At 41.8% G+C, this 1152696-nt stretch overlaps 11 protein-coding genes and 1 long non-coding RNA gene across 42 annotated transcripts; 6 read left to right on the forward strand and 6 right to left on the reverse strand.

The window, feature by feature from the left end:
- Window positions 1-4759: 4759 nt before the first annotated feature.
- Window positions 4760-32409, forward strand: CCDC14 (coiled-coil domain containing 14). 2 transcript variants are annotated; one of them, XM_039555420.1, is made up of 13 exons: window positions 4760-4805; window positions 5847-5902; window positions 6361-6424; window positions 7125-7197; window positions 7292-7432; window positions 8477-8716; window positions 8807-8901; window positions 9848-10412; window positions 10937-11078; window positions 11674-11753; window positions 12184-12402; window positions 12487-12619; window positions 13676-32409. In XM_039555420.1, the coding sequence occupies exons 1-13, from the start codon at window positions 4773-4775 to the stop codon at window positions 14643-14645; spliced, it is 2811 nt and encodes a 936-aa protein (XP_039411354.1). In that variant the 5' UTR covers window positions 4760-4772; the 3' UTR covers window positions 14646-32409. The 2 variants fall into 2 exon arrangements, with proteins under 2 accessions (XP_039411354.1, XP_020440647.2); XM_020585058.2 differs by lacking the exons at window positions 4760-4805; window positions 8477-8716 and having other exon boundaries at window positions 4893-5902.
- LOC109951014 (putative cuticle collagen 91) lies at window positions 5942-37995 on the reverse strand. Of its 4 annotated transcripts, XR_005602386.1 has the most exons (5): window positions 37904-37987; window positions 14412-14618; window positions 8183-8251; window positions 7732-7849; window positions 5942-6846 (listed from the first exon to the last, which is right to left on the reverse strand). XR_005602386.1 is itself a non-coding variant. In XM_039555421.1 (2 exons), exons 1-2 carry the CDS (start codon window positions 37971-37973, stop codon window positions 14607-14609), a joined length of 549 nt encoding a protein of 182 aa, XP_039411355.1. In that variant the 5' UTR covers window positions 37974-37995; the 3' UTR covers window positions 14542-14606. The 4 variants fall into 4 exon arrangements, 1 of the variants encoding a protein (XP_039411355.1); XR_002273516.2 differs by lacking the exon at window positions 5942-6846 and having other exon boundaries at window positions 7430-7849; XR_005602385.1 differs by lacking the exons at window positions 5942-6846; window positions 37904-37987 and adding an exon at window positions 24050-24099 and having other exon boundaries at window positions 7430-7849.
- A 26-nt stretch (window positions 37996-38021) lies between these two features.
- Window positions 38022-233729, forward strand: MYLK (myosin light chain kinase). 4 transcript variants are annotated; one of them, XM_010407059.4, is made up of 32 exons: window positions 38022-38118; window positions 93266-93423; window positions 112404-112611; window positions 114260-114308; window positions 116825-116990; window positions 119680-119845; window positions 122655-122691; window positions 124461-125035; window positions 126711-126914; window positions 127050-127184; window positions 133914-134066; window positions 150316-150453; window positions 151064-151261; window positions 152440-152686; window positions 160397-160477; window positions 160835-161724; window positions 171370-171486; window positions 174845-174925; window positions 186030-186080; window positions 187680-187807; window positions 191163-191316; window positions 203368-203670; window positions 207288-207323; window positions 207423-207516; window positions 208512-208715; window positions 212896-213113; window positions 218538-218661; window positions 226340-226492; window positions 227482-227605; window positions 228808-228937; window positions 229760-229879; window positions 231587-233729. In XM_010407059.4, the coding sequence occupies exons 2-32, from the start codon at window positions 93274-93276 to the stop codon at window positions 231844-231846; spliced, it is 5694 nt and encodes a 1897-aa protein (XP_010405361.3). In that variant the 5' UTR covers window positions 38022-38118; window positions 93266-93273; the 3' UTR covers window positions 231847-233729. The 4 variants fall into 4 exon arrangements, with proteins under 4 accessions (XP_010405361.3, XP_010405364.4, XP_010405363.1 ...); XM_010407062.4 differs by lacking the exons at window positions 38022-38118; window positions 93266-93423; window positions 112404-112611; ... (6 more) ...; window positions 127050-127184; window positions 133914-134066 and adding an exon at window positions 139271-139382; XM_010407061.3 differs by lacking the exons at window positions 38022-38118; window positions 93266-93423; window positions 112404-112611; ... (6 more) ...; window positions 127050-127184; window positions 133914-134066 and adding an exon at window positions 139477-139575.
- A 2785-nt stretch (window positions 233730-236514) lies between these two features.
- Window positions 236515-257212, forward strand: HACD2 (3-hydroxyacyl-CoA dehydratase 2). 2 transcript variants are annotated; one of them, XM_039554979.1, is made up of 7 exons: window positions 236515-236662; window positions 242591-242708; window positions 243007-243025; window positions 245747-245835; window positions 251856-251977; window positions 252641-252819; window positions 253504-257212. In XM_039554979.1, exons 1-7 carry the CDS (start codon window positions 236532-236534, stop codon window positions 253584-253586), a joined length of 741 nt encoding a protein of 246 aa, XP_039410913.1. In that variant the 5' UTR covers window positions 236515-236531; the 3' UTR covers window positions 253587-257212. The 2 variants fall into 2 exon arrangements, with proteins under 2 accessions (XP_039410913.1, XP_019146085.1); XM_019290540.3 differs by lacking the exons at window positions 236515-236662; window positions 243007-243025 and having other exon boundaries at window positions 242621-242708.
- A 319-nt stretch (window positions 257213-257531) lies between these two features.
- LOC109145689 lies at window positions 257532-264592 on the reverse strand. Its single transcript, XR_002047309.3, has 3 exons — window positions 264349-264592; window positions 264112-264170; window positions 257532-257802 (listed from the first exon to the last, which is right to left on the reverse strand). It is a non-coding gene; the product is annotated as an uncharacterized LOC109145689 (long non-coding RNA).
- A 773-nt stretch (window positions 264593-265365) lies between these two features.
- Window positions 265366-470850, forward strand: ADCY5 (adenylate cyclase 5). The gene is made up of 21 exons (XM_019290188.2): window positions 265366-266715; window positions 385965-386114; window positions 391155-391276; window positions 413249-413360; window positions 413538-413665; window positions 417315-417473; window positions 417674-417815; window positions 426897-427037; window positions 440094-440116; window positions 444644-444788; window positions 446394-446491; window positions 449195-449282; window positions 455580-455696; window positions 456431-456595; window positions 458882-459057; window positions 463343-463369; window positions 464194-464326; window positions 465452-465715; window positions 466054-466258; window positions 466949-467073; window positions 468284-470850. The coding sequence occupies exons 1-21, from the start codon at window positions 265714-265716 to the stop codon at window positions 468410-468412; spliced, it is 3651 nt and encodes a 1216-aa protein (XP_019145733.2). The 5' UTR covers window positions 265366-265713; the 3' UTR covers window positions 468413-470850.
- Window positions 470851-473128: 2278 nt separating this feature from the next.
- Window positions 473129-494497, reverse strand: SEC22A (SEC22 homolog A, vesicle trafficking protein). Of its 5 annotated transcripts, none has more exons than XM_039554626.1 (8): window positions 494416-494497; window positions 490766-490997; window positions 489097-489300; window positions 487660-487823; window positions 486402-486581; window positions 481677-481795; window positions 478943-479008; window positions 473129-475499 (listed from the first exon to the last, which is right to left on the reverse strand). In XM_039554626.1, exons 3-8 carry the CDS (start codon window positions 489276-489278, stop codon window positions 475299-475301), a joined length of 912 nt encoding a protein of 303 aa, XP_039410560.1. In that variant the 5' UTR covers window positions 489279-489300; window positions 490766-490997; window positions 494416-494497; the 3' UTR covers window positions 473129-475298. The 5 variants fall into 5 exon arrangements, with proteins under 5 accessions (XP_039410560.1, XP_039410559.1, XP_010405358.2 ...); XM_039554625.1 differs by having other exon boundaries at window positions 473900-475499; window positions 486387-486581; XM_010407056.4 differs by lacking the exon at window positions 494416-494497 and adding an exon at window positions 493925-494148 and having other exon boundaries at window positions 473900-475499; window positions 486387-486581.
- An 11427-nt stretch (window positions 494498-505924) lies between these two features.
- Window positions 505925-605466, reverse strand: PDIA5 (protein disulfide isomerase family A member 5). Of its 2 annotated transcripts, XM_039555243.1 has the most exons (17): window positions 605382-605466; window positions 593732-593858; window positions 590637-590724; window positions 577073-577156; window positions 576255-576300; window positions 570546-570638; window positions 569207-569267; window positions 565556-565623; window positions 560994-561085; window positions 560819-560890; window positions 556285-556421; window positions 539325-539395; window positions 537868-538031; window positions 535157-535287; window positions 520297-520367; window positions 511282-511416; window positions 505925-508785 (listed from the first exon to the last, which is right to left on the reverse strand). In XM_039555243.1, the coding sequence occupies exons 1-17, from the start codon at window positions 605463-605465 to the stop codon at window positions 508705-508707; spliced, it is 1605 nt and encodes a 534-aa protein (XP_039411177.1). In that variant the 5' UTR covers window position 605466; the 3' UTR covers window positions 505925-508704. The 2 variants fall into 2 exon arrangements, 1 of the variants encoding a protein (XP_039411177.1); XR_005602361.1 differs by lacking the exon at window positions 520297-520367.
- Window positions 605467-632907: 27441 nt separating this feature from the next.
- SEMA5B (semaphorin 5B) lies at window positions 632908-902453 on the forward strand. 4 transcript variants are annotated; one of them, XM_039554921.1, is made up of 24 exons: window positions 632908-632993; window positions 715884-715944; window positions 768554-768759; window positions 783642-783741; window positions 798612-798657; window positions 822082-822144; window positions 831283-831381; window positions 832117-832330; window positions 834902-835187; window positions 839460-839595; window positions 843143-843350; window positions 845491-845698; window positions 860224-860341; window positions 866368-866549; window positions 869572-869715; window positions 871206-871353; window positions 872623-872848; window positions 873484-873702; window positions 875527-875697; window positions 876590-876739; window positions 877637-877681; window positions 880845-881050; window positions 897532-897601; window positions 898068-898160. In XM_039554921.1, the coding sequence occupies exons 3-24, from the start codon at window positions 768606-768608 to the stop codon at window positions 898073-898075; spliced, it is 3201 nt and encodes a 1066-aa protein (XP_039410855.1). In that variant the 5' UTR covers window positions 632908-632993; window positions 715884-715944; window positions 768554-768605; the 3' UTR covers window positions 898076-898160. The 4 variants fall into 4 exon arrangements, with proteins under 4 accessions (XP_039410855.1, XP_039410853.1, XP_039410856.1 ...); XM_039554919.1 differs by lacking the exon at window positions 897532-897601 and having other exon boundaries at window positions 898068-902453; XM_039554920.1 differs by lacking the exon at window positions 897532-897601 and having other exon boundaries at window positions 632934-632959; window positions 898068-902453.
- Window positions 902454-910445: 7992 nt separating this feature from the next.
- On the reverse strand, window positions 910446-983025 carry SLC49A4 (solute carrier family 49 member 4). Its single transcript, XM_039555461.1, is given in 10 exon segments — window positions 910446-918163; window positions 921346-921528; window positions 931779-931906; window positions 936817-936884; window positions 937515-937623; window positions 943342-943471; window positions 948948-949210; window positions 961969-962062; window positions 982430-982675; window positions 982678-983025. Coding segments are annotated over 10 exon segments (1422 nt in total). The 5' UTR covers window positions 982763-983025; the 3' UTR covers window positions 910446-918047.
- On the forward strand, window positions 983025-1021418 carry HSPBAP1 (HSPB1 associated protein 1). The gene is made up of 8 exons (XM_039555460.1): window positions 983025-983259; window positions 995136-995321; window positions 1000824-1001008; window positions 1004835-1004971; window positions 1008106-1008277; window positions 1015680-1015763; window positions 1018721-1018831; window positions 1019043-1021418. The coding sequence occupies exons 1-8, from the start codon at window positions 983223-983225 to the stop codon at window positions 1019589-1019591; spliced, it is 1461 nt and encodes a 486-aa protein (XP_039411394.1). The 5' UTR covers window positions 983025-983222; the 3' UTR covers window positions 1019592-1021418.
- Window positions 1021419-1045487: 24069 nt separating this feature from the next.
- SLC15A2 (solute carrier family 15 member 2) lies at window positions 1045488-1107439 on the reverse strand. 15 transcript variants are annotated; one of them, XR_752674.4, is made up of 24 exons: window positions 1101316-1102011; window positions 1094003-1094049; window positions 1090645-1090732; window positions 1089890-1090031; window positions 1087959-1088051; window positions 1086767-1086866; window positions 1081679-1081769; window positions 1079542-1079619; window positions 1076854-1076936; window positions 1075769-1075855; window positions 1075399-1075488; window positions 1075015-1075059; window positions 1072761-1072793; window positions 1071623-1071711; window positions 1069850-1069931; window positions 1067772-1067897; window positions 1067245-1067409; window positions 1064555-1064601; window positions 1062491-1062601; window positions 1061318-1061414; window positions 1058708-1058854; window positions 1057588-1057692; window positions 1055364-1056742; window positions 1045488-1046330 (listed from the first exon to the last, which is right to left on the reverse strand). XR_752674.4 is itself a non-coding variant. In XM_010407042.4 (24 exons), the coding sequence occupies exons 1-23, from the start codon at window positions 1101431-1101433 to the stop codon at window positions 1056566-1056568; spliced, it is 2241 nt and encodes a 746-aa protein (XP_010405344.4). In that variant the 5' UTR covers window positions 1101434-1102011; the 3' UTR covers window positions 1045777-1055448; window positions 1056556-1056565. The 15 variants fall into 15 exon arrangements, 12 of the variants coding, with proteins under 12 accessions (XP_010405344.4, XP_010405343.4, XP_010405345.3 ...); XR_752673.4 differs by having other exon boundaries at window positions 1045488-1049411; XM_010407042.4 differs by having other exon boundaries at window positions 1045777-1055448; window positions 1056556-1056742.
- Between the last annotated feature and the right edge of the window lie 45257 nt (window positions 1107440-1152696).

Below are 1152696 nucleotides of genomic sequence, written 5' to 3' on the forward strand. Positions count from 1 at the left end.
CCCGAAAACTTTAATTCACATGAGGTTAGGCCATGGATGTGAGCAAGACAAATAGATTTGAGGTAATCAAAAGTGGATGTGAAGAAAAACAGAAGTAGAAGAAAAAGGTTTTGAATCAGAACCACAGAATCATTCAGCTTGGAAGGGACCCACTGACATCATCCCAATGATCTGGTACAACTCAAATGGAAGTTAAAGCTTCAAGCAAAAATTTGTGGTTAAAGCTCTGCTGGCTATTTGCAGCACAAGTATATTATTTTTAAGTCTCTTAAATATTATAACTTGCTTATCTATGAATTTTCTCCTAAAACAGTCAAAGTTACAGGATTTAACCTTGGTGGGACCAACCTCATTGACCTTTGACCTCAATACTCTCACTGCTAGTACTAGTTCCAAAACCTGCCTCATGGGAAATTTGAACAAACACTCTAATTAGAGAAAATTCTGCTCAGATATTTTATTTGCTGTTCTTCTATTGCTTCATTTCTTTTCATAACATAGAATGAAAATGAATATTTGAGAAATTAATCTGTTGTTAGTTTGTTTTTCCCCTAAACCCATCGGATTCTAGATCTGTTATTAAACTTGCACACTGTGAAAGCTGTCTATGTGGTTTTAAAGATCAGTTTGATGTCCTAGTGGATTTTATATTTAGTAGAGCAATAAATAAATAGTGCTTTAGGTAAAAATTACTATTTTCACACACTTCCAATAATAAAACATTACTCTTGTCAGTAAGACTGCATGAAAAGACAAGTTGTGGCAAAGATTCTATGATATATCAGTGGAATTCTCCTAGTATTCCTTAACCAAAAATGTGCTTGGATTTATCTCAGGAAGATCGAAAATGCCTTTTAGGTTTAGCGCAGAGCGAATTATTTTATGTGCCCGTGCCGCCATCTAGTGGGAGTCAAGCCTCCTGCAGCAGTCCTGTGCCAGCTCAGTGTCACCCGCTGCCAGCACCGTGTCACCTGCTGAGTACTCTGCGTGTGACACCGTCATCAGCTCAGAAAGGCCATAACAGCTCGACTCTTAGTGATGTCTCCTACAGGTCGCAATTCAAAACCCTTCTGATCTAGTCCTTATGAGAACTTCTCAGGATGAAGACCATTTAATGTGCTTTACATAAGATCCTTCACTTAAATATGGGCAGACAGACCAAAGCCAAGTTATATTTCCCCCTCTATATTTGCATAATACAAAGAGGAAATTCATGGTTTATAGACACATTACTTCCAAAGACATCAGAATATCAAAATGTGATGACAGAATTTGTGATCCACTGAGACCACAGATCTCCCATGCAGCAAGCCCTGCAGTAGCTTTCACCATGCATGATTGAAATTGGACTGAGACCTTGAAAATCTAGTGTAGATTATTTTGAAGCCTCTTTTACAATTGCACTGCAATTCTAGCGTCCATAATGCATCAATATTAACCTCCTCATTATATCTCTACCTATCCAACTGAAATGTTCTCTATTCAATTTCTGCTTCCTCTAATAATATTTTACTGTGGTCAAGACATGCCTTACGCCTGACTTTGAAAAACAAAGTATCTGTCTTCTTTAGGTTGCTTTCTTATCTATCTATTCATTGCTATTCACCTCCCCTTTTCTGTTGGCTCCATGTAGATTGAAGGATAGGTGGATAGACAAAAGCCTATTAATTTGCTTTCCATTAGCCAAGTTGTAGCTATATTCCCTAATTCTACACTTACAGGGATTTGGGGAACTACCAAAATAGTCTCAAACAATTATCACTGATATTCTTGACCTACTTGTCTTATAAAAAGCTCCTTATTTTGTGAATTGCTCCCTTGTTAAGTCCACACAACTTTTTGGTTGTAAACTGCTCAGAGGAAAGCTTAATATTAGTTTGTGCTGGTGCTACAGTCATGCTTAGGTTAGTATTTTAATTAAATCACTAGAATTTGTTAGTACTGGTAGCAAGGCAGTTCCAGACATACATTGAATGTGAACATGCCTTGGTTTTTCTAGGTAGGTACCCATTTTCTGACGAAACTGGGTTGATTGACTGATTGATTGATTGATTGATTGATTGATGTAACTTCTGTCACCTTTATTAGGCTCATTTTCTTTGCTTTGTCTCCTTCCTGCAACAAAAGAGCATTGTTTTATCTTATTTGAGAATTTATCCCTCAAAAATCTCCGCTCCTCGAAAGCTTTGTTCTGTGTGTATTTATTTCCTCATCATTATTAAACACATCAGTCTTGTACACAGTTTTCTGTAAGACCCTGGTATTTCAACTCACTCTGTAAATGATTTAGGGTAAGAACAAGCTTCTTCTTATTTTCAGTGATGCTTCATGCAATATGGACAGCACCTCAAGCATTAAGATTGCAAATTCAACCACAAGTATGTTTTAATTATTCATCATTCAGGCAGCTCTTCCTTGGCTAACGATTTGGATCTTTTCTTCCACATATACTACGCTTTTATTTATATCACATTTGCCAGATTTTTTCTTCTTTTCTGATTGACATTAGCATTATTTCTACACCAAATAGGGGTGAAAACTGGAAGACTGTCAGCTTTCTTTCACAAAGGCCTCAGCCATATCCAAAATCATGTCCTGGAATTGTTTGAGGAATGTTAGTTATCTGTAAAACAGGAGGAAAAGATAAAAATGGTTTCACTAAATGGAATTAAATTTTCTCTCTGAAAGATATCTTGATGATAAATATGAGTAACAATATAATTTTATGTATGAATGCAGCTCATGACTTTGAAGCATTTCAGTATGTAAGACAAAGAACAATCTTTTTTTTTAATCACAGTTTTACCATAACAAACAGACAGGTCCAGAGATAGTCAGTGATTCCCCAGACTATTTCAAGAAAGAAAGCCAGTGTCAGTCAGAAAAAGTATCCATCTTCTGATGGCTGACTCTATGCTCTGCATACACTGCTGCAAACTCTTGTAATTCTACCAGTCTTGGTAGAATGACAGCTTGTTCTTGTCTTTAAAGAGTGACTCCTTGGAGGTCTGTGACCACAAGAATTTTAATTATTTATGCACTTTTTAAATCCTTGCAGTTGCATTTTAAAAAATTATTTCTAGGACAATCTTGCCGCTTCATCTGTAGTTTCAAAATGGTTCAGTTGGCAAGAATGGAACCTGGTAGCTTTCCGTATTCATTTTCCTCCTCATGAAAAAATGAAGTGCTGGCTGATCTGTGTGTCTTCAAACCAAAGGAAGGGATTGAGGCGGGGATTGGGTTTTTTAATGTTACCTATTGCTAAACACCTTGGAATAACTCTTCCTTTTTTAAATACTGCAAACACATCTATCAGTTGAACGAGAATTTATCCATAAACTTCCAGAAACTACCTAAAGAAGAAAGTGTGCCAATGGTTCTGGCTCTAATTTGGGAGTTGCAACGTCTTCTTGAGTTTTTTTATCTTTTTTATTTCTCTAGTTTATATTCCTTCCTTCAGCTGTTCTATTACAGTGATCTTATAATTTTTAATTTTCCAAAGAGAAGAATTTAAGTAGTCTCCTAATTCCTGCCAGAAAACCCTTCTCAGTTTCTGGGTTTTTGGGGTTTTTCTTGACAAGATGATAAATATCTTCACAACGTATTTTTAATTCAGGTTTGTCATAGTTTCAGTGTAAATGTTAACATGGTAATAACAACCCAATTTACACATTGGGAGAGATGTTGAATATTTATATACACTTCTGCTACAGTAGTCTTAATAGCATAATAATGCAACCACATTTTCAGCCTGAGTAAATGTAATTGCTTCCAATTCTGTGTATTCAGAAGCTCTATTTATTTGGTTAATAAAAGCAAGGAAATGCAAAATACTGATATGTCAGTGATAAACAGTGTGTGTGCTCGAGAGTGTGGAGCCTGAGGCACCATCCTTGATGATGTGCATAAATGGGTGTTCTCTGGGAATGCCACAGAAGGTTTAACAAGCTGCGAGGCAGCGTGCAGAACCAAGAACCGATGGATTCAGCCTGCACACTATGATCCAGCACCTCCTTTCCCACGTCAGCCTGCTTTACCTTCTGTCCCTCCAGCAGCACAGGCAGGCCCGGAGGGGCCAGGCAGGACAAGGGGACATAGACTCCAGCTGCGCCAGGCGAGATTCAGGTTAGACACGAGGAGGAATTTCTTCACTGAACGGGTGATTAGATATTGGAATGGGCTGCCCAGGGATGTGGTAGAGCAGCGGACCCTGGAGGTGTTTAAGGAAAGACTGGAGGCGGCACTAAGAGCCACGGCCTGGCTGACATGGTGGCGTTCGGTCACAGGCCGGACTCGACGAGCAGGGAGATCTTTTCCAACCTGATTGATTCTGTGACCACTCACCTTCAAGGCTCGGTTTTCCACTTATTTTATGAGTATACGGAGCCCCTGTGCCACAGGGATTGCTCTTCCCAAAGGCTCCCAAGGGAACCGAACGACACTCGGCCGCAGGGCGGCAGCCGGCCGGCACCACCCGCCCCGGGAGGGGACGCTCCCTCAGGCCGCGCACCGCCCCCTCACGGCCGGCCTTAGCCCCGCCCTTTGCCCTTCTCGCCTCCCATTGGCTCTTCCGCGCCCTCTCTCCGCCAATCCCCGGCCGCGCTGCCTCGCTTCTCTCCCTCCCCTTCCCGCGCCCGCGGCCGCCGGCGCGCCGCGAGGCGGGGGCGTTAGCCCCGCCCCTGCGCTGGACACGCCCCTTCGCGGACGGACCGGGTGGTGATTGGTCGGCGCGGGCGCGGCGGGGCGGACGTGGGCGGGGCCGGGCCGGGGCCATGGCCGCGCCGGGGGCTGCGCGGTCCCGCAAGGTGCGTGAGGGCCGGGGGGAGCAGGCGGGGCTCGGCTCTCGTTCTGGGTCTTCTCGCCAGAGCCCGGGTGTGCTCGGAGGGGTGAGGGGCCGTGGGGGGATCCCTCCCGCCGTCCGCGTAGCGACTCCTGCGCGAGGTCGGGCCTTCCGAGGCCGAGCCCGGCTTGCACCGCAGCCACCTGACGGCGGTCCTGAGGCGCTGTGTGCGGTTCTGGGCTTGTCTCTCTGCCCGAGAGACGTGAAGCTCCCAGAGCGGTTCCAGCGGAGGGCAACGAGGATGACTGGGGACTGGAGCATCTCTCTTATGAGAAAAGGCTGAAGGGGATGTGGATGTTCAGCCTCGAGAGGAGATGACTGAGAGCGGACCTTAGCAATGTGTGTAAATTGCTAAAGGTGGGTGTCAGAGGATGGATCCAGGCTCTGCTCGCTGGGGCCGCGCAGTAGGACACGAGGCAATGGGCAGAAACCGATGCACAGGGAGCTCCCATCTGAACATGAGGAGGAACAGGTTGTCCAGAGAGGGTGTGGAGTCCCGGGTTGGGAGATATTCAGGAACAGGTCGTGATGCAGACCTGTGCCGTGTGTTCTGGGATGGCCCTGCTTGAGCCACTGTGGTCCCTTCCAGCCTCACCCATGCTGTGATTCTGGCTGTGTGATTGTGTGACTGTGATTATGTATTTGTGCTGTGTGCTCTGACCATAGTTGATTCTTAAAGTCCCCACGGTTCAGGTCTGTATTTATCAAGCCTGGTTTCCATTTGAAACATGTTTGTACATCAGCCCTTGGAGTGTCCTTAAGTGAGTGACTGTGTCTGTAGAACGCTGTGGCAATTAACAAAGCATCCTGCTGTCAAGGTGTGCTTTGTGAAATGAAACCCACAAGTCTCAGGCCTTACTGGCCCCCTCCTTGGCCTGAGAGCTTGAAACTTCTCTTGAACTGATTCACCTCGGCAAAAGTTCTTGGAATTGGTGGGCAATAGTAGTCTTCAAGTGTGTTGTGAAAATACTTCATGAAAATCAAAGTGTATTTCTGTAATCAACAGGCTCTGTCTTCTGGAAGGCTGTCAGGAGCAGCTAAACTAACAAATGGAAGAAAACAGTAAGGCCTTATTCACAAATACTGTTTAAAATTGGTGTATTTTGGAGCCTTATACATGTCATACCTCACAATTGACAAAAAATCCTTGTGTGTATATATCAAACATTTTGAGCTTAAAGGTTCTAAGCAGCCCATGGACAGACAGGCACAGACTGAATAGAAATTTTGCATAAAAAAGTACAGATTTCAGTCTTCATCTTTTATTTATAAAAGATTGAATTTATATAGTTACTAGCTGTAAGACTGTTGAATGGAGACTGAATTCTTCTTTGATGTAAAGTGTTATTATCTGCTTAACGTGTTTGTTGCAACCATGCAAAGTTTTCAGAAAGTTATTTTGTTTCATGATAAAATTAATTTTCTTTTGCTTGCTATTATTGAAGGAAAGTAAGTTGGTTTTTTTTTTACTTTGTTTCATATTAAGGAGGTTGTATAAACAATGAATTTCACTTTTTCAGGTTTGTCTTAAGGAAAGGATGTCATTCTGATGTCGAATTCTATTCCACTGAATCTGACAATCAGGTAATTAAATGACTCTTTAACACAGTCATCCCCCTTATCTAAAGAGAAGGGAAATTGGAATACCTTGAGTAACAGAGGAAAGCCAGATTAATTTAGATCTTAATTAATTTGCATCTGAACCTGAAATTGCTTCTGCAAGGCAAGCAAGAGTGTCTGTGCTGCATCTTGCAGATAGGAGCAGATGGGCTTTGTGTGCAGTGAGTTTGGCTGTGACAAACGTCCTTAAGGCACAGGATACATTTTGCAAACACAAGTAAGCTGCTGATGGACAAGGGCTGGCCCTCACAGAAGAGCAGTCACCCTTGTTTGGTTTTTGTGCAGGAAAGAAAGAGTAGCACGGAGTCAGGGCTGCAGGACTGGTTTTTCTGTAGTGCTGAGCCAGTTGTCTTCGAAATACAAGTAGGCTGTAGATAATTGCTTAACTGTACATGGAAATAAGAATAAAACACATACACGTAATTAACATAAAATCCAGCAAAGGGACATGAGTGCAACAACACAATTTAGTTATTTTGCAGAATCTGCATGTTTGCAAACTTCCATGGAATTGCAAAGTTGTACATTGGAAATGATACATTTTTTTGGTTATGAGTTCTTTGCCAGGTGGCAGAGTGGGGTACACTCACATCTAAAACAGCATCTTGGTTTACTGAAACAAAACGCTGGTACTCGTTTGCTGACTGCAGTGTTCTTTGTGCAGGTTGATGCTATTCATAATGGACTTGGCCATTGTGCAGCTTTACTGAAGAATGTCTTACACAAGGAAGCTACAGGTTGTACCTATTGAAAACACAGGTTACATTTTTAGGTTTTGTAATACTCTCTTTATTTGTTTTGTTGACCACTTTTTCTTTCAACTAATACTAGGAAGGGAGACTGTCCATAAACAACCTGGGAAAACAACTACTTTTAAAATTACTTCCAAGCCTTTGCTAACCAAAGGAAATATTTCCAAGAAGAGGGGGTTAAAAAGAATCGTTACTCCTGCCCCTGTCCAAAAAGAAATTGGTAAGTGGGCTTTCTTAGGCTTGATTTTTTTTTTTTTATTCAAACAACACTGAGTGACTCCTCAACCTCTTGAGATACAACAAGGCTTCAAATAATTGTTGCTGTTTGTTCATAGGTTGATCCTGGGTTGAATCCACAAAAGGATGTATTGTCTTTTAGAAATCTTAAATGTTTACTAAATAATTCCTGAAATTCAGAGATGTTTGAACTTCACGTATAAGGAAGAAAGTTGAGTGTGTTTACAAATATCAGCATCATCAGGTTTATCTAGTAGGAAGTGTGGAGGAGAATGACAATACCCTTTCCTTATAGCTCTTGGACAGGGAAGCATTGCAGTCCTTGGCCTCAGTTTAGGATCCACAGCTAGAAACTGGTCTGGAGTTCAGTGTCCAAGCCAGGCTTTTCTCAAAGAAGGACCTGTGGAAACAGGGAAGTGTGGCTAGAAATGACAAGAGCTCAAATGACTTAGTGGCCAAAGCACTGAATAAAAAGGTAGATGAAGTGCTGTTGGCTGAGTTGCTCCCAGGGGAAATACTTCACTTATTATCATTTCTGCCTCTCTGCGCCCTGTTTCTTCTGTGCAATTTCTAATCCAGTAGGTGGGTGGGGCCTGTAGACAGGTGTGTAGCAGAATGCCCATTGGGAATTGCAGGAAGTGAGCATGTAGCTGATATCTTCCCAGTGCTGTAAAATTACTGAGTTTTAATTGTACCTAAGCAGAGATTTTAAGAATTGCATTTTAGAACACACCTTCTGTAGGATACCTTCTGTGCTTCCTTCAAGGACAGCTGCCTGTCCAACTGGTTTAGGTCGCTCTATCTGGAAGAAAAAATTGATGGATTAATTTGCTGGTGAATCAAAATCTGACTGGAATACTGGATCATAATTTGCTGGTGAATCAAAATCTGACTGGAATACTGGATCATAAGATCTTTCTTTCCATTTTCAAGGGAACCTGCCAGAATCTGCTAGACAATACAATGGGTTTGTGTAGATCAAGAAGACAGGCACCTTCAGACTGAGTTTTTTGTTCTTTCGCTACAGTGCCAATATCAAATAGAAAAGTTGCCTCATCTACCACACCTTCTACTGAGAAGGAACTTTCCAGTGCAGCACAGAATCAGATGGTTCAATCAACGCATGTGCCTTGCAATGAACACTCTCCTGGGGTGTATCAGAAACTGTACGAGCATGTGCAAACTCAGATGTCTCTGATAACTGGCCAACCCCCTCAGAAGAGTAATGAAATTCCTACTGTAACTCCTCCTCCTACCTCAAATCAGGGTTAGTGGAACTATTCATGTAGAGCTGACTATTTAAGTGCATGAGTTTTGTCCCACATTGCCCTGATCTATGAACGTTGTTTTCTTTTAGGATGTCAGAACGTTACAGCTTTGAATTATCAGTTACCTGCTTCCACATCAGCACTGTCCCTGCAGCATTCAGCTAATCCCTTATCCACTCAGTCAGTAAGTAAAAGTCTGATTCTCACTATCAATAAACATTGAATTAGCACTGCCTATGTATTTATGCATTTACTTGTCGGTTTTCCTAATAATTTTCCTTTCAAAAAATTGTGTATTTCAAACTGTAGTAATGCACAGAGAAAATGCTGCTATTCAAAACACATTTTATGTAGACACCAAAAAATGAAATTAGAGGCATTTCAACTGGCTGCTTGTTTCTGCCTGGGGAATTCTGTAATGGACAGCAAACATGGAAAGTGCAGGAAATTATTGATTACTATTAATTGCATTCTCAGGAATCCACACTAGGATCATTAACCAGCTCCTGATAGAAAAAATCATATATCATATGGAGCTTTCCCTGCCAATGATCAAGGCAATTATTTCTTCAGACACGCTGCATTATCTTGGAGCCACATGTTCAAATGCCTGTGTATTTCGGGGAATAGAATAGAGGTGATGGAGAATACCAGCTGCCACCTTGGGAAATGTGGCAAAGGGCTTCCACCTTGAATCTGTAAAGCTGTAGACTTATGTTCCATCTGCAGGTAGTCCATGTATTGCTAGTGATGACCTTGATTTTTAAGAAATTCATCTACTTAAAATACTGAAAGGTAACAGTGTTGTCCTTCATTTTTTTTTCTTCCCTGTTCTGGTTGGATTCAAGAAACTGCTGAGGTTTTTTCATTACAGAACAGTTGTAAAAGAACTGTGCTTTAATGTTGCCCATAACATTTAAGATAGAGGTAATCTAAATCAGATTTACATTTTAATTGCTCCTTATTGTACATGAAAATTATTCAGTTACTAATTTGTAGTTATTCTTATAATTAGCAAAGAATTAACAAGTCTACATTGAGTCAGACAAGTGTGGTGCTGTTAGGGTTTTTTTCCTAAAGATACAAAAATCGCATTAATTTTTTGTTTAATTAGAATATTCTTTATGCAGGGCATTCCTGTTGACAGTGCCAGTCAATGTGTGGCAGAGATGGGAGGACCTGTGGTTTGCCCAGTGGTTTCTGCTGCTCCTGCTGCTGCTGCACAAATGCAGTCTGGCACTGCTCTTCTTGGTGTGATCCCTTGCACAGCACCAGGAGCATCAACCCCTTCAGTGCCTGCATTGATCCCAACATCTTCTGGCACAGAGATGGCCCCAAGCCAAGGGCAGCAGATAAAAGAAGCAGACTTGATGCGGTGCATACAAGCCCTGTTACAATCCCATGAAATGCTGAATGGCAGGACTGAACAGAGGGGCCATCATCACTGTCCAGCAAAACATAATGGCTCCTGTGACACGGAGGAGGATACTCCTGAAGAGCACAGTGAGGACATGGTCAGTGAAGAAGATGAATTGAATGTACTTGATGTATCTCCAGTGAGAGATACAAGCTGTAAGACAAGTTATGTGAAGAAAGTTCTAAAATCTAGAAAAGAAAGTCCAGAAGAAACAGCCCATAAAGTTAGGACTGTAAAGTATCTTATGGGTGAGCTCAGAGCACTGGTAGCAGATCAAGGTGAGAACATTTTCATTGTGTAGCAGATTTATTGCGTGCAAATAACACAAGTGCTCTATTAAAGAGTGAGCATTTCCGTTTCTGGAAGTTGTATGTGTCAGATGGTATGTGCCATGTTACTGTGGTTTCCACAACTGTAAAACCTTCAGGATTCACTCTGGATAAGTATTAATTTATTTTTGTAATGTTTTAATATTATCATGACAGCAAGATAAAGGTTGTTGCTATTTCATATAAAGAGCTTTCTCCTAAGAAGGGTCCTGGTGTGGACAGATTGCAGTAACAGTCCCACCAAAGCTGGTTGGAAAGAGGGTGGGTTGTGTTTTACTGAGGATGTAAAGTATAGTTTTCATAGTTAAGCTTAAAAATTTAAAATAAATACAGTTAAAGGTGAAGTTTTCTTGGGGGGAAAAACCCTAGATACTATTAAATCACTTTGCAGATTGCTTAATCACATGTAAAATGTTAGTTGCATTACAGATTTATAGGTTTATGGAGTCTCTTTTTTCCCTCACTTCTTGCAGGTGACTCAGAAATGTTAAGGTTGATGAGTGAAATAGAAGACTCTATATCATTGCTCCCAGCTGTAGTGGGAAGTATGACTGTCCAAGCTGAAATAGCTCTGGCTTTGCAGCCTCTGCGGAGTGAGAATGCCCGGCTGCGCAGGTAGGGAACTCAGTGAGCCTGTGGTTACTGCAGGTGCCCCTAAAGCATCTTTAACTGGTGTGGTTTACATTGCCTTTGTTAAGGCTCTTCCCTTGTCTGTGTAGTATTTATGGATTAGAAACTTTTCTGGTAAGGCAAAAAAAGCAATTTAAAAAAGCAATTATTAATACATAGCATGACTTTGGTATTTTAGTAGCATCAGTTACCTCATGATTGGGCCTTTGACTGAGTGAGGTCAATGCATCATTCTGAAAACTGCAGTATCAAGATAGTTAGCCTGCTCATATTCTTTTTGTAGTTTGCTCTCAAGTGCAAAAGTGTCTCTCATTTCAGGGGAGTTCTCAAACTGGGTAGCACTTCAATTCAGAACAGAGTTATTTAGTAGATATTTACCAGATACTTGGAAAGGGTCTTTTGTGTTGAAGAAGTACCAGAATGTAAGAAAAATTTGTTATTAAGACTTGTTTATATTCCTGAAGTATTACCTGACATTTAATTCTCAAAAGCAACTTCTCACCAAAGTAATTTAGAGTGCAGTCCTTTTGAGCATATTCTAATATTTCTGAATTTGTGCTTTTTCACAATTCATGTTTAGGAGACTAAGAATATTAAACCAGCAGCTTAGGGAACAAGAAGGCAGTGAGAAGACATCTGGACAGAGCTGCAACTATGAATGTAAAGTACCAATAATGTTGCTTGATAGGAGCATATTTGTTAAAGCTTTTTTTCAATAGATATTATTATTTATTTATATATCTGTAGTTTCATATGTCTGTATGCGTTGTGGCCTCTAGTAATAGCTGAGTTAAGTGAGTGTAATGCTGCAACTGTATTTGCATGGACTGTTGGGCCTTTTTAGACTCAACGTAGTGGGATTTGGCTCTACAGCTGCCAAGCAGATTATTTTTCATTATGTGCCTCTTAAAATGAACATGACTGATTAAATAATTAAGAAGGAAGCTTGAACTTTATCTCGCTGCAAAAAAAACCCCTTCTATCTGTAACCAAAATTAATATTACAAAGTCTATTTTAAAACTTAGTTTGGTTTAGAAATTCAAGCTACCACACAAAACACTTAAACATTTTATGTTTTGCTTCTGGTAGTGGTTTCTTTGCAGTCCTTGAATATGATGCTCCAGAGTCAATTGAAAGAATCGCAAAAAGGCCTTGATTCACTGCAGGCTAAAAATGAAGAACTACTGAAAATAATAGAAAGTCAGAAAGAAGAAAATAAACATCTCGCAAAAGGTTTTCATGATAAAGAAGAAGAATTGCTTGAAAACAAACAGCATTATGACATTCATTCTACCAAGCTCAAGATTGGTGTGTGTTTTCAATTTGGCTATTCTTTGTTCAGCATTTTAAAAGTGAGAAGAAATAATTACAAAGTTCTTCTTGGCATTTCAGAAATGGAAGAGGCATTAGGAACTGTGAAGAGCCTTCAGTTTAAGCTGGAAGCTTCAGAGAAAGAAAATAAGATTTTGGGCATAACGTTACGTCAGCGTGATGCAGAAGTTAAGAGACTGAGGGAACTCACCAGGTATTATTGGCTAAGCTTTTTTTTTGGTCTCCTGACATTATTTTTCTTCTAAAAAAGTATTTATTCTTTCTTATTCCTTGGGGGTTTTTTTTCATACTGTGGATTTTACCTTAGTATCTTGGTGGTGAGAGGTCATAGGCTAAAACTTCTCTTTGCAGTTCGTTTTGTTATAATGCTGCTATAACTTTTGTTTTAAAACAGAGTTATCATATTCCATGACTTGGTAAAGTAAAATACTATCTGCCATAACTTATGTGAAGTCTTAACTTTTAATAGCAGATCTGCCAGTAAGAACTATTGCTGTGAATTTATTTTATCTCGCTCTTTTATGCTGAAAGTAGTGGCAAGCTGGGAGACATAAATAGCTTTTTGCAGATGCATAAAGGTGTGTATATACAATTGCTTTGGACATGTTGTGCACAGGAAACAAAACTGTTGTCTGTTGTGTTTATAGTTGGGACTGATGGGAACAACAGAGTATTTTTAATAGACATGTCAAATTCTTCAGCAGTTTAGATGCTTCTATGACTGCTAGCTGACCACCAGGTGGTGGTAGAATGATGTCACATTACATGTATTTGTGTATATGCTAGAGACATAAACATTTAAATGTTCCTCTTTTTTGACATAGAAAGCAGTAAGTTAGAAGAATTATTTCTCTTATTATGTTTTTTTAAATTTAGATGCAATGGGAAGAATAATTCAGAAAACCTTTCTTAGTGATTTTGATAACTGCTTCAATCTTCTTTGTAACAGTTTCTTGGCATCAGTTTATTTCATCTTGTGCTGCTCAAAGCAGGTACACCAGGAATAATCTGGAGAACTTCACTGGGCTGTGATATTTTAGTTACTTTTTAGCCACAGCGAGCTGAAGAAGAATTAAAAAAACTTGGAATTGGTTCACATTTGTACTGCATTTTATGACAATATGTAGCAAGTGCATTGCAACTTTGCCACAGTCTGATACAGCTAATGTTTTTTTTCTACAGAAAATTTTTAAACTATTTTTTTATAGTGACTGATTTTGAATCTGTCTGGTTGATCTTACCTTAACAGAACCTTGCAAGGCAGTATGGCCAAGCTTCTGTCTGACCTCACAGGGGACAATGTTAGACCCAAACCTGAAAAAACTCTCTCGAAATCTCTTTTGGAAGACCATGAAAAGCAGATGCAACCTGAGCCATTTCCTGGGAGTACTTCAGTAATGACTTACCTTAAAAAATTAGAAATGGATCATATTTTGATAGATACAGATCTTCAAATCCCAAATAAAATTGGAGAAGCAGAAATGCAAAATCTGTCCTATGAAAAATTTGCTGCTGAAGGAAGTAAAATTAACAGTACATTCACAGAAGAAGGAACATCTGCTCCCAGAGTACTACCAGCTCCATTGAAGCAAGATGCAGAAACAGGGAGTGATTCTGGGACTTTACTAGATGACCAAACCAAGTTGGATGAGACAATTTATATTCCACTGACTAGCAGCGCCTCTAAAAAACAGCAGCCACTCTCTGGAAGAAGTGGTGTGCTACCCCAGAGCAGAGGGGCTTGCCAGAGGTTGGATTATTACTGTGATCTTCCAAGCTCCATGGAGCAGTATGGATGTGAGGATCCAACTGTACTGGATAAATTAAGTGCTGGGTACAGTGTGAAAAGGACTGTGGAAAACACTCTTGAAGTTACAGGGGATAAAGCGAAGCCAGAAGGAGACAAAGTGAGTCCAAGAGGCATTCCAAGTGGGGCTGCAAAAGATTTCATGGATAAACCAGACCAGCCTCAGCCTCGTACATACCCTCGTGCATCGATGCCATTTCCAGCAGGGATTTCTCAGAGAACAGGCAGTAAAGTAGCTGATTTTAGTTGCATTTCATTTGATGATTTATCAGGGAGGTCTGACTGGAGTGCATCTTCTTTCTCAACATTTACGTCTCGAGATGAAGAGGACTTTAAAAATAGCTTAGCAGCCTTGGATGCCAACATAGCCAGGTTACAAAGGACTCTGCAAAGTAACATTAGGAAACAATGAGTGTGAGAAAGCAAAATGTGCTGCAGCTATTAGGATAAATTAAGTTTTTCTGAAGTGCATTAAGTATGGTACTGATACATATATATTTCCTAGCTGTCTCAATTATGGATAGAATTTGTCCCTTTTTAGGCTGTGGTGCTGTTCCCCTTGAAGTGTACAACTTGAAATAACTGTCTTTTTATATAAAATAGAAATGGCTTTTCGAATTATGACTTAGTTTTATACTCTTTACTTGCAAAATTAAATGTACTTGTTCACTTGTGGGTTTTTTCCTTCCCCAGAGAACTATTGTAAGGTGCTGTACATGAGCAAGAGGTTGCACAGGTAGAGGCCAGGGCAGAGCTAGTTACAGAGTAGCTCTGCAGGAATGCTGACAGTTACAGTTGCTAAGTCAGAATCAGGCTATTCCAAAAATAAAGGCAGCCATCAATATTTGATTTTTAGTGTATAATATATATTGTAGGAAATATACGGAACAATCCTTTTTCATTCACCACTGATAAAACTTTATATTCTTTTTGGAGCATTGTACTTGAAGGAAAAATGAAGTGGAGAGTCCAGACAAGGGCAAGAAAAGAATCATCGAAGTTCTGTTGTTTTCTACAATTCTGTTATAGGGCATGCTTTTTACAAATGTTTGCCTTTTATCTAAAGTAAAAGGGAATGTAGAACCCGTGGATAAACACAGAACAGAAAGATGCTGAGGAACAGAAGCAGCAGAGCTGACACAAAGGAGGCAAACGAGGCTTTAGCTGAAAGCTGGCAAACCAGTACAGTTAGGAAAGCACCAGAATACACAGCATGAGGAAGGCATGGAAATTCTACAATTGTTGAGGTGTCAAACATCTCTTGGACATAAATACAGAGAGTCTGGACTGAATCACCCGAATTGGCTCTCACAGGAATGGGAGTGGAGCAGGGAATGATTCCAGTCTGTTGTTCTCCCAGACAGGCTTTTCCAAATCTCAGTCTCAAGAGTATGCATAATGTAAGTGTTTAAGTTACAGGTATGGGAAGCTGGTATTGCTACCATTCTGTGCATCTTACACCCTCAGCAGTGCTTCAGAGCTGTTTTTCAGGCAAAATATCTTTGGAAAAGGAACAGCAGTATAAAGACCTCTATTTAAGACTGCTTTTTCTGCAGAATTGCTGATTTTTTTTTTCCTAGAAAACATTGTTGTCCTTCCTGGCACTCTTTTCTTGTATGTTTCCATGTAGGAGAAGAGTCCGTCATGGTTATCTCTTTGAGTGGACACATCCTAAAGTTAGGATGCTGTCCATGCATTGTGCTGGGGAGCAGGTCTGTGATTATTTTAGTTACTGGTAACTGAGTCATACAAAGGTATGAAGAGAACACACACTACAGAAGATGCCAACTGGCACTCCTGCTTTGAAAAAGGAAAGTTAGACTAAATAGTGACTTCAGTCATGTAGAATGCTTTTAAGGCTTGGCCTGGATTTCTGAGTATTCTCCACACTCATTGTGCTCAGATTCAAAATAAGGTTGATGGTATGAAAGTGAACAGGTTTTAATTAAGTATTTACGAGTAGTTTCAGTGTAGAAACTAAGGAAAGTTTAAACTACTGTTATGGTGTCGGTTAAAGACAATAAAATCTAGTCTTTAGAACTCACAAGATAGCTGAAAAAAGATGGGAAGAATGTTCACTAGTAGACAACTCATTCAGTTTTCTCCTTGCAGCCAGGACTTTCTCCATTTGAAGGAGGGTATTCCTCCTGGCCAAAGCTAATGGCAGTGTATGTTAAGGCAGCTGTGGTGTCAGGATGCCCAAGCACATTGTTCTGGTGTTGAGAGCATTTACACTCACTTTTACCTCAATGGGGGAAGATGTTTCATCATCTTACTTGTTTCCTGTTTGCCTTCACAAAGTCAGTTCTATGAAAGCAGGAGATGACTGGGAACATACTCTTGGGCATAATGGCATAGGAGCAGGTTTGAAATGTGTGTCCACTTCCAAGGAGGAGAAACTTAGAAGAGACAGGAAGGAGGAGACTTTTTTTTAAATGGTCCTTTGTTTTGTTCTCCAAAATGTCAGTCAGAGCTATAGCAACTTAATGAAATGTAAAATTCCCCATATATGGGCATTATGAATGAGCACTGTTACATGTTCAGTAACAGCTGCTATGAAACATCTCTTCTGTTGTATGGATTCACTTGGACAGCTCAAACTGCAACACCAGTACTCATGATTAGATATTATGAAAAAAGTTTTCATTATGAGACTGGTGAGGCATGGGAGGAGGTTTCCCCCAAAACTTGTGTATGCCCCAACCCTGTAAGTGTTTGAGACCAGGTTGGACAACAGGCTGTGCTAGGCTTTGAACAACCTGCTGTAGGGAAAGGTGTCTCTGCCTAGGGCAGGGGTTTGGAACTAGAGGGTCTTTAACATCCCTTCCGACCCAAACCATTCTATGATTTTATGTAGCCTCATGTAGGTTTTTCGTATAAACACAGAAGTTACAAGAGTTTCATTTTTACAAATAATATTCTGTGAAGTTGTCATCTGCACCTTCCAGTGATAGGGGAAGAAAAGGAACTCTTTAAAACATGCCATCAAGCTCTTTTCCCTTTATGAACCCTTTCCCTTGTGGTACATGGAAAAGACTGGGCAATACTCCAGAATACTCGAGTTTAACCCACGTATAATTCCCTGCTCTGGTTTCTTGAGCAATAAGTGCCTATAATCCAGTGTTCCATTCCAAGAACTGGGGAATGGTAATGGCTCCCTGCAAGCACAAAGGATTGCTGCCTTACTACTGTGTCCAATTCCATCAAAAACTTCGTAAGGAACAAAAGCTGCCTTATTTGCCAAAGTGAAGCCAGTATTGCATCTGTGTGTGTTAAAGTTACCTGGGACACCAGTTGAGGTCAAGTGGCAACATCATTCACTTGCCCATGGAAGGGAGGTTTTAGACCTCAATATTTCACAAAATATTTAACAAAAAAAGCTCCAAACAACCCAGGGATTGCTGCTGTTACCTCAAGTACCTTTCTTGAGTCTCTGACTTAATGCAGGCATTCTTAACGAGGGTGGGTTTTTTTCTTAGGAGGGAAAGAAACATTTTCTTTGTTAGATCAGAGAAACTAAGGCAAAAATAAAAAAAAAAAAAAAGTAATAGGTTTAGTCACTTCACAGTGGTCCCCAAATATTGTAGATGAATATTCAAGTTTGATCAGCCAGAACAGGGCTGCACACCTGCCACAGCACTAGAACTTAGAGATGAAAATGTCAAGTCAGATTTGAGGTATTAAAGTGGGTATGACAGACAATTCAGTCCAAACACAGATTTAACTAAACCATCCTAGGTAGATGAGACTACCCACATTAATGATGTGTTTCTGTTTAAGCTCAGGCAGCCCATCTCAAGTGGTTCTTCAAGATTAAGGCAAATAGTGTTAGAGATAGCATCTGTCTTCCCCAAAATTCAGGGAATTGCTTCCATAATTTCCTTGCACAACAAAGTCCTAGAGTCTCTTCTCCTTCAGCCAGCTGCAGGGATATTCAGGAGTCTTCACTTACATGAGTCAGGGATTTTGCCTGCAGAGCCTTAGGTACAGAGGAGTCAAACAAGTAGGAGATGAAGTCTTACTGCTGAGCTTACTTTAACCTCTGCTTTAAAGTGAAATGAAGAGTCACTGTCACTTTCATGACTGTTCTTGCAGTTTGAGCTGTAACCAGACAGGAGCCTGAAGATGTCATGGGTAAGCAAAGCATCATCCCGGAAGTGATGTGCCTGCTTCGCTTTTCTCCTAATTCTTACCTCACAGAAGGTAAATAGTATAAATATTTTGGACCAAACCACTACAGAAGAGAACAGCTTTTCCCCAGCCTTTGATTCGTATTGCAGGTGATCAGGTCTCTCTTCAGCATAAGCATAGGGTGAGTTTGTTGTTTTCTCTTTAAGGTTGTACACTTGTACACATATGGTATTTACATACACAGTATATAAGCTGAGAAATCTTTTTGGTAGAGAAGAAGATGGTTTCTTTAGTCTCCAGATTTCTCTTAATCTGTGAAAATGGATTGTTTGTGTGTTCTATAACAGTCTTGGGAAGTGTATCCACTCTAGCTTTTTGCCTTTTACTGCAGTGAGGAAGGGAAAGGTGCCTCTCTGTAAGCAGTCCACACTGCTTTCCATCCCAAGGCTTGGTGAAAATGCCACAGTTACATGGGGATCTTTTTCAGGGATAAAATCGTATGTGAGCAAGATGTGTCAACCATGAAATTCAGATTTACACAGATCCTGTGGTCATACCTAAATGCACCATCAGTGAACAATTTCACTATTTGAAGACCCAACAGCAAGCTGAACTGAAAGACCAATGCTTTCACAGACATCTTCTGTTTATCAGGGCACAGAATGGAGAGAATATTGTCCAAAGGTTCTCCAGTTGTACTTCTGGCCCAACAAGACTGGAGTCACAGTGCACTGTCATGCAACAATCCCCAGTCATGAAGTGACACCAGTAGTATTGCAAGTTCAGAGGCAGGGGCACATGGTGAAAATCTCCTTTTTGCATGCATGGGAATATCCATTACTGAAGTTTTTACACTGTGTTCCAAAGACAGTGTAAAATTGGTGCTTCACTGAGTGCCTTTAAAAAGAGCAGCTTGAACTGCTCAAAGTGTAGTGGCCTTCTGTGCTACACTTAACATTATGTGGTTTGTAGGCTCTTTAGACATTTGAATGTCTAAAGACCACTTAGAAGTATTATTTCTTTTAAGACTCCTGGTTTTGTCCAAGTCCATGATGAATTCTGGCTATTTCTCTGCTGCAATCATAAAGCCAAAACATATATTTTCTTACTGCCTCCTCCCAGATTCTATTCTGTATTTAGAAGCTAGCAGTGATGGTTTTGGACTTGCAATTATGATATTAAGCTAAGTGTAAACTATTTTTCTTGGCCTAATCTAGAATATAAATAGCTTTAACATCAGTTTCTGGTTCCCTTTATTCCCCGGGGAATGCCAGTTCTATTCCATAGTTAGTCTCAGTACTAAGATCATCCCAACATCACCCTTGCCCCAGCACCCTCTTTCCAAGAAACACAAGCAAACCAGGGCCAAGTACCCTGCTGTACTCCCCAAGACTTCAGACAGACAGCACTGGGAGGATGTTCCCATATACTCCCTGAACCTTCGTCCCCCTTCCCTCCCAGTCTGCAGAGATGCAGCAGTTTACCATGACACTGAGCTCTCTCCAGCTCAAGTGTCGTCTCCAACCAAAGTTTCCTTTCCATTCAAAGAATTTTCAGTGTGGCATTTTTATGTCTCACACAGGCCCCTGGGCAAGAACACGATGTTCAAGGACTACTGATTTTTACCTGCCTTCTGTAACACCAAACACATGGGAATGTTCTCACCTTGTCCATCTTTTAAACCATGACCCTCTTTGTGAGAGAACAGTGAAGCCACCCTGTAAGCAGTGAAGCAAGAGTTTAAGTGGCTGCTTTCATAGCAGCCATTTACTGAGGAACAACAGGCTCAGATCAGACTTTGAAGTGAGTTTTTTCAAAAGCACTCACTGTTTTTATTTTAAAAATACTATCCGTCACCAATCCAATTTGTTCAGGGCAACATATACTGAGCAAATATAGGCATCTGCCTGTTCAAGGTTCCTGGTTCTTCCCAGGAGCACTCCTGAACAGGGTCCTGCAATCACTGCTGTGCTTTTAGGAAGCCTCTGAGAGTCACTAACAGCCTTCCCTCTGCAAGAGGTAATCACACCTGCAATCACAATGTCATCTGAGATAACAGTGAGCAGTGTGTATACAGACTGAGGAGTCACAACCCTGCCCATTCATACCCTTTGTTGGGTGAACACACATCAGAGACTCCCTCATATGCCATGACTGTCTTTACTCCACTTTTGCCATCATAATCCAGCCCTAATCCTCACAAAAGGGTTAAGGACCTCCCGTGGGAAATCTCTGCTCTGAAAGCCAGGCTCAGAGCACAGTCACTGCAGCAGAGCTCTCTCCCAGCAGCTGGCTCTGGAAACAAGAGCAGGAATCATCCCCACAAACCCACTGAGAAGTCAGACACCGCTCATTCCTGCAGGCCGGCTCAGTCTGTGTACGGCAGAGCCCCTATTGTTGGTGCAGTTTGGGAAATATTCTAGGGAGTGTGTAATGGGTTGTGCTCAGATTCTTTTATCAGCGCTTAATTAACTGCAGTTACAACACATGTTCACCATTAATATTTTAAATTACTGAGATGTTTGCTAAGTCTATTTTGATGGCCTTCTTGGAAACTTCCACCAAAGGTTCCAGAAGTGACAGGACGTAGTCCTGTGCCTGCGGTACTTGGCCCCTTCTTGCTTAAGGGTCTTCAGGCATGATCTTGGGTGACATGTACATTTCATGCCCATGACAGTACAGAAGGGGCCATTTCTGAAAGGTATCTGAAGCTGATTTTCTTCCTTTGTAAACAGCTCTGGGCATTTCTAAACCACTGTTTTACTCGGCTACAACAAAAGCTGTTGTCATCCAGCCATGCTACAGAAAGTGGTTGCATTGGATTTGGCCACATCTTCCAAATACACTGTTTCATCAGTCATTTCATCCCACAGAAGCCACAATTAGAAACATTTTTGCTCCTAAATTCCAGAAACAACTTCTAAAAGTCTAGAAATTTCCCCCCAGTTGGCTCCTTCAGCTGGATCCCCTCTGCTGAAGTAACTGAACAGCAGCTTCTTCACCTTTTAAGCAGGAACACACAAAAAGCACTCAAAGTCTGGTCTGGATTGCCTTTTGCCGAGACATGGATGACTGCAAATTAAAGTAATTTTAGAGTGCCTGGGTTTTGTTGAAAAATTGTTTAGGGCTCCAAAAATCAGCAAAAGAACCCTTCTCCTTTTGAAGTTTACTTTACAGGCTTGCGACAAGATTCATTACTTGAGTCACAAGGCTTCTAATTGATCATTCTCAGCCTGTGCTCAGACAGCCTGGTGGTGTAGTATGCCAAGTCACCAGGGTGGGTTTGTGGGTTTGCAGGATTTTAAAGAAGTTATTCTGGCAGTTTAAGGGGACATTAACTAGTCTTGTTCCCATCCACCTCTTGTGAGGATTGACAATTGAATCAAGGTTACAATTAATGTGTTCCTTCTGTGCATTATTACACTCAATAACATTGACAGACTGTGCTTTTTTCCTCTGGAGCAGTTTTGCATTTCTTGGTCTAATCTTTGTGGCTTTATGCTTATATATTGAAGCCTCTCCCTTTCCTTCCTGCCATACTTCTCCCCTTACAAATACCATGTTGTATATGGGTCTGCCCCCATCTTCATTCCAATGCAACCCTTACCAGGATAAGACTCTTCCTCGGTTATCCACTGGAGAAAACAAACTCTTACCATAATGGAATGTCTCTGGTAGTTCAATATAAATCATAGCTCTAACTTCCAGGGACAGTCCAAGCCAAGTTCCCCAAAGAATGCTTGTAAAATCTGGTACTTGTAGTCAGTGTAAGTGTCTCGGCTCTGAGACTGTGAAGGAACTCTGCATCTCAGTTTTAGGATCAGAACCTGTATTTGTTAGATTATTCAGTCTTATCACTATTTAACAGAGAAACTAATAGCTGCCAGGATGTGTTAGCTAAGCTTGCAATCATTCTGGTCTTCCTACTCCATCCATAATTGATAATAAATTGCAATATTCTCTTATAAACTGCAATATTCTTTGGTCCCAATGGGTTCCCATTTTCCCATTTTCTAATTAGGCTGAGCAAGGAATTGCTGTTGAACTTCTTGCTACACAGCAGTTTTCAGCAGGATTTTTCATAAGCACTTTTCCCATATGTGATTGTATTGTTTGTATGGCAGCAGGATTCTGTCAGTGATTGCCTACCCTTGGATGTACCAAACACATTGGAGGAAATCATGCTCTTGTCCTATTTATTTTCCTTTCAACTAATTTCTATGTTTTGGTGAAAGCTTAAAAGATACCCTAGGTATCTGTAGAAGGTGGAAGTGGTGACTGTGATAGTCCTGATCTCAGGAAAAATTTCCATGAAATTCAGCTGGAGCTATCCTGGGAAAAGCCTTTCTCCTGCACCCCTGAGCTCTAATGCTGAACATGCTGCTGGCATCATTACATTGGATGTGCAATTCTCCTGAAGAGCTCAGAGCGCAGTGAAGTCTGTAAGTTTTGTGAGACATACATACAACAAAAACTTGCTTTGTTATATGACTTTTGGAGCTTTTTAGCTCTCCTGGTTAATTCTGATCATCTGGAATCATTTAAGCATGAATGAATGCTCTAAAGGTGCAAGGGAAAATAGTGCTGCCTATCTCATTAGATAGGAATAGCATTGCTTCCCTCATTTCTCAAGGAAAGGGCTTGGGCCCAACTTATTACAGTGACAGTGAGTGGCAGTGAAAGTCGGACTGGGACTAAAACAGACGTGAGAGAGAGAGGAAGAGAGAAAGTGAGGGAGAGAGAGGGAGAGAATCAGATGAAATAGGAAGAAAATCCCTTTTGCAGATAAAGGAGGAAAAAACCTTCTGCACAACTGACAGCAGCGGACACCAGGACTGGTGACATGGTCCGTCTTTCCACTTCCAGGATGGCTGAGTCACTGGAACACCTGAAGGCCACCTTTACAGTTAGGTGTCCTCACAATTTACATTCTATCGCTTTTGGGCTTCTCCTCTCCACTTTTATTTCCAAAAGTCAGTTGCTAGAATGCCTTTGTTTTCAGTTTAAGCATGCCTGGACTGACAAAGGATTCCAGTTAGCTCTAGCAGGCACAAGGTATGTTGTTTCTTTGGAAACATCAACTCTAATTAAAACAGTAGTGCAGATGTAATGCCCTTGGGTGTTTCCAATCCAAGGCATATTTGGGATATGGCATAATTTCTCATCAAAGTGTAAAGGTCATTTTGGGGGCTAGTGGCATCACTTCAAGTTTGCTCAGTTGTAAATAAATTTCCTCAAAGTTTCAGTTTTTATCAGTACTGATATTCCATAGTTCAGTACTGGCAATGGAGCACTGGACATCCTTTGATACAATATATAATTTCACAGTCCTACTGTCCCTTCTCTCTAGACTGCACACATGCATAGCCACGTTAAAAGCAGATGATGTTACATGCATTAAAATGCTAACATTTGTTATTCAGCTTTATTGAAGCCAAATGAGTTCTGGACAAAGCTGATACCTCAGACAAAGATTATGTGTTCAGAGGAAAAGGGCTTTCCAACAACCATTTGTCCAGCTAAAGGCCTCAGGTAGAGGTGTGTTAACAACAGCCAATCTGTTAGTGCTTAGGCTGTTTTCAAACTATAATGAAAGCATATAATTTTTTTTGCTAAGCATTTGTTTTTAGATCTCTTTGATTAATTGTTTTCAACCTATCATTACATTTTCCTTAATGAGATTACCTTATTAAAAGCCATAGTTCCATGAATAACTAGCTCATTCGTGTGCTCAGTTCTGTAGAAATAAAGAAAATTATTTCAAATGTTCTCAGAGAAAAAAAGTCTTTCACACTAGAAAAACTGTTAGAGCTTTAATTACAAGTTTTATTGCAAATCATTTAGCACTTGAATGCCTGTACTGATGAATAGGAGTCTGATCTGAGTCTCAGACTCCAGCTCATTCTCTTAATTAATTATGGCCATTTTTCTGTGCAGACAACATAATTATTTCTATTGTTATGAGGCTAAAAGACTGCAAACTAGATTCTGTTTTAGAAGATGAGGGATATGTATAGAGAAAGAATCCTGAAAGTCTAGTACAAATAGGCAAAGAATATGTGTAATTAATTATTATTAGAACCTCTATTTAAAAGCAGGGAGGTTGAGATACAGAAAGCTGCCCAAATCAGATTACATTGTAAGACTGTGGTAAAGAAATTAAAATGTTTCTTGAGCTCCATAGCTGTGGTGAAAACATTTCCCTTTGATCTGACTAGGCTGCCTCTAATTTCCCACCTCCAGCTCACATGAGAGACACGTTTCTGTTCCTAATGAACCCGCACTCCAGTATAAAAGCAATATGTGCAGCATACAAACACGTCAAACAGTTCCAGTCGAAAATTAAACTCTGGCAGGAAAACATACAGGCTGGGGGGGTTTTCTGCAGTTTATTTTGGGGGTGGATTTTGGAGTCCTTTTTTGGTTGTTTGTAACCCCAGCCTTTTGGATGTTTAGGAAGTAATGAATGCAGTGTTTCAACTGAAGCGAGCATAGTTTCCTACTTACATGTATTCAGAGAAAGACAGCTGGTAGGAAGCCTCTCCTTTAAGGGGTAAAATTGCAACTGATTTTTTTTAATGTATATGAAAGCATTGGGAATTGGAATGTCTGGAGACCAACACTTTCTAGTCACATGTGGAAACATCTGTTCTTCTTCTATGCTTCTCACCCCTATCTGGAAAGTGTAGCTGGTCAGCAAGGTTGTTCTTTCTACTGAAACACTCATCACTTCTGAGGTGGCCCATGAAGGTGCTTAATCAGCACTGCTAGGGGGAAAAATCTGAGCAATAATCTGATTTAAGAATAACCAAGATGTACCAGAAATACTTCTAGACCTTAAAAAACCTACACCCCACTCATAAAGTTATCAAGGTATCTTTTGAGAGACACTTTCTGTGTAGAAGTAGGTTAATGAGTGTGGGAGGAACACTGACTCTCATCTCTTGCAGCGTGCATACTGATAAACAGCCAGATATTACCATAATTCATCTGGATCTCACACTTTACAATTATCTTTTTCAGGACTTGATTTGCTACATCTTTAAGGTAGGCATTTTGCAATAGTCCCATAGAAACATCCATCCTGATGAAAAGACACCAAAGATCTAGGGATGTAAGCAAGCTGTGGTTAGTACACGTTTGAAAAGTTGACAAGTTCGTTGGAAGAATCTGCTGGTTATGATATTTCTGTTCTGCTCTGCTCCACTCCTTTATTCTGCAGTTCACCAAAAACATATTTAAGCCTTTGAGCTGTCACAGCTATCAATCTTCAAATATTTCAAACTCATTCAAAGGAAATGTTTTTGAAAATAATAGTAAGAGTTGAAATCTGCATTGCAATGACATCTTAGTCTGTTTTGGAAATCAGAGATGCAAACTAGGCATCTTTTTCCAGATTAAGGCTTGGAAAGGTCTTAGTCCTCTGCTTAATGATTAAATAGTGCCTTCATGCTAAATACAGTGGCACACATATACCTACATATAGTTATACACGTACACATATAGAGGCAAAAAAATCCTACAGCCACAACATAATTTTTAAAAGACTCTAATATTTTGTTAATCCTTATGGTGGAATAACAGAGCATTAGTCAGAGTTTTCTGTATCCAAAGCACTTCCAGAAACAAAATCCATAAAGTGCACACTTTCAGCAGAGTCAAGTCCTGGCAGGGATCTACACTGGATGTCTTAATGAATGCCAGGTACAAAATACGTACCCACAGCTGCCGTCCTTCCCCAGCTAACAGCTTGTGCTGGAGCAGCTTCAAAGCTGGCTGCAGGCATAGCAAATGTATGCACCTGCACTGGGTAATTACTGAGCCTAATGCCAGTATGGATTAGCTTCAGTGCTCTTGTGAAAAAAGTATGGATTAACTCACAGCATTCAGCTTATTACAGCTGTCTTACTGCACATCCAGTTTTATGAGCACTTATAAAGCAATACCCATCTATGTTCTCTTTTGATTTCTGATGATGGAGTCCTTCAGCTGTGACATTGGAGTGTACTTCAAAGCTACCCCTTTGTCTGCTTTTCTCCCTTTTTTTTTCCATTTCAAACTCAACATTAATTTGTAGGTTGCTGCTCATGTCCTGCCACCACATGTACACCTAATGTCTATTTCCAACTTTTATACATAGTTTACATTTTAATGTCTTTGCACTAATTTCTTCCTCATCATCTGGAACCAGTGGGAAGACTGGATATCCACACAAGACAGTTTAGAGGTCACTTCTAAAAATAAAGGCTTTGACAACCAGTGCAGTCTGCAGTGGGTACCCATCTAATGAGAGGTGCATTTAGACACTCCTGAACTTTGATCAGCATTGTCCTCTTCTGAAATAAATCTGGAAACATAGAAATGAACAGCTGCTACTTCTGTAGCCATTCTCTTGAGCTGTCCCCAAAACCACGTAAAATTATTCTTATTGCGAACTTGCAATTTCTTTTCTGTAAAAATGTAATAAGGATAAAAATTAATTTCAGCTCTAATTCCCTGTCTATCCTGTGTATGCCTGTTTTGTCTAGACTGTGAGCAATGAGAACCAGACACCATCTGAAATGTTAATTTACTTTATTAAGGAAATGAGACTTATATGATCCTGGTATCTGTCTGTGTCCCTTTAATAGCTTTTGAACTCATTGCCTGATTTCGAGCTAATGTGACAGAAGGAGGGGGAACAAGAAGATAATTGACCTACTACAAGTTTCAAGAAAATTAGGGGTTGTATAGAAGAGAGTGAGCTGTAAACGCCCTGAAAGCCTGCTGCAAGGATGCTGATGTAGTCTGAGGTTATTCATACAGTAAAGATCTCTTACAAATTTCCCCTTTGCAGGAAAAAAACCAAAACCCAAACACCTAGAATATGAAATTGTCATTGATCAAGAAATACAAATAAACAGCAACCCAAGCCTGAGTTAGCCTGGTGCCCAGGGAATTAGTCTGCTTATCTGTCAAAAAGCAGCACCACATCTTGTGATGCACAGGAGGAACTGTCCCGAGAGTGAGACAGGGATCAGATTGTCTTGGTGTTGGGCTGGGGATCAGCCACGGGGACCAGGGCTGGCAGCCTGTGGAGCTGGCACTGCTTGGAACAGACAGTGAGCTGCATCCATGCTGGGTGAAAACAGAGTGTTTACTGTAAGTGTAGTCATTTGGATTTGGCTGCCAAAAGATTTAGAAACTACAAGGGCATAAAGCAGCCCATGACAGAAGTAGCTCTTTTGATCAGAAATTACTTGAATACCCAATGTTTCACTGCAGGGCTGCAGAGAAGAGATGCCAGCTTTGATGTCTGCAGATTCTCTGCTGCAAGGAAGACAATCTATTTTTAAATTACTCTTTTCCTAGCACAGGTGAAAGGAAGAGCGTAACTGGTATTAAGAAACTGCCCCTGGAACTGTAATTTGTAGTGACACTGTGCTAGAAGAGATGTGTTGTGAGTGCATACAAGCAGATACAGTGTATTTTACACTGAGCATGTGGGATAACACCAGGAAGAAGAACAGAGGAAGATCAGAGAGGAAAAATTAGTTGCATTTCTTTTCAGTACTATGTGTGTCTCTGGGCTGGTACTCATTTTTGTGCTCAGCCATTTTAAGCCCAAAAGTTCAGGGACACTGAAGTTTTTCTGTGCTTAGCTCAAGGGTGAACATGAGACAGAGTCAGCTGCTTTCCATCTATTTTCCTTCTCCTTGGGGAGCCCTGTTCCTCTCTAGCAGAGAAGGGAGCCCTTGCTTTGGAGATGGAGGAGAAGGTCTAACTCTAGGAATGAAAATTTGGCTGTCTATATGCTGATGGTGTTGTGCCAGCCTTGCTGGTAGTAGTTGCTGCTTTGGAAGTGCTCTAGAGAGGGAATGATTTTATTTAGAGTATAGTTAATTCATTTTCTCTCCAGAATGGAAACTGTTCACTTGAATGCTGCCCTACATCCTCTTCTCCAAAGCACGCTGTGGATGTAACACTCCATATGGAGCTGAGCACCTGGTCTGTAACCAGGTGCTTTATTCCATCAGGCACGAGAGGGCACTGTTAAATGTGGTCTCCTCTCTTCTACATGAGAGGTTGCCTGAGGGAATACGAGAGAGTTTATCATATCTCCATGCCTGAGAGCTATGGCAAACAATTAAACTTTTTAAAGTTATACTTTAGACCTGTCTCCTCTGGTGCTGTGAGATGCCAACAACAGGAGGATGTATTCAGTGTGTTAGTAAAACTAATAAAGGACATAACCACTGTAACTTACTCTTTGCTTTGCAATCACAAAAAAGGAACAAGAACTTGTCTCATTTAGTTCTTACCCTACATGCACATTCTAGGCATCCCTTAACCGTCCTTGGTGAGGAGATGAAGGAGGGCATAGGGGATTTTTCTAAGGAATAAAATTTAACCCAGCACAAATTACTCCACTGTTTGATTTCTTCTTCTTATAAATGGTCTCAGACAGGCAGTAGCCAATATTTATTTAAAATATATTTTCTCAGCACAGGGCTAGATTATGGAACTAACTCCCTGCCACAGGACACTTTGGAGTCAGAGAACTATCATGACTTGAAAGAATCGGAAACTTTTCCTGTACACCAGAAAACACCAAGTCTTCAAATGGAACAGGTTTTAGGGTAGTGCTCCAGACACAAGCTTTAACAGGGGAATGATTTAGGAAATAGGGTTCAGCTGCATCACAGCTTCTTATGAAGAAAGAGCTGGGCAGCCAGACTGACAGAATAACTTGGCACGGGTGAGGTGATGGCTGTGAGGCTAATAAACACTGATTTGGCACTCCCAGGCTTCTAAGGAATCACAGATTTGCTTCCTACTTGGTAAAATTTCCCTTGTGCTGATGAAGCTCCTTGTCATGCAAAGATCAAATGAGTTCTGTATTTCAAGTGAAGTGAAGCCACCAAAGAGAAGGACCAAAATGTCCTCTATTGCTTTTACATCTTATTATTACTAATCCTCATTTTAAGCACCTGAAATGCTGCTTATATCATGGCCCATGTGCCAAAATTCTTAAATAGTTGCTCAGTTGTCCTGTGAGCAAATGGAGGCCTTCACACTTTGTTCTCTAAGTGCTTTCTCCTCCCTGGTTCCCAGTAGGTTAAGATATGTATGAATAAAATACACAAATGTGTAACATAAAAATGCTTTGGAGAAGGTTGTGTTTAGCAAAACAAATGGCCTGACTTGGCAGTGGGTTATTTGTACTGCAGGAGGCCTGTGGAGCCCCACTGGGCGAGGTATTTTCACAGGTCTATAAAAGAAAATACTTTGCTTTGGGGAACACCTTCTGCCCCCCTTGTGTCACAGCCCAGAAGTGGAGTTGGACTGTGAATTGCCTCTTTTATGTGGAGTCAATTAGCTCAGCTAAGTGGCCAGATCTAACTTTCTTTGGTGTCCCCAAACCTTCCTGTAGTTATTTCTTTATTGATTTCTCCAAAAGCTACATTGACACAAACAAGATTAATTCGTGGCTTCTGCTGGTTGTTGGTAGAGCGGGGAATTGCATTTACTGCCTTTAGGAGTGCTATGACAGCCTCACTCTTCGTGTGGATGATGCAGTTTACTGTGTTTGAACAGGTAAATGCCACTCACTGTGTGAGGAAAGGTACAGTAAGAAGGCAGATCTTAGCTTAAAGTAAATAAAGCTTCACCTTCCAGCTAAAGGAAAACTGGAAAATTTTAAAGATTTTTTAAATAAAAACTTGATCCTGCAACAGGAAGCTGGAGTTCAAATTAGAGTATCAGTGGGAATTTCGCAGGAGGAGGAGTCTTCCTATGAACTGTAAGTTTCCAACCTGCTCTCTGGCTTGGAGAACTCAGTGTGTCTATGGTAAGTATTTGCTCTACACACTTTAAAATGCCATGGTGGGAGAAGTGGATTTGAAGCATATGAAATTTTCTTGGTCTTCTGTAATTCTTGGTATGTTGACAGAGCAGTTAATGAAAGGCTGTTTCAGCTGACCAGTTGGAATATGGATAGAGAATGTGCATGTGGTGAGGAGATCTGCATTCAATTACCCTCCTACCACAGACTGGCTGCAGACAAGACAATTATTCTGTGCCTCAGTTCCCTAATTCTAAAACAATGAGCTTCCTTTGTCTGACTTGTCTACGTAGAGGAGATGCTCCTTGGGGCACTGATTGTCTCTTAAAATGTTTTTTGTTTTACTAGTTAATATAAAGCAGCTCTGAGCATCTGAGTGCTACTGGAATTCTCCTGCTCCTAATCAGAAAAAGTGGTTAATTAGTCATTCCCTGGGTTTCATTTTTGTTTTCTGTATCTAATCTTGGAAGAAATGTTTTTTTTTCTTGAATAACAGTGTGACATTGTATTTTTGGAAAACTGTCTCACGTGATGTCTTTATTTCCCTTTTATCCTGCTCCACCACAATTGAAGAATGTCAGCAATGGTAGTCCCAATTGCCATACTAAGCCACGCAGACAAATTTTTCTTAGACCAAAAAATTTTGTTCTAAACAAACACATACGACTACCACTGCAGAACTGCTTCATAGCCAGTTATCCCCCTGTGCATTAAGTTAAACTGAAGCTTTCAGAGAAGATTTGAGATGCCAAAATGTCACTAGCCTGGGTGAATTTTAATGCAGTCTCTTGTGCATGTGTGTCACTCACATTAAAAATATCATTTTGGCAGAGAAGCCACTTGGGATGACTTAAAAATATTTGAGCAGATAACGAGGAGACGTAACAGTCACTGGAAGCATTTCCAGCTTGGTATATTTAATTAGACCTTATGACTGAAAATTCTTATGATCATCAGAAGATCAACATTCCAACGTATTCCTGGTTATATTTATTAAATATTTCCTTTTTTGGTCCTTAGTGTGAATGTTTGGAAAATTGTTAATCCAACCCACTTGACTTCACTGGCACATTTTACAAAAGGAGGAGGAAAAAATGTGGAAGCCACTGAAAACTAAAGGGTTCTTGCTTTGGAGAAAAACAAAGTTCAAGCCAGTGCTGCAGGCTGGCTGGAACTCTTCCACAGTTTTAAAAGGAAAAGACCCTATTGAAGGCTCTTTTCACAAAACTCCTTTGCTTCCTTTGAATAAAAGAGGAACCAAGCACACTTAGCAGTGTGTAAAACACATTTCTTTAAGAGAAGCCAGCTTTATCTTCAAGTCCCAGCTAGTTAATCTGCTCAAACTCATTTTTAACTTAAAGTCTGAGAAATCTGACACCACCACAGGGACTTAAAGCTTTTAGTCTAGATGGAATTTGCTGACAATACTTTCAGCTAGGGTACCAATAAAGACAGGTTGGTTTCTCTCATTAAGTTTGGTAAAAAAGAATGTTTTCCTCTTTCAGGGAAAAAGAAGGAAGGGGATAAGTATTCATTTTGTCTCTCTCTAGATCTGTAAACGGTACTAGCTACATCTGTATGGTATCTTCAGATATGTGTGCCGTAGCTGAATGATGTGCAAATACAGTTGTTTTGGAAGTGCCTGGGAAATCCTGCATTCCCCTCCTGGAGGGGAGCGTTCTCCTGAATAAGTTGCATATTTTCACTTGCTCTGCAATAGACATCTGGCTGTAAATCCAGAAGCCTGAGTATATCTACAGTGTAACTGAGATTGGCTTCCAAAATTTAGATAGTGAACTACTTGTGTGAAACTCCTGCTGTGGGAGGTTGGAAATCCCAAATGTGCACTGGAGCATGGTCAGGTATGTGCTGCATTCACAGGTAACTATAATATGTTCTTGCATTTCTACTGCTTGTGTATTGGTTGATAACTGAACATAATTTCCTGGCAAAAGCTTTTAATTACAAATGCTACATTACTCTCCCATAACTGTTGGAGTTACCTAATCTAAGCTTTGCCAAATAACAATTTTATTGCCATGAGTTAGGTAACCTTCAAATATATCTCTCAATTTATCATGTTTACTTCTTGTGGGTAACAAATCTGTGTTATATAACACTCGCCAGACATTGTTTCTATTGCTCTGTTCTTCACTTTCATTCCCAAGGGTTGGGGTATTTGCATTCTTTAGCTTTGCATTAAAAAGAAAAAAAAAAAAAAGAAAAGAGAACAATAAAACAAGAATACCGTGCATCTCTGTAATTATGCTGTAGCCATGTAGCCATGACCAGTGCTTCTTTCTTTAGGCTAGAAATTGAGATTAGAGACTGAAGGTTGTAATAAAAGTAAATTATACTCTAGCTGGCTTGGCTGGTCTCTGTATGCATAGGAATGGGCACTAACTCCAGATGTAATGGAAGCTCTCTGCTGTAGATTATTGAGCAGAATATAACTGTGCTTTAGTAGAAACAGTAATAGGCATATTTGCTGAATTTTTCCAGCCTCTGATTCATCTCAAACTCCCCCTGTAAGTTTGAACTTATCTCTGCTGAAGTGAGAGCTTTAGGACAAAAAGCTATGTCTTCCCTATGCGCAGGCGCTGTTCCCATTCCATGAAAAAGGACAAAGCTAACTGCACAGTGCAGAGTGGGAATATTTTCCTTCTGTTGATTGTCTTTACAGTGTACCCTACATATCAGGATATCAGGAAAAGGTTCTTCACCCAGAGGGTGGTCGGGCACTGGAACAGGCTACCCAGGGCAGTGGTCACAGCACCAAGCCTGACAGAGTTCAAGAAGCATTTGGACAATGCTCTCGGGCACATGGTGTGACCCTTGGGGTGTCCTGTGCAGGGCCAGGAGCTGGACTTTGATGACTTATCTATCCCTTCCAATTCAGGATATTCTGTGATTCTATGATTCTATGATTCATCTGCAGGGTCAACCTAGCTTCAGTTGGTATCTGTTTCTCTGTGTCTGTTTGCATAACACAGCAACTACTCCCTGTATCCATCACTCAACTTACATGAAAACCAATAGCACTTTGCTGACAGATTTCATTCAGCAACAGTCAGAAGTAGTTACTGGTTTTAATGCTGTAGTGTATGAAAATGGAAATTCTCTGCCACCACCTGTGGCTTTAGAAAAATGAAGATGCAGAATATTTGTAGTTCAACCAAATATTTGGTCTGCTAGTCTGAACAGTCAGTTAGTTTGAAACACAAGTTGTGCATTTTAACTGCTATTAAAATCAATAAAATTGCTAGATTTTCTTTGTTTATTCTGCTAGCATATGTTATTCCAGCCTCTAAATACAAGATGATAAAATAGCTGCTGATTTTCCAAATCTGAAATTTCCCCAGCAGCCAAATGCTTACAGCTCTGCTGCCTTTTCCCATCAAACATAGAAGTGTAAAGGCTCAGATACCTGTACAAGTCACCAGATAGGCATAAACTACCTGTGTGGTCTTTTGCTGGCACATCTAATTCATTTTTCTTGCTCCTGAGCTAGTAAACCAATGCTGGCCTAAATGTTGTATGTCGATGTTAGTACTACATAGTGTCTGACCTCTTGCCTTCCTCCCTCCTTACATCCTCAATCTCTATTTGCAGCATGAAATCACAGGCTTTTAATGCTTTCTATGTTCACAATCAGCAAAGACATAAGCAGGATGAGGATGAGAATTTAGTCTGCCTGCAGATTTGGGAAGATATTACAGTGGTTCCCTTTTTAGAAGATTAACTTCTAATCTCAAGAGGCTAGAAACTGCATTGCTTTTAAAATGAGTGCTTACATTCTGGAAAAAAAAGCCAAACAAGCTCTTGTGTCAGAAAGAAAAGAAAGAACGGGCTCTGGGAAATGGACAAATGTGTTACTTCCCAATAAAGTTAATTCCTAAGTATCTGATTCTAGCAGTTTCCCCACTTAATTAGGCATCATATCAGGAACAAGCCCTAAACTTAAGCAATTTCTGGAGCAGAAGTTTAAGTGAGAAGGCAGCACATATCAAGATACAATTGTGTTTAGGTACCTCCTGAACTTTATCCTGAAAGGACCCTAGAAGATTTTACAGAAAGTTTGCAACTGAAAGAATGAATGGGGAAGAAAGCACAAGGCAAAAGGAGAGGTTATCTTCACTCCCTTTGTGCAGTGCTGCTCCTTGTACTCCTAATCACCTGATAATCATCTGAACCCCGTAGTTCAGATTCAGTAACTCACTTTTCCTAACACTTCATCTGGGTAACTTCATCCTTCACTCATTTCCTGTGCCCTGCCCTACAGAAGCTATATAAGTTCTATGGGGGGTTTGCTGCTTACAGTCCGTGGCTTGTAAGCTACAAAAATCTAAATGTAGGTCAAGATGAATTGAAATCTTTAAACACAGCCAGCCTCTGTTTCCAAAACACGTCCCTGGAGCAGCTGCATGGAGGATGTTTACAATTAAAAAACAACCCTCAAGCAGCCAGTAAAGAATGCACAGGATTACTGTAGCCAGCAGCATTCATTAAATGTCATATCTGAACTTTCATTATCTTGAGCTTGATCAGATTTAAGACCAGCATTAAAGAAGTGGAACTATTGACTTCCAGCACCCTAGAGGGCTCTTATGACAAAGGCCCAACTAGAAGATAAATGGTCCCAAAGGGACTCTGGGGGTGAGCTGTGACTGGACACAAAGTGTCATGTCATGCTGGTTTCTACTAGGATGGGAGATCCCTCACTTTTTTTTTTCCCTTCTTGATCTAACTTGTGCAATAAAAAACAACAACAACAACAACAAAACAAACCTGACAAAAAACCAACAAAACAACGAAACAGAACAGGAAAAAAGATGAGTTCTGCTGAAAATGAGTCAATCCCTTGAAACCCAGCAGGGGAACCGTCTGCTCTCCTTATGGAACTCAGTGGCTTTCATCATGATTCAAGTGCCTCCTACTCCTCCCTCTCAGCTGAAGGCAGATGTGGGTTCACTGGCAACACTGGGCCTTGTTCTTTGTGAGTGTTTAAGGCCTGAGCAATCATTTTAAATTGAAAGCAGAGACAGTGATATTATTACAAGATTGTCTAGAGCAGCGATTCCCAACTGGTAAGACATGAGAACATTTACAAGGAAAAGGTTTCATGAAGTCTAGGCTAGAAATTAGCACAGAAAAGCATAAGCATAATGCAGAGCACCATCTTCTTAACAGTTCAATATGTTGAGAAGAAAACTCCTTCCAAAAAGGTGTTGGCAGTACAGTCTTCAGTCAGACCATGGAGAAGGTCAAAGCAAGCTTGTCCCTGGCTCTTTGGTTTTTGTGTACTTTCTGTACTTTAATGCCAAATAATCATTTACCTGCAGAAAACAAGTGTTCATACAACAAGCATCTTGGTTTTAACAGCTCATGTGCTGATGGGTGTGTAGCTGTGGAACTCTGTGTGCATGCACTGCCATCTGAAATCCACTATAGACAGACAGTCATGCACGTCACCAATGATCAGGGATGTATGTCCATTTGTTTTGGAATAAAGAGAAAAACATCTGGCAATCCAGAATATGCCACAACCATGCACTGAGAAGGAAAAATCCCAGGAGTAACAGTCTGGCTGGATGTAACCAACAAGAAGAGAGATCTAATGGAGCAAGTGAGGACTGAGGTACTCAGAAACCCTTGACAATAAAATTACTTTTCTTTAGGATTCCCTTTTTAGTGATTCTGGTTTAAATAAAAATAAATAAATAAGTCTCTATTAACCTATTTTCAAAGTTCCAGAGCCTTTAAAACAGCAAAAGCATCTTGTTCTCCTAACAGAGAGTCAATCTAAAGGACTTAGGAATAAGAAAACTATCACTGCCTCCTCCTGAAGAGGCAGCAGCAATTCCCCCCCAGTTCACTCACTTTGTACTGCACCTGAAAAAGTCAAAAGTGATGGCTATAACCTTTCATGGACTCATACTGGTAACTGCTCTCATCCTTCACAGGAGCTCAGGTACCAGGAATGATGCACCAGGAAAAGGCAGCATCCTGCACTGCCTCCCTGTACAGCCTACTTGGGTTTCAGAACATGTGCTCTATAAATGGCAGAAAAAATTCACCTCAGAATCAAAATGGAAAACATTGAGGTCTCTGCAAATACAAAACTCTTGACATCACTGCAGCCAAGAACAGTTTTGCTGTGACTTGCTTATCTTGGCCACATTCTTCTGCGTTGACGGCTGTTGAGATGAAACAGTGAGAGGAGAGAAGGAATTGTAGCCTGGGCGGTGGTTTGCTCCATCACCCGTAGAGGTATCTCAGTGCCTGGTGAGGAGGCAGGTTCTCTACAGCTTGAGCTTTCCTTTTTATGTAGCAGTTCAAAACCATGGATTAACATACCTAGCAGCAACCTGTGGCACAGAAGAATGTAAGAGGACAGAAAAGAAAGGCTTTATGCATAGAACCTGGGCTTTTTGTATGTCTATCCCTATGTATGTTTATGATCTGGCTGTAAGTCCATTTCAGATAGGCAGTTGATTGGGTTTGTTACATGTATAAATGAAAAAAATTTAAAATATTAGAGTAAAAAGGCCTTAAGTTTGTAATGTATGTAACTATCCTACCTTCCTCTTGAGAGTCTTCAGGTCCACATTATAAAACAGAAGTTTTAAGGTCTTATTGTTGAAGAGAATTCAATTTGTCCCCATCTCGCATTTGCTCTTCCTTCTACACTACTTTAGCACTTAACACAATTAACTGTAAACGGTTTATTAAAATAAATCCCCTGCCCCAGATTTGGACGTCCCTAGGCAGATGTGCCAGTGCATGGGCCCTAGGCAGGCCCTGGGGGTGGGGGAGGCAAGGGCAGCCCTGAGCCCGAGACAATGCCCTGTATCTGCCACCGGGGCTGCAAACAGACCCCTACACTCTCCATACACACCCACATGCACTCCCCTAGGGCATCCTATCCAAATCCCATGCAAACCTTCACATACATCCTCTGTGCTCTCCCCTGTATGCAAGCTATGCAGTTCCTCCAGAACACACACACAGATCTCACATATGTATTTCATTCACGTCCCAAGGAAGCGCATAAGCACGCTCCTCTACATTTCCCATACATGCACCCCATAGATACAAGGTCTATAACCCCCATTTGCCCGTTATACAGCCACCACATGCCCACAGGCTCTGCAGTGCACGGCTCATATGGCACCCATGTGCACCCCTACACACTCCATATACACCCCGCACCCAGCTCTGGGCGCCCCCCATCCGCAGCCGCCCCACCTGGGCGAGCCTCGCTCCACAGGTGCTGGGCCGTGCCCCTCCCTCCGCTGGCTCTGGCGCGCCCGGGGCTCCCCTGGACCCCCGGCCGCTGCCGACTGAGGCTCCGCCGGCAAGGAGTGAAAGGCAGCCGCGCCGACCGCAGGCGCTATCGCCGCCGGGCACCGCTTCCCCCGCGGGCTCCGCTTCTTCCCCCGCTGCCGGCGTGCGCGGAGCAGCTGAGCCCAACCGAGCCGAGCCGAGCCGATCCGTAGGTGGGCTGTGGCCGGAGCCGCCGATCCGGGGCTGGGCAGCTCGGGGTGAGGTGGCTCCGGCAGCGCTACGCGGAGCCGCGGGGCTTTCTCTGCCGGCTGCGCCCCGGGACGCGGAGGGAAGCTCGTGGGCGGGCACGGGTGGGGGGTACCGCGGCATCCTCCTCAGGGGGAGGTGAAGTAGGCGGAGAAGGAGGAGGAGAAGGGGAAGAGAGAAACCTGCTTCTCCGGAGGGACGAGGTAGTGGCGTTGCAGAGAGCCAGCCCAGCGGCGTGAGCTGCGGGCACATGCTGGTCTTGGAGCACCGGAGCCGCGGGATTCCTGCGGGTGTCTCAGCCCAGCTCCCGTCCCTTCCCCTGCGAGAGCGTCAGCTGGGCTCAGGCTCACCTACGGCTCCCCTCCCGGAGTGCATCCGAGAGCAGGCAAACCTGGTAGTAAGTACTTGTCATCTTTTATGTATGTTTTTTTACAGTTTTATTGTTCTCTGCTGGCAGGTAGCAAAGGATTTCTAAGATCAAGCATTTATAGGCTCGCCTGTAAGGATAATCTCTCTGGCTCTCTCTTGGCCTCCTGAGCCTTTCAAATATAGAAGTGCATAAGTGGAGGCACATGTAGCAACGTTCCTTCACTACACACCTACATCTTTAATGTTTCAGACAAAATGTATGTGCTGGGACTTTGTTTTTTTAACTTCTGCGGTTCTCAAAGTAATTTGTATCATGTTGCACAACATGCTTAGCGTCTCAGAGAAGGATAAATCCTGGTGACACCACTTAAACATCCTGCATGAGGATGGGGGAAGGAGATGAATGTTTAAAATCATTAACTTGGCAGAGGCGGGGAAATCACTCCTCTGCTGCCTCCACGCTATGGAGCAATATGCTTTTGGGGATTCTTTGCCTTTTAATCCTCTTTCCTGTATGTGCACATCTGGACTCTGGCCTGGCACTGCTCCCTGCACTCAGGCTGGAAGGGAGTGGCATAGCAGACTAGCAGAAGCTGGAGAACAGGGGTGAAAAAACAGAGGATCCTTCCTTCCTCTTACACTTTAAAGATACCTTTTTGCACTAGTCTTGTCTTCTGTAGAGTAAATCCGCGGGAATACTTCTCCTAGAGTGAGGAAGTGGAATCAAAAGTTTTTTGAAGGCTGCATTATTCTCCCTACAAAGGGATGGCTGAGAGGATAAGTGCAAACACCTGATTCTGCACCCTTCTTCTAAGGGGTTTCCAAGCATTTGGAGGGGGGTGAGTGTGGAGTTACATGACATGCAGAAGGTGTGTTCCCCACTAAGACACTACAAAATTATTCTACCTCTTTGTGGAGTGCTGGAAATGCGATTTCTGTCAGTAGAGCTATAAGAGAAATAGTAATTTCTCTCTCATTTTAAATCCCTAAGAGAACTACTATCTTCCTCCCCCTACTCCCTGCACACATCTTTATTTTATTTTATTCTGCTAATGTCTTGCATTATTATTTGCAAAATATGATATGTGTCTTCCTGTGACACTTTATATTTGCTGAGATGTTCCTGGAACTATGTTCTAGGAGTCCATTTTAGGAGCCTTCCATTTTTAAACAAAAAATTATCCGTACTAATAACTGAATAGTTAATTTTCATCTGGCACATATCCAGTATTTTCTGTTTCCTCAAGTGATACTGTTCTTCTGTAGCTGGTCACTGTGTGTTCTGCAGTTCATAACAAAGTGCTCATGATAACACATTTCATGATACACTAATGTGACACCCATCCTTAGCCTTTTGCAAATGAATGCTACAGAACAAATGTCTTAACTCCAAAAGTAACTGGAGTGACTTCGTTGGTTGTAGTAGGAGAATGTTTGCTACCAGAGGACCAGCCACTAGAATGACAGGCATCATGCCCTAATGACGTATTAATGGCATTTAATCTTTTTAGATGGACTTGAGCAGAAAGAAAATGCCTGGTTTAATAAACATCACAGCTAGAATTTTATATAAACTTGGGAGGCCCACACCAGTTAATATCACTGACCCCATTTTTATTGCTCTTGTAGGGAAGTCTTAAAAGGTCTGCTGCAAAGAAAGTTATAAATCAGATACTTCTGCTGTTGCAAGCATCTGTCCATAGCTTTTTAGTTGCCCTGCTGCCTGATGCAAAGGAGGATGAAGGAAATAAATCAGTGAAGTCCTGTTGGTTTGCTTGTATAAGGCTGAAAGAGAATTTTTAAAGTCTGAAATAAAGTGGGATTACGTATTACCATTGGCTTAAGTTAAATGTAAGAGACGCATAATTTTTCACCAGTTTTTGGTCTGTTTTGTGTTCTCTGTTCTCCCTGGCTCCTCCTTTAAGTTCATTAGGACTTCCTCTGGACGATGATCCGATTTTGACAGTCAATCAAAATCCATACCAGTATCCTTATGCAGGCCAAATACACTGTACTTAGAAACACAATAAACCAGCAGCTACAAATTACTTTCAGAGCCCTCCTAAAACAAAATGCAGATGTAAATAGAGTTCAGAACTGCTCCAAATGCTGTGCCTTAAAGCTGTGGATGTCTAAATCCAGAAAATGTGCTCAGGTCTATCTGAGAACCATGTAAGGAGATGGCTGAAGTTTCTGGTTAGACTCTGGAGAACTGGTAGCCAGCACCTGTGATTCTTGGACTCTTCTAGGTAGTTTGAATTCAGGTCTGAGCATGCGCTGGAAGTGATCCTGGTTTTGCAGACAGACTCATCTCCTCTCATTCATAAACTTGTCAAGTGCATAATAAAACATGCTGTGGTTGTTTGCTTTCACTGTGTTCAGAGCTGTCCTCAATAGCTTTTCCAAACTTTATTCCACAGGTGTGAGTTAGGAGTAATGAAGGTAATTTTTTCTTCCCTTGGCTGGTTAACACACTCTTCTCTTTTTGATGGTAAATTACTCTTTCTTTTTTTAATGTCCAATGGAAGATAGGTGCTCCTTTCTCTCATGGCTCTAGAAATGCATTGGTGCACCTGTTGCAGTAGACTTTTTAAACTTTTCAGTGGCATCCACTACACCAAACAGGATCTTAACAAGCTTTGTACAGCTGCCTTCATCCCCTTCACTGATGGGAATGCTTCCATGATGTACTTTAGAGCTACATAGGTTGTTTGGATTTCTGCACTGGATGCAGAGAAGATATGATTAATCTATAGTGCTGAAAAGCATTCACTAGTGAAGCTAGATGGATCCAGGTAGGATGGACCTGGAGATTTTTTAAATTTAGCACAGCTTTAAATATCATCTATGTTGTCTGTGATTACAGTATGGGTTTTGCTAAAATCTGTGTCTTTTCTGAGCAATTGTACAGCGTCTATTGAGTGTGCTACAGCAAGGTCTGTCTCTAATAATGTTTTCATTAAGCCTCTCTACAGACAGAAGAGTAAACTAATTGCCAGACTAACATGTCATTTGGCTCTGTGAACACGCTACTGAACACTAACTCATGAATGGAAACTTAAAAGGCTCATTAGCAACCTGCTACATGAAAGAAATTCCAAAGTGAAATGAAAATACATTTATATTCCTGTTGTTGTTGTAGCTACTAAAGCTGATATAGAATTCCAGTATAGTTTTTGTGGAAATCTTAAGTAATTTCATGAACATTTTTGTCTCTGAAGTTTCAGCAGCTGCTTCTTCTATAAAAGCTAGGAATAACTAGTTCTACTTTAGTAGGAATGAAAGGAGAATTGAGCTCTATAGAAATGAGGAGATTAGAGCTCCATGAGGCATATACCCATTTAATGCTGCTGGAGCCCAAACCTGCTTGAATAATCTTAACTCTCACTTCTGGTGAGCAGAAATTCTAGAGGAAAAAGAAAAATTCCCTTAGTGACTTATTAACAAAGGCTTTTCAGGTTTGCTGGGATTTATCATGTGAGCCTAATCTACCTTTTGTTCATCCAGTTGGCAGGCTTTAAGATTTAAAAGGGTCTGCAGAAACTCCTCCCCCAAACTCCTTATTTAATTAAAGAGGCTTGGTGCATTATTTACTTTTGAGTCTTCCATTTATGTGGGAACAATGAGTTGGGGTTAACATATTGTAAAATATTTGTGAACGCTGCATTATAAGCAGGGCAAAGAAACAAACTTTGGCTACACCTTCAGATTCACACTGGCCTATATGGGTTCAGTGAGAATGACTGAAAGTGAGGCCAGTCATATGTAAATACTAAAGTATAAATACAGGTGTGTAACTCTACAACAAATTTCCCTGCCTCTGTAGGTGATTTAGAGGGCCTGGAGGAGAGCTGGTTTCATTTGCTTCTATGAAAGCTCTTCAGAGTCATCAGATACGCAGATCAGGCCTTGCACATACCAGTAATTTTTATATTTTGCTTTGGTAGTTCATCAAAGCCAGACTGGTAACTGTAGTTCTCTCACTAGTTCCCCCAGTTCCTTCTCCTCCCCCACTCCATTCATCCCTGTAGCTGTGAGCATCAAGTTGCAGATAAAACGACTTCTGAGAGAGCAATGGGATGCAGCTCTTGCCAAAGGCAATTAAGTGCTTAGGATTACAGTGTGCTTTACAAAGCGTGTTCTTGCTGAATCCCTCTCCTCTTCTGTTTGCTGGCACTAAGCAGTTTCTTGGCACTTACCTTTGTTATAACAAGTCAGAGCATTGCTAAACTTCACTACGGCGTCTTAGCTCTCTGAAGAAGTTTAGCAAGCTGCAGTGTCTTCTGTTTTGAGGATAGTCTTTCTACTGATTCTTTACTGAGAGTCAGCTTGACCTCACCACCTTTGCTGTAATTGGATTAAATTCACTCACTTGCCAAAAACACGACCCACTGACAACATATTAATTCTTCAGACTGAAGTGCATTTTGTATGCATAGGTTCCTTGGTACCGAAGGCATTCTTAGGGCTTGTGATGCAGCCAGTGTGCCACAGGATACAGAATTGTCACGGAGGGATGTTTTCAGTTATTTTCTTCATCACAAAAGGATTCAAACAGACCATACATTCTGTGTGAAAGTAAAAGATCTAACCTGTGGGAGAAGAATTATTTGCTCTACTTGCCAGTCCTGTGCATCACTGGTTACTGGTTCTTGTGAAATGTGATAAATTGCTGAGAGTCCACAGACATCCTGGCTGAGGAAAGTGAGTGATGGCGTGTGCTGTTTTACGCACCCACTGCAGTTTATTTCTAATTTTTGCACAGCAGGTTAAAATCATTATTCTCAGTTGTCATTTTACTGCTTTTTTCTGTTACTCTTCAGCAGTCCTGTGATCTGAGGTATTTGCAGAGTGGCAGGATGATATCTGAACCAAAAAAATGTACCCAAAAAGGATACTAGAACTGTGTAGTGAAGGATAATCTGATCACCAAGCCTGTAGTTTCACCCGGAGACCTTTTATATACTGTCTAAACCAGTGTAATCCAGCTTTCAGTGGCAACCACTGCTAAGCAGCAAAAATCACTATCCTGATTGTTAACCTCAGCAAAATGTTAAAGGATGAATTAGTAATGGGGAGACCAAGAACCGAGTTGCAAATACTCTTACAAAGAGGATTTGGGAGACACTGTGGTACCCGGTATGGTGCAGGCACTCTGAGAGGTTCCAAATTATGAAAGGATCCCTTTTTTAGCTTTTCTTATCTGCCTGGAAGTACTGCAAGTTTCCTGTTTGCTGCAGAGGCCTGTAAGAGCTATGTTCTGCAGGCAGCATGGGCCAGAGGAACTAGAGCTCCCAGCTCTGTGTTCCGATCAGGGCATTGTTGTACTTGATTTCAAGGTGATGTTGCTTTCTCTAAATTCTATAAACTGATGAACACTTCCGGTGCAAAACAATAGACAAACAAGGTGAGACAGGGGTGTGAGATTTTCCATATCTACTAAAAGACAGTCACAATCTAATTTACTATGTGAATGTGCAGTGCAAATAGTAACAAGGATTTCTGTTTTAATACCCCATTATAAAATGTATGTAGTTGCCTAATATTTTTGGCAGTGTTGACTGATAAGAATTTGCTTGTCTCTTAATGGAAGAAATATATAATTCCATTAATTCTTTATAATGGTGTAAGCAGTTTGTTAAATACTGAAGTAAAGGGTTTTTTCGTTCATGTGTTTTATGTCATGTAATTGGAATCAATGTCATTAAAAAACAAACAAAAACCCCTCAGAACCAAAATACTGACCATCTATCCTGCACAAGGATTAATAGCCTGACTGGGTGAAAAGAATAAAGTATGAGGGTATGTTCTGCAAGAAGCACTCACAAAGTCTAGGTCAGACATATACTCTATGTTCTTACAGTGTTGATTGTACCAAAAGGAAAGTTACAAACCAATAGCAATAAGCAAGCTGTGTTTAAAATACACAGGAAAGAGAAATTTGTCAAGAATGGCCTGCTTTACTTAGGTTATTTACCTCAGATCTTTTAGGATCATAAGCTTTCCTTCCCTTTGGTGGAAGAAGAGGAAGATACAAAGTCAGTACTTCATGTCTGAAAGCATTACTGACTCATCGCTAGTTCAAGTCCAGCCTGGTTTCGGACGCGAGAAACCTCTTCTGTTCCACGCAGGGTGAGTTTACAGCAGAGCTGTTGTGGGTTAGATTGGGGAGCCCTGCCTGCGCAGAGGCTGCTGCTGCTGTTTGAGAGCTGACATTGTGGCCGTGGTGGCCTCGGGGGTGTATCTTGGGCAGAGCCTGAGAGAACATCGCAGAGGGAGCCCTGGCTTTGAAACAACAGCTGGTGTCTCACCCCCAACATCACAGCAGTGCAGTTCCTCTGACCTCAACAGAGTTGCAGCATTCATGGTTTTCAGTGACGTGGGAGCAAAACTGGGCCTATATTCTTTTAACTGGTCTATTTAGCAGCTCTTTTCCATATGCAGTCTCCATGCCAGTGACAGGAGCTTCCTGGAACTGACAGCAGACACAAAAGACCCTCTTCTCTAAACCACTGGACCTTAAGAATATTGAAAGGATGTTACAACAAGCTTCATAATACACCATTGTCAAGCTCTCTCTGAAGAGGCCTGCAGTGGTATCATACCTCTAAGCTTTCCAGAGGGGGTATGATGACCCCACATGGAAGAAAATACAAGAGTAATGGTTTGGGTGGCTATGAGGAATTTTATGCTACGACTTCCCCTGGCTGTAACTTGAAACCAGCTGGAGGCACTTAGTGCTAACTGAACTCTATATGAGGCAGGCAAATATCTGAGCATGTATCCTGCAGGTTTTTTAGGAAGAGGTCTTGGTTTGTGAGCCTGTGCATGTCTGGCTGCCTCTTTCTCACAGACAGGGGAGTGGTGAAAGAAGGTTTGTTTCATTTTCTCCTACATTTCCCTTTCTTCTTCCTACTCATTTTCCTGTTCCTTTGCAGTACAGCAGTTTTTCATGTTGCTGTGAAAGTGTCTGTGCTTGTGAGTAGAGTGAGCACATTTGAATGGAAGAGGCGGCGGGCTTGTGAAGTCTTGAGCTCCAGCATTCCCAAGGGAGGGGTGGGATTTGCATTCCGTACTCCCTCAGCCCTGCTCAGGGATGTGCCTAGAGGTGTGCCTGTGGGATGGCAGTCGGGATCCAGGAGGGAATCCCCTCACGGTGAGGGGCAGGTGAGGAGGCAGGAGCGGTGCTGTGCAGGCCTGACCTCCTGCCAGGCCCACTTCAAAGCACTTCCCGCCATTTTACCTCAGCCCCGGCCTGTGGGACCAAGGCTTTATTGCAACCGATGGGGAATTTTGCTCAAGTTACATGCTAAAGTCATCCTGAACATGGGCACTGGGTTACTTATTGATCAATTAATCACATCTTGTGCAGAATAAAAGTCAGTTTCATGTGGGTTTTCTTAAAATGCTTCCAAACTCAGCAGAAGCATTGCTCCTTCAATTTACCTGAAATTGTCAGGTAATCAAGTTCACCTCAGATAACTAATGAAGTATTTAGTTCCCATTCAATCGATTTAGTTCTTACCTGATATAGCACTCAGCTCCTTTTCCAAGGTATTTCCAAGCTAAAGCTGTGGATGTTGAGGTGGTCCTGGTTAGCCTGAGCAGAAGTGGGGGCTCACTTCCTGACTGGATCAGAGTGACAGCCAGAAAATGAGGTTACAAAAGTTAAGGACTTGCAGACATCTTGCCAGCAAGGACAGTCAGAGATGATCAGATAATTCCCCAGGTAAAACAGTGTGGACCTTATTCCATCCTCCGCATGCTATTGACCGTAAACTTAATGTAGGATCCTCTGACTGCAAATGCTTTACCACTTTTTGCTTTGTCTCAGGGGGTGAGAGTAAACATAAATGTGTAAATAAGTTTAAGTACTTGGTGTTACATTGATTTTATATTATATTTGCTTGACAGCTGAGGTAACCTTCTTTGAAGTTGCTCATCAGTTCATGAGCACTGTGCAGGAGCCTTTGTGGGTTTATTATAGGTATATACACCTATAATACAGGTATGTTATATTAGTAGTGTATGGGTATTGATATTGGAGTAGGGAACTGTAGTAACAAGACTGCTTCTCACTAAACTGCAGAGAAGGAGAAAAATGCATGATGTTTCATGTCTGCTCATGCCTGTCATGATTTTTGTGGTGAACAGATTTCACTGTGTAGTTTTTCAGTGCTAGATCCTTTCTAGCTGTTTTTCTTATAAGTGTAAGGTTTTGAGACAGACTGTGTCAAGGGCAGGAATAAGACAACTTTGTCAAACTTTGTTAGTTTTTTTATCTGCGTGGCATAGAAATTTTTTCCCCAAGGACCAAACAAAAATATTTTTTAAAGTTGTATGAGTAACAAGATAATGAACTAAATTAAACATTAAAACAAAGGATTTATTTGCTTGAAAACAAACTTGCTGTAATTTCATTTCTTGTGAGGGCTTTTTTTTTTCTTTTGTCCAAGCTTATATTTCACTTACAAGACAGGAAATACAGCCTTGCTGATTGCATTTTTAGAGCTATAAATAAGTTACTGTCTTCAAAGATGTGTTAATTTAAAAATGCTTCTAAAATGAAACTTTGATGAATTAAAAATTAAATTGGGTGGGTAAAAGAATTACTTACTGTACTGTGTGTACAGATGTTAAAGGTGTTTTCAGGGGAAGGGTGTTATAAGAGAAGTTCTGGCACCTGTACCTGGTCTAAATTGTTTTATTTCCTTTTCTTTGCTGGTTGTATCCCTGTCCCAATCTCACCCCTGTCATGAGGGGTAATGAATATGTTTGCTTTCTATCACCTTACTCCTTTGTTGGGGTCATTGCTTATCCTCAGGAAGTGGTGTGATGTATGGGAACTCTTAAGTCAACCTAAAAAATGAATAACATTTGAACTGCCTTAGTGTTCCAGTTAGCTCAGTATTGTGTCTGACAAGTTAACAGGAGAACCTCCAACAGCTTTTTCTTGAGATCCATTTCTCTCCACACATCTCCAGTTTCCACAGCTCTTGTGTTAAGGATATTAGAGGACATATACCTGTTTAGTCCTTTAAGAGTCTATTTATGGAGCTGTTGACCAGAGTTTGGTTAATCCCTTTTTGAACCCATGAACATCCTTTGCCTTCAGAGTCTTGCGTGACAGCAAGTTCCAGAAGCTTGTAAACTGCTGGGTAAACAGGTCCTTTCTATTTAAATGAGTTGGTTGCAGTGAGTACTGCCTTGTTCTAGTTTTGTAGGGTTGGACAAACAACAGTTCTGCATTTAGTAGCTCATGGGTTTTTTGTTATATTTGGTCATATCCACCATATATGCCTTCTCTCCAAACCGAGGACTCCCAGCCTTTCTAGTATCTCCATTTCCATCTGGTTGCCCTTTTCGACACCCTGGTAATGTCGACCTTGGTATGTGGAGAGCAGATCACAGTACTAAAGTTGTGGGAACTCTCAGACTGTGAGAAGTGGCAGAAATGCCTTCTCTTGTTCTCTAAGGATTCCAGTGATGTTGCTAGCTTTTTTTGACTGCTATTATTGAACACTGAACCAAGGGCTTCAGAGAACTGTCAAGGATGGCTCCAGCTTCTGAGTAGAAATAGTTAGAATTGATATCACCTTGAGGAATTCCTACAGTAAAGCCTACCTGCCAACACTTTCCTCAATCATCTAATTTTGTAATTGATAAACATGCTGAGTAGCACCAGTCCCAGCACTGACCCCAGGAGTTGCATTGCTGATTCCTCTGCATCTTAAAAAGCCTCTGAAGCACTATTCTTTCCAATGTTCACTCTCCCACTTAATTTAATTCAGACTTGCAAGATTCTGGTTTCCAGGTTCCCTACACAGCCCTTTCTGCAGCTGGAAATTGTGCAGGCAGGATCTGTGAGTCCTCAAGTACAGAGACTCTCTATAGCTCTGGCTTATACACCTTGGCTAGTGGTCCTTAAATTAATATTTGAGTTTCTTCAGAACTTGTGTGAAAATGGTTTTGTCTCAGTGCTTCATTAGCATCTAGCTTCCTTGTTTGGTCTGGTATTTCCTGATTTTACTTCAGATTGATCTGGTTGCTCTATTTATTCTCTAAACCAGATTTGCAACAGAGAGTGCATTGGGTGTGGAAATCTCCCCAAAGACTTCATCAGTAAAGGCTGATGTAAAGAATTCCCTGAGCTTCTCTGCTACAACTATATCATCCCCATCTGTGCTTTATACACCTTTATCATCCAGCAGCTGTACTGCTTTTCCTAGCTGGCTTCCTGTCCTTGATGTATTTCAAGGGCTGTTTACAAGCATGGTGATCTTTGTTTGCAAGCAATTTTTGGATTGTCTTTTAGCCCTTTTAATTTCCTGCTTACGTTTTACTTGCCATGTTTTACGGCCTTCCCTGTCCATAAAGACTTAAGCAGTCCATTTTCTAAGAGCTGACCTATGCCCTGCAATACTCTCCTGACTCTCCCTGAGGCTTCCTGCTTTTTGAACTGCTCCTTTTGAGTGTCCTCTTTCTTTTTTTTTTTTCCCACATCCTTACATGATTCCCTTTCTTAAAATTAAATAACTGTACATAGGTTTTGTTTGGTGACCCTTAAATCAAAGCTGTTCTTTGTGTTAGTTAAGAATTAGCCTTAATAGCTTTCTCTGGTTTGGATGGTCCCTGTACTTAGAAGTTTCTTTTCCACTGGAGAACTGTATATGGATCTAGAAAAATGATATTGTATCATCCCTTTTTTTTGCACAGGGGCTAATACTGAGTGTTTCTGAACATCCTCATGTCTTCTTGGTGTACAGCTGCTGTTAGGATTGTAATAGTCTGTGGAAGCCATCTGTCAAAACTGAGGGGCACAAGCTTTATATGAAACTGTTCTGGTGCTAATGGAGCTGGATATGTTACTACCTTCTGTATGCACACAGTATGTGCAGTGATGATGAAAACTTTGCACTCCTGAAATCCTGGACTAGACTATGTATAAAATTCAAAACCTACTCACTTGAAACATCTGCCAAGAAGATAGTCTTCCTTTTCCAGTTTTGCAAATACGAAAAAAACCTGAAGGAGAATACTCTGTGGTTATACAAGAGGTCTCTGTGGACATGTTTACAAGAGCTCAAGTGTGTTTATATATTCATTCCTGTGCAATTGCTGGAGGATTGCCCTTATTCCATTAAGCATGTATATGCATTTGATGGAGTAATACAGGTGTTTACTCCCTACAGATGCACTTCGAAGGGCTGCTTGTACAGATGCAATCCAGCATTGAAATAAGATAAGCAAACAAGTTATTGTTGATTAATAGTGCTTAGCTACTCGAAGCTCATATTAATCAATAACACCTAGGCAGGTGAATAAATGTAATAAATGTAGTACTGTCTTCTCTTTGCCCTGAGCACAGGATTAAAGTGTTTGTGGGTTTGTTTGAGGTTTTTTTTTTTTCTACCTCTGAGGCACATCCGGTCCCCTGCTATAGCAGAATGCTTTGCATTCTGTAAAGGGAAACACCTAAATATGCAGAGTTCATCTGTTTGAGCCTTTACTTAACCTGTGAGTGCTGGACCAGTCTTGCTTCAAATCTAGCTATGTGGCTGTGCTTTGTTGTTGAAAGTCTTGGATTCAAGCCGATGGCATTTCTTCCTGGACCAGAAAGCTCTTGGAAATGTATATACTGTCCCTGGGTGATGACTTTAGTGATGAGTTGCAGGAGTTCCCATCCTAAGATGAGCTAAATAATGAAGCAGAGTTCTACATTTCTAAAGTTACTGCAAAAAAATGAAAGTGAAATTGTCCAGAGCAATTTCTTCATCAAAGCTGACTGAAATAACATCTGTGGTGAAAACCTGTGCCTCATCACTTCATTTTGACACATGTAAGGGAAATGGTGTTAAGTGAAACAGTTGCTTGTCATGGAGAGGAACTGATCTTTGTGATACAGAAGACTTCTTACAGTCTAGTTTCTGACTAATCCATTCTCTTGTGTGATTTCTCACCAAATAAAATTTCTGTGGCTGTCAGGATCTTTTGTGGTCCTTGACTTCTGTGGAGGAGTTTAGCCGTGGTATTGTTCTCACTGCCAGGCTTCAGAAGGTTTTTCCTTGTTATCTGGATACCATCTTCTACTTTGCAATAGGACTGGTAGGTTTATGTAGCTATTGCAGCCAGACTTGTCTGATATTTAGGTATCAATAATTTCAGCAGGATAATAATTCATTGTTTTCAATTAGTTTTTTAACTGTACAGTACATTCCCTAATTTGAATTATTTGCAGGATATCTACTAGAATGTTTCACAAGTGGTATGGTCAAATACGTAGCTCTTACTACTTTCATCACTAGGTTTCAAAACATTTTACAAAGAAGTATCAGAGGGAAAGGAGTTTGAAAGGACTTCTCTAAGGCCTGAAAAGAGGTAAGCAAGGTGAATCTTCAGTTTTCATGTCTGAATGCAAAGTTGTCTGATTCTAACTAAAGTCATTTTAGGAGGTCACTGAATAAAACTTGTGAGTGAATATACTTGCATTACCTTTAATGAAGGCTTAGCCTTGATTTAGCTAAAAAAAAACCAACAAAAAAGTCACTTAGAAATGCAAATGTACCCATGAGAGTGTTTAGGTATTATCAAACATTTAAGCTTTTAGCTTTTAACTGCATTCTTCATATGCAGAACTTCTGGAGCTTACTGGAGAATTTTTGGGGGATGAATTTTTTGGCCTAATTCTCTGTGAGTCTCTAATTTTTTTCCCCCTGCATTTGAAATTTAATATTAATTCTATTGGTTCAGCTGGATTAATTAGCTCAAAAATATGTACTTAGTTAAGTGGCAAGCCAAAATAATAATTTCTTCCAAAATGAGAGATTCAACTTCTGAAACTGTTTTTACATTAACTCTGACGTCTCATTATCCATAGCTGTTCCACTCCATCTGCCGATCAAGAAGACTTTTAGGTGCTTATAAAGTAGACATGAAGCTACTACTAGATACTTTTGGGAGTTTGTATCCTGAAAAAATAAAAAATAAGGATAAAAATAACCCTGTAAACTTACTACATGGATTCCCTGTACCTTGTCCCTTCCAGATGACAGTTATTCACTCTCTTTCATCTTCAAATGAGATAGTTTGAATGTGCTTTATAGGAAAACTGCCCTGCAAAGTTTCTAGGTTTGAAGGAAAAAGAGAAATACTTCTGGAAACAAAACAAAACTTACTAGAAAAATGAAAAGTTATGAACTGCCTCTCAAATATTGAATCTCAACTTGTGGAAACAAAATCTTAGTTTAGGTTCAGTATCAGAATTTGATGCTGTTATTTTGAACAGCTCTGGTTAAGTTAAACTTAGAACAAGGACTGACTGCTCCCTTTTGTATGCTGGAGTTACGTAGTGCAGCAATTAACTGGGAGTTATGTTATGCCAGCTTGCTGTGCAAACACTGAGGAAAGCCTTGTCACTGTCCCTAAAGAGTTTTGCCCAAGATGATGAACAGCTGCTTACTTCTAGAGCAGTGATGTGTATATATATATATATATATGTATATAATTTTTTTAAAGGGGAGCTGTAGTGAACGGATAAAACTGAATATTTGTGATTTGTTTGTTTCTTTAATCTCAGGGCATTTGCTATGCTTCTGCTTTTACTCCGCTGCTTTTCAAAAGTGTGTGTCATTTCATTAATCTTGTAACATATTCAGTAACTGGTGTTGTTAAAACAGATCTCTCAGAAAGCCACGTGGAATTTTTTTCATTTGATAAAGAAAGATAGGAGACCAAAATCTCATGTAACACCTTTTTTTTTTTTTTGGTATTACTATTTTTGCCTCCTGATTTGTTACCTTTCCGCATGCTTTAGAAGAAAGGCGTTCTCAAATTCAGATTTCTGCAGCTTCAATTTCCAGCCCCTGGGTTTTGGTATGTCTCTGAGATAACTTTAGCATCTGGTACTGCTGGGTTTCCTCTGAATGTACTTCTCTGTGTGATAAGCTTGTAACCCTCTTAAACTGAACTTTCTATGGGTTTTGGCTATAATATGCATATATGTACATATTTATATTTTTAAATCTATTTTTCCCAGTTCTCCAAATCATTGTCATGACCCATTTAATTGTCTTCAGACTTTTTCAATGCCCTTTTAAGGACAGGAGTGAGGTGGAAGACATTTTCCATTGTGTTTGTGCTTCGAACTTCTCCAGAATGGTAAATTTAAACCAAACACTGGGGAACAAAATGCTAATGCTGTATGCTTTTTAGAGAAAAAAGGAGGGGAAGATCTAACTAGACCCTGGGGATCGATCTTCACTGTGCCTTATTACCACAGCTTTATCCTTTCCAATTCTTAAAGATGCTGTCAGTATTGAACTCTAATGACCTGATTAATGCATTGGAGGGATGCCCATAGATTGTGGTATTGATATTATTTCCAGATGGCTTCTTGGCAGGCAGATTGGCAACAAGATGTCATCTTTGTGGTGATGAGGAGGAAGAGTGTGGGTTTCTTACTTTTTATTTTTATGGAGCTTGTCTCAGCAAATAAATACCAGTCATTGGGTCAGTCGGTCTGAAAAACAGTAGCCTTGTGGTAAGCTGAATTCTGTAGATTTATTGGAGTCTATAGAGTAATATAGAAAATGGATATGATATCTATATTGCTTGCAGAGACTTAAGAGCCCTGTAATACCTGCTCCTCCTTCAGTCAGCAGGGAGCTGTCTTTTGAAGCTGCATGTATCCTGTGCATGTGAAATCTCTTGGATAATCCCAGATGTGTTTCTTGGGGCAAATACTGAATTTCACAGGATTTAATTCAGAGAATTGAGTTCATCAATGAAGCAGGCAGCAGTTGTTAAAAGTTCTTGAAACACCACTGCTTAGAATTTTCTTCCTGTATTTTGTGCTTCAACCAGGCGGCACTGATCAGGCTCAATATAGATGAGAAAGGGTTAAATTGAATTACTGGCAGTATCCAGTGGGTCAGACTTAATGACTGAGCTGTCCCTTTGTGACAGTGGTGTAGTGTCCTACCCACTTTTCTGACCCACAAAGAAATTGCTTCTTTTTAGTGACAGTGTTTTGTTTGCATGATGGCCACACGTACAGCTGGTTCTGTTTAATCCATGAGACTGAAATGGTTTGTGAAGTGGCTTCTTATTTATACTGTTAAAGCAAAGATTAACCTCTAATCTCCTTTTTCTTACAAGGGAATTTCTTCCATATATCAATATATGAAGTGCGGACTTGTTGGGCAGAAGAATCAGCTGGGAGACTTGGAGTGTCACAGTGGTTCTTCCTTTGGATCCAAGCCCTCTTGGTCCTAGGAAAATGTTTCAGTTCCCTAAAGAGAAAAGAGACAGATTCAATAAACTGAAAGTTTGCTTACTTTTTTGGTGGGACTTGCAAGCTGTGATGTTTCACCATCTATAACTCATTTTAAAACCAGTTCAACTGTGTGGAAGAGCTGTTGCCTGTGCAAAGAGTATTGTTCATTTGTTTCGTGCATCACAGCTTACATAGAAAATTCCCTGAATTTTTCCCTTCTACTTTCCTTGTATTATTGCTTCACACCGTGTCTACATAAATGCCTGATTCTACCTATGGAAATGCCAGGGCACAATTTTCTTCTTTCTTACCTGTTGATGTCTTTTAATATCAGAAGAGGTTAAGGTGGAATGAGGAGATGTGTTTTCATGACTTCAAGACCCCACATGCCCCCAGCAGTTTGAGCAGAAAGTGCTTTATTGGAGGTGGATGCTGTAGCTCTACACTGTTATTGCACATGCTTTAACATTCAGCCTAGGGAGAACATTGTGCTGTTGAACTTCTAGGGTTAGAAGAGAGGAAGATAATAAACTGCTATAGGAATAAAAGTCTTGGCCAGAGTTTCAGGCCTTAATAACAGTTTTTGTTTTGAGGAAGCTCTGAAATTGCAGTGATTCTGAGCCAGGCCATGCTATAAATCTGAGATGTTGGAGTCAACTTGCTCGTAATGTTCTCTGAGATTTTTTTAGAGACAATGTGGTTCCTATTGCAATGTGCCTCCTCATTCTAAGAGACAGGCAGCTGATTCTACTACTGCTGACATCAACAGTGTTGCAAACCCTGCTTTTTCTCTTAATCAGCAAATTATTTTTCTCCTAGACCATGAAGTAGTGGGTTCTTTTTAGACGTGGGCTTAAACCTGTTTGTTTTGCCATGGTCCTCATCACGGCTTGCAGAGGAATTTCTCTGCAATACCTCTAGGGTGGTAGGGTGCAGTGTGGCAGGAAGAGGCTCATGGTTTTGGCAAAGTTCCATTTCTCTACTTCACTTAAATTGAGTTTGTGACCTGTCTGTCATCAGCTTCACTCTTGAGTTCTACTTTGCTTCTTTCTACAGCCAGGTCAGCAAAATTGCCATAGGAGTTTGAAATGATGGATACAAGATATGAGAGACAGCCAACTGCTTCTGCCATAGCTCTAAACCAGCTAAATCCCTAATGCATGATTTATGTCTTGTGTATATCTGGCCGAATGTTTCCCTGCCATAATTAATGGCAACTGTCTGGTGATCAGTTTCTAGTGGAAGGATCACTAAAGCCTTTTGTGGGAAAGCTTTTGAGGAAAACCAGTGTTCCAAGTTCATTTCACCACTTCAATTGTCTTTTGAAGACCCACAGCAGCCTGAAAAATCCAGAAGCAACTCAAATCTTGCTCTAGTTTGGATTAAAAAATGGAATTAATGTGGACAGAAAATAGATATCAATGTCATTGGCTAGTTTCTTCCATAGGAGAAGAAATTGGGTTCATTGCCATAGATGTTTGAGAGGGGCAGGGAATGTCTTGGCTTGGCCCATCTAAAGCAAGGAAATCCGAAATAGAGATTTATGTTCCCAGTGTAATTCTTAAAGTTGTGGTCAGGGAGGGAGAAAAGGAAGTGTGTTCAGTGGTATGAGGCTAAAGGCAAATTGCCCAGATCTGCCTTCAGAAATGTAAGCACAACTTTCAGTAATTTCAGAGAAAACTGCATGACATAATGAGAGGACAGTGTGGTACACAGAAGTATCCAATTCCAGCACTATCCTTGCAGTGAATGAGACCCAGTGATCCAGGTGGGCCTGCCCAGCCTTATTTACAATGGCTGTGCCTTACAACCTCTTTCATAGTCTGATAATTAGGTGAAATTAGGCTTCTTTATTTAGTGGGGTGCTGCTCTCTGCCATATTGGAAGCATTCTTCTGGTTTCTTACCTGAGCATGTTCACTGTTCATTTTGCACCTATGACCTATGTCTCTGGTTATCCCATCCTCTCCGTACTCAGAGTTGTTTTATTTAAGTATTTTTCTGTTTGGTTTTGGTGGTTTGATGTCAGTTAACAGTGGCTTTCAAGAGTGGGGCTCAAACTCAAAAGAGGGATGTTTATCACGAGAAACAAAATTTACCTGGAGGCTATGTACCCATGGAAGTTAACCCAATTAGGTTGCAAAGTTGCAGCTTTTGGAGTGGAACTTTTGCCCTCCAGAAGCACCACTGACCTTTCACTATCCTCCTTTGCTGTCAAGGCAAGAGCATGTTGGAGCACTGATGGTCTTATGGCCATGGTCCCTGGAAATGCCCTGATTTTACCCAGTGAAAAGTGAGCTGTGCCAAAAGAGCACAATTCTTCCTAGTTCCTCATTTTGTATCTCAACTTTTAAATTCCTGAAAATCAGCAGTGCGTTTAGTCCTCTCCTTGGCTGTTCCTCAAACTTGTTCCTCAGTAAACTAAAATTAGCTGTGCAAAATATTACTTAAAATTAATTACTGTGATGTGTCACGTTTTACCCCTCCCAAAAGCTGTTAGGTGGTATATTATGAAGAGAGTAAAGAAAATAAATACAAGTCCGCAGTATCAACGCAAGAAACTATGGTTTGCTCTGAGGTTCCTAAAAGTTCTTATTTCCATTTGAAATAGTAACTGGGCCCCAGTGAGTACTGCCTGTAAATTGTGCTGTCCTGCTCCCACCAGAGAGCTTGCTCAATGAATACCTAGAAATAATTCAGATGAATTCATGAAGGGGAATGTTTGAGGCATGTCCTTTCTTCCGGTTTCACCTTTTAGTAAAGCGTCATCACACATACAGGTGCTTTGTCCCAGTGGAAGTCATAAGGAGGCTTTGAAGCTCATTTCCATAGTTAATGGCAGTTGCTTCTATATTTATACTAGTCCCCTGGGGAACTGTGAGAGCCACAGTATGTCTTGGGCTACTGTGTTGCTGTATCTTCTGCTTCCTCAGCCAACCCAGAATACCTAAGGTAGTAAATAAAATAAAATAAAATTGTTTTATGACTCCCATTCATCTCTGCACCAAAGTTTCATGCAAACTGATAAGGCTTCATCTCTCCCCATACCAGGAAGTACCAGAAATTCCCCTTAAAAATGTCTCTTGGAGCCTCACTTTAAATTACGGTTATGGGCCGTATTAAAAATTCAAAAGGTAAGTAATGCTTGTCTCCTGTCTACTTAGGTGGAGACTATAGCAAGAATTTCAGTTACTACTGCAGGGGCACTTGTAGGATTAACATTTGCTTAGTTTGCAGAAGAATTGCTCTGGTTCTTGCCTGTGCACCAGATTTGGATGCAGTGAGGTCAAACCCAGATTTGCCCTCTTTCATTTGCATAATGTAACCTTGAAGCTTCCCAGCTCCCCTCCTGTTCTCTGTTCCCGAAAAGTATTCTAATATTTGGAATTTGTAAACATAGGATTTTGGATTCCATATGCATCTGGAATTGATAAACTGTTGGTATTACAGAGATGTAACCCTTTATACCTCTAACCTAGGAATGCTCTAGAGAGAACTTACAGACACATCTGATGTAGATGCAGGCAGATTCTAAACAGCTAAAGACAAAATGAAAAAGTTGCTGTTGAATGAGTGGAATTTTCATTGAAAACTATGTACCCTGGGGGGCAGGAGGGGGGAATAAAAGCTATAGAATCCGTTTGGCCATAAATGCAGCCATAATATTTTTGAGCTAGGAACTGAAGAGGTGTGAGTCAAATAAAGCCTGTCAGATGGCATTAGTGGGAGAGAGAACCTTTTGGAAGAGACACGATAGTGAAGGAAAAAAAAACCCTACCAAGCAAAAACTTCACCCCTAACAGAATCTTGGATTAGTTGAGGTTCAGTGAATAGCTTTGTTGAAAACACAAGAAAAGAATTTAAATAGAGAAGGCCTGATAAGGTGCAGGGCATCAGAGATCTGTTTCCATAGTGACAATGTTCAAACAGAGGCCTAGAGGGACATGAATACCATTGCAGATGAACTCTATAGAAGACATCCGTCTTCCAGTGAGGATACTGCCGTTGGTTGTCCGAGGTTTTTCCCTGTTAGCTGAATTTGGAGAAAAGGTGGTGAGGGGAAAACAAGGCTTAGACAAACTGTTGACTTGACAGACTGCTGTTTCCTTCCATCTCCCGATCTCTGCATTTCTCATGCCCTCTCCACAGATTTTTATTTTTGTAAACTTACTGTCATAATTGTTAAAAATTGCATTCAAGTGTTTAGAGAAAAGGAATAGATATCTCCACCCCCCACTTGTCTACTGAAGCAAACACAACTTTGCACCAGTGTGGGATTCAAGTCTGCATGTTTCTTTATGTCTTTGCTTATTCTTCTTTGATAAATAGGTGCAAATGCACTACTAATTTAGGTGAGCTCCTTGTGAGGGTAACACGGTACATTTCATGTTTTGTGTTGCCCACTGTCCTGATCATCCTGTACTCACTGGGAAATTCACCAAGCATCACCTTCTTTTCATAATTGATGTTTTCCTGTTTGAAAAGCAGGGTCAAACTAGTTAGAAAAGAGCTGTTTCATGTTACAAATCTTGTGGTGTTGTAGTTCTTCCTTCCATTTTTCTTCTCAAAATTGCCATTCTGTGGATTTTTCTTAGTTAAGCATATTCTGAAAATAAGCACAAACCCCTTAAGCTGTAGCTGTATAGAACATATTTTAAGATTAAAAGCATACCAGTCATGTCTCTGTCTAAACTGTGATACATTTTCTTGAAAAACCCCACCATCCTTGACTAAAACTACAGCAGTGCTTGGAGTTTAACTTTTTTAGTATGGGTTGAATAAACAACCTCCTAAGAGAAATTTATGTAGAAAAATGGTAGAAAAACTTTTTGTGGGTCTTCAGCAGCTTGACTTCATTGCGTAGGAGACTGAGGCAATATGGAAGTGCTGATTTTTATGAGAATGGCCAGGTTATGACAACTCTCACTCAGACATGAGCAGCTTCATACTTTGGATGGATCAGCTTATGCATATCGTTACCATGACTATTCTTCTCACAGTGTTTGAGACCATATGGAGTCATTGGAGTTGCATCTAGTCTGGATCTAGTCATTAACCTGTTTTCATCCAAGAACACAAATAGATTGAACTGGGAATGTTGTGCACTCTTGACCTTTAGAGTTAGGGAGAATTACCTAGGGAGGAGTTTTGGCTTTCGTGAAGGAAATGTATTAAATTTTTCCCCAAAATCAGTTAGTAGATCCAAAATTTTACCTTTAGTTGACCCAAAATTTTACCTTTAAAGTATCTTGAATGCATATTGCAAAATACTAACTTTCTGTATGTTAATTCAATAGCTGCTTTATGAAGACACATCCCAAAGGTACGCAGAAGCAGAGGGAAGAAAAGAAAATAACAGTGAAAGTGCAGTGTCTTGGCATGAACACACTAACTTTACACATACTATTCTAGTTAGACTGTGTGTTTGTTTTGATTAAGGAAACAGGCTAGTACAAACGTCCTGTAATGGCATAGATTTGAGTATATAACTTAGACTGTGATGATGACATTAAACTTGGAAAGAATTCATTAAAACTGGATTTTTTTTTCAGGAACTAATTATATTTTATAATTATATCCATTTTTACATATTCCATGGGGTATTTTTTCTTTCAATCACAGCCCTTTTGAGTGCCAGCAGAGAGGATAATATTCATTAAATTCTTCCCCTTTTGCACTCCTATATTAAAGGGGAGAAAAAACCTTACATTGAAATTTCTTATTTTATTTCCTGGGAGGAATTGAGAGCCAGGAATCACAGCCACCAGGACAAAAGTTATTTCTCTTAAATAGTGTGGAAGAAAAATATAACTTTTAACTAAACTTCATTTTAATGAAAGATGTTGTTTTACTCTGTGCTACTGTATTTCATTTAAAATTCTGTAAATTTGACTCTTCAGTTTCACTATTTCCTTTTCAAAGAGATTTCATTGCTGAGTATATCCTACTCTAGTGGTGGATTTACAAAGACTTCATATTTAGTCTTGCTACCGAGCTGTCAGTCAAATGACAGCCTACAATTTCTTGAAGGGAAGCTACAAAGATGGAACAGCCAAGCTTTTCTCAGTAGTGGGAAATGTAAAATTGAGGGGCAGTGTCCACAGGTTGCAGCTTGAGTGATTCCTATTGAAGCTTATGAGGGTAGCACAGCTGTGAAATTGGTTGCACAGAAATGTTGTGGCACCTCTGTTGATGGTAGTTCTACTTCAAGCAAGATTTTGGGTTAGAGATGTGTAGAGATCCTTTCCAGCTAACATTTCCTGGGACTCAGCCATTGTTACCTATTTATTGGTTTTTCTTCTTTCATCCTCATCCCTCATTAAGGTAAAGACCTTTTACAGCATCTCCCAAAACTGGTGAATTCTGTCTGTCTGGGGTCCTGGTTCATTGAGTCACAGAATGGTTTGGGTTGTAAGGGACCTTAAAAATAATCTAATTCCAACCCCTCTGCCACGGCCATGGACACCTTCTACAGGACCAGGTTGCTCAAAACTCCAGTTATCAGTTTATAAATGTTTAAGCTCATTTAGTGGAAAGTTTCTGAAGCTGTCTCTGTCATCCCAATTCTGTGCTTTTCTGGATCTCAGCAAGCAATGATACATTTTGATCATATTTTCATATCGGGTGTCTTCATTCTGATGTGACAAACAATCTGTCTGTTCATGGAAATGGTATTGTCCTACATCTCTTATTATCCTCAACAAAGAATTCAACAAATATTGTGACTTTAACCTAGAATATATTTTTAAGACGTCATGGAGAGAGGGACCTTTGAAAAGTTGCATCTTGGAATAGAGGAAGATATTCAGACTCCAAATTCTGGTCCTTTTGAATGGAATGGGATTTTATTTTCTGTCCTGATCCAGATCCCTCTGTGCTTGGGTGAAAGCTAGTTATTAAAAAGGGAAGGGTTAGAATATGAGAACAGGGGGTAAGGGGACAGCAAGGAGGGGGAGAGTGTTGTCGTTGGTAACTGCTGATACGTAAGGTATAGATCCAAGGTCCCTCAGAAAGGAAGATCAGAAACGTGTTCATGTTGCTTTATAAGCACTAACAACAGACACAGCTCCTGGGCTAAGGAATTTGCACCTAGAAACACAAAGGTCCTATCCTTTTACAAGTAAAAAATGAGGAACTCTGTCCTGGAAAGATGAAGTACCTTGACAAAGGTCGCTGTAGTTACCCCTTCTCACAGAAACTGATAGTGGCACAACTCATGTATTCTGAGTCCAGAGCATTACTGCCAAGTCATGCTTTTCTTTCCCTAATGATTTCCAACAGTCTGGTTAACAAAACAGAGAGCTGGTTACCAGGGAGCCGGCAGAGCCCTTGCCTGTGCGGTGGAGGGAGTGCGTGTGTGGATTCGCTGCAGAGGATAAAACCATAGTGCTGCCTTCCGAGAGCCTCTAGAAGTAATTTTCTCTCACTTGCTATCTGGGCAAGCAACATTCCACCTGTGGATTTGGTACCTTAGAAGTGTCCTGAGCTGGTTGCTGTTTCGGAACCTGCTGTTGCATGTGCAGAAGCCAGAAGCTCTCAGTGGGTGAGCAAAAAGCAATCTTTTCCAAGCACCCTCTGAGTTTGGTTTTTAAGAGTGGATTAAAAATCTCTCTGAGTTAACACTGAAGAACTAGGGAATTATATGCTTTCTTCTACTTCCAAAGGCATCTGTATTAATTTTTCTTGTTCTGGATATTCAAAAGGAAAAAATTATTGAAAGTCCTATTGCAAGAGAGAAAAATCGTTAAAGGAAGTGAATAATTTTGCGAAGCAAGTGTTGCACTGCAAAACCTGACACTAGTGGGGTTTTTTTACTTTTGTGTGGGAGTTATATTTATGTTCTGCCCTCCTGTCTGTAGTCTCCCCTTTAACTAATATGGAAAATGTTGGTGCCAAAAAAAAGCTAGATGAAATATTGATAAATGTGGGAATTGCTTAGAACAGAGGCAAATTAGAACACAGCTGGTTTTCATCTTTTCTGTTAACTTGGGAGGTGTGTGTGTGTGTGAAGCATTGAGGCTACTGGTTTATATCCATACATTATGCTCTTGGAGAAGGGGGAAAAATAAGAGTGCTAAGAGTGAGAATTGAGCACACAGCTTTTCTTCAGGCTTCTCTTCATTATAGATCAACTTTTAAGAAATGAAGGGAATTTTTTTGCAGCTTTTTGTCCCTCTATATGTCAAATACCTCTAAATGCTAGGGATGATATGAGACTAGTTTATGGACTGTTTTATTCCCAAAACAACTTCCTATTTGAAAAACTTTATGGAAATGGAATGAATGTTCTCCTACATGTACAGCGTTGCTGAGATGATGTGGTTCTGAGAATTGTGTGTGGGTTAATTCTAGACTGATTATCAGAAAGTATTGTAGTAATGAATACAACTGAGGATTTGAGAATCTGCATACAATATGTTAATGAATAATGTAATTTAAATTCTTATGTAGAGCAAGGGGGTTTGGCATTACTGTGGATAGTTCTTTCAAATTGTTAGTTCCGGGGGTGGACAAATAACAAAGTTAGGAATAGACCAGAAACAGGTATCCTGGTATTTTTGTAACTCGTATCTGCAGCTCTGACTATAACTCAGAAAGGCTTGATAGAACTGAGGATTCAGACGTGTGCAGAAACCCCGTCGGTACAGAATGACATCCATAGGACCACAGGGTAAACTAGGACTCTCCAGTTTGAGGAAAAAATCTTGGCTGGAGGCTGAGGATGTCTTAAAACTAGAAATTATGTGGAGACAGTAAACAAGGAGTAATCAGATGTAGCTTAATTTGAATAAAGGGAGAAGTCAGTAAAACTCAGACAACAGGCTTAAAACAAATCATCTTTTCTCTTTTTTCTTTTTCCTAATACAAGGCAAGATTGTGGAACTCACTACAATAGAATATCAAGAAGGCCAAACTGGGTTCAGGAAGAGGTTAAATTAATAGAGGTTAAACTCAGAGACTATGAAACATGATGGTCTGACTTCTTAAGTCCATAAACTGCTGACTGCCAGAAGTGAGGAGGGTGTATTTGGGAAAGAATTGCTGTAAGCTTACTCTGGCTTTGTGTTCTTTCCCAAGGCAAGTGCTACTGATGGTCACTAGAGATATGATATGCATAAGAATGAGACATTGGGGCATTTTTGTGGCTTGCTTTCCAACATCTCTGGCTGTCTGACTTCATTTACAGACATGATAGTTTGGTAACATTGCACTTAATGATCAAACTACATCCTATTATTTATTTTCTACTCCTCTCTTTATACATCAAGACTCTCAGTAGCCTGTCTGCCAGAACTTCATCCCGGAATTTCTCAGTTACCTATTCAGTGTGGCTCCATCAATTTCATCAGAATGATTGCTTTGAGAGATGCTGATCCCAATTCTGTTTTATCTCTTCTGTAGCATCTGTAGCAACTATATATTCACCTCAGTTTCACTTGCTGTTGCTTTAATTGTCTTTGAAGCCTCTTGTATTTCTAGATATTGAAGTTATTTACTGTTCTTGTATTTTAGCTGATGCTTCCCTAATTGGGAAGCTTCTCTCCAGCTTCTCTCCAGCTAACCTTTCTGATTGTCCACTTTGGATTCTAAATATTCCTCCCATGGAATAATGGGTGGGGGGAATTTCCTGGTTTTGTCATGGAAGGGATGGAAGTGTGGTGCTCTCCTTCATGTTTGTGAATTTGAAGGAAGTGATACTGTAAGCTGTTTGTTCTGTAAAGCTCCCTTGAAAAGTGACAGACAATTGTATTTCACATGGGCAAAATGTCTTTGCGATGTGGCTGTTCTGGAATTTGCTGGTTCAAATCTGTAACTGCTATGAGTGAATTCCAGATCAATGCCAGTGTCCCATTAGTGGTGTGTGAGCCAGTTTAGTGAAGCTGCAGGGCCGTGCAGATTTGTTAACCTCTGCAATGCTGTGCTCAGAAAGAGTGTATTTTTTTTGCTGCTGTCCCAGAGACTGGGAGTGGGAACTAGGAAGTTTCCCACTGCAGTCAATAGGAAACCAGCAAGTACTTAGGAATGAGAATTGCTTTACTTTCTGGGATCTTGCCCACTGCCTCTTTTTGTGGTTTGTGTCATAGTCCAGCTTTCACTCTCCTCTGGGGGTGCAGAGGTGACAGCTTTCCTCCCTGGCCATGCACATAAAAATACAGCTCGCATACAGTGTAAATGTATGCAAACCCTAAGCAAGCCATCAGGGAGCAGAGGAAATGTTTGTGCCTTCCTAAGAAGGCTTTTCTGTTGTAAAATGCTGTTCTGATAAAAATGCAAGAACTGTAGATAAACACAGGACTTCTAAACTAGTGAGACACTCTTTCCCCTTCAAAAGGACTGGGCAAAGTTTGGGGACTGGATAGATACCACAGTTATACTCTATTTTCTATGACTAACTTTCTTTCTATCTTTGGGAGTTGTGGAGAGACCTTTGAAAGAGTGCAGCAACTGCTGCAGCCACCTGAGCTGGCAGGCAGCCCCAAACAAGAAGCCTTGAGGTGCTGAATTCCTCTCATTCATTCAATGGATGGCTAATTCCAATGGCGTTGATACAGCTTTAAAGGTGAACATTAACTGTTTCACTGTGCATCACAGCAGCTAGAAAAATAGGAGAGTGTGTAATGAAGGTGAGTAATGTTGTGTTGGGCACTCTTGTAACAACTCAGGGTGAGCTAAGTATTGGTTTCTAAGAATCTGTGCAGCCCCAGTCTGCTCAATTAAACATTAGCTATTGATGAGCAGCAACAATGGAAAGTATGAAGCGAGTAAAAAAAAAATAGGAGGAAATCTTTGTCATACCATTTCATGTGTTTGCCTGTGGGAGGTCTCATACTCACCAAATTCTTTTTCATCCTTGGCAAGCAAAAATGTTTTGTCTGCTTTCTGGATTTGGGGTTGTTACTTGTCTGGGCTGAAGGATAGACAGCATGCACTTCACACCTGGTAAACAGAATTTTGAGATAGGAGTGTGCCTGTTATTTTGTTACTAACAAAAGTAAAGACTGATTTCTGTACTTCATTTGGGGTAAAACTTAAATTTGAGAGGGACAGTGCTGTTGCTGTGTAACCTGAATCAGAAGTAATTGGCATTCGCATTAAAAATGGCTTTGTGCTCATCTGAGTTAGAGAACATGGAGGACATTTACATCAAGTTCATTAAAATAAACCATTAATGAAGTTAATGAAATAATAAAATCAATTCAAAACTTATTAACTAGTTAATAAAATAAAGTTTATTAAAATAAACTATTCTGAGAGGCTGAGATGCATCTAAAAATCTCCCCTTTCTCTATATCAAACATGGTTTAATTCCTCTAATTACAGATTGTTATTGACAGTTTTTGAATTGCTGTTATGTTAAATGACTTCAGTGTCCTAATCTGAGGAAGAAAACTGATAGTCTCAAAAGTCTTAAGTCTGGAATGAGGTCAAGTGATAAGAAAATAGAAGAGGAAAGTAGTAAAGGTTTGCAAGACATTCAGTGTAGTTACATTACCATGAAGAAGAGCTCTTGGATTAACATGTAAGTTAGTTCTGCGGAAGCAAGGATAGATAGACACTGTCAACAATATGGGAATGTTAATTTGAATATTTGTAATTAGTTATAGCAAAATCCTCTTAGGCTGTGTCCTCCCTCCCTCCTTTTACAAAAGCTTCTTGAAAGCAGATTCTCTTTGTCCAAATCTATCTGGACATTAATGACATAGTAGATTTTTGCCAAGAGGCCTGAATGCTCAATTAGCAGATCTAGCCCAGAATACATGTGCTGGACAACATGATCTATGTTGTAGTCACTGGGCCTTTAACAGGCCTCCAGTTACCCAAGGAAGTTTGAATCATTCCTGGGTTTGTTATCCTGGGTACTCACTGCCAAGCACTGGCCTTCTAGACTGTTCTAGAGGTTTTTCTATCCCATCCTAAGGGGTCTGTTAACACAAATTCTACCTTTTGATTAGAAACTCAAACCCACAGAGAAACCCAGCAGCGCAGATTTCTTGTGCACATGTAAAACAGTGTCAAGACCACTTTAAAATCTGCCTAGTTTCACACTCTGGCTTGAGTCATTCCTCTTCCCTGGGGTATCACATGTACTTTCCAAATAAAGGGGCCAAATCCTGTGAAACTTATTGGAAACATTTAAATTTTTGACCTGTTCTATGTTCCACTTGTTCTTGTTTTTCTTAAACTTTTTACAATTGATAATTCCATTCAGTCTGTCCCATGTTCTTCTAATCAATTCCTGCCTAGATCTTTTTCCATTTGGCTGTTCTTGCAGACTTCTGATCTTGTTGCCACATTTTCATGACTTGTGTTATAAATTTTTTAAAGGGTGGCCAGTATTTCCCAAACTTTCCATATCCCAGTGTCTGAAGCTGAGAGCTGCCCAACCCCATAAGCTGATGCAGTGTCTGCTACTGCCCTACTGATCCTGCTGACCTAAAAGGTCAGCTAAATCTGTGCATCCCGCCTCAGAGATGGCTGCACTCCAGGGCTGGGTGTAACAAGTCACAAGTAAAACTACAATACCTGGAAAGAAGTTTGGGACAAAAAGGGCACATGAACATGTCAGATGTTAATGCCAGTGTTCCTGGAGGCCTCACTGTCCCCCAGTAAAACAGGTCCAGATATTGGCTTTGCTCCTCTGAGGCTGAATTCAGCCAAAAGCATTTCTATCCAACTTCTTAAGTGGCTTGAAAACACTGAAATGAATTGCTTTAAACACTAATAAGTAATTTCTATTACTGAGAAGGGTGTATTCACTGCCAGCATGGTACTGGTGCTGAAAGTGGATTACATTAGCCTTTTGTTTGAAATCAATTGAGTTTACAACTCCACTTCAAAGCCTTTAGAGTTTTAAAATAGAGCCAGCAGAAACTGTTTAACAAGTCAATGCTGCCCTGTGATTTTCATTGTTCTAGCTTTAGTTGTGAGAGGGAAAGACTTCATTTTCCTGTACTTTCACTTCAACCAGGGAGCATGGTGCAGAACAATAAGCAGCCCATTCAGCTTTGCCTCACCGCTGTGTGCTAGGCTTTACCTAGGCACAGATGCCTCCCTTTACATTGCACTGCAATTCATCCTGCACAGTTTGAATGTGTTCTTGCTTTAAAGATTGATTTATTACTGGATTGCACTGTCCTTTTGATTGTTGCACTTTTCAAAACTTTAGTTATGATGAAGAATCCCTTAACAGGATTTTTTGGAAGAGGGGAACCTTGTAGACTTCACACATTTACTTGCTATTTCTTTTGTATAAAGGGCAGCACAATCTTTCAGTGACCCAGGGAAAACAAGGGCAGTGGTTTAAAGCATGGATGATATCCTAACATTTCAAGTTAATAGATTTTTCAGACATTGTGTGTGTTCTTGTGAACCTGACAAACCAGGAAGCCTTAATTTAAACATCAACTATTTCTGAGGTGGGGGAAGCGTTTTCCTTAAAGCGAGGGTTTCTCTTTAACCCTCACACAATGAAGACGCTTCTGTCAATATAAATAGACAGAAGGGGAAGCAGAGAGGGAGAGGGTGAGTACCATTGTTTCACCAAATGTTTGTCTTAGCTTTCTCATTTGTGACTTAAGCAGTGAGAAAGCTGAAGCAAGCGACAAGGTGCATTTTACCCTAGTGAAATGCTACATCAATCTTGGTCTGCTTTTCGAACCTTCCTTAGTCTGTGTTGTTCCAACTCAGGAGAAAAACTTCTGTATTTTTCAAGGCCCACTGACTTGGAAGAAGTTGAGATGAAACATGGAGTCTGTGGAAATAAAAATCATAGCTAGTCCCTTTGTAGCACTGAGTATAATTTGTAGTTTGAGGAGAAAGTGTAGGGACTGAGTTACAGAGTCTGTCAGAAATGTGACAGATAATGAAGAGCAATGTGCACTGAAATTGAACCTCAGGTGTGTTGAGCATGAAGATTTTCCTGTAGCTCTACCACAGAAGGAACTCCAGACAGTTCTGGACTTTCTCCACCTCTTTTTCTCTGAGGACAGGAGAAAGAGGGGAGACAGACTCATTATACTCTTACTACTAACAGACCTTTGAAATGCATTGAGACACTTGCCATGCATGAAGTCATGTGGAAGACTGAGGTACACAGGTGGCCTGTGTATGATTCCAGTAAAGTCTGAAGCAGAGTCTTCCACAGACTGAACACCTGTGCCCTCCTGGATCCTGATTCCTTTGAGGTAAATTAAGGCTGGTTTTGCACTTTCTTTCTTTAATTAGAAATTACCTGCTTCGCACTATTCTGAATGAAGTACTTCAACTGTGACAAAGGTACTGTTTTCTAAAACAGTTTTACCAGAAAAGTTCTCACTCACTCCACCCCATTAACATCCTGTCTTCTTCAGAGGAAGACAAAGAGACCTTGGTTGTTGTATGGTTTCTCTGACACCTAACACAGACATGTAACAACTCTGCCTTGCTGCCAGGAAGATAGAAGCAAATAGAAGCAAAGTTAGAGTGGTCTGGCAGCATGAAATGCTGAAGTTTTGAACAGCCCCAATGGCATTTGCTGCTCAGGGCTTCCTTTTTCGTGTAGCAATGCAAAAAATACTAGTGATGGAGCCAAACAGACCTCCATGTGTGTGGAAGGGGTAGCTCGTGGATAAAGTGGTGTCTCCCTTTGGAACTGTTGTTTCTATAAAGCTTGCATACAGATCTGTTTCATCAAAGTTTCACGGTACTAGCGAAGAGAAGAGGGTTTAAATATCAAGTGAGCAAAGCTGGACTTAGAATTTATACTCTGTTCTAGGATGTGTAGAATTGATGACAAGACTGGAGACTGCAGGCAAAGGATACTTATTTTTGCTTTTTCCTGAAGAACTGTGCAAGGGAGCACAAGGTGGGGGGTGGGTATGTAATAAACCCAGGTCTCGTACTTAGATCTTAGAAAAACATGCTAATATCACAAAATGGCTTTGAATGAACAATAATTGATGTTTACAGATAGTTTCTTCTGTTGGAGTACAATATGCATCCTAACACAAGCTCTTCATTATAACCACTGGCTTCCCTGTGCTGGTACAGAAAACACATCAGTGCCTTATGCTGCCAAGCACTGTGGTTTTTCAGAAGGAAGAAAACGGCTTAATGCTATTTGTTCAACCCAGCCAGAGATCTACTGTTTATAATCTGAAATATCATAAAATGTGTTTTCAATTACCTCGTGCATATTTTTAAAGAATTAAATTTCCATCAAAGGATTTTGTGAGCTGTTTGATCTCACTGTGTCTAAAGAGGCCAATCTGACTGGAGATAGTTTTGTCTGAGCACATACAGCACAATTGTAACAAATGTGCCCTTTGAGTGTCTGTGACTTTAAGAGAAATCAGTCAGTTTATTAGTGGGAGAAGAGGATGGTGGGGGTCTAATTTCTGGTGTTAGCTGTGAAATAAGTACTTAAAGACTGAGTGTGCAAAGGGACTGTGGTTCTTTGTGTTATATGAGTGACTTAAGCTTTTGTTTTCTTCTGTGTTAATCTGGATATAGTATTCAATTTTCCAGACATCTTTTAAATGTGAGACACAGCCCTACCCCACTGTGAGAGCCTGGAAACAAAAAATGTAGCATTTTTGTTGCACTGAAAAAGACTGCTTGTGATGCCATTGTGCTCAGCTCTGTATAAGCACACAGATCCTTTGCACTGAATAAAATACAGATAAAAAGAAGAGAAAGAGAAAAATCATATAGATTTATCTAGAAATAATGTCAGCTATTCCATTTCCTACTAGTTGATTGTTCTGCCTACTATACCAAGTTATCTTTTCAGTGTCAGACTTTAAACAGTGTAATGATGGAATTCAGATTTCTGCTGCTCTTGGATGGAAACTGCATTCCCTAAACTAGAAAGGTAGAATATTGGGAGCCCACAGTTTTCCTTTCTGTGCTGATACATCTTATCCAAAGAAAAACCTGGAAAAATTAGCTTAGGTCTCAAGAGTGATAATTAGTCCAGTGGATTAGCGTGCTCTTGTTGCTATTTTAACTGTGAACTGGCCTGGATGTGTCTGTAGAATACTGTACTGCCCTGATGAGGCTTATGTGAGATGTAAGAACACCTTTCCTCCTCTGGTAAAGTAGCTGGTATGTCTCTTTTGTCAATGCAGCTATTTAGAAGTAATTCACCCACTGCAGTCAAGCATGTGTCATAGCTTTTGATCTCCTTTTCCACCATCCTTTATTTCTGGGGAATCCTGATGTGAAAGCAGAGTTTTTCTTACACATCTTGCTTCTTCCTGCCACTTACTGCTCACCTTAAATCCAGGTCTTGTTTGGGCTCCACTGAAGATTGAATAGCTCTTGATATTGCTTTTCCTATGTACCAATTTTTAGTCCTCTTAGAAATCTGTATCTGTCTGCACTTAAGTAATTAATGAAAATACTTACTACACGAAGTTAAACTGAACTTAAGTTGAGAACACTTAATTATGTATGCATGGTGGCTTTTTATTCCCCTTGCTGGCATTGTAATTGTTCCTTAGGAAATGCCTTTGATATCACAAATAGATGTCAGGTACAAAATAAGCAGTAGTAGGTAAAGTTTTGAAAAGACAAAGACCCTTTCTATGCAGGTGTCATCCATACTGAGAAGGAAAGAGAAAGCCAGACACTCTGTACAGCAGCAACACAGTTGTGTCTAAACAGAAAGGGGCCTGTTTTTTCCAAGGTTTCCAGCTAGTGATAGTAGAGGCAGTAATGAGATACAGGACTGCTTTCCACCTTACTCTGCCAATTCAGCTCCAACAGAGATGCCAAATAAGTGTCCATTTAGGAGTTTTTCAGTAGAAAACAGCTTTAGCAAAATCCGTGCTCCTTTTTCCCAATGAAATTGTCTTTCCCATTTTTGTGATATTTGCTACCTGCCTGACTGTCAGCAGCGTGAAGCAATGGAAGATTTGTATGAATGATGTGTGGAAAATCCCTAACTCATTCACTAGCTGTTTCTTAGTATTTCTGGAAGAGAAAATTGGGACATCTCTAGGGATGGTTTTTCTATCAACTGTGCCTTCAGTAATGGGATTAGCAGGCTAAATGCTCCAAATAAATCCATCACTGGCATCAGTTGCATCAGAGGTGATGTTCATCTCTTAATACATCAGTAAAAGCCCAGCATTTGTTTCCAAGAGTCACTGGAAATGGATCAAATTCAATCCTTATTTTTATGCACACTGTGTTTCAAATCAGCATTCCGATAAAACGCGTACAAACCCGTTATTGTCTCCTGACCTTTGCGTCTACTGAAATCTTACGGGAAATTCCCTCCTATCAGAACCCTGACTGCAGCACACCATGTTCTGATTCTAGGTGAGTGCTTAATTCCAAGGACTTGTTGACAGAATATGAGCGTCAGTGGGGCAGAGAATTAGGGTTTTTTTACCTTCTTTCTTTGTTTTTATATTTGATTTTTAACCAATAATGTAAGGAGTGCATATGTGCTGTTCTGGATCTTATTGCAAGACAGACTTATGTTTGGTAACAGCCACTTGTTAGATCATGTATACAGGAGTGGAATGTGGGTGACATAAAATGGGATGTCACATCTGGGAAAGCAGCTTTGGAAATGTTTTTGGGAAACATTTTGGGGAAATGGTTTGATAAACAACAAAATGTGGTTTGGTTTTGTGATGCTGTAGGTAAGAGATCCGATTAACTCCTACTGGACATGTAGAGAAGTGAAAGAAAAGTCAGGGAAAACAGAGGGGGGGGTGTTACTTTTTTATAACACATTGGAGATAACAATACACTTAGCATTGGTAGCTACAATTCACAGAGGCTGAAAGTGGAAAAGTTTCAGGAAAGAGAGAAAAGAATGATGCATTGTCTGGAAAAATGCTGCGAAGACAGAGACTAAAGCTCAGTCCTTTTAATGTTTCAAAAGGATAAGAACATTACTCTGATTATAATTGTACCTACCTGGACAGAAAGCTACTGATGGCAGAATTAGGCCCAGAGGTTGGAATCTGAAGGAGAGTTTTATTTTCAGTAGAACTGAGATGCCAAAATATTCAACAATCTTAAAAGTAATAATATGCCTTTAGAGACATCTGAGGCTGACTGGAATGTATGACTAGGTATGTCATGGAAAAATTGGAGTATCAAGCCTTAGAACACAGGACAAGGATAAAACTTTAAGCTTTAATCCCACTTCTGCAATTTTTGAGAATGCACTTTGGTCAGAAATATTATAAGTGGGGACAAGTGTGTGTGTCTGCCCAGGACATGCTCAAGTGTGGGATTTGTGTAGAAGCAGCAAGGGAAGCTTAGGGGGAAGTGTTAGTTTGCTGTGCAAAACAAAGAAACTTAAGGAAAACTCAAGTTTCGTAGGGGTGATTTGGGCTATTTTGTCTGCTGCAGTGGTGACCCTTAAAAACAATCATAGTAATTTGACTGAAGAGAGCCACAAACAGCAGCTGGGTAGTATTACTGTAGGTGTGTCAAGCCACAGGAAAAATGGCTGTCTCCTTCTGTCAGGGCTAGGGGAAAACTGGCAATCTTTTAAAATGCCTCACTTCTCGGCTCATACTCAAATTGAAACACTAAAGAGGAATAAGCTGTCTTTATCCTCAGTCTGGCTGAGTTGTCAGCTACTGATAATGAAAACATGTATGGTATTGCACAAGGAGAATGACTAATTTTTTTGGGAGTAATTCGCAATCTTTTAAAGAGAGTTGCCACTGTATCAGTTACAGGTAAATCTATCTAACAGCTAATTATGAATGGGTAGATCTGAGTTTGAGATAAAAAGCTGAAAAGCAATCAGGTTTTATTAAGCAAAATTATCAAGAGTAAAAGACCAGTATTTCTACCACTGAGTGAAAAATTATCCTGTGCTAGTGCTTTTCATGTGAACACATTCTTTTTTTCAAGTAATCTCAAAAGATTAATGAGACTGTTTATGCCAAAGTCAACAAATCACCCTGGGTGAAAGCTGTAAACATTATCTTACTTGTTTTGGTTGGAAAGGGCCTTGCTCTCACTCAGACCCTTAAAAATTGAATAGTGTGGTGATTGGCACAGTGGAGAAGCATTTAGGCTAATAGATTGAAGTGACAATTATGTGGAAGAAGGATGCATTGGAGTTCTTGGATAGTCTAGGGAAGAGATCATCTTAAGAGAGGTGGCAGATTCTCTTCTGTGGATGCTGTCAGTTTCTTCTCACTCTTCTTGTGGATTTTTTGTATATCTCTTGGAAACATCCAGAGGCAAGGAGTAGTACAGCATGTTTTCAAACTGAGGGGTCTTTTTGCTTTGTCAGTTTTCCCAAGGCTCAAGCATACAAGCAGTTACCCTCACGCAATCCCAAATTAGGAGCTGGATGCCCATGGTTGTGCTAGATACAACTCAGGGTAAAAGGGAATATCTTTGTAGTTATTCAAAATCTCACAGGGGCTAGGAAGGGTTCAGGTTTGTTTCTTTACTTGCAGAGTCACATATTTTTGCCAGATTAATTAACATCTCTGATTAATTAAAATCCCAATTAAAGAGACATTCACTATATTTTATGTGATTGGACTTTCCTTCCCTGCCCATTCCTCCTGCAAATATCCCTTCAGTGCAATAAAAAAGAACATAGACTCCCTTTGAGAGACTAGATTAAAGGAACTATACCTCTTCAGAAAGCTGATGCAAGTCACTGTAATCCTTCCATTTCCCTCTCATGTCTGCTTCTCAAGTGGATTTAGAAATCCTCAAAGAATTTTAGATAAACAGGATTATATTATGTAGTCAATGAGAGGAGAAGCAATGAACTACTATGAGCGGTAAATATGAAAAACATGAAAATTCTAGACTAAAAGTTTGAGAGTCAACATCTTTTAAACTACTGGAATGTCTGATTTTCTTTTTCTTCCTTTTATGACTAAAAATAGAATCTGGTGTAGTCTCCTTCTGGTTAAAGATATGTCAGTGATTGCATTTTCAGTTATTGTATTTTCCACTGTTCGTGAGTGTCTGGACCTCTACATTGCATCTATATAAAACTCTTGAAGGCAGTAGCCCCATTCCTGTAAACTCATTAATTTGATACAATTTGGATCTTGAATCCTTTAAAGGGCTGTGAATTAGGTTTATGATGAGTCTCCATTTTCCTTGTAATTGGGTGATGTCATTGCAGGCATCAAGAAAGAATATGAATAGAGACGGAGCAGCCAAAATTCACAAGACCAGAAGATGTCAATCTTTTTTTTCTTTGATTAGAGGTTCATTTCAGAGAAGTAACTACATTTTTCCATAATTTAAAGACATTATGTTCTATTTAGGTTTTTTTTTTTTTCCAAATTTTGGCACTAGTGAGAGGTCAGGAGCTGACAAAAACTGGTCATGAGCAAGTATTGCTTAATCTGTTTTCTCTTCTTGTTCATGCTGCAATAATTTCATTGCAGAGCCAGTCTCTTGATCCATGCACAATAAAATACAGATATTTTGATCCTACATCAGCTGTAAAATCCTGATTTCTTTGTGGTTTCATGTGTCTGGTTTGCATTGCAGTGATAAATATGCATATTCAACAAGAAACAAAATAGCAATTGTACTGAGTAAAGGCAAGTCAAGATAACTCCTGGTATTCAGAAGAAACTCAGTAGTTAAGTTACATATCGCCTTTTCTGTCCCTACTGAGTAGAAATGTAGAATGTGCCAAGAACATGCAATAGCTGACCTGCAAAGGAGGTGCCTTGGTGCTGGGCTGTCAACAGTAGCTTAATTGGGTCTTTTAGTGTATGGGGTTTTTCCTCTTATTTTCATCTTCATTCCTGACATGTGGGCGTTTAGAGGGACACAAAAGTGTTTATCACTTCCTGGTTGTCTCGTGTGCACGGTCCCTCATTAAGAGAGGAAGCTGGTTAGAGATGTAGTCTGGTGCTGACAGTGACACCTCCAGCTTAACCACAGCAAGGTGCCAACACTGCCCGTTGCCAGAAGACTCTGAGTCTTCAATAATGAAAATACACCAGTTTCCAGAATGTTAATGCAGTATCCTTATTAGCATAAAGTTCACCTGGCTGGTTTTAGATGTCATTTTTTCTTTTGGTATCCTTTCCCAGTGAATGAGATTTATCATGAACTTACTCTGTAGCAGCTGATATGCAGACATAATTAGGGTCTCTAATGGAATCAATCCAGTTTAGAAAATTGGCTTGAGCCTGGAAGTTAAACCATTTGTAAGGATGGAAAATTAGTACTCTGGAGCTGATTTTGATTGTTTTTCTTTAAAATTGTGGAAGACATTCTTATGTGCCACTTTTCCTTATTGATTTGTGCTAGCAACCGCTGTGAAATAAATTATAATACATAGGTATTCATACATATGTATAATACTGGCTCTAATACTCATGACTTGAATGCTCCATACTTGGCTTAGCTCAAGAGAAGCCACTACACTGTGGATAATTCTCTTCTCAATGGGATCAGAGTGAAAAATCACACTACAGAAAGCAGATGATTGTAGAAGATGTACTAATAGGAAAACTGCTTGTCATGAGAAAAGCTTATGGCTGTAAATATACCCCTCATTTTAAATTTCTTACTCATATTCCCTTACAGAAAGGTTTGGTCTTTTAAACACATTAGTGTCTGATACTACATATGTGGTAGTACAAACAAGTTGTCTGTTTTCTTTATAGATGGGTAAGTTTGTTTCCAAAGCATTTTGAAAACACTAGAATCTTTTTCTGGTTAAATAATTTTTGATTGTTGAGTCTCTGGGGTAATGGTAAGCATATGGCCAAAATTATGATGTCCTCTGTTGCTAGAAAACATGTTTCCTTCTTAAACATAAATAATCAGGTGACCAGTGAGAGCAGAAAATGAAATGGGAAGAGACAAAAGGTAAACCCAAATAAAGGATTCTGTAAGCAATTTAGGCTGGAGAGTTCAAGTTAACAGATGTCTTTCTGCAAGAGGCATTGTAAAGGGTGTATTTTTCCTAATGCTTTAACTAACAGCAGATTTTCCTGATTATTTATTATATTTATTTGTAAACAATGCAAACCAGTGTCACTCTGTGGATGAACTGAGTAACTTGAAGCAGATGTCCACTTAGCCCTGTTTATGTGCCTAGATTTCACTGGATGTCTGTTCCTGAGCCTTAAACCTGTCAGCAGTGCCCCACTCTGTGTTACAGTGGTGTTTCTCATGCCCTGTAAGTTTAGAACCAATCACTGCCATTAAAACATTTACTTTTCTGACTTGAAGCTACATGTCTTTGTGAGGAGCTTGTCATTAGTTTATTCTGAGCACTGAAAATCCTTACCTTTTTGGAACAGTAAGGACATCTACTAGTTATTTAAGCGATGTGTAGGTTTTTTTGCCTGTAACAGATAATTTAAGGTTCTGGTGATTTGAGTCTCCCATGCAAAAGACACAGCAACTCTGCATAAGAGGGGTTAAAGCATAGGGAGCACTTCAGTCTAAAGAAAGTAGTAGTTAAAATACGCATAGCATGGGGAAATCTGGCAAAAAGAAAGCCCACAAAAATCCTTTTCTACACTCTGGGAGATTTATAAGGTACCACAGGACCTTCCCAAAGTAAATTTAAACTATTTTAAAAATGCAGCAAGATATCAGGAAAGTTATCACTAACACTTTTTTAAACTTAGGCCAGGAAGACAAAGAACTTAAACATTTAAGAACAACAAAAACCAAATCCTCTGGTCCTTGAAAACAATTTCTACTTTAAAAACTAAACAAGCATGCTTGGGGAAGAGCGTTTCATCAAATACTCATCCAAAAATGTCCAGTTACTATAAGAATACTTTCCACTTTCCTGGATGGATGTGTTGCACCAAAGAATGAAAGAGTGTAACTGATGAAGTTTGCCAAGAAGCACGATCAACATTCTGTCAAATCAGGAGAACGTTCCCATTCATTTCAACAGAATTTGAGTGGGAAGTATTAACCTTATTTTAAGCTGAGGCAGGTTGAATACTAAAGCTAAATATGAACTTCTTCATTACATGTCAAGTTTTGACCACTTGTTTTAAACTTGCAGCCCTTGTGAATATTGGGTCTGTTCTTTCACAGAGCTAAGGCCTGGCGTATAATAAGAAAAATTCATACATTGGCCTTCAGCTGTCTTGCTACAAGAATGTAGAGAACAATTTAGGCCCTCATAATATGAGGACTTACTTTCATGATTAGTTTGATTTAGAAGTGCAACCATGTTGAATTGTCCTGTGCTGTGAAAGAACTTTTTGACAAAAAGTTGCTCTGAATCTTCGTGGGGATTTTTTTCTTTTTAAACAGCTAGTATTTCTAGTTTAGTTCATTATTGCTTCTGGATAATGCAAAATACATGCGCTAGATCTGAGAAGGCTTTTTAAAACAGCTTAAACCAAGATTTTATCGCCTGTGGCAGGTGCTGTTGCTAAAATAAACACTTGCTTATTCCATTGACCTGTCTCTGGTCTCTTTAAAGAGTTATCTGATAATTTTCAGTAACTACAATAGTGTTTTGTTGCTCATCTCTCATCTCTTCAAAGTCATGCTAAGAGACACCAGCCATCACTAGCAGTGCTTTATATAGAAAGTTTCTGTCATGGTTTAATGTGACATGATTTAAGAGAAAATTATCTCAGTCAAAACCAGGGCAGTATCTAAGCTTATAAAGCCAAAAGGTAGAAGTGCAATTGGCACCTTTTCATAGCAGCATCTTGAAGATTTGAGGCTGGTGCATGACAATCCAGTGTGGCTTTAGTTCCTGTCTCCCTTTGATGTGAGAAGAGATAGCCCTGCTGCTCTCCTGGTATCTGTTTGGGTCCTGTGCTGCCCTGAGGCAGCAGAATATTGCTGAGTGTTGATACTTCCATTATTCCCTTCTTGCTTCCAAGTCTCTTTGATCATTGGATCCACATGGTTGATTGCAAGTGGAATTAATATCACTTTAAGCCTCCAGGCTCGTTCAATTTACTATGTCTCGTCCTTCATATGTATTCAATATTAAAGCCTCCTATTGAACTGAAAACAAACACAGTGCATTTGTCTGCTCAAATCATTTTACAAGCTTCTAAGATTGTCTGCTGCTGTGTCCCAGATAACATACGTTAAAAAAAATCTAGGAGAAGGCTAGCTTTAATTCTATGTGGCTTTGTGTGGCACAGCAGCAAAGCAGCTACTTGCTGAAATGGACCAGTAGTTTTTAAGCTGAAACTATTACTGTGACTGGAGCGGCAAGAATCTCTGCAGCTTTACCCATTCAGGCTCAGCATGGATCTGTTTTATCCTGTTTCTGCTTGATGTGGTTTTGCATTAAGCTTGGGTTTCAAATTCAGAGAAAAGCCAATACTGGAAGGAAAAACTTGCTGTGATTAGGGATGGCAATGGTAACTGAAATGTTTGCCAACTTCAGGAAACTGGCCTAAGTTTTAGACTTACAAGAAACTATTTCAAATTAGGCAATTGTGTTCTTTATTTGATTTATAGTCTAAGGATTTCCAATTGTACTATCAAAAACCTGTAAGGTTGGTTAACTTCTCATTTTGTTCCAGATCTCTCTTCATGCATAGTGCCAATAAATCCAGATAGTGTCTGTCTTCTAGCACAGGAGCAACTACCTCTTTGTAGTAAGTGGTTAATAATTGCTTTGGATATCTCATAGACATAGATAATTGTGCTGGGAAAAGTGGTTCTTGTCTGTTAAACCAACAAACCAATTCTTATTTGGAATTCTGCTGCATTCTGTTATTTGTTCTAGCTGTTATTCCTCATCAGAAACTTAAAAGTAGGAAATAGGGCAGTAGCGAGTCTTCTTGGTAGCTGTCCAGAGTAGAATTGTCCATTCTTTTTTTTTTTCTCTGACTTCTCAAAAGAAAATTTTTTTTCCTGTATGCTCATGAGTTTGTGTTAAAAATACTGATGCTTTGCTGGGCATACTTTGTAATATCATCTTTAGAATTCTAGGAAAGCTGTTCTCTTTGTCACTTGTGGGTTGAATCTTTCAGATGTTTGCTGTAGAACCACACATAAGCAACAATGCTGGGAATCAAGTTCAGAAATCTGGAAGTTTGTGTTCCCAATCCTCACTTCAAATTATTAGATTTTGTGTACTATTTGCCTGAGTTACTCTGTTTAAAAGTTATCTATTAAAGCAATACAAAGATGCTTTGAAATATCTCCACTATTTGAAAGCAGGAGCATCTATTTGATCTAAAGTAGAAAACACTCACTACCTGCCTCTCGTTTCAGATAACCGAGTCATTCCAAACATGAGGCTGTTGCCTCAGAGGCAGAAATTGTCCATTGTCCTGTACCTCACCAGGCAGATTCCTGCAGGCTGGTTTTTCCTGTCAGATAAGAAATAGAATAAATACTACAGGGTCATGGTGATTGCAGATCTCACAGAACTGTAGTTCTGTAGTTCAAGATTAATGGGTTTACAGTGAGCTGCCAAAACTTTTGCAGAAAGATGTGCTACCAGATCCCTGGCTGGTGTAAGCTGGCTCACTTCTGTGGCCCTGTGAAAACAGGCTGATTTGAACCAACTTAAATCCTAGGTCCATACCTTAAAACATTACTTTCACTTATGGAAACATAATAGTAATCTTAAAAGCGTTATTGTTTGCTCAAAGGTTGGACTTCATGGTCTTGGAGGTCTTTTCAAACTTTAATAATTCTGTGTTGTTGGAGAAGGGATCCATGGCCAATGGAAAAAGTAGCCAAGTGGTTGTGGTTACAGGAAAAGTAGGAAAAGTATTTAAGGAATAGGGGAAATCTTCCTGTGTTGTGACCTGTGATGTTACATAGCAGGAATTCCCCTACAGACCTCTAACTTGTTAGGCAAACAGCTCTTTGTGCTTTTACTGCCACCTTAGCTTCCTGTGCTATGGATCCTGGAGGTACTTCCTGAGGGTTTAGAATTTGCTGATACTTGTCAAAATAGTATTGTGTTAATTAGGAGTTGTTTAGTGATACATGTAACTTGTCTATATTTTCATACAGTCTTATTTTTATTAATTATTGTATATTTATTCCTTTGACTTCACAGCTACACTCTGCAGAAACGATACCTGACATTAAAAAAACCCCACCTCGTTCTGATGCCTTTAAAAGTAATTTCATCCTCTTTTATTTTTTTATTTGAAACAACCAGGTGTTTAAGTATTTTATTTCTCTTAACTAGTGTTTGCAGTAGTTTTGCATGTAGTTTTGGGGGTGTCTTTTAAATCTGAAGCCTTAACATTCCATGATCAGCAGACTTAGATATGTATCACGAGGTGTAAATATTCCAGGAATTTCCTCAGGAAGATCAATGAACTTTCTGTTTCTGTACCTTTGCAGTTTTCAGTGAAATTATTTCTGCTCCCTATTTACAGGCTCTGGATATAAATTGTCTATATAATTGTCTTTCAGTGGAAAAACACTGTTTTAATTATCTCCAAAATTTTCTTCTGGAACAGGCCAAACCACCTTTTGCTAGAATTGTGTTCATGCTGTATCTGAGGGTACACTGGATAAAGCAGTCTTCTATCCTTTTCTCTTATCTTCTCAGTACATTGAGATATTTTTTGTCTCAAAGAGGATCTTATGTGCTTTGGAGAAGTTTCAGTTTAATTTGACACTTTCTGTGACAATTTCATGGGGTAACCTCCTGGTTGTTCCTGGTATAAAATGATACAGATTTTATTGATATCTTCTCAATCCTCCTCTCCAAGATTTGTAAAATTCTTTAATATTTTTGATCTCATCGATATGAATCAAAAATCACTTTTCCCATTTCTTTTGTTTCCAAGGAAAGGAAGGAACTTGTTCATGGAGACCTAGAACTGAGGCATACTACTACATTTTAAATTGAAAAATGAATCCCTGAGGCACATCTGGCTTGGAGCTTCTTTGCAGAATTTAAAAGGCTACCCAGTTCTGAACTGGTTTTCAGAGCTGTAGAGCTCTGTGTAGAGCGCACAGAAGTCTCCTGGCAAGTGCTTGTAAATGAAGAGCTTGCCTTGGACCTGGTTCCCTTTTCAGGTCTCACTGGAGGCATTGGCAGTCTCTCTACTGACTTCAGCAAAATTGAAGTGAGACAACATTATTCTGCCTGTTGCTCACCTCCACTGTACTGCTCGTGGACTAAAATGTATGGCCAGGAACAAAACACAGAGACTTGCCAGGTTCTGCCCTTTATCCTCATGCCTGAAATTGGTTGTCAGAATAAATTTAACAGAGAGAGGTCAAATTTTATTCTCAAGGGTTTAATATGCTTGTCTGTTAAGAAGGGTAACTATCTCAGTGTTGAAGTGGGACCTAATTTAAGGGGAGTAGAGGGATGATTTTCTTAATATTTCATTAAAGAAGAGATCTCTGAAAGGAGCTACATGCAAAAGGAACTGGAAAAAAATGATGGAGAAAAAGCAATCAATTTTTGTATATGCAAGAAGTATACCACAGAGGTAATGGGATCTGAGGTGTCAGCAGCATTTGAAGAACTAGCTTTTTCCATGTGTTTTTTTTTAAATCTTCTTTAATGCTTTATCTTAAAAAAAAAGTGAAGAATGCATCTCTCTGTTTCTAATATCAACGTTGCACATTTTTATTCACATCTGTGTAAACACTTGGATAATTGGCGTCTTTCTGACCTGCTCACTTTCAGTATTGGCATGCAGAGCAGTTGTTGGGATCTCATATAAAGGAGAATTGCCCTGAACTGGCAAGTAGATTGAGTGAGGCACTTGGGTGGGGAGAAATATAAAACACTTTGCAAACAACAAAGCTTGAGAAACAGGGAGGAGGGAGTTGTGGAGAATTACTCCAACAACCAAGTTTGTGGATGAAAGTCAGTCAAAAGAGGATTCTATGAACCTCACTCATTCTTGGATCATTTGTTTGTTCTTATATTGGGGGGAGGAGGGGAAATAAAAACAATGTCTCTGCCTGTGTGTCCATAATCATCCTCCTCCCTGGCAACTTTTTTCGTCCTTCGAGTTGTCTCTTTCATCTCCTGTCAATTTCTTTTTCCTTCTTAGTCTCTTCTTTTCTTTGTTTTTAATCGTAATTCTTCCTTTTTTTCTCTGTTCCGTCCTTTCTAGGGATCATCTCTGCCTGGCAGTGTATTCACCTCCTACCTTTCACTGCCTGTGAGGAGAGCTGGGCCAGTTACTTGTTAGACAAGTTGATGTGACTTACGGGATCAAGTCTCTGTAGAACATCTTCACAAAAGCATCACAGTGCTATGTCTGGCTGAATTGGGGCCTTTTAGAAAGGGATAGGAATATATGGTGGGCTTGATGGAAAGATTTCAGTATTCCTACCAATTTTTCCCTGCTGATAGAGTAAATGTTAATATGCTCATTGAATAGGTATATTATGTAAAGCAGGGCTAAGGACTGGATGGGGTCCAAATTTCATGAGAAGAGCCATACTAATGAAGCTCCAAGCAGAAGAAGGAAAACAGGCCCTTGTCTCCTAGCTGGAAGCAGGCCAGTCAGGACAGACCTGGATTTCAGGCACTCCAACCATTCTTCTGTCCATACAAGCCCCATGGAAATGTGAATAGGCTCCATATCATTGATTCACATTTGAATCTTCTTCTATATGCACTTTTTAGCTGTTAGTTCAAGAACACCTGTTGTGTGCTTTTGTAGAACATAGCTGAAGAAATGTGAGGTGATCTAAGTAAATTACTGTAATTCTCCACTTTACAAATCCAGTAAAAAGTATGTAAAAGAACTTTTATATGCAGTGTGGTGTTTGAATGTTACAGGGCAGTTTATGTTTGAAAATGGAAATATCTTTAAAGGCATTAATATCTCTGCCTGCATGTCCTACTCTCTGCAGTCTCAATGAAAGCTATGTTCACTTGTTATCAGAGATGGACATTTGGTTGATAATTACAAACTGATGCTTAAGTAACTGATGCTTAAACCAGATTCCTTCTGTCTCACTCCTTCTCACTAAGCTCTGCAAGGTTAATGATTTATATATTGACATTGTTGTAATTTTCAAAGGCTGATTTTTTTTCACCATATAGCAGTTGTTTCTTTTCAGATTTATAGTGTTCTCTACAGAGAAAGAGTTGTCTTGCTGGCCCATATCCAGCATGTGACCATCCTATATTGTAGTTCAAATTTAACATCTAACAGTTGTTAGATGAATCGCAGAGTCATGGACTTGCAAGAGACTTTAGAAGGCCATCCAGTTTCTCCCATATCCAAGGCTTAATCAACTGTATGTGTCAGTCCTGACAGACATTTGTATGACTTCCAGCGCTGATCCACAGACTCCTGGAGCAATCTCTTCCAGGAGTGCTTCAATTCTTAATTATTAAACTTTTTCCCATGTCTGAATTGTCCATGGTACAATTAAAAGCTTATGACTTCACATCTTATTTCCCATGTACATTGAGAATAAATTTGTCTTAATTTTCTTTGCAGCAAGCTTTTAATTGTTTGAATATAATTACCATGTTAACTTCACCTAGCAGGACCCTTATGGGGAATTTTTCCATTTAAGAATTTGTAAAAATGCTACCATTTTTTGTTTAATTGAAGTCCCAGGTGGTTTAGGCTTGACATGAAGCAGGTAGCCCTGGATCTGAAACCTTACTACCTATGAGAAGAGCAGATAGATATCTCCAGTGTTAGGAGTTGGTCTTGTTTGGTTACATCATTGTTAAAATCTGGACAGTAAAGTAGAAAAGAAATCCCCAGCTGGAACGATGCATGTAGGGGTTCACTTTTCATCATCTGAAGAGTGCTTAGAGTTCTTGATCTCTGTTAGAGCTCTCTTGGAATGGCACTCTTTAAGACTCTGAAAGAGTCATTTCCATCAATCTATGGATACAAACGGGAAGAAAGTCACAGGAACATGTCCTATGTCAGATGGGAAACGTGGGTATTGTGGACCAACCATTCTATCTGATCTACATTGCATTATCCTGAAATTTTGAGAGCTGTTACCCCTGTAGAAAAAATTAGGAACTGTCATTGTATAGTCCCATTTCACACCCAGCTTGTAACTTTTTGTGCGAGGTGGTGTTTCTCTTTGTTTTACAGTGCCAAATACATTGTTAAGGATTGATGTATACTCAGTGATTGTTGGAGTATGCTGGTTTGCATGCATGAAAAAAACTTCTGTTTCCAGAAAAAATAAACTTGCAGGAGAGCTTAGAGACTGGGTTTTCTGCTGACAGTTAATGGGACTTCATAGAATAGAAGGCAGCTCAGAATTTGGCCCTGTGCTGAGTATCTCAGCATGCAGGACCAGTGGCTCTTTCAAATGAAGAACTAATTCCTTTAGTATTAAGTATTTGCAATATAATTTGAAACTTAGTGGTGTTTATCCATGGCCCTGTCTATCTCTGGCTGAAGTAAACAGGTTTCTTTCCAATGTTACCCCGGGGTTCACACACCTCAGCCAGTAGAGTACATGTGTTCATTTTCCCAAATGGTTTAGAACTTGGCAGACTTGGGTCTGTCTTTGTTATTTTGAGTTCTGGATATATTTGAAACTAAAGCATAAAGCAAAATTTAGAGGCTAAGAATTCTGTGGTTTATGAACCACTAATATTCCATGACTCACCTTCCATGAAATTTTATGGGCCTACTGGCTTGGAAATAGGCTACAGCACTTGGCCACCTGCAGCATCAGCATCAAGGAAAGTTGATGTGATAACTCTTTGAAATGTGGAACCTAAAAAAAACCTCCAAACCAACAGAAATTTCACTGTAATATGCTGATTTAGCATAACCTTCTACCACCGCTAAGACATCACAGCAATAGGACTTTTACAGAAAAACTTTTTAGGCAGACCTCTCAAAACTTGTCCCATGCTAATGTGCACCAGAATAAAACTTGTTAGCTGTGCTAGAAACCTTGCTGAAATCTGCACTCAGCTAGAAGGAGGTACCATACCAAATAAACAGGAAGTAAGACTTTTCTTTCTTTCTAGAAGTCGAATTCTTTTTATTCAGTCCTTGGTTCTTTGAGATCTTGTTTTTACATTGTCTTTTACTGTTTCCCAGCTCTATAATCCTAGGCTAAATAATTGAAGCACTGAATCATTCTTCTTCCTCAATACTGAGTCAATATATATAAATTACTTCTAAGGGGCTTGAATGGAAGGTATTTTTTAAATGCTAGCAAAGCAATATTGTTGGGCTTGTGTATATTGAGTATTAAGGTCTGAAGCCAGAGCTGTAGTTGCAAATTTGTCTTGTGTACTTGAAGCTTCATGCTTTTATCAGCTTATACTGACAATCTTCACATCCTCTGGCACAGAAAATTATTCTAAAATTGCAAGCTGCATTTCAAGATGGTTTAAAAAGCCCCTCTTCCAAATATTTCATGCAAGTCCTCTTAAACACATTCTTATCTGGGGTTCCCAGCTGATGCTCAGGTATTCTGTGGTCTTCAGTCACTGGTGAGGCACAGATGTGAGTTGTGGAGAAACAGTGGAAATTCCACCTGCTGTGAGAGGATGACCTGAAACAAATATCCTCCTAGTGGTTTCTCTGCTGCTTGCATCAGTGTATGTCCTGAAAGGCAGCACAGTACTGGGAAAATTGTTTTCCTTCCTGCAAAAACAGGTTATGAGTCTAGGTCCTGCTGTTCAGTGATCAAGGTCATACCCATACCCATACCCTGAAGTGTTCCTGAATTTTGGATGGTCTTTGTCACATGTGTGTTTCTATCATGAACACCAACTTGTACCAGTTATTCTGTATTTGTCAAGCACAAGATACATGACACAAATTAACCTGAAAGGTTTATTGGCAAGATGAGGCCTGGTGCAATCTCTCTGCAGATAATCTAAGTGCATGCTCTGCATATCCTGAAAATCCTTCTTTAAAGACTATGAAAGGTGTTACTAGAAGTTTGATCCTTTATGAGACCAGCTGCCAATGATGAAACTCAGATTGAGATTTTCAGTCCAAACCTTCTCTAGACAAAGTGTTTGGATATATATTGAGTACTAGAAATGATCTTTTAAAGGAAAACCAGTAGAATTTTATTGGCAGTGACCTGCTGCTTAGTACACTGAAAACCTTTCTGTAGATCTTGCTTTTTTCCTTTTTTTCTCATTTTAAATGTTGCTTATAAACTAGACTTGCAGGAGGTTTTGAAGTCAGATTGAATTACTCTTCCCAGTGTGCTTCTATAGGAAGCCCCTTTGGAATCAGCAAGAACAAGCCCAACTTACATCCCGTTTGCCATCTGGGTTTCCCTCTGGCTTCAATTTGCTGCTGTAAAACAGTTCTTAGGTATGGATGCTGTACTGAACCTGCCCAATGCGTGTCACATTTAGTTACTCATATTTCTTCTAAGATAATGACTGCAAAGAAGCTATTTCTTGTGGTCTCTCTTGATTTACTGCTTCTTAATCTGATGTTTCAAATTAAACCTGAGTCTTCAAATGTCATTGCATTCTTTTAAGACATGTTCAGCTGCTTTGTAATGGGTGTGTTCTTTCTTACAGTTTAATGCTCAGTAGTTATGGAATACTTGAATAATGTAGCATGTCTGTTTATAATCATGATTCTGTATTATCAAAGGTACACATTTATTTTTCACTTTTCTTTATATTTCTGCACCCTTCCTTGTACCTGAAATACCCTTTGCAGCTGCTTTAACTTATCAATAAACCTTTAAGATGCAATTGTTCAAGGGCACACATCAGGGCTCATTTTAGACATTCCATTGCAGCCACATGAACTACTGAGAGTAAGTGAAGTTAGATATTTTTACAGATCCAATGGGCCTGGTATCTTTATTTAGTAACTTAAATAGCGCCAACAAATTGAGGAAAATTACAGGATGTTTACAACTGTTTGTAATTGGAAGAAAGTCATCATTGCTAATGAGTTTTTCCTAGGCAGCACAGACACATATGGAAGGCACGATTTTCATTTAAAAGAACATGGGTGATTTTTCATTTTGTTTGTTGTCTTATAGGATTTATATAAATAAAGGTTTTGACTGCCATCCTTGTCCTTTAATAAACTTAGCTTTAAATAAATGTAGGTCACTTAGCATCATCTTGAGATACTCTATTACATAAGATGAGGATGAAATTCATCGCCCATTTGTGTGATTGTACCATGGAAACCATTTCAGTTTAAAGTCCATGCTGCATTAGTTATGCAAATATAATAAAAGCAAAAAAATTAATGAATAGACAAATAGATTTTCTTACATCTCTCTCCACTTAAAATAATTAAGTTCTGTGTCACACAAGCTGTATAATATTTTTTAGTCTCTTTTAAAGAGACATCGTCTGAATATTAGTTATGAAGTTTGTTCTGGGTCACACCAGATTAACCACTTCTACCTACAGATACTTCTACAGTAGTCACTGTTGTGATTTGCATATTTAACAAAATCTAATGAACTGAGCATCACAGAAGCCTTGGAAAAGTACATAGAAATAGTTGTCCTTCTTTCAAGGATACACAAGACATACAATAAAGGAAATCTGCCACAGACCACCTCTTATTTCTAAGATTGTAGGCCAAACTCCTAAAAGATATCATACATTGCTACATAAAAAAATGGCCTCACTTCATTTCAGAAAGATCCTTCTATATTTCATAGCTCAAACCCTATCAGAATCTCACATGCAACTACATGAGAGCTTGACAGATTTCAGTCTGAAGCATCCAGGAGAACTTTATTGTTTCAGAATGGAACCTAGGGGCTGCAAAAGTATTTTGTTAAAATGAGACCTGGAACAGTTTGAACCTGTTCTTTCCTTTTTCTGTGTACAGGTAAGATTTATGCCAATGCAAAGCCTCATGCTTGTGTGCTGAATGTGAAATTCAAGGCACTGAATTACGGGATTTGAAGAACTTTCTTGCTTCTGGGAAAATCTGTGATGTGATTGTCACAAATGAAATTGTGACTTTTTTTGGAGTTTTTTGCTGTTACTCTACTGAGTCTAAGCTTTAGCACAAATTGCAAGTTGATCTGTGATTCCCATTTTGTGTGGGTCAGTTATGCAAAAGCATACTGTGGGAACATATCCCAGGATTTTACACACATTTGCCAAAACTTTAGCTTGCAAAACTTTTGGATCATGGAGTTGTGCATGAAGATTTGGCATCTGATCCTGTTCCTACTGTGATGTCTAATAGTAGCTATCAAATTTTACTGGGAAAAAGATAGGACATTTAGGAGTCTGGGTTGAAAATGCCTCAATTTTTTTTTTTTTACAAACCGACTTTTCTAGAAACCGCATTTGTAGAGAACAAGAAACATTGGTGAGACAACAGAGGAAGAAACCCCAGTCAAGTCAGGACTGATAGGAAATCTGTCTTGCTCCTATGGTGTCAGGACACATTCAGGTTCTGCTTGACCACAGCACTTAGAAAGACCTACAAATTGCAGAGAACAGGCAAAACGAGATCTGAACATTCAATGATGAATTGTGGACAGTATCCTATTATCCCCTCAGAAAAGAAAGATATTTATTTCACTCATCTTAATATCATGGCCACTTCAAATTAGTCCTATTTGTACCATCATAATCTTGCTCCTATTCCTTCATCAGAGCCCAATACCTGCTACAGTTACTGTGTCTGAAGGAGAAGCTGCCCAGGACAGCATGGCCAAGACTGGTGGCATTACAAGTCCCTTGCTTCTTGTTCCAGCTTCCAGCCTCTTCCCCTCTGCTAAGCGACACACGAATTTATCACCTTTGCTGATCCTTTATGGTTTATTGTTCTTCCTACATGCTGTTTCTTGCGTATCCATAGCTGACAGAAGGCAGGATACTTCCTTGTGTGGTCTTGTAGGGCAAGACTGAAAAGATAGTCACAAGTCATATGGCTGCAAAAATTCATGTCTGTAGTTCAGGGGAGAATGTGTTAAGTTATGGATTTGTACAGAAGTATGGTAACCACATGTTTGTCCTTGTGCATGTTAGTCCTGTGGTAAAGAAAGAAGCTGTAAGAAAGGAAATAAAGTGTCTGAGAAGGGGAAATTCAAGGACATTTAAAATAGAAAAAACTTCATTTAAATACTGAAAATTTTGGAGCATGATAGATAGCACTTAGTCCCTGGCAAAAGTCTGAGTTCAGTGATCTGTGTAAAGGAATAAACTGCACCCAATGTTTTAAAATATGTGCTTTTAAAAAACACACCCCCCAACTGATTTATAAAAAAAGAAATGTATAATGAGATCCAGCTTCCTGTAAGTTTATGGTAATTTTGTGCCTTTTTCTAGTTGTTCTATTTATGTGGTCCTTTACTGTAGCCTGGCTCCCACTCTCTAATATAGTTATCCACACAGCACTTCTTTGTGGTAAGGAAGTACAATAATCCCCACTTTACAAATGGGGAGTCTGGCAAAAGAGAGGCTTAGTGACTTGCCTGAGGTCATGCAGGCAGCCTATTATGGAGCAGGGAATTCAACCAGGACTCCCAAACAGCAGACAAATGCTCCAACCCCAGGGCTGTCTGTCCCTGTAGCTCGTATTTTTAAAGCACTCAAAAGGTTGTATCCAGACTTCAGAGATGGTTCAGGGGTTATTGAATCCAGTCTGACTAAAATAACAGAATAGCTGGACCAAGTGAAAATGTGCTGCTTAGTGTAGAGTTGCAATATCAGTAAGTCAAATAAAGGTTTTTCCGCTGGCAGCTCTGGTTTCCTCTCACTTGCCTGAGCTTGCTCTCTCATACACACACAACACATGCAGTCTCTGCAACTCATTTTTCTCCTGCCTCGGAGGAAGGACTTGGTGAAAGGAAATTGGTATAATTAAATGGTTATGTAGGAAGCTGATGGTAAGTATTTACTTTTATAAAATAAGTGTAGGAGAAGAAAACGTATGAGGTAGATTTCTTAGTGTTTGCTTTCTTGGGTTTATTTTTGGGAGCAGAGTATTGAGTGACAGAGATTTGTTCCCAGTAGAAAATGCTTGAAACACATTAGTCTCCTTTGGTATTAGAAAGATTAGAGGGCACACTGTGAGAATTTGTAAGGGTTTATGTGCTTTTTACAGAGGATTAAGAATTAAAAAAAAAAAAATCCAGATTAGAAAGGCTGTCTAACCACATCACTTCTCTACAGGCCAACATTTGCATGGTGGTTTTCTTTTATGTTTAATACCACAATGTTTGTATTGCAATTTCAGTTACAGTTGGTTTTGTTTAAAGACCATAGTCTAGGTGTGTACAGCATGTGAGATGAAATGTTAGGAGGTCATGTAGCATCCTTGAAATCTTATTCAGCAGCAAGCTTGAAATACCTAAGAAAAATATTTTAGGGATATTCTCATTCTACAAAGTTGCTTAAATAAAAGAAATCAGGTACATTTCATAGCTTTTAAGTGTGTGCTTTCTTCCTGTCTATCAAATTGTAAGCTTGAACAAGATTTGTTCTCTGGGACATTAAATCTTTAAAATATTTGGACGTGGTAGTTCTCTAGTAATATCAGACTGCACAATATGGAATTAGTTATTTGTTTAGGAACAGAATTGTTAAACATCCTCTAAGCTGTAAAAGGATACTTCCTAATTATTTACTAGAAGCATCCATAGTTAATTAAAGTCAGACTGCTAGATGTGGATGATTAGAGACTTACGTTGCTAGAAAACTGCTTGTGCTGATTTGAGCTAATATTTAATTTGTAAATTCCATCCTTTTTGGGCCCTTTATTTAGAAAAAGCATAAATCTTTGCAAGATGTTCTTATGGAAAAGACTAGCTGTTTCTTTATGCTTTACAGTCTCACTATATTACACATCAATTTGTCAATAATTTTTGCAATAGAAATGTAACCTGACCAGTAACAGTGGCTTAATTGTTCAGGATTTCTTTTTTTTTTTCTTTCTACTTCCCCCTACACTGTTTCTTTCTTTCTTCTTTCTTTTTTTTTCATTTCATTTTGTGTAGAGCTTGGAGTTGGACTTTATCCACAGGACTGTTTGTCTAATGCATACCTGAGCCCAGTGATGCTTGGAGGATGAGTGAATGTTGAATATAGTCTATTTTGCAGCCACGTGCCAGCGGCTGTTTCAGGTACTTGGTGAATTTGGTCTTGCACCATACCCAGGTTTCTGTGGGTTTCCATGTCACAGTCACCCTGTGACAGTGACAGCAGTGCTTTGGACCTAAGTACAGATACGTGAGCATTTTGTCCCTACAGAAGTGCTGTGAGCACCTGCAGTACATATAATTTTCTCTCTTGCTCTTTTCAGCCATTGCAATGGCACTGACCAAAGTGAAGTGCTCTTTGTATGGGTGAACACTGTTTGAATTGGATTCTGGATGTTGGCTGCTGGATTTAGTTCTGTTTTCAATTTTACTATGCTGACAACATTGTTTTTAAAACAACATTTAGGTGGCATATGCTTTCTCTGATGTTGTTTTGGTCTCATAAACACTCTGCAAAGTCAATACAGATGTGTGGGGAAGGAGATGTTTTGTTACTGGCCTCTTATGGTTTGTATTGCAGCTTCACTGCAATTTAGTTTGTATTGCATCATAGTGCCTCCTGACAAGAGAAGATTTTCATACCATCTACATTATACCTAGCACATTATTGTCACCACTGGTGATCTGAAAATTTTACTGCAGGTTTGTAGTGGCAGACTGATTTGTTTCAACAAGTTAAGAGTTTCAAAGCTAGAGAGACATTGCAAATACTGGCATTTATAGGCTGTGGAAAGGTGTATCTTAGCAGGTGAAAAGGACATGTGGGAAGAAGTGCTGAAGACTGATTATTTGAAAAGTTTGGTCTTCAACTGTGAAGAAAAATAAGTTTTAGAAATGTGCTAGCAAATATGGACTCAGTATGCAGCAGTTTACAGCTGTGTAGTTGATTGAAAGTCCACTGGGGTAAATTGTGGTTTTAGCTGAGTGGAGAACTGAATTTGGAGTCTTGTCTTTAATGAAAGAACAATTAATTGAACAAATCGTTCTTTCTCTTATTCAGGGAAATTGTTGTTTATTGAAGTGACTATAGCTGTGAGAGACTTTCTTTGTTTGTCCCTTCAGGTACTAAGTAACATTTGTTAGAAGTGAAGCAAGGCTTTGATTTAATCTCATCTCTTTGGAAACACAACCAGTTTCTTTCTTATTTAAATGATATTGTGATTTCATATCATTCTTTAAAGGACAATTTTTTTCCTGTGTGTGTTTTGAAGAGGTACTTATACTGGGAAGGGACACTTATGCTCTCAAGTAACTGGTGCCAATACAGACATACGCTGCAAGTTTGCCTTGTGGAAATGAAGGCAGAATTTCTCAGTTTGAAGCTTTACATCATGGTTAAGGAAATCATCTTTATTCCATTTCTATGTTGGTCTCAGCAATTCAAATTCTAGAAACACCACAGGATTTTCTTGGTTTTTTGATGCCAATATACAGAAATGCTAACAGAGCACTATGCCAGAAGAAATCTGAAGTTCACATCATCTGCATTCTTATGAATGAAGAAGGAGATTACAAGCATTAATTAAAAATCTGTGTGCATAATTTATCTGATATCTTGGATTTGCTTTCTAAACTATAGTTCCTGACAAGTGCACACTGCAAAGCAGAAAGCTTTGTGGCTCCCACACCTTAGAACAAAACACCCTCTGGAGGTGCCTCTTTCTCTCTGCTGGCTGTGAGGGAGAAAAAACTCAGATGAAATATGTATCTTTTAGGCTAATGCCTTCTGTGAGAGGAGCAGCCCTCTTAAACTGTTTTGGATAAATGTAGAGAAGGTGTTTCTGTTTGTTTATGGAGCATGCCAGGTATGTTCTATGGAAAACTGTGTTCTCAGTTCTGGGTTCTCATGTGACATTGGAGTGTAAGTACTGTTTGGAAACGAATGAGTTTTCTGTTCCTCTGCTCCCCAGATAACTGCAGCCTGTTCTAGAAAAAATATCCTTCATACAGTCAGAAATAATGTGGCCTTACTTTAATTGATTTTTCTCTTGTTCAAATTGAAGTTTCAATGTTTACTCAAATATTGCTCATTGCAACTTCCATCAGAATCAGATGAATAAATGCATAGTCTATCATGTCATGTGTATGGTAGAGGATTAAGACTGGAAGTCCAGTGTTTTTCATTGGTTTAACATGACCTATTAGTGGGTCAAGCCACTTCTCAGGTTTTTCTTTGTTAAACTTGTCTATTAAATAGGCATTTTACAGTGGGGCTTCTAATTTACATAGACAATTCAAGGAATTACTACTGGCATATTTTTTTCCAGAAAACCATGAAATTTTACTTTTAAAAAATACAATAATTTTTGCTTTTTATTGGGAACTATGAACTGTTCAGCATAATAATTTCTTCTAGCAGATATCCGCAAAGAGGTCTCTGAAATGCCGTTCTTGTAGCATTATGAAATTGGGTTTCCATACCATTTTACTAGTCTGTGTGCTGTAAGAAGGGTTTGCAGTAAAATAAAGACTGAATTTCTGCAAAAGCATTTGCTCTGTACTAGCAGTACTTTGCAGGGAGTTATCCAGATATTTCTTAAGATCTTGAAAGCTTGGTATGAAAAATCAGATTTTCCAAATTCCCGCTTGCAACTTAAATCCAGTGCAAACAGAGGCTCTTTATTTCATAAGTACTTGTTTGATGCTGGCTCACTTTTGAGACTTATTGATTTTGTTGTATTCCAGGCCAGGAAAATCAAAGTCATGTTATGAAAATATCCTCCTGAAGTAAGTTATTACCTTTTAATGCAGTTGTAAAGGATGACTTTTTGGTTAAGGCTCTGGCCTGGGACTTGAGAGTTCAAACTGAGTTCACCTCAAGATGGTGACCCTGACCACAAGCGTGGGCACAGGCACCATTCCTGAGTGTCAGTTCCCCTCCCAGAAAATAGCACCTGTCACCTTAGGCTGACGATCCTGCTGTGTATACAAGTACAGCACACATACAGAGCGTCTGCTCCTGGTCTGATTCTTAGCTGGTTCTGTCATAAAAGTAATTAAACATCATAACTTCTATATCACCAGTTGTTTCTCTTTTGCAGTCCACACCATGGGGGATGTGAAACTGGTGACATCTACCCGAGTCTCCAAAACCTCCCTGACACTCAGCCCCCCTGTCCCCGTTGAAGCACCAGCATTTACTCTTCCTCCTCGGAATATCCGAGTGCAGCTGGGAGCCACGGCGAGGTTTGAGGGGAAGGTAAGAAACAGACAATGGAGGGCTTCTCCTTTGGGTTTTGCCCTTTCCTGAAGCTGACCGGGGGCTGCAAAGGTAGTGAAGTTGCCTCTGCAACACAGGACCTTTACTCAAGAAGAATACATCGGTGTTTACCCTCCTGGGGAGGCAGGAGCGTTGCAGGTCTGCTTCTGTGTAGAGGAGAGTGCAACAGCAACACCTGAGCATTGCAAAGTATAACCTTGTTGAGCATGCCAGGAACCGAGGCTATTATCAGTGAGAAACTGCTTCAAGGGCTGTCTCTAGTCAGTATGTTCCCCTGCTGCAATTCTACATATTCTCCTACAGCACATTCATATCCCTGCATCCCAAATATCTGCCCGTTCATGAAGCTTTGTGTGTGACACAAATCTAACCTTGCTGCAGCATATCCTTCCTAGCACTCAAGGTAGGAATCTGCAATGAGTGTTGGGATAGTTCTGTATCTGCACCACCTGCCAGACATGTTCCTAACTTGAAAGGAAAAAGAGCATTTTCAGAGGAAAGATTGATTTTTTCAGGAAAACTTGTTAACTTGAAGGGTTTAAAAGGGTGTGTAGTGGGGTGTGTGTTCCCTGTTCTCCCCTTTTCTCATTTTTGGGATATTGAATTGTACTTCCTGGCATCTGTATTTCTTTCATGTGTCAATCCTGGTGTGTGCTCATCCTTGTTCTAGCTATCTTCCTTTATCCTCCCTTAAACCAGTTCTTTTTGCTGGAGCTGTTAGCTTTCCCTTGCAGTCCTTTCAGCTTCCTTTGGTTCCTGTCACGCTCTGATTGCACGCTGACAGCTGCACCATCAAACTGACCGCACTTTTAATCTTTGAAGTGGTGGGACTCATCTGACGGAGGCAGGAAACTGCAACTCTACTGTAACAAAAGCAAGGGCTAGAAGGAATTTGGGAAATTCATAACTTCTGAAACTCTAACTTAAACACAGGGCCGGTAGAGGGCATCTGATATTTATCTTATTTGTTTATGTAAGAGCAGGCCAGGAACTGGGATTTTTCAACAGGAACTGTGTAGGAAAACAGGTTTTGGAGTATATTAATTTTGTAGTATTAAAGAAAAACTCAGAAGTAGGTTTTAGATTTGACTTTTTGAAGAAAACTTGGCATTTTTAATAGAAAGCAAATTTCAATGTAAAACCAAAGAACAGTTTTTTCCTAAACCTTCAAAAAATTTTTTTAAAAAATTGCTTACTTTTAGGTGATTTTAAGGCACCAGTCAGAAACTCTTTCTGTGTATGACACTGGCCAGTCCCAGTGAGCATTCCTGTTCTTACTCTGTATCTTTTTTTCTCTCATTTTTCCCCTCATTATTTCACCTTGTTGCAAACACAGTAGGAAAATGGCAGCACGTCTCTACTTTCTCCATGTGACACCTGTGTACAATGCTGTTCTAATTCCAACTGGTTCTTCCATGCTACACTGCAATAACAGTTCAGTGAAATCAAAGTTGAAGCATGTGCTAAGATTTGGTTTTATAGTTCTCATGTTTCCTAATTAAAAGCTCAAGTGGGATATTTCCAGTTTTTATTGCACTCTGCAGAGTTTTTATTATTAAGTCAAATGGAAACAATCGTAAAATATAATGACCTACAAGCTAGAGTGCCATCACTGCTTTGCATTTTTTTTTTATATCTGGTTTTAAAGTGTTAATTTTCCAGGATACCTATCCCCTTTTTAAAGGCCCTTTGAAGACTGGAAGGGTGAAGTCTGAGGGGTTTTTTAGTAGCTTGGAAAACATACACAAATTCAATACTAATTAAACTGTCAAGTTTAATTTCCTTGAAGGAACAAAACTTTGATTGAAGTCCTGGGTTAGACTTACTTGATGAAAAATCTAAGTATCTCTTCTGGCAGTTCGGTATATGAGTGTGGCCAAAACCTTTAATTTCCCGTCCTTGAAGTGGGGGTGACAGAATTAGCATTTTGTTCGTGCTCTACTCTGGCAACATGGGCAAAATGAGGGGGAGTACAACAGCTCAGTTTGAAAGTTACTGTTGCTGAACAGCTGCAGCAGCCTGCAGAGCTTTTATCATCTGGCTCCATCTTCAGCTGGGTAATACAATGTTTCTTCTTCTGCCACGTTAATGTTTCAGAGGTTCAGAAGGACAGTTGACCTGTTCAGAAAAACAGGTTCAGGAGGACAATCTTAACAAAAACAATTTATTAAGATTTAGTAATAGAAGCTACTCAACATACTTAGGTTTGTCTATCCTGGAAAATAGGCTACAGATGTTATGATATTTTGTTGGAGTATAAATATTAAACCAGACTCAGGATAAAGAAAAATAAAAAGTTTTTTAAATGGCTAGACAGGAGCTTTTCTTCAAAGAGTTTCTTTGCAGTGTAATTGATCTTATCAGAAAGAGCAAACATTTTTAGAATCCAAGACAGGATATAAATCTGACATTGTGATGATCCTGTATTCTCATTAAGTGAACAAGGAAGAGAGGGCCCCAGAATTAAACTTGTTTTTTTTTTCCAGCAGCATAATTAGATAAGTTGTGTGAAATGGCAATTCAAGATCAAAGAGAGTGCAGAAATTGAGAAATAGCCCATAAATGTAAGAAATTTAAGGTAGAAAGAAACTGGCGCTTCCTTTAATGGGAATTTTTAAATTTTCCTGTTCCTTAAACTACCGCCCTGATCTTCTTACTAAAATCTCAGGAATTTTATTTATATGTGACTGCAGATCTCAGTTTTCCAGTGGCACCTCAGCACAGGAAGTTAAATCATCATCTTTCAAGAGTATGAGCATGATTTTGGTTTGGAACACAGAGTGGAAACACTTAGTAAGGCAAAGGCAAGGTTACCTTCGCTAGTTACTCCCCAAACATCTGCTGGACGGACATTGCAGTTGTTCATCAATAAATCGCTGAGGTGATTTTTAGGAAAACCATCCCAGATAATTGTGAAATTGCGTTGTATGTTCTCAACTTGTTAGGACTTGACTGATGTGCTGTTCTTCAGCTGCACATCGTGTGTGAGGTGAACAGCTCAAGGCAGTAATCTCGTGCCTTGTGTTAAGGCATTTTAGCTCATCTGTCAGAACCTTTAAGACACTCCTGGAAAAGGGGAGCAAGCCAAAATGTTACTAGGCTTTGTTTTAAGCTACTTCTTTCTCTGTTGTATTGAACACTGGATGTTAAACTGTGCATTTCATTGCAGCAAACACTTAACCTGCCTTGTTTGCACATGTATAATTTTTGAGGGTAGTATTGATGGTCATTAATTTTATGAGCTTAAAAAAATATTTGTGTTACAGCCCTGCTTGAGAGGAACAGCCAAATATTTTACAGGCCCCAGACCTGTTGCCTAGGGGTCAGGAAAGAATTTTCCTTCCTGGATAAAGCATTGCACTGTTGGCAACAGTGCAGTATGGGTGGTTTTCTGCTTCATGTGAGCCATCATATGTGGTCCATTGCCAGAACTAAGATGTCAAACTACTAAATCTAATCTAGTATTCTAATCCCAGGGAGCTAGATTTCATGTAGCTCATGGTTTGAGTAGGTGTTGGGGTGCTAAATTCAGTTTGGTGCCCCATTGAGTAGTTACTATTCTGCCCTTCCCCTTCCACCAGCCTCCAGGTAAGGGAGCTGGATGGTAAATTTTAAGGCAAGCCAGGTCAATGACAAATCCTGCCCATTTTAATGTGCTTTCTGGTTGTCCTTCTACCACCCTGCTGTTGCATCTGTTTGAATAAGTCCAATGATGTGCATCAATTTGAGTTGCTTTTGCTGCTGGTGGTTGCACCGGTACTGTTTGGAACAACATGCCTGAGAAAATGAATTGGGATCATGCAGTGAGGAACAAGAGGCAATGGGAAGATCAGCAGTGATTCTGCTGTCTATTCTGGGATAGAGAGGAGACCCATTTATGCAGTGTGTTAAGAGGTAAAGAACAGGGAAGCATTGCAAGAATGAAGACTGTGTTAAAGGGAAACGCTCCCACAGTATTTATAAATCCTTTCAACTACCTGCTAAAGGAAAAACTAATTTTTAACCTATTTAACTATGGCATGTTTTACATGCATATCATAAGCTGTGCATGGCAAAACCTTTGGTATCTTCCCTTAGGTTGGGACTCAAGGCAGCAGTGTGTGTGCCATTTCCAACCCTCAGTCAGCAGGTACTCCAGAAGTATGCCCTAATTACACCACATGCCTGGATTTCAGAGGCAGGATCTGAGAGAAGCCCATGTAATGACAGAGGATGATGACATGGCACAACTTCCTTTGCTGTTGGCATGAGATGTTTGCTGTTACAAAATGTACTGGGCAGCTAACTGCATGAAGCTGCCAGTGGCTTTGGATCTGAACTTTCTGGAGGGCTGCCTCTTCTCAGCCATATAAGGAAGAAATTCAGGAAAAACCCGTGTTTTCATGGGAGACAATTGTCTGATGGAAGTGAGTGCTGTGAGAGGACTTGTGCTGATCTGTGATACTGTGATACTCCCAGAAACCTGATATGAAACACTGAGGCATGTTTTGAGGGGGAAAGAATTGAAAAAGTTCTTGACTTAACTGTAGATTTTATTTGATGTTCCTTTCCACGTACCACTGGAGCATTCTTCGGAAAAATGTGATGCACTGAGAAGTTACTGAGACATTTTGTATCAGACAGACGTTGAGGTATAGACAGCTGAAATAAAAATAAAAACCCCACAAACACAAAAATAAATACAAAGGGTGGCTGTGAACAGCTTATTGCACACTATTTTCTGTTTGGATCTTCTACTGCTGTGTCTTCTTCCTCAGTGTAATTGACCTCCCATCATATTCACTTGCCACATATGTGTTCTCATGAGTAATGCATGCATCGTTTTATTTGGGTTTATTTTACTGTGTAACCCTATATTGGCATATAGAAACACTGTCAGCTTTACACAAGGCCAAAGTGGAAGTTGCTGCTCTGCTGGGAAGTGGTTAAGGTGAGATTCAGTCAAAATTATTTCCCCACACAGTGTCATCTACACCCAGAATTATTCAAACACTCTTCCTTTCATCAACTGACACAAGCACCCATGTGTTGACACCCATTTTTCCTGTCTTGCAAAAGTTACATCCTTTAGAAAAAACTGTAGATATTCGAGTTGCTGCTCAAGAAATGTCTAGGTTTTAGGCAGGACTGGTGGCCCGTGAGCTCCACTTCTGTCTCTCATAAACTCCTTTCATACCTGTTTCCCTGTCACCTGTGGCCATCATAATTATACTCAGGATTTTCCTGGAAGAAGCATTTAGGCATTCCTTGTGTAGTCTGTGTGCAGAGCATGTGATGATGCTCAAAAGTGCTGGACCTAATACACCATCCCCTGCAACTGATCTGTGCATGCGCTGAGGCAACAGCCAATATTTCTGGATGTTTGGCAGCAAAGTTTGGTCAGACCTTTTGCAGAGTTTTTTTTCAATCTGCCAGATGTTCAGAAATCCTAGACAATGCTGAATATCCTCAAATTCCACCCAGACAAAATTTCTGTGCAGGAAAGAGGCCATGACTGGGGAGCACTGAATGTACACATCCCTGTTAGCTTCTCCGGGTTGGTTTTACTCTTTTGTATAATTGAGCCTGTGTTCAGTAACCCACCCACCTCCAAACTGTTGAAGAAATGTGCTATTTGATCCTATCCCATTCCTTGTTCTGTTTGCTTTCTGTCTCCTTTGCCACCTAATTGCTTAGCTACAACCAGCTGGGGACAGGAGTTCTGCTCCGTGCAGTGCCAGAAAGATTGGCTCCCTATTTTTGGTTGTTGTGGTAGGAACTGCTGTAATTAAAGGAATATCAAAAACAATCTAATAATTGTGATGGCAATAATAATAGAAGTTTTTTTCAAACACTCCAACTAATGTACATATGGGATTAAAGAGAATCTTCTATTATTTTGTGTAGTGCCTACCCAAACCAACATTGTTTTAGCTGAAGCCAGACCACATATTTGTGCTGCTCTTTGTTACAGCGCGGATACTGCAACATGATGTATCAAACAACGAGGCCCGTGGAAGAGAGATACATGGTCTGATTCTTGGTAGATGTTTCAGAGATGTTTATTTCCCCAGCCGCATGGCTGAGGATCTGCCGAGGAACTGCTCAATCATGGGGCCCGAGGGTCCTTCTGCCCGCGCAGGGGAACACAAAACAAGCAATGGGGAACGAGGCTGAGCAGGGGCAGGGAAACACCGTGCCTCCCCTCAGGGCCCCTCTCCCAGGACCACATGGCAGGGGGAGGGCCCCAACAGCTCTTGGTCACCACTTTATTTCTTTCTTTATTTTTTCTTTAATGTGTTTCTAAATATTTTGGATTTTGAGGTGGAAGCAATTAAAAAACCAAAATGACAAAGCTGACAATAAAAATCGGTGTGATTTAATTGCATCTACCTGCCCCCAGTTTGCTTTGGGGGAACCAACAAACTGTTCATTCTGACACGTTTATTGTAGGTATCTTTTTTGTGATCCCCTACTAGTGTAATGTTTTGTTTTAAAGCATGGCTCTGTGTCAGCTAAAGAGGAAAAGAGTATCTATTTAAGAATTTATCCATAGGGATGTCCCTAGGGTTGATTTTGAGAAAATTTACTTCATTAGCAGGGATTTCTGGACTTGCTATTTTTCTATAGTCATTAAGCAGAAATCAGAAAAAAAATTCCTAAATTATGTTTTGACAAATTTGCTGAGGAAAAGGAGAAATAAAATATTCATATTGTGGTGTAAAAGAGGTTCAGTCTTTTACAAAAATAATGATGGACTAAATACCATGACTAATTACAAAGGCCACTGTTTAGGTTTGATAATATGCAAGTATCTGAAAAAGGAATAGAAGAAAATCTGACTATTTCCAAGGAGAAAAACAGCTAATCAGCATATCCTAAACAGCTGAACAAAGATTTGCCCAGAGATTGAATCTGTGTGTAGGTCAGAGTAGAACCAGTCTATAATTCTTCATGGGTTTTCTGTCCCATGATGGTTAATCATGAATCTCTCAAATTTCAACAATGTCTTATTAAGTATTTCAGTTCTGCTTTTAATTTGAAAAATATCATCATCTTTTCCAGACTAGTCTCCCTTGCTCCTCTGGGTCAGTGCATAAGTCTTTGTTGTGGCTGATTCCACTGGCAATAAAACTCATCATGTAGCATTGTGCTTTCTTATTTAAATAAACGTTCTTAGTAGTACATGAAACATGGCAGAAACTTAGCATTATGATGTTTTAAACTTGATTTTTTGGGGAATTGTGCATTTGACTCTTATCACAATTATATTAGATTTAAAAGTTAGAAAAGGTCTAGTAACTGTAACAGAACTGAGAGTAGTTGACCTTCCTTTCCTTGTGCTGCAATAGCCTATAGTGGTGTGACAGATATGAAAAGAGAGGAAAAATATTTTGGTTGATTTTTTTTCTTCCAGAAATATGTCTCTACCTGGAAAGCTTTAAATTTTGCTTTTCAACCTCACCCTAAAGGTGGGATAGAGTGCTTATTATCAGATGTGCATTTGGCTAACTAGCAATATATTTGCTTTCTGCCATCATAAACAAGTTTTGAACTTCAAGCCCCTTACCTGCATCTGACTGATAAAACCAGAAAGGTTAGGGAAGGGTTCAGCACCATATGTAGCAACGAGAACCCCACACAAAATAGCAAAGTATGCTTTTGACTGTCTGTAAAAGTGTCCTCGAGTATTTGCACCAAATGACGCCAGGTCACATTTTGATATAATTCTGCTTTGTCCCTGTGGGACAAGAGAGTAGTCATTAATAGACAGCAAGCATTCAGAATCTTTGCAGAAGGCCACATGTGGAGAAGGTTTATAATCAAAACACATCATTACTCATTGTGGTTTTGCTCAGCCCACGCTCCCTCTAGCACCTAGACTCCAAAGCTAGAAATTTCTGCTTTTGATACGTTACTTGGCTCTGTTCACTCATGGATATAGTATGAAGTTTGGAAACCTACTGGGCAAAACCAGACAACATAATATTTTTCCATGTAAAATTTGGACTCCCCAGTATCTAAATGCACACTGAACAGAAAATTGCATTGCTGTGAATTCAACCCATTCATGAGGGGGAGAAACCCATCTGTCTGACAGGGAGCAGCAAGGGCTGGCTGCTCCCCAAAGGAGCACGAGCCAGGAGCCGAAGGGGAGCCATGCACGGCTGTGCCATCACCAGCTGGCCACAGTCCTGCAGGGTCTGCTCCCAGCAGGCACTGCCATGTGCTCTGACAGGGTCCTCTGATACGCCCAGACATGGCAAACAATGAACCAGGGTCTGGATCCCAAAAGAGGATACAGTCAGGAGCAAAAGTAGGCAAGGCCTGATTGTTCTTCTATAGGTTTCCAGTTCAGTATTTAATGTTCAGTCTGTAAGACATTATCTTGATACTAGAGGTTACTGGATCTCCAGCAGGGGCCTGAAACAGCATCCATTTTTCTACCTAAGCTTTCAGAATTCACTGTTTAGTGTCTGGGGACAAACCTGCCTTCCTCATGATTCTTAAGCCAACAGTCATCCCAGTTCATAATTCAACACCCCATGTGAATACACATCTCTGTGTTTTTCTCTTATGTTGGGGAAATAAGCTTTGGAAGAGGAGAGATGTCGATATGTTGGTCTAGTGCTTGCTGAGGGAGACACTGCTACTCCTCTTGCTGTCAGAGGTTACATGTTATAGCTCTGCACTGGTTGGAGCCAGAAAATCAAGGCATTTCACTCACTGGTAGTCCCTGGGGTGACTAGTCCAGCTCAAGGGCTTTGAATTACCTGCCTAAATATGCTGACTTTATTCTTCTAGGAAAGCTAACAACCAGGCTATAGGTTAGGAATTAAATCATGTTTTTTGACTCACAAGTTAGTAACCTGGTCTCTAGACTAGCCATCCCACATTAAGAATATGTTGCAGTGAGATTCTGGAGGTTATCTAAGGTTTTACACCTTTCTTTTTCAGAGGAGTTTTAGGAATAGGCAGAGTGAAAACCTGGAAGTTTTCGTTTAAAAAAAAATAAAATTATAGGCTTTCTGATGGTGAAGATAGCTTTATTCTCTTTAAGTCAGTGCATTGTTGTAAAGCATTGTTGTAAAGCCAGATAGAACAAAGCAATCTTTGTCTTCTGAAAATGCTGTGGCTAAAACTGGTACAAATTCAAAGTCAGCTTTGCATTGTTTTTATTGCTTAGATGGAGACCTTTGTAATTCATTTGAAGAATGAGACAAAATGGAAAAATAAGTTATTTTATCTTTTTCTGAATTTTCCTTGCTTTTCTGCATATTTTTAAAAATACTGTTGTAAATGTTACTCTATGGAATAGATTATTTATTATAAATACCACAGCTGAGCCTACTAAAACACTAATTAAAAGTCTTGCTGTATTCCAAGTGCAACTTTTCATTTAAAGATGTCAACAATCTGCACAGGGAGCCCAAAGAAAAAGGAGACGCAAAGACTGACAAATTAAATAATTCTGCTCATGGTTATTTGCCTTTTGGCAATGGCCTACTGAGCTTACTTCATCCAGCTCTGTGCTCTCTCAACTCACATTGAAGGAGAATGATAATTTTCCTCCAGCTGCATTGTAGAGTCAAATCATAACTGTGTGGTTTGAGAGTCTGCCATTTTTTCAGTATTTCCCATAATACAAAATCAAACCACTAGTTATGGTGTATGTATTATTTAAATTGGTTTTGCAAAGCTTAGAATATTAATGCAATGCACACTGTTTTGTAAAAGGTTTGTAAAAGCACCTGCACACATATGGTAGTATGAAATCTAACTTGTATCAGAAACCTAACTCATTTATATCACACTCTTGTAATGGCAAACAGTGAATAAAGAATTTTTCTGTTCTGTGAACTCTCTGGAACAAGAGTTCAATATACTTAAGCTTGATTATTTCTGTCTATATAAATTCTGGTGCTCCTTTATGGAAGAATAACTCAGCAGTTTGTCTCTGCAGGGAGGAAAATATAAATATTTCAAAACAAAGTTATGCTCAAAGCCAAGGCACTGGAAGAAAAATTATGATAAAATCTTGGAAATATGGATTAAAGAACTATGGCAAATGTTATTGATTTCTGCTTATTTCACGGTACCACTTAAATAGTCTAATTCAACTGGAGTCATAGTGTTTATCTGCAGTATTTAACACATACACAGGCCAGAGTAGAGTTGGATCCTTCCCTGGTGGCCTTTCTAGCTAAAACAACAGAGGAAATAATCACTGTTACCCCCTTGACATTTATGTGGGGTACAAAGGCAGGGTGAGATTTATTGTCTTGTGCAAGGTGACACAGAAATACAGAGATACATGCATGGATTCAGAGCTGAATGTCTGTCTTCCAGAGGTTCAATTCCCATCCAGTATCCTAGACATGAACCTATCCTTTTGGCAGACAAAGAAATTCTGATTTTGGAAGAGGAAGTCAAGATGTGCAATAGGTGCAAATATCACAGCTATCTAAGTGCCTGCTGTTGGATTAAGAGCATCACTTTCACAATGCCACAACTGGGTCTTCAGAGCCTTGACTCAAAGCTGGTTTGTTGGAATATGCAAATGAACAGGAGGTTTGTCTGCCTGGGAGACCATGGCACACCCATAGGTTTAATGGAAAACACGATGTTGGATTTGTTCAGACCTCTCAGTAGAATGACAGCAAGTGCAGTTAAGTGGAGCTCTATTGAAAGCATACGCAGAGTAAGCACTTTTTCCACAACCTAAACAGCTACTTTTGAGTGCACGTGTGTTTCTCTTACCAACATCACAGCAATTTTAGTTTTGAGAGAAAGCATTAGAAAGAAGAGGTGAGCCCACAAACTTTCTCTTGAACTCAGCATGTCTATAAATATTTATCCTGAACTGTTGAACTAGAAATTTATGATCACAGCAATTTATACTTAGTATTTCAGTTAGTGCTTTGAGGGTTTTCCTTTTAAACTGTTGTTGCTCAGCCCTTGGTTTTTATTTTTATGTTAAACACAGCCATTTGTACTCCGTACTGTCTGAGTCACCTCTGCTAAGATGTTATTAAAAAGTCTATGTGTGAAGCTAGGAAAGCTTATCAATTTCACAGATTACTACAGGATAAAAGAATTATTGACTGTTGCTAATAAGCAGTTGATGTTTTGCAATAGGATTTTGTGCAGAAATCTTAATTATTTAAGGCATAACAGTAAGTTGCACATGGTGGAATAAATGGGAGGAAATAACCTAAGCTTTCTCCTAGACTTTATCCAAGGTTTAAGGCATCTGCTTTTGAATTGGCAGCCTAGAGGAAGGCTTTTTAAAAATGGGAAAAATCAGACAATGACTACATACAAATATAAAAAAGATCTAAAGATGGACAGAGATTCAGTCTATAATCTCATATTAAGTTCAGAAAACTTGTACTTGCAGAAGAAAAGGTCCAGGTGAACTCTATGGGTGGTTTGCATAAAACTCTTGTCACGCACCTAATGGCTACAGGTCAGCTGGCTACAGCGTGGGGAGAGTAAAAAGGCAGATGTTGCTGCTGGTAGAATGATTTATGAAAGCTGCATCAGAAAAGCTCTGCCAGTCTGAGAGAGCAACAGCTGTGTGAAAATGCCCCCATTGGTGTAACAGATGTTTCCAGCCCCTGATTCAGTTGGTGATTGACATCCCAGCTCCACAGATGTGTTTCTCTATGCAGTGTGCTCTCTTCATGTCCTCTGTACAGGAAAGATTGACAGTGTTCTGTATTTCAGTTGAGTCATGTCTCAGGTTATTTCACGGCTGTTTGAAGACTCCTGTAACAATGTTACTTTAAAAGCTATACAATTAAAATTATTCTTTAAATGAAATGAAATCTAATTTAGGAAAAACACCTGTACATGTGATTAATTCCAAAAGACATAAATAGGGCTTAAACATTCTCTTAAGAGCTGCATAAATTGGGACTGGTGTTTGAACTTAGATAAACTCAAGGCAGATTGACACCCAGTGCTATTCTGAAATCCTACTTGAGTCCTTCAGAAAAAAATATACGACAAATGCACTTGTTGAGGTTATGGTACCTGGGATAGCAATGCTTTTTTCAAACAGCTATACTCTGGTGACTGAGCACAAAGCCAATACACTGTGCACCTCTGGGAAATCTTGACACTGAATTTAAAAAAAAAAAGATTAAATGTAGAAGATTGAAGAAGAAATTATGTGCAGCTGCTGTCTGCTTTTCAGTTAGCAGACCATGTCTTCCATGGATAGGTCATAAATTCTTCCCTGCTGAGCACCATAAAAACTGATTCCCCTAAAGACCTGTGGCAGTATGTGTAGTGTTCAGAACCTTTGCAATCTGCAAAAAGGGGGTGAATAGTGTGATACTGAATAAATAGATTATGCAGAACTACTTTTCAAGAGTCAAAACTAAAATTTTTGGGGTGCCATCTGTAGAAGGATCTTGTGTTTGGTGTTCGGACTGTAAAGTATCAAATGCCATTTGGCATGGATGAGTGCAAAGTAGAAAAATAAAACACATCCAAGGTTTACAGAAAGACCACTGTTTTTTCTTGTACGTACAGTAGGTACTGCTTTGAAGTGAGCATGTTTGCTTCTACTCTGTATTCCATTTTTGCTTTAATGACACAACTGTGAATTCTAGACTGCTCTGTAGAAGAGGTAGGTTTTTCGCTTTGTTTGCAAGGTCATAGCTAAGTCTCCAAATATTTAACGTTTTCATGTTTAACCTTGCCAGGCAAGTTCTCTGTTTTAGAAGCAAGCTTTTAAAAGGGATAAACTATTCTTGAGATATGGTTTGTGTGTGTTTAAAGTCTCAGAAGGAGCTTAACAATGTATCATGTCCACTTTCCTTTATCAGGAACATCTGCTGTTCATTTGTTAAAGCAAACTGCAGCTCGAGCCTAACAGAAGCTTTGTTACAAGACTTAAAAAGAGTTGCACTGGCCAGAACTATGTTTCCCACCTGTACTAACAATAAAAATTAATTTTAAATCAAAATATAGCACCTATTAGGTGGGTTATAGTTACAATGTTCATTTTGTAGTCTCAACAGTTTTATAGTACTTCTTTCCTGAGACTGAAATTAAGAGTTCAAAGCAGTATGAAATATTAAAACAAGAAGTGGCTTTTTTCTCTAGTTTGAGGGCACAGCTCTGTCTGCGTGGACAGAATGTATGTTATGGTATGGCATCCTCTGCTAAGTTTCCTCTCAAGTGCTTCATTCCCCTCAGTCTTTTGATGAAGGTCCAGGGCCAAAACTTGTTGGCTCTTGATTCAAGTAAAATAGAGGGCACTGGCCCTCTGATGACTATGGGAAACACCTCTTTATTTGTAGCACCTAGGATGAGCCACATCCACAGAACAGCTGCTACTGTTTGGATTGAATCTCTTGGGGATGCATGACAGCCTTCAACCGTATGACCTTCAGATGAGCCCATCTAATATGTAACTTGCCATAAAGGCAATAATAATCTATTTTTGCTGATACCTAGACAGTGGAAGAAGAGGCACACAATGCAGTCTCTACCACATTTCAAGTGTAAGTGCTATACAGTGGTTTTTCCTGTATCTTTACTTCTTTGATTAGGATTACACTTGCAAAATCTGTCATGCTATTTAATGGAGTTTCTTCTGCTGCTTTCTTGATACAATCTGATGGCTCATTACTCTAAGTCTTGCAAAAAGTGCAAGCAGTTTACTCCTCACTAGTAATGAGTATTTGCTCTGCCAGGTTTGCAGGCAGCAGAATAAACGTCAGACTTAGATATTCTGAGCAGTTTTCCACATCTCCCTTGACATCTCCTTCTAGAGACTTCTAATGATCTGCCCAAAGCACATATTTGGGAGCTCAGTGGTAACATCTGACATCTCTAGCTGAGGCTATCCTCATTTTATTCCTTTGCAGCTTCTGATCTCTGTTGCCTTTACTGAGATGTAGATCCCAGAAATAACTAGTTTCCTCTTGAAGATGGGCACTGAACAGAGAATAGGCTACAAAGCCTTCTCAAGATTTCCTTGATTTCTGACATTCCTTAATGTTAAGATAGGCAGGCAGCCAAATATGCTAAACCCCTGCTGTTCCTGACAGACATCATCTGGCTGATTTCTCTTGAAAGTTTATTGCTTGCCCAGCCCACTGTGGATGTGGGAATTAATTTATTCCCTTCTGCATTGCAGACACCTATATGGATTAGAAAACATTTAACATTCTCATTACTGCCGTTCCTCTTTTATGACTTGTTACCCATGTCGTCCAAACTTTGTTTTCATGTTGTTTTGTTGCTTCCAGACACTACACTACAGTCTAACTGTAAATGTACTAACTACACTACATGCATGTGAATAGACAATATTTCTGTCTTTTAAATGTATATTCAAAATCAATTTTCTTTAGATTAATTGAACCACCCAAATAAAACTGATTGTTTCATTCAATGATTGAAGATTATACACACATAAGTCTTAATTCTGGACTTTGGGGACTTAAGGCAAAGGTAGTCTACAGAAATAGCAGCACAAGTGAATGCTGTGTGCTGACAGAATCTGGTTGTTTTAAAATTCTGATTTCATGGGAGAAGAATTGTCTCTTGCAAGGAATTTTAGTCATTAGTGAATTCATAGTTCAGCATATGAAATCATCTCTATGAGGGGAGTTATTTTGAATAGCAACTTCTTAACAGTTGTAAGATTGCCAGTCTTAGTACGATTTTTGATGTGCCTGTCTATACATGATGAAATCTGGGGAGATTTTGCAAACCAATAACTTTTGATAGCTGTTTTCTTCCTGATGTCATTGCTTGTGTGACCTTAAAGAGCAAAATGGGACATTTATCTAGTCCTTAACATCAAGCACTGAACACCTCAGCCAGTATAATAGATGTAGTGCTGGAATATGTCATGTAATGTTTGCCATCATTTCTAATAGTCTTTAGGTGTTACTATCAAACTGAACAGTACACACCCCATCAGTGTTTCACACTTACACTGTGGTTTATTGTCACTTTGGTTGATTCCTTTTGGGGATTATGTTCATCGTTGACCTCATTGGGTCCAGCAACAGCTATTACAAAGCAGGATATGACTTTGAAGTTAAAAGCATGAGCCAAAAGGGTGCATCCCATTGCCTTAAACTGCTAGGGAAGCTCTGGTTAAGTAGGCAAACTGTGTTTTTTTGAAATTGGTATATAAACACCTCTTTTATGGAGCATAGATAGAGACCAAGTTTTAGAAAATATTTCCCATTCTTTTGAACAAGAAAAAGGATCCCTGTATTTGGTATTGGTGGTCACTGAATGCCTTTCAGTTTGTGACAGTGGGGAATAGTTTGTAGGGGCACATTTTCTAATAATACTGTCCTGTACTGTACAGTTTCCACTGATCTGTTGTAATTTTTTCTCCCTTATTTCTTTTCTTTGGGAACCTAGCACCATCCCTTTTCAATAGCATTTTCTCAGACACTCAGATGCAGAACAACCTAAACTCTGTGAGTTTCACACACCAGAGGTTCTCTCAGCTCTTTCCACTTGCTGTTGATGCATGGAGCAGAAAGACTGTTTTACCTTAGCAGACTTTTCCAAGAAGGCTCTAAGCAATTGATGGGTCCAGACAAGAACTCAAAAACTCGTGTTTGTGCTAATACAATGGTTATTTGCTGCTTGCTCTCAATTTTCCACTTGTTATTCTAGTAGAGCAGGTAAAGAGAAGCTGCAGCCTCACTGGGACTGGCAATACTCACACAGGCCAAGTTGTAAATAAGGGTTATAGCATGCTGCTGCTGGGCATTAAATAAGCAGATAAATTTCTCTTTGGTGTGGATTTATTCAAGGCAGATGTTTTTAGTGAGCTCTGGAAAGGTTTGGAGGAATATAAAACCTGCTGCAGTTCTGGAATTGATCCATGAGGATCAAAACCTGGTAACCAGTGATTTGTTTAAGGGTCCCTGACACTTTTATGGCAAGACCGTGTATTTCAGAGAGGACTGGCTCAGTTTGAAACACATTCCAAACCCAAACCTGAAATAAATCCTTGCAACAGAGCAATTCTGTAAACTTCTGCTTTCCCATCATTTCGTTTTTGACAAAAAATAAAAGAAAAAAAATCAGAGTTTGGGAAGGGAATGACTCAACTTTTTGAAAAGAAATGGAATGTTGATTATCTGTGTTTGTAGTTTTTGGTGTGGCATTTCCTCAGTGGAGAGGTGTGGATGAACACAGTAATACAAACAGAGCAAGTATAAAATAAAGACACAGAGAAGAAATGGAAAAATACTTAATTTAGCCTCAGCCATGTGATCCTGGAAGTACATACATCATGGTCTACCAGAGCTTGAGGGGTCAGATAAAACTGGCCTTGTGCAGTCCAAGAGGGACTTAAGAATATTTTAAAACAGAATCAAAAGGGAAGAAAGGTATTTCCCATTGTTTTGACCTCAGTTGTTCCCTGTTACAACTGATGGAAGGTTAATGCTTGGGACCTTTGAAGCTTGGGACCTTGAAGACAATTCAATGAAAACACCAGAAGAACTGATTATGAACTGGAAAAAAACAGCAAATATATTAGGTGACATGCAATTGATGACTTTCGTTCACAGGCTAGAATCTCAGCAGCTGTAAACAGATATGGCTTGACTAATGCTAATAAAGAGGCTGTGATGTGAAGACAGAACCACTGAAAAGGTGGTTGAAGGTCACATCAGTTGAAGTGCTACTCTTCTATTTTACTGTACGGTATATACTTGATACATCAGTTTGAAAACACTTTTGCCTCAAATATTTCAAGTAAATCTTAATATATAGTAAAGTAAAAATGAGAAGTGGTAACACCATTCTAATATACTCTCTGGCTTTGGGTAAATCACTTAATGTCTCTGTTGGTTTCTCAGTCTAGAATGAAAAGATAGGTATGAGGGCATTGACATGTTAATAGTATGAAACAGTTATTTGCTGCAAGTCACTTTCTGTGACAGTGAGCACATTATCAACTACCTGGAGTTACAGTATTGTAGCAATCTCATATTGATGCTTCACAACTCCCTTTTTCTGAAAATGAAATGTGCTGAGAAGGATATTCCTTGGAGCCTGTGCTCCAAAGGAGCACCAAATCAATATGCTGGAGTAGGGTGAGGGGTCTGGGATGAGCAGGAGCTGCTGTTTTTCAGAAAGCACTGGAAAAAGACGTGGCCACAAAGAGCTTTAGAAAAATGCTGTGGCATTTTTAAACAGGAATCAGCTCCCCATTGTGCAGGATCCCACAATTTGTACTCCATGGAACATCGCTTTTGCTTAGTTTAAGATAGACTCAGAAAGAATTTGAGAAATTATACCAGAAGGGGAAAGTTTCTCCAGTTTATTCAGCATATTCAGCTCTTGGCAAATGCTAATGTCCTTAATATTGAGTAAGTAGTGACAGGGAGAAGAGGTCACCACATCACTGGCAAAACTAATTTGTCTGAACTGATACCTAAAGATTTAAAGGAAAGACAAAAAATTTCTGACAGTTGTAGGTTAAGCTGCAGCAGATGAGAAACCCAGCTGGAGTGAGGTGGGGCTGGATTAAAAATGAAAGGTTTTAAAGAAGAGAACTTAAGAATGGGTAAGGTTTAGCTAAAGATCGTAGTTTGGAAAGTAAGTGCTGTGCAGTCAGAGAAAGCAGAGCTGAAATGAGAATTGGAAACTGAGAGGAGAATGCTGGGAGGAACTTGCCCAAGCCACAACCGAGCCTTCTTCACTCCAAGACAGATCATCAATATTTTGCCCACCTGGAGGTTGAAGAGACTTCCTGCTCAGTTGCCAGATTTTGATATGTAGTTCAGAAGGCAACATTGCTTCTTTCCCAGTGAGCAAACACAGCCATGACTATTACTCATCCCGGCTCATCTTGATCCACTCAGTTACTTCATGACTTGTAGGCAAAGGATCAAAGAGTCAGAAGATGGAGAGCTGACATATCAGAGGGGGGACAGGAAAGGAGTACTGCCATCAGGAGTTGTTATGATGATTGCGCAAGCATGCTAACAATTAACACATGCTAAAGTGACCCTCAAAGAGGATGGCATTTCTCACAAAGCAGAGGAAGAACCATAGCCTGAGTAGTTTTTTATTTGGTGGAAACTGGTGTATGTCTGCTTTTCCTGTTTTTTTTAAAGAAAGTCACAGATCCTCATCAAGTTTCAAGAGCTCAATTGCAAATCAGTAACTCAGTTCTCAGTTACACCAGCTGAGGATCTGCCTGTAAATCTGAAGGTATCATTAATGCCATAGCAAGCAGGGATATACCAATATGGTTACTTAATGAGAACAGGACTGCTTCATTTTGCCAAAAATTCTTCTTTTGGGTAGACCAGAAATCTCTTTGAGCTCTGTGTTTGTGTGCCTATGTGTACCTGCTAATAGTCCCCTCCCACCATAACATGAGAATGACCCTTAATGATGCTTTCTCAAATTGCAGCTCCTTATCTCCTGCTTTTGAAGATCAAGACAAAATTTGCTATGTGTCTGCATCTTTTGCCTGTATATTGTCAGGAGATACTATATCTCAGCACATTTGAGAACTAGATGGCTGTGTACATATTTTCATTATAAGCCCAATCTTTGGCAACCATGCTAGAAATATTTGGTCCAAGAGCCTCACACTCTTGCAAAGTGTAGTAGCATTACTGCCTTTTTTTTTGAGTTTCTGAGCAGTGGGGACCCAGGTGTCAGGAATCTTCATTGGCACTATCACTGTGTTTTTGCAGAGAAACCATTCTAGTGGGAAATTTTTCTGCATAACTATCTATCTGCCTGACTAGTCTTATGATTTTAACTTTGACTTATCCAAGAGTTTTTGTCATTTCATTTCATTTCATTATCTTCTGCCATTTGGCTTGTGAAGAAATATGTCTTTAACAGCTCCTGCGTCAAGAACTTTCCACTGCATTGCTAAATGTCCAACATTTCTTCCTGATAACATCATCTGTGAAGTTTATCTTCTTTCTCCTCTCTCTCTCACATCTTTCCAGGTCAGAGGCTACCCTGAGCCACAGATCACATGGTACAGAAATGGGCATCCTGTCCCAGAGGGAGACCATTGTGTCGTGGACCGCAGCATCCGGGGGGTGTTCAGCTTGGTCATCAAAGGTGTGCAGGAAGGTGATGGTGGCAAATACACCTGCGAGGCTGCAAATGATGGTGGGGTTCGTCAAGTGACTGTGGAACTGACAGTGGAAGGTAAGAAGATTCTTACATTGTTGTTGTGATGATTATAGAGTTTAAGTAAAGGAACAAGGTGTGTTAAACAGTTGGGTTAAAATCCCAGCTGTACACATGTCCTTTCTCATTGATACAAGAGTAAGGTTCATTTACTGCATTTCACAGGTTAAGATATTGTGCAGGGAACTACACGTCTACAGTTAGATTAAGTGTGAGTTCTGTTTCAGGTGTGGGTGATGATGTGCAGGAAACAAAACTCCTAACCTTAAAGACTTTGTTCTAAACTTTGTAATTTTCATGGAAGTCACCACGCAGGACAGAAACTGCTAAGCTGCATGCCTGGTTGTAACTGCATGCTTAATGTCACACAAGAAACAGCCAAGATCAAACCCAGGAATTTTTAAGAGCACATCTGCATATTAGATAGATGCAAACGGCCAAAGTTAAAATTTAAAGAGTGACACAAAGCCAGGGAATGATTGAAATCAATTGTACTGCTTCTCTCTTGCAGTTTGGTCATGTCAGAGATCTGTTGAATATCAAAACCTCTCAGGTCACAACTTTGTGTTGAGTTCTTGAAGCAAAGAAAATATCTGCAGCAGTCCTGAAACAATCAGTGTTTGGGTTTATTCAGAGTCAAAACCTCAAATCTCTTCAGAGTACATACTGAAATATGCATAGATCTGGCATGATTGCTACTGCCTTCTGTTGTAAAAGTTATGTGAAATATTTTTTCCCCTTGTTTTAAGTTGGGACAACTTTATGAATGACAATTTACACGGAGGTGAAGAAATTTTTAAAAGTTGCTTTTATATCCGTTTTTCTGACCTGGTCTTTGCTGCAGTTTAAAACGACTTCGGGGCAGTACCCAATGACTGAATTTCTCAGAGTCTAAGAATTATACGGTCTTTGTTCTAAAATCCCTTTATGCATCAAGATAGCAAAGCACAGATTCTTCTTTTTTTTTTTTTTTTTTCTGTTCTCAGCAAAGATAACCACGTGGGGCTGCCTGCTGCTTGAAAAATAAGTGCCTGAAACTTGATCTAGTCTTTCCATCAGCATGGCTGTCCTGTCTGACAGTGATGTGGGCTCTTGTAAGGCTCTAGAACAGGTGTTTTTTCACAGCCCCAGCGCTGTGTGTCCGCTGCTGCGGCTCCGGGTGTCCCCCGGGTCGGGCTGTGTGTGCAGCAGATGGCGCTGGGCTCCCGCGGCATCTCCCTCCTGCGCACGGCAGCGAGAGACGCGCCGTGTCATCTACAGCGAGGTACCTTGGGCTAGCACAGGACTGAAAACCCAACCAAGTAAAGCAAGACCTCTTTCACAGTCTAAAAACCTCCTGCTATCTTAATCTGAAGTACTGGCGCACTGTAGGAATTAGACACAGTGTTTCATCCCCTTGGTTAAAAAGTATTGTTTCATGAATAATCTGCAGCATTGTTACAACTGAAGCCGGGGGTTAGACAGTAACTCTGATAAAGCTTGGTTTTGAAATTAGAGAGCCTAACTTTGAACTACAGATAACATAGCCTTATACTGCAGGTGTTGCATTCCTCCTTTATGTTTCAAACCTGAAGAAATATATATTTTGCATAGTCTTTAGTATCTGTAATTCCCAGTGGTCTTGACAAAACTTCTGACTTCCTGTCTTTCTGTCCTATGCTTACAGGAAACTCCTTGATGAAATACAGCCTGCCATCCAGCGCCAAAACCTCTGGGTAAGCAGTCTACTGGCTTGGATATTGTTTAACAGACACTTAAATATATTTTGGTAGGAAAACAAGGAAAATTACTCTTTCTAAAAGTCTCCATTTATCCCAAGCAGAATAGCTACCGTGAGAGCTGCTGGCTTAGCAGAATTGTTGAGGCAGTCAGGAGGATGTACAGCTACTGCTCCAGCATGTTGACTGAGGAATTAATGTGGCTGAAAACAGAACATCCAGCTGATACCTAAATATTGCACCTTCCTCTGCTGTGATTTTGCACCCTCTTCTCTGCTCTCTGATATTCAAGAATCCTTCCCCACAACTTCCATGACCCAACAGCCTTTTTTTAAGGCCAGAGCAAATACTGCTTTAAGAGTCACCAGTAAGAAATAAAAGCAACTGAAATCAGCATTCTCTCACACAGAATTTAAGTATTTCCAAGCAACACAGTGGGTAAACTGTATTCCAGAAGAAATAATTGTTCTGGTTTGGAGTAACTTTACCAAGAATGAGTTGATGGGGTGATGTAAGCTGGCACACAGAAACCTACTTGTACTTTCTATACTTCAGTAAGCATTTACAATTACATGAATGTCACTGTTTTAAAAGCCCTAGGCCTAATTCCTCCAAAAGCTGAATTAATTCCTTTATAAGTAGTTTGGATATAAGCATAATTTTTTCTGATTTATATTTTTGGCACTGAGTAGCTCTAGATGTAGACAAAAATACATGTTCTGATTATGTTACTGATCAGAATACAGATAGTTAAAACAGGAGATTTTAATTTCATCATTGATATGAACATTTTTTATGTTTGTTTTGAATTTTAACATTAACTGAGATTACAACAGTGAAAATGGTAAGTAAAACTGAGTAATCAGGAAGGCTTTTACATGATAAATTCTGTATTGCAAATAAGCTACAGACATACACACAGGATAAATAATCAAAACAAGAAAGGACAGTTACTGTTAGGTTTTGCTGTATATTCAGACTTTACAAAGCACTATCCTAATCCATTGCATTGCAGAGAGTTAGAGTGATTGTCCTCACTTTTCATGTTCCTGTGTTTTCCTCATATTCAGTATTAATAATTCTGTGGTAGGAGAAGGGAAAAGAAAAAAAATATACATTATACATTTCCATTTTTTCATGTCTAGGAACCAGCCATAAAGCTGTAGGCCAGCTAGTAGTTGATTTTCTTTTCCTATGCTGTGTGTATAGATATATAGAGTCACCTTGTAAAGATGGTTACTGAAAAACTTCTTTAATACAAATTTTGTTCTTCTTTAGTGGTAGTATGAGGGAGATGACATTAAAAGCTATCAGATATTTAATTATATGATAAAGTGATTTTCATTTTAGCATGTTAAAATCACCCTTCTCTCAATACTTTTTGCTGGTCCTCTTGTCCGTGTAAATCCTTTCATTGGTATCATCTCTTGCTTAGAAACCTCGAGCTGCCCAAATGGCAACCACCATGTCTTGGCAGCACCTTGGACTAAGGCGATGCAGTCTCTGTTAGTATCTGACACCTGGCAGAAATGGTGAAGTATTGACACATCTTACTTGCATGTGGTAAAAGGCCATCTGGAAAAGAAGATCTTGAAAATGGTTCAGTTTGCTTGAAATTAAATGTTTTTAAAAAAACCCAAAATCACCATCTGCCATCTGCTAATGTGTCTGTTGTACCAAGGCTTCAGAGCAAAGAGTGAGTGTGTTCCCTTTGACATTTACAGACCTGAAGCTGCACCTTTTTGGGTTTTTTCATGCTATAATACTGCTTGATGTTTTATGGTTGGGTAACTGTTTACAGTTTCGGACTGCAGTCACTGATGCAACTTCAGTTTCATCCCACATGTCATTTCCCAGCTGTGCCAGCCATGTAAGTAGAGCTGGGCATTTACACTTAACAGTAATTCACCTGGGACAGGTGTACTTTGGGTTTCTGCCCTTATCATGTTTGCTTTGCAAACAATGTAGCAAATGAGACTACAAATAAAAGTCTTCCCCAGACCAAAAATATTTACAGGACATGTCAGAAATGTTGCAAAACCAAGGTTCTGATTCATAAATCAGAAATTACTGTGTCAATTGCACTCACGAGCGAAACAAATTACACGATAAAAACCTGTGAACAGTGAACAAGCATGCACAAATAAACTCTTAGGAGGCAACTAAAAAACAGAAAATGGAGAAAACTAAATGAATACAGTGTTTCCTATCTTTTGGTTTGCCCAGCTCTGCTTATAAACAACTTAAATTTTCTCCAAGATCTGTTCTGTGTATGCCAGATGAGGGTGCATAAGATAACACATTTTAGTTGCATGAGGAGTCAAGAGCAGTCATCCCCAGCATTTCCATTTCTTCCACTGGCCAAGAAAAATATTTTGCAACTACAGTTTAGGTTGCCATAAATTATATACCCTTGTTGGTAGACCACTGGTCTAAGATGCTTTCTGACATGTGCTCTAACCACAACAGCTTCCAGCTCCTCTGTAAAACCAGAATGTCAATTGCCTTTCCAGGGGAAGACTTGCTGTTCCATCTGTGGAGCAGAGGCCAAGCATCTGGGGAGAAAGTCCACCCAAGTTTGCTACAAAACCCAACAGAGTTGTTGTGCGTGAAGGCCAAACAGGCAAATTCTCATGTAAAATAACAGGACGACCTCACCCTCAAGTAACTTGGTTTAAGGTATGATTTCCCCAAAAGTTTATGTTTTCAGTCTCTTTTGAAATTTTGTGACGTGAAAGGATGAAATGGACTTGACAGTCCAAATGATCATGGTGAGAGTTTACATACAAGGAGAGCCATTTTCTTCCTCATTTTTATGCTGAATAAACTTAAAAAGATGATAGTGCTTCTTCTCAGTCTAAACTTCTCCCTTATATGTCTCATTGTTGAAAATATTTCTACAAAAACCATCTGAAAGCACTGAACTACATCCAGTTTCCATTAAAAAATACCAAATGTGGGATGTACTTGCCCAAAGACCTTACTAAATAGGTCAGGGAAATGGACAAAGGACAAGAATGAAAATATTACCTCTACCTCTGTTTATAGGGAAGGTCTGCAGGGAATTAACACTTTGACTGTGGTTACAGAGGAGTCTCTGACAGCTGTGAAAATTATAACTGTATTTCCCAAGTTCCAGGTCAATGTCTCAGTCATAGACTTCCTTTTCTGTACCATTCACATTGAATTTTACCTGTACATTATATTGAAGATGATACTTGCAAAGAAATTAAATTGTATTGAAAAGAAAAATAACTGTTTAGGAATTAACAGATATGATTGGGGTTTGGTATACACAACTGTTTTTTGCAAATTAAAAATGAAAAATTCAAGTCAGATGAACAACTGTTCAACGGTTTCAGTCTGGCCTCTGCTAAAACACTGGTAAGAGAAAAGTGTCTGACAGAAAATAGGAGATATGAAAAGCAGCTGTCAGCTTCAGACCTGCAGTAAAATTGGGAACTGTGAGTATCTGTCATTTACAGAAAAGACATATATATGAGCAATATTTAAAAATCAGTAGACTATTGAAAAAACATTGAAGTCTTAAGTCCCAGTGTCCCTTTGGGCATACACAAGCCCTCCAAACATATTTTTTTGTTTGTAAGGAGAGAGCTTTCATGTGATAGCTAAATATTACACTGATTATGCCATTTTTACTGAAACTGTCAGTATTCTAGAGGATTACAGTTACTTTCTTTAATTTGGAAGAGCAAATATATGACTGCTCTGATGGCATCCTGCTCCCCTTCAGCCTTCAACAGACAATTATGTCCAGTCAACAGAAAAAAACTCAACTTTTATCAGTGCTTCCATTTTCTCTTCGTATCTCCAGGTTTTGGGGGGGGAGAGGAAAGAAGCCAAAACCACCTCAGAAAACTTCTCAGAGAACAGGGAAATGCTTCCAAGTAATTTTCTGCTTTATTCCAGACTTAGCCTTGTCTGTAATACAAGAATGTCAGGGTACATCCCCAACACAGGCAGCCTCTTGCTGTGGAAGCACTCACTGACATCTCCTTCAGCTGGTGGCTCCATCTGGAGTCTGCTTCCCCTTCCAGCTGCCCTCAGTTCTGTGGGAAGCTACTGGCTCTCTGGGACTCTGCAGTGCAGCTGCTCCACCACAGCCTGGTTCCAGTCCCACCAGGCTCGCTCAGGTTTTCCAGACATGCAGCTCTGTGCAAAACAGGATTTGTCACTCAGCTCTCTTGGTTTGGGCTGTGTGGTAAACAGGAAGTAGGGACTACCAATCCAGCAGTTTGGATCTACACTTTGGTACTTCTCCATACATTTTTTGCAGTTTGCTGGAGGTTATATTATATATTTTGCCATTGATTATCACCTTCTACAATGTGTGCCTCACAGCAATGAACTTACATGGCTGCTGGACCACTTCTGGCTACTGCAGGACTAATAGATGATCATCTTCCTTACAGCATGGAAGCTTTATCAACAAGTAAAATTGCACTTTTCAGAATGAATAAATAAGCCTGTTTGTAAACATCTTACTTTGCTTATTGTTTTCTTTCCAATTTTCTTACTTGTTAAGTTGCAAGGAACAGAAGCTTCTGTATCATCACCAACCCCCTGATGTGAGCTAGCTTTTAAAAATTCCATTAGGACCTACAGCACCCAGATAGCAGTAAGTTGATAGACTTCAAGAATTAGTGTCTGTAAGCACTGATGTTTCTCAAATGTTTACTGCCCAAGTAAAATTGTAGCTTTGTAGGCTTTCCCTTCCTAAACTTAGGATGGGAGAAACTGTGGTGTCTGATAGCAAGGCACTCATTCTTAATGGCTGCTGCTGAAGCAGAAGAACTGATGTGCTCACAAATGAGGTATTGGTCAATTGCTTTGTAGAATTTAAAGGTAAAAATCGTCATTGTGATCATCTACTCTGTGTAACAGAGAACACAGACCTACACACATTTCTTCTTGCCTCACAGCCATATCTTTGGATTTAACTCCAGTGTAACTATTGAGGGATAGAGAACTACTCTCCAGTTTGGAAGCTTTTGCTTAAAAGCATTTAACTTCCTGGAACAAACAGGAACATAAAACTGGCTTGAGCCCACATACAATGAAAATAATTTTTTCTAGGAATCTGGGTATAATAAACAGGGAAACTCCAAAACCAAACTGAGATGAGTAGGTGGAAAAATAGAGGAAAAAGAAAGCCTCCTGAAGATATGAATTACAGAATTTTGGACACAATTTTTTTTTTTGTTTATACCATATGAGTATTATTCATAGAAGGAATTTGGCTAAAGGATAGGAGAAAGGCATTTTGACTTAATGTTTTACTAAAAAATTCTTGCTCCCCTTCTCTTAACAATAGCTGCTGTCTCATGGTATCCTGTGATATTTGCAGGGTGATATTCAGTTGCAGCAAAATGAGCGTCTCAACATGTATGAGAGAACAGGCATCCAGTTCTTGGAGATCCAGAATGTTCAGCTTGCTGATTCAGGAATTTACACGTGCACAGTGGTGAACAGCGCTGGGAAGGCATCTGTGTCTGCAGAGCTCACCGTTCAAGGTACAGCAAAGGGTTTGCAGGAGAGAGAAAAGTGAGCCACAGACATTCCTTTAAAATTTATCTGGTTGTGTTCTCGACATTCACAAGAAACGTTGACTTTCTCCCATTATTTTCTTCTCTCTCTCTCTTTTCACTAAATGATGCTGTGATAACTTGGAGTGTGCTACAACTGTAAATGTTGTGTTGGTTCATGGGAAAAAAGGTTATCCAAGTGCTTTGTAACAGTTTCCTTTAAAAACACCTCTTCACTTTTACTGTGATTTTGACTTCTATGTTTTGAACATAGATTTGAATTTCAGCATATGGAAGCTGGAACTTGTCATAATAATCAAGAATTAATTTTGTATTTGTTGAGTACTACCACAAGATGCACATTTATACTATCTCCCTTATGGGAGGGAAAATTCTATCTATATTTGTAGAACTAAGAAAGTAAAGTAAAGGAGCATAATTCTAAATTGTGAGAGAGAAAAAAACCCCAAGTTAATAAGATTGAAATTCAGGCTTCTCAACTCCCAACCCTGCCTATTTCACTGCTTGTTAAGGAAACAAATATCTTTGTATAAGTAGGATGTTCTGTTCTATACATTCATTATCATATACAGCTCATCTTGAAGTTTGATGCTTCTTAGGGTGCCCTTTGCATCAGCCTCAAAATCATACAGCCTTCAGCAAGCACACTAAAGAGGAAGTTCATCAGTCAGGGGGTAAGCAGTCACTGGACCCAATTAAATAATTAAAACCACAGCTGCTGGCTTCAACTGCAGTCATGAGGTCAATGGGTTACATATGCAGCCAGCAGTGAGTTTTTTGTTGCAAGACTTTAGGTTTCACATCAATGCTGTCACTCTGTAAGGTATCAAGAGTATAAATAACAAGTGGATGTACGTTTGGTACGCTCAGAACCAGAGCTAACCTTTCTACAACTTAAAGCTGTACTTTTTATCTGTAAGGTCTGACCTGATGAAGCCACTGTAGAAGAAGCTTCTGTAGTTTGCCTGTTCAATGGTAGTTTTAGAGAAAGGGCTGTTCCTTTCAATAAGCCTTTTATCTAAACATAAAACTCGATCCCTAATTGCTCTCCCTGAAGTGGTGAGCTTTCTGTTCTGTAATGGCTACATCTGCCTTGAGAGATGATGTGGAACTGGGGTCACAAAGTCACTTGTGGTATACGTTTGCTACAGATGCTGACCACATCTCTGAATAATGTGGGCATTCTTTCTTGGATTAGTGCGGGTCGGTAAAAAGGGCACTCTTTTGCAGTGCTCTTGATTAATTGGATGATTCCACTTACCTGACCACAATATATAATACCTAATTCTTTCATTATCCATTAAATCAGGTTGTCAGAGTTGCTGCAAGATGTTAGCAGACAATCAAGTGGTTCAGAATTACTACATTTTCTTTCAAAGACATGCAATCTCATATATAGATATTTTCCTCCAGTAGCTGTATTTTTTTCTGAGTGGAAGGTGAAGAGGGAGGAGGAAATATTCTTTTAATTGACAGGGTTGCATGGTATTTTCTTGTCTACAACCAGTAGTTATGAAGCTTCCTTTCCTGCATTTATCCAGTCTTTTCAGTTTTAATTTCAATATTTCTGTTATTTCAACCTTCTGTTTATTGGAAGGTTTATTGAAATTAGGTCAATGGGTTTTTCCCTCTCTCACTGCAACTTTTGTGTGTAAATAGATTCATTAGGTCGCTCCAAATGGCTTGGCAAGTCCAAGCATTTAGATGTGGATTTTTGCTTGTAAAACACAGTGGAAATCAGGATATCATCCATCACATGATTTTATCTTTTCCCTGAGGCAGAGACTCTGAAAGCTTTTTTATGACGTGCTTGTTGGTGACTTAAAAAATTTGCTATCTTGCAAATACATTATTACATGTCTTTCTACTGTAGTTTCTAGTCTCACAGCTGACAACAGTGTAGGTGCAGCTTTGATCTGACCAGGAGAAAACAAATTGCATCCTGAAATGTTAATTAGGGGGTAATGGAGAGATGTGGTTGGTATTTGACCTAGAATGGTATTTCTCTCCTCACAACTATTCATTATCTCATGCTGCCCCCAAGAGAAACAAACACTGTCATGGAGGATTACAAATTAGGAGACTGATTGTGGGTAAATATGTGCTCAGTTTTATCAGTGCATCTGATGAGGCACCTTGGCAAATCAATATAGCCCAGTCATGTTCCCAGATTTCTTGGTGGTATTGCAAAGTTAAGAAATGTGATGCATTAGCTTTTTTGTTTTTCATGTTAAAGGTGATAATTCTTGCTACACAGCAAATGGGTTGGTAAATGTTTACAGGTGGGTCCAGGTTTTGGGAGGTCTTACTCCTGTTGACTTGGTTCTGTGTTTTAGCCAGAGACAGCTGCAGTTTCACTGTCAGCACCCTCAGGTGTAGGACTGATTGATGGTTGGTTTGTCTCTCTCCACCTCTACAAACTCTGTGGAGTTATCATAAGATTTGATAAGCTGCTTCCCAGTTGAAATCTCTTCCTTACTGCTCTCCCCCAACATAGAGCTCTTGAGGCTCACTGAACCTTTAGTTCTGCAGGGTTGTGAGAACATGACTCAGCAATGTCTCAAAATGGACCAAGACCTCTTTGTGTTTCAGCTGAGCAGCTTCCTGTTGTCCCTATCAATTTCAGGTGTGGTGATAGTCAATCTTGACTTCAATGGATTGAAAATTGAAAGAGTGAAGGTTCTTAAGTATATTTTTTGCTTAAAGTCTTCCAAATTTTTGGAATTGTGTACAGTATTGTGTGTGTAAGTTACCTGTTTCTTCCTTTATGTTTCAGGTCCAGATAAGACTGACACATACACTCAGCCACCTTGGTATGTTTTTACTACAGTATTTTCTCTGGCTATTTAATTGCAGTGCACTAATTTTGATATTTACTGCATGTGCTTTCTTCACAAAGTGATAAATTTTTGGAGGGTCTGTCTGTATTTGGAACTAAGAAAAGTGTTTGCTTCGAATAAGATTCTCTCTTGCTGCCCAAATCAGCTGTCCTGGTAGACTTGTAGGAAATAGTTGGTGGAACTGGTGGCAACATTATGAAATACAGAGTTCTGGTCTGCTCCAGGAAAGCAAAATTTTAAAATAAGCTATGTAGGCAGAAATTCTACACTGTACCAGAGGGTCAAACTTCCTTTTTGGAGTTAACAGCCTGAGTGCACCTTGTCAGTACTGAGTTGGCTGTTCTTTCCTGTCATAAACTAAACATGGTATGGCCGTGGTTTTTGCTGTTGTCTGAAAATACATACAAGTGTAGGGGTAAAGTAACAAGAAAAAATTAATATTTAGGCCTTTACCATGATTTTTAAAATTAAAATTTTTAAATTATTTTATAAAATTACTTTTCTTCATGAATGGAAAATGCAGGAATGAAAAGTTCAGGGCTGTCTGTGTAAGACACTTTGAAGAAGGCCAGTTTTTTTATAGTCATTGGGATGTTTATCTGTCCTGACATGCCCTGGGTGAGATTTCAAAATGGCATGTTCACATTGTCCTAACTGCAAAGTGGAATTGAAAATGCTGTGCTATTCTGTTTTTCAGATCTGTGTGATTTTTAGGAACATACTTTCAAGTAAGTTTAGTATAAATGAAACTGCATTGCAGGCAGAACTCCCCATGCATGTGGTTCTCCACAGTAGTTCTGCATCCTCCATCATTTATTCACAAAAAAAGACATTTGGTAAAATGAAGAAGTCTTACAGTTGTCACTACAAATCTCAAACAGTACATCAAACTCCAGCTGAAGAAAGTACCCCAATAAATATCACAAGTCTCCCTAAGAGAATAAGTTAATGGCACCAAGTGTAGCAAAACAGAGTTGGGCTGGAAATTACTGCATTTATTTCAAATGTGTTCCCATTCTGCCTTGGAGTAATACTGTGGAAGTGTGAGACACAGACACAGTGCTCTACAGGTGATAGCTTAGGGATCAAAGCAGTCACCTTCAGTGAAGGAGATTTAGATTCAAGTCCCCAGTTAGTCAGCGACTCTTGTGCCCCCAAAATACTGAGCAGCAGATCCATTGTAATTCTGAGAAACTCTTCCTAATAAATCCATAGCTGATATTGTTACATCCAGTCAAGTTTTTAATGTGCCAATACCCCTTCTCCCTCCCCTAGACTTTGGTCAAGTGTCCTATCAGTCTTGTTTTGAAGTTACTTAAATTACAAGACACCACAATTAGAAATAGTAAAATCACTTCAGAATTTACATTTTCATTTCCCTTTAGGGAAGTATTTTATGTGACATTTTGAGCTATGATTGTACATGACCTCAATTTATTAAAGCATCAAGTAGTGTTACATCATGGTCATTCAGATCTCATGTAATTGCTTCCCATCCAAAGCAGTGCATGCAAGGTTAATGTCTGACTCACAGAACATGTTAGAACTTGAGCAGTGGACTTGTATCCCGAAATTCCTGAGTTGAGATAGTGTCTGAGCCCTGTTTTCATTTTATGAAGCTTTTCACTTCACCTCCTTGACCCATGTTCTTGATCTGTGTGAAAGAAGCTAAAGGCTAATCAGTTCACTTTCTTGCTAAGGGCTTATATATTTATATCTCCAAACTTCTTATTTTCCTTCAGCATGCCATCGAAACCAACCACATTAACCATTAAAGCTGTTGAAAATTCAGAATTTAAACAGGCAACCAGCAATGGGATTGCTAAAGAGCTGAAATCCAGCAGCACAGAACTCATGGCTGAAACCAAAGACAGGGTGTCAGCAAAGAAAGAGTCCTTTTACATCACCAGAGAAGCCAAAGAAAGTAAGCAAGTACAGCACCAAGAAACCAACGCACTGTCTTCTCAAGAACATAAAGAAGGAAAAAAGGGACCTCAGGTCTTGCAGAAAACTTCAAGCACCATCACACTACAATCTGTCAAACTGCAACCAGAACCAAAGCCAGAACCCCAGGCCACTTCCATCAGACAGGGTGAAAACAGGAAAAGGGCGGTGCAGCTCCTGATGTCAGCTCAACAAACTCCACCTCTAACAGGGCATGTCAGTCCCAGGACCAGAGAAGCAGACAACAGGTCTGGAGCTCTGGGGTCTGTAATGGAGGAGACGAGGGAGTCCCTGGGAATTCCCCCTCAGTTTGAGATCCATCCACAGAGCCTGGAAGCATCAGAAGGCCAGGAGATTAAATTCAAGAGCAAAGGTAAAGGCATGAAAATTATCCCAGCCCCTGGGATTAGTTGGAAAGGGGTTCCCTTTCTGTGCATGGAAGTGGAAAGTAATTCCTCCTTCTTTGGAAGTTGTTCTCCTCCTAAAGCCTTTTGGAAATAGATGCAGAATCCAATGCTGTTTCCACAACACTTAGTGAAATTTTCAAACCATCCTATACCATAGTGTCCATCTCCTCTCTCATCTGGAGTTTCCCAGATGTAACCAATGCTGCTCCTTCTAGGAGGTAGTTTTAGGCCCTCTTATATGAGGGTGCAAGAGAACACACTTTCAAGATCTGTAATTAATTACACTACCCTTGAGCCAAAAAATCATCAGACAAGAAAATACAATCAGTCACTGCATGTCCCTTGAGGCATCTATTTTTATGTCTCATATTTGGTCAGCCTGATCTGAGTGCTTCCTAACATCTGAAATGATAAAGTCAGAATTAAAAGTGAGGTTTAGAGTTTGTTCCACAGAATTTGAACGGGTTTTAACCTCTCAGAAGAGTAATGAGAGCTACATTTTGCTGCATCTAGGTAGTAGACTTGGAACACTTCTCTTTTTTTTTCTTAATTGCAATTTTAGAAAATAATCTGGAAGCATTTTTCTAGTGGTTTTTTTTTTAATAACATTTGCACTTTAAAGCGTTCACATAAATGAGGAAGAAATTGTTGTTTTTTTTATTTCTCTAGAGGCAAAAAAAACCCCAAACCCAAAACAAATCACACAACACCATGGTAATTTATTTCATTTCTTGGTAAGTCTTGCCCCATGAGTACTGAATATAATTTCTATCGGAAGTCCGGAGTGTGTGGAGTGGAGAAAAGATTCTGAAGATCCTGGCACATTTTGAATAGTTTATTTTTCAGGTATACTACTAAAAATGTGAATTTTAGTAGTTTTCTGTCAGAGCATCTCACACACTTTACAAGCTTTAGCTAATTCATGACCTTGTTTGGTAGGGAAATACAGTTCTTGTGGTAGAGAAAAAAGGCAATCATCCAGTTTTTATTGAAGCCAGTGAATGCCTTCTCATTTGGCTTTGGACCCAAAGCACAAACTCCTACATGCAAAGGCAGGGTGTCTGCAGGGAGGTCACAGTGGAATGTCCCTAATGCACTTTAGTAAGTAATCCGAGAAACTCCCCTGAGAATCCTCTCTGGAGATTGACCAGGATTGCTTTCACTGGCCCTTCTCCCTGCTTGTGCAGCCTCACCTCAGGCACATCCAGGACTGTACCAAGGTGTCCTTTGAATATTTCCTGGGTGGGGAAACTCCACAACCTCTCTGGGCAACCTGTGTCAGTGCTGAGTAAAGAAAGGTTTGTGTTCAGACAGACTTCTGTGTTTCAGTTTCACATCCATTTTGTCTGTGACTTTTAGAAGAACAGTTTTCAGACAGAAGATTTTTTTCAGATATGGTTTTTCAGGTTACCAAATATTTGTTATTTTAAAAGATGGACTGGCCAAGAAGTTTTAGAAGATCAAAAATATCAAACTATCTTCCTGACAATAGTTTTTTGTATTGCCCATTAAGGACTATATGATTATGTAGTGTAAAGTGTACCTAATTTATACTGAAGTAAATAATACTAAATAAATATATACTAAATAACACTAATTATGAATACCTATTCTTAAAAATCCAAATATCTGATTGTTTAGTTTCAGGAAAGCCAAAACCAGATGTGGAGTGGTTCAAAGAAGGTCGACCTATTAAAGCTGGAGAAGATGTCCAAATATATGAAGAAGATGGAATTCATTGTCTATGGATAAAGAAAGCCTACTTGAGGGACAGTGGATCTTATAGCTGTGCAGCTGTCAACTCCAAAGGCCAGACTTGCACCAGCTGGTTGTTAACTGTCAGAAGTAAGTAAGCTCTTGTGAACCCATCTGCACTTTAGAAACCGTGGTTGTCTAAGCATACTTAGAAAAAGGCTCTAAGTGGTAAAGCTAATTTCATCAGTTTCAGTTAAAGGAACTGTTTTCATTTTGGTTTTAAAGGGCCTAAAGTTGAAGAGGTTGCTCCGTGCTTTTCCAGCGTCTTGAAAGGATGCACTGTGAGCGAAGGGCAAGACTTTGTGCTGCAGTGCTGTGTGGGAGGGGTCCCTGTGCCTCACATCACATGGCTTCTCAATGGTAAGGAATCCCCTGCTCTGCAACACCTGCATGAACGTACTGACACCTCAAAGTGCTCTAAATCACCCTAATGCAACCCGCTGGGACACCTGAGGAAAACCCTCTGCACGAGCATCGAGTGCTCAAAAGGCGATGTGAGCAGGGTCTGTGTTGCCGCAGTTCTGGCCTGTGTCCAGCAGGGTGCGCTGGTGACACGGCTGTGCCAGGTGAGGTACCTGGGCTGTGTCACACGCTGTGCTCAGATGAGTTACCTGGGCTGTGTCACACGCTGTGCCAGGTGAGTTACCTGGGCTGTGTCACACGGCTGTGCCAGGTGAGGTACCTGGGCTGTGTCACACGCTGTGCTCAGATGAGTTACCTGGGCTGTGTCACACGCTGTGCCAGGTGAGTTACCTGGGCTGTGTCACACGCTGTGCCAGGTGAGGTACCTGGGCTGTGTCACACGCTGTGCCAGGTGAGGTACCTGGGCTGTGTCACACGGCTGTGCTGCTGCTGGTGACACGGCTGTGCCAGGTGAGTTACCTGGGCTGTGTCACACGCTGTGCTCAGGTGAGGTACCTGGGCTGTGTCACACGGCTGTGCCAGGTGAGTTACCTGGGCTGTGTCACACGCTGTGCTCAGGTGAGGTACCTGGGCTGTGTCACACGGCTGTGCTGCTGCTGGTGACACGGCTGTGCCAGGTGAGTTACCTGGGCTGTGTCACACAGCCCCTCACAGCGCTGTGACGTGGCTGTGCCGCAGCTGCTGCCCCGTGCTGAATCCTGTGCTGCCCCCACGCCTTTGGCACAAGCTTTTGCTCCAAGCATAATGGGTTGGCATCATGATCCTGCAGAGACAGTAAGTTCTAAGCAAGGTATCAGAGAATCACAGAATATTCTGAGGTAGAAGGGACCCACAAGGAACATCAAGTCCAACTCTTACATGAATGGCCTATACAGGGATCAAACTCACAACCTTGGCATTATTAGCCCCATGCTTGGTCCAACTGAAACCTTTCTGGTTCAGCTACTGTGGGTACGTCTCCCAGTTTATATTTAGTTTCCACTCAAAATACTCTGAATCATTCAAGAGTTATGTTGTAGGAATGTATAAATTACCACAGGAGATATGTAGGAAGGGCCTACCTGCACATATGAGAAGTAGTGAGGGAGCTTATATTCATATTTAGTTTTAACTCAGATTTTGGCTTCTCTTGAGTTGTGTCTGCTTTGCCCTAAAAAGACTCTTATACGTAAACATAACAACAGATTGATTTAATAGGAATAAAGAAGTACTACATCAAAACTGCTTTGCCCATTTCGAACTATCAGGAATCACTTCTAGTATCCTGTCAGACCTAGCACTGCTCATGCAGAGCAATCAACCCATCCCCAAGATGCACAATTCCAGTTGTACAATGCAAACAGCATTAAGGTGGATCATTTAAACAAGGTGATCATTTAAACATCATTCATTTTTCAATACATGTGTTTATGCTTTGCAGTCTGAGTGCAGTATTTCACTCTTTACAGTAGGGAGGAGACCAGTGCTTGATTCCACCCTTCCATCAGCTGGGAAGGTCATAATTGATCTTAGCAGCTCTGTTCCCAAGATCTTGAAATCACAGCTCTTCTGGTTGCTTCTCAACCAGAAGTATGTTCCTTGAGATCCTAATGTTTGCCTAAAGCTGACTAAAAAAAAGTAAAATATTTTTTACTTTTATCAGACTGTATAATCTCCTACCCTGTCCTGATGACACAGCTGAACAGTCAAGTTTCCTTAACTTCCTCTTAGTATCAAAGTTAGGCCCAATAATCAGTGTTTTGCTTCAATTCCAAATGATTTCAGAAATCCAGGCACTACGTGCTTTGGCTAAGGACTCTTTCCATTTAAAGCCATATCTCTAAAACACTAGAAAAATTTATTCAGCTTAACTCTTGATCACCTCTTCTACTCCTGAAGTGCAATTGATTTTTTCTTTTTGGCAGATTCTCCCAGTCTATCTGTCTTGGTGTGTGTGTGCACATGTGGTTATAAACAAAGAATAGCATACTTTGCCATAAAGATGTTTCATTTTAAAAATAATTATTTGCACATGATCTCTGTTTTCCTTTAGCTATTCAGAGTAAATGGGCTAACTGAAAAAGGTGGCAGGGCAAATGAACCATGACCTTGAGATTGGTATGTTCCCACAGCCTGGGCTGTTCCCCTTCCCAATAACTCCATGTCTAGAATAGAAAGGCTGGTGCTTTATTTACAACACAAAACATGTGAGTAAAGGTTCTGACACTCTCCCATTGGACATAATTTGTTTCTCTGTCTGAAGGCTGTGCTGAAGTTCCTCCTTTGCAGATGTGAGTAGAATCTCTGGCTGTACAAAATTGTCTTGCAGCTCAGGAGCAACTTTGAGTTATTTCATCTTCATATTCCAAGGTACCCTTGCTCTTAGTGTTCCCTTAGACATTGAATGATGTAGTTATACTCAGTTATCTTCACATACAGAGCATCTTCCTGTCTCACTTGACTGACTTTGAGTTGATTTTCAAATGACTTGCTGCTCATCAGGCATAGATATATGGTCTCCATTTGTGTAACCATGTTCTAATCAGAACACTATTGTCTCCTGAAAAATAAAGCCTAGACATAAATAGGCCACATATTTCTGTGATGTACTGTCCCCCACTGCCTTTTTTCAGGTCGTTTATTTTATATTGACCTTTCTTCTCACTGAAGTCATTAGTCTGCCCCTGTTCAGGTGTAATCATGCTTACATTGCATCCAAACTTCTAGCTGCAATTGGCTTGATATCACAATGCAGGTGGGGGTTGTTTTTTAGTTAGTTCAATTTCAAACCATTAGGGTTCTGTAAGTGAGAGTCAGTGCATTAACTCTGCTCTTAAATCAAAAGGCAGTGATGAGTCTACATAACAGAAGCACAAGAAGCTCTCATAATAATAAAAATTAGACACATCATATATTACTCTAAAGACACAAACACACGACTTTCATTCCAGACTGCTGAAACATATCACTATAGTTTAATGCTTTTCTGTCTTGTACAGGATTGCGAGACATAACTGTTTATATACCATTTTGATACAAATGTGAAGGGATTATAAATAGTTGTTTAATGTTGATAATTCCATCTACACTCCTAGGGTTATTATTTTACTTAAGGATCAAGTTGGCTATGGTGATATCCACTTGAATGCAAACATTTCCTTCCTGTCTACCACCTAGTTAGATATTACAAACTTCTCATATTTACATCCATGATCAAATAAAGGAGAAAATTGTGCTTCTGGTCCTGAAGTATTACTCCAAGCAGACATAACAGTACTTTTGGCAAAATGACATGGTAGACTCTTTCACCAACTAACTGGCCATAAGAAGAAAACAGTATATTCACAGTATATAATTTGAGGCAGGCAGACCAATTCTGTTTTAAAAAAAGGTGTATTAGCATCTGCTCTCCATGTTTGGAATGTAAAGCTTTTTATATTCACAACTGAACTCTGCTATGACAGAGAAAAAAGCAGTATGCTGTGAGCAGTCTCACTACTGTTCAAAATACAGCACTTTTGCAGAACTCCATAGAAAAAAAAATCAGATGGGACAGGACGTGTAAAGTTCACTAGAAAATATCAAATGCAAATTGTCCTCGAAGCATGACAGTGATAACAAACCAGAATCAATTTGAGGGGAATAGTGAGGAAAGAGTGTATATCTTGGTGAAATAACGAATGTAAAGACCAAGTTATCAATCATAAGAAACATGAACGGAAGGCTGCTTTGCGAAACAAACAAGAAAAATAAGGAAGGAAGCAGAACCTGCTCCCTTCCTGGCTGGCCATGCCTTGATACTGAACAGGCTCCATGGTGTTCAGTCTGCCTTCTCCAATCTCCAAGGAACCCACACCACCTGAGAACTGAAAGCCTTGAAACAACTTCTCGCACAATGTTACATACAAGTACTGCTTTAGATGCTAAGAATATTTACCAGCTGGGACTACGTGCAAATTCAAAACGTTTTCCAAGCACTACAGAGGTTGAGCTCTCCTTCAGGTCAAGGGAGATGAAAAATAGATGGTGTATGCTCTGTATTGTCTGTAATTACTTCTTCTTAGCATCTATGAGGATGGGAAGTTTTTCCATATTCGTAGAGACTGCACAAATAAGAGCTACTTGACTGAACTATGAATTTTATCTGAGCTCTTACTCTTCTCTGCAAATCTACCATTAAAGCTTTTTTCCAGCTTTTTCAAGATGCTTCTTTTGTCCTTTTGCTCTCCCTCTACGTTTTATTAAAGTTTCTTTCTGAATTTTCACTGATTTACTGACAACTTCCCTGAAAGTAAACTTCTTGTGTTTTAGTTCTGGCCTCACCAAAGCCTTATAAATAACTTTTTGCATGTCCTCTCTGTGACAATACTTCAGTGTGTAACTCCAATTTACTTTATCTTTTTAAAATACTTTCTGGTTAACTTCCTTTGCAATTGTAGGAATAAGGAGTCTATGACTGTTTTAAGTATCTTTCTATTCGTATTGCTTTCTGTGTGGGTTTTCTTTCTCTCAAAGTTTAATTGAACCTCTTTCTGCTGAATTTAAGAACAGTATCACCATGACTTTAGCATAACAATTCTCTGAGTAGTGTTTGGTTTTAGGATAGCTTTGTGATTTGTCCAGAAAGCTTTTAATAAATGGGCCAGGGGAAAATTTCCTTTCTTCAGGCATAACATTCCAGCAGAAAGGTATTTTTTGTTATTGTTCCTGCTGCCAAGCTGTCCTGGAGATTTGACTGGTCTGCCTCTGGAGAAGGGAACGTTTCACTACTGGGAGAGTTGTTTTTATTACATCAAAATATAAGTACGGTGGATGTAACTTAGAATCTTGCTGCAGGTTATTCCTAAGGGCTGATGAAAAGGCTGTTCTGTAGGTGAATTAACTATTTTGTGAATAATGCTAAAAAATAACCAGTTTTTTGGGAGCTAGAGTGAAAAAGAGCTCTGAAAAAATTTGAGGACATGGTGAAGGAGTCCATTTTTTTTTTTTCATGCAGAACACTTACCCTATTCATTTGGTTACTTACAGCAGAAATATAAACGCATTGTTCTGCTTTTGATGATGCAGCTTTTATCCCGAGTGTATTTCTGGTATAGCATCATAGCATCATTTGTCACCACTAATACTTTCAATGTTAGAATCCCAGGCAAGGACCCTGTCAGGTTAGACATTCTATAGCTGGACCAGGAAAGCAGTCCAGTGTCCCTTGTCCAGAGAGCTTTGTCTGCTTGGGCTTTAACTCTACCTGTACGTATTTGAATGTAGTGCGATTCCCATGTGCAGAAACTCTGTGGTTCAACATAATAGTTCCAACAGTCTGTGTGTGACTGAGGGAAAATGAGCTCCAAGGAACCAGTAATAAAAATATGTGACCTGTGACAAAGGCTGGAGAGAGTTTATTCTAAAATTGGGGTATTCTGGGGAGTTGATTAAATATTCACCCCAATTTTTCATGCAACAGAAAATTTGCTAACTTAATGAACAGATGGCTTATAAGCAAAGCATGAAGATCATCTACCACATTTTATAATATATGCAAGTACTGGATGATGCTGATTTTGACACGTCTGTATTTCAGAGTGAAACTTTGTATGCAGATAGGTAGTGCACAGATAGTGCACACTGCCTTCTGAGTTGGTTTCCTTTGAAAATCAGAGATGAGAGAAAAATCATTTAATTTATCCTACTCATAGTGCAGAACTGGTTCTTAGAAATCACAGATATGTGTCCTTTAAAATTTTTTTGGCAATGTAACAAATTTTGATCTTTTTTGACCACAAACTTCCAAGCAACAGACACCTTCAAATCAGTCCTGCACAATTTCTCTGCTGTTTCATCCTCTTCTCTTAGATGACCCTAATTTCTATTTCCAGCATGATGTTTATGCACAGGTATAAAGTTGTCTTAAGTATTGCATACACTGGGAAAGCAACCAAAGATGAGTCAGTAGTGGAAACTATTTAATATTGGGAAAACAGATTGCAGAAGCATTTCAAAAAGCAAGGCTGAGATTGATGACGGTTGCTGAAACAATAGCAAGGCAAATTTAAGCCATCTATACTAATATTCAAGCATGTTTCAAATGAATTCAAGGAACCAGTTTCTTAAAATGAACTTCTTTAACAGTCACGTCACCACAGTTGACACTGTACCCTTCTGTTTCTGGCCATACTGTAGTGTAGATTGACTGCTTCTGTCAATCAGCTTCTTGCCTCCATTGCAGATTTTGTTGTCTCTCTTGGAATGTCTTCCACTACAAAGTACCTCTTGGAGGACGTCATATGCTTCTCCATGCCCAACAGATTTTGCACATCTAGCTTTATCTGCATTTTGTCTAGTTTCAGGCAAATTACAAGATGGAGACAATGTCTGAAGCAAACACACATTTCTTGTCTTATCCACCTCAAAGAGAATCGAAGATAAACTTTTGTCCTTTTGCTGCTACTCAAGGTAGCACCCAGTGAATCTGATGGTGAGCTTTGTCTGACAACCACGTTGTGCTTTGTGCTTGGGATGCTGCTGGTTGTAGTCACTAGAGAGCAGTGGCTGTGCACCACAGAGTGGGATTTGGCTCTGCACTTTAATATGCTGGCTGGTGTTAGGCATCCAGATTTCACTGAAAACTAGAAGTGCTTTTGAAATTTGTGGCTGATGTATTAAATCAATTCTCTTCCTTTCTGTCTGCAGACCAGCCAATTCAATATGCCCATTCCACTTTTGAAGATGGAGTTGCAAAACTGACTGTCCAAGATGCCCTACCAGAAGATGATGGAATTTACACCTGTCTGGCTGAAAACAACACAGGACAGGCATCTTGCAGTGCTCAGGTCACAGTCAAAGGTGAATATCTTAGACAGTTGTAATTACTACAATCATATAAGCTATAATATTTTTTAACAAAAATAATTTTGGATCCTTAACAGAGGTGGTTTAAAGTTAATTCCTTGTTTTTTCCAAGCTTTTGTGAGCTGGGTACCTCTTCTCCCCCTTGGAGGTGTGTGCAACTTAAGTGCTTAAGGACTGTGTAGTGTAAAGTAATAAACACATTTCAGAAAAAGGTATTAGTGCTTTGACCTTCCCCAGGGCTTAGTGTACAGAGCAGTGAGGCTGTTCTGGAAGAGGTTTACCAGTGTAAGAAGGGACTGGGACTGCTGAAAAAAAAAGTAACTGCAGATATCACCCATCAGGCAGAGAATGTTACAGGGAGGAGGCAGATGCTACTCCTTTCTCTTGAAAGGCAGAGCACAGAGACCAGTGCCAGGGACTGCAGTTATGATAGCAAATGCCAATATTCTTGTTCTGTTACCAGGATTTATCAGGTATAATTCTGAACAGGCATGTATCAGCTGATTGGGGACTGTATAACTCTAAATAAGTGGAATTTTTGTAGAGAAAGTACCAGAAGAACATTGTAGTAAGTAATTGACATGACCTGTTGTCTCAGAAATCTGACAGAGTGCTGATTTGACAGAACTGATTTGTTCCTGAAAACCATAATTCTGTACTACAATCTCAACAAACACATTCTAAAAGACCAGAGTTCAAAATGAAGACAATAGATGACAGAATTCCATGGATAAATTCATCAGTGAGGCAGTATCCATCAATATCATGGTCTTTATTCTTCCAGTCTCCCCTGGCATCAGTCTATATAGGTGTTTTGTTTCATGGCCTGGAGATTATCCCTCCCACCTCTCTCTTCAATCCCCCTCCCTCAAACTCTCCCTCCCTCTACAATCAAGCCTGTATTTCGTATTTGTCACCTGCAAATTATTTTTCCCCAAAGTTATAATAGTTTGTCACTGCCTATCCAATAGACTTCTGAGTGAGAACTGCCAAGGGAACTATTCCTTTTGTTTATGACTAAATAACACCTGCCCTAAATTTGTACATGCAGTTTGGTGGGAAATGTACCCTGATTCCTGGGATCTCAAGATCTGTCTTTGTTTACCAGTGTTCTGGGGTGCTTGTCTACAGCTCTTCAGTGCTGTGCCTGCCCCTGTTCTGACTGTATGGCAAGGGTAAAGTGAAAACAGTAATTCTTGTAAACCTAAGAGTTAATTTCTCGATTACCAAATTGAAAATACAGTCATCCCCTCCCCACCCTCCCTTCCTGAAAAACTGCACAAAGTAAGAAAAATAAGAAAACACCAATTTAAAATAAGCCTGAAACTAATCTGTTCTCTAAGCTTTCATTAATTTCTCTGAAGGATTTCATCTGCATTAGCTAAGGGCCAATGAAGAGTGGTCCACCTCGAGGGAGCTGGTTTTGATGTGGGGCCTTCTGATCCTTGACTGGGACTCAGAAACTAAAGGAACAGTCCCCTCTTACTGAGCATTTCAGAGTTATTTTAGGGTTGACAGGCAATGCTAACGTGGGAGCAGTAGAGAGTGAGCCTTTCCCTGGGCTTGTGTGCTCTGCTGAGCTATTTCAGGCCACGTTGTCACTGTTGCACGGTGTTGGATTCCTCTTGCGCTTTACGTAGTCTGGGGCTAGAAAGCTGCATTGCCACCATCATGGGGAGTTAGTTTCTCTCATCTGCATCCCATTCATTTTCTGGGAGTCATGGAGTAGGGAGGGGGAAGAATAAGAGCAGAAATAAGAACATACATGACAGGCTGTAAAACTTCATGTTCAATATATTTACAGTTTTAGCTATCCTGTCTGCTTCTTCCCTAAAACTTATTATGTCCCTGTTGCCATGAGGATTACAGTAACTTTCCCCAAAACTCAGATCAATGTGGATTTTTCTGCCAAAAATAGTACCAAATTTAAAATCTAATTTCCAAATCTCTTATCTGTTCATGTATATTTTTCCATCAGAACATCTATCAAAAGCTTATTGACATTAGAGTTCTCTGAGTCTCTCAATGCTGCTCCTAAGGCTTCTCTAAACTCTCAGTTTGTGCAAGCAGATTACAACAGAAAATGGTTGTATGTATGGAAAGGGAGAAAACTTCAAAAATTCTATCCTGACCAGACATTGATTTTTGGAATAAAGTCTGTAAAATCATTTCTGAATTGTAACCCCTCTTTCTCCAGTTCCTTTTTGTCTCCAAGCTGATTTAAGGATGTCAGGTTTCCTGCAGTGCTCATTGTTAGAGAAATATTTTCCTTTTTCATGTGAGAAGGAGTCTGTATTTAATCTAAGAAGGAATGGATGTTCTTGGCATATCATCAGTATCAGACCAGCATCAGAATCCAGCTTCTCCTTGGCTTGCTTCTGTGGTCCTTGGACACATCTCTGTCTAGGCCTACATTTCACATCCTACTGCCATTTTTGGCTTTGCTATTCTACTGCAGCAAGAATCTAATGAAGGGACATATCTACTGGGATCACTGGGGAAACTTTACCTGGAGTGAAGAGTCTGTCTTAACAGTAAAACTCAATTTTTTTTTTTCTAAACGAAATTCAGCTCACAGATAACTCAGAAAAGTTAGCAGCAAGGATAATGAGTGTCAAACTGTTCAATTCACATCTGAATTGTAGTACAAGATGGTCCTTAACCTGCTAGTAGGTTACAGGTGTTCTCTAGCCACATGCCATGTTTTCTAATCAACTTCTGTGCATTCTTTGCCTTTTGGAAGGTCTGTTACATTGTTTTTGTGAAAGGAAATTATTTTAGGAAACAACAATTTAAAGGCCCTTTGCCCCATAAAGGGTTACTGTTCCAAGTCCAGTTAAATACAAGAGTGGGATTTTTTCCAGTATTTTCAGCACGCTTTGCATCGGGCCCTGGATAATTAGCTAAGCTAATTGCGGCATAGCTTTCCTTCTAAGTCATCACTCTCAGATTCATTTATGGTTGTCTTTTTCTTCCTTAATGTTAAGCAGGATAAATTCTGTCTAGCACTGAACAACCTCAGAATTACTCCTTTTTTTTTTGTATGAAAAACAATGAAGGTACTTATTTGTTTGTAGGAGGTTTTTGACTGTGTCAAAAAAAAGTCCCACATTTCATATGGATGGGGCATAAGGAATGCAGTGGTCTTAAAAAATTCAAATTAGTCAGTCTTCTGCTTATTAACATCTTCAGATCACTTTAGATCTCTCTACTTGAGTAAGTGATCTGAAGGCTGAGTAAATTGGGGTAGATCCATTAGGTAGTCTGTGGAGAAACTAAGTTAATCAAGGTGAAGCTAATTTTGGCCTTGTAAAGGAGTAAGTAGACGAGACTGAACCCTGACAGCCATCTTCCCTCTGTCAGCAGTTTCTCAAAGCTGACACACAGGCAGAGATGAACTACAGAGATTGAGCAGTGCTCCCTGGAAAAAACAGCTTAACAAGTGTCTTCACCACAAGAATGATTTCTTACTGAATCTCCCAGTGAGTGGGTGCACTGGGTAAATGCTAGATCAATTGGCCTAATGCAAGTAAATCTGAGAGGTGAGAAACATGGTCACTGTTACTCAAACACTCAATTATAGATGTTCCCGAAATGGTACCATTTGCTACTAAATGGAGGATTATTTTTTTCTTACACGTTGTTTTCTATACACACAAAAATCAAAATTTGGGAGGCTATGGGGCTGATGCACATTTTTTTAAAAAGTTTTTAAACATGTGCATGACTGATTTGTTACTGTTATTGTATGTGCAAGCTATTGTATTTGGTGTTCACATTTTCACATTTCATATTACAATTTTCATGTTGTTCTATGATATGAGAATAAGTATACAAGCCATTTTTAAATACACCAGGCATCCTATTTAAAAAACAAACAAACCAACCAGCTCTTAACAGGGATATTTAGAGGACATTCAGGTCATCTGAAATATATGGTGATTATATACTGATGGGGATTGCAGATACTCAGGTTTATTTATGAATTTATGAATCAGGCTATGAATAAGTTATGAATTTATTTATTATTAATCTATTAATCAGGTTTTTTAAATGTATTTATCATGGTGGTTGAATATTTTAATCAGGTTTTTTATTAATAGGAAACTGAGGTGAGGAAAAGTTAATTGACTCTGGATATGCTTGTGTAGTGAGTTGGTGTTAGTGTTTTGCTGAGGCTGTGACAATCAGAGTATAAAGGCAAGACAGATGGAGGTAATAACTGGTATAGTTGGAAGGTAAGGCCAGCTCCCCGGAATGGTAACAGTTCTTCAGGTCTGCCTCATTACTGAGATAAGCCTTCTGACATGTGGTTGTCTGTCAGTTAACTAATCACTGACAAGGAATTACAGGGCAGGTCCACCTGTAGAAAAAAATTGCCAAAGGGATATTTAATTACTTGACATTCACACCAATATATGAGTGTGCTACACTTGATTATGGACTGCAGGAAGAGTGTGGGCTTTGTTGTGCCAAACCACATCAATATTGTATGTGGGAAGCTTCTCTTATTTTGGAAACAGACTCTGCATGTCAGGGGGGTAAGTGACTGCCTGGTTCAGCTTTCTCTAGTTATGATATCAAGCTGGAGCGCTTGCTGTGACTCCTAGGAGAATGTCCTCTGTCTTGCAGTTCTGCAGTAAATGACAAACAAGGTACCTGACCCACTGCACGCTCCTTGAGAGTTCTCCAGCTTCCTCATACCAGGCAGTAGCATCCCTGGTTGTCTCCAAGATGAAGCACATGAGATGTGGGCAGTGAGAGCATCAGGGCAGGCTGGCAGCCATGGTGTTTCTGTGGGCTCTAATGCTCTGCAGCCACACATATTGCTGGTGCTTGTTTTCTGCACACTGCTGGGTTTTTTGTTTGTTTGTTTGTTTGTTTTACAGCAGGCCTAATACTCTTTGTAAGCAAACACTATTCAGCAGATAGTGCTGCTCCTGCTTATTGGCTCTTGACCTCATTTCTCTTTCCCTGCCAGCAGTGCATTTGCCTGGACTCATATCTGTTCCTCTTTCGTCCCCACCACTTTCTGTTCATGCCTTTTTTTCCCAGTGCAGCCTCCCCAGCATAAGTGTCTATGTTGGGAAGCCTGTAACCCTTCCAAGCCGATTACTGTACTCATTCATTGATCACTGGATGAGCAGATTAGAGCCACCTGAAAGCCTGTCACAGTCCCTGTTGTAACCAGTTTGTCAGAGCAGCAAAGGGAGATGCTTTCTGAAAAGCCGGTTTGTTTTGTTCCTGTCACTCTTCCATCTGGTGTGAGCGGGACCATAAAATATAACCAGGTGGAAGAAAAGCTGTCAGGTAGGAATCTTTTCCTTCAGTCATGAGAGATGATCTCTTCAGGCTGTGGGTTGTTTTTCTTTCTGTCTCAGAATGACCCTTCTTAGACATTAATCGTTTAAAGAAGGTTATCACTGCAATAAGCAGCCTCTCTTTGAAGATTTAATTGAGAGGCCACAGCTTTGTTTCTCTGAGATCCATATTTCTGCCAAAGGTAAGTGAAGAATGATGTTTTACTTGCCAATACTGATGAAATGTTTGTGGCAGCTTTTCAGTCACGCCTTATTTGAAAGCATTTTGCTTTATTTCAAGCATAACATAAATATAAAGGACTGTAGGTGACTTTACAAAATATGCCAGTCTAGTCCTAGTAAATGTCCAAAAGGCTTTCCAGACCAGTAGCCTGGTGGGACCGCTTGTCTGTGTAAGAATTGGTTTCAGAGCACTAAGTGAAAGGGAGAGGGGTTTTGTTACTGTATTGAAAAGTCAGAGGTAAACTGTCATGAGCATCAAAGAAAATCTATTCCAAAGCTTTCAAGAGTGTTCCAAAGATCTCAGTCCAGAACTCTGTATGGTTCATCAACAGCTATAACCCTTCTAAGTTTGGGGTTGGTTTTTTTAAATTGCCTTCTTGCTGCACCTCAGGACCAAATGTGAAACAGAATGCGAGCTAGGGACCAAAACTGAAGGACAAAAGCAAAACGTGTGAAAGCTGTTATGATAGATGTGCCATCAATATAAAAAATGCACTCTAAAGACAGTTTCTTGTTATAAATCACTTCCAGAAAAAGGGGAACCAGATTTGGATGCAAATGGGGGATGAGTACTTGCAGAATGAGGAAAATTTAAATTTCAGAAATTGCATTTACATTTCTTATAAATGAAATAAAAAGATGAGATGCTGACAGGAAAAAAAATAATTTAAAAGGACAAGAAAGAAAAGAAAAAAACCTGCTCCTAAATCAACTGTGACAAGTAATCAAATACTGGGAGCATTAAATTTTTATGTACCAGAATGACAGAAAACAGATGATTATTACAACAGTTGGGAATGGTCCTGCATTGGCCAAAGGGCAAGCTGTCCCAGCTTGGATTGCCAAATTCTATAGTGTTCTAAGTTACAGCTGAAAAGTGGAAATCATCAAAATACATATAAAACCTATTCACTGAATATATGCCTGAGTAATTTTGAAAGCAGGGTCATGACATTACCCCAAAGAATGTTTTCAAGAGCAGCTGATGTGGATTAGCTAATGGGAACTCAAACAGCCATCAAACTATCATAGGATTAGCTAAATTTTTAAAACTTTCCAGAACTTGCCTAAGGGAAGCATCTGTATCATTCCTTTGCAGCAGAGGAACAGAACAGAGGGCAGGAACATTGTATAGCTGTGTGCTACTGCAAGTGCTTCTCTGCAGCTTCATTTTACTGAAGGCTTGACTGTTGGGCCACATACACGGGCTCTGTCTTTTTTTTTTTCAGGGTAGTGTCTTGGTTCAAGATATTTTTAATATAAATTAATCAAGAAGAGAAAACTGACCTCAAGCAATGCTATACTAGAGCTACCTTATCTTTTATGGGCTTAAATGCCAAATAGGTCTTGCTTTAGAATTCCTTTCTGACACCAACTTATACCCAGAAATACAATGTTGTTGTATTTTTTCTCTTTTTTCCACTTTACATTAGTCTAACTTCAAATTTGGTTTCTTAGCTCTCAGTCTGAGCCTTATTTGTCTTTGGGGCTTCCCTAACAGCCTTCTTAGTACAGTATCCTTTTGTTTGCTCACCCAAGAGAGGAGCAGAACTATTTTAATATTACCACAGGATAACTAATTTTGTTGCCAGTGTGGATTTGCCAGAGGAGGGAAAGGCTGAAGATCAGTGGCATCCTCAGGGACACGTGTGCTTTATGTGGTTGCCTGTTCTTACTGTGCTTCCATTGCATTTCAGCTCATGCACAGCCCAATTTTTTCTAATGGAACTGGTATCTCTATACGTCATGACTCCCTGCAATTAAATTAGAATCTACCTGGACAGTCACACAAAAATTGAGACTATACATGTGGAGGTGAAATTCTGCCTCAGTAGAATGCATATTTTCACTGTGGAGCTGACCTGGCTTGATCTAGCATGTATGAAGCACCTTTCCTGCAGTTCTCCATGTCACACTGGTATCTAATGCTGGGGAATTTGTTAGCAGTGGGCCAGCTGAGCAGCCTTATAAATGTATTTGGTAGGTATACAGGCTCTCAGGCCTTCCATGGAGTTGCTGTCTGTGACAGTGACAAAAGAGAAATTATTTGATATAAATAACTTGCAAACAGGGTAAGTCATTAATAAGGCAGACAGTTCTGAAGGCAAAAGCAAACACCACTTTGGCTGCAGAAGCTTCCAGTGAGACTGTCAGGGAGGAATTCAGTCTGCTGACTGCAAAGTGATCTGCTGTGAACCCAGCCATCTATTTTGTATCTGTGACCCCTGCACTCTTTATTGAGCTTTCTCCTGAGGAGGGGAAGCAGAGAGGGAGCTGCAGTTCTCTTCTCTCTGAAATCCAGTGATAGGACTCATAGGAATGGTTGAAAGCTGTGCCAGGGGAGATTCTGGCCAGACATTAGGAAGCATTTCTCTGTTGAGAGGGTGGTCAAGCACTGGAACAGATTTCCTAGAGGGGTGGTCAATGCCCTGAGCCTGTCAGTGTTTAAGGGGTATTTGGACGATGTCCCAAAGAACAGGCTTTAACTTTTGGTCAGCTTTGAATTGGTCAGGCAACTGGACTAGATAATCCTTGTAGGCCCCATCCAGCTGAGATAGTCTGTTCTATTCTGACTGTTCACTGAAACATGATTCTTACTGGTGCAGCCTTTTCGTAGTGGGATTTCTGGGGTGCCATCTCAGTTGCACAGAATCATAGAATATGCTGAGTTGGAAGGGACCCATAAGGATCATTGAGCCCAACTCCTGGCCCTGCACAGGGTACCCCAAGAATCACACAATATGCCTGAGAGCCTTGTCCAAGTGGTTCTTTAACTCAGACAGGCTTGGTGCTGTGATCACCTCCCTGGGGAGCCTGCTCCAGTGCTCAACTGGAACAACTCAATTTATTTGCAGAATAAATGGAGTAGCAAAACTGGTTAAAATGCTGATGATCTGGTGATATCCCATGCAGAGGAAAGATTCTGGAAAGAAGGACCATACATGGAGTTGCAGGATAGGGCTGGAAGACTAGCCCAGAGTAAAATAAAGTGATTTCCAGACATGATAAAGTGGAACTTGGTCTCCTTTGTATAACCCCAACCACCCTTACTGGTACAGGCTTAGGGCATTGTCAGTCTTAGGTTATCAGTTTTTCTGTGTAATGCAAGGACAGCATACAGACTATAACTTGTCCCAGCTCTTCAGTGAAAGCATCTCCCAAGGATATTTAAATCTTACATTCCATTTACAAAAACCAGATTATAACTGCAAAAATAAATGATGGGAGGTAAATGTGTAAAGAACACTGCTAGGTCATTGAACACCTAGTTCTCATGACCTAAGTTTGCAAAATGGCATACTAACGTGAGATCTTTAATAAAGCAGAAATATTCCTACATGTCTCAGGAACATAAGGTCTGATACTTTTTTATGCCATTATAAATCAAGTTTTGAATTCTTGAAAAACTCTCAGAAAATTTTAGGCCTCAGGCCTGAGGCAAAGACAATTTACAGAAAGACAATGTGTGTCTTCATATCAATTTTCTGCCTTATAAAATCTCTTAATTTTTCAGTTGATAGCATTTTTAGCTTAAGATCTGGTAATGTCTGGATTTTTCACACCAAAAACATTTGAGGATGTGAAATTCTTTTCAAGCTCGAGATCTGTGTGTGAACCTGAGTCTTGCTTTGAGAGTTTTTAGTGGAACCTGGTGCTTCTTCTCTCTCTGAGCCTGCTCACGCAGAGCTTTTTGAGTTAAGCATTCTCCCCAGCTCAGCTGAGTTATTAGCCTGTGAGCCAGAATGATATTTAAACACCATAAATGGTAAATGTTGCCGAGGCAGCCCTTCTGCACGGCTCAGACGAGGCATTAGTTGGCAGTCAACCACATGATGCTGGCAAACAGATTCCTCGAGCATAATTAAACCTCTTGTAAGACTAAACACTGCAAGTTTTTTGTGGTGTTCTGAACATAATGCAGCAAACTCTCTATTCTTTGCATGTCCTTGGCTTGTCACCAGTTGTAACCCTGGCCTTGGCTGCTGAGCTGCTGCACTAGAGCTGTGTGTCTGTGCAGTGCTGTAGCTGACCCAGCCTGAGCCGGGGGCTGGAAAGGTCAGTCTCCAGAAGTTCCTTCCAAACTCAGTTGTTGTGTGATTCTGTGCAGTGCTCAGCATGCTGAAGTCCTGATATTTCAACAGGAGATGTCAGCATTCTGCAGCTCACATGAAAACATCTTCAGTACATCTGGGCAGGCAAATGAACAAGAAAATTTCCTAGACTAGAGATGTCCATAAAATATTAACTGTTTTGAGTATAGGCCTAGGTAAAACCTAGGTCTAGCCTTTGGAAACCTTCTTAAAGTTTGCATCATGATCTGGATTTTCTTGTTCAGTTTCAGCAGCAAGTCTGGGAATGGGAATAGCACAGTGCAGTTATTGATTCTTCTTTTCCATCTCTCCGAGGATATAGATTTGTCTTTTACCTTAGAATATAAATAGTTGGTTGCATAATTACAGTTAAACTGGTTCAGGTGTATTGTGAAATTGACTTGTACTAGGTTAACTGTTCAGTGCAGCATGAATTTTCCCCTTTTCTGTGAGATATACACCTTGAACTCAATAACTCACCCTTGCTTATCAATATAAATATGTTTAAAAATATGCTCAAGCCCTAAGTTCTGATCCAGGCCAAGGTTTTAAAAAATTCAAGTTTATTTTGGCTTAGACCCACAGCTAACATTAAGACTCCTCTTGCAATAACTTCCAGCCTGCAAATATGCAGAGGTTAAATTTATGTAAGGACGCTTTGAAACCTGGATTGAGAAAACTCAAATAAAAGGAAAGCATTTTTTATCACCTTAAAATTCTGTTAATACAGGTTAATAAATAATCCAATATTTGCTACAGCCACTGTAGTTAGATTACCTTACTATTGATTACACAAATACTGGAACCCAGAATAAGAGATTAATAGAAATAGTTTTACATCAAAGGTAATATATTTCTTCCTATTGCCATCCAAATATGTTGAGAATTTGTACCTTTTCTAAGAAATTGGAACAGTTTCAATTCCCCTTAATCTTTAATGCAGAAAAGTAGTTTTTTTAAACACAGATTTGGATGCTCATTTGAGTGTCTTTCTAATAAAAAATGAACCCTCAAGGGTAAGGGAATGTGGTGGGAAAAGCCTATATTCCTTTTCCTTTGTACAAAATGCATGTGGATATATAAAGTACTATTTACATGCTTTGCTTACTATTTCTGGTCTCCCAGGCTGTGTTTCCCACTGAGCTGTGCATCTTATTACTTACTGTTTCCAAACATTCATGCATATTAAAAAAGGCAAAAACCAGAAAACTTATAAGTGGGATTATTGTGGTGGACTTTTAAATCTATCACCCTGTGTTACACCTTATCAAGAACCTGTTGAAATGACAGAGCAATCACTGTCCACCAGAAAGGCTCCAGCTGGGCTTACACATTGTGCCAGACTATGGCTCTGTGCAAAAATTTTTCTCTGTAAGACACCTTTCAGAAAATCATAGTTCTCTTCCATATTGTCTTACACAATTTGACCTGCATGAAACCAACAGCTGTGGTTAAAAAATCGTGGCAGCTTTTGTAAGCTACGGCAAAGTAAACTAGATGTAAGGTCTGAAAAGAAGTCATCGAAATGTACCTGTGTTTTATCAAGCTCACCCATGGGAGCCGTAGGTAGGGCTCTCTGATGTCCCCCATGAACTGCCTTGGCATGGTCCAGGTGGGGGGAATTGAGTGCACCAGCAGAAGCTGATTGGGAAGGGAAAGGGACAGAGAAAATTAACTGCCCTGGGCAGAAGTTTTTAGTAACTGTTGACTCTTTTATTCCTTGTTTTCATTCTTAGAGATGAACCTACCCCTGCATGAAAGCAGTAAGAATTAAGAGTGACAAGGGAGCTATTAAATGGCTATAGGCGATTAGAGAGCATTAACATAATAGAGAGAGATCAGATCTCCTCTTTTTTCACATCCAGTTGAATAAGCTTGAGGATGCATAGATACATAATGAAGTCATACCCTTATGCTAATGTCAGGCAAAATTTTCCTTAGGTTCCAGATTTCCTTTCTGGTGCCAAATGTGCTGTATTTTTATTGTCTGTAGTTTTGGCAGCAGAAATACCCTGCAGTGTTACGAAAGAGGATGTGTCAGCCAGAAGCACAGTGACTTGCACTATCTCAGCTGGGAGCTTTACCTCTGTCTTCTTCCTTTCCTTCTCTCCTCCTGCTTTGGGCTCTGAAGCCAGCGCTCTCTGAGGGTGTATGGATTTTGAACCCCAGCAGAGATTGTGTGGTGAAAGGGACTTTGGAGGAATCAGGGAACACAAGCCCTAATCCTGGCCAGGGCTTTCTGTGCAGTTTGCTTATTTGTTTTCTCATCTTCTTCCCTACTATTTTACTGGTGTAAGTCATAGATTTTGTTCCTGATGTATGAAACTAGAAAGCACCTAGCTGTGGCCAGGGAATGTGAACTTCTATGATTGTTGCACTTTTTGAAGCCACCCTTTTGCAAACAGTTCCTGGGTTTTTGTGTATGGTTTTCCTTTAAATATTTTACTGTCAAAAGAATTAGCCAGGTGTTTTCAAAAGGAAGTAAAATCACACAGTATCTTTTTGACGTAGATGGGAACAAGAGGTATTTGCTTAATTTCAAATGATCAGCATCCCATCTTTTCACTCCGAAATCAATTTAATTGCTGTTTTCCAAACGAGAGCTGTAAGACTAAAATTGAAAGAGCCCTTAGATATATTAAAATAAGCTGTGAAAATGTAGAGCACTGCTATTTCATCATAAAATTGTGAAATGTTAAAGCATTCATCAGACAAACACTGAGTCAATGCATATTGCTATGTCATAAATAAACAACTAAAAGCATTTACAAGCTTCAGAAGAATTTGAAAATAGTTGACATTCAGGCTTTTTAATTTGGCCTCTGCATGATTGTATCAATCCCTTCTGAGAAAATGCAATGATTTTAGAATAAATAACAGGACTAAAACAGAGTGTCTTGTCTTGTGTAAAACATCTTTGAGAAACTAAAGCTGTCAGTAGGTAATTTTAATTTTTTCTAAGTCTAGAAATCCATAACATCAAATTTTAAGTAAAGGAAGAAAAATTACATTAAATGAGCCCCTATAGTTTCTTAATGAACAAATAGCATTTATGGGTTAGAACTAAAGTCTTTTTAATTGTTGCTGCTACATTAAGAAATATTTGATGATTTTTGTGATATTCTGATTATGTTGTTGGTACAAAATGCTACTGATTAACATACATTTCTAAAAAACAGTAACATAGGATTAGAGATCCCCTTTAAAAATATATTTTTTTTAAAGTATGGGGGAATGCTTGTGTTTTGAAGAAAGCCTATTCAAGTTGCCGGGGAATCAGACTTATTAGCCATATATTTACTGTATCCTTGATGACACAGGTTTTTATAGGGATACTGGTTGCTTTAGCCATGATAGCTTCTAGCTTTTGAGCTCTTGCATACAACAGGTTTTTGTATCTGTTGGTAAAGAAATGTCTTCACTTCTCCTGGGCTCCAAAGAACACCAGCAATACATAGGGAGATGGTTTTACTCCTTCCTTACAACAGGTATTGAGAAATCAGGTAATACTTCAAGGACTAAATCAAAGGGTATGTGCATTTTTATATAGTACATTTACAAGGATAGGAATGTTTTCAGAAAACTGCTTTTCTGTCCCAGGACTAAGCCTTGAGTTTTCAATATTTCAGACTTAATGATCCATCTTAATGTTCTTCTGCATGATTACATTCATTCCCCTCAGTGAAATAGCTCTTTAGTCTCCCAGAAACTTTTCTTGTATTGAAGCTCTATTCTTTAAAGTTTTTTACTACTCACATACCACAGACTTCTACTTTTTTAATACTTGCCATCCTAAGTTTCTGTTTAAGCACAGAACTGGTCTTCATCCAGGAGGTCAGTGTAAACTTACGCAGTGCTTAAATTTAGTGCAAGCACTACTATTTTTGTGAGATTTGTGCAGTGGTGAGGCAGGTTCTGGCCCCCTTCATTTCAATTCGACAGCTTCCCTTACAAAGAGCGAGCACTGATCAGTAGCAATGGCGAGTTGGCTTTCATCCTTTAAGTCTGACAGTTTGCTCTTTCTGGAGTAGATGTCTGCACCCCAGTAAATCTTGATGTCCCTCACACCAGGGGGCCTCCTCACTACCATAGGTTACATCTGCCTGAGATAACTTTAAAAACTGAGGCCTCAAATTTTTGGGTTTGTGATTCATATATGCAATTACTGTGAATTATTTGCTTGCTTCCATTTAATGTTTATGTAGCCCTGTGCAAGAAGGTGGTTTTATTCCAGTACCTGGATCTTTTATGTCTTCAGCACATATTTTGGAGGAGTTAGCATTGCTGAAAAATTCCTTATGGGAAATTATTTTGGTTTGCTTCTTCTGTAGTTGCTCACACATTTCTTTTTAATAAGCTGAGGCTGTTATACTGTATTGTCTTCCTTGATTATAAAAATCCATTTATTTAGACTACATGTAGAAGGCATGTGAGTGCAACAGAGCAAAGAGCCAGTTGTGAGGGATGTAGAGTGCTGCTCAGACTTAATGCTGTTTGTACCAGGGCTGTGGGAGAATTTCTGCTAGAACCACCTGGTCACTGTTAAATTTCGTGGGAGTTGGTTCTGCTCTTTTTCTCTTATCTGTCCTTCTCTGAAGACTTGAACTTTTCTGATCAGATACCAGGTCTGTTTCTTTGTTGGTCTAGAGCCACACCTCTGCTTTTGTTTTTCTTTCCCTGCATTCCTCTTCCTGCATATCTGCCTTCTAGATTTGCACTGTTATCAAGTATTTCAGTAAAAAAGAATAACAGGAACTTTTTTTTTAAGCATATTTTCATTGGGTTTTTTTCCCTATGTCTCTTTCCTGTGTTGCTATTTTTTTTGGTTTTTCCTTTTCTTCCTTTCTTTGTCTTCTTTTCTTCCTTTTTTTTTCATTATATGGATTTCTCCCACACTGTGAGACAAAGTTTCACTTTGAGGGATGAAGCAATTTCCTGCAAGGCATTAGAGCAGTGAAGGAGCATCTGCTGATATTGCTTAGTACAGCAGTTGTTTGAAGCTGTTTCTCTGAGTAAACATTACAAAACAGAGGGCTACAGCGAACCACAGGAGTTTACTTCTGTAGATGAGTTTCACCCAACTTCTTGGCTACTTTCTGTACAGCATTAGTCACTTCCAAGCAGGTGCTGTGGGAAGCCCTAAGACTGATCAGTGTGGTCTGATGGTGAATCCAGCGCTTCAGAGTTGTGCTTCCATAACACCAATCCAAATGGGTCTCGCTCAGGTCCCATATTTCCATTCTCACATGCATCAATGTCTCACTGCTCAGTGCCAAGAAAAGACCTGCAACATGAGCCAGCGAGACAAGATTTTGGCTAGAAAAAGCTTTGCTAGAGAAGAGGAGAAACTTCCCATCCAGGCTGCTTCCAAATTTATGTTGAGCTCAAATTAGCTCAGTACAAACTTAACTTTTTGCCTCCAGGAGGTTCAGTAGGCTTGCTCAGTGAGATGCTGGCTTTTTTTCTAATCACTAATTTTATGAATTGTGGTTTTTCTCCAGCCTGGCACTTTCTGTTACTGTAAAACTATTTTGGATGTGCTTGATATTCCTTTGAAAATCTTGAAGGTAGGAATAAAGAAAATAAAAATATTTTCATGTGTGGACAGAATGCAGGGTTGGCATTTTAAAGGCAAGACGTAAGAGGTCTGAACACAAGCTAAACCAAACAGAAAGTGTATCCAAGTGACCAATAAATATTTATGACTTTTTACATTTGGTCATGATCACTGCTTGGGCTTCAGAAGTGTCTTAGCTCAGGTTTTTAGAGCAGGAGTAGACTTCCTGGTCTAGTGTACCATATAGATCACAGTTAAATGGTCTCGTTTCATAGCCTCTGAATGCAAGACAGAGGAAACCACTGTGGCTACTGGAAACAACATATCATAGATAGATTTGATTTTCAAGAGTGAATTATTTAATTCCAAATTCCCTCAGCATTTGATTGTACAGCCTCAAAAGCAAAAAGAAATTTTAAAAGCCCTAATCCAACAGTGGGTTTTGTGATATATATTGATAACCTCAGGTTTTAGTCTTTACCATTATCAATCAATTGTCTAAGTGAAGTACAGGAGAGGAGTGTGGTGAACTCAAACCTATTGGACATTGACCATCTAACAATCTAAATGGTTTGTAATTTCTTACAGAGTTGCAAATCCTGTGCTGCTGTGAGTTGACATTTGTAACTCATCAATCATGACAATGGCAACTTGTAACATCCCCTAGGGCTTTTAGATTCATTTAACAGTGATTAAAGGCATTGAATTTTTGGTTACAAGTTTTTGGGTTGCTTTGCTTTTTTTTTTTTTTCACCTGGGCATATATACTTGGGGAAAATGAGTGTAATTTCTCAGTGATATTCTCTGATGTCTGATAACAATGATTTAAGAGGATTCTCGGAAGGAGGACAGTTCCATTCCTATTTCTTGTCTTTCTGCTTGGAATACTGGTAAGGCAAAACAGCTGTATTGGGTGGTTTCAGTTATTTTTACCTTCTGAGAGCTGAAACAAAACCACTGTCTCAAAATCGTATTGAGCCTAAGGCCTCAGTTAAAGTTTGTCATGAAAATTCCAGTAAGAGACCCCTTTTGTTCTCTTTTTGACTTCACAGAAAAGAAGAGCAGCAAGAAGGCAGAAAGTGCACAGGCTGCAAAGATAAACAAGACTTTTGCACCCGTCTTCCTTAAAGGCCTGACTGACCTCAAAGTAATGGATGGAAGTCAAGTGATAATGACTGTGGAGGTATCAGGTGTGTTGCTATAGAATAGTATTACGTAAAAAATTAGAATCCTGCTGCAAAATGTGTGGCTTTTCCATATTTTTAGCAGGTGTCTTTGCATTTGGAAACAATATTTCTAGGAACCAGTTTTTTAAAAGTTAGGTTTGTCTAATCCAATCTTCAGTGAGGCTGAACACTGTCCATTGTTAACATGTTAACATGTTCTGTAGAAGTGTTTCTTAATTGTAATGATATAATGATATAAGTTTAATATGCATCCTCTTGTTGAAGTGGACTTGTAATAGCTTTTGTTGTGAACCAAACAAGATTAATGCTGCAGAAAGAGCAGTCCTGGTATGAACTTTGGTATCAGAAACTCTTAATAACCATCTTCATGGTGTCTAGAACTCATTCTCCCTCTCTCTTGTATTCATGCTTCCCTTATTCATTTGTATTTTAGCCATAAAAAGACAATTCCACATTACTTAGCATTCAAAGAGTTAATAATAGAAATTCCTGAATTTTAAAGATGAAATTGCAGAATCAGGTGGCAAAAAAATAACCAACTTTATTCCTTTTCTTAATTGACATATGGTGGGATTTTGTGTGTCTCAGATTTTTGTTGCTTCCTATTTTGTAGCTAACCCACCTCCTGAAATTATCTGGCTGCATAATGGGAAAGAAATCCAGGAGACAGAAGATTTCCACTTTGAGAAGAAAGGCAATGAGTACAGTCTGTACATCCAGGAGGTGTTTCCCGAAGACACAGGCAAATATACCTGTGAAGCCTGGAATGAAGTAGGAGAAAGTCAAACACAAGCTACACTGACAGTTCAAGGTATAAAGTTCCTCTTTGCCTTACAAAATGGTGAAAGAAAATTATTATTCTAATGTGCTGGAGGAATGTCTATTTAAAATACATGAGTGTTTATGAGGTTTGTTGCAAAGGACGCTCAGGTTCTCACATCTGAATTAAAAAGGATATTGAGCAGAAGCAGATTTTAAAAAATCTTTTCACTCTGGAACATTATGTTACTATTTCAAAAATGCATTCCTGAGTCCTATTTCAGGGACAAAGCAAAACTTCTGCTAAGTGCAGATTCAGATTATAACTATCAGGCTTACTTAACTATGGATTAAAGTAAACCTTTTAATATGTTTTTGTTTCTAATTAAAGCCCTTAGTATTTGGAAAAGCTGTCTAGGAGCTAGGTATCCTGGCTTTAATGTTAGCACTGTAGTGGTAGCAGGTAAGAAAGACACAATTTCTGCAGTCTGAGAACTACCTGCCAAAAATTTGGTTTTGAATCTCCTCACATGGCGTAAACCCCACAGTAAATGCTCAAGTACCTACAAACTTCCTGTGATTGAGCATGCACTACCCTTGTGACAAGGACTTCTTGTAGTATTACTGAATATTGACATTTCCTCAAAGCCATTAATGAAAATTATTAGAAATCATTGTGAGACTTTTTTTATTTTTAATGTAGAATATCTTATCTGCAGTGTTTGATAGAGCTGTTTAGTCTGTTGTCACTGTCTGCTCTGAATTCAGACCTTCCTCTCTCCTCCAATCTCCCCTGAGATCCAGCCTCAGGGTCAGTCTTCTATATTAAATGCAATTTTATACAGTTGTTAATGATGATTTATTACATGAGCTCTCAACTGCACAGCAGTCATAGTACTGTTACTTGCCCTTAAACCTATTCCTACCCATATTGTCTAAGGACAAATCTCCAAGATTCCTTTTAGGGCAGCTTTAAAGTCCCTTCGTTTTGCTCTTAATATAAGCCTGGACTGAGCCAGTAAAGTGCCAAGTAAATGATTAATTTTAGTATGAACAAAAGTTACATCCAAAATTAAAGCCTGACTTATTTTCAGATTAAAAACTTATACCCTGGATGTTCAAAATAACCTTCCTTGCCTGTGATTGCTTTCTCTGAAATTAGTTAGCTTAGTGGTGACATTCAAGCTTGGCATTTTCTTCTGATTTGTAAACTGTGTTTGTAATCTACAGAACCTCAGGATGGTATTCAGCCCTGGTTCATTAGCAAGCCGAGATCAGTGACAGCAGCTCCTGGGCAAAATGTCCTGATATCCTGTGCCATTGCTGGAGATCCTTTCCCCACTGTTCACTGGTTTAAAGATGGGAAAGAAATAATACCAGGAACAGCGTGTGAAATCCTGCAAAATGAAGACATCTTCACGCTGGTCTTGAGGAATGTGCAGTCTCGTCATGCAGGGCAATATGAAATTCAGCTCAGGTATGTTTGGTGTGAAATAGAAGGTTGTTCCCTTTGACCAATTAGCTTTATTTACCCGCAAGTTGGAACTCCCACCTGAAGAAGACAAGAGTTCCATCCTATTCATGTGAAACATTAGGGTACTGAAGGAACAGAATATTTCTGAGGGTTGAAAAGAACTAATAAAACTCCAAGAGAAAAGAGGAGACACTAGAAGAGTCAGAAAAAAAGGACAAAGCAATATGGTTTCTTTTTGGGATCCTGAAGAGCAAAGCTTTGTGGCAGCAGTATGGGAAGCAATTTCTAGCAAGGAAAACTACAATCAATGTCTTAAGTTTGGAACTATTGCTCATCATGTTTGGTATCTCTCTAGGTGTTTGTAAGGATGCCTCTTTCCATGGGAACAACCTGACTTGGGAGAGCTGTTACATAAGATCCATACCTTTAAGGGGAAAAAGTGTTTCCTGGCCAAGTTTGAAATGTCTGAATTTTATATGCAAGTTTTAGTCTCCTTTTGCTGATGTATCTTTGAAACAAGGCACCTTGATGCTTTGAACATCTTGTCATTCCTACAAAATCTGGAAGAGTTGTTTTGAATTTATTTTTTTTTTATTCTGGTAAAATAACTGTCCTTTAAATGAAGAATCATATTTGCTGGCTCTTTACCTTGTAAAAAGTGTCACAGCATTTTCCACCTCCAGTGGTGAAGACTACATATCGCCTATGTGGCTGTAGAAAACATAGTGTAAAACTTTAAGGTGATGTTATCATTCCAGGCTATTTACTGTGCATAGATGCAGTTGCTTTACTTGGCTAATGTTTGTGCCTTTCTTTATGAAAATTACTTAGTCATCATGGACATTTGAATGCATTACACTGGAAGAAAATTATCTGGTTTGCTCCACACACTAACTTTTTAGTCCAGGTGCAGTAGTCTGAATTGTCCTTTGCCGACTTGCAAATAAATTACTCATATCTTCTTAATACAAGGAGGGAGGGAATTTCTTAATAAACTCAAGCTATTTAGCTTGTAAACAATGAGTTTAATTTTTTATAGTTACAGTTTGTTTTCCAGCCAGTGTGGCCCAAATGATGGATATGTCACTGTGTAGATGCCTCCTAGCTCAAAAGCATGTTTCCATAGACTATCACAGGCAGACACTAACTAAGTTCAGTAGTATATTTTAGTATTTAAAGTCAGATGAGTCACTCACTTTTCACCAGAAAAGGGTGGCTTAGAAAGTTATAGGTGTTGAATATCAAGATTTCCTATAATAACGTTTTTCTACACTTAATTTCAAGTCTTATTAATAACATTTATATAGGTACAGCTGCATGTGCTATGACCTTCTTGCAAATCAGCTCTCCAGTAGATTTAGGCCCTTTGGAGTCTGCAGTAAGTTGTGAACTGGCTCATTTCAGAACTGGCTTGTTTGCAACTGTCCCAGGTCATCTGGGACATTCATAATGCTGATTTGTGCAGGTTCATGTCTACAGAAATCCTTGCATTTATGTTACTTTGGGGATCAGGGGTGTTTCTAGCACTCGGTACCTCTGGCAGGACTAGAAATGCCAGTTCAATTTCATTCAGGTCACCAACCTCAACAGGAGAGAGCAGAAACTGTGAGAATTGCTATCTTCTGCTGGCACATTTCCACACTTCAGTGTGTGTGCCCTGGGCATGGGCATCTTCTCTTATGATATGCCGGTGGTTTCACTTGAACTGAGAAGAGAATGAGATATTTCAGCAAAACTTCAGGGAGGGAAGAATGAAAGAGGATAAAGGAGAGCCAAGAGAGCTTTGTGGAGGATTTTGTTGGGACTGATGTAGGAAGTTGGCCATAATGATCAGCTGTAGTTGGTGATCACTCAGGCCAAATTCATCACTGGAGACCTTTTTCCAAAGTGGAAGCCTGACAATATCATAACTCTAGAATGTACACTTAGAAAATAAATTATTTCAGAAAATTAGCAAGGGAAGGAGAAAAAGTAAAGTTGTAGCTAGAAAGCAGCACAGCAGATTACATGCTAGTTGCAGCTATTCCCTAATCCTTTCACTGGAGAAATAGCTGGGGATCTCACAAAGATCAGTGCATTCATGTTGGCTTTTTCTAATTCGTAATGAGTAAAGCTGTGCTGCAATTAGAGCAAAGGGAATGCTGATACCTCATTTTACCCTGCTGTCATTTGTAAAATTCCAGTTAATGTTCAGGGAAAGAAAGTCATATGTTTTTAGGTACTGGTTATGTGCTATGAGTAACAGAGAGGTAACAGCCTCAGGCATATCCAAGGAGCCAAAAGTCAGCTGTGTAACTTCAAGTTTGCAATAGCGTTACAATAATTTTCAGTACTAAATAGTCTTGTCTAAATAGCTGTTGAACTGGCTGCATTTGTCTTGAATACTTGATTGAGAATTGTTTATATATTCAGACAATATCTGAGAGGAAGAGAGCTGTGTTTTGTGTCTTTCTCTCAAAAACTCCTACAAAGTCCATTAAAAATACGGAATAACTGAGAAAACACAAGTCAATTCACTGAAGAGTTTATAGAGGATACAGTAGGCTATTTTTAAACATAATCATTTTCATTTCAAATGAAATGTGCACCTCCTTTTCACATATTAATTTTAGAAGCAGGTTACATAGCTGCTCTTAGGGAGTCATTCCTTCTCCAACTCTCTTAATTTAGTCTGGGCATGGTTTCCTACTAGTGTTATTTATTTTCCAATTTCCTTCTCCATTATTCTTAAGCTCTAAATTCTGTCCTAATACCTGCACAATTCTCCTTTTGTGTTGGGTGCTCACAAATTAAAACTCTGGTCTTAAAAATGTGGGTTTAACAAAAGATCTGTTTTTTTCTTGCTGGTTCTTTCTTCTTTAGTCAGAGTGGGCTGACAAGGACGTGGAGCCCAGTGTGATTCTAGTGTGATCCATCCGTGATTGCTCATTGGCTTTCTGTCTTACCATCCCTCAGCATTATTTAGAATACATCTTTGCTTTGCCTTTTACTGTTTAGCAGACTTCTAAGTCTGGCTTTTAGCAGAGTAGCCTATGATTCCTCTACATTTGCATCTTTCAGTTTAATTGTCCTAATAATGTTTCATTGAGCCTGTTATGTCTCAGGCCTAGAGAAAGAGTGTTGCATAAATATTAAAAGAAGAAGAGATTCACCCAATACTGCAGTTCATCTATTGAAATTTGGACACTTTACAGCCTGCAAATCCTTAAAATGGAAAATAAAAATCCTTTTCCTTATTCATAAAAACATAGATATCTATTTTCCCTCCTGTTCTTTGCATCCTTCCAGTGATGCAGCTGCTGGTATCCTGTTATCCCAATATGACTTTTCTACATTCTTTCACTCAGAGTATACATCATAAATGAAGAGATAAACAAAAAGCCTGCAAGAACTGGACACAGACTCTGTTTGTTGAGCAAAACCTCTATCTTTATAGCAATACAGTCAACATGAGAGACCTCAGAAATCATCCCGCAGCTCCTTAAAGAAATCATCTGCTTTGTTAACCTTTCTCTTCTCAGACATTAAATATTTCTCTTCTCCCCTACTCCGTCTTCCATAAAAGTTTGGTTAGTGTTGATTAGTATTGATTTAGATATTTTGATAGTCTGCTTAAAATCAGGGAAAAACATTCATTTTACAAATCAGTGGTACCTTGAATACTCTGCAATTTAGGTTATATGAAAAGGACTCCTAAGATTACATTTCATTACATTCAACAGTAAATACAGTTCTGTCTTTCTTTAAAATTCAGTTTGCAAACCCTGTTTTCTCCTATCAACACCTTGTCTATTTTTAGAGAAGAAAACCATGACCCTTTCTTGTTCCATTCTCCCACTCAGTGCTGTAAAATGCAAATGAAATTATTGTTCTTTCAAGCACAAAAAGCTTTTGGCAAAACCCTCAAGTGAGGTAAATCAGCGCATCCTCTTTGAAGCCAGTAGAGCTGCTCTGCTTTATATCAGCTAAAGTTGTGATCCAGTAGATTAGTTGCTTTCTTTGGGTCAAAAGCTTCATGGAGTCTGGACTCTCTGCATTTAACTCACAGAAAAGCTGCAAAACCTCCTTCTGAGGCTTTGCCATTACCTGCACTGAAGCACCAGCTAAAAGTAGGGATCAACTTATTTGCCCCTTTCAGTTCATTCTTGAAAAAATGTAATTTACTCTGCAATATTTATTTCACACTTGGTAGGCTGGTAGGAAATTTCAGTACATCCCCCCAGTATAATTACAAGTGCCTTTTTTCCTGTTCCTCCAGAGAGTGCTTCCTAGGGACATGCAGACAATAAGTCTCATCTAAGGTTCAGTGAAAATATTTGAGTAGGTTCTGCCAAGAAACTACTATTTCAAGATATTTTGAACATAAAAGCCATTCCAGGGAAAACTGATCCCACAATAGGACACCGAGCTATTTTTAAAATTGCCTCAGGCTTTGCAGCTGGGGTTTTATTTGTTTTTGGTGGGCTTTATTATTATTATTCCTTGACATTTTAAAGATAAGTCTTGTGTATGAGCATTCTACAGAACAGTCCTGCAAAAGTCAACACTTCCAGGCACTTCTTCACAGCAAAGCTACTAAGCATAGGTTTTATCCATGTCTACTATTATTCCACAATAACAGAGCCACTAAGATCTGTCTGTGTCTAGGGTTTTGTTGATAAAATGCCAACACAGAGAACCTCAAGCTGCACCAGTAATATTGCTATTGCCCAGACTCAAAACAGCAGAGACGTGAAAGACTTGAAGATATTCCCATGTACTGCAAGGCTCTGTTTTTCCTAACTGCCCCTATGTATCTTTGTCTTGCCTAGATTCTAAAATTGTGTAAATGTAAAAATATTTACCGAGGTTCCAGAATTATTCTTGATTGAAATTGGTATCTAAATCACCCAATCCTTCTTAATTTTTCTTGGCTTGTTTCTCTTTTTCTATCCTGTGATCTCCAAGGTGGGTCAGTGTTTTTCACTTCACCTTTTTAGACACAGCCACTGAATTCAAAGATGAAAGTATGTTCTCCCTACTCCTAAAATCATCAGTTTGATTTCACTGGGAACAGGACTTGCCCTAGGAATGCTACACTTTTGAGCAGACACAGACTCAAGGTTTGTGTCCACTAGTCCGGTTTTCAGCCATTCACTTGAATCAGTAATCATAAGATCAAAAAAACTATTTTTTGAATCATTTTTCCATCTAGGTACTTGTATGTCCCACTGTTGCCATAATTTGTAAGTGCTTCCCAAGGTTTTAAAAATAGAAAGAACAAAATGCTCTCCTACTTTCTTCCCCCCTCCTTTATTTTTCAAACCCTGTGAAAAATAGCTTGCTTTAGAAGGATTTACTTTGCCTGCCCTATTTGCTTCTTTGCATATGCGAAGAATTTGCAGAGGGAAGGATGCACTGCAGAAATGGGTTCTGCAGAAATGCTACCATTCTTCACAGTGGTCAGGACCACATTCAGTATCCCTGCATTCCTCTCCTGGGACAGTGCTGTCTCTGTTACTTCAGCCTCTCCCACTAGTGACACAATTCTTGTGGACAAATATTTTTTGCCAGACAGTCATGACAGAAGCTGAGCAGGGGTACCTCAACATTTAATGTACTCTGAAAATTGTCTATACTTAAGCATGCATGGCTTGTCCTTTGTCAACTTTGGACTGGTTTTAAGTCCGGAACAGGAGGGATCTTCAGGTAAGCCAACAGCCTGTTAAAGCCTTGCAGCACTGGTGAATGAGCAGTTCCAGAGTGTGTCTTCTTTCCTTAAAAACTTTGGAGAAGCAGGGAAAAAACTTCATGACTTCCTATAGCCGTAAAAGGTCCTGGTTTGAAATGCATTATTTGAAAACAACAGGTTTGCAGCAATGTTGGTCCCCTGCCATAACTTTATGCCAATCAGTATGTTGGGAGGGGGGGACATGCTATTTTTTTTATTTATCTTTCCATTTGTCTTGATTTCTGTCTGTTTCTCTTGCTTCCAAATGGAGGCCACCCATAAGAGTAAGAATGGCATGTCTCCAGTGCAAGGCTGAGTTAAATACTCTCTGCATTGACTTGGATCCTCTCCTGCCCTTTGGACAGTTTCTGTTTGGTACTCAGATGTTATCTAGGTTTTTTTGTATTGGAGGAAATGAGGGTTGTGGCTTTCAATGCTGTCCTCATTGATTGCCTTCAATAGCAGTTTGTAGTGTACATATTCTGACTTACTGGATATAAAACTGTTAAAAACATTTCCCTGGTTTCTTGTTGTTAGTGGTCTTAAGGTCAAATAAGATATATTTCCAACAGCAGGGCCTTTACTTTGAAATCCAGCTATTTTGATCAAAGCCTCCAATTCTTTGTAGTTTTCATATTAGGCTGATCCACTGTTTCTTTTTCTGAAGCAATAGAAATCAAGGGAAATCTTTCTGAGAAGGTGATGGCACTAATTGCTCCTATAAAGACAAAGCTTTGTGCTGAATCTGTGATTCTGTGATCTGTGTTAATTATCTTGCCTTTGCTGCAAGTTAAAAATGGGTGAAATTATAGGGTTTTCCTCACCCAAACAGTACCATATCTAGGAAAGTATTTCCATGCTCTATTTAAAAACCAGGCCAGACAATATATTGATGGCAAGCTAACAGTCCTGAGTCCATGTTTTAAACTTCAGGGCTAAGTGGACTTGAAGGTGCTCTTATCTAGCAAGTTCAAAGCAGAACACAGCTGGGAAAACCTGCCTCTCTTTCCCTCCTCCCCTCCAACACACATGTGTTTTGCTCATGTCCAGGAAATGTTTTCAATAGCAAAAATTATTTTTGTTCAAAAAAGACAAATAATCCAGTGCTTTCTAGTCCATTTACAAGCTTATACTTAAACTGGGAAGGACAGAAGTGTGCTCACTAATAAAAGATATCTCTAGTCCTCAATCAATTCAAGTCTGGTTTTTTAATAGCAGTCAGGGGAATGGTGGCAATAGTTACACAACTGCTGCCCTGGGGGAGTTAAATTTTGCTTTTGGCATCTCCTGTGTTAAGCAGAGAAGAGCTGTTTGGGGCTAAAAGAATGATATATATCTGCTGGAGGGAGGGAGCTGCAGGGGAGCGGGGAGCACTTTAAATGAATTCTTTAATGGGAGCCCTTTCCAGAAGGCATCCGTGGTATTCCTCTGCAAAAGGAAGAATAAGTACTCAGCACCATATATGGTGACACTTTTATGTTTTTTAATATAAACATGTACAGGCTGGAGCAATCCATGTAGATGGGTTTTGCTGATTGGCTGGGCCAGAGGGGAGGGAAGGAAATGAGACCCTGTTTTTAATATCTTAACATTAGAAAACTTAAGAGCTGGGGTTTGAATAAATAAACAGTAGGCAGAGTTGGAAAGATTTTCAGCTTTGCAAAATAGCCCTTTCCTCTGTCTTGATTTTCCAGCTTTTGTATTTATTTTCCTTTAGCTTGTTTGTTTGCAGCTGCTTCATTCTGTAAATTGCTTTGAATTTTGTTCAGGGAGTATGTTGTTCCCAGTGCAGATAGCAACAGATCAGTAAAAGCTATTTGAGTTAGCTTGGCTCCAAATATAAGGGGACCAAATCCATTCAGTCAATCCCCACAATGCTGGGCATAGAAAACAAGAATGCCACACTGGGTTTGAGCTGCTCTAGTGCAATACACAATCACTTAGCTCAGGCAAGTTGCAGAGGAAGAAACCCCTGTTTTTCTGATTTCACTTAAATATTTCAGGAACCAAGTTGGAGAATGCAGCTGCCAGGTGTCTCTGATGCTGCGGGAGAGTTCAGCTTCCACAGCAGAAATGCTCAGAGAGTGAGTATTTTTCCCAGGGACTTGCATGGGTGGGTTCTATTTTTTGCTCTGTTAATTCCCTGCCCTTACAGACCCAGGCTGGCTGCTGTTCAACCTAATCCCCAAATGTGACCTAACAAATTGTTTTCATCATACAAGCTAAGCACATTTTACCAAGCCAGAGTGGAGAAGATCTTTTTTGTTTGTGCCCTTATATGGCTCCTGAAGTCATCATTGATGCAATAAACTAATGGAGTATGCTCCTCTAATCAACCTCCCCTTCTATAAACACATTTTGTTCCTGCTCTGAGATTGTTCCCTGACATTTTTAAACCAGCCCCTTTCCTGGCTCTCTTTCTTTTCTTTTTCGGATCATAGTGGGAGGGAATCAGCCAGCTCTGGAGAGCAAAGAGATGGTGGAGATCATGGTAAACTAACATTTGGTAGAACAAGTGGCTTCAAAAAGAACAGCAGTGTAACCAGAGTAGCTGAGGAAGAGCAGGAAGACGTCCGAGGCGTGCTGAAGAGGCGAGTGGAGACTCGGGAGCACACAGAGGAGAGCCTGAGGCAGCAGGAAGCTGAACAACTTGATTTCCGTGATATTTTAGGCAAGAAAGTCAGCACCAAAAGTTTTTCTGAGGAGGAACTGAAAGAAATCCCAGCTGAGCAAATGGACTTCCGAGCAAACCTGCAGCGGCAGGTCAAACCCAAGACCTTGTCAGAGGAGGAGAGGAAAGTCCATGCTCCCCAGCAGGTGGACTTCCGCTCTGTGCTGGCCAAGAAGGGCACCCCAAAAACCCCATTGCCAGAGAAGGCACCACCTCCTAAACCTGCAGTTACAGATTTCAGGTCGGTGCTGGGCTCCAAGAAAAAGCCACCTGCGGCGAATGGCAGCGCTGGCACCCCAGCACCAAATGCTCGCACCAACTCTGAAGCCCAGAATGCGACCCCCAATTCTCAAGCCCCTGTTGCCAAACCAGCAGTGAAAAAAGAGGAGAAGAATGACAGAAACTGTGAACATGGGTGTGCAGTGGTGGATGGCGGAATAATTGGGAAAAAACCTGAAAACAAAGCACCAGCAAGCAAACCACCAGCAAGCAAAGGAACAGCACCCTCCTTTACAGAGAAGCTTCAGGATGCTCAAGTAGCTGATGGTGAAAAACTGGTCTTACAATGTCGGATTTCCTCTGATCCTCCTGCAGCTGTCACCTGGACTCTAGATAGCAAAGCCATCAAATCATCAAAGTCCACTGTCATCTCCCAAGAAGGTAAATTAATTGCATTACAAGCCAGCTGGATGGCACGCTGTTATATCTGGCTCTTGATTAATAATATTTAGTTCATTAAAGGTAATGCAATACTTTATTTAAGTCCTGTGCCAGTAACTATTCCCAGATGCAGCTTTCTTGTTATTTCAGTGGAGTACACAAGGAACAATATTGTTTGACATTTCTTGCAGATTCCCCTTTAACAGCCTGCAGATGTAAGTTTTATAAAGTTGAACTTCTTGCATTTTTAACTGCTGTTTACATTGCTAATGCTGTTTAAGGAGCTGGTACGTGCTGCTTATTTAAACTGAACTTTAAGGATTTAGAACATTGAAAACATAATAATATTATTTCTGGTTTACAAACTCTAATTCTTCTGTATGTTTAGTATTTCAGGCTTTTTATTGCAATAGGAAACACAGAAGCAAAGAGGGGTTGTGTCATAGAAAGAAATTACTACAAATACAAGTTAAGGTCAGAGTTGAGAACAGATTTCCAGTGTATTTAATGCCCCACCACAGATGCTCCTATTGCTGTTACAAGCACTGAAATATTTGAACTCCACTGTCTTGGTGACTTTTAAGTAACTTCAAAACTGTGTAGAATTTGGTAGAAGTCACTAGAGGAAATACTTACTGTTTTCAAACTGAGTGTTCCTTTATATTTCAGATTTTGGATGATCAAACCCTACTAGACTGGGTTTTTTTGCATTAATGTTGTATCTAGACAAAATATATTTTCCTTGGCACAAAAATAGGAAGGAAGGACAATTGATAGCACAAAAAAACTTCTTTACTTCATATGTGCTCCGTAAAACACTGAGGGAATCGTCTAAGAATGGTATCCTCTAGTGTATTGTAGCAAAAAAGTTCATGTTCACAGTACGAATTACAGCTTGACACAGGGGTCTGCACTCTTACTTTTGAATCTTCCTTCATTTAATCCAGGCTATTTTTAGTGTTACCAAATGAGATCCAAATTAATATGCAGGATAGTTCAGCACAACCAGTGAATCCTTGTGCAGTGTTCCAAGCAGAGTAGCACAAGCATTCTCCTGAAGTGGGTGCAGTCAGAAACAGCATTGTTTTCAGAAAGGGTTGGGGTACTCAAGTAATGCATTAAGGAGATACTAAAATAAGTAGATGGAGAAAGGGAGATGGTAGCAAGTGCGTTGTGTCTGGTCTGTGTCTGAAGTAGCAAAATGTTTTTATTTTGTGAGTACATGTTGATTTTCACCTAGGGGAACTCCATAGAATAAGGATAAGTGTCATGTACATGAGGAAACATTGGCTGGTGGAAATGCCATTCATATGAAAAGGACTGACAGAATCAGTCAGTTTAGCTAGCCTTATGCTGGAAGCAAGATTTCAAGGCTTTTCTTGGAGTTGCCCAGAGTGGAAAAGAAATTATACATCCCCAAGTTCCATGACTCCTGTCAAATTACATCAGATAGACAGCATCTCTGTACCAAAGCTTCTGAGTTTTGGTGTTATGGTGCTGCAGAAAAGCCTCCTAAAGTCCCAAAGCTTTGATGTTATGGTGCTGCAGAAAGCTGTTTTCTTGACTGAAATAATCTGAGTAATTGATTGTTATAATCCCCCAACTCATATTCACTCTATAAAATGGTACTGTGGAGCTGCAAATCTGGTGTAGCTGTTTATGGTGAAGTGATCCTGATGTCCAGAAATGCCCTGCCACCTGCCTGAGCAGGGAATGAGACTTTTCCCATCCAGTTTGTCTGGGCTGGGTGACGGTCCAGGGTGTCACACACTAGCAGTGCTGTCCACTGAGGTCAGGATCAAAGGTCAGCACTGCATAAGGAATCTACTGTTCCAGGACAGCTTCTTGCAGGGGGTGCAGACACTGTCCTTGTGTTCCACTTGTACCTGCACTTTTACACTTGTATCATGCTTAGCAGTCGGTGTTATCAGTACTTCAAAGTCAGGCTTTCTTTGGCACATATTTGCAGAGGATCTTAGAAAGAATTATTGCACAGGGATGTAAGTTTTTTCCTTTAATGGAAAGACAAGGAATGAGGATTAGAACTATTTTTTTTTAAACCTCATTACATACCCTCTAGTACACTGAGAGGGTGCATTGCATGATGGTCTATTGGGGTTTTTTCCTGACAGTACCTGCTAGCTTTGGCACTCGGAGAAGAATGTGTTGCTGCTCTCTCACTGTAGGATGCTTTCATGCCAACTGTTAAGTAATTAACTAGGTATGCATGATACTTTAAGTAAGTTCCAGATTTCATAGAGATTCAATTTTCACTTTTTCCCTAATTAGGACCACATACATACTTGAGGGAGCCAAGGGAGGAGAAAGAACAACTGGAGTAACAGACTAGAACTGAGAAACTGCAAATTCATTCAGTATCAGGAAATACTGTTCAATAGGGAAACTGTATGGATTAGTCTCATAGATAGTGTTTGGTGCAGCTTTAAAGACAGTAACACTGGATGCAGTACACAGCAGGCCAAAGCCAAAGTCCCAGTGTTCATCCTTTGCCCCAAACACTGAAAATCCAACTTTGTCACTCGCACAGGTGTCATTCCTTCAGCAGCAGTGCCTTTGGCAAAGCTTGGAACAGCATTTAATGGGCCATGGAGATAATGCTCTAGTGTCACCCTCAGCTGAAAGAAGGTTGAGTCTGTGGGGAAGAAGAGGAATTCAGAGCAAACAGACCTAGCTAACCTTAGTGGGTTTAGGTCTTGCAGAGCCATTTTTTATTTCTTTGGTGTGATCTTGCTCCTCTTGTGTTCAGCAACAAAATCCACTATGGAAGAGGATAGACTAGATCTGTTCTTAGCTATTTCACCGACTGCTTTTGTGCTGCTGTGATGTATGATGGTGACCACGGGAGGGGGGTTTCCAGATTCTCCAGAGGTATTTCACAGTAACTTATGTGTTCTTAATGAGTTGGATACTGGAAAATTCTCTATCTAGTGTAATGCATGTCCATCTGCTTCTTAGCCACACTACTAGCCCATCTTAGTATGGAATACTGTTCCACAAACTTGTTAGTGTAAGTAATGCATGAACCTCCAGAATGCCATGTATTTGTGGTTTGGAAATTGAATTATTCCTCTCTGTCATTCCCAAAAGACAGGAGGAAAAAAAAAAGGCAAAAAGAGACAGCAGATTGCTCATCTCCTGATGCCAAATAAATTGTGAAGATAAATACATAAAATCCAGCCTCAGGAGCATGTGATTAAACAGTGGCATATTTGGCCAGGAAGGTCAAACTTATGTGTGTAACAAGTTGACAGGACAGGCAAACTATGTAAAACGATGTCCCTTTGTCACTCACTGAAAATAACTTTCCTTGGCATATTTGTCCTAGTTGATAGTGAGGCTCTTAGAAACAATGCTGTTCACAGGTCTCCTCTGTGCTTGCAGAGCCTGACTGACACTAAATTGGCCACCCAAGGCAGTTTAGCCATTGGAGTGCAGAAGAAGGGAGAGTGTTATCCATGCTCCTGTACCATTGGAGAAGCCTGCATACAAACACCAGCATCAGAATAGTCTCTGACTAGTAAGGCCTTTGCCAAAAGAAAAGCTAAACCCTGCTCCAAAAAAGACCTCCATCTGCCGGCATATTTATGCAGTACTTGTGCTGTGTTCTGGTAGTTCATCTGGGGCTTGAAATGTATTCCATTATTCCAGGGTTAAATTTAGTTGGAAGTCAGAATCTGGGCAGTATTATCCTCTATGTCACAATCACAACAATGGCTAATATCATGTCACATTCCTTCCATTTTCATTTCAACTATTTTCCCTTTGAAATCATGAACATCAGTACACTTGTTCTTCCATTCCTTTTAACAGCTCCCTAAATAGTACTCTGTTGGTTGATTGGCATGATTTTTTGCCTAATGTATCATTTTTATTGTAAAGTGAGCTCTTGCACTGTTTTTCTGACATGGTACAATTTTATTAATGGTTTGATTTTATATTTTCCTTCTTTTAAACTTGTCAGAGTGCAATTATCTACATTCCTGAGATAGATAATAATGTGCTTTTTGCCCATGAAAGATCAAAATAAATTGTTACTAACAATAAAAAGAGGGTACTCATAAATTAGAGCATTATATGATATGGGGTAGATGATGCATGGTTAAGAGGCACTTTAATATGAGAGACTTCTTTGTTTGAAGTTATGGGGGGCTTTTTGTTTGGAAAAACATTTTTAAGAAGGCTCTAGCAGACACTGCAGTGAAGTTAGACATATAAGGACTGAGTAGAACAATTTTCCTCACACGGTGAACTCTCTAGAGCAGGACCCATTTTGTTTTACACTTGTATAGCACTGGCCCAGCAGGGCCCCGTGCTACTGTCCTGCTGTGTGACTCACTCTTGGACGGAAAATCCATGGAGGAAGTTCTTGCATGGTTCCAAAAGTTGTTCCATAAGATGGTAGTGAAAGGGCTTTGCAAGCCAGCATCCTTAGTAAACTGGTCAGCTGAGGTATACAGTGAATACAAGCCAAAACTGGCAAACTTGTAATTTTTAAAGTCAGCTTGGTCTGCTATGTTTGCATAGATTTATTACTATGTGACTATATAGATGGAAGAGGAATTGTCTAATATAGTCTCAGGTAGCAGTGGTGGTGTCGTTTAGAAAATGCCCTGAGTTTGTATTGCTTTGTCTAAGCCAGCATTTTTTTCTTCCCAAGTTTCTTGGCAGCATAAAGATTTAGAAATCTTATTAGCAATAATGCCTTAACAACTTTCCTGTGACTTAACATAACTCCTAAATCTTCCTATGAGTTGTGCAAGTCTGTGTCTGCCAGTCTAACTAGGATCTGCCGTGACTTTTTTGTTTTCTTTCTAATTAACTTTGAGCAAGAATTTGGTGTGTAATTAACATGACTTTATGTACTGCTGAAAGTAGATGGATTTTGCACCTTACAAAACCTTCTGCAGAACGCCTGAGTCTAGGGAGATCATCATTTCCGACACAACACCATGTTTTTCACAGGCCACATTTCCCTCTTTCATTTATGTCTGAATCTATCTTCTTCCAGAAAATGCATGTAGTGTGAATTTAAATACAGCAAAAGAGAGACATCTGCTATAACCACTGGTAATTTATTGCAATGTCTAACTCTTCTAGTAAGAGTTTTGTTACTAAATCAAGAAACAAAACAATGCCTTATTTCTAACTGGATAGAATGGCTTTGACTCTTGTAACCAAGATATCGTTCTCTTTTTTTTTTAAATTTGACAAGTCAAGCTCTTACTAACTTTTTCTGCATGATGTGCTTCATCCAGCCCTTGGAGGCTTGGGTTTGTTTTGATTTGGTTTTCTTTTCAATACCTCCTCTCCAGTTGCTGTTTGTTGGTTTATTATCCTGTTATAAAACAGCAGCAGAATCATGTGTGGGTATCAGCATCAGTGAGATGGAGGTCACCTTCCTGTTGCTGCCCTTACTGGAGGTTATTGGTCCTCTTCCTACCTCACAGTGTTGGAGCTCATGTTTGCCATTTCTCTGTTCAACCTTTAAACCTTCTGAGTATTCAGCATCCCTTGCTGCCATCATTGCTTGTCTTTTCACTATCTCAAGCCCCATTTTCTTTGACTGAATGGGACTCAACAAGTAAATGAGATAGTTTATGAGGACTGTCCTCTTTCTTCTCTTTCTGACTTTTTCCTTTGCAAGATTCTTTCTAGCATCTGTAAATTTATAAAAGTTAATTTATGAGTACTTCCACATCATAGATTAAAATATTTAATAGCTTGGGTCCTAGTCTGATCACAGAGGAAATCCACTAGAAACAGACTGAGTGATGATTTCCTCTTGTCAGCTTCTTTAGGTGATCTTTATTATAGCAGTTCTCAGTCTTCCTAAATCAATGTCATCAATATAGTAATGTAGCATTAATAACAGCAGAATAATGTGAGCGATCACAAATATTTCAGTAAAGATTAAGAAAATTACCTTTGCACAGATGCATTTGCCAGTTAAATGTCTAATATCATGAATCATGGAAGTAGGTTTTTTACATTGTTTTCCTTAAAACTATCAGTTAGCAGTAATTACATTTGACATTTTTTTCTTCTCTGAAATTCACACGGTTTTTTCACTTGTTTTTTTGTTGTCATTGTAGTCAATATTTTCAAGGTCAACCCGCTTCTCATTTTTAAACATAACTGTGACACTAGCACTTATTTAAACTTTCCCAGACAATTTAAGACTTATTAGAAAATTAACACTATATGCCAATGAGTTCCTTAAAAAATTATTTTGTCTCCTAGGCAAAATTTCTCACAGATGAGTGTTTATAAATATTGCCTAAATACTCTACAATACTTTTTTATACCATGGGATACAACTGAGAAAGCCATAAACTTGAGTCTGCATCATGGACAGGAGTCAGGAGGTTGGCCAGCTAGATGCCAGTGTGGGGAATGAGAATAAGGAGCTGTTTTTTGTTGGTTTGTGTATTTGTTTTATATCTGAGGTTGACTTTCTGTGGAGTTTCATGGAAAGAATGCAGAAGCCTAGAGATATTTTAAACTGTCTTGCACTATTTTTGAGTAAGTCATAGAACCCTTTAATAGCTCAAAATTCAAGGGAAAGGCTTTGTGTATCTAACCCAAAGTCTCCAGTAAACTATCAGCTTCTGTGGCTGCTAAGGTCTTTTCTAGAGCTGCACCAGTCCCAATGTCTAAGTGGTAGATTCCAGTATTCATGTTTATTCCAATCCTGCACTTTGGGACAATGTTTAAGGATCATCCATGGCCTGGTTCCTAAAAAAGTAGAGGGTTGAGGGGACAAAATAGATAGCAAGTATTTTTAGTTGACTGGGATTTGTGAACTGCCAGGATTTCAGAATACCCAACTGGAATAACCAGTCTGGGCTTTCCAGCAGTTCTGAGAAAATAATCTTGTTTCAGGTCATGAAGGGGTTTGCAGAGGAAATACCAAATACTTCATTGAAAGACTTTTGGCCTTCTAGCCCCGGGAATTGACTGTAGCTCTAGATCACAGAACATAGGCCTGGTGGAGAAGTTTCTGGTTCTTATGAAATCTTACCAAGTTTTGCCTGAGTTTCGGTGATTTGGGTTTTTTCCCTGGTTTTCTATGAAAATGAGGTTTCTAGAGCCGTGCTCCCTCAACCTCCCCCTATACTCCTGATCCAACCTGGCCAATACTTTCTGATCCATTGGCCAATTTCATACCTAGTCCTAGTAGTCCACAGTTTCACAAATACTAGTGGCTATATAAAGGAACGTGACTCAAATTATCTCATTTTCCCTTCACTCCTCCAGTGACTGGAGGGCTACTGCCATTGTATTTGGTGGTAGCAAGAAGCCCAACAATCCCCATGTACTTTGCATATGCTGTTCCAGTGTAGTTCCTGGGGAGAAAAAAGAAGTGGAGGAAAATAGGATGCAGATTATTTCCACAGGGAGGTGGGAGTTAGGAGGAAAAAGAACAGATTTCCTTCACCTTCCTCACAAAATAACTTCATTAAATGAGTGTTGACCCTGTGTCACATTAGTCTTCAATGAGCTGAGGAAGGGCTTTTGAGCAGGTAGAAAACTCCTGCAGAAGCTAAAGTAAATTCTGCACTGTTCCAGTTCCTTAACAATTCATTTATTCTTACAGGCCAGGCTCCTTTCCTCCAGTAAGGTGGCCAGAGGTCTCCTTCATATGTGTGTGTCTTTGTTCCATAGTTTCTGGTTTTTTCAGCAGCATCTTTCAGTTTCAATGTGCAATGTTTTCTAATCATGTTACATAGATTTCTACAAATTCTTAGACTGGAAGTTATCTTTGGCTTGCTCTCCAAATGTCTCTTTAAACAGCAGAGACATGTGAATTTATATTTGCTAGATGCCTGCAAGAATACTTTTCTACTGTCTCTCCTCCATTTGGAATGGAACTGCAGCTCGTGACATTTTTGGCTTCAGCCTGACTCATGGAAAAGCATTGCTTCAGGGAGGGCATGTGGATTTTCTTTTCACCCTTTGGCTGGCTGCACACAGCCCATGTGAGCGAGGGGTCAGTGCTCCTCTTCTGAGATAGCTTTCACATCATTTCTCAGGGGAAAATAGTCATTATTTAGAGCTTCTTGATTTTGTGGAGGATGATAAAGAGGGGAAAACATAATTTTCTTCCAATCGTTGTGTGTTTCTGGCAAACCAAATTTGTTGGAAACCATTTGAAAGTTTTTTAGAAGATTTGTCTTGAATAATGACATCCAAGTTTAAAATGAGAGAAAAATCTGAATGCCAAGAGCATAATTGCCATGTCCGAATGGAGCTTGTCTCCAAAGAGAACCAGTACATTCCCAAAGTTCTTCAGATGGAGGGGAGTTCTTTTCAAGGTCCTTTTCATGGACCAGTATCACCTGTGCCTGTGCCATCTCCCGCATCACAGGGGATACATTTGATGTGGAGCCTGGGGTTGAGCACTCTGGAAGGCAGAAGGCAGCTTCCAGTTACCATAGAAAGGTGCTGGGAGATTTCCTTACATCTCAGGAAACAGGGTAAATATCTGAAAAAAACCCATCTATTCAATCTTGCCATTAATTAGGAACGACTGTGGGAAAGGTAAATGGAGGAAGGGGGAAGGTTTTACTGCAGCGGAGGTAAGTGGAGAGTGGAGGTGTTCTGGACAGGCCAACAGCAGTGGGCAGAAATGCACAGTGTCTGAGGCTGTGTTCAGGGGACAGACCCAGCTTTCCAATGAAGAAGGAGAAAGAAAGCAAGCCCACACTTCACCCTCACTTAATGAGGGATATTTGGAAGGGGAAAGTGTGGAGCATTTTAACTGGGGTTCACCCTGCAGAGGAAAGTACTTCATCGTTCCAAGCAATGCAAGTGAACGTAAGGGACAAAGTTCTTCTTCCTCATCCCCCATCTACTGGGAACAACTTCTGTTTTGGTTCACAGAGTTTTAATTTTTAAGAGGAAATGTATTTCCCTTGGGTCATACCAAGCTTCCCTTCGTAAATAACGAGCTTATGTCGCATCCTGTTTCTGCAAACCCAATTAAGTCAAATTTTGGGATTTTGTTTGGAAAGAAATGGATTTGTTGCAGTGGCAAATTTTATTGTGACTATTATGATGGACTTTCTAATGGATGTTTTACAATACCAGGCAGTTATTCATTCGGAAATTCAAGCAAAAAGAAAATGTCTTTCGGTGCCATTTGTAAACTTAGGCACTAAGCTGAGGTTCTGGTCTCATACATGTGAACACTCATGGGAGTGCTAGAGGCAAGGCTGAATCAAAATATTGCAGATGGGCATTTCACAGTAACCCTCTTACTCACGCTCTTACACTATGAGCACTTTTGGAAGAAAGTCACCTGAGTGAGGACTTCTGATCTCTGCTGTAAGACAAAGAAGAGCAGCAGAGGTGCTGCTCTGGGTCTTCTCTACCTTTATCCATTAACCAGTTCAGGGCTGCGGGGACAACTAGAAGTATCCTAGGGAAAAGCAATAAGATTCAATTTTTTATTTATTTAGCATTAATAAGGTTCCAATAAGATTGAATTTTTAAGGACAGCATTTTCTAGCAGTGAAGATCACCGAAGGACTGGCTCATGTGATGCCTTCTGCTCCTTACTAGCACTAAAGTTTTTGTGAACTGCAGCATAACATGCATTTGATCTCTCCCTCTTCTGTACAGGGACACTCTGCTCACTGACCATTGAGAAGGCCATGCCTGAAAATGGGGGCGAGTACAAGTGCATAGCTGAGAACCCAGCAGGGAAAGCTGAATGTGCTTGCAAAGTGGTGGTAGAAGGTAAGTACTGTAATGGGTACGAGAACACCCTTCCTTAGAACTTCCTCCTTTCCAACGTATTTCCCAAGAACAACGTTTGGGAACTAGTTACATACACAAAAAGAAAAAGAACTCTACCCCTTTCCCTTCTGCACTTGGTTGATAGATAATTCAATGTCTCCCATAAAGGAGCATGAGCAGAGAGACAGTACCATACCAAGGGCTCTGGTTGCTTTGTGGAAAAATCTGTGTTCTCCTGCTGCCCACTGTATTTCTGCAAGGTTTCTAGAGCAGTAAGCTGAACTTGTAAGATTTGTTTCTGAGCTGTGTGCATCCTTTGAGAGCCCATAAAAACTCCGTGTGAGCCTAGGTGTCAGTCTGCCTCAGGACCGCATGTGGCACATTTCTCACTCTACAACTCCCCAATTCTTTGCATTCACAGTTGTTTGGTCATTTGGTTTTCTAGCGTAAGTGAGCAAAAATAAACAAATTAGCAGCTGAACAACCCTTGTGTTCCATAGTCTTAGAACATGGATAATTTACTGACTAAAGTACTTGTTTTCAGACACGGTCATGCTGATGACACTGTACTCTTGTCAGATAGTCTTGGCCTTGGGTGAGGCCAAGGTGAGGCTCAGCGAGACACAGAATTATAAAGCTGCCATGGAGTTTAAATTTTTTAAGGGGCTTTAAGTAACCAAATGTCCTTCTTATCAACTCACCTTCTGGTGAACTTATTTTTGAATACTCTGAGACTTGCTATTATAATCAAATGAACACAAAATTAGACAACAAGCCTAGTAACATGGAGCTTGGGTACTGAACCTTCACAGCTCTGTTGCAGATGTGGTATTTGTGGCAGGAGGTCTAGAAAAGAAAACTATACTTTTTTTCCTAATGTTGTATGACACAAGGTAAGAACGTGATCCTGTAACTCCTCACTAAAGGACAGTCTTCATGTAATTGGAAAAGGAATTAATTACACATAAACTTACAATTAAATGTACTGGCACCTCTAATGGCACCTTCTGTGATATTAACAGTCACAGCATAATCTGTCTTAGATATTTGATAAGCTATTTTTTATGGTTCTGTAATTTAAAGTAATAAATTTTGTCAGTGCTGAAGTTCAGAGAAGAGGCTTTAAGCAAAATCTAGTACCTGAAACACCTTAGCCACCACAGATCCAGAGTGTTGAAGGATCAGATTATCAAAAGCTTAGCATACAGTAGTTCTCTAGAGCTGCCCTAGCAACTTTTAAATGTCTCAGCCACTTATATGTTTTTCCTCTGTCTTCTGATCTCCTTCGAGTAGTTGCTTTTCTTCCTGAAGATTCCCTTAGCATACTTCCCCACTTCAAGTTTCCCACTGGACCATGCATGCTCTAGGAGGCTGCAGGTAGAGTTTGGCTTGCAAAATCTTGATCATGGGAGGCTGTCAGCTCCTTGCCCAATGATGTGAATGACATTACCTCAGCAGTCTGGCTTTCTGTGGTGGTGGCACCCACTGCATTAGGAGCTCACTGCTCACATCATGTTGGGCACCAGAATGACCACATTCCTTACCCCAATACTGGCTGCCTCATCTGCCTTTTTCATTCTCCACTGGCGTGCTACTGAGAAGAGGTTTTTGAGGAATGGCACCATAGAAAACTCCAGCTATTTAGGAAAGACGCCATTTGATATCCCATGTCTGAGACTGGCAGAAGGGATGACTGTTATTTTTAAATTAGAACTGTGATATAAAATGACAGTTCAAATTTCCTTCTTCTTCAGTCTACTTTCAGGATCCCAGATGCTGATTTTTAGACTAAGTAATCATAATAATTTCATTTCTTTTGACACCATGGACTCAAAATAAGAATGGAGGAATGTTTGACTTCACTTGGCAGATCTGTAGAACCTGAGTGTCTGACCTCTCACACAGCCTCCTTCTCTGAATTATTTACTAGGAGATTCTCTCTTCCCCTGTTAACTTTTTAGGAAACTTAGATAAATTTTCACACTCTGGCACCTAGAAGAAGGTGACTAAAATAGCTGTTTCCGTAACATTTATGTCATCTTTTTCTCTGGTAGCTAACAGCTCTCTCACTCACAAATCCGCTGAAAGCTGAATATTTGAAAGCTGTAAAGTGATACAGCTATTGCTGAGATCATAATCCATAATCATAATCTTTCTTCCAAAGATAAATGTCAGGATCAAACAATCTAATAAGCAGAGCTTGTCAGGATTTACGTTATAGGACATGGAATCCAAGAATGGTTTGTGTTGGAAGGGACCTTAAAGATAGTTTTGTTCCAGCCCCTGCCATGGCCAGGGACTCCTTCCCGTAGATCGGGTTGCTCACAGCCCCATCCGGCCTGGGCTTGCACACCCCCTGGGATGGGAAGTCCACAACCTCTTTGGGCAACCTGTGCCAGTGCCTCATGATCCTCACAGTGAAGAATTTCTTCCTAATATCTAATCTAAACTTCGCCTCCTTCATCTTAAAGCCATTCCTGCTTGACTTGGCACTACAGATCCTTGTGAAAAGTCCCTCCCCAGCTCTTTTGTAGCCAACTTAGGTACCAGAAGGGGCTCTAAGATCTCCCCAAAGCCCTCTTCAGGCTGAACAGCCCCAACTCTCTCAGCCTGTCTTCATAGGAGAGGTGTTCCAGCCCTGTGATCATGCTCAGCCTGGAATAGCCTTAAAAAAAGTTGCACCTTTTATTTATATCTCATGTGGGATACACATGGAAGGGAGCTTTATTGACTCCTGGCTGCTGGTGTAGCCTGCAGTGATGAGCAGTTTCTGGGTAAGAGCTGTGCAATTCTGAAAATACTAGAATCCATCAAACTTGAGTCCTCTGGTGTCCCTTTTGGTGTTTCTATTTAGGAATAAATCACTGGCCAATAATATCTTTTTGGAAAGTTTTAAACACATGGAGGAAATGTTACTCTTCAAAATGGGTTAATCTGAATAGATCACATAAACAATGGAATAAAGAATTACACAGCAAGAGATTCTTTTGGATGAAATGATGTTTCGATATGGCTTTGTTTCCCTTTTCTCTGCACTGCCTAACACAGCTTTGTGCACATTGTATTTGGTCTATTCAGCTAAAATACCTATCAGCTTACATGGTACCTCTTGTCTAGCTGCTTACTTGGGTTTTCAATGCAGCTGCTTTTGTAGAGGGTTTCTCCCTCTCTGCTCCCTCTTCCTTCCAGAATGTGACAGTCTCCAGCAAATCTCTGCAGAAAATTTTTCTTAAAATCCTGAAGGACAGCAATTTCCTCTAACTTTGCAGAAAGATCCAAAATAAACCTTTTATTAGACAGCTTTTTCATTATTGATTTTCAAATAGGATTTGTATTTTATTATTTGTTTTGATTGCAGATGCCTCAAAGACCTCAAAGCCTACTGAGAAGAAGACCAAGAAGCCTAAGACCACACTTCCCCCAGTGCTGCCAACAGAGAGTAAGTGACTGTGATTTGATTTGCTTTCTTTTCAGTGGAAACAAAAGAGTGCTTTGGGATTCTGTGGTCATTCCCTTCTGTTTGCAGACATGGTATCAGAAGCCTGTGCTGTTTCTTTAGGCCTTGCACTTAAGTCATGTGAAATGAGTTTTTGCCATGTGGGGATTAGAAATAAGAGCCCAAACTGTGAGTTCAGACCTCGCCCACTCTAGTCTCTGTTTTTCATAATGGTGCAATAAACTTGTGACACTGATTTATTTTTGGCTGCCTCTCAAAGAGCACAGAAATACTCGAATAGTTTGCTTCAATTTGTGTTGTATCCTGTGTAGACAATACGAAGTTTTACTATTGGTAGGCAAAGCATCTTGACTGAATGTCCTGTAGAATAATCTGTCCTTTTTTGGCATGGCCATGGAGAGTGGTTTTGCAAATTTTGCATTCTTTGTTTTAAGCCTAAATGCTAAACTTGCTTTTAATGCTTTCTGAAATAATAAATCAGCTATAAATTCTCATGTTTGTTACTCTGCATACATGTATTTGGTTAAGAGGAAATTTTAAATGGTAAAGGCGGCACAATAATATCAGTTTAGGAATTCCTAACGCCAGTACCACTTATGAAATTAAGGGATACAAATATCTCTTAAATCAAAACTGGACTTTGAAAATTGTTTATCTAAGATGTCTACCATGTGAGTTCCTAAAAAAGATGTGAAGAAGTGGCTTAATGGAAACATGAAATATTTTATCCAGCTCTCTCAAAAAACAAAAAACAAATAAACTCTAATCTGGTCTTCCAGCAAGAACATTTTCAGCTGCTTTCAGCAGGACTCAGAGCAGTTTTATACTGATTAATGATCACAGGTAGTAATTGTGCTTCTGGAATTGTGACTTACATAAAACTATGCCCTGGGCTACAGCTATTTCTGAGTTTCTGGCTGAGCATTATAACTCTCTCTCTCTCCAGCCTCTCTTTGGGGATGAGGGAAGAGTCACACTGACATGTTCCACCTCTGCACTTGAGCTTCAAGTGCCATAAATAATAACAATTAAGAACAATGATTTTGTTATTGAACATCAACAGAAAAGAAAATTTTAAAGCCATTTAAATATCCACGAGATAGTGTTTTGAACTGTGTTTTCTATGCACACAAACACACACATTTCCTCTGATCCTCCCTGCAGCGTTAGCAGTTGAAGCTTTCCCAGGAGAAGGTGTGAGTTGGGAACTGAGTCTAAATATGGAGATATGGCCTGATCCACATCCTGCTTCTTTTGCTTTTGGTTTTAGTTGAAATTGGACATAGATAGCAAAACAGAAGCTACCAAATCTGGATGCAGAAATATTTGTGAAAAGGAAGTTGAAATAATGGGGAATGGTTTTTCTACATGGCATATTATATCAGTGTTTCAAGTTCTTGAACTTCTCACAAGCTTTTTTTTCAAAATACCTTTAAAACATCTTCCCTGCTGCACAGAAAACATCAAGGTAACCAGACAGAATGTTAGGAAACTGGGTTTTGAAAGAGTTTTTGGAAAAGCTTTGAAAAATACATATTTAATTTTAAAAGGATTTGGCTGCAGAGATTTCACAGGTGGTTTTTTCACATCTCAGTCTCTGAGGAATGTGAGTATTTATCTGCTGAAATAAGTTTTTTATTTGTATGTTTGTCAGGGGCAAAATATACAGAACAGATCCAGTGGATTACACAGGTCCAATTTACACTGAAATCCTTATCAGATGTAGAGATTGTAAATTTCCTTACCTGAAAGAGAGTGGGCTTAGTCAGATGTTTATCTATCTTTAGTGTATATCTCATGAAAAGAAGGGTAATGGAGAATAACTGTGAATTAAGATGTCCCAGTCTAATAAGGAGATACATTTTTACTCTGATCTTTTCTGGTCTTTGTTGCCACATCGTTACCAACAATCCTAGTGGCAAGTAGTGTGTACAGAAAGATATTGAAGAAATAGAGAACAAAATTTCCTAATAATGTGATAATAATTAATAATAAATAGATTCTGACTTTTGAGTAGTAAATTCAGTCACAGCAGTATATACTCTATGAGATAGACTATATACTCTACTGTACTTTTTAGAAATACTTTTCAGGGAAAAGATCCTTATTTCCTACATTCTGTAAATAAGTGCAAGTCAAATTTCATGGGTAGCAGCTATGTCATCCTTTTCTTCCTTCCGATAAATTACAAGTGATCCTTGGTTTTTTGCCCTAGTAGAAACTTTCAGGAAAGTAATTAACTTAAGGTTTCTGAAAGCAAGGATCCATACATTTCTTTTTGTGGAAAAGAGTGAATGTTGTCAGTATGTTAATCTGTAAAATTTGTCTCACTGTGAGAATAGTTGCTGACCCAGGTGATTTGCCTGCTCATTCTGACAATGTTACTTTATTACTGCAAGCTTGGGGGTTGTAAGCCACAGAAATCCAATAATAAGTAGAATTTGGGGCATTACTTCCTTTGATATGCAATACATACTGGATTCTGGTGTAGAATAAGAACATTATGAAGGAAGCTGTGTGTCATTCAGTGATTAACAACATCTCTGAATGGATGCTTGCAGTGTTTACTGCAGAAAGATTGCTCCCATGCTGGCAAATTACAAAAATTCCAATGTATTTCTTTTTGCTTAGAATTAATATTGTGTCACCAGAATTTAGTAATAATTATGCAACCCTCTAAGGATAAATAGAATAAATAATACTGTTTCTGAGAATAACAAACAGATCCACCTTTGAATCTGGGGGAAATAATCAAAAGGGAGAAGAGAGGAAGGGCACCTCTGGAAATGGTTCATTCTTTACTGACTGCACTGACTTGGGCTTTGTCACTTTTGTCTTTGCTCAGTGGATGTCAAATGTTACTGAGTTAGAATAATAAAGTGTTATGTTTCTTCTAAAAGAGGCAGTGGAAAATTGGACTCTTTCATTATTTATCATACTGCACACTCTGTGCTATGCCAGAACAATCAGTGGGTAGTGTAAGGGTCTCCTGGCTTGGCACAGCCCTGTAGCAGAAACACTAAGTCAAAAATTCTCACCACTTGAACATTTCTCTAGAAAGCTTTGAAACTGCTGTGACGGGATTTAGACACCAAGTTCCCTTTGAAATTAGAACTTACTTCAAATTAAGTTAAAAGGGAATTTTTTATTTCAATTACCAAAGCCACTTGCAAAATCTTCAGTGCCTATTAAAAAAATGTTTTTGTCGCAACAGACTGTGGAAAAATCAAAGTTCTGCTTGAGATTTTTAAGAGTAAATAAAGATTTGAATGCTTACAAATAAATGTTTCATTTTTTAAAATCTATTACTACTCCACACTTGCAAATATTTCCTTGTCTTTAATGTGTCTTAAGCAGAGGACCAAAACAGAAGGAATTAGCCCAAGATGAGGCAGATTTGTTTGCAGGTCTAGAACCCAGCTTTCTTGATCCTCAGTCTCAGGATTAGTTTGCATGCAGTATCGAAGGTAGTATAGATTTTTTTTTAAGTGGCATCACAATAATTTACATACAACATCAGCTTTCCAAAAGGACTTTTTTTCAAAGGCTTTTTTCAAGATTTGCTGATGAAAAAGGCATATTACAGTAGTTAATTCTGTTTCTTAAACTTCACTGCAGCTGGGCCGTGCAAAATAATTTTACTATAGCAGGAAGAAACTGTATCCCAATTATTGCTACTGGGAAAAAAAATTACTTTTACACTTTAGAAAATAATCCTCATAAATCTGAGCATTGGATTAAAGTGTTTGGAAAGAAATGCCCAATGTTTTTTGTAGTGCTAATTCACAGAACTACTTCCAGTAAATATTTAAAAAATGGCAATTATCACCTGTCATAATCATTGTTATGAAAACCTAACAGGATATCCTGGATTCCCTCATCTGAGTAATACTTCTTAAACCCACTGTTCTCATATCCAGACCACATACATTGAAGGGATGACCCAGAGTAGAGTTTGATTGCACAAATGTAAGTTGTTCTATTCAGTTAAAAATAAAGTTACATCAAAGAACAGAACTTTGGCTACACACCTGCAAGTTATTCAGCTGTATTTGGAAGCTTGCTGATAGAAATCTTTTATATATGCTACTATATAAAACATTTGATTTCATGTGAAACACATTTTTGGTTCAGTAACTGTATTCTCTTGCAGATGGTTATTAATATAATTTCACCACTGACACTGTCCAGATCAAATTGTCAGGAAGGTTTCACTGTTACCTTCCCAGATCTGAATTTTTAGCATTATTGGTACTTGAATGCAAGGCTGAACAGTGACATCTCTGGAACAATGTGCCATGAAAGTAAATGTTAGACAGGCCCCCTTACTATTGTTAATATATTCTTGTCCATAGTAGGGAGAATTCTAGGTGTTAATCACCATGGAAAAATTATGAGTCAGTAGCCAATTGATTAGAATGCAGTTCTGCTATTTATTCTTCAATAAACAATCTTGTCAGAGAATCCAAGTCTGCAAGCACCATTTTAAGGAAATGTCATTAAAACATTAAACTTGATGTGCAAATTTAGTTAATATATAACTAAATCAGTAAACACTTCAAGTTTTCTATTGATTTCCATTCTATGAAAATAATAACGAAACATGGCATAGCTGAATATGAAATGTTACAAAATTTTCATTTCACGATAGATTGTTTTGTCCTAAGTGTAAAACTTGCCACTTTCTAAGTGAAGAACTCAATTACTAAGGAAGTTACTGTTCAGGTCAGAGATGTTCTTTTAATTGCAGAAATGTGGGCACTGGATAGCAGCTGTGATCTGTGACTGCTGCTGACCTCTTTGGTCACTGGGATAGCCTGAGATGCTCTTGAGGGTCAATGAGGCTGTCCAAGCCAGTTCTCTTAGTCCCATTCATTTCCCAGAAGGCTCGTGCTGCTCTACTCCTGATCCAAGACATTTGCTGCACAGTGAGTGCAAGTACTTAGTATGTTGGAACAATATGAATTACATTGTCAGGGAAGCCTCTGAACAAACTTTTCAAGGAAAAATTAATCTTTTTTCCTAAGCTGAAAATTCTGCACTTAGTACATGTGAATCAAATTGCCATTAGCTATTTTTAAGACCTAAATAGGATTTCTCTGAAATTCTAAATCATGAAAAGGGCTGCCTTCATTTCTGAGGCTCAGGGTCCAAGGGTGCATAGCTGGGCCACAAGACCTGACAGCCAAGTTGGGCTGAGGTAAAAAGGCAAAGCAAGATTTAACCTGGTGACTCTGAAGGTTGGTTGCTTCCATAGATGAAAAAAAATCTGTTACTGTATGTATAAAATGAGCAGTGGAGAAACACTAATTTGTTGTCCAAATCCCTTCTCCTGAGTGCCCAGTTCAGCGCTGTTTCTCTAATGTTGGGCATGCATTTTGATTCTCTGCTGAATTACTTTACAGCTCTCACCATACTGACATTTTCTGAGCTAATGGTGGCACAAAACAGTATTTTCCATGTTTATTTCATGCAGTCCATCCTACATATCTGTATGTTGACAGAAGAAGACAGAAATCTTCATTGACTGTCTTATGCAGAGAAAAATGAATAGTTCTTGCAACGTGGCCTTGAACCGAAGAGCTGCTGTGCTTCATTGACTTCAGGTTAAGCCGTTGGCTAGAAATCGCACATCTGAGGCATATAATAGAAACATTAAGTTTGTTCTCTATAAAACAGGGACCTAAATCCATTGGCTTAGTTAATGTTCAAAAGCATATAATACCTAGTTTTTCCCACTGAAACCATTTGGAACTCCTGAATGTCCAGATGACCTGGCAGTGTTTTCCTATGGAACAGATTGGGTAGCAGGTTAGTAACCTACCTTAGATCGCTGTCCCTACACGCTTGGGCAGAGCTTTTAGTATCTAATTGTAGATGTTCTCCCAGGACATAATAAAGGTGAAAATTTAACTTATGTTTCAGAAAATAACCTTGCTGTCTTGCTCCCACCAGAGCTCTCAGAGGATTTTACGTGGCCTGAGTTGTTTGTGATCTCTGTTTGATACTGGATCTCTTCTGTGCTGCTCAGATTTGCTTTAATTGTAGAAATTGCTCAAGAACTGTGCTACTAAACTACTATGGAATTGTTTATTCCTTCAGCTGAGCTGTTTTCAAATACTGAGTTATTTTCAGTGTACCAGATCATAGTATTGAAGCTCTGAGTGTGCTGGTATATGCTAGCTCTCTCATGACTGGAATGCAAAAGTGAGTGTTTCCTGGATTTTATTTTTGTTTTCAGAAGGCAGAGGCTGTATATTTCTCAATTAGAGGGCAATCTCTGCATGATTTAGAAACTAAATATGGGATGTTGCAACAAAATGACAGTTGTTTTTAATGAAAAATAAAATAAAAGCTTTAAAAAACTGTTCTGAAGCACACAAACTCAACTGACTTGTATGGAATTAAGTTTTCTAATTTCTGCTTGTCATCAAATTTAAGCCAGAGTTGCTTTCTGTTTTATTGTATTTAGATACTAAACAGTTATTTGGAAACATTATAAGAAATTTGCTCTTTGAGAAGCAATGAAGAGAAACTGCTTAAACTTCCAAACCTTGATGAAGTTTTCAAGCTACTGGTGTTTAGTGCATTGTGTCTGTCATTTTCCTCTCTAGCAATTAGCATAGGTTCATGAATGTATGAATGAACTCATAGGTAATGATGTGTTGTCTTTTTCTGATACAATTGTAGCCATCCTGTTTCATCTTGTCTATGCTAAAATCTGCAATAAGTTTTTGTATCACCTACTAGATCTGTGACAGAAGTAAGGATAGAAATTACATTACAAGGCCAAATGTTTTATTTTTTCTGTACTTCTAGATGTCAGTCATTCCATGGTTTCTGGCAAAGCAGGGAGTAATGAAGGTTTACAGAGAACTGTCACTTTTGATTCAGACCCTGATATCTATCCCCAGAAGTGTGTGAAGGAGGTTAAACTGGGATTCATTTACTTTTGGGAGACAGAGACCTCATGATATCACATCCCACAATCCTGAAGGATTAAAGTGAGACAGGGAAGAAGGAGCAGACACTTGAACCTGGGCTTTCCATAAATTTTCTATAAGTGTTCTTCTTACCATGGTGTCTGACACATTACAGACATAACTTCTTTTTTCAGTTTCTCTTTAACTCTGAAAACACTGAAAAAAAACAATTTAGTTCCTCTAGGAAGATGAAATCTTGACTTGTTTTTCATGAGGGGAAAATGGTTTTCTGTGTGCCTGTAGTATGAGAGTATGTCATTAACCCTTTCGTTAACCCTTCTGCTCTCCTGAGCTAAAATGAGGCTATTCCACAAGCAGACAGAAGCAGGGATACATCTTGTTCCTTATGGTAATGGAGTTAGGTATTAACTGTACTTGTGTACCAGGTGCTGAAATCCATCACTACAGAAGACATGTGCATAATTTTAGGCATGTCCCTCAGGGAAGACAGTAGGAATTATGGATTGGTTGGAAATACTATCTTGAGTACTGATGTTTTTTTCAGATCCTAAGAGTTTTAGTTCATGCTTTATGAAAGCAAGTTGAGCAGAGAGCCATTTCAGGGGAGGGCTATTCCTATTTTTAGTAAAATTCCAAAAAAGGGAAGCAGAAAAGAAAGACAGAGGCTTCTGAGCCTATCTACTCTCATGACTCCACCATCAGAGAAAGGAAGAGCACAGCCACATGTCCAGCAGCTATCAGCCTGTATGGGGTCTTTCCCCTTTTTACTTTATGTCCCCCCACTCAAAAGCAAGCTCTGCAAGAGGCAAACCTGCCTTGTAATGTTTGTGTTGTTTCTAGAAGGCAGATTCATTGAAGGAGAAATATTAGTTTTGTTACTTCAAGGCTGATTTTCAGCTTCAGCATGTTTCAATGTAAATACCAAAAGAAAGACAAACAGTCTTTAAAAAAAAAATGCGGCAGACTTGAACTAACATTTCCAAGAGGCTCAAATATTTTACTGAAAACAATCATTTGACCCTGTCAACTTTGAGTAATCTTATTAGATTTTTTCACTGTCTCCAGCAGCCCTTGAAAAGAAAAAGTTGCATTTCAAAGAGATGCATAAGATGAGCTGGTATCCTTAAGGAAGATCTAAGAACAGTGGAGTGTACATTATTAGCCAAAGTAGCCAGTTTCATGGAGCCAGAGACCTGTCCTTGTACCCATCCCCTTCCACCCTGCCCCAGCCTTTCATTTCTGCTCAGGGCTATTCGAGTCTGCAAAACAGGATATTCAGCCAGACCTTCCAGCAACCCTTGGGAATCTGCATGGTTTGATGAAGTCCAGTGACAGTCTGTATATCCTCAGTTAAGTGAATATAATGTTCTGGTGGGTAAAAACTAAAATTTAAACCAAAAAATTGTACTTGCATATAAAAAGCCGTGTCCTAGCTGAATGAAGTGATGAGTTCATGTTCTCTGCTTTGCTCCTATGGAAATCTTCACTGAGGTGAGAGTCTTTTAAACTGGCTTAAGCTTAGTTGTTCCAGTATGCATGCACCTTGCCTATTAACCAAGGTACTGCAACAAACAATGTAGGCCAAGAGGTGATCTTTTAGTGAAAATCATACTGGATTCAGGAATTTGCTTTTTTCTCTGAAAAATAGCAACAGTATCTGCAACTGAAGATAGCACTTGACAAATGGTGCTTTTTCTTCATCTTTGTTGCTCTTTGTTCATATCAGGCTTAATGGAGTGTGGAAGCAATCAAATTCGTGTCATTGTAGTTTGTATTAAAAACCGCTGCAGCTCTAAGAGATCCAACCGCTACTTCAGTTTAGAGAAAAGCAGAGAATCCAATGTCGAATACAGCACATGCACAAACAAAAATGTTTACGTGTTTATAAATCATATAACTGAGTTAGTTTACATGGGATTATGCATCTAATGAGTAACTATTGGATTATTCCCATTAACGGGGATGTTTAAGAGCAGATGAGAGGCCAGACTCTACAGGCCTTCCAGCTGGCACCTGATCATATGCGTAGTTTCATCCACATAATATGGCTCCAACCTGAAATAAGAGTTTCAGCTCAGGGTGTGACCATACCATGACAAAGAGGAAAGCTGCTCTGAAAACACCACTTTCTGTCTTTGCTTGTACAGCTTGGGCAGGAAAGAGGATGTAGAAATACATTTGCTGTCACCACAGCAGCCAGGGTGTATGTCATTCTGTTGGTAGCCCAAAAAGTAATGTGTCCCTTTAATGAGCAGTTGTGTTCTTTGAAGGCCTCAGCTTAAGGAGGGTTAAGTCCCCATGGAAGATGTGGCAGGACAAATACATTGATTACATCCTGGTAGTCCAGTTATAAAGGGACAAACACCTCACAAGTACTCATCTAAACTTTTACTTGTTCTGTTGAGCTGGTAGTTGTCGAAGAAGGGCTTCTTTGGGAAATATCCAACTATTCTTATTGTTTCAGCCATAAATACTGCAAGAATATCCTACCTCTCCATTGTTGTGTTTCTGGTTGCTACAAAATCAATAAATTCAGAGCATATAAAAGCCAAGTATACTTTTAGCGAAAATTACTATAAAATGGAAAGAAGGTGGAAAAAACTTTTCTATATTCACTGCATAGTGAAATGTTCTTCAGAATGAACTGAATAAACATTATTGTTGCCAGCTAAACCATCAGATATTTTTAAAGTCATTTGGTCTTTTCACCTCCTATACCACATCACCTACTATCTCCAATTACTCTAAAAATCAATCTGTCTGTTCTTTGAGCTATAGCATTAGACTCCCACAGTGGTTTTGCAACTCATGGCTCCTGAGTTTCACAGGGCATCACATGATGTGTTCCAGGGTATCATGCACAGCTTGTAGTTTGCTGCAACCAAAAGGGTTAAAATTGAAAAACTGGTTTTATTGATTTGGTGAAATTGGGGGGATATTTTGCTGCTCAAAGTCTTTCTAATTTGAAATAACTAAATAAAGAAAAGGAAAGAATGGACCAAAAAAATTCAAAACTTTTGGCATCTGTTATGGCTATCACTAGGCACCTCTGTACAGTCTGCCAGATACTCAAAAACACTTAGCACATACTGCTTCCGTTGGAGGCAATAACATCTTAAAAGCCAGACTACTTCACTCATGCTGCCTAGTTGAGCACAAGAAAATAAGAAATGTTCTTTCACAGCAGAGGCCATTCTCTGACCAGGTTGCTTAGAATAGCAGGAAAAAAGAGAGTGCTCTAAAAGGAATGAACTCCACTTCTGGAATTCAGTGGTTTGAAGGCATCCAGACTGTTCCATTTAATGCCCACCACTAGACGTAACTCCTATGAATTTGTCCTTTTGAACCTGTTTATGTTTCTGTATTATAAAACATAACTTGTTTGTGAAGGTAGACTATGGATGTTATATTTAACTTGGTGTTTCTCTTATGCCTGCTGTCTGGTAATTTAATTGGGTGGCCTCTAGTTCTTACTTTGTGAAAAATAGTTAAGAACCATTTTCTACCTATGTCTTCTCTACTGTTCTTCTGTTTACCCTACACAATCTGTAGAATATTGTCTTCTGAAAATTTATGTGTCCAGATTTCAAGTTCTAAGCTATATTTTTGTAGCTATGACTTTTTCTTTTGGGAATATAGCAAAAAGTTGTCCCTGCTTAGGGGAGAGGATGAGGCAGAGGGGTGGTACTAATACCTACTTTTGGTATATCGCTCTTTCTTTGTGAGCTCACAAGTGGAATGAGAAGCAGCACGTGGTGTTAACTATCCTACTTTTAACTGAGGTCATTCAGCATTGATTATGCTGGAAATCTGAGCAGAAATTCAGTATGAGATGGATCTCGGCCCTGTGTTTTTACCTGTTAAACTGCTATAAGGAATGGAGGATGACCGATCATGGGAGACATGTAGCAGATTTCTTTGATTCTTTTAAAAGTTTGAGCTTCAATTTTAAATATTCTGAGGATCATTCAGGATAATAAAAGTGGTTTTATAAGGTATTTTTAATTATTTAATATGCTGGAAGAATGTATTCTATTTTCAAGTGCCAACAAAGCATTGATATGGATGTTTGTGGTTAGTCCGATACCTTCCAAACCTCACCTTTGAATTCACGTGGTTTATTGTTTGTTTTTTTTAACTAGGTGAAGCAACAGTGAAGAAGAAACCAGCTCCAAAGACTCCTCCAAAAGCAGGTAATTTGTTGCATGTGTCACCCAGAATTACCAGTGCAGCTGTTTGCCTAAGTTTGTTTGCATATGTGATTAAATGGTAGGTAAGTCAAATTTGTTTAAGCCGTGCTAAGAATTAAATTATGAGCATCCAAAGAAGTTACTCTCAAATGGGCTATAGCAAGATCCTACAAAGTGTCAGCACTGTGTAACTTATGCCCTTTTGCATATACACAACACACCTTGGCTTTCTGTGAAAGAAACTTTCCTGTGTATCACAGAATCCTCTGCGTGAGTAGCTACCACAGAGAAGGTGATTGATTCTACTTTTCCTCATCCCTGCCATTATGGTAACCTGTTCATGTGTTCACAGTCTCTGAGGCAAAGCTATCAATATTTAAAGTTACAAGGAAATTTCCTCTATAGGAAACTCTTCTCAGTGTCTTAAAACTTTGTCAGACTTTTAAACTGGTCAGGCTGCTTTCTGTGTCAGATATGCACCTCAGCGTAGTTTCCTTCAGATATTTTCAAAACAAAAGCACTTTTAAAAGGTCAAGTCTAGAGGAGGGAAAAACCCACTTCATTTTAATTATTTTGAAAAGGAAAAGAAAGCCCTTTTTTCATGCCCAGTAGTCCTGTGCTTTGGAAATAATGTTACATTTGGCAGTGAGGTCATTGTAATATTAGGGAATGCCTCCTACCATTTCTGTCAATAGGTCCTCAAGTCTGCCCCTTCCCCTCCAATACACACACAAGAATAATTTTTTTATCCTGCTGCTTTTATAAGCAGTGGTATAGGTTTCACCCTGGAGTTGTCCAGCCGCTGATATTTCTGGCATCTGTGCTTAGCAGCTCCCCTTGGGTCTGACACACTGAGCAGCACAACCAAGAGCCAGGCAGGAGCACTGTTGGCAGAAGAGATGCTCTGCCATCTATTGATACTCAGGCAGTGAGAAGGAAGAGAAGAAGGAATGCCTGATTCAGAAATAGAGGGGGACAAACGGAACTGCAAGGTTTAAAAGAACCACTGTGATACACAAACAAAAAGATCCATCATTGCTCATGGGGAAATTTAGCATGATGAAGACATCAATTTTCTTCCTTGTCTCTCATGATTTTTCTGTGCCACATAATGTTTATCTGGCTACTGAAGCCAGAATCTTCATAGGCAGATCTTGAGTCTGAAATTTTCTGAATGCTGTTATGACATCAGAAAGCAGGTTTGCAGACCCCCTCAGCACATGCAAATTGATAAGAAGGTAGCTGAAGCCACCCTTCAAAAACACAAAGTGCAGAAGAAAAGAGGTTTTTCTGAAAAACCCAACCCAAAATTTCATTAATTATGTATTTGGAATTGCTGGTAGGTGACAATGTTTTTGTCTTTTGGATGTCTGTACCTTGGTCTTGCATGAGCAAGCTTTAGATGGGTAGATTGTTATTGCTTCACTCCCCTAGAATAAACAAATCCACAGAATTTTTTTCATTGCAAGCAATAGGTAACTGCTAATCTGGATTTCAAATGTTGCTCTGAAACAGTTGAGCTAAGAAATGTGTGTTTTGAATGTTAAGAAAAATTATAGTCATTTAAATGGATGTTTTATTTATTTTACTTTTTCCCATCAGCTGCTCCTCCTCAGATTACTCAGTTCCCAGAAGACAGAAAAGTCCGTGCAGGTGAAGCAGTGGAATTGTTTGCCAAGGTGGTAGGAACAGCACCCATAACTTGCACCTGGATGAAATTCCGTAAGCAGGTAAATTGTTTTCTGGTCTCTTTTAACAATCATTGAAAAAGTAGAGCTGGAAAGGAACACCAATGACTATCTCCCATTTGTCCATCTCCCTTCCCAAGGAACTGGCAAAGTCCATGTTGTTCCTGCAGATGTTTTTCTCACCTCTGCTGAAAACATTTCACTGATAAATATTTCACAACCTCCATTAGCAAATTATTGCAGTGCTTATAGAGCCATACTGTTAGAATTTTTTCCCTAATGCTAAACCCAAATCTTTCTTGCTCCAGTTTAAACCCTCTGCTGCCTTTCCCTTCCTATAACAAATGACCACTTCTTTGTGAAAAGACTTAGAACATGAATTAAAGGATAAGTGATGGGAAAGATTCAGGTATCTGAAAAGTATCTGTCACAGATGTTTCTTTCCTTCAAAAATGACCTCTGCTTTGTTGATGCTGGATCTAAAATTATGCCAGAGGGGCAAAATGCCATATAAAAAGCTTGAGTGAATTGTCTTGCAACACAAATATCACCATACAGGGCACAACAGCAATCCATGCCATCAGTGCCCTTACTCTGTAGGTTTAAAGTTCCTTCTACCTGAATTAGTATCTTTAAACTGTATCACGTGTCCATAAGGGCAGTTTCTAAAGAGAGTTGCTTTAACAAAGTTACTTAAAATCAAACCACTTTAAATCAAATAACCCAATATGCAAGTTCAGACTGGAAGATGAAATGTCACGTTAGGACAAAGCAAATATAAATATCTACTGTAGCTGCTATTCTGTTTATTTCATTCTGAACTTGTTATGCACTCCATAGAGCATAAATAAAAACATCTCTTCCTAGAAGGAAGTTTAGACTCTAAATCCAGATGTGTCAGCATTTAATTGAAAGAATTCAAAAGTTTGTTAGTGCAAAGGGTATTCCAGAGTCCATCCTTGCTAACTCCAAATAACCTCTTACTTTAGGGGAAAGGATGGGTTTCTTCCTGAACTCCTATATTTCCTTACATTTCTTTAGCTTCAAGACTGGAGTTAACTGCTCCTTTCCACAAAAAATAGGTCTCAGAAGCTTCACTGACATTCAGTGTTGGATTTTGCTAAGCTCTGTCTTAACATTTAGGTAAAAAGTACCCCTCAAAGTGAGTTTCTGGTTTGTGTAGAATTCTGAGTTCATTGTTGAATACAACAATCCTATTTTCATAGATTTTATATATACAAGATCTATGTGATAACAGGGACGAGAAGCCCCTAATGCGCATATCAGATCCATAATCTGTGATTCAACATATTTTTCCTTTGTAAAACGCTATTTTTGCAATCTTTATATTTTCTTCTCCAGTTATTCACTATGACAAAGTGAAGTATTGCAAAATCATAAATTAAAATGGCAAAAAATTTTAAATTATCCATTATGGTGAATGAGATAGAAAAGAAAAAAACCTTCAGGAAGGTTATCAAACACTCTAGGAGGACAAGTGAGGGCAGCAGTCTCTCACTTATTAATTTAAAAGGGGAACCACTTATTGTGTCCTGTACTGCACCATGATTTTGCTTTATTTTCACTTACACTTCACCACATACAGTTTTACACTTGGATTTCTTTCTTTCTTATAAATGTGGTTGATTTCAACTCTGTTCCATTCCCAGTCCTAAAAGTGAAAACCAGCCAAGTGTTTTGGCAGTTTACTGGGAGTTATTTGTAGCTGTTATTTGAGCAGATCCAGCAAGTGGTGAGCTGTGATTTCAGCCCTGCCACTGTTTGCTGCAGCGACCTCTCCATGTTTCTTCCTCACATTCCCTCAGGTGCAGGAGAGCCACCATGGCCTCTCTCAGGTACATTCCCAAAGAGTTTCTTCTGCTTGAAGAAAGGGAATGTCATGAATCTGTGACCCGTACTGTTGTATGCCATGGCAGTGTAGTGGAGGGGTGCTGGAACTATGCTCAGCCAAAGAGGGGAAAGCCTTTGAAAGCCTCTTCATTAGCTGAGGAACAAAGTCCATCATTGAATACTGCCAGCTGTTGAAGCTTCTTAACTCCCACCAGCGACTTTATTTCAGGATCCCAGGGAACCACAACCAGTGCAAGCCACTGAGCATCCTTTCAGGCCTGTCTCTGCATCCTTTCAAGGTCTCTGTGTCCTTACAGGGCTTTCTCTGTATCCTTTCAGGACTTTCTCTGAATAATGCAGATCTAGTTCTACTATCACCCCTTGACTAATTTTAATGAAGCAAAACATAAAAGACAGTTTAGAATCTCAGAAGTATGTGGGCAGGGTAGATCAACTTTCAGTATAATTTAACCCTACATAATCCCCTTTGCTAACTTTCTATTTGAGTTATTGTAGGAAAATCTTTCTAACGTTACTTTTGGGCAGATGTGCATGTGTTTTGTCTCAGTTGAAGAAAAAAGCTGGGAAAGTCCTGTTCTTAAACTTTTGATTTCTTCTTCTCTGAATATATGAGACAAGATAAGGCAAACTAAATAGCCTTCATTTTTAATTAAATTCTGAGAATGGCTTGGAAGAGTCACTTATCTAAGAAGGAAGTGGTGGGAGGAAGAAGGGCATTGACATTATGTTGTCTGTTTCATAAGAACACAGCGTACAGCTTCTAAAAGTGCAGTGTAGCATTCTGAGGTTTCTTAAGAACTGTCATGTCGCAAGCTAATAATGATTAAAATCTGTCACCTTGGCCATTTATGCTATGATAGCTCTGTTTCAATTAAAAACTAGTTCATAATATGCCTATGGTATTCAGCAGAGATTTTGATTTTTGCTTCTCCAGAAAATAAAAGTGCTATAGGAAAGCTCAATCTGCTCTTTGAATGTCTCTCTGTACAGCTGTAGCATTATGTCTCCATTTCATGCAACACCATCTTCAACTGGTCAAACCCAAGAAACTGTTACCCTGGTTTGTGTGGAAGTACAGAATAAGCTTAAACAAGAGGGCAAAAGTCACAGCTATGGATGGTTTGCACATTGGGCCTCTGAAGGGGAATGCCAAATGAACTAAGGCTAAAACTTTGTTCCATTGTGGTTTCTCTAAGATACGTGAGACCAAACTTTGTTCTTTTGACAATTACACAGTTTGCACTTTCAGCCTGTCAAAGAGAAGTCCAAAAGCGAAACTCCTGTTCCTTAGTGGGGTTCCAGCAACACCAGTGCTCCCTGTTGGCTTTGCAGGACTGGAGCCATTTTAATGTTCCACTGCATTTCTAGATGATTTGTGTTGATTACACATTTTACCAGCTACACATGTTCACTTCTGTAATAGAGTTATCTGCAGATAACACTCCATATGATAACATTGTATTGTTCTTTGAGCTCTTTCAGATACAAAGAAATCTATCACATAATTTTTTTTAAAATTTGGCAGATTCAAGAAAATGAATATATTAAAATTGAGAATGCTGAAAACAGCAGCAAGCTAACAATATCATCAACAAAGCAGGAACACTGTGGATGTTACACCCTAGTTGTAGAGAACAAACTTGGCAGCAGACAAGCACAAGTCAACCTTACAGTTGTTGGTAAGTCCATAACAATATTTTATATATATACTTATTCTTCAAGCATGAGTTTACATTTGCATTTTATATAATTATATGCAACAGGTTAAATAAAACAATTGGTTAAGTTAAGAAGACTGAATTAAAAAGCTAGTACTTCAAGAAATGGACAGTGACATTGGAATAAGGACTATAAGCAAGATCAGTAGGTCTATACTGTGTTTATTTGGAAAAATTACTAATTCCATAGTGATGAAGATATAAAATACATAAAATAGCTCGTGCTTAAAAAAAAAAAATCCCCCCATGAGATAAAAACAGCTCATGTCTCCATTTTAAATTCCTACCATGGTCTACTGTTTCACAGTGACAGAAAGCAGTGAATAAAGAAACTCTGCTTTGAATATGGAGCCCTTCATATGTGGGTTTTTACACAGGTATCTTAAAGCTTCAAACAGCCTTGTCAGGTGACACTCCCAGGCCATCAGGTTTGTTGTAGCAGGCTGTGGACAGCTGCACAGAGATGTAGACTGGTAGACAGTTGCAGTATATTTGCAGATAAAACTGCACCCTAGTAAGGATCAGCCAAAATCTAGAGCTGTGACATCTAGCTCTGAAAGGGCTAATTGAACCCACCTTGGTGTGGATGCACAGCAAAGAGTTTCCAGGGAAATCCAGGGAAATTCCACAAGCTAAGATGCAATTTGGCTAAAACATTAGTCTGTGGGATGGGTCTGTTTCTGGGTTCTGTACCTGGGGCCTGCAGAGAGGTTATCCCAAAGGTGGTGCCCTGACAGCTACAAGGGTGTGAGCAAGGCAAGAAATGTGGGTATAAGGCCAAAGATGAATCTCTCACTCCAATGAAATCAGTGGCAAAATACCTTTAACCCAAGTTGGACTGGAGATTCACTTCAGTAATCCAGGGAATACCATATGAAGTTTAATGAGTAGAATCACACTTTCAGGTACAATATCAACTGAAGCAGACTGAACGTGCCTCAGTTGTATGTTGCTCTACATCTTGTCAATAAAGGCTTCCTAATTTTTTAAATAAATTCCTTTCATCCAGTCTGTGGCTTTCATTGCACAGTTAAAAGGTAACTCAATGGATGAGTAAAAATATCAAGTAGATTCCAGCAGTGTGCCAGAGAATTCAAGAACAGAAGAAAATAGAATCAGTATTTTTCCCATGATGCATAGGTAAATTGTACTACCCCTTCCAACAGTGGGTCGTACAGGTCAGAAGTATAGCTAGGTTAAAAATGAACACCATTGGTCCTTGAATAATAATAATATACATTGGTCTGGGTATAGGTTTTGGCTGCAAAACCCCAACACAGCTGATTAGCAGCTAGAAGAATGGAGATTACTTGCTCTACATTTCCCTCCTTTTCACTCTTTCCTAGGCAACTGCTGCAGGCAGCTAATTGTAGCCAGTTATTGGGCAAGATGGATTTTTTTAGCTACACAAGGCCAACAATTCCTATTATCTTGTTACTGTGTCAGCCTTGATTCGCTGTTTTATATCCTTTGGAGTTAATTGGTTTGAAAGTCTTTGAATTCTATACCCTTATAAAGCTACATCTCAGCCTCCTGCTTTGCTCTTCCCTAAGAAATGTGCCAGAGAACCGTGGGATTCCCAGAGATGCTTTGGGGAGAGTTGGTGGAGAACCCTTAAAATGTGCAGGAGTTTGCCATGTGTTCTGGCTGATGACAAGCTCTCTGTTTCCAGCAAAAAGAATAAATTCCATCTTGTAAAATTGCCAAGCTCTTCAGTGAGACATCTCGCTGATGTCAGCACTGCCGAAGGCACGACAAGGCCTCATGATTCCTAGTTTGCTACACATGCATTTTAAGGCCAGATTCTTCCATCTGGGCACACAAAAATGTAGGAAAAGGAAGCAAAAATGTCTTCCTTCTAGGAAGGAGGTTAGAATCTCACTAGTGAGATAAAATCCTTCACACTGTTTGCACCTTTAAAGGTGTCAAATGTTCACTGAAGTTGGAAAGTATTTTTCTCTAAAGCCTGTCAGTCAAAATAGGGAAGCCATGTTTCTCTAAATATGCAAAACCTAAGACTTCTGAGTCTACCAAAGCTCATCCTTAGTCCTAAATTCCTGCCTGTCCATTCTCTCTGCTCCATCCTAAGTACTGGGAAGAAACTTGCCCTCCCTGCCCTGACCCCACTTTCATAAGAAGCATTTGTGGAGAAAGTCCTGGTGCTAGAGATCAGCTCTGTTTGCCTCAGCTCTTTATAATAAGGCTCTAAACTCTGTGTGACCTGCCTCCCTGTAAGTTTACCAAGAAAAGGCACATCCATGTGTATGTTGTATGCTCAAAACGCTGCTGCCTGATCTCACTCCACAGATGAGCCTTGAATGTGTTGAAACTACATGGAAACTACAAATACAGAACAATTGCTTTCTGGAGGAGCGTGCCTGAGCAGACCCAGAGCTGTGTCTCTCAAAGAGCTAGCTAACAGGCTTGGCTGTTCTGAATTTCAGCAAATCAAAGACATTAGTTAAAATATAAAATGAAATAAATATGGAAATAAAGATGTATTTATTATTACCTCTTACAACCATGTAGGTTGCAAAGTCTTCATGCTGATGGGCAAGTTTCTGATGTGAAAGACTACAATAAACATTTCTCAAATTGAATTTAGACTGTAACACATGTCAAGGAGCAGGTTGCCCAGAAAAGTTGTGCAGTCTCCATCCCTGGAGGTATTCAAGTTCAGACTGGATAAGCATCTGAACAATCTGGTCTAACCTTATAGCTGATCCTGCTTTGAACAGAAGGTCTAAAGACCTTCCTGAGGATATTTAAGACCATCCTGGATCTTGGTTTTATACTTGCACTTGTCAAAGACCTTTCTTCACAAAAAAAAAAAAACATTATTGACTTAACCTCCAATCAGAGGACAAAGGATTGAGCTTATCTGCCTGGATTCAAATCAGAAATGATCCTGCTATGAAATAAACCCTGGGTCCTAGATCGTAAACTCTATTTGGGTACAATTTGTAGAAATTATTTTTAATAATGACATTTAGAGAAACAAAGATACCCTGAATTCCTCTGAATTTAGCTCCCAAAGTCTTAAATTTAACTGTCAGACTCAGGCTTCAACTGCAAACTTAATTGAACTGTGCAAGGGTTCTGACACTTAAAGCATTTGAATAGCTTATGATTTGATGCAGTTTGGACCATGGGAAAGGATGCTCTTGAAAGAAACCCAACTTTATTCTAAGGGGTTTTTTTCCTTTAATGAATATCAATTAACAAAATATCCATTACACTCAGCTTCCAGTGTGAGCTGTGTGCAGTCCACACAGCAGATGCACTGATAAGTAAACAAGTCAGAGGAGACTTTTAAAATAATGGTGTGGTGCTGAGCACACAGCACTCAGCCACAAGGACTGAGCCTTGTAATTCATTGTGTAACTTTGTACAAGCACTAATAATACTGGGAGACCTGCAAGTCTGTGAGACATCCAAGTTAAGCAGTATCTTCTTTTAAAGGGTCAACTGGTCTCAAAATGTCCATGTTGAGCTTTTCTCTATTGTTATGATCAGCTCTCTTAAACAAGCAATTTCCTCAGGCGACTGATCTCTCTAGGGAGATCTTGTAACATGTTTCTGCTCCAAAACTGAAACAGCCTGATGTGAGATTGAGCTAATTATTTTTAGCAGACAGTGTGTCAGACTGAAGAGGACTTGTGTTGCCAAAGCTGTTAAATGAGCCAACGATGAGCTTAGTGTAAGATATGACTGATTTAGGCAAGGTAGAGCCCTCACTTTACAGTGATAGCAAGGAATATTCATTCCTTTCATGCCATTTATTGGATGTATATTGGTATGTTTATCAAATTTATGATTCTGAACATTTTAGCTGTGTGATAGACCCAGGTCTGTAACCACCTTAGAAAAAAGAACTTTGTTTTCATACTGGCTAAAGCTGGATACTATGACAAAGAATCAGAAGAATAACACAGTATTCAACAAGGGTATCTGGCACTAGAGAAATAATCCATTCTGCAGCTATGCCACAAGCTTGCTTCATGCTTTTGGGCATATTGCTTCATGTTTCCATGCCTACTATGCAGGGGCTTTCTGATGATCAGTGTTTCGTGAATAATTTGGATATTAGCACTGTCTTTTTTTTTTTTAAAGATAGAAGTAGAAACGCAGGTACTACCTTCCTGGGGGCTGATTTTGATCAACCTTGTCTGTCTTTTATAAATCCTTTGGGATTTGTATTGTTCCTGGTGTGGTATTTTGTGTGTATATATGTATATCTATATATGTATTATACACACACACATATATAAGTATCATGGTGATTAGCAAGCTCTACAGTAAATATATGCAAAAGAATGAGAGCAATATCATTAGACACTGAGAGGCCTAAAGTTAAAAGTTATGGTGTTTTTATTACTCTCAGCATTGGTGCACGTCCTGTGTTTTGCAGCCTTCTCCACTGTTGGAAAATTATAAACCAAATACTCAAGGATGGACACACACACACACACACACACACACACACACACACATATATAAGCATGTTGCACACAGGCATGCAAGTAATATAACATGAATTCACTAATACCTGCTCCTCTGCTCCATTCCATACTTGACTTGGGATGGGGAAGTTACTTTATGTGAGGAAGGTGTTACTTCCATGCCTTTAGCAGAATCTGTGTGAGCACAGTCTTTCCAAGCACAAATGAGAAAATACAAGTTTAGCCGAGAACCAGGTCTGATCACCACTAGCTCCAGTAGTCATTGAATGTAATGATAGGACTATTCATTGCTGCTATGAAGTGCTTGGTTCTGGTTCCACAAGCCACATACATACAAGCTATATTAGCATTTGTTTTGTGCCCTGAAACTCTATTACAAGGAAAAGTGGTAACAAAACCAGCAGCACACAGTGACCCTTTCAGCATTGTGAATGCACTCTGTGAGATCCTGAGAAATCTGGCTCAGGGCTCAGTGCTCACCGCTCAGACAGAGAGGACCCAGTGGTCAGGGTTCTGTGTTTCCTCTCTGGATAAGTAAGTGCAGACATCTGGGAAGCAGACAGTGAAGCAAGACATCCACAGACATTTTGACACAGAATATTGCAGCTCAGAAGTGCAAATATGAATGATTCTGAAGTTCTTCTTTGGAGAAGGATCAGATTATATCTTGCAATATCCATGTGATTCCCTGTTTACAGTCAGGTCAAGAATGCAGTGAATTTCCTAAGAGTATGTGGGTGGACTCGCTCTGTAACCTTTAACCTTTCAAATTCCTCTGGATTGCTGGACTATTTTTGTCACTGGTTTTATGGTTAAAGGGCAACTACACTGGTGGTTAAGGAAGAGATGTCTTATGTTGCTGCTCTTGTAGTTCAAGAGTATAGTAACCTCCACTATCAGCCTCCCACTAATGCATAGTGGCAAAACTCTGCGCTGTACCAAAACTAAATTTTCACAGAAGGATAAAAATGTGTAGAGGAAAACCAGCTTACACTGCTCTATGCATCAGTGCTGGTACACTAATCCAGGTTTATTCCTTGAATGTCCATCTAGTTTCAACGCCATTTCTGTTAGCAGAAATTTCAGTAGAACTCTGTGCATAGTTGCTTTTTCCTGAGACATACCTTCAGCTGTTTTTTGAGGAAGAAAATAAATGTTTTTACAATCACAACAAAATTCCTGTATTTTACCTGCTGTTAAATCCTAGGGATATCTTAGTTACTCAAAAATGATTAATTACAACTCCTGCATGCAAACATGGGGTTCCTAGGACCCAAACTCACTCCTGTGGAGACTAATCCACTGATATTCCCACTAGAGAAGCTCCTAAAATTTATTCTGCCTTCCAGTGGGCAGGTTTGGGAGCTCTAATTCAATCAGTTATCAAAGCAGATACCTAATGTGTAGCACATGAGTAATCTGAACAGCTTGTTGATTCAGGCTCAGGAGCAGATGGTTTAGAGAAAGGCTCCTGAGAATGCATTATATATTTGTTTGTTCCATTAGGCCTGTGGCAGAAGGAGATGTTCTTGTGCTGAGGGCATTTGCGTGGGAGTGGTGAGCTCTGGTTTCGTTCCCAGCTCCCTTCTCCTGTGTGTCCTTGGGCAAGGTCATTTTACACTTTCATGCCTCAGTTACCCCAACAGCAAAAAGCAATGCTCTGGGCCACCAGTATTTGTGAGCTACTTTATCCACAGGTCTCAAAAGGGCAGTTTTTAAATAACTTAGTTTTATGTCAGAGTTGTCAGGAGGAGCAATGTGGTGAGAGCATTCTGCACTGTATTTTCCAGGGGAGGTGTAACTTTCAAACTCTGGGCAAACAAATCTTTACCATGGGGTCCTTGCCTCTGCTGGGGAGGCTGTTTCATTAGGAGAAAACTCATATTCATTTCAGTTTCTCTTGAGTTGTTTTGCAGGAGAACGCAGGTATTTTCTAGTTTAACTTTATCCTAAACCTATAGTACACTAACATACAGATTTTACATTTGTTACAGGCTGTTAAGGGGTAATAATATCTCCACTTGCAGCACTCCCCTCCCCGGGAAAAAGCTGCAGGGCGTAGTTTTCCAAGCTAAGCAGCAAGGTCTGCCATGACCCCAAGCCCTGTCAGTGATAGTGCCAAGTTCAGTTATGACCTTTTATGGTTTTGCTTTTCTCCTGCTGATGGATTTCAAATGAAAGCTTTGCCAGTGCTGTCGGCATGGACAGTGTTCAACTGGCTTTTGCAGCATATTAAATACCTTCCCTGGCTAAGCAGCTTGTGGAATGGAATTAAATTGTTTCTTTCTGTCTGTTCTTTATCTGGCAGACAAATATCACAATAGCTAATAATAGTATTATACAGTAATATGATAACTGGATTTAGAAAGAAAACAAACCAATTTTGAGAACAGATAAAGAAAACTACTTCAGAGACATTGCTTCAGTGCTGTCTCTGTTCATAAAAGAAAGGAAAAAAAGTTTTTCACAGGCTGTGGCTATAGTGTTCTCAGTTTTCAGAGGCTTTCTGCTGGAAAAACATCTCTACTTAAAAGCCAGGGCCATGCGAGCTCTTAATGTGCAGCAAACCCTATCGCCTCGCCTTGGCTCAGCCTGACTCTCACAGCAAGTAGCAGAACAATTTCTATTTCCCTGTACTCAGTTAGATAAGGAGATTGTTGCCTTTTTTGGTCTCTTGGAATGGCTCTTGTGTTCTGAGGACTCTGTAAACTAAGCCACATGGAGAAGGCAGTGAGGTCTTGATAGCACGGTTTCATGTTATGTGGGTGTCCTGGATGAGCTGTGGGTTTGCCCTCTATACAAAAAGAGAGAAAGTCTCTTTCCTTGTGTGAAAGAATTTTCACAGAATCACAGAATATTCTGAGTTGGAAGGGACCCCAGGGATCACCGAGTCCAACTCTTAAGTGAATGGCCTGTACAGGGACTGAACCCACAACCGTGGTGTTATTAGCACCATGCTCTAACCAATACACCACTGAAAAAAAAGGCAATGACATCAAGTCAAATCTGTCTGGTAAATAGCAATGATTTAAAGGCTGAGCATGCTTATGTTTTATGTTTCTCAGAGTGCACAAATAGAAATTAATTGAAGTTTAGTTCAGGCTGTATATCAAAACCTGTTTGCCAAAATATTCTGAGAATTTATCTGAGGAAGGAGTGCAGCTGAATTCAGTTTGAGAGTAAATAACAAGTGTGTGTTTCAGTGCTAGGATGGTCTTTAAAATGGCTTACACATTTCATGTGAGGCCAGCTCATGGCATTATCATTTGCCCTAAGGAACACATGCCACAAAGAATAAACTGGAATCTGACCTCCTTGCTCTTGGGGTAGTGGTAATTTACACCTCCCTTTGTTGAGAAGCAGGGGGTTTTAATCTGTGCCGGGTTTGATGGAGCACAAAGGACTACAAAGCAGTAGAGCCCTCCTTCACATCACCTCTAGTCCCTCTTACTCCTCTCTGCTTGGTTCATGTCTTACAGCACACAGGAGTCACTCCTGCTGCTTCCTCTGTGCTGCTGGTGTCAGTGACTTAATGCAGTCTCTGTGCTGCTGTGCAAATAGTCCCCGAGTCAGGTTTGAGGCCAAATTAGCTGCTTATCCAGCTCCTTTGCCTGCCACAAGGCTTTGGAAGCCAGCTTGGGGCAATCCTACTGATATTCCTAGAGAGATTTACATGCAAAGGCTTTGGAGTTTGTAGGATTCTGACCAGGTTCAACAGGACTGTGTGGATACAGCCAGTCTGACCATGACAATCTAGAATATCATAAGTCTTGATTTAGGGGTCATGTATGTGCTGTAAGTTAGCCAAGGCTGGAGTATCCCTAGTTTTGTATAGTGAAGATTCCTTATTGTGGCTTTCTTTTGTTGCATGTAACCGTGAAATTGAAGTTAGAGCTCAATATTTTAAATTAATTCCTTGTCCTGTAGAAATGTGCACAAGTGCACTTTTCGATGCTTTCCCTTCCTTCTAGTTCACATATTGGATTGTAGCTATGGTTTAGTCCAGGACAGGAAGAACAAACTTGTGGTCCAATAAAGCCAATGTAAAGCCCTTATAATATAAGCCTAAGTATGGAATAGGACTGTGTGTGTCAAAGACTGCACATGACATGCAGTGGAATATTGGAGACAGACATTAATGGTATAGTAAACACTAAAACTGAAGGACAAAGTAGAGAACTGTGCTTGTCTTCCACACCCCTCTCAACCCATGGGATGTTTTTATTGGAAGCAGTTAATTGTGCTGATAGAGATTTCATATTCCAGAAGGGAATGTAGTTTGGCAAAATATTCTAGCTTTCAATACAGACAGATGAATACAGGGTAACCTTTAAAATCCTCATAGAATAAAATGTTGAGAAATAAAACAGACACATGGAGAGACCATCTGCAGATTCTCTGAATGTGCAGAGCTGTAGAATACCATCCAGTCTGATATCAAATCATTTTTAAGCATGGTAAAATGGTACATATACATCTGTCACATTAAAAAAGAGCAAAGATTAGGCTCTCATTCCTGTCTATGATCTCCCATAGCAGCTACTACAGTATTTATACACTGAACAGATCTGCAAGCAGCAGCACGTGATAGACTTCCAACAGAAACGTGCATCTTTCTGGCTCAATAGAGTCCAGCCAAGGTTGCAGGTTTTCCTCTCTGCCTATTGGGGAAAATGCGTTAGGAATGTAGAAATATTCCCAAGTGGCACAGGAAATGCTACATGGCTTTAGACTATCAGATACTAGTCTAAAGCCATGTAGCATACGTATCCTTTGCCACTGATGTCCCCTTGGCCATGAATGGTTTCTCTGCAGTGCTCACGTTCCTAAGCCTCGCTTCTGTAAACGACGCTGGCCAAAGGGATTGCAGTTGTCTAGGTGAGTCATGGAAAGAGAGCTCACTGAGGAAACTGAGGCATAGACAACTGATAAATCATGCCCAGAGTTTCATTTGGAAAGAGAAGTGTGCTGAAAGTCAGCAATGAGAGAGTGTATTTTCATGTCCTGCACAGGAAGCAGGCTACCATGCTCTGCAAATACTGAAACATAGGCACATTTTCTTCATAGAAATTCAGTGCACAGTAGTAAAGCAACCTAACACTTTATTTTTAAAGCAACATATCCACCCAGGTTTGGATGTGTGCATAGCAGATGTCAGACAAACATCAGCAGATGCCACTGTAAGGTGATGAACTACCGGCTTGGCTTTTTCTTCAAAGTATTTTCCTCCTGCTATCAGCAACTGTTCTGCTCTGTTTGGATTTAGGATAAATCGGCTGTTACTTATTCAAGGTCTGCTATCTGCATTTTGAGATGATGCAGTGATGGTTACATAGGAGGGAAAACACGACACAGAGCTGAATATTCTTCTTCTGTAAAGATTTTGAAAAGGACAGAAAATAATTCCCAGCAAGGTCTGCATGGATAATAAGTTGTAGTGAAAAGACGCTGTTGCCACTGTCTGACTAAAATCATACAATCCATGTGTGCCATGCCAGCAGCTCTCTGGTGGGTGCTGTGGGTATGGTACAAAGGTGCTGATACTCTAAATGGTGTGTGAATCCTCACTTCTTGCAGCTTCAGAGAGGCTGGGACAGGATCAGTACAGGGAAGAGGGATGCTCCTGAGGCACCAGGAGATCAAGATTCAGTTCTCATCTTTGCTGCAATCTCTCTTTCTAATCTTAGACAAATCATGTAACTCCTTTGTGATTCATTTCTTTATGTATCTACTCTATAAATTCATGCTTGCTAATAGCCCCTTCCATTCTGCCAGAAAATTAGGTGAGTAAAATGTGACCACTACGGAACAATAAGCTATTCCAGAGGTTAAGGACATCTGGTCTCTGACATGTGTTTAACAAGAGATGTACTGTCTAATGATGACTCCTAGTGGAATGGTGTTTTAAGTGTTGCCAAAATGAATAAAAATAATCTTGATTCTGGCAGTCACTTTTTCTTCCACCTGGGCGTTCTCTTACTGAATGCAATGGAAAAGTCACTGTCCACCTCCCTTCCTTCCTCTCAGTCTTTTCCTTCATACTTGAAAATTTCTATTTATTTATCTTCTAGTAGGTTTAGTTGTGGAGGGAGATGTATTTTTCATCACAACTGAACTAAATTTTTTTTTTCAGGGAAGTCACTGGGCAATTAAACTTGTACTCTTCCAAATAGTGAACTGATACTTAACTATCTTGATCAGATTAGACTGTCCTAATTTTCCTCTCTGTGAGTTAAACCGCAGCAGTCAGAGGAGAGGTTCCTCTGTCCAAGAACCAGAGGCATGTTTCTGACAAATTGTGGCTGTTTCTGTCAGCTCAGTAATTTTCCTAGGAATGATAATTTGAGTAGAGAGGGATATAGTCTGTCACAGTAAGGCTTTGATCAAAGTCTACAAAAGCTTTCCCAGCATTTGGATGTTCTCATTGCATTTTGCCTGCTTTGTGAGCTCTGCTTTTCCTACAGAAAAAGGGATAATGTCCATTAGCAGTTTGAACAAGCAAAATGGACCAGGATTTTATCAGTCCATGTCCAGTGTAACCACTGTTTGTTGCATCTCACACTTTCTATCATTTTTCTTTTCATCTTCTCTCATTTACCTCATCCTTTGATTTCTCTTTCAACCTTTGGCCCCTAGTTCATCCAGATCAACATCATCTTCATTATGTAGGTTTTGCTAGATTAGTTCTGAGAGGATTATTTCCAGAGAAGCTATTTGTTCCCTTAAAAGTTTTTTGAAGTGCTTAACTTCCACAGTTATTTTCTAGAAATTTCTTTTAAAAGTCATAATTTTTCTTAGAAGAACATTAATTTCGATAATTAATCATTAGACTAAATCTTGAAAAAATTATGTAACCTCAAGGCTTTTGTATTTTCTCAGGTGTTTGCATAATTGGCTGCACATCTGCACACCAGGTTCTGGTGATATTGGATCTACTCATGTAAATAAGGACTTCTGTAGCAATCCTCTAACTGAGGAAATACAGAAGTTTCTATCTTCCACTTCCTCAACAAATTCCAAAACGCATATGAGATTTTTAAAATCTCACTATTTAAATTATATATTCTAAGTTGAGCTCCTTCTTACCAAAAAGTGCACTAGACTTCCGAAAACTGCAAAGAGATGAATTTGTTCACGAAACAGTTGGCAGGTAAACTTGTCACCCTTCCAGGCCTTGTTTCCATGGCAACAAACTGGGTTCAGTATTTCTGCTACCCAGGTGTATTTGGATGAGTGGCACCTTGTGAGGCTGTGAAAGGCGAGCAGTGGCCCTGAAGTGTGGAAGCAGATGAAGGGAGCTGAAGAAAGTGCATCACAGTGATGGGATGGTTACAGGGGTGTTCCTCTAAGGAAGATCGCCAAGGAGTGGTTTGCATTATTGTGGGAGATTGCAGGCATAGCTGGGACTGGTTTTAGTCTCCACAGTTTCTGTAAGGATAGCTGTGAAGCAGAGCAATGGAATGGAAAGAGGAGTGTTAGCTAGGGCCAGCAATACCCTGATGGAAGTTCTGTCTCATCCTCACAGTGTGCTTTGCGTACGCTTTTGCAGATAAACCAGACCCACCTGCTGGAACTCCTTGTGCGTCAGACATACGGAGCTCCTCCCTCACCCTCTCATGGTATGGCTCCTCTTATGATGGTGGCAGTGCCGTGCAGTCCTACACCGTGGAGATCTGGAACTCAGTGGATAACAAATGGACAGACCTCACCACCTGCCGCAGCACCTCTTTCAACGTGCAGGACCTGCAGGCTGACCGGGAGTACAAATTCCGCGTGCGAGCTGCTAACGTGTACGGCATCAGCGAGCCCAGCCAAGAGTCTGAGCTGGTAAAAGTTGGAGAGAAACAAGAAGGTTAGTCCTTAAGTGGAAAAAAACCCCTAAATTTGATTGAACTCTACCTTAAGAGTTCCTTAGTGAGGGCAGACCGCTGCACACCCTCCTTCCCATGTCTCTGTGTGGTGAATGCTTGTGCTGGGCTGCAGCTGTGCTCAGGTCCTTCACAGACTTCATTTGGGAGTCTGAGCACATCAGTTTTGCATACAGCCAGTGTGGAAAAGTGGCTTCAGGGATCCCAAATCCCTGCCCTGTGAAAGCAAGCAATGATTCTTGTTCTGGCTTTCTGAGTGAGTACTGGTTGACAGAATTCTGCAGTTCAGTGCACAGGTAATGTGAGATGAAACCTTTCACGCATGTTACACATTCAGTCCATGCCCAGTTGGAAAATGATGATTGGTGGCTTGCCTGAAATACACCAATGGATTCATTAAGTTTGTACTAGATGCACTGTGAAAAACAAGTCATAAACACGATCCCAAATTAGCTTTTGGAAATCATGAATGTGCTTGCTGCTAGCCAAGCACAGAATATGAAGCAGAAAATGAATTGGCACCTTGTAGCAAGCTGCAGTTCCCATACTTTCAATCCCAGCATGCTAGTGCACCTTAGTGCTGTGTCCCCTAGTACACCCAGCCTGTGAGTTCAAGGCTATCCTACTAAGCATGTTGGTTTTCCAGCATTACGGATGCTAAAAATATTTTTTAGGGTTTTTGATTACAGTTGCATGTACTTTTAAAAATATTTGTCAGTATCTTTTGCTTCTTAATTTTTATTTAAGATCTTCTCAAAGAGGTAATAGGGAGTTGGATCATTGTAGAAATTATTCAGAAACTGGTACTAAAACTTGAAACACACAAATGTCAACATTATTTTTCAAAACCAGAAAGTGACATATTTTTGTGCACACCTCCATCTACCTACTATGCAAACATGACTTTGACAGTCACCTCACCAAAAAGTCCAGACCAGGAACAATGAATTTTACCATTTTTCCTGTCTTTGAGGAGCGGACTATGGGTCGTATCTCTCCCTCCTTACTTACATGTGCAGGCATTTGGAGCTTTAAGTGTTCCACATAACCCTTGTGAAGTTATCTTTTACTGCTAAAGCAAGACAAAATGCCAGCAAAGTGATGCAGCATCACACAACTGTGTAAGCCTCTCAACAGATGTTTCTAAACAAAAGTAAATCATATTTCTCTTCAAGTGCTAAATGAGATGCATGCTGAGAAATTACTTTTCCTCTATTTGCAAGATTTAAAACCAATCTAAATCAAGATGCACCTTCTCTTCAAAGCAGGGAAAATAACATCAGGAGTAGCAATAAAATTGAAAGAAAGCTAGATGGTATTGGCTCTTCATAATAAAATTCCCTGTGTTTGAATGCCCTCTTTCTTTAGTTGCAGGACAAACACCTTCTAGGGTTGGAGACCTGACTCTTCTCTATGTTTGTCTAGAGCAAGCACTACCTGTACTGGACCAAAGCAAACAAGCTATTTTTCTTTTTCAGACTGAGCATTTCCTTACATAGATTTAATACAAAAGGCCAGAATGTGTATGAGTTATTGTGATACACATTTTAAAATGCAACAAAAAAGTTGTTTTGTGCAAAAAGAAAATGTGTTCTGTTTGTAGGAGGAGGGGATTGTCTTTGTGCTCTCAACTCCGGGGCTTATTGATTTCAATTCTTGGTACTGCAGATAGCATGGAGAAAGAGCAAGTCATCTAAAGAGTGATTTTTCAAGTGTGTGGTTATAACTGGTGCTTTAATTAAAGGAGCAGAAAACGCATGTGTTCAGTACCTGTCAAAGTTAGGACTTTAAGCTGCCATCTATGTAAACACTTAGCTGAGTAACTTGGGATTTTCCAGGCTGTCAGGAAGTCTGATTACTGATTTTCATACTGAGGTGGTCAGCACATATTAGCAGTGTCATTATGATCTTAGTGAAGAAAGGCATGGCTAAATTTTCACTGTGCATTTAAAGAAAACAGCTACTAAAATAAGCTTGTTAAGTGACAACAGATTAAAGCACACATTGCCATGTTTGAGGAAAATTTGGTACTGTTGACTCACTTCCAAGAAAGGTTTTAGCACAGCTACTCAGCACTTACCAAGATCAGATTTGTTCCACTTACATAATTTAGGCTTCCACTGGTGGACCAAACTGTTTCTATTCCATGGCTTTATTGCAATGTCACTGCAGAACCGGGCACTGACTTCTTGCCTAAGCAGCATTTGGCAGACATTACCTACTGGCAGCCTGGCTGGGAGCAGCTCCCTTATGCAGCCCTTAAAAGGGGAGGAAAATGTGATATGCTCTGTGCAGGAGTGGTTTGTAGCTGAGGAAGGTCTGAGGACAGCTACCCCGGGTGGGGAAGGCTGCCTTCCCTCCCTGCTCTTCTGGTAGATCTCTGCAAAGCAGCTCATCTGTGCAGGAATATGCAAGGGTTGCAACTCCAGGAAAAAAAAAAAAAAGGCTTTAGCAACAGACTTTATCCACTTGATTGGCTTTGCTACCAGCAGACAGATGCAGCATTTTGTGTAGGATGTGAAAGGCTGATGCCTTAGACCAGCTATCCGCTCACCCTTTATTTCTTTTGTTTTCTTCTCATCCTCTCCATCTAACTCTGTGCTCTAATGCACCTAGCAGCACCCAGAGTACTGCATTAATGTTTCATAACACAAATATGTTGACAGAGAGGGGGATAAATCCCTTGGTTAGGCTTGCACTCCGCGATGGCAAAGTGCAGCTTCAGCAGCTACGGTGAGAATTGAACATGTCACTGTGCAACAAACAGGCTTTGCAGTTTCTCAAATTAATGGTCACAGCCACAGGTCTTAGGAGCAAGCCCAAGCAGTTAAGTAATGTATGACAACATTCCAGCTTTAGCCCCTTTCCCCTCATACCCTCAGGCAGTGCTACTGGCAGTTCATGTATATGAAAATTAGAAATGAAAATCAGGACACTCAGGCCAGCTTTGACTTAGGTCACTGGGTTCACCTGTCTTTGAGTCTGCCTGCAGAACTGAGGCTCCTTTTGGACCTCAGTGATTACAGAATTCAGCCATGCTCGGGGGAATGCATGCTGTTCAAATTTTCTCAATATCTCAAGTCTGACAAGTTCATCTGGATGCTTTGCAGGGAATCTTTTCATGTAAAAACTTGCTTAACTTTTGGCTTCACAATCCAAAAAAGGCACATCAAAGCCAAGAAAAAATTGTCATTGAACAAGAAGTGTTACTGGTTTTAATATTTTTAATTTATTTGTTTATTCTCTGAGGCATTCCTGAAGGTATTTCTTAGATGACTTCGAACTGATGAAGTATGCTGATGTTTCTAGTAGGCAGGTATAATTGACAAACTGCAAACCACAGGAGCAGGTATAACTGCAAACCACAGGAACTTGATTTATTCAGAAATGGTGACTAGACTGTGACTGGATAGTCAATAGTGATGAAGAAGGGGTGAAGAGATTTTAATTATTAAGTTAATGCACAAACTCCCTGACTGCTTTTTGCTGCTTTGCCATAGGGTCTATCTGTTGTCCACGTCACTGTGAATAATTTGACTATCTTATGTAAGTACCATATCCCATATAAAAATTTATTCATGTCTTTTTATTTTCATCACAGAACCTAAAGAGGATGAAGCGGAGCTATCTGATGATGGTAAGAAGTGCATGTTTTGAACAGGACAAATGCAAATCTGTGTTCTTCATTCACATTTTCTGGAGTGTTTTAATCATGGTCCTTAACACTTATTTGTAGAGGGGAAAGAAACAGAGGTCGAATATCGGACAGTTACAATCAACACTGAACAGAAGGTGTCAGATGTCTATAACATCGAAGAAAGACTGGGATCGTAAGTACTGGACCCTGCTTTTGAAGACACACAGTTTTCAAGGTCACCTGCTAGTTATAATGATCATGTGCATTTATTCTCTGACTATCTTGCACTTTCAACATCCTGGTTGGGCTCCTTTGTTGTGGTAAAAATAGATTTTAACACATTGTGGCCTCCACTCCATAAAGATCCTTTGCTCCTACTAGCTGATAATTTTAAATAGGCACTACATGTGTTTCTGGCAAGGAAAACAGAGCCCACAAATGAACAAAGCTAGAGGATTCATGGGTTTTCAGTGTCCTAAAACCTATCTCAAAAAAAGAGTACACATTGTGTACTTGCATTTCCATTCTATCCATTAGTGGTAATAAGATTATCCTGCCCACGGGCTGGAATCTCTGTTGACAGCAGCCATAATCCCAACAGCATTAATACTATTGCTGAGAGAAGGTCAGTGATTAGTCTGGCTGTGTTTCTCAGGGCCCCAGCTCGTGGTGGTGTGAACTGCAGGCCATGATAATCTTTCAGTGATCAGTGCTGAAGGCCAGGGATCCTGTGTGCTGCCAATAACACGTCCTGAGAAGTGTAACATAGAGGTAGAATTGTACATTACAGCAATGGGAAACAATAGTACTGACACCCTGAACATTCAGATTCTGATTTCACCTACATCCTATACCTGAGATGTCCCATCTGCTGCCCCTTCAGAGGTGTATGACCTACAGAAAACTGTGTGCAGAAAGACCTGAATTAAAGCCTGGTAGGAGTCCCAGTTTTTGAGCCCTCCTATATAAGACTTGTTAACTGGAATGGCAGAGTATCTCTAAACATGGTATTCATTCAAAAGTTCTTGCAGATTGCTCTGCACAAAATCAGTATAGAATAATACTTGATATTAAGACATTTTTATTTCAGAATGGAATGGTTGTGCTGGAATATATAGTAAATTGTTGCTATTTGTGGTGGCCCATATATTGCAAAAACATTTTATGGAAATAGTTATATATTTTCAGGGGAAAATTTGGACAAGTCTTCAGGCTTGTGGAAAAGAAGACTGGAAAAGTTTGGGCAGGGAAATTTTTCAAAGCATATTCTGCTAAGGAAAAAGAAAACATAAGGGATGAAATCAGCATCATGAACTGCCTACACCATCCAAAACTTGTCCAATGTGTAGATGCCTTTGAAGAAAAAGCCAACATCGTTATGGTATTGGAAATGTAAGTATAAAGCAGAACACACCAACAAAGTTAATCATGTTGAAAATAATTGTGTGTACAAAAGTAGCAACTTACAGACACAGGACCGTCAAATGCTTCAGGATTTGCAGGGCTTGGATGGTTTTCAGATCTTGCAAGATTTTCCAATTATTTATACAACTTGTTTAAACTGTGTAAGTAAATCTGTGTTAATCTTTTAAAAATCAGTCAATATGTTTTACAGTTTTGTCTTGTTTGCTTGTTTCTTAAAGTACATGTGGTGGGGTTTTGCACCTTACTCTTATTGCCTGCTTGGGAGAGGTGAGAGAACCAAATTAACTGCATTTTGAACTTTCATTTAGAACAAAAATATGTTTAAGGAGGAGAACTTTTTTTACTTAAGGCAGTTCTAAACGTGTTGAACAGGCTTCACAAACAATAAAGGCCAGTATGACCAATGTCTGCATCATCCATAATGCACCTGCTTAGTGTGAATTCTATACTTGTGGCAGTACCAGCTGGAAAGGAAATCAAATCCTGATCTGTGCTGATGTTTTTCCCAAAAAGTTACTTTAGTTACAGTTCTGCTGCCACACTGACTTCATGTGCTCTCTGATGCAAGGAGAAGCAGTTTTCTTGCTGGCTGGAAGTTCTAAGTAAGATATAAATTGTTTGAGGCAAAAGAGACTATATGTCTATTTTGCTTGCTTGGCACTTGCTTAGATTATCTGCAAACTACTACTGCACTGGCATATTTCAGAGACTGGATTTTACAACCCTGGAACTTATGTGCAGGAAGGTGTTTTTATTTTTAAATTAAGCAGTTGAGCAAACTGATGATGGTAAAGGAAGGGAACCCTACTTAGCTTGGAACTGAGAGCTGGCAGACCTAATGGAAAACAGGGAGATGTATAAAGAGTCTGGAATAGCATATGGCTTTACACTCCATTAGTTCCCCCCTGGCAGCAAAGGGGTTTTACTCTTTAAAAATATAGAAAACTGCAATCAAATTTAAAGTAGTTTTGTTACCCAGTCTCACTAGGATGTGGATTTAGTTTGGAGTGGCCACCTTTTATGGTTTTTGAGTCCCCCTCCCATCCCCCTCCCAACATTTCCATTGTGTCAAGCAGCAGCAGAGCAGGCAGGTCTGGGCAGTGAGGTGTGTGACCCCTGTGTCAGGTGACTTGGTAGCCTCTCTGCTGTCACATTATCCAGCTGACACAATCCCAGCCCAGCAACTGCACCTGTATTGATAAAGAGCCTCCAAGGGATCATTTCTGCTGTGATATAGCATTTCTTTGCATTCAAAGAAGTTGTGGGAAATACCTTTAAAATTCTTACTATCCAAGCTGTTTGTTTTATTTCCATCAGAGTTTAAATGCATGGATTTCAAATAAATCAAGCTCACCTGCTATCAGTCTCTTTTAAATCAGATTTTAGCAGTGACTGGAATTTAGGAGCTCCCCTTCTACTCAAATTGATGAGAAGCACCCTTATATTTTGCTTCCTGATATTTATTCAAAATTGTTCATTCTAATTTTATTCCCATACCTTTCCTAGAACCTTTTAAACTTCATACTCTCTGCTTTTAGTATTTCTTATTACACTATTTTATATTATTTGATTTCATATTAAAAAAAAAAATCTGATTTTTTTATTATTACTTTTAAATTAAACACTATAATGATGTGCTCTTGCCTGGAAACCTTTCCATCTGACATTTACTGGAAGTCAGAGGCAAATCTCAGGCATTTCCTTTTCAAATATAGGAAAATATTGGTTCCTCCATAAGCATCTCAGTGGAAAAAGTAAATCTGAAAATAGTAGCCTGTTGTCAATGTAAGTCAGCACTGGGAGATAAGTGCCTCAAAGTTTTATATACCTCAGATAGTTTATTTTTACATAGATCAGAAGGAGATTATTGTATTGCAAATTAAGATTATTGGAGCAAAATCTCAGCACTAAATTCTATCATTTGATGTGATTTAAGCTGGTACAAGTTACTTTGGTTTTCTCTTCTTTTCTAAGGTAGATTTTTAAAAATACTGTTGAGTATTTGCCTGGGCAACTCTAAGGTAGATTCTTTTCACTGTTCCTACTGGACCAAAAACCTTAGATGTGTATTCTGTGATTCCACAGACATGAATATTTTCCTATATGACTCATGTAGAGAAGACTGAAAAGAGGAGAACCCAGAAAAAAAAAGAGAGATTTAGATTCTGAACTAGTTGGACTGTTTGAACAAAGCCGACTTCTCCACCTGTGTATGTGTAGAACCTCATCCACACTGGTTTTATTCAGCTTCCTAACTGGCAAAATCAAACTGGATTTAGCTCCTGATATAAATGCAACAATATTCATCCCATAAGCGCATTGCAGTTTAATCTACCATTGCTACGAGAGTGTTGAGAGCTCCCATGGTAAAAACAGCAGGCAGATGTATTAACAGTAGTTCATTTACAAAAATGTGCTAAAAAAGTGGTGCTTGAGACAATGGTACAATTTCTGAAAAGTTTTCCCTTTGGGGATCTGAAAAGGATGGCACTTTTATAGCCCAAGTAAGTTGTCACTATCTGCTTTAAACAGTCAAAACAACTGGTACATTTTAGTATGAGGATGATTATCATTTGGAATTGCAGAGTAATCCAGATATAAACATTTTGCCTGCAGATGTTTTCATAAACACCCATACTGGTTAATGTCTTAGCAAAGCAACAACAAACTAGATCCCCTGAATGTTTATTCAACAGGTCTGGCAATACTATTGCTTTAGGTTACAAATGTGCTCTTACCCAACATAACCCCTCAGTTTGTCAAGCATAGGCTCTTCTTACTATTTTTATATTCATAGGAAACCACAATAGCATTTCTAATTACATATTTTATGAAATCTTATAGCCAAAGCAAGAAATGCATCCAGAACTTCAGATGTTTCAAATTCAGTTTGGTACATGAGGGATATAATCATGTATCTGGCAACCTGCAAACATGGAAAGGCTGCTTTTCTGTTGTGTATTTTCTTTCTGTAACTGAAATGTGCAATTGCATTTGGCAACAAGCATGAATGCTGCAAAATATTAAACCATATAAAGACCATGGTGTGTTTAATTTCTAAAAGCAAAGCTGCTTTTCACTACGCGTTCCTTTCTTTACGGGTCATTCACCCACAGCATAAGAAAAAAGTATTTCCCATCTTTGGATGCAAGCAGATAAACCAGTTGAGTGATTACTCAGAATTTAAAATAACAACAACAACAAAAACCCAAAAAACAAAAAACACAAACAAACAAAACAAAACACAAACACAAAACAAAAAAACACCAAAACCAACAAGTCACAAATTATGCTTCATTAAATCTAGGTTAAAAATGTCCCACTTCAGTTTCATGAACAGTTCAATCGAGGAGATGCTACCCTAGAAAGACCAATTATTTCACATCTTAAATTAGCATAAAAATGGAATTGACCTACAAGAAATGTGATGAGGGCTCAGCTAAAAATACCACACTGAAAGTGTTGTGGGTTATATCCTTCTCCTGTCATGGCTAAGGAGGAAATTCCCTCTGAGCTCACTTGGGTCAGTAATTTACCGTTTGAGCTTTGCATTCCAATTAACCATATCATCGGAATTCTTCCTTCCTAGCCCTTGTCACTCTCAATCTCTCTTTTTTCTGAATTTTTGCTCATGTGCTTGAAATTCTGTCCTCTTTCCCTGGGACCCATTCCATGTATTTTAGTTTTCTTTATTTCTAAATTACATTATCTACCTTTGTTCACTGATGGATGGTACAAGGAAAGGAAGACATGGGAAATGTGTGCTCAGAGTCGGGAGCAGTGCTACAAAGACGTGTTAGCAGGGTGGCAATCACAGAGCACACACTTCACTGTCAGCTGCAGGTGACCCAGTCCTAGAGGCAGGGTGTAAATCCCTCCTGCCTGGAATAACAACATCGGTGTTTCACAGTTCTCACCTGCGACAGAGATTCAGAACAGAAAACATTTATTGATTTATACCACACACAAGAGGTGATTCTTCCCACATTTTCTGTGTGGGTATGGAAAATGCAATTACAAAACACAGATTGCATCCTGAAGTGACTGCTGCAAGCTTGAACTCTCTGTATTGCTGTAAAAAAAAAAGGTCTGATTACTCCCCAAATGAATATGTTACAGAAGTCTCTTCTTATTCTGTCTTTCACAGGGTTTCTGGAGGAGAACTCTTTGAACGAATCATTGATGAAGACTTTGAACTGACAGAGAGAGAGTGCATTAAATACATGAAGCAGATTTCAGAAGGAGTTCAATACATTCATAAGCAGGGTATTGTCCACTTGGATTTGAAGCCAGAAAATATTATGTGTGTCAACAAGACTGGTACAAGTATCAAACTCATCGACTTTGGACTCGCAAGAAGATTAGGTAATGAATTCTCTGCCTATTTAAGTATCACAGGGGGAAAGGGCAGAACAAACAGTAATTCATGATACCTATTATATTCTTTCATGTATAGAGAGTAAATAAACTATGTTTCCTATAAATATTTCTGGTTTTAGGAAGAAATAGAAAAGGGAGAAAAGAAGACATTCAAGAGTGAGAGTAGGGCACCTCATCTTCAAGAGAAGTTTGCAGTGAGGTGTACACAATCTACCTGCCTGTTTCTACAGCAGGGTATCCCTGTAGATTCCACCTAAAATACACAGTAGTAGTAATGTTAAAAAATATTTACATTTGGTACCATCAAGCACTAACTCTCTAACTGAATGCTTCATGAATACTACAAATCCTCAAAACTTTTTTAACAGCAGGGATTTAGGTGATGCTCTAGAAGCCTTTCAGATAATTACAGTCAATTTACATTTTCCCGTTATTTTTATCATTTCTTATCATAAACAGCAGGATGTTGTCATACATGTTAAACATCGTAGGAATGCTATAAAGAGCTGTGTAATAGCACTACTTAAAAATAATGCAATTGGGGGAAATTCCATTTGACAAGCCCTTCCTCTTCCTAAGCTGCTTTTTAGCAGCTTTCTATCATTCGTTTTGGTCTAAGCTTCCAACATGCTCTACAACTTGAAAGCCAAAGACCTTCAAAAGTTCTTGTCTTCATATTGTTCAGCTCTAAAAAGCAGCCCTTCAGTTGTGTTGTCAGTGTTAAACAATACCAACATCCCACACTGATCTTTGTATTTTCACAAAAGAAATAAAAATCATTCCAGGAATTAAAAGAAACAAAAATAGTTTACGAACCTGTTACACTGGGAGAGCCAAGATTTGTGGATCTCCTGACAATAATTGATTAGGACAACTTATATGAATTCCTACTCTGTATATAAAGGGGCCCACAGCTGGATTCTTACTGGAAATCTTTTGCCTTCCCTCTTTGAAAACGTATTAATTTTAAAATTGTTAATACTTACTAAAAAGTAGAACAATGATTTTTGAGAACAATGATTTTACTACCAGCTACCTTTTGTTATCTGCCTAAATGCTGCTCATCCTACTACTTTTGACACTTAAATAACAGACTACTGCATTCCCAAGAATGGTTTGTTGAATGAATAGGGGAAAAGAAGTCTGCTTTGAAGAATTTTAGATGATGTTCTGCTCCAAAAGTGCATTAAATGAATCTTGGTCACATGGACACTGTTAACTCAGAGATAAGATGTCTATTTTATTTATTTTAAAAAGACATCACTGCCATTTCTGTTCCTTCACCAGCATAGAGCCAGTAGTGTTCTGGGAACATGAACTGATTTTGTTCTTGTTCAGGAAATGGATGAACTGTTAACTAAGTTCCAGTGCTGGTGGTTTTGTGTGAGAGGTGTGGGAAAGATTTCAGCCCACGATGTTCCAGCTGTCAGCCTGAAAACTGTACATTTACTGCTGCACTGAGTGGATTTCATCAACAAGAGATATAATGTAAACACAGAATACCCTTCAGACCACAGTTACACCCACATTTAGCAAACGGAAGATCCTATTTTCGGTAGCCTGTTCATGTCCATCAGCTTTCTCACTTTTCTGTTAATCTTGTGGCATCACAGTACATTGCATGGCTGACAGCAGCTTGTGAGTTGCACCAGTCATGCCATAGACAGGAAAGCTCTAAACTCCAGTTAACTTCTCTTGGTGTAGAAGGATGAGAGTTGTGGGTGCTGATGCTGATTCTGATTTTACAATGCTGTACATTCATTTGGCTTAACATGCTGCTAATTCTTGCCAGGTTCCATTGTAGGTATTTGCTATTCATCATCCTCCCATTCTGGATGACTCCATCGTGGGTGGCATTCCCTAGGAAGGGAAAGGGCCCTTCCATTCCATGCCCAGCAAGCACAAGAACTGTTTTAATTTCAAAGACAACTGTGACATTTCAGTTGATATGATTTCCAAAAGTAGAAAACAACTTTTACTGTTTCATTTACTCACAAAAATTGTTAAAACCACTTTTCACTAATGCCTGCTTCTTGCCGGCTGTCTTATGTGGTGCACTGAGGGCATGTTCCTCCACTTGTGTTCCTTCGAGATTTATGATTTTGAAATTGGTTGTCAAATTCACTTTGGCATTGATAGATGTGGGATTGGAGCCCTCATCCTACAGACCTGACCCTGACTGAGCAGAAACTGCTCAGCCAAGAGATTGTTGAAGGGAGCAGGGGCTGATTCTGCACTTCAGCTTCTGAGATTGAATTTTTTGTAACTACTGCAAACTAGTGCCTCTAAATATTCAGTGTTTTGATCAGTTTTAAAGATATTAGGATCAGCTCCTTCTGCAGTCATCTTCTGCAGCTAATTAGTTCTCTTGCACTGTCCGGAAATACCAAAGCTGCAGTGGGATATTTTCCTGACCTTTTTTGGTGTGCTGAGGAACACATGTAGAAAATTGTTTAAGATAAACTTCTTGAGGAGAAAAGAGAATGGTTTCTGAGTACTGTAAAGATTTTTTTTTTAATCAGTTGATTATACACAATGTCAGCAACAGTTTCCAGCTAGCTTGTCAGCTTTCTATCTGAACTAAGGGATATCCAAACACAGATCCTACTTGTGTACTAAGCTCATAAACAACTGGGTAAAGACTTGACATATTACTGCATAGAAAGGGTCTTACTCTTCTCCTTTCTTTTTTCTTTATACACAGAAAATGCTGTGTCAGTTGTTTCACACTCTATGCTTGCACTTAAATGCCATGTTTTCAAAAAAACCCCCACATTTCTCTGACCTGTGGGCAGCAGATTTCATACACCAGCCTTTTGCATACACAGTTCCTCATGGTAGTTTACACAGTGCACACTCCAAACTTGGATGTGAAAATCTGAGCCTGAGACTTGGATGATCACGATGAAGCTTTTAGAAAATAGGTTCATTGTGATAAATTTCAGTAATTTCTTGTAAGGACAGTTTGAAAAAAAATGTAAGTGTTGACTTTGAAATGAAGGCAGATGGGAAAATGGGATCTTAGGCTTCCCATTTGCACTTGGAAAAGGAAGGTGATCTCTCACTCCTCATTGTCACTGTGGAGAAGACATTGCCCTTCTTTTAGGCTAAGTCATTTTAGAGTGCATGTTAGAAAAAGTATACTTTTTAGAGTAAGAAAACTCTGGTTATGTGACTGTAGGGATGTTGTGGAATAGTTTTTGAATGTGCTTTTTAAAGGATAGTCAGAGAGCTGGCAGGAGGGTCTTGATGTTGGTGAACTTGCATGGGAAGATCTGGGTAATTTCCTGCAGCTGCTCCCAGGCATTCTTCTCTCTGTTTCTGTTTCTAAAAATGGGTACTCCCTGCATGGTGGGAGTAGGGAAAACACGTGAAAATGAGGTTTCTGCAATTAATTTATTAAAACCATACCTGAACATAGCAAAAAAGGGTTTCACAGCATTTAAAATGGGAAACTGGCATAACTGCAAGTGAATTGTTGTGATTGTGCTCAAAAGTTGCCTCAAGCACGGTGTTCAATCATTAGGCAAGTTATTAACCCCATATATGTTTCAGATTTCCTTTGGTAAGTTGGGGATTTGCATACCTCAAAAGACCACTAGCTCAGGTGTTTGATTACATTTCATGAAGTGCCTTAAGAGCTTTCAATGGAGCTAAGTTTGGGAGGGGAGTCTGTACTGGGATCAGCATTTATGTTGCAAAACTTGGCAAATTAAATTCTGATAAATAAAAATATTCTATTCAGATTCAGTGTTGTGGAAAGGTCAATTCTTTTGTAAACTCCTCAAAACTTTGCTGTTGTTTGAGGGGTTTTTAAGCTTTTCTCTTAATTATAGAGCTGCAAATCCCTGTACTCGTGGTAACCTTAACAGGAGCAGGACTGGAATGTGTTACATCTGTTTGCCTTCCCATCCATATCTGTTTTGTTTAGATGGTAATCTCTTTGGGAGAGCAATGGTTCCTCACTAGGACATTTTACTGTGCCTAATCTGGCTGCTGCTCTTGCACAGAAGATAAACGTAATGCAATGAATCTCACTTAAGGCATACACTGATTGCTCAGGCACATGTGCAGACTGGACATGATTTTCTCAACCTAAATCCAAGCCTGTTTCAAGTCAGAAACAATTTATTTTCTAACATTTTTATATTTTTACAATACAATTTTATTACTGGGAGGTGGGTTTTTCCCCCCCCAGTCCCTAATCTATTCCTTAGTTTCCTTCCTGCCCGACCTTGCTTATTCTTTTCTTCTTCCCATCAGATTTAGAATGAGCATTAATGAAAATGAGCCCCCTGAATTCCTAACTATTTCTCTAAAATGAGCCTAAGAATTTCTAACTTAATGATTTGCACTGTGTCTCACACTATACTAGAAGGTAGACATACCACTCCCTTGCACACTGGCAGCATAATCTGGCAGTACATGGTTATGAACAGGTTTTTCTCTTACCTTGATCACTGTATTTTCCAGTAGGGCAGTACTGATGGGTCAGCACAAGAAGAATGTCAAGCCAGTTCACCTGTCTCATGACCTCATTCTTCCAGTTCATATTGGTAGCAGCAGCTTCACTGTAGATCATTTTTAAAACATCCACAGTGTGTTTAAGCAGAGCAAATGTAGCATACCTGTGCTACAGGACAGCTGAATAAAAGTTTGGAGCAGCTGATGGCTGACAGCTGGTGATTTGTGCTTCCCCTTTGCCACAGGTGTGCTTGTAGGCAGCCTGGTTTTGAGACCATGCCCAAGTCCAGTTTTACCTGTGAGGTAATGATCTGACTGGTGTACAACATCTGCTTCTTCTCTTGTTTCACCCCTGGCCTGTGCCACTTCAAATTTAAGAGACATGCAACCCACTATTGGTTTTCTTTCCTGTTTACACTAGAAGAAAATATGTTGGATTGAAATAGTTCTTTCCTATTATTGTAATGTTAGCACTATTGGTTCTTTTTACCACAACATGCAGAGCCCCAAGCTTTGATAAATGTTCAATGATTTGTGAAAACTGTAGCTTCTTTCTGACACTGGAATCCTGCAGTTCTCTTTTGCAACTGCTAAAGGGACGGAGGCTCAAACACTTTTGTACTTCAGGATATAAAAATCTGAATTAAACACTGATGGTGCTCCTTTTTCACAGATCTGGCCTTGTGGAAGTTCCTTGCAATAGGAACCTTCTTATGCACCTTATACAGTGCCGTGTGTTTGAGGATGCTTAATAAATAATTCTTTATTTGCTATACATGTATCAGCTAAGAAAACAGCAATTCAGGCATCATTTATTTCTTCTGATAAGAGTCTTTAACAAAATCACAAATATGAGGGCAAAACTGGTTTTCCTGTTACTAGAGAATAACTGTTTTTAAAAATCTCCATGCAGCAGTTAATGGTTTTCTCTTCCATTCTTCACAGAAAATGCAGGCTCTCTGAAAGTTCTTTTTGGGACACCTGAGTTTGTGGCTCCAGAAGTTATAAACTATGAACCTATTGGATATGAAACAGATATGTGGAGTATAGGAGTTATCTGCTACATTTTGTGAGTACTTTGCTATTCTTAACACAAATCCTGACAGTTGCTGAACATATAAAATTTTCATCAACTTCTGAAGTTTCCTGACATTTTCAGGCCTTTTGTGTTGTAATTAGCAGCTCCATCATGTTTAATAAAACTCTGTTCTCTGAAGGGTGCAATTGGTAAACTGCAAAACTGGCAGGTCTGGAAATCCAGCTATTTAGTGTTGTACATCTTACATCATAAATCAGCAATGCTTCATCTCATTTAAAAAGACAATATGACTATTTTATTATTAACTTCTAACTATTTTTTCCTTCCAGATGTTAAAGAGAAATGTTTGGGCACTAACAAACAATAATTTCCATTCTTTTATTCCATGAGAGAAAATTTTTGTGAAACCTTGGCATCTCGTGGGACACACTGAAGTATCCCAGCATTACCATATCCGTTCACAGTGTATTTTAATTTATTACCAAGCACAAGCCACTGGATAAATACATTTTATAAGCAGCATGGATTGAGCTCGTCAAAACATTTCAGAGGATGGTTAGCTGCAGCTCTTGGTTACATATTTCAGTATGAGATTTGATTTTTATATATGATTTGATACAGCATGCTTATAAACATCAATAAATCTAGAGAAATGTATATGGAATTAGTGTCTCCATGCCTAGAACAGAAAGTAGTTTTCTTCCAGCTGGGACTTTACACATTTGATGCCATATAAACAAGTGAAAAGAGATGCTTAGTTTGGAGCATGGTTCTTTCTCCCTTGTTCCAGCTTCAGTAGTAAGTCAGTGGCAGATCTGCTTTGCACTGGTTCTTTTAAAAGACTCCTCTCAATGCCATTCTTCCTTTATTAGAGTCCCCTCTGCCCTGGCTATCCCGCTCCTTGACACCTGGCAATGCACAGTTGTTTGCCTCAGTTTTACTCAGTCGTTCTGTGTTCCTGCTTTTCTCATGACCCTGCACTTGTTCATGCTCTTCTCATTTCCAAACTAAGCAACATAATTTCCTTACTTGGCCTATGCAAAAGCTACTACATCAACTCCCTCTTACTTCCAGCAAAGACTCGGAATATTTCTGTTATCTTCAGCTTCAGATGCGAAGTGTGTTCTACGCTTCAAGGTCACTTCGCTCTGCCAGTTTATTTACAGGACTTCTATTTTCCATTCACTTCCAAGCACTACTTTCTTGTTCTTGAAAGCTCCTTTGGATCGTTCCGTCGCTCCAGTAACGCAGCCCACCCAGGCAGCAGTGCGGTGACAAATCCCTGCGCTCCCGGGGCGGGATGGCGGTGCCGGGCACCGGGACCGGGAATCCCTCGGTGCTGCAGCGCCGCCTGCAGCCCGCACGCACCCGACATATTTTGGGGAGCTTCTCGTCTTTCCGGGCCGTTTGTTGTTATCCACGCCCATGGCGAGTTTCCGTGTGCTCCCAGTCTGAGCAGTGAGGCACAGGTCAGTGCTGGCACCGAGTGTTCCCAGAAATGCAGCCAGGGCATCGGCTGAGACAAAGTGAAGGGAGCAGGTGGAACAGGTGGGGAAAAGGTGACAGGTCTTGCCAAAGACAAGTCTGCTTCTTCCCAGTTTCTCTGTGCCAAGCAGGGTATTTGGATGCTGTACCACTCAGCTGATGGGGCTGGGGTAGTGTTACACTCATTCAGCTCATCTGATATGCCTTGTGAAATATATTATGAAATTACTTGTTTGCTAAGGTGTGTTTAAGTTCATTTAACCTGTCATAAGGGGAAAACTACATCATCCAAATAAAATGAAGAAAAAAAAATTGATGCATTGCTATTGCCACAATATGATTAGCAGTGATAATCAGCTTTTGTCTTTCTTGCCATAAGAATAAAGTAATAGAAGTTAGGGAAGACCCGTGAGTCATGACTTGGACTTTCCCTCTCCACCCCAGAGTGGCAGAGGTTCCCAATCTGTCTTAACTTTCTTAGAGCCCAGCTATTATTACAGACTCACAACTATGAGCCATTATCCAGAATGAACCATCACATCATCATTACAGAATGCAAATAAAAGTCATTGAGAACTGCATCTCTCTTTAGTTGCAGCTCTGCTTTCCCATTTTGTTTGTAAGCTCAGAACTGCCAAATCTCACGCCTGAAGTGCAAGACTCACTCACTTGGTGTCTGTCTCCCACATCATCACTGTGCTCATACCTGGGCATTTGCATCCCCTCTCCCTTGCCATGGGAGTGGGGTCATGCAGGCAGAGGCGAGCACTGGACTTAACGGCAGCTCTGCCACAGGCAGCTGATGGCCCAAAGCTGCTGTGTCCATCATCTGTCCCAAGGGAAACAGCAGGGAACACGCTACAGCATCACTTGACACACCACCTGCCTAGAAAGTGACTGTGTTTCCATGATGTGCTACACAACAATGAGTACAAACCGGGTTTCACAGAGAGCTGCTAAAGTGATCTCTGTGAGTGAAGGGTCTCCCCTGCAAAAGAATAAATGGTTGGGATGTAATCTCAAGTAGGAAGCAGGGTGACAGCACTCTTCCAAAACCCTGCAGCAAAACCTCCCCCCAGCCCTCTGCTATGCAGATGTAAGTACAGATATTGCACTCCCTGCTGGGATACTGCATCTGTCTTCCTTATGACTGATTTAATGCCATCCTACAGTTCATGAGTTCCCTTTCCACATTTCTAAGCTAAATATTAAATCCTTTTAATCTCCCTGGATAACTTATTCAGTCTTGTCTCTTCATCTGTCTCTGTTCTTCCTTAAATTTCCGTTTGTGTTCTCCACCTCATGTTTTTTATCTTCCACTTTTATCTTGTTCTCTGTCCTGTTCTGCATCACAGTACTGTTCCACATACTTAAGTTGATCTATTGCCTTTGAAATAACAGGCCACAAATATTATAGCTTGTGTATATCATCTCCATTTATGTCTATTTCAGTGTTCCTTTCTGCATTTACAATAATCTTTAGCTAATGAAGGTTTAACCTCCTGAATTCTTTCCAGCTCTTTCTGTTCCATTTATTCTTCTGGGCATTGCTGGATTTGTGTGTTTTTTCTATTTCTAGTTCTTTTCTGATGATCAATTTGGATTGTTTTGAATATTTAGTAATCTGAAGCAATTTCTAATTTTTATTTCAAAGCAATTTTCAGTCTAAGGCTTCAGCGCTGCATGGGCGTACGCTGAATGTGGATTGCCTTTTCCTTCTGGCACCATAGGATCTGAGGAGTTTCAGGGAGGAATTGTCTGTGGCTGATTCAAACCCCTGCTTGCCTTCCAATAGTTCTCCTTGCTTTATCAGTGCCAGGCAGTGTTTATCTTTTCAGCGTAGTTGATCTCTGTCAATTCATATTTTTTAATATACTTTCTCTTAGGCTGTGTTTTAATATCACATTTGATCTTGCTGTATACTCTTTTCCTTCATCACCTTCCTAACAGCACACCCCCTGATTCTTCAAATATTCCCTTTCCTTTTTATCCACTGTGTTTTTCATCACTGCTGTTCCCCCTCCCTTGTTTGGCAGTTTGGGTTGGTTGAAAGATCTTTCAGCATCGTTCATCTTTTGGGTGTGCTGGCTTGGAACCTTGATAAAGCAAAACACCGCTGGCTTACACTTGGCTCCATGTCATGATAAAAATTTATACCTCTTTATATTAAAGATGTGAGAGCACTCCTTGTTCTTTCCTTAAACCAGGTTAGGAAGGCTTTAATGTCAGACTGTACTGCTCAAAAGAAAATGTATTACTGGTTCAGTGGCACTGGCAAACTAGGTTCCTCATTAATCCACTGGGCATGTGAAACAAGGATGAGAACAGCAGTAACAGCCTTGCTTCGGCAATGAGCTGTCTTCCTTTACATGGACTCAGTGGTCTGCTTCTTCCAGAGAGGACCAGTGTGGGAGTCAGTCAGCCCTCAGCTAAGTGTTCCATGGATGTGTGTCCCTGACAAAGTATCCTCAGACTATTTATTTGCTTCAGTTCACTTGAAAAAGAATTAATTCACTACATGATCTCTAGGGTGCAGGTGTTACCATCATGTGCTTATCTGACATGCCCTGCACAGGTTTATCAGAAGCAGATACCAAGATCTGTTCATACTGAGGTCTGTTACTCTGTTTGCACAGCCAATGCAAGGCAAAGCCTGTAAGGAGGAGCTGAGTGGCAGCAGTCCCAGTCAGCTGGTGCTGCAAGCACTGCTTGCAGAGGAACACTCACAGTCTGACTCTTTGAGACAAGCAGCAAAACCATCTTCCCTGGAGTAGCAGGAGTCTTAATGCAGAGATTTCCAGTTGAAATGCCATGGTGTTTGTTACATAGGCAACGAGGTTTGCATCCACATTGGACCCTTTCCATCTCAACATTTCTAAGTCTGCACTTGGAGCTTTGTTAGAACAGACCAATAAATGTTAAGGAACTCCTAGAGGATAAAATATATTTCTTCTTTATTTAGAAGTGGAAACCGTGAAAGATTTTCTAAACAAATGGTTCTTAACATGCCAGGAAGATGCCTGGTAAAGTAGCTGGAAAAATGTTTTCAGTAAACAGCCTGCTGCTTGTCTAAGAGTAACTTTGCAGTGTAAGCTCTGTGTTAATTTCCTGGAGCAGTAGCTCATCTTTATCACTTCAGCATTCCAAAGAGAAATTGTTTCCATTATCTGTCAAAAGAGTTGCTGTACCATTATTACTTTAAATGGCTATTAAGAATTGAACAACCAAGACTTTGGTCAGTGAAATCTGTGCTAGAGATAAAAATTTCCGGCTACATAATTTCTAATCTACACTAGTTGCTGGATTTTGTTTTCTAACTATAAACAAGGATCTTACTCCTTAGAAGTATTTCCACAAGGCAACTGATTCACAGTGTAAAACTGTAGTAGAGAGAGAAAATTATTTTAGCTGTATAAATCTGCAACAGCACATTCAGGAATACAAAAATAGGTTCATTGAAATATTTGAATAGGCACTCTTCCACTGGTGTTTGTAAATGATGAAATGAGTGGAGGCTTAACTGAGACCCACCTGGTAATTTACCAAATGCATGGGATTGAACAATCCTACCACAGCATTTAAAATTTTATCAGATAATTCTGTCGTACAACTCTAAAATTTAAAAAAAACCAAATACATGCACAGACACAAAAAAACCAAAACCAAAATCAACCAACCAAAAAAGAAAAAAAACAAAACCCAAAACCAACAACAATCACAAAATTTTTTTCCTTCTCTAACTTCTCACTCTTTAATTTGTCCTCACCCTTCAAAAGCTATGTGGGACATGCAGTATAAGCACTGCCTCTTACGGCACCATGGAGCAATGATGTTTCCACATGAAGCAATGTCTCTGTACCTATAGCAGGTTTTTTAGTATGCATTTCATCTCTCAATACTGCAGCTTTAATCTTGTCTAATATAGTGCAAGAGCTGCACAACACTATTTGTGGTAATACTGTGCAGAGGTCACCTCTGACATACTTTGATCAAGTATTGAAGGGAAATGGGATTGGTATTGCTCCAGCTGCCCAAGCATGTCGTCTGGAAGCTTAACTGGATGAAGAGAAAATGTGCATCTCCTCTTTTGACAATGAGCTAAAGGAATACTCACAGACCTGTCATGGCATAAGCCGCTGGCTTGGCTGAGACTGTTGTTCTTACTACAAGGTAAAAAAGAGACAACCCGGCAGTCAGTATGTGGAAGCCAAAATCACAACTGCAGTCTGCAAGAGATTTTTTCACTTTCTAAAACATTATGGAGAACACTGACATCGGCATAACTAAGAAAATGTTTAGCTGTCGGAGAGGAGATGGGTTTAAGGCCCTGCAGGAATGCTTTGTGGGTTCCAGGACAGAGATTCCCCAGCCTCATGGATGCTTGGGGCCATGAGGGCTGGAGGGCGTGCGGACAGAGCAGAGCCTTGCTCTGCCTGCAGCTGTGCCAGCTCTGCAGTGCTGACAGGGTCAGGCACAAACCTTCTCTCCTCCAGCAAAGCAAGTGTCAAACACAGGGAGCAGTCGTGCTAAAGTTGCTTTATGGGAGCATTTTTGGTACGTTCATCTTTCAGCTTTTGATAACTTGTGCCTGTTATATCTTCATAAATGGGTTTATGCCACCTTACACGTTCACAAAGTTGGGATTCACTGCTGCATTCGAGTGCACCACATATAATGGAAAGTAAGACAGCAAATACATTCTGTTCTGATTTACCTTGTTCTGCCTGAGAATAAACAAACCTTTTATCTTCAGCTCATGTATTATTACTAAGAAGTTTCAGAAGTATACACGTAAGATTCTAGACTCTGCTGTACTGCACACAACTTCCAGAAATGGTAAAAGATTTAGTGTCTGCTCTGTGTGAGACTTCAAAGAGTGTGTGTTTCTGCTCTGCTTATAAAATGAAATGCTTAGGAACAAATTCCAAATCAGATTTTGAATGTAATTAGATACAAAAAAGAAACAAAATAACTTTGAAGGAGGAGATATTCTAATATTATTAATCTAATAGCTCACTTTATTTGACTGCAATCTTTTTTTTAACCAGTCTGTTCTGTGATATTCAGTGGCATCATGATATCCATATAGTATTATATCCATGTAGTGTTTTCAGAACCCTAATAAGTTAGTTACTTTTCTATATTTAAAAAAAAGGAGTAGTACTGTGAAATGTAACTGGTTAACACAATTGTACTGAGAAATCAAATAAAGTCTGTAAAAATTCATGAAGAATAGGTTATTCTGTAAATTGCATGGCAGGAGGACCTGGAAAAGTGAATAACTTGTAGTTCTAAGGAATAAGCAACCTTTCACCTCTAAGTTTTTTGCTGAAAAGGTAATATATACAGGCATCAAAAGTATCCAGATGCACAGTGTAATAAAGGATAATGCTCAGCTGGAAAAAGAGACTGCAAAAGTGACACCATGATGTTCTGTAATTGCCTTTCACTGGCAATTTATCAGTTATATGTATAAAAGCCTTGGAAGCTCAGCTTAGGTTATAGGAGGGCATTATTTCCATTTCACGCATCATCGTGACTGATGGAGAATGTAAAGACCAAATTACTTGTGGATGCATCTGCATAACTCCACAGCCTGCAGTGATGCAGCACTGTTTCATCTGTCTGTATAACTCAGGGTGGGTTTGTTTACAAAATAGCCCTGTGGATTTCATTATTTCATCATGCATCTTTCTTCTGGGGCTCTCTCTGCAGGAGTAAATGGAATAAAATCTACAAAAAACCCCTTGGTTTTACAGTAAAGGCAGTAAAATCACCCTGAAAGTAGATGATCTTCAGAGGTCCCTTCCAACCCTAACAATTCTGTGATTCTGAGGAAGTGCCAGGGGAAAAAAAAAAGATATTCCACTGAATTTGGTGTGAAAAATTCAGTATTAGTTATGCAGAACTAGACAAGTCGTTTAACAAACTACTTTGCTCCAATTTCACCTAATTCTAATTCTCCTCAAAAATGCCTCGGGAAAAGAGAAAAAAAACTAGTAAAATGTGCCTTTCATTTTTGCTGGCAAAATTCTAGTTTCCTTCCCTTAAGGCTATCTGTAGTTAGTTTTGAGTTCTTTTTTATTTAATTTAGTTTTTGAAGCGAGCCTGTATTGATAAAGAACTGCAGAGCGTGGATGATGTCACACGCGATTTTAACTTGCTCCTCCGGTAATTTGCAAATTGACGTGGTTTGTTCTGTGTCTGTCTGTTCCGTCCCCAGGGTCAGCGGACTTTCTCCTTTCATGGGAGACAACGACAACGAAACCCTTGCCAATGTCACCTCAGCAACGTGGGACTTCGACGATGAGGCTTTTGATGAAATCTCTGACGATGCCAAGGACTTTATCAGCAATCTACTAAAGAAAGACATGAAGTAAAGCTGCTGGACTTGCTGCACGTTCTGTGTTTGCATTTAGCTGAAGCTGCCATCCGTGTTTCCCCCCTGTGAATCTCCACAAGGCCGCGGCACCTCTGGCCATACTTTATAAGGAGCTGTGCGTGCCCGCCCGGCTCTGCGTGTGCAGCGCTCTTTATTTCGCTCGCAGGGTGCAGGGGCTGAATGGAGCGTTTGCTTCAATCGCCGGCTCTTTGTGCTCTTCCCTCCCCTCGGGCAAGGGGCACCCGGGGCTTTTATGCGGCCACTGTGATCGCCACTGTTTCGTGACACGCATTTCTGCATGACACGTTCTGTCTTGCTCTGAATGGCTTGCAGTTTTGCCGTGTGTCGCTTTTAAGTGTGGCAGCTCTGAGTAGGCAGCTTCCCTATAAATGTAGTAATTGGGCAAGGAAAACAAAATCAGCGTTGGAAGCCCTGTTTGCAGAAGTGTCTGAACAAACCAAGGAAAGGAAACGTACATCTTCCAATGAGTTTGCAATTGAATGGATGGAGAACAGAGGGTTATTTATCTGTGCAGCCTGAGCAAAGTGAAGAATGGGTGTGGCAAGAGATTAGGACATTTCTGTTTCATTAGATGTTCAGGAGGTTATTAAGTGGTGGGATGGGGAATCTCTGTAAGTAAAGGAAATGAGATCTGGGGCGAAGCTCTGCCAGCATGAAGCAGCTGAATCATTGCCACTGTGGCTCTGCTGTATGTGTTCCATGCCTAAAACATGGCTTTTGTTTTATAATGTTTTATTAACACTTAAAAATACACAGTTTTCTATCAAAAAGATCTACAGAAATTGTGAAAGTGAGTTTAAGAAGTTAGAATGGCTGGGAAAGCAGAGCCATGTGATCTTTGTTGCTAAATTTAGGAAACAGAAAAATCAGCTCCCAGTAAAGAGAGCACAAAATAATGTTACAGCAGGTAGGTTGCTCTTTTGCTATTAGCAACACTGACTGGTCTTTTTATACAAAAACAGGAGTCGCTTAAATTGTACTCAATGTCTTCAGCATCCCTGGCTGCAAAAAGACACCAAAAACATGGAAGCCAAAAAACTTTCCAAAGATAGGATGAAGAAATATATGGCCAGAAGAAAATGGCAGGTAATGAAGAGGACATGAAATTGGGCTGGATATGCTAATAAGTCTCTTTATTTTTAATATTTATGATTCTGGGGAACATGTCACACCAGGAGGTTTCTGCTGCTGTCAAAAGCTCTGGCATGGCCAGGGTGGGAATGCAGGAGAGCAGGTCTGGTTCCTGCAGCTGGGCAGTAGGAGGGTGCACAGCTGCATGTGGATTACACAGGATGATCCCATTTCAGGCTACTAAAAGGCATATGAGCTCAAGTATAGTTTTTCCCACTCTTCTCGGGGTATGCCTCTCTCTCTTCCCTGCCCTCTCCATGCCACTGAGGGCTGGAGGATTGTGTAATTCTTAACAAACCTGAACATTTCAGGTAAAACTGATCTGCCTAGCCTCCCTAAAGGTACCTTATTTTATGGCAGTTTCATTCTACTAAGCCAAGAGTTCTGTCCTGTTGGAACCCCAAGCTTCCCATGGATTCAATCAGATTTGTTTAATAATTTCCTTTAACATATTCAGTCTCCATATCTTCTTTTTTCCTAATGCTGGAACTGGAGTAGCATGTCCATCTGTGCCACACTGATAGCTACAGGAGTTGCTGTGTGAAATCCTGGATCCTTTTGAGTAGCCTACAAAATATTAATTTATGTAAATCTATCTTATATTCCCTCTTACGTTCTGCTGTATGTATTTCTTGAAGCTCATGCAATACAAGTGTCCGTACTACAGCCCTCATAGTTTGAGCATATTTTAGTAGCCTGGTGGTTGATCCTCGATCCTGTCAGAGGTCTGCTGCCATCATGCAGATGGTGGTTTCTCATTCATTTCATATCAGCTCATTATCCATATTGGATGAAATTCAGCCCAGCCCAGAAGGCTGTGGAGAGAGGCGTCCCCCACCAGAGTTCAGCTCCAGTTACACAGGACAGGGCTTCTCTGCTGGCCTCCTCTCACACTGTGCTTTTTATCCGCAGCTAACAGAGACATTCATTTAGGTATGAGTTCATCAGGGGAAGTTTATATCTGCAACTAAATTTGGTAATTCAGTCCAGCCTGCTCTGTCTCTCCTAGAACAACAGAGCTATATATAAGCAGTTTGTCCACCAATTCCAGTGAGGTTTGCAGAGATCCCAGATAATTTGTCCGAAGCACAACTGTTGCAGAAAATCACATGCCTGTTGGATTGGATTGATCAGAAGCCTTTTCTGTTATGTCTTAGAAAACAGGCCATGCTGTCCGAGCAATAGGAAGACTGTCGTCCATGGCAATGATTTCTGGTATGAGTGGGAGGAAAGCCTCTGGGAGCTCGCCTACCAGCCCTATAAATGCCGACAAAGCAGAGAATGAAGGTAAGGAATTTTTCTGCCCCATATTTTTACCTGTCTCTGAATCAGTCTTACTAAAACTTTTAGCGAATTGCTAGAGACCAATCATCAAGTTGGATATTCCTGTGCTCTCTCTCTCTCTGTTTTCATCTTCCTATTTTTTAAAGAAATCTGTCAAAAATTCACTATTCTTATATTGTCCTGCTACTCAAAATGCCACAGTATAAGCACAGGCAGTAAACTCTTTTCTTTTTAAAGCCAAAGAATTAAAGCAGATTTGTCAGCTGCACTTTCTCCGAGTTTGGGAATGCATGTTTATACAAAGATGACATTGATGTATTCCCTTCTCATGCAAGCAAGCAAGCAATAAAGTATTAACACTTGCTGTAGCCATGGCACAGACCCTGCATTAACCATGCTCCTCAGACAGATGAAATGTGGATTTGTGGTGTGCAACAGTCAGAGGTGCAAATGTTTGACACTACTGAAAATCAAGCAAGTAATTTTGACAAATCCACAGACTGTGGTCCTGATATGAGTGGAGCTGGTTTATCCCTCTGACTAGCAAAAGTCCAGGTTTGGTTAGAAACAAATTCAAGGGGAAAATAGGATTCGTAGGTTGGTGGCCCTGCATGCCCATTTCTTTCTATTTATGGCCTGAATCCTCATCCAGCTGCAAAAGATTGGCACAAAGTTAAGCAGCCAACATCCTTGCTATCCCATTAGTCTGACAGAATTAAGTGAAATAGAAGATGCTTTCATTACCATCTGGTAATTAGAAACTAAAATACATCTTTTGAGAACACACCCTGTAAAATTGTTCACTACCTCTTTGCTCTCCTCCAGATGCTTTCCTTGAAGAAGTGGCTGAAGAAAAGCCCCACGTAAAGCCATATTTTACTAAAAAAATCCTTGACATGGAAGTTGTGGAAGGAAGTGCTGCTAGATTTGACTGCAAAATTGAAGGTACTTTGAATAAGCATGTCTGTTTCTTTCTTTCTCCTTTTGTCAGCTTTCTGCACTGGGCAGTTGTTTCACTTTTTCAATTTTTTCTTCTGTATTGTTGTTGAGTTGGTGCCATTTTGCTTTACCAATATCTGCACATCACAGCACAAATATGTTGCAATAATAGAAATTATTTGGAGCTTGTTCTGTGCTTGCCATAGAACAGAAGTCTCCAGGAGTCCACGTGTGAATCGCTAATTTAGAATAGCAAGTGGGAACTGTCATATGATTTTTGAGGGCAGAAACAGTAAAAGCAAGATGCAAAGTAGAACCATAAATTCCAAGAGTATACTCTTAGAGAGTGCTATCCAGAGACCAAGAATTAGTTAGGAGGTCAGCTGTCTAAAATGACAGACCAGTTTCAGGTCACCTCAAGATAACTTTAAGCTATATGTACATTTTATTAAAGGCAAACAAGTCCTTAACAGTATATTCATGAGAAGTAAAGATAATATTCTTGTGCTGGTCACATGAGTCACATCTAGAAAATAAATGATTGGGGTTTTTTAACTTAAGAGTTCAAGAAAGAAAATTCAGACTGGAATATGCAAAGTGTAAGTTTATGGGAAGATACTTAAGGACCATGGGCTTGGTCAGCCCAAAAGTCTGAAGGCCAAGACCACTGGCACTTCTACTGCAATGAGGTTGAACCTTGTGTATCTCAGCTGTGAATGAAAACTAGAAATTTGGAAAGAAGAGCTGTGAAAACAAAATGGGTAGAATCAGTACCATCCTGCATGTGTACAAGTTAATTTATAATCTTAAAATGAGGTTCAGAAACTGCCTCATGGACCTTCTCCTTGTTTGTTTCTGTGCTCCCAAACTTTCCCTGCCTGTTTCCTACCTCACAGTGGAGATGTGAGGATGGATTATTATTGCTGATGGATGCTCAGTGTGAGGGGTACTGCATGGAATAAAACAGATGGATGTACCACAACTGACATTCCAAACTTTGCAGTGTATTGCTGTAATGTTTGCTGAGTATTAGGGATTCCTGCACTTTATTTCTGCTCAGTGGGAAGTTATCCTCCCATCACAGTCCAGAACTTGGCTGAGACCACAAACCTTCAATTTGTTACAGCAGCCAAGAGTACTGTATAAGGGATTGTTCTGCAGCAGGCATTGTACAGTGCTGCTCTGGAGGCTTAGCAGAGCTGTTTCCTTCACAAAAGGCTTGAAACTCCTGTTGAGATGTCCAATCAAAATGCTTTTCTTAGACTTCCTCACTTACCCTAACAAACAGAAAATGAGACTGCAATGCACAGGATAGGCTATACATTGAAATTCTAAATCTCAGTGTTGGGAGCTGTTGTTTCCAGAGAAGCTGCAGTGTAACGTGAGCCTCAGATGCACTGTCAGGCGTCCCCCGCTGGCTGATGGCTACAGCACACAAAAAGCTGTCTGCAGGCACTGCTAAAGGACTGGAAGGAGGAATCCAGCGAGTACCGCAGCGCTCACTTGCAGTATTTGCTATACATAAAAAATTGTTTCAGGTAGATGTGAAGTAAAAGAGCTTCACATCATCTACATTTATTTTACATAGAACTCAAAGAAATATTTTTCTATCAACACAATGGCACGTCCATACTCAGGAATTAGAGCGTAAGGTAATTAGCGCTGAGTTAATGCTCGTTTATTGCAGTCGCTGTTCTCTCTCCGCTCTTCCAGGCTATCCCGACCCTGAGGTGATGTGGTTCAAGGATGATCAGCCTGTCAAGGAGTCCCGTCACTTCCAGATAGATTATGATGAGGAAGGGAACTGTTCTTTGACTATTTCTGAAGTATGTGGGGACGATGATGCCAAATACACCTGCAAAGCTGTTAACAGCCTTGGGGAAGCCACGTGCACCGCAGAGCTCCTTGTGGAAACAATGGGAAAAGAAGGAGAGGGAGAAGGAGAAGAAGAAGATGAAGAGGAGGAAGAATGAAACAAGGCTAAAAAAAAAAGAAAAAATATATTTAAAGACTCTCCTTATAAGGCTCAGAAAACCAAGTTATCAAAAGCACCTTGTGTGAAACGTAGGTCTTTGGGGGGTTGTTATTTCAGCATGATCAGTTGATACCTGTTAGCTTTATGTATGGGCATTACTTCAAACCAGCAGGCATTTTTAAGTTGCTAGCATGATTGGATTGACTTTAAGCAAGCCATCAACTACGTTGCCCAGACTACTTTTAAAATCATATGTATGGAAATCAAGTTATAGTCTGAACATCTTAAAGAAAAATAGTCTTTTTACTGAGCTTATTGCTCTTCATCATCACTTTTCTCAGCCAAAACTGCAGCTAAGTTGGCTCCCCGAGATCTACTTTAAAGGAATCGTTGGCCAGACATGCAGTGAATCTCTCCAGTCCTAAGGAATAGGCCACTCCCTGGGCTGTATCTTCTGTAAGGGAAGGTTTGACACAGCCAGCACTGCAATTTGTACGTTGGCAAGGTTCATTTCTCATTTGCTTTAAGCAGAGTCTCACAGTGCAAACTTCAGACACGTTTACTGCCTCTGTCAGTGAGCTGTTAGTGCCCTTGTATTACTGGCTAACATTAAACATCCAGGTGGTTTCCTGAGATACTCCTGATCTTGCTTTTAGCCAGCTGGTCCCACTTTGTCATCTTTCCCTTATGGAGCCTGTCACTTCAGTGCAGTTGCAGCTGCCTACTTAAGAAACAGACTGAAAACACAAAGACTGAGAATATTTTCTGTGTTTCTGGTCAGTCTAATAAAGACTTATGATTCATATATATGCTGCTGTGAAAAACAGGTTATTGCACAATCAGTGATTTCTCTGTGCATGTGTGTGAATGGAATCCCTGGTTAGTTAAAGTTTTACTTGCATTTATTTGGCAATTGCAAAACAGATTTCAACTGATGATAAGCTGGAAACTCCCACAGATTTTTCGAGTAGCCAAAAAAAATAGCCTGGATTACAAACTCCTCTATTCTTAGCAATTTCCAAAGAATCTTAACCTATATAGGACCTATTTCTACCTTATGAGCTTGACTGTCTTGTTTTTGTCTTGAACCTGCACCAGTAAGGCTGTTGCGTTTTTTAAAAATGCAGAAAAACAAAACAAATAATCCAAACCCCATTTTTTTCTCAGAAATGGTTAATGCACTCAGACTTAGTAACTTTGCTTTCCTTTCACAGTATTGGCACTTTTTAAATTTTTTTTGTTGTTGTTCAAAGGTAATATCAGAGGCTGCAAGGTGATTATGCATAATCCAAAACCAGTGTGTCTTATATCTATGTATCATTCCAAAAGTGATTCTTTTTCTTTTCCACTTTTTGTGTGTAAAGTGCAACCATTTGCATTTCAAAGGTTACCTCTTTTAAAAAAAGACATTACCTTAAATCCTCACCATTAAGTAGTCAGTGTACTTTAATACAGGTGTGTACATTAACAACCTTAGGTTGTTTGATATTACCTAGTTGCGTATGTGTTTCATATGATTTGCTCTTCTACATTCAAAGCTCAACTAATGTGGATGACACGATGGTTTGTAACTGCTTTACTCTTTGTTGCTAAATTCAGATTGCCAGCATGTCTTTTCTTTTCGATAAAAACCTCTTGTTATACTAAACACAATATTGCCACAATTCCTTATACAGAAAGGTTTTGAATCTGATTTAGAGCATACAGAGCTTTCCTCACTTTTTTTTTTTTAATGTTTTAGGCAACAACGGGGTGTATTTTGTACCTTAATAAAAATATGCTGATGTTCTCCCTGTTTGTTAAACCATCAGAATTGCAAAGATGAGACTGCTACGGCTGTAGTTACTCACGGTTCCTAAATAAATACTACCACAAAGCACACTCCTCGTATGCTCTATTGCAGCGGCACCGCGTTCACCTTGGCCAGGCCTCTCCTCCTGCCCCGGAGAGCTGCTGGGCACACAAACCCATCAGGTGGCACCAGTGAAGACCCCCTGCTGTCTGTGGGGCTGCTGCTCTTCTCCTGCCCCGGCAGCAGGCTCGTGATGTGCGAAGGCTGCTCTGCCCCAGTGCTACCAGCTACAGCCTGGGGCTGGCTCTCGTGGCCTTGTGCTCTGCCATGTCTCCAGCATCATCACAGGCCTCAGTGGGAATGTGGATGGGGCACCAGAGTGGCTCTGGGTTTGTTTTACAGTTGGGAATTCCCTTATGGTGGGGAAATGTAGAGTTCTGAAAGACTGTAGGAGGAACAGAGAAAAAAAATCAGTGAAGTCTCAATGTAGATATGGACTTACACCAATGTTTCTAAAAATTGCAAAGACAGAGATAAAGACAAATCTGTGTGTGCTGCCTTTATGCAGACTTCTCCTAATACGCAGCCCAAGTCACCACGGACCACACAGGACCATACAGAAACTCCTTAAAGCAAAGATTGTGCAAACACCCTGCTTGTTGCAACGTGTTTCTTGAGCAAATCTTCAGTCCTTCAAACCAGCATCTTTGCAAGGTGTGCCCCACTGTCTTGTGAATGTACCTGGCTTTGTTCAGTGACTGCTGGTTTCCATCCAGGCAGGCACATGCATGAAGCAGGAGAAGGTCTGGCTCTGTTGGGCTGCTCTGTTAGCACAGCAAGGTCTGTGGATGCACGGACTGGGTATCAAAACCACAGACTCAGTATTGGTGTTCTTGCACAGATCTTTCCCTCCCTCTCCTCCTTTTACTAGTCCTTTTGTGTTCCACAGGCTATAAACTGCCTATTTTTCTTTTGCCCCAAGGATATTCCAAGGAGTTTATCATCTCCCTGTAGCTTCCTATTAACATCCATTCTAGTCTGCAGGAAACAATGACCTCTACTTCCAAAATTATGTGACACGCATCTAATTCAGCTCTGAGCAATTGACTCCAAGCTGTATTTGACCTTGAATTCTTTGGGGTTTTTTTGAAGAACTGAAGTCTATTCCACTGAAGAAAGATAATTTTATGTACTTGAAACCCTGTCTCATTTTGCCATCCATGGTCTAATAAAAGGCATTACCTCTTTCTATAAACCTTGTCTTGCTTGTATAATGTTTGCAGAAATCCACTCTTGGGGTGTCATAGGGCTGAAACCCCAATAGCAGAGGTTATGCAAGACACTGGTAGTGCCCAAGGTGGACACTTAATTCTCCTTGTATTTCTTTTGTATGACATTCAGTCTTCTCAAGAGACATGGAGAATTTGGGACTGGCTGCTGTTTTTCACTACTCGTGTTTCTGGATTTCCAGAAACTTAATTTACTTAATGACTGTCCTGTCCAATCTCCCAAGCATCCTGTACACATTTCTGTTTGATGAGGAGATCTTTGCTAATTGCATGCGTGGCATGCAGATGGCTGGGTCCCTGCTTCCCTTTGCTGACAAGGAAGACAGCACTGGACTGCACAGCCCTCTCCTCTGCAGTGACTGTCAGGCTTTGAAAACAGAGACTTTTTTTTTTTTACTTGCATACATGAATAATGAATGATTTGTTCCTCTAAAATTTCTTGGTATATTTATTGAAACATTGCTCTAAAACATAGCTGTTTGAAAATGGAATCCTCATAAATCATCTTTGCATTTTGAGCCCGATTGTCTGGAAGAAATGTGCACATGAATTTAATAGGCCACAGAAATGCTCATGCGGAAGCAGAACTTTCTGAGATGCGGGGTGAGGCTTATGCGGTTATTCCGCACTGCTCATAAAGGGACTGCACCATGACATGCATGGGAAATAAACCGAGAGACGTTTATGGGAGCGGAGAAGTAACTCCACAACATGTTTACAATTTCTGTACAGGAGAAAAAATAAAAATTCTTCCATCGTGGCTGTTAAGAAAGGCAGTTCTGACTGCCCTGATGAGGATGCTTCTTTGCTGGGAAAGTAATGCTTTCCAGGCAGGCTTTTGCTCTTGTAGAGAGCTTCAGCAGGAACTGAGTTATAACTCCTTATTCACACAGGATCACAGAATTGTTAGGGTGGGAAGGGACCTCTGGAGCATCCCGTCCAACCCCCTGTCAAGGCAGGGTCACCGGAGCAGGTGGCACAGCAACGCGTCCAGGTGGGTTTGGGATGTATCCAGAGAAGGAAACTCCACGACCCCTCTGGGCAGCCTGTCCCAATGTTCTGCCACCCTCAATGTAAAGAAGTTCGTCCCCATGTTGAGGTGAAACTTCTTATGTTTGTTTATGGCCATTGCTTCCTCATGTTGAGGTGAAACTTCTTGTGTTTGTTTATGGTCATTGCTCCTCACCCTGTCGCTGAGCCCCACCGAAAAGTCTGGCACCATCCTCTTGACACCCGCCTTTGAGATATTTATGTGCATTAATGGAGATCGCCTCTTAGTCTTCTCTCCTCTGAACTATATTATAAAAGTAATGAAAACCTATGAGATATTCCAAAAATAACCTTACCAACTAACGCTATTAATGTCTCTAAGGTCAAGGCAGACCTATTTCTCCCTATAGAGGGGCGTTCTGAACCAGCCCTGAAAGGCGAGCTAACAGATCCCCGGGCGGGAACCGCTCCCTGACTCCGGCTCGGCCGTGCCCGGTGCGAGGGGCGCGGGCGGTCCCCGCGGCTGCGCGGAGCTGTCCCCGCCCGGCCCGGGGGAAGTCCCGCCCCGCGCCCGCCGAGCGCCGGCAGCGGGCGGGGCGCGGGAGCCGCGAGATGGCGGCGGCCGGGAGCGGCGGGAGCCGGGCGGACAACGGCTACGGCGGGCAGCAGGCGCGGCGCAGGAAGGGCCCGGGCGCGCTGGCCACGGGCTACCTTGTTATCTACAACGTGGTGATGACGGCGGGGTAAGGACCGGGCGGGGCCGCTCGCGGGGCTCTCCGGCCGGGACCGCCGCCGGGGCGCGGGGCTGCCCTCGGCCGAGCTGCGGCCGCGGGTGGGTCCGGCGGGGCGGGGCAGGGCGGCTGAGGGTCCGGGCGGCTGAGGGTCCGGGCGGAGAGCAGTGGCCTCTCCAGCCGCCGTGCCCGCGCTCCTGTCCGCCCCGAGCCCATGCGGCTGCACCGCCCGGCTGCCGGGTCCGGGCGCTTGGCTGTGCCCCGTGCCCCCGTGCTGTCGGTGGCCCTGCCTTGCGCTTTGGATAACGCTAAATCGCAGAGCCGGCCCCTCGCTCGCCGCTCCTCGCGCTGCAGGGGGCTCCTGCACGTACGGGCACAGCCGGCTCCCGCTGTCCCCGCTCTCCACCGTGCACTGTGACCATAATCCAGGCTGGGTGCCCGGGGGTCCCCCGGAGCCGGTCCCTGTGCGGCCCCTGCCCAACCTGTGCCAGGCCTCAGCAGCTCCTGGCCCGGTGTGACCCCTCAGCACTGCCCGGCCCCCTCCGCGGCTTGGCCTCTTTCACGTGCCCCTTCCAGAAGGAGTTCTGCACAGCAGCGCAAGTGCGTGTTCCCTGGGAACTGCCGTGTTTTATAACTGATACCTTAATTTGCTCTGCAGCAATTGTCACATCCAGGTGGCTGTAGATTCCTTGCATCACCATGTCTATGGTGTAGGTTCCAGCAGTTTCCAGTAGAGAGGTGACCCTAAATACAGGGAATTTATCCACAGCAATAGTTAAAGGCAAAGGTCTTGAGCCCTGCAAGATTTCTCTATAAATCCTTCAGCTGCTCTGTAATTCGAGGTTGAAGGCTGCTGTTGGGACATGTGAGCTCCTGGACCAGCTTGGTGCTCTGCCCTTGCCCTGCAGAGTGCAGACTGGGGCCAGTTGGGGCTGCTCGGGTATGTTCTTGGGCATAAAAATTAAAATAGTGGAAACTGGGAACTCTCAAGAGAAAGTAGACTTTTTAATTTATTTTTTTTTTAATGTGGCTGTGGTGTCTCACTGGAATCCAGATAAAAATAACACCATCTTTTGAAAGATTGAGGATATCTGGGTGGGAGGAGAAAAGAGCCTTTAAAATGGATCCCAATGGGCATGTTTTCTGCTAGATAAACCCTGGCGGGCGAGGAGTTGAGCAAAGAGAATAGTGTCATGTTTGAGGAGAAGGTTAGTGTAGAATTAATAGAGATACTATTTACTTCAATAAGGCAGGTAGGTGGACATGAAGATTCTTGTCTTTCCTGGTGACTATGCTATTTCAGCTTACAAGATATTTACACTTGTGTGGAACAAAGGTAGGGGAGCAGGGAGAGCTCAGTTCTTGTGAGGTGCTTGGTACACCTGTTACCCAACAGTTGAGTTACTGTGAAATGTTACTAAGCAGGCTTATGGCTCCATAGGATATTTGCAGGGTATTTCACTCAGAGGGCAATGATAATTACTCACCAGTTTGATTTAAGTAATCTGTTGTTTCAGAAATAATTACATGAGTAATACAGCACATTGTAGACAGTCAGGAGGGCTTTTCAGTTTTGTTGTGGTGTCCCTGCACTGTGGTAATAAGTTCACTTCTCTGAGCTCTTCAAAGTAGTAAAAGTATTTCCCTGCTTATTTTGCTGCTCATATGCAATTCACTTGTGTTCATAAAAGATCTAAAAAACCTGAGAGGGAACCTGTGGTATAAATGGAAAGTTTTCTTCATGGTCATGAACTTTTTGTCATGGCAGGCAAGCTCCTGAGCGTGAGAAATTTCTTTTTTTTCAAAAGAACAAGCTAAAAAAATTCAAGTGCTAGAAGCTCAGAAATAAATAACATAAACCTCTATTTGGCTTTCTGTTGTCATGTAAATCTTGATCATGATGTTACCCATTTTCTTGATTTACACCAAGCCTCCTAGAAAATTCCGCTCTTGGGTGGGATGTGATTTATGGTGCTCTAATATGAGCTGCTTTTTTCTGGATGTGTTTGTGAATAGATGATTTTTGCAGTTTGGGGAGTTGCCATAGGAGTTCTGTGATCATGATGATATCTCTGTGTTGACTCTCACTTTTCTTTTGGGGTAGGTCACCGAGGGCCCTGACTGATAATTTGTCTTCAAATGAATGAGGAGTTTCGCTTCCCCTGGACACTGCTGAAATTCCATAATATACAAGGTCCAGCTTAGGAAAAAAGCTCAATTTGTTTCTTATTATGAAACCTTTTAAAAAGGTAGTTTTTCTGGAGCTGGTTGATGGAAGCTCAGTTGTTCAGATGAAAAGATCAAAAGATTGATACACAGCTGGTGGCAGTGATTATTTACTGACCCCATGTCAGTCAGAGTGCTCAGACTTAGTTTCTCAGACTGCACTGCCTTGGAAAGAGAATTGTGGAAAGAAAAAAACAAAAAAATTCAAGGTGCCCAGATGATGAAGTGATGCTGTAAAAGCACGGGGGATTTTTTTGAAGTGGTCTGTTTGGTTTGCAAAAGGCTTATAAACAGAAGCACACAGCAATATTGTTGTTCAATAAATAGGTACTAAAGTAAATGTTTTAAAACCATAGTTGCCTTAACTATTAACTTTATTTAAAATGGATCAAGTAACAGTTGAAAAATCTCAGCATAGCTACTGTATCTACTTTGCATTTATCTTGACTTAGCTAAAGAAAAGACAACTGATTCCAAAAATAATAGATCTTACTTCTAGTTCTATGCTGCAGTGCATGTAGTGTGTGGATTCCTAGTAATGCAGTGGTTTTTACAAGAGCACAACAGTAGAAAAAGCTTGTGCACCTGTGGATCCCTGACTGGAGCTGCATGCACTTACCATTTGGTTCATGTCTGGGTGATTTCTTTCAGAAATGGGATCAACATGGCACAACGGGGAATAACCAGTGCTGCAGCTGGTTCTCAGCTGTACTTGCTCAGGTTTTATTGCCCACGGTTCAAAGCATTAAGCTGCAGAAAGCCCTGCATCTTGCTTCTCTTTTGTTCAGCCAGACTTTTCCCATCACAGTGTGAAGCTGTATAGTCATGCCTGACCTGGCATGGGAAGCTCATTCTGGAGGCATAGATGCAGCATAGAAATTATTTTTCCTAAAAACTGTGTTTGACCAAAATCACTAAATAGGGCTGGGTGGGGAGAGAGGGCATGTTGTTAGAGCTGAGTGTAAATGTTAGATAAGCTGCTTTAAAAGGTGATTATGTTTCTTATTTTTAGTCAAGTGCTGTAACTGACTAGTACTTCTGGGTATAAGTAGGTGCTGGTGGTATAAACAATGCATTTAAAAAGGATTTCACTCGAGATCAATGGTAATGTAATAGCTCTTGAATTTGCAAGGATTTATGTTAATCAGTGTCAGCAAAGAGTGTTCTGGGTTATGAGTTTCATTGTCCATGTCTTCAGTGAGTGGTTGTTGAGAGTCAAAGTACACTTCTTCCTTGCAGATGCACTCACTGCATAGCTCTGCTGTATTCTCTTGCATAAATGTTGCAGAACCTCGGTAAACTTTGCATAAGAAAATGCCTTTTTGTGACCTGTGAGAGAGTCAAGGGAATTAACCTAAGGACCCGAGCACGAAGCTTGTCTATCAAGTCTGACCAACTGAAAGTAAAAAAACTCAGTGTGTGCAGTATTCATTTTTCTTATTCTGGATTAATCAAGGAATGTAATAGTCCAGTTTGGAGTTTACCGACAGCACAGCAGTAATTTAATGAAATGTAACTCCAGCTGGGCTATCAGGTAGAGTTCAGTGCGTAGGTCAGAGAAAGCTTAGCTTTCATGAGACAGTGGTGCCTTTTGCTGCCCTTTTAACCTTCTTGCCAAGTTCCATTTTCAGCTGATACTCCTTGGTTTCACCTTCTTCTGTTCCACTTTCTCTAGTCTTAGAGGATGAAGAACTGTTTAAGAAATCACAGAAGTAGGACAGAGGTACTAAAAGCTTCAGCACTAGCTAGGCTCAGCTTTTCATTTTGTGTGGATTAATGCTCTGATCTGTATCAAATGCTTTTTGAAGGATAGTAAATGGAATGGAAAGTACAGTCTTGCTGGAGTCAGTGATCTGGCACGAGGGTGGAGGTGAGCAAAAGGCTGGAGTTCCTCTGGAAGCCATGGGATTTACCAGTCTCAGTTCAGGTGAGAACAGTTGGCAGGCGCAACCAAGAACTGGCATCTTGTGCAACTGGAGAAGTTGCTCAATTCAGCAGAGTTTCTCAACAGACATGGAAGATCAGGAAAAACAGAGAAACTCAACAGATAAGAACAAGACAGTGTCAACCTGCTCTGATTTCCTGTTCCAAAGAAGAAGCAGTAGGTGTTGCAGGGGAGAATCACTAATGCTGTAGTGCTTACTGGTTTATTCTACACTGAAGTTCAAATACAAAAGGAATCTGATTAATTCTTTGTAAACAGCAATTACTTGGCAAATGTTTGTCCTTCGGTTTCACAAGACAGCTTTAACTGAAATAACTTGTCACTCTGAAAAAAAGGGAGGGCTTGTTTCTCTCCTGTTTATCTTCCCTACTCCCCCTGCTTTTCTTTGGTTCTTGTCTTTGAGAAGTTGATGCAGAAATTAATTAGCTTTCCTTCAGTTCTGCTAATAGATTTTGTTGCAAACACAAACTTGGATGCCAGAATTACTTATTGTTGAAAAATCTGAACTTCACTGTATTTCAATCAATTACTACATTTGAGATAATATGTGCACATACTTAGCAATACCCAAGCTAATGTGGTACTTCTAAGACTCTAATATGCTGTAAATGAAGGGAATTTCTTCATCATCCCTGTTACAAAACCACAGCTACACACATTTTTCCAAAGGGTAAAAACTATTGCATAGTTAGTGGGCTTGCTACATGACTACACACTGAGGTGAATTGTTAGCAGGGACACGGTGATTTACACGAGGGGTTTGGAGGGAGATGGAGGTAAAGTAGGATGGCATTAAGAGTAGCTGAGAGTGAGACAGCCAGGATGAGCCTGTCAGTGAAGAGTTTGGGAGCCCTCGTTAAGGATTCTTCTTGACCAACCAACCCACCCCTTCTCCCCATGTTTGCCAAAAGCAGTTTGAAACTAAAGGTAACTAAAGGTGCTACTTTCAAATGAAAGACTGTTTGACCAGGGTTGATAACTCACCTTGGGTTTGTGGCTTGTCATAGACTTGACTGAAGAATTTCTGATGTTGTGGGCAAGCACCAGCTCTGGACAGCTGTGGTAGTGAAAGTCTCATCAGCGAGGAACAAAAATATTTAGGTTTGTATAATTTACCTGAGGGGAAAATCAGCAGGGCTAACAGGTCACATTGTTCACGTACAGTTGCAGTTATATGGGCACTACTTACACAGGCTTAGACTGAATTGTTGGTTAAAAAGGAAAACTGGGATGGGAATGGCCATGCTGCCTTCAAGGCTTTAGCAGGCTCAGTTTCCTTGCAGTTATTTATCTGTAACTATTTCTCATGTGATGTATACTACCAACTAAGCTGGATGACTTCTCATGAAGTCTAGGGGTTTACTTTGAACTGAAATGTTAAAATCAATGCCTTCTGAATCTTATGTCACGCTGCCGTAAGTTGGTAAGAGATCTCTGACTAGCTGTCCAGGGTTTTCTGCTTAAAGTAAACAAAATGTGATGCCAATCTGCCATGAAAACATTCCATAACTAAATTAAATAGGGCACACTGAAAAATAAACTGAGACATTAGAGATACTGGTACCACACTGGTGCTGAAAAATGCTTAAAAATGCATCATCTTTCATTTGGATAAATTAGTAGAAGGTGCAAGTATTTAACATTTCCAGTGTTGTAGAGTTAGTGTATTTCAGGACAGTTCTGCCTGTCGCTTTCTCAGATATCGAAAGAGGGATTAAAGATTTCTTTGTATTTATGCTTTGCTTGATGTCTCCTTTTTTCTCTTTCAGGTGGCTTGTTATTGCAGTTGGTCTAGTTCGGGCATATCTGGCTAAAGGCAGCTACCACAGCCTTTACTATTCAATAGAAAAGCCCTTGAAATTCTTCCAGACTGGAGCTTTGCTTGAGGTGGGTGTAGTCGTATTCCCTGGCATTATGAATATTTGCATGAATATCTTGTATTCATGTATTGTTGTATTTCTTACATTTACTTTAATTCTACTGAACATCTCGCACAAAAGCTGAATTTTCCTTTTAGCAAGTGGTGAGGGAGTTTTACTGTCTGCTGTTTAGCTTGGGCAGCAGAGCTAAATATTAATCATTGAAATGCAAATACTGAATCTTAAGCTCTTGTAACAGAACTAAATGTGTGTCTGAATTGCTTAATTTGAAATGTTAGTGATTTGAATTTTTCTTTTTGTTCTAGATTCTGCACTGTGCACTTGGTAAGCTTGCAAATTTTCAGTTTATTATTTTTATAGAAGACTGCACTTTTAGCAATATATTAGCAAGAAAAATGTTACAGTCTGTGAATTGCCAAATTTAATTCTTGCATAACTTACTAATTTTTGTTTGAAATACATTCCAGTTTTCTACTCCCTAATTTGAGAAGTCACAAAACAGTAAAACTGTGCTTCAGCTCCTATCTGAATGTTCACTAGCCACTATTTAAAGAGTAAGAAGGCATTGAGGTTCCTAAAGCTGCAACTCCAAACTTGCTGTTTTTCATCATCATCCAGACAGTCCCCGTACTAGAGGGGGCATTAGATTGTAGGTTCATAGTGAATTCCTGTGGGGTGTTTTAATAACCAAGTGAGGCAGTGGGGAGAGCTCAAACTCGTGCACAGGAATGTGTCAGCAGAGGGCAGTCTGGTTCTGTCGTTGATGAAGTAGTTCTGACCCTCCTGAATCATCCAGTTACTCTGAACACGCTAAAAAGGCAGTTTGTAAACTGTGCACAGATCATCCCAAGAAATGAATGATCATATACACCTCAAATTAATGTAAAGGCTTGTGTGTATCATCTATTTACCTGTGTTGCCAAGGCAGTCCTTCCAATGCTGTTTTATTTTACTAAATCTCAATTACGGGTTTTTTCCAGAATAAACCATACTTCTAAAAAAAATTTGTCAAAAATTAATATTAAAACGTGCCAACTTTAAGGTCTTATTTAACAAGTGGCAAGAAGGGAAAGTTAAATCTTGGAACACTGGACAGAAAACCTTGCAGATAAAATGCTGTTTTTACCATCCTAAATTCATAATGCTCTGCTATTTTCTTGACCTAAACTGGTATGCAGACACCAGTGTTTACTAGTACTAAATCTAAGTATGTAAAAAGTGTAATTGGATTATCATTTCTTCACATTTGGGTGTCTGTGCCCATACAGATCAGTGAGTAGCAAGAGGAAGTCCTGTGTTTCACCTTCCAGGCTGATGCAGAACAGCAAGTAAGATGATTATACAGCCTGCCTGTGTGCAAAACTAATAATTCTGGGTCAGCTGATTTGCTGTGTGGATCCATTTAGCACATGTTATCCTTAAGAGCACAATTTAATATTAGTGAAAAGAGCCCATTAGGGGAATGTGGCAACATTTTATACCATTATTATTCTATCATTGCTTTCCCTAACAAAGCTCTTTTGCAAAGGAGTTATTTTCTCATAACTGGCCATGGATTATATTTTTTTCCTGTTAATGGAAGTGTTTGTCAGCTAAATAAAATGAGGGGGTTTTGCACAGCTGGATGCACTGCTGCTGTCTGCTGTAGTCCTACTGACTCTAGCGAAAGTTTCTATGCAAGGAGAAACAGGAAACTTGCAGATTCCTTTGCCCCTGCTGAACTAATTGCTCTAACTAGAACTGTAATTCTCTGTCAATAGAAGAGCTTATCTGTGACAGATGGCTGTGTGTATCAGCATAACTTTTCTTTCCACATCTTTTCAGTAGAATCTGAAATGTTAGCATCTGTGAGGCAAGTCCTTCAAAATATGAAGGTTGGTAGGGAAGTGTCTCTATGAAGCATGGTTGAGAGCAGGACTTTGACATGTGGCAAAGGTTTAAAAAATGCAGAGCTCTACCTGGAAAGGAAGTAATATGTAGCCCAGAGACCAAGACAACATGGTAAAACTGAAGAGAGCTATGTCTGTAGGATTTTTCTTTTTACTCTCAAAGAAGCCAAACATATGAATGAAAATAATTCAAATGAAACTTGCTTTTGACTTTTCTTATTCTTCCTTCCCGTTTCATTTTCCTCATTGGTTCTCTACATCTTTCTGAGGCTGTTGTGTTGCTTGTGATTTGCATTAGATTTAGAAAAACTTTTTACTGTATTTTAGGAGCTAGACCTGCTCTGGCATTTGTCTTTATCATTTAGCTGTTGGAGGAAAATAAAACTTTATGATGCAAAGTTTAGAAATTTTGTGTAATCTTGCAGTCTAAAGCTATTCCTGCTCTGTCAGACCTGGGTGTGTCCTGTGGGTCCTTTTACTGGCAGTTTAATTGGCACCTCAGAACTTGTTGGGAGAACCAGTGATATCTGCTTCCTTGAGAGGATCTTCAGGTTGTTTCTGTACCTACCACTGCATCAGCTGTTGCTTGGGGTTTGTTTGTTGTGGGGTTGGTTTTTTTGTTGGTTGGTTTGGTGTTTTATGAGTTGTATTTCCAGGAAGGAATTATAAATTTTGCATCTATCAAAATATGGGCTAGATCAGTGTTTCTGAAAAATAATTTTTGCTGGCTGTTTTTTTGGGATATACAGTGCAAAACATATTTATTGTTTTTGCTTTTTAAAGCACAATAATGAAGAGTAACTTGGATATTTTAATCAAACAGGGTTTATCTGAAAGCTTGTATCCCAAAAGCTGTTTGATTGAAATCATCCTATTGAGCTGTTCCATGTATTGAAGAATGTGCTGTTATTACACCAAGACCAATTACTTTTGTTTACATTTTGATGCAGAAAGTCTTGTCAGGGGATTGCACTGCATTAGGCTGTATAAACACACCAAAAAACTAACTCCATATTTTCAAATTAAAAAAAAATTAAATGCTTTCCTTCCAGAAATGTCAAATACCTGGACTTCGGTGTAGCTGTGTTTTATTTCCCCATCCCTACCTCCCACCCTGGTAGTCAGGAATATTTACTAATTGCAAAATATCTTCCAGGCATTGTTCCCTCTTCTGTTGTTCTGACTGCTTTCCAAGTGATGTCAAGGGTTTTCCTGACATGGGCAGTAACACATAGTGTAAAAGAGGTAAGTCAAGCTACAAATTGATAGAAAAACTATTGATCCATGGTGAAAAGCAAGTGTTGATTGCTGTCTTATTGTCCTTAAAATGTCTTCTGTCTGTATCCCAACATGGGAAATTGTTCATTTGAATTTCTGTGAATCAAAAGAAATAAAAATAGATTTGATGTCATCTTTTGTTGATGGTCAAACAGAGCGAGGTCTAATTCTCTCACTGTGAGACATCTAGCTCCTGGATAGATTCTGCAGTCCTTACTGACAGGTAAAGAGGTTCCAGTGTGTAACACAGAACACTGAATTTGGTACAGCCTTCTAGTGTTCATCTCATTAGTGCCATAATTAAAAGGGAAATCTCGCTGCCCTCCTGCATACACGATTCACTTTTTGTGGCATCTGAAACTCCCCCTCAGTTGTTTGTGCACAACAGTGCCTCCATGCTCTCCATTGTCACTCTCCAGGATAATCTCTCCTCTGTCCTTCATTCAACTTTCTTATGTCCAAACTTGAGTGGTCTTTGGGGGCTGTGTGTTTTTTCTCACTGCTCACCACACCAAAGAGTGCTGTACTCTATGCAGATCTCTTTAGAATCCTTTGGAAGCCATGTTTTTTGAAAATTATTCCTGACAGCTGTTTTAAAATCTAGACATGCTTTAATTGGTAGAGGTTATGCTGACTGACTCATGTCATCTGAATCCTTCTAGTAGCCCAAATATGCTGCATCTCTGCTGCTACTTTAGCCAACTAATCTTACTGGTTTTCTTCTCATTAAAGGAAGAAATTAGTCTCGGTACCAGTGTCAGCATGGGTGCCTGAAATAAGTGACAGTCATTTTATGCATAAGATTATTTGTGACTTGTGACTTGCCATGGAGAATGTCTTAAGGAACTTGTCTTACTACAAAGTCTTGAGGGAAGCTGCTTTCTCTTCCTTCCTCCAAAGCTGTTACCAGAGCAGCCAGGCACATGTAGAGTAACATAAGTCGCTGTAGTTCCTAGTAATTAACAGCCCTTTCTGGTATTGTGGTGCTTGTTCACATGAAGCTTTAGTTTCATGCTACTTAAAGTGGAGGAATGTTATTTTTCTCAATAAACATAAAATCTTGGAAATAATTCTTTTCTAACGGATTTCCCTTTTGGTGCAAATTAATGTACTTTGGTCTCTGTTAATTCACTGGGAATCAGTACTAGATTTTGAACAAAAAAAAAAAAAAGCCATAATCTCAACACATTGGATTTTATATATATGTATAAAATACTTTAAAATAAATATTCTTGGAGTTTTGCTTGTTATATATATGATGTTGGGATACCTGGTGCTTCATAAAGAACGGTGATAATCTGTTTTTATGAATTGTCTCCTGGTTTTGATGTAACCCAAATATTAAAGGCTAGATTGAATGGATTAGAATTATTCCATGTGCTGTCTGTTAGACATCAAAGAAAAACCTGTAATATGATTGTGGGTTAGGTTTTTTTGAAGCTTATGCCCACATTCTCACCAGAGAAAGCCAACAAAATGGGAGAAAATGGGAGCAATGAATTTAGCCAAACATTTGACTTTTAACAAGGATTCTTTCAACAATACTCCATGCAGATTTTTTTCCCCACACTTGTGTGGTCTTCTGGCTAAAGTCTTGCGAGAGGCTGTATTATGTGTTGCTTTTTTAATGTCTTAGAAAGTGGGTATAAGAATGGCAAGGATGAGGAATCCTGTGATGAGTTTCTGTAAGTCTGTGACTTAGAGCAAATAAATCAAATAAGAGGCTGTATTCCGCCCCCTCCCCTTCCCCCAACCAGGGAGCCTGCAGGCTCACCTGGGGAGACGTATTGCAAGTGTCACAAGTGTTCTACTTTCTCTAAAGGGCTGTCTGCACAAGTGAGCTCCATGGTGAAGGCCAGGATTAAATTGTCACACAGCTTTATGGAACTTGTAAGCGATGCAGTTGCATGATGAGGTTCTTGTAAAATAAAACTCAGTTTTCCTCTTTAACTTTTTGAGTGAGGCTTGTTCAGTATCTTGCTTTCCAGACTGTTTTCATATATAATACAGCTGAAAGAAGAAATGTGTATTGCATCCCTCCTGTCAGGATACACTTCTGGAAATGTGATGTGATTTGAAGCATGCTTCTCGCCACTAACACGTTTGTGCTTTTTGTTGACTTCAGTGCTGATGTGGTGTTAAACTCAATATGAAGCTATTCACAACAAATGTTAAAGCATGGCAAATGTTAAAGCACTGCACACTTCTCCTTGCCTGCACTGTAGGAGCAGTTGTTGGTATTGTGGAAGAGGGCCTGGCATGTAATCACTGCTGGCCATTACATCAGAAAGGAATCAGTTCAGTGAATTTTACTGTTTCCCCTGCAAAGGAAGGAGGAGAATAAGCAGCCTGGCATGAAGGGCTGGGAGGATGTAGGCATAGGAGAACAGAAAGTGTCCTTCAGTTCAAAAGGTGTCTTTTTGAATTTGTGTAAGCACTGAGATCATCTGGTGACATCATGTCAGGCCTTTGTGGAATTCCATTCTGGTAAATAATTCTGCACCCAGTTCTGATGGGTGGTTAAAAAATGGTGTCAGCAGGCATTTGCTGCTTATCCCATTGGGTTCAATTACAGATGAGTTGCAAATAAGTGTAATACAGTTTTAGAGGAACCTTTGTAGAACACACAGTCAAGAGATGCTGTGAAAGCAACATATACAGCATGTGGAGCTGGTATTGGGACTCCAGTATCTGCAGTTGTGAATTGATATCTTCAATCAGTGGTAAAGCATACTTACCTACAAGAAGGAAGAACATCTTTATTTATTATATTTAAGACTAAGTTGTAGTAAAAAGTCCATGCTGGAAGGGTCAGAACTCTGAATAATGAGTACTGTTGAAAAGGCTGACTCATCACTGCTTTACATCTAGGTAAAATTCGAGCAATGCCATACAACACAATAGTCAGGCGCTTTGTGCCTACTGTGAAGCTTCCTTTCTTTCCCCTTAATTTTATGTTTTATTTTTCAATTACTGTACCAGAGAACCAGCTCTTTGGAGAGAGACGTGCTGTTCCAACATTTTCCATCATTATACTTGCATAGTGCTGCTGGTTTTGCTCTTCTGCATTGGATTGCTTAATTATGTGTTTAGCTGAAATTTTCTGCAAATTTGTCAAACTGTTACTCTTAACGTAGAGAAATTTCCCTTTCCATTCTTAAGGAGAACATTAAAAACCTCTCAGGCTTTATTTTGTCAACTCCCAGTTCTCATCTTGCATCTTAAAAGACAGCGGTTTCTTTGATATTTTAACAAACATTGTCTGCTATTCACAGTACTGAAAAAAAGCTAAGATATATTCAGGAGCCTCCTTGATATGTTGGCTTAAAACATATGCCAAAAACTGATGCCTATTGTATGTTTGACTCCTATTAAGAGAGCTGGACAAATAAGATGTAAATAAAGTGTAAAGTTTGTCCTTCCTTGAAAGACTGGCAGGAAAAAAAGTAGTGGAAGAAGAATTGAATTCTCAGGGCAGCACTGACTGACCTTAGTGGTTTATTAAAGGTCTGTGTATTTGCCTTATCTTCAACCTGGAGGAGGAATGATGCAAATGCAGTATTAGCAGGGGCTAAAAGAATAAGACTCTTGAGCAATTGTTTTGTAAATCAGTTCTCAGGGGATTTATAATATACATTTCAGTCATCTTTATCTGAAGTACTGAAAAATTGTCAGTGCTCAGAGAGAAGTTCTGACAGTGACAGACTGGTGGACAGCTATGTGAGTGTGCAAGAAACTTTATAATGATAACCACCAGTTTCCAGTCTTCTTTCTTCCTTAAATAGGGACACAAGCTATGAAGGCACAATCAATGATTCTTTAGGTAACCTAACAGGGTTGTGTGTTTCATAATAGTGTGAACTATTATTTTAATACTGTTTTAATAACTTATAATACAAAGGAAATGGGGGGAGATTAGACCTCAAAGGCAGTGTTACAGATGTCATATGATAGAGTTGGACTCTTAACTGCTGTAATTTTCTACTTTCATGCGTATGATTCACTGTCAGCATCCCAGTTTCTTGTCCTTGCTCATATCCTTGGATGCTACTTCAAGCTACAGACTTTTGGGTTTTGACTTTACTGATTTCCAGAACTAGGGAAAGAAGGGGGATTTAAAGTGCAGGTTGAAGCCTGTGACTCACAGGTTTAGGGGGAAGCTCATCACTAAGCTGCTACTCCTGATTTGACCAGAAGATGCAGCTCTGGAGTGCTTGTCAAGCACATTCCTCTTTTGTAACAGCAGCATCTGGGAAGTGCTGTTAACTTTTCCATGTTGAGAGCTAAGTCTTGCTTATCAAGCAGACCTCAAACAGGATCCAGATCCTGCAGCAATGTGTAAAAATAGATTTGCTCTTTTATGATGATGTAAGGGAGATTAATATATAAACAAATTATCAGAATGTGGAAAAAGAATAAGGTGCTTCTGCTGCAAAATGCAGTGAAAGTGACCTGAAATGTTGCATGCAGCAGAACATAGATTTACAGCACAATACAGATTACCAGCAGCTCTACATTCCAGGATAGCTCAAGATTTCTGAAAAAATTTTTCTGGGTTTTCCAGTCTGTAATAAAGCTTTTTCTGGGTAATTCCCATGAGTGTTTTTACCCAAAAGTATATGATCAGTTGATCAGTTCCCTCCTATTAAAAAGTTTCTGATTGTCCATATATATATATATATATATATATATATGTATGTATGTATGTTCTTGTTCCTTGTTTTTTCTCTTGGTTTGTACTTTGTCCAAGATGAACAGAGTGCACCACCCACATCTCCTGACTTCCTTTTCTCTTTCTTCAAGAGAGGAAAAGAGAAAATGTGGGCCCCTGTAGCTGAGCTCTTTTCATTCCCACGGTCCAGTGAATATGGGCTCAAGGTGCTTATACAGCTGGGAATTATGTTGAAGAGGGGAGGGAAGGAGGGAGAAGGCTGTATAAAAATCATGTCTGCTCTTTCAAGAGTTTGTACTGTGGGTATGTGACCCCACATACACTTGATCCATCTGCAACTTGAACATCATAATGATCCTCCATAATCTGATATAACTCTTCATTTTAAAATACATTCTTTTGGTGATTAACCTTCTAAATATCACAGATAAAGGCAATTTATCACAGAATATTTTGAGCTGGAAGGGACCCACAAGGATCATTGAGTCCAGCTCCTAAATGAATGGCCCATACAGGGATCAAACCCACAATCTTGGCATTTTTAGCATCATGCTCAGACCAGCTGAGCTGATCTCAGGGTTAAAATATGGAGGGAGTTACAGCTAGTTCAGTGATGTGTGACTGACATAAAAGCTCCAAGAGGTGTAAAGCAGTGAAACATGATATTCCTTGGGTGTAACATTAGAGGAACAAATGTTATGATAAGCAGCAAAATGGAGCAAGGAACAGTGAATCAGGTACCTGTCAAGCTTACCTGAGGTGAGACACTCTGAGTATCGTTCTTCTCTCCTCCCAGCCTGACATCTGGTGTTAGCTGTTTTGCTGCTGCTCAAAAGTAGGACCCAGTTGCTCACCAGAGAAAGGAAAACTGTGCTTCTACTCAGAAGTACCATGAAGTAGTATCAGAATATTAAGTGTAAACCAGGTATCGAGTGTAGACCATTCTTTCTGCACTAAGAGTCAATCGTAGGACTGAAATAGAAGCTGGTACTCTATAGGAATGGGAAGCGTTAAGAATTATACTCAGCATTTCAGGAATTTATTGTACCAATTTACCTTGCACAGAGTATGAGAGCTTAAGTTACCTGATCATGAAGCAGAGCTATTCTGAAGCAACTAGAAAAATTCAGAGCATGATAAGAAGGGTTTTTTACTGTTGTTACTAATATTGCTTTTAAGCTCATTCTTGGAGTCTGATCTCTAAAATGATGCAGTAAAGCAACCCACAGGAATTGATTTCTGTGAGGTTTTCTTGGGTCTGGTGGGTAACTGGTAATGCTCGAGTTCATACTAAGGCTTTTTTCCTTTCTCACAGGTACAAACTGAAGACAGTGTCCTCTTGTTTGTAGTAGCTTGGACAATCACCGAGATAATCCGTTACTCTTTTTACACGTTTAGCTTGTTAAACCATCTCCCTTATCTCATCAAATGGGCCAGGTCGGTAGCATAATAAAAATCACAGCTTTAAAGCGCTGATCTGACAGGGATATTTATCTTGTAAAGTAGTTGCAGTGCAAAAAATTAGATTCTGCCTCCAGGTAATTGCCCTGTTTGTGAATGTGACTGCCTAGCTTCTTTCCAGCAGATTTCTGGGTTACAAAAATCTATTGCATTGCAAGCTGAAAGAGTAGTTTGTCTGAACTCAGTTCCATTTACAAAATGATTGTTTGTCAGAAACTGCTCTTTAACAGTAAGGGATGACAGTAAGTAAACTGACATTTAGCAGTAATTCTTGAATCCAGTTGTTGCACTTGATATATTCTTTAAGCTCATTGATTAACATCAAGTATATTTGACCCCATTTTAAGTAGTAAAATGACCTCTACCAAAGACTTCAGAAATCAAAATAATAAAGTCTGTGTGTGTAGAATAGTTTTAAAGATAATTTTTAGATTCTCAGATAAAATCTTAAGTATTTCCAAATGATTCCTGATTTGAATACTTACCTTGTAATAAAGTTAATACCTTGCCAAATAAGAGCTAAGAAAAACAAATACTGAGTGGAGAATTCAAAATTTGAATAGTCATAATATCATTTAACAAATATTTTGTCAGAGTTTGCCATAACTTTTTATTTTTTCTGTGTATGTTTCATTCTAGGTACACTTTGTTTATAGTATTGTATCCAATGGGAGTGTCAGGCGAATTACTCACAATATATGCTGCATTACCCTTCGTCAGGCAGTCTGGCTTGTATTCCATTAGTTTACCTAACAAGTACAATTTTTCATTTGACTACTATACATTCCTGATCCTGGTCATGATCTCTTACATTCCAAGTAAGTATGAGTTTGTTAGGTTTTTTAGTATTAACAGCTGTACCGGGAAAAACAAACAATTGTGGGATTAACGTACATAGAAGTAACTAATTTAGCCTGCTGATGACCTTGTTTAATTTTTGCATGGTTCACAAAGGTTTAGTATCTCATGGAAATTTCAGCTTTTGCTGTTCGTGTGTATATTTTCCATCCCCTACTTCGTTGTTCTGCAAACATGCTGTGTAACAGTCTTAGAAATAAGAGGAGAAAAAGCTCTGGATAGAGAGAGGTGAAGGAGGCACCAGTGTGTATAAAGTGCCTTAGAGTCTGAAGAAGTGACACTAGAATTACAAAAAATCAAACAAATCTGTACATTTCTCCTGGAAGGACTTTTTCCTCCTTGCAGTCTGTTCTCTTTGTATTGTGTGCATGCAGTTAAGGCAACTTTTGTGATCTGCTTCTACATGCAGAGTAAATAAGGCATTTTGCATTTAAAAATGTGATTGCTCTAGCAAAGAAATAAATAGTACCTGAAGCCTAAGGACAACATCAGGTCATCTCTAGAGTGTAAAAGGCAATAGATAACTTAAGCAAAAAGTGGATAAGCACATCCTCTAATGGAGAATTGGTGACCTTGACCATGTGACTGTGCATCTTGCCGGCCTCGCTTCACACTTTATTGACTTGAGTCTGTTTTCTCCTCAGTCTTCCCTCAGCTGTATTTCCATATGCTACATCAGAGGCGAAAGGTACTCTCCCACACTGAAGAACATAAGAAGTCGGAGTAATTCCAACTCTTTTTCAGAACTTTTCAAACATCAAAATGCTGCAGTTTTTCAATACCCAGCACATTTGTAAAGAATATACCAAGATAAGTCAGAGGTAAAAGACCAATAATTTAGCAAGAATAACCAATAAATCTGATTTCACTGAAATTCCAGGATGTCAAACATTAAAATAATTTTCAGCTTGCAGTGCTTCAGAAAAAAACTTTATATGGCTTGGCAGTTAACCTTTTCCTTAAATGATGTGCTAAATGGTTTTCATTTATTACTAAATGCCTGAAGGTTGCAGTATGAGTGATGAAGTTGTAGCCACTAAATGCCTGAATTGGGATTATATTACTGATACCTCTTTTTTTTAAGTGCTTGACTGCATGCCAGAAACTGTATGTATTGCTGTGAAAGCAAACAATATGCTCTGGAATATTTCAGGATAATGTCAGAGACTTCAGTGGAGAATGTAATCTGGGCAAAGTGCTTGAACTTGGAAAGGTAGGTTGTGTATTTAAAAGGTGATGGGAACAAGAACAAGAAGCCAGTTACAGAAAATGAGGGGAATGTGGTTGTTTAGGAATTTAAACAGCACAGTGTCTGACCAGGGTGTGTTCTCTGAAGATCTTGTTTAAGCTGATTACCCAAATGCTAATGTTAATTCCGAGGCTGTACTTCTTATCTGAAACGTTAAAACACCCCCAAGTACTGCATCCCTGAATACTTTTTTTTATGTATTGGAAAAAAAAAATTAATAATAACTGTAACACTGCTAGTGGTATCAGCCAGAAACAGGTGCAGTTCTTCCTTTTTTACTTTATCATCTCTAATCACTGTCTGTGATACTCATCCTTCAGTGCTGAGGACTACTTGGTCTACTATGATCTACTGTGTTTGAGGGCCTTGTTCCCCAGCCTAACTTTTCTCAAGTGACTGAGGTCATCACGGGCACATCCAAGCAGGCAGTTCCAGGCACTCAACTTCTGAAGTGTTGCAAAGTCGTAAGATGCTCCTTGCAAAGCAGATTATCTCACGTGTTACATGCTGCTTTTTCAGACTGGGCAAGCCACCCTCATCTGTTCTTTGGAAAGAGTGGAAGACCACAAAAAGTTATATTCTCCTAGGTGCTTTCTCTGGGTTCTCAGCTTTCCTTTTACCTTGGGAAGGTAAAAGGAAAATGAAAGAGCTGAGAAAGCCTTGTGGTGAGGCAGAAAGCACTAATGCTGTGTGAGCTGTGCCCCAAGTCTAGAAGAAACTTCATTGGGACTAAAAAGGTGGGGAATGGAAGGAACAAAGGGAGAAGGGAAATGAACAGAAATCCAAGCAGAGACAAAAGGAAATGTAGGTTATGGCTTTGTTCTGTTAGGAATTGATGGCCAAATAGTCTTGTCTGCACCCAGTCAGAGACACTAGACAAGACTGCATGGGCTTCTCTGGCTTCCCTCTTGTTACATGATTTAGTGCGTGCTACTTACAGTGCTGCCTCGTGCTGTGCCTGCCAGCACCTCCCCTGGACATGGCCCAGTTGTGTTTGACACATCCCAGCTCTCCCTAAACACAGCCAGGAAGTACTGAGGACACAGGCTCTCTGTTACAGCACTTGGGAAGAGATGGATTTACAATTATTTAGGTTGATGCTTGTCAGAGCTGTATTTAAAAAAAAAAAACTTGGCATTTTTCAGTAATTTTCTTTGGCTTCATCAAAAGGACTGAATTTTCCTAACTCTCACTGTATAGAGCCTTTTGTGTTCAACACAAATACGACTATTACAAGCAGAGAGAGGCTAAGAGACAATAATAATCTTTGCTTCTATTGTCAACATTTTGGAGCCAATTATTGACTGGATTAAAAAATACAGGAGGTTGTAGCAAGTTGGTTGTTGGTGTTTTCTCCCAAGTTACAAGCAATAGGACTAGAGAATACTGCCTCATGTTGTGCCAAGGAAGGACTAAATTGGATATTAAGAAAAATTTCTTCATGGAAAGGCTTGTCAAGCATTGGAACAAGCTGCCCACGGAAGTGGTAGAGTCACCATCCCTGAAGGTATTTAAAAGAGCTGTAGAGGTAGTGCTTAGGGACATGGTTTAGTGGGATTTTGCAGTGTTAGGATAATGGTTGGACTCAATCTTAGAGGTCTTTTCCAACCCAAACAATTCTGTGATTCTATTACTGTGGCCATATACAACCTCAAAATGTTTTGGATTCAAAGATGCAACAATTCAATTCATTTCTGTATTAGCTTATGTGCTTTGTTGTAGTGATCTGAGAAATGTTATATTATTCTGAACTCATTGTTTGAAAGTGTAAACTTCAGCCTCTGAACAAAACATCTCCTTTTGCTTATACTTGCTATTAAAGAAGTTAATGTCAATATTTCTGAAGGATGTCATCTGAAAGATCTGATTTCCTGATGTACTTAGGTTGCTGGATATTGTCAATGCTCAGCTCCTGAACTTTTTTTAATTTGATTTCTGTGCCCAAATAAAAGATTTGGTTTCAAATTTGTTGGTCCAATTTGGAGGAAAAAAATGGCTGTGTAATGCTCCTACATGAAACAAACTCCTGGCTCTGTTGATAAGAAAGGTACAGTACAGATCTACAGTGGATAGCACTGGCACCATGGAAAAGCAGAGCAAGCTGCCAGCAGGGAGAAAGCTTGTACAACCAACGCCTTTACTGAATAGGCTTTATTTTGGAATATTTAATTGAAAATACTGATTTATCACACAAATGCAAATAAACTACAGTCTTTTAAAAGAAAGTGGAGTTACTTTTCCTTTCAAAAGGAAAAGAAATTGCTTTCACGGTAAGAATTCATACCAGTAAAGTTGATTTATAAATTATAGTCTGAAATACGAACTTGCAGTTACTGTGTACAAAAATTCAGTGCTTCATCTTGCAGTGCTTTTTCAAGTTTACCTTCTGTGGAAGTCACTGGAAGGTGATCTTGAGAGAGAACTGTGCGATGCCTTAATACTGTTCAGGTTGTTCCCTAATACTGACTTTGCTGACACGTGGGTTTCTCCTCCTCATAAAAGAAGTAGTTTCTCCTCATCTGTCACTGAAATTGTAAAGTGGTTTCTGTGAACTCTGTAACAGAAGCTTTGACTGGTACTGTGTCACAAATGCAGAGGGTTTTATTTTCCCCACAGACTGTTTACTTGGCTTGCATGTTCTCTATCAGCATATCCAAACCAGCAGGCCTTCCCTGCTTCAGTACTCTCTGTTGTGTGCACTGGTTCAGTTGACAACACTTTATGTTCTACCATGCCAGCTCTGAGTTAGTCACTACCCTCCAAAAGACCAAGGTTTTCACCAGTGTGTAGTTTACAACTGGAATTGTAGAAATGTTCATATTGTAAATTACAGTAAGATGCAGGTCACGGTGCAAGTAAATTGTAATTTTTCACAATGTGATGTTTTTAATCAGAGGGTTTTTTCTTAACATTCTGAAGGTTGGCATTTGTGTGGACCAATCTGCAGTGTCATTTTAAAACCTATCTTTCAGCTTAAAATTTTCATGAGTATACATCAAATCATGTATTTTGATGTATATGTCAGTGAAACTTGGGTGAAAACTATATACAGTCATTTTTGTATTTTTTTCTATGTTGTGAAGAATAAAATTGTAATTTTATAAGTCTGATTCACTAAGATTATTCTAAGTTAAATGTATTTTTTGTATATTTAGGAATCTGGTATTACCTGGAGCTCTGAAAGACTAAGCGTAGATTTTTTTATGCATGGTTGAAAGATATTTCAACTTGATAATGCAGTGAAATGGTTTGTATGCTAAAATACTAGTCCATGTTTTTGCCTTGTGAAATTGATTCTGTGCTCTCTGCCTGGATTTGGCCTACTGATCAGTGATACTAATTGCTATAATCCAAATAAAATAATTCTGAACAAAATATGTTGTATTGTTACTGTTTAAGGAACAAAAGCAGATACTTTACAAATGTAAGTTAGGTCTGTATTTTTATTAATTTGTATACAATGTGTACCTTTTAATTTACAAGTTCTTTTAGCATATGTAACTCTGGAGCTCAGACAAAAGAATAAAGAAACTTCATACTGTTACTAATGCTCTGCTTTCCACGTTTAAAAGAAGTGCTCATAACAACACCTTAACTGACTATGTCAACACTCACAACTTCCTGAAGGATCCTCAATTGAATGTGAGCTCTTTGTTCTCCTGCTGTTGTCTGCACTCTGGATGCTGATGGTTTCCTTCAAAAACAAAACTGAGTATTATAAATTTAGTGGAACGCTTAACTAATGCAACAGAATACTTCAGAGTTCATTTACTAAATATAATATGTCTGCTACCACGGCAACGTTTTTAGCATTTTTAACACTTCCTGAGAGATTTTAAAAACTGTATCTAGATGGTATGAATGCTCATAAATAACAAGTTAGAATCCTCTAATAGGAACTGAGTGGTAGCTGCAGAGGGAATGCTATTATTCTCAGCATATGCTTGTCATAAGATTGCACAACTACAGGGATTTTTTTGTTGGCTGAAGACAGGATGAAATGGTGTTGTCATGCCCAGCATCAGCACATGCCCTACTCATGATGGCTGTGACTTAGCACTTGCTGTGTAATTAAAATCTTGGAAATGCTGCGCTGTGGAGAGGTGCTGAGCTCTCTTTGTGCCTTACAGTAACTATCACTGGCTATTTGTTTCCTCTCTGCATTTTGAAAACAGTATGTGTGGAAACAATTTTAGTTCCCTAGGGTAACATTAAAAAGTTGGAAAAGCTGAGGATTCTGTGGTTGTCAGCAAGTTAATGTTATGAAAGTGTGTAAGGCTCATCTTAAAGCATTGGCAGTTCTTGACATAAGACTAGAGGAGGGATCTGTGCTGGGGTGCTGAATATAAAATAAAAAGGTGTGAATATCTGTGTGATTCAGTTTCATGTGATGAGAACTGAGCGTTTCTACAGTTGGGAGTGATTGATTCAAGCCACCCAACTGCCTGGAACTTCCATTCAATACCAAGTAGCTTTAAAATTCTGCTTCCTGTCTCTTAAATTTGTACTCTTCCACAGTTGTCGGAAGACTTACAGTAGTAAGGTAATTAATAAAGCTTCTTTGGTGTTTTCTGAAGGCTGCCTTTGAAGTAGTTGCAATTTCAAATGTGGATGAAAAATTTGTAACTCCTTCAATACTGTTGATCACTAATTTCCAGAATAACATTTTCCTTTACAGATGTGAAAGACCCTAAAGCCCTTTTTATGGCCTCACAAGTTGGCTTGGGCGTTAGTGTTGTCAGAGGTTTGTTTTTCTCTTTGATGTGCTGACATGGATAATGTGGTAATATTAAGAGATGTTAGTGTCAGTATTATATCTTAATTTTCCGAATGGTTTAAGTAGATGCATATTATTTCGATCTTCCACTATGAAATCATAATTCACAATATTTAGAAACGTTTCCATGTCTAGTTATACTTGTACAAACTGTGTCACAGCTGCCTCTCTCTAGGTTTGATTTATTCTGTGCAGTTTGTACATAGAAATTTCACTTTATCTTGTACTATATGAGGATGTTATTATTGGGAAGTCCTTTGGTGGAAGTTTTTGCAGAGGCTCATTCACCTGAATTGTGAACACTGAATTTCCTTTTGTCCAGTGTTTTTGACTCCTGCTGCAGACGGTCTCCACAGTCTTCTGTAAACTGTTACCACTTGCAACAAACAAGTGTACATTATAGACTTCAGTACTGACATTTTCTAGTTTGAACACCTGAACTTGCAGGATCATAGCTGCTGTGTAATTACATTCAGCCTCTTGGGCAAGACAGTGGATGAGTCTCACTCTACAGAGATAATCTGAAGAATACATATAAAGGGATACAGGCACTTCAGGTATCTTCTTTAAAATTAAAGTTGATAGCAATGTAAAAATCAGCCCCTTGGGGTTTTTTCTGCATGTAGCATGCCCATACAAAAAAACATCAGTTGTGGAGAATATATAGGAAGTGGAGGACCTTCCAATTAGCCTGACACTAGGTTTTCTATGAAATCAGTTTGCCTTTTAAAGGTTTCTTTGGGTAAAATACATCCTCTTCACTAACTGGATAAGAAAAGATAAGGAGTGCTGGTCTTGTCTGCTTAATGACCATCAATAAGAAGATGAGATGGAAGAGGAGAGGTACTGGAGGTTACAGAGCTCTACCACTGTGTTTCCCAAAGAATATTTGGGCATTGACAAAACATGGAACTTTCTTCCTGCTCCCTTTGGAATCCAGTAGTAGTTGTTTTTCTTTGGGACAAGGTTGGTGGTGTTTGGTTTTGGGAGGAATTTTCTGTTTGTTTATTAAGGCAGAACAGCAGCACTTAATGGAGATGCTGCAATGTTTAGTCTAGTGTGCTGATGACATGAAGTTTGTTTTATTTTCCTCCAGGTGTTTATTACAAGATCATAAGGAAATGGATGCACTGGCTTAGGTGCTTTGTTTTATTCCTCTGTTCCTGTGTATAAACTACTGCTGGGAAAGTTGCTGGTTTGAGAGTATCAAATGAATTTCCTTACCCAGCTTTTTGGTACAATTTAAATTAAGTAAACAAAGCACTTCATTAGCAAGCTGGAACAGTGGAAAAAGCTTTCTTGGATCAGCAAGAAAATGGATGTGAAATTGAAAGTCAGACATTGCTGGTTAGTTTACTTAGTAAGACTGGATACTGTTACTCAGTAAGTAGTTACTTACTAAGATAGTTGATACTGTTAGAGCCCTTTACCAGAAGCAAACTGTGCAGTCTGAAAATGCTGAATTATTCCTCAAAAAGTATTGTCAAGTCGGACAATGTGTGGAAACCTGCTCTAGGCTTACAGGTGTGTTCAAACAAGGGGCAGATGTAAGCATTCATGGGCTACTGTGCTCCAGGTTCCTGGGGATGCATAGCTGCAGATGAGGCATACCGGGTATTGAAGAAAAAAACCTGCTGACAGAAAGATGTAAAACTCCTACTGTTGTGCTCTGAGCTTCATACAGGCTCCAGGAGTCCACTCAGTACAGATATTTCAGTGCTGTTCATTGCCTTGCTGCTATCTAAAGGTGACCAGGTAAATCTGCTACAGTTGACAAATGAGCTGCTGTGTTCACATTCTGTGTCAAGAACTGGAATTCTTGGCTGCTTTTTTCTTAATGTCAGGATTATGTGAAATCCCTGGAATGACCACATGAATTATGTGCGTTACGGTGAATTTCATGATGCAATCCTCCTGTATTGCAAACGTGCACATCTGCACCCCAGCTTTGCTTGGACTAAACAGCATAGACATGCAGATACATTTTTTTTCTACATTTGGGGTGAAATGTGGATGCTGCTGTGAAAAAGCTGATAAATGTGATTCAGTAAGCAAATAATCCCAAAATCAAACAACACCACCCTCGCCCCAAAGAACAACAACTACATGCTGGATTCCAAAGGAAACAGAAAGAAAGTTTCATGTTTTGTCAATGCCTTGTCTTCCTAGGCTTCTGTGTATCCCTAAAAAACCCCAAAAGTCAGTTATGAGTCAGATTGTTTTGGGTTGGGCTTTTTGTTTGTTTTTTAGGTCGCTGTGGTTTTGTGTTTATTTTCTCACTTTTGGTTCTATTCATTTTGAATCATCAGATTATTGGGAGAGGGGTGGTGTGGAGCTAGAGAACTTATAACAGCAAGTTGTTCAGTTTGAGCATTTCATGGCTCCAAGCTGGACTGTGTGATTATCTCTGGGTTTCAGAGGGTTGCTTTGGATATTTTACAGTTCTGGATTTGGTGCTTCCATGAATCTTGTAGTGCATGAAGATGATGAAGAGTGAAATGTGACACGGATGTTCTGAGGTCACTATCTAGTTGGTATTCCCCATTTTAAGTAAATAATGGAAAGGAAGAATGCTAATGTTTGTCTACTGCACCTGTTGTAATGATAATAAAGTAAAAAATATTTTATACAAATTATGAGACTACACATGAAACCAGAATTTATGTGAACTCTTTGTATGTTGAAGAAGTTTAAATCTGCCTGAGTAGATCTCTCTTGATTCCCTCATGGCTTCCTGAAGGTTCTTGGGGAGGTAACCTCATTTGAGTGATTTTGTGCAAGCATTCTCTAAATCTTCCATGTGTTTACTTCCATTTAGGTATTATTCTAACCAGATAAATGCTTTCTGAAAAAGAGGCATGGTTCAATTTTAATCTAGAATTTTATTAAAAGATGATTGAAGGTACTGAATGGAATTTTGCCCAACTGCCCCACCCACCCACAAAGGAAAAAAAAAAAAAAAAGCTTTTATGATGGGGCAGGTAGAATTTTAGAATTTGTGAAGGCTAGGCTAGACTGGAAGGTGGAACATTAGACCTTCTGGATAATGAATAGTAAGTTTCTGTGTTTTTCTACACAGTACTGTGATATTTGTGTTTGTTGATCTCTTTGAACAAAGCAAGTAAATATTCTCATTTTATGGATTAGAATGCAAAGCACACTTGTATTGATTAAGGTCATAATTTGTACATAGCCATGTTGGTACTGAGATAAAGAAACTCCTCACTTTTACATTCATCCTTCAAAAAATGGCTGGGCTAATTTGTGAATGAAAAAGGTAACTCCTATCTATGATAACTCATTAACAAAGAATAATTGCCTGAATGTTCTTGTAATACATGCTAGGCATTTTTAAATGACTTTACAGCCACCCAGGATATGCAGTGTTTTACTTTTGTGCATAACTTTTTTGGGTGAGACCAACATATTATGTTACTGCCATTTGTAATCAGGTTCCTGAATTAGAAACAAGAGCCAGGGCTTGAAGAAACTGTGAGTTAGAAGGAAAGCTGTAGGTAAGCTGTACGTATTATGGTCTGTATCCTTAACGTTACAATATCCTGCTCGTTGCCTTCATTCTACTACTGTTGTAAGTGATCCAGTAACATCAACACCTAGAAGTGGGCATTAGTTTTAGGATTGTGTGAAGTACCCAATTAGTTGGTGCTATTCTTAGCTTCTAAGACATTTTTAAACTTCTTAACGTCCTTGTTGTTTTCACAAGTTACAGAATTTCTGGAGAATCTCTTCTAAATGCTCCTTTACCTCTCTTTAAACTCAACACCTCATATTTACCTACCTGTTTCTAGAGTTACAAACTTTTGGTTGAAGACTTGTTTTCCCCTGTAGCAAGGACAAATAATTTTTCCCCTCTGGCTAATGAATTTTTTTAAAAAACACCCTAACTTTGGTTAAGCATCAATTCTTATGACATTGCAGGAAAGCAAAACTATTTGTATGTCAAACAAAATGACAGTGAAAAGAAACATGAATGATACTCTAGAACAGAAACTACCATTTTCCTGGTACCTCTATATGTAAACTTTCTGGAGAAGGGGTGGGCTATAGCTTACTGTGCACTGGGGTCCTGCCTAGGATTCAGGCTTCCAGAGGCTATCATTATCCAAAAGCTAAGTAAGACCTTGCTTAGTCCCAGTGGTAAAACATAAAAACCTTAAAATTACTTGGTCTGTTACCTTAGCAATGTTTTATTGATATCCAGAACTAAATGTAGCAAGATGTGGATGTTGAATGTGCTTGGTTCTTATACATGCCTTCATAGTAATTTTCTATGAAGCAGAATTAATTTTAGGGTCACCAAAAATTTTGTGGATCACCTGTCTCCTTTTTCTTGTTTTTAGTGTGAAAAAGTGAGATCTTTTACTTCTGGCTGTGAGAGGAGAGCTCCAAAATGGGACTTTGTGTACAAAACAAAAAGACCTGTCCCAGTTTGCAGCTCACTGAAGAATTGTTTGACTGTCTTTATCCCTTGTGTTCAGGCACTGTGCAGCCAGAATAACCAGCCACACAATTCTTGAGTGTTGTTCTACTCGAGTAGAACAAAAGTAGTGTATGGATAGTGACAGTGTTGTATAGTATCACAAGAAATTATAAATTCCGTCTGAAGGGTGGTATTTATGTATAAAATGTGTAAAATGTCTCCTCGTGGAAAGTAAACTGTGAGTCCAATCTTGATCAGCTGCAGTATGTAGCATCTGTCAGGAGAATGCCATGTAAGTGAGCCCCACTGTAATAGTTGGGTGCGCTTTTTTAGTGAAAGTCTTTAACTGTGAGTTCCTGATAAGTAAAAGATGCTCTGCGGAAGAAGCTGCTGAAAAATCAGCATATGGTTTTACAAACCACTGAAATGCACAAAGGCCTAAATTGCTGTAGTTAGTAGAGTTACTTGCACGTGTAAAGGACACGTGAAGGGCTTATGTTTGGAAGGTTATCTGGTTTGGGGTTTTTTTTTTCCCGACTGTGTCCAGCAATACTACCTCTCTGCAAACGTTGCTTATCTCTGTCCCTTGATAACCACAGCTTCAGCACTACTACTGCTAAGGACTACTTGTGAGCAGGGATTTTCAGTGTTTGAACAAACATGTAGACAATTACCAGTTTCAGCAACGTAAGCCAAGCAGTTATCTGATTTGACAGTTTGTTTTTAATAAAACGTGCTGCAGAACATCAAGCAATAATATTATTCTTAGTACATAGGATGCTTACCTTCAAAACACTGTAAATCATTAATTGGCTCACTCGCATCTGCGGAAAGACTGGTTCATCTGAAAGAACATTGTGGAAGAGTCTGGAGTTTGAAACTTGCTGGGAACTGCTGTGGTGTCGTAGCCATGTCCCCCCTCCCAGGTTGGGGAATATGCCGTCCGTAAAACGGTGTCACAGCGCTGTCGGGGGAAGGTGAGGGCTGTACCTTATGTGGCTGAAAAAACAAGGCAAACCTACCTGTGTGTGTATTCTACCCTTAATTTCTGTGCTGAGGCAGCTCCGGTAACAGGTGCTGATGTTCAGAGAGGGTTTCCTGGGGCTTGATTTTCCTCTGCTCACCCGTTCGGCCACCGGTGCTCGGTGCTGCCGGCTCTGCCATGCCGAGCAGGAGGCAGCTGGCTCCCACACGGGAGCCCTGAGGCAGCGCACGGACACGGCCCCGCTTGCCCCGTGCCGCGGCACCGACCGGGGGTCCCGGGAGCCGCCGGGGCGGCGCCGAAGGGGTTAAGGGCGCCCCGCCCCGGCCGCGCGCATTGGCGGGGCGGCGGCGGCGGCGGCCAATGGCGGCGCGCGGCGGCGGGGCCGCGCCAATGGGGGCGGGCGGGGGCGGCGCGGCCGGCGCGCGGCTGAATGGGGAGCACAAAGCGGGGCCGGGACGCGCCGCCGCTGTCCCCGGGAGAGCCGCGCGCGGGGCCGCCGCCGCCCGCAGCCCCGCACCGGCACCGCCACCGCCGCCCCGCTGACAGCGCGAGGGAGGCAGCGCCGCGCCCCCGCCTCTGCTCCTTCTCGGGTTTTTTTTGAATTTTTTTCTTTCCCCTTTCCCGTTTTTCGGATTTGCCGGTTTCTTCCCCTCTCCCCCGGTGCCTTTGGAAGAGGCGCTGCGACCGCCCGAAGGCAAGCGCGGCGTAGCGGGAGCGGCGGCTGGGTGCATGAGCGGCGCGGCTGCCGCCGGCCGTGCCTTACCGCCGGGGCTCCGCCGCTGGGAGGCGAGGCGAGCCAGGAGCGCCGCCGCAGCCCGGCCCGCCCCGGGCAGCCCCCCCGCCGCGCCCCTCGGGCAGGGGATGCTCCCGCCGCCGCCGGCTGCCGCATCCCTGCGAGCCTGAGCCTCCGCCAGCTCCCCGCCGACCGGCCCGCGGCGAAGCGCCCGCCCTGCGCCCGGCCCCGAGCGGCGGGGGCCGGGCCGGAGCGGTGCGGGCGCGCTGCGATGCGGCTCCCCGGCGGCGCCCCGAGCCCCTGCGGCCGCCGCGGCGCGGCTGAGGGCGAGCGGCCGTGAGCCGGGGGCGTCCCGGTCCCCGCGGTGCCGAGCGCGCTCGGCGGTGTCGAAGCACCGGGGCCGGCGATGGCACTGCCCTGAGTGTCCCGCCGGGGACACCCCGGCTCTGGGGACGCCCGGCCGCTCCGGAGACTTTGGGGGCATTTGCGGGTTTTGCCTTTTTTCTTTCTTTTTTTTTTTTTTTTTTTCCTTTTTCTTTTTTTTCCCCCCTCATTTTTTTCTCCTTCGCCTCTGCTTTTTGGGGTTTTCTCCCGGCGGTTCGTCCCCGCGGTCATCCCCTGTGCCTGCCCGGCGGTCATCCCCTCGCCCGCGGCCCCGTTCCTCAGGGCATGTCCCGGTCCAACAGCGTCAGCCCCCCGGGCTTCGGCGGTCCCGCGCCCTGGGCAGGCACCGAGCAGCACCGCTCGGCCTGGGGCGAGGCGGAGGCCCGGGCCAATGGCTACTCCTACCCGCCGCCTCCCAACAGGTCCTCGGGCAAGAAGGCCTCCCGCATGTCGAGCAGGTGGAGGAGCGAGGAAGACTACGAGCCCCGGAACCGCGGGGAGAGCGGCTGCAGGATGATGAGTTTTAGGTCCAAATCCGCCTGGCAGGAGCACGGTGACGACAGCAGACGTCACCGGTCCCGCCACCCGCCTGGCAGTGATTCCCCCACTGCCCCCAACAATGCCAGCCCCCGGCAGCTGGGGGAGCAGGGGGAGGTACGGCCCCGCTCTGTGGAGTTGGGGCTGGACGAGAAACGCATCAAGGCCAAGATTGAGGAGCTGGAGGAAGAGGACGGGGACGAGGGGGACTCCGAGGCGGCCTTCTCCATGGGCAGTTGTTGCAGTAGCCTGCTGCAAATCTTCAGGTCCAAGAAGTTCCAGTCTGAGAAACTGGAACGTCTCTATCAGCGCTACTTCTTTCGGCTTAACCAGAGCAGCCTCACCATGCTTATGGCCGTGCTGGTGCTGGTCTGTGTGGTCATGCTGATCTTCCATGCCGCACACGGCCGCTATGAGGTATCCTATGTCGTGGTGCTCTCCCTGGCCATCGTGCTAATGGTGGTGCTGTGCATGGTGTGCAACCGCAACAACTTCCACCAGGACCACATGTGGTTGGCATGCTACTCTGTCATCCTGGTGATCCTGGCAGTGCAAGTGGTAGGAGTTCTGCTGGTGTGGCCTAGGAGCGCCTCAGAGGGCATCTGGTGGACCGTCTTCTTTATCTACAGCATCTACACGCTGCTGCCGGTGCGGATGAGAGCCGCGGTCATCAGCGGGGTGGTGCTCTCTGCCATCCACCTGGCTGTCTCCCTCAAGATCAACGCGGAGGATAAGTTCCTCCTGAAGCAGGTAGGCAAGCCCTTAGTGCTTTGGATGTGTGCTCAGCATTGAAGGGCAAGAGAAGTGGGGTAGTCTGACTTCCATATGCCTGCCTGATGCTGGAAGGCTGACAGGACTTCCAGCTGAATCCCTAGTTTACCTACTGCTGGGTGGGAAGGTGTGCAAGGTAGTGGCTAGCCTGTAATCTTGCTTTTTTTCCATGGCTGTGGTGTTCCCTCATTTCTGTTCCAAGTTAAGGCTCTAAGCATACAAGAAATGTGCCTTACTGGGTTCCCGTGACGGCTGCTCCAGTGCTGTCAGCCAGCCCTGCTAGTGCCCTTCAGTTGTATTTAATGTAAACAGCCCTGTGCTCAGCACACCTGTGGAACGGTGTCCAAGCATGCTGCCGTTTTACTGAGAAATGTGTAGAGAGTCTGGCTGTTTTTATCAGGTAGAGTTATCCTTGTGTGTCACTCTGGGTTCGGTGTTGGTGCAGAGCTTAGGCGTCTTAGGAGAGCATGCTCCACAGGAATGTGGGGTAGGCTTTTGGCTTAGCAGGAAAGTGTTTTGCTCTGAGATGTGCTGGAAATCTCTATGGTGAAAAAGCCCAGAGTTCCTGTACAGCCAGGATAAAAAGTACAAAAAAAAAGTATAAAAGCAGGTTGTTATTTAGCTGTGATATCATGTTTAACTGGAGCAGTTCAGTTCATGGGAACAATAAGACTATTATCGAATGTATTACAGTGCAATTTTTAATTACCATATCTGTATAAACAACAGTAATACAAGGCGCCACTCTTCAAGTGAAGCAAGCAGCCTTGGGACTCATGTGCTTTAAGCTTACCATGCGTGGTGGCAATCAGGAAACCATTGATTTAAAACATTGAAGCTGTGAGGCAGTTGTCATCCTTCTGATGTGCAGAACACTGAGCAAGGATGAGCCTGTCACAGAGTCAGTCCTGATGCTTGTGTGTAACCAGGAATTGTTTATTAAAATCAGGTGTTTGGTGGTTTTACAGCCCTAAGACATAATACAAAATAAAGCCTCACACTCAGTGCCTGCTTTGAGTCTTAGTTCTGGGTTGTTTTGACTTCCACCTATTGCAGTGGCAAGAAAAGTTGTAGGACTTAAATAAAACCTCTTTAGGATGAGGCTGTCACTGTTCTGCTACACAAAATAGCCCACGAAATTACTCTCTTCTCCCCTCTGCCCAGTTAAACCTACTTGGAGAGTTTCTGGTTTTGTTCTTAGTTTGTTACAGGTATTTTTATAAACTCTACATGACATTTTTCTTATGTTTGATATAGATGGCTTTTTGTGCATTTCCAGCAGAGCATACACTGTGAGTGGGACAGTTGGTGTTTTCCTGCTTGACTTGGAAAAGTTTGCTAATGGCCTCAGCTCTTCCCCACTGGGGCTCTGGTCTTGCAAAGCCTCATGTGTGCTTTTTGCCTTATGAACTGAGACTTGTCCTGTTGAAATCAGTGTATTTAGAGACTGTATCCTTAGATGTCAAGGCAAATCGCATCATGATTGTGGCTAGAAGATTTAGCAGTCTGTTATAAGCAGAGCTGAGTTTGGAGGATACTAACAAATGAATAAAATATCATTATGTTGGGAAGTGTTGGTAACTGTATTTTAATACGAAGGAGCCTAAATTACAAAGACCAAATGATCGACTCCCTCATTTGAATTTGGAACAATAACAGCTCCCTCCCTTTCCAAATAGCAAGTTATTTGTAAGAGGTTGGGCTTGTGTATAAGTGTGCACTTGTCAAAGGTAGAAGCATGGGCAATAGGTGATGGTACAGTATGCACAAATCTGTGCATTGCACAGTTGCTTTCGTTTTCATAGTAATGCTGGGTTTTTCCTACGGTTTGACAATAAATGTTCAGTTAATGAGCAATGTCCTAGGAGCACTCTTACTTTGTCTTCAAAGGCAGAGCATCTCTTCACGTTGCCTGTTTATTTTTCCCACTAACACAGTTTCTATCTTGCTGTGGTCTACACTGGCATAGCATGGGCTGAATTCAGTGGGGTTGTACAAGGTCAAGCATCAGATTCCTTACACGTCTGTGTGTGAACACAAGCTGCTATCTCTTGCTGTCTGATAGAAAAATCTGTTCTGCTGAGCACATTGCCTCACAGCTATTAACAGGCCTTCCTCACTGGGGCTGTATCTTGTTGCCGTGGAAATCCGGTGTGTTCAGATCTGCCCCCCTAATGCATGCAAGCCCTGTTTTCTTCCTTCAAACTACCAGAGGCAAAAGCAGATGAAGACCAGATAAGTCAAGAAGAGGGAGTTGTTTTTTGTGACTTCACACTGGCAGTCACATCAACCTGGGTTTTGTGGAGCAGGAGTGAATGTGAATGCATTCGTGAGTGTGACTGGATGGTACTTTACACTCAGCAGTCACAGAAGAAAGGCTGGTTAGGATATATATCCCCTTTCCTCTCTTTTTCATGGCATTTTAAACTATAACACTTAAGCAAATTTTTCTTTATGGGAGTTTTTTCTTTTAATCCTCTCCGAATTGTTTCCAAGCCAGGAGAAATCGTATACTCTTGTTATGATCCACTGACATTCAAAGCAGTGTGACTCTTGTGTTGACTCCTGAGCACTTTTATAAGGCTCTGGAGTTCGTTAAAAACTTCTCTTTCTCAAGAGAGTGAAATTCTTGGTTGTAGGTCCCTTTTGGGAGAAAGGCAGCTTGTTGGATTCCCTAGCTGAGGATGCGTGAGTTTATTGTCTGAATTATCTTCTCCTATCATTACTGGATTTCTCTGTCCCCAAACTCTCTGATCCAAGTCTATGCTAGTCACACTTCATGGAAGGGTTAAAGCAGTCTGCTGTTTCTGAATCCATAAGGTGACAGGAGTAAAAGTAGTTGTCATTGTTCAATCTTAACTGAGCTGCTTTTAAAATAATTCTTCTGGGATCACTGGATTTGGAAAGAAGAGTCTGACTTCTCTTTGCTACCTGAAGGAGTCTGTCTTTCAAAAGAGTGCCCTGAGCACCCCTATCAAAAAGATGAGTATAGTTGGTACCTCTGTGAGTCTAATTGGCTAGAGGCAATGATCTTGGCTTCTTGAATTGAGGTTTGATTGGAATAAAAAAAATGCTAATTATTGCATTATATTAGAAAGTTATCCAATGCTGAGGGAGGGGAGAAAAAAAAATCCTGTGTCTGAGAATTTACTTGTTTTCAGAGGCAGCAGGCTACTGGAAGCAGAGCACGGTGAATAGATGATGCTACACCACCTACAAATTCTGATTGCTTAAAAGGAGGGTTTTGTATGTTCCTGGGATCAGCTCTAGAGGAACTGCTTTTGGATTTATTGGGGAGAGGATGACTGTATTTGTCTTCAGGTTTATGTCCTTGTGTTATTCTGGGACAGACTACAAATGTGTTCCGCTGCATGGAAGTGTGTCTTCTCTTTGTATGTAAGAATATCTCTTTTCAGGCCAGACTCTTCCATGTGTTGATACACTATCCATGGATAGTTTTCAGGCTCTGAAAACACTCAACTCTAGGATTTGCCGAAGCATTACACGTGAATGGGGCTTTCTACTACTTAACTGAGAAAGAAGTGTACTATTTACCAGTAATCTGCATTCACAGCAAAGATAACACTGAGATTTAGTCTCTGTTCGATGGGGCGAACTGCCCAGCTGACCCACAGACTTGTACAGGCACATGGGAAGAGGTTCAGCCTGTGGGTTGCAGATGCTTAACTGAAGTCATGTGAGGAGACCAGCTGCCCTCAGTGCAGATAGTCTTGAGTAAGCGCTGGCGTTTTTGTAAGACTATGGGCTAAGGGACAGGGAATTTCATAAGAGAGTTTATTGGGCTCTGAATCAGACTTACAAAGGGATGGGGACTGTGTGTGGGAGTGGGTGGGGGACCAGGAGTAGGGAATAGGAATGCCATATACAAACACCAAACAGGCCCCTGGACTGAGGTTAGATTTACTCCTGTTTTCCCATCCAAACCTGTTTTATTGTAACTTTCTGAGGTTCCTTGTTCAAGGATACAGTTAACTCTGTAGTTTATTAACTCAGTATGAGTGGGTGACTGTTAAGGTACCACGAAAAATAAATACCTTTTTTTTTTGTCTTGTGTCAGTAACCTCGTTGAAAGAGAAACTGAAATGCACTGATCTCTTTTCTACCCAAATACTACTGCAAACCTTCTGCAAAGGATCTCTGACAGAAAGGTTCTGAACTACCTCAGCACGTCTTTTGTTTGTCTCTCTGATTCAGGGCTACTTCTTGCTGGACCGTTTTCCATGTCTCCATCATAACAGCATTACATTAGTACTCTTCATCCTTTGCTTCTGAGAACTGAGTATGTGTTGGCCTTTCTTTCTGTCAGCGCCTGTTAATGGCACATGATTGATCCGGACCTCTTGACAGTGTAGCATTCCAGTTCAACCATTTCTTGGGAGATGTTGGTATGAAAACTAGTCTCTCTTTCTCCTTTTGATAAATAAACTCGTTTCAGCAGGGCTAAAAACAATTTCTTACTGTAACAGGGAATCAGCTTGAATCATGTGGATATCTCCTAGCACCTCGTAGAGATGCTTTCTAGATGGCAATTTGAATGGCGTTCAACAAGAAGTTAGTCACATAGCAGGAGAAGTAGTACTGTATGTTCCATCTTAGCCTCAGCATGCTTAATATATGTAAGTGATGACTGATTTAGAGGCATATTCTCAGCAGTGTGTTAATCAAGTCCTTGCATTGTGCTTTCATTGTCTTCAAGCAGCATTGTCTTTATTCATCAAGAAGGAGAGATAAACTACCTGGAACGCAGATGTATCTGTGTGTCAGCTCTCTTATGGTTAGGTGTTGCCTGTTTTACTTCTTTCCACCTGGAAAATATAGTTGAGTAATGTTTGTATAGGATGGGATTTTTAAGGTGCTCAGCCACATGGGGCCGGGTACTGGGTGCCTTAAACAGCACTTAATGCCCTGTTCTGCATAAACATTGATATCAGTGGGCTCTTGTGCAGTGAGAAGAGCTGTAGCACTGCTCACTACTGAAGAATCTGCCTGAGCAGCAATTGCACCAAAGTTAGTGAAAATCGATGTGCGGTTTTCTGTTCTGGGGAGAAAATGGCAACCTGAAATATTCAGTAACTGTTGCATTGATAGTTGCCTCCCTAAGGTAATTGTGTAACAGAAGTAATTAAGAATATCCCTGAGGTAGTGTGTATCAATTTAGTCCTTTGTAGGAATATTGCCTGTGTCTCTTGGGAATGCATGTGTTGTTTGAAGTTTACAAAGGTGTACCTGTTTTTCTTATCTACTAAATTATCCTATGATCCTGCCACCTCCTAATCTACCCCCTTGTTTTATCCTCCCCCCCCCCGCCCCCCCATGAATTGGTTTAATATTTCACTGTAATGTTCACCGGTATCAAAACCTGTTAGTGTGATGGAGTGCTGAGTGTCTAATTTCTCCATGTCCCTGGATTCTTAATAGGTTTGTTGTCTTGATAAACTGACCTATTTGAGTAATTACTCTCAGCCTTGTGGTAGTAATCGCACTTTTATAGCTGAGTTGAATCTCGGTGAATTGGAGACAAAATGAAATAGGCATGATTGAGGTGTATAGCAAAAAGTCTTGTCCTCTAGGCATTTTTATGACATGCTTGAAAAGGCAGGGTGTGCTATTTCTGTTCATTTCTGGAGAGGTGAAGATACTTCAGAAAAACATCAGGATTCATTAAGGTACATGAGGCAGAAGGATAACTTTCCATGCCCCAAACTTACAAAGCAGCCATTGACTTGTCCTTCAGTGTCCTGGGCACGATGGCTTAGTCTGACACCAGTGTGACCCCTGTTCTCTGTCAGACACCTCTCCAAGGCAGGACATCTTATTTATGTGATCTTTTGTGATTAACCTCATTCAGATGATTTATAAACCTGAACAGCAGTGGATATAAAATGCTGATTATCCTGGTGCTAAAAGCTCACTGGAACTGGTTGTGTCCTCCTGGAGCCTGAATTGGCCCAGTGCTTCCTAAATGCCCTTTTGCTCTGAGTCTGCTGTTGTGTGGGCAGCACTGCCAAGGTCTGGGGTGGAAGAGGACTGGGACTCAGCCCAGCTGGAATGTGAACTTTGGGTGTCAGGCTGTTCTCCAAATGCATTCAATTTGTGTCTGATTAGCTAATCTTTCAGTCATGTACCATGGCTCCCTCTCTTTTAAGAAAAGCAGAACAATTGCTAACTTTCTGGCCATCACAGTCGTTGGAATAGTTACAGTCTTTTGGGAATAGCTGGTTTGGTCATCATATTTTGGTACTACTGGATATTACTCTCATTTTCTAGTTGAACCAAAAGAATTTTCCTTCTGTCCTGGTAGAAGATGCAGTGAAAAAACCCCAGCAACAGTTGAAAAACTGAGAGGTAAAAATCAAAATTATTTCAACAACAGCTTCCATGTGTGTGGTAAAGTGATCCACCCTGTAGCTGGTAGTGGCTTCTGAGAACCTGTGCTTTGAAAACTCCTGTCCTTCTTTTCCTTCTCATCTCTTTTTTTCTTTTTCCTTCTTGTCTCTCTTTACTTATTTTTAATTTTTTTGTTCTTTTGTTCTTTTCCATCTTGTTGGGGTTTTTTTTGTTTGTTTTTGTTTTTTTATTCTTTTTCCCTGTGCAGGTGGGTGTGATTCAGAGAAAATACCCGCTTTTGTTTGAGGAGGTAGAAGACAGGGCTCCAAGTTTTGCCAGCCTTGGGCAGGGTTTGTCCTCCCATCTGCTTTATACTTATATGGTTTACATGGCACCTTGCAGGTAATCTGTACCCAGAAGGGGTAGTGTGGAGAGAGCTGGAGTGCACCAGAATCTCCCTGGAGCCTTCCAGCTGCTACATGATTTCAAGATGTGCTACAAGTTGGTTTTTTATGGCCCAGAGGGGTAGGACAATGACAAAATTTGTGCAAGGAATGTGAAGATTTACAGCTTCTGGGAAATGGGTGGGGTTCCTGTCTAACTGCTGTGTGACTTTTTTCATCGCCTGCAAGTCCTGTGTTTTGATGTGGGATATACTCAGTGTTAGTTCCTTCCCTCCTTCTGAAGTCTAACCTAGCGATCTGAACTTGTGATATCTTTCATCCATGGGATGCTCTTTCTTCTTTTTGTTTTGACATTAGTGATACTTTAAAAAATATTTTTTTTTGTCTTTACCTGAGATGTATCCTGCTGCTGCCAGAAACTTAATTTGATTCATTATTATGGAGTCCTTAGGCTAGGTAAAAACCCAAGGGGAAATCTCATGTGAATGAAAAAACACAACCCCAAAGATATTAAAAAGGATAATCAAGTTATGAGGGGGTGTGGGAAACAGACAAGAATTTTAATATTTTTCTCCTGAACTCCTAAATGTTCTCACCTTATCATAAGAAAGTTTGAGGTTTCTAGCACTTAATAAGGTCACACATAAAATGTGTGTGAGGCCAAGACAAGACTCAAAATGCCTTTTAGCACCTGCAACTAGACCACTCCCAGTGAAAGTTTCCGTGATGCTTTATGATGGTTTTGAGTCTTGCCGGTTTCATCACTGGCAGGTACAGGAATGGCATCATTCAGCAGATCTGCTGAATTCAGTAGAATTTAGCATGAGATGGTTTTGTTCTGACACTCAGAGAAATGGACTGAACACATTTCAAAGCTCTGCCTTCTGCTTCCAGTCTTGCATTTGAATGTTTGGGAAGCTCTGTCCATCAGGAGCCAGGTAGGTAGACAAGCCTGTGAACTGCTTCAGCCAGACACAGTTGGTTTTGCACCACAAAGATGACGTGTTTACAAATGGTAGGACCCCCCACAGTTGAAGAATTAATGGGCAGCACTGGCATCACCAACAGTATTGCTTCTAGTGCCAGGCTGGCCTCCCCGATGCCAAGTAGGATTTTTGTTACAGCACTCACTATAGAGTTTCACTGTATTGTCAGCTTTGTTCTGCAAATAAAATATCATTATGTACTTCTTTCTTCATATTTATATGTCACTAATGTAATTGCTATGTATCTTTACTCCCTTCCCCAGACATCAGGAACACAAATCATATTTGTGTATTTAAGATGTTATCGGAACTGTCTGTAGTGTGCATTTTATAGTCATCATTTGTGGCTTCTCCTACTTCATAGCAGCAGAAATAGCAGAAGAGAAGTATATTTCAAAGCATCCTCAATCCTGCCCTGATTTTGTTTATAATTCCTTTACCTAGACTGCTTCTTCTGCAGTTTGAGTGATGAGTTTCCAGATGAAATATTAAACTGCCTTTTCTTTTCATGAAAAGTTTTACACACCCATGTAATACCCATCAAATTTTTTACTGTGAATTGGGTCTTTGTGGCATTGCCGTGCTTGGCTATCATCCTGTCTTTTCCTGGGGAACTTTGCTTTTGGGAGGCTGAGTTTTGGGAATTAAAGCTGCTCTTCAAATTCAATATACACATTCCATTAGTATCAGAGTGCATCTTTGCAGACAGTAAACAAAGGACTGTGCTGATGCAACACAGAGAGAATAGAAATAAAGAAAGGTTTGTGTTTTCTTTCTTTTTCCCCCAGACATTAGAAATTGATCTCTCAAAGAGGCAACTTACGCAAACTGTTTATTCTTCAAAGATGTTTGCAGCTTGTATAAGACATTCTGTCTCACTTCATAGTCAAAAGAAAAGGCTATGACATTGCTTGCAAGAATCTGTCATAAAATGTTGCTGATGCAAACAGTTCTGTGGCTGTATCTTCCCTTCCAGAAAAAGCCTTGCCTCCTTCCCTTAATTCCCTGCTCTAGACTAAATGCTACAAGCACTGAGCCCTGTGTCCCTCTCACTCTGCAAACTGAATTCTTAGTGCCAGCGATGTGGTAAGGGACTACTCAAATCAGTATTTCTAAAAACAGTAGTTTGCTGGTCAGCCCACAGATGACAGAGCTCCTCAGACATGCTTGCTGAGTGATGAACTCTTTCCATTTGTGGGGAGGTACCCAATGGCAGCTTTCTGTGTGTTTTCTTGCTTAATGTGTGGGTATTTATACACAGAATTGCACAAATGGGGGGACCAAGGGACATATTATTAATGAAGACATTTCCACTTAAATGGAATTTCTTTTTTTCAGGCAGGTGGTTAGTAATAATCTCATAGGGGAGAGGGAGAAATGTTCTGCAGTACTAAGGAAAGAGGAGGCTCTACAGTGTGGTGGGACAATGTGTAATCACAATGTCAGTCATGCTAAAAGCTAAATGCAGTCTTTAAGATCGTTGAACATGAAGTAGGTTACTAGTGTGGGAACTGCTGTTGAGTGGTGAAGTCTCTGGATCTTAAGGCCAGGATGGACTGCTGAGTTCATTTAACAGTCCCACTGAAGAATTCTCCTATGCTTTAAGATTTCTTCCACTCAGATGGTATGGAATAAATAAATCAAAAAAAAAGTTCAAATGCTAAATTGCACAGTATTTGTCAGTTGAAAGAGCAATCTGCAGTGATTTCTGAACTGAAGGTGAACTGAACCAATGCTTTTTTTTTCCTTTCTTCTCTTAGTGAGACAGGATTTTAATACCCTGTGATGGAACATATTGGGGATATTTGCTCAAGTTGGTGGCATCTACTTAAATATAACACAGATGGATGTGTTAGTTGTGAAGGGGTTCTGACACCATGCCCATATTTTGTACTGGGTAATTATGTTCTTGCCTTCTTAATTGATGTTGAATATGGCATTTTTCTTTGCTCCATGTCTATTCTGGACTTTTTAGCAGTACACCACCAACTAGATGCTGTACATATGGGTTTACTATCATAACTGAGAAATTTGCAAGGCTGTTGACAAGCCAGGAAAATGAGAGACTAGATCTCAGGCTTGTGTCTTCTTAATCGTGTCAGTGTGCTAGAACAAGTGTCACCCCTTGGTATGACAGATGTACTGATAACTTTTGAAAGGTACAAAACCAGAAACTATATGGTTGAAGGATACTTCCAGAGGTCAGCTATGCCATCTTGCTGCACCAAGAAAAGACCAAGTCAGCCAAAACCATTTGTGGCAGGTACTAATCACAGACCTGTCTCAAAAAATCTCTCCTTTGTGTATGTGCTCTCGGGGGTCACAATTTCTAGTGTGTTTGTTTTGTTGGTGTTTTTTGTTTTTTTTTTTTTTTTAAGCAAACCAGCAATCACAGCCCTGGGTAGGAGCAGACAGTAAAGAAGGAGCTGTCTGTGACCAGAGCTCTCTGGCTGCTCTCAGCTGAAACTGGTGCTTAGTTTCCTTGTCTCACCTGATTTTAGTTCCCACCCCACCCAGAGCCTGCCGTTCTCTGTTGTCACACAGTGCATTTGAATGACATCTGGCACAGCTGGGTCTCATTCCTGAGTGGGGCCTGAAAGCACTGCAGTACCAGCAGTAAGCTTGAAGGTTACCTGTCCTTTCTCAGGTGGCCTCCTTTTCGGTGCCTGGTCCTTCTCAGCTGTTAGGGTAGCTGTCCTTAGGTAACTCCTTAGAAGTCCAGAGCTGCTTCAGAGACTCTTAAAAGTGTATGCCTTTTGCACTGTGGTTGAAATGACTGTGAACAAATACTTAAGGAAGTATTTCCTGAAAATATTTTCATATCTCAAGAGAGAAAGTTAGGAAACAGCAATTTGATATTTGTTTGTTTGTTTTCCTTCTTCTCTAATTCAGGTCATGGGTATCTGGCTGTCATGACACTGATGGTTTGTCCAGGCAATGATGTCTAGGAAATGTAACACTCTGTGGATTAGTTAAACCACAATATAGAGCCCACTATACAGAAACTATAGCCCACTGCTGAAACCACCTTACTTGTCTATTTTAAATGCAAATGGACCTAGTTAATTTAATTCACTTCCAGAGGGAATGCAAACTAAATCAAGTCATGCTCGTTAAAAGAAGTGTTCTCACAGGTTTAAATAATTTTCTTCAATTTATTTTGATGAACTTTTCTGAACAGACCAATCTTTACCATAATATCTTCAGGCTAAGACTGTAGCTTATGTAAGTGAGCAGTACTTTATATTATTACCTTAGTAATAACTCCATTTTCTGTTAGAACAGAGAGTGTCACCCTCTGTGCTAAGTGCTATCCCCCTTGGCAAGGGTTGGGTCTGGTTGTGATAGGGACAGAGTCAAGCGAGGAGCTTCTCTCTCGTGTTTAGCCAGCCCTTGGCCCCAGTTCCAAAGCTGCTTTTCAGGAGCCTGGTCATGAGAGTCACCTCTATGGCTGCCTCTGTGCAAGGGGTGCTGTGACTGTTCACGACTCATCCTTCCCAGAGAAATTATCTGCTTTCAGAGCACGACCTCTTGCTTGGGGCTGAGACTAAACCTTTTCATTGCTAATTCCTTAGCAGCTGTGACCAGGACAAAATACTGTATGTTTGAGATCCCAGACATATACCTGGAATGCCACAGAAGTGGCAGGTGATGCTCTTCTGTGTCTTTCCTGGGAGAAGCTCCTTCGGTTTCCAGCAGCTCTCCTTCTGTTTAAGCCATTTGCAATACTCCATACGCTATTGAGCCAGTGCCTTGCTGCAACATGAGCATATCTTCCGCATGTCAAACTTCATGGGGAGATGCTGTGACAGCTCCCTGCCTGCCAAACCTCCTGCTGAAGCTTATTGGAGAAATATTGTGCTCCCTTCAAATAGGTGGCATTGTAACATTGGCTTGCTCATTGAAATGGCATTTGGATCTGGGCAGAGTTAAAACGTTGATTTCCTTTCAGTAGAAGAGAAAAAAACCTGAAGGGTGCCTTCTGCACAAACAGTGGTCTTAGGCAGAGCTGCAGTTTCCAGGACTGAGTCAACTAACTTTTGAATCTTAATGGCCATGATATCTACTTCTCCCTCTGCCGTTGTCTGTCCCAATTAGATCTAAAAGGAGTCTTACCTCTCTTCTAATCGTACCCTAAATTGTTGTTGCCTTGTCTAGTTTTTATTTAGCACAACAAGAAATGAGTTGGAATCTAAATGCCTCCTGCCTGTCACCAAAAATACCTTTTTCCCTCTGGCTGCTTGCAAAATGCCTTTAACTCCCCTCAGGGCTTTTCTGTATGAAGGGACAGCTGGTGTAGAACAATAGTGACTGATTTACACTGATCAATCCTCACATTACTGAGAAGCATCTGTCTTCTACTAGGCGCCCTGCAGTGTATCAGAGAGATGCTGGTGGAAGATGCGTCTGCAGTGTCTTCTGTCTCTCTCCCCAGTCTGACTTCTCTGTAGGTCCTGGGGAAAAAAAACTGGGAAGAAATACTGCAAAAAAAATTTAGTAGTGAGAGGTGCATTTCCTCTTCTTCACTCATGTGGTAATGGATCATTGAGTCTCTGGTTTTCCACGTTTTTTTAGTTGTATGTGCTTCAGCAGAAATACTGTTACTGCCAAACAGTCAAACTCAGGAAATGAAATGGTTTTTTTCCAGCCCAACTCACCCATAGTGAGTTTAGTCCATATATTTGGACCAAAATAGTCTGGGAGGTGCATATACACACCTGAGCAAACAGATCAGAGGGGTGGGTATAATCCAGTGAGAAAAGACTGTTAATGAACTAGGAGCAAATGCAGCTGAAGGATGTTAAGGACATGTTAATGTCCTGATACAGACATATGCTGCTTTCAGACTTTGCTGGAGGGAAGGGCATGAACTCCTTTTTTGTAGAATCATGGAATGGTTGGGTTGGAAGGGACCTTAAAGATCACCCAGTTCTAACACCCCTGCCATGGGCATGGACATCTACTAGACCAGGTTACTCAGAGCCCCATCCATCCTGGCCTCAAACACTTCTAGGGATGGGGCATCCACAGCTTCTCTGGACACTCTGTTCCACTGTCTTGCAATTCTGTTTTTCCAGGAAACCCTTAACAAAACAGGAGAGAGGATGGCCAAGCATGATCTGTCCACCTGCTCTAGTCTGCCCTCCCTCTGCTTTTTCCTTGCTTTCACCTCCTCAGTGATGTAAACAGTCTGAGGAGAAGTCTCCAGGCAGTGCAGCTCTGTGTTCCTGCCACCGGTGTTTATTTTTCTGATGCACTTTACCTGTGTAGGTAACTAGGATGAGCCCTGACAGCTGTCAGCTTTTACTGAGAGCAATCAAGTAGTGTTGCTATTACTGACAAAAGACAGTCACAGAAGTTGGCTGCAGGACAGATCTCCATTACCCTGTCCTCCAGAGTGACAGCAGGGAACAGTTTGTTTTAGTGGCTGTTACCTTCTCTTATCTTGGTAAGAAGCACCAAACTTTGTTAATGTTTTGAAGATCTCTGGTGTTCTGGTTAAAGTTTCCTTTTTGGCCTCTAAATAAACTGCAGTGGATAACTTTATGAAAAAACAAGACTGCACTGATTCCTTCCATATTTGTTTGGTACAAGTGGAATGTGTGGTGAGAACATGATCCAACAAGTGTTACTTTGGAAGACTCACTACTGCCTGGGATTCAAGTAGTGCCCAGTCCCTTGCACTTCATGTGAGGGCAATTAGCACACGTGCATGGCAATTAGTGCTGCAAATGAAGTCCACACGGGTGTATTCTGCCTCTTTAATGGCTTGCTTTTCTCCTCTGCCAAAAGAGCAACCAAGCAGTCTCAAAGGAACCTGCTGCCTTCTGATATTTAATTTGCTTCAGGCTTATGTTGGCATCCTGCCTCTTTCTTCTGCTGCCTTCAGGCCCACCTGCCTGCTCTGCTACCAGTGCTGCAGAGGAAATGATCCCTATTTCTAGCAAATCAGGCCATGACTTGCCCATGTGCTGCAGTTGGGCCTCACAGACACTCAGCACCATCTCTGCCTGACGTGCTTTGTCGCTCCTGGTTTCTGACCTCCTTTCAGCAGAACATTGCGCTGGTTTCTGATGAACTGCCCTGCAAGTGGCAGTGCCTGGCAAAGGAACCTGCTGGTGGGAAACTGCAGAGCAATCCTTCTGTTATCCATCTTATTGAACTAGATATCACAGTGATTGGGGCCTTAAAATATCTGTGATATCCAGTGTGTGTTTGTGACCAGTGATAGCTCTGGAGTGTGTATAAACCCCATATGCATGGAGTTACATGATGTGATTCTTCACCAAAATATTGACTGTTCCACAAGATTTTTTTAAATTAATAGGAAAGGTCTGGTAAAAAAAACTTGCAGTTGAATACTCAGTGATTATAGAAAAAGTAAGAGATTAAAATATTGGAAGAAACCTACAAGTTACTGATAGTAGGAGGAGGGCATGGAAGTGTAGATGGGGCATGTTAAATCAATAATGAAGTTTTGGTGCAGGCCTTCCTCTATGGCTTTCCTCATTGCACCTTGTACCATGGACCACACATCTAGGTCTGTTTTTGAATGCTTGAAAGGTCATATTTTTAGAGTGTCTCTTCATAGGAAGCTTATATTTTTGGGGTGGAATCTGTTTTTTTTCCCAGAAACTGGACATGATTGCCCTGGATGCTGTAGGCAAGAAAAAGTTCAGCATTAATCCCTGTAAAATTGTCTTAGAGAGCTCACCTACTGGAGATAACACACTGGGTTAATGGTGTTACTTTGGGAGCCTTTCTTATGCACCACTGATTACTGAGACAGTTCAAATGTGGGTCAGTTTCTTTCCTTTTGAGTAGAGTTTGCACAGACTAACATGCAAGCTGTTGCTTTCTAGAAAATGTGGGTCAAGTGCCGTTTTGCTGAGGAAATCAGGAGGTGTTTTACTTAGCTAGCATTAATACTCAAGTGCTTCCTAACTTCCTTGCACTGAGGTCCTACACTTGTGCAGATGAATAACACACTTTCTGGAACAGAAGTGTGCATTGAGCCATGATTTTGTGTCATCAGGAGCACTAGCTCGTGTGATTCACAGAGGTGGATGGAGTTCATGCAGGGTGTGCGAGCCCCATCATCCCAGCTGCCTTCAAAGCCCTCCTCTAAATCCATGAAAAGCAGCTGCCCCAGGAACACTTGGTGACTTTTGGGAGGGGCAGGGGCAGACAGACAGACAGAAACTGTGTGGGGACAGGACTGCATATTCCTCCTTGTGAAATAATGAGCATGTGGAACAGACTGTGGTTGAGGATTTCCTGGGGGGTAGAGTATTAACCATGGTGAAAACAATCCTGGATGAGCACATATATCCATGCTGGCACTTTGCACATGTGTCATGATGGAATTTTCAAAGAAGGCCCTAAACAAAACTGCTTTATGGAAGAACAAAACAGCATTGTCAGCAAAGGCCAAGGAAGCTGTGCCAGCACCTCTTTCCATATCTGTGCTCTGAACTGGTTCTGAGGCTGTTGCATGCAGAGATGTGTGTTAGCATCTGCCTTGAAGGTACAGGAAAGGGTGATTGGGCTTTGTTTCCATTTAGCTATGTTTTCTAAGAATTAGTTGTTTGGGTTTTTTTCTGTTTTATTTCCCCCCCAGACCAGAATGACAGTGTATGGTATAGCAAGATTTTTTTTTTTTTTTTTTTTTTTTTACACTGTGTTTGTGAGCATTCTCTTGCTTTGAGTCTGGAAGGCTGCATTACAGCCCTTTTCATTAATCATGCAACTAATCCAAGCTCTGGGACTGGCTCAGCCCCTTCAGCCAGCAGAACCCCTCTGTGCTGAGGTGTTTGAGGAGTGTGACGAAGACAGTGGTCCGATCCTCCTGGATGAGCATGCACAGAGTGTGTCTGTCTTGATCATGGTGAGGTTGTGGTGCCAGAAGAAAGCGGGTTTTGGTATGTTTGCAGCATCTCATATTTACCACAGTGAACTTATGGGACAGCTGGCTTGACCCATCTACCTTGCAGTACAAAGGGAATGGTTATGGCTTCCTGAGGTCCTTGGCTTTCTAGCCTCAGTTATGAGGGAGCTTAGGAGAGGTCTGAGGAAGGAGTAAAACTTTCTTTCACCCTGCTGGATTGGTTAAAATGTGAAATTAAGTTTCCAAAGCCATTTTTTCCTGTAGTGCCTTGGCTCTCAACATGGGATACCTCAGGCATCCTAAAGTTCCCAAGTGGGTCTTGTGAATTTAGACATCTTCCTGAAGAGCATTTTTCATTGACTAAACAGTGTGACTGCCTCCTCTTGCCTCTAGCCATTTCTACAGAATAAATAATAAGCTTGTGGTCTTCTGTATTTCCTACTGTTCAGTCCAACTTTTGAATGTAGCTGCACTTGAACAGGCATGAGCTGCCTGACCACTCCTGCATACCACAGCATGCTGATTACTGATGTGATCTGCAGTGGAAATTGGTGTGGCACAGCAGAAAGGGTTCTCACAGCACCTTTGACTAAACTCTGAACAGTGACTTCTGCTAGGAAATAAAGAAAATACAGTAGACTTGGAGGCTTGGTGTCTGTTTGGTTTTGTTATTCGTGGGAAAATGGCTTTAAATTTGAATGTGAGGGAGCAAAAGGGAAGAGGTTACTATTGACAATTCTTTGCGTGTTGGACTGAAGGGGAAGGGGGTCTGTGTTGTGCAGGTAAAGGGCGAGCGCAGAGAGGTGCTAATGGCTTCCCTACATCTTCCTTGCTGAATTCTGTGCTTGCAGTCCTGCCTGCCTGTTTTCCTCTGTTCTCCCCCACTTCTGCGCCACCCATGGAAAGAGAAGGCAGTGGCAGCTCACTGTTGAGAAGAAGCAAGATATATGGGATGGTGGACTTAGGTCTGTGGGACCCTGGGAAGGGTCAAACTGAAAATGGGATGCAAGGGAGAGTGTGTGTGTGAGGAGACGGTAAACATCTTGCTGAGATGGAGGAGGCTTGTGGGCCTGTATGGAGATGGCAAGGGTGGCAGGCTGAGAGAGAAACAAGGAGGATCAGCAGGATGGTTCATGGAGCTGAGGAGAGGCAGCTGTGAGATGTCATTTGGAGTTGTTATTTTCAGAGTAAACTCGTCTCTGTTCTTTTGAAAGCAAGGATCAGTGTTATAATCTGGACCACATCAACCAATTCTTCAATTTTCTTCTCTCCCTTGAATAAAGGAAAACACTATAAAGAAGTTGCAATTAAAATGAATTGTGAAGTGTGAAGTGTTATCTGTTGCCTGCTGAGCAAAATCTCATGAGCTAGCTGAGCTGGCAGTCTGCTGGTAGTGTGCTGTGTAGGATGCAGGGAAGTGCAGAGTCTTGGCTGTGGCACCAAAATGGGCCAAGTGTGCTCAAGACCTGCTGCTGTCTTGGAAGGGGTCTGTAGGTTTATGGCAGCAGGCTGAGTGGGTAATGATTGCTCAATATTATATGAAAGAGGACTCGAAGAAGAGGGTGAAGGGAGGAGAGGACAAGGGGCTGAATGAAGAAACAGACACTCCAAAAATGAGACCCACAACATCTTGTCACAGATCTTATATTGGGACTAACACAGAAATTTCCTGGCATGCACGTGCTTGTCCTTTTTTCACATGTGACTTCTCCATAACAAACATCTCTCAGCTGGGACTGACAATGGAAAAATTGTAGGAAACTTTCACTAAACAACTTGGTGGTAGGGCTACCTCCTGTTTTGAGCTTTTCTGTTTTAAAGGAACCATCTGCTGTGTAACTGTAAACACAGCAGACTGCTAGCAAGCTTAATCATCCAAGGGTCAGTATCCACCTAACGCACACTGCTGCAGGCCCTGTGCCCTTTGTGTTGCTGCCACCACCTCTTCTTCCAGGCTCCGAGCCTTGGACAGAGTTAATTTTGCAGATCAAAACTTCCCACAGTGTGGTGATGGTGTCCACTTGCACATGCAGAATTACCAGGAGCAGGCAGACCCAGGAATATGTGAAGCTGGTGTGTCACTGGAGCTGCAGTCACGCTGGATGTTAGTGTGGCTCGGTGAGTGAGTCAGCCAACAAATGAGCAGGTGTATTTCAGTTTCTCTTTGCAGGGTGTTTTACAGTGTCTAATCGTGTCAGAAAACCTTCAGCAGGCAAAGCAGAGCACTCTGCAGAATCCTTTTCCCTCTGCTTGCCTTTGCCCAGCAACATAGATCAGCAGTTATGTGCAGAAGTGTTACTTGGAGGGGATTGGAGGTTGTGTTAAAACAAATCCTGACTGTGGGGTCTTGTGACTTTACATAGGGTAGGCTTCACACAGCTTTCTTCCCATGCTTTTACTGAAGTCATGTTTTACCTGTTGAGGCCTCTTCCAGAAGGAACAGGTGGAGGTTGCCAGGGCTAGATGGAGGGAAAGTGAGAGCTGCTCAGGAGGAAGGAGAGACAACTTACTTCATTAAGACAGGGAACTCTGAGGGGGTCTGTTGGAGGAAGCGCTGGTCAAAGATGTGCTTGCTAGATGTGATTTCTCCTGAGCAGAAGAGAAGTCTTCTGGCCTGGTTTAATGCACACGATGAACCTGCATAGCCTGGCATGGCCACCAAAAGAAGCATTTGCTGTGGAAGAACAAATATTTTTGTGGCATGTGGAAACTCAAATCTGGGAACTGACTGGCTTTGAAATTACCTGAGGAAGGGGGAGAAGGATAGTTTGAGATGATACAGGGGAAGACAGGGCACATAACCTGCTTGTGTGAGTAAAATTTTGTTTGAGTTCAGAGTGAGTGAAACTGGCCAGAACACAGTTCTTGAGGTGGTTATATATGGTTTAATACATCTAACTAATGGTATCTGACCTGGATTGCATCAGTGTAAAAGAAGAGAAAGCCTTTAACTCTTCCTCTGTTAACAGGCAGGCCAGATCATAGGGCTTAAGAGGGCCTAAGTCCTCATGCATGTCTTTAATTTAAGCCCTGGTCCCTAGCAACTCAATTTATCTATCTCATCTTTTTTAAACTGATGAGGAAATTAACGCATGTTTATAGAGACCATGCCACAAGTGATATGAGGAGTACCTGGTTAATGTTTAGCAAAGTTCTGCTGAAGATGAGGAGCGGTATACAAGTGCTGTTCTGGCTGTACCATGATTACTCTTGAAAGAAAAGTGCTGCTTTAAAGAATGTTTTTGTCTCCTTTGTCATTGTCCTTACAGTCACCTTAAAATATCTATACCCATTGCCCAGCTAATACAGAATTACAAAAGCAGAGGCGTGTATCCCTACAACCGAAAGAGGAGATGTATGTCAGGTGAATGAAGCCTGGAGAGAGCCAAGCTAAGAAGCATGCAGAGCAGAGTGACTCCGATGGCAGAATGCCCCAAAGGAAGCTTTCAACAAGGGTGATTCATTAGCAGTCAAAGAGTCCTTTTTCTTTTCCTGCTCTGCTATATTTACATTTTGAAATGTGTGCACATCTCATGGAAATGGCCTTCCTAGCTGAAGTGTTGTTCTAAATGGGAGAAGATTTTGTGCTTTATGTTTGATAGGCTGTGAGGCTTGGAATACAAGCAAAGCTTTCTTTAGGGAGACACTTGCATATAGTCTGTAAGGTGTTTCTAAAATCTTGTGCTGATAGCACTACAGGGGTTTGGGTTGTGATTTCAATCTGCCTTAGGAAGACACCCAGATTCCAGGCCTGGATTAGTGCAAAAAGGAAAGACCTTGAATTTGTCAGGTAATCCACACATATTCTGGCTTTTTCAGAGTGTGCTAAATCATCATTATGCCTGTGAGTCCTTTTGCATCAAGAAATCCCACTGAAACCTGAGTAAATGTCTTACCAAGGGGATATGCACAGTTGTGTGAGCCACATGAACTACTGAGACCCCTTCTCTGGCCTTGCAGAAGACTGTCTGTCCAGTAGCATCCAATGTGAGTGTGATTTCTGTGTGGCACTCCCAGCGGTGTGCTGTGTCATGATTGCAAGGCTCATGCTGTTAATGTGTGAATACGATGAGGTTTCCTGCATCAGTGTTGTGCTGGCAACAGCCGCCAGCTCCTGAATCAGTTAAACCCAGGCACGATGTGGGCAGACTGGTAGCTGTGATTTACAGGGCTCTGTTGGATTAGAAAGCCTGTTGTCTATCAACACATTGTCCAGGCAGCACAATAGGGCAAGGTAAGCACTGGAAAAGCAAGGTCAAAGAGCTGACAATACCATATTGTATTGCGTGACCCTGAGCAAGTGGTTTACATGCCTTGCTTCTGCTATTCTGAGTGAAACCAGAATAGTGCTTGCTTTTAGAAAAAATGCTTTATGGTCTGTGGGTGGAAAGCATTCATCTGAGTGTGAAGTATTTCTGCTGTAGAAGAGATAGTCTCCCTTTCCGTAGTTTCCCCATTCCCAGACCTGGTTTTTGGGGAGATCAGATGCACTGGTTCCTTTTGAAGATGAAAATCTCTTTGTAGGTGTTCTGTATTTCATTCATCACGATCCATCTGGAAATGCATTTTAGAACAATCCATTTTGTTTGTGGCTTTGGCTGGATTTGCATTCTCCAAATAGCAGAGTGTGGTTTGGGCTTAATATGGGATATATGGCCTCTTTGGCTTGGTTTCAGCACAGGTTGGGAAGAACTTGTCTTTAGGTTTGTAAGGCACTAGAAAAACACAAGGTATCTAGAAGCAGATACATGGCTGCTTACTCACAAGCAGCCTGCGTGGTATAATTTGGTGGTCTCAGACAGCCAAACACAGAAAGGAGAGTGTCTTGTAGAGGATCCCAGCAGACAAAACTGATTTGTAGTGAAGGATCAGTTACTGAGTCAAGTTGCTCCTTGAAGTGCTCTCCTGTTCGGTATTGGTACAGTGGTTTGTCAGCTTTCACAGCAATATTTTCTTGCTCCTGCTAGTTCATAACCTTTCTCCAAATTCATAAGCTGTGGCCCAGTCTGCCAGTCTGTATGGAATCGGCACATGTACCTGCCAGGTGAGCCAGCACCTTGTCTTTCTAGGCAACCTGGTGCCTAGAAGAATTGCAAGAATTTAAGCCTGTTAAGCCACAATCTCACTTAGAAGATTGGGGTTTTTTGCCCTTCAATGGGACAGGACCAGATATTATTATTAACCTCTCCCCCTACCTCCCAGCTAGCTTTCCACTGAGTGTCTGCATTTTTAGATTCTGTCTGTCTGCGGTCCAGCCCCAAGACAGTTAATTTTAATAAATAAATAATGATAAAAATAGTCTCTGAGGACTTGGCAGGCAGCAGGCCAGGGAATCTGGGCAAGTCGCCAGCAGCTCTTCCACTTGAAATCTAATGTTAACTCAGACTGTGGCGCTCACATCGGTCTGTTCAGATTCTTTGGAAAGTGCCTTTCCCTTCCCCACCTCAGATGGAACACTGTGTCTGCTACCCAGTGGTGTGGGCTCCAGGGCTTTGGTGGGAACACAGGACTCTCGGCCCAGCAGTGTGGGGGAAGACAGCTGGAGGCAAAACGCTGCGGTGTCCGTGCTCCCCTGAACGAAGGTTGGGGCAACAACTTGGGCAAAACTTTTCTAAGTGCCAAAACTGCAGAAAAGGCTCAGCTGGAGCAAATGGGTCGGCCACAAGATGCAAGGAAGGAGGAGGAAACCAGCCTCTGTGAGTTCTGGCACTTGCAGCACCAACTGCTCAGTCTGTTCAGTCTGCTCTGATTTTTCAGCCAACGTTGTGATGGGCTCCATTTTAATCCCCAGGGTGACTTAATCATTGTGTGATGTCCCACACCAATCTACAAGTTATTTCTTAGGATAGGAGCTGTCACACCTCATGCCTTTCTATTCCCATTTCCTATCATGCCATATATTCACAGCATATGGCACCAGGACCTGACAGAAATCCATCTGAATCCTGGGCAGACAGTTACCTCTATCAAGAATGTCTGGGAAAGTATGTATCCAAGAGAGTGCATGCCCTCTGGGCAGGAACAGCCTGCCAGCAGGTGGGAAGGTTTAGAGTAAAAGAGTTTAGTTTTCCCCCTTTAAGGAGAAGTGCAGGGGCTTGGAAGAGCAAAGCTGTTTGGACATACCAGAACACAACAATTGGCACAGTTCTTGCAGCATCATGCCTACAACAGAGAAGTCAAAAGCACAAATGCAAACTTGTGCCTTCTCAGCCAACCCTGCCAGAAACACTCCCCAAACCAGCCCTGCTTTGCTCAAGTTGGTTGAGAGCTATTTTAAACCCACCAAAACGTTCAGACTTGCTCCTCTGTAGGCATGTTCCTGAAAGAGTGTTCACAGTAGGAACGGGTGGCAACCAGGTTTAACTCTAGCTCCCACGGGCTTTAAAAATCCTCAGTGTGGGATAATCAAACATCCCCAGATAGGCACACACCTGCTGCGCTGGTATGGGCATGGAAATTCCAGCAAAGGCTGGTTTGGGGCATGGTACGTTTGCTTCACTGACAAGGCTGGGCAAGGTATCTCTTTTTTCTCCCTTAGCTTTATTGTCTGTGTTAATAATGTTTGGCCTAGAGAACTGGCAAGGTAGCAAAGATAAATGCACTTTGCAGATTTCCTATCATGCAAGCCAGTCCCTGGGGATGTGTCTGTCAGTGGTCTCACCTGGAGCTGGCAGTGCAAAATATAGCTGTTCACAGTTGGGGGATGGTTGGACAGCAGACTGAAGAAGAAGAGAAGTATCTCAAGTACTTCTACCTCCAACAACAGGGACAGTGTCAGGTGATATGGGATAATGAGGGAGAGGAAATCCCTTTGAATATCTGAGATGTCTGCTCCATTTCAGACCATCTAGGGGTGCACATTGTTTCTGAGGGAGGCAGTGTGGTAAATAGGGAGCTACCATGACACCAACCTACTTGTCCAGGGCTCTGGCTGAAAGAATGCAGGATGAGGGTTTGCACAGCTATGATGGGTCAATGGACCTGTAGAAGAGGCACTCTGAGAACATCCAAGGAAAACTGTGGTTCAGCACAGACTAGGATTACAGTTCTATTTATTTATAGGTTTATTTTTTTCCCTGACCATGCATTAGGAAACCCATCATGCTCACTTTCATTGGTTTAGCCACTGTTTTTATAAAAGCCTGCCAGTCCATGAGGAGGCTAAAGGGACCTCTGGATGAAACTTTGGGGCTTGATCTTTCTAAGGCAAATGAATCACTCTAAAGCAGCCTTTAAGATTCACCAGTCTAAGTTGTGTGGGGAAAAGCTGTTAAGCAAAAGGCCTCTGGGATGCCTGTACTGCCAGCTAACAGATTCAGGGAGGGAATTTGCTCTGGAAGCACCATTCCTGTGACAAGAAGGTGCAGAGAGAAAATCAATGGCCTTAGCTGCATCCCCGAGTCTTTCAGTTCTTGGGAACTCCAGGCCCCTTTGCAGGGTTAATTTTGAGCCCTTTGTAAATGCTGTTCTAGAGGGAGAATCCTCAGTTTCTATGACAAAGTTGAAGCGACAGGACAGGGCTCTCTCTTTTCCCCTGGCACCAGATGCACATACTACATCAGTGAAAAAGTGAGATGATCTTCAGGATTTCAGCATAGTATTGATGGGATGAGTAAATTGCAAGGAGCAAGCCCAGATAGCTCAGAGCTCTGACTGGGTCTCATCTCAGGGGGTCTTTGACCACAGTAAAAAATTCCTTCTTGTGTAGCATTTTTGGACTGATTTGTCATGGAAACACATTAAGTTGAATAACTCTGGTCATGGCCTGTGGCCCTGCATAACCTGGAAGGTAATGGATTTCCTTTGGTTCATCAGACATCATAGAGGAAATATGTAAATACAAATTCTCAGAAGACTGAAGTACTTTTTGTAACTGTGTGCAGTAGCAGCTCACCTGGTATTAACATGGACATAGGACAGCCCTACATTAAGACAGTTGGTTCATTTCAGTTATTTAATAGTTAAGTACTCAGATCCTGCTGCAGTGACTGCTTAACTTAATAGTTCATTGACTTTGGAGGGTCTGGGATAATGCTGATAATATCTACTTACAGCTTCTATTCCCTGTATAGTTGGAATGAAATGCTTTGTGTAGGTGTGGGAAGAAGGGCTGGGTGGATTTTTATACCCAAAGGTATAAGGTTGCTACAGAAGTGGGAATCTTAGGAATAGTTTTGCTTATTCTGTGAAGTCCATCTTGTCTGTAAGGGCTTTAAATAAACATACCCCTATTCTAGGAAAGGATGGAAAGGAACTCCTGCCAGGTTAGCATGTGGGGTGGTGACTCTGAGATCAGCAGACTGTCAAGTTGAAGACAAAGCAGGCAAAATAATTACATCTTGGCAAAAAAGTGTAATTAGGAAAGAAAGACCATGGCTTAGATTGCTGAGCACCCCTCCCCCTGCCATGTATCCCAGCCCTTTTCGCTGGTGTTCCTTGGAGATCTCCACAGAGCAGCCCTCACTTAAGCTCTCTCTTAACTAGGAGACACTTGCAAGAAGACAAAAAGTGAACAGCTTGTTCTGACTTAAGCTCCCTGTGCTGAGGGAAGCACAGCCTGCAGCTCACGGCTGTGGGGAAGGGCCAGTTTGTCCCTGGGATAATCCATCAAAACCAGTGCCGTGCTCTTGGTCCTTTGCTGTTCCAGAAATGGTGGTGGTTGGCTACTTGAGCTGCTGGGAAACAAATTTCAAAGCCTTTGGCAAAGGCTTTTCAGCTGTGACCAACAGCAAATGTGCATTTCCACTGGCAGATCCTGTGTTACTTTCTTGATGAGGTTATCACCACTTTCTATGCTGATTCATATAACTTTTTGTCTTATTTCTCTACTCTTTTTACCACCCCTCCATCCAAGAGACAGATGTTCTTTCAGCCTCACTTTGCCAAGTCATTGCTGCATACAGGGAGAAGGGATTGTGTTTGCTGTGTTCCATCAGTATTTTTTGTTGGTTTTGTTTCCAGTAGCTGTGACTGCATTCCTGTAACCAGATCTTTTTGGTTAGTGGTCACCACCTCTGCTTTCATTGTCAATTTTCCCTGGTTCTGTCTTTCCTGTGCCAGTGTGTTGCCCTGATACCTCTAGCCACCAACTTTTTGCATTACTGGATTCACCTCTCTTGACACTATCTTCTAAATGTCCATAGGAGTAGGGAAGACGCCAGAGATTTCAGACAAATGGTTATGGTTTTCAGACCTAGAAGGAGAGCTGTGTCTCACAGTGGACAGGAATATGGAATAAGACTCTGATTCTTGTGCTCACTGTCACTAAACCTCCGATTTGTGTTGGGTGCATCATTGCTCAGAGATGCCTATCTGTAAAATGAGGAAAATTGTGAAACACTTTTCCTTCTAGTAGTGAGTCCTACAGCATTTGGGAAAAGAGTGTGTTTTATCTCACAGAATGCCGGCAGCAGTGCTAATGGTCCTGTTGAACTTAGAAAAGCATGGACTTTAAAAAACATAAAATATTGGCATCATGTAAAAGGCAGCTAGATTACTGCAGCAGCTGAGCCTAGATCCTAGCACTAGATTCCTAAATTAATGATATTGTACTAGTGAAATAATCTCAGAGAGTTGCTGAGAATCTCTGAAGATGTGCTTGAATATTGCAATTAGAGCTGTTTACCTTTAATTTACTTGTTTAAGTTGTGTGAAACATGAAAGAGTGTGTCTGGAGAACCATACCTTTAGCTATGGGGTAATGTTTGAATGTTTAAAAATAAAGAAGCTTTTAAAAATCATGTTGAGGTAAACAAAAAAAATGTTCCAGTAATCTGTTGCTGGTTTCTCTGTGTGTCAAGTTTGCTGTTGTTTTAAATTCAGCTTGGCTGCTTTTATTCCCAAATTTTTGCATTGTTGGCTCTCCGTTAAATATTTCCTCCTTCAGTTCATCTTCCCATTGTGAAACAAGTTGGGAAGTCCATGCTCCAAAGGAGTATGCTGCACAATGTTTCCGTCTTGTGCTGGTGCTCTTAATTAAATATTTGAGGTAGTGTTAGCTTTTCCAGAGAAATGAGATTCATCTTGGTAACCTAACCCTTTTTGCATGGGAATTTCCTAAAAAAAATTTTTATAAACATTGTCGGTGTTTGGTGAAGTTTATGTGCCTTCCCTCCAGTCAATTTGCTTTGCAGAAAACAAGGAGGGAAACTGGATGAGGCTCTTCTTTGGCTATAACATTGGCTGAGTACCTTCCCATTTTCCCTTTATTTTCCGTTGTTCCACTTTATTTTACGAATTTATTTTCTGTGTTTGTAATCAAGTAACAGTATTGACTGACTGAGGCACTGTTAATTTAAATTTAAATTACCCTTAAAGGGTAAATTAATTGACTAGTGTTCTTAGATCCTCTGATTAGCAGTGGAGTGGCGGGTTTCTCTAGAATGTCTGAAAGTCTTTTACATTTAATTTATTCACTGTTGGTCACTTATAGCTATTTATCTTTCTGCTGTCAGGTGGTGTGGTTGGTGGTGATACACAAACATTTCATCAAAGGGTCAGGAGGCTACAGGCCTCCAAACCCATAAATGAGAACTAAATTTTAGCTGGCAGCACTTCACCACTGTCAGTGGAAAGATAGGGAAGTACCTACAATTCCTTCTGGTTTGCAGGATGGCTTGTTCATTCTTAGCCTTGTAGGAGAAAGTTAATAATAAACTACTTGATAGAGATTGTAATATTCTGAGTAACTTTTGCCTTTCATATCTCCTGTCTTGAAAAAAAAGAAATTTTGAATTATATTTATCAACATTGTTGTGTGACCTTTAATATAGTGATAGAAACATACATCAGGAAATAAATAAAGGCTAAGTTTGATCAGCCTAAAATAAATGGATGGGAGTCCCTGGTATCAGTATAATTTCTGCAAATAAAAAGCATCAGACACCCAAAGAAACCTTTCCTATGTGTATAAAATCTGATCTGGATATATTTGTATAGATTATAGGCAGATGTGAGGCTCCAGCTGAAACTAATAAACTTGCAGAAAGCTTTACACAGACAAGGCCTGTGCAGACGCTGTGCAACCTTCTTCACTTTTTTAAGCCAATGCATCTTGCCTGGGCTGAGGAGGTAAACATCCATGGAGTTATTTCAGACTTACACAGATGCATTATGCAAATGCGATCAAGTTCCCTCTTGAAACCATTAGGATTCTTTCCATTGCCTTTGTAGGAAAATGGTCTACCCTGCAGAGCAGAATAGCTTCTGTTGACAGTTCCACCCTTTACTATTTCTGAGGTTCATTAGTTTTCCCAAAGGAGTGGTATGCTTAAATGGAGATGGAAATTTGGAACTCGGCTGAATACCTCAGGTGCCATTTCCCAATTTAGAGCTCCTGGGCTTGGCTCTATCTCTAAATGGTTGCACGTGGATGTAAGTCTACCTTAACTGTCCATTCTATAATAATCTCTGCCAAAGTAGGCTGACCTTTGGGACCTTCACCTAAAACTACCCATTTAACAAGGTTTTTTTTCAGAAGAACAGCATTTATCAGTAGTGAAGAACTGTCTACGGAACTGAATTTACAGGCTTTGGGTAGTGTCTAGAGTGTTTTATTGCTTTTGTGTTATAACTGACAAGTACTGTTGTTGTGGATTGTGCCATTTTAATCACTAAGGTTAGGAATAGGAATATTTTAAACTCAAAGTATGAAAATAAATGAGGAAATTTGGGCTTAACAGAAGTATTCTTTATGGAAACCTCTCAATTATATATCAGAATCTGTCCTACAAGCAAGATATTTTAACACAGTTGCATTCTTTCAGGAAAAAGAGTGATGTAAAGGTGGAAGTTGGTTCTTGCCTCAAGATTAAATTGGATGAAAGTCTTGGGTACTTATGTGGTTACACCCCAGAATAGAATCAGAAGCTCAAGTGTAGGCAACGCGGGCCCCTTCTACAAGGGAAGTTGCAGTACAATGCAAGCAAGCAATGGCATGCTGAGAAAAAGCTTACAGAATTTTCTTGTATTTAAATATGTAATTAAGGGGATACATTTAGGCCCTTGCCCCAGTATGAATCCCTGTGAAGGGATTCTAAACCTGCTAATAGTGGGCTTGTGTTTCCAAGCTGTCTTTTCTGTAGATTAAGGCAAGGCTGCCAAAGAGCCAAAGCAACATGAGGTTTCTTGGAATACTGAAATCTCCTCTTCAATGACTTTTTGCAAGTTTTTCAGAATAGCTTCTTGTTTGTGTAAACAGTTTTGTACCAGGCACTCTTCCTTAAACTTTGCTTGTTGATTATCTCTAGTTACCAGGGAAACCAGCTAGGCTGCTATCAACCTAGGGTGTTCTAGATGAGCCCATGATAACTCGTGTACAAAACAATATTTTCATCTAATTCTGTCCCCTAGGACAAACTCCCAAATGCATGTACAGAACTTCATGAACTCTTTGAGACAAATATTTGTAAACTTTCTCTGCTGTAGGAGGAGTATTTCCTAAATATTATAGTTGGCAAATTGCTATTCTTCTGACAGCAAGATTAGGTGTGAATTTTCTGCAAGTACCTCATCGCAATCAGTTTGAGAAGTTTTATTATTTTTCTTTTATAGATATGAAATTGGACACAATGTATCTATCCATTTTGAAGTGTTTAGAAAATTGTGGAAGTCTATGGTCACTCTATTGCTTTCGGCTGTGAGACATGTTAGGGTTGGCTTATACCTGCGATCTCGAGCTGCTGAGTATTTATTTTGAAGGATGATGATGACTTATATCAACATGACTCTTTGCTTGTATTCAGTTGTGTGACAGCATGCAGCACCATTTACAGAGACCTGTGGTTTTGTACATAAATAAAATGTTTTAAGTGTTCCTATGGTAATGTGGCTTCGCCCATGCTAAAGAAGTTGCACTGTTTTCCACGAGAGTGGTTCAAGCTAGATATACCACATCAGGATGTTAGCAAAGCTTTTGTTTCAGGGTGTTGGATTTTCAGAGTTTTTGTTTCAGAGTAACTATGTGACTCTGTTACATTCAAACCTCTGGTGACCCTCTCATGTGATGAGAGAAGTGATTGATGAAACTGCCAGAAAATTGTCTGTCATGCCCTCGGGCTGACAACCTGTGCTCTGGGCACTGGAGCAGGGGTACTTCTGTCAGTGTAGATAGGAGCCATTTTCTTAAAAGCCCCATTTGCTGTCAGAAGGCCTGCTAGAACACTTAAAGAAGTGACTGAAACCCCTTCTTACTGTGCTAGTTATATTTGAGAGGTCACTGAGGTAACAAAATAATGGAAAGTATCAAACATAATGGCTGCCTCTTAAAAAAGGGGAGAGGGGAGTGGGAAGTATTGGGGAATTGTAGATCCATCAAACTTCAGTTCCTGGCAAAGATCTGAAAGAAATAATAGCACGGCATGCAAGCAGCTGGGTCATAACACAGAGATGAGGAACAGCCAAAGTAGCTTTGCTGAGAGCAAATGGCATCCAAACAGTCATGTTTCCTTTTGCAAATACAGTAAAAGAAATTATAATAATAGTAAAGTTTTGTGTCTTGTAGGTCAGCTTCTGACTCTGTCTCATACAACAATCTTGTAAGTAAATAGTATCTAGAGTATATTTTCCCAGTTGGGGTCAAATAGGAGAGACAAAAATGATTGTCTATCCCAGTGCAGTTGTAAAGGATCTGCTATTGAGGAATGCACTGGGTGAGATTCTGTAGGTATGGGGTTTTTTCCTGCTTCTACTCAGTGCTTAGCAGAAGAGATATAGCCATCAAATGCATAGATGACCAAATCCCTGGAAGAACTGTAAGTCCATCAGTACTGGTGGTGATACAGCAAACCTCTCCTTGAACCTGAGCTATTTCCTCTGGCTTCTGTCTCTAAGGCTAGAAATAAAATCCAAACTGGTTGTAGTCAGTGACGAATATCTGTTGATTTGTCCCAGGAGTGGAGTGGAAATTTGAAGCCGAGGTTAGCCAGACCTGCTTTCTGATAGGGACTAAGGTGACCTGAAGGTTACAGAGCTTTTCAGTCACCCCATGCCTTCCCCATATCACCCCACCAGGCTGTAGTGTCTGGCTGACCCAGCAGACATCCCACCTCATGAGAAAGGGCACATTAAGCAAGCCACCCCAGCAGACACAGAAATACAATTCAGGCACGGATTTGGTCCTTAAATTTTGATTTTTTTTTTCTTTTTTTAAAGTTCCATGTTGTTTGGTTTTGTTAAACAGGGGGATTTTCTTTTAGTCTGCAGCTGGGCTGGACATCATGCCTTAGTTAAAGTGATATAAGCATCATTGCATGGGCTGTTGGAAGCAATTACCATTTACAGTCAGTGACAGTCACCCCTTCTGACAGTTTGATGCTTAAAGCCATAAATTCAGTAGGCACAGGAGAAACCAGTCAAACGCCATGTATTTCTTCACACCTTGTATGACAGGCTAGAAATAGCTCTTTGACATGCTGACTTTGTATTTGTCAATTTCCTTCAGCATTTGGGGAAAGCTTGGAACAGCAAGTATAGATGGGTAAATTAATTTTGTTCTAATTGCTTCCCCTCTAATTAGCATATTGGAAACAAGATGCTGAAAAAAATGCAAAGCAGCATGGATTTCTATGGCATTCTTAAAGGATACTCTTGGGATTCAGAGGACCAGCTTACAGACCTGGAGGTGGTATAAAGTATAAAATACCAATATGAATAGTTTTGTGATACTTTTGATCTGGCTTCCAAAGAAAATCAGGCTCTTTCCTTTCTCTTCCCTTCTTCTTCACTGTAACTTTCAAAGTGTTAGTAACTTCCATTATTTTGAACCAAATAGGGCCCTGATACAGTAGCAATTTCAAATAAAGTATAATGTATTTAGGTGGAGGACAAGACACCATGCATTAGTGCCCATTCAGACAGATGGTAACACTGAAAGATTGACCTCTGCCGTTTTGAATCCTCAAAGAAGAAAAAGATTATAAATATCCCAACTGCCAAACAAAAGTTTCACTCAACAACTTAAGTAAATCTTAGCGAACACAACAGTAAATCTATGGGAAACTAAATTTCCCCTGTTGATGGGGAGATGGTGTGGGCTGAGGCTCTCCTTCCAGTGTTTGCAGGGCTGGAATCTGAGAACCAAAACCTGGAACAGCTCTGGGACAACTCTGTGAGCACAACCAAGCTCCTGGCAGGCAGTTTCCTGGCTCCAGAGGATTTCCAGTGTCTGAAATTTGTTTATGACCTGGCTCTGCTCCTTTCCAGCCATATAGAAGGAAAAATATCAGAAGTGGCAGACTCTCTGCAATGCTGATCTGTGCATTCAATTGTTTTTAGCTGGACTTCCATGTGCTGCCCTCATTGCTGAGTGCTTAACCAGTAGTTGTATTTCTCAATGATTTAAATCATGCTTTGGTTGTTTCTCTTGAATTTAATGGTGAAAATTGAGTACATCAGGAGCAGCTCAGCTCCTGTGTTAAAAATTAAACATAAGCACATACTTCTTGTCTCATATGATGCCCAGTACAGCAGCTCCATAACCTGAGAGTAGTCTCCCAGTCTTGCTGTTAGCAGTGTCCCTAGAGACACTGTGTTAATAATATCTATGTTTTAGTGATAAAGTTACCTTTGAAGAAGCTGTTGCAAAGATATTGGAGGGATTTTTATGTGCATCACTTGTTTTCCCAGTGTTTGTACTGCCTGTTTGAGGTTTTTTTTGGTCAGACTATAAAAATTTGAGGGCAAGCTACTGCAGGTAATTTAAAGGTATTTCCCTGAGCCCTTAAGCTAAAATGTTCTACTGTTATGTTAAAATTGTTGCCATTTCTTCTTTGTATAAAAGAGGACAGCTTAGTGTGGTTTGGCCTAGGGATGTCCAGCAGTTGCTAACAAAGCTGAAAACTTCAGCTCTACTTTCACTGTGGTCAAACTCTGGCACAGGTCACATCTCAGAGCACACATCTACTAGGTATTCTGTGCTGTTGGTCTCTGTCCCAAAATGCATGAAGCTTTCCTGTTTGAGCTGAAAGATTTGGTTTGCCAGGTTTTACCTCTGGAATAGGCACTGCTAGATGGGGGCAGGACACAGTCGGTGTGCAATGTCTCTTTTTTTTCCCTGTTGGCCAACCCAAGGAAATTTTACAATTTATTTTGCCTTGTGCACCATAATCAAAAGCTCCCTTCCCTTCTCCCAGAGAAAGGCTGGGGTGATCTATGCAAAGGAGAAAAAGAACGAGCAGTAGAATGCCTTGCTTTTCTTTACTTCATGCAGTTTTAGGTGGTTGAATGTGTTGCTATTACCTAGAAAGAAATAGGCTTTCAACTTTGCCATCTATAGTTGTTCGGCCTACATTTGCTGCAGCTGAAAGTTGTTTTTACTCTGATGGCTGCTTGTGGGCTTCGACAACTTTTTAGGAGATAACAATTCACGCTGAAGACCAACGGCAATAAGGAAACTAAATTGCTCATACTAAAGTCCAAAAAGCTGTGGACCGTGACTCATGGTGATAGAGGGAGAAAGGATGAACATTGCAAAATTTAAGCTCTGTTTCTGAAGTGGGGAAAAACAAATCCCACTTTCTGGGGACAAGCAGAAGATGAGCTAGGAGTGTTTCTATTAATCTACAAAGAGATCTTTCCTTTGTATTAAAGTGGCAAAAATGAGTAATTCATACTGATGCTGTCTTAATGATGCTGCCTTGGCACTCAGACCATTTCATACTTCCAGTCAGTGGCAGAGCTGGAAATAGTCCAGGATTTCTGGACTCAGTTGCATATTGCTGCTATTAGTGGCTGCTAGCTCCTCTTATTAAGATTTCTAAATGTTGTGTTAGTGGAGACTCAATAAATCATCCTTGAGTTCTGGCCACACCAGTTAAGCTGGAGCTTTTACATGTTTACTTTAACATGTTTTCCTGAATGTCTCTTTCTTCACCTCATAACATGAAGACTCCCTTTTAAGTTTCAGGAGGATTCACACTACGCAGAGAGTGCAGTGTGATTCTGCTAGACAAACAAAAAGTCTTTAATAGAGAATGAATCTCTTTCATACTATTGTCACCATGGCATTCAGATCTTTCACATGTGGACAAAATTTTCATTTCTTAAATGTTTTACTTTGGAAAATAATTTAGTTGGCAAAGGCTGCTTCTTTCAGGATGCTGAATTCCCACTTGCATTTAGGTCTTGTTTTTTTCTGGATAAGGAACCAGGAACTTCTCATAGAGATACCTTAAGCAGATTCGATAGAAATAAGAATTGCGCCTTCATGCTTGAATGGTAATCATACAGGTTCAGCTCTATATAAAACCCTTCTGAAGCAGAAACTTTGTTCCTTTAGCAGGAGTTGGTTTTCAAGCTGGAATGTAAATCTCACCTGGTAGAAAGGTGTATTTCTGGAGCGGTAACTCATTGCCAACATTGAATTTCTTTGGATGGGGTCAGTGAGACTCCTGTCTTTAAGACACAGATGCACTTTGTGTTTGAGGGCTCAGTTACTGGGAAATTCATTATTTCTCCCTATCTTGCATCCAGAATTAAGTAATGTGAAGCAGGAAACAAAGTGTCTGAAAAAAACACATTGAGGAGCTGTATTCTCTCACCTACCAAGGCAACAAGAATTGGTAAATAGCACCTTGCTAAATAGTACTGATTCTGACTAAATCTTATCCAAGGCATTTTGATGTGCGAAACAGAAGCAGTTGAAGAATGCACACTAGGCAAACTGAAAAAAAAAGCAACCTTCCCTTTTGAAATAGATCTTACTGTAAGATTAAAGTAGGGCAGGTAATTTCTTTCACTTTCTTAATTTCAGTGTGTTATTGAATTTTAATCTGTCATTTTGTAAGGGTGAGGAATTCAGTAACTGGAACCTCTGAGCTGCCCACATGGACAGACAGAGGCCCATCTGTGCTGCAGTGAGATAAGTACTCCTGTATGAACAGGTACTTACACTTTCCTTTGAAATCCAGAAGAAGCATCAGCTCTAGTCCTTGATTCAAGGTCAATGAAAGCATGATTAGTGTTGTTATCCTTAAGTGCACCCAGCTTTTCCATTTGTTTTTAGCTTTGATGGTAGCTTCAGCAAAGTCTGCCTTTATAATGACTCTTTTGTTGTATAAGCAAATGAAGGATATTTCTGGCTCTCATGTGGAGAATTAGTGGCAGTCCTTAAGTTATAAAGTGTTCCACTATAATACACTTCTATTGCAGATCAAAATGTCAATTTATTTTGCACTTGCTTTGTTTAAAATTATAGAATTGGATTTGTAATGCAACACTTCAGCTAAAGACCTTTCCTCACCCTTTGTGGGTTATCAGTTATTATGCTTTTTTTAGGAATTCCTTCTTGTACTTTCAGAACGTTCTCCTGAACACTTCAAATGAGGACAGAACAATCTCCACCAGTCGGCTAAGCAGCGCTCTTTTTCCAAGGTCCCTTCTAATATCTTCCTGATAACAGCACTTTCTCTGCCTTGGTGAGGAAAAGGTCACAGTGGTGGAAACGGTGTGTGTTTGTTCTCTTGTTCCTAAGCTGTGCTATTCTTTCCTTCTTGTTGTTGCTGCTGACAAGATGGTTGCCAAGCCGCTTTGTCATCACTCCTGCATCTTGACAGAACACAGGAGCTGTCCCAGATAACAGGACAATCCGTCCTTCCAGCAAAACCTGAGTGACTTTATCCAGTCCCGGATTTAAACAGACCTGACATACTCTGTCCCTGTTTACAAACTGGATGCTTCAACAGGACTCTGTCACAGAAATAGCTATGTTTCTCTTGCTAGGGAAAAAAAATGTTTCATTTTGGAAAAAACAGAGCTCAAAGCTGATGGCATAATTGGTAATGAATCTTGGTAATGAGCCCATGCTGTTTATTGCTATCTTAAGCCTCTGATATTGCATTGTGCTGCATGTTGAAAGACAGCAAACTAAACAGAAACTGTCTGCTGGGGCTGGTAGACTGAATTCGGGCAATACAATTTTGCATTGCATTATGTGTATAGTTGCTCTAATTGCAGGAGGAGAAGGAAGAACAATGAGTGAATATAACAAACTACTGGCATCATTATCTTTTGTCTACATCCCTGTGCTACAGCCAATTACATTAATGCAAATGGTAAGAGCCTCCTTTGATGCTCTTATCAGTCTGCCTGCAGTTCCTGTGCCCTGATGACTCCCTGCAGTCCATCGAGAGGCACACTCTGTGTGTAGCTTATCATTCGGGGAAGTCATGATATCCTTCACAGTGTCCTTCCTTCATGCATATACATTAGTAAAGTATATCTATTTTACTTACACATGGATTCTGGGATTTGCTGGTGTGGCGTTTGGTAACTTAACGCTCAGTGAAAAACGCATTTCATAAACCTCCCTGTGTGTCTCAATCAGGACGACACAACTGAGATGCTGCTTCCGTGCTGAACAGCCATGCAGCATGGCTCTACCAGATGCTCCAGGTGATTTTATGCTTTCTTAGTCTCTCAGAGATGCTGCCTCCTTATGTGTGGTTTCCAATCTCAAAGTTATAAGGTGATTTTAATGACACACTTGATCTTAGAGATTCATTTCACTGGGAGACTATTGCAAGATGTGGTGCGTATCATCAGTCATGAGCCTTACACTTATTTGCTACTGCTACTACTAACAAGGGAGCAGCTGTCTCTGAGGGAAGACAGACAGGCTAAAAATGTCTGAAGAAAATCTAGGTTGTTTTTTTACAGAGTAAATCTTTTTAAAATTGAAATAGCTGAGACTACCTTTTTGGATCACATGTTAAGCATAACTCTTTTTCTCAAAAACTTGTCGAAATTCAACATCCAGTTGAGTCAAATTTCTAAAATCGGTTCAGAAGATTTTAGAGAGATTATCAGATAAGAAGAATTTCACTGGAAAAATGAAGAGATAAATATAAATTGAAGGAGAGGAGAAAATAGTATTCAGTAATGCTTTTGCAGTGTTTTTTATTTTGCCATCTCTTCAAAGTAATGTGACGATCCATAGCACTACAGATGAGTGGAGAGAGCTGCCTTTAAAAGATGAAGACTCATCACATACTAATTTATTGCCATCATTCATCAGAATTGCATGCTTCAGTCCTGATTTTTCAACAGCCTATGCTATTGCAATAACCACATCCGTAGGGAGGAGAGCTGGGTGAACCTAGATGCAGTTCCAGGCACTTCAGATGTTTAATGTTTCTTGGAAGGATACCTCGCACTGAGCTCTCCCACATCCATGAAAGTGTTTTAACCATGGGGCTGTGATGTCATGTTTTCCTTCTGCCCCCATGGTGTTTGCTTTCTGACTGCATTTAGGGAGTGCCTTCATCTAGATCAGCCAGATAGTGCAGGAAGGTGGGTACCATGATTTTAAATGTTCTTTAACTGAGTAAGGCATCTTTCATTTTTCCTGGCTGAATAAACTGTTAATTAAAGCTGAGGAGGGACAGCATGACCTCCTTCTTGCTTGACACATATGCCAAAGAAGTCTTGAGAGTGAATCTAAAGTTCAGTGCTCAGTCAGGCATCTCTCAGTCAGGGTCTCATGTCCAGCTGCATGAAGACATCCAGTGCTCAGATCTCATTCCAACACCTGTATCCTAGGGAGAAATGGGTATTTAGAGACATTCACATACCAAACTAACAGTGGGATGTAGGTGAATCCCTGTTATGGCATGTGAGTCTGGAGCACCACTTTTCTGAAACATCCAATTCTCCCTAAGTGACAGTGTCAGGAACCCAAACATCTGGTCCTGTACTTTAAGTTGCCTGAGCTGGGGCTAAGGGCTTATTGAATGTGCTGCTCTCCTCTAACATAAGAGAGGACAGATAAAGGAAACCCCTGCTGGCAGTTACTTACTTGATTTCACTACTTTATGATGTCAGAGTCCTGAGGGACTTTAAAACCTTGTGAAATAGCCTAATTCTTAGCAATAGCTGGGGTGGATCAGAAGGGGCAGAGACTGACAAGGCATTTCAGGAAGTTTGGGCTTCCAGGTATGAGTTTGCAGGTAGCTCTGAGCGTTCCACAGCAGACTGGCAGCATGCAGCCTGAATGTCAGTTCTCTCCCTCTGAATGTTTTAGCACCTTGGCTTGTTTGCATCCATGCCTGGGGGAAAACCTGCTCCATCGAAGAGCTGAGTCCTCTCTAGCAGCGGTGTGGGCGGTGCAAGCTAGTGAGTAAGTGACACCACAGAAAGATGACACCTTCCTGTTACATGACATGGAAACTGGCTTCGTATTTCCGAACAGGCAGCAGCAAGGGACCTGTTGTTTGTCTCAAAATCACCTGGGGAAAAGGAAGTTACTTTTGTTATGATTAAGCGTGCTTTAGAATCAGCAATTGACTGTCTTCTACATCCAGATATTTTAAGTGGATTGTCTTACTCCTGTCCTAGACTATCTTTATTCTGAGTTATCAATTCTTGGTGGCTGCAGTAAAGATATTGCCTTTGGCTTACCTCTCTCTGTTACCAGTTGAGTTAGTGGATTGCTCTTAAAAACTGTGGTTTGCTGGGCAAGGAAATGAATTTTGTGCAGATCTTTGTTTTGTCCGATTAAATGAAAATGTACTGACTATAAAAGCTAGATAGTTCCTTTGTAAAACGCTAGAATAAATTAGGACCAGCCAAATGTCTGTGCATTTTGATAATAATTTTGTCTGAAAAAGGCTTGATCTTTAGGGACAGTTGTGTGAATATGTGAATTACTATTTCAACTGGAGAACAAGGCCCTATTTAATTAATCGGCAGTGTTTGTGTGTTAGAATTGTGACCTTTAACTTTCCAAGGGGGATATTAAGACAAAGTCTTGGGTAACTATTAATTATGGGTAGGTAGAACACGTCTTTCTCTTAATTACAGCATAGTGTCTAATGATAAGAAATCTGAAATTTTAAAAAAAGGAACAACAAGTAGCATTTGTTCTGACCAACAACCAGAAGATGGATTTTTCCCTGTCTATGAAGTCTTTAGTAAAGAGGTATGAGTACTCCTGGAAATGTGATGGCAGACTTGGCTGTAAGAAGGCATCAGTGTTTTGTGGTGGAAAATGTTATGCTTGTAAGTCAGTGGTACTGGGTGAAGCTTGGAAGAAAGAAGTGTGACGTGGCATTGCTCAGTAGCTGGTTGAGTGAAGGTCATGATTTCCCTCCGAGCAGTGCCAAAGAGCAGCCTTTCTTTTCATGTGCTGGGAGCTGTGTGTCGAGGGCCAATACTGCAAGTTCCTCTTTCAGAGGACTTTGCAACCCTGTTAGAGAACTGAAAGGCTGTTGTTCTTGGATAAGATTTCCTTTGTGACAAAGCAATTCCATGCAAGCTGAAGGTTGTTTTATCTGTCTAGTGGCAGATCCCAGAGTCTGCTCTCTGGCGGTGTAAAGAAGCCACTAGCAAAGCTGCCTTGTTGGGCCCCAGGGAAACAAGCAGTGGAGAGTGGTCTCTATCCTCAGCAGATGAGCAGGTGAGTAGTAGATCTGGAAAAGGCACTTGCTAAGCCAGTAAGGAATTTGACTAGAATCAGACTGAGAGTCTTTTAAATACTTTGCATCTTCTGCTGTTGATTCATCTAAACAGGCTTTTCTTTTAGATCATGTACAAGGTGCTTGAGCCTTTGGTGTTTAGCTTGGTTATCTGCCTGGTGGAGTTACTGTCTTTCTGCATGTGGGTAATTTAGATGGCTCCTTGTGGGTGTTGAAGAACAGAAGTTATTCTGCAAAGCTGCCTCCCTAAGAGTAAGTTATATTTACTTGATGATTCAGAGCTGTACATGGCACTAAGAGCAAGTGACTTAGAATGGGTTTGGAAAATAATCCCTTTCTGCTGGATTGGGATGTGTCTGGCTAACTTAGAATGTTCATCTTGACATTAAAAGTGGAGTCACTCTACAGAGAAGAGAACGGATGCTTGGAAATGCAAAGGCGTTTTGAGCTTTTTCTGTTCTTTCATAGCTCGGAGATCTGTATAGATAGGCAAATGGCAACATTTGGCAACCTTAAATATGCAGATCTCTGTGTATTTCCTTTTTACCCTCCCTTTATGTGTACTATACGTTGTTTATATATGGCAACCACGTCAGTGAAGAGTAAGATCTATGACTTCTGTGCAGGAGATGCGATAATAAAAAGAGTCCAGCCCATCCAGTTAGACATCATTAATTTGGCTCTTTAGCAGCCTTTCAGTGGTGCAGTATCTCTGTGCTAGCTGTGTGCTCAAAGTCTAGTGATACCTGCTCGCTCTCCTTTCCTCCTTCCTTCCCCATTGCACTGCCATAATGTGATGCACCTTGAAAAACCCATCAATGCAATTATTGCCGACATTCTTGCTTGAGACAGTTATAGGCAAATACTTTCTGCTGCTTGAGGTTTCTCTTGTCATCCTATGCTCTGAAACAGAACTGGCACTTAACTCAGTGTTCATTTCATAATTTGTTGGGTTTAGCCTTGTTTCCATAGGAAACGAGCACACAAGATGAAGCTGCTTCTGCATGTATTTTCCTTCCTTCTTCTTTTGCCCTCCCTTTTTTAACCCATTGGCCAATCACAGCTGAATTTTACAGGCTGGTAGAAGTCTCAGGGATAACTGTGTTACTACAGGTGAGCTTCTTCCTATGAACTCTGAAAAATCTGCCCAGGGCAAAGCCCTGCAACACAGTCCCAGCTGCGGCGAGATGTTTGCTGGAAGCTTGTTCTGTGAGATATCACTGAGCTGGAGTTGCAGATTCTCAGGAAACCACCTCCTTGATTCCAGGACTTAAGGAATTACATATTCTGTATCAACTGGCAGCAATACCCATGTTTGTAGCTTGACTTACATTAGGATTGTGTTTATGTGCAGTGCTGTATAGCATGAGGACCTCCTGTTGGAGACTAGACTGGAAGCCAGTTAACCCCAAGGCTGGGATCTCAGAAGTATTTCCTGGGTATGTGTGTGCTGTCTGTGTCTCATTCAAACAAACAAATAAATCCTCCTTCAGTTGTTCTTACTGTTTAAAATCTCTAATTTTTGTTATGACATCTTTATTCTTGGCAAAATAGACATACAGCTGAATAGTTTTTCAAAACAGAAGCAATCCTAGTTATGCTCCTGGGCTTTACAGTCTCATCTCCATGATGCATAGCCTCCGAGTGGTTTTTTTTGTCTCATTTCTCCTCTTCCCTTCTCTTGGTATTTTAAATAATCCCTGTGATCTTGAAGTTTTCAGCCAGATATTTTTTCCCTATTTTTCCTTTAGTCTCTCTTTAATTATTTCAAGTATTTTGGGAGCTGTTTTCACTGTAGTCTGCTCCAGGCCTAAAATGCTAAATAATGCTATGTAAAACTAAGATTTTGTGATGAAAAAGCTGGTTTCAGTGGCAGTGTCTGGAGGGATTTCCATTTTAACAGTGTTGATAGTGCACTGGGATGCTGGTGTGAGCAGCTCTGTAAGCCCGTGTTTAGTGTCTACCAAATAGTATAGTTGGGTCTTTAAAGATGCTGTTCCTATTTACTACAACCCAACTTTATTTCTTTAGCCTTCCTTCCTTGTGTTTGTTTCACACTCATCACCGTGACACCTGAAAATCATACAGACCTATGCCCATCCTAGTGCATCACAAAGAGCCTGAGTCCTCCCTTCTGGACCGGTAAGGGAGAAGCAGCATCTTCTTTCAGTTCATGAAATCCCAGTTCTTTCTTTGATCTCTGCTTCATCTTGGCTCACAGTCCACATTGATCTAATACATTTTCTTTTTTTTTTTCCATTCTGACCGCAGTTTCCTTGTGTACTATTCATGAACAGAAATGCCCAGGATGCCCTGGCTGTGATGGAATTAAACAGTCTCTGGAAGAATGAAAGCCTCAATAATAGGAATTTGAATTAAGACAGATGAAATTGGGATGTCAGGATTGTCTTAAATTTGAGTCTTGTTAAAACCTGGCTTGTATTGGGATTACTCAGCAGGGAGATTCTTCACAGCCTGTTGCACTGTTGCTACAAAACATCCTTAATTTTTACCTTCCACATCAATAGAAGGAAGTTGAAGGAAAGCACTCAGAATATCAATGCAAATGGTTAAGTGCTCTGTTTCTGGTGATTTACCTTCCCCCCATACCTGGTTGATAATTGTATTGAAGACAGGCAAAGTTTCTCAGTCTTGCATTAATTTAATTGAGGTGAGAGATCATTCTGCTGCTGGGCTCAAAGGAAATGAAATTCCTTGAACCTCACATTTTTAAAAGTCATCCCCACAGAGCAGTGCATGGGAGACCAGATTCTGAATAACCAAAACAGCTTTTCCTCCTCCTGCTTGGACACCACCAGCCTTGCACAGCCTTACCCTCTGCTTCCTGTGTTTTGTAAGGCTGTGCTGATCTCTGCTGATGGAGAATCACAGTGGTTTGGACGAGTCATGTGCTTATGTCCTTCTCTTAGTCATAAGATGAGAACAGATGGGTTTCTTTGTTTGGGCCTCTCTGGCAAGCTCCATAGCAAAACTCAGTCTCACTTTTGCTCTGTCCCCCAGTTATATTCTTGTGTGTGCTTCACTGTAGCTCAGCAGAGATGTCCTGAAATCAGTGACAGAGCTGGTGTTTCTGCCCAGGCACAGGGAACTGTGCTTGCACGTGCTCAACAAGCTGTGGAAGTTGCTCAGCTTTGTATCACTTTACAAACATGAGCCATTTTTGTCCTGGAACAGAAGAAAAAAAAAATTCTTGAGATGCTTTTTCTCTGTCTTCCATTGGCAAGAAGCTGTGACTTGGGGAGGTTCTGTGATTCCTGTGTTTTTGTGACAGAACAGCAGTAGGAGAAAGAAAGGCTAAATCTTCTGGCTTGAAGTTTCTCTCTCTTTGCTTAGTGGTGAGAGCTGCTATATGTTGTCAAATTGCATGTCCACACTTGAAGTTTCATCTTTGTGATGCTTAGAGAAAAGTCTTACATAAGGACTACATGCAATTCAGTCTTTGTCACACCTTGTTGACTGCCTATCCTCTTTTTCGTAACTGCTGTCTGCTCTTAGATCACATGAAGGCATTTATTTCTCTGATTCTGCCTCATTCTTCAGCTGTTCTGAGCATACAGCTCAGAACGAGGTGCACAGCCAAGTGTTGTGTAGTGTATTTAAGCATGAGAAATTATCAAATGCAACATTCTTAGTCAGAAAGAGCTGGATGTTTCTTCTCTACGTTTTTTTAATGACTGTGTCTCTTGGAGTTTTAATGGGGAATTTGTTCCATATAACAATTACACTGAAGTTTCAGAGGCATAAGGTCATGGTTTACTTAAAATGCCAACATCTAAAATACACTGACATTCTGCTTTAGGTTTTGATGAGTATCACTCTGTGTTTCAGCTTTCAGGGATCTTTTATTTTCATTTCAGTGTCACTATGGCTGGCTTTCAGCCAGCTTTCACAATTTTGAAGGAATTATTAAAAAGAACATCCTGAAGATAATAGCATTTATGTGATAAATTAATAATGATGTGGTATAAAGATTTTATTGCAGAAAGTTTTAAGAGTAGTGCATTATTTGCAAGCAGCAAAATCACTTCAGTGTAGCATATTCTGAATGACTGCTAATAAAAGGAATCTGCAGTTCCCTACGGTATGTTTGGTCTTTAGAGGCTATAAGCTAAAGTCTTCATGTAAAATTGGCATTTTCTACTTCGCATCCTGGTGTAAATTTTAGACATTGTTCTGACCACGGGATGTTGATAGTATAGAGGTTGTAGTCCTCACCTTCAGAAACATGAGAGCTGTCCATTTGACCTTCCACCAGGTACTGTGGGTGTGCTTAGTAAATGACTGTAGAAAACAGGGGAAAAAATGTTTTTTATTCTGTAAAACGGGGATATTCTAGAAACTTCTATGACTTTGTATTGATAAAATAAAATTGAGTGTTTATAGATACCAGTGCAGGGAAAGAGAACCCTGTGTTGCCTTGGGGATGGCAGTGGAGGAGCCATAAGCACAGCATGTGAGAGGAATTGTGCCTTCAGTTCCACCAGCTCACCTCACCTTACGGTGGTACGGGCAGCTTTCTCTGCATGGGCCAGTATCCAGCCTTGCTCAGGAGCCATCCCTTCCACAGTGAAGGGAATGTGCCTGAGGTTGATAACTGTTTGCATATCTGTACAAAAGAACATGTATTGATTTGCTGCAAACTCCCAGCCAGGAAAGCCCTGCAAAGAGTAATTCATCACTTGTCATGGTTGTGTTCAGACTTACAGTTTTAGCTCCTAAATGACACATGGTGTGAGTCTCAACTAATTTTTACTTTAAGCTGGGATGTAAGGGACTACCTGTGTGGTAAAAATGTGCCTTTTGTTTCCAGCTTGAATATCTTGTTTCTAAAATTCTGATGATTGGGATGCTTCAAAGGAAAGCATTCTGATCATGTTCTGCCTTTAGCTGCATGAGTCAAAGCTCTGTGGCATCAGTGCTCTTTTTTGCATATGAATAATTGTCTCTCCATCTTGCTTTCATTAAGCTGCGCAAATGAGCTCCTTAGGATCGGTTCTCAAGATCAGATCATTCTACTCATTTTTCCTTGAAACCATTTCAGACTTTGTCTTTTTTTGGTGCAGGCTGGGCTTTAGAGTAGCATGGGGGCTTTTAGTAAAAGGCATGCCAGGACAGTCCCTCTTCCAGGGGTAGCCAAGGGTCACTGGGCCAGATACAGGACCTAGATTCCCCAAAATCATAGTTTATTGCATTGATGAACCCAGGACTCTTGTCAGGGTTGAGATCCTCAACACAGAGAGGGGAATACTAAATTTCCAGGAAAGTTCATATGAATTTTTGTGGTGGTTTTTGGTTTTGGGTTGTTTTTGCTTGTTTGTTTTGGTGAGGTATTTTTTTGTTTGTTTGTTTGGGTTTTTTGTTTGATTTGGGTTTAGTTTGGTTTGGTTTTTTGGTGTTTTTCTCTTTTTAAAATAAGTTTCATTGCCTCTTCCACATCCCACTTGTGGAATATGCCTTATCAGTTCAACATACAAATGGGTGTAATGTTGTTGCTTCAGCTGACTGCAGGTTTCCAGACAGTACATGTTTCTCATAATGATAACAAGTTGATTGATTGAACTGTTGCATCTTGGAGAAGATGCTTGATTTCTAAGCAGCATTATCTCCACACACTTTTCATGCAAGGTTCTAATTCACAGATCAAAACCTTGCTTGGGACAGGTCCTAAAAGGCATGGTACTGATCTTTGTGAATTTGTGGAACAGTTTTATATTAAGTCTGTGTGTAACTGTGTGTCCTATTTGAGAGGTAGAAAAAAAACCTTATAAAAAAATACTTTTCCATAGCTGTCTAGGTTTACTGAGGAATAAAAACCAGTTTAATGTTAGTTTCTAGCATCTTGTCACAAATATACAGCTTGGAAAACCTCGTGTTAGGGTTTGGATTTTTTTCTATTTCTCTCCTCCTCCCTTCCCCTCTCTCTGCTGGCGGGTGGTCATTTGCCCTATGGTCTTTATCTAGTATGGAAATGTGTGGGTGATTTCATTTCCAAATGGATTCAGACGAGAGCTTCCACCCACTCAGAAATGACAGTCAAATGGTTTTATTAGCCTTCAACTTTCACAAACCTGCAACTCCTAGTGGCTTAGAGAATTGCTCTTTGAAACAAAAAGAAAGGCATCAGGTTGTTTGGCTAACTAAGTGATTCAAGCAATTGATGGTGTTTTTTGCTTCTCCTCCCCCTCTCTGCCCTCTCCCTAAATAAAGGAGCAACTTATTTCACAATTGTATTCTAGGCTTTTAAAAATCTCTGTGGGGTAATAAGAGCCAGTGCTGCCTTTTATGTGTGAAAATAACACAGCAAACAATTGATTCTAAATTAAAGTTTGGAAAAATGAGTCAAATCCCTGTAGAAAAATAATATACGGCTGAAAATGCCTCTTTTGTAACAAGGTAATGTCAGATTTCGGAGTTCTGAGTCAACAAAATTGTCATTGAGTCAACAAAATCTGCCAGACAAATGTGTAGTTTTACTGCTTTTTTGCCCTGATGTGATTTGAGATGCATTCTTAAAATATCACCTTCTTCCTTCTTGCCTTTCATTCCAAGGGATCTGCCAGGCCTGCTAATTGAAATTAGTTTCCTAAAGTGCTAATATAATTTTTAAAGATGGTAATGTTCAGAAAGAGGCAGATTCTTTGGCAACTCTTCCAACTCTGCTTCTTACTTTGACAACTAGGAGAAAGGTGTTTCGTGTCAGGACTAGGTTAGTAGAATGTTGAACAGATGGTAAATGGCAGTTCATTTTCAACAGTTCTGCAAATGAAGATCTAATACTGGCTTTATGGGTGAGGGGAGACAGAGATATGGACAAATTAAGCCCTGCAGCAATTCAAGGTTATGTTTGAGATTCCAGATCTGTCTTGTGCTGGTAGACTGTTTTGCTGACCGTATATTTCAACACTTCTCCCCAAAGAAAATCTTTCTCTGAATAGGGTAATCTTTTTCCTTCTGTCCATAGCAGTTACTGTCTCCAGTTAAAAGAGTTGCTTGGAAATAAATTCATTACAATGGATAGTTTTCTGTGGTGGCAAAATACTGGGGAAAGCTCCTGTGCAGTTACAGAGATAAGTGTACCCCCCAGACCATGGGGAGCCCACAGCTGGGAGAGGCTGAAACTTTTTCAGTCCTATGGAATTTCATAAGATCTCCAGGCCTCTTCTGTTTCACATTTCTGTATTCAGAAACTGCCACAATGAAAAATATGTTCCACAGGGAAGAAGAAAAATTAACTTTCTGGCAGTGAAATAGCATGGCTTTTGCTGCAGAACTTTACTGCTCTGAATTTAGAGATGGAAATAAATGTCTTCATAATTGGCAAATAAAAATCTGAACCCCTTCTTGCAGTGTTTAGATGTAAAAATACTCCTTTTGTGGTCACGCCTGTATTCATCTTCTAACAAAACACGGAAACCTTTCCAGATGTAAACACAGCCCTCTCAGCTTTGATAAGGGTTGGTTAGCTCTCACCATCTGTTGAGTGCCCCACTTGCCACCGTTCTCTTGTAAGGCAGGGAGAGAGAAGACACAGAAATACGTGAGGAGGCCAGACAGCACCCACAGGTCAGCCAGTAGGAATGGAGAATTCAACTAAAATCCTTCCCAGGAGAGAGCTACTGGCTCTCGCTGGCAGATCACTGTACTGTCCCTGGGCTACATTGCATGCCTGCTTACAGCTCTTGGGACTGCCAAAGAGGGAAAGGGGAAGTAGCTACAGTACTGCTGTCATCCACTCCCTCAGATTCTCCTGAAGCCCCAGCATACGTAGTCTGCCATTCCCTGCCTTCAGCCGGCACAGTGGGAGGTGCAGATGGGAGAGGTCATGATGGACAGGCTGCTTTCCTACCTGCTGCTGGTCTGTGGGTTCACCTCTTCCAGGGCAGATAGAATCTGGCACTTTGCTCTCTTTTGCACTACTTGGGTCTTCCAGCTGGCGTGAGAAGTCACAGAATCCACATGGTTAAAGATGATGAGGAGTTGTTCCACTTCTTAATGAGTGGAGCCAGCCCCATTTGGGTGAAGAACTCTTTCTTGATCAGGGACACCTAGCTAGGCAGAGACTGGATAGTCAAAGGAAACCACCAAGTCAGCCTTCTTGAGGCATTGAATACATGTAATATCTTTCCTTTTGTAAAGCTTTTCTAAAGCACTTTCTTCCAGGCTGTCTGTGTTTGCCTCAGAGCATCGCAAAGGATGCACAATGCTGCATCTTGTTTCATACCCCAGTATTTTATGATATTGTACAAATCAATGCCAGTCCTTTCATCCTGACTGCACACAAAATAAAATGAGTCATGGTAGCATAGAGGTAGTTGCTGGTGCATTTCTTTCCCATACATTATGCTGCTTCCTCATAAAAAGAAGTGACAGTGAAAAACGGACTGATTGCTTGAAGTACATACAGCTGTATAGGAGAAAGCAGGTGCAGGACTGGACCTCAGCATGAGGCTTACAGAGGGGTCAAGGACACTACAATGCTCTTGTGCTAATTTATTAAAGTATTTGCTTTTCCAAAGTTCAGGCAGCTGAAATGAGAGCAAATTGTATGAAAAGAGTAGTCCGTGTCCTGATGAAGAATAAAACTTCTCTTTCACCAAAGTTTTCTTTACATGAAGTATATTGTTGCTTGCAGTTGCTAACCAGCAGTGTTCCTCCAAATCACAATGGGAAGGGCAGCAATAAGGTTAAAATCATTAGCCATGTTTGTGCAACCTGTCACTGATGCTTTGTGACTATATTTTGTGTGCATTTCTCTCAGGTGATGGTAGGACTTCAGTTATACAAATAACTGATATCCTAAAGCTATAAAACATGTGTTGCTGGTAATTCTGCTTATCAGCACAGGACAGTTATGCCTTGATTTATTACTTTAACTCAAGTTGTTTGGCAGCAATGCTGAAAGATACTGTACGCACTTGCCAAGCTCTCCTAAATTATGAGTATGATAAAACAAATCTTTTCAGTTATTGAGAGAAATAATTGGAAAATTAAAAGCTCAAAATAATGGTATGAAAAACCGTGAACAATTTTTTTATCTGTTTCACGTGACAGGTCATCCTGATATTTGCTTGTAAGCCGTAAAACAGGACTGATCCTGTTCGGGGAATAACTCACTGTAGTCATTTTGAGAGAAGCTGGTGTATCTCAGGCTATTCATATGTTAGAGCTTTAAAGATATCCAGTGGTGGTTATGGTACTGGGAACATACGCTTCACTGTAATTCTGAATACAGAAAAGGGAGAATGATGGGTAGGAAGAAAAACACACTGTTATCAAAGAATATGGAATTATGTCTGTTTCTATACATGTTGTCATAACATGTACAGATTGGTTAAAATCTTCTCTAAATTTTCTGCAGTATGTCCTTAAAAAGAATAGCTTGTAAAGACTCCTCTAAGGTGCAGTTAGCTCCTATTGTTTCTTTTCAAAAGCTTAGGAATACTGTTCCTGCAAGAATGCCTGGAAGGTACTGCGTTGGTTGTGATCGAAGGCTGTGAAATGGAATTTCTGGGGAACAGTGGAGGAGTTATTTCCACAGAAGAGTGGAGAAGTACTGCAGACTTCCCTGTGATGATCAGCAGCATATTCCGCTGGAAGTTTCACTTCTCAGGAAAGAAGTTTACAAGATCAAACCTGTAACTGCTGTGGCAGACAGGGAGTGTACCTGAGTGTTTCTCTTAAAAATTATGTTGAAGTCATGAAGTTGAGTAGATTTGCTAGAAAGTGACTTAAGATTTAGTTACTATCATATAGTCCATCAACAGTGTTAAAATGATAACAGTTCTGGATACTGAAGCAACACTGAGGATAATATATCCATTTTGGGGGTTACTAAACTGTAGTTGTGAACTTTTGGGAGTGTGCATGCATGCAGCTGTACAGTGCTACAGTTAGAATATGTGATGGAGAGAACTGTCAAATACAATCTGCTATGACCTCTCCATGTTTTTTATGTTATTTGTCCCTTGGTTTTCCTGTCTCCATCATGTTTAGCATTGTTGAAGGTTGTTTCTAGAGAGGTAAACCAAAACACGCATTCCTCCTCACTTTTTTTCAATAAATGAACTGTCTTCCATGCAGGGTCAGTCTTAGCTGGTAACTTCTTTTAGGTACCAAATCACCTGGTAGAATGGAAGGGACTGAAGTGATAATAGTAGAAGGGAGTAATTTTTTACTGAAGATGCTCTTTTAGCTGGAGAAGCAGAGAGCTAAATCATTTGACGGTACTTCAGTGAAGCTTGAGGTATTTGGTTTCCTATTAATCTCTGCTATGTTTAGCTGAAAGATGCTGATGAATCTGAAAGAACTGAGTAAGTCCTGGTAACTTTCTTGGACCAGTTAGTCACTGTGTTTGTGCACATGCCAGTGTGTAAAGTTGTATTGGGCTATTTTTAACAAAGTGAGTCAGGGAACCTGTTATCAGACAGACGAGTATATTCAATGATTAAGCTTTGGTAAGTGAAAATACAAAGGAATATACTATTCCATGAGACTGTTTGTACTTAGTGGGTTTTGTGTTGCTGTGATGGAGATACATGTCTTGTATCTGATTGATACAGATAGAAATACATATATATGTCTTATGGTATTCAAATATAGAAGATTCAGAAGATGGAGAAGTTCAGCTTTCTGTCCCGGTATTTCTTTCGATGTAAAATTCCCATGAAATAGAGGAATCTGAGAGTAAGGTACTGATACAGAGAAAGTCTTATAACAGACTCTTCTGCCTCACTTGGCAATTTAATCAGTGCAGCAAATCTTTTTTAGTCCCTATTTTTTGTTGGCTTTTTGTTTGTTTTTTGGGATTTGTTTTGCCAGTGTTTCACTGAGTCTGTATCTGTCATTTTCTACCTGGGGAAGTTGTCTCAAAAGCTACTTGTGACACCATGTGTAACGAAATCTCCCTTGGAGGCACAAGAATGTTGGCAGCAGGAAAATAAGCCAGAAACACATCTGTTTCTGGAAACACGCTAAACCTGAGAGTCTGCCAGCACACAAGCCCACTGGATTTATTGCTTAAGAAGGGAGAATCTTGAACAGGAACAAGCATCCAAGGAATGGACTGGCACATTGTTGCAAGGGAAGACACAAAGTCTCTTTGGTATAAATTGAGTAGATTTATGTTCTTAACTGCAATACTGGATTTTGTGATTAAACTCTGTCCTCTTTTGCAAAGCTATCCTTTGAATACTTTGGATGGAACAAAACTGTGTCCCTATAAACTTCCTTTCTTGTTGCCGCTTCTTTTCATTAGGACCCACTCTTGTTTTTACCACCAAAGGAGTTAAGTGGGTTTTTTTCTTGTTTACTTCCTCATGTATTATCCGTGGCTGAATTTTGGGAGTGAAGCTGAGCTAACTGAGCCTGTGTGAGTGAGATGGAGCATCGAAGGATTTGATACAGAGTGGTCATTCATATAAATAGTCCTGGCTGCCCAAGCTTGAAGGCTTTATAGCTTATGGGGTATGTCTGTGTAGAGCAGTGTGGGCTCCCCAAGCTTTTATCAGATTGCTTTTCTGCCTTGGTGCCAAAACTCCTTTCTAGAAGGAGCTTTCCTAGTTTTCACCAGGAAAAAGTGAAGTTGTTGTTAATGTTTTTATCAATGCAGAGAGCATGATGATGCTGATGGAGGTGGAACACAGCAGGACTGAACATGGCTCTACAGCAGTGTAGAAATCTGTAGTGGTAGTTCTGCCACAGACTCCGTCTGCCATTTTGGACAATTTGCATGAAAATCTTTACCTTTTCTGCTTATTTAGATGGTGAATTCCACAGGCCATGAATATCTCATTGTAATGATATATTAGACAGGAAAAGTTCCTGATGTTGGGTCTGTGGAAAAGATTTTCAGAAACACTCATTTTTGACCCCATTCTGCTCCCCCTCTGGAAGTCAATAAGAGCTTTGCCTCTTACCTAAGGAAGAATTAGGCTCAAGGGGAGTGAACTGTAAAATGTCCTTTTGCAAGATAGAAAGAGTCCTGATGGTTCACCTTGTGCCTGGAAGGTAGCTCTGTAGTGATATACTGATGTGCTGGCATCCTTTTTACCCCCCCCTTAATTTATCTGTTTCTACCCCACCCATCTAACTAGAACTCAGAGAAATATTCACTAGGTTATGAAAAATGTGGTTTTAAAGAAGTAATGCTGATTACATGGCTCTCCAAATAGTACTTGCATTAGGAATACAGCGTCTATAAAAGCTAACTCTCCTGTCAGTTTCAAATGTTTTTCTACCAGTGACAAACAACAGACTGCTTAAATTTATTCAGTTAGCTGCAATATCTAGTTATAACCTTTATTGATCTTTCATGTTGCAAACTTATTATCTTATTTACAGCAGGCGGGAGTACAAGTGCAGTGTGTAGCAGCATGTGCCGCGTGTGTGGTGGGTGTGACACGGGAGCAAACAGAAAATCCTTGGTATTCATGAATGTGTGTTTAAACATGGCAGAGATGCACTGGAAAAAGTGTGTGTTTCTTTGGAGACTGAAATTTCTTCACACCATTTAAGACAAAAATGAGGTGGAACAGGATAGTTTTTTAGGGTGTGTGTGATAATCTGGTTTCTGATAGAGTTTTGACAGCATTGCACAATTATCAGTTACAGCTATGCAAAGCTTTTTCCAGTTGGCAGCTGTGGTTGTAATTTATAACAATGACAACTTCTTAATGTTTGTGACTTGCATTGGACCAAGCCCTCTGGCAAGTGAAGTTTAACTCTATTTATGCAGCACAGGCAGGAGCAAGGAGGCCCATCTCCAGGTGTCTGCTCCTTGACCTGGAACAACAAGCCCTGCAGCTTCAGTTTCCACACCCATTCAGGTCTTGGCCAGCCATGCTGATAAGAATGCCAGTTATTTTTATGGACAACTTGCCAGGGAGAAATATGTCACCAGGCCAATGTCAGAGATCAGCTGTCTGAGCCGTGCTGCAGCCGTCTGCACACAGGAATTGTACTGGGCAGTTCTGCTGCATGAGGCAGCCCTAAACCACTTGCTGGGATTTCATAGCCTTTTTCCATGTTGTGGGATCATTTTCTTTCAGAGGAAAATGTAGGATAAACACACTTGAAGGAAAGTGCAAGACATTGTTTATTTTAAGCGTGTTGCCAGCAGTAATACAAGCCTATCCATTTCTCTTGACAAAATGCAGTCTCTCATGAGCTTAGTGGGTTTAAAGAACATATTGTGCTACACAAGGTATTAAAGGTTTCCATGGAAATATCAAAATGCAAAATACATTTGCTACTTTTCAAAAAGTTTTGTTGATGACCTTTGCTTATGAAAATTCTAGATTGGAAACATGGGGGGAAAAAAAGTTAAACAGTAGTATTATTGGAGCTTCTGTAGCTCTCTGGGTCGTTAATTTGCAAGGATGTGCTGCAAATAACTGTTTGCTATACTTGACTAGACTCTCATTGAATAGAACTCTGCTCATGCCTGTGGAGTTCAGCCAAACTCCTCCTTTGTATGTTTTTCGTTAATCTGTGCTAAAAGCATCCTTTTCTGTGGATTGCACTGGGGCTGTCAGCCAGTGTCCTGCTGTGCTATTTCATCCACTATTTGAATGAGATCTTGATCCACAGAACAGTGTTTGTTATGTGGTATAAGGGTCCTCATCTCCTTGACTCAGCCACTGGTTACATGAACTGGTCACCCAGAGTTAAGATCACAGAAAGCTTCAGGGTAGACTCAAAAACACTGATTCAAATCTTGCCACGACACAAAAGGTACCCAGCAAGTTAGGTAGGCTTGACTTTGAGTAAAGATTTTAGGCTACCCTGATGAGCAGTGCACTATACAGTGAGGCTGGTCTCTGAAGAATTCATCCCTCACTTCCCCATGTTCCTTTGCCTTTAGTTTCCTGTAGCTGGTAAACAATTCTCTGTAACTTAATTCCTGTGCGGTGTTAGGATGATACGGGATGGTGACTGCAGGTGGGAAACAGAGCCAGCTCCTAGGACCAGCATCCAAGTTGAGTGAGCTGTCTGCCATATGAGTCTTCAAATGATATAGTGATTTGAAATGAAAACAAATTTAGTAAGTTTAAATTTGTGCTAATACTGAAGCATCCTGGCATTGCTTTGATCCCTCTTGCCCACTAACCTGTCTTCTGTTAGTTATGTAGCCATCGATATTAAACTATAACTTACTTCAGTTAGACATGGTTGTTATTTTACAATCCTGGAGTGTACAGTAAGATCCTGACCTGGCTAATGGCTTCTCTGCAAAACACTGATTCACATTTCACTTGTGGGTGGTATTAAGGATCCTCAAAAATTAGGCTGTATGACATCTGGCTAAATGTACTATTTAGATATGGTCTTGCATATTATAAGACTTGTCTCTTACTCAGTCTATCTTGTGTCATGATGCTTTATCATCTAATTTTTGCAGAAGCATTCCTAATCAAAAGTTTGCATGGGCCGTGTGATGGGCAGATCTCTGCTGACAGCAGGAGGGAGGGAGGGCGAGTGGGTCACGGATTGCGCAGCACCAGCAGACGATAACACACCCGCCGTAAAACTGACCAGCTCTTTGCATCAGCAGTGGCACAACTCCACCTCACGAAGATAGTGTGGGAACAAACAGTCCACTGCCCTGGAAAGTGCTGGAGGGGTGGGGAGTGATTACTGATGGCTTTAATCTGTGGGGCAGTGAAAATGAACGTGGTGACAAAGCAGTTAATTTTGCCTGCGGAGCGACCGAAATAATAAACCCAGCAGGAGCAGCTCGGCCTTGCTGTACAGATGTTTCATATACTGTGTGATAAAGAGGCTGCTGGACTGCTCAAGGCAGGGGTGATACTTTGTTAGAAGAAATGAATACTAGGTCTGCTTCCAACTGATGAGCTATTGGACAGTTCTTTACCACAGACTCCTTTCTGAGACATGTTTAACTTCACAAGACACATCTAGCAGGAAATACATTAAAAGGCAGGAAAGAATGCTCCTCAGGCCAACTCTTTACTATTTTTACCCAGTGATGAGTTCCAGAAAATGCTTAGGAAAAATGAACTTTGTCAAACTTAAGGAGCCCAGAGTAGAGTGGTTTGCCTCAAAGAATGATATGAGCTTAAAACAACACTGTTTGCAGCTGCAGTTAAAGCAATACTCAGTGGTAACTGTGGTGATTGTGATTTTAAAGTATGGAAGTGGAGAGCAAAGGTTAAGGGTGGATTCAAGCTCCATCATTATTATTCCATCCTTTCCAAGGGAAAGATAGTGGATTAGAATCTACTCTCAGAATTTTGCATTACCCACTGTCCAAAACACCATCTGTTAAGAAATGTATTGACATTGTGGTTTTCAGCTTCTGTGAGCTTCTGGGTTTTTAGCAGCTTTTCAGTCAACTGTGCTTGTCATGGAAAGTTCTTATGCACTGGTACTGCTGGTGTAGGGAAGTGAAAAAGTAAGAAGAAAAGGTTATGAAGAAAGGGGAGCCAACTATAAGAGGACGTTTGAAGATGGGGTAAGCAGAAACTAAACTTATTGCAGAGAAATGGGGAAACTAGGGAAAAAGATGAGGAGGGGAGGAGTTATCTGAGCACCCAGTATAGAGGAGTATCTTACTACAGGGTATAACTAGCATAAATCTTGTAATGTAATGTTCTGTATTCAAATTCATAAAATGGAGTAATGCCTTTTAAGCTTCTTTTTGTGTTCATTCAAAGAAGTATTTCCTAAATAAATAAAAGTATAATTGACATATCTCCTTTAAAACCTCAAACTAGCAAGCAGGAATTTAACACTGCAGTTCCCATTTTACTGAAAGATACACCCTGCATGAAAATAAACAGAACAGTCGAGATTTCACAGGTCTTCAGAAAGCCTACCGCATATCTCAGCACAGATTAATCTTCATTTTAATCTCTAATATCTTGAAGCAATTTTTTACTTCAGCAGAAACAATACTAGTCCTATTTTGGTGGCCTAAAGAGTTGGCTGGAACTTTTAAATGTTTAAATCCTTTAGAAGAATGAATATATTTTTGGTATATGTTGCTTGCTGTATCAAGTTGCATTATTTATATAGGGAGAACTATTTACAGTGATCTTCTGGGAGTGAATTTCTTAGTCATTAAAACAACCTGGAAGTCACAAATTCTAGAAACTCTGAAGTTTTAAAATATAAATGTTGTTCAGAAAAATTCATTGGTGCCTCACTCCTTTTGCACCTTGGTCATTTTTATATGTCTTAAAGTAGATTGACTTAATGTGTTCAGGTATTAGGAATCTTGTAGCTGCTTGTCACTTTAAATAAGCATAGAAACTCAACCACCTTGGGAAAGACCCACAGCTGAAACTTCTTATGGCTTCTCCCAGGTCTGTGGTTTTAAAAGGATCTTTCAAAATGCTATCATTTTTTGACTGATCCACGCTGCTAAGGTCAGACCTCATCAATCAACTTTTGAACACTTAATAAACCCCTCTATCTCCCTCATAAATGTCAGTTTCTCTCTCCAGTGGTGTTTATGATCTTTGGAGATGAAAGCTGTGGTCTCCATATTGTTTAGAAATTGCTGTCTGATATCTTTGAGAAATCTGTTTAACTTTGATCAAGTTGCTGCTCTAGTGATCTAATTAGCTACATCTATGCCAGAGTGGGCAAAAAACCAGCGATTACATGTTGCATGTGTTTATCCTTTTTACTAGAGAATTGAAATTGTTTGATAGGGAAAATGTGCATTTGAAGTTTTAATAAATTCGTTTGAGTAGGTGACAGCTAAGAAAAAGTTAAGATTAGAAATAATTTATTCTATTTAGAAAAGGTGCCACAGTATTTGAAGTAGACTCTGGGATCCATTTCCAATCCAAATTAAACCCTTAATACCAATCTTGTTAATTTCAAGCCTTTCAGCTGGTCAAGATAGCAAAGATTCATAGACAGTCCACAAATCTAAAATAACTCAGGGATGGTAACAACTTTGGACAGGTAAACTTATTGAGCATATGGAAACCTTGTTAAGGGCTCACTGGGGTAGAAACTATCACTATTGTGCTTCAAGGATGATTTCTAAACACCATATTGTTGCCACTTGAGTGCCTCAAGACCCTAACTAAAATCTAGGCTCTGAATCTTCACTGTCAGCAACAAATTAAATTTAAATTTAGAAAGAAGTTGTGTATGTTCTGTCATTTTTACACAGAGAGTATGATCAGCAGAGTGATTTGCCTGGACTTGTAGGCAGAGCTGATATTTGGTAGTACATGCTCAGTGACCAGTCCAGTGCCTTATTTGTAGTGGTCCTCTTTAATCCATTGGTGCTTGTGAGGTCCAGAGCCAGCTCAGTCCTGGTACATCTCTGAAGACCTTTTTCATAGTCTACTCCTCCTTTGCCAGAGCTGCTTCCTGTGGACACAAGAGAAGGTTTTGCTTGTATTTCTCTCCAGAAGGCAGATGGCAACCACTGGTATAACAAAAACCTTGGTGACCATGAAATGCATTCAGATATGCCAGTTCTAGATGCCTGTTTGTCTGATGTATTTAGCCATAACCCTTTCTGGTTTTTTTCTTGTTCTGCTGAAGATGCAGCTTGCAGGTTCTGGTGACAACTAGTTTTGGCTCAGTAGACTTGAAACCTGCTGATTTCAGGCTCTCCAAATTCTGTATTGACTCAGAATGAGAATTGAGCATCTGCCTGCCTCAGGAGACATAAGATTTTCTGGGACTGTTCTTATTTTTAACCACATTAACAATGAATTTAATTAAGTATCTAGCCCAGAAAGGCTATGGTTGTGCACATGCAGCTTGCATACATGTTGTCAGCTTTGCATAGATAGGGATAGGTATAACTGTATTCCCTAATGCATAGTTATAAGCTTGTAAGTGTAGCTTCTGTTTGTTCTTCAAGTGGCAGACTGAATGAACCTGAGCACTCTGCATGGTGTTTGTAAGTGCCATTTTGCTGGCTCTTTTGGATGAAATCCTCGCCCTTTGACACTGCTCCAATCTCAAACTGCTAGCAGGGACTGTAAATGCTCTAGTTCCATGTGTGGCTGCAGCAGGATCCCTCCAGCATAAAAGCTTCAGAGGGCAGTGACTTTATAGGCAGGGTTGATGTGATTAGACACATCTGCAATCCCTAATGCAGCACAGCCTCTGAGCAGTGCTGTGGCCCATGGGACATCCTCACATGATTACCATCATTTGGAAAGGCTCAAAGGTCAGAGCAGCCAAAAGAGAATAAGCAGGAGTGCCAACAGGTGACACAAAGTCTCTCTAGCTTCTCCTGTCCTTAGGCTCTGAATTCTGAACTGCTCCTCTTTATGGATGTAGAATGAAATCTTGCCCTTATTTCACTCCCAGAATAATGCATAATGCTGCAAAATTACATCAATTTCTTCTTAAAACTGTTGCAAAAGCCTTATCAGTGATAACAGCTAGAGAGAACGCCATTAAAAAAATCCATCCTGTGCACAGCAAAGCAGGGGTTCATCTTATGTTAGCAGCTTAAAAGTAACTTATATGACTTATTACTATTTAATTAACTTGGTGTTTAAGTGCATGTGAGAAATTAAGATATCTTTTTCTGGTACAGGTGAGGTTTTTCCCCCCTTTAAGATCTGGAATATTATTCATGTGATAAGCTGCAACACTTCTATAATGAGAAGGATGAATACAGAACTGTTCATTAGTTTTCTTTAAGAGTATGATCTGTAGATCTATGTTAATTTAGACTGAAACATGAGTTTGAGGTCTGTGCAGAGGAGAATGTAACTGGTTTAGTACCTTTGTGTAGGACATTCCTTTCAAAGGCAACAGGTGCAGGATCCAGCTATTCTGTATCCACAGATGTATTTTTTCCTTCTTCTTAGGTGTTAGTGGCGTCCCCTGGAAAAGCCTCTCTATTCAGTGCACAGGTTGCTTCTTGGAAAGACCATTCCAGTTTTTGATTAAAATTATCTTTTCCTGCACAAACTGTGATCAGATTTGGTATCAGGTACAGGTTGAAAGCCCACATCCTATAAAACTTCAAATCTAAACAACGGGTTGGAATTTTCAGAAGGCTCAGAAGTGTAGTTTTTCCCACGAGAGCCTGTGACTGCCATTAAATAATACAGGATAATGTTAGACACCCACATTTAATCTTGACAAGATGGGGTTTTTTTCTTCATGCTCTGAAAGTAATTTGAAGGCCATTCCTTTCTCCTCTTAAAAACTGTTTTCATTAGCATTTCCAAAATATACATTATAGGAGACTGTAAACATTATGGGATAGCAATCTAGCTGTGATTTGATACAAACTAAAATTACCACTGTCAGCAATAAGCAGAGACACCATAAAAGGGAAACGAAGCAGCGCTGCATATTTGTGCAGGGGCAAGGTCAAACATGAGAGATGTCCCAGCCTCTCTGCTGAGGAGGAAGAGGTGACTGAAAGGGTGAGGGCCTAGGATTTCATCAGGCTCCAGTGAATATTTGGAGGGAAATCAAAAAGGCAAAATACTAGCTCTGTGTAAATAGGAGCATAATGCAGGTGGGATGAGCAGCCAGGGTGTTGTGTCAGAAGAGCTAAATTGTTTGATTTCTGAAGGGGACAGCATGACTTAATGTACAGGGGAAAGGCCTGTGGGAAGCAGAAAAACTTTGCCAGGACTCATCTTTGTTTTTTGCATTCAGTGACTCCCCAGGCAGGCCTTGAGATGCTGCTTTGCAGGGCAGGATGTACAGCGTGCTCCGTGGACAGACAGTACCTTGGGCTAACACCCGATGGCACCACCTGAACCCGCAGTGCTGCAGCACTGACAAGGGCTGGAGTTCATGGACAGCACTGCCCTGTCCATGCAGTTCACCTGCCTTGAGACTGGGGAATGCATCCTCAGGGAAGGCACAGCAGAAACGCCTGCAGCTCTCTAGAGCTCTAAGTTAGGGGCTGGACTGCATGTGCTGCTGGTGGCATCCAAACAGTCTGAAGACAATATGCAGGATTTTCCCACCTGTGTGTTGTGCCGCCTTTGCCATGGAGGGTGTGGAAAACATCTAGGTGGGCTCCACATCCTGTTGTCCAAGGGAAGATGGGGTACCTGCTGCTACTGCTGCCCTACTGCTCCCAGGTTTTTCTCCTGTGATACCTAGAAAAGGCCTGGTGACAAGTAGCTGTGGATGGTGATGCTTCTCATTCTGCAACAAGCAGATTCTAAGAGTTGATATCTCTTCACAGCCAAAGTTTTGTGACACTCGAAATTGAACTAACTTGAACTGTGGTGTAAAGAAATCTGTTCAGGCACAGGGTAGGGATGTTTTCCTTCATCTTGTTCTTTTCTGTAAAACCACAGCAAGTTCTTCTGCAGGAAGCTGACCCAAATAGTTACTGTAAAATAAAGTACTTTGCAAGAGCAATATTTTATTTTATATTCTGCAATGGGTGTTGCACTTTAAAGCTGTGCCTCATTCCAGAATAAAGGCTTTCTGTAGGTAAACCTTCTGAGGGAGAATAACCTTTGAAATACTGAAACTGGAATAACCAAAAAAGACAGAAAGTCAAGCTGGGAACACAAATGAAACAGACTGGGAGAGTAGGCCCTGGCACTGGAATCCTAGTGCTTGGTGGGACATACTCCAATGTTCCCGTTCATACTGGTTTGCACCAAGAAGTCTCTCAAGTGTTCTGTAACGCAGTGATGAGAGAGAGCCACATCAATAATGCAGTTCTATCTCAGTCTGCGATCGGTAACTCACCTTAAACTGCAATTTCATCTTTGTGTGACAGTGTGCTCACAGATCTTGCTCATTGGAGGCCCTGTGGGCACATTTGTGCCCTGTGGGCACAAAATCACAGCATGGGTAGGGTTGGAAGGGACCACAATCGGTCAAGCAGGGTCATCCCAGAACACATGGCACAGGATCGTGTCCAGACGGTTCTGGAATATCTCCAGTGAGGGAGACTCCACACCCTCTCTGGGCAATCTGTTCCAGTAAAGAAGTCCTTATATTCAGTTGGAACTTCCTGTGCAGCAGTTTCTGCCCATTGCCTCCTGTCTTATTGCCACTTCTAGCTCTGAATGTGCACTCACTGTTTATTTGCTCATTGGAAAGCTTGATAATCTTGGGACAGTGGATTTAAGGTCTTCCTTTTCAGAGCAGGAGGTAAGAAAAATATTGAGAGAAGTATAGGTAAAATGGAATGCAAGAGATGTTTCCAGGTCATCTGTTTAGGGCTGATTGATTGTCACTGCTCTTGAGAAATATGGCTACCTGGAGGCCTTTTTTATTTATGGGCGACCTTATCACTGCATAATTTGTGGCTTTATTTTACTGCACCTGTCATCCACTTGCCCACACCTCCTCCCACATGCAATCCCAGATACAAAATGGTTCTGTTACAGAGACCCAGATTGCATGCAAACAAATAGGCTAAAATTACAGTTCAGCGTGGTGCAGATGATTGGTAGCTACAGTCCAGTGGTCTATCATTTCAAGTTACTGAAACATGTGTGTTGCCTGAGAGTATTTTAATCAATGTGCTCTTAGGCACAGTAAAGGCTCTCCCCTTTACTGCCTGTAGGGACTGTGTGCATGCTGACCCAAAGGGAGGATGGTCCTGGGTTCCAGACACCTGATCTGATGGCCTTTTAGCATCATAGGTAGAGTGTGAGAAGAGGGCAGAATGGTACCCAAGCAGCTGTACCTTCATCAGCACAACTTACCTTTCACAGGAAGAACCCCATTGTCAGACTCTGCAAAGATTGTTTCTTATCCCCATGAGAGAGCAAGGGCTGCTAGGAAATAGGCTGGAAAATGCATGGCAGCCAGTCTGGTTTTATGTCTGGCATGCTCAGATGGTTGTGGGTGGGAGTATCAAACCCAAAGATGCATTACAGAGAGGTTAGAGACTGGGCTTTTCACTCACACAGATGTTCTGTATTCCTTATGGGTTTCCAAGGTCAACAGATTAAGTTAACATATTTTTCAAAGACTAGAAGGAATTACATATTGAAAATATGTTCACTGTCAGTTGCAAGGTCAAGACAGCCTGGGGGAGGCTTTAAAACTGCCCCTGCTTGTCATGACAACACAGCTTTCTTTTGTAGACCTGTCAGTATCTTACATTAATTTGTTCTATCACAAATGACGCCAACAAAAGATAAAAAGTAGAACTTTGAGATTTTTGTTAAATGTGTCGATATTCAGGGGTCTGGACAAGATGGTTGTTGGTTCAGTTGTTTTCTTTCAATTTTTTCTAGGTTAAACATGATTCTTTTGTGCTATAGTAATAATTTATTAACTATACTGGCAGTGAAGACAGGTGATTGATGCTGCCAGCTTCTGTTGGATGTCTTATAGACATCTGCACAAGATTTGTGTTGTTGATGGCTTCCTAATGGGAATAGCTTTTCTTTAAACACTATAAAACTTTCTAATTAGGTTGTAAATAGACCACTACATTTTGAATAAGGGAAGTGTTAAATAAACCATAATATTTAAACCAGATTTTATTTCTGGCAATTACTCAGACTCTAAAGTTAAATTTATTTTCATTAAATCACAGTGAAGGCCTATTGTTGCTAGTCTTTGTGTAAATATATACTTACCTGAAGTCAGAGAAAGATAGGCAGGAGAGAACACGAAAAGAGTGAAATGTTGTGTATAAGGAGGCAGGGCTGATAGGGGACCCTTCTGAAAGAGATATTTCACTTCAGCAATAATAATCCTTGACGGTCGTTTGCACTGCTGCTTTGCAATTGACCTCATGTTATCAACTGTCCTTTTGTAGAATTAATTCCCCTTCTTCCCAGATGAAGGTGGCTTTGCAAACAGAATGTCTTAGATAACCCCAATTCTTCCAGACCAGGTCTGGCAGCCGCAGTGTGTTGGCAACAAGTTTGTATCTGCTTCTGTCTTGGAGGAAGCTGGTGCACCACCAGTCCTTCCAACAGAGATCATAGTACCTCTGCTCCTTACAACTCCTGTGGAACCTGCTCATCCTGGAAATAGGGATTGTTAAATATGGGACAGGGTGCAAAATGCACAGGTGGTTCCCTCACGTGCTTGGAATACCTCCATTGTCTCTCTCCTCGTGGTCAGAAATACACGAACTGTGAGAAAGTTGAGAGTCAATCTTCATTTCCTCCCCTCTCCTTAGGAAGGGTGAAATGTACGAATTTGTGGGATGTGGACTCTTTTACAGATGTGTCACGTACAAAGTATCAAGTGATGTTAAGAAGGGAAAGCCTTTGTACAATAGTGTAATTCCCCTTTTTCAGCTCTCCTTGGATTTCTGAGAAGCTGGTATACCTGATGTGCTTCTCCACACTCGTACAGACCCATGGAAGTGCACAAGACTGTAGGTGGAAATGTGGGGAAGAGAACCTGTATCAGATAAACCTGGCAGTTTCCAGGTTTATCTGATACTAAACAGTGCCTTTGGAACACCTGTTGGTTCATCAGTTTTTTTCATCAGAAAAGGTTGTCCTTGAAAATAATTTCCAAACATATTTTTAAGGCATCGTATATCTGGAGGTAGAATTATTATCTGTTTTGTGTAGAGTTAAGTGATGTCAGTTTATTGTACATAAAAGTAATCTAGCCCTCAAATATAAATATGTTCTAAAAAACCAGGATGAAATATTGGAAAAACTGAATAGGGCAGCTTCAACAAAAACGTATAGAAAATCCTCCCTTTTCAGAAAATAGTGTTTTAGAATCTGGGTTGCCACAGGAGAAAAAAAAAAACAAACACTTCTGGAGATTTTTTTTGTTTGTTTTGGGGGGTTTTGTTGGCTTGCTTGTTTGTTTGTTATATCACAGAACTTTCACTGAAATCAGTAAAAGTTTGTTTTAAATTTGCCTTGTCAGAAATGCAGACTAGCTATGTCTCTTCATACTCTCCGTAATTTGCTGTTATGTTTGTGGAAGTACCCGCCAACTATTCCACCGCTAGTTTTGCACTTCATTTAAATAAATACATACTTTGCTGTATCCTATGTGGGCTAAGGCAATGCTGTTTTAACTGAGCAGTCCCTTTGCAAAATTTTGCACATTCACAACACAGCGCTTCTCTCTCCCGTAGGTAACACTGTCACAGACTTGCATGTCTAAACAGATGCCTGATTTTTCAGTGGAGTAAATACTGACTTAATCTCTGTTTCAGACAGCTCTTGCTTACTCTAATGCAGAACAATTTAGGGTTAATATTGCTTGTTTGATTTGAGAATGAAGCAGTTGTTGAAGTTAGGGTGAATAATTCATTTTTCAGAGTTCTAAAGGGTAGATGTTAATATTGTGAAGCTGCAGCTGATGCTGCTAAAGCCATTCATGTTAAGAGAACAAATTGCCATTTGGCATGCTGAAAAATTAACCCAATTTACAGCATGGGTGAAGATGAACTCTCTCTGGTGAAAGCTATATTTAAACCACCAATGAGATAATTACATCTTGGCCTTCTAACACATCTTATGTAGCACAGATGTGACTGCTTTTTCTTCATAAGTGAATACATCTAACAACTTCTAAAAAAGTGTGCTTGTTTTTCTCGATTTTGTGCATTTTTGCTGGGAAAGTTTGGAATATAAACAATGTAAAACAGGCAGGTACAATGTGTCAGCTAAGGATTAAGCCACAACATAGACAAAGCCAAGCCAGTGGATGCTGTTTGTACATGACCAAAACTTTGGAAAAATTAGTGCAAGTCCTGTTTCCAAGAAGGATGAATATCTGTTGTGGGTGCAGCATCTTATGAACAGTTAGTGACTGTAGGAATTAATCTAATGGGGAGCCTTGTCTTTTCATGTTTATTATTTTACATGGAAAAGTCAGGTAGTTGTACAAGCAAACCAGGGTCACTTCTCTGTGATGATAAAAATAAGGCCTATGATATTTGAATGTGGGGCTTTTAGCTTTATCTGTTTAAATCATCTGCAGGACCTCGCAGCAATTGCTACTCCTGCAATTGAGCTGAGCTTTCCTGAGCAAACAAATTATCCACCAAAACAATGTCTTTGTGTTTCTAATAGAACTGGAACAAACACATCTCTTTTGTTCCCTTGTTTGTGCATGATCTGTGTAGAAGATGACACTGCAGAGCAGGGAATGGCTTTCATCTGCTAAAATCTCTCCACTCACCAGGCTACAGGAAGATCCTGGAAGCATCTACCACCCTGTACATCCTTTTGCCTCCCTGCTGCCCTGCCTTTCTCTAATTTGGGGTAAATGACAGCCCAGGTTTGATGTCTTGTGTCAGTTGAGAGTAGTGGGAAGGCATTGGAACCTTGTGGCATGGTATCACCAGGATAGGGTGAGCAACCACTGGTGGTCACAGGAGGAAAAAAATAATGAGAAGGGGTAGGGCAGAGTGGAGCATCCCCAAGGAGACTGGTAGTTGTTTATTTTAATGAGTTTTCGTCTCACCTTTCTTTCCTCGAATCATTGGTCTCACAGCTGTTCTTCCCTGGGTGTTGATAAGCTTGATGGCTTCCAGGAAGTCCTGAGCTTTCTTTTTCACCAAGAGGGGCTGTCACTGTGCCTGTATAAAGGTTTTGTTCAAGCCTTGCCCGTTTCTGAGATTTTCTGTTTTGGGTGAAACTGTCTGGTACTTACACCATAGATTTGTATGTTTGTTGAGGAGAAAAGAAGTTATAATTCACAGTCAGTTACAGCATTTAAGCAGGCTAAATAAACAGATCATCTTCCCATGCAAAGAGCAGTCCTGTTGGTCAAGCAACCTGAGATGCAATTGCAAGGAAAAAAAAGGTGCTCTGTTCTTATATAATAGCATCCAGTCCTCCCTCCAATCAAAGAGCACTTTCTGCACTCTGCATACCTGCAAATGTGCCCTAGATCCTGTTGTTTAGTCAGTGCTTACAGGCAGTATTTGGGGACAAGGGGTTTGTGGCATGTCATGTGTTCGCAATTACAAAATGTCAACATCTAAGGCTTTCTGAGAGAGCTTGGGGTAGCTGTGATGCATTAAGATACTCTTAATCTCCACATGGTGCAACTACTCAGTAGCTCTTGCATCACATGCACCTAATGAAATACTGATTTGTTTTCTTTGTAAGTGGACAGGTAAAATTAGACAGAAAATATTAGTTAACTTCTTGAGCTCAAAAAGATGGTGAAAATGCTGATTTTGAGATGGAGCTGATGAACTCATTCACAAGTTCATTCAGGTTTGTCTAAGAAGAAAAACAGCATGAGAGGAGATGTAAATTGCATTTTCTGTTTTGTTTTGAAGCCCTGCCTACCTTTAAATTGATCTGAATCTTAAAAAGAGGTCTGGATATCTGAAGCTAATAATAAAGCAGTCAGTTTGTGAACCTCAACAAAAAAACCCAACCAACCAACCAACAAACCCCAAAACAAACAAAACATCTTTGGGAATGATTTTTGATTATTTGCTTACAGCTTTTTCAAAAAAAGGAGAAGTCTTTGATCTGTGCAGCTGCATACATGGTGAGTGGCTGAATGTCCAGGGAGCTTATCTCCCAAACTTAAAAGCAGAGGAGGCTGAATTTGGAACAGTAGGTGTTCTCTCAGTTTTTATTAAAGAAGGAAAAAACACAAGGGCAAAGTAACATGTGAAAATTCACACCACAAGTTGGTGACAAAACTGAGCATGTTCTACATTTGAGTGCCTTAATCACTGCTCCCTCTCAGCTCTGCAGTAGAGGAAAACACCTGCCTCTGGCTGATAGACTGAGCACAGCTCCTCTCTGTGCCTGTGCCACACTTTAGTAGAAGTGTAGTATTAAGGCTCATTCCTCGTGCTGTGGTGACACCCCTCCTCCTCTCAGCCACGGGTCATTGACAATCATTTATGCAAAACTGAGTTTTGTAGTGGTGTTGACTGGTTATGGTCTCTCAGTTCTTGTCAGTGGTTGCAGGTTAGGGAGGGAATGAATGCACTGTGGTGTCTTTATGGTGTTAGGGGTCTCCATGAAATACTGACTTCATGTATGGGAAAAACAAGACTTCTGAAGCTCCAAATGCTGGTTCTTGGACCTGCCATTCAGTGGGGTGTTGGTGTAGACTTGCACTATGGGGAGTACTTTGCAGTTCCTGGCTGTCTACCTGTAGGAAATATCAGATCCTTGAAACTTCACTCAGTTGGTCCACCCAAGCATGGGAACTGATCTAATAAATTGGGGTTAAATATATTACTAGTGGAGTGAGTTGCTAGATAGATTTGGTGGCTGGATACTGGAACTCTCCTTTGACCTCATGGGTGCCACTTAACTGCTGTGTGCCCAAAAAGTGGACATAATTGCTCTGTGCTCATAAAATGAGTATCAGAGCTATCTCACAAGGCTAATTTATGTTGCTAAAGTGCTCCGAGGCCCAGAGATAAAAGGGGTCATTGTCTATTGGTGCTAAATCCAACATCTATTTGTTGATAAAGTAACTTTCCTCTGTCATTGGATTCCTGCCCTATTATCTAGGATCAGACTGTTTCTTGCTTAATAATTTGAGCGTTTGTAGGTCTGGAGATAGATAGCTCATCAACTACATATCACTACAATTACTGATAATTCTGTAAGCATGCCCTGAAATTGTTTCTTTTTAAGTTTGAATTGTCCATGCACTTCATTACAATTTGGCATGGAATAGTTTTGAAAAAAGTTTGACTGTGATGAATAACTGGAAGCATAGGACATCTCTTGGGTCTCACCAGTTGACCTAATCAAATGCATGATGTACAGTCATAAATGAACTGGATCCAGTGTGCCATGGATAACCTCTCCTCCCCACTTCCAACAGGCATTTCCAAGCTTCCAGGTAAACCATGCTTGTTACAAATAGGGCTTGATGTGTGTTTAAAGCAGGAGTGGTATGGATTTAAATACTTCACTGTTTCTTCCTGTAGTATGTCATGGTCTCAGAGGAAGGTTGCTGCTCCCAAGGTTGCGGCTCCCAAGGTTGCCTAGAGATTAAAAAAAAATTCATATTCTTATGGTGAGGGTCAGTTGAGAAAGTTTCAGACTCCTTTGCAAGAACAAGGTTGGCATGTGTAAGAAAGCCTATCAAGCTGCATTTCCTTAGCTAGCATCCCTTGATTTCCTTTAGAGAAGCTGTCTAAGGGGTAGCCTTAGACTGAAGTCAGATGGTGAAAATATAAAGCATTTTCCTTGAGCTTTTTCCTCACTTTCTGCACAGTTCTGGCTCTGTTGTACTTGTACGTCCCAGCAAGTAGCAGCAGGGAGTCAGTCTGTGCCTGTGTGTGCATGCATGCTTCTGTGTGCCTCTGCAAGAGGAGAGGGGGAAGTGTTCAAAGTAGGGATTGTTTCAGGGTGCTGGATTGCGGTTTTCATGGTAGATGGGAGTTTATGATACTGTGGGAAGATGTGTTCCCATGGTAACTGAAAGCTCTTTTACCCAGAGGTGGAGTGGAAGCTGAAGCTGTGCCTTTCCTATGGCCTCTTACTACAACTTTTTCATCCAACATTAAGGGCTCATTATATTTCAATCATATTGATCTGGATGAGGGATTTTTCAGCACGAGGCAGAACCTGGCTTCTCTTAGCTGTAAAGATGCTGCAGGAAACCCCATGATGCTTGGTGGGCACTGGGGATTTTAGCAATAGAACTGTACTGACAGTGCAGCTGTGGGGCTTCCAGGTCTCCCCTGCATGTAACTCTGGGAAGTCCAGCCTCTGAGGATGAGCTCTACACCATTATCAGAGTGAGTATAGGGCATCTATCTACTATCTATAGAAAATCTACAGTATTGTGTCAGAGTAGCATCTGCCTCTGGAGGTCGGGAGCTGATTGCTCCAGTGCTGCCCTCTGCATCCAAAGTCTGCAGATTGAAACCTGTGTACAACCATCCCTTCACAGACCTTACACAGACCTTATACTACAGGTAGAAAAACCAGAGAAGGTGGAGTCGGGGTTAAGCTGCCCCTTTTATGTCCAATAGCTCATTATTACACTTTATTTTAGGGCCTTGCTTTAGAAGCCAACCATGTTAAGTCTTTTGAATGTGAATCTTGAATTTAAGAGCTATCCCTTTAGGGTGATGTAATGCTTTCCTTTGTTTAGCATTTTTCTTTGTTTAACATTTTTCTTTGTATGTATTTTTACTCCACAAATGTTCTGTGGAATGCATGAGAACAGGGCCCTTTCCAGCCTGTATTTGGAGGAGTGTCTAAAAGAGAAGTGGAATGGACACTTTTCAAATACTGGAAACTCTTAAAAAGTTGTAAAAGTTTTAGTGCAAATTGCACTCACTTCAAATCTGTCCACCTACCTGAATCTCATCTTCCCTGTTTTTTGAAAATGCAGAGGAGGAACAAATCTCGCTTTGATAAAATTGCTTCTTTTTGTTCCTTAAGCACCTGAATAACTGAGTATTCTAAAACTATGCTAGAGAAACATTAAAGCAGAAACAGAAGAACTCAAGAAGTTGACAGTGATTTGTGCTGCCTTGTGCATATGCATTTCTGCATAACCCTGAATTATTGATTAGCTGTTATTCCAGTAATTGATTTTTCTGCATATTTGTACTGCCCTTAGAGAAACCTGCAAGAATGCAATTGTTAATTTGTATTGTTGAGACAATATAGCATGTCTTTAATGGCTTTTATGAGGTGATCCTGTCCTATGGCATTGCTGATCTATGGAAATTCATTGCGCTGGATTTAGTTTATACTGATATGTATGAGAGAAGATGTGTCCTTTCATTACTTTGATACATTTCTCTTCCTCCAAGCAATAACTGTTGTGCATTAGTAAGATGTTTTTCTGGTGCATTTCAACACGGAAGCATTATTGTAGTGCCATAGAAAGCTTTTGTCATGGACATGAAATTTCATGCAGCAGTAGGTTTAGCTGAAGTGGCTTTTAAGTCATGTAGCAATTCCTAGATAAAAGAAAATCTAAAAGTATGAAGTATAGGTAATTGCACTACTTTAAATAATTGCTCCTTGTAATATTTATGTTAATTTCTGGTAAAGGGAAGGAATTAAATCTGGATATTAATAAGCATCAGATTATCAAAGACAAATTAGTCCATTTCAGAAGAGCATTGAAACATCTACACTGGGTCACAGAAAAGACCTTCTGTGACTCAGACCAGAGCTCGGCCCTTCACCTTCTTTTCCCAAAGCATCTGCTGCTGGCCAGTGTAGAGCACCAGCAGCAGCAATATTCTTTCCCAGCTTCTGGCAGCCAGCCATTTGGGTACTGCTTCAGCCAGAGGTTGTATCTGCATCATTGTATTTAATAGCCCATGGTGGACCTTTCTTCCATGAATTTCTCTAATTGCTTTTCTTTTAATCCGTTTATGCTTTTGGCTTTCAAAACATCCTGTGGCAATAAGTTCCACAACTTAATTATGTAGTGTATAATAAAAAAAAATAAAATTGGCCCCTCTTGTTTTAAGCAAACTGTCCAACCATTTCATTTGGTGCCCCCTATTTCTTGCATCATGAGAACAGTTGTTCCTGCTCACTGTCTCTGTGCTATTCCTGATACTAGACCATAATCACATTCTTCTCCACAGTGATCTCTCTTGCAGGCTGCAAAGTCCTCATCTGGGTAATCTCTTCTTGTAAAAATAGCTGGTTTGTACCTCTGCTATTTATGTCTTCCTTTTCTCTGTCTTTTTCTAATTGTCCCAAATCCATTTCCATTGTTGAAGATGTGGGCAAAACTCAGTTTACATGCAGAGAGATGGTGTTCTCTGTTTCTTTTGTAATCATCACTGACACTGTTTTTCCCTTTTACCATCCCCAAGCACTCAATTTGGTGCTTTTCAGAGAATTCCATGTTATGGTTTCAAGATCTGTCTCCTGAGTAACAAAGGGTAACTTAGATCACATAACTGTGTATGCATAATCTCTGTGGGTTTTACCCATGTATAGCCCATTGCATTTACTGACACTGTATTTCCCAGGATCCCAAAGCAGCCTTCTTCCTTCCTGCTGTTTACAGCATTCATCTTTGCCTAATGGATAGAACTGAGCAAATAATGTATGTGAAGATTTTTGCCTCAGTTGTTGCCTGCTTCAATTGAATTGCAATTTCTTCAGGTTTTTCCACTGCTGTACAAAGCAATGCCAAGTGGTGAGGGGAAAATGAGCCATTTGCTCAAGCAAAGAACCACACTGATCTGTTTGTGCTTTTCCTGGGATCCAAGCTAGCTCTGGAGTTCTAACACAGCCCTGTACTGTGCTAGAATGTCTGTACCCGCACAGAAACTGGTCAGAGAGGAAAGCTGTCTCTCAGTAATGCTTTTCTCTCTGGATGATGAAAATTGCAATTAACAATGCATTAAAAAAATTAACATTAAAAGTTATGTGGCATATGTAGGGCCAGAGTATGACTGTGTAAATTCATTAATAAAAAGATGAAAAGAGAATGAAGGCTTCTTCGTGCTGTCCCTCGCAAAGGCAAGGCAGGAAATGCCACCTGGGCAGGAAAAGAGGGGTGTAAGCAAAGGACAAAGGGTACAGCAAGGGATCCTGCTTTCTTCCATCTCCTTCCTTACTTGCTGGTGCACACACATGACTCAGGTCAAAGTCTGCTTTATTCTTCAAACCCTTTCTCTCTCCTGTTTCTGTATGAGTGCTAAACCAATGCAAAACTAAATGCAAAGGTAAAAATCCATATTACTGGCATTTGACGCGCTGAAAGGCACAGTATTTCTGGAAACAGAAAACTTGTGGGCTGTGACTGACTGATGGAAAATGTAAAGCTGAATAGCTTGGTAAAAAATCCAAATAATCTATTTTCCCTGAAGCTCTGGCTTTCCAAGTAGCAAAGCAGTAACCAAATTTGGTTCCTCAGAGGCTTGCACGGTCATTAGGTATTTAGTATTGAGTAAATATTAGCTTTAATGGTCTGGTGGATTTGTGGTACTGCATGTGATTACTGTGTTTTATTAAGAGGCATTTTTAAACATCTGTATGATAAATAACTGCAGCATTATGTCAACTTGTATCTGTCATGTGAGTTCAGACACAACCAGAAAGACAGTATTTCTTCTATGTCAAATGCACTTTTTTGATGGTTTTTTCTTCCCCAGAGAAACAAGCAGACTTTTGTTCTCTGCAGATCTCTGTTTATTGTCCTTCTGCTGCTTTACAGTAGGGGATGAAAGTGGAGGGAATGTTTTTAAAATTATTGTTGCTGTCTAATAATTTTTTTTTCACCTGCGCCTATTATTATCCAGAAATAGAAGTTATGACTTCTTGGGTATGAGTAGAGGGTACAAGAGAGCCATTAAGTGCTGTTGATATGAGGTAGCAGCATCTGCAGCTGGCCTTGCTCAGGAGCCAAAACTAAAACTGCTGAATGCATAACTAGACCTGAGATAGGTCACAAAGAAAAGCAGGGAAAAAGTCAGTTAACAAATACAGTAGATGCAATGGCAGAGAACCTTCTCTATTAGATACCCCTCCCCCCCAATCATTCCCAGAGTATCCTCTGAAGATAAATTTAGAATCCCTGAATCTATTTATTGCCTGACTTTTGTGTGTGTAAGTTGATACTGAGGAAAAATGGGAATGCTTCCATTTCCAGGTTTTGGATTGCTGGAGGAGGAAAGGAGGGGCATGGTTAGGAGTAACTGCACATGAGAACCAAAACAGTTTGCTGAACCCAAGAGTCTTTCACAATAGCATATGATCCAACTAATCCTTTGTGGATATAGCTTGTATTGATCTCATTAATGGACCTCTAACAATGAAACTTCCCAGCTGCAGATGGCTTACAGACAAGTGGAGAATACACAAGAGATTTACCTTGTTGACTGGATTCTATTATATTCTAATATATTACTGTATACCAACACAGATGGATTTTTTTTTTTAATCAGGTAACCCTTGAACAGCTAAACTGGACCTGACAAACTGGTAGAGGAAATTATTTGTCTAGGAATGCTCTTGTTGGATTACTTCTGAATCGTGAAAATTTTACAATGAAGATGAGAAACTTTTAAAATCTACATTTATGGGGAATGGCACTGTTAACTTTTATTTCAGTCTCATAAATATTCAGCATACAGTTTCAGTAACATAATAATGAGAATGGAAAAACATATGTTGAGAACAACTACAAGGAGAAAAAAGCAGCATAATTTTGTACTTCAACAAGTCTATATATAGAAAATGAGTCATTGCACCCACCTCTGAAAAGGAATGTGGCCACTTACTAGAAGAATATTGCACCACTGTGTGATAGTTATGGGCAGGTAGCAATATAAATGTATCTCAGGCCACAGCTACAATTTGCTGGCAAAGAGGGGTCCTCCTGTCCTGTGCCTGCTCTGATAAGGAAAGTTTGCCCTCTGCCAAAAGAGCATGAGCTGCAAACTTCTGCAGAGGTTTCCTTTCCATTGCCCTGCAAGATCAAAAGCTTCGCAATCTAAAGCTCAAAGTAGATATGCATTTCTTAAAACAAAAAACAGAAGATGAAAGAAATTTTTCAGCTTTTGTTGACTGCTTTGTCTCTGATTGCTAGGCTGAGATTTTATTTTGCATGCTGCACTGACTGCCACATATTTTCTCTGAGTCAAAGTAAATTAGAAAGTAGAGAAAAACATTACTATTACAAACAGGTCAGATTTGCACCCAGTCATGCTTATGGAGCCATTGAGCACGTTTTAATATCTGTGCTTTTCTGGTCTAGGGTAGATTCACAACTCTTAATCATTTTCCTTAGACTAGGAAGAAGATGGACTTACAGCATCAGAGTTAATGAGTGGATATGCTCTCCTGAATTCCATATGGGAGAAGGTTCTTAAGAAAGACTACAGGCCATCCTCCAGCTGCAGAGAAAGCTGTTTTGGACCCAAAGATGATTAGCTGCTGCTCTGGGTCCTCCCACTTTCACATGTTCCTGTGTATATTGTAATTCAACAAACACATAGAAAAGCATCACCAGGGCAGTACTGTGGGACATTGAGGGGAAAGTTAATGGGATGAAATGTGGCTGTGTTATGGTGTGAGAGTGAGTGATGGTCGATTACTTCAATCCCAGACATGGATTTGTAAGGAAGATTTCTGCCCAAGTGAATTATGTGAAATAATTCACAAAGCTGACAGTTATTAGTAGCAGATCTAATTGGAACATCATGGGAGGACTGGAAATTTTTGCAAAAGAGGCTGAGTGGTTTTGTCAGTTGTATGTATGCCAGTAAAATCGCTGACAGCTTAGGGATCCGAGACTGCATATGCTTAAACAGCAAATGAAGCCCTGTTAGCGTGGCTGCATTTCTGTGAACAGTTTGTGAATGCCTGGAGCTTCACCCTGTTTTACTTGTGAGGTTTTTTTCTGGTAAATTTCTGTACTACTAGAAACAAATCAGCATTGTGCTGTGTGTTTAGTCCTGTCTGGAGTGCAAGTGCACAATGCCAGTGATGGGGCTCACCTGGGTCCTGGAGATTTTCCTGTTACTTTTTAATGCCAAGGGTGGACACATGTGAGGAGGAGGTGACCCTGCGGAGGGGGACTGTGGAGGGCTGGGGAAAGCGAAACTGGAAAGCCCTTCTGTGCCTTCTGGATTGCAGGGTACTGATGGGCTTTGTTCTGAAATTCATTTTTAAGAAGCAAAAGTGTGTTATTTATATTGGGGAAAAAACCCAGCCCTGACCGGAGAGAGCACTGGGGGTTTGGGGCATGAATGTGATTTTTGCACCTCAGGGAAGGGCCTGGTTAACTTCCCTCATTTTCTGTCTAAAGTTTGGTCTCCTGTGCGACACAAACCGCTCTGGTTTGGGCCAGGCCAAGGGGGATGCAGTCCCAACAGTGCTGGTGAGGGGGACCGTCAAACCATAGCCCTGCATGTGGGATGTGGGGAGGAAGCAGGCCAGCTCCTGGAGCTCTTCCTCATAACCCACACTCTCATTCCAGCAGATCTTAGAAACAACCTTTGACGGGCTTTTCTGTTTCTATTTGGGATTTTCGGCCTGATTTTCCAAGCAAATAAGGCTGTATGATCACACTGTCTATGAATTCACCTCATTCCCTCACCAGGATAGATTTAAACCAGCTTGCTGGTTTTCTACCATGTTTGACAATGCAGAAGAGGTCTCAAAAGTTACTGAGGCTCACAGAAATTGCATAACATAGCATCTGGGGAGAGGGAGGCAACCCAAATTCATGCCCTGCTTGAGGGTAAGGCAGGCAAAACTTGGGACCAGAAGCAGCATTTGGCTGCCCAGTGTGAAGGGGGTGGTGGTCTAGTGGCCACTGCTGGGAGCCAGCCCTGGACAGCCCTTCCTTGCCAAGGGGCAGGGAAATGGGGTACCACAGTAAGAGCACAAAACATGTAGGATGTGTAAATCAACCCCTCCTGGTATACTGAACTTTGGCTGTCTCCCTTCCTTCTTCAGCTGACATGCTAAATGTCTGCGCTCACTTGTGCTTTCCTTTTACATAGAGCTTTTAAGGAGGTGAGTTTACTGAAAAATCAAGCTTTGGCACTTAAGTCACATGAGACATGGCCTCATGAGGAAAGGAGATGTTGGACAGTGGGATTTAGAATCCTGCTCAGCTGCATCAGAGCCTCTCCAGTCACAGTTTAATTTGCATAACCAGAGCCTTTGAGGCAGGAAATGCATTAGAATGGTGGAAAAGGCCACAATCCCAGCCAGCCTGCAACCAGCCTCTGCATTCATGAGATAAAAATCCTACTTGGCACAGTGAGGTCTCTGTGTCACCTCACTACCCTGTTCCCAGCTGGCAGTAGGGTAAGGGCATAGCCATAACCCAGAGACAGAGGCCAACTTCTGCTGAGCACTAGAGGAATATGCCAGTATCCTTGCTCTTAACCTGTTCCCATGACATCCACTAGAAGATAAAGTGGTTTTTCCCAGGGATATGAGACAGTCCTGTAAAAGCCCTGTTCGCAGCACAACTTCCAGTGGAGCCAGACATAAACCTCTCGTGCACATTCCTGGAAAACTGAAAGCAGAGTTGTCAGTTGTTATATTGCCTGTGGCTTCCTTGGTACTGTGAGAGTTTGTCCCTGTCAGTCTACACGCAGATGCATCCTCTGGGGGACAGTGGATGCATCCTGAAAAGGCTGTGGAGACACAGAAGTGGGATACAATTATGGGGTGGGACCCCGGTTTTCTCTGGACTCTGGGCAGCTTGCTCCGAGCACTGCAAAGCTGCTTTGGTGCAGCTCTTCCTGCAGAAGTCACGCTGCCTTGCACTGCGTGAGGGACATGGGACTTCTTGTGTCACTGTGGGGAACAACCCTGACAGCCTGAGAGCGAGTGTCGTGACTTCCAGAAGAGGGGGCAGGAGGGGGAAGCCAAGTTTGTAGGAGATGCTTTCCAACTGCCAGTTTCAGAAACCTTTAGCAGCTGTTTTCCACCAAAATTCTCTACAAATTGCAAAGACATGGCAATTGTTTGAGACCAAAGGAACCTAGGGCCATCCATGAGCAGTGTTGCTAGCAAAACCCACTTTTTCAAAGTTAAGAAAATACTCCACTAATGCATTGCTGTGTACCATGTCAGACAGAGAGTAATGTCTCTTCTTCAGCTTAAGTGTGTTTTTTTGCAAAAATAAGCAATGTCTCATGAGTGAAGTGCATCACTGAAAATATATTCATCTAGATTTTGTTTGTAGCCTCCCTTCTAATATTTTTTCCTGATCTTGAGGAATATACAGAAAGATTTCAGAAACAATAATTTATTTTTGAAACAAAAATAACCATTAAAACAGAATCTTTACAACTAGTGAGCATATGCATCTCCCAGTGGTGTGACTTGAAAGTTAAGTTCTGGCACTCAAAGCTGACAGATTTGGGGAAACAATGTTGAATTCTTCACTGGGGTATGCTTTTTTATATGCAGTTGAAAAACAGGATTTATATTGAACTAAACTTTTTAGGACTTCTCTGATATTAGACATGTATAAACAGCTTGGAAGCCATCTGATGACAAAGCATTCATAAAAATTGTGTTATAAATTCAGCTTTTTCAGAGACACTGACTGATAGTGGAGTTAATCTGGCTTTAGGTCTTCTGATGCTCTAGTATCAAAAGCTCCACAGTGATGGTGATGTGCTGCTTATACCATGTGCTGCCTGTTCAAGGAATGGTGACATGGACTAGTTTTACCCTGGCAAACTTTCTAGAGTAACTGCTGAGAGATGGCCTCAGTGGATCCCACAATGATGTTTGTGGAGTCCAAGCCTAAGGTGTAGAGAAGAATTGTCAGCTTACCATTCTGAGGGATTTTTATTAGCACAGATTTTAGACTGTGGAATGGCCTGAAAGTGTTGATTGTAGGGTGTCATTCCTCACTGAATGGAACTGCATTTCTTTGTTAGGGCTCCTTTCTTTAATGTTAATTTCCCTCCAGGGTATCTGCAGTTGGGTTTTGTCTATTCTGTGGGAATCGTGGAAATTTTCTAGTTCAAGGAACTATAGTGTGAGGGCACTTCTTCAAGATAATATTATACTACAGACAAGTAAAGGTATATGTAGGTAGTAGCCACTGAACTGGGCTTCTTGTTGAGTTTTGTTTCTCTCCTTTGACAGATGTTCTGTTTGCTGGTTGGATAAATTTAATTTTTATTATGCTGTTTGATAAGGTACATGCTTATAATTCCCATTTTTCCTTTTAACCAACCCACAAGCTGAAGAGCTTCCCCAGAAAGCTTTGTTAAGTATTTGTGTTTCAGGAAAACTGTAGGAATATGAAGAGCTGCTGATGGCAATGGAAGTACACTGAGCATCTGTTATATTTGTTATAACTGAAGAATAGTATAGTAAAAATCCAGGGATGTAGCTTAAGTGATCCAAAATAAGAAGCAGATCTCAAGTCAGCCTGTAATTCAGGTTTATTTCAGTGCATTGTGTTTCACAGCAAGGACAGTCAGAAGAAAAGGAACATAAAGCAGGTTTACTCATAGCTTGATGTTCTATCTGCATACAAACTAAACGTGTTAAACTTTGCACACAGTCTGTGCTCACCACGCTGTGCTGTAGCTGTGTGGCTTCGTAGAAGAGTATTTACAATACATGGTTAGTATTAAACTTACCAAAGCCTCACTCATCTGGAATGTGTTCTTCTTTCCACAGAAACAATCCTGAAGTTAAATTTCCCAAAACATTTTTGTTTCTATGCCTTACTAATTTCACAAACAGCAAACTATTGGAGGGCTGCTTTTAATTGCTCACTTAAAAATACCTTTGTATTAGCCTCCCAATCTTGCAGCAGTTCTTACTGAGCCAGTTTCACTGTATCATTAGATCATTTTTCTCCAACATTTTAATGTGTATAACTACTATAAATGTTATGGCAGACAACGACTTTCCCCCCGTACCAGAGGTTTTTATAGTTATAATTAGAAACATCTACTAGTCCTGGGCAGAGGAAAGATGATCTCTGACTCCTAAAGGCCATGCAGGCAGGAACTGGTGGTGTAAGCAGCATTGTTCTTTACTCAGGTAGAAGAAGCCTTCCTTGGGGCAGGTAATTTTAGTGTAATAGTACTAGGTATGATGTCTGGCATAGATGCGCCGCCTCCTGTTGTAGGAACCTGCCCATTGAAAAAAACTTGTGATTTTTATTTTAAAAAAAGCAAGAGAAAAATTTGTTTTCACTGGAGTGACATTTTTATCTTGGGAAGGGAAAGAAACGTTCATTTTTGAGTTCATTCACCAAAGAGTTTGTCAGGAAATTTTGTTGTCCAGCAGATAATAACAAGCAGCACATCTCTGTCGAGAGAGCCTTTGTGCTCAGTTGTTCTAAACACCACCCCGATGGCACAGAAACTTCTGGTTGCAATCATTGTACAAATTTTCTTCTTCACACCAGTGATATCACTTCAGCAATGCTCAGGCAAAGGAAATGTTTCCCCAGCTCCAGTAGTTGATTAAATGCCAGGGTCTGTGAGCTGCTGACATCTTAGAGAAAGGGAACTTTGGTCCACTCCATGCCTAATATGGGTCACATACCTTACCCCTCCTTGCAAGGATTTTGCTTGCTTTTCAAGTCAGCATTCTAAGATGTGTCATTGTTATCAAGAGCAGCAAACAGTATTTGGGAGGGTTGATTTAGCTGTGAAGGCTGTTTTCTCAGCCTAAGGAGCCAAGTAGAAGGCTTTTGTGGGAGCAGTTCGGAGCGCCTACAGCACAGCTTCAGGTTTGAATCACTGTCCAAAAAAGGCATATTCTTCTGAATCCTTTTGCAAAGTCATTTCAGCTTTTCTAAAAGAACCAGAAGTTGTGAGACTAGCAGCAACCTGGAGGTGGGCTTTGCTTTTTGCTGCTTTGTTCTTTTATTTTCCCCCTCCCTCCCAATATCACCTCAGGTTTGTTCCTGAAGCCTTTGGGAATCACTGAAATTTAATCTACCCCTGGAAGGGACTTCAAGAAACTACACAGCTTCATTTTTCATGACTCACTCCCTTTTTCTGTGGCACAGCTGAATATCCCAAGATGTTCCTGAGAGCTGGATTTTTTTATTCGTAAGCATTTTTATTGAACGCAGTTCAACAAATATTCCTGGGACATATTCCCATCCTTAACTGTCCATACTTAGGAAAAAATTCTCTACAGTCTGACCTTAATAAACCTTCTCTTCTGCAAATAGAGCCAATTACTTGTCTTTCATTCTGTAAATGTGATGAGCAATTAATTGCTGTCTTCCTTAAATATTGCTAAAATATATTGAGTTACTGTACTCCTCTCACATTCCTTCTTCTTAAACTAATCCAGATCTTTCACCCTCTGCTTCTAATTATTCCCCAAAGCCTTCATTTTCTAGAGAGAATTGGAAAATTTCACTTTCCCACTTTGCTGAGTGTTTAATGTTAATGGGAGATTCTTGAAGATGATTGCAATGGTTCACATGTTTGTGTTTTTCTGATTAAATTCAGTATTGGATTTCACCAGAACTGCAGGCCTGACTGCATTTACCCTGTCTTACCTTTTTTATCTGCTTCCTTCCTTATTCTAGTTTGTGGTTTTGACTGATTTTTAGAATAGTGTGAAGTTTCTGGTCATAGGTAAGCTCTTTTTGTAAAGACATGGAACTATGAAAGCATGGATTACTTTAGTCTCTCTCAATCATTGATTCCTTCCTTCTGATATAGAATATTCTCTTTTCATCTTTCATGTCTCTCAGTACTTGTATTTCTCTTGAGATGTAGGTTCTGATTTTGGGGCAAGAGAGGTTTGCTGTTATTTCACAATCATTCTTAGCCACAAGAAGTTGTTTCTGTGTTGGATTTTCAAAACTTGTGAATCTGAGCAGCTAATACCTTCCTGCCTACTCTCCTGCTTCTGTCCTGCTTCTGTCCTTTCCCTCTGGCAGCTTTTCAGTGTTTTCTTTTTGAAGCCAGTTCCCTGAATTTACTGAAGTCTTTTTAAGTCCCATCATCCTCATTCTGTTGCTTCTGTTGTTTGTCCGTGCACAAACAGTTTCAGTCACCTTTCCCTTCTGAAACCTCAGAAGGTTCTTCCCTGTAAACCAGAACTACATCAAAACCACCTCTATTGTAACTTCCTGCAGCTTTGAAAAGAGTTAGTCCCACTATAAATGAGTCTCCTTTATTGTCAAGCATTTGGGATTCATATTATTTAAATGTAGATACTGAAAACTGTAGATCCCCAAAACCTTGGTGCAATCTTGGCAGTACTTCTGGGTGATCATCTAGACAATGGTAAGTAACAGGTACCAGTAGGGTAGTTCACCCCATTAGACGAAGAAATTCTGTTGGAGGTGGGAGGGTCCAAGGGCAGGGACAGAAGTGAAAAAAGCAGTTTATGTGTCTCAAAGTCGCTTTTTCTGCTATGTCCGTTCAACAAAACATATTCCCTCAGTTTACAAGCCTTGCTTTATCTTAGAGGATGGACTTACTTCTTCCCACCTCAGCAGAAGCCTGTTGTTTCTGGGTAAGTGGTGAGGAAGGGGAAGGCATGGATGTGCCCACCGATGATGTGGTGTAGCCCAGCCACACCTGAGAAAAAAATTCCTAGTGGCCATCATAGCCTATTCCATTTGTGGAATTGTTTAAAGCAAAATATCTGTTCACATAAACCACGAGAGTCAAAATCCGGACAAAGCAACTTCTGCCACTGTCCAGACTAGGAAAATGGCCAGAGTTTACCAACTGCTTTAGCTAAACTGTTTACCTAAAGTAGGAGCTAAGTGGTGTTTAAAACATTAGCTAACACCTTTCCTGAACATGCCTCATCTGGTTTGTTTAGACAAGGCTGGCCAATATCTCCTTTCATTGGGAACGATTAGTCACAACCCAGAAAAACTGTTTGTCATGGCTTTCTCTTAGGTTTGAGAGTGTGGAGACACAAACCTCAGCCCCAGGAATTGGTGGATGGTGCTTGCAGTTACACTCTTAGTCTTTCCATGTTAGTTGTGTGGGTTTTGCTAAAGTACAAATAGTGGTTTTTCATTGCTGGTTTGCAGCTGGTCTAAACGGAAAATATGAAAAGAGTGAAGTGCTCACAAGTCTTACTTTAGAAAGGCACCATTAACAAGTGACTTATTTACAGTGATGGTTCTTCCAAGTCAGTGTCAGAAGTTGACTGAAATTTTCTCAAGTCAGAATCTGCATGTAGTGGAGAACTCACCACCTTTTAGTCAACTCTTGCGGGACTTTTAGTTGGCAAGAGAAAAATAAATTTCAGTAGGAATGGGGAAAGTGGGAAAGTTGTTTCCCAGGCCTCTACCTTTCCGTTGTACATGGATGTGGGTGTGTTTGTGCATTGCTGATGAGAATGTTTTAATGATTTGCTGAACATCCCAAGTCATGCCAAATCCAAATGCCTCTCCCTAAATATTTCCTGCAGCTGCCTCAGTAGGATTATGCCTCCTTTTCATCCATCTTTCAGTAAGTGTATTGTGCAAGAGCATGTAAATATCTGTACTGAGAGGGCAGCTCAAACTGTGCACATGGTACTGTTCAGGCAACTCAGACAGATGGTGTGAGTGTAGTTACAATCAAAACAATTCCTTCAACATGGGTGGGGGAACGCTTCATGGATCTTTGGCTGTGTGGAAGCTCTAGCAGGTTCTGAGCCTGGGTGCAGAGTAATTCCTCAGCTCAGGGCTTTTGCTGGCAGAAAATTGCTTCATGCCATTCCAAGTAGCTTGAGTCCTATAGTAGTTCTCACTTCAGCAAAGGTGCAGCATGAAGGGGTAATTCTGGTTCAGCTGCTTTTCATTCTGGTCCTTCCTATTGTTTGGCTTCCAAGAAGCATTTTTATTTACCCTTCTGCGAAAGAAAACATAAAACAATAGTGGGATTGGTTTTTCAGGGCTTCACATCCTCTGTTAGTCATTTACACTGCTGCAAAACACTTTCCACAGTGCCAGACCCATCTTCTGCATTCTAATTCCCTCATGCACAGGTGAGGTGGTTAGAGAAAACAGAAGAGTAACCAAGAACCCTTTTTGGAAATAAGAAGCAGCAGCGGAATGGGTGTGTTCCATCCGTCCGTCCGTCCGTCCATCCATCCATCCATCCATCCCTGCCTGACTAATTTCCTTGCACTGGTTCATTACTCACCATTTGGCTGCATTCCTTTTAAAATGGGGACTTGGCAAGGTGGAAAAAAACTGGGGTGAGAGGAAGCTCGGAGAAGGCGCACTCGGGACGGTAATTGCCATAAATCTGTGCTCAGCCTTTTACTTGAGAACTGTCCTCGCCATTTGTCTTCCTCTGGCAGGGTGCCTTTGCTGCTGGATGCTGCTCTGCAGATGCTCCTCCCAGACTCCTCCAGCATGCAGAATCCCTCCTCGCATTCCTGTCCTTGGCCATGCAGGAGCACCATTTCCCTGTCCCCCCAGATGCGTTTTGCCGGAGCTCCCGGGTGACTCTGATGCAGAAATATGCGTGACAGACAGGACCTTGCTCGGTCGAGCAGCTGTTGCTGGGGACGGATGTGACATTTAGTGCTAGTACAAAGGGTCAATTAGATAAGGGCCCTAAAGATAATTTCTGTAATATGGGGTTGGTGGTTTGGCATAGGGGAGACAGCAGTAAGAATTACGCAGCTCCTAGTAATCTGGGTTGTTCTGGTTGTCTTTAACAATTTCAAGCAGACAGGTGTTACCACCTTCAGATATTAAAGACATGCTTAATCTCTATGGAGACATTTTCTTCACCTAATGAAATGAGCTGCAGCAATCTATTTTATTCTGCACCTATTGATCATGTCTGTTTTAGAGAGACAAATACAAGACAACCTTAATTAAGAGGATCTTTCTCTTTCTTTAACAGTGCTTTCCAGCAGGAAGCTTTCACATCTCATGTTGTACTTTTTGATAGAAAGTATCTCTTCTATTTGTATCAAGATGAAATGGAAATCAGAAGCTTGCATTTCTATCCCCTGTACTGATTTTAAAGGAACAAAGTAGTTTGTACTTTAAAGTGCCTAATTCAATTTATTTAGATTTATTGTACCACAGGAATTTGAAAATCAATAACTTTAGCTGCCAGGTGTCCTCTTTATTTATATATATTTTTTTAAGATTGTGAATGTGGATGACATCTGTCTTTTCTAAATTGAGCAGCTTCATTGTAAATAAATAAAAAGCATAGGACTATTTTTTCTTTAGCATTTATGTTTGAGCATATTCTCCCTTAGATTCTTTCCTTTTCTTCCTGGCTATATTTCATATACAATACAAGCTGTTTGCAAACTTATAAGTTTGCCTTTAGCACAGTCCTCCAAGAGAGGAGCTCCAGGCAATCTAACGAGAATTGTCAGTGTTGTGGAGGGAAGTTTAACTCAACAGCTGCCCTATATGTTAAATGAGACACTGGTGCCGTTGATGTAGAACATGCTCCTTTCGTGTCTGAGGGCAAAATGTCACTTAAAATACTGTGGTGTGGTTTCTGAGAGAGCTGGTTCTGGATGTAGATTCTAGGAAGTGTTTGCAGTCAAATCTGTGAAGTGTTTGTGGCTGGTATCTGGCAGTGTTGTGTGAAGCTGGCTTGTTCAGCCGACACTGTGAGCAGTTTTTTGCAGGAAAGAGGGAAAAGATGGTAGCGTGATGGCTTTGTAGCAGGAACAGTATTCTGCATCATTTCCCTGCCAAAGCAAAGTGCTCCTGAGTGAAGGAATGTTTTCTCTGCTCACAAGACAGCTGTGGAAAATGCACACAGGAATTATATTTAAGAAAATATTTGCTTTTGTGAGGGCAGTAGCATAAAAATAGTTAAGCAGTGGCATTAGATAGCTCATGGCAACTAATCACAGTAGTGTGGCTCCACATTGAGCAATGAACATAACAACTCTATCAGCAGGGAGCAATTGTAGCACTCAGTATGTGCTGTATTTCTCACCATCCCAAAGCACGTGCCATCCTCCTCAGGAGTGAGGGCTATTCCAAATTTGGAATATTTGGGCACAGTGAAGTGTCCAATCAACGTGTTGTATAGCAAAACTGGGAAGGCTACAAGAGAAACTTTGCCCTTCATCCTCTGAACCTCCAGGTGTAGAACAAGGACTGCTTTGTGGTCTTGTTTGATAGCTCCTGATTGCCTTGTTTCAAACTGGTTTAAGCTGGTTGCAGCATAGAAATCTCTGGCACATGGTGCAGAATATCAGTAGGGTTAATTGGTCCTGACTTTGTTAGGGATGCTGAAGCTGTAGCAGTGACTCCATGCCTTGAAGTCTCTTGGATCCAATAAGTCTCTGTGTGGGTGGTGTTAATCCCAAAATGGTTTTGTAATAGCAGCACTTTCACCCAAGTTCTCTTAGTTGAAAGCTCCTCTTTGTGCCTCAGCCCACCATGTCCCATCGTGCAGAGAACATTTGGTCTCATCTTGAAATTTCTTCTTCTGTTCTTTTAGAGCTTTGCTGCAGGTACTTCTCTGGTCAGGGCCAAAAAGATTTTTTTTACTTCTGAACTCAAGTTAGCCAAAGTAGTTTCCTTTTATGGGAAAGCTATGTATGGCAGCTGGAGGAAAATGGGAGTTTATCAAGTTGCTTTAAACAAATGGAATAATTTGATTCTTCAGTCTTTTAATCCCCACCTTTTGTGAAGCTGATAGCTCTGTTTTTAGAGAATTGTGCTTGAAATAAGTACACGAAAAAGTGTCTACTCAAAGCAGTAATTAAAGTGTTTTTACTGAATTGACACTGAGAACTTCTTTGTGAACAATGATGAACTTACATAAACTCATCTTTATTTACATGAAGTTCAATAAAATAAGCTATTTCAATCTATGGATATTTTCTTCCTACTCCTCCTTTCTAGGATATAAATTTGATTTCATTTGTCTTTCTTAGGCATTTTTTGCCCCTATAAGGAAGTTCAGCATCTCACAGCAGTATGCTTTGCTTTGTTTTACTTCTCTGCTGGGTCTCTGAGTGAAGTTTGGTGTTCTTTAGATGTTGCTCAAGAATTCAACATTCTGTTTTGTTTATTTGTAGGAAAGCAGTTGTTGCTGGACATCTGCTGCTTGTGGTATTTCATGCTAGAGTTAATGCTGTTGCATTGCTCAGCCTGAATTAGTAATAAGTACAGTTTGACTTATATGACTTTGAGAGATGCGACTTTTCCAGGCCCTTACTGAGAGTGGGATGAAACATTATGTGAAGATGGATTTCTAAGTCCTGCGATGATGGATATTGTGCAGCCAGCATGAAACCACTGCACTCCAGAGCTCTAGCCATTCTTATTGTTATTTTTCTACTCAGACACTTGCTTCTCACAAAAAACAAACTTTAATGATTCATTAATTTAATGTTTCTGCCAGCCCCCGTTGGTTCAATTTAGCCTGTGCAGATTAAAGGGTCGTTCTGTTGGTCTTGGACAGACAGACTGCAGAGAAATGAGCTCTCCAGGATGATTAGCTTGAGAGAAGGGGACTCTCCAGGGCTTTTCTAATGAACTGAGAGCTCTTTTAGGGGCCTGCTGGTAAGATAGGAGTGCCTTGTGCTTTTCTGTCTCCTTCCTCTGTCTTCCTGCTCATCATTGCAATACAAATAAACCAAACAAAAAAGCCACGATTCATACACAAAAGCTTTAGAACAATGTATTTTACGGCTGAAGACAGTGTTTTGTGTCCTTTGAGACACTAATGCTTAGACAGTTTTCTGTCTGGCCTTTTTCTGTTTTAAAGCTTGTCAGTTATACTAGTATTTCATGACTTCTCAAAGGCCACTTACCATCTACAGGGCTTTGTGGAGTGTTTCTTTTCTCCCAAGTAGCTTTCTTCCAACCTTGACAGTGGATGGGGTTTCTTTCTCATTGAGATCATTTAAATATGATCTCATTTTTATCTCACATAAAAATTTATCCAACAGCAGATTGAAAAACGGGAGTTCTGGCACATGTGGAATGTTTATTCTTAAAATTGTATAATTGGAAATGTTAGACCTGTTTAAGTACCAGGTTGCATTCAACCTACCTAAATTCCACTGGAATTTCCCTCAGAGATGGTGCTCTTCAATTCCTCCTCTCTGCTGTCCTGTATGTGGTTGAGTTGCCTCAGCCTTTTCCAACAGGTTCATCCAATGGCACCAAGTTGAGTGTGTGTGACTGCATTTCAGAGAGCCACAATTCCTGCACTGCTATCTCTGTAAAGCCTGTGGGATTAAGGCACTCTGCTGTTGTGAAATGTTTTCTTGGTTTTATTACTGCAGCGATAACATCTCACATTGCTTTGTCAGTGGCAATATTGCACCCAAGAGGGCAACGGTTCGTGCATTAGGACTACTACAAATTAACACTACTTTTCCCTTTCTCTTTAAAGTAAGGAAGTAGCATCCCTTTTTAATAAACAGATGAATTTGAGGCAGAATTAAAATTCCTTTTGAAAGGCAGTCAGAAAAGCTATTGCAGTGAGGTTTTAAGAGGTCAACCCAGAAGGCAGATTTTCATTGTGCATTCCACAGGATGGAAACTCTCTTTTTAAATTAATGAAGCTAGTTAAAATAATATTCACCCATACACAGCCTTAGGTATCAAGGGCTCGCTGCTAATTCTGGCAAGGTAACATTTGCTTACTACGTGGAGGCTTAGCTTTCAAAGACCCTTTTCATCTCAAGGTGTGGGAATCTGCTGTGTGGTAGAAATGGAGGGGAAAAGGCTTTTTCACCTTACATAGAATCTTTCTGCAGTTTGCTTGCATTGCACAGCACAAGTCAATTGCAAATTCATGGACGAGTGTGTTTTGAATGCAGCTGAGTGTCCCACATTGAAATACGTGGTGAGGATTTAATAATTTTGAGGTTGGTGGCCAAACATGTTATAACATCACTTAGTATGCAGTCACAAAGTAGAATTGACTAAGTCATTTGACATGTGAACTGTGCTTACAATGGAAATGTTATTACAACTTCAGCTTCTTAACTTTCTGTTAAGTGGTTAAATAATATGAGCAACATTTGATTATTGTAAGGTTGCATTGATTTTAACCACAGGTTTACTCAGATGGTAATGATTACGTTTTCTCTTTAGGAAACTTAGCGGAAAGACTTTCTTCTTTGAGGAAAAATACCAGTTAGTGGGCATTTTCAGGGCATCTCCATGGCACTGTTTCTGAAAACAAAGCGTAGGAAGGAGCATATGGTATTACGTCTGCGGAGTGTTTGACAGTAACCAGCTGTGGCTGTTTCAGAGGTCAATTTACAGAACTCAGAAGAAAGCAGTTATTCTGCCCAAAGAAGCTGCTCCTCTGAAAGCCAATAGCTTTGAGGTTAACATAAACTCTAAAGTGTTAGACCCGTAACTCCTTCACCACTTGCCATTTCTGAACTTCATTTCTGGACACCTCTGTGAGCAACTGTCCAGAGATGGGTCCAATTTTTCCTTGAACCTTGATCAGACTTTGGCTTCATTAATATTTTTCAAGATTTACTAAGGGCCCGATAAACTTTTGAATAACCCATTGGACTTGTTATGGAAGACAATAAAGGATTCTGATATCCATTCTGCTGGTATTTTGTGACAGCACATACTTCTGTCAGTCACTTCCTTACTTCAGACATGCAGTCACAGTCTCCCATTTCATTTTGTGAGAACACCTTCTCCTCCCATGCCATTCATCACTGTCATTTGTTTATAAATCCTGAAAAGTTCTTTTTTCTTTTTTTGATGGAGGGGATATTTTGGCACAAAATCTTCTAGATGAGAGTGAACCATTGGTTTATACAAGTCTTCCCTACAACTTTATGGAAAGGGAACACTTACCATTTGGAAGATGGATGGGTTTCCTTTTCCATAGCTCTGTCCTTAAGCCCTGCTGATATAAAATTCTCATTTTAGATTTTCAGTGATTAAGTATGAAGATCTCAGTGAAGCGGAGTCCCATCAGAACCCAAATTGCAATACTGAGATTTTTTTAATCATATAAATGACTTCTGTCCTATAAAGACTTCAGTGTCTGAAGAGATTAAATTGTAGCAGTGAGCAAAACTAGTACTAAAAATGATGTGATTAGGAAGATGAGCAAGTTTTTTCATTATAACGTGAAGCTGGCACATGAAAACCAGCCTGAACATTTAAACTAACAGAGTCCTTCTCACTTTGCATGTGTTTTATTGTTTCACATTCACTATGTTTGTGTCATTGACTTTTGTAGTAACTCCATAATACAAGCAAATTGTCACCAATAAAGCAGATGGAATGAAATTCCTTCTATATAATGTAATTAAGAAAATAAGCACATTGTAGGAAGAAGCTAGTACACTGTTCTCTCTCTCATCCAGCAGGAACTCGTCATCCATGCCAACCTCTTTTGGCAAAGCATGAGGGTGCTTTTTCTCTTCTTAAGCAAAAGATTGTTCTGTTCGGTTTTTCTTTTGATTTTGTATTAAAAAGTCTTACATAGATGATGATGCTCATAATTACTGCTATGTCATTGAAATGCGTGAGAGCTTTGGCCTCATTGGGAACACTGCTGAATCCCTTAGTTATACAAGCAAGAGTGTATTTTCCTCTTAATTAGAAAATAAGTGTTTCTCATAAATAAAATAATTTGAGTATTTATTCAGTGTTTCATTCTCCTAGCATAAGCCAACTGAGATGTATAATACTTAGACATGTTAATTGACACACTGTATTTATTAAGAAACTGTGCCATTTAAAAAGTCATGCTCGTAAGATAATAATTAAAAAAGCAAGATGGAAGGCTTAAGCGTCATTTTTGACCTGTCTAAATTATTATGTAGCATCTCTGGAGTTTGAGATTTCCCAGCTTCCCTAGGCAATCTGTTTCACTGCCTAATTATCTTCACATTTAGAAAGTTGTGTTTGTTCCTTAAAAAAACTGGGAAGAAAGCTAACAATGATAATCTGCTTTTTTGGTTTTTTTTTATTTTCTTTTTTGCTATTAAGTTCTTGTCCTGGATAACCGTGAAGAACATGAAGAACAGAACAGATGATTTTCCTTGTTTTTGCAGTAGCCTTTCATATATCATCATGTCAGTCTTGCAACTGCTCCGCTTCTTACTGTATTACTGTAATCATCTTTGTTCTCCTGTTGGAGCAGAATAGCAGCATTGCTGTCTGAGCCATGCAGACCAGGTTCCTTTCTATATACCAGTACCAGAGCTTCTGTTAGTTTTTTCTTTAATATTTGACTCAATTCCTATTACGTGAAGAAATATATGTCAACTGCATCATGTAGTTTTGCTTACAACAAAAGAGGTGAAAAGGTGTTGGATTATGGTATATGAAGGGGGAATGAATATTTTTGTAATTAATTTAAATGCTGTTTTCTAACATTACAGTTTTGCTATAGTTCTTATAGGGAACATTGGCAAACATTCACCTTCTCTGTTTCACAGAATCACAGATTGGGCAAGGTTTGAAGAGACAGCTGGAGGTCATCTAATCCAAACTCCCTGCTCAAGCAGGGTCCTCTGGAGCATGTTACTCTGGATGGTATCCAGACCGCTTTAGAGTCTCTATCTCCAGGGAAGGAGATTCCTAATGCTGGTTGCTTGTGGCCACTGAGATAAATGGGAGAAACTGCTCACATCTTTGCAAACGGTTGGTTTATCTTGTTTTCAGGAAAAAATCCTTAAGCTAAATACAAGACTTAACAGGTCTCGTTCAAAGCAAATCAGATGAGGCTGAAATTAGAGTGGGAACAATGGAGCAATAAAGAGCTGGAATAGAAGAAAGCTAGTAGAAATTGCAGCAACTTGTGTTGTTTACCATTTATGCTGTGTTCTATTAGTTTTGAATTGATTCATGTTAATAATTACAAATTACTGCCTCACGGGGTCTTGTAGTATTGTGGTTTTCTTTGTTCTTAAGGAAGTGAAATGATTCTTTCAGCAATGATCTCTGGATTGTTTCCAGCACAAATCTGGATCTTGATTTTGTTGAGCACCAGAACGTTTTTGCAATATCCTTAGTATTATGGCATCTCAGTATTCCTCATATTCTTGAGATGTGTTCAGTTGGAATATAAAAATGCAGAAGGCACCACAGCCTGAGTTGATTGACTTGGAGAGAATGATAGGCAGTTTTACAGTCAATCTCTCTAAGTTTCTATCAGTGTCACTAAAGATGTGAGGAAACATAATTTCCACCTTTCCAACAACTTGCACCTTTGTCTCTGTTGTCCTTGCAGCCTACAGTGCTAAGGAATTCAGTGCAAAGACACCTGAGCTGGCTGGTTGCAGTCAGGTTGAATGTCACTGACTAATGACCTCCCTAAATTAGCATTAGTGCAACCTAATAAACTCACCTTAGAGTCAGTAAGACTTACGTGGCATTGAGCTGACAGATATATTGTCTTAAGCCAGCAATAACTCAATGCACTGTTGCATTGTCATGTAAACTTGTCCACTGCCTCACAGACGTCCTGAAAGAAGAACAGCTTAAGGTTTCTGTGTATGGCCATAAGCTGAACAAAACCCCCACAAATTTTTATTTGATGGCAAATCTAAAGGAGATAAAGGATTGCGTGAAAGCTGTGAAAAAAGCAGCTCTTGGGAGAGTTTGGCAGCGTTGTTGAACTAATGCAATCTTAAATCTGTGGGACACAAGATGTCTTCAGGTAAACCAACATTTCAGACCCATGTGCTAGAACTCCATCTCTTCAAAGGGAATTTGCATGAGTAGCACTCAGTTCTTTCACAGTTAATCATCTTCTTTTGTGACTCCCTAAGCATTTTCATTCTGAAAGGTGTCAAACCTGCAATACTTCAGTTTCAAGTAGAAAAACTGCATAGAAAATTAGATTAGGAACAAAACAGAGAAATAAATGAGAAAATTCAGACTAATAACGTTCTAGCTTATTATCTAATAATATTTGCAAACAGTGCTTCTGTATTAGAGCTCACTAAAAGTTTACCATAATGCAAGTGCTCGTCTTAATGCTAAAAAATGCAAGAGAAGGAAAGCATAGATACTTATAATAAATGCATCGTTTTTAAAAATATTGTAGACTTCAAATTTCCCATTAGGGTATTTCTTTACATTTTAATTTATTCCTTCTCCTCTAAGAAATCCCTCAGAATAAAACTACTTTGGCACCTCTAATTTAATATTTGCTTCCTAGTGAAAAGTTCTGCAAATTGATGTTCAGATTGATAAACATGCAGATCTCGTTATCTAAACTGAAAGCAATTGTAAAATGTTTTATCTTCTCTCCTTCAGCGCATTTTGGACCACAGGTGACATGGGGAGGATTGAAATAGGATAAATTATATAGACATTATTGATAAAGTATTAGTTCTATATTACAACCAGAGCTCAAATGGAATTGGGCATGTGTTCAGGCTTCACAGAATTGCTTAGTTTCGGAGTTATGGCCAAATTATGATCTGTAATATGTACTGGTGAATCAGTCAAAGAAAAGGGTGTTCAGATCATCTTTCATCCGAGCCCAAAAGACTTATGAAGATCTGAACTTCTCAAGGAACAGTTGCAGGAATGAAGGCTGTCATGGTCTCTTAGAAGACATACAGCTCTGGGATGTGTGCAGAACACGCTGTGGTTAGGAACCAGGTTCAGAAGCTGAAGAAATGTATCATACTGTCATTTTGAAAGGGAAAGGCTTTTAGAACCCAGCAATCCAGGGTAATATGAAATGCGTTACCACTTAAGCAGCAAAGAAAAAGCAGAGAGAGGCCCGCTGTCCTTATTGTTGTTCCCAGCTCTGAAATGAAAAGCTTCAGGGTATAACAGAAGATTTATTGGAGGAAAAAAAAATCTACTAACAAGTGAATTTAAAAGAGATGAGAGGAATAACCAGGCTAAAAACCATGTGCCATCCTCAAAAGGAATAACAGCTGTTGTTTGGATTGCAATGAGAATTTTAAGGAGGTGTTTGCTTTCATCCCTGCTGCTATCTTGTGAAGTGGTGTGAGCCACTGTGACCAGGAGATGTCGGGGCACAAATAGTGCTGGCCCACCCAAAACCAGCACTTGGGAATAAAAAGGATTAAAGGAGTTTTCTAAGCTTTTGACACTGTCTTGAAATAGCACGTTGGAAAATGTGGCTTCCCTGGCAGGGGAGAGAAGGGAAGACTGCTCTGTAACTTATCCTAGGTATTTGTTCCCAGGTCAGCCTAATGCCTGAGGTCACTGACTGACAGGATTGTTGTGGGAAGTTCAGCATAATTTATTTTTCAGTGAAGAAACGCTTCTCTGTATTTTAGCTCCTCACCAAATACGCATCCATCTTAGCATGCTACTTATCACCAGCTCCACCCACAGGATTCCTTTACCAGGGAATAAAGGAATTCAAAGCCCTGTGCTTCCTTTATGTTTTAGATATGTCCAGCTACTGGGAAACTGAGTGAAGTTTTCATCACCCAGTTGGCCCTGATGCCAAAGGGCACAAAGTTTCCTTAAATATTGGATTGCAAACATCATTGTTCTCTATTTTTCTGAAGCCAGTAATTGTATTACATGTGGGGAGTCCCCTAGGTCACAATATGCTGGTAAAATTATGTGCTAACATTGTTATCATCTTTGCTGAGTTGCTGCAGCTTCTAATGGTAGCATTACTTTGACCATCCTGCCAAGAAACAGCGAATAAAGGTTCAGGAATACTTCCTTTTGTACAAAGTTCAGTATTTCACATTGTGGTGCATGGACACTATGAATATAATTGTGAAATTATAATGAAGCATAGGTAGTAGTTGAATATGGCTGGGAACTGTCGAGGTTAATGCAGATTAAGGAAGACTGGGGCAAAATGAGATTAATGGACATGATGGTATATGAAATGTGTTTTTGTCACAGAACAAAGAGTAAAAGGATTGATTTGTGGACGCTGGGGAATTTTAAATTAGCAGCCATTGATTGTGGGTGGAAAAATATTTTTAGGAATAAAAATATTTATTTCTGGAGCTTCCACTGTGGGAAGCTGAATGAGCATATCTGCTCATTGTATTGTGGTGATCTAACAGAACATATGTCAGAAGAGGACGGCAAATAATATTTTCCATTATTAGTTGTAGGCATTTTCTGTCACTAATCCCATTCTAGTACTGCTGCATCCTTGGTAGAAAAGTGATGAGAGCTGAACAAAATTATGCCTACCCAAGATTTGGAACATATCCACCAGTAACTTCCCCCTTTTTTCTTTAGAGAGAAAAACTTCTCTGCCTCAGACCATGAATTATGGTGAATGATGGAGGTTAGGAAGAAGCTTCCTTCTGTATGCAGTTTATCATCTAATTTTACTCTGAAGAGTTTCCTGTACTTACACTTTATCTGTTACCATGCATGATCAATTACTGGATAATTACCTGGTCCATGATCAAACACTGGTCAGACTCGCATTGATTTTTGTATTGATTATGTATGCTTACATTACAGGTTGTTTTATATCTGATACAACAAAAAATCGAACTGCCTTTATTGGTGATCAGTTCTGTACAGGTTTTAAGTCCCAGCTGGGACAAACCTGAATATTAAGGAGCAAACTAAACAGGGAAAAATTAAAAATGGATGCTGTTCTGCCATGTATTCTTGAAGCAAGAGGAAAAACCCACAAACTTTGCATTCAATGCTGCAAACTCTTTTGGTAATAAAGGTGTGTGTATGCCATTATAGATATTGAAGATCCTAAGAATTTTAGAGAGAGAGACTTGAAATGAGATCAGAAGTCAATTAAAATAACTTTTAATAGCAGAATTCAATTTAAATAACTTGGTAATGAAAAGACAATGATTTATAGAGGGAGTTTGCAGATAAATTGAAAAGGTAACAGCAGAGAATGGCCATAATAATAATTGATATTGTGAAACAATTTTATCTCCACAAAATGTGGGGGGATTGAGATAACCACCAACTAGTTCCTTACAGACCTTAACTTCTATTGCACTGTAAGTGTGCAGTGGGGGATCAGGACCTTGCTGTAGTGAGCACTGTGCAAACTCCTAAGAAGGGACCCCCATGCAGGCTATTCATTTAAGAGCTGGATTTGATGAACCTTGTGTGCCCCTTCTAACTCAGAATATTCAGTAACTTCTGTCAGAGGTGTTTTCTAGGCCACAGGAATGTAAGGGATGACTAGTAAGTAGTGTTAATACTCTTATTTGTTTTCATTTCCTGAACCACTGAATTCATCTTAGTGTCGTATTTTTCTGATTTAAGGATTTTAGTGTAAACTCATGGAGCTGAGAGTTGTGTGGCAAAACTGAGAGTATGGATTATTTCCATTAAAATCTCTGGAAGTGAGAACTAGTTCATGAGCCCTTCAAGTTCATTTTGTATCACCCTATATTATACAGATTTGAACTTGGGCAAAGCAGAAAGAGCTTTAACTTTTTTATGTGTCAGCTCTTTTGTTTGTGCAGTGTTTAATTCAAGATATGGATTACCTGAAACTCCCCTGGACTGCAGGGTTCCAGCAGGAACGAAACTGCCCCAGATGACTTCACATGGAAAAATAAGATTAGGTACAAATAACATGGAATTCCTTCCTGGCACTTGTATGCAAACTTCACTTGCTAACTCCCACTGAAATCCATCCAAGCTTGCATTGCATAGGACAGAGCAGAATCTCTCAGAAAAAGAACTAAATGAAGTGGAAATCAGCTCTGCTTTTTCCCCAGATGTAATAGGAAAAAAAATGGTTCCTTGAGGAGACATGAAACATGGAGTAGCTTAATGATCTTAGCCTGTTTTTAAAGATTCCTTGCTGCCTTTCAGCATAACATAACCTTTCCCACATGCATTTTTCCTTGAGGAGTGGCAGTGAAAAAGGCATGTCCAATTTCCGCTTTTATAGAAATATAGTTCATCTTGTCATGGTGCTTGGCCATCTAGTAATATTTTTTCATCCTTTGAAAGCAAGTCACATTACTTGCTTGCTGTTCTTGCTGTTTTTCTGTGTAGGTAGCCTTTTTTCCTCTTCTCACACAAGTTTGCACTGCACTTCTCTCTCCTGACTCTTAAGGGCAGTCTCCCATCCTTTCTCTTTGGTATTGATGACTTCCATAGGTCATGAAAGTTTTAATTTAATGTTCTTTATGCTTGTTGAGAACCTACCCAATTTATTTGGGACAAGTCTCTCTCTTTTTGATACTCAGCTTTCTTTTAAGCTTCATTCATGTATTATTAGTGTTCGATTCAAATATTTGCTTCTACCTTTTTTCCAGCCTGCCTCAGTCCTAATCTTTCATTAAGTTTTTGCTTCATTTTTGGGGGATGGATTTATGTAGAGTAAATATTGTCAATATTTTGACAGGTTGGCATATTACATTTCTTGTGTAAACATGATTATAATAATATGTGGCCTGTTTTGAACCAGTGTTTGAAGCTCAAGGATTGTAGATGAAAGTGAGTCATGGTGGTCTGTTGCATGTAAACATAATAGAAGTTTGATTGATTTCCAAGATCAGTTAGGATTACTTGATTGGAAAGGGTTGCTATGGGAAAAGGAAGGCGATAACCAAAGTAAGCAGCTCATTTCAGCCCATGATGGCAATCACACATTCCCATCACACGTTCAGTAACTTGTTCAATAGGGTATTTTTAAACCTTACCTTAGTCCTGTAAACATTTGCTGGAGTTCTGCCTCAGCGGAGCAAGAAGCAATATTTGCTGGAAAAAAAGGAGCAAGGGGCAGGGTCAAAGCAGCTATTCCTTGGCACACCACAGCCGAGCTGGCTGTCTGATGTGCCTCCCAGCCTACCAGTCCACTCTTGTTTTTCCTTTCAGATGAATGATCTCCGGGGCAGCCAGGTTTCTGTGATCTCTCAGCAGGGGATGTGTGGCATTATGTGTGTGATGTTTTATGCTTGCTTTGGAAAATGCTGGCTTCACATGCCTTCTGTCTCATTGTGGCCAAGTCCCTAGATTAGAAACATGTCCAGTAAATATTTAGTTCCAGATAATGCTGCCAAAAGATTCCATGCTCTCTGACTGCTTCGAGGTTTGTTAGTGTGAATCAGTTTTTATTATTTCTTAGAGCTGACCTTGCAGAAGCAGAAAAAATGGATCTGAGCAATAATCAAAAACACAAGGTGAACCGCCAGCCAGTGAAGTTGTAACTGCCTAACAATACAAGGATACCACTTGTACCCTGTTATTTCCTAGGAATGAGCCGATGCTTGTGGCAGAGCTGTGAGCAATATCTCACCTGTCCCTGGCTCAGTGTTTCTGTCTCTTGGTTCAGTTCCGTATTGGGTTACAGAGCACGAGGTTCTGAGCTGTTACAAACTGTCTTTCATCACACTGTGTCATTTAACTACCCACCTAATTGCAGCAATCCTGTTCTTATTTTGCCTGCCTGAACATATTTACAAAGATAAAAATAGAGCAAGGGAAGACTAGCAGCTGCCAAGGCTGGGTTTAAGTTAGAGACCACCTAGGAATGGATTAAAGGTGAATAACTGTTTTGCCTCAGGACAATGCTGCTGAATGGCAGGGGAGAGGGGGAGAAGAGGTGAAAGGAGCATTGTTAAGGAAGAAATATGGAAAAGAGCTGGTGTAATTGACACATTTAAATGCAAGCAAGTTTTAAGCATGCTGAAGTGGAGATAGGGATGAAAATGAGTAAAGAAATCATAACAGGCAAATGGTGGGACACTGAATTACAAGGAGTTTTAAGGAATGCTTTATTTTGGAGAGGATGCCTGAAGGTCTGAAGGATGGCAAATACAGATGGATATCTGAGAAAAAAAAATCATCTGAGTGAACTCTCAGGATGCTCTCCTGGGTGATCTCAGTTGTGATGTCAGTTGACAAAGAGAAACCTTGGCCTTAAACCCTGTTTTACAGACGTGCACTCCTTCTTCTTAGAGGTAGGGTCTTATGAGTTGATAGGCAATAAATCATCACATAGGTTAAATTTCAGCTCTGCACTTAGCCTTCATCAGCTGGAAATGCCAGAAAAGGAGAAAGACCACAGTGCATGAGTCAGTCTGAGCATGACTAAGCTGCTGGAGCGGTGCAGGCATGAAAGACAAGTACAACCCTGGGATGCATTCAGTGAAGTGCTCCCTATGCAAGGGAGGATTAGTAGTTCTGTTGTACACTGAATGAGACCCTGTGGAGATGGGAATACTGCATACAGGTTTGGTTAGCCAGCCTTGGGAATTAATTTCCTGAAATTAGATGTATGGAAGAAGAAGGGGTTAGTAAAGAAATGACGAGTCTCTCACACAGAGAAATTAAAACGAAGTAGCTTCTCCTTAATTACAAAAACCTAACACTGAATATTTTAAAATATGGTTGTTTACCCTGTTTCATTTATAAATGAGACAACTAAGAGCAGGAGAAGACTGAGTTAAACTGGAGGACAGTGTTCAAACCAAAAATGTGTGGCTGTGAGTTAATTTGAGCTGAAGATTGTTGTTTCTATGCCTTCAAACAACATCATTTTAGGACAGCCTATGCTGGCCCTTCCTCAAATATCTGCCCTTTAGCAAAAGTTCTTTGGTCCTTTAGTCACAAACAGAAATTTATACCAAAGTTGTCACAGTTGCACCCGGCTGGCCAGCAGCTAGAATCCGAAGAATATTAGCGGAGATTAGATTTGTATAGAGCACACGTTACAGTGCATTTCCAGCTGCTTCTTCCTTGTATGTATTCACCACACAAACAAATTCATCATCTGTCAGCATCATGACAGCATGCTTGCTTGCACGCATACTCAATGTGTTTGGGACTACTGCAGCTTTGGGGCAATCTCTTCAATTAGTGCATGCAACTACATCCAAATCGAACTGGGAATATTTTAATCTTAGAGCCTTTGCTCCTGTTTACCTGCCGATAGAAGCATTGCACCAGATAGAACAGGCACCCAACAGGAGTTCTTTCTTTGCTAGTTGGATGCATAGTATTTATGATCAGTGAGAGATCCGCATAGTAGAGATGGAAAAAGTTAATTAGATTCAGGAGTCACCTACGTGAATCTGCAGGAGATTGCCTGTGACACCACGGGCCCAGGTTCTAACCATCTATGTTACATTCCCACAGTGCTGGAGTAGCAGGCTGTCACTCTGGCTTATCAGACCACTTTTATGCTCTATGAAAACAGTAGTATTGCCTTGGCTATTGGCAGCAATTCTCTTTCCTCCTACCCCTTTCCTTCAGTTATCTTCATTCTGATTTGTTACATTGATTTTTTTTTTTTAAATAAAAAAAACCAGAAAACTTAGTCCGTGCAGGTCTATTAAGTGATGTCAGATCAACAGCTTTCCCCCCCCCCCCCAGCTTTGTCTTTTTAGTACTGTTTTAAGTCAAGTTCTGTGATTTTACACCTGTCCAACCTTGTGAAAGGCCTCACTGGGGTTGTACAAGGACAAGCGTGGGTGGAACTCAGTGCTCAAAACCTTATGTGGCTGTTGACAATGTGTGAGAAGGGAAGAGCCCTCTGCTTCCCAGACCCCAAATTAAGCCTGCAGGGCTGACAGCAAAGCAATTTTTGTAATGGTACATGGAGCTAATTTGTTATGAAATCAGAGAAGCAATAAATTTGGAAAAACCCCCATTCCAAGTTTAGAGTAGTCTGGAGGGAAATTACACTGTGAGCTCCACTGTGCTGCTGCTAACTTGCTGTTTTCTAGACTTGGGCAATGACAGAATATGGTAGGTTCATCCCCTCTCATTTTCCCTTTCCTGAGCTGGGGAAATGCACATTTCTCTACTACACCTTAAAACCAAGTGAATTCTTGTGGAGATCTCCCCACCAGGTTCTCAGGTGTGCCATTCATTCACAATCCAGAGCTGCTAGTCAGTGCAAAATTGCTGTGACTTTTGAAGAAAGAAAGACTCAGCTGGTCAGACCCTGACATTTCTTGTCACTGCTGCTCAGGGTGTCCTGCTCAGGGCCAGCTGTTAACAGTGGAAAGGCCCTCCAGCCTCAACAGAGAGAAATGCGCTACATCTGCAAGGTCTTTGCAGGCAGATGTGAGCCTGGCTGGGCCAGCTAGCATTTGTGTGGCTGCATTACCAGGGCCCTCAGCTGCATTTAGGAGGACTTCTGTCATTAGGACACCCACATGGTTTTCTGCCTGCCTGCATCATCTGTGAACTCACTAGTTCTGCCTGTGAATACACTGTAGGCATACTCAACACACTCAGTACCCTTTGCAGATGAAGGGTAGTGAGGAAAAGTTGGAACTGGTGATAAGGTTGGGTTCAGGGCAGTATAGGTTTTGTGTGTCTTCTGAATAGTAAGTACTTGTGTTTATAAGGCATCTCCCCTGCCAAGCTTTTTCCATAAAGGCACCAGCCAGGAAGCCTTGGTCAAATGCAGGATTTCTGTGCTTTATAATTCATCAAGACTCATGATTTTACTCAGCTCTATCATTGTTTCTGAATTCATGACCAGAAAGAAACAGAGGTCCTGCAGATAGCGTAGGCTATGGGAAATTGCAGCACTGCTGAGATAACATAGTTGGTACCAGTACGTCCTGCTCTCATGCTTTTTGAATTACTTATGTTAAAATAAACAAACAAAACAAGAAAACTGTGCTGGCCTGGAAACCTTTAGGCATTCTTTCCTATTTTATGTTGGAAAGATTTAAAGAAAAAGGCATTGTCTGTTTGTTATTTTCACTGCTTCTTTTTCACAAATTGCTTTTAAATGGAACACAAGTAAAACAGGTTTTATTTGTGATCATAGGAAAATACATCTCTGAGAGAGACAAGGATGGCCTGGAAGGAAGAAATTATATTCCAGGTTGCTATTTGAACATAGCCTTCATGGCTGCCTGTTGTGACTCAGCAAGTTGGTTGGGGCTTTGGGTGGCAGAGTGGATTCAACAGGTCCTTTAGAGGTAGGTGATAGGAAATAACTGTTATTTATGCTGCTGCAAGTGCATTGATTTATCTTTTGTAGAAATTAAGAGTTTACTCTGACCAGCTGAAGGAGCCAAGATAGACTTTGTCCAAGGGACAGGACTGTGGGGTTAAATCATGAAGAGTAATTGTGCTGTGTATTCTGTGCTTTGCTCCAGCCTTTCCATGCTGCCACTGGCCTACCACGCTGTTTGTAATAAATGGTTATGAGGCTGTTCTCGTAGGACCAGGACTGGAGCTGCATTGTGCTAGAGGCTGTGGAGCTGCATAGTAACAAACTGTAAACTGTTCTCTGAGAGGCCTGATTAAATAAGAGAAGGGATATGAAACAAAAATAATCCACAACCAAGCTCTGGCACATAATGATATTAAGTGAGTGGCTGTGGGTTGTACAGTAGGTCTGCTGCAGAGGCGGAAGCTGGGCTGAAGTCTCCTGTACTGTCATTATCTATAAAAAAAAAAAAATCTTTATGACTTTTGTTCTCACTTAACTGCTCTAATTTATTCCATCAGGTCTTGTCCAGAGGGTGGTGTAGATGCGTGTGCAAGTGTGACTGGATTACAGCCTTGTCCCTCAAGACTATTTGCTCTCAATCCTCTACTTCCCCTATTACTTTAACTGAAAGATTGCAAGATGCCTGGATATTGCACTGGCACAAATGGGAAACATCCTCGAGTGTGTTTAGCTTCAACTTAGGCTTTGGGATTAGCATCTGCCTTTATGCAAGGTACTTTTATATGAAGACTTGTATTCATTCTGGTTTGGGCTAAGGAATAGTTCCTTGGTCATCTTAAATGGACATTTTGAAGACATGAGTCAATTCAGCCATTTGTTCCTCAGCTTTTTTTCTCTCCCTGCTTTTTCATCTGTTGGATGGAGAACTGCAAAGCAAAGAGGGGCTATTGTCTGAATTGATCCTTCTCTCCAAAGACCCAGCAGTGGCCAAGGAGGTTTGGTGTGGGTGCGTTATTTTTAAATATGCGGGGACAGGAAATTCTGAAGTGTAACATTTATAGTTGTGCTTGTTGGGAACACCAAAATAAATTAAAAGCTTGGGAATGTCTTGTTTGTGTGCAGTCTGTACCAGAATATCAGCAGCATAAGCAAGGAACAAATCCTTCTTCAAAGAACGTGGTAGCCGCAGGGCTTCTTCCCATTTGTGTTATCTTTTATTTCCCTCCCTCTCCTCTCTATTAGTTCTCTATAGCTGAGCATGTGGACATGCCAGTAGAGCTCAGACTGCAGTGCAGCAGTTCTGACAACACAGGGACTGGTGCTCTGGTTGGTTCTCAGAGGTGGAATGACTGGCAGTGTCAACACAGCACAATGTAGTGGGTGCCTTGTTGCCCTTTGCCTTTAGTCTTCTAAAATTACCAGCTCACCTGGCCCCTGGTCTGTGGCTCCAGGTCAGGGCAGGACTTCATGAGCCTAAATCAGGGATCAGGGCAAGCCATGCAGTGCCTTGTAGCTGAATTCAGGGAGTCCCTGAGTCTGTGTGTGCGATGTGGGTGGAGGAACTCCATTTCTTTTGAAGTCGATGTGCTAAGCCATGGATTAAAGGTCTGCTGACTTAAACCCAGTGACCTGTGACATATATATGCACGCTGGAAAAGTCACTTTAAAAGGGGCTTCATGCTTGTTTTCTGCAAATGCTCAACTTGATCAAGGCTGGTAGCACAAACTGTAATAAAAGAGGGGACAGGGACATAAGAAATCCTTTGTGGCAAGCCATGTGTAGTACTAGGGAGAGATGATCCTCACTGGACAGTGTCAGAAGGATTTGTTAAGGTTATGTCTTGCAGCTGTGGGTTCTGTGCATTTACTCACCCCCCAGCTCTTGCCATACATGCAGGCACGCAGACAGCCATGTTGAAAACTGCATCCCATCTTACTTTCATTCTTTCTTTTTTTTGCTTTTTAAATTCATTTGAAGGTAAATAATCAAAACAGAATTCAGGGCCTCAAAATCACTGCAACTGCAGGAGTTGGCACTTAATGGCAGCTTTGCCTCTAGTCGTGGCATCAAGTTACTTTTGAAGCCTTTGAAGTCAACAGGGCTGGAGGGAGAAAATGTTGTGTTGCTTCTTTAAAAAGAAACATGCTTCAGTTATATTTGCAGCTGAGGTTTTAATGGCTGCGAATTAAAGCATGTTTTATTTGGCCTTTGTTTTTAGCGCACTTTTACCCCTTGGGGCACTTGAAGCAAAGGCACAGCTTGAGATGTAGCTGGCTGCAGCACATGAGCACAGCCATCATCAGCCTCCCCTCCTGTTCCTCTGCAGAGCTCACACTCAGGATTTGTGTCCCCCACGACACGAGTGTCCCGCCCTGCCTGGTTTATTCACCTGGCACCTCTTTGCATGCACGGGGTCTCTGCTTACAGAACAACAAGCAGTTTGTGGCTGGCAGTGTGGCTTGGAGCGATCTGATGTAAACTTCTTGTATTGGCCCTGGAGACCTTAATTTCTAATCAGCTCCAATTAAATTACTATGAATCTGATAAAGGGAAAGAAGATCAGTTTAAAACAGTGCAGATAGGCACTTAATGTGATTTAATGTATGTCTACATAATCTGCTTATCTGCACATCTGGCCTAAATACTTGTGCAAATCTGACCTATACCCTTTTTTTGACCATATTAGCACTGAAAGCAGAGAAGGTAGATTGTGCAGGTAATAGGTCACAGCTTGTTTCCCTGTTGGTCCTTGGGGCATTAGCCATCCTGCCGAGAAGAAGGAAAGATGCTTGGAGGACTGTGGTGAGGGTGACTGAGCAAAGTGCCCTGCACTGATGGTTTAAGAGTACTCTGACATGAGAAGACGTAATAACCTTTCCAGCCATGGTTTTGCTAGGCCCTGTGTGGTTGAATCTTTAACAAACCAAATCAAACTGGTGGCACAGGCACCAGTAAATACAAAGCAGCACCTTTTTTTGACCTTGCTTTATACTCTGCCTGATTGTGAGTGTTGCTACATTTTGTGATTAGCAGGCAACATCAGCTGGCTCAGTCAACTCACTTGAGCAACATGAAAATATGATAATTTTTTTTTTTAATTTATTTGTGTGACAGAAAGTAGTGCTAACTTTTTAAAGTAGGGAAGGAGAGGACATGAGAGATCAGTCCTAATAAAAAAATTAAGAGGTTTTTGTATGTTTGACAGGTGACAAACATCCCAGTTCAGACTGTCTTTCTAGAGGCTAGTTTCAGCATTCCTTGAAAAATTAACAGAATTATACTGTTTTAGCTGATGCATTGAATTTCAGTGAATATAATAATGATCATTCTGATCCATAATCCATGAATATTGAGGACAAACTGCTTTATGGTTTCAGTGAGGCCCTGAAAATAGACCAGGGAGATTCTTACATGTCCTCCACATACTTGCAGATGAAAAGCTCTGTCTCGTGCAGAACAGAAACAGTTCTTCGGTTCTTGTTTTGAAGTTGCTGTTCTTCAGATCACAGTGGTTTTATTCCTCAGTATCTGAGTTTTTTGCAGCTGTCAGGTATTTCCAGCCCTTCATAAGTTATCGACTTGGAGTCAATTTCTCTTCTCAAAACTCACAGAGTATATGGTTAAGGCAAATTCTGTAACATTTTTGACTTTGGGTGACACAGCAAGAATATTTTGCTTAGTTCTCCCTGTTTAGCTGTTGTCTCAGAGGCTGAGACAGAGAAGATGGTGAATGCTTTTATCAAAGTATTGGATAATCTGGTGCTTGAGAAATCTGTATGCAAATCCTGGCTTTGCCGCTGTTTTTTTCTGTGACCTTGAACTAAATATTTGTTTGTTCTGTATGTATGAGACATGAGGGTACTGTATCTCTCATTTTCAAGCATGGTATAAGAATGGATCTGTAAGTACTTGAGGGGCCATGAAGGCAGGAAATCTTATCGACCAAAGGCATGCCATTTTATCACCACACTTGTACACGTCTGTAAAGAAAAAAAAGAAAGAAAAAAAAACGTGAAGAGAGAAGGTTTTCCTTGTGTCTTCTACTATTCCAGCAGCCCATTATCACCCTTCCACTTAATGCAGCACTGCCATGTGAGTCTGCCCATCTTCTTGCATGGGGTACCTGAGTGGGATGTTGCCCTATGGGTGGCTGAGTTTAGTTTAGGTTTTACTGGGTTTTGTAATTATCAGGCACAGATGAGAAAACTTAGAGCACTCATTTTGTCTGAACATTACCATGCCTTCTGCCTCTGCTTGGTCTCTGTAGTAGGTTTCCCTGAAAATTTTCTTTCTGTGTTAGAGGAATAAGGAGTAGATTTCTGTTTTATAAGATATTTCCCCTGCCTCCCCTTGCTTTCTGTGCCTAGGAGGATAGTGGCCTGCAGCAAATTCCCTGCAGCATCTGTGTTATTGCATACACACACTTGTGACACTTTAATAGTAGCTGTCAGATAACATTAATGTGTTGCTGCTACAAATAAATCAAGCAGGGCTATGAGCAAAGAAGTGAGTGAATGAGATAGGACAGTCTCGTCCATCACTATCAGACAAGGCCACCCTAAGTATCGTCTGCTCACTTCACCAGTGAAATTGTTGGCTGTGTAAAGACGTGCTTAGTGGAGACACCCAGTCCTTAGCCAGCAGCCCTCCTTTCTGTGAATACCCAAAGGGCTTAGTTTGTCAGTTATTCAGAATAAGGAGAGGAAGCCTTCTGAAATGACCTTGAAGACCCTCTTTTCTTGAGTCCTAAGGACGAACCCTTTTTTGTGGGTCCGAACCTCACGGTTTCTGTCAGGTGACTCAGCGTGACTGCTGTGCCAAATCCGGTGGCAGCAGAGTGGTTAGGTAAATCCTGAAGCTTGAAACCCCTGGCTGCCCCCCTGGCCCTCTTTCTAGGAAGGCTGTAGGTAGTGGAGCTGGTCACCAGAACAAACAACTGAGTGAGGGAAAAGCAGTTACACTGAAATTCCTCCCACAAAATTATAGGCCTCATCTGTCAGTGTGCCACCACATAAGGATCTCTGTTCTGTGGCTCTCTTTGTACTTCGGAGAAATTCATTAACTTAGTACTGCTTATAAAAGGCTCTTTATCTGATAGTGCAGATGTTTCCAAACTCAGGAGTGCAAACTGTTCCTGGAATACTGTCCTCCTCCTACTGCTTGTGGAGATCGTGGAATTATCTCTTGCATTTTAACACTGTATTAGAAAATTGGCCAGCAGTAACTTGCTCACAGCTGAGATTGCAATATACTCACTGCACTGCCTCTGCAGGCTCTGCAGACACACTGGGAGTAGAGAGCATTTGAGAGCTGCATAATATGGATGGAAAATTACTGTGTTAGTTCTCCCACCTTAACACTTGTTGATAGTTGTAATAGGTTGTGATAGACTACAAGGAAATATAAATCATAAAGTATACCCAGACCACTGCCTAGTTCCTGAAAAGCATTAAAGCCTCATATCAAATGACCCTGTGATTCAAATGCATTCTTTGCAAGAAAGCTCAGAGAGTTTTAAGAGTTTTTTTTTAAAGAAAAAAGCTTCTTGCAGAAGCATTTGCTCTTACTGTGTGAAGGTGGAAAATTATTCTTGAGGATCCAGCTGTAGAAAGGATCATCACTACTTTTTAAAATTTATACGTGATTGTCATGTTCTTAAAATTCTCTCCATGACAAGTCCTTTGTAATTCCTTAAACTGGTGATGATTTTATTATGCTGAATTTGACAGGTTAATGATCGAGTAGGAAATAATTTAACACTTGTTAGCGCATTTTCTGATGATACAAAATTAACTCTTTCCTTTCTACATCTGAAATCAGTAACTAAATCTAGAGTTTGGTGGTAGGGCAGGGATTGTAGCAGGTAAGTACCAAGAGGACTGGCTGAGATCAGTGCTCCCTTGTTCCCCTGCATATTGCATTTAGGATAGCAAAAGAAACATTAACCGTCATGCTGAAGAGTCAATACCAAAAATAGAGGAATATTGTGTGTGTTATTGTAGTGATAGATTGGTCTAATGTAGGATTTCTTGAAGTATCTTTCTCTGAGGTATCAGGATTGGAGTTTTGCTGTCTAGCAGAGGTAGCAGTACCTGGTAGTTTGCGTGCTGGTTTGGAAGACTGAACCTGTTTGAAGGGGCTGCTGCCCCTTTTTTGTTCAGTCATTAGCTCCCTTGCTATGAAACCACTATGAAAACTTGGTTTGAATGGGAACCTCTGTGGTATGGGCAGTCTCTGACAGTAGGATGAGGGAAGTAGCATGGACAGAAGTGCTGACACATCACTAGTAATAATATTGTAAAGCAGTAAGAAGAGTAAAGGCACATGGTCTAGACTTGTGATTTTGAGAGCAAAAGAACTCACAGCCTGTTTTCAGTCCTTGTGCTCTGTGTATATATTTTAATAACTTATGTTTTTCTTGTTTGAACTGAGCAAGGCCTGGAGAACAAGCTGTTCTTCTGGAATCCTTTAGTTCATTTATTCCCAGTAGATTCCAGTGGGAAATAAAATCAACAGCCTCTCTTCTTCTGAACAGTGACCCTCACTGTGTTTGTTAATACCTCTCAGTGTCTGCCTCCATCGAAACTCAGGATATAATTGCTCAAGCAAAATATGCAGGGGAACAAGAACTAAGATTTCTTTGAGCTTTAAAAAAGTACATTAATTGTAATTACATACATTGATTTTGGGTGCCCAAAGTAAATGCTTTACTGTAGGAGCAGCTCATTTGTTTAAACTGCTTTTACAAATTTAACTTTTTATACAGAGTTTTAGATCCTAAAAACACCTCATCAAAGCATCTTAATGAACTGGTGACAGCTATACACCTGAAAGATCTTTGAGTGTGTGGGCAGAAATGCCAAAAATTGATTTCCCTGTGGGACCAGGAGAAAAAGGCAATTTTAAAAAAATCTTCTGGTTGAATTTGCATTTGACTTTCCTATCACTTCATGCTCCTTAAATGGATTAGTGACTGAGTCCTGCAGCACAGGATCTAGAGATGTGCATAGCTTGAATATGCCCAAGATGGTTTTAAATCAGGTGTTGCAGAGCAATGAAAAATGTGTTCTGTAATGCACGCAGTGAGAAAAGGAGGCCATAGCCAAACAAAAGACAGGAAGGACTGATTTACTAAAATAGACATGGAAAGGATCTGGTATAATGAGATCTGGTAAGTGAATGTTCTCCTGGAAGTGCTAAAATTCTGTTTGAATCTTAATCCTAGAGGTCTGAACTGTAAGTCGCCTTTCTGTATATCTTGCCAAATAGAGGAGGACTAGAATTATACTCAGGGGGACATAAAACAGTGTAATTGAGGCCTAAAGATAAGAACAGATTATGGTGAAAAGGGGAATATATGAAAAAAAGTTATTTTCAGAAACCTAGTAATTTCTTTAAAAGATGACCCCCCCATCATAGTTGTTCAAATTAGTGGGAATAGCTTCAGTGATTAAGTAAATTCTGTCTGTCTGAATAAAGTACTTGTGACAGTGTCAATATTGTATGGGTCTCCATCCCAGCACAAACTGCTTTACTGCATGAGGTGTAAGGTAACATGAAGAAATGTGTGTTGTCTGTTTAAAGCAGCTGTTACAGACACAGGAGGTAAAAAGGGGGCTTGATGGAGCACCTGGTGGCTGAGATTTAAGTGTGTCTCGGCTGAGGCAATTCTGTAGAGCTGGGGAAAGACTGAGATGCCATAGCATAGGGTTATTCACCTCCCCGGAGGGAATTACACCTGCTGTTAATAAGATTATTTTCAATGCCTGGGATCTTCAACTGCTTCCAGACAGTTTAGGAATCAGTGTGCTTGAGCACATTTTCCATCTGCATTCAGACCAAGGGCAGACTTTCTTCTCCATGAAGTGGAAGCTGTTCATGCCAGGTGTATCTTTTGTTCCTTTGGTACTGGAGCTGATCTTTGACACTCAAATTGAGAAGCAGGAGCAGAGCTGAGAAGACATGCTTGCAGACAGGCTCTTCAGGAACTCACAGCCAGGTTGTTTTACTGTTCAGTCAGTGTCAGCCACATTGACTCCAATTCTAGTGACTTTTATGACAGTGTATAGGATGGTGGACTTAGGACAATGTACACGTTCTGGTTTTTCTTTTCTCTACCTTTCCCTCCTGCAAGAAATCATGCTGCTCCTGCTCCTTGAATTAAAGAAAGGAATGGGCAGTAAGCCAATATACCTTCCTGATTCTGTTGTTTTCAATCTCTAATTCTCTTTCTTCTCGTGGATAGGTAACTTCTAGCATTTTAGTTCTTGTTGTTCAGAACTGATGCATGCACAGGTGGATGGCATCTAGCCATAGTGGTAGGAAACTGTGGGGAAGGTAAATACTCTCCTTGGAGTCCAAGTCCTGGATATTCAGCTCACATATACATATTGAAAGTCCAATAAAATATGATGCTGATTTTCCAACTAGTTTCTCTTTCAAAAGAGCACAGCTTGTTCTGAAGTAATTAAACAGCCATTTTTAAGATAGTTCTTCGTGATCTGTGCAGTGCTGATAATCAGATATAGCAATTTTGCATTATAAAAGTGATATTTTAAGGGCAAGTGGAATCTCTGAAGTTGAGTACTCATGCTTGGAAATGTGACACATTGCCCACTGAGTCTTGTTTGAAACTAGATAAAAACTTGCCTGTGAGCTGATGAACATTATTCAGCATTTAGGTATTTGCTGCTGCAGCCTCTATTCACTTCTCTGGTTCAAAGCAGTCTCAGGACAAATACAGTGTTTAATACTCACAGTCTCTGTGCAAGGAATGGCAACAGAGACCATTTGGTCTTTTGCAGACCTGCCAGTTGAAGGGACTGTGTAGTTTGTTATTCTGCAAATAGTTATTTTTGAGGCAGAAAAAAACTGGGAAAAAAAATGGTGGTTTGATTTTAGGTTCTAGAGGAAGGAAATATGTAATCATTCCAGAAAGCTGTTTATGCTTCTTTGTCCATAACTTACTGCTCCTGGTCCTCTGTTCTGATCCCCATTTCCTTCTTCTGTCCTGTTTGGTGTGGGTTCTGCCTCTTCTGATGTTTCACTACACTCTCCCTTCTCTCTGCCTTTTGTGTGTGTGTGTGTGTTTTCCAGAACTGTGAAGATGTTGTGAACTTTTCAGTTAAACATGAATGCAAGAAGGAAACTGGTAGATGATAACCACATGAGAAATTGCTGAGCAGGCTATGGTAATAACAAAAGCATCAGACAAACTCAGCAGTGGTCACTACTGCTTGTGATGCCTGACACTATGCCAACAGCTTAGCACCTGATTGCTGGACTAGTTGGGTTTATCACTTGATTTCTGCTATAAATTTCTGAAATGGTTTCTTAAAAGGGAATAGTTTGGAGGTTTTTGATTCACAGGCAGACAATGTACATCTCAGTCAGTTTATTTTGTGCTTGGTGTTCTCAAAGAGCAGTTGACTACTTTTAAAGACTGTCTTGTAGACCTTAGCGGATGAATGAAGTCAATAACAAAAATTACCCATTTACATCTTTTGGTTTAGTCTGTTGTGTTTCTGTATTGTCCTACTTTGCATTACATATCTGGACTTGTGATTTTCCCTATCCTTGCACTTTTTCTTCTGTTTACTGTTATTTTACCAGCGCTGCAGCAGGATGTGCCAGTTATCACTGCTGTCAAGGACCACCTACTTTGTGCTTGAAGGGAGAGCTCATATTTGCTTCACCAGAAAGCACAAAGAAGTGTACGATGAAATAATATCTTAGAGATATAATTAATAATTTTCTCTAATTCTGTCTTAAGTTGATACAGTTGAACTGATAAGAATAGACAACTGGTTCCAATATCTTTATCCTATCAAAATGGCTTAGGAGCTCCCTATTGGATTTAGACTTGACATTACAGTAGCGTGGCAAAGAACCAGTTTAGGATTTCAAGCCACAGTCATGGATCTGATCACACACTGAAACATTTTACACCACTTTTTTATTATTATCTCTTGCTAAATTCTTCATTTGTGTGGATCTCAGTTCCCAGACATAAAGGCAATAACTGTACCTGTTTCTCAGTAGACAGCAAAACCTCTCTCGGCTGTTTTTCCTCTTTAGGTTATTTTTTTATCCAGTTATCTTCCACATTGGAAGTACTTTTCATAAACTCGTTTTGTTTTGAAGTGAACTAATGAATCTCCACATAATACGAGGGCTGATTTGTGAAAGGCTTACTAGGCAAGGCCAAGTGCACATGAGCTGTATTCTTGGAAATTAAAAATCTAATGCTATGACTAAATATTTAAGCAGTGGTGCAACAGATGATGATGACAGGGAAAGAAGTTTGCAAGCTAATTTGTTTATTGTCAATATTGTCCACTCCAGGAAAAAAAAAAGTCTCTTTGGAATATATTAAGAGAAATACTGCGTATAATGTGAGAAAAGCAACTACTGCTATTCAGTGGACTTTAAACTTCAACAGAATTGTGGTATCAGTTTTTGGTTATGACAATTTTTTAAGAGGCAACTGGGAAATATACTCTATAGTCCAGGAGGTCTCTTAGGTCCTGTCTTCTTGTCATATTACAGAAAATTCTGAAAATAAGTACTGCCTATTTTTTTCTGTCTGTCTTCCTCAGATTAGGTTACTTTAAATAATCATAATTTATTGGTTTTCAAAGTTCAATTCAGTGGTGTACAGTATCCTCTTGGGGAGGTTAGTATGATATTTGGTCTATTTTAAGTTCACCTCAGAAAACCTATTCAGCTGCATAATCTCTGGTAATGATCTTTGGGAGAATAAAAGTACATGCTCAATTACAGGCTCAGAATTTTCCACTAGCAGCAGAAATTTGGATTTAGTTTCTTTATATCCTACTCAACTCTCAGCCAACCCAACTTATTTCAATTGTCAGAATTCAAAAGCTCTTCCAAACTGTGCATCTCCAGGAAAGTGAAGTTGATTTGTTTGTTTCTGTTAAACAGTGGAATTCTTACAGTATTGTAATTCCAGTATTTTCAGTATATTCATCTTACACATTTGACAGTGGTAAAAAGCAGGTTTAAGATCCTACCAAGATATCTTTCAGCTGTAGCATATCTTGATTCAAGAATCCAGCTCCCTGCCATTTCATAATGCTTACAGAAATTAATGATGCAGTCTTGCAGTACGGGGCTTGGATAATGTTTTTGATACCTATGCCTCAAAAATTTACCTCGAAATGTTTTCCTTCAGATTCTGCAAAGCAATGTAAATTGTGCCTTGCAGAGTATGCTGTGAAAAACTCATGTAGTAGCGAGTATCCAAATTGTTGAAGCTATTGGAACAGAATAAGGTTCATCTAGGCTAATTTACAAATAGCCATTTGGTTTAAGCCTGGAATCGTGAGGCGTTCGTGTTTGTGTGTTTGGGGACAGATGGAACCGGGGAGCTGAGAAGAAAGTGCAGGGTGGGTAGTAATAGGATTTACTGTGCAAAGAAGGCAGAATGAAAGACTCATGCAGAGTGCAGTAGTGCAGCTCCAGAGGCACAGAGGAGAGGGGTTGTGTACAGTGAAATTGAGGCAGGCCAAATTGTGTTATAATTTGTATTATAAACAGAGCCGGTTGTAACCACTGTCATTAGGTTGTGTTACACTTGCCTTTATAAACAGTTCTGAAGTGCCTTTTAGAGCTTCTCTATAAAAATCTTTATTATATTACTGCAGACCTTTGAAATTCAGCATGACAAAGCTGAAGGCCAAGGAATGTGCCTTCAAGCTGATCATTGAGCTCAGTTAAAATTTGGTCAGGAATTTGCTTACTGAGTTTTTGTGTTGTTGAATCCAAATCTGTTTAGAGATCAGTATGCTCAGCTGCTCCAGCAGCCAGATACGATAACAGACCTCAGACTTGTGTGCAACCCCTCTGATGCAGAAGTAAGCCCGTTTTACTGTAACAGCTGGCAAAACCACACATCAGCCTTTGAAGGAGGGTGTGTGATCCAGCCAGGTCCCTCATAGATTGACTTGGATATTAGTGGTGGCTGTGCACGATCTTTGCAATCTGCTATGAATGCTGCTCCTTCACCTCATCTAGTGCAAGCCACTGCTTCAGTTCAAGAGTTCAAACTTTGCTGGTGGTTCTTGGTAAGTTTTGTTTATTAAAAATATATGTTGGGATAACGATGTTAATAGGAAGGAACCAGAGCTTGTGGGCAAGCTGCTCTGGCTTGATTTGAAATCCAGCAACAGAAGAAGAAAGCAGGTCTTCTTTAAATCAAAACCAAAATACCCATCTGTATTCCATTCTTTCTCCGTTTTTTACATTTCTTCCCACACAAACAAACAAAACCAGTCTAACTCACCACCTCCTAAAAACACGCATTCTAAATGCTTGGGAAATAGTAATTTTTATATCTTACAGACCATATTTAGGGCACTCATTTCTGCCTGCTGAGCAATTGGAGAATGTTCCTTTTTCCCAGATAAATAAGACTTTCATGTGACTAGATAAATATTTTTGTTTTCCCAGTGACCTGGAGGTGACTCCTGTGCTTAAATGACGATGGAAGATAAGGGGTGTAATGCATTGCGTGTATCTGAGTCCAGGGCTCCCTGAAATATTCCCAGGAACACTAAAGACTAGGATTCACTGTGACAGGAGGAAGCAGAGGGGTGTTTGTCTTCATGCTTTTGCCTATTTAGTACAGACGTTTTCTCTCATAGCTATTGAATGCAACCACAAGTTGGGGATGTGCTTCTCTGTGGAGCGTGTTTGCTGGCACTGTGTAGGGTGTTGGGAAGGGCAGAGTACCCCTGGACAGGAGGAAGGGGAGGGGAGGTAATGGCAGCCATGGAGGTGACTGTGAAGAACTGGGATCCTGGGCTCCAGAAGTCTCTTCTGCTGAGATCATGTACTTGGTATGGCTGCCAGGCACAACCCGTTCCAAGGCAAAAAAAAATGCAGGAAAGCAAAGTAAACATAATCTTGCTCCCACCATGGCTTAAATCAGTTTGTGTATTTGCTTGTTGAGTTAGTTGATGTGTATTAATGGACTTTAAGGGTAGCAGTCTAATTTTAAGAGAGCCTGATAGAAAACCTTAGCATTTGTCTTCCTTCCCTCACATCCCTTCCATCAGATAAGGAAGGAAATAGGATATAAATGATTAATAAAGTACATTTCTCGACTTTTCTCCTCATTGATTACAGCTCCCTTCAGAGACATTGTGCAGATCTGGATAACCAGACATCTCAATCCAACTTCTATTCAATTACAATATTTTTCTACTAACACCTACTGCATCTTCTTATCTTACCACCTCCTCGTGTCTTGGGAGCATGGGGACAGGTGGGATTGGCATGAAAATAACTCAAACGTGATTACAATCATTTGCAGAACAATTGATTTTGCTGGAATATCAGAGCTTTGCTTAATTTTCTTAACTAAAGTCATTGTCTAAATTGCCTAAGCCATCATGCATCTGGGCAAATTTTGTACAGTTGTCAAAATTATCTTGACATGTTTTTTATGGGAAGATGTTTATCCAATGACAGCTGTGAGTCATGCACAGAAAGTCTAGGAGCTTTCATCCACTTTCACACCCTCAAAGAGAAGTACCTAATGTTTCAAGTCCTGTTTGAAGGGCTTTTATTTTGGTAAGATTTTATTTGGTTGCTGAAGTCTTTGTCACCTCTGTTGATCAGAAATAAACACACTTCCAGGGAGATGAATTCACTCTTGCTACAAATGCATTTTCACTAGGGTCAGGTTAAGTGAGCTGGAGAGTTAAAAAGTTAAAATACTGTGTGGTATTGCTCAGGAGATGTGTATCAATCCACGTCCTCCATTTCTATCATGTTGTTCCTACTGGAGACTGCCACAGCAAATCTGAAACAGGCCAAACTTGCAGCTTGTGCTCAGGAGAAGCATCTGGCTGGTGTTCCATCTCTTAAGGTAAGAAGCCACAGGATTTGAAGGAGACAGCCTGGTTGCAAAGACGTGGGTGGTAATTTAAATAAAAAAGCAGGGCGTGAATTGTCAACAGGGGAAAGGCAAGGGGAGATGTCCCTGTTTTAGTGGAAGAAGCCTCCCCCTAAGTTCTTTCAGAGTCTCACTCTTGCATCCAAGGGCCACAGGGTGTTTTGCTGGAATGGCAGCTTCCCATGCAGCTTTTGCCTTGCTTCATCTGAATCACCATCGAGGATCCTTGCATGAAAACCAGTGCTGATTTGTAGCTTTTAAAGAACGTTAAGTGTGGAGATAAAGAAAAACTTGTTTGCCACAGGGATTTGTTGAGGATGGATGACAGACCCCAGAATCTCCTTCCCTACTGTTTTATTGCTAGAGAAGTGCAGCACTTCCTCCCTCAAAGGCTGTGCCACCATGCAAAGGATGCTTCTCTGGGACTGTGATGGAGTTCCAGGAACACTTAGGCACAGAAATATTTATTTTAGCTGATGTTACACCAAGATTTGGCTAGGACAATATATTCTCTTCTTAATCTTACCAGTCAGTAATGAAAGAAAATTAAATCCCAGCAGAAAAATTAATAAAACACTGATAGGGAAATAGAATTTATCCATTTTATGTAATAATTTTTCCTCTTGAGAAGCTTGATTAAAAAAAAAAAAATCTGTATTGGTAATGTTTTGTTCTTTAGTAAAACCAGGATTTAAAAGTTTTAATTATAAAGAAATCCCAAATCATAAATACTGCATTGTTCATGATATTGCAAATATTGGTGGGCAAGAATGCACAAGTTTGCAGTTACAACAATCAGTAAATGAATTAAAGTTACATAGAATAAGGTGTGAAGCATTACAATTAAGAATGTAGCATCAAAGATTTCAATATTCTCTGAAACAACTAAGAGAATTGAAAAATATAAATATCTTGATTTTTTGCTCTGGATTAGGGGTGTAGTGTATTATGTCTCTACCTGCAACTATGTATTTAAAAGGTAAAAAAGATTTTTTTTTATTCTAAAGAAAGAATTTTCATTCTAAAGAAAGAGCTTATGTGAGGCAAAATACTTGTTTGGCTTTCCTCTGGGAGAACAGCATCATATCTGAGAGATGAATTTATGCTGGGTCTGGAAAGGTGAGATGGTTGCTGAAATACACAGAATGGATGGCATCAGATTAATGTTTTTATTGACTGCAGTTCTTGAACAGAGATATTCACAAGTGGCATAAGGGTTCTTTTAGTGTTTTCAGCCAAAATACCATGTGTCACTCTCAGCAAGTAATTTTATGCCAAATATAGAATCTAGTTGAAAGAGTGAAGTGGGCAGCTTTTGTTCCTTGTAGGCTCACCAAAGAGAAGGAATGTCAAAAAAGTTTCAGAAGTGTTTCTGCCAAGACATTTTTTGTTCTCAGCATCAGCTGAAGAGATTTACTGCATATGTAGAACATTGCTCTCTAATACTCTCTAAAGAATTCTGCTACTTTGCAACAGTTCAACTATGACTTAGGGAGGCATCTAAACTCTCCACACTGGCTTCAGCAGCACTACTCTTGTGTTAGAGAGGCCTTTGGAAGGCAGTGGCTGTAATTGGTTTTCTGTTCTGCTCAAGATCCAAGCAGTGGTTGCTGTACAGCAGCAGCAGAACAGAGAGGGAAGGCATCAGACAGCACCTTCAGAAAATTTGTTCTCAGGCTCTGGTGTATTGATGTAATCTTTTGATGTTGCAGTTATCTCTCACTATTCAGTAAAAGTATTTGCCACGTTTGAAATTGAAACCTCCTGATTTCTTCACACTGTTCTTTACTGGCCAAACACTGGGAGAAGACCGTGTGACTTTAACTGTTTATTTATCTTTCTGGGATAATCTACAATTTTCACTATCTTAATACTCTGCTGGCTGTAGCTCTGGGAAATGAAAGATGTTGTTGTATATACAACACAAATACATGAGTAATTTGATCTCGGAGCCAGCTGATGTTGTCTTTCATTTTAATTTTCATTATGCCTTTGGCTCTGTAGCTGCTCCAATTTTTTTATTAGACAGTAGTATATAAAGAGGCAATAGAGGGTTAATTGCTGTTCAGGGCAATTTAAAAAACAGCACCAGCTATATCTTATAACAATACTGTCTCATAATGTTTGTGCTTTTTGTCTTTAGAATTTATCCATACTTCCAATTCAAGATTGCACATATTTGTGCGGCAGAATTGTCTTGGATAGTTAGAGCTTTTGTAATCATAATATTTTTGTCCCTACATTGTTTACAGTAAGTACTCAATAATTTTTCATAATAATTTTTAAAGGTTAAAAAAACTAACTCTCAAAAGTAAAGATGATTTCAGTGTCTGCTCCTGCGATTAATAATTGGACCAGTTTGCCAGTTCAGTATACAACCACTTTGAAATGTAGCCCAAATTCAATTGTTATCTGCTTTTAATCTGGCTGTTGCACAGATGATCACTTAAACAAAAAATTTGCTACTGGCTGAGTATCATGAGAGTTGGAAAGTTGAGGCAGAGCAGTGACATGCTCAGGAAAGAGGGGGTACATAGTTTGTTGTTTGCTGCAGGTTGTGTTGTGTGACTTTTTAATCTCCATATATGTGCTTTATTTCTCCTTGGGACAGTTTTATGGCCCCACAGTAAAAGCTTCAAATGTAATTGTTTTCAAAACAGGACCTTACGAAAACATCAAAACAATATTTTGATTGAAATGAAAAATAAATAAAAAATCAGAATACTGATTAGTGGTGTTGGAAACTAAAGGGAATAGCCTAATGCTGTGATCTCAGAACAGAAGTAACCCTGAGCCTCTGCAGGAGAAGTGGACCAAAGCAGAGTAACTTGGCAAAAAACAGAAGTTGTGATTTTTATAATAAGCAATGATATTGCAAGGAATATGGCCCACCTTCTCATGTCAGTAGCCAGCCTTGTTTGCTCTGGCAGAGGTAGGGAACTAAATTTATCTTGATGCTATTTCTCTTAAGCATGTTGTTGTCTCTTAATTACATATTGAATAGCATCTGGTGTTTGAAGAATTATCGAATAGAAGCACAGCAGGGGGAAGTGTGGCAATATTGATGCAAGCTGATACTTTTTCTGCTGTGGTGGTCTGGAGGCTCTCCCCTGGCCACTGCTTCATCCTCAGCCTGGCCTGAGGTGCCCAAAACATCAATTTTGTAATACTGGTGTCAGGCCAAATTTAGCTCTCAATTTCGATTTTGTAATACCAGGTTTTCATAACTCCTAGAACATGTGGAACTAAACTGTTTCCATCTCTTGTCTTTCTTCCCTTCAGTCACCAGGGGAAAAAATTATTGAAAGCAGTTTCCTGCGGGAGATTCAACAAAAGCGTTGCAGTGCTCTGTTTGTGCGATGAAATCAAAGCCACTGGAAACTGCCTGGTCTGTTTTGTTGCTGGAGTTTGAGTGATCTATTATTTCAGTGGCACTAAGGAGTCACGGTGCTTTTTGAAAACCCCTCACAGTACATAGCTTTTCCTTAGGTGTTGAATCACCTTTGAAGAGCTCTGCCTTGGTAACACCAAGAGAACAGCATTTCTCTGCCTCACACAGGTCATGTAAGAGTAAACGTTTTAGTTTATGAAATACTCATACTGCAGGCAGGTTTAATAGCTTAGCTAAGAGTTATATGTAAGTTAAATGGTCTTTATAAACTATTGTTTTCCAAAATCAGTAGGAATCTTCTTTCTTTAAATCTCTAGTTAGGCAGGGGAAGGAAATCAACTACAAACCAGACAATTATATCTTTCCATTGCCTTGAACAGCTCTTCAAGCACAGGTTGTCTGAAATAGCTGCCATAATATGTTTTTACTTTTCAGGCCATGGGGTTTAGGGAATCAGATTTTTAGTATCTACATCATCTCCTTCCTCCTGGGACTGAAGCTGGTTACCATAGCAAAATGGCACAGAAGCTGATAAGCAAGTAGTACCATTTGGCAAACATGATAAAAAATTATTTTGTTAAGACAGAGGGCTGTGAAAAAATTATTGCTCCTAGAATTTTTTTTTTGCTTTATTGTGTTTTAAAATGCCTGTGTAGAAAATTCTTGTGAACAGATATTGAACAAAATTCTCTTGCTTACTAACAACTGTGGCTGCAAATAGTAGGAGCTTCAGTTCTAAATCTCTGCAGATCTTTGATATTTTCACAGAAAAGTTACACAATAACACAGATAATACACAGTCATTTCACTCCTTATGTTTCAGGGTGTTGCAGAGATGCTATACTGTGAATTAAATGAGCTCCTGCTAAACAGAATAAATACAGACACCTGTCTGTCCCCTGCTACTTAAAAATTACATTGCAATATAGTTTTTGTTCCTACTTGAGGAAGCATGGTCATCTGAGTCTGTCTTGTAAATCAGTCTGTGAAGTCCCCTGGGTTTGTGTAAAGTGACGTTAGTGAGAGCTGAAAAGTTAAACTGCTTGGTGTTCCAAAAATATTGTCAATAATGTCAGTTCTGATGATGTTTTTTGTACTCCCTGTCTCAATGTCCAATATGAACCACACGCCTTGAGCAGCACAGCCTGGCTGTTTAAGGCATCATCACAGTAACTGTATCTCTCTGCGTGGACCCCACTGGGGGGACTTTTTGTTGGCACAACACCAGTTTGTCAAGAAAGACCAAAAGAGAGCTTGTTTTGAGGGCTGAGGTGTTCCTCTTTCTGCTGGGTTAATTCTCAATATGTTGCCTGGCATCTAAACTTACCTGTTGTCTCCTGTTCTTGGTACAAGAGTTGAGTCACTGTTTTGGGGAGGTTTTTTGGGTTAGTGCTAGTGACTGTAAGTGAAATGAAATCTCAGAGTCTTGGGATTAAAGCAGAAAACTGCTTATTTCCTTAAAACCTTCTTTGTTCTCAGTTTTATCCATTCAAAATATATCATACGTGCTTATGCCATTTTATATGCCCTGAAAAATTTTCTAATAACTGCACAACTGAATAGCTCCAATAGAGAGGATTTGGGAGTCTTGCTGTAATCTGGGCATGCAAAAGATACTGTTTATTTTTAACCCCTTTGAGCCCATTTTAACCAGATTGAACTTGTAGAAGTGCTGTTCTTTGGCTGAGAGTCTCAATCAGTGCATCCATGGAGTGGGAATCAGTAAATCCTAGAAAACCCCTATTTTTGCACCCTTTTTAAGCTTTTTCTTCAATATAGTAAGCCTTGTCTTTTTTTTTAATGCTGGGGGGGATTTTTCATCTTTAAAAATTATCATTACCACCAAGAAAATACCATCAAATGCCCATTGGATGCAGCACTGCCTCAGGTTAAGGCAGGATCTGGGTGGGGGTTGACTGGTGTCTGATCAGCTTGGGGGAGAGAGGTGGAGGACCTTGGATCTGGCAGGATCCAGGCAGTCTTAGAAAGAGCTGAGTGAGAATATAATTGTGAAGGGAATGTGTGAGTTTAGGATTGGGACTTATTTCATGCCCACGTGTGCCCTACATCTTCAACAGCCTCCTCCCAGTGCAAACTGTGGCCTCTGCATGGAAGGACCCGTCTGTAGGGGTTGAGAATAATTTCGTCCTAGAAAACCAGTTGTCTGCAAATACATCTGATGCCACTGGTGATAGTCACCTGTGGGTGTCCATGACCTGCAGGTCCTTGTGCTGTAGTGTGGTAAACAAGTGTGGGAACTCACTGCAGGGACATGGCCCAAAATGCAGAGCTTGGATGCAGGAGCTTGGGAAGTTGGAGTGTTGCCATCTACTGGCAGCCATCCACAGAGAGAAGTCCCTCCTCTGGCTGTAGTTGACGGTGTTGCTTGTTTTGAGCTGAAAGATGAGGTTTTTCTGCCTAAATTCTGTTTCGAGTCAGAGCTGTCAATAAAAGAATTGTTGCTGTCCTTAGCACGTGAATGTAGTCAAACAGTTGGAGTAGCACCAGTCAGGTTTTTATGGAGAGGCTGTTACTCTTGGCATGTGGGTCCATGTTTGAGATGGGGGCAGCTCCTCTCTCCTTCACAGTGTCCAAGTTGGTTTGGGGAGTCCTGAGCACCCCCTGTGAGCTCAGGGCTTGAGGGTGCTCTGCAGCTCCCCTGCCCTTCAGAGTGGCTCCATATTTGCAGAGAATGGGCTGATCTGGAAACTGCTTTTTTTATTCTGTAAGTAAAAAATTAATAAAGGCAAAGGATATATTTGGGCTCATTAGGGAATAGAGCAAAGATCAGTATTATTAAGAATCTTGGAGGTCTGACAGTCTTTCCCCCTGGAAGAAACGAGAGGTGTTTCAAATAAGTCTGTCCTCAAAGGGCGATCTGGTACAGCTTGTGCAAGTCTCAAAAAGTCCTACTGGGACTGACCTCTGTTAAGGGAAAGGTTTACATTAAACCATCAGAACAGGCTTTGAGAATTTTGCTTGAAACAAATACCAGCAGTGGGCATGAATATTTTTTCCTTTTTATTAAAAAAATAAAAGGTTGCAACACAAGTTTTCAGCAAAAGTTATATGACTGCTTCCTTACAAAACATAACCCACATGGGAGTAGAAGAGTGGCATAGCTCTTCCTTCATGCTTGTCCAGCTGAAATATGCCTCAAACATAGCAACTAATTTCTGTACTCATGCATAGAAATGTAAAAAACTTATGTTTTTATCTAGTACTATAAAATTTTGAGTTGGAACTAGATTATAAAAATTACTTCAGTTCCTCTGAAACCTTGTGAATACCAACACTTTACCTCCAGTATTTTAAGCACTATTTCAAAATAATGGTATTTATTGTACCTTCGAAATGTTTTTGAGCCAGATATGTAGGCACACAAACATGGAAATATTTGTGTTTCTCTGCCAGATCTCTGTGTGTGAGTTATAAATGACTTCAAATGATGGAGCAATGATGTATTTTTAGTTGAATTGTGTCACAGTAGTCCCAAGATAATGGATAACCAAAAGCGAGGTTGCAGAATTACCAGTGAAATTGTACATTTTATTTGTGAAGTAGTACACAGTGGTAAGAACATATATTTGAGGTCATATATGGAAGTTTTATATTTTAGAGACTAGAGAGGCAAAATACACTGGAATTAAGAGCCTGAGGTTTAAATGTGTGTTGGATTAAGGAGTCATGGAAGGGGCTGGATTCTGGCTGGTGCTTTGTTACCAATGGCAGATTTCCAAAGTGTAACCAAGTATTTCTCTCTCTCTTTTTTTTTTTCTTTTGTTTTTGTTGCAGCTGGTCTCCAATGTCCTCATCTTCTCCTGTACAAACATTGTAGGCGTGTGTACCCACTACCCAGCAGAGGTGTCCCAAAGACAGGCTTTCCAGGAGACCAGGGAATGCATACAAGCCAGGCTGCATTCTCAAAGGGAAAACCAGCAGCAGGTAAGAGCAACAGCTGGAAATTAAAAATTAAAATACTGAAACAGAATTAGCATGCAAATTGTTCCTGTAGGATGGGATTTGAAGGCTTCTTGCTCCATGAGTAATCCAGGCAAGAATAGGTTGATGCTAGAGGACAGGATTTTCAAAAGTTTGAAAGAAAGTTCAGGGGTGTAGTTCTTGTCCAATACTCTGGTGGACTTTTCCAGACACAGCAGCATATCCTGTGGTATGTGCTCTGTGGATTAAAATTACACAGTATACAAAGAGTCTGCATAGATTTTTTTGCACCCATCATTGAAGCCAGGTGTTGAATGCAGGTACAACACACAGGCTTTGTACTGACCCTCTTTGTAAGGTCAGCCTGGCATGATTGTCTGCCAAGCCACTGCCAAAAGGTAGATGTAATGCAGGTAAGAATTGGTCCACACAACATAATATTCCTTGATGGCTCCAAAGAAGGTCCTCTTCTCTCCTTTCCCAAAGGTTCCTACCTTCTTACACACCTCTCTATATCTTATGGGCCTCACATGAATTGTATTTGTTCAAAAAGTAAGACTCATCATCAGCTTCATTGGTTTTTTCCTATAAAAAGCCCTCTTGCTGCCAACATACAGCTGAGTTGTCAAGGGTACTGCATGTATCTGCTCCCCTAATTAATTTTTGGGTTCTCTTGCAATGAATCTCTTGTGTCCTTGGAATTAGACACAGAAGGTCTTTTGGGGCAGCTTGACTATTCCCTTGCTAACACATATCTCTGTCCTGCAGTACCTCTCATAGTGGTCTGTTCAGTCCAATTTAAAATGAATCATGAAACGGGACTTCCGCTCATCCCTTGGGAGATATCTCAGAGCTTGGTTGTGGGTTTGGGGAGAAGTCAGGGGAATGAATCAGCTGGGGAGTCTTTGCATCTCTGTGGCAACTCAGATTAATTTTCCTTCATGTCTCAGCTCAGCTGCATGTATGGATTTGTGTTTTGGCAGTTTTTTGTGAGGTACCTCTGGCTGACATAGCTGCTGTTCAATCCTTACTGTGAAATAACGTGTACACGTACTTATTTGATACTTTATGTATGAAAACAAGATTCACACTCAAGACTCCTTTATCCTTTGGAACAAATATAGTCTCAGAAAGATGAAATGAGCAGCCACTCCACCTTCCACATCTTGAAGTGGAGGAAAGGATTGAGCCAAGAGAAGATGCCATTTTACTTATTGATTACGGCTCTGTCCTCCCTGCCGAGAGACTTCCTTAGCAACACGGCTCAAATGCTTGTGCTGTGCTGGATTTGGACACTTCTGTCTCAGAAGCAGCTCCCAAGAACAGTCCTGACAAATCTTGATGCTTTTTTCTACTCTCCTTCTCCAGAAAGTACTGTACCACACATAAGAAAGCCAGGACATCAGAAAAATGTGGGTCAAAGCCAGTCACTGCCAAGTGCTCTTCAGTCCTTCCAGCAGTACCTGGCAGCTGGAGACTCCTAATGAGATTATTTGCTGCCACAGCCTGAACTGACATTGATCTCCAGGTTCAGTTCAGATGCCTCTCTATGCATAATGCATTGAGATAATCATGATGTGACAGCAGACACAAAAAAGGGCAGCTTAGCCCACATCTGGGAGAGCCAGTCTCCAAACAGGGGTGGAGGGAAACACAACTGTGCAGCCCAACACTGTTATTTATTGTTGCTTGTCTTTTTCTGGAGATCGATGGTGCTCCTGTGTGCTGTTCTCTGTTAAAGACAGGCAGATTGTCTTGGGCAAATGACCTTTTATTTTCCTTTATTAAGGATCTACCAGCACCCAAAATTAACCAGAAAGTAAATAGAAAATCCAGAATGTCCAATGCAGAAAAGAGACCACTTGTGATTTCATTACTTGATATAACCTAGGGCAGAGCTATAACAGGAATCACTGTTGTTTGCCCAGAAAAAAATATTCTTGGATGAAAAATCAGGTGTTCTCCATACTCTGTAGGGAGCAAATAACATTTGAGTAAGAGATGGGTTGTTGAGACTGCACTGTCTTAATGCAATAGCATTGCATGTCTTTTGTCTCTGTAAAGTTGTTCTCTCCTTTTTTCATCTCAGCATCATTTTTGTAAAAAGTAACTGTTACTAAACCTGAGAATAAATGGATAATCTTAAGATACTAAGTATTTATAGTGATTTGAGGTCATCCTGGGAGAGTACTACATAAATACTTAAAATTCCTATGCGGAGTTGTAGGAATGTGTGTACCCATGCACACATATATCCATGTGTATGTGTGTAAATCTGTGTTGGACTCCTTCATCTATGTGCCTGTTTTAGAGACTAGTGCTCCTTGGGATGCATTTGTTTAATGTATAATTCAGTGGAACTATACTTGCATGTTATTTTGAAGTGAGAATTATATATGGATTTGCTCTTGCTTTTTTATCAGGTCAGAATGCTGCCTTGTTATACTTGTAGAACAGCAGTCCTAGTCACCTCGCTGGTGCATAATAAGTGATTTTACAGCGAGGGCTGCAGCACTTTCTAGTTATTGTACCAAAATGAAAATTATACTCTAGTGGAGACCCTAATTTCTCTGCTCCATTTGAACTAAAATTTAGGGATTTGGTTGTTTTGAAGGCCTTTTAATGTGGCTTATGCCTTACAAATGCACTTGTTATAGCCTTCTCCTGTTAGCTTCAAAGGTTATTTTCAGTGACTGTGATGGCTCCAAGCAAAGAGAATAAAGATAATGCTCAGCTCTGTAACACAGCTCAACTTCCTAATTAGTAGCTGCATGAAGGGATGTTGTGCCACATGCTTTTGTTTCACCTGATGAGCCTATCTTATTCCCTGATTATTAGTTCAGAGCAGCCTTAGTGCAGCTCCTGGAGATCTCAAGTGTCTTGAAAATATTGGTGATTTAATCTGGCAGTGCCTATGGTGTCAGGAAGAGTAGGGGTGGGGGTTCTCAAGTAAAAGCTGTTCGGAAATGTACATGACAATCTCCTGGAGTGCTCCTAACAGACACTCAGGCTCCTGAATGTGTCTCTGTTTTGGAAGCAAGTAAACCCTCTATGCTCGTGCGCCCACAGGGAATGTTCCAAACCTGTGGGTGCCCCTGAACCTCTCATAAAGCTCCAAGTTATTTACAGGATGTGTAAAATCACACATAAAATAGCAACTTTCACACATTTGAGGATGCCTATTAGAATATGCAAATGACAACAGTGTATACACCATTTACTCTGGAAAACATACAAATGTGTTGTGCTTTTCCACTCAAGGAGTGCACCAATAGCTGACAGAAGCCTAAGGACACGTGCATGATTCATGAGCTGCTTTTTTTAAAAAAATGTGGATATGTAACTGTTAGCACCTGCAGCATGCTAGTGAAGGTGACAGTACTTTAAGAAACAACTATCTTTTCATGACTGATGCAGTTTTAAGCAGAGATAGAAATCCCTCTAACACATCTTCTGTGTTATTACTATCTCTTCAAAGACTGAAGGCAGAATCTTAAAGAAGTCTCTTTAAGGTGCACACTGAAGGGGGAAAAAGAAGTACTGAGCAGTGCCACAGATTAAAAAACGTCTCAGTGCATGCTGAGCACATTTTCAGTGAATTCGTCTTCCTCTGGTTCTGCCAGGGTTCCTCTCTCTCCTTAGAGGAAGGAATAAATGGTGAACTTTCAGTTAAAACTAGGAATTAGAAACCAGAAATGTGCCTGTAACTGCAGGACAGGCAAGTGGTTTGGTGACGTGAGTACTTGGGAGAGGATTGCTGACCCCTCTGAGTCAGGCCTGCATTTGAGCCCTGCTGCTCCCTGTGTTGTTGAGAATTAATGAGCTGTTAGATAAGGTTAGGGACCTTCATTTGCACCACCTTCTGTCTGTATCACCAAGAAGGAAGGCCCTTTTCTTCCTCCTGCTCACTGCAGGGAAAGAAAAATAAAGACAAGAGTGGCACAAGCTTTTGGGATTCTTCAGCTAGCCCAGAGCACTGCCTGCAGGTTGGACTGGACCATGGCAGAGCAGATCCCAAAGGAGATGCTTCCCACCTTCATGAGCCATAGAAAACTCTTTTGAACTTCATGGGGTGTGACTGGGAATAGGATTAAGCTCTGGGCAGCATTCTCAGGTGTGATTTCTGATATAAACAGATGCATCCCTGGGGCACAAATTACCCACAGATTTAAATTCTATAATTTCTGTGTGAAACTGGCACCAAATTTAGAATAATAACAAGCACTTGTTTTTATGTGAGCTTCTAGGAGAATCACCAGAAAGTCATCATTTTGTCAATTTTTGCTAAGTCTATACAGAACAGCTTGCAAAATAATGTTTAAAAAGTCACGAAAGATATGATCAGTAAATAAAAGTGCCAAATGAGGGGCAAGGAAAGCCACAAACTGCTGATGATATGTGGTTATTGAAAATACTCTTGTAGGTGAGTGGGTGGGTTCACAGGTCTTAATGCAGTTGGGCACTAATAGCACTTTAAAGTGTAGCAGTATAATACTTTTCATGCTGGTTTTATCGGGGCGTTTCTACAACATTTTAACTGCTAAGAGCAGGTTTGTGCCTGCTGGGGGAATGTGCTTAGATAATTAGATCAGCAAGGAAGGAATTTTAAATAGTGCCCAAGGGTGTTGGGGTATCATTCCTCTGGTGTTAGGTGAAGGAAGACTTCGTGGTGGTGTGTAGAGACTGTGTGGGAGGTCAGACAATATCATTTATCAGGGTCCTTCCAAGAACAGTGCGCGGACACTTTGAGTTGCATGGTTCCTTCATTTGCAAGAATCGGCAACAATGATTGTAAGCCCAGTGCATCTGGAATGAAAAATAATAGTTTTTCTTCTAAAATCATTGAATTCTTACTGTTGGGTTTGGGAACAGAATTGCATATGACTGCTTAGGGGATCAGCTACTGGGTTTATGGAGCCCATTTTGCTTGGTTGTACTCATCTCTCACCAAACTGATGAGTCATTTCTCCCCAGTAAGGAACAAAGTGTGTTTGTTAACTGGGCAGCAGGTGTTTTAATTGGTTCATCTGTCTGACTCCACAGGAGCGTCTCCTGCTCTCTGTACTTCCTCGACATGTTGCCATGGAGATGAAAGCTGACATTAATGCCAAACAGGAAGACATGATGTTTCATAAGATCTACATCCAGAAGCACGACAATGTCAGGTAAGAACAGCAGCCTGTCTCCCAGCCATGGGGAAAGAGTGCTTGGCCCTGAACACCCAGGGACGAAGATGTCAGTGGGACATGATCCAAAATAAGTGTAAAGACTCTGAAGTGTCGCTAGCTGACTTTTGAAAGTTTGTTTATAGGATGGTAGGAGGATTGCCTCATTCCGGCAATATCTTGCTTTGAGAAGTGACTTGAACTGATCTCTTTCCTTACATTTTCCTTTTTTTTCCCTTTTTTCTTTCCTGCAGTAAGTATTGATGATTTTGAGAAGGTATTATATTGGGGTTCAGTTATTTTTGGATGGTTACAAGCACCCCTCTGATAAGACATGATGGAATGCAAGTTAAAAATTAGGAACACTTCCCTCAGGGTGAATTGCAGAGCCTGGCTAAGGTTAAGATTTTCTGGAGTGGTTTCTGGCAGTTTGGAATTATAAGAAGGGTGTCCATTAGTGACAGCCTTGACACCTGCTCAGTCACCCAGCAATGTGTTTCTCCTTGGTCTACCTGAATGAGGAGAAGGGTTTGATAACCAGTCTCTGGCAAGTCATGCAAAATCAAACTCAGCCTGTGTTGCTGGAGTAGTCCAGCCCCAGGAGCTTCTGAACATCTCCTGGTTCCCGCTGTCCAGTTTCCCAGGGAAGAGGCAATAAAATAGTGCTTCAGATGGCTTGATAGCTTTATAGGCTGCAGTTACAAAGTTTAATTTAATCTTGATGCATTTCACCTCTGCTGTGGTACCTGATCTCTTTGGAGATACTTATGTCTCAGCTAAGCCAGGTCCTGGAACTGTGTAACAGCTCTGTCAGTTTATAAGTACTTCTTTTGAGACAAAGGGGCTGGAGACAGAAAGCTTTCCTTTTCCATCTCCACTTACAAAAAGAGTTTTTCCTGTGAGCTCCTTGTGTAGCCTTTCTCCCTCATGTAGCTTGAGTATGATGGTGAATTTTATTTTCGGATACTTTATGCTCAACAGATGAAAGTGAGTTTCTTACATCTCTAACATACCACACCCTCCAACAGTTGACGTGGAAACATCCACATGAAATTCTGATGCATTTGAAGACATTATCTTAGGATTGAGGATAGCTGGGAGAGGTAATGTACAAGCAGAAAATTGGGAGATTGCTCAGTGTTGAATGTAGAGTCTTATATAAAACTCACTGAAATCAGGGCAAGTCTGTGTGCTCGCTTGGATGGAATTCAGCCCTTCAGTTTTTTTGGTTATGACTCAGTAAAGAGATAAAGATCCACTAGCAATACTGAAGAAAAAAACAGTATTAGAAATCAAAGACAGTAATGGTTCAGTGATGAAAAATAAAGGATATATGCATGGTGATGAAGGGGAGGGGAAGAGGCCGTCCACAGTGCCCTCAGCAGACTTTGTGCTACAGTAAATTAAGTTTTGTGTCTTCACATTCATTTTTTCCTTAATGACACTGAGCTTGTTCAAGTAGGTGTGTAAATTTCTAGTGATAGATGCTGTTTGTGAATTACTTTTGTCCATTACTCAAAGGTCAACTTGACATTCAAACTAAGTGCAATTCATTAGGTACAGCATGAGACTATGGTATTTTAGTCTTTCACATCAATTTCCATGTCATTATTTTGTAGGTTTGAAAATTGTTCCGTAGTCAAATCTTAGTAAAGCTGATTATCTCTTTAGGATGATACTGATTTGAAATTTTAATTTATATGACTACATATACAAAAACTAAATAAACAATAATGAACTAAGTTTGCAACTGGAAAATTTTAAAGGGGGAAGGGGAATCTGATGGAACAATAGTGACTGGAAAAAATAGCCCAAAGATAATGGTTGGTATGAAGACATGGAGATCTCAAAAATGACACATGGCTAAGAGTAGAGAAAGGAGATTCAGCAATGATTTTCAGCTACAGCTGTGAAGAAACATGAAAGGTGAAACACATATACATAAATGGTCATGTGCACCAGTCAGTTCCTGATGGGCAGCTAACAGGATGCTTGCAAACATTTAATTTTCACATCTTGCATATTTATTGAATAAGATAAGCATTTATGTAATAGTTCCACTTCTGCAGCTTAAAAGTAATTTTAACTTTGTTCCTCATGGTAATGGGTGTTTAGGAATCAAGCCCTTGCAGGTGCCGACTATCTCCAGTGCAAAGGGACTCTAAGGTCTCAAAAGATCTTGCAAGAGGAAACAACTTAAATGATATCTTCCTCAAAGTGTGGGCTTTGTTATCTGTCCCTGTGAGGTCCTAAATCAAAACCCACTGAAATCATGGAAAAGGCTGGAAAAGTGAGATAAGAAATAGGAATAAAATAGTGTATGTGCTGAGAGCAAACAGAAAATAACTCAGGAACATCTCATCTTCATGTACTTTAGGGAAATGAATAACTAAGTACGAATATTGAAGAAAGGAAACATGATTTGGAACAAATGACTCATTTCACACCAGGAGTTCAGCACGGAGCCTTTGCTCCTGCCTGGGTGCACTGAAACCACCTCTGGTGGGAATGACTGTGGATGATTTTGAAGCATTTACATGCACACAGAAACACCGTGGAGGGGGGAGGTAGCATCTCGGTGACACTGATTAATGAACTGGCTGAATAAAAGCAAGCATGCTCTTTACTTTGCACAGGGAAATGCTCAAGGGGAGGCTTTTGAGATGAGAATGCTCCAAGCAATTTTGTTTTGTGTTCGTCACTACTCGAAAATGTCATAAGATCCAAGTTTTTATGAGCTAAAGGTTATTGTGTCAAGGCAATTGAGAAGTATGTGAAGTCAGTGCAAGGGTGCTGTGCCCAGCCATTGAATCTGGCTTCCTGTTGATGATTTATCAGCAGGAGCATTTCCTCTGCAGTTCAGAGGAGTGGGAAGGTCTGTGTGTTCGCACAGAAGTGTGGGTTTTCTTTCTCCATCAGCTGTATTCAGTGATTCTTCCCCCCACCATTCTCCCAGACTGAGTATAAAGATAGATTTTAAACAAAAGTATAATGGATGAGAATTTTTGTTAGCTATTGATTTAAAAGTTTGATTGTCGTCTTAATGCCTGGAACCTGACATCTTGGTTTTTGCTGGATCTTCAGAGTGAGGTCTCTCTCCAAACTCACATGGAAATAATGAGGCTCTGGAGGTTTCCATCCAGATGAGTTTAACTTGGGTCCTTTGAACTCAGGAGACACAGGAGCACAGCCTCGTGCACTTAGCCTGGTTTGACATTTTGTGTGGGAGAAGTGGCTTACTAAGTTCTCTTCCAGACAAGATTAAATATTTTAATTTTCAGGGATGATTGGGTCTGGGCTTTTGAGACCACCTCTAATTTTAATTAAGAACCAAACCCAAACCACTCTACCAGCAGAAAATGTTATTCTAAAATTATGTGAAGTTAATGCATGTAGGCTTTCTTTTTCAGTTTAAAAGTTAAGTGTCCTTAACTTTCCAGTTTGCTCTTATATGCTAGTTTTGGGTTCTAGGTTATACAGTTCAGGGGTTTTTTTTAAGAAAAAGAGGTTACACACTTCCTTTTTTTTTTTTTTCTTTTTGTTTAAGAAAAAAAAATTCAATTTAAACCTGTGTAGAAGAGCTCTTCCTCAAGTACCAGTAGTAGTACGTCTGTAAAACGCAGCCTTTAACAAGGAGCAGTTCTGCTATGATATTGCTTACTGAGTTACACTTCTCTTAGAGGGTGGGATATCTCTCCATAGTGGAAATATGATTTTTTAAATGCAAAATACAGTGGTCTTTTTGACCTGTATGGGTAAAAGACAATCTTTTTTGAGCAAATCTTTTTATCTGGACTTCCTGCAAATGAGTTCATAATCTCCTGATTATTGTTATGGAAAGTAAAGTTCAGAGACTAATTTATCCACAATGAAAATATAACTTCCTGTAATTTTTGGCAGCAAAATTTGTTTCAGGATTATGGTCTTCTGAAAATTTTAGTATGGTGACAAAACAAAGATGAAAATGTTTGAGGTTAATACACTCTTTTTTGATGCACGTGAACAGAACCTTTAAACAGAGAATGAAACAGTTTCCTGTGCTGATTTATTGAATGAGAATTAACTTTGACAAATCCAGAACCTCAGAGCATGATTTGACCTTTCCCACATATGTGTGTGTGTTAAATATAAAGTCTATTGTCAAAAGCAATCAGGAAAGGAGTTCCCAAGACTATGCAAGTAATTTTGGGTAAACAACAAGGTGAATTATGTAACTAAATTTGTTCATGTTATCGTGAATGAGATTATGTCTGATAGACAAGCGCTAAATAATGCATAGATAATATTGTTTATATATCATGCTTCCCAGACAGAATTTTAAGTGTTTTACACTACTATTGCTATTTATAGTGTCTCACTGCAGTGATAATGGCTTTAATGTTATCTAGGTTTGGCCAAATATAGTAATCTCTGTGCTATAAAAGGAGGCTTGAAGTCCTCTGTGAAGGGATAAATGTTGGCTTTGCCACTGAAATTCCTTTGATGAACTGTTCCAAGAAGCTTATTTTAGGGCTGGCATCCAAGTGCAGTAAAAGTGACAGTTTCCTCTCTTCTCCCCTTCACATAATTCTTATGAATCATGTACTCAACAACATTAACCTGTTTTCAGAGTTTCTTAAACTTCTTGACAACTTGAACTAAACCATTTGCAGAAATGAAACAAGACCATTTGCTTTCAGCTTTTTAAATGAAAAGCATTTGTAACTTGTCTTCTGATTTAATGACATTCTAACACCAAAAAGTTCTCTGCTTAAAAATGACCAAATAGTTGCACTTTGGCTGAGTGTCAGGGTATTCAGACCAGCTGTTTCAACTTAACCTCTTCACCTTTTAGGTGTTGTGATGCCTATATTAGTTGCTTATGATTTTTTTTAAATTCCCAGGTTACAAGGTTCAATGGAATTGTGAACTACAACATTTGAGGAAAAATTCAACTAAGCAAACATCTTTTTCTTCCCTCCTCCCACTGTCCTCACACACAGGATTTCTGGTCTTAATGTTTCTTAGTGGTGAAGTACTTACCATCCTTAATAAATATAATTACATTATGATAGGTATAAATTTCTGACAGTTCTTCCATGGGTAATTTCAAAGATTACACAATCCCTCATCTCAGCCAAAGTTTGTATATCTTTAATTTCTCTGGAAGGCCTCATTGCCAGGAAAGGGCAGGAACAATAACTTTTTTAATATTTACTGTATAATCCATCTTCCTCCTTGTCTTCTTTCCTTTTTGAGGGGAAGCAGAATGAAAATTGATGGCTTATGTGTAAAAACAAGGAAGAGCAGCATTAAGCAGGAGAAAGCCCAAGAGCCAGTTTTATCCATGTCTTGCATCCTTGCTGCTGCTCTCCCTGTCAGTCCGTGAGCTTCGATTTCCTCCAAAGTGTGTTGATGGGTTGGTTGGTTGGTTGTTTCTCAGAATCAAGTCTTGGCAAGACCTCTCCCTCCTTTTCCTTATTCAAGGTATATGCCCACGAGCAGTAGAAAGTTATTTTTGCCCATAGGTGGGGGGTAACTGTGGGTTTCATGTGAGTTCAGAGCATTTAATTGCTGTAACTTCTGGTTGAGGCTGTAGGATGAGAAAAGTGAGTAGGAGGGAAATGAGCCTGCCCACGTCTTTCCCCAAATGACAGCAGTGAATTTTACCTAAGCAGGAACTCTCCCTGTCAAGAGCCAGATCCTGGGAGTTTCACCTATGCCTGCCAGGGGTGAATCTTTGCTTTTTAATGTTGCAGATTTTTTTTCTTTCAAGTTAGCAATAAGCTTTAGGAAGTGCAGGAGTAGGTTTCACCCATGGATGAAGGTGAATTACTCTGCTCTTACCACCACCAATCACTTGGCTCTTCCTAGTCAATTTCTTGGTTTTGAGAGGAAAAGTCACTTGTTTTTTGGAGATTGTAATTCACACTAAAATTCATGTTTAAATAAATTCGCTTACTTTTCAGCCTTGTTACACCTGCAGTTGACCTCAAAGCTGGGCAATAAGGCTGGGTGTTAGTTTACAGGGGATGTTTCAACCCAGGATCACTCCCTCTCGATAATAAATGTATTAATGGATCAGTCATGAAAGCTTTTAAGCCAAAAAATACAGCAGGTTTATATATTTTAGCAAAGCTACCTCTTTGTGTGTGTGCACAGCAACCTTTAAGAACAAATACATGCTAACATGTTTAAGTATTCATTTGATCTATGATCTTTCTCTTTGAACTGGGAATATATTGTGATCTCCCCTGCTGGGAGCTCCTGGTGTCTTCAAGGGCGTGAAGGAGCCTTGTACCCCCTGAAGAACGAAACAGATATAACTGGCTGCAAGGCACCCCGCTGGATGCTCTACTCAAACACGTGTGTTGTAATAAAGATAACATCCCAAAAGTGCAGCGTGCCAGGTGACTGCAGATCTGCAGCCACCAGCAAGCCATCAGCAATTAGGAAGGGCCTGTGATGTATAATTCACACCCTGCTATTCTGAGTTTACACAGGGGCCTGTGAAGTTCACAGGGTGATGGATTGAAGAGCGTTAGATGTTTTAATGATGAAATACTGTGAATAGTAATTTGGAGACAATAATGAAGGTGCCTGCAGAAGTTTACAGAGCAGAATTTTACCTCATCAAGGTTATTTGGATTCTCTTTTTTCTCCAGTAGTACTAAGAAAAAATTAAATTTTTAAAAATGTAAGTATGACTGCTGATTGGCCTGATAAAAACAAATGTATCAAATTTATAGTCAAAAAAGTGCATCAAATTATGTTTATTCAACTAGTTCACTTCCAGTCCTCCATACTCTAGAGTAACCTTGACAAGAAAAATTGAGTATTCTCTGAACAAAACTTTTCTTTTGTGAAGACTTGCTTTTACAGAGTTGCTTTTCTCCTGTAAAGACTTTGTGAAATTTCAGTTAATGAACTGCTTTGTCATGTAGTTAACATGCAAAGTGGTTTTAAGAACATAGAGTTTATATAACATTTGAAGAGGTTCTTATTAAAATCATCCTACCTTTTTGCTTCCTCCCTAGATGATAATGACTGAAAAGCAAAAATTAGTTAAACTTTTTATTCTGTCATGCAGCGAACTTTGCAAAACTACTTGAAGCTCTCTTACAGAAGCTATAAAACAGAGGCACAGTTTTGGATGGGGATGGATTAACTTCTCTTGTCTTACACTATATTTATATCCCTCAACAATTGCTGCTAATTTGCGCATCTGTTCCTACTGGTGTATATATAATTTTGACACTGGATAAATAATGAAGAAGAGACAAAAGCTGAAACTAATTAGTGGAGAAGAGCTTTCAAGTGGTCTGGCATCCTGTGACTCAAGTAAGTACATTGCTAACTTGAGCCTATGTCCTCCAGCAAATGAAAGTCATAGTGTAGTTTTTAAACTTTCTCTTTTTTATTAACTTTGCTTTATACTAACTGGTGAAAGAGCTGGGGAGAGGCTGGTACTGACTGTGCAGTCTGCATAATTCTGTATGGGGAGTTTTTATAAGAAACCCAACTAAGAACAGGTCACTTCAGAAACAGAACTAACAAATGAGGAGCACCAAAGGAGGACTGCACAAAAGAGCAAAGGAGGCAAAAGACCCAAAGATTAAATTAATTTCATCACACACATCCCATTGGCATGGCATTGCCCTTGTGGAATGGTAGAAGTCCTCTTTTTAGAAAACTGAGGTTTTTCTGTGCCCTTTTGTGGTTTTGTTACAAAGCCCAGGAAGGATGAACACAGTTTTAAATGGTGGGAATAAGGTTTTGTAAAACTGTGTAGTTTCTGGGGACTCAGAAGTTTGCAGATAGCTTTCAGAGATTGGGAAGTATCTGTGTGATGCCGTTTTAAAAGCAACCAAAATATAAGAATATATAAGTTATCTTCCTTGATACCTTGACCAACAGAGATCTTTATGGGTGCTGTATGTGATTTTGGCAAATATCTGAGGCTCCCAAAGGCACTGAGAAAATCTAAGGAAGCTCTTGACCAGTAACCATGTCCCTATTTTGAATCAACCTCCTAAACTGATGCCTTAAATATATAGGAGGATCATCAACATTCAAAATCAACTTCCTCATCTCCAGTTCTACAGAACCAACCCCCAAGATGAAAAATCTGGTGTGGTGACTACTTATAAAACTTGGATCTGTGTGACTATCAGCAAAATATTCTCTCCTAGCCTCTTGTTGCAGAGAACTCCCCAGTAAGTGGCATGGAGAAGGCTGGGTGACCAGAGCTTTTTTCAGTTGTCAGATAGCTGTAAATGCCTGTTTGTCCCCATCAGTAGCTGTGCAGAGCATCTGGAAGCACAACTTGCCATCTCACATGAAAAGGAAGGTGCATGTAGGAAGCAGTGGGGAATTTTCCCAGCAGAGTTACAGTAGTGAGTTTGATCCACCGTGTCAGCTCATTGTTTTAGGGTTTTTGGATGGTGGTGGTTTGGGTAGGGTTTTAATTTAAGCATGATTCTTTGCAGAGTGTGATCATACGCTGGATCCATTCCTGCTCACTGTGGGGAATGCTGCTAATAGAAGGTTACTAGGACAACCCTCCTTCTTCTCACAACTACTTAATTTGTTATCTCCAAGGCCTGGCAGACCCATACATCCATGCTGAATGAGGCAGCAATTCAGAGAGGTGCTTTGTGACACCCTGGACCATGAAGCAATAGAGAGAACCGATGTCACAGAGCTGATGGGATATTAGTGGGGAGGAGAGGTAGGCAAAAATATGGGAAAGACAAAAAAAACTTGGAACAAAAGGAGCAAATTTGCCAATTGTTAGCATGTCTGGAGGGAAAGAGAAGAGAGAATGGAAACCAGACACAAGCAGGTGTAGACAGTGGGCAGTTATGGGCCACTGCAGTGCTGGTGGAGAGCCTCCATTCCCGGGAGCATGCACACCAATGCGCCGCTGCTTTGTGCCTTGGCTGTTTCCAAAGAATGAGCTAATAAGAATCAATTTGTAGAACAAAACAAACAAAACTTTGGCTTCTGCTCAGGGGAACTTGAGCAATTGCAGTTACAGATCAGGCTTCAACAAATGCCAAGAGCTGATCCATAAAAGTATAATTATTCTGTTTCATTTGGAACCTTTTGTTCTGGGTTGCATTCAAAACTACTGTAAGCCCCTTTGTGAGATTCATTTCCTTTCCAAGCAAGAGAAAAAGAGGCCTTTTCATTTAATAGTTCTACTTTGTTTCAATTAAAAATGAGAAAAAACTCGCATCCTTGCCTTTCTTCCTTAAGATTCTCCCCTTCTGCAGAATAGTGGCCAGCAGGTCACAGTTTAGGACAACACGTCTCATGTAAAGGCAAAATTGTTACAGAGCGTAAATTGTAAGGGATATTCTGCTTTTAATATCCTGTACTCTTTGTAATTTTCAACTGAAAACTGCATAAAATTTTGTTATTGAAATTGGAAGTGTTTACAAATTTCTTTCAAAGCCCAGGAACACTGAAATTGCCTGCTGAGCTGTTTTTCCTTGGAAGTATGCAATGGGGGAAGGAGTAAATTGAAAATGGTATCTTGTCTGTAAACTTAAAAATTGAGACAGACCATGAGTTCTTTAATTTGACTTGGTAGTGAGGCTGATCAGAGTTCAGAAATGCCTGGCTCCCATTGCAGAAATGTCCTGATGACTACATCTTGAAGGCTCTGAGGAGTTGTGCTGAAGCAGCGAGCAGGGAGTGTGCACAAACACACACATTCTGTGCTGGGCACTTCTCATGGGCACTGGCTGTATCCGCGGGGGGAGCGAGAGGGGCAGTTCGGCTGGGCTGCTGTGCCAAAGGGGCTTCTCTCTGTTCCCCTCTAAAATGGAAACACAGAGAATTAATTCAGTTGACATTCCATGTGGCAGAAAGTACAACACAGTGGTAGGGAAGACCTGAAGAAGCACAAGTGATGAGGCACACCATGCTCATCAGGAGTGTAGAGGCTCAACCCACGTGCCAGGGTAGGTTATCTGGATTTGGTTTTCCCATGTACCAGAGGGCGTTTGAGGCCACATCTCCTAGGAGAGGCCATAAATGAAGAAGGCATCCTCATTCTCTTTTGTTAACTCTGTCTCATTTTTTCACATAAAAGAATCAAACCCCGGAGCAGCGGCTTGAATCCCACTGTCCCATGTCACAGCGTGCACCATAATCAGCAGGGCAGAGCGGAGCACTTGCTGTCTCTGCCTCTAATTATTCTGAGTATTTTACATGTAATGAGCAGCTGTAGCATGAAATCCTGAGGGTACCCCTGTTCCCAATCCAAAATAGCCACTTGTCCAGTTCAGGCTGGGTTCACAGGAAAAATTAGATCCATGTTTTCTCACATCTTGGGTGAAGGGTCTTAGGAGATGGTTGCCTTGCTTTCAATTTCACTCCATTTACTTGTAAATAGCAGGCATTTGCAAAATACCATGGAATCAAGGATACAAATTTCTGTGTACATTTCTGTACCTTGAAGTTGTGCCAGTCTTTTGTGTCAGGCCAGTGGTATTTTAACTGGCAGGAATTTTGACTCCCAGGTAAGATTTGGCTACAGTCGTGTAGATGGCAGCATGGATATGGGAGGGACTCTCTTAAATGCTGGACACATACTGTTTGTTATTGTAGCTGCTGACTTACTCTGAGCCCTGTCTGTATTACTTAATTCAAACAACAAATAATGACCAAAGAAATAAATTAAATAAAAGTCAAGTATTCCTGTAAGATGCTGTCTCAAGGCTCAAACTGAAGTGAAAAATTATTTGCCAGGGTTTCTAGCCCCGGTGGTCTTAGATTAACCACAGCATGTCCTAAGTACCTAGAAGATGGAGAGGCCAAGGCGATCCTGGGGATGATTTGCTTTTGCCTTTGACTGCTGTTAATTTCTTTTCTGTTTCTGTTTACAAGGATTCTGGTGACTGGATGTTGTCAGCAGGATTTTTTTTTGGTTGCATAAGGATTGAGAAAACAGTGTCTGTCTGACTCTTCCACAGTGAATGGCTTTCAAGTTAAGCCATGGCTGCAGTTATTGTGCTTTAGCTGTGACACTATAAATAAAGTTATTAACAGCAATATGTAAATGGGTTTCTATTTCTGTTCTCTGTATTGTTTGCAAAATCTAGGGCAGTTATTCAGTAAGAATCATCTGCTATTTAGCACTGAGCCTACCAGCATTTGATGTTGTGTGGGCTGCTGCGCTTTTCCGCCGCCTTTCTTTCTTTCTTTGCAGTGGCTATTAGAACCCAGCACTTCTGCAAGTTTGTTTATTGTGGTATATAAGAAATAGAGTAGCTGTGCTAAGCATTTTCAGGCTTTCGGAGAGTGGCTTGGTGCATAAGAATAGGGAATCATCTCCTGGTATCTGAACTATAAGAGCATTAAACCCAGCCATACAAACACCAAATACCACAGCTGCCATTTGCAGATTCCAGATTGTTTAAAGATCTTTACGGTTTGTGTTCTGTTCGCATGCTCTGTTTCCTCCCACTGCCCTCTCCACTGCTCCAGATCTGCCTGACAGCCCCAGGCCCTGTTCATGTTGGAAACTTGTACCACATCAATTCATGCAGTTACAGCACAGACCCCCAGGGAGAACACGGACGTGTTGTTTTAGAAACCCTTTACTACAGTCATGGCTACTCCTGTCTGGAAGAGCAAATTATTCTAATCCAAGGCATCTGTTAGAAACCTGAATGTATCTGTACTAGGGACAGGTTCTGTGTGGCTGTTAACATGGATACTCTAAAAGACATTTCACTTGAGGCAGTTTGTTCAAACTTCTTCCTTCTCTGCAAGTGAATTCGGCTCTGGATTCCCCAGATCGCCAACAGGGAAAGTCCCAACCTGTTTGTCCTGTGACTCGTTAGCCACAATTTTATTGCCAGCTGTGCTAGCCTTCAGATGGGTATGTGTCCTCCCCAGCACTTAAATTCCATTTCATGCAGCTTTGTGAAAACCAAAATTGCTGCTACTGTGGTGGCATAGGAAGTAAACAGAAATTAGCTAGACTGGTTTTGCATAAGGTGTAGAAAGACCTGAAACAGCAACTTTCCTCTTATTTTTATGCTATGCGACACATTACCATATTACATGTTTTAAGTGGTCTCCAAGGTGGCTTTCTATGCTATAGAGAAGATCTGGTCAGACTCTATTGATTTTATTGATATTAGTTCACTGGTAAACTAATAGCTGTTTGCAGGAACTGCATTTGGAGATAATATTTTGTGAGTATTGAGAGTAGCAAGCAAATGGCTTAGTGAAATATCTTAATGCATTTAACAGAGAAATTAAATTTTCCAATGGAAAATGCAAGAGAAAAGCCATTTCTTTATATGCAGATCTATTATTCTGGTGGTGGCAATTACAGTAATTCTCTTGAAATCAAGTTAAAATTATATGTCTGCTTCATTATGAGAAGAAACCACTGATTGCAAAAATCAGGGGAGATTTAGGGGAAAGTTAGAGAGACTGACATATGCAGTGAGCAGACCTGACATCACCATGGCTCCCACTCTATCATGTCAGGAGTAGGGTTTGTGTGGATGTTTCCCGGACTTAGGAGGCCAGGATTCACATTCCTGCTTTGTCAGGGTTTTCCCATGACACTTTGAGCATCTTTATGTATTTTATCCATATACCATACTTCTGTCTCTAGGAAATAGTGTGGTTTTGTTTTTCTAGCTCCAATGACATTTTAACAGTTGCTTAATGTCACTGCTTACTACCTATGAAATCATGGAAATATGCCAAATATTTGGAATATGAGATATGTTAGAGGCTGAAGAGATGCATGGAATTTCATGTTCCCTGTTCAAGGACCATCTTTGCATAGAAATCCTTACGTAGTAAGTTCACCTGAACTGCCTTCTGAGGAGGAGTGGGTTTACTGCTGGTACTGGTTGTACAGAATTTCATTATATTTACTTTGTTTCTTCATGGAAGATGGAGTTTTCTGTGTCACCAAAAGGAACCAAAGATAGGTATCAACCCAAGTGCTACTGGTCAATTAAGATGTGATGGTAGGTCACATCTTAAAAAGGAAAAGCACCCCTTAATGTTAAATTATAGTCCTGGTAAAGTTGGGAGACTTTACTTGTGAGTTGAGGGTATCTATTCATTACTGCTTCTTATCAGGTAAGGAAAATTAATGTAGTGTACAACAACCAGATAATGAGTTCAATTTCCTGCAGGATTTTTTCATTTGACTCTGATATTGCAACTAATCTCCCTTGTCATTGAAAACATGATGTGGTCTATTATTAAATTTATTATCAGGTTTGTTTATTAATCAAATAATATTGATCCCTCAGTTAATGAGCTGCACCATTTTCTTCGGACAGTCATTTCAGCTTTGAAAATAACTGACAAAGGAATGTCTTCATTTTACAGTTCCTCTCCACTGATGTTCATTGGTGTTTCTCAGAAAAGTGACCATTTTAAAGTGTACACAGTTAAGTGCGTCTAAATGCTCTGGGGCCATTTCTCTTTACTGTTTCATCAGTGTAACTTTAAAAACACAACTGCTCAACTACCTTTAAAAGTATAGAAGTGGGGGGGTAGCGAGTCCACTCATCCTGACTGTTCCAAAAAGGGCAGGAAGACTGAAGTTTGTGTTCTTCAGCACTCAGTTTTCCCACCAAATGGCCATTTTGTATTCTTGATCTAACAAGCTACCAGTGGCAATTGTGTACACAGATCATCACCTCACTTGTCCATTCTCAGCTCGTCCATTGGGAGTCTGCGTATTTTGCTACCCTACCCACTTTGGGAATGGCACAATTGCTCCTTAATGTTTTAAATTATGACATTTATATACTAATGTAATGTTTTCATTATGTAGTGACTTTCCAGAAGGAAAACCCTGACTTGCTGAAATGACAAAGTAAGTAAATCCCAAAAGGACAGGACAGTGGGAAAGACACTGGAAAGAGCGAAGAAGCAAGGGTAGATTGAAGTGACGGCTGCATGCAGAATTACTGCAGCTTTTTGGTTAGGGAATACAAAAGCATCATTGTTTGCCTGAATATCCATGATACCAGAGAAGAACAGACTGAAGGCAGTTTTCACAGCTATGAAGAGCTCATTCTTTCTTCATCAAATACAAAGACCTGAGCAATATACAACAGAAAGCATCACAAACCTGATTAGAGGCAATTTCATGTCTATGCCATGTGCCTGGGCTTGAATATACATGTGGAACTGTTAACTGTGACAAAATTTATTCTCTCTTGCCTTCCCTGACAACCAATTGATTGCTGGCACACAGCCTCTTTGCAACAGGTTGTCTTTTGCTTTAATGCCTAAATTTTTAGTTGTTTCTTTGTCCTACCATGCTGCTTCTATAGCTTCAGTCGATTTTTCAAGGTATTGTCTCAAAGAGAAGGCAGGAAGGAATAGTGGGAATAGTGCCTTCCTGCCCTGAATAGAACTACAACTGTGTTGGTCTGTTTTTCAGAATTCTCTTAGCTCTGTTGTCTTACTTATTGGTTTACAGCAGGATTTTGATATCAGAGATCACTCTAATTCCAGAAAACAGACTGCAGGAATGCTCACAAGAAAAAGTACACCTGAAGTTTGAAAACCAGAATATGGCTTCTCCTTTCTCTTTTACATGCAGTTCTGGATTTCAGGCTCTCTTGTGGAACAAAAATGAATCTGAGATTTATTGTGGTGTGAGCTGGATTCAGGTCCAGTTTGGACAGACCTGCCAGCTCTTTTGTACTGGTCAGGCAGACCTGGGTGGGTTTGGGCTTGCTCAGAGCCACAGCAAAGGCACAAGGTTGGGGTCAGCACTACACATGGTTCCCTCCTGCAAAAGGTGCTATCCTTCAGCTTTGCTCTCTTCAGCTTCCTTGGAGATGGAATGGATTTGGCATCTTTTGCATTTACATGGCTTTTTTCCCTGACCAGAACAACTGGAAAAAAATTGGCATTCCCATCAGTCCCTTCTTAGATACATGAAAAACATCTAAATTTCTTCCTTCTTACTAACCCAAAGTCTTATTTAGGATGGTTGGATTTCTTTTTCAGGTTTGACAGACAGCAGCATCTAATTCGGCTGGCAATGATGGAGGAATAAAATTCCTTTCACTCATCTCAAAGCCATCTATAATAAGTCACATCTATAGTTTGTCTGGTAGCCATATCTATTTTTATTTGGTTTTGCCTTCCTCAAGTAGTTTTTCTTCCCAAAAGCCTATTTATTACTCCTGTTTCCGTTGAAAAATCAATCTGGTTAAATATAGTCTGCTGAAATAGGAAAATCTTGTAACTCCAAATGTTTAGAAGGAGAGGATAGCAAGTTTTTCATGTTTAAAAAAAAAAAAAAAAAAAAAAAAGAAGAGTACTGGTGTTGCCTAGCTATAGCTAAGTTCCAGTAACTGGGGATGCTACTCATGCTTGTGAACTGTAGACGCAGGGAGGTCATGGAAAAACTTTTCTTTGAATGACTGGTGCATTTTTCCCCTTCTGGTTAGTGATTTCAGGATCTAAATTTCTTCTCATTTCCTGTGCTGGCAGTGAGGGACAGACCACAGGCACTGAGGTGAGGAGCGCTGACCATGACGGACAGTATGGTGCCGTTTTTCTCAGCAGCTCCTGAGCAGCAGCAGGGCCAGATCCTTTCCATGGGGCATTCCCAGCACTGCTAATGCAGACAGAGCTGCAGCCACAAATGTGGAGTGTTTGTGCTGGAGATGTGCATCTCCCAGATGAGCCCCTCGGACACTTCTGGCCTCCAGTAACACTCACCTGAGAGCAAACACGAGAAAATCAAGCCAAAGCAGGGCTCTGCAGTTTGTGTCTTTGCAATGAGCCTGGCTGTCATCATGCAGTGGCTGTGGCTGGCAGTTTGCACGTTGCCACCAGTGTCTCCCAGAGCCATCTGGTCTCCTGCTCCTTTGTTGGTTTTTGCTGTCACCAGATTCACTTATTATGGCCTTGCAGAGTGAACTTTTCAAATATGGCATGTGGGTTTGGTTTACATTTTAGGCAGCTTTGGAAGAGAGATGGGAGGGAGGCTTTCTGCCTTTTGTTTTAAAGGAAAAAGGTGAAAAGGCTCACAGTTTTCCAGGGTTTTGGTTTTGTAAGGTTTTTGTGTGTATTTCCTCCTATTTTGTGTTTTTCTCTCTCTTGCCAGTACTCCTTTGCTTATCACAGCATTTGTGTACATATGTGCCTTCTCACCCTCTTGAGCAAGTGGGAGCCGGCATGACTGATCTCAAGATGGAACACTGTCATGGTGCAGGATGAGTCTTGCTTCCCAAGGGGGAGCTGTGCCAGCTGATGTGTCACGGCAGTGCTAGGGCTCATTTGAAACAATAGGTGATTTCCAATACCAAATGGATCTTCTCTGAAATGACCATATAAGTTTAGGATAGAATGTGTATCTTTTTAATGTTGTGTTTGCTTTTTTCCCATGACTGTAGGAAAAGGAAAAATTTTAACCTCTGCTCTGTCTGATGTCCTGCTGTTCTGGAGAACATTTTTTGCATCGCTAAGGCTGTGTCTTTAGCCTGCCACATAGACATCCCTAGAGAGCAAGGCTGACGTGCTGTTGAGACCTGAGATAGTCTAGAAGTAGCTTGCTGGACCAGTCCCTGGGCTGTCACCCAGCACAATGACCTGTGTGGGCCATTTCACCCTCCCTAGGTGGGCTTTGCTGCCCTTGCTTACATTTGTGCTGCTTTTCCCAGACACGCTGCCGCCTGACTATGGTCACTGCTGTGAACTTGTCCTCAGCTTCTTTTGGTTTGTCCTTCTGTTGTTGCTGCTATCAAATTCAGCAGGGAAAGCGCATGATGAGATGTTCTCAGTGCTTCTGGAAGCTGGAGTCCTATTTTGTGCACAGGCTGAGTAGAAGAGAGGGCACACAGAGGATCTCTGTGCCATCCCATCCCCAAATAGCTATAACTAAGAAGGAGAGATTGGATGTGTCTTGGTGTCTTGTCTATTCTAGAAACTTCTAGATTAACTTAATATTATGTTTATGCCACTGAAGCTGGAAAATAATTCTGTGCTTACATTGCTGGAGGGGAGCTGGCTATTAAACAGATGTTCAAGTGCAAAAATCGACTCATTTGCCAAAATGCTGAAGAGATGCTCTTACCTTGGAGATACTCAAAAGACATCTGAGCATGGTCTTGGGTAACCAAGGGCCAACTTAGGTGGCCCTGCTTGGGCAGAGGGTTAGACAAGATGACCTCCGGAGGTCCCTTCCAACTTTAACATTACTGTGGTTCTCTGAAAGCCTACTTTGGTGTTAAGAGCCTAACCCAGCCTTTCAAGTGAGAGTTTTGTCAACTTTATCCCAGTCCGTCCCTCTTCTTTCTTCTTCCTTGTTCACAGTATGACTTAATGACACTCAACACCAATTGCAGTGGATGGTGTTGTAGCAGCCTGAGACACTGTCCTCACCCATTAGCCTAGTGAGCTCACCGACAAGGGCAGACTATAGCCAGCAGCATCCTTGTTGCATCTTTGCTCATGAATGCTTGTTTCTAGTGAACAATGATTATTCCATTATGACATATTAACTCTTTCTTCTCTTGTAGGTAGTGCTCATTGTGGTAAAATACCATGGCTTTGGTTGACATCCAGTCAGAAGCACTTTGCAGCTATTATAAGCCATTAAAGCTCACCGAGTCTGGGGTTTTGTTCTGTTTCCCATGCAGTGCCTGTGGTGTATGGTTTCCAGCAACACATGGTGTTTATATTCATGACTGGCATTACCGTTGTGATGGTGATAGGGTTTGTATTTCTTGCCTTGCTTGATTTATGTTGTGGCTGGCGTGCATGGTGCGCACATGTCTTGAAATAGAACACGACTGGTTTTTTTGTTTTTACATTAGAAGCACTGATGATTTAATTTAGCATTTTGAATAATCCTGCATTTGCAGGGAAACCTGTGTCATGTCCCTCCTTTGATAACTGTATTAGCTTCAGACACTTAAGTCTGCACTTCAAAATCATTCTCTGTAGATGTGTGTGGTTTTTAAATGTCTCATGTGGTTTCCTGCTTCCTACCTTGTCCTTAGCTCTTCTTATTCCTTATGTTCTTCTTTGCTTTCTGCCAAATCTCTCCCCCCGCACACTTGCAAAGAAAGTTCTCCTTTGCCATCTTTTGCCATCCCAAAGACCCCGGGATGCTTCTGCCTCAGGGTACATCAGTAGTGCAAGGATCACCTGACTTACAGGAGATAGTTTTAAAGGACCTGCAGTAGTCGGACTCCCTGTGCAGTGGGATGGACCTGAGCTGGTCTGGGATGTTGCACTCAGGCTTCTGCTGATTCCAGAGCTGCTTGTCCAGGTGTATCTTAACTGTTGTGTGAGTGCTTTACAGACCAAAAAATGGGAAAGCTGAGCTCAGCAGGTTGGGAGTGTTCTCTTCTTGTCTCTGCCTCCTAGCTGTGCCTCCCTCCATTTCAGCTCAGTCTGCCTTTGCAGCTTTCTGAAGCGCTGTGCAGAAAGCAGCCAGACATCCCATTCATGAAGGCCTTACAGTCCACTGTGTCCTGGTGGTTTTGGGAAGAGCCAAACTCAGGCAGAGGCTGGCATTCCCATGGCAGCAGCAGCTGGAGCAGTGAGCCCAGCCTGCCCTGTGCTGCCCTTCAGAAATGGTGGAATCAGCAGGAGCCAGCAGTTATGGGGTGTTCTAATCCATGTACTCGCCTTTTCTGTTCCCCTGCCTGGTGCTTGGGTGAGAGCAGGCAGGTATCAGGCTGGTCCCTAAGCAGAGGAGAGGCTGGCAGGATCTGCCATCAGGCTCTTTTTCATCTTTTTTTCCTGTCAGTGTCATGAGCCACATAGGGCAACAGGCATAAAACTGAGCTTGCCTTGTAGAGCTATGAAATCTTGAGCCAGTTCTTGCTGGAAATAAGAACTGAAATAGGAGCTTAGGAAAGTATTCACCTCTACCCTAAAACACAATTTGTGGTACTTTTCAACCAAAATAAAACAGAAAGAATTTTAAAAGACATATAAAATTAATGATAATTCCTCTTTTCTTCTCTGTCTTTCCCAGAAATAAACCATTTTCTGTATTTTTTTGAGGTCATACCCTGGTTACTGCTGGACAAAACCCAATCAGATGGTAAATCTGAAGACAGTGATGGAATGGAAAATATATCAAGAGCTCTGAAGCCATTACAACATTTTAATTACATACTAAACTGGTTTTTCCACAAAGCAGTAGCTTCCCAGATGAAGGGACTGGGACTCAGGGCTTATAATAGTTGCTGATGCCCAGACTGCAGATTGTGTGGTCAATCCCTTCTAATCAGCTTCAGCTAATAGTACTGCTAAACCACTGCCTTACTTATCTCATGATATTTTATAGCTATAATAATTATTTCATTTGACCTTTTGTTGGCCACTGTCATTTACTGCACATTTTGGCACAAGGGAGGCCCATTACAGGCATTGTCCTCCCACCAGCAAGGAAATGGCATTACCTCTGAAGACTGATGAACAGTTGGCTTGAGTAGGGCTCTTCATCACAATCCCCAACACCATGGCTCTTTAATAAAATCTCTTCATTGCTAAGGGTAGTCTGACATGTAAGACTGAAGTGTGTGGAGCGAGGAGCTAAGGGGAGTGGGAAGCTGTGTGTTTAATCTCTAAGGCTGCTAGTCTGGGTAAGATGCACTGGCAGGGTCTGGAGGTGCTTCAGTCGTCTCACTGCATGTGGGTTGTGTGTATAAGGACATAGATATAACAGGCTTTGTTTTCAAATAACAGCTCTGACTAAACACAGGATGAGGATCATGTGCTGTTCCCTGATGGCCACTGTAAGAGAAACCATTTTCCTAGTCACTTCTGGATTGTTGCCTATTTTACAGGGAGCAGGCTGACTTTATGCGTTACAAGGGCTAATAACAAAAGGAATTGAAGTTCTTGGGTCCCTGTTCCTCCCTTGCAGGACTGGGACTGAGAAACCTGGCTGGTGTCTCTGCTGCTGGAGCTGCAGTGCTAGCAGGGATGTGTGGAGGGGACAGATTATGCAGAGGAGTAAAATGGGATTTAGTGGCTTTCAGTTCTCTGTTGAGAGCAGAGGACTGGGGCTTCAGGCTGGGTTCAGGTTCACAAGGACTGTTTGCTCTGACTTCTGTCCTGTTCTTTCTCCAGTCGCCTGACACGGATGTGTCTCTATCCTCTCAGTCTTCAGTTCCCAGATACCTGTCCTCTGCCATCTCACATGCAGTCCTTTCCATACCCTGATGAGGTTTTCCATTCCCTGCAGCCTGTGTGCCCCAGAGAGTGTCTTCTGATAGCTCAGTGGTGTAGCTGTTTGGTGGCAGAGCAGGTGACACAGCTGTAATGCACTCAGGTGCTTGGCCAGCAGACACAAATCTGTGTGTAGAGCAGCTCCATAGGTCTCTGCTGATTGCTTCATTTGCATGGTAGAAAATATTGCCACAATTTAACTTCTAGAAATGTCTGATCCATTTATCTAGCATGGTAGTAATGGGGAATGGAGGGAGCAACCTCAGTTATTTGTCCATGTTTATTAGGCATGAGGAGAAGGCTCAGGGCCTCCCTGTGTAGTATTTTCAGATACACCCATTGACACCTGAATGTCAGAGCAGCAGCTGATCTTTATTTCTCCTGTTCTAACACAAGGCTGTTGCAACATGCACACAAGCAAAGAGTGTGAACATGTTCAAAAGTGAGTAATCTGCAATTTGCCCCAAGCTGGAAGAGGAACGTGCTAGCAACAAGACACATTTTGTTACTGCCACAAGAACTGGAGACATTTCCCATTTGTACATTACATATTAGCACATACTTAAGTTGCTTATGAGCAATACAGACTTGTCTAAGCTTTCATTTGATTTCAAGTGTGTTTCTTCAGAAGGTTTACTTTTATTTGTAAATATGTGGAATCTTGATTTATTTTTGTGTGTTTTCTCAAGTGTTTAAAAATGGCAAAGTATATTTTGATTCAGACATCCCTTCATTCCTGTCTTGTTTTTTTCTTGTACATTTTAGCATCAGTCTGACTAACAAAGAAGTATTTAATACAATATGGTTGGTTGGTTGGTGATTTATTTGAGTTGAAATGTAGAAGGAAAATATGAAAAGCATGCCAGAATTGAAATGTGTTTCAGGCTTTTTGCAAAAATTGCTTGTGAAAATATTTTTGTTGGTTTTGCTTTCTGACTGAAGACATTGCAGGGAATTCCAACTGAAAACATACCTCTGCAATTTGCCTAAAGCATGTTGGAGTTTTATTTTACAAAGATGAAACAATTCCAAAGTGGTTGTTATTTAGACTTTTAATTTCTTTTCCAAGTACAGCTTGATGGCAATAATCAACTTCAAAGAACAAATCAACCACTGGATAAATGTTCCAATATACAAGTAGAGCTTATGAATTTTCTATTTGTATGAATGTGCATGTATGTATACATTTTATCTTAGATCTAGGTAGATGCAGTCTGCTGCTTGTTTTACTGAATAGTTTTAAATTTGCCATAATGGATGGGTTTGATTGCAAGTCAGTATTTTCCATGTTGTAATTATCAATGAGACAGAATCTTCGTGCAGTTAAAAAGAAACTCACAACCCACTGTTGTCCTTGCACTACAACATTAATATTGATTCACTGAAATCAAAGGCTCATTAATAATACTTGTGATTCAAATAATTGTGCTTTCAAACCAGTCTGGGCTGCTTTCACAGGGCTTTCCCAGTCCCTCCTGGGCGGATGAGTGATGTGATATCCTTGTGTCACGGTTGGCCTCAGTCGGCAAGTTGCAATTGTCATTTGGCAGCACATGGTCATTTTGTGCTTGCAGCCTTACTGAGAGGAGCTCCTGGGCACTGCAGGTGTGATAGGGGCTGCATCATAAGGTGCCATTAGGGTTGCTCATCACCTTGTTGCTATAGGGCTGAGACACCCCTACATGCTTCCCCATCCCAGACTTCTACCTTGGAATTTACACTTACACAAATATCAGCAACAAATTTTGTAACCTTTTTTTTTTTTTCTCTTTTCCCAAGCATCCTCTTTGCAGACATAGAGGGTTTCACAAGTCTGGCCTCCCAGTGCACTGCTCAGGAGCTGGTCATGACACTGAACGAGCTTTTTGCCAGATTCGATAAGCTTGCAGCTGTAAGTGTTCTATTATAATTTTGTTTCCTCTTTTTTTTATTCTTCTGTTGCAAAAATGACATACTGTGCTGGTTCACTAGATTTCTTAAATATTCACTGCCCTAAAAGGCAAGCTATTGCAAGCATGAATATAATCTGAATACTTCTTTCTCCTTTATTTTTTTTTTTTTTTTTTAGGAGAACCACTGTTTAAGGATCAAGATCCTGGGTGATTGCTATTACTGTGTGTCTGGGTTGCCAGAAGCAAGAGCTGACCATGCACACTGCTGTGTTGAAATGGGAATGGATATGATAGAGGCCATCTCGTAAGTACCATATTCCCCATAGAGAAGCTCAGAACAAATGCAAGTAGATTTTCTTTCCTGTTAGGTCTTTTTACATTAGGAGCAAGGTAACCAAACCAAAGAACTCTGGCCAGCAAAAAGGGAAACCAGCTGGAACAAGAAAACAAAATGCTGTAAAGGTTTGATGTCAGCAAAACAGACACTTGTGTCTATACAGCCATGTGGATATCAGAGCTCAGTCTCTTGATGAAAAAGGCAAAGGTTACTATAATTACAGGAAGTCTTGTTCCCAAAGGAGGATGCCAGTGAATTACAGAATTGTGAATTCAGAGGATTAATAATAACTTTATTAAATTTCAGTCGCTATTCATTTATATCTCTTTAAATCAGTTTTTTACTCACCTTAAAATTGTTCTGCTAAGGTCTGTCTTGTCTAGTTCAACAAATCCATCTCTATGTGTCCCTATGCCAAACGGGTCAGATTCAAGGCTTTCTCACTTTAGTTAAATTAATTACTGAAATAAAGCATGAAGTTGGTCTGGCACAGAGTGGGACAGATTCATGGTCTTCTTCTTTATTTCTATTTGCTTCCTCATCTTTATTTTTCTCTTTTAAAACCTCTGGTGATGCTTTGCCTGCTCCTGAGGTCAGACTAGAAATGATGTTAGTCCAGACCATTCCTGTCTTTAAAGAGTAACAAATAGGATACCTGTATCTAGTTTTTATTACTTGGAGGATTACAGACAGTGTTGAATAGTGTTTGCATTGTACATGTGCTTTCACAGGCCAATTATTTCAGAATTCAGGGAAGGAAGATTTATTTGGTCATCTTGAGTGTATGCAAGTTTAGGTACAAAGTTCAGTTTTGGATAGTAACTGAGCTGACCTTGATACCTACACCATCCCTGCTGCACAGACTCTCCTGCTGTTTCCTTTCTCTTCTGTTTTTTATTTTCTGAAAGCATCTTCTGAAGTATTAGTGGCACCAACAGAGAAGTAGATCATCTCTAGGCAATTCTCCTTTTATTCCATACAGTAAATTGATGGAGTTTCCACTTCAGCTTGATAAAATCTACAGCTACCTATTTACTGAGCTTGGTACAGTACCTCCTTAACCATTTGAATTTCTGCAAGGACATCAGTACACCCCCAGAGTTTTCAACCTCATTTTCATAACACAAATACATCGGGTGAAAAGCAGTGTTTTCACCCAAAGGCTCCATTCAAAGCACAGTATGCAACAGCATTCCCTTGCTTTGTATACAGTGTACACTGCCCAGACTTCCTACCTCTCCTCTCCTGGTTTTAAACTCCATTGCTTTGCACCAGTCTCCTTTTGGGGTTTGTATGCAATGTGCAAAATAAAAGGAGTTGCAAGTAACTAGTTTCCAGTAGCCCTTGAAAGAATGCTATTTCTTCCAGGTGAAATACAGTTAAGTAGCAGGTGACAGAGGGTCTTGTCAAACACAAGAAGCAGCAATCCTTAGCCACCAGCCCTACCAACAGAACACTGCGTCCATTGCCCAGTAGTTGGCCTGATGAAATCCAGAGATCTTCATGTGTTGCTGTGTAATCCCCCACAAGGCTGGATAACACCAGGGTGTCTAGACTTCATTGATTAGCTGCAACCCACCTTACTTGGAATAAACACAGAGCTGAAGGGCACTCAGTGTTTGTTTACAAATAGCTCTTCAAGAGCCTTTAAAACTTGTTTCCCACTCGCTGTATAATGAATGCATTTAACAATCTTATCTCTTAATAAGTCTGGAAGGTGACTCTGTTCTCACTACCCCTGCTCTCCCTCTTCCCCCCTCCTCCTCTAAGGATCAAGATAAGAGGTTTCACAATTAAGGTAACCAATAGCTACTGAACATTTGATTGCAGGTAACAAATAACTACTGCACATTTGATTGCAGGCTTCACCAACACTGGGCCCTGCCTGTAGGCTGATTTCATCTGTGTCTAATAACAGCAGAGAGTGTTACCCCAAATAGAAAAGATTTCAAGAAAATTGTATTCACTGTACTGCTGGTATAAATGAGCTGAAGAAAAAAAAAAAAGGAAGGTAACAAAGGATATTTCATTTGTTTATAAAGAATAGCCAAACTTATTTGTTTACTGCAAAGTCTAGACTAGACAAAGTCACCTTCTCATCAATGACTCTACTGAGAAAATTTCCCTGGTCTCGTGTCAGTAACATGGCTTGGCAGGGGGTGCAGGAGGGGTTGTAGCACCCAGTGGAGGGGAGGAGCTGCAGCTGTGTTGTTCCTGTCAGGTTTACAGGTGCTACATTTTTATTACCCCAGTTCCTGTTCCTTTCCTGAGTGTTGTGGTTGGAGTTCTTTCAGTTCATAAGCCTGTAACACCTTACCCATATCATCTTCCTTTACCTGCTAGAGAATCTCTGTTGCTTGTTAATAAAAATAATGAATGTCACTTCAGTGAGTAGGTACTGAAACATAAGATATGGATCATAAAGAGAAAGGAACCCGAGGAAGATATAAGCTGTTTCAACAAGAAGTCATCTTGGCCACTGTTTTTTAAGGGACATATTGCACTGTTAAGAGTGAACCGGAGTCCAGAATTGGTCTATCTTTAATCATGCAATTTCATTAATAACTAAAGCATTAATATTAGAACTGTTGATGTTAGGGAGTTGGGAGGACTTACCCATCCAGATGATGTTATCTAGAAAGGACTGGATGAACCTGAAAACTGAAGAGATTGAAATCTGGTATAAAGGTATAAATCTGGTATAATGGTATAAATCTGGTATAAAGAAGGTGTAAAGTACCTTCTTGCTGCAAGGAACTTACTTCTCAAAGGAAGGGACAGTGGTACATGATGTAGGTGAATTTGCCTGCGAAACATGGACATTCTGAGAATGATGTGATTGGCAATAACGAGAAGCAGAGTTGTTCTGAATGCCTCAAGACTCTCCTACCCACACTCCTAAATATATTTTTCATGTGAACAGCTATTGAAGTTAACTTTTGCCCCAAAAGGGCAAAACCCACAAAGTATTCCAGCAGTCTTTTTGGGAGTGAGCAGAGCATCCAAAACCTCATTACAATCAGAACTTGAGTATTTGTAGCTGTCTGTTTGCTGACTGCAACAGATGTGGTTCTCTGGTTTTGCTACTGTAAGGCCTGTTAAAGCTTTCCAGCTTCAGTGGGGTATTTCACACACGTATCATATTTCATCTGTGGAACAGTTGATGCTTGGTGCCATACAGACAAATTAAGATCTCTGAAATAATTTCCTTTTTCTCTTTTCAACATGCTATTACTCTTAATGAGGCCAAGTGCTGGCAGGTTATGTCCAGCTTTGGTATGGAAATCAGAGACCAGCACTTTAATCCTTTTACTGCCCCAGAGATAATTTTTTTTTATGAGTTCTCAACTTGGTCCTAAGTTCAGTGTACATGGATTTACTCCAAGAGCTCCCTGTTCCAATTAGTGCTGTTCTTGGCCAGCCTGGCCATCCAAGAGCAGTACAACTTGTCCAGTTTTGTCCTGTTGTCCTGTTGATGTGGATGAGTAGCCCCATGTGCATATGTGAATAATTTATGGATCATTATGGATTTTTGTGTTCTGGATGCCAGTATGTGCTGCTGACTGCAACCATTCAGTTGTAAGTAATTCCCCTTCTCCCCCACGTCTCTTTTCAGACTAGTCCGTGAGGTTACTGGCGTGAATGTCAACATGAGGGTCGGAATCCACAGTGGGAGAGTTCACTGCGGGGTCTTGGGCCTTAGGAAGTGGCAGTTTGATGTGTGGTCCAACGATGTTACATTAGCCAACCACATGGAAGCAGGGGGCAAAGCTGGGTAAGTTGTTTCATCAAAGCTGTTGTGTTTAGCCATGAAACTCACATACTAAATGTGTAGGAGTAGTAGCATGGCTAAATCAATTGGTGTTTATTGCTCGTTTGTTCCAGTACATGGAACCCATCCCTGACAGGACCTGGCTTTTTAGGTGACAACTTTTCAGAGTCTACAGAGCTTGCTTGTCCTTTGTCTCATTCAAGGCGCATCCACATAACAAAAGCAACCCTGAACTATCTCAATGGAGACTATGAGGTGGAGCTGGGCTTCGGAGGGGAGCGCAACGCTTATCTGAAAGAGCACAGTATTGAGACCTTCCTGATTGTACGGTGCAGCCAGAAGCGGGTAAGACCAAACAAACTAAGCAGGTTTAGGTACCTTTAATAACTTGATGTCTCTGAAACACCAAAGTAAAGCCTTTCTAGATGAGACAGTTGACTTTCAGTGACAAAAATTCCTGTTTCTCTCTCCTCTTCCTGAACTTTTATGTGCATAGAAGGGAATAGCCACCAACTACATAAGGTGTCTGTGTCAAGCTCTTTCTAGTTCTCTCAAAGAAATTCTCCTCAAAATCAATCCTCAAGTTGTTTTCAAAATCACACGGAAGAATGTTGTTAATATAGATATGTGTTTTGTAGAAGTGCTTAAAGGAATAGAGTAAAACCACAAAGATCTTTTCTCTGTCAGATTACAGAGGTGATTTTGTCTACTGGCTCACCAGATGAATGACCATAAAGATTAGAGCAGTTCCTATCATTGCTTTTCAGCCTCTCTTTCTGAAGATGGGAAAAGCTGGCCCATTGTAGTGATGGATGATCATTGTGATAGTAAGATGAGATCATACCAATTATGACATGGGTCAGGCTGCACAAAATAAGCCTATTAGGGCATTACTGAACTGAACTTGAATCAAGTCAAACTCGAGTGGACTTCAGCTGATATATCTTCTTTTTGTGACACTGCCAACAGCAAATTATCACTGGTTTATATTCTTTTTAAAAATGGTAGACTGAAATACTAGAAAAGGACCTTTTTGATCTAGTTGAGCATAACCAATAATATTTCACGTAGTAATTTCTGCACTGTAGGCACTACTTTGCTATTCACAATATAGGCAAGCATATACAGATTGGCCTGAATTGAAAATAATTTCATATTTTTCTGAATCTAAAACCAATTAAACCTTCCCACATCTGTAAATAGGACTGCCATGAGATTAAGTGAATTAGAGTTTGTGACATGTTCCAGCAGCATGGTTGATTTGAATAACTAACACCTGTACAGAAGTACTTTGCTACCATTCCCTCATTTCCTGAGAGAAGGGAAGCCTCAAATCTCCTTAATGGATACAGTGTAAAAAATCTCCAAGAAAACCCCTTATCATCTGCTAAAGAGAGAAGATGATGTTTTGGTCTCTATCTGCTCATAAAATAAATCTCATTAACAATTGTCAATCTTCAAAAGAGGATTAAAACTTGCAGTGCAAGATTATTGTTCCTGAGCATCACTGCCTGTCAATGGACCAGCTGGTGTTTATACCCAAATCGCTTTCTCTTTGCTGGGAAGATTTAAGAATATAAGTCAAAATACCCTTGTGGTCAGACCCCATTTCCTGGAGTGGAGAACCTATACTGACTTCTTAAATCATGCAGTCACCAAGCTGTCTGCATATTCTTGGGGAGAACCGAAAGTTTCTCTGGACAGAAGAGAAAGACATAAATCAGGATTCTGCTGCTTGCAAGTATAGACAAAAAACCTCAGAAACAGAGACTTCAGAGTGCTTGGCACCCAACTTCATTTTTGAACATGGCATGTATTTTGAGTAGGAGATTGGACAGAGAATCATAAGAGACATGGATTCAATTCCAGACATAGGTTTTGAGGAACTTCCATCTTTATGCCTTGATTTGCCATAGTAAAATAAAATGGGCCATTCTTTCACTGCTTTATACGTATTTATTGCAGCTCTGTTACATAGTGCAGCCCTTAGCTGAAGTTTCTGAGTGCTACTATAATGCTGCTGTAACGTACTGCGTCCCAGAGTGGCTAAAAATTGGGACATTTGCATGACTTACATAATTATTGGGCTAAACTGAAACATAAAAAAGCAGCTACCCAGTGTCATGGGTATTAGGTGTTTAGAGTTTTGAGGTTTGCCCATACTGCTGCAACTTCTGTGCTCCCATAGCTATTTTTTAATCTCTTTGTGAATCTTTCCGTAGAATGCCTTGGATTGGAAAGGACCTTAGAGATCACCTTGTTCCAAGCACCCTGCCAGGGCAAGGACACCTTCCATTAGACCAGGTTGCTCAAAGCTCTATCCAACCTGACCTTGGACACTTCCAGGGATGGGAAATCCACCATTGACAACCATTGTTCCAGTGTTAAAAGTTGTCTCCCTCTTCAAAAACTTTTTCACATAACATGAAGATCAGAAGTGAGAAGTGAGATCAGAAGTTTTGCCCATTGTCAGTTCAGTCAGTCTTGAACATTTTGCCTGATGGCTGGCAAAATTCTGGTACTTTACTTTTTCCTTTCATTTCTGCTTGATTTTAATGTCATCTTGTGATGTATTTAGCCAGGTTTTCAGTTCATTCTGTTCCAGTAATGGCCATAAAATGTTCACCTCACTTAGTAAAGAGTTCCTGTGAGTTGTGTCTGGGTTCCTGCTGTCCTCGTGCATAAGGCTTGGAATTAGCATTGGCCTGAGAGCAGATCCAAGTAACTGCCTGAGCAGTTCCTCAGTTCACACAGCAGACTTGAATTATCTGGATACCTGGTTCATCAGCCCCACAGCCATCAAAACCCAGCAATACCATGAGTTATGATGAATACATCAAATGTAAGGGTTTATGTTCCATACCCTTTCTGCTTACTGTTGCCATGGGGAGCCACAACTTTGAACTTTCTCTCTTTTTTGTTTTTTTGACTTTTTCACTGTGTTAATACCATTTCTTGAGCACAGAGCAAGTGGGAGGAACATTTATCTCATATTCTTGTTCCAGGAACTGAAACTAGCTTCTTCTTTGAAAATATTTTTTCTCTTCGTCCTTTTTAAAATTGCTGTTAACTGGAATATAATTGATGCAGTTTTAGGGGGAAAAAGGCTAGATTCTGCTCCCTCAGTCCTTAATAATATCTCTAGAGCTGAAAACGTAGTTGTTGTTTTCTGTCTGGTATGCAGAAGAGTTGCTTTCTATTAAAAGAGAACAAAATGCAAAGTTTTAACAACCAGTCTTTTTAGATTTTTTTCTCCTCATCTCTACCTCCAGATCTGCTTTCACCTTTCTGTTTGCCCTGTCCTCTGATTCTGCTGCCCTCATGGGTGAGCACTTGCCTGTGAAGCATATAAAAAGATGAAATTAGCAGGTTCTGCCATAAAGGTCTGTTGAATCTTTTGCTGTGGTTTGTTTGCTCCCATTAGTGCTAACAGCGGGCTGCTCTAAAACCTAGTTGCTCTGGTTGTCTGGTGTCTGCCAGAAATTGTGTCCCCTCTCCTTTTTTCTCCTGAGACAGACTCTTCTAATGTCTTCACACAACAGAGACAAGCACAAGCTCTCACATTTTCTTGCTCATCAAAGGAAACCTTTACCTTTTGCAAAGTTGGATTATCTCAGTGTCTTCTATTTATTCTGTGATGAACTAATGTGATTCCTGATAATGAAATGAAATTTCTGTCTGTGATCTCTACGGGAGTGACCATGTGCTTTGTACACTCAAATGTCTCAAGTTCCATTTCTACCATGTTAGTCCTCAAATGTTGGGTGCTAATACTTCTTCATATCTATCAAATATACCTCTGCTTCCCTCGTTAGCCAAATCTGTCATTGCTCACTTGCTGCCAGGTAATATAAGAAAAAATTCACCCAAATCTGCCCCAAGAGCAGTAACTGAGTAACTCTGCTAGTAACTTTCATCTAGACTAATACGTCCTTATTCAACACTGTCTCTTGCCATTTCACTAGAAACCAGCTCTTTTCCCAGCTTCATATTCCCCATCTGTCTTAGCCATTACTCTCCGGCACAGCACTCTGTCAAATGGTCTATGGAAGAAACAAAGCCAGTGAGAGCTACTGTATTTTTTCCTCTTTAGAGAAACTTGGATTCAAGGCTGTTAATCCAAACCCAGCATTTGCTGCTCTACAAGCTCTGTGTCATGATCGCTGACTAAATAGTTATTAAAAATATCTTTTACCAGAACTGAAATGGAATCTGGCAGTTTTCCACAGATCTGGAATGGAGGTTGTCTCTCTGACTTCAGCATATGACGCTTAAGTTTTGCTTCCAGACATGGTTTAGTGGGACTTGGCAGTGCTGTGTTTACAGTTGTGCTCAATGATCCTCAATGCAACCTAAATGATTCTGTGATTCAATGCTTTCCATTTATAACCCTATGCTTATGAGACTTCTTCCCTTTTGCCTCTACTGTGGCAGTAGTGATTACCTGGAGAGAAACAATCTGTTCCTTCAGCTCTACAGTAATGAAGAATTTTAAGTTTCTGTTATCCTCACATGGGTGATTTACACAGAGTGACTTCGGCTCTTATTCAGTTAATTTTCACAACCATTTGGATATGTGTTTCTAATGGACTTAATACATTAGCATGGAAGAAATACAGGAGTTCTCCAAGGAGATCTTTGCCTTTCTTCCTTACTGACTTCTTTCTTTACCTGAAAGTCTCTATTTCCAGACAAACAGCAATTTATCAGCTAGAATTACTAAAACTGTTGCCCACATTTTAGTGATTCCCAAAACTTAAGCCCTAGGTATTGCAATGGCCTGCACGACATCTTTACCCTTCTACAGAATGGGGTTTTTTTATTCATGTTACATGGGGCTTTTTTAGCTCACCCTGCAGACTGTAGCATTCATATTGCATAACTCTGGTCCTCCACCTTCACAACTTTTATATCTGCCCTTCTGAATCTTATTCAAAATGTTTGTCCCACTCATTATTGCTATCCTATCACTTCCCTGATATTCTTACTGTACTCCATTTATTATTCCCAGTTCTTGGGCTGCCCCAGTTTCTGGTGTTTTTACAGGAGCATGTCACTTGGTGGTTGTTGCTCAGATTCTGCTCTTCTTTGAGATCAGGTGCTGCACTAATTTGAAAAACCATCACAACTACTCTTCCCAGCACTCTAATCACTGGTCAAAGCTTTACTCTGAGAAGGGTGAAAAAGTGTGTGTTTGAAGGAGTGGGAAACAGACCATAAGGTGAATAGGATTTTAGCAGCACATTGTTTTACACCTAGTTTTATCGTCCTCAACATTGTCAGAAATCTAGGGGAATGCTTTGTTTTGAACACAAGTAGAAACAAAATGTGCCTGAAAACAGATGAGCAGTACTGCTGATCAAACATGCTGTGCTGAGTGCACAAAGTCTGAAAGGGGAAAAAGTGTTTATTTTTTCTAATGTCTTTCAATTGATTACACTTGGGTGTTTCTTTTAACAATAGCAGGTACACACCAGTTTCAAAAAGGATTGTTGATGGTGGCCTTAAAACAGCTCAACAAAACTTTGGCTGTAACTCCTAGAAAAACAATTCTTATTCTTTTCTAAATAACGTCCTGGAATTCCATCCAGCTGAAGAAACAAAATGGTCCTTTAAATGTTGAGCATGTGAGTCTCCTAAAACACAATCAATCTAATGTGATGATTCCTCAATTTAGCACATTTAATCAGATCTCAGCAGGGTTCCACTCATGTAGATTTATGAAGGCAGTGGTTTGGAGCATTTAACACTACAAGAAACATCATCCAGATGTCAGAAGGACTTCAAGACAATTCAAAGAATAATATGTAGCTAAATCTGATATGGCTGATCCATGATTAGACTTCACTGTTGCACTGATAGTGATCAATATGTTGGAAAATCCTATCACACACACTAAAGAGGTAACAGGCATTCTTGATTCAATTGATAAGTAAAAGAAAACCCCAGCTCTTTCTGCAGTTTTGCTGTAGCATTACTGTAGCTCAGTGTGTGGGAACTGGTGGTGGGAACACAATACAACCCCTGGGAATCAGATTTACAGTCTCTTTGTGAGTCCAGATTTGAAAAGTTCCCACAACAGCCTTCTGGAGTTTATCCACCTAAAATCTGAAAAACCCATTGCTGTCAGAGACTTTTGCACCTTCTTCTCATGTTGGTAGTACCTGTAATGAGTAGGACTGAAGGGCATCACCACTTCTCTTTCTTTATTCTTCTTTTCCAGTCTTGTTATGCCTTAGGCAGCCTTGTGTGCAAGTTCTCCTTATGCTGTCACTTAGCCAGGAAGAAACAGAGGAGGCAGTCTCATAAATTTTCACAGAGGAGCTGTGTCCCATCTAATGCTTAATTTTTAGAGTTTGTTATTTTCATCACCCACGGAACAAGTGATTTTGCAGAAAATAAATTATCTCAAGTTTTTAAAATAACAGTATAATAAGTATTGATGTTAACAGCAAAGTCCTATTGTTCAAGATGATATAGTAGCACATTATGTAATGTGGAAAAGCTAAAGTGCACTGTATTTGTATATATGCGTTTTAATCTGATTGGAAATACTGCTGAAACACAGTCCACAATCCAGTGGGAACTTCCTACCAGAGGTGGGGGGGAAATACTGCCAGAGTTCATGAAGCCATAGAAAATTTATGGCGCCTGACCTCATGGTTAGAAACAATCTCAGAATCATGTTTACCCATTTGTCCTGTCCTTACCTCAATCCAGATGTGTCAGTCAATACATTTGAGGTCTTTTATTTCCTTCAAATTCATCAAGTGATGCTTCAGACTCACTAGCACTTGCAGCAGGTACAAGGATCACTCACGGGCTGAGAGGGGTAGTATGCCTTCATGGACTTTGGCATTAAGGTTTTTCTCAAATTCTAACCGGATTTACTAACTCATGGGGTGAAAACCTGCTGTATATCATTTTTATCATCTGTTGATGTAAAGGCATTTGTAAAGTAACCAAATAGCTTTGCTTTTATGGATCCCCAGACTAGTTTCAACATCAGGGGTTTTTTATTACATTTGGTTGAAAACCCTTCCCTAAGTTGGAATAAAATGGATTGACAGTGTCACTTCTGTTGTTGAAAAACAATATCTATTTGCTTGGAGATAATGAAACTGTATTTCCTACCAGTTTTCTGGCATCACATCATAAAAGAAAGAAGCATAGCTATGAAAAAGATTGCATAACTGAAAAACAACCACAAGAAAGTACTACAAATGATGGCAAAGAGTATAAAGAGCAGTGACTCTTAGAAAACAAAACCTCAAACCAACTCAAATCTGGACATCAGAATTTCATCACATTAATGTATTTTTAGAAACATTTAAAAGATGTCTCTCCTGGAGGTTATCCAGTGGCTCTGTCATGACTGCTCATGTGAAACTCAGCTGGTGCCAAGTGCTGGAATTTTCAGCCGTTGCAGACAAACCAATGGTGGGCTCAGTGTGGGGAAGAGGTGACACAGGAGGCACTTGCTGTCCTGGAGGTGTCGATGTGGGAGCGCCTATGGTTCCCCTTAATGGTCATCCCAGGGTGCTGACAGCTCCCTTAGGTCTGCTTCCACAGGGTTTCCTTGTGAACCTACCCTTGTCATCCTGGCTGGATGAAGAAGGTCTTTGCTGGCAGCCTGGAGCTGCAGGACCACTGCTGCTCACTGTCACGGGGCCAGCTGGGTGTGGGCACAGGGCTCCTGTCACAATTGGCCCCGTGTCCCCAGCCCGTGGCCATGAAGCTGTGGCCCCACGTGCTCAGGAATGTTTGGTGCCCATGTGGTGAGCTGTTGTCATTGTAGCTGTCTCTTTGTTGCAAGGAGAGAGAAGATGATTTCCCATGCTTGTCAATCAGGCAGCTTTCTCCAGCACTGACTTTCAGCAAGCCTTTTTAAATTTCTTTTTTAAAACCCTAATTTAAGGCAGCATAGCACTTGACATTTAACTCTGTGGTTACCATGGAGATAACACCAGGTATTTTGCAAACTCCTGAGAAGTACAAGTTACACTGAATAGTGGGGAATCAAAATAAATAGGTATGGAATGCAGACCCCAGGCAAGAAAAGCAGTGGACCTACTTGTACTGTCAAGTAACACTTGAACCAAAATTCTAGAGTTGAAAGCAATGGTGGGCTCAATGTGGGGAAGAGGTGACACAGGAGGCACTTGCTGTCCTGGAGGTGTCGATGTGGGAGCGCCTATGGTTCCCCTTAATGGTCATCCCAGGGTGCTGACACCTTTTAAATAACTCAGTTGTCTGGAAATCCAAAATTAACTATTAAGTCTATTTTTTTTCTGTAATGTCATTGAAGCAGCAATTCTCTTGAAAAAGTTTAATCTCTCAAGTAATAAACAACTATCCCTACCTTCTGAATTTTCAAGCTCTCCAGAGGTTGTCTGTTTTAAGAAAGGATATAGTAATTGCCACCCCTCTGTCTTCTGAGTCAGTACAGGTAAATCACACAATCCTCCCTGAGCCAGTCTGCAGCGCAGCCCTTGATAGAGGGACTTCTGTCTGCGGAACACATTCCATGTGGAGACCTGCCTGTCTTTTTGGCTAGGGACTATATTCAAAATAAGGACCTGATCTGCCCATTGTTGAGCCTAGTTACATGCTGCACTTCTGTGCTCTTGTGGCTGGCACTGAGCTTGAATGAAACCTGTCTGACAGATCCTGTGCTAACCTCACAGTAAGATCCCATTGTAGCCAAGAGTCAAGGCCTTGATAATGAAACCAAAGACTTTGTTCAAACTTCAGGAGAATTAGTGTCAGTGTGAAATTGGAAGCTAGCATTAGAGTCAGGGAGACCATTTTGTCACACACTGCAATTTCATCACCCTTAACATATACACAGTTGAGTGAAAGATTTATGTGCTTTCCTTAGCATGTCTGGGAATATACTGTTGCAAGTGTGGAAAATTATCTGCTTGTACCTATGGAGAAAGGTGTCCTGTATTTCCATAGCTTCAAGGACCTTCAAGGCTCCTGTTCTTCAACGAGATCACTCAGTGTGTCATTTCTCTTCCAATTTTAACTGTTTGATTGCTTTTTGAGGACCCTCTGTGTAGTATCTCATCTTGGAACTGCAATTTTCTATCTGAAATTATTCAGTTTGATTCAATTTGCTAAAAAAGAAAATAGATGTCTCCATTTTGGAATGCTCCCCATGTTTACACAGGTTATGGTGGTTGTTCAGAACAAGTAAAGGAGTAAAAAAATGGGTACCACTTAGAGGCAAGTGTTCTAAAAGTTGAGAAGAAAAAGAAACGGTGGACTGGGACTGCTTCTGGTCAGCGGCAGCTTCATAACATTCAAGGTGCAAAGCCAGCTTTTGGAGTGAGAGATCAAAAGTGAGAGATGCTTTGGAGAACAACTGCCATGTAAATGTTTGAAAATTTATTATGCATTTCTCTCTGGTTTGTATTCCAGAAAGATGAGAAAGCCACGATAGCCAAGATGAACCGCCAGCGTGCCAATTCCATCAGCCATAACGCGCCACACTGGGGTGTTGACCGGCCCTTTTATAACCACCTCGGAGGTCACCAGGTCTCCAAGGAGATGAAGAGAATGGTAATGCCTTGCTTTCTGGACATAAATTTATTTTCTTCTTAACACAGTGCTATATATCCCTCCTGCTTTGTCTGAAGGTTTTTACAGCCCTGAGGGCGTTTTCCAAATGGGGGTGAAAAATTCTACTTTGACTCCAGAAATAACAATAATTGGTACATCTGGAGGTGAGTGATTGTGAGATGAGGCACAAGGTTGCTTGAGAGGGGAAGGGAGGCTGAATGGCACAAAGAAGGCTCTTTTGTCTGACTTGTCCCACATTCTGAACACTCATCACGGCTGTGTGAGAAGACATGATTATCTGCAAAAACTGCTCCGTAATGCAAGCATTCAAGAGGCATCTGGCATACATTTCTATTAGCTTGGTACCTGCAGATGTTTCTGGCTTGCATTGTCACAGCCAGGTGCTGTTCTCCTCTCTAAGCTGCATGCCCATGTGTGCTCATGGGGCCCCAGGAATGTCACTGCTGTGTTTAACTCTGGAGAATACATTCTCGAGTACATGGATTAATTGGCCTAAGGGAGCAGGCATCTTCCTTTCTTTCTTGTACCTTTCAGTCTTTCTAAACTAAAATGAACAAGAGCTAATTACCAATGCAATTGCACTGAGAGGACTTTTATGGCTTATTTTACATAAAGGTCTAGATGATATCTTTGTTTTCTGCAATAGAGATTAAGAAGATAGTTTATATTACAGCACCTATTTTTAATAATGACACAATATTTAGCACCTCTATAATTGCATGCATAATCAGATTGGTCTACAACCTTATTTATGCTGTTTTGAACCTTCATGCACAGTGAAAAGTGTCTATTTGTTGCTCACTTTGTTGTCTATATTCAAAGTTCTCCTCCAGGTCACCAAAGCCTTTAAGTATTCAAAAAATTCATAAACATGAGATTCAATCCCACAGCTTAAAAATTTAGGCATAGCTAAAAGCAACTGCATATGGTATCTTTTAAAGGGAAATGCTGGCACATTTATTAATAGTTGGTGCTAATATTATTCAATCTTAATATTATTTTACAGTGCTAAACCAAATTTCTTGATCTCCATAGTAATGTTTCTTTCATTTCTCAGATCTCCAAATGAGGGCTTCTGACATGAGCATACAGATCAGTGAAACCGTGCATTTTTTATGTGGGCTTTTCAATAGGGTGTGCTCAATAGGCATGACATTATTAGAAGAGACTAATCACACTAGCACATAATTATAAGTTTCTTTGAATAGCTTTTAAGGGGTTCTTGAAGCCTCCTGTTCAGAAACAAGGTGTATGCTTGCCAAATGGTATTATGCTTCTTGGTGTTAATTACAGTTTGCCGTGTCTAGCTGGTTGTTCAGTTGGAAAAACATAATTATTTATTGAAACACCAAACTGAGTCCTGGAAACTTCACTGCCCCTCACTTGTAGGAGGAAAGACTTACTTTTTTTTCCTTATCTTGAGCCTTTCTCTGTAACGCTATTTGCCTTTTTGAAAACTCAGCAGCTCAGAAAGTCTCTTCTACTCAACTTGCTCCTGTACTGCCTCTTGTATTAAGGTCTTTTTTGAGAAGCTGATGTTACATGCATCAGGCTGTTTCTTGCACACCAACTGAAACCTGATTCAGATGTATTATTTTCAGCTAGACTTTTTGTTGTTCCTATGGACTACTTTTTAAAATCTGTTATTTACAGATTTACAGATCTGTGATGTTTGAGATGCATTAGTGAAAATGCAAACATGCCACTCCCCATGCCCTCCCCATTTTAATATCTGCTAGACGAACATTTTAGTGATTAGATCACAGGAACAATTTCTTCATCTCCTGTCTGGACTCTCTCTGTGTTAACTTCTAATTTAAATATGCATTTCTTTGTACCCCCCAGCTTTGCACAGTACCTTCTAATCTTTAACACTGTGTTACATGGATGCTGCGTGTGCTTAATGCATGTGGAGTGCACACTGGCTTCAAACTGCCTGCTTAGAAATACAAAACACAGAGAGACAGAAGGGCAGCAGAACTACAGAGGCTTTTATCGGTGCTCCTCTGGGATGACATGTCATTGATCTTGGTAAACAGCACCAGCTTTCAAACCTCCTGAAAATGTGCTCCTTGTTCCACATCACCCACCTTTCCCCCAGATGCATTTCATGTTATTATATGTACCCTTTTTTTCTTGGAAGCTGTGAACATGTAAGGTTGGATTAGTCAAAGTAATATGCCAAAGGCAGGCAGTGCAACATTGCCATTCTCTTCAAGACCTGGAGCTCCTTAGCTCTGTAATTTCAAAACAGGTATTTATAAGAGTAATTGTGAGATAGTCCTCAGGCAGGAGCCAGGTAATGTTGCAGTGATGTGCAGTTCCATTATATTGCTGGGTAGATATGAATACATTTGTGTGTAGGAAATAATACGGATGGTGATGAAGGGCACTGGGTTTTGTCACAAATGTAAAACATTTTGCATTTTAAAGGCAACCACATTTTCAGATAAAAAAGAGAGAGTTTTTTTGTGGCTCTACTTACAATTCCCTGAAAGAGAATGTTAAAGTTCCTTGAATTGCATTTTTGGGAAGGCACTGTTATATTTAATAGAAAACAGAATTATTTTGGCCATTTTTCTTTCCAGTGAATGCTGGCTCTGGTAGCTGTCTCTATTCTTAGGATATATTAGCAGTAGTCCTGGAGGAGACGGATTAGCATCAAATGTAGCCATACATTCCCTTTTTCTCCTCCTCCTCCTCTTTTGTCACAGAATTTCAATGTGCTGCCATGTCTGGGCATATCACCAGTGCATCTGGTCAGGTTTGTGTGGAATGGCAGCCTAGTCAGCGGCATGAGGAAGCCTTTGGTCCCTGCTTTTCTCCACGTTGTAGCTTGGAGCTTAACCTGCACCAGGTCCAGCAGATTTTCCATGATGTTTCTAGGTTAAGTTTTTCCCTTGTGCACACAGGAGTTTTTTCAGGCACTTGCACACATGAATAAGACAAATTACTCTACACATGTCCATGCAGTGGTAATCTGAAGTGTCCTAGAAAACAGGAGTCACTTTTCTACTCCTACCCTGGCTAACTGGGGCCTGAGTCAGGTGAGGTTGCAGCTGTGTCAGCTCATCCCCTCCAGCCCAACAGCCCCTGCACTTTCCTAGTGCACTGGTCTTCTCTCCAGACCATCACATATGCTTCTTTTTCCCTTTCCATCACTTAGCAGTGGCCTTTCTTGTGCAGAGCCTCCAGGGAGGCAGCAGCCCAGAGACACCAGTGTTGCACACTGCTGATCCCGAGCGCCATTAGCTGGTGGAGCACTGCCCCGAAAGGGCTGGTAAATGTGCAGAGAGGAAGGTCAGATACAAATGCCCTGGGAGGGCAAAGAGCCTTGCTCTGAGCTGGCAGCCTCTGCTGGAGCTCCTGGGAGCCCACATTGCTGCAGGAGCTGGTCCTCAGGCAGGGGAACCTGCACAGGATCAGCTTAATGGCTGTATACAGAGCATGAACAGAGCCACAGTCCGGCAGAGCAGCAGAGCTGCTTTCTATTTTTATTGCTTTTTACAGCTTGCCTTCTTGTTTCCTAAACAAAAGCAATCAGTCCAGGACCAGTGGCTGTATCTTTCTGGAAATGGAGACTTCTGTGCTGCTCATCCCCCCATGGCTCCATACACCAGCCTTGTCTTCCCCACTGCCTCTCTAGTCCAGTTTTTAATTGCAAAAGGGTCAAAAATAAGTGGACTTGAAACCATTTGAGAGTACAGGTATATTTATAGCTATAACAATATTTATACACCAGTGAGAAATACTTTGCTTTTCCCAGTATATATTTCAGAGGGCTTTTATAAATATTGATGAATTTTAGACTTCTGGAAATAATACTCATGTCTCAGTTTTCATCAGCAAAACAAAATTGCTATTAAAGAAAAACCAATTTGGGGATTGTAGTTGACTGTAAACTGAAAGAGGTTTGTTGTAAACAGCAATAAAAAGGCAAATGTTGATACTTTCCAAAATTACAGGGCTGTTCTAGATGACAAATTATTCTCTTGCATCTTTTATTCTGCTCAGCATTTATAAGTTTGTATCCAGAAAAACACATCCAGTTTGAGATTACAATAATTTAGGAGAATGTGGATGAGTTAGAGACAATCCAGTGGAGAAAATCACAAATTAGCAGAGTTTCAACAGTGTGTCCTCTGAAGAAGTGTTGAAGTATTGTATTTGCTCTAACCTAGAAGGGAGAATACTGATTAGAAACAAAAGTCTTCAAATACAGGAAGGTTTATAAGGACAAAAAATAATGATAAATCATTCTCCATGACTGTAAAGGGCAGGTTTAAAAATAATCATCTTAATTTGCTGAAAGGAAGGTCTAAGTTAGGAAAAAGATGCCAGGAACAGGCTGTATTAGAAGCTTGTGAAATCCCTGATTTTCCTGAACAGATTTTAATTATTTTATTCTGGGCTTTTCATTCTGGAGTGGCAGCACAAAATCCTTTGCAAATATCAAAACAATAATATTAAAAAGTCTGTATTAGGAGAATGTATAGGGAATAAACAATATAAGAATAATATGAGATAGATGTAAAGATTTTAGGAAGTTTCCAGTCTAGGCTGCGCAGATCTTCATGCCATGGATCTCCCTCCTTTCTGCAGGAGCCAGCTATAACCCCGACATTGCTGGCATATACTTGTCTAGCCCTTGTTTAAAGACCTCAAAGGATGGAAATCCCACAGACTTGATGGGAATTCTCTTCAACAGTTTTATGATTTTTCTTGATGTTTTGCTTCACCTTTCCTCACTTCAGTTGGAAACCATGGTACTGCATGAGCTATTCACAGTAGATAGAAGACAGTTTAATTTTCTATCCTTTACAATTACCTTCTCTGCAGCTGAAGACTATTACCATGTCTCTGTACAGCTCTGATTCCCTCCTCAAATTTGTTCCCTAGTTGGTGCTTTCCAGCCCGATGGTTGTTCTTGCTCCCACTGAGCACTTGCCATTTCACTGGTAAGAGGGAGCACCCACACTGAACCCAGCACTCATCCTGAAGTTTTATTAATCATGGAATGACAGAATGGCCTGGGTTGAAAGGGACCTTAAAAACCATCCCGTTCCACCCTCATTGTCATAGACAGGGACACCTTTCCCTAGACCAGCTTTCTGAGAGCTCCATCCAACCTGGCCTTAAACAATTCTAGGGAAGGGGCATCCACAACTTTTCATGTTAGACATTACATCACAAAATGACCCTTCAATTCGCTGTACAACAGTACCATGGTGGCATTCTCACATCATGAGTGCTGCCCAGAATATGCTGGCCATTTTTGAGGTCTTATAACCAGACTTGACACAGCCTGATGCTGTCTGGCTTCCAAAAAAAAAGGCATTAATTGTGTCATGAGATCTAATCATCTGTGGGAAGTCCTGCTGTTGGATCTTGAGGCTGCCATACAGCCATCATGCTTGTTTTACACTGGCTGGTATGACAGCTTAGCTTGTTTCACTGGTGCCTGCTTTGGGGAAGGTTTACTTCAGAAGGTACCTCTGAGTTGTTACAATCAAATACGAGCAGAGTGGCTAATGGGATTACTGAGTGCCATGTAGATGCCTGGCAGACTTCCTTCCATTTTTCTGCTGCTGGAAAAGTTTAACATTAGGGAATCTAGGAACAGAAAGAGGCAGTCCTGAAGATTGCAATACTGATTTCAGTCTGACCATGCTTCTGTCATGAGTCTGAGTACAGCTAATGAAGCATTTAATTTGCAGTGAAATTGTCGATGAAGTCGATGTTAGTTACAAAGTAAAAAATGGACATAAAATCAAATAGAGATTATATATGTGTAGGAAATACTACTGCATGGAGATGTTAAAGATGTGAGACAAGGCTGTAAAAATGGATCCTGGATATGGCTGGCATGATAAAGAACAAGCTCTTTCAGGTAGGTGCTGCCTGATTCCTTGTGGTCCTGCTCAGAGCTCTGCACAGCCCTCTACATGATATTTGATTGCTTGATGTTTGTTTTCTAATGAAACAACACTAGTCTACAAGCCTGGTTATTCAACCATAAAATAATTCTTTGTCCTATTCCCCTTGTGCTAAATCAAACAATTCTTTGCATTTTGCATTGTAAATACAGCTCATTTCCTCTCTTTATGTCTCCAAGTTGCCCTTACAATAGATCTTGTTACTTGGAAATCAAAACTGGGGAACAGGTGCCTAGAGGAACAGATGCTGTAGCTGGTTCTGTGCCAATTCTACTTCTTAAAAATCAGAAACAACTGAAATTTAAAATAAAGCTCAATAGGACAGGTTTTCCTCAGTCAGTAATGCAGCTCTGTCAAAGAGAATTGGATTTGAGTCCATGAATTAGGCACCGAGGGTTCACCCTCCTTCTGAAGGTTTCACTTAACTGCAGGTCACTATTATCCTCTTTTCCAGCAATCATCTGCTAAATCGGGTAATGGCAACACTGACGTCAGCAAAGCTGCACAGGGGCCCCCAACGGAGAAGAATTTGACCCACTATTTTTTCACTGCTATTGTAGTAATCTAACTCGTAATCAAGCAGGGAGAAGCTCTCAAAATCCTGTAATCTCCATGTATTGCTATAGACCTGGGAGGAAATTGTTAGTCTAGTCTCGGTTTTGTAGAGCCAATTTGGTTTTGATAGCTCTCAAACAGCAAGGGGAGGAATCCTATGCAGCAGTTATGCTGTGTAACTGCTTTGGTGCTCACCTGGAAAAACAGTTTGCCTCATTCACGTGATCCATGGGATCTCAGATAAGTGAGTGGGAGTACAATGTACATTGCTCAAATTGTCAGAGGCTTCATGTCGGCTTCACACTGGTTTGTATCCTCATCTGCTAACCTAACTTTTATTCTAGTTGATCAGGACTTGCAATCATCCTTGATTAGTTCCTTAAGAGAGGCATTCTTATCCCTCTTTCAAGGAACTAAATGCCTCTTTCAAGGAACTAATCAATACAACAGCAGATGTGCAGCTGCTATTGTGAAACCTAGATAGAGTTTGATGTTTGCTTGGAAGTCTTGCACTGATAATTTTTCCACCATTCAGTACCCTTTTCTGGAGTAAATTTTGCTCATATGGGAAAGGTCATTTGGATTAAGACACTACTAAAATGTGTCAGACTGGTTTTGAGTGGGACTAAATTAAACCTACAGAAATAAAAATACAATTCCCCTTTATTCACAGAAACATTTCCTCTGATGTTCATGGAAGCATTGCACAGGTGGACTTGTGACACTTACCAGAACGATTTCCAAAGCTTCCTCAAGCAGACAGTAAGCCTTAATGTCAAAAGGATGCAGGTCAGCAGGTCTGGGTCTGGGTTTCGGAGAGGGTGAGCAGCTCAGGCCAGTGCCAGTGGGCAATTTCAGTTAAGGCTGGTTAGGCTTGGATTCCGTCTGTCTGCATCTGATTAGAAGGCTGTTTGACAGTAGTTTCTGGAGAAGTTCATTGTGTTTATCATTGTTTGGACATGGAAGGCAGAGATTATGGAGCCAGGAACTGATTCAGAGCATTTCTAGGACTGCTTATTTTTATGTCTGCTTTGCAAGTTCTGATAACTGTTCACAAATGAGGCACAGAAACCAGAAACCATTTCACTTGAAAATGTGACCTTTGGACTGGAGAAATTTGGATTCAGAGTTCACAGAAAACTGGAAAGTGTGAGCAATCTGAACTTTTCAGAGGGGGAAGTTCAGAGCCAGAAGTTAATTAAAAGTAAGGTGCAGCAAGCCTATTTCAACCAAAGCAACCTCTTATGTTCTATAGATTTAAATCTGATGGGTCAGATAAATTCATGGCATTAGCCAGGTCTGGTCTGCCAGCTGAGGACTGTCTACAGAATCATTTTGAGTTGAAGAAAGTAGAGGGTTTCACCATCTGTGACCAGTGCAGTGGAATGAAAGTCTATTTATCAAGTGGAGTGGGCTGCAGAAAAGGAGCACTTCAGCTTTCCTTTTCAGATCTCATTAGTCTGTGTTCCAGTTATAGCAGACACACTCATCTTTTAATATGTTCCATAAACTGGTTTTCTGCCGGTCTGTTGTTCTGCACTTAGATGCTTGTTAAATATCCTTCCTATCAGGCTTGATTCTTTCTGGACTCTGGAAACAGATATTGTGTTATTTTTGGCATGAGTGCTTTGAAGTCCTTCAGTTTTGCTTCTACATTTACACCTGGCAGCATCTATCTTCATAGCCTTCTCTTTTTGACCACAAGGACAAAGCAGAATGTACAACAGTGCTGAAAATAGATGTGAATAATTAGTTTTGTGGTAGGACCAAAACAGTTTTAACAACATCCACTCTCAGCCTGTCACTCTCCCTTTCTGTTTTCCATGGTCACTGTCTCTGTGAAGCACCTCTGCAAGTTGGCCTTAACTCTTACAAAGCTCATTTTGTCCCTAAGTCCAAAGTTATCTCAATTTCTGCTTTGCCATCATGTAATTCCTATTATGACTTTGTCCTGGGGAGGAAAACAGGGCAAGAAAAATTAGAGTCTTTGTCATTTTTGCTCTTAAGATCTTTGCTGCAGTTGAGAGTGAAGTTTTTAAGGGTGGAATTCATGCTTCCTACCCACATTGCCATTAAGAAGGTCATGAAGCGCATCAGCCCCTCTACTGTCTTATTTTTGGAGTTAAATGAAAAGTTAAAAGCATATAAAATCTATTCCACTTTTCTTTGCATATTTACAATATGTTAATAGCTGCAGTCAATGTTCTCAAAGTTAGAATAATTATTTCTAATAGTTCTTGATTTTAAGTGTTATGGTATAGCAGTCAGCTTGTCATGTCTTTGACAAACACTTTATCATTCTATTTAAGGAATCAGTTTTAATCTTCAAAGAAAAGGGCTTAGTTAATTTAGAAGTCAAGCAGAGAGATGGCAGTCATATGAGCTTTTAGCACAATAGATATTCATAAAATATCCCCCATAAAATAGTAAGCCTTAGGGGCCATAGGGACAGATGCAGTAATATAACATTCCCTCTTTTCTTCCTCCTGCACATCTACTCCCACTGACGATGTCAGTGTAGATTCTGAGTCACCTGACCTGCCATAAAAAAACAAGGCTTTTTTAATAATCTCCTGTAGAAAAGACAAAAGAGCAGAGCCTTTAAGGGAGTTGCTCCAGCTGAGTTTGTGTTAATGTTCCTGAAGTCAGAGAGAGGACTGTCTTAGTCTCAGAGCAATTATTAAATGCTATTACCTTTGCTTTTGCAATCTGATGGCAGAGTAATACAGCCTCCCAGGGGAATGAGAAAAACACCAATATCGGGGATATTTAAAAGGAGACTGAATAAAATTTGCATGAGGTCCTATATGCAGCAGTCCATTAGTAGTGCACTGTGATAAGACCTGTCTCATGCCTTATGGTCCCTTCTAGAAGACAGGAATTTTGGCCTTAACAAGGCCTACTTTATCATCATGATTATGGAGCTATTCTTGAACTCCTGTGAACTGCTGTCTGTCCGATTCTTGTAGCCATCACCACTTTGGCCATTTTCATCCCTGCTGACAATTCCCAGCCTTTTCTTCATAGCGCCCTAGAAAACCACTGGCATTGCTTCAGCCTGCTGGGTACAAATCCATAAGCAGTCAAGAGGGGATTTACATTCTTAACCCCAGGAACTGGTTGTTTCTCTTCTTATCCCTTTACTCCCCCTCTCCTAAGTTACTGGCACCTCATTTTTATCAGCATTTTTTGCAGGGGGGGTGGTGGGGGGGTGTTCAGGTTTCTGTACATGTGGTGCAGAAATGCCAATTTTGGCGTATCGCTGTGCAGCAGTACCCAAAGAAGCGGAGTCCAGCCCCAGCCCAGCCATTCAACCTCCAGTGGGAAACACAGACAGGTGACATGAGGGGTGCTGGAGAATGCCTTTAGCCCTTCTTATTTCTCTTTCCTGCTTGAGCTTGGAAATTTGGCTAGCAGATTATGAGTGGGAATGAAAGAAAATCCATGTAGACCCTATTCCTGCAGGGTTGGTTGTGTGTTTATCCTGTGTGTAACACAGACTATTGCAGTTGATGGGAGCAGCCTTACTCTGAGCCAAGGGCTTTAACTGGAGCAAAGCATCTGACTCCTGAAGATCCTAAACTATTTGCCAGCTGTGGAGAAGAAAAAAGACCAATATGTCATTAGTGCTCAAGCCTTGTGCAAAGGGAAGGAAATAATTTTAAGTGCAGATTTTTCAATGAACCGAGCATGACCACAAAACTGGAGGAGGTGAAAGCACATTAACCAAAACCCAGGGGGAAATTTCCCTCCCAACCCAAACCAGGGCGGGCAGCGTGACCCTGTGTGTGTCATCACCTCCTCCTCCTGAAAGGCTTCTTGGTGAGTGATTGAAACATGGGTGCTTTAGTGGAGAGGGAGGGAAATCTCTGGTCACAGCAAGATCCTAGAGGTATATTTGCTCTATATTCTGGCAAAGTCTTCCAGGGCAAATAAGAAAGATATCCTGTAATAAATGGCCAGTTTTTAAGAAGCTATGTTTAAGGATTTTTTTTCCTAAAATAATCCCACAGACCTTTCTCCATAACAATTCCATTTTTGGCAATTCTGCTTGAAGAATCTTTAGTATGAAATGGGAGCGTTTGAAGTGAATCATTTAATTTGCTTAACTACAACATTTAGGTTCCTACAACATTTAATTTTAAGCTGATTCTCTCTAATTAAAGTTCAAGTCACTTTTAAATATTTAACCTTGTTAAAGGAAGACCCAGGAAAGAAAATGTAATAGTCTTTTCCTTTTCTGCTTCACCTGAAATGTGTATTTTTTTGGTCTTTGGTTTTAAACACCAATTTAATTTGAGTTACCAGCAAAAAGAATTTCCAGAATTTCAAGCACAATTTAGTATTGTAAATTGAAAAGCTAGATAATTAATTCTCTATCATTTTAGAAACTTTCCTTGTAACAATTTTGATGAGGGAGAGAAGCAGGGCAGAATCAAACTCGATGTGGATTAAGTGCTCACCCGTATAAATGGCCAGTTAAATATTATTCCACACTTGAAATATTGGGGAATTTTTTGAGGATGTGCTTGCTGAGGTGTTTTAGTAACTTGACCTGGTTTGCCTGTATGCTCAGACTTGTGCATCTTGAAGGCAGCAGTGTGAGATCTGAATTTAGTTTGAGGAATTCAGTGAGATGGATGGTTATGCAGCCGGTTGTGAAAATCAGACCATTTTAGGGGACTCTCCCACTGCAGTCAGTCATCCAGTTCCCAAGTGGCTAAGCTTGAAAATGTGAACTTGATATCTATCTAATAAGCAAGTACTGGCTGTTTTCTCATCGGTTCCCTCCGCTTATTTCTTGGCTGGTAGCTAGTCATGTTCAGTTGATTTTTTTTTTTTCTTTTTTGCAGCCTAACTAACTATGACACCAGACAAATTAGTGAGCATTTTGTCTCCATGATTAAGCAGTGAGCTTTCACTTTTGGCACTGTGTTGTAGGATTACTTGGAGGATAAATAAATAAATCAATCAGATATTTCTGACAACTGTAAAATAATTAGGCAAAAGAAGAAGGAAAAAAACACACAACAAAAAGTTGAATGATCACTTCACTCTTTAATGTGAAATCAGAAATTACCTTTTTTTTTTTTGCTTGGATAACTGGACATGCTAATTTTGAATCAATATTACTATGTCCTTCTTCCCACTGGATCTGCTGGTAGTTGTGACATGGAACTGAGAGACTTCCTTTATCTGAATTTCTGATGGGTTAAGTTGAAGTGGCAGTTTCTTTTAGGAGTGTGGTTTTAGTCTGAAACGGAGTACGTAAAAATGGAAATTGCTCTCTCAGTGAATCACAGTCCTGGCTTCTGACCTGAGTGACAGACCTCACTTTTTCCCTCTGGCAAAGCTGGTGCTGTTCAGAGATGCTGTGTTGGCTTTCCTTCTGCCATGTGGCCACATTGCGAAATCATTGCAAAGGCAAAATCTGTTCTCGTTTAATATCTGGTCAGTGCTGTTGTTTCTGATGGTGTTGGACAAGGCGGCTGTGGCAAGACTTTTGCCCAAAGATGTTTGCTTTTCCACAGTCAGGATGGATCTCAGTGTGCTGCCCCCAGACTGGTTGCTGCTGCAGGTCCAGCAGCTGGAATATCCTCACGTGCCCTGAGCAGTTTTGGCCTGAGATCTCTGGGAGAAAAACAAAAGCAATTCTTCATATCTCCCAGATACATTTGTTTTATGTTTTGGAACACAGGGTACAAACTCTGTGCCTGAGTATTTGACCCTACTTGTCAAATATACAACTTTTCTTGACTACAGTTAAACTTAAGCCAAGATGTCAGAGGGCACATTTTTTTCAGCCATGCAAAGTGGCAATTTTGATGCAATTTGGTCTGTTATGTATGTTAATACTAAACATGTAAACTTATGCCTCCATATATAATTTTGTCTAAGGCCTTCTAGCCATTAAAACTATGGATGACTCATAAATACTTCCACTTAATCAATTCAGGTGGTCCTGAAAGAATTGTGAATATCTGGGCTATTGCAAATATTATAAATTATTCCTGAAATCTTATTCAAGAAAACATATTCTGTGTGTGCATGTGATGAAGGGAGGAGCAGGGAGACCCCTGGGAGAGATGAAAACGAAAATGCATCCATTGCCCTTAGCTGAGCCCTAACATAAAGAGATGCAGCCTTCTTGAATACAAAGGTTGACTAATGTTATCGTTCTGAATTTGGTTTCAAGTAAAATACATCCTCAGTTATAATATCAGCGCAATTTCCACTGTATTATTTGTAACGGTGACTGCTAAAAAGAAGACACCTGGAATAAAGTGTGCCAGCAGGCAGCTGAAACATTTCCTTTATCTGCACTTCCATGAATTTATATCTGAAGGAATGTGTTTTGCCAAAGCTGCTCTGTCTGCCTGCTGACACGGCTGCACAAAATATTGCTGTGGGTGGGTAAAGCTGTCCATCCACACCTAACAAATGAGCGCCCTGAGAAGTCCCTGTGAAACGCCGTTCCCGGAATGCTTTGTGTTCTCAAGGTCAGCCTGTTTGCTCACCCTTGTGCCCTTTTCCTTTCTTTCAGGGTTTCGAGGACCCCAAGGACAAGTAAGCAAATTTACTTCTGTCATACCCTGTTATGTTTACACGTTTGGGATTTTTTTCTCATATTAAAAAAGGACAAAAATTGATGCCCAGAAGCCAAAAATAATGCTTGGACTCCCCAGAGGTTTGCCCTGGAGGGACAGCCAGTTGAGGGCACAGGATTGACTGATGTGCATTCAGAACAGCCACTGCCCTCAAGACATTTATTTGTTTGGTGGTTCTAACTTGCTTTAATAATTAAAATGCTTTTGCTGCACTTCCCCTCACCCCAAATAATCTCCACTCTTTGAAAATAACCCAAGACAAAATCTCCCTCTAAAATATATCTAAGTGTTGGACATCTCCAATAAGAAAAGTTCATGTATGTATTGAAATGCTTGTATAGTTTCTGAGTTTATTTGTATCCATTTTATATTGCTCATTATTGCATATTACTTATTTCTATACATAAAAATAAACTCAGAAATGATAGCTTATTTGAAAAAGTAAATTCAAAGTTTCATGCTCTAAAATATAGCCAAATTTTAGCAGCATTTTCATTTTTTTCATATAGGACTTTAGGGAAATGGTTAAAATAACAATTTAATGAGAGTGCTATTTTGAAAAATTGCCTTTGGAGGAAAAAACCTCAAACACATTCACTGTTTAACTTCTACAATTGGACATAACAAAAGCATTTACTGTATTGAAGGTGTTTGGAATAATTTTACATTCAGTCCTGCTGAATGGCACTAATTGCAAGCTTGCCTAGAGCAAGTTAGGCAACAGTAGAGTAGACTGATGCCTAAAATATGTTGCTGTTGCTCCTTATCATGTTTCTCAGGCTCCTGGTCAGGACTGAGTGGATTTCTGTGAGCTGGGACAGGTAAATGCTTCTGTGGGCTCTAGGCATCCAGCTGTGGGAAAATTCACATTATGGTGGTTGAGCACTGAGAGCAGCTGCCTGAAAGGAAAAGGAAAGTGATAGGTTTGAACATGGCAGTATTAAGAGTCATTCTCTCCTTCCCTTGCCCTTCCCTGCAAACTGGATTTTCATAACATTTAGCTCTGTGCACCCTGGGATGTTTTGCTGGTCCCACTGTTTCCTGTTTGCTGTTGTGTCCATGGGTGCTGGGAACTCAGTTGATGTTAGATATGCTTTGGGCAGAAAAGAGCTAACAGATTACAACAAAATAGTTTATAGGAATACCGAAATTTTCAGTATCCCTCATGACATAGTATTTTTCTTCATAGTTCCTGCAAGAAAACACAAAAATCAGCTGCCTCAGTGCTGGTCCACAACAGAGTCACCCAACAGCTGAGGAACAGCATCTCCTCTGTTACTCCAAGGACCACAATATCTGTACTCCATGCTATAGTTTGAAAGGTTCCTTGGGCTTTTACAGCCAATAGCTGAGCTGTCTTGCTCAGCATGGTGTCAGCTTATCATACAGATTTCAGGATTTTTGCATTTCTGTTCAGCACCAAAAGAAGCTACTATTTGCCTCTGATTCTCTTTATCCAGAAATCTGTTTAACTCAAGTACAAAGATTTGGCAAGAATAAATTTCTAGCAGAATATGCATGGTGAGAATGGTTAAAATTAGATACCTAAACCATGTCAAGCACTAAGGCAGTTCCTTCACGTGCCAAACACTGAGGGTCCATACTTTTGTCTGGCAGCAGAGGAGGACGTGGGCACCACACATCCCTGAAAACAGAATCAAACCTTACGTGGCTGAGTGCAGGTTTAGTTACTGAATCTAAGCATGAAGCATTTAAAATTATGGCATACGTGTAGTTTTGGCAGTGGTCACACTCTGCTTTGGCAGAAAGTAATTAAATCAGCAGCACATTTTTGGACCACTCTGAAGCCAGCATCTCTAGGTTAATTGGTAGCATTCACATTTGCAAGCAGAGTGGAAAAGTTGCTACAAGCTCTGTTTGTGCTGTTCCTGTCCCTTGACACAATTTTCTGTTGGCTGCATTTGAAGAAATCTCATCACTGCTTTTAGGATGTGTTTTTGGAAGTTTCATAGCAGCCTGAAATCCTCATTTCCCCCCCCAATAAGCACACTATCGGTATATCAAAAGGCATTTTGACATATGAATTTCATTAGTCTATGGCAGTACCTCAGCTCTGACTTACAGACAATGCCTCCAGGGCGCTCCTTAGCATGGGGAACTTTTGTATGCCAATTTAAAATTACATTTATGCAAATGTACCCAAACTTGCTGTACTGTAGTTTAGCTTGGGCACAATGGGCTGTGAAAGTCACCTGAACAGCTCGGTCTGTGTGAGGTGGCTGAGCTTCCCTGCAGTCTGTGTGAGGGTGGCTGCCCACTGCCAGCATCCCAGCAAGGCAATTTAAAACCTGCAGAGGTATTTCTACACAGCCTGCAACCTTGGAGGTTACTGTTGTATTAGAAACACCCTGAGCAGTAAAATGACCTATTACAAACCTGCAGGCAGCCGAGGTAGGGACCAAGCAGGCAGGTTCTTCTCTTTGCATCTTCCTGAGTGACATTTTCAGACTGGAACTTCAAATTTGACTGCACTTTGCCAAGATGCTGAGCTGCCTCTTTTGCTTTGGTTCCAGTGGAAAAGGCATCTCACGTCCCATGCGTGGTATGAAATGGCTAAATGTGAATGACCCAAGTGTGTACATTTCTCACAGGATCTTGGAAGACATTCTGTAAATACGAAGCCTAATGATTTCCTTGCTCATTTTTATGAGCCCAGAAGATATTGCAAGGACTGAATGAAAATAAGCATCATCCCCTTGAATGCTCAAGCAGATGTGCTTCCTCTGAGGAAGTAAATTGGATGTCCTGACCTTGTAGGGAAAACAACACTTTTATTTTCAGAGCAGATATTTGAATTTCTAGGAATTAAATAACTTCTAGAGCCTAAAAATAAAAAACTCTTTCCCCCAGCCCCACTGAAATACTAAGGTTGGCTAAAATAGAGATTAGACCTTGAGGCAAACTAGGTTTGTAATTACTATATGGTCATTAAATAGATGCCATTGGTGTCTGCACCCAGCTGAGGTGCAGACACATTCAGCTTGCTGGCTGGGGCAAGGAGTGGTAGAATGGAAATAAGCAGATAGACCTGATTTATTTTTATCTTGCCAAGAGGTGCATGGAAGAGTTGAGGTACAGAGGGCTTCTTAAAATCTGATCCAGTTTTGCAGAAAGCTTTGAAAGAGCCTTTCTTTTGGAAAGGGACCTTTAAACTTTTAAAACAGATTCACATTCTGGTTTGTAAGCTGCTTTCCAGCACAGCCTTACCTGTGGGAGCCTGCTGGCTGCAACACAGAGTGCATTGTGTGCTCTGGTGCAGTACAAATGAAACCAGGGAAATAAAGCAGAGTAGATTTTCATCATGCTTGTTGGACCCTGGGATTTTTTCTCCAGAGTGCCTGAACCGAGGGTCACACAACATGAGCCCTAAGTTGCTGTGCCATCATGGGGTTTGCACACAGAAATAGTTATCTGCTGGATATACCCCAGTGCAAGGGAGGGGCCTATTTCAGTGGATAACTATTGGCAAACTCTGCGGACTACCTGGGTAATCAGGCAAGCAGAGCAGAAAAACAGTACTTCAGGATTAGCTTTTAATTTCTGCCTATAGCTTGTTTGAGGGCAGGCGATTAAAGTGACAGCATCAAGTCATTAAAATACTGTTAGATTTAAAAATAACTAGAATTTGGGGAGGTGCTTCAGGTTTCCTGATCCTCAGAGCAAAATGCCTCAGGACAATTAAGTTTACAGGGTTTTTTTTTCTCAACAGTTTTTGAAAATCAACTTCATTTTCTGAAGCCATAGCAGAGATTCAGAAAAACAGCGACACAAAAGATTATAAGTAACCTAGAAATCTTGTTCCACATATTTAGAAAGCAGAATCTAATTTGTAATTTTTTCCTTCGGTTGCCTTTTTCTTTTGCAACCTTTCCTTAAGTAAATATCTTGTAAACAGATTTTTCTTTCTGTTTTATGCTTTATACTCATAAATAACTGTGTGAAGGGGAGTCAGGCCACATTTTTTTCCCCACATGTTTGTTCTGTAAACAATTTTTTTCTCAAAAAGGGAGAATTGTTCAAGTTTGGAAATTTTCATAGTAATATTTACAGAAATTGTTATTAGTAAGCAAGAAATATGACAGGATGCATAATAATTCTTCAGTGCAGGCACTAACAGCTACAACAGCACAGTAGTGCAGGGAAGAGTAAGTCAGAGAACAAGGGGAAGGAGGCTACCCAGTGGTTTTAGAGAATGAGGGATAGAAATGAGACCTGAAGGCAAGGAAACAAATGTAATATAGAAAAAGGGCAAATAAATGGAATCCTTGTAATAATGACTCAGGACTGGCAGTGAGCTCTAGAGCTGATATCATTCCCCTCTCTGCTCCCAGTCCCTTTCCCAATTGAAGCTGTCATAAGCAAAATGTCATTAACCTCCACCTTGTTATAGACTGCAATGATAACACACTGTGCAGAGGCAGAAATTATCTTGTGCTCTTATGCTCCCTTTTCATGACATCCTCAGGAGTACCCAGGAGAGTATGAACCCAGAGGATGAAGTGGACGAGTTCCTGGGCCGGGCCATCGACGCCAGAAGTATTGATCGGCTACGCTCTGAGCACGTGCGCAAGTTCCTCTTAACATTCAGGGAGCCTGACTTGGAGAAAAAGGTAACGTCTAAAAATCCTTGCAGCATGTCAGGGAGGCTTGTTAGGAGTTTTAATTCTCCTGCAGAAGGTCAGGCTTTTATATCTAAGTGATGGTTTGGGTATTGGAGGTGGGGTTGTGATCTTAAAAAATCCATGCTTCTTCATGGAAACCTTAATATAACTTGTCCTAAAAAAATCACAGTCATCTGAAGGCAGCACTGGCCAGGAAAATGAAGCCATTTCTAGCAGACACACATGAATATGCAGTGATAAGCAGTAAAGGGAATATAGAATAAACCAGATTGTTTCTCTGACTTTGAGACTCCAAACCGAGATCATGGTCACCCCTTATCTCCTTCAAATCACTGGAGAAACCCACTTCAGCCTACCTAAGCTCAGAAACACCTTTGGAAGGACTTTTCCCTGCCCTTTGTCCCCACAAAGAGCCTCAGGTACTATTAGGGTTCATTTGGATGCAATTTGTACTCTGGACATTTTTGGGGGCCCATTTTAAGCAATAGAGTTCTCTGTCCCACAAATGTGAGAAAGGGGAGTAACAGACCTAAAGCTCATGAGCAGTTGATTTCTTCCTGATTTGATTTCAGATATTGCTGTGAGGCAAAGATCATTTCCCTGACTATATAGTAGAGACATCATCAGCTCTAGATGCAAAGTTAAATTTCCAAGTCTAAATTCTAAGTCTAGAGGTACCTGGATGACATTATTAAAGGTACCATAAAAAGTGGTGGGTTTAATTGCACAAAGTAAGTAATCTATTTTTTCTTTTATTTTTTATCCAAGCACAGATCCTTGGGATGATTTTGTGGTCTTTGGGTTAAACTCATTATTCAATGGAAAAAACTTCATAATAAGATTGCACTAATTATTTTATAATTTTATTTAGAAACAGTTTTTCCTTGACAAGAATGACTACCTATTGCAAAAGCAGAGCTTTTCAGGATTTACAGCTGTTCAATGAATCAGTGTGGGACAGGATAAAAGCTCGAGCATGTAATTTCCCCCCACTCCTCCTCTTCAAATTTATATCTGCAAACTGCCAGGGAAATTAGCGGTTCACCTGTTCAGAGCACCTTTTATTCTGTGGTTCAGACATTGAGACTGTCTGTGATGAGAACCGTGCTTCAAGCTAAATAAAGCATCTTTGGGAATTGGGTGCAGCTCCCACATGGCCAATACGTTGACAAGTAGTTGGAAGGAGTGACTGTGTGAAAACCTTGCACTGTCATTAGAATGAGTCAAGTCATCTGCATGACATGCAAGGTTTTCTCATCAGCACCATTTGTCCCTCTTGGAGGAAACTTCCCATCGAAGAAGTTTCGGTCTGATGACAGTGACCTAAAATCTTGGTCCCAGTTAATCCATTTCTGTTCCTCTCGTGCAAGGGGCAGTTGGTGAATCCTCTCTCCACCCAGCTCTGTGGCTTCCTTCCGTGGCCTTTGGGCCTGTTCAAGCCCTTACAGATTGCCCGGGGAGAAGGGGAGTTTGGAATGTTGTTTCCTACCAGCACTGCTTTTCAAGGACATAGACAAAAGCCAAGTAAGAACTTTTTGTGGAGAGAAGGCAGCCACCCAAATTTCCCAGTAACATAACTGTGTTTTTTTGCAGTACTCCAAGCAGGTGGATGACAGGTTTGGAGCCTATGTGGCTTGTGCCTCCCTAGTCTTCCTCTTCATCTGCTTTGTTCAAATCATAATCGTGCCACAGTGAGTACCCTTTCATCCCTTTGCTCCCATCTGCTCCCCTCCTCTATTCCGACCTACTTTTCTTTGTTTTTTTCTTGAAAATTCAGAACACCAAGGGGAAGAGAAAAATCCTTAAATAATTCATGCTCAAGTGATGCATGGTGCTTATTGTTTTCACCCATTTCTAGTGCAGATTAAAACCTCCTCACTGGCATGTGAGGATTTCTGTTTTCCCAGTGTGATTTCTCTTATAATTTACCTCCATCTTAGGAAATTCAGTTCAGCACATTTATAAGCCTGTGGAAAACAAATATCATCAAGTAGGAAGGTTTGTCTACCAAGGCATAGCACACACTCACAGCACAGGGCTGGGCTGTCCTCTTATCTAAACACAGTGGGACAGGAAGGTGAAAACTCATCACAGCCTCACTGCTCAGAGCACTGAGGTCTCAGGGTCTGCTTAACAAATAAGGCATAATCTCTCATACATTTATTCTTCTGGACTCAGAGCAGCTGGGCAAGAAGAGAGGTAGCGAGGGGGTTGAGCTGCACATGGCTGAGCTTTGAGTGGCTCGCTCCAGATTTAAGGGTTGCAGTCATTTCTTTTCCCAGGCATGAGCGGCATGAGCTCCTCAGGGCTGTGGGACACAGTGCTCTTGGCCCGCTGCAGTGCTCTGCAGCTTTGTCTGCAAGGCACAGCACAACCCACTAAATCTTTTCCAGCAGTGAGCCCTGCAGAAATGGGAGTTCTTCTCAAAGAGTTCTTTAAAAATCACTTAAAATTACAGCATGTGGGTATTTCCTATGCTCTGGTTTAGTAGCAATAATACACCATTCACTGAGCAATGCTGTGCTGGAAATAAATTTGGAGTTAGTCATTTTTAAACTGAAAAACAAGATCACAGAAGCTCTGAAAATGCTCCAAATTTATCTTTCTTACAAGAAGACAAAAAATTGTCCCTAAAGAGAGTTCCAGTACTATTTTATGCCATTACAACTGTTTCTACTTCTGTTCCCACCACAGATTTTTTTTGAGTGGAGATTGGTTTGTAGTGTTCAGATCAGATATTTGGAAGGTCACAGAAATAACACTTAGTCTGATGTTTGTTGTTCACTCTCCCAGGCAGGAGAGCTCACAAAAGGATTGAATCAGCAAAATAACATCAGGACAAATGCACTGTGTAAACAGACAGGTCTGCTTTGGGAAACTGCAAGTGAAGCTGAAAGAGGCTCAAAATTGGAACTAATTCCCAGCAATTAATGCATTGTTAATTACACCCAGAAATATTCTTTGAGAGTAACTGATTTAACAAGGGCTTACACTTTGGATTCCTGGATATTGCTGTCATAACTTCATACCTGCAAGAGGCACTCTACCAGCCTTGTGTTGCTCATCAAACTCCCAAAGCATCCACTATGCTGTCTCCATAAAACCCAGTTTAACATTTAAATGACAACTTGACAATTTCTGATGTGTGGCAACCATATGGCTGCCTCCTTTGTATTACGCAGGAGCCAATCCCTTACGGCAGTGTGGTGTAAATGTTGTGCTGTTCAGTCTCTTTCCATGCTGCCCATAAGGAGGGTTGTAGATTATTTGGGGTTTTTTTTTTTGCAAGTTCTAAAGTGTCCCTAGCCTGGCCTGTCTGAAAGGTGATTTGGTTTGAGAGCAAATAAAATTCCATGTTTTAACTGCAGGTTAGATACACTTCCCTTCACCTTTTGGTTTGTTTTTCCTGATATTTCAGTTGCATAGCTTTGGTCTTTTATTGAAATTAAACACCAAGTGAAACCACAGGTGCATAGGTGTCACAATCAGAGCTTCATGAAAGGCACACCGTGGAATCTGAAACTAGAGACAGAATGTCAGTGTCAATTTATTATGATAAAGAGGAATAGCTTTAAGGAATTTCAAAAAAGGCTCGAAGAGTGAATTAGCAAGTACAATTATCTTAGTAGGCATGAGAGAACAGAGACCAGCTGGCTTTGGTGTGGTTGGCCTCAGTGTCACATCACAAGAATACTTCCTTTAGATTATGAACAAGGCTGACTCCTGGGAGAGGGCCTATCCTGTCACACTGAGACCAATCACTAGGAAATTGGTGTTGAATATCTTCATGAGGAAAACAGATGAAAACGCATAGTATAAAGTTGGCCCTGGAATCCTCTTTGTACTTCAAAGTTGGGAGGAGCAGGAACCTCTCAAGCTGGCCAAGATGAGGCTGTTTTCCCTGCCCATCCTTATGCTGTAGTTGTTCACATCCCATGCACAAGACAGAGCACAGAGAGTGCTGCTACACAGACATTCCCTGTGCAAGGACAGGTAGGAATTCCCACTGAGATTAGGACTCAGCCCGCCTTCCTTCCCAGGGGTGCCCTGCCCACAGCCAGCTGGGGTCCAACCTGCCACAACAAGTTGTTCTGTCACCTCCTCTAGTGCATGAAATGTTTTTCAGTCCCACCTCTATCACCCCAGCAGGAAGGTGATTGCTATAAAAGATGCAGCATTCTCTGTTCTGCAGCCTGTCTGAGTAATTCTAAATAGGCCAGAGTATCTGTTGGTATTCAAAGCACCTCGTGTCTCCTACTGCGATCCTAATTGGAAAGCCTGTGCAGTGTGTCATAGCTTGTACAAATGTGTTCTGGAGAGCAGAGCAGTAGCTATTCTATATGATGTGCAAAACAAAACAAAATTAAATCAACCAAACCTCTCCTTGATTTCAGCTCTACATTTATGCTGGGTTTCTACCTGACCTGTTTCCTGATCCTGACCACAGTGGTGTTTGTTTCCGTCATTTACTCCTGTGTAAAGGTGAGCACAGTGGTTTCTTTGTAGTCCTCTGCCTAAGATAACCAGATCAGCAATCTGCTTCTTCAGCTAACAGAGTGTGTTTTGTTAGCCATCCTTTCCACACTGTGTGATAAGGATTGGTTACAGAAAAAAGCCTTTGATAAGGCAGAATGAACTGCAAACAGATGTTAGGGTTGGCATCTCTTTAGCTCAGCAAGAAGTAATCACTCTGTGGATCTGCATGTCTATTAAGTCCCCTGCAGACATTCTCATATTGATATAAGAAGAGCACATTTTCCAGTGTGGGACCAAACACTGACCATTCATTTCCTCCCTGTAAACTTCCTGCAGAGTCGCCTGTGTACTGGCCCCTGCTGCATATGCGTGTTTGGGTAGGCAGATAATCAGAAGCAGAATATCATCAAGGAAAAATGTCCTGGAGGGAAGTAAAAGCCACAAACATACAGAATTTTATCAGCCTTTCTCAGATGAGTGTACAGAGCTTCCAACATTCAGTGGGCTCTTTCTTGTAGCTGCTTTGATCAGAAAAAAAATACATTGTGTGAAGTCCAAAAACATATTAATTCTTCTTGTCAGCCTGTGGTAAATTGGCAGTGAGCATTGTGGAAAGGGTGATGTGCTCATCTATTTCACTCAAAGGTGTTGTATTAAAAACATTGATGTGTTTCAGTTTTAGGGATCCTTCTAGTCTAGAAGAGTCTGAACATGGAATATGCCCAGATTCAGGTTCCTTAGCCCAAGCTCAGCTTTGTTCCTCAGTGCCTGTAATAAAATAGCTCAGTAGCATTATGTTTCCTGCAGAAGAAACAGTGGGATAACGGATAACGTCAGGCAGATGATTTGTCTCACTTTAATTATTTTCTCCGTGCCATTTTCAACAGTTGAATGTGGGTGCTCTTGACAGACTTGCACCATACATGTCTTTTTGATTTTTTTTGAAGCTAGATTTGGAAATTAAACTTTGTCTTCTTCTCATATTAATAAGAGCTGCAAACTGTTCCCAGCGAAAGAAGCTTCAAGTTCTATTTGAACTTAACAACTCACTCACGGGGTTTCCTTTGGCCTTATGACAACTTTAAAGGGAGCCTGGTTTGTATGTGCAGCATCCCATTGGTCTTCCTTGCTTACCAGCAGTGAGAAGTCGAGTCAGAAATAACACTGCTGATAGGAAGGCTTGGGTCCCTTGAGCTGGGCAGTGGTACTCACGGATGCCTGGTTGTACTTTGTGTGTCCATCCACTTGAGCATGCTAGTAAAAGTCATTCATTTGTCAACTGGTATCAGTAGTTAATGCGATTAGCAGTTAACTAACAACCAATGTAACACGATTTTGCTCACAGCCATAGAGAACTTGGGAATTTGGTGCTGAGCTGGCCAGCCACACCAACTCACTGCTTCTGCTGGGACGAGAGCTGGGGCAGGTCTGGAGCTCTGGAGAACCTGAGCTGCCTGACTTGCAACCACACACTCCAAGGCTCAGAGCTGTTTGTCGCCCACTGGCATTTACAGGCCACTTCCACAGCACTCGATTCTTCTGTCATCATTCAAATCCTTTGGTTTTGGTTTGGGCTTTTTGGTTTAAAATTATTACTGATCTTAATTACTAGTTAACTTAAAAGGCACACAGGACTTTTCAGTCCCCTGGATGGTAGGCAGATTTCAATCTTGCTTTCTTTGCATTGATCTTCCAAATTCCTGTAGAAGAGGTTTGCTCAGTAGTGTCTGCAACTGTTTCTAGGCTGGCTTTGCCTCAGTGCACAGGCTCTGGATATGCAAGACATCAGAGGGAATTCAGAATAACATCAGAATTTAATGGGATTTTCTGAAGCCTCTGATATTTCCAGCAGTGAGTTTTCATCCCCACAACATGCTCATGTATAACATCCAGTGTGGCTTCTGTGCAGAGATGGAAATATTGAAAATATTTGGCCTTCTGGCTCCAGTTCCTTTTTGATTACCCCTTCTTAGTGCTCCAAATTAGCCTCTGCTGACAACACCTGATTATGAGATGGCTTGTTTAGGGAACAGGTACTTCTAGCTTGTCAGCTCCGTGTCTGATGGCAGCGGCTCCTAATAGCTGCAGCCTACTTCTGTCATCCAAGATCTTGGTGTTTCAAGTCTTTGATTTTTAAGCAATGGGTTTACCCAGCCCTTGGATAAGGGGTGTTACTTTATTTCTGTACGCCACATTGCTCCGGGAAACACTTTTAGATACCAGCAGAAGGAAGGCAATTTTACATATCCTTCAGATGAAATCCCTGAAGACAGGGATGTCAGCATTGTTTGCTTTGTTTCACACTCAGATGTGGGATAGGAAAGCACATGTTTTAAATACCAGCAGTTCATTCCACACAAAGTTGGAAAGCAGGTGTCCACCCCAAGATATCAGCATAAGCATAACTTTTGCCTGTTTGCTGTACTGTTACATGATAAGTGTCTCTTTTTTCTTCCTCTTTCTAGCTTTCATGTGAGATTTTCCCTCCCTGTTTTGGCCTCTCCATCTCTGGTTTTGACAGTGGCCAGCAGGCTCTTTCTGAACAGCTTGATCATGTTTTATTTTCCTTCGCTGTCATTATTGTCTTCCACTATAAAATTCTCCACGGACTAGAAGCTGATCCTAGAACTGCCAGCACAGCCAGCTTGGCTTTCCAAGTTTCTTCAGCTGTAATAAACAAGAGGGTTCCAGTTCTTTGCTTTGATGGTCCATGAAGACTTGGCCACTGAGATGGTGTCCCTTCCCAGTAGAGTCTAAGGTCATGGGAACCAGGGTCCCTTCTCAAATACTCTGCTGACAGACATCTGTTTTGCTACAAACTTATCAAGCTTGTGTTTTTTTCTTAAAATCCTTTAACTTCTTGTATCTACACTGCTGTGTGGAATTCAACTTCTTGCATGGTCCTGGGAGCACGTAGGAGAGAAATTTCAAGTTGTCCTTTATGAGAAAATAAGCTTTTCTGTAGCTCTACATAGGTGTAGCTTGCCTATCACTTTCTTTGCCTCCAAAAGCTGGTCTAGATGCTCCTAAAGCATTTGGGGTTTTTTTCTCAATCAGGAAAAAAAAGCAAACCACCCTCTGAAAACTGTACTTTTTCAATAGATCAATAAATCACTGTGAAATAAATTACATAAATGGACTTGCAACATCAAGTTGCCTGGAGATGTTGTCTTTTACTCCAGAAACATTTAATGTACTTCAAAATTACTCAAAGGCTTTTATTACAAATTGAAAAATCGGACCTTAAAGACCTCATCTTACAACAGCAATTATCTAAGCAGTTTTCCATATCCACACTATATATTAAGAAGACCAAAAGAAGAAATATTTCTCTTCTCTCCTAGATCAGCTCTTATTGCAAAGAATGGGATTTATTTAGAGTAATTTTGTCATGCAAATGACTGGATGTTGCGGATTATTTTCAGTGTAACATACTCTTTGTTGGATCACTTTTTAAACTTGTACCTTCACCTGCACAGCAGTGCCCTTTCTTCACCTGCATTTATGCATTTCAATTCAGAGTGAACTGGAATCAACTGGGCAATCCAATTTTCTTTTTTCCCATTGTGGTTTTCTTTACATGGGGATTTCAAGAGTGCTAATGAGTGACCTCCCACTTGTGTGGCTGCCCAAACATGGATCTCAGCTGCCCAAATGGATCACATCCTTTTTCTCACCCCCTTCTCAGTAGTGCCAATGCAGGCTGGGAGTTGCCATTTCATCAGACCTTCCCTTGTCCTGTTTTTCACTCAGGCAGGATTTGAGTCTCACTAAGAGGAGCAGGTGGTGTTGGGCAGTACAAACCAATGGGCCAATGAGCAGTGCTGCTTGGATTTTTACTGTACTGTAATACTGTGTCCTGATATTCTGCTTCTTTTATGAGGACAGAAGGGATCTTACTTTTGTGGTTTTGAAAATGGGAGGGAAAGCAATCTTCTTTTCTTTTTTTCTTCTTTTGTGCTATACCCCTGACTTTTGGATGTTTTCATGGAGGAAGCACTGCAAGAATGGAGCTGAATTGTCAGAGCTGAGATAGGCTCCCCATGTCTATCACAGAAGTCCTTCAAGCTGCAGGTGTTCCTGGGCTCTACCTGCCTCTGTGAAATGGGGAGAGCATGGCTTATGTGACAGGGCTCCCATGAGTGCTCACAAGGCAGGGGTTCCTCAGATGCACGGCATGACTGTGTTGTTGCACTCTCAACTGCAGCCCTGACCTCCTATGGATTTTGGCATTTCTTCCTTCTTCAGGACTTTTTCCAGCTGTACTTGTTTACTGACCTAAAATTTTTCCTCGTTTGCAAAGTAATGAGAACCAAGATTAATACAAAGAAAACATGTTTTCATTAGAACTTTAGTGTCTTCCACTGATCGCTTTGCTTGATATCTCAGGCTTGGTTCAAAGTCAGGCTTTTATGGGATCATTGGCAGCAGGAGCTTGAGCCAAGAGCCACAACAAATAACTCACAAGTTTTATTTAGGTGCCTGATTTCCCAGAGATTACAGATGGAGGTTAGGTCCCTGAATACCTTTGTGGAGCTTGGCCTTGAGGTGGCAAACAAAGAGATGGCAGGAAAACCTGTCCTGCTGTAATCTACTGAGAAAACTGTCTAAATGCAGTACAGATCCTCCTTCTCCTTCCAAATCCTATAAGGGCTAGAACAGAGGAAAGCCCCACTGGATTTTCCATAACCCTATTCTAGTAGGGATCTGCTAGCTGACATCTGTGTGGAAGCAGCAGGACATGACAGGGCAAAGAGATATTTTGGTTCGTGGCTTATCAACAGAGCTAAGGACTTCTATATCATCAGGGTTTATTTCTGAGAGAAAGGTGTTTTCCTTTGTTTTATAGTGGCTGCCACTGAGCCTGAAGGATTGCATAAGCCTTCAGTGAATTTCAATCAGTCCTCATTCAGTGCAAATAAGTCACAATCCCACTTTCCCCTTTTCTCCAGTCCTCCACAGAGCCTTGCCCTCTCCTTTCACCTGGAACATGTGCTGGTAGCAGGTGAAATCAGCTCTTTCAAAACTCTTGCCACAACCTCTCCTTGTACAGAGTCCCCAGCTAATCAGCGCCTTAGCCGCTCCAACACTTGCTAATTACACTGTAGGGCTGCTGTGTGGGAAGCACAGCACTGACAAAATGTTGCATCTCCGAAGATGTAAGAGTGAAGGATAAAAGGGAAAAGCAAGACTTTTAATAGAAACATTAGTCATAGTTAAATTGCAGTGCCATGGCACTGTGCTGTTGTTTCTTTGTGTCTCTAAAAATACCCTCTAGTGGCTTGGTTATTCATGCAGTGCGTAAGGGAAGGGAGAGTTGGGCTCTGGAAAAGGCTTTGGCAGTCCTGGGCAGAGCTCCTCTGCCCTGGCATGGGGGAGGACAATTTCTCATGGCAGCATGTCAGTGAACGAGGGTTTCCTGGCATTCCTGCTCCAGCCCCGAGCTTCCACTAGCACAGCAGTGGCACATGGAAGGAGAGGGTTGGCTCGGCAGTCAGTGCAGTGCAGGAAAGCCTCAGGCCGTGCTGAGGGGTCACCCTGGCTGCGAAGGGCACCGGTCAGTCCCTGCTCTAACACACAGACTGTTTCCACCCGGAATGCGATGCAGCACCTGAAGCAGGGCTTGCAGGGCCGCAGTCAGTAGCCATCAGCAGGGAGCTCCTAGCCCTGCTAGCAGTGACTCACTGGGGCAGTCAGGCTGCAGCAGCTCCGTGATTGCCTCGCCCGCGGGTGTTTTTATTGCCGTGTGAGGGGGGAGCCAAGTGCCACAGACCAGCCCTGGCCAGCTGATCTCTGCAGCGCCTTTCGGCGAGGGTCTGACAGATCACTGGGCTGGCCTGGGCTGTTTAACAGTCTGTGTCTGAAATGGCACCAGAGAGTCCTACGATACGCCTTGGTGATCATGACGTGTATTTTCATTTCTGCTTTTTAAAATTTTTGCTCCAGTAATTTCCAGGCTCAAGCTCCTGGCTATTTCAGTTACAGATGGCTTGTGGTTTGCTTCTCACGACAGGATGAGCACAGCCCTGCAAGCCATGCTATCTGGGCTCAGGAGCCATCACTCCCATTAGGAAGGGCTAAGTAGATTTGGTGAGCCAGCTGGGCCTGCTGCCACGAGGCAATCACTTCTCTGCTCGCCCTTGTCCCACAGCCGCCATCCCCCATCACCATCCTCCAGCCCCTGTGCAGCAGGCACACAGACCTGCGCTGAAGGATGCGGGTGGCTCAAATGCAGTTTGTAATCTGTAAAACAAACAAGGATTTTATGTGTCTCTTTGATTTTTTTTTTTCCCTCTCATGCAGCTTTTCCCAGTTCCTCTCCAGACTCTTTCTAAGAAGATTGTACAGTCCAGGACCAATAGCACCTTAGTTGGAGTCTTCGCCATTATCCTGGTTTTTCTGTCTGCCTTTGTCAACATGGTATGTCCATTATTTCCTTTTGATCTATTCAGTTCTGCATTGTTTTCTTATTGGTGCTCTGCAGCATCGTGACCCTTAAAACCACTGAGTTTAACACCATCCTGCCTAGGACTGACAGCAACTGAGGTCAGTGGCCTTTGCTTTTTGGGCACAGAAAAGAAATGGGAGCCCAGCAGCTCCATCCCTAGAGCCCATTATGTGCCTGGCACTGATTTGTGCCCAGGTCCTATTGTGATTCTTTAAATGCTTCTGCTCCAAGTGCAGGAGCCAGCCTGAAGCGTATACCTGCGGGAAGGGCTGGCACGAGGCTGATGTGTTATTTAACTCCCACCACACTGAGTGGGATGTAAGTGTTCTTGGGCTTTGTACCAGCCCTTGCACGGTGCTGCCTCCTGCTCTGAGCACAGGGATCAGCTCATGGGCATGGTGACCACTCTGTTTTGAGTTGCACTTTTGGGACCAAGTTGGTCTGGCTGTGCAATCAGACACCACTGCTGAGTTCAGGCTCAGAGAGAGACCGGCTGTTCCCTAGCGCCTGGATTTTGTTAATTAATGGTTTGGAGGAGAAAAAGCATAGGCATTGCACATGCAATAAAACATAAGCTGATGATTTCATGTTGCATATTTTGTACGTTGCTACAGCCATTTCCAAGCACCTTTTTAACTGACATAAACTATTTTGTTTTCTTCTCTTTGTCTGTGCTGTGGAGCTTAATACCATCTTTGTTTTCCAGTTCATGTGCAGCACTGTGGATCTTGCCAGCTGCATGGCTGCTGAATACAACATCACTCCTGACCGGGTGGACATATGCCTTATCAGCAACCTGACTTCCAACTACAGCCTGGGCACCTTGCAGGGATTCTGTGACAGTCCTTTGCCCAACTGCAACTTTCCAGAGGTATTGCTTGAAAAAAATGGGTTGCAGAGGTTGGTCTGGAGAAAGGCTATAAAACCTGTGTGAATAAATCTCAGTGATTCTGAGGAAAGCAAGGTTTTTCCTGACTGACATTACAGGACTGGCACACTACACTCAGACTTAAGTGTCTGAAGTTATTATTATGAATCCACATTAACGTTTAAGTTCCTTCAGGGCTGAATAATTAGTAGTCTTTTATGATAGTTGGGGCCTGCCTGTAGCAGGAGAAATGTCCTTTCTCCATGAGGTCGTTAATGGCATGCAGAACTGCAAGTCATTTCAAAGGAGTTTGTGGGTGCTCAGCTTTATCTGAAAATCAGTTCTCTGAAAACCAATGTCTAGTCATAGATTTGACCCTTTCCTCCATTGTTTTATATCCTGATTAAAAACTTTGCTTATGTATTCTTTCCCAAGGTATGGTGGGTTCTGGCCTCAGACAGGTCAGCTGCCCAGACAGTGGTCTGCTTTGATTTGCAATGCAATTCCTACATCTTCAGGGCATTTTGTTTAGAAAAAATTACAATGCTTCTAATGGAAAAAAAACCCCAAACCCACAACCCAAACCAGCCCAAATAGGTTTTACACACTGGTAGAATACTTTGCAAAGGAAAATAAAACAATCTTTTTGCATAGCCATTCAAGAACTTTCTCCAAGTTTTTAGGTCACAGCTGTTACATGTGTTGTCTACTGGAAATTGAAAAGGAAAAACAACTCTGTCTAGGATGGAGGTAGAATTTATGTCAAGGTCATCTGGGTTTATGGGGACTTGACAGATTTATGGTGGATCTGTTACCATCCAGATGTCCAAGGTGCTACTGAAAGTCCTGGTATCCTACTGAACATATTTCCATTTAACTTAACAGGAATATGGTCCTTATGTGATTCAGTGAGGTTTCTGAGACCACCATTACTGTGACTTTCAACCTTGCAGAGGCTTTAGTGTGTCCACAGAAAGACCCAGGAGCAGAATCTGGCACAGTGGAGAGCTAGAAACAGTCTGTGCCCACCATGAATTCGTATGGACTACTGGTCCAGGACAGAGAGGAATTTTAAGCAATGAGGAATAACTATTTTGCATACTGAGGTTGCTCCGGCAGCCTTGAGCCAGGTCCTGCTGTTTAGGGGGCTAAGAAGTGAGGAGTCCCTCCCCTGCACTCTGCAAGGCACATGTTGGAGCTGCTGCAGGTGTTGCCTGTTGTTCCCAGTGTCCATTCAGGAGATGGTGGAATCCTACCCCTCAGTCACAAGGAACATCCACCCTTTCTCTAGAAACTGAGGAGTCAAGTACAAGCTGTACAAGTTATTTTCTCTAATTTAATATATCAGTGATGACTATTAATAAATGAGCTCAGAACATAAGCATATTTCTACTTCAACTAGGGCTTGCTTTTCATTGAAAGGATGGATTGCCTCAGGCACATGATATGGGGTTTTTGCCAGAAATAGGCCTGTCCAGACAGAGTGGAAGCTTAAGTCTTCACAGATTTGATAGCAGGAAGGTGGTGAGCTGGATAACATGCCTCTCTTCATTTTGCATCCCTGCTATCTTTCCCAGGAGCCGTAAATGGCACCTGCAGTCTGCAGTCACACTAGGAAGCACTGGCATACTGGACACTCAGCTCTTGGCCTGGCAGGAGCTGCTGCCTTACCACCTGGGCGTGGCAGAGGTGCTCCACAGCCACACGTGCACATCTGCAGCTGCTGGCAGGACAAATTATCATGGGGTGGGCATGGGGTGGGCATAGGGACGTTTGTCCAGCCTGTACCTTGCAGATGGAGCCAGTGTGTCACGTCAGCAGGATCAGGGCTTTCCCGTTGGCCTCAAGTGGGCATCTGTCCAGGAGTATGAACTGCCAATATCCTTGGTCCTATGTGTTGTACAGATATGGAAATTTGAGTCCAGAATTTGACCTTAAAGCACAACTTAATCCAGCATAACTGGGTGGTTCTTTCAGCTAATTTAGTAACTGTGTCCAGGGAAAAGCTGTGTCACAACCTTGGGTGTCCAACTGTGAGCCCCACACCTCTTGAGTGTAAAGCACATAATGCCTGAAGAAAAATGCCACTGAATTTCCTCTTTATCCATTCAGTTTTAGCTTCTGTAATGTGGGAGAATCCCACAGGCAGCCCCAGGTTTGGTCAGCTCAACTACATAACTACCAATCCCTTTCTATTCTTCTGTTTAGATTCCTTTGTTTTGAATTTTGATTTATCCAGCTGACACTCATCTCTCTTCTGTTTTTTTTCCCATTTTTGTCTTTATACAGTACTTCACCTACAGTGTCTTATTGAGTCTCCTGGCCTGCTCTGTGTTCCTTCAGATCAGCTGTATTGGAAAATTGATCCTTATGTTAATCATTGAATTTATATATGTTCTCATTGTGGAAGTGCCAGGGGTCAACCTTTTTGACAATGCAGATCTCCTGGTTACAGCTAACACCTAGTAAGTGCCTTTCACTTCTGAAACCTTCACCTGATTTCTTTCCCACAGTGATTTCAGTGTGGCATTTAGGTGCATGGCAGTGCAAGCAAGGGAAGTGCAGGATACCAGAGAAGTCATGGCTGGAAGATAAAGCTTTCCCAGTGCTGCTCTCTGCCTCTGAAGAGCAGGAGAATACAGTTCACTTTAAGAGCTTTTTAATGTGGGACTTGACTAATGAACTATCTATTAATAACAGAATATAACTGGAATCAGAGTGGATCTGTATTTCCTTTTTTCCAGAAATGAGGAGCTGTAGTTAGTCATTCTTAATTCTGGTATTACACTCCCAATATAGAAATGTCATTTCTCAAATGAGAAAAAAAAAAACCTCCAACAAACTTGAGCTCACTCAGGGATGGGATAAAGGACCACCATGATATATCAAACCCAGCTTGGGGTGGTGGAATGGTGATGCTTGATCTTTGGCCAGTGATCTCCTGCCAGTTGCTGGACACATGTCCTTGTTTGAAAAGCCAGTGTAACACCTGGGCTCAACACAATTCCCAGCAGAAGGGTCTGGGTTCAGTGGGAGTGGACAGTTGCCCTTTTACTTACAAAAGCTGGTTTGTCATCAGGTTGCATATTAATCCCAGTGGCAGCCTCCTTCCACTACTGTGGTGGTTCCCCATCTCCTGGAGGCCACACCAGGGAGGCAAGTTTGGCACATCCACAAGCCTGTCCTCCTCCACAAGTTTTGTTTCTGGCTGGGAATTGAGTTGTTGTGTTAACTGCTTGTTTTGATGATTTCCCCTTGTAGGCAACAATTGTACTTAAATGTGAGTGAATTAAATTATGCCAATTTAGATGAACTGTTTGTCAAGGCTGATAGCTGTGGTTGCTCCTGCCTTGGACAGGAGGGTGGTTGAGATTTCCATGGCCCTTCCCAGTGCTACCTTGTGTGTTATGAAATAGCTTCTGTAGTTGCTCAAATTTCTGTATGGTCATTAACCATCAGCCCTTCAAGTCATCATTAACCATCAACCCTTCAAGCCTGATGCACCTGGTTACTCCTCTCCTTCACATGAATATTCCATGATTTCAGCATTCCTGTGTGCCCAGTAGTAATTAAAGGATATACAGATTTTGCTGGCATTGCCAGTTAATGGAAGTGTAGCTTTCGCTGCCATTGGCAGTAATCACTTAAATTATTTTCTTAGCTGAGTGAAATCAGGTAGGAAACCCCATGGAGTTTTCTGTCAGGAGGTATAGGGAGAATGAGGTTTTCTTCCCTTTTTTTCAGATATTAGGTGTTCCATCAGCAGAAGCTATTTAGCATTTTCTAACACAATTAGTGAAATAAAAGCATTTTATATCTCAAACATAATTTCATTCTTGTAAGTCAAGCACTAAGCGAAATTACAGCACTTGGAAGTATAATTTACATCACTTCACAATCAGAATGTCAGTAATAAAGTGGAGAAGGTTAGCATGTTTTCCCAGAAATAGCTTTCTCTGATGCTGTATTATCTCTCACTAAATGGGATTTGTGTGCTGGTTCAGCCCCAGCTGCAGCTCAGCCCCACACAGCCACTTGGTCACTGCCCTGTGCTGGGATGGGAGAGAGAGTTGGAAGGGGAAAAGTGAGAAAACTCATGGGTCGAGATAAAGACAGTTTAATGAGACAGAAAAGAGAGAAAATAATAATAGTAATAGTAATAATAATAATAATTTAATTAGAATAGACAAAACAAGTCATGCACAATAGAAATGCTCACCAGTTGCCAACCGATGCCCAGCCAGTTCCTGAGCAGCAGCCCCAGGCCAGATTTCCCCCCTGCTCCCATACTGAGCATGATGCCATATGGTATGGAATATTCCTTTGGCCACTTGGGGTCAGCTGTCCTGGCTGTGTCCCCTCCCAACATCTTGTGTCCCTCCAGCCTGCTCACTGGGGTTGTCAAGGAGCTGAAAAGTCCTTGACTTAGTATAAACACTATCAGCAGCATTCTCATACTTAATCCAAAACACAGCACTACACCAGCTAGGGAGAAATTTAACTCTATTCCAGTGGAATCCAGGACAATTTGTTTTGTCCAAAGAGCACTGTGGATGGCTATTTATTGTCTCAGTGTCTGGAAGGCCATTTGTGTGTTGTGGGAAAAGGGAGCTCAGCATGTAGCACAGAGTTCAGAGATGGACCTTATTGTCCAGCTGATACTAAAAAAAAGAAAAGCCACCATGACCTCATACTACTTTAATTGGGTGCCCATTGTAGCTACATAATTAGTGTCGGCTCTGCAGCCATTATGGTACTCTGACTAATTAGAAGTGATGCAGATGTCACTTCACACTTCTGTGTACAAACCAACCCAGCATGCAAGCAGCTGAAAGGCTGATTACAGCACTTTGGGAGTTGCTAGACTTGACTGCATGCAGCCACACCAGTGTGTGACACATGGGGTGTAACTGGATGCACAGGGCTATCATGTCTAACCTTTTTCCTGTGCAGAAGATAAAACTAATGCATTGGTTTAAAGATGTGATGGGCCAATGTGATCTTCTAAATTGAGTTCTTGCACAGGGAAGCCCAAAGAGCTTTGCCCCGTGATTTGTTCATCAAACCCATCATTTCTGTTCCAGCTGTCTGTCCTTACCACCAAGGCTGGGAAAAGTGAGATGCTCCAGTCCTATGGGAGCTGTCTCCAAAATGAACTGCCTTCCCTGCTAAAAATGTGCACTTCACTTGAGCAGGAGTGTATTTAGCAAGCTTCTCTCTGTGTTCCCTTCCAGTAATTAAAGAACCATCTGCTACTGGAAATGTCTGTTCCATGGGGGAACAACCTACCAATGTAACACCCGTACTGCTTGCACTGGGCATCCTCACTTATCCAGAGAGTTATTGTAAATACTGGGTTTGCTGCACTTCATAGGTCCTGATGAAGATTTTAGAGCAACACCCACAGTGAGCTGCAGCCTCAGTACTAAGGGTCAGGTCTGCCATGCTCCCATCATAAGAGAGAGTGATAAGGGGGGCAGTCAGTCATCCTTGGCCAGGTGGTGATTCAGGGAAGCAGGGGAATCATGCTGCATGTGGGAAGTGTCTCCAGCTAGATCCAGCCTTTAATGCGGGAGTCCCCAGGCTTTCCAAACCGTGTCTATGTCCAAGCTCACATGTTCAGTGCTGGAGCTGGCCAAGAGCCATGCAATAGATTGCGTGCAAGACAACAGTGGGTTGCAAAATCTGTCAGAAGAAATTCCATGCTCAGAACTGCAGAAAATGTCTTGGAACAAACAAGGTTAGAGAGTCACTATGCTTTTATTTTTTGATGTTATGCCCAGTTAGGTTCCCTTGGCTATTTTGATTTTGATCATTTAGATGTCTGATTGTGTAGCAAGGTTCCCTCCAACCCCATGAAACTGTGGCCTGAAGCTCTCTAGAGAGCTGTGACATTCTCAGGCTAATGTCACGTTTGTAGCCTGCAAAGTTCTAATTGAATCAATGACACTACAGTAATTTAAACACTGAACCCCTTCCTTCCATTTAAATAGTGTTTTAATAGATGCTTGTGCATGGTTCTCAGCCACCTAATACTCCACCCACACTCAAGAACAAAGCCAGCAGCATTAAGCAATCAATCAATCAGGAGCTCAGACAGCTGCTACCTACCTAGAAAGCTCCATTCTGTGCTTTCAGTGTCAAAAAACACACCCTCCATCTCCCCCAGCAACTCTGATGCACGTGGGTACTTTGCAGAATTGCCAGTAGTAATAGGAATGTGCTAAAGGATTTTCTTCAGTGTCCTTTTGTGTGATACTCAGAGCTGGGCACAAGCTGTCGTTGAGGAATGTGCAGAAGAAGGGAGCAGGATTAAAGGAATTAAACACATCTCCATGCCACAATAAAAGGAGCTATCCCTCACAAGATATTAGCCCAAAGCTTTCTTCCTTAGGTCAAATTTTGCAGTCTGACCTAATGAAGTAGTGATGGATGCACAAGCATTTGCCAAGCATCCCACACTGACATTAAAATCCCAAATTATTCTCTCACTCTTAATGCTTCTTAGATATTTTACCCACATTAACTATGTCATGTTATCACTCTGTGGAGTTTTGAGTGTAGCTCAGAAGCCCGTTTTTCTCCTCCCCCCCCCATCTTTTAGTGGTTTTCTGCTTCAAAAGAGCTGTAGCCCCACACAGTGTTAGAGGTGCCACACTGCAGAGGTGCTGTGCAATGATGTGTGGAAGGAAAAGAGCTGCAGGGAGTCAAACGCTCCACTGACCTTGTGTTTGTGCTTTTTTTTTTCAGCGTGGCTGCAAATGATACATCCTCATGGTGAGTCACTTTGGCATGAAATATTTTATAGGTTTTTGTTGGTAGGTATTTTCTGTTCACAAGGTGCAATATCAGCACATTGACTCACCAGCGGTGTCTGCTGTTTGTGCACTGCTGTGAGCTGGTACGACACACTGCAGATGCCCTGAGTGCACTGAGTTGCCCTTTTGGATGTATAGCTACTCTCAGAGCATCCTCTTTCCTGTGGGACTTACGTCAGCTTGCTTTATAGAACACCTCAGGGCTTATTTGTAATACAATTCAAAGGTTTTATCAAAATATTTTCATACTGTATAACTCCATAATTTATAATTAACAGTTTTTATTTGCCTGCTTGTCAGAAGAGATGTGAATGTACCTTAGTGCTCTTTTCAGCTTACAGAGCACTTACATGACAAAGCCCATTAAGAAGTGACTAATTAGAGAAGCCATGAGTTAGAACAGTTCCAGACTCAGGAGCCTGACTAAGCCAGTGCAGAAGACAGGGTGAACACAGTCTGAGGGGCTATCAGCATTTCGGTGTTGTCACCCTGAGCATGTGTGGCCATTCTCAGAAGAGTGGCCTTTATATTGATGACAACCCTTTTCTAAGAAATTGGATTACATTTCCAATTTCCAACTCCTCCTTTAGAAACTGGCACCCATGAGCCAGAGTCCCCAGCTTTTTGCAGGTATTGTTTATCCATTTACCAACACAGGCTTTGAGGGGAAAGAAAAAAAACCTTTTCCTGAGAGGCTGGTTAGCCTTAAAGTGGGGAGTGCGGGGCGTGGCGAGGCTGTGTTCTTCCAGTAACAGGGAAGTTCTGCTCTCTCCTTGGCTGCAGCTCCCCCGTGATGACACGAGTCGCACTGAAGATTGTGACCCCTGTCATCATTACTGTCTTTGTCCTGGCACTGTACTTGCATGCCCAGCAAGTGGAATCCACTGCAAGGCTTGATTTCCTCTGGAAACTTCAGGTTAGTGGGTATTGGCTGTGTGGGAGGATCACACGTGGTCTTTGGTGTTAATATGAAATGACTGAGCTATTCACTGTCGAGTTGAGGAGTGTGATAAAGTGCCTTTGAATTTAATCTGAATCTGGCTTATAACTGGGCATGTTAATAATGCTCTGCTCTTCTCTGGTACTTTGCATACTCCGTGCTTCTCGTCCCGGTTATTTCTTCAGCCCCTTTTTTCCTTGTAAATGCACTTTGGATGGTCCCCATAGTAAAGGGTTATACATCTGAAGGTTGAGATTAATGAATTTGGGCACCTGAGCTGTTACTGCTGCAGGAACATGTAATATAACACAATTTATAAGTATAGGAAGCTCATATTCACTGCTGAATTGTTTCCCAGAGTTCAGTGAGCTTTAGTTTTTGTGTTTAAGGGTGTGAAAGATTCACATTTGCATTTTCATTCACTTTCCTGTTACGCAGTGGGAACTGGCTCAATGTCCAGCCTTCATTAGCCCCCAGGCAGCAGTACTGGGTAACCAACACACTGTGGATAATGCCACACTGTGCTCCTGTCCCTGGGTTCACTGTTGGTGTTTTCACTACTTGTGCCCATGAGTGATGTTAGGGCACTGTATGTGATTGCCAAGCAAGCAGGACAGGCCTGGGCTCTGTCCAGCACTCATGGCTGGGGGGCCTCAGGACTGCAGGTTTTATTTAGATTGTCTACCTTCTGGGTGGCAGGACATCATTCTAATTATAGCTCTTTGTGGTTTGAGTTAGAGGCACTGAGGAAGCAACAATTAATTAAAGCTCCTTGGAAGCAGATAAACATTGTAATCCTCATTTAAAAATGGTAAAACAATGGAAAGGGTGAGCTAAGTGGTTACCCAGTTCAGGGCTCAGAAATACAATGCTGGATTCTGGCATTATTCTCTGCCTGCTTTTCCATACATGTGTGCACACGAAGAGATGGATTTTTCCACTGCAAAACACAAGTTTCTGCATCTCTCTGATTCTGCTCTCCCTTGCAGTTTCCCCCCTTCTATTTCTGCCCTCACTGCAAGTTAATTTTCAGCTTTTTTCCCCTCCCCGGAGCAGCTACCAAAAGAGTAAGTGCATCACTGTGTCTCCCCCCTAAACTAGGCCACCGAAGAGAAGGAGGAGATGGAAGAGCTGCAGGCTTACAACAGACGCCTCCTCCACAACATCCTGCCGAAGGATGTGGCAGCCCATTTCTTGGCTCAGGAGCGGCGCAATGATGAACTGTACTACCAGTCCTGCGAGTGTGTGGCTGTCATGTTCGCCTCCATAAGCAACTTCTCCGAGTTTTATGTGGAGCTGGAAGCCAACAACGAAGGGGTGGAGTGTCTGAGGCTGCTCAATGAGATCATTGCTGATTTTGATGAAGTAAGTCACAGAAAACCTGGGTGAACAGAGTGAACTGAATCCATGAGTTTAGCTGGGCTTTGCTGAGCTCGTGACGGAAGGTGGTTTATCAAATCCTTGTGCCATGGTTCATTTCTCCTTACTCTAGGAGTCTTCAGTTTTATTTTTTTTTTTCACACTGAAATCCCTTCTATTTCCTTGTCACTCCTCCGAATATCTAATCTCCTTTCTTCCTGTATCTTCCTGGCTCTGTCCACTACTTTGTAATGCTTGCAGCAAGGCAGGACATGTAGCACAGACATTACCAGCACCTGTGTGTTCATCAAGGTTTACTTGCTTCTTTTGCTCTTGTGACACAGATAATAAGCGAAGACCAATTCCGGCAGCTGGAGAAGATCAAGACCATTGGCAGCACCTACATGGCTGCCTCAGGCCTCAACGACTCCACTTACGACAAGGAAGGGAAGACACACATCAAAGCTCTCGCAGATTTTGCCATGAGGTTAATGGACCAAATGAAATACATTAATGAACATTCATTCAACAACTTCCAGATGAAGATAGGTAATGGCCGTGTGCTCACAGCATTCCATGCAGTGGTCATTCTGAGGTGGGGATTTTATGGAGAGTAAAAACCACAGATGTTACATTAGGCTGTACAGTGATGTTGATTGTCTGGTGCCTGGTGACCACTTCGGCCTCTATGAAACATCACAGTCATTTTTTAGGGTAGGAGTAGCTCCTATCACAGCATGGTCTTACATAGTGGTTGAGCTTGGGCTCTTTTTTGCCCCTGTGCTTCCAGCTCTGCCATTCTTGGACATTGAATTGTCTTTCAAGTCAGGGAATAAAAAACGACAGAAAAAAAAGGGTGAGGATGTCAAGTGTGGCGTTTGTTCTGGAAGGTGCTGGGCTGCTGCCTCGCAGGCCCTCAGCATTGCAGCAGGTATGTACAGACTTCAAGTGAGCAGTTTGCTTGTTAGCCAGGTGGCAAACAAACTTCATCCCATTATCTGGCACTAGAAAGTAGCTCTGGATTGAGCAGATCCAGCCTGAGCTGCCAGTCACTTGGGCATAATGGATTAAAGAAGCCAAATTTTATTCTAACCTTTCTCTCCCCTCAGTTTGGCCATAGCTTTACATGTCAGGGTAAAGCACAGCTAGAACCAACGAGCGTCAGGGTGGGTTTTTGTTTTCTGAAAAATTACCTGCCTCAAGCAAATGGATCTGAGCTGATTTCTCCTCTCCTTCCAGGCCTCAATATTGGTCCTGTCGTAGCTGGGGTGATAGGAGCCCGCAAACCCCAGTATGACATCTGGGGCAACACAGTGAATGTAGCCAGCAGAATGGACAGCACAGGAGTGCCTGACAGGATTCAGGTAAGGCAATCCCTGGAAAACTTACCTAAATGAGCCTTTGTTTAAAAATTTGCACTTTAGTTCTGTGTGGAAGAGCTGAGCTGAGCTGAGCTTCCTTCCCCGTGTGCCTCACTGGCGCTGAGCACAGTCCTGTCTGATCCCTGCTCACATGTGCTGCTCAGCTGTGTGTGGTGGTTGTTTCATTTTCCAAGGGCCTGATTCAGATATGTACTTCTGTAATTCACTTTGCTGCTCACTGTGCCATGTGTGGTGTGAGGCCAGCAAGGGTCCAGGCATCAGCAGAATGGGGATACACAACAGAGAAAGAGGATTGTTTAAGGGGTTAATGGGACCTGTCTGATAATCACACATCTCCTTGGCCTTCAGACGTGACCTTTCCAGTGATTCAATTCCACTGTTCTGCTTTTGCTGAGCCAATGTCCACAGTAACAGAATGTCATTCCTTGGGAAAATACTGAAGGGTTATAAAAATAGAGCAGCTGATGTAAAGCCCAAGAGGGGCAGCCACGCTGTTTCCTTGCCTGTCAGTTAATTGCATTGTTATTTATGCATCACTCTTTAAGCTTCCCTATGAGATGGTCTGTAAAGACACCTGAAAAAGGATGAGAAAATACATTGCAATAAATAAATATCTCAGGAAATCTGGTCTTTAAACTTCTGTTGTTCTGCAGCACAAGTGATTATTTTTGACTAGCATCTGCAGAGACATTTGGATACTGGTTAGAGTATTCCATTTGATCAGTTCTCTCCCATTGCCCACTACCTTCTCCTTCATAAAAACAACCCCTTTCTAAGCTGTACATCCACTGTGTAACTTCTACGCAATTTTTGAGGATTCTTTTAGTAAGTTTGACCTGTTTTCCTACTGCCACTCCAGTGATACAATGAATGCATCTGAGTAGACTGAACTACTGGTGTGTTTTTAAAAATGCAACTAATTTGTTACACTTTATTCAGTGACCTCCTTAAAAGCAGTTTTCCCAGTTGTGACGTGTGTGTGACATCTCTACTTTCTCAGGTTCTAATGGTTGTGTTTGTTCAGCAACTTGTGCCAACATTTCAGTTAGTGACTGACGTGCAAATGTTGATTGACTTAAGAAACAAAACAGTTGATCCTACTTTAATTTTGTCCATCAATTCCTCCAAAAGCAGATGGAAAGACTGTGTGGAAGACATGGCAAGCATCCATTTACTCTCGTTTATTCTGCAGGTAACCACGGACATGTACCAGGTTTTGGCAGCCAACAACTACCAGCTGGAGTATCGAGGGGTCATAAAGGTCAAAGGGAAAGGAGAAATGACCACCTACTTTCTAAATGAAGGGCCTCCAATTAGTTAGCAGCAACTGCAGCACCACACAAAGATGGATTTTGCATTACCCAGGATTGTGAATCGGAGAATAATTTTTTGGCAGTGAAGCTGAACATGTGGCTCGGTTGAATTTTCACCCCATGACTCTAGAGCTGGTATCAGCAAATTCTTTGGCCACCCATCGTGAAAGGCAAGAGAAAGAAACCACCTTGGAGTTGCTCCTGGCTGAGTGCTAAGTTGACCAAAGATGTGCACTACAGAGTTCACAGATAAGACATGAATTCGGCATTTTTTAAAAAGGCTGCTACCACAGGATGGCATAAGAAGCTATTTAAATATTTATTGACGCAACACAACATTTACTTGGTTGAAGGAATGTATGATTCACTACAAAGCATTATTTTGGAATGGATTTGCACTCCCATAATGTTTCCATCCCATACTGCCAGCTATTTGAAGTGTACCACTGTGCTTTTATTAGCTGTTTTGAATGGGCTTTCAAAACTGACACCCACTGTTGCAGCACACAAAAAGGCCTTTTAGAAGGGCATTGGTAATGTTTTAGTGTGAAAAGACATTATAGCCTCGACCCCCTCTTTTCCCTTCTTCTCCATTGCTAAATGACTGCTCTTCTGAGTGGGGCTGGCACACCTGATGAAGGGGAAGATCAAGATAAAGGAAGATGGCTCTACAACCATATTTATTAAAAAGTCGTCTGTGCTCTTCTTTGGTATCTATCAGTTTACATGGGAAAGACTAGGTGTAAACAAGAGACACTTTGTGGGGGGAGCTCCCCTGAAATTTGTTGTGGGTTTTTTTGTATTTTTTATTTTGTAATATTGAAAACATGGAGATCTAACAGATATACCAAATTCTATATTTTGTAAATTATATATAAATTAGAAGGCAGGCTGTCCACACCGAGGTGTGGGGGGAGGTGTATATAACCTGTAGACTTCTGTGTAATTTTTTTCTGCGTAATACTCTGAACACAGACTTGGCAGTTTTCAGATTATCACTATACAATCAACCAACAACAAACAGGTGAGTTTCCAGGCTGAATCATGCATTTTAAAATGAAAATCCAGAAAAATCTACAACCCCAAAGAAGAGGAAAAACCCGCGGTAGTCACAGAGTTGTTCCATGCAGCATTCCAGCGGAGGGTGGCAGCTTCCCAATGGAAACGGGACCTTTGAGTTTTAGCTGCTGAGACGGTATCAAACATGTCAAAAAGAGCTCTAACCTAATCTTCTAACTCTTAACAGGAGCTCTTATGAGAAAAGGAAAAAAAGCTCATTTGAACTTTTATTTTAAAAAAATAATTTTTCATAGATGGTCTTAATAGAATCCTGCTGAGCTGAGAGTTGTCTGACATTGTAACTGCCATGTGATTACAAGGAACTATGTGCTGCAGCATCGAGTTGACTTTCCTGTAGTAAGCACTTATTTAAACTGATTCACAGATTTTCAATTTTCAGGAATTAGGTGATCTTCAAAAAAAATTATGATGGCAAGTGTGTATATGAGCTGGTCGACCTTAAAATAGTGACACTGATACTGTGTTGGGCATCTTTATCACTAGTGGGGGGGTTTCTGAATAGTTCACTGTTACCATTTATGTACCTTTTTTAACTATTAAAGAAAAATCCCTTGGTATTTTATTAAAAAAAGAAAATAATTTTAAAAAAGCTATATTTTTTATATTCTATGAGGGGAAAGTTTTGATATTGAATTTGGCTAGCACTAAAAATTACTCCAGTCTTTTGACATTTAATAAACTTGTTTTCCACTCTTCTCAGGGCAGAATTATTGTAGTACTCACAGCATAATGATTGCACTATGGTGGTGGCAATTTCTTTTTTTCATACTCGACAATGAGAATAAGTGAAAATCCATGGACCTGTCTTAATTAATTTGCTCTATTGCTAAGCATGACCCAAGCATTAAGCCATTTAAACATGAGCTTAAATGGCATCGCCCCTTTCCTTCTCCCTTCCACTAGGAAACATCTCTGAAAAGTATAGTATATTGACTTCTGTAAAACTGCCAAGTCTGCCCTTGTACTATACTTTTGCTCCTTTACATCTTTCCTGGTTTGCAAAATACCTAAGTTGCATCACGCTGTTAAGCCTTTCTCCCCCTCCTCCACCTCCCATCCCCTTTGTCCCTCATTGAGTTTCATTATCTTCATGCCATACACTTGCTTTTAGGTTTGCTCTCTGCTTTCCGAAAGTCTGCAGTCTTCTTAACTTTTGATTCATCTTATGAAGTTGTGTTGTCAATGAAATTTCAAGTCCCCAGTATCTCTAGCTGTGATTGTTGACAGTGTGTCATGATCATTTCAAGGGGTATTCACACACTCTTTTACTCTGGATCTTGCAAAAATGGATACAGTTATGATTTCCCATGGAAATTGAAATCTATTTAAGTAATTTAACTATATTAAACACTGTTTCACTGGTAAAGTGTCTCTGTTTTATTTTAGCTGCATCTGGCTGGTGGGATCAGATGTAAGTTGTGTAGGAGATGCTGGATCTGCAAGTAGAAAAATCCAGGTCTTGTCTGGCACTGATGGATGCCCTGGTCCTTTGCACTGCCCAGTTATGGAGCCCCAAGGGCTTGGCTACACAGCAAACATCCCCTGGGTACTTCCTGTGCACCCACTGCCCCTGGAATCAGTGTCAGGGCAGCTGACAAACTATACTGGCATAATTGAACTGGTTAAATTTGTTTGTGTGTGTCCTACTAAAAAAAAGAAGTTTGTATTTTAAAATGCACATCACCTTTGCCAAAGAATTTCCCAGGTACCTCAGTACTTGTCCTCTCAAGGACACTGGAGGGACGCAGCACTGCTGCCAATGCAACGTTTTCAATCTTTACAGGTAAAAGTAAACACTACATGTAAGTGTACCAATTAACAGGAGCCTGAGGCAGAGCTGAGAAACAAAACCTTGCAGCTTCCAGCTGACTTCTTTTAGTTGAGAAGACATTACACAGGCAGCTAAAAACCAAATGCCCTATAATCTGTTATAGGTTAGGAGGGATTTTATGAGTGTACTGAGAACACAGCTGCAAAAACAGAAAGCCATGAAGTATTTAAGGTATCAGTCTTTACCAAAGTTGGTGGAGAACTAGTTAATACTTTCTATGCTCTCCTAAATAATCATACAAATGGCAGTTTAGGACATTGCCTGATGTAAGCAAATTTTTTTAACCATCTGGAAAAGGGTATTTCCCAGGGGAGGGAAGGCAGGAGTCTCCAATGCTGTGCCCCTCTCATTCCAATTACTGTACACAGACTGGCTGAATAGTTTTCCCCAAATGCATCTTTTTCCCACGCAGAAAGCATTTTGATGAATTTTGAGGTGTTTAGCCACTTATCCCCAACACAGATCTGGCTACATCAACTATCTGCCTGCACTTAATAAAATGATACATTTGGGACACGCTGAATTTCTGGTATATGTGTCCTTCACTGCAAATATCTCCGGCCTGGCTGTTTATGTGTTACACAACATCCACAGACACTACCACCTGGCCAAAAAGTATGCCCAGAGGCAAATATTTTCATTCCGTTAAGCTTCCCAACTGCTCCTCAGGGCACCATCACTTCCAGACTGAAGTTCAGGAGTTGTCAGAGAGAGCAAGCTTGGGATGCTGCTGGGAAAAGGGCAGCTCAGCTGTTTTAAGCTGAAAAAGCTCAATTTCCACGCTCTTGACCTCCTCTGTCCATGGCCTTTCAACTGAAGGAGCAAGTAGGCTTTGTGGAGGTGGTGAGGAAGACTGAAAAAAGTGAGTTTCAGGCAGGATGGGGGGCAGGAGCAGCAACATTTTCCTGCCATTTGGGGCTAGGTAGCTTCCCGTAAAAAGAAGAGTTATGTATTTTAATTTCTGTCCCGAGCACATCTCAGTCCTCGCCTGCCCTGCTCTGCAGTGCAGGTGAGGTGTCTGCACTGCTGGGGCCAGCGCTGTCCCTTGACTCCCGCTGGCAAAGGGGCTGGGGTGCCAGCTGGGGGTTACTGCAGCAGGAGAGCCCAGCACTGACACACTCGGAGGGGAGGCTGGGGCAGCATGGCCCTGGCATTCCAACAAAAAGCTCCATGGGACACCAGCTCGAGCGAGCTTCCCTGTAAGCAGCTGGCCCCAGAGATCTTTTAACACTGAATTTCAGATGCAAATAACTATTGCCATCTACTGGGAACAGCATTATATACATACCTTGTGTAAGTCAGGCAAGCCTTTGGTCATTCCCTCCTGAAAGCAAATACAGTGACACCTTATTCAAAGATAAATCTGCTATTGTGGATGTTGGATGAACCAATTCCAACCTTCAGGACATCTTCCTTTATAAATACAGCATGAAATGCGCTCTGCTTCTACTAAATCCCACAAAAAAATCGAGCAACCACAAATGGCCTTCTGCAACTCACATTGCAGTAAAGCCCATTATTCAAGAGCGTAATCAACGTCCCTGAGTTCACCTTCCTAAGTCTGGCAACTCAAGTACCCGTAAAATCAGCAGGGAAGCCCCTGCTTTGAGCGTTGAGTTTGTATAAGCAAAAAAGGAAATCCTGGGAATTTTCAATAAATTTTCACCACTAACCTGGCCTGCTGTATCTTGGTTCTCATCTCATACCAAATGTCAGCAAGTTCTAATATTACAGTCAAACTCAAACATGCCAAGAAGCCATGTTTTTAGCACCTAGTAATACCACGTAATGAAGAACAGTCATGCTCATTACCTTTTCATTGTGAAATGGGATTTTTATCAGTGCTATAAAAACAAGCAAACAAAACCCCAACTGTTTTCTGTTACACTGACAGTTGCATTTATTCATTATACCTGCTAATCAGCAATTAGTTTAATGCCAGCATAACTGGAATGGAATAATGGCTCCAGATGCTATGACAAAGGAAGTTTTCAATCCTTAAAAATCTATCTTTAGGATTAGCAGGAGGGGAAGGTGCTTCAGAGAAAACAAAACTCTCTGCCAACATATAAACTGAAGAAATGATGCAACAGAAAATTCTGTACATGCACAACAACCTGAGTTAAAAACTAAGCAGTACTTGAAGCATTCATGGTAGCTTCCTTCCCTATCAGTGGAGGTGAAAACAGAGGTATAAGGATTCTTCTAGACACTACAAGCAAAATAAAACCTGGTTTTATACTTAAAAGGTAATAGCTCTATCTTTTAATCTGATTTTAAATGGTAAAGGACTGCTCTTCACCTTTTCAGAATGGTGCACTGAATGCTAATACAAGCAACTCTTGGTGCTAAGCAAAGGCAGTTTGCTGCTCATGTTCATAAATTAAATGTGTTCTTCCCCAAGTAGGGAGGGAAGAGAATTAACTGCAAAGCACCAACCCTGGAGCCTGCACACCAAGGAGGCTCCAAGGGCTTCACCTCAGACAGCAGTCTGAGACACACCACTGCCCACTGCAGTTTAATTCTTCTTGGTTGCATTATGCACACTTTTCTTAACTAATACCCCATCTATTTAAAAAGAGAATAAGATAACCAGTTCCTTTATTCTTGGTCATAAAATCTGAGCCTAAACAACTTACTTAAAAACATAACATTTTGGTATGAAATGCCCAAGAAAATTTGCCTGGACCAACATTTTTTAGCACAGCAAAGCTCTAGCAATTCCCAGCAACACAAGAACATGGCAACATCCCTGCCATTAAGGCTTGATTACAACTTGTAGATAACCTACATCTATTTGTACATGATGAAACATCATAACTAACTGTCATATAAAAATAAAACCCCAGTGGAAGTGATGGTGGTACTCCATGGTTGGCTGGGTTTTACTGGTTGATTCACCAGCTTGAGGAGCATATGATGGTTCTCTCAAACATAAGTCTAGATCACAGAGGTTTTATGCCAGCACAAAAACACCCAACCCGTAAAGCCAGAAGAATCAACACAATCCCTGTATTTCTTGTTTAAGCTAATCAGACTGATTTATTATTTTCCTGTCAGCAGTTGTCTATCTCAGGTTTGAGCTAATTATTCATCCATTTCTGAAGGTAAGGAAGAACATATAAAAAGAAGAACAGTATTCCAACAAGTACAAGTCACTCCATTTACTCACCAATCCCTTCTCTTTCAACCCTTCCAAACACATGAAGCGTGCAGGAATCCTGAGTTAAGTGGCAGAACTTTTTGAATAATTACAAAAAATGAACCCTATCTACATAAATCAATTTCAAAGAATAATTCAAAGGAAATAATAAATGAAAACAATAAATGAACTTATAGCACAAGACAGAGTGCCACGGGTGAAGCTGATCCCCAGAAACTGAGTTTCCAGGTTACATTTTAAGAAAACATTCACATATATGTCAATGTGAAACAAAACATTCCAATATTTAGTAACTTACATATTCCACATCTAGTTTGCTAATATGCAATAGCATTATTATTACTTATTTAGCCTATTCCCTACTGCCTCACAAAGGCAAAACTGACCTTGGAAGTGAAAAGCTTTTATGATATGCGGAATATACTCTACACATTCCTCCATTAACATATAAACGTGGTTCCACATTATCATCAGATAATGTGATCATGTAATACCATCAGATAATTCCACATCAAATTATCTCCATGAATGAATGAAGCTTTTTTACGCCACCAGTCCTATTCTACATATATTTCACTGCATGGATATGCTTCACTTTCCTCCTCTAGTCCCATATTCTTTTGTGTCCTTTTCAAGAAAATAAAAAAATAATTTAAAAAAAGGTTCAACCACCAAGTGTAAAATGTCCACAAGCATCTTACATTGATTTATTAAAAAAAAAAAAAAGCCCCATTCAGACAGCTTCTTCTTTTGGAGAACAGCTTTACATTCCTGAGAGTAACTACTGGAAGAAGACTTGGTCTCAATGTTCCAGGACTTGTCAGACATTGTAATCAGGGGACTTCCCCTGGGGTTGTCGCAGTCGGATTTGTAAGGTAGAAAAAGCTCCCACAGTCACATGGAAGAAGAGCTGCCACAGGTTGCGCAGTTCATACAGGTACATGTTACACAGGCAGATCAACCCAAAAGTCAGGAAGGATTTGGCATTCCTCCAGCCTGTGTAGTACACAAACAGGTAACACTGTCAGGAAATAAAGAAATCAGGTTACCTCATGGAAGATAACTCCTACTGAAGAAACATATCTGGTCACTGAAAAACTACAGCCCAAACCAAGGAAAAGTCTGAATCAAACATGTAAGAACAGTATCAATTCAGCAGTCAGGAAGGGTGAAGAGCACCTGATATCAATACAAGGTTACATTTTGCTTGCATTAAACCCTCTCTGAGAACAGTTCTCTCATAATAATTAATTACAGGCTGCAATGAGTGGCCCATGACAAAAGAAAGTGGATGTTCCTGGTAATCTCTGGTCAAAATACACTCTGTTCTATTCAAGCAGTGGAGAAGGAACAAGACCCACCAAGTCTTCTTCAGAAAAGCAATGGGAAGGACAAGGACAACACCAGGGCCCCAGAGCTCAGCACAAGGCAATCCCTCAGATACCTCCCAGTGTCCTGCCAGGGATGATGCTGATGGTTACCTGGCAGGTGCAGAGGCCCACAGATGCAGACTGCCCTGCTTCAGCTGCTGCAACACTGATCACACTTGGAGAGAAATACAACCACTCTACTGTAATTCTACCACATTTTAGGGTCTGTTCTGCACACTGTGGTGTAACACAGGCTGTCAGTACTGCCCAGCTTCCTACTCAGCCTGCAGCCTATTGTAACTGGAAATGTGTTCAAGTCTCTTGCCTCAATTTTTATCTCTAAAAGGACACAGCTTTTACTCAGACATGATTTTTATTTCTTCTATTGTTTGAACTACTCCCTTAACTGCTAAAAAAAAAAAAAAAAAGCTTTGGCCCTCCCCTGCATTCAGGTCATTTCTGATGAGGGAAGTTTTTTCTAAGCTTTAAGGTAGATAACAACGGTACTTAGGCTTACTTGCTATTCCAAATCTGTTCCCAGTGGATTTATAACCATGGTCACACAGATTTAACAGCATCCATCATCAGATTATCTAAGTGCCACTTCTGTTCTTCCTGGGCATTTGCCATGCTTTATCAGTCAAAAAAACTCAATTTTCATTTTTCATGTTCCTCAAAAAAGGGCAACTGAACAGTGAAATTTATTGAGATCACTTTATATTCTACTTGAACTCTACCACTTTGTTATAAAGCATGCATTTCCACTGCAAGTGTGGCTGAGAGCAGCAAAGCTACTTGTGGCATCTGGATACCTAAATATTGTCAGAGAGGTGAGGACTGGCACTATCAGTAAGACTTGTATGTCCTTCCTCCAAAGCAAAGTAAAACTAGAGATGAATAATCTGCACGTTTCAGAATACAGACAGAATTCTTCTGAACCTGCTTGGTCATTTTGAGCAGAGTAAATGCAACCTACTTGTGCTGACAGTTTCACAAATCATATCTAAAAGAGCAATTAGTTGCTACTGGTATCTCAGCAATAAGAATTCAGATAATTTCCTAGTGTTGTCGCCTCCACTGACAATGTATGAACAAGTGTGACTGCTTCCAAGATTAAAATAAGAGTCAGGATACGCTTCATCAAAACGATTAATAAAGGCTTGAAAAAACAAATACTACAGCAGTTTAAAAATGTTACTGTAGCATGATGTTGCATGACTGTGAATTTTACTGAGGAACTGTTTCAAATTAATTCTGAAACATACCTTTCATTGGTCTAGGTCTGAACTACTGGATTTGCCCCTTACAGAACAAATGAAAAGGCCAAAAAAACAGTTAAAAGGCCAAAATGCTGCAGTTTTAATACCTTACTATAACAAGTCCTGTTACGGAACTCCTGAGGGTTGTTTTTCTACTACTAAAGGGAAGTGTTATCAAGGCAATTACTGAGCATGCTTTTATGGAGAAGGCTCCGCTGTGTGATTTCAAAGATGATTTTGATTTTTGATTTTTTTTTTTTAAATAAATGTTAAGAGATGACTGAAGGCTCAGCTCCTGTCCTGATGCTTTGCACTTCTGGTACAACTCAGTTTTTACTTTCCTCTTTACAAAAGACTAGAAACTATGACACAACACTAGACATGTCAGTGAGCCTAAAACATTCCATGTAAGTCCAATTCTTTTGCCTGCACACCTGGGTTATAATTAGCATTTCTTGGAAACTAGAGACACACTGCTGTGTTGTTATTAACTGAACGAGACAATACAGCACAATGGATGCCTGGTGGGTGAATGACAGTGAAATGTGCTGTCATGCAACACAGGGAATTAACGTCCTGAGCTCTTAACTGTAGCAAAAGAACATCAGAACATGCCAGAGAACCAATATCCCTCTTAATTCTGAAAACTGACCAATCACATATTGCAGGAATGATACCAGAGGCTGGGAAACAGAGTTTCAACAGGTGTATTTTGAATATTAATAAAAAGCCTGCATAGATTCTTTCTTTCAGACAGCTCTGTTCAAGGCAAACAGTAGAGGAAAGATACACATTGTCACATCTCAATGCACAGACATGAATACTTTATAAAGAATAAGGTTTCCAATTTAGGAGAGGAGGGAAAATGTGTATTTTTTACACAAAAAAAGAATGGAGGAGCTCCACCTTATTTGATATATGGAACAGACTGTTGGCATGGAAAATTAACACCAATCTAAATTATTTAAGGAAGAAGTTGATGGAAAGTCAGTAAGTGTTAAAGAACACAAGCTGCACTGTGACATTTTGCTAGAGATATATTGTAGAGAATGAAGACTACAGACAACCTGGACAAAAGACTGACTGAAAGGCATTTTTTTATTTTATTGTCTGACACTGTACTAAACACTGGCACACAGAAACAAGTAAAAACTGCATACTCCACATGTCCAATATTAAAAGTCAAAGTAACTACAACAGCAACTGAGCATGAGAGACATAGGTTAATGTAACAGCAGTGTCACTGAATGACAAATGCCAATGGGCACCATGATACCTTGTTATAAATTACAGAGGAAAGTCAAATTCAGATGCAGAAATGGAAAACTGACAGACATGAAAACTAAGGGGAAGTGTCAGGCAGAAGGAAAACATAGTGAAAAGTGGCCACAAGCTTTGAAAATGAAGGAGATGCACGTTAAGGTACCAAGTGAAGAAAATTACAGAGTGTAGTGCTTAGGTTTTACTGCATTTACTTCAAATCTGCCCAAAGGCAAGCAGCAGTAAGCTATTTATTCAGATGGTTAAGTCTACTTGAACTATGAAACTGTGACTTCAAGGAAAAAATATAACCTCCACTTCTCGTGACTTTAGAGATAATTATCTTAATTGTCTTAATCATCCAACTAGAGAAAAAATGCTGGCAAACAGAAGCTCTTTGTATCAATCTACTACTACATGATAGCTAATGATTAATGAAATAAAAAAGAGCAGAAATTATTTTTTATAATCACCCTATTCAAGTATCTGTGACATTTAAGAAAACACGATGACACTTATGCATGACTGGGTAATGTTTCTAAACTTTAGTGAATTATGCAAACAGAAGAACACACCTGGTACAAACAGGCTACCGTTCCAAGAAAAAATGCAATAACATAGCTGAAATCTTCACCTTCATTCTGCAAGAATAAAACAAAAAGCCATGTTTTACAATGTTTCAGTAAAATACCAGGCATTTACAGTATGAAAGTTATGAATTACTGCATGCTAAAATAGTTTCACATAGAGATTTATAATAATTCCTTTACCACAGTAAAATGAAAGTTAGGACTAACCAGTGCTTACTTACATGTCTGTGAACAAATCATGGTGATCTGGAGTCTGACCAAAATGTTTGTGCACACCAAAGAACTCCTGCCAAGATTTTCAAAAGCTTTAAAGAAGTCCAGCTCTAACACTGGACACTTACCTCCTCCAGATGCCTTTGAAAATTCAAGTCTAAACACTGGTAACTACCTTTAATAGCAACTTTGTAGAATTGTGCCTTCCTAAAGCTTCAGAAAATGGGAATGAGGTAACAGAAAGGATGCAAACTGGCCACTAGGGTGGGGTAAAACTCTACACACAAAACGAAGGCAGCTTTGTGCTCATGCAGTGAGAGTGAACAGCAGCACAGGAATTTATCAGAGACTCGGAAAATAATGCTTTCTTGAAGGAAAGATGGAAAAATTTACTTGAAGTGACAGGTTTTTCTACTATGTGTTTAGAAAACAAAACAAATCCTTTAACTTTTTCAAACAAATTGTTACAGTTCCTATAGAGAGCTGAACAGAGTAAATTTACATGCTCAGTGACTATTTTAACTGCATTTCTAACAAACATCTGCAACCACCAGAAACTTTCCCAAGAAAACAATGGGTACTCATGCAAATGTTCTTCCTTGAGAGCAAATACCACTTTGAGAAGACAGTGGTCCATTCACAAAGATGTTCAGTGTGAAGCATTTCCATCTCCAATGCTGACTAGGAAAAACTTTGCATGTCTGCACATAAAAATGACTTCCACAACACAGTAACTTCTATCCAGGACGTCTTTGCCCCAGTGCCACTGCATATCTGGTGGAGTACAGTTACAGATTGTAACAGAATTTTACTAACAGCCAAATAAAAACACTGATTATAAAGCAAACAGTAATTCAAAGAGATGCTTTTGAATGACTTCTCAGAACACGTTCCATTAACTGTGTTTTGGACTACTTCTCCCTAAACCTTGTGGATTTTTCTATAATAAAATTAATTAAGAGGAATTTTAATGGATTTTTAGTGTGCCTCATTTGTCAGAAATAAAAATTATCTTCCATCTGTACTGCAATCTATTACCTCCAGATGCAGTAACATAGAGAATAAAATTAACTGGATGTCCTGTCATCACTTAAATCGATTAATCTAACATTGGCATTCCTTTTAAAAAAATCAGCTGCAGAAAGGTAACAAAATAGTTTTAGCAACATCACACTAACTGACAGAAATCTGTTCAGTACTATTTGTACTTGGCCTAGAGACCAAGACTTACAAGGAGCAGCTGAGGAAACTGGGGCTGTTTAGCCTGAAGAAGAGGAGGCTCAGGAGAGAACTTACTGATCTCTGCAACTACCTTAAAAAGGACGCTGTAGCAAGGTGGGGGTGGGGCTCTTCTCCCAAGTAACATGGGGTAAGATGAGAGGAAACGGCCTCGTTGCACCAGGGGAAAAATTTCTTCACTGAAAGGGCTGTCAAGCTGCCCAGAGAAGTGGTTGAGTCACCATCCCTGAAGGAATTTAAAAGCTTTGTAGATGAGGCACTTTGGAACGTGGTTTAGTGAACTTGGCAGCACTGGGTTATGGTTGGACTCAGGTCTTTTCCAACCCAAATAACTATAAAGTCCAGATAAGTTTGAATAAAAGACTATCTATCAGTCAAGCAAGAGGATTACCATTTTCTTTCAGAAAACTTCCATGGGGCTTTTAGTTTCTATGTCTATCACCATAATAACAGCCATTAAATGGTAAGGAAATCTTTTTTTTTCTTTTTGTGGCAACACACATGAACTTTCTGTGCATGCCTGCAAGCACTACCAGCATATTCACCTGAATTGCTTGAAAGCATAAACCATTATTAGTGACACTGCAGCAGTTGTGAGAATACAACCAGCACAAGAAATGGAATAGAAAGAAACTGAAAGGCTACAGGGAGGGTCACAGTAGAGATTTTACAGAAAAAAATGGGTTTGGGAGACTTTGTTTGGTGACGGGGGGGTTGTTTGAGGAGGTGAGGGGAGTTTAGAAGAAATCACTTGACTATTTTCCAACACTGATCCTTTCAGCACACAATGAGAAATAAGGTTTATTTTAAAAAACTAAAAAAGTTCTCTAAAAAACGATTTTACAGAATCTGTTTAAAGATTCCCGCTCTCTGGACTTTTCAAAAACTGCCCCGATTTTCAAAGCTGTTCATCATTTCACTCAAGTGCTTTTAAATAGCATCTATAGAAATTAAACGCCTCATACCCTGGCATAAATTTAGAAAACAGAACATTATGTTCACATCCTCACTGCTACCAAGGTACCAGGGAAGGAGCTGGCCACCCACCTTCCACTGCTGTTGAAACTCACAGCCTTGATGAATGAGGCAGCACACTCAAGGAGGATGCACAGATCACAAACAATACAGGTTTCATAACAGAGGCCTGACCTCACAAACAGTACTTCTGAAATAAAACTGGCACGACTTAGTTCACATAGCATCTTCTAAAATGAAAATTGTGATTGCTATGATGCATAACTTTTAAATTTATAAACATGTACAATACCTGGAGAAGGCTTTCTATGGCATGGAAGCCACGGATTAAATTCAAAGCTCCACATAACAGACTAAGCACAAATGAAACAATCCCTGGCAGAGTCACAGGTTCCAGACGCTGATGAGGAGCTGCAAAGCAGATCACAAAAAGATATCAAAGGTCAAAGCAATGCCTTCAGAAATTCAGTAAAATAATAATGTCATTTTTCAGTGGCTTCTAGCTCAAGAGATCACTGAAGCAAACCACAAAATGTCAAGTTTTTTTCTAAAAAGACAAATCTTTCAGCACAAGGTTTAGCAAAAAGTAAACTTTCCTCCAGTTCACATATATAATTGTCTTGTTATATTTAGTCTTTATCTCAATATGTTCCATTTATTCAGTATGGTACTGATGGCTGCTCAAACAGGCCAGGAAATCAGTAGTAAAAGATGCACTTGCTAGTGAAATCTGTCCATAATTAGTAACCTGCTAAAAAGTCACGTACTTCAGAGCTTCTCTCAAAACCTCTACTCTTCTTTAACACAAATGCATTAGTGAGACATTGAGACTGATTTAGCTTGTTTGCTGAACAGAACATTTGAGGCAAAGCCATCACAGTCCCCTTCCTTAAAAAACAGTGAGTGCTACCAAAGACACACATGCAGAGACAGCTCTGAAACTTCCAGATTGTGCTTAGCCGCTTATAAGTAAAACACATTAAATTGAAACACTCTTTCTTTCCACGCACACCCGCTCTTTCAAGCTTATCTAGGGTCACAAGTATGTAACAACCACGTATGTTCCTCATTACTGTCCTTTTCCATAATGAATAACAGAAAGCAAATGTGAAAAAACAATGCAAAACTCTTAACAGTCTGGGCAACACTGGGAAAACAATGGGACTACTGAGCTGCACTCAAATCATTCTGTTCAAATCAACCAAGTGTAAAGATGTGAACAATGTGGTTAATGAACTGTAACATTAATAGAGAGAGGGGTGTCAATCCTGGTTGGTTGTATTGCACAGATCCAGGAAAAAGGTTTCTCTAACAGTTTATGAAGTTACGGAACCTAAAAAAACCCAACAAAAGCTATTTCACATTGATAAGCAGGCAGGGCTGTCTAATTATGAGTGTACAATAACACAAAAATAAAATACAGGATGAGTTCAGTTAATTCATTTGTGCTGAATTTAATAGTGTATAATTTAATAGTTGGGGTTTTTTTTAAACAAAGGCATAACCCACGTTTAACTTTGAGAGCTCACTGCTTTTCTAACTGTAGGGCACATTACTCCCAGTAATCACTCAGTTAAGGTTAGATATGCTAGATATGCTACTTGCATACCAAACCACTCTTTCTCAATGACTCCCAACTGGTTGTTTTGTTTTGGCTTTTTTTAAACCATCTCATCTAGAGAGTGGAAAAAGCTGAGGGTGTGTATGACTGTTTTTAGCCAAAAGTAATTCTATTCCATTAACTGGTGGATAAAATTAGTTCACTGCTCTCCACTCGCAGCTCTCCAGAAAATCTCCTTTTCCCCATGTATTGGGTAACTTAAAATCATCATGAGCTAAACCAGCATTTAAAACACCTCTCTGAGAACCATGGAGGGAAAAGGATCTGGTCAGCTAAATCAAGATGGTCTACGAAGGCTCTTAAAATACTAACTTCTCTCTTATTAAAATATGAAAAAAATCCAAAAAAATGTAAAGGACATTGTGCACCACTACTAATGTCATTAAACTCTCCAGAGACTGATAAATTTTAGTGTGACAATCAAAGCAACAAGGGTCATTTATACACAAAAAGATGAAGGCAAAACCAAAAGAATGAAGAAGGAATGTCAGAGAAGGCATGGTAAAGGACAATTGACTTTGAATTGGTACATCCATCAATCTTAGAAATATGGTAAGTGCTGTATCAAAAATTCTCAGTTCAAATAAAGCAGAAATTCTGAATTTAATGTTTACATTTAAATAAAAATTCAGGAAATTTACAGGACATGAGAAACTGCACTACTCATACGGATGTTTATTTCAAACTAAAATGTAAAAAAAAACCCCAAACCCAAAAGCATGGAGTATACCATCAGGCAAAAAAACCCTTCAATTTGACAAATGTTCCTTCACTGTAAAAAAGCTCAGAAAATAGTAATTTTATCCTAATCTGAAACATCACACATCAGCATGCTGTGACCCTATTTCGAATGCCTGCCAACACCTACATGTACCTTTGAGGCAAGATTCCATCCATAATCTGCACACTTTATGCTTCCCACATGCAGAATTACCCCTACTCCTCACTGCAGTGCATAACTCTCTGAGGGAAAAGGCCTGCTGCTGCAAGCACTCTGCCAACACAGGAGGCCTGGACACCATACCCTGGCTACACATCCAGTTACAGTGTGAGCAAGTAAGAGCCACTGCTTCCCCACCGCCCCAAACTAATGCCTCCAACTCTGCCATTCTGCATAACAAAACGAGATTTGCATCCACCTAACTTCCTACCTCTGCATGCTCTCCAACTTCATTTAACACAGTTCACTTATAGCAAGTCCTACTTTTTAACAGCACAGCATATTCAGGAAATTCCACTAGGCAAAACATATCCTTTTGTGAGAATCTGTCCTTAGAGCAAAAGGAGAAACTTGGAAGTCTAGCCAACTGAGTGGGCAGCAAACATGCAGGGAAAGTTCTTTTCAAGGGTGGAGAGAAGTGTTGAATGTAAAGAACTACAAAACTATTAGCAGACTTGCTAAAAAAGACTGTTATTCAATAGCATCTAAAATGTGAAGAGCTGAAGAAGGAGCAAAGTGCCAACCTCTCATAACGTACAGCCCTTTGATGGTGAGTTTCTACAGCAACTCAAGGAAGGAAGTGGATAACTGAACAGAGATCTATGGAATTCAGAGGAAGAAGAAAGTTAAAAACAACTGAAAGAGAAACAGAAGAAAATCGACATGGAAAGAAAAGAGGAAAACAGAACTACTTCTGTAAGAAGTTGTAGAGAGGTAAGTAAAAAAAAATTAGAAGATCACCTGGAAATTATTCTCAAATCTTCATTTTTAGTAAAAAGGGAAATGGTCCCTGTGTGTTTTAATTTAGGCCTATATTACCTTCCAACACTCTTACTCAAAAAAATGATGAAAATCACATCTCCCACTACAAGGACAACTTTTAAGAGACAGCCAATTTTGACACAGGCTGAGTTCTCTCATGCTTACTGCTTTTTCTCTTCACAGTTGCAGGAAGTTCGAATCTAGACAATTTTCAGAGCTAACCAGCTGCCACTTCTGCTACCATAACCTTTTCCACAAAGCAGGATTACACCAGAACAGTAGGAGTAAACAACAATGTAAGAAGCAAAAGTGGCAAAAGAGTGGTATCACAGCATTACATACCTTTCAAAAGAGCCCACACATGTAAAAAGATGACAAAGGTATGTACAGCGCTTAAATGATTCCATTCTTTTAAACAATTTAAACACCTTCACACTTTTCCTTTATTAATCTTTCTGAATCTAACTCTAATACTGTTAAATTGCAAATACAGAGATTGTAAGCTATTTCTACACTGTCTCATAGCACCTGGAATTCTCAGAATCAGGGCCCCAGAGTATGAACAGGGCACCCTACTGATTTTGTCTGGTTTTCATCTTCCATAGAAAGCAGTTTTCAATCTTCTAGAGTAATCCTTATGAGTAAGTACGTAATAAGAATAATATACAGGCAAAGAGATCCTATTAATACATACATATACATAAACTGCACAAAATCTCATTTATTACAACATTGTTTAGATGTTTAGATTTACAATTGCAATTCTATGATTTATGATTGCACCCTGACACTGTCAAGTGAACAGCATCAATGTGTGCCTTCTCAGAATAATTTAGACACAGAGGTACTTTTGGGAAAAAAAAAGGGAAATACATTAACTAATTAAAATCAACACTTCCTTCCATTATATTTATGATTTTGCTTCACTAAACTTGGAGAACTGAAATCAGATGATGTCAGTTTCACATGTGGAGTCCATGTACCAGTGCAAGGATTTGGCATTTTCTTTCTGTCCTGCTGGGAAACATCTGAGGGTTGGCCTCAAACCAATTCAGAAGATTCACTTAATAGCACAAACCTTTAACCCAGCTCAACCCTGCAATTCCACATTTAACTCCTACATGAAATAAATGAAATTCGTTTAAAAAAATTAACAACTGCTTAAATGAAATTGGCAGTTTTGTACAAAATTGCAATTCTTAACATGGTACACAGGGCACTCATTTTAGACAGTGCATCTTTTAGCCAGCAGAGCTCTTTGGATTTTCACCATTGCAAAGGCTTCCAACAGAGATGCTTCTCCCTCCAGCTGCTCTAACTCCTGACACTGTCCTCAGCTTATGACAACACTGAGTCTTACTGGACAGAAACAATAAAAATTTTCAGAAATCTTAGAAGGTCAGAAAAAGATCATCTTCTTGTGAAGTGCTCATCTTCATTTGCAGGGATTTTTTCCTTCAATAAAGCCATACACTTAAGAAACCCATTTCTCCCTCTGAGTGCCTTGGGAAAGTAAGCATTTGGAACAGGGGATAAAACAGACGTCTGAGCTAAAATACACATTAGGTCATTCCAGCTTTACGTTTTAGAAACATGAAAAAAAGCTTTTTTAAGAAAAACAATGAATTTTGTTGCATCTGTCTCATTTAAGGATACAACTACAGAAGCCTGGAACTTACCTGCAGATATCTTACCAGTATTCTTATACTCCCCCACAGATATATGTGAAAAGCCGTTGGCTGAACCAAGTTCTGACACAGAAATTTGGTACGGTGGTCTCAGTTTGATTTCTGTCTGCATATCAGCAAGATTCATCTTTGTTGACAAAGAACGTGTGTTGTTGTATCTCTGTTTGGTCCTCTGAATGAAATTATCTGTGCAAAATTTAAAATAAAAAAGTGGGGTTTTGTTAATTACGTAATCCAGAACCATGCATCTTTTCAGTTCACAAATTGAAATATATTGTTTGAAATATTTGTATTTATCTTGGATTTTAAACACTATTTCTGTTTTGCGCCTAATACATCATGGGTTATTTAATTCTGCAGTTCAAAAAAAATTAAGCTCTAAAAATATAATTACATAGTAACTGTGAATAAACTAATGACTTTTCATTGCATGAGACCAAATGCATTTCTAATACAATGGATTTACTGCCTTATTCTAGCTTTTCTGTTAGTTTAGTAAATATCCTTATGAAAAAATTATGTTGTGGAAGAAAAAAAGTGTTCATAGAAATTTTCAAAAGGAGGACAATAATGTTATATAGAAATTGTCAACAACTGACTGACTGAACTATAGACAGAAATTAACCAACTGGAATATCCTTCCCCCATGTTTCTAAAATTGTTGTTCTTCTTGCTCTAATGTGTTTTATAAGAATATCCAATTACAGTAATTTCTAATATATAGTACTAAAGCAACATAAATTAATGGAATTCATAACAGCTGTTACCTGGTATACATGAGATGCATTTGGAGTCTGAAGATTAAATGCTTCCCTACATGTTAGACAAATAAAAATTTCTCCCTTTCATGTATTGAAGAAAAGGTAGCATAGCTACGAGCTAACATGAAACTGAGAAATTTCACTTGAGAAATTTCTGAAGCTCAATGACTTCACAGGTTAAGTATTTCAACAGGTATGAAGTCAAACAACTCCTAGTAATATTATCTAGAAGACGAACTCCAGAGTTGGTCACACAAGGCTTAAACCAAAACCTACTGGAATGAACAGAAGTAAGTTTGGACAAAACACTAGTAGCCTAATTTAATGCCCCCAGAAGAATTTCTTTATTGACTCTAACAGGAGTTAAATCAGATTCTAAATCCACCTGAAACAGAGCTATAAACTGCTTTGGACATTTTTTTTGTGTGTGCATTAAGTTGCATCTATTTAAATACTCATTTGTCTTAGTATGAGAATGAAGGGGGGAAAAGTCAGATCCTTACCAAACTCTATGAAACAGTACGGTCTGATAGCAGTATTTGTCTTCATCATGTTGTAGGTAGTGATGAACTCCTTCTGAAGCTCATCCAGGAAACAGAAAGCCAGGACACTGGGATAATTTTCAGTGCACAACATCATATAGCTTACTCCCAGAGAACTTATAAAGCTAGAATTGAGAAAACATATTCAAAATTTCAAATTTAAATCCAGTGAATTAACTGCTTCTCTAGTCTGATCTCATATTCTATAATCAGAAAAACAAAAACTTATCTGGGGCAGCAAAGGAATAAATGTTTACTGAAAAGTCCAACACTATTCTAGAAGAAAAACAAGTTACTTTTACGTGATGTTTTACTTGAACACCACAATGTAGAATCATGTAAGAAGCTGTATTACACACATGTGAAAGAGAAAACAATAAAGCTTTTAAGGATGCAGAAACACAGCAGGTTTGTCCCATAACAGCTTTACACTCATCTCAAATGTACAATATCTGAGCTGGTACAGCCCAAAAATGCAAAACCTTATTATCAGATTGGGGGGGTAGGGCTGTTGGTTCTTTCTAGAACATGGGAAGAAATAAAACTGCTCTGCAGAATGCAGAATTAATAATTCTCAAAAGATAGTTGCAAGGACAACCAGAGATGGCAAATATGAAATCAGAAAAGGACAGTTTTCAATATACATATTATTCCCTGTTGGATTTAGGCTATTCATTAGCGTTTTCATCAGGTTTTCATGATACATTCAAATATCTTCAAAATCTTGCTGAATAACTTACAGTATTAAAACTAATCAAAGACAAAAGTAGTAAAAACTATCCTGATGAAGCCTTACATCTCATTCTTAAAAGTTTATCAGTTTACAGGCCAACTACAGTTGGCCTGCTTAAAAAAAAAAAAAAAAGACTGAAACAATTTAGTCCAATCTGGGCCTTAATCCAAGAAATGATGGAAACTCACATATCCCAATGGGAGATGGAGAGGGCTCACCAGGATCATTCTAGGATCATTCACGTGGTACACTTTCCACCACTGTAACTTCTACATGGTTACTAGAGGCTAAGATGAAATTACTCACCTCATTTAAAACATCTAAATTAGAATCAGAATTAAGGTCAGCTAAAGTGTAAGTGAACTATAACCAATAAAATGTTTCTTCCAAATATCTAATCCAAACCTATTCTTTCAATGTAAAGCCACTCTTCCTATGATGTTGTCCTACGATTTGGTGCCCTTGTAAAGGAACTTCCATGGAAGTTTGTGTCGGTTCAAATCTTCCTACAATTTCTCAGTTTTGAATCAGTTCTAAATTTCTGCTACATAAATAGTGCCAAGAATCTTATTCTGATTAAACGTTTCTAATGTGAACTGTTAACTTTTTAACTTACAGACACACATCACCCAGGATGTTGCAAATACACAAATTAGAAGCCTTACTTTATATTATACTGTCCAGTTTTCAGAGTACATCTGTCAGGAAGCTGAGAAAGTTTTTTTGAGAGCATTTTAAAATATTTTCTACATTCTTGCATTCCCGTGCTCTGGTCATAATCAGTAGATGCAGACAGTGGGAGTCCATCCCTCACACGGACCACAGAGGCAGATAAAATCATAGACATTGCCAACAGAGTTAATGACAACCTGCAACAAAACACATCAGGAGGAACCAGAATTAAGGTAAAAGCAGAAACAACAAAGTCAACTGTGATGAATCAAACTTCTCAAGCTGTACACTGGGTTCAGGCTTCAACTGGGGCACAGTGAGGATTTTCAACTATAACTCAGACTAGTCTTAACTGAACAGGACCTATTAATCTACACAAGCCACGAAACAGTTCTTCAAACCTTACATTAAATCAAAACATTCAAAAGTTTAGCTAGAGAAGTATTAAAACAAGGATTACTTATCTGCTAAGCATCAGTACACAAATTTTTTCTCCTACAAGTGGGCGAACTGCTAGAATTTATATGAAGCCAAAAGCAAACACTTCCTCAGCTCTTAACACTGCTCAGCAGACTCCTACCATATACTACACCTATCACTTCAGACACTATGAAAAAATATTTTTGCCTCCCTCGGATGATGGTACTCAAGTTCCATACAGTCACAAACTGCAAAAGGAAACAGATTTCTGGATACAGCTGAAATATGCTTTTGTGTGTGATACTGACATGTTTACAGCACCTTTCAAACTATGACGTTAAGGGTGCTTTACAAGCCTCAGCAGCTGAAGGACTGTATTCTCGCAAGTCAGAAATCCAAAATTTTCCCAAAAAATCACTGCCTCTTCACAAAAGAGAGGAAATAGCTGGTTTTTTAACCTGAACTCTAAACTTCTCTATTTCCCACTCCCCAAAGGTTATATATCCATTAGAATACTTAATGAATAATCAACAACATTCAGGTTTTTCAAGGTTATTTACTCCTCAGAGAAAAAGAGGCATATAATAATTTAAGCACTGAAAATGTGTTGTCATTTTCAGTTTAATAAATTCAGCTTCATCAGCAGTCAAACTTCAACCTCCTTTGAGAGCCATCACATTAGCTGAATAAATTCCAAGTTAATACCCTCGTATTTTACTTGTACAGCACATCAGACTTCCCCAAAGCTGTAACAGCAGTGGAAGCCACTGTTAACTGCAGTCTGATGAATACCTTGGGGCTTTTATCAGGTGCTCTTGTTATTTCAGCACTTCACTAGAGAATTCCCTCCTGAACAAAGTGCTTCCATCAGCTGGACACAGAAACAGAAAACAACCCCTACTCCAAGACTTCCTCTAGATAGGCCTGCTGGCATGAAGCATTCAAGAAACTAAACCCACAGTTCTAGAAACTTTTACCTATCTCTGAGTTCATGCACGCATTCCCAGAAGGACGATGCACACAGACTCATTTTCTTAACTATGCTGATAACCATATAACCAAGGCAGAAGCTCAAGAGCACGACAAAATTGCAGAGGAGCTTAAAACTGTAATGGTTCTCTGACAATAACCACCTTTACTGCTTGGAACTCAATCCTGACAGGGACTTGTGGGAGCTGTATCAATATAAACAAAAGAGCAATGATGCAATAGCAAAGTTTAAATACCCCTTCATTAACTTACTTGCACAAAATGTAATTTCATGGATCTGCATTTCCTCTGATGAAACAAATAACTTTTTTAGCACCTAACATGAAGAAAGGAATGTAGCTCCATGTCCTGTTTCAGGAAAAGGCAGTGAATAGGACTGCACTGCAGGAGAAACCCAGAATCCCGTAGCCAGATCTCAGAAGCAAAAATATTATTCTGTTCACTTTTTAAATGATCTCGATGGTTAATGTTCATGTTGAGCTATCTGATGAGATAAGAACAAACAGAAAAAGTTAGTAAATAGATTTACTGGCTAACAACATTCCTCAGCTCTTTTTGTGAGGGCATACATATTGGAAAGGCCTGAACATAGCCAAGGGAGATTACTCAAAAGATACTCAAAGAAAAAGAAAACTAGAATAACATGGATATTAAAATGTTTCTGTGTTCTTTAAGAGAAGTTCAGGAAGTCCCATCACTTGAGGCACTTAAAATGGGAAAGCAAGTTATTTGTCTCCACAATACAGGAGTAACTCAGGTTTACACAACCTTTGACTCTGAATCCCATCATTCACCTCATCCACTGTTTAATTAATCCATAATCTCCTCTGCTCAGAACACTTCAGGAATGTAACACAGAACAACCACAGCTGTATTTCCAAAGCATTAAGGTTTTCAGTGCTCAATCTCATCACAGTTGCTTTGCTCCTACAACTAAGGACAAAGAACATCAATACCACTAAGAACAGCATGTATGCACACACAACAGACAAAGCAAATGATAAAGACGTCTTTAGAGGTGTTCTTCCAACTTTTATGTCTATTCTGTGTGTAAATAAATATTTGCATAAATCTTGAACAAAACTTTCTTCAAGACTCCTACTTATATTCAGAGAAATGCAGGCTCTATAACAGAAGATAAGCCTCAATTGAAACCTGCCAATTCTCTTAATATACTACGAAATCACACAAGGTAGAAATTGTGTTGAGCTGAAGATCTTAACACCAGTCAGGTTTTGTTACCATCATCTTAAAAACCCACCCAGTGAAAATACGAACTTTTTCCTCAGCTTCCCAACAGCAAAATCAGAAAGCTATCTAATAACCAAAGTTAATAAAAGAAAATTACTTCGTTTGGAAGATCATATGTATGTCAAGAGATGTATAATACACATACTGCAACAGAACATTCAGCCTTACCTGAAAAAGTATTAACAAAGAAAAAAAGTTTACTAAATCTACTTTACCCAGCTCTCAAAACAATACAGCTTTTACACAAGGAGCCAAGTGGTAAATTTGATATGCACATATAGATTTAGAGATAGAAGAAAGATAAGACCTATCCCTAGATGTCTTTTTTAAACATCAAGCTTCAAAGCTGCATGAAGTAGTTCACCAAATCATTACAAATTTCATATGTTTTCCTCCAAAAAATTCTATATCCCTCCATCACCTGAAGATGAGAAAAGACTGCATTTCCAGTACAAATGGTCTATAAATCTATTACAGGTGTAAGGAAATGAACAGGGGTTGGGTTCACTGTCCCATTCCATGACAGAATTGTGGAATAACAAATCCAGCCAGCAGGTGTTTGGCTCACAGGTATCACAGAGGGTCCCTCCCAAAACATGTCACCAGCCAGTGGAACCCCATGTCACAGGCTGTTGTCTGTGCTACAATGTTATGTGATTTTAAGAGGCAACTGGAAAAGTTCACAGAAAAACTACCAGGGGTACTAAAACCAAATCACAACCCTTTGCTCAGCGGGATTCTGACCCCCACACAAACACCAACAGAGAGAGTACATCACAGAAGCACTACTCCACGTTTGCATTATTCTTGTTTCCCTTAGTTAGTATCTACTTCTGCCCCACCTTTATTAATTTCCCCTTACAACCCTTCACAGCCCTTCCTGCAAATGAGGACTGGGAGAACTCGTGGAAAAGAGGAGCATGGAGAAATCTGGCCACAGACAGGTAAGAGTCAGCAGAGTGGCTACTGCTCTGTTACTTCACCTTCCCTAGAGCTGTCCAACTCCTCATGCACATGTCAGCATCCACGGTTTCACAACTAGGAATTAGCACATGTGCCTGGTTTCATTTTCTACCATGAATGAGAAACCTCAGGTGATGGAAACCAGAGCCTGTTTCACTGTACTTTTTTTTTAAGACATATTCAATTATCATGTTGCTTATTGCTGTGTTAAGATGGTATTTGATCCTGAAGCAGCATCTAGAAAAGTCCTAGGAACACTGAAAACGGAAAGTGGAACATTCCAGCCTTTTGTAACAAATTGGTTCTAACTTGTGAACTGACAGTTAATTGCTTTACATCTATCTGACATAGTCTTGTAACACTTTTGACAAGTGTTTGAAAGTGACCTGTGACTATGATTTGTTCAGAACACTTCACCTTAAAAAAGTCTAGCTTTCTCAAAATTCTGAGCAGATCTAGTGTGATGGCAAGCTTACCCTCCTGCACCTGACACCCTTCAGCACCAACTTAATCACAGCATTTCTTGCTGGGGTATCTGCCACTCATGAAAACCTTCTATAAAATATAAAATTGGGAAGTAGGTGCAAGCTGCACTCCTGTCCAACACAGAATGAAAACAAAACTTCTGTGTTTAGCTCAAGTGTGCCTAATACTGTTGGACAATTTATTGTCCCCACTTCTGAGGGTTGTGACAGCTGCATTGCACAAGCAGGAGCCAGAATTTTTTCACTCTACAGCATACTTCAGAAATTCGTGTTACAAACTGGAGCAGTACATAAGGACACAACAAATAAAGCTACTTTGACATCATCAGGTATGATGAGACAAGGCAATAATCCTAAACCACGAGTCAATATAATCCTTTCCATAAAGCCAGGGGGAGAGAGATCTCAGAGGCAAAACCAAGATTCACAAAATCAATTAGGCTGGAAAAGACCTCTGAGATCTTCGAGTCCAACCTGTGACTGGACACCACCATGTCACCAGCCACCACTAAGTGCCACGTCCAGTCTTTCCTGAACAGGTGGCTCCAGGCACAGTGACTCCACCACCTCCTTGGCATCCCAATCCAACACATAATCACCCTTTCTAAAGAAATTCCTCCTAACGTCCAAACAATTCTGAAAAACTAAGGAAACGGAACAAGCTGCATCCCAAAGTTTGGGAGCCGGACCCTTTCACCTACCACCTACTTACGTGGCAGCTCCGACACGACCATCTGCAGCCGCAGCAGAAGCGCTGACTCAGTGGTCACTGACTTAGGCGGATCCGCACCGCCCCAGGTCACAAAACTCCTGCAGAGCCTGGAGAGCGGCGGAGACCCCTACACACAGCGGGCTCCTGCTGCCAAGCGGCACTTGCAAGGACCCCGAGCGGCCCTCGCTGCCTCCCGAGCCCGCCCTGCCCGTGGCAGCGGTGCTGCCGCCGCCACTACCACCACCCCCCGTGACGGCGGCGGCGCCCCGCGCCCACCGCGGCTGAGGCGCGAACGCAGCCGGCCCCGAGGCTCCGCGGCCGGGCCTGGGGCCGGCAGGGGAGAGCAGGCGGGAGGGGAGGGGAGCGGAGGTGAGGGGAGGCGAGGCCGCGGCGCGGGCAGGGCCGGGGGGAGGGAGGCGGCGGCGGCCGCGGGTCCCGCCCCGCCCGCGCCCCTCAGGGCGCCGGCCCCGCGCGGGGGGCGCGAGCCGTACCTGGGCAGCGGGGCGGCGGCGCGCGGGTCCCGCCGGGCATTGTGGGAGCGGACACGTCCGCGCGCACCGCAGCGCCCTCGCGCGTTGCGGCCGCGCCGCTGCGGGGCGGGGCCGCCCTGAGGGGCCTCCGGGAGCTCCCGGCGCCGTCGGGGCCCGGGGCCGGCCAGCCCCGCTATCGGCCCCGCTATCGGCCCCGCTGTCGGCCCCGCTGTCGGCCCCGCTGTCGGCCCGCGGAGCCTGCGCAGCTGCGGTGGAGGATGCGGGGCGGCTCCGGGGCCGCTGTGTACGAAGGGGACGCCGCTTCCGCACGGTGCCGGCGCCTCTGTGCCCCTGTCCCTGCCGTGCAGGGATCCCGGACGTGGGTGTCTCACACCGCCTGGGCGGGAGCAGCCGAGCCACCGCCAGCGCTGCCTCGCACAACCTTGGCTGAGGCTGAATTTATCATAGAATCAGTCTGGTTGGAAAAGACCTCCGGGATCATCGGGACCAACCTATGACCCAACACCACCATGTTCTGAGTACCACATCCAGTCTTTACTTTAACACCTCCAGGAATGATGACTCCACCACATCTCTGGGCAGCCCATTCCAATGTCAAATCACCCTTTCTGTGAAGAAATGCTTCCTAATGTCCAACCCGAACCTCCCCTGCTGCATCTGAAAACTGTCCTCTTGTCCTGTGCCCCGGGAGGAGAGCCCGAGCCCCACCTGGCTCCAGCCTCCTCTCAGGGAGTTGTAGGGAGCGATAAGGTCACTCTCGAGCCTTCGCCAGAATAAGTCGCTCTGTTGTCAGCACATCTGAGCTTTAGGAGCTGTGCTCTTTGGGTTCTCCCGTGTAATAACTTCTGACTGCAGCTGGCAGGTGTTCACCAGGTTTAATGGATCACACAGCCCTTGGCATATGCCTGGCGCTGTGTGAATAACCAGAGGGGTGTTTGGGGTCCTCTGCCGGGGCAGCAAGGACGACTGCTGGCACGTGTGTGATGGGGATGGAGTAGCCACCAGGAAAAGTGCACTGAGATGATACCAGCTGCTAGGCTACTCTCACTCATTTCCCAACAAATCAACTGGGCATGTTTCAACAACAAATGACAATACAAAAGTGAAAGTTTGCAATCCTCATTAGTAACCCTAGAGTGAGGTTCGTATTTTGAAACTACTTTCTTTACTGATACAAGGATAATTTTCTCCCTGTACCACTCTTCACTGTTTTCGTACTAGATCACACAGTTTTAGTCTGTTGGCTCAAATCTCAAATGAAAACAGCTTATTTCCTTGCTAACGCCTTTTAATTTCTCCTTCCATCTGTTACTACTTCACTATCCAAGTGCCTGTAGCACTGCAGTGTTGGGATAGAGGTAACACACCTCACCCTCTGGACTCTCAGGCTCTGCTGGGCTCTACTCAGGGGCAAGGGGATCAGGAGAATGGTGCTGGAGCTCTCCAACCTCAAGTCTGCCTTCTCCAAGCAATTTTAAGTGGACACCTATGGCAACCCTGGATATCAGTGGGATACACCTCACTCCCTACTCCAGTGATCCAGGTGAGGAAAAATGATCTCTTGGGTCTTAGAACCAGGAGTAAGTTGCTATTGCTGGAGATTAATCTCACCCTTTCAGCCTCCAGGCCTTCTTCTCTGTGCTTCAAGCAAAGCTCAGCCAAGCTGAGGGCTCGAGCTCTCTGAATCAAACAAGGCCACTGCAAGGAGTACAAGATTACCTGTGACTCTGGGGCTGAGTAACAGAGGGAAAATTGGTAAAAAGGGAGAAATTGTATTTAGAGCAGACTCAAGACGGGGAAGTGGTGGAGCATGGGGTCAGAAGATGGGGCTGGTGTGGAGATGTGAGAGAGGAAGGAGAGAGCAGGTGAGCAGGGGGGCCACAGCAGGAGAGGTCACCTGCTTGGTGAGGTAGTTTTTTTCTGAACATAAAAGCTCAAGAAAAAGTGATGTCCTGGAGAGTCTTTCCTGAGCATCCTTCTCTCAGTAAAAGCTGGCTGTTGGCAGGAACTGCCAAGGATATGCACCAAGAACAGGTCTTGCTAAAGCCTCACACGGGATGGATGGTGTGCATGGTTGAATACACAGCTTGGCATCTCCAAGTCAGTGTCTTGGCCTGTCAGGAAAAAACTGTTCCCAGTCAGGCTTTTGTAGAGTGGAGCATGGGAACATCTCAATCCTGAGTGACTATGCACAAGTAAAGCACATGTTCAGAAGTTGATACATTAATCTGAATAATTTTCAGAGAGTCCTTACCCTGTATAAACAGAGTGCACAGTATTATAAGCTGCTATACAGTTTAACAGCTTATCATAGCATCTACTGTAACACAGAGAACTGGTGATTACTTAATTAGAGGCTGTCTAAAGGTTTGTGATAAGTGCATACGTGTGTAATTTTAATTTTTCTAGTTCTTCTCAACTGTTTATCTTTCAACCCTAAAATTCTCTTAACCTTTCGTAAATGTTTTAAAGAAAAAAGATAAGTATTTTTCATTTACATAAACAGGACTTCAAGTATTGTATATACATCTATTAGTTATGATTCCTAGGGGGAAAAAAACCTTATTGTTCTTTATTTTCGGGTGAACCTGGCCCCAAGAGGTTAAATAAATCACACAAGGTCACTTGAGGGAGGCAGTGGCAGAGTCAGAAGCGAGGTTACAGCTCCAACCCTCCCAGCTCTCATGGTGAGCTTAAATCATATCTGTTATTCAAGAATTTGCATGGCTAACAAGCCAGTTACACTTTAAATTGTGTTTTTTTCTTGTCCCATTGACTCCCCTAAGACACGGAAGCAGTAAAACACTGTCAGAGGGGCAGCGTGCAGTGAATGCATTAGTGAAAGCTGCAGCCAGAGATAAAACAGATTCATTAGAAGGAAATCCAGTCAGTGCAAAGGGAAGCCAAAGTAGAGGACTATAGATACTTCAGAATGAGGAGAAGAGACAAAGAGGAGCACAAGGCAGGGTATGGACAGTGTCAGAAATTGCAGAGGGAGCAGGATGGGATGGTCTGTTGACAAAGGAGTGCCCATGGTGCCAAACCCCTCAGAAATGCCAGCGAGGTGCGTCTCCATGAGCACAGCAAAATAGAGAAGCTATGCACTTGCTGAGTGTGTCATCAGCTGAAGGCAAAGTCCAACAGCAAATGCTCAGAGATGAGTTAGGACAGGATTTACTTCACCAAAGTTCAGTGATCTGGAAATTGCCCTCTGTGAAGAAGCTCTTTGTTGCTATTTCTCCTCAGTCACTGCAGGGAGCAGACATGTCTAGCTGCATTTATACACCTCAGCTTTGGATGACTAAAGGTGGGGAAGACAAACCCTTAGGCTCTGTCCACTGGATTTAAACATGACTTTTAAATCAGGTTTCCCCAAGGAAAAATACCCAGCTTGAGGAGCTGGCAGTAGTTGTGCTCATCAGTGATGGAGTCACAGGAGCAACACAGAAGTAAAGTTCTGAAAGAAAAACTCAACTTCAGTTTTCTTTGCAGCAAATTAAACTGTGGAATATATCATATTACTGATCCACTTTGTAACTGGTTTTGTGGGGAAAATAAAAGCCTTCTCTGATTTAGACTAATTAAACCCAAAGCCTTCATCTCGTTTTTGCTTTTTTTTTAAACCCAAAAGACAAAAAAAACCTCCCTTCTGTTTACACACTTTTCTTGTTCTATTGCTCCTTTCTCTATACCATCTTTTTTTCTTGTATCTTTCTTAAAGTTTGGTGCTTGAAGCTGGAGGTATTGTTCAAGCTGGGGCTTTAGCTAAAAACCAGACTAACAACCATTAATATGCTTCCTGTTTCTTGGATAGTAATGCCAATTCCCATGAAAAAACAGGTATGTTGAATCAGTGAATTGATGTGGAGTGCAGCCCAGCTGCATCGCAAGGCCTCTACTCTCCGAATCAGGCTCCTGAAATCACAGCACTGGCTAAAAGCCCGTGACTTTCTAACAATTCTGCACTCTAAAAAATTGCACCCAATTTTAGAGGTTTTAGAGAAACCTGTGTCCATAATTGCAAGAGCTAGGATTATACTCACTGGAATGAACTGTTCTTGCTAACACAGCATCAGCGAAAGTGTGAGCAAGGTCATAAAAATCATCAGCAGAATATGCAGTTTATTTCCTTGCTTCTCTTTTTAAAAACCTCCTCTGCTGATTCAGTCTTAAGGTCCTGTGCTGGGCCCAAGAGTTTCTTTCATGGAACACCAGTATTTAACTCTCAAGGGCTTTACAAGAATGAAGCAACCTTGTAATGTCACAGAAAGTCTCTCACTGGTAATAAATGCAGATGTTAGAATAAAACACAGTGTTATCCCAATGGCTCTCATTGCAGCAGGGCCCAGTATGATCTCCTGCATAAAGAACATCCTATTTCTGAAAAGTAATCTTCACACTGCATCTCAATTAGTTTGAAAAGCAACGTGTTGTTAATGTATTTTTATTTACAGGACCATAAGCATTATGGGCTTATGGAAATAACACGAGTGAGCTTTTCTGATGATCCTGTCCCAAGCCATTCCAACAGTGATGGGCTCTCTTTGGGGCTTTTCTGCTTACTTTATTCCCTCTCTGGTAGAAGCAGCTGATCTGAAAAGCCACATGAATATACTCCTAGTACACATAATCCCTTTAGTTCCCTGCATGACTCTAATTGAACACATTGGCAGACTTTGTTTGTATTTAAATATTTTCATAGAAGGGAAAGTCATTCCAAGCTGATCACTTCATGAGGCCAAAAATTTCATTAGGAGTCATTTGAACAATTACAATAAATAAAAAAAGCATTATTTGTCAGTACAGTTGTGCCATAAACACTATAATTTATATTAAAAGAATTCCTGGTCCGTAATGAAATTTGTCTTTGTTTATGATAATCACCACAACAAATTTATTGAGTAAGAAAGAAAACACATATGGCTTTGTAATCCACAGTTAGGTTGTTCTATTTGAAATTTAATTCAGAAGGATAGAAAGGTTTCTTAGGACTGAAGGGATTATAGGTACTGTAATATCTAATAAGATTATAAAATGGAGGTGGTGGCTCACTGTAATAGAAACCCACTAAGACACAGGATGGGCAGGACTTTCTGGGTTATCAAATCCAGTCCCCAGGTACTGCAGACAACTGGATCACATGATCCATTTAATACATTTTGTGAGCTTCATGCTAAAACTAGGTATGGTTTCATCCCTATAATTTTTATACCCTCACTATGCAGGTGGATAAAGAACACCTAATTGATAGTCTAAATTATTCATGGCCAATTTATACCCACTTGCTCATTCACCAAGATGGCCTACCTTTAATATTCCCCCTACATGATGTATTTACAGAAAGCAATCAAACCACATCTCAGTCTTCAGCTGCTGGGCTAAACAAGCCCCTTGTGCTCGCTGTCCTTTCATGAAAGGTTTTCCAGTCTGCTCCTCCTCTTAGCAGTCCTTTGCTGTACCCATTTCATTAAGAACCCAGCTTTCTTTAACACAATCAGAATAATGAGTTTTATTCCAAACAAAATCTTGTTGGGGTCTTATTCAAAGATGTTCTTACTTCCTTTGTTTTGCTAGAAATGTCTCTCCTATTGCATTTTAGAGTTTCAGTTGCCTTTTCCATGCCCACGCTGCACTGGGGCAACTTGAAATCTTTCTGTGTCATTGTAGGTTTCCTGGAGAATTTTGCCTGCTGCTTACTACTTACCTCCCTTACTACTTCTGTGGCCTCGCCCTTCAAGGATAGTCAGCTCTTGCTGTGCAATATTCTGAACTTTCTCTACACTGATGATACTCCTAACTTGTTGACTTCAATGTTTTTTTATGATCAGATACCTCTGTTTTCCAAATATGTCACTGATGAAAATAATAACAGTCAGTCTTAAGACTTACAGTTTAGGAGCCCTGAATAATTCCCTTTCAATACAGTTCAGCTTCCATACATTCCATGTATGCTTTGCAGTTCGTCTATAAATCTCAGACTTCTCCGTGCAGGAGATATAAATTTATACACGGTTCTTCATCAGCTATTTTATTCAAGTCCAGACAGACAGATTTCCCTTCTTTGTCTAGCTAATTAATTACTCTATCAAAGAAACCTATCAAATTAGTTTGATATTATCTAGCCTTGGTAACTGCCAGTTGCATTTTATTCTGTTTTCCAGTGGCTGTCATGACTTTTACAATTCTCTCCTCCCACATTCTTTCCAAAAGCCTGACATAAAATATTGCTGTACACAAACCAAAATATATTGTGCTTTTTCAGTGAAAAATCTATGGTTTATTTGTCTTTGGTATAGATTAGTTATTTGCATCAATATACAGTTTTGACTAGCAGGTAATGTTGAGCAGCAGTTATAGATTGGTTGACTCTATATTCCCAGCCGAAATGTATATGCATCCTTTTTCATTCTAAACAGTGTTAGTATCATTTTCCAAAAGGATTGGAATACAAATTTGGCATGCTGGTCCAACTGAGACACAGCCCCACATGCAACAGGGTCTCTTCTTGAACAGCTTTACAGTCACCTGATACATATTACCGCAGGCCTGGTTCCTACGGTATATCACCGTGTCCCGCAGCCATAGGGAGGAGGAGGAGAGAAGATCCAGCAGGCAGGAATTGTGCAGCAAGATTGATTGATTTAATTATTTTACAAACTCTTTTATAGACTTTTTTCTTCATAGTCTAATTGGACAAAGGACCAGCCACCCCTTGGGGGTGATTGGCCAAAATCCTAAAACATCCGTTATCAAAATATTTTTCTACTATACTATAAACAAGACTTTTCAAGGTTGCAGGTGGCTTGGTTGTTTACATTCCCTACTACCTCTTCTGTGAGAGAGAAAAGTCTCTCATGGACTTAGAAAATAACAAAAAATCCTCACTAACAGCATTTTTGTACCTACAGATACATGTTGCAGAAAATCAGAGGACATGTACAGTGACTTGTATGGGGATCAGAGGCATTGGGCATGGAAGAAATACAGAAACAGGGAAGAGTTAGGGAGGATTTGGCTGAGAGGTGCTGGATGGTTGTTTCAGATAGAGATAAATTACATATGGTGTTGTTTTCTTTGTGCTTAATTTTAATTATGTTGTGGACAGTACACAAATTGAAAGAAGAGTGGGTAAGAAACTACATCAAGACTTGAATTTCAAGTCCACGACTGACCCACAGACTTTGTGTGTCCTTGGGCAAAAGGCTTTGTTGTTTTTTTTTTCGTCTCACTGCCTCATCTGTAAAACAGAGATAACACTACTTCTTTTATCCCAACCTGACTATTTACATAATAAAAGCCTTTCCATGCATGACAGACTCTTATGTATTTGTACAGCATCTAGAATAATGAGGACCTGGATCTTGGGACTACAACACAAACAATACACAACAATTAAGATTATACATCCATCCAAAATATACCTAATGCATCTCATACTACAGTACCTTGCCAGAGAGATATGACTTTATTCCACAGTGAACTCTGTTTCTTTGATTTCTGTGGTCCCTCCTTTTTTGCTGCTCTTTTGCCTAAGAAAAGCTTTGGCAGAGAGGTAAGTTTTACGTAAGTCAGGAGTCCTGTGACAATCCTTTTATGGTGTCCTGCAGGTGGAAGGCATGATGGACCCCGGAGTCTGAAGGGAATTGCATGGAACTGGGCAGCATCTTGCAGCACCTCTGAATTTCTGCAGCAGCTCTCCTGTGGCCCCATTCACCTCCCACTGGATCAGGAGAGATCTGCCTTGAAGGATGCTTGTCCTTCTGTGAAAAGGGAAAAGAAAGAGCCTCTCATCCATATTGTCCCTGGGGAGGACTGTGTACCCACCGCAGGTGAGCCCAGCACAGAACTGTCTTCTTGGTAAGCAAATCCTACACCCTTGGAGAGGTCTCACTACATTCTGGGGATGCAGCAGGAAATGTTGGATCTGCTCATCCTATTCCATGCTTGTGGGGTGGGGTACAGTAATAAGCATCCCCTTACCATCAACCTGGAGGCTACAGGATATCGGACATCCGTTATTGTGCTGCACGTTTTCCTAGAAAATGTTCTCTGAAGAGTTTATGCTCAGCTTGGAGAAAGACAGCTTTCCCACGCCAGAACTTTTGGGAAATGGGAAGCTTTTTCCCCCTAGCCTGTATGCCCAGAAGGTAATGCCAAAATAGCGTTGGAGGTCGGGCTGGGTCTGCACTGCGATTTCTCTGCGTGCTGAGGGAAAATAAAACAGAGGGTGCTTGGCTGCCCTGAGCTGGTGTGTCCAGGCCCTGAGGCTGGGCTGGCTCTGCAGCTACTTGGCATGGAAAGGAGGAAAAACATGCATAAATTAGGAGCTCTTAAGGCCAGTTTTCTTCTTTAGTCCCAGAATAACTGGCCGAGGGCACTTGTATTGCGGCAGCAGACCAGCCCCTCCCTACTGACAGGTGACACTCTTTAGTGCTTCACTTGTGCTGGCAGAAACACCACGACATTAATTACACTGTGCAGCACTGCCCTGGCTAAAAAACATGGATGCTTGTCCCCCCTCCTTTTCTTCACGAGATTTCTACAAACAAAAAAGAACAAGAGAAGTGATGGTAACTGCATTATTAGTAATACATAGTTGTAACGGATTAGTTTACTTTCCTGTCCTGCACAAGGAAGATTGCATTGTGCTGTGCCTATTGTTTTATGGGAACTCAGGCTGGATACCAGGTGTCTGTTACAAATGTTGGGCACCAAATTAAACACCCACACATACTGAAAGGACCAGCAACACGACAGGAAGAATTATTCATTTTGCCAGCAGTAAAATGACAAAGCAGAGGAGTGACAAATGCTCTAGATAAACCCAGAGCTCCAATTTAATGCATGGGATAAGGACCTCTTTTTCCAAATAAAGACTCCCAACTCTTGCAGTTTCTTACTTCTCCATAATTTAACTGTGCACATATTTGGCATTTAGAGTGTGACGGATTTACACATTTGCTATCAAATGAGCTGCAAGAGCTAATCAGCTCGGGCAGAATTGCACATATTAATGAAGAAGGCTCTTCTGCATGCCTGCGATGTAGACACCCACTTAACTGGGGCACCAGAGACTAATTTGAAAAGATTTTGTTCACGTAGCTCTTTTCTTATGATGAATGCTTGCAGGGAATCATGCTGTAGAGAGGGAGCAAGCAGTATCTGCAAAATCTGGCTAAATGGTTCTCATTACTGAGTGATGGAAGAGCAATAGGAAAGATAATTTATTAGTGGCTCAAAGCTAATGAGAATAATTAGCACTATGATGCTTTCTAAGCATAGAATAACTGTCCTTAAGGAGCGCTGTCTCCCTGCAGCAGTGCCGAGTGCTCGGGGCAGGAGGACAGGACTTCCAGGGGCAGGAATCTTAAAAACCAAGGACCAGGTTGGGCAGCTGTGTGGAAACACCCACACATCCTATGGCCTGCATTAGAGCCATGATTTCCTAAATTTTTGGCTAACAGACCACTTTTTTTATGTCTCAAAACCAGCTACACTGGGCTGATGATTTATACTTAGCTTAACTCCTCAGAAACCAAGGGTTGGAAATTGCTGCCTTGGATACTGAGATTTTTTGCAATATTGCATCACACAGTGCCTTCCAAGACCTTGCAAAAGCCAAGCCAGTCGACAGTGCTTTGCAGGAAGTATTTCAGCAGCATTGGTCAGTCCCCAGGAATCCTGGCTGCCAGCAGAAAAAATGGCATTTGGCTTCATTTCCTTTGTAGACACCCAGGTATCCTCCTTCCTCACTCTGTAAATAAAAGCAGGATGTGCAGAGAAAACCTATCATCTTCTTATGACCAGTCAAAGAAACTAATGGGAAAAATTCTGGTTTCCAATCAGTTCCAGCACAAGCAGTAATGTACACAACCGGATTAGCCAAAGGGCTGCACTCCTGTGGTTCCAGCAGAGCCATGGAACGCTCAGGGATGCTGGGCTGCCAAAGGCAAAGGAAATGCCAGCGTTTGGCTACAGTGCTCAACACCTGCTGATAAAAGCTGATTTTCCCCGACCTCTCAGTTTTCAGAATTTACTCCTGCAATCCCAGTGTTCCATTATAGACCCAATCACACTAAAGTAAGCTATTAAATTAAAACGAGGTGCACGTGGGCAGCAGTCCCCACTCTCCCGAGTGTCATTTGGAGCAAATAGCTTGTTTCATAGTTTGTAAAATGCAGTTGGCAGGGGTTCAGTGTTATTCTAGGAAATCCATGTAGGCAACATTTCTTTCTTGTAATACAGCACTATCAAGAATATGGAGAGTGATTTTACTTTTTATTTTTTAAAAGGCAAACAGACAAAACATCTGTAGGCTACGTCACCAGGTCTTGACGTTTCTTTTGAAAAGCAGTTCGCCTCTAAAATCAAAATCACCCATAAAGCAATTCCATCTGAAACAAAACTCTCTGAAGCATTCTCTTAGAGCTTACTCATAATGGGAGTTTTATCTGCTTTTTTACTCCCAAATTAAATGCTGCACGAACATAGACCTTACCTCTCTCATCTCTTTTCACCAGTAATATCACTGTATCTTTGCGGATGACTATTGAGAGGCTCTTAAGTTAGCAAGATTTGGGGACTTAATTTGGTTTAGATAAATTCCCAAGGCTGTTTCACCCAACTGCAACTATTTAGGAAGGGCTTGGGGGTCAACATGGCTGTCAGATCCAAAATGCAATTTAAAGCAGGGGGAAAGAGGAAATTGAGGTTTTTTTAGGCTGCTTTTCTTGACTTAGATTGGAAAGCAAGTCTCTTCCAGCCTCTCTTGGAGGAGTTGCTCTGGTTTGAGCAAGTGAGGCCACAGTTACTGGGTAAGAGATAGATGGATTACAACAGAGCCAAATCATCCTCTGGGGTCACAGGGGCTGGGATAAAAGCCTATACTCATCTTGGGACTCCCAACTTGTGTTTGCCATATCCCAGAGCATTCACTCTCCTGGGAACTTTTCCCTCCTTTTGGCAGATGAAACAAGTCCAACATCTCAGGCTCTTTCATTAGATGGGAAAACCATTTCCTCTCCAGCTTCCAGTATGCACAAAAAGCTTGGCCTTGCTGCCCTTCATCTCTTGGTCCAACCACACAGCAGGACTAACACAGCCCTGTGGGCTATTTATATCTTGTTTAAGCCAACACTAGGGAACAAAGTGATGCACAATCCTTGCTCAGCCTCTCTGCTGTGTACGTGTTTTACCCTTCCTCGACAAGATTTAATCTGCTTAGGGTTAACTATGTAGCAGATGTCCAAGACCCTTGAATCACACCTTAAAAAGACTGAAAGACCAACCCCATAATTGCAAGAGCAGAATCTCTGATTCACTGCAAACCATTTGTTATCAGCAATTAAGTTTCTTGCTGATAAATGATTCATGACTTGAAAGCCCAGATTACTCACTTTTAACCATGGCAGAAATTCCTGTGTGATTATGAACGCCTGGGCTACGCATCTACTGCGACAGGCTGGAAACTCTGAATGTGTGAAATGACCAACCATTTAAATACAGAAAATAAGAGCTCTTACATATATTTTTCATTCACAGTTTTTAGAAAATAATAACATATTTCAATTTCAATGTGACTGATGTGAATATAAACATAAACTGACTTCACTAGCAAATAAAACCACCAAGTTTTGCTTTACTGGAGGCAACAGAACTAAAACAGTGTGACTGATATCCAGACCTGGCCTACTAATTAAAAAGGCTTGGAAGCAAAGCTCCAAGCTCCTGGTGCACTCTAGTTGACGGTAACTAAGGCTTTTGTCAGCCATTTGATGTAATCATTTATGTTGTTCAAAACTGTATTTTTCAAAAACCATTCAGACCATAAATCAGATGAGTCATGACCCTGTAACAGAAGGTAAAGTATTCTCAAATATTTTATATTTGTGCGTTAACACATGATTAGCCAAGAAAAAAATGAATGCCCAAGTCCAAGAAGTAACTGACAAAAGACTGAAGGGAAAAATGAGAATTCCTGATTTTATTATGGTGTAACCGGCTGTAAGGAATTACTAGTCTGAAGCATAGTGTGCAATTGTCTTATCCTAAACATTTACTAAAGCCTATAATTCAGAATGATCCTGACTAGTGAAGTCACCATTGGCAAGCTATCATTTTTTTCTTTCTTATTTTTGAAGAAGTCTACATTTCTCACCAATTAGCACAAACATAGGGACAGCCTATGCACAGAAATGCTCAACATTTTCTGGAGGCTGTTATTTCGTTAGTGCCAGCTGCTTTGACTCTGAGATCAAAAGAGATGCAGCAAGTTCTGGACTGATCATATTTGATAGTTTGCTAAAAGCAGAAGAATTCCTGTTTGAGATCAAATGGCATCAATATGTAGTTTCCTAAATGCAGGGTGGAGTGCCTGCTACTTACGTGAGGATAGCTTGAAATAAAGAATTACCATGATCTTCTGTAAAAGTGCTATACACAACATAAGTAACTGTGCTAATTGAAAGGGAAAAAAACAGAGTAAGAGACTTCATAAATTAAGCTACTTTTACATTTTAACATTATGTACTATCAGGCAGCTGATTTTTTTGGGTGAAGAGGCTCATCAGGTGCCTAATAAGAAAAGATACTTGGCACAGCTCCATGGCCATTCCAACTGATGTCATGGTTAACAAGCTGGCTACCATACAAGGCCAATCAGGCTGCTGGTATTCCACAATACTCACTAATGGCTTCAGCAGCTTAACGGTGCCAAATATACAGTGCCATTAATTAGGCAAGAGAGGGAAGGAAAAAACACCCAGGAAGGAGATAAGATGCCATTCACCTCCTGAGCAGCCCCTCAGCACGGCCTGCAGGTCCAGACTAGAAGAAAACTAGACAGGCAGACTGAGGAGCAAGAGGAATGTTTCAGACGCAGGTCACAGCTCTCTGCTGTGGGAAGCTGTTCTGTGCCCCCTGGAGTGCCAGGGCAGAGGGAGGCTGACCCTCACACCACCACACACCTGCAGTGCTGCCCAGCACTCCCCAAGGCTGGGATGTCCCAGCCACGGGCAGTGGGAACTCGTCCTGCGTGCACCGGCTCTTCCTAAGCCACCACCAGCTGTGGTCACTGGCCCAGCGGGGAAGAAGCTGAACAAGGCTGATTAATGATAAAAATACTTGTCTTTTTAAAAATTTATTTCTAGTTCAAGGTGAATCCTGCCCCTCCCTCTCCCCTCCTGTGAAGACAGAAGTACTTCCAGATCAACTTTTTTTTTGTATAAGCATCAAAAGTGTAACACATTTCAACTGCTGCTGATACAGGTTTTACAGTGATGACTGTCAGAGAGAGATTGTTTGTGCAACTCCTTAAGGAGCAAAAAGGAAAAATCCCTCCTACAAATGAAGATAAACTTTTGGAATGTAAACAGGTAATACACACAATTACTGCATTACCATAAGTATTATGCATTTAGTATTATGCATTTATCAGAACAGCTGAACATAACACTTTACAACAGATATTTGATATGACCCAATCATAACTTGAAGGGAGACTGTGTTCCCTGTAAGAGTAACCATGTACCTCTATAAGATAATCATTCCTGCCATAACTCACAGATACATACAGTATTGATGCCAAAGAAGGAGGGTTTTTCATTTCACCCATGCTCTGCTGATTTTTGATGTGTGGCTTAATTCACTCAATACATTTTATAAAGGTATGTAAACAGTTCTGATTTAAAGACCAGAGAGGTTTAAATGAAATTAACAGATCTGGACTGGTCAATGTTAATGTCTTCATTAACTCAGATACCTTATTTATCCCTGAGCACCTTAAAATTGTTCCCCCCAAATCTTAGTCACAAACACATAACTATTTCACAAGAATGTAAAACTGCATTTGAATAAATCTGTGACTTACAAATCCCATTTTCCTGGACTGATTTAAACAAAATGTAACAAAACAAACCCAAACCAAACCGTGTCCCCTCCCCTTTGTTTTTTACATATACTGCAATACCGGAACAAAAATTTCACCCTAACAAACAACATCACCTACAGACACGCTACAGACTACAAAAATATTGCATAGGAGTGTCAGTGGGCATAGTCTCCCAACATGAGAGAGAATGCTAAGTTTTCTTTAAAACATTATGGCAACATTCTAATTTATTTTCCTTTTAAAAATCAAGTGGTTTCACTTTATTTCAAAATTGTACAAAATGGCCATGGCTATTTATAAAAAAAAAGTCTCTGTCTTGAGAATATGTGAAGTCTCAGGTGCATCAACAAAGGACCTGGAACCATTCACAGTGCAGCGGAAAGCTTCTTTTGAGGCAAAAACTACAGTTCGTCCTTCTTCTTGCCTACTCTTTCATGATCTCTTTCTCTCAGGGTTCGCATGAAAGTGGTGAATCCAGACTCCTGGTTTTGAAGGAAGAAAAATATGGGTCATATTTTTACCAACAAAGCAAAACAATGCATCAAGAACACTTTGAGCTTCTGTATCCCAGCAGAATATAAACTAAGGAGCAGTTGTTTAGTTTCTGTACCCCATGGCAGAACAGAAACTAAGGAGCAGTTACTGCTTCTGCATTGCCTCATCATACCATGCTCTGCTCCAGTGCTGCTCCAGTGCAATGCAAGGGGAAAATATCCATGCGCATCCCACGTGTCAAACTTTGAAGAGATGGGACACAGAGAAAAAGGCCCTAAAACTCACAGGACAAGGTAAAATCTGTCACTAGAACTGCCATTGATGCCTTTTTGTTGAAAACACTCAAAAGACATTTTCAAGCTGCCTTTGTATGTTATTTGTGTCATTTTAAAAGCAGTTACTGGATTGTTTGTTGACTATATACACACTTGCCACTCATCTTCTAACAGTTTTGATCACGATTTTCCTCCTTTTCCAAATATTCCAATGATGGAAATAACTTTTTTTTTTTAATTACTACAAAAATTATTATCAAAAATTTTCAACCTGGTTGTCTAGATTCCAACCTCTGTATTTCAACAACTTATGATTTAAGGCTGTTGAATGCCAGCAGCTTCCTTTTCCAAGGAAAGCTGTGAACACAGTTCTCAGGCATTTCAGAAGGCTCAGATGGGTGGAGATGTTAACACTTGTGTTGGAATACACTGCCTACTGGTACCCCAACACTGAAGTTTTCTGGGCAAGTAGCACTGCTCCCACCCAATCTGACCATTTTTGCATTTAAACCATCACACAATACACCACTCAAAACTGGTGATGAAGAGGGAAAACACCAAAGGTAGAGAGCAACTAAAAGAAGTCAAAGACTTTAAACAATGCTGGGGAACAACAAAACAAAATAAACCAAAACCAAAACCAAACCACAAAGCTTTTAGAAGGCTGAACAACAAAAACACTTTCCTAAAACTATTGACTATTCTTCCACTGAAAATAAATGAAGTGACAAGCTTCAGCCATTTGTCACCTGGAGATATCTGGCAATCAACAGCCCCCACAAGAGGCACTGTGCTAAGCACTGCCTCCAGCATTACCATGATAAGAGATAACAAACCCTAATTCAATGCTGCACAAGCAGAAGACAGTAGGTCCCCAGAGAGGTGGAAGGGGAACAGAGCAGCCAACAGCAGAGAGATTGGGATGTTCCTGTTGGGTCATTTTTACCCAAGAAAGGTTGACTGCATATAGGGGATTTGTTAGTCCACTATCCAGCATATGGACAAGTATCTCCCAACTGCTGTGCCTCAGAGCACTCCTGTGTTGGATATAAATTCTTTTTATGAGCCACCACGGATCCTTTCTTTCATATATAGTTTCTCTAAGTATGGGTTAGAGATGCAAAAACTGCGGCTGAAATCTTACTTCAATTGTTGGCTACTGCACCCATCTTTACTTTTAAGAAAAGATCCAGAATTGGAACTAAAACTCCATAACAACGGCTGGATCAGCACCATGGAATGGTAATTACTGGGGTCCAAGTATGCTGAAGAAAACTGGGAGGCGAAGCTCCATGAAAGCTTCCCCAAGATCCTGACTAACAGAGAACCTCAGAACTTGGCTTTTAAATTCATGCTTCTACATAATTTTCTGAGCTCTAAGAGCAGCAATAACTTTCAGGTAAGAATCTTTTTTCAAAATCACTGCATGGCTCAAAGACCCCAAGTTTTTCTTGCAGACCCCAGGTAATCAATGGCTGCTGAGGAGTAACCTCCCTCTAGGAGGTTATGACAAAGGCGGCCCACAAATAATTTAATTGCTTCCTTATTTTCAGGCACTTTACAACCACTGAAGGCATTATGCCATTTCTGCCCCCATTTCTTGCCCTCATAGCATATAATTAGCTGGCCACAGCAGGACAAAAGAATGAAACTTCAGCCCAGGGGTAGATGGCATGATTTTTCTTCCCATCCGGAGTGCCAGGAGGGAATCTGATTCAGGGCAAATGAGATATTTACTTTCCCCTAGTCTCCAAAGGACAGCTTTGTCCTGGCTATAAAACCAATGGTCTGTCACCATTTGGCAGCCTGGTGGACCTGTAACACGTTTGCAGTGTCCATGCAATCCAGAACTGACAGGAGTTAAGTCCTGTGTTTTCTGGCATTTCTGCCAGCAGCACATGCAATAAACCCTTCCCTTTCACTCAGTCCAAATTCACTGACAGACTTCAGCTTAAAGAATAAAATATACAAAGAGCATTACCAAATCTAATCCTTTTTCCTCTTCTCATGTTCCTAAAAATAGACCAAGTGTGTTCCTAATGCAGAGATGTACAGGATTGTGGTACAATCCATGTAAGACAGCAACAGAGGCAGTTCAACATTCTTCCAGCATGGTAGAAATTCACTCTGCAGTGTTCATTTGCAAGGCAGGACAGGCAGAGGAGACTTTCCTCCCTGTACCAGGTGATAACTCTTGCTTTCACTTACCCCTCGATCTCCCGTATATTTTTCCACAAATTTCCCATAGTTGTAATAGTTGAAGGTGGGGTAGCCATCAACCCCCTCCTGCTTACACAGGTCATGATTCTGTCCTTTGGCACAGTCCACTGCAGCGTAGGCGATCTGAAACACAAGAGATCATGCTGAGGCAGGAGAAGACAAAGCAAGAGCCCACTTCATGGTGATGCTGCTGCATCTTAGCCTTAGCAATGTGAGAGGTCCAAGTCTTCTGCCAAACATGCAATGGCTTCTGTAAGGGTTCAGCTGTGGAGGGAGAGCAGAGGATGGTCATCACCTGGCGTGTGCAGCTGCATGACATGTTCAACTCACAGAGCAGAAAATCACCTTCCCACTTAGCTCTGCATTCAACTCCAAACAGGAAATCCAGAGGCTGGGTTAATAAAACCAAATCCAAGCACAGTGGTCACAGCTCTGTCATGCTGCAATATTTTTCTTCCACTTTGGTTTTAAGTGATGAACAGTGACAGTGGCTTTGGTGACACTAATGATCCAGCTAACCCATCCTCCTTCCTGTGGCATGGCTAATGCTCGGAGAAGTTACCAAACATGGATGGTCACTTACACAGCCTATTCAGAGATTAATGATTTCTACTCCAAATAGCTTTTCTAAACTCCATGCAGCTCTTCCAAGGTCAAATGGGGATGGATAAGAGGACAGGGCATTGTCTACCAAGCACTGCACATAGGGAAGAAGGCTGCTTGCTTACAGTCTCAGCCTGGGTTTGTATTTCCTTTCTTGTCTTTTTTCAGGACTGTACATTATATGCAGCCATTAGCAAAATGGGCTTTAATTCCTTTTGAAATCTCTAGATGCTACTGTCACATAGACAAACCCTGAGTAGGAAAGAGCCTTGCCACACTTTCAGCCTGTTGGCAGTGGAGCAACACCCTCAGTCCCTGCCTGCTTCCACACAGGCAGGGTGAGGAAACACAACCTCAGAGCCCCAGAGCAGCAGCTCTGAACATTCAAGTCCTGACCGTCTGAAGAATTAAGGAGGGGCTGCCCTTAACAGATCTGATGCTGAAATAAAATGTAATTCATAGGCTTCTACTCAAAGCAACTGAACCCTGTGCTGTGATTTCACCCTGACTGCTCCTGTGAGCAGCAGTTCGGGCTCTGAATGCAGGCTGCTCACACAAGCTCTGCCTTCACAGCGCAAGCCAGGCCCTGCTGAAGGGCAAGCATGTTAAAGTACAACCTATGTGAAAAAACCAAACAAATCAGAGGAATGACATTTTGCAACTTTTTTGTGGGTTGCAATTTATCAAGTGCTAATTTCATAGCAGACACATCTTAATTTGAAATTTCCGTTCCACAAGCCTCCTTCAAACAGCTGATCGAAATACCTTTTGCTAGCATGACTTTAGGGATGCAGTTGAACTGTGCTTCCATAATTAAAAGATCACTTAATATTCCACAAAGCCCTCCTGTTTCATGGTGACACTGTCAAAATGAGAAAACCTGATCTCATTCTCCTAGCAGTAATTGAAAGAGATTGGCAAAGCCAACTTCAGTTAATTTGCTTGTTTTGTTACGACTTTGAAAGCCCAACAAGACAATACTCAGTATGATCTTGCTTACTCTATCTTCAGGTGGAAAGTACTAGATAAATGAACAGTGTTCTTACCTTAAATATCTGGTTTTTTATTTTAAACATTAATAAGGCTATTACAGAACCAGGACTCTTAAGAGCTGTTAAAAACATGTATGATCCCTTTTTTTTTTCTTTCTGTAAACACAGACTCCTACACATTCAGGTCCAATTTAAATGAAAGGTTAGAAATAATAAATTGGAGTTTCATCTAAGTATTCCTGCCTTCCTGACCTTAGCAACCAGCCAAAATTTAGAGATCTGCTGGCTAATTCTGTGTAAACAAAGGCTTAGAATGGAGACAAACATTTATTTGATGACACAGCATGAAGGTAGAAAGAATACTGAAGTCCTGGTTTCCTAAAAACTAAAAGAATAAATAAAATAAATTTTTTCTCACTGCTCTAAATATCACACAGAGAGAGATTACAGCCAGAAAAAGGGGAAGGTATGCATGTACTCATCCAGATCTTAGTAGCTGGTTTGAGGCATGAAGCTGTTGTGACTGATGATCCATCTGTTCTTAGTGTCTTGGACATTAAGAAAATTAGTTTTTAGTACACTGGAAGGAAGAAGTAAGAGAAGCTCTCTTTATCTGTATCTCTGGAAACATCTAAACTGGTACTGGCTGGAGCAAAGAGTCCATTTTCATTTACAAAAAGCTTTTGTGAGAACAGCCCCCAGTGAGGAGAGGGTGCAGTGCAGGAATGCAATGCTACAAGCCACTGTTAACCTTGTTCAGAACATCTTCACCTGTTGCCTCAGAACAGATGACTGATGGACGTTAAGGAGGTGGCTTCTGACAGAAACGCTCAGTAGCGTCCTTGAGACACAGCTCTCCTCAGCACATGGAAACCAAAGCTGGACCATCTGTGCATTAGTTGTGCACACAGAGATCCCAGTCTGCGTCATCCACAGCAGCCACATGAGTCCAATGCTGTGTCTAACAGGTCTAATGGCACATCTGGAATAGCATTTGGGAGACATGTCCGTGGTCTGTCCTCTCTGCAATGCTCCTAATGCAAGCTCCCACACAGCCCCACCACTGCTCCTGCAAACACCATTTTGAGCCCAGCTCTTCAGAACACACACATTTGGTTGGTTTTACAGCCAGTGAGAGAAGAGGACGGCATTTTCAAAAGCCTTGTAACTCATACAGACGTGAGCAAAATTTCATAGAGAAACATCTGATTCCCAAGACTGTATCTGAGGCTGCATTTCAATGACTGCTGCCAACAGTGGCTGAGTAAGAGTACTTAGGAGAGCTTGAGTGATTGCTTTAGATTGGAAATGTTAAGGCAGCCTAAATATAGAGGCTGCTACCATCTCTGTGCACTCATTATCATAGCATCACAGTCCTAATTGTCTTGCCTGTCTCACAGCGGAAGATCAAATACAGTGCACTGAGAGAAAAGTGATGCTGGAAAACACTTGTAGCAAAACACACTTCTGGACTGAGGACCAATTCTTCTCTCAATTCTATCAACTCCAGACAGCTGAACTCTGAGACACACCAGAATTTCAACAAATAGCACTGATGCCCTTTTGCTTTGTGTTTTCATGGACTGTCAATACTGAGCTCCATTGCTGGTAGAGGTGTGTCCTACCAGAGTGAATTCCTGCATGGCTCTACTGAAAGGCTGCATGTAGAAAGATGCAGAGTCCTGGCTCAAGTGAGCAGTGATCCACTGTAGGTGGAGTTTCCCCTCATTCTCAACCCTCTTAGCAACAGGCAGCTTTTCTGCTTCACTAAAGAAGGAAACTGAGTCAGGAAAAATAACACCCGAGAAAATCTCTCTCAAAATGTAGTCAGACTTCTGGAGAATATTCCTCTCAGAATTGATCTTCATATTCAACTACCTGCAACAAGTTACACAGAAGTTCACTGGACAGCACAGGTTCACAAGACCTACATGCTTTGACCTACAAACCCACTAGGTTTATTCAACCAGAAACTGCAGACATATTAAGCATAAGGTATCTGTGATAGGTGTCCAGGAGCCAAGACACTTGGCATCACCTCTCACGAATTCCCTCTCATGAAGAGGCAAAAACCCTCTAAAAATCTGTGAAAGAAACTCCGCTAACACTGGTCTCACGTTTATGTGTGTTTGTATATATATATGTCCATTATGGAAAAATCCACTGTAACAGCTTTCAGAAGGCAAGACTGATTTTATGGAGATTTTGATTGTTAGGGCTAAAATTTAATTTCTTGAGCTTTACTCTAACCAGAGGGGAAAATCCACTGAAAAAACATTTCAGGGAGAAAAAGCTGTAAGTGCTCTATCTGCAACATGCACAAAACTCCATGGGATTATGGATTCTCTATAACCCAAAGCTCTGCTGCCTCAGATATTGACAATACATCATTATATACAAGTTCTTTCTCCAGAGCCAATGCTGTTCAGGTCTATCACCAGCCTGGTTCAGCAGCTGTACCAGGAGTAGAAACGTTATCAAATGAAAAGATAATCAATCAGAGACTGTGGACCCCAGAGGAAGTTTCTTGGAGTACATCCAACTTTCTTAATTTTACAGGTAGTTCCTCACCACTGGTATGCACCCTATAATCATTAATAATATCAGGTGAGTATGTATAGTAATGGATAATATTGATAACAACAGCAACAACAATAACCCACAAAATAAGTATGCATTTTTCCATAGTAAGTACAGGTTAATATGAGTCTAGCAACATATGGGACTGGAGAATACCTTTACTTGAAAAAGGAATACCACAATAATTTTTCATGGTTTTACCAAAAAACTGGGAGCTTAACTACAGGGTTGCAAACTTAACTCAGCATGGCAATAGACCGTGAGCAGTGTATGAGCAGCTCTGAAGAGCTCTGAAGAAGTAGGGCATGGCATGTTTTTCAGATGAAGAGGACTAATCACAAAAGCTGAGCTGTTGCAAAAACCAGAACTTTTCATTTAGGTGCTTCAGTAGAAGTGGAGCTATGCTGAAAATGTGACCACTGATCTCCATGTGCCCCAACTGTACCAGAAGGGTGATGCCTTATTTTGTTACTAAGTGTTAGAAGGAAAGAGAAGTACTTGCAGTATAATCTAATCATACATCATGAATCACAGTTTCCATCCAACAGAATTATGAAATAACTTTTTGCTCTAGAGGGATCTTACAGGTAAGAAACACAATTACATTCAACGGTTCAAACAGCTGTGTAGAAAATTGAAAGTGGGATCCCTTGACCTTCCAGGTAACTCCTCCTTTCTGTTCTTGAAGCTCTTTCTTTTTAACAGTTTGTCTCCCAGTCACCATGTGATGATACAGTAAAAATAACCCCTGCAATCACAGTTGCTCTCCTGTTAAAGTATGTACTGCCACACACTGGTTTATTGATTCAAGGAAATAAATCTCTGCTAGAGCTAATATTGACTTTTGTTATGAAAATGGAAGTGAATAGCTAACTGAATATTGATTTCAGAGAGGAATGATATTTGATAAGCTTAAAAAAAGCAAAAACAAAATTGCAGCACGGAAATAAATGCTTCCAACCAACGTTTTTAAAGTATAATCAATTCCAGATGACAATTACCTGATTACTAGTAAAAAAGTCTGTTGTTGCCAAATGTCTTAAAAACACCTATAAATAAGACAGATGTGCATTCTTCCCTATGATTACTCCATAGGTTTTAATTGATGTCACCTCTTCTGGATCCTGATAGCAGTTAGGGGCTGGTCTGCTAAAGCTTGTTGCAATGGAGCTACTGTTCTCAAAGTGAAAGGCCTTGCAAATGGGACATTCATTATTAGTTGCCCAGATGTGGCATGGCAGCATTACAGGAGGTGCAGTTCATCAGCTCTTCTCAAAGCAGGCCTATTTGCAAAGGGGACATCCATTAGTGCACCATGATGTACAGTGCTAACATCACCATATTTAATGAGTCTAATTAAAAAGAAATTCAGCACATGCTTTTTAAGCAAACAGGGATCAAATTCCTTGCCAAACTAAAATATTAACTCATTTGGATAACTCTGCACAGTCATTTGATTGGTATAATCATTTTAAACTGTGATTCACAATACACATCAGGGACCCACCAGTTTCACTGCTGACTGGCAGCCCCCCACTAACACCCCAGCTCACCCCACTTGCTGCACCCTTTCCAGCAATTTCTGCCACAGCTATTTCTGTCAGAACTCACTAGAATGCAGCTGTGGTGCTCTGATTTGGGTCAATGCATTTGTACAGGAACAGTCTCCTGTGAAAATGGAAAGATTGGTCAAAGAGCAGTCCCTTTGCAGGAGTGCCAGAGATTTGTTACTGAGAGGCCTTGAGGAGTCAAGAGCTTTCCTTCCGCAAATCCAAGCTGGAAGATCACAAATCAGTTCCTTCAAGCTGAGCTTTAGGATCAGCCAAAAGGCAGAATGCAGATTTTTTTAAAGATTTCATTTCCAAGAAAGACTATGGAGCAGTTACTGAACATGCCTTCCTGCTCTTCAATCTGTTCAGCCAAGTGACAACCCTCACATTTGCATTTTCTGACGTTCACTGGTCACTGCCAGAACTTGAGCTGTGGGGCACTGGCCAAAGGCTTTCCCCTGGCAGCTGTGTGCTAAGGCCACAGCACCCCAAGGTAAGAATGCTCCAGATGGCTTTTTTTTTTCCTTTTAAATAACTGAAACAATACACTCACTGCCACTGGAGTAGCCTCTCCACTGATCTGGTCCTACTGGCACTGAATTTCTCCAGGAAGATGGAAAGACTGGAGGCTCTGGTTTGTGAGTCCCAGCCCGAGCCGTGCTTTGCAGCAGCCACAGGACTGCCCCAGGCCAGCGAGCAGGCTGGGGATTCCTGCTAAAACCACCAGCAGTGATGTGGCCGATGAGAGCTGACATTTGGGGCCAATGTTCTGAGCAGTGCATTTTTAAACTCCAACTCCAGCAGTGCAGATGATGAAAAAGTACAGAGCATTACACACAGCCCCGGGGGAGGGGGGCTCCTGCGCCAAAACCACCCCCTTGCAGTCAATCTGCAGAGCCAGAGACACGTATTTAACAGCTTCAAGCTCTGCTCATCTTCAAAATTCCAATGTAAAGACTCAAAGTCTCCCAAAGGATACCTTTTAAGATACCATTTATAACCAATTCAAAGATGGAAAGTTTTTGATTGTTCTTTTGCTTCTGCAGGATTAAATGTTTAATTAAAAGACCCTTCTTTTAAAAAGAAGATAAAGTTTAAATGCTACCATACTCTGTTAAGTGAAAAACTTTTCTCCAGGGAAACAAAAAAAGGACACTACTACAGAAATGAAGTAGTGAAAAGAAACTACTGCTTAAAATGAAAATTAGTAATCTTGCCCTGTTTTTGAAAGCATAAATATTCCTTCCTCTTTAGCAGTGATTTTACCTAAGTTTGAAACCCTACAGAAACTACAAATTAGTTTGAAGGCTCAGTCCAGTTTGAAACATGGGAATATGCCCCGTGCTGCTTCTGGAAACAGCAATGTACCCTTCTAAAGTCTAAACCAGTTTGTTTTCTTTTCCACAACGGCACAAACTGGCAGCAAGGAGCACCTTGGCAGGTTATAGCTGTACACAATTAAATAGGGGCTCCCAACATAATCAATCCCTGGCACTTTCATAAGTCATTGGGGTGGAATAACACCATTCTCCCTAACTGCACACACTTCTTTAAAACTGTACCAGCCTTAATATTCCCTACTGTCTCTCCTGTTCCAACTCATTACATTTTATATCTCTCCACTTTGGCCTTAAACTGAATCAAGAGCTGCAACTGTCAATCACTGCTCCGCTCTTGCAGTCCTTTCATAACCTGCAGTCTGAAGGAAAAGCTTCCCAGGCCTGCATTTCCCACCACCACCCTGTCCAACTAACTGTGCCATGATTCAGATTGCTTGTTAATACATCCTGGGGCTCTAATAAGCAAGTTTCACATTGCTTGGTACATTTGTTTCACCTCCTCTGACTGAAATTTTAATGAGTTTAGGAAAGAGAGGCTACCTTGGGAACTACCAGAAAAGTGGGAAAACAAGGATACTTTCTGAGAGATCTTGGAAACAAAAAAGTAACCAAAAGGCATCTGAGCAAACTAATTTACAGCAATAGGAGAATTAAAAGCTGCATGCCTATGAATCTACTGTGTGCCAGAGGGCAGAAGTGATGGACTCCTAATTTAATGCAGTCAGTGATACAAGAATGATTTGTTTCTTGCCAATCTGATGCATCTTATGTGAGTTACAGAACAGACGAGAGGAAAAGAAAAAAAGTTACAAAAATTCTTCTGTTATGGAGTACAACTGTTACAAAATTACCTCTTCATTTAGAATGCAGAATAGGATAAAATATTTCAGTTGGATGGGACCTACAAGGATTATCTAGTCCAGCTGCCTGACCAATTCAGGCCAAAAGTTAAAGCCTGTTGTTAAGATGTTGTCCAAATGTCCCTTAAACACTGACAGGCTCAGGGCATTGACCACCTCTCTCAGGAAGCCTGTTCCAGGGACTGATCACCCTCTTGGTACAGAAGTGTTTCCTACTGTGCAGTCAGAACCTCCCCTGGCACAGCTTTGAACTATTTCCATGTGTTCTGTCACTGGATTCCAGGGAGAAGAGCTCAGCATCTCCATTTCCCCTCCTGAGGAAGGTGTAGAGAGCAATTTCCATATTAAATTGCCAATCTTTTCCTTACCACACCTAAACACAAAGTAATTGTGAAGTTGGAACAAATTCAGAGATCAGAATGAAATACGGTTCACTGAAAGATAACAAACAGGTTCCTAGCTAGTTATCTGGTTAAATCCAGGGGCTCAAGTGGGTTTTTTAAAATCCTAGATCTGCATGTGCTCAGTTAAAATGGTTCAGCTGATGCAAGGAAATTACCCAGTGTGATTCAGCCATCAGATGCATTTTCAAGGCAGAAGCATCAGGGTCCTAGAGGAACATCCTGGGCTCAAGTCAGCCAATTAACAGAAATAAATTGTATTTTGTGCTATGCAAGCAAGGATTAGTTATATGATTGAGGTTTTCAGGACTATCACACAACTTGTGGTTTCTCTACATGCACCCTAACAGCTGACAAAAGTTGAAGGGGAATGGAGATGATGTGAATTATCTTTATTTAATCCCTCAATGAGAAAGAATTGTGTTTCACTTCATACAAAGTAACTCTTACACAAAGACTTAAACATAAAAGACAGCAAATTAGGGAAAAAAGAATAGGTTGGAAGTATAACTCAATTTGACCAAAAAAGATACAACCCCTATGATGCAGATACATTTCTTTTAGTGTAACAGGAATTTTATCTACAAACCTATCACCTTATCAATAAGCAAAGCCTATAAAGTACAAATTATGGAAAGCATTCTTAAATATCACAGAAATAATTAACAGCAAGTTACCTTGCGATCTTCTTTAAAGACTTCAGCAGCAGTTGTGAAATGTGGAATGGCATTTTTACAGTGGGGACACCCTGTTTGACACAGGAAGAAAAAGACATCATAAACTTTAGTTGTAGGAAAGATACTGGGACAAACTCAAGACACAAGGTGAATCAGTGGGAAATCTGAATTAAAAATCATCCAGTCCTGGGATGAGAAGGACAAAGCATGTGTAGACCATGTGTCAGCTACACGAAAGTAGGCACATGTTTAAAATGTCTCTGACTTCAAGGAGTTTAAGTGTACATTTACAGTTACACAACATCCCATATAGGGGCCACGGCACAGGGGGCTTTTCTGTACCACCAGTCCCCTAAGGGCACTTTAGGACCACCAGCCACAGACAGACCACTGCCCTGCTCTGTATCTCCTGGTATCACCATGTAGGTTTTTACTGCTGTTGCCACAGCTACCAGCTACATTTGGGCATGGGAATAAAGACAGCATGGCTGGGAACAGAAGGAGGTTGGAAGTTGGAAGGGAAGTTGCTGGGAGCATTTGTAAGTGTTTGGAAATGGCCTCTGTTAAAGCCAACCCATTGGGAATGTAAGGGAGGGGAAGAGAAGCAAATCCAAAAGGCCAGACATCATTCATGGATGGAGAGCAGGTGTCCAATCCCGGGTTAGGATGACTGTTGCTGGCCTTCCTGGAGACCTTCCTGCTGTTCACCACAAATGGACAACCCCTGAAGAGTTTCACAGACACAGCACACAGGAACCCAGAGCTTTGTATGGGAGATAGGCTGATACTTCTTTGTACCACTGCAGCATTGAACAAAAGGCCAGATGATCCCTTGCTTTAAAATACACTGAATTTACTCAAACATTTCAGAAGAAGTCACAGAAGGGAAACTAGAACTGCTGTCTTGATTCGAGGTCTAGATGTGAGTGCTCTTAATTCAGAAGCAATGTCTCCAAGTTATTGTCTATGAATAATCTATCAAAACATCATTACTATACTAAATAAGGCTTTGAAAAGGAAAGTACCTGCAGATTTGTAACAAATGACTTTTTTTCAAACCCAGCACAGAGGCTGATCCCAAGCAAAGACTCAGGACACTATTTTTTGCGTTAGATGCATATTAAAAAAAAGCCCAGACTGTGTAATGCTGACGAAGGAGTTAATCCTGCTATTATTTCTGGATAGGAACAGAAAAATCACAAATGAGTTGCTTACAAACACCAATTATAGCTTATGCTAGTGTTGTTTACCAGTATTTTACATGATGAGCAAGTGTTACTTTGAAGTCAGGACTGAACAAATGCCCTCTTAGGAGACTTGCAGCCACCTTCCTAAGCTACACTCACTCTTTCAGCTGACAAGAAAAATATTACCTGTGCATAAACATTGCTCACCCCTTTCCACAAAGGAAAGGCTCAGCTTCACCAACATGTAACTGCATTGCTTACATGCACTGGTTTGAATTGTAGAGCATTTCTTTCTTTGGAATAGGATTCTGAAAGCACTGCAGTGACACACCTGTGTAAATACACTGAGAGTCTATGCAGTAGCTAAGAACACCAGAAAGTCAAGGGAACATTTCCTGGGAAACTGAGGCACTTCTGTAAACCCATCTTAATGGCTTCAAACTCTTTATGCAGCACGATGGCAGCTATCCTGTAGCAGCTGTGTTTCAGTGGGAGATAGTGCAGTGTTCTACAGCTTGCAAACTATTAACCTTGTTGAGTCATTCAGCATTTGCCTGGGAGAAAACGGTCAAGAAAGAAAACGAGGAGGAGGACGAGGAGGAAGAGAAGAAAGAAGAGGTGGAGGCTAGGGTTTCAGGCTGCTCCCATGTCCATCAGCCCACTTTGGTGACCCTTCTTCTCTCGTACCACTTGTCTGTCCTGTCTGCCTGATACTGAAGAGCATGCAGGTCAAGCCTGCCTCTTAACACATCTTGGATGATTTCCTGTACTGTGGGGGATTGCCTTGGTTGACTTGTTAACATTGCCCTACACAAATAAATCAGAACTGGTGACAACATCTAAAAAGAATTTCATAAACAAAAAATGTCCTCTAAAACAGGAATACTTGTTCTTAACTACATGCTGCAGTTTTTCTGGAAAACACTTCCAACTGTTACACTAAAACATAAAGGCTCCTAAAAACTTAAACCCTTCAGGTTCCCTTTTTTTGCTTATGATCCTGAGCTTGGAATTTAGATTTCACCAAAGAACATCTTTTAAACCCTTAATAAAAGATATTTCAGGACAGTAAGGCCTCTCTCAAAGCCTCTAGTGAAGCTGTAGCAGAAGAGCTCTTCATGAGCCCCACTCCTCAAGAAAATCAGAACACAAATAACAAGCATATTGTTCCACACAAAAATACCATATCCGATACCAAATCACAAGAGGTTACCTTCATTTAGCCATCTGAAGCTCCATTCCTCCTCCCTCCTCCCTTCACTTCTCTCTTGGCCCAACCGCTTTTCTTTACTGCACTGTGCTTGCAAAACTAAAACACAACCATATGGCTTTTGGCAGAGCTGCCTCCACGTCCAGTAGGCATTTTGTTAGCCTTGGACATCCATCCACGGAACAGATGTGAATGCTACACTGAATTCCCGAGAAGTTTCAAGGAGTCACTGAAAAAGGGGGAAGGAGCACATCATATGGAACAGCAGAACTTCATCTGTTACAACTTAGAAGGATTGCCAAATGCAGCAAACACTTGGAAGTCACCCAACCCAGTCATTCTATTTAAAGCACACATGCCAAAAAAAATAAAAGCAGAGGTTGATGTCTTCATTTTGACAGACGGAAAACTTGTTCTCCCCATTCCCTCTTAGCACCCACTGTCACACATTTATTTTAAGTGTTAACACTATCTTCTAGATTCGAAAGTGCAAAGAAAGGAAATGTACTGAGCACAGTAAATGAGGATAGGAAGTGTGCAGCCTCCTTACAAAGGATTTTTCAGATGGGCTGCAATGGAAAGAGATTAAATCGGTGGCACATGAAGGTGTGGGTAAGGCGCCAAGAACCAAAAAGTCCTGCCCCTTCTCAGTCACTATGGACTAAACAAGCGGGAAAATTGCATTTTCGTTGAATAATTTGGATCCTTTGGTAAGCACACAGACTTCCTGCAAGGATACGAAGTGGAGTTTTAAGGGAGCAGCATTGAAAGCAGCACTTCTTGGAGCAGAGCCTTCTAACACAGATCCAGGGCTTTGCTTTAACAATTTTCTTTTTTCGTTTTTACAACAGTGTCAAATTTGATCTCAACAGGGTTAAGAGCAGATGTGAACTGAACAGTAATTTCCTGTGCCTGACTTGAGAAATGTGAAAGAAACCTGCTCCTGAAACATCCAGCCTTTCCACAGGATCCCAGTACTGGCACTCAAAACCTCTAATCACTCCTGCACATCTCAAGATAACTCCATTTCCTAATGCAGAAACACAGTTGCATCACCCAGTAGGAAAACGAGAGCTTGACATCTAAGGCATGTGCAGTATGTGCTGAGGCCATTCCCTGTTCTCAGTCAACAAACAATTTAATAGAGCTCTGGCAAGGCACTCTCACCTCTGTGCTCAGAATTTGGCTCTCTTGAGGACCCCCCATACAGTCCATCCTGACATCTGCTCTCCCTGACCTGCCAGGGCACAAGGGCTACACACTTAAACCACAAGCCCCTGGATCCATGTGAGAACACCTGCAATCGAGGAGTTCTAAAGTTCTCTTTGCCTTTGTGCTACAAATTAGAAAATTTACACAAACCCAGTATTTTCTGCAAGGTTTTTCTCCACCATTCCTTGTAAAGTTGGTAGGAGCCAGGAAGGCACACTGTGGTGCAGTCACAGCAGGGACCATCACATTCCTCACCCTGAAAACCAAGTAGTTCTCGACTGATCCAGTACATGAGAAATATGGTTTCTCTGGGAAAAATTCAAGAGGAATGGCTGATGAACAGCAGACAAGGGAAATCAAGCAAGCCAGCAAGCAGGCTTCACTCAGAGCCATTATCACTGAGGGGAGAGGGAGTCAGATTAAATCTCCTCTAATTAGAGAAGCATTTAAAGGAAAGCTAGTGGGTCTTTTGGGAGATGAAGTGGTGGAAAATATATAACCCAGCTTATTTTCCATGGACTGGATTTACTGATAGCAGGAACAACCTCAAGGTACAGCATCTTCTCTGGGTGTCTTTGAAGAAAGACCCAATGACCCAGCATTGGTTTGGGCACAGAAAGGTGCTGGAGCTTCTTTCTCATGGAAACACTGCTCTGAGGGCTGTGAAGAAATAAAGAACTGCAGGGTTGAGCTCGATGTGATTTCCAAAATGATGCCACAACGCATTTGTTACATGATGTAAAACAAAGATATCACACGGGGAAATGGAAAAACTTAACTAAGTGCTCACATCATCTTGTGAACTGATTTTTTGTTTTTTAAACAAAAAGCAGACTGAGGAAAAAATAATATAAACCCACTTGTCAGGTAAGGTAAGAATGACACAAAATTGATATGATGTGGTAGCAATTTGATAAATTTTCAGACATCATATCCTGTGAAAACATCTTCCATAATTGCAGGATCCCATGGGATGCAGAAGGGATGCAAAGAAGATTTCAAAGCAATGAAACAATCTAGTGAATAACCTGCATGTTTTTATTACATTCAAATGGATAATTTTTCATTGAGGGGCTTCTTTTTTTAACCAGTGAATTGTTTAGAGACGATAGTGAGTCAAAAGTAAAACTTAAGAGATTCTTAAAACTTCAGTGTACACAGGTATTAGGACCAGATGGCAATTCTAAAGATGTCTCCAGAGCAGTGCATGAAACAGATGCACCCTGTTGTACAACAGTCACCTCACTACATTTAAAATAAAATTGTGGCAGATTTTCAGAATTGCCTAAAGTAATCAAGTCCTCTTTCCAAAAACCACAGGTTTCTACTTGCTTAAATATGAAAAAACATCCTTTAAGTTACTTCATGCTTTGTTTAATTTGAAACTACAAAGCCCAGTGATAAAATTTAACCTCTCTACAGCTGAACAGTACAAGGTTAATTCAGTTTCCCTAGAAGAGTGGAAGCTGTATTAGCATAGCACATAGAATGAAGGTGAAGCTGTTTTTTAATGAATATAAATCAAAAGCTAACAATTTGTACAAAATAGATAAAGGAAGCAAATGGACATCAAAGCAGTATCTACAGTCAGCAGAGGTAATAATGATGTTTTAACTATATAAGGGGCTTTAAATGTATTAGAAGCAAAAGAAATCCAAACAATGCTAGCAATACAGCTTTGAAAGAAAATGATGGAGTTGTCAAAAGGAACTTCGCTGAATATATAAATTAAAATAGTAAGTACGTGTGGAGAGGGCCTCTATGCCTGGTACCTCTGAAATGCTGTTTGCCGTTCTGGGCCCACAAATCAACAATGAACTCAAACTGGAGGGGGCTCAGAAGACCCATAAGAAAAACATCAGTACTGAAAGATGTGTTTCAAGGCAAAGGGAGTCAGGAAGCAGAGTGTGTCAACAGCTTAAATCCAAAGATTAAGAAGTGATAGAAATGGAGAAAAGTCAGTCTCTAAATTTCATTATAACGAGCTATTCAAGTTGGGTGCCAAGAGCTGAATAAGCTCCAGAGATGGCTGCGTGCTGAAGCCAGTCAAATTTAGATGGAAATTCATATTCCCCATCACTAGTGATTTTTAGTCTGAAAGGAAATGGTTTTCTAAAAGAGAAGCTTTCACACAGTGGCTCTCTACCTGATCAGAAGGCAGCTGTCCTTGACTTGCATCACTGAGCTGAGACTGCTACAGCAGTGACGTGGTCTGGCTGTCCTTGTGTCACCATCTCCGAGTGGCCGGAGCTGCAGCAGCCAGCACTGCCTGCAGGTCAGGCAAGGACAACATCCCCTGCCAACCCTAACCTGAGCATCCCAACTAAAGCACTACAGCAGCACAGATCGGGCATTTGGAGTTCAGAAAGCACTACCTTATGCCTTCTGCCCGTCATTAATACATAATGATTTATAACCCTACCCATGTCGTTGCCGTGCATGCTTTTAGCATCTTGTACCTAATAAAATCTTGATAAATAAAGTAGCAAAATGGTGTGCATATATTTTACATGAGGTTTTTTTTCAAAGAGATAGTTGAAACACGCACACATTTTAATGTAGGCTGCTTTCATATTAAATACACTAACTTAAACTGTCAGTACTTTCATAACAAAGTCCTGGCCAACTCCTTAGAGGAGATCTGAAAGCCCAGTAATTTGTGAGACCATGGCATTTGTGCTGTCTGTGCTCTACCCTCAGTATGAGAAAGGGCTCTGTTCCCTCCTCAGCCCCCGGCTTCCTTTAGTACCTCTCAACGGGTGATCTCAAATGCTTTAACTAATATCAATTAATTACGCTTCAAATTGCCCCTAAGAGAGACAGATGTGATTATCCCCCTCTGTCATTACATCCAAGGTTAAACAGAATCAGGAAGAGGTTAAGTGACTCTCAGGGTTCACAATCCTGCCTGACAGGGAGCCGGGCTACAAGGTGCTGACTCCATTCGTTCAGCTGCACAACCATCAGGGCCTCAGAGGGCTCAGCATGTGGCAGGATGGAGCCCTCAGCGTGCAAAGTGCAGAGCAGAGAATGACTTTCCAATTCCCCATCTCTGCTTGAAATCATCACTGCTTAAATAACAGGGGTAGATAGTGCCCGCCGTTATTGGTTTTTAAATGACTGCAATTCTAAGCAAGTGCAAGCAGCAACCCTGCACAGCTATCAAAGCCAGCCCGGGAGCTTGTACACCGCAGAATCAAGCTAAGCCTATTTCCACTTCAAGAGTTCCAAGCAATTAACTAGAATTAAAACAAGAATATTACTTGGTCAATCAAGGAAAGACAGGCCACAGACAGTAATTGCACAGATAAGAGCTGAAAAAGGGTATACTGCTTAAACCAATGCAATTCATGTGGCTACAGGAGTTACTGAATCCACAGGCAGATTTCAGAAAGGCATTTGGAGATGTTACTGAAAGGTTAATTCACTTTGTTTTATCAGTAGAGAACTGGAGGGCCTTTTAATTGAATATCTGGACCCAAAGCTCATTTGATGACATAACCTGACACCACAGTATAATCATATTTCTAAGACACAAGATATTAGTAATTGAAAGAGGGGGATTTTTTCTTTGATTTGAAAAATGTTACGAGGTTTTCAGTTAAGCATCAGGTCAACCAAGGCTTGTCTTACTACTCTTAACAACAGGCACACTACTCCAAATTTCACAGCCAGCTGGTGGATTTTGTTGAGTTTTTTCCCAAGCTATTGGAACTCTTATTTTGTAGCACTTTGGAGGTATGCAAAGAAGACAAAACATAAAAACCCAAATTATTTGAAAACCATGGCCATGAGACATGAACAATTGCAACAGCAGCAACAAAGTCATTGGAACAGGTCAAACTGCAAAGTGAGGAGAGTAAAAAGACTCGGCACAAAATTCTTGGACTGTTTTATCCACTACAAAAAGCAAGGATATGACTGACTGCAGTGAATTACAAATGGCATGCCAACACTCAGCATTTGGCAACAAGCAATCCTTTTGAGATGGAAAGCTGTACAGCAAGTCACCTCTGGACAGAAAGGGTTAAAGAGCAACAGTTACACCCAGAACAAACCTGAGTGCCAGTTCCAGCAGACCTGCATTTTCCACTGTGTCACTGGCCTACGTAGCTCAAACAAAGCTAGCAGCAGTGGTTAACCAAGTCAGCATCAGCCCTGGTTAACTGCAAACACAGCTACAGTGCAAATGAAAAAATTTTGCCATCTGACATAGCAGAAAACATAACTAATAGAAGATACACTGCTGAGTTAGCAACAGCCAGCAGAACACTGGAATTTCAGCTGTGCTGATGTTTAAAAGTAGCTCCTGTTCAGACAATGTTACACATCACCAAAAAAAAAGCATCTGTCTTATTGGAAATGGGTTTCATAACAGTGCATAAGGATGGGTGACATATTCACAGTCTCCTAACGTACCCACAGTGACACCGCACCAACACAACTATGTGTCTGCAGGGAGAGAACTCCATGGGGCAAGAACATGCCCTTCCCTCCCCTTCTCACAAGCTGGAGCTGTTTATATACAGGCAATATTCTGCACACCAAATCAAGCAGCTGTAACACTTTAGGGTTACAAAACAAGAGGAGCTGGATCACCCCAACAAATTTTAGTTTAATGCCACTGCCCCACCACAGCCACCTCTGAGCACTCTGTGACAGTTATGCACAGCCTGGGGAAGCACCTCAACTTCTGAGTTGAGAGCAGCTCAAACTGTTCTCTCAGTGCTAATTATTCCCCTCGGCACAAACACTGGGGCTAAGAGCAGTTCTGCCAGCCTGATTGCAGAGACCACTCTGTAAATCCATCCTTTATCAAACTCAGCCTGTTAAGGGGCTCTGTGGCATCAGCACTATTTACACCGACAGAACACACCTCTGTAACGTGCCTGTAACAAGAGCACCACGGATGCAGGAGAGAAAGCAGTTAGTGGCAGAGCTAACATATCAAAATTCTGCAGTGCCAGCCCACATGGGATTTAAAGCCTCATTATCAGAGGGTCCAGATCTCACCTCTGCCTCAGTCAACAACCAGAAAATCCTTCCTGCAAGGTTTTTTTCCTTCAAAGGGATTCTTTCTGTTCAGCACATTTTTAATAATTTTTTTATAGCTTAAGCTTCATTTACAAACACATACATTTTGTTCAGGTTCTTTGATACAGCCTCCTAATCAAAATTTAACAAGATGTGCTTGCAAGTGACAGGAAAACATCTTGGTGGGAGCCAATCCAAGGCCATTGTGGGACACTAAATTAATCTGTGCTGCTGCTTTGCTCCGCACATCTGAACTCATAAACTCAATTGTCGAGTATGTTCTCCCCCTCTGCGCATACTTTGCACAGAACTATGTCACCCAAGTCTGCTGAGTGACACACCAGAGACCCAGACTGCTCATCTCAGGCCCAGAAGCCACAGGCTGAGGCCTCACAGCCAATAAAATTTGCCATGTTTTGCTACAGCAGTGCAACTTAGCCAAAACACAGCATTATCTCCCCAAAAATGCCTGTGTAAAGGCTGAGATACGATGCAACCACCCTTGTCCAAGCTTGCTCCAAAAAATAGGAAGGACGAAAAGGAAACATTACTGCTTCCTTCAGAACAGCTTTTTGATGACAGCTTGGGTCCCAGGGCTGGAGGAGCACACTGCCCTCCTGGCTGTCATCATTAATACCTAAAAACCATATGCACTGTCTGTGCACACAGTGTGACCCACTCTGGCAAGGACTCTCAGCCAGCTGCTTTTTGTCATTGTATATTCCTTGATGCATAACTTGGACAGAAGAAACCAAGCGGTTTTTGTTGTGAAAACACAGAGAAGGAGCATACCAGGATACAGAATAATTAATATTTTGAACAAAGTTTGTGGGTAAAATGAATGCAGGTTTGCTTAGCTCTCAGCATTTTATGCGTTTGTGATGAAACACACAGGAGTGGGCAGGACTCATTTAGTCAGATCCCTGTCTGATTTCTTATTGCTGAAGAAAGTCCTACCTGATTTCCCACTTATTTCTTAATGCTGCCCAGGAGTTGACCCATCAAGCAGCAGTGATGTAAATATTCCTGCTTTACTGTCTTTGTTTTACATCAGAACAATACCCAGGTACCATCTCCCACAAACAGCTTAGATTAACACACAGCCTTTTAATGGCTCAAACAACATCCCAAAGTCTTCTGGGACTTTATCAGATGCAACACCAATTAGGCACCTTCATTCACTTCTTCCAGCCCTGAAAGAAAAACTCTACAAAAAAGTTTAAGTGAAGAACCAAGGAGGCTGATGTCTTTAACTGCACATCCTCTTGCAGCAGTACAGCCACTTGCTCCATCCAAACACCTCATTAAAATCATCCTCAGGATGGTTTATTTCTGGGTGCTCTCTGGGTAACCCCCATGGGTCAGGCTTCACCAGAAAATTAATTTCATCAGCTGGAAAAAGTTATTTCCAGTGAAGTGAAAGTTTCACTGCTGAACACAGAACCAGAATTCAGCTCCCAGCAAAGCATTTATTAAAAATACCCATTCTGCAAACCCTGTTGAGTCCCACAAATTGAGGCTATTTGGCAAGTTAATAACATTGGCAACTGCCACCCTTATGAACCATTAAAAGGGAGCACCTTCCCTCAACTACTTCCCATTGCTGCTGAAAGTCTTTATTTTTTAAGAGTGCTTATTAACTTGTGTTTTGACACTAAAAGTAGAAACTGAATGAGTTTGCTCAGTGCCGAGTCCTGCCATTAAAACTGACTGATCTAAAAACAGAGTGCCCTCCCCCCCATCATTTGGACCTGTTAATGACTGGTCTATTACATATAATTCCTTTCTGACACAGTTGATTCATTTGTAGTCTCTTTGGAAGCAGCAATCTCAACCAAAAAATGACACAAATGTGTTTTCATGTGTTGGCCTCTCATTCTTCTAACTCTAAAGTGGACATTTTCTGTTTCTGTTTGAGAATTAGCAGGGGATGTTATTAAGCCTTTCCTGTTTAGAGAAAATCAGAACTGGATGAGAAGAGGGAAAAACAACCCAAACCACAATCAACAAAACCAAACCCCAAACCCAAACTCCAGTATAACTATTCCTAGAAATACAGCATTGCAGTGTTGGAAGGCACTTCTGGAGATCATCTAGTAAAACTCCCTTGCTCAAAACAAGGTCAACTACAGCAGGTTGCCCAGCCCTGTGTCCAGCTTGGGTTTTGAGTATCTCCAAGGATGGAGCCTCTTGAGTCAACCTGTTCAAGTATTCAACCACAACCACAGTAAAAAAATCACCGCTTCTAAATGTTTAAGCAAACTTTCCTGTGCTTCAGTTCGAGCCCATTGCCTCTTGTCCTGTCCCTGGGCACTGCAGAGAAGAGTCTCACCCAGCTTCAATCACTCTTTTTCCCCCCTTAATTCTGTTTGAATAATGCAGCAAAAACACCTCCAACTGCAAAGACATTATTTACTGGAACTTTTGATACCCTTTGTGATTCTGACAACTAATCACAACCAACTGCTTCTATTTTGCAGTTTTCAGTGCTACAGTAGTAGGAGGTTAAAATTTAATGCATTGTCAAAGTCAAATCTCAATTATCTGGAATAACAGAGTGGAGAGAGCACATAAAAGTAAAAATGCAGATAAAACACATCCAGATAAGCTATATGAACAGGGAGGACATAAGAGAAAGAAAAGTCAGGGCGCTGATCCCAGAAGAGGCACTGATGCGAACAGGTCAGTCCAGGATGGCTGGCTTTAGTGCTGCAAGCCTTGAACCAAGCTCTGGCTGTAGAGCACAGACCTGCAGCCACTGCCCTCCTGACCCTGGCTGGTTCAGCACTGCAGTCTAACTGCTCTTGTCCATTTGGCTCACTTCCCAATATGCTCCATAGCCCCCAAATCCTGATCATCCACGTACCAGGCTCTGTGTGCACACCAAACTATACTCAGACTAGTTGTCTCCTCTCCCCATTTCTGGACAAAGCCAAACAGTTATAAAAGAAAACCTGGAGTAGTTCATGGAATCCAGTACTCCAAGGACTGGATGAGGGAAAAAATACAGACACAAATCACATAAACTCTCCCCAAAAGCTTCTTGAATGCTTGTGCATTAATCTTACTGCTTTCAAATACTCCCCTAACCCCTCACAGCAGTCCCCACATGCACCTGTGGCTTCATGCTTCCCTTCTGCAGATGGTATCACTGTCTTCCTCTTATTTCAGGCATTTGAACTTAGACACATGAGTGGGATGACAATTACATCTTCTCAAGAGCTGCACAAGGGCCCAGAGAAGAGGTGGGCAGGTGCTGTGCAGCACAGATGCCAGCAGCCTGCTCCAGGTCCTATCCCTGAGTAGCTCTAACACATGCCAGCCCACACTTCAAGCCTGTGTGGCATGGTACAGACCTACCCAAAGGACATCTGGATGAAGATCTGGTCCCAGGTCATTAACAGCACAAGTAGCACTGGGTTTTCTACAGCAGGCACTTTTTCCCAAGTCAGTATTGGGAACCTGCCCGTATTCCTGCCTCCTGCCCCAAATCAGTCACTACAGCACACACAGATGCCAGCAGGCAGGAATGGGAATGTGAAATCAAGATCTCTGTGGGTGTCAAGTCCGCAGGGGCGGACTTTCTCCCCCAGTAATTTCAAGAGTTTTGATTCCAATTCTCAGTCCTTAAAAGACTCCACAGGCATGAGGAATAACCTTTATGCTTCACCCATATTCCAGGAGACAGAGTAATGAGTTCCCTATCTTTTCCATGTGGATGTAGTCTTCTCTTCCAGAGCTAAATCACTGTGAAGCACTGTTCAGTACCATTAAAGCCCTGCTCAGCTCAGTCCTGAGTTATCAGCACAGCAGCACATTGGTGGCTCTCCTATACATATTAAGTAATTTGGACAGCAAGCTGACACAGAAAAGCCAGCTCTCATTTTAATTTGCATCTAAGATATATATCTGTGGCCTTTACCTAAAGGTTTGTCACTCTAGCTGAAAGCTTGACAAAGGTCAGAATACTCAACTTTCTGCTTTAAATTCTAATGACAGATGAGAGATACATTTCTTACCATAAATATTTATATGTAAACATACTTTATATATGCATGCATACACACACCCCCCCAATCTTAAAATATCTCAGCATATGTGTAAGTGTAACAAATACTGCCACAGAGTCACAAGTGAATGGAGTAGCATACTGTGAGTCTGCCCTCACCCAAGATGTGGATCTGAATAGAAAAAGAAAATTATTTGAGGTAATGGGACCTTGAAACTTTAGCAGTGTTCCTTCTGCACTAAAATAAGCAAGTTAAGATTAATTGGCAGTGTAAGCTCCAAGAGGTCTCAAAATTGAGAAAATAGTAAACAAAAGCTAATCTATCAAATTTATCAGGAGGCACATTATCACTCTAAAAAGCTGAAAAAACATAATGATTTGATTCATTCTAATTATCCTAGTGCATTAATGTTTATTTCATAGAAAACAAGGATTTAAAATATTAATCTGGTGCTTTCCTCTGCACCCAACAAAGTGCAGGCTCGTTGCATTCCCTGTGTGTGTCTTTCTGCTTTGCTCACAGACACTTCCACATTTAGAGAGAACAAATCTGACAAATCAGAAACTGTGTATGACTCACGTACTGACACCACAACAGCAACGCTGTCTTAGGAGTCATGGGAAGGCCAGACAGGGTTCCAGTTAACACCTCTTTGTCCTGTATATAGGTGGTCTCATGCAGCACTGTGTCAAAAACAGTGCAAAAATGTGTCTGAAGTGCAGCCTCGAAGGACCCAACAGTTTTACATCATGCAAGCCTTGCTTTTACAGCCTGCTCATGCAGACAGGGCCAGGCTGACCTCCATTTGCCCCTTCTGAAGTAAGGTGGTGGTGGAAGTCCAACTGCAAAAAATTAGCCCATCAGGCAAGTTGCCTCATGCTTTCAACCCTGGGAGCTGCATACTCATCACACATAAAGTCTTTGCTTTAAACATGGCCTTCAAAAAGACCAAGAATCTAACTGCCTTAAAAAGGTGCAGCTAAAAACCAAAAGTGAAATAAATCTCTCTTATGCAGAAAGTCACTAATTGGGAAAAGAGAACTCAAGAGACAGTGAACTCCTAAATCTTACCATTTCCTGTGCAATCATTTGATTTTAAAATTGCAATTTGCTCTTAACCAGCTGAGGTCTATGAATCAGAAATTCCTGCCATATGGCCAATTTTTAGTCAATAGGTGGTGGGAACTGGAGTGGAGAAGGGATTATGTCCCCTTCTGTTTTCTTTTACAACCTTCCAGAAATCTCCCTCCTGAATTGCACCCCTGCTTTCTCCCACATCCCTCCATGGGAGCCCCAAAGCATTCATGTTTAACTATCTAAAAGAAAAGCAAAATAAGGGGCAGCCTGATCAAACATTAAAGGACCTTTTTCTCTCTTTATGGAAAATACCTTCAGTTTAATGGGACAAGTTGGTAACTGTTTATCTGAAGGTTATCCATTAATTGCTGGCTATGTGATATGGAAGAATTTTTTTTTGCATCTGGTGAGGCTGTAAAGGCACGTTAATAGTATCTAATATTAAATGCCTGGATTATCTTCTCCCTTGGAAAAATCCCTCAAAAGTTAAGGACTTGTACCTAGTCTGCCTGCCTCTGGGACAGCACAGGAACACAGAAGAGGTTCCTCTCATTCACCTTATTTATAAAGGGCCTGATTCTAAACTTCTCTAGAAATATTCTCAGGAGCTTGAAAAACAAAGTGATTATGTGGTGCATGCAAAACAATCTAGGAGGAGGAAGCTATGTCCCTAGTCCCAGTGGAGACTTAAATGCAGATTTATTGCATGCAAAATTTCCTCCATCAAAATTTGTTCTCTGCCTCGTGGACTGGCTCCTCCTACACTACTGTATTGATTTCACTACTGAAGTGCTGCACTAATGAATCAGGCTCTCCAAGTCCACTGTGCTACTATAAAGGATCACATTTTGTTATATGGACCATAAAATGCAGCAGAGGAAAATAAATCTGTTTTGTTTTTGTATTGCTGCCGGCTTTGGTGTCTGCATTAAATAATATAACCATTATATACTGTTTTGTTTCCATTTATAAAGATACAAATGATTGTGCCTATGATGGTCCCATGCACTTATATTCAGAATCAGCTCTTTACCCTTAAAAGTCTGGGGACAGTGAGGGAATTATTTCAGGATTTCATAACAACTGTAGGGCTTATAAAACCCATCCATGTAGAGAGGTTATTTACTCACATGGTGCATAGAACATGACAAGGGTGTGCTTCTTCTTCTTCAAGGACTCCCTGAAGTCTTCTCCAGCAAGGTGGATAACACTGGTCTGTTTTTCTTCCCATGCAGGCTCAGGTGGAGGTGGTGCTTCAGGACTAGAAAAGAAAGACAATGAAATTGGTTTGAAAATGTTTCTGGAAACAGATAAAGGGACAGCATCATCCTGGTCATAATTAGCATGAGGGAACTGATGTGAAAAATCCTTCAGGGTGCCTGCGCAATAGAAAGACATACTCAGTATTTCCAACACCAGGGAACAGCAAAAAAGATGCAAGTTAATTTCTGGAACTCAACAAAAATATAATTTAAGGTATTGTAGTCAGGCATATGAGTAGAAATGTCGAATGAAGACTTCCTACATTGCATCCAACATTTGGGTGGAAAAAACATGGCTTTGTATCACTGAATCATCCACAGGCATGAGCTGAGAAGAACAGCAAGCAGGTGGACTCAAAAGGCAACCGATATAGAACAGCATCTTCCATTCAACCATCCTTTTTGTACTCTTTATCGCCATCACGCAAACTTCTGTAATGAATTTCATGACCTTCTCTAGAATTCAGATATTAAAGCCCAGATGCAATAATCAGCATTGTTCCATTTGGAATACTGGGGGTGACTGAACTGGAATATTTCACCTCGGTAAAGAGAATGTCAGGTTTCAATTATGACTGCACATACTGGCTACATCAGAGCAATCCCGCACACCTAGAGCACCTCTAACAAAAATTCTGCTATTCACTAGCTCACAGACTTCTCTCAGACTCATTAAATTCATTCCTGCTGTATCTTAAATAGTGATTACTTATATAAAATCATCAGAATGGTGCCACAGTATAAAGACCTTCATATGTCGCCTTGGTAATAAATTAGCTTTTCAGACTTTCCTGACACTTTGAATGACACCATATTAAGTTGTATCAGGTACATAAAAACCAAGTGGAGAAAAACTTAATTTTCAAAGCCCTTTCTCAAGGTCACTTGGTGGACATTCACTCTATTTCCATTGTTACTGATTTTCCAGTTGTTAGAGAAAAAGTTAGATGGGCTGAATTTTCCCACAAACACAGTTGTTGTGAGCTATCACTGATTACAGTTACAGAGGTGTGACTTATTCTCACAAAAACTTTTCCATGCTGACCTGGAATAAGCTACCTAGGAACTGGTAACAACCTCGTGTGGCAGCACAATCACCAGAGAGGAACCAGAGCCAAAACCCACATGGCTGCAACTAGACCACCCATTGAGACAGGTCTCCACAAGCTGGACTTTTATCACCAGCCTGCACCCCAGATGATTCCCTATTTCCACCACCTTCAGTGCAGCTGTGAAAATTCTATCCCTGGTCAGAAAACAAGGATGCTATTCTAATGCCTCTCTAGCTGGGAGAACATCCAGGAGGCAAGAGCAGGAGACAAGTTGTCTGGGTTTCACCTGTATTGCTGACTAGCTGAGGCTGCAGACAAAAATATTCCAGAGGCACAGCAGGATCCAGAAGAATTAACACCCCTTCCCTGTTCCTCATTGCTTATTCACCTGCCAGTATGTACAGGCAGCATCAGCCTGACTGTTTAACTCAGTATAAATTACACAGTGCTCAAAAGAGTCGAGCAAAGCAGTGAAATGAGGACAGTGACTTAACATACAATATGGATACAGCAGCCTGGAGCCTGCGTGGGCAGGGAGGCCATAGGAGTACCATGTCTAAAAGTAAAACACAGATAAAGCTTCCCAACATGCTACAATGACACTGCCAGACCATATCTATTACCTGATTTGAAGCCATCAGAGATGTAATGAGAAAGGAGAAAAGAGAAAGGAGAAAAGGGGGAAGGACGAAAGGACAGGAACCAAAAAACCCCACACAACCTCCTCCCCCACAAGATAAGTGGGGAAAAATATAGATTACATTCCTCATGCCAACTGCACGTAACAGTTAAATGATTAAAATATTCACAAAACTCTGGCAGGTTTTCTTCCCCTTGACTAATGCACAAAATACATTAGGCTTACAGTACCTAAAGAAAATACATGTTTTATATATATATGCATACTTTTACATACATGCATATATAATGCATATTTAAAGAGAGAATTTTACCAGCAATTTAATTTGAAATGAAATTATTGTCATCATTTTTATAGCAAACTTAATTCTGCATATTTCAGCACACCACCCAAGAAAAGCTGGTTAGTGCTCTCAGAGGTGCTGGTTTTGTTGGTCTCGCTGGCTTTCCTTCAGCCCCACGTGGGTGGAATTCTAGGCATTGGCTCTGAAATGTTGGAAAGAGAAAAGTACAACTGTAGAAATTCACTTACTAACACTGTGATCTGCTGCTTTGTATAAAGAGGAAACAACAAATGTTCTGTTTATTTTTCACAGCCATTGCTATTCCTTCTCTGGTGAAAGGCTTAAGGCATATTTGAAAAATATTTATTTTGGGAAAGAAATACTGGGACAACTATGAAAAACCCCATAGCAAATAAAGGATTTGGTGTATTAGAGACCATAATTAACATACATGTTTCTGTGGGTTTGAATACTGGAATTCAGTTTAATTTTGTTAGCAAGGGATTTAGGCAGTGTTGAAGCTCCGTTTAGTTCCTCACCAAAGCCATCTGCAGGAGTCACTAACCAGAAACCCAAATACTATCTCAAAACCCTCAAAACTTACTTTTGCAGCCAGTCAATGATCTTCTTCTTTGTTCTGAGGTGTGGCAGAGTGTATTTCTCCTCTCCATCTTTAAAATATTTCAAAGTAGGAAACCCTGAGATGTGGTATCTTTCTGCCAGCGCCTTGTTGACAGTAGCATCGACTGCTGCAAGGACACCCGGACTCTGAAACAGAGATCACTTACTGTAAATCCCAGCCACATACACACACCCCTTCAGCAGGACACAGTGGGCTTGGGGGCAATCACTCATGGTCTGGGTTCCTTTGCTGCCTCCAGGAGGACATAGTCTTAAGCTGTGCCAGGGGAGGCTTAGGTTGGACATGAGTAAGAATTTTTTCACAGAAAAGGTGATTAGACACTGGAATGGGCTGCCCAGGGAGATGGTGGAGTCACCATCCCTGGAGGTGTTTAAGGAAAGACTGGATGTGGCACTTGGTGCCATAGCCTGGTTGACATGGTGGTGTTTGGTCATGGGTTGGACTCGATTTCAGCGGTCTTTTCCAACCTGATTAATTCTGTGATTCTGAGCACAGACATACAGAAAGACAGAAAGGACTGATGCAAAACCAGGAAGGGACATGCTATGGACTAAATGTAAGCAGAATCTTACCTGTTCCCCTCCCATTTCTGATAGTATTCTCTGTATATAATTCACTTTATAATGCTTAAGAGCCGTTCTCAGAAATTGCATTTCCTCCCACAAACCCCTATTTCTCCCAGAAGAAACAAGCACTGCTAAAGACAAGTTTACAAATTAATTCTTCCCTAACTTGTGGGCATCTTTTTGTGGACCACTTTTAGATGCACAGAAGAACAGGCATTCGTAGAGTGTGATTCATTGGGTCTTTGTTTTTCTCATCTCCTCCCTCTCCAGCAGCAATAAAGGAACTCTAGATGTCTCCACAGAAGATGCTTAAAGTATGGGGGAGACTAATTCTACTTCTCCTCCTGCATGGCATACACAGCACGAGACCGAATCAATAACACTAATACTTGTATTATTGGATCTCTCTTCTCCAGAGAGCTGATGGAGCACTTAAGATGAAGCTAATGGAGCGCTGCAACCATTAAAAACAGGGTATTTGAAACAGGGATCAACCCCTTTTGTTTTTTTCCAAATCTAATTCATAAATAAAAGCCTATGTTTCTTCACATTCAATGCCTTTAAGTAAGGGGAAAAAAATCCATTTTTGGATTTGATCATATTATGTATAAGGCCTACAGCAGAATACATAAACATTTTTCGATTTTGTTTTCGTTCAAGACAGAATGTTCTTCCTCAGACTTTGGCAGGGCTCATGCATTAGCGATGAGACTGTACTTTGGAAGCACATTTTGAAGGGTCCTGTGGGAGGATGAGAACAGCTGAATTTGTTGTAGGGAGAAAAGTCACTTTTATTACTCTAGTTATTTATTACTGATTATTTGAAGGATATAATAAAGGAAATTAGCTTACATCACTGGTTACATGGAGAAACTCTGCAGCCTTCTCATATTCTGGCTTCATTTTCTTACAGTGCCCACACCCTGCCAAAAAACAAAAATACAATTAAGTTGTATACACCATGGTTATTCATTGACCCATCCAGCCATTATCAAAATCCAAAACCATGTGGTAAAGATTTACTTGAATTCTGTATGCATTAGTAAAGCCTTAGTATGATACAGGATTTTTTCCAAAATGGCCACAATAGTTTAAACAAAGAACTTAATCTATTAAAAAAAATAATAATAATACACCCCCTGATTTCACACTCACACCTTTTTCCTTACAAAAAGTACTATAAATATTTGTCAAGCCCATTGCTTCTAGCATGCTCTTAGGCAAGGCACAACTTCACCCATTTCAGCTTCCAAATCTTTATCTGCTTTAAAAAGAAACAACACAGCTCCTCATGTGACTTCATGACTTTCAGTGGAGGCTTACACTAGTACAGCTTAATAGAGTAATATAATTTGAATTCAACTGCACTGATAATAAGCTCCGCTTTACAGTGCTGCAGCATGTCCCCGTAGCAAGGATTTGCACTGATTTAATCACATCAGTGTAATTACACCACCACATATGTTCCCAACATAAGCAGGGTCTGTAAAACCGAGATAATGGTGCTTTCTCACTTGTGAGAAGTTCTCCAGAGATCTGCCATTACTTCACTGCTAAGTGCTGACATTACAATAAAATAAAATGAATGCATGAGTGAGAAAAGCAGACTTAGAATAAATTATTTGGGTGTAAATTAAACTGCTTTCAGCTGGTGCAGTTGCTTGCAGGCCCAGGTGAGGTTCCTGCAGCGATGTGAAGTTACACTTTGGCACCTTCAGTGTGATGCTGGGCCTCAGTGACAGCTCCTTCCCTGTCCCCAAGGGACTGGCACAACAGCAGCCTCCCCTGGAACAGTGCACAGGGACGGAGTGGCCGGGATGGACACCTGGCATGGCCAGGGTCAGGTCTGACTGGAGGTGCAAGGAGCTTGGACAAGGCGCTGGCACAGCCCCGGCACACTGCCCTCACCTGCCCAGTGCGCTGCAATCCCAGTGCAGTGCCTCGCTGCACCTCTCCCTCTTGTCTGCAGCAGCAGCCAGCTCGCTTTCCTGAGCTGTTATTGTTGGAATGGGCACTTGAAAACCCAGACTTTGCTGAGCTTTTGGAAGTTGTATCAGAAGATACAGCTAGAAATGTGTTTCAATGCATGCCAGCAAAAGCCAATGCTGAGGTGTGTGGGTAACAGGGCTGGGGCTATTTTTACACCATTGTCCAAAAGAAAATAAACAAAAGACTCTGAACCTCAGCACTGCTTTGTTTCCCTCTAATGGGATGACTGCTGAAGCCAGCAGACACGAACCTGAGCCTGAACTCAACAAGACAAGCATGTTTTATATAGCACAAGTCAAAGAGCGTTTGCAGCCAAGAGGCGATAAGACATCCAGGTGTAAGTAACTTCACCAGAGCAAACAGAGCTTCAGCCACCACAGCACATCATGGAACACTTTCAGGGCATGTTTATAGAACAGGGTGAACACATTTGAATAACAACTGCAAATCCCACCTAAGAATTACAGCAAATACCGAAGCGGTTGATCTCAGACCAAACCCCAGTTCAAACACCAGCTATAGTCATACCACTTAGTCATCTGCACAGAAACCACAGCATTAAAGAGCCCCATGCCATTCTTTTAAGCAAAATCCAATAATGGGAGCAGCAGAACAAGGGGAGCTCAGCTGGTGGAGAAAGCTTTGCTTTAATTTTACACCGTGGTGTGAGAATGCTGGGAACCTGATGTGGCAGCTTCACAGGTGAATTCAGGAAGAAGCTGGGAGAGGCTGAGGAAGAGTTACTGTCTCAGCACTGCTTATCTTGGTTAAAAGCACAAAAGAGGCTGGCAAAGTGATTTATTTGCCACCCACAGAAAACTTGCAGGCATATGGCTTTGTGTAAGGGGCTGACAGATCCCTGCCCAAGTTGATTTATTTCTCCTTCTAGGAGCAGCGAACTTTATTCATTTTGTGCTCTTCCTCACTTCTAAACAAAGGGCATCTCAACTCCCAGCTCAGATACCCGGGAACCTCTCTGAATTAGGTAGCTTGAATTTGTACAAACAATACTTTTCTGCAGGGCTAACTTCACCCTGGTGGGCTTTACACACTGAGTCCTTTAGCCACAGCAAGGTTCATACTATGCTCTGGCTACAGTATCCACTCTATTCCAATTATATTACAATCATTAATTAGATCTGATCAACCAAAGGCATTAAACAACCAGAGTTTTCACAAAGCTATGCAGAGGGGGAAAAACCCAAACCAACAACCCAGGCACATTTTGCCCAGGAAATGAAAAAATATCCAAAGCATCTGAAATTCATGTAAGCAATATTTTGGATCAAGATATCCAGACCATGAAATGTCACTGTTCCAAGTTCTTTCATGAACATCACACAGACACAGCACTACTGACTGCCACAAAGCTAACTCACTCATGCTTAAGATAAAGGGAAGAAGCATCAGATCTTTAAAAGGCACTTAAATTCAAACTGAAGTCTTCAAATCTTTATTGTGAATGCTTGTTCTACCCCTGACAGAGGACAGCACGATGTATCAGCCTGGAAAACAGTCACCACATTAAACTGAACCTGAGAGAGGGACAACAAACCTTAAGAGCTTCTCCCACAATAAATGATGCTTTTCTGGCTGTCTTTATGAGAATTTTGCCATTGTGAGCTACAGCCTGCTTTTACCTACCACTGCAGGAAAGGGGAGATAGAAATTACAAGTCAGACCTACAAACTGAAAATCAAATAATCTCTCCTATGATTATTTAGCCTATCTTTGAATAATCCTGTGAAGATTGCCATTAAATTTTCAAGGCCAATGAAAAGTTATTTAAATGAATTCCAAGGTCACTGTCTCTCCTTTGATTGCTACATTAGGTTGTTCAGCAGCACCTTCATCCCTCTGTGCTAAGCTCCTCTAGTTTTAAACGCTTTCTGTTCATAAAATGAGTGGGAAAATAACAACAACCCTACAGACCCTGAGCCCAAATGCTCCTGTGTGCTGCTGACACAATGGAAGGAGTCCACAGGTACGCAGTGGGCATCTGTGACAGATGTGCTTCTAGAAGATGCACTGTCCTGTTAAGCATATACTGACATTAAAAGACTAAGCAAGGGAATCATCTCATTCCATCCCAGGTGAGAAGAAAGGCTGCAATCAATACAAGGATGTCCTGTGCCTACTCCAAGCACTGCCATCCTCTGAGCCTCTGTGGGTCATGGCTGGTGGGAACACCCAAAGGTCTTGTAGGTGTCTATCCAAGGGGACTCCCACAGCCTCGTTCTTTTCTTGCAGAAGACAAGTAGCTGCCCTGGGGGTGCAAGACAGAGCTACTCTCCATCTGGCAGCAGAAACCAGTCCAGGTGCTGCTGACCAGGTCAGGACAACTCCTCTGACCTCTCACCCCTCATCTTGATCCTCTTGCACAAAAGGAGCCCCAGGCTGCAAGGGCCAAGGCTCGGCTAGAAAGAGCACACAGATGAGCATAAAGGAAGTGTTACAAGACAGGGAAAAGAAGTCAAAACTTACAACAATCAGTGCTAGGACATCTGGTATGCACCCTTGCTAACCATTTTTAAAACAGATGTCTAAATGAAGCAAGAATTCTTCTTTCCCAGTTTATTTATAATCAATCTTCTCATTTGCACTGTGCAGATGGGCAGATAAGCAGCTCTTTCCTTTGGTGCAGTCACTGTCACACAGCTTAGCTCAGCTGCACCCCCAGACAGTGGTGACCAAAGGTCCCCACATCACCTTGGTCACTTCCCTCCAGAATCCCACTGCAGGGCAGAGGACAACACTTGCTCAGCACTATGTCCTTCATAGAGAGTGACCATATGCAAATGTAGAGGCAAAGGCCAAGCATGGACAGAGCAATGCTGAAGTGAAAGGGTGAGCAGCACACGGACAAAGGAAAGGCTAATAAATGTACCAAGCAACTCTTTTTCCAAGGAAATATCTGTATTTGTTTACAGCAGCCTATCTGGCACCATGGCAAAAGATTCACAACACACAGTTGCTCCAAATCTTTTTAGAAATGAACTAATACAAGTACTTCTACTGTTAAAACCAAGTTTTACAGGCAGAAAACCAGTCAAGCAGCTCCAGCTAAGCTCCTGCATATGCTGTCTTAGTGCTGGCCCAAGAATATAAATCTCTGTTTCTGTCATTCAGTGTTTGCTTCTCTCATGTTATTATGACTATATAAATAAATGCCATGCTTTTGGTCATGTCCTCTCATTTCAAGACAATATTGTCTGAGGATCTGAAGTGTGTGCGACAAGCAAGAGATAAAAGACAACATCCAGGCAGTTGTGAAGAAGCAATTTCTGACATCAAGAACCCTAGAGGCAAACTAAATTGCAAATAAAGATTTTAAAGAATCATTATATTTCTGTCATCAACAGACTGCTTGAATACTCTTATCATGTACCAGCTACTTATTGTATCATGCCAGCTCTACATCCATCTATAGCTGCATACCAAAAATACCTCCATTAGCCTGATGAGAAAACGAATTTGAATCACAAAACAAGTCCTGCTTTCAGCAAGTGGGCCACTGGCAGTTCAGAACACACTCACACAAGATTTACGGACAACTTCAAGCAAAGAAAAAAAACTGTCAAAAATTTCAGATGCACCTTTGCTCTCTAAACATTTAACACCTAGGGATAACACCATTGGTTTCTCCATTCTTAATCCCAAAGGAGCAGTGACCTCTCACAACAGCAGAATAGCCAGTTCTTACATGTGCCCTATGGTTGACCTTGAACTTGCACCCCTACATATAAAAGCAGGAGTATCTACATGGAGCAGGGGCGACACAATCCTTGCAGCCACACACAAATCCCAGCCCTCTTATCACCCATGCAAGAACACAAATGTATTCTCTTCTGCCATGGAAGTCTGTAACACACAGAGACTTCTAATGCATCATGTAAAAGAGGATCTCTCACGTCTGACATGAGGCAGTTTACAGTTCCTTCACCGGTACAGGAGAGCATAAACTACAACAGCTGCAGACTCCCTTGCATAATTTAGCCATCTGCATTGCAGACATCTGATGGAAAATCATCCACAAATTTGGCAGGGAGGGAGGATGACAAAAGCAGCTGTTTCTCCCCATAATCACAGGTACGATTTGCAATTGTGTTGGTTGCATGTTCACTTAATAGTCACAATAGCCAGAGCAGTCAGGCCGTGCCAGGATATCCATGTTTCTGCTAAAAAAACCCCCCAAAAAAAACCCCAGAATCATCTTAGGAAGAATCAGGAGCCAAAGAATTTTGCACCACCTTTTCCCTCTGGGTACTTACTCCCACCAAACCATTCATGTTCTCACCAGCAGCACCGCACACCCAGGTATAATTCCAGATACTTAAACACAATGAGGTTTTAAGACTTGATGCTTTCTTATAAGAGATGCATCTTCAACATCTTTAACACAATATTGAATTCAAATTTCCAACAGCTAGCGCACACACAAATCCAGACACACGCCACCCCCAATACCATACATTTAAAGGCAGGTTTGGTTTGACCAGGCACTATATTGCTTAGAGATCAGTGACAAGCAAACAGCTTTACGGCTTTACAAAAGACAAAGCCTGTGAAAGGTCAGCCTGGAAAAGACTCTGAGGAACTAGAAATACAGAATTAGGAGAAAGATACTTAAGCAGTCTGGATTATTGCAGTCATGCTACGCTGCTGCGGTTGCAGCCTAACGCCGTGGCTGCGTGGGCTGCATGGTTCATCCCAGCGACCGGAGAGCACGGAGCGACTCGGCCCCGCCGTTATCACCATCTCACTGCCATTACCACGAACTCAGACTGCAGCAATCTGTGCGTGCAAGGAGCTGTGCAAATCCAGTCCCAGCATGGGCACACAGAGGAAAGTCTCTGCCTGCTTCCAGGAGCCCTTCAGTGTGAAGGTGGGGCACAAAATCTTTACAAATTGGTCACTCCTCTTCCTGTCTGTATGACTTGCTGAGGTGGTAGTGACCCAAACCCAGACACCATCTTGTCTTTTCTATGGTGGCGTAATTTATTCCCTCCCAGCATCACTGAAACTGCTCAGAAGAGTCATAACAGTTTTAGACAGTTGTAGTATGAGTTAAAACTATTTACTTGTTTTTGAAAAAGACAGTCAGATGCATTACATGAATCAGAGCAAACTGAGAAGAGAGCTTAACTATACGTGTCCTCTGGGAAACCTGTCTGTATCCGTGTTGTGTTCACAGCTCTGGCAGAAGGGCCACCTTTAGCCAGCAACGGCCCTTGGCAGGGGAGGGCTCAGCACACGGGGGACAAACACGGAGCGGGTCCTGCAGGCTGCCTCCATGGGATTTAAAAGACAGCAGCTCTGGTGAACTGCACAACACACACTTTCGCCTTCATTTCTGGTCACACTGGAGCATATCTTCTTCTGACTCAGGCTCAGGGTAAAGGATGAATATTCTCCAAGACTAACCTCAGCCACAGGCTGCTGCCTCCCAGGGATTCCTGAGAATCAAGCAAGGAGAGAGATTTCTGCTCTATCTTGCCCTCAGTGTGCACTCTCAGCTTCTGAGCTCACAGGGGGCCGTGGCTGAGCTGGACTCCTGACAGCAGCCTTTGAAAAAATACACCCCATCTGCACAGCACAGACTCCAGCATGCATCCAGGAACAACCTTTAACCTAATCATCATTTTTACGTAAAATAAACTAAAACCAAGAATCACATGGTTCCTTATTTTCATTCCAAAGGTGGTTTCAGCTTCCAGCTGCTGGAGATTACATTGCATGTATATACCAAAACTGCATGGATATACCCTCTTACTCAAGACTGTGGTGCAACTGATAGAAATCAGTGTTGGGAGATGATAGTGCCTCCTGCCATCCCTCTTGGGAGGGAAAAGAAATGAAGGAAGGTGAATCAGCTGGTATTGGAAGATATGAATTACACTTCCTACACCAGCTCTGAGGAACATGGCCCTGAGTAGGTGTTGAAAATTAATCTTCCCCTCCTGAAATGTGAGACAACAGCATGGTTGCCTTAAGGTGAAACTGTTGAGAGTTTATGAAAATACCACCAGAAAGTTTCCTTCTCAATTAAGCCAGAATTATTCCACATCTAAAAAAGACTCCCCCCTTTCTCCATTGCCAGGTGAACAACAACATTTTACCTTGAGGAGGGAAGAGAAGCTGCACTGCTTTCCCTCACACTCTTACCCCACTATGGAAAACTTTATGCTTTGGATTTAGCAATGAAAATGCCAAAGAACACGGGTTAGATGAAAGAGCTTTGAATGTTCAGCTCACAAAAACAGCATAACCTGAGAATTATTTCCTAGGATGCAATCTGTGTAAGACATCAGCAAAATGGATGCAACGCAATGAGATCTTCCTAAAAAGGTACATGCCAAAGAACTCAAGCTTAGGGGGCAGGGAGGTTAAAAGGAACGGTAGCACTGACTGTTACTGTGAAGATGTCTGGAAAAGTCAAGTGTCAAGAAGAGATACTGTGCAGAATGCACATTTTTTGTCCAAAATCACAGCAGAAGTGGCTACCAGCTGAGACCTATTCACCTATTTAGGAGAAGCCTGCCGGCACGGTTGCCAACCACAAGCAGTCACAACTCCAGAAGACACAGCTCCACCATCAGCACAATGCCTCAGTGTCCAGGCAATGGATTAATGTATTAGTAACTCAGAAAAATGGCATCACCTGCCAACTCACCATCTGAAAGGGCACAAGGAGCAGACAGGCAGGCAAGCAATCTTTCACTCTAGGTTTCTCTGTTCACTATTTGCCCTTTACGTCAGTTCTCTACCTTTCATGGAATAAAAGTTGAAGCCATAAAGTATTTAGGAAGATAAACTTGACAGTGAAAACTCTACTGGTAAGGATTCAAGTAGCAGAGATACTGTAAGGCACTTTCCAAATGAGAGCCCTGCACAGTATATTGAGCTTATCCAAGTGAGGAAACTAATTTATTTCAGAAAAAATAAACCTGCAGTTTAATTCTTAAAGCTAATTCCTACTGTTAACCCATCATTAGAGGCAAGCAAAGTAAACCTATAAAAATAAGTTATGCTTCACTCCTATCAGAACTCATCACAAGAGCATTAAGGGCTTACATGTACACTGGGGTCAAGCTTGCCAGGATGACAGTTACCCAATTCACACACTCAAATGTGGATTTTTAACACCTAAAATTACTTAAGTCCTCTGAAAGACCCCTCTGAACACCTAAATAACTGACAGCAAATACCCAGAGAATGGGGCCAGTCCCTCTTCAGCTGTCACCTCAGCTGCTCCTTAGTGCTCCAGCAGCTACAGGCTGAGTCAGTTGGTAAGGACTCGTTAGGAGAGAGGGAAGGCAATAGTAATGTGAGAAATGAGGCAGCAAATCCCTGAAGAAACTAATGTTCCCTTCACACCACCTGCCACACATTCACATGAAGCTTTTTTTCTGATTGAAATAGCCTTTGCAAATGTCTTCTTTAATAGAGAAACTAATTGCTCCTAATTGGAGGCGAGCATACAGCAATGCATTTTAAGCAAACCTCCCAAATTTCACAACCACCAATATCTACATTTTGTCTCCTTTCCTTCTTCCTTTACCTATACCCTACATTCTGCTCTCAATACCCACAACTGCTACCAAGTAAGTTATACAATGTACATGCTGTGTCCCCCGAACAGCATCATGCCATGGAGCAAGTCAAGATCCAGCCCAAAGGTAGAGCAGCCCAAAATACCCCAAGTTTGTCACTCTTCCTGTTGTGAAGCTCAACCAGAGCAAGTCAAGGCTCCTCCCATTTAGTCCCGGCATGAGCTGTAACCAGGCTGTGAGTCATCAGCTCAAGCTGCGATAATCTTGTCTGAGCTCTGTGCTCACCCAGCAGCAGATGGAGTTTCCTAAACTTGGGGGACAAAAAACTGCTGTCTGCCACAAGCCAGGGAACACCAAAGGCAGAATCCTACTTCCTCCATGTTAATCAAGACTTTGCAGTGCTCATATGCCTGCCATATCTCAATTCCTGCAATACTGGAGCAGCTTGCAGTCTGGCCATGGCTTGCTAGATAAAACTCCCATGCAAGGTGAAATGTTATCTCCACTTCACAGGTTGGAAACTGAGACAAATATTTAGTGACTTGGGTCGTGACTGTACAAATCAAAGCAAGGCAAAGAACTGAACTTTTACATCTCCAGGCCAAGGCCATCGCTCTTATCATCAGATCATCCTTTTTTATGACCATACCCTGCTCAAAGAGCACAAGCTGCTTCAAAAAGACAATAATCCCATACGAACTGTGTGTGCCAGTATCAAAAGACCAACAGAAAAGAGACAGTGGAATCAGTCGTTACTGTGTTCGCCCCTTTCATTAGGTATCCTATCAAGTTATACTACACAAGCTAGTTATTAGGATTTTTATACTCTTCACATGCCTATTTATATTAAGTACCACTAAAAACCCATACTGACTTTTTAGATCCTTGAGAAACATGAGTGGTATTGTCATTAAAGGAAAAATCCATGTCAGGTTCTTCATTTTCCTGGTTTGTTGCCTTTCCAAGAACTTCTGCTTTGATGTGTGATTAAATCTCCCTGAAAATAATTTCTGTAATTAGTTTAATTACAGGTCACTGCTCTGGCAGGTCACTGTGCTGAACTGTTCACACCCCCTAAGATTTTTGGTGATATTCAAATATATGTAGTATTGAGCAACATCTTGTTGTAGACTTCCACGCTGTTACATAATGAAGAACCCAGTCTAAGAAGAACCCAAACCTCCTCTCTCTGAAATCAACAGTCAGGACTTGCTCACCTCTGGAAGCAGATTCTGAAGCTAAGAATGTACCCACTTCTAGCTGGTTCACATGAAGAATGTATCTGCTCCAGAAGCCTTCAGGAATGTTCAGCTGAGACGTACATATGTACAATGCACAGAAAGTTGGCACAATTTATGCCTGTACAGGAGCATTTTATTATACATCCCATTAAAAACACACTAAGGCAACATTAAAATTAGGAGCCTATGGGACGCAGAGAGTCAGGAAACATGCTTCTAAAACTGAAGCAAATCTTTTCTCTTCAACAATCTGTCCAGACTCTTAAACAGCAACACTCATCATCCGAGTGCCCTTGCACAACAATTCAGTTTTTGGTGATGAAGGCAGTGCAACAGCCCATCCTGACATCTGCATTGCTCCACCAAAAAACCCACCAGAGATAGGCACTGCCTGTGACCCACATAACAGTCCAGAAAGTTTGACTTGTTCAAAGCTTTCTATAATTACTCTGAAACAAGGAGAACATTTTCACAGGGTCTGGTATGAACAGGACTGAGCCCACAGCAAGCACCCAAGATAAACGTCCCCTTGTGTATCTTCCTATGGACTAGTATATAGCTGTACCACAGGGATATGGCATCTGACCAGATTCCAAATGCACAACCTGCCTTACACACTACAAACTTCCAGTAATCCAGACCTGCACAGGTTCACCAAAACCAGCTTCCCAGCTACCTGTTGTTTGCCTTTATCCCAGAGGCTCTACATCTGCCTACATCTGAAGGCAGATGCCAAAGGCTCTCTATGTAGCCACTGAACACAACATTTTATTTTAAAAATCACGTATGTCATATATGACAGGGACAAAAAAAAATTAAAGGATGTTTCCATCCATGTTTATTGCTGCTGGATGTTTGGAAAACCCACAAGCCTTTAACCTCTACTGGAACAACTGCGTTGGTTGACATTAAAAAAAAAAATCTTTGATTGAATCATGAATTAGCATGGAAAAACTTTATTTATTTACAAATAATTTAATTTCCTTATTTATCACAGGCTGCCAATGTTGGGCTGCTGCTGACCTGTGCTAGAAAGGCAATTTTTTTCAGGCTGCAGAGTAGATTATTCCTCAGCCTTTTCAACTTGTGGCCTTTCAGTTGATGCTGCCAACAGACATCCCAATTAGAGCTCACAGCATCATAGCTTGCTTTCAAAACAAACCAGTGGGGGTCTGAAAGGGAGACATATTTATTTATAGTTGTAAAACATGGTTTGAAAAAAAATAGATTTGATTTTGTGCACACATTTTGGATTCACTTTACTTCATATTTAATGCGAGCAATGGATTCCTACATCCCAATTTCACCATGTGCAGCAGTAAGAAACAAAAACAAGGCCACTGAAACCAGTGATGGTGCACTGGCTGTGAGAGATCCAAGTTTACTACTTGGTTAGAAGCTGAGGCCTTCTTCTTGTACTGGGCTAATTGGTTGGGATTCTTAATAATGAGTTCACAAAGTTGCTTAAAGCCTTGGGTTTTAATGCACCCAGGGAGGAGGGAAGGAGTGAAGGGTGTGAAAAGCTGTTTTTCAAAGCCAAATTTATAAAACCGCTCCCTGTGCAATTAAAAACCTGAACAGATGAATAGATGACTTTGGAAAGCAGCAACTGCATAATTTATTGGGTTGGTTTATAAAGGGAGAGAAAATATCCGAGGACAGGAAAGGAATTTCACGGACATTTCAACAACACATGAAAACTGTGGTGCATTTTATCATTTCAAGATTTATTTTTGCACTCCCTTCCACTGGGAGGAAGCAAGCAAAGGTCTGTTAGGTTGCATTTTCCCTGTTTTCCCTCTTTATCACTGGAGGAAAAACCACAATGGCTCCGATGTCCTACTAAGGATATGGACATTTTTTCTAACCTTACGTCCTGCAATCAGCTTATATGGTCTCTGAAGGAACCCTATGAAGGGGACTGGGAAGAGCACAGGTTTAACGTGAACTTAAGCTCACATACAAGGAAGAAATGTTGCAGGAAAAACATTTTAATAGTTTAATCCTTTAAAAAGCAAATGCACACTCACATTAACAGTACAGCCAAAGCACTTTTTTCTCCTCTGTTTGTTACCTCTAGCATCAGTTCCAGACCACAAACTTTGGTCTGGTTGATGGGGTATGAGAGAGGGTAAAGAAGCCCCAAGCAAATATCAGGGGTGACTACAACCACCAATCAGAATCAGAGACTCCTCAGATCCGTGCTTGCTGAAGGTACACGGGGAGGCTACAGCTCATAGTGGCACCAGGACATTATTCTGCATTAGGCTGCAAGAACAGGTATGCTTTAATGTTAGCATGTGTCTCTTGTGAATGAGACACAGTTAAAATGTTAGCAGTGTCTCTTGTGTTAACAAAACATAATGAAAAGTAACTCCTGTGCATGAACAGCAGACACTGCTAGAAACCATTTCTGAGTTGACTTGAATTTCAATCCTGGACTTCAAACACCTTTCAGTGGCATTTGAATTGACTTAACAGTGACTTAGTTGGGTTTATTTTGTGACTGAGATGTGACTTGGAGAAAAATGCTGAGAAAAATGTAGAAAGGACAAATGTGTAGGAGGTTTATTCTTTTGACAAAACAGAGTCAGAAAGACTGCAACCCTCACTAATTTGGCAAATATTTTGGGCAGAATTATTTTAAAAATTGCATTGGACTCAGCAAACAGTTTGATGAGGAAACTGAAAACACAAACAGGGCTTTTTTTTGTGTTCAAGTGACTCCGGAGCATTTTAAGTCCCAGTGAATACCCATGACACTAAAGCATTTAACAACACTTGACTGGCAGCATAACCCATATTTAGAGACATTCAGAACCCAGCTGTCATCTTGGGCATCTAAATAAATCAATCAGCTGTAGGCACAGATATCAAGAAGCACACACAGACATGGACTCTTTATTCTCATTGCTAGCAGAAGCCTATCATAAGCAACAAGGCTGCCTTTAGTTATGTTATAGTACAGAAATAACTCTGGTTGGTGCAATAAATCCTTTGTTGTAGCCTCAGAAATAGGCCTGCTAACACAACTCTGCTATCTCATGTTACCAAATACGATCAATCCAAGTAAAAACTCCAAATCCTTTGGGAAGGAGGGGCCTTTCTTTGTTCTTTTGTACAGTGCAGGAGAATTCAGGTTTTGGGTACAACAACAGATTGAAAAAACACTTCAGATGTCTGCAAGACTCCAGTCTGAATATATCCAGGATAACACGATTTACGAAATTTCAGCAAAATGCTTAAGTAAGGAGCACAACAGTGCACACCCTTCACAGATGGCTGGGGAGGAGAGTGCCTTCAGAGCCTGACTGGCTAGGTCACTATTTACCTATGCTAAATATTCAGATTTATTGAACATCCTCTTAAGGGCTTTACAAAGGAGTTTCAGCAGGTTAAAAATCCTGCTCTGTCCCCAGTGACCTGTGAAACAAAAGCAGGATGAACTCATCCTGCCCACCCACACTCACCCACATGACCTGAAGCAGCACATCTTCTGTTTAATGGTTGTGATAAACTACTGCACAAAAGGTATGGTGTCTCTAATCCCAAGAGGTGCAAGCTGCATGCTCCAGACCTTCCTGATGTGTTTAAAACACACTAGGCTGCTCTCCTTGAACTTAGTTATGCCAAGCAGCACTTAAAATGCTGCCATGCCTTTGACTAGGCTAGTAAGTGCAACTGATTGTAAATAATTACAGTGTGGTCCTCAGGGATGATCATTAGTAGCCACAGGCACGGAGACCCAATTGGCCACATCCATCACAGTGCCTAATGGTGCAGTTCACAGGTATTTACCTGGGATGTGTTTGGTTCAGCTGTATCTTCAGCACTGGGGGCAGGGGAGCAGATAAAACGCTGCCAATTCCCCACTTTTCCATCTTTTCATACTGCACTCTGTTAATGCACTGGCCACCTGAATAGGCAATTAAAGCATCACTGAAATAATTCTCCTCTACTAAAACAGCTCCTCGTGTGTGTGTGTGTGACGATTTGGGCTGGGATAGAGTTCATTTTCTTCACAGTAGCTGGTATTAAGCCATGAGTTGGATTTGTTCTGGGAACAGTGTTGATAATTCAGGGATGTTTTAGCTATTGATGAGCAGTGCTTACAGAATCCAGACTTTTTCTGCTCCTCACCCCAACCCACCAGTGAAGAGGCTGGGGGTGTACAAGAAGATGTCAGGGGACACAGCCAGGACAGCTGACCCCAAATGACCACAGGGATATCCCAGACCACATGGTGTCATGCTCAGCATACAGAACTTGGGGAAGAGGGAGAGGGGGGACATTTGGAGTAATGGAGTTTGTCTTCCCAAGTCACCATTATGTGTGACAAAACTCTGCTTTTCTCGGAATGGTTGAACACCTGCCAGTAAAAGCAAAGTGGTGAACAAATTCCTTGTTTTGGTTTGCCTGTACATAGCTTTTGGTTTTCTTATTAAACCACCTTTATCTCACAAACCCACGAATTTTCTTGGCTTTACCTTTCAAATTCTCTCCCCCATCCCAATCTGAGGGAGCAGCTGTGTGGGGCTGAGCTGTGGCTGAGGCTAAACCATAACAGTGTGCCAGAAAAACTCCAAGTCACGTGTGTGTTGCACGGTGACACAGGAGTTTAAGTACTTGCTAATTCCAGGCCAGTGTTGAAATCCCCTTGATTATTCTTAGTTACTTAGAAGTATATCCTGTGTTATGAGCCTATTTTATAGATGTTTTGACATTTTTTTTTATTAATACATAATTTTTAGGAAAAAACTTCCTCAGCCTGAGCTACCAAGGTCAAAACAAGTAAGACATTCACTGGTTTTACCACTTCTTTTACTGGAAAAATTTATCTCCTAGTATTCGTAAGGTGACACCATTAGCACATTTAAGAAGTGCTAAGAGAAGAGCTTTTAATCATGGAGATAACTGTTTATGATAGTTGTCTGTCATTAATTAGTTTGCAAGCCTTATACTCTGCTGAGGATGCCCAGAGAGGATTCTTACAAACACAGATCTTTTACACATGTACAAGCTGGATTCTGCATGTAGGCAGAATTACCATCTGAATGTAAATAAAATGCCCCAAATATTCGAGTTGCATTTAAAATGCAGTTGTTCTGGCAAAGAACACTCTTTATCCCAATTCTGAGCAGCTGGAAAGTGTTATCAGAAGATTGCAACAGCCCAGTTAAGGCATTTGATTTACTTTTAAAACAGCATTTTCCAAAGTACTGCTGTACCTTAGTGCAGAATGCTCCTTAGTACAAAATATACCTGTCTGGAAGCACCCCTCCTCTCAAAACAGGTCACGCAATATTGTTATCCCTAAAATTGTGTTACCTGTGTTCTTGAAAATACTAAAAAACCACTAAAAACTCAACAGAATCCTACTGAGATTTAAAACTAACTTGAACTTACTATAAAATTTGATTGTAATTGTATGTATTCATCTATTTTTAATCTGGCTTCCTAAAGGATTAAGTTTTGCAGGGCCAGCTGTTGATTTCTTCCCCCTCTTCCTCCTCCTGAATACATGACTGGACTCCTTTGCCCATTTACAAACTCAAAAAAAGGCAAAGCTTTAAAATACTACTAGATCTCTAAACATGCTGAGATCCAGGGCTAAAGAGAAGGGATGCTTATCCCATGCCATTGTGCAGAGAGAGGGAGAGGAGGGAATTTAGGAGTTACATTTGTGCTTGGCAGCAGCTGCTCAGCAAGCGCACAGCTGCCGAGGAGCAGCAGCCCGTGCTGTCACTGGCACACCGGGGTGCAGGGAAATCTGGGGAAGGAAGGATTTGGGTAACGAAGGATAACTCCTGAGCAAACCAGGCCTCATCAGTTCTGCTACTTGTGTTTGGGGTTTCAGAGCAGGAGTTCATCTCCGGTCCCACTTTCATTAGTACAAATAATCCAGGGAACACAGCAACAAAACAGCAGTCAGTCCCCTGCTTCAGTGGACCAAATTCTTAGACACTTCATCAGGCAGAGGAAATTCATTATGGTACGTTTTTCAAATGAGTCTTATGAGCAGACCTTCAAAAAAAGGCATTTTAGAGCTAACTCCTGCTGGCATAAAGGGAAGCAGGATTTCAGCCTCTGTGCCAAGACCCTCAGCTGTGAGCACACAGTCTGCCTCCAGAGCCCTAACCTTTAAATCTATGCCCTTGAAAATGAACATCTCACCCAAGTAGTACTGCCAGCACAGCAGCAAGAGGAGAGAGAAGCTGTGTGTCATCCAGCATAGCAGATTCAAGCTTGAACTGTCCATCACAGACAAAAACAATTGGAAGAACCAGCTGTGTAGCTGAAACAAGTTACATCCACAGTGAACAGAGGTTAATGCACTCTTCCACCCAACAGCATACGAGAGGGCAGCGTGGCTGGAACAGCTTCCTGAAGTCAACCCACTGCATTTTACTGCTCAAGCTAAAACTTCAAGTCATGAAAAAGATCAGTTCAATGCATTCTCAGCAGAACAGTAAGTAGTATCACCACCTACTCTGCATTAGTTAACAAAAGTCCTGAGGACTTTCTAACTTAGGTCTACTTTTGGCATAGTTCAGCACAATATATAATGACAATCATCCCTTACATTGCCAGAGAAACTGTGGCAGAGGAGTGAAAATGCTCAAAATGACATATCAGCAGCCATGGACAAGAACCCAGGAGCTCATGGTTCTCAAGTTGAGTTGTTTACTCAACCAGAGTTCTGCTTTGAAAGCAAACAATACTGAAGAGAAGTTGAAAATGAGGAATCATGCTGTAGAGTGATGAGTACTCAGACTATTTAAGCATCATTACACTCAATTGTGTTTTGACTCAGCCTACAAAGTGTCCCTCTTCCAGAAGCACATCTCCATCCTAAATGTGAAGTCACCAACTTCACAAACATTTCATGCCTTGTGTATTTAACAATCATCACAAACAAGAAAGGCCTGGACTTTTGAGTTCATGGTTCAGTGAAACTTCCACAGAAAAACATCACTGATTTTGTTAGCAAGCATTTGGCTCAGAGTACAGAAGAGAAAACAAACTCACATGGTGCATGGAACATCACTAGCACAGATGAATGATCTTTTATAAACTTGTCGAAGTCCTCATCGGTCAGGTGATAAACTACATTTTCTTCATCTGCCCAGGGAGTCTCTGGAGCCTGTGGCTGAGGTGCCTGTGGGCTACAAGACAAACAGACACAGCTTAAAGGCAGCTCTCTGGTGCTAAGCAGCCATCTTGCAAAGTCAAACCAGTGTAAGGAACCACTTTGTGCAGATGTTCATACATGTCTGACACACCAACCCTACTGAACAGGAGTTACTGAACAGGGGTTCATAACGTTCACAAACCTATGAAGCTTCCATAATTGTACTCATCCAGAACTCAAAGGCACTGAAACACAGATAAAACTGGAGGAGGAATAAAAAAATCTGCAAGAAGCTCCTGAGGACAGATCAGCAATGGAAGGGGATGGAGCGAGGAGATAACCAGACTGCTTGGTTATTACATTATAGAAATCAAATGCATTTTCTACTACTCTTTTACCCTCCTCAGCAGGATGCTCCCCTTCTCACAGCATTCCCACTTTGTAGTTCACAGGAGTCATTGCAAATGAAAGAAAAAAGCAGTGAGCAGAAACAGCCAATTTAACCCGTCACCTTGGATACTGACAGCATGATTAGGGCCAACAGAGAAAGGAGGAGTAGTGTTGGGACCATGAGCCACCTACACACACCATTTCCCCAGGAATACATGGTTTTACCCTGAACAACTCTTGTGAGCCAGGGAAGCATTGTTATGTCCTCACTCTGCAGTGGGCTTGTAGGCCTAACTCAGCAAAGCTACTCAGCTGCATGCTTAACCCAAAAGGCAAGTGATGTGTTCTACCAGCTTCACTATGATTGCACATGAGTTCAACTGTCTTTGATGGGTCAGAGCCACAGAGACTGCTCAAAGACACAGTGGCAGGTCTGGAAACTGAACCTAAGCTCCTCTGGAGCTCGTCATCCCAATAAACAATTGGTTTTGGCTTTCATTAATGTACATTAAAAAGAGAATTTGGCAGCTGTGAACTAAACTATGCTAATTGACATTTTATTTATTAAAGCAATGTTCACAAAAAAGACACCCAAACATACAAACATTGGGAGCCAGACTCTGAAGCTATTTTATTCTTGTCAGTTGCAGTAATGAGTTCCAAATACCCCCCAAAATTCCCTAAATTCTTTGGCAAAGTATAGGTCTGGATGTGACCCCATCTCTGGTGAAAGCAGATTTACTATTTTTTATTAAAATGTATTATTGTGTTAGCTGCCTGGAACAAGGAATGGCAAACAGATGATAACTCATTTATCCTGCCTTACTCATTTCTAGGCTGAAAGCCTAGTTTGATAAAAAAAAGCAGTAGAGATACACAGATTCACACAGCAACTTCTGTTGATGTAAGCAATGGGTGTGATCCAAGAATATTAAGCAATCCGTGCAGAACTGTGATGCACCTCTGCTGCTGCTTCTACAATAAACAAACCAAGAAGCAAACATCAAAGCAAAGGTCAGAGCTGCACCTGGCCAAGCAGCCCAGAGAGCAATCGCCAGGTATCCTGGCAGAGTGAAGGCTTTCCAGCAAACACCCTGACACTCAATGGATTTGGGAACTGGGCTGAGTAGGCAGAGCATGAGGAACATGGACACAGTGCCTACAAAGCACTGGGAGAACATGGTGTCTGGGAGGGCCTAGTGTGACCTATTTCAGTCAGGAATCAGTAAAGCAAGGCACAGGATATTTATTCAAATGGCCTAATTTAAAATGTTGTGCATGCTAATAAGCCTACGCAGGAGTTGGTAAGAAACACCTCAAGGCCTGGAGAAAGCAATAAACAAAATTTAAAATGTCATTTAGCCCAGACAAAAGGCACACCCAACATCTGACTAGGATGACAGAAGTCTAGAAGAGTTATAAAAAGCTAATTCAATTGAGAGCACAGAACAAGTTCTTGATTTAACGGAGTAGCTGATGCTAAGGAAGGGCCTGAGGGGAATCTATAAAAACAGCAAGACAAACCAAGCAGCTATTGAAGGCAGCAAGAAGCTGGTGGGCTTGCCTACCATTCAGGCTGATACAGCTGTGTACCAGAGTTAACAAAAAAGTGGTATGTACAAGATAGTATCTCTACTGTGCTGCATTAAGGCTGTATGATGGTTTGTCTCTATCACCTCATGAAAACATCTGAAACTCCCTAACATAGTAGCCAGTGCCTATTAGAAAGATAAGAAAGGTAAAGCATCTGCAAGACTGATGCATTAGCACACTTTCAGCATAAGAAAGAAGCACATTCATTAAGTAGTAAAAAGGAAAAAAAAGAGGTGTTGGAGCCCTCCAAACTATCAGTTCTTGTCCTGAGAGGAAAAAGCATGGACAATGATTTAAGTAACTCTAACTTTGATTAAGTTATAACATGTTCTCCTTCACAAATGAGCCTAAGATCAACCACTTTCAGCACTTTACCAGTAATATTTAGAGGGAAAAAAACAAGAAGAGGGAGAGGGACAACAGCTGCTTTTCTGAGGAGTGTACTTATTGTCCACACAAAATAGGCCATTGCATATGGCTCAATGTCTGCTGGGTTTGCTTTCAAGACTCTACAATGACAGCATGCACTGTATAAAAATGCATTGGCTTTCCTTGCCACGAAACTGCCATGCCCTGGTTCTCAGAGCAACATTTTGTACCAAAGCAACCTTTCAATATTTTAATATTATGCTATTCTGAAACACAGCCTGTACACCCTGCAGCTACCTAATTGCACTCCTTGGCTTTCCTAAAGCCCTTGCCATACCATTTTGGCTACCTGTACTGCAGATTCCTCAGAACAGTATATTATGTATGTAGCATGTTTACCCTAGATGTGGTTTTATTAATAATTTGATTTATCATAATTTAAGCATCAATTACTGGCAAAATATAAGTACACATAATTACTTAATGTGGTTTCCTTCAAACCTTGTACTTATTACACAGAACTGGGGCACAAGGCTACTGCTCAGATCATCTTCTGGGCAACTAATAAGCATGCACTAAGTGAGGACGAACAGCTGTCTTTAGCTCTGGACTGCTGAAGTATCAGCCAAAGCCCACAGTGGCTTGTTAGCAGAGATTATCATTGGCAAGAGCTTGCAGCTGTTCTGCTTTGCCTCCAGTAGCTGTGTTCACTTGCTGTCACAGCACTGATATAAAGGTACTGCATATTGCAGGGATTATCTGGATATTATGTGGGCAGACAGGGGAAAAAACCACCCCAAACAGCTAATGTTTCACATATGGTAGCCAAGAGATAACCACATCCTTGCAGAATTGAAAAGCATAACAAAGTGCAGGTGATTAAGCCCTATCCCTGCTCCAAGGGCTGATCATCTCCTTCCAGTTGCTGGAGTTGCCATCTTGATCATGCACATTTGAAGGCTTAATTGACTACACGAGGCTTAATGACTATGGCTGAATTCCTCCTGTTTGAGCCACTGGGCAGTACTTGCTTGCAGTGTTTGTAGCTCCTGATGCTAACAGGAATGCAGCTCTCACTTCATTTGTGGGTTCCAAATCCTGAAGCTACTGCTGCTGAAGAGCCTGGGCTACCTGCCACCATATGCATGTCCCCAGCACAGCACCACTAGTTCAGCAAAATACACTTACTCTGAGCCAATTCTGCTAAGCTGTACTATTACAATAGTTTGCAACAGTCTGTTCTTTCCCATGTGTTTGTTTCCTTTCATTAGGGTCATTTCAGTATTTTTCCCACGACTGCAGCAAACATGGGAGGCTTACAAAGATGACACCATGCCCAAGAGCCTGGGTGCACTGCAAACGGGATTTCTCCATCACCAGATTATCTCAGCTCTCTCCAGCTGCTCCATCAGCTTCACTGACCATGGGGGGTTTGCACCAGTTGAAGAGCAACTATACACACACACACTTTTCCTGTCTGTCTCTGAACTGCTAGTCCCACAGGCTCACTCAGCCCCCAAAATGTTTATGACTGCAAACAGCTCTCTTTAGGTAGAACAAGGGGCTTTCAACACTTTCACATCATTACAGCAAACACAGATGTTGTAAAAGTGACTACCTATCCAGGGTGCCTTGATCTTCAGTTTGTCTCTGAAAGACACTTTAAAGGTTTCAGCTAAAGGCTGATGAACCAACAAGAACTGCACACTTCATATACACATTTTTAATAACACAACAGGAGTCAAACCTTTTGCAAGGTATTAAGTTCAAGCACCCAAGATTACTGGAAATTTAAGCCGGCATTTTTAGCAAAGCTGAGATCTGTGTATCTGCATTTATTTTAGTCCACAGTCAGTCTCCTATTACAGCCAAAATGCAACTGTGAAATGCAAGGCATGCATGCTAAAATACAAACACTAGTCAATCTCCCCGTACGAGTTTAGCTGATCTCAGCGGGGTAGTTTTGTTTGCTCTTCTGAGCAGAGGGAAGGAGAGAGAGATGTCTGTTCCTAAAGCATTACATTATGTAAATAATGAAGAGTACATAAAAGATGGAGTGCATGAAGTTGAATGCCTTACTTTTTCAGCCACTCTGCTATATCTGCTGCAGTAGCACCAAAGTTCTCGAAGTTGAACAGGAACTTTCCTTTCCTGTTAAAGCAACAAAACAAGGTTCAGTCCTTGCCCTAAAAGATAAAAAGATGCAATTATAGAAGAGTCATGATTTCTAAATTAGTAGCAAAACATAACTGACTCAAAATAGCAGATTGTAGGATATCCCCGGACATTGAATTCTTCCTTTATCCTTTCAAATTCAGCAGAGTAAACATTCATCCCCGCAAGAACCTGGAAAAAGAGCATAATCTTACTGATTCTTATAATACAGCAGGAACATCACATCATTTGTTTGAAGATTTAAGTAAAACCCACTTCAGTCTTGGCGGATTCTGATTTCATTCATATAGCTGTCAAGCAAGGGGCTCTCTGTAAAAGGCACTGAAGTTTTTCTGATTTTGTGCAAGGGGGAACAGAACAATACTTGAGTCTAATCCAGAGAAAACACACACCAGTCAGCATGTCACCTCTTCCTTGCTCTGGAAGCATCTCTGTTTCTTTTTATTCACCCACTAACAGAAATACCTGAAGGGAATTCTTTCAATTGCACTACTTGTGCTCTTCTTCGCACATTTGGATTTTTAGCTACAAGTGTAACTAGATTTTTTTTTCTTCCTCTGCAAGTAGGAAAAAAAAAAAAAGAGTTCTCAGTTCATATCCAAACATTAAACAGGACAGCAGAAGTTCCACCCTCAGCTCTCTAGTTTCCACTTCAGCAATGAATTTTCAATCTCAGCTCATGTCCAGAAGCTCCAACCAACGAAGCACTGGCATTATCCCAGTTCAAAAATGCACTTACTGAAAGGCAAGGGGAAATCAGCACGACTTTGATGTGAAAATAAAATGTGCCCTATTTCCATGAGCTCAGGAAATAGCACATGGCCTTTATATCCTTTAAATATGTTAACTTGGGTAGGGTAGGGTATAATGAGAGTTAAGAATTAACCTTGTCCTACAGTCTTCAAAAGAGAGGCACAGAAGCACAGTAGCTTTTCAGACTAGCATGCAAAACAAAAACTCTCTCCTCCCCATTCCTCACCTCTTTCCCAACCCATCCACCATCTCAACAGTCCTTTAGCTTCAGGTTCAGGGCTCCTGTGACTTGTACTGTGCCCCGTGACTTATTCTGTGCCCTGTCCAAATGTCTTCCAAATATTTCTGACATGAAAATTGGAAGATGGGATTGATTCCAAGTTTTTGTGGGTGTGCACTTCACACAGAGGTCGTTCTGCTGTCAAACCTGGACCCAGCAAGTTGCTGAGATACCACTTCCTGATTAACTTAGTTTAATGGCATTGACAGCTTAAATCATTTTAGCAGCAGGGTCTTAATCCAACCCCCTCCTCCTTCCCTCTCCAAAAACAGGATTTTCTCCTTCCAGCTGAAATACCACATCAGAATTTAATACCACGTTCCTGACTGCAGCAAACTGCACAGACCAACCAAATGTGCTCAGAGCCAGCATGAAATAAATCTTAAAGCAGAAAATCCTCATTTGAAGGTCAACCGTTTCTAAGAATGTGCTGGAAAGTCACAAAAAGATACTTTGTTTTCTCTTCCCTATCCTAAGAAAGGATAAATTGAACAGAGGAGAATACAGAAATAAGGTTTATACTTGCTGGCCTAGTCTTCCACTTTGAATTTTCCTTGTATTTCAAAGAACCAGACTGACTTAATTCATATGAGATTATCTAGACTCAATTCTCCCCTTTCCTTATCCTCCATGTCACCACCTAAAGGGAGGTAAATGCAATAGGATCAAGAGAACAGTGGTTGCTTTATAAAGCAAGAACCTGGTTTGTTAACTAATAACCCAATAACACCAGCCTACCAGATTCCATGTTTGCTGTGAACTTTCAGAGGATTTCCTAAGAATTAAATGGGCATCCCTGGCCATTTCAGACAATTTCACTGTGTCCATCCAATGGTGATTGATACAAGTCAATAACTTGGATTCATTCTTGCGTTCATTACATTATATGAAGCATAATTAGCAAAAAGCTTATTACAATAGGATTTATTTTTAATGACAAGAGTAACAGCTTTAGCTGGCTAATAATCCAGAATTATGAAATATCAGGCTGTCAGAGACCATCAAAATACACCCAGTGCCCAAAGCCAGGGTCCTCCTGCCAGACGTCTGGCGAATTTGCTTTTAGCAAATGACTGAATGACCCCAACTTCAATTTAAGTCCATTACCTCTTGTAATAGCCATTGCAGAAACAAGGATCAGTTTACCCCTTTCACCTCTGCAGTGAATTATTTCACTGAAATATTTCAACACTTATCTGCTCTCCAACAAGCTACCTATAACCTAAACCACCTCTGAATCCTTCCTAGCTGCCCATTAATTTGGAGCTTCTGACCATTCCTGTTCAGCTGTGACCCCCGACCTTGATTCACGGTTTTCTTGATGGGATTGCTCCAAAACTCGTACCTCACAGCACCAAAAAAATTAAAACAAAACAAAACAAACCCAAACCAACAAAAAAAACCAAGCACCAAAGGAGAAAAGCACTTAAGCATATTCTCAAGCTGGTCTTTACTGAGCAGAACCTTCTGACACACTCACAAAGTCCATGGGCATTAGGGAGATGATGAATGGTTTGCTAATAACCACTTCCCCCCTGCTCTGGGGCCACAGAGACAGTCACTCACCAGAGCCCAGCCAACCCTTTAACCACAGGAATCTTTCCTGCCAAGGATAAAGTAAGCCCACTTCTGATTTGGAGCACTTTTTCCTTCATCACTGGGTGGAACGGAATAGTAAGATATGACCACAATATAAACTAAAAATGCCACCCTGCCTTCCTCTCAGTAACAGCACGGGAACAAGAAACAGCCAGTCCCAAGAGAACACAGTGACCAGCAGCAGGTACAGTGCACCTTTTCACTTTTATGACCTCTTCAATAGGCAATACTGTACTTAATTTTCCTGCTATGTAACAGCAATAATCACTTTTGAGCCTGGCACATCCTGACAGCTAATGACAGGTCAGATTAAAAGGCCAAACCTTCAGCTCATCCAAACCACTCATAAACTTTGCAGCAAAGTCTGATCTGGAGGTCAGCATCACTCTAAGGCACTCCATGAATAATTTATGATGGGTACAGCATAGTTAACTTTAGAAATGGCAAGCTGTGTACACATCCCACTCAGGAAGCTAATTGGGTCAAATTTTGACAAACAGACCGATTTTTGTGAAAAACATGGGTGGCAGTGGCATAACTGGACTTTCCTCTGAACTGATCCTGCACTACAACACTCCACTGCAAAAAACTGTGTCCCAGTCCTGTCACTCAGCTGTGCAGGATTAGCCCGGATCTACAGAAACGATTTCCAAGTGAGGAAGGAAATACTCAAACCAGAATAGATCTAGAGTTTAAATTCTCTGGTCTGAATTTAATAAAATGAGCTGCACATGGACGAGGAAGGGATAACTGCAGGAGGACACAGTGCTCTGCAGCATGCCTTCTCTTTGGCACTGTCTCTACAGGTGATGCTTTACATTTCTAATCCCTCTCACCCCACACCCCACAATGTACTGCCATGCAAGGCAGGAGTGCCTTCCCAAAGGCTGCAGCACGTGCTCCTCTGAGGGGAGAAGGCATTAGAGTGCTGCCTGGCTAGACAAAAACACTCTTGAAAATATCTTCTAAGGGTTGTGCCGTGTCCTAAATAAATCTGAGTAACTCCCACTCATTTCAGCCCTAAGCAAACAAGGACTTAGAGAAAACACTTCTGAAAACAACCAGTTAGGAGAATGTTGGGCAATCTGACAGCACTAGGTGGTCATGAGAAGGGATTGCCAGAGCTGCCCTAGCAATGAACTGCAGTGCTTCATCTTTTCCTCACAAGGAAACCTGTAAACACAGCAGTGAATGACCCAACAGGCAGGATCAGACCAAATCCTACTACAGCCATGAAACAACAATCCTATTTCTTCAATCCTATTTCTTCATCCTTTACGTGCACTGGCATCATATAAATCATACGTTAAGCACATTATAAAACCTTGACTAGACAAGTACCTTTGACTTGCTTACAGAGATCAATACACCTTATAGGTACAAAGGGGTAACTAGATTACTGTGAATCCTGTACTTTATTAGAGTCAAAACTTACTTTCATATCTATGTGGCATCAATGCTAACTTTGACAGAGCTACAGTTCAACTGTAAGACTATATTAATGCTGAGTGGCTAGGAAGGTTACCAGTAGCTTATGGGAGGGGCCTCTCCCTCCCACAACACTGTGATTCTTCACTAAAAAAGTGGATTAATAACTGCTTTAAGGGCATTCATCCCTGACCTTGCTATGAAACGTCAGGCCAAAAAGCTGATCAAACCCATTAAGGCAAACATTTCTTTCTTTACCAAAATGAGCTCAAAAGGTCTACAAACCCACAAATTAGAGGCTAAACATAAATCTACATAGTGTCAGAGCCTGCATCTCTATGGAAAAAAATGCAGTGGCTCTAAAGGGCAAGGGAGTTGACATCTCATTCTCCAATGTTTTAGCAGAATAAAAACCAAGACAGAGAATCCTGAAGAGATCTGGAACAGAGTCATTTATTTCTGTTTTATTTCAACTTGCTTAGAAATTGATAATTTTGATAAATATTTGTGGGTTTAAATACTTAAAAGAAAGTGTTAAAATGATTTTTGAAATGTCATATAAATCTCATTGTCTCACTTACATATTTACCCTTGAGTTCTGTTGCTGCTTGCTGATAAGATGGCATCATTCTCTTACAAACACCACACCCTGATAAAAAAAAAACTGTGTGAGTAATATGCCAACAACTCTATTCAGCCTCTTCTACAGTATCTATGTTCCAAAGCATATGAAGTAATATTTAAAATCAAAAAATCTAAACAAAAATTCTTTATCTACTTCACTAAATCATTATTAGATTATTAGTTTCTAAGGATGTTACTTCTTGATACAAGCCTCTATTTTTGCACATTTTTCATGCTCTTCATTTTCATATTCATTTCTCATCCCAGTACGAAGAGAGTGTATATATATAAAATATATATATATATATATATATATATTCCTCAGGCTCTGAGCTGAGCCGAGATAAAAACAGAGGAGAATACAAGATGAAACACACATATCCAAAGTCAACAGAAGATGTCTTAATTGTGAGCTCAAAACAAAAAGCTTTGTGCATTTCTGGTCTTTGAAGGGACAGGGGGAGGTACTTCAGATTCATCCCAGCTTAACAAGGCATTGAAATTAATTTGAGATGCATTTCCTAAACACATTACACAGACATCAAGTATTAAACAGTGCTCTCTTAATTGAGCAGACATAGCTCAGAAGCAACAGCCCTTGGAAGATACAATATTGTGCTGCTGTGGAAAAGACAAAGGGCAAGTGAGGAAGACCACCAATGTGTAGTTGGAGTGTGCTAAGAGCTGTCTGATGATGCTCTGCAGGGCTAAGCAGATTAGCAGTAAATCACCTTGTAAGCAGCAGTTTTCACCCCTGCCAAGTAAAATCCGTGCATGCAGATGGGAAGGGGCAGGAGTGCAGCCAGCATGAAAGAAAGGTAGCTGGAGCCAAGCACTCCAGACACTTATTGTGGAAACACTCAGTCCACCACAGGACAGTAGGCAACACCTCTCTTCTGGTTAACAGAGTCTTGAAAATATCTTCCAGAAAGGAGGAACAGATTTTGCAGCCACTTGTTTAGGATCATATCACCATGCCTGGAAAAGAACATCCTTTACTCTGAGAAAGGAGAGTTCTGGTTTCTGTGGTCCTTCCACCTTTGATCTCTCTGCTCAAATTGACAATGAGGTTGTTAAATTAGTGCTGGTTAAAACGACAATTTCTTGGTGGGCACAGACCACTCACTTAAGGCCCACTGAAGTCTTGCAGCTTCATCCAAACCACTGGACAGACATCAAAAGGTGTGAGTTGACAGACACCATCTTCTGAATCCTCTATTTCTTCTCTGCTCAGGAGCCTCAGGCCCCAAACTCCTTCATCAGATTTTGCTATCTTCCCCTCTTTGCTCTCTTGCTGCACCCTGGAATACCTTCAAGAGCACAGGCACACAGCAGCCTCCTCCACACAGCCATCACCCCTATCATCCTCCTCTTCCCAGCTCTGCTGCTGCCTCAAACTTACTGCTCCCAAACCCACTTCAGTACATCCTCTCCTGTCCTTGTATTTCTGGGTTATATTGTTCAGGATGCTGCCAAGCCACATATACCCCTCAACATGCATAAAAGGGGAACCTCAAAAAACCCATTTTCTTCTGTTCTTTCTTCTTGTATTTTGTCCCAAAAGAGGGAACTTAATTAAATACACATTAGTCTTTCCACTAGTTAACACCTTCATTTTTAAAGCCTTGTTTTCAATCACGTTTATAAACAGCTCCTTCTTGTTGCCAAATCCAGACAGTCTCCTGCAGGAGCCTTCTTTGACAGTTAACTACAAATACATCTGAATGCCTTTAAATATACCTAATATTTCATCTTTAGTGCTGTCTTACTTTCTAATATAGGTCCGAAAGTACAGTGAATAGTCTGCAAATGGCAGGTAATATCTCCTGAGGAAAGCAAGCCTTTGCTCTGAGTTGTTTTACCCAGACCAAGCATTCCTGAAATATTAAAGTAACTGCATCTAAGTCTGTAGTTGCTTTCATCTCCCCCTGCCCATTTCCTATGAATCTGCCACAATTAATCTAAAGCCCCTGCTTCTAACAAAGCAGAGAAATAAGGCAGCTTCCAGATAAAGCCTCTGATGTCCTCTTTTGTCAAAGAACTCACTTACAAGTAACGAAAAGCAGAATTTCTTCCAGTGACCAGTCTTGATTTCCTGCTCCCAGTTATGAAAAGTAACACCTGTATGTAACCAATAATTTCAGCTGCTCAAAGCCCAAAATTTAATGCAACTGCTGGATGTATTCTGTCTCCAGTAAGAGGAGCAAGAAAAGAAAAATTGGACAACAACCAAGTCAGAAGGTCTTATGTGTTAAATAAAAGATGAGGGAGTTACAAACTGAGAAATCAGAGAGGAAGAAAAAAACCTCACAAGTAGACTTCCTTCACAGCAGTTTGGAAAGCAGCACAAGTATTACAGCACTGAAAACTAGCAGGTGTTTTGCCACTTCAAAGAAGAGAAACTGGAAGGAGGAGGGTTTCTGGGGGAACGGTTCAAAGAGAATGAAGGGTTAGATAAGGCACATTTCAGAAAGAGACCCAGTGGTGGAAAACAATAATTCCTGATACAGGTAAACTGTGAAAGCACCAGACAGCAGCCCAACTCTCCCCGAAGGGACGATTTACAGCAGAGCAGCCGTATCGTCTCCTGCTGATCTGAGGCAGCAGCTGCTGGGAACAGCCACACACCACGCCAGGCCACACAAGACCACACTACTGCAGTCTGGAGGCACAGAGCCACAAGTGATTTCATTAAAAGAAAAACCATCGTCTCAGTGATGCATCAACTAAGTCTTGGGCAATTTTGGCCATCTTGGCAGTGCTCGGATGAGAATAAAAAGGTAAACTGGTATTTCAGGCAGTAATTACAAGAGAAAATACACTGAGAAACACTAGACAATGCTGCCATGGGACAGAGTTTTAAAGAGAATCAGCCAGCAAATTGCTTGTGGTACCTAACATCAATTTCTCTATCAGGGCAGTCCTGGGAGGCTTTTCTAGCTTAGGTCACACATTTATTCCCCTCTCATGGCTTCCCTGCTTCCTGAACTGAGCAACAACTCAAGTGCAACACTATCTTGCTTAGAAGAGCTGGAAAGCCTCTCACACAGCAGTCACCAGGAAACACAAAAAGGCAGCTGTAAATCTGCAACATTAAGGAAAAAGCAGCCAATGCAATGACAAAGTAGCAGCAATACAAGGTCAAAGTCACAAAAGAAATGGAGTGACTCCAATGTGCTCTTCTCTTCCTGAAACCCCACTTGCATTTGAGTTACTCCTGCCAATGCAGGTAGGAACATGCAGGATGCCCCTAGGATGGAGCAGGAACAACAGCTCTGCTCCTGACGACTGCACTGTTCCCTCTGCCTGCAGCGTACAGTGTTTGTTTTGTGCAGCACAAATCTGTAACAAAATCATAGAAAGCAGCTGCTTAAAAGAACTTTGAGCGAGAGTCATCATCACAAGAGAAAGAGACAAGACTGGGATACAAGTGATGGATAACCAGGGAAAAACTGAGGATAAACAGGCAGAACAACACAAGGAGCTGAATGATAAAGGTGGCACAAGATGGTATTATTAGTGGAGCACAGGTGATGCTTCTTGTCAGACCTGGACATCTCTCAGTGGAGAAGGGAGAGAGAGGTGGCAAGACATGCTGGGCTACTTACATGGGGCATAGAACATCATCAGAAGGGGCTTGTCTTCCTTCTTCAGAAGTCTTCTCAATTCCTAGTGAATGAACCAAAGAAAATAAAAAACACACTTATACTCAATGACACCTCTTATTATTTGTATTACAACTTTAAAAAACTAATATATGTATTCATAGAACACAGGCTCGTTTATCTGAGGGAAAAGGGCTCACCTTTCCTAACAGACAGGACTCAATTTTTTTTCCTTGCTCAATTTTAACTTGAAAAAAGATGACAGAATTTATTATACATTCAAATATCTGCTGAATATCCTAGACCAGTATCTTCACTGTTAATATGTGGAAGTTCCACGGTTTAGTTCATTTTCACTGCAAAATCTCTGACTGGAAATTCCTTCTTCACTGAGACATCCAAAATCCATATTGCAATTCAAAAAGTCAGACTCAATAATAACAAAACAAGTTCGGTTTTCACACTGTGAAACCTTGCCAAACCTATGAGATGCCATGAGAAAAGGATTTTTCAAGTACCAGCATGATAGAAAAACTAGATGAAGTTTTCAAATTGAATGCAACCCTTGGAAGCCTTGTAACAGAGTACAGAGGGTGAACATTAAAAATTAATCTTCCTACAAAAAACTGAATGTCAAAATAACCATTTCTAATATTAAAAATGAAAGCCAGAAAATTGAGAAAGCCCTTTACAAAATACCAGCTAGAGTCCAATCAATTAAAGTTTTAAAAAAATCTATAGACTAGAAAACTAATATAGAAGACCAAGCTGATTATATTAGAAAGAACATAATGGGTAACTGGTGGCACTGGTAGTTTTTAAGGTAGTTTCATCACATTCGCTGCTTTCCCACTTAAGACTGAGAGGACAGTTACTGCACAAAGCTAAAGCCCTTAAGATCCAGATCCTGTTTCTTCCTGCTCCACACTTCCTAACCTCAGGCACATGAGGGAACCCAAGGTTTAATGACAACCTGCAGTTTGAAGAGCAGCATTTTACCTCCTACTTGTATTCTGCAGTGACTGCATCTTGCAAGCTGCTACACTTCCCTGAGACAAAGAGGGCTGTGCCCCCACACCATCCACAAGCTCGGACACTTGCTGTGTAGCTGGCAGACTGAGGTTATGACCACATGCAGGGCAGAGGAGGGTGGGAAGCAGAAGACTTTACAGTTATCACAACCCACAAACTTGGTCAGATCACTTCAAACAGGTTGGGTGCTTTAAACGTGCCTTCCAAAGAAACAAACTAGTGGTGTTTCACTAAGAGTTAATACACACATACACACTCCCTTCACCCCTTATATTTATAAAATAAGAGAACATCTATACAGCTAATGTACCTTTTCACTGTCGACATGCACAATATCTTTAGCTTCAGGATCTTCCTCCCACAGTGGAGCACCTTCTGGATCCTTGAGAAAGGCCACCATAGACTGTAATAAACAGGGGGAAAAAGCTTTTAAAGAAACACAAATGGAAATCATGAGACATCCAATCTCAAATCCATGCTGTGATGCAAACCCCATCCAATTACTGCCTTTGCTTTTCTGCTCATATATTCATCCGCTCTAATGCAGATTAGCACAAATCTCCTGTTTCAGAACCATGTGGGTGTGTACCTTCATCATAACTGGTATTCAAATTTATCAGTTCCCACTCCCACTATAAAACTGGGGAAAACAGAGTGGAAGTGTACCAGCACACAGAGAAATAGCTTCAAGGATCCTTCAGAGAGCTCTTTCAATGGTACTAGACCTTCCACAGTGAGTCCATGGGTCAGTAGGAAAGGCTTCTCTTTATGTAGAGGTCAGGCTCCCATGCCCTTCACCGTATCTGAGTAACAGGACTAGCTGGAGGGCACACTGATACTTGCTGTGAGCAAAAGCAAATGAACAAACACGCTTACAGATCAAACTGCTCATTTGGTCAAAGGAAGAACAATCCACCAACAGTTCCCTGTGTGACCCACCTACCTAAAACATCCACTGAATGCAGTTTCAAGTGTGAGAATAAGAAGCAAATGTGACAGAAGAAGTGGGAAATACAAAGCTCCAGGATTCTGCAGCTCCCATGTCCAACAAGTCAAGTACACGTGCACACATAATTCGTAACTGCTTTACCTGACTGACATACAACCAAAAACGCCTTTCAGCAGACCACAGATATACTCTTTACCATAAGGAAATATACTTTGATAGGTCTGTTTTCAAGCTGAGCCTGAAGGAACTCCAGCCCTCCTAAATCAATGAGAGACTCTCCATCGATTCTGGCAGTCACACTAAGCCCCATTTCCAGCTGTACATGGAAACACAGGCTTGATCACTTTTGTCCTCAAATGTCTGTGCTCTAGGAAACATAATACCTGGTATTGCATGTTTATTCACCACTCAGAACGGCCCCACTGCTTTCTCTATGGCATTGATTGTAGGTCTGTGTTCATTCCCATATAGGATCTCTGCCACAGCAGTAACATACTGAGGTCCCTGAGGAGCTTCCTTCAGTGTGAGTGAGTGGATGAAGCTGCCACAGCACTAAGTGAGCTATCCTAACACACACCAGTTCTATCTAAAAGCCTGGGTGTGTACTCCACTTTCTTAGGAGCAGGTTGCCAGCACACCTAATAACGTCCCACTGCTGGAACCGTCTCAGAGACACTTTTGCTGCCTCTCTGCCTTTGGTGGGGCTGCTGTGGTACAATATCCCAGCAGCTTATCAACAGAGAGGGGAGTTTAGCCCATTTTCCTGCCTCTCAGTTGGTACTGCAAGGCCCGGGAGGATTCAGAGCTTACAGCAGGATCCATTTATTGCATTTATGTTTCTGTCTGCTTGCACAGCTAATATTGAAAAGATTTGTCTTATCACAAGAGGCAGCATGTATCAGTCACCAGACAGCAACCAAAACACTTAATGTACACAGCAAGAAGGGCCTAACGGGTGAGGGTGACAAACACTTCCAGAAGAAATTCGTTTTATAGTGGCATTATCAGGGAAAGGAGCTAGCTAGGAAAAAATATATATAAAATCAAGTAATTTACAATGGAGTTACAGTATAAAAAGCTCTAGACTTAGAGGCATTAACATCCCAAATGACATCCTAAGACTAATAATACATGGGGAAAGGAAAGATGAGGACAAAACAGGGTAGATGTTCTACCTTTAGGACAGCTGCATCAAGTTCTGCTCACCCTGAGCATGCAGAGACCTCAACTATACACTGGAGACGAGGAGAGAGGGGTCAACATCTTGAATGGCTAATGAGTGTAATTGACTCTGCTAGTTTCAAGAATTCCTGCATGCCAAATTCAGTCATGTAGAAACAGATGTGGTTAGAGGATGCAGGATTAAAGAGATTTAATTCGTCCAGCCTCTCCCTCTCAGCCAAGACAGAAAAAAATTAGATGTGTAATGTCTTCTGGCAGGAGCAGGCAGTACGTTGCCTTGCGCTCAATTCTTCATGCAGTGAAGAGAACTTCCTCTCTTACTTTAAACAACAGCCAAACAAACCACAGCACTTTCTAATTACAGAAAAGCAGTGGTCCCAAGCTGCTGTGTTAGAGGCCACAGCAAGATCTAGGGCACAGCAACCCTGGTGTTGTAGAACCAGCTTCACTCCAGTCCTGCCGTGGTACAGTCAGGACCTGTTTTGACCCCCACAGCATGGACAGAGCCACGATGGGCTGTAACCAGCTGTGCCAGCTTTGAACCTTACACCTCGATTCAGCACAATACAGGACATGCTTCATCCAGCACATGCTGCTGAAAACAAGCAAGTTTCAACAGGAGAGCTGCTAATCATATACATGGACCTAGGTTTTAACCTGAAAAAAAATATACAGAAACACATCCTTGTGCTTCTCACTCCTTGGAAGTATCACGCAGTAGGGATGCTAATAACAAGACCTTCCTCGATTTCACACATACACTCCTTACAACAGCCAACTTGAAAACGATTCGGGGTTTAGAGCAGGACCAATTTACTGGGTTAGTCTATTCCCTTTGCTAGTACTAAGCAGATTCGTACTTCAGTGAGTTTTCTCCATTTGAGAAGAAGGGTAAAACTCTCCCGGTACTTTATACTCCAGAAAAGGCTTCCTCATGTAATAAATACAGCCTGGATACTGGCATCCTGGCTCTCCTGAGAATTAGACATCATGTGGCTAAAGCAACATGCGAACAGACATTCCAGGTAAGATGAAAGGCTGATCTAAGCTTAGGTTTTCAACAGCAGATGACTACAGTTACTTGGGGAGAAGACAGACTAGTACTTACGGTTCTTATATAGCATACACTGGCACATGCTCTCCATTTCTGGCAAAAAGAAATCAAGTTTACGGACTCTGCACAAGCTGCTGTATATGGACCTCTGTGCTTTTTAACTGTCCATGGATCTATCTCTAATAACTATCGAAAACTGTTTTCCAGACTCCTAAATTCTTCACTTTCACAATATGTAGCTGCAAGTTCCAAAACTTCTTTTTTTAACATTGCAGTTATTTGTTTCAAATCAGCCATCCCAAAATGCCACTGTTTGCCCTCAAATTTGGAGAAAAATGAAGTAATCCCTCCCTTTTTTAAGCTACTCACAGTTACAGAAATATCTACTGGAATCTCCTCCAGCTGTCCTTTTTAGTATTGTGAGATCCTAAGCCCTTCTGCAAAGAATTGGAAATTTTTTTTAAACTATTCCTAATGATTTTGCATCACTGAATTTTGTTCTCTTGCATTTCATCTCCTTTTCCTAGATACCCCAAACAGCTCAGATCTTAACAAAAGTCTCAGCAGCAGGAGGTTCTGACTGCCAAGTAACTTCCCCCCACTGTGAACACTGAGCTATCCTCTATTCCTCATTTTTCTAACAGTGAAACCACAAGGGCATCTCTGCTAATTACATAAGGATTTAGTTACTTTAAGAAATGAAAAGCTTTTCTAAAAACCCGAGTACACTATCAGCTGGATCAGCCACAGCTATGAAATTGCTGATTACTCCAGAAGAATCCTTTTACAGTTCTTCAGAGCTGTGTCCATCTTTCTCCAAAATGTCATACATATATTAATATGTCTACTGGATGTCTGGAAAGAAGATCCAAGTTTTATTGCCACAAGTTTGCTGAATGATGTGAAACAAGTCCTTTAATCTCCCTGTTCTTCAGTGTGTCCACCTGTCCATAAAATGAGTATGATACCCTATGGAATTGTGTTGCTCTGCTGCTCTCTGTATGTACTGGGAGACTCCTGACAAACACAGCTGAGAGAGAGAAACAAAGGTCACTGGCTCAACAGAAGAAAACAGGGAGAAGTGGAATAGAGGGAAAAATACAGAAAATATCCAGGCAGCTGTGAGCAGCAGAACAAACAAACACTCAGCTGAATTATTTGACCACTGCCCAGATCTGATCCACTGCCCAACCTGTAAATCATTAGTGGCTGGTTTCACAGGGGCAGTTAAATTGAGAAAGACTCCAGCACCTAGAGTGAGGGAGCTTCAAAATCCCTCTTCCACCCCCAATGGAATCCCACATCCCTGTCCACGGGACGCTGCTTGCTGCTTCCCAGCAGGCAGGGCAAAAGGGAAGGGCAAAACGCTCATCACAAAACAGCTGAAGGAATAAAGGATCTGGTTCCTGTTGTGCTATGATTGCCTCTCAGCCCAATGCTCCCTGGAGCACTGCAGGTGCTTCCCACTTGATCTGATCTGTAAGGAAGAGTCACAGCACTAACTCCTGGTTGCAGCATTTTATGGAGGGCAGGAGAGACACATCATGTATTGTTCAAATCACCCAAATTTAGGCAGCTACCAGGTCTCCCTTAACCCATCACTCACCAAGAAGGAAAAATACAATCACCAGCTGCATTTCCTCATTAAGTACAGAAGCTGGTTTAGGCAGTTGCTGACTGGGCTGGATATTTAACATTGTCCTTCCTAATGCCAGGCAAGATTTCTACTGCAGGAGATGGGAAGATACACGGCCCTACTCTCCCCACCTCAGACAAATCCTGCATGACAGCCTCAAGCGAACACTGAATGAATTCAAGTCAGGGCACACTTCCAAGACAGTCCCCCATCACATACTCTCCAACTCTGGCTGTAAAAGCAAAGTCCAGAGCAAGAGCACTTAGGAACAGCCACTCTGGCAGACTCAGGTTCACACATCTCACACAGGCTTTCCTCCATTCCACAGCAATCCCCTGAACAAGCCAGAAAGGGGAAGTACATGGAATTACTGGGGTGATGTCATCAAGTCTTCAAAAGACCAATGACTGTGCAGAACCCGGGTTTGCTGGAGGAGGAAAAGAAACAGGAACTGGACATCAGAGCTGGACAGAAGTGATTTCTGGAAGCCAAGTCATTGCCGGGCCCCTCACATCAGGAAACTTCCAGTGCTTCACCAGGGCTTTGCAAAGGGAAGTTGCACACTTTTGGCCTGCTCACTGTGCTCTTAGTTCACTGTTTCCACAATCATCTGGATCTACACATTCATATTATGCCTCACCCCTTCTCACTTCCCTTGCCCACAGAATGTTGCCTTCTGTTGCTTTATGTCAAGATTCACCAGAAAAGAAGAAAGGTCATTTTATACCTGATGCACTCAGAGCACTTTCATAGGAGCTGTGGTTCCACAATCTGATAAAAGATAAGGCCACTCAGCTCTCTTTAAAGTTTATAAACACAAAATCTAAGAAGCTCAGAGAACCCCTTATCAAAATGCAGTATCAGCTAATACTTTTAGTTATACTAACACAAAGAGCACCTTGCAATTAAAACAAGAAAATCCTTATTTGTTACCAGTGTGCAAGTTAACTTACAGTTTACCTTCCAGTTTAACAAGGGGTCAATCTTTTAAATAATAAACAATTTTCCTGGATCTATGGTTGACAGACATGTATGCACACAAAAACCTTTAGGCCCTTCTGACAGCTGTTTATGAAGATTAATCCCCTCCCTTTGATGCCTTTAGCATGAAAAAATACCAAAACCAGTTTTTAATCCACAAATGTCTCACCCACATCTAGCAAAACCGAAAGAATAATAATGGAATATTTAAATTTACCTTCAATGTGACCGCTCTGTTATACGCAGTATGAAATGCACCGTCCCTGTTAAACAAGGAGTGGGGAATAGTGTTAACTTACAGTAACATTACTGCAATTCATACAGCTGCTCTTCCTGACTTCTCACTAACCAGAACATCATTATCCTGCTGAAGCCACAGAACTAAGTAGAATTTACAGTACAGTTATTTAAGGGGGGTGGGGTGGGGAGGAACAAGAGGAAGGAAAAAGGGAGGGTGCAAACCAGTGTAAAGAAAACAGTTTCCTAGTAAACAATTTCCTCCCTGACACTTTAACAAGAATATTTACTAAGGCATTATCTTAGGAGATGGAGATACAGCTGCTTGGTGTACCTAACAGTACTCCCACTCCTATTATTTTCAGGAAGAAAAATCTCTTGCTGTCTCACGACACTTGCCTTTCTCTACTCACATTATGAAGGACTACCTCAAGTCAGAAAAGCACAGAGAGATGAAGCAACTTGTCCAAGGCACATTCCAGCAGGCAAGTGACAGAAAGCAAGAGAGCTCAAATCTCAGGCATCAGCCCTGTGCACTGGGCAGATTTAGTCCATTGGACATCTCTCCCTGGCCCCGCTTATGCTTTTAGTGTTCTCTATTCAACAGTGAAATAAATTTAACTCAACTTCTGTCACAACACATGCTTGCAAAATGAAGAAACAGCAATTAATTTCATATGTCAAAGGATAAAAAATAAGTCATCTTAATGCTGCAGCAGCATGGGGCTGAAAGGAGAATGAACAGTCTTAATGGGGGCATCAACAATTATGAACTACAAATCCCAGCCCAGCACTCACTTATAATGGAGTAAATCCACTCCCTTCTCCTTTGAATTAGGATCTACCTTCATCTTCTTGCATAATTTTCGGCTTTCAGTATCACTGCAAAAAACACATATTGGAAGAAAGGTTACCAAAAAAGAAAATCAAATGCATTCAGTTCTGAGAACTCATTGCTGTGCTTCCTCATCAGCAATCAATTCCAACTAACAGCAATTTGGAAGCTGTTTAGCTAAGTTTGTGGGACAAGCATTGTGAAAAGCTCCATTAGACAATTTAATTCCTCTGTTTGCTTGGTCAGGACACAGTGAACTGTGTTAAATTTACATTCCAAAGCCAAGCCCTAACCAGTGGAGAAGCAGCTCATTCCAGCATGTCCAAGGACCTCAGCAGATCTTCTGCCCGTGAGATTAACATAAAATTTAGGAAGACAAGTTTTCATTAAGACCATGCTACTGTTAGGGTGGTGGTCAAAGAACACTGTGAAAAGATTCAAAGAGAAAGAGCAGCTTTTACATTTGGCAGAAGATAATAAAAAGCCAAAAAACCCCATGTTCATGGTATGTCCAAGTCCAAATCACAAGCATTTAGCCTTAAAAAGGTCCTGCAGAAAACAAAAACCAATTGAAATTCTGGAGCCCCAAGCCCAGCAACCCCATTCATTCTAGGTATGAAAGATGTGTCCTGGAGCCACACCTGGCAAGCAGAGGTAAAAACAGCTCCTAAAGATGGAGGGAGGTATCAGCAGACAGACCTGCTGGAGGTGGTCTTCAAACTCAATAAGACTGCACCACTTCCAGCACCAGATTAGGCTGACTTGAAGAAGAGAGAAGGGTCATGGGACAGAACTGCAAATACATTTGTTTCAGTGGGCAGGTAAAGGGTCTTCACGGCCTAACTGCTCTCCTGAACAGGGTAGGAGTGAAGCCATAAGGAGACTTCAAGCTGAAGTGAATAAGAAGCTGGTGAAAGATCTGGGGAGACGAGCAAAACAGAAAAGATGATGATTCACATTGACAAGGCTGTTCTCTGCATTGACAAACAGCAAGATTAAACAGCTTGGAAACTTGTTCCCAGCAGAGGACAACTTGTACCTTTTACGCAGATAAATCAATTTAGAAAATGAAAACACCGAAAACCCATCAAGTTTAAACTGATTAGGGACAACAAGATGCAAGACTTGCAAGAGCCCCACCAACTTAAGTGCTGCTGCCAGCACTGGTGCTAATTCTCTCGATGTTCTCCAGCTGTCTTTCTACAAATGTGAAGAACAACAAACACCAAGTTCACAGTGAGCTGGAAGTGAGAGTGCACCTCAGCAGAAACTTCCCAAATGCTTCTGGTACATGGAAATAAGGAGCAATGTGCCATGGACACATGCAGCAAAATCAGAATATTATGCTGAAGATGGAAATGAGCATTTTAAGGAACTAACAAAGCACACAACTACCACACCAGGAAGGAGCACTTGTAATAATCTCAATTGAACAGAAGCATATTTATCCAAAGAGTCTTACTGAATTCATGTCAGTTTTGCATTTTCAGATCACTGTAGCCCATAAACACTCTCTTTGCTTTTCTGGAAGGCTGGAGATCTGAGTTTGAGAACTGAATACCATGGACATGTCTCCTTGTAACAAAACTAGATCACGGAACAAATGCCCTGGATTTGGAGTTATGCTAAAAAACCATGTTTGCCACGTGGAGTTCATACGAAAAGCCTGCAGCAACATCAAACCCAGGGGTCAGAAACATCCTGTCTTCTCTCTCCTGCAGTTCTCCAATGGTCCCATGGGCTAAACCTAAATGACTTGAACGTCAAGGAATCTTCAGAGAAGACACCAGTATCAGATCATTCTCTTGTCTTATCCCAGACAGATTCAGAGGCACAGAGAAACTCTTGTGGCCCTGCTGCAGTTGAGTGCCAGGCACTTAGCTACAGTCAGCCCACACAACAGCCAACATTCGTAAACGCTCCTCCAGACACTCCCAAACATTTCCAGTGTACACGTGTATCTGTGGCTATCCCAGCTTTGCCAAGACAAATGTTAGGTGGTTGATGTGAACAAGTGTAATGCTGAAACCTCAGCAACAGGGTCTGTGAAACACCAAGATGTGCAGACAATTGCTCTGGCATAAGCAGACGATTACAATGGGTATCAAAAGAATCCTGTTGCCTGTTCTACCACCTATTTGGTGCAACTTTAGGTTATGGTCTAAACCATAATTTTCCCTTATGTGTCATTTAGAGATCTGAATGGATACTAACGTTCTGCAAGGTTTATAGCTGAAAAAAAGCTACAAAGAATTATTACTGAGCTATACCTGTGAGTAAGCAGCTAGCTTCAAAAGTCCTACCATTTCAACTCCTAGCAATTCATTTCCTGTTTGCATGAATTTCTGTTTAAAAAAAAAGAAAAAAGAAGATTAAGAATAGCTACATAGGACCTAAGTGTGCCCTGCTTTCAAGATTTCTCCATTTGCAGAGATTCACACAGCTGCCTGAATGCACAGCCATTATCACAGGAAAGAAAGCAGCAGTTTGCTCCAGTATGTCTCTTACCATTTAGTGGGCAAATTCTCTGCACCACTGCATTGAGAGTTAAGCCTGTTTATGCAAGCTATCTGCACTGATGCACGGGATAGAAGAGGAGCAAATTCCAAGAATAGGAAATGCTAAATATGTATCAGTAATTTTTTCATGCATCAGTGCAGATTTTTGCACATGCCAGACCCACCAGCTCAGATGCTATACTAACAATTATTTGGAAAAAGCAGAAAAGGAGACGTGCAGAAATGGCAGAGATGCTTTTCCTTCTGCCTTTACTTACAGACAGACAAAAATAACCTGCAAAGAGCAACACACTCTGATATCACTTGGTAATGACCATTATTCTTAATAAGAGTAAATATCAACACAGATGCAGCCTGCTCTGAGTTTTGTCTCTTTTGAATCTCAGCCAACAGCCTCTCTCTGAAGACGAGCTCCTCAACTCTCACATGGGAGAGGGTAATTAGGACTCCAGTTCTTGCAATTTAATTATATCACTTGAAGAGGCAGTGTAAGAGTTTGTTATAATGACTAAAAATAAAAAAAAAAACCAAAAAAACAAGACACTTTTCCCAAAACAGGAAATAAAATGAAAAGAAAATAAAAAACCCCACAAACCAAAAAAAACCCCAAACCTAAAAAGCCAGAAACTATCCCCAAAAATCAGCACTCTACCAACCCAGGCCAAGCCACTCAAGACAAGGCACTAGGCTCAGGAAATACTGCCTTGAGGATGAGGTCAGTAATGTGTCCCCAGCAGCCATCCTCGGCTGCCTCCTGCCATTTCTGTCCAGAGCAATTTGAACCCTGCTGTGCTACTGCTGAAGGAACTCCTGCAGACAGTCCTACAATCATCCAGCATTATCTCCCTGGAAAATCATCCAAAACATCAACCTATTTTCAGTACCACAAGGACCTAACCAGCAGCTGTCTATGTGGTAATAAGGTCAAACCTTAAGTGGCACAACAGCACGGCTTCCCTCCACTCCCACAGGCATGTTCTCCATCCTTCCCCTTCCACAAAATCAAACCAGGGCTCCAAAATGTGCCTTTGCTGAAGAAGTGAAGACATATGACAGCTTGGTAAAAAGAAGAATAAAATGAACGATCCAGGCTGACCTAAGCAAGAAGCCCAAACAACAACAAAGGTAGCATGCGTTGCAAAGATTGCGTGCACGCTTCATCCCTTTCCACTCACATCCTCATCTCCTCTACCGGGACATACTTCTGTCATTGGGGGTCATGATGGAGCTGGCAGGAAGCCCAAAGGGAGCACTCCCTGTAAACCTCTGGGGTCCCTTGTCAGTGTTAGCATGCATGAATAATCCCTTAGCACAGGCAGCCAGCTGTTACCAGGGCAGGAGGGCAGCGAGGGACTCGTGAAGGAGATCTGGCCTCCTTTGGCTCACCACCAGTGCAGCCAGCTCCTGAAGGGGACGAGTCACAGCTGTTCCTTAGGAGTGGCACAAGATGCTCTGCCTGTCCAGGACTGCCCACAGGTCTGGACACTGGTGGTCGTAAGAATGGAGAAGCAATGAGAGATACTGATGGCAGTCCCCAGTGGCAGGAGGAGCACAAGAGAAAAAGGCTTTTGCAGCAATGCGTCAAGGTAATTTGGAGAAAGAACAGAGGATAAAGCCAGATGGGAGGAACACAAAATAAGACCCAGGAGTTTTGCTGCAGTTAAGTCCACATGGTTTCTAAATCTAAAACAAGTCCAAGCTGGATGGATCTCAAGTAAGAAATGGCTCATGGAAGTGGAAGTGCAAAATGGCCTCCTTGAGGCAAATTCAAATATTGTCCAGTCAGGTCCCAAAGGACCATAATAAGATCAAACATCCTCAGCACCATTCTCTTTTATGAGCACAAATAACATCTTTTGCAGCTTCCTAATTATTTCCATTATTATGTAATGTTGCCCACTGGCCTTTCATGAAGAAGGGAATACAGCCCCACAACCACATCACTGGGGAGGAAGGATCTACAATGACTGTCAAAACCCTCTTCGGCAATGACAAAAATGCCATCCAAAAAGGTTCACATCTCCAGCTGCCAATGTAACAGCAGCGTGTGCACGTGCTGTATGGCCACATCACTTCCACACCACTGCCCTGGCATCCCCTAACACTTTGCAATGCAGACTGCACCCAGCTTTCTTTTTCACCCATACCTACAGGGTTTCCAGGCACAAGAGAAGTAATTAATAAAAACGCTGACAGAACTGATTTAAGTAACCAGGTCAGTAAATCCGCCTGCACAAAAACTATCTCATTCCTCTATCAGCGTATGACGTAACCACATGCAAACCACAGAGCTCACAATTTCTGAACAGATTTTCTCTTTTATCTGTACATCTCTCCATCTGAAACAGGGCTCAACAATCCATGTAAATTATGCTTCAGTAGTCCCTTATATCACAGCTGTGCCTGTAGACTAATGCAATGGCAGTTCTGTTGTATCAGTGACTGTACAAAAACACTGTCACTGTCCCAACAGCTGGAAGAGACAAAAATGAGCAGGGAAGGAGAAAGAGCAGGCTCCAAGAGCAAGGGAATATGGCAAAGCAGAAGCAGGACTGCCTATAAAGCAAGCCTCCCAACACTGGAAAAGCTTCGGAAGGTATACCAGTCAAAGCTGTCATCTTGCTACCAGCAAGCTCTCTCATTCTTGTCTCTGTTGTTCAGGTGCTTCATTCTTTTATGTTATAGTGAAAACCATCACAGAGAACTCCAGTTATAACTTCAGGGAAGTTCGACTGCAATTTCAGCCCAGCTATCAAAAGTGAATTATCAAGCAGGGTTTCCCAGCCCAATGCATAGCCTCTGCAATACCCTCTGGCTACCTTCCACAGAATACCCTCTCCAGACAATAGACTGATGAACATCCTGAGAAAGCATGGAGTTGAGACCCTGCCAAACAACTAATTGAGCTTGTGACCCCAAAAAAGCAGCAAAAGAAGTGTTAGCAGCAAAAATTTCCTCAACCCTCCTAAAAGTATGAAACACATTTGCACATAATCTGAAGAAGGAAGTCATTTACAGCCAGTTGTAGTCAGATGTGCTCCTACAAGGTTTTGAAATAAAAAAATGAAATTCATTAGCCATTGTCGGGGACAATATGGGATTTTGACTTATGTTCCTTGTAGTCATTGATTCCACCCTCCAACAAAGACTGCGTGATCCATTTACAATACAGCAGTTTGTGTACCTTGCTGACCAAACAAAAACAGATTGATTCTATCAAAACTGTCCTCAGACTGCAGGCATTGCCTGCCCCCCTATCATCCTCACTTCTCCCTCACATCCTGGGCCAGCAGCTGTCACAACTACTGCTGCTAACAGTACGTCACATTTGTAATGCTCCTCATACTCTATAATGATCCCACACCTTCCTGTATCACTCACTCGAGACAGATCTGAAATCAGAAACAAAAAAAATTTCTAGGAACAAAATCACTTCTCAAACCATCAGGCTGGCATGCACTTCTCCAAAGAGCTGGATGGTAATGACTTACACCTACTCGAACAGAAAACCCATATACAGCCATCAGTGCAAAAGGCACTTTGATACTCTGCTCCTGAGTGGGGTTTAAGGCCATGCAGGCACCAAAGTAGGAACAGGACCCAGGAGAAATGGATGCAGAAGTAATGAGCACAGGAAGCTTAAATACAAGATTTGTCTTGGAAAACAAAGCAACATTTTGCACCCATTCTGGGTTCCTAATGGAAATTATCTTCTAAAAGAAGTAACAATAGCAACAGGTTTCCACAGCACAGAACAAATGAACCGCTCAAACAGTGCGGCAGATGAAAAGCTTGAATCTTCTAAGGGATGGGGGAGCATGAAAGCCAAAACCAGAAAACATACTGCTGGAAAGAATTAAAGATAGGGATTAGCAGATGAACAGCACAGAGTCTCATGTGAATTTAGGGCCTGACTTTATCCCATAGCATGCACCAAAAATCCCCACTTCAAGGGGGGATTGCAATCACCTTGCAGTTGATTGCAGCCTTCTGCTCCAAACACTCCCCTGGAACGTGCCAGGAATGCAAACAGAATAATCCATGTGCTGTGGAGACCCAGCACCACTTGCCACCCAATACAAACGACTCCCTGTGCCCATTAGTCAATTAGAGAGGCCAGAGATCTAGAGAAATAAGATTAAAAAGAAGTATTTTCCAAAAATTAAAACCCATGAGATTAATTCTTACTGCAAGTAAGAGCAAGCCAAAAAGCAGAAAGAAAACCAAGGCAAAAAGGTAACACGTATCATCATATCGTCAAGCTAAAACAATTAAGGAAAAAAATTATAAGCTCCAGCCCCTGCAGAAAGTCACGAAGTTATAATGATCAGTACTTTCCATGGAAATATAAATTAGCAAGAGGCACTTGGCAGCCCACATACCTGCACAGAAATAAGGTAAACACTCACCAAGAGCTACCAAAGGCTTTGCAGGAACTTCTAAAACCACCAAACACTAAAATTCTTTGCAAAGCAGCAGCTTCCCTCATCCCACAACATGGCAGAGGGGAACACGGTCCCAAACCTAGGATACAAGATGACTACTACTCTGTCTTTGAGTTCACACGAATCTAAGAACCCCAAAATACAGGTTTTGAACACATCACCCATGGGCACACAGATGCTGCAGCCCTCTGTACACCCATTTATGACCTTTAGTTGCACCACGGGCTTGGAGAGGATGGATGCTAGAGGATGTTTTAAATTAAGTACTGGGTGCAGGAAAACAGAGGTGACTTCCTTTACATTAAATCTGAGCTCACTTACTCTTCATTTTGGTCTGAAAAGCAGGAACATTGAAGATTTGGTTAATGAGTAACTCTAAGCAAAACCCACGGAATATTCAAGTTTAGGATGAAACAGCCGAGCTCAGGCTCATACACCCAACCATTGTTCTGGACTTAGTTAATTGCTCTGCAATTCTGAATTAATGCAATACACCAAACTGAATGGGTTTATGTTAGGAACTGAGAGCTTACTTAAAAAAGGATTTTTTTCAGAGTGGTATAACAGTTACAGCAAAATAAAAGGGTTTTAATGTGAATGAGCATTAACCACACAGACAGGTTATGACAGAGACAGAAGGAAGGCATCGAAAATCTATGCTGTAAATGCAGTTTGCCCTTATAAATGGCACTCACACAAGGACCACACTGGCAGTATAACTCACTTGCAAAGTGTTCCTGAGGGACACCTGCCTTACCTCCCCTGCACCAGCTGCAAACAGAGCCCCTGCTACCTCCCCCAGGCTGGCACTATGAGCCATCCTCTCCTGAGCTGCCCTTCACCTTCAAGGCTACTGTAGAAAAATGCAGAAATCCCAGACACCACAAATCTGCTTGGATGGAAAAGGCTTCACCAGGGCAAGAGCCTCCTTTCTTTTTTCTCTCTCTATTAGATCTGGTTATTTGCAATTTCGAAGCTTTTTATCAGCTTTAAAATTCAGCTGAAAGTAAAAAAGATGAGTAGACTTATTCTCTTGAATAAATCCTACTTCTGAGTGGCTTTATAGGATGAAGGTAAAAAACTAGAGAGCAAAATTACTCTTAACACCATCTGTACCATGAGCCTTATTTCTGAAATTTCTCCCTGCTATGTCAAGGCATTAAACACATTCATTTACAACTGTGTGGAGAGGTAAAGCCATTCTGTATCAAAGCATCAGGAAATTAGAAATTTGAGGAGACCTCATCTAAAATACAGAAAAACAGGGATATTAGGGAAAATCCCAGAAAAGACAAATACTCATTAGATTTGGCTCTCTCATGAAGCAGCACGTTTAGCTGTGTAGGTTTGAAAGGACTGCTTTGCCAGCCAAATAATGGTCTCACCTTTATGCTAAGTGTCATGAGACTGCTACAATAACAAGTAATTATTGGGGATGGGGACTTACAAGAATGATGCACATGACACACAAAAGGGACTAAAAGAATGACACACAAAAGCAGAAAAAGTGGGATTAAAACTAAACAAAAATTAGTCAGACATTTTAACCAGATGGCATTTCCTCTTCCTAGCAGTCTGATGTGCTAAAGCCAAGCACACGCGCTATGACAGCAGATGGAAATCACACAGCTTTGTTTATGTTTGGGACCTACAGTAAAGGGAACCATGCAAGTTTGAGCAGAGAATAATTACCCAGAGCCAAAGAAATGGGTATTTTTTTAAAAATACCAATCCACAATTGGGCAGGAGTTATAGTCAACAAAAACTCGAGACAATTCAGTAACTGGAGAACCCAGGAGTGTTCCCTAAATCATATTCATGATGGAGAGAGCTACTTTCAACCTCTTCAAAGCTGTACCTGGCCACAATGCACTTTATAACCTGCCAAACACATTTTCTTCTCTTCAACAAAGCCATTTTACTTTCTTTCCACTTCACCCAAACTAGTTACACTCTTCCAAGTAACATCAGTCCTTGGCTACACTGTGGTCTACCACAAAACTCACTTAAGAAGGCTAGAGAATAACTTTGTAATGACTATTCCTCAAAACCTCACCTCGGGACATCACGAACTGGGACTAGAGCCTTGTCTGCTTTAAAGACAAGCAGCAAGAATTTTGTCCGTCACTCATTCCACCTTACCATGTTCCCAGGCACAAGACTTTGTACCTTTTACTTGCCACCACAAGGATTTGACAGGAGTTTCTGTTTTTCACAAAACTCCTCTTTCACTTGACCACATCAATGCTTATCCCCTGTTTACCAGGCCTTAAAAAACTGAGGTTTTGGGAGACTGGGGGGACTGAGGCTCTGCAGCACAAACCCCAACCTGATGTCAGAGTTGGCAGCAGCCAGCTTCTGAGACAGAAAATACCACATCCTTTAGTGGTTTTTTGCAGACATCCTAAGCTTTCAACTCCGTATGATGCCCTTCAATTTTCCAAATTTCTATCAGCCTACAACTAAAAAAATAATTCAATAAATAGCCCAACCTTCTGCTTTCTTACGTGCCCATTCAAATTGCATCTGAACGCCCTAAAGAGCACCCATTTGTGCTGCTGCAGCATTTTTTCTTTCAAAGTCCTCCAAACTCTTTACACATTGACTAATGAATCAGGCAATATTTACCCAGTTGCCTGGAAAACAGATACACCTTTTGTAACTGCACAAAGTAACAAGAAGTGACTCATTAGCAAAGCCAGGAACAGAAGCTGTGACTCTCAGCTCCTTATTAACGTGGCACCTCCCCAGACACGAGTCCCAGAACATTTGCTCCCAAGGTGCCTGATGCATCTCTCTGGAACACTGAAGATTTAACAACCTGCAACGTTGTGCTCCATCCCCCAAATACCATGTATCTCACCAGGCACAATTAATTCAGTATTTTCTTGTCTCTCACACCACCACTCATTCAATGTCAAATGCCTCAGCAAGGACTTCCTAATTAAAACATGTAAAGGCTAAAATAAAACATATTTTTGTCACATCACTGCTGGGTCTTTTATTCACAATTGAAACAGCTTCATGTTTAACTGTGTACAGAGCCACATATGCTATCCCAGCACACAGCAGCAAACAGTGACCACTTCAATGCCGTGAGCAGCTCTCAAGCTGCCCCTTCATCTCTAGAAGGAGGTGTCGATCTGGCTGCCGGAACTGACTGAGCTCTCCCGAACGAGGACCTTATCTACAGTGCCACATGCAGGGGGTCACACAGCCCCACTCCAGCACGGCACTTGGCACAAGTGAGCCCAGCTGTGCAGGAAAGGCAGGCACATGGCATTCCCAGTCCTACACCTCCCAAGCCCCAGCACTCTGGGGATCTCTATTACCCTGCCTCCAAGTGACAAACTAAGTGGCAACCTCCTCGACACCACACTGGCTCACTAAGAAACCAAGTATTTCCCTACATCATACTGAAAAACAAACTTCCCTCTCTCCCTGAGACCACTCAACCTGTAACTGAAAGCTCAAAGCTGATCTCTGTCTTATACCACAGATACAATAGAAGCCAAGGCCAAGGAGCACGGTTTCCATGCAAACCAGCATTAGGAAGTCCACTTCCAGCCACCAACCTGCACACTCCCCTCCACTGCATGAAATACAGACCATGCTGCCGAGACTCAGCAATCCACACTGATCTCTGTCTGCGCAGCAGAATGTTCTTGCCTTCTCCTGAAAACGAGGGGAAGGAGAACGACAAGAAACAAAAAAAGCACCGTCAGTAAAGAAAAAGGAAAGAAAAGGACTGCTGTCATCGCCACAGGGAAGCAGAGGCATAAACCACAACTCTGCATGTATGCCAGCCTTGCCAATGCTTGGATCTGAAGGCAAAGAAGCCCAGTACAGAGGGATGTGAAGAGCAAAGCCAAAATTTCCTGCTAAATATTGCTGCCAAACAAGGCATTTCTTGTCAGTATTTGTAAAACAAATTGAGCCTGTGCTGTAAATATCCCTGCATCTGTGTGCTGTTTGTTTCGGCATGAAGACTTGCAAATAAGCCTCTCATCATACTTGCTGCAAGAGAATGGTTTGAGCCACTCTGGTAGGACTCAGCTGTCCAGGCCCTACAACTGGCCCTCTGTGAGACAGCACTATGGCAGCCTCTGGTATTACCACTGCAACGAGGTGGGCAGTGGTTTGCAGCCACCTATATACAATATTTTAGAAAGCAATAAGCAAAGGAAAGAAACCTTTCATGAAAAAAAAAATTGTTTAAAAGCTACTTCAACACTACTAGATTGATTTCAGAATGCTTCAAAAGCTTAACAAGCAAATCGACCACAAAACTTGGTTCGGGGGCTCAAACTATTTGTTCAGGGTTTCTTTTTGCATCCACCAAAACCTCCTCTACCACAAGCCAGTCTTCCAGCTCACCTTGCCCCATGAGGCAAGTTCACAATATTATGATATCCCATAGCAGGAATGATAGAAGGGGTAGAAGTCCATCTCTGAAAAATGCCCAGCTATTTTTTCCAGGTTCTTCCCAAACAAGACATGAAAGGCAGCTCTGCTTTACGTCAAAGAGAGAATTACACCTATTGCCATGTTACAACATCCTGGTCACTGCCTGCCACTCAGCAAGGGGCAATCTGATTGTAGCAATATTGGCATCAAATAAAATTTGGGGGACCTACTAATCTATTCCCAGGTCTTCCAACCCCTTACAGCATGACTTTCACCAGGCTGCTTCACTGTCTGATATTAACTCACCTTTCAACAGGAACCAGAAGCTTAACTTAAATCATGGTGAGAGGAAAGGCACTGCAAGTACCAAGCTTCCTATGAAAAGTATTAAAGCCTTGAATGGGAGAGACTTGAAAATACATTTCTTGAAAGTAACTTTCGTAACAAAGCTTGTTCTAGAAGTCAACATTTGGAAAATGAGATTATATTAGGGTTTGATGAATTGAAGTTTATTTTACAGCAAAACCAAACAATACATTTCCCTCCCCATCACCATTCCTTACAAACTCAGGAGCAGAGACTGACCCGTTGAACTAAGTGACAAAACTTCTCTGGATTTCAAACTGAAGTCCTAAACATGGAATCTGTCTTTCTCCAACCCAGAATTAAAATAAACCCTGAAGAGAGTTATTGCTTAGTTGTATTACAGCAGCATTTTGAAGGGCCAGCTGAACAGCCTCATCATCCAGCATTTGTATACAGATGCCACATACACACACACAGAGTGAGCAGTAAGTCCTCCAACACAGAGGTAGCCTAAAACAAAAGACACAAAAAGGTAGCAACCAGTCCATACTCGGAAACTGAAGCCAATTAGAAACTGAAGCCAAGAGGCTGGCTCAGTACCCTATTTGCTAGCCCTCACTGTTGACAACAAAAAATTACTTATCAATGTTTTCGTTAGAAATGAGACAGGTTTTCATGGATTTCAGAGGTATGCCACTGGCTTTTTAGCAGGTGGCAAGTGGTGCAGGCTTCACTGACCTCTGAGGAACAGCCCTGCTTTCTGCCAACAAATGGCTTGGAACTCTGTCCGCACCAGTTGGGCAGAGATGAAAGTGTGTGTGCACTTGGACAAGCCCAGCAGAGTGCAAACAGAAGGCAGAGGCAGAGGACTCCACAGGAGAGATACCTGCCTGGTGGCAGGAGGAGAGCAGGGAAGGTTAACTAACACAAACCCACGTTAACTTGCATTAACCAACGACTTATTCTGGGTCACTGCTTGATGGATGGGGGTTAGTTTCAAAAGTGTAAATTTTAAGGGAGCCACATGATGTGCAGAGCTGACTTACATTCGTGCACAGTGTACATGATGTATGTAATAGTGTGTACAATCTGTTCATACCATGGCAATCCACCCCAACACACAGGTAGGCAGCAAGCTGCTCCTCTGTAGCACAAGAAGAGAAACTTGCCACCCGCAGGCAAAGCTCTCAAAGCTGCAGAGGCACTACAATACACAGGCTAAAACCACAAGCAACATGTTATTGAGTTGACCCACAGCAGAGATTTTCACATCTGCAAAACAGAAAGTACACACCTGTTCACTCCTCCCCACACACACAACCACTTACAAAAACAAGTTTCTCTGCCTTCACATTAAAAATTGCCAGGAACCTATACCAGCACAGAGGAAGGTCTTTAAAAGAAAGCACATTTTATTGAGAAACACAAATGGGTGGATGCTTCAAAACCAAGTAAACAGGCTTACTGCTCACACAACATTTGCTGTCAGAGCAGAATTGCATTGCCCTCCAGCTGAGGCACAACATGTGGGATTCCTCCTCCCCTGGCTTGTGGAAAAAAAGCTTACACTCTGTGTGTCCCCTATGAAAGGCAGTGTTAGCTGGGCTTTCAGCTTCAGGCTGAAAAACATGCTGTCAGAGAAGTAACAACAGCCATAAGGAAAAAAATTATCCCCCTCCACACAAAGGAAGAGAAGATGGGAAGATACAGGCTCCCTACAGAAGAAACTGCACAGAATTATGTGGGTCCAGTTAAAGACAAAAAGTTTCAGAGCCATCAAAAAAGCTAAGATAGCAATAAAAGCCAGAATGGGAAAGGGAAAATAAGAAGGAAAAGAGCATGACACGTACCCACAGTCTATCCAGCTTATAGTACCTCGTCCTTTCACCTCCTGGGCCACGCTGGACAGTAACCTGAGCGAGCTTTCAGCAGCAGCAGCTGGAAGACAAAATTAAATAATAAAACTAAATTAACAACAGCATTACTAGTCCACACAAAACAACACAATGTTGCATTTCTGTGTTCTGAAGCACTCAAAGAACAGTTTGTCTCATTTGAAGAAACCAATATAACAGGGATCAGTAAAATCTTCTGTAAACTAGAAGGAAAGCTGGCTGCAGCTGAAGCTGGGTGGCTTTCCTCTACCCCCTTAATCAACACACTGAAATTGGTATTTCCAGACACGCTCCCTGAGCTACATTTATGGAGGTATACTGTGTCCTCTCCTATAGCTTTCATCCCCACACTGCCTTTTTCCCCTATGGCTGGGCATGAACCAGTTTGTACCACTGCCTGCTAATTAGAGCAATTTCATTTAGGACTTTCATCAGCTGTAAGGGCAAGTCATTCAGCATCTCTGTCTCCCTAATTCTACCCCAGCTATACACAGAAAATAACAGACTTTATTCTCCTAACTCTGGGAGATACCCAAACCAACAGTCATGAGCAGTACCCGGAAAAGGTCCTTCCAAGTACTGGCTGTATTACACTCAACAGAGATTTTTATAATGCTGTGCCACATGTGTAGATTTTGCAAAACACCACCATTCCTAAAAGAGTCTTATAAATGGTATTAAAAATAAACAGAAGAGAGAAAAATATAGCAGTACAAGTAAGTATCCATTCCCCCAAAAAACCTAACAGGAACTGCTTCCTTCCTCAATAAACAGAAAATAGAAACCCAAAGCCTCTTCCAGATCTCCACAACTACTCCAAGTAACTGAGTGTAAGAATGGCTATATTGGGTCAGACTGAATGTTTCTGTAGACCAATATCTTGTCTCCAGCATTTGAGGAAGTGAGGGCCTGTAGATGTCAGAGTAGACAAGTAGAGCCAGTGTGTAGGGATACCCCACCAAACCATCTCTAAACCTTCACAGATTTTACCTCGACAATCTCCTGAGCCAGAAACAGCCTCTTTGTATTTGACAGACTTTGCTTGGGCCTGATGCCATCAGAGATACCAACCCACAAACACCAGTTCTCAAGAAACTCTCATACCCCCAATACCCAGAACATGCAATTGCCACTTCTTTCCAACACAGGGACTTAGGACAGGTGGGGGAATTCTCTGCATGTACTTAGAGTGGAACAGTTTGACAAATACACTTTTAAAAATAAGCATTCAGTGACCCACTCATCCCAGCAGACTCAGTAGCTGAGAAGCCCTGGCAGGATACCCAGCTGGTAGGGGGCACTAAACATCCCCTACGAATTGTGACACCTCCCAAAACCAATGAATTTTCTGCTTGCAATAGAAAGTGACAGCTAGTTTGCTCAGATAGGAAGCAAAGCCTTTGTTCCAGCAGTATGACCAGCTGCCAGCCAACATCTCATCACAGCTGGGGGATGTATATCTGGGATTGAAACTGCACCTCCAAATGCCCATCTCTTTTTTCCCCTCTCCTCTTTCTGGGTGACAGCTGAGCAAGAGAATTCTAATTGTGCAAGGATCACTGTTCTAGGAAGAAACATTAATTCCACAGTCAGCTCTGCATGCAGTGCTTTAGACTGCTAAAACCAACCAATTAAATAACAAAAACAGAAAAGAAATCTCCATAACACAGCTTTTGAATAATGCCCATAGGGCAACATTTATTAGATGAGTGTCACAGCTGAAGTGTTCTGGTTGTGCTGCTAAAAATGAAAGCAACCACCACTTAAAATATTAAGCATAAAAAGAAAATTTTCCCTTTAAGAAGCTGAATAATACAGATGTCTTTTTATCTAAAGTGTTCCTTTCAAAAATCAAAAAGCATTAGAAACTCTTTTATGATTTTCACTTTGAACCTGTTACTACAAAACGATTTGACCAAGTTCAAGTGCTCAAAGTTCCCCACTATAGCAAAACACAAGTATTTTAACAAAAAATAAGCCATGTATATAATTTTAACTGTTTCAGAATAAGCATATCTTTAGGGAAAAAAGTTAATTACTCCAGCACCTGCACATCTTTGTCTGAAAAATTCTCTGATACTGAGGGGGAAGGGGGAGAAGGATATTGGTCACCATATACTGCTCCAATTTGAGACACTACGAACCCAGAGCAACTCTACCACCACTGTGTTTAATTGACACAAGACCCTTGCAACAGGTCAGAAAAGGAGGACCCAACACCCAAACAAGGCATTATCTTGTCCTGCCCACCTAGAGGAAGAAGAAGGAAGCAGTAACAAAAACAGTACAGCACTAAGGAAAATTACCTTAGTGACACATTTTATTTCTTGCTGTCCTATGCCTTCCACATTCACAAAAGCATTCTGCACTTGTGTATCGAGTTTAAAGACAGTTTCTTCATTTTACATGGTGTCACACAAAACACCTCCCAAAAAACCAAGGCAACAAAGGAGAAAAGGTACAGCAGGAGCAGAACAGAGCAAAGGAAGAGCAAACAGGTAAGTAAACAGCCAGAAAGGTGAGTCTGAATGACAGAGGAGACAACAAATAGATTCAAGAGGACAGGTGGCATAATGTGAGATGAGTCATTTTCCATCTTACACATCAGTTCTTTTTTTATTTTGATATTTTGTTAATTAAAGCTGAAAGACAACCACGGGACACTCAAAACTGTCAGAAGCAAAGATGGATTGATTTCAGTACTGTAACTATTCATTAAGCCTTTCAGTGTCACCAGGAAATCGAAACTTGCAAACTACTGTGATAAACACACCAGAAAGCTCTTATTACAGGGAGCCAGTTCTGGAGACAAAGCCAGAATAAAGTACATTTTTGCCAATGTGACAGAGCAATTAGAAGGCTGAATTAAGATGACTCCAATCTTGGAACATCAGGAGCCTCTGAATTAAAACAAAGGACACCAAAGAAGTCCTGAAGGAGCCCTTGAAACTCACATAGGAGCCCCTTGGTACACACCTTGCTGGGCACAAAGAGGTGTGACATCAAATAAAAAAAAAAAAAAAAAAGAAAGGAAAAAAAAAAGGACTTACCAGATTTGGAATAGAGCACTAGTACGTTATTCCGTGTCCTGAGAAGCTTCTTAAAATCCTTGTGATCACTTATTTTTTCTATGAGTGGAGACACCTTCAATGAGTATGTAAATGTTGGCAAGAATGCCTAGGGAAACAGAGAGCCAGAAACATCAGTCACAAATACAAAGACAACCTGCTTTTGCAAATTGCCATGATGTTTTTTTATAATCTTGAGACATGCTGCCTTAAAGAGGCTATCACATTGATTTGATCAGCAAAACCAAAAGAAAAAATGCCAGACGTGATTTATTGAAACTGGGCCAACACCATTCCTAACAAGTACCCTTAAATGGAAAGATGAACCCAACTACAAGAAGTACGGTTTTATTTAAGATGCCACCCCCTTTGAAAGTTTGTTCCATAGTTAGATAATGGGATAACAATTCTTATTCTTATTCTTAACATTAAATATACTTTCAAAAAGAGAAGCAGCAAATTGCCACTCTTGTCCCTAGATCTCAGAATATGCTGCAAACGCAATCCAGTACTTTGATACCCTACGGAAGACAGCGAGAGCCATGAAGTTAAAATAACCTACACTGACAGGGAGCAGATGTAGGAAATGAGGACAGAAAATGCAAGTAATCCAGCATCCGCATTACAGCACTAATCACAGCCCTCTCCCACCCACCCTTCCAAAGCGGAGCAGGGCTCATGTTTCTCAGTGCCCACACCGTGTCACACACACAGCAGTGTCTTGTTCAGCTTCCACTGGCCCCATGGAAGACACAGCATTTAATCTCTCTGCATCTCCGTTCTGTATCTACACAAACAAGTTATTTTCCATTGCATCTTTTGGTCTATTTAAATCACGACAGTTCCAGAGCAGAGCTGGTCCACCATAAAGTAAAACTCCTATCAAATTATGACCATAACCTCAGCTGGGGCCTTTACTGCTTATTCTTACTGCAATAATCTTCAATAATAATAATATAGTAATAATCTTATCCATCAGGCTATGCTGCTTCCCTTCTGCACTGTCTGAATTCGTGCTAATGGAATGATTATGGGAAGCTTAGCTGGAGAAATCATCTAGCTTCCATTCACCTTACAGTAAAACCTTTAACACTTAATTGCTTGGCTAAAAGCTTTAGCTCATTTGCCTAACACACACAAGAGGTTCAACATTTCCTTAATTACAGAACTGATTTTGATCATGCCTCACTCCAACCAGGCTGGAAAATGTGTCCACAGTGGACATGAAGAAGTAAAAGGCTTTTCTTGCATCTCATGTATTACATCATGCAGCATTTAAAGGAGGGACTAAGCCAATGAAGTCAGGATACGCAGCCGCAGGCACACACTTCATTTAAATTCAGCTATTTGCAAGCACCATAGTCACTGAGGCACAGAAACAAAACCCTGCACCTACCAAGCAGACTGTAAAAGTGCCAGAAGTCCTTACATGTGGAGAAGAGAGGGGCACGAGGGGAATCCTGGGACACCCAAGGTAACAGAGAGAAGCTGAGCCGAGACGGAGATCATCCTCAAAACAACCAGGACGTTTGAGAACTTAGAAGTTACTAGAAAAGACACCTATAACATAAAGCAGGATTCCAGCCACTGGGCTCTGCTGACCAGACGGTCAAATCGTGAGGAGGAAGCGAGCACATTTGTGAGTCAGCCTCTACCTTCAGCATAAATGTCCTTGATGCTTTAATTCAACTGAAAGACTCACATTCTTCTAAATCCAGATGTCCAGAGCTCAGCCTTCCTACTCCAGGCTGATGTATGTGAATCATTTGTGTATTTTCTGAGATGAATACATGGTGTTGCCAATCAAAGCAGGCAAATATAGTTGTGCTAAGTGAGGTGACACAGACATGAAAAGTCCTGCCCAAAACCATCACAATCAGGGGCTGCATGGGAGAAATTAATCCAAATTATGGGCAGATATCTTTATTGCTAAGTACTTTTTAAAAAACTTTTCCCTTCACCTCAGTTTTTGTAACTATTCAAGGGTCTTATAGTTTAATTTATGCCTTGAGTTACAGAAGACAAAAACTAAGCTTAACTGAAACTAAGGCTAAACACAGGGAAAAAGTGAAACTACAGGTTGCTTGTTCAGTTTAAAAAACTGGACTCAATTAAGGATAGTCTAGTCTATGGACTCTCTATCAAAAAGAAGTAATTGGACTAAAAAACCCCACAAAAGCCACTTTCAACATGACACCGAATGATATTGTAAACTTTGTTTACAGTGTTTACCAATAGCTCAGAAGAGGGGTGTTAGAACGAGACGATCTTTGAGCTCCCTTCCAACCCACACCATTTCATGGTTTTAAGTACAGACATTCCATGTCTTTTCCGAAAGGCTGTTTTGCCAATTTCAGTGGATTTTCTTTTTCTTTCTTTCCTTATAATGGCAGAGCTGTAAACCTCTTGAAAAATTGGATTCTGAAAACAATGACAGCTTTAACTACTACCCTGTCGGTGTTGCCACTAACAGAAAACTCTGCGCTGGTGGAACAGCAGGTGCTTGGAGGGAGATGCATGTCACATTGCATATATCCACTGCTTCATTGCCCAATTCCTCTCCAGGTATCAAATCAATACATGTTACTCATTTTCCTGCAGTTTTACAGCAGTAGCACTCTGTGTTCCTATGGATTAGCCCAAAACCCACTGGGAAAGGCATTGTGCATACAAGCACACCAGTCAGCCCAGCTGAATAAATCATCATCTTCCTTTAGTTAAGATTAATGTTGCAGCCTTTCCTGGTTATAAAACCCAAAAGGTCCAAGCCAAAGGCATCTAGTTGGACAGAAATGCCCTGCCTGCACATCTAAGGCAGCCGCAGCAATACTGGGAGGTTATCGGCTGAGCGGAGAATTTCACCGGCTCCAATCCACATTTGCACTATATGATGTTTGCAAACTGATAAGAATTAAGTAGTTCTGCACTCTCCAGCTTTCTCCTGCTGGAATTAATCAAGACCCGACCCTACCCAGGAATAAACAAGAGGCTGGTTTATGGTTACACCTCCAGAAGAACCTCTGCCTTCCCTACGCATTGCCTTCCCAGCTCCACTGAAGACAAGGGATGCCAAGGAGTCAATTCCACCAGATGCCAATCCCAAACACGGGGCTGCTCTGCCCTGCTCTAGAGTCACAGCAGTGATGACTGTACCAGCCCCTACAGCCTCACCAGGGCTACAGCCACCAGTTCTGGCAACAACGTAAAATTAAGAGGATGGGAGAAAAGAATTCTGTGGAAGCAGTTTCACACTTCTTTTCCACAGAAAACCAAACACATGTTCCTGTACAGCCCATAGGTAAAGCAGCAGTAAAGATGAAACTAATTTGAATATACTGTGCTACATGAATTTAACTGTAAGATATGACTCAGGTAGCTTTACTCCAGACATTTTGCAGGAGAGCTCATTACCCAGGCACTGCCCGATCAAGCACACTGCTTTTTGTTTAAATCCAGGGCACAAGATGAGATGAGCATATATTAAAAGAAGAAGAGGTCAAGAAAGGTGACGGTCCCTCCTGGGCAGGAAGCCTCTTTTCATATGCGTCAGGAAGTGCTACATTCACACATATGGAAATCTATAAATAAGAAACAAGCTAAACTCTCTTGTCACTTAAGCATCCTAAAGCTTTAAAATCTACTCATGACCATCACTGAAAAGTTAAGAAAGGATCCAAGTATTTTTCTCAAGAAGCTGCCCACCTCGGTACCTGCTAAGGCAAAAGGCATAATAGGACTAACATGTACAACATCCCTGCCACCCTTGCCAGTTATGGCAATGAGAAACTGCAACAAAACAGAGGAAAGGTCTATTTTATTTCATGCTGTGTTTGCACAGTTGCCTATCATAACAGGTCCTCATCCATGGCTGGCTCAGTGACACAAACGTCACCTGGTGTTCTCAGATGCAGGAAACTTTGGTGGAGACCTTCAAAAAAAGGCAGACTACAAGTGGCAGACTATGAAATGCAAATCTCATAGCAATTCTAGTCTGCAGATTTTCCCCAGCTCAAGATCGCAACATGAATTTATTTTCACAGAATTTTTATGGTGTAGGTGACACATCAGTCATGTGACCGTAGTGTCTGAGATGCATGAAAGACTCTCAAGTAAAACATAAGTGAACCCAAACCCTCAAGAAAGTCAATTCAAAACTGCTGAGACACTGCTATCCAAGTACAAGGTACAAAACCCCCATGTGTTCTAGTTGTCTCTGTTCTTCAAAGTATGTATTTAAATATATGATCTTGCAAACTTGGTGGCAGAAGTCTGATCCGTCAAAAAGGTTTCATTTTCTTTTTTTCCCCCCACTCTCTAGCAATTCCTTGCAGAGCTGCCAAACATATGCATGTGTTAAAGAGCAGTAAACCCTCCACAACCCCCCTCCCTTAGAATTGGTACCCAAGGAATATCTGAGCTTTCAGAAACCCAGAGGCAAAGAGTTACAGGCAGATAACTATTTGCTAATTATACTTCCAGAACTGACACTACTGAAAAATGTGGTCATCCCTCAGGCCGCATTTTCTCAAAATCATCAAGGATGTGAGAAAGCAGAGTTTATTTCTTAAGTTTTTACTCCGGTCTGAATCTCATTTTAATATGAAAAAAGGGACTATCTTTCAAACAGCCACAAGAATGTATTTTCATATTTTACATTTATTATTCAAATTAAATGTGATAAATGCTTAACTGCTGCTCCCACAGAACCCAGTTCAATTTATGAGTTGTTCCCCACAAAAGCTTTGTGACAGCATGGTCTTTTGCTAAGGATAAGCAGCATATCTGGAGAATTACTTACGTATTTATTTTTCATCAAGGGCAGTGAAAACACACTTTTAAAAACAAGAAAATAGATCTTCCTTATTTAATTTGATTTCTATCAGAAGAGTAGAATTGTACACTGGACAGAAAAACTATTCCCTATTTCTCCTGTTTCCAGCTCAAGAGCCTGAAATATTGACTTCCCTGGACACAAATAATGCATAAAAAGTATAAATGGATATGCAGCTGAAACAGTGCTTAGGTAGCTGAATCCATATGTCAACATGCAATTTTTATGCGCACACTAACACATGTATAATTAGGCAGCCAATTTGCACACTATTCATCAAGAATAGCTAGGGCTGTGACAACACTGATTCTAGCACAACTGCTGCTTGGCAGGGACACAGCCTTACACTCGACCACAATTTCTAAACTCCACTTCTTCAGCAAGACGTTGACTCTGATTTCTGTCTTAGCTTAGCCACCCACTGGTGTCATTCTCATTTTGGGACAACAGCACTCAACCCACTGTAAATATGATCAATGAGCAACCCTGTGCATATGAAACAGATTGTGTCTGACAAGGCATTTTATAGGAGTCTAGTTGAAGAGGAAACCTGCCTCAAAATTTCAAGCAGTAATGGAGATGACTGAATTTCATTTCATTACTAACTTCTTTAGGAGGGGAGTAGTTCACGTTCTGAACAAGGGTCTTGTCTGCCACAGTAAAATGGGGGGGGGGGGGGGTTGGAACAGGCAAGAAATCTCAACAAGAAGACAGAATCTCACCTTTCCTTCTCCATTTAGCTCCCAAAATGAGCCCTGTGATAGACTGTGCGCTTAACTTCAGAAGGCTGACTTGAAGGAACACCTCTGTACTGTGGTGACCGAGGTCTGTAAACCTGCAGATCAGCTGGTGACACAGCCAGGTCCCGTGGTGCAGACACTGTGCATGTACTGACAATACCAGGTCTAAGTCATCTCCAGGCAGGCAGAAGGGAGAAATCGACCCATTGCTTCCTTCCCCGCAATTCCTTCTCACTTAAAACCACAAGATGTTCAAATCCAAAGCCTCCTTGCTTACAAGAATCACAGTTTGACTGCAGATGTTTTATCTTCCTTGTTCATCATACAAACCACTCTTGACCTTGTGCAATAATTGCTTGCTTTTCACTCAGGAGCTCTCCCTCTGCTGCTATTTACATTCAGGGTTGTGCTGCTTTGATCACTGAGCCATTTGTAACAAATGCCTTCCAAGATGGATAGTGATAAGTAGGACAGTCCCCTTTTTTCATTCATGATTAATATCTAAAATAGCTGTGGAAACATTTTAATCGAATCAGATGGGAGGAGACAGGTTAGCTCTGTTACCCAAAGGTAGCTCAAGGAAGCCTGGTAAAAAATTATTATGTGGAGAAGGGAAGAGAAAGGGTAGAAACTCTTGGGTCTCAGACTTCAGGGGTCACAACTGAAGTGGCCACTGCAGCAGTTTCTGCAATCCCGCTGGGATCACAAAACCATCTTCTGCCACTTGCCCCTGCAGGGGTTCCTGAAGTGCAACCTGCTGAGGACCCCCAGCACAAAGGCTGCTCGGTGATGTCTGCGACCAACCCGAAAAGCCACCTATGGTCTGAGTCGGGAGCAGTGACTCCCACACCTACAGCAGCATGGGATGGCCAGCTGAGGAGCGCTCCAGCAGACACAGGGGAAAATCAACAACTTCTGCACTGCAAGACCTACAGCATTTGAAAACCATGGGTTTGCCCGACAGAATTATATTTGCAGACATGCCCACTGGACACTTCCTGGGTTTTGTTCATTCCCACAAGCTCTGTGGAAGAGCACATTCTTACTGCATACGTAATCCAGATCAGTTAACTCTCACCTCAAGCCATTCCAGAAATTAAAAAACTGAAGCACTACTAAAGCACTACGACATTTTGTTGTGGGGGGTCATATCTGTAAAGAGGCAAGTGTCGGATTTTTTGTTTTCAAAGGAAGCAAATTAAATTCTGACACATAGTGTCTTAGTACTCTTTAACTTAGGTTGAAGAATGCTACAAATAAGGCATTCCACTTAACGTGGTGCTTGCTATGTTCACTTTCCAAATATAGAAGGTAGCAAAAAATACCATGGAGACGTCAAGATTTGACTAGACTCTACTGTTCATATTGTTCTTAAACAGTGGGGTTTAAGCTACAGGCATAATAGTCTATACTAAAGGATGTTCTTAAGGGCTCTGAGTAGCAATTTAATTGTATGGTTTATCACTGGGTTTCAAAGGCTCTGTGAAGGAAAACCTGTGCAACTATTTACTAATTAACAACTGACTGTAATAGGATCAATTACTAACGTTGACAAAGAACTTTCTCGTTATTCTGAATGTGAAGCTCTCTCTCTTCAAGCCCAGCACTGGCACCATACATATATTAAACAAGCTGTCGATGAAATAATATTTCAAATATCACTTCTGAATGAGCACATTTGACTACAGAAGTTAAGGGCATGAGCACAGCATATGCCACATAATCCCCTACTAAAAATTGGGTTTTCGAGAAGTTTAAAGAAATACCACCTACTCAAGAAGCACGTAGGAGGTACTATAAAAAGAAGACAAAAACACTATTAATGGGATTTACAAGGAAGAGAGGGCAAAAAAATGACACCTAAAAATCTCTAGCACTTTATATGGCACTTGTTATCTTCAAAGCATTGCACAAATGTTAACTAATTAATCCTCACATTTTTCTGCCAGGTGATAGGAGACAAAGCTTAATTTTAATAGTTGGAGCAAGATTCACACAGAAAGGAAGTGATCTGCAAGAGGCGAAAGGAAGGCAGCACCAGAACAAACCAGTACACAGCTGATCCTAGAGCAGCACAACCACACAGCCATGCTGTACCATGTCCTGGAAAGGTGAGGAAGGTAGAGAAAGAGTCTCTTTGCAGTCACCCAGCAAACAGGCTATTTGACTCTAAACCCAAAGACAACAGACAGGATGTCATCAAGACAGTCACAAATTAAATTACCTTTGTTATCTGTGTTCTGCAAGTGTGCAATTCACAGCACCCTCCACCAATGCTACCAGCCACTCACAGCCAGCACAGGGCCAAAACTAAATACTTGCTTTGCTGTCATTTTTTGTCATTCACAAGCATGAAAAGGTGGCAGGAACAAGGTAAACAATATCTTACTTCCAAAGTGACCCTGCCTGCATCAAGAAATTTAAGGCAATGCTAGTTAGCGCAATGCAATTTGCAACCAGAATCAGAGTTTTTCCATTCAGACCTCCAACCACAGCTCTGAAGAAATACCTCACTGCCTCCATTTTACTGAAACAGGGGAATTCAAGGAACTCCATCACCAAAAGGCAAAAGAAGTGGTCAACAACAGAACAAGCACCTCTTCCATCACCAACTGCTCACGACACCATGAACTCACCCCGGGGCAGAAACACCAGTTCTGATGACCACACCACGCTTGTGTCAACATCCCAGGGCCTCTGAGGTAAACAGGTGCTCGGGCACCAAAATCAATGGACTGAAAACATCCCACCAAAAGGCATGGAGTGGAGTAACAAAGTCAAGGTTTGATTTGGGAAGGGCATCTCAGGAGACAGAGCATAGCCCGTGTCACAGTTTCACACACCTGTATTTTGAAGACAGAATGGACAAAGTAGGAATACGAGGGGGGACAGCAAGTAAGGGATTTGTCTCTGCAATATCCTCCCTCTGCCTGCCAGGAAACGCTTTCCAAAGAGGCTCCTGTAGTACAAACAATAAATGGATGGGAAGAGGCACTCCTGAATTCAAGCCCAAATGCCATAATATGAAACAGCACCTGAGCACTGCAATTGTGAAGCAGTACTCACACCCTGCCTGCAAACTCACCAGAGGCAAAGCCACTGCTGCCACACTGCAGGGCTACCTGCAACACAGAGGGAATCATGCCCAAGTCCTCCCTGCATGCCTGGATTCACAAGTCAGCGTCAGTGCTCACTAGTGCATTCCCGTGACCCTACTGGCAAGGATTAAAGAAGTACTTGAGGAGCTGGAAGCCTGAAATGTTCCTTTCAAGCCCTTCTTTGAAGGCACTGGGTTTGAGGGGCACCAGGTCACAAAGTCTGCTTCCCAGCAGCGCTCAGTCAGCCGGACTCTTGACTCAGTTTCTCTGTCATTAAGCCAACACTCGGAAGACAAACTGATCTTTGCCACACTGGCATGAGATAACATTCATCGGTGTTTGCAAAGCAAACGGACCCAGATGCGCAATCCTGTTGGAAGCAGTGGCTGTCTTCTGCTAGGGAAAGCACAGCACCTGATGCATCAGAAGAAATGCTAATCCACCTTCGTGTGAAACCCCTTCCCAGTGCCTTGAACAGTAAATTCTGCCCTTTGAGCATGAAATACAGTCAACCACTTGATAAATCAAACAGGGAACCCACAACTTCCCCATGGCTTTCCAACTCATTCAAGAAATAAAACTTTACAGCAGACAGCAATCACTCCATCTTCCTCATATGTGTATCACACATCCACAGTGATGCTGCAGGTAACAAATTAACATCTTGCATTAGAAAATACTGAAATGTTTTCTTCATCCAGCTTTGTAGGTTCCCTTTTACATAGTAGGAAGTCTTACAGAGATAAGGATTTCAGTTCTCGAAAGCTACCTCTAATTTTGGGTCAAAAAATGAGCCCTATTTTTCAGAAGTGCTATGCATGCACAACTCTAGCTGCTGTTCCAGGTGCACTGCAAGTACTCAGCACTTCCAGAAAAACAAACAAACAAACAAAAAACCCAAGAAACCAAAACACATTTGGGTACATGAAAAAGGACTGGCTGGAAGGAAAAAATGTTTCTTGTTCACCTACCAAGCAGCTGGTATTACCTTCACTTTAACTTTACACACTGAGAACCACCTGATTTAATAGCCCCACATCACCTAAAAAAAAAAAAAATTAAAAGCAGGTTTTGCTATGTCACAGCTGTAGGCTAGTTTTCCAATCCTGGAGTACAGCGAGTTACATATTTCAAGATGAAAAATCACACCTTCAAGTGCAAGATAATGCAAATTGGAAGAAATAATTTAAACTACTTGTATACAGCAAAGGGGAAAGAATTAGCTGAATCAACAGCTCAGTGAAGACATCTGCTCAGCATGCAGCATCACAGAGCAAATAAAATGCTGTGGCAAATTAAGAAAGGTAAGAAAGAATAATGTGGATAAATAAAAATGGCTTTGTATAATTTCACTGACAACAGCAGGCCCCCTCTGCTCATCTCCAAGACACCAGCTCTGCAACACAAAATGTCAAAGAGGGTAACTAGAACAATTAGGAACAACAGATTTATATGAAGAAAGATGGGGAAAAAATCTTGTTAATCTACAAAGAAAAATCACAGGAAAATATTTACATTAACATAAAATGAATGTTACAGTATGAGAAGGTCTGACAGTCACAGTGGATATAGTAGGAAATACCAGAAATAACTCCATGTGCTTAGCTATTTTGAAGGGAGGGAAAATTCAGTCCAATTGTAACTCCACTTGGTCCATAGTATATGCTCTATCTGAGGAATGCACTGCCACAAGTATTGCTGAGAAAACTACTGCGTATATTAAAGATGAGCCACAGATGAAAAAAGATCCACACTAAGACCTCTTCAGCATTTAGGGAGAGTTCAGCGTGACTTCAGTTTCACTTGAAATCAATAAAGTGCAGATAGAAGAGGTCTGCAATTCTAGACCAAGCTTAAAACAAAGCAAAAACTGTTCAGAATGCACCGCATTTCTTTTCTCTCCTGGATGAGCCAACAGCTATGGCCCTGCCAGGGGCAAAAGGCTACATCAGACAGGGCCGAATCTTTCTGTCCCACAAAGGCAATTCTAATCTTAGTACAGAATAAGCACAGGGCAATTAGCAATTCCACACTTGATTTGTATGAATTAGATGAGCGCTCCCCGGTCATGCATTTCCAAATACATTTCAGATCACTCGTGCATAAAAAAATTAACGTAATTTTTTATTATTAACTCCATTTGTCCGGGCAGAAGGATGAACTGTAGTTCATGTCAATAAAGTGAATAAAGTAGCGCTTTAAAGCGTGCCTTCACCAATCTTTTAAGCTATTTATGCTAAATGCTGTGGATTAAAAAAAAAAAAAAAAAGAAAAATCAGACTTTAAAATATTGCTGGAAGTCTAGGGGCCTCCCTGAGGTGAGCAGTGCGCTGCTTAGTGTAATGTCAGCGAAGCACACCCCGACACTCCGGAGCGCACCGGGATGGACAGCGCCACATGCGAGGGGCGCAGGGGCGGCAGTGCCCGGGGCGGGGGTGCCGCACACAGGTGCACAAAGCCGAGCGCGGCAGCTCCGCTGCGGAACGGCCACCGCCGGGGGAAATCCTCTGGAAACCCTCTGCTGCCGCACCGCTTCTCACACGAAACTTGGGACCGAAGCGCCGGCGGTCGGAGCCCCGGGGGCCGGGGCAGGCGGAGACCCCAGCCCGCAGCCGCTCGGGGAGCCACCGCCGCACGCCGGGGTGCGCTTTCTCCGGGTGGTGCTTTGGGAGACAGAGGAGAAAAGGAAAGGGGAAGCAAGAGAGCAGCTCAGGGGCTGAGCGCTGGGAAGACACCCGGGAGGAGCGCTGCCGGCGCCCGGCCATGCCGGGCTGTGCCGAGCCGAGCCGAGCCCACCCGCGCCGGCGGCGGGTGCGGGCGGCGGGGAAGGCGCCGCGCCCGGTCCCGGGGGCCCGTCCCGCTCCCAACTTTCGCCCAACTCCGCCGGCCGCACCGCGCCCCCGCCCCGGCCCGGGTACTGTGGGCACCCCGCGCCGCCCCCGCCGCCCCCCGCCGCCACTCACCGCCAGGCCGAGCAGCAGCAGAGGGAGCGGCGGGAGCCGCCCGCGGCGCCGCGCAGCCCCCGCGCCCTGCCCCAGCACTGCCATCCCGCCGCCGCGCCGGACCCGCTCCGGACCCGCCGCCGCTGCGGCTGCTGCCACGTCTGGCGGCGCAGGCGCGCTCGCCGCCACCGCCCGCCCGCGCCGCGGCATGACGGGGGCTGTAGTCCGGCCCGCGCCGGGGATGCTCATCCCCGCGAGGGACGGGGCAGCTCCCGCAGCCAGCCCGCGCATGGAAATAAACGCCCAACCCCCGCCGAAGTGCTGCCGGCAATCACACAGCAATCCCCGTCCCGTTTGTTTCAGCAGGGCTTAAAAAGTTCTAGCTATTCTCTCCCATCCCACTGGCCTCCCCTCCAGGGTTAGTTCTTTGTGCCTCCGCCTTTCTCCCGGCGTGTGCCTTACTCCAGAGAGCCTTCTGGCACAAAGCCTCTTATTTGATGCTTATTTGTCAGGGGTTTTAAAAGCTTTTGCTGGTCTTAGATCTGGAATAAGAGGTAAATAAGGGAACAAAAAATAATGAAAGGGGAGAGAGAGTTAACTTGTAAAAAGGCTTAGAAACTAGGACCTGTTGTCCTTGTAAGTTGTTCCCACTCATTAAATCCTAAAGGGTGAACTGTCCTCTCACGTCAGCAGGGATGCCAAAGTGCAAGCAAATAAATACACACACTGAGTCTGACCAGGATCAATTTGTGCAGCCTCCATTGCAATCACAATATTGGAATGGTTGCTGCATCCAGGCGAACAAATCGGTCTATGCCCTGAGTCTGGCACAGCCAGTGAGCCAGCTCTGCCTCGCAAGGACATCCCAGATGTCCTGCCAGTAATCTTAAGGGCAAGGCGGGTCAGCCACGTTATAATTGGCTTCCCACAAACAGAAGGGATCTTCACCAACCGCCCAGTGGCTGTGTGAAATTCTTCCTTGGCTCAGAAACATCAAAGGAAAATCAAAGGCATCTTCGAGTCTGATCCTTATAGCTGACTGTCACCCGAGCATTAGACTAAGAGGCTGGCTGCAAGGGAGCAATTTGTAGATCCACACAGCTGACTGATCACTTCAAGTGGTGATCATGAAAACTGAATGACGTTGACATTAACAAGTCCCCTGGTGGAGATATAATTTTGCAAAGCAGAAACACACATAGGGAAAGTTATTACTATTAACATTTACACTTTTGTGGCATCTTTGGCAGCAGAATCAGAGCACACTTTCTCAGTCACAGCTGGATAACCTTTAGCAAATCATTTCACAGTGCTATGCCTCGCTTCCCATCTGCAGAAGGCCTTGGTTAGCCTGCCTTAAAACAAGGTTAGCAATCCCAGCTCTTGCTAAAATGCCAGTGAAAGCACACATGAGGCACAGCCCAGGAGCCATCAGAAGGAGTTTGGGATTAGAAGGGATGGATGGCTGAAGAGAGATTTAGGGAAGGAAAAAGCCTGAATCTTTTCACTTCACAGTTGAAGGACCCAAAACAAAACATCCTTTGTGTCAAACATCTGTACCCCTAACATATATACTATCCACACTGCCACTTCTCACCTGCAGCCCTTACTGACTGCACTGGGATGGACAGACAGACAGACAGATGGACGGATGGATGGATGGATGGATGGATGGATGGATGGGTGTGCTGCACTAGTTACCACCACTCCTGGTGCCAACGTCCCAGTATGTAATAATCAGCCTGCTAGTAAAAGGGTCTGGATCCCCAGCTGAATTCCAGTTCAAATAAGCTATCAAAAACTCCAGAAGTAGGTAACCTCTTCTAGATGCTGTTCATCTTCAAATCCCCAGCCTAGAGCTGAAAGGCTTCTGCATGCAACTACCCTGACTCATCCAGACCTCTAATCTCAGCTGGATATACAGATCCTCAAAGACTGCTTGAGTCCTCCTGTGACTCTTTTGTGTAGAAAAATGTTATATCTTCTGATGCTTCACATCACAGTTACCATTATCAGGCAATGTAAAAGTAACCTCAGTGTGGTAGAATTTCTGTGCCATGTTATAACCATACAGGACATGCTGCCATTGTGATAGGAAAGGATAAAATCATGGGAACATGGTTGTTTTGTCACAGCAGTACATTTTTATCATGACGGCAAGAGGAAACATTCTCAGGAAGAAAGAAAAAAAGAAGACAAGCTATTTCAAACTAAGCTTCTGAAAGGTTATGTAAAAAATCCAGTTTGGGAAGCTGCAGTTTTTATATACAGGAGAATATAAAAAAGGTATCCATGTGGCAACTACAGCTTCTTTCATTCAGTTTGGCTCGATAATTTGTATTGACATGACAGGCACTGCCAAAACTTAAGAGACAAGATCATTGAGCATCTGTCACAGGTCAAAATAATATATCAAGTATCAGCTCTAGACAAGGCTTTACACAGTGGCAACTACTTAATCAATCCAGTCGTGCATTACTAATGAACTCATTACAGTTGTATCTCAGTGCACTGCTATACAGCATCCCAAGTTTACCCTGTATCTGTTTGACATTGATATCATATGTTGCTTGCTTCTCTGTAATTGTAATATTTGTATACAGCACTGCAAAACACGCTGAAAGTATTTGTTAATTCACCACTGAGAAGAAAGCATTACTACTCTTGGATTATAGATCAGAAAACAGTAGCAGAGAGATTATATGATTTGCTCAAGGCTATAAAACCAGACAGTTTCAGATCATGTTCATTTCCAAAGCCTGCACTGGGTCTGCTAATCCTTACATTCAAACACCTTTTTTACCAAGAATAAAATACAAAACTGGACTGACAGTAAGTATGTCTGTAAGGAATTACACCTTCCACATTTTCTCTATGTTTCTGCTTTTTTTGACAAGCTTTATTCTTTGTTCTCTTTTTAACCTGAACAAGTCTCTGTCGGCTTCTCACAAAAGGTAAAATGAGTCACCTTTACCACAAAAAGTGATAGCAGAGGAGACAGAAAAACATACAAGTCAAATTTGCAAGCCATACGGAATCCAGGGGCAACATAGGCTCTTCTGGGACCCAAAACTACATGTCATTTGCCCAGAATGGAAGCAGAATTTGCTTACTGCCTTAACTACACAAAGTTCTCTTCCTTCCTTCCAGTAACAGCTCTTCCTTCTTTAGTTCAGCTTCAGCCAACTGATTTTGATCTGCAGGCTTGTCTCCTGTAAGTTTTGTGACATCTGTGGCATGGCACTGATTGCATCAGCTGAAAAGAGACATACGAGCTGGTTGCCATCAACAGATTGATGGTATCATAGCCCTCGGCTCCTCATGACCTTTCCTACAGCTCTTCAGCATATGATGAAAAGGAAAAGAGACAGGACCAGCCCCTGTAGGACTTTACGTGGGAGTGGTCTCAGAGAAGAGGCACAGCTGTACATTGCTTTTCTCCAGCTGATGGCTGTCAGAGGGGAGAGCCTGAAGGCAGCTTTCCACTCCTGCAGCCTCCTCAGCACCTGACAGCAGGGCTGCAGATGCAGCATATCCATACACATCAACTAGCAAGTTCCACGGAATACCATGAGCACACCATAATGATGGAGACAAAGGTGCAGCTGTTACATAAAGGATTGTTTCTTAGGTCACACGTTCCAGTTTCATACTGTTGCATGAACTCTTTTTAACACTATTTTAAAATACATCATGAGTCTCAAGGGACTGCTGTTATTCAAGCTGTGACATATTTGTGCTTTCCACCTGGTTCGCTCGCTGCAGTCAATGGGAATGGCATGGAGGCAAGTTGGGATGGAGTTTAGTTGGAATGCTTCAATAGCAATGCTTTGCAATGGTGTTCTATGCAGCATAGAACTCTGGGCCTCCATTTGCTACATCATATCCTTTTACATTTTGGAGACCTAGAAGGACTCTGGACTTTTTGTACAGACCTTGCACAGCACAAAGGAAAAATACACACATACCGTGTGCTTTCATGGGAATTTTACTTTTGTAATTTATGGTTGTTGTTTCCTTCATTCTAGAATAAAAGTACTTTTGGACCACAGGTAGACAGATGCTCTTTATATACGAGAGGAAAAAAACCAGTCAGAACTGCAGGAATCAGTTAAAAGTTGAGTACAGATATTTTCCAAATATTTCCTCCTAGATATTTTCTATTACAGTTTTTATTGCTTTCTCTAAGTCTGAGGTCTGCATGCCCCTTTACATTTAAGAGGCCCTACTGTTAAGAACACTGTCTTTTTTTTGACTGAGTCTCCAAAGCTGGATATAATGTGTTCCTGAGTAACATAAAAACCTTCTACAGTACAGGCACCTTGCTGGCAGGTAGTAGATAATTTATGTCTCACAGTTACCTGCTGAGAGAATAGTTAAACAGGATTAAAACAACCATTGGAGTCTAGCTGTTGTGCACTGACTGCAGCACTGCTTCATGTTCCCCAGGTACTGTGGTCAACAGTTTTCCCAGTGATTTGCAGAAGCTCTATAAAATATTTAGGCTGCTTTACCTTTACTGTATCATCAGGAAATTGTGGAACAATGAGCTTGTGAAGTGGGCTGAGGTCTGAATTCAATGCAGAGTCCAACCACAGGTTTCCTGCATGAGGATTTACACATCATGTGATCTAGTGAGGGCTGACGTCTCCATCTATAAATCAAAAATAGGTGCATAAGTGGAGTTTAGCTAATACCCCCTGGATTGTGATGGCCTACATACTCTAGTAACAGGGCCCTGGCTGGTTATTTTTGAACAATATAGGTCGCTATTCTGCTGGCAAAATGTTTGATTTCAGTATGCAAGTTCATATAACAGGACTGATTCTGCCATGTTATCAGGGGTATCCTCACACCAACAGCTGGCAGCACACAAGAAGATGGGGCTTCTCCTGCAAGTAGAATTATTATATCTCTGGTCTGGTTGCACAAAATATTAATCCAGATGAAGGGCCAAATATAAAGCCAGGACTATAAATATACAATAAAAATACTGTTTGGTGTAAAACAATGCTTGCACTACTGGCCTCAGTATTTAGTGGAGCTGTATCCATTCACAGTAGCTGTGCATCTGTCTTCATATTATATCCAAAAATGTATTAACATTCAACCATCAGCACATATTTACTGCAGACTATGATCTACCAAAATATTTTTCATACATCTATCCTATGAGAATATAACCAATACATCCAATATATACATATTCAGTACTTTTCCCTCTCCGTACATAGATAACTTTGTATGTCCTTTTTTTACACATGCATACACACACACACACACACGTGCACACATGTATGTGGTAGGTATTAGAGACACTTTGTGAGGATTTACATGATTTTATAATATATCAGTAAATATCCAGTCAATATTGGGATTTTTCCTCTATTTTCAGGTTTCCTGGAATTAGCTTGTGTGATTAAATACTGCCTGTTTGAGCTCAAGATCAGCAGACTAAATTAAGTGTATGACAATGCAGTCACTAGCTACAGCATGTAATATGGCAAAGTTTAATGAGAGGGATTTCCTTCCTGGAAGACCTTTGCAAGGACCACTACTCAGAGCCATATGAAAGAATCTGTGCTGTGATGAAGCAAGCATAAAAAACCCCCCTAATCTTATGATCAAATCCCTTGGCTTTCTGCATCTGTGCACTCAGAGTAGCAATTTAGCAATCCTGTAAGGAATTAACTAGGTCCTTAGGATTTTCTCTCTGTAAACCTTCTTCCTTCCCTGCATATTGCAGTAACCCATCTTTTGGAAGGAAAACACCACAGAGAATGCTGCATAGGAAAACAGATTTTAGAAGAAGCAGAGAAGCAAGCAGGAATAAGACCTTGATCCTCAACTCTTTGAAGGTAATGGATTGACTTCAGCAGGCTTTGGCTCAATCCCCAGCTGTCAGGGAGAAAAGTCAGTAAAAAAAGGAGGAAAAACAGCTGAGAATCAACAGGGGGAAAAAAAAGAAGCAGAAAGAAAAAGTACTCGAGAAAAGGAAGAAACCAGAAAGGGTGAAAGGTAGAGTGCCAAGGGAAGAGAGGCAGAGGAAAGCAATAGTGGACACCACTGAAACATAAGCAGAGAAGAGTGAGAAAAAAAAAGTGAACAATCTGTGAAATGGCCAGTGCAGGAAGCTGATTTTCTCCTGGTTTTTAAGCTGGTTGCACACAGCCCAACCTCATACCGTGACTGAGACTGTCACTGTATTTGCCTGTTGATGTGCTTCCTGTCATGCCCTGTGTCCCAGCTCCTCTGGGCACCAGGCCAGCACTTCATAGAGAACACCATGGCTCCCAAGTGTTCTCTGCCTCAAGGTTTCCTGTACATGGAGCAGTCTGGTGTGCACCTGGGTCTCCCCTTGGGTGTGGGGGTAAGCTCCTGCAGAAGTCAGTAGGAATGGAAGGAGCTCAGTGTCAGAGTAATACACAGTCTTGCCTCTTGCTCCACTGCAGCAATGAATAAATCATTTAACATAGATCTTATAAGCACAAGATTGTTTTGCAGGCCAAGAACAGAAGTTAGGAGACCTAAATTCTGTTTCAAAGAATGTTGACTGTTGCCTGTCACAAAGCTCTGGCAATTGTCAATAAGTCTGTAAAATATTTTTTTTCTCATTTTCTTCTCTTGAAATATGCATACACCTGATTTGACTTTGGTTTTGACCTCTTGGGAGCCCACGGGCTGAAAAGTATCCCCAGGATCAGATCAGAACTCAAATCAATCTGTTGGAGGTCAGGATGAGCAAGGAAACATGACCAGGAATCAGTGTGAAGGGCAGCTCTAAGTGAGGCTGTGTAGAGATGCAGGTAGGGATGGTGGGCAAAACTCATGGGTGGATGAGGAGTCTGTTGATTGCATGAGGAAATTGGGGACAGAGTCTAGGACTGATTGATGGATTGAATGAGGAAAATGCAACTGAATTTTCAAAACTGGTGGATGAAACTTAAGGTAACAAGACAGCAGCTAGCAGGACAGCAGAAGCTGTAGGCACACCCTCCCCCAGAGCCATTAGATTCCCAGATTTCTGCTCTCAGTCAGTATGTACCTCAACACACTCTTATCTCCAGATGGCAATTTGCTATTTCTATGAGTTAATTCTGGTGTCTCAACAACCAGGATGGTGATGTGGAATTTTACTGATGTCAAAGATAGAACACAACCTGCAAAATGGAAATCTTTTTTGTCTGGATTACTTTTTAAAAAAAAAAAATAGGAGAGCACTTGCACACAAAAATTCTGTTCAGAGGGAACAAAGTGACTCACTCAAAAAGTCAGGAGATGCGGGATTAAGAATGCTTGAAAAACTGTAGTAGCCTCCCTTGAACGTGGTTTGTGGAATGGAGTTTTTAATGACACAATTATTTTTTCCTCACAGATTGCCTAAGCTGTTTGTTGCAATAGTTGGGAGATGTATAATTAAAGGCAGGAGATAACTGAAAGGACAAAGATGGTCTTATCATTAATGCAATGTGACCTCTATAACATTGGGCAAATTGCTTAAATGAAAATTTCCCCACATTATCTCAAAATGTTCCTATCTCTGTTTTTGAGTATCCAACTTGGTATCTGAACAGATCTGTAGAAATGCTGAGCACTCATAAGAGAAACTGAATTGAATAGGAGCAGTGCAGTGTGTACTTAATGCTCTGTACAGCTGACTATTCTGAAATAGGAGATCTTTGACTGTTAAACTGTACACTCAAAATAGAAAACTCAACCATATATTCACTATCTATGAAGTGGAAAGACATCCTGTTTTATTCTACTATGTAATGGAAAGACAAGCTTATCATAGGCACGAAGCACTTGAGCTCTTAAATGACATGCAGAAGTATAACTCACTTCAAAAGGAAGTCTGAGAAGCATACAGGGAGAGAGGCAAGGGACATACATGGATCATGGAAATTAAAATATGAAAGCTATGCACCTACTGAGCACCATCTACCCTGTGCATGGAAAAAGGAAAGGGATTGTGGGAAAAAAGTGTGGTCAAATATTAACAGATGCCTGTTTATCTAAGAAAATAGTTTTAGAGGAAACGAGCAGTGACAAGACAAGAATGTGTTCAAAAACATTCTGTCAAGCCTATGCAAAAATGTGTTAAGGACCTATAAAACTGAGATAATGATACTTTTCCTTGCAAGCAAAGTGCTTGGAGAACTGCTGGTGAAATCTGCTACAAGAATTAATGCATTTTTCTTTTCACAGGAACGATAAGATCTTACCAAGTGACTCCAGGATAACTCAAAGGATGAATCTGAAGACAATTTTAGTCAGTGGGAAGTTAGTTAATTTCAGGGGTTTTGGAGCAAAATCCATGAGCCATCAAATTCAGTTCAATTTTATGAAGTGACTTGACGTCATGAACTGTAGACCCTAGAGACAAAACCACGGAGTTGAGGTTATTAGAGTGAGTTAAGCCAGGATCTGGGTTTGGTTAATTTTTTAAACAAGTCGTGTCTTGGCAGCAGCCCAGAAAGAAAGCAATATACATAAAAACAATGAGAGAAAGGATAGCATGGTCATAAAACAGCCACTGAAGTCTGTGAAATATAAGAGGAGGAGAGCACTGAGTCTCTAATAAGGCATGGTCCAGCTGAACTAGTATGAAGCAATAGAACAAGGCTTGGCTGAGGCTGATGGGGTCACCTCAAGCTCATATCCCCACACTTGCTGCAGAAGGAACTTAGCTGAAAGGGACAGGTTTGTTTCCCTTCTGCCAGTTATCCAGCAGGAAAACTGAGCACCTGCTGAAGACTCTTGTCAATGACAAGCAGCAAATGGTAGCACTAAAAGTGCAAGGCAATGTAGTGAATGCAACCAGACAAATACAGGCTGACAGTGAAAAATGCTGCTGATTTGAAGTGCAGCACAGTTCTCCAAGTTTATGAAAGCAGTACATCTGGGCAGCTTGCACGAGAGACAATGACAGGGCACATGTCTGTGATGTTACTGTGGAAAGACAGCAAGAGCAAGGTACTAAGCATCATTTAGAAATGGAGTATTACCACTATAGTGAAGAAAAGAGAACAACATTACCCATTTTTGTCAAATTCCTGGGCCACTCCTGTTGCCAGATTTGCAGGCCCTGCTCTTAGTCAGTGTTCCCAGCACGGTCAAAATACTGCTTAAGAGGCCAAGTACCCAAAAGCTTCTGCCTGTCATAGGCAGAAGATCTATTCCTCTGTGGATTCCCATGTGTAAACTTTTATCTCACTTTGCATATGGTTTCTCTGAGCCCCACGGAAAAGGGCTATGTGTACATTAGTTCTGTAAGTAACAGGGAGTTACTGTCACTGCAGCTGGGCTGCAGCTCCTCTGTGTGGGTGAGGGTTTGATAGACTGGGTTTGCAGAGTCTACAAAAGTAAAGGGACACCAAGTATTTTCTTGAGTAGGTTATGCTTAAAGCCTGCTCTGATGAGAACACGGGCAATGCTGGATTCAGTGAATTTGTCTAAATGAAGAATTACCAAACACTTACGTACTTCTAGCAAATCTCAAGACGAGCTCTAAGGTATAAGCACTTTTATTCTGCTGTCATCTCTTTGAAAGAGAAATCCCCTTTTCTCTAGATAACATCTTGCACCGTGGTGTTCTGATCTGATTAGAAGACCTTAACACAGGCAGGTTGCAAGTAATTGTAGTAATATGTATTTTCCTTTTCCTCTTGATTCAGTCCTGAGGTGGTCAGAAAAAGATAGAAATGGAAATGTTCAATTGTGTGTGTGATCTATGAACTCTTCCTTACCACCTTACCTTCCACCTTCCTTACCTTGAGTTTGTGCTTTTCCCTGTCACATTAGTATCTGATTGGTTATGTAGGCATAAATGCCAAACTTCTAAGTGGGAATTAACTTGTTTTTAATATTGTGTAATTACAGGAGGATTTTAAGGGCAAGGACCTTTTCTTCAATTGGCATATAAATGTAATGTAATACTGTGATAAGGAACATAGATATATTTGGATGACATAAATCAAAACACTCAATGTCTGTACTACAAGAAGGATGATATGCCTTATGCAATGGAAAATCATGACTCTCAAATCTTCTGGAATTACAAACCCACAACTTTAATCAAAATCTGTTGGTTTTTTCCTGTTAATACTTAAATCTTACAACACATGGAAGAAAGATTACATATTGAGTCTCAGCAAAATAAGTTAATTTTTCTGCAGTGTCAACTCATGTTCCTTTCTTGAGGCATCTTGTGTGGAAAAAGCACAGCTGACTTCTGATACAGTTTTGCTTTTGTAATTGGATTTACGTACTGTAGTAAGATGCCCTTTTAAATTTCCTTCTTTTCAAATCTGTTTATTGTTTTTCACTTATCATGTTGACAATACTACCACAAGGCCTATTTGATTTATAATTGGATTTTGGCAGACAAATTTGTTAACATAAACATCATATTTATTTGCCCACGTTGCTAGTAAAAAATATTTAAAATAATTCAAAAAATCCATTTGACCTTTCACTTTTGGATGTGTCATGGAGTTCTGAGGAATTTCACCAAGTGTATGAGTAAGACAGCTTCCTTCCTTTGGAGTAATTTAATGTTTTATGTAATAAGAAATGCAGAGAAAATAAATGTTCTTTGTTTACAAACAACAGACTCCCATTCAAGTGTTGAACAACTGTTATTATTAATTATTTACATTATGATAGCTCTGCAGAGACACCAGCATGGAGCATGGCTCTATTTCTTTAGCTGCTATATAAACATAGATGAAAAAGATGATTGTGACTATTTCGTATGCCCAATATGCTAAGTTGCTTAAGGTAACAACCATTTGTCTATAAAAAGCAGGAAAAGGCTTGCATTAACCCAAACAAAAAAGCCTAACTCTACTGCTAAAATCATTTGTGGTAAGGAAAAAGGAAACACAACTAGAAAAGAATGTACTGCATTAACCTCACATCTGTTTACTCTTAATAGAGGGATCAGCTATTCAAATCTTCAGAAGGGCCATTAAAAAACAAGACTGAAGAAGAATCAAGATGGTCATTAAAGGAAAGTGAAACATTTTTTAATGGCTACTTCCTACATCACCGGTGTGCTGAATTACACCAGTGCACTACTGGAGCAGACTGGGGTCTAGAGGAAGACCTTGGTGACTCATTACTTTTGCCACCTTTGGCTTAAACCCGAACAAGCACTGAGTTCCTGTTCATTGAATCACAGAATCACAGAATATCCTGAATTGGAAGTGACCTACAAGGATCATCAAAGTCCAACTTCTGGCCCTAGGCAGGACACCCCAAGAGTCACACCATGTTCCTGAGAGCATTGTCCAAATACTTGAACTCTGCCAGGCTTGGTGCTGTGACCACTGCCCTGGGTAGCCTGTTCCAGTGCCCAACCACACTTTGGGTGAAGAGCCTTTTTCTAATATCCAACCTAAACCTTTCTGGACACAGTTTCGTGCCATTCCCTCAGTTCCTGTCACTGGTCCTGTTGCTCTTTCTAGTGGATCTTTTTTCTCTTCTGTCTATCTCTTCTGTATCTTTCTCGTTTTAGCTTTTTTAAGTAAGTGTTTTGACCAGTTGGCCAGGATCTCAGGCCTTGTTGCTGTGACATTAGGTAGGCTGAGATCCCTGCATTCAAAATCCCAAGTCCTATTTAAATTTTTAAAACTGGAATGTGAACACACTTTAGATCCCCTCATCCTATCAAATTTAAAATAACAGTGATGGAGGAATCTACAATCTAGGAGCATTACACTAATCTAGACTTATAAAAAAGCTATTGTACATTCTAATTTTGGACCCAGAACTATTTGAAAATGTTTCTGTTATTAATAAAACCAGCATCAGAAGGTATTAATCCCTTAGAAGTTGCAGGTTTAAAAGATGGATGCAGGAAATCTGTGGCATGTCAGGACACTGAAGTCTGTAAAACTACATTATCATTACTGGATTGCGTTTCTTCCTCCTAGCACATTGCTGTTTCCAGTAGATTTGATTCATTATTGTTGCTTCATTTTCAGTGTTATGCCAGTTTCTGGGACAGCCAACACAATAGACCGGGTTCCACTGAATTCTCCAGAAATAACAGCCCCCCACAAAACCCCACTCCCTTCAGAATGCCTATTTAAGATGGGATTTGTATGTCAGAAAACAGTCAGGCATGCCTTTTTCTGTATGCTTGCTAAATGATACTTAACCAACTGTGCCAGAATCTTGAGAAGGCTGTTTTCTCTTAAGACTTTTTCTGAGGAAAAAATTGCTTTCTTTCTCTCTAAGGGGGTTGTTTCCATCAAGCTTTTGGGGAAGCAATCTCTGCTAGAAGGCATGATCATGATCATAAAGGCATCTCAGCACTGCAATTCATGTATGAGAATTAGAGGGAGCAGCCCCTGTCATTTAATCTGATTCACAGGGGGCTGGGAAAGAAGCAGGCAGAAGTAGTGTCTGCTCAGTTTGTCAACAGGAAATCTGACCAAAAAAAGTCCAGTTCTAGTCTGGTTTAGGTGAAGACCTGAGCTTTTGATAGAACTATTTTAATTAAAAATACTTCTGGTCCATGGTGCTTGTTCTCTGCAGAAAAATGCAGCTGAAGCAGTGGTAATAATCCTTCTATTCCAATTTTGTAACATTACTGAGTCGTTCATAGATTTCCTTTGATTGTCTTACACTGTTCTTTTTAGGCTGTGTTATCCCTTTGGTGTGTTGTGGACTGCTGTGATGCACCATTTCCCTGCACAAATAAAGTGGAAGAGGAGGGCATTTTGATCTACTTATTACAGGGAACCCAACCTACAGTGAAGAATGTAATTTTGCAATACCTGGACTACAGTTCCCAGGAGGCAGAGCAGCTATGTTTAGGAATCAAAATATTTTTCTTTTTCCTTGCCATTTTAAGCTATTCTGTATAAAACAAGGTCTCCTTTACAGCCCATTTTCCAGGCAGAACTAACCAAGGATCCACAACGACACAATAGAGGAGACCTACTTAAGGAAAAAGAAAGAAATGTAGACTTTTTTATATTTCATCGTCTCCTAATGAGTTTATTTTCTTTATGTGAGGTACTTAAGCTGATTCTTCAGAAAAATTGGAAGTTAATAATGATCAATCTACATTTACTCTGCACATAACCAACTATAGAGCTTATGATGCATGGCATAATTGCAGTGTACTGAATGTTTCCCTTTTGCAGCTGGCTGCAGAGACTGTAATAGCCTGTTACTCATTTCTAGGTGAAGGAGTTCCTCCTTCAGTTTAGGAATTTGTGCTTCTGCTGCTGAAATTTCTGAACTTGATCCCGACTGGTAGTTGTTGACAGCTGCTTTTAATTATCATACAAACAATATTTGTTTATCATTTTCCTTTCAAAAGAACCCCAATACACCTGACAACAATGCTGTATCAAATAAGCCAAAGATGCTCTTGGAAAGGAAGTTTTCCTAAATGCTCTTCTTTACAACTAGTAATTTATCACGTGCTTTAGGTGTTCTTGTTTCTTTGTTTCATTTCTCTTTCCCTCAAAGACAATAGAGAAACAGAGAAGACCTAAGTTTGGATCTGGCATAACTCTAACAGTTTGTCTCTTATTCACCACTTAATTATTTATCTATTTTCCCAAGAAAGACAAACAACATGCAAACAAAATCAGGATGTATTATGTGTATTTACAAGAGAGTGAAACACAACGAAGATAAAAGAAAGAATTGAAAATTTAAATTATTCTTGAGGAAAAGACACCAGGGATAAAGTGAAATTTCATGAATGCATTCAAGTACGTTGCCCCAAATCCATGCCTGCTATTAATCTATAGCTCACGGATTAATTTGTTTCACTGTTATTTAAAAAGAGAACAAAACCTGAACCGGAGCTGTTACAATGAGCTGACAACCTCGGCACAGAGCACAATGTAGTGGATTAGACCACAGAAAACACATTTAGTTAGAGAACTCTCACCAAAAAGTAAGGATGAGCTTGTAGCTATGGCTTTAGTGCATGACTGGCAAGGGCTAGATTCACGTCTTATGATGTGAAAATCTCCCCCTCTCTGTGGGTCTGTTCCCTGAGTAAAATAAATCAATTTTTACCATTCTGCACCACGAAAACCTTCAGTGAAGACATGCTGTGCCACCATTTGAGACCAAACCTGGGCCTTGGAAAGCAAAAACCGTGCACCTGCATGAAGGACAATCCCAGCATTCTCCCAGGTCCTCAGGCGTCTCAGCCAAAACGCAGCTAAATTTTGAAGGGAAGGACGTAGAGATGCTGTTGTCTGTGCTGGCCCACAGACGGGATGAACAAACCAAGCAGGATGAACAGACGGGATGAACAAACCAGGCAGGAGCCCCACAGGAGGAGCCACCCCACAGGAGGACACTCCTGAGGGGCAGCGCGGCCCAGCCCCGAGGCCCTGGTGGGCTCCCTGGCTCTTCCCCTGACAGCAGTGCCCGGCATCCCCCTTCCCTCGGGGCTGGTGTGGTGCCCTGACAATGCTGGGCACGCAGGGAGGCAGAGTCGGGTCCTGCTGCCATCTCAGGAGCTCTCTGGTGGCTGTCACCCAGGAGGAGGTAAGGCTGGAGGCACGGGGTCTGTCATCTTAGGGGTGATGGCAGATCATGGTGTTCAGAGCTCCACATTCTCATTTACAAATGATTTAGAGAACCTATGAAAGGGTTTCCTGGGCTTTTTGGGGAAAACTTTAGTCTGTCCCTCCTGAGTGTGGCAGGAGGTTTCCAGGTGGCCGTCAGGTCCCTGTCACTGCACTCATCACCGAGAGGCCCTTTCATCAGTTGTGAAGGGACAGAATGATTTTGGGGAAAGTGCTGCTGGGAGGTCTGCAGGGGACAGCCCCTGGAGTCTGGAGGTCCTGAGGGGACTGGCCCTGCCTGGCAGAGCAGCTACTGGGGATGCCTCTCCCAGGGCAGCAGTCAGCACTGAGGGAGCTGCCAGCTGGTGGGGGCCGGAGGGTGTTACTCACTGTAGGTTTCTCTGTGGATTCATGACAAATATTTGGGGAGGGGAAGGAAAAGACAAACTTTGTTGTGCTGCTGCACAGGGAATATGTGTCAGGGAACCATAAGGACCGGTGGTTCCCTGGGTTCTGGGGGTGGCAGGACATCCCTTTCCAGGGATCAGAGCAGTGGGGGATGCGGGGCAGCTCCAGCCCCAGGCATGGAGTAGCTCCCTGGGCACAGGGATCAGCTCGGTAGAACCCATGGATAGAGCTGAGGGGAGCTGGAGACCGGTGCTGCTGCATCATCACTGGGGCAGGAGCTGAGGGCTCCAGAGCCCATCAGGGAATTCAGGTCTAAAAGTGTAGTCAGGGCCCTGGCAGTGGGCTGGAAGCTACTGCACAACTGGGCAAGAAATTAAATTAAACAGCAGAGAATTCCGCAAAAGGAAGCATCTGATAAAAATACACACTTTTGCTGAGCATGGAACATATTGTCACAGGAAGCCACTGAGGCCAAGACCTTAAAAAGATTGAAGAGGGTTTGATCAGTTATGTTATAGCAAGATTGCCCAGCTTTGGCATTATTTATGTCAGATTTCAGAGAGATTTTAAAGCATGTGTTCTAGAGAAGTATTGAGTCTCTCAAGAGATTAACCTGAGATTTAAAGCAGGAAAAAAGTACCAGATTATGGTGCTGCACTCTTAAACTACAATTAGAGAGGATACTGATCTGAACAGATCAAGTTGATAACATGATAATTCCTATACTCTAGGCTGAGTGCAGCCCTGAAAAACAACAGTGTGTGTGAAAGGGACGTGATTTTGGATTTTGCAAGGGCTACACCAACTTATCTGCTGACAATTGAAAGCATATCTGACCTGAGCATCTTTCAATCAGTGAGGTTCCATCCTTCAGGAAAGAGGAATAACTGACAAAAATGTTATTGCTTCCAGAAATTAATTCAGGTTTCCTGCTCTTTTATCTGGTACATAGTGCTATGTTCTCTCTCTCTCCTGCCCTCCCTTTTTAGTCTTGCATGCATAGGAGACAGGAATCCTCCATCACTTAGGTAATCTCTTGTATTTACAAAACCAATCCTGTCTTGTAACATTTCTGATGACACGTGAAAAATCACCTCTGGATGTGCCAGTGTATTAGCACAGCAAACAATAAGCAGGACATGGAATCCTGTGGCAACTCACATATCAGTTTAGGAAAGTTATAATATGTCAACATGGGAAGAAAGGTGCCATTTGTACCAGCTGTCCTGCTGCCATTCCCAGTCTGGCAGTAATATGGGATTCTTCAAAATACACAGACTACAATTTGACCTTAAAGAATTCCTGAGTGAGTCTTCAAGAGAAATTTGCATTAGCTGTATCAAGCCTTTCCCATAAAGCACACATCTGTGTAAAAGGTAATAAATTAGAAACATATTTCTTTATATACTTTTAACTCCACGTAGCAAAATGCCCAAGCACTTTGGGAGCTATTGAGATCCTTTGCCTGCCGCTAAAGTGCAGTCATTCCTTGGCTGCAAAACAGCAGCTGCTGCAAGATCCACTAATGAACAGTTTGAATATTGTGTGGGAAGAATACCATTTCTTGCTGAAACCACATGGCAAAAATGAACAGTAATGCATGAGTTTAGTGATTTTCAAATACTGTATCATCACAATCTGCACCTCAGATCTTTCATGGATTCTGTTTTTCCTTCCAGTGTCACAGCCTTTTTCTCAATACTTTCTAACATACACTGGAGTTACCATAAAAATAGTTCAGCAAAATTAGAGTGACTATTGGCAACAATATGAAACTGAGCTTCCTTCAACAGGAGGTGTGCATCTGCTTTGCTGCACCCTGTCATTCAGCATTCTCTTGGCAGAAGTGTTAGGAATTTACACTTGCTACTGGGGAGTTTTTTCTGTTGCATGCAGACATGTAATTTTCTCTCCAGGTCACTCAGCATGTTGGTTCTCTCCTCTTACTTGTTTGTTGCCCTCTTGTTTTCAGCAGTGGCTGAAAGTTCACTCAGAGCTGGATTTTTGCCAGAGATGCTTGATACAGAAACAGCTCAAAGAAATATGCTTATTTCAGAGTGTAACTGGTCAAAAAAAAACCCCCAACAAACAAAAAACCAAACCCCAAACCAAATAAAATCACCCAACTCCAAGACAAAAGGAAAAAAGAACCTGAAAAAGCTTTTGGAAATCTTAAATGAATCTTGACCTGGGCTCCAAGCAGCAGCAAAACATCACAGCTCTGAGACGGACAGATGCTTTACTACTCTGACAGCAGCGGTCTTAGTAGATTGGAGTTTGAGAACTGCTGCTTTTACTGATTGCCTGGAAACTGAACCACTAAATACTTGAACACCTATGCAAAGGTCTTTCCTTGCTTCGTCTTGCTGTTCAGAGGAAGACCTAGGGATGGAACACAGATGAAAATCTGGATTAAATTGAATCTGAACTCTCATAAAATGTGTCTGGCTCTGTCAAAAGATGTGATTATTCAGACCTAGTTTTCAAACTTGGGAGCTGAGAGACCCCAAATTCTAACACAGTTACTCAGGCTCATCATCTGATCACCTCTGAGTAAGTACAAGTGGGTGTAAGGCAGGACATGCAGTGAGGTAGAGGATGGTGTTTCAGTGCCGACCACTGCACCTCATGAACCCTCAGCACCATCACTTGCAGCAATGTGGCACCAATCTCCAAAGCTTGTTTCAAATCGTGCAGTGAAAAATTATTGATACTTAGGCTGGATAATCTTTCACCTTGTTATGTCAGGCACAAATGACAGTTTGAAGTGAGTACTGCTGCTTCAGCTCAGCATCTGATGCGTTGGCTTACCTGATGCAGTGTTCTTAGGCAGTGATTAATGACAGCTCTTGAGTCAGAGCCTGTAACTGTGACTAGCATTAACAGGTAAACCTACAAACAATAAAGGAAAAAGCTCCTGAGGGAGGCAAAGGTACTGACTGGCATCTCAGTCTGACTGTTTATATATTGGTCCTAATCAGACTGTTCAGAAGTCGTTACATTTCAACCAAAGCATCCTAAGGGTACAAATATAATTATTCATTAGAGTAAATGTTTTTAGCCCAATCTGACCCTGCAGAAACTGGTGGCTAACTTCTCTGGTTTAATCAGACCCAGGCTGACAACTCATATTGGAATGCTTCTTTTCTTCTATGGCAAAATCAAAACTGCCAGCAGTATACTTCTATGTAGAAACAAGGAGATGCAGAAATGCCTGCAATGTTAGCAAACCTGGTGGAAGCTCCCTGATTTACACTCAGGGATATACAAGTAAAAATACCCCAGATCATTAGGCTTTTAAGCACATGCCTATCTTTAAGCAAGTGCTTGAATATCATTGTCCTTCCCTGAACTTTAATGGGACTTTGGGCCTCTGTTCAAGGATAAATCTATATTTGTGCTCCTTGTACACCTGAGATGGGCTTGCTTATGAGTTTTTTGCTTTGCTGGATCAGGGTTTATAGCCCTGTAAGTTGATTTCTATCCTAATCTGTTTAAATATTTCAAACACATACACAAAAATAAACCTAATCTTCTGCCAGTATTCCACCTCTCTGGTCTCATGACATCCAGGAACCAAACCACTGATCTTTCCAATGATCTGACTTACAAATCTAGTTTTAGAAGGCACCAGCAGCTAATCACTTTGCAGCTGGAATACCTACATTACTGCATCTCTGTTGCATGTGACTAGCTTGGAAAATGAAGTTAAACTTGTACAATAGAAGCAATTTAATACATGATTTAGAACTTAAACCATCTTACTACAAATTAATTTGCATGCCTACAACCCTTTACTTGTATGAGTAACCCTATGTGTTTTGATGAGGAAGGAATATTATGAGCCTGTTGACTGTAGAAATGATTGTTTCATAGATCCGTGATAATATTTACATGAAATGTAGCAGTTCCACTCATTGTTCAGGACAAAACAGTTTCTATGTTTTGTCTTTTCTTCCTTCATTATCCCTCTTGAATCTCACATTCCTGAAGAAAAGGAGAGCAGAGTCAAAGTTTGTATATCTCACCGTGTTATGACAATCTGAATATAATATATAGGCTATTAATAATTGATTGCACTTAGCCTGATTATATGCCAAATCAAATCAGAGCTGAGATTTAGATAGGTCACTGCTGTAATAAGCCATTTCTGTTGACCCCTGACAAGACTTGAGCACCTTTTATGGCTGGTGGGAGAGATACTTAGTATCTTATGGAACTGCATTTTGTGAGATACGTTCTCAGAAAACTTCAGGTTGGAAGGCACATCTGGAGATCTATATTCCAAGCTTCTGCTCAAAGCAGGACTAGCTTCAAAATCCAATCAAGTTGCTCCAAGCCTTGACAAGTTTTGAAAATCTCTAAGGGTGATGACTGAACAGCCCCTTTGGGCCCCTGTCTCAGTGATGCCCTACTGAGTCCCAGTGAGATGATTTTTTCCCTCTTCCCAATTAGTATTTCCCTTGTTGCAGCTTGTGACTGTTGCCTTTTGTTCTTTTGCTGTGCACCCCTGAGAAATGTCTATGTCTGTCTTCTCCAGTGGAATAAGGTAGTGGAAGGTTGTAGCTACATCCTGTCTTGGCCTTCTTGTCTCCAGCCTAAGCAAGGCAGTTGCCCCTGCCTCTCTTTGTACCTCAGATGCTGTGGCTCCCTTACTGCCTCAGCAACCCTTCCCTGGAGTCTCTCCAGGTTGAGAGCAGCTGTTGTTGTGTGAGGTCCAAAATCCAGCTGTGGGGCTGTTTGCTCAGCCCTCAGCCTGGCCTGGCACATGGGGCGCTGCTGACCCCAATGCACAACTTAATTTGCCTTTGTTGAACTTAATGACTCTCCTGCTATCTTGCTCCTCTGGTTTCTTGAGGTCCTTTCGAATGGAAATCCTGCTCTCTCCAGTGTTCCTCTCCTCCAGTTTGGGTGTCACTTGATGAGGTTGTGTTGTGTCTCAGCATCCAGGGCCATATGGCATAGCAGCAGGGTAACATATTGACTTAGTCAGCAAGTGATAATTTTCAGCTTATCTGGCAGGAATAGAATTCTTGATAATTGTTGACCAGAATTCATGGAATATTTTTGGCCACTAGACTAGACTGAGTGTACAATATACTTTGCAGTACATGTTATGCTAATTAAAATAGAGAGAGAGAAATTGTATTTTGATTATACATATCCAAATGAGTTTTTATCTAGTAATGGTGTTTCTGACGAACAACGTTGCATGGAAAAGAAATGGAAAATAGATAATCAGTCACATATCATTACATACATATATAGGAAGTGGTTGGAATTATCTGAGTAGAATAACAGTGCACTGCTCAATACCTGGGACTCAATATCTGACTCAATGCCTGACCCGGCCCACTCCAACCACCCTGATCTGTGTGGCTGCACCACATGCCTTCAGAAGGCACTATGAAGCTCTTGCTTGCTATGTGTTATGCCTTATAATTGAGATGCCACCACTATATTTTGTGATGGCCAAGCTGAAGGAGAGATGTGATGTTTTGGAGAAGAAGTTACAGTGTTTTTAATTTTTGAAAATGCAAAGCAGAAAGCTTCTCTCCGTGCACTAACCCACTCTGCTGCAATCATTTTCCTTTATTGACACTCCTGGTGAAGGGAAGAAGGCACTCTCCATTAGGAAGTACAGTCTAATGTGACAGTGTGCTTGGCTTTCTGTTACTGCAATATTTGCAGTATGCCACAATCTCTTTGCTGATACTGCAAGAAAAAAGGTGTCTATCTCTTCCAACTTTTTTCTCTAACAAAAACAGGCTACACACTATGGAAACATCCAGCCCAGCCTCTTCCTGGTGATTAGGTTTACCAATAATAAAATAACAAAGAATATTCATGTTTCACATATTACTACTCCACTTAGGCCCAGCATTCTCCTTCATTACAAAACTGCTTCCACCACCCTTCTCTTTACGTGAGTGAGAAGCCAACTTGCCTCAATGAATCAAACAGTGAAAAGGGCAGAGAGGACTTTCTGTAGGAGACATCCAGATCTTCCCTAATGCAGGGCCTTCCATTGCATTGCCAAGTCACAAAGGGAACACTGCAGTTCAAGAGGGAATGTGGCTACAATATGCTACATTTCCCTAAGGTAGCAGGAGGAGCTTTTTGTGACATTTCAGATTTGTTGTTGGGAAATGTCTCAACCTGTGAAATTGTAGCTAATCTGTCTACAAATTTGAAACCACATTCTCCCCAAGAACATTGATCTGTCTCCATCAGTTCCAATTGGCCTCTTTCTTAAGAGATGAAAGTCTTGGTGACTTCGCCGCAACCATTGTAAGTGAAGCTACAGCACAGTTTCTGCTCTAAGCCCTTATTTTCAATACTTATCTGAAAATCTGCAAAATGGAGGGCTGAAATCTAAACTAGTTGGCCTCTGCCTATGGATAAAAATATGTGTTTGAAAGTGCTTTATATTTTGATTGAGAAGACTAGAACAGTTTTATTTTAAAAATATTTTTTCTCCTGATCTTTTAGTTTAAACAGCCTTGCAGCCAAAGTGGGCAAGATTTGAAAGTCAATTGGTTTTGATTTGAATTATTAGCATCCGAATATCACAAACTGAGTAGGTACAATATGTTTTTTAGTTAAGTTCATTAAAAACTTCCAAGTATAGAAGGCCACTGTATCAACTGAGCGCGGTGAACTTCTTAAATCCTCAGGATGGCTTTCCAGGTCATGAGTTTCAAATACTACAACAGAACTACAATCTGCAGAACAGATACTCAGTTTTATCAGCATATTCACATTCCCACTACATTGAGAATTGTGTTTTCCAAACCAGACACTGCAAGTCACATTATCAAGACATTGGTCATCATGTAAGCAAATGGAGGAAGGAATATTAATGCTTTCAAAACCTACTCATATTTAGACTCAGACTATGCAGCTTGCTGGACATAACAGTTTGTTGTATAAGTGGGTCCCTGTAAAGCTTTTTAATTTAGCTTTTTAAAGGAAAATTAGAGCAGGACAGGATACTGCAAAGGCAGTAATGGGAACTTGCAGTGTTGAGCTCATCTTTCAGCTGAATTGCCTAAGGTAGGATATGAAGTCAGCAGATAAGCTGTCAACAGTCCTGAATTCACTTTCCATTAAAATGTGTTTTTTCTAGAGAGTGCTTAGTGAGATGTCTGATGTGCTGAACAACATGTCTTTAAATTAAAGCTTAAGGCTAATTGTAAAGGTACCTCTACTTCCCAGGGAAAAAAATAAAAATCCCACTTGTATTTACCAAGGAAGTTTTCAGTCCCTCAGATAATGTGTCTAGGAGCACCATAAAGGTGTTCAGTGCTAGGTTTTACACTTCCAGTCTCAAGGCAAAAGTAATATACAATAAACACAGTCGCTAGGCTCAGAGCTTGAGTTAGAAGAGGGGAAAAGCAATTTTTGATGTAGTGCTAAACCTCCTAATGGTGTTGTTAAAAAACTAATTTTTCACTGCTCTTTTTATTTGCCAACAAATAGATGACTGCTAGGTGCTGTATATCTTACCTCAGTGTGGATGCTTACTGGGCAACAAGAAGTGTCTCAGTTTAACATTCCCTTCCTCCTAGTATATCATTGTGTTAACACAACTTTTATGTTTCACAAGTCTTTGTCTGCAAGGAGGGAACTTTCTACTTCTGTGAGACTCAGTGGGAATACTCAGACCTGCCTTTATGAAGTGTGATGACATTTGCTGACTTTGCCATGTCGAGTGACATATGAAGATTGGCCCCTGGCTTCAGGGGGGAAACAACTGTATAGCGCTTGTCTGTAGGGTTCAGAGGCAGTTCTCTGAAAATAAAGCAGTTGTCCCAATTTAAGCTCATTTCATTTCTTTCCAGAGAATTTAAATACACTCATTCTGGTGACAGTGTCAAGTCATCCCTATATATTATTCTATTTGCTTCATCACGGCATCTTTTCTCCAGGGAGCTCATTTGTATGCTCTTGCTTTAAGGTCATCCGACTCTTAGTTTGTGTCATGGATTTAAATTCGACTTATCTTTAGTATAAATTAAAATGTTACTGTCACCACCAGACTGAGCCAGGAAACCACAACTGTGGCTATTTAGAAGTCTATTTTAAATTCAGGAAAAAAGCCATATACCTAAATATTTTATGGCTAATTGCCATTTGGCTTCAGATCTAGATCTCAGTGTTCAGGATAATGCTTACTATTGCTATTGCTGCATGCCATTGCTTCTGTATTTGCTGATACTGTGCTTAGAAATTTATTTTTCCTCTTTTGAGGAAACGGCACCATCTAGAAGGGCAGTTTGGCCTCCACTTGGGGTCAGGCATTTAAATCAGCATAAAGATAGTCTGCTGCATATATTTTGACTGATTTTTTCATGACAACTCTGCTTCTTCCCTTGCAGTGCTATAGGGAAATAAAAACTTGTAGTAGGCCGGTATAGTGATTGTCTGAACATATGTGTCCAGCTCTAAATTCCAGCATAATTTAAAATTTTTGCCACTGATATATGCACTTTCAGCGTGTGTGAAATGGTCTGGTTATCTACAGCAGAAATAATTTTCTAATGAGACTGCTACTAGTGTGGAATCATGGTCCAGACATCAAGTGGAGTCAATGTTGTTGTCTAGCCTCCAGACAATGATTTTCCTCTAGATCACCTTCTAAAACATCTACCAGGAAAGCTTATCTGAATGCCCAAAACAGCTTAAGCTCAAGCATGTCTGTGCAGACATTTCTGTCATAAACAGGCTGACCTGTGTGCAAATGCAGGCTAACACAGCCTGCTCTGGTTAGGCTGCAAAAATACCATGCTATCTGCAATTTGGGGGACTGTTGGAATGGCCCGACTCCCAAAAAGCCTGGGTTTGGTCTCTCCCCAGAGAGCTCTGTTCTACACTTGCAGGTCCTCATTTCCCCCAGAGCCCAGCTGTACCTGTTACTCTGCCTCCTTCTGTCCCATAGCCCAAAGCCCTATCCCTCTGAGTCCTGTTCCTCTTCCCTGCAGCGTGTTTCCACTCTCTTGAACTCTCCCCCATCCCTCTCCGTGCTCTGCACCGCTGAGTTTGAAGGCAGCAAAGGCGGCCTCTCTTCCCTGCAAGCAGTGGGAGCCCCTTCTCCCTACACTTTTCGCCTCCCCGCCAGCTCCCGGAATGCCTGTGCCAGAGCCGCTGCTGGCCTGACTGGCCGGGCAGGCTGCTCACACGAGTGCAACAGAACCCACACGGGGTGCAGGCCCCGGCTCACGAGATGCAGGTCCCGGCTCACGGGGTGCAGGTCCCCGCTCACGGGATGCAGGTCCCGGCTCACGGGATGCAGGTCCCCGGCTCACGGGATGCAGGTCCCCGCTCACAGGTGCAGGTCCCCGCTCACGGGGTGCAGGTCCCCGCTCACGGGTGCCGGCCCCGGCTCACGGGGTGCAGGTCCCCGCTCACGGGATGCAGGTCCCGGCTCACGGGATGCAGGTCCCCGCTCACGGGTGCAGGTCCCGGCTCACGGGTGCAGGTCCCGGCTCACGGGTGCAGGTCCCCGCTCACGGGGTGCCCCCGCGGTCCGGCGGCTCCGCGCCGGGAGCGGCGAGAGCGGGCCCGGCGCTCCGGGAGGCACCAGCAGCACCTAGCGGTGACAGCCGCGCCGAGCGCCCGCTCCGCCGAGCGCCTCTCTCCGCCTCAGCCACCAGCGCCGCGGCTCTTCCCCCTGCGGAAAGGGAGTTCCTCCAGCCGCCGTGGCTCTGGAGAGGGTTATAGTTCAGCACCTCTGCGAGCAACTGAGTCATGCCACGACCTCGGCCTCCGCCAAGCCCAGAATAGGAACCCGGTACATCCTCGCCTTTGGAGACTGGAAACAAATTGTTTGATACAGATCACTTCACATGCAATGCCCTGACTTTTCCCATGACATTTGTCTCTTTTTCATAGAATTGTAACTGTAGCGCTTTTCGTCACAAGCCCTTTACTTAAAGGATTTGAGTAGTTTCCCTGTCTGGCCAGTGATTTCCCAAATGCTATATACTGTGTAAAGGCATTGAGGTGTCAGGACCTGATTGTCCATGGAAATATTACAAAACTTGTATTTATGTGCACGTTTTATTAGTGAGTTTTTGAGCAATGCATGCACACTCCTGACCAACAGAACTACTCCCAGCCTTGTGGAGGAAAGAGCAAAACAGTAGCAGGGAAATGCTAGAAGATTTTAGGGTAAACAATCTTTTTTTTTTTTTTAATAGAAAAGTACCATCCATTATATCTTTAAATGTTGACAGATATTTATGTAGTCTTATGCTACTTATTGTTCAGTGCCCAGTGCTGCATCTGGAAGTCTTAGGAGGAGGAAAGGTTGAAGTGTCTTCTGGAAATTACATGTGTAATTGTGGCATTTGGTGAGGTGTTCTATCCCTGAGGCTTAGATAACCAAATGACTCACTCTACAGTAAAACTGAAAAAGAAGGCAAATAGTGTCCCAGCACAGAGCACAACCTTCACTGTGTTCTGCTTTGCCCACCCAGGCTGCTGCACATCATTATTTAAAATTCAATCCACTAAATTGAAAGATATCATCCTGTATGTTAGGGAAATGGAGGGACAGTTATTTACTATTCACATGTAAATTAAGACAATATTCTAAGAAGATACTATCACAAAAAAAAACTCATCTAGAGGGTAGGTTTTTTCAGTTTTAGGAAAGATGGGGAAGAAAAAAGAGGCACAGATACGATGCCACTGTGAATGGGGCAGTTTGCTCAGCACTTTCCAGACTATGCCTGACTCAAGCCTTCTTCCAGAGTTTGAGTTTTGGGCAGAATACATACCTACATTGCAACTATTTTGTATCCTTTACCTGTCCTATGCTTTCCAGTGTGTTTTAAAATGGAAGGCAGATAAAAAATGTTATGCACATAATGTATTGACTGTTTCAATCAAGGTATCAAAAATGCATTGCTGCATGAGCAGATGTAGTGATATAGTTCCTTGATTAAGGAAGAACTGAGAAATTATGAACAGGCAAACAATTACATGTTGTATAATGATCATCTCGGTGGATCTATGCAGTTACTTCTCTGAAATGCGAATTGGGAGCACACCCACTGCCACCACAATTGGCTGTCATAGCACTGATGAGCCATCATACAATTACACTGTTTTTATATAGCTACAACATACTGTCAACATGAATGACAGGATCAGTTTACAGAGGGAAAATAACCCAGCCTCATTATGTATGCACACATACATATGCAAAGCCATCAGTGCAGGCCATTCTATCTGAGGATTCAGCTGATAAATAACTGAGGCTCTTATCTGGCGATTTTTAAATGTCACTAGACCAGCCCAGATGTGTTTTTATCCTTTGACTGCCGGGTTGCTTGTCCATCAGCAGGGTCCATCCTATGGCTTTATGCGGTTGTCGCTAACGGCGTTCAGGCGTTGTGCATCACCGCGGGGACAGCGCGGCACATCAGCCTTCCCAAATCCACGTTTTGATGCAGCCCCCCGGCCTCGCAGCGATTCCCCGCGGGCGGCCCCGGGCAGCGGTGGGGCCGCGGAGGGACAGCGCTGCTTCTCCCGTGCGCTCCGCGCCGCGTACGCTCCTTTCGTCGCGGATTTTCCGCCGCTGTCTGCGCTTCGGCGTGAGAAAACTGCCGCTTCCCTCCCCGGGTTCATCTCGACCCCATTAGCCCCAGGCGAACAAGGGGACATCGCAACGGGGAGACGCTGACACAGCTCCGGGCCCGAGCGAGGGGCTCAGTCACGGGCAGGAGACCGCGCTCCGCCTGGCCGGGCGGTGTGTCCGGGCGGCTGCACGGGAGCCCGGAGCCCCGCGGCGCCTCTCCGAGCCCCCAGCGCAGCCGCTTCCCCGCTCCCCTCTCCCATCACAGCCACAGCAACGCAGCCGGCCCTGCCCCTTCCAGCAGAGAGGGAAGAGGCTGGATTTAAACACAAACATCGCTCCGCCGCTCGGTGGATTATTTTCGCTCTTTTCTGGTGCCTCACCTCCACCCTCAGCCCTCCCCACGCCGGCGGCACTTGAACCTGCCCGCCTGAAAAGTGTGCCATCCCCCCTCCCCGACCCCCTCCTCTCCGGGCCGGCTCCGCCAGCCCCCCTCCGCAGGGCCGGGCCGGGAGAGCCGCTGTGCTCCGCGGGACCCCTCGCCGGCCCAGGGAGGCCGGCTGCGACCAGCGGGGAGGGCGGCGAGGGCGGCGAGGGCGGCGAGGGCGATTCGCTTGCTAGAGAAATGCCCTGTTGAACTTTGAATATATTAGTTGACATCAGTGCGAGTTGGGGCTGCCAGCCCCTAGCTCCCTCCTCCTTCCCTACCTCCTCCTCCTCCGCCTCCTTCTCCTCCTCCCCTCGGTCTCCGATGGAAAGAGTTGAAGCCGTGCTGATAGGAGCCGCCTGGAAGAGACAGCGGAGCGCCCGGGAGGACTTCGGTCCCAAGTCCGGCCGCACCGCGGGGCCGCTGCCCGCCGCCGCTCGCATGGCCCGAGGCGGCACTCCCTGAGCGCCGGGCTGGGCAGACCCGCCGCTCCGCTCCCGTGCTCGCCCCGAGCCCAGCCGAGCCCAGCCGAGCCCAGCCGCGCCGCGCCGAGCCCAGCCCCGCCGAGCCGAGCCCAGCCGCGCCGCGGCTGCCCCCGCTCCTGCGGCAGCCGGAGCGCGATGTGCCGGTGAGCCCCGCACCGGGAGCCCGGCGGCCACCCTGTAAGCGCAGCGCGGCGGCGGCCCGGGGGGCGGGCGGCGGGACGGGCCGGGGGGCGCGCAAACTTCCCAACTTGGCGGGGTCGGGGCGAGCGGGCGGCGCTGGGAAGGGGATCCGGGGAGTTGGGAACCCCCGGGCTGCTGCGCGTCTCCAACGCCCCCGGCGCAGCACCCGGTGATGGAGGGCCGGGGGCAGCCTGCGCGGCGTGGGGGTGTGTTTGTGCCCGGCGCTCGGAGCGCCGTCCTCCTGCCCGCCGGGGAGGCAAAGGGGCTATTTTTTTTGTAGCTGTGTTCGCAGTCCGGCAGCGCTGGAGAGCACGCTAGCTCGGAGGTGGCAGTGGAGGTGGGTTTTTTTCCTCCTCTCCCCGCCACCTTCCCAGCTCTTCCTAAACCCGCTGAGGGGGGCTGTGGCGGGAGCGAAGGGGTGCAGTGGTGGGAAGCCGGATAGCCTAGACGAAGGGATATTAATGATTTTTGGTTTTCAGATGGTAATTTGTCTTTGTGGTAGGGGTGGTCCATTAAATTTCAGCTCACGTCCTGATGGAGATCAAAAGCGAAGGGGAGAGGGAGAGGGAAGCAGAGAGCCTTGTGCTGCTCCTTAGCTCCTCGCATTGTTAGAAACTTATGGGGAGTGTATGGGAGGGTAGGATTTCCAGAAACAACCTTTGTCGACCCAGCTCCAATATTCACACCAAAGTTGGAGACCTGTATTTTCCAACACTACCATCTGCTCCCGATGCTGCCCAGGAGCACGCTTACTGTTACGCCTCAGCGGAAACAAAAGGTGTGCTTGCCAAGTCGGTCCTGAACCTGTCTCTTTATGGGCTTTTAGGTGGAGCACAAATATCGAGGAGTATCTATGTCCTAAAGGTTCACTGTCCTCTGTTGGCTCAGTTTAGACTCATAGATAATTTCCTGTCTTTAGAAAAGGTCTCCAAACATGGTAGATGCCAGGTCCTGTTTTGTTGGGGTTTTTTTCCCTAACTTATTTATCTATTTCTGCTTGGGGTTTACACTTCTTTTTTCCCATTTCTTTTTTCTTCAAACTATTTATGTATGGATATATATTGGTTAGGAATCGTAGTAAAGTTCCGTTTTTTGTTGTGCAAGTGTTCACTCTCATTACAGAAAATACTTCTTCTCATAAATTATAGTCTGAGCTGCAAGAGGTTTGATGTCTTTGCCTCTGGATGGGTTCAGTGGTAGGCTAAGACCCCAAGCTGACTGCACTGTGAACAAAATAGAAACCAACTAAGCTAGAAGTTATAATGGGCTTTGATTCTTTCTGCTACTTGAGATCAGTAGAGATCCCAGGTGAGCAAAGGCAAGGAGGAGGAGTAAGGGTAGCTGGAACAAACTACTCATACAGAGAAGTACTCTTTTGGTTATACATCTGATTTGTACACACCCAAGGCAGAAAACTGGTCGTAACTGCAGAGAAAGTGGCAGTGATAAGAAAAATCCTGCTGATATTTAACCAGATTTTTAACAGAGATTTAGTTTTTAAACAGATGCTTGAATCAACCATATCTTTCATTTTTTTCTCCTTTTGCACTAAAACTTTTCTGATTGGATTGGATGATAAGTAGACGCTGCATTAGGCAATAGTAGGGAATCTCTGTGTTTTATGTTATGCCTCTTGCATTTTCAGTGAAGTCTAGGCAAGTTGTTCTGTTTTTCTCTCGATCTTGCTTTCTTTCCTTAAAGAGGCCAAGTTTTTGTCCTCCCCTGCCAGGGACATGCTAATCCTGAAGTCATGGGGGAGAGAGAGATCCCACCCTTCAGAATACAGATATTTGCTTTGTTCATCCCCCAGCCTGTTAGGCTGATGGAATTGGCAGTGGCTGCCCTCTGTGACCTCCCTCTCTTCCTGCAAAAAGCTGGGGCAACCAGGGAACAGAAAATGTCCAAACTCCAGCAAGTGAAAAAGCACAACCCCAGAGGACAAAAGGCTTGAACAGAGAGGTGCGGGGGACGAGGTTCTGCATAGAAAATAACTTTTAGCAAGCTGGCCTTGATCAGTTCACATTGACTGGAAGTGATGGCATGGGGATGGGTTCAGTAGGAATGTGGGTAGCCCAACAGAAGCTTGATACAAGTGGTGCAGTGGAATTTTAGTTGCTTTGCAGTAAGATGAAAAAGTTCCCAGACAAAATGGCTTTGGTCGTCCACTGTGATTGCCTTTATTCTCCAGGCTGACAGCTGACCTGGGTGACCATAGCCCCAGACTATAAACTCTTTTCCTCTTACCTTGTAGTCAGTTGTAAAAGTGCTGCTCGACTTGGGGTGAGACATGATAGGGCCCTGTTGGAGGGAAAGTTCCTGGAGAGCAGGCTCACTCTGATATTAAACATAGCTCGAACAATAGATTTCTATTTTAGTCAGGATGAATAATCATGCGAACAGACATACTAGGGTTAAATAAGACCATCTACGTGAATATATCTTCCTGAAAACAAATAGATGCCGGGCAAAGTTTCAGTGTGCAGCCGGGGCTGTTGCCTTGCTGTTCGGCAAAAGGGGGCAGTATCCAACAGTGTCAGGGAGCGATCCGCCGCTGCCGCCTCCTTGTCTCGAGCGCTGGCTGGTTCGTGCTCTATCAACTGGGATCTGGGAATTTAAGGTGTTATCCGGTAGCCCATATTCAGGTGGTTCCTTGTAAAGACATCAGAGAGGTTAATTGACTGTCTAAAAGATGCAAGATCAAAGCTGTAATTGTTTTACTTTGTGGTTGCATCACTTCCATATGCTGGTGAACGATTGGAAATTAAGGACAATGCTGTATGATTGCAAAGCTAGTTTTGTTCACCTTTAGTAGGCTAACAGAAGTAACCTTACCCTGTTTTTACTGTACTGATTTTAGGGAAAGCATGATGAAGCCCTATCTTTGGATTGCTGTTGGTATAAATGCCCTCCAAGGAATTGTCGTCACTGTTTTCTGTAGTAAGAAAACCAACATTTTCTTCTCTAAATTTAACTTTCTTTGAGAACTCGTTTGTTTACAGCCTAGAGAAATATATTGATCCATCATAAAATATTGGTTTTAGAATGCATTTAAAAGCCTTTTCACCTTTCATTTATCTATATGCCTGGATTATTAGATTAGCATTTCTTAGTTCATTTTTTACTGGGAGCCATGGGCAATTTAACTGAGGGTCTGTCATTGGAAAGCCATGCACTGGACTCCAGCTTTGTCAGGTCTCCTAACTGTTGCCCACTGCCTTCATGAGAAGAGCTGCAGCATCAGGGGCAGACCAGTCCCAGGAGAGGGGATGTGCTGAGGAGTAGGGAGTCAGTCATTGTAATGTGAAGGTGTTCCACTGCTGGGGTAGTGCCGAGATTCAGAGTTTAGGCGCAGTCCAGTGTGAAGTTTTCAACTGGATTTGCCTTGCTGGAGATCATGCCCATGAGATCATTTCTAGTATAAAACTGAAAAAAGGAAATTTAATTACCTGCAGAGAGTGGTGGAGGCAATTCAGAATGGTTCTCTAGGGGTAAAATTCATTGGTGTTCATTGTGTAGTGGCTGTGTAAGTACCAAATCACACTGAGATCGCAAAGTCAGTCTTAAGTGATGAACTTTCCTTTTATGGACTGAATACTGTGAAGGTGAACTGCCACAATTTTGGGCTGGGTCCTTGTGATTTAGTCCAGGAGACAAACCATGGCATATTGCACTATTCCTGCTGTGCCTTGAAATGGGCTGTGTCTGAGTGTTGTTGCTTCTGAGGATCAAGTCAACAGCTCTTTGTTATTGTTCTGTTACTCAAGGAAACAAAAGTCAACTCGCTGAAGGCAGTATGTCAGATAGTTTTATTGCAGGGATTGTTTCTCTTGTTTTTAGACTGCTGACTTGTCCAGTGTGCCCAGTATCACGACTTATCCCATCTCTGTCCATGGTGGCAATTTCCATTAGTTTCAGTGGGAGCTGAGTGTGAGACTGTGACAGCTCTTTGAGCCTGAAACTTGTGTGGACAGTGCTTTGCTTGCTGGAGATTATTCTTCAAGCACAGTTAACCTCAGTATTTATTTCACCGCTCTTCTCATTGTTGTCCAAAAAAAAAAAAAAATACTGCATGACAGCAGTTATTTCTTACCCCAGGCTCAAACCATGTGAGCAAAGTGCAGCAGAGCTCTGACAGCACAACTGTGACTTTCAGCACGCAGGGTCTCCTTGACTACAGCGCCGCAACTCCCAAAGTTACCTCTGCTTCAGAACTCATATAAAGCACAATTTTTTAAGGTCCACAAAAAATCACTCAAAGTGATTTTCCGAAGATGAGTATATCAGTAGTAATACTCCAGAAGCATTACTGTTATCAAAAATGTATCTACAAACCAAGCGGGTTTGTTTTGTTTCCGAATGTAATAACTTGGAGAGGTAATTTGCATGTGAAGGATGTTACCAAGTTACAAAGTATGACTCTGAATTGGTGGCAGGGCTATTCATGTGCTTGTAATTAAACAGATACCAAAGCACTGTGCTGGTTAAGGACTGGTGTGTCTTTATTTGCTTCTTAGTGAGCTCTAAATGAGACAATAAGCAAACATGCTGATTACTAGTTTTAATCTCCAAATCAATTGTGAACACCTTGGGTGTTTATAAATCATATGTGTAATTTCATTGGTGTTCAGAAAGGGGTCATTTGTGGAGAGAGCACAGAATATTTTCTTCCCAGAAGCTGCTGTGAAGGAGCTTGATCTTACAAGGTGCTGCATGTTCTTCATTGTTGTTAACATGTCTCCGGGAAACAGCACCCAGCACGACCAGACCCTGATAAACACAAACTGTAGCAGTGTCTGACCCCTGTGGCTTTGTTGAGCAGGCAAAATGCTTATGGGCTTGTTAGTCTAGATAACATACTCCCTATTAGGCTGTTGCTGCAAGTCAAATAAATTGCAGAGGGCCAGTTTCAAAGGTTTGACTTTATCCATGGTGCAGCAACACATGGCAGCCAGGATGTAGCAACCTGCAGAGAAGAACCACAATCATCAGTTTTATTTCTGCCAAATATTGTGCTGCACTCAAAAGCTTCATCATAACTTCAGACCCATGAGGCAAACCCACTCTGTAACTGGGAATATCACGGGAGGATCTGGTGATGCTGAATGGATCCTCCAGTAGCCTTGAACCGTCTGTGCTATGGAGGACATACTCTGATGCTGGATAGTCTCAGATATTAAGCAGAGATGCCATCTGCAGTCCAGCTAAGTCCTGCATAGATGATCTAAAAGCCATTTGCAGTTTAAGGGTTTGTGACTTCTGAAGTTTGTATATTTTGCAGATTGTTTGTGCCATAGTCTTCAAAAACTGTTAGCTTTTAAGACAAGCAGATGGCTTTAACAAAATATATTTGCTGGCACCTGGAACAGGTGGATCTGGAATCAATTTATGCAGTGTAATTTTTTCCACACCCCTTTTGGAATAATTTTATACCCTGGAGCCACCTAAGGTGCTTATTATGTAGCCAATAGGGAACAGCTTCTGTCTGACTACATAAGATTTTACACATCTTTTATAGCTAATGCCTAGATTGAAATGCAAAATTTAGTGCTGGGAGTGCATGTGAATTTGTGAAACTCCCTGGAGAAAATGTGGGTGCATGTATCAGTGAATGAATTATGCTTCTCCACAGACAGAGAGCGCTTTTTTTTAGTGGTAACAAATGTCCTGTGTTCAGTGTTTGTCATTTTAAAAGCAGTATTTTTCATTTCAAGTGCAAACCTTGTGTAAACCTTGTGCAGGTTACTGATGTAGAGTGAAAATGAAAAAAATAGCTTCAATTTTATTTGAAAGGATAACAGAATGAAAATTTCTTATGTGGTAGGAAAGTGTCCTGACTCAGAGATCAAATTGGTGGTTCCAAAATATGGCTGTGACAGTTATGACTAGTTTTTTGGGAAAGAAGCAGATCCTGCCTGTCTGCTCAAAGGGCAGGAAACAAACTTCCATGAGAGCTTGGCCGCATCCTCATTCTTGCAGCAGAATCAGGGACAACAAGCTTACCCAGCTGTGTGGATTCATAGTAACTTCAAAGGGGTTTTGAGTGGGTGCTGTGGAACCATCTGCACGACCCAGCGGTAGGATTAGGAACTAAACCTGGGAATACTTTGGGGCCCGCCTCTTAAGGAAAGAGGAGTCTGACTACGGATGGCCTGTTGGGCAGGTTTAATTGCTTTGCTGTGTTGCTTGGCCACGTGGAAGTTGTTTAGCCTGCTGTTTCAACTAAAGGTTGCTTATTTATCTCCTGTGGTGCTGTTTTACAGCATATCAAAGATTAGGGGCAAAAAATAAAGCAAAAAAGGAAAGGGTAAGAAGTTTACTCTGGAAAACTCAGTTTGACAGGGTAATATAGTAAATTCAAGAATGCAGAAAGAGATGCTTTTGGAGCCTGTATATATATGTCACATGGAAGGAAAAACTGGCTAGGTCTCAGAAGTTTGTTAGAGTGATTACAGATCCCCCTGCCCTGCCTCACGTTCCTTTCTCTGCTCTCTCTTCCCAACTGAAGATGATTGTCTGCCAGAAGGAGATTTTCCGACACATGGTTTGGACAGGGCAATCAGTCTATATTTATAAAACACTTAATATTTCACTCTCTGACCTTTTTTTTGGATCCACTCCATATATGAAGGGCAATTTCATTAGAAACACAAAGCTGAGACTTAGTTTCTGCCTGTGTCCGATGTGCTCTTCCAGTCTAAGAGAGCTTAGCTTTTAGTTGTAATTGTAGCTTGTAACCACCTACTTAAAATACAAGACAACAGGCGGAGGAATATCATTAGTGGCTTGTGGTAGGATAAAGATAAATACTTACTCAACATGAGCAAAATAGGAATATGCACTGTAACCATGTGCTGTTCCAATACTGACAAAGGATGAGGTGAAGTTACACATAATATGAAAAATTTCACAGTTCCTGCTTCGTGAGGATAATCAAGTGATATAATAGTACAACTTAGCCTTATTTCCATTTTAATGTCCATGCTCAGTAGTCAGAAGTAATAATCATCAGGGACAGAAAGTGAGGCATAAAAGGACTGTGGCCTGGAGAATTTTGTACTCATCTGGTAAAGATATCATGAATAATGATGCAGATGGGTGCCAGGTAGAGTTGACAGCGACTGAAATCTGTACAAATTTAACTTTGAGGTCTGTGAAAAGCTGGTCTTATGTGACTTGCTCAAGGTCAGAGTGTGTTAGTGGCAGAGACAAGGTTACAAGCCCTGAAAACACTTACTCAAATACTTAATTCTATATGTGTAATTAAATCCTATGAATGAAATGTTTCATCTTGTTGCTTTCCTGTATCAAAGCCCTAAACTCGTGCCTTACAAGACTACGCATTTATCTCCATGCCAGACATTGCCAGTAGGTAACTTGATCATGCAAATCCCTTACTCATCTAAACAGTTCAGTGTAAGTTAGTGTGACTACAGTTTGAGAAAATAAGTGCCCTGCTTGCGTGTGCACTATTGATCCCAACATTTTCAAGATGAACCAGGGATTAATCCTCTATTTTGCATTTTCATATGCATACCAGACATGCATCTATACAGGTTGAAATAAAACAAAAACAAGTGATTAACATCTTTAAAATTTAACATTTCCCCCCTTAACCAACAGAAATTGTTCCCAAGAGAGTAATTTACTATATACTTTCTGTATTTGCCTAGGACTGTACATCAGGAATACAAAACATGATTTTGCTAATGCTATGTGTTCCCTCTAATGAGTCTTTGAAATATTAAACCAGCTTATATTTGGAATGAGTTTTGCACACCTCCTTGTCTATGGTAGCTTTGCAAATCCAGGCTTCACTGTTTTGCCTCAGAGAATTATGAGTTTATTATACTCCTGGAATGCTAATAGCACTTCATTTTTCCCCTAAATTTCTTCTTCATATTTATTTATTGATTCTTCATTTGAGCACAGTTTCACAGATAATGATGGCACTACTGAGAATAGCTGGTGTGAGTTAATTTTAAGAAGGCTGAAGTTACAATGCCGTCCTTTTTTGCCAAAAATTTCTCTGCAAAATTCATAAGCCAAGGCATCCAAAATGCTAAATTAGTTAAGATGATTGGATAAGATTACTGCCAGTGCTATATTTCATTCCTGGTTTCATCAAAACAAAGCACATCAAGGCTGACAAGTCTAAATGGAATTTTTCATTGAAAACTCATGGGTAGATTTGAGGATGATGTGCTTTGGGCAAGCAGTCTTTGGTCATTTGGTCTTTACTCAAATGGAGTACTCACACTGACCTGTGAGAGAACACATGTGAACAGGGTTTTTAGCATTTTACCCTTTAGCTTGCATTTTACTTTTGATTCCTGGGATTCTTCCCCATCTGGTTCCTCCTCGTGGTGGTAGACTCCAGAAAGGTGCTTCCAGTCATTTTTTCTGCCTTCCCTGAAGGCACAGAACTTCCCTGAGGTGATTCATGTTCAAGCTGGTCAACCATTCTAAACAAACATCCAATTTTGATTTAAATATTCAAGAAGGAAGAGAACATCGTGCAGTTCTTGGTTAAGTGTTTAAAATTCAGCAACTCTTGTGATTATGTTGCCTCTTAGTTGCTAGGTTCTTGGTCCTGTTATGCTCTTATCCAAAGAGGAGAGCATCACATTTTCTTGCTGTGGAAGTACTCATAAACTGCAGTCAAGTCATCTCTTCATTTTTCTGTGATATTTCAGTATGATACTGGATTTTCCAATGTTTTTTCAACCATTATTTCTTGATGGCTCTTCTCTGAAGTTCCTAAGCATGCTACTGGCCAAAGAAGACAGTAGTACTGACAGCTACAAAGGTTTGGTAGAGCTGGAACAGCAGAGGTTGTAGAGCAGAACCTAGCAGATAGACAGCAGGAGATAAGGACTGTAAAGCTGGAAGGCAGAAAAAAGGGATAGCAGTATAGGAAGCCCTTGGCATGAGGAGCCTGGTGTGTTACAAGCCTGATGAAGAACTGGAGTAGCTGCAGTGGTAAAAGGCAACAGCAGGTTTTGACTGGCAGAGGAGGATGGCTTGGAGCTGGGTGGGAACTGCAGCAGCAGCACTGCTTGTAAATGAGAGCAGTATTGTATCAAGGGAACTCTGCAGGGAAATGTCAAAAACATCTGTTTGCACTTTGCCTGGGCATAACCAGACTCTCATTCAGGAGCACTATGATGCAGGCAAGGAGAAAAGAGACACTTTAAACTAACTGAGGGCAGAGTTCAGGTAGAATTTCTAGTGACGAAGACATTCCATTCTTGCAAGTGTAAGATCTGAGCTTGCAGAATCAAACTCACTTTTGCAATCTGTACAAATTCATGAAGGTGTTACTAATTTCAGTAAAATGACCTGTGGGTGAGAGCTTACTGGCCTGAGTTCTTGATTGCTAACACAAGGCAAACAGTTAAATTATTTGCAAAAGTTATACTAGTATAGGGTTTGGCTGGACTAACCTTAACTGTGATCCTTGTGGTTTGAGAGGACTCAAATCATCCCATAAGTAGTACAGTTTCTGGTTTTAGTTTGGAAAGATGTTATCATTTAATGAAAACGCTTTGTTTTCTGGCAGCCTACTCTGCTATCCATTTACAAAGTTCTCAGAGGGCTTGAATGTCCATGAAAAGTTCAAGAGCCCAATTCTACTCACAGATAGACGAGTGCAGCCTCAGTGAAGAGTTCCAGTTGTGCTTGACTAAGGACTGTAATATGAGCCCAAAAAATCAGACAAGTTTGTACCTATGAAACCAGATTGCATAGGAATGGTATTGGTCCAGAGGCACTCTCCAAAATGAGGTCTGCAAGATTATGCCGTTGCAAAACCCAGCACCAAGAGAAGCATTTTTAGTTTTAATTTAAAAAAAACGTGAAACCACATGATCTCTATTTCTGCTGAATTTCAGGCTTCCACATGTTTAAGCATAAGATGCAGAAGTAATTGATTAGAAACAGAAGTAAAATAATGAGGCTTGCTTTTTTTTTTCCTTTCCCAAGCTGATTCAACTGAGGAAGGAAAAAAAACTTCTAAAGATTTTACGTGAGTTGAGTAAGACTTTTCTCCACAAATAGACCAAATGAACTACTGAAGTGCTTCAGTGAAGTTATCGTAACAGCCTTGAGCCACTGGGATTATTTCCATGGCAGATTTCTACCTGATAGAAATGGGTTTAAATTAATAGTATAAAAAATTGGAAATAATCTGATACATGTAGTTCTAATGGTCTAAAATATTTGTCGAAGAGACAGGAGCCTGGCACTGCAACAAGAGACATCGGTAGGAAGAGTTCAATTTATGCAAGTTAAAATTGGAGTTTTCATCTTAAAAAAACCCCCAAAAAGTTCCCGTTTCGCAGTTCTTATCCAATGAATATTTGGTTTCGAAATTGGCGTACTACCTGAGTCAGAGCTGCAGGAGATGGCCCCATGTTTTCAACCTGACAGTGCCTCTTTAAAATGCTGTATAATTTAGGCATCTCTTATTTGTTTTGAATAGCAGAGCTAACATGTCTGTCAGTCACAAAGACTTGATAGACATGATTAGAAGGCAGGAGATCAGGAAAAATGAGTCTTACCACAGCCAACTCTCCCCAGTGAAGGAGTGGCTGGGTGGCATATTTACAATTAAGGTGTAACTGAAAGCTTTTTTAGAAATGTGCTTTGTAGACTGCATTGAAATGGTGTTTTCTATTACGACCAGTTTCTGGAACAGATTATCATGATTGTAGGAAGCACTTCAAAGCAGACTGATGTAGGAAGATCTTTCACCAAAAACTTCTTCTTCTCTGTAAAACAGAAATCTGCAAATGTGTCTGCAATCTGTGTTGTTTCAGCTACAACAGCATTTATTTGATAGAAATGGTCTGCTCTTAATTTCCAAAGTACTACAAAGCTCTTTTTATTTTGCTGGCCCCTCCATTTCACAGAGGGGTTCAAAGGTTGTGTTTCCTTTCTCCCATATCCTTCTAAATTTCTGTTTGGTATTTTTGAAAGGCTAAGATTTAAAGATTATATTGAAATACAGAGCTGCATCTGATAAAGTCAGACACTAATTTAATATATTGGTGGCCAGACTTTCATAGGAGAGACTGTAACACATTGCCTAGTCCATTCCCCCAGCTCAAATAGCATCAACCAAACCTCCATCATTCAGCTGAACACATGCTCAGCTGAACTCAACAGTAGCTAAACCATGGTAGGACCTGGAAATGCCCTTAAAATATATTAATTTCTGAATTTTCACACACAAGACTAGTGATATTCCATTTCATCAAGACTGCTAAAAATCTTACTTGTAGGCTTAAGTCTGTATCTTTGAGAATTGAAGTCTTCTGCTTACTAGCAAACACAGGACCAAATGTGAAAAGTCATCTTTCTGGCTGGGATAAGACCAGGTGGTAACAGCACATTGAACTGTAGTGGGATGCCAGCAAATTATTCTTGGTTTTCAAGGATGTTGAAAAGAGAGGAAGCTTGTGCAGAAAATGAAAGGCAGCCATAAGAACAAAGACAAGAACCAATTAGAACTGTCTTGCTCCACTATATTTAGTAGCACATGCAGAGGACAGGAAGAATTTACAAAAAAAGTCATCATTGTTGTTTTGTGTAATATAGTATTATATTATTACAGTATCCAGCTGTAATATAACACACCCATTGCATTGTCCTTTACAAGTCCTAAGTGAACAAATTAAGTGAACAGGGAGGAAGATGAGACAAAGAGAAGTCAAATCTCTTGTCTAAGCTTATAGAGGGAGGCAGTGAAAGACAGTCCTGCAGCCACAAACATTTTTTTGTGTTTGATACCAGAAATATGATGGGTTCTTTATGTTAAAGCAGGGCCTTGAAATAGTCTCTGTACATTCTGGGAAGTTATTTTTTCTGATAAAGCAAGGCCGAATGCTCTTGTAGGATATATTATGAATACTTATGGTAAGTGTTAAAAAATAAAGTTTTTATATCCACAGTGTCATTAAATGAACAATTCTGACAATTCAGAATACAATTTATTTGTAAAATGTGGTGAGTAAATGAAGTTATCTTATGCAGAGGACTTATTCTGGTTCTTCCTGAAAAAGTACAGATCACACTCAAATAAGCTTCTAAAGCAGGCAACTCTGTGAACACTTCCTTACAATTTCTTTTCTCCAACATAGAAAATTAATAGCCAAGCACCAATTTTGTCTGTATTTTTAGAAAGCATAAATTAATCTACTTAATATGTAGTGTGTTTCTTGCACTTCCACATAATTAAATAATATTTGTTCTTAGAAACTATTCATCCTGTGTAAACCTGCTTCCTGAGTAAATATTTCTTTAATTACTAGAACAAATAGATTGTGGGATTTGGAGTCGATTATCACAGCGTTTCTTTCCCTGATGTGTGCTTCAGATGTGCACAGCAGAGAGGTCTCCTAAACACAGCCAGGAAACACAGCAACCAGCTTTTTTGCAGTTTGAAAATAAATACATCTTATGAATACTTCACACCTACAGAACCCTTCATTTGGGGATTACAAAGTGCTTTTCCATGTTTTGTTGGTATTATTTATTTCCATTTTAGGGAAGGATAAAGTGAAATGGAAAGAGAGAGACTAGGGCCCACATGCAACATCCCCATGTTGTATTAATACAGATATCTGTACTAAAATGTATATGGTTGTATTCTGCTTGTGTAGAACAGCCGAGGACACAGCTTTTCCTACAGGCTAATGATGTACAGCCTCTAATTTTGGATGTCTGGTAGTGCATTTCTGGTCTCAGGGGTCCTAAAAGCTCAAAGCAGATGGAAGTCATGGAGAGCTAGAGACACTAGGGATCTCAGAACCGTGCCTCTCCAGCAAGGCATGTCATTGTCAGATTTGGCTGCTAGGGTTCAGTGGCTTATGAGCAGGGTGTGCAGTTAGTGGCAGAGCTGAGAGAGGAGTGCAGGGGTCCAGTTTCCTGGACTTGCTGTGCCTGAACAGAACAATTTAGTCCCAGATGCATATCCTTGTCTTCACTGCACAGCTCATCTAGGAGGTTGGAAGCTCTATGTGAACAGTACAACAGCAAAGCCATGTGCCTGTCCTCAGTGTCTCTGTGCTTGCCTCTGGGAAGGTGTGTGTATATGTGGGTGTCACTGTTTCCCAGGATTTTTTATGTTGAGACTGTATAGGAGTAATTCCCCAGAAGTTATGGGAGAAATATATTTCCTGTGGGAGGAGTGTTTAAGAGTTGTCAGCATCTTCATGTTTCTTAACTGCAGGGTAAGGAGTTTCTGATAGGGGAGGGTAGATTTTGAGCTCTGACTTTCTCTTGCTGAGTTAATTAACCAGAGTTTAAAGCACTTCCTCTCCTGAGCTGGAGTTTCTTATGTGGGAAAGACAGGTAAGAAGCCATAGCCAAATGAGATCCCCAATTAAGGATGCAGGTGAACAAGGCCTGTAAATGACTATCTTGAGTCTGAGCAGAAGACTGTGTCTGCCGGTAAAATACTGTTTGGATATACCCTTAATAAAAAGAAAGGGTTTACTGTGGAGTCAGCAGCCAAAACACCCTTCCTGCTGTTAGAGTGCAGCATGTCACATGTGCTGAGCCTCCTCCTGGCTTTTTTTCAGGATTACAGAGAATGGAGTAGGCATTTGGAGAAGACTTTGGAATATCAGAGCTGAGAGGGGCAATGGGATGCTGCATGATACCATGTTATTGGGAACAGTTCTCGGCACCTGCTTGTCTTTGGATGGGTTAAATTCAGAAAGCCATCACCACTCACACATGTACTTACAAAAGTCGTGTCTTCTGACAGTTGCTGTTTTCTTTTTTCCTCACTGGAGCTTTTAGATGTAGCTGAACCTGGTCAGATGATGGACTGTGAAGGAACAAATATGTCACTTAAACAAAAACCACTTTAGCACCTAATAGGTTGAGAGTTTTATTTCTCTGTGCACATTAGCTCACTGTTCCTTCATGGCTCTCAAGGGCTCTAGTTTAACAGCAAAAGTGGCAAGTGTCCAAGTAAGTACCTGGATGTTGGTAGTGCTAATACAGCCTGTGCCTTGTCAGCTATCACAGCTGGGTGTGCCTACCTGTGCAGTGGTTGCATCTCCTGCCCGTGGTAGAATGGTAACTAAATAGTGCCTTTAATGTGGTTTAGTGGAATCCTCTCAACCACAAAAAGATGCTCAGACTGCGCAATACAGTATCCGCTCAGGGAGTTAATAGGAATTACCTACTGCAATTTCGATTTACATCCTGGATTATTGGGCAATAATTTCCTTTTTGCAGGAAGTTCTAATTGACGCAGAGGTCAGATGGTGCTGGGACAGGAAGTTTAGACCAGCTCCAGGAGGATGTCTGATGGGTGCTCTCTGCCTCAACTTTCCACAGTGAATGAGCACTAGAGTACATGTAGTCTGTTTTGTTCATTGAGATCAAAAGTTCTTTGGGGATGAGAAGTTACTCCATGGATTGCAACTTGTGCAGTGCCACTCATGTGGAACCTCTGCCTGTCTCTGTAACTCAGATAGCAGTGGGAATCCATCTGAAATCCAAGCACCTTGTGGTTTAAATGCTTTCTCTGTGTTTTCAGATAGCAATCTCTTTAGCTCTTTGAGGCATTTAATGAAAATTGTTTTAACAGGGCCACAGCGTCATAGAGAGCATTGTGTGTGTTTTCATGCTGTGGGGGGGTGCAACCATACAGTACAGCTAGAGCTGGAGCATTTTATTGTGCTGTGACAGGTAGCATCGATTTTACAGTTAGGTGAGACTGATTTCAAATGTTCCCTTATTGAGTTTATTGGCACCTACAACTAAGAGTGTTAAAAGGTTAAATGGTATGTACATTACACTGCATACAGCCCCAAAATTTGTTTAGAGAACAAAACAGTAGTCTCTTTTGACTGGTCCCTTCACCCTACAAAATTTCTGTATGTGGATGTCTGTCCTTAATGAGGTTGTTCGAGAACACAGGGTCTTCTTACATCTTCTCTGTGCCTCTTGTGGAGAACATTTCTGGCTGAAAATTGAATTGAAGGAAGGGCAAAATGGACTCTTGAGCTGAACATTGATGGAAGACTTGGAGAACACTTGAAATATCTGGGAATGACCTGGTATTCATAGCTAGCATCAAGTCCTGTCACATGCTTACTCTGAATATGAACATGTTTCATGAATGCTCCATGGTTCATTACTCAGCCCTAGTACAAAGCAAATAGTACTTCACAGGGATGTTGTAAGGCTTTGGTAACTGGGATTTGTAAAGCTCTGGGAACACTTAGGCTGGGCCAGCTATAGAATCGCAAGTATTAATATTGGTTGCATTCAAGTAATTCGGTATAAATGTTAGAAAGGGGCATGAATTGACTGAGAAAGACAGATATGTGCTGTGATTGCTTAAATACAAATCTGGGAATTGGTGAGTTTTAACTTCTAAATTCATCTCTACCAGCAGCTCACTCAATGCCTTGGGCAAACACTGGGAAGTCAGTATCAGGTTTCTCTGTTGAAGTAATAATGCTTAAGGAAAAGAAAGAAGACAGACAGCATTTTCTAGAGTTGTAAGAATTAATCAAATATTGTTTTAGAGGATTGCCTAAAAAGTGCTATGTATTTTAAATGGTTTCTAATCCCTGTATATTAGTTATATGCATAGGAAATAATTAGTCTGAAGTGCAGGTCCCATTTGGTGATTTCCGTTTGAAATGACCCTTTCTTTCATCAAAACAGCAGAAAGGACAGATATGTGCTATTAAAAACAAGATGTTCTAGTTCAAACTGGCAGCATTATCTCTGAAACCAGCCCTGCTGGAGCAGTGCTTTCAGAAAAAGTAGATTCCCACCAGTTAGCTGCTGCTAAGTCTTTCACTTAATTCCCCGAATTATTTGCAGAACAGCTGGCATTAGCCACCCTTACTTCCTTTGATTCGAGAAGTTTGCATCTCCTGTTCTTAAATTCCTCCACATCTGTGCTCCCAGTAACAAGTAGTGATCAGTGGTGAGTCACTTTGACACATTGAGTGTCTAGTGTTGGCTTTGCTCCTAGTGACATGTGCCAGCCTGGGTGGAAAAAAAAAAGAAATTAAAAAAACATAGACCCTAAAGGCATGGTAACTTTAATTATTTCCCTTCACCTCTTCCCAAAGTGGAAATCCAGCTTGTACATGGAGTTCACGAACTAGAAACAAGCTGCCGATTCCGTGGCTGCTGTTGGCGATGAGCCTCCAAACCTCGGCATTCAAATTGAAAGCCAGACCCGGTGCATTAAGGCTTGCATGCTAGCTTTCATTGTTGAGCTTCCTTTCAGGACTAAGAGATTACAAAGGAGTAGCCAAAGCTCTCTTATCTGTGTTCCATGTTCCTGATTCCCTAGATAACTTCACTTTGAAGTGGGCTGCAAACGAAGATGCTCCCCATTCTCTCCTCTCCAAGTGTACATCCAATGGCCACTGAAGTTTCCATCAGCTTGATTAGTTGGCACCAGCTCTGATGTGTTCTGAAATGCTGAGAGCAAATTGTCTTTACAGACTACCCCTCTAAAAGTTACTCAAGAAGTTACTGTATTGCTCCTCCTGAATTTGAAATCTATGCATTGGCTATGAACTTCCAGCTATGGACCTGATCCAAAGACCACTGACATAAAAGGGAGAGAGTGTCATAAAATTCCTTCCATTGGCTTTGGGTCAGGCTGTCTTTTGAAGATACTTGTCTTCCAACCTGAACAAAGTATTCTTGGGGACTGTTCACATCTTCACTGTTTCAGAAGTTTTTTCATTTCACTACTACTGGCATGCCCAGTTCACAGTTCCTCTCATTTAGAATGGCTTGTGGTCTGTAGAAGCAGGTTGGTTTTCATTACTGCATCTGACATGGATGGCTACCAAGATTGTATTTTAATAGAACGTAGAATAGATCAATGTTGTACAATTGAAGTTAGAGCCAACAGAATATTTTACTTTTAAACTAGTGAGTCTACCAAAGCCAGTATTTTTTTAAGTGGAACAGGGACTGTACATCTGTTGCAGTACAGCTGCAGTACACATCGTTAAGGGCAGGGTGTCCTCTCCAGGGCCTGGGTGTAGCACTTTATATGCTGTCCACCTGCGAGGGACTGTTTTCACTTGGCTGCACTGAACTGTGGTCATGGTTGAAAATAAGCAGATTTGTTATTTAATACCTTTGGCAGTCTGACAGGGAGTTTTAGTAAAAAACATAGAGCACGCTTGGTTGGCATCCTGTTCCCATCAGGAAGAACTTGTGTAACAACCGATCCCTGTGCGTGTCCACTTCTACTAGGGTGTTATACCTGCTGGAGAGAGAAGGACTTCTAGGGTGTTGCTGTTTGTTGAAACCAGTCTGAGTAGGATAATCACAGTCACTGCTTCTCAGAAAGAGCCTTTTGGCTCTGGCTGCCCCCTTTGGTCAGGGGTTTGAGGATAGTGTTTCTCAGCCTAGATGATGCATGGAAATGCTGCTGTGTTGGTTTCTTAGAGGTTGTGGATCTGTTCTGCTGAATGCAGGAGGGCAGGTCTGCCATTTTTCTGTCAGAAATCCCCCCAAGAGCAAGATAAAACTTCAGTTGAATTGCCTCTCTTACAGGCTAGTAAATTATGTGGATCTTTCGGATGGAAATGGGCTGAGCTCCAACCTTTCTCATGCTGTTTGCCCTGTAACCTCTGTTCCTTTCCTGATTCCCATCTGCATTGTCAGAAATGGGCAAGCTCCCATCTGCTGCTGACTGGGCTGCTGCTGACAGGATTGCTGCCCTCCTGTCAGGGCAAGGCCCTTCTCTCTGCCCAGTCCCTGCAGGCTGCAGTGCTGGGATGTTGTCCTTTGCTTTCATCCTCAGACCTGTACCTAATCCAGTGATTACACCTGTTTGTGTTTCACCAGAAAACCTCCCCATCTGTCTGGAGGGCTGGTCAGGGTGGTAAGGGAACAAGGAGTTTTCAGCTACTCCAACCTTGGGCTGAAATACAGACTTTTAATGACATTTTCTCCTGAATGTTAACGTAAGCTGTTTATGAAGCCAAGAATGTGTCTCTTCATGCCACTCGAACACTTTACTGAGGGTGAGGGCACGATTAGTCATTCAGCAGGCAAACATCTGGTGCTTTTGTGTGCCCCACAGCTCTTCCTAGTTGGGAGGCCTCACCTCGGCCTGGCTAAGCCAGGAATGTGTTACCACAGGCATTTTAATTTTATGCTTTTAACCACCATCATAAATGAGCAAGGAGTAAACCTTGGTTTCTCAGGTGGTCTTTTTCAGTCCTGTATCCTTGTATTTCTACATCCCAGCTCATTCTGGACAACAATTTGTCTCTCTAGGTATGTGTGATAGATAAGAGAAATAGGATTTTCAGAGAATTCCTAAGCCACTAGCTCTGTCCTTTCATGCAGAATAGGCATCAGAAAACCAGGGAGAATAAAAAATGTCCTTATACAATCTCTGCTCCTTTTCTTCCCATGCTTGGCTTCTCTTCTGAATCCCAGAGTCACCCTTTGAACATGGCAATTCATGGCTGATAGTTGAATCATTGTAAAACCTCCTCCTTTTGTTTTTTTCCCCGACATTGTTTCCTTCACCTCTGGTAATCCACATAGGCTTTTAATTCGAGAGTGACAAGTTTCTTTGTTTTCCACAGATAGGGAAAATTCCTTTTCCAAATGCCTCTCCTTGTTCACCTGAAGTAACTCCAGCTCCTCCAGCTCTTAGCACATCTTTTGTCCTGTCTGTACATAAAGCTGCTCACTTTGTCTTTTGTTTGTGTCCTGTCATCTTCCAGAAGCAGCTGTGAGATGTTCGATGGGCTCTTAGTCCACCTAGTCTAGGGCTGATGCAAAGTGTGTTGAAGTTTGGAGCCTGAGCTGAAAGTGCATTACAGCTGCTAGGAATGCAGACAGTGTTTGTAGCCAGAGCCCGGAATTGCTCCAGGTATCTCAGTAGATCTTAATCACAACCTGTTTTCTTCATCCAGGCTTAACTTCCAGGCACACTCAGTCTCAGAGGAACAAGGTGCAACTGCTCCGTTGTTTTGCAATGTGCAAGGAGGTCTAGTTAAAGTGATCCTCACCATCATTTGGCAAATAAAATCTCTGTGGTGAAAAGGCTTCACTGCATGATATTTTAGTAATTGCAAGGTGACAGTACAGCACACTGTACAGGGAGAACTTTTACTCTCTGTCTGTTGGGTAGCGCGCATTTATGGAGACCGGTAAGAATAGTGGGAGTCTTAACCTTTTAACCCCAAGAAGAATTATTAGTAAATCATAAGCTAACTAGAACTGGAAAAGGCTGAAGCCTATCCACTTTATCTCTTGCTGTTGTGGGATTGTTCCCTACAATGCATTTTCTCCTGTTGTCTTTAAATAACTAAGCATCTATTGCTTCCCTGGGGGAGGCATATCATTGACCAGTAGTGAACTCTGTCTAACAACCAGCCTAAATTTTCCTTAATTTCTTGCCTCTTCCCCCTGTAAACTCCTAGATTTTTACATTTTTCCAGTGTTTGCAGATGGCTCAGTTGCTACCATATGTTATGTCAGTGATCAGTAAGCGTCATTCTTATAAATTGCAATTTAATACTACTACAGGTGTCACTCTGGAGATGTACATCTTCCAGTGCCACTACTTAATGCTCAGCTCAAACTCCAGCATGTCCTTTGTTAAATCAGCTTGTGGATCTTATGGGCTCTGCATAAATCTGTTTTGTTCAGATACCTTTGAAAATCGGACACTACAGGCTTGGAACAAGATGAGTCCATGAAGTGGAAAGCCACTAATTCCCTTTTTTGATATTTTTTTTTCACCTGAACCTGTTCATTCCATTGCCCTAGGAAAGTGATTTTGCTTGATAAATCAGGACAGCTTCTGAATGGAGGCTTGTGCATGATTAGTACAGATTGCTGACCCCAAACTGTGTACAGGCATGTGTATGTATGTGTGATACATGGGTGCAAATGTACCTGAGGTACTTCAGTCTTCCCAGCTGTGAGTTAGGGATAATGTCAATTGCAGGTACTATTGTAAAACTTCACAAACCAAGTACTAATCACTACTGTGTCAAATAGTGCCTTATTTTCAAGATAGGCTCAGCTACCACCAAATCAGAGAGAAGCCCTTCATTTCATCTTTACCAGATAGGAATCTGAAAGGTTTCAGAGGAAAATACTTCTTTTTAGGCTATCTTTGCCATCCTTCAGCCTGATAATTAAGCTACCATTTTCTTTTATTTCAGCTCAATGACCAAGCAATCTGGAATTACATATCAACCCCTGTTTCATATATTTTATGATTCATTGTAATTTTAAAAGAATCCTTTTTTGGAAGCCTGAAATTTTACTGGTGGCTGAAGATCCAGAAAATCCATTTAGAGGAAAAAGACTAGTAAAAGTAAGAGAGGATAAAAAGCATCACTGGCTGTGTCTTTTGGTGTAAATCACATTAATTTCATAAAAGTCTTGAACACATCTCTTAAACTTTAATACCTGAATTTCAAGCCCAGCAGTCAGTGGAGTTTTTAGCACCAGCCAGAGAGTGCTCATAGTTGGCAGGCAGATGGTCCTTTCCCCTCTTTTACATTCTTTTAACGCACTATCGCTGCCAGTTGGGCATTTGAAAGCCTCATTAATTTTCCTTGCTGTTTGGCAATAAGACCTTGCTTGTTCCTTGCTGTCTTCCATTACTGAAACCTGTGCAGTTTTCAGATTGCTCCTACCTGTTGCTTTGATGTGGGGCTGGATTATTTCCCTTGCTCAGGAACCAAGTAGTGGAGATGTTGAGTGATGTAGAAACACGCTGGGATGTGGTGTCAAAAGCACAAGTGGTTAGAATGTGGAGAGGAGAAGTTTGGTGTATGGATGCAAGGAGGGAATTAGAAATGAGAAAGGAAAGGACATGTCAAGACAATATTGGTGTTAGATCCAGCAAATTCAGAGGAAACTCTTTTCTCTGTTCAAATTATCTGTGCTTTGATGTTGTGGAATAACCAGTGGTGTTTCTCTGTACTTTCTTGTGAGGTTTCAGGTCTCTGTGAAGCTCTGGAAGTACAATTAGCTACAAAAAATACTAGTTTTGTCGAACTTCTTTTCTTTCCCCCACCAGCAGAGAAATGTTTTAGAATGTAGCCATCCTTAATAAAATGAATCTGAGAAGTGGCAGCATGGGGCTGCATGTTGAGTGGTTTCGAATGGCTCTATATCTCATTATCCAGGTTACAGGGTAGATTTTTGATTGCCTGCCCTGCAAACTCATTTGGAGACAGGTGTGTTAAAAATGCATGTGTCCTTGGTTACCTGGAGAGAGCAGAGGTGCTTTGTAGCTCAGAGTTAAGTTAAACGACTAAAGCCTGTATTATTCATCAAGACAAAATCATTTTCTGAATCCCGAAGAAAAGAAACTGTCTTGTCTTTGAAAATCATTTATCTGGCCTTGATTTTCCTCAGGGCAGCAAGTAGAAGTCAAGTTTAAAACAGAGATTAAAACTCTTTTTCAGTGGGATCAAGAAAAGTAAATTGCCAGCAGAACCACTTTTGATCAAATGAGTGTCTGCTGCAGGAATTGACTGTGCTGCCTGTGCAGCACAATGTTACAGTGTTCATCTGCTCTCCAGTCAGTTAGCACCACTTCATGCTCTCCTCTTGGTGTGCTGGGCAAATTGAGAAAGATGGATGTGTAAAAGGTTTTGTCTTTCTGATGTGGACTTCTTGAAGGTGAAGAGCTCACTGATAGATCAACAGCAATTGCTTCTGTCAGCATGTGTACAGAGAAACCAGAGGTGCTAGGGATTTGTGGTACCAGCACTTCTGCTGATAGCTTGGGAAACAAGCAGTGGCTTGTTCTGTCACGCCGTAAAGAGGATGTGACTGGCATTCTGCAGATCTCTGCCTGGGTTGGGATTGTCTGGGCTCTCACAGGTTGAGAAGAGTCAGATACAACCAGATCTTCAGTGCAGAACTGAGGGTGATAATTATTATTCATGTGTTGAGTTCCTCTGCCAAAGGGTAGGATGTTGCTGGAGTCATTATCTTTATGGGACAAAGTAATTCTGATAATCTGAACTGTCTTATCACGGTCAGTATCCATCCATTTCATACCTCAGCGCTCTTTGCTTTTGAGTCCCTGAGTCCTGACAGGTGGCAAATTGGATCAATTTATATTCTTGGTGCCATGGTGAGATACAGAGGAGAATAAATCTCCAGAGAAATGTGTGTTGGGCTTGTGTGTGAGTAGGGACTAAGCAACATCACCAAGGGGACCAGGGTAGCCACAGCTGAGGGGAGGAATGTGTGTGGCAAGTAACAAAAGTAATATATTGATTGATTTTCTTGAGCTTTTACACCAAGAGAGGGGGGCTGTGGAGAAATTTCTCCATACGAAGAATTAGAATTGATGAGTTTGGATAATCTGGATCCATATTCACTTTGGTCTATCAACTAACTTCTCTCTTTTAAATTACCTGCTTCAGACTTGGTACAAGTAAGCTCACCAACCAGCTTGTGAGACACAGCAAAAAAAAAAAAAGTATTTTTTCCCTAAAAATTCATTTGATCTCTTTTAATCCTTGATGCCAATGATATAGTTGTTATTTTTTCACTGATTCTCTCCTACTATAGTGGTAGGTAGTAAGGTAAAACCAGAAGAGATACAAGGAATACTTTCAGCCTCTCCTCCAAGAGGAAGCATTCCAGGTGTTCCCTATAACAAGGAATGTTCAAGATATCCTGTATTTGAGTCTGCTTGTAATTCTCCATAGTATTTCAGTTGGTTAGAGTACTCTTTCTCTTCTCTCCTAAAATATTTGTGCATCTGTATGATATACAGTTAATCAGGTACCTGTAACTGTATTGCTGGGCAGGATGGAATGTCTTCTAAGGATAGTTCACAAAATACTCATCTCTCTGAGCGTGAGATAATTCTACCATGAACAGTATATATCTTGCCTTCTTAATAATTCTCCAACTTATTTTCTTTTAATGGATTAAAGAAAGTCTACTATTTTTCTTACTCTTTTTAAACTGTCTTAGTTGTCACCCAGAATCTTGCAATAGCATTTTGTTTGGCTGCTTTCTCTTCTTCATTATATACCAGAACTTAATTGAACCGAATGAACTATACATGAACATGAAGCGGTGATTACTCAGCCCTGCTTGTGTTAATTCCCAAATATAATTTAACAATTTAAAAAAGTCTTAACTTCACTCAGTAGTTTTAGAGCATCAATCACAAAATTAATTAAAGCTTTCTAAATACGTCATGCAAATTATGCTTTACACCCCAAATACATAAATCATATAGAATTTATAAGTGTCAGGGAAGGTTTATTGCTGCAGCTGCCTGCAGAACACTGATGTGACTACTTACATCATAGCACCACAGTGTAATGAGCTACTCTTTGATGGCTGATTCTCTGCACAGTGGAGGCTGCCATCAAATGTGTTGTAGTTGGAGTCAACCTATAGAGTAAGATGCTATCACTCCAGCTGCTCATCTCCAAAATCTTGCTAGAGGTTATTTATTTTAGTTAACATGCTTCACTCATTTGCAGTGGGCTAGAAGCACTCATGGAGTCAATTTTTTATGTTCATCTGACAAGTGGTAACATGCTACCACAAGATTCACTGTTTTTTCTTTATTGTCTAGGCATAGCTATTGCTTAGACTGTAGTTGTTGCATGTTTTTATTTACCTTTTTATTAACACTCCTGTTGTTGAAGTCTTTTCTTCCTCAGCTGCTGTTCCCCTCCAATCATTCTGCCCTCAAATCTTGTAATCTTCACTTAAATTTTGGCCAGATTGTTTTATTAGTTTTAAAGTAGGTTTCCTTTTAATCTATCAGGTAAGACAAGACATAGGAAAGCTACAGTATAGTAAGAGTCCATCATTTTGTGATAAGCTCATGTGTGGTGGGACTTTGGTTCCTCACCAAAGCTGGGGAGTCTCAAGTACCCCACAGAGAAGCAAGATTGGGATGACATCTCCAGACTATTGACCCTGCTCCCTGCTCTTGATAGGGGGTATGTTGTTCAGTCCTAGCAAGACCCACTGTTAATAGTTGTCTTGTTCCCACTGTTCTCACTGGAACATTATTAAAGAAACTCAGCCCTTTGATAGCCAGAAATATTTTCGAAGGTGCAAGCTCATACCACTCAGAGACAGCATATATAATTCCTTTTCTTGTATGAACACTTTGCTTTAACCTAAATAGCTATTTTATATTGATATATTTATAGTTAGTAATCATCTCCCCTCTCAGCTTTTGTTTTCCTAAACCAGTCTAAGTTCATGAGATCCATAAAGTGTCTGATAGCATGAGTAGCTTTTCTCTGGACCTACTCAAGTTTGAATTCCTCTGCTTTGGGTATGAGATAGAACTGTACTGCACAGCTCCATTAATGCTTTTTCACCTCTGCTAGAAAAATGTTTTTTAATACAATGATGTAGCTTCATTTGTCTTTTTAACAACTGTGCCCTGATAATGGCTCAGGTGCTTGTGAATGCAGTTATAAACCCAGGTCTTTCTCTTTCTAGCCAGTTATATCCACAGTATTCTTGCTTGTTTTAAGTACCCAATCTTGCCCTTTGCTTTATTAAACTTCTTGATTCATACGTCTTACGTCATGTATGATATCACTGTTCTCTTTTGTATCACTATATTTTTTGAACTGTGAATCAGCATCACCTTTCTTTAGAATACACTGCTGAATTAAGAGGATGTGAGATGTAGAACTGGGGCTGCGAGTTATCCTGTAGCACTTGCTGAGTGTCTGCCTCATCTGCAGGGACTTAGTCTGTAATGAAGCCACAGAAGTTCCAGTCAGAAAGTTTTCATCTTTCAGCTTGTGGTAGCAGATGACTTAACTCTGAATCAGTTAAATCCCCAACATACCTGTCATGTTGGTTTCCACAGTGTTGCAAGATCTTGTGCTGTGCTGGACTATTTCAGTGTGTGCACACTTCAAGGTACTCAGCATATGGTAAGACAAAGCTGCTTTGCTCAGGGCAGCTTTTCAGCAAGATATATTTCTAGATGTGCTCATGCAGAATTCTTTTCAGGACTGTAGCCTAAATCACTTTCAGTTTGATTGTGATACAGATGCAGTCTGTGTCAGGCTGTGTAAGGGTATTTATGCTTCCCTGTGTATGCAGGATTTGGAGGTCACCTGCTGTGACCCACTGTCATTCCATTAATGAAACTGAAGCAAGCATGATTTACTTCAAAGCAGTGGAACTCCATATGGACAAAATTTATGCCTATATGGAGCTCTTCAATAAAGTAGGATTTTATCCAGTATTACTAAATCTGCTAATCTAGACAAAGATTGGAAATTCCACTTACTGGCAAAACCTGAAGCTGGTCAAATTCCGTATTAAAATTGTCTACTGCAGGATCCCACTGTCCTATTCAGTAATTCAAGTGAGGTTACACCAGGGGATGAGTCTGGGCAGTTAATTTACCCTTGATGACAGCAGTTGTGCCGCTGATCTACACAATTGGATTGTGTTTTGGCATTGGAGGGACTCTGGGGAATCTCACGTGATCTGTGCTGTGAAATTAATTTGATAATGCTCCATTGTTTTTCCTGAGCTTGCTCATTCATTCCCTGCTAAAGCTAAGGCCCTCAGGATCGGATTCATCACATTTAGAAACCAACTACAGCTTTCCATTTACAGGATGTCAAAGTCCCTGTGTGGTCTTTCTCTTAGGGAAAAAACAAAGCACAGCACTGTGTGCAAAAGGAGGCCTGATGGAGGTTTCTGCCAGTGAGGGGCACATTATCATCCCTCAGGCTTTACAGTTTACTGGGAGCACTGTAATCCATAATCACTGCCCCATGAAAAACTGGCATCATCGAGTTTCCTTAGAGCTGATCGTGGGTGAATCTGCAGGTGCTCATTCATGAAGGAATTGATGCAATCCATTCTGGTGAACATGAATCCCGCCAGGTTCAGAGGGAAGCATCCAGTCCCTCCGGGCTGCCGTCTTTCTGTATCACGCCTGCAGATTTTAGCTGTGCCAGCTGGAGGCATTGGGCCAACTCCAGCCTTGGTGTAAGTCCATTAACATCAGTGGAGTTGCCTGCACCTACACAAGGCTAACTTTGGCCCACTGTGGTTAAACTTCTGTCAGTATTTCCGCTAAGCCCTTTTCTTTATTCATGGGTTTAGAAGCTGGCTGTAAAAATGTGCTCCATGCTGACATTTGGCACACAGCATCTCCTCATCCTGGGAGTACAGAGTATGGATTTTCTCCTTCTGTAAAACAAAATAAAACAAATAGAATACCCAAACCCATTGAGGAATTTTAGTCTGATTTCCTGGATTAGAAATAAGTAGGAGTTTGTTTCAGACTTTTTCCTATTCACCTGTGTCTCTGGGGTGGATTTGTGTTAAAGATTATCATATGAATCTGTGCATACATACAGAAAATCTGGTTTTGTGTGTGATGTGAGCTTATACTGCCGGTTTTGGTAGTTGGGATGCCATGAACCTTTTAGAAAATGCAATGTGTTTCTTAGGCCACTGCATCCTTAAATAAGTGGCTTGTGCCGAACAGGGAGCTTCTTTGTGGTTCAAGATCCCTTATCTAAATCACAGCAACTGCTTTCAGCAAGCATAGCTCTCCTTTTTGTCTTCACACAGGGATTTTCGACTTGATAGATTTGTTTGTTACTTAAAGTAAGTGTTCATATAGGCTTTTATGGAGACAAATCTCAGTTTTAGAGTTGCTTGAGAGTAGCCCATTGTGGTTTTGCATGGCTGTCATTTGTTGGTGGCCGCTGGTGTAATGTACGCAAGCCACATGTGAGTCTGTCATCAGTCTGAGTGAATAGAAGTATGAGTGAATATGAGAAATGTTCACTAAAAATGGGGGGCTTAAATGAGTCCGTTTTGCAGATGTTCATGCCAAAGCTTATTTACAGGAGCATTCATGAAACTGACAGGGCTTCCTCAGTGATAGTTCTTTGCCTAAGTTTTTTTGGTTTTTTTGTGGGATTTTTTTTGTGCAAATACAAATGCTTTATGGACTACGATAAAATCGGTCTTAGAGATGTTTGTAGACTAAAATGCATTTGCAGTGCTTGTTAAGAGGAATTTGCTGGAAGGAGTTCAGATGAAAAGGGAACCTGCCCAGTGCTACTGCCAACACTTGGCAGATCAGCTGAGAAGTGGGTGCAGTGAGGGGAAACTGATTTCTGCACTCAGTTCTGTCCTGGATCCTATATGGCTACAGCAGACCACACAAGGGCAATTAGGAAATATAAGTGTGGAAAGGAGTGTGTCTGTTAGACTATTTATCTATTTCACCAGGATATGGCAAATTTTGAAAGATAGTCATGGCCATGCCTTTTAAACAGCTGTACTGATTTAGGTTGTTACTGTCTCTCAGCTGTTCATTATCTGCTGCTCAGCTGACTGATCATGTAAGTATTCCTAATTTGTTTCAGTACAAAGTGAAACAGTTCATTTAATGATGCTTTTAATGAAGCTGATAGCAAGAAGGGATGGCCAGATCTTGAAGCACAATTGTTTTCAGAAATAAAGATAGGACAATGGCTGCAACATTTACAAAAGCCTTTGAAGGTACAGAGGAAGAAATGATGGTTTGGTTCATATTTTTAAAGACATGTCTTGCCCTATATCCGTAGGATATACTGTTTTTAAAACATTTTATAGATTGCTTTCTTTCCCTTGTATCAAAATATAAGGTCCTGGAAAACAGAGCCAAAGCAAACTGGGAAAAAATACGTTCTTGTAAAGTGCAGACTTACTGGAAATTAAATCCAGACATTACAGGAAAGCTGTAGATTCAGACCTAACAATACTCATATTCCTTATTTCAGCAGTGTTTACATGGCCAATGATAGAAAAACCCCAGTGTTCACAGATCTTCTTTTTTAGACTAGAATGCCTTCACAGATTTATTTGGTGTCTTGCCATTTCTTAGCTCATAAATCATCAGTCCTGGGCAATCATATGTCCATGGACCTGTGGGGTGGCAAGACTTTGTTTGGTTCTTTGTAATGGAAATATCACAGCCCATCTGCTAGTCCAGTTGTGGAACTGTCCTGGTTGGTGTCTCACTGGCAGACCAGCTGCAGGGAGCACTAGACAGATACACATTTAGTATTAATGTACAGTATACAATCCAGTACATTTTCACACACTCCTTTGATAACCCTTGTGCTTTAGTTTTCAGTGCTTCTGAGGGTGGGGAAGAATCAGGCCCTGAGGGTATGCTGGCTCTGCTTTTGAAGACTCTGAGCTTCAGAGGCAGCCAATGGAAGCTGTGGGGGCTCAGGACCTCTTAAAGCTAAGCCACAGGTTGTGCTGTGTTTGCTCATACAAAATTAGTACCTCATCTACAAATAGTTCCACTTGCTTCAAAGTAATTCCAAATTGAAGGAGGTGCTTTGCTGTAGGAGTGAGCCTAGGGCCAGATGACTTGAGTCACCGGAATCAAGGAGGGTGAGATGCCCAGGGATGCCTCAGCTCTTTTTGGAAGGATCAGTCTAAGGGTGTCTTGGATCCTGACAGGATATTTCTGCGTTCTGCTCACCCACACCAGCTGAAAATCTATAGCCAAGGAACATACTCTGCTGCATGAAGACCTATTGTTACATTACATTATTGTTTTCAAAACAGAATGTAAGACCCAATGTTGCTATTATGTTTTCCATATATTTTTTGGTTTGGATCAAAACCTCAAAGCTAGTTTGACTTTTATCTTTAATAAATTTCCCTTTCCATCTCTGTGTTTTCTTCGTTATTATTTTCCCTCTGTACTTCTGGAATAATTTTTAAATATTTGCACAGAAATAAAAACAAGTGGAACTGTTTCTAGGAGTCTCCCATGTAAAGCAAAGCTTGATATTGTTATAAATGTAGGATGAATAAGCAGTTTAACTTTGAAAGCACTTGGTGATGCTCACCATATCATAGAACATATATTTGTTAAAACAATGCAGCATTTTTTGTGGCCTCTGGTTTTTACTGCTCTACATTCTGAATGTCCTTCACTGAGTTTCTGACCATTTTGGTACCTGAGCACATTTGAGGACCTGTTGCATAAGAGTATTATGGATTTGCTTCTTTGCCTATTAAATATATGACCTAGGTCAACATAAAATTATGTCCAAAATGCAGGAATTACAGGTGATATTCTGTACCTTGAGTAATTCAGAAGGTCATCATAGCTTAATCTGGCTGTAAAATATAATAATTTGTCTAAATCTGTGCAAGTATTTTAAAGTACCACAAGGTACAAAGTATTCTAAACAGTGTGAAGAGCCATCATTAGAGAGGAAATTAAAATAGCCTGGCTTGCTTGGCCCAGCAAAGCTGAGGTGGAAAGGGGATATAAGTGTTCATAAATATATCATGAGCGTTAATACCAGGGAAGGAAAGAACTATTTAAGCTAAAGTACTAGGCTGGCACAGGATTAGGTGTGTATCCATTGGTTGTGTGTTCAGACTGGGAACTGTAATATTCCGGCCACTAGAAAAGTGAGAGGCAGTCTTCTGTCACAGCTTCTGAAAGGGAGAGTGTGTTTAGTGGGGATCATGGTTGTTTATGAAAGGGATCAATAGTGTGGTTGTGTGCAAGAGCGAGAGACTGGATGACCCAGCAGAGTTCAATAAAAGAGCACAAACAGCTAAACTTTTGTTACAGGCCTTGAAGTGTCTGATTCAAACAAACCCCAGCAACACTGCAGTTCAACTTGTCCTTAGCTTACCCCACTACACGTATTTCCATGACTTTGTAGAGGGTGAGGTCTGGGTATTATGTGTAAGATTTTACCTTGTGTGAAGTAAAACTTGACATTCTCATGATGGCCAGCAGATTGCATGGTAGGAAAAGAAGTATGTTCTCCTGCTTGTCACTACTTTATTTAGACATGACTGGGTAGAATAAATCTCTTGAGTTATCTTCCATATGCAGTACTCTGTATCTTATGAATCCCTTGAGTGAAGTTTAATGAGAAAGCAAGGTCACAGAACAATAATGGGAAATTGCTGTGTTCAGCTATGAAGAGAAAAAGATTGATCCAGTCAATAGCCATTCAAGTTGGAGGAAACCTTTACATTGATTTCAATGAAACTGGATCAGAGCCTCAGTGAGTAAATTACTGTCTGGTCTCAGCACCGTGTCTGTCTGGTATCGTGATATAACACAATTATATCTGTGAGGACATTTTGCTCTGTGTTTGTGCTGTAAGGCATTAGGAATAAAAGAAAAAGTGATCCCAGTTGGAGCATTCGCCACACTGCAGAGGTCATTAATTTTTATCTGGAGCTGTGAAATGTAATTCAGAACTCTACAGAAAATGGACATTGGCGTTTGTGAGCTCTTCTTTAGGAACAGTCATTTTCCTTCTCAAAAGAAAGCAGATAATCACTTTTCTTCGATCAGTAAGGAGAGCTCTGTACTTCAGTGGTTTCAATCAAATGAGGAATTTTCTTCCTTGGTGATTTAAACTACAGACAAGTCCAAGCTGAAATGTTGGATCCTAAACCTAAGACTCTGGGGCAGACTTTTAGATTTCTACCTGGTTGACACTACCAGGGGAGAGGCTGTCTTAGTTTATTCTTATTAGTCTAGCAAAAAAAAGTTGAATCTGAAGTGAGGTCTACAGAGTGATATTGTTATAGTTGCCCAAAATTGCTGGTACCTTTTCAACTAGCTGTAGCACAGACACAAATCACACTGCTGAAGGCCTACTAAGAACTCCATTTTTGAAATTAATTTTCAAGATGATAACCAGGATAACCAGGGCTGCAGCAGAGTCTGAGGGACTGAGCAGGGGTCAATGGCAGAACCAGTACTGACCCTGGATTGTCTGTGTTGCAGTATTTAATTCTAGACACCACCATTTAGGTCACTGAGCTGCATTTTAAATTTATAGCTTCCTCTAGACTCAACAGGCTCCCCTGTCTTCTGAGTGTGGAGAGAACAGCATTTTTAAGAAAAGCCTTGTTTCCTCTTGTTAACCCTGAATGTTTTTAGAGTATGGTATGTTGGAGGCTTCCAATAGAAATTCCTTTTTCACCTTCTGTATAATCAGAGAGCAGACCAAAGCCAAGCAAAGGAGAAGGACATGGAAAACCACATCAAATGAAATCGCATGGCAATTCTCAACAATTTAGGTATGACATCTTATTTTCCAGTTAGGCAGACAAGATTGTCCTTGTTTCTTTTGCTATATAAATTGAACTATCAGGGATGGGACCCTCTCATTAGAACGCTGTTTAGTGTGTTAGCATTTTGTTTCTGAGCCATCCACAGAGAATATTTGAATCTGACTATTGTGTTTGTCTGGGTGAAGAGACACCTCACACATTCTCTTTGGTAGCACTGCAAAGCCTCCACCTGGTATGCACACACTGCAGTGGTGGCTTAGCCTGCTGTCCCCCCCATGGAATATGTATGGATCCTGGATGTATTTGCATGCGCTTACATCAAGCCATTCTGGCAGTTTCTTATTTTGTACCATCACTGTGGGTTTTCCAGGCCACAGAGGGATGGCTCCATGATGAGGGAGAGCTGACAGTCTTTCTGCTTTGTAGCAGGTACTTGGATGTATGTGTTTAACCATTGCTAAGTCAGAGACATAAAAATTTTCGGTGTTGTGTGAGAAAATACTTGGAGCAGTGAGGAGCATGGTTATGTACTGGTCACATCTGTACTGGCTCTCTTAATCCCTGAGAGCCATCTGCCATCCATTTGCTGTGGAGTGCTGGGATCTCTGTCCCATTTGGTGAGCCCCTATTGTAGGTGCAGCTTGTCAGTGCATCCTTCAGCTCACCAAGGGGCTGTGCTGGGGGAACAGGGCCAGCACAGTGTTGCACCCCAGCATGGGTGTGTGCTTCCCAAAGGTCTCCAGAGCTTTTTCCTGTTGTGTGAACCTGTGTGTCAGGCATATCCTCTGTGTTAATTGCTGGAGGAGAGGAAACAAGAAGTCTGTAAGTGCTAAAGTTAGAAGCACATTCTCTCGGATTGCTCAGAAATGTAGAGGACATTCCCACAGTACTGCAGCTTCCCGTCTTCCACCCTCCTGAGACAGTTCAGAAAATACAGAGCTGTCTTCACCATTTTCACTCTGTTTTCTCCAGCTTTTAAATGTCAAATCTGTGTTCCCATATTCTCCTCAGGCTCCAGCTGTGTTGGGGTTACTGCCCTCTTAGGTCAGCTGCTCATTAGGTGGTGCAAATGTGCCCCACTGTTTCGGTGCAGATGAGCTGAGGTAGGGTATATATACTGTTTCAACTCAAGTTAAGTGACCTTTCTGCTTCAGCTCTCCATTTGTTGTTGATGTATGACTTTGCTGATCCCACTGCAATGGGACCTCATGTTGAGTTCCTTGTTTGTTCTGACTCCCTGACTCCTTTCCTGGAAAGCAGTAGCTCTGCAAGCAGTTCTTTAGCTTTCCGGGATGGCCTGCATTCTTGTCTCTAGATGAATGATCCTCTCCCCAACATTTGACTAAATTAACTGTATTTTTTTTTAATAGAACCAGAGTACAAAGAAGTCTCGAGCACATTGTACATGCCTGGACTGTGAGGACCAACTGAATACATCCCTTATTAAAGGCAACTCGTACTTTCTTTGCATTCCTTAGCTAAGTCCCTTTTTTTGGCTTTGGTCACAATCTGTTCCTCAAGAACAGAGAGTATGACCAGATTCAAACAGTTAATACTTATGGACCCAAGTGTTACTATTCTAGCTCCATGTTCCAGGGTCCTCTTTGGCATATCTTAGCTCTGCAAATGTTCTCTTGTCACTCTTTGTCACATGTCACTTGTCACCCCTACCACCTCAGGGCTATTGGAGTCAGACAGCTCACAAGCTGTGAGGAGAGCAGAGCTCAAATGCTGCAGTGCTCAAGAGTGCATCTTTGAGATGGGCTGAAGCAAAACTGTCAGGGAAAAAGAGACCTAGTGAGTGTGCAGATTTGAGAGGTGTCTGTCTCCCCTCTCCATATTGATGAGTTTAGCTCCACTGTGTCTGGCATTTTCAGCAGTGCCACGACACTGTTAGTAAAGCAGGAGCTTCTTTAGGAGCTGGACATGAATAGTTTTCCTTTCCCTAAACTGACATTGAGCATACCCAGCAGAGAGAACTCACCGGAGCCTCTCTGTTAATGCCACCAGAACTGGAACAGATAGGACATATGTGTGAGTCAATTCCTGACTTCCCCATACATGTCTTTATACTCTGCCATTTCAACAGTGTGGTGGAAGCAGATAGTATCCTTTTTTTTTCTGCTTTAGCATAAAACACACAGGGTACTGCAGACATCAAATCAGAAATGCATATGAGAATATTTTATGCACAAGAAAACTTGCTCTGTCTCCCTAGGTAGGAGGCATTTAAAATAAACTCAGCACATTCAGAAGCACTAATGACAACAGTTGAAGGAGTTGATTGTAGCAGCTTCCTGAAAGATACATCTTAGTGTATTTGGTGCTGGCCTAGAACTGGGGAGCTAAGGTTCTGTTTCTGAACTGCTTTCAGTTTTTCCTGTGCAGTCTCCCTGTTTGTAAATAAAGACTTATCTGCTTCTGGAAAGCTTAAAACCAGTTACGGAAAGTCATGGGAGAGCTATAATAATAAAGAAACGGCTTGGTGCTAGAAAACAATCTGGAATTTTAAATTTTTGTACTAATATCTAAGCAGGTTCCTGTTCTTTCTCGCCTGAGGGGTCTCTGTTAGGAGTGGGTCTTCAGCATATGGGATGCTTTTCAAACAGGCAATGTAAGTCAGACCGAGCCCTGAGCAGGGGGGCAAGTGCTCTGTGCAGCTAGATAGACCCCATGCCATATCGCAGTTAATGGGACACTGCTGCCATAAACAGTTTGTGGGATGGATGCCTAATTAAAGACAAGAGGCAATAAGTGAGCGTTGCAGTAGCAGGGAAATGGAGAGGTAACTGGAATAAGTGGGAGAGGCTGAGTAGTCCAGATTGCTCACAACTGGATTTCCAATTCTGGTTTCATTTAGGAAAAAAATCAGCTCTCTATGCATGCACTTCTGCTTCCATTTAAAACTAAAACTATTTTTTAAACCTATGTTTATCTTCAGAAACCTGTTTCTGCCTGTTTTCATTTAGTTTTTTAAATTACTAGTTTAACCCAGTAAGACTTACCATGGATTTTCTTAAGGGGAAGAAATGGATTCTGCAATTTCAAGCCAATAATGATCTGTCTGTGTATAACATGAAAGAAAGAAATGGAAGGAATTTTTTGACAAGGAACAGACGTCTCTGTAAACTAATCTTTTCTAAGCCAACTGTGGAGAGGTTTAGCTTTCTGATGTTTCCCATGGAAGCATACTTAACTCAGTGCTGCTGAGCAGTTTCAGGTCACTTGATGGGATGTAATTAGCATTCTGTAATGAACTGGTGAGCCCACTGATGGTCTTGCCAGGGAAATGTTTAGGACTCTGCAAAATGTCCTTTGTACATCACATGCAATAGTTGGATCCATTGAGACATTTCTCCTCAGCTCACAAGATGCATTTGATGCACGTATACACGTGGTGTGTATATGGGGCATAGGAGAATGTGACTACATCAAAATTGGTGCTTCACTAACAATTTGGGTTTTGTGAGCTGCCAGCACTATTCCCATGGATGGCCTAGAGAGGAGAAGCTGCCAGTGCAGGATGGGAAAGAGAGAGCCTGGTGTAAAAAAGAGCTGCATGTGTGTGTGTGTGGAGGGCATAAAGGCGGAGATAAGTGATATAAAACCCCACTGTGAGTACTCAGGAATTGCATGATTCCTGCCCATCATTAGAGGGAGAAGCTCCGTGGGAGAGCAGATGTCTTCTCCAGAACTAGTCACTGGAGTTTGGAAAGGATCTCAGGGAAATCCGCTTTATACTCAAAAGCACATGTTTTCTGAAATGCTTTCTGACTGTGCACATTCAGCACTAGCAATAATTTAGGCCCCAATCCAATACCCACAGAACTAATGGGTGTCTTTCCGTTAACTTCTTTTTAATAGAGCAGGCCCATAAAGAGAAGACAAGCATATTTTTAAGAGCCTGCTAATCTGTGGAGCATGTGTTACTTTGAGTGAAATCCCCTAGCACACTGTGAATGGAACATTTCCAAAAAAAAAAAAAAAAGGAAAAAAAGGAACTAAAGGAAAAAGAGTAAATATCCATTTGTGGAAGCTAAGAAACTGTAACAGCTGAAAAAGGAAAGGTCAGCTGCATTCCAGGCTGAAAACTGACAATCTTCATGGCTATGAATGTGTTTTTTCCATGTGTGGGAATTGTGAAGATGCCTCAATATTAATTTTATAGGGGGGAAATTAACAAGAAATCCACCCAAACAAAGCCCAAACCTCCTCACTTTACCTCAAAATAAATTACCTGAATGTAAGAAGCAACGGAGCCGACTTCTTTACAGATAAATGGAAAAAAGTTTTACCTGCTGTTTGATAATGAGCACAGCATTTTTTTTGCAATAATGTATTCTAAATGTCAAAAAGTAATCTGATAGCGGTGTTATTACATTGCATGTTTTTGTAACTTTATTTAATATAGTTTCTATAACTCTATGGTGTATTTATTTTTATTTTTAAAGCAGAACAGCCTATGAGTGTCTAGCCTGATTTTCTGTAAAACTTCAGAACATGGAATTTCATGTGCTAATTCTGGCATTTAATCCACTAATATATGACTGTGTTAGAACATACCTACACTAGGGAGAAATTCAAACTTAGACACCTAAGAAATTGACAGTCTATGGCATCCTGTGTTGAAGGAGTAGGTAAAGAGTAAAACGTCTGCTTTTTCCAGTTTGTTTGTCTAATTTCACCTCCTAGTGCTTTGATCTGCCAGATTAAAGAGCTGCCTACGAGCAGATACTGTGCAGGTACTTACAGACTGTGATCAAATCTTCTCTTAACCTGCTCTTTGATAAGCTAACACGATTGAATTCTCTAAATCTCCCACAGAAAGACATGTTTTCCAGACCATGAGTCATTCTTGGCCATTTGTTTGATACTGTTGCACCAGTGTAAAACTGGAGGTGTCCAGCGGAGACTCAAGCTTTGTGCTTTATTTATTTTGCTCTTGTTCTTTGAAAAATATTAGGCTTTAAATACCTTCCAAAATGTGACCCTCTCTCTATTTCTGCCAAAGAAAAACTGACAGTAGTCTAGAAGCATCTCCCCTTGTGTAAATTCACTAATTTAAGTATTTGCATACTGATAAATGTTTCAGAGAGGCAGTTACGATGAAGTAGTGTTCACTGAGCCTCTGTGGTGCTTGAAAAGCTCTGAAAGAACCAGAAAATGTTATGGTTGGACCAGTGTGGTAGGAATGCCGATATGATGTTTTTATCAGCTAGTTAAGTGAATCATCTGTCGTGATCATCCTGTTGCTGATGAAATCAGTAGGGAGTCCTCCTCAGACTGGAAGGAAGAGAGTATCCAACCACTGTCATCTCCTTGGAGGCTGTACCTCCTCAATCCAGCCAGCTCCATTCTGCGACAACTGCACTTCTTGGGAAATCCAAGCATTAAAGTCATACTGTGCTATAAGTAAGTATTGACTTTTGGCTGAGATCTGGCTGCAGATTTTGCTGGCCCAGACAGAAGAAGGTCCCTTGATGTTTGTTCAGTGTTCCAGTAAAGAAGGGAAGTTGCCTCTTGGTTGCAGTAGCACAGGATCAAAACTGACAGCCACTAAAACCATCAGAGTTTAGAAGTTCTCCTCTGTGTCATTCACTAGATATAGCACTACTCTAAAGCCCCATTTCTCCTGGTGTCTGCCTCTGAGAGCAGGTGGCTGCAGATGCTCTGGCAGAACCTATGCAGCATGCACTGCATCAGTGTATAGGGAATTCATCTGTTGAAAGCTCTCCCTGCATCCAGGGGTGATATCTTCTTTAGTGCTCCTACCTTAACCCCTTTTTAAATTATATCATTGGAGCTCATCTTCACAAGAAGATAAATCCACATTTCCAAGCTCATGCCAGTATTAGATTTAGGACTAGAGGGTTGTCCAACCCACCTGTAGAGACGGTGGTTAAAGTTTTAAGTCCTTTTTTGTCTAAACTCTGTGCCATTTGGTGTATGGCTTGGAAGTTTATGTCTTCTGGATGAGGAAATGGATTGACAGATTAAGGGATTAAGGTTTAGCCAAAGAAATGTAGTATGTGTGCTCGCATAGATAGATAAAGGTGGAAAGTAGGTTCTGGAAGGAAACTCAGATCCCTTATCTGACTCCAATTAAAGGCAAAGTACAGTGTACAAAATTATGCTTTTTATTTCCTGGTTGTACAAAGGAATAGTTCACCTGATGTCAGGGAAGTTATACTGGGTTGATAACCAAGTAAATGACAGCAAAAGGTAGCAGTGAGCCTCCTTCTCCTTCAGACAGGTTCCACAGAGGTTGTACTTGAAAAACTTCTTGGGACTACAGGAACTCAGTGAGAGCTGAATGCATTCAGGGTGTTAAAATGTACATTACAAAATCATAAGGAGTTTGGTCAAGGCTTTAAGATAAAGTATAATCATCTGTGCTCAAAGAAGTTTAAATTCTTCCCCTGTAGGCAGGAAGCTGCGATGCATAACACGTACACGAACATTGTCAATATCCAGCTACTACAGTTACTACGACTGTAGTTGAAGTTGCATTGATCCTGAATGAAGAATTTCTGTTTATGGCCTGCAGGATCCACTAGGGTTGGCACATTAAGCACTCTTCAGCCTAAATGCATGAACTTCTGCCTCTTTTGCTCTGCTTCGGTCTGCTTATATTTCAGATAAACCACCAGCAGTTTGATGTTTATAGTGGAATGCAATCTGAAAATCAATGTTCCCTTGTCTGCTTTTGCTATTGTGCTCCATTGCTCTTTGTGGTCTTATGTTATTAAAATTACATCAGGTGTGTAGCTGTATTGTTTGATTTGGTAGTTGAAACACAGATAACACTTGGATTATTGGGTCAGACGTATTTATTATCCATTCAGAGAGGCTGGATATCTGATGTGAATTTCTGGAAGTGTCTGAGTCAATTTTGCAAGATGAGGACAGCTTCTGCATCACTGGCTGCTGTGTGCAGACAGTCCTCTGGCTGCCGCTTACCTTTCCTTTATCGTCTGCTCCGCTGGAGCGTAATGAGCGTGTATATTGGAAATTGCTCATTGTCTGGGTGGTGAGAGGCAAAAACCTGTAGATGGAATCCAGCACCCACTGATTCCCTGGCAGAGGAAGAAGGGCATGGATGTTTCTTGAACCTTTGTACATGCTGTGTGGGGCTGGCACTTGGCTTTGAGCTCAGACATTTCTGTCTGCACTTACCGAGGGTCAAGGAAGTGGCATGTATTGATATAGGAGAATAGCTCCGGTGAGCAGGACAGTCATGAGCACTGAGCAACTGGGTGTGTTCAAATGATGTCCTATGACATCTGTCTTACGGTTACCTGTTGCCGTGTCCGCGCTGTGCCACTCAGTGTCTGTGCCTGCCTCCTTGCTGGGTGTGTGCCTTGGGGCGGGCGGGGCAGCACGTCTCTCTCTGTCAGGCAGGAGCTCCGGCTGTGGTGGCAGCAGCAGATGGTTTGCCACGGAACGCAGCTCCTGTCGGACAGAGCAGCATTTCTCGGAAACGCCCAGGTGAGCCCAGGAGGTGCTTGTTTAGCAATCCAGAGCCAGGTGATGACACCAGGGTGATGCCTTTTTGGGTTAATTAGTCTTTCTTGGAAGCAGGTTGTATTACCTTGGCAGTGTGGTTACGTTGCTCCCAAGTGCCAAACGGAATGTGATTATGTTTCTCTCAGGGCTCAGCATAGCTTGTCGAGAGCTGTCTTGGGTGTCTGCCCAGCAGTGCACTCCCAGACACCTACTCTTGGGGGTGCAGGCAAGTTTAAACTGACTCCTCTTTGCATGGTGAAGAGAAGGGAATCATCCAAACCAGCTTCACAGTGTGTGGCTGGACTTGTGCAAAAGAGTCACAGCCAGGATGAACAATGAAGCTGAGTAATGGAGAAGTACATGTGTGCGTGGTGGGCCAGTTTATAGAAGCCAACACATGAAAAATCCGTAACCCCTTCCCTCTCTTTAGTCCTCAGTTCACAGGCAGAACCCTGCAGGTTTGGTTCAGAGAGACTTCAAATGATTGAATCCCTTACAAACTCGCAGTCAACTACCTTTCCCTCCCCAAGAACCAGCTCCCTGCTCAGCTTTTTCTTGTAGGAAGTGCAGGGTTGTCCTGCACCTCAGCTTCTTCACTCAGGTGCTGCAAGCTGGAGAGGGGAGGTACAGTGCCTTCCAAGTGAGGAGATGTACTCAGCCAGCAGATTCTGAACTTCCCTATCAGGAGCTGACACTTAAAGACATAAAACATGGAACCCAGGTTCATCTGAAGTCTTAAAAGTATTTTACAAAGCTATATGCATATTACTCACTAAAACAGATTGCACCTGGCCAGCCCTTGCAGCTGTACATCAAAGGGACATACACACTGAGGAGAAAGGGAGCTGGGCAGAAATTTCTAATTAGATTGTTATCTAGGAGATGATGCTTGGCTCAACAAGCCTGTTGCTTCCAGGGTTACAGTTGAGAGTTTATTTTTTTGTTGCCTTTGTAAATAGCTTCTGGCTTCTGAGGCTGACTTGTCAGATCTTCTCCCTAGGATCAGGTATGGTCTTTGTCATACACTTATTTGGCTCTTCTCTGGCAAGGTCCAGTTTGCAGGACAGTTCTTTTTGTCCCAATCAGTTCATCAGGAGGGATCCACCTTCTTACGGGTCTTGTTTGTAGAGAGCTGTCAAAATCAGCTGGGCTCAATCCATGCTTCACTATCTGGTCTGCCTGGGACTTTGAGGTCCCTTACATGCTTCCTTCAAGATTTTGTTTCCTTCTTAGTGAGCCCCACCCTTGGGCCTGCGTACAAATTTGTAATGGTTCTTTCCTCCTCTGGTAGTTAAATTCAGTTCTCCTCAAAACCAGTCTGGTAAAAACAACAAGCTCTTGGTATCTTGTGGTGTTAGCACTTTCCTCTCAGCAGCTGCAGCGCTGGCTGCCCATGGGAGCTCTCCGTGTTGGAGGAGAAGCTCAAGCTGCCATATCCTTGTCTGCAGGCACCAGTGGTACTAAAAAAAGGAGGCTCACACATGTCTGGGGGGAGCTCTGCTGTTGCTCTCCCTCAGGAGAAGGAATAACTGGCGGTATCAGCCCAGGGTCTATTAGTGTGCCATACACCACAGAGGATATTTCTGTAAGCAGCAGTGCCTGAATTCATTTTGATCTACCTTGGTTCTGGATTAAGCTTTTGCAGAGTCCCAGTTCTCTTTCTCTGAATCCAAATTTCCAAAGCAAAGGGAACACCTGGAGTAGAAGATACTGCAGATGTCAGAGATTCAGGCTGTAAAATTATAGGATAACTTATTTTTCTCAGTATGTGGTTCAGCAGCAGCTCGGCATCCAGGTATTTAATTTCAAACTATTAACACATAACATGGATTTGCAGCTCTATTTTCAGTGCAAATATTTTATAAAATATTGAAATTTAACACAGCTCTATATTCCTTGTTACAGGATAGTTAAACCTATAACAGCAATTCCTTTCTTTATCAAATCCTGTAGAATCCTATTAGCTGTTGAGCTATAAAATCCAATTGGCCTTTTTCCCGTAAGATCAGCTGAGAAGATGTGATATAAATTCAAAATATTAGTGCAGACTTTAGCCTAGGGCAAACACTGTTCTCTGCAAGGATATAGGGCCTTCACTGTACTTACACTAATATTTGTGACATACCCTTTACCCTCAGTTTGAGACTTTGCTTTCCCAATCAACAAACCTGTCAGCTTGAGACTTATTTGATGAAGCAGTTGAAGCATCCTGCTGTGAAAGTAAGCACAACATTCAAGGGTCATTTGAAGTCCAGCTGACCAAGTCCTTTCTTTAAGACCACTTGAAGAGGGAGGGAAAATTGGAAAAAAACTCTCTGAAGAGAAATTTTACACCAAAGGAGCAATTTGAATGAGAATGTTACGTAGCTGCCTGAAGTGGTGGAAAGAGATGACCACACAAGGTTAATTGCGTCTGCAAAGTGTTTCCAGATTTAAAGAAAGAAGAAAAATGTTAAATCCTACACTTTTTCTTGTCTGCCAAGTCCATTAGTAAGCTTCTTAAACTAACATATAGCTCTGTGAACTCTTTCAGGCCGTAATCATGTTACAGGTGTGGTCAGGGTGACCCACAAGACACTTGTGTTTCCCGTGGGAGAGGGGAGAACCTGCTCTGGCAGAGCTGGAACTAGTAAACATGGCTGGGGCTGGGTCCAAACCAGCAGAGCACTCAGAGAGCTCTGTGGCTGCAGCCCCCACGGCCCTCGGGACCAAAAGGATCTGCTTACACATAGGATTTGCTTGTAAAGGACCTTTGTGGAGACTAAGCATGTAAGCTCAACCTAGTGAGAGATGGGGAACCAGTGCAGATCAGACAGGGCTTTTCAGCTTTGTCTCAGAGCTGGCCATGCAGGATCCATGCTGATTGACCATAGTGAGGTGTCTTTATGATTTTCATTATCTTTTTTTTGTGTGTGTGGTTCTGTTGTTGTTGTTGTGTTTGGTTTTGTTTGGTTTTTTGTTTGTTTTGGGTTTTTTTTCTGTTACCTGGGATATTCCAACTTCTTTTTGCTTTGGATAGCAGCATGTAGAGGGTATGTGTGATCCATTTTTTCACTTAACTAGAACATAGGAATTTAACACACACCTTATAATTGGCATTCATTATACCAATAAAAACAGCAATTAACCTGCTACCCTTGTCTGAGGCTGACAAAACAAGGAATTAAAGTTGTTCCCCAGCAAAATGGGATCTTTTACTTTCTGTCAGAAATAGGAAAGTTTTAAAGGCAATTCACTTGAGATCACAAGAAAAACTAGCCATCGAGGGGCTTGCACCAAGTAACTTGAAAACACATTGATGGCTTTATTGCTTAAAATCTTGTCTTTTCCATGACATTATGGTGTAGACTAAATATGTAAAAACAAGCTTGCATTGCCAAGCTTCTTGCTTACTGAGTTCAGTTGCATAAACAGGCACCTCCCTACTTCATGCTGCAGGTGAGGTGTGGCTTGTACACACTCAGTAGGAAGCAGCTTTAGGGTCAGAGGTGGTTCTTGTGTGAGATTGTTACTTCTTTGGCAGGATATGAGTCAGCAACAGGTCTTGTCTAAAAAACATGACTGCAGGGGGTGAGTTGGGCCATTTTCAGTTACCACGAGGACAGAAAACCCCACCTGTCAGCAGCGTGCAGTCACAGCCTTGGGCACTTTGTGCTCTTGCCAGATCTTGTATAGGAAATGATATTTGAACAGGTCTGGTCCTAAAGAAAGACTCTTGGTGTTAGCAGATGATGACATGGATGGGAGAGTTGTTCCTGATGAATTGGTCAGGCATGGTGTCACTAGTCCCCTAGAAAATGATATTTGAAATCATTAAGTATCACTTAGCATTTTTCAAAAGGGAAGAGGTCCTTGTTCCATTTTGCATGGTTATTTCTTGACAGATTGACTAGAATAAGAATTCATGTAGGATTTTCTTCTCTGTACCGTTTAACAGCAAGTGTGCATTAAGCAGTGGCCACAGTGATCTCTAGCTCCAGTTCTCCTCAAATTCATTCTGTTTTTCATACATGAAGCCTGAATAAACTCAGTGTAGAACTGTGGCCATAGTGTATAAGACACCATTATATCCTCCCAAGGAAAGTAATGTAGAAATTCAAGATCAGTATTTTAAAACACCCTCCAGGTCTGGACTCCTGCCTTAAACTCTATCTGAAAATAAGCAGAAGTGCCAGACACTGCCTGTTTTGCCCTGCCGCTGGCCCCCTGCCTTCAGAGCAAATTAGGAACAAATGTGGAACTCACAGGCTTGCTTAAGCACTCCAGTGAGTTTAAAAGCAAACATGATGATAAAAAATCAACAACCTTTTCATCGAGTTTTAACTCTCTCTGTCTCGTAAGTAATGATGGAGATGTGTTACGTAAAATAGAAATAGAATATATATTCATTTCTTCATGATGTCTCTTTATAGTTAGTAAAGGGGTAATGGGGTAATTGAGGGGAGCTATTCATACATTGTTGGAGGAGATGAACGAACTTTTTTCCTCACTGATATCTCCTCCTGTGAGAGAAAACACATTCCTTCTCTGATGATGTTGTGACTTTTGTCATGCTCTGCTTCTGAGAGTGTTTGTTAATTGGCACCTCTCAGATGAGCCTGTCTGTCAAAATCACATGTAGCACCTGATGCACAGTGTAACAAAATACTCTCAGTATTTGAAAGGAATCCAGATTTAATATCATATTCTATAAATAAAGACTCCTTGTTGATATGAGATTGATGTGATATGCCTTTAATCATAAAAATGAAAACTAGTCTGTGCATTTTCTTTCTAATGTTGAAGCTTTCAGATCCCAGATCAAGACAGAACTTGGGCCCATGAATAAGTGCCACTGAAATCAATGACGTCTAGACATACGCTTAATTTTAAGTAAATGGTTCTTAAATGCTTGGAAGTGAGGCCCCACATTGCTTAAAATCCATCAGATTTCCTTTTCAGACTTTATTGGTGCCCTCATTTCTGTGGATTTGGAAATGTCCTTAAGAATGGGGATAGACTATGTAGTTTCCACAATACTGCTTTGGCCACAGTCCTGCAGCCAGATCCAAAAGAATGCAAATTATTTTCATAGGAACAGAGGTTTCTTGTATGCTGTGCAAATCTATAGTCCCCCTTCTTCACTTGCAGCGAGCTAAACTTACATCCAAGAATAAATGATCATGCAACCAGGTTCACGGAAAAAATTATTGGTATTGGAGAAAGGGATCTCTATTAGCATGTTACATTTCCCAAGTGAATTATGTTGTCTGTTCTCACGTGCTGTGTTCCACATTAGCATCTTTGAAGGTTGCAGGGTATGCTTGAGCCTCTTCTTTAGTGATGATGACTGACATAATTGAACACAGAGAATCTCAACTAAAGCCTACTGGGGTCAGTGGAAATGTCCTTACTCACTGGTTTTGATGATACCCTTGTTTTCTGTTCAGACCAAACACTTCCTGAAGTAGGAACAGATTTTATGAGAAAGTGTCCAGCACTTCATGCTGAATGTAGGTGTGAGTTTGGAATCCTTTCCCTGGGAGGTGGAGATCTGTGGATATTGCAAAGAGAAGTGTTCTACATTCTTACTTGTGTACACAATGTGGGAAGGCTGGAGAAGCATGTGGCTGAGCATAAAAATGAAGGATAAAGTGCTTTCCTTGCGCTGATGAGAGCAAACACGTAGACAGAGAAATGCACACAGACAGAATGAGCCCTTTCATGCAGGGAGTGATGATTTACGGATGTGCTGACTGCATACCAAGTGCAGCTGTGACAGGAGCAGGGCTCTGCCCCGCGGGAGGCTGGGGCAGACACCCAAACACCTCGAGTCCTGTTTTCTTCCTTACACCAGTATTGTTCCACTGACTGCACTGTTCCTAACACCTATACCAGTATGAGTGTTAGGATTTAAGCCCCTTCTCATCTTCTCTTCCCTCTATTTCCAAAGTGGTGTAAAAGGCCATCAGTTGATACCAGCAGTTTGCATAGGGAGTGCTGGGCTGTCAGCATAATGTGCTTTGTTCTGGTGTGGATAACTTTGGTGGCCGAGATATGGACCTATTTCTTTAGTACTGATGATCACTTATGTGGCTACAGACACCACTGGGTCTCATTCTGCTGGTTATTGCAGCGACTCTGAGGAAGAGGCAATCCCTTTGCCAGATCAAGGGCCTGAATCTGATTTCACGTCCTCCGTGACAGGTTAAATGGGTTGAAGTCAATGGAGCCATGCAGGGTGAGAAGAGAACGGAGCATCCAGAGTGATGGATCTACCTACTTAAGGAGTTTTTATGGCTCCCAGAGCTGTGATGTTTGAATGCCTCACAAACTTAAAGGCCACTCCTGTGAGAGATGGAAGCACTGTCGTCTCTGCCTAACAGCTGGGGAGCCGAGACAGAAAGATGAAATACCTTAGCCAAGGTCACTGTGGAAATCTGTGACAGAGCAAGGTCTGCCAAACTAAACCTTGCCAGGTTTCAAGCTGGTATGTGGACGACTGGGCCAGCTTTCCTCGTAGCATGGGGCAAATGGGCTGTTCCTGCCTTCTGTCCCACTCTGCCCCTTCTTCTCTTTCTTAGGTTGTGATGGTGGGAGCTGCCTACCTGCAGGCCACTGAAAAGGATCAGGCAGAGCCCAGCCTCTCCCCAGCATGAGGTTGGCTGAGGTCCCCTGAGGTGCAAGCAGAGGATGGATTCCTGTTTCCCAGGAGTGTGGGAATCTGGGGTCAGCACACCAGCAGCCTGTTCATTACCAGGGTCTGAACTGTAGCACCTTCCCCTCTCACATTTCTGTTATTTAGGGTGACTAATCATAATAACAAATTCATTAAGGTTAACTGGATAAAGTCATCTAAGTCATATTTACTGCTAAACTAACTGCCCAGGGAGGTGAATTAATGATCTTTACAGAAACCTTTTATGGTTATTTGGCCACAAGGTGTGATCTGGTTTGATCTTTTATGCAACATAAATCAGTTTAATGGTTAAATCTGTGCAGCTAGCTGTTGAATTTAAATGAGGGCTTTTTAAATGAAGTATGATGCTTTTTCACACACAGAGGGACATTGAGCAGGTGTATATTGCAATTAAATGGGAAAACTTACAATTAGATAATGTTAAGTTTGTGACACTGGCTGACAGAAGCCTGGAGATTCATGGTGAAGGTTCATGATCAATTATTAATCCTTGCCACTGCGGAAGAAGTAAAATTGCAGATGGTTTCAGCTGAGGTCAAAGCAGTGTGGGAGAGTGATGCGGGTTGTGTAGTGGATGTCTGATATCAGCCATTCATTTCAATAGCCTTGGGTTCAAATACTCTGTTGAGTTACAGATGGAAATTATTTGATCTTATGAGACAGCTCTCAGCCTTCTAGTATTTATACTGTTTTGGTTAACACCCAGGAAGGTCTGGCGGAAGCCAGGGATCTGTTATAGTAGGCAGCTACAAACATGTCCTGGGAGATGGCTTCAGATGGTTGCAGATTTTTCAGGATGGGAAAAAGCTAAAAAGGCACTGGTTGCTCTCCCAGCCTTCTTGCACTTTTAACACTGCTTCTAAATTGCCTGAAGTAGTCACAGCCTGTCCTCCCTCATTTAGACAGCAGCAATATCTCTCCCAAGGGCTTGCTGTTTAAATAGTGAATGCACTTTAGGAGGCAGAGGCTGACAGACCAGTGCCAATGCACCACAGGTCAACAACCCAGATCTGAAAATGAAACCAGAGCTTCTACACAGCACTGCCTGCTGGGTCTCCCATGAGTCCTGTCTTCACCCAAGGATGGAAAAAGGGATCACCTATTAGACAGGACAGCTTAGCCAGGAGCTGCTTCCCAGGGGATTTGCTGGACTTGAGAGCAGCCTGTTAGACACACCTGTTTGCTCAGGTGTTTCCTAAAGAAAGGGAGGAGTGTTTGGAACGTTGACTGAGCACTGGGGAAAAGCTGTTTGTATTTGGGAAGGCATGGATAGGAGTGAATGGTTCCTGTTTGATTGACTTCTGTTCTGAGTGCTCCTATGTTAATGTTTTACTGGAAATATTAAAGAATAGGCAAAGAGCTGACATGAGTGGAGGTAGGTGAAAGGATTCATGAACACTCAGAGAGGGATTGGTCTAGGCAGAATAAGACACTGCTGTCCCACCCACGTCAAAGTGGTTAATGGGGCATGGTCCTCCTAGTCTCATCTCCTTGTTGAGCAGATGGTTCCTTGGTTTTTCCTGTAGAGCTCAGTCTCATTAAGTGATTTCGCCAGGTCTTCCTGCATGTTTGCACTCCCTGGTGTGACCAGGACAGGCAGCACTGTGATGTGCCCACAATATTGAGCTGGCACTTGGGTCATCCAGTTATAGCCTTAACTCCTGTGTGCTCCCCATCCATCTCCCATCATGGAAAACAGATCTAGAAATGCAGAGTTCTGGGTAAATACTGCTTTTAAGTATGAGGATGAAAATGGCTGTGTAAGAGTTTAGCCTACTTCTCATAGCTGTGCCTTAAGTTTACTGCTTGAAGTAATGCAGTCTCTGTAGAAGATCCAGCTGTGTGCAGGGTCAGAGCACATCGCGGGCACTTCTTGGGTTACAGTTTTTCAGAACTGCCAGCCAGTTTGTTTTGTTCCTCTCCAGTGGTTCACCTGTGCTGAAGTTCTCTCCCAGCCAAGTCAGGAATAATGTTTTAACACTTACAGTAATCATTTACATCTTCAAAATGCATTGCAAACACAATTGAAGAGTTGTTGTCAACCAATAAATCAGTTTTGCCTTTTTGATTAACTTCCTATCTTAAAAACCCTACCTGAGTGCTGTAATAAGTGCTCCTCATAGAATAAGGAAAGGAAAATTCCATGGATTTCTTTTTCTCTTCTTTTTCTGGTCAAAGTTGTGACTGATGAAGTCTTAATTCCTTTTTTTCTTTATTAAGTTGCTTGAATCACAAAACAACAAGAAAAGTAAATTAGCTACTTTCCCTCCAGCCTGCTTTTGCTGTGAATTTGCAGTACTGAATATTGGGGCTGTTTGGATTCTAATGCTTTTACCTTTAGTTCATTACCTTTTTGTGCAGAACAAAATAGAAAGAACATCACAAAAATATATTATTTTTTTTAGCCTTAAAAACAGAATGGGGGGGTTCGGGATAGTGCCTGAAATGACTTCAGACATTATCTTTTTGTATTGCATTAAAATGCAAGTTGGTGCATTAAATCTCCCACCACTTTGGTGAGGTAAGTAAATATTATGATCCTATTTAACATATGCATCAAGCCACATAAAAAACCAAACAGAGACTTGGCGTACTTGGAAGTAAATCATTAAAACTGCAGCTCATTAAACGAAGATTGAATTCAGTCCAAAGAGAGAATGTTAGGACTGGGATTAGACTTGGTCATCGACCCATCTCCTGTCCACCAAACTGTGATGTAATGACGTAGTGACATATGAAAAACTGTACTGATGACTCTGATAGCATTTCAGATGTTCACTGTCTTGATTGTTTCCCTGGTTTTGTATCAAAGCTTGTCGTTTCTGCTGTGCTTGGGCTTGTTTAAAGGGTGATAACCAGCCTTAGATCTGGCAGGCTTACACTTGGTGGGGGAGCTCTTGCCTGGAGCCCTGGTATTGTATGAAGCGGGGATCTCAAAACAAAGTTTGAAAACTTGATTGGCTTCAAGTTCAGTCTATATCATGGAGAGTATAGGATTTCCACCAAAGTGCATAAGGAGGCTTGAATGCACACAGAAATTTTTTAAAGCATGAAGCAGGGCTGTTGTGGCAGGCTTGGAAAGTGGTTTTGTTTGGAAACAACCTATTTTCTGTAGAAAGGCAGTCTGAGGCTGGGCAGGGAATGCTGGGTGCCAGTTGCTTTGTTTCTTTACCACTTCACAGAGAAATTGGCTTATTTATTTTTATTAAACACAACTTTCAGGATTCTGAGAATGAACATTATGATCGCCCTGTGCCAAGCCTGCACTGGTCTATCACCAGTCACCTTTATCTATATTTCAGGATGGAAATCAAATCAGAAATCATAGAAACTGTTTCATTTCCAGACTATTAAAGTTGGCTTGTTCATGTCATTTTGATGTGAGGTTTATATTTGAGAAACATCCAGATATGGCAGCTTAATTCTGTCAGCAGAGAGAGTGAATAGTGGTCAGCTGAAATATCTGGCCCTGGCAAAAATTACTCAGGGATGCATAGGTCAGTCTCTGCTCTGATTATATGACTTGATTTTCTTAATTTGATGTTTCAAGACTGATTTTAAAAATATGGCTGGCCCATTCTGCTGAAGGAGAGATGTAGTCACAAGTCACCATAGCCTCACAATTTAGGAAGGTCAAATTAATCTTCTTCTTTCTGTCCCACTGCTCAAGGAGGAAACAGAGAGGAAAAAGATTGTGTGGGCGCTCTCAAAACACTTGCAGAGTCTCAGCAGTTGTTGTCCAGTTAGAAGTAAAAAATAGTGTTGGAACCTGACTGTGGAACTCAAAGAAAGAGTCAGTTAATACGCATTCAGCACTGCTCCCCATTAAAACTTCTATAAAACACAAAGCAGATGTTCTGAGGGGATGCAGGCACTGGTGAGAAGCAAAGCAAGTGAAGGTAAATCAGCTCTGGTTGCTCAAATGTCCACATCTCCATAACTCTGCCAGATATGCTACAGAAAGGGAATGGGGAAGTGATCCAAACTCTTCAAGAGCTGGAAGCAGCTTGCAGCTGGAGGAAAGGAGGTCTCTGGCTGTAGCACATCATTAATTGTCAAAACAGTTTACTCACTTGACACTGCTGCTCCAAGTGCTCTGTTTTCAGTCCCACCTGTCTGTGCTGTAACTCTCATCTTCTGCTTGTGCTGCAGGAAGGGAACAAAGCAGTACTGCCACTTTCCCTGCTTTGCCCTTAAAAGCTGAAGACACTCCATTAGAGGCAGAGAGGAAAGGCCTGTGGTAAGGGCACTAGCACAGGACTTGGAGGATTCTGGTTTAATTCTTGCCTTTGCCACAGACTGCTTGTGTAACCCTCAGCAAGATGGTTAATCTCCATGTCCTTTGAGTACTGCAGTGGTAGGGATAATCCTTCCCCAGCCTCTTCTTTCTTGTCTTGCATATGAGCTGCTTGGGGCAATTGTGGTCTCCCTTTCTTTTGTGTTATGCAGTAATGGGACAGTAGGCCTCCATGGGCTGTAGGAAAAATAGAACAAAAACCCAGGCCTTGGACAGATGGAATCAGAGGGTGGAGAGCTGGTGCTTGCCAGATTTGGGAGAACTGTGCCTCATGGGTGCCTGCAGAAATGCCTCTCTGGGGAGAGCTCTCACAGTTGTGCTGAATGTCTCTGTGTTGAGTGTGCTGGACACACGGACACTGTGACACTGAAGTGCCACGTCAGCCACAAGGGATAGCGAGATGCTCTGCTGATAGGAGAAACTATGTGTATGCTGGGCAAATTCCTGTGGGTCCAGATTCCAGAGCTGTTTCTAAGCAATAAAATTCTACTTGCAGTTTTTGTTTCATTTCCCAGGCCTAGGACTTGCTTTACTTACCTGAGGCTCACAGCACATCTGTTAAGGTTCAGAGGAACCTAGAGGCTAAAATGGGATTTGTAACTCTGTAGGACAGACACCATTTGAAGGTCAGCCTCATGCTGGAAACGACACCAAGAGACAGAGTTCTTACAGTGACACTTCCAAGTGACTTCCAAGCTGGAACCTGAAACAGTTTGCCACAAATCCCTGTGGCTGCATTTTAAATGGCCTGGTGGTGCTAGGTCACTTGTCAGTAACTCACTGCTGAACACTCCTGAAACAGAAGAGAGCTCTGTGGGGCAGCTGCTCCCCAAGATAAAGCAGAGCACAGAGGGTAGGAGAAAACAAATAACAACAGAAAGAGATGGCCACTGGCCAGGTTTGATGATACAATTTTTAGGAAACTCTGAGTGTGTAGAGAAGATTTCTGTTTTCCCTGACATGCTAATGATTCTTGTGGCTCCAAAGTATTTGAGTGGAGAGGCAGCATGAGAACCTCTATTCAGTTCTACAGGAATAAATGGCAAGCTTGTATTTCTGTGGGACAGCCCCAGCCCTCCTTTGCAGGGGAATCTGAGTAACAAACCAGAAGTGACCCAAGCATGTGTTGTGAGCCTGCAGACCCAGCCCTGCTGAAAGGCTCTTGAGCGCGTTTTGAGTAACCTCAGAAGGGTTTGTTTGATTCGGATCTGGCATTACTTCTGTCACAGCCTCGATTGGCAACGTCCCTGCAGTGACTGGGGCCTGAGCAGCGTGATTTACAAGGGAAGTTGCTATGTTAAACAAAAGTTACATAAGGAATAATTTACCCCCAGCTGTGCACAATAATGCTGCTGTAATGCTGTCAAGACACTGTACTGACTTCAGAAACCGCCTGTGTGAAGTTTGAGTATCTTGTTGTTCTCCCCAGGCCTCACGGAGGGCCTTGGAGCCGCAGCTGTGCTCCTTCACTGCCCGTCCTCCCCTCTCATGCAGCCACAGCACAGGAGGCACGGGCACGCAGCCCTTGCAGCCCTGCGCCTCCCAGCACAAGCCATCCCCCACGCAGGGTGGTGCGGTTTGGTTGGGGGAATTACCCCCTTCTCTCCACACTTCTGGCTGGCTGGGTGCAAGTCAGCTCCAGCCCGGAGGCTGCAACCAGAGCCTTGGCATGACACAGAGCTAAGTGCCTCCTCGGGACTTATTAACAAACTCCCCTTTGATGCTCTCTGAAATACAGATTCTGTGGCTCCTGGTCTGCATCCAGAGAGTCCAGGGTGTGGGTAGACGTGGTAAGAGTGCGCACACCTGACCTGCAGGCGTGATCAGCAGCGTGCCAGAACAAAGGCCTTGTGGGCCTGAAGGGCAGCTCTGCCGCCAGGCTTGCCGGATCCTGACATCTGGATGCGAGTCCCGAAAATGGCTGGGAGCGTGAGCTGGGAGCGTGAGCCCCGTGCGGGAGTTGCTGAGCCTGGAGCAGTTTACAGCAGGCCCTTGTGCTGTTCCCTTCCTTGGGCCCCTTGGACTGTTTGTGTACTCATGACCCCCAGACCCTCTCCAGTGGGACTGCAAGCTACAGCGTTTCAAGTGAGAGAAGGATGACAGGGGGGATAAAGAGAAGCGAGGGAAAGGCACCTAATACGATTTCAGAGAGCCCTCTGGCAGTCTGTCCGTGGGAGGCTGCCATGTATAATAAGGAAACGATTTGTCTGGGAATGATTCAGCATGTAAAATTCTCCCTCCCTGACCTCTTTCTAAGTCCCCAGCATGGGATTGCGGGAGGTTTCCAGCAGAGGAGAGCCGATAAGGCGCAATAGTTTTCATATGCTTGGAAGAGAGGTCCAAGTGTCCATGCTGAGGCAGCATTCTCACTGCCATGTGGGGCTGTGTGGAACCCACATTTCACCTTTACTCCATGGAAGGAGGTGAGTTTTTTCTTGCTTAGAGACACATTAACCATCAGGGAACTTTCCTTCCCAGCCAGCCCTTGGGGTTGTGCTTCCCACAGCTTCTCCTTCTGCCCTGGGAACCATGGTGAGCAAAACCCCACCAGCAGCTGCAGAGCTCCTTCCCTGCTGATTTTCACGGGGCTGCCTCCACACTCTGAGCTGGCCCACTGGTATTTCCCTGAGGATTCCTTCCTTTTTGTGGGGGACCACAAGGAGGGCTGGAGGCTGGAGCAGCTGCCCTGTGGGATCCTGGTACTGAGGGCTGGTTTTCAGCAGAGGAAATTTCTATGAATTTTCTGGAGCTTGCTTCTAGATGTGAGGGTTGAGATGTTTTTGCTTCTCAGGTGCTCTGGGAGTTCCTCCTGTCCAGCACTATAAGCCTGACTTGCACAAATTATTACAAAACTGCTGTTTCTTGGCATTTGGATTTTATAGGTTGTCAGGCCCTCCCATCCAGTGTGGGAGGGGAAGAGAAGAGACAGCAACAAAGTAAACTCAGTGGCCCTGAGTTTGCAAATGCCAACTTTTAATGTAGTAGCCACCTGTGTGTGCTTCTCTGTCCCCTAATATGCAGCCTGACATATTTGCAACCTTCTTTCATCGAAATCTTTATTATTTCTTGAGGTGGGATCTTCTTTTGCTGCTTGCTTTCTGCAGTAATTTATACTAATTCAAAAAAGGTATGGAGTGTCAGCAGATCAAAATGGGCAGCCTGAGGGGGCTGCAGGTCCCTGCCTGCTGCCACTGTCATGTGGGGAAGCAGCAGCTGTACTTCTGAGTAGTTCCCTTCCAGAGCAGTGCAGCTGTCTCCAGACCTAATGTTGCTCCTTTCCTTTTCATTAGCTGAACATAGAGATGGCCAAGATTCCTGACCCTACAAGTTCTGGGCAGTCTAAATTCTCCGTGTGGCTGAAGGCCATGAAATACGTATGGCACGCCTTGGGGAGCTGGAGGGGGAACTGAGCCTAATTCAGAGATGGGAGAAGAGACAAGATCTGCAAAGGTGTGACCATTCTGCTGCAGGACAAGGCTGGACTGGGCATGCAAAGGGGTTTCAGGGTGAGAAATGAATGACAATCAGCTCACTTCACCTGCAGCAGTGACTTATGCTCATACCTGCTGCACTGCTGGCATTGTAACCAGCTCAGCCTGGGGGCTGTGTTTGAAATAGATCTGAGTGTGCAGCCCAGAAGCTGCCTGTGGGCACCACAGGCTTAGTGAATTCACAGGGTACAAGACCAGGGTGAATGAGGCACCCAGTGTTAGCCCACAGCGAGGCTGATGCTCAGCAGTGAAGATGTCAGAAGTTCAAGCCAGTACTTAGGGTTTATGAATTCACCTTCAGAGATACCAGCATGGACTGCAAGTGAAATAACTCTGTTCTCTGTTATTAGGTGATATCTATTAGCAGACAGCTCATTTTCTCTTCTGTTCCTGGTGGGGACATTTTGGCCAGAAGCAGTTTCCAATCTGGCAAGCAAAGCAAAAGTATTACAGGAAGGGAAAGAAGTCCAGATCCGTGGAGGAAATATTTTTATTCTCTTTTTCTTGCTGGTTTGAAAATAGCCCCTAAGCAGGATATGTCAGCCAGGAACTGAATTGTTTCAAGTTCTCTCTTCATATGTATCAGTAACAAGTCCACTCTGCACTTCTGTCTCTTTTCTGATTTTGGTGGGAATTTTAGGAAAATCTGCCCAGATTTGGATTCCTACTCAAGCTGTGCATCTGCCGGGTCTGACACTGGTAAAAATTGGCTGCTCTGTGGGGTGTCTGCATGAATAAATGGTTCTTTGTGAATGTCTTCTCCCAGCTCCTAATATCCAGGGATTGGCTCTGAAGTGGGTAGCATTTTGCAAAAGCTTTTACCTCTCTTTATCTACAGTTTGCCATCACAAAGCTGGATAGACTTCTTACCAGTATGAATGCCCATTCCCAGCTCTGTTTTGTACTTTCTCCCCATAGCTGCCAGTACAAATGTACTGCAGTCTGTCACAGCCAGGAGCACAGGAAAACCAGGGAGTGTGGAGGAAATTTGGCGACTGTTTGCCAGTCATCATCCTCCTTGCTCTGCTGTTCACTTTTGCTGCGTAGAACAAATCATGTAACCTTTCTGTGTCTCAGTTCCTTCCCGTATAATGAGGACAAATATTAATTTGTCTCCTAGTGACAGAGGTTGCATTCATACTCACAAAGTGCGTTTGTAATCACAGGTACTCCATCAGTGCCATATATTGTGATCCAGCCATCTGAATGATCAATGTTTCCTGACATCTGGCCACATGGAGCTGGGTCTGTGTGGTACTGTGTGGCCAGCTTCCTGCCGTGCCCATGTGCTGATCGTGTGACAACCAAGAAATGGTGGGTCTGGATGTGGCACCTGGATCTGTGCTGCTGCTTTTCAGCCTGGTGCATTGGTAGCCCATGGAGCTGGTGTAGCAAGGACAGTGTGTAGCTCCATGGGGAGAAAAGAGGATGTACAGATCCCTCTTTCTCTCTGCATCACACAGCCCCAAACTTTTGTCATCACCTACTCTCTGAGCCCCTGTGAATTCTCTGGTGTTCACCCATGGCTTGTGATGGGATGGTCAGCAAACCCATCTGCTCAGGCTCTGTGATCCTGCACCTTGACATGATGGGGGTCTTGCTCAGTGGTAATTAACAATGTGCACTTCATTAGCATTTTCACCGTGACTTTTCTGAGCAGTCTATAAGCATCACACCAGTGCTTTCTTCATTACCTTTTCCCACTTCACTTTTCAATTAATTCTTTCCGACCTCTTCCCAGAGGAGCTACTGCTCACTCACTGATATATAAGGATTTCTTATAGCCTGGCTTTTTCTGATTTTCATACCTGGGATATTGTTTCCTATTTTGCCCTGCCTTCCCTAGATATTTAACATTTTGCATTTCTTTTATAGTCCCTGTCTGATACTTTCTCTCCGCATTTTGTCATCCTAGTATTCTTTTTTAGCTTCCCCAGTCTCACTCTTATACAGGACAGTGGAGTTTTGAGTATTCTTAAATCATCCTGTAAAGTTCAGCAGCAGCATCCTAGGTGCTGGCTAAAAATTATTCCCATTCTTCTCTTTAAATACAGGTTTCAGTCCTTTCTGTAGAACACGGTTGCAGTGCTGCAGATGCTGTTGGTTGCATTTCTGTTGAGAAGCCCAGGACTCTTCCACATGGACAGCTGTGCAACCACAAGGCAAATACTTTATTTTAATTCTCCTAAGAGCCTTACAGAAGGTAATCTTTGCAGGAACCCCAGGAACTGGGGTCTTGCACAGATAGGAAAGCTGGCACACAGATGCTTAACCAGGGTCACAGGAGGAAATCAAAAGCCGAACTGGGATTGGGATTTTTGCACTGCTGTCCCCAGACGTGTTGTTGGAATGTCTTCAACAGGTTTTCTGCTGCCTCAGTGCATGCACAGCACCTACCATCTACCACATGCAATGGAAACTGCTAGGCATGGACAGCTGACAAACTTTGAGCAGTAGGACTGAGGTGCAGCTTTGGGAGAAGCATGGATTTATGATGACCTGGTACATATTATGATATATGACACATAGGATACATTTTGTGAAATGTCCCTTAGTTGACTAAAAAAAATCAATTACTTGCATCCAAGATCCCTGCTTGAAAGGATTTCTGTCTGCAAATGGCCAAACAGCATAAAAGTTAATTGCTCTAATGTATAGCAAGCCATTTGCCCTCACACCCCATTGTTGATCTGAAGAATAGTGGCTTTGCACGGGGTGGGAAATCTGTATGGGTCATTTTTAGCGCTGACTTGTCAGACTGGTTGCAAACTTGTCTCGATGGGTTTTCCTGGCTTTGCATCTCTGGCAACACCACCACAGTGCAGCAGCAAACCAGGGCTGGCTCTGCCCTTGGCTGCAGGCAGTGAGTTACGCTCCCTCCCCGACAATGCTCTTCTCTCTTCCCTGCTGCACGGCGTATGTTGGGGGTATCTTGAGTGCTGCAGTGCTGTGGCTGAACAGGCATTCCTTCTTGCTCTATACGAGACCTGGGACTTGGGCTAGCCTGCCTTAGGTCACCTTGGCTATATCTGATCGTTACTGCAGTGTGTTGCTCTGACCTATATGTGCACCAGTGGTCCCAAGCTGCTGGTTTGTACACAAGAAGCTGGGATGCTGCTGCTTGCTGAATATTGTCTTTTGAATCTTGCTGCAGAGCGAGCAAACCAGAGTACAGATTATCTGATCACATGGCATGTGGATTATCATTTTTTAGTCATAAATAAAGCAGAAAAACTGAGATGTGATTTAGAACACAAACACACAGCCAGTCTGGTTGCTCAACCTTTGCAGCTCAGGCCAGTACCTACAGAACATAAAGGGTTAGTTATTCTGGCAGTAGCATGATTAGGTGCTATGAACACTAATGATCCAAAAAGCTCAGTTTTAGCTTACCTGAGAATTGTATCCAACTTTTTCATGCCTGTTAACTTTGCAGACAGCAGAGTTCCTACAGGAGCCAGAGATTCAGGCAACTAGATGAAAACTCACTGCAAATGCACGTAGTGTCTGACTAGACCCGTGGTCTGTGGTGGGGAGTTAGACAAGGTGAGACTGTAAAAGGCTGTAATTGTACACAGGAGATGGCTGTGATTGCTTTGAATGTGGAGCCATTGTCAGGAACACCGAGGGAAAAGCACTGCCTATTTGAGCACTCTTATCTCAAACTTCTGGCTAAGTGAAGTCAGGAAATGATTGGGGGGTGCTGTTGTTGTCTGTGCATTTTCACCCCTGGGATCTGAAGAAACTTGGGATTTTGTGCTGCCTTTGGCATGGCTTTGCTACCCTTTGCCAAGTTTCATTAATCAGCAGCCAGGGGTTGCATGAAGGGTATAGTGAGAGAATTCAAGGACCACAAGGAGAGGTTTCAGTAACATTTGTTTAAAGACACTTCAAGGTTTTTAAATTATTTTTAACTCCTGAAACATAACTGCCATCCTTTAACTATTATCAATGGCATTAGAGCTTCACGTAGTAACAGCATGCTGGGATCCATGAGAGTGTCAGACTGGCTTGCTGTTACATGAAAAATGTCACATCTTGCAGCATCTCAGCTCTTGATTTTTGTCTGGTTTTTAGCACTTTGGAATTTGATGCCGTCATATTATCAAAGGGAAAAATGTCTCAAATTAGAGCCTGCTTTAAACAGATGCTTTGCAGTCTCAGATAAGTACAATTTGTAGACATAACTCAGAGAAATTTAAATGTTGAAGGCAGCTACACGTACCAAATTGCTGGGATCCACCTAAACTGCTGAATTTTCACTCCAGCTTCCCATTACCCTGTGAGGAGATTTTTTCCTTCTGAGGCATTCCCCTCGATTTGCTCTTATCCCTGAGACTCTGGTGTCTTCTGTGCTGAACAGCACCACTATCCCCTTGTCTTTGAGTCTCTTAGGCATCGCTGTTCCCAGTTGTGTGATGGTGTTGCACTTCATACGTCGCTCTGTGTGGACAGAAGGCATCAATTATGGCATGTTAAATGAAACAATATGTAGAGCGTGGGCTAAACTCTGGGGTATTTTTAGTCTTTGTTGGCCTTGTCATGGCCCTTGCTGTATTTCTCTGGGAAACAGTTGTTGAGTAGCATCATTTAGCTTGTCCCACATAACTCCAGGCTCTTGGAAAGCCAGTTTCCTGCCAGGCTTGAGACTTCTGGGATGGCTGTTTTCCCAGTGGGAATGTGCCCATTTTAGCTTAAAAGGCCTCATGCCTTATTAATGTTTTGATGAGTGTTTGGGGTGGAAAGGCAATCTCAGAATTAAGTGTTGTATTTGGGGGGAGTAAACCCCCAAGGTCATGAGTTTAAACTGTGGCCAGGTTATGTGTAGCCAACATCTGTATCCCCAAGCTCCTTTTGCAGAGCAATTGGATCACTGGATCACTGCTGTTGATGGTTCCTGATGCACAGATACTCTCCTGGAAAGGGACAAGAAGCATTCCTGTGACTGGCAAATGAAAATGCTACAGTTGGGTGGAGGACAGGGAGCCAAATCAATGCCTCCATGGAGAAGCAGTCGCCTTAGTGCCATGGTGGCTGACTGGGCTTGGCTGTCAGCTTGGCAAGGGCAGCGTTCAGCTCTGCATGCAAGGCTGTACAGGGAGAAAGCCATGTCCTGGCTGGGGGTGTGGGACAGAGTCTGTCATGAGGGGATGTCAGGAGATTTGGAAGAGGGATGTTGCAAGACCAGGGTGGGATTACAGAGGACATTGCAGAGCTGGGGTTACAGAGTGACTGAACAGGGAAGCCAACCTGACCTGGCAGCATTAGCATTGCTGTTTCCAAAACAGCTTGAGTGAAATGCTGGGGTACTAAAGGAGGGGGATGAACCTGGGGCCAGAGACGTGGCCCCACTGTCTGCCCAGCCCTGTCTGTCAGGGCCCCTGTTTCATGGCAGAATAGGCAGAAGGACAGATAAGCCTGTGCTGCCTCCAGCTCTGTGCAAAACCCCCTCCTTTAGCTCAAAAGTGAGGCTGATGGCCATGCACCGAGATCTCTGGCTCTAAGCTGTTGTGCTTAAGTGCAGACACATGTTCTGCTCTGCCCGTTGCTTCAAGCAATGGAAACCTCTAGCAAATGGTTGAGGCAAACATCTGGGGATGGTGATGTCTTGTCTTAAACTGCTGTAACAGGATTTGCTAGGGCTCGTCTGTTTTTTGAACCTACAGTATTTTCACCTTTGAAATCTCCTCTTTCTTACCCTGAGCGCTAAAAGCTTCTTTTTTTTCTTTTCTTTTTTTCTTTTGGTGTAATGGGAATTTTGTGTAACAACATGGCTCCAGGAACTGCAGCTTTATGAAGAAGAGGAAGTTATGAGAGATTGTATAAAATCATGTTCTATTATATTACATAAAAATTAAATAATACCATACTTCAGAGACAGAGGAGCACTTTTATTAGCTGAGAAAACACACATGAAATTTGAGTTTTACATGCAACAGCACACAGGGTGGGTAGCAGGACTGGGAGCAGAACAGACTTCTTCCCTGCATTTAACACAGAGAGGGGAAAAAGAGAGCAGCTGAAGATCCTGAATGTGGAATTCTTCCTCTGCTGGGCAAAGAATTACATTAAGAATTAGAGCAATTTATTTTCTGCAGTCATTATATTTGCTGAGCAAAAGACGACCTTTATATGTTCTAGTTTAAAACGAATTGTCCAGTTTTAAGATTGCTAAGAATCCAAGGAGTGAATTTAATACAGAGTTTTTTGAAGAAAACACTGCTAGTCCCAAATTGAACCAAGACTTAGATTAATCACAGTCTTCTGTGCAATAGAAGGCATTTGAGAATCCATCTAGTTCATGGGAAAGTGATCTTGGAAGAGCAACAAATAAATGCTGTGACCTTTTGACTCTGCTAGCCGTGGAGCTGTGGTAAGTTTGCAGTCAGGCACTTGGTTCCAGACAGGAATTTTCATTGCTGCAGTGAAGTAAATCACCATGAGGAGGAGGCCTCTTTGGCCTTGTCTGCATGGAGATATTTTCAGAGCTCTAATTCTCTGTGGGTGCCCCCTCCATCAGTGACAATGTAAATGGGAGCTGAATGGTAGACCTGCTCAGGAAGCATGAAATACTGGCATCTTAAACCACCCTAGTTAAGGCAATACCAGAAATGCCAGCCTTATCTCTGCTGTGGTCTGCAGTGGCAGTTTTGGCTAAATCCCATTGGTATGTTGGACTTACCCCCGGGGCAGATTTAGTGAGGGAACAAAGGGTGCTATAGTGCCTTGAGATAGCATCATCTTGATGTGGCACAGGTAGGACACTTTCAGTTTGCCATTCCCATGCACATCTCTTTAGCAGTTCAAAGAAGATGAATTAATGATGGGAAATAAAATAACTTTTGGAAAAATCAATGGTTTTCATGATTATTAATTCAATGATCCTTAGAAACAAATGTTTTTTAAACCTTATGTTCGGGAAAGGTAATTTCTCTGCAATTAATTTGGCTGATTTTTGTTTGTTTGTTTTGCTTCTGTAGCCAGGCAGAGCTGTGTCTTCCTTAGCCTCAGTTCACCTTTCAGCCTTTCCTGAAGCTATGTCCTTTCCAGAGCTTGTGTTCATGAAATTTGTAAGAACTTACTTATCCCGGAAGCCTCCACTCTTCTCTGCTCTTGATTAAAGCTGGTCTGTGAGTTCCCAAGTTAGTAGGAAGAAGAGAAAGTCAAACTGCACGTTTGGTCTCATTTCCGTAGGAGCCAGGAACAGCACTCATTTTTGCGTAACTATAGAAACCAGCGCTTTAAAGAAATGACCGGCCAGTGCAAGATTTGGGTTAAAATTGAGCATTGACAATGATGGTTTCTCCTGATGGGTCATCATGCACAACGGAATAAAAGGCCTGATTACCACTGAGACTGCTTGGGGATACAGTCCAACCAGGCTGGATGTTGTTTTGTTCTGCTTGATTGCCACCTTCTCCGTGAGAGCTCAGCGTGACCCACCTGGATTGTCACGTGAGGAGAGTAAGACGAGTTTGTGCCCTGTGCAGTCATTACGAGGTTGTCCAAGGAGAATATGAGGAATATAGATTTTCTCATCATTGTAGCTCCTGTTGGGGAACTTTCTGCACCAACAGGTTCTGTCAGTTACTCACTGATACAGCTCCATGAACAGGCATCTGTAGTGAATGCTCTCTGTCTTTGTCTTTGTGGGCTGTGTGGGCTCTGTCCCTACCCTCACTACAAGACTAGGCAGGTCAAACATGCTGAGACCCATTAAAATGGGTCCTTTTCCTCTAATGTTGGCAAAACTGGTGCTCTTACAAGGAATCTCTCATCACTGTCATGCCTAAAAGTCTATTATGGAACATTTCCTGGGACTCAGCTTCAGAGTAGTAGAAACCTCTGGGAAAGTACCACAGCCTTCGCTGTTGGCTGTAGAAACCTCTTCTCCTTCCTCAGTGTACATGCTCAATCTGAACCTGTGAAATGCTGGAGAAACAGCAGCTATAAACTCACTTCTCTGAAATACTTCCTTTTCCTCTTTTCATCCTCTCCCATCTGCTCTTTTCTTGTGCTTCTGTTCTTTTGGTGATGGTGAAGACCCCCCCCCCCCCCCCCGCCCCATATTCATTCTGTGGATTTCTTCCCCCTCAGGCAGCTGGTGAAAAGTACAAATGGCATTTGATGTAAATCAGAGTAAGATTCTGCCGGGTTCCCCCTGCCCCCCTTTCCATGCTCTAGGCATTAGTGTAATGAAGGAGAAGTCAATGATTGTTACTTAATTTACATCCTTTAAGGCAGATGCCTTTGACCTGTGTGGGATGGGAAAAGACTGGTCAGTTCGGCAATGTGTGAATGTCTAAATCTGGACTGAGGCTGATTTTTCATGTATTTAGGTAAAGACAGCATGCACCCCCTGCCTTCCTTCTGCAGATCATCCTCACTTGCCATACCCTCCTGTGTCACCTCTTTGTGAGCAGTGATTCACGGGCTCACCAAGAACACGGCAGCTGCAGATGATCCCGATTCCAGGAATGGTGACAACAACTGCAGCGCTGTTCCACCACCAGCTGAGAGACGCTCCTGTAACTGGCCAGAACAATCACTCAAAAGGAGAGATCCTTTGGCTGAGATCTGTGCCAAGGATTTTCTTGTACTATGCACAAAAAAAGCCAAACTCAAAGAGCTAGGTTGGCTTGACCTGTCCCTGTGCACAGGGAAGAGTCTAGTCCCCCACTGTGTTGTCCACAATATTTCCTCCTTCACTGACTCATTTCACCATGACAGAGTGAAAGGAAGCAACAAGCTTGGTTCTGCCCCTTGTTTTCCCTGTAGGGTGGCTGCACACAGCCTGATGTTTAATGTTTCTTGCAGTGAAGTGGATACAGCTTTTCTCTGGCAGGACTGAGGGAACTGGAACTGTCTGGGCCACAATTTGTTCCCTGGATTCTGCTCACTGGGAAGGCTGGTGCCAGCCTTTATCAGAGCACATGACGTCTTGCAATCAAGATCACAATTAGGATTTTTTTCAAAGTCAAAAATGGCCCTCCAATGATGTAAAATTTTTCATCCTTGATCCTACTGTGATGGGCGCATTGTAGTTCTTCTGCTCCCCCAGCTCATCTTCCTGTTCATAGACAAAGGTCCAACAATTCATTCATTTACCATGTTTTCTGTCTTTTAAAAACTCCTTAAATTTCCATCACTGGAAAACATTTAATTGCCTTAAGCCTGCAACATGAGTTTGAATCTGGTTTGTTAAGTCTTTGAGGCCAGACAACTTTGTTAACAACAGTGGTTTGCTTTGCAGATAAATCCTCCTTTTCAGAGAACATCTTTCCTAAAGAGTTTCACAGCCGATTATGGACACAAATAACTCATCAGAAAAAGTTAGTGATACTCAGTGCTTGGCAAGCCCTGAGTTATTATCCAGTTAATGCTGTGGCACTGTGCATTTCCAGCTGTGTTGCAGTGGCACACAGACCTCAGCAGCTGTTGCAGAGCTCATCAAAGGGCTGTTGAGCATCATCCCTGATTTGTCATAAACCTAAAGGTTTCTCTGGGGAATGAATGTTATCGCCTGCCACAGCCTGGCTACACTACAGTGATGCTCCGGCACTGTTGTTATCATACATACACTGCTTGTTTGAATTCTTTCCCTCTCCCCTTTGCTTTCATTATTTTTCCTGTTTGTTGGGATAGTTGGGATCAGATTATTCATAGCCTTATGCTTCTAACTGACTTGTCTGAAAATGCAGTCTGGTGTATGCTTATGGCTACCTGGCTTCATGTCTTCCTAACCAGCTGAGTTTATATTTTAAACAATATTTAGATGCTTAATAAAGAGGCACAGAACATTTTGTGAACTGCTCAGGTACATTGTCCTTAAAAAGAAGAACGGAGTTTTAGGTGTAAGTTATGGTATGGACAAAAGCTATGTTTTATGTAGGATTTTAATGTTTGCACTTATTCTGAATAGGATGAAGCACAGAAAATTTCAAAACCGGAAAGGAAATTCTGAGGTGAGGGAGAGAGGAAGCTTTGTATGGGGTTCACAGAAATGCTTTGTTTTAAGAAATGTTTATCTTCAGATGCATAATACACAATATGCAGAAACTAAACCTTATTTTGGAATGTCTTACGCTTTTCAGAACTTTTCCACGTCTGATTTTCCCGTTTTCATAACTTTCCCAGTTTTCTTCCCTTTTTTGCCTTTCAGACACAATTTTAGCAGAAGTGATATGATAGCACAAATTGTTTTCGCTCAAGGAAAAAAATTTCCAAAGATTTTCTGAGCACTTCAGCCTTGCTGCTGCTGGAAACCCTATTTCAATACTCATGTGCTTCCTAGAGACTTGAAAAATCCATCCTGTTGTCTGCTGCAAAAGGGGTTTTGCAAATGCAAGAGATCACAGTTAAGTTTCTGATCCTGGAGGCCAGATTGCTTAAACTCTCTGTGTTTCACAAATTTTGTGATATTATGTGAACAACAGTAAAGTTGTTTTTCTTTTTAGCTTCTATGATTGTCTCTGCGGGGTCTGAATTATTGCAGTGCCAAGTTTCAGAGCGAGCTTTTTAACTCAACCAGCACCCCCTCAGTCTTTTAGTTTGGAAACACCTTGTTCAAGTCTCTGCTAAGTGGCCCTTATGTTTATATGGAAACGTTATCAAAAGAGATGGAAGTCACTTCTGGCCAAATCCCTTAGTCTCTGAGAAACACCTTGACAACAGAATTTTTCCTCAAGTTGCACTGTAATTGCAACAAATTTGCAATGGTCACTTCCAGGGACACCCAGGTACTAGTGACAGCTGGAATCATTTGTGTCTTTTCACAGAGAATTGTTAATTTTGTGACTGTACTTCTTGAAAAACGTGCCACGTCACCATGATTGGGCTGTGAGTGTCCCTGTGGTTGCTCTATAAATAGCCTGGATGGACAGAGCCCAAACAGAGCACTTAGGCAGTAAGGACTTTTCTGTTGGGCCTGCTGGGTTTGTGCAGGTTGTCATTGTCACTGTCACAAACAGGCTGCAAAAAATATTTTCAGCTGCTTGAGATAAAATGGGCAGAGGTGGAGACTTTGTGTTGGCTCGAAACATTGAGATGCTTTCAGGCCAGAAATGTTCTTTCTGCTGCCAGCCCCCTGAAGACTTTTTTGGCCCGAAGGCTCATGTGTTACAGCTTATGTATTAGTCCAATAAAAGATATACATGATCTGCCTTGTCTTGCTGTCAGTCCATCTCCTAAAAACTGTTGCTGCAGCTAATGGTGGCTCATATTTGATTTCTATCCAGGGTATTTTAAGGCTGCAAAACCATCCAGCAGGATAGGTGTCTATTTCAGTGCTGTCCTTTGCCTGTTATTATGTATGTTTGTATTAATGACAAGACATCCTGCAGTGTCAGTTGATTTAAATATCGAAAACAAATGTTCTCCTATTTCTCTGCCTTGGGGCTAGGAGTGATTATTCCAGCCTCTTCAGTGTACAGGAATCTGCATCTGTTGAGGTCTCTATTCTGCTGTGAGCCCAGCATATGAACTCAGTTTACAAATTCATCTGAGAAATGCTAAAATTGGCACCTAGTTCTGCAGGTACCCATACCAGTACTATCCAATGGTCTAAATACTGCTTTGCTTAGAAATGCAGTTTTTTTAGACTTGTCCACTTGGGTCAACATCTTTCTGTCTCTTTATTGTTTACATCTTGATGTTTCAGTATCACCAGGATACATTATTATGACCCTGGGATGCAAACAGTCCACTGCTGATGGTTTTTTTTAGTAACTTGGCAACGTTATCTAAAGCAAAGCAAACTCTTGAAATTGGGACGTACTGCAATTCACAGGGACAAGGAAGTATTTGTGGTACAGAATATTTTGCACATTTGAAATCTCTGTTGTATCAATCTTGATCAGAAAAGCATGCCTGAAGCAAAAAAAAAAATTGCTGTTTAATGTTTCTGATAAAAGTAGCATTTGCAAAAAATACATTTAGAAATGGTATAAAAGTTTCACACAGTAGCCTTAACAATGTTGATAGTGTTGTTTATAAATATGTGGTTAGGGAGATATAAAATTGTAGATCATTGACTTACTAAGCTATAATACCATTTTCTGAGCTGTTTAGGTATGTCAGCTGAATGAATGTTTAGAAGCCATGCAGCACATGTAGTAAAAATTTACATGAAGACCATATTGATTTCAGGTGCAGGGGAAGCATTTCAATGCAGAATAGATGAGCTGCTGGATTTATCTGTATTCTAAGTTGTGAGAATGCAGAATTTGCCCAAGGGACCCCTTTCTAGTCCTGATGCGAGCTGGTGCAAGGCAATGACACGAGGCATCGCATACGAGATGTCTCGAACAACTGCGAGCCGCAGCTCTTGGGTTCAGTTCCTGGCCTCTCCTGTATATGCCAACAAGGCATTCTGTGATGGATTCCATCAAATGGCCTCATTTCTAGCCCTTGACACAAGGGAAAGCTGCTCCCACAACTACATTCAGAGAGGTAGAAGTGGATGTTACTCTTCAGTCTGCTTGTGACATGAGTGTAGTACTGAGTCACCAGCACTTTTTAGCGGCTGCACGCTGGTTTTGGCATTTGGGGGCTGCAGAGTTGGGATACCACCGGCAGCAGAAGGCACAGCCCTTGCAGAGCAGTGGGTCAGGGGAGAACCTACATCGCTAGTGAGCAGCCAGCGAAGAAAGCTGGCGGAAAACAAGTAAGCATGGGGCACGTTGCCATTAGTTGCAGAGAAATAACAGGAATTTCACAAAACTGATGCTCATGTGGTGATGTGCCATTTGTGATGAACTGCCTCAACTTGTCAAGATAATTTTGAACATTTTGTTTCTTCAAGCCAATGTCAAGATCTTTCTGTGTCCTCAGTCTGGAGCTCATTAAGTGTATGACGCATGGAAAACTCTGTTTGCCTCTTAATAATGTAATACTGGGGAAAACAAACTCTTAACCCCATTTTCTGATGGACACCTTTTGCATTCCAACTTCAATTTATTTCATATATGTGCACTCAGACATTTGTACATGTGTCTCGCTGTGTCTGAGTGTGGATTTGAAAGTCGGTCTATGCAGAAATCCCACCTGGTCATCAAGAACAAAATACGTAAGCACAGAGCTCTGTCCACCTGAGAAGGCCTGAGATGGAAACACCTCCTTACTGCCAGTGTTACAGACGGGTATTTCTCCAGAGGGAGATATTGAAGGATGCAGTGCATTTAGGAGTTTGTTGTTGCCTTGCTTCAAAGTGAGGAGAGAATCAATAATTTGTTAGGCTGTGAGCTGACGTCTTGTCTGAGTGCCAGCTCTGGTGTCCTCCAGAAAAAGCTGCCAGTGTGTCTGAGGGAGCAAAGCGGGATGTAAATTCCACAAGTCATTTTCCTGAAACTCTTATGTGGGAAACCTTTAGAAGCCTCTCAGTAAGGACAAAATCTTTCCAGGCTTAATGCTCGTTTGAGCAAAATTCCTTCTGAGGTCAGTAGACCTAATCCTGAAGTCTTATGGCTTGTTTACCTTGATGGGATTTGAGTGTGTGTGGGGGGAACACAGGGTCTTGGGACAGAGGGTGTGCTGAAAATGCTTTCGCTGAAAATGCTTTCCTGGGAGGCTGGAAGAAGCCTGCCAGGCTCTGCAGAAATGTCTGCATGTGTGAAAGGAAGGCTTGCTTCAGCAAAAATCGCCTTGGTTTCCCACTTTCTCAACAGTGGTAGAAAGAGCAGGTGAGGATCCCTCTTATCTCTGAAGGCTCTTTGGTGCCTGTGGGTGGCCTAGCCCCATCTCTCAGGGACCGTGCATCTCAAAATTCCATGTGTATGCTTCTAAAGTGGTTTGCATCTCAGACTTTCTTTTGCATCCTAGATGAAAAAGCCCCCCAGACTGGCAACCCCCTCATATCTTCTCAGTTGTAACACAATCCATCAAAGCGATAAGTAGTGTCAAATACAGAAGCAGATGAGAACTGAGACGTTGGTTTCTCTTATCCTTAAGCTGGGAAACAAACTCTGAGTTTGCCGTGTGGCTCCAGGGAAAGAACCATGCAGGGGGCTTTGGCTCTGCTTGCCCCATGTGGTGTCATAGTGAAACCCCATAAAGGGCCCCTTGTCCCTGCATTGCAAATCATGGCATGCCAACAGTGCCCTTAGCACAGGTTTCTCCTGCCTGTTTCTTTTCCTCCCCTCCTTCTCCTTGCAAATTGAAATCTATCTCCTTTATAACAGACTTGGCCTTTATTAGCCAAAGATCATGCCTCTTTATTAACCTTTCGGTAAGGCTACATCAGCTGAGTGAAACACCGTTCAGCGGGGCATATGGTATCATAAAAGTCACTGCTGGTGTCACACAGCTGTGTACAATTTTGTTTGGTTTGAGGCTTTTTGCTTTTTAGTAAAGAAATGGAAAATGTTCTTCTTTTCTGCTTTCTGGTGAGTGACTTATAAACAGCCTGTGTGAAATTGGCTCTGGAAAATATAATCAGAAAAATATATAGGCTATTGCATTTCTTTTAAGAATCCCAGGTCAGGGTACAGGGGAGATTCTGTAAAGTTTCATTAAAAGTAAAGAAGGAATACGAAAAGCTCTGCTGCTGATCCGGGGAAAGTAAAACTTCGTCAAGACAAGTAACACTGGACCATCTTTGTACTTTATTCCCTGCTGCTTATCTAAAGCACATTTCTTACATTCAATAGATTTCTACTTCTGGCAGTTTATAACTCCATGAGTTTAAGAGCCTTTGACTAATTAAGAGCAGAGAGATTTTCACCATGCTGCCATAGCCCCACTGGAAGAATAATTTTCAAGTGCTTCGCTGTTTGGGGGCATATGAGGCCAAAATTACAAATAAGTGTCTGTGTAGCTATACATACACATCTATACTTACACACATACATATATATACAGTATATACAGACATATACATACATACACACGTACATATATACACAAACATATATATATAGACACATAAATGTGCTCAGATTATATCTATGTCCATATCCATATTTGTTAAAAAAAAAAAAAGCCTTAGAAGCGAACACCTTTGGAGGGCAGATTGTAGGTACTGTTAGCAGTCTTCTAGGTGGGTCTCTGGTTGAGTTATAAATTATTTTCAAATTAATCATGGAAGAATTTTAAGAGGTTTGATCCTACAGGTGAAGAAGCATGTGTGATTGTGTGAGTGCATGTGCACACATGCAGATAACAACTGTGAGGGATGTCTGTGCTTAAACTGATCAGAGAATTTTTATTACTTCTGTCCATTGATGCTGTTTTGAAATATGGCAGGCTGAGCCTATTAAGGTAGCTCAGAAATGTCTTTCCAAAATAGCTTTTGGTTCCTGCACTCATTTACATCCTTGATTCACTTCAAAATCTGCTCCTTTCAGTATTTGTTGCTCTTGTTCACAAAGATGCATTGAAAATTGGTCTGTTACCCAGCAGTTTTCTGTAACAAAGGAAGGGGTTTGGTCCAGGTCCAGAGAAGGACATACAGGAAAGGATCACAAGTGAGGAAATGACTGTGTCAAATTGCACTTGAACAGTTAGAAGGTAGAATGCATATGAAAACCAGCTGAATTAAAATAATATGTAAATGAAGAGAGAGGCAATTCAGTTGAAATTCACAACTGCATTAACCTTACTGGTGGTGGATAGTGCATGACTCCACAATAAGTCCTGTACACCACAGCTCAAGATTTAGGAAAACATAAGAGTTCTTAACTTCATTCCTGTTTGACAGCATGATCCAGTGCCTCTCACATCACTGTGAACCTGACTGCCAGCTCTCGAAAGGCTTGGGCAGCACTGAGACCCAATAGTTTTTAATTCCATGTATAGATGTTTGTGGTGCCACAAGGGAAGTGTCTGGTCTGAACCAGCAAATCTATCCTGAGATGAGTGATGCAAAATGAAAGCAGTCAGGAAAAGAAGAATTTGCTGATGGAAGTTACCAAAACACGGCTCATTTTAATGAAGGTTGAAAAACAGCTTTATCGGGGAAAGAGAATTAACAAATGTGTCATTATGCTGTTGCTAAGATCACACCTGTAGCATCATGCACCAAGATCATGCTCTTAACTTCAGAAACCAGACTCCAAAGGAAGACTGCAACATTAAAGGAGATACAGGAGCAGGAATGAATTTAGCCAGTTTCATCTAGAGAAATGCTTAATGGCAGGATGATCATCTTAAGGGTCATTTAATACCAGGAAGAAGAAATGATACATAACACAAGTAGTAACACAAGGAACAGTGAATTCAATTTAATAAAGGGCAAATTCAAATTGGAAATGAGGCTAAACTTTTAGATGGTTCGGGGCAGGCAGAAAGGGAAATTGTTTGCTTAATGAGGTAGTTATGACAAATTAGGTAGAAATACTCTGTTTTCTGAAATCAGCGAGTGTGGAGTTCAGTCTTTCCTGTCTGATACAGTGGGTTCAACAGAGAAGTCCAATTGCCATTTTGTTGGCCTTGTCCATCACGACCATTAGTTGCCTTAATAATCCGTGTTTGAATAAAGGCACTGCAGTAGCATTGGTACATGTTGGGAATCCTTGTTTCTGTAACATTGAAGAAAGAAATTGGATATTTTGTATCTTCACAATATGAAACAAAAAGTCAAGTGTGCTGTGGTTGTACAGGTGAGATTTATGTGAGACCACATGGAGATTTACAGCCTTGTGACTTTTGTGCCTGGTCAGAACTGTGTTATAGAAAGGCTGGGGGGGACTCTTCATCAGGTTGTGGGGGGCTTGGGTGCTTCACTCTCCACTGTGTTGAGGAGACAGCTGGACACCTCTGAGGTACCTGTTGAAAATCTTACTCTTGTATTCCACTCCTGCTGTTTCCTTGAAGCAGAGCTGACCCTACAGCTCTTGTAATGCAATGGGTGATCTTAATTCCCCACTTGCAGGGCTTGCTGCTCCAAATGGGCTCTTGGGCTCCTGACTGCTTACGGCACTTTTTGTGAGCCTGTCTGAAACCAGCCTTGTATCTGTGTTGCCGGGAAGGCTTTATGAAAAAGAGACTACAAATGCATACTGCCAGAACCTCACATCTGAGTAAACGTGAACTAAATGTATTTCCACTGAAAATTTACTGGAATTGGTGGACAGTGCAAGAACTGATACTGATATTTAAATCAGTGATTCTGATATAATGAAGACAAGTGATTAACAAAACTCTTTATCTCTTTGTAGCACAGATATACAGTTGATAGTTCTTGCTTTATTTTAAATATATTTTATATATAGGCACAAAACACCTAATTGATGAGGTTGCATAGGGATCCCAGCTAACAATTAATGATTGCCTGCTGATGAGTTTTGCAATGTCTGAAAATGAAATGGTAACATTCAGTGCATGGAAGTGGCTCATATTGTCCAAAACAGCTGATGATTACTGTGTTTAAGTAACAATTCTCATAAGGATTTGCTCAAAATTTAATGCAATCTTCCCAGGACCTTGATAATCATCAGGAAATGAACGTAAAACAGTGATCTCATGTCATTTGGAAAATTAATGGAATAATCTGATGGGCAGAGCTTGCTAGGGATCTAACTGTACACTGGAAAATAAGTCTTTAGGCATGGGTCTCTGTCAACAGCAATGGAAGTGGAGAAGACAGTAGATTTTATTCTGTAATTATCTGAAATGAAAATGGGAGGTGTCCTAAAGAGAAATAGAGTGGTGTTGCTTTTAGCAAGGAAAATAAGTCAGCCTAAATACTACATGTTACATGATACTATGGATGTGTGTGTTGGAGAGCTCGCTGGAAGATTAATTTATTCCTGTAAAAACTTTGCTTTATAGAAATCTTCTTTGAGCTTTGAGATTTTCATTGGAGAAGTGGAAAATTAGCAGTTTCCAGCTACCAGAAAGTTTCAGTTTCATTGCTGGTCAAGTTTCTTTCCCCAGTGCAAACACATAAACACTTGCAGGAAAACATCTGTACTGGTGTGGACATGAGTTCCTCTGCAGTACAAAGGAGTCCATTTTTGCAATCTGCCCTGTCTCTTGGTTCTGCAGCATCCCTTACTGGATGTATAAGCCACTTTAGCTGCAAACTCCTTACTCCAGTTGTGAGATTCTAAGTTTTTGCTTCTAGGTTTCTGTTCCAGCCCTAACTTTGTATGGTGCTTGGAGGGCTTGCAATCCCAGTGGCTCTCAGATCTTTTCTGCTCTTTGGTAAAAAATTAGTCACAAAGTGTTTGTGATATTCACTGAAAGCAATGCCACAGTTGCACTGGCAGTAAGTGTCAAAGAAAGAAGCTGTAAAGGCTGAAGAAAGTAAATGCAAATTATCAGGAGTCAGTGCAAGAGATTTTGCTGCAGTAACTCAATCTTTTTGGCTGGGGATTGTCACAGATTTAATCCACCCCTCATATGAGTCATTGAAGCAGTTGCATAATAACCTATGAAAGTTATACTAGTAGTGTTTCAGAACCATAGGAAAGGTAACACTCCCAGGGTGTTTTGTCAAAATATTTTTTTGTACCTATATAGCACATGATCAGTGTGTATCAATTAATATGGACCCAGCTATGCAACTGATTCAAGCTTTAGTCTTCTATGCAGTGACATTGAGTTGCTCCTTAGGGTGCAATGCCAGGTGGTCTTCCCCTAGAAGGTCTCATCTTTATTCCTATGTAAAATGGGCAATGATTTGTGGGATGAAGGAAGTTAAACTAAGAGGTTTTTAAAAATATCTTCCCTCCTTTAAGTAGGTGTCAGTAACATTTTTTTGGTTAGGTACCACAGACTAAATCCTGTGTCTGCTCTGGGTCTGTAGTTAAAGAGAGCAGTTCATCACCAGGGGAAAACAAGTCTTTCTGTATAACTGTTTATAACTCTTCATTTTATCTTGGCCTGTCAGTGTCTGGCAGATTCTCCATCCTTTGTGCCATTCCTCTTCAGCTCACTAACAGAGCCATCATTAGCACTGCATATAGCATCAGGCTTGGGGATTTCATTAATTTTCTGAAGTTTCCTTCACTCTTTCTTGGGTTTTCTTTGAAATGTATTTTCTTTATAGGTGAAGAAGGATGGGTTCTGCTCTGAATCTGGTCTTTGGTCTGTTCTTAGCACTTGTAATTACTACAGGACTGCACTGACCTGAAGCAGTGCTGCGACTGTGCTTAACATTTCTGTTTGGAAAAGATGCTGGCATGTGCATCTCATTTTGATAGGTTTACTTGTACTGTTTAGAACAATCTGAGGTGCTTTATAATTGCTTATTCCATAATACAGATGCAAAGAATTAAGTAAAGGCTTTATAAGTAATCTCTTTTTTCCTCTAGCCAAGGAAGCACTGCCATGTTTTCATATATCAACTTTTTTAGGGTCAAAGTTTGACTTCTCTCTGAATTTGACAGGCATATATAAGTGCTGAATCTGAGTAGTTCACAGAGGGATTTGGCACTTTGATTTTTAAATGCAGTGCCAAAAGTGTGGAGAGAACTGTGTAGCTTGATTAGAATGGAGCCCATGCAATGACAGGAGGTACATTTTCAGCAAAAATTAGTGAGAAGAGAGGATGACTTAGGAAACCAATTGCAATTAAAATTCTTGTAACTGAGTTGATACTGGAGACAGAAAACTGCTAGCTTTTGATATTTGCTAGCTAGGCAGAAACTGAGAAAATATGTGTTTTCTGAGAACAGAGATATGGAGGAAAGATGGGTTATGTTTATGGGGACTCAGACAACTGACTTCAATTCCTTTCCTGGCTGCCTCACAGGATGCCTCTGTGAAACTGGGGATGATTACAAAGTTTTCACCATATGTTTATGCTGCATCTAGTGATTTGTAGCCCTCATTTTAGTTGGGCTTCATGAAATTCTAGCCTACCAAGTAATATTTACTCACTTGTGTATACCAGAAAGTAAAATCAAATGGTCTTTGGAAAAATTAAACTGAGTCATGTTTACACTGAATAGGGATTCTGTGTCCTGGTCAGTGATGGATGGAAAGTGGGCCCTTCAGAAATGATGCCATATCAGACTCAATGCTCAGACCAAGCATGGGATCATTTAAATAGTTTCTAAAAATGTTGTGAGGAGGGAAAAGGGAGAAGGGGAGATGGTGCTTACCATGAAGTCTATGAGCTATTTTCTCAGGATCTTTGTCACATAACTCAGGAAAGAGGAAGGACATGAAGTAGCGAGGTCCTTTCTCAAAGAGGACTTTATAACACCGTTACAGTATCGGCCAAATGCAGACGCACTTCTTTTTCAATGAAGGAAAAACATGCCTTTTTTTAAAATAGATAAATCATCCACAAACAAGCTTATGAGAAAAATAGAAGGAAGAAGTCCAAAGAGGCATGCCAGAGAAGGAAGTTTGCAGAGTCCAAGGGATTCAGAGAAGAATGCAGTGGGACTGTCTCTGAGAGGGAGCGTTTACATCACCAATTCTTGACGGGTTTACCTTCTGGGTCTCTGACCTTGGACTGCTGCCGGGACGTTTGTCTTGGACTTGTCCTCTGGGCTGGTGAGTTAGTGATGGAATGACACAAGTCTCTGTTGTGCTGAAACATTATATTTTCAGATTGCTCAGTGTGAGGGGTTTTGGTCTCTGATCATTCTGTCTCCTGCTCCAGTGATGAGAGGATATGTCAAGTAGTTAAAGCACAAATCTGGGAACTAGAAGACTTGGCCACTGTTCCTGAGGCTGCCACAGCCTATTTGTGATTTTGGAAAAGGCAAAGAATGACAGACATTAGATGTAGCATTTTCTAGTGGCTCAATGACTTAACTCTGCTGTCATTAGACTGAATGGCACTTTCTCCCTTGACTTTGTTGTGAGCCTTATATTTCAGACTGTCTATAAAGTAGGTAGGTTACTCTAATCATTTGGTTATAAAAAAAATGTGTGCCTGGTGCAGTGTAGGGAATTGATACAACTTTTCAGCTGCTGTATAATGGGTGGGGAAAACACAGTTAACTAGAAAGGTGGGTCACTGCTGCAGGCCCTGCTTATACTAGTTCAAATCCAAAATAGTGTTGGTGTGTTTTGCCAGAGGTCATTGTTACACAAGCACCTACTACTTTTCAATTACTCAGGACAGGTAGATGGGATGTAGTATAAAAAGGGGAATGCTGAGTGGAAATTGATTAGTTCGGTCCTAGAATATATCTCACAAAAACTCAACAGCATTTTCCACAGGAGCACTACAAGTAGGTACTATTTATAGTTTGTGCTCATTTTGTGCTGTCTGAAGCTAGGAAAAGTTTCCACTTTGGAAACATTGTAGTTTCAGTTTGGAAAATAGAAAGGCATTTTTAAATTCCTTATTGAAAATTAATTTTTTATTTTGACAGAAATATAAAATGTTTCTCTCTGATTTTGTAGAATGATGGACCCAACACAGAGTTTTCCAGAACAACCAATCTTGTCCCATTGTGTTGATTCATTTCCCTTTGGTCTGTCTGGCAAAGACATAAGGGTCCAGAAAATGTTTTTCCAGGGGAAGTGTCAGTTTCAGTCCTTCAGACAGCTCCCGGGCTGGGAGTCCTCTGAAAGAGAGGAGATGTGAAGGAGGCTGCAGGAACCAATCAATCAAGTGGTGCCATTAGCAGACAACAGTCTGCAGAGACGTGTTCAGAAAGCCCCAGAAGTCCCCGATACACTGTTCCTTTGCAGGTTGCTATACTGAGCATAGATTTGGTCATCTCATGGGGGACAATGGGATCATATGGCCTAATTCGGCTGCTGGACAAAAATACACATCCAGAGGGACTGAGTGCCACAGTGCCTAGAGAAAAAAGGAATAGTCAGGTGCTCCTTGTGCTCCAGAGCAAGTCTCTCCTGTACCTTGGGCAGTCTAGAGGCAGAGGAATGTTACTTTATTGAGAACTGTTTGAGTGCCTATCAGGGATCCTAAAAGCCCTGTGAGTTTGTGCGGCCTCTGTCAAGTTTGATCTTAAAATTTGCTTGGACTTCCAGTACTTTGGTTCGTGGCATGGCTGCTGCAGGCTGGGGGTCATTGGCCTGTAAAAGCACTGGCCCTGTTGGCTGTTCTGCTGGTGTCCTGCAGTGTGAGCTGGCGGGGAGCCGAGCTGCCGACAGGACCGGCAACACAGGCTTGGCCCCCTCACATCCCTTCTTTGAAAGGCCTGGCAAAACCCAAAGACTGGATGTGTCAATGTCGACAGATCAAGCTGTAATGTCAGGAGAGAGTCATGTTAGAAATTTCCTGGGCAGAGCTGCTGACTGCATCCTGGGTCTGGCTAAGAAACAATGTGAAAGGTGAACTTGGCTCAGTGGGTTTTACTTCTTTGATCTTCCTTGCCCAGAGTGGTACATTCTGCACCAGAATGGTGCAGCTGTACTCTTTGGAGAAAGAATAGGAATTTTCTTTAGCTTAAGATGTTTGCAGTCATTTCCTGTCTCTCCTTGAATTCTTTTCATATTCATATTCATATTCATATTCATGGGTTTAGTGCTAATGAGAACCATAACTATATGTTAAAAAGATCATCTGTCCCTTAAAATGTCTCTTGGAATAGCCAAAGGGGGGAAAAAAAGTAATGAACAACAGCTCCCTCTGAATTTTTGACTCATCTAATCACCTAAATTAATAAGTGTTAAAGAAAAGTGTGCAGCTTGGTGTGACCATCCAGGGCACTCTGCCTGGCTCCATGACTTACCCTGCCTTGCCTGTGTACCCGGTGTGCTCTGGTGTGGGATTGTGCTCTGTCCTCAGGTTCCTGCCACAATTAACGCTGTGTAATCAGACTGAATTCAGGATGAATGTTGGCTACAACAGAAAACTATTTCCAAGCAGCTGTAGGTCTAGTTTAGGCCCTTTAGGATCCAACTTTCATCTCCAGTATCTCTTACACCTCTTGAAAGTAGAACCTAGAGCTAAGTATTGTCTTCAAGCACTGTCCCGGGCCCTGCCTCTGTGACCTTCCATGCATATGTACATGCTTTTGGTGACCGTCTCAAGTTAATAGTCATGGCTGTTTGTGGAAAAGGCAGGAATGAAAGTAGTCCCTAACTCCAGGGTGTACTTGCCAGCAACGAGGACTAGTGTTTGGGAGGCACCAGCTCGTAAGTTGGGGTTCCCCCCTTCCCCCAGCTGTGCCACTGGCTTGCTGTAAAATCCTTTGCAAATCATTCACCTTCTCTGGAGGTTCAGTTTAGCTTTTGTACAGCAGGAACAATGATTCCTTTCAGCTCTGCCTCCACAGTGGTGGTTGCACAGGGCTAACGAGCAGTAATGCAGCCTTCAGGGAGCTGCACTGCTGAAGCCACTCTAGCGAGTGTTTTGTGCTAGGAGAAGAATGGATCCTTAAAATATTGAATCAACAATCGCTGGGTATATATACCCCCACTTCTGGATTAAATACGCTGAGTGATTTAGGGCTCTATTATGTCTTTACCTCTTTTGTTTATCTCATGTTCTCATCAATCGGAGCTTCACTTTAGACCATGATAAAGCACTTTAACCATGCCTTTACTGGCTATAGTTGTTAGGAAATCTTCTGCATACTTTTAACCTTTTTTAAATAGTGATTCCATTCTCACTTTCTGAACTATCTTGACTTTTTTTAAAGGGAAGCAATAATGAATTTCCATATGGGTTATACCTTGTAAAAAGATTATCTCCATTTGCTCTTTTTAGAAACTTTTCAGAAGGGAAGGCACTGTCCCAATGCACAGAAGCAATTTTTCTTTTCAATGGATCCTGTGACTCAAATCTAAACCTTTGCTCTCAGAGGAACACTTTTCAAATGTTTACTTACTGCTTGATTCCTGATAGGCAGTCTGGAAAAAAAAAACAGATGAGGTGTTACTCCTGAAAGTTATACTGCTTTATATTGTTTGAAAGGCAGAGATGGAACTGATTTGTCTAGCAGCTTGCCTTTTCTCAGCTGGGGGAAAAAGTCCCTTTGTAGCTCAGGCTTTTATCAACAGTCCAGTAAAAGTGTTTTATATATATACATAAAAAAATCATACAACATATAAAGCCTTTTATCTTGATGGCCCCAAAGTAGTTGACAAATTTGTCAAGTAATTTGTCAACTACTTTCCTCAAAAGTTATTTCTTACTCCAGAAAGAGATCATGGAGGTATTTCTGTGTTAGGTGAAATTATTCTTGTTACTAATAGCTTTGAAATAACAATCAGACTTGTAACACATGCATTACAAAATTTTAATCTATGAATTTTAGAAATGTTTTCTTAGTCCTTTTTCCTAGCTGGAACAGATTGTTGTGTATGGGCAAAAACTGCATGCTCCTCTCTGGTACCCCTGTACCCATCCAGGCTTGGAGAGGAGCCTCTGTGCAAGGAGTGAGTTGTCTTCCAGGGGCCCCATGAAGTTCTTCACAGCAATTTGCCCTTTACCTCACTGGTGGCACCATGACCTTCCATGGCCACTATTTCCATATAAGCCTTATATATGAGCAGTGTTTGCCTCTTCTGGAAGGGCTCTGGATACACATCCCATGTGCATACACACTGCATCTGTGAGGCTTCATCAGAGGGTCCTCTTGGCTCCTGAACCTTTCCCCTGTGCAAATCTTTGGCTACCTTGTGAGCAAACTGGTTGCAAGGTGGCTGAGGGTTCTATGAAGGGATCCATAGCGGGATGTGTTAATGGAGTCAAGTGCTATTTATTGGCTCCAGTGGATTTCACTGCGCCCTTGGCGCATTCATGCTTCCTGTATGAAACTTGGCTGAAGGAGTCAGAACTGCAAGACATCATCCCAAATTCCAGCTGGGATGCGTAACTTGGCTACATGACACTCTCCCCTCTTTGCCCCCCTTAACTACTTCCCATGTTAAATAGTTTCTCAGGACTCAAAGGGGAAGGAGGAAATAATCTCCGATTCTTATAAGTAGAAAAATCACATAAATAAATTAGCAATGATTAATAGTAAGAAATTGTCACTTGTCTCACTTGCCTGGAAGTTGTAGCTTGCTGAAATGACAGTCTTGTGCGTTGGGGGCTTGGGATGCAGAGAATGAATGATGGGGATAGGGATTTATTTTATATATATTTTCAAATTGAAAAAAAAAGTGTGATTTATTTTCTTTTGCTGCAGCCTGCTCCAAATTTTCAGTTTTACATTAATAGCTGTGGGAACAGCAGTTCTTACTGCCATATACTTTAGCTATTAACACTGTGTCTGGTTTGACAGTACATCTCTCAATTTATTTTTTTTATTCCCTTGTGATCATAAAATATGTATCAGCCTTCCTTTCTAATCTCCTTTGGCATGTCCAGCTAGTTATTTTGTGTCTTTCTTTCTTTTGAATTTGATTTTTCTAACAACATATACTTAATCAGAAAAAACCAAACCAACTGTCTATTAAAACCCCCTTTCTTTTTAAATTTGAAATTTGATTGAATTAATATTTAATGGAATGATTTCTCCAGGAGCCCTTAACAGCTTTCTACCCCAAATGTTTGCTTCACTGATATTTTAATTGCTGTAATAATCAGCATTCCAAGTACAAGGTCTTTCCTCTAGCTCAGTAAATCCATACTGGCTGAGTAAAGCATGTCTGTGATTTATGTGCAGATAAACAGCTTTGGATCCTATCCAATCACTTCATCAGTTTTAATTCGGCTGCCTAATCAGTAGCAAACAGGAGGGTTGGTTTTTGCTGGTTTGGTTTGGTTTTTGTTGTGTTTTTTGGTTGGTTTTTTTTTTCCTTTATTTTGTTTTTAATAGGGTTGGGGGTGTTAATACAGGATTTGGCATGTTCCCCAGAATGGGACAAATAGCTCCCCATTTCTCATCATCTTTGTGTCAAAATCAGCTGTAACTTTCTGAGAGAGTTTATAAGAAGGGGATGAGATGCCAAGCCATGCCTTTAGGCTTTCATTGGTATCTAAGGAACCAGGCAGATATGCAGTCTGAACAGCGAGTCTGCTCTTATCTCATGGTTTATAAAGGACATCCCTCAGATGCCTGAGAAAAGTGGAAGAGCTCATAGAGAAGCAGATTTTGTTTACTGTGTGTGTTTAGGGGTTGATGCCTTCAAAATCATTTCCACAGCAATTATGTTGCTGCAATTGCTGTTTCTTACTCGGCAAAGTGGCTTGGAAGGGTTCTGGGAGGCGGAGGTGGCACTGTGGGGCGCAGCTGTGCGGGGCTGGGACAGGAGAGCCCACTCACCCCTCAGCACCCTCAGCTATCGCCCGCTGTACGGGTCAGCCACGGGCACAGTACTGTACAAGCCAGAGGGCTCCAGACGACTCCAGGCTGAGGCTCTTCGATTAAGGCTTGTGACCACAGTTCCTGACCTCATTTTTGTCTACAATAACCTAAGCAAATGCCTGCTAAGGTTAAAACACTGGACCATTTACATTATCATCTATCAGTGCCGTGTGTCCAGAGGTGAAGCATTCTCTGATCTATAAGCAGCCTCTGAAGGATTACAGAGAGCAACCCCATTTTGGACATCATATCTAGGGCAAGCAATGCCATCTGTAATAACAAAGCTTACCTAAAGAGCTTAGTGTGCTTTGAGTAGTAAACCATGGCCGTGTGTCTGTGAACCTTGTCAGCTTTCCTGGCTGCCTTCATTTCAGTGTGTAACTGTGCCTGGCCACTTCATTTACACTGGGAAACTGTAAGAGGTATTAGTAGCTCTTCTGTGTCTGGTTTTTTCCTGTTTCAGAGCAGCACTTGCTATGCAAGGATGGAGCAGGCTTGGGAAAGCTGTGCTAGGCTGTGTGGGCACCACTGGACTGTTTACAGGGCAGATTAATGGGGAAGAGGACACTAGCATTGCTACTGTATCTTCTTGGGGGCTCACATCATAACCCAGCTGACACATGCCACCTTTTTCCCATGTCAGGTTAAACCCTCCCAGCTCTGTGCTTCACTCTTACCAAGAATCTCAACCAGAGCTGCTCAATTCAAACTTTTTTGGCTCAGCCTTAACTCCTTGCACACACCCATAGCTGTAGGGGCTTTAAATAGACTTCTGAATCATCATGAAATTCAGAGAATTAGGCTATGCTGGAGGGGAAGGGCAGGGCACTGGGTACATGGCATTTTGGGATTAGTTCTCTGTGCAGATGTGGGTCTCCCAAGGGACCTTGGGTGAGGTGTGTAATCCATCTGCAGTGTTGGATTTTCTATAGCTTGCAAAAGGGCAATAACACCTCCTTTCCTTTGACTGGCGATGAAGAGAGAATAAAATGCATTAATGAAGAGAAGACGTTTAGACCCAGTGGTGGTTCTGGTATAGCTCCACCTCCACTACAGCACACACTGGGCTTTTTATTTGTAATGCTTGAAGAGTTTTCAAAAATGATTTGGCAGTGTGTGTGGAGGGGGAAATCTGGCCATTATACTGTTACTTACATTACGCTGCTTCTTTTTAATTGATGACAGCCCTGTGGAGGGACTACCAGGCTTGGGATTCTCCTGGCTTTTACTGAGCACAGTCTATAGGTTTGGTTCTCTTAAACTCAACAGGAGCTCTGAGCATTCCTGTTAAAATTGATGGGAAATGAAACTTCAAGAGTTCTGAAAGATGAAGGCTATCCCATCTGTCTATCTGCTGCTTTAATGGAGAGATGAGAAAGGTTTCATGCTGTAACCCAAGAGGGAATTCAAATGTCTGAGAAGAAATTTCAGGAGAAGGCTCAGTGTCTTGCAGATCAAAGGGTTCGTTTAGGGAATCCTCTATTCTCTAGCCAAAGGGGAGCTATTATGTTTAGAGAGGCAGTGTGCAGACCAGAATTCTTCTGCTGATGAAACCTAGAGTTTGTGCTGTCCAGTGGCTTACTTTATAGAAAAGACTACCTACCAGTCCTGGAGTTTAAGCTAACAGATGGATCTTGTTTTCTAACAAGCTGGTATGCTGGGCTCTGAGCTCCCTCCTGGGATATCACCAAAGAAGCATTTCCACTGTCACCATTTTAAAGAGCAGGAGTTAGCTGACAGTGAAGACTGAGTCCTTTTGGTGGGTGCTCTGTCACCCCTGCGTTCCTTTGGGTGTCCCACCTTCAGGATTCAGCCCTGGCAGAACAGCTTGCAGAAATGTTTGCATCTTCATCCCTTTCTCGTGGCTTCTTCCATGAGGAAAGACTGATAGGAGAAGGAAGGAAATGTGAGAGTCTGTATGTGTGTTAATCTTAATACGTTGAAAGAGGGGACTGTGAGTGCCTTTTCTGTGTTATGGAAATGGAATGAATGAGGTTTCTTGAAGGAAACAATTGCTTCAGTCCTCTCAGTGAATGGCATGACTGGTTCCTCTGTTTCTGCAGTTTGGTTTTTTTCAGATGGTGCTACATTTATTGTGACCTTCCTTTATCATTTTTTCCCTATTTTCCCTTTTTACCCTCCCTTTCCCTTTTTCCATTTCACTTTTCCTGATTCATACTGTATAGAAGCCATTGTCCAAAAAAGAGTTACCAGGGTGGTAAGAAGTCTGCCTATGGCTAAAGTCTGATGGCCTGTCCCTGAGTGCAGCACCTTAACCTACAGAAGCCCTCTGGCATTATATAGAGTTTTGTCAGACCAGATAGTAGTTTCCCTGGAAAAAGCATTTTGTCATTTTAGTATCTCTATTCCTTGTCTATGATGTAGCGTTAGCAGCAGGTGCTCCTTCTCAGGAGCACAGTGAGGAAAAACCCATCTGCTTTGTGAATGCTCAGACATTGCTCTAATGGAAGCCATGTAAATAACTAGATAAATTATTTCACTGAGATTGTCTGTCGAGCATAATAGGTAGCAGGGTCAGAATCTCTTTGCAGTGATTCATTTCTTACTGGCTGAGTGGGATTTTGTGCTCACAAGCCACTGTACAGAAATGTCCTCCAATTTTGCTGTCTCTGTCTTTTCCCTGCCTATACTTCTAGCTCTTTGATCTCTTGCTAGTGAGCTCCAGGGAGCAGGGACTACCAGGGCCGATGTCTGCACTCTGCTCAATGCAAAGAGTTCAGGCACAGGGTAAATTATTATAAAATAATAAATTATTACAAATAAATAAATAATAAATTATTACAAACTAATCTAGAATTTGTTAAATTTATCACAATTTTTTGCCTCTTTACTTTCATGAGACTGTGATGGAATTGTGGGGTTTGGATAAGACATAAGGGTGAAAATAGTGAGAATAACCTTTCAGATGTGGGTTTCTTGAGCAAATTTCTTCATTCTGAGCTTTGCTTTTGGTGTTTCAAAGAGGGGAATAGGGGCTCACAGCCAGTGTGCAGGCTCTCCCCTGCCACGCCTGCTGTGAGACTGGGGGCAAATTGTGTAGGCTGCACTCACATATCTTCATCTGGCTGCAGCTCCTGGATTGACTTGAGAAGTTCAAATAATTCTTGACTAACGTGAGCACATATGTAGTTCAACTGGCAGAATGGAAGGTGAAATGAACTCCAGCAGGAGGGAATGATGGGGCACAGTGATGGGTGGTGGGGACAGGAGTGTCCCCAAAGAGAGCGCTGCAATGAGATATGTGTTCACAGCCTACATTTCTCACTGGTGTAAATCTCCCATTTGGAAACTGGGACAAGAGTGATTTCTTGTCTCTTCTGTGAGGATGAAGCATTTAGGATTATGAAAAGTTCAGACAGGGCTGCACAATTTCTCAGTCAGATTGATTGTGTTAAAATATTTATCGTTTCCACAAACATTTGCTGCTAGCAGATCTGTGGGCTAGGATTTTTGCAGAAAGCAAATAATTGCAGCTGAAGCTAGTGTTGGAGGACCTTCAGGTGAGCATTAAAAAAAATTTTTACACTGCTTTGTGGTTAAACTTAAATAATATTTTCATTCTATTTAATTTCTGAATAATGTCAAAATTCTTCCCCATCTGGTAGAAGATGCAATTAGAAATATCCACTGAAGACTTGTTTTCTGATGTTTCCACAGGTCACTTAAGATTTTCACTGGAGCATGACTTCGAATATGACACTTCAGTAATGCAGAAGCTGTAAGTAAATATTATCATGTTTGCAGCCCTTGTTTAAGAGCTGTGTTTACACTCTTTTCAGAGCTTTGCTAGAACTCATCTTTGCTAGACTCCATCTACCTCACAACAAGCTTGCAGGGAAGTCACTGAGAGATGACATGGTTTCAAAGTCGATCATGCCATTTTAGATGCTTTGCTTTATCAGCTTCTTGTTTAATCTAAGAACTCCAATAACTCTTGCCTAATCTGCAGGAAAAAAAGCCCAAGACATCTGTATTGCAGGAAGTGTCACAAGCAGACAAAATTAAAAATACCTCATTAGCATCTATGATCAGTGAATAAAATGCAATGATACATTACCAAAAGCTGGTTCCCAGGCCACAGGACAAAGGCCAAGGCTTGTGATACCACTAATTAAAAAGGTCTACTAAAAGAACAAATGGACCCTAAAGGCTGCTGATCTGGTCATGTATTTGTTGGCCTTTGGTAACTTGATGTCAGAGTTCAGTATCTTAGGAGTCTCATCACAGAGGTAAGCTTTTGGGCAATTTCTTGTTGTGAATGGACAAAAAGGATACAGTTTCCTTCTCTTTCTCAACTTTTTCCATCTTTTTTGAAGGTGAATTAGTAAGCTGCTAATTTTGCTATCTCTTTTCTGAATTCTGCATTGTTTTTCCTAATCGATTCTCTCAGATCTGCTCAATCTCCATTTAATTCAGTCAGCTACTCAACATCCAAACCTTTTGTAATAAAGAGAGTGCTAATTTTTCTGTTTATTTCAATTGTCTTTTGTCAGGTGTTATCATATAACTCAGTCATCCGGCATTGGAATTTGTAATTTAATCAATAAAGAAGGCCATTTTCTCAAGGAGATCAAGGAGGAAAGATCTTGAGGAAAATGCACAGTGAAAGGAAAGTGAAGAACAAAAAAGGGTGATAGGAACTATGGTTGACATTTAATAGCTGCACACCTTGGTGGCTATACTTGCCTGGCAAGTAGCAAGCAAAAGAGATACCAGTACTTTAAAATTAATGGATATAATGATTTTGCCTGTGCACTCATCTTGCAAAATCTAGAGGGAGAATCATGGATAATACTTAAATTGCACCTTGCACCATCTTCAGGTGTTGGCAACCCTGTACATGAGCAGTACTGTTCACAAGAGCAGTTTGATATCAAGAGAGACACCAAGAGAAGAAACTTTGCTGTGTGAGCTCCTCCAGCCTTTCTGCTCACATGGCTTTTTATTGCGTTGCTGTTGCTTTAGACAAGGGTAGAGGAGGGATGATCTGTGGCCTCCCTTGATGTGATCACTGAGGGGCTCAAGGCTTTGCAGCACAGGGATGCCCCTGCCCGCAGTAAAAGGTGACTGTGGCCTGTAAACCTGCTCTGTCCCTGCCTCTGGCTTTGCTTGCAGGCCTTCTGCTGCCCCAAAGGTAGGGGTGGCACTGGCAGGATGAGGGGATGGCTATTCATTGGTAGCAGCGACAGCTGTCCTGGTTTCCTGCCCTGGCCCATCTGAAAGAGCATCTCTGCTCGTTCTGCTGGAATTAGGAGGTGTGAATTTTGCCCCAGGGGTGCAGTTTATTTTGCATTCAGCCCCTGGAAGACATCATGCCTTTTGCACACTGCCAGGCAGCTGTGAGCAAGGCCTGCTTGGGAGATTAAATGCCCCACTGGAGAAGCACTTCAGCTGGGTCACAGCTGGGAGTCTTTCCTTGGCCCCTTGACTTCACAGCAAGATTGCCTGGGCAGATCTCAAATATCAGGCCTCTGTAGAGTCAGCCATGGTTTTGCTGATAAATTGCTTATAAGTATTATGGTCTCAACTTGGCAAAGTCTGCAAAACACAAGATGAAAGGTATCAAAACTATTCATTCAGAAAATGTTAATATTTAAAATTACAGTAAATCGTTTGGTGTTCAAGGCAGGTCACAGTGCTCCTTTGCTTATGTCTCTCCCAATGCCTGGTTGTTAGTGCTGTAGCCACATTTTCTGCAAATCAAACATTGAGCCAGCTATTGAAACACCCATCTTGTAGGATTTTTAGAACATATCTTTTAGTTGAAGCAGGCATGTTAGTAAAGAAAGACTTAATAATACAACATTTTGGAGAATTTTTAATACATGATGCGTCGCATTTGTCTTGAAGATTTTAGTACACCCCTTGAATGCTACTTCAGATTGAATAAACAGTATTTAGAGAGTCTTCAGGTGCTTATTTTCAACCTGCATTGACAAACCTTTCCTGTGGTAAGCACATAGTTTCTTAAGTGTCTCAGTTTGAGACAAATTTAGGGGGAAATGCTCTGGAAGGAACATCTCCTCCACAGAAGGCAGATTTCAGCATTCCCTCCCCCACCGATACGAGAGGAAATTCTTAGAGGAAAGTGAAAAAAACTATTTATTTAACAAACAAAGTGCCAGCAGGGCACAGGAAAAATGAATAACTCTTAAAATATTAAACCTCCTCGATGCAGAGAAAGCTGGTGGATTTAGAGTTCCCTCTGTAGCTGGCTTGACCCCTCCCGAGGGGCTGGGATGCAACGTCCCCGCAGCCTCTCTGCTGGTCCACGGGTCCGATGATCTGGTTCTTGGATCACAGCTAGGCCAAACAGTTCCAGAAGAAGAAGAAGTTACCAGACGATTTCGGTATGCTGGTATGCAGTCCTGGAAAAAACCCTCTTGCCTCAGCTCACAAGCTGGCTAGAAGCAAGAACCCACTCTCTCCCGCTTCAAGTAGAGCCGAGCAATACAGGGGAGTGAGTCCTTGAACACAAACCGTGCTGAGGAATTTTCCCGGCTCCCCCTCAGACCCAACTTAAAGCTGCAGGACCCATTTCTGGGCAATAAGCAGACAATAGGGAAACAGAGTTTTATCATAAAATCACCCCAAGACAATACGACAATAAGAGAATCAAGTATAGAGCTCTACAGTAAATAATCTTATTTTCCCCCACCTTCCATCCCCAACAACACTCTAAGCACTCTACAGTAAAAGCTGTCACTTAACTGGGATAGGGTCTTCCCTCAGGGTCTATTAAGTAATAAACGTCATGGATTGAAGAATGCCTGGACAAGTGTTGCATTGGAAGGGGCTTCCCGCAGAGGAGGTGGAGTCACCATCCCTGGAGGTGTCCAGAAATGACTGGATGTGGCACTCAGTGCCATAGTCTGGTTGACAAGTTGGAGGTTGGTCACAGGTTGGACTTGATGATCTCAGAGGTCTTTTTCGGCCTAAATGATTCTGTGATTCTGTGTGAGTCTGTGAAATGAAATGGAGATGAAAAATTGAAATGGCTTGATCCTAAATTCTCAGCCACTCTTGAATTCAAGTCCTGCTCCTGTTTTGCACAGCTGTACCAGAAAGTTTTGGACAAGAAACGTGTGGAGTGTGCCAATGAGACAGCTACAAAATCTACAGAACTGCAACTGGATGACAAATCACTGCCTCTGCCCTTGGAAAATATCACAGAAGCCTTCTCTTATATGAGCAATATTGTAAATATTGTTCATCTTTTTTTCATAAACCTGTGTTTGAGTCTTTTCTCCAACCTTTCAACAGTGCCAAAGGATTACCAAACATGCACCATATGATTGTTTATGATCCCTGGTTCCTTCTTGTGCATTCCAAATAATGTCATCAAAGCCGGTGCTGTTCTGCCTGTCGTATTTGGCCAAATATGAGAGCAGAGTTTCTCCCACAGAGTAGCTTAATGTGCTGTATTTGAAGATTGACTTTTGGAGCAATGACTCTTTGACTGGCCAAAGCAATCAGTGTTTTGCCTAGCCAGACAGCCTAGGGAACCCAGCTCTAAGAAGCTTTCTGATGAGAACTGTGGCTGAAGACACTTCTCAGGGCTGATTTAGCACTCAAGAGCTCAGAGCTCTGTGGAACTGGAGCTTCTTCAAAAGTAAGCAGTGGCACATGCAGATTGCCCCTCTTGTCATTCCCACAGTAATGACTTCCTCTTTTCACCTAAAAAAGAGAAAACCATGCATTATACATTAGTCCTGCTTTACAGTGGTATTTTGCACAAAATCATGCCAGTGTATAGTATGTCCAAAACATTTACATATATGTTCATTAATTTTTCTCCACTTGCTTTTGAGCTGCTAAAACATTTTGAAACACTTGGTTTGGGCTTTTCTTGTCCTGCTCCCAGCACCAAATCACCCATTTTAGTGATTCAATGCAGATCAGGAATTGGGGGGGGGAGGGAGAAGGAACATTGCAGCCACTTTTAGCTTATCTCTTAAAGGATGTTGGGTTTTGCTCCCACTGATTTTTGAATTCAACAGGCTGCAGAAGGACTGGGTGTCATTTAGCTATTAGAGATTTTTGTTTTCCTGATAATTGTGAAGTAGCATCATTAACACAGACAAATTACCATGCTTCACTGTGCTGTGTCCATGGTACATTAGAGGCCCTTTTCCATTGGTAAAGCTGAGTCTATTCTTCTGGAAAATCAGGGGTCCATTGGCAGTTCTTTGGCAAGTGAGACAGAGGGACTATTTAATGGGAAGAAGAGTGGTCTAATAAAGAGGACGAAGTCGAACATGACAAGTGCAAGGAAAGACAGCAGAATGTTGATTTATAAATCACTGCATAATTGGGCCAAAATATTCATCCATTTTCACTGGGCCAGGGAGGGAGAGGACTGCAGTTTTGGGGTAAATGAGTAACATGGTTTTTCCAAAGTGCATTTTAGAAAAGTCAAGCACTCTATCCATTTCTCTTCCCAATAAAAGTGCTGTACTTTCAGCCTGATGGAAACTGGTTTGTATTGCTGAATTTTCTTTTTTGAAATGGTGCATTGGCTTGTGGTGAAGAAATTGGACTTACACTTGAATATGTCTGGATTTTACAAATAGGTTTTTAGTTTAATAAGATTAAACTAATTAACCAGAAAAGTCATTGCCAATGGATTTTACAAGTACATAAAAATATATTGCTTTTTCTTGAAACATTTCATCACCCTTTTCAATGTTCCTTTTTCTTTCCTTTGCCACAGTGACAAAGCACTGTGATAATTTGTTCCCTCATGCCTTTTCCTGAAAACACTGATCTCTGGCCTTGATTGTGTATGTGTGTGTGTGTGGGGATTAGGCATGTGCATATGCATCTATTTATTTCTGACTCAGTGTTTATTTCTTTCTTCAGTGTTGTTCAATGTGTTTAACTTGTGGCCTGAAGGAAAACAGAGCACACAAGCTATAAAAAGTTGTTCTGAAAAGGTTGCTTAAAGTGGCACAGGACCCAAGGACTAATGAGCAATCTCTCAAAGCCAGGTATTAATGCAACTGCTGAAACATTTGGCACAGCAGAGACCCTGAAGAAACCACTAGCATGATTGTTACCCCTCTGCATCCCTGGGAGTGGATATGTCTCCTGGAAACTCTTCTGAGGTCCCTCATTATGTCAGCTTTGCCTTGCAAGTGAGGGTGGGGACAGAGACCCACTATCCTTCATGGCACGGAGGTCTGTGGAAATGAGTTCTGGTCTCTGCCTGCCTGTCTCTGAACAGTAATGCTCATTTCATCACCTATAGCAATATTTTACTTGGAGGAAAATTTAACATGAGGCCCCGCCAGCCTCCTCTACCCCTAAATTTCCGTCAATTCTCTGCCTGCAAGAGGCCTGGGTAACACACAAGACATGGGCGCATACTGAGGAATTGTAGGATTTCTATTTCCATTACCTCAGCCTTCCCCATGCCCTTGTAGCCTTGCCTTCTGCTTAAAATGCAAAGGATATTAACTTCTATGAGCATGTGGGGCGGTACCCAGGCAGGCACTGCCTTGGGATGACATGGTTTTCCCTGCTCTGATCAACTCTGTAAACTGAAGCATAAAGAGTCTGCTTTGATCCCTAACAACTTTGCTAGTTTGCTTTAGTTACTAGTTGATACAGAGATGACTTAAACACATTACTTTGGGGTAAAATAGAATGTCTGTCCGAGTACATGGCAATGACACACAAAATTAGCTGTTGCAAACAGACATCTCTGTTCACATCAGCTTTGCCCAATTTGTCAAGAAAACATCTGTATCATCTAAAATAAAAAGAAACACTAAATTTGGGTAACAGGAAAGGCTTTAATTCTTTTCTTCTGCAAGCAATGGGAGTGCCCTGCAGGACAGTGCCTTTTTTGTATCACTGCTTTCATTTAGCAGTGGTTCTCACATTTTAAAAGTAAGTTTAGATATTTTACCAGCAGCCTGACATCATTACTAAGGCTCTGCCTGTTTACAGTATAACTGATGATCAAGTTCGAGGAAATTATTACGTGAGGACTTTAAAGGAGATACCCTTTCAATGGGGTGTGAACTTATAACACAAAGCTAGCAGTTGTTTAAAGTCCTTCTGGATTCGTGAAACTCTCCCATGAGCCACACCAAGTTGTGAATGATGCTGCCCTTCAAACAGCCAGAACAGCCCAACACCTCCTTCCAGTAGCTGTGGTGTGAGCAGTATGTGCTGGTTTACATCCAAGCTCATCCAGTGCTTATTTAATTCTTGCTTTTTTTCATCCTGTGTTGAATTCCTTGCCTGTCCTTCATATTAAAATGACCTTGTTCCTCCAGGGAAACCTGCCCCGCTTCAAACAAATGGTACCAACACCAAATAACTGCTTTGTGGTATCCAGTTTTGTCCTGCATTTGTTTTAAAGCTTCCCAGGAACCCTTGGCTACTTCGCACAAACTGTTAACTTGAGGGTAATAATTTTGTCTGGGTTTTGTCACAGAAATTCAATTAAGGAGGATTATGAACACAGTTGTAGGCCTGTTTCATTTACAGTTGCAAATGAAACCCAGGCCACACACTGATAGTTTATATAGGAAAGGAGATATTGTGTAGTTTTGAGTGGCTGAATTACCTGCATGTTCCTTTGTGTGGCTTCACTTATTGCAGAACAGAGGGGAGTGAGACTTGCAAAAATTAATAAAAAAGTGATAGAAAAGCGGGAAAGAAATCACCAAGGGAAAAACTGCCCCCACTGCTTTTCCCCAGGAGGCACACATCCCTTCTACACATAATAAACTCCACAGGGAATTTCTTCCTCCTTAGAAAACATATCCCAAAGGGCAAGAGTGAGTAGTCCTTTATTTATTTATTTATTGTTAACAAAGAGCAATATTCTGTTTTCATGGCCTTGGTTTGGCTCCAAGTCCCTGAGCCACTGGGGACAAAGCATAAGGTTTCACTTTTTTTTCAGTTCTTATTTCTGGGCCATGCAAGCCAACTTTTTTATTCCTTTTTTCTCTTTTCAAGTTTTTCTACAAGCAGCTGAATTCCCCAGGTAGAAGAGGGGAGAGAAGGAGGAAGGGAAAGGAGGACGTTTACCATATTGGAGCAAAATTATAGCTGCTGCAGAGGCTGGCTCCAGGTGGAAGAAGTGTGTTTGGAGACAATGTAACAAGAAGGGAATTTGTTTATTTGGGAGATGCCTTTTTAAGTTATGAAGGGCAAAACAAAGGCAAAACTTGTCTTGATGTCCTCTGATGAAATGTCTGTGTTTATAGAGGAGCAATATATCTCAGCTTTGCTTTGCAACAATAAACTTGGGAAATACTTTGCACCACTTGGGAGGTATGTGAAGGGCACGGTACTTGGGTCACCCCTTCCTCCTTATGCAGGCTTTGTTCCACAGCTTTGGGCTCTGTCCTCTAACCTTTTACCTGGGAAGTCCCACACTGATTTCCCCAGGGTGTTGCCTGCCTGAAGACATGAAGGATAAGGCTTAGCTCCCATCTACTGACTTTTATTCATAAGGATTTATCATCATTTTGCAGATGGGGAAGAGAGGTGCTCAAAGGTGGAATCAGCTCCAACAACTCAAGGCTAGGCACAGTCCCAGGCTGTTCCCTGTATGAAGTGAGTGCTGCAGTGTCTGCTAAAGGACCTACCCCATGCATCACCTTTGATTAAAGCTCTCCCCAAGCATACTCTATTTAACAACTTGTGTGCCTCTTGTTTCTTACTTTTTTCCTGATCCTTCAATTCTAGGAAAGGTTATACTGTCCTTTCTGTGGTTTCAACAATATGCCTAAGAGGCTTACTGGATTCTTCACCAGATGAGGGGAAATAAGCTCTTTAGTTTCTAGCTTTAGATCAGATACTGTTTCTGTACCTCTCTCTATACAGACTTGACACTGTTGAAGACTGAAAGAGAGGCAGGCAGCTTATTAACTCTCAAAAACTTCAGCAAAATTCACTGTAAGTGATGCAGTGAAGTGTGAACAATATCTACTTTTGCTTCACATCTAGGGCAATTCATCCTGTTGTGAGGGGCTGTTACAGTGATTTATATTTCTCGGTTGTTTTGTGGTAGTGTTGTCTGATGTCAAACCAAATTTCTTGTTAAGGTAAAACCTGGATGAAAAGAGTGAAAGGCCTTATGTAAATGACAATCTGTGAGTCTCTTGATTTTTGGGCACCTTTTCTAGAGAACTTAGAACAACTGAAACCAGCATCCTCAGCAGCTTTCAGTCCAGGGGAACATGGCTTTATGGAGAGTATTATGGCTAGATGGATTTAAGTGTGAATAACCTTGCAGAAGTCAGTGGATTCATGCTGACACAAAAATAGTGGGGGAGAAAAAGGGGAGGAGTTTTGCATAACTATCAGATTGTTTTGTTACAACTGATTGGGACAATCTGTCATCATCCAGTTTTGTTCTGTAGTGGAGGAAGGAGATGAGCATCTCCAGAGGGTGGCTCACCATAAGGGCCTTCCCACGGGTGACAAGAGCTGACCTTTGGGACTGCTGATCTCCTCCTGCTGACATACCAAGGCCTTGCAGCCTAGCTTAGCCCAGGTGAATGAAGTAGGGTGAGATGAATCTCTGCCTACGTTTCAGTCACATATTTTATATTTGGTAGAGCATATAAAAATACTCAATTTTTAGCATCTTTCAATCTGTAGATAGTAGAGTCAGATCCTTAGCCAGCATAAATGAAACAAACTTCAGTACTAAAGAGCTGACTTTGATGGAGTAACTTCTGCTTTGCTCCAGTTCAAGCAGTTTCAATCTCCATATGATGCCTTGATGGGGCTGAAAACAGAGGCTAGACAAAATTAAGAGGATGAAAGTGGGTATTTATTGAAGAGCCTTCAGGTACACTTTGGGCAGTCAAAAGCCTTCAGAGAGGCTACACCCAAAATGGACAACCAGGTCACGGGTTTTCATACTTTTATAAGTTTGGTCCATTTGCATATTGGGATTAATTCTCCAATTACAAGTTCAGGTAATGAAGTCATTACCCCAAGTTTGTTCCCCCCCTTAAGCCACTTCATTTACGTATTCCAGGGTCTGAGACAGTAAGGTGTCCTTGAAGTTCAGGCCTAGAGAGGATTTGTTATGTCTAACCAGAATGGGAGAACAGTAGCTAACAGGCTATATGGAGTCTTAGAGTTACACACTAAAGCATTACAGGATATGAAAAATATAAAAGCTAAAATCCTAAGGCATCACAGAGAGTTTTCTGGGGTTGTTTCAGCAGTACCTCTAAGCTTACTACCTAAACTTCAGAAAAAGGACAGAAAGGGGCTGCATGGTATGTAAAGTACGCATGATTTCAGGTGATCTCTTATGATTTAGATAAAGCATTTTAGATTCATGACATCTGGCAGCATTGCTTTCTCAGAGTGTAGCAGAGAAATAATCCTTTCAAATCAACTCTATTGGAGAGTGAAACGTTTTTCACCGGCCTAGTTTAAAAATCATATCTGAGCCTTTCTCTCCTGCTAACTAGTTCAGCACAAACAAACAGTGCACACAGGATGTAGCTGTTTCAGCAGTTTCCCTGGAACCTGCTGTACATTTAAAATTATTTTCTAGCTTTTTTTTTGGAGCAGGTTTTTTTTTTTCATATAGATGGTAAAATGTGTAGTTGAATCATAAAGCTAGATAAAGTACTGTGAGCCTGTATTGGACTGAAGTCCTTTTCATCCAAATAATGACTTTATCTGCTTATTATGAAAGGATTGAAAGACATGTGGGAAACTAAGACTGAAACACACTCGGGAGCCTATATTTCAGCATTATGGGGGAGTCTGACCATTAATATGGGAATTAATAACCCTCCAAAGCCATCTCTTCTGAGCAGCTGCAGTAGGAACTGGCAGTGCAGAATGCGCAGATTAATTCTGCTTCAGAGAAGCTAAAATCAAATGTTTGTTACAGTTTTATGTGCATACACTCTCAGCAGGAGCCGTTTTCCTTCCCTTTAGGCAAACTCAGAAGAGGTTGAACATTTAACAGCCTCAAACTACCCAGACTGTGTGCCATATGTACACAGCACTGAGCCATGCCTGTGTTGTCAGTCTTTAGAGTCTTCCTGAAAGGTGGAATCTGGCTGGTTGCTTGCAATCCATGTCCTTAGAGGCACTGGAGCAAAATGCTGATGTTGATCAGAAGGGGAAGGTCTGAAATTGTAAGCAAACAGAGAAGATCCATCATGCATTTTCACAGATGATAAAAGGCTGACAGTGGCAGTCTGCTTATCAAATAACTAGATTTATTGAAATAGCCTGCGCTCTCATTAAATAGTTTGCTTTTCATGTTTTTGTTTTATTTCATCTTACTGAAGGTGTCTGAATTTTTTTCCAAACCTACTATTGCTGCCATGGCAAACTGGCTAATTTAGGCCATTTCTTCTGTTAATGCTTAAAAGCAGCGTGGACTGCAGTGTTCTCATCTCACTGACACTGTGGGACCTCAGAGCAAAGCCAGTCCCTGTCATGAAATCCAAGATTCCCGGAAAGTAAATCATAAAAATTAATGTAATAATTATAAGCTTGTTCCTTGAAAGATGGTAGTGCTAGTGATAGTGCTACACATTTCATTTAGCATGTCTAGTGCTGTCAGCTATGCTCAAAAAATGGGGTAGAATTGATCATTTTTAATCAGGAGAGAGAAATGAAATGCAGAAACAAAAATGTTGCTAGCATGATATGACATCCCTGTGCTGAAAGGACCGTTCCTTTCCTAACTCAGCGAGGTATCACATTTTGTGGTTTTGTTCCCAGGGGAATGAGCTGCTGCTTTCCTCCTTTTCTGAAAACATTTGTAAGACGGGAAGTGGAATATTAATAACTGAAAATGCAAGTTGCAGTAATGCCATTTGCATAAGGATGTTTCTTGACCCATGGAGGATATGCACTGTCTGTTGGAGAAAATATCAACAGAGGAACCGTGGGAGCCTGATGGATCTAAAAGGCTACCTGGCAATAAATTTATTTCTCAAATAAATCCCAGTGTGATTCCCAAGACTGGAACTCTGTTTGTAGCCTGCTCTTTCTCCTGGAAGATGTGATGCACTATCAAGAGATCAATATCCCCCAGTACTGGGTGTGGTGTCAGTAAGTAGACATTTAACATGTAGTAAAGGTTTTTTAAGCAAAGGGCATGGAGACAGATCTTTCCTCCTGCAGCATTTGCTTGTTGAAATTTAACAGTCCCGGTGACCTTCCCTGAGAAAGGAAGGTCCTTCTCCAGAAGCATTTTAACAATGCGCTGCATGGAGCTCAGCAGCTGGGGTTAAGACTGATTTGACTCTGCTGATATTTTTAACTGTAGTTTCAGGAATTGTGGTTTTCTGTTTGGACCTTTTGGGGTGTTGTTTGTTAAGCAGATGCTTATGCTGCAGAGCCTTCCTTCCATGCAGTTTTGAATGCCAGTGGTACCAAAACATTACTCATAAAGTGCGCACGCTGTTACGATTCGTGACTTTAACTCTTAGCATATTTATAGGCCTCATTTCCATTTTTTGTGGTCTCATTAATGGAGCAGCAATAATAAATCGAAATGTTAATGGGGGATCATTTCACCGACGGCAGAAGGTATTAATGAACTTGATACAATAGTTGAAAGGAAAATAACTTTTTAGTAGTGTAATTTTTTTAACCATCGCCCCAATTGTCTCCTTCCAAACATGCAGAATTGGGGCAGTTTTGAAATCATGGGAATCATTTCATATAGACAATTTTTAAATCACCTTCCTGGATACCTTGCATAGGAGGTGAACCATTTGCAGAAATTCCAGTGGGGGCAGCCATTCTGGAAGTGAAGCATGAGGAGACTTTGTTGTAGTCATGGTGGTAGAGATGGAAACCCAGAAAGCACCTTTTGTCTGTGTGAATTAATGACCTTCATTAATAGAGAGTGCAAAGGTGGTCCTCCTTGTATGAAGTGGGCATTTCACATCCTGTTGTGAAATACTTGAGGATAGTGTTAAGATATGGTCTCATAGGGGACTTACTTCCCCAGCAGACAAGGGAATTGTGCCTTAGGTTTCTTGGTGGCACTGTATCTCACTTTTCCCACTGGGAAAGTTGAGGGCTTTGAGCTAATGGAAACAGTTGGATTTTAAGGCTTGGTCAGTTAGTATTTGTGGAGTGTTAGCGTCTCCTGAGGGAGAGGAGTTACACTGTGGGGAAATCCTCAGCTGGAAGTAAACAGTACCAGACACCATTCAGGACCTTCCTCAGTGCCACGTTGTTGAAGGCCTCTGTGCTGAAATTAGTTACAGCTGTAAAGACATTTCTATATGCATGCTTAGAAGTTGAAGGCTAAAATTTGTAATACATTTAAAGTAAATTTGCATTCTAGCCCATGGTACAGAGCATCTGTTTCAGTCTTTAGCTGCTTAGTTCTAGAAAGTTTTTCCCAGTGAGTTTTCATCTCTCTGAGTACATTCATTAATCCTTTTTGGACTTTGCTTACCCACAAATATAGAAGACGCTTTGAAGTGGATTGGCAACTTTTCACCACCCTTCTTTCTTTGGTTTTGTTAAACAGTAAGTTTAAAGGTACTAGAGTGGGTCAAGAATTGCATGTTTAAATTGTTTGTTTCCTGCAAGAAAAGAGATTGGCATTTAAATGTGCCATTCAAGCTAATAATCTCATAATCAGGAGTTTACTGACCTAGAAACTTAATCTAGTCCTGTGAGTTCAAGCATCTGCAACTTTTTTTAAAAAACAGAAAAAATATTATTTTCAAATGAGGCATGTGATTGGTCTAATTCTCTCTTTTTTTGTAGATACAATTAATTTGAAAATTACTTCTGTGAGGTGCTGTTATCTCACTTCTGTGCAGGCAAACTGTGAGCCCTAGTCCCCTGAGCTAAGCAGAGGGTGAACAAGTACATATGAAAGTGGACAGATAAATGCCAGTGCAGGGCCATTTGAAACAGGAAGAAAGGAAGGGGGGGGGGAGAAAAGAAAAAAGGGAAGATTATCTGTCTAGCCTTATTGGCAAATGATCAGAAAAGTGACTGAAAGCATTATATGGCATTTTTCCTTGCTTAGGGCTTGATACAAAACTCACTAAAATAAGTGGGAAACTTTCCATGATGTTCTTGATTTTGGGCTGAGATGCCTGATTAACACTTAACTCTGTCTCCCTGCAACAAATTGCCAAGTGCCTCAAGCAAAAGATAAAGATACTGTCAACAAGCAGCACTATCAATACTACCTGGCACTGGCAAAGCAAACTCATCTGTTGCTATAATGACTCCTCAGCATGTAGAGAGGAAAGCACTTGTTTTGAATATAGATATGGATATAACCCAATCATGTGGCATGGGGCTATGTGTTCAAAAAGTGTCATTTTCAGATAGACAAGTGACCTTGAAACGCTTTTAACAGTTTTCTGCATCATCACCTCTTAAACTTCTCACTCTTTAACTTTAGTTCAGTTGTATTTAATTTTCCCTCCCCTCCCTTTTTTTTATGTCTTATAAAGTTCAGTATGTGATTTGGTTTGGGGATGGAGGTGGAGCACAGCTGGTGGAGTGGAGGAGCAGGGAGGGAGATCTTTTTAAAGCTGCTAAACTTGTAGCTAGAGAAGATACTGCATTTATAATGTTCCCATTCTTCTCAATACTTAACAAGAAAAATGATTGTGTGTGTGTGACGTGAATATTCAGCACAGAGCTTTGGTAGCTGACCGCTCTCTTTTCACAGCCATCCAACCGCACACACATTCCTAAGGGATTACCTCACCGCCAGTGCTCCTCAAAGTGTGGGATACGCCGAAGCCGACCAACTGCAAAGCTCCTTTCTGCCTGCTGCGGTGCTGGTTTTAGGCAATGACCTTTAAAACCACAAATCTAACCCTACGTCTACCCCCAAAAAGATTTTTCATTTGTTAGCTAAATGGGAGAGATGCTGGGCGTAAAATAGGGTAGAGTCTGTAGGTCACATGTAGAAATTCCTTTCCAAGCTTTACACTCCCCTTTGGCTCCACACACTCAATAACTTTCCAGCCAGAGAATGTTTGTCCCTTCCTTCTCCTTCTCTTTTTTTTTGTGTTCTTCCCTTGTTTTGCATATTCTGACAACACTGTTTACTTCAGCCTGCAGCTCCCACTGCTTTGTGTGCTTTCTCTGTCTCACAATTGCATAAATAAATCACTGAGGAAAATTTGCATTTGATGGGAATTTTTAGCTGATATTAAGTTTTATGGGTGGAATATAATATATGTGAGTTGACTTAATTAAAGTGCATTGTCGTTTGTGACACGGAGGTCTTTATCTGTACAAGACTATTTTTGCCTTTCATATTTTTTGCTATTAAACATGCCAGTGGATTTGAAAACCCAAGGATGACAGGTCTCAGAAAGTATCATCTTTCTTGTAGCAAAATAACTGCTTATGCCAAGTGAAGCAAATCAGCATCATCACAGAGTTGAACAGTTAATTTATGCCATGAATTTCTAAATGCCAAGGGCTGGAATCTGAGGCCCATATATGTTGTAGCACCCTCTAGTCGCCCTGTTGGTGACTTGCGTCACGCTAGAGGAGAGATGGAGTCCGGCAAAATGGTTTAGGTCAAGGAGAATTTGTCCAGAGTTTCTGTGCCCTGATATACTGCATGGTGGCTTCCTTCCCCCTCCCAAGCAGTGGTGTGTGCCCCAACGTGCTGCTGGATTTGGCTTTGGTGAGTGCAGGGTTTCTCTCGGCGGGGCTGGCGGATGGGCAGAGCCCACACTGCGACTGCTGGGGCTGTGGACACGCGCTGCCCCTTCTGCCACATGGGCTGAGGTTTTAACTCCTCCAGAGCAGTGAGGAAATTCATCTCATCAGCTGCTGCAGCTTTGTTTCAGAGGCATGAGGAACCAGCCTCCCAATTCCCATTTTCACCCTGTTCTTAAATATCTGAATTGAAGGGAAGGGTGGAAATGCCATTTTAGGCTGGGTCACATACCCGACTAGAGCATGTTTAATGCATCCCTCTGACCAGGAACTTGGTCTGTGATATTTATCCTTCCATGACAATCAGGAAGGGCATGAGCCTTCTGCAGGATCCCCAGATCTGGCTTCACAAAGCACAGGTTATTGGGAGGGCTCCATACGAGTTCTGGCTTTTTGACTGTTTCTCTGGAGCAAGGCTGGCAAAGTGTAGCTTGGGATTATCACACTGATTAATACTAATAATGCTGGTGCAGCTCCCCAAAGTGCAAGAGGGACTGATCAAAGTGCTACTTCCAATTTATTTATTTTTTCAGGCTAAAGATTTCCACACTTGCACAATTCTTTGCTGCCATTTTCCATGCAAGGGGTCTGTGTGCCCCTGAGACTGATACTGCATCTGCTCCTCTGCGAAGACAAAGATAAACTGGTTCCTGGTGTGTTGTTACTTCGCTTACTCTTCAGCATAAGAACAAGCAATAAGAATGCATTTTAGATGTTAATGAAATTAATGAAAGCCAGATCTCGGAAACAGCTGAGATTGTTGACTGTCTCAGGCAGATTTTTACTTCATTTCAATTACAGATGAGCCAAAACCAAACCCCTGATTAGAATTGCTCCAAATTTTGGATCCACATCTCTCAGCTTTGCAGTTTTGACCTGTTTCCAGTATTTAATTTTCTTCCTGTTTTATTTTTCCTTCTGGTTTTACTCCAGGTGTTCTAATGTTTTCATTTTGTCTCTGTGAAAGACTGGCCTCATGAAGGACATGAGACCTGCTGCCACAAGTCCCACTGGGGCTGCAGAGGCATAATTAGGTGTCAGGATGTGCTGGTACACGCTGGGAGAGCGCACACTAGACTTGGGGCTGAGAAGCATTTCTGTGCCATCTCGTCAGGCAGGTGGCTGCCCCTACTGCCATCCTGGCAGCTCAGTAGCCACAGTCCCTGAAAGGTCCTCCTTCTGTTAAATGGCGAATGTCTTTCTCGCTGGCCTGAAATGGCCATGACTCTTGATAAGTCCCCAGCTGCAGAATCTTACTGATGGTTTGTTACCATGCCTTCATCCATAACTCCAGACCACCCCATCAATAGTGCGGTGTTCTTAGTCTGCACATATATAAATTCCATCTGAATTTATACTCTGATTTAAAAAAGAAAAAAAAAAGCCTTCTGGAGACAGTGTATTAATAATGAACAAATTCCTTTTTATGTCTCCTGGATATAAGGGGACCTTGAGACTCCCCCTGGGGAGAGAGAATGGTCTGAGCAGTCCAGTTAGAAACCTCAGAGGCAGCAAGCACACAGGAAAGGCTGGTTTATTATCTTTGTTCTTTTATTGCTGTACTCGAATCCCAGGAACAGTGTTACTTTGGGCCCACAGGTATTGTGCAGTGCATTTTTAGGGGAGGTTGAGAAAAACACCTGATCATAATGGCTTTAAAAACATGGATAAAAGAGGAAGAGGAAAATATAATTTACATTAAATGCTACAGTGCTTCATTTACACAATATAATAAAAAGCAAATTTTGTGATTCAAGTAATGATTGCAGGTTATTAAACTGGGCTTTAAAGGCTTCATAAATGAAAGCCTTTTAATAAGTTATGAACATGGATGATAATGCTCTTGGAAATAGAGAGAATCTTTATTAAGCTTGACACATTTGTTCTCCACCCACCCACTTCCCTGTTACTTTACTTGGTTCCTGGATCACTGTCGCAAAAATGTGCCAGTGGGACAAAGCTTGAGCTGGGATACTACATGGGAAAGCACCACCTTCCATGGCTACCAGGGCCTGGAGAACATGACATCTTGGGAAGAGGCTGCAACACCATGGATTTGCTCTGGTCAGAGAAGGGGTCATGGGGCAGCTAAAGCAGGTGGGACCCTGCTTTTAGAGCCAAATTCATCACCAGATGGTTTCCATCTACGTGTGTATGAGAGCTCTCCTTTGCTGATTGTTGAAAGATTGAGCAGAGCACTCCCTGAGACATGAAAGGTGCTCTCCCGGGGCAGCTGTTCAGTTGGGAATTTGGCAGCTGGTGGTGGGAGCAGGCAGGGGGCTGAAGGGCAGAGTGGGGCTGGGCTGCATTAGGGCCTGATTCAGAGCACAGTGACATCAATGGGTGCTTTCTCACTGGGTTGAAGGATCCCGCCTGGACAGTGCCAGAGTGAGAAACTTTGGCAATCATTTCACTGCTTCTTTATGTTTTCAATGGTCTGTTCTGACTGGCATCAGACTTGCTGACCCAGAGGGGAGGTGGCAGAGGGAGAGGCAGAGCCGAGCTGGGCAGTAGACAATAGAGCCTTCCTTCCCTCGACTGGTAATAAACCATGCTGGTGCAAGGGAAACTGTTCCTGCAGGTACTGCCTTTGATTAGAGAGCTGAGAGTCATAAAAAACTTCCTGTCATGAGGGTGAGCCTGTGAGACAGCCCTGCCCAACTGCAGTTTTGGATAACTTAATTTTACCTGCTCAACTTGCCTCCTCATAGAGTGGAATATTCTGCTCTATTTTGCCTAAATTATTAAAGACTGATGAGGTTTCCAACGTAGAAGTGACTGCATTTCAGTGATGGATGAGTTGATTCTTGTGTGGATATAGTAATCAAGGCATTTTTCAGCATCTTCGGCATGAAAGGCGCAATATAAATGTGAAATATTATTTTGTGCCATGCAGCTGCTCAAATCTGAAATACACATTATGTCTTGGTAATACAGACAGTGTTTAAGACTGTTAAATTAAACTATTAAAGCCTATAGAAAAAACAGAGATGACAGAGTGCAAATTAAATCTGAATTATCGTTAAATTGCTGTGCCAGTAGTTTTCAAACACATTCATGGTGACCTGGAAGAGAGCAGGGGGAGTGGAATGACATTCACACCTCCTAATTGGAGTCGTTATCCGTTCCTTGTTATCGTGCTGCCCACAACAAGGGCATCCCTGGGACGCCAGTGACTGCGGGGGGGGGGGGAAGAGGGGGAAGGATGCCTGTGGACCACAAGGGATGTTTTGAATGTCCTGCCAGTTCTCTGATTTCAAGCCAGGACACGGCCAGGCAGTCACTTTGTCGGATAGATAGTTTTTGAAGGCAATATATGCCTGCAGGCTCTTTTCTGTGCATGGTGGCTGAGGCGGGGGGGTTGGGAGAAGAGGGGGTACACGGTGCATGGCTGGGTTGTGCTCCTGAAAAATGTTGGTGTCCCAAGGACATGTCCGTCCTTCCTTCCCTCTTCTCTTCCCTGCTAACAGCCCAGACTCACTGAGGGCCTCGGTGGACCAGGGGTTTGTAATAAAATCTATGGGGCTTCCTGAAATATCAGATGGAAGAGGAGCTTTGAAAGTTATCTAAGTGCTCTGCCTGCCAAAACATGAGTGCATCTGATAGTATGTTCTCAGGTGCTTTGTCTGGTTCCTTTCTATCCAGTTGCAAGTGATGAAATTTTCAGAACTGCCTTTGGAAGTTTGTCTCTGCCCCATTCTCTAATAAACACTCCACAGTGCATTTTCAAATTAAGATTTTGCCTTTGTTTTTCTCAAGTCATTACTCATGATGGTATCTCTGTGTACCTCAAAAAATCCTTTTCCATCCTTAATCTTTACAAGCTTCCAGGCATGTGGATATCTGTTTATTGTGAGTCAACCTGATGCCAATCCATCAGTTTGTTTCTTGAAGGACTTTATGACAGCAGAAAGTGATTAATTTTCAAAGCAGATGCAGCCTTTAATCTGAAGAAAAGGCAACAAACTTTCCCCCTCTCCTTTGCTGATTGAATCTGGAAATGAATGAATGATACCTGACTCAAATGTGTTTCTGAACTAGTTTTCATTAAATATAATCGGTCAGTGCTGATCATCAGAAGTGTCTTGAAGATTGCCCTACGTATATATATGGTACTAAAGTCAGAATGAGCTTAGTGATCAATATTCATTCAACATCTTAATCTGCTCAACAGTATTAAATAGATTGCCCCATGTTCCCTGCAAAGCAGGGAAATAATGTAACTCTTGAGCAGGAATATTAAAGTAGAGAGGATAAATGTGGTGTCCAAAGCATTGCCAAGCTGCTCCTGACTTGTATCTTTGTGCCCATCATCCACCTGTTTGTCATCATCTACCAATGCAGTTAAAGGTGTGAAAAACTCCCAAGGATGGCCAAGAAAATCCAAGATTGACAAAATTGAGGGAAATATCTCAATGTGGCTTCCTCTGTATGTGCTACTGTATTCCCAGATCTCTCAACTACTTGTCTCCAGTGGCTATGTTGGGACTAAACTCAAGCGCACACACAACCTTAGTTCTGAGTATAGTTAATTTTTTGTCTGGGTGGTTTTTTAGTTGTTGGACTCCTCTTCAAGTGGTGGGAACAGATCTCTATCCTTAAGTCCATTCCTTGCTTTACTGTTAAAATATATTTCCTGTTTCCAGCATGGGACAGAGCCTCTGTCCATGAGAAGTTAAGCTCAGATATGCAAGTCATTTTACATACTGCTGCACTATAAAAATCATACTAATTTTATATACATATACAGTTAGCTCAGTAATGGCTAAAGATCTGTGTTCCTCTCTGGACTTGCCGTAGGAAATCTCTTCAATTTCCCTGCTGTGAAATGAGAGGGTAGCTAGCAGTGTATTTAATTTAGTTATTTGAGGCCCAGACTGCTACGGGACATTTCTTTGGCTATGTCTTCTGGGGAGATTTGAATGAATGACCAAGAAGAATCTGAATCATCCAGTCATGCAAATTAAACCATTTCAATAATATGAGGGCTACTTTTCCTGATCCATAGTAATTGATGAGGCTCATTATATGTTAATATCACTCCTTTTTTTTAGTCTTACATGTAATTCGCTACAGTGTTTCAATGTGAAGGTATAATTAAGATTCAGATGGCAATTTCATTCTAGACTGCTCTCTACAGTTGCTTTAATAAAAATTAGAGCTTGGGATGCTATTTTCTCTAGAGGCAGAAAAAAACATCCTTTTTGATACTTCAGATATATATCCATTCAGCCACTGCTGAGTTTTCTAATTGTGAAAAAATGCAAAGTACTACTACTTCCAGGCAAGCACTGCTTCTCTTCCCCCTATGCATGGTTCAGTGCCCCTGCTGAAGTTCTTGTGTTCAGTACAGCAGCCAGGACTCAGTTCCTAAATGCTCACAAACTCTGACTTTCATGTCAGCTGTGCCCAGATCCTCCATCTACATGTTAATGTTAATTACCAGTGCCCATGATGCTTGTGGTACAGCAGCCAGCTACTCTGAGGTCCGCATCACCAAGCTGCTGGGGGGGAAATCTGCGCGTGAACCTTCATGAAATTGCATTGAGACTTTATTTGCCATATAAGGGGCTTATGGGGGGCTTCAAGTGGGCAAAAATCCTTTGCAGTGAGGGCAGGAGAGGCACATGCGTGTCTGTGTCCTTGTGGTGTGTCATTGCTTTGCACCGATCCTCTTCTTTACCAACAGGCTCTGGCTGTATGTGGGATTTGATGGCTGCCTACCAGTTGACTACACACATGAGCTTATGGCGGGGATGCAGTTCCCTGCAGACAGAAAGGCTTTGGAATGTAGTGTATGAAAAGAGCAAACTGAAATGTTTCTGTAAAATCATGTGAGGAAAGATAAATGTGGGTGTACATGAAAACATCCCAGCGAGCCTGCTGACATGGGCAGGGAGAGGAGGAGGTGGGAGTTTCAGTGCTTTTGTAAAGAGAGTAAAATAGTCACCACCTGGTAGTGGGAATTTCTGAAGTGGATGGCAAAATGTCATCTCTTTTTTATAGCAACCATTTTTTGGAAGCGACCGTTTCATTGTTATTTTGTGTAGGCTGACATCAGGTGCTATGTGAACCTGCTGCAGAGGTTTTCTTTGCTGGGTATTTGAGGAGAGTGGGGCTGTGTGTCTGCAGCACAAACCTTGTGCTGGTGTGAGCTGCAGCTCCCTGGCAGTGGTGGTGCCTGGCAGGGCACACCAGGTCATTCCTGTGCCAGAAGAGAGATGTGCATTTTACAGCGCTCTCAGCGTGAGTCCCCATGGGGTTCATAGATTGGGACATACAGAAATCGTGCCATCAAAGCCATGGAGCCCCCCTGGGGGTAAAAGAAGAGCAGAAGGGGAGAGGCTGCTGGTGCAGGGGCCTGTAGCCACCAGGGTGGGGAGGGAGGCAAAATCCCACCTCTGCCTCAGTGCTGGAGTGGATGAGACAATGTGCACTTACTCACTGGTTTTCAGTGAGATAAGTGCTGGGGGGATTCTGTAAGAGCCAGAGTGACCATCATCCTGCTCTACAGTGGGGAGCACCAAGCAAAATCACTGAGTGGCTTTCTGACTCAGTTTCCCCTCCTGTAAGTTGGAGGAGATCTTTCCCAAAGATGCTGTAAAGATAATCAGGTTAAATTGATGCTGTGGTGTGAGGGACCACGTAAGTCCTTCAGAGAGAGAGCTTTCTATCTGACAGCTGTTTTAAAGATGTAAAAAGACATGCAAAAATTTGGCTTCACTTTGCACCATGTGGAAAAGCAGAACATGTTTTTCAAGAAAGGAATTTATGGCAGTGTTTTAGTTCTGAAGGACTGCAAATGGTGTGGGTCCTATTCTCTCTGGGTGTAACTGCAGCTCCTGCACCAGGCTCACACAAACATGGGGATCTGGGGTTGCCTGTCCATGCAGGTAGCTGCAGTGGGATTGTGTTGTCTCTATGCCATGTGTTGTACTGTAATGTGAGTTTTGGAACCAAGCCTGTTTTTAATAAATTGTACCTTTTCCTCAACTGCTTCCTGTCTAAATACTGTGCATTAACCCAAAAATGAACAACCATCAACAGCAGCTGTCAGTGGATTTTTGTACATTCTCAGCAAAGACCCTCTAAGGAATTTCCTTGTTAAACAGACGAGCTATCAAAAGCACCTTTTCAAGCCAAAAAGGGCAAAAAGCTCAGAAAACTGAGTGAATGTTCAGTGAAATTCTGTTGCAGTTTAATGAGATCAGGCCTTGGAAGGAGATCTCTCCTGACTTGTGCCTGCTGCGAGGAGAGCCAAAGTAATACATGAGAATCTTAAGCATAAAACTTTTATAATCTTTGCTTTGACCCTTTCAGGACATACCAGTAGTTTTGACATATTTCTGATGGATGTTGTTGCTCCTGGAGTTGCGCTGGGCTGGGGGTGTTTGTAGGGCATCACATACAGTGAGGTCTTGGCTAGTAATGGACAAACCTTAATTAGGGAGGCTCGGGAGTGTTGTTTCAGCCTTCAGTTGCATTTCAGACTTGATCTTGAGGAGGGAAATTACTGACTTCAACTGTGAGAAAACAAGTGAAGTTTATCACCAGGTCTGTCTGTAAATGAGGAAAACAGACCAGGACTCTCCAACCTGAAAAAGAGATGGACCAAGTGGACATGTGGTAGAGATCCAGCAGATAGGAGAGGGTGTAGAAGCAGGCAGGGAAGAGGGAAAGAGGAAGGATGTATCTTCCGACATCTGGAAGTCACTGTTTTGCTCTCTGTGTTGTTTTATGGTGAAGTCCAAAGGAGCATTGCTGTGAGAAATCAGGATGAGTGGTGATATGGAGGAATTGACCTAGAAAAGTGATGGGACAAGGCTTCATCAAAGCAGTAGAAAGGTATAACCAGGATTTTTGCGAAGAAAGAAGGAAAATGATCTCATTTGAAACAGAGTGTGATGTTAAAGAAATACTGTGTCTGAGGGGCAGACGAATTGATCACATGAATTAAGACTGTTCATTTCAGTGGTAGTACAGAAATGCACTGTCTGTTTTTATTCTGTCTCAACCTGGGTTTTGCCATTTTTATTCTGAGTCACCGCTGCCCTTCTGTACAGAATTCAGGTGAAGGGCTCTTTGCTGAATCTAAGTCTTTCCATTATCTTATTTCTTTCCTAAGGGATCAAGATTGATTCCCAATAAAGCAGCTGGTTGATTTTTAAGATTCTAGGACTTGCCTATTTGTTTGATCTTTTGGTTTTGCATTTAACTGGTTGCCTGCTCTGTCCCGCCTCTAAACGACTTTCACCCAGTCTGTGGGCAGGGACTGCAGCTCTGTGTCCAGGCTATCTCACGCTGCACCACTTCTCCAGGGATTTCCACCACATTGTCAGATATGAAAACTAATGAAAGGTATTGTTTCCGCTTTTCCTTTGGTGGTTTTAATTTTTATTCAATTTGTCTCTGCATGTCAGGACTAAATGGCTGGAAAGGAAGGGGAGGTCAGTGAAGCTGTTTCTTCACAGACCCTGAGTGTGCTCTGCTTCATTCTCCCCATATGCCCAGGAGTAAATAACCAGTTTTTTCAAGTCCTTGCATTTTCTTCATGCTTGTTTTTTTCCCTTGTTGCCTTGACTTCTTCTTCTGGTGCTGAGATCCTCTTCTTTGGGGCATTTCCTACTTTAGTGAGTAGGTTTGGCAGTACTGAACATTGGAGCATGGTCCAGGCCAACAGTGCAATACATACCTCGATATTTCTTAATTACTTCTGATTAATGTTCACCCACTAAACCCAGCCAGTTTCCAAGTTAGAACATTTTTTTCTCTGTCTCTGACCACTGCAAACTCTTCCTTCTATGTAGAGGAGAAAACATTTTTTCCTCCTTCTTTTTAAAGGGATGCAGTAGCACTGAGGAGGCTGCGTTAGGAATCTGGCTGGTAACTTTGGATATTATACACAGGGCAGAATAGGACAAAGTCTGTTCTCCAGAGTTACTTTGGTTGTGTAGCACCAGGCCCTTGTTTGTCAATGATGCAAATACTGTGCAGATGAAAAAGTGAACGTAGTTGTGTCTGGTACCCAGCATTATTTTTTAGTACCTTTCTGAAGATAACTTTCATTCAGCAGGATGTTGGTTATTTGACACACTATGTTGTTCTTGTGGATAGTACATTCCTACAGGATTCCAGTAGGCTACTGGCACAACAATTAAGGGTGCATATTTTATGGAGTGCTTTTCAACAGATGCAGATAAAACTGGCAATCATTCTCTCTCCGGTGTGCTGCCAGTGGCAGTATCCCATGTCACATGCTTTAGGGAAGACGTGAGAAGTTGTGCTGTGCCATAAAGGAGTTTCCTCTGACTCACAGCCATCAGAGCTGGCTGGTGCCCTGAAGTGTGTTGATGTTGTGCATACAGGGATGTTAGGAGGGAGATGTTGATGTTACAGAGCAGAGCAGTGATGGAAGCAAAGGTAGCTGGACCAGTATGGCTTGGCCAAGTGTGGAAACAGGGAAGGTCAGGATAAATTGAAATAGTGCAGTGGAAAGTCTCCATTTTCATTACATTTATCACTTACACTCCATACAGTTTAGTCCTTTCTTTCAACTGGATCAATTAACTAAATCACTTATGCAAGTCTATAGGCAAATATTACAATAATTTCCTCAGAATTAAAATAAGCTTTGCTAATGAGTTCTTATGGTCTATCATGAAGCAGTGAAGACTTGTGAGCATCTGAATTACATAGAACTAGAATGAAAAATAGGTGTGCTTTTTTCCTCATTACTTAATTAACCAAACTGTGCTTTCACTTTTATCTGCTTTTTTATGTTTGAGTGACTGTAATTTTGCTCTTTCCTCATGTATTTGAGTCAGCAGAGTGATCACTCAGTTTTGACACAATAACCATGTAGGAGATTGGGGTTGCTTGACTTCCTGTAATTTCTTAATCCTCACCTATCGAAGAGAGAATGAAGACAGAATTGATACAGACAACTTGGCTATAACATCTCAATGTATAGGATGTCAACATCAGCCTGAAATATCCTTCCTGCAGTGTCAGACCTGAGCATTGCCAGCCCTGACATCACCTGCCTTGGGAGGCTGAGCCAAGTAATTCCAGCAGGTAACAAAGAGAGATGAAATATCCCAAAGAATTCTACTCAGCTGTGTAAAACATTATTAAAAAGAACTTCCAAATAAGGTTTGTGTGTTTCTTGCTCTCCAGCTGTGCAATGTCAGGGTGCCAGGCACTGCTGGCTGATTTCATAGGTGCAGGAGGCACAGACACAGTGCGGTGGTGAGACTCCACTCCTGCAGTTGTAAGGAGGCCTTTGTTGGAGAAAGCTGAAGAATTGCAGCAGGTTTAGCCATGGTTATGTGGGCAAATCCGTTTTCATCCAACACTATCTGCAGAGTGAAACAGAGTAAGACTGTAAATTGTGGAGTACATTGGCCCATGGTGTAACAGGCAATTTCCCACTGCTGCCCGCAGAGACAGGCAGACCTTGCTGCCCAGGCAGGCTCACAGGCACCACCATTCCATCTCTTGTCTTCTCAGGTAGAAATCAACTTGACTTTGTGGGCTTAGAGATTTCTCACGTTTTAAAGCTTCAGCACATCTCCAGTTTCTGGATACAAGATAGTTCTCTGTACAAAACTCCATTGGCACAGAGACAATACAATGCCTGTTGCCCTCAACACTGAACTCTTTAATTCTCATCTTCTGGGAACTTTGTTGTTCGGAGAATCCACATCTATAAGGCAGCAGTAATGCAGAAGTCAGCCTGTGCTGAAGTGCCTGAATTTGGTGGCTGACCTGTGCTGATGTCTGTGTGTCTCAGCTCAGCTGCCCTCCTTTGCAGATGTAGCTAAATGAGACCTGGCCCAGTCTACACTGTGTGCTGCAAACAGTCTTGCAGTTACATTAGAGTCTGTAGCACCTGGTGCAAAATTATGCTTAAGAAAATTAAAAAGGCAACTTTCCAAAAATGATATAAAAAGGAAAGAACAGAGAAAGAAGTTAAAAGAACATACCTAGGCCAGCTGCATGCACAGTGTTTCACCATTCTGGGGAGAGAATAGCAGATCTTTCTTTAATCAGCAATTCCAAGCTGCTGAATTGCTCTGGGATATCTGATTTATCCAAATATCCTGTCTTACACTGAAATCAGACTCTTAATGTTGCTTATACACTCTTCTTACAGCTGAAAGACCTAAATGATTTTAACATTTCATCTACTGTCTCTACTCCTTTGAACAGAAATAATGGAAAGAGGATAGAGGGATAAGGAAAAACACCAATGGGAAGTAGAATCAAATCTGACTGATGAGACATAATGTAGTTAAGCAATGGATGTTAAGCACCTTTAACTGATTCTTTATATATTCTTCCAAAGGCTCGTCTCCTCTGACTCTCACAGCCGAGCGGTTTGGGGGTGTGTACAGCAAGTCAGTGCAAATCAGAAGCAAAACATTTGTCTGTAGACTTACAAGGAGCTTTTCAGTTAGACAGTGGTGGTATAAATGCCAGCCTGATCTGATCTATTAATGCAATCGAGTCTAACCTCTCGAGCCTTTTAAACATAGAAAAACAACAGCTCTTAAGTGGCTGTGAGGTTTCAATTACATTTGTACCCCAGAGGGACGCAGCAGTGACCTGGTGCTGATAGATTTATGAGTATGTTATCTGACAGGAAGGTGGGTTTAAAAACAATTGCTGCAACATGTGCTTAGTTATTACACTAAACTACTTTCCTTGACTTGGACATCTCTATTTTTCTTCTCTCATCAGGCTCAGATAGTTCAGAGGATTCCCACCATTGATACAAAGATTGTTTCCTCATTGATGTTCCAGAAATCAATATGAAAACAGAAGTTATTTTAGATATTAAAAAAGCATGTATCAGCATTTGAACCCCTAGCATGGTGAGAAAACTGCTTCAGATGTTTTTTTAAAAGCTAAGAAGATTATTTTGTCTGACTAGTCTGAGCAAGAGTTATTTCAAATGTAAAAGGACAAGTTAGATTTTTGGGAACACTTTTACATCTAAATCCTTAGAATAAACATTGTCTTACTCACATTATATTATAAAAGAGCTTGGTTTACTTAGCTGGAAGCCATACATGATTTTTCTTGAAAGTTATGAATTGCTTTCCTTATTACTCTGGAGCCTTATATTCTCTTTTAGAGCTAATCATTAACAAGATAAGAATTAAATACTGATGGGAAATAATGAAAACATTTTAAGGGGGCTGAAAAATACATAATTTTCATGATGAAATAGTAATATTTCATCTTTCTCTAGTATGTCACAAACCTACATGGGTACTTTCCAGCTCAAAACAACTGTCCTGTGTAATGGTTTTGATTTTACAGATTAGCCTATGAGTGAAGACTACTAAACAGTTTTTAATTAACTTATGTCAAATGTTGCATAGCAGTACATCAACAAGAACTTAGAAGAACAAATCTTCATTCAGCTCAGATCAATACATGTACATAATTCAGTGCACCTGTACAGAAATATCCTGCAAAGACACCTTAACTCTGACCCATGAGGCTTTGCAGACAGCAGAAGTCTATTTCAGTAATTATTTCAGTAACAGGGATGAATAGAAATATATCCTCAGATGCTTTTGCACATACTAGTAAGATGCCCATATCTATCTGCCTGTATTAAATTGGGTAAGTTACCTCTTGCAGAGCTAGGAGCTGAACCAGGTGTTTCAGCCATGTTAGCCCCAATTCACATCCTCTTTGATCTTGTAATATCTTGGTGGAAGTGAATAGCTGTGGATTCACCTGCAGGTATCTCTTTCTTCAGCAGACTCTAGTTCTGCCTTTTTAACTCCTTGGAGCCTGCCTACCAGGCAGTGTCAATGCATAGCTAGGTACTGTGAGTTTGAGTCTTTCCAGCAGCATTATGACTCAGATATTCCCAGGAAAGATGTGTAGCTGTGCTCCACTCAGCTGTGCCTAAATTGCTGATGATACCTGTAGTACACATTTTGAAGATGGTGTGAATGTATTTGCACCTGGCTTAGTGATCCCAGGGTAGATCAACCCTAAAATGTGAGAGGCTCCTCACTCGAGCTGGTGGGACTGTCCAGAAGAAGGTAATATTGAAACTTTATCAGCTAGTATTTCTGTGTGCCAGTAAGGACTACCCTTTGGGAAGAAAAAAGTCCCAGTACTATTCACTATGTAACATTTTTGAAAACACTCCTGCTTTGCAACCCTTTTGTTTTGGCCATTTGCTCTTTTCTCTAGTGGACAACAAGTGCTTGAGTCTGTGATAGTCTCAGCTGGTTCAGGTATGCCTGAGTACCATCACCAAATTTCTTACAGTGGCCTGGGTGCCAATACTTAGCCTGAAGCAAGGGATGAAGAGGTCACTGGATGAGTATTTTTTGACGAGAGCTCACATGCAGCACTGCAGCAAGAGGAGATTTGCTCTGAAGAAATCAGATTACCATGACAGAAAATTATGTGGACTTTGCGTGTTGCACAGAAAGAAGCCTGACATAGCCAGCAAATTTCCTGCATAGCCAAATTTTCCTCTTAGCAGTATGTGCATGGATCAGTCAGGAAAATGATATATCTACTTTCATAATTTCTCCTTTTTCCTATTGCCTTTCAAGTGGTCCCTGAGGTACAAGGATGAGAACATTTAAATGTGCGAATAGTCAATATCAGGTAGCGTTTGTGTAACTCACTACCTTGACAGAGCTCTGCAGCAGCAGCATTTCCAGTCCATTTTCTCTAGCTGATCTCTGCTTCTTTACAAAACAAACCAGCTCGGGACAAACAAGAGTGTGTAAGTTATCCATCCCTGAACCTCTCCAGCAACAGCCTCTTGCTGCATAAATCAGTGAACTGTTTACCTGATAGAGTGGAGAATATGAAGTCAGGGATTTTCACTTCTCAGTGTGGTTCCTATTTGAAACTTGTGTGAGCTCCCTGTTACTGCCAGGTTAGCTGCAATAAAATATTTTACTCAGAATCTTTGGCAAGGAGGGGTTTTATTTTGTGCTTTTCCTGTCTGACAGATGGTTTTTGGTTGAAGTAGGGGTAGAAATTCCCCACAGCAGTTGCAGGGAGACTTGGCCACATCCACTAGCATTAATTATAATAATTGTCCTTTGTAATTAGCTGCGTGCCAGAGATGGAGGCACAACGTCGCGTCGCTGCTGACTCTGATTGTTGGGTCCTTTTGTGGATTGCTCTCCCACAACTGGGAAACAGATTGTTTGGGCTGGAATTAGAGAGTTGTAGGTAGGCAGCAGCTGCTCTTGAATTTTTTTCTAATATGCTAGTTAGATGTGTGAGATCAAATTGATTTTGTTCATTTAGCAGCCTATTCAATGCAGGAGGAAGAACAACATGAGCCCATGTAACTGGTGACACTCTGTTCTGATAGAGGCTCTGCCTTAGATGACACTCAGCTGTATTTGCAACTCTGTAAATGATCAGTTCCTGTTCCCCTGCAAAGGTAGAAAATGGCTCTGCAGGTACCTGCTCCTGGCAGAGAAATGCTTACCCATTGCATGTCATACCAGCCAGCGCAGGTGGCATTTGGGTTGACCTGAATTTGGTGTAAGCATGTATTCAGTGAATGTAGCACTGCTGAAATTACTCAGGGATTTTCTACCTTCTTATTTAAACCTGGAGCTGACCTCACTGTCAAGACCCTCACATTTAACATACCAGCCTGCGTATGAAAAGAAGGGCTTTCACCCCAGCCTAACTGACAGTGAAGAACCCAGGCTTATACATTTCTTTAGCAGGGTCCCCTGCTTTCTGGGTTAGAATACAGATAGTCTGTATCTTCAAAATTTTTCCTAAAAGGATTTCCCATCAGTGGGAACAAGGGACTTACTTGGTATCTCTTAAACAGGAGTGATAATCTTCACTAGAACTGTGAATGTTGGAGGTGGGCTACTGCAATAACCCATGTAAGTCATGCAGAAAGCCAGGTTGGGATGATAGGGCTTTTACTACTAAATTTTCTTTTGAAACTTAGTCCTTTACATCATGTGTAGCCATTCATATCAAGCTACAAAGGGCTGAAGTCTGCTGGCATTCCAATGTTGGCAGAACTGTACCATTCCCCACAGTGTACAGCACAATTGATCACATCTGCAGCAATGCTCTGACTCCCCACAGCCTGTTTCACCCTAAAATCTCAATGCATTTCACAAATCTAAGTAACTAAGATATTTTGGTAAGGTGAGCAGGCAATCTAAGCACCACATCATCAAAAAGCAAGTTAGTGTTCACAGAGGTTAAAAGAACTGCCCAGACTGTACTAGATTCAAATCTGGATTTTTTGCTGGGCAGTCCTGCTCCTCAACATCAGACCTGGACCAGGTGATCTGCTGATCTGTGTGATGCACTTCTGCTCTTGTCAGTGCTCTTGGACTGAGTCACAGCTGTGCAATTCGGCTCCTACCATGTTGTGTGCAAATTGGTGTTTCGTGTTCAGGGTACGGCATCAACGCGATATTGAAATGAAGCCCAATTTGTGTCACGCAGCCCTGACAGTGTAGAAACTGCAGTGATGCTCTAGTGAGTGAACAGGTAACCAACCATGCCGAGCCACAAGATGGATGTTGTCCAGAGACACTCCTATGCAGTATGTTATGAAGCCTCAATGATAAAATGATTAACGTCTAAAAGCAAAACAAAGATATTCCTCTTTATCTGGAGAAGAAATGCAGGGTGGCTGCCAACCCTGCACTGTGGGAAGAAATTTATGCTCTTTTTCTTTTTGGCCCCATGCCAAGCCAAGGCTCACACCAGGGATGAATCTAACTTTGCTCTGTTCAGTTTGGATGTGTAGGAGCATAACAATATAGCTTATTTTGGTGCCTAAATCAAAACTTTCAGAGATAGTTAGAAAATCTGTATTTTCCTCCTGCATCAATTGCATCAGATGACTTCATCTTATGATATTGCATTGCATTATTAAAGCTAAACTTCAAGGGAGCAGGTGGCCCAATGATGCTATTTCACCTCCCAAGCTGGTTGGCAAATCTGTCATCTTAACATCAAGTGAGAATAAATATTGGGGGTTGCAGTCAAGGGCTTTTTTCAAAAGCAGAGAGTTACAAGTGGTAATGGCTATTAGTGTTAAATATTTGTTTTTTGCAAAGGAGTTGACTATGATTTGTACTAATTAGTGTAGAGTGGAAAAGGAGACAGCATTTTCTCTGAAGCCATTCAATTCTCAAACCATTTTTGGGAGAGTTGGGACTATCTCTTCTCTAAAATCTAAGTGGTGTGTCCACGTTGAGGCTTCGAGGGGTATTTTTGCAGGCTTGACTGGAGGAGAAGGCATGGATCAGAGCAGGAAATCCTTACTTGTTGCCTGTCTGCATTCTGCATAGCTTAAATCATCTCCAAGTTGAATGGAGAAATTTAAGTAGAAAGAAAACCCATATCCAGTGATCTCAGTATTCAAGGAAAAAAAAACCAAAAAACCACAAACAACACAAGGAAAAGAATCTGTGTCTCAGTCTCATTGTTGCATTAAAGGACATGTACTGAATTTGCAGAATGGCTGCAGCAAGTTGTGAATAATGAATGAAAGGGAAAAATTGCTTCCCTGTGCACAGAGGGAATGCAAACAGCTGTGCTGTTTGCTGTGTGCTGCTTGCACTGGCATCGCTCGGGACCCATGAAGGAGAGTGTAGCAATTCCAGAGTTCCCAAGTTTTCCCTCCTGCTCTGGCTCAGTCCTTAAGAAAGTTTAAAATTCCTTTTATTGCTTATAATCAATTTTTGTTGCTTATCTCTTCTCCTCTGTTGGCAAGTGGCCAGTTAAAGGGAGGGAAAAGGAATGAGAAAGAAAGAGGCCAAATAAGGAAACACAAGTCTAAATACTTTATGGCAAAGAGTTTTTTCTGTTTGAACTCAACCTTCTCTTTTTCTCAGTGTTGTTGTTTATTTACTGTGGATGAGAAATCAGGATTAGTGGGCTTGGCAAAAGTCACTACCTTGAGTAGTTAATCTAGAGAACAAGTCTTATCAGGAATGGCTGAGAAAATTCAGGTTCTTTAGCCTGGATAGAAGGAGGCTTGGGGGGACCTTTTTGCTCTCTATATACTACCTGAAAGGAGGTTAGTAAAGTGAAGGTTGGTCTCTTCTCCTAAGCTGCATGTGATAGGACAAGAGGCAACAGCCTGAAGGCGTGCCAGGGGAGGTTTAGCTTGGATATTGAGAAAAATTTCTTCACTGGAAGGGCTGTCAAGCACTGGAACAGGCTGCCCAGGAAAGTGGTTGAGTCATCATCCCTAGAGGTGTTTAAAAGACCTGGAGATGTGGCACTTGGGGACATGGTTTAGTGGTGGCCTTGGCAGTGCTGGGTGAATGGTTGCACTTGATGATCTTGGAGGTCTTTTCCAACCTAAATGATTCTATGTTTCTGTAATTTGTTATGACAACTCAGAATCTGCTGAAAGCAAGGGTGGTGCATCAATGCATTGCAGGTCAGACCTCAATTACATTTTTTTGTCTTGATAGTTTCCTGTTCATAAAATGAGACCTAGGCTGAGTTATGTGGCATCTTTATGGTGGCGTTGAGTAAGGTTTAGCACCAACAGGACACCAGTCTTTTTCAGGTTATCTGAACTCAGGTCGTTGGAAGAGAAGGGGAAAGAACACAAACCCATTACTTACTTAGCTTTCATTTGAATAAAATAAGCTTTTAATTTTTTAAAAACAAGCTTTAAATCCTACACTCAAAATTTAAGCAGATGAGTGAATAGCAAAACACAGCTCAGAAAGCTGTCCCTCACTGCCAGGAAAGCCTTTTGTCTGATGTGGCAAAGAAAACACAGACAATTAGTCATTTTTATGCTTTCAAAGCATTGGTTTGATGGTGCCAAACTTTTTCTGACAGATCTCATCTACTTCAGTTATCTGCCACTCCAGTTTATGAGGTTTCTAGGGCAACTGTCATCTTCATAGTGAACTACCCAGGATTCATAGAAGGCTGCTTTTCCTTTAGCACTCCTAGATTTCAGTAGCTTGCTTTTTAAAATCACAGCAAAGTATTATCTTTTATGAGCACAGGCAAATGATTTCTTGTTTTTGATTTTTGCAAGCCTGGTGGTTAGGAAGGTATCATCTTTCTCCTTTGTCAAGTGTCTTCATAGGCAAGGGGTCTTGGCCATGATTATTGTTGTAGCTCTCTCGAACTTTGTTGGGAGTAACATTAGCTTCATTGCTCTGGAGAAAATGTAATTGCCTGAGCCTGGGAGCTGGGCTCATCTGAGGAAAAATAGAGGCGAAGAAAAAGGCAGTGGAAATAAAGAGCTGTGAACTGGGACTGCAGAGAGGAGGAGTTTCTGCAGACTGTTCATGAAATTGCTTCTATCAAAGACTCAGTGCCTCTGAGTAAGATGGTATGGGACTATTTGTATTGGTAGCACCCAGTCCTAGAAGGACAGGAGCTAGTTTCCTGGCTGAAGGAGATGGAACCTTTGCTCTGTAAGTCCACGGACTGGAGGGAGTTCAGTGGGATTCTGTGGTTCTGGAATGCTTGTTCAAATATGTTTATTCTGTGAAATGGGAAAACCATTAACCATGCTACTTGGAAGAAATAAATAATCTGATTAGTCTGAAATTCTATTTTTCTGGGGGAAAATGAGTATACATGTTATGATAATTAATTATGTTTGGCTCCAAAGTCAAGTCTCTGTTCTTAAAACACTTTCTTGTGAAATGAGATCATTTTATCATTCCGGGTAAGATGGATGAATAGTGATAAGGAGATGTAAAGAAGCTGCACCACAGCTGAGTGCAGTCCAGACCCAAGGCATGGAGTTCCACTGATTTATTCACTGAGACGTTCCCCTGTGTGTTAATTTTGTGTTCCAGTGGTGCCTGAGAGCTCTTTGACAGCACTTTTAGACTGGATATTGTGTGTTTGAAAAGCATCTAGCATGTTGGTGGCAGCTATTGAGGAAGGAGTATTCTTCACTGCCCGTTGGTATCATTCTTCCTGCACTGTGTAGAGGCAGCAGCCGAACAGCATTGATCATTCAGACCTCAGTTTCCAGGCCAAAATGTAACAAAGAGGCTTGCTGGCTCAAGAGCTCGCTAAGGATAAATGGGTACCATGCTTTTCACCAGACCTTCTCTATGAGGGGGTAGAGGGGCAAGGAAATGCAGTTTGCTATTGAAAATAATTGATAAAGTTGCTTACTCTTCCAGCTGGAGCCTGTTTGCTAACACCATCCACCCCAGCCACTAATGCTTCCCACTTCCCTGATGAGTGGCCATTTTCTACTGCTGGCTTGTTGTAAGAATATCATGAATAGGTTTTTTTATTTATTAGCTGTGTTAATGTGGCACACAGGAGCTGCATTACGTTGGGCACAGTACAAACACATTTATTTAGACTTGTGTGAAAATTACTAATGAGAGAAGATGGCTGGCCAAAGCTCTAGGCGTTCTGACACCTCTGAATAAAACAATGACATCCCAACAGTGTTTAAAGTGATGATTCCAGCAGAAACTCAGCCAGCTGTTTCCAGAAACTCCTACAGAATAACATTAGCCTTCTCTAAATACTCTAAAAACCAGAAGAGTTCACAAATGTTAGGAGATGGTCTTTACCCTGAAGTGTTTACAGGCCAGTGCCTTCATCCTTCAGAGAAGTGTCTACTTATTTGATGCATCCAGTGACAAGATGTTGTTACTTGCCTTCTTTAAAGTTATGCATGGCTCTGGATGGTCAAGACAGAAAGCAAAAGGGAAAATTAAGGAAAACTCTTAATTGTTTGAAAAGAAAGAAAAAATGGAGACTTAGAGCTGAAAGGACTTGCCTGAGGCCACAGAGAGAGTCGGTGGCAGAGCCCAGAACAGAAGCCAGATGTTCCAAGTCTGTAGCAATAGGACTTAGCAAGAATTAAACAGAGCAATGTTTTCCTTCAAAGTCTGTTTTCATCTCCCTTTTGAATTATTTTATTTTATTTTATTTTATTTTATATATCTAATGAGTGGTGAGAGGAGTTTCTAATAAAAATAATACCCTGAGGAATCTGAGCTTTGGAACATTTGCTAGGTTCTGATTTACCATGAGCAAGAAGAGCTGCTCTGATGCTAATTCCTAGGTAGGAACCTCAAAGATTGCAAGAGTCTGTAAATATTTGCTTTATTTGCAGTGAGGAGTACAGGAAGTTCTGAGTTAGCCTAATTTAGGCTTCAATATAGGCTATTTATGTACTACCTCCTGGGGACCACCTCTGATTACTGAAAGAATGACCTTATTGGAAACCAACAAGTAGGTCTGCAGTTAATTATAAAGGGTTCAGAGCTTGCTGCAGAACCCTAACAATGGCATTTTTGTGATGATGTTATGTGTTTTTGTTTAACCGTTCAAATCAGGAGAGCTAAACCAGATGGCACACACTTTCCTGCTCTCTGAAAACACCTAGAGAAAGACACTGATAATAACTGAGGGAGGCCAAGCCTAACAGGTCAGGAGAAATGGCAAAGCTCAGGCTGCCTGGCCTCACTAATTACCATCTGAAAGCAATAATGAACTGGTCAGCGGGGTCAGGAACAGGTGATGCTATGTGGAGAGGGAGAAAGGGGGGTTTGTTTGTCTTCTGCATTTGGAAGAAGTGGTTTAGACACTGTTGCCTCTTTGTTAATTTTACAATAACAGGAGTGACTTAGTGTAATCTAAATGTGGCTTTTGGAGAAGATCTGCTTTAGGACTTTTCCAAAATAATTTCCTGAAGGAAAAAAAAGAAAAAAAATCTCAGTACAGTTCAGGATAATGTCTGAAGAGAGAAATGTAAAAAACTGACTTATGGGGCAGCAGGTTTATACATGGAATGATGCTCCTCTGGGGCATCATAGAAAATGATTATACCAGATTTTGTTCATCAAGGCAAAGTAAGCTAAATCAGATACAAGGCAAAGCCCTTAGGAGGAGGAGGAACGTATTCAATTTAGTCAGGCAACTGTGATAGTAATTAAAGCCCAGATGGAAACCTTTGAATGTGTCTGGCGTCTGTATATCCGCTGTGTTTTTTCTGTTAACTTGACATTATAAAAGGAGCACCCAAAGAATAAAGAGATGGTGTTTGAAATTTCATCAGTCAAGCACTGTCCCAAATTTGATTTATTGTAAACAGTCTGCAAAAATTGCTTTGGGTATATATGATACAGGCAGGGAGTTTTCTCAAGTGGTAATTCACGAAGAGAGAAATTGTACATTATTTCTAGATTTGTCTTTGCTGAAATGCAGTCAGGATTAATTACACCATTTGCCAGCTCTACTGTGAACCTCTTGTACTTCGGACATATGGATAGAATTTTATTCTGCTGTTATATATTCTCTCTGAAGCAGAGTGCTATGCTGGTTACTTTATAAGCAGATACACTGCAAGATTTTGGTTAAAAAGCCTATACAGTTTAAAAAAATGCAAAAATCAGGAATTAAGAAGTGAATTATTGTCCTACTTTTTTTCCTATAATACACAAGCCAAGAGCAAAGGATGGCACTGTATGGAAACACTGTTAAAGGGTTAGCAGAACGTGAGGAGTGATTTGCTATTCCTGCTGAATGGAGGGCTGGGGGCGGCTGTAACTCTGCCGGGCTGTCGCACGCACTGGGAGCCTCGAGTGTCTCCTGCCTTGTGTTTGAGTCATTACTTTATCTAGAGCAGTCCCAAATCCTCCAGCATATGCACTGCTTGGTGCCTAGTACAGGCATGTATGTGGTGCTGAGATTTACTCCTGGCCCTTAAGTAACTGGAGAGCTGTAGCCCCTGCCCAAGGCTGCCTGGTTTGACAGGTCAGGCTCAGCATCGTGGGCTGGCCTCAAGAGCATGGAGGAAGAGCTTGGTGTTTGGAGCAAGGTAAATGTACAAAAAAATAAGGAGGGGAGAGGGGAGATACTCCTCTAGGAAAAGGTCTTTACTGAAAGAGTGATAAAGTACTAGAATCATCTGCCAAGGGAGGTGGTGGAGTCACCATCCCTGGGTGTGTTTAAAAAAAGGTTGGATGTGGCACTCAGTGCCATGGTTTACTTGAGGCACTGTTAGGGCTTTGGCTGGACTCTGTAATCTTGGAGGTCTCTTCCATCCTGATGATTCTGTGATTCTTCAGGTGTGTAAATCGCTTTTCTCCATATCATCTGTAAACACATATTTAGGGACTTTTGAAGCAATCTGTTACTCCCTAGACAGTTCATTGGCATGTTGTGATGTTACAGTTCCAGGCAGAGCTGTAGTTAAGCATGTGTAATTAGTGGCAATATTAATGGTCTTTAACAATACTAACCCCAGGAAATGGTGTTTTCCCTTAGATTTCATTACCTTTATGCTGATAATGGCTTACATCCTTTGTACTAAATCCGTGTTGCCAAAATCCTTCTGGTGGTTTTCACTTAAAAAAGTATCTACATTGAGCATATTCCCCCACATATACTGCCAGTCTTCATTATCTTTTTTTTTTTCTTTGCACTGAAGTACATGTGGCCTCTTTTGCAGTCTATATTCTGAAATAACAACAAAAAATCCCATTTCTTGAAAATACAAGGCTTTCTTTTACTGGAGAATTTTTGAAGACCTCTGCTCTTAATCCACCTTCTCTGTGGCTTCTGAGCTGCCTGCAAGTGGTTTGCTGCTCACTGATGAGAAACCAAAACCCTGAGTCCCACGACTCATGAATTTGAGACAGGTTAAATTTTCAGATCTAATTTTATTTTAATCTTTATTTTACCTCCACATTTAATATTACAGGGCATCACAAGTGACTGTCTATGGAAGGTGGTTCTTTACATAAGTCAGGACAGCACCTATAACCTTGGAAGTGGAGTCACAGCGTTCATGGGCTCTGTGATCAATCCTTCGGAAAGGGATGAGAGACTTGCAAGTTGATAAAAGACTTGAGTGCAGTGTAAAAGAGGAGCCTATTCCTGACCACCTTTTCAATCAGCTCTTCACTTCTCATCCTCTGACTTTGTTTAAAGACAAACTAATTGTAATTAAACCCAAAACAACCAACAAAAAACAATGACCTTTTATTTATTTCCTACAACCAACATCTTGTAGAGTTTGTAAGACCACAGGTTATATTTATGGGTCTTATACCTCCAGAGGAGGTCTGTGATGCTTTTGTCTGCAGTATCATTGCCACCATGGGACTGAGGTCTGAATCTTACATCAGTGTACGTAAGAGGAGGCTTGAGAGATTTATAATGGGAAAATGCTGACAGCTCCATAATTTACTGCAAGGCTAACAGCAGCACTGTAGCTCCTGACAGCTCTAAACCCTTGTTCTCTGGGATGGTTTGTTTCTAATATGCTCCCTTTGCTGGATCTTTCCCCACCCTTTCTCTGGATGAATGGACCCAGGCTTGTGAATATCTATATTGCTGCATTTTCCTTTGGTATTTTAACAGCCTTTCACTTTTAGGACTTCCCATTGTTGAAATTTGTAAGAGATTTCAGGAACTTCACAGCAGAAAGGCTTTTTCATATAATTTGCCTTTTTTCTTGTTATTCTTTCTTCAGCCTGGAGTATCTTACGTATTCATTGTCACACCGGATACTCCAGCAGCAGCTTTACATTTTCAATCCCTGGTACTTTGCTGTGTCCAAAAAATGGGTAGACACCGAACAATACCTACTTTTTAACTTATTTGAGGAAAATGCTGTGCATCTGCATAATGGTTTCACACAGAAAGTGCTTTATCTTCATGAGTTAGTGAGTCAGTTTAGGGGTATTCTATTGGCAAAAGCTTTCAGAGAAATTATGCATGGTAAATTAATGAAGGCCGTCTGAGGTATTATTGTGTGTGAATGCACATGCCATTAGAATCAATGGCTGGCTGAAAAAAGTTAACGGTCATTAAGGGGCTGTTAAAAAGGCCAGTGGACACAGATTTACTCTCTTGCAGGGCTCTGGTTGGGTTAGGTGAAGACAGAGATTGCTGTTTGCCTCCAGGACACAGGACAGCCCAGGCTTTGTGCTTTCCTGTCCCCATTTCTCTTGGCTCCTGTCAGTGGCAGATTTACAAGAGCCTGCAATAGACTGTCTTCTGAGGAGATAGAGAACATCTTCCAAGCAGGTAAAGACCTTTGCATCACTTTTCCTTAGTTTACAAGGGGTTGGTAATAGAAAGTCCAAGTGGGTGAGCTTGAAATGGTTTAAAACAGTGTCTCAGTGGTGGTGTGAAATGGAACTCTTTAATGGAGAGGCTGCCAAAGAGAAGGTACTGTTGGTTTTGGATGATGCCACCCTATCTCATGGTGAGTCTTTAAAATATTGCTCACTTCAGTTGTGGGGTATTGGCTCCAATCAGACAGGAAAAAAGAGCACTGCAGCAGATCTGACCATTATCCAATGGTGTGGGAAATGGAGTGCTAAATGCCAGCTGGAGATGAGGTAACTGTGTGCCATTCCTGGTAGCTCAGCTGGGCATTTATCATACTCAGAGTGTAAGTGACACAAACTGTTTTTCCTGGGCACCTGTATTCCCCTGAGCTGTGTTCTTTCCCTTGAGCAATGTAGATTTTTTTATTCCACATTGTATTTTGCATGCAGTGATTTTGACTGAAATAAAATGTGAGGAGAAAATTAATGATTTGATATCTTCTTCCTGCTGCCAAAAGAAATGTAAAATAGTCTTTGATATGGTGGCTTTAAAAAAGTGAGCTGGACCAGTTACTGATACTTACTGACTTAAGTAAGTGATAAAACGACTGTGTTGAAGTTTAATTAGTCTTGATCAAGATAAGTTTTTAAGATTTAGAACTAGTGGCCTTTTGAAGAAGTAAGGCTTCTAGTTGTCATTTATGCCACAACATGTCCTTTTATCATACTTTCTGTGTCTCTAGCAGGAACAATTTTTATTTTAGAGGAAAAGAGAAGTGGTTCATTTGATGGGGATTAGCACAGACAAGCTTACTAATATTTGAAGGCAATTTCTCTGCCTTACCTTTTTCCCAATTTCATATCCCACAGAGATTACCTCAGACTGCCGTTGTTAGTCACTGTTATTTATATAAAGATATGTAATGCATTTGTGCTTGAGGGGTCGTCTGTAACGAGGTATGCAATTTCAGACTGTAGAGACTGGCAGGAATTACTGTGAAGAATTGCTTTCCAGTGACAGCTTTATCCTGCCTGTAATATGTCATTGTGTGTGACTTTCAATTAATCACGCAATAACAAAGCATTGCGTCTGGTGACAGTGGTGTGTCCATTAATATCGAGAGGTAAGACTCAGCTTTATGAACACAAATGCTGTCCCCTGCCCACTTGTGCACTTTAATCAGCAAGTCTCAGCCCAGAAGGAACATTTCTCTCTTCTCCTCTCCCCCATCATCCTCTATTGCGATCTATTAAGCGGCAATCCATAACGTCTCGTGTCTCTGTAATGGTCTGGTGGTGTGTGGTGTTAAATGATTGCATGAATTTGACTTTGTCTCACTCTGCCTTGACCTTGGTGTCTTCACTGGCTTCCCCTCCCTCATTTTCAAATTGGGAGTGGGGAGTTGGAAGAGAAAATGGAAGAGTGACAGAATGGAGATATTACACAGGAGGTTTGATGTTGTTCTTTGAGGAGGTGGGGGAGACAAGACGTAAGAGAAGAGCCATTACTGGGAGATGAAAATGCAATGATTTTCAAATTTGCAGGAGAAAAGGTATCATGCTGTTGAGCATAACTGGCTCCACAGACTGAAGCCTGGCACGTGCAGGACCTCATTGGTAAGCAGAGTAGAAACCTTGCAGTAATTCTTCCTCTTGCTTGTTCTGCCATTTATCATATGACTGCTAGGTAATATATCAATTTAAGTGAAGTTCCCAAATCTCATTGTGTTTTACAGCTGTATCTATATCCTGAATGGAAGCATAAAGAGTCACCTGGGTGTTCTGTGCTTGGGCTACAAAGACAGACATCCTGGTCCCAGCTACCAACTATGAATCCCTGTTACATATCCATCCAAGTTTAGGCATAGATTCTCACTCCCCTGATAGCCTTAGTCTTTTTTCAGTTGATTTATTTTGAGTTGGTATTGAAGTTTCACACCCTGTGCAACATAAATAGGAAGTCTGGTAGTAATTAGTGTCAATGTTTTTCTTTTTTTGCTAAGAAACCTAATTTTTAAAAAGTGCTTGGCAGGACAGGCTCAGAAGAATCTCCTGGGCATCCTCAGTGCTGGTTTACACCAGAACATTGTCATGTCACACGCAACAGAGGAAATTAATTGTTGCATCTCTTCCCATGGACTAATACTGTTTGTGAATTTGTGACACATTTGAGTGGTTGCCTTCAAAGGTGCACACTGAAAGAGGCATTTGGATTTTGACAATGGTGTGTTGGGTGCATTGCAGTACTTTCACTTTTTGTAAAAAAAAAGCAAAAGCCTTTGGGATTTTTAGCAATAAAAAGGTTTGTAGCTCCTTGAGGAATTGTTCATGCTCTGGCTTGCTGAATCTCCCCATTGTCTCTGAATTATCAGCCAGACAATAAAAAAATAGTTAATCAGGGGTTATGTCAAACATGGTTATTCTGGAGCAAAAGCAGTATTATACCAGCACCATACAAAGTTCTTATTCCCTCTGGGCAATGTGACTTCTGCCAGTTAGCAAGAGTATTGGTTTTGGTTCTTTAATTAAGTCTAACCCCATCTCCCCTGCTGTATGAGCAGTGGATCTGACAAGATGCTGAACTTGCTAAACTATTAAAATAAAAGCACCTGCCCTTACATGAACTTGAGGGCACTCAGTACTGCAGAAGGTGTTCTCCTTGGTGATCCCTGGCAGATACAAACCAGCACAGCTTCATAAAGCCATTTGCTGCCAGGTGTGGGGCCACATATTTGCATCAGGCTTTTCCATCAGGTGAAGGCTGTTAGTGCATGTGTTAAGATCCAAGCACACACAGGGGAGACCTCCAAGAAGGAGGGTTTGTAATCAATTTCTCATTCCCAAATTATTTTTCCAGGGTCCCCACAGTATGGTGTTTGAGTAACAGAATAATTTCTTAGCTATTAAGTGCCTGAAAATCAGCAGTAATTAACTTAGCACAAATTCTTCTCTTCCTCTCCCTCCTCTTTGCTCAAAAAAAAACAAACAAACCCCCTTTCTCAGCAGAGGAAATGCAGATGGAAGCAGTCTCTTCTGCCTTAGTGCAGTCATGTACAGATTACATCTTTTTCCCCTTTCAGTTCTGTGAATAACATAATTGCTTTGTTATCCCTCAGGGGATTTGTAATATTAACATTGGTTAATGACATTAATTCAAGTTTTTACCATTAATAAAATGGCATTGCTTAAAATTAAGCATTACATTTCAATTAGTAGTCCATCAAAGACTTTAATAGTCTGGAGCATTAAAGTGATATTTTTTTAAATTTCTTATTAATTTTTTATTGTATCATGCTAATTTCCAAAGAGTGATTGAAAGCCCAGCTGATCCAATGAATGACCCTATCTGCCATGTTTCTTGAAGGAACTTCTTTCTTTTATGACATTATTCAAAAAGGTCACATTTCCACAAAGCAGGAATCTGTTTCAGTCACCTCCTGAATTCATTATCATCCTTTTTACTTTTTAACATGAGGCACATGATATACAGGCACCCCAGGTGGACATGTTTAAATTAATCTAGTAATAATTGATTCAGAAGAGATTTGGAGGACAGAATTTGCATAAAAGCCATAATGAGAGCAAATCCTCCAAGACCAGACTGAACAGCTAAGTCCCTGAATAACTTACATCTCCTAAACTAATTTGGTTATATATGCAGGATGAAGGTGTGGGGGCTGGAGCACCATGTGATTGGAATTCATTACAAATAATTCATCTTCTCTAGAAAGGCTGGCATCAGAGTGTATTAAAATTATATCAGCTCCCAAGTGCTTGCTCAGACCCTGCCTCCTGGAAGATGATGACAAGATTTCTGTCTGAGGGATTGTTTGGGTATTTTAAAGTATTTCTGAGGCAAAGAGCTGACAGCCCAGGGCTGGGGTGTCCTCTGGCAGGCTGGTGGGAAAATATTCAAATGTCCAGTTTTGGCTGGACATCTGACTGTCAAAAACATAAGTGTAGAGGAGGATCCCAGCTTTCACTCCCGGATATTCTCCCCTTCTGTTCCAGAATGGAATTTCTTAGCTAAGTTGGAGATCACCGGATTTTCATTAAATCCTGGATCACCATGATGTTTTTGGGAATTTAGGGAGTCCCCTTACAGGATGGGGACTCTGTAGTGTTTAGTTAAAGTAAATCTTCTGGCAGAGAAAATTACAACCACAGTTCATTAAAAGAAAGCAGCCAAGGCCTTTTTGAAGGTCAGCAGTCCTGCTTGACTTTGCCTTTGCCTAAATACTCTTTTTGAGAAAAGCTCCATGACCCAGCATAGTAATGCCTGTGTTCTGAGGCTGGCAAGCTTCAGTTAGCAGGTAACACAGTACCATGCTCCTGGTATCAGAGAAGTTGCATAGCATGTGTGGATGGAGGGGGAAATTCAGCTCTATCTTTTCAGAAACTGTTGAACACCGTATATTTTCTGCGGGAAAATTGATGTCACTGTTGTTTTCAGGAGATGAGGAATCAGTCCCATTTTGTTTATGCACAGCAGTCGGTAATAATCTGTCACTTGTGAGCTGTGTAGTTCTGCACTGCTTCCCTTCAGTGCTGCCCTGCAGCCAGGAGGATCTGGGAAGAGCAGTCCTACTTTAGAGAATCCCAAGTACAGTGCAAGAGTCGGGGCAGACCAAAGCAGCCCCGCTGCTCCAATGAGGGGAACAGTTAACAGAGCTCAACAGGTACCTGCTGTTGCAAGAAGTATGAGAAAAGCTGAGCACGGCAGGAGAAAAAAGAGTCTGGCTGACAGTTATTATTTTGTCTCTTCGGATTTGGGGCATATATAGGCTGGCTGAATGCTTTCTAGCCAGAGTTTTCCATATGATAAATGATGCTGTGCTGTGCCAGGAAGACAATGCAGTGAAACATATTCTTGTTTTCAAGCAGGCTGAAACTTGGAGTTGTGCTACAGGGATGCTTTATGCCTCTTCTAGAGTTACAATTAAACCATGAGTATGTGTTATGTGGCACTGGGTAATCACAAATCTTTGACAAAACAAACAAGCTCTGGTTTTTCTCTCCCACATGGGCAAGCATTAAAAGAAAAATTCTTCTCATCCTGTTTTTCCAGTGTAGCAGTGGAGGAAGGAGCTGCTGGGAGGGATGAGTTGGGTTTACAGTGTGCAACAACTGTCTTTGACCCTGGCATTGGAGCTGTCAGTGATGCAAGAGGATTTGTTGGATAGAGTAGAAAGGAGCAGGTGGCAGAAGCTGGAGGTAGTGCCAGAGGTTTTAAAGAGGAAAAACAAGCCTCTGGGAAAGTTCAGCCCATATGCTGAGGCTGACTCTCAGGCAGGAGGTTCGTTGGTGTAATGATTTCATGGCTTGGTGTTTGTCTTCTGGAGACTTGATTTGTGGGATTGCTTCAGGTCAGAGGAGAATTAAGTGGTCTGGTTTTTTAGAAATTTCATATTTCTGTTGTTTTCCCAGCTCTCTGGACACAGGAACACCACAGTGACTGCTACATAGTTTATCAGGATTGCTTATCTGCGTGGCACAATCTGGGGACTGCACTTGTCCATGGATTGCTGTCATAGTGTTGAAGAGAGAAACTTGGCAAGTTACGAACCTGTATTAGGTCTAATATAATTTAGAACTATTGTCACTAACTTCCTTGCTAAACATCCCATGGGATGTCTGCAATTGACCCTCTAATTAGAGTTGAATTAAAAAAGTAGTGTCAGTAAAACAATGTTTAATACTCTAGTAAGTCAAAAATTCAAGAACGCTTATGGTTTTTATATTAAACTGAGAGAGAGACAGAACACAACGCCATACCAAAAGCATTTTGAAAAGTCAGAAGGAATTTATTCTTCTTCCTGTCTCTGTCTAAAACTGGCTGCAGGTACTAATGACTGAGTCACAAATCTGTGTCCTGCCTCAGTTTCCAGAGTTGTAGCATCACAGCTGCAGTGAGAAGATGTGTGAGCAGGAGCACCACATGTCTGGAAATCTTTGCAAATAGGGGATTGTCTCCAGACTGTCAAGGACAAGAGTGTGTTGGAATGACATTGGCTGTGCAGTGTGGTCTTGGGGACTGTGGCTCTGCTAATTCGTGCATTTACAAACTACATTGTGCAGGGAAGCAACTTGAAGAAAAGCTGCTGTATTGGTGTTTCTATGACAGCTACAGGCTTAAGGCATCAGTCCATGGGTTGAGTACCAAACCTCAAGCCAGAAAGAGCTCTTGCAGCCAGGTGATGATTTGCAGTAAGTGTGATGCTGAATCTGCTGTACTCGTGTTATGTAGCTGATCTGCAGGTAAGCAGCACATCTGTCACCTTGGGTTTGCAGCCCCCATGCAGAGGATTCCAAATCACATGTTCAGTGAGAAAGGTGACTGCACTGCAAGGGGTGCTGAGCCCTTGCACACTCCCCTGCTACAGGCAGGGCCTCTGGAATAGTTATTCCTGCTGTTGCTGCTGTCCCATGAGCCCTGGGGGGGCTCCTCTCTTGGGCTACACTTGGGTTACACTCTTCCTCTTTTTGATTGAACATCAGAGATTCTGACTGGGAGTCAGGAGCTCCAGTAAATGTTGTGTCTGAACTACAGTTGTGCTAAGTACCATAGCATCCATTACATTCTGTTGTTGAGTTAGACTTTGCATTCATCTCTGTGTTTCACAGATGGAACACATAAAAATAATTCCACAGTCAGGTCCGGGAATTACCAAAAAATTTGGTAATTCTTTGACGAAACTTTGATATCTCTCAGAAAGGCCATTCTGTGAACAGTAAATAGAAGATATTTCCATCCCCCCATATAGGCACTTTTGTAGAAAACAGTGGCAGCATACCACCAGGGAGATAAATGAGTGTGAGCCTTCATTGCCAAATACAATCTTTGAATAAACAGAAGACTTCAGACTCCAAGGCACCTTTTCACAAGTGCTAAATTCATACCCCAAACAAATGCTAACAAAGCCTCTCATGTCTTTATATTAAGTGTGGCCAGTAAAAAAAAAGATCTAGAGCTCTCTGGGGAGCCTCACGAAGCACTTGGGGACACACTCAATGTGTGGTCAGGTTAGCACTACTCAAAAGCAAGTCTGAGTGTCAGCAGAGCAGGTATTTATTTATGCCCACTGGATTTGGCAGGAACCCAGAGGTAGAGTATATTTTGCACTGTTACACAGATTTTATTGTTGAATCAGCTTTATTTAATGGAAGCTTTCTATAATAGGGTCCTGTTCTGGAGGGCTTCCTCTACAGGTGAGGAAACAGTTCTGTTTCCAGGAACTTGTGGCAATGGACTGCACTACGAAGGCCAAGTAACCAAGTGGTGACTGATGGCTTATTGAGGGCCTACACCAGTCCACAGAGAAGAGGTCTGACACCAACCAATTCATTTTCTACTAAACCATTATTAAGAGTTTTGTCTCTGTTACCTGTTCTGAATCAAAGTATCCCATTGTACTTTTTGTGGGCTTGGTTTGGGACCTTGACCAGTCCTGGGTGGCTTTGATCAGCAATCAGGAGCCCTAGAAGTAAAGTGCCCCTAAGTGCACTGTCAGTCTTTTGTGGGATATAATCCTAGGAGCATCAAAGTATAGACTATTACTATTCAGCTCCACTACAGGCTTCATGAGCATGAACCAAATCATATATTGGAAAAACTGATTTCTCCCTTGCAAAGAGTTACCTGAATTATTTATACAGATCTAGATAACAGAAGGGTTTCAATAAATTGACCCGTGTTGAAAAATCTTGGTTGTTTCATTCCTGATACAAAGCCTAGTATGATACTGCAAGTAGTGCCCTGCAGACTGTGTGAAGCAGGAGCTGTGAGAAGGGTCAGCATGGAGCTCAAGCTTTTGCTCTGCCACAAGACAGCATATTGCCTGCACACACTTGTGATGCACCCTGCTGCTGAATTGCAGGGTTTTTTGAAGATAACCCTTGAATTATATGTATGAAAATGGGGGTTTGTCTTCCTGGGGTGTTGTGAGACCGAGTTCAGTCTGAGACTCATAGATGATGTTGCAGTTGAGGCCATGGGAAGCCCTGAACAAGACACAGGAGCTCACACAGGAGCCTGGTGACAACCAGAGCAAGAGCTGTGGCATATAAACCATCATGAAATCCAAAGTGAGCTCACTGATTCTTCAGAAGACTGTAGGGTGATTTAATTAAAGCAAAACAAGATTCTCATCTCAACCATAGTTTGACCATTTCCACAGATTTGCCTCACAAGTAAATAAATGAGGAGAGCTCAGTATCCACAAGTCCAGTCTAACAGTGCATATGAGATTTGACCTCTGGACATGCAAGTGCAGCGTGCCATGTTTTGGCTGTAAGACAGATCCATGTCCCCAGCATGGGCACAGCTGAGTGTGTGGATGTGGCCAGGGGCAGAGGGAAAAGCTGTGCTTTTTCTTTGATAGTGTGGAATGGCCCTTGGAGCCTGTTGGGTGGGATGGATTCCAGCTGGAGAGGGAGGGAAGGGCGAGGAGCATCGGATGAATAAAGGACCATAGTTTTGTTGGCCTTGGAGCTCTCTTTTCTAGGGCAGAGCTGCCTGTGCCAGCCTGTCATAGCCACATTTCTGAGCTGTCTTGCTTTACAATGTTTATATTTATTTCACTTATTCTTTTTTGAATACTTTAATGTCCACATCTTTCCATTGCTCTTCTTCCCTCTGCTATCGCAGTCTAATAAAACCATAACTGTGGCAATCACAAAAGATCCTGAACAGAAGAATAAAAGCTTTTGCAGGAGGTTCCTTTTTTAGTCTTTTTTAAAGGCATCTCTTTCTTTTAAAATGAAAGATGAAGCATTTTCTTTTATCCTTTAACTTTACTGTCACATTTTATTAAGTAAAAAATGATAGTTACAGTCAGAGAAAAGCAGGATATGAATTCCTGGTACAGCCATTTTTAAAGTGTGCTTTGTTTTAAAGCCCTGAAGACTGATTGAAGGTATTTTTCTTTCAGACGCAAAGCTTTAGTCAAAAGGGGCCTGATCTGAGTTACCCTCTGTAAATCAGGATTAGTTCCTGTGAAATCAATGGAGTTGCAATGATACAACAATGGGGTGAGTTGGAAAAGACTCATGCCCTGACAATGAATAAGGGAGGGACTGTGGGTGATCCCCTGAACGCTGTCCTTGCACAGGGGTGAAGCCACAAGGCAAAGCAGAATTATACCCTGTCCCTCTCGGGCTGCCATGGAATGTCCTGGCTGAGAGATGGGCAGGCAGAGTGGTTTTGTGCTGACATGGGCACTGAGGTTGCAAATCTCAGCTTTGGAGATGCTCTGAGTGTGCAGACCTCCTACCTTTCCCAGATGGAGCAGCTCTGTGCCCATCCCCTGCCGCTGCCACTACACTCAGGGAGGCCCATGAGCTGAGAAAGCCTGATTTAAGAGACAAGAGGATAGTGGCAGAAGTGGTGCTCTACAAAACACCTGTCTGTGGAGCAAATGTCACCAGATCCAGTGTAGCCTGAATTTATTGACCTTTTTCTGTCAGAGGGCTGTAGGGATTCACTGCGTGGAGTGGAAAAGGGGAGGAAGATGTCCCATCACTGGCCCTTGGGGCTGTGCAGAGACTCAGAGGACAGGCTTTCATGAGGGACAAGACAGATAAACCTGGACAGATAATATTTTTGGACATTTTTATCTTTTTTTAACATGTCTGCATTGGGCTAGAGAGAGGAATAACTAAGGTGGTAAAGATGCATCAAGATGAGCAAATAAAGAATTGAAATGATATGTCCTGTCTGAGATTTCAGTTTAACCAGGGATTTAAGCTCTTGTCTCTCATCTGCACTGGAAACTTGACAGCTGATTTCTTGAGCCCTAAGCCATTCTGAGCAGAGGGTCTAATAAGAACAGCTCTTTTTATAGCATTTAACTGTATCTAAATGTCTTAAGGCCAGGGCAAGTTCCAGCACTGCAAAGCACCACTAGTCTGGGCTGTACTTGGGATGTGCAGTGTTTTAGCAGTCTGGATGGGGACTGGCCCTAAGCACTAGTCATACTCCAGGCTTCACAGTGAAAATCTGCAGCTTGGGCAAAATTGGAGGCTTGGATTTGGCCACCTCCAGTAAAACCAAAACATTTCATTTCACTAAACCACTTCATAACTGCTGGACTCTCCCAGGCAGTTACAAGCTTGCTCTTGGCACACAGCTGACCTGTGCTTGCACATGGCGCTGCTTCATATTAGCAGCGTGAGGTTCTTTTTGGAAATGAATTTGCAGCAGCTGGGAATTGCTAAGTTAGAGTCTTAAAATATTGAGAAAAAGTAAACAAGGCAGCCTGGGAAGGGACAGGTTGAAGGACTAAGATTTTTCAGTGTTATCCACTGTCTCAATATTGTTCAACTCCAGGGCTCTGATTTCTGTTGCCCTTGATCAAGCTGGCATTTACCCACTGATTCTGACTCCTGTAGACACCAACTCAGGGCTGCACATGACACTGATTTTCCTCAACTTTCCAGAACACAAGAGTGCCACACATTGGATGAATGCAATTGGATGTAAGAGATAGGGAACACAATGAAGGATCCGAGTTTTTTATAATGTTTCTTTTTCACCTTGGTTTGGTCATTTATTATGTTGCCTTTTCCTGGTCTTCAAATCAAGAGTCAAACACGATTAGAAGGGGAAAAGGGATTTTACCTTGGAATTTATTTCAAGGCTCTTTAGGTGCACATGTCCAGGTCAAATGCACCGAAATGCCCGCCGCAATGCACACCCCCAAAAGACCTGGTATAACATTAAAGGTTTTACTAATTAGCATATCAATCAAAAATTCCCCAATGAGAGGCTCAAGTGAGCCCCCCTCCCCAAGGAACCTTCCCCTGGATGGTTCTATCTTAGTTTACAGAATGTGTTCTGGAGAGGACCTTGGGGTCTGGGGCACAAAGATCCCTAGCTATGAAGCTTCTAAAATGTTTAGTCTCTTAGCTTGACAAACCAGTCCAAGAATGTAGGCAAAAAGCACTAGGAATACAGAAGTTGTAAAAAAGATATAACAGGGGTATAAAAGAAAAGGCAAAAAATCTTCATGGCATCAATTACTTTCCACTTCAAGTTTGAAACCATTATTTTCATGCACACTTTGAGTTTCCCTATTACAATAAGGAAAAGAAGATGGAACTTTACCCCAAATACTGGTTATGGCTTTCTAAGGAACACTGAAGTCTCTTGGGCTGTGGTAAAATCTCCCAGGGAAAGTGGCAGAAATCCAGATACTTGGCACATTTTACAACTAGTCCAGACAAAACACTAGTAAATGTACTCTGCTTTGGCACAGAATAGGCTGTGGGATGTTATGAAGCTTTCCTGTATGCAACTTCTTATCATTTCATGACTATAATGAGTGTGAAACTTGAAGAGCATAGGACTCTATCGTGTCTTTGTTTAAAGATTTTTTTTTTTTCACCTAGCTTGAGATCATTGTTTGGATGATTAGTACATGAAAATGGCCATATTGGCTCAGACTAGAAGTCTGTCTAGTTTAGTACCTTCTTTCTAAGATTAGCCAGTAATGGCTGCACTGGGAGTAGTAGAGCATGCATAAAGTGAGATTTCCGTGACTGTCTTTTCCAGTTTCCAGCAAGGATATCTGACAGTGAAAAAGTCCTTTTGCTTTTTGTGCATTTCCCACAACAACCATCTCCTATCTAAGGAAAGTTTGGCTTCGACTTTAAGTGTATCCGAAAGCTATAAAGAATGCATCTCTCTGGCCTTCACATCTCTGTGCTATGCTTCATTTCTGGATCTTTACTGAAAAAAAAGGATCATTTAAACCAGTGGCTGAAAATATAATGTGAAGCTTCATCATCAATAACTTTTATTACAGTGTGACTTGCACAACATGTCCATCATGTGAGGTGCCACAGTACTCAGTGGTGTACGCCCTGCAGTATGCGTGTGCTTAATGACTAAACACTGTGCTGGGCTTAGCGTCAAATGATTTCACATCTCTTCCTTCTGCCAGTCCCATTTTTTAATTTAACATTATATTTGCTGTGCTTTTAAAAACAGCCACCCTCCGTAGTAAAGTGCTGTAGAACCTCTTTTGGAGAGCTGGAAGGGGATTTTATATATCACTGCATAAAATCTGCATGTATATGGGGCTGGAAAAAAATGTGAAATGCTGTAATGTCTCACTCACACTGGTTGGGAAACCAAGTCCCTAGAACTATCCTGAGCCCTGAATGCCAATGCTGTTTTCAGTCAGAGGTACGGAGCTGCTGCTGAGGACATGCAGAATGGATGCGCTGGCAACTCATCTTTCTGCGTTTAAAATCACAGAGAAATACAGTTAAGAATAAAACAGAGGATCCTTTTTTCAAACCATCTCCCATTTCTAGTGTAAGCAGTCCCTTATTGCTCTTATGGTGCCCAGAGACCTTTACAAGCTCCTTCCAGCTCCTTGATGTCCTCTATCTTGGAGTTTGCTCCATGCCACGAGCCTGTCATGCATCAGTGCCTGATGTTACCTGCCATCAGCCTGCCCATTTCAGGTCACTGAAAGGGTTTTAGAGACTCCAAAAAAAAAATACATGGGTATCAGGCACTGCAGGTGTTGACTGTTACACTAACTTTATGAATCACACCTGCAGGAATCAAAAATCTCATTATGTGTGAATTTAATCAGAATCAGCTTTATCACTAGATAAGATTTAAAGGTAGGAGACTCTATTTGTTTAAAGCATGTGTTTGCAATAATTGAACAAAGTTATATAGGAAAATATAATATGCACATCAGTAAGATTAAATTTGGCAATGCAGATTTTCTCAAGCTGCAGCATCATCTTGGGGAGCTTGTGGCATGGGCTAATTAATCCTTCATCCTCTGCCTCAGGCCTGGTAGGCCCAGGGGAGTCTTTAGAGCTGTGCCTTTACTGCTACTGTTGTTAAAAATGCTTACGTAGAAAAGGCATGACTTTCTTCTCTCCTCGCCTGAGAATGAATGCTCCTCCTCTTTAGCTATGCCTCAGCTCTTGTGACTGGGAGCTCTAGCATCTCATAATAATGAAGGCAATTGACTCACTTCTCACCATTTCCCCCTTTAAATTATTCTAATTTTTATGTTACCTCAATTAGCACTTTCCTGGAAAGACCTTTATGCTGGCTTGGTTTGTTTCAAGGCATTTAAAGCAGCAGTGGTTAGATGAATAAATCCCATGTTAGAACAGTGTTAATTGCACGAGTGTTTTTGTGGTGACTGGTGATGGCCTTTCCTTAGCAATCTCTTGAATTTAGCATGGAATTTACCATGGACACATTATGAAATTGAGGAGGGAGGTGTCCATTCTGGGGACACATTTATGCCTGGAATATTTGAAATTTTATGTTGTCAGTGCCAGCCATTGCACACCAGGTGCTTTATAAGACACATACCCCAAGGGTACACAGAGACAGATATTTAGGGAGCTGTGCACTTCCCTTCTTTGTGGTTGTAAATTGGGGTGGGTTTTTTATTTTTATTTTATCTTGGTGCTGTTTGTGGAATATCATCTGATGTACGAGTGGGTTTGGGAGGAAAGGGGAACTCCACCCTTTGCCATATTCCTTGCTCTGGATAAGCATTTGCTTTTCTGAAAGTGGAATTATTTGTATTTCAGGTATCCTCCGTGGGCCTATCTTGGAAGCTAGATCTGCAGCCGCCCTTCAGTCATGATTGTTTCAAGATTAAAGGCCATTTCCCTATCATTGCCAAGCCTTTTTCTTCTTGCTTTTCATCTCTCAGCATCACAGAATGTACCTGAATACACTGAAGCTGAACATCAGCAATGTGTAAGGAAAGAACACCCCACAATTGCTTTTGAAGGTAAGAGCTTCTATTCCTGTTTCAGATTCCAATAGGATGATCCATTTAGGTTTAGTCTGTGTTGTTTTTCCTTACAACTGTGATCCACAGCCAGGGGAAGTGGCCTGACGAATTGTTTTCCCTTTGATGCTTTACAGTGTTTTAATTCTGAGGTTTCACAGCAGTCAATTCAGGCAGTTTTGGAACTACTGGTCTAAGAATCTCCATTTTCTACTCTGCTACAGGCTCCCTGTAATCTTGTGCCACGCTGAAACTGTGTTTCAGTTTCCTTTTCTCTAACTGGATTCCCTAATGCCACACCTGGCTTGCTGGAGCCAGACACTTAATAAGTGAAATGTGATAGAGAGTTTGGACACGCTTGAGTGCAAGATAAGTAAGTTGATTTAAAATTGCAGGGAGTGGCTGCCCTTTTGTTTGTAGCATTCCTGGTTTGGTTTGGTTTTGTTATGTATTTGCCACATGTGCTAGTAGTTTTTCTGGCCTTCATCTGAGCATTTAACTTGAATGTGAGAGGGGGGCCTTTGTGTTGTAACGGCGAATTCTTTTACTGTTCTTTTGAAGCGTGGGACTTCTCTTGTCCTTATCCCAGTCAGATTTTCTGTGAAGGTACATGGCATGTACTTCTCAATTGTTGTCTGGATAATCTGTGCACTTATCCACACAACAGGTAGATCTTTATATTGGTACCACTATTATTATTTGAAAATTCACTCCAGACTAGTGTGTTAAACTCTGTGTGCCAGCATCAGCAACTGCTGAGTCTCCTTGCTAAAAATGGTTTCCTCCTAAATGTTGAAATATCGATTTTGGTTCCCATTTAAGGCTTTACAATGCATCTCCAGTTACACTCTTTGCTAAAGGCAATTGAGTATCTTGCAATGTGTCTCTAGTTAGGTTCTTTGCTAAAGGCAATTTAATTGTGGTTTTGTGACCTTTGAGATAGGGTTTCCAGGAAGAAGGTAGTCAAAGGCTTTCTTGCTGACCTTTCAGGGTTCTTCTAGAGAGCTTTACTATTCTTCACAGAGGAGGAAACTCTCGTCTCTTAATTTGGAAAGTTTAAGAGATTTTGTGTCTGTTTTCCATTATCTATGCCTTAAGGGTTTAAATGGATTAAAATAAATTAGCAGAATCTTTAAGCCTACATGATACGACACCGGTTCTAACCTTGCTCCAGTAAATAAACCTTGATTTTAATTGCTAAATAAACCTAACCATCTGTTTTAACTGGGGAGGGCCAAAAAGAGAAGCCCTTGCTGTTGAAACATGGTGAAATTCAGTTCAGTAGATAATACAATAACAAGAATGTTGTAGGTACAGAAAAGAGAAAAAGTGTTGCTCTCTCTATTAACCAGGAGCACCAAGCTTTGAATTTACAGAAGATCTGTCTGTGCAATCCAGCACTGAGGTACATCATTCTGCAGGAAATCTTAAAAGCCCCAATTCCTTAAGTTGAGGAATTGGTGGGCATTTCTTGGCACTCAGTATGAGTTCTACTCTGCAGAATCAATGGCTGTGTAAACACACTCATAATCTGCCAGTTTACTTTGTTTTAATCAGGCATGAACATTTCACAGGAAAAAAAAGCTGTCCTCCCCTTTCACTGCTCGTTCCTTTCCTCTCTTCAGTGATAGAGGGCAAAAACTGGTGAGTTAATTAGAACCTGACAATTGTGCAAAAGAAAGATTGAAATTGCAGATGTGTCAAGAAAATGACCCAGATTATCATTTGAGTTTCTTAAACCCAAGTTAGATTCAGAGTTATTGTTTTTTCACAGCACCTGTTTCCTTGTGATTGTTCATGATACAGTTTAATCTTGTATTTTCTGCTGCAAAGCTCAGCTGGAAAATACACAGGAATTAAATTAAAGGCACCTTTTTTCCACTGCACATAGCTTTTAAGGTCTGGGGAAGAGGGCTCACATGTCCAAAACCACATCTCTCTTCATAATCTGATTTCTCTTAAAGCTATACCCTGTTCTGATGCTGGCACGCACAGGTTTAGGCTGCAAGGGTAGACAAGTAGGGGAATCTAAGTATTATGTGGTGTTCCCAGGTTGCTCTGAGGATGTCTCTGCTTAACAGTGTGGCTTGTGGGCTTTCTGTGGGTCTCCAAATGCATTGACTCGTGAATCACAAGCTGGTACACAACGGGAGTGTGTAATGACTGAAAGAGTGACCCCAGCAGAGCCCTTCTGATGCTCCTGCTGCCAGGGCAAAGGATTATGTTACACCAGCAATTTTCAGTGGATGGGCCATAATAATAATAAGGCCTCTGACCGTTCAGTCATACAGGGTACATTAATTTACTGCCAGAATGAATAGGTTAACAAAACAGTTTTTGTAATAAAGGGGTTGAATAATAAATTAATAAAGGGGATCTTTTTCACAACTTTGCTAACTAGGCTTCCCATCACCAGACAAATGGGATGCCATAGCATGTTTTGTGTTCTCTAGTCTTCAGTTCCCACTTTACTTGTGCTCAGTCTCTTTTTATTGTTCTTTACCCCTAGAGGATATTCTTAACGTCCACTTGACTGGATAATATCCTTGTTGTAGAAGAATCCAAGTAAAACTTCTGTCTATTTTTCCCTTATTTCCTGAGAAATTACGTATTTTATGTTGTTCTTATTGTATCTCATCCACACTAGCCGACCATCTGTTTGAACTGGTATCTCTTTGTCTTGCTATGAGAGTGGGTAAGAAAGATAGCATCCAGTACGTCCTACTCATTTAAGCAGAAAGGAGACTATGTATGCAAAATGCTTTTACTTTAGCTGTCTTCAGACCTGAACAAATGCCTGTTTCTTTACAGACTCCATTCCCCAAATTGTTTGTGCCATTACTTGTGGCGTAGAGAAAATGGTCTAGACAAGTCGAGGAACATAAATTCTGGTTCTAGATATACTTACTTTAAGTGCTAAAGATAGTGTTTGCACTGCCAGGAGAGATGTGGGCTGGGGAGGAGCCATGATCTGAATGGTTTATCCTTGCAGCCTGCATGGAGATCCTGAGGGACACGACAGGAATTTTGTGCTGCAAACACCATCCTGTGTGTTTGCACAGTACCAGACTAACACAATGGTGCCCCAATTTCCCCGGGGCTTATAAATGGTGCTCATTGTACAGTTCGCCAGCAATAATAATGTACCCAGTTTGGGCTTTTCATAATTAGATTGTTCTACACTGTGCTCATAGGAAATCCAGTTAAAGTTTGATTTCCCTTTTTAGATCAATAAGAAAATGATCTTCTGCTTCCCAGGAGGCTGTTTCTGGTGTCTTACTACCTATTTGACTGTTAGTGGGTAGCATTAAGGATCATTAAGGATCTTGCATGCTTGTTTGTTTTTCAGTGAGTTGAGAATTTAGTAAAACAAGTCAAGTGTATTCTTAGTGCATCCCTTTTTATTTATACATGCACATACACATGCATGCATCCAAGTCCCATTTCACAAAACAGTTTGTCATCCCAGCACAGCTCCCCTGTGGTCCACTCTGGTAAGCCAAACACCCGAGGATTTGTTTCTAGTTCTTGTCAATCACGTTCATGTTTCTCGTCTTTTCTGTATGGATCTTACCACCAACAGATCAGTGCCTGCATTTGCAATTGGGCTGTGCCTGTGTCATACTGTCCTGGTTGCCAGCAGCATACTTCATTGTTGCACAGCTCTTTCTTGGACATAAAGCACCTTTGCTATTCCTTAAAGTCATTTGGATAATATCCTTGTTGCAGAAGAATCCAAGTAATACTTCTATTTTTCCCTTATTTCCTGAGAAGTTATGTATTTTCTATGTTGTTCTTATTGTATCTCATCCACACTAGCCAACCATCTGTTTGAACTGGTATCTCTTTGTCTTGCTATGAGAGTGGGTAAGAAAGACATTTGGAGCTCCTTTCTAATGTGCCTCTTGGGAAAACCGGAAACGTCTTCCATGCCCATACTACAAGGTTTGTTATTTCAAGAGCCAGAGCCATGAGGGACATGCATTGATGTTTGTAATGGCTGCAGAGTGCTTAGCTTCATCTTGTTTACCAAGGAAGTGCTTAAAAGTCTGCAAACTCATCTGTATTACATGCATCATTTGGATGTTCACAACTTCACTGGAAATGAGTTGTAGACAGGTTTCCACTTGCAGTTTCTACCATTATTTATTTTTCATTAATTTAATCCATCAAATCAGTGTGCTCAGGAAAAGTATGATAACTTCCCTAATTTTCCTCTGTTCTGTCTCTCAGGGCTTTTTCCCCTGGGTCTTGGCAGTTAGGGTAAGCTGGAAGAACATAATTTGTCCCTGCTTTATGCAGCCTGTCTTCATAAAAACACCTCAGCTGATCCCATGCTGAGGCACAGGACAGAGGTGGACTTGGTTAAATAGCTTATGTCTCAGATCTTCTGGGGACTGCAAATCTCAGCTTTGCAGACTGTGTGGGTGGTGTGAGTTCTCAATGTGTGGCATTTGATCCATTGTCTTTTCCTCAGTCCCTCCTAGATGCAGACAAGTTGCTCTGTCTGTTGCCTCAGGTTTTCAAAATGATTTAGTTTGTGTGTGTTTAAATCTGGGGTTTACTTCAGACTGTCTGTAATTATTGCCTCCTACTAGATAAATGTGATTCAGGTGACTTGAATGTAGCTTGCTGTGTATTTTCTCAATATTTTGTTTATTTAAACAATGTTTTATTGAAATGTGGCCAGCTTCAAACATTGAAACCTGTGGGGAGCAGCTAAATGTTTTCTTGTATTGAAAGCAAAAGCTATTTTAACTTTGTGGGCTGAAGGATAATAAGGTATGATTTATTTGTTGAAAAAGTTCTTGATATTTCACCGAACACCCCCACTGTTGTTGAATTGGTCACTAATACATTATTCCCTTTCCTGTATATTGATGGAAAAAAAAAGCATGTTAGCATTCATCAACTCCAAAGGCCAGCTGGGAAAGTCCCTTAGGAAATTCTGGTCAAGATTTACACTTTTCTTGAGCAAGTGAGATTTTGACAATCCAAACCAAAGTTTTAGTTAATGAAGAATGAAGATTGTGGGGTGAAGTATTGGAGGTGCATCTATCTAAGCATCAAAGGGAAGACACAGTACATTGTGGGAGAATTGTCTTCTAGCTCATAGCCTTGCTGCCCTTGGTTCTCCATACGAGGAGTCCAAACATTAACTAATGATGGAGTTTGGGCTGGAAACTGGTGTCATCCTGTGGGGGGCTTCAGAATATTTTACCTTCAGTGCATTTCAGTATGGATTTTGTTTCCATTAAGCAAGCCTTAATGGAACAGTTTTATTTTCTTTTTAATTTTGAAAACAAGAACTTTCTTCTTTAGATTTGATTTAGAATTTGTTTGAAAATTATGACTGATAAAGCCATAGATATACAGTAGTCAGGGAAATAATTGCTCTCAGGCAAAACTTCTGAAAACTACACCCAACTGCTCTCAATATATTTTTCATTCCATAATAATAATTTTAACAGTAATGATGCTAGTTCTTTGAGACTTCCTCATTAATGGTGTACAAGGCACTTCACAAATAGTTGCAATGAGATTTGATTGAAAAAGTTACTCAGTGTGCTGTTTCTTGGGACTTCAGGAAGAAAAGGAGGGTTGGAAGAATGTCCTTCATTCACAAAATGATTTAGATGGAATGAATCATGACAAGCAGGAGAGAAAAGGAAGACTTTTCAGTGAAGCTTCAGGAAGCAAAATGATCAAGTAACTTGATATTGGAGTGAGGGAAGGTAAAACTTTAAAGATGTACAACAGCTCAAGTGAAGGAGCAGCCTCTGACCATGAGTGGTGGTGTTGATGAGAGGAAGGCAGCAGGACTGAGGGAGGTGGACTCACAGCGTGGAGGAACAGGTACTCAGGTCACCAGTGTATTATGCGTGGACCGGACCAAGGCCATGAAAAACTCATCTCAGCAACGGAGTAGATTACTGATATTTTCCAGATGTACCACTGGTGTAACTGGGGCTAATGGCAGCATGTGCATGAGCCTGTCTTTGGCACAGTGGTTGGATCTAGGATGTAGAGATGGGCAGCCTTTTTTTGGATCTCGAGCACACATCAGAGAAAGGGAAGAGGGTGGCAATCTAAAGTGAAGTGCTTATTTTCTTTTTCTGTGGTTCAGTGCAAGCAAAGGCATCCCTTGGAGAGACCTCATTTTCAATTTCAAATCTTACTTAATATAGTTCCCTAACTGAACAAGTTTGTGATACAGCAGTGGCACAGCAGACCTCATTTATTTAGCACATCTGCTTCTGATAAGCGTTAACATATCACGTTCTCCTAAAACCTTCTATTCAAGGATGACATTATGCTTTGATAAAGTTCACTCCAGTACTAGCAATCTCACAAGAAATATTCTTGTTTTATCATACAGGGTTCACCCTGGAAAGCCCACAAACAGTCTCAGCTCAATCGGGTTCTGAATATAACTTTTCTTTAAGTCAGTGGGGTTGTTTATTATTAGCCAAGTTCCAGTTTAAAAACACTGATCCTTATGAGAACAGCCTACTTTCAAAACTCTTTCAGGAATTTACAGCCTGTGCTCTCATTCCTTGCTGTAACTGCCTCACGGTGGGAGCTTTGTCTGCAGAACACAGGAGTCCTCATAAGCCTGGCAGCTACACAGCACAAACTGTGCATTAAACTGGGCATCTCCAGTTCAGTCTTTGGTTAGCCAGCAAAGAGCATCACCTTATGCTTCAGATGTTCATCACAATCAGGCACTTCTGCTTCTGTGGCAGATCTGGTTACCTGCAGGAAAAATTCCAGGGGGGTTTAGCCCTACTTTCTCTGCCTTTTCCTACCTTCTCACTAGTGAAAACAGTTGTCCTGAATATTGTACCGCCTCTGCTGGCACAAGTGGCTAATCTAGACATGTAACTGTAAGGACAGTTTACCTCCAGATGTGGAGGATGCAGACTGAAGGATCCTTGAATGATGACAAAGGGGTGTTGGGTTTTTTTCCCCCATCAGACTGCAGTGGTTGTAGGAGCCAGGATGCAGCTTGCTTTCCTGTTTGAAAAGAGGGATTATACTGATCAGAATGTCATAGGAAGTTGCAAGTGATGCATGAGCACTCACTTTATCTTTCTCAGTGAGGGAGATTGCATGACAGCTGTGGGGCTTGTCTCAGTAAACAATGGATCACAATACTTAAGCACTGTGCAACATCCTCAGGAGAACAAGAAGCCTCTGGGTTTGCTCATGGTGGGACTATGTGTGTGGCACTGGTTAGCCAAATTTCACAAGCTGGTGGTGGGGCACAGGGCTGTGGCCGCATGACACTGTGCAGTGCTGTGTGGGGTTGCAGGCAAGGTTGTTGAGGAGGATAGTGTTAGAGTTGTGTTTGCCCCAGATGACAGCCAGCTGAGGAAAGCCAAATCCATTCTTTCCATAAAATCCTGTGCTATGTAGACACACAGCTTTGGTCCTGTAAATCTCAGGCAGGGCAAACAGACAGCTTATGTCTCGTGGACATGCATCCATATCCACCAGTCTTGCAGCACTGTGGCATCCCCTCTTGCTCTTTATTGGCCATGGCCAAGGACCATCTGCAATGGTGTATTTGAGTCACTCCCTGGAGGTATTTAAAAGAAGAGTAGATCCTTAGGGATGTGGTTCAGTGATGGACTTGGCAGTGCTGCATTAATGTCTGGACTTGATGATCTTAGAGGTCTTTTCCAACCTGAGTGATTTTCTGTTACTTGGGGATTGCGGTCATGGTGGGTCTGAGCTATAGGAGCCATGCTGAAGAGAGAAGAACCTCTCTCAAGTTACAGGACTTCTTTCCCAAGCCCCAGTCTGAGGCATGGGGACCTGCCAAGTGAAAGTCTCCTGGCTCCTGGAAGTCTTCTGGATTTCCCCTGGGTCAGGTCTGGATGGAACTTCTACCCACTCTTCACCATGTGCAAATAGGAACCCAAGTGAAACACAGAGGGCTGAGACTGACCTCTCTGATGGAGCAGAACTGCTGAATACTGTAGAAATGTGCCAGATTTGGAATGTGAATTGCAGTCCTTCAATATCCTTCCTTGAGGTGGCCCCAGGACAACTTATCAGCACACTGTCCCATACTGGAAGTGAGCACTAGTTCATGTTTATTATTTAGTGTTTTCTTTATCTGGGATTGAATCCCTGGGTTCTTCCTCATATATGGGTGTGTTTTGCCAGCTGCTCCACATTAATAATAAAAAAGTAAATAAATAAGCAGTTATAATTGTACTTTTGCAAAAATTGGGTTTGGACTAAGTTCTTTTTTCTCCATATTGAAACAATTTAGCAACACTTGTTTTGAAGAAACAATTAAAATTTAGGAAACAAAGAGTCAAAATGCTTGGTATGCAATAAGCAATACTTAGTGCCTCCTGTACATCACGTGCGTTACAGATAATTAGGCCTTGATGCACCAGCCAGTATCCCTAAACCCATTTAACAATTGGAAGTACTGAGATATTAAATAGTTTCATGATTTGCTCAAGACAGAGAACTCCTGTGTCAGTGCTATTGAGCTCTTGGGACCATGCCTGCATCTCCAGCTGTCATTTCTCTCTTGGGGTAGAAGAAGCTCAGCAAGATCAGTTTGGAGAGGAGCTGTAGGCATTAAGGGAAGAGGCACAAAATCATCCAGGTCTTTAAATGTTACTGTGTTTATTGTGTTTCCTATGCCTCTTTGGAGGCAAACCTTTGGTTTGGCTTTTTTTTCCTTCAGAATGGTAAAGAACAGAGTCTTTTCTTCAGTCCTGTTTTATTCCTTGGTAGCTGAGGAATAGTACTATTCCCTCTTTTACAAGACCAAGAGAAAAAGCCTTATTACTAAGAGAAAAAGTCTTAGTCTTTCTTTTTCCAGTCATCTCCTATCCACATATTCTGGGACAGTTTGGAGAGGGACATTAGCAACTCTTGCTTCTCGGATCTCATGGAAAAGGAATGGCTCACGGCAAGCTGCTATCACAGTGACTCACAGGCCACTCATGGGTTAGTTCATTGTTCTTTCATCTGAGAAGGGGCTTTGTAGTTGGTCAAGACAGGAAAAATTGTTTGAGTGGGCAGGAAATGAGGTAGAAACATGGCTGGAAGGTGAAGAAGACTGCTATGAAAGAAAGCAGGAGTGGGAGCAGAGGTGATTATGGGGTCAGAAGGGTAAACTGGATGAAACCATGAAACTGAGACATCTGGAAGAACATCTGAGTTCAGTTTAGCTACTAAGGGGAGAGAGAAAGAAACTGCTGGTTTGACCTGTTTTGTAGGAGGGCGTGTATTCTGTCAACAGCCTTCTAAGTCCTCAGAGCTGTGAGTGGAGATCAGAAATTTGAGAAGGCAATGACACTGGAAATTGAAGCAGTTGGGATGAGGACATATTTAATGTACAATTAAAGATTTCAACGGATCAGGTTAAAGAAAGAAAGAAAGAATATCAGTAATGAGGCGGAGGTGGTGATGGGAAGACAAGACAGAAGGGTGATATGAATGTGTAGGAGGTCTTCTAGGGTAAAGCCAGATTGAGATTTTTGGCCTAATAAGTAAAGTTGAGCTCTGAGTGCTGACACATTTGTTTGCTCAGCTCTGCCTGTGCAGCAAAAGATTTCTCCCTCCCCTGATAAATTTGCTAAATTGTGGAGTGGTTTCGTGTTGCGGAGGCTACTCTTAAAACTCAGCATGGGGTGGGAGTGAAAGTAATGTCCAAAGTCTATTGCACTAACCTGTGGTGTGACCTACAACTGAGAGCTAAAATTTGAAATGAAGCTGATATTAAAATATGATTCATTGTCAGCCCAATAAAGGTAATGCTGTAATTTCATTGTAACTTCTATGCATTCTTGGAAATGTCCACACTTGCAGCGTTTGAAAAGACAGGTGACAGCATGGCTGGGTAGTCATTAGCCTTCTCAGCTTTGGTCACAGCCTTGTTTGCCTTGTCTCTGATGGGTCTGGTCAGGGGCCCACACAGAATGGAAACTGTGGCCTCAGTCTTAGCAGGCAACTGTCAACTTCATGGAAAATGCTCTGAATACTGAGGATAATTGAAGCAGAGGATGGTCTGAGATGGTAGGTCTGATTCTGAAAAGGGGACATTTAATCAGTCTATACCAAGAAGAGAGCCTGAGGCCTTTCCGTATTTTGCAAAGTGATTTGCATCTCTTGGTCATGGTTCAAATCCAAGACTGAGAGTCCTCCAGGCTAGTGGGTGGTCTGAAATAAAACTGAGTGGCTGAGTACTTGCAAACTGGAATATCTGCCAATTACTATACATAATCTGCCCTGTGCCAGGGCTGAAGCAAACCAAAAGGGAAGGATATTGTACAAGTTACAGAAGTCATGGCTGTCATCTGGGCCTTGCTAGGAGTACTGCAATACTCACACACAGTAATTAAGCATGTCCTGGACTAATAAGCTGAGTTAAGAGAATTTAGAAGAGACCATGCTGAAGGCAGTAAGGGAAGCACTCAATGTGTGCTCAAGTTAGCACTGCATAAAAGTAGGTCCAAGTATCTGCAGAACAGGTACTTCTTTATTGCCATTGAGTCTGACAGGTCCAAAGTGCTGTGTATGCTCTACTTCATTGCGAAAACTTTTACTGTTGAATCAGCCTGTTTTACAGGAGCCTTACGTAAGGTATGGGATTCAGGTTATCTTTTCTGGAATGGGGACCCTCTGAATTTATCTCTCTTAAGGTCTTTTTATGATCCCTTTGAAGCTTTCTTTTGCAGTCCTAGGATAGCAGCATGGTTAGTGTGTGCATGTGGGTATACCCTCATTTTACACAAAGAATCCTTGGTCCTGTTCAGGTTAGTTTCTTTTGCTTCAAATAGGAAATCCTTGCTGAGAATGATTTTGCAAGAGCTGCTGTTGAATAGCACTGTGGGTAGCCATACTCCATGTACCTACAATGGCTTTGCAGTTTCAAGGCATGGGCATTTAACCTCTCTGCTCTTGTGTGATATGTGCTGGAAGCACAAAGCTGTTACAGCCTGCTGAGGATGGGAGCAACAAGTGGGCTTAAGTAAAATGAAGCAGTAAATGCTGTCCTTCAGACAGGGAAGCCTTAGGTCAATGTTTACATATTTCTTTCCTCCAAAAAACACAGAGTAAGGGTGAGGTGGGGAGCAGTTGATTTTGAGGAGGTGTAGACTCAAGTATTACCAGGTTTACAATATCTTTAGAAGCTGATCCAAAACCCATCAAGCTCAGTGGAAAACTGCCAATGATTTGAAGAGCTTCTGGATCAGGCCTTCAAACCCAGCTCCTGCAATTTGGCTTGCTGTTCTTTGTGTAGCTGAGTAATTCTGGTCCCAGCCCTGTGCTCTCAGGAAGCCAGAGCAGAGCAGAGTGCAAGAGGCTGCAGGGACCACCCTCTGAAATGGCAGAGGGCCTCTTTTCACCTTGTCTTAGGCTTGCATAATAGCTGAGCACAGCTGTGCCTGCAAACTTACATTTCCTTCAAAGCTTTGTCTTCTTTGCAGCTGGATACCTGAACCACCTTGAGCTGTAGAGGGGCTTGTGGAGCTTTAGAGGTTTTGAATCAGATATCTGGAGATGAATGGTATTGGAAACTATTAAACTTTTGTTCTTTGGTTTTCATGTGGAGGAAGTGAGAGCATGGATCTTTAATCCCCTGGAAATGATTAGAGAAGCACAAAGGAGGCCTTGAGGAACATTTTGCCCCTAAGCCATGTGGTTCCTAGTTTTCCGTCTCCTGCTGCCGACATGCAAAGCCAGAGCCTTGGTTTTTAATTTTTCATACTGTTTTTAAACAGATACTTTTGCAAATGTAAACATGCCCCAGCATTGAAGGTTTCCAGCCAAATTAAAGAGTCAGCACTGGAAAAATCAGCCTTCAGAAGAAGGTCAAATACAAGCAGTCTCTGGAGTTCATTGGGTCCATATGTGTAAACTTCAGCTAATGTGGGGTAGACCTAGGGCAGCATTTACCTTGAAGTACTGAGTTAGTTTTAGAGTGAAGCTTAAAATGTTTTAGGGATGCCTGTGGTCTGAGCAGTAGACTTGAATGTGTTGAATGAAAAAAGACCCATGTCCTGATTCTTGGTTGCAGTTGCATTCCCTCTGAACAGGAAGAAAGAAGTTCGGGAAGGAAAATGTGCCATTTGGCATTAATTCTGACAACTTGCATTTATACATTCTTATCTGGGACCATGCTGGGTTTAATAATCTCCAACTACATGCCTATAAAAGCTTAATTTTGCTATGAGGATGCATGCCTTTCAGCCTTTAATTTAATAACTGGGAAGGGTTTCTTCATAAGTTGTACCACCTGCAGTACTAATAGAAATCAAGACACTGCCTGTTATTTCTTGGGCTTGATTGACATTTGAGACAACTTGGAAAGACTCAAGCAAACTACTGCCTTTAATTTTTAAAAAATTAGTTTTGCTTGTAGTTTGTGAGAGCTTGCCATTAAAAGGAAGCACTGATGAGTGTACCTCTCTGAAGTGAGGAGCTTTTGCTTAGAGCAGCAGATGAAGAAATATTCTTCCTGCCACTGCACTCTAATAGTGGGTTAGTTAGTAGGAAAGAGTCAGTAGAAGAGGAGTTAAAATGACAAGAGAAATTATGGCCTAAAAGCAGGATTCTTAAAAGGTATCATCACTATATAGCAGTACTCTAATCCTACCCCCATCGCCAACAAAAATGCCAGAAGATCTGCAGCACATCAGCCAGCTAACCTGCCTGAAAGGTGTTATTGCTGTTGGTTCTGCTGCTTGGCTCAGAAGTGTCTCTGCAGCTAAAGAGCTACAGGAAAGGAAGTCAGAGCCCCGTTAGTTAGGAGAATGCCAGAGGTGAAACTGCAGTGCCTCCCTGGTGCTAGTACATCATTAGGGGTCCCAGAGGAGTGTAGGAGGTGGAGATGCTTGAAGGTTAGAGGAGTTATTCCTTAACTCATGTCTTTTCATTGAAGAGCAGAGGAGGTACACGTGTTGTGTGTGGTTACACAGTGTGACAGGAATGCTGAGAAGGGCTGAAACCCTCCAGCTCCCAGCAGCAGAGTTTTTATTATTGTGAGGATGGTGGTTTCACTGTTGGAGGGACCCTGGCAGCATCCAATTAGGCAAGGCATGAGGCCAGGCCAGATGGTGTCCAAGCTCCATGGTCAGGGACCCTAGGAGCTGTTACGAAACATGGTGGTGTTCAGGGGAGAGGCAGAAGCTACGTGACCAGGTCCTGCTTTGGAAAGAGAGGCAGGCCATGCAGATTTCAGGGACATTTTATATGTGTTTTCTAAAGGTTTCAGTAACTTAAGGGCTTGATTAAGGTTCGTCCATCACTGGAGGGAGAAAGGACTTGAAATTGCTCGACAAATATCCCTACATCAAAAGTTTTAAACCGTTGCACATCTGTAATCCTGTGAAACATGCCAAGACACCGCAGGCCTTAGTGAGATTCCTCATCAGCATTGTCCTCTCGCCCCTGTGGAGTGGGAAACTAATGCCTGCAACAAAGTGTTCGAACCTGACTGCCTTCAGTGAGACTTCTCAATTTATCATTGGGGATATAAAATGACAGTGGAACATGATTTTTCAGAGCTCTTTTGAACTGGTCTGAACTACGTCATTATTGTTATGACTCATCAGGTCATTGGCCCATGTATTGGTATCCTTTTGGCATGAGACCAGAAGATATTACCTTCCATGTTGAGCCTCCTAGATCTTCAACAACCAACCCTTAAATGAGGCAGGGCTACTTGTCAATAGGTCACAGAGGGATTACAGTCATACTGATTTGGTCTCATCTGTGCCTTGCCCCCCGAGGTATTTGGTATTCTCCATGTATTTTACAGCCAAAGTAGTTAACAGAATAAATTCTCAAGAGAAGTCCTCACAGTAAAGCTAGATGACTTTCTGAAAGATACATTTAAATCTATTCCCAGTTATTTTGTGCAATAAAGGTGTAAGACATGAGGCTGACATTCTGTGATCTGTAATATACACAAGGTCAAAGTTGGTAGTAGTGCTGAAAGATGGGATGCTGAGAATGCCTTAGTGTCATGCCTGAGAGTACCCTAAAAATAGTAATTCACCTTTTTTTTTTTTTTTAAACAGGTATGTTTTTAATTACAACAGGACTACCTGCCCTAGATTGCTCAGTCGATGCTGTGTTAACAGATGTAACTTCTGGAAGAGCTTTGTCTCTTCAAGCAAAGCCAAATCTATTGCTTTGCATTTAACCTGTGTGATTGCATTTTGGACGCTTGCCTAGATGGGCAAATCCAACACAGTTGATAAAGCCAGGCTCAAGCCTGTGCAATTGCTCAGCCACAAAGATGCTGTGATGACACTCAACATGCCACCATCTAAAAATGAAGGAAGGATTTAGCTGATAGGATCTGAGATACTATGTAAAGTGAAACCTGTATGGGAACCTAAGACCTGAAAGAGAAGGTAAAATCTGTTATTGGAGCAGCAAGGTCCTGAGTAGAGACCACCAGTACTCTAATTTGATTTTTCATCAGTTGGCACAACCTTCTCTTTCTGGCAGGCAGCAGTTTCCCTTTGATTAGGACAGAAGGCAAGGCTGGGGAAGTGTTATGGCAGGCAGCCTCATCCCTTTACACCACTTAATCCTGACACTGAAGATGTTCCCTCAGTTTTAACAGAAGTAAAATTGAGATGCTGTTGTCTCTGAAACCAACGCTGACACTCCATCATGGATGTGAAAATAACTGCTGAGATGGCCTTGTGTATATGTGCAGGTTTTTTGCACATTCTGCCAAGAATCAGAATAAATAGAAACCCTTTAAAGAGATTATTAATTAGCTTTCCCCTGACAGGTAACTCAGTAGGAAATCCATTTGTAGATGTCCAGGTGAACTCACTGCTTCTGGAGCACCTTTACTGTCTTCTGCTTTCTCGTTTTCGTTGCAGATCTGAAGCCCTGGGTGTCGAATTTCACCTATCCAGGTGTGCATGACTTTTCTCAGCTTGCACTGGATGCCAACAGGAACCAGCTCATTGTGGGAGCAAGGTAAAGATAATCTTTTAATTAGTCTAGGGTTGCTGCTCAAGCTCTTTCCCTTCAGGTTCTGGCTTCAGAGGAGAGTGTGTTTCCAGCTTATGTGGCCAGTTTCCCCCTCAAAAAGAAAGCTATAATTTGTGTAGAGGGACTTAGACATCTAGTATAATTGCAAAGAAGAGAAAATTACTAGAATTAAAAATAAAAAGATGCAATCAAAATGACTGGTCAATGAAGCAGAATGCTGGCATCTCACTCAGTATTGTGAATGTTAGAAGAGCTACAGTAAATTGTTCTGCATCATCCTTCTGCCAGCACAGAATTTGACTTTATGGTTTATTTGCCATGGCCGGACTTTTGCTCAGAACCAGGTTCATCTACACACCTTTGTGTAAGTGATAGAGGCAATGTGAATGGTTGATAGAGGCAATGTGAATGGTTGCTTTCTTCTCTCTTAGAATCTACTTCAGAACCTGTTTGCTTCATCTGGCTGATGTAGTCAGATCCTCACCCAAAGCAGTTTTGTGCAGCTCTTTCTTCTGGCCCATTGTATATAATTATCTTATATTTTCCTTTCTTTTTAAATATTATTTTTATTTAGGATATCATAAGAGTAGGGGGGAAACACATAAGGTAAGCACAGGCAAGATCTTACAAATTTAAAGCTATTTTGTAATGGGGAAAAGAACTATGCTTCAGTGAAATAATATATGTCAGAAATGGTTGAATCGTGAGCCCCAAGAGCAACTATTTTTTATTGCATAATAAACGGATAAGACAAGCCAAGAAAAAAAAAAGACTAAGCATGGTCTAACAAATCAGTTAAAGTATAAAGTGTAACATTTGTAAGTATAAAGTATAAAGCATAACATTTAGAATCAGATAACATTGTGGTATCAGTTTCTGCGGTTAACGAAAATGGAGGAAGAGAGTCTTTCTTCCCAGTGTACTCAGCAGTAGAGGACAGGGGCACGAGGAGCAGAGGTGGAAGAGCTCATGGTACAAGCAAGAGAAAAGAGCAAGATATGTAGCAGAAGGAGAGTTTTATGCTTCACAGCGACAACTGAAGTGTGATTTAATATATGTTTTCTGCCTGTATTTGTGCAGTAAATAATAACACTTACCTTCCTGTAGCTGTTCAAACTGCCAGAGGCCCTCCTGCTTTTCATACAGAAACATTTTACTTTTCAAGCTGTGGCGTTACTTGTGCTGGGATCTTTACCCAGAAATGATTAATATTTATTACTTCAGAATGGCATTCCTTTGGGGATGGCTGTGAACAGTGCCTTCTGCCAGGCATTGCACAGGCACGGTGCTCTGAGGAATTTGTGGTTTACATAATTGGGCTGCACGGCAGATTTCCCCCACACAGTCCCTCACCCCTGCTCAAACCCCACAGCAGTCCTGCCTCCCTGAGAGTTTGTACGAGTGTGGTTAGACAGGGGGTACAACATCATCATAAACAGGGGAATGACAGTAAACCTGGCTTCCCAGCAGAGGTACATGATAACGCAGGGTATTGCCTCATGAGGAAGCAGTGACAAGTATTTATAGAATTTGCTCAGAGAAGTCAGTTTTCATGAAGCACTACCCACCTGACTGGGAGACTGAAAGTTTCAGTGGTGCCACATGGCTGTGCTGAGCAGTTCAGGGTACAGTTAATAAAGATGTAATTTCCCAGGGTATTTTTTTTTTGGTTGGATACACATGCTTGGTGTGGAGAAAGTGGGGAGTGCTGAGCCCATTTCCTCTTCACCATCTCAGCTCCACCCTGTGTGAGGTGACGGGGAGAGTTTCTTGAAAATGGGGTGTGGATGGGGTCCTTGGTGCTGCACAGGTCCGGGTGTGCTGAACTCCTGGAGCTGTGCCTGAGAAATGGGAAGGGGAAGTAAAGCCTTTTCTGTTGCCTCCTTCCCTAATAAATCCACACCTTGTTCTGGACTATTTTTAGGGGTGATTTTTTGAGTCATTAGTTGCTCGTGCACCATCTGCTTGAATTTGCAAATGAAACAATACCTCAAAGAGATAGAAGCTGTCTCTATCCATCTCTGCAGGGTGTAATTTATGAAACCTAAATTTAAATGTTAAGCATGTTTAAATGTGCTGCTGTAGATCATATTAGTAGTAATGCCAGCTATTCTGAGGTTGTGGAAGGAGTTTGGGATCAGGGTGGCGTTTATAAGTACTCCCACTTCTCAATTTCCTGGTTAACATCATTCTCTTAGATGATAGCGTTATAAATTATTTCAGACTACTTCTGTCTGTCTCTATTTAAAAGCAGCATGACCTCACCACAGCATCTCTTTGGCTTAGTTTGTCCTGTGTTTCAAAGCTTCATAGAAAATACTTCCTAGAAAATCCGGGGGTTCACAAGGGTTTTTGGTTTCAGGAATTGGACACAGCGTGACTGAAACTGTAAGAGGTATTGAGGGCATGCCATGCACACAAGGAACTGCAATAACTTGAGCCTCAGATTTTTAAGCTTTATCCTTATCTAAGAGCCCTCCGTAAATGACTGGTGCTGTCTGAGAGTAAACCAGAGGAGTTTGATAACTCCACTGCACCAAACACCTGCCAAGTTAAAATCCCAGAAACAAAAGAATTAGTTTCAAAAGCCCACCATGGTTTCTAAGCAACGTATTTACTTGTCATATCGTTTGTAAAATCCAAACGCTTGCAAGAAAGGATATGAATAGTTTAGAACATTGTAAATCTACACTACCCATATTATGAGTCACATTTCATTAAGTATAAAAACACACATTTCAAAAATTCATAACCTTCATTTTGACTCACAGTTTGCATGTTTTGTTTTTGTTTTGGATATAGTGTTAGTGTTTTAATGTACTGTTTTTCTTTTGTGAATGAGTGATTGTTTTGAAATATTTGCTGCTTTTTTCAGCTCTTGAGCACAAGTGATCGCCATTTGAACTTATTTTAATGGGATGAAAAACAATAATCTAGACCTCATTATTAGTGAGAAAAAGATTGAAAATATCATCACAGTGATTTCACCTCTCTGTTGGAGAAGCAGTGCTCTGCTGTCTCACCTGTGCTGTAGGCAGGGTGCCCAGGCCCCAGGGAGGGTGAGTTTTTGGAGGAGGGACATGGTGTGGCTGTGACATTCCACCTCCTCAAGGAGCCTTACTCCTCGAGACTGTCTCATTGCTGGCTGGGCACAGACAGAAGCCAGTAAAGAAGTGATGATATGAAAGATCCTGCTTGGAGGCAGGCCAAAAATCATGCTTCATAAGAGCTCCCTGGTGAGGACAACATAAAAGGTGTAAAGGAGGGTGGTTGAGACACAGTGTGACAATCTGGCACAACAGCAAGCTGAAGGGAAACAGCTTGGACAACAGGAGGATGGCACCCAAACAAATGACTGCACAGAGAGTGGCTGGGAAGTCCTAAGGCAAACATTTGACTTTTCCCAGAAGGAAACTACAGGGATGTCAGTTCACGGCCGTAGCCTGATGGGGCTGTGGATGTGAGAAGCATGGCTACAAGGGTCAGCCATTCGCAGTGAGTGGAGGTATTACCGAGGAAAACCAGCCAAAAGGTGTCATGGCCAGAAGCCCTCACAGTTCTGCCTGCAAAGAGGGCTCTCAGCTCCATCAGGAGATGGGAAAAGATCGTCCCCCATGGCTGTCGCATAGGGAAGTGCAGATCAGGAGCCCTTGTCACAAAGGGCTGTTACCAACAAGAGCCTGGAGGTAGAGAGCAGGGAGCAAAAGCTGCATCAAGGAACTCAGAACTGGCAAGTAAAGTTCATGTCATTATGGACTGCCAGACTTCTCTGCAATAAATGTAAAACTACTGATCTGCTGGTGATGCAAGTCTTGATGCTTGACAGAGGTGATTTTCATACTTGATTTAGGGCTGATCTGAATGGGCCTGTTACTGCCAAGTAGACAGGTGCAAGGGAGGAGATACCATAGAATCATAGAAAGGCTTGGGTTGGTAGGGACCTTAAAGATCATCTAGTTCCAGCCCTCCCACCATGGACAAATATGCCACCCACTGGATCAGGTTTTTCAGGGCCCCACTAAACCTGGCCTTGAACACTTCCAGGGATGGGACATCAATATGTTTAGTTTGGGGAGCAGGGAAGGTGCTGTATGAATTTTCAAGGGTTGTTTTAGGGGAAGCACAGCAGCTTAGGAACACCCTTTTCTGACTATTATGCTTCTGGCTGTATAAGCATTAAAAAAGCTCTGGGTCATGCAGGCTTAGGAACTGAAAGCTGAATAGAATGACTGATGTTCCAAAAGAGTTCCTTCAAGTCACAGCTTGCAGAAATATGGCAAATTGTAAATATATTCTGGGACCCTCAACTGGCAGGTTTGGCACCCTGAGTTTATTGAAAGTCTCTGGTGTATGATAGATTAGTCTGTCAGGCACCAGGTTACATGCAGGTTTGTGGCTGAACATAGGCTCTTTCCTGCCTGTTTGGCAGAAAGCTCCAGAGCACTGCAGTAAAATGTTCAAAACCTGTGCTTGTCAGAAAATATCACTCTTACCCTTGGGCACCTTCAATCCTGTCCACATCTGGACTGCCACTAAACCCTGAAGAGAAGAAGTCTCCATAGATAATGTTGTCTAGGCACAAAGCATTTCGCAAACCAGGAAATTGAGTGGCAGCAGTTAGGTCAAAGTAGTTTCACAGATCCACAGAGTATAAAATCTGTCAGCAATACTTTCTGTTGCTAAATGATCAGGGCCCCTCACCAACATTTATTCTCACAGGACTTCAGTGAGGCAAGAAAGCACTAATAATTTCACAGTATAGATGGGAATCCAAGGCCAAGAAGGATTAAGAGCCACCCTGCCCTGTGAAAAGGCTGTGATGTTGAGTCACATGAATATATTGCATATCTGAAAAGTAGTAGACCACTGTGCCTAACACAGCTACTCCTGCAGTGAGACTGCACTTTCTGAAGATACCAGTCAAGGTCTGCACAACCTCACTCTGCATTTGACTAATGTGGACACAGCCAAAGCTCTCCTCTGGGCTCAGAAAATCCACGGCATAGGTGTAATTTGGACCTTTTACTCTTGTATTTCCAGATGGTATTTTAATCACTTGCTCTCAGCCTTGCTTCTCCAAAGAAGATGCAAGTCTTCAAAATGTTCATGAAAGCCTGTGAGTCCCCACTGGGGCAGTGGGGCTTCAGCATGGCCAAAAAAGTCAAGTCTCATATAGCACAGAGATGCAAACAGGTGAACACTGGGCACAACCACGTGGGCATAGCCAGCAGGTTTGCCCTGAAACAGTCAGGAGTGGTGTGCCATTTGTCCCTGTTAACATCTGAGTAGAGGATTTTCCTCAATACTTTTCTGAAAGAAATGGTCTGAACCATTTCTGGTGGCTTGTGTTATTTTTGCAGAGTCTTACGCCAGCTTTACCCCCTGCTAAGTCACATTGGGCTGAGAAATTACCTTGCCAGATGAGGTATTAATGAGGACGTGAGCAAGCAAAGAACGTGATAATGTTTTTGATTATATTCAGATCATAGACGGGCGGCTGAAAGTTCTAGTGCAGAGAAATGGAGAGAAAGAAATGCCTTCCTTTCTCACTGTGATTTTTTCCTATTGGACAAAAGAATGCTCTAATTAAAGTTGCATCCTTGTATCATAGACTGGAGAGGGGCAGATAACATGGTGGTGTGAGGGGAAAAAAATCCAAGTCAGTCTCTGAAATTAACAGAAACTTTGAAAGGACCATGATGTTTTTTAAAGAAATTGCCTGACCTGGGAGGTAAAGAATGTGGTGAAAATGAGAAAACTGTGATTAGACACTGCAGCTAGTTAAATCCATAATTGGGGTGCACAGTTTCTTTACAAAGGGAACAAAAGTGTGATTTAAAATTCAGGTTTTAACCTCTCTGGTTGAGCCTTCGATAGTTCAAAGGGAGATTTTCCTCTCTGATACTCTGCCAGGTGAGGTCAGCTCAGCCCTTGTGTAAAGTGTGGAAGGTGAAGCCCCACTGGGGTGTCTGTTTTTCACCTATAGGGTTTGCTTTCCTCTGCTGGTCTGCAAGCACTGTGAATTTGGCATACCCTAAATCTATGCTGTCCCTGACTTATACCCCTTAGGGAGGAGGGGAAAAGGTGTGGAAAGGATGAAGAACAGTTTTTGTAATTATGGGATTCTGGGAGGTTTAGAGCCTGGCCCAAATTTTGTTCAAAGCGTAATTTTTTCCCCCTTTGTTAAAATTTGTGCATTTTCTCAAGCAAAGAATGTGAATTTTAGTGAACTCTGAATAAATAAATCAAATAAAATGCTATACTGCAGTGCTGTCAGGTTGTTGGGATGGACCAATGCGCTGTAGGAGGGCAAAGGAGCAGTTTTGCACATTAATGTTGTACATGGAGAAGAGGGTGAGGCAGTGGCAGTCCCTGGTCTGTCATCTTTGTCGGCAGGGAAAACAGTTCTTCCTTCAAATTGCCTGCAAGGCAGCACCATCCACTTCTCTGCAAAAGACCTCAGCACTTTCACAGCCAGTGCCTGCACAGCCAGTGCTGTGTGAAAGGCAATCCTGGTGCAGCACAGACTGATAGGAAAAATCTTTACACAGCAAATTGCAGACCTCACTAGAAAAATATCTCATATTCCAGATAAAATGAAAATTGGCGATACCCTATCACGAAAGCAGCCACCCATGAGAGGCTCACTTGCTTTAGTAACACACTGAGAATAATTAAGTTTGAAGATTGCATTTTTGAGAGTGTGATGGGTACAAACACAAGGTCAGGATACTTTGGCAAAAGCCTTGAAGACTTGGCCATAATGTGTTTTACAGCATCACAGAATAGGGCTGCAGAGCAGTTTTCCTCTGCATTACTGAAAATACTTTCTCTTGCTCTGGTTAAGGCAGTGATATGTCAGTTTTATATGGCAGGGCTCACCACAGTGGTTTGCATATCACTTTATATCCAGATGTTTAGGTGCTAAGCCTACTGTTCTGTGCCACTACCAAGGTATAAAAACCCAGCAAAGAGAAGGAATTGTTGGGCAATAACTTAATCTCACCAGCCAACTCTATCAGTATTTACACACAAGTCATGTTGAATTCATCCAGAGTTTGAGGAAAGCCTGGCAGAACTGAGGATGTTTACCAGCCTATGTAGGCAGGTGGGGAGGCTGCCAGGGACACTTTGAACAATAATCAGCGCATCAGAAGAGGAATTTTACATTGTGACTTACTGAAAGATAGGAGAGTAAAGGTCCCTCTGTGTCTTGGGGCCATATCAAGGTGCTGTAAGTGCTCTGTGGCTGCCAGCTGGATGAGAGAGGAAGAGAAGAGCTGTCAGACATGTCAAAAAAGACATGAGGTGGCATGTGGGATAGTGTGTGATTGTCTGAGAGATGGAGTCACTCTTCCAGGAAAATAAGAACAAACCCACAAATGAGTTTTGAAAATTTGGCTCAGTTTTCGTCTCTGAGGTTTTTTTTCATCTAGTGAAAAAGAGGGAAGGAAATGTAACAAAACAAAACAAAGGAATTTGACCCTCATTTTATAAATATATTCTAACAATATTACAAAAAAATCCCAATCCCCATTCTTTGAAGTGTCTCAGGAGCATAGCAAATACTATCACCCCCAGGATGTGGAATCACTGTGCAGTGAGGCTTTCCCTCTCCTGCCCTGGGGAAAGAGACAGGCCAAAGACATCAGAGACAGCTTGCTGTTCCCTTTGCAAGCTGATGGAGGAAGGGACAAGGCTGTCAATCCAAAGGCCAATCCCCTTTCTGCTTCTCCCTTCCCCAGGAGCATCCGTCCATCTAGATTTCTGCATATTGGCATAGCCCAAGTGTGCCTCAGCTTTGCTGTTGTCCTGCCTGCTCTGCAGCTGTGTCTGCCTCTTTTGACTCTTCCTAGAGTTGGCCCTGAACACACAGCATCGAGAGGAGCAGATCTGTGCCATGCGCCCCATGCCATTAAAGCTGATGGTAGTTCTCCTCCACTGAATGGAACATGGAGGAATTTCATCCTTGTTTCCATAGAGAAGTACTAACTGGGCTTCAGTGCAACACAGAAACAGTAGCTGAGCCCCTGGCTTAATTTGGAAGCTGTTTAATCAGAATGATATGCTGCCTGCATAAGGATCCTCTTCTAAGAGGATGCTTCTCTAGCTGTGCCTGAATTTATAACCGAGAAAAGTTGCATGGGGAAAAGTAATTCTTCATAAAGCAACTGCATCATATTACTGGCTGCCATTTAGTATGGTTCTCTGTTGTACATCTATTGATTTTTGAGGAAGAATGATGTATTGGACAAGTTTTTCTTCAATAGAAACAAAATGACTGGTGAATAAGGATCCAGCTTGTAGGGTAGCTGCTGGTTCTCCTCCTTTTCTCCAGCAAGTGTTTGCCAGGCGCTTCAAATGAACCACTGGAGAAACATTTGCAAATGGATTGTCACATCATACTCTGGACCAGGCATGTAATTAACTCCTTCTGAAAGCAAAGGACAGAATCATCCTTCAGAAGCTGGGTTTCTTAGTATGGTTGGCTAGTTCTGAAATGTGGATAACCATCTGAAAAGTTCAGCCACAGCTGGACCTGCGTAGAGGCGCTGTGCATTAATCTAGCATGAGATTTGGTAGCCAAGAGCCCTGGGGTCTGATCTTGATTCCATCACTGACTTGCTGTGTGCTTTGGAGAAGGTCATTTAACCTTTCTCTGGCTCATTTTCTCCATTAGTTTAAGGGGGGGAATGATACTAACCAGCTCCTAGGGAGTCGTGAAGCATGACTAAGCTGTGTTTGTCATGTAGTGTGGAAGTACAAAGTATATCTAAGGTCTCCAGGAGCACAGATAGGAAGAGCTGACAGGAGTTGCTGGCTCCTAGCCCAAGGCTCAGCCCCAGCATGTGGCTTCCAGGAGTGCCAGAAGGGAGATTAGTTGTCATATGCTTAATTCTGTGTCTTGTTTCATATCACCCAAAGGACCCCATTCTGTTAATTATTTTTCTTGTTATCTACTCTGTGGCAGTTGTGAGTCCTTCTTGCAGACCTGGACCCTGACTGCAGCACAATCCCACCCTGAGGAGGGGAAGTGAGAGAGAGGTGCAGATCTCTTCTTCCTGGCATCCAATCATAGGGTGCATCAGAATGGTTCAAAACTGACAGAGAAGGTTCTGAATGGACATTAGGAAGCATTTATCTACTGAAATAGTCTATTTTAGTCTATTTTACTTTAAAAACATAGGGAACCTCTTCCCAGAGCACCATGAGCCTATCTGAGGCTCCAGTATCTCACGCAAGCTGTGTTGGATGACTGTAGCAGTGCAGTAATAGTCCCGAAAAGAGGCAGTAACTCTTCACTCTGTTCTCTTCTACTTTCCCTGTCCTGGTTTTGGTAGGAATAGAGTTAATTTTCTTCTTCATAGCTGGTACAGGGCTGTGTTTTGGATTCAGTATGAGAATAATGTTGATAAGATACTGATGTTTTAGTTGTTGCTAAGTAGTGCTTATGCTAAGTCAAGGACTTCCCAGTTTCCCATGCTCTGCCAGGGAGCAGATGCACAAGAAGCCAGGAGGGAGTGTGGCCAGGATAGCTGGCCCAAACTGGCCAGAGGGATATTCCATACCCTGGAACATCATGCTTTAGTATATTAACTGGGGGCAGTTGGCCAGGAGGGGGCAATTGCTGCTGGCGGATGGGCTGGGCATCAGGCAGCAGGGAGGGAGCAATTGTACTGTGCAGCACCTGTGTTTCTTGGGCTTTATTCCTCTTTCTCATTATTATTATTATTGTTAGAACAATAACAACAACAACAATAACAACAATAACATTTGACTTTGTTTCAGTTATTAAACAGTTCTTATCTCAGCCTGTGAGTTTTACCTTTTCCCAATTCTCCTCCTAATCCCACTGGGGAGGGTGGGAGTGAGCGAGTGGTTGCATGGTACTTAGTTGTTGGCTGGGGTTAAACCACAACATTCTCTCAACATGTATTTTTTCTGCATGATCAAACATTATTATCAGCTTCTCTTGGATTTGTTTCTACTTGCAGAGTAATTGCCTAGAAAGAGAGGGAGAACCTGCCTTGTAAGGAGGGAGGAGGGAGCTTCTCATGCCTACTATAAAGTGTAGGGAAGTAGCAACAAATGAGCAGGTGTAACATGGAGTGATAGAGACCAGCTGAGTTAAGGCAGTATATTGTCGGTTCTTGTGTGTGCATGTCCAAGTCCTCAGAGGTTCTGATGGTGGTCAGCATGTGGGCTCTCATGGCTCCAAATTTGACAGCAGGAGTTGTTCTGAAATACAGAGAGGTTTTCTTACCTTCTTGGTGTGTGAGGAGTTAGGAAATGTGAACAAGCCTCACTCATTTAGATAGCAAAAATACTCTGAAGCTAGGATAGCCTTTCATGTATACATGATCAGTCCATCGACTGCAAGGATGTTCCTCCTGATCTACCACAGCAGAACTGAAAAGCTGCTCTCTCTTAATTAGGAGGAAGCACCTTTTAATCATCCGGTACGGTGCTGACAGATGTGGTGCCTGAAAAGAGGCCTGAATGAGCAACTGAAGCATGTTGCAACCCTTATAGTTTCAGAGCTCCTAAGATGAAGAGTCTCTGTTCTTATTCAAACACTCTTGTTATGTGGCTTCCCAATGGAAAGGCTTAAATTTGTCTTGTATCTCTGTTGCTCGGTGTCATCATAGCCAAAGTGCTCTGCCTTCAAAGTAAATTGTTTTAAGGCCAAGCGATGTGTAACCAATGCCCATAAGTCCATGGGCACCACGTTACAAAGTTCTCCCAAGGTGCTATTGGCTGCATGAAATAAATACTTTATAGGCAGATTTGACTTGGAAATGTCACGGCAAACAGATTTAAGTGGGTATATTCTTCCGCAACCTTTTCTGAAACACATCTCAGCTGCTCTCTTGCTGCTCTGGTACATACCAGGTACCAGGCAGAGTAAGCTCTTAAACATCTTACAAGCAGTGAAATACAAACTATGAAGCCAAGTAACAAATACTTTCATTTACAGGATTTCGGCTACAGGTTGGCTCCGTTCATATGGACACAGCATAGGGCTCCCAGTTCAAGAAAGTAATTCAACATCTACCCATGAGTGTAAATGACACTTCAGTACAGGTTTACATGCTGTGCCCCAGCATTGAGGGCAAGTTATTCTCCTAACTAGGGCATAAACTAGTGGTCCAGGAGATCAGCTCCTGGTTATACTTCAGATATACTCTGCGATTTTGGCTAAATTGCTCAGTCTGTGCCTTAAATTTAAATGAGAATGATGTGTCTTTTTCTCTCTTCTGTATGTATTCAGATGGCAAATTCTTTAAGCCTAGGTTTTATAGAGCAGGACAGTCTTTACAGCAGCTAATGTTGTATATCTGAGCTGGGGGATAATATCCCCCTGCAATCAGAGGTGACTGAGAGAGGATCTGCCCTCAGGTTGTTTAAACTGGCATTGGCTGAGAATCAATCTCCAGAGGAACCATCATCAGCCCACGGTGTGTCTTAATACAGCCTTGCCTGAGACTTCAGGGCATTACTGTTTAACATGGGCATTTTCAGAAAGGCACTGATGTTTATGAAAAATAAGGTTAGTTGTAATAATAATTAGTAGTTGGAGGCATAATGTCATTTGTCCCAGAGCACTCAGAGGAGTGTAATCACTTGCTCTGGAACTGGCTGAAATGCAGCCAAATCTGGGGTGAAACAAAGCTTGTGTTTAACACTGTGGTGTGATGTTTTAGGACAGCAATTAAGAAGGTTGTCCTATCCCTCCAAGTTTGTGCACCAGCTTTTTATACAGAAGAAGGAGGGTATTTGAATATCCTGGCTGCACCAGGCAATTGCTCTTCTGGCCTAGGCTGGTGGGTTTAATTTAGGAGAGAAAGGAATTAACCGGCATTCACTTAACAAGGGAGAATGGGAGGAAAAAAAATGAAAAAAAGACCAAGAAGGTACCTCATGCATTCATGTGGATATCTCAGTGTTCTTATATACTTCTTAATCATACTCCTTCAGCTGCTCTAAATTATAGTTCAGCAAGGTATTAAGCAGACATAACTTCAAACACAAGCAGAAAAAAAAGACACAAATGGGGCAATTCTAGCTACAATAAACCATGCCTGTCATTCAGAGACCTTGCTCATTCTTGGACTGAAATTGCAGTTAAAATGCAGTTCATAAAAATGGTGCTGTCTGATTCAGCAGCTCTTTCCCTTTGGCGTTTTACTCCTGGTTTAGCTTTACAGAACAAGTATGGTTAAAAGAGCATGTTGTTAATTAAGGATTAGTCAGTTCTAGCTGAGCAGGTCAGCTGTAGTCAGGAGGTGTCTCTGATAGCCTAGTTTGCCTACAGGTGTTTGTATTGCTGCTGGTAGGATGTGAGAAGGATCAAACAAACAAAAAGAAACTGCCAGTGCCTGTACAGACACCAGGTGAGGCAAGCTGATAAAAAAGTAGGGAGACCCTCCTTTCTGCAAGAAAGCCTCAAGGTCAGACTTAGAGAGCTAAGGTTAGTATAAAGCTTTTGGAAGATCATTGTGCTATTCACATTAGCATTATGTTCCTGCCTGGTTTAGGTCTCAGCCACCCAAGTGGCTTTGTCCAGGTGCTACACAGCAGTCACTGGGAGCACAGACTGGCTTTATTGAAATGGACACTATCCCTGTCTGCATCTGTTTTGGCTGAGTGCAATGAAAATTGTGTCCTTTGTATATGTCTCTTTCATTAAAGATATTTTGGTTGAATTTGCTCTGCAGTGCTATCAGGGGAAAAAAACCCCCTAATATTAAAACTTATTACCTAGTCAAACTGTCCAGCTTTTTGCAAGCCTAGAACAAGGAGCTGAAATCTGCATTATAAGACTTCCAAAATCAATGCATTTAAATAGCATGCTTAACAACAGGAGAGAAACTTCAAGTCCCAAGTTATGAGAACTTTTTCCTGAGGGTATTGTAGGATTGTAGGCCTTCCCCAGGAGAAGGCTTATTCCATGATACCTCATGTCCCGGAGTTGCATTAGTATTTTGGTGTGAGTAGCTATGTGGTGTCTCTAAGGGAGCTGTCAGATCCATCACTGGATGAGAATTTATCTTCATTTTGAAATTTTAGATGTATGTAGCTTAGTGCTTCTGGTTTGCTGCATGCACCTCTATTCAAGTCTGATGCTGATGCTAAAGAGTTAATAACAAAATTTTTGGGGAAAGTATGCAGCCCTTTGAGACAGAATAGGGTTTCAGACTGTACAAAAGAACTACTGGATCTTCAGTGACAGGACTAGGAGAGAGGATGGAGATTTCCTCTGTGTGTCTGTGTCTGTATACTTCTCTGTGTACTTATAGGAGGTGTAATAATCACTGATACATTTTCTTCAGATATTGCTAATGGGTCTCATTCTTCTCTGGGTAACCAGTCCCAGCAGAGAATACGATGGTGCAAGTCAGAGCTATATCAGCTGAAGATTTGGTATCAGCAGTTTGACTTCCCGAGTTCCCCATCATCCTTGTTCCTCATCCTTCTTACATTAACAGTTAGCAGCATTTGAGAGCTTTTGATTTATTTATGGAACTGGGACAAAGTACAGAGGCAACTCTATGTTTACGATTTAGGTGATATACAAGTGATACATAACAGAAGGATGAAAAATTGCTCAAGCCTTCTTGTGGTGGTTGTGACCCAATATGAATCTCTCACATGCCAAAGTTTGAATTGCTTTCTTTGCTTGGGCAGAGTGTGCTGCTGTACTGACCCTAAAGAAGGCTCTTCAGAAGAGTCCTTAAGATCTTTTCATCACTATAGGATCTTTCCTCTGGGTTAGCTGACCTAGGGCTGGAACTTGCATTTTCACTAGGTGGGGGAATGTCTGTATACTGGCACTTCTAGAGCAGATGAAACTGTATCATCAAAGCTGCACTTTCTACCATTTAAACAGAGCCACTTCCAGATGCATAGTTCAATTCACCTCGTATGATATAAATGTGTCTTCTCTGGGACACTGTGGTGACAGTGATGTTGGAAAAGGATCACAGCTCTTTAGACTTCTGACAGATGGGATGCAAAAAAATGAAGTTAGACGCAACCAAAAGCCTCAAGCACACAATCCAGTCCTTATGACTTAACATGTCAGCTGATTCCTGGTAACTGCACTGTCTTAGCAAGCAAAAATGTGAGATAAATCCTGTTATCTAAGCCTTATCTATAGACATTTATGCAAATATGTGTTGCTTCCTATTTGTGATGGGATACAAACATTCAGAAGAAGGGTGACAGGCGCTTGGCTGATATGTGGTATCTCATGCTACAGTGACTTCTGTCAGGAATTCCCTTGCTTTACATGTGAAGAGACGATGACAGGAGGATTGGGAATATCTGCAGTCACTGCCTTGATTTCCCTGCTGATTTTCTGTGCAGAGAAATTCCACTGAGAAGTATCTGCACTCTTCTCTTCCAGAAAGTCCTGAATGGGAATTCCCACAAGGACAGGCTTGGGGGAGCATACTAGGAAGTCAGCTCTGCTCCAGCTGGCTTCTGTCCAATCCCAGTTTTCTCAGAATTCAGTGAAAAACATGACTGCAGCCCATACGGACTTGAACTAAAGCCTGCTGAGAGTTTGCAAATGGCCCTTTATGGTTGGGATTTCATTGTGGTTCTTCATTATGGATTCTGGAATATTTAATATTAGGACCTGGTCAGAACTTTGTTACCAGGTTCACTAAGACACTGATGCACAAGTCAATGAACAGGCGTATAACTGCTTTTGTATTTGGTGGGGAGGAGCCTAGGAAAAACTTTTGTTTGTAGACATGAATGACAAAAAACTATTACTTGCTTTAATAACTTTTCCCTTCCTTCCTTGGTAGCCTAATAGTTTGTAATTTTTCTGCTTGTTCATGCAGGAACTACCTCTTCAGACTTAGTCTACACAACGTTTCTCTTATTCAGGTATGTTCACTTTTCACTCTCTTATTTTATTTGACTTATTAATGAAAGTTCTGTAATATTTGATGTATATTTTCAGAAGCCTATATAGTGTAAATTTGCCCAAAGTGGTGGAGCAGGGAGAAGACAAAGTCAGAACCAGATGCTTATTCCCACTCCAGCGATAATGCTGGGGGAAAGGTTCTGCTACACTTGCCCATTTGGATGGTGCATTCTGGTTTTGATTCTTGAATATTTGGGTGGTAATGGCATCTGCCAAAAATATGGCATCTTAAGGAAGAAAGCATATAGTGTGACTGATACAGGCTTAAACACAATAATCAATAGAAACTCTTGGCTTTCTTTAGAGGTGTCAGCAACATGCCAGAGAAGGTTTTACTATTCTCATCCATCCTCATTTCAGCCCTTGTAGGCCTTTGTGAACATGGACTGTTGAGGAGCTGTGTTTTGCTGAATGCATTGGTAAAACCACGATTGGACTTGCAAGCATTCCAGAGGCAAAATGGGTTGAAAAATGTGTGTTACCATTGCCTTTACCAAGGCAAAGCAGCTGAAGTTTGAAAGGACTTGCAAATATCCAGCAGTATCAGAACTTTACTCTCACTGCACTGAATCTGGAATTGAAGGATGCAGCTAAAATTGTTAACGAAAACACCAGCTACTTATCTTTAAATAAATTAACACTTACGCTCTGGGATACTTACCATCTTCTATAGTTGCTAGGTCACCAAAGATGTATTCAGCATTTTTTCAGACAGGCTGAGAGGCCTTGCTCCTGTACCTGACCACACAAAGAAGCCATTAGGGCAGAATTGCCAGCCATTCTGATGTGCACAAGCCTCTTGCTGTTAGTAAGAGTTACAAGTATAGCTGGAGAGAAGATGTTTAATGGTTGTAAAATGAATTGAATCTTCCTTTAAAAAGAAAACAAAGTCCAGACTTACCAATGACAACAATAAAGAGTTAGAGAAACTGCTACTCCCATTTGGCAGTGCCTTCCCTTTGCAGAGCCATATTAGCATGGCTGGAAGGTTTCCAGCGAGCACACAGGAGAGGAAAGTCTTCGTAGCTATGAGAGGTGTCACACCTTCTTCAGTACCTGTTATCACACTGCCTGACACAGCCTCTGGTGCTTGTCAAGGATCCCCTTCCACGAGACACAATTGTGAATCTCGCTCATACACTTCTGAAGTCAGGCTTGGCCCGGGCCCTTTTCAGTGCAGTGAGTTTCCTTTTCTACACTGCAAGACATGGGAAGTCTCCTTCTATGGCACTGGAGGCTGCTGTGGGATCTCCGGTTAACATAATGAGCTTAGTTCGCTCCTGCTTTCTGGGTGTATCCGGTTACTCTGCCAAAACTTTTTGCATGACAAAGAGAGCATGGAATTATGTTGACACACGTGTTGGGAATGATGGAAGTGATTGTTTCCCGACCTAATGGTTGCCTAAGTAGCTGCTTGGCTTGTCTCCATAAAGCTCATGATTCGGTTTAAAGGCACCACCTTCCCTTCGCTGTGCATCATTTTAAAGGTCGGATCAGAAAGCGAGACAAGAAATGCAAGGAACCTGCATTTAGCTCTATAGGGGTGAGAGTGCAGTTTAAGAAATAATTACAATGTTAATTTGCATTATTTTGTATCTCGTCTTTGCTTGTAAGTAAAAGACAGTGTAGCTCTTGCCAGGCCTGAATCGGGATAGTTTTTCATCTTGAGATTGTATTTTGATTTATTTCTGCTCATGCGACTTCATTATCATCCTGCCAGTGGTGCTAAATCTGCTTCGTGGTGCAGGTTTGTGCTGACAAATATCTGCTCCCTTGCATTTGTACTTCCATGAGGTGAGGGCAGAAACATGAGAAGCATTTTCTATGGAGACAGCAGAATATGTTGGTTGTGAGACAAAGTCTGGCAGTGTGAGGAATGTACCCCTCAAAGCATGGTTCAATGAAGTTTAAAGCTGTTTTTTCCTAAGTGTTCTCATGCTGTATCCTGAGGCTGCACTGTCCCTGTGGGAAAAAGGCATGACACAGAGTTTAGATAGGAAGTTACTGTCTTGGAATTGCAGTAGTAGACTAAAAGACAAATTTGAATATTATGTGGGCAAGTTTCTGATTAAGAGCTGTGTAAAAAAGACAGCATTACCCTATAAAAGAATTTTGATTTCAGGGGAATGAAGGAAGAGGTCGGTTTTGGGACGTGTCAGCTCTTGGGCCCCTTTATAATAAGGGGTCAATTCTTTTCCTTTCTTATCTCTCATCTGGTCTACCATGTGCTGATATTTCCTCCTCACTTAGAATTTTTTATTGGTTGTGCTGAGGTTGTTTCTCCAAGATCTTTTACATGAGAATTAGTGATCTTTTACTAGAGAACTAGCAAAAACTGAAACAGAACAAGCTCATTTTCTGCTCCACAGAACGAAATGTCCTGACTTCTCAGAGATTTTTCTTCCTCCTCTGTTTCCAAAATGTGTTTCAGAATTTCCATTTGGAACCTGTGAAGCTTTTCACCAAATGAGTTTTAGTTGCATGAGAAACTTTGGTGGTAGTTAATACTTTTGTGAAAAACATTTTTGGCTGAACTTCAATATCCCTCAGGAAGCTGAGGCCCAGGTATTTTGGGGATCATTTGTGATTTTGTCTACTTCTTTTTCTTGCCAAAATTGAAGCACCTTGTTAAAAAATTACCGAAAATCAGCATCTTGAGGTGGGGTATCCAAAACCAGCTGTTAATATTGAAAACGTTGGCATGTACCACTCAAATTCTTGCAGCAGTCAAGAAGCACAATTTTAAAATGGATAATCTTCCCTAAATGTTTAACATCTCTTTTAAACAAAATCTCTGCAACATTTCATGTCCATATTTAAATTATTGTCTTATATGCATTGTAAACTCTCATTATTAGACATTTTATAGAACACTTTTTTAAAATGAAGTGCACTTGGAGAGCATGCTGGTTAATTTATGCGTGGATCTGAAAGAAGGTTAGCTCCTAATCTGCAGCTTTCATGGTGAGGCCATAGAAAAGTCAGTTTCATACTGGAGTTGGTAATTAATAGAGTAGGTGGAAGGGTCATTTTAAAAACATAAGCCTTTGAGCAAATTTTAAAAAAAAGCACAATACTGATTGGGATTTCTTAGCTAGGAGCACTATTCTGGGGTGTGTGTTAAAAGCAGGCTACTTGGCTGGCATTTCATAAATCACAGTGCAGTGCCTACCCCCTGCTCACTGTGATTTTACCTGGATTCTCAGTTCTCAATTGAACTAAGTAGGAAATTATTTTTCCAACCTTTTTGAGATACAAAGATTTCCAACCTTTTTGCACTGAGATGAAAACAAACCTCTTCGACATTTTTGTAAAATCTGAAGGAGAATGAGATAGACACATGGTTAATTGGCATGCAAATACTCTGGGTCAAGTTATTTTCTGAAGTATCAAAAGAGAGCATTTATATGTGCATTTCTCTCATCTCAAACACTTGTCCTTGTTTGTTTGGGGCATCCTTTTTCCCCTTCCTCTTTCCCTTTCTTTTTCATTTTCCTTTCCTCTTTCTTCTTTCCCTTTCCCTTCTCTCTGGATCTAAGATGTCCTTCTGGACTCTCATCTGGTAAGTGTAATAGAAAATGCAAGAATTTCATAAAATATTTTGGTTTCAATTGTTTCTTTTAATGGAACATCTCCTATAAAAAAAGTTTTTAAGCAGCCCTGTGAAGTTCGTGTTTTGATATGTCAGGCTAGTGGTATTTTAAGTATTTAAAATACTTCAAGAGTCTGTACTATATTTTTACACACTGTGAATGAATAAGTAAGTGCACCTGTTGCAAAACTATTTGGAAGACATAAGTTATTTCACCTAACAAAGATTTTAAAAAATTGAGATAAAAATATGTTTTAATTGACTATTTAATATTTTTTCCTAAGGACAAAAATTGAAGTGTGGGTTAAGGACAGAGAGAGAGTGTGAGTTCCCCAGTAGTCATAAACCTGAATTAGGAGGGACTGCCTGTGGAGTTCCACACTGTCCAGTACCACCTTGGTCTACAATTACAGATCTACTGTTACCCCACTGCAGAACATGAAAATGCTACAGAACACACAACTTCATTTGCTTCTGAAATGTGGCTCCACATTTCTAAATAAGATCCCCTATATTCACATGGGCACTTTGGAGAGTGCTATCCAGTCACCAGAGCAAAACCTGATGAACTTCTCAGTCCCACTGAGGCATAAGACTTAAAACCAAGCTTAAAGTAAGTTATCAACATACTGAGGCAGTAGCTGCTCTTAAATCATGATCTGAACCTTACTGAAATAAATTTCTTTCTGCTGATATTGTTGGGGTTTTGGAATGAGCATTTTTTCAAACCTGAAATAGAGATAAAACAACTCCATAGTGTCCTGTAGCAGATGAACTGCAGCCACTTATCCAGTTCATTTCTGGTAAGGATGGTTTTACTCCAGTTTTTCTCCCCTCAGTCTAAGAAGCAGCAACATCCCTGCTACAGAGATGAAGCTCTTAAACTGTACAGCTGCTCCTGAAGACACACTTCCCTCTCTGCTACTCCCTGAAGGGATCTTTAACTCTGTGGCATAATCACTGGTAAATCAACAGCACGTATCAACAAAGTGTAGTTAATAATAATAATAAAACTTTGCTATCAGTCCTCAATATGTCACATAGCAACAAATGGAACAGGTTTTGTCTTTTGCACTTTGAATCAAACCGAGCATTAAATGCATTATTTTCTACTTCTTTAGAGCTCAGTAGTGCCACACTTATGTCTGCTGATGAGAAACATGCTCTGCAAGTGTATAGAAGTGTGAGGAGAGGTGGCAGAGTTTAACTTGGTTTTTCTCTGTATAGTTGAATAAAATATGATAAACAAAATCAGTGGGGAACAGTGAGTAGTATAGTTTACAGCACAAATTGTCACTCAAGTAATCTTTCCTGGTGAAAATACTTCACTGAGAGATGTTAAGGATTCACAATATGTTCATAAAGCCCTGGCACTCATCAGAAATCTTGCAAATATTAGATAAATCTTACATCCCCAAGAGTTGCTGGAGAGGCACCAGATGGGGCTTGGAGGGCCAAATTCGTACTGCTGGCTCTGCCCATGGATGCCTGAGGTAAAGTTCATCTGCCCAGTTTGTCTGCCTGGTGTTGGCTCACACGTGAAATAGGGCTGTAGCACTTCTTTATAAAGTGCTGTGGGGTTTGCCAGTAAAAGAGAGGTAAAAGTATTGTATTTCAGATTTCCTTGCAGAAACATCCTTGAGCCAGAACTGTTCCTATTTTTCAAAATATCCTTTCAAAGATCATGAGACAATTAGGCATTGATATGCAGTGCAAGTCCAGGGGTGCCCAACTTTGCTGAAGGTATTTATTTCTTCAATCTAGTTGGAATGTCAAGATTATCATCCAATTTAAAATCTAGTTTAGGAAGTAATTTTGGGAAAGAGTAAGAATACTTTGTCTATCTTTATGTACCATTGAGTCGCCTGACAGGAACTCTATTTTGAAATATTCAGGAATAAGCTTCAGTTTCCAGAAGCAGTTTATTATTTGTTTCTTGCAGATTCTCAGATACACATTTGAGTTATATGGCACATATTTCTAGATATAATGTTTATTTCTTTATTTTCAGGCCAATGCAGTTCCCTCATTTAAAAACATAATCAAAATCTCTACTAGAGCAGATGCAGTCTTTAATATGTGGCTCATAGCTGAGTTCAGGTTGTCACATATTTTATCAGTATGAAACATTTTTTATTAACAGATTAACATATAAATCTATTCATAAATCACCTTCCAAATCTGCACCCAAAACTTCTCACTCTCAGCCTAGAGGTTTAAAGGTATTCCATAATAAAGCTTATATTGCCTGGAAAAACTTTCTGTTAAATTCAGCTATTTATTCTTATGGTTTCATGTCCCCAAATAAAATCTACTCTCTGAATATTCCCTTCCTTAAAACGTTTGGTCAAGAGCTAGATTGCAGCTTTCAGGTGCAAGTCTTCCTTCCCAAGATTTATGTAAGAGAGAAATTTCTTTGTGGAGTGAGAGATGAGGGACGAAAATAATTCATGTCAGACTGGAGGTGACCATGTCTGAAGGCCACACCTCATCCTTCAAGGACACATTTCTCCAGCTCCTCACTGCAGCGAACTGTACTCTGTGATGGGCTCCAGCATCTGCTGTTGGGAACCAAACTTCTGCTGATGTTACTCATCAGCTGAAGTTCAGAGAGCAGAAAAAGCAAATCTCTCACACTCCATAGTGTTGAGTGGTTTCTGAACACAGCATGCCCTCTCTGTCTGAGAGAACCCAGCTCATGAGTCCATTTATAATCAGCAAAGCTTTTAAGCCCAGGTTTAACTTTAAATAAATGCCAGTTTTCCTTTGAGAAGTCTCTGATTTAAGAACATACTGCATGCTCTAGTGAGTAAAAATGGTTCAATATGCACATTCATAGGTCTGCTAAACTGGCTCAGAGTGTACTGTCTAGTCATGATCAATCTAATTGCTCTCTAAAGTGAGTATTTAGGCATGGTATAGGAACTTCTTCTATATATATATTTACATATCTATTTTTATATATGTACCCATACACAGGAGGATCACATACATAGGGTATAGCACCCCTATAGTGGAGGTCCAGGAGCTGTACCTGTTTGGATTTGTACTTTAAGCAGGGCAGCCTTCTTGGAGTGAGTGAAGGCCATGGAGCTGATTTGCATCCAGAGGGGAACTACCCTGTTATGCTTGCACAGTAAAGTGAGAGGTTTACATGATGAATGTCAGCTGTGGATTGCCAGCCTGCTTCCCTGGGTAATTTGTTAGTTGTCATTCCCTCCTTCCCTGCCTCACCTCACCTAGAAGCCAAAATTACTTCAGGGGTAGTCTTGGTCTTTATCAGCAGACATTGTGAGCAGGATTTAGAAACTGAGAATTTAATTAGCTGCTGAAGTCACTTACTGATAACAGTAGCATATTGGACTCTTTATTTGATAAAACCCTGTCAGGCATTTTATGTGTAGGGAATGAAGACTAATGCTCTTATTTCTTGCAACTTACAGTCAGGACCATTAGACATCCTTTAGAAAGGGAAGAGAAAAAAATGAAAATCAAAAGAAAAATAAATTCCTTGGACTTCTCATTTCCTGTCACCAATGTTGCTTCTTTATCATTGCAAAATATATTTTGATTTGCATGTTTAGCCCTTTTTTGTCTGTGGGCTGCTTCCCACTCCAGCAGCTCCAGGAGGCTCTGGGGGATCTGCATGTGCTTATGGCTGTCCCCTGCTCTGACACATTCACTCATCTGTGGCTGCTGTCAACAAACCCAGCCCTGCAGATGTTCTGAGAGGCAAATCAGCCTCTCGTTGTAGGCAACACCTTACCTAAGCCAACATTTATACAAAATGAGATTTATATAAAAATACGCTTTTAAAATTCTTATTGCTTCAGGTATGTGGGATATTTTTAGACATGGGAGTGGTTTATTCGCTGGCTGTAAAGGCTGGCGTACTGCAAGGCACAGGAAGCGATTCCGAATTGCTGCTGTCGCAGTTAAGGCTCTGTGACACGATCGTTGTGGAGGGCTCCGGCACAGGATGGGTTTAACGCAGCACCTTGACTGAGAGCAGTCGCTGTGGGAGCAGTGACCTATCGAGTTCCACACGCGAGCACAGCCAGCTCCCGCTGCACCCTGTCCTGGCGGGGAGCGGATCCCTCCCGCAGCCTCCCCGCTCGGCAAGCCCGGCTTTGTGGCGGTGGGAGCTGCCCGCCCACGGATCCCAGCACAGGTCCTGCATCCTGCTGGGGCTGCGGCTGCTCAGCGCTGTGCGCTCAGTGAAGGGCTCCTCCTGCCTGGGACACGGCGTCCCGACCCATCCCCGGCGTGGGAGCTGAGCCGCACACGCTGGGAAGTCAGAAGAGGAGTCCTTGGGCATCTTACAAGATGAGCAGTGGAGTACGTGGGCCAATTACTGCAAAAAAACCCCAGCAGGTTGGCGCTTTTAAAAGACTGGGAATACAGAGGAATATCTACATTTTATTCTCAAAGCAGAGCTTAAGAGAGATCTAAATGATTCGTGTCCCTTGCACTGGCTCTCTGCACAGGATTAAGTCTGACCCTGTTAGCATCCAGTCATTTATAATGAGAGCATTAAAAAATCACCATTTATTGATTTGCATCTCTCAAGGGCCCACAAATGACCTCACATTTCCTCTAAAACCAACTGTTGAGCTCTTTACAAAAAAGAAAAAAAATATTTTATAGTAAACATATTTCATATTACCATGTGTGTTTTTTTCCCTAGGTAAATAATCTTCTTTTCTCTGTTAGTAACAGTTTAGCTGATGTGTGTTTTACAGCTTCTTTTAAGCGCAGCAGTTCTGAATGACTAATAGGAGGGGATTATTGGAGCTGTGGAGCAGTCACAGATGTGGCCTGCGCAGCTGTTACCAGACACCCAGAGCTGGGGAGCTGAGATGGGAACGTTTGCTCATCACTCCCACAGGATATTGATCCTGTCTCAGCATGGCAGGTGTAGCTGAATCCCCGAATCCTTTGAAACCCTCAAAGAGCTTTGGCCTCCAAGGTTTCACCTGCCTTCCCCAGGCTGAGCTCAAGGAGAGCACAACCCACACACTAAGAGGACAGATGGGTAAACAGGCACAACCTTGACTATACCTGTGGCATCTCCAGCCACCCTGACTGGAGAAGGATGGAAAGTTTGCAGGTTCAGAAACCTTTCTTTGGCTGGAGGAGAAGCAGCAGCAAACCTACAGCTGAACAAGATCAGGCAATAGCTGCTGTGGGTAGCCTGCTAATGGGTGGGCAATGGGAAAGGAAAGGTGGGTTATATCACTGGAGGAGGGCGAGGGAATGTGGCTGTGGGGCATAAATGAGTTGCTGGGTGCCACTGTAGCTTGAGCAGTTAATAGGAGCAATGATCTTAAGTTACTCTACTGTCACCGAAATGCTTCTTTCATCTAGAAGCTACCACACCATGGTTATAGCTATCTGTTACATCTTTATCAGTGACACGACCAAGTAGAGACTATTCTGAGACTGAGGAGACCAAGTGTGAGGAGTCAGGGGAAGGGCATATGCAAAAAAATGACATATTTATCTCCATTCTCTGCAAGGAGAGTTTGGATAGCATGGGCTGGCTGCTTCACTTACAGACAGCTGTGAAGAGGTAAGGTGGTTTCCAGCTATCCCCAGTCAGAGCTTTCCTTTCTCCACCTGTGAAGCTGAGATAATGACACTTCGTCCTTTTGAAACACTCTGAAATATGTGGCTTTCTGTTTAAGATCTTAATGTTATATGTGATTACATGCACTTGTAAATGTAGGAAATTTTCCATAACTGTGAGCTACAAAATTGTCATATTCTGATTTAAAGTAGATGTAGTATTAAGCAGTTGTTATATTCGCCTCTGCTTTTTAGGTAAGCAATTAGGCAATTCCAGCATGTCTATGTGTTTAAAATGGACCCCTTTTTCACTAGTTGTTTTCTAAACATTTTGAATTAAAACCTTTGAATGTAAGAATAGAATAGTTGGGGTCTGCTAGGGGAAAAATGCTGTACAAATGTATCCCTTCAGATAAAAATACTTAGAATATGAATAAATCTGCAAACTCATGTAACAAAGAGAACAGCTTGGAAGGAATGTGGGGGAGGGTTAATAAAAATATGTTTTTGTCAGAAACACTTTTCTGTCAATAATTCCATACATTATTTTAATTATTAATTATTTGCTTCAGACAGGAGACAAAGTAAGGTTTTGGGGTTTTAGAAAAAGAGTACTTTACTTCCTTATAAGTAAGGAAAAAGGGCTGACAGGTCTGCAGCCATTTGAATAGGCTGCAAGGTCACCCAGAAAGAAGTGATTTAAGCTTTATGAAGAATGTGGGGAAAAAAAAATCTTAAGTTAGCCTGGGATAATGAAGAGACAAACTGCAATTGCCTAAGAGGAGAGAATTTTGATATATGGGGCAGAAAGGAATGATCAATGGTTCATAAATATAATAGTGGTAAACACAGTGACAGGAGAAAAAATGTATGTGGCTAATATAATTGTTACAAATTTAGTAGCTTTTGCTGTGAGATCAGTTATTGAGGATTTAAGAACAAGGAAAAGATTTTTTTTTCAATAGAAGATAAATGTGAAAGCTTTGAAAACCACCAGAAAGGAGCTAGATGGAAGAAGCACAAAGAAGTATGCTGTATTAATCCTATTGTAGAAGCATTTTGTACTCCCTCATCTTAATTATAGGGCATATTCTCAAAACTCATTTGTGGAATCTTTGACCTTCATAGAGGTCAAATGCAAATGTGCTGGAGGTGAAGGAAGAGCCAGGTGGAAGTGGGAATGTAAGGGCAGGACTCAAACTGAAGGAAATTGAAAAATAAATCCTGGGTTGGCAGGAGAGTGAAGACCGGAGAACAGAACAGAGGATCTGGGAGGAAGGAATAAAAGACACTGCACCAGAGCCATCTTTGCAGGAGAAGGAGCAAATACATTCCTTGTTGAGATGAAGCTTGGCAGAGCTCACTGAAGCATCAGGTGCTGACGTCTGGTGTTGGAAAAGAGGAGGCAGAAGCAAGGCAAACTGTGACAGACCAAGCAGGGAGTCTGAAGGCATCTGCTTCCCAGCCTTAGGAGGAAGATGGGTGGATGGATGCCGAGCACAGTGGTCAGGTTCTGGCCGCTGGCAGTGGCAGCAGGCAGGTGCTATGTCCAGCTGGGCTGGGCAGTGAGGGTGTAGTAGGGCTTAGAAGCACTTGAAATTTTGGTGGTGGGACAGGAGTGGCAGAGAGCCATCTTCCCTAATGCTGCAGTCCGGTTTTGATTTCAATTGTAGTGCACTTCCAATAAACAATAGATTTGAGAAATACCATTTGGATTCTTCATAAATCAACCCCATTGCTTCTTTTCCCCAAACTGACTCCTTGCTCTTCTCTGAGACAAGTATTTGATTTACACTGATCAAGTGCTGGACTCACCCACTGTATATGCTGCTGGGGACGTGGTGGTATTTGAATTCTGAAGCTCTTGATATGAGGAAATGGAGAGATTCAGGTCCTTTTTGGCTTGTCATTTCCCTACTGACCACTGAAAAGTATTGCTGCATCTGTGGATAACTGTAGCCTCCTTAGAGCCTTCCAGTGTATTTAGTACTGGATGGATGTTGGCTTCACACTTAATTGGAAGTGCTGGGGAGAGGAGTTGGAGGCAGGATACAGGGAATTCTACACTTTTGGTTCTTCACTTTTTCTGTATTTAAGTGTTCCTCGCTGATGGAGCACAGATGGTCTTAGATTAAGGAAAATACATGCCAGAACTGCAGGCTAGGCTCAGACTGGGAGTTAAGCTTGACATGAAACAAGCAGAAGGCTGTAATTAGCTTATCAAGAACGTTAGGCACCTGGTGGAGGACAGCAGAGATGTAATGCGCAATGTAGCTATAGAACAATAAAAAAGTACTGAAATCTCTTTTATTAAACATGGAGGACTTTTCATTGCTGACTTTCCCTTCCAGCCCAGCCTGGTAATTTCTGAAAGGTTCTACTTATTCTTGGTTATTAGTGATTTATCAAAAATGGCGTTTTCTGACAGTTTGTGATGCTGAGCACCAAACCCCATAGAAGCCAGAGAGTCTAAAGGTCGAAATCTATGTGTGCTGCCAACACACCTTCCTGGGAAGCTTACACCACACTTGCCTGTGCACCATGTGTACTCCCTGATTGCAAATATCAGTCATCTCACTGGTCCCTCTTGTTGTTTCTGCCTGTTTTTTGCAGCCATGTGTTGTGTTTCACCTCTACCCTAGGATTTAGGCTCACTGGGGCAGAATTGGCTTTTAATTTTTTAGCAGAAATGCCTAGCAGTATGCAGCTGAGTAGTCCATGTGCTTCATGTGTTTCTGCAGTAGACATCAAAATCATAGTAGGAACAAGGTCTAGATATTTTTTCTGGGTGTGCTAGAAAACAAATGGAAATTCAGACATGCATCTGCTGAACTGAGTAGGGAAAGTACAAAGACTCCTTTCTACCCATATTATTGAAGCTCAAAAGCTATTACTTTATATTGGGGAAGAGCAAGAGGGAGAGTCTGGTTTCACTTAAGTTCCTGTGGTACAGGCAGGCTCAGGCAGGATCTCTGTTTTCAGCCAGCCTTGCAAAACTTTCCCAATCTCTCTGGCTTGCACAAGACTGGCCTTGGCTCATTAAAGTAGTCTCAAAGCTTTCGTTTGGTCTCAATAATGCAGCTTTCACTTAATTAAAGATTTCCAGTGCCTTTTTTTTTTCCCTTTTGGTTGTACTACACTAAGCCTAAGTGCACAACCAGAAAAGAATGTTGATAGGATAAAGTAAATCACATGCACATTTATTTGTTTAATTGTGCACTGCCCCCTTTTTTTTTCCAAGCCAAGGCAAGACTCAAACCATGTTCAACCTCTTACACAATTTTAATGAGAATATATTGCCATGTTTGTCATCTGAAAGAGTATTAGCACCCCCCAATGCAATAGATGTGATTTCCCTAAAGAAAAACAAGAGGCACAGAACAGTGAAAATGTCATCTTAGTTCTTCATTAGTCTCTTTAATACTGCAGGAAGTGCTGATTTTGATTCCTGAATCTTAGCCTAATTGTTGTGAGAATCAGATCCAAATTGGACAGTTCCTTAAACTTATTTTAGCTTCTTCTCAAAGCAAACAAATAAATGCTGAACAAGTATATTCAATGATGTAACCTGGAGAGGAATAAAAAATGCAAGACTTCCCCACTTTAGAAAGCTGATAATACACAGAGGTTTCACATGTGCTTCAGCGTATATGGAAAGGTTGCTTTTCATAGCTGAACCCTTAACGCGGGTGCACAAAGTTGCACTCCGTTGACTGTGTAGGATTTGTCCATAAGCAGAGGGGGAGGGAATGAAAAAAATGTATAGTGGAGTACCCTTAACATCTCTCCATAAACAGTGAGTTTCAAAGAGTTACAATGGCAAGGAAACCCAGAGCAGAAAAGTGAAGGAGAACAAAATCGCTTTGCTTGATGCAGAAATACAAAGGAGACTATAGCCATGGTAAATTGATTTTGTACTGAATATGGGCTGGTCCATTGGAGGGGGTTTTGAACCTCCTACTCCAGAAATCATTGTGCAAAACAGTAAGAGGAGGCTGCTTAAAAGTCTTGTCACATCTATCAGCAGAGGCCACAAAGAAGAAGGAGGGATTTGGTTCTGAATGGCGACTCTGCCAAAGAACATAAAGGGGTGGAGATGGACATCTTTTGGCGGTAGAGGAGCCTCGAAAGAAGAATTGCTTCCACTATATCAGGGGAAACCATTGCTGTGACTCCATTCGTTGGCTCACTTAGAAATAGCTTGTTGTACCTTGTTTGTATCAACTGAAGAAAAGAAACCCCAAAACAAAGCCTGTTCTTTACAGAATAAACAGTGCTGTTGCTATGAGAAATAGTACTATGTGATACCCACCTGGCCAGTGACAACTGCACCTGCCTGTGCCTCAGCTGTATTTATATTCCTGACCTGTGCTTGACTGCAGTGAAATTTTTCTTTAATTATTTTCCCCTCAGTATATTTAAACCTCTTTATTTAGTTATTTTATTGATTTAACATATAATCTTATGTCTCTGTAATCTCCAGTACATTTTGTAAATGTTGTTATCCTAAGCTGTAAACTGAATGTGACATGGCAAGAAACCAAATTCTACTGTGGCTGTTAATTACCCAGTGTGCTAAAAGCTCATCTTAGTTTCTGTATGCTTTTGGTCTGCACTAATAGGAAAAACAGAGTCATCTTTCCCCGACATCCCCTCTGCTGTTCTCCAGTTCTAGATGTCATCATTCATTCTAAACTGGCTACAGGTGGGAGCTTCAAGGTCTTTTTTCACTAGCATCCCAGCTTACTGAAACTATCAATTTATATTTGGGCCCATACATGCTTTTTCACACTTAAAAACAATAGCGTTCATGGGAAAGATAAGCATTCCCATATAGAACTTGCAACTAAATCATTGTACTGTTAAGCACATGAAAGCAAAGTAGATGAAGTAGATCACCAAGTAAATGAAATCATTGTCACAGACTGACATTTTTCTTTACATAAAATGATAAAAATATAAACACTAGATAGTGGAAACAGAAATGCAGTGCCATCTTTATCTCTCTCCTTCAGAGCTGTATCTTCCTTCCAAAGCATCGTGTTGGCGTGCTCATCTAACATTGCTGTGTAAATATGTAACTGTCAAAGCTCAGCTTACAGTCAGAGCGGAGCGTGCACTCCTTTCTTTATCATTATGGACAGCTCTGCATTCCATCATCTTTGTACCCTACACTGATTCCCCTCTCTTTGGATGTATCCTTGTGGCATTGCATTAGTGCTTGTTTTAAGGGTCTTCCACAAACCTGCTTATCACTGTCAGTAAGAGGTTTACCCTGCTTTGAATCAGCCCATTAAGCCAGCATCTCTCCTGCCCTTGGTTAATGTGTGTTTTCCTCTTGCTTTCTCCCATTTGTGTCCCCTTTGTGTCTCAGAAGAATCCCAGCCCTGATTTAATAAAATTGTTCTGGTTACGAAAACCTCACAATGAGTTATGTGGCTGCTGAGCTGTGACCTTTCCCTTTTGTGTGGTTGTGCTCTGTTGTCTCTCGGTGCTCCGCCGTCCACTGCTACCTGATGCCTCATTTATTATTGCACTTTACTTATAATGCATTTTGGCAAGGCTATACCTACACAGGCTTGTGCAGGGAGTCCTGGGCTGCAGTGGAGGCTCACAGGTCCTATGAAAACTGCAAATTTGGATGACAAAATTCCATTATGTAAAAAAGCTCAAATTCTCCTCTGTATGGGATTCAGCATCAAGTTACAAATGTTTTACAGCAGAGTGACTGAAAATAAAGCAGTGGCAAGATAATCTGCGTGCTTCAAATACGAATTTTAGTTTGACAGCACCTAAGACAGAGCCGGCTGCTCCGTTGTAACATGTTCTCTGTACACTAAAATTCCTGAAGAGCTGAAAAAAGCTGTAATCTGTACATGGCTGTTGTTTATCTTAGAAAATACTGTTTTAGTTTTAGCACTTGGTATCAAATGTTCTTTACTAAATCTTTAGACAATCGTCTTTAATAATAAAACCTTGTACTTGTACAGTGCTTCCATTTGGATACACTGTAGAAACCGTGATCTGCTAAGCCTCATACAATGCTCCTTTTAGATAAGGGAATGCATAGTCTGGAGCTGTAAATTCCTACCTGACACTGCAGAGAGGGGGGAGTGTCAGATTTACAGACCTTATGTTGTTTAATGGAATCTCCTGCAGGACAAATGGAAGTTGAAGGCACAAAAACTCAAATTTCTTTTTGTAGATGAGACTGTGGCCATGCCCCAAGATGTCAGAAAGAAGTGGACAGGATACACAAAGTCTTGCCCATTGTTCTAATCTCTAACCCCGCTGCCTCACGCACCACTGATTCAGTGGACGTATTTTATGACACTAGCAAAAAAATGCTGTCTAAGAAGTCATTTGTGCTAGACAGGAAAGTTTTTAGTCCTCAAGAGAGCAAAGGTCAGTGCTCATCTCTGCCTCTGACATGCTCAGTGGCTGTTCCTAGTCAGTTGACCCCTCTGTGCTTCTGGTTTTCCCTTCCTCCCATGTGCCTGTGTTTTCTGTTTAGATTGTAAATGGTCTCAGACAGAAATTCTCTCCCACAGTATGTTTATTGCCTAGAAATAAAGGGTCACAATCTCAGTTCACTCCTCTATGTGCTTCTATAATACAAGTAAATAACAAGGGACTTTGAAGCTGTGAAAGGGAGAAAACCAGGAACATTGACCAGCAAAGAATTCACAGCAGCTAAAAATGCTCTCTGAAAAAATAACATTTGCAGTGGAGAGCAGACTGTGCCTTTAGGCACAGACACACAACTGTGGTACAGGGGTTTACCCACTTACTGCAGAGCTGTGCACAGGAGGAAAACTGTGAAGCATTTTATCTTGCATCTGAGATACAGGAGGACCATGAGCAGGGTGAGTGACCATGACTCAGCTGAGGTACAGGACCTCATTAGGGCTGGGATAACTTGATCAAAAGAGTAGAGCTCCCTTACTGGAGTCTGGGGCCCTGCTCTGCCAGGTGTTAGAGTGGTGCCCTGTCCAGGTGTGCCTGGAAACATAAAGTGGGAGGACAGACTCTACTCTAAATCAGCAAGGCTTAAGAATGAAACCCAAGAGAACAAAGTCAGTCTTCTGAAAACTCTCCTCCCTATCTATTGGTCTGCTGAGTGCGGATGGACACCATTATTTTGTGCAACAGGTGAACCAGGGCAGAGGAACATACCTCAGACTACTGCATTTCTCTTTGCAAGGATGTGGTAACAGTCCAGGAGACAGAGAAACATGAATATCCAAAGATGGTGTTATTTGGAACTGAGTGAAATATCCATTCTTAAAATGAGCACGTCCTTCTTTCTGATGGATTATTCCATCCTTACTATGCCAGTATGAAGCAGCCACTTCTTCTCTGGCATGAACGAGTGAGTGATTGTGTTCAGCAGCCAATAAATGCCAGGCCAAAAGCAATCGCTGTATAGCAAGATGCTGACATTTGTTTGTAGAGAGAAGGTCTGATTCAGAGATTAAGGTCGTGGGAACTGAAACCCACGGATGGATTTTTTCACTTGTTTGTTTGTTTGTTTGCCAACCTCCATCTTCCAAGTGTTATATTTAAGGTCTTCCCCAGCTGAGTTACTGTCCAGCCACTCCAGAAGAGCCATGTGACTGGGCCAGTCTGTTGTTGGGCTCTATGGGTTTAAATGGAGCAAACAGCTTGAGTTTTACATCTTGAAGGATCTGAGATCACTTAAGGGAAATCAATTAATAATTTGATAACACACAATGCAATTCCCTTCATCCAAACCCCCTCCTCTCCCCGCAATGAATCGACTGAATTCAGTGATCATTCCTCATACCTGTCACTGCACGCAGCAGTGATCTGCAATTTATATACTGCAGTGTGAAGCAGAACTAATTATTGAAGTTTGGCATTCTGTTCTTTCGGTATTAGTTATCTTTTTATCAGACATACTTATCACAGTTTTAATAAATTACCAGTGTTGGAACTTCAGAAATGGCCTCTAGGGTATTAAGCTACTGTGTTTTATTATAAAAAAGTTAGATTTCAAAAAGTTACTTTTTATGGAGCACTGTAAATGTTACATGTCCTCAAGAGACGAGAACCAATGCTTCAAAAAGGGAATTTAACTTTCCACTTTTAGACTAAGGCAACAAGTATTTATGGAGAAGTTCTGGTGGATTACATAGAGAAGAAATAGCTAAAGAGTTGCAGAAATATTTTCACAGTAAACATCATAGAAATGGAAAAACCTCTTCATGGATTTTCTGCATCCAGCCTATAGAACTTCTTTGAAAGACTTTTTTATTCTAAGTGCTGTAAGACCCAGCATTTATCAATTTCTTTTAAATGCAACAGCATTTGCCCAGAGAGGGGTAGATCTACACTGCTGCCATATTACGTAGACACTACAAAGTATACAGAAACATAGGGGAACTGTTGCGAAATGGATTTGTCATTATCAGCAAGAATCTATGGGTGATATTTTAGACATCTGAAATCTGTTCATCAGTATGGATGTGTTGGAACCCTGAGTTCTGAGAATTTCAATCTTTCAGTGTTGACAGGCAATGATATTCAAAACAACATGGATGGAAAGACTGAGGCTGGCATCTTGTACAGGAATGAACCAGCCTCTGAGCAGCCACTGTGGGAATGACTCTGCGCCCCAATTTAGCAAAGTCCCTAAGAATGTGATTAAGCGAAACTGGTCCAGTTGGGTGTGTAAATATTTGCTTTATTTACATTACAGTTGGCAGATTTTATATGCAGGCCAGAAGCACAGTCCCTCCATGTTCTTCTCTCCGGAGACTCGAAGAAAAGTTTCCATACCTTGCTGTGAAATGAGCTGATCCAAAAAAATTTTGTGAATGTAAATAAGAGACGAAGAGATTTTTGGCCTGTACATGGAATTTAGGAAGCAAATTGGTTGGTTTTTTTCAGAGGTACCTTTTTCTGAACATACTAGTGCCTTGTACCGCTACTGGAAAGGAAGAGGTAAATAAAAACCCAGGGAAAGGAATAACTCTGCCAGTTCAGGTCTCTAGTGCACAATAGCTGCCACAGCACAGCACCTCCTGCCCTCCTTCCTCATGCATAACTCAGCAAAGGGTGATGTGACTGGCAGGCTCTGCTCGGGGTGCCCTCGCAGCACAAGCAGAGAACCAAAATCACCTCACAATCCGTGGGCAGGTTGGGAAGTCTCCTGTGGGCACTGTGGATGGTTGATGGAAATGGAAACTCCTGCGTCAGCAATCCCTGCACTCCCGAGCCTGGGACACAAGGTGCTGCTTTTGCTTCTGCATCTGCTGACAGTAGCAGAAACCTGAGGAACACAGTACCTTCTAGAAAAAACTGGCATCTCACAGAATCAGTACCTGATTTGGGGGAGGGGTTGGGGGGGGGCTGCTTGTTTGTTTGTTTTGTGGTGGTTTTGTTTCTTGGGTTTGTTATTTTTTTCTAGTAAGCTTGTACTTGAGGGTTTTTTTGTTTCAAACATACACAATGTGCATTCTGGTATTACACATTTTTCTCCTAATAGGAGAGAACAGCGTGATTGTGGGTCTGTCTGCGGGCATGAAACTGGTTTGCATGGAGCACTTGTTTCACTGAAGTGAGGTTGGTAACAGATAGATAGGTTTGTAATAAAACACCATAGATAGGTCTAATTAACAATGGGTTTAGTTGATAAATATGTATGTAACATTCTCCTCCAATCTTAACTTTCCAGCTTTAAACCAATGTTCTGGTTTTGCATGAAAACCTGCAACCTGTGTTGTGCAAGTACAGTGCAGGGATTAGTGAATGCATAATCTATAAATTCATACTGTGGTGTTGAAGTAATTATAAATTGCTGACCTGAGTGTAAAAGCTAGTCCATAGAAGTCTAAGAAATTTTCACATTAGTAGTTGAGGATGCACATAACTATTGATAACAAGACTTGCTAGTGACAGGCAGGCACTTTGGATGCCAGCGCCGGGATGTGCAGGTAATTAAATAAATGTATCTAGAAAGCTGCTCTCAGCAGTGTGTGCTGAATAACTGATGTGACAGCACATGATGAGCTAGAATTCTAGAGCACTGTTGATCTGCAGTCAGAACTGGTAGCAAACTGTGAAGCTCATAATTTATTGGGAGAGACATTAACTCTTTCTCTCTGTGTCCGGGTGTGACCTCTGAATATTCAGATATGCACTGAATAGTGGCTATTGTGGCCCATTCCTGTTAATTTCTAGTTGGGCAGTGTTGCACCAGGTACATGTGATTGTATACACGACTGCTTCTCTGTGATTGTCTCCTTCATGGGACTCCTAAAAATGCAGAAATAATACACAAACATTCAATTTTTATTTTTTTAATAATTGAGAAAATCTGCCTGTGTAGAACTCAAGAAACAGAGATGTGAAGGACCATCTGTCCTTGCACATAGGCTGAAGGAAGGCACATTTATTTGCATTTTCAGTTCAGGGCCAAAGTTGCTTGTCCTCTGGTGTCTGTCTGCACAGGTGGCTGGGCAGTCCTGCCCCTGGTTTGCGTGGCTCATCTTGCACAGCAGCTGCAGCCCTGAGCCGTTCCCTTCATATGGCACGTAAATCTGCGTACCCCATTCTGCAAATGGGCCATGTGGTTATAGGGGAGGTCCTCAAAGTGGCTGGAAACACTGTTAGAAACTGCTTTTCTTCTGGAAATGCATGAGGGAAGAGATACTTGAGAGTGTGTAAGGAGGTAGCATGAAAAGCTGGAGTGCTCTTGATAAGGATGTAATGGGAGGAATTGCTGACACCCTGACAGCCAAAAAAGCTGTTTGCTTGGTTGCTTAAGCACATGGTAAGTACATATTGTCCTGTATTTGGATATAGCTCTGCTTCAAGGTTTGTCATGTCTTCATCCAGACTGTCTTCCATGACGCCATGAAAGTTGTTTTATTGCATTTGGGTCCAGAGATGTGTACTGCTTTTGACTGACATATGTAGCAGGAGGTATAAAAATAATGCCAGATGTGTTTTCTGGGGCTGAGAAACTTAAATGTCTCAGACAACTGAGAAAATTAATCATAAATTCAGGATGATATCCCAACAGAGTGACCAAAAACATCTGGTGGATACAGTTTGTACCTCATCCAAGTGTGCAGAGGCAGTTAAAGCAGTAAAAAAAGAGAGAAAATAATTTGATTTATTAAGGGAGACAAGGAAAGGGAGGGGAGGCACCTAAGCCATTGTTCAAGAACCTGGCTTTTGAAAAGTATTATGATCAGGTAAGGAAGCAAAAGTACAAAGCATCTCCTACAGTGCTGTGGTGTCATGCAAGTATTAAATAGGTCTCCTTCTCACTGATAAATACATGGGTACACACAGATGCACTCCAGAGAGAGACATCTTTCTGAAAGTTGCTCTGTCAAATGTTCATTCATTTGATCCTGGGACAAAATGGATCTAAGGCAGAGGAAGAACATATGCTCATCTCTGGAGGAGGGGCTTGGATACACCAGTGAGAGGATACAGAGCACCAGCATCACACAGAGAGTTTGCACAGAGGAGACCAAGGCAACAGAGGTGACAAGGGTGGGACATTTTGACCTGAAAAGACAGCTGATCAGTCAAGTAAAGGAACCAAACAATGCTGGAGAGCTCATGTGAGAGCCCCAGGCTCAGAGGTCTGAGCCTAGCCAGGTCCAAGCCACAGGCCATGGCCACAGATGTGTGTGGGCTCCTGGGAGTCCAGCACAAGGCCTTGTCTAGGCTGTAGGTCAGCAGACCTTGCAGTACAAATATTTAAGTGCACACTAGCTGCTTGGCTTTGCAATTATACTTTTATTATTGTCAAGATGTTCTGCTTTGCAGGGTCATGAATATTTTCTTTGAGTCACCAGAGGTCATTGGAGTTACTCAGCCCTCAAGCTAGCTCCTCCCTGTCCTAACAAAGACGTGTGGGACTTGTAAAACATATTCTGGATTGCCATATTGCTTAATTATCCTCTTAGCTCTAATGAAGTGCACCCTGACTAATGGTGCAGTCACAAACAACATGTTGCTATAATTTGGGCCATCACCAAGATCTTCTTTATCACTAGACTCACCAAGGTAGTGCTTCAGAAGGCTGAAGGGCAATGTGCCTAATAAAAGAAAACATTTAGACACATCAGAACATGGCTGGAGGAGAACAGTGCTCTGACTAGAGCTACATTTGCAACATGCCTGGAAATTCTGTGGTGCAGGTGTCTGGCAGGAAGAGCTGGGTGACCCCTGGGAGGCCAAATTCTTCTGTGTTGCATTGCTGCAATCCCAGATGACCCAGAGTATTTGCAGAGAAGCAGCATCGATTGCTGAAGCAACCAACGATTTTTGTTTTCATTTTCTCCTGTCAAGCACTGTTAAGGTGAACTGGGCTGTACAATGGAAAGTTCTCTGTCTCTGGTTTTGAAATGGGAAGAAGGGCCTTCCAGTAAGCAATCTCTTTTCTGAATATCGTTCTCTTTTTTTTTTTTAATTAAAATTGTCGAAACTTGATTGAAGGTACAAGGACACTCTAGTTTAATGAGCATGGGCTAGAGCTGGGATTGCAGATCAAAATGCTGATGTGCAGTTGCTCTTCTGGTGTCAAGGGCCCCTGGTAGCCACCAGGCAAAATTCCTTGTTCTCCTATGATGGCTTACAGTGTGAGCTCTGTCACCCAGCGACATTCGCTCTCAGGATATGACTGAATGATGCTTTTCAGCAAGGACTTATCCCAGCTCTCACAAAAACACTTCTGAGGCACAAGCTTTTGGCCTTCGCCATGGATTGGACTGCAGTATATGGGAGGTACTTCCCAAGTGGCTTCCAGGGAAAGACCTGTGCTCTTCCCTTCTCACCAGATCTTTGCCTGTGCTCGTAAAGTCTTTATTTCAAGCCAAACTGAATGGAATGCTCAGCTAATGGAGAGATGCCTTTTTTTTTTTCCTTTTGGAATGAGATAGAAATATTGTTTCCCCAAATGTTGTATATAAATGCATTTCCTGGCTGGTTGCATTTCTTGTAGGTCTGAATGAGTGCCTTCATGGACCTGAGCTGGGAGTGGGAAAATTCATCCTCTCTTTTTAGTGGTTTCCCAACTTTCTCCTGCAAAAAACTGGATTTATCATGTATCAAGGGGACAATTTCCATGGCAGCCCAGGGTTTAAAAAGTATATTGGCTGCAGTGAGAAGTTCAAGAAGAGTTCAGATCCGGACCGAACTTTGAAGCTATTTCCTTTGTTGGTAATGGACTGAGGAAAATAAAAATAAAGAAAACCTGGCTCTGTTAGGGGAGCTTTGGATCTTTATCTGAACTTTGTGAGCCTGGCCTTTCCTATGTAACAGAGCTATTTTTCTGGTACTCAGAATGATGTATTATGTATAGTATGGATATTTATATGTATTTTCACCTCCAGCTAACAACACCTGGTTGAATTTGTTAGGACTATTTTTAAAAAGTGCTGAAGGGAGGAAAACTGGGGAGGGCACTGAATAGTTTGGAATGTTGCTAAATATTTTAAATCTAAAAGTTCTCTCTAATGCAGCTTTTCTGGTCTTGACTTTTCTTGTGAAGGAAGGGGCTGTTCATTCTGAAGAAGTCAGAGGCAACTGGGGACCACACATGCTCTCAGCCCCCAGTCAATAGTGCCCTCAGCCCTAATGTGTTTTACTCTACCTCAGGACCTGACCCCACTTGTCTGGCATCACAAATCACCATCAACCTTTCTCCCCTCTTCCCACCTCTCTGGGTTTCACCTGTCAGCTCCCAGTTTTGATCCAGCTTGATTCATTCCAGGGTTATTTAAAAGGTGATAATCTTGGGGATAAATTTAAGAAGACCAACAGATTTGTGCAGAACTGTTGGACTTTGCTGTAGGGAAGTTTTCTTTCTGGTGATGAAAGCTGGGGGTTTATACAGCACTGTCCTCTTTAAAAAGAATGTGATGACTTGGTGTGTGGGGCTTATGTCTTGGACCTTCCAGCTGAATGATGATCAGAAGTTATATTTACATGTAAATTAAAGGCTGTCCTCTGTGAACATCCCAGTTGCCACTGCATCCCACTGCCTCTGGACTTCTCATCTATTTATCATTTGTGTGCTCTGTGAGCACAGTGGGAGTTAGATACATGTTTACTGTCACAATGCTGCTTTTAAATTGGGCTGTGTGAATTGGCTGGAGATACTTGCTTTTGTTTTGGGACTCTTCAGACATGGTGGTTGGTGGCGTTCCTGCGTGACTTGTGCATTTTGGTTTTTCAGGCAACAGCATGGGGTTCAGATGAGGACACCAGGAGGTCCTGTCAAAGTAAAGGGAAAACAGAGGTAAGTTTTGCTTTGCTACAATGATGTAACGGGTAAATATATTTGCAACATGTGAAATCCACACAGAGAATGTCTGACACCAGTTCGAGCTTGCAAATTTGCAGCAGTTTAGCTCTCCTACCACATGTGTATAAGCACCACCAAGCAAGCCACTTCAAAGGCCCCCTGTCCAAGTTATTACACTTGCTCTGCATGAAATTGAAAGGTGATTTCACTGCTGGAGAGGACACAATTTGTAACACATCAGGGAGCAGAGTGGTGGCAAGCCAGGGGTAGCATCCTGCAGTGGGGTGTGAGGCCAGGAAGGTTGGCTTAGCCCAGGTCCTTAGCAATGAGCCACTGGCATTCAGCCCCATGGGATTCAATGCTTGCTTGCAGTTAGAGTTCATAGTTGTGTAATTCCCTGGAAGGTGTGGATTGAATCTGCTAGCACACTGCAGTCTCTTCAGGTTGAATGTCACAGAGCTGCTTCAGAGGCAGGTGCACTCTGTTAAACTGCAGTTTGAAGTAAGAATTACTTGAACTAGCACGTGCTGTCCCAGAAGTCCAGAGTTTGCAGGCATTTCTGATTCAGCCACAGGGCCTTTCCACTCTTCTTCTGAGAAGCTAAAACAAAGGCATCTACCTAAAGGCAGGAAATGTTTTTAATTTTCAAATGTGATATTTGTGCTCTTCAAAAATCTTCAGGCTTCAGCTGAACCCTCTGGTTGCTATTGTGCTTAATACAACACTGCAAAGAGCTCTCAGTCCAAACCAGAGGAGCTGGACAAGGGATAAGACAGGATAAGCAAAATTTTTGCTAAGACACGGACAATCAAGCAGAGAGTGATTGTGTGGCTGGCCCAAAATGCTAGAATCTGCCACATTCCAGTTTGCTGCTTTAAACACAGGATTATCTGATCTTCCATTGACAATAATTTTATATAATAAACTTTATGTGGTTACTGTATTAACTTGTTTATACACACACACACACAAAAGCTAGCAGATAGGCAACAATTTGCTTCATGTAGCTGTGGAGAACAGGAGTATGGGTATCCTAGAACATATGCTAGAGTTTCATGTAGAAACTACATTATGCAGGAAATCAACATGGAGGCAAAATGGATTGGGATGGGCAAACACCAAACACGGCCAGCAATGATAATAAGTAGGACAAAATTGAAAAACTCCAAAATCTAAGACATGAGGAATTTTTGAATTTATGGTATTTGCACTTTAGATGTGCAAAGAAAGGCTTTTCCTCTTTTCTTCCTTTGTAAAGTACGTAAGATTTAAGTTGTATCCTGTTGTTCATGAAGAATTTGAATTTGTAACCCGGAATTATTTTGTCAACCCCTGGATAAAGCCATGCATGTGACTGAACAAATTCTAGGGTAATTTCAATCTATCTTTGTTACTGTTACGCCAAAAGTAACCAATGGTCTGAGTATCTTCACTGCTGCCTTCTCACACTGCAAAGGGTTTGCAAAAAAATTTCATGAGGATAATGCTCTGAACAGCTGAGTTTATGCTGATTATGAAACAGAGCTTGAAATCATTTGGTGGGTCCAGTGACCATGAGTGAAGTTTGGAGGAACAGTAATTAAACTGACTGTTAGGCACTTCTTGTCATACTAATTATGGCAAACAAAGGTGTTGACTAAGAGTCTGACAAGAAGACAGGAAGGCACAAAGGCAGAAGGATTCTGCAGTAGCTAAGCAAACACTGATCTCCCAGGTCTGTATCTACTCTAACCCGTGTGTCCACAGCTGAGTCCCCCTGTACATTCATTGTTAGTTACACTGCAGAGAAATGATTCAGCACCAGCTCAAAAATACCAGTCTAGGCAGCAATGAAGTGCCCTACTCCAGCTAAGTCCAGATCTGACCCAGCATCTCTGCCCTTGGCTGGGTAAAGGGAGCAGGTGAGGGCAGCACTATTGCGAACATCCCTGATTCTGCTGTGCAATGGTGGTACAAGATGCAGAGCTCTGTCTCCCTCAGCTCTGCTTTGTCAAAACTTGACTAATGGCAGGTTTCTACCCAGCACAGATGATTTGATGATAAATATGTTATGGATTGTCAAGCACTTATATATGTGGTGATAGAGGCTAGAAATAAGGAGAACCTTTGGCTCTTACATTAATTCACAGTATAGTTTGCCTAAGTTATATGACTGGCACAGTTTCCTTGCCCATTTAATAATGTATGTAGTTTAGGTGAAGCTTTCAAAACTGCTTCATGTATTAAAATGCCTTTTTTATTGTGCCTGGTGAGTATCTAAATAAGATTCTTCCTGCTGCTTAGGAGCTCTCTTCCTAAAATGCACAGAGCTGTACCCTACGAAAAATAAAAAAAACAAGAATAAAAGCCAAAAATGCATATCACAGAAATGTAATTATTATGGTATAGTAGTTACTTCACATTTGAGTACCTATTGTCTAGAGAAAAGGCAGATGAAAAATCTGGGTCTCAGATACAAGGTTAGAAGGTACCATTTTTTCTGACACCTCTGGCCATAAATTTCACCTGCTTATTCCTAAATGGAGCTCAGTACCTGAACTTGTCTGCTGTACTTTTTAAAAAAAGATGGAAAGTTTTGCTCTGAAGCCCTGAAGCAAATGTGCTGCCTGTGCTTTGCTGGCTTGTTCTAATGGCAGATCACCTTTCCTGTTAACATGTATTTTAATTTTGATTTGGATCTGGCTTCAGTTTTTAAGTGGCTGGGTTTCATTTTGCCCTTGTCTGGTAGATTAAAGAGCCCTTTAGTTACTAATATTTATTGTTTACAGAGGCACTTATGTGCTCTTGTCAATGCAGCACTTAGGCTTTTTGATAAAGTAAAAAGATGAGTTCTACAAGCCTCTTTCTCTAAGTCATTTTTCTACTGCCCTTGAATACTTTTTGTCTGTTTTCTGCACACTCCAATTTTTCACTTGTATTCCCTTGTCAATCTCTCCAATGCCTGAGTGTGATTAAAACAGTCTTTCACCCTCCTCAGTTCATATACATGGTGGTTTTGTAAGCTCCTCTGCCACAGGAGATCATGCAGAATTGCCTGGCCACTGTGACCACTAAATCCTTTTCATAGTTACTACTCTTGGGATGTAATCTCCATGCTTATACATAAAGCCCTTTTGTTCCTCTTTCTTTGATGCATAATATCATTAAAAAATGTATTTTATTTGTTGGGTCCAGCTCACCGACCATCCTGGCACATATGACTATATATATACACAGTGAGGCACTGGCCTCATTGATAGTTGCTACTTTTGCCATCTCTGGGGTAAATGTTTGTTAAGAAAAATGTTGATACTGGGCTGGTACCACCCCAGCTGCGGCTGCACTAGAACTGCATGTTTGTGAGTGATTTCATTTCGAGGATTTTTTTCATCACAGTCATTTATCAGATTTTAATCACTTAATGTATAAGTTCCTGAACCGGATTTTAAAATTAACTCTCTGCAATAAATCATGCAGTGTTAAAACAAACACCTCAAAAAAGTCTCTTTTATTGATGTTATTTTTATCAACTAAAACTTGTGGTTTCCTCAAAGAAGCATACATGCTTTGCTTCCCATGTCTCTGGAGAGCCATGCTGGCTTCCACAAGTAATCATTCTTATTTTTGCAGCATTTATAGAGCGTAGCATGACCAATATCTTTAAACTGTCCCCTGGAAAACATCCACATTATGGAGAGACAGTGCAGAGAACAAAGTCAGTGTTATGTTGCCTTTCTTTGTTTCTTCCAAATGAAATCATCCAGAGGTGATGATAAAATGAATGATGGATAGAGCAGAAGGGTAAGAGATGTATTTAATTTCATTAGGAGTTGCTCAGCTCCTAGTTTGTAATTGGTTTGTCTCTGCATAACATTCCCCATCCACCACATCTAAGGAATTTTGTCTGACATGGAAAATTGTGGCTTTTTAAACATTAGAACTTTGGTCTTTCTTTTGTCTAAGCACCGAATTATTTGTTAACTTTCCAAAAGCAGCACACCATCATTTTAAACTATGTAAAGAAACCATTTGTGAAAATGGCAGCTCTTATGTTCTGCCCTAAGAGCTTTGTGTAGCCAGGAGGAAGATGATGCACTAATAACACTTCCTGAGCAAGACAGAAGTGAGAGAAATATCTGATAGGCATCCAGCTGGGCTGTCCCCCTGCATTGCCTGTATAGCTTCTAACCTTTTTTTTTAAGGTGTCATGTTGCTGTGGATGCACAAGGTTACAGGGAAGTCCTAGCCCAAGGCTACAATTCCAGTGGAATGGGATTGGTGCATAGAAATTGCTGAGCTAATGGACGAATCAGCTATTTCAGGCCTTCCAGTGGCTCTGTGCCACACAGAGGATGCTTATCTGCTTATCTGGTGGAACTGGGAAACTCCACACCACTTAAGAATAATAGGCATCCAGGTAGGAGAGGCACCATAAAAATCTCCAGGGAAACAGAAATAACTGGGAGGCCATCAACTATTTTTATCCCCTTTGTACCTGCTCCTAGAGACCTGAACCTACATTCCTATTACTTCTGCTAAGCTGTCAATGCAGAATCAGCCCCCAAATAAATTTGATTAGAAGTCTATTAAAGAACATTTGGCTGGAAAAATCATTAGCAATTCTCTTTGCTATCTGTTGCACTCAGAGGAGAAGGGTAGTTTGGTTGGGGCCTTGGCTTAAACTGAGTAACAGAATTGCTTGTCCAAAAAAATAAATACAGATATCTGAGAGTGTATCAATAGCAGTGCTCAAGAACAAGTTAGGTCTTGATTGTTTTTTAATAAATTGGGATAAACTGCAGCAGATGCACTAAATGTTTGCTGTACTCTAAAATGTCACCGAAGGGGTAACTTGGAGTTCTGCTGGCTGATTCTCTGAACTCCAGGTTGTACTCCAGACTGTCAGACTGTCTGCAACAGCTATTTTTCTCATACAGGGTATAACTGTAAAATATATCAGTATGTGATGAAATAGTGTTAGCGTAAAAAAAATAATTAAAAAGGAGATCTCTGACAACAGGGCTTGGGTAGTTTATTTAAGCTAGAAAGCCATTAAAGTAGTGTCTATATATAGCTATGCTTTCAAAGAAAAATGCATCTGTACAATGAGATTAAGGGTTTATAACATTTTAGAACTATGGTGTTAAGAGATGACAGAATAAACAACTAAGAGGCATCTACAGCTGGCTTATTTGCAGAAACCTGAGACTTTTTAAATTTTACCTCAAATGGAAGCTGCAGGAGGTCAGCCCCTCCATTTGCTGATCTGTCCACATGAATGAAGGCAGTAACAGGACACCACTCTTGTTTCTCAGGTTTGAATTGTGCTCTCAAAGCAACTTGACATCTCTGTGAGCTCAAAGGAGACCTGGTCCTGTCCACAGCATTCACAGCCAGTGGGTGAACAGTAACTCTAAATGTGACCAAAAAACAAACAAGAATAGGCTTAAACTGGTGGCAGGAAGGGGCTTCAGTGCAGTTTGTTCTGACTGTGAGATCCTGTGGCCTGTAGTGTTGAGCATTAGAAGTCATGTCCTCTTCCTTCCTAGGTAAACAAGGATCATTAGACTAGAGAAAAGTGATACCTTCTAAATTTATGGCCCTATCTCAATAAAGGGACCAATACCAGGTAATTCTGAGGAAGGAGCAAGAACCTCAAAGTACATAACATGCAATTCATAGGAAAATCAGAAATATGCTTAATTCTCTGACAGTGAGGCACAGGTTTTTATCAGCTCTGCCATATATTTAATAATAATCCTAACTAACATAACTGAGTTATTCTTATTAACCATATAAATATGCAGTCTTCCCCCTTTATTTAAAACCTTAATCTCTTGATCCCAGTAATATCTTCTGGTGATGAGATTTGCAGACTGATCATACACAGATTTAACTGTCTGCTCCATAATGTGAGAGCAGGATCCAAATATTGTCTTGTCTGGACAGAGGTGGGTTCAAACTTGCCAAATTTTCTGCTTATATTAAATCCCTTCTGAATTTTGCTTCCTGTGTGCAGTTTTCCAGCCACATGGAAGAAACTACATTAAATAGCTCCTATTTTCTGTAGGGGTTTGTGAGATCATTTTACTAACCAGTTGCCTCAGCTATGACTTGTTGCAGAGAGCACTGTATTGAATAACTTTTCAAAGCAAATCCAGGCTGGTTTAAAGAACACAGAGAGGAGGCTGTTCCTTGCTGTTTATTTTGAGAATGGGGTAGAAAGAGGATCTAATTAAATCTCCCAGACACCGTCTTGAGAAAAATCCTGCAAACTGGAGCATTTAAGTGGTTTTGTTTCTTCTTTGCTTTTGTTGGAGGCTTCACAGATAGATGTGACAGGTACAGCAATAAGAAACATGAGATGAGCACTGTATTCCGCTTTGGGCCAGGCAGGTTGGAGAGATGTGGTCTGGTAGTGAGACCTTTGTGTCTGTCCTCTAACTCAGTGTGTCACCACAGAGAGTTTAGCACCTGCATTGTTTTGATTCACCCAGCTGAGAGAGCAGGGCAGACAATGTACATCTGTTTCAGAACATTGCTTTAAGTGTATAAATTGCTTTGAGACCAGTGCTTGAAATGAGCATATTACCATTGCTCTTCCTCCTGGAACATGGAGTGCTGCTACCATCATCAGTGAGGCAGGTCTGGGGGAAATGCCTGCTCAGTTAATTCACAGGAACAACTACAGGTGGACATGGCCCACACCAAACAGCATTGTTTTTAAGCAGTAAAAATGGAGTAAAAGTATGCAACAGATCCATCACTGCCAGTAGACTGCAGCAATGACCTTCCAGAGAAATTCTTTTTGTGTGCTATCTTCTCAGCTGGGAAGATTTTTACAGAAATTGATGTTTGTTAATCTGTAATACAGTTCTGTGCAAATAAAGGGAATTCTCCAAATTAGGATTTTAGATTTTGGCTGGACAAGGCTTTAGTTAGGATTACTTTGTATTAGCAGGAAAATATACAACAATATAACTAGTCTTAGCTGGTTTAGGACAGAAGCTGTGCTCAGACCTTGCACAAAGAGAATGGTGGCAGTGGAGGGGGAGCAGATGGGTACTCTCTTACTGTGTGAAATTTGAGTACAGAATGGCATTCTAGGTTAGATGGCAAATCAATCATATTCTGAAAACAAAACTCTGTTGGGAGACGACCTAATACTTTTTTTTAACAGCATTCGCTTGAGAAATTTTAGTACTTTGCAGTCAAATATATAGTGGTCCTAAAATTATGTGGGATTGAATAACTGTACTCTACAGAAAGAGGAATTACCTTACCCAGTCATGAAATGCAGACATCTCTAGGCAGGGAGGAGCTGACAGAACTCCCAGCACCATGCAGCAATGGCAGGAGAGGGCAGAGAGGCTGGCAAGCCCTTTGTCTTGTTAAGGGAAGCAGTGAGACCACTATTCTCAACACACAGAAGGTGGCACAGTGCTTTTCAAAGTCCTGTTTGATAGACTGATACACCATCACCATGACTGATCTGCTTCTGAAATGAAGAGTTGACCCAGCTATGAATCTAAGCTCTCAGTTTTTGGGCAGCAGGAATCAGAATTGGGTATCTGATTCCTGCTGCCCCTCAAGACTAGCAGCACCTGCTCTGTGGCACTCTGTAGCCTCTCTCCAGGCTGGGCAAGTGCTCCTGGGCTGGCTCTGTGCCATTCAGAAGCAAGGATCACATATCATGCCCATGCAGTTGCCATCTGTTGCTAACACTGGCAGGTTTCTACGTTGAATCCTTTCTGTACAGCAAATGAAATAAGGTAGTGTGCAATCCAGCTAAGCAAGCCCCTTCCTTTCCAGATGATAGGGGGTGTTTTTACACTGCTGAGTCTTGCAAATGAAGTCTTCAGGGAAATGGTCAACAGCGTGGAGTGCTGTGAGATGGGAGCTTGCAGAATGATTGCTGCTCACAGGAGGGAGAAGTGGTGTTTGCAGCTGAAGGCTCAACTTAGTGGCAAATGATGATCTATTGGAGGGAAGAAAGCAAAGCAGCCAGGGTAACCCAGATGAGGTTGCTATTTTCTAACAAGTTTCCTTTTCTGTTTCTGGTATAACACAATAGACTTTCTTCCCCTGGAGCCCAGTGGGTGCCAGTCATTGCTCATATCCTCTCCTCTGAGGTGGCCCAGGCCAGGCAGGCTGGTGCACATGGCTCATTGGGGCTCTTCGGGTGATCCTTGGGGCAGGTGGTTCTGGAGCCTCTTGCACTGCCTCTGGGAATTGCACGCTAGTCTCTCACCTCCCTTTTCCTGTGTGTATTGTTAGAAAGTTCCTGCCTTATGTGGCCTCTTCCTCCTCCGCTGCTTAACTCCAGGGGATGCTCAATTAGCCTGATCTGCACTCCACAGGTCTCTGGATATGAGGCACTGGGGAGAAAGAGAGACCATGGCTTGCTCTAACAACAGAAGGCGATTTTCTGAAATAAAGGCAACTGCAGCCTTGTGCTGCCCCCCCAGCACAGCATGGGACAGCAGGATCCCCACACCTTTGGGGACTGCCATGTGGAGGGAATTGCTTATAGGTACCAGCAAATGGTCAAGCAACTGAGATCGGGAATCTGCTATTTCTCACTGGCCTGGCCTGAAAGAGAAACTCCTTCTACCATGGAAAATCCTGAGCACACAATCCTCTGGGAGGCAGGAAGTAACAGCTTGTTCAAGCACGAGGTTCTCCTGACCAGCCTGGTCTATTAAAGAGAAGTTCCTGCTGTTTTCCTGCTGGCACTGGTTTGAATTATAGTGCAGACAGACCTGCTATCCTTCACTGGAATTTGTGTCTGGGTAATGTTTTCAAAGCTGCAGCATTACTGGGAAAATAGGTCAGAAGTATCATCATGGAAAGAGGGAGAATCTCTCCTCCAATCTAAGCAGAGCACAGAAAGAGGCACTTGTAGCTATGACAGAATCAACCCGATGGATAACATCCTACCCCAGGACTGTGCAGGGCTATGGTTAGAGAAATAACCAGCAAATTTGGCTTGTTCACTTAGGCTGCTGGCTCCCTACAGCTGTGCACTGCTTGAGGCAACAAACCTCAGCCCAAGTTAGAGCCAAGGAAGGTGCATTCCTGCTGCAATACAGGTATTTTTAAAATGTAATAAAATTTTCAAATGTCCTTTGTCTCTGTCTTGTGTCCCTATAGGAAGAGTGCCAGAACTATGTTCGAGTGCTGATTGTTTATGGCAAGAAGGTCTTTACCTGTGGTACCAATGCCTTTTCACCTGTGTGTTCCAGTCGACAGGTCTGTTTTAGCTCTGTTACAGTGATGGAGAGGGTTGGATGCATGCTCTGGGGAAGGCCAGTCATTTGGCAGGCTATCATGGGTGTACAAAATGTGTTCTAAATGTAGCTGACTGAAATTATTTTGGTTTTCTTCTTTGGGCTACTGTGGGGCAATGAGTGCATCTGCAGTTGGGGAGCAAAAAGTTCATGTTATGGGTGAGTTGGGTCTGGACAAAGTGCTGCTCGTGTAAATCTTGGGTATGGCGCTGAAAATGGGGAATATAGACAAGCTTAGCTGTGAGTACCTACTGAGCTGAATACCTTAAAGTTTCTTTAAAATAAATGGCAAAACTCCCTTTGGATTCAAGGGAGGCAGGAGTAGGCCCAGAGAAATGTTTATTTGTATGTTTTTTTAAGGCCAGTATGTATTTAGGAGGTGTCTACGGAAGATTGAAAACCTGTGCCTGCGCCAGGAGCACCTGATTACACCAAGCGGGTTTGGGCTTTACTGGCTGGGGAATTACCCTTTGTACAAAGCAGTAGGATCAGTGAGGCTCAGACACAACTTCATACATTGGCAAACGATGGATGTAAAGATCAATTTTCAGTCATCACTAAGATTACCTTCTCATAGCTACCTGATTTTTAAAAATCAGGGATTTGCTAGTAGGTCCTCATGGGCAAACAAAATTCTCTATACCAGTAAGAAAGTCAGATGCTCTTTAAATTTTCTTCTCTCTCCTTTTAAATACAGGTAGGAAATCTCAGCAAAATCATTGACAGAATTAATGGAGTGGCTCGGTGCCCATACGACCCTCGGCATAACTCGACAGCTGTGATTACATCACGAGGAGAACTCTATGCTGCAACTGTGATTGATTTTTCTGGACGGGATCCTGCTATTTACCGCAGCCTTGGAAATGTTCCCCCACTTAGGACAGCACAATACAACTCCAAATGGCTCAATGGTAAAGTCATGTGGGTCACATCTGAGCAAGAGATATATTAAAGTCAGCTTGACAGGCTTGTAAATCTTTCTCTCTCTTTTCATATTGAGATCCAGAGTTATGATGGGGAAAGGCTTCCGGAGCAATAATCAATGCAGCTTAGAAGACATTTAAAAAGAGCCTGGAAGTATTTCAGAGAAGTTGATTTAGAATATAGAAAGTGGGTCTTAGAGGCTACTTAACATATATATGGGTCTCTGTCTTGTGAGATGACCAAATACATCATTTTAACAAGAAAACCAGTCAAAGATTTGAAGATCAAAACCAACTTAAAGCATCATATTGTTGACCCAGTTCTGCAGAGTGATAGGCACTCTTTACTTCCACTGACTCAGCTGAAGATGCCTGGTTTCAGTGCAAGATCACGCCAAAAATGAGAAATTTCACAGCACATTATGTTCCATGTGAATCCACGGTGATGTGGATTTATAGTTATTAAAAGCAGCTCTTACACCAGTATGATAATACCCTGCATCAAGCAAGCTATAGAATTTCAACCAGTAATCCCTGCACTGAGTCCACACCTTCTGACTGGGGCAAAGCACTTCTTGTCTGAGCAGACTGTAGTGATGGATACCCCAGTATTCCCCCCATCTCCTTTTACCCAGGTAAATTGATCAGATATTTGAAATCTTTCTATTAGATTTCAGGACATTTCAATTAAAGATAAGAGCAGTGGGACTGTGCACTCTCTGGAGCTTAGTAAGACTGAATTAGGCTTCTGCAGGCATACTGAAGTCAGTATGGAGACCTGGAGTTTAAGGAAAAGGATGTCTTCCAGAAGGACTGAGAATTAGGACTAAGCATCATAGCCCATATACACTCATTGGAAATATGTTCCTCTTGTTTGTGCATGAATGCAAGATTCAGAAGGAAGCCACATTGGAACAGGGGAGTTTAAGGAAGACAATCAGTAACTGAAGTTCTCATATGTGACTGGAAAAACTAATGTGACTCTTGGATTTATAACTTTGTGCAGCATTGGTGACATCGGAGTAATTTCATCCTGTTCTGGACACTTTTCAACAAGAAACAGAAAACCTGAAGGTGATTCAGAGAAAAGCCATGCAGTGATTTGAAACTTGGAAAGCCTGCCTCACAGTGAGAGACTTAAGGAGCTCGATTTATTTATCTGTCTGAAAAAGAGATAAAAGGTGTTTTGTTCACGATATGGAAGTACTTACATCAAGAGAAGATTTTGGAAAGGATAAAGTTCTTTAATCCAGCAGACAAGTCATGACAAGAACCTGTGATTGGAAGCTGAAACCAGATAATACCAAATGGGAAAAGAAGTGCAGGTGGCAGCTGGGTCAGTCTTCAGTCATTTGAACAAGTCATTGAGGAAAGTGATGGCTGTAAAGCCATGTGACATTGTCCAGTAAGATCAGATCGCCTTCGAAAGATGGGGTCTAACTCACCTGTTAGTTAGAGGATCTGATGGTGGAATTACAGGGTGAAATTCTCTGATTTGTGTTAGACAGAAGGTCAGACTGGGGATCACAATGGTCCCTTTAAGGTTCATGGTTAGTTTGAAGGAGAAAGTTTGACAGGAGATGATTTGCAATGTCCTTCCCTCCGTACCATCATCTGCCTCCCAAACTCGGCTTGCAGCATCAGTGGCCTGCCTTTCTCTGTTCTTCTTTCCCTCCTGGGCTGCAGCTTTAAAGGAATTCTGTACTTCTCTTTTTTCTTCTTCCTTTGAGCACTACTCAGAAATGAACATTTTAAAACACCCTATAAAACCAACAGGTTTGGGGAAGGGTTTTTGTTTGTTTGTTTGTTTGGTCAAATATTATTCATTGGCCAATCTTTACCAAAGAAACTTCTAGGATAAAAGACTACACACTTTAAAGCTTTGTTATATACCCAGTTAAAATATTTACTGCTAAACCTACTAAATTTCAGGTTCATTTCAACTCTTGTGAAAATAATAACAAAAATTCTAGGAGAAAAAGCATTAAGGAGAGCATGTTTCACTAGTGTCAGTCTCTGGCATGGTTTTGTTTTATGGACATAAGATAATCTTTTGTGCCTAGAAACTGGAAAGGTTTCATGATAAAAGCCAGATGTGACAGTGCTGGGAGAGTAGCTTGAATGTTTCAGCGCAGCTGTGTGGGGAATCGGGCGGATGCACGCAGCATATTTAACACATCATAAGGTCCACTTCAGAAGTGAATAGGTGAAGCAGCCCAGTGGGAAGGCTTTATCTTGTAAAATGAGTATAGGTACAGAGAAAGTCCTGCATATGCAAAGTGTTGAACTCTGCTTTCACTGAAATCAGTAGCAGCTTTGCCAATGAAGTGGGGGAAAAATGGGGCCTTTCCAAGATCTGAAAAAAGGTACTAGAGCTATATCCTCATATATCATTATTCCCATCTACTGTTTTTATGTCCTCTGCTGACTCCAAACTCCCTATGGTCCCAGCTTTGACAGGCTGCATAAATGGAGCTGGCAGCGCAATGCACTGAGCGAGTCAGTGAGCATGGATTGATTTCTAACCTATATAAATCTCTTCAAATGTTTGTTTTTCAGAGCCTAACTTTATTGCTGCCTATGACATCGGCTTGTTCACCTACTTCTTCTTCCGTGAGAACGCGGTGGAACATGACTGTGGGAAAACAGTGTATTCTCGTGTGGCAAGGGTTTGCAAAAATGATATTGGAGGGAGATTTTTGCTGGAGGACACATGGACAACTTTCATGAAGGCCAGACTGAACTGCTCCCGTGCTGGAGAAATCCCTTTCTATTACAATGAATTGCAAAGCACCTTCTACCTTCCCGAGCAAGATCTGATCTATGGTGTCTTCACTACCAATGTGTAAGTTGCACTGGCTTTACTGCCCTTCCTCTACCCCCAGCAGTCTGAGACTGACAATGTATTGATTTCTTAAGCAGTCTGAGCAATCATTTTAGAGAGATCGTTTGGTTAATGTGAAAGAATAGATAGGTCTGTGTTATCCATCATGACAACATAGCCTCTAGGACAGTGTTTTTAATCCATGGTTCACAGATTGCTGGAGTCTGTAAAAGCTGACTGTTCAGTTTTAGGGCAACTTAATTTGATACAAACCTGGGCAGTGACAGACTTCAGACTTTTTGTAGGGACAGTGCAACTTGTATAGTTTGGAGAGATGATCTAAAAATGACCCAAAAGAAACACATTAATTTCCAGCCAGGCTAATTGCCTGGCCAATCTGACACAATTGTGTGAACACTGGAGCTGGCCCATGAGATGGACAGGTGCTCACGCTTGGGAGAGAAGGGCTGGAAAGAGAAGAATGAGGAAGATGGGATCACAACAGACTAGATTGAAATCAACATCTACTTCAGTTGAACAACACTATAATAGCAAGGTCATGAGGACCACAAGGCATTTAGCATTTCCAAGGCAGGGGGGCTTTACTCTGCCACAGACTGTTTGAGGTCCACAAATCAAAAGCAGCCTTGGAGCTCTGAGGGGAAGGTATGATTTCTGATACTTCATAATCACCTCTTCTTGGCTTGATATTGAAAAACTTGTAATTGGAATGATTTAGTGTAGCTGTGAAAGCAGAAAGGAGAAGAGGAGTTAATTAAAAAATATATTGAAAAACTCATAATGTATATTTTTAAGTCAGGAAAACTCAAATAACTTCTTCTCTGATGCCTAAGGCTAGGATGATAAGTTTCAAGCTATAACCAGTCTGCATGGTATTGAGTTTCAATAATACATGTTCTCCAGGGGGGTGTTAGCCTGACGTGTAAACTAGAGAATGAAAATTCGAGTAGTTACTCCATATGGCAAATGCTCCAAGTGCCTTCCTCATGCTGGGCAGCCAACTTCTTGGGAGTTTTTGTGTGCAGTGCTGTACTGTCCAATATGAATAAGGGGCTGTTCCCAGGGAGCCCACAGAAAACCAAAGCAGTGAAGCCCTGCTGAAGTACAAACCCTCCTGTTTTGATGTGTTACCTGCTGGTGTGACAGGGCTTGAATTTCAGCCCTTGAACTCACAAAGCATCAACCCCAACTTCTTGAGCTAAAGCGCTCTTGGGAGCCTCACTGTGAGTCAACAGATCCTGAATGTTCTTCCCCCTCTGTAAATTCCAAGAAATAGGTAAGTGTTTGGCCACCCTCATCCATCTTCCGTGTTTTGTTTCTCTTCCACCATTGCCAATGTCAGTCAAAAGTGAGCCAGCAGAGAAGCATCTAGAAAAAATAAACATGATTGAGCACTGCATCTTGACTGTGGACTTGGGGAAGATCTGTCCTCAGACTGAAAGGCACATGAGTCATTCTCTAAAAACATTTAGAAGATATTAGCCAAACTTCCTGAACATTAAAAGGAAATCTGGCTGCTGCTTTGGGCACTTGAGCTGACCTTTGTTTTCTTCTTTTTTTGCAGTTGGAGAGGACTTCTGTGCCCATAGTGATAATGTTTTGTCTATCTATTTGTCCATTCATCCAGCCAAGAATGGAAGCTGGAAATGAGAAAATTATTAATAACTGTATTTTATTTATCAAATTGGGGATGTTTTTGGACATGGGGGAGGCATAGACTAGCTCTGGCTGGAGCAGTTCTCTTCTGCTGTGTCCATCTCCCAAGTTTAGCATGAGATGTGATAAGTGTTATGATAAGTGTTACCTGTCTCCTGTGGGTACACTTGAGTCATTCTTTGTACATCAGGGATGTAGGATCTCTCTTGTATCTTCTGAAGACAATATAATATGCAATGCTTGTGTAATTGAAGAAATTAGTAATTGATAATAGCTGAAGTTAGATCAAATAGCATTTTGGGTCTACAACATGGTGTTCTTTTAAAAGTTCAAAGAGAAAATGTTCCAATTTGTCATCCGACTGGAGAAATAATGGTAATTACTCTTTTAACTTTCACTGGGACTTATATCATGGTGCATGAGCTCTGCATACCAAAGAGGGTTAATTTATGCACCAGTCTGAGTTTCTTTGTGATAAAATGCCAATGCAACACAAAGCTATGATTTTTTTGTTGTTGTTATTTACAGGTATTTTTTACTTTGGAAGGTTCATGTTTAATGAATTTAGGGTCATCTTATAACAAAGGGGAATTCGTGGTTGTGGTAACACCCACGTACAGATTTATTGCTTCATGTTATGTTATACCCAGCTGAATCAGTGGGAAAGAGAGCTTTTAGGGGAAGCTGCTGATGAAATATTTAAGATGTTTTTATTAAATTTTTTCTGGGAGTTAATAGAGACAGTATTAGAACTTCTTTGAACTTAACCCATTCTTTATACCAGCTAGTTAGTCACAGGAGATAGGAGGTGGGGATAAAGGAAGTTGCACTTCACACCAAAACAGAGGGGCCAGCTGTACCAGTTGATGTCACTGACTTGAGACTGGGATCAAACTTTTCATAAGGAGGGATGGGAAATATGCCAGGCCACAGATGGAAAGGAAAATGGTCCACAGATTTAATGGAAAACCTCTTTCCTTTCTCCTTTCCAGCAAAGAGAAAAGGCTGAACTATGAAGTCCTTAGCAGGGTCCTAAAAATATCCTTTTTTTTTTTTTCTAAGTATTTTCATTAGACTAGTGGAATTTTATTCTTTCTTTTCCTTTTTCATTTTCTTCCTCATTGTCTTTTTTTTCCTGTGTGCGCCTCAAGGCATTTACTTGTCATCCATCATTAGGTTTGTCTTAAGAGCTGCTGTCTGTGAGCATGCACTGCGTCAGCAGTGTTCAGACAAAAGTGGAGAAAGGTTTGCCTGGTGTTGCTTTGACATGTTCAAAGTGAACTACTCCATCATTCTGGGGATGGAAGGGGCAGGAGGGAGCAGAGAATGGGAAGGCAAAGCAGGAAGTTCTTCCTGATGTTGTATTGCTAGGAAGAAATATGCTGTGAAAGAATCTGTTATTCTGCTTTCCAGCCTGGAAGGGTGAAGAAAGGCTTTTTTTGTGTGTGCAAGAGAGTGTAATTATTGGTTTAGTTAAAAAAAAAAGTGTTCTTTTCAGGGAATTCAAATTGCTTTAATTAGCAGAAAGATACATACAGCAGGGCTTGGGTTATTTAAAAGGCACCGTGACAAATCAGTCTCTCATGCTGCCCCTATTTTTAGTTTTATTTTGGTATCTTTTTATCTAAACCTTGTAGTTTTCCTAAAAAAACAAAAAATAAAAACAAAAAAAAAAAAAAGAGGGGAGAACTGGGAGCAGGTTTGAATTCCAGATCATCACTTATCAGTGTCCCCCTGGGTCAGTTTTGTTGAGGTCACCATGTAGGAAGTGCCCTCCAACCCTCTTGAGGCAGGACAGGAGGAAATGAGCTTGCTCAGGATCCTGCAGAAATGGGTCCTCCAGGACTGAAAAGGAACAGCAAAGGCCAGCTGATCTGTGTGCAGTCTGACTGGGCAGCAGAGCATCCCTAGAACAAATTCCTTTCCGAAGAGTCCTTCATACAGCAGCATCCCCCTCGCTGTGCCTCCCCTGGCTGAGTGTAGATGGTGAACAGTCTGCCCCAGACAGGTCCTGTTCCCAGCTGGGAACACACAGAAGTGAACTGTGGTCATTGAAAACAGAGGTTTCCATGAATTAGCAAGACCTTTTGCATGCTGAGCTGCTGTCAGAACCAGCTGGTTTGTCACTGTCACCTTTTCCCTTCCACTGCATGTATATATATATAAAATATTAGGTGATATATTTTATAGCTGAAGATTTCAGGAAACTGCAGAAACAGAATTTCACCTTGAGAAACACCAAGAGATTAAAAATTAGGTTGTTTGTAATCAATAAAGGTAGACCGGTTGTTAAAAAAATAAAAATAAAACCAGACTCAAATAATCCATGCAAATTAAACTGCATTCACCTTTCTTGTCAGAACTGCTTCCATGGCCCTTAAATCTCTTGACATTTTAAAACCAAACTTAAAATTCATTCTCAAAATTGTCATGCAAGTCATCTGCATTTTACAGTTTATTTATTTATTTATTAATACTGCCAGTGAGATTGGTATCACTGTACATCTACCTAGCAATTTACATGTATATTATTTGAGTGGAGTTTGATGTCTGTTATGATGAAAATGTCAATGTTCTAATGATTAAATTGATTTATTTTACCCTCCCCTTTTCCAGAAACAGCATAGCTGCCTCAGCAGTGTGTGCCTTCAATCTCAGTGCCATTACTCAGGCATTTAATGGCCCTTTCCGTTACCAAGAAAACCCAAGATCAGCCTGGCTGCCAACATTAAACCCCATCCCGAATTTCCAGGTACTGCTGTTGCCCTTCAGTTTACTGCAGTCCCTTTTACATTCTGTCACTTCAGTGGGTTGATTTGTGTGGGGCTCATTTCTCCAGGTGGACCCATGGTACAGATAAATTGTATTTCTCCACATTTATGAGTGTTTTAGTCTGTGGAACTCCTTGCCACAGAATTCATGGCAAAAATTGAATGGTTTAAGGAATAATAAGAATGTTCTGGTTTTTTATAATGATGAATAATTTAAATCTCTGTTGCACTTATCACTGGCACGTGTACTCTGAGGATGTGATTCTCACAAGAGGACTTAAGACATGTCCCTACTAAAACTGTGAAGGACTGAAAGCTGAAGCTGGACAAAGTCAGACTAGAATGGAGACAACCTATATTTTTTAAACAAGAAAGGTAATTAACCACTGTGACTCTGTAAGGAAGTGATGAATTTTCCATCACTTGATAGGGCCCCTAAGGCTACCAGTGCTTCAGTGGAAGATGGATGACTTTCTAACACATGGTAGCTCAGCCAGAAGCCATGGACTTGTTGCCACAGTAACTGATGGAAGGGGAGACATGAGGATTGTCACAGGGGTTCCTTCTCCTTTTAAAAATCTTCGAGTTTATGAATGAGCAACTTTCCAGGATTATCAGTTAAAGCAATTTTGAAAATTATAAAACAACTTCAGTTGCTTTATCACCAGATCCAGTCAGTGTGGTGCAGAGTATGTGTGTGACAGCCCTGGCAAACCTCAGTCTTCTGAAGCATGAGCCCATTTTACAGCTCAGCCGCTTCCCACTTGGGGAATTCTAGGGAGGATGGACTTGTCTTCATGTCCTTGTGTCCCCATGGCACATCCTTTCAGCCTAATTGTCTGAATCTGGCTCTCCTTTATTATGGCAAATGTGCTGAGGCTGCTTGCAAGTGCCATCTGCCTTCAAACTGGTGATGTCAGGGACCTTCCAAAAAGAACTCTACAATCGCCTGAAATCAAGCAAGAGCAGATGGGAGGCACGTCTCTGCTGCAGGCAGAGCCAGCCTTGTCTTGCTGCTGAGGAGCCTGATTTCTCCTCTTGAATTCCCTCTTGGCACCTGACTGAGGGCTCCTGCCCATACAAGGTGGGATAGGCTTGGCCTCTTGATCACCCTCTCAGCTTGGTGCACTCAAAACCAAGAAACAAAGCCTTGCTGAAGGTCCAGCCATGCCAAATATAGCCAGGTTTTTGTTGTCGTTGTTGATGATGTTCTTGGGGGGTTTTTTGAGTTTAAAGGGAATATTAAGGCAAACTGAGAATCAAAGACTTTCTGTCCCTTGCTGGGCTAACCCAGAAGGAATAGTAAAGGACTTTGGAAAGGAATAGGAAAGGACTTTGGAAAGGAATAGTAAAGGACTTTGGAAAGCATTTCCATGGAGTGAAAAGTATCAGTTAAAATGCGGAGTGTAAAGATTGCAGCAGCAAGATGAAAGAAACGGGTCAGAGGAAAATAAAGAAAGGAAAAGGAGCTATGTGGTAGACAAAAGGAAGATTGCAAGAAGAGATTACGATGTTTTTCAAGTACAGAAGGAACAAGAGGTCAGTGCAGGGCCTTTAGGAGATGACAAGGGTAATTTAGTGACAGAAGAGGCAGATATTGCAAAAACATTAATTTTTTTGCCTCAGTGTTCACAAAGGAAGATGAGGGAAGCATGCCAGAATTTTTTTTCTTGCAGAGAGGAAGGAGAAATACTGAAGGATGCAGAGGATCAGGACAGTGCAGATAATCAGGAAATTAGAACAAAACAACATTAAACCAAACCAGAGGGATGCTGCGTCAGCATGTGAGCTGCCAATAGACCAAAAGGATTATCTGCGACTTTCTGAGAACAGAAAACAAAACCAACAATGACATTCCTGCCACTGGGGCTCCTTTTAGGTGATGCTCTAGAAAGGAAAGTGAATGGGGAGAAAGGCATCCAAAGGAAGACAGTGGTTTGAAACAGGAGTATAGGATACAACAAAAGAGAGAGATCTAAAAACTCTTTAGAATGTGGGATGAGTCATGAACTAAAAAAGACCATTGCAATAGAAAAAAGCATTAAAACCCACCTGAGGACACATCAAAAACCCACTGATGTTTCCTTAGTCTGGCTATTCAGGAAGATGCTTAAATTGATTGAAAAGTGACCATGTTCATAGATTGTCAGAATTATATAACGTGTTCTCCTAGCTCACACAGCCTCTAGAAATTGTCAGAATTATATAACGTGTTCTCCTAGCTCACACAGCCTCTAGAATGTTGTAAGGCTTAGTACCCCAGCCATTGGAATCCATATTTACTGTGTGAATGTGTGTTAAATCCCTGACAACTCATTTTAGCACGTAGTAAGAGAAGGGCTGCGTGGTGCACCTGGGAAAGGCAGCGATACCACCAAGAGTTGCTGTGATGCGTATCGAGCGTGTGCACATGGGAAATTTGTACACTGTAAATCAGCATCCTAATTCTCAGTATTCTGACTTTTCTTCAAGGAAAGCCCAAACACCTGGACCCAAAATAAAGAAAAAGGAATGCGTGGGATTTTTTTCTAGTGAAATTGCTCAGGTGTGAGTTTTACTTCGTGAGTAGGGAAGTTGTCCGTAGACTGAGTATGGGACTTGGCAAGATTAGTTGTACTACTGTCTCCCATGGTCCTGGGAAGATAAACACCCAGTCACCCTGCCGCCTTTTGGAGTAATAAATTTTCTGCCCTCCATGCAGATATTGTGGGGAAGAGTGAGATCGAGTCCCAGCTATTGACACAGACCAAAAAATTAGCACTGGTTTTGAAAATAATTGAGTTTTAGGAATTAATCTAACATGGAAACGCAGGCCTTAAAATGCACTATCCACCTGGTAGGACTTACACTGTTTAAAAGACACAAGATGAGCTCTTTTTCTCCCCTGTTCTCACTGGATAAGGGAACTGAGTCCTGTTTCAGTTCCTCCCTTGGTGCTGGAGGATGGGTGGTCGTGGCTTGATCTGCCATTTGCTGTCAGGAGGGAAGAGTATGGGGTGGGAGGAGCTTGTGGTTGCTTCAGATGCAACTGTGGGGGCCTGGCCAGAGGGGAGCACTTCAAAGAAAAGCAATGTAGCAAGTTTGGTTCTTTGATACAAAACCAGTCCATTTTTAGGTTTTTAAACTCCCAAGTTTTGTTCATTGTACAGACTGAGGTGCCAGGCAGAGTCTGAAGATTGAAGTGCTTCAAGGATTCCCCTCCACTGCTGCCTTTAAATATTTCTGCAGCTAGTTTTAATTCTTTCTTTTTCTCCATAGTTTGTTAAAGCCTTTTGCCCTTCTCGTGTGCTGTTTGAGGGTATCACAAGGGAATGAAACTCCACTTTCCTGGTCAATGGACCACTTAGGAGAAGAGTTTTCGAAGAGTGGGCTACAGGCCAAATCTAGGCAAGGATCTATGACTAGGATGTGTGCCTGATCCCGTGACCCTCACACAGACTCACCTCCCCAGGAAATCAATAGGACATGGGTTTCCATGCTGGACTGGGGAGAAGATGCATTTTCTGAAATTCAATCTTCTGTATTTAGTGTGGGACACTGAATGATGACAGCCCTAACGAGAACCTGACGGAGAGAGTCCTGCAGGATGCACAGCGCTTGTTCCTGATGAATGATGTGGTGCAGCCAGTGACAGTGGATCCGTATGTGACTCAGGACAGCATTCGATTTTCCAAACTGGTGGTTGATATTGTTCAGGGGAAGGATACTCTGTACCATGTCATGTATATTGGAACAGGTAAGAGCATTAGGCCTTCAAACAGTTCCTCCTGCTTGCTTGTAGACCTAGCAGCCCTGGGAGCCCAATTGTGAAGTCCTTACACAGTTGTCGTTCAATATGATTTTGGCACAAAACTGCTTGGAAGTTGTTTGCTAGAGTAAATTAAAGCAGGATGGAGGACTTGAGGCAGAGTCCCAAGTGATCAGACTGTAAATCTCCATTGTGTTTAAAAAGACCAATAACATTTTTCTCCCTCTTATAAAAACATGTTTCAACTAATCAGGCTAATACATAACAGTGGGGAAGAGCAGAGGTCACTGGAATGCTCTGTGGTTTCATAAGTGTGAGTTGCCTCTCAGTGCTATGACAGACCCATCTCTGAAAAAGCAATAATAATACATGAACTCCAGGCTTGCTCAGGGTTTTAATTGTGTCTTTCTTTGCACTTCCACATCCCTACTGGTGTATGACTCCCAGTGCTTTCGGGAATGGGCATGCACTGAAGTGTAAGGCAGGTAGGGAAGCTGAGGCAAGTGCTTTTTTGTGGGAGCACAGCAAGCCAGTGGTAGAATTAAGTGTATGACTTAGTCTCTTGATTTCTACTTCCATACTCTAATTAGCAGGACACATTGCCTCTTCTGAAAAGCACAGATATCTTGGATAAGTGAAGATAAAGGACAAAGTGTTATAAATGGTTGTCTTAGCCCCTATTCATACTAATGATAGAGGTTAAATTAAATAGTTTGATTAATCAGAGCATATGGCCAGCCTCATGGGTATAATGTTGTTATCCTCTATTGCAGAAACTTTGACTTTAGAATAAGATGGATTGCTTCCATAAGTGTTAATTTAATCTCACATCTGAATGCAGAGTCATTGCCTCATTCTCATGTTTAGGAGAATGGACCTTCAGGACTGTGTCATAATTTATCTAACTTTTATCACCACTTATTTCAAAAGTGATCATCTTGGTTTATTATTTATATGTTCTAGCAACACTCCCAGTATGGGAGCCTCCAGGAACATTGGTTATGATGAGAAGATTGTACTTAAATTGTAATACAACATCGTTCTGCCAGTATGATATCTTGATATTTAAAGTGAGGAGTCCAAGCTACAGAGCCTTAGAGAAAGCTGGAATACTTCCTGCCTTGTATCATTAGTGTAAAAAGGTCCAATGCCATAACCTTAACTACTTAGTCGTGTTTGCCTTCTGGCCCTGGGTAGTGGTGACTGAAGAGTAAGATCTGCTGGAAATGTTTGAACTTGTGAAATGCTTCAGTAGAGACAGCCCTGCCCAGAGGCAGCCCTGAACACAAACCCAGTCCTGAGACTAACTGAGCTCAAGCTTCAGTCTTGTTCCACATGTAAGTGAAAGGGAAACTTCACATGGCTGCCAACCCCACCACTATAAATTGCTGAGCTTTGGCACCAATGCAGAAGTTACTGGAAGAGAAAGATTAAGTTTCAGGAACAATCAGGGCTGACAGACCTCTTGGGGGTTTCAATGCAAAATGGTGTGGTTGCCCCCTTTCCCCCTGCATTAATCTCCCACAGCTTAGCAGATCTCTAAATTGTTTAGGTTAGAGCACTGTGAGCACAAACATGTATGTTTCTGTGTATGAACTGCTCATGCCATAACATCCCCTTGTCAAGCTGGCTTCTTCCAGGAAGAGGATCAATTAGGTCTGTGACCCATGCAGTCATTATGGAGGCCTCAGAGATTTCCAGCAGGGCTGCTGCATTTGTTGTCATTTGTCATGACATCAAATCATACTGATCTGCTCCATAAACCAATAGAAATATAGACTCAAGGCACCAGAAATTATTCCTGCTATCCTGGGTCACCTTGCTCTCTAACTCACTGGTAACGGGACCAGACTCCTCTGCCTTAGTGCTCCAACTGGGAAATGCTGCCAGGTACTCACTGTCCAGATGGTTCACATCCTCCTGAATTCCCATTAAAATGCATTCTCAGGTGGTTTCTGCTGAGGATTATAACGATGTAGCTAGAGCTCTCTACCATGGGCAGCAGGTGACCAAGAACTAGGTTAAACCAGCTCTGTAAAGATGACATTAATGTTTCACTCTTTAGGCAGGTATGAAATGAAGTCATTGCCTCCAAGATTTACTTGTGCCTTGTTTCTTGTTCTATTAGAGTATGGCACCATCTTGAAGGCCCTTTCTACCACTAACAGGAGTCTGAGGAGTTGTTATTTAGAGGAAATGCAGATCCTCCCTGATGGACAACAGGAAGCAATCAAGAGTCTCCAAATCCTACACAGCGACAGGTCACTCTTTGTGGGTTTAAATAATGGAGTGCTAAAAATTCCTTTGGAGAGATGCTCCATGTACAGAACAGAGGGGTAAGTAAATTTACAGCTCTAATATATCCCATTTCAGGTTAAAGAGAAAAGCACCAGGCTAACATATTCCAGTTTGATTTGGTTAAGAAGCCTTTTGCTTCATCAGTAAGAGACAAAAAACACTGCTGCAGTGCATCTCCTGATAGATATGTGCATGACAGGAGCAATGAGGATAAGCAATATTTTTTTTTGTAATTGTTAATTAGTTCTCCTCAGAAATTAATCGTATGTTTACCAAGGAAGGGCTTACAATATTTACTTCTTTTTTCTTCTCTTTTTTTTAAGCTTCATATTTCAGTGTTGCTTTTATTAAGTCCATGTGTTTTCCTGGTGGTTCTTATTGGCTGTAGGGCTGAAGGTTTCTGAATTTGGGTTGCAGCCAGCCTTTCCTTGTTTATCTGAGTGATCACCTCTAAGACATATGATGAGGCAGGGCTGGGCTGTGTGGCAACTTGTTATTGCTTTTGGAAATCAATAGCTCATCTCAACTATGTGTGACACCTCTTACACCTGGATAGATTCTGTGGCTTGATTGTGCCTTATAAAGGGAGTAGGAAAAATGACTTTTTCTAATTGTCTGCCTTGGCTCCAGAGCAGTCTTCCACACTGAAGTGTAGAAGGTTTTCGCATCCAAATCGTGCCTCTCCGTTTAAACAGGTGAAAGAGTGTGATAGCAACTGTTTGAGACAGATGCTCAAATAATCTCACTGAGTGTTGCGGGCATTTACTTGTTTACATCTCTTGAAAATACTTTTCCTTCTCCTCTCATGCTTTTGCCTTGCTTTTCTCTGTAAGAGTTTTGTGTGAAACTGATGTCCTCTGTGCTAGACAAGGGGAAGGATTTTGTTAGCAACATCTAAACAGATTCCCTCTTCCATGGCCTACTGCAAGATGTCCCTGTTCTCTTGCCAAAAAAACTGATATAGAAAATGTCACCATAATTTTATTTTCAACAAGTAGAATTTATCTATCAGCTTGCACTAAATCCATGTGTGTTTAGATATAAAAGTGGCAGCTCTCTATTTTCACTGAACCTCTTAGTTATCCCTTTCAGAAAATATAACTTGGCCATTATTGCAGTTTGACATGGAAGTTTTTAATGTTTAAAGGTTTAGCTGCTTATGCAATCAGATGGACACAAAAGTGTTCAGTAAGAGAAAACCACAGCTGGAAAATGCCATCGTGTCCTCAGCCCTTATAAGCAGATTTTAAAAGGTAGAACATAACAGCTGTCCTCTTCAGGCTGTCCTGTATAGTCTCAGTCTGAGAATATTTATGTGTGTATACATATATATGATCCAGTTTCAAGAGAAATGAGTTTTTCCTTTCCTTTCCTTTCCTTTCCTTTCCTTTCCTTTCCTTTCCTTTCCTTTCCTTTCCTTTCCTTTCCTTTCCTTTCCTTTCCTTTCCTTTCCTTTCCTTTCCTTTCCTTTCCTTTCCTTTCCTTTCCTTTCCTTTCCTTTCCTTTAATTCAGCTTTCCAGTAATTTATAGATGCTGCCCTGTTTTCAGCCTGCCCAAGTACTTTGTATGACACTTCCATTAAAATTCAAATGGTGAAGGTTTCCTGAATTGCCTTACAATGGGGCAAGCAAGAAAAAAGCAGTGACTGGAGAGCAGACAGGTGGGGTATCTCACAGGAGCACCATATTTAGGACCTGGAGGCTGCAGAGCAGTCCCCTACTTGTATAAGCTTATCCCAGCAAAACAAAAGTCTATCTTCACAGAGGTTCCCTTGCCTGCTGGTGACCAAAAGCAGCCTCAGTTTTATGCACTGTGTGGCACTGAGTCCTGGCTGAAATTACTGGGAAGTTTGTGTACCAGTGCTGGTTTTTTTCTAAAACAGACTTTCTGGAGCCACTTTCGAGTGAAATAAGAAAATGACCCAGTTCTTTAGGGCAAAGAGACTTAAAGTTTGCCTCCATTGACTAGTTTCATGATAGAAATGGGGAAGAAAAACCAGCCACTGGGCAATAGCAAAGTACACAAGATAGGGTCTCCTGACAGCATGGTGGGATGTGATGTGGGAGGTCAAAATTTGCTGAATTTGGGTGCTGACCATTTAGTGTACTTGTGTACATTGCAAAGGGTCCTTTGCCCTGTTAGGTGAGTCTTGTGGAGGGACTGAGCATTTGGAAAAAGGAAGGAAAAAATGAAGAAAATGTAGGAAAGCCAAGGAATTCCATCATTTATTTATTTGTTTGAGAGGATGTTTGTAATATTATTATTACATTTTAAGTTAAGGGGGATTTTTTGTTGGTTTGTTGTTTGGGTTTTTTTTTTTTGTTTGTTTGTTTGTTTGTTTGTTTTGGCTAGGAAATTATTCAACTGCAAATTTTTCAGCTGCAAGTGTTAGAACCCTTTCTCCCCTTAGCATCCTGGCTATGTAAGTGATAAGTCAATTTGACCTCCTTTGTATTTCTTTCAATCCTGAACAGTATCAAGAAGGATATTTTAATTTCCTCCAGTGCATTCCACCTGGCACTTCTCCTGGGCTGTGATTTATTGCTTATTGTTGTGTCTATGTTTAATACACGCCAATATTCAGCCACTACGGGAAGAAGGGCTCCCACCCCTACAACACTCCCTGCCTACTTTTTTGTTGTGCTGTGACTTCGTGACTGGCCTCCTTGAAAAGCCCTGGTTTCAGCAGTTTTTATAATGTAATTGTTTTGGTGGGGGGGATCGAGAAGCTTGGAGGTGACTGAGAGAATTTGTGCCTCCCAGGCAGGAATACCACATTGTTTGTTGTAAACTCTGCCTTCTGTTATCAGGAAACTTTTCAGCCTTTTACACCCCGGGGGCTGATGTGGGTTTGTGATTGCTGATACAGAGCTCCTGCCTTCCCCCTCCTCCCTGGAACAGGCAATCATGTATCGAGAGAAAATTGACCCTAGCATTGATCCCGACCAGCGATCTTTGCTGCTCTGCTGCTTTTAAAACCTCGGGGCTTGGTACCGAGGCTCAGAATTGGGGCAGAGGGAAAAACTGCAGCAAACGGAAGAGATGGAAAGGGATAAGGATTCCTGCCATCTCCTTTACTGTTTGTTTATTGACACGGCACCAATTTAATCTTTTAAATGGTGACCAGTAACTCAGCCCCATGTCTTGATGTAGTGGGTGTCTGAGCAGTGTTTTGTGTGTGCCCACTGACCTGTCTCAGTTTGTCTTTTCAGAACAGCCACTCTTAGCAACAGGGCAATGGGAAGACATCTGTAATGTCAGCTGCCCAAATTTACAGGCTGGACTTGGCTGCAGGGACCTTGCCTTGTGCATGTGTGTTCCTGGTGTTTGTCTTTCCTGCTCTCTTTCCTGCTGCCGTTCCCCGCTCACTGGAGACTTTTAGGAAGATGCCCAACACGAGCAAAACCTACAAGCCCTTTGAACGTGCAAAATGTTTTGAAGGTTGCTTTGCTGGGTGGTAGTTTGGCTGTGCTTGCTGCTGAATTTTGCATGGCTTTGAAATGTGTGTAACTTCCCTGCAATTTTCAAATGAGCTTCGATTTTTTACCCCAAGTTGCCCCCAAGCTTTGGTGAGGAATATTTGAGGAACCAGTACTGCAGCCTTATCACTGACACCACTGTATCTTTAGAATGTGCCTGAACAAAATCCCAAATCTGAATTTCAGAGAGCTGAGGACCTCAGATCTGGAGCGTTCTTTTCAGGTGGGACATATCTTTAAGGGTTAGTTTAATAAATTTTTCAAAGGCTGGGGTGCAGTTACTCATTTTTAGCAATTGAGATGAGACAGATAGGAAAACGAAGCTGGTTCTTACAGGGAATACTTTACGATCTCTGTGTTGACCCTTTGCAGCATCAGAACCGTGGGCCTCTGAGCAGATGGAAGCCCTGAGGCGGGCCAAGGATTTTGATTACACGTTTAAATGACGAAAAGAAAATGTTTGGAAATAAGACCAGCCGGTCTCCTGAATCCCCACCCCTTCTGCTCTCCCTGTCCTGACCAGTTTATTTTAATGCACTTTATCTTGATATTCATTCCTTCCTCTTCTTCCTTCCATATTTTTTTTCTGCATAAAACTTGCAGTTAACATGGTGCAAGTTGCCATTTTGGATGTACAGTGTGGTTCTGGGGATAGTTTGGCTTGCCTGTCCTCTCCCTGCCATGCTATGGGCATCTCCCAGGTTGTGTCAGTGCCACCTCAGGTTAATTTCATGCCAGTGTGGATCCTCCGGCTTCCAGAGCCAGGACCTCTTGCAACATCTATGACATGCGCTTATCTGAACTCTTGCCTGCTTTTTTGACCTGATTGCAGGGAGTTTGCTATTGAGTGATGCTGAATTTTTGCCCTCCTGCTTGGCCTAAGTTCTGCCTCACATCCCCTCCCAGCCATGTACTTAATGCAAAGCTGGCAGAAATGACTCAGCTGACAAGGACTCTTATTTATTGACTTGATATCTGTGTGAGAAGCGCAGCTCACCTCTGAATAGCTCTGGGACAGTGATCAGACAGCTAAGTACATGTAGGTGGGTAACTCCTGAAATGGCTCCAGGGAGTTTTTGGAAGAAAAGGATCAGCAGCTGCACTAAAGAAGCAGAGAGTTTTCTGCCCTCTTTGTCTCTCTCCAAAGTGGAACTATAGTTCCAAGCACGTACTGTCCACCTTTAAGGGTTTTGGGATATCACATGGAGGATTGCTTTGGAGTTCAATGGTATGTTCTTCTTTTTCTTTTCACTCTTTATATGATGCAAAATCCTCTGTAACAAAGGAGTGAAGCACTTGAATGTAGGATTGTAAAACCTGAATTACAGGACTGCCATATTTCAGAAGTGAAACTATTGGGGAATTTGTTTTGAGAAATAACATAGTCTGGGAAGAGATCTAAAAATTTTCCAGTTTTGGGGAAGGATTTAATTGAATACAGGCTGGAAATCCTCTGACTTCTTCATCAGAATAATGATAGTTCCTTGAAGGACAAACAATGAACTGCTGCTGGGTAAAAAGCATGGGAGAGAAAAATGTTTGAAAAGGTAGGGGAGGGAACAAGAGAGACACTGTTGTTCAGTGGAGCCCAGCATCCAGCAGATCACTGAGGCGACACTGGTGGCCAGATTGTTCGTCAAAGATCTTGAAAATCCAACACCTTTTTCTGAGCTGAGGCTGTTGAAAATCTGGCCCAGATTTTGTTTTGAAGATCTTCTCCCTGAGAGTTTAAAAAAATATTCAGCACATTGAATATCCATTTAAAAACAGAGGCAAAAGGAAAGGTAATAGACTGCAAAAATGTTGTGATAAAGCTTAATCATTAATTTCCATCTGTTCTGGCTGATATGGCCTCTCCACAATTAAGGGAATTAGTTAATTATTGTATCACCAATAATGCTGAAAAGCCTTGGAAGACTTCATAGGCAGAAAGGAGAGTACTCAGCCCAGTGTTTTGTCATCCACAGTATCCAATAATACATCAGAATAAATCACTAAACATCTGGTTTGACATTCTGGTTGCATTTAAGAAAATAGCGAGCCTCCCACTGACAGAGAATGAAGACATCAAACAGAACCATGATCACTAAAGCTCTTGGAAAGAATGAAGTTTGTAGATGAAATGGATCTGTGTTCTTTAAATAGAAGTACAAAATTATACCATTTTCTCTATCCTGACAACACATTTGCATCTGCTGTAGCAGGCAATTACTCCCATTTTCTTTAATGTAGCTGTTTATATATGTAAAGTTAAGTGCATCCATACTGTTTGCAGGATATGGACCCTTAAGATTTGAAGGGATGGTAAGGTCTAAGGAACGTGGCTTTCAGAATAGCAGTTGAAGAGCTTCACTTGGATGGTCTGGGAAAGGGATGTGTCTGAAATTGGAAATAAAAAGCAGGCAAGGGTAAGCAGTGAGGTAGTGAGCTGGGGCATGTTTCCTCTAAGATGCCAGAGAGACTGGTTTTCAGTTTCATTTTATTTGACATTATCTTTAATGGCATGGAAGAAAGAAAATAGCACTCTTTGTAGATGGCATTTAAGTATGAAGGAATCACAAATAACAATGAGGAGAGAAATGCAGTGCAGGGCCAGCAGGGAAACCAGCAAGAGGCTGAGTCTGAGGAATAAACCTGTGCTGAGATTTCTGGTGAGTGTGGCGCTGAAAAAGAGAGAGGACACAGAATAGGAAGGGGCTCTGCTCCCAACCAGATGAATTATTACAGTTTTTCTCATTTCTACTGAGTGCTCAAACCAATGACATGATTTATGTTAATTTTAACCAACCTGTACACTTCTAGGCTCCCACTTTTTGTTCTGAAGTCTGTAAATGACCCTGAGTGAACAGAAGGGGAATTTAGCAGTAGCTGGAGTCCAGAGTTATACAGTTGCTGAAACAGATGAAGGTCACTTCAGAAAAAGCCAAACAAAATCAGCTGATTACAGGGCTCACTTCATTTTGTCTCCTTACTATCACGACTAGGGTGCCAATTCATTTTGGGTTGCCAGGAGGGAGGACATACGTTACACATGGCAGGGCTTTTGTTTGCTCCCTATTTTTAAAGCATCCTGCCAACATGACTTAGGAACAGTTTAGTGTATAGATCCTTTTACCTCTAGGAGACTGGCTTTAGGCCAACTCAGATCAATGCTGTCTAAAAGTCATTACCATCTGATGCCTGCTAGGTGGGCTGTGTGAAATTACTTTCAACACAGTGGCAACTGACAGGAAAGCATGTAGTTTTCTTGGAATATGTTATGTTAGGATGACATCTATGCTATTGTTATACAAACAAGATTAATAACTAAAGCTACCAGCAAGCCCCAGGGCAGATATCCATTGCATCTGTCAATTCTTACCATTTACTACTGTTATGTCATAAGATTTGTATTCTAGGCAATGGTCACATTCAGTAATGTGGCTCCTGATGAAAGGGTCTGAAGTCTTAGTGTTGCTATGTCTGGTTTTCTTCATGTCTCTATCTTCAGGCAGAATTTGCAGGGTAAAATGGACACATTTTACATACACACCCAGATGTGTCCAGTGTTAATACTGAATTAATGTATTGCCACAGATGCATCATTAACTTTTTATCAGGAGATGTGCTGTTTTACCTGTTTGGGGAAGAGAAAGTATCTGGAACCAGAGGAAATTTGGTTTTGCTTGTTCAAGTTTAAAATATAAGTGGATATAAACACATAAAATATATATGGGTTATAGAAAAATATAATATTGTACAGTTAGGTATCTTCTGTCGAAATACCAAGTATTGTAGAACTATGGGAACACTCCAGTCTGCAAGAGGTAAAGCTGGATTTCAAGAATGTCCATTTACTTAAGTGATGTTCTCTTGTTAGAAAGAGGAATGGAGATTGTTTGATGGTGTTTTTATAATTACATGGGAAGAAGCAGTGGAGAATATGTAGCAGGACCATTTTGTGCCTTATACAGTGTTAAATAGCCCTGCATTAGAAGGGAGATGTGTTTGATCCTCAGGCTGTAATGGATGGTCTAATATTTATTTGCCTCTTCCAACATACATTAATCTACAAAGGCTCTATCTAGTTGAATCTGCATCTTGTTGAGCAGAAAATAATTACCCAGAGCTTAACAAAATCCAACTTTCACAAAGGAGCTGCTTGAATATGGATTACTTTGTGCAGCCTAGGTGACAACTGTAGGCTATTTTCAGGTTTCTTTATCATCATTCACACTGCTTTCTAAGTTTCCTGCCTTTGCAATTTTCTTTCCCATCCTAAGTTCCCATTTTAGCGTAACTTGTGTTCCTAAATCAGCATCTTGCAGAGGCTACATAAAGCACCTGTCTGTGTCCCTTGCAGTGGATTTGCTCCTGCCTAAGCCACCCTTTTCCTGTCTCCACCTACACCACCAAACTACAGCAATTTGCCATGTTCACACAGAAGTCTCAGATCTGCAGCCTCAGAGTAGAAGCACAGGAGCAGAGCACGTCTTGATCTGACAGCTGCCTCCAGACACTGACTGACACAGGGCAGAGACAGGGGGTAACACTTGAGTGCACTGATTTGCCCAAGCTGCCTTTCCAAAAGGATGTCTGGTCCCCTCTGCCTCTTCCCATATGGCAGCCCTGGGGAGCATGTTTTCTTAAGGCTCAAAAGCCTGCCGAGGCTTGGAAACGGTGGTGCTTCGCAACCCAGACAAACATGCCCCACATTCAGGAATTCCTTCTGGCTATTCCTTTCATTAGGACTTTAATAGTATCTGAGTTTTCTTGTGGATGAATGATCCTGTCACTGGTAGTCAGAGACCCTCTGTACTTTTGTTTTTATTAGAGGTCAGTTTTGTTTGGCACAGTGCCAAGAGTTTCTAATAGTGTTCGTGAAGGAACACTGTTGGTTGGTTTTTTTTTTTTACTAATCTGTTTTACTGATGTAAAATAAATCCAGATTTAATCAGAGATGGCATTAATCTTCATATTTGAATAAATGGAAGGTTGTTTTATTTCACAGCTTTAAAAATAAAAATAAATTCCTATCCAATAAAGAAGTCACTGTTGCTATAAGATGATGGAATGGGATGTCAGAAAGTAAGAAATTGAATAGTTGTGTAGCTTGTGTGAGGCCATAATCTATAAACCTCAATCGATTAAAGTGATATTGAAAATGGTAGGCCAGAAGGTGAACTCTAGCAAGCCCAGGTCCCTGATGTGGAAAAGAAAATGAGATGAAACTGCCTGTAAAAATCCTCTGTCTGTGCACTGCTTTTTTTTTAATAAGTAACATATGTTTGACTCATAAATGGACTTCAGTTTTGGAGGTTGTTTTACACCATGGCTTTAATTTATGCATTCAAAACAAATCATGTGCAGAGCAGCAATCACTGATGCTAAGCATGTGTGGGTGATAAATGACACATGCACACTTCAGCTTCTCTGCCTCTGCATCCAATATCACATGCCAAAATACCAAACCTTGTCTGTCCAGATTAACATCAACTCTACCCCTCACAGTGGTGGTACCTGTGAGCTGTAGTATGCTCTTCCCAAGCAGGGCCCTGCTCCACAAATAGCCCTGTGAATTCCTTATGGAGTATGTGGCTACTGGTCTTGAGGAAAGGGCAGTAACATCTGGCATGGAACATGTTATCTTCACCAACTGAGCAATGAAGCTGCTGCTTGACCAGCATCTGACTAAAGCAGCTCAGTTCCACTTGGCTTCTCTTCTCAGGGGGAAAGATAATGGATTTGTACAGATCGCTAACTCATTTCTGCAGTTTGAATTTTTAAAGGTATCAAAATTAGAGGGATTGTTTGAAGGTCTGGTGCTTTTTTTTCCCTTTCTAATCTTATTTTCTTAACCCACGAACATCCTTTTGATTCTCATTCTTCTCTTTTCATGCCATCTGGCTTTAGGGAAGACAGAGGTTGCTCTTCCTTGCATGGGCTATTGAGGTTGTCAGTAATTATGATTCGGTTGGCTGGAAGCTTATATGATTATTTGTTTAGTTCATCCCCTCTGCAGGTTGCTAGCAATGGGACAGTAAGCCTGTCTGCCAAACACAGCCTCATGCTTACAACTAACACAGCTAAAACCCCTTTATTGCTTGCAAAGAGATGTTCCCTCGCAGGTAACCATTCCAAGAGTGCAACAAACCAGTGTGGAATTGGAATTCTGAGGTCTGAGCTCCTGTGCTGCCCATGCTCCTGAGATGCTGAGCATGGATGTGCCTTGCAGGAACAGCGTTGTAAATGTTTGCACTGCACCAGTGGATGTGCCTCTGGTGGACTGACTGATGATGCCCATGGGGTCTGAAGGACCAGGTACAGTGACAGTTCTTGTGTCTGCCTGACAAACAGGACCTTTACTGCATGTTCCCAACTCATGAGCAAAAACGCAGAACTGTCTCTTGGTGCAGTGACAGGGTTTTGAGCAAACACAGTTTGGGAAGGAACTTCTCAGGCTTTGGGTCTAGAGCCCTGCCTCTGCACATCATCATGTTCTGTCATTCCATTCCTATTTGCTTTTAGTCATAAAAAAGGAGTGAGAAAAAGTTAAATGAAAGAGAGGAAATGAAAACTGGGAGAGTAAGCACAGCCTGGCAGATGAAAGGAGCAGAGCTCTTCATTGTGAATATTTCAAATGAGTTTTGTGGCTCTTGGTACAAAATGGCATTTTTATGTGTCTTCTGTCTGGTAGTTACAATGGGAAGAGGCTGTAGTAATTCTTTTTTTCCTTTGGTCTGTCAAAGCCTAACCTCTTGGGCCTGGTTCCATTGATTTGATGATCCATTTATTATACAGTCTAAAGTTTTAACTCTCAGGGAAAAATGACCAAAAGATGAAGTTATCTAGACCCAGAGCAAATTAAAGTGGGAATGAAAAACTTTTGAAATACAGATGTTTAAGCTTTAATGAAGATTCTGAAAGAAGATGTCATTCAGGACATTATAAAAAAGGGATCTTGGGCAGCATCAGCATACTGGAAGCAGAAGCCTTTTTACAGCACATGCTATTAGTGAAGGCTCAGCACACCAGGTGTCAAAGACCATATAAAAACTCTTGTGAATCATAGGTAAGACTTTACATGGACTTCAGTGGACTGTGGATAGTGCCTTTCTTGCAGAGCCTTAATCTGTCGTGTTATCCCAGATCACTGCTGTAGAAATGATTGCAACAGCCAACAACAGGGAGGCTTACAGCTTCCAAACAGCAGGCAGCAGGTGAGCTGTTATGAGCAAGATTTTATTTTCATGCAAATGACCTTCTTAAGTGAGAATGAGGAACTGGAGAAAAAACCACCTTGACTAGGAGACACAAATGGAATTGTTTTTTGATTGAACATTTTCAGTGTATGCCTTTATGCCTCACACAAGACATTTATTGCGAGGCAATGAATTGAAATGAATCACTATTGATAGTAATGCCCTATCAAAATAAATCCAGCCTCTTAGATATCTGTGAATGTGAGGTTAGTAGACCGCCAGAGGGAAACTGGGGGCATGAACCATATGGTATCATCATCATCTTACTTTCACAAACATCCCACTTTGTAGGATTTCATTAACTAAGTCATCAGTATTAAGAGAGTCAGTGTTAACTTGCTATGCTCAGGTAGTCTTCTGGGATAATGGCTTCCCTCTAACCCTGGGAATTGTGGTGGGAGACAACAGGATAGTGTGTCATTAGTTCCTTGAGGCATTCCCAGCCTGCTACTGAGGAGACTTAAGTGAAATGTTCCCTCTATGTATGATATAAAATCTGGGCAACTGAGCCAGTGGCAGAAGTCCCATTGCCTTTGAAACATCGGAATTTCATTGTTGTATGTAAACTCCTTTGTATCTTATTTCACAGTATTTACATACTGCCCTGCAAGACTGCAGGCCCTGTGGCCTCTGTGAGATTTTTCAGCAGTATCATAGTATAAAATGGTATTTACATGTAAACATTTCAATTTATATTGTGTTCTGAGCACAGGGAAATGCTATGGTATCTTTGCATTTTCCACACCATGGTGCCTGATCTACTAAGAATGACAGTGTCCTTCTGAAGCATTTTGATTTGGGTATGCATGTGTGCTGGCATATATTTGTCTTTTGGTATGTGTTTGCTGATGTGGCTTTATCTTTTAATGACATAAATAGGGATATGTATATTCTAAAGATACTGTAAGGATATAAATTAGGTTGGCTTTTGAAGTGTTCACTGAAAGTATTTGCCAGAAATGACATTCTCTTGCGTTATGTACATTGTAATGCTTTTCCTGCTTAAAAAAGGGGAAAAAAAGGAGCAAATTTTGTGTAAGTAAATACATTTTTCCTCACCCCTAAGTGTATTGCTGTCAGCTGATATAATAGGTTTCTCACCAGAGTTGAAGCAGATGAGACTGCTCTGAGTCCTGAAGGGAGGCAGACAGCATAGCTATTTTGTTTTCAGATTTCAAATGGTTTTGAGGGCCTGCCATGAGATGAGGAGAAGTCCCAGGCTGTGATGGTTGTTAAATTACAGAGTGCGTGTTTTGACAGCCCAGCAGAGCCTGGGCTGGGTAGGAACTCGTTACACCCTGGATGCAGAGCGTGGGGCTGGCTGCAGCTTCCAGCCAGCAAGTGCCGTGCCAGGCATTGCCCAGAGCCCAGCACCACAGCCTGCCATGCCAGGCATTGCCCAGAGCCCAGCAGCACAGCCTGCCATGCCAGGCTTTTCCCAGAGCCCATCACCACAGCCTGCCATGCCAGGCTTTTCCCAGAGCCCAGCAGCACAGCCTGCCATGCCAGGCTTTTCCCAGAGCCCATCACCACAGCCTGCCATGCCAGGCTTTTCCCAGAGCCCAGCAGCACGGCTGGTGGCTCTGCAGCTCGGTTACTGATGGCCTGGTCGCGGCAGTGGCAGGGGAGCGCGGGCTGTGATTCAGTGAGCGCGCTGTGAGGGACCCGGAGCCGGCTGCTCCCGGCCAAGAGCAGCACATTAGCTCTATGACATACATTATGATATTGCCAGCAAAGTGGTCAGTGCCTAACTGGGATATGCTGCAGCCTGTGGAGTGGCTCAGGGCTGCAGCACAGAACATATGGAGATTATTTCCCGAATTTATGCAGCACGTGTTTTCCTATAAATTAAATTCAGTGAAAATGTGTATCATAATAGGGTGATGCTCGCAACAGCCTTCCCTGTTATGAATTACAATGACCTCTCTCAGCCTGCTGGGTGCCTAGCGAAACGGCTTCATGCAACTGGAAACAATAGTGTATGTGGTGTCCGGCTCTGAAAGCCTGACCAAAAGGCTCTCTAACGATAAGCAGGGCCTTCCCCCCCGCCCCCCCCCCCCAATCCTCCACTGTTTCTCTTTTTCTTCCTTTTAGAAACTGCCCAGTTTCCTCCTGAGGTGCCAAGCTGTCAAGAGTGTGGGCAAATGCCCCAGGGTCTGCTCTGTATTGAACTGGGTGCTGCCCTTGCTGAGGGGCTGCTGGACAGCAAAGGCAGCTCTGGATGTGGCAGCAGCCCCACTTCGTGGGTGAGGGTGCTGTGGGTTGCCAAAACAGGAGGACAGGGGTCCTTAGCCAAAGTAACAAGCAAAGCAGCACATGTCCCTTCTGGTCCGTGGGCTGAGCATCCCGAGTCATTTTCTGGGTAAATACTTGATGTTCTGTTGCCTGGGGCTGGGGTAAAATCATCTTTGCCTTTTTCTTGGGTGTGCTGAAGCAACTGAAGGAAAAATACAGTAGACACAGTCATTGTAACTACCTTCCTAAAGCACGAAAAAGAAGTTATGTTCCTTACAACTCTGTATGTGAAATCTTTAGCAGAGGAAATGTAGGAAGGGAGCAAACTGGAAACTCATAATTAAAATATAAATGTGTCTGTGTATAGATATATATAAAGCAATGGGTACCAGACATCAAAACAATCTGGGGTTTGCTTTGGGACAAATCACTGTGGAGTCAGTGTCTTCAGCTGTGTGTGAGGGACTTGCTTTTTCATTTGTAGCTGATTACAGGCTAATAGGATTTCAAAGGTTTCTGGGAGGGAACAGTTCACATCTCATTGCATTTGAGGGGGTGGGGTTTTTTTTGATGTTTCATTAATCATACTGATACCTAGCCTTAAAATACATTTTATTACTCTCCTGTTTAGCTTCTTGAACTGAATCTTTCTCCTTGGTCCCTTGCTGCTGTCTAATTGGCAGTTTTCAAGTCATTTGGGACTTTTTGAAAGATCTTATCAGCCTCTTATGCGATAGAGGAGAATGGATCATGGGGATTAAAAATAGTGTTGTGAATGTTTTTAGGTTTAGTCCTCTCTTTGTCTTTCACTAATACGTGCATGATGTGGCTTGTACATTTATGTTTTCTCAATGAAAATGAACGATTTGAAAGCAACTCATGGGAACGACCAATACAGCAGAATTTTATTGGTACAGACTACTTCTGTGACTGATCTTTTCTGTTTAGTAGCAGTAGTAGCCCTAGTTATTTTTCTTTAGCAGCTCACATGTTGGGAACACACACTTAGCCTGTAAATATGGATTCAGGAGGAAAATGAATACGGCAGTGTTCAAAGCAGCCAAAAGCCTAGAAATAATGTTCTGCTGTGACTTTTCCAAACTGACATCTTGATGCGGGGATTATAAATGAAACCATTGTTCCAGCAAAGGCCAAGACTAATAGAAAGCCTTTATTACCAGTCCATTGGCTAATTCTGCTTGTCTAACCCCTTTAGATGGACACAGTGTCAGAAAACAGTCACAGAGGTTGCTTTGTGTGAGATTTGGCCTGCTGCGTGTTTACATGGGGGCACAAAGATATCTCAATGACAAGTGCTCTTTGACTAAAATTTGTAAAGTCATTTTCTTTCCCTAGGCCTTGGAGAGGAGTGAACTGATGTTTAATCTGCAGCTTCTATGAATGATATTTGCTTTGTGTCCTATCACCCTTCTATTCATTTTCTTTTTCCCCATCCAAGCAGGTAAACCTCTGCTTAGAAGAAATTGTTTCTTCCGCTGAGCCTCGGTGCGGTTGACAGCTGTCATATATGAGGATTATACTTGAATACGTGTCTTTAGAGCTAGACAGTTTTAAGGGGCTTTAATCTTTTGTCTTTGCACATGCAGGGAATGCCTGGGAGCCAGAGACCCTTACTGTGGCTGGGATAGCAAGCAGAAGCGATGCACCACCATTGAGGACAGCTCCAACATGAGCCTCTGGACTCAAAATATTACTGAGTGCCCAGTAAGTGGAAGGAGTGGAAATATTTTATACATACTGATGTGTGTATGTGTAGAAGGGAGAAGGGGAGGTGAGTGTGTGGCAGTCTGAAAAGGACTGGCTGTTATAAAAGCAGTGGCACGCACTAATATCTGTGCACAGCTTCTTGTTTAGAACATGGAGACCCCAAATGTATTTGTTTCCTCTGAAAGAGGGATCCTAAAGCAAGCATTCAGTCTTCCTCATGCCCACCCATGCCTTGGGTGAAAAAGAATGGATCATGCTGCTAAGTTACTGCTGAGAACCATGTAAGCCCCAGCTGAAACTTGAGCTTGCTGTCTGCACGATTTTCTTGGCTTCCCTGCAAGCTGGGGAATCAGAATAGCCTGCTGCTCCAGGATGCTAATACAGCATCCTGGGGCAGCAGTCAGGTAATTTTCCTCTTGGATCCCTGAGCTGGGCCCAGGAGACAACACTGGTGAAAAGTGTTGTACTGGCAGGAAGAGCCATCTAGACAGCAGCACAAATTACTGCATGTGTGGTTTGCAAAGGGAACAAAAACATACAGTGTGTACTAGAGAAATCAAGGGACGGGGAGAGTGCAACTGAGAGAGGGGGTGTGAGAAAGACAATATTGGGTTCTCAACTGACTGCAGCAGACCAGAGACCAAATCTACATGATATTGCAAGGAGATGGCCTTTTTTCCTGGCCCTGGTCTCCAAGAGATGCATATAGAAAAGAAGTGTCTCTGCTTGAATCAGTTTGAGTTGACTCTCCAGCTCCCTTTCCAGCCACCCACCCTTCTCTGATGGCAATATCCAGTTCCTGGCTGTGATCCCCAGAAGCTGTCTGGCCGAGTATAATTCCTGCTGCTTGAATTGTACCTGCATGCTGGCTGGGGAGGAAAAACCAGTCTTGTTAAATAAAGTGAGGGTGGGGGAGAAATTGTCATTAATGTTCATTGTTATTATCTAACGTCAATTAGCATATTAATACTGCTAAGTCCAGTAGATAGGGAGGGAGGACTGGATGGGTTGTATCTTCAGTACGCTATTTCTGTCTGGAGGTGCTGGGATGTTTATTCCCATTATCTCCCTTACTCCTCAGATATTTTCCCAGGAAATACTAGTCATTACTTCAATCCATCCTCAGCTTGGCAGGCTTAAGTTTTTCACTGCTGGATTCAGAGGCTTGTGTGTTTATAACCCTCCTGTGTTGAACTGGGATGCAGTGCTTCTTGATTGCCCATGCTGTTATCTCATCCTGCTTAATGCCTGTGTCTGTTGATAGGTGTGTGAGGTGTTAATCCTCTAGTTTGAACATGTCTGCTGTGGTGCACACTAGGGAGCAAACTACTCCAGATCATTGTTTCAAGGTCATAAAAATTCAGCACAGAATATTCAGGAGCTTTGGCTGTTCTTGGGGTGCTAGTTTTACATTTGTTTTAGCATTCCATTGTAGATTATTTTCTGTGTAGATGCTCCCATTCTGTTACATATATCAGCCTTGTGCTCTTTGACTGACAGGCTGCCAAGCCGTTTAAAATCCACATGCAAGTACTTTCTTTTTCTTTCACCTCTGCCACTCACACTAGAATGAATTCACACTGGCGTGGAGTGGGATAGCTCATTTAAGCACCTACATCAGCAATATCCAAGTATTTCCTTGTATTCAGTGCAGGACAAAGGTCATGGTCAGCAGAAGAAAGGGTCTAGAAGAGCATGTGCAGATGAGCACTGAAAAGGGAGGGAAATGCAGTGACCCAATGCCAAACTTCACTCCAGCAAAAGACCTGTCTGAGTTTAGTTGGATGAGTTACTGTCATAAGAAGTCCTGGCTTTTCCCACCCCACTTTTCTGGGCTGAGCACCAGGCGCTCAGCTGTGCTGGTACAGCTGTATGTGAGATCACAGTCAAGTGTGAAATTGTGTCGATTAAAAGCACCCCTCCCAAATAAACTTTTCCTAACCCAGATAATGTCAGTGAGTTCTTTCGCAGCCTAGCCCACAAACAGATGTCCTGGCACAGCTGAGAGACTGGCATTCAGCAACTTTTAAAGCCAGAACTGGCATATTATTGAATTATATCCTACATGGGCCAGGCATTTGTGTGAGTCAACCACAACACTAACACAACTTGACTGCTGCTCTTGTGCAAACGGGCTTGTTCAGAGCTAGTCTGAACATCTTTGTACAGCACTACATTGTGCCACAGATTCCCACTCTCCAGCTTTAATATTAAGGGACTTTAGATAGAGGCTTAATCATGTAGTGTTAACACAATACATTGGGTAATGGTTAATATGTTATTACTAGATAACATCCAGAATCTCCTAAAGGTTCATTACTGAGGTTGCAATGTCAACCATTTTAACATTAAGAAATGGTAGCACACAAATTCCACAAACTAAACTGCTCTTCTGTGTATGTGCCCATGCTTTATCAGGGAATCCTGATGAAGGATTGTATGTGCTTTCCTGGAAGAAGGGAGGGAGGTGCATTTTGATTTTAGAAAAACAGACACATCCTATTTTGTGGTATCTTACTGATGCCAACATGAGCCACCAGCAGGAAAGGAACTTCAGCTTTAGCCAACAAACTATTAGCCAAGCTCATGGTGTCACTGTTGAGGGTGGTTGGCAAGTCAGGAATTAAGTATTCCCAATAAAGTGTACTGTCCTCCTTATCCTCAGCCAAACAATGATCTTCCTTCCAGGTTTTCATTCCAGTCCCACTCTGTGTTTACAGCAAACCCCTATCTTAGTCATATTGCATCTGTTCCATGCTACCTCATTTTCTTACTAATCAGTGGCAGTTTCCCCACTCTGGTTTTGGGTGTCTTGTACCCTGCTGTCAATTCACGTGGACTGAGCTGCTCAGAGCTGCATTGCCCAGGGTGATCCTGCTCTCGCCCACACTGAAGCATGTCCAGTGCAGAGAAAAGACGTTGGGTGCAGGGATCAAAATCTATGAATCTCTGAAAACTGAGAATTTTTCCCATGTCCCAAGGATTTTATACCCTGGACAGTTTTGAATGGCTTTTCATGGGAATTGAAAAAGGTGTTACAAGGACAAAAATTTCAGTTCCTTGCTCGGAACACTAGTTTGCTTCAAGGAAAATATTGCTACTTATGGACAGTCTTTTTTGCTTTTTTTTGATTTTATAAATGGTTTAAGTAGTTTCACTGAAACTTTGCAAGACTTTTCAGCTTACATCAAACAGCTAACATGGAAACTTCCAGATTAAGTAATTAAAGCTTGGCAAAATTATAAGCTTTTGATACCTGAATCCTAAAACAAGGAATAGATGAACTGAAAGAACTAGGAATGCTTCAGTCTTACCTGTAATATCAGAATAAACATGGAAAATATCCTGGTAGCAGGGATTAGGAGTGGGCAGTCTGAATTTTTAGATCCTGCACTTGAGCCTTTAGATTCTACAACGAAGAAAGAAAAAGATGAGGCCTTTGGTGTGAGTGTGGCAGTTTATAAAAGACAAGAATTCCAGAACTGGCAATATTGTCAGGTGAGGGAAGGGCATTTGATCAGATGTGTTTTTAAAGATGTCCTCTCTGTCTGATGGGCACTGTGTGGGCTTCAAAGGATTTGCCTTGTAAAGGTATTCCTGAAAAAGATCAATGCATGTGGGTTTTTATCCCACTTCCCAAGTTTGCTCTTTTGAAGATATTTTTTGTGAATTTAAAGATGGAATAATAACCCATATGTAATTTCTTAAGTATAAAAACTTCCCACACTCACAGCGTGACATGTTTATAAATCTCAGCATTTTGGTTATGGTTGCTTATTTGTTTAATTTTTGGGTTGTTTCCCAGTATCACTTATGAGCCAATAATTATTTATCAGCTTTTTTTTTTTAATTGATGACACAGGCCATATCATACCATTGATTTCTGAACAGGAATCTTGCTGGAATCAGCAAGGCTTTCTGGGTCAAAAATGAATAGAAATGATGCAATGCTTGGATTAGGGCTTTTGTAAGGCAGGAGGAAAAAGGACATAAAAATCTAGTATTAAATGTCTCAAAGTACTTCTTTTGACTCCCCCCCTCCAACTTTTAGAAACCCAACTGTATTGATTTTTAAACAATGTTTAAAACAGCAAATTCAACAACAACTACAAAGCTCAGGGATCTACTCTGTGGGCATCTTGCCTTTTAACCTGCAGCCCAGAGCAAATTTTTACAACTACATGATAATCTATTGCAAACAAAGGCTTACAGCAGATGCCTGAAACCCCTGGCTGCAGCCTGACAAGTGCAGTATCAGATCTAAATCGCTTCCATGCCACTGCTGCATATTTTTGATGCTGCTGTAGATGGGTGAGAGGGGAAGATGACAACCCACCAGAGGTACATTCTGAGTGTTTAACATAGTGCCAGTCTTGGAGAATAAGCACAGAGCTGGAAAGCACTCTTCCCATGGCTGTGGTTGGCTCCCTGTGTGGCTCCTGAGCAGCTTCATAGCCCCTCCATGCGTTAATTTACTTGTCTGTAAAGCAGGGACAATCATTCCCCCCCTGGGGCAGCCCAGGGGCCTGCTCTTGCTGGCAGCAGAGCTCAGTGAAACATGGCACAGTGGGGTTTGTCAGGGCAACTGGCTCAGGTTTGGGGCCAGGGCTGTTTGCCAGGACCCCAGCCTCTTCCTTCCTTCATCCTTCATTGCGTGTGACACCGAGGCCAAATTCAGTGTTTCCTTCAGCAGTGGTTTTACCAAAGCTGCTGAGCATCCCACCACCACATGGGTGACCCCACAGGCATGAGCCACTTGCAGGCAGCCACCATCTGTGCCATCTGCCTGCAAGGCCTGGCACTTTGGGATGGGGCATGGGGTGGGGAGCATGGAGGAAGCCACCAGGGCAGAAGTGCATGATGGTGCTTGTGCTGTAAAAAGGGAGTAGCTGTACACAGGTAGGGCCAGCACCAATCCCTTTCAGCCTTGTGTTTCTCAACAAGTAGTAGAGGGGATGCCAGGGCAGGGGTATTCAGGGCAGCTTTCAAGACATGGTCTTGGGCTGCAGGATTCTGCAGTAGTGGTGGAGTGGTAACAGGAAGGCAGTGGTGGCCAGGAGTGATCCCAGGAGAAGCAGGTAGCACACAGCCTCTCCAGACAGACTTGGGGACAAGGGGCCCAGCAACCTGGTCCCCCAGCCCTCAGCTTAGGGCTCCCCTAGCAGCACTGGTTAAAACAGGGCACAGGAGAGCAAGCTCTGACACACTGTCTACTGGAGGGTTGTCACCAGTCCTGAAATAGTTCTGTTTCTCATGCTCTTGGTCTGCCAGAACTACTGTATTTTTCCTTTATTACAGCATGCAGGAAGCTCTCAAGTCCCAGCCTGTTCAGGGCTGTGCAGGCATGAAGCAAAGGGCAGAGGGGACAGATAGTAGTGTGGTCTGGTCCATAAATTGTCTTGAGATGAATTCTTGCTCTTTAGGTGACTATGTGATCCTCAGCATTAATGCTAGTCATCAGCATCTGCTTCACTTTTTGTTCTTCATCCACATGGCCATTTAGGGTATGGCTCAGCTTAGAAAGGGAGACAGTTCTTACTGCACGTTTGGACAGGGCCAAACTCAGTGAGGCCCCAGCCTCAGCTGGTCACTACGGTTATATGAACACTAACTTGGAAAATACTCTGCAGGAAGCCCTGCAGAGGCTGCAACATGATGGAGTGGGGTCAGCCAGTATTGGCTGTGGTGTTGCTTGAAAGACTGAAGCTGTGCAGCATGGAACAGGGAGTGTGGTGGTTGTGTGGTGTGGCAGATGGATGCTTGCTCCTGGTGTGGTGCTGGCTGGGTCGGCTCGGTGCCTGTGTGCACATGTTAGGTATGTGGTGTGGAATTTGGAGGGTAAATATTGATGTGGCATTGTCTGAAAACAACCCTCTGTTTTGAATCCTGCTCGCAAGCACAGACAGCTCCCCTCTAAGCTGCATCCTAATCCCCCTGGAAGCTTTGTTTGGCATTTCTATTGTGGGCCTGTCTCCAGAAATGTAAACTTGCTATTAATGACCTTTTTTTCCTCTTAAAATTAGGTGAAAAACCTGACAACAAATGGAAGGCTGGGGCCTTGGTCCCCATGGCAACTGTGTGAGCATTCGGATGGGGACAGCACAGGCTCCTGTATGTGTAGATCACGTTCATGTGACAACCCTCGTCCTCGCTGTGGAGGTCGCAGCTGTGAAGGGGCCAGGATTGAGGTTGCAAATTGTTCAAGGTACGTCAGCATTTTGTGCTTCTTAAGGGAACAAGAGTTGTGTCTGTGCACAGCTTAGCTCCTTCCTTGTGACCATGTCATTGTATCCCAGCCGAAGTGAGGTGTGTGAGGTCGAGCTTGAAGTCAGTGCAAAATGAAGAAACCCAAGGGCTCTGAGTGAAGAGCACTCAGCCAAGGCTCTTGGAAGATGAGCACCCCAAATTATTGTACCCTACACTGTGCCTTGGTTTCCCTCAGTTGTACAGTGAGTAGTGACCCCTCAGGAGGAGGTGAATAAGGCAGAGGTAGTTGTCAGCCAGCTGAACAGCAGACTAAAAAAATCAGAAAGCTCATAACTTCTCAGAGTTTGGGTTCCAAGGCCGCATTGCCAAAAACAAGCAGAGCTCCTTCAGAGCAACTCCTGTAAGGACAGGGCTGAGCCTAGCTCCAGGCAAGGCTTGTTTGCCTTGTTCTGCGAGTCTGTGACCTGTCTGCAGCACAGCCTGTCTGCTGGGCAGGTGAGAGCAGCACGTCATCCTCTGGCAGCGAGCGGGCTCGGGAGACGGCCCGGGGACGGCGCCGGAGCAGCACAGGCAGCTCAGCTTGTGCCCAAATGCTGCCTGCCCACAGAAGCCTGGAGCTCAGCTTTGGCAGTATGGAAGCTAAATGTCCTCCTGTGGGGTGCCCAAACATAGCCATGGTGTTTGTGTCCGTGGTACCCCACCACCCTCAGACTACATCATGTCATGACTCAAGGGAAGATGATGCAATAGTGTAAACACTATTTAACCAGGGTGGGGGCAGCCAGGATTTTGCTAAATATTGGGTCAATACAGTTTTAATCTACTTTATCTTCTCCATAAACATTAATTCCATTAAGGACATCTGCCTCTTGACTCATCCCTGGAGATCAGTGCTGGTCTTGGCACCAAAAATTCAGCAATATTCATGTTTTAATTGGCATCTCTCCTTCCAGTTATGGGCTGTGCTGCCCAAAAGGTGTGCAGTCATTCCTGCCCCTGTGCTGCCACCGTGGGCTGAGCAAAGCCTTCCCCAGGCAGGCTTTTTCTGTCAGTGGCAAATGGAAAACATGCCAGTGGGATGGGTTTCTCAGCACTGCTCTGATGGCAAAAGAGGCAGGAGCAGCTTCTAAGAAGGGGATGAAAAACAGATTATTCAATCTTAAGACATAACAAAACAGCATGGTTTGAAAAATAGGGACATCTGGTCATCCTACATCCGCTTCAGCCCTCAAATTTCCTTTAATTGACTTCATACGGCATTGAGATTTCTTTCTGCAAAGAGGGAGTAGGATGTTTAAAAATGAGTTCTATTAGAAAGCTGGAGATCTGAAAGTGGATCTGCTAAAAATCCTGAAACACAAATAGATGTTAAGAGCTGTTGGGTTTTTGAGGATTTCTTTAGTAGAAATTACTTGCCCTTTTTGCAGCAGTAACAGCAACCTTGCATTTGATTTTTTTTCTTTTCATGATTGTACATATAATCTTTCTTTTGGGTTAAAGAGTTGGGAGGTAGTAGGTGGTTTAAAACATAGCAGAATAAAATGGAATAGTAGGATTTTTATATGAGTGAATTTCTTGTTCTTTGACCTTGTTTAGGGTGGGAGAGGGGAAGGGAGAGGGATGAGAGAACAAGAAGAGGAGGGGGGAAAGATCTAACAGGGTTCTGAAATAAAGCTGCCAAGAACAGGCAAGAGTTGATAAAAAACACAAAAACTGTGAAGGGCAATGTGGGTTTTAACTTTCATCCTCTTCCCTGATTGGTGCTATGCCAGGAAATATTTCTTGCCAGCAGTGTTATTAGTTCAGTAAATGCTTTGAAAATTAACATCTGTTTTCAAGCTTAGCTTTCAAGTCAGTGAGCACCTGAGTTGTTTTTTGACTAGACTTTTTAGAAAGATTTTTCTTTATAAAAAACACACCCCAGAAAAGATATTTTTTGGCTTAAGGCACTGAAGTGTCAAGATTAGACAGTTTTATAAGACACAGCATTACCACTGGCTCCGTATGAAATGAAACCTGCAGCACAGAAGAGATGAGATATGGTTCCTTCTCTCCTGCTTCAAGGTCCAGTGCTGCCAAATCAGAGGAAGGTGAGCTTTAATAGATGCAAGATTTTAAAGATGAAAATGTTGGCTTCTGTGTAAGCACAAGTTTGAGGTACCTCACACAGCAGCGTGGCAGGAGCCGCCTGCACGTGCTCAGCCTCTCACAGGAGCTTTGGCAATATCTCCAGCGCTGAGGTGTGAACTAGGGGGTTTTACATCACACTGGCTTCAGGCTGTGTTACCACTGTTCAGCAGAGATGTGATCACTCATTAAACCATGAAACTAGATCCTGCCTCTGAGCTCTTAATTGCCTCTGGTTTCTACAGATTTAAGGTCACAGTACAGTGACGTCTGCAGGTGGCCATGAAAGCTAGAAGCAATTATTGTTATTTTTAATGAAATTTGAGATTTCCATTTAATAGGATTCAATGCTGAAGGCTTTAGGAATATTATATATAAGAATATACAAAATATGATGAGGTTTGTGATAAAAACATGGGAGCTGGCAGTGGTGTTGCTGTAAGAGATTTAAAGCATCAATACATACTGAATTAGCAGAGGGTAGGTTTTTTACATCTGTTGGCACAACTGGCCTTCACGATACTCAAAACCTGAACTCTTTGTGCAGAAGTGTTCAAGACATAGACCTTTGGGATCAGCCATTGGGTCAGAAGAGCAGGGTTATGAGACATGGGGAAGATGATGGGGGAATAGTCAATCAAAGTTACACTAACAACGCTATTGCCCAGCAAGTCCTAGGAGACGTTTTCAAAATCATTCAGCATTGTCTTCATTCTCTTCCTTTCCAATTCTTAGAGACTTCAAAGGGAGGAAAGTTAGGCCACTGCTAAGCACTTTCAAAACTCCCTTTTAAAAATCTCCCCTGATACAAAGTCTGGTTGAAATGAATAATCTATTCTCCCATGAGTTCAACACTTCCCCCATACTCTGTTCTCTCTTACCCTCTTTGTTAGAAATGGCGCTTGGACACCGTGGTCTTCCTGGGCCCCCTGCAGCACCTCCTGTGGGATTGGCTTCCAGGTCCGGCAGCGATCCTGCAGCAATCCTGCTCCACGGTATGGGGGCAGGGTCTGCGTTGGACAGAGCAGGGAAGAAAGGTAAGAGTTGTCCTTGATGGTGTGTGTTCATTTCTGTGGCTGTAATGTTGGCAGCTGGAAGTGGTGGCTGGGAATGCAGATTGAGGCTGTTGGGCTCAATGCAGAAAGCAGAAGCAGTCCCAGAGCCTGGGAGGCATGCGGCTGTTTACAAGCATGGACACTCTCTTTCAGTGAGCCTGTGAACATCAGACACTTCAGAGCTGCCCTCACTCCCAAGCAGGACCCTTCAGGCCTTCACAAGTATTCCTGTCCCACACAGAGGGCTGACTTCCTCCCGGAATGCAGAAGCTGTGCCTGCTGTTTGCACTGTAGAGTTTACAGGCACAGTTACTCTGTTCTGATCTGTCCCTGGAGTGGCAGCTGAGTATGTGCAGCTTTCACTGCCAGTTGCACCATTCCCAAGTCTCTATTACTTGTTCTGATGCTCCAAAAGCAGTTCATGACAAAATACAGCTTAACTCACAGATTCAGGGTTGAGTTTTTGTAGGGCATGGCATCAGAAAAACATCTTTTTTCCCCTCTAAGCTACGAAAATTTCACACAAAATTACTAAAACCTAATACTTGCTGAATCTACAGAGCCATCTGCACTATAATGCTTCTTCAAGCTTGGCCCCTCATGAAACACATGCTTGAAGGCATCCCAGCTTCTTTCCAGGCCTGACATTTCATTAAAGGGCACCTCTACTTGGCAATAGGCTGTTGCTTGTCCCTTGAGTGGTCACTAAGACATATGTCTCTGCATTTCTCAGAATAAAAAGACCAATTCATTTCATTGCCTTGTTTCAAGACATTTTAATGTTTGGTTTGATTTGTGTCCATTCACAATGGTCCTTTTTGGGTTTGAAGACTACCTCTGAGTAAATTGCAGTTCTGTGTGATTAAATTTGAGAACAATATTGGTTAAAAAGCTGAACAAACTTACAGTTACTTTTGACACAGAACATGAAGTAGCATTCACGTAGGGCCTGCTTTTAGATGCATATAGCATCTGGTTGCAAACTCCAGTTTCCTAGGGTCGAGGCAGCAGTAAAAGCCAGATTGTGTGAAGAGAAGATTGTCAGGTGTTTAGCACTTGCCATTAGTGACAGATGACTGTTGAGTTGTCCTCCCACCAGTCATCCCATTTAGAATATTTACTATCCACTCTCCCTTTTTGTGACACTTGGGCTTCAGTTTATGAGCTCTTTTGTGGACTCAGTGTTTGTGGAAAAGTTTTGAGACAGAGCACTTGAGAAAACCTGATCTCGACCATTCACTCCAACTGTCTCACCGAGCTCAGCCTGATTAACCACCCTCATTTGGTACAAAGGCTACATTTCTCTCCATGGACAGGAATATTGCTAATCTGACATTGTGTCAGTCTCTGCTGGCTCTCTGTGCATGCATCAGTTGTGCCCAAATGCAGTGTGCAGTCTTGCATCTCGCACCATTTTGTACCTCGGATGTGCTGACATGGAGTTTTTTGAGCAGTGCTCTTTCTTCTTTCAGATTCTGTAATGAGAACAGTCCATGTCCATTACCGATTTTTTGGTCTTCATGGGGACCTTGGAATAAATGTAGCGTGAATTGTGGTGGAGGGATTCATTCAAGGCAGAGGTCCTGTGAAAATGGAAACACATGTCCAGGCTGTGCTGTGGTATGTATTGTTTACTGACATTGCACGAGGGGCACCTGTTGACAGTAGCATCAAGGAACAGGATATTTAGCTCTTCTCTCCACTGTGGTTTTATTTCTCAAGCAAGAAGAAAATGCTGTCCTCAGCTTTTGCTGGAGAGGATGCTGAAATGAACTTGGAAACAGAGGGGTGGCAGATTTACGGACAGACTGGTGTACAGAGTACTTCCTTAGGCCTCTGTAGGCTGATATCAAGTCCTTCACCTGAAAGCTCTATAGATGTTCTTTTCTTCTGTCCCACTCCCAAGAATTATCCTGTTGAGTCAAGGAGGCCACACACACATCAGAAATGAGTTGCACTGTCATACTTGAGTAAACGAGGTCCAACACCCCATCTGCTCTTTTTATTTTCCCTTTCCTGTTCCGGCAGCTGTTTCATGCAGCCTTTTTAATTGATTGTAGGGTTTCCTTTCAGTGTAAGCAGACTTGATCTGGAACCTCCCATTTCTTCACAAGCTGTTTGGCATTTACGCTAGAACCATGAAGTCCTGAAGCATTGCATTTCTTCCCCTCTGCCAGAAAAGAGTTGTTTATTTAGTTACTTTAAATCAAGAACACAAATGTTTATCACTGGAATTCCTTCCACTGGTGACGAGAATTGTAAAACCCTCAAATCCCCCCATTCCCAGCCAGCCAGAATGTTGTCTGTGTTCAATGGCTGCTGTAGACCAAGGATGGCAAATGGTTCATAACCTTCACTAGAGAGTTTGAAAAGCCAATCAAACTAAAATAGCTGTAAGAAGATCTACTCTAAACCCATATTAAAAATAAACAAATAAACTTACAAGGAATAAACCTTACTGACATTTTGTCCTCTTGGGGCTCCTCTACGCTGACCTGAGAACAGCCTCTCAGGGTCAGAGCAGAAAACTTGTTTGCTGTTATTATTATCTGTTGCCTGAATTATTCTTCTGCCCATAATGAACCAAGCTGTCGAAGCCCCACAGGATTTTGAGTCAGCAAAGAAACACAAACCTGAGGGAGACATAAAACCAGCAAGCACAGTTTACCCCTGACGTCCACCTGAAGCTATGCACCACCACTGCCTCCATAGTCACCATATTTTGTGCCATGCCCAGCACTGACTTGTGCCTGTGAGGTCAGAGAAGGTGGATGGGGATTGTTTTAGATCCAGAGGGTAACCCTTACTTTCTGAAGTGTAAATAAACCTCTGCCAGTTAGGCTGCTGCTGTTTAATAAGTAAGGAGGAAGTGGTTTTCCTTCTTGGCAGGAATATAAAACCTGCAACCCGGAGAGCTGCCCGGAGGTGCGCAGGAACACACCCTGGACCCCTTGGATGCCTGTCAACATCACCCAGAGCGGTGCCCGCCAGGAGCAGCGCTTCCGCTACACGTGCCGGGCCCAGCTGTCAGACCCCCATGAGCTGCAGTTCGGGAGGAAGAAAACCGAGAGTCGGTTCTGCCCCAACGATGGCTCCGCAGTGTGTGACACTGACTGTACGTCCTGCCAGCTCTGAGGGACCATGGGGCAGGCCTGGGTGTGGTGGTGCAAGGGGGATCCTCTCAGAACAATAAGACTGTGTCTGCAGTAGTGTTGACATGTAGGACTGGTGTCACTGCAGAGGGGCAGCGATGGGGAGAACCCTGTGACATAGACAGACAGTTGTGAGCTCTGTGCTTATGGCAGTGTATAGATTTGTTCTTGCTCCTGCCCCAAAGACAACAGGCAAGTAATGAGGGTGTAAAGAAGAGAAGAGCAGTTCTCAGGACAGTGTGTCTTTTCTTTCTTCCTGGAGCTCCCCTTGTGCACTGTCTCTCAGGTTGTTCCCTGCAGTACTGCTGTGATGCAAGGCAGCATCTTGAGGGCACAGTCTGGACTGCCACAATTTGCTGCCCAGGGAGGTCATTTATCAGGGTTATCAGTAAACTCAGTTTGTATGGTACAAATTTCTTTTTCTGTCTAGCTTAGCTGTAGCTCTGGGAAAAAAAAAAACTCTTGCCAAGGGCTTTCAACAGAAGCTATTCTGCAGGGCACATAGATCCTGATTGTATTCATGAGCTGAACCCCTTTCTAAAAGCCCAACAACTGGTTAATCTGTGATCTTATGGTGTCTTGTTTGTTTTCCTTGAAGCTCTTGTTGATGACCTCCTCAAGACTGGTAAGACCTCTGCACGGATTATCAATGGGGGCTGGTCCTTTTGGGGGGCCTGGTCTTCCTGTTCCAGGGACTGTGAGCTGGGCTTTAGGATCAGGAAGAGAACATGCACAAACCCTGAACCTAAAAATGGTGGCTTGCCCTGTGTGGGGTCAGCGATGGAGTACCAAGACTGCAATCCTCACCCCTGCCCAGGTAACCATGATCATCTTCCTGCATGAAATTCAGAGGTGTTTTCCCGAATCTTAATGGTAGAGCAACAACAGCAAAAAAAAAAAAAAAATCAGTATTTTTAAGCTGCCTTTTTTTTGTTTGTTTGTTTTTCGTTTGGGGGACTTTCCTTATTTTTTTAAAGCTATTGTAATGACCCGTGTATGTGATCTTTAGTGCTGACTTAGGTTTCTTCTCGGCTCAGAGGGTAACACAGCCACATCCTCTAGAGGAAGTAGCATGGTGGCTTAGAGCAATCCTTTGCTTCAGGAAGGTTTGATGCTCCATCCAGTGGAGGGCATCATGGTTCATCTGCTCCCTGATGAGGAGGCAGGCTTAATAAATGTGGCTTAATACTGTTTAGAGATGCTTGCTGTGGCGGTTCTTCTTGTGAACACTTGTTTCTTCCCCCTCTCCTGCTTACGTATTGTTCTTGCGATGGGCATCTACTCTTGACATCAGTTACCATTTCCTGCACAGCCAGCAGGGAGTATTCTTGCCTGGTTTCCTGGTTTTCGAGTTTGTCCTCATGTTTATGTTGCACTCCTGGTCCAGAATAGTAGTAATAGACCACTGACTACTGTATTCTCTCTCACTTATCCTTCTCCTTGCTCTGTAATAAGTGTCTAAACTAAATTTAAGTGATCTTACACAAATTACCTTGCCTCTTTGCAGTTCCAGCAATTATCTACCTCTGGCAATACAGTTTGTGGCCTACACTTGAAAATGCTCTATTATAGTAGTACTATTATGATTCTAAAATTCAATACAAAGATAAAATTCAAATGCAGATACGATCAGAATGTGCAGCAAGAGCATAGCAAGAGTGTCAAATATTGCACTCTATGGCCTATAAAAAGGAAATAATTCTAGCACTATAAAGGCAGCTATTAGTACTATTTTGGAAGCTCTTGGTGGCTTTTCACTAATGTCTGTGCCCTTTTTCTGTGCTGTTTTCTCCCCTTGGACACTGATGTTTTACAATCTGTTCCGAGTGCATGATTACTATTTCTCTGTGTCTCCCTCCTTCCCTGCCTCACTCAATGTGTATACACAAATCCTGGGTTTATTTCACTCTAAGTCACCAGGTTATTATCTTGATGGCATGTGGACCTGCGAACCAGGCAGTTTAGTGGGTGATTCAAGGATCTTAAGTCCCTCCATAGTTTTATTATTAATCTCTTACAGGGTTATGCTTAGATCATAGAGTGGTGTGGGTTGGAAGGGACCTTTAAAGTCACCTAGTCCAATGCCCATGCAATGAGCAGGGTCAATAAATAAAGCCTCTGAATTTCTGTTTCCTGACGGCTGGGACTAGAGGACTTGGGCCTCCCACAGAAAGATCCCATATAAGCTCCACTTAGGTGCTACAGTGCTTTTTTCCCAAGTAAATTTGCTGTTGCTATGAAGCTTCAGGAGACAATATAGTAGTAGTACTACTACTAGTAATAATAATAATAGTAATAATAGCAATGCTGTTTTATAAAAAGGAAAGGAATAGAATGGAGTAGAATATTTCAGTGAATATTAATGACTACAACAAAGAATAGTTTCTGGTTTTGGCACTTTATGATGCAGAATCTTTTTCTGCACAGACGCATTCTGCATCCACAGGAGACAGTGGATTTGTACCCTCTCTTGATGTGAAGTTCTTGTCAGGCCCAAATGTCCTGGGGTGCAGGAAACTGCTAGCTAGTGTGGGCAGGGTGGATGTGGAAGGTGAGACATTGGGGGTCTCCAGCTTTGTCACAGTGAGAGGAGTAACCAATGGCCTCTACCTGTCTGTGCTTGCTTTTCAATGCCCTCCAGTGAAAGGCTCATGGTCTTGCTGGACTCCCTGGTCTCACTGCTCAGCCACCTGTGGGGGTGGGCACTACCAGCGCACACGGACCTGCACCAACCCAGCTCCATCCAGCGGGGAGGACATCTGCATCGGGCTGCACACAGAGGAGGCCCTCTGCAACACGCACCCCTGCCAAGGTAGCCACTTCTCATCCCTGCTCCAGCTGGCTTCCATGGTGGTGGGAGCAAGGCACAGCTGCAAAATGTTATAAAACAAATCAGAAACACCACCAGTTATGAGTTTTTTGGCCATTCAGTCAATGTCTGTTGAGCCAGGGAAAAAGGAGACAGTCCAGCGTTAACTGCAATGCATCCCCTTTCTCTTTGCCTGTTCACTGGTTCTTGCTCTGGCATTCTGGTGCCGGTCAAGCAAAATCTTGCTAATGGTTGATCCCTTTCAAGTACTAGAAAAAGCAGGAGCTTGGTTCTTCTGTGTGGAAGCTGACATGACAAACAAAAGGGGCCATGAGGCAGCAATTTGTACAAGGGAAGGGGATCCTTCCGTTTTGTTTCACAGACAGCAGATCAGCATGTGCTACAACTCAGAGGATAGGGTTTAGATCTGTGCTGGTTTTGAACTACCTTTGTGTATTTCTGATCCAGTGCAGGCTGACTCCTGCCCTTAGGAACCTCAGCAAAACTGTTAGTGCTCTAATTTGTGCTGGCTGCTTGAGGTATCCCTGGCAGGCCACATCAAAATTTGGAGGTCCTGGTGCAACATTGCCCCACCCTGCTCCTTGTATGTCTTTAACCAGAGAGCTTATCTAGGAGCTTTTAAGGCAACTTGGTTCTGTGCAGTGCTCCACCAAGGGTTGGTTTAGTCCATGTTAGGAGAGCTACAACCTGACAAGTAGGGTGTGATGCTTGCACTGAGAAAATTAAATCCACTAAGGACCCCTGGATCAGATGTGCGAGAGAGGCCCAGGCCAGGATCTAGAATCCTTCAGCGTGGGAGAAGTGTGGTATCTACAAAGCATCTTTTTCCTTCTTGGTGACGCTGTATGTGTGTTGTCCTAACCCTGGACTTCAGGTGGCTGGTCAGAGTGGTCAGAGTGGAGCCTGTGTAATGAAGAGGGCATCCAGTACCGCAGCCGCTACTGCGAGGTGCACAGCCCGGACTCTTCCCAGTGCGTCGGAAACAGCACTCAGTACCAGGATTGCCTGTATAATGAAATTCCTGGTATGTACCATGTCATCCAGGAGGAGAGGGTGGGCCAGTTCAGGAGAGCAGCTTGTGCCTGGACTGTCAAACTAGGCTGAGATCTTCTCTATTATAATTTGGGCTTGGATGCTTCTAGAAAAACAAGAAAACAGACAAACGTTATAAATTCCCTTGTGGCAGGCACAGGGTAAAAGACATTCCCTTAAGCAGCTTAACATTTCTTTTAAACAGAATTACCTTGATCTGTAACAAATAACTAGTATTGCTTCAACTGCATCGAAGCTTTTAACCTTGTATAGTTTGTCTTAGGCTGGGTTATAAAAATTGTCTCTGTTCTCAGTATGCATACAGGTAACAGAAGGTCCTTGATTTCAGGTATCAAAAAAGCATCCCAAAAGAGTGAAGAATTAAGGTGAGGCAGATGGAGAAAATTGGGATGTGAAGGTGGGAGATTAATCCAGGGTCTAACAGAGCAACACTGTTGATGGACAGATGGTCACCACCATATTCCACCCTATGTTTTCTGGAAATTGAATCTCTCAGGCAAATATCTGATACGGATCTAGACTGAAAAATGCCTTTCCCCATGTTCTTTTTTTGGATTACAGTGCACTGACTTAAAAATCTGAGATCTCTAGGCAATGGTATTCTTTTTCATGGTTTTCTCAGCTACTATCTTTTCCCTATATTGAAGAAGCTAAAGAGTGATCAGGTAACAGTACTGGAATTGTAAGATCTTTACGGAGGTTTTGTTGCATGTATTTCAAACCATGAGCTTATAATTCAATTTAGAGAGACTCTCAGCTTGCTGCAGAACATATGAGCACCTTGAGTCTGGAGTACAGAGGGTTTAATTACTTGAAGAAGTAAAAGGATGGCAAAATGACAACTTTCTCTAATCTTTTCTTTGTTTAGTGATCCTGCCAGCCTCCAGCATTGACGAGAGCACAAACTGTGGAGGTAGGGTACCACTAACTATATATCTTATTTTTATCTTAACCTGACTTCTTTTCTCCCTGTGCAGTATCAACCAAACCATTAATCTATACAGCTCATATCCCACTGATAGCCTTAATTCCACTGGAGTCTTGCTGTCTGAGTCAGACTGGAAGAATGTATTGCATGTCCACTTGTCAGTTCCAAGATTTTTATTTATTTGGAAGTTTGAGTTGGCCACTGAGGGTCATTAATTACCAGAGAGCAATTGCTTGTGTCTCTCTACCTCCAGGGTAAATGGTTCAGGTGGAAGGGTTATTCCCCATTCACCACTGTAAGCCTCCAGCTGTTTGGAGGCAGATGTTTTTAAATAACCTATAAAGATTTCAGTGAACAGGGTCTCTTAGACAGATCCTTTGCTGATATAGGACAAGATTAGAGGTTTATACTTGTCCTTCAAGCACTTCCTTTCATTCAAGTTCTCACCTCTCACAGAAACTGTGTCTCTTTTCTGCATGTAACCTGGAAAGATCCAGTCATTAGTGTCACTTTTCCACTGCCCTGGGAGCCCCTATGGTAAAAATGCAGACTGAAGAAAATGGCAGGTTCCTTTAATGTTTTAAAATGCTAGTTTCACACTAATGGCCGTGCCAATTCCTGCTAGCATCACATCCCTGCTTTCCTGAAATCTAGATGATCTTCAGGCTGCCAAAATCTCTTCTCCCTGTAGAGATTATGGCAAAAACAGGTATGCCACCTGTGGCATGGAAATGTGGCTTCTCAGTTTGCAACTGAGGGCAGTCAATGGAATTAAGATTTCAGCCCCTGCAATGTAACATTTGGTTTCCTGCGTCACTCCTTCTCCCTCAGAGGGTGCAATGGTTCTGCTTTAATTCCAGGACCCCTTGCTATGGCTTGCACTCTGCTGTTATGCACTGTACCCACATTTCCTTCATTTTTCAATCACCACTGTATTTGCTGTTGCTATCTACATTTTACCATAGCTAATATTATTTATTAATGTAGCCTTCTACAATATTTGGCAAAGAAACCAATCAATAGAAATTCTGTTGATGCATCTCAGAAAATCCATATTTTCAAAGTGATGAACCAGAAAGCTTCCCCCCTGGGGACTCACATGCTGCAAACAAAATAATTTGGTTTTCTTCCCCCTAAGATAAAGCCAAAACTCATTTGAAAAATCAGATGGGTGTTTCAGAGGTGAGAGTGAAATATAAGAGAGCTTTATGTTGTGACTTGCAAATGTGGCAGTGAAATGAAACATTCACTGCAATATAAGCAAAGCTGGGCAGGAGACGAATGTGGCAGCATGTCATGTGGCTTTACTGAACACAGTTGCATATTCTGTGTTTTAGGTCTCGTGAGTGATGCAAAGCAAGCAGAGGTTTTTAGAAAGGAAATGTATTTTTGAAAAAGTCTTGTGACATTTAGTAGGAAATTATAATATTTCTGCTGGGGTTTTTTTGGACAATCATCCAAAACACAATAGAAACTGGTAATCTTGCAATGGAATTTTATAAGGTGGTTTGAAAAATAAATGTAGCTCATCAGTCTAATAAATTCTGTATGTTCCTTGCTGTAATTATGATTGAAGTGCATTACTTTGCTGTAGAACTCTATCGGTTTTGTTCTTTTTAAAATCAGGAGGATATTTTTTAACTAAGATTAGATGAGAGCCATTGACAAATGGGCAGAATCTGCTATTTGAAAAGCATATCACTAAAAATGTAAGATGGCACCAAAAAACTGCACACCGTGATCAGACTGAAAATGAGTCTCATTTAAAGCCACTCTCTGAGTAGTCCCATTTCCCTGCACACAGTCAAGTCAACACAGCAGTCTGTCCAAATGAATTGGCTTTTTAAGTATTACGGGAAATTTACCGCTGCAGTTGCCACTGAGGTGATGTGAGTGACCCCTGGGACAGCTGCCCTGGGGCCAGCGGTCAGGGGGTCCCCTTGGGCTCTGAGGCCTCCGTCATTCCTGTTTGAAAGATGACAGAGCAAAGGCAGAGGAAAGGCAGAAGCATTTGTAGTTAAATAGCTGATTTTTTTTCGTATAGGCCCCCCTGCACATAGCAAAATACAACAGGGTTATAAAGTTTTGCCATCCCACATTGCCTCTGGCTGCTTTGATAACTTGGTGGCTCTAAGGCTCACTACTTGTTGTCAGTGGAGATCAGTTGGTGTTGGGTTTTACTGTGGGGTGTGAGACTCAGTGTGGTGAGGGAGGAACAAGGAGTGCTGTTTGACTTTGCCTTCCCCCCACCAGTCAGAGCTGCAAGTTAGGTACTTTCCCGTGTGTGGGATGCCCAGCTACAGCTCCTTCCAGAGTGCTGGCCTTGAAGGGTGCTGTTGCAATCTTGCGTGGAGAGATCTCTGCAGGAGGCTTTTATAGTCCAGGAGTTTTTCTGTTTGAAGTATTTGCACTGTAGCTACCCCGCCAGCACCTGCCTGCAACTGATTTCCTATCTCTGCAATTTGTGGAGAAAGCCAACAAAGAAGAGTTTTTCAAGCACTGCCCGCCTTTCCTTTGTCCACCTTATCTTTCCTCTTCTCCAGAGGACCCCTGTTTCACTGCTAGCAGTACAAATACACCTCAGAGGTAGTGCAGATACGGCCAAGGCAATGCCATCCCATGAATAAGCAAGAATGCTGAGCACACTTGGATTACAAGGGGGAGGAATGTGTGTCTCCCCCACCCCACACACAGTCCCATAGGCATTTTGGGCTGCCGACAAAAAAGGCTTTCCCCTCCCTTCCTTCCCCTTCAGAGAAACACTGAGCATTTTTATCCCCTTATTTCCATGACACGCACATGCTTTGGAATCCATTAATGTGCATTGTTTGTATGGCTCATTTCTTTAGCTGTCAGCTTCACATAATGTTTAGTTTCAATATCAATAGAGGGTAGAGAGGAGAGACAGGGAGGGAGCTTTGAGAAAACAATGCATGAACCTGTTAAACTGCACAAGGCAGAGCTGCAGTGGGGAGACCGATTTGCAGGGAGATTATGTCAGTTTATGTTAGAACGTAAGACTCTGGCTTCAACAGCTTATTAATGTTGATCCCAAGATGTCACTGCTCTGATTTGCACCTGTGGTCTTGTCAGGGGAAGGAAAAGGGCTGTTCTTTAAAAATAGCATCTCTTGTCATTTCCCTTGCAGGTTTTAGTCTCATCCATCTGATTGCCACTGGGGTCTCCTGTTTCTTCGGCTCCAGCCTCTTAACATTTGTGATTTACGTGTACTGCCAGCGCTGCCAGAGGCAGTCCCAAGAGTCCACTGTTATCCACCCAACCACTCCCAACCATCTCCATTACAAGGGCAACACAACCCCCAAGAATGAGAAGTACACCCCTATGGAGTTCAAGGTAGGGTACTTGAGGAGAAATACCACAAACAGCTTGATAGTGCCTAAATAAATTCTGTATTCATGTCATGGTTGGAACTGGGTAGGTCTGTGTTTCTGTGCCCAGCTGATGGCATTATACATGGGGTTGAAAGGGCATTTAGCTCTGCTGTCACAAAGGGGTTAAAAAGCCTCATTACTGCAGTGGGATTTTGTTCTGTTTCACAGTCCTGATGAATGCCAGTCTGGCAAGTACATACCAAGATACTCCAGCCCATTCTGACTATTGAATGTATACAAATTGTCCTCTAAAAAATCAGTAAGAGCTCAGTTCAGTGCATTGTTAGTGCGTGGTAAGAGGAAATGGAGGGGAGGAAGAATAAAAATGGAAACTTCATTGCACAAATAGCTGGGAAAATGTGCATTGGTAGGATGAGATTTTGGAAATTCTTTGGTAACTGCCAAATTGGAATGAATGAGAAAGCAGAGAGGGTTCTGCCCCCTCTATCAGTACTGGACAGAACTTACCCCAGGCAGCTGTGCAGAATTCAGTGACAGTAGCAGAGTAGGGAGCTGCAGCCTTAGGAGATGAGTGCTGAAGGGGCATGTGTTGTTGGCATGTTGGCTTGCTAAAGTGAGCACCGCCCATTATCAGAGCAGATAGGACCCAGGGTGCTGCAGACAATACCCTGAGACAGCAGCACTTCACTGTATCGGAGCATCAGTCTCCTGGTGAAGTGTGGGATCAGAGCAGTGAGCAGTGGCATGGATGGAGGGGCTTCATGCCATCACAGGAGGAACAGCCTGCCTAGGGTCACTTGAACAGTGTGGAGCATTATTTGGGACATGAACACAAGCCAGAAGGAAGCCCTGCAGCTGCTTGTTCCTTCGTACAACTACGTGCTGTTGACGTTTTGATTGTCTGCCTCTGGTGGTCTGGCCCGGCTTCTCACGGAGACCCAACAATAAGATCAGTGGTGGGACCATTGCCACAGTCTAAACTCCCTGGGTGTTGAGGACAGTTTCTACATAGGAACTGTACAGTGCTGGGCACAGGACAACTCCAGTACATGGCTGTGATTTGCAGTGTGAATGCATGTCAGAAATAAGAGCTTGCATCAAATAATTTGAGGAGGGTCTATGTTGTTTTGCTGTTTTAAAGGAAAACAGTTCAAGCTGGAAAATAACTGACCAGTATGATAATAAGAATGTGGTGAATTCCTTGTTGGGCATTGCAGCCTCTCATAGGATCCTGCTGCCTATAAATGCAGTCTCAAAAACACGTCTTTTAGCAAGCATAAAGCTACAGTTGCATACAGTTTAATAAGAGTCCAGCATCATAATGCAAGTCAGCATAGATTTGTGGAAAGTAAATCATGTCAAGCAAATTGGATTCCTTTTTTAAATTAAATAAATATTGATCTAGATAGGAGGGAAGCAGAAGACATATCGGGATTTTCAGAGACTTTTAACAAAGTTTCATGGGATGTATTATTCTACATACTCTGCATATACAGGTTTGGTAATAAATTATTAAGACAGGTAAAGAACAGGGACTTGATTCTGGAAGCATCAAACTATGAGAGTAATCCTTTCAGTTATGGGAGTTGCTGTGGCAAAGTCAATAGGAAGACCTAGATTAAAAAGACTTGCAGGAATAAAGAAATGAGCTAGAGTATTCCCTTGTTTCTTATACAGCAAACAATGAAGAAAAGAGACAAATTTATTTTTCTGGCCAAAAGCAGGTAGTTGGAGGGTTGGATTTGTGTTAACATTTTCTTCATGATTTATACTGTGCTATCATGTGTTACCAGATGATGCTAAAATAGGCAGAATGGGTAAAATTTAGAAGGATGAGGTTGTTCACAGAACGATCTTGATCAATTGGGTAAATGGGTTATGAAATGCACTATGTCTATGTCAAGTGGTGCAGTGAAGTAGAAGTAATAACAAAGCTAAGCAAAGTTTAAAATAGCAGCAGATTAGTTAATGTAGTGTCAGGAGGGAGTTGACCTCTTTGATAGATCCATCTCCTAATACTTGATCTAGTGTATAGTAACAGTGAGCAGCTGTTAGAGTCTTCTTTCGAGGATATAAAGAGCTTAGGCATTACATCAAGTTTTGAAAAGTCTGGTTTATTTAAAGGAAGGCATTAGCTAACTGAGACTGTATGAGTTACGCTGGGGGGAGAAGGGACTTGGACACAAGGAGAGATAGACCAGATGGGGCTTATTTATAGAATGTTAGGAAGTGAAAGAGTTCAAGTGCATAAATCTGCAGTCATTGGACAGACCAAAGCTAAATGTTTAGGAGCAAGGGGCTACTTGCTGAGAAGAACTCAAAGTCGTACAACTTCAGAGTGGTGAATGACGCAAAGAGATTTACAGAAAGGGTAAAATCTGTTTATCGAATGAAGCCCCTTTTTCTCCATTCCTGTTGAGTATTTCTTTCTGCTCACCTTCTCTATTGTGCCTCCTTTCCTAAACTCTTGGCTGAAAATTTCTCATTTCATACTACGAATTTGCCACTCCTCAGTGTTTCCTTGAAGCATATAGCATTAGTGAAGTAAGAGGAAAGGTTCTGTGTGCTCTGTGCTGTGTAATTGCTTATAGAACTTGTTATTAACCAGGTTTATATTTAGCAATAACTGACAGGTTTTTTTAAGGGTCAGGAGGGAGTTTTCATGCCTTCAAGGAGCATGTGTGGTTTTATTGTGATGCCACACAATTAACATTCAAATGATGGAGAAGCTAAAATTCACCTTCTGGATTGGACTGAGCTTGGATATGAGCCTATCTGAACCTAAAATATGTACATATGAAAGAAAGTGGAAACACCTGAAATTCCAGATTCTAAACCCAGATAAGTTTCTATTCAGCAGATACCAAGAAAACCACCCTGAACATTTTTTAAGTAATGGAAGTAAAAGAGTAGTTGTAGGTCTGTGTGTGTGTGTGTCTGTGTGAAAGAGTTAGTAAGTCCATGATTAAGGAAATAGAGGGTGTGTAGACTACTTTTCAGTAACAGAAAATGATAATACACAGTGACATGATGGTAGCAGAAGGCTGGCCTTACGCACAAGTCTGTTATTTTCCATTCTTTGATAATAATAAGCCTTCCGCAACCATCTTTAGTTTGTTTTCATCTTGAAATATCTCTGCTCTACAACCAGCAGGTGAACACTGTAGAAAGTTTGGCAGTGTTACATTCCAATGTACAGCACTGAATGCAAACTCATAAATCAAGGTAAATTTTATATGAAGGCAGGTTTTAATGAAGGAAGTGCTAGCTGATACGAGCCTTGTTGGCCATTTCAGCACAGCAGTGCAGTAATGCAGATCAGATGTAAATACCGTACATAATGGTGACCTATTGATCATGTAGTTGATGCTAACTTGCATAGGCAGTGTTTTGCAGAAGCATGTTTTATTTTTGTTGGCTTCTTTTCCCTTCCTGTTCTGCTTTCTCAAGAATGATGTGAGGTTTATTATTAGCTATTTTAGCCATGATGTCTTGAAAGACTTAATGCATATGCATTTACCAGCAACATGTTGATTTTGATTTGGTATTCACGGATCGTAGGGGAGAGACCTCTTGGGTCACCTAATAAGCAGTTCATGTTTCATTAATTGGTTGAAGTTCAAACAACACTCTGACAATATTGAAGACTGTGCAGAACAAAAGCATAATGAAATAAAAATTATCTGCTCTTCACATTTTGGCATGACGGGTTACAGAACCACCTACAACCTTCCCAGCACTGCCATGCTGATTAGATAATAACTGACTATCAAAGCAGCGAGGAGATCTTCTTTTAAACATCTTGCTTCAGCTACTCCATGCCTTGTGTGAGTTACTTACCAGAGCTGTGCTGATGGAAAGCCAGATGATCCTGCAGTAGAAGCAGGAGGATGTAGGGTCAAGATTGAGCCCTTGTGAATTAGGAACTCATGGAACAGCCACACATGGAGAAAGGGTTTGGACTGAACTTCTTCCTATTGCTAAATCCTCTGCCAATAAAGACAGCCAACATTTTATTCTACATGGGATTTGGACAAAGGCGTCTGCATATTGGTCCAAATCCAAAATCCAGTGGCCTTTGGATCAGGCCAGATGGGATCAGTGAGAACTGCAAGTTTGCAGGATGGTTTTGATGATGATTCTGCAGATTTTCTTTGAGATTGTGCTGGACAGACCTCCCTCTGTCCTTCCTTCCTTCAACACAGCTTTAGTCATGAGTCACACAGTAAAACTCTCTGTATTGATGCCTCAAATAAGCTGAGGAAGCACCTGAGTATTGCATCTTCTCTGGCATCAGCACTGCTGTTGTAGGAGCTAAGGGCCAAACACTGAAGCAAAACAGTCATTTATGTCAAGGATTAAATTTATTGTTGGAAAAGATGAGGTGAGAACTGTGTGACATTGCAGGACATGGCAATGAAAGAGGGAAACTAAGTGTTTGATGTATCACTTGATATCTGAATTTTCTAGGACATTAGAACAATACACATTAACTTCAGTAGAACAATACACATTAACTTCAGTAGAACTGTGAGTCCTGCATTTGCCTAAAATTACACAGCAAATATAGATGCAGTTACCAGAAAATGGGGGGAATATTCAGTTGATCACTTGGGACTCTGTATAAATTAGAAGCTGCAATGAATATTTTCTAATAAAGTGAGAACAATGCTGTTGGGAAACAAATGACAGAGTGCAGAGCAGACACCCCCTGTGAGGAACTCCGGGCCCTGTGATCCACACTTCATTACTAATCCCAAATAATTCATGGCAATAAAATACTAACATTGAGAGCTGAGAAACAGAAACCAATTCTCTCTTTGGAAGAAGAATCCTTCTGAATAAAACAACAAGCTGGATGTTTGGTGTGGCATTCAACCTTGCAAAAATTAGCAAAAAGAAGATTAGTTCAGTTGGTTTGAGCATAGTGCTAATCATGCCAAGGTTATTCTGTAAGGGCCATTCTCTTGAGAGATGGACTGGATGATCCTTGTGGGTTCCTTCCAGTTCAGAATATTCTGTGATTTTATTCTGTGAAAAAGAAGTAGAGCTTAGGGTGTAGGAAAGTGAATCTCTGTATGGATTTTAAATATCTCTCTCTTGGTGATGGTCATTTTCATTGCTGCTGAAAATCACACCTCTTTTATAGAGAGGAGTCAGCCAGTGGTTTAAGTTAAAGCTATTTAAACTGCTGTCAAGTGCCCTAGAGGAATGTTTGTCAAAGTCAGCCTTGGTCTCTGAGGATGTTTACTTCTCCATGGAAAACTTTGTGTTTCAGTGTCCTGCCACTTAATTTGATGTGTTGCTACTTCAACTAAAATTGGCTAACCCATTTATTTTTGGTGATCACAGCACATACATTGATAGCACTGTGATATAAGCTTTTTTCTTTTGCCAGTGACCCTATCACTGTGCATCGTTCAAGCCTCAGGAAGTGGCTGTAAAGTTCATATACAAGGCAGTAGTTGATGATACTCAACATTATCAAGAAGTTATCAACAGTCTCCCTGAAGTATTTGCTTTAGCTGCATGGCATTAGCTGATGTAATCAGCTGGGGGAAAAAAGCCATATATATATATAAATACAGTAAATCAGATTGAAACATAAATTCTGTTCCCAGTGAATTTCATGTTTAACAAAGACTATTTCCCTTGAACAAAGTGGCATTTAAGAACATAATGCTTGAATGGTAGAGTACGTATTTTTAGTACTTACCATGAGTATAGTATTATTTGAAATAGAATAGTAGGGGCAGGGGGTTGAATTGGCAAAGAAGCATAGTGCCCTTTCTTGTATGATCCTGCAGTTGCAAATATCACTTCAGGGGACTCTTGATTTGCATAATGCCTACTATGAAGGGAAAGAAAGAGAGCTTACTGATGGGGAAAAAAGGATTAAGTGGTGCGTCTCAGTCTAAATCTATTAGTGTCTTTTCTCCCTTTATATCATTGGCTCGAGTCAAATTGAGCAGTCAGGCATGCCTGAAGATGTGGCTGTCCTGGGATGATTGTGCCCAGAGAGGGATGTGCCTCTCCTGGTGCTGTCCCCACCCCACGGCAGCAGGGGCTCAGCGGGTTGCTGTGTGTGAGTCACAGATACCGCACTCGCATAGATAAAGTATTTAAGAGTAGGGGAGACTGCCAATTCAGATCTGAGTGTTACCTTGCTCCTGCTCCCTCTGGGATACTAAGCAGCTGCTCACAGCAGTCCCGCGATGGGAATTGAGTCCCCGCTCCATCTGCTTTTCATGCAAACCCTTGCGGCTTCACAGGGCTGTTGCTGCTCCCTGTAGGGTGGGAATCCTCACTGTTCCCTTTTCCCCATCATTTTTAAGAGAGTCTGGCTTTTGGGAGGACTTTTTGTTTTTAAGCCACATTATGAAGTTTTGACACTGTGGGTAGATACTTCATATTAATCCTATCATGTATTTCTTTATTGACTCAGCTTCTCTGCTTCCTCTTTATAACTAGGTGTATCTCCTCTACAGCCAGCTTAGGGATATGGTCCATGCTCTGCTTTCCCACAGGCTAGGCTGGTCATCATGGATGCTCACGTGAGCCTTTCTTTGGAGTTGTTTTACTGCAGCTGTGATAATCTGTTTGTAGGCAGACAAGTTTTGGTTTGTTTTTAATTAGATCAATGAGTGTAGCTGGAAAATCTGGCAGGTTTTTGAACATGTGAGCTGCTGTTTCAGAACTGAAGACAGATGTGTTCTAAAATATATCTGATTTTTCCAGCTACACTCATTGATCTAGTGACTGATACTACCTTTTTCTTGCAATTTTCCCCTTTCCTAATTTCTCTGAGCTTGACATGTACATGCCTGCACCCACCCAGCTGTGCTGGAAGAATAATTAATTGAAGAACTATAGGAATGGGCATAGCAAAATTGCACTGGACTGGCTGCTTCTTACTTACATGACTTCCCTCTACCGGTCAGCAGAGGAATATTTCAAATATACCCTTGCCTCATTCACTAGAAGTTAATGGTTCTCCCTTGGTCCAGGTGCTTGGGGTGATTCTCTCCTCTTTGTCTCCTCGAAGCTCTGGCTAGAAGTGTTATGTGTATTAGCTGAACCAGGAAATCCTCAGTGTCACCAAGATGTGCAGGAGGAATTAGTTATGTGTTTGCAGAAGACTTTAAAGGGAGCCAGGAAAGAGGCAGGGAGCTAAAGTAAAGGGAGAGGGTAATATTAGACAAACAATAAATAGCAGAAAACATATAACCTTTGTGCTACACTTGGGGAGTGCCTCTCTATTCTTCTGGAACAGTTCCACTTGCAGAAAATGGATTCTTAAGTAGAGTTATAAAGAAATTGAGATACATGCATACAAAATAAAGATAGCTTTGTCAGTATTCAGCTCTGAGTGAGGACAGATGAAATACTTGAGCTTTTTTTTTTTTCTGGACCATGACTGCCCGGTCCCAAAGAGTCATTGAGAGCTCAGGGCTGCTCAGGATGTGCTGGCTGCTGCCACAGCATGGGCTGCACAGACTGAGGCAACACTACAGCCATGGCCACCTTCCCTGATGCATCATTTATATGTGCACGAGAGGTTTGGCATAGGGGAAGCAGGAGTAACTCTGCCTGCACTCCCATACAGCTGGGGGAATCCCCATTAAGTCAGCTCTAATATCGTCCTGAGATTTGGCACAAAGCATGTGAATAAAGGAAAGAACTGAAAATCTGTGGATGAAGGAATCTAGATGGACTGTATCCCAGAGTCTCTGAGAACCAGCTAATGAACAACTCCAATTACCTTTATAAATACCATGGACCTTGGGCAAACCCCCAGTGCCATGAATTGCAAAGGTAATACAAAAGTGTTAGTGAGAAAGCTGGCCAATTTCCGCCCTGCTAATTGAGTCACTGTTAAGCTGCAGAAGTCCAACGCACTAAAGTCACACAAGTAGCTCCAGTAAGTCTGTGTGGGAAATGTCAGTTGGATTTGGGGATAAGACAAAACATCTGTGAGCATACGGGCCCACAATCACTAGAGAACGCCTGGACCTTCCCCATTCAACCCAGCACATCAATGGGGTGTTAAATCCCATTCTGTCTGTAAAATTTGGCAGTGGGGGCCATACTAGACAGTGAAACCAGGAGAAACAAATGGGATTGACTCGACTGTACTTTCAGTTACAGCAAAGGAAACTCATTGAAACAAATCTGTGTCAGTATTAATATGCAGGAAGATCTGAATTAATATTTGAGAGGCAACATATCACATACGCTGATGAAATGAAAGGTGGTTTGGCTGAGCTGACAGCTGAGCCAAGACCTAATGCTGAGCAGGGAGAAATCAAACATAATCACTTTTTGCACAGAGTTTGAGCTGCAGATTCTCAGCTGGTTAAAAATGTAGCTTCTCTCATCTATACATCTAAGGAAAAGAGGGTGGTATTGGTGTCTTAAATAATCTTGTGATGTGTAAATAGAAATTGGCTTGGACAGGAAGGCTGCTGTAGAGATTGAAACCTGGCTAATGGACTGTGAACATCGGGCAATTGTTAATGGGAACAAACGGGGCTATGGGGAGGAGTTGTTTGGGGCACTGCAAGCAGTAATGCAAGGTTTGGCTTTATTTAATATCTTCATTAATGAGCTTGGAGGGAGTGCAGTTAGTGTGTAAATTAAATGAGCAGAAGATATTAAACTGGGAGGTCTGTCAAAAAAACAGCCACTGGTATAGAAATAATGGAAAATGACCTGAGGAGGTTACAAATGTAGAGAGGAAATAACAAGGTGAGATGCAGCATGGGGAGAAAACAAAGCAGTCTTGAGGAAAATAATCAAAAAGCAGCTATTTAGAGGGTGGGAGAATTTGGAAAGCAGTAAGACTATAAGAGACTGAATGGAGTTAGCAGATGGCAAATTGGGCTCAGTTTTTACTTTTATTTTTATTTTTACTACTTCTTTTTTCACCACTGCAGTTACACCTTTGCAATTCTCAGTCTAAATGTAGCACTGTGGGCTGGCACCAGGCTGCATGACTTGTGTTGGTAATTCACCAGAACAAGCAGGTCTGAGGCCATCCAAAACCTCAAGGCTGCTTGCTCCAGTATGACTTCAGTGTGGCAGTGGGAGCTGCCTCCCCCAGACAGCCCCAGGCCAGGTACCATCAGCTGAAGCCCAGCAGAGCCCAGTGCTCCAAACCATCATCTGCACCCAGTGTGACTATTAATGTCAGTTTTAAAGGGCTGTGGTTATGCCTCTGGGGAGTTTGTCTGAGTACTGGAGCATGTGCAGGGTCACATGCTGCAGCTGAGGTGCTGAGCCTCTCTTGTAACACTCCTGTGTACGTAGGGCATCCAGGAAGGGCATTCACCAAGGAACAGGAGTGCAGTGAGGAGACAGTTTACACCTTCCCACACAGCTGAGATCATGTCTGCTATATCTTGTGCACCAGCTATATTGGGAAGCACTTGGGGCAGCCCTGAATTCCTCTTTTGTGTCTGGACACCACGTCATGGGTGTTGCCGCCACCAAATCATAGTCAAGCTGGGGCTAAATAGCAAGCTTTAGGCTGCACACCTGCACTTGCCAGTGGGAAGATTTCCATGACCTCCTCAGACTTCAGTTTCCAGTTCAGAAAAATACTTCAGTTTGCCTTACTATTAAATGCAGTTTGTTTTGCCATCTTACTCATATGCTTATAGTCAGAGATGTGCCAAAGGATCCTTCTGACAATGGTCCTTTATGTTGCCAGCTCTGAAGGGTTTTATAAGTTTAAAATGGCAGTAATATAACTTCGCTCCCTCCTAAGTGCAAGGATAAAATAGCTATTTTCAAACAGCTATAGATAACTTTAGCTATTCATTTTCTGATAATTGAATGTTAGTTCTATTGTCAACCTGAGCACATCTACAGATGCTGCCGTCATTTGGGGGTTGTTTAATTTATTTACCAATAACAGTGAACAAAGAATCTCCAGTCTAAAAATACGGTAAGCTTCCATCCAAAAAGAACATGCAATCATAAGTTTAGTGTCCCAGTGGGATTTTTTTGTATCTCTTTTTGAGATGAATAACCTTCTTATATAGAAAATAGGTTGCTCATCTGTACATCTACAGTTCATTGTAAATCCTGCAAACAGCCTTATTGAATTCATCAGGAAAAAACTCAATACATAAACCCTGGCCACTGCTGCCTTTGACTTCATGTAGGCAGAGCTTAAGAGGTTTTATGAGAGTATCAGGTGAGATAGTTTGCTTGGCATAAGACACTAAGCAAATTCCAAAGAAAAATCAGAAAGAGAAATCATTCAAGTCTTAAAAATCACTCCTAGCTTGGAGTAAATACATGGGTCTCATAAGGTCTTTCTGGCAACTTTCCCTCGTTCCAGGGTTATTTGTAACTCTTAGCTTGAGAGGCACAGCAGTGTTGTGGCATCCAGTTGATCAGAAGAAAGGGAGCATGTGGGTGGGCCAGACGTCATGTATTTTCTCGGTGTCAGTTATTGCCAAAAGAGGTTATTTTAGTTGTATGGTTTATTTTGTTGAAATGTAATTATTATGCTAATTATTCCCAAATTCTATGGTTAATTATAATTCTGAGATCTCTGCCCTGGTACTTCCAGAGATGTATAAGCTTTGGTAAATATTTCATAATATTAATATATTTCCACAACCCTGAGTCATTTGGTTAATGTTCCTACAGCACAAAAAGTAACATCCTTTAACATGGCTAGCTCCATGAAACAGCTGATCTGCATCAAAAAGGCATTTTGCTCAATCTAATTTCATTGCAAGAAGCAAACAGCTTAAAAGGAGCACAAAAGAAACTAAATGTTGGATCTTGGTTTCATTACATCATTGCACAATTCCCTTATCCCTCCATTTTCCTGGGGAATGAGGGGGCGTAATGGCCATCCCACTGTTGCTACAGGAGGTCTGTTGGATGCTGTTACAAGAAAAGTTGGAAAGGCTGCCTCAATTCTTTTAGGGATAATTGTGTGACTGAGTTCAGCAGGAGTGTTGTCCCTGATTTCTGCAGCGGAAGGATGCGGGATGCACAGGGGCTTCATTTGGATTTACAAAGAGGGATGGGCTGGCTACAGAGTTGCTGTCTGTTTCCTGGACCCTGATTTTAGACCTTCTCCTGTGTCCACAGTGGATGACCAGGATTAGCAATGACTGGAGTTGTTAGCCCTGGTTCCTTCATGCCTGCACTCACCCTGTGGTGAAGGAAGGGGGAAGTTTTCCTCTGTAGTACACTGGGATGTTCAACATGACAAACAAACGTTCAAGATGAAAACTTACACCTGTGCAGCCCTGGCACAGGCAGCACATCTCTGATGAGTCATGGCCATTGGAAAGATGTGCACTGCATTGTTCAGCCTCTTCAGAGGCTGAAGTGGTGGTAATCATAGACACTGAAAAAAATGGTTTGAAGCTGCCCAGGGAGGGTCACCCAACTTTTTTTTCTTTTTTACCCCTTTAAAGAGGAAAGTCTCATGGGTGGGAGGTAGAAGAAGTGAAACTATAACCATTCACAGAGAAATAGTGGAGAAACTGTGAGGTTGGGGGAAATCGTCCTTGCTCACTGACTTCACTGGGACTGTGGTGCTGAATAGCTGGTGAGGATTAACCTACAAAACTCCTGGGAAACTTGCTGACTCTTCCTCTACAACACCCAAAATAGAAAAGAAGATGTGGAGCTCAGAGAGAATGCTCTGAAAAGCTGAGTGTTTTCTACATGAGCAGATTAAGGAAATCTTGCCATCATATGTTACCCTGTGGGAACTACATAATGGCCCTAATTTTGGTATTTGTTGTACGTGTATCAGATGCTTTTATAGGTATCATTTTCATTTTAGCTTCTCAATAAATACATGGAATTCCTTGTAATTGGAAGTGGGGAGATGCCCATCTACTTTTTAAATCAAGTTCTGAAATTTTCATGACTGTATACTGAAAATTGAAACATTTGATCTGTTTATGTGCTTAAGAAATGTTTACACAGCTTATATTTGCAGCTGTAGGATGGGAGTTGGGAGTACTACTGGAAGTCCCATAGTGTTACGTGTAAAGATGTTTTGATACATCTGGGAGAATGTAAGCAAGTAGGTCAGTGGATAATGACTTAATGATTTGGAGCAGAGGCAGAATTTGGGGAAGTAGTGGCAAGGCCTTGCTGGAGAAAAAGGAACAAACGGAAAATCTGAATGATGACTTAGGCTAAAAATATCAATGGAGAAAGCTGAACAAAGTTAAATGTATGCATATGGTACAATAGAGTCATGTTTAACACACCCAGCACTTGGCTGTAACTGGGAGAAGCAGCCTGTGAGTGCATGTGAGTGCTCTGCCTCTGGTGTGAGCACGGAGGCAGAGCCCCACACAAGGGAGGCATCTGTAACCCTGCCCCTCAGACTCCTCCAGTTCTAACTGCAAACACACTAGCATGAGTGATCAAATTGTTCGTATAATTCCATAAATATTGAAATATTCAAGATTCTGTTGTGCTTGGCTTGGACATGCAACTCACCAATAACAAGGTTGGACCTCTTGGTTAGTTGACAGATCACATATAATGGAGCAAGCTGCTGCTCTTTTACATTCTGTTAAAGCCATAACCATTTTAGTCCATCTGAAAACGTCCCTGCTTGACAAAGCAGAGTTCCTGGGCCAGAGACTTTTTTTATTATATTAGTCGTATGCCAGTGCAGCCGAGTAAAGTGTCATTTAAAGAAAGCAATTGAAGTTGGGCCTGCTTTTGAGTGATCCACTTGGCTGGGTTAGAGCATGCTGGTGGCTTTCCTTCTGCTAACAGGCCCTTGAGTTGAGGTTAGGGGTGAACAGACCAAAGAAAACAAATTATATTAGCTATGTCAGGATGGCATGGCTCATCGTGTAAGGGAGGAAGCAGGTAAAAGAACTAATTGTTAGTTGAATGGAGTACTTTTCCTAAGCACATTCCACAGGTTTTTCGTATTAGCTCAGTCTGGCCTCACTTTTTATGGGCAATATTATGCTTGCACAAATACCAGAAGCTTCTTTGAAGAAAGAAGGATAGGACAAAAACGAGGGCCTGAAATGCATTTTCCTCAGTGTTTGGAATACATTGTGTGTATGGCACAGAGATTTTGCAGCAAGTAATTTGCAGCTGTAAGCATTGATCAGGCTTTTGGTTCTTTCTGCTTACTGAGCAGACAGTCCAAAAAGCTTGTAGTTGCTGGCAAGGGCAGTCAGTAGTGTTTGATATGGGAGGGAGCAGACAATAAGAGGAAAATAGAGGCTGAGTGTCAGGAAAAGTGTCATGAGTAGGGTCTGGAGGTGCTCAGATGACTGACATGTCTGTCACCCTGGAGGGTGCAGGATATGGTGCAGAAGGGCTCAGGTTGTAAAGGCAAGTCTCTTTTCCTTCCCGGGAGCCTCTGGTGAGGACAGCCTGAGCTCTAGTGCTGGCTGGGCTGCTTCAGTCAGCTTAGCTGCTGCAGCCACTGACAAGCCCCTGCAAAAGCACCAAAGGACTGTCCTTTCTGAGAGGACTTGCTGGGTGTTGTCTTCAGGAAGCACTTCTTGGCCCTGGTAGTACTGGGGACCTGGCTCAGGAGTGGCTGAGGGGATGAGACACTGGCAGGAGTTGGGCTGGGAGCCAGGGTCTGCTCTGTGTTGGTTTTTGTGACAGTCTGTACTTGTGCATTGGTGACAACTCTCACCTTTCCTGTTGGGACTGATCAGTATTGCTGGGGGCATCCATGGGTACTCCAATGAGTTCAGACTGTCAGGAGGCTCTGACCTCAATGGTATAATCCACACAGCATTGGGGAAATGCTTTCCAAAGGGAAGCTGTTGGCCATCTCTGTACTGTCACTGGGAAGAGCTGCAGGAACAAGAGCAGGGGTTAAAACTCTGAGTAAAGCAGCACAGGAGTCAACCCAGAGAGATTTAGCTCCAACCTCTTCTCCTGCAGTGACGGCATGAGTGTGTCTGTGTACATCTCTAAATTTCACTGCTGCCTAATTTCCCTTCTACAAAATATCAACCAATTTCTAGTGCCAAGGAACCTAATCATCTGTTTATTAAAATGAGACAGACAATAAGTTTGTGTGGGGAAATGCTAAGGCAGTGCACATTGATCATGCTGATTTAGGACAATACTGCCATCACAGCATTTCCAGAGACAAATTCTTCGCAGCTAATTGCATTATAAATTCCACTAAACCATTTTCATGAGGTATTTCTCTAAGATATAAGCCGTCCATCAAAAATAAAACCAAAAAGAGCAAATGACCAGATGTGGGGTTTTTCCTAAGTAAGTATTATAAGAACATAAGAAGAAAGAGAGGGGGGAAATGCACATCATGTGCATTCATAGTTGCTAATCTGCTGTAATGGGCTAGTTTTAAATACTGTGGAACATGTTGAAACTCATACAGATTTTCCATCTGAAAGCCAAAGAAGTTGAGTCCCAATGTCTTTGTCTTCAGATCAAGATGGTCCTGAGCTGTTTCAGGTCAGGATTTTCATCTCACTAAGTTTCAGAGGTGGCAATCCTGGCATGTCATGAATCTTAACCAACCCAGACAAGGCCTGGATGCTGGACCAGCTTCAAGAGAGCCCAGAGAAACCGTGGCAGTGGGACCCAGCCTTTTCCTCTTCCTTCCTGCTGTGGCCATGGAGTTACAGTGTCTGCAGAGGGTATCCTGGACTAGGAACATCAGTAGGAAACAGCAGCCATCATGTACAGCCAGTGTGAACACCTGTGGAGCTCACCAGAGAGCAGCTCCTCCAAATACTCAGTGGTAGTACTTAGTAAAGTGCCTTTCTACAGGGACTCTCAAATTTTGTTTTTATCAAGCTGGGTCAGAAGACACGGAAGTGCAGAGCAGTTAATTGGATTTCCCAAGGAAGCATAGCAAGCACTAGAGGATTGAGGCTGGCTTCCTTGTTTCCCAGGCTCTAGCACAAAGCAGCAGGCTGTTGGCCACACTATAATATTTCTTTGCGTGACTGGGAGCAAAGCATAAGATTTCCTTTTCTACTTTCATATTGAAGGGCACAAATTCTCATTTCTTGGAAATATTTGTCACTTGGAGCATGCCTATACAAATTCTCTCCTTGGTTCCTACAAGTGTTGTGCTGCAGGATCATTTTAGAGACTCCATGCAGGGGGAGATCACAGTCGGACCAGGAGGGGGCTGGGTCTCTCCAGTTTTCATGTATGAGATGTTTCAGGCAGTGCTCATTTCTGAAAAACTTATTCAGTGGTTCAGCAATTGGGAAATCTCTTTGCCAGGGTAGCTTTGTCACAGGAAAGCTTTTCCTCCTAACGTCTTGTATGAAATTGGGAGTTGTAAGCTCCCAGGGTAGCTGTAGCTGTCAGTCTGCGATTAAAAGAAAACATTTTCTTTTCTTCCTCCTCTTTCCCCCTCCCCATGCAGTAAAATGATTTGATTACAAAGAAATAGGGAGATAAATGTACTGCCTGTGGTCTTGTCTTTGAGCCCAGGGGTACCTGATCCTTCCAGTGGTCACAGCTGGGATGTGGATAAACCCTGACTGTGCAGCAGGCATATGCACAGGGCAAGACCCTGCTCCCCATCTATAGGCAACCCAGTGCTGCCAGGTCACCCTGCTGCTGCTGGGTCTGAGGGGGACAGAGCCTTCCCCAGAAATTTCCATCTGCACCTGCCCTCAGGCAGAACAGAGACTTCTCACCTTGCTGACAGAGCCACTTTGCCTGAAGTTCAATGGGGCGAGTAAAGCTAAATGAGCTGGGTAGTTTATGGACTCGAGCATTAGTTAATTAGTTCTCATCTTGCCCTGAGCTGGGTCAGGTATGAGGTGTTTGTCTCAAGGGGGAACTGAGGTGAAGTGGTTCATCACTAAAGGAGCATCAGATCATGGCAGAACAACCATTAGGGCCCAGAACAACCATTAGGGCCCAGGACTAGCTGGCTCATTAGACCTCTCCATCTCTGCTCCTGGCAGGAGAGATGCTCATACTCTCTTTAAATGTGCTGTTAATTAAATGTTCCCTGAAGATAAGGATATGCTGTAGCAGCATGCCTAGTGTTGACTCTCAGATCAAAGGAGTGAGTTCCCTGCACAACAGCCATTAAAGGCTGGAGTGACACAGACCAGAGATAGGCATAAGAAGTTTAAGCTAGGGGTTAGTTGAGAAAACTGTGATAGAAGTATCTCAGACAAATTCACAGAAATCAGATGACTGTGAGGTAGGAGAAAGTTCCATAGAATTATTGCACACACACACAATATGTGATTTTATCCTTGTACATAGGTAACAGCTGGCATAGCAATGGGCTTTAATCTGGGGAGAGGGGGACATCTGCTTGTTGGTGGGAAGAGGGGAGGGAGAAAAAAAACATTTCTAAATTTTTGTGGTAAAACGGGCATTTGTCGTTCTCATTTTTTATGTTATTGTTTCCAACAATTGTTACGTGGTTGTTAAAATTTTTAAAGTAATTTTAGATTTTCCAAAAGTGACCATGATTTGTTACTTATACTGTAGCTTACAGAAGTGACACACTTAATATCGGGGGGTCCAAACCTGGATATCTACCAATGGAGATGGAGATCAGGTAAATGCACACCTGCTCTTCCAAAGAGGAAAAGCTGCCGTTTGGCACCTGGTTTGAGAGGGAGCCACAGGCTGTACCATGAGCATTTTGGATGAGGTTAGAACTGAGCGCTGCCATTAACCACCAGCTTCTGTGTAGGCCCAGCATGGCTTTGTGTGACAATGGTGTTCAGACAACACGCCGTCCACCAGGAGACTCCGTGTCCCTGGAGAGGGCTCTGGGTCCATCCCTAGCAGCAGCTGAGCACAGGGCCGCTGAGGGAGACCTGGCAGCAGCTGTGGTCCCCCAGACCAGCCCCGTAGTGAGCGCGAGGCACCATCTTGCTCTCCCAGCTGGAGGGAAGGTGGTGGTGGCCGCAGCAGAGTCCGTGCTGGAGAAGGCAGGTGAGAGGGAGGTGTCTGCAGGTAGAAAAGAGAAATTGTGTGGCACTGTGGCCATGCCTGTCATCTCCTCTTCTCTTTTACAGACACTTAACAAGAACAACTTGATACCAGACGACAGGACCAACTTCTACCCGCTGCAGCAAACCAATGTGTACACAACAACCTATTATCCCAGTACACTGAATAAATATGATTACAGGCCCGAGGCCTCCCCTGGAAGGACCTTTACCAACAGCTGATGATGGACAGATCCTATGGGACTGGATAACTTCCTATATGATTTTTTTTTAATTGATTTTATGGACCAAATACTGGCCCAGCCTCTAGATGTAAATATTGTACAGTAGGGTCTTTTTTGTTTTCTTTGGTTAATTGTGTTTCTTGTAAACAGCACATCTCCTTACAAGGACAAAAATGCATATGGACCGTTCTGCAGAGCTTTTGTGGATATTTGGCTGGAGATGGCTGTTCTACTGCAACTGTTTATGGCTGGAAGGTCAGTGTGCTGTCCAAGGCTGAGATTGTCAAGGAAGGGGCTGTGTGCTGGATTTGAGCACTCAGTTGTGTGGACTGAGCAGCCACACACAACACATGGCAGCACTCCAAGCAAGGCAAGAGTTAGCCTCCTGGAGCAGGGCTGGATGCATCCTTCCTGAGCCAGGACAGCAGTGGTGCACTGGATGACACACACCTCATGGGACAGGCCGAACAGGACTCCGTCATGCCAACAACTTGAAGAACATTTTCTTTTTCTTTTTCTTATTTTTGATTTTTTTTTAAGTTTCTGAAAAAAAAAAAAAAGTAGTAACTTTCTAGGGCACTGTTCCCTGTATCTTCAACAGAATCTTTTCATATTACAGGAAATACTCTCTGCAGCCTTCTTTGGTAATATGCAGTTCTGCTGATGAGAAACAACACACAAATGAAGTGCATTATCCAAAGAAGCTTTCCAGAATGTTTCCAGTCTTAATTAAAAGAAAATTATACAGGCAGTGAGACACTGAGAAAAATAAATGTTGGAATAACATTGGAGACATGAACTTGGAGTGCCTAACAAACAAAGACGTTTATATCACTGGAAAAAGAGATGTGATGATTGCCGCACAAGAGCCATGGGCTTTTTTCTTTCTTCCTTTTTCTTTTTTTCTGAGACAGTGTTAACTCTTTTTGTTATAGCTGTGATCCTGATTGTGTCTGCCAGGAGAGGCAAATTTAGAGGCCATGCTCTTCTTGTGGGAAGTCACCATGCTTTGGGCTAATATTTCCTCTTGTTTTATTATTGGGTTTTAGTTCATATACTTTCCAAAAGTGAATAATTCTGACTTTGCAGGGGGAAGGTATTTTTTTAAGGAATGTTTCCATAGTCTGACATGACCCAGAAAGTCTGCTGCACATTCTTACAGCGTCTTCCAGTCAGTACTCTATGAAATAGTAACACAGCTGAGTAATGTGCATTGTTTGCCAATATTTCTTTAATTTTTCTGAGAAAAAACAACCCAACAAACAAATGCTGCTGCAGCTATTGAAGTAAATTGGAGCGGTAGCATTACCAAACAGTATATCCAGCCTTGAAATGTAATTTTGTGTATGTGTGTGACTGTGTCTATAAGAACTGTATTAGTCTGATGCAGAAGCCATGTTGTCTACAACCAGATGTTTGTCTGACATAATTGTTTGGCCAAAAGGAAACTTATTGCTGGTGCTTAATGTACAACTACATCCAGTGTGTTAGCAACGTGAACAAGTTCACCGCTGTTATCATTCAGTGTTTCTAAATATTTATGATGAACTCCTGATGCTAAGTATTTTAGAATGTCGCAATACTGAGCATGAGATAAAAGTACACGCTGAAATACGCATGAGCTCCACGTGGTTCTGAGCTTGGCTTTGTTGTCTGCATCTTCCCTGAGCAGTGCCTGGCCACAGGCTCGGCCTGTTCCCAGCAGTCCTGTCTGTCCGTGCTTGGTTTCGGATTTCGCTGTGAGCCGACATCAGTTGTTTCTCAGTGCTGTTCCTTTGCAGTTGCTTGTTTGGAAGCCCAGCTTGGGCCGTGTACTCAGCTCTTTCATGTAGGCAGCTGGTAGGAAATGAAGAAAGACTGTTTGCTCGTGACAAGTATATTGCTTTTCCTGCGAGGAAGAGCCAACATGGCTCTGCAAGCCTGTGTGTTATGGCAGTTTGACCAGAGGGCAAGAGTAAAATAGCCTCCCATTTCTAAATTACTTTGTTTGACTTCAGTTTGCAGTGATTGAAGGCTGTAGGGATATTTGTAATAAAGTGGGGTTATTAGCACTGCCATGAGGACACCTTAGGCTCAGCAGTGCCCATCATTTTCAGCAGCTGCTTTTCTAATTTAGCAGCTCATCCTGTTTCTGCTCTGGTCTCACCAGGTGAAATAGAAGAGACAGAGGTAGAGAGAGAGATGGCCTTAAATAGATTTTAAGTAGTGGAGTCAGGAGCTGATGCAGACCTAGAAGACTGTCTGAAGCAACTGCTGCAACTCTCCAAGTTGGCACAGTGGTTCAGCAGCCCTGAACCCCCAGCAGCACAGCCGGGCAAGAGCAGCAGGAGTGGAGCAGGATCACCAGGGAAGCAGGATAGCACACTGGTAGCAGGTAGCCTGCAGGGAGGCTCTTCCCAGGCCCCTAAATCCCATTTGAGGAGTGATGACTTCATGCCTCATGCCATAAGGAGTTCACCCTGTCTCACTGAATTTCCATATCCCCCTCAGCAACACAAAATCCTGACTTAAAGTAGTTCTAACAAGTATGTAGCCCAGGGGTTGGAAATTATTACATCAGACTATCAGGATGGGATTTCCCAGCTTTAATTTATGTGATTCAGGAGAAAATACTGGCTCCCAAGATCATTCCAGCCATTGTAAAATCAAAGCCATCTCTGAGGTTCCCTGTCAGAAGATTCCCTGTATTAACACACTCTGCAATTACCATGCACATGGCAAGATTGCAGCTGGAGTTTGAGGGGATGCAAGTCAGTCAAACCTTGCAATTATCTCAGTTTTCTATTTTTCCTTTCTCTTTTCCCCTCTCCCCCTTTAAATTTTTTTTCCATTTTTGGCTTCACAGAATAATATGATGTAAACTGATTTCTTTTTCCCAGAGTACCATATAGCAGATAAAATTATTTAAATGTTCAAGTGACCAAGATGGGTGATTACTGCCATTGTGCTCAAGAGGTGGCTATTTTGTAGGCTATTGGAGAGCAGGTGCTGTGAGGGTGGTGCATGTGGTTATCGTTTCATCAAGACATTCCTTCTTATCAGCCATCCAAATGGATTCAGCCCTTTTTCATATAATTGGCAATCACAGCAAGGGGCTGTAGTCTCCATTCAAGCAGAAAGCAGAATCCAGGAGAGAGTGAAAAAAAGAAATCAGAACACTGTATTACTCAATTAATGTTTGCAGGAGAGTGCAGTTCTTTAAGGACGATGTTAACGTGGTGTGAGAGTTGCATTTTTTATGAGCTCTCTAATGCGTGGCAGGTTAATGACACCATGTGCAGGGATATTCTTGCAATCCAGGTAATTTGGCACCTTGAGCATGAGGTCTGTAATATCTGAAGAAGTTTGAGTTGCTCCTGCAGCTGGATGTTACCCTTGCTAAGATTTCCTATTCCTAACACCATCTTAAACTAGAGTGGAAATGTGTTTCCTCTGGGAGCATTCCCTTCCAGAAAGTTCATTATACTATATGTATATATAAAAATATATATAAATATATATATTTTTTTATTTATATATATTTTTATATATATATATATATATAAATGTTTTTTTCTTTTACTTCTGAGACAGGGAACCCTGGGTGGTTCCTGTGTAGGTCTGGAGACACTGTGTCTCTGCAAACCCTTTGGACAGGATTCAGGTGTACAGTACATGAAATATGATGGAAATCTTACAGCCAAGTATGTAGTAGAAACATCTGTAATTAGGCCATTCTCTCTTTTTCCATGGAAGTGGCTGCCTTCCTCCCAGCTGAGGGGGTGTGCACAGTGCTGTTATCCAGGGATGTTGTGCTCTGGCTGTCAGGCTTTCCTTGAGCAGTTGCCAGTAACTCACAGCTCACTGACAGACAAACCACTTGAGGATCAAACCATCACATAAGAGGTGCTGTTGCTTTAAAGGTGCACTTGAATGTTCAGCATATGAGCCAGGGCTGCTCTTAAATGTATGACCTGTACAGATACTATAGGAGAATAACATTTATTGTCTAACCACCACTGTTCCTACTGCCTTATGTTCAGAAAATGACGTGTTTGGTTTGAGATCAACAGAGAGCAGGAATGGAGCCTGTGTCTGACGCAGACAATTTGATGCCTCCAGTGATAATCTGCTGTTCAGCCCACCTGGAGAGAAAACTGCTGTCCACTGAGATTGATTTATTCTTTGTACCAAATGTAGTGGGGGAGAGTTATATATATATATATAAATATATATATAAAAATGTAAATGTAAAGTTTCTGTAACAACTTACTCTTCTTTTTGTAACAGTGTATACATCTATCAGTGGATAGATACAGTATATATTTATAATATATACACACGCAATATATATATTTAGCAAAATGCCTGCAGAGGAAACTTAGAATAAGAAAGGCAGTGCTGGTATTCAAATTCCATGAGAACAAACTGAAGAAAAAACCCTATAAAAATCTAATGCCCTTTCCATTAGGTTTAAAAACCCACTTTTGAGGTAAATGAAATATAATTTTTTAATTGAAAAGTAAATTGATTTTTCTAGTTAGAAATGCTGATTATCCCCTAAATCATTCTGGTTAAGAAAGAGATACTTGATACTGTTTATATTTTCATAATAAGCCTCCTAAATTTCTCATGTGTATCACTATTGTTTTTGTAATTATAAGTAGGGAGTAATTGTGCAAAGAAAATTAAAATAGCAAGTAGGAGTAACAAGTCTTGTACCATTAGAGCAAAAGACATGCTCTGTTAGAATGGGGAAAATGTCATCTCCCATGTTAAAGAAGTCAGTAACTGCCTGCTGAGTTATTGATCAGCATTACAAGCCTTGCCTTACAGTCACACCAGGAGGTTTTATCTGAAATTTAGGAAAAGAAGCCCTGCGAACCCATGGCTTTTGGTTTTCAGAAGGGTCCAAAAAACCCCACCAGGCCATGGAGGCACCTGGTGCCATGGGTGTCTCTGGAGCTTTCTGTGTCGGTGGCCAAGGCTCTGTGCCCACTTCTCACCCCACCAGCCCCACGGGCCAGCCCTTACGCACGGCAGGGCACAGCACCCTCTGAGCTGTCTGGCATGGCAGAGAAATACCCAGTAATCAGGTTTGAGGGATTCATTCTTCTCCAACAAATCACTTAAATGTCCTCATGACCAAGGCCTAAACTCCCAACAGGTAAATCTTTCCCTTAAGCTTTTTAGAAGGAAGCTTCAGGTGGCTTCAAGAGCAGTTTGGGGGTAGGTGAGAGAGCTTTCTGTCCAACTTTGTTTTACCTGATTGTCAGAGCCTTCAAAGCTGGGCAGAAATCCCTCTGGAACTGGGTCCTTGTTGGACTTACCCAGTCTCAGCTGTTCTGCCTGGAAATTCCTTCTTTGGACCCTTTGGGAAAAATTAATGTTTGCATTAATCCTGGCTGGAGGAGCAAAACCAGCAACCCACTATTTACATAGCCACAAACGTAAGTGCTCAATACCACTCAATGTAAGTTTGGGTCTTGAACCTGTTACTTTTTCCATTCTGCCTCCAGCCTCAGCTGCAAACTCACCCCTGCTATTCAAGAAGGTTCAGTGCTACAAGAGCAGCATTTGGCTTTCTGCAGGCCCCAGCCACGATTTGGTTTTAAACAAATCTGGTCATGAAAAGTATTAACACTGCCCTCTGGTTCTGATGCCTCTGTCAGCGGGATGCTGCTGATTCTCAGGCCACAGAGTCAAGCAGAGGTCGGCATGGACGGGCCATTAATAACTGGAGCAAAAATGTTATTAGTACCAAAATGTCAAACAGTGTAAAAGCCAGCCAGCTGCACAGCAGTGTGCTTTCTTTCCACACCCCTCCTTAGACAGCATCCAGACCTGTCCATACCTAAAAGCCATGTGCTTAATTAGGAGCATTCCCACAGAGGAAGCTTTAGGGAGGATGCATGGTATGTGAGATGGAAATGATAGGATTAACTTGTAGGTGAGGTGGGAGAGTGACAGATGCAATACTGGATCTTGGATCCATGGGAAACGATTATGTGAACACAGAATGCTTGCCCCAAAACAACAAAACCTGGAGAGTATTATTGGACTCTGTTGTGAAGGCACATCACCTTTCCTATGCAATCGAACTTGATGGTACTTTAGCATAAAGGTGACCTAGACTGTAATCACTGCCTTTAGACACTGTGAATTTTTTTTGGGTACTCTGTATTTTTATATATTGTACAATGTAAAGAATAATTCAGAAATAAAACAGACCAACCCGACAAGCCTGTGAGTTATTTCCCCTGCGTGGCCAATGCGCGGCGGGGCTGGGGCTCCTGACAGCGCTGGCTGGACGGGCCAGCGGGAATGAGGAGGAGCTTCCTCCTCACCTTGGTGGCCAATGCAATGCAAAATCCACTCAGCTGCTTGAGTGGGATTGGGGAATTGCAGCATCCATCCTTCCTCCCTGTCTGCACTTTGGCTGCATCCTGAGGCTCAGGTTTGGATTATATTTGTCAGGAGTTGTAGTTTCTGTGGACACCAAATTGTGTTACTGAATGTTACACCAAAGGCTCCCTTCCCCCCATCACAAGCTCGGCACCAAACCTGGGGTGCCTTTCAAAAATGGTATTTCTGAGTGAGGTGCCCACTGAGGTAAGATGACATATGAAATCTGGGGTACCAAATCCTTGTCCAGATCTGCAGTACATGACTCCCCTCTGCTCCTCAGCTCTCCGCAGTTGACACCAAGCCCCCAAGGGCACAACTGCTCTCCATGCCAAGCCAGCAAAAAGACATTCATCCTCTGCAGAGCCTTTCAGCTGTACATGCTCAGCTGCAGTGGAATCCTGTCACTGCTGCTGCTCAAGCCCTACATATTGATGCAAAAAGTTGTAAAAAGCTGAGGGACACGTTTTGATTGAAGGATGATCGTAGCCTCGTATTGAAGAACGTTATAGCTCTTGTTGCGTTTATTAATCAAAGTAAAGACCATGAAAAGTGACAGAGTCAGGAACATTTTAGTTTATGTTCCAATGCAGCTCAAGACTTATATTGAAGTTCCATACAGAAAATTACACCATAATGTCATAAAAAATAGATTGGATTGCTAATAACCTGAAACGTGCTACACCTGCATGCATAATAGTTTAATCCTACTAAATCATAACCTATCATTTGGGTGTTTTCGTATTCTTAAGTGCGCATACAGGAATTTCTTTTCAATGCAGACCATTAAAAAGTAATTGAGAGGCACAAGATCAGTAAAAACAAACTTGCTGTGAATAAGATGGATTTTTTTTTTCCCAGTTTGCATGATAACACAGAGAGGTCATTTCTGAACACTTTTGTTTTGCATCAAGACACCTCTGCATACAATTAGAGCAAAGTATCACGTTGGAACCAACTTCCAATTTCCCTTAAATCTGTCTACCACCACATTTTTTTTAGTTGCTAATTTGATTCATTAACATAACAGTTTCACTTGTATCCTCAGTAAATTTTGTTGTCTCACCTTCACTGTGCATCCCAACTGTACCCTTTTCCTTCTGTAATTCTTAACTGTGTGGAAAACAGAGAAAGTTTCGTTATCTTGTGGGTTCCCCATGAGGTGTGGGAGCACCCCCAGCAGCGTGGGCAAAGCAGGGACCCAGGCCAGGCTGTGGAGCTGTCTGGGGGGACCACAGATACAGCTGTGGCCGCACAGCCCCCTCCAACCTGCCTTTGGTAGTGCTCAGAGGTTCAGTATAAAAAATGCAGGAAAAGGAAAAAGCAGAAGTTTCTTCCATGACTCGTGTCTGGTCTCTGTGTTTCCTCCCAGCCCCCTGCAGTCGGGCCCTTGGGGACGTGCTGAGCCAGAGGCTGCAGTGACAAACCCGTCCCAGCCGTCCCCTCCATATGAAGCCCATTTGCTGGTGCTTTCTTCTCTATCAAGGGATGGAAATATCCATGGCTGGTGAGGCACTTGCCTGGGCAAGGGCACTGCCACCACTCGGTGCTGTGGAGGTGAGGAGGGCAGGGAACTGCAGCCCAGCCCAGGTAACACCGGTGTTAGTGAAAACGCTGGAGCAGGGACTCGGATGAATGAGTTCTAACCACCACAGAGCAGCTGAGCAGATGTGTTTAGGCACCAGGGCATTATCCAGAGCAAGTCAGAGCAAGTTAATTTCCTCCTCTGAACAGGCACCACATCGTGCAGATAGCATGGAAATAAGAAATATCCTGCAGTCTGATTTTAGCATGGAAATAAGAAATATCCTGCTGCCATCCTGCAAAGATCAGCACAGAGAAAGCACCTCCTCAGCGTGTGTGAGAGTCAACCCTCAACTGCAAAAGCTCTGCTCCCCATGGTACCTCGTGTGTGCTTCCCCCTTGAGGGTACAGCTGAGGGACCACACACTCCCAAACACACAGCTCAGTTACCAAAAGCTTTGGAGACTGGTTACAAACTGTTTTGCTCACAGCTGAAATGCATTTTGACATGGATTGTTTTGTTCATTTGTAAAAAAACCACTGACAGAGTTGTCATTGCACTTTCTGTTTAAAAAAACTGAGGTTCAAATTAATTAAGAGGGTGACAGAGTTCAGCTGTGCCCAAAGGAAAAAACCCAACCGCATGCACACACCCCGTGTCTTTGGTGAGATTTCAACCCTTCAATCTGCTGACAGTATCTCCAAACCAAACCATTCTCCTCTGGGGAAAGGACTGAACCAGACAAAGGTGATTTTGGTATTGTGACAGAAATGTAAAGCTGGCTCTTGGCAGCTGGGCAGACTCTCACCTTTCCCTGCTTGCCCCGGTGTGATCACAGGCCGGGTTTATTTTGTGACCCAGAGTTTTATCACCTTTTTTTTGTTCCGACTGGCCCTATGTTGACACCTCACAGCAACTCAAAGGTGTGTAAAGTCAGCTGGTTTTCATTTTAGAACTACTGAGATGACAAGGAAACTTTGTTGTGCTGCACACCAGGCACATCCATCTGTCAGCTCCACAGTGTGGATCACTACAGAATATGGAAGGTGCAACTCTGGGTCCTCTCACCAACTGAGGCAGATCTGGAATCCAGCAACCACTTAAAGCTCCTCCTGTCTGTGGGGAGCTGTGGAAAGAGTCTTCTGGCTGAGCAGCTGTGCTGCAACATTGTCACCCTTCAAAATAACATCTCTGGAGATTTTCAAGGTCAAACTTCACAGTTTGTAAACCAGCAATTATCTGGAAGCAAAAAGTAGTCCTGGATTTCCATCACTCTGGAGACAGTGAGGTGTCTCCCAGACTCAGGACTAGCATCGACCATGCTGAACAGCAACAGGCTGGTGAGGTTCAATCCATCTAACCTTGCTGTATTCCTTCATTTTAAACCTCCCATAGTCATTTCCTTGCTGTCATGGAAATAATGGAGTCAGCAAAGGATTGCTCCCCTCTCAAGCGCAGGGTAATGAACAGCCATCAGAAACATTTGATATTTCCATGATGTGAAGCATCAATGGCCACAGAGAAAACTGTACCCATTTTGGCAGTACTTAATTTACTGTAACGAGCAAGCGATCTGTACGAGAGAGCAGGCACAACACTGATGCACTTTTATTACCCTGCCAGGAGCCACATTATTGTTTTCTGTTTTCACATTTCTTAGCAACAACATTTTTTTGTTCATAGGTTTTGTCCTAGGAGCTCGGCTGGAATTATTTTTATGTTGTCCCCAATTTACATGCTGACTTACATCAGCCTGTCCTCGAGCGAGAGCCTTGCTTTCTGCCTGAAAGCCTCCTGGCAATTACTGCTGTCTTCTGCTGATCCATCACTCCTGTGGCACTGGAGGAGGCGAACCTCCCTGCCTGGCAGAGCTGCCTGTTCTGGGGAGCAGCTCAGTCCCTGGCAGTCCCCACTGTACCAGGTGCTGCTGGAGCCAAGGAGGGTTGGGAGTGAACAGGTACAAACTTGTACTCTCAGCATCACTCTGCATGCCAGCCCAGAGCCCCAGAGCCCACCCCAGCTAAGATAAAACCATCTCTAGCACACCGAGTGTACAAGGTGGGATGAGCTGCAGTGCTTGGCCATAGGCTCAGACCTACGCTGAAAATCTCTCTCAAAATGTTCTTTTCTGCACATCAGAGGCAGTGAAGGCATTTCTGTACAAGCTTGTGCTGATCTAGTTCACACTTCTGCTGCTCATCCACTCACCACAAGCCCTTCAGAGCTGCCTTTTCCTTGCCCACCATCACCCTTTGCTCTTCCAGCATTGAAACTCAGCCTCAAAACTACATCCACAACCCTGAGCCTCGGCTCTGCAATCAAAGGCAGGTTTAGGGGAGCCCTGGGCAGAGTTTCAGGTTCAGAGTATGGTGGGGGCAGTTCCTTGGCTGGGACATTTCCTCTGCCTGTGCTTGCCTGAGCCCCACCCCCCTGTGCTGCCCGTGGGGAGGTTTGTGTCCCCTGCCCACTCCTTCTAGTGCCTGAGCCAGGGACTTACCATGGCAGTCAGTCTGTGGCCAAGCAGATGGATGGACAGACAGAGGGATGGAAGGGGTCCAGCCCGTCCTGGTGCCACTGGCAGAGCTCCCCCAGCCCTGAGACCTGCCTGCAGATACCGAGCAAAGAAATGGAGCAAAGCAAGAAAGCTCCCAAAGAGACCTCACTGTGGCCATGGGACCTGCGAAGCCTCCCAGGGCTGTGGGGCCTGCTCCCGTGCTCAATAGGCTCCTGAAGAGTTAAGGTGTTTTTTGCAGCCCTTAGCCAAGGATGACTTCAGCGGGTGGCTGGCCTGCACTGGGAAAGGAGAGCGTGCTGCTCCTGGCAGCTGGCATGAGGAATCCTGGCATGGTGCACACTCTGGACCTTCCCCTCTGTCGGCTCAAGCTCAAGTTGTGGCAAAAAAAAAAAAAAAATCTGTGGTTGGAAATTTTTGTTCACGTGGTGGTGGGTGCAGAGTAACATCAGTGGCATGTGCCAGCTGAAGGTGAGTGCCTTGGGTCCCAAGTCCCTGATGGGAGCCCAGATCATGCTCTGGGAGCAGGTAAAGCCCTGCAGCTGCTCAGCTCTCATTACCCATGGCAGGAGGGTAAAGGCAGCTCCATCTGCCTTTGGGGACTGCAGCTCATGTTTCCCAGCATCAGCATCCTTGGTGCTGGGCTGCAGGCCAAAGATGCCAAAGCACACAGACCTAGCACTTACAAGTGGCCCCAGCCTTTTCCCCAGCCTCTGCTGGTCCCACGGCCATTAGACATGAGGTATCTGTGAGAGCTCACCCACATCTGGGCACATCTGGGCACAGCACCAAGAGCTTTCAGCCAGCTGGCCCCAGCCCAGCTGCTCCCCCATATGCAACTGCAGCACAGTCGAAGGGGGAGATGCCAGCACCCAGCACTCCCTCAGGAAAGACAGAATAAATGTCATTTCAGTGCTGGGGAGACAGCAGACTTCAACAACAGCAAGGATAAAACAGAAACTGGGGAAAACAACTGAGAAAGAAGGAGCACAGGGGCTTCACCAACACACAAAACTACATCAGGGCTCTGAGGCAGACCCTCAGCTGTATTCCCCTAAGGATGGAGGTTTCTGTAACACTGCAAAGATAAATACAACTGGGAACCGTATCTTTGGAGGCGCTTTAAGCTCCCATATATAGCCTGGAAAGAGACTGTTGCTAAGAATAGTGGGGCCCACATATTCCACGACATGAGAGTTGACAGATTTCTTCCCAGCACTAATAGGATGTGAGGCTATTTTAAACTTGCCCTGGTAAGTAGTCAGGGCGTTCTTGAAGAGCTGGTCCTAGAAAATAAACATGGATCAAAAGATGCTGGGTTGGGTCCGTTTCAATTAAATGCAGGATAAACACAAGGAAAGTTGTTATGAGGGGTCTCCTTTCTAAAAGCCCCAGTGGAGACAGTGATGGTGGGAGGCAGCAAAATCAACTGGCCTGCAGCATCCTGAGCCCTGAGCCTGGAGGAATCAGGGTGTGAAATCAGAGTCATGACACTCTGATGGGGCTGCAGATGCTGCCACCACTGCCAGGCCCTTCCCCTCCCTCAGTCCCCTCCCTGCTGGGGACCCTCTGCCCCAGCCCAGCACCCCTTGGCGCACCAGCAGTGCCAGACCCCCACCCCAGAACCTCACTCAGAGCCATGGAAATCTTTACATTGGCTGGCTTGGGAGGTTGGATGAGGCGACATTCATTTAGACTAAACAACCCCCATTTTGTAGCAGTATCTGCAGTGGGTTTTGGCAGCATTATGGCAGAAATAAACTATTCCCTTGTGCTTTCTTGGAAGTGATGAACAGTGATGGCAGCAAACTGAGTAACCTCTTTAATGTGCAACAACCAGTACGTAAAATAACACACTTCATGGTCAGAATCCAGTTTTAAATAGAAATTACACAGTGGACATGTTACATTGACAAGTATGTAGTGGTTTCAACATTATTTTCTCAAAAATAAAAATACACCACATCAGAATATCGCATACAAAATGTAGAATTTGCCCTAAAATAAAATTCTATCAAATCACTTAAAAAATTACAAAAGTAAAATGCATACAAACTCCAGTAAAACTGAACAGTCTTACAAGTCGAGGATAGTTTACAAAGATGCTCTCCAACATGTAAAACCCTCTTCCTTCTCCATATGTTCATGCAGTTCAAAAAACCCTAACTGTTAGGTGTGTCCCATAATTAAAAGCTGTTTTTTAAGACCTTATCAAGTACTTCTTTCTAAAATGCACAGCGGAAGACATTAAATGTGGTAGAGGAAAAAGAGATTTTGATCTAGGAAGTATCACAGGCAGAGAAAAGAAACATGTCTGGAAAATGCATCATTGTCCCCAGGGAGCAGGAGCTGATGGCAGGCTGCTTGTGGGGACACCCTACAGCTCTGCTGGGCTGGCTCAGCCCAGGTGACAGCAGAAAGGTCAGGGCACACAGGAGAGCTGTGTGCAGGGAGGGGGCAGGGAACCCAACTCTGGTTTATATTGCACATTCAGGGTGTCCCTGCCGCAGAGGGACATGGAGCATCCCCCTCCCCTGGCACAGGTGGGGACAGCAAGGCACCCCACGGCCCCTGACTTGTCCCACACAAACCTGCACATCCCCTCTGTGAAGAAAAACATGGGCTTGGGGTTGTTGTGGCTTTAATAAACACATGGACTAAGGTTGGAGAAGTGGCCTCAGCCTGAAGGGAAAAGCTTCCCATAAAGAAAAAAGGTTTTGCTGGTGGTATTTTCTTCATGTAGCAATACAAAGTGAGTGCAGTGAGTCTGTCCAGATGTAACAAATGGATAAATCACATGGAGGAAGCCAGTGGGGAGAGAGATGGTGCAGGGAAAAGCTGTTATTGCAGAGAGCAAATCCCACCTGCCTTCCCTGCTGCACCTTGGAAAACCAGCACCTCCTCGTCTTGTGCCACCACCGGAAGTGTCCCTGTCCCTGCGGCACAAATCCCGTCACAAACAGAAAATGAAGGTCAGAAACTCATCCTTGAGGAAGGAAAAAATGAGGCTCTGAGACAACTGGGCTGAAGTAGACACCCCTCCAGTGCAAATAACCCAGGTGCCCAACATCCCCCCTCCTGGGCATCCTGGCTGAGCGCTTCCCTTCTCCCTCTGTGCCTCAGTCCCTGCCCTCTGCCTGGGCTTGAAGCTTCCCACAGTGCTGCTGGGGCTGAGCAGTGAAGGAACAGTGCTGGGGCTGTGGGGGGCATGAATTGATCCAAAAACATTGCAATCCCAAGTAATTGGCAGGACCCAGCACATCTGTGCAAATATTTGCTTTTGCTTGTCAAAACTTTGGACAGAGTTACACTTCTTCCTCTATTTATTAGTTTCATCTGTCTTGAAACACAAACTGCAAAAATTGTAAGCAGATTGACATCTTCTTCTGACTTCACTGGGGCTGTGCCTGCTCTGGGGCAATTCTCTGCCAGCTGAAGTGACACTCCTGGAAGCAAGGCAGATGTTCCTGTGCCACCCACAACCCACCCTGCAGCAGTAACGGCGGCAGGGAAGTGAATGGAGTCTGTGTTGATGGTTCTGACCCCTCACGTGAAGCAGCGAGCCTGGAGGCTGCCTGGCTGTCTCTCTGTTGGAGAGGAGGCAGCAGCCACAAGGCAGCATTTCCCTCTTCTCCTGTCACAGCTGGAATGCTGGGACCCATGGAAGGTGACAAAGTTCTTGTGTGTTTTGGCAGGGTTGGCATCTGCCCTCACACAAGCGTGCACCCACACACAGTGACCTCCTTGCACACCCCACATCCCTGCTCTTCCCATGTCATGTTGTGCTTTAACAAGCCCGAGAATGGCAGCATCAACATCAAAAACCAAATCAATACCCAGTACTGGCGTAGGTTTCCACACCAGTGTAGCAGTTACCTCACCAAGTTATTACGATGGTCCATACTTAGTATAAAAGGAACCTCCTCAAAACTAATGAAACATAAAAATGATTTTGTCAGAGATACTTACTAATTTGCAAGTGACCCAACAGAAGAAATGATCAATTAGAGCCCTGCTGTCACACCATTACAGAGCAGTTTTATCCACTGTGCAAACTGTGTAATTCCCATTCATATTTCAGTCACTCCTGACAATTAAATCACATTTCCCTTTCTTGCAACAGCCAATGTATGCACATCAATCAATGCAGCTTGTTTGTGTTGCAGCGCAAGGCCACACAGTCATCTGCTCAGTTTACTGTAGAACAAGCCCAACATTAACATCCCCATCACCACAAAAATTCAAATTTTATATGGATTTGATCAATCCAATGCAATATTTTGGCGCTGAAATGCCCCCTGGAACTGGGTGCTTCCCCTTACTCAATCCAACCTGTTGCTCTCCCCAGGTTAGCACTACAAACACGGACAGAGTCTGGGGTTTTCCAACCCACACCAAGATTAAAGTTGTCCCACTCCCACTCCTTTAAGCTCTGTCAGATGGTTGGGAATAACTGTGATGTTGTGAGCCTGAATACCTGACACATATGGTGCCTATCTGCTCAGCCTCTCTAGGTGTGGGAGCTAAAATCATAAGTTTCAGGTAAATTACCTGAATTGTAATCTGCTTGTAACAGATTATCTATTCACAATATGTGCAGAATCCTTTGGGTCTGCACTTTCTTCCAGCTGGCATGATTTTCTAAAAAAATCCCTGTTCTTATGTATATTAAGTACATGGCCAGCCAGCCCATCCCTGTAAAATTGCTCTGGAAGCAAGGAAGCTCTTCTCCACACCTCCAGCTCAGGGGAGCAGGCAGCCCCAAGGGAAGGCAAAGGATTCCAGGGGAAGCTAATGGGTAACAGCAGTGACCAGAGACAGGAACCAGTGCTGTAAGCGGAGCCTGCATTTTCTAATCCTGAGCCTCCCCATGAGCAGCATGGGAGCTTGCACAGCTCCACAGCTCAGGAGAAGGAGAGCCAGCAGCACTGGAAGCTGGACTGAGGGTGTCACAGAGCCAAACAGAAACCTGAGGAGCAGCCCATGTTTAAAATGAACCATTAGGAGAGAGCGGTCACTATGGAGCATCCTTCCCAGCATTCCCAATACAAACCACAGCACAATTACCTGTGTATGAAGGGGCTCAGCACTGCTGGGGAAGATGTTCTTCAGGGCTGTGACCTTACAGGCCACAAAGAGAAGGAAATTCCGAGGCTTCTCAGGGCACCTTCCTCTGCTTGCAAGTCACAGGCCATGCAGCAGCCAACACTGTGACTGGTACAAGTTAGAGAGACTTCGAACTTTCTCTCATTATTAAGAAAAATATTAACTGTTTTGAGCCTATTCTGCACTATTGCTAATTTCATCAGCACTGCTAAGGGCTCTCCCTGTGCTTCAAACTCAAACTTCCAATGAAGTTCAGGTATCCTGGCAGCTTGGACTCTTGCTAAATCCAAACAAGGGTGGACCCAGTGATAATGCTTATCCAAAAAATATTTCTATGGGTTGAGAGTTGCATTACTGACAGGAAATGGACTGCTCCTCCACAGAAGGATGCTGCTGTGGGGCACAGATGGGGATAAAACATTTTTCGTAGATCTCAGCAAGCACATTTACAAACCTCACCTCCATCCTGAGCCAGACTTGCTAATCTAATAAAATCCTAAAGCCTGAACCACTGTGTCTGTGGAATGCAGCCGTGTCCTGCACAACTTCAAGTTATTTGGGAGCAATCCTTTGACTTTCACTTGGGCAGACTTCCATCAGCCTTGCTGGAAGTCGGGTTGAGCCCTGACTGCAGAGTGAACCCAGCGCAGGTTTCCAGCAGGGCCCAGCCGGGCTGCCCAGCCCTGGAGAACGTCCCTGCTTTGGTGCAGGGGCACTGATGGCTGGAATTCAGGCCACACTGCAGTGCCAGACAGACACAGGCCATGGGCTCTGCACAGAAAGGCTTTGGCAGTGGGGGCTGCAGGGGTGATTCCGTGAGAAGCAGCTGGAAGCTTCCCCATGAGTGACAGAGCCAACACCAGCCAGGCTCCAAATGGACCTGGCACTGGCCAAGGCACCCATCAGACATGGTGATAACACCTCTGGGATAACAGATTAAGAAGGGAAAGGAAGTTACTGCACAGCAGCAACTGCAGCTGGAGAGAGAAGTAGCTCCGCAGGGATCCAGGTCAGTGCAGGAGGGGCAGGAGCTGCTCCAGGCACTGGAGCAGAGATTCCCCTGCAGCCTGTGATGCAGACCATGGTGAGGCAGCTGTGACCCTGCAGCCCCAGGGGAGCAGAGATCCACCTGCAGCCTGTGGAGAACCCCACGCTGTGCAGCTGGATGCCCAGAGGAGGCTGTGGGCCTGTGGGAAACCCGCTGGAGCAGACTCCTGGCAGGACCTGTGGCACCATGGAGAGAGGAGCCCAGGCTGGAGCAAGTTTGCTGGCAGGATTGTTCCCGACGGTCTGCACCCACACTGGTGAAATTCGTGGAGGACTGTCTCCCCTGGGGGGGACTCCATACTGGAGCAGGTGAGAATGTGAGGAGTCCTTCTCAGGGGATGAGACTATGTGTGATGGTCTGACCACAGCCCCATTCCCTATCCCCCTGTGCTGCTGCAGGGAGGAGGGAGAGAAAACCACAAATAAAGTTAAGCCCAGAAAAGAAGGGAGGGATGGGGTGGAAGGCGTTTTCAAGATTAGGTTTTATTTCTCATTATCCTACTGTGATATGATTGCTAGTAAATTAATTTCCCCAAGTCAAGTCTGTTTTGCCCATGATGGTAACGGGTGAGTGATCTCTCCCTGTTCTCATCTCAACTCATGAGCTTTCCATTGTATTTTCTCTCCCCTGCCCAGCTGAGGAGCTCAATGACAGAGCAACTTTGGTGGGCACGCGGTGTCCGCCCATGGTCAACCCACCACACAGAGAAACAGCTACCAAAGCATCAGAGTCACAGTGAGCCATTCACACTGACTCAGAAAAACAATCAACAGGGTTTAAAACAAGAGGTTCACTCTTCTCCCCTGACTATGGAGAGCCTGCATCTGGAAGCACTGACAAATATTTTGAATTGTTTGATGCCTTCTGGAACAGAGGCAGAATAGATTATAGTCTGAATACTGTGTAAAATGCTTCTCCATCTTAAAATAGTCAGGAAAGTGAAAGGATTAGAAATCTCTGTCACTCGGGACAGTGCCTGAGCTGTGCAATTTTAATCTTTATATAGCTACAGTAAATTGCAGAAAGAGAGCTCTGAAGAGCCATCTGAGCCTGCAGTTCTGCCATGACAATGCAACTCCAATCAGACTCTTGGCAAGTGATCCTTGGTTTCAGAAGACAATAGGTAGCAGCAGATACTGGATACTGAAACTATTCCAGGCACTAAAACATAGTAAAAAGAAGCTGGACAGTTAACACTACTCATCTGAAAAGTAAGAGGATGATGCCAGTGGATCTGAACATGCTGGTTAGACTGATTTAGTTATCCCTATGCAGGTTAGCTCCACTGCCACAAAGAGCCTGCTTCAAGACAGAAAAGATCATTTAGAGCTGATATAGGCAATGAGCTAAATCCATTTTCAGTTACTACAGTAAGTACATCAATTCCTCTGAAAACATAAAAGCAGGGAACAGCTTGTTTTATTTTACTGCACAGATACACTCCTGAGTTAAATCTTAGAGGTGTATTCTCTCTGCAAAAGGAGAGCAGGCAGAAGGAACAGATCCATGTCTGAAAGGAAGTTCTGGGTTTATTTCAGTGAGCTTACCGTGTTGGTGTCACCCCAGGGGCAAAGAAGAGCCCCACACAGGAGCAGAGTGCTTGATTCAACTTCTAGGGATGCAGAGCCCTGCACAGCAGCCTCCAACACGTGCACCCACCCCCTGCCACAGAACTGCCATGATAGGAGATCATTCACCCCAGAAAAGAATCCCTGTCACAGACAATGCACGACGCGTTCCCGCTCACGGCAGTGACTGGCTTGGTCACAAACAGGGGCACATCACCTTCCCAGACAGCATCACTTGGAGTAAACCTAGGGAAATACATACCCTTGCACAACTTATATATATATATGTATCTCTTATATATATAAGTTTTATTTGTGTATACATTGATATAAATATGCACGCCCACACACACACAAACACACTCCCATAACACAAAGCACTGAACACACACATACAGAAATATTTTAAATTATGCTGAACTGAAATCTAAGAATATAATTAAGAAATTATTAGCAGGTTTAAAAATTGAGTTAAAAAACTATTCAAAGTGTCTTTAATATTTATGTTCAAGTAAGGGCCAGAAGGACCACAGATTAGTACCAATAAAAAGAGCTGGCATTAATTTCCCATATTATGCCAGAACTCATGAGTTACTCCTCATTGTCAAACTCATTGTCGTTTCGCCATCAATGCACCTCCTCAACTAGAAAGGGTTTTTTTAGGAAACAGTGATTTCTCAAGACTTGGGTTACAAGCAATATTGTTTAGGCACCCTCAATCATAAACTAATCCTAAAAACCACACACACGTTAGAGTATCAGGAGAGAACTAGCAGGACTCAGACATCCACACCCACAGTATTCAGTGGCACAAACAGTAAAAAAGGCAGTACTGGAGATGGAGGATGGAAAGGTGACACAGTGGTGGCCTTTAGAACAAAAACATTTACGTAGAGTGACACTCCAGTACACCACAGATGCTCCATATTCGGAAGATACGGAACCACAGTGGCATTTCAGAGAGGACTGTGAGTGCAGCTGGGGATTCAGTGGCAGCTAAAGATATTGTTTACTTGTGCTCCAGGGTGATAACAAACACCTCTAATAACACTGGAAGGATTATTTGGGATATTTAGTATGGCTAAAAACCCTGGTACCAGTGTCTTATATCAGAACTCACTTTATCAGAATGTAAGTGTAGTGTACAAGCACCAAATCATTTTAGCTTAACCGTTTAATGGACATTCAATATATAAATGACTAGTGATTTTAAAGAAGTTTTGAAGAAAAGATTTTTGTTTTCTTTCCTTATTTTTTTCCTTTTGTTAAGATTATTCCCTATTTTTATTCTGATAGAAGACTCCAAAGATTACTGGTACCCTGGTGTGTATAACTGTGAGTCAGCACACAGGCACACACACACACACAACATACAGCTCACTTCTACATCAACAGCCTCTTCAATAGAGAGCCCCAGCCCTGGCACAGGGACCTGGACAGCAGAGAGATTCTCTTTGTGCATTTCGGTGTAACCATCACCACTCCAGTTCCACATTTATGGCAAATCAAGATGGTCTTAAATGTAAGAACAACCCATCCCTCACCCTCTCTAAATAAAGCCATGAGTAAGTCTTGAAATTTCTTTGTTTTTCTGCTGTTCAGCTGTGCAAATCCAGACAGATGTGCAGACTGCAAAGCCGACTTCCAGTCTCTTCCAAGCCCTCACCAGTCCGGCGTGATCACACGGAGACGACGACGTCGAGATAGAGTCTGTCGTAGGACTCGCGGAAGCACAGGATGAGGAGCAGGCTGAGCAGACACGACCCTGGCAGGCACCAGTTGAACCAGGAAAACTCTGTAAAGCAGAACAGAGACCCAGCCTCAGTTAGCAAACATGTTCTGTGTTTAAAGCAACCAAAACTCGGACTGATGGCAGGTTTGAAGGAAATTGCTGTGTTCTGACAAAATCCTGACAGCTCCTGATCGATCGATGGTTAACATGGTCTGTGAGCCGTCTCCACAGACACCTTATGTTATATATATTTATAACCAATGCCTCCAGCTAATGTAAATCCTCCTTATTCAACCTGCCAATGAAGAGAACAGGGAAAAAAAATAAAATCTATCATTGCTAATGGAGAATAAACCACTTCCAAAGACTCTACTCATTAGTCCCTTGATTTCTATGGATTGAGAACTAAAATTAAAAGCATAGAAAGAAGCTGGGGTTGATTTTAATCAAACCTGCTACATGGCATAAGGAGGGAAAACCAATTCCTCAGAAGAAACTTGTGCATAATACGATCAATTCAATTTATAAGTCGTTGCAAAAACAGGTCCTCAGAAGCCTCTTTTCAGCTGTTCGACACAACATACTGCTCTTAAAACCCTGTGTTCCATATTCAAGAAATCCTATCATCTGATATTTGGCTAATAATTAGCAGTTTTATTCAGGGTTTTCTTCAAACAATACAATTTTTTCTTTTTTTTTTTTTTTTTAACATGTCAATTTACTAAAGAAGCATTCATTTCACTGGATTGCATGTTTTACTTATTTTTTTAATATTTCCCATTATTATTATTATTATTATTACTCTTATTATTATTTATTTAATTTTACAGAATCTAAACTCTCCCTCAAGGTCTGAGTTAATGAAAATCAAGGCTTCATCACTGCTACTTTCTTAAATTTGTAATTTATACTGCTGAAGGAAAAACATGATTTATTTTAAACAATGTGAAAGACAACAGTCAGCCTGAACAATCAACCCTCCAAAACCAGTAACCTTCAATAACACCCTCTCTGATCCGCCAAAAACCCTTATGGATTTTTTTAGGCAGTAGTGTTATTAAAACCATAGTAAAATTTTTCTAGCCTTGGAGAAGACTGTTATGTGATGCCAGAAGTCAATAGGCAAATGCTTTGCTATTATTTTCCTTACAACATTCCTGCTTAATTGAATTAAACAGACTTTAACTCAAATATCCTAAACGACAAAATTGAACTTGTGAATCCTTCATGTCTTTTTTGATCCAGAATTTGTGACAGCACTGGTGATGCAGGGAACGCATCAATCGTGTGAAGCCAAAGGTCCGTTTCCTTTTGTTTTTCCCTTGCAAGTCCCTGCAGAAAAGGCAAAGGAAACCTCATCCAGAGACTGCAGCTTTGAGGCACAGCACTAGCAGAAAGGCTGAGCTTTAAGAAGGTTTACATCCCCACTCTGCTAGCTGAACCAAAATCTTCAGTGCACTGGAAAGCTTCCAAGGTTTGGGTCCTTCACAGCATTTGCAATATCAGTACAAGGAGTAAAAGCAAAATTGGAGTGAAAACTACTGAAAGATTATTTGGCCTGAAAGGAAAGACCAAGGGAACAGGATGAATTTGACTGAGTTCTGATTTATCTGTAAGCTTCTTAAATGCCATTAGAGGATGTATTTGAATCAAATGAAAGCAAATGATTAAGATCATTATCTTCCTTCTAAGGGATTTTTTTAATCAGAGGAGCCAATAGCACCCCTGGCACTGATCCCCCCCAGTGACCACATGCTCTCTTGGACTTTCTATCAAAGAATTGATTGTCTTAGAGCACAAATTACTTTATTTTTTTTTCTTTTGAAGAAATAGGGAAAATATTTTAAGTGTATGGGTATTCCAATTTCAAGTTTATCCTAACCTGCATTTCCTGGTATCTCGTAGGGAAAGAAATACAAGAGACAAAAAATGGTCCCAAATACCCTATTTATGGGGGAATGAGTCCACTTTATTGTAATTCTTTCATCAGAAGTGAGACACCATATCCCCATCCTCATTTATTATGTAATGCCAAACACTGAAAAAATTCTCAGAATATTCTGTGTCATCTTTCCAGCTCATGTACAGATGTCAGAAACAATAGTATGTGCGAACAGAGTTCACAGCAATTAATATCAAAAGCATACTTCAAAACATAAAGACTAGCTCTCACACTACCCAAGGCTAGCCCAGATGACATTCAGATTTTACAATGATACAGTTCAGTATCAGTATTAAAAAAATTAAATAATTTTTCTCTGTTTGTGTTCACAGACAACAATTTGGAGCAAGGTTGCCATCCTGCCTGCAATTTCCTGGCAGAAAGACAAACCATGCTGAAAAATTGCCCCAAGTTGAAACCTTGATAATTTCTAGCTGAATTCAATATGAAATTTGTCACTCTCCTCTTAGTTATAAAACACATCTTAAGAAGTAATAATACATAAAAGCTCACATTTTCTAATGCTTTACAAATATTGCACCATGAAGCAAATGTTTACTGTAATGACAAAATACAAAGAAAAAATCTGTGTCTTTGAAAACCATTAATAAAGACCACTTCCCTTTGAAAACAAGCTGGGCTCTTATTTTACAGCTTAGAGTAATAATATCTATTACAGTCTACTAAAAAGCAAGTTGTAAGTTATGATTACGAGTTAGGAGGAAGCAAATAATACCTGAGAGATGAGAAAGTCTGAATAAATTGACAAAAACATGAAGCGAAATACTGCTGTGCTGGATTAGGCCACGGGACTACCCAAAGGAATGCCTGCTCTGTCTTTGAGCAGTGGTCAGGAGATTTCTCTGCCCTGCAGGGGGACCTCTGACCCACTGAATGGAGCTGGCCTTACACAAGGCATTTCTGCTCTGCCTCTCCTGAGCAATCCAGTTCTACAGTTCTCAAAGCATGAGATTGGGTGAGCTTTACTGTGGTTCTGAACCCCCAGAGATACAAACATTATTAATGGTCACGTTACCCATGCCTTTATAAAATATGATGACGGTGTGTACCTTGGTGTTTCTGGCTACAGCAAATTCAAATAGAATTACCTTGCATCTAAGGAATTTCATTTTTATAAGCATGCATACAGAAAAGAACAATTAAAATTCCCCTTCCTTGCTGCCCTTGCCTGGATTCAAACATTTGGTTATTAACAGAAATTGTATGTTCAAGTCCTTCCTTTTACTGACACAGATACATCCTTAAGGAGAATTAAATTTTCCAAGTGGCTTATATTTCTTACCTGTATGGTAAAATGTGAGGAAAAATAAAAGCACTCCCATGAACACATTACTCAAAAAGGTGACAACTCCACAACTTATTCCTTCTGGAACAGGGTAGACTGTCTCCACAAAGAGCTCAAAGAATATTGGTACGCTGCTGTTGAGGAATATACCCAGCAAAATGCAGGATGTGTACAGTGTAGCTATGAGAGAAACAAAAACAGTTATTAATTTCGTGCTGGTGTTTTCTCCCCTATTCAGAGCTGCCAAGAATATTAATATCTGAATAACCAAAAAATGCATAAATTTATTTTTATCCTCTGTGTATCACAAAGAACATCACATCCCACTAGCTTTAGGCAGAATGAATGCATTGATTTGCGAAAAAAAAATCAGAAATACTGATTTATCTATTTATTTAAACAGAATCCATGAAGATACATTCAGTGATTTGGACTTCACTTGTAAGTAAAACAAACAACAAAATTATGAATGCAAAGCATCATCTACAGTTTGATTTACCTCTGAAACAAACAGAAAATATTGTCCTACACACAATTAGGACAGGGAGCAATTAATGCACCAAATTGGAAATGGACATGGATTAACCTTTTGACTTAGCTCTAAAGGTCAAAACTAATTTTGCTTCCATTTTACAAATAAATACTAATGATCTACCAGCTATCAAGACATTAGTATTCAGCACAGCCTGAGCTGCAACATGTTGAATCCCTTCTGGCTTCAAAAGGAAATGAAGGGCACCCAGCTCCTGACAGGAACAGGACAGATCTGATAATGCAGATTATTCACTGCTGCACAACAGATTGTTTTTCTTGGACAAACCAACACAAGAATGTGACATTTCTTCAGTAGCCTCAACTATTTTGTTCTACAATTTCTAACACTGCCAAATACTTCACAGTACTTAATATAGAAGCTTAATATACCTATATTATAATTTAATAAACATATTATAGCTATTTCTGGACAAAAAAAAACCAACCACAAAACTTCACAAAAATTTAGTACCTATTTAGAAATTTAAGTAAGTTTTTTCTTAGTGCTGTCTTGGACAGGGAAGATTTCCTGACTTGCAACCTCAATAACCCGAGGTTACTGACCAAGTAAAAAGAAGAAGGAAATTATTAGAAGGCTTGAAATAACCAGAAAAGTCTGGATTAATTTGTGAGGTTCCCACCAAAATAATAAGAAAACCTAAAGAAAAGATTTTCAGATACAAAAGTGTTATGAAGTCACAGGTAAATTATTTATAGCATCTTTTCACTGCAGTGAAAAGATTATGTGGTACAAAATCCTTAGATTTTTTTTTTCATATAAATATATATGTGTGTGTGTACATATTTCAGTCTAATTTACATTCTTTTGTCTTACTAAGGGGAGAACTGAAACAGCTCTGCTTCATCTTCTGTTAAGCACTGCTCAAGCTTTCAACTGAGAAACTGTTAGGAAGCAGGAAACGTTCAGCTTAAAAAACAACTAAAAATCAGCTTTTTTAAAATATGAAGAATCACGGAAAAGAAATAAAGGCATTACGAAGCAGAAAGGGCTATTTATCGCATCCTCTATTTCATGTGGTTTGCTTCCAAGGCACAAAGACATATTTCTTTCTCTACAGAGGACTTGTCTGGACAGGAAAAAGGAGGGAGAGCTGGCCCCTGCTTTTTTGGATACACCACAATATTCTGAGCTGTTAAGAAAAACAAACACACACACACACACACACAAACCAACAAACCCGACCCCCTCAAAACCATGGTAGCTTCTCCTACTCTTGAATTCTCCTGTCATAAACTACAGAATAAATCAAAGAAATTGATGCAAGGTGTGTCCAGAAGCTGTCAGAGAGGAAAGAAAAATCCCCATACAGTATTAGGATGTTCTTCCTAATGTGCTCCTCTAGCTAACACGGAAGACCTGATTCCCCAGTTAAAAGATCCATAGAGTTTTGCTGCAAGTCCTCACCAGTATTTAAAGTTTCATGAGCCACTCTTTGAACTCCCATTTACCTCAAACACTGCTGCATATTGCTCTAACTCTCTCTAACTGCTGTCGGGTGTAGCCAGAATATCCAAACACACTCAGTGGTTTGAAATTTTTGTACTGGCTTGAGAGACCAACACATAAATGAAGCAAAAGATTTTCTTAAGACAAATGAACATCTGCCTCTTATTACACTCAGTTGAAGACTTGTAACTTCTACAGAACACCTTCAGAACCTCCCCCAAAGAAGAGAAGGTGGCAGCCAGCTGTAATTCTGTATCAAAAACTCAACCAGTGGAAATAGTTGAGAAGTTGCTGAAAGCCACAACAGCACCATCGAAAGTGGAGCAGCGAACAGAGTGCCAGAAGCAACACCTCTGCAAGAGGGCTGAAACATCTTCCATAAAGAGCATCAGCCAGGAAAGGGAAATCATGCCTCTGAACAGACACAATGTCTAGACATATAATTTCTAGAAACTTAAAATCAATGAGATGAAGGCAAAAATTACTAGCCATTTAAACATCGAGACTTCAAATTTTGTCTACTACAGTAGATGCCAAGGTTTCCATGAAATAAACAGAAGCCTTCAAGCTAGATTTGCTAGTTTAAAATATGCCATTTGAATTACATCATTGCTCACCACTCACTAAAATGTATTAAGATGACCAGACCACAAGTGAACAAGGGCACTAACTCTGTACCTTAGAAAAAACATCCTTACATTTCCTTGTCATGACACTCACACAAACACACCCACCAGCACACACCTCACATTTCCATACCACAAGGAGCAAAGCAGCTTTACCATCGCCCCAAAGTATTGCCTGCCTTTTGTGTGCACACCAAGAACTGCCAGCAGAATACCAGTAACAGCACCTCAGCTGAGATCACAGGTAATACTGATAAAACAAGGTCTACGTAGAGGTGCAGGTACACACACCTTTGGAATTAATAAGCAGAAATGTCACAGCAAAAGGACAGACAGAACATAGCATCCAGTAGATGCCAATTTAAGTTCTAACATCTAGTGGAAATGATAGGTTTTAATTGGGAAACCACAAAAAGAAGCTCTGAAAATGAAGAATGAAGGAGATGTGCATGTCTGAAAGCCTTCTTTAAATGGTACATATTGTAGTGACGGAAAACTGTTTTTTATTTCACGCCTCTGTAAATCACCCAGGGTTATCCCGAGTGCTATACAAATAAGCTTATTCCACTAGCTTGGCAGCTAAGTCACATATCCAACCAGTCAACTAGACAGGAACTCAAAGACAAGATACGCAGTTTCGGAAAAATAAGTCACAGAAAGAGGTAAAATCAGAGTTCAAAAGTGGTTTTTGCTTTTTACTTCACACACTAAATAGCATATCTCATATTCCAGCTCATGGGCAACAGGATAGCAGGCAGATACCACCTATTAACAGGGACCATTTGCTTTCCCTCACAGAGACCTTGCACTGAACAAACACAATTACCATGATTTTATACTGCAGAAGAACAGCTGCTGAAGTTACAGCAAATGTTCTTTCAATTAAGACAATCTTAATGACAGTCATTGGAAATGAATATACGGATCTGAAAGCACTGACTAAAAAAAACAAAAAAAAAAACCCAGATGATTCACCAAGAAGCTAACATTATGTCCTAAAGAATAACAACTAACTTGGATAGGCATACACTGGAGAAGTGTGTCATGCTACTAGTATTAAAAAAAGTCACTTTTTCTTAGGGAAAGGAATTAATTAATTGCCTATGAAGTTGCGCACAAAGTTGTGTATCCAAGACAGTGGCAGCTATGGACATCAACAATGGAGCTGGGCTAGGTTTCTTAAAACATGACATTAACTGAAATAGTTTAAAATACGTTTCTGTGCATTAAGCAGCTATTTCTCAGGTTGGCCACTGCAAAAAGATCAGCAAAGGCAAAACACCCATCCAAAGCACAGCTGTTTCAGAGAACTGGCCAGGAGCTGCTGCAGCAGGAGGCTCAAGCCATGTTCATGCTTGAGGTATGAGCTAACCCTTGCTATTCCCTCAGCACTCATTCTCCTGACCAGGAAGGAAGCAAGGAATAAAATGTGTCTTGATAATAGCTCTAGAGATGTTACCAGTTAGATGAAGCAAGGTAGTGACTTGGGACTGATGGTGATACAGTGGCTCAGCACAAAGAGGAGAAAAAATGTCAAGAAGGAAGGTTCCTGCCTGGCTTATCTCCTGTATTTGCTATCCATCTCCTGGATGACAAATACATGCCCATATCCCAGGAAAAGACTTTCTATTTTCCCAGACAGAAGCTGTGGCAAAAGCTTTATACCAATTAAAAAAAAAAAAAAAAAAGAGGGGGGGAGGGGGGTGAGGGGGAAGTTAGGAATTCAAACAGGGAAGTGATTTAAATGACAGCCTTCACTTGGTGTCCTCAGATGAGCTTGCAATGCAGCAGAAGGAGACTCAAGTATCTCTGACATCCAAACAATTTCCCAGAATTTTCCAGGACATTCTACAACATGTTCAGCAATTTACTCTTAAATTATACCATCACTATATGTATAACTGCAGAGCCTGATCCAAACCCAAATGAAATTGATGGAAGGACCTCAACTGATGTGACTAGCTCTTATCAACCATTGGCACATGTATCTTAGCTGATTTTTAACAAAGAATATGAAATATTACCATTTCTTAAAAAAAAAAAAAGTTTTCAGATAAATTTACACAGGAAATGCTGTATGAAGTGCAGGCAAGTGGTACAGTATCTCCTTCCAAAGTCCTCTGCCAAAATCTCTTGAACTCTGTACATTTTGTAACAGTTCTCTTCTGAGACACACTCAGCCAAAACTCACACAAATTTTATACAGATGAACAGGAGAGTAAATACAATGGAATATATTCTTTGTTATTGCCCATTATAACTGTAGCTCAAACACCAAAGTGAAAGGATAATGCCTCATGTGGATGCAGGCTTTGTTGACTTTAGTGCTTCAGTATCCCCATGACCAATTTGAACAATTCAAGTTAGCTCCTGCCAAAATCTAAAGTCCTGTAAAGTAGAATGAAACCTCCCTATAATCTAACTCTTGCTGCTGGCCATGGTACGAAAAGTCATGGAAGAAGTCACCCTTAATTTTGCCACAAGAAATGTGACTCCCTCAAGGTAAGACAGTAAATTTTACTGTAATTCATTTATGGGAATGGGAAAACACAATAGAAGAAAGATGTCTCTGTAGTGCACATTTATAACATCAATATGTTTCATTGCCTGGATTTCCATTCCAGCACACACTGATCAAATTTCTATCTCATGATAGAGTTTTGAAAGTAACCAAAAATCTGATCAAATTTGATTTGTTCTGCATTCTTCTCATGAGAAAAGCAAGTGGAACTTGCTTTGAAAGCAGAGCATTCAGTTTGGAGGACTAAGAAGTGAAAAAATTACTGAGTAAGCCTCAAGAAATGAAAGAGGAGAGGGCTGGAAATTATACAATATTTGAGGTTTGCTATCAATGGATATTTAAAGTGCCCAGATTCACAGATACTCATCCCTGAAACGCTCCTCCCAAATTTCAAGCACTGTACACTATTTAACACTGTTTTTTAAGAGAAAATAACCCCCTAAATTAGCTCCTCTTTAAGCACTCTTCTATCTGTGAAGTCAAAGAAGCTGTCAGCAAAACAAAGGCCATTATTGCCATCTTATGAATGGGAAAAGCAGGAGTAGAGGTAATGATTTGCCCATAGCCTCAAGCAGGTTAATGTTTTCAGGCCGCTGTTTTCTCCTCTCGGTCCCTCTGCCTTACACTTACCAAGCACATCTTGTTTATAGTACAGAAATTAAACTGAAATAATAAACTAATCAGTATTACAAAATTAACACCTCTCTTTTTCAATACTGCACTTTGTAGATGAGGACAGAGAGACAGATGTGTTTATAATGTCCAATCTGTTGGACCTGAAAATAAAAGTGTAGGCTGCTTAACCTAAATATAGTCATCAGCTTATGGAGTTGCCACTGTATTCAGTGTCTGCCATGCAGCACTAGAAAAGATTTTGTAAAGCAAACTTCTGCTAAATGTGCTCATAAATATTAGAATATTCTTGATATGCTATGCTGAAAACACTCAATCTGAGCTGCGAGCAACTAGTGTTGCATATCAATTTTTGGAAAATGCTAGTATTTGTATCCAGAGATACTACCAGCAATACAAAGTGGCAAGATACTGAAACTGGCAATACAATGCCTTACACAATTATTTTGGGTCGAAGTATCCCATTGTACATAAATTCACATAATGAAGTTCAGTACAAAGCAAACTAACAATGAACTTGGCACAGAGAAACAGATCAGCAGCTGCACTGGGAATTCAATGGAGAAAACTATTTTAATGCGTGATGTGTACATAAAATTGTCTTTGAAACTGAAATGGAAATAATATACATTAAAATTAAAATTTCTTAAAATAAAATTCAGGCTCACTTAAAATATAAACCAATTCCAGAATCAAGGTTTTTGGAGAGCTGTGATTAGCTGATGAGAGGTGTTTTAGACAGATGATACAGTAGCTGGCACTGTATCATTATTGCCCTGCTTTCTTTTCTCCCCACACTGGCTGTTAAAGCTCTTATATTCGACTCTGAATACACTTTTTATAAAATCTTTTGGAGTTACATTAAGAAGTCGGCAAATGACAGAAAACTGGTCTTCCTCCATGGGAGGAGGAAAAATGGAGCATATTATGCAAATACAAAGCAATGCAGGCATTACTCAATGCAAACAATGCTAAACAGTATAATTTAAAAGAAACCACAAATGCAGGCATTGATTTTTAATATCTGGATTAAAGGTCTCCATTCTAAGTAATTACATTTTGCAGGAAATATCTTTAAATTATGTTGGGCCTATTTAAAAGGAATTAGGAGAATATTATACAAACAAGGTGAGGAAAATACATTTTGCTGTGACCATTTTTTCAAATACCTTTCCTCCCCCAATATTTAAACCAGACATTACTAAAACTGCTACAAAGAACACCAATTAAAAGAGGGATTTGGTTTGCTTGTATTTTAAAAACAAATATTCGGAGACTTTTTTTTCCTTTCTTTTAGAGTGAATAATTGGCCATACTCTCTGATCTTTTTTCATGCTTCCATAAAAACACATCCATCTACTGCTTGCTCTGAGCCCAGGTGGGAGACAGGCAGAGGAGCATGTATGTCACCCGATACCCCCATGCTCAAGGAAATGACTGGTTTTTGACCTGGGGAAACCACTATCAGGGCCTGCCTATGGATGCAAACTATTCATGGATCAAGCAGCTGTCAGGTGAGATACAGCTGATGTCATCTAACCAGCCTTCATCTCTGTGGTGAAGCCTGCTTAATGCCTGGGCCGGTACAAAGGCTCCCATAAAGTGTCTTGTCTCCTCCCCAAAATGACTGTCCTGTCCTGTGCAAGAGCTCCCTTCTAACTGTACCAGCAATCCTTCAGACCGTGTGGATATTTCAGCAGTTTCCAGGTATTGCTGAAGATGGCAGTGCTTGTGGCTTTGTAGGGTAAAGCCTGACTTGTTCAAGAGAACAACACTGGAGGCAGGCCAAGAGAGGAGGGGGAAGTCCCTCCCAAAATGGGAGCTACATGGTTGGAAGGGAAAACAAAATCTCTTCGGAAGATCAAATGTACACACCCACAAGTTTCCATGTCGGTGTTGAACCCTGCTTGCTCTGCCTCAGATTTGAGTAAGGCTGAAAAGTGTGGACTGAGATCCATCACTGGCTCTGTAGCACTTCCAAGCCCAACACTTGTGCTCTCTGCCACAGGACAGGAGGAAGTGGAGGAGCCTATGAACCTTCTGGCAATGTCAAAACCTGTTGCCTTCAATAACATAACAATCCCTGCTTTGCAGCAGGTGTCCAGTGCTGCCTGCAAAGTGGCTCTGGAATACAAAGTAGTTTATGGACCTTTTCTGGAAAAAAAAAAAAGAAAAGAAAAAAGAAACAGAAATAAAACAAAAATTTTAAAGAAAGATCAGTGAAGGGAAAGCCCCACAATGATGTCTGCTTTTGTTTTGCACATCTTCCAGCTCTACTAAAAACACACAGAGAATAACTACTCAGCAGTCCACCATCAACACCAGCCCACTGATATGCAGAGGGACTTCCACCTTTACCAGCTACCACTAATCACTTCCAAAAGCTGCCAGCCCACAGCCTGCATTTGACCTCCTAGATTTGTACTCAGATACACTCTACGTCTCAAACTTTTAATTAAAAAGAGAAGAAAAAAAGGAAGTTCATCCAAATCAATTCAAATGTACCGTTTCTCCCAATTACTGTGAATGCAGAGGTCATCATCATGTCGCATCATTACATTGAGGAATAATCTAGCATGAAGTCCTATAAATTAGCTTAAATAGCTTGTGTGTTTTCATCCATAGCAGTGTATTTTATAAAGATATACCACTGCTTTTCTGTGTACAAGGAATTAAATTGAACAGGCACATTACATCTATTTTATATGAACTTTAATGAGAACAGCCTGATACGAACCTTCCCCCACAGCATATCTATGAAATTTAAACGGAAGAAAAAAGAGATCTTATTTTCTGGCTGCACATTAGACTCTGATGCTTTAGATTGCCTTTTTTTTTGAGGAATGCACCACATTCCTGGCACTTCTATTCAAAACAAGCTTATATTTTAAAGAAAAGGGTTCAATATTTACAGTGACATATATAAGAACAGCACTGTCAGAAAACTCTGATATATAATTACAACTTAATCTAAGGAATCATCCGTTTTAAGAGAAATGGTAATTGCATGAAAAGTACAACCCAATCCCTGTATTTGAATCAAGGGATGCTAGTTTAGGATACTATATATCAAACCTCAAATACCCTATGTACTTTTACGTCCTGACAATGGATCACCTTTCCAAAAAAAAGCAGCACAATGCACCTAAATGCTATAAACAAATAAGAATTCTTATAGAACCTATGTTGCATGCCAAATTCTTTACTAAAAAAACAATAAAATAAAATCAGAGAGAGCTCCATCAGTTTTGTTTTCAAACACTGGCGAATGTACGTAATGACTTTCCCCTCTTGAAACGTCTCTGCTTCATTCTTATGCATAGACTTGAAGGGTCATTTATGTGTTTGGCTTGTTGCATCAATTCAGAGGATAGAGCTACTGTAAAAATTTACATTACTGCAGGCTTGTAGTGATGAAGCAGGCAAGCACGAGAAAAAAGCTTTTATTGCTTTTATTTTAGATTTGATGGAAAAGTGTAGTCATTTAGTATGACAACAGCCATCATGAAATTTGATTTGTTTATTGATTGAATTATGTTTTATTTAAGCAGAATTTCTGAAAGCATTGAAATTTCAAGATAAAGCACAAATTTGACCTATCCATCCAGATGGTGTTGCTCCTGAATTGATCATGTATTTCAATTTGCTGTACCCACTTTAGTTTATAGTTGTGACATTTGCAGTGCACCAAGGACACCTACTGAAACTCAAAGTTAATTTGAGTAAAACACTACTCTATATACTACTCTCCACACCGAACTCTTTTATTAAAAATGGACAAAAAAAGTCTTCATTTCTCCTAGAATGCATAAGTTGCTTGTAACAAAGATAGAACTATATTTTAAATGTATCTATAGAATTCTTTACTAAATAAATATATTTTTGAGTCTTGATGGCTTAGGTTTTACTGTAATTTGCTACTCTGTTGACAGTCTTGGAATCACAGGTGGATCAGTCCTTTGGTGCAGATAATAAAGTGAAGGATGAATTTTTAAGAGCTAAGCAGTGCTAGCTTTCAACTAAGGGTACAGCTAGCTGGCAGCCTGACTAGACCTCTGAGCTTTTCCCCCACTCCTGCCAAGAGCTTTTTTCCTTGTCTTTTTGAGGCGCAGGCTGAGTTAATTTTGGGCTGGAAGAGTTCCCTAAACCTGCATGCAGGTGCAGAAAAAGAGGACAGCATTGTGCAGGGACAGATTTAGATGGCTGAAAACACTACAGGTCACCTTGGTTTGAAATGCACCACGTGTTCCAGTAACTAATGTAAGTTTCAAACCCCAAAATTCCCAGACATGTCACTGTTTCTTATATGCAATGCTACTCTCATTCATCTGATTTTTCTTGATTTATTTCTCACTTCGGTTATTCCAAAGGACCCAAAACAGAAAAACACTCAGTTACAAATCAAATTTAGATGTGTATTCGGGGTTCTTATTATAGGGTTAAGTTTTTAATCTTTTTATGAAGTTATTCAAAGCCAGTGAAGATATTTCAGATTCAATAGACTTTCTAAACTTTTTTTTTTCATTTTAGTAAAACTACTGTATTACTAAAGATACCAAACCAGGTTATAAGATAGTGCAGTGAAGACTTCAAATACTTGCCTGCAATATCAGTTATAAAGAATAGGAATTAAAATCATTGTCGATACCTGTGGTTAAAGGCAGATGAGTGACAGTAGTTAGACAGGTGAGAGTGAACCAGGTTGATGCTAATGTTGCTCCAGATAAAAGCAGCAGCAGTATGAACTTCAGCATGCCCCTGATAAAATCTGCAAATCTAAAATAAAAGCACACATCAGAGCAGTACAAATGCTGATTTTCATATTATTTAAATGTGACGCTTGACAATTAATTCAGTTTATTCTCATTAAACATTCTGGAGACTATAAAAACAATTTAAAAGTACTTTCTCATTTTCAGAAATAGAAAAAAGGTATTTTTATAGAATGGTGATATTTCTAGCTGTCAAGCTGAAGAGCCATGGATTTTTTTAGCTGCCATGAAATAACAACCAAACCAGAACAATTCTCAAGTAATTCTCAAGGCATCAAATGAATACACTTGGAGGAAAGTTTTTTTTTCTTCTGCATTTGTTGGACACAATATCACACCACTACTTTCATCGCTGTTTAGTCAGCGTTTGCCAGTCTCCCTTGGCAGACACAGAGCTCCATTAGCATATGAGGAGGTTGCCACGTTTTATTCAAGACATAGTTAAGTGTCAAGATTCATTCCTGTGGGAAATGGAAAAACTCCAAAAAATTCCAAAGAAAGCCTAGTTGAAGGTGAGAAGGATCAGCTTCTGAACCCTTGGAGGCATCGGTGATGAAGCTCATGGTGGCTTAGGCAAGGAAGGAACTCTTTACACAGGGGGTCATACTGCCAGTGGCTGTTTTGGGTTGAAAAGTTCCAGAAACCACAAGCTTGGTGCTGCTGCTCTTCTACACAGACACTGCTGACAGACATGGGGAGGGACAGCCCCACAAGTCCTTGGGCAGTCTGGCTGTTATATAGAGGGAATTATGATCTTTATACCACTTGATGGTACAATTGCTTTTTTCATCTTTTTTTCCTTTTTCTTTCAAGGAGCCAGAATGCTTTGAGCGGTGCTTGTGTGGCAGAATTATCAGTGCAACCACTCTTTTCAAAGGGGATGTTAACCTAACTACTGAAAAAGATATATTAGAAAAGGCAATGTCATTTATTCTTGAGTAATTTGTATAATCTCCTGCTTAGGAGATGTGATTTTGGGAGGGACAGGTTAGGTATGCATTTCTAAAGCATATCTTCTGCCCCCACAGCCTCCTACCTTGATTAGGCTAATGGTAGCATAATCCACCTAGTTTGGTCCATGATGAAATTTGTCTGTCCATCAACTAACTGCCTTCTCTGCCCTGACAAAGAGCACTCTACAGGCAGATACCTTATAGCTTACTTGATAAAACAGAAAATGCTACCAACATTTTGAGAACTTCCACATATACCGTACGAGATGTAGGAGTAATGCAGTCAAATGCTCTCCACTCCCCCAAACCAGCTTCTTTCCTCTTATTTTGATTCTCCCCATGCTTTAATTCCACATTGAATTTAGCAGTGAGTAATTCAATAAGCAGTAGTGGGAGATCAATGCTGCATATAATCTGAGAAGTTTATGACTGCAGTGTTCAAGTGGCTTATGCATTCATCTCCAATACCCAGAGGTCAGCTGCTACTGGTGGATTTTTTTCTGACAATCCAATCTAGGAGTCAGGATTGCCTCACTGGTTTGCCAGTTTCTTTAATTATTCTTTGGGATCACTAGGGTCAAAATCAGCAATTTTAAAAGCTTTGCAGAAGCATCTCAAAGTGTAAACTTTCAGCTTATTCCACAGAGACTCCCACTTTGCCTGCTGGCAGACAACATCACTGTTCTCTGTTCTTACAGGCAAGGGCAGTAACGTGGATCCTGTCTAATGAAACAGTGTGAGAAGTACCAGCCTTCTTGAAGGGACATTCACAGACAATAGGTCTGGGGGTGATCTCTAGGGGATTCTGTCTCTATACCACCACAAGGAATATGTGAGGATTAGAGCATGATACGCATCTAAGCCATTCATAACAGCTAAGTGGAGAAAATACCTACCAAGCAGCTGCAACTCTTTTTGACACAAAGATCCCAGTTTGGGCAGCAGTATGTTCCAAAGTGCTCTCAGATATCATAGAATTCCAAAAGGGTCAAATGTACCCCAAAGGTAAAGGTTTATGCAGCTACTGGATTCAGCCAGCAATAGAAATAATGGCAAAAAAATGACATAGCAACCTAGCCTGAACTTGGTAATTGAAGGACCTCTCTTTCTTGTCTGGTTACAGGAATAAAGAAGAGTGTAAATCTAGTCTACTCTTCAGAATACTTGTTTCAATCAAAAAATATGAGAAATTACTTTTATCCTCAGGCCCAGCATTTGATTTCAAACCTTTGCTCTGTTTAAATCCTTCTTCATCATCTAGCATGTAAGGGATTGTCTGCAGCTGCTAAAACTGTAGGCACAACAGGAGAGAAGGTGCATATTTTGCCAGACACAGACCTCTGAGCCTACTGCTGGTAACAGTCTCCAGCCTCCCAGCAGATCCAGCCCCAGGCTGTATCCTACAGTTAAAATCACAAACCTGCACTGCTGACAACACTGCCTGTTGCTAAGGAAATTATCATCATGCCATAAAGTTTCAGCATTTTGACTACACTGCAGGTTAGAAACAGGAACTGAAACTGAGCTGCAGAGGACAAAACCTCAGAAATATCTATCATCCTTGGCAAATGTGGGGAAAAAAATAAAAAAAAAAATCTGAGAAAAAGGAATAAAATTATGTTTCCATGCACCATATTCCATTAGCAATATGAATGCTGCTCTTTGACACTGCTTTTCTTCAAACTAGTAGCATTTGAAAGCTGCCAGCAATGGGTACAGCACCTACCAGCTGCCCAAAATAGGCCTGGCTTTTCAATTATAAAAATGCATCAAACACATTAGCTAAACATGTAAGTTCATGGCTATCAGGACAGCAGTGGGTGGAGAGTAGAAGGATTTATGTATAATGCTGAGGAAAACTTGCACCATTTTGAAAATGAGATAGATATACAAATTTCCAAACTGGGCATTATTTTAAATACAGATGATTTAACACCTACTGTGATGTACAGGACCTAATGCTCCAAGGCAAGGCTCAGGTTGTTAAAAATTCTTAATTATAGAATCTGCATTGACAAAAATGGAAGGAGCAAATTCCTAAACTGCACCAATTTTGCTTTGACAAATTAGCAAAAAAAAAAAAAAAAAAAAAAAAAAGGAAAAAAAAACCCACCCCAAAACTAACAGCTTCTTGAGAGGTGGTTAAGGGAGAGAGCTGCCTGCTTGGCAAATCACAGTTCTGACACTGAAATATATCAACTTGTCAGCTTTGACAAGAATCATTACTTAATTTTCCTAATTACAACATTCAGCAGATTACAGTCAGACTCGTCATTGATTCAACCCTACACAGATAAATGCTGAATAGGCCTAGGAGGGAGAGTCATCCATCAGAAGTGACAAATCACCTCCTCCCTCCCTTTCTGTATGCAAACCCTCCCATCTGAACTGTGCATCACCCAAGTTAGAAAGACGTATTTGAAGACAGACTGTTGGTATTTTAAAAATTTATTAAATGCTACAAAATACAGGTATTCTACAAGGTTTGAAATCAATTTTGAAGTAGTTAAGTTAAAGGGACTGCCAGCATTTCCTGAAACTTAACCCAGGCAATATATTAAATAAATTAATCTACCATAAAGACTGAGAATTGCATGTTGACATAGAGTCTGCAGATTCTCTCCTAACAAAGTTAGGTGAGCTTCTAAGCTCTACTATTGAAATGCTGCAAATATACTACAGATTAATTAATGATGGGAAAGATTAAACTGGCACTCTACCTGCTTCAACATGCAACCTATGGCATCTGTGTCATTTACAGCAGTTGCTTTAAACATCTATTCTCTTACAGAGAAAACATTGTATCTGAGCTTGGCTAATCAAAAGCAACTCTTTTTAGAGGAAATCAGCGCATGAACTTTGTTTGGCTAGATGAAGGCCTTTGGCCTGCATCTGGAGTGGATGGGAGAGAAGCGCTTGTTTCTTTTCCCTAGGTCAGGAGTTTTTTCCTCTCCCTGTTGCAGTTGCTAGGCAGCCTGCAAAATGTCAGCATGTGAAACATCACATTTCTTTATGCATTGTGTACTCTGATGGAAGCACAGCAAGTGAAAAAAAGAGGGTTTGGTTTCTGTCCTAAAAAGATCACTCTCTCCATCCACAACGCCACAACGATGCAACAACTACAGATATCTGCGCATGCGCTGAACTCATTGCAGAAACTGGAGTTCAAAGATTGGACACAGAGAAGCCAGGACAATGCCCAGATATCCCAAAGCAAGGGGAATATGTGATTGGTTTTAATCACATGATAAACTCACTGCTCAGGTCCTCCTAAAAGACTTTTCTACCCTCCCACCATCCCTTTTCCTAAAGAGGACCTCAATGAAGAATAAGCAGCAGCCTTTTGGAAGGGCAATCAATTCCTTGCTGTTCCACTCTCCGTGTCATTGGCATTCACGATGGCCAGAGAGGGCTGTGTCTGGATTTATAAAAGCATAGGTACACCCATACTGTAAGCCCATAGGAGACAGCAGAATTAGGTTATGCAGGAATCCAGCAACCTGCCCAAAATGGGCCCAGACTGATTTCTCTGTGGAAGAACAACGTTATTGTGGGTAGGCTGCCTGTGCTACATTCCCTATATCCCTTTGGGAATCAATATGCCCAAAAGTGTTGATCAAAGGAGACAGACAATAATTTCTTCAATGCTTTCTGAATGTGCTGCAATGAGGTTCTCCCTCCCCTTCACCAGAGCCATCTTTAAAAGCAGCATACAGGATGCCACTGTCAGGAATAACAGTCTGACTTCCAAATTCGGGTATATGCATGTGGAGTTCTCAATCCCCAGCAACCACTAACATGGTACAAATTATTGCTTTACTAGAAACAGATTATAATCCCAAAATGAATTTTCCATTTCAGGTTTCTGGAAGATGAGAGAAAACAAGTTCTGTTCTTAAAAGGATAAACTAAATGACAATCACAGTTGAAGAAATGGAGAAGGACCTGTAATTATTCCTACCTTGCCATTGCTATGCCAACAACACAACCTCCAACTATAGACCAAAATCCAATCCAGCCTGCATCCACCTGATAGGAAAAAAAAACAAAAAACAAAACAAAACATAGAGAAATGTGTTAAAGCTGAGAAAATAAGATGATACTACTTTCAAAACAAATGTTGTGCAGGAGCTCCAAACTGCTAACAACAGCTCTCTACAATAATCTGAACTGCAAGGCTTTTTCTAGGAAAGGAAATAAATTCACTACCAGAAAGTATGACTAAGTAGTCTGTGCCCTAAATGTGACCTCTCTTTATGGAATCTGAGTAATGTCCTCTGTTTTTTTATAATACTCTATCAAAAGCTTAGAAATTATCTTCTCCCCACTTCATCTTTTCCACCAGGCATACATTATTTTCTTTCACTAGAGATGCAGCGGCCAACAATACTCCCATTTGTTTACCTACTTCTTCCTTCTTGTCAAAAGGTGTGTACAGTTCTGAAAAGACTCACCATTAATGGAGAGTCAGCAGGAAGAATTGTGAGAGTTTGGATGCCAAAGCTGCAGTTCATTTTGTTTCAAATTTCAGGGAGTAAAGTGGTCTATATGTATTAATAGCATGTTAAACATAAAAATCTGATAAAACTGCATGCTAGTGCAAAATAAAAACATGCCACTTACAAAATAGCTGCTGATTATCAGTCGGGAGATACTTACTTGGCTTACATGAATGGGTGTTAATATCAAATCCAGAACACCAGACCAGCCTGAGAAAACACCCAGCGGTATCGCGTAAGCTAAAGCAATCATCAAGAATCGGAAATTGCTGTGAAGATAAAACATTGCCATTAGGCTCAACTTATATTAAAAATTGCACCGAGAATAGCCAGGAGAGTAAATCACACCCTAGAATCTATATTCTGCCCATCAAGAAAAACAGCAAAGGTCTGAAGGAGGAGTGAGCCAGGGAAAACAAGAAAGGTATCCAGCCATGTCACTGAATTTCTAGTAGCTGGTATGTTACTGCCTAAGCACTGTGCTAATAGAAAAAGCCAATCTCTCCACAAAGTTCAAAGATTTCTGTAACATGCTGGGCTCATGTTTCTCATTTCTGCAAGCAATTCTTCCATGCATTGGCATGGGCAACCTACTTAGCCTAAGTGTGTGTTAGCAATAATAAGCACTAATTTAAAAGATGAAAAGCTTATTTCAAAAAAAAAAAATCAGAGATTCATCCCTCTTGAAGTGTACTTAAAAAATAAAAAAAAACCCAAACCTGTTTTACTTCTCTTTATTTTGATGAAAAACAAGGAAAGCTCTGGAAATGAGACAGGTACAGTTGCAAGAGTGGAAAATTTTGACAACTTGAACTGGCAAAAATCATATGCAGATATAATACTCTATTCTAAATAGTCAACATGTTTGCTTTTCCCCCTCAATAAAAGTTATTCAACCTTAAGTAGTCAATGAATGTGAAACAGTCAAAGCTTTATCATCTTCTTCAATGTATAGAGCTAAACAGGAATTTAACCAACAACTTCCCCCACTCACCATAACTGAAAACAAATGTGAAATCCTTGCTAAGAGACATCCAAGTTTTCCTTAAAAACGTTTCAAATTGGAAAGAAAATATACTTTGGAATCTGAAACAGTGATATTTTAAAGTGAAGAGATTTTAAGGTGATTCCAAGGTCAAGTATCCCATGGGATATCTGTGTAACCCCAAACGTGGCTCCCTCCAGTCCCAAACGATTTACAAAAAACTGATCTTGATCAGTACCAGTTCCTTGGCATGCAGGGGCAATTTGATAGCACACAGGTACAAAGGCCAAGAGGGAGAGAGAGATTCAATTACTCTCCGAAACACTCCTAAATTTGCAGCTTACGCTGGTTTACTCCCTTAGATGCTCCACACACAACACACCAGCCAGTGCTTTTTGCAGTGTTCTTTTTCACACATCCTCTTCTTGAATAACACATTTCCATCACATGAACATATCCTTCGCTTCCAATACAATTTGTGTCAGATTTATTTTTTAATGCAAAGAAAAACAACTCTCAAACTCTCAGCTCTTCTATACCTTGGTTATATTTCTCTGAATGCTACTGTCTTCCTGACAACTTTTTTTCCTTTAAGAATGCCATAGTCTTATCCGAGTCTATCTTGTATCACCTTGGCATGCTATTTAATACTATCAATATGAAAGCCAATTCAACAGCTGTAGAACAAAATAAAAAGGAATTTTGCATGGACACAATAGGACCATATTGTAGATTGCTAAGAGGGAACAAGTCTGAATGCCGTGTTCTGAAATAACACTTGCTGAATATTCAAAATCTTTGGCAACCTGGACCTCAGCTTCATTAAAGAGCTACTTCTGAGGGAGAACTTTGTCATTTACTTGACCAGAATTTCCTGTGGTGTATGTTTTCTGTAACTCAAGCAGCAAGACAGACTGTGATGTGGGATAGCTGCTCTGTGCCACATCCAACTCCTAGTACCAATACCAGATTAACAGATCTGCATGATGGCTGTCTCCAGGGACAGAGTGTCTTAGATTACAATATAAGATGTAACCGAAAGTATATATTCTATCACCATCTGTTGAAACCAGGTGGGGCAGGATTCTTTATCTCCTCTGTGACACATCCCTGATATCCCCCAGAGGGAGTTATCTTCTTTTAATGGGCCATCCAGCCTCACTGCATGACTCATAAAATTACATCATCCCAATGTGAGATGTTCTGCCCAGGGGGAGCATTCCTACCTGGATATAATCTGAGGTTTGGAACACCACACTCAGCCCTTACCTACTGGATTCCCAGAGGACGAGCTACATAACCACCACTGGACCTTCAGAGGAGGACCAGACCTTTCTACAGGATCACCACTTCGACAGAACCACTTCAAAGAGGACGGCAGCCACCATTTAATCAGACTGCTGCCACCACCCTGCCTGACAGAGTGTCAGCCTGTATCCTGACTCTGTCAAGTTAAGCCAATATTTCTGTATTATTGCCTTGTTATATATATACACTAGTAAAGAACTGTTATTCCTGTTTCTCATAAAATTGCCTGAAAGCCCCTTAATTTCAAAATTACAGTAATTCAGAGGGAAGGGGATTACATTTTCCATTCCAAGGGAGGCTCCTGCCTTCCTTAGCAGATACCTGTCTTTCAAACCAACAAAGAGGCTGCTCCCCTGCCTAGCCCAGAACAAAGAAGGTAACCAGGAGAAAGGGAGCCTGGCAGTGACAGAAACACTGATCACCAGGCATCATTCTGCCCCCTTGCCCAGCAATATCTTGTGCTGGCTAAAGCCATTTGAAACACACATCTTCAGTAGCAGCTCCACATTTCATGGCTCCAGTCACTTGTACACAGCTTTTGCAATTTTGCAATTGCTCCACTGAAAGTAGAAAAATGTGCTGTCTGTCACACCATCAGCTGTTGAACCCACACTGTTTTCCATCCTACCAGCAATGACAGGATATCAGCATTAGCCTCTCTGTTAAACCATTCTGCTGGAATATGAATTGATTTTTTCTTCAATTTTTTTCAGAAACCTAACGCCACTAGAATCTGTAAGACAGGCTGGTTCAGAGGGGAGCCCCATCAAAGTCAGTCATCATTTTCAGAGTAACTTTGACAGTGCCTGTTAACATCAGGCACATTCTGAGCAGCTTCCATTACTGATGGTGATGTTGATGAAAGTGTCATTAAAGCAATAATGATGCATAAAACCCCAGATACAAAATTTCAAAATTGCATACACAGTCCCTAGAAAATATAAAAGCCATGTAACTGGATAAAAGTATCTTATTACTTCAAAACAAAAATCACAACAAGTTTTTTTAATGCAGGTTTTAAGACTTACCCACTGTTTACTTGCATTAAGGTTTTTTTTCCATTGAAGTTTGTGGAATATTCTGAACTGGGGAAACAAAAAGAACTCATATTTGCTTCACCCAAGAAACTGAGATAGGGCACTACACTTTTTATTATGGAAATTCAAACTACACTTGTCACAGTGTGTGATAGACTGTTAAAAGATTTGGGCTTAGCTCCCAAACCATGACCAATCTGTCATCTCCCACTGTAGGCTGAGAGAGTTGGTATCAGGAGATAATCAGACATCAACTAATTGTTACAATCTGTCAGAAGGAGGAACCCTCCAAATCAGAAGGAAGAATCAAGTTCCTAAGAAAATCCCCCAAAAAGGGCCTACAGGGGATGGCTGACCTCTGTTGATGGTATAATAACTCTGCAAGAAGCAGCTCATGTAGATGACTGCCCAAGGACCTGAAGGCATGAAGGAGTGTGGGAGTTGCAAGGATGTGATAGATCCCTTTGGTGTCCAAGGAAAAAAGGTCAGTGACTTCAATGGTCAAGTTATGCTATGTTGCTTTATTTTGAAGTAATAAAACTGCAGCCTGGGGGAGAAGACAGGGAAATGATGAACATCTCAATTCTCATGAGTGTATCTGGTGCACAGCTGGGTCAGCCACCAGCTCACACACGTCCTAAATGCCTTAACACAGCTCTTACATCAGAAGGTAAGTCTACAATAAAGGGAAATCATGATTTCCTGGTAGTCATCTCCTGGTTACCTTCAGTCTATACCACTAAGTCAAAAGAAAGGCTCTCTGAGCCAAGATGAAGCCTAGATTAGGCAGGCAAGAGAGCTTAGAAACCTAATGCCAGATGATGGATTTCTCTTGAAGCATGGCAGACACCATTTTCTTTTATAAAACTCCCTTGCATGACAGATTGTTACTGAATGGCTCCACAAGGTAAGTGGGTTTAATGATGAACTGTTGATTGTTTCATGTACAGAGGAATGAAGAAGTGCCTTTGATAAAGGGTAGCATGGAAGAATGCATAAAGACCAGAGGGAAGAGAGATATAATTACCTACCTATCCACATTTTAAAAAAACCCTCATGATTCTCGGAGACACTGTAAATTATTATTTAAGAGTCAAGTTTGTTTTCTGAAGTTTAATTGATTATTGTTAACAGTAAGCCAGCTTTGCTGTTTACATCCTGACCTTACCGGTATCTCAGGTCCACTGTTTACAAGACTTTGAACATGGAATCTAATGGTTATAAAACTCCCAAATGGAGCACTGTCAAATGAAATTTTATATTTCACCTGCGGAGACACTTGCTGTTTGGATTTCTGTTCAACAGCAACATTTTTACAACACAGCCCTCAGGCAGGGTCTAACTGCACATCAGCTTGGGTGCAGAACAGCATTATTGTGTGTGCTAAGTGTCCTTAAGGGAACTGCTGTTTTTTAGTACCCTGAAGAGGTCACTTTGCTGACTAACACCAGCTGTACCAGCACCACTACACCCAGCTGTACTCACACCTCCTGAGTGCCAGGCTGCTCCAGGATGAACACACAGGATTAAGCATCCTGCCAACTAATTACTCCCCCAAACGAAAAAAGAAAGCCTCTGAAAACAAAAGAAAAGAAAACCCAGTGACAACAAGGGATGAGTTGTTTCCACTGCCTCTAAACACACTTACTGAAAGTACAGCCCACAATAGGTCTGTAGTAACTAAACGTCTAAAGCTCCACAATTATCAAGCTTCAAGCAGCCCTTTATATGCAGATTCAGCTCCTATCACTACATCACTCAACAAACAATTACAGCAAGAGTAGAAGCTTCCCAGTGAAGTCAGTCATATTCTGTACCAGGGAGCAGCTCTTCTCTGCCCCAGAAAGTTCCTCTCTGCAGTATCATGTACAGGGCATGGGCCTTCACAATTATTCACCATTAGTATTTCAGTTGCTTTAGCTGCTCCTCTGAGATCATATTTCCATTACAAAAGATGCTGTACAAACACTGGGGGGATGTGGGGCTGTGTCTTACCAAAAGAACCCAAGTGGGAGAAGCTGCAATACTGTCACTTTCTTTATAACCTTTATTTTTTTTAACCTAAAAATTCAAAGGAAGCTAGCTCACCTTTGAGCCTATCCAGAAACACATCTGGAGACATTTCTCCTATTCCCACTTCATATTTTAACGTACAATTAATGAGATTTAATAGATCATATAATAGTTTTAAATAGTTCATTCATTTCTTCCATGGCTGAATGAAAGCAGTTGAATAATCCTTCAAAGGCAAGTAAACCTCAAATTCATTCCAATATAGTAAGCACAGAAAAAAAGCAAGTTATAAGTTACTTTTGCCCAGTGTTTTCACTGTTTTCTCACAGCTCACTTTCAACAATCTTGTATAACCTGATGTAACAGAAGCATTGCATAAGAAAAGCCATGCTAACAGGAGGACTAAAGCACTGCTGGTGCTGAAGGACTGGCATGAAGTCTGGAGATACACACAGTGGTTTAAAATTTAATGTCTGCTCTTTAGCAGTTAGCATCCTTTTATGTCTTGACATTAATATTTAATTTTATTTTGTTTAAAAGCACTACAAACCAACTTGTTTGCTCAATGAGAAGATTAAAGCACAATTGTTTTTATTTACTTAGGCACTGATCTGCTTTGAAGTGGAAACCCAATGAGGTCCTACCTTAAGAGTCTGCAAAAACTTCTCCTGTAGCTGAGCCGCTGGCTTGCTGCAGCCACGCTGGGGGGGAATGGAGGGCGTGAGGGGAAGTAGGCCAACGCTGCGGAAAATATCAGGGAAACCATTCCAAATTCTAAACAAGAGGGCAAAGAAAAACAAAACCAAGAACAGATGTTAGCATTGAAAGACTTATTTCACTGCAGTGCTGTTATCAGCCAGCCTCCAAGACATAAATCCCACCACAAGTGCTTGACTGCTCCTGACAGCAGAATTCCGTAACTTGAAGGAGAAATTTCTTTCTCCTTCTGCAAACAAGATTTCAAATTGAGATGGGGAATCAATGAGACTGGAAGTCCATTCCAGTGATCGGTGCTGCAGAGAACCAGGCTCACACACAGGGAACTCAGTGAAGAAAAAGGAAAGCTTTTGCTTTTTCTCTTCAGAGAGAACTGCAATATGAGGATTTGGCCACGTTTCCTTGAGATGGAAGTAACTCAGTGCAGGTAACAGCATGCTAGAGACTTTAAACAGATAGGACTGGGGAAGCCCCAGGGCATGGAATAACAATTATTCATTGTGCAAGATGATGAAGGCAAACAAAAGGTCAAGCAAGGCAGCAGTTCCAACACAAACAGTACTACATGGCAACAGAATATAAAGAGCAAAGTGCAGAAGCAGCAATGGCTGATGAATAGAAAAACTACAGGTAAAAGGGGGAAAAAAGAAAGAATACAGCTGTTTGCGGATGCTCTGCTTGTTTAGCAGCAGGTATTTCAAACCTTTGAAAAATTTCATAGCAGAAGTTTGGACTTGAGCTGGAAAAGTGATGAGCACTTCACAGAAAACAGTAAGTCCCATGAGCAGACATTCTGAAGAGAAACAATTCTACCCACAGCCAGTCTAATTAATTTGTTTTACAGGCCTTTTACAATGTATATCATGTTCTCCACAGTCCTCAATCCCAGTATTTCTCCTATCCCCTTTGAAAACAAGATTCTTTTCTGCTAAGGAGAAAAATGTATAGCTGAAGTGTGTTATCTTAAAAGAACTTGTGATCTTATAACAAAGAAGTGTTCACTGACACCACAAATAAATTCCAACAGAGCTAGATACTCAATTGCCTTAATTTTCTTTTTTTCTTCTCTTTTTTAATAAATCAATATGAACATGGCACTTTGCCAGGTCTTCTGCTAAACTAGAAGAAAATAAATTCAGGAAACTGAAAAGTAAATAACACTCAAGAGTCCAAATGGATCAGCTGGAGATGGGGAAGGGAAATGAATGCTTCTATTCGGCATATGGGAAAAAAGGCATATCAGGACAATGCCATTTTTCATGATCAAATACCAAAGGATTCATTTTGAATTATGTGGTGTCTCTTCTCCTGCTGTGGTGTAACTGAATGTTTTGAGGGCCAAGGGCACTTTAACTAGACCTTCTCACTCCTCTGCTCTCCAGAAAATAGATTAATTTCTATCTTTGTGCACATGGTTTTGGAGACCATGAGCAGTGAATAAAGAACTGGCTGTAACTGATCATCCCAGGCCTAAGAAAGAGATGAGATGCTCTGTCACTACAGGATGATGCAGCTCTTTAGTAAAAGCTGTTTATCCCCCCTCCTGCCTCTAGTCTACATATAGGTTTATAGGTATACATACGTACATGAATACACACATTTAATCATATATTGAAGGAAGATTTAAGATTGCAGACAGGTAAAGCCAATCAAGAATGTGGTCACACAAACCCATAAATTTTTGTCCAAGGTATTCATTATTTAACACTGTTATACTGCAATGCTGTAAGGGGAAAGGCCAGGGTTTTTTTCTGAAGAATGTAAACCACATCGATAATTTTAAGTCACAGAAATATCTCATAAGAGATGCCCATCTGGAGCCTCATCTATTAACTGCCTCAAGATTTCTGCCATTCAAATTGCTGTAGTAGGAGCAGTATAGTAACCCTCTTTTTTTGTTTTTTAATTATTAAGTTCAGCATGCTGTCCTTGTAGTACCTTCTTGCAACTCTTTAATGTTTCCCAGTGTTATACTTTGCAGGCTAACAAATTTGCCTACATAGCTCTGCTCTCATGCACAAAAGAAAAGTGCAGAATTCACTCTGGAAACAAAAGCATTTCCCTCTGGTGAAGAATATGAATTTTTAGTGCCATCTTAGCTTTGTACACAATACTTACACCTCTATCAAAAGTCCAGGTACTGCCAAACACATCTGGTTTCTTACATACTGAAATCCTTCCTCAATAGGAAACCCACACCCTTATCTCCATCATTTACTTTACCAGACTAGAGGAAGAGGAATACAATCTAAAACTTTTCCTGGGCATGTAAGTAGTGAGTAAAAGCAAGCAAAATCAAGAAGGCAAGAAATAAGTCCATGCTGAGAGCAAGGGAGCTGTAGTCATAAGAAAGAAGCTCTTCTTCAGGAGCTACCGGCTTCTCAACAGGGCACCAGATATGCTCAAACAGAGCAAAGCACTTGGAATGGGGAAAGTCATAAATTACTGCGCAGAGACACAGACATGTACATGTATCTCTTGTGGAGGAGCGAAGCTAGAATGCTTCACAGGAAAGCTGGGTACCACACCACGGTGACTTGTGACATGAGAGATGCCTGCATCTTAGCCTAGGAAGCAGGCATCTGATGCTTGTGCAAACCCCAAACAGACCAGAAAAAAAAAAAAAAAAAAGAGGTTTACAGAGCCACAAGCCTCCTTGATGCAAAGTATTTTTCCTTCACACAGGCTACTCATAGCACAAAAACCTACCCACTCTCAGAAACCCTTCTCCCCACCTCGTTCTGTGGGAACATTCCAGGGGATATGAGGGCCCCTTACACACACACAAACTTTTTTTTTTTAACAAATAATGGTTTTACATTGATATGTAAGAAAGCACAAGGCTAAAAGCTCTGGCTGCAGTCCAGAATAATTCATGCTTCCTTACACAATTCAGGTAATACAATTCACTCCTGATTTGCTATATCTGTACTATTTAAGCTGTGAACCAGAATGTGCAGCGACACAGATGACACAGAAAGAGGCTGTGGCAATTCAGCTGAGCTCTTAGTCTGAGATAAAGGAACAGCAATTTATTAAAACACAGAAGAGACTGGAGTTAACAGAGCAATTTCAGAATGGGTTTATAAGCAATTGCTTCATAATCATGTCTGAGCTTAAGTCCTTGGAAAATTTGCACACTCGTGGCGCACTACTGATCCCAAGTTAACAATTCACATTATTACTGTCTTTTAAAAGACATCATCTAACTTTTGGTGGCTGCTTATTTAACGCTACCTCACACAAAAGCAACAAGCTCATTAGAAATGCAGAGTACTTACCCTGTGAAACTGACTTTCCTGTAGTATCTGAAAAGAGAACTCATACCAAACCTGACCACACTCGCTGAAGAAGTGGGGAAGTGGGACATTTGAGTCCAGCTCCTTGTTCTTCTAAATTCTGCAAAACCTTTGCTACTAATCTGTGAAGTCAATTTGAGCCTAGTTTTCTGCCCAGCTGTTTAAGGGGACAAATACTACCCTACCCCACCTACCAGGTATTTTTTGTCCCACAGGTGAACAGAGCTGTTTGTTCACTATCACCCACCACGAGACAGCCATCCTTCCACCTCTGGAGCCCATGCAACACAAGAGAGGACAGGGAAGCTGCCAGCAGGGACCTTGTGCCTTCAGCTCTCCAGCGAAACAGGGCTGAGGTGAGACAGAACAAATCCCATGAAGGATTCAAAGCAAACTCCTCTCTGACAGTTCTTTGCAATTTTAAACCAGTTGGAGGTTTTCCATCATCTCTGTGATTCACTGCAGGCCAGCAATGTTCACAAAGCAGCACTCTGTCACTGTCTGAACAGCTACAGGGGCTGCAGCTCCTGAAAAGACACATCCCATAGGACACAAGCACAAAGAAACCACCTCTATTCAAAGCACTTTCAAATATTAAGTGAGAAATACAGATGCTCCACAAAACACAATTCCTAGGAAGCTGAAGAGCTGCTGTAGGATCATCTCTTGTTGGGACCAGTGATCCCAAACAGGTCTACAAGGGTGTTCCCACACCCTTGCCAGCTCAGAAAGGTAGAAAGAGCCACGCTGAGACATGGGGCAGGCAAGACCTGAACCTTGATGGCAAAATCCATCCCTGTTTCTGAGGAAAATGCCTAGGAAAACCTCCCAAAAGAGTATCGAAGAGAATGTGAATCTAATGCGCTGCTCAAAGCAACATTTCTAGCGCTACCAGACTCAAACCAGTGGTTTTAAGCACAACACGGTACTTCCTTAGGCAGATGAATTCTTCCCTCTCCACGGAAAACCTGCAGAGGGAGAGCTAAAGCACTTCTCTGATTGCTAGGGTTCTCCTCCCCTTATCTACTGCTCCTGAGCACAAAAGGAGCTTGCTTTCATTTTTCCTTCTTTCACACTAGCCATTTTCATCTGCCACGAGATTTTCAGAGCCTAACACCACATTTACTTGTGAAGAAGGCTAAACTTGAATTTTCTTGTTGTTCCATCTGAGTCCAGTAAAAAGTAGGTTACTCAGAAATACTTGCTGAAGTCATGATTCAAATTCTTATTACACTTTCTTTAAAGCAAACATTAAAGTGGCCCTCACCCAACAGGAATATTAACTTGACAAATTTCCGTAAGAATAATGTCCAGGAGTAAATGATCACAAACAGCTAACTCAGTCCCTTAAACCTCCATATAAACTACACAATGTATATACCTTAGGACTTCTGGAACACTTAGGACTAACTCCTGGCTGAATTTCAGACGATGCAATTATAAGAGAGGAAAACCCCTATCAGATGTGCAACTCTTAATACTGTACCACTTTATATCCACTAAAAATCAGAATGTAGACACTTGAACCACTTAACCAAATCTGTTTCCTTAAAGGTTGCTGCTAATTCTTCTAAGTGACAGGAAGAGGCATAGAAGCCATTGCAATAAAAAGAGCAAGGACATAAAATCCAAGTTTTATCAGGTGAATTTTATATCAGTGATTTTTTCCTCTAAACCATTGTCACTTCATTGAAATTGCTCACCAGTAAAAATGATGTCGTTTTAGTTAAAAACAAAACCTATTGTGTTTTAATTTCAATGTTAGATTCTTAAATACTAATAATCTAATCACATTTGAAAGGCACGTGCATGTCATAAATTAAGGCTCAGTTAATGCAGAAAATAATTTAATGCTAAAAGACTATTGGATTTCCATCCTTACAGAAACAGTAGAAGAAACCCAACTTGTCATGAAAACATATTTTTAATGAAAATTCAATAAGCAAAAAACCAGTCTGGAAGCTCAGAGAAACTGTAAAAAGACATTTCTCCCCAGATCAGCCAATACAAACAATTGAATTACTTCCTTTGGAGTCAGTCTGTACAAAAGGCCATTTAAAAACCTTTCCTACACAAAAGGAAAAAAATAAAGCCTCCTGACTTAATTATTTTCCCTCAGCCAGAGACTAGTTCCTGTGCAAACCAGCCACTAGAGGGTAGTGGTTCTCAAGCACCAACCACACACGAAAGTGTGCACATTTTCTACGTTTTCAAGCGTTGTGGTTGACCCACACCTGCATAGAGCACAGCCTCGATGCGGTCCTTGATGTGCTGGGTGTTGCTCTGTGACACCAGGTGAGCGGTGCCATTGGGAGGTGGCACCACCAGAGGCCCCACCAGGAAGGCGCCAGCAGAGCCCAGGTAGTTGAGCAGCGAGGCGATGGCCGTGGCCGTGGCGCGCTCGTCCGGGGAAAACCACGTCGTGGACAGGAACGGAGCCGCGTTCATCACCGTGGGCCCCGCCAAGCCATTTAACAGCTGCCCTCCGTGAATCAGCCTGAAAGAGAGAACAGACCACGGCCATTTGGATGAGAATTCCTTGCTGGGTTTTGTTAATTAAAAAGGCATGTGAGATATCGAGTGCTGGAGATGGAGCTACTGCACAAAGAAATGAAAGTCCCGTGCAAAAGAAGGGATATTCTGTACACTGAAAGAAGCCCAATTAGATTGATTCAAAGAATCTGGAGCTACTCTGATCTCATTACCTCATATAAATAGAGAAGCAAATGTTCTCTTCAAAGCAGAAAAGGGAATAAAATGGACTTTCTTTGCAGCAAAAAGGTATCATGACAGGATATAAAAGTAGCAAAGGTGTAGTAGCAGAAAAGCTTTAAATTACAAACACTGTAAACCTGACCCCTCGCTTGCGTAAATCCCAACAGAAGATTTAAATTCGTTTTGGCAGATCCAAAATTGAAACACTTCAGCAAAATACTCTGCATATTTTTTCACTGCATTATTTATTTTTATTTACACACTCAGATGAGCTCTATGTGCCTACAGATGAGAAGGCCGGGCTGTTAGGGTTTCCAAGAGAGTCGTCTTCTCCAGCAATCTGGCCATTCTCAACATTCTGCTAAAACAGCCAAGTAAACCCAGATTTTTCTCGTTTTTCACACTCATTGGGATTTAACAGATAAGGCTGGTGACAGAACAGAGATAGTACTTCCAAGCAGTGAAGTCTCTGCAAAGTTTGGCTTAATATTAGTACAATGAACAAATACAGAAAGGACTTTTTGAAGGCTCTCCTACACGTGGAATTCAGTCAGAAACTTTCCACTTTGACTTTTCCAAAAAGCAATCAGCCATGGAAGGCAAAACTATTTTTGGAATTTATACAAAAACTTCATGTCTAAAAAACAGCTAGAGAGTCAAATGAGATATTGCAACCCTCCAAAGTAAATCTATTCGTTGTGCAATAAAGTGATGGCAGATGATATTTTCAAATGGGTGATGTTTTTCTAACCATAGCAGGAATTCAGTGTTATTGCTGCAAGACTTGAGTTGTGAGACATAAGAAGCTATGGCCTGAAAATGGGGAAACATAAGCCAGCATTTAGGCACTGTTTCAAGCCACAAATGGCTGAATAACATACAGTATAGCAGGCAGTTTTTTAAAGCACACAAAGGAATGAAATATGCAAAAGAAATGCCTACAGACTCTTTATCGAATTAAGTAGACTGCAATAGAAAGGAATAGATGCTACCAGTTCTCAGTGGATTAGAAATTAAATTTTTAAACAAAATTTACAAAAAATACACGGGAAAAAAAAGCACTATTATATATCACATACAGGAAACACTTTCTGAGCTGGGAAAGCAATTCAATGTTTTGGGGTTTTTTTGAGGGTTTTTTTTTATGCTCACATAGAAAGGACAGATTTCATTACTGGTGTCGATGATGTGCTTCAGATGGACATCACACCAAGGCATGGTCAGGCCTTTTTAATGCTTGTTAAACTGCCACACATACTAAACCAAAATGAAATAGCTTTAAATAAATAAAAACCACTATATAAACAATGCTCTGGTATAGTTTTCTGGAGGACACATTACATCAATCCCCTATGGTTACTCTATGGTGTACTCGGGACAAACCAAGGTATCCTTGTGCACTTTGGTATTTTCATTCTACTTATCTCACTACAGTAAGTTATTCTCAAACATCTCCTAAAATGTTCCAGAGTATTTGCAGAGCTATGGCACAGCCCAAGAAACAACTGCATTTCAGTAGCAAGTGAGGTAACTACTGTAACAGATAAAGATTTTATTTTAGTATCTCCTCTTGCTCCAGAGTGAATTTAATGTTTAAATTGTGTTCTTGTTATTGTGTGTTTGGAAAACTGTGTCACCACAAAATAACCTCTATAGCTTTAGGCGCCACACTGCCACTTCTGTTCACTGACACCACTATGATATTATTGTTTTAATTCAAATATGCCTCCTCTGTAGTCATCCTAACAGCAAATAAAACCCACTAAAATCAGAAAAAAGTACAACAGTTCTGCAGCACCTGTAGTCATGTAGGCACTTCATCTGATAGAAGAAAAGTTTTGTAAAAATACCCTGAACAAACCACCCAATTTATATATTGTGAAAATTACACACACATACTCTTACCACGTACTTCAGATTTAGATTATGTCTATCAAACTCCATCATCTGAATAAAGCTCTATAACCAATCTCTGTACTCGAGGGAGCACCAAATGTTAATTTTACTTTGCAGATCCCAAGGGAGAAAGTAGCACCTTAATCCAGAATTTTAATTCTATATTACCTTTCTGTCTTTGTTGTTTTGGGTTTGTTGGCTTCTTTTTTCCAAAGGATGAGCCAATTTTGCCTCTCTCAAGGTGTCTTCTGTTGGTGTTTTCCTGGCTGCTCTCTCTCCAGCCTTGTCCTGGCTAGTTTGCTCTCTGTTCCCACAGATTTGCCTTTCCACCTGCATTTTTGGCATTTACAAAGCCTGACATTATCATCCAGGGTAGAGCATCTCTATCTTCATACTGTTTAATTTCTCAAGTCTAACATATTTGAGTTAATAAACACTATTTTCAGACTAAATTGCCATCAATATACAGACTACTACCCCAAATATCTCTGCATATGGTAACAGCCTAAACCTTATTTTATCTCTTTTTCGATACTGGTTTGAATTAAGCTACTTTTTCCTGAGAAAAAGATTATTTGCATGGTTCTTCTGCACATCCTTAACTCATTTCCCCAGAGAGGCAGGGACGAGAGATTCAAAATGCAATTCAGAGCATTTACTAAGCTGCTGCTCTGGGAGATGTATGTAGCAGCTGCTCCACCTGACAGAGAAATATGAACACAATAGTATTGGTGGCTTTTTGCTGTTTGTTACAACATCTTATCAGCACTGCACTAGATTTTGGTCTCGCAGCTCATGAGTTTCCTCTCATACACCATCAGTGCTAAAAATTGCTCCAAGACCAAGAGAGGTTTGTTTCTGTTATCCCCTGATTTTCTTCTTGTTTCTGCTACTGAAAAGGTGCAAAGAGGAACTGCATTTTCCCTGTCACTATTCCAATTTCATTCCGCACAACAAGTTTTCTGTTTCCTGAGGAAAGGGATGAAAAGACAACTTTAGCTCAGGATCCTACCCAGATGGAAAAACATTTTACAGTCTCATTACACTATCGAGTGTAATGTTCATCTGTTATTTATCCAGCTCTGTTTTCAGATGTGTTATTTATCCAGCCATCATTTAATTATTTTCAGGTATCAAAAAGTAGAAAGCTATTGAGGTCAAATGACAGAAAGTAACATGAGTAGAAGGCATTTTAATCACAATCATGAAAGAGAAAATTGCAAAAAAGTTGCACCAGAAATTCATCCTCAACTTACAAAATAACTGATGACTGTAGCTTAAAGCAAAAGTGGGGAAGTAAACATCTACCAAAATATCTTGTTTCTAACTGCCTCAGAAGCCAGGTCAGGACTCATTTTGATATGTCAAGGTTTTTGCACACCTGACCTCTCTGCTAATGAATTTATGTGCTCTGCCAAACTTGTAACTTGCAATTGAACAGGAGCCCTTTATGAGCCCTTTTAAAGAAAAACAAAACAAAACAAAATTATTTGGGGACTGTTAGTAAATGGTAGTGTGAAATATCACATGCCAGAGCATCACAGTAATGAGTAACTTACACATTTACATTATGCATCTATCTATCTAAAAAAACCACAGATACACACACATACTTTTGCACAAAATAAAGATCACTTTTGTTCCTAAATTGGCCTCTGAACTGCAAAAATATAGTACAAGGGATGGTTCAAATACAGCAATAGAAATTAGAGTAGAAAAACACTTATTGTACTATACTGTCATCTCTTTCCCAATTTTTTTACCAAGTCACACTATAAATAACTTTAATTATATGGTTTTCACCACTTCCCTGAGAAGACTTTATATTACTATCAGGAACTGACCTGGTTATACCTGCCTTATTCACTTCTTGCAGTCACTGTTGCAATATCCTAGCAGGCAGCAACAAAGAAAACCATGTAACACTGTAAATGCTGAAATTACAGTATCACTGAGCCAACTGGGTATGATAAAAGTGAGATTATACAGGAAAAAGGTTCTAGTGATTGATGATAATACCATACAGTTAAGATGGGAAAGCACTTCCATTTACAGTTGGCTTTATTTTTCTTTTTCTCCTTGTAAAAGTTGAAACTTTGCATGCATGGTCACAGCCACATCAGGTACTGGATTTGTTAAGCTATCTAAAAGCTGTGTGTTACATAAATGCTTTTTCTAGGTGAAAAATCCAGACATTTAGTGTTTTTACCACTGTGTGTCTAATGCCTGGACTTAGGAGAATTTTAAATGAAAGAAAATCTCATTAGTTTCTGTACTCAGATGGGGAAAAAAAGGCAACAGTGGAGGGAAAAGTACTTACTCAAAAAAATTACTTTTAATACAACGGATTTAAAACCCACAACACTAAAATAAGTATCCAAAGCTCAGATCTAAGACATGTAAACTGAACTTTTTCTGGGAAGGCTAAGACTGGAGAAGTTGGATCAGTATTTTAACTGATTCACGGTATGGAAAAAGCATTTTCACCTTTTCTTTGGCAGACAACACAGTAAAGAGCAGGGCTGTCATCCCCAGGCTGTTGCTTTGACTCTCTGAACACAGTGACCCCAGCCAAGTGGGAAATTCAATTCCTTTGCATCTTAGGAGGGAGTAGAGCTCATTTCAAGAGCCCTGAGAAGATGTGATTCTGGTGCAGGTTTTTTTCATGAAACCTTTACCGTGCTTTTCCCACTCACTGCCATGAGAATTGACCACTTAGTCACTATTCAAATTCTGTGCAAATACAACAAAAATAAACTGTAAATCTGTTTTGCCACTGTTGGGCAAAGTGTGAGGAGCAATGAAGTCACTGAGAGTGCTTATTCTGCAGGAAGACAGCGCTGTAGTGTGCCACTTACTATGGAAAAGTTTAGTACATGAACTGCTGATCCTAACAACGCAAAAAGCAATTCTAGATAAAGAAGTTAATGTTTTATAGAAATGGATGGCTAATACTTCTTTCACATGCCTGTCAATTTAATTCACTGAAACAAGTGGATTGTTCAACTCCTGCTAATTTGTAAGACAAATAGGTTTATGTAGTGATTAGCTCATTGTGGAAACTCCTGGAAGCAAATGAAAGAGACCCTTCCACAGGAGGAATTCAGAGAACTTTTGAAGTGCTGTTGAATTTAGTGTCACTACATGGCAACAAAGCAAGCAAATACCTCCTACTCTAGAATGCCTGCACTGACGTATGATGCACATTGCTTGCCCAGGAAAAGGCATATGAAAAGGCCTGGAGTTACCCACATTATATATTAGGAGATTGATTATACCTCAGAGGGAACCAACACCAGTTTCATCAAGAATCACTTCTTATTTTTCACAATCAACCTACTAGAAGTGGATAGAGCTTTTTCTTTAAACTCACAAAAATAAATACAACAAAAGAACCTCCTAGTAAGTGGAACTTTTTCAGGCACTTTTAAGGCAAAGAGAATTAGGGAGGTCAAATTCATGTTTTACTGCAATTCATTGCTATAGAGTATGGGGAGAACCAATGCAAATGCTGTTTTGTTTATACCCCAAAGAGAGCACAGTAACACTCTATGTCTGGAAAAAGACTGACAAGAAAAACACCTCTGGGTAAAGCAATGAATTCGTCTATTAAAAATAACATTCTGATAGATGAATTTCATGGAAATATACTTTCAATATTTTCATTAAACGATACATTTATACTACAAAAGCTTTCTGCCTTCCAGATATTCATGCGTTGAGGTCATTAGCATTTTTTAGCTTGTTTTTGATGCATGCAGCCATTGATATGAGGAATAATTTAAAGCTGGTTTTTCCCTCACCAGTAAGAAATATTATTACAAGCAGAAAGCTTGAGTCACTGTGTGGTACATTATCTCCAGCAACAGAGTGAAAAAGAAAAGAGAAAAACTTTAAAAATGCACATTTAGCCATTTTCATCAGGAATTAGGCTCATGTTTCACCTCTGTATGAACCATGGCCTCAGCACAGTCAGTCAGACTATTATGGGAGCAGACTTGGAAGGGACCACAGCATCTCCCAGGCATCCCAGCCTCATGTCTCTTCTCCCACACTTAAAACAGCAAATGCATTTACAATGGTCTGAAAGGCAGTGAGTTTTGGGATTAAATTTAAAGGATTGGAAAACCAGTTACTCCAAAATTTATTCCTGAGAGCCTGCCGAGAGAGACAAGGATTTGCAAGGTGAGGAAGCAGCAATCTCAGGCCAAGACCCTTGAGGTCTCCATCAGACATCCTGACAGAGGAAAGGGATGAGGTGGGTGTACAGTGAGACCCCCTGGCACTGTGGTGACAAATTTCCTTGCATCCTCACACCGGGTTACTGTGCAGCCATCACACCTGTCACACAACTGTGTGTGGGGGCATTCTTCCCTTTATCCAGGTTTCATGGATAAGGACAGATAAAGTCAAAGCTGATGGTTTTTTTATTATAAGTTCTGTTTTCTTGTTTTTGTTTTAAAACTAACCCACTCCACAAACCAATTACTAAAAGAAGAAATATTTAAAGCAACATTAACAGTGGACATGCTCATCAAATATGAAAAGACGCAAAGTAAGCAGCACTGTAAACACAAAGTAGGCAATTACACTATGGGCTAATGAAGCAAAACATACAGAAAAAAAATTACCAGGGACGTGCACCAGGACTGGCTGCTATTGGGGCTGCTGTGGGAGAAAGCTGATTAAGATTACTTAGTACAAAAGAGGTCCTAAGTAGGATTTTTTTAGTAAAAGAGTAGGAGTGCACAGGAGATGCAGCAAATTAAGGAATGGGATAAACAAGACGTATTTAAATATTCCTGAATAATTTTTCTTAAGCGAGTGAAAGAGCAAGAGAGTGTTTTGATTATAATGCAGCAACTTCAATACAAATTCAATTAATATGAATTCTTTAAGGACAGAAATTAGCCAACATAATATGAGTCACAAACTAAAGCAAAGAACTCAGTATAATTAAAAAATTAAAAGCATTCTACAGTTAAGGATACCACCTGCCATTATATGAGATGAAGCTAAATATCCCACAGAGAATATAAATTCTCTTCCCTTCCAGCATAGGCTTACACTGGCTGAGGCCTTGTAGAAGTGCTGCCCACTAAATACTGCCGCAATACCAAGCCCTTTCTGAGTTTCTTTGATGTACTGGATTCAGTACTCCAAGAATTTACACAGGGTCTGTAAATTGCTAATTCAGCAGCCACGCTGGTCGCTGGTGGACGACACCCACAGTGCCATGGCCAAAGTCCAGCACAGGAGCAAAAGGAACAGTGTGTTTATGACCAGAACTGTCAAGTCATCTCCTTTTTCCACTAAAGCTGCTCCAGCTGAAGAAGCCAACTTGGCTGCCTCCGGAGTGGTGGCACTGATCAGGGGCTGCTGCTGCAACACAGGACACGCAGCTTGAGCACTGGCAGGTGGGACCACTGGGCAGCCAGAGCGACACTAAATCATCCCCCACTACCATGAACAAATAAGCAAAGCTGGAAAAATCATCACCACATAAGAACAACTCACAGGACCTTTCGTGTAAAAGAAATGCTTTGGAGCAGAGGTTAAAAAATAAATACCCTGTGTACAAGATGAAGCTGGTGGAGGTAATAAAAACAAGATAAACTGTTAAGTTACAGGAGCATAAAAAATACGTATTCCCCATGTGAACTTACTCAGGAATGACCTGCTTCCTTTTTTCCCCACTTTCCTCTTTTTCTGATCCCAAGAATTAACCCAGCTCAGCCGTTCCCCAGCACTGCAGCACAAACCAGCACCATCAGCACCAGGCAAGTGCTCAATCTTAATGTTTTCCCCCTCGGCTTGCTGAGCTACAACACACAAACAAGTATGTTTATTCACCTTTCTACTCCCAGACCCCTGCTTTAGATTAAATCCCTTTTTCATTGCTCTTCCCCAGTGAGGTAGGGAGCACAAAACACTCAGCACACTCTGTCTTTATTTCTTACAGGCTGATTTGTCTGCCATCCTCTCCTAACAGGCTCTTCTCATTCCCTAGAACACTTTAATTCCTCTTCTCCACAGATGCTCCGCTTTGGGTTGGTTGGGAGTTTTTGAGCACAGAAGTGTGTTCAGTATTCCCAGGGAATATGGGAATCCTAGTATGTCTTTGCTTTACTGAAATTACCTCTTCCGAGGTGCCCCTTTGCATTTTTCATGCATAAGAATGGTAGCTTACGGCAGCCTTAGGATCAGAAAAGACAAATAATGAGATGATCCTGTGTAATTCTTCAGGCTTTCAGGGATGAAAAAAGTAAAAATGTGGAATTGTTAAAGAGTAAGTCTAACAGGAGTAAAATACAAACTACGTTGCAACTCTGTAATAGAACCAAAATGTACCAAAGATGTGGTAATACAAATACAGGGCAGAAAAAAATGAGTTCACAGCAATGTATCTCAAGAGTAAGAAAAAGATTCAAAATCCCAAGAACTGGTAATACTAACAAAAAGACACAATTACAGAATCTACCAGCTATTGGTGTGTCTCCAATAAATGACTGTGTAAACAACCACTCTGTTTCCACTGTAATCCTCTGCGCTATTTTGTTGGGTTCCCAACAAACATTTTAATGGCATTTACTGCCAAGGAGTAACCTCTCACTGCCATGATTCAAGGTCCTCAATAACTACTTCTCTGTTGTGAAATCTAATGTGAAGGACAAACCCTACCAGCCCACAGCATAACAGGTTCTAACAAATTGCTTAATTAATGTGTTCAATACAAATGACAAATTATGTTACATCCTTTACTTCCATGTCTTTAATTATCCTGTCTTTCAAAACATTTTAAGAAGTCTTACATCACACAATCAGTCTTAAAAGCCAAAGATTTACAGCTGTGGGCTGATTTCATCGTTTTATTTCCTTCTTTTTTACACATTTCAGCTCATACAGCTTTTTGCCTAGATTTAAGAACTAAGATGTATGTAAACCTATTCCTAAACACAGAATACAAGGTAAATATGAAGTGCTATGTGGAGGGAAAAAACCAACTCTGATTTAATCAATTAAAAAATGCATCCCAGTAATGTTAATGTTCAGGATAAAATAACCAAATCCTAAAAGAGTTCAATGAAAATATTTACTCAGTGACAAGCAGGAGTCAGAAAGGAAAGGACTGGACAAAACACAGGCAAAAAAGCATTAGTGATGTTCTTGTAACCTCCAGAGAAGGGAAGAAGATCCAGGAAAGGTACAATTTGAAAACATCTTTTTTTCTTTTATGTTCTATATAATGTATATTAACTGTGAACTAAAAAAATAGGTGTGGCAAATGAAGTTTTCACAATATTTAGAAAGGAATAATAGTTTGGGGGTTTATTTTTAGAAGTCAAATTTACTGTCACATATCTGGCACATTTGACAAACCCAGAAGCTCATGGTACATAAGAAAAATTCTTTTTAACGTCCTTGTCTGTATGATAGACTCATTAACCCCACAGGTTACTGGGCTGGGGAGGAAAACAGGTAAAAGCATATGTACATGAGACAGACTCTATCAGTCCATGTAAAGGATGGATCCTCCATCTGACATGCAAGTTCACACTTCAACATTTTCCCCATCTACTCCCACTTCAGCCTGCACTGAATTTATGCAGCTCTGGCATGGATTTCCAGTATAGTTTTAGGTCACACACTGGCAGAGAAAAAAAATTTACCATAGAAAATTCACAGCTGCTTCAAGAGACACACTGAAATGTGCAACTTGAATTTTCCCTCATATGCAGAGGCATCAAATGTACTGAAAAGAGAGGTTAAGGTCTATGTTTAAAACACGACTCAGAGGACTGGAGATGATCTTAGTCTGATACTACACACTATAACCAAAAGAATAATTATAGACTGGAAAGGGGCTTAAGAATACACTTGGATATTACAGGTCTGCTTGAGATAAGGAGCATAAAGCAGCCAGGATTAAATGTCAGTCTTAACAGTGATTTCCTTACGTCTATGACTGCTCTGATAGGTGGTGGGCTTTAGCAGCTCTCCTTTATGTTAAATCACAAGAGCTTAGGGAGCAGAGACTGCTACAAAGTACAAAACCCCCAACCTGAACCTTACAAACCTCATGAACATGCTTTTAATTTTATGTATATTAGCTCTGACAGAATTGTCCCATGGAAATCTTCGGCATATTCCCACAGATTACTCACAGACTGAAGGAACACACTACAAAACACGCAAAAGCATTTAAAGAAATTCCAGTTACACTGGCTTCTGAAATGCTTCCAATTAGCTTGTGTGTGATCTTGTCCCTCTGACAGGCTCTGTAACATTCAAATTGTTCTATTAATGCATATACACACTCAGAATAAGTGCATTATTTGGTACTCAGCCAGTTGTGGCTAATGCATTAAGCAGTAATGCTCATCTCAAAAATATTATTTTATCTGGTATCACGCTTCAAATAACGGATGAGAACTGGCCTTAAGCCTTAGCCCTCCAAACAATGCAAGTTACATGGTATAAGGTCACACAGTCTGTACAATTATTTACAAAGTCTCAAGAAACTTCACTGAAAACCATTCTTTTGCTTCACGCAGTTGGCCATAATTAATTCTTGGTAGATTTTTAATCAAACTGAGTAAAAGATCAAGCTACTTCCTCATGTAGAGCTACAGTTCTTGAAAATTTCTTTTTTGGGAGTAGGATAAGTAGGCAAATTTATCAGTTTCAGCTGGAGATGATACATATTTACTCAGCATGAATATATGAAATTATTAACCTTTTCCATCAGGATTCTGTTCATACTCTTTTTTTCCCTATATAGTTTTCAATAAATTTTAACATCATGTTTTATGCATCTCACTCATCAGACTCTATAGAGTCCAAAGCCTTTCTTTTTCTAGTTGAAGAAGTTGTTCCTTGAATGTTTTTCCTTAGTTATGTATTTCATTGTTTTCCTAGACCTCCTTGCTGCAGCTATGCTGGAAAACCTTGTTTAAAGGTGCTAAGAATTTGTGGAAACTCTCCTTTGCATTCCCCAAATGATACCTCACATCTCACTTGGGAATTTTCATCTTCTCAGTTATTTACAGTCTTCATCCTTGTTTTGGTAAAGCCTAGGGCAGCACATGTCTTCTGGCACACACCATAAATGAAAAGCTACATAAAATACCGCATTTCATTGCATTGAAGTCATCTGTCCCATTTAAAAGCTATTGATATTTAACCCAAGACTGATGAGAATGAACAAACTGAAAGTCGAGCACCCCTTGACATTTCAAGAAAATGTAGACCAAGGGTAAAATGAGGACAACTCTCCCTGGCCACCCAAACAGTACTTTTCCTCAAAAGGGTCACTGTGAAGGGTAGCACAATATGGTTAGCTCAGCCTGCCCTGCTAACAGAGTCCTTGAACACCCTGTGAAAATGGGCAACAGTGGGCAACCAACATCAGGAGCACCTTGAGTGCTTTGTTATATGCTCATTAGACACCTAAGAAATTGCATTCCCCCTACCTGACACACTGCTCGTAGTTTACTTATGGGGGCTAGTTTTACAGTTAATGTGTTTTTTACATACCCAGTTCTCTCTCTGAACCTCTTTCTTTGTTTTACCCATGGTACCCAGTCATCAGCTTTCAACTTCACACCAAACATTTTCTTTCTCAGCTTAAAAGGCTTCCAAGCTGATTTTCAGCTTAAGCAATACTAACAGAAAAAAATAAAAGAAAACAAAAAACCCAAACCCAAATAACTTGCTTAAGTAATACCGGGACTGCCTGGTAGAATTCAAGCTGACTAGAATTCGAGTGGGAAAAAACCCAACCCACATAAAACATTTTATTTTTAAGAGCTTTTCTTAGTGTTTACATATTATGCAAGCATAATTAGCAAAGAACCAGTGCTACTGCTTTTTTAAAGTAGCAGGAAAGAGTAGTAATGCCTCCATACTCCCACCTCCTTCGCACTAAGAGGCGAAAGAAAGTTATGTGAACAACGAGTGATCCATATTCCCTGGCTGTACAAAATAAGCCCTACTCTTGTACTTACTGAGGATCCCCAGATTCAGGATATGCTGATGGAACAATTGAATTGTTTGGTTTGTGGGATTTTTAGGAAGGAGTCTGTTTCTATCACAAATTCTTAAGGTGCATGTGTACAGTAGACAATCATTTCACTGCAGAAGAAGTACAAAGCTACTTTGGAACATGGACTGGAAGAGACTACATGAAAAAAGCCATTTTGCACAAATTCATCTGTCTCACGGCATGATGCCATACATTTGATATGAGAAAATGAACTAATTATTTAACATTTGCATACAAATTACTTATTTTTGGGGTTTGAGGCATGACTCTCTGTGTGATCTTGGGCCAGTTTCTGAATTTCTCTAAATCTCTGGTTCCTTATTTGCAAAGCAGATTAATATTAGTTATGCGGGATGGGGTGAGGCTTAATTAACTCAAGCTTGTAAAGGGCTTTCTGATCTTCAGATACTATGGAGAAGAAGGACTAGAAAAACCCATTTAAGACGTGAAGAAGCATGTAAAACCATGGCCACACAACAAACATTTGGCATATCAGCTTCATCCAGAAAATCTGCACTAATATTTCTTTGTAGTAGCAACAAAAATTACATTAGCAGAAAGAATAAAATATGTATATTAAAAATAATTAATTCACTTACTTCTTCCTAATTTCTAGGTCTGAAACTGGAACACATCTCAGGCCAGCTCCCAAGACCATGAGGGATGATGTTAGTAACACTGTTACCCTCAGACCTAAGATGAAAACACAACAGTATTTTACAAGTTAAGTCAGTAATGTTGCAAAAGAAACATTGCTTAAATATATATATATATATATATACATACTTACATGCAGTCTCACAGAAATAACACATATTTCTTTCAAACCATAAGCACTTTGGTGCTGATATGAATTCTAGACACATTACGAAATCCTGAGTTATTTTCTACACTTACACTCCAGAATCACAAAGGCTTACTCCTCGCATAGTAATGCACAGGAGTGTATCCAAAATCTTTACAGACATTCTTGAAAGTGAAAACTGGTAACAAAAGTATCATCGTAAAGTACACTATTCCCTTTAGAATTAGAAGCATCGGGGAACATGCTCTACTGCGTCATCTGAAATCTAGGCAGACACAAAGAAAAATCTGGACTTGTTCATTCTTCTCCAACCACTTAATGAGCACAGACACAGCACTGTTATTGTTTTCTTTCATAATGCAGACACACATTTCATCCCAAAGAAACAATCATTTATTCACGGGGGAAAAAGTGTATTTTTTTGCAGTCCTTGCAATTAGGGTAGATTTTTGCTGCTCTCAGCTCAAATTGTCAGAGGTTGTAAATATCATACATTAGAAAAAAGCCACAATTGACTGATTCCTTGAATATGTTTTTTCCTCATGCGATTTTCAACCGAGAAGCACTTAGATTAGAAACAACCTTATCTTAGTGCTGCAATTCCTTTTGCCAGCAGTTGTTTGCTGCTGCTAAGGTGTTTCCATCAGCAGCAAACAGTGACAGCTGAGGGGCTTAAGCTCCAGAATCTTGCAAAACACCAAAATCATAAATATGCACAATTAAAAACCACAGAGAGAATCTGCATCTGTGAAGCTGTAAATTTTGAAATAATTTCACAGCAATAAATAGAAAATAAAGGGCTTCCATGTCCTTAGTAGAATATAATAAAAATCATTAATGATGACAAACACAGAGTATCTCTAACATTTAGATAAAACTAGTAATTATCGAAAATACAGATGGTGAAAGAACCTGTCCTATGATAAGTCACCTATCAAACAAACTACCTTGATTCTTTCTAAAACTGCCCATTTTCAGAGGAGTGCTCCCTCTGTGACTCCTGTAAACAGTACAATTCAACTAATAGTTGCATTAAATATTTTGTCTCCACGTATTTTACTAAAATGTAATTTTACTGATGAGACATAATTTTGCTCATATTGTGACAGCTCATAGTGAACCTCGCTCATGGGTATGCAACTCCTGGAGCTGGACACTGCACAAACCAAACCTAAGACAAGTTTCTCTCTCAATCAGCATAGCCCAAGACAACCCAAACAAAATTAAGTTAGTAAGTTAAGTTACAGGTTTTCTGAACTGGAAGTCTGACTTCCTTTGGTAAGGCTCAGTCATTAACAGAAGGAATGCCAGCTGCAGTGATGTGACTCCGAAGGACACCTCACAACCCTAATGCCCGGAAGTATCATCAGCCAAAAATATTTCTTTCCTGGGAAGATTTCCCAATGCCTCCCTGACTTAGTTGCTTCACTCTGTGGTCAACCAGCAAATGCTGCTGTTAAACTGGTTTTTCTAGTGTGTTCAGAAAGCCCTAAATAAATGCCCGCTTAATATGGCTGTTCAAAACCTTCAGGTTCTTATGTTTACTGGGCCACCTGAGTCTTCATGCCACACTTAAGTCCACATTACCATATTGTCTATGCTGCGGGGGCAATTTCTTGTATCTGGATTGCATACATGATGCTTTTGCCTTTTCTTCTTGGAAATGAATCTTTGTTAGCACTCCTTTTGTGTATAATGAAAATCTGTATGCAGTAAGGATTGGAATTTTATTGATGGAGGATTGAAATACAAATCTTTGATCTGAAAAACCTGAAGTTTTCCATTAGGAAATGCTATCGAAACGTTTCAGGAAAACTCTAGTAATGTACACATCACCTTACTTTCCATGCAAACTAGGATCTTTTTGAACAACATTTCACGAAACACGGTGTGTTCTGCCTTTCTAGAGACAAGGACAGCATGGAAAGTGCTGCTCATGGGGCGCTGCTTAAGATACAAGCCAGGGGCAAGCCCAGGACACAGCAGTAAATGAGAAACAGAAATTTAAGTTTCAATCACCACAAGAAACAAAATTATTGTTTCCATATAAAAACCTTCTATTTGATTTCTAATTTTTTTTAAATCCCTAAAGCAAAAAAAGCAAGAAAGTTCTAAATTAAATCTGCACAAAAATTTCCTTAAAAAAACCCCCAACATGTAATTTGGTGAAAAATTAATTAGATGCTGAAGTTTGCCTCCAGCCCTAAATCTAAGCTTAACTTTAATGTCAACCTCACATGTCAGGTAGTTTTAAAGTAAAATTATCTGTTAAAGCCTCAAAATCATGTATGCCTGATCTCTCCATTCTTTGAAGTCCTAATCTTGAATATTACTTACTGTAAGGTGTCCCTTTTAAATGTTTTGATTGCACAGATTATTCTCTGTCCTTTTTTTCTGTTTCTACCTTAACATGTAAGCATACCCCTGAAAATTCCTTCAGTTAATGCTGCATGTTGAAAATGATGACACCAGGATGAACAAACAACTGCCAGACAAGCAGCATATTAGACATTTTCTTTGCTAATTACACAATATAGTTTTACCCTCTAAGAGCCTCTGCCTGTTGTTTTGCTTTACATTTTACCTCTTTTTCATCTTTGTTAGAAACCGGTCTTTTTATTTATCTCAGTATTTTTGTTTTGAACACTGCAGTTGTCCTGACACTGAATTTGACATCTTGTATTACTCTAAAAGGTTCACCCCAGAGTGCTTAAGATAGCAACCATGCATCATGGGGACTATAAACCAAAGTAACCAACCAAGCTTGAAAAACAGTCTGTGAACCCTGCAGAAAATTATGTCTCTATTTTAAAAGATCTAAGTAATTCACTCAACCAAGAGATTTTGTGTAGATGTAATTAACTTCATTAATTCTACCCTGTAAATGCAAGTAGTAATTGGAGGGAGGGAGGAAGGAGGGTACAGCTTCTTAAAATCCATCATTCAGTTTCTATCCCTTTCTATCCGTGGTTTCTGAAGGGCTAGAAGGGGAGGAAATTCCTTTAAACAAGATTTTCTGCCAATGGGTGAAGTTGTGTGTTCTTTACGCCTTGTCTTCTTAGCTGCTCATTCCCATCCTGTTCTTGCAGGAGGTTTCTGGGCCCCATAGGTGGCAGTGACTCTTGAGCAAACTGCGGCCTCATTCAGAACAGCCAAACCTCACTGACAGCAACAGAAAAGTCCAAGCAAGCAGCAGAAATTGAGTCAGTAATAAAAAAGACATATTAATTATCATTTATGAGTGTAACAGTCAATATTGTTCAACTGTTTAACCCTCCTGTGGCTCGTAACACCATCTGCTTTATGACTTCAGCAGTCAATGCTGCATTTGCAATTCTTTTTAAAACAACTGTCTTCAAACTCCAACTACTATCAGAGATTTAACAAACTCTCAAGCCACAATCCCCCACCACCCACAGCCCAACACAGAGCGCAAGCAGAACCCCACCATGCTGGCATGTGGGGGAGCGGCTGCCAGTGGCACCCAGCTGCTCTTCAGCTCCCTCACAGCAACATCAAGCGAGAGCATCCACTACATTGGTGCTGATCCCCCACAACTCCTCCAGCATGCCTTACTTTCAAGATGCTTTTCAAAGTATATGAAAAGAAAATGCATTCCCCCACCCCCCACATTACTGACTTTAACCCAATGAGTGAATTACTATGCTCAGTTTAATAAGAAACTTAACAAAAGATGTTGTATGGCTACAATGAAGTCCTCATTCCAACAATTTATACATTACAGCTTGGCATTCACAAGGAGAACGTGATTGACTCGTTCCTGTGCATCGCCCACCTGAGCCCAGCACAGCAGCTCCCTTGGTTCCCCACTACTGCTAGAGAGCACCGCAAGCAGCCCCTCCTAGCTCAGAGCATCATACATGGCAGACATTGTTTGAGTGTGGTTTCCTCCCTACAACGAAGCATTCATCCGAGGGGAAATCCCAGTCAGATGGGCAGAACAGACAAGTTTTCACCTTTCTCCTTTTATTTAATGGAAGTTTGGCCAGAGGAAAGGCTGCTGGATCCAGCCCTTCTCCGGGCACGGCAGCAGTGATTTCCCTCACACAGATCACACACCCTGCTCTTAGATGCAGTAATATTTGAGGAGTTTTCCAACTTCCCCTGTAGATACTAAAAGTGGTTCTCACAAATACCAAGTACAACAAGGCTCTGAGTAGAAACAAGTGACATCAGCCTGCTGCATTTTTTCACAGTTTTTAAAGACCAGGATGAAAAGGCGAATGGTCCCTTCTGACATTGAACTGAAAGCATTTGCTTAACTTCCCTATCATTTTGACTAAAACATATCTAGCTAAGAGAAAATAAAATGTAAAATTCTGTCTTGGTCCACACACACCAGGATATTAAAAACTCATCTATTGCAACAGCTGTTCCAACAATTCACTGTTAAATTGTGCTTTTCCTCCCAATTTAAAGCAAATTCAAAGACATTCTTGTTTTGCCTTTCTTGACAAAACAAACCCCTGTTCCTGCATGCTTCCTTCTACGAAATGTAACCTAAAAAAAGAATTTTTACATTTGGGTTCAGTAAGCAAAGTATTGAGCTCCAAGTCTTCCACAATTTTTCTTTGGACTTTTTTTATGTCTTGTTTAAATGCCCTTCTTATTGCTCAAACATTCTTTTTTAAATGGGTTTCTTTACTGGATGCTAATTCTCTGATTCATATGATGGGTCTGCTTTTGTCCCTCTTAATACATGCCTATACATTTAGCTATAATTTAAAAAAGGCTTAATTAAACAGCTCCCTTTATCAGGGAATCCTGAAAGCATTGCATACACTCACCATCCTCCAGAAATCTTTGGATTTTGAATGTAATTCTAGCAAAATTATACTAATAGCTGCAACATTTACTCTCATAACATCAATTATCTTTGCCATTATTGAAATACCAAAAAAAATTGGCTTTCTACTAAACACGGCAAATAAAACTTGCATTGTGCCTGCTCTTTGCCAAATTGACTATAGTCATTAAGGAGGATAAGTGGCAATCCTCTTTCAGAAGAGGCGTCCTTGCATCAAGCAATACAATTTTCAAAAGAAAAGAACCTTTTCACTGATGTAAAAATACTTTGTAGCTGAGATGTGGTCCCAATCTTTCTGCTAACATATGGAACAAACTTGAAAAGTCAGTATATTGGGCCTGCCTCAAATTCCACAAAGGCACTTGATTGCAGAGTGGCATAAATTGTGTTTGGAAACTCAATGGAAAATAAATACATTCTCAAGAAGAGCATCAATAAAAACTGGGAACCAAATACCAACACTGCATGCAAGAGAGAACAACTACCAGGTCATACGTAGCTAATCCAAAATTACAGATTCACAGATAATTCTGAGGTGGAAGGGACCCACAAGGACTGAGTCCAACTCTTAAGTGAATGGCCCATACAGGGACTGAACTCACAGCCATGGTGTTATCAGCACCATCAGCACCATGCTCTAATCCTGGTTTGGTGGCCAATATATCATTGGTGCTATTAATTGCTGCTTCTGTCGTTGGGTGCTATTAAGCACAACCAGGACCTCCCTTTCTCTCTGGCTACTTGATGCCGATGCTTCTGTTACTGCCCCATTCCAAACCTCTGTTTTTAAAACAAGCTGAAGCCAAGTGCGTCCATTCATTCCCCTGGCTTTATGTGGCACTGCCAAGACAGCATCCAAATTTCAACTGGAAAGATTTAGGACCTGGTTTTTTTTTTTTTTTCCTGATTGAAAATGAAGCCAACTCAAACATTCTGCAAGACAGGTGACAGCATCCTTCTGGCATCAAAATGAAAGAACCAAGCTCTATCACACAGAACCTGTCTGAAATAAATTAAACCCAGAGCTACATTTTAACCCTCAGTCTTGTCTAGGGCACAAGGAGATATTTTCCTGTTCTAATCCATAACACATCCCAGTTCCACCTTTCAGTGGAGAGTTGCAGGGCTGATTCCACCAGACATTGCTCCAATTTCTGTCTGACATAAACAGTTGGCAGATTGAGATGACCAGATGAAACATACTAGAAACTTCCTGAAATGTAGATGTAGGAGGTAATGATCTTCAGAGGGGCAATTTCTCTTTATAGTATCTTGCAGCTGTTGCAACAGAATCTGTCAGCAATTGCTGCCCAGTTAACAGCAAGGCTATCAGCAGGAGTTGGACATTTCTATAGAAATTGATTTACTTGCAAAATTTAAATTTGAGGAAACTAACTCTGTACACAAACACAACAAGCTGAAGTAAAACAGTTCCTATGATTTGGATAAGCTTTCTCATCAGGGTCAGAAATTCAGTAGAGCCAATATCCCAGAATATTCCCCCCATCACCACTGATGGGGGGAACCCACAGGGAAGTCCCTGCCAAATCAGGAAGACAGACAGGTGCCAACAAACAGATCTGACCCAAAGATAAAGTCATATCTGCTGCTTGTGGGACAGACACAGCGAGGCAGTGTGCCAACTGAAAGCATGAGGGCCAATACACACCCTTTCTTTTTTCCAGTGTTCCTCTCAGATGAAGAACATGCATTCTCTGCACAAACACAGTTATGTGCAACCTTGTAAGGAGAGTATCCCTCCCAAATTCTGAGGCTAGTTAAGAATCTTGTAGAAAACCTCAATATAGCTCAGAGACTCAAAGTACAAAATTTATCCAGTCAAGTGTTTCACAGAGAAGACACTCATCTTGAGGGAAATGACTGAATACATATAAAACAGATACGGAAGCTGACAGAATATAATTCTGAGAAACAAAACTAAATAGAATGCAATTGAGAGTTATTATGACAATCACACAAACACTCCACAATTCCTGAACTGCTGCATCTTTCTTTATGTGCACCCCGACTGTAAGGAAACCAAGACACTTAAGTACACACTCCAATTGCACTGCTCACTTCTGATTTGTATTGTAAATACTGTTCCTGTTTTTAAGTTATTTTTATTCTTTTCCACACACACCCCTCCCCAACATTCATTAAAGCACATTAAAGTCCTTATTCTTCTGTTTACTCTAGATACAAGAACTTGACTGCACCTGTTAGAAAGAACAACAAGCTCAAACAACCACATCAAGAGGCTGCAGGGTGCTTTCATCTCATTTGCATGGATGAAGCCAAGCCCACGTGAACAATGGACTTACTCTGTTTCAACATTATCCCAGCGTAGTAGGCAAGCACATAATCAATCTCTAAAAATAAATCAAGGAAAGTATCGCTTAATTCTCCTGCTCTCTACTCCTCTACATTTAGTTATCACAGACTTAATGACTCAAGTTCTTTACAGAGTTGGCTGCACAACCACAGATTTAACCATGGTTGGTGACACACTACACCTGTAAATACAAAGCAAGTATTTGAGAGTTTGTGCAGCAATCTAAAAGTCTGGTACTGTAAATAAAATAGTCCTGTTTTTAAGAACTGAACAGGCCTTATCTAAGCTTTCGGATATATAAAAAGGTAGTTCACAACTAATGAAGCTTTCTTCCATGTGGCACTGAAAGATTTTGAAGCATCCTCACAGTTTAACATCAACAATGGGAAAAAATGGAAAAACATGTAAATTAGAAATCTGCACTGCAAGTTTATACAAGTGATGCAAATTCTATTCAGCAATCCAGAGACTGACATTTTGCCTGAACAGATAAACAAAGTGCTCAGCTGAATGGTATTTGCCTGAAGATCAAAATGATGATTTTAGAATCAGTTATAGACCCTTTACTAGAATATCTCCTATTGTTTAATAACATGTTTCTTGACTTCAAAGGAGACCAATTATTTTAGCCAATTATTGTTATTATACATTTTACTGGAGAAAGCATCCATTTTATCTGCAACTAATCCAAGTGCAATGAACCTCTCTAAATGGTTGCAGAGCATCTCTGAGAGAAGAGAGCACTAGCCTGGGGCAGCAGGACCTGCCTTATGAAATTGGGCAGGCCATTTCTCTTCTGCTTCCCCTTTCTCTCTTCCCCCTGCCCTCTGCCTTGTTTATTCAGGCTATGAACACAGGGAAACAGGAGCCAATCTCACCGTTAGTATTAGAAAGTCTGTTAAATCAGGTTTTCTCTTCACCTGAGGTGAGTGCAGTGCTGGGACACAACAAAAAAGAGATATTTGAGTGCTTACTAAATCTGTGACATTAACAACACTTGTATGAGTTGTTCTTTCTTCTCTTACCACAGGTAGCTGCTTTCTACTCTCAATATCAATATCTAATAAAACATGAAGATTCAGGTGAATCATTAAATCCATCTTTGCCATTTGATAAAATTAAATCTACATAGTGGGACGTCCTAATGTGTACATACAGAGAGATGTAGAGCAATCACCAAAATACCCAATAATGCAGTCAGGGCTAAAGCTGCTCATTAATTCTGAAGCTAAAGTAGGGATGTCATTAACAAGTTGACAGAAAGCACAAGACAAGATGCTTTCACTCTAGCTCTCCCTGTTGTATTCCTGAATGAGCACCAACAACTTAAGCCCTTACAGCACCACACAAGGGGAGGGAAGCACTTTCTTTTCTCTTTCCACTCCTTTCAAGGACTCCCAATTGCACAGCAGGCTCAATTACCACACCACTAACTACAGAGCCTTACCTGTGGCAACAGAGAGCGAAAACAATCTCTATGACACACATCTACCAGGGAAGATGTTCTGTTGTTTTCTTGGTGATACTTGCTCACACCACTCAATGGAGCTTACTTTTTAAGAAGTACAGCGACATTTTGCTTTGCCTCAGCAGAGTATCAAGAAGCAACCATGCAGCAAGGATTGGCAGCTCCATTAAATACTGCCTAGTGCATCCGCTAAGCAGGACACTAAGTGCAAGATTTCTCCTTTTTATTATTCCTGCTGCAAGTGGGAGAAATAAAGAGCTGGAAGAGCTTCACTGATGTAATATCCATGCAGGTCTTGTGACTTATATGAAAGGTCACTGGAGTGAGCTTTCAAATTTTCTCTGTGTGAACAGTTTCAGTGTTACTTTAGCATTAAAATGCATCAAGCACTATTTAGGGTACATAGTTCATTCCAACAGACATCTTTTGCAGCACTATAATGAGTCCTAAACCCATCATATTTTTTAAGGTTCTTGATAAATTCTTTAGGTTCATGTGATTAATTAAAACTATAACACCACCACCTTTCTCAAGTATTCAAAAGGAATGGCTCTCATCAAAAAATGAAGAAGAAAACCAAAAATGTTTCTAACTGCAGTTACACTTGACATCCTGTATTCCAGAAAAAGACCAGCATTCTTTGCAAAAAGCAGAAGACCTCTCACTTTCAGAACACTCTGGCTGAGTCACAGTTCTCCAGCTCTGAAAACAGGAAAAATCTAAAAAGTCCGCTCTACTAAAAATCTGCATGAGAAAGCTTAATTTACAGCTTTTGAGGAAGTTGGAGCATTGATCACAAGCTCCTGCAGCACAATTAACAGCAACAGCACAGCTTCAGAGCCACAATAGCACATGCATGCGAGAAGCACTAAAAAAACGAAATTACGGCAGGAAGTGATGGAATAGCTCTGAATGACACCATTAGGAGAAAGGCAGGGCAAGCCACAATTTCCCTGGCCCTGGGAATATATAATAATATAGGTATAACTAAAAAACTTCTTAAATTTGTATCAGGTCCTTGGTCTGCTCAGTTAAGGCTATACCATGCTGCCACTGGGAGAAATCAAATACTCTCCAAGAAAATTTGTAAAATAATGAAACAACTGCCAAAACATCGTATTTCTTCAATTTACTTCTGCTCTTCTCAGCACTGACCATGGTTTTGGGGGTTTGGGTGTCTTTAAACAAGTATTTTATATAATCCAAATATTTTTATTTGACAATATCAGACTACAAATTTTCATAACAGGGAAGATTATTTCAGGACCTGTGTTATGCACTGTTTCATCAGTCTGGAAAGGCAGGCAAATATACCTGTTTTACATAGCTCCTTTCCCACAAGCAAAGCATTTCTTACCAGAACAAAAAATGCACAGGTGAAAAATCAGTAATGCAGAAAATATCCAAACTTCATTAACAAGTAATGAACCTCATTTTGTGTTTGCTTCAGACTTGTCTTTCGCACCTAAAACATAATATGAAACTAATTCCTAAAAACAACATCTGCTGAAAATAATGAATAAAAATTGTTTAGTTTACGCAGTTATATAATGCTTTTACTGGAACTCAGAAATCAGTAAAGCAGGGTTAGTTCAGCATTACCAAATGAAAATGGTCTTTTTTTGTTCATACTTAGCTTTTTCTGAGAGAAAAAAATAAGTATCATGTTAATTCTTTGAAGAAAAAACTCCGTTTTCTTTAAAGGAAATAGATTCAGCTTTTGCAGAACAACAGCTGATCTACTCTTCTTTCTCTTTAATAGAATTCTAAACTAATAGCTTGGAATTATAAATACAGTATAAACATACAGCTAGCAAAATGAATGCAATACAACTTTCCTATGTACTTTACTACTTCCATAATAAAAATCTATGAGAAAGCCCAGGGGACTTTGATAAGAGCGAAATTATTGTTGTCATTCACATTATGAAAGTTAGTACCAGCTACCTTTATGTAGCATGGCTGCCACACTATTAAAAACTCCCAGAAGAAAGGAGACTGGCAAAATGTCAATGTTTTTAAAATGCAGCAAGGCAATGGAAAACAAAACAGTATTTTAGCACTTTTTGTCCCATTCCACAAGGCTTTCCAGAAGGGCAGAGATACCAGCCAGAGGGGCCCCAACCTCTTCTGCATCCCACTGGTGCCTCCATCACGAGGACAGACATCCGTCACCACCAAAGCCACACAAGAAGGAACAGCCACCCTCCTCTGCGTCAGCAGCACCCAGAGGGCCCTTCAGGGAGCAGGCAGCTGTGGCCCGGGACACCTCCAGAGAGGCAGGGATGAAGGAAGGGTCAATTCACCCTCTGGCTGACAAGAGACACTGCCAGGCAGAATTCAGAGTGTGAAGAGGCCAAACACTGGGACCTTGTTGGAGATAAGAGAGGCAAAAAGGTCAATTGTGTCCCAAAAGATTCCCAACTCCTGGTTTTAAAAGCGCCTCTCAAGGCAGTTCACAAAAGCCATGCTGCTGACCTACAGTGCAGTGCAGGCATCTGCCCCCTCCCCATTTGCTGCTGGCTACCTCAGTCTCATTTCCTACTGCCTCTTGCAATATCCATCTCCCTGTGCCTCCTGCTCAACTCGTTCCTCCACCTTGCCCATTCCATGCACTTCTTGCTCTCTGGCTCCAGATCTTATTTCTGCATCTGTGCCTCCCATACTTCACCCACTATCTTGCTCCATACTCTCCCCTTCTCATCTATCCATGGGCTTTTCTCATTCCTTTGAGCCCTTTGAGCTTCTTGCATTCAACCTCTCCTACTCCTCAACAACCAAGAGGAGTGGAGAACAGAGGAAAACAGGAGGACAAGATGGGCATACCACAACACAGGTGAGGTAGGAAGTAGAGAAGAAGCAGTCATTAGAAAGAACTTGGGTCAAGAGAAGGTTATGAGGAGCAGTAAAAATACATGAGCATACAACACAGGAGATAGGTATCAGTGCACAGCTACCCTGGCCTTATACCCTTTGTAGTCAACTTCTAAAAGCTACTGTTATTAACAGTTAGATACTAACAAAATATCTTCCTGTCTGTCTTGATCCAGTTCAGGGATGCTTCAGCGCTTTAATTCTGCTTGTGTTAGCAGCTGCATAAAAAAAAGCAAGGGATCATATTTTACACTGGTAAATGATTTCCCTATTCATCAATTTCACAACATCATGGTGTATCAATTTACATACAGAATCACAAAGTTGTTAGGGTTGGAAGGGGCCTCTGGAGATCCGCTAGTCCAACCCCTCTGCCAAGGCTGAGGGTCACCTGAAGCAGGCTACACAGGATTGCATCCAGATGGATAGTGAGTGTCTCCAGCGAGGAGACATGACTCCATGACACTCCTGGGCAGCCTGTTACAGTGCTCTGCCACCCACAACATAAAGTTCTTCCTCATGTTGAGGTGGAACTTCCTGTGTTTTAGTTTATGGCCATCACCCCATGCTCACTGTGCTTGTACGTGCAGTGCACCAAAGCCTCAGAAGAGCGTTATCCCCAGATAACATGGCCATTATTATTGCCACATAAGCTATATGCAAATGTAATTATTTTACTTCCCATCATGGAAAAGTTCTTTCAAATCAAGCATGCAGCTTCCTGATACGCTTCAGCACGTAGTGTTTAAACAGCTGCCCCAGCACCCCTGCAAAGACCTGTGTGAAGAGTGAAAAGGGTACAGCAGTTGCATAAAGGAGAGCAGCATAAAGAGAATGTATGGAAACACAGCAGCAATCAGAGCTGGGGTGGAATCCCACCCAACAGAAAGACCTAGCTCCAGTACAGGACATCTATCTACAGCCATGATTGATGCTTTTCAACTCAACCTGGCCCAGCAGGAGGTATGAGGATTGCTACTCAGAATCAAGATAGCATTGCTATGAATCATAGCAGCATCAAGTTAATGCAACCCATCAGCTTGTAATTAAAGCACTCTGTGTTGCTAATGGCTGCGTATCAAGTGGTCTTTTGCAGCATGCCCGACCCCAAGGAGGGTGGGCCAATCAATTCTCTAATGAGCCTCACTTCGTGGACATTCATGTAGCCACAGTACATAAAATATAGCAACAAAAGCCCAGTTTGGTTCAGTCTTCCTTTTTCTTTTCTTCTGATGATATAGAGGAAAAGTATGTCTATACAAATAGGCACACCAGCACTCATCAAAATAAATTTTGTAAAACCAAGCTGATCAAATATCTGCTCTAGTGGGATTTACCTATATTCAGCTCTCTAATTGCTTCTTTCATCTCTCCACATGAAAAGCAACACTTCATCTCATTTCTTCCAAGATTTGTTAGCTTAGGAAAATTAATCACTTTCACAGAATTTGATAGGTGTGGATCAGTATCACTTACAAGATAATGAAATATGCATCATTAATAGCATGCAGTAGATGTCTACAGGATGAGAAAGACAGACTGGAGTAAAGCAGGTAATGTTCTTTCAAACTTCTTTTGTATTTGGCTCAAGTACATCAACCACTTGCATTTTCACCAAATACATGCACCTTTCACTTCTTATGAGTCAATGCATTCTCCCCCCATTCCTTTCTTAGCTGAAGCACTAAGTTCAGATTTAACTTTCATTCAATCCAAAAGAGCTTCTTGCTGCTCTTGTTGGAGTTAAAACCTTTGCCATTTTTAAGAGGCTTAAAGGTCATAATGGCCTGAAAAACTTTTAAGATCACCAAAGGACTTTGCCCACTATGGCAAACTGTATAAAGAAGCAACTGCTCATCTGTGACCACCCCATTGTGCCCCTCCCCCTTGAATATGCCTCCATGAATTCCTGGAAATTTGGACAGTAAGTTATGCCACCTGATGGGAACTTGAGATAAGATAAAGGTGGTACCATTTTCCGATTATCTCAGACTAGGAAGAGATAAACAAGCTGGGGGAGCACTGGTAATGAACACAAAGAATCCACAGGAAAAGCCTACTCAGCAACTGGGCTGAAAATCAGCTCTGACTGCGTCCAGTAGGTGGAGGCCATAGCCCACCCATTTAAGATGGGAAGCCCACCAACTCAAAAGAAGAGAAAGACCGAGCATGGGACTAATTAGCATTGGAAGAGAGGGAATCATTTAACCAATAAAATAAAAAAAAACCCCTGTGTAGCCAAATTATTCCTTTGTTTGCTAAAATGTATAAATGGTGAAACCCCCCAGTGAGAAAACCAGAAGAGGATCAACCAGATGTTGTCTGGATCCATGGTTGGTGATACCTTTCTACTCTATCTCTCTGTCACTCCCTATCTCTCTCTACCTCACATTTACTGTTAAATAAAATCTGTACTATGGACTTGGACATATGGTCTCCTTTGCACCTTAATTTGGGCAGAGGCATCTCTCTAATAATCGTAACAACTGGATCCTAACACCATAAATACTAAGCAGAATCAGCTGTTTATGATGAGACTACTCTCTCATCTCTGCATCACACTTCCCTTTCTTACTTGCTCCCTTTCCATCCTACTCACATTTTTGTATCGCCAAGTTTTCCCATGGGTATTTCTTGTAGGCTGTACTAACCTACCAAAGTCACAATGCCTAAAAACTTTTTCTGTTGTTGAAGTGTGTAAATCCTTTTGGCTTTATGTCACTAAGTTATATTAAAGTCTTACAGGCTTACGCCAAGTCTTACTGATGTTTTTAGCTTAGACTCATGCTTGAACTTAGCACGTGAATTATCAAATTGGTCATTTCAAAATACTGGGCACTCATCTTGCAGTCATGAATCTGAGAAAAGTCTGTTTTTGAGATCATGACCAAAAAGATATGAAAATGCATTTCTTTGCCAAAGGTGAAAATTCTCAGACTTTCAAGCTTCACAAGTCACCTATTTCATCCTTCTGTTAAGCACCTGTGACATGATAGAACTATGAATAATTCCATCAAAAACTCCCATTTTCTTGTGAGTGCCGCCATGGAAGTACTTCACATAATCCATCTATATCAACAGTGGAACCCATCAGCAACTACACTTGCGGCAATTCTTCTATGTTATTAGTAACACGCTCCAATTTATATTTACATTGTCCAAAAGCCTGAATGACAGAGAAGGACTCTGAAATGCCAAGCACGACGGAAACACTTAAGAAAATCTTTCCCACCTGCTGGATTCACTTGGCCATTCATGTTTTCACCGACTTCTGGAACAACAACCTGCTTCCTCTCTGTACCCACTTTCACATCTCTCAAAATAAACCCAAAGGCATTTAACCAACACTTCCTAGACTAAAATCTCAGGGGAAAACAAGTTCACTTGGAGTCACCTCCCTTCTGTCCCAGTGACCCTAGATGTGAGGCAGAGGTATCCAAAGATCCCCTGAAAGCAAAACCAGCACTTACATACTTTCAGCACCAAGTGACAATCCAGGAACTCCAAACATGAAAGCTGCCATGCACAATTCTGTTTATCCATCATGTGTAGTTTATTTTATATGGAGAATAGTTATTAAGACATTTTTATATTAGTACGGTCCGATTTAGTGCTTGTACTCAATATTCATGACAGTTTTGTCAGACTGCATTAAAGGATTTAATCTCAAAATTCCCAGGTGGAACAGAAAGAACTATCAAACGTCTCAGAGAAAGAAACCAAGATGCATGATTTAGGAGACAGCAATAAAATAAAAAGGTTGATATTCAGGAAATGAATAACTACTCATAAAAATAAAAACTTTCATGATGTCAACAGACAAGCCAATCTTGATTAAAACCAGAATCTGATTATTGAAGTTTTCTCTCTCCTTCATAATGTAATCACTAGAATAACATTGCTGTGTAAATTTAATTTCAGCAAAATAAAGTTACTAAGATTGTCCATGCAACCCACGTAAGCACAAAGAATTTTATAAAAAAGGACCAAGAAATAGATTACATTCCACTTTTACAAGTAATGTCTCATCTTCAAACTCAATATAAACTGTGTTCACTGTATTCCAAAAATTAATGAAAAATATCACTATTCTATTCGTTTAATGTAAACTATCATAAAATATTTCATTCTTCATTGCCTCTTCTTGCTTATATGGGAACATAATGAAGATTGACATATATTGCTTCTAGGTCTCACCTTATAACTAGGAACTTAATAAAACCCCCTTGGTGAACCAGATCCAGGGAAGTATGTAAGCTTTTGATTTCAAGTTAGATATATAAACATCCTAACAGTCCTGTGTGCTTGTATTTACAGTTCTCAGGAAATGAAACACTCAAGGCACAAAATGTACACAAACACTCAAGCATCATGTGACAAATTGTAGCTAATTTTAATCATGTAAACAACAAGGGTCCATTCAATAGCACACTGAAGTAATTTCCCATTTAATTTCAGTCTTATTAAATCTCTAAAGATAATTAGAATTTAAACAAGGACTTTCTAATCCTATTGCTAAAGAAAATGCACCAAATAAGACACATGTAGCTCCATGGCACCCTCCATCTTTTCACCTTTCTTCACTAAGAAACCAACCAAGACAACACCTATAATCCTACACATAGAAAAAAAGTTTTCAAACCCACCCAAGATGGCACATATTCAAATATGACATAAGCAAATATAATTCCTGACTTTCAACATGCACCCATCCCAGAACAGGACTAAGAAACATGAGAGATGCCACCGCTGTCCTTATACGGCACCCAGCCAAGGAGGATGGAAACCCCCGAGGGTGCTCAAGGGCTGGCACAAGTCTCCATTCAGCCACAAAGTTGGGAGGCAGGAACAAGTGTTGCGGTGGTTGAGGACACCACAGGAGTGACCAAGGAGCCACAAAGCCCCAAGACAGTCGATGTTCGTTGGTGGGCCAGCACTGATGTCTAAAGACACCTTCGTGGTCACAGCCAGTTCCCACAGTCCCTTGCTCTATTATGTAGATTATCCACTTTTGGTTGGCCTGTTGGCCTACCACCCCTTTTACTCCCTATCCCTTGTTCAGCACCCCATTGGTTCTTGGTTCCCTGGTCCCTCCCCTCGCCTTCCCCATTGGTTACTGTTACATCACCCCGTGTTCTCTCCACCCCTTGGCCCTCAGTTGATTGGTCTCAATGCTCTGCCCGCCCCTGTTCTGCCCCCCTATAAAACCCTGGACCCCTTGGTGCTCTGGGTCCTTTGTCCCTGGATCCTTTTTTGGAGTAAACCCCTTGGAACTCCACACAAAGGATCCCTCCCACCTCTGTCTCCAGCTGTGCTAGAAGAGCTATCCTGCCTTTGTGTGAGTGTGTGTGGCTGTGTGCTGTCACCTGCGCTGTGAGTCTGGGTGCGTTCTTGTGTGTGTGTGTGGCACCCTCAGCAGATCCTGCCCTGGGACGCTTTCGGGAAGGACGTGGCATCCATTCCACCAACCGCATCTCACCGCGTCAAACAGGAAGAGCTCATTCCCCAGAGAACTTTCAGCTGTGATATGCGAGCCTCACTATCCATCTGAAAATTATTTTTGGGAAGGACAAGAGCTCAGCAAAAATGCAAAGTAGCTTTCAATTTAAACAGCTTAGAGAGATAGGGGCTAAATCCAGCCTTCCTCCAGTGCCTCAAAGACCCTTTAGCATTGAACACTCTCCAAAAAATGTCATTTCCAAGTCTGTTCAGATCTTCAAGTCAGATTTTTTTTTTTTGTGAAGCCTTGTGAAGACCATCACAACTTGCCTGATGAAAAATCATCCTCAATTTCATAAAAAACATGATATCCCTATAGATCCATAGGAACATGGGCTTAAGTCAACCAAGACTTTTTGTCATGCTGCTTCTGGCACCAAGACCCCTTCTGGATCATCTCCTCTGGGGAGGCAGCTGCCAGAAGTATTCCTCAGGGAGCCAGAAGTGACACCATCTACACATCTTCCCCAGTCCACATATTCTTCCCATTCCCCAACTGCCGTGCCTGGGTCAGCTGCAACCAGACCTTCAGAAAGAATCCAGGAGATCCCTTCAGCAGGTCAGAAGGAAAAAGGTCACAAGAAACCGTCTGAGGTTAGAAGACCAAAAAAATTAATTCCTCCCTTCTAGAACCCTTCCGTACAAAACTGAAGAACAGAGCTTATTTAGCACACTTTTCACTAAAAATAAACACTGCTGTCCTCTCTTCTCAGAGGACCCCACACTTCTCTGAGAAGCTATAATAGAACTTGATCACAGAGTCCAAGAAATGCTTCTTGTAACTATTAATATGCATATTCATGAATATTTAATCTTTCAACTTCCAATTAGTTAAGAAGCTAAAAAAAGAAGAAAAAAGTGACCAAATTCTTACAAGCAGTATTGAAACAATGAGCAGGTGCACAAAATGTACAGCAGAAGCTTGGTATGGATACAGATTTATGCTGTGAACTATGTGCTGCAATGAACAATTAAAGCCAAAAAGACCGATACTTCTTGAACTTCTTCTGAAGCATCGTAACACAAAATCAGACTTAAGTGACAGCAGGCAGCTACTTATCAGTTAGATTTACCTCTGACTGTGAAGTATAGGACTACCTAACAGCAAAATCTCCTCTCAGATTCTGACATGCCTCATCTACAGTGTCATACTTCTGATACATGCCAGGTTTTATATGTTGACGCTTCACAAATACATTTTTTCCTGACAGCTCCTTTACTAGCCAACTCAAATGACAGATGATTGAAGTCAAAGAGTAAATGGTGTAGCTTTTCCGGAGTAAATCTGGTGTAACAGCAAGCAAGCAAAATACGGCCCTTGCAACATCAGATTCAACCAACTTTACAGCTTCAAAGCAGTAGAGTCAAGACCCTCCTGGAACACGTGTACTCCAAAGGGCAGGTAAATCCCCACAACATGCCTCCAGTGGAAATGTGCCCCATGGCTGACTCAGGCTCAGCAGCTCTCCTCTTTGCTCCTTGAGCACCCAAGTTGCAAGACTTCACCATTGCTTCCAAAGTGAACAGCACCACAATCTCTGTGGGAATCACCCAGACTCAGAAAACAGCATGAAACAAATATCAGAAAACAATCAGGGCCCTCACAAAACCTGCTGATCTGGAAAGAACTTGATCCAGTGCCCGTATGTACTCCTTATGCACACAGCCGATGAGTTGAGATGTTCTGTTCAGGTTACCTACCAACGTTCTCTCAACAAGGAAAGCAACAAACCAAGAGCAAAGGGGTTGTTTGTATCTGCACCTCCAATGAACATGGAAATAAAAAACAAACAAACAAACAAAACAGCCAAAAAATCCCTCCAAAGCAATCAGTTAAGGAAATGAGAAAAATACTTCTATACCTACTCTCATCAAAACAACCTATATGTGAAACTAAGAAATCCCACAACTACACTACTAATCACATTAAAAAAGAACAAAATACTAACATTTCTTTCCCCATGAGTTATTTCAAAACTTTTCCAGTAATATTTTGCATTGCTCAGGATCAACTTCATAGAAAAAGGCAAAAATAAAAATATAGACTCAGCTCTCTAAGCACAGGTTCACATTTACCTTTATTTCCTTCATACCATGAGCAGAGTCAGTCTTCACTGTACAAACCAAAATAACTTACTTTAAGATAATTGACAACACTATTATATATCAGTCTAGACAGAAATTGCCAACTTAAGTCTAAATTGCTTGAGAGAAGACTGGATGTACAGCCACCATGGACTCATTTGAAGAATGTATTTTCAGCCCAGTAAATTTTATTCCCCCAGTGCCTCTTCAGTTTTAGGAAAAGTAATTCCAATTTCGAGACAGGCCTTCTCACATACAACTTTTCTCCCTTCCTGCTTTCACTTTCCCTTCCTCTTCCCTTTCCCTTCCCACAAATGAGCTATTAATTCCTAAATAAATGGAGTAAGTAGCACTTAAGATCAGGAGCCACAAGGGTCCATTGGCGCCTGTCTCCTGCTTAGAGGTCTGTTTAAACAGGAATTAAAAGAAATCTCTTCAGTGGATTTAGACCCAAAAGCTGAAACCTGCAAACACAGGTACTTGACCTCAATGGAATGGTCCCCTGGGTGACCACAGAGGAACCAGGCAGACCTTGGAGAAGTCATCTAGAGACAAACACCATTTTCGGAAGTTTACTACCGAGGTGCAACGGTCTGAATACAAATTAGGAAACTCTCCCTTGTGCTCCTCTTCGAAACACTGAAGTGCAACTTCTCTCTCTGTTACCTTTTCATCTACCTCGCACAATGAAAACCACAGACTTCATGTCCAGCCTGCTTTTAAAAATGAAGCACTTCTTTCAAGATGCAATGGCCACCCTGAGCAATGCCATTACTTGATCCAAACATCAACACGTGTTTGTTTCACAGCTGATAACCAGAAATCACGACCATCTCCAGGTCAAAGAGCCGGACGGCAATGCCGGACTGGAGCACGCTCCTCCACACCCACACCTCATCTGCGACGTCAGATGCCCTAATTCCGTTTAGCTTAAGTATCTTCCTTGTGAATGTACTTTGATGTGGCTTCGTTTGGGCAGTGTACTGAAAACTGCAGTCATGATGCCTTTAAGTATTAGTCAACCCTTTTCAAGGCGGAGGCCACTGGCCCCCAGGACCGCGGCGTCGGGGGACACGGCCACGGCGGCCCCGCCTGGCCCGGGGGAAACCACAGGAGCGGGTCGGGGAGTCCCGAACCCCCGGCCCCGCCGCCCCCGACCCGCTCACCCTTCTTGTCCATGAGCCACATGAAGAAGAAGCAGGGTGCGAAGCCGATGGGCCCCCAGAAGACGAGCAGGGCGATGTCCCAGCCGCTGAAGCCGAAGGCCAGGCGGGCCGAGTTCTGGATGGGGCCCCAGGTGTTCCACACCAGGCCCTGCGCGAAGCCCAGCAGCGAGAACAGCAGCAGCACCAGCCACCGCCTCCCGTACACGCGGCCCGACAGCGGCGGCAGCCGCCCCGCCGGGCCCCCGCCGGCCCCCGCGGCTGCGGCCGCGGCTGCTGCGGCGGCGGCGGCAGGAGGGGCCGCCGCTCCTCCGCGCTGCTCCAGCCTAAGCCCATCTGCGGGGGCGCTGCCGGGGGCCCGCAGGGGAGGAGAGAACGGGGCCGGGGGAAGGGACACCCACACTTCAGCCCCCGAGCGCGGCAGCGCTGCCCCGGCCCGGCACTGCCGCATGCGCGGTCGGGAAGGGCCGGCGAGGGGAGGAGGGAAGCGGCGCCGCGGAGGAGAGCCGGGCCCGCCGCCCGTCGGGAGGGAGCCGCGCCAGCGGGCAGCGGAAGCGTGCAGGGCGGAGAAGCCGCCGGGCCGTCACCCCGCGCGGAGAGGAAGCCGGGGCGGGAGCGAGGCGGCCCGCAGGAGCAGCCGCCCGGGTGTCACCGGCACGGCCGGGGAGCTCCAGCCGTCACGCTGCCACCCGGCTCCGCCCCGCCGCCGCTCCGGGGCCGCGCTGCCCCTTCCGCTGCCGAAGGCGGTGCCGAACGGGGCCCGCCCGAGGCGCCCCGCAGGCAGAGCCGCCGGAGCATGGCCGGGGCGGAGAGCCGCCGTCCCCCCGCGCCGGGTAGGTGCCTCTCGCCCCCGCCCGCCTCGGGCCCCAGCGCGGCGCGGCTCCAGGCCCGGGCCGAGGGCGGACACGGGGAGGGCGAAGCGGCGGCTGAAGCGGGGCCGTGAGCGGGCCCGCCGAGCCTCTCCATCGGCTCCTCCTCCGACACGGCCCTCTCGGCCGCGGGCCCCTCACCGCAGCGTGGGTACCTTCGCGCAGGGAGGTGCTGCAGCAGGGCATCGCCCGGGTGTCGATCCTTTTAAAGAGAGAAGGAAATCATGTTGCTTTGGTGGATACAAATCAACCGCGGTCCGAATTGGGAGGAAGAAAATAGTAGGGTTCAGATACAACAAGCACTGAAATCCACTTTAAAATAACTCGGGTGAATATACCATCATGTGGGGAACACTATGCTCATTAGTATTATTGTTTAAATAGATTGAAGTATATATTCATTCGGTTAGGTTATGTGAGAATTTATTTGTATATCAACCATCTGCACTTGTCATAAAATTAATGGCTCGTATGCTGCACAGTACTTCATCTTCCCTAAAAAATTGGGTATTTCAGCGTGGCTTGATTAGGCATTCTGTTACAAAGTCTGCAAGTTGGCTTGATAAGTGTCCGTGTAATTAAATGGGGAGAGCTGAACAGTGGGATCCCCACAGACTGGTTTTAGGTGCAGTGTCAATGTCATAACTGTTGATGTGCTGGGCAGTGCACAGCTGAGTTTCACACGTGGCCCTCATCCCACTGTTTTGCAGCCAAAACCACAGACTCCCATGAAATTCTTCTCAGAACATAATAGACATCGGGCTTTGTTTAGTCCACACAGCTCCATTTCCTAGACTGAAAGGGCAAAAAGGAAGTATATGCTAGCTGAAATCAGCAGAACTATGATCAAAAGAAAATTATATTTTGTTTACAAAAGTTCAGGAAATACCCTAGGAAAAATAAAATTCACGCATAATTAAATAATTGGGGGACATAGGATAGCAAACTCAAATTTGAGCCTGCTGTGTACAGCTGTAGTGACAAAAGTACAGTAAAAATATCGGGTGAGATTCAGACTTGCTCATGACTGATGGATATTCCCGTAGTGCTTTGGAGCTCCAAATAAGATTAATTCCTCATTTTACTAAGTCTTTTTCATACATTACTACCTCAGCATAGTTTAGCCCATGCCAAAATGTTCTTTCAATTTTAAAAGGGTATGTTACTACTATAATTTAAGTGATTTGGTGGCATTCATCCAAAGACAAAGTGCTGTTATTTTCAGAAGTAAACAAAGTGAAAAAGTACTTCTCTCTTCGAACATTTTTCAATTAACGGTAGTAATTGTGGTGGTTTCAGGGTTCTAGTGGCAGGAAACCCATCCAGAAATAAGGCAAGTGGGGCTTTGTGATGTCCTTTTAACTTCAGAACTTGCCTCATGCCTCGTTATCTGCACAGTTAAATGAGAACTTGAATATAAGTAGGTTAATTCTGATAACTTATCTAAGCCACCTCATCTAATGATGGGTTTCAAGATATTTTGATTCTTTCCTGGGTCAACAAGAAAGAGAAATTTCTGAGAAACAGCAACAAACTAAAGGGGTTGTCAAAATGGGCTCAAAAATATCTAAGTGTATTTATTATTGACTTAATGATTATTTAAATAATTTATTTTAATTGCTTGATTTGAAATCACTCCATCTTTTCATAGCTTCACAACCCATATGCGCATCTTTCAGTCATGGCCTGACCTTTTCTATTCCAGCTATTTAATTAACACAATGTAATATTCTGTGTGAATTATTCTTGTTTGCAGGATATGGTATCGGTTAAATTTGTTAATGTAAAGGAGCAGTGTATTGTTGATAAACTGTTGGAAACCAAATTAGCTTTATCTTGCAGCTAGCTGATTGCATTATTTCACTCATGGGTATAATACTCCTCTAAATATGCTAATTTCACTCTTTTCTCCGTGTGGTGACATTTTTACTGTTCTCATTACTGACATTTGTAATATTTGAGGTGGGGAAATTTTTCTTGGTTTAACCTCATTATAATGTAGCTAAAGAGATTTGAATGTTATCAGATGAAATGCACATATATTCGGGCAAGCAGAAAGGTTATTTTCTCTCCTGGCCCATAACTTTCATGTCTATAGCAGGTCTTGCATGGACTGAATGACAGCTAGATCCAAAACTGTGATACAGATGTCCATCCAGGTACTAATTGCCTATGCACAGTAGTGTGTCCTTTGTAGGTGCCTTCATTTCCAACCTACAAGCTCTGAGGGTAGTTGTGTGACCATATTCATGCCTGTCTGCCTGTGTCTGACCTAAAACATTCTGGAATTCATCTTAGGAGGAGTTGGTCGCCTGGAGCTCTGATAGACTAGTGGTGACGGACAAAAATTACGTGGCTGAGGCTGTTTTTGCTTCCAAATGCTCTTGCCGTCCCCAGGGTGGGCCTGGCAGATCTGCTTGCAAGTTGGCACCTGCAGTGTGCTGATTTGAAATTGGCTTATTAATATAAACTGAGGCTCCGATGGGTTTGTTACAACCTTGAGGCATCTGGAGAGTCTAGTTCAGCTAAAACACATCTATCATGTAATGGCTGAGCTCAGCAGTCCAGGAGAGCATCCCCCCATGGGGCAACCCCCAGTTCCTAGCACATTAGAAAGTGCCATTTGCTCTCTCCTGTCTCCACAGTTTTGACAGATTTGCTCTCCATGTGACGTTCTTCAGAGAGATTCAATGAACTTCAGAGTCCCCTTTGTTCTTGCACCTTTCTCCCAACAGTTCCTAATGTCATGTATACAATCTTGTCCTTTCTTGTGTCAACTCGTACCTTGCCATGTGACAAGCAGCAAGTGATTGTATACCCTATAAAGGTTAGAAGGATTTTGGCACAAAATGGGCAGAACCCGAAATTAATTTGAAGATTGAAAAGTGGTATTTAGCCAATTCTGAATATTCCTTTCAGCATCTAAAAAAAGGTCTCTTTACCAGGGATTTCCCTCAATTTCTAGACTTCAGCCGGAGTTGTGACAGTGCAGTTTCAGAGCTGCCATAAACAACACTGGTGTAGCAGGGAGCTGTAATGGGTGTGTTCTTTACACCCCATCTTGAAAAACACCTCTGAAGGTGAGCCTGTGAGGTGTGAGCAAATCCCGTTCTTCCTTCCTCAAGTTTTGACATCCCTTTTCTTCTAATTGCTCAGGAACAGGTTGTTTGAAATCTGCTCTGGCTTGGGCTTGGCTTGGGCACCTTCCAATCTGTGTATTCAGTAACTTTCAGCATCTTTTTTTGCCTTTTTTATTGAGAAGTAGGTAAACTCCAGCTCTAATGTCATACAATGATTTCCTTGTCCTTCAAGTTTTGCAGTGCTTCCTTTTCCTTTTTTCTAGTATCAACAAGAAGCAAAAATACAGACCAGACAGATCTTCAGCTTATGAAAGCTGAACAGTTTTATTCTTAAATTCAAACGTCAGCGTTTTCCAGTGGGGAATTCGTTTATACCTTTTGATTGCAGGCTGTGTATATTCCCACTGCAAAGTGACCATTGTAGTGTAAATGATTCCAGGTTTGTGGTGAGCCAGAGCCCATTGCAAGGTTCTCTAGGGAGAGGTGGGGTAGCTCCTTTTTCTTGTGGAGTCTGCATTTGTGGCTGGCTAATGAAAGACATGTCATTAGATTCCCTGTACACACTGTAGATTCCTTACTCCAGCTCGAAAAAGGAATATGCAAAAGTCACATCCGACTTGGGCTTTGAGCACATTTAAACCATTTTGTGCTCCATTTCTGCTTGTTCTGCCATTCATCACCTGCTTAATGATGAACGTGTAAGTGATGATTGTATCTTCTTTGAGGGGGAGGTGGAGGCTACATAATGTCTTTCATCAAGGTAATTTTGTTGGCTACTTCCCTACCTCACTTAGCCTTCAGGCTCCGTGTCTTAGGCGTTTTAGGGAGGTTATGTTGGAACTCCAGCAGACTACTGTCCCTATGTTCTCTCATTTTATTCAGGGCCACCGTGTGCAAGTAACCACAAACTACATCAATGGAGTATTTTACACACCAAAGTTATGTCAAGGAAATTCAGTTTCAAAGACTGATGGTTTCCTCTCTTCCTGAAAACCTGAGAATTATGCTGATGAACTGAGTCACGGGGATGGTGGAGGACATTAGGCTTGAATTGGGAAACACAGGGTGAAAATCTCCACCATCTCCTTGGGCTAGGACTGCCTCAGTGCAGCTCTCATTGTCTCTGATGCCAGCAAAAAGAGATAGTCATGGTACTCTGGTACGGGTCTGTCTGTTGTGTCTCTGGTGCATGTGTTTCTCATTTCTTATCAGCCTGTGCATTGTTCTCCTGTTGTCTTACATCGAAGCAGCAAGGGGTAACTTAATTACCGCTCTGCTATAATTAACAATGTAGACATTAGGGAGTTTGTTTCTGTTGGTCTAGTCACGTTTAGCTGTCATACAATAGGTATGCTGTGAGCTCTGCAAATGGGTCCTCTGAAGATCTGACTGTCTGGGTGGGTGTTTGGGATCAAATCCATGTTGAGGACATAAAGCTCACAAAATGTTGTTTGTCTCTTTGAAATGTGACTGTATCATGTAATTCCATATAGAAAGAAAAGGCTGAATCAATTATTTCTATGTCTGTGCTTTTCTGAACAGGGACATACACAAATAAAGTTTAAACTATTCTACACTTTGTGGTCACAGATACAATGAAATTCTTGGGAGTAGATATAGTAGCATGAAATTTTGGATTCTCTAAGAGTATTCTTAAAAAGAGCAATGGTAAGGTAGTTTGGATGTCTTGGTATAAAAGTGCAACTTTAACCTTTTGCAGTTTTATTATTTTACTTATGTTCAGGGGTTATCTTAAATTTCTATGTACCATGTGTTTTGAAGACCTGACATAGAAGACATCATTCCTTCTAATACTGCTATTAAATCAGACAGTAGTGAGTAGAGTGATGCTAATGTTTAAAAAGAATATGAAAATATTGAAACTCCTCTATTGAAAGGAGTTTTCCGTATATACTGATAGGTTGAAAAATACTGAGTTTTGGTAGATTTTGCATATTGCAAGAAACTTCCAAAATTCAAAGCAGTAGCACTGTCATAGTTTGTTGTATAATTAAAGGTCACCTTCAGTCTCCAGAAATGCAGGTGCAGCTGATTAGAATAGAAGTTCATGGAGATCTGAGTAGAGACTTGGGCCTGCAGTGCTTGATCTTTTCTGATTTTTAGTCATGGTGTTTACAGATAAAGAAACTTTGCAGGCAGTTGTTATTTGAAAAAGAAAATAGAAAGGAAATCTCTGGAGGGAAAATGGTAAAGATACGTTGACACCACTAGCAGCAGCTTATTGTATTACAAAGTTTTGAAATATGATCTTCTATGTAAAAGGCTGAGCTTTTTCAGCTAAAGAGGAAGAGTTCTTTTATGTTTAATAGTTATATTAAAAAACAGAACTAACGTGAACAAAACGTTAAAGTTGAAAATTAGATTAGAAAACCTTGGTTGTTCACATTTTTGTGAGCTGTTTTGGTCGTATATTCTGGACATTATGTCAAAGCAATATTTTTACAGTCTTTATATGAACCCCAGGATTCAAAACATAACCTGTTAACAGTTTTCACAGACAAAATTCATGTTGCAGCATGAGAACCTTTATAAACAGAAATAGCAATTTGAAGCAAAGATTAAACGCACTTCTGCTTGTTTTACCCACGCTGAAAGAAATGGAATGATGTAAACAATGGAATAATAGCCATGCTTTATCTTTGGTACTCCTATAAAAGTGGCAATCCCTGAATCTAATACCTTTATTGTGCATTTCAGAAACTGTTCTTGAGGTTCACGTGGTGGGTCTCTTTCAATTCAATAATTTATGTAATTCAAAAACTTCTTTTACTCTTTTAAAGTATAATTTCGTTCTGACAATTAATTATACCTCTAATTGACTCAGTCATTAATCATAATTTGTATCCTGTGCAGTATAATCGTGAACAAAGTAATGTATACGACCATCATAACCCTTTCATGGATGAAATGCAAAAGGCTCCATTGTATTAATTACTATTTATTACAATGGCTTGTAGGAAAAAAACCACATATTTTGAGAATACTTTTGACTATTTACTACAATAGCTTATGGGAAAACCATGTAAATTAGAAGACTTAGATTCTTTTGGTGTTGCCATTTTTAAGTTCTTGTCAGTCAAGTTTACAGGACTGAACAACAATAAAGTCACAATTGATTACAGTTTCTGACAATGAATTTTATACAGTGTATTCATCTATTTAACAGTAGTGCTTTCATACTACTGACAAGGAATAGAAAAAGAAATACAAATAAGCTTATAATATGAACAAGTTCTTTTTTTTTTTTTTTAGAAATAAACACATCAACTCCCTGACTTGCCAGTTCCCTACCTTCAATTATAATGTTATATTAGTTTTAAGTTTTGTATTAAATTTTCTGTTTATTAGGAAATGTCAGAAATGTGTATCAGTTCCAGTGGGGTTCTGGGAAGACATGGTTTGGCTACTTAATCCCCTCAGTAGCAGGGGTGTGTAATTTACACTCCACAGACTGACAGAAAGGTGGAATTTTGGGAGCCTAGCTTAAGGAAGAATAATCTTATCTTTTTATACCCTGGTGGAAGGTTTTGATCAAAGACCATAGTATTTTCCTTCAAGCAGTTCTTCTACTGGAGGAGACCAGAGGAGCTGAGGTCATTCGACATTCAGTTCATTAGCTGAAAACTGGCACAACTGCATTCTAAACCTGCGGTGCAGGATGGAGGAGAGACATCAGGTAGAAACTGGCCCGGGGTTCAGAAAGAGCTTTCGAGGAAGAGCCTTAGGGGATTTAGGGGAAGAATTTCCTAAACATGCTTGAGATGATGCGCTGTCATTTGGAGCAGGGGCGGGAAGTCCCTCCCAGTGCTGTGTTCTGGGCTCAACCCTTACTCCCTCCAAAGGAGTCTGCCAGCAATTCCCTTTGCTCTATCGGAAGGACAAGATGAGATTTCAGCATAGCCCACACTCCTATCTTACTTCATGTCTGAAGTCACTTCGACTTCCTGTAGGAAAAACTGTAAGATGCTCAGCTCTGCCACAGGAGCACTGGAAAGTGAATCCAAATTCCTCTTTTGGCCTGTTTCTTTTCTTACTTTAGCTGCCGTCCTTCCACAGTAGCAGACATGGAGAGTCAGGAAGGGTGTGTTGGCTGCAGGCTACCAGAGTGAGCTTCAGGTGCCAGTCTTACCAGTGCAGACTGGTCTGTCCTGAGAGTCTCCATGCAACTACCACCTCTCCTTCAGTAACCAAAACATCTGCTAATCTAGGGTAGCTGCCTGCTGGCTATGTGCATTTACAGTTATTAACATTCCCAGAGTCAGAACTAATAGCAGCAGCAATAGCTGGTGAGGAAGTAAAGAGTTGGTGCAGCCTATTCTGAAAACTACACATGTATATTTAGAGGCATTCTGTTTGCCCAGAGTAGGTTGATTATAGTGCATAGCGTTGCAATCACATGCAGATTATTTAAAGTTGTTTTTTAATTTACAGAGTTAATGTACTGTGAAACCATTAAGTTTGACCTCCAAACCAAGTCACTTATATTTGGTTCGGGGAGTTTGCCCATCCTCCCCCATACCTTCTCTTTTCCCACTCCTGGCTGTTGGAATAGTTATGATTCTGGAGGTTAGGTGACTTTTTTTACTCACCTGGCTGGTCTGTATTAATGTATTCAAAATGGGTTTTTTTTCTTTTATTTTTTATATATTTTTAAAATAAAAGAAGTAAGGAAAAGGGAGGATTACAGATTTGCAAGAAAAATAATTTGATGATGCATGTACCAAATGCATTACCAGGATTTCCTTGTACTCCCTCTTTTAGAAAATAATTTTAATACCTCTCAATTAAATCTCATATTTAAGCAGCAGGGTGTTTTGGCAGAAGCCAACTGCTATGCACTAATGAACTCTTATAATTTGCTAAATTATTTAAAATGAATGACAGTACATTTAGCTTTTTAATGACAGTACATTTAACTTCTGAACAACTTTGATCAAGTCCACTTTTAGTTAGACTGCCTGCTGTGTTAAACTCTTAATTCCTAAGCCCCACTCAGTTATTCAGAAAAACTGATAATCAGAAACATTAAATTAGTTTCTGTTTCAGAAGCACAAAGTCTGCTGGAGAGTACTTGGCTGATTCATCACTTCTCTTTTACCTGGCCTCAGTGCTAAGTCTGGATGAGTCTTCATGTTTGACAGTACCTTGTGTAAAGACAACTGAAGAGCTTTCTTTTGTTAATTGGGAGATCTCTATTTTGCAAGGTGTTGCCTTTCTAAAGAACACCTATGTTTTTTGCCAATTATATAAGCTGCCACAGTTACAAAACTTGAGCTAAAACTTGGTTCATTTTTTCAGTTCATGGCTGGATTCTGTACATGCCTTGGGTAAAGTCAAAACATGAGACAAATTATTCCTGCTTCCTTTTGTACTGTGAAGTCACACCATTTGTTGAGCCTGATAGAAAGAACTAAGCTAAAGTATTCCTTTTCTCTTGTGGATCAGAGTACAACTGAGAAAATGAAGACTCCCACAGAGCTTTTCTTTTCAAAGGGAATATGCATTTCTATTCTCTCCTGCTATCCAATCTCCCCTAGGAATTTGATATTTAATGCCAAGATGTGCAGTGGATATTTTACTCCTTTGCTACACATTTTATTTATTCGCCTTTTACTTGTGCACATCCAAACTGTATGTTCTTATATATGCTACACAACCTCAGGTTTTGCCTTCAAATCAATTACCATCAATCTCAAGCTATAAAATACCAAGAAGCAAGAACCCAGCTTATAAAGTCTTTGTGAAGCTATGATAACAATAACTGAGGAAAAGATTGTTTTAAATTATAATCCTGCTAATCTCTCTTCAGGTCTTCTATCTTCAGATATCTCTTTAAATTACTTTTTCCCACTCCTACAGCATATAGTTCCATCAAAAATCTCTGTTGGTCTTGAGTAGAGTTCTCCAAATTACCATAATATCTATTTGCTGTAGTATATTATATTTACCTTTTATCATGTGTCTTTTCTCTAGCAGGCACTTAGATATGCATGACAAGTATTATTTGAGAGAATTATGTTTAGCTGACTCCATTCTCACCAAGGAATGCATAGAGGTGAATCAAGACACAGATTCTTCACTCAGATTTAGCAAGAATCTGCATTTGTCTTTGCAAAAACCCCTAATGTATATTTATTTAAGTCTTTAAATTTTCTAAACATTTCAATTATAGGGAAATATGTTTACAACTGAACATGGTGACATGACAATCATTCAGTAGATGAGAGGCTATTTAGCCTCATTGTGGTTTTTTGTTGGCCTACTCTCCCAGTAGCTTGAGCTCTGAGCTTCCCACTGTGTGTGTATGCATTGTGGTTAAAACCACACCTTGCAAAAGCATGATGTGCATGTGGAAATCACATTAGAAAGCCCCACAGAATCAACAGTTGGCTTCAAAGAGCCTTCCTGTCTCTTCCAGTGAACCTTCTGCTTTCATAGCACATCCCAACTGTTGACTGAAGTTACAGGATAAACCTGAAGCTTTTGCAATAAATAGCTTTTACAAAATCCTCCAAAAAAGTGTCACCAGTTTCTTGCATTTATTAGGGTTTACATTCTTTAAAATACTTAAATGTACTGCTCTTAAAGTAAAAGAACCCTGAGTAGTTGAAAAGACAGCCATGCAGTGATAAACATGGCCTAAGCAGAAGTAATTTCATTTTTATGAGCTGGAAAATTTGAAAGGTAGATAAGGCCTGCCAGCTCCCACATGGTGAAAGCCACCTCTGTATGGTATTATAATTGCACTGGTGAAAGACAGAAGTTTTATAAACCCCCTGGGAGTGTTCAGCTCTGGACCAAGTTTTGCCTTAGCTCTTGAACAGAATCTCTGTGAAAAAACGTGCTGAGCTTTAACCTCTTACCATGCCTCCAGCCAGCTCCTGATGGCTGCACCAGCACATGCCCTTGTGTCTGCAGATGGTCTTTCTTCCTTCTCTGGGCTCGCTGCCTCTAGGTATACTAACCTATTTCTTGGAAAGCCCCAGAGCCTCATCCCGGGGGTAGGGAAGACCATATGGTAAGACATACGGTCCCCGTGAGGCCTCCTTATGTCCTGGTTGTGTAAGTTGCTGGAGTGTGAGACTGAAGGCCAAGTGTCAGAGAGATCTCTGTGTCACAGCAACACCATCCTGTCAAGTGTTGCTCTGCATATGAGAGGAAATGTGGAAAACAAACCAAAATCCAAACTCCCTCCTGTCATCTGCCTTAGGAAAGAGAAGCCATTTAAAAATTTTGTATTCCATGAAGATAAAATACCAGAGGTCTTTAGTTTTAAAGCTTCACAATGGAGTTTTGGTGAGTGAAAAGTAAGGGATTCGGTTTCCCTGGAAGTCTATGGAAGAAGAGACCCGTTGACTCTAGGAAACCCCAGCCCCAATACCTCCCACTGAGTTTGTGTGCAGATAGCAGCTTAATTTAGAAAACTAAAAAGCACAGCTTTTAAACCTTATGTGGGAGTATAAACCCTGTCAAAAGAAGGGGGACTCACATAAGTTACCAACAAGATACAGCACACAATGTGCACAGGACTCCTCTTATTCCTGCCATTCCCACTTCAGCATCCATAGATTTATTTTGGTTTTTTGTTGCATTTGAATTAATCCTGAAGAAATTTTCTCAGTGACATTGTTCCCAGTGGGTCATCTTCTGTGTTTCCCCTAGCTGGCACCACAGGGTTGCCCCATGTGCAACTGGCTGGTTTTCTGCTATCTCCCACACATGGGGAGGAGTGACAGGCAAAATTAGCACCAGCAGAGAAGGAAATTTTCTTGGCCTGTATTTAATTAACTCATTGTGCGTGCCAGACCATCATTTGACCCCTAAATACAGTGATTGAATTGGTTTGTTTGTTTTAAATAAACCGCTGGAAGTCACGGGGAGCCATGTGTATCAATTCAGTATGTTAAATCTTAGCCATTATACAGATACAAATTCTGGATGAGCTAACTTCAATAGAGGTTAAAATAATGAATGGATTTTTTTATGTTCTGAAGCTGTAGTCCACCTCTTCAGCTCTCTGGACATGTTATTCCTTTTTAAAAAACCCAGATTTTCCTTCTGAATATGTCCCTAAAGAAAAGTTGTTCTGAAAATGCTGAGTTAATTCAAGATTGCCAACATTTCAGCTTCACAGTTTCAGTGGGGCATATAAATCTCTAAACAGCAAAGGAATAAATGGAAATCTTGGGTTAGTTTAGTTCTTGGACCGGTACAATTTCCTTTTTCTAAAATTCTGTTGATGAAGCTTTAAAACACTTCAAAAATACCTGCTGGTTGGTTATGCTGCCGTTCCTTGGTTTAAAGCAAACACATGGGGAGCTGGTTTGCTGTCTGTGACAATGCACTACAATTTTGGAAAGAATCCCATGCAGAAAGACTGTTACTCATGAAATTTATGTTCTCTAAACTCTGGACGTTATTTGCAAGTTTATTTTATTGTTAGCCTATTTCTAAGCAGTTTGGCTACAGTGCTTTATTGCCAAAGATACAAGTGAAAATTCTATTTTTATTTTTTGTTTTACATTGTATGTGCTCATACACCACTTTACACTTTAATTTAGTTCTTCCAGTGCTTGCAGAACAACTTTGATTTGAAAAAAATCTACAAATGTAATAAAACAATCAGTCATAAACAAAGGAGGTCTTAGTTCTTAATGTTTTCTGTCCCATGAAAGATGGTAGGTAACACTTCATGTATGATAAATCATCTCTCTCCATCTGTTTTTTTTCTTTACATAGATGAAGATGTCAAACCATTTACTCCTGAGAAAACCAAGGAAATTGTGATGTCTCTACAGCAACCTGCAGTCTTCTGTAACATGGTTGGTGACTGGCCAGCCCTGCACTGGAATGTGAAACACCTTTCTGCTGTGTTGGAGGGAAGGACAGTCCAGTTTAGGCTGGGCCTGAAGACGGTGAATTTAGGTGAGAATGAGGTGGACAGGCATTAATGTCACAAGTCTCTTTTTTTAGGTCCTGCAATTATCTGCCTGTTCATTATAACTGTTCTTTCTCTAATGTATTGCTTTTCTTTGCAGGCTTTTTTTAGGACATGGGATTTGGCCAGCAGTAGAAGTCTCTCTTGTCTTTCTCATGTGTTTATTCTTAGGAGGAAGTCTGGTGGGTAACACCAGCATCTAAGAATCAAGCCTCTCAGTTTTCCTTCCTTGCTTTGTTGTGTGTGTGTGGTCCTGGTCTTACACATGATTAGATTGTTCATGTGAGTTGAGCTTCCATATCCATTAGCCTGACTGTTAAGGAATTAGCTAAATAATTAGCCTGATTTGTTTGGGTTTTTTTCTGTAATGGTGGTAATTCTCACCTTCCTCCAGAGGTTTTTAAGACTTAGGTGGTTTTCAGTACTTAAAGGTCCTGTGATGAAAGTCATGATGGAAGTATAAAGCATGAAGAAAATCATTTGACACCAGTGCAATAATTTCACTGCTAAACCTCACGTGCCATGGGAGAAAGACAATTTTCCAACTTGATTTTAAATACTACAACTTCATCTCTGTCTGTAGCCACACACTAGTGTGTCCATGGACAGACTGAGTTTCATACCATGGAGGGAAGGTACAAGAAACACGTTCCAAGGTGGCAATCTGCTATTCACTTGAAAGGTTATGCACTGCTTTATTCCTGCCCTTTACATCCTTTGCTGTCCCAAAGACATACCAAAATACATTTTGCCATGCACTTTCTCCCTTTTGCCTGAAAAGTATCTTGACTACATTCAGGATTTTTTTTAACCCTTAGGCCAGAAAAATCCACTTTAAAAATATTTGATACGTCATGGTCTTTTAGACCCCACCCAGCTATTCTTTCTGTAGTCTTCTAACCTTTTTCAGTTGGACTTTCTCTTTCTTGGAATGTAGAGTCTGCACAAAGACTCCAGATGAGGATCTGCCAGTTCCAGTGAAAGTGGTAGGATTACATCATGCTATCTTAACACTGTGAAATTTGCTTTCTTCACAGCATCACAACCATGTTATTTCATGTTCAATTTTTGCAAGAGAAGTGATGAAACAGAAGTGTTAGAGGGAAAATGCTTGGCATGTTAGGATTTCAAAGCATTTTACCAGCATGGATTAGGGAATAGATATTATTTACTCACTTTCTACAGATGGGAAAACTGAGGTGTAGAATTAAAACCTTGGTACATATCTTTATAGCAATATCTCTGTAGTTCAGAGAGGTACCACCCAGTTCTTGCACTATGTGTGAAATGCATCCCAGTGCTAATAGAGAAGGTGTAGCATATATATATGTATATGTATGTATGTGTGTGTATATATATATATGAATGACGCTTTCCTTGATACCTTGTTCATATATCTCAGTTGTAACATGCAAGGCCTACCAGGTAAAAGAATAGTTGTGGTCCTGCTCTCCATTAGTTAGTAGGCACTTTTTGAGAGCCAGATGGATGTGCCAACTGGCAGAGTTTTTGATGGGACTGAGGGAGTATTTTGTAGCTGAGTCACAGATTGATGCTACCAAGTAGATACGAGTCATCACTTAACAATAACTTGTCATCACTAGAGATACAGAGTGGATTTAAATTGGAATTTGTATCTTGAAGCATCCATCTGCATTTTGCTTTTTCCTAAAGGCATTTATCCCTATCCAGCAATCAGTTTGTCTCCAGGAACCTCCATTATATGTAATGTGGGCTAGAAATGTCTTCAAGGAGCTGGGTACAGCCTTCGGGTTATATTGTAACTGAATGAGACCTGTGATGCTATAAAAAATTTGCAGTGTAAGAATATATTAGTGAAGCCATTATCCAAGCCATCTCAGAGTCTGAAATAATGTAATACATTCCATGGGCCACTGTCATTTGGAAGGTGGTTGCATGCTTAAAACTATTACTACTCTTGCATGCTTAAAACTACTCTTAATGAGGGCCTCTCTTTCTTATTGTTCCTGCTAACTTTCATAGGTGAAACAGAGCCAGTCATGTGGTTAGAGAGAGAACAGAACTTGTATTTTAGAATACAACTAAAATTGCATTGATCTCTCTCTGAATATTCCTTCCATGTTCACAATAGGTTTATTGCCTTAAGACTAGGTGGGAGCACTCCTGCTACAGAGTTGGAAATGTAGAAGAAAAAATCCACTCTCCTGCTTAAAGGCATATTTTGGTGACACTCTAAAATGGCAGCTTCAGAGTTTCTGAGGTTTTTTGAGCTATGAGGTTCATCTGGAAGACTCAAAATTAATTGAGACCTCTTACTACAGCAACTCCTCATCTTTCTCTAGTGCCACATCTGCAGCCTGGATGGGTTTCCCAAGCTAAAATTCCTTAATGAACAAAAGTGAGAATTGCAAATGGGGCAATATGGTGGGAGTTGCATGGATTTTGTATTTGCTTTTCTTACTAGTTTGTAACTTCCTGAGGCATGTGGATGGCGCATTTGAAACATGGAAAAATGTGAGAGCTAGCAGTATTACTCGGTATATTATTTGTATCTAAATGTGTGTTTGATAGTATTATGTCTGATTACACAAGTTAAACAGTTTATGTCCATAAGAAGGGGAAAAAAATACGATCAGAGGGCTAAGCATTGACAAAGATACCTTCAAAGAGAGTACCAGAGTTCATTACAAGAGCAATGAAGGTGCTATTAATCAGGAAATCCCTACCCATCTGGTTCCAGCCACACTAAAAGATTTATTTTTCTGATGTGGTATAAAGGATAGGCCAAAGCTACAGAAGTCTTGTTCCTGACAGAGAAAATGCAGCATTACAGCCCTTCTATCTGATAGCTACCTGGAGCACACCAGCACAAAGAAAGCTTCCACAAAACTGACTTCTATATGCAGCCATTTCTTGTTTAGACCATTTTCAGTAGTTGCATAGTGAAATGAATCAACAATGAGGTTACTGTGAAGAAGCTGGAGGGAACAAGGAGTTGTCATGCTGATCAGTTTCTGAGTCACAAGATCTCTGGAGGATGTTTCTCTTACTGATGCTGGATAGAGCTGATGCTGTCAGATAACGCAGTTGGATAGGAAAGGGCTGTAACTTGACCATCTTGCCAAGAGGTTTTACCACTAAGGATAGCAACAGAATTGAGGTCTCTGAGGTTTGATATAGAGAGACTGCAAAGGTGGCTGTAGAATCAGTACCTGGATAGGAGGCTGAAAATACAGTACAAATACTGTACACTGATTAAATGTTGCATAAAGCTGAGATCTGAAGTGGTTATTGGGGTTGGATGTGCATGGCCAGGTTTTTTTGTTTGTGAGTATGCCTGTGCTTTGTTATAGTATGAAATGGCTGTTCCTTGCTTGGATTATTTGTTTAATTCCCCAGCAGCTATGAATAGGGGTTTGGTTTTCCTTAAGGAAATGGAGGAGACATTTCACTTGCATTCCTAATGGAGGTTTAGGTGTTTTCCAAGGCTATTACACCTTTTTTTCCTACATTTTCCTTAGTACACATTGCAAATACTCTGAGACAAACAGATTTTGGCAACTGTCAGAACCAGACCTTAACTAAGGAGGAGAGTTGCTTCTCCAAAGCCCGCTTTTTCCCCCTCTCCTTCCTTCCAGTTTCAATCTGTGGTATTAGGGGAGAGAGGAGGACTGTTATGCCTTCAGGTACCATGTCATCAGACAGAACTGGCAGCCTACTTTAGGCTTGCATGGCTTAATCTTCAATTTGTCAATTACAAAACACCCTCAGCTTTTAGTCATTAAGTATTAGCAAACTGGTTAATAATGTTCTTGCTTTCAGTTGCTCGTTTCCAACATTTTCACCCTTGTTGCAGCCTACAAACCCATCTAAGCAAACTGTCTAGATTGCCCAAATATGTTTTTTTTTTACTATTTATTTTTTGATAAATACCCACACCTTGGTACTGAACAAGGTATGAATCAAACCAAGAACCCTGCCCTGAGGAGATTGTATTCTACAAGATAGTTGGATTTTTTTTAAATGAAACTCTGAGTGAAATATGCTGTGAGGAAGAAGGAGCATATTTCTTGCCTTTAAAACATTTGCTTCTGAGTTGTCTTGGAAAACAGGCTGTGTCCTATGTACTCTTTTTTCTCGTGAAAGTAATACAGATACTGAAGCACCCTTAGTAGTGCTTGTATCTTTTGTCTAATTTTCCTGTCAGACCACCTTTTAGTAAAATTATATACATTGCATTAATGACTTGGTATCAGGAGAGGGACTGCAACACAGATATGGGATCCAGTACAGAGGGTTTTGTTTGTGATTTTGTGAATCGCAAGGGATTTATATGTCTTGTGTGTAGTCCTTAGGTAGGAAGCTCTTCCACTGCACAGACCCAGGTTACAGACTGCTAAACAACGAGGCTTATCTGACACTCTTAGTTAATGATTTGGTAGCCATGGGAAGGAAACCACTACCTATGCTATCACAATGGAAAATAGCAAAATAATAGTGATAAAGGTTTGTAAAAGCTATATGAGACTCTGTGAGAACTGCTGCAGTAACAAAATGAAAGTGGTAAAGAACGAAGAGCTGCTGCTGCGGAACAGTGAAAGGATCCCATTTCTGTGCAGCTCTATGCAAGTTACACAAGGTTAAATTGCAGCTCTGTCATTGTCATTCATGCAGGCTGCAGTAATTTTTCCCCAGTAGTAGTTATAGTAAAGTCATATTTTTTTAAATACTGGAGAAATCTCTTTGAAGATGGCATGATTAGTGGCAGCGGGAAATGAAGATATCTGATTAATTGCAATTAAAGTATACTGTGATGTGGATTATCTTGCAGACCTTCCAAGTGACCTGACCTTGAGCTGAAAAGCTGTATCAGTCAGCCTGACTAAAGCATGCTGGGAGCAAAACCCTGCTGGTAAACACTTCTTGTGTGTGCCAAGGAACACTGCAATATGCTTTTGTCAGTCTCAAATGAAAAATAAGGGCACACAGCATTTTAGGTGGATCATTGGCAGCGTGTGTGTGGTTCCGTAACTCGCTTTCTATGCATGACCACACTGGTTTGGTTATTGCTTTAGGGAAAGGGTAAGATGAACATGTCCATCTGCATAAATCTATGGAGACAAAATAAAGGATACATAAATACTTGACATGCACATTTGCAACTCACACTTAGGAAGGGAGATGAAGCAAAGTTGTTTAGCGACCTAGGGTGTGTTATTGAGTTACTGTGCTGAAGAATAACACTAAGTATTGGTCTGCTTTTGTCTCACAGCAAGTTCAAGGTAACAGCCATTCAATTAAACCTTAATGAAAAAGCAATAGTCTCAGACTTTACTTATGAGTTAGGTCATGAGAACCATTTTATTGACCAGAGTCAAGCTACCTAGTCTGACTTCATATCTCATGTTGCATTTAACCAGAGCCAAGAGAGAAACTGTGTATTAACATTTTTACTGGTTCTATGCTCAGTGCTCATGTAATATTTGATTTTTCTTTTGTTGCTCTAGTTCCCCAGTTTGAAACCAGTTGTAGCTATGTGGAAGCTACACTTGAGGAGTTTTTGGCTTGGAGTTGTGGGCAGCCTTCTTGTCTCTCTGGACCATTCAGTTGTTATGATTACTCCAAATACTGGGCTTATGCTGACTACAAATACATTGCCAGAATATTTGAAGACAAGCCAGAAATCTTCCAGGTAAAACATTAATATTATCTCTTCTTAGTTGAACCATTGCAAATTATCTGATGTAGCTTCTGAAACCTCTGCTGCTATCCCTCTCTGTTCCTTTGGCCACTTACTTTAAAATATTGAAATAAAAGCTACTGGTTCTCAGGCTAACTGAAATCTGCCAAGTAGCAGCCATCTAAAATTCTGGGCCTTCTTATGAGTTTAGAAACAACACCCCAAGTGACAAAAAGAACTACCAGGTTGGCAGCACTCTCCTTCCCATATAGGCCAGATCCACCTTGCACCCAAATGGTTCTCAAATTAACAGCTCCACTCAGGAGGGAGGATTGATGGCATGTATTCCCTTGTAGTAACAAGGCTGTAACATGGCTTTGCTCCATGTTTTTGCCTTGTGGCTCATTTTCTTAAGTAGCACGTCTCCTTCCCTTAATATCATTAGATTAACTGTTTGTGAGGAGGAGAGCTTCTGTGGAGGCAGTAAAATACAGGAAGTAACCTGCCCACAGAAGTACATCATCTGTGGTAATTACCATACATAGTAGGACAACTACCCAAGGTATTTCCTTTTATTTTCTCTGTACCTATCTCCTATTTCAATGTCTTGCTTCATCTACATTCCTGCTGTTTCTCCTTGCTAATTGTAAGTGGGCAAACTTAAGGATAGCTATACAAAAGGTGTACTTCTTCAAAAGATATAAAGAAAGAGTAACTAAAGCCTTATTCTTTCTATACTTTGAAAGGTGAAAATGGAATCATAACTCCCTGCGAAATCACTGTATCACTGGGATGACAACGAGTATGAACTGATAAGTCCCCTCAAATTAATTATTTCCTCAGAAAGCATTTCCCATGCTCCTTATATGTATTTTATTCTTTTGTGCCAGTAAAATTGGTGGTTTTCAGTGATCGGTCTTTTTGCAGACTTTCAGACTTTTCAGACTTTCCTGTTGTTCTTTGGGTCGGAAGGTAAAGACTGGACACAGAGATCATCTTACCTTTCTTTCCCCCTTCCCTTCCGGAGCACACTGAAACATAACCAGGATCACATAACCTGGGGCTGGTTTGTGTTGTTTGAACTAAGCTGGGAGCTCCAGGGATGTTTCAGGCTTCACCAGATCTTTGCAAAACTTTCTCTATCTGTGGTCCTGTCTTGGTCTTCACTTTTTCTGCCTCCACAGACAGCATTTCTGTGTGTCTTCTGGCACAAGCCAGTAGCAGCTCAGAAGACCTGAATAGCCTGCTGGTTCCTTCGGTCAATAAAAACACACTTGAAGGAAACAACCATTTTCCTACCACCTTCTTTCCCTTGCCCCCATTCAAGAACAAAGTTGAGGCTCTGGGAGTTGCATTTCTGTGCAGGTGTCATGCCACAACCTGATCACCTGACCTAACACGCAACAGATTGTACTGCAGTTTTAGAATAGACACATGTAATGGTTATGCCATGGATTTTTTTGAAAAGCAGAATCTGGGAAGGAAGAAATTGGTGGTGTTATGCAAGCAAATATGGTGTGTGTCATCTGCCATTTTCACAGGCATGGGAGAGAAAGGCATCCGTCAGTTCCAGAGTCATATGGCTTTTGAAACACAGCTACACAATTTATACCAGCCAAGAGAATTCTTTGTAGAAATTCTCTTCCATTCTTGTGTGAATTTGATGATAACCCCTTTTTTTCTTTCTAGATTTTATTTAGATTTACGTAAGGTTATTTGAAGGGGAAAAGAAGGCCAACTGCACTGTTATTTATAGTGATTAATAGGGCCATTTAGAAGTTGTTTGAAATTTAGATTGCGCTGTTTATCATTTACAGTTGTGTGGGCTAAGGTAATGATTCCATTATTCTAATCTATGAGCAATATCTAGCATCTTACATTTTTTGTTCAGTTGATATTTCATTACAGAATTTGAAATATAAATCAGGAGCAAGATACATGCATGAGGTTTAAATAGAAATGAGACCTTTTAAAGTGACATACGGGTACAGATTAACTTCATTATAAGCAGCAAATGAAATAAATATATATCACAAGTAATGTGCCATCTGTTATGGTTGGAACACCTTTTAGTGCATTTCTTCTTACTGTGGCTTTTTATTGTAGAAAAGGAACCCAGTGTGACAAGATTTCAGTAACACTACTGGTTCCTTTTCAGTTCATTGGTTAAAAACTATTTTACCCATAATCGTTTCAACTATTTACTACAGCAGCAGCATTTTCAAAAAGTTCTTTTAAATCTAATATTGATTATGTGTGCTTTCTTTTCACTTAAATTGTAACAAAATATAAAAACTATTTAGGTGTGAGATTAAAGTATAGAAATGGTGTTACGCTTAACTTTTTCACTGAAATAGTTGTATTGAATTTCAAATTTTATGCCTGCTGAAATCTATAGGAGCAACTTTTTCTTTTGGATCTTTTGCTGTCTTTGACAAATGTTTGTATTACTCTTCTGCATTTTTTTTCAAATGGTATCTTTAAAATCAATAACTCTGAAATTCAGGATCTTTAGCAACACCTAATTTTTGGGAAGGCTATCACTCATTTTGAGGGTTTCCTGATACAGAGTCATGGTGAAGTCATCCTTATAATGTTTAGCTGTAGTTTTCCTCATCCATAGATCTTAAAAAAGGATAGTCGTCCACCTGTCTGCAAGTAGCAAACTTACATACTTTAATTAGGACTCCTAGACTCCTATTTTCTCTTTATAGACAGCAGAAAGAGAGAGGCTTTTCCAAGGCATGATTGAGAGTGCTTTGACTAGAGCAAGAGCCAAGCTTAAATTAGCTTCCTAAAGTTCGGGGATGTGAATGACCCCAGAGTGCTTAACTGAAATGGAACAAATACCGTTATCTTCCTTTTCAAGATGGGGAAAATAAAAACTCAGAGATGAAGCAATTTGCCCAAGACCATCAGGAAGCCAGAAATTTAATCTCTGTTTCCTAGGGCTCAGTCTGGGGCTCCAGCCAAAAGGCACCAGTATCTCTGGCCAGTATTCCTCAAGTGCTTTCCAATAAACAAATGATCAGGCCCTGCAGGTGGCAGGATGAGCTGTAGATACATGGGGGAAAGCTTTATCCAAGCTATACAGAACCATTCTGCAAAACCCTTGGACTGTCTGAAAAATATCTCACTGTGCCTCTTTCCAGCTGTCATCCCCAAGGGATTGCTTGTGGGAGGATCAATGGACTGGGAAGATCCAGGACTGTGTTCATAATACATGCACACCTGTTCTGCCCTTTCTCACCCTGTCATCGAGTTGTTTTAAGTTCACTGCCTTTGCAGTTGCAAATGTGCCCATTAAATAATAGAAACTTCAAAATCCCAGCATAACACTGGGTCACAGATGGGGTAAATTCTGTGTTCCCAGGCTATGTGGAGAAAGCTGAGATAGAAGCAAAGAGAGAGCAAAAATTCCACATGCATTATCAATTGTTTGAAAAGGAAATAGGGATTTTTCTTCTTTCCTTTCATTCTCTTTTTAAATGCCATATATAAGAATTTTTCTAAAAGCAATCCTGAGCTTGGGTGGATGGTTAAGAGTGGAGAAAGATAAAAAAGAGTGTTTGAAAAGAAAAAGAAGCCCCATGTGGCCATGAGAATTTGGCAGTACTTCTGTAGAGCAAAGGAGTAAGTTCAGTGATATGAAAGGCGGGGATGAGAATTTTGGAGGAAGGGGAACAGACTATGCATGCTCTAGAACCCAACCAAGGAAAAACAGCTGCAGTGGATAAAGAGTGACTGAGCAGTGGAAGAAGACAGGAGACTTTCAGAACTAAGGATAGGATGGGAATCAGTTCAACAGCTCACATAAATAACTTTTTTGTTGCTGTAGGATGTAAGGTGGTCTGACTTTGGTTTTCCTGGAAGAAGTGGAAAAGAGAGCACACTGTGGATTGGTTCTGAAGGAGCAAACACCCCCTGCCATTTGGACTCCTACGGCTGCAATTTAGTATTGCAAGTACAAGGAAGGTAACAAGTGCACATATGTACAGCAAATACAGGGGAGATATACTAACTTGATACTGTGCATGAAGTTAGTTTTGGATTTTTGTAGTATTAATTCTAGGTCCTTATTATTTTAGTTTTCTGAGTTCTTGATGATTGAAGACCATCATAACTGCTCTACAGAAAATGGCAGAACTTCAGGGCATTGGTTTGACTGGGTCATGGAGTTAACACAATTTTATTTTCTGGTCTGTGTGTTATGTGGTCCAATTATAAACACTTTAATCTTCCAAGTAGTTATGAATTCAGGAATTTGGAATTAGGAGATAAAAGAGTTAAAAATAAAAAGCCCCAAAACAAAATAGAAATAAACTACTTTAGACTTTTACAATATTCTCTGTGCAAGAGCCTCTAATAGCCTGCTAGAATTAATTTAAAAGGGGACCATCAGGATGGAAGCAACTAGCTGTGAGCAAAGTTGAAAGGGACATTTGAGGCTCCAAACTCATTTGGGAGCATGTGGCTGTTGCTGTATCTTTCTTCCTGTTTGCATGCCTTCTTTTTTTTTTCTATTTTTTTTTTCTCCTTTCCTTGCATATTGGCCTCAGGGCTGGTGTTTGTTTTTTTGTTTTTGGGTTGTTATCTATTATTGCTAGAGTAGTGCTAGAGTAACAGAACAAGTTGCACACACTTTTTAGGTTTGATAGTATAGAGTGGAAGGAGTAATTTGCTAGTGGATTTTCAATGGAATTAATTACTCTGACATTTTATAGAACAGTAAAATCATGGTGGTGGTGGTGGTGGTGGTGTGATTAAAGTGCAGGATTGGAAGTCAGATGTGTTGCCTTCTAACTGGGCAGTGCCACATGCTGACTGGCTTTAAGGCCTGAGGTAAATGAATTGCTCATCATCTTACCCCTAAGAAGGGTAACTCTCTTTAGGGTTTTCATTCATGTTTGTAAACAGCTTTGAGGTCCTTGGGTGGATCTGCAGCAGAGACACTCTGGAAGCCTCCCTCAGCACTGCTGTGCTGCAGCCAGTCCTGTAGACTTCAGATCACATCAGTAAGCATTGTGCATTGAAGTCCAGACACTTCAGTGTGTTCAGGAGCCAGAAATCTCATTGAAAACCATGAGACTTAAACGCCTAAATATCTTCTAAGGATCCACTTAAATACTGGGTGTACTAAATAAGTACAGTGATGTAGCAGACGCAATACCTGCCAAGCCTCTTTGATCTCTACCTTCAGATGCTGAACGCGAGCCAGAGTTCCAGCATCACGTAGCAGTTTTGTCCACCTTCCCAAGGCACTTCCTCCCCCTCAAGTAGAGCAAAATCCTTGCTCCTCTCAGGGAAAGAAATCCAAAGCCTTTGCACAGCCTGAAAAGACAAAAGTTGTTTTCCTCTTCAGAACAAAGCCTTTAAATAGATTGCACACTTCCACAAGCTTGTGAATCCTGTGCTTCTTCAGAGCAGAAAGATTCCCTTTCGAGACTCACCAACAAGACAGGCTTTGTAACAGAATATGAGCTTATGCTAAACTTAAATAGATTTGCCTTTGCAGGAAAGCCAGGGACAACTCCTTAGCCCTTTGTTGCTATCTTGAATTTCCTCCTTGCATCCCTCAGGGTTCTTAATTTTTTGCTTTATGATATTGCTTCATTGTGAGCCTGCAGGATTAACCCTGAGCCTCCTAATCTAGTCGTTCTCTGCCCCCTCAGAGGATCTAGCTTGGAGGGCAAAATAAAGTGCAATAAGGCTTGCATTTTGGGAGAAGTGGTTTTGTGCTTGCATCCAGCAGTTGCTTTGGTATTTACCAAGAAATATCAGCAGCCTATGGCACTTGCATCTGTGCTGGTCTCTGTAGTTCTGACTATCCTGCTATTCCTATCTCTTCTGTTCCTGTCTCTTCTGGTTTTGTGCCATTTGGTTGCTTTGCTCCCATTTTCAGATCCGTGACTTAGAACTGACAACCAGAAGCAGTAGACAAAATGCAAGAAGTGAGTGCCAAGGGAAAGGACACAAAGAAAAGCCCTTGCTAGAGTCCAAACCAAAGAGAAGAGCTACACAGCTGTGCTGTAAAGTGCTGCCTTTACTTTTTTTTTTACCGTGGTCATGTTGTACTATTTGTCTGGCACCTCTTAAATGTAATAAATTCTCTCTTTGTGTATTCCTCCTGGTTATTTCTATCACTTAAAGTACTGCCACATAAAACTTATATTTCTGAATACCATATGTACTTGCTAAGATATTTAATTTATAATACCCATAAAACTGGCACCACCAGTTCTTCCATATTCTTTTTTTTCTCTTTGATCTGGTCTGCGTAAGTGAAATAGAGACATTAGCTCCTGAGGACAAAGTCTAGTCTCAGCTCTGCTTGGCCTTGCACTGTGGTGCATTCATGTGCTTCTTCAGGCATGCAGAGAGCAACCTGGCATATGAGTGCCCTCATGAGCAGAACAACCCTGTCCTGCTCCATCTGGCATTTAGTCACACCAGTAAGTCCTTAAATGCACAAGAAGCCACATTTTCATCATGTGGAACTGACAAAAAAATACAGATGTTTAAGGATGCTTTTGTCTAGGGATGTGTCTGGTTTTTATTTATGCCATCTTTGGCATGATTTTTACTAAGAATGGGGGTTCATGACTAACAGCCATGTAAGTACTGCAGGAAACAGAAGATAATGCCTATACCCTTTTACTGTTGCCATCCTAAGCACACAATGCTCTCCTTTCAAAACAAATACAGATTTTGAAAGCTTTTTATTCAGTGAACAAAAATACATTGTCTGTAACAAAACTATTTCCTCTAGTTTATAGAGCAATTTTTAATGCTCTGAGCATCTGTAAATGCTGTATGTTAAAAGGAGGAAGGAGAAACCAGATGGGAGAGTTTTTTTAAATTTTATTTTATCTGCCTTTTAAAAATGATTGGTGAGAAGCTGTAAATCTTTTCAGTTAAAAAATTAAAAAGTGGAATATTTTAAAAACACTTTCAGGAGACAGCCTGTAAGCACTGGCTGTGTTCTCACTGCGTAGGAGATTCACACAGCGAGGCACATTTATGTTTTATTGAAAACCTTGCTACTGCCTTTAGTTCTTTGCTGCAAGTGACATGCACTGAATACATTTTTATCTTCTCTCTATTTTCAGGAAGAGATGGCACCTCTTCCCACCTGGTGATACCAGTTTCCTTTATCCTACCAGGATCCCTTATGAGGAATCCAGCATATTCAGCAAAGTCAACATTGCCAACCCTGATCTGAAACGCTTTCCCGAGTTTAGGAACTCAACAGCCCATGTTGTTACACTCAGTCCAGGACAGGTACCATTTATATACGAGCTTTACATTACTTAATATTCTATTTAACTGGCTAATTAAGGGCTAGGAAATCTTAACAAATTGTCTGTGGAACTTTCCTCTTCCTTTACTCCACATTCAGACTTCATCGATTTCTCTCAGCACAGGAACTTTCTCTGCTGACAGTTATTTGCCCAGAATTTTTTGTACAAAAACTGCAGACATTTAGAGAGCTAGTTCAATCAGCTGCCTGATTCCATTCCTGAACCACCTTTCTTGCAACCACCTCAAATTTATCTACTTCAGAACTTTCTTGAACTCTGACCTGTCTACTCTGGCAGCAGTATGTTCCACAAAATGTATTTGGTTAATGAGTATATAGAGCTAACAAAGGAACTCATATAGTGAATAGCCTTCATGTGTTGCTTTAATAAATACTTTAATGATGATACCTGCATTTAGAGTGCACACCATCCAGAGGTTTCATGGTGCTTTACAGGGCTGTGAGGATATTAATCCTGTTTTACTGAGAAGGTTCAACTCTAAGTGTCTGGCTTACGGTCACACAGGCAGTCAGCAGCAGAGTGAGAGCAGGGCTCAGGACTCATGATTCCCAGTCTCCTGCTGTAAATAGTGCCCTTCTTTATTAAATCAACAAGGTCTGTATTTGGAGTCTGAATTACCCTTTTTCATTTGTTCAGCCGTGCATGTCCTTGTAGCGCACTGCTGCACATCTCAAACTGTCAGGCCCTTCCGAAGGAACCTTGCCATGGTCATTGTTCTGACAGTGGAGTTGCTGCTTCTGGAGCCCTTTTGCCATTCTCCTACTAGATATTGTCACCTGTTCTGACCTACCAGCTCAACAACGTGTACAAGCATTCCCCTGTCCCTAACTGGCAAACCCAGCTGCCTTCAACAATTTAAAGAATGGATTTTTGCTAATCAAGTTAATTTTGAGGAGGCAGAGTGGGGCAGGATAGTAGCTTCCAAAAAGAGGATGATACCCATCAACTGGAAGTGTATGCTCTGCAGTTGGTATAGATGCAAATGGGGAATCTGTGATCAGCCTTCACTGTTTGCACTACATTAGCTCATACTCCTAAAGCAAAACATCAGTTTCACATTCAGCACTTTGTAAGGTTGCAGCAGTCAGTAATTTAAAGCACAAAGAACAAATTTTTACTGTTGATAAAAATGCCACATCCATTCAGCGCTGCATTATCCCTGATCCCCAATACTATTTGAATTTATAATCTCCTTTGCGATGATCAAGTGTAGTAGTGAACCTTTAATATGATCTTAATTTTAATTAGGCTTAAAGCAATTACAAATTAATCTTGCTAGGAATAAAGATCTTGAGCCAGCTCAGTAATGCAATTTGTCTGCATTGCCATGAAGGAGATACTGTTTGGATTTCTTGGGGGGGAAAGTAATGTAGAAGCAGTGATGGAGCAGTGAGGTGTTGCCTTCATCCATTTTATCAGTGCCTTCTGTGTGGTGCTTGCCGGCATCTCATCCTGAAGCTTATGGGGCAAGTGGCTGGGAACTGCTGCCATTTGATGCAGAGGAAAGGAATGACCTAGAAAAACTCCTTTATTAACAAGGGAGAGGATTCCTAAATAAAGTCTTGATATGTGCTTAACAGTGGTTTTCACATAGAATTAGCCCAATTACTGAAGAATTTGTAGGCATCTTTATTTTGTGATAATATGTAGCATCTCCACTCATTCCCAGAGGGTATGCAGAGCATTTTAGATTATTGTAACAATAAAGGGCTGAAAAAACAAAGACAGAGGTGTTCTTAGGTATTCAGGAGAGCAGCTGCATGTAGGGTGAGTGCAGCTTTGAATATCAAAAACTTAATGTGTCTAATGCCACCTTCTGGTTGATGTTTGCTACCAGCCATTTTTCTACACCGTCTGCCTGAAAGCAGAATTCCTTCATGTAACACTGTGCCAGTGCACGGAGTGTACTTCAGTTAGATCCTTTGTGCCCTTCCACTGTATTGTTCAGAGGTGAATTTTGGTAACTGAGTGAGACTTTAGGTTTTTTAAGGTTTCATCCTGTACCTGACCAATGGCAGTCAGCGGCATTTCGACAGAGGTCTTAACAGAACTTCTGGTTATACATTAGTATCTGTTTTGAAACAAATTATGAAAACATTTAGATGTCAAGCTTATTCAAATAGGCAGCTGAGTAGTTGAAGGGCTTGCAGCAGTGCATCACTATATCCACAAGGTTACAAACTCAAGTTGTCTCATACAAATGTAGGGTTCTTTCTAAATGTTTGGACCTGGTCACCTATGTGATGGTTGCAAGACTGAGGACTAAGTATGGAGCAGCATTTCTAGTAACACCTTGACTCTTTTCTCAAATATACAAATACTCCCTAAAAGACCACAAATGGGACAAAACTTAACTGTCTTAGTATCTTCTACCAACACTCTGGGACAAGTGATATGAGAGTTAGGGATCTGTCATCCTCAGCTTAAACCCTGTTCAGGACAGGTGTCCTATCTGCCATCAGTGGCACCTGGCACCTGAACAAGGCAGTGCATCCTTCCTGTCTTACACAATTACAGTCCTGCAGGAATATTCATTCCACCTTGTCCTTCAGCACAGGCTATAGAAGGAGCCTACGCACATAGATGCTTAACTTTTTTGATGATTAAAAATAGGAGAGATGAACACCACCTGAAAAGGCTACAAAAAACTGAGATGCTGTACAAGTATAAAATCATTGATCATTCTTTCCTCTGCCCCACTTCTCACTGGTTTCTGGCTTCCTTCCTGCTCACTAATGTAATTGCTCTTAATCCATCTCCCTGTTAATCCATAGCCACATAACTAGACAATGGTAGAAAGACTAGAAAGTACATCTGAGTTTATCTGACGGTAGACACATACGGGCTCCACACACCTGCCCTCCTAATGGAGAGCAAGCAGCTGGCACCCTGGGCTCCCATGACCAATCCCATTCCCGCTCATGCTACCCCAGGTGCTGTTAGAGGCAGCGCTCGCCTGCCCTGTGTCCTGGCCCTGTGCGCCAGTGCAGCCTGGAGCCAGAGGAGCTGCAGTGCAGAAGCCAAGGAAAGGCCTAACTGAGCTAGTCTAAGAGGCACATGGAGTCTGAGAAGGATGCTCCCCCTCTGGCTTTGAAAAATATTGTCACTGGATGGGAAAAAACGATTGTAGAAAAAGATCAACATTACTGCTTGCTGGTTCTCACCATGGTCTGCTGCTCAGAAGCTCCCCTCCCCTACTTCTGCTTATCTGCTTCTCAAAGTCTAAAGAAACACATTTGTGTGTCCACAAATACAGTTGTCACTCAATCCTGTGTTTAGCTGCAGGATTTTCTCTTTCTGTCCTCCTGCTGCAGAATCTAACACACCATGGAATCCTGCTCAGCACCAGAGCTCCCAACAGTGTGGGCAAACCTCTGACCTCTAACCCAACCCTGAGCAAGAAGAAATCTTCATGAAGTCAGAGAGGGATTTCCCTGTGTGCTGCCTTTAAAGAAAGGGTGTGAGAACATCAGATTGGGCTTAAAGTGGGGAATTGCAGAACAGACAGTCTGAATAGCCAAGAAGAATATAATTGATACCAAAGAAAAGTGTTTTAGTAAGTCAAGAAATGCAATAATTCAAAGGCAGTGTAATATTCCAGCTCAAAGTATACAAAAGACTTTTTAAAAGAGGTTACAGTAAAAAATCCTACTTTTTTGGAGAAGAGTTTAAGTGATTTTAGTAAAAGAGAATTCAGAGTTGGCCACAGCATTATGCATAGTAGATAGCTGATAATTCTGTTCTGGGGAAGGAATAAAGAGTTTTCATGTGGGAGACTGTAGAGCTGGCCCCAAGTCACCCCATAGAGAAGGCGGACAGCCCAACCCAACCTCAAGACACCAGAAATATCATCTGCATCACAGAAGAAGCAGAAGAGTCCAGGAGCTGAATTTATGCTAGGATTGGTAATAAAAGCACTGTTCAACCTGCAACACATATGGAGAACCCCATGAATGCCCCAAAAGCCAGTCAGACCAAAGGTCAAAGCTGCAAGTTCCTGACTATTTCTCCACCTCTTCCCTGAGCTTCCCTCATTCTCTCACCTGGGTCACTATGGACATGGCCTGATACAGCCCCACTCCCTCCCTTTTCACTGTGCTTTTCCCCAGGGCTGTGCCCATATTTCTGATTCCAGTGGCCCCTGGAGCTCCGTTTCAGTAGCTGGGAAGACACCAGGAGGGAGGAGGAAGGCAGGATGAGAAGCACTTTCCAAGCACCAGGGCAGCCAGGCACCAGCTAGGATGAGGCAGAGGCTGGGGCAGCAGTGCTCACACAGAGTCCTCAGGTGGTGTTCCCACAGAATTGACTATGCCTGCATCTATTTCATTTTATTTCATTTTATTTTCCATTTCCATGGTTGCAAACACTTCTGGGATTTCCTTGGGTCCCCCTGTAGCCCCATGTCTTTATCTTCCCATCACACTGGCTTCCTTTTTGTGTGCATTTACCTAAACATCTTTTTCTAATGAGCAGAAATTTCTTGGTGTAATATTTCACTTCAGGGTATGCTCTCTTTTTGAAGCAATTCCACCTTTGCCCTACCTTTGCACTGTATCAAGTTAATCATGTCCACTGAGAATTCAAACCTGCTCTGTTCTCTGTGCCCTACAAGTCTTCAGCATTGCTCCACTTGCTCTCCCAACTGTTCCTTTGGTTTCTTTCCTCCCATTACAGCATTTCATTTTATCTTTTCTGGGATTTCTGTCCTACTTTAACTTCATTTGCTATATTTGGCTGTCACTAGCCTAAATATTAAAATTATCTGATTGGTTACTGTTTAGATCAGTATCTTCCCAGCACAAATAAAGTTAGATATGTTCTGTAGAAAGCAGGCAAGCACAAGATTATCTCTTAGCTTGGAGTAGTTCTGTTTTGCTACTGAAATTTACATTTTCCCTGTAAAATGTTTGCTGCATGTGTGTATGTTGTTTCACTGTGGCTTACTTTCACATTTCCTATAGGAATGTAGCTAAATCTGTGTCCCATATTCATAAACATATGGAAGTCTGCTTTATTTTATTGTGGAATTGATGGAATTGATCGTTAGAGGCAGCGGTGGTGGGTTTTTTGTTTTCATTTTGTTGTGGGTGTATTTGCTTCTAAGTTGAAAATCTAGAAGAATACTAGTTTGTAAATGTAGAAGAATCCTACCTCTTTCTGGTGGCATTTTTTTTTCAGTCTTCTGTTAGTTCTGCTCCCTTGCCAGCTGTATTTTTTTTGTTTTTATTACCTTTTTTCATTTCTTCATCTTCCTTAAAGTTTTAGTCCTTTTGCTTTTTGATAATTTTCAAACTTCTTGTTGCTATAAATCCTTATTTTAACAAGCATAAGCTTGTTCAGCAATAAAAGAGGGAGAGCAAGTGTCGTTATGGAACCTCTTTTGCCTATTCGAGTCACAGCTCTGTAGGTCTTCTATAAATTGCATCAGCAAACAGTGCCAGCTGCAGAAAGACACGGTTTTGCAGTTATTACCCTTAACCTGCTGGCAAGGGAAATCTGATTAGTCTCTAAAGGACCAAGTTCCTCCTCTTTGGTTTGAAAACACAGGACAAGTTGGGGGGATTGTATTTTCCTCCTGGCTGTACCTCCTCTCTCCAAAGCAATTCTGTTTCTGCTTTGCATGTGAGTCGTGTGGAGCCAGCACGTTCCATGCCTAATTTCCATCTTGGTTTTCCAGGCAGCATCTCTTACTGAAACATTTATACACTTCCCTGAATTTGTCTCTTGCTCTTCTTCCCTTACAGTCCCTCTGCACCAATTCCCCAGTGTCTTCATCCCCTTCTTCAGCATGTTGGAAGCTCACTGTTCCCACACAAGTCTCACAGGAAGGATCCCGTTGTTGCTTACGGGAGCTCTGCTTTCTTCTGCTGTAAAACAGAGTTTTCCAGGGTTCCTCATTACACCCAGTCACTTGGAGGGCACCCAGATTCTTTAGCAGCATTCAGTGTAAGATCCCCTATAGAGCAGATGAGCATTTGGGGGGTGGGTTGGATGATTTTGCAGACAGTGAAACTTAGGCGAACACTTCCTTACAAATAAACCCGTTGCTGTTAATGCAACTGCACTGTTCATTTAAAGTGGATGTTTCAGTGATAAAAACAAAATTTTGAAACTTGTTCAGTGTAGAAAACGTGTTTTGGCTGCAGTCTGTAGGGTTTCATACACGTATATGTCAGGACTAACTAGTGATATTTTTAAAATAATGACTCTCCACTGACTGACTTCCTTTTCTGTTCTGTATGCTGTACCGGATAAAAGAATAATTTCCAAATGTTTTTGACCTTTGGAGAGCCAGTGCTTTTTTTTGTTTGACTTAAATTGAAGCCTGTGGAGAACATTTTGTCATCTGGCCCAAAAAATGAGAGTGTTCCAAGTGTCCTGTAAGTGTTTGCAGGACTGGTGCCATTGTTTCCTCCACAGACATTTTCTCATTAGCTGTGTTTTGATATAATGAAGCACAGGGCTATCTGGGTAGCAGAACATTCTTCTAAGTAATTTGTGTCTACCAAGAGAAAGAATTGTCTGCAATTCAGATACAGATCATTGCTTCATTTTCTCCATTGTGAAGTGTATATTTTTATCTGTCTCTGACCATTTTTGTAACTTGTCAAAAAATATCTTCCATGCTTTTCTTGATAGCTCCATGTTAATCTAATGTTCAGTAATCTGCAAAGCTTGTCCTCTATCATCAAAACAACATCAATATCTTGTACCATAAAAACCATGGGTTGAAATCAATTTTATGTCACAGCTATCATCCTGATATTGTTATAAAGCTCTGATCTAAACTAGATTGTCCCAGAAACCATGATATTTTCTTTTAAAAGCCTGTCTACTAAAAGTGACAAATTTAATACTGGTGATTATTTACCAGAATTAAAGCTATGTTTTGTCACCTAGTCACCTAGATGAGCATAGGGATACCTGCTTTTTGGAGAAACCAGCTGGCAGTCCTAAAGGAACTGGGAAGTCTGCTCAGTTGGAGGGTCTACAAAAGAATTCCTGCTTGGATGAGACTCTCTCTAAAGTGCTGATGTACTGCAACACCAGCTGCACCCCTCTGTACTGCTGGACTTTGCTTACCTACAGCAGTTAAAGATTATAGTCCTCCTTGGGACCATATGGGAAGGAGTTTGGATGAAAGGTAGTCCTGGATCATGTCCATTTCTTATGTGATAGTACTGATAGAGTGGGCATTTAAGTCTTGAGAAAAGGCTCTTTAAAAGAGATAAATGAATATCACCCTTCACCCCTGTGTCCTTGCCTCAGTTCTATCTCTGCACCCCACATCACCTAAATTAAAACACCTTATCTTTCTTCAGGCTTCTGCTTGTACCCTAATGTAATGTCTCCAATTCCAGGTCCTGCTCGTTCCAAGGCACTGGTGGCACTATGTGGAGTCCATTGATCCTGTCACTGTCAGCATAAACTCTTGGATTGAACTGGTATTTTCCTTTTAATGTCATGGGGATGTAGCACTTCCAAGGGATTTCTGTCCCTTGGCTGCCAGGTTCAGTCCTATTGGGTGTGTTGTGTTGAGAGGCTGGGGAGGGAAGAGCCCTTATGGATACATTTTTTCCTGGAAGAACCTTTCAAGGTTCCAGACCTGAAGCCCCAGTTCAGCAGAAATCCCCTTTCAAGTTTACTTCAATCAGGTAAACAATTAACACAAGCTAAGCGTTTCATGTCCAGTTTCGTAAGGTCTAGCCAGCTTTGTGCTGAATAGAGAACAAAAAACCATCAACTTCACCTCAAGGACAAGCTTATGTGCAAAGCTAAATTAGAATTTAAATCAGATTAATGTGATGGGAAGGGAGGGGAAGAGGATTTTTGAATTTTCATTCCTCTGTGATAGTTTTGATTTGCCTGAAGTTGGATTTCCTCAAGTATTTAATTTTCTTCTCCGCAGGCTTTGATTCTTCTTGCTCATGTTAACCAGTATATATGGGATGGTTCCAGGGATATCATAGAATCATGGAATAGTTTGGGTTGGAAGGGACCTTTAAAGGTTGTCTAGTGCAACCACCCTGCAGTGAGCAGGGACATATTCCACTAGATCATCTCAATACTCCAGAAGGTTTTCTGATTCAAATTACTTTATTATTAATCCTAGGTTAATATTAAATTTTTGAAATGGCCTGTGAAAGCTGCCTCACTAAAATACCCATTGGCTTTTTTTTTTTCTACTTCTAAAAGCTATATTAGACTGGAAATCTGCAGGGGAAAGAACACATGAATTCAGCTGCTGTTCCAAGACCACACGATGCAGTTCTCATACCAACATCAAACCAAGCATTTGCAGAGCAAAGGAACTCGAGTGTTTCCCTCATGGAGAAATTTTCCAGATGAAACTTATGTATTTAGCAAGGACAGCAGGCTGACAGCCCAGACCAGGCTCTTACATAGCCCTAAGTGCAGTCAGGCTGTTTCCACTGCCAGAGAAAGCACCAACTATATTGTAGAGCAGCCACTTAAGCCTGCCTTGAATTTAAGCCTTTGAGGTAATTCAGAGGAACTGGCTGTGTGCCCTGGGCTTGGAAAGGCTCTGATGTCACCACACACACTTGTGCCCTAAGCTGTGCCTCACAAGTTGTCCCCCTCTGGAGGAGCAGGCCGTGATGGGATCAGCTTGGCTGGTAGCTCCCAGGTGCTGGGGTGGGGCCTGAGCATTTCTAGCCGGTACATGTTGCAAGGAAAACAAACCAATGGAGCAAAACTCTATGGCCTTTCCTCTCACAGAGGTCTTGCAGAAGTCACCAAGATCCTGTTTGGTGACAGTGAGAGTCAGTGCTTGTGTGGCATCATAACCAGAGCAGTGTTTGCTGGATCTTGCTAATGAGTGACACACCCCAAATGTTGGTATCTGCCCTAAGCAAGTGTGGCTATTGCAGCCCAGGTGAAAGTTCCTTACAGAAATCATCCCTGCAGCTGATGATGTGGCATTGTTTGTTAGGTGTTGGGCAATCCATCTATAAAAATAAATTCTGACATGGATTCTAAAGGACAATTCTGAGAACATTTCCATTACCAAACCAAGCAGTTCTTGCTCGCAGCTGTTACCAGCTGCTTTCATATTGACAGATGTGAATCACACCAACAATTACAGTCCCAGTGAAACCATTAATTATATTGGCAAGAGTTAGAGTAGAAATTTAATTTGTTTTCAGCTGGATGTGAGCTACCCAAAAGTATTCCTTGCTTTCTAACATACTGTCATGCAATCAGTACAGCCCTGTTATCCAGCAGGCCAGGATGAATATCAAGAATGCAACATTTTAAATAATTTCCACATGTAGATACCAAACTCTGTATTTTGGTGGCTTTTTACACAAGGCCATTAAAAAGACAAGCATCCAAAGCCACAAAATGCCAAGAGCACTTCCCCCTGCTTCTATCCCAAATTCTGCTTAGGGTTCCAGGACAAACTGCTGCCTTCAGCACTCGTACTAGCCAGATGTGTGGTTTGCTTGACAGGTTCCCTGGATCCACTGTTAGACTGATTAGGGCTGTGGGTTGACCAGGTTGCATCTTTCCTCCAAACTAATAAATCTAAGCATCTCAATTAAAGCAAATTTATGTATCCACTTCTAGGTACTTGTCATTGAGATAACCAAACCACCCGTCCAGTTAGGAGAATCTACCTTTCCTTCCACATACCCTTCCCTTCCATGTACAAGAAGCTCAAACGGGACAGAAAGCTAAAAAAGATCCTATAGTTGTTCTGCTATCCTAACCTAGTTAGTATCCAGCTGTCCAAGGGGAATGAGGCAGGAAGTGAAGGCCTGAAACAAAGAGCCTGTTATCAAGTTAGTTTTTAGTTTTGCAGGAGAGCTTTCAGAGGAAACATGGTTTTCCTTCTGGTGATGTTCAAAAGTGCAGCAGTTTGTCAGCTGCTGTTACATGATAAAATATTTCCTAAATTTCCTTAATACTCACTTTTGTGCTTGCATGGCCCCTAGATAGCTGCTGCCTTGCTGTAACATCCTGTGTGTTTTAATTACTTAAATTAGACATAATATGTAGATATAAAAATGTGCTATGTACTTATATGGCTCTTCTAGTCCTAAAGAGCTGTTTAAATGCATACATTAATTAAATGCTAATATTGCACTGTAATTTCAAGCACCAGATTAAATTAACAAAACACTAATAAGGGAAAAGATTATATGCACATACTATTTTTTGCAAATCCTTTTTCAGATGAGCAGCCACACCAAAGCCTGTGCTGTCACCCGTGTGGGGGCTGTACACAGGAAGAGAGTCTGAAACTTTTCACTGACTTCACATACATGAATGTGGCTTTCAAACTAAGGCCATCCATGTTCTTCCTAAGATCTTTCAGCTTTCTGCAGAGAATCGTGAGCGAATCTATCTCCTAAAACCTTCTGTTCTCTTGAGGCAGGATGTAGATCATGAAGCCCGTGTAGAAGAGGCAATAACTCGAATGCTGGTATGCGCCATAAAATCAGCAGAAAAGCCCAGTGATGGAGATCTCTGGCTAAATCCCACGGAGGTAAGCCCTCTACTGCTCCCATTATAGCAGCAATAACAAAGAATTAATGGCATTTTGCTTAGCTCCCCCTGAGTCTTTATGCTGCTTTGAGAAAAAGAATTTTAAAGTTCCGTCCCTTCACATAGCAAAAGTAATTCATGGAAGATAATCACGCAAGGCTGAATTGAAACATGTCTGCTTTTAACTGAATGTATTCTGGGTGTTTTCTTAGGTTGAGGCAACATCCCATGAAATCAATCTTCAGTACCTGAATGAAGCAGTGTCTGCCTATCTCAAGTGTCAGGAGACAAGTGTGTCAGGGCAGGCACATTCCAGCAGCACTGGTGCAGAGCAGAAGACAAACACCTCATGCAAGAGGAAGAGAAGGGAAGTTGGCTGTGAACCAGGGGGCTGCACATTACTAACCCAGGACTGTGCAACAACCAAGGCAGAAGAGCTGCAGAAAGTACCTTTTGGGCCTCATCTTATTCAGGTTTTACCACAGTCTCACAAAACAAACGTGATGGGTGCAGTTGCAGTTGAAAGTGACAGCAGAGATCTCCATGAAAATGAAGGAGAGCATTTTGGAAACTTACACTGCAAGAGGAAGAGATTGCTAATGAGCAATGACTGTGAGACAGCTGCACATCAAATGGGTTCAGACTGCAGTTCATGCACCCCACAAACAGCCCTTTCTACCAATGACTTGCTAGACTGTCTGGTTAATCCTCGTGTCATCAGTTTAGTGGCTCAGCTGCTGCTGGATAGAGCAAGAGTGTGATGCTGGAGTGCTTTATCATTTCTGAAACAGAAATCAAACAGCAGCCTTGTTCAGCATGTTTAAGATCTGTAATAATTGAATGTTCCATTTCAAATAATTTTTAGGTACCGATAGACAGAGTTAATGGTTAAGTGCAGGTTGAAGTTGAGCTGAAAGAAGAATAGCTGGTTAGTGATGGCTGAGAAGAGAAAGGTGTGTGTAGTCAGGGAGCTGCTCAGTGTTATGAACAAGAGAGAGCACACACAGTCTCACTCCCACCGTGCTGTGCAGGTGGGATCTTCACAGTGTTCTACAGCTCTGAGCTGGGAAACAAATATGGCTTGATGATAGACAACAGTGGGAATGCTGGGACATGGTCACATAGAGGGGTGGGAGCAGACAGATTGACTGACTGTCAATCTAGACTGCAGTCCTTGACCATGTTTAAAATAAAATGGTCAGTAAGCAATCAGTTGATTACATTAGAAGTAATAAATTCAAATAAACCTAAACCTCAGCCAAGAAACAATGCACTCACTAATGCATCCTTCCTCCCTTCCACTAAATAACTTCAGTTTTGTCACAAAGATCTAGGTTGGAGTGAGACAAAAGCCCTTAGCAAGAAAGTAACCTTTAGCTAGTTCAGAAACTCTTGAAGCTGGGAGATTAAAGGCCTTTGGGAAGTTGCTGTTATTATTTATTTAAAGCCAGATGTGCACAGTCCCTTATCTCTAAGGAACAAAGCAAAACAGCTATGACTTTTTACCTCTGTCCTTCTCTTTACCATAACAATCAAAATGTAATTTTTTTTTTTTGGTTGTAAATGGTTGCTGAACAAGATCATCCTTTCTTCAAAGGATAATAGTCCTTGGATTTGTTTTCAAAGGCTGGGTTGTTCTTTGATTGAAAAGTTAGGGAACATGAAATACAGGCAAGAAGGTTTGTTAACTCTGAACTATGCATGGAGGCTTGAACAAAACCCGGGAAGAAAGCTGCTGGCATCTTCCAGGATGCTCTCACCTCCTCTGGTTTCTGTTTGTGGTGGCAACAGAGAGGCATTTTCCCTAACCACAGTTTCAAGAGACAGCTTCAGGGACAGCTCCTGTGAAACCTTTGCTTTCAAAATGTCTCTTTGCTTGTGTCTGCTAGAGACCAACAAACCAGTTTCTATCATCAGCCTGTTCCCATATCCATAACCCTGCACCACCAGCCCTGCAGCTGGTATTTCCTTTGCTTGATGTGTGTTCCCTGCTAAATACATGAAGCTAGTGCTGTTTTCACAAAGATCAACTCCCACCAATTTACAGTTGAAAAATCCTGATAGCAAAGGTGCTTTCTTGCTGCTTTTATTCAGATTTCAGGTTGGCAGGGCCCCGAATTATGGTAAGGGTTACGCACCAACAGATCAGAAATTCAGGAAACCTTGCCATTTCAAAAATCTCTGCAAAAACCTAATACACTTGGAAGAGGATTAAGTTGAAAAGGCTCAAAGGTTCACATTTAACAAGCACAGAAACCTTACTGTGATGGAAACAGAGCTGTATATGTAGTTTGCTGGAGACCCTGGCTTTGAAGAGTGGCTCTCAGTTAGTAGCAGAGGCCACACGAGCTCCATCTGCAACCCACAAATGTGCAGTTTCCAGTGTCCTGCTCTGCCCTTGTAATTGGGCTCAGACCCTGATAACACCTGTGTATGATCCTCAAGGGCAACCTGCAGGCGAGATACAATTCTCAGCAACGTGAGAAAATCCACGGGGTTTGTTTCATGTTTCTACACCAAAGGGTCTCAGTGGGGTTGCCCCCTTGCAACCAGACCAGAATTTAATAAACAATCCTGTTGATACAGTTCCTGTTTGTTTGATGGCACTGCTGTGACAGAGGGATTCAGAATCAGTTAGGAAACATCTTGGTCGCCTCTGCTGCCTTTAGTGATTCACCAGGCTCACAGGGAGCAGTCTGTGGAACAGAGCAGACCCATTTTGAGGCACAGGCATATCTCAGCAGAGCTGGGTTTAGCAAGACCCTGCTCATGTCCTGCTGCTGGGCTTGCCTTTCCCGGGCTGGGACCAGCTGGAGAGCACTGCTGCTGGGAGCAGTTGCACTGGGGAGGAGGGGTTGCAAATGCTTCATTTTAATTCACTGAGCAAAACTAGTCTTGCGATAAAAAAGATTTTATGTCTAGAACAGATAGAGGTGGGGGAGGAGAAGCACAGGCAGTAAAGTGGAGGAGGAGGATGGCAGCATCATCTTCCAGTCCCCACGGTGTGAACTTGCTTAACTTAAGCTTGCCTCCCAACACACAGATCATCTTAACATATCCCCACAATATCCACGCTGAACATTCCCTCCCTCTGTATTCCAAGGGACTGTCCTTGGAAAGGCTCACTGAACATGTCAGGGGTCTCTGTAAGACTTGCCCTCATTGCCTTTGGTGCCTGTGCCAGAAGTCTCACCTCGGGCTCAGTGTAGGAGCAGCATTCTCCCAAGGCTGAGCTGTGTTCAGAGTCACATCCCTCACCACTCCAATCAAACCCTCTCTGTCTGGGGACAGTTGCAGTTTATGCCTGTCCAGGTGCAGCCCATGATTTAAGGGCCAGGCTGTGGCCAGAAGCCATTAAGCCAAGGGGATGAGGAGAAGAGCAAGTGAGGCTGTTTAGGATGCAAGGCAAAAGCACCAGAAGGACTTTGTGTCTCAGAGGTGCAATATAAAATCTCAGTCATACACTCTGCACACAGGGGCAGAGAAAGAAATGACCACAAATTCAGAAAGTCACGTATGGCAAATGGCTTGTGCACCAGTAAGAGAAATTTATGGCTCTGACCCGATTTGCAGGGTGCTGAATGCCACGATTCCTGACGCCATTTCTAAATTCATGGCCACTGCGTGCAAAGCTCAGACAAGTTTCTACATATTCATAGCGTTAAAAATAAATGATTTCTGATCTCTCTGGTGACAGTCTGTCTCCAAGAAGAGCAGGAACCCAGTGCTAGCCCTCTGCAACTGCTAATAGAAAACTTTCTCTCCCTAGAAAGAGTATTTCCCACTCACTGTCAGCAGTGGGCATGGCAGCAGTTGAGATCATAGCCTGGAGCAATCACTAGGGTGGTCACAGTGGTGACGTGCTTGTCATCTCTGCTTTAGCTGAGTTAACAGCGAGACATGGACACTGCAGTGCCTGGTGTTGGAGTTAAAGCCTTGCTCCAGCCCGGGGCCAGTCCAAGCAGCGGGATGGAGCAGCACATTCATCTCCCCACACACATCCAGGCTGTTCCACTTGCCCGGTGGAGACTCTGGGTGTTCCCTGCACCAGCACCAGGTTTACAGAGTGGCTCATGGGCCAGCCTGGGTTATCTCTCCTGGACTGTCTGACATTGCTACTCACCGGTCCTGAGCACCACCCTCACTAAAAGGAATCTGCAGAAACCTCACCCAGGTCTAACAGTCTCAGCTCTCAAGTGAGCAGAAAGGGAAAACCCCAAATAGTTACGTCTTCCAGAGTTTAGGTTTTCTCCTGAAAACCTCCCCACTACATTTGGTGGGTACCATTGGATTTCACAGCTCAATTGCCCACATTTGCCTCCCTCAGGACTTCTGCTCTGGCACAGTTTTCTTGATGCCACAGAGCAGCTCAACTGCAGAGCTGTGACATATGTTATCATATAACATTAACCATAAATTGAGCTTTTAACTAACAAACATGGCATATTGAAGAGGCAGAGAGAATCCTTCCACTTGCTAATTGCCCTTTAAAATAAAAGCAGTGCTACAATTCAGTCTGTTTGCCAACTAGTAAGCTCCTTGCTGTGTTTCTCAGCTACAAATATGAACTGTTTTGGTGTTTGGCATGAGCAGGCTCCCTCTCATGGGAGTTTCCTGACATTTCCAGTGTTATTACAATGGCGGCTGATGGGGAAAGACCTTTGCAAACAAGTGGTCTGGTTTTACCATCTGGTTCATCCAGATGGGGGAGGAAAAAGATCCTAGATCTCCTGTACCATGTTCTTCCAGACAAAGAGTTCTGACCCACAGCAAGATGAGGAGACACTTTGCCACACTGGCTGAAGGGGCAGTGGGATAATGGCATCTCTGACTAAAGAGCCACACATTTCAGAGCTGTGTTTTTGCAGACATCCCAAGTGGATGCTCCCACTAAACATCAATTTCTCCATCTAATTAGTGGGGTTTGTCCATCTTAGTGGGGTGACAGGGAGCTGGAAGTTCTGGTCACCTTGGAACAGCCAGTTTGGCAGGACCACAGCACACAGGGCTCCAGGGAGAACTGAGGGGAATTGGGGACAGGGCTGGCAAGTGCTGTGCAGCAGCAGTGGGGAGAGGATTGTTGTGAGTCTCTCGGAGGCTCAGAGAACACAAGCAGAAACCCTGGAGCTCTCTGACCTCCCAGTGCCCTCATGCTGAGGGACCTGGGGAGCCCTGGAGTGGGTAAAAGTGTGTCCCACAAGCCAGAAGCGTTGCTTTGCAGCCAGATCTCACATGTATCACAGCTGTCCTGGTCCTTGCATTCATTTACAGGGGCAGTGTGATGGAAAAGACACGGCCAGCTCCCCCCTCAGCACCTGTTACAGATTCTCAGTAAAACCTAGCTCTGGATTTTGAGGGTGCAAACTTTGCTGCTTCCAAAGCTCTGGTGGAATTGTCCCAGCAATGAGTTCTCATTCCTTATGGTGACCTATGAAAACCACTTTGTGAAGGTCTTTATCTGATACTTTCAGCACTGAAGAACTTTTAAATCCAATTTCAAAAGACATGGCCCCACATCTTTCCAGATCAGAAAGGTTGATTATAAAACAGGTTTTCATCTTCCTGGGAGATATTTGACTCATGTGGAGCCACTCTGTCCCATCATTGCCACAGGGAGGGTACTTAGGAGCTTCAAGGGCAGGCAGAGAGTTAAAATTGTTCCTGAATTCCTCTCTCACCCCTGTCACGTCCCCTCCTTATGCTCCCCAAAACCTGGGCTATGCCCATTGAAAGCACCAGGCAGTAAAACCGTTCCCTTCTGAGCAGTGCAAGGCTTGTCCTGTGCCCTGCTGGGACACATGAATCCAGCCCAATTAGCAGCAACCCTAACAAAGCTGGCTGGAAAACCACTATTAAAATGAAAGATGGTGGTGTGCAAAAAAGCAGAGCAAGTGAAGCCATAACACAACTTATTGCTGGCCCCAGATGAGCCTCATGAGGGACTCGGTGCCTCGCCTGAGTTTCAGCCCGTGCTTCCCCAGGGAGGTAATGTATTACCTCTGCATTTGCTGGGAGCTTTGGGGGTTTATCCAAAGGGATTAGGATCTCTGCCGTGGTTAAGAATGGAGCTTTCTGCCATGGTGTGATAGCTCATTGCAATGTGGTTTATTCCTTGTCTGCTGCTGCTCCCTTGACTGAAAGCTGCAGCGTTGCAAAGATCGATACCACAGACTGCACGTAGCACACCCCTGCTTTGGCCATGACTGGCGTCTCTTCACACACCAGCAGCCCCATCTCCCACCCAGGGGTGGTGCCCTGAGGCCAGCCTTGCCTGGGGGAGCCTCCTCTCTTCCTGCTGGGGACCTGACGGGATCAAAGGTCTCCAAATCACCAACACGTTTGACTCCAAGCATGTGAATAGACCCAATTGCCCCCACGTTACTTCCATGAGGAGGAGCCTTGTGGGCAGATCAAGGCCAGAGAACAACAAGGCCAACTCCAGGGTGCAATACAGCAACAGAAGCATCCTCAGCCCCATGACTGCTCTCCTGTGTCTGTCAACCACATTATTGCCATTATTAACTCAAAACAATGTTCCAAACTCTGTCAGAAGAAGCACTAGAGCAGGAATCAGTAGAAGACAAGGCTGTCCTGGCTGGGGCAGGAGAGCAAGGATGAGATGGCTATGCAGGTCTTTATCATCCCTTCCTCTTCAGAAAGTCGATTAGCAAGGCATGGTAGCAGTATTTGTGCATTTACTGCATGTGCTGATTACAATAAATTTTGTCCTGCATGCTAAAGTCAGAAACATCTCGCATCTGCCAAACAGCAATCAGGACCAATTAATGAAGATGTAATTTCCCCAGATGCTGCTATTAACATAATTCACCGTGCTCCTAGCAACATGAATATAATTAACCCAGTTAACCACGACTCTCCTCACTGCCACACCAAGCTGTCCTTGCCCTCAGAGGAGCCTCCCTGCCCTGTCCCCAGGTGACACATCCACAGGGCTGAGGGTCAGAGGTGCTCCCCATTCTCTCTCCTCAGGGGGGGTGGGTTTGGGAGCCACAGACGTGGCCCCCAGCCCAGCAGTGCCAGAGGCTCTTCCCAGAGGCAGGACAGCACAAGAACCCTGACACCCAGCACAGTTTCCGTGGCTCAGATGCTCCTCTCCAGTGTGATGGGTGACACTGCAGCAGACCCGCCCCAGCCCTGGGAAAGGCACATGCCCATGGTGGTCACACCTGTGGCAAAATTAAGCCAGTTCCTGAATGCAGGGTGCCCTCCAGCCCTTCTCCCCAGGTTGATACCAGTGTAATGACGTGGCTCGCACACAGCTCTGCCTTCACCACCATCCACAGCACAAGAACTCACTGTTGGGGAGCAGCAGATCCGGCTGGGAGTCGGGGTAGTCCTCACCCACGGGGGCAGCCCTGCAGGGCTGGGACCAAGCTCCATCGACACCTCCACACACAGAGAGACATGAACAAGATCCAGGGCCCACCACAGTCCGGCAGATGGGAGCAAATGGATTCCAGGCTGGAGAAATGGGATGAAATAATGCAAGAGCCCTTAGGAAGAGAGGCTGAAGCTGAGACTGGTGGCCAGGCTGAGCTGCAGTGGGCTCCAGTGCCCATAGGCAGGTGTGTGTCCCAGATGAGTCTGGGCAGGGCCATGAGGGCCCCCAGGTGTTCCTGCTCCAGTGATATCCCTGCTTGCCATGGGATGGGAACAGGAGATGCTCCTGCTGCTGATGGGGAAGGCCAGTGGCAGTGGGACTTTCTCCCTGTCTGTCCTAAGTCAGCTTTCCTGCTGCTTCTAAGAAGCAGCTCTGGGTGAGGAAGAGTAAGAAATGAAAGTTCAGGTGTTCAGACCAAACTTCAGGGTTTACCCAGTGCTTTGGTCCTTGAAGAGCTGAGGCAAAAGTCTCATCCTGTGCCTGCATCCCCATCTTGCTTTCACCTGATCATTCTCCAAATGCTGGAGGCAGAAACTGGAGGTGCTCTTGGGAAGGACCAAGCCTCCTGCAACCCTCTGAACCGTGTTTTAGCAGAGAAGCAGAATCACTGCCCACCTTCAGGGCTGACACAGGGTGCAAGCAAGATGCTTTAGCCAGTCCTAATTGTGTGCACAAAAATTATTTCAATTTTCCCTGATTTTACAGAACAGACATTTTCAAATGGTCAAAATTGGTCAAAAGCAAGTTTCATCCACATCAGAGTGTGCCCTGAAAGGACTTATCAGCTGGGGGTTTGGGCTGGGTTTTATTTAATTGTTCCGCATTTTCAGTGTAATTTCACTTTAAAAAAACCCCCATGAGCAGCATTTCTGAAAAGCTCAAAAAGGTTGGAAGGGCTTTTGTTTCCTGAGGGAAGAGCCCCTGGTTTCTCTGCCAGCCTTTTTTTCTGGTGAGAGAGGAAACAAGAAAGGGTATGTTAAAAATTAATGAATGCCTTTTTTTTCCCCACAAGTGTGGGGAGTTTTCAAATTAATTTAAACTATTCAGTTCGTTCTTTTGATAGCTTTGCTCAATAGGGAGTTGATTTCCCAGCCAGCTCTGGGAGCACCTTGAAACTCTAAAATTTGGAGAAGCATTGACCAAATCCGATTTCCTAGTTTGAGACCACTAGCGCTTTAAATAATTCATCTGGTTTCTTGCAGATTGATTTAACTCAAATCACCTAAAAATTCTAAGTGTAAAAATGTGGGTAATCTGCTGGATCAGAAAAAGCAAGACATTTTAATGAAAGCATAGACGTCTCCAAACCAGTGAATAGTTTAACAATTACCTGATATAATAACATGTAAAAAGATGCTGTGGACAAAGGTGAGATCATTCATGTTAATTAAAGTGTCTGAGCCACAACACTCCTGCCTTAATAGTGGATTTAAACTGAAGCGTTGTAAAGTGATGGTAGAACGGTCATTGCTTTCGTGTAATTAAGGGAGAATAGAGAATTAACAAGTGCTCTCGTGGAGGGCCGAGGGAGCGCTGCCAGCTCCTCACGGCTCTGGCGGATGCTGTTGGGGCTCTCCTGGGCGCCGGTGGGAAAGCCGAGGGTCAGGTAGGGGGATGCCGGGGTGAGGGGCTGCCACCAGCCCGGGCAGCTGCTCCCGCAGGGGGATCACCCCAATCCAGCCTTGAGAAGGGTCCGGTGCCTGCGGAGCCCAGAGCGACCCCTCTTTGCTCTTCCCGCAGCCCTCCTGCCTTTCCACCCTTCTCTGGGAGATGCAGCCGCTAAGTCGGGATCGCTGCCAGCGCCGGGGGCACCCTGGGGACACATTTTAGGGCATTTTTTGTGCGGTGTGCTGCCCTTTCCCACCCTCTTCCCCGGGCAGGCAGACTGGAGCTTCCCAAAAGCCTGGGACGCCTCAGCCGCGCCGTGGGAGGGATGAAATATTCACCGGGAAAAGCGAGCGAGAACGGGAGCGACTGACTCCATGCGCGGCGATTGGGGCACGGGCGGGGGGGGAGACCAATTATTCATACCCAGGGAGCGGCTTCCATAGGAAAAGCAAAGCCTTCCAGCACCCTGCTGCCAGCCCCTGGAGAGCCCGGAGAGCAAGAGGAACCCCTGCTCGCTGCTTCCCCATCCTCAGGCCACTGGCGTTTGTGCCCCTTTTTTAAGGGATACGGTTTGGTCCCCAAACCCCAGAGTGGGGTCGAGACTCTGCACTCCCAAAAGGAGGGACCTGGTTCCCCATCGCTGCCCTGCTTTCCTCTGGGCATTGGGCCCTGCCTGCTCCCACCACAGGGCACCCAAAAATATCCCAGCATGTTTGTGCAGGTCGGGGCTGCAGGAGGTTCATCTCCCGGGAGCACCAGCCCCACCGATGCACAGCACGTGCCAAGGTGGCTTTTTGAACAAAGTTTGCTTCCTTTTTTTCTGTGCCACAGTAATTATTTTATTCCATCAGCTACAGAAAATCAATGTGTCTTTTCAGTTAGAAGCCCTGGCTTGAAGCTTTCAGTTCCTTAAATCATCTTCCCGTGATTTAAGGGCGGGCAAAATCCCTCTCTCTTACAAGGTGTGCCAAACCTTCCCAGGAGAAGCACCACCACAGAAAGACAATGTGATGGCACAAGCTGCAAGAGGGGCTGAGCCCCCATCCCCTGCCCCTACATCCCCTGACCCCACTGGGCCCCTCAGCCACCCCACAGAGCCCCTCCTGCCCCAGTCCAGGACAGTGGCTCTGTCAGGATTGGCTGCTCCACCTTCCTCACACCTCTTAGCACCAGTGGGGGGATCGGTGCTGGCAGGACCCCCAGCTCCCAGAGGAGCCACTGAAACCACACAACATCCTTTTAACTTGCAAACATGAGCTGGTGGAGCAATGACTCAATCACAGCAAACAGGGGGTGCTGGGAGGCCAGGTCTAGCCCCACTCCTGGGAGCACAGCAGTACCCACGTACTAATCCAGCCAGATGTTATTAAAGCCTTGATCAAATTAAACATAGTGAGATTTTAAGTTCCCCCTTTGGACTTACCCAGACTAAATTATTCTGAGAGAATCTGCTAATTGACAGGTTACTTTTTAAAAATTTTGGCAGCTTGCTGGGTTGGAACATCGGGTACCCAGCCAGGGGCTGCTGGTGAGGTGCTTACAGGGTCCATGTGTTTCTCTAATGCTTTATGGACTTGGCTGAGACAGCAGGAGGACACGAAGAACCCCAGAAATAATTCTTTTAAATCCTGTTCTGAAGGCTTTTCCCTCCTCCCCGCTTTCGGAGGCATTTATTTAATTTTCCCCATTGAAATAAAGACTAATGTTGCTGAGTTGGAAAGCACAGCTCCTTTGTCTCGCCTTGCAAGGAAAGGAAATAGCCTTGCACCCCTTTTAATGCTCATGCATGAAAAATCTCCTGGCAAAATCTCCATTTATCAAGCCAGATTGAAGGGCACACAACAGAGGAGCTCATTGCCCTACGCCTCTTACCTTGTACTTCTGTTTGTGCTCTCAAGTGCTGTGATTAAGAAGATTGCTTTTGCTTTTAGGTGTCACGGGACAGAAAATTTACAGCAAGGGGAAACAAGGACAGGGGTGCAGCTTTACATGGAAATCAGAGCATTTCCTAACAATTAAGGGAGAGGCACCAAGTTTGAGGCATGTGTTGATTTCCAGCATCAATGTGTCCTGTGTCACCAAGGGGCAGTGGGAAGCTGTTGGGAATGGAGGGCTCAGGCTGGGTCTCTGGTGGTGCCAACACGTCATCCACCAGCTGGTCCTACCACAGGGAGCTGCTCCACCATGTCAACAACACAGTAGTGGTGCTTTCCACCAACCTCAACACAATCTTTTAAACGATTATTTATAGAATTAATAGAGAAGTCAAATAATCCAAATGAATGATAACATTTTAAAGTAATTATTTGCTACAGATGAACACAAATGGTTTCAATACATAATGCATTAACTCCATCAGAAGGGAAATTCATCCTAATTAGAGGTGTCCTGGGGCTGTGGCACATCATGAGGGCACTTGGCTCTGAAACCTCCCTGAGACCCTTTATTGGCTATAAATCCATATTTTTTCCCTCCCATATAACCTCCTCATAGCTTTTACTTTTCAGTATCACACATCCATGATGAGCTTTTCCTTTTAGTCCATTAATTGCTCCATTTTGTTCCATTTAATTCCATGGAAGGTGCAGCAATGGAGGGACACAGCCCAGTCATCAGGCTCATCCACTCTAAAGTAATTTTTTCTTGCACAGAAAATCTGTAGTGACCAACAAGACCATTTTAATGCCAGCCTCACTATTCCAGCAGCAAAATTTGCCAAAAAGGGGGATGAGGTATCCACAATGATCCCAATGGCATCGGACAGGAGCTCCTCCAAACCCTCCCAACCAAACCCCATCTATTGGCCACACAGGGACCATGCCTCAAATCGATCACCAGGGCAGATATTTTGTGGGCATAATGCAGTTTCTTCCACCTGATTCAATCACTGCATAATTAAATTACCTTCTCTGGCACCTATTTATTTGTACCAAAAGCACACACTTTCCATCTTTTATTTTTATCCTTCCAGGCAGCTGATGTTGGATGATGCAATCAGTGGTGACAGAAAGGTTCTGTTTCGATTAATGAGAGAGCAAAGTTCTGAAGGGAGGAGAGGCAAAAAAGTCAGGATGGAGGAGAACTTGTGATAATTCAGGCTGATTAGGGCTATTTGCCCTGTTTTACTGCCAGTTGCGGTTTCTGAGGCAGAACTATTGGGCTGTGAAGGTCTGGAGATATCCTTTGGATGGGCACAGGGATGGTGAGATGTCTGCCCAGTTTTCCATGGGACTCACTGTGGTCCCACTGCTGCTCATGGAGCCCTGCCAGGATGCTTGGGGCAGGGAAAGCAAAGGGACAGGGACATGGCCCTGACAGACCAAGCCAGCAGGATGGAGGAAGAAGCGTGGTTTGATGTAGAGGGTCCATAAGGAGAGAGTTGCCAGTGGTGATCCGGGGTGTGCCATGGCTCCACATGAGCAGACTAACACCAAACCCAGCCATGGCTTCTGCCAGCACATTTTTCCATGGGGAAAGCCAGAAAGTGCCTGTTTGCCCACAGCATCTTTCCTCCTCCCCTCCCTGCAACATGGCTGGCTCGCTCTCTGAAGTGTGGTGGTTTATATCCCTCATAAACCCAAGTGCTAGCTGCACCTCATCCTTGATGGACGTGTTGGTTCTTAATTCCAGTGACACCTCATGGAAAATGAGTCCAGATAAATATTTCCTTTAGCTGTGTCAATGCTGCTGCAGTGTAACCATCTGCCTTTCTCTCTGGAGCCTGGCTGGTGTGGCCATGTTTGCTCTCTATTCCTTCCCTCTCACCCTCTCTGTTGGCCTCATCTCCATCACCCCACTTCACTCAGCGCCTCATTGAAGACTGAGCCACTGAGATGTCATCTTGACAGACTTCAGCAGGAGCAGGATTGCACCAAACAGTTTATATTTCTATTAAACAAGGCACATTGATTGCTCCAGCTTACACAGGTCACCATTATCCTGGAGCTACACAAGCCAGGAACACCTGGATTGCTGGACTCTCTTGAATGCCTGTTTTGCTAGGGGATGTGTGTGACATCCCCACACTCACATTAGCCTATTTTTCAAGGCATCTGATTTGCTTTTGGAAACTCCCAACCCTTAGGAAAGTAAAATGAGAAGAGACTTGGTTCCTTCCCAAACAAAGCACTTGATGTATGAAATGTTCCCTGAGTGTTGTGAGTTTGCCTTGCCCTTATGTGGCTTAAATGTTGCACAAGGATCATGGAAATGGGGAGAGAGGTTTTCATTATTATTGGTTTTGCTTGTTTCTTATTAAGTTCTGCCATCTCCATGGCCTCTCTGTCCAGGTGGGATCTTGCTGGCTAGGGGCCAACATTCCAGCTACCCTCAGGTTTTTCCACCAGCCACTGCCCACTGCTGTTTCCCCAGCACCACTGCTCAGGCAGTACTGGGGGCACAAGGGGGATCTATAAGAGCATTTTTGGCCATCCATGGTGGGGCTGGCCTGTGCCCAGATGGGTCAGGTGATGAGGCAGATGGTGATGGGAACAGGGAAACAAGCAGGGTTCCCACTCCCAGGCGTTCATGTGCATTTGGATATCTGTAGAAAAATGTCCACACTAGTAAAAGTGGTGAGGGTAAGGAAGGAGCTTTTTCCAATAGAAATACATTCTTTATTTCTGGGACCTAAAATTCTACCCATGCCTCACACCCTGTGGCAGCCATAGGAGCAGACCTGCCAAAGTCATCTTTGTGGAGAACAGAAGTTTGGAAATAACAGAAAGCTTTTATCCAGAGCAAAACCCTGGCATAAAACTTCAGAAAATGAATTTCTGTTTCAATGGATCCCCTGGAGCCTAAAAAATAAGTATCTGAGGATTCATGTAGTAGTAAAAGTCTATAAAAGTCTTTGAAGCAAATGGGCTATTGAGGAATTATGTGTGGAAATGAATGCCTGGATTCCTCTGCAAATCTCTTCATGGAGATGCTCTTATACAATGAAGACACAGCAGATGCATTAGTTGAAATCCTCTTTTTAATAACTGCTATACCTTATGGTTTTCCTAAAGTGAGGGTTTACCTGATGAAAATTCCACTTAAACATTTTTTTCTAGAAAGGAGGCTGCTGTCATTCAGTGGGAAGAGCCAGCTTGGTTCTCCATCCCCTTCCTAGGGTGGGGGATGCTTTACCTGCCTGTGTAATACTGAAGGGCAGTGAAAGCTTTCCTTTTCCCCTGGCAAGAGGTGGCTAAAAGATGAACTTGGGTCCACAGCCAACTTTACGGTAGTAAAATGCAAGGGGAAAAAAGCAATTTATGGATATACAGTGGTTCCTGGCCAGGGCAATGTCAGACATCACTCACAGAGCACCTGACAGACAGAAAATGCTCTGGACGAACTCCTTGCTGTCCCATAGGCTGGACTGGCTTCATGGAGGTGCCTGTGGCTCCTGCGGGACCTCCAGTCCTCAGAGCGACATCTGCGCCCTCCCCATCACCCCTCCCACACATCAGCCCCTGTGTCCATGAGGTGCCCACGTGTGGCCCTCGTGCAGCTTTGTCACAGTGTTGGCCAGCCCTCACGGGGAGGTTTTCACACCCCCAAAGAACATGAGCCGAGTTAGTTTTACATAAGTGACAGCTTCTCTGGAAACAGAGCTCCCTGCTTTAATTATCATTGATTTTCCTTTTTCCAAGGAAATGCTGGGCCTCTCTACACCCCCCGCTGCTGACTCCAGAGATCTCACAGCGATTTCGGCTGAGCAAGCATTTCTCTTGCAAATTTAAATATTTATGCTCCAGCTGTGTAAACAGCCCAGTCTCAAACAGGGGGTATTTTTATGTTACTGAATTGTATTGGGGGATCAAGACTGACCCATTGTGCAGACTCTGACACCTTCTTATGCTGTTTATTGCATGTTGTTGCTGATGGGCTCAGCCCCCTCACCTCCCTTCCCCAGGTGCTTTTCTCTGATTACTTATTTGGTGAATCCAGATGGATAGGAGTTAGATGGTTGTTACTTTATGTTGTACCATCTATCCAGATGCCAAATGTACATCTGCCTGAATGCAGGAGTTTAAAATCATATGACATTACAAAGGAAAAAAAAGCCATCACCAGGCTTTGCTAAAACATGATGTTCATGAGGGGGAAAAGTTATACACTTATTCCTTAGCGTACATCCAGAGAATATGTTACCAATCTTGGCAGGGCCCTCCACAGACTCTTCTCAAGGAGAAATGATGTACTCAGCATGGAACAAGCAGGAGTTTTGGTTTACAAGAGCTGACCTGGAGGTTACACTATCCATAACTTGCTGCTCAAAAGCCAGGTGGGACTGTGCACATGCCTGATAAGGTATGGATGTGATTGCAGCCCCCCTCCCCGATTTTGGCTGGGGTCTGCCTGCACAGTAAATAAGAGGTTTAAATGTGTCCCTGTGCAGTGTCTCTGTGGAGTCACTCACAGCTCTGACCAGCTGCCTGCAGACATCACTGATGCTGGGAGGCAGCCTGAAGAGATGGGAATTGCACAGGATGAGAAGCCTCAGTTACAGTTCCAAATAGATAAAATGAATGACTTTTTCCCTCTGGTCATAGTGGGAAAGGATGCACCTTGCTTTCAGGCCCCTTCTCATAGGGTACAAGCAAAGCATCCCTAAACCTGCCTCAGTCCCATTGTGGGGACAATGAGGAGGTCACCATGGAGGCAGCAGGGAAGGACCTCCAGGGCCACATCCCAAACCCCCACAGCAATGCTGTGCTTCCCAGGGCAAGAGCCTGCACATCAGGGGCTTGGTGATACCTGACTTGAACAGCTCAGCTGGGAGGGGGATGCAAACACGCAGCGATGGGGTTTTCTAAATAACCACTTCCTTCCCAAGTGGCAGTGTTCCTGCTGGCACCTTGCTTGGGCAACAAATCAATTCCCAAAATTAACAGTCCCATTGGTTGGTGGCATGGCCAGGAGCCATGTCCAGGGGACACATGGCTCAGGACCCTGGGCTTGCTGGGGCCATGTGGGCACTGCCCTCCTGTTGTGGGGGTAACCCCACCACCCCCTGCAGGAGCTGCCCCAAGAGCAGGGGACTCAGACTCGATGCCTCAAAAGCAGTTTCTGCTCAGTTTTTAGTGTTCTGGAGCCTCAGTCACCCTGCATGAGAGCAGTTCTTTGGCATACTCCAGCATCAGTCCCACACACGTGCTCAAGCCTTTTGACAAATTTCAAAATTAGACACGTGCTCCCAGCACTGTGCAGGAACAGAGCTCACATTTCAAGCCAGGGAGGCCTTGTACCATCAGGGGTTTGTCTGACACAATTAATATTAGGCAAAATATTTCTAATAGGGGAGCATTTTCAGAAATACAGGATTTTTCTTTTCAGCTGCAAAAGAAAAACCGGTAAGTGGGGGCTCAATTTTCTCCTGGTTTTCACCAGGGAGGTTATCACAGTTTGCAAACTGCTGCTGGTGGAAGAAAGAGTGAAACCAACTCCTTATGCTCTGCCACTTAATTGATTTTAGACACTTTACAGCAAAACATAATTTGGCCCAACTTCTACATATGAAAAGATGGAGTGGTGAAAATGCCTAACTCACCCAGCTCTGTTGCACACCCCAAACGTGCTGCAGCCAGACATGGAAGTTCTCCACCTGAATATTAAACAAGGAATTGAAGGTAATTCAAGCTTCCTAAAATTAAGGGTCTAAATCAATTTACATTTACAAGCTCTGTAATTAAATAATAAACCAAAATATTATGGTTTGCACTCTAAATGTGAATTCAAGAGCATATGTCTAAGATTACATTACAGCCCCTTATTTGTTTAGCCTGTTGCAGTCTCTGCTTGCAGGGAGGAAAAAATTGCACAGAGAGGAAAAAATTAAATCCCTGAGTCCCAGAGCCACAGCAGGTCCCTTCTGCTTTAGGCTGGGCAGGTTCAGTCAGGCTTTTCCTTCCAGAGCTGTCCACATGTCTGTGGCAGCACAAGCATCTCCTCCCCGGTACCTGACCCCATCCCATGGCCGACCTGCTCCTGCTAAACCCTGTGCCAGAGCCTGTCCCCAGTGTGTGACTTGTTCCTGAGGTGACTGCTTGGAGCTGCTCTTTCTGCCCCATCACAGGCTCTCGTGTGCCAAACAAGGCACAGCCCTGTGTGCTCGTCCCCACTCTGTGCCCTGTGCTGGCAGCAGCTTCTCTCTGTGGGGACATGCCGGGGCTCTGCCTCTCTGGCCATCTCTGCCCACCCTGCCTTTGAGCATAGGGGCAGTGGTACAGCCACCACTTGTCTGCTCTTTCATTTACAGTCTCGACAAAGAAATGAAGGGAGCAGGAAGGGTAATAAAGCAGTAAGTGATGCTCTGCTGCTGTGCTTTACATTTCCCGTGGTGACAACAACAAATCACAGCCTATGTGCAGCACGGTCACTTCTGGGAAGAGAAAGGGGTTTGGGGAGCTTGTTCTGATGTGGAGGATTTTTTAAAGAGCTATTTACTTTATTTCCTCTTGGGGTGTCCTTTGTCTGCTCAGTGAAAGCCATAGCCCTGTGCTGACATTACCAAGAGTTCCAGCAGCCACTTAGCAAGGGTTTGCAGCAGGGCCAGTGTGCAGAGGGCTTAGGGAACCTTCTCAGAGTCTTGCCCAGCATCTCGACATCATCTGTTGCTTTATAAATATTTAAAGACCTTGTACTCATGTGCACGGAGTGCTGCAGCAAAGTTCCCCCCAGCACAGCAGGGAGGAAGCACCAGTTCATCCCAGTGACATGCTGGGACCAGTGGCACAGCTGTGTCTCATCACGGGTCCAGCAGTGGCTGTCACCTGCCCCGTCCCCTCCTCTCCATCCCCAAGTGAAAGGCAATGCACCCAAAACCCTAATGTCCTCGTGTCAGGGTCACTTAAACTCATCTATCACTCCTTCTCCTTTTTATTTCCTCTCATCCCGCTGTGCTGCTGAAGCAGCACCGGCAGCCGCTGCTGCTCAGAGCTTCTCCTTCATTTCCCTGCCTGTTTTAAGAGATCCAGGCGCCTTTAAATCCACGTACATCAATTATCGCCGCCAAGTTCCCATCCCGCACAAGGGCACAATAAGCAATGCAAATGGCACAAATAAAGTGTTTGATATTTAATGAACCCTCGCTGCATGGGGAGGGTGTGCTCTTGAACAGGAGGCACTTCCTCAAGCCAGTGCAATGCAGAAGGACCCCTGTCTCTCATGACTAATTGAGCCCTAATGATTTTCCTTTATCATCCAAAATGAAAACAAAAGATTTAAGGGATGTTTTATTGTGGCGCTGTGGGTCTTTCCATTCATTTATTATTCCCCGAGTTAAAAGCTGTGCTTTGGATTGTCCTTCTGAACCCACTTCTCCCTGGTGTTGCTGATGCTCTTGAAGTTCTGTCCCTTTCCCTCTGAGGACTGGAAAACAAACACAGCATGTCTGATGCTCTTGCAGCCTCTGCCAGGAATGAAGGTGCCCAAACTGTCCCCATTAGCCACACTGTCCTCTAATAACTTGTGGAATTTGGTATTTCAAACCAGGTGTGAATTCTCAGGGCCACACAGGCACCAGGAGGGAGGTGTGGGTGCATGGCTGGCTCAAACACAGGGGGAGACCTCCCCCCCCAGCTTTCATGGAGTTGATGGAAATGGCAGAAAGGACCACAGCAGAGCAGATCTTGAAGCAATGGTGCTTCATTCCCTACAGCTGGGGAGCAATGGTTTGGGATGAGCTGCTTGCTTGCCCTGGCTCCCTGTAAGCAAAGCCCACTGGCCCCCTCCCTGGCACACTCATGCACCAGCTGCAGGGTGCATATTTAACTGGGAGAAGAAAGGGAAGACTGGTTTTTGCCAGGAAAACACCCAGGGTGTGCATCATATGCACCTGCCCCTATGCTGAGCCCCAACTTCAAGCACAGGCACTGATTTAAAGAAAAGACATCAGGACAAGAACAGGACTGAAGGGAATCTTGTAGAAGAATCATTCTGCAAATGGCAATAGCTCAAACCACTGTACAGCTCTTTCTGGCCATTTGATGTAATTAAGGCTGGGCTCTAAAGTGCCATCTCCGCCCCACAACACATTTCCAAATTGCTGCTCCTCTGCAAAGCCGCCTCCAGAGCTGTCCTTGAGATGTCAACGCTGGGGTTAATTGGAATCGACAGGAAAATTGGCCTCTGGAAGGAGAAATGCGGATGCTGGCTGTGTGTGAGTAGTGGGAACAGAGCCATGCTGCTGCCAGGGCCCCAGTGTCCCCCTGCAGGGTAGCAGTGGGTGCTGGCACCCATGAGACAGGCGGCTCCATGCCCAGCCCAGCCTGCACTCCAGATGCCTTTGCCCCAGATCCAGATGCAGCCTGACACTGGCATGGAAACCTCATGGGCTCCAGTGCCACTGAGCCCACGCAGTTCCCCTGTGCCCATGGGCAAGGCTGAGGCTGGATTTGGCCCTTCCAGCTGCCAGCTCTCTGACTCTGGCACTGATGCTGAGCTCAGTGCTGGGATGCTGGCAGGATCTCAATGGGAATAAAAGCCACCTCCCATCTCCCTCACCCTGGAGTAATGCATCAGCTCCGTTGCAGGGTTGCAGACTCCTGTCATTTTTCTAAATATTCCTCATCCCCTCTAATGTCATTAATCACACTATTTCAATTAACAGACCTGAACCATTGAACAGACCTGTCCTGCACTAATGGGTTATTAATTGGGTCAGGTTGGATGGCAGCAATATCGAGTGCCAGGAGGCTCCGAGCTTTCATCTTCTGGTCTGGGCTAGTTCCGTTTATCTAATCACCTCCCCAGTGCCACAGGGGCCCTTTCACTTTTTCCCTCTCCACCCACCTTAAAGGTACTCAGATACACTTTCTGCACTGTCTGGTATCAACTACACACTGAAGAGAGTCATATCTAATTCACAGTACTCTCCCAAGAAAAATCAATGATTGTTTACATTACTATCCTACAATCTCTATTTTAAAGTAATTCATGGCAGAGCCAGCACTATTAATTTTATTAAGCCGTTAATAGTGGGCAGATATTATTCTGCTCCATTGATCCTAAGTTGATGCAATTACCACTTACAAAGCTTGCACCATGTGGCTGAAAATTTCAATTCTGTGTGCAGGCTGAAGCCGTACATTAAAAACGTGTCAAAGCCAGATGCTGGTGGTGGAAATTGGGGAAAGCTGATTCAACACAAATAAGGAACTGTCCCAATTTTATAACTTCCACCCTTTTAAAGCTGAGGTACAGAAAACAGCTAGAACTCAGCCATTCCCAAATGTCCCATATCACAAGGAGAGACACACACTCTCCTCAAACCTCCCAGCACCTATGGTTCACAGAAAACTCATCATCATGGATTACCAGTTAACTGAAACATCCTCTCATGTGAATGAGAAATTTTATAGGTGAAACTAAACCTAGCTCTATCTGCACAGAAAACATGTCAAAAGCCAGGACAGATCCATGCCCACCTGAGTGTGCATTGCACTCTGTTTGCAGAGGATGAGTATCACTCAGAGTCCTCAGATCTTCTTTTCCTCTTCTCTGTGTAAAAAAATTAACAGCAGAGCAGTGTGGGGAAATGGAGTGAGACAAAATGGTGCAAATCACCCAGGTCTCAAACATCTCAAGGAAATCCAACAGCACAGAGTGACCATCTGATCATGAGAGATGTGAGGGATCCTGCACATAGGAAGATAAAAAGATTGCCCAGTGGTGATGCCCACCCCGTGATGGAGATGCCATGTGGGTGCCCAGTGTGGCCCACAAGGCACAAACCCCTCATTTTAGCCAACAGAAATTAAAAACTGTAGTTTGAATCAGAAGTGAGGGCTCACCCTTAAGCAGCTTGGAAAAAGATTTGCTCAACTATATCGTTTTGATCGTGGGCAGAAATTCCCTTTATGTGTATTTGTGAGCCAATAAAAACCTGCCACTCAAGAAATGGGAAAAAGAGAAAAAGGAAAGACAGTCCCTGTCTCAAGATCTTGCACTCTAAATAAAAGAGGGATGGATGGATGGATGGATGGATGGATGGATGGATGGATGGATAGATGGATGGAAGGATGGATGGAAAGAAATAGTGGACTAGAGTGAACCAAGGAGGAGGCAGGAGCCATCCTATCAGCCTGCTGTTGATGATAGTCAAAGGGTTTGGAGAAAAACCACCAAGTCTGCTGAGAGCCTCAGCAATGCAAAGAGGAGGAAATTGAGCCTCCTGGGGGCCTAGATAACTGGGACCAGTAGCCTTTGGAGTACATACTACTGGAGAGGGACCTCCTTTCTTCTAGTGCTTTGGCCTGGACTTATTTTAGAGTGATAAACATGTTTGTTTGGGATATACAGTTTGACCTGTGTCCTCTCTCTCAGTCAAATGTATTTTAAAACACCTTGAATCAACATATGATCTCTTCAGTAAAAATTAGGGCACCTGAGATTGTCAGACTTGTAGAAGTTCATAGCAGCATTAGACAATGTAAATCACCTGGATTTGGAGAATGAGGCCAAGTTACACCAGCTGAGACTCTGGCCCAGAATCCACCCAGAGTAACATGGAAAGGTATCATAAAAATGCTGGTTCCTGGGGTCTGGTCAGTGCTCTGGAGAGGGCAATTGATTTATAGGACCGACTTCACTCAGTTAAAATGGTTGTTCCACATTATAAACCAGCATTCTTGTCTCCCATGCAAAGCAAATAAATGAAGAAATAAATTCTCTCCACAACTTAAAGACATCCTGCAGCTGGGAGGCTGCTCCATGGTCCTGCAGGAGTGTGTGTGCCAGGGGCTCAGTGGGCTGAGATGCAGGAGCAGGATCCATGCCGTTCAGCTGGGATGCTCCTTGCTGCCCTTCTGGTGCAGGGTCCAGCCAGGCTCAGACAGAGATTCACTGTGGAGGGCAGCAGTGGGAGCATCCCTGAGCCTGTCTGGTCCCCTTGGCCAGGGTTAAGTGGGGCACAAGCCTCCCCTCAGGGGGTGCCTGGGGGACAGAGGAGCAGGGCACAGCAACCTCCCAAACCCAATGTTTCTTACCCTGGTCATGAACAAAGCTGTTTGCAAGGTGGTGCTGAACTACGAGTTCAGATTCATGAGCATTTTTGCTATTGAAAGGAGTGATTTTTAGCATTTCCCTTCCTTGTACTCTTTAAACCATGTAAACCATATGCTTGTTTGGGCTTTTTAACCCTTTTGGAGAGTGGAAGACTGGGCTTAAAGCTTCCTCTTCCTTCAGGGACTGGACTGTGAGCAGCAGGAGCAGCACCTGTTTGCTGTGGAGGTGTTGGGAGCACAGAGCACAGGCCAAGCCTGCAAACAGCTCCCTCCAGGCAGACCAGATGCATGTTAGCCCAAGTGCCTTTCCCAGTGCTTAACACCCTTCACCGGGGGTAAACTCAAAGCAAATCAATCCCCTGCCTCTCCATCCAGACAGCTCAAAGTCCCTTGGAAACTGATAGAATTTGGCTCATCAGCGTATCAGGATCTGTTTTATTTTATCTGTCTGCACAAGCCTGCATGCAGGGATAGATCAGATTAACATGACTGATGAAAAACATCCTCTTTATCCCCTCTGACAGCAGCAACCCTTTATCAACAGTCTGAAGACAAAGTTTTCTCAGCCAGAAGTTTTCTGCCCTGAAGGTTTGTTGTTTTATCTCCAGTAGGAGTTTATTTTTGCTTCAAGAAAAATCAAAACATTTTGATGGAAGATTTTTCAGACATCCTTATGCATGGCAGACAGGCTTGGCACATCAACATCTGCTACTTCTCACTGGATTGAATTTAATATCTGGTGAATGAGCACTACCCCTCCCTCAGAGCTCAACAAGACAGTTGGAGAGAACAAAACAGCCTCTCTTCTGAGGGTTTCCAAACACTTTTCCAGTGACCCTCTCATAATTTTATCCCTCTTTATAAAGCTAACTTCATAATGCCCTCCAGTGAGGTTTTGGGGAGGACAATGATATAAATTGCAGCCCAGTGAATCTGCCACTCACTGCTGCTAATACACTGCATTTATCCTCACTGCCACAGAGGCTGTGGCAGCAAAAGGAGAGAAGAAGAAAAGTAATTACTTCTTGCTCAGCTTGTCACCAAATCCCCTCATCAAGTCTCTCATGTCTTTCTTGGCTGCCTCAGTGACTTGCCATGCCCTGCGGTGCCCGGCTTCATTCAGTGGTGCTGGTGTAATGGAGTGTGAGGATGGGCAAGGGGTTGGGTACTGTGGGTACTCGAGCCCCTCAGTGCCCAGCACACGCCGGGCTGTCCTGTCTGTGCAACAAATCCCAAACAACTGCTGCTTGAATGCCATTAGGAACTCCTAACCAAGACATGGTTTTTTTCAGCCAGGAAGTCTTACCCCAAAAGCATCCCCAGTGAGTAGTGAGGGTGGAGGAGTTTTCTCCAGGGGTGGTTTTTTTAAACACCTTTCAGAGGTTACAGATGTTGAAGAGCCCAATCTCCTGGAGAGGACTCAAACTCCACATCCCCATTCAGCAGCGTGGATCAGCCAGACGTTGAGTTAAAAGCAAAGATACTGAGTCATGAAATGAACTTAAAATTAAGCCAAGTTGCTGAGGTTCCCAGGAGGAGCAGCATCTTCCTGAGACCTGAAATTAGGTGGGATATCAAAAGCCCTTACTCAGTGCATGTATTAAATTGAAGACAAGTATTTTGACCAGCACCTAATGGGCCATTTTTCTGGTTTTCTTCAAGTCCTGCAAGATCAAATGAAAGACAAACAGCAAGGGCCAATTTCTTCTGAGGAGGTGGTGGATGTGGCAGACCACTGGTGATGCACTGAAAATATCCCACTTAACAGGCCTGGCACTGCCATCGCTGGGGTGTCATGCACTGGAACCAATGTGCCATGTGATAAATTCGATGCACTTCACACTGAAATTGATGCATCACCCTTGGAATCAAATTTATCATCTCTTCCGTCACACTCCATATACTGGATCAGAGTCACCACCTACTGAATTAAAAACTTCACGTGCAGTTCACATCACACCATAAATCAGCCCAAAATGGAATTAAGTGCATTGTATGCTAAGAACTCATTCATCATGCCATAAATTAAACATGGAACAAGCCTCTTAGTCTGGATGTGCCTAGATATAGACTGCAGAGTCCACTGGGGAAAACATGACACCACTGAAGTCACTGAGGGCTTGGTCATTAATTTCAATTAACTTTTTAATCTACTGTATACCAGGTCCATCTCTGTCCTGCACCAACCTGAAACTTGGGTACTCAGAAACTTTTTCTGTCAGTGACTCTCCTATTGAGCCATCCACATACCCCACTTGGAGGTTTAGGCAGGAGCCTGGAGGAGAGATGCAAATCAGTCCCCTCCCGTGCTCCTGCACGGGGAAACAGCAGCAAGAGGCTGAGAGGGCTGTGCAGCCCTTGCTGGCAGCCAGCACACACTGTGGGACACACACAGCACCTCTTGTCTTCAAAGGACCAGCACCAATGAATGGCCAGGCTCAAAGTCTCAACATCCTTGTTGCTGGAGGGGAGCACCTTTCTCCTAAACTCTCAGCAGAATTACACAGGGCTGGGCCTAGCTACAGGGGCTGTTGGATGCCTGACACACTTTTTGCAGTCTTTGGACTTCAAAGAAACACGAGGGGGAAAAAAAAAGGAATCTCAGGAATACATGTGATGTCAGAGCATGCCAGGCAGTTCAGCCCTTGGCAGGTGTTGTTGGTCCTGTGTGACAAACTGGAACAGGAGCACAGAGTGGATGGGTGCTCAAAGCCAAAGCTAGAGACTGGGACAAAGGTAAGACTCCAGAAATTCTTATCTAAACCAGGATACTATTTTTTTCTTTTTGTTATCTGTGTTAATTTTTGCTTTTCTGACAGCACTCTTGCAGCACAGGAGCCCCCTGTCCCATCCCAGTTTCCCAGGGAAACGTGGAACAAACTTCCAGCTGAAGCACAATGCAGTCAGAGATATCCTTGGATCCAATCCACAGTCTTTCCTTTTATTTTCATATTCATCTGGTCCTCTGAAAATCTGCTCTGGAGCAATTAAAGCCTGTCAGCTAGAAGCTGATGCAACTTCTATTTAATTAGCCCAGCAGCCAATAAAGATCTCATTCATCAAAATCTCATGGAAGGTGTGGCGGTTGCGGGAGGGGGGAGATTTGTCACTTTTTCCCTAGATCCAGATGGCTGTGGAGCATCTATCAGTGATCCAATCACATGCATGGACTCGTGTGCACATCCGAGCAGACCGAGCAGCTGGGACACATCTGTCCAGAAAGCAGCAACAGGAGAAAACAGTGCAGGACTGTCCCAGGTGCTGTGGCAGCAAACCCTTCTGGAAGCTCAGTCTTCAGATCATGACTATGCATGTGACCCAGCAAGTGACCCTGGTGGGATGAGCAGCTTTGAAGGGCTTTTGCTCTTCTGACCCATTTGGCTGCCCTACACAGCATCAGGAAAGTGCAGAGGTGTGTAAGGAAGGTTGAACACCAGCAGGATGAATTGGGAGAGGGCTGAAAAAACATGAGCTTTCTGCATAGCTGCTGCCTTTGCCCAGGGAGGGCTTTAAGAGCCCCTCTCACTGTGGTTCCACTCTGAACCTAAACACATTAGGGATGGCAAATGAGAAATCAGTACCCACAGTGATGGATCCCAGAAAAGTTTTGGGGTGCTCAGCATGCTTTTGGCCTGAAAGCTTCTCCCTAAATTAACTGTCAGGGTATCAAATATTTACCTGACCTTCTCCTGCAGGACACATTTGAGTTGAGCTTTTCCCAGAGACTGTGCAGGGTGGCCAGGAGGATGGGAGGAGTGTAAATCTGTACCTGCGAGGTCACTGAGCTGGCTTTGTGTCATGAAAAGGGGACTTCACCAGCTCAGACCTGCAGGAGCAGATCCCTGTGGGAATCACTTGCCAACACTGTTTGCAGCCTCACCATCACAAATCACTGAACTGAAAAAAAGTAAATCAGCTATCACAGGACAGTTCATAGACTACAAACATGAGTGATGGTATCTTTATAATTAATGATTATGAGAAAGCAGCTTGATAGTTTGGTTCCTTGTGAGTGGCTTGATTTGTAATACATGGCAATTGGCGTAAGCAAAGCAGGTAACTGGAGCCAGTTTACCCTTGGTGTGTCCAGCTGGTAGCTGCAATTCACAAACTTGCACATGAGCATGGTTTTCCTCAAAGCCTTGACCCCCCAGGGCAGAAAAAGGCTGCAGATGTAACCCCAGTGACAGGCATATTCTCAAGCTGGGAGGTGCCCGGGGGTGGAATGATGGGCAGTTTCTTGCTGCTGCCCCACACATTTTGCAAGTTGCTGTTGTCAGTAAGTCTTCCCTGGCATTTGCAAGGAAAATGCCTGTGCTCACCTCAGGGCCTTGAGCCACCCATCTCCTCGGTAGCTATTAAATGGAACATCATAGCTGGCATATTACTGTGATTGATGCTGTATCAGTCAACTGGAAAAGGGTTAAGCAAGCCTTAAAAAGAAGTGAGATGAAGGCTTGAATACCAGCCTAAAATGTCCATATCATGGGGATTATTCCAGGGTTGAAAACACATGTGCAGAGATGCTGACATACTCAGCTGTGCCCCTGTCCCTGCTGCTCCATGCTGGCCACACTGATTCCAGGCGAAGTGAGTAATGAGTGCTTGCATTGCAAACAACGATAGTCAATTAGCAGAGGGCACATACAGACTGTGTGCACTGTGACTCTCTGGTTTTATTGCTCATCAAATAAAATTTAGAAATACTCTCTATTAACGCATTATTTCAAGCCAAACATGCTTCTATTCTGTTTCATCAAGCCTGGTTTGATTTGGCTTATTTTTGTTTAAGATCAATATGATAAACGACTCTCAGACTTGCCAACTTTAGTCATTTTTGTTAGTGTGACATTTGGTATTTCTAGAACTCAGGAGGGAGGCCTCCTCTTTTAAGGAGAGTCTCAGATTTTCTTGCATTAAAACAAAAAATTTGTGGCGAGGTCAGTTGTGGAGAAATTTATGTGTGGCATTTAGTTTGTCATACCCAGAAGGCAAACAAACAAACAAACATCTTCCACAAGAACAAACCAAACCAAACAAACAACAACAACAAAAACCCAAGCAAAACCCCCAAAACTGACCCTCAAATGTGTTATCTTTTAATCATCTGTGATTTTCAAACACTATGCCCTTGGGGAACCCAACTCACAGATTTTCTGCCAACAAAGAGCGATTTTTCTTGAGAACAAATTCACTTCTCATCTCCAAAGCCAGGCCCACACACCAGTGAATTCCTGTATTGTGCATGCAAAGCCCAAGATCAGAAACCACAGGGGAGGGATGGCCCAGTGCCCAGGACATGCTCTGAAGGGGGTGCTTCACATACTCTTTCAGTCTCTATTCCGGTGCTGTGTTTTCTCCCAGAAGATGCCCAGGCTTTCCCAGGGGGTGTAGCACCTTCCTCGCTTCACCTGCAGCCATCTACAGCAGAAACAACCTTCCCAGGCAGATGTCAGCCATCAGGCCCTTCTGTGCCCTTCACCTTGTGCTCAGACCTGGAGCAGGTGGAGAAGAAGCTGCTGCAAAGCATGGATGTGTTTTACCACTCCCAGGACCTGGGCTGAATCTTTCCCAGTGCTGCTTCCAGTACTTCACAGAGAACCAAATCCAGCTTCTCCGTCTGGATCTCTCTTTTCCGTGGAGGCTCAAGGTGGTCTCTTTGCTGCCCTGCTTGTGCTCAGAAAGGACTTTAAAACACTTACAGCCTGAATAGACCCAGCAAGCTCAGGCCTGGCAGAGAAAAAATACTCCCTTTGCCAGCCCTTCATGTTAAGTGTCTATATTTAAAATGACTACATAACCTAAGAAATTATTAACAGGTCTTTACCAGGCAAATCCGATTTCTTCTTTGGACAACTGGATGGAATAAAGCTAAAAAATTTGCATTGAGGATGAGATTTAATTTGAAGTGCCAGTGTTAGTTCTCCTACTGCACTTGTAGGTTTAGAGAATAAAACTGTTTGCTAGCAAACAATCGTCTTAAACAAGATCATCATTAATCCTGAATGCAGCTGTCAAAAGGACTGAGACTGCAAACTAAGAGGGAACAAGGAAAACCTGGTAATTTGTTTGTTAAATATTTGTAAACTGTCATGTCAGTAATGGATAATAAGAAAATTTTGAGCCTCCAGAGCTGATGCATAACACAAAGCTTTGCTGTATTGCACCTAAACTATTATCAATAGCACATTTATTATAATAATAGATGAAAAACAAGCTTTCTGGCTGAAACACAAGATCAATTTGAGCTCAAGCTATTTGGACATGTTCTAAATGTTGTAATTAAAATGCAGCATGAATGTTCCTTTAAAAAAAAAAAAATGAGAAAATAGCCTTGCTACAATTACACCATCCAGCCCTGACTCAGTAGCCTGACACTGAGAAAAAATAAAACAGGCAAAATTGCATTTATGTCCAGTTAGACATTTCTCATCTTCAGGGCTGGCTGCAGAGCCTGAGCTAACATGACTTCTCCTGTTGGGTCAGGATCCAGCCCAGCCTTGAAGATTTGATGCAGCCCTGGTTGCACTGAGCTCCCTGTGGCAGTCAGGATTTGATCACAGTCCAGCAAAGAAACCCAGCTGAGCTCTATCTTGCTGCAAAGGCAGCTGCAGTTTATGGTGGAAAAAAAAACCCAAAAAACCCAAGGAACTGTAAAAAGAGATAAAGAAGCCACCTGTGTGGAAGGCTTTGCTGCTGGACCAAGTGCCTTGGGGACAGAAATGGCCAGAGTGTTTCTCCCCAGCACCCCCCCGCAGTGTTATTGCACACATCAAAGCCTGACTGCCGCCTCCCACAGCAATTAGAGACTCACGGACACCTCCCAGGAGCTGCCTGTCACCCTGGAGAATTGGGCTCTTCTTTTGTTCTGATAAAGAAGTGACTAGTGAGCTACAGCAATCTCTTGGTAGCTCTCTAAATAATTGTGTTCTCTCATGTCTTTTAATCATAAACCCCACAAGGCTCATCATACCACATGTGCAATCCAAATTGGCCCATCAGCTCAGTTTATCAAACGGACTTAATTTAATCCTAGTCTTTGATGGAGACAGGAGCAGTCAAAGTCTCCCCTAATAATTTTCTAAGTTTACTTATCTTGCAGATCTGGGGCGTGAAGGCAACTTGGACTCCAAGCACAGCACTGATAATGGGAAGCCATGAGGAGGAAGACAAAATTGCCAAGAGCTTGACAGTCTGAATCAAGAGAAACCACAGCAGAAACGTGGTAAAACAGTGGAGACTAAAAAGGCAAAATAAATCCCATGATTGGTGTCGCCACAAGTAACAACATGAGACTGGTAAAATAAGTTGCTGGAGGCAATATCTACCTCTGAGTGAATATCACAACTGTGAGAGGGCCAAGAGCAGGGAAATCCAAGCCAGGAAATGCAGAGCCAGAGGAAAGGAGGATGGTGGAGCTGCTCTGACCTGGCAGTGTCCCCTTCCAGACAGAGCAGGATGCAGTAGACATGAAAACACACCTTTACATGGAGAAGTGCCTGTTCTTCCCTAACCAGCTGAAAGGAAGCTCAAAACTTTCAGAGTTGAGCAAGTTCTGTCTAGCTGCATCTTTAAAAACACTGGTATGTCTCCTCTGCTCATTTTCAGCCCAACAGGTCAGTGTACCCCAGGACATGTAATACAGTAACACCAGCTACAAAATGCTGAGCAGACTGAAGCAAAAACCCAAAGAAAGGAACCAAAATCCCTGGCTTCAAGGGATGCTGAACAATGAACATTAGGACCAAAGGCATCAAAGATAAGGGTTTAATGGAAAAGCTAAAAGCCCAGCCTTCTCCTGAGAGAGTTGACAGGAGAAGACTGGAGCAGTGTTTCACTCCCTAGCTGTAAGTGATGGATGTGAACACAGTGGGGAAAAAAAAAAAAAAAGAACTTTACTAGACAAAACCCAGCTGGTTCTGAAGCTCTCAATGGCTTTTAATAGTTTTCAGCTCAAACAGAAGAGGGAACTCAGAGCCTGCATTACAGAAGCTTGAGGAGTGCTGTAGGCTGTGAGAAATGGAGCACAAGCCCTTTGGTTTTAAGCAGCACATACAAAAGGGAGGTGCAAAGGAGGAACAAAGAAATCCTCCAGTAGGGATGTAAAGGACTGTGCTGGCACCATTAGTGCAGAGGGATTCTTCATGGCACTATCAAAGTTTTGGCAGAAGATGGATAGACCATCTGCCTGCAAACAGTCAAGACCATTTATTTATTTTATACAGAGAGTGCAGGTGGCTCAGGACAACCTTTGGGGAGCAAATGGAAAGAAAAACACTGATATTAGCTTCAAAAGTAAATCCACAACCAGCAGACAGCAAAGGGTAAAATGCAAATATTACCCAGGCTGGCTAATCCCCACAAAGGGACTGACTGGTTAAAAACGTGGTCTCATGAGGGATGTGCTCTTTGGAAAGGTGGAGGACCTGAATTTGAGGAGACCTTCCAGGAAGGTGCTTGTGGGTGGGCAGAGTGGGAAAGTCCAAACATCCCCTTGCTCCAAGGCAGTGGTGAGATGGGGGGACTGCACAGGTCCTTGGTCAGCCCTGAAATAACAGGGCAGCTGATGACACCGGCTGTGGATGAGAAAAGAGCAGGAACAGGCAAATTAAATACACTCTATGGAAAGAGGGAGCTGTCCTCTCTTTGCTCTGCAGATTTTGGGCTGTATAAAGTGTCAGGAAGCAAAGCTGGCACTGACAGCCCATGACTGGCACACAGATGGGCTGGCCAGTGCTGGACCTGGGAGCTGCAGCCCCCAGAGAGGCATCGGAGCATCTGCTGGCCTCTGCTGAACTCAGGGCACAGCAGGAGCTGGACTGCATGGCCTCGCATGTGGGGAGCCACTGTGACTGACAGCAGTTTGCCTTTTTTGAAAGACAGCAGCTCCTGGTGCCTGATGAATTCCTGCTGGCCTGTTTCACCTCAAACTCGGGCAGGAAAAGTCCATATTGGTACAGCACCTTTGAGAGGTTTCTTTCTTTGGTGAGGACAGCATGAAGGCTATCAGCAGCTCCAAGCAGACTTGGGTAGAGTCAGAGTTCCAAGAAAACTCACTTCCATTTGAAGAAACTTCATTTGTGAGTGGGTACATAAACACAGCAAGGTCTGGGAGATGCCAGTTATTACCCAAGACCTGGTCATTGGGGATGGGCAAGTAGACCAAGAAAGAGCAGAAAGTGCCCTGACAGGATGCAGCTTGCTGCTCCTTGACCACAAAATTGAGAAGGTGAAGACTGGCAGCACATGGTAATACACAGTTATAACACAGGGCTCTCAGCAAAACACAAGCCTGGGATGGCCACAGAGCCAGCCCCACTGACACCAGCAGGCACTGGTGACAGAGGAGCTGCCCCTTTCCACTAGCTGCTGTGTCCATGCTGATGGGAGATCTGTGGTTGCAAAGGCAGCCCACTGACCAGACACCACTGCTGAGATGGACACAGCCTGTGTAGCTTTCTTTCACTCCTCTGCAGGAGAGAGACTTGCAAACTGGCAGGCTGGGCAGGGCCATAAATAACGTGCAAATAGGCTGGGGCCACAGGCAGCACCAATGGATGCTCCAGGGCTGGTGACAGCAGTGTGTCGGTCCAGAAGTCCCTGTGGCTTGACGTGGCACAACACAAGGGCTGACTGTGGGCAGCAACCAGGCACAGGATAGGTAGGAGGGAGATGCTGCATAAGCACTGTGCTCTGATTTGCCTACAGAAGATGGGTCAGGCCATCCGAAGTTGTGACAAAAAGCCAGAGCCAAAGCAGCCAGGGCAGATGCTGTTACCACCCAGACCCTGTGTGGTCTCTGCCCAGACACAGTTCTCCTGTGGGTCAGCAGCTTTTCTGGATGCAGGAAAGTGGACAGCATTACCCAGGACAACTCCCAAGCAAACACAGTGTTGCTGTCAGCAAAGAGTCTGCATGAGAGGAGGAATAAGCAAGGTTCTGAGGGCCAGCAAAGTCATCAGTGAGAAGTGACTTGTGGAGAGGGAAGATTACCATGTGGGACTGAGGGGGCTGACTGCTAGCAAAGGGAGTCATTTGGAGCTAACTTGGGAGTCTGCAACAAGAGGAGAACCAAGCTGCAGCTTGGAGAGGGTACATGTCTTCAACAAGTCAATTCAGCTTCTTTTCCTTACACACGAGTAGATCGAACAGGACAGGCCAAGCGGACTGAGCAACGTATGCAATGACAAAAAATAATCTAAAAAGGGATGTTTGCTTGATTTGTGTATCGTCATCTTGGCTGCCAGTTGTCACATTGGTGGATTCCAGCCACAGCTCCTCATTGCTCTGACTGAATTGCTAAATTCAGGTTTAGGTTTTTACTTTCTGTAAGCATATTAAAATTTTAATTAAGCACTAAGTCAGTGTTTTAGCAGGTTTTTGAGGCATTAGCTATTTATCTTGTTGATTACAGTTCTCTCAGGTCCTTAGTTATGGCCTAAATTTAGAGCAATTCTGACTGACTGAGCCCTGCAGGATAACTGCTACACCTATTCATTAAAAATGAAGAGATCAGAGTTGATCAGCTGACTGTGGGAGCCTGCAGTGTGGCTGCTCTTCTTCCTGACAATCTTCTGATCTACAGGTGCTAGAGCCAGGTTAATGCTGATCTGCTGGCAAAACACAGCATGAGAAGACGTTGAGAAGACGCAGCAACTCCTTGATTCAAAGCTCAATAAGAAACAGCTTCCTTCCTTGATATCCACCTGAGATGGTGAGGAAGGAGGGATTTTAAGCAATATTTTCTTTCAAGCAATTTCCATTAGGCAACACAAGCCCTTCTCAAGGCAAAATGTTTGTGTCCCCCATTTTTGTCCCTCTGGGGAGCACTTTGCAGGACATGAATGAGAGTCCCTGCTTTACAAAGAACGTGGGAAGCTCCCTCAAGGAAGCAATGCCACAGTTCAAATTTAGCCAGCTTCATGTGGAACTTTGGGGCTTTTTTTCTAAATTGCTGCAGAATTATAAAGGCCCCACATCTACTTTTACATGAGAGGTTTATCACACACATTAACGTGAAACACTAGCTACCAACAGCTAGTGAATCCAGCTATCAACATGCAAAACCCTGGCCAGATCTGTCAGCATCTGGGACCAGACTTATCTCTTAAATGCTGTTTCAAAATTGTATCACAATAACAAATGTAGTGATAATGAAATGCAGAGTCTGGTACCATCCAAAATTCAGCAGCTGTGGTATTTGCCATGGAGCTGAACTCCCAAGTTTAAGCAGCTTGTGCTAGAAAGTGGTTCTTGTAGCTCAGCAAAGAAATTCAATGCGGGGAAAAAGGAGATTATTCTTCTGCATATCACCCTGGCTAAAACTTGTTAACCACCCCTAATTGTAGCTCTCCCTCCTGTGCTAATCACATCTGTAATACCCATTCAGCTGTTTGTTCTGTCCCAAGGGTGAAGCCAAGGTGGTGGCTCCCATAGGTGGTGGGGACATTGCCAGCGGCACAGCCACCTCCTCTTCCGGTCACTGCAGACCCACCAATGCTGGTCTTCATGCTGGTTTTTGCAGTACTCTGGAATGCCAAACCCATTTTCAAGCCATGGGTGACCATCTCCCCTGATGGCCCTTCACCACCAGCTAGGAGAGTGTTCTTCTGAAAGACCTGAAGTCATTCACTGTTTAATCACCTGCGTTTTCCTCTTCTCTCATTTCATATTCTCTGCAATTATTCAATGTAACCTCAGCTGTTCATTGAGGAATTGGGAAGACCTTAACCAAACAGCTTGCTTTCCTTCCTGCCCATCAGTCTGCAGTCTCCTTGCCTCACACCTCAGCCAAGCAAAGTGAAAACTTTTCCTTTCACAATAAAACTCACATCCAGGCCACTGTTCACGAAACCACAACTTCCACCAGGGCCAGCCCTGCCTCAGTCTACTTTGCCAGGCCCTGTTTGAGTATTCAGAGAGAAACTAGCTCCTGACCTGGCCAAGCTCCTGCTTCCCAGTCTGACAGCACACACCAGCTGCATCCAAGCCAGTCCCATGCAGCCCTCCCAGGGCTCATCCTCTGGAATTCTGGGATTGTGGTGAAAGGAAGAGTGAAGAAAAGAAAGATGCAAGCCTCCTGAGCTGCACAAACAAACCTGCTACCTAAAGGCATTTGACTGCCTCAGAAAAAGGAGGTAAATTTAAGGAACCGACAGCCAAGGTGTTATTTTTGCTGAGTTTGAAATCTCATTTTTATGCTTATCTCATGCAAAACTGGAAATAACACTCGTCACGGTTACAACCTGCTAAGGGGAAAACTGGCAAGAGCCAGTGCAAATGAAGGGAAATTTTCTGCAAAAAAAGATCTTTCTCAGAAAACACCCTTCATAAAACCAGATAAACACACATACTTGCAGAGCAAAGCCAAACCCCTACAATCTCTAAGAGGGTTTGCTCTTGGAGCAACACATCTACAGTTCCCCACCATCTCTTCTTCCCTGTCCCTCAGCTGGAGAGGATGATTTCTCTAGGTCAGCTGGTGTGAGCTTTTCCTCATCTGTGCCAGGTAAAGCTTCACCAACAGCTGAGAATCTTCAGTGACAGGTGAAGTTGGACAGGCAGCAGGCTGCTATTTCTCTATAGAGGTTCATACAGCTTTACATATACTATCACTACTTCGGATCCTCCCTGTGATCCTAAAGCAAAGAGTTGTGAGGAATAAAGAATATTTTTCTAAAATTGGGTATTAAGAGCTGAACATGGCCCCATCTCTGAGCTGACCATATGGAAGAAAAACCCTGAGACCTCACTACTCCATGGAATCGAGTCCCAAACCTTTGATCCAGTCTTGAGTACATTTGAAAGTGATGCAAGGCCTCCAAGGATGGAGTTGTGGCTCTAAAACTGGAGGAGTGCTATGCAGAATGTGCTATTTTTCCACCTTCTCCAGCTACAGAAGGGGCAGCTCATTGTTACACCCCCTAGCCTGCTCCTGGCTGGTTGTGAGCATGCCAGTGGAAATCCCTCCAAACTGCTGGTGCATTCCAAATAAATGGGTCCAATTTAGCAAAACTACAGCTGCAGCTGAAGCAGTGGGAAAGGATCATACCAGCAACCAAGCAGGCAGATCAGAGAAGGAAAAAGCTTCCAATAGGTAATGGTGAGTAGGTGGGAAGAAGTAACCAGTTCATCTCTAAGAGAAATGTGAACAGAGCCTTACAGTCCCTCGAGCAAGTCTTGGGAGAAGCAGACCCCAGCCTCATGTTAGCACTTTATTTATAGCACTGCCTTCCTGTTCATAACCTTCCCAACTGTGAATTGCAATTTTTCCTTCCCCCAGCATTATGGTGATGGTTTGGAACATGGAGATGTTTGGAAAGGGGCAATTTGGCATCAGGAGTCTAAAAAGCAGATACAGATGACATCCTAAATGTATCTTTTATGAGTTTGGAAGGATTTCTTTAAATTAAGCTCAGAATCTGTGACAGCTTCTGGTAGTATCGCCAATAAGGAAATAAAACAAAAAAAAAAAAAAATCAAGAGGTTCTTAAGCATATGTAGTCTTAGAGATCTGGATATCTTGCTTTCCCTCATGCAACTTTGAACTGCTTACCAAGCGCTTCCCAAGGAAAGTGCTTCAATAATTTTGAATTGTCTCTTCACCACATATGCCCTCAAACCCCAACATACTTCCAAATTCAAGGCTTATAAAAATTAAATGCTCCAATAATTCTAAATTGTGTTTGTTCAGGGTTACTGGAGCCTGGCCATTCCTTCAGTTTGGGGATTTTTGTTTTGTTTGCAGTGGGTGGAGGAAGAAATGCTTTCTATTAGTGCTTCAAGTTGGAAGCTGGTCAAACAGCATCGCAGCAGAATGATTCAGCAGCCTCTGAGCCGATTCACAGTGTGTCATAAAATGGGATTAGGAAAACAACAATGCTTGGAGGAGAAAGAACCCACACAAAGAATCACAGCAGGAGAACAATACCAGAAAGAACAGAGGGGAATAATCCTCACTTGGCTTCTCAGAAGCAGGTTGGATGACCTAATAGGTGGCTTTCAATGCCTTTCATTCCCCATGGAGTTGCAGGGTTGAGCTGTGCGGATCCAGCCACCACAGCTTAATAAATGTCTCTGCATGTACTAAACCACCTCAAGTGCTCCTGCGTGCACATCTGCAGCCTGTTCTCATTTATCTGATGAGACCATGGTCCCCCTCTGGCACAAGCCCAGATGCTACTTCACAGCAGGCAGGAGCTTATGCAGAACTAGTGGTGGAAGTCCATGACCATTTAGGACATGAAGCAGAGGGAGCAATCTGTGAGTTAGTAACCAAAAAGCTGTGTTTTCTCAGTGTTGCTCAAGTGGGCAGCACATCAAAAGAGCTGAAGTGTCAAACTAAGTGTATTTCCTAGTACTGTCCTGAAGAGGAATTAAATCAAACATGTATTTTGTGATCTCCTGAACCCAAGTATCAGCGACCACCTATGGCCAATGCCAAGATGGAAAAGGAAAGCATAATTTAAAACCTATTCTCTGTGAACCTGAAGATCTTATTGACAACCTTGTTTTAAATTAGGTCATACCTGTTACAACTGTGGCCTTGAAGTGACAGAGGAAGGCAGGGACTCTCTCAGGAGTTTTACTAGATCAGCAGTGGTTGAATTACTCCTATGCAGAACACGAAATCACAGCTTCATGCAATTGAGGAAAATCAGACAATTATATCACAATTCCAGTAAAATTGCTATATCCAAAGTTTGGTAGAGACAGAAAAACAAGGAGGAAAAAGAAAAATCTCATATGCCATGGCCTCTTCTTGTAGACTGAAAAAATGATAAAGTGCATCCTTGTAAATAACTCACTGCAGGATGCCTGGAATTTTATAGAAACTGCTGCAACTTGTCTCCCAGTGGGGAATAACTGAGGCATGAGATAAGAAATCAGCCATATCCTAACTTGCAGTGACAGGTGCTGTAAAAGGAAATGCCCAATAAAGGCTTAATGTATAGGAAGATGGCAAATAACTGTCTGGAATTCTGAAATAAGAAAGCATAAACCAATTCTCTAATCATGTCTAATCAAAGAACACCATCAGTTGCTAAAAACTTCTAGGGAAAAAAATGGGTATTGGAGAGGTGGTAGCATGCCTGTCTTCGTCAGTAGTGTTTTGGGAATATTTTAGCCTGCAGAATTTAATTCCCTGTTATTACTTCTGAGCCTGAAGGTGAAAATCATAAATCAGAACCATTCATAACATGGAATAATGGGATGAAGTACTCATAAGGAGAGTTACATGATGAAATCCTTTGGGACTGTGTGTAACCCTTACAGTCCTTGATGATAGCATTAAAAATTCTTCTGTCACTAATGTCTATTCTTCACTAAATCCTATACTAGTTTTTCCTCTTTCTTCTCTTCTAACATCTCCAGATTTTTGTGTCATATGGCATTCCTTCCACCCTTCCTCCCTGCTGCCCTAAATATATGTTTAAGGCAAAATCATAGGAAAGCATTCCATGCTTAAAAAGATGGGCAGGTTTTAAATTACACTGTAATTACTAACAAGGGCTTTTAATACCTGAGGAGCTTTCCCAGGGAGTTTTGCTCTGATTTCAGGAGCCCCATTGTTTTATAGAGGGCTATTTGGTCCCATTTGTAAGGTGGCTACATTTTGAGAAATAAAGATTGCAGTGGTCTAAAATAAAATAACACTGTCCCCACCCTTCTTTTACCATCTCATAACTGAGTACAAAAAAAAAAAAAAAAAATCCCAACCCGTGATGTGTTAGAGCTTTGTTTTCTGAGTAACAAGACCAATCATGTTTCCTCTGCTTGAGGTCTCTCTCTTCTCTTCTTTTTCTTCTAGGTCCTCTGGATCCACACTGACATAGAAATATCCCATGATGGAGAAAATAATGCACACAGCAAAGAGGAGAACAGTGAACAAGACAAATTCAGCCCACTAGGAAAGAAAAAAGAACAGCAGGTCAGGAGACCCCAGACTCAGTCTGGAGGACATCTCTGCACTTACAAGTGCTTTTAGAAGAGCTGGGTGAAAATTACTTTTTAGTTTCCAAAATGGCTCACAAGATAGAAACTTTCTCATTCTGTTTTCTGGTAAGTGCTTGTACACATTATGTAATTACAAATGTGTGATACATCTTGAAACAAAACAGTTAGATTGAGTTGTGTTCATTAAATCTTTTCTTACAAATCTGTCCTGACTGGAACATATCTACCTGGGCTTTTTGCCTACAAGATTCTCTTGGGAGAGGTGGGTTCATGCTGCCCAGAAACAAGCCCCAGTTCACACCTTCATGGCATCATCCCAGAAATTTCACAGCCTGAATTAAACTACCTCTGCACCACGACCTCCCTCTGTAAGCCTGACATCTCAAGGGTGCCACAGACAGCTGGCCTGGCAGGATTCCCAAGTGAGAACCTTGAGGAAGAGCTGAATGCCCACTGTTCCTGTTCCTAGTGAGCAACTCAACCTGTGGCTGCCACTGTGTCCAGGCTCCAGGTCCAAACACAGCGAGCTTGCCTAGAGCTGAGCTCCAGCAGCATTATCCAGTGCAGGTCAGCTATTTCCTGACACTGGGAGGGTCAGGGAGGGCCAGTGCTCCCCAGGGGAGCACCACTGAGGGCCCCACTGAGCAGGGGCTGGGGGGCAGCTCAGGGTGGGCTGCTGTCACTCAGGTGCAGCAGTCTGGGGCTGGGCAGAGATGTGTCTCGAGGACACGGACATCCAGAAGCACCAGAAGCCTGTTGTAAAGGATTATCTCTCTTTCAAGAGCCAAACCATACCTGTGCCATTGGTGCAGCCTCGGCAACAATGAGCACAAAGGTATTCCCCACAGCCACCGTGAGCAGCCAGCCTGCCTGCAGCACCGACTTCATGCTGGCTGGAGACTGAAAAGAGGAGAAGGGCCTGATCAGTGGGAATTGTGCTGTGCCCTTCGGCCCTGCTTCACCCTCTGGTGTCCTGCCCAGTGTAGGTGTCACTGGGCTCAGCCTAGGAGAAGATGGTGGAATTTCCTCTGTGTGGAGTGGTTAATCTGTGGTTAATCTCAACAACTGCATGCATACAAGGAGCTTTCGAAACATGGACAGGAGGACACATGAAGAAGCAGGAGATGCTGTTGTTGCAGAGCTGAATCCTGGTCATCTCCAACCTGCATCATCTGAAATGGTACGATCAGGACGTCCAAGGAGCCACACAAGCCCTGCAGCTTGGAGTCTGGTGCCGTGTGGCTGTACACCTTTGGAAAAGAGACTGGATCTTGATGTGAAATTTCCTGCTGAGGACAAATTTTTCACATCCCATTACAGATCATCCCACTGTATTAATCATCCTCATTAATAAACATCTGCACTTTACTCCAGGGATAAATTTGAGTAACTTCAGTAGCTGTTCGACCATGTAATGTCTCAGTCCTCTCTTCTCAGAAACCTCCCCAAACAACGATCAAACAGTCCTTGCACATTCATGACCTTGTTCCCTTGTTACAACGTTGCATGTTTAGACCCCTTCAGTCTCTCAATTTAAAGCATGTGCCAAGCCCTCATGCCACCCTATAGCCCTTGAGATACCTTTGCCTTTATATCACTGAAAAATCCTTCACTAGGAGAAAACCCTGATATTACACTATTCAGAGCTTTCATGTTAATTATCCAGTTCTGTTCTGTGTTCTCAGGTTTACCAGAAAAGGAGATTTCCAAGTATCACTGAGAACAGGTACCTTCAGAATATGAATTAATTTAGCTTGAGGGCACCCAGCAAGGTGTGCTATAATCCCACTTTCAGCTGAAGGACAGATAACATTGTTAGTAAGTGTCATGTCAAAGGAGGTATGACAAGTCAATCACAGATGCAGGAATGAATCCTGAAGTCTAATTGTAAGGCCCTTATCTTCACGTGGAGTACCTGAGAATAGGAGAAGGCCAGACCCGTAATGGAGAACATCACCTCCCCAGCAGATATCAATAAATATTGTGGTAACTGCCAGGCCATATGGACATTGTTGGCTTTGATGTCTTCTGACTTCCACGTCTCAACAGTACCTCCAGAAACCTATCAGGAAAATAAAGGCACACTGATTAGCTGCTGAAAGATCAGATCTTTCTTAGCCTGGACAACAACAGAAAATATACCAAAATAAAGTTTTAAGCAAAGGTGGAAAAAAAGCTCTGCCTTTGAAGCAAACTATGGCTCTCAACCCTGCCATTACCAAGCCTGTTGGGAATGGGGCGACTCCTGCTGTACAGGGCAGAAAGAGCAGGATGAAAGCATTCCAGCTCATTCAGGTACCACAAGAATTCCCTGAATTACTGCAAACCAACAAGTTGTCTTCTGTAGTGGGGCTGGGAAAAGCCTGTGAGGTTCCAGTGCAGAGCCTGTGACCTGCTGCTGTCCCCAAGGTCAAAAAAGGATGACAGGGTAAGTGCTCATTGCATCCATGTGGTCACTACTCCCATTTTATCAGCACTGTACAACTTCCCAATGATATCACTGACACCCAAACAAATTCAGCTCAGGAATGCCAAGAGTAGCAAAGACGGCTCCATATCAGATATATTCAGATAGTTATGGTACCTGTATTCCTAATTATTTTTGTTTGTTTTCCCAGTTGTAATTAATACTCCTTGTGATGCAGAGGCTCAGAGGCTGAGAGAGATTGGACTACAAGCCAGGAAAACACTAGATTGAAATTACTTCAGGCAGAAAGCCCTGTGTTTAAGGAGAGTACTTGGGAAAATACAAGGGATGTTTATGAGATGTTCTTAATCACCAATCATTGCCAGGGAGGGAAATCAAGAGACTGTATTTCAGCAGGCTAAAAGGGGTGAGAGGAGAGCTGTGCATTGCTCTTTAGCCCATAAAGAAATGTCACAAGCACCATGCTGTAACTGCACAGTGAGGAAGGCTGGGCAGAAGGCAGCACCCCCGTGATTTAAGTTTCACAGTTCAGCTACATTAGCAGACTAATATATTGTATTCTTGATTCTTCTATATGGCACTCCTGGCAGAGGAGCAGGGCTCAGTACAAATCACTCCAATAATTAAAAGTGATCTTGGCCTCAAGCAAACTAACTCTCTACAGAAGGCAGAAACCACAGAGAGAGATATGGAAAAACAGAGGCTCAAAAATATTAAAGTACTTAGCACAGGGTGCAGAAGGACTGAGGCACACTGCCACCCTGAGCAGCCAGGGCTATAGCAGGGACTTTTGCAGATGGGACCACAAACTGGAATCCTTGGCCACAGTGACATGGGACACATCTACCTCAGCTGGCCCTGACTCTTGTGTTACCAGAGGCTCTGGGGAAATTTTCTTAGTGTAATATTTTTCATGCAACTTCTCTATCTGGTTTCTCAGCTGATGAAAGAGGCTTGCAGCCATGGAAGAAGGGTCTGGCCAACATCACTTCAAATGTGTGTGTTTTATGTACATAAATCTCTGCACTCACAGATGGCAGCATCTGCTTGTTCCCTTCAGGGCTGTACATCCCACTCCAGCTACTGGAATTGGAAAAAAAAAAAATGCCAGGTGCTTCTCGGCTATATTTTTCCTCCTACGTATTTGGACCCAGCAGACGTGAACAGCTCCCATTAATTGCCCAACAGGGAGATGCTACTGCCAGGGAGTAGCTGACAACACTTTGCTCTGCTCATCACAACGCAGTAGCCAAAGTCTCAGAGGGCAGCTTAGCAGTGTGTCCTGTCAGACTCAGTTTGTCTGTGTGCCTTTGTGGTGGAAAGGTTAAAATGGGAACGAAGCTGATCACGTTCATCTCCGTGGCTCCAGCCAGCTGGACCAGGGTTGAAGCAGTGTGTCTGAGAGGCTGGCAGGCAGGGAAAGGAATCCACCCTCTCAGCAGTGCTCAGAGCCCATAAGGGCTAGGCTGTTCAGAAAACCATGCCTTGACTTTACGCTAGGCTCCAAATTAGCTGTACAGACAGTGAGAGGAGGAAACAGATGTACAACTTCACCAACCTCCTCCCTCAAGACGTTGTCCCTCTTCCCCCTGTGCATAATCTACAAATCTTGGAAGATCAGTCTTTAGCTCAGTAAGCTAAATGTGAGGATAGAGCAGACTGCTTCTGCAGTTTTTGGGTGTGAGGCCCTACCAGGTACAGTTTTTTAAAGACCACAAGCAGAGTCAGTTCTTGGCAGATGGTAATAACTCTTTGCAGTGCTCTGGGTCAATGTTAACTGCTTGAGCATGGCATGAGACGAGCACAAACCACAGATCACATGATTTTCTATGGAGGATTTCTATCCAGGGAAAGATTTTACTTCTTTTTAACCCATGTAATCTGACATGATCACAGCGTAAGGTGGAACAAATACACACCCACCTTGCTGATGTAGGTACCAAAACCTTTTACTATCCCTTTCATAATGGACTGCCTTCAGATGGCTACTGCCCAGGGATCACAGAGTGGACAAAGCAAGCAAGAGCCACCAACACAAGAACAACAGCACTGCCAGAGAGTAGAACAGGAGTGTGTAACCATCATAGGAACACTTACATTAGTTATCACAACAGTGTATGAGGCACCGAAGTCAAGCAGCCCCAGCTCCAGGGGGAACTCTCCTGTTTCAGTTATGCATTTTCCATTATTATATCTAGATAAAAGGATGAAGGACAGTATTTCCCAGTTAGTTCCCCAAACAAAGAACACAGAGCAGAGCTATCCAACATGCCCCTGAAATGGAGCAGGGAGGATGCAAGATGCAAAGATGCAGTAGTGTTTACATCAGACAATCACTGGAGTTCTTGCCATCTTATCCTTCCAGAAGCACTTAGACACTGACTGGAATTCACCTAACAACCATGCTAACATTTTTAAATGGTTTCTTCTTCTTCTTAGTGCTGATTTATTTTGTTTTTTCCCCCTCAGGTTTATTTTCCTCCCAAAATTTGTTCCATTTCTTCAGGAACTGTAGGCCAGACAAGCAGTCAACAGGAACTCAGAGATGTGCACCCAGAAGCCACTTTGTTTACTTTTAGTAGAGCAAATTAGCCTGCATATTTGTTCTTCTGATTTTGGATGTGTGAGATGGCACAGAGGCTCAGCAGCATTGCCACAATGGCTGCTGCATCCTACTAAATTGCAGCAATAAATATTTTGGATGGAGCTGATGCAGAGAAAAGACATGAAGCTTGTTTTGAAACATTGGAAATGCTAGAAATACCCTACAAGAGCCAACTCCAGTGCTGCCAAACCAAGGCCATATGGAGCCCCTGTCTAACAAGCCCAGCCTGCAAAGCCACGTAATGCTACTTCATGTTACCAGCCCACATACCAACACATTGTAGCATGGAATATGGATTGGCCTCTCCCTGAAAGCACCCTAACACCAGGAGCTCGGGCCTGAGAGAATAACAAAATAAAGCAAGCACGAAATGGCAGAGGAGACTTTACCATGCCCCACCTTACTCCACTGACAGATGCACAGGAATAGCCAGTCTCTTCCCTCCAGGCCCCCACATAATGTGAATAAAAACTTCTGCACACACACAAGTGGCCCAGAGCACCTGCCCCGCACTGAGCTGATAATTCTGCTTTTTACAAACATCTGTCCCCACAACCACATGCCAAGACAATAGCAATCAAGGTTTTGCTATTAGACCGAGAAAAGCCTCTTTGTATCCAAGGAAATGCCTCAGTGAGGACCTTCAGCTCAGGAAGGAGACTTACATGTCCCTCTCCAGCAGCGAGTACTCAGAAGCACTGTAGTTCTTCTGAACAGCAATGAACCTTTTGCTATCAATAGTGAGGTTGACATCTTGGCTCAAACCATTAATGAATCTGCAAAGAAACCATATTTTATTGACCTGTCAGACAGGGCAGGAGAAGCATAATAGTAGACACTTTAGAAGTTTGCTTACTCTCCCAAAACATTCTGTAATTCCATAAGGTTATGAAAGTCTCCCTGCAAGTTACCAAAATATTTGTCTGATTCATTGCCTAGTTTTTCAATACAAGATTTGTTTCCCTGTTGCATAATTTTACCCTCTTACTCTCTTTCCTGTGAAAAGTGACCCTCACTTTTTTGTGGTCTAGAACCTCCAGGCAATCCAATCTCAGAGACCATCAAAGATTGCAGCAAATTCAGAGGAGCCCACAAAGATGATCAGAGGGCTGGAGCACCTCTCCTATGAAGACAGGATGAGAGAGTTGGGGCTGTTCAGCCTGGAGAAGAGAAAGCTCCAGGGAGACCTTAGAGCACCTTTCAGTACCTGAAGAGGTCCTATGAGAGAGCTGGGGAAGGACTTCTTACAAGGGTATGGAGTTAAAGGACAAGGGGGAATGGCTTTAAACTGAGAGAGGGTAGGGTTCGATTATGTTAGATTTTAGGAAGAATCTCTTCATTATGAAGGTGGTGAGACACTGGAACAGCGAAGTTGTGGATGCCTCATCCCTGGAAGTGTCCAAGGCCAGGTTGGATGGGGCTTTGAGCAACCTGGTCTAGTGGGAGGTGTCCCTGCCAATTGCAGGGGTGTTGGTACAAGGTGGTCTCAAGTTCCTTTCAAACCCAGACTCTATGGTGTCTGTTCTATGGCTGTGTGAGAAGACAGAGCCTCAGCCTACCACAGGAAACTTGAAGCTGTGTATCCTGATGAGCAGGTACACCATGCTGGCAATGAGTTTCTACCAGTCGGATGGAGTTTTCTAGCAAAATAAGATCTCTTCATCAAAACTAAAACTTATATGGGAATGGTTTGTTTGGTGTTTTTTCACAGACAAAAGACAGTTTCCTTTTAGCCATTTGAAAATTGTTAGTAAAACCAAATATTTTTCCTTTGATCTATGTTTTAAAATATTTTGGTTTTCAGTTCTTTAAATGGGGGTAAAATCCCTGAAGTTAGTCAAGCGCTTAACAAATTAAATTTTTAGGAAAAAAATAGTTTCTTCCTAGTGAAACTTCTTAACAATTTGTAAACGGGAAAGTCTGGGGATTTTGTCAAAAACCTCCACAAGAAAATATAAACCAATTCTGACTGAATCAAGTCTTCAAGGTGTTCAGTCAGTAGCAACCTTCACAAGCACAGGGCTATGAAGAGATACTGCTCTCCTACTGGGTCTTCACAGGTTTCAGATAAAGGGGTTGGCCATTGTTTTTAAGGTTTGCTTTGTTTGGTTGTTTTTTGGTTTTGCTTTTGTGGTGGGTTCGTTTTGTTGTTTTGTTAGAATGTCCAGCTGGAATCTTCTTTTTTTTTTTTTAATTTGCATCTTTTGCACTGCAGCAGCCAGCACAAACCAGCACAGGAGTGTTCATGGACTAAATGGAGTAGCTCAAATTAGGAAGAGTGTACTAAGCAGAGCCCAATGCCCAATTGTTTATGAGGATGTAAAATTGTTGTTGTATCCAATTTTGGAGACACTTGTGCGTGACTTTGGGTGAATGTTACGGGTTGGCCAATTTGCAAAGGACACGGCAACAGCTCCTATCCAAATTGCTTCTTCCCTTTCATCAGTGAGATGAATTTGCCACTTTTCCAAGGAAGGAGCTCTTTTATGTTGCCATCTCAGCCCAGACTATTCCAGGCAGTGAGCAGCAATAGTTCTCAGCTCTGCATGGCACATGTGGGAGGTGACACTCTGTCAAGCCTCCACAGCTGACATTCGAGTCTTGCATGAGAAGTGCGGACTAGATTCCAACCCGAGAACATCTGGGCTATGTTACATGCAGATGCATTAGACAAAAGCACTTTCCCTCACCCAACCACCGCCAAATCCTCAAAAAAAAGCCATTCCTACCTAACAGCTGCCAAACCATTTTCTGGCTTTGCTTCCAAGTCTGTAATCTAAAGAGGGGAAGAAAAAACACATCAAACATATTTATTAATGCTGCCTTACAACAATGTGTGGCAGACAATACTGGTGTCTGCAGAGTTACACATGTGCTGCAAAGCCTGTGGAAATTAACGGGACTCTCACATAAGCTTTACATCAGGCCACAGATGGGGAGCCCTGCTACAGTGAAGCCAATGGCAAAATTTTGTCTCCTCCAAGGGCTTAAGATGAGATCATACCTTTTCTCCTCATCTCCCCTCTGTAACAAAGGGTACTGAGTTTCAGCCAGTCACCCTTCTACTAAGGCATGTAACACCCTCCAGAAAAGTATTTGTCTTCATCTTGAGATAGCAAGAGAGCACTATTCACATTAGCATCTTTCAGTGACTAGTTACAACTAAACTTGAGTGCCTTACTCCTACAAAATCTGCAACTGCCTAACTTTCAGACCCTGATTCTTGTCATATTCATAGACTTCACAGAAGTCTAAAGCTGAGAGGAACTACATGGTTACTATACTGATCATCATGCATCACTCATGCTTTCCCTGATCCTCAATACTCAAGAGATTCAACTGTTGTAATATGCAGGCAGAGAGCAGGAGAAACCAAGATGCACTGAGCTTGTTTGTGCTCACAGTCTTGCTCATGGTCTCTGCAGGCAGACCCCTGAAATGGCAATCTGGGTGGGCACACTGGGGAGTGAGAGTCTCTCTCCTGGAGACCACAGCTAGAGCAGCAGCTAGATAGTTAATCAACATTCATTTGGAGAAACCTATTTGGTGTACAATGCAGAAAAAACACAGTTAAGACGCAGACCTGCCCTGGAGGTGGTATGGCACAAAAAAAGAACACAAAGCAAAGCTCTTGGCTGGTAGAAATCCAGAGTGGTGCCATGTCCACTGAAGATGGCAGGGCAATTTCAGTTTGCACTGCCCACAGATGGAACACAGGTAAGCCAAAAGGGACTTTTGGAAACTGGCTCTCTAAAATTTTTCTGGCCCTTTCTCCACACTTTTATCCTGATGCGAAACCCTGAGTTTCTGAGACCAAGGATCCAGAATTTCAGTATATCTATAAAATGTCTATTGTACTTCAGAGTAATATGCTGCCCACAAATAACATATGCCCTAAATAATAAATAGCCACAGTGAATAATATGTCAGAGCAATAAATAATATATGGCAACTTTTTTTTTTTCCATGGGAGATACACGGGGATGAATACTCTAGTTCATTGCAGACAGAGCAGCCAAACTATTACTCGTTTTCCCTGATGATCCCCAGAGCTCTCAAATTCATTTCCTGCCTACTCGACAGCCCACAAAGGAGAAGAAACCAATTTCAGATTGGATCCTTCCAGGAAAGCACTCCCACCTGAGTGAGTGGGCCAAACCCAGCAGTGAAGGAGGTTACTCAGGGGTGAGCTCTACAACACAGCAGTATGCTGGCATTGCTTTCCTTGTGTTGCAGTGCTGGAACAGTATCATTTACCACACTGTCTTCCACATCTCCCTTATCTACAGCTGTGAATGACAGGTCAATAACATCGCCCAAGAGCACAGCTGTTTCCCAGCACATGGGAGCCTGCCTGTGCTGGGGTGGGCATTAATTTAAGCACAGTCTAGACAGCTGGGGCAGCACAGTACTAGAGCTCTGAGATTGCTATGCTCCAAGCCTGTTGCAGACTTTTGCTTCCTAAGGACTGTATGAAAACCACTGTACAAGTGTCCATTTCTTAAGGAAACAGCACACAGCCATCAGGGTCACAGGGAAACTTAATTTTGTGTGATACTGAGCCCCAGACTCCAAAGTGTAAAGTTTGATCATCAGCAAAGAACCTTAGTGTTATGACAAAATAAATTCTTTAAATTAATTTTGGAAAGCAGTTATATGATTTCTACTACATAATATTGAATGCTTGGTGTGGCTACCCTGCAAGGTAGAAGGCTGAGGAACTACAAGGAGAATGGGTATTTTAGCATGAGGACAGATTGTGATGGTATTTACACACCTGCCACAATGTGCAATAACACCATTCATTTCAAGAGAGCTTCTTAGGACACAGCTATGCATAAAAGATACCAGAATTTGCCCTACACATCCCATATGCTCCTCTCTGATTGTTGCAGAAATACACAGAAGTCCAAATACAGCCAGCTCTGCTGCAGAGCCTGAAATGAGCTTAATCATTTATTCTGTTCAGTAAAACAAATGGGCCTTCTGTGCTTTTTCACTAAACCCTTGCAATAACTAAACCCAGAATCATTCCTCTGATGCTTTTACTCCATGGCCAGCCCTAGAGCCTCTTTAACATCTTTGCTTTATAGAATCATCTTTGGGGGGAAATCTCTGGCTCTGTTTCCCCAGCTTTCTCCAGCTCTGCTGCCTAGCAGGCATGACACTGCTCTCCCACTGCAGCACACAGTGGATTAAAGTGTGCCCAGAAACTCTCAGATGCCACAACGCCTCTATTAATCAACCAGCAGAAATGTGTACAGATCCAGTGCCTCTAGCTAAAAAGTCAGGTTTAGAGCATCTGAGAGCAATCAGACAGACATTGCAACTGAGCAAATGAATTAATGAGCCTATTACCCCATTGTAGCATCACAGCCATTGAATTAATACTGTATTTACACTTCACTCCCACACTCACTAAGCGGCTTGATAGGCTTCCTTCTGCCTCAAAAACAATTAAGCTGTATACTGATTTTTCCTTCACAGTGTAGTTAAAAGCAAGAGTCAATCCTTGATGTTGCAGGGTGAAGTGAAGGCTCTGTTGCTCTCCATTCAATATTAATTTTGAGTACTCAGCTGGGTTCTGTGGAAGAAAATAAACTTGGTTACACTTTCTTCAGATAAGAAAGGATCTGTCTTTTCCTACCAAGTGCAACACTATTCCCTCTTTAAGGGAGCCTGTAATCCTGTTATCCTTTATTCCTAATTACAGGTGAATGTAAGGTGTATCCTTTACTGGGGAAATTTGTCTCCAAACATTCAATTTCTGTCTCATGTAACAGAGATATTATGCTTCATTTGTAAAGCTATTCCCATGCACTTCTAAGGTGATGGAGCAGAACAAGCTTTTGCATCTGTGGGCTTTATTAGAAAATGCTGAAGAAAAGCCCATCCTTTCTTCAATGACATGCAAGTCAGGCCTTTCAGTCCCAAAAATATGCTTACCTGAAAAGACTCCACAGGCTGCTGAAATAGGTCCTTGTCTTGGATTGTCACTTGGACAGGGTTCTCTGCCAAATTCAGGACCCGAATTAAACTTTCTTTTGGGACAAGTCGAGGCATATCGGTTTCCTAATTAAAGTAAAAGGCTTTAAGTGCTATGTGTATGCTTTATTAGCACTTTAATATCTCTTCATTTTTAGCCATAATAGATTTCCTCTCTGTAACGACACTTTTCCATCCTTTCCTCAACAGAAGTTGCACTCAGAGAAAACTGAACATAAATCTTTTTTAGGGAGGTTTCCTCATAGTAGCTCAGTGGCCAACCCATCATTCCTCCCAAAAATTGCTCTTCACACCACTAAGTGTACAGGCTACACACCTATTGAGGAGGTAGAACAATGTCACAGCTTTCATTATACAGCTCCCTAGTGCCTGGATTTAACCAACTGCCATATCAAAATGGAAAAATTTGTGCTTAGCTTTCAAAAGCAGTGACCAGAATAATTGTTTCCCACTGCAGTCAGTGCAGGAAAATAATCAGACCAGAAGTTAAGTAGTTTTGAAAATCCCAGTCCAGCTTCATGTCTGTAATCAGTGATTTTGCATTACTGGACACCTTGATATCTATACAGCTGACTATATAGATATTATTCCTTGTTTTCTGAGAGAGGGAAGCTGATGCCTCCAGCACTGAGGTATCTCTTTCTGTCAGGGATCATTTCCTAGAGAGAGTACATCAATCAGTGTCAGCCTTGTACTACCTGCAGAGCTAATTTTTTTTTTTTTACTTTTCTTTTATTCTCATTTTATTTTCAAGTAGCTGCCAGCAATACTGCAGAGCCATTCATTTTTCTTCTATCTTATCTGATAATTTGGGTACTGCAAGCAAGGCATTTTGAACCTAACTTGGTGGGGAGACACACTGCCACAGAAGACAGAGCGAGCTGATTTCCCTGCCTCCATATGCTGCTCTGGACCAACAGGCCTACTAATATTATCCAGCAAATTCCATTACTGTAGCATTTCACTTCTGTGACCCACAGTCAAGTGAAGGTGGACCATCTTATCCTCCTCTTTGCTAGAGCTTAAAATGGCCTTTAGGGTAAAAATTTCATGCACAGGCAGGGGGGGACCTCTCACTCACCTTGCTTCTGCCCAGAGGAGCCACCCACAGCCAGAGCAAACTTTGGTGCTTGGCCAGAGATGCTTCTGGCAATGAGATCATTTCTTTACTCACATAAAGAGATCAGAAAAAAGACCTGAACCCACAAAGTCTCATTTCAGTGGGAGGCTCATTAGGGGATTCACCTGAGGAACCAGCAGATGTTAATCCAGGACTGTGAGCCAGCCACTCTAACAGAGCATTTTAAGTATACATAGAAGCTTTAAAAATTAATCCTGGAGTAACTTTCGTGAGACAAAGGTCAGCCAAAGTCTACACAATGCTGGTCATGAGCCAGAAACAAACAGTACAAATCTGCAGGAGCTAACGTGGCATTTATAAGAGATTTTCTGCCATCTTGTCTGGGCATGCCTGGCAGTCCCTGATGCCTGTGACTGCATTCACCTGCCTTTCCAGAGAAACAATCTGGCTTGTAAGAAAAAAAAAAAAAAAAGCCACCCCCACCCTAAAGCAGGAAAGTAATTAAATTTAAAAATTCTAAAACAATTAAATAAAAAAACCAAAACCACCACACACACACAAAAGACCCCAAACAGAAAAGTACAGGCAAGCTACAGCAAGAAATAGGAGAGAGAACAGACTACCTTTTGGAAATTAATCACTAGCATTAACTAGATGTCTGTCAAGCACTTTGACGATGGAAATCTAGAATATAGACCAATACAGATGACCAGCACAGCAAAACTGCAAAGACTAGAAAGAAAGACATAGAGACAAAGAGAGGGAAAAGTAGACAAGGAATTATCATTAGCAACTGGATCAGTATGCTCAATTGTAAAGAAAACATTACAAATTTTGATCAAGGAGCACAATGGCTTAAAGGATTATCTACCAGGCATCAATAAACACACCCCATGGAAAGAAAGTACTTCTGAGGAATGCCTTGTGCTTTACTTACATTTATTTTGACTTCTATAACAGCTGCAAGTCCAAACGCCAGCCCTGCAAGGATCATACCTGTTGCCATTTTCCTAATAGGTCTATGGAGCAAATGAAAGAGGTGCCATTAAGGAAAAAAAGTAAATGAAACTATAGAATACCATTCCTCAGAGCCAAAGATGTGCCAAAACCATGTAATAAACTGTCCAACAGGTGGCACTCAGGATGACAGGCTGTTTAAATTGCCGATCTTTTAACTTAAAACTATTTTATTATTCTGTATGAGGCCAGGACTGAGGCCAATTAAAACTGATATGCTGTGAAAAGAAGTTCTTTCCTTGCAAGTTTCATATTATCTTTTTCCCAGCTCTTCTAGTGGGAATAGCTCATGACATTATGTTAATCCATGATGTTGGAAGGAGCACTACAAATGATATATCTTCAAGTCCCTTTTGGGAAAGGCAGAAGATAAGTAACATGGAATGAGGAACAGAAAAATGTGCAGTTTGTGTCATCAATGTTTCTGACCATCTGGGGCATCATTCTGGGTTATTTCTCATGCCAATACATTTACATTTCCAGAAAATAAAGAGCTTGCTTCTAAACTCAAGGCAAAGCTAGTGCAACTTTACCAGAGTTACGTGAGAAAATCTGATACGAAGCAGAATAAAACATATCCAGAACAGCAGGTTCAAACTGAGTATCGATTTGTTGAGATCTGAAACAAATCTGGCTCTAGATTCAGTGATCTCCACTCTTTGTAATGGTCTTTAGTCCTGGCATTCAGTCCTGGTTGGTGCTTGAGTTTGTGCTGCTGGGAGAGCTACTCTGTGAGCTGGTCATCAGGCAGGAAGTTTTTTGCCAAGTCGGGCACAGTCCAGACCATGGGCTCAACAATGAGGTATCAGGCAGAAGCACAGCCTCTGATGTGTAGCCTCCAAAAGGGGCACCATTGCAGGGCTGGACAATGTTTTTGATATGTCTTTAGGTGCAAGTAATTCAGCACGGTGGGAAAGGACCAGCAGGGTGAAGGGGAAGGCTTCTGAGGCACCTGCCACCCCCATTTTATGCGGTTTCATCTGTCCAGCATTTTAGTTTGGATTAGGAACATGCTTTTTAAGGCAATCTCCCCTCTCATTGCCCTTTCCCATGCTATGGTTCACATGATGCTGGAGCATGGCAACTTGGCTCCTTTCAGTTGAAACTCCAGTGGCAAAGGCACTTCATGAGCACACATAATATACTGCCACTGCTGCAGGGCATCACTCCACAGAGGCAGAATACAGACACTCTGAAGTTAATTCACACAAAATTCATAAAGTGGGTCTCATAAACAACCTGAGGTTAACTCCTATTATACTGCACTTCTTGCTAACATAGATGAAGGATAAAATGCTTGGCTCATATGGAAATCCCCTTACGCACTCACTGGTTCAGATCCTAGCCAGCATGGGACCATGAATTTGGTCCCACAGGAACTCTTCAGGGAGGCAATCGTTTAGGCATGATATGGGAAACAAGGTGGAAAACACGTTGATCAAATTCAAAGTGAGACTATTCATATCTGCTTTTGGAAAAATCTGTACAGAGCAGAATCCAACATCACTGAGTTTTATCCCCTGGAATTTCCATGGTCTGTGGAAGAGGGTGATGCTGCCACTTGGGACTGAAGTATACTCAAGTATTCGGAAAGGTGAATGAAAGTTTGTGTTTCTCTTCCTTAAAAACTATTCTGCACACTTACTGCAAAAGAAAAAGCACAGATGCATCTGCACTGTCCCCAAGTACTTACGTGAAATTCAATTTGCACATGTTTATCAGGGGGTAGAGCCCAAGGTCAAAAATTGGGATGAAGACAAGAATAAGAAGTGGATTTAAGAACTGCAATACAAAAGAATGCGAGTTCAGTGACTAGAAAGCAACTTTCAGTAATTAAACCCATAAAGCACTGTCCTCCAGAAATAATTCCATTACAGAAGGGACATGGACAAACACTTTAAACCTCCTTTTAAAATATAATCATAGTTTGCACTTAACAGCTTCTGCTATTTAGTTTTCACAGGCATGAATACATTTTGTTCATATCCTCCCCTCCAAGAGGTGAGCAAGCATCACTGGCCCAGTTTCCCTGGAGAGAGAACTGAAACATGATGTTTTTAAAGAGTACAAACCCCACTGACAATAGAGACAGGTGACCTTTGGTGCTGTGGTGGGACCTTAAAACAAATCAGCAACAATGGAAACATCTTGGGACTCCAGCAAAATCCCAGAGGAACAGGCACTATTCTGTGAGACTGGCAATTTCTCGCACTTCAACAAAACTGAGTAATCCCCCAGGAACAAAATTTCTCCTGGAAGGGGCACAGCTTGTCTGCCAGCCAGCAGTGGCAGAGCAAGAAAATAGACAGTGATGAAGAACAAGCAGAGAGAAATGTTGTTTCAGTTCCAAAGGAAGATTTCAGGGAACAGAACAGCTTTGAATTTCTCCAGAGCTGTTCACCATAAGAATTGTAATCAACTGTGACAGCATAGCACCATCATCTGCCCTGCAGAAAGGGAGGGACCAAACATATTTCAAGAACAATGTTCATCCCAGGACAGGGGCCTGTTAAAAGAAGATACAGGTTGTCTTCTCCACACGCCAGCACTAGTTCAAGAACTGTTATGGTGGTATGTTTCCCCACACCTCCGCACTATTCTTCAGGATTCAACTTTTGTATTAGGACATCCTCAGGGTCTTCTGAACCCCAAGCTCGCAAAACAGCAAGTGAACAATAAAACACAGGCCACCCCACAGCAACCAGCAGGAGCACTGCTATTACCTTGAAAAGGAGCAGAAACTGGCCACTGGTCCCATAAGAAAAATAAAAATTAGGGAAAAAAAGAAAATAAGTTCTAAAGGTTATTTCCTACCCTATAATATCTTTTACCTGCATTTGGTCAGGCTGAAGGACATATATTCCCTGAAACAAAAAGATATTCCAAGTGATTCATAAACACTATAACATATCAGTGCATATGGCAAATAAGTAATCGGTCCCATAGAGGCCTTTGCAGCCAAGATGGTTTCCTGAAATGCTTTATGCTGGCTTTAGCAGCTGATACTGTGCTCTTGACACTTGTCGTCTAAGGACACGGTGTTTAATACAATCATTTTGCAGAAGGAAGCTGCACTGAATCCTTGATATTTGGCAGCTGTGACACAGCCCATGACAGGTACTGAGGCCCATCTTTCAGGCTGGCTTAGCCATGAACTAGATGAGTGGAGAAGAATGGGGGTGTTAGGGTGCAAGTTGGGAGGTGGGCTTAGAGCTTCTTCCCTCCCTGCTTCTATAATGTGAAAAGCCCCAATTCTGTAAGTGAGTGTTCCCAAGCTTCAGGACCCTGTGAGCTCTGTTGGCATTTCTCCCAAGTTCCCAAAAGGGTAACAAAAGACCATCCTGGAGCCAGTGGGCTGCACAAACACCTCTCTCCTCCCCCCATCTGTACCTAACAGGCTTTGGACAACTGTGACTTCTTGGTTTGAGCCAAGAGTCCTCAATTTGGCACAGCCCCCACAAACAGGCAAGGTCAACAGGAATGGATGGATGGAGGGATCCCAGACTCCAAGAACCATGGACCTGTCTCCAGGGAGGGACTGGTGTTTGTCTGAACTCCATGAAATGCTTTTCATTTGAAATTAAGATGGGGGGGGGGGCGAGTAGGGGGGAGGGCAGGGCTGCAAGGGTGCAGGAGGGAAGAAATTAGGAAGGAAATAATGTATTTCCAAGAAAGTGCTGTGGGGGGTTGTCTCCTGTCTGCCAGACTTGTCCTGAGCTGAGTCTAGACTGGCTGCCTGTCTCTGCCCACAGCTGCCTCCTGGGAGAGAGGAAACTGCTGGTCACAGCAAAGGGGCCAATTAAAAATACCAGGCAAATACCCCCTCCTGCTATTTTGTGCACATTATAGAAATGTGCCTTTAGGAAATGAGCCTGCAAATATTTCATCTGACACTAAATCATTCCCTGTTTGACTCCAGACTTCCTAGCTGAGCCCTTGTCTGCAGAACAGAAAGTCATAGAGTATTACAAACATGAATTCCAACAAGCCTAAGGGTGGGATCATTCCAACATTGCAGTTAATTCTCACCTTCTTGAGGTGGGACAGCTCATGAGGGGAGAACAGAAGAGACTGAAACAGAAGCCAAGGAACTGTCCAAGTTGGTGTGACCAAAAAAAAGCCCTGAATCAATCTTTCTCCACCTGGGAGAGTCCAGTAGTGACACTGGGTGATACTTAGCTCTCCTGCTAATGGATCACTAAGTGCATGTGAGCGAAACACCAGAAAACAAATGTTTTAGACATACATCACATAGACTGCATGGACTTTGTTCTGTCTTTCTGAGGTGGATAAATATTACCCAAGGTGTAGTCTTTTTCATGCCTCATTTGAACTAATTAAGCCTAATGAGTATCACATGTTGAAAGCCCAATTTTTAACAGGAGTGACATAGAAGGTCTCAAATTTGTGGCTTTAAGTCAATTTTAAACTGGAAAATTGACATTTACAATCCTAGATTTTGATGTGAGCATCTGCAGGCAAGATCTAGATGGCTTGTTAAAACATATACCTCTGAAAACCAGCCCTGTGTGGAGACATCTCTGGGCAGATAGCTGATCTACATTTATCTGCTACTGCAGCCTGCACCATTTGCCATTCACACCTTTGAAGAACTCTGTGGAAACTAGCTAATTAATCCTTATCACATCTTTACCCTATACACAAGATTCCTGCTGGTTTTGAGAGGCTTCATGAATGCATCACCAAGTAATCCAGTGCAGAAATGTACAACTACAACAGCTCTAGTCACACCTTAAAAGAGCTGAGTGACTTGTCCGCCTTCTGTGGGGGCACCAGGCTGAAAATCCTACCTCCTCTAGGTCACAGAGCCACTGGTTGCCAGTAGATCAGCACCCCTGACCTTGCAGGCTGCTGATGGCTCCCCAGCCCTGACTTCTAGCTGAGATGAGCTGTGATGAACTGAACATGGCTGCATGAACAGAGCCTCTGGCTTCTAATCACCAAAAGTGAAACTCACCCAGATTCACCAAGCAGACGCTCTTAGTACTGCAAGACTCCGGTTAATAAGCAAGAGCAGGGATGTTACTACTAGTCTTACCAGCCCTGGTGACATTAAGTACTTACAAAATCAGCATTCATTTTTGTGGCTTGCAAAGTCCACCTGGATCCCTAAGGAGGAAACAGACAGCTGTGAAGCCTTCAAGATGTTCTATGGGGCTAGAAAGCATGGGGATAGAGGACAGTACTGGAGGTCTTATTTCCCATCTATTCCTTCCCTTCCCTGTAACACCTGTCAGTAGTCAGGGCACATTCTCCCCCCTCATTCTGCTGTGCCAGACACCTGGCAGGACTGGGAAGGGCTGGCCAGCAGTGATGGTGGAAGACCCTGGACACTTGGTAGGAGTGTGGCCCACTGTGTCCCCAGGATGCTTTGGTGTTACCCCAGAAGGACAGAGGTGCAAACAGAGGTGCAAACTGGCAGGCAGAGCTGTACACACTGTACTGTACCTGCTGATCAAACAGGGCCCAGAACATTGGCAGCGGTATGAAGAGGAAGAGAACACGAGTCACCATTTTAACCTCCCCAATCAGCTGTTTCTAAAAGGAAACAGGCAAAAAGGTAAAGTAGGGGGTAAAGCCAACAGGTGATTCAAGCCACAAAGCATAACTCCTATTTCTTTCTGCATGGCAGCTCCTTATTGCATTTACTTGAGACATTGGATATGTTTGCATTTCTACATTTCAGTGCAGCACCTAAACCGTCCATTAAGGGTCAGAAGAGTACAGATGTGGAAAGGGACAGGAAAACGCATCTCTCCTGTCTATCTGCCCATCTCCCCCTTCCCACTCCAAATCTACCAGGTAGAGCATCACTTACCGAGTATTTTTCTGATGCCCAGTCCAGCCAGTGATCTCTCTTTGGAATCTCACGGGAGCGGTTTTTCAGCCGGTTTTTAATAGCAAACTAGGGAGCAAAACAGGGGGTTAATTCACTCATGCTGTACCTGCCCTTGTCACATTCCCAACTCAAGGCTACCTTCCCCATCCCCAAATGTAAGTAGTGCCAGAAAATTGAGGGGGTGAGTTGCTGGATACCTCTAAAATCTCAGATTGGATGCTTTATGATGAATTGTCTGCAGGAAAGTTTCTATGGTACTGGTTGATTAAAGGTATGATGTGGGAATAAATCATAGAATCATTGAATCTTAGAATATCCTGAGTTGGAAGGGACCCACAAGGGTCATTGAAGTCCAGTTCCTGGCTTGTTTCTTCTGTGTGCTCCAGTCACTGAACACACTGAGCCTCCCTTGCAAAAAAATGTGGCAGACCTCACTTAGAAATCCTGTCTTTAAAATCTCGCCTGTTTCCCCAAGGTAAATTTGGCACTAGGATTGACCTAGATAAAAAGAAAACATCTGCTGTTAGCAACAGCTTCCTGAAATAGAAACATCATTATCCACCTAATAATAAAAGAGTATTTTTTCGCATACTGTATTCAGCTCACACGTCATGAAAAACAATTTATAAGGCTCTAATGCAACTTCAGCAAGTGTCTCTTGCATTTACATGAACATGCTGAATGTCCATAATATGAATGTGTGCTATTACTGTCTGCTGAACTGATAAAGTTCAGAAAAATTATTCAACTGAAAAAAAATGGAGTAATATATCTGATACTCTGTGAGTTTCTGAATTTTCCTTTCAGTTCAGTCTCCGCCAGCATCTGCCACTAGTGGTTCTACTGACATCAACTGAACAGTTCATGGAGCTAAGGGAAAACAATTGAAATGCTGAAAGAATAAACTAGGACCTAAATGTGTTTCTCATTCCTTACAGCTCATCAGCAAGACATCCAGAAGCAGCATAGAGAAGAACTCCAAAAGTCACCTCCCCTTTCCCTTTGCACCTTTTTGTCCTGCAACCTCAGAGTCATGCATGAAAAAGAGAATTGCACACACTTACACTGATGCATTTGCACACTTCCAGCAAGACGTTTCCTTGTGGTGGTGTTTTTCTGTACAGTCCACTTCCAGCAATGAACACAACTGAAAAAATATTATAATCCAAAAGGGAATTCACATGGCTGAAGCTCAATCCTGCACTGGCTTCTGGGAAGGATCCCCACCCCTGTATTCAACAGAAATGCTCTGTCCTCGGGGCTCACAGGATTGCACTTTAAACTAAATAAATATACAGGAGTCTTTAATGCCTACAGATGGAAGAAAATGGAACAGCCTACAAGAGGCAGTGTGATCCTTAGAAAGTCACCATTGTCTTATTATCTGCTCTGGCACAACAGGCACCTCCATATCTGATTCATGCTGGGAACCAAAACTTTGAAAATTCATTCTGTCTATGCTTTTTGTAGACTAAACTTAAAATAAAATCGACATTGAACTGCTGCACCTGACATTGGAAATCAACCCTCACCCATTGGAAACATGCGAGGATTAATCCAGATACAACACGGGCTTTGTGCACTTGCATCTCACACACATTTCAATGGAACCTGCCACAAAGATCCCTGCCTCACAGATATTAAATTACCTTCATTTATGGTTTCCACAGAGGGATATACAATTTAAGATACTGTTTTATCTTGGTTTTCTCCCTCAAAGCACAAAGAATATCAGAATGAGACTTCAAAATCCTGTCAGAGATGGAGTTATCTGACTGTGTATCATTTATCCTGCTCTATGAGAGCCTTTGAGCACATCAGAATTCCAAAGAGATTAGTAGGGAGAAACACCTTTAAAACTGAGCATGAAATCCACATAACAAACCAACCTGAACTTTTTTAACTAACCCAATTGTCCGGGTCAGTCCACAGACAGTGGAGAATAGCAGGGACCTCTGTCCTAACACAGGAGGCCTGGGATACTGCAGGAAGCTCACCTTTGCTCTTTGCTGACCTTTAGCACCCAGGTTTGGCTCACAGAACTGTGAGAGATCTCTGAAGTCAGTTTAGATGAGTTGCACTTTGCATTTGTGCAAAGTCACCCAGAGTGAGTACCTAATTTTTAGCATCTCCTGTGAAGATGTCAGTGCCTCTAAAAAGGTGATCCATTAGGTTTGCTGAAATATCTCCTGACAATGTCATTGACTCTTTTGAGAGCTGAGGTTCCTGCATTAGGTTTGGCACTTGGAATTAAATGGTATCAATCTACCCCATCCTTCAGAAACTGTAGCAGCCCAGAAAATCTCACGCTAAATCTGCCTCTAAATCCATCCTTGCTTTCCATCAACTCAGGGAGAGGGCCAGTCAGGGCCGAAAGGGTATTTTCTCCAATTCTGCATGCTGCTCACATAGTCAAATATATCACTTCCCAGAGCATTTTAGCATGTTACAAAAGAACAGAGAGCTGCTTTGCCGGGCAGGACGTGGAATCTGGCAGCAGGACACTAGCTAAAAACACATTTCCACCGATGCCCTCACTGAAACTGCAATATTTACACGTTTGTTTTCCCCTGGGCAACTACTGCTCTGCTAGAAACATTCATCACAGCATGGTGCACAGAGGAGCGAGCCTCTGTGGCCCTTAAATGATAGGAACAGGCCACAAGGGAAAATAGAACCTTCTCAGACCCGTGACCACACACTTTTTTGAAAATAATTGCTGCAACGTTAGCTGTGGCCTGATGACATTTCTTCAGTTTCCTGATTCTTCTCCCTGATGGAAATTCGAGTAGAGACAGCAACATTCACATTCTCTGAGGAACAGATTTTCAAATCCCAGATGCTGCAGTGAAATCACACAACTGCCTGGTCTCTCAGCGAAGGTAACAAGCTGAATGAGAAGTCACCCCATGCTGTGTCAAAACCTCACAAATGCAGTGTAATAAGGGGACTGCTCTTCTCAGCAGCTTGCAGCTGTGAAACTAAAGCTAATGTGTCCTCTGTACCGGCTACCAAGGAGTAACAGTAAAAATGGGGAGATTGCTGAATGTTTTATAAAGGTTGAAGAAGAAATCTTGACAAGTACATTAATGGGGCTAAGATGCAAGCGTTAAGAAGCAAGGGGATTGTGGCTGTCTCCTGACACTTGGATAATAAGGATTTTTTTATTGCAACATAATAATAAGTTGTCACTGTAATTGTGGGAATTACTTCAGCCAAGCAAAGTGAGACAGCTCAGAACAAAGTAACATCTCATTTAGCTCCTTCTGCAGCACATAGATTCAGCACCAGAAGTCTGAGCCATTAAAGATGGCCCTGAGCTGCCAAAAGCCCGTGGAAAGGTTAGAAGTGGCATGTTAAGCTTCTCTTCTATAAGCTGGGGGTCTCTGAGGACTGCTCAGCTCGCAGTTCAAAGGCCATGCCTGCTCATAGGCAAAGCTGCAAGCCACCAGGAGAATCATTTTGGTGCCTCCCGTTGCATTAGAGTAAAGCAATTATACTGTGAAACATCCATCAGACCACACCCTTAACAGTATCACAATAAAAGATAGCAGTAAAACCATGGTCTGCCCACCATTAATAAACTACTGATATTTATTGCTGTTCTGAACTGGGGAATTGTTGGGTGACCTTGAACCCTTTCATTTGCCACGACAGTATCCATCCAGAATTAGTGAATTTGTGGATTTTCTCATCTAGCCATGGACTCAAAAATGGTAACTCCTATTATGAGCATCACTGTTTCCACTCACCAAGAGCCAACACCATCAGTGCTGCTGGGACACCAAAAGCCAGGGCATAGCAATCCTCTCCAAAACATTTCACATCCCCTGAAAAAGAAGTCAGAAATAAAAGCACCTCATTACAGCTAGACTTACGTTACTGGGGCTTTTGATTTGCTTCCCTAAATCAGTCACTTCCCCTGTTTTAAATCTTCTTTGCTGGTGCTTCACACTGTGAATTGAATCTCCTTGAAACAGTTGTCCTCCCTTGATGAAGACAATTTGGAAGCAGGGTTAGTGTCTGCCAGCAAAAGCAGCTGATAATGGGATATTGATGCAAATGGTAGAAGGGAGGGGGCAGACAAATAGGTATAAAGAAGTACTAGGAATTGTAATTGGGGAAAAAACTACAGCATTTAAAGCAACCTGAAGCCATTCTGTATTTGACTAGATCTAAATAACCAGTACTGTGTTTCCACATTCTTTGTGCCAGCTGCATCAGTCTTGAGTGAAAAACCTGAATTTGATTTCATAGCGACCTACCGTGGACAAAGAGGAATCCAGTGCCTGCACTGTGTTAAGTGGGAGCCCAGGATAAGCCTTAGAACTCCAGTCCCCTTCCTCCCTAACACCAATGTCACTAGGGGCAGCCTGCTCCAAATGTCAGGTCTTGCAGCAACCCGTTAGGAAGCCAGGTGTGCTACAGGACGGGTTGGATCAATCTGAGCTGTGGCTCACTGAAACCCCAGGCCTCTTGGAACAGGTCAGTTCTTGTACCGTGCTCCAGCTGCAAACAGCAAGCCAGCAGTGGGTCAGTGTTTGAATGCCAGGGGCTAGATATTACTGCATTCTCACATGGAGTAATGGTTAAAGTAAGCCAACAGAGTTAACAGGAGACCAACCCATGAAGCCCTCAGATGCTCCTGTTTGTTGTAGCAGGGCAGTCACAGACAGCTGCACAGCTGTGTGCATGCATAGCATTTATTTACTTATTTACAGCGAATTAGCTGAAATCCAACAAAGCTGAGAGCAACATTATGGGCACACTGAACTTTTAATATGCTAAATGAATTGGACTTCTCTACCTAAAAGTATATATTTCATATTTGTACCAAATGTCTACAAACTGCATTTCATGCTCTTCCAAGAAAAGCCTTGACACTTAGGAAAAATGTTACTCTTTCCCCATCCTCTCCAATTCCATGTTGCAACTAGTTTATATTGGTGCATGTTTTGATGTTTGAAGGGACTTGATTTTCATCTGCCCATTAAGCAAAAGCCCTTCCCAACTGAATGCTGACCTGGAGACACCAGAGAGAGAATGAATAAAAGATATAGCATTTGTCTTTATCCCTATGCATGGTGTAAACATGAGACAAGAGCCTGTTAAAATGATGCTCCAAACAAACAGAGCTTTCTGGAAGCCATGGAATGGAATGAAAAATATGGCAACTAAATGTGAAGACTACTTTGTCCATGTCCCCATCACCTATGGCCTGCTGCTCTGCCTCTGTGCCTGTATTTAGAGTGTGCCAATCCCTTTGGCTTCGAAGCGCTGCAATACAATGAAGTAAGTGCAGCAAGGCTCGGGGACTAAAAAAGGTTTTGCAAGTAGGCTAGAATATAAAGTAGGTCTTAAATGGGGCATAGGCCTGTGCTTTGTCTTCAAGGCTAGTTGCTCAGGGCAGCAATCTTGCAAGCAGACCCATGCAGACAAGCCTGAGTGCCAGGACAGAGCCCTCTAAAAGTCAGCAGCACCCCATGGGAGGGAGAAGGTAGGACTTTGAAACCAGCCCTGATAAGTTTTTCAGTCCTGACACTGCACAGGACAGCAGAGATCACTTCCCATCCATAGTTAACCTGAAGGCAAGTCCTTCACTGGCAATGGAGATTAGATGACCATAGGTCCTTCCACCTTTCATATTTTAATTCTGCTGTTCAGGCTAGCTTTGAAATACAACCAGGAATAAATTTCTGTGACTTGTCAGCCTATATTATAAATCTGTTAATGCTGCTACAGCAGGATTAACAAGGTGCAAATGCAATACACTGACCACTCCACAGATAATATCATTTCTGCCATTCTGTTGTCCTAAGAGTCTAACTATGCACAGCAGAGTAGTTAGAGGGCAGTTAATTTATTGTTTTATTCTAAATCCACACTGACCTCTTAATACAGGAGTTACAAACGTGGAGATCAAACTTCCAGCATTAATGGATAAATAGAAGATGGAAAAAAACTTGCTTCTCTCCGAGGCCTGAAACAAGAGAAGACAATATCAGTGTCATGGCTAAGGCACAGCATTGGGCTTGCAAATTGAACACTATCAATTCTCTTGTTAGGAAGGCTGGGTAAATATTGACACAAAGTGCATAAAATGTTAAGCAAACAAGCTTGTGTTCAGGTGATGGTAAATGCTCACACAAATCATCTCACGTTACTCGAGAAGTGCTTTGGGGCTTTTTGGCATTTCAGAGGAAAAGCCACTGCTTTGAAAGTGTTGTGAGACTGGAAGGAAGGGAGAGCATTTACTTATTCAGAACAAGTAGCATGATTCACATCCTTTGTCACCTAATTCAATCCAATTTGGCACGCTTTGACAAGCTCATAATTTCTTCCTGTGTCTGAGCCCTTTTTTTTTTCCCTCCTCTCCTGTGTAGAAATAGAAAAAGAAACCAGTATATTTTAAGGAACTGGTAATCACACCACAGATTAAAGAGTGCCAGCAATTGAAAAGTATCCATCAAAGAAGAGACCACCAAGGTGAGGCCAGTCGACCTCAAACTAATAGGGTAAATTAAATCTAGGGGAGCAAATTCAAGAGCCTGACGGAGGGATGAACTCTAAGAGAAAGAGTTCTGAATTTAAGGTGTGACATATTATAGTTTATAGAGTCAAAGGATGCCTGTTGATCTTCTTTCTTCCTGCATAATTCATAATTTGGAAGGAATCAAGAATGTGATGCAGAGTTTGGTCCTTTTTGCAGGAGTAATGTGTGCATGCAGTCTCTCCTTGCTTGTGGGAGGGACATACATGCACAGTCACGGGTGTGCTGCATACAGTGTTAACCTCCTCCCTGTGCCTGGCTGGGCCAGCAGAGAGGAGAAACAAAAGCAGGCTACCTGACCTACCCCGTGCTCACATGTATCACCAGCTCTGGGACACCTGAGTTGATAAAGGTAGTGGGGAAAACTGCTTCAGACATGGCATGGTACCTGGCAGAGAGCTTCTTAGGGCACCTTGAGCCACATCTCTATGACCTGAGCATCATTTGAATGCAAAACTTTAACTTAGCTGAGTGCTAGGAAACTCCTCAAGGACTGTTGTTCTGTCTCCTTTCCTTCTAATGTGTCCTGCTTCTGTCTGCTACCTGAGACAACAATATCCACAAGGCTAGAAAACTGGAGACAACGTGAAGAATTGCAGGCAGCTGAAAGAGGACAGCTTGAAAGTAATGAATCCTGAGATCCAAAAACGTAACAAAACCTCCTGTAACTGATGGTGCAGCCAACAGGAAATATTGCTACTTCATATAGCAAGAAGCCTCTTATCAGAGGGCATTACTGCAGGGAAAGGGGGAGGTGGGAGAGCATGGGAGGGCTTCTCTTTATGTCCCCTTGCAAAGTGGGTGGTGAGAAGGTGAGGGTGAGAGACCCATCACCTCCCACTGCCACCCATCAAGGAGTCTGGGGGTCTGCTTACTTGGATTAAGGGCTTTCTGCCTTGACCCAGCACACACCCATCAACTTGAGTTCTTGGCTTTTCCAGAATTTTATTTCCTAGAGTGTTCAAGGCTAACCCACACATTCCTCATAAATTATTTATCCTGGACTAAAGGATTTGAAAGCCTTATAAAAATCACCTCCATGGCATGTTCTCATGGTTAATAGAAAACAGCAGTGGGGTCTCACTATCTGTTATATTCCACTCCTTGCTGGTGGTTTTGATAACCCAGAACTTTCCACTGCTAAACTAGTAAAATTTTATTTTCTTTTTCATTCTACCTTTGTGACTAGTTACTTGTCATCATAAAATAAACTAGAGAAATGAGCAGCCTCAGCAATCTTCCCCATTCCTAGATGGCCCTCCCATGGCTTGTCGAGGGTGGTGCAGTAGAGCCCTCACAGTCCTGCCCTCTTCTAGCCAAATTCTCATGGCATGTCTCTAACCCTTCGTAGCTGAGCAACTCAGAATTTCTGAGAGCTGTGATAAACTCAAGCATACAGCTCTTGACATGATAAAGTCTAGAATAACAATTACCAAAAAGAATGGGGTGGTAAGAGAAGAGGATAGTTATGCATAAAGAATTTGGAGCATCTTATTTCCCACATTTTCAGATTTTAGTGATGGAAAGAAAAATGGTCAGAGAAAAGCTGAAATAACTACAAAAACAATGACCCAGCAGCTTGCAAATTATACTGATTGGAATAAAGAATTTCCTCCCTATTGTCCTAATCTTTAGAGCAGACATACTTTAACAACATGATTTGGATTAGCTAATTTGAGAAAAGGTACTGTACATGATAATCCTGATCGCCTTGGCAACCAGAAAATAAAGAAACAAAGAGAAAGCTATTTAGCACCTTAAACACCATCCAGCACTGTTTGAAAGCGGCTTTGGTCTCTAATTAATATGTGCAGCAGCTTCACATTCATATGACATATCGTAAATATAATTTTGTTCAGGCATTTTTAACTTGGATTCCTAATCCCATAGAAAAATGCATTTGGAAATCTCCTGCAGATAAATCAATTTTCCCTATCTGACCTCCTGCCAAATCAGTCCCCATCACAGTCTGTAGTAGTACTGTTCTCAAAGTGGCAGGTCCAAGACTATTATGCTCCTGAAGTACTTAAAAGAGGATCAGATTGATGTTGTGCATTTACCTCAAAACATAAACTTGTATCTAGGAATAGCAGGGGCAATTTAGTTATTTATACACAGAGCTACCTCAGCCCTAGTTTTCAGATTAAACAACTAAGCCTGTGTACTTAAGGGCTCGGCTGAAGTTTATTGGTGTCCTGAAAATTAAGGGGAAATCAAATGCTTCATTTCATAGGGAATTTTCAAAACTTATTTCATCCTACCTGGAGTGGAAGAAAATAAAACATAAGTCCCCTCAAACACCACTCCAGAGGGAAGAAATATTCTGGTTGGCCCCAAACCTTTCATTCCTTACAAAATCAAAACTTCTCATTCCAATTCTGATGACTTAAACTTCCTATCACATGGCATAAAACATTTGTTTCTTCTGAAAGGCCAAGTGATTTCAAAATGGTAAAAGAGAAAACTCTCTATTTTGAAAAGAATGAATAGAGCAGAACACATTGTTCTTATCAGAATGCTTTTTACAGTTTTCTTTCTCTAAATTAGTTTTTCTTGAAGGTAACACACAGGTGAATGTTTGAGCCTTTGTATTTGATAAATTTGTTGGAGAGATGTAGTCTGAATGCTGGAGAATGGGTACAGGCCCATACACAACCACAGGCAGTTCAGGTTTTCTCTCTGTAACTCAGCTGTGGTTGTAAATTTGGGATAATAATATGTATGTGCCTGAGAAGGGTGCTGAGATTCATTAGCTGAAGTCTATAAAACGCTCTGAAGATAAGTGTTACATATTATCATACTGTAATTAGGTGGTAATTGAAAGATGCTGGATAAACACTATTAATCATTAATATTCATAGAAGTAGCACTTGTGTAAATGCTGCTGTTGGACCTCTCAGAATTCTTTTGGGACAACTATTGGTGCAGCAAGCCAGGATGCCCACGCACTGGGACGCATGCAGCTATCCCAGAGCACGTGTGCTGTGCTGCCAGCCTGCTTTTGGTCAGAGTTATGCCAACTGGGGAGGCTGGTGACCACCAGAGCATTGCTGATCCCCCCTTCTGCAGCATCCCCTAAAGCACCAGATCCAACTGACAGCACAGTGTGGACATGCCTGCAGGAGGATCTGCTTTGGACAAGTGAATATCCCACATTTTGTTACTTCCTAGTAATCATAAGCTTCATCACTTCAGCATCACTCAGTTGTGGGGAAAGCACAACTCTTCCCAAAATTTTAAATTTAGTCTGTATTATTTCATTACATGGTGACTACATTCTGGGGCATTGCAAAAGACAAGAGAAAACTGCCCTACCGGGCTCCTTGTCCAAGGCCAAGGGGCCAACTCTTACCCATCTTTACCAGTGCTTTTCCTGACACACTATTAGTCTAATGTCTTTCTTTAATGCCTCCATTGATGGGAATTTCCATCTCCCAAAGGTCCTAGCATTTTCCAGTATTTCTCTAGATCTATTTCTGGAAAAATTTTTCATACTGTCAATCCTAAATAATCCTCTTTCCGTTTAAGCTTACTCATCACAGACCCCAACACTTATTTTCCTTTTTGTAGCAGTGACCTTCTACATATTTGACAACTTATGCCATGCACAGAACTTGCTGATTTGAATACTTGACATTAAGAAAATGGAAATTTTTATTTGTGTGTTAGGTCAACGTAAATCTATTTAACTTGAAGTCAATTTAAAAATTTAGCATTTTGCCTGAGGATTAGCACTTCCTGACCTGCTTTGCTTCTTTAAGCACTACCTTATCCCTGCTTGAGCCCCTGTGCTGAATAATGGGAGTTTGAGATTAGTGCAGATGAGGGGCTAAGCACTCATGACAGAGAATGAGGACGCAAAGCACCTGGACTACAATTCACAGGATACACAACACAGAGCTAAACAGAAACATTTTCTTAATTCTTCAGAACCTTCCATTTTGGCACTACCTTCAAAAGACCAGAATTTCCCACAGTCCTTTCTGAACAACATCTGAGACACAGTCTATGACTGATTTGAGGCAAAAATCCCACAGAATCATAGGGTGGTGATACAATCTTTTCTTTCATTTGCTGTATTCCATTGCAGTGCATTACAATCACCCCTGTTAAGCTGGTTCATGATATATACAGTTCTGTGATATGCATGACAGGATTTTTCAACTACTCTGATGTCCAATTAACATTTAGATGATTTGATGCAATTATGACCTATCCTTTCCAGTATCAATCCTGTTCTGCTGTCATTTTGCCTTCCTGAAGCATCAAAATTCTCTCAAGTCTTATGCAAACCATTCTACCTCCTGTCTTACTACGTCTTTTGCAGCAAGCTGGCCCTTATTCTAGCACAACAGGATTTTGATCACATAAACATCCCCACAAAGTAAGCAGACACTGCATATTTTAGGAAAGAAAAGAAGTCTTACATGTTCCTCTTCAAACTGGTCCCCACCAAATGCAGAGACACAGGGCTTGATACCTCCCGTTCCAAGGGCGATCAAAAACAGACCAACCATAGACAGGACCCTTCATGCAAGAACAAAAACATCACCATTGCAAAATCTTTCCAGTGCTTATGGGAGTATTTTAGTGTCACCCAACCATGATTCTTCTGATAATGTTGTCTTTTGCACACAGGTAGTGATGGTGAGCCAGCTAAACAAACAAGTTAAATATCCTAATAATTTGAAAAACAAGTTAATTATCCTAATTCCTGCACTCCATACCAGTCAATTAACCAAACTGGTTTTGCCAGTTTCTTGTTGTTCTGAGGTCCAGTAGACATATAGGAGATCAAAGAGCTGTGGAATTATTTTTCATTCATATGACAACAAAAGATTTCCGAGATCAATTAAGAAAAAGAAAAAAAAGAAAAAGGGGAGTACTTTTTGCAGCTTTCTAGCCTGGGTAAGAGCAGACAAGCTGTTCAAATGAGACTCATTCTTGTGTGCTTTCTACTTCCCATTGGTTTTCAAAATACCATTGTTGGCCTGACAGATTATGTCTCTAGGGAACAAGAGTATCAGGATTGGCCAGGTCTGGGACAAAAGAAAACTGTTCTGTAAACAACATATGCTCCTGCCTGCATGTGCATATTTTTGAGTCATGACCACACAGACAAAACCAGCTTGGTGGTTTCAGAGACACTACTCTGACAAGCCTATCAGTTCAGAACCTAGAGGGTTGTATCCTGTGGAAGAGACAGACCCTTCCCCTGTCATCAGAAAACGTATTTCAGTTTTGTGTTCCCATGCACATGGGGGAACCTTGCTGAGCTGGGCAGCTGTGCTGATGAAATGAGGGAGGAAGGAGCCTGGTACAGGCAGTTGGATGGAGGAGACCAAACCAGTAGCGTGGTATAGCAGAGAGGGGTGATCCCCAGTGCCTGTGTCAAAGGGGTTAGAGTCCCTGTGGTGATTTCCAACTCCATCTGGCATGGTCACACACCAGACCCATCCTTCTGCTCTTACTCAGACATTCCTAACCCTTCCCTGATGAAAGAAATCCATGCACAGCACCAAAAATGCTGGACTGATGGAGGTGAAACAAATTACAGACTTGGGTAAGCCAACTACCATCACAACCTGTTACAGCACTGTGGCTTCAAGGGCTACTTACACATGAACTGCCTGGTTGCCCAGGGATGGAATGGCACCGACTGATTTTATCAGATGGCCAGCAACATACACAATGGAGAGGTAGATGATCGTCCTGTGAGAAAAGCAAACAGCAGTGACTGAAGGTGCAGGGTGATGAACAATTCAAAACCAGAGTGTGCCCATGCTCCCTGATATGGCAGCTCTACTTGGCAGACACACAAGGAACTGGTTTGTTCAACCACTGGTAGAGCAGGCAGCTACAATTCCTTTGTGTCAACACTGAGTGCACTAGAAGGAATAGATATGCAAATGGGTTCAGATTAAGGACGGATAGCCCCTGCTTTATTTGTAGATGTTACTGAGCAGAATAAATAAAAAATGTTCCAGTCTTGTCACGCATGGAAGACTGCACTGTTCAGGTCCAACTCAGTTTCCAGATTATTAATAACTGGCATTTTGTAGGATGTGCATAAGTGAATCCCTTGACTGGAAGGGATCTCTAGAGACTGTTGCCCACATTCAACCCACCTAACCAACAAATGTAAATTAGGAGTGTGGTTTCCTCATTGTAAGTCTGTTTTGGGTCCCAAGTACCTCTGAAAGACTGACTTCATCTATCTGCCTCCCATGTGTTGCTGAGGCAGAAGAAGAAATCTGAGTAGGATGATCAGACTTGAGTGAATTCTATTCCCTCATCACCTTCAGGACTAAGAGAAATCTATGTATTCATGTGCTGAAGACACATACAGAGGGAATCAAAGGACAGAGACACTAGAAGAAGTCCTATGAGCTTTGAGCATGAAACTGGTCCCTGATGCATTCAAACCCTGGTTGCAACAGATAATTTAGAGCCACATCAGATCATTCCTAAAAGCCCCTCTAATCTGTTATCTGTCCTTGGTATTGGTCAAGGCCCAGCTACTACATCAAATGCCACCTCCCACTAAATTATAGGGATTACTCCAAGTCTCTTGCCTAACACACCAGAGTCTGTATAAGGATTTACCTTCTCACAACGTCATGCTGCAAGATAGACATCCTCAAATACTAATGAACATTGCTAGGCGACCTTAAATAATGAAGTTAATAAACTCCCACTGTTATTTTTTTCATTCAAAGGGACAAGAAAATTACTAAAACTGAGCAGAGAGAAAAAAGGACACTGAGAGCTCCTTAAGAACTTTCTTCTGGAAAGGCATATGGCAGTTGTTTATTTCCTGTTGAGACTCTTCTGCCAGATAGGCTTAGTCCAGAGAGAAGGGTTCAGCTGCACTTTATCACCCTGATGGCCAAGACTCCTCAGACAATGAAAAAACAGTGCCAAGCAAAGAAAGTCCTATATCCAGCTGGTCATCACCACTCTGGGGCAGATGCTGGCTCCACAACTTATCATCAGAAGGGAAGACTGCCTAAGGACTCTTACTCAGGAAGAGTCTACCTAGTTATGTGCTGATGGAGATGATTTGAGAGAACCTAGGTTTCTCAGGCATAAAAAGTGGGTGTGCTGACACATTCCTTATGCTGTGAGAAGTGTAAGTAAGTACATTATAGTTAGTGACATTTCATCTGAATCTGAGAGATCTACATGATGACATTGCTTCCTCACTATCTCTGAATCCTTCTCAGAAGCAGACCTTGGCAAACTGAGGGTTAGTTGCCCTACACTTCAGCTTCCTGAAGACACGTAGGGAAGGACAGTAGAGGAAAAGAGTGCTTGTGACATTTAATTTGTCCCAACTTTGTTGCCTATTGGCCCTTGGGTGTTAGAGGAGCACAGAACAGCATGAGCAAACAGATCAGCTCTGTTAACAGAGAGGAGCTGACCTTCACAAGTGTGTCTTTGCTGCACTCTGAGCTAGCTCAAAACTGGGGGCACACAGAGCACTGCCCTTGCACCGGCTGCACAGTGTTGATGCATGCTGACTGAATTAGAGAGATGTCTTCACTTACTTATATTTCCCCAGCCATGAGTCTGCCATGATGGCTCCGATGACAGGTGTGAAATAACACAACGCGGAAAAGGCATGGTACACAGCAGTGGAGAGATTTTCATCCCAGTGGAAGAAGCTTAAGAAATACAGTGTCAGGACAGCTAAAAGAAAACAAAAAAAAATCATATCAGATAATTACTGTGTATCTCTGCAGGTAAGCAGGATCATGGTGGCAAGAAAACTACTGATTTGCCTAGCAACTGAGCACTGCTGTGGAAAGATTTGTGCTTCCAGACCTGTTCCTCATAATCTCTGACACAGGAGAAGCTAAAATGAGATATATGAGTATCCAACATTCTTTGCTCATAAACATTTATGTTTAGCTGAGAAATGTATTTTCTAGCTTATCTTAACCTAACCTGTAGTTCTGTTTACGCACATTTTCTATTTGCAGATTAGGTGCCTGTAAGATTCAATTCCCAAACACACTGATTGCACATCAACTGTGAAAGACATCACATAGTAGAAAACCAGCTTTGATATAGAGAATTATAGAATAATTTAGACTGGAAGGTACATTTGGAGCCCTCTAGTCCCAACTTCTCATCACAGATATAGCAACAGTGTTAGGGTACACTGTTCATACACACATTCCAAAATACCAATTAACTTTGAAAGACAGTTGATACTACACACAGCACAGCTCAGAAACACCAATCCAGTTTGTATAAACACCTCAGGATGGGAAAGTCAGTCCCCAGACAGGCCACATACCTCGCATGCCATAGTAGGAGAAGCGCTCGCAGAACTCGTTCACCACAATGAAGGCAATGCTCAGGGGGTAGTTGGAGCCACAGAGTTTCTGTGGGAGACAAACAAGAACATACCAACCGTCAAAGCCTTCACCTCAGCAACATATTCCCACAGTGTCTGGGTGGTGGAGAGGAGTCCAGTCCAAAAACCAAGTGCCCACTGCTGCTTGACTGGCCTGTGAGCTGGATGCAAGGGAGAGAGTGGACCTCACAATACTCTTGCTCTGATTAAGGCTCCCCAGTGAATCAGCCTGGCTGACATGGGCCCAGTAAGGACTGCCGTGGGGATTCACGGGCTGTCAGCAGCCCAACATGGAGTTCCAGGAACTCCACTGGAAGGGTGCCAGCAACTCTTCACTGCAATGCAGAAAAGTCACTGGGACCAAAAAAACACCTTTGGATGCCTTTTCTTCTGCACTTCATATAAAGCTACCACCCTGCCCCAAAACTGCTCCCTCTTCCTGTACCAGACCTTGCCTCAGAAACTGGGAGACCTCAGAGATCTGCTGTCTACATCAGTGTGTGAAGCTGCTCCTTCTCTCAAACTCTGCACCTCACTTGTGCCGAGCTTTGCCACCACTCACTGAAGCAGAGCATCAGCTCTCTGTCTGGCACTCCCTCAGGCATGGCATCCATTTCATATTCCAAGACTGCTGGCATAGCTATGGATAATTCAATTTATTAATCAGAACTTTAAAAAACCCCAGCGATGGGACTGTCAAATCTGTCTGAGTGTGGCGACTCTTTCGCTGAGCCTGACTTTACTCCAGCCAACATCAGCACTTCCCAAGTGAAATACAAGGCATTAAACAGAGGAGACTTGGCATGACCTTGTGTGGGCCTCTGTCCCCCTTGTTACCCCACAGTGGTCTGAGCTAAGCAGCTTTCAGCTTCCAGCTGCTTAGTAGCTCCACTGCCTCGCAACAGGAAAGCAGGTTTTCACAGCACTGCCAATTAGTGGGAGAGAGGGGCTGGCCATGGATTTGGTGAGGGATTTGGGGGGAGTGTGATATTAACAGTTGCAACTATATTTATAGTTTTAAACAGTGATTGTATGGGCCAGTGAAGTGAGATGAACTCTTCACACGCATTTCTGTGCCTCAGGTTGGAAATAATGAATTCCTGTATTTCTTCCCAGAGTCCCAAATGCAAATACAGTACCAAACCAGATGTGTTTATTCAGGTTTATTTCACCACCAAGAGACCTAAGCTTATTTGGATTCCCAAAGCAATGGCATCAAGTTTAGAAGAGTCTAGCTTAATGACGCTGTCTTCTTCAACATTATCAAAGAGCAACAAAACAGACTGATTGTAAAAAATCAAAACTCCACAACTCCCACCTCCCCCCTACTTTCCATTACTTAACCCTCTAAAGACAAATATTTTTATTCATTGTTATACATAATATATATGTATACATTTTTCTCACTATTTATAGACTGCCTTTCTCTAAGAAATCCTTGATCTTTTTGCTTTACTAGAGTAAATATATAATTATCCATTTCATCTGTAATTTACTCTGAAACCATTGTGCTCAGCAATATGGCTTGTAAGAAAGTGTGGGCTTCACTGGGGCCTCCTGCTTTTAGATTAGCCTAAAAATGGTGGCATATATAAGCTGTAAATGCACAAACACACAACCATATGCACACACAGAATATTTTTCTCCTACAAGTTTTTCATAATAAAAGAAGAAAATCCATAAGAGGCAGATTATGTTTCGTATGGGTGCTGGGAGGCATTTTCTGAAATTTGAAGTAAAATTGTACAACAGGGATTTTTTTCTTCCTCTCTTTCCCAGACTTCACTGTAAGTACTCATGGCATTTAATAACAATTGCTGGAGATGCAGAAAGTGACTGTTCAAACCCAGGAGGACAGGTGGCAGGAGCGCTGCTGCCTGAACTCACTCCTCCACACCCAGTGCACAACTCCCAGTGGATTTACTGCACTGGTTTAAGGTGCAGTGACTCATTTCAGCCACTCCTGCTCTGGAATGGGCACCTCCTACAGATGAGCAGGGGCAAGGAGGGAAAGAAGAGCAGGAGGCAGTGACTTCCCAGCTAAACCTCCCCAAGTACCTGAGCCAGGATCCTGAGTAAATGCTTACAAATGTAGAGCAACGACTTACAAGCAGGGGTACTTCCATCTGGCTTGTATGTCATGAGATGGCATCAGCACATGCAGAAACTCTCATGTATTCTCTCCACTGTATCACTGACCTGCCTATGGCCTGCCTGGACATCCAAAAGTGGGAAGTTTTCATCCATGTGGAGAGCCAGATGCAGTTTGCTCGTTTTCGCAGAGGAGGACTGTGCTCAGCAGAGAGCCCCAGGAAAAGCAAAGAGGTTAAGCCTGGATTCATGAACACACAGATAGTCTGCAGTGCTTAGCTACCACAGCAAGCCTGGGATCTGTGGGATTATGGATCTCTTAAAGATACTGTGGAAGTTGATAGGCTGTGTTTTTGGAAAAAAGAAAGTTCATTTAAAGTCCCCACTACAGGAGACATTAGTTCTCAACTCTTTTTGCTGACTAATAGCAAAATGGGATAAAGATTACTATTTCCCAGGAGCACTGGATATCTAATAGTTAATGTCTGCACAGTAATTAAAATTGAGTTAAATAGTTGGTTTGCTAATGACATGACTGTGAGTTTTAAGACCAAGTATTACATATTATCCTGCAAGTCAAAGCAGCTGCAATATAAGCCAAATTCTCCCTGAAGCCAATGCAGTGAACAGTTCTTAGGGGCCAAGCACTCAACAAGAATTAGCCTGAAAACCTGCACAAACATCAAAGCTGCAACGTTCACCTGAATTAGGCTTTAAATCAGATTCAAAGATGTAAACCCAAGGCTCTGGCACTACAGCTGGGCTCTGTAACACTCACCAGCGGCCTGTCCTCAATCCTGGTCCTTCCTTCTGCTTTTCAGTGTCTGGGTACCCTTCCCTGATGGGTTTCATCAAACTAAACACAGTTCAACTCTCTCCTTCTATGCACAACATCCCCATCCACTTCAGAGATCTAAGTTCTTTCCCACAAGGAAAGTAGTGTTCAGGAAAAAAGCAATAAAAATCCTTACCCTTTTCCCCAAACATTCAGACAGTTTGTGTTTTCCCTTTAAGCTGCACTTTCTTAACCTAATCAGGTTAGTGGAGGGATTTTTGCCTTGAGTTGTTAAGGCTTATTTCAACTCTCTGCAAGAAAGGGTGTTTGTCTCTAGCCAGAGCACAACAGAGGAGAGAACAGAGAGATCTTGCAATGTTTAGAACAAGCTGAGCAGAAAGCAAAGCAAAGGAAACCAGCAGTAACACTTACCGGGGATTTTTTCTGAAGAGGGGAATCTCCTTTGGGGGGATCATCTCCTGCAGAAATAAAAGTGAACAAAGTTTCCTTGGATTCATTCCTCTGAAAAGCGTTCATCTCCCCTCTCGCCTTGTCTCCCACCATGCTATGTGGCTGTGGTGAGTTGACTGGGAAGATTTCCAACCTCAGGCACGAAGTTTGATTCAGTTTGAGTTAACCCTAATTGAGCACATTTGTGCAGCCAGGGCAGAAAAGGGAGGGAGATGCTACCAGGAAAGACAACTCCAGAGTTCAAGAAGAGTCAGGGAACACAGCCTAAATTAGTCACAGGTTGGGGCTGTCAGTACTTCGTGGCACAGACCTCCCTGTTGTTTGGCATTCCCCCAGCTATTGTACGTGCACCAGCCCAGCATGGTGCTGGATGCTGCACAGATGTGAGCTGAATAAAAATCCCAGGTCCCAGATACACCTACAGCCTGCAGATTTAGGAGCAGAGCGTGCATCGCCCTCCCGATGTGGTAATGACAGGTTTACTCAGCAGGGATCTCATTTCACTGGAAAGCCACATGTTCCAAGACATAACTACTAAAATGCTCATCACACCAAACCCTTGGACACTGGATGTCACAGATGCCTGCACTGTGTTAAATCATTTCTTTGCTACTGCAGGGGTGAAGTGATCCAGGGTTCATTCCCACACCAATTCCCTAGAATGACCTTGCCTTTTCCCATGAGACAGCTTAATCAAGGGGACACAGCCAGCACCCAGAAGCAGCCCAATTCCTCTATTTTCTATTACAGAGCAAAATTCACAACCTTCCCATAAATTATCCTCAGCGCTTGTGGCTCTGCTGTATCCTCGGCACAGTGCAGAGGTTTCTTTTTCCTCTTACATTTGGCTTCTTTAAAAGACAAATGTTCAGAGAATTTTCCCAAATATTTCTCCCTTCTCTTATAAGCAAAGCACAGACCACACCCAGAAACCACAGCTGGTACAAGGAGTCTGCATAAACTCATCCTTAGCTCGAGCTGCTGATAGTGCCTGGTTATCACAAGAACCAGGTTTGCAGCTGACAAACCAGGAAAGAAGCCTTTGGCCACACCACAGATCCTTAATCTGGCTTCAGTTACTGTTAACAAGACATGGAGAACACTTACACAAGGGAATCAGATGTGACAGACTGCACAGAGGAAATATAATTACTGTCCACATTCCTTCATGTGCTCTGGCATTGCTTCCTCTGAAAATCCCCAGGGATTCTGTTTCACTCCTGCTAGCTGGGCAGCTAAACATGGGGTCAACTGGGCAGCTAACTTGAAGGCCAAACTTTAGATGGCACCAGAAAGTTCTGCCCCTTTCTTGATCCTTGTTTCTTCTACAGCAGTGGCAAAGCAACAGTTTGGTACCTCCCCTGTACAGCCACAAACCAGCTCTTGTCTTCAGCCCTCCCAGTGATCTGCACACACGCAGAGCCTTGCTTTTCACCTGGGTCCAGCCTCCAGGGAGCTCAGGTTTGTCAAGCCCTTTTCATGAGTATGAGTGACTCAAAAGCAGACCCAGTGCTGGGGGCAGAACAGGTCTTGCTCACATGGGTCCTGTCACCACACACCAGGCTGGCACGTACTTGTGTCCTGCAAGTCTGACCCCATGCTAGAGGCAGCAGAAATATTTCTGAGCCATCTGCTGGCATCTCATGCCCCAGGTATTTCTATACAGCTCCCAGTAGAAACCTGCTGTCTTCTGCCACACACAGGCAAGCAGAGCAAACACAGCAACAGAGTTATTAAAGGAATAATACAAAAGGAAGACAGGAAAGGTTTCACCATCCGTTGCACAGCGCTCCCATGCTGCTGCAGTGTGATGCCTTAATATTTTTGGCCTCCTGCTGATATATTTCCTCTGTGTGTACACAGCCCCATGCGTCACATAAGCAAAATGATAATTTTTTTTAATACTAGCATGAAAAACACTATCAGTCAGTAGGATTAACATACCACTTGTCTAATACACTGCAGAGCTGTTTAGGCCATTAGCTGCCAGAAGGTCTTCTCAGACAGAAAGGGAGAAAAGGAATTCAAATGTCTGGCAATAAATGGTAACTTGTAGCAAACACCAAAAACAAGTTTAGGAGAATAAATTTGCAAGCACCTCAGATACAAATACAGAATAATACTTGATAGAAGGAGACCTGTGTGTCCTGGACTGAAAATCAGGAAGGAATTGTACCACAAATGGAAATAAGGTGGCATTTCTGAAGACAAGTATAGACAAACAGATCAAACACGGAGTGGTAGAGATGTGCCAGCAAAGCTAAGGCACAAAATGAACTACAGCTAGCAAGAGGACACAAAAGGCAATAAGAAAAGGTGTTAGAAATGCTGTCAATATTGGAGAAAGAGGAAGGAAAATGAAAAGCTGTTATTTAAACCAGAAAACAAGCAAACAAAAGCTTATCCAGAGAAGCCAGGAAACTTGTGTGCTTTTTGTTATTTTCACTAAAAAATAAATTGCAACAAGGTATGCAACACCTTTGAAATGAACCAGCAGGAGTACGTGTGAAATGAGACAAAAGCTGCTTAAACAATATTTGGATATCTCAAATGTGCTCTGATCATCAGAGCCTGATGAAATTCACCTTCAAGTGCTGAATACCATATTGAGCCACTTCCCTTGTGAAGGGCAAAAGCAGAACAAGCATCACCACTGCCCCTAAAAAAGTAGGTTGTTCCACCAGGTGTGTTCCTCCATAGCAAGAGAGATACTTGACCAGATAATCCCTTCTAAGCACCAAAAGGAGAATAAGGATTACAAAACAGCATTTCATATTGGAAAAAATGCTCTCAAACCAGACTGTCTTATTCTCTGGTGACAGTGTAAGTAGAGTAACAGCTAGAGCAGCTCTGTATGTGATATATCCTAACTCTAGTGTCTCTGATCCCTCACAAGGAAATAGGGTCTGTATGAAATGCCCATAATAGTGGATGACTAGGAAATCCCTCTAAGAGTATCTATCAATGATTTTCCATCAGATTAGGAAAGCATGAAACATACAGGTCCTCAGCTTTTCCTTGAGCAGAGAAAACTTCAGCACAGCCAGCATGGTGCTCTCATTTGTGCCCAAAACCAGGGTGGAGAAGCCTGGAGGAAAACCGGGTACAAATCCAAAATGGTGTTGCAAAATAGGAGAAACCATTTTACAACTCTGTAATGAAAATTATGAAATTTAGGAGACTACCAAATGCTACTCCTATTCACTGATAGGAAAAACAGCCAGAGAGATGAACTATTACCCACTTTCATTGAGGATAAGATGGCAGAAATAATTGACTTTTTTCAGTAAAGAAGATTTGGGGCTTCTTTTTCCAATTTCCCTTTCAGCAAGGACAGATGAACACTGGAACAGAGATGATGTGGATTGGCCTGCAGGGTTCAGACAACTCATGATGTCTGTTATATAAGAATGTGTTAGGGACTACATAAATATCAGGTCCTGTCCCAGAGCAGGCATATGGATGAGGTGTCCTCCTGGATTTCTGTGAAAACCTTGTGCCAAACAACTTCACCTGGAAAGCATGAAAGCAAGGACTGCTTTCTGTAAGATTTGCTCTTTTCTGAATTATCCTTTATGCAACTGGGTAGTCTGTAGGATGATTCATACTTAAATGTAATATTCAGCTACCAGATGCCTTGCATAGCCAGAAGTTCCCACGAATGCATTTTGCTATGATTTTCAGTTCATAATTAACTTTTTCTGGTTCCCAAAACCTCAGAAAGAGAATCTGCATTTTCACATTGCTTTTACAATCCTCACATTCTCACCGCTCCCTGCTGCAGTACTGTGTGCCTTAATCTGTTTATATTCAACGAATCTCTTCATTTTTACCTGCATTCATCTTGAACAATCCCTTCCTAATTTTCAGCTCAGGCACACTCGTCTTTTAATAATGAGTCTAATTTTTAATTCATATACAATGGCCATACTTTTATAACCCTTTTACCCTATATGTATTTCTCTCCTCTTTCTCTGTTTCTGAGATAAGGTTTTAAGAAACTAGATGAATGTGTGCCAGCAACACTCTGGGCTTAATGACCAGACCCTGGAAGGACATGATAACCTCTGGAGGTTTCTTCTGGCTTATTTTCTCCAATTCTTTGATCACAAGAAAGAGCAGGGCTTAACTGATTTAGACAGATCAAGAGTGGTTTCCATTGCCTGCAGACTTCTCCCAAACTTCAAAGTAATTTAAGAAAATGATGTATCAAATCATTTGAATAACCAGGAAAATATGCCAGAAGCCTTCAAACCCACATCTCTCCTCTATTCGCCAGCCATTACAGACTCAAAATTGTAAAGGTATTTAGATTAATACCACTAACAATATCAAGTACCTACTCTATATTTAAGAGCCTGTCATGGGGTCACAAGTCAACCTGTAACAATCAGAGAAACTTCTCATCCCCCCTCTTGCCTTTTTGCCTTCAGTTTATCTTACAATCAGCAAGAAGAAATCTTCTAAAAATTCCTCACCAGCATGGGCTTCCTTTGCAGGCTGTGGTGTGCCATCCCCCTCTGCCATTCTGGCTGCTTCCTGCGCCTTGGACGACCTCAGCTCTGTTGTGCCAGAAGATTAACCTCGTTGAGCAATCCTGGCTCTTTTTCACCCTGCTGTTAATGTTTCACTTCCCAACAGCAGTCCTTTGGCCACCAATAAAAAAGTTAAACATCCAGTTATTTCTGATCTGAAGTCATCTCTTCTCAGCTCCCAAATGTCATAGGGAATCTGCCTTTCTTGAATACAGCCTCTGAGGCTGCATGGCACCTTTCGTGGATGTTCACAATCAATCACTTCGCACTGCAGCTACACTATCTTTCAATAAAATTACTACTTTGGATGAGGACAGGGACTGGCTCTGTGACTAGACAGGATCTACAGCTGGCCACAAATCCAAATTTTCAACACTATACCCCAGATACAGAGCTGGTCTTAACTATACATATCTTTCACTATCATAGAATCACAAAACAGTTTGGGCTAGAGGGGACCATCAAAGTCCATCCAGTACAACTCCTCTCCAATAAGCAGGGACATCTTCAACTAGACCAGGGTGCTCAGAGCCCTGTCAAACCTGATTGTGAATGTTTCCAAGGATGGGACACCCAGTGGTTAAGGTTGTGAGGACACACAGGGTTTCACCAACCTTTGACAGACTGGCTCCAGTTCCCAGTTCTTTGCATATCACACAGCAAAGCAGATACAACATTGACAAGCTGTTCCCTCAGACCCTTTTTCACCTTCAAGCCATGAGCTGCCTGAAGGAAAATCAACAATTTTTCTACTGTGCTTCCACTGTTTACTCCTTTCTGCTTTTCCCCCATAACCTTCTCTAAACCGCTGTGACTTTCTTTCAGAGAGGCTTTATGGAAACTCCTCTGCAGGGGAAAACCCCAGATATTTTCTGCAGACACAGAAGTAGTTTAGAGTGAAATTCTGTGAGTTCCGCAATAGAGTAAAATGGGGTGTCCATCACCCAACATCATGGCCCTGAAGTCATCTGCATCCTTCACCTTTTTATTGCACTCAAGTCCCACCTGCTTCAAGGCCCCATAACTATCATCATCACCTCAAGATACAGTCAAGGCTACAAACAGGCAGGCAGTTCCTGATGAACTCTGCTATTATCTGGACATAGGATGATCCAGTGGAACTGGGCAGGAGGACTAGAATGATGCACTAGGGAAACAGCGAGAGACACCTGAATTTAAGAGTGAAGAGAAGCACGCAACAATAGCTACTTATATGTGCAATAGTGAGCAGCCTAAGCTGATCACGATCAAATTCCAACATGAAATGAGGAATAAATTCCTACAGATGATGATTCATTTGATAGAGCAACAAGGGATGCAAAGCCTGAAGTGAAAGAAGAAGAACAGCATGAACAACTCATAAAAAGATGATGGCAAATCATGAGGTGCTTGCGAAAGAAGGACTGAAGCAAAACTTTAATAATGGCTACAAAAGAGAAGGCTGTGCACAGAAGAGATATTAAAGAAAAGATAGATGGTAAGAAGAATTTAAATCTATAATGTAGGAAGTATGGCCAGGATCCAGGGAGTGCTATTCATATTATAAGAAGATACAGCACAGATAAGTACAAAGCGCAGCATGGCAAAGCCAGCAGCGTGAGACTCTGGGCAAGCACTGTGAAAAACAAGCAGAAAAGACATATGAGCACTACAGGCCAGACAATGCAATAGAGAAGAAAAGCTGGAGGGAGAATAATTGTTGGGAAAAATAAAAAGCTTCACTTGGTAATGCTTGTGACTTCTTTTAGAAGATTAAGGGGCAGAGGGGGAACACATGAGGAAGGGCTTTTATTTGTGAACAACTTTTTAAGAGGCCATCATAGCTAGGGAAAATTAGGATTTTTCTCTTCATTGGAGGGAATGTTCAAGCAAAACACAGGGCATGAGAGAGCTGAGGCAGGAAATGAAGAAAACTCAGCACAAACAAAATACAACCATGAATTTAAATTACTTTCTAGGTTCTCAAGATGAGTGTATCACAAAACCACTGAACAAAAAATGGAGACTGGTTCCAGAATAAGACTTGAGATCTTTCAGAACAGACCACTGATGAACAGCAAATGAATACCAAGGAAAGCTATGTATTACATAGAAAATCAGGAATAATTTAACTATTCAGGCTGTCAGTAAGGAGATGGGCTAAGTGACCTCTTGAATTATTTTCCAGCTATTTTCCCCTTCACTTCTAAGCTGTACTTGTTGCTATGGTATAAGGTACCATGTTGACTGGTAGCACTGGTTTCAATAAGGTCGACATGGAGAAAATGTACATCCAGGGGCTCCAGGCAATGGAAACATGTGCAGTCCCTGGGATGTTTCTATGTTCTGCCTTTCCTGACAGTCCTTTATTCCCCCTTTATAGAAATTTAAGGCATTTTAGGAATGCTGCCCACTTCTTAGAGACAGTTCCTAGTTGAAACAATAGCTATTTTTAGTGTTCACATAGGTATGTAAAGTTAGCAAAAGAGAGAGTGCTCTGAAAAAAAATAAATGCAGAAAAGGAGAGCCAAGATAGGTGTGCAAGGGCATGTGAGCTCGGTTTCTAACAGTAGTTAGTGCTGTTGGTCTCTCTCGGGTGCAAGTGATCAGTTCTGACTGTCACAAGGTGTGCTGGTCCCTCAGGCACCCAATGCCACACCTGTCTAGCTCAGGCTCAACTCAGGCTCTCTGTTCAAAACCTCTGAATAACAGAGAGAGCCTGGAAACAGAAAAATCTAAAGGTTTACCCAGTCCACTTGCCTGGAGCTGAGGCTGGGTCGTCCCCTTCCTGGTGTGAGAAGGTGGGAGGTGCTCCAATGCAGCTGGAAGAAAGATGGATGTGGGGAGGCAGAACTTTGGAAAAACACTTGAGGACCATTTGGTGTCCCAAGAATATTTTCTCCCCTGGTGGTTTCAGAAGCAGAATCTCACATAGTGCCTTTCAGCAGCAGCTCTCAGGGCATCTCACTCAGCAGTTATCAGTACCTCCATTTCAGAAAAGAGCAAAAGAAGGAAGAAACATCCTGATGAAGGTAGACTCCGCTGAAGCCTCTCGCATGCCAGCCCAGCAGTCTCTCTGTTCAGCTGCCCCGCCTGCAGTATTATCAGAGCAAGTGAGAAACAGCTACTGATTTATTGTGCCACAGGCTCCACGGGACAGCTGAGCCACTGAAGACATCACAGCCTGCAGCAGCCTGGGTCTGGAGGAACGCTGTGAAAGACAGTCGCATCCAGTGTCTCAGCCACCCCGTGGGTGCATTGCCCTACTCTCCGTGCTCACTTCCGGCCTCTGGTACAGATACTGCCTTGGGAGTTTTCTCTTTCTGCACCGATCTCTCAGCTGACCAGTAGCTCTCTTCTGGTGGTGTGTCCCGCTCCCTCTCCCACCCTGGTCCTGAGTAAAATGCTGCTTTCACTGGCTTCAGTGAGAGGCAGTTGGTACTGAGAAACCAGAAATCCTATAACTACTCTATTCCGCAACAACCAGCTCACAGGGATGCCTGGAACTGGGGGGGGGGGGGGGGGTGGGGGGAGAGTGAATCTGTTGGGCAGTGAAGGAGGAGCTACAGGATGTGACAGCAGGACCCTGGGGTTTGGTTCTGACTACGTTGCTTGTCAGGCCCTTGAGCACTTATTTCAAGTTTCCTAACCTTAACTACACTGCCCATAAAACAAGCATCAAGCAGCATAATCTCCTGCACATCTGGGGCAAGTGGTTTCATTCATTAATCTGGCTACTGGACTAAGAAAATCTCAGAGAAGGCATTAATTCCAATTTTTCCAATTTTTTTTTCCACACACCCACAGTAAACAGCCTGTTCATTGTTCTCTGCAAGATTTCCTATGTCAGGAGATATAATGCACTGCACAATTTCAAATCTTTGCCATCACAGAGAGGGTATTCTCACCACAACCCAGCACACAGCTGATTTTTTGACTGTGGTTTAAGTCAGATTGCAACTGTGTAATCGGTATTTCATCAAGGCAAGATGCCAGGGACAGAGAACATGTAAATCCCAAAAATACCTCTGTTCTGATAAAAAAAACCTTCCAGATCTAATCCACAGAGATCTCAGCTCTCTGACAGTGGCCCCTCCCAGATGCAAGCACTGACAGATATGATACGACCTTCTGCATTCTAGGGACTGTCATTTCCACTGATCTGTTAATCAGATCCTCCCCACCCAGATTCCTCTACCATCACACCAAGGGTCAGGCAGATTAGGGGCTCGTCCAAGATTCATTAACTCTGGTTCCCTGCATTTTCATAACGAGCTTGCAGTGCCATCCATTCTTTTCAGCCTCCCCCCGCAGTGACCATGGGGATCAATTTGCTAACACAGTGAGTGGGAGCAGCTCTCACCAGCTCCAGGGGGAAGTGCAGTCATGTGGGCTTTCCCTGCATCAGGTCCCAGAGGAACTGGCACAAAATTAGAGATTTTTTTTTTTGTTTTTTTTTTTAATGTTGATCTAACCATACAGAGTTTGGATCTCCAGGGACCCCAACACTCTGTAGCACAATTCTTTTTGTCCTGGCCATCCTGTGCCCAGGGCAGTCTGCTCTCCACTGGCACTCATGACAAATCCCCTCAGAGTTTGGCAGGGAGAAGGGTTATACTCTCATAGAAGGAAGAATTCATCTGTGACTCTTCATCCTTATGCTAACTCCCAATAAAAGGTCCTTTTTTCCTGGAGATGAGTGACATCTGATCGACCTCACATCAGTGGGACCAGGAGTGCTCAGCCTTCCCTTGATGCCACCCCAGAGCACCTGTTTGTCTTCCTCCTGCTCAACCATCTTTCTCCCAGATCTCCAGTCCCATTAGCTTAACTGGATCACATCTTCTGACTGAATACTGAATTAGGCATTTGCTTTAATCCTCCTCCTCCTCTATCCCCAGCCTCTCCTTCCTCCTGGGATCTTGCATGGGGTTGTGCCCACCACACAACAGCTGAGTTCTGCAACACATACCTGCAAACACTCTGTGTGCTTCTCTTGTGCAAACAGCAACCCTGAGCAAAGAAATGGTTTTTCCATGGACACACAAAAAACCACCTCTGGTGTTCTTCAGCTTGTGGCCACCCAGAAGCCATAGAGCAGTGCTGAATGTGCTGGGCAGCAGCATGGCACATGCCTAAGCAGCAGGCAATGGTGTACATTAACACATCCACTGCAGTCTCATCTGTGGTGTGTGACAAGTGGAGATGGTGTTTCCACCCTGGCTGGTGCGTAGTGGTGTTGGGGATACACTGGTACAAACTTTAGACCACTCTTTCCACCTCCTGTGCCCACAGCTGTCTTTGCTGTCTGGCATTCAGTCTTTACATGTCTCCAAGTACTCCTCAGTAAACAGAGGAGACCACACTGTCAGAGAAATCCATTAGTGACAACATTTATTAACTTTGATAAATCTGTGCCAAAAAATGCAAACACCTTTTCCACGATCTCCAGCTATGCCTATGCTACACGAGAAGATCTAGCCATGCCAGTCCTTTAAGATGCAGGTGGCCACTCGAGTGAATTGAATACATTCAATTGACTTCAAAGAACCTCTGAGTGCTCAGCAACTTGCAAGAGATTTGTTTATAGAAATAATCACTTTCAGAAGAAAGGTGTACATGGCAGTTTTTCCTCTACCTCCCATTCAGTTTTACCTCTAACAATAAATCACAAGAGACTCAACATGGAATGGTCTGGCATTGTATTTATCTAGAAATATTTCTTTCCTGTATAAACTCAGATTAATATTAATTCTCTCCAAGATAAAGGCAGCTAGAAATAATTTGAGGGCACAAAACCAGTTTTCAGCATTACTGACATTTCCCATTGTTAACAAACAGATGATCTTAAAATGGTAAAGTCAGAGGAATAATTCCTCTCTTATACGAGGTCTGATTGACTAGACATGACAGATGGTGTTTTTATTACTTTCTGTTCTAAAAGAGGCTTCATCTAATGCAGCCCGAGCTGTGTTATGAGTCTTAACCTCTCAGATAAGCAAACCCTGTTTCATCAGGTTAATGGATCCTTACTTGATTCAGGAAGGCAATTTTCCTTAAAGTTATTCTAATTAAGTACTCAGAGCCCAAATTGTCCTGGCTGATTGACTGCCAGCAATGGATAAATCTCTCTACTAGGGACCATATTTATTTTCAAAGAGGGAAAGCAAGTTATTATTACTATTATTATTATTACAGAACCAATTCTATCCTGCATTCAATGGCTTCTCCTATACTGGCTTTTACTGCTGTTGCAGAATTAAAGACAAAAGTATAGTTAATGAAGCCTTTCTCTCAATAGTTTTGTTAAATAACAGGCAGGGAAGGAAAATTAGAGGTGGCCTGCTATCTACTGATACCCCCTCAATTAACTGCCCCCATGGCAATAATATCTAACCCTAATCAGCACAGAACCCTTCAAACAGGCTCACTCCAACCTGTCTTCCTGCATCAGCCCCCAAACTGAGGGCTGCTGGCCCCAGTAACTTTGTCACTAGGCTGAGAAATGACAGAGGACTATCTACTTTCTAAAAGAAAAGCTCTGAAGGAAAACCAGTGCCTGAAGGATGCTCCCTGTAAGTTCCATCTCCTGCAGGGCATCTGGCTCCACAGGCAGTTTGGTGCTACAGCTTCAGCTTCATGGGAGCACAGTGACAGCACAGGATAAGGATCATAGTGCCCTGCTGCCTTGGCTCTTTGCTGACTCCTGTCACTCCAGGCAGAAGCCCTGCCAGCCGTGGGGCTGACCAGGCTGCTTAAAGAAGCAGATGGGAGGCCTGACCTCTCCTACTCTCTTCCACCTACTACAAGACTGGTCTAGCAACTGAGCCCATGTGAGGACAAGGAGAAGAACAACCACCTCAAGGCTATGTTCTCACACAGAGAACATAGAATTCTTGCATAGAAACAAGAACTGAATCCACAGCTCCTGAAGGATCATTCAGTCAGTGCTTTTACTTCTCAACGCACATATTAGCTTTTCACACAGCCTCACAAGCAGAATTGGTAGCCCTGATGCCCCATAAGACATTCAGTATTGGATTTCCACCTCCAGAAAATCTGACCCCCAGGAGTCTTAGTTGGAGTTTGCAGAGCAGCCAAAGTGAGCTACTTAACACAAAAAAGTTCCTTTGCCAGTTTCAGGGAAGCTGAGCTGTTCTCCTTACAGCTCTGCTGAAGTTATTGATGCCTCAAATGAAACAATCATTCTCAACAATTTTTATTTACCAGCCACCAGATTTTTAGGGTTTCGTCACGCAGAGAATTGCATTTCTATATCAAGGCAGGCATCTTAAAAATAGTGATTATTCTGCAGGAATTATAAAGATATGGATAGCAGGTGAAAATGGTGTGTTTGAATCAGACTCCCAAGCCAAAAAGTCAGGAAGTATGGCTGGACTCAGGCTCAAGGATCAGAAGCTCCCAAGCTTCCTCAAATGTCTCTGTTTCAGGTCCTGTCATGTAGCCTGTCACATTTAAAACGCACGGCACACTTCAGGAGAGGCAGCCTTTTAAAACAGTGATCTCCTTGAATATCATTGTGAGGTTGACTGGAGACACCTTTGGACTCAGAGCAAGCACCACTGCTAATTGTTCAGACGGGGGATCAATAGAGAGGCATAACTTAAATACCTGTTACTTGTGGAGACAGCCTCAGGGGACAGCCCTGGAACTGTCCTCACAGTTAAACAATCCCAGAAGTAGGCATCTGTCCCTGTTAATTACTGCTGGAAAATAAAGTATCAGAGCAGCAGGAGAAAAAGAGGAGAGCTTGACTCTTACTAGGTCTCATCTGCTACACCAGTTTTGTAAATGAGCAGTGTATGGTGTAGAGAACTTGTCCCTGGGCCTGATGCAAACCCCCATAAATCAGGTGAATGGACCATAAGCAAATTTCCCTCCCATCCAGTTTCCAGTGTCTAGGAATAGCTGACTCCAGCTGCTTTGGAACTGCAAAATGGCTCCAGAGCTATTGGATAAGCTGCCCCAGTAGGTTTCTCATTGCCTTTATTGAGTGTTGGGTCAGATGCTATGCACAGAGGAGTCTGTGATCAGTGAACCCATGATTTGGTAGTCCTCTGCCCAGGAACTTATTCACAGTTAATCCAAACCAACTTCATTCATGAAACTGGCTGGAAATCTCATCAGAACAGGCTTTGCAGAGAGATTTCTGACACTTTTGCTTCCAGCATCAGCTGAAAATAGAGCAAAAAGAGACTCCAACTTTCTCTGAGTGTTTTGTCACATCTGAAGATGGGTGATTAATTCATAAAAAATAATAGCAGCTAGCTCATTTTCTGCCTTTTGCTCCCCCCCCTCTCCCCCCCCCCCCCCCGCCATGAGCAGGGGTGTTTTTTCCTTAGGCTTATATGTTTTTCAGAACAATTTGTCACATAGTGCAAACCATTTCAGGTACTTAACAGCATTAGTGATCTGCAATAGAAGCAGGCACAACAGGACACGTAGGTTACATTGTATGCTTCCCAGATTTCCACCTGGATGAGCGTACATCTTAGAAACACGTTTGCAGCGCAGATTTGCACAACTCTCATTCTGAAGCTCTTGCATGGATATTCTGGATGATTGCCTCAAAACAGCCCACTCCCACCAACATTCCGCACACGACGTCTGTCTGCTCGAGCACTCCCAGCCAGGGAACACGGAAGGAACAGGAACACAATCCAAGCAGGTTACTTACGGAAATCTCTGTGGGCAGTCTCAAACAAAGGTGTCGGCAGAGTGTCCCCAGATGGAGGGATTTCCATGGAGAAAGCAGTGAAGTGGTCCAGTGAAAAGAAGAGCACTATGACCTGTTTAAACTTCAGGATGTGTCCAAGATAAATGCAGGGTATGAATATAAGGTTATTTCTTCTTGTATCCACAGCAGCACTTGTATTCCATGGTAATGTACAGAGAACAAATGGCAAAACAAACTCTTGGCCTCACAGTAACATTGTTCTGTTTGTTGTCCCTGGAGACCTTCAGTTAATCTTCATCTGTGGGTTTGGCCAGAGAAATGTACTGGTGAACCTCCCTTCTCTGATTTCTCTATGCAAACTAAAAGCTTCTTGAGGATTCATTAACTCTTTATTTCATCATTTCGTGTATTTCAGGGTAGTCATTTGCATTTTCTGTACCACCCAGCGGCTTTGTAAGTGCAGAGTTATTGGTGAGGTCTCTTCCCAACTTGCACATGTTCCAGAGCAGCGGTCCTAAAGAAAGAGCTGGTCCTACAGCGAGGATAGACAGCTAAAACAGGTACATTGGACCTAGCTTGGCCAGACCTAGTCTATCTCAGCCCTAGAGTTTTCCTCCTTTTTTCACATTCCCTATTGGGGAATGGAAAGCAACTCAAAGGATTTGACTACATCAAGCCAACTTACCAAAACTGATCAGTAAGCAGAATTGATGTCATATGTTTTCAAGAGTTCATATTCAGCTAAATGCCTAAAATTAGGTTTAGGCTTTGGTGAATGACAAGCAGCTTCTCCAAAAAGGCAGTCCTCCTGTGAGTGCTGAATATTTCTCAGGCATCCCCAATTTCCACACATGCAAGAATCACTTTGCCATTCATGTCCAGGTTGCAGAGAAATAGGAGCAAGCCAGGCAGGTAGGCCTGTGTTTCTAAGGCAAAGTAACCTTGACTTCTTTAACTGAGAAAGAAAACAAGTTTTCACTTGCTTCAGTCTTGCCTTCATAATCTACTGCAAAGCTGAAATCTGCTGCTCCTGAGAGCTGGCATGCAGGAGGACAGAGCCTGACACACGTGGCTGACCGGCCATCCACCCAAGCACCCCATGCCCCATCTCCACAGCACCCAAACATCTCTAATGCACCAGCAGCTTCCCCCTGGTTCAGGCATTGAGCTCTAGAAAATACAATTATTTCAGTCCAAATGCTCAGGTTGCTGAACCACCTGTGGCATGTTAGTTGTGAAATAAGGATGATTGATGAGCAGCGTACGGATCATTTTAGAGGAGATAAACCAGACATTCAAGATGCTTGTGGCAGAATAATTCAGAGGACATGATAAAATGCCATTGCATCCCTTGAGATGAAAGGCCTGATTCTCCTCTCACCTAGGCTCTGCATTGCCTGTGAAGCCAAACCTGCAGTAAAATGGCTAGATAGGAAGAATCTCCTCCTTGGATGTCAGTAGGACTGCACTGGAGTGAGGATATCTGAGTCACAGACCTCAGTAGCCTCTAGCTGCCCAGGAAATCCACCTCATTCCCACAGTGAGGACCCTGCAAATCCTTGGAATATGGGAGCTTCCAGGCTTCCCAGCATAGAGGCAGGAGCCTGGAAGCCCTAAACCAAGCTTCTTGTTTCCACTGCTGCTTCTGGCAGGGAATCCCAGACTTCTGGGATCTTCTACACACCTAGATAGGTCCAAGTCTCTTCATGCCATGTGAACAGCCCTTCAGACTGCAGTAACAAGCATCCAAGCCTCATATGCTGGGTCATGGATATGGAGCCTTCCTCAGAGCAGAGAGAGAAAATGAGGTACCTAAAGGCTGGAATTCAGGCACTAATGGCTGTGAGGTCACCAAGGAGAGGAAAGAAGGGAAGCAAAACAACATGAAGGGAGCTCAATTTGCCATAAAAATCATAGACAGTAATACAAAATCTTTTACAAAGATTCCTTCTGCCTCAGAGTTCATGCACAGGAAGAAATCTGTCAAGACAAACATACCCCAAGAAAAGACCACCTGGGAAATGTTGAGGCAGTTCTGCCCAGTCCCCTCAGCACATTAATGTCAGGTCAGTGAAAACAGGGCTGGACAACACTTCTGCTTATAAAAAGGTCAAGGCTATTTTCAACCAGCTGCACTTGGTATGTGAAGCAGCTCCAGCTCATCACATTTGTCTGCCCATAATGCTCCATCCCTATGGGATTTCAGAATAGCTGCTTTGACCAGAGTCAGTAAAAGCAAATAAATCTGTGTTTTTAAAAAGAGCTGTGTAGGAAACTTGCCATGTGCAAGTCCAGAATAAACAGGAGCCTGCAGAAAAATTGTGTCTGGTGGTTGCCACATAGAAATAAAACCTGGGAATGAATCACATGGGACAACCAAGGAAGGAAGAAATTACCATAACTGAGACTGAAGAGACTCTCCTCTCCGCAGTCTCACACTGCAGTGGGAACGAGGCTGAGAGGGATTTAGCTACAAGCCTGAGCAGTGAGTGTGAGGCCAGAAGCGGTGCCTCTTGACTTATCTGGAGGCAGAATCACTGCCAGGTGCTCTCATGACTTTCTATTGTATCCCAGTGCTACCCACAGCCAGGGAGACAAGCAGGAACCAGCTCACCCTGCCTGTCTCCATGTCAGTGAACAAAATAGGGATACAGTGCAGAAAATTGACACCTAGGCACAAACACCTTCCTCAAGCCCCTCATAGCACCAGGGTGGAAGATGGATCATTACTAATAAAAACAGAATGTTTTGCTTTCAAAATGGTCTCAGGGAGTCAGAGTCTGCTGGAGCAAAAAGCCTATTTCATGAGAATTTAGCAGGGGAATAATTTAATGGAGCTCAGATAAAAAGCAGTCACCTGGAACTCAGATTTAGAAGAAATTTTTTTTTTTCCAAATTACTGGTTTGGAGGTTGAATAAGGAATATTCATCTGATTTCACTTTTCTCGCACATTTTCCCTGATGGGTGCACTAATGAACTCTAAACTGTATAGAGAAATGCTTTCAGTCCATCCCCACACCTCCCAAGGAGCAAATTCTTTATTAAAAACTAATGATTCTCTTTTTTGAAATTAGCATCTGCAAGTTTGGGGGCAACTTCAAACCTGGTATAAAAAGGAGCAATTCCCTTTGCAATGATTAGGACTTCCTCCTTCTCACAAAAATCCCGAGGGCCTCTTAACTTGACTGTCTTGATTAAAGACAGGCTTAGCTTCAATTGGGTAATTGCTGTGGTTTGTTACTGCTAGTTACAGCAGAGATTTCCTGTGCTGTATCTTGGCCAGGCAGGGCTGCTTCCCTTGCACCTCAATTCAACCCTCCTCAGGGTGAACTGTTCGAACAATTACAGGTCACATGTCATCAAAATACAGATGAATATGTGTACATCCAGACAGCTCATTCTGACAGCATTGGAGGAGGCAGCAGGTGACACACCATGATGAAGTTGTAGTCAAGTAGCTACAAGACCTAGCATGAGGGGAGACTTAGCTGAGGATAAAGCTCAATAACACACATTTTCTTGAAGCCCTTTAGAGGGATTTGGAATCAACTGTCAGTGGATGAGAAGTTAATGTCTTTGCTTGCAGTTAGGACTGTAAAACCTGGGGATGTTCATTTCTGTTTGCTGCCTCACAATCAAATGGTCTCCAGGTGCTTTGTGAGGCTTTTTACAGTGATTTCCTGACTCAAACCAAAGACAGAATTACAAAGACAGCATTTAAAACTGAGCGAGAAGATAGGAAGAACTAGTTTTGGGGTTAATTTTATATCCAGTGGTAACCTCTTTGGCACCATTTATCATACAAGAGATAATTTCCCTGAATTTGCTCCTCAAAAGCTCTTTCTAATTGAATCAAGCAGATTTACATTATACCAACTGATTTTTACTTTAAGCAGGAAGTAGGGATTCACTTAAACCAGTGAAAAATGTGGACTTGCAGGGGAAAGGAATTGAGAAGATTGTCTTTATATAAAGAAATCAGAGAGAGAATGAAATTTCAGCATCATTCAAATATGTCAAAGATTTTAGTTGTTGTAGATAAAAAATCTGCAAACACATCATAAAAGCTTACAATTGAAATAAAACATGTCAAAAACATTTTGACTGACTCAGGCCATATTTTTCATGTTTTCATTCTTTTCGAAATACAGCCAGTTTGTTCTGCCTCAGGATAGGAGGATTTTCTAAATCTCAGACATTCTGGTGAGGTGGAAATGTGCATCTTTAAGTCCCTAAGACTTAAATTTCCAGATCTTCTAGAGAAACTCCACTGCCAGTGCACTTTCCTTCCATTTCTGCACCTCACTAATTGAGCACTGGCCCAGACAAACCACATGCAGTGAGGCAGGAAATTGCCAGTGAGTGGTAACACTTGTTTACCCTGCCTCAGCTGCCTCTTCAGTGAATGTAGCTCATTTTCCAGTTAGCCAAGGTCGAGCTCTGGAGTTGTGTTTACTGTTACAGAAGGGCAGGGCAAAAAGGGTGGCTATTTGCCACCTGCATGGGCCAGATATGCCCCACCTGTGCACCCTATCCAGCCCTCCCTCGCTGGAGCAGACTCTAAGATACCTCAGCTATGTGCTGGCTGCCAAAGCCACTGAATTTGCAGTCAAGGCCACCCAAAAAAACTGCCTGTGTGACAGATATCATGACTGCTGGACACAGTGGATTCAGGTGGTTTTAAATGGGGAAGGAGCCCAACTCATTTGAGCTTAAAGCTCAAAGGCAACCATGCCAGAGCAGAGCCATGGCTTGCTAAATTCTGCTCTACAGCCGTGCTATTGGAGTACTTGGTCACTTGCCCTTTACAACAGATCCTGATGGTAGAGAGATTTTCCTGATGTTGGTCAGCCCCATTCACACAGAACAGAAGACTCTGGTCATGCAAATGAAAGCTATGGCAGATGCATTGGGTGGCTGCCTGAGGCAGTTGGTTTTCATGTGCAAGCCAACAAGGGGCAGCAGGTCTAGCCAAATGGCAGGATGGCCAGACATAGCTTAGATGACACAGTAACCAGCTCCTCTCCTCCATCTGAGGCTGGATAGATGGCCTGGAGAGAGGCAGGTCTACATCACTTAACACCGTGCTGCACGACAAGTCACAAAGGGCTTTCTTAGGCAAGAACCGTTGAAGGCACCAGGCTCCCTGCCTGCTTACAGGTAAGGAAAAACCTTTGAGACCACTGGCTTGGACTGCACAGCTGTATCCGCCAATAAAAGCTGTGTGTGCAGCACCTTCTGCTCTACCCTGGCAGGCAGCAAGGATGAAAGTAATTTGACATGTGATGAACCAAGGTGAGCCAGAAATGGGAAGGCAAATGAAAGCCAAAACCAAGACAAAGGTCGGGCTTACACAAAGCACCAGAGCCAAGCACCTGCCCCAAAGGATATGATATGAAAAGTCACTCCTAGCACTGAGTTGTCCATGAAATAAATACTCTTTGGCTTCAGGGCATGCAACAGAAGCTCAATGAATCTTTTGCTCCCAGCATGAAGCTGGAGAGTGCCTGTCCTCTGAGTCACTCCAGAACCATGGTGATGGGCTATCAGCTGACAGATGGATTTGCCTCTCTGTTCTTCAGTATGTGAAAGGCCATTGATCCACAGATTCTCGTTCCCTGGTCTTTTTCCCTTCCATCAGCTGTGGAAGCCTCTATGCTCATTCTAGCCCTGCTGGGTAAGGTAATCAGCCCTGCATTTCGCCACTGGTAACAAGGTACAGTTGCAGTGTCTTTCAGCAGCAATCCAGCAGCCCACCTAAAATGAGCTACTGATTCCATTTGACTTCCCAAGAAATAAACAAGCAGATATCAAAGTCATGCCCATCTGTCATTGACTGCAGAAAATATGAGGTAAGAGTGTCTGGAGACACAGGTCTCCAGGACAAGGCAAACCAGGCTGCTATACCCATCCTATCATTATTAGGAGAACCATTTGACTAAGCAACTAAAGAAGGTGCAGGCCCTGCTCAGGGAAATGGGTATTCCTGCAAATTTGATCAGGCCTGAGAAAGCCAGATCATGGCTGAATCCATCCCTATTGGTTGAAAAGGAGGCTGTTTCTACCATAGGATCTGAAGTTGCTCTGTTAAGAACTGATTTATGAGGAATCTTCCATTCTGGCAAACATACAAGGCCTAACATTTAAAATGTCTGAGAGGCCATCACAAACCCATCTCTTGAAACACTCTCATGGCCCTTCAGGCAAGGAGCAGTCAGCCTGAGCTGACTTACTGTCATCTTGCTAGCCATAAAAAAAAAGAAAGGACCAGAGATAAAAAGGCCAACAATAATGTAATGCACGTCACCACCTTCAATTAATGCTGCACTGAATCTGGCACCACCATTTCTCTCCTTTTGCTTGAAAATTGGAATGATAGCACTTTGCAACCAAATTTCATGAGTTTACAAAACAGCAGTCAGATGGGAGGGTGGCTTGAAAGAAAAACACAGGGCAGTGACTCCTATCTGAGATGGGCCAGGCTCAGGACCACAGCATTTTCTGCTGTGCAGCCATTCACATAGAACAGCTGTCCCTAGTCAGGCATGAGCAACACATTGCATGGAGCATTCAAACTGAGTTAGGAGTGGTCTTGGTTCAGAAGAGGACAGCAAGGGACTCTCCAGATATTAAAGGAGCAGAAAGGATCATATTTAACATGTCTGTCTAGATATTCAACTGAACAGATTCTCCTTGGAGCCAACAGGAATTACAGTCCTGATATAAGGAAAGGAGTGATTCTCAGATCAACCACAAGCATAAATCCATCTAGTTTCCACAGAGAGGCATGATGGGCATCTTTTGGCTGACCCAGACTCCTTTAGCTGCACTTAGAAAACAAGAAAAACAAAAGTTCTGAGTTGGAAGCAGTGCAAGTGTGAGCAGCCACCATCGCTGGTCTGAACCAGTGCAGTTTGGAAAGAGTCATGTGGAGTAATAAGCATGTCCTTGACATGAGTACTCATGAAATTTTAGCCCAGAAATAGCTCACTGATTTCTTCCAACTTTTTAAAGCAACATTGTCAAGAGAATGTAAAAATAAAACTGGTTGCCCTACATTTTTGGTACTGCTTGAGAGCATCCAGCCCAAAGCAGTGTTTGTCACTGTATCACACACAAAGGCACAAAGCCACTTCCCTGGTCTTCCTCACTTCTCCTATACCTGGTCACAAGGCAGACCAGGACTGAGGGATGAAGACAAGGCACAGCTGAGGGAGCCTTGGTCTGACACAGGAGCAAGTCCTCAACCTCACACAACACGATTTCTCTTTCAGACGCCATTCACCCACTGGCTGTGCCTCATACTCCAGAAATGTTTCCCCACCATTCTGCCTTCCAAATTCCCTAAGACATCCATACAGAAAACACCCCACCAGATTTTGAACACCCCCCCAGCCATTTTTTTTCTTTTTCAGCTGCCTGCCAGCCCCAGCAGAGCAGAGCTGCCCATTTGCAGAAATCAGCACTCTAATCCATTGACCTTTTCAACATTGTACAGGATTGTCTATTTCTTATCACCATAACCTATTTTAAGTAATCTTCTAGATGTTCAGTTCATTCTTCTCCTTGCCTAAGGAAATATAAAAATTTACACCTATTGTAAAAGCATGAATAAAAGCTGATTGAGGAAAGTAGAGACAATAATGTGCCCATAATACTAACAAGCTCACTTGCACTGTATTTCTCTTTAAAGGAAGATTTGTCTGATTATCAACAGGGTGTTGATTTAGACTGCTGCTAAAATTACCACTGTAAAAGTAAACCCACTTTTATTGCATTAGTACAGAGAACAGTTTAAACTTTTATGTCTGTTGCTAGGGGGTGACCAATCTCTTAATTATCAAGCCAAAAAGGGTTCTGTGGCAAGAGATGATATATTTAGTGCATTTGGGATATTTTTTGAGGAGGTTAAAATTTACAAAATAAAAATCAACAGACCTTTTTTAGAATAAAAATCAGCGAAGTTGGTGACAGAATCAGGTATAGAATTCATGCCATTCTTAGATCAGGCTGTTTGACAAAGCCAAGTGAAGGCAATGCTCTAGAATGTAAGATTCACATTAACTTTCCAGCTGTGAACAGACTTATCATGTGACTGCTGTTATCTTTTGGGTTTGGTAAATGTTTTTTTGTGCTGATATTGTGCAATTTTTCTAAATATAACGGTGAGAGTATGAACTACATGCCCTACTAAGAGCCAGTCACCTTCAGTGATAACTATATGCATTTTGGTTACTCTTTACACAGTTCTCAGGTGACCTGATAGTCGAGATGTAGAACACAAGTTTTCTTTGGCAGCAATGTCACCCTCCTCACATTCATGCATCCCTAATCTCAGTTCTCTAATGGGTAATCATGAACAGCAAAGGAGGAGAAAGAAGAAAGTTCATGTGCATTCTGCAAGGTCTTTGCTGTGTACACTATCCTAAGAAATAAGCCAGGAAGAAAACATTTTATATGAGCAAGCAGAGAGTTGCTTGGATCTCCCAGCATCCAGGCGCCATCAATTTCTGCTAAGTGGAAAACATTAAAACTGGAAATGCATCTGGAGATATTCCTCCTTTGGTTTCAGCACACTCTGTATTGCTTCAGCCCTTGCTCAGTGTTCCAACTGTTCAACAAGAACAGCAAGATCTGCTCTGGCCATTGTGAACACGGTGGCTTTGGGACTGTTTTTCCCTCATTCAGCTAAAATCAGAGTGGCTGGACTGTGGGCTTTTCAATCCCACATAGCTCACAAACAGCTCAGCTGCAGCTCCTCTCCAGGGCTATACCCTAGTCAGCAAGGACAGGGAGTTGGCAGCAGGGCAAGAGGGCAACATGAAAAATACCAGTTGGAACCACTTTTGTGGAACATTTACAGAAAACACATATAAAAATGAAAAGCACATTTAGCTGAAGAACATTTCATCAGTCAGAAAGTCACTTGAATGCACTGATGAGGAGCACTTTGGAGAGCACTCAGGATCCAGCTCTTTTCAGTACAGCTTCATTATGAGATTTGCATAGACTTGCTTTCCAGTTGGGTGATGTTGCTGTGTAGGAGCATTGGTTTGAGTGACTGATAACCCTGGTGGTGCAGCCTGGGTGGGAAGGCTGCATGCTTGAAATGGGCATCACAGGGACTGCCTTTCAGACTGCCATTATAGACCAGACCTTCCCTGAGAGAAACTCATTGGCTAAAACATTTCCAGTAAGATCATGCAGATTTAATGACTGATCAGAGAGATTGCTAAGATAACTCCCTCACCAAAGTAACAGACTGTATAAAAGAGAGAAAATCCTGTAATTCAGCCCATTTCAGTGCACGAGAGGTGGCACACAAAAGAAAAATCAGGATATTAAGGTACCTTGGCTTCAGTTCTCAGCTTTGTCTTATTTTCCTGTCACGATGGGCAAATGACTTGACCTCCCATAACGTCAGTGCCTCAGTTTTGGAATGGGGAAGATTCTGCTGCCTTGATTACTTGGCTTTTAAGCAATTTGAGTGAGCATCCCTGTGGGGGTTTGTACCTAGCTAAAGAAGTGAGGGCTTTGGAGGATCAATGCCACGTTTGTCCCTGCTGGGTCCCTCGTGGATTGCTCAGGCGGTGCTCTGCCAGCACCCACGCGTGCACACAGTCTCACCTTGGCAGGTGGTTGTGAACAGCCGCTCACACACACCCGCAGTGTGTGCACGAACCGGGGACAAGGAGGCAAGAGGGGCTCTCTGCATGCAATTCCGAGGCGTTTAACAGCAACACCCCGAAGGGAACACAGGCAAGAAAGAACAACAACTGAAGGCCCGCGCCCATTTTATCCTGAAAACGCCCAAAGGCGGGCAGAGCATCCAAAACCAACGTCTGAGGGCCAGGGGGCAGAGGCAAGGTTGAATGGCATAACAGAGGCCAATGGGAAAAGGGATTGGAGGGGGAGAGGGCCAGTGGCCAGCAGAATCTAGACAAAGGGAGAACTTTCTAGCACAGTGTTGTAAGGAGAGACCACTTTTAAGGCAACTTGAGGGGTGTAAAGTAAACTTAGCCACCGCAACACCTAACACATGCTCTTTGTGGCTGTTTTGAGGGGAAAAGCTCCATCCTTTATTTACTATTGTAAACACCACTAATTAATAATCACTGGAAGTTTTTCATTGAATCTCTATAGTTCAAGAGGGGTGTTCTCATTCCCAGGCCACAGAAATTAATAGAACAGACTGAATTCCTCATGCCTTCATCAAAGGACTTCAGCTGGGACATTGGCTGTCAAGGTTAAAGGTTTTCCACAACCCTTCGAAGGCACTGGCATTGCCTGTGGAGTCTTCAGTCCAAACAAAAGAGCAAAGACCCTTCAGGTCTTTTGGGACTTAGAGCAAAAGAAATCTTGCTTTGAATTGAGAAAATCTTTAAAGAAGGGACTTCAGACCTATAGTGATAAAGGAAATAAAAAACATCTACACTGACAGCTCCAGTTAGGAGCAAACAGGCACAAAAGACTTTGAAAAACAACCAGCCTTTCATCTTCAATAGCAAGCTCAACAGCTCTGCACCAGCTGCTCTGTAAACAGTATAGCAAGGGAAAGAAAATCATTGGCAGCAAATGCATTAAACATGGCAATGTCTTCAGATGACATATTTTGTAAATTTCCACCTTAGAAGTTATGCCATTTCTTAAATCTGAAGGATTACCTGCTGTATAGCAGCAGAGACATTCTGCCAGGCAGCTGGGCAGCTTCATTACCCTTCTTTCTTGCCAAACTTCTCATAATGCAGGTAGGCAGTTTGGCTAAGGTGGGATGTCAGGTGACTTGGGTTCATCTCCTGAGTCTGCTTTACATTTTCTGAGGGACCTTCAATAAAGCACTTCATCTTTGGGACCTATTTTCACCTGGAAAAGAAAAGTAATTATTCCTTTGTCTTAAAGCAGTCAGCGCTTTATAACGGTCATGTGCAACCTTTTGACTGTGGATCCATGAGAACTTTTTCAGGAGACAGGTAGACACCACTTGGGAAACTAAAATCTGTTAATAGAGTGATTTTTCCCATCTCTGGACCACATAGGAATAGCCCAGGAGCACCCAAACGTGCACATCACAGGCTGAACTTACTCCAAAGTGAAAGCTCCTAAACATCAAATAAGGGAAACTTCAGCTTAGACTTGGTGTAAATTGGACTTAATTTAATTAAGTCATGTCGTGTGAAATATAAACCACTCTAAGCAGGGGGTTAAAAGAAAGCACTTGGAATCGCTATACAGTATTTTAGATGCTGAAACAGTTACATATGCTCAGCATCTATGTAGATGTATGGGGAGGGATTGCATCCTCTCATCGGTTTGGTTATTGGGATCTATTAAAACTGAAGTGTCACTTTCTCTTCACGCTGGAATCTATTGGGATTCTGGTCACTTAAACTTCCTCAACCTTATTTTGCTGACAGAAGAATAAGAATGCCAGGCATTTCCAGAGTGCACCAAGGCTTAACAGTAACACGATATATTTAACATATCTATACTGTTTAAAAACCACTACAGGTTCTTTAAGTAACTGACTGCCTTTGCAGGGAAGCAGCTGAAGATTGTTCCTGCAGCCAAGTTCACTCTGCTGATGGTAGCTCAGAGTCATCATCAACAGTGAACAAATGCTACTCAGCACCTGACACCCCCTGCAGCTGAGCCCTAAAATGCCCCGTTGCATAGGTCACAGCCCCCTCTCACCTGGGCACTTAACAGTCCCATGAAAGGCACCCAACACTGCTTAGTGGGAAGTGTTTGGGGCTCACATCTGTCCCTTGGTCTTTGCCAAGGTGTCATCCAAAGATTTCCTCAGCAGGAAGCCTTTGCCAGCTCCTCCACTTCTGGCTAACTGGCTGTTGCTATACCAGATGCTTTCCCTTCCATCAAGCATGGATAGGTGACTTCTCAGGAACTGGCTTGAGAAGAGCACAGCTGTCTCAGAGTGCTAAAATAGGCACTTTAATTTGTTCTCCCCACTTTTGACCAGTGAAATAACATATGGGCATCTGCTCTCTGCTTTAATTTACTGCCAAGCAGCCCTGGGGTTTCAGGAGACAGCATTTGGTGATTGCACTTGTAAGAATCCTGAACACTTGTCCAGCTGGTATCTGCATACTTACTAACCACTCCAGTGGGGAACAGCAACACTGCATCCCATATGTTCTCAGGTCTGCACCTCGTGTCTTACAGCAGGTAGCACTGGTGGCTCAACCCTACACACAGCACTTCAGAGCAATTTTGCTGGCAAAATCCTTTAGCAGCTGAGTTGCTATTCAATACTGGGGAGACAGGAGCAGGCTTTGCTCCCACTCAGTTCAGCATTAAAAATCTGATCTTCTTTCCTCAAAGTTGACTCATGCAGCAAGCATAGCCTATGGAAAGCCAGTGCTTTACATACCTTGTTGTGGTGGGTCCTTAGGACTCAACTTGAAGAGTGTCGTTTAGCCAGAGACATGACATTTTCAAAGGGGGACCACGGGCTGGCTGGTATAGAGCTAAGCTTAAAAAGCCCTGGTGCTGTCTGGACCTTGTGGGGATCCTCCTTCCTGTTTTAAGGGAACAGCATTAAGAGGTGTTGTCACATGGCCAGAGACAGCCACTACTTTAATGGCAAAGGCAAATATCCTTCTGCCTTAGTCTCAAACCTCCTTTCTCGCTCTGGCAGCAGCAGCCCCTCAGGCAGTGACAGCCATAGTGACACAAAAACTCTTACTCACCTCCTCCCTCCCCATGGTATTATTATCCTGATATAAAAAGGGGAAACTGAGGCAGAGAGCAAGGTGGCAACTTGTCCATGGCTGCTCAGGGCATTGCAGACAGTCAGGAGGCTACATGAACTGCTGGTCTGTGGGCAGCATCTGTTTGCCTGCAGCAGCCTCAGGAAGCCAAGCTCTGCAGATGGGAAGATGCTTTTTTTGGGTATCTACATGAGGTCTGAAGAATACCAGGGTGACCAGACCCTGATCTGCAGCAGGGTTAAGGACCCCTGTCAGTGCCTGGCTTTCCCAGGGACAGTCAGCAGGAACAGGTGTGTTCCCCATTGCCTTGGAAGCCCCTTCTCCCAGGCAGGCAGAAGGGGAGGTCTTTCCCCTGCTCCCCAGCCCAGCCTGCTTCTCACCACAGCACAACTGACCCCAATTCAAGCTGCTGACACTTATTTTCAGGGTGTTCCAGAGCTTCGTTATTTGTGAATGCCTTTTTGTGTAGCACCATTGGCGCTAGCACAGCCTGTTCCCAGCCTGTTCCCAGCCTGTTCCAGCAGCTCCCCAATGACTGAGGTGACAGGCTCCAAACAAGACATGGGCTCTGAGCAGGTCCTCAATGGGGTCAGAGACAGCAAGCATCCTGGTGGATCTTCCTCCCTTTTCCAGTTTCGCCTCCCTGTACACAGCCTTCAGTTTCTGCTCTCCAAGAGCTCAGTGCAGAGACTGCTGGGTTAAAAATACACATATACATTTTTAAATCCCCAGCAGCAGGCTGGGTATTGACAAACTGCATGACACTGGTAGGAAGGCAGCAGAAATGGCTTCTGGGACTGGTTTGTGAGGATCAGATTAAAACAGACTAAACATCTATATCCCAACTAAGTAGTGGGCCTGCCAGGCTCCGGGCAGGGAGCTGGCTGCACACATCAGGGAGATAAATGCTACAAGGAACAACCCACAATATCTGCACTTACTGTGAGAATCCTATATTCAAGAAAGGGAGGCTTCTCCAGTGGGGTTGCTGCATAAACTGGCAGCCAAGGACCAGTACCTGAAATGCTCACTGCCCTCTCCACATCCCACCTATAGATGCTGCCAGGCTCAGATTAGGGAAGAGGCCAAGGTATGTCCTCAATCAACTTCTCAGCACAGAGAGCAGGTGGTGAAATGATGGGTAAGCAAAACAAGAATAACTAAAAAACCCAGAATTACCAGGATAGATGTGTGTCCACTTTTATCAACAGCCTGCCTCCAACTGCAGCCAAAGATGTTCAGGGGCAAGTGACACAATCCCAACTGCTCCTCCAGCTCTTCCAGCTTCTGAGTTTGTAGCTCAGGTGCTTCTCTTGCAGAAGAAATTAATGACAAAGAGAACACCAGGTGGGAGATCAGAGCAGAGCAAAGTCTCCCGAGAGCTGAAAACCTGCAAAAGCATGCCAGGTGAGTGGTGATGCTTGGGAAGAACACTTATCTCTGTGTACAACCAGTATTCAAAGGAAAACAGCTGTGACCTGTGTGACAAGCCTTACTGGGCATCTCAGTCTCTACAACATGGCCAGTATGACATTATTCTTAAAGATACTTCACATTTGAAATTATATCAAAGCTTTAGGCAGCATGCTTTTCCTGTCCCATATAATTTGGAGAATCCCCTCTTAGCAAGCATGGCTAGGAACACTGCACAGTATCTCCTTTCTGCAGGGTCTCATCCAGGGCAGTGGTTCCAGCAAGCAGAGTCTGCATTTTGACAGGGTTGTTCTGCTCCTGCACACCAACACATACCTAATCCAGCTCTGCTGCCTTTCTGTCAAACCCTCGCTGTATCTGCAGGCACAGTACTGCTCCCAGACCTCTATTTACAAGTCACACCTTCTTCATTGCCAGAAAGGGAATTAATTTTTTCCCACAACAATAAACACCATTTACTGAATACTGAATACAGTTATCAATTTTGTCTAGCCTTGGCTGCTCAGGAATAAAGACAAGGAGCTTTCACACACACAAGTAGGAGGTCCATTCCTGGCTATGCTGTTGAGAGGGTACAAAGCTAAAAAGCATCCTCAGAAACATCCACAATCAGCTGAGCTTCTTCTTGCTGTCAAAGGCTAAATTTCCCTATTTATGATATTCAGCATGAATGTCTTTTTTTTCTATGAAGTGTGGCATTTGAATTTCTCTATTATAATTTTACAAGTAGCCTCCTGTGTCAGTCAATGGAAAACTATTAAAAAATAACTACTTCAAAATGAGGCAAAAATAATACAGGCCAAAGACCAAGAAAATAGCCTATATCATTGCCACAATAAAAATTAGACTTGTATTGCAAAATACCCCATGTTTTTAATTTTCCCTTGACAGTGTTAAAAAAATTATGCAGTTTTCCTACTGGACATGCGACATGGCTGATGTGACACAAAAGTACCCAAAAGCAGCCCACAGCTTAACATTCTAAATAGCATAAATCCAAAGAAGAAACTTCTACCTTCACTATCCTCAAATAATTAAGGAAGAAGAGTATTCAAGCAGTACTGGAAAGGCTGCAAAGTTTTCTTTTCCCATTCTAACATCCCCAGCTGCATGGTCAGAAGTGAGAAAGGGAAGATCACAAGGAACTGGGTTAGTCATGACCACATTACTGTTGGGCTGTCACTCTCTGTGGGATGACTTTTCAGTGCATTAAAGACATTTCTGAATTAAAGCTAGAATTTTAACACCAAAGACTTCTACACAGTCCATTTTGTTGATAAAAAAATCCTAGCCTATAATGCCAAGGGAAAGAAATCTGGTCTTTTTCTCCAGGCATTTCTTTTTTCTCCTGGCAGCTCCTTGTTAGTTCAGTTGCTTTTTGTTGTTTTTTACTTTCTTTACCACTGAACTTGTCCACCCTGCACCTGGAATGGACTGAGCAGACCCATCCTGCAGTCAATCACAGTGAGTCACTCAAAAGGTAAATGGTTAGGCCCACATTAAAGGTCAGGAATGAGTAAATACTGCCCTGAAAGGTTTCGTATTTGGACACAGATAAGTGTTTGTCTTACTGGGAAGCTGCTTTAATTCATTGTTCTCAGCTAAATAAACTAAAGAACACAAGCAAGCCGTGAACATGCTGGAGTGCAGAAAATCTCCAGCACATAACAGAGTGGCCAGCACACAAAATCACACTAACTTATTCAAGTGCTTAGACATTGTCAGCTGAAAATAACTATATCATTACACTTTATTATTTAGAGGTCTTGAGGGCTCTACTAAGACAACTAATTTAATCTGATCACTTCTCATGGCTAAAGCTCAGGCTCTGGACCAAGACAATGACGATGACAACCTTCATGACAAGAGAGGAGAAGTGTTTTATACCCTCCTACATAAAACACCTTGCAGGCCACAGACTCAAGTCCTTTGTCCAACACACAAGTTACAGGCTAGTGTTGATCATCCTGTGAAACGAGATGAGCAAATCATCCTCAGGCAAATCAGGTCTCCTGATTGCAGGAATGGATTTACCAGCTTTGTCCCTGCAGCCAAATGGCACATCTGAGATCATCCAGCCTGAGCAGAACGAGCGGCTGCACTCTTCCATGACACCAGCTAAGTCAGGCTCTTCTCAGGCGACAATCTGGGTTAATTTCAGGGTTAACATCTGAGCTCAGGGGAGCAAACAATGCACAGGGCAACTTTCACACACAGTCCCCTGTGGCAGAGGAGACTTATTTCCTTTACCTGAACAGAGCGAATAAACCCCCGCTATGGCCAGCAGATTCCATAGTCCTTAATACATGTGATGAGCTGGACTGAGAACTAGAGAACAGCCAGCCGGGGGTGTTTGACTCTGGATCTTTTAGTTGCAATGCCAGACACCAGCTGCTACACCTCAAAGCTCTGGGTCTTTGTCCTGTCCCTGGTGGAGCAATGGGATTGAGTAAGCAGTGAGGACCAAGCAGTGGAGGACTCTGCTGAGCCTCAACACTTGTTTCTACACATGGATCCATCACACACTTCTGCACCATAAATCTCCCTTGTCAGTCACACCAAACCTCCCGGGAGGAGAAGCAGCCAGGCTGTGAATTACTGTCCAGTTTCCCATCTCCCCGTGGGTGCCAGCATACCTGCAGGAATGAGGGATGGACACACTTAACCTTCCCAGAACTAGCAAAATTGTGATCTTTCCAATGTGGGTGAGTCACTTCCAACTGGGTTATTAAGTTATTACATTGTATTATAATATTAACGTCATTGCCATTTTCAGGAGAAGATAAACCTAATTTTAATCTGCTCTTAATTGAAAGCTTATCAAGAGACTGGCTCCATCCCTACACAGTCAGACAGCTTTTTTTCTTCTGCTTCCCTTCCCCCTCTCCATACACTGCACTCTATGCTGATGAAAAGAAACATCTCTATTCATTAGAGAAAAATCAGCTTGGAGTCGATCAGGCCTGTTAACCTACAGCCTGGGCTGTTATCACAGAGCAGACCTTTCCTCACAACAAAAAAACTGTTGGGGGCTTCATTTTGGCAGCCTGTTGCAGGGGATTTGCTGCTCGTTTTTATGTTGAGGTACTTGACAGTTTCCATTAGAGGACATGAGAATATTAAAGATATTGGAGCAGCTCTGGAAGAAAGTTAAGTACATAATGCAAGTTGACTGTGCAGATTTTAATTACAGATTCCCCAAAAAATCCATAGAAACTCTGATTAAACTCCTAATTACTTTTAAAGAAGTGAATAAGCGGTCAATAAGATGAACAGCAGCCTCTCTTCATCTTTCTTTTTCTTTCTTCTTCTTCTGAGCAAGCTCTACAGTGATAGCAACTGCAGATGTATTATCACAGGCAAGTTAACAGAAGACCAAGGGGGACACATTTCTTTAAAGACTCCTTCTAAAGAACTTTTTGCGACATCTTCAATACCAAGGTTGGCCCTGAAATCAATCAGGTCACGGTGATTTATACCAGCAAAGGATGTGCCTGTTGCCTCCAGCTGTGACTTCATGTTGCAGGATTACACTGGCTTTTCCAGCAGAGCTCTGCCTCCCCACACAAGCAGTGCTGGCCTTCGGGAGCTGTGGTGGGGTTTCACACCTTGTCCAGGTTAGGGAGGTGATGCTCACAGAGATGTGGGCCTTGTCCCAAGGGCCAGGGCTCTACAAACAGCCTTCCCAAACATGTCACATAGCCACGCTGAGCAGCTTCACTAATCCCCTCTGTCAGGCCATGGAGCTGGCAGCACACGTCCCCTGAGAGCAGTGGTCCAAGGTCACAACTCAGTCACAACTACTACCTCCACAGCTGAAGATGTGTTGCCTCTGTGCTAAGCAGAGCACCAGCTCCTGGCATACAGAAATACCCATATTCCAAGGGGACTTCTTACTGGGTGGGGAGAAACTTCTCAGCCCCAGACGTGTGGGCCATGTTCCAGCCCCTCCATCCAGGCCCAGCCCTGCGAAGTGGATGCACCTGATATCCACACTCATTCTGAAAAACAAAAACTCTTTCCCAGCAAGACATTTTAGCGCCTCCTCAGAACTTGCTCAGATCTGCTGCACTTGCAAAGAAGCTTCTTTTTCTGAGCTTAGCTGAGACCCACAGTAAACTACAACCCATATTCCTCCCCCATGAGCATAATCCCTTTCTTTTATGGCAGTTTCTGGCTCTCACTTAGCCAGACCTTTGCTGCAGCTGTGCCAGAGCAGGACAAGCCCTGATCACTTTCTCTGGGCACAACAGGGCTAAAAACAGTAAAAAAGAAATATCTACCCTAAAGTAATTCAAATTCTGAAGGTGGGGCTCTGAGATGGTGTATAGCAGCAAGACATGCTGTGCAAGCAGTGACTGTCCCCAAGGCACAGCCATGCTTCATCTTCCTGTCTTCTCTCCAAGCCATTATTGTTTATTTTGCTGTCTCCAATGTCCATAACTTTAACCCTGCAAATAGCTTTCATTTCCCCATCACAGGAAGGAGAATGAGAGTGCTTCTAGGGGAACAGCATCTGTGCCTGTGTGTGAAGACTCTTATTCTCTATCTGTATCACCACACTCTGCCTTTCACATGATGTTTTTACATTTTCCCCGCAGAGAAGACCCCCAGTTACCAAAACCCCATCTTATACCACTGCCAGGTATTTTCTAGCTAATGGACATCTCTGTGAAGCAGCCCCCCAGCTGCTGAGGGGCAGTAACCACCAATCTCCCCATCCCTGCCCATAGTGCCAATGCATTTTATATTCCATGATGTGGCTGGAACTGTCCTCACTGTATCTGACTGCCCAGGTCCACATTTTTATCTTTCACAAGCCTTTCAGACTAGTCCCCAGATATGGAGAGACCATAACCAGCAGATGCAGATTCCCTCTGGTAGATTTGTTGGTTCAAGTTTACTAAAGCCATATTGTGCTCTGCTTACAGCACCTGGGAGAGCAGGGCCCAGTGCTGGCTTGGAGCTCTCAAGGTTTTTGCCATGCAAATAATTTTGACAGAGGAAACACAGCTAAAATAGGAAGGCTATAGGGCATGGACATTCAAAGACTGATTTGGGTTTTTTGGAAGAAGGTTTCAGTGGGGCCTTCAAGGGGAGAAAAATATCCTAATAAGACACTTTTATTAGAAAGAGAAGGAGATTTTGGGGTGCATTCAATTCCTAAGCCTTGATCCAAGTGGATGGGAGGAAAGAGAAAGAAGCTTGGAAATGGAAGGAGGGAAGAAGCTTGCTCTGCAACCAAAGCTGTGCAATAAGGCATATGTGGCTTCCAGTGACAGTGTGAGAATTTACAGTATAATAAAGATATATATGGCCATTTGGAACAAGCTATTTCTAACATAAAATGACTCTGTATATTGATTGCCCCAGGAATTTGTACAGAACACTACTTCCAGACACATAACTGAGCATATTATTTACTCACTATAAAAGCCGGATAAATGGCCAGGCTCCAGGAGGGTGTGAGGCAACAGTAGTTCATTGACAGATGAATGGAAGGAGGTTTGAGCGTGACAGAGAACATCACGATACTGGGAACTATACCAACAGCTTTCACAAGTCACTGCAACAGGTGTATCTGCTTGCTCTTCAAAAAGGTGAGGCCCTTTCCAGGCCCTCTTGAGAAGGCAGGAGCCCAACACACAGGAGACCGTATTTCTCTGCTGGAGCAGCACTGAGAAATGAGAAGTCTGAGGCTAGCGAGTCCAGAAAGCACAAGGGTCTGAACCCGAGCAGGCTCTTATGCACCAGCATACAAGCAATCACTTGAGGCCCCCAGCCATGGATCTCCAGCTAGATCCCACATCAATCACTTCAGGTGTGGGAGAGACGACAGCCATAGCTCAGCCTCTGCCTTGCTTCCCACCAGCCCAAGGCCATACTGGCCTGAGACAGGTCCCCCTCAGTACTGACAGTTACTGGCTCGTTTCCAGCTCGATGGAAATGCCTGAATGGCATTCTATGGTTCAGAGTTGACAGCTCCAGAACACTGTTCCTCATCCCAACAGACTCCATGGTATACTGGTGTTCAAAGCGAAATGATGTTGCAGGTTTCCTTGTCTCACAAGCAGACCATAAACTTCAAAGCATTTCCCAGGAAATGTGATGGACACATCAGCTGGGAATTTCCTTCCGAAGCAAAAACAAAGGAAGAGAGTTTGAAAATGAGGGGAGGTATAGAGAAATATCTTTTGGCCTGCCAGCAGATAAGCAAAAAGTAGGACTATCCCAGAAACGGGGAATTCTGAGATTCAGCAGCTCTACTGCAATTGTGTTTAGCATATTGACAGTTTTGCCTCAACTTCTAGAAGAGGTGAACATGCAACACAAGTTTGAGCGTTCTCCTCCCCATCTCCCTTCCTTTCACACTCCATCACAATGTTATGTGTTGGCACTACCAAGTCCAGATAGATGTCTAGGCAGGGTCTGCATCATTTCCATTATTGTTAAGTGTCCAGACTGTCATAGCATTTACATGCAGAGACCCAAAGGACTGCCCAGACAGGTGATGGGGTCTTGACTCATGATTTCAGCTCATCAATAAGTTGCTCTAATAATGAAAATAAACTCTCATGTGTGTTAGGCTATGAAAAGGTTGTAAAACTGGATTTACATTCTTCAGGACAAAGCCATGCCATCGCAGCAGCACAGGGGACCAGGAAGGCTGAATATTCTTGTACTCCTGCTGCCACCTAAAGGAAATGCCTCAAAAATGTTCTGAAATACTCTGAAATAATGCAGGCTAGAGGGGGCTTTTAGCTGAAGAAGGATCGATCCATTTGGGAAAAGGACTATTACAAGCAGGATATTTTTGTCTCCAGGAATCAGCTCCAGTGTGCTGGCAAATTTTCAACAACCATGATGGCAAGTGGATGGGGTCAGGGAACTTCTGCTGCCTGTGGAGGACTCCAGCTGTGACCATCCTGATGGCCATGGTTTAAGACCACAGATGAGAGAAGGTTTGTATAGAGGAGCAATATCTCTCATTACATGAGCTGACCTAAATAGAAAACCAAAACAGCTTTAGGATAATTTAAAAATAGTCTTCAAATCATTTAGGGCTAAACAAAAATACCACCAGTTCTTGTTCAATGGATCCTTCTGAAACAGTTTTCTTAAAGGCACCTGATTCCTCTGTTTGAATTCCCATTATTCAGGGGAGACACCAGGTCCTTTGGTGCTTTTGAAGAGACAGTGACCGGGTGAGTCCAGCTTTAGAAATCTGGCACTGTATCCTCTTTGGGCCAACTGTTCCTGATGTTGGCTGCCTATGTAACTCACTTGGATTAATCCATTCCTTTTGGATTTGTTTTCTAGAATTGGGTATGCTCCAATGGTATTGGTGGTAGCTGGGCAAAGGGGAGATTTCTAAAAGGAAACGTTCCCATATTGTGCACAAAATAGCAATAACTTTGTTCAAGCTTCTATGCTGACTAAATGCCCAACACCAGAAGTTTTGTACAGTCAGCACTAGTGAGCCCAGGGAAATAGTAAATTGCCTCGTAAACTGGAAGCCAAGTGGAAGTATTACTTAAATGCTCAAAAAGTATAATTTGCTGCTGCAGATCAACAAATAGCCTTATTAAATAGAGGGAACATTACTACATGAGTTATGAAACTGGCTTTACGGCTTTAACTATGGAGTTCACATTTTAATAACCTTCTGATTAAGGGGTATGAGAATGGAGCCTCTTCAGCTTTCCCCATGTGCGGGCACGAGGGCACGCATCGAAAATGTGCATCTGGCATTTGGAGTGTTCAAGTACAGAAGTTTCATTGTCATGTATAAGAGGGCAGGAGCACTCCTCATGAACAGAATGGAATCTCCCACTTAGGACGCTGGCGAAACCTCTTCAATCCAGGATGATTACGTAGATGCTTCCAGATATCTCCATATGAAATGATATGTTTGTCAAGATCAGGCAGCAGTGCATAAGCTTCAGTGCACAGTACACTCTGATGAATCATTCCATGACATGAATATCTGGGAAACTTATTACCTTCCCTATGTATTTACTTTTTGGGATGAGTGAACACTGTGTTGTCCTTATTTCACAGTGAGTTAAGCTGAAATGCATATGCATTAAGCAATTTGCCCCAAACTATCATATTGTGATGCGTTGTTTGATGAAAGCTGCTGTTCCCTGGTGTTATTCAGGAAGCCATTTGACTCCCAGCCTGTGACTAATGTCTTGCCTGAGCAGTTTTGTCAGGAGATGTGTTTTCTACATATGCTTTCCTCCTCCACGTGTTCCACAGAAACTGTGTCTACCCACTTTAACCTAATACTTTCCCCATTTATCCTCACTAGGGAAATTCAGCTTCTCTTGAAAGTGGAGGAAGAAGCTATCTAGGGTACCTGGCATAGATGGATATGACCTTTTAATTAAATGTTCTGAAACTGCTGAGGAATTGGAAATGGAAGACAGTATAGATTATTTTGAAAACGAGAATGAAAAAAAAAAATTCCTTAAAAAGGATCATCTCCTTGTGATGCCTGTCTTGCTTTCACTCCCAGACTTCGCCTCAGGTCCAGGATTCCTATGAATGCTTAAAACAAAGACAGCATAGAAATGATGGTGTGCCCTGCTCCAAGGCATAGTGCAGCATTAACTCCACAAGCCAGAAGTTCTCATGACTGATGTCAGAATAAGCATGATATCAGAAGATGGAAGCTAACAGGGAAATCAGAATGATGGGATTTTATCTTACCATTCAATTCCTCAACTGCTCAAACTGGAAAGTACTTTTTTTCCTTCAGTACTCCGTTGTTTTCTACAGAATAAAAGAATTCCCAGAGTCTTTAAGCATAGAGGCACTATGTATCCCACTAAGTATCCCTGCAAGTGTCACCACAGGTGTGGGACACCTCTCATGTACCTGCAGCTAAACAAAAGTGACACCTGTAGTCTAACCCAATGACACCTGTAGTCTAACCCAATGACACCTACTCTCATCGACATAGTTCTTCTAGTCACTGAAGGGAGACCAACTCTTCTGGCAGGCAATTTACCTGCTCATCCCCAACCCTTTCCTTGGGAAGAGAGGAAGTCTTCTCAGCCTATTGTTGGATGACTTGCAGGGAGGGGAAAGGACCTCTGCCTCAGAAGATTCAGAAGGCTGCGTGCCAAGTCCTGCACAAGTACAGGCATGGGGAACACTCCTCATTTCTGTTTTTGTCTCTTCCAACAAGACAAAGAAAATATACACATTAATAATCAAGAATAGAAAATCACACACGTACCCCCCTCTCTGAGACAGGAGCATGCATTTCATAGTCTAACCATCCAAAATGTGTCCCTGAAGCCTGGGTATCACTTACTTCCCAGAAAACTGAAATTAATTTTGCTTGTAACTTCTTAGGAAACAGTGTCTTTTTACACACTGTGTTCTTACCTATATCTATTAATTTTTGTAATGATACCCAGGGAAAAAGGCAAACAGGTTTCTATGGCATACTTTGGTTCTGAAAACAGAAGAATCCTGGACTTCTCAGCACCATTCTCCTCTCCAAAGCCAAAGCCCCCACTGCCTCTTGTTGTTACACCAGAATCACACATACTCCTGTGTAGTGCCCTTATGTATTATTTGGTTGTGGTCTCCTCCGCTTTAATGCAAGCTTTTGTGTTTCAAAGTTCCAGCAACAAAGCAGAGCAATACTATACACAGGACACGCTATGCAGATGCTAACTCTTGTAGGGCCTTAAAAGCACATCTGTAGCTTTTGCACACCAGGAAGATGAAGTCATACTGACATAGCTTTTTTGCCATTAAGGAAAAGATGTAATTGTTCCTCAGGATCTTTGCTCCTCTGAATAACCTCACAGCATTTCAGCTATCAGGCCTTTCCTTCAATGGAAAGCCATCCTGCTGGGTCACTTATCATTGTTACTGCCACAGACAAAAAAGCAAGATGGGAACCTGGGTGACAGGTCAGGGACATGGAGAGCACTTCGTTTTATCTTGCCAATGTGAAGGAGAAAGGATTTTTATTTTCACATTGTTAACGTGTTGCCTGTGGAGATGTTCCTGTTCTGTTAGCAGTCCCAAATCTGAAGAATTGTACACATAATCAATGATGTCAAATATAAAAGGGACCTGTGAAGCAGAACAAACTAACATGAGGATTCACACTTGCTTTGAGAGACCCTGATCTATGGAACACCCTAGTATCCATTTCCATCAGTCATTAATTTCACCAGTTCTTCCCAGCTTTAGTGCAATACTGGAATACCCTTAGATTTTTTTCTAACTTAGACATTAAGTTTTGAAAAGGTCCAGGTAGAGAGACCAATGTTAATTTCCACATGCCTTAGAGCACCCAGTCAAACTCACCCCTCTGCATCCACTGACCTGGCATCGGACTTTCTGCAGATAGAAGCCTAAAAATGAGAGATAACAGCCATCCTAGTACTACCAGAGGGGCACATTTCTTATCTGCAAGCAGGAGACACCTGCAGGCCAAGCTCCACTGTGGTAATTGCCAAACAGGTCTAATACAAGTCAAAGTTAGTACTTGAAATAACAATAGACCACAGAAAAGGAAAGGAAAAGCAGGGTCTTTGGAGCATCAAGGGCAGACAGTTTGGGGGACAGAGAGTTTGGGGGGCAGAGAAACCCAGGCTCTGCCCCTGGAAGCTCTCTCACATGCACAGGTTCACGGGCAGCTCTGTAAAATTACTGTTCCACCTTCTGTGAGCTCAGTGCTAATTACAGGAGTCTAGACTAGGAGCAAAACCCGAGGCATTAGAGGCCAATGTGTTCAGGCCGGAAGGCAAAGAGGAGTACAAGCAATAAAGAGAATTGTATTAAAGATATGAACTACCTGCAAGGGGACGAGAAGACCTATAAAAACAAGGCGAAGTGAGTTAGGAGGATTATTAAGGAACCAGAAAGAGATATTGAGTACCAGGCATCCAGAGAGGTTCCCAGGAAGCATAATGCACTGTGGACAAGTCTGTACCAGACAGAGAGTAAACAAGACGATTACTCCAGTAAAAATGTTAGGGGTGAACTGGAATCAGCAGCTGATGAAATGGGGGAATTTATGAAGTGATTTTTTTCTTTCTGCCTCTTTGCAGTGAGGGAGGACCCAATGCCATGACAGCAACACTATATCTGGGAGGGAGAGAAATAAATAAATGCAGATAGCAACAAAAGCGGTGCTGGAAAATATAGGACATTCACCATTGCCAGATACATGAAACACCCAGTTAAAAGAGAAATGCACCTAACAGCTGTGTGGGAAAGAGAGATAACAGCCAGAGAGCACCAGATCTAAGGAAGGTAACAGTGCTAGCAAAGGAACACAGTGTACTAGCACAGCACTGAGACACCCAGGCAGGACCAGGGGAACCAGCAGGCAAACAGAACCCTGACATCCCCAGGACCATGAGTCTGCTGCAGCTACCCTGCGAAGCCCCATTTCATCAGGCCCTGCAAAGCTTCAAGGCATGGTTGATCCATGTACACACCAGAAGAATGGCAGATCCAGAGCACAAAGGAATTTCTCATCTGCTTGTAGCATTACTTTGATGCAGCCCCAGACAAATAGGCAAAGTCTTACCCCCATACTTCATTATAATAGTGAAGTAGGAAAAAATTGTGTGCTTCAGATATGAGTGGAAGCCTTAAGCAGGACAGCCAGAAGGCTCATGCCATAGTCTTTAGCTGGGACTCTGAGGACCTGTCATTAGCTCTGTCCACGAGCCAGAGCAGACACTGGAGATTCACTGCACTTGGTTCTTTCCACTCACAGCAAGGAACAAGACTGTGAAGGTGGAAGAGGAGAAACTGAGACATAAAGTATTACAGAGGTTTGGCTTCTTCCTTCACAGAAGAAGTCCATGGCACAAATGGCAATTCCTTGTAAATCAGTAACAACTCCAGTCAAGCCAGTACAATTACTAGAATTAAAAGGGAATCCAATCCATTTAACTGGATCTATTGACTTTTACATTACCTCTCAAAAATCCCCATTGCAGATGGAAAGAAGATTTGCAAGGAAAACAGATAAAGTACACAAAATAGATGTATTTCACCTTTTCCTTAAACTCCTGATGTGGGTGGTAAGCACAGGCATGGGGGAGTGATGATACTAAAACACCAGACTATTTGCAAACAAAACTCACCACTCCTACTCTAACAAATGCTTCTGCATGGGGTGGGTTCTACAGAACAACACTGCCCTCATAAAAGTGTCCAGAAAGGAAGAAGTGCAAAAATTCTAAGGCCTGATCCTGACCTACACACTTTGTACCTTATCTCATGTAGTGCATGTATTCCCACAGACATATACACAAGATCTTCCCTTAGAAACAAGGCATAATTGTTTTTCCAATTAATTCTAAAATACGGGTAGTCCCATGCTTACTAAAAGGAGGGGGTACACCTCCAGGTTTATGTGATCGGTTAGGGAATAAATGCCCAATGCTGTCATGCCTATTTGGTAGCTGGTTCACTTCTCCTGACCCACTGTTAGCCTTTAATTAGTCCTTAACTAGTCATCAGTGGCAGTGATTAATAACGTGAATTGCCACTCAGAAGACCTAATTTCCCTCCTGCTTCTTCTGTTGTGTCTATATTGATAGTAAATTCTTTATACTAAGGATGGTATGGAGCGTATCCACCTATTTTTAGGTTTTGTACCTATTTCCATGGCAGTGCTGTTCAGGATCAGTTCTCCAGGACAAATGAATGTTTTAAAATTACATTTCCCATAAGCATTAGCTCAAGGGACTGTATATGGCAAATTTACAACTCTTCCCATTTGTCTACAGAAAGATGAGGAGCATGACTGCTTCTAAATAACAGGCTTGAGGCTATAAATCATCTCTCTGCTTCCACCCCTCTGTCCCAGAGACTCTGAAGCCAAAAATACAGTTCATTACCACTTAGCTGTTATTTGGCCAAGGTTCAAATAGCATAAATGCGCATCTTCATGTGACAGACGAGGATCAGTTCAGCTTTGTGCTGCGCATGGCAGCAGAGGTCATGGTGGCCGAAAGAGAGCCTTCACAGGTTCTTCATGTGCCCAGGACGGCTCAAAAGATTGGCACAAGAGGGGAAGAGACAGCATAATTAAGTTATTGTCCTGCCTTTTCTTCTGAGCTCTGCAGAGCCAGGACCTTGCCCAAGGGATAAGACAAAGCCATGGCACCAGACAGAGATCACTAGCATCACAAGTCTGAGGGATCCAAAACAGCAAGATCCCCATCCAGCTGTACCACAAGTTCCCATTCATTGACAGACATGACCTTCTCCTCCATTCCTCCTTTTGTGGTGACAGCTGTGGAACTTTTACCTCCTTCCCAAATGCACTGAGGCTTAGCACATTGATATGTGTCGGGAAGAGGGCAGAGCGAACACCACTCCAAGTGCAAAGTGCACAGTGTCTGGCAGGCGCAGGTAACCAGCTGAGTGATGGGTGCTACAGCAATGCTCACAAGTAAATAATAAATCTGTATAGGGTGTGATGCACATTGCACAGCAACTAATGATTCCCTCTGCAGTGATGATGCTGAAGAACAGTGTCTGGCTGCATGTTCAGCAGCGACCTGCCCCTGAACACAGGATAGCTGTGCAGGGCCCCACCACACTACCCTGACTTTGAGGAATATTATAGTAGCTTTAAAGTTCTCAGATATTAAGAGATCATTACTCACTGTCTCCTCAGAGCTGATGGAGCCGTTGCCCTATGTGTTCTCCATTTAACAAATGTCACTGTTTTACAACACACTCCGCTGAGGAACAGAGGAATCTTTCAGTTCAAACAGAACTGCGACAGATTTAAACAGCCAGGAGCGCTTTGCACTTGCTTGGGAGCAAAGCAGTTCTGCAGGTCAGGTCAGGGTAAGAAGCCCTGAGAGAAAGTGCCCTGAGCAGAAGGGCTTTTGCTGGCAAACCCTGTCCTCCCTTGCAGCCAGTTTCAGGCTGCACAGCAGACCCAGCAATGAGGCTGAGGTGTGTACAATATCATGCAGGAAGCCTGCAACAGATGTAGGGCTCACATACTCCAGCTCCTACTCAGCTGACCAGCACCATATGGGATGAGTTCTGGAGAGATACTGCAGTCCAGCGTCCGAGGTGGGAAGAGAGGCCAGCATGGAGCTGAGAGGAATCTTCCCATCAGGGCAGCACTGGCTCAACCATGCTGTTGTTTCTACTTCCATGCAGTAGGTGACTGAGTTGACATCGAATCATCACCATTTCTAGCAAATATGAATGTTTCCCCTATGCTAACCCAGGAGAGAATGTGAAACTCTACAAATTTAGTCAATAGTAATCATGAACATACATCCCATTAACGTTGCAAAGGACAATTAATAATTGTAATCCTGTTAATACAGAAAAACATGTTTTCTCATAGCTAAGTAATTTCTTTAAAATCTAAACTCAGCAAGGATAAAATGGCACAGAAAATCTACAGTATCATAAAAGCTTCCATTCCAGTGCACAATGGATTTAGTACCATTATCTAAAGATAGTATGTATTCCTTTTATTCTGAAATCATCCATTTCTCATCTATGGTTAATTACTTTATATGAGAGATGCTTAAAAATTATTTCCCCCATGTGGAAAACTTGGATGAAAATGAGAACATTCTGCTTTAGAATCAAAATCCTCAGTAGAAAACTTGGATTTTTTTCTTTTTCCTCATCTGCTCAAAGCACTGTATTAAAAGTTTTGAGTTTTGGTTTTCTATAAGTACCAGCTTCTCAGGCTTTTTTTTTTTTTTTCCCCAAAGAAAGCAAATGCCGCCCATGATTTGCTGTTTTCCATTTCAGAACTAGAATTTTGTTGGCATTAGGTCTAACCATGCATTGTGCTGGTCTCAGTGCTACCACAGCTGGCTAATATCCAAAAGAACTCAGAATTGCTGACAGACACTTTGTTTTAGTGCTCTGACACTGTGCCTTGCACCAATACCCTGGGTTGTGCTCATTGCAACAAGCGCTGTGCAGGGGAGATGAATTTGCAGAATGACTCAGGGACAAGGGTACACAGTATTTTTGAACACATCTCCTTGTCCCTTCAGTATTGTGCCAGAGGCATTTTGGCAGTCCCCAGCACTGGTTTCTGGAGGCAGAGTGATTCTCTGCAACCGCAGCAGGAACAGACTTTTTCACCTCTTACCCTAGAACCAAACAACCTTCCCCTGGGCCTTATCAGGGCCACCCATTTGTGAAATGGTTGTGCAAAAGGGGCCTAAAGGAGGAACTTGGATGCTATTCCAGCTCTAATGTAATAACAGAGGTGCTGCTCAGGAGTGATGTACTCTGTGTCCCTCAGTCCCTCCAAGATCCCAATTAATACGATTCCATTAACTTCGAAAGGTGTGCTAAGTAGTAATGCTCTGGGCCATTAATTCTGACAACGTCAGCATGCTCTTGCTGTGACATTTGCCTTAATTAGTATTATAACCCACTACCTTGACTGCAAGCTTCACAGGTAATAATTCACACCCAAGTCCCCTATAAACAGAACTCTGGGTGCTCTCTGCTAGAAACTGCACATGGTAAAAAAAGGCACAGGGGTACAGGATTTTAAATGTAAGAGAAAAGAAAAGGGGTTTAAAAGGTGTTGCCTGAGTTATTGTATCTCTTTGAGCCTCAGTTACCCCCTAAGGGTCTGTTAAGCTCCAAAACTGACCATTTATGATGTTCTTTAGAGAGCCACCAAAAGCAATAGGCTCAAGAAAGTGTCTCTGAATGGCTTTAGTCTGTAGCAAACTCAAGGCATCTTTTTAAATCTTTATATGGGTTAGACTGAGCTCAAAAGGATTTAGTCCCTTGAAAATGAGAAGCAAGGTCCTCATCCACCCTGAAAACAGCCCCTGAACTACTCAGACTACTGGCAGAAATCCATATGACACGAGTGACTTTGGTTCTGCCTCAGTGGGAACAAGGTGGTCCCTGGGGAGACAACCCTTAGGGGGTATTTTCAGTTTAGAATGGGGCAAGGACATATGCCATAGGAGGACATATACCCAAAGGAGGAAAAATAGAAACTATGCCAACTTTCCCCCAATTTCTTAGTTTCTGCTGTAATTTAAAAAAAATTCTTACAGAAGAGAAGTGACGATAAATGGTACCCAAGAACACCGCTGTAATAAGAAATAGGTGAGAACCCACGTACATAGTCTTCACAGTCATCTCCTGCAAAAGCAGCAGCCAAAACTCCCATCTTACTACAAAAACAATTTCCACAGGCCAAATGATCAGGATACCTACCTTCATGTTAGCATCCCTTACACATATGAGCTTAGTTCACTTTCCCCCACAACATCTAAAACTTGAGAAGTACTAAGTACTGAAAACAGGCAGCAAAACAAATGTCAGTCTAGGCAGCGTTTCTGAATGAGCCAATTCCAAAAAACTTAGAAGAGCTGATAGTGCCTTGCAACATCCAAGTTCTTGAGACAGATACAGTTTAGCCAGAAGTCTTTGAAGATCAAGTCTCCCAGAACATGCAGGGTTGCTAAAGGACCAGATCTCCAGCAAGGCGTGCTGGAAAGGTATCAGCACCAGAGGACAATGATGCCAGTGGGTATGGGCCAAACAGTCATGCAGAAAGGTGTAGGCTGATGGAAGGACATGGATATTGAGTAAAGATAGGAAACGTAAACAAAAGATAAAATCTCCTTCAAAGATGGTCTGTTTGGGATTGACTCCAGAAAGTGACAGAGGTTGGGATGCACAGTGTGTCTCCTAGATGCTCTCTCATCCTCCACCCAGACACCACAGATGTTCCTGGTAACAATCCCTCTTGTAGCTAAATGAGATAACATGGATGGCTGAGACATGCCAAAAATGTTGTTCCCAGATCACTAATTCCTTGTTTTTCCTGCTGAGACTGCCAAGAAGAGAGGCACTGGCTGCCAGTTAGAGTTTCTGAAGGCAACACTACTTCAGAAAGAATTCAGATGAGACCAAACAACTCATTTTCCCCCACGACTTCATTTCCATCACCAAGGAGGAAAATGTAATCCAACTCTGCAGGCCTTGGACACTGAAGTCTGAAGATCCCAGTCTGATGTCTATTATACTCATGTAAATCAAGGCCTGCTTGTGCCATAGGCATTTCACTGCTGCAGTATTAATAAGGCCCCAGATATCACCTTCCCTGGTGTGCATTCTGAAAGGAGATGGAAGATACCTTGATTAAATTCACTGACTTTTTCTTTACATGTGAGACTTGGCCAATTCCTAAAAGAAAGGAAGAAAAAGTCTTGATGTCAAAGAGGAGGCCTGTGCTGGTGCAGGACCTGGAGCAGGTCTTCCCCATACTAGGCCAGTGAAAATTCACTGTATGAAAGGTTAAGAGAAATGAGTAATGACATCCGTCCCCATCTCCCACCTCTTTGCCACAGCACTTGGATTTCACATTACCAGTGCAGTCCCCTGCCTTCCCTCCAGTTTCATGACCTATGAATGACACAGAGGGAACATAGCAATGCTTGGAATCTGGCCCAGCAATCCTGCACTTCCCTTCCATAGCACACAACCCCAGCACATGAGCTCATCACTCATGGGGTGTTTAGCCTGGGGCAGCATCCACCCCACCAGACTGACACCCCCACACACGCCAGCATCCTTCCTCTTTCCCACCAACACTCAGAGCCTCAGTGATTCTGGTCATTCTCCAGCTTTCTGCTTGAAACAGATTGAGGAACAGACCAGAAAAACACGCTTGCTTGAACCACACTGAGTGTTATATTTTGATGAAGCATGATGGGTTTTGCAACCACCAAGGGACCAGTCATAAACATCCATTCCCACTAATGCAGTCATGAGCAGTTACTCTCAGTGGATCTGAAAAACAGTACAAGACATAGGCCATCAGCAGGTTAAATGAAAAATAAGCAAAAGACATAGACATAATCCAAATTATTGCTCCAGTCCCACTGTGTTCAGTGATAGAAACAGCTCAAACAGAGGTTCAAGCCACAGGATTTCCAAACAGCTCTCTGACCCCTCACACTTTAGGAAGGCTGAGACTGTCTTCTGTGGCTTGACTTTCAGTGCCAAAAATTTTTTTTCTCAGGGGCTGCTCCAAGTCTGTGGACTGTAAAGCCTGCAGGATCCAAAAATCTATTAAAAACCACTCTACCTCTCCTTCCAAGTGCCAGGCCCACTTCCCAGCAGGGCAGGCCATTTAATGCCACTCATGCTTAAACAGAGGAGGTTGTGCAGTTTTGTTAAACTCCTCCTTCTACCATCTTCTGCTTGGGAGAGGAGAAAAGTGGAAGCATGTGAGGAGCATTGGCTCACTTAATGTGGGACTGACAGGTACCTCAGCATCACCAGTGGGTCAGTTCTCTTATGGCTGATTAGAAAAACCTGCAGCAAATTTCTACCCAAGCTCAATAACAGCTCCTTGTCAAAACCACCCATAAGCCTCAGGAACCTCAGCCTGGATTATGAAGAGGATGGCAAAAGCCCAACTATACAATTTTCCGCATCTTTCTGGAAAAATCCTATCTGCTGAGAAGAGAGTCACTAAAAAGAAGTGCCACTTGTTTCAGACTCACATAGCCAGCTCTGGAAGATGTTAGCTCTCATATAAATTAGTCACTATAAAACAGGGAACCCAACACTAAGAAAAAGAAAAGGAGGAAATAATACGAGAGGTTTTTCTTGGTTCATGACTGGAACAGCTACTGTCATTTAAATTTTATTAGGAAAGATTAAAAGGAGCCTTGGAGTGAAGCTGCTGTGATGAAGTGGTCCCAGGGTCTCTATAACCATGATTGGCACCATACTGATGTGTCAGCCTGACAAAGTTATGATAGTTATTACACTAGCCCTAAAACAGACCCTTCTGCCTGAGGCAAAATAATAAAAAATGGGGAAGAAACCTTCAGAATGCAGGAAAACTCAATCCACCTGGGCACAGAGATAGACATTTGCCTCAGCTTTATGGGTTTTTTGGAGGTGACATGAAGTAGACAGTCAATACTGCCAAATCTGTACGTGGATGATTCTTCTCATAAATATTTTTGTATTCCAGCCTGTAAGTGAGGTTTGGTGTACGGCCGGTCAACACCTGCCCTCCCCTATGGAAGCAGAGCCCATAGGACACAGGAGGGAGCAGGATGAGGAGCTTCTCATTGGTTCGTAACAGTGCCTGCCTTGCTCATCCTGGCTGTTTCTGGCCCTGCAAACGGGCTCTGTGAGGCAGACTTAGCAACTGCTAAGCTGGGCTTCTGGTTTTACACCTATCTCCACCCTCAGCCACAGGAAAGGAACAACAAGAAAGGGTCCTTGGGCTGGTGCCATCACTCTGAACTGCTCTGGAGAGAGCAGTCACTTGGAAGTCACGAATGCCTGTCTCCACATTGCCAGCCCTCACAGTGCAGGTGCAAATATCTCAATTTCTGCAGGCTGCTGCCTTTGAAATCTCTGCCTGCCCTCGAGATGCCTTTTGACACATGCGACCTACTCACTGCCTGCGTTACACCACACACCCAAGCGCTATCTCCAGCCTCAAGAGGTGCTGCCTGCACAAGCACAGCTAACAAACAGAAGCATAATGAGCCCTTCTTGCTACCCTGAAGCTGAAGGTGAGATCCCTTTTTAATAACAGGGTATTTGGAAGGATTTATAAGCTCTGGTTGTCTCAATACACAAATGACAGCATCAATCAGAGACAGACAGCAGAGGAGGAAAGCAATATACCTGTTAGCTGAGGGGAATGCTGATGTAAGGCACAGGCAGCCAGGCTGGGACTGACAGGAGCTCAGGTTTTTGCCTGCACGTTCCCACCTGGCAAGAGGCGTGGAGCTAGCAGTGAAAGAAAAATAGCTTTCTGCATCCCAAGCAGGTTTGGCTTGTATTTTAGGACACACTAAGTCCCTTTGGTTCCATCCCTTCCTGTCTCAGGGACTCTCTACATGCTGCTTACATAAAGCCACAGGACCTCACAGGCCAAAGAAGAGGCTTCTTTCAGGTCTGTTTGCACACCACAGTCCCTCACTGCTGCAGACGTGGTAGATGCAGAGTGCAGACCACTGCTAACTGAAACCCCTGTGATTCCTCTGCTCATTTACAGGCCAAACACACCACGTAGAATCGATTTCTTGTTCAGAGGCTGGAAAACCAAAGGAAGTCAAGTTGCAATAACTGCATTCCTTAAAGACACCTTGAGGAAAGAACAGCACTTAAAGGCAACCAAAGGTTGCAGATGGTAATCCCATGTTGCAGTAGGAACATCGTGAACAACACTGCACATGAACTCAGATAGTCTGGGGCACCAGATGATCCTCCAGTGGAGTCAGCTGGCAACCCACAGTACATCTGGACTGGCCCATCAGCCTTTCTGCCCCTACACATGGGAGGGGGATAGCTGTAGTACCAGTGAAGGAGATACTGTACAAGAACAAGGCAGATGATGCTCTGAAATGGGGCACAAGGTTGGAGATTGTTTGTTTTCACCGTGTTTGACCTGCAAAGCCAAAGCAGCAAGGGAGCCTGCCCATCCAGTGGGGTTATTTTAATTCAGATTCACTTTTTAATTTGAGGAGGTCAGGGGTTCAGTGCTCTGTGCCCTGTGCTCGCCTGGTTACTTCACAGATAATACCTAATAGAGTTTGAAAGCAAACTTATGTTCATGTATTTTCAAAGATTTCTAGCAAGCATTCTGGGCAATGTTTCCAATTTAGAATTTATCTGGAAACTAGAGAAACCTATTGAGTTGGAGTTTCGTTGTCCTATTCCATTAGAGACTGCATGGATATGAACACACTGCACAGTAAATCCTGCATTTCACTCCCATAGCTGTTCTACTGAGACAAATATTGGGTAGAAAATGGGTTACCAACCTAAAAGAGATTTTTTGCAATTTTGAAAAAGCCCATTTTAAAATAAAAACAAGGCCTCTCAAATCCTTTCTGAAATAAATGCATGTGTACCCCAGTGGTGAGGGGCTATCAACTAGAACAGGGTGAGACTCTTCAAGTCCAGGTTGAGTTTTCAGCAGGTCTCCTCCAAGCAGGCTACTGGGCATGCTACAGTCTCTGCTGCTGGAGCTTCTTCACACTGCATAAACATCACAGCTTCAACCAAACAGTGTCTTGAACCCAGCTTTCTCAGGGCTAATCGTTATTTCTCTTCTACAAAGTGGAACTGTTTCAATAGGATGAATTGATAAAAACTTTACCCAAAAAATCCCAGCCTGGTACACAAAGTTGGGATACATTCACCCAAACTCGCATTCAGCATTCTCTCTCAGCTCCTGCTGTCCTGATGAGTGCTGTTAACTCCCATGCTCTGCGCTGTAATAGAGCATGCAATCATTTCTCTCTTTCATCCGAGCAGAGTTTAATCAAAACCACCCCCCTTTTGAGAAGTGTTTTCTGAACAAAACTATTTCATCAAAATATTTTCAGCCATTTTAAGCACAACAGCTCAAACCCATTTGTTGCATTGTGCAAACTCTGCAATTTAGAAAATCAGTAGGAAATCTTTGCCTTTGTCGCTAGCTAACAGTGAGAACCTTTGCCATGCAGACACTCCCTTCTTTTCACGTGCTTTTAAGAACACTTCTGCCTTCAGCTTCTCTTTGCATCCAGGCACTCTGTAAGCCAAGTCAGCATGTCTTTCATGGGACAGATGAGGCAGAATAAAAAGAGGGCTGAAAATACATCTCTCTTGCAGAAGGAAAAGCTGAAGACTCTGTAATTCTGCAGGGCAAGTTGAGCAAGCAACAAAGACCCTCGCTTTCCTCTGGTGACAGCCCCAGTGAATGACAGCCCCAGGAAGCCAGCTGGGAGTGCAGAAGCACATTGTGAGCACTTAGGCTAACAGAGCAAACTCCCAAACGGCGAGGGACGGAGAACGTTCCCTGTGCTCTGCAAACTGCAGCTGACCTTCCTTCCACATCCCTGCTCCATCCTCCCAGCACAAGAGAGCCTGCCCAGCACCTCCCGTGTACCAGCACACGCCTTGCCAGGGCTGACGTCTGGGCTTTAGCTTTGCTTTCAGTGCCACTGCCTGGCCAGTCCGGGAACTGGCGTGTGCTCCGCGAGCCTCGCGTCTGCCCGCTGCAGCAGTGGTGTTACACACGGGCTCTCCAACTTGCAGAGCTCATCCCGAGTCACTGCTGCATCAGAGACACACAGGATGCAATCCAGCACGTAGCGCAGAGTGCTTCTTCATTGACGTCCACGTTTGATGGATGAACCAGGCTTTTAAGATGATGTTACACGTCTTCCAAATATTTTATCACTCCTGACCCTTACTAATCAAGTTCTTACAGAAGGACCCCTCAATTTCCCCATCAGCACATTCAAACATAAACAACTACAGACACCAAGTCCAGCCCCTCAGTTTCAAGGAAAAAAAAACCAAAAAACAGCGTTTCCCAACATAAAGACCTCACAGTCACCACCAAATCTTGGGGCATAGCTGCAGCAGTTTCTCCCTCGTCCTCCAAGGCTTCAGGGCTCGTTACCAAACTAACAGATAGATAGGGTTTGTCTCTTAGGAGCTTTTCCCCATACGACAATCTATCTGCAGTTCAAACAGATTAGAACACAGCAGGGACACCACATAACACAACTGAAAACAGCTTGAGCCTGGCACTGTTTGTCTCAGAAAACAGGGCTCCCTCCCAGTGTCCTGGAGATACACAAAGCTGTGTGTCAGAGGCGTGTAGAGGATGATGCTGAGCACTTCCTACTCAATGAGGAAAAGAAGGCTGGCAGCCCTTCTAGGGGCTTGCTCCATATCCTAAAGCCCATCCGTAGGATACAGTCACCAGTTTCAAGTAGTTATTTGGAAATTGTTATCACTCCACTGTGTTCTTCACTGAGGTGCAAGCCAAATTCTTCCTGCAGGTGAGAGCAGCAGCAAACTGTAACTCTGAGATAAGAAAAGCATCAGGGAGTCCTCTCATCAGTCCAGGCTTATAATGATGAGGACACAGAGCTTTGAATGATGGCTGAGAAAAGAAATTATCATAACCCATAAGTTAGTCTGACCTCAGGCAGTTCAAGGTTTTTTGAGGCTTTTTCAGTCAGCTCTGAGCTCTTCCCTCCCCCAGGCCACACTACACATCCCATTTTCCTCCCTAGATATTGTAGTGATTTAAACAAACATCACTTTCCATGAAATGTGTCACACTTTATTCTGAGGCTGTCAAAAAAACCTTTCCTTGAAAAAGTTCTCCATCTTCATTTTTGCCCAAAACAATTCACTGAACTCAACCCAGACTCACAGATAATTTTGTTCTGCAAAACTGTTTTTCAGTGAATCCAGTATTCCTCAAAAGGTATGCTGATGACCTCCATCACCTTCTTCTTTGATGTGGTAAATAATAAAAGACAATTGAACAAGAACAAAACACTCCTTTACTGCTACACAATTGATTCCACACACAATTTTTAACATCAGAAACAGGCTTCTCAGACTTTCAGAGACAGGAAGTTACTCCAGAAAGAAGAAATTACTTGCCTACAGTCACACCAAGCCAATGGCAAGGCAAAAGTGGTCCCTTGCATTGTAACCCTGCTTGAACCACAAAACACCCTAGAGAGGAAGAGATTTATTTCTATAGTTTCCTGTTTTTCAACAGAAGCACCACCACAGGGGTTCCTGCAAGGAATAGTCATTAGCAGAAATGCTCTCTGGTGCCTAAAAGCACCAGATACAACAATTGCACTGTGCAAGATGTCATCCCCACACCTAGTGAGAGATGGGCCTTGGAGCTGAGGGCTTGCAGTCTGGGAAAATGGCAGAAGGATGGGATGGGGAGTGCTAGTCCCTTCCAAAGGCACAGAGGCAGTGACTCCATGACATTCATTATGCATTCCCACATTAGCATACCCAAAGCTTAGCTAGGCCAGACTTTCTTCATCAGTGCATATTAGCCAAGAAGTGCAATTCATTTTTGTAAATCTCCCATTTCTCACTGGTTGCTTGGTTGTCTCACTCATTGCAGACCATCGAAGGATCCATGCAGAGTAGCAGTTATCAGGGCAAGGACGTACTGATGAGATTTCTTTTTGATCCCTCAGATAACAACCATGAAAACCTCTTGAGGCTGACCCTGAGTAAACTGAGGGAACCAGCATGCAGTGTACCATGCCTCTTCTTAACTCCTACAGCTCTGTGAAACCTCAGCATGATTGCTAAAGAACCCCACCTTCAGTCAATGCTTAGCAATGACTGAGTGTTACGCCCTCCTCCTTGAGACACACTGAATTCGGGAGGTTCTTAAGTGCAAATAAGATCTTTACTGAACACCTCCACAGACTCCGTGGGCATGTCTGCATAGACAGGCACAGGTCCCACCAGTCTCACGCTCTGACCTGCCTGGCACAAGCCAAATCCTGCCTGGAAATAGGGAGCAGGGTGAGTGCAGCACCGCCTGCTCTGACTCCCGCTCGGGACAGGGTCGAGGTACTTACCCAGCCCTCAGAACGTGTGTCTGACAGGGCAGTACACATCCCACCACCTTCGCCCAGGAAAAACACCTTTCCCATGGCTTCCTGACACGAATGAGATCGGTGCATCTTCTTTCCTGTGTTCTCATAGTTAGCATTCTGCTGGGCAGAATAAGTCCGAGGATTCCCAAGGCCACGAGGCCTGCATGGCCCACGCTGCCCCGTGCGAAGCCTTGCCACGCCAGCGCCGGCAGTCAGCCCTCAGCGCGTTCTTCCACAGCTGGCAAAGCACCTGGGACCGCGCTGGGCTCTCTGCCCCGAGCTGAGCGGGTTGAGAAACACCGGGCTGGAAGTGATAAAAGCCCCCGTTAGCAAGTGAGGAAGGGGAGAGGAGCACAGATCCAGAACACTACTGAGGGGTTTTATGAATGCCCGCCTCTCCTCCAAGCTGCTAGCAGGCCGGCGGGGCACCCAGGCTTGAGGGCATCGGGTTGTTCTTCGACCACCGACTGCACTTGGACGAGCCCTCCCAGCCGCGGTGCGGGCGTTTCCCCAGCCCGGCTGTGCCCCCTCAGCCGTGCCCAGGAGGTGGCGCCGGCCCCTCGGCCATGGCCGCCCTGCCGGCGGCACCTGCGGGCTCCGAGGTACGGCACACGGGGAAATCCGCGCTGGCCCCGGGCTCCGGGAGCGCCCGGAGCAGGGCTCCCCTGCCACGGGAACACGGGGCTCGGGAGCGGGAGTGAGTGCGGTCACCCCGGGAGGGAAACATGAGGTTTTGTCAGGGCAGCCTGCAGCGGGCGGGGTTAAATAGAGGCCTGAGGAGACCCGGACATTTGCTGCTGAAGAAGTTTTGGAGCACCAGCCGGAGGAGCCCAGGGCCCCCGCGAGTGCCTGGACCTGAGGCCAGGAGGATGTTTGCTCTGGGCCGGGCTCTCAGCACTCTCCCTGCCGCTCTCCCCAGTCGTCACTACCTTCAAATCTTGAAATGGCCGCTGAGCCATTGCAAAACAGCTTATATGCCAAGCTGGTGCTCTCAGGCTGTGTCAGGGGTTCTGTGAGTGTGACTGTAGGATGAGGTGCTTGCAGCCAATCTTGGGAATTGCAGGTGAAATTTTCCTCTTACAAACAACAAAAATGCAGTGTAAAATCGTAGAACCATTAAGGTTGGAAAAGAACTCTTAAGATCTCCGAGTCCAGCTGTTAACCCAGCACCACTGAATCACGTCCCAAAATGCCACATCCACACACCTTTTGAACACTTCCAGGGATGGTGATTTCACCACTCTCCTGGGCAACCTGTTCCAATGCCTGACCACCGTTTCAGTGAAGAAATTGTTCCTAGTATCCAACCTAAACCTCCCCTGGCACAACACAAGGCCATTTCCTCTCATCTTGTCACTTCTTACTTGAGAGAACAAACCAACCCCCACCAGGTTACAACCTCCCCTCCCTTCAGGTTGTTTGTAGAGAGTGGGAAGGTCCCCTGAGAGCCTCTTTCTCTCCAGGCTAAAGTTAGGGGTGAGGCTGTGGAAAAATGGTCTGCCTTCCTTGGAAAACTGTGGCTGCACAAAAAGAAAAGCATGCAGCATGTAAAAATAACAGATTTAAGAAAATTGTGGGAAGAGGCCCCAAACCAAATAGCTTCATATTTCCTTGCAAACCACAAGTCCAGGGAGTCAAACTATTCCTGAACACAGCACCATCTCTTGTCTTGCACACAAATGCCACAAACTGCTCACCCAGTGCCATGTGCTGAAATACCAGTTTTAAGGAAAGTTATATATGCATGTCACCCATATTTGACTCTAGCTTTTTGGGGAAAGACAGTCTCCTGGAAAACTGTGTATCCGAAGGAACTGAAACTTAAGCAAAGGTTTGCCCAGAGAGGGTACAAACCAGAGCTGGGGGTCAGTCTGGTCAAATAGGTTGAACTATTCGGCATGCCAAGTTTAGGCTTTTGGAAACCTTCAAGCACATGAAATACAAGCACGTTTACCAATTGGGGTGTCCTCTAATTGCAACTAAAAAAAAAAAAAATCCAGCTTCAATTTAAATTTCCTCTATGCTGAGGAGCAGCTCTAGCTCAACCCACGTCCAGGCACCAAAACCTCCAGGAGAAGGGATGCTCCCTGGTTCTTTACTCTCTTCCCACCTACAGTCCAGCTGTGCTAGTGCATAGGGATGAGCAGTCCTGCTGGTAATCAGTAGAAGAGTGAAGTACAGAAAGACCAATCAAACCACACCAGTCATTCAAAATAAGCTGAGAACAGGGGCTGCAGATGTCATTGGGCATTTACTGAACCCTCCTGGAAATTACTTTTCCATGCCTGAAGAAAGCCACTTGGATATTTGTAAATTCAAGTTGTCATTTTAATCAGGTGGAAGTCAGTTAGAATTTTGCAATTAATTTAAATAATGGTCAGAATTTAAAATCCATGTTCCTTCTCTAGGGCAGTTAAAGCCACTGTAAATGAGAAATTAAGTTTATCAACCATTTCTCCCTTGCACTGAACAAGTGGCCTTCGCTGAACAATTGCTGCGTAAGACTTGTCTTTATCTTGCTGAAGCTGAGACCAGAATCTGCAGCAGCAAATGCTCTTTCTTCAGAGCTATCTGTATCTCAGCACACACACACGCACAAAGGAGAGTTAACAGCAGGCCTTGCCAACACAGGGGTTTATCTTAACACAGCTAATGCATTACCAGCTAATTCCTGGAAATTCAAAGCAGCCAGGTCTCAGACCCTGCTCACACATGTTGCTTGTGATAAGAAGCCTCACTTTTGTATTTCTGCATCTGCTTGTTAGTGTGACTGAACAGGTAAGCTGCTTTACTGCTAAAGGTGCCCTGACCATCTTGTTTCCTCACATCCCCGTGCCAGCCTGCTGCTCCAAGGAGTTTTTTTGGCTCTGCTGGTTGCTAGCAAACAGCCATCACACTCTAGTCTGGGGGAGGCTGCACTGTGCCTATGGTTGGGGACATACAAATTTTACACTCTCCGTGGAGGGCCTCACAGTTAAATACTTAATTTTATCATACCCTGAAAGCTCAGATAAAGTCATTTGAGAAAGGAGTGCTCTAATTTCCAGTTGTTTTGTTGTTCAAGAACTAGCAATGTTAAAAGCAGGAACAAGATTCTGGTCAGACAAATGTCTCTCTGCAAATTGCCAGAGATACACAATTAGTACTAAACTGTCATTAACCCTGAGTACAGCTTTACAAAGCAGAGTATAAAGTAATCTGAAATTGTGTCCTTGCCAATTTCATCAGGACTTGCTTTTTCAATACAAAGACACCAATTGTTTGAAACAGCTCCTAATGAGTCATTTTGGGCCACACATAAGTTGTTTCTGCCTCAAGGGATTTGACTGTCAGATGCAAGAGCAACAATGATATATTCTTAGTTTGCTTTTTATCACTGATTTTGTGTTGTCTCTGTGTAAATCCAGACAGATCCAGGCCTGGGATATCATTTTGGCAGGGTGGCCCAGGATCAGTTAAAATGTTTCTGCACCTTTCAACACCACCTTGAGCTTTAACACAGCCAGATCCATTTCCTTCAGGACAAATTGGGAGCAATACTTGCCTGTTGTTGGGGTGGGTTAGTCAGCACAGCCTCACCTCAACCTACTCACCCAGCCTTTGTTTGTGACTCAAACATTTACACTTTATGATTTTTCTTTCTTCATGGGCAGTAGTGCTGGAGGCTGGGAGACCATGCAGCTGGGTGGGTTATGTCCTGACAGGACTGTAAGCTTGGATGTGTGACTAACTCAGACCCAGAGGGAAAAGGGCTACCTGGTGTGGTTCCCAAGGCTTGTCTCCCTTCTGAGATGTTCTTTATGCTTCAAAATGGGCACCTTTTTAGGAAGACTGGGCCTCATTCCTTTGTCAGAAGAGGCATAGCAATGATGTAAAATACTGTTACATCAGCTCGAACGATATAGAGTAGCTACATGAAGAGTAGAGTGAGAGACTCATGGCATAAATACTCTCTTGCATGAGAAGGGAGGAGGGAAGCTCATGATAGCGTGGGGGAAAAGAAACCTGTGAGGCCAGGTGGCCTGATTTCACTGGAACTGGGTTTGTGGCAGTCTGGAAACACTGTAGTAGCACAACAAGCTGGTTGGGTGTTAAACTGTGTGGCTCTGTCACCTGAGCAGAGTCCAGCAGTGAGGAGCCCTGCTGCTGAGCCACTGCACTACCTGGAACAGTCACCTCACCTTATTGTGGGATGACCAAAATATTTCCCTCCCCGCTGAGCACCCTGCCAGTATCCCTGTAAACTGGAAAGCTGTGAGAAGTGCCAAGGCAAGCAAGCTTGAAATTACAGTTTTCATTTAGCTTGGAAAACAAATTTACCATCTGTAAAGCCCATCCTTCTTGTCAAAGAAGCACAAGGTGAAGAAAACACAGCTGTGAGGCAGCCTCTCGCAGCTGAGCATCTCTATCAGGCAGGAGGTCTCTGTGTGGTGTGAGCTGCTGATAAGACCCAGGAGACTCACAGCTACCACACAGCAGGGAGCAGTTTGTAGCCTCAGCCCTTCCAGTAACAAATGCACCTGCCTGGGTGTTGCTCTCAAAGCCCCAGGAAGCAGCAGATCAATCCATCATTGCATTCCCATGGACACTGGGGGTTTGTCAGCCTCCCGTCACAAAGCTGTTCCCACTGAACAGCAGCTGAAGTTACCTGGCAGCAGTCGTTCTGCAGTACAGCACAGACAATCTCACATGAATTTTTCTTGGATTTAGGGAGATTTGTGCAGCATGAGCATGTACTGTTTCCACCATGGAGGGCATTTGGATCAAAGGCTCTGATGTAACACGGCAGATTCTTTGGCTTGCTCAGCTCAGCTCATCCCTACAGAATTATAAATATAGGCAAGACATTATTAGAATTTTAACAAGTTTCTCTCTTGGGGCCCTGACTTATTCACCTGTAAGTAGCTGTTGTTTCATCACCAGGAGGGAGTCAAATGGAAAGTACAAAGGCAGGGATGGGTTCTAATCTTTTAGCAGTCATTTTGTTTTACAAATTAATGGGGATAAAAAGTCCCCACTAAGCTCAGTACACTGCTTCCAGGTGGTACTTTCTAAAATGTAATCATTGTGGAAAGAACTTCTTAAATAGCTTAACGGTCTTGCATCCTCAGTTAAACATAGCCATAGCCACTGATGATCACTGTCCTTGACAAACACCGTGTTGGTGAAGGCTACTAGGTGAAGTCTGGCTTGTAAGGGGAGAAAGAGTTCAAACAAGGGAGTAACACAAGTGTAGCTGATAATCTGCATGGAGTCTTCCCCACCTGCATTCAGGTCACATTTGGCAAACATTTTTGATGACCAGCATTTCTAAAAAAAAGCAGTTGTAAAGTGTTAGCTAAATGTCAGCTTTCACACATGGGGAAAAAAAAAAAGAAACAAAAAAACCCCAAAAGCCCAGATCATTGTGCAGCATGGGAATGGAAGTTACTCCACACTGTGGTGGGAGAGGATCATAAGGTACACAAACACTTCCAGCAGAATCACTGAAGGACAGATAATTCCAAAATAGTTTGTTGTGCCCTCATTATTCCAGCAAACTGGCACAAAAATGTTTTTATTTGAAGGGGGAATTTCAATCAGACATTGGCCTTTAAAACAGCCTTAGCTTTTAGAAACACTTCACAGTGGGAAATTTTTTAATACTACCGTGAACACTTGTATCAAAACTCTGGTAAATGCCTAAATATTTTCATAAATTGCCAATGTGCAGAGAGTCAGGCATAAAAAAGATAATTGGATAAGGGATGAGTTGGTATTTTCATGCTACAACCAGCTCCCATGTCCCTCTGGGAGCTGTATATGAGGATGCCCATGAGTATTTATTCCAAAAGTCGTAGCAATGAAAAGGCACAAGGAAAAGGGGGGTCTGCAGAGTTTATTGGAAATTCAGCACATATTAGAAAAGGTACATCCAATTAAGTGAGCTCAAGTTTAATTCTGCTGGTTGCTGAAAGGAAGCCATTGTGCAACTGTTTTGCAAGAGCATTGAAACTGGTGGAACAAGATACACAGCATGTGGAAGTGAAACTAAAGATATTAAAGAAGAGTTTGGGCTGCTGTTGGGTCTTCTTTAATTACCTTTTTAAGACACTCCACTTTTCTTTAAACTTTAAATAACAGCATGAAGAAGGCCTCATCTCTTAGACAGAGCAAGTAATCCTCTGTCATGCGTAAGCACTTACGAGAACAAGCCAAGCTGCTCAGCGCATGGGAGATGAGAGATGGAGAACAGGTTCTGTAACAAGGGCCCCTGTTCAAAGCGAGTCAAGAGAGGTCTCAGCAGCTAACTCACCAGGTATGTGTTGTACATCAACAAAGCCTGCTCTGTTGAATGAAAGGCTCCTTCATCTTTGCCTCTAACCTCCATTCCTTCCTCACCACAGCAGAGGGATTTGCTTTTCAGAGAAGGAAAATCTGAGAGCACACTCATTTCTTCTATGGATTTAGAAAACCACAGAAACAACTAGAGCCCAAGCCCTGTTCCCAGCAGATGTGGCACTGGTTTTACACAAACCCTGTATGAAGTTGGGATCTCTGCTTAGGAGCTGAGTCGTTCTCCATGCCAACAAAAGCCTTGAGCTCTGAGTCTGCCCTTCAGGAGCTTTTCTCCATCATGAGAATCCACAGGTGGGGAAGTAAACCCCACAGTAACAGATTCTTTAGATACTTTCACTACTTCAGGCCACTCCTGTGCATGTATCTGGTAAGCAAGGAGCTGCTGCCTTGGGATGCTGCTGCTGACCAGTTAACAACCAGCTGTTACTGCAGTTTCATTGAACTGGGCAGATTAATAGGTGAGACATCCTCCCTCAGATGTGGATGACTACTCCTATCGTATTTGAGGTC

This window comes from Corvus cornix, chromosome 7 (assembly GCF_000738735.6).
Source record: "Corvus cornix cornix isolate S_Up_H32 chromosome 7, ASM73873v5, whole genome shotgun sequence".
Classification (NCBI taxonomy): domain Eukaryota; kingdom Metazoa; phylum Chordata; class Aves; order Passeriformes; family Corvidae; genus Corvus; species Corvus cornix.

What these genes read in the sequence shown, in the direction of transcription:
- CCDC14 (XM_039555420.1), top strand. Translation starts at nt 4,773, where the DNA reads ATGGCCGCGCCGGGGGCTGCGCGGTCCCGCAAG. An exon ending in GGGCTGCGCGGTCCCGCAAG is followed by an intron (nt 4,806 to 5,846) that starts GTGCGTGAGGGC and finishes TGTAATCAACAG; the next exon opens with GCTCTGTCTTCTGGAAGGCT. An exon ending in AGACTGAGGGAACTCACCAG is followed by an intron (nt 12,620 to 13,675) that starts GTATTATTGGCT and finishes TTACCTTAACAG; the next exon opens with AACCTTGCAAGGCAGTATGG.
- LOC109951014 (XM_039555421.1), bottom strand. Translation starts at nt 37,973, where the DNA reads ATGTGCCCGCAGCTCACGCCGCTGGGCTGGCTCTCTGCAACGCCACTA.
- MYLK (XM_010407059.4), top strand. Translation starts at nt 93,274, where the DNA reads ATGGGGGATGTGAAACTGGTGACATCTACCCGAGTCTCCAAAACCTCC. An exon ending in CACTGTCATCTCCCAAGAAG is followed by an intron (nt 161,725 to 171,369) that starts GTAAATTAATTG and finishes TCTTCTGTACAG; the next exon opens with GGACACTCTGCTCACTGACC. An exon ending in AGTTGGAGAGAAACAAGAAG is followed by an intron (nt 203,671 to 207,287) that starts GTTAGTCCTTAA and finishes TTTTCATCACAG; the next exon opens with AACCTAAAGAGGATGAAGCG.
- HACD2 (XM_039554979.1), top strand. Translation starts at nt 236,532, where the DNA reads ATGGCGGCGGCCGGGAGCGGCGGGAGCCGGGCGGACAACGGCTACGGC. An exon ending in AACGTGGTGATGACGGCGGG is followed by an intron (nt 236,663 to 242,590) that starts GTAAGGACCGGG and finishes TTTCTCTTTCAG; the next exon opens with GTGGCTTGTTATTGCAGTTG. An exon ending in TATCTCATCAAATGGGCCAG is followed by an intron (nt 251,978 to 252,640) that starts GTCGGTAGCATA and finishes GTTTCATTCTAG; the next exon opens with GTACACTTTGTTTATAGTAT.
- ADCY5 (XM_019290188.2), top strand. Translation starts at nt 265,714, where the DNA reads ATGTCCCGGTCCAACAGCGTCAGCCCCCCGGGCTTCGGCGGTCCCGCG. An exon ending in AAAGGGAAAACCAGCAGCAG is followed by an intron (nt 386,115 to 391,154) that starts GTAAGAGCAACA and finishes CTGACTCCACAG; the next exon opens with GAGCGTCTCCTGCTCTCTGT. An exon ending in AGCCTGACTTGGAGAAAAAG is followed by an intron (nt 444,789 to 446,393) that starts GTAACGTCTAAA and finishes GTTTTTTTGCAG; the next exon opens with TACTCCAAGCAGGTGGATGA.
- SEC22A (XM_039554625.1), bottom strand. Translation starts at nt 489,278, where the DNA reads ATGTCTATGATTTTATCTGCCTCTGTGGTCCGTGTGAGGGATGGACTC. An exon ending in GTACTGTTTCATAGAGTTTG is followed by an intron (nt 486,582 to 487,659) that starts GTAAGGATCTGA and finishes AATTTTGCACAG; the next exon opens with ATAATTTCATTCAGAGGACC. An exon ending in CCATAGAAAGCCTTCTCCAG is followed by an intron (nt 479,009 to 481,676) that starts GTATTGTACATG and finishes TTATTCTTGCAG; the next exon opens with AATGAAGGTGAAGATTTCAG.
- PDIA5 (XM_039555243.1), bottom strand. Translation starts at nt 605,465, where the DNA reads ATGGCAGTGCTGGGGCAGGGCGCGGGGGCTGCGCGGCGCCGCGGGCGG. An exon ending in ATAAGCTGGATAGACTGTGG is followed by an intron (nt 577,157 to 590,636) that starts GTACGTGTCATG and finishes TGTTTTTTGCAG; the next exon opens with TGATACTGAAAGCCGAAAAT. An exon ending in ATAGCAGAGTGGCTGAAAAA is followed by an intron (nt 556,422 to 560,818) that starts GTAAGGCATTCA and finishes TTTGTCTTGTAG; the next exon opens with CCCACAGGCACCTCAGCCAC.
- SEMA5B (XM_039554919.1), top strand. Translation starts at nt 768,606, where the DNA reads ATGATTGTTTCAAGATTAAAGGCCATTTCCCTATCATTGCCAAGCCTT. An exon ending in CTGTGTGTTCCAGTCGACAG is followed by an intron (nt 831,382 to 832,116) that starts GTCTGTTTTAGC and finishes TTTTAAATACAG; the next exon opens with GTAGGAAATCTCAGCAAAAT. An exon ending in AAAATATTACTGAGTGCCCA is followed by an intron (nt 860,342 to 866,367) that starts GTAAGTGGAAGG and finishes TCTTAAAATTAG; the next exon opens with GTGAAAAACCTGACAACAAA.
- HSPBAP1 (XM_039555460.1), top strand. Translation starts at nt 983,223, where the DNA reads ATGGCCGGGGCGGAGAGCCGCCGTCCCCCCGCGCCGG. An exon ending in ACAAGCCAGAAATCTTCCAG is followed by an intron (nt 1,001,009 to 1,004,834) that starts GTAAAACATTAA and finishes TTGTTGCTGTAG; the next exon opens with GATGTAAGGTGGTCTGACTT. An exon ending in TAAACTCTTGGATTGAACTG is followed by an intron (nt 1,015,764 to 1,018,720) that starts GTATTTTCCTTT and finishes CTCTTGAGGCAG; the next exon opens with GATGTAGATCATGAAGCCCG.
- SLC15A2 (XM_010407042.4), bottom strand. Translation starts at nt 1,101,433, where the DNA reads ATGGTCCTCAAGTGTTTTTCCAAAGTTCTGCCTCCCCACATCCATCTT. An exon ending in ACTGATGGTGTTGGCTCTTG is followed by an intron (nt 1,076,937 to 1,079,541) that starts GTGAGTGGAAAC and finishes ATATTTTTTCAG; the next exon opens with TTGTGTTCATTGCTGGAAGT. An exon ending in AGGCTGCACCAATGGCACAG is followed by an intron (nt 1,056,743 to 1,057,587) that starts GTATGGTTTGGC and finishes TTTCTTTCCTAG; the next exon opens with TGGGCTGAATTTGTCTTGTT.